The sequence below is a fragment of the Grus americana genome, chromosome 3 (genome assembly GCF_028858705.1).
Source record: "Grus americana isolate bGruAme1 chromosome 3, bGruAme1.mat, whole genome shotgun sequence".
In the NCBI taxonomy this organism is placed as follows: domain Eukaryota; kingdom Metazoa; phylum Chordata; class Aves; order Gruiformes; family Gruidae; genus Grus; species Grus americana.
Window position 1 is genome coordinate 50,202,352 of NC_072854.1, and position 1,153,433 is coordinate 51,355,784.

Genomic DNA, 1,153,433 nt, shown 5'->3' on the forward strand with positions numbered 1-1,153,433 from the left:
CAGCCCCCGGCTCCCGCGGCAGGAAGGGAGGTCCAGCCGCCCGGCAGGAAGGCTGGCAGCCCGGCCCGGCCCGGCCCGGCCCGGCCCGACCCGCAGCCCCGGCCCGCTCCCCGCCTGTCCTCGCCGGCCGCCAGCACAGCCGCTGCCCGGGCCGGGCCGGGGCAAGGGCAAGGGCAGGGGCGAACCGCAGGCGGGCTCCACCTCGCCACGGGAAAATGCAAAAGAAATGGGATCTTGATCCGTTCTTTCTGTTTTTCTTTTGTCTCCTCTTTTTTATTTTCTTTTTTTTTTTCTTTTTTTTTGGGGGGGGGCTTTTTATGACAGCGAGGGCACAAGGCGAGTGAGGAGGCGGAATCATCTCGGCAGCCGCTGCATTTTGTGTGGAAGCCGCTCGGGGGTTCATTAATATCATTAGCATTTAACCCCCTCCCTGCCCCCTCCCCTTCCCAGTTCAGGGTGACGTCACGCGGCGGCAGGAGTTGGGGGGAAAGCAAGGGAAGCTCAGTGGGCAAGGGGCGTCCCTCTCCCCTCCCCGCCGCTGCCTGTCACAGCCTCTCTGCCGATATTATAGGGGCCGAAGCTTGGAGCTCAAAGCGCAAAGTCAGCCAGTGTAATGAACTTCTGGAAACCTTTCCCTTTTTATACCATTCAGTTTCTGAGAGGCAGAGACAGCCTCCTCTGACGCCTTTTCCCCCCTTCCATTATTTTTCCAGGCTCTGATCTCCCTGCTCGCTGCACCGAGGCGCTCGGCGCAGAGCCCCGCTCCCCATCCTACCTTCTCCTTCATCTCATTGTTGTCCTGGCTGCTGTGGCTCTCGCTTGCCTTCCAGGAGCGCGGTGGCGAGCCCAGCCGCACCCCCCTGCACCCTCCCGGGGTCCCGAGAGCATCTGCTCTCAGGGGGGCAGCGAGTGGCCGCTGACTTTGGGTTATTTCGTTTGGGTTTTTTTTTTTTCCTTTTTTCTCCTTTTTTTTTTTCCCCCCTCCTTGCCGCGTCCCCGCCGTGTGTCCCCGTCCCTCGGGAAGACATCGCTGGGGAGCGGGACAGCGGCGAGGATGTGCCGGCCCCCGCGGCGGAGCCAGCAGTGAGCGCCCGAGGGAGGCACCTGCCCTGCGGAGCCGCCGCGCCGGCGGGGGGGGGACACCGCCTCGCCCCGGCGCCGACACTTCGCCCCGAGTTTAACGACTCCCCGGGGGCTTCGAGCATGAGCAAGCCGGCGGGATCAACAAGTGGGTAATAACGCGGTGGAGGCTTCGAGCAGCCTTTCCGAGACCGGCTGCGGCTTGGCCTTGGGGGGCGGGAGGTGGAAGGGAGGGAGAGGAAGGGGGGAGGGGGTTGTGGTTTGGGTTTGTACTCCCCCCCCCCCCCCATGAAAAAAGAAGTGTACATGTCCATCCGGAGTGGCAACGAATGTATAGGCTCGGAGTTGCCCCGATGGAGTTTGGGCCCGCGGCTTACAAAACGCCGCTTTCCAGCTGCCTGACCCGACTTTCTGCACCGGGAACCGGGGCAGGAGCCCGGGGGCAGCGACCCCCGGGAAAGGGAGCTCCGCCGGTGGCGGGGAGGGGGCTCGTCCCGCCGTGGCGCGGGCGGTTGTCTGCGGGTCTCCGGTACTGGGGCGGAGGGGGAAAGGTTTGGGTTTAAAGGGCATTAGGGAGTTGAAACGTGCTGTTTTTCTCACGGACTTTATGCAATCTTCTGCGACATAATAATTTCGTTTTAAGAGTTTGAAACTCCGGTCACTCAATTACACGGAATCGCGTAAGCAACTCTATTGAAGGAGGATTTAAATGCAATACTTTGCACACCATTTCCAGTTACAACAAATAATCCTGCAACGAGGAAAGCAGAAACAACTTAAAAGTCACATTTTCCTTAATCCTAAATCCATGCACCTCATAACTGGGGAATTTAAAGCATGACTAACCTCTCTTACAGAATGGCTCAATCCGTATAATCCCAATGGGACTTTCGGAGTTTGTAATATGGATGGAGTCAGTAACAAAGGGGGGAAAAAATACCCAATCCAATTTAATGTCTGACAAGTGATGGATCGGACAGTTATTTCCTCTACGCTCCGGCGGGCTCCCGAGCTTGCGGAGCGGCGGAAAAAGGAAGGCAGAGCCGGGAGGGACACGCCGCCGTACCTGCCACCAGCCGCCCTCCGCCAGCCCCACGGCCTTCTCCTTGCCGCTGCCCTCCATTATTTTGACCCGAGTCCGCCCTTTGTCCGCGGGGGTCGGGAAACCGGAGGGCTGAGGTGCAGGCGGGGGCCGCGGCGTGGGAGTCGCGCGTGGAGGAGGCGACCAGCGCGGAGCTTCGCGGGGACCCGGCGCTGCGGCCGACCTGCCGCCGCTTCGGCGTGGGTTGGCTTGCCGTCTTTCCCCGTGGGGCTCAGCGTGGTATTTTTCCGCACTAGCCCCCTCTCCCCCTCCCCCCCCCCCCCAGGGGAAAAAACAAAAATAGTAGCGGGTCTGCGGTCGAGGTAATAACCGGCGGAGGGGAAGGGGGCACCGGCAAACAAAGCTGCGGCGGCCGGGGCTGCTTCCCGCCTGCTGCGCTGCCCAAACTGCCCGGTTAGTGCGAGGGCAGCCGGAGCGGGATCGGGCTCGTCCCAGCCGCGCCGGGACGTTGTCGGGGCTCCCGGCAGATTTCTGAGTGTCGGGGAAGGAGTAGGAAGGGCCGGGGAGCCTCGTTCCCCAGGGACGGCGAAGCTTCTGCCGGAGACATTTTGCAGAGGAGAAAACCCGCAAGGCTGGACCGGCGCCTCCGGCCGCAGGGCGCTGGGCGACCCCGCCACCACCGCCGTTTTCGCTGCTGATTCCGACCCCCTCAGATCCCCGGCGACCGCCCGAAAGGGACCTCCAGGCCCGACCCGGCCAGGCCCCGCGGGGATGAGGACACGCGGGGACTGCCCCGGGCCGCGGCCCGAGCCCAGCTGGCCTCGGCAGCGCATGCAAAAGCCTGACCCGCTGTCCTGAGGCTTGGGCGCCCGTCCCGGGGGTCCCAGGGGGCTCCCGGGCAAGGGGGTTCCGGCCTGGCTTTCCTGCCCGCCGGTGGGCGTCTAGCGATGTCAGCTGCGATGTCTGCCTGGGTGGTAACAAGACCCCATCCCGCCGTCCCCCGAGCCCAGACTAACTTCTTTCAACAGCCTCTGATGGTAATTACAGTAATCGGGGCTGCCATATATCCTTTAAGCAATTATGACACACAAAAAAAGTCCCCAAGGACCCCTGTCGTGGGATGTTCAAAACGGTTTCCCAGCTGAACAGAAATCCTATTTTCTTAGCGCTAAACTTCTGAGACGAAGCGGTACCTCGGGGAACAGGAGCGCTTTTAAACAGAGTTAATCAGTTATCTCATGACCCCGTGTCAAGCTTACATTTTCCCACCCCCCGTCCTGCCTCTTCCCCGTCTACTTATTTCATATTTTGCCCTCCACGAAAGTTTTCTCATAACAGGCTCCGCGGGGCGGGGATGGGGGGGGGGGGGGAACCAGAGCGCGGCCGGGATTGCGGGCGGGCGGCGGGACGGGGCGGCCGCGCGGGGCGGTGGGCTCCAGCCGCTCCCCCCGCCCTGTCCCCCCTCCCCGTCCTCCGCCTCGTCGGGGGCCACGCAGCTGATCGGACGGACCACGCCGCTCCGACGGCTGGAAACGTGTTTATTTGGGTTTGGCGAGATGCTCCAGGTGCTCGGGTTTTATAGATGGAATATGTGGACGTGGAAAGAATATGCGGAACGTATGTTTACATATATGGTGTGGATATGTATATATATAATACATATAATTTTTTTTAAAAGCGGCTCCCAAACTTAAAATCCGTCTGGGGAAACCTGCTTTGTAAAACCAACCCAAGTTTCTTCCCTTTCCGCCGCTCGCTTTTAGCGCCGGCGAAGCCGAGCCGGCTGCCCCGCGCCGCAGGCCGGCCGGGGAAGCAGGAACCCTCGCGGCTGCCCGGTGCCCCGGGCGGCGGCCCCCCGGTGGGCCCGGGTGCGCGGCCGCGGCTGGGACCCGCTGCCTAGGGAAGGGGGAGCGGGGGTGGGGGGTGTCCTGGCGCCGAGAGCGGCGACGGGCCGGGGTGCGCGGGGGCAGCGCGGCGGTGCCGGGCTCTGCACCGGGATGCACCACCGCTGCACGTACCGCTTCAGAGTCTCTCCCCCCACCCCCAGCCTGCCCCTCCTCCTCCTCCTCCTCCTTTGTGTGCGTGCGTGTGGACCCTCTCCCTCCCCGTGGATGCTAAGGGTTGGAGAGGGAAGTCGAGCGCTTTCCCCCGTTGGCATTGTGCGATATCCGAATTCCCATGCTACACTTTTTGACGGGTCACTGGTGCCCCAATAGGCAGGTGGCAAGGAGGGCTTGTAATTACACACTCCCAGAAACCGTGCCTTGGCCTCAGCCCTCCTCACGGGCGCCTACCTGCAGCTCCAAAGCCGCGGCTTGCTCGCAGGCAGTGGGGCGGGGGGGCTTCCTTTAGCTGCGCTCCTTATTAATTGCGTAAAAGTTTTCTATTCTTTAACCTCTCTCCCTCCCTCCTCCACCCCTCCCTCTCGCAGTCCCTAACCTAATCCCCGTCCCTCTCGCCGTGTTGTGTATAGCAGCTGTCGGGTTTCATTTAGGGGAGAAGCTGGCAGCTTGTGCTCATTGGAGGCAGTCAAACGAGTTTCAATGGGCAAAATCATTAAGTTAACACTTTATCTAATGTCCCTATTGTCTGCCAGCAGGCATTGTCTTAGAGCCTTAGCGTAGACATGTCTGAAAGTATCTCGGGCTCCTAAATTCTCTAGGGAGCGAGAGGAGCCCCTGCGGCCTGTTCCCACCTGCCCCCCCCCCCCCCCGCCCGCCTCCCCAGCAGCGCTGCGCTCCGCACCGCACGCTGCCGCCTTCCCCCTTCCAGCCTCACCCCCACCCACCCGCAGCCGGGGCTCTCCCGCAACTACTTCCAAACAAAGATAGCGGCCCGAGCGCTCTCCGTCGGAGTTTGGAGACCAAGGTTTGGTGAGAGGGATTGAATCTCCAGCGTAAGTTGTGGTAGGAGGAAAGAAGGCAGTTTGAGGGCAGAGGAAAAGAAAAAGAAAGAGAATCAAAGAAGATTATCGAAGAAGAGAAGAGAAGAGAAGAGAAGAGAAGAGAAGCAGAAAAAAGTGAAAAAAAAGAAAGAAAAGAAGAAAGAGAATAAGAAAAGAAAGGAAAAGAAAGGAAAAGAAAGGAAAGGAAAAGAAAGGAAAGGAAAGGAAAAGAAAAGAAAGGAAGAGAAAGGAAGAGAAAGGAAAAGAAAAGAGAAGAAAAGAAAAGAGAAGAAAAGAAAAGAAAAGAGAAGAAAAGAGAATAAAAGAGAAGAAAAGAGAAGAAAAGAGAAGAAAAGAGAAGAGAAGAGAAGAGAAGAGAAGAGAAGAAAAGAAAAGAAAAGAAAAGAGAAAAAGAAAAAAAGAGGCAAGAGAAGAGCAAAACCGGAGAAAAGGCAGAAGCCGAGCGGAGTTTTGGCGCGTTTCTTGAACCGGGCAGCAATAATCTCTGTTCAAGTTTTTACATCACCCTCAGAGCATTTGCAATTCTAGTCAAAGTCGGTGCGGGGGCTGCGGGCGAGGCGAGCGGAGCGGAGCGGAGCGGAGGGGCACTGCCCTCCCGCCAGCCCCGCGCCCCAGCCCGCAGCCCGGAGCCCAGAGCCGCGTCCGCGCACAAAGGCGAGGCGGAAAGTTTTGTTGCAGGTTTTGGAGTGAAGAAAACAGCACGGCTCGTCTGTGGCAGGAACCCGTCCCCTTTCCCTGGGGTTGCTAGGGGGGAGAGGAGGTTACTTGGCTTCCCGGTCATTTTATTTTGTTTTGGTTTATTCTATGACTCGGTCTCCTGACTGTTCTCCTGCCCAGGGAAAGTGCCGTCCTCTGCCGAGCGCCGGAAAGCGAGGGAGCTCACCCCCCACCCCCCGCCCCCGCCAAAGTCGCCCCCCCGTCACCCCCTCCTGCATCTCCACTTCTAGCAGGCCAGTCTGCTGCTCCCGCTGCTGTAATCTTCCCTTCCAAAATGGGTCTTGGCGATTATAGAAGATCCAAATAAACGTAGCGGGGCATGAATAATGCTCATTGTAAAAAACTGACACTTGCTCAAGGAAAAGTAAGTTGGCTATAAAATCACTTCATTATTTGCTTGTACTGCGGCTCCGGGGCTAATCCCTCCGGAGGTCAGATTGCTGAGCGCTCGCTCTCTCCCTCTCTCCCTTCTCTGCTTTCAGGTCGCATTTTAGACATCCCTTGCAAAGTGTGTGGGGACCGCAGCTCCGGGAAACACTATGGGGTTTACGCCTGCGATGGGTGCTCGGGATTTTTCAAGCGGAGCATCAGGAGGAATAGGACCTATGTTTGCAAATCGGGAAATCAGGTACCGGCCGCAGCGCAGTCCCCTCACCGCCTGCGCCTCTTGCCCTGCATTTCCCAGCGCCCCGTATTGTGTGTGTGTGTCCCCAACAGAAACACCCGCAGCAGTAGGATCCACGCAGCCTCCCCCCCCTTCCCAGGGGTCCCGGGACGAGGCCGGGCGCTGGGTGCCCCAGCCGGCCTCTCCCCAGCACGTCTCCCCGCCCCGGGCCGTGCGGTCGCAGCCCACCGGTGCGCCCCGGTGAGGGGGGGATGGCAAGGAGGGAGCGGGGAGGACGGCGGGGAGAGGCGAGGAAAGAGAAGGGCCCTCGGGAAGCCACAATCCATAGCTGGTCGATGGACAACCGACACGATTTCCGGCCCTGGCGGGTCGCGCCCGTACGCCGGTGCGGAGGCAGCTCCGCTTTTTTCCCTTCCCGCTCCGACCGCGCTCATTTCCACCCGTGGACCGTCCCCGCGGGGATGCGGAGCTGGGGACACGGCGGGAGGGCACAGGGGACAGGGGCGCCCCGAGGGGGCGGTGCCGCCGTCGCTGTCTCGGGTGCTGAAGGCGGCCCGGCCCGCCCCGCCGCGGGGCCAAGCACCCCGGCACGGCTCGGCTCGGCACGGCACGGCCCCTACCGCCCCGCCGCGGCCCGACCCCCTGGCGCACCCAGAGGGGTCCCCTCCGTGCCTCCTGCCGCCGCGGGGAGAGTGCCGGGGGCCGGCGGGGTGAGAGCGCTGCTCCCCCCGGCCCGACGGCTGGCTGTGTTGCAGGGAGGCTGCCCGGTGGACAAGACGCACAGGAACCAGTGCCGGGCCTGCCGGCTGAAGAAGTGCTTGGAGGTCAACATGAACAAAGACGGTACCTGCTCCCCCTCTCCTGCGGGGCCAGGGCGGCGGGGGGCAGGAGCCTTGCTCCGAAGGGGGAGCGGTGTGTCACTGCAGGGTCTCGCCCCTCGGGCCCCTAAAGACCCCCCATCCCATGGCAGCCCTGCCCATTTCTCCCCAGACACCCTCCGGGTGGGGGGCATGGGGCCGGCCTTGAAAAATTGCGGGGAGGAAGGGAAGCCCAGCCAAGCACCGTGGGGCACCTGGTGCGGGACCCCTCGGTGACCCCCCCTTGCCTCTCCTTGGTGCCCCACAGCGGTGCAGCATGAGCGGGGCCCCCGGACATCGACGATACGGAAGCAGGTGGCCCTCTACTTCCGCGGGCACAAGGAGGAGAGTGGCGGCGCCCCGCACTTCCCCGCCACCGCCCTGCCGGCTCCCGCCTTCTTCACCGCTGTCTCCCAGCTGGAGCCCCACAGCCTGGAGCTGGCTGCTGTCGCCGGCACCCCTGAGAGGCAGGCTCTGGTGGGCCTGGCACAGCCCACCCCAAAGGTCAGCCACTGCCCTGGTCCCCAAGCGGGCCTGCAGACCCCACTGCTGGGGTGCCTGCAACCCACCAGCTTCTTCCTGCTTCTGGGGTAGATGTGGCAAAGAGCAGGGCTTGAGGCCTTGGGGGTTGTGGTGGGGACTGTTTTGCTATGTCCCTCAAAGCTCTGAAGATATGAGGTGCAAGGGTAAGAGGCCCTCTGCGCAGGGGTATGCAGAAGGACCAACTGATAACCTGCTCCATACAAACCCCGTCTCCTATATCCTTACACCCTCACGGTTACGGAGTTGTTCCTCCTGCCTGGATCGCATCCACAAGTCAATTTTAAACTTTGTTTCATGAGGTTGACCTGCAATCACTGAGTTTTCTTCAGCAAAATGCTGAAGTGGTGTACTCCAGAAAGTACTATCTGTACTGACCACAGCCCGCAGCTTGTCCACACAGACAGAAACGTGTCTAAGGTGGCTCTGCGCTTGTTGGCTGTGACATTTCCTAAGCATCCCCGTGGAAGCACTGCTGTGGCCTCAACTGCACAGGACTTAGCCATAAGGTGATGTTTTTCATTAACGCATTTGCAATGACATTTTGCATATTTGCAGCAGCTAGGAAATTGTAGAAGAGATGAATTAAATAGTTCTGCACTTCCAGAGTTGGTAGCTTGGCATGGTCACAACATACAGTTTTATAATTTTGGAAAATATTGAATCAGAAATTATTTTGCAAGAAAACATAGCACATGCTTGAAAATGTAACTCCATTCCAATCCTATACACCCCTTAGGTAGTTCTATGCCTGCTACACATCTGCTTACAGCCTGTCGCAGTAAGGGAGCAGGACGAAGGGTTAAGGCTAAACAAGTACTTACTGCTTTGCTGAGCAAGGCTGCAGTGCAAAATCAGCTTCTGAGGCACAAGTTACAGAACACAAATTCTGAATCAAATTTGTATTCACCTAACTCTGCTACCAGTAAGTAGTAGTGTAACAGGGTAAAGGATGACACCACATTTTGGTAGTTTTTTTCCCTTGATGTAATAATTCCATGCTTCCTTCGACCTCCTCCAGAGAGCTGTTTCCGTAGTACAGTTCATCCACACGGATGAGCAGCAGAGCGTGGTTTGGAGTGGGCCCTCTGAAAGCAATGCCCTCTGCTTGCAGAATAAGAGAGTGCACACTCAGTATTGGGCATGAGCGCGATGCACGGAATGGCAGCTGTAGGGGAGAGGAAGACGAGGCCGCCTTGGTGACGTTGTATGAAGCTGCTTTATTTTCTTTCTGATGTTAGTACCCACATGAAGTCAATGGTACCCCTATGTATCTCTACGAAGTGGCCACCGAATCCGTCTGCGAGTCAGCAGCCAGACTTCTGTTCATGAGCATCAAGTGGGCAAAGAGTGTCCCAGCCTTCTCCACCTTGTCCTTACAAGACCAGGTAAGGTCCCTGCGGTGTGAGTGGCATTGGCCTGGCCTGCCTGTTAAAGAAGGCTCAGTGCTCAGATTGGCTCCTGAACCTTCAGCCCTAGACCTATAATGGACTTCAGCATTTCTGAAGTTCAGGGCAGAGGTTTAGCCTGTCCCTAAAAACCAGGCAGTGATTTAGAAACTGCTTTCCTCCAACTGTTATTTCATGAAGCAAGTGAAAGTCAAGCCAGAAAAAAATTTAAAGCAAATATTATGGGAGGACAATTTCTAGAGGAAAAGTCACGAGGCTGCAGACCAAAATTAGTGTGCTAAAACCGCTTCTCTACTTGTGGGTCAACTTTTCCCTCCATAAAATGGAGAACAGCATCTTTGCTATTTTGGGATGAGAAGTGCTTAGTTACACATATGGCCTCAGGATATGAGTGAGGTGATTTCTGAAGACCATTCCTCCTCCTCCTCTCCTCTCCTCTCCTCTCCTCTCCTCTCCTCTCCTCTCCTCTCCTCTCCTCTCCTCTCCTCTCCTCTCCTCTCCCCTCTCCTCTCCTCTCCTCTCCTCTCCTCTCCTCTCCCCTCTCCTCTCCTCTCTTCTCCTCTCCTCTCCTCTCCTCTCCTCTCCTCTCCTCTCCTCTCCTCTCCTCTCCTCTCCTCTCCTCTCCTCTCCTCTCCTCTCTCCTCTCCTCTCCTCTCCTCTCGTCTCCTCAGCATAACTGTTCACACAGCCAACATTTTTTTCTTATTCACATTGGCTTCAGTGAACTTACAATTACACCAATATGGTGGAAGCAGAATTTGGCCAGGCCCCAATATTTTTCACCATCAATTAAAATCTTCCCTAATTTGTCTTGTTTTCCTTTATGACAATTTGCCTTTGCCTCAAGTAAATCGTATGTGAACCACATGAGCTGAAGGAATTTCTTAATGACTTGATTTCTTCATGAGGACTCAGTGTGCTTTGTATAATGCACTAATTTTTTAAAAAAGTAATCAGATAATTATAAAATGGAAGGAGGGAAATCTGCAAAAAGCTCCAATCATAAAAGATGTCTAATATTTTGATGTGATTGAGCTAATTTCCCACAATGGTAAGTAGAAGTGTCATGCCTTAGATGTTACCTAGCAGTCAGCAGAGGAACTAGTTCCTTTCCATGGCTGCATGTTGCAAGTGCTGCAGTTGATATGCAAATACGTATTTTGAACCGAAAGAGAAAAGCTTCTTAGGAAACCAATAGCGTTTTCCACCTAAAGGTAAATCATGATGGTCACAATGTGATATAAAGCTAAAGTACATTGAAACGTTCCTTTTCTAGCACCAGACCCACATTTTGAAACCCCTATTCTGAAATTAGGCAAAGGGGGATGCTGCTCAGCTCCGGCTGCAGTACTGCTACAGGGTGAGCGTGACAGGAGCAAGGAGATAGGGCCTTGGAGGTTACACACGCCACAAGGAAGACTGGTCCCAGTGCGGCATGCTGTTCTCCAGTGTTGTCTTCTGCTGCCGCTGCTCCTGCAGAGCACCGAGTCTGTCATACCAAGCAACCAAAGAAACAGGCCCAAATATCAGGGACAAGCAGCAAGCGTGGTGCTTCAGCAGGAGCCTCTGTGCATGGGAAGAGGCTGGGTCCATCTCTAGACCAGTGCTGTCCACAGGAGGCTCCTTAGGGGAAGGCTTCCTTTGACATAATGTGGATGCATTTCCCACAAGGTCATCTCTGCTAGTATGCAGAGGAAGGGGCAGCAGGATTTGGGAGCAAGGGGAGTGTCCATGGCATGTGACCAAGCATACCTCAGACACCAGAGTGTTCCCATTATCTTTAAATAACCCACTGCCTCTCTCACTTTCATATCAGGTGCTCATGTTAGTGATTTATATATTAAAATGTAAAAGCCTTTCCTTAATATCACCTTGACTTGCTGTACCTCTGTGCAAGCCAGCTTTCCCAAAACTCAGAGCTGCTCAGCTTTGACCTGGACCTCTTTCTGCATGATTCCCCTGTCATATTCAGCAGAGTTGGAGAAGAAATAACTCTGATTTTAATCACCTGATTTCATGAATAATCAGACAGTTGATTTTTATAATAGTGCCATTGCATTATTTAATTTGACAATGGCCCAGCTGTAAACGTCTCAGTTTCTCTTTTTGTATCCCTGACATCTGCCCGAGGAGAGTCTAAACCCTTTTCCTGGATTTTACTTTTGTTTGTGCTCTTCTGAAAAGGCAAGCACATTGTGATTCCAGGACTCCGTGACAGTTTCATCTTGAAGGCAAGGAAATAAGTAGAAAAAAATTTGCTGACAAAACCAAAGCCTGAGGATTGCTGTGTGACAACCCTTGGTAAAGCAGAGGCTGTGTCCTTTCCCCAGCTCCATAGAGCTGGTCCCATGGTGGGTTGGAAGCCACGCAACAAAAATGCCATGCTTCAAGTTCTGCTGGCCTGCACGCCTGCCCAGCTTGTCCGTAAGACAGGTTGGTCCAATGCAGGCCACAAAGAAAAGGTCATGCTAACAGGATGGGGTTAATTAAGAAGCAAAACCCAGTCCTTCAGAAAGCCTGGTATTTCTTGTTTGTTTGAAGAAGGAGGGCTGAGTATGACTTCAGCGTGAATTATTTTAATTGGTGGTTTTACGGACTTATGCATAGACATGAAGAAAGCTTCAGCTATTGGCATAGTCTCTTATTTCTAAAGTCTTTTGACTTTAAAGACATAGTGGGAAAGCACATATGAAATTAATATCTTCCAGGAACCACCATTCATTACCATTGTATCTGCATGAATGAATGACAAAAAAAGTTTTACAAAAGCAAATGAAAGGCTGGCGAATCATTTCCTATGTCATATAGAAACCTGCACATCCATCAGGCAGGATTATCTGGAGGAGGGCTGGGTTCACAGGCAGCAGCAGTTAGGAGACTTAGGAGCAGGTTTAGCTGCTCTGAGAACAGAGCTGAGATGGGCACCACACCCTGGACCCCTTCCCTTCCGCATCTCATACACTAATCTGGCCAGCTTCCAGTACTGTAAAAATCCAATGTAATTATTGTATGCAAACAGAGACAGAAACACTTTCCTCTCACAATTTCCTTAGGTTATATAGAAGTTCTGTGAAGCACATAGTACAAAAAGGCAGAAAATGGGCATGAGCCTGCAGTGACAAGCTGAGAGCAGAGACTCTAGAGAGCTCTTCCTCCTATTCTGACCGGAACAGGGTCGTTTAAAACTGATAATACTGTTAAGAGTTAGCACGTAGATGAAGGATCCGCTCTTACTGCATGCTTTCTGTATCATCTTTCGCATATCTGATTCCAAGGAAATCATAATTCATTTGGTAAGATGTATTTTTTTACTTTGTTCTTCCTTTTGCAGAATCTTTATAGACTTAAAATACCCTCCTTCCTATTTTCCTAAGAAGCCGAGCTGCTGATACTTTCAGGGACCATAGCAATATTAATATTTGTGGTTTGTTTTTTTTTCCTGCATGAGTTTTGGGAAATCTGTTTTCACTGCATGGAGCCACCAGGTGATCCCTCCTGAGTCCATTACAATTCTCACCTTTCCAAATCTCTCCCACCCTACTGAGAGACATGAGGCCCAGCAAGGTGTACGCACCACAGTATGTCCTTTAGGCCATGAACTTCAGCTGAACTGGGGGTCCTCCAAACCTCTCTTAAGAGTTGGTCTGGGCCAAAAATCCATAGATGCCCTCAAGACTAAACACGTCTGTTCTGGCTTTGCCAGTCTGCATTACCAGGAGTCATGTCTGCTCCTCAGATGCACCACTGCCTCTCCACGGAAATCAAAGGCATTGCCTCCACACAGAGAAAAACACATCCTCCACGCAACCAGGCAATGTACGAAAATTGCAGAGAGCTAGCAATGCTGTCAGCGTAGGTGCTTGGATACTCAGATCTCTGAAAGGAAACAGCTCCTGGTGCCTGGAATTTCTGAGTGATTTTAAGCACAAAGCGGGAAAGCAGGTGATGCTGAGAAACCATATGCGTGTCCAGATGCTGTGCTTGAAAGAGCTAAAGACTTGCTTAGTAAGGAAGAGGTTAAAGATATATACTCTAAAGCAGTGCTCCCTACAGAGTGATGTAATTTCAGGACGTTGTCCAGGCTTTTCTTCACAAACCCTGCCTTCCCGAGGGGAGGGAGGGTAATCCCTAGAGAGCCATAGGAGAGCACCCGTCCAGCTTGTCCTAGGACAGCTGTATGTGCCAGAGGAGAGGAGGAGAGAGCCCATGCTGTGCTGAGAAACACAGGCGAGTGTTCTTGTTGTGAGTGAGCTCTCTGGGGCGGGAGTTCTCACTCTCCTTTCTCTTTCTCCTCCCTTTTGGTCCACAACACGGTGCGCAGTGAGCCAACCCTCAATATTTTTCTACGATGCGTATAGACTTATTTCTAGACACCTTCTCAAAAAGCTAAGAGAAGAGCTAACAAATGCTGTGGGGAAAACACCATGACAGGCATTTAAAGTAGTTTTTAAAATAACAGAAATTTACATATTTAAATTGTTTATAAATCTATAAATTATACACTATGTTATATTGTACATCTATTGTATGACAGCTGATGCTTTTGGAAGATGCTTGGAGAGAACTGTTTGTTCTAGGAATAGCACAATGGGCCATTCCAGTTGATGCTAACACTCTACTGGCTGTATCTGGTAAGAATTGCACAATTTAATGACTTTGTTACAAAAATTACCATAAAAATACATTACTGAAAAAAGAACAACATGTAAAGAATAACAAATTCCTACTGAACAATAGAGCATACCTGTCATTTATAAATCTATATTTAAATGCAAATAATGTTGTTTTGTTGTATTCATGACTGCTTGCATTGTCATTTAAATGCAAATTACTGTGTTTGTTATCATCCAAGAGAAGATTTTATATTAACTTTCATACAATATAGTCAGTTTACATGGAACCAGATAGACAAGTGTGACAATAGAGTGGATATTGATACAGAGGATTTTGTCAGAAATCAATATAAAATAAAGCAAATGCCTTTAATATTATTTATTTCATCTGTTTCTGTTTTAGGCATGAACGGTGACAATACGGATTCTCAGAAGCTGAATAAAATTATTTCAGAAATACAGGCCTTACAGGAGGTTGTGGCTAGATTTAGACAACTTCGGCTAGATGCTACCGAATTTGCCTGTCTCAAATGCATTGTCACTTTTAAAGCTGGTAAGCAGAAAGGATCTCTTGCTCGTCTGGTCTGATAACTATGAGGTTGCTACTTTAAAGCAAAAATGATGTTTTAAACCAGTCATAGCTTTGTATCATCCATCAGGTTTCCCAGTACTGAATTCCAATAGTCAGTGTTGCATTTTGAAAGGCTGACAGTGGAGCGCTGGGGAGCTAATGGGAACGTTTAATTTCCATTGATAGCACTAGTTGAAGTCTTTTGACCCACCCAAGAGTCAAGCTGAACTAGTAACTGCTCTGCTTTCCAGTGCCTACACACAGTGGTTCTGAACTGAGGAGTTTCCGAAATGCTGCCGCCATAGCAGCCCTTCAAGATGAAGCCCAGCTCACTCTGAACAGCTACATCCATACCAGGTGATCAGTCTCTTCTCTCAATACTTCTTGCAGGTGTAGGGGTAAAATCATGCTCTCGCTGTAGCAAAGATGACATTTCCACTGACTGAAGCGGGGACGGGGCTGTCACAGCAAGTATGCAGTGGCTGGCAGCCTGCTGGGATTTGGTGTTTCCTGATGCAACAGGGAACGTGGGATTTATTCAGACAAACTGAAAAGCGGTAAAAGGAGAGAGCTTGCCCTGGGAAGTGATACCTGCTGTGGAACACTTTGCATTTCAGAAGGCTACATTTTCCTCTACATTTTATTCAGTTAAATACTGCTAATAGTGATGCTCAAAACAGCATCACATCTCACAGCAGTACGAGCACTTTTGACCCATGGTCTCCAATACACTTCCCCATGTCATTTCCCCTGTTTAGCAGATATGGAAATTGGGACACAAGAAGTTAAATGGCTCTTGCAAGACACTTCCCTGAGTCTGTTCTCAGATTGAAATAAAAAAATCCAGAAATCGTGAATCCCATTTTGGTACTGCAGTAGAGTGATGAGAATCATTGTTGGGGAAGAAAAGATTCCCCTCTATGTCATTCAGGCTAAGCCCCATGGGATACAGAAATCTTAAAACCTGCTGTAAAAGCTGTAGCTGTCATCACACAAAGTGTGCAGGGCAAAGTGTACAGGGGTAGGCCCAGGACTGCATGAAATGTACTATGCGAAATACAACCCCGCGCTGCAGACAGCTGGCTGTGATCACATCAGTAGCCTCCTGCTGCGGACCACTTCAGAGCAATGGGACTGGGGAGGAGCCAGAAGAGTGCACCTAACATCTGCAACAGCTGCTCTGGCTGGCTTGGGACTGCTGGGGAGAGCTGCAACAGGTCTCGTAAAGTCCACCTCTCAGTCCTTTAGCTGCAGTGGAGGTCCATGAGAGTAGCACAGCAGAAGATGGAGCACTAGAAGAGGACCTTTTATACCATTTTTTCCTTCTGCAACTTTGATCTGCTCTCATAATAGCTCTGTCTAGCAGAAGCCAACTCAGTGTCAGAGATTAGATGGCAACAGTCTCTGAAGGACTTCTGTTTAGTCTAAAGGGAATGGCCTGCCCTGAGGATGAGAGCAAAATTGCAAATACCATCCAGTTACGGCTAGTTCGGAGCAAAAAGAATAACTGCTGCATAGCAACTTCTTCCTGTCCTTAGGGACAGCCTTTCCCATGAAGGTTGCTCCCTGGAGCCTCTGAGTGAGCCAGGGCCTGTTGGAGAGAGAAGCCAGGGAGCAATGGTTTTACATGGCCATAGTTTCCACTCCAGGCATGGCGACTTCTCCATTGCATTTCTGCATTGCTGGAAATATTTAGCTACTGGGCTAAACAGTGTCTATTATAAAAGATACTCTTTTACAAGGGAAAAAAGTGCAGTCCACTGACTCCAATGGGATAGGGCTCTCAGCTTGAGTTTCATCCTCAGGCTTGAATTTACCTTCCTGCCAGTGTTACAGCATTATCAGCCCTTTGATCTCAGTGGAGCCGCTCTCAACAGGATGCAAGGGAGGGCAGACTGGAGAAGCAGAATGTTTCTCCAAATGACTTACTACTCCGTTTAGGGAGACTGCTGTAAGCCGAGGCTTGAGAATCACTGGTGTAAAGGCAGTGTAAGCACAGCTAGAATACATATCCTACGTTGTGTTGGCTTCAAAAGCTGGGAGAAAGGATGGAAAATATCCTATTACGCAAATACAGTGCCTGGGGATGAAACACAGCTTCTTTACCAAAAAAAAAAAAAAATCTTTCTAAGTATCAGTTGGTATTCAATGTATAAGACAACCAAAAGGGAGAAAAATGATTACCATGACAATCCAGCTAGGTTTAAATTGCACTTTAAATGACAGGGTATTTATTATAGGTCAAGCTCTTCCCTGAACTGCATCAAGAACACAGTTGTCTGGGGGACAAGTCAGAGCAGATCCTCTCTCTGGACTGCTATTTCTCTGAGGGAATTAACAAAGGAGCTAATCAAAACTCAGAGACTTTGGTCTATATTCTGCTAACCTCCATTAAGAGAGTTTTCCTTGGGGTCAAACTTCTTGCTCATGTGAGTACAAACCACAGGGGTTTAGCACAGGTAGCACCCATCTGTACAATTCACTGAATATTGGTCCTTTTGTAAAGTAAAAAAATTTTCTTCAGAAAAATATGTAAAAACTTCAACAGGTTTTTCTCTCTCTGTCTCCCAGGTATCCCACACAACCCTGTCGCTTTGGAAAACTTCTATTGCTTTTACCAGCTTTACGTTCGATTAGTCCATCTACGATAGAAGAAGTGTTTTTCAAAAAGACCATTGGGAATGTACCAATTACAAGACTGCTTTCAGATATGTACAAATCCAGCGACATATAAATTACCTTAAAATAAACAATCAGGATGGACAGTTTGAGAAGAACTTTTATCTATGGAGAATAAGCCTCAACTAACAAAATCTACAGGAAGCATAAGCCTGGGAATGTTTAGCCTTTAAACCCATTGACAAAAAATACCCCAGTAGATATGACTCTGCTGTTCTGAACAGAGTGATTTAGATCATGGAGAGAATGCTTTGTTCTACAGAAAAAGTGAAAGTGGTTGGAATTTGGCTGCTATTCCTGTTACTACAGGATGGAGGCAATTCAGATGCCAGTCACAGTTAACAAAGACTCTGCTATTCTCTCATTTAACTGGCAGATCTGAGACAAAATGTGAAAGAAGGTACTTTAGTTTGTTCAGTATTTGGAACTGGGCGACCAAACTTGGCTTCTGTTGTAACATGAGATGCGGTGGCCTTCAGAACTGTTTTAAAAGTAGCCTATGTTGGGAAAATGTTTTTAATACGATAGGCAACATTTAAGACCAGGTTACCAAAACATTGCTTCTGCTATAATACATCATGAAGTGGCCTTCAGAACTGATTAAAAAGTAGCTTATGACGGCAGCTCCATTCTTTCTGCAAAATGAACTGGTGATCTTTGGTGCAGATGTCACCACAATTTGTTTGGTTAACATCTCAAAGACAGAAGAGCTTTATACACTTCCTCCCCGACCTTCCCTCCTTCTTCTTCCACACACAGACACACACACACACACACCTGAAAAGATACAAGTCAAGAAAGGAAAACTAAAACAGCAAAACCAAATACAATGGAGATGACCGCTTCAGTGACCTGCTGGCTGTCCCGTTGGCACAGTGCTGAAACCAAAGGCAATGGTGGCCAAACTCTTTGTCAATGAGATGCGCAGAGAAGTGAAATGACTATTAAAAAAAACAATCAACGGACAGAATTTTATTTCAAAGAAATAAAGGTTGTTGACTGATACGATGCTAACAATTTCCAAAAGTCTCCAATGCCTTTTTAGAAAACTCCAGGTTCTAATTTCGAAGCCTTGTTCGCCTACACCCTCTCACACACAAAAACGTTATAAGCTGCTTATTTGATGTGTGAAAAATGTAGAAAAAAACATTTAAAGATAGCTGCTGTACTTTTCAAAATTTGATTTGTTATTAGGAACTAGCACTGAGAAAAATCAGCACTTGGACTATCATAGAATGAGTAAAACTTTTCATGTACAAAGTGGATTAACTGATTTGTGAAGTTAAAAAGTTGTACTCATTGTATTTACAAAGAATAAAAATATATTGAATTTAAATTACTTTCCACCATTCTTTTAATGCTTGTCCTTCTATTTCTGGATTAGTTTCTTCCACTGTACCCTACTTACCAGGGAGCAGAAATATTCTCTCCTAAAATGGATTGCCTTGGATGCTGTGGAGTCTCCATCATCAGAGGTTTTAAAAAACAGGTTAGACAAACTTTAAAGGAATAGCTCAGGTTGGGGCAAAGGAATTTTGAGGTCTGGCATAGAGACATTTTCAAATATACACCTGCTGCAAGATCTCCTTCTCCAGGAGCCAACACAGAGCTTTTTCTAGGATACAATACTACATGGATCAGCGGTCTAATCTACTATAAGTCTTCCGTTTCATGTTCTTACAATTGTTAATATCGCTGAATTGTGCAGCTAACAAAGGGCGATGAGTACAAAAGCACTGCTTCAATTAAAAAGATTCTGAGGTTTTATTAAGGTGCCCAATTGTGCAATCACACCAAAGAAAGAGATAAGCAACTCCCAGTGCACAGGAACAAGTTGGCAATAGGAGAAGGGAAATATAACATAGTGTTCATATAGCAATGAGTGACCAAAGAGCCACGCACACTAAAATGACAGGTGGAAATGCACAGTAGATATCAATGGCTCATTGGTTTCAGTGTCAAGAATACAGATCACAAGTGCAATCCTAGCTTGACTCCAAGCACAAAACTCTTAGGCATTTCAGAGGTCAAAGTTTTCACCCCATCTCTCTTCCATTTGTGCAGTTTGCTAGGTCTCACAGTCTGCCCTTTCCAAGACAGCCAGGCTATCAAGTATACAAGACCAGTCTTTTGATGAGTTGGGTGAGGCAAAGCATGGACTACAGGACTTTGAAACATTTTCTGTACAAACTAGCATGCAGCACTTGAGAATGCGTTTACCACAGGGCATGGCACATTCTTAGAAAGAAACCAACAAACACTTCATGAAGTGTTCTTACTGCATCTGTAATAACCTTCAACCATTTACTGCTCTCTATGCTAAAAAGAACTGGACAGGGCCAAAAATCAATTGTGGCTCTCCACTCTGTGACAATTCAGTTTATGAGCTAAAGAAGTTGAACCCAGTGCCATGCAGAACCCCTGACAAAATACTTATTTCCGTAAGATTCATAAACTTGAACTGCATCCATACTGCAAGGCAACTGCACTCTGCAGTATGCTGTAGTCCCAGGCTAGGGGATGCAACAGAGTGCACTGGCTTTCTCCCAGTTGCAAAGCAGGCAGGGCAATGGGTGCACCCCCATGTCTCATCCTCTTACCTTCAGGATTAGCCCAGCTGCAGAGCAGATATATGAGCTGGAAACAATACCCAGATACCTGTGGTTTAGGCACAGCTCATCTCTGACCATGTCTTCCTCCCAGTAGTGCAGGTTGCACAGAAGCAGAACCAGTTATGCTACAATAGAATTAGTGTCTCTAGTTAGCCTTGAAGGACTGAAAGCCAGGTGAAATCTCAGAGTCCAGCCAACCTCAAAGGTTAACACTCCAAAATCCTCACTTCAGAAATAGGAATACTTTGACATCAAGCATGCTGCTTTTCCCTCTTCAGCTTAATTCTTTTTTTCCACAGCAGATGATATAGATTGTGTCATCATCTTTTAGGGATGAGGCATTTACTTTGATTTCTCAAAGACACTTCTCAGAAAAGAATAGCTTACTACATATCTAAACCTAAATAATAAAACTCCATATACATTTAGCCCTTCTTTCCCCATTTCCAAGAGTAATTCACCTTTAAGCATGATTCAACAAGCACAGGGAATTTTAGAATTGGTTTTACATTATCACAAACTTTTGAAAAGCTAGACTGTGTTGAAAAGCTAGACAGCTCTGGGCTGCAAGTGGGCGCTGTCAGTTTTGGTCCCTGATTTCATGAATAGGACTGTTGGAAAGATTCAGCACAGTCTTTAAGTATGAGGGAGAAAGAGCATTTAACTATTCAGTGTAGCTAGCCGCTAGTACTACGTATAATCCAGTCAGCCACCACTGTTTTGTCAATCTTTTACATACCGATTTCCATAAATAAGGTTACAGTTTTAGTTAAAGGAAACTAATAACTTCACTGGTAAGTTTGTAGGATGTTCCGGATGGTGATAAGAAGAAAAAAAAAGCAGCAGAGCCAAGTCTAAGCCAACATATATTGTCACTAAATAGCACAAAACACTGGATCAGATTGCTACTAGAATATTCTTGAATCTGTTTTCACAAGCATCTGGATAGGTAACTCCCCTGTTGCATTTGGAAGCACTAAGGAAACTTCTCCAGCCATAGAAGCATCTATGAGAAAGACAACTTCAGCAGCATTGCTTGTGAACTGCAGCTCAGGCATCAACCACCTGCATTTCACCAGTGATCATACAAGCACAATGCTACAGCTTCCCCTTCCTTTAATGTTCAGGGAAGTGGTCTATGATCACATCTCATAGCAGGCTTGTACGACCGGGTCCCTAAGTGTATTTGTAGGACTGAAGTTATATTATAAGCGATGCCACATTCCTTTCTCTGTAGGATGGTGTAGTTGAAGCTAGATTGATACTTCTCATAGCAAGTAGAAAGGCACTCTTCCAAAACATATTGAAGCCACAGATCTGTTGACTGCCTACCATGAATGGAGTTCCAGCTTTGGCTCCACAACCCAGGAACAGCCTTCAGTACCTTTCTATGTTCTTTAACGCTTGAGCAGTGAGTGCCAGCAGCTAAGGGTATTTAGTGCTGGCTGTTAGTAACACAAGACTACATTGCAGAAGAGCATCACAGCAAGGCTGAAACACCAGTTCAAGTAGTATAGTCAAGTCCCTGCTTCTCAAAGCATGGGATACCCCACGCTCAAGGTAAAGAGTGACAAAACAGTTGAAGTGCATTTTCACTTTTATTTCAAAACTTTAGACAAGTTACTTTAGTATATAAATTTGATTTTTTCCCTCTTACAGAATATAAAGATAATTCCCTCATTACTTCAGTATAAAGTGTTTTACAAGCTTGAAGACAATTGCATAAGTGTTTCTCACACAGGGTATCAGAAATAAAGCAGTCTTTCTACAGAAGTTCAGACAGATGACTACCTCAGAAACAGCATAGCAGTTTAGTCAAATACAAGTGAACACATGACACTACAACTGTGCAAGTTCAAGTAAGGCCAAGTCAGTAAACATTGTTAAGTCATTGCAAATAAGAGTGGGAAGTTTTGTGAGACATTGCAAGGGGTGGATGGTCTCATAGTATAATACTCTTAAATCAAGGATTCAGAGGGATTTAGCTAGAAGACAAGTGAGTTCTTTAATGCTATAAAGCATATGCAAAGACCAAGCAGTGTACTCATGTTAGTGGAGACTTCGTGCCTGTTTATCCTCAGCATGCTAAGACAAACTACAACCTCTTAAAACCAAGCATAAGAACCACTAATGTTTGAGAAGATGGTTTCAGAACTCAAGTATGTCTTATTTTGGATGGTGTGTAGTTTTTGTCTATTACTTCATCTTGTAAGAACATGTGAAGACAGCGCTCATTCTGTGCCAGTGGGTGGCCTGCAACCCTGGAAAGGAAAAAAAACCCAAGCATTAGTGCTGACAAATCAAGTCTACTCACAGCTAGCCAGCAGAGCAAGGTTTTATACCAATAGCCTATGGTTCTGTGCTTCAGCATAGATCTCACTTCCAGTTCACTGTTGGTGACTAGATGATGCCTGGCAGCAAGACTTGTCATTCTTTCCCAGATGATGTCAGTCCATAGAAACCCTGAGCTACTTCTGATCATTTGGAAGCATGTTATGTCATCATCTGTCACCTGCAATTGAGGGGACTATCAAAGTGCCCATCCTAGCATTAGGAAATCTAGAGATGAGCAAGCCAAGTGGATTTTTACAGGTCTGGATGCCTTTGACCCAGGACACCTTTCTAAAAGCAGCTGAACCCCTCAGGTCTCAGCTGAATTCCATAGCAGATAGCCCAAGCAGAGTTAAGGACTTATTCCACCAGGGGGTGTGAAGGTCTTCTGAAGGCTCTGACACTGTTTGGAGCAGTGACTTACCATGGTCACTATTCCTAGCATGTAGTACTGGCAGCACTGATGCACAGCCAGAGTGTTTATTTGCAGATGTCTTTAGATATGAAACACAGGAGACAGTTTGCTCTAGAAGAGACCAGTACCTCTACTGCAGATTTAGTTTTGTTCCACATATAGACTGAGCCACCATCATTTTAATAGTAAAGGACCTGAAATTGAATTAGAAGACACTCCCAAGCTTGGAAGAAAGTCACACGGTATTGCATTTAAACCCTTAAATTAGCATGCAGCCTTCCATGTAGGTTAATTTCTGATTCCCTTGAAAACAGAATCCCTGGAAATTGATTGCATACAGATAAGAACCTAAAGCAGCTTGGTTTGAAAAAAGTTACATCCAGTTTGGGCAATGAAGGCAGGCTTCTCCCTTTAAGACAGAAAGCCCCTCATCCTCTCTAGGACAGCTTGTGTCAGTCTTTGGCCTCCATATCAGAAGATTTTTACTCTAAATGGAAGTTATCTAGTTTAACACATGTAACTCATGTAACACATGCAAACTCCAGTGGCTCAGCATCATTACTTCCAAGCACTTTTGTGCATCTTCTCCAAATGCATCTATTGTGCTTGTTTCACCACAGGATAGATTCACTTGTCACTACTCACTTGTCATTGAGGGTGTTCAATGAGGAAGCTGAGCTCTCCTACTTAGCATTGCTAGATTATTTCATGACCAGCCATAAAACCTACCAAACTTCCCAGGTTCTAGTAAACGGGCAGCAGTCTCAAGCACTAGTTCACAAGGAAGACAGCCTGGAATAACTAGTTTGAGTTTTACCTCCATCAGACTGAAGCTGCTGGCCTTCAAGAGAAAGATATACAGGAGATGATGACAAGGCAGCAGCATATTCCCTCTCCCATTCAGGAAGGCTTGCAAATTGGTGGCTGAATTGCAAGAACAGATCTGATCTCTCAGATTCAGCTCTGTTTCACATGAATACCTCACCCTGCATTGGCTTTTCTCAGTATTCTTCTCTTTAAGATGAGCCTTGCACAGAGCAGCTACTACTTCAAAAGTCTTCATGTATCCTAAAGTCAGGTTCAGGCAGACAAGTGTGCTGCAACATAGCTACCCCTGCGAGTGTCACAGTGGTGCCAGCAAGCTGGCTCAAGAGAGCTGACCCAAGCAAGCTGCACTGCTGTGATTTACATGTAAAATCTAGAGGGACAAGGCTTCTCAACATCCTGGATATCAAGAACTGGCATTGGTGCATAAATCTTTTTTGGATACAGTGATATCAGTTACCTGAGGGACTCTTCTCTAGTCCTAGGAGTGAAGACCAGCTTTGAGAATGCAGTTATATGACTTATGCAAATTAACTTCAGGACTAATTTCACTAGTATCCAGAGTAATTGGTAAAAGTCTTAAGGCTTCTACATGGTTCAAAACTTTAATTAGTAATATTTGCTTGATAAGTTGGTCATGCCATTAGAATAAATTGATGAGGTTGAATAGCTAGGAGCTCTGCCTGAAGAATCTTGTTCCAGCTGTACTCAAGTCTGCCACTACATCAATAAGTACATTAACAGCCTGCTTTTATGTTTCAAAAGAGGAAAAATTGACCAAGAAGTTTTACACTTCAACAAGATCAAAGTATTACTTGCTGTAGGACTGAACAAGTGATATCAGTAAACTGGCCACTCCATTTCCGTCAGCTATACTGAGTTTTTCAGAGATTCCAGTTAACTGTTTCACTATCAGCTGCTTCAGAACATAAGATCTCTTCCCCCACATATTGCTAGACTCGGCATACAAAACTTTCAGTAAGTGCACTTCTCCTGCATTTAATGTAGAGTCCCAAGCCTACATGTCTAAAAGTTGTACTTCATGGTCATAACTGCCTTCATTGTACAGCCTTAAAAAAATAAACACATTCCATCTTACTATAAGTACATCTACATTCACATAGTGTAAATACATAACTAGATGGCTTGGAAATCCATTCTACCTTTCTTTGAACAGAGGAAAGAGCAGTCTGAAGCATTTTACTGCTCAGAACCATTAGCAATACCTCAAAATTGCGCTAACAAGCAACTACCTGAAGGAAAATTTAAGAGATTTCATACAGTCACATTTTGCTTACTTGCACAAGAAAAACAGTTTTAGTGAACTACTCACTTGCAACTCCAAGCCACATGGCTGAACTGACTAACAATAACTAATGAGCATATGAAGTTCTGGTTTAACTCACAGACATCCTCTGTCCCTGTTAAAGAGCATTACTGCTGAACAAGATTAAAATGCTAGTGGAACTGACAAGCTTGAACTTTGGAGCAGTCCCAAATTCAGTTCGTCTGAACAGTGTTGCTCTAGAGACCACAGGAGCTGGTTAACTGACAGTATTCCTTCCTACCCACTGTTTGGATCCACGTTGTTAAAGTCATTAAAGTAGCTCTTCAGGTCAATATACAGAGAGCAGTTAGTAGTGTCAAATGGTAGAAAAAGAATTGTAAGACTTTGTTATTACAATTTCTGCTCACCTTTTGAAAGGCAATGACAAAACCCAAAGTGTCTATTTCAACCTATACATGTGCATACCTCAGGTAGTGTTTTTACATCTTGAGAAAGATTCTCATGACGATTAGAGAAAATATGCATCATTACACAAGCTGATAATACCTCACATCTGCAATCAAAGTAAACCACTGTAAGCCCATTGTAAGCTCCATTGTTCACCCAATGGAGGATACCTTTTCAGAAATGAAAAGGTAGAACTATTTTGAATGCTATAATTTTAGCAATTTGCATAAATTAACAACACTAACATTAGTTTCAGCTGTTCAGGTAAGTGTTAAGATATCCAAACGAAACACTGCATGAACAATGTTAGTATGTCCTACTGCAAGATTATGTGAAAGTTATTATTCTGAACCTAGTGCAACTACCATAGTTAGAGGATTAGCAGCTTTAATTCAATTTTCCAGAGCAGAGTTTTGAGTTTATCTCCAGATAACTAGACCCAACACTTACTTGTTTATGAATTGCTCAAGAGCCTGCTTCCTTTCCTCTATGAAGGAATCATCAAATATGCCATCATCTCCTCGGAAGGGGAGCTGACGGAGTAAAGCTTTTCCTGGTAGAGGTGGTACCACAACCTGAAAGATTTAGGAAAGTGTCCTTAAGTGAAGCCTGTAAAAAGTTTATACGCCTCCTGTGCCACCTCTTCCTCCTAGAGGATCCCAACCTATCAATTACATTCCTAGTGAAGTAATGAAACATGACCAGAAAAGAACAGTATCTGCCCATAGAGGTAAGTTGAGTTCAAGTAGTTTAACTTTGTTTAACAATTTCGAGTTAATTCAGCCTCTAGCATTGTGTAACTGAGGTTTGCTAAAGACTGACGCAGTGGTTTAGTTCTGGACATTTTCAACTACAACATCTGCTCTATATGATATATATGCTTTACAACATAATGATAACATTTCAGCATCACTACTCTCTGTATGTCTATGAAGACTTGTATTCACCTTTCATTTTACACACCTTGCTTTCTCGTTCTAGTTCATTCCTTAACCATTCAAAGTCACTGTATCTTCTTCTGACTGTAGATTCTTTCAATTTGAAGATAGGTAGATTAGTCTGAAAACAAGAACATAAGCTATTGATTAGACAAATGAGAAGTTTCAATAAGCACAAGCAAGAAACAAGTCGTTAAGTTACAAATTAGTTGCACTTAAGCAACAACAGTATTGAGAAACACCCAAGATACAGAAATACAGCTCTAAGCTACATAGGTAAGTTGTGCCTCAAACTGCTTAACTGTGGGCTTCATTTAGATGGCATCCTTATCACTAGTATTTTGCCACCATATCACCTAGCAGAATAGCAGGTTTGCTGACCACTTGATGAGATGTTTCTAAGGTAGCACAAGCATCTGCTATTCTTACTGTCTCAGAATCTGGATTTCCAATGCCAATATATGTACAAAATACATATTTTGGAGGGGAAGAAAGTCCTCTTAATCCACACAGGCTCTTCTTACTGCACTCAAGGGAAAGTTTCAGGTACCAGCACAGGACATTAACCAAGCTTCCTGTACTTTTCTGCTACCTGATAAAACATGGCCTCCAACATCTTTCAAAGCAAACTAGCAAGTCCTACAGTGAATCTGTTCAGGTGAAGCTGAAGATTTGATAGCACAAGCTGCCAAGTTTGAGTAGCTCCAAAGAAGCCAACAAGGCTGAGATTAACACAACATTCAGGGCTGATGAGACAGGCTTTTGATACAAAGTTAAACCAAGCAGAGCTTGATTAGGCAGAACTTTCCTGAACAAAGCTAAGAGTCAGCACTCAACTCCAACAGCCTTTAAAGAGACATCAAATGGGAGCCAGGCTATAATGCCGCACAAGACCATGTTAAATACACAAGCACCCAGACAGGTGTCCTTACGCTAACTTGTGTGAGCGCCTTATTACTTCTATTCATTCTTGGGGGCCAGTGTTATCCCACTGTTGTAATTAAACTTGCATGTTATTTTAAGAGTAGACATTGAGAGAGCACTCTTCTAATGACATTCCCAGAATTGAAAGCTCCAAAAATCACAGTCTGAAGCTTAAATGTCATTGAGATGGCAAGCTGGCTAAATGGTTACAAAGATGTTTGTAAGAGTTATGACCTTCTTAGACCAGGAGCCTGTAATTGCCATACATAACCAGCAGTAACAGAATAAAGCTTACTGTCGTCAGACTGCATATTCACTGTGTTAATACACCTTTAAAGAAGGCTCTTGAGGAGTACGCTAGGAAGCCAACGTTCACGTGGGACTACACCTATCCTCAGTTTTCCTGTTGGCAGAAGCACAGCAGTCATTCTCAGCCAGTGCCTTTTTTGTGGTTTTATTTTTTTAAGTTGTAAGCCATCTCAGCTTCTGGGTTGCAGTTTAAGTGGATATCCTAGTACGATAGCATTTGTAGGATAATATGGATAAGCTATCACTGAGTCATACTTTTGGCTGCTCAAAACAGGTTTAATTGCAGAGAAAGTTTCCTGCACTAGGCAGGCCTATGACTATGGGCCATTGTATTACTGCCAGCCGATAACGAGTTTTTGGCTGTCACAGTTCAAAAGTACTTGAGAAATCAATTGTGTACTTTCACATTATACTATTTAATCCATAAATTACAAATGATAAGGTATAGAACAGTATTTTGCTATGAAATCTCTTATTGCTAAATGTTTAAAAAGTATTCAAGTTCTCCTTCCCAGGTAAAACGTTGATTGCACTAGTGACTAATAATGAAATTGCACTTAAGACTTATGTCAGAAGTCAGGCTTTATAAATAAACACTCTTGTCCTGAGGATAAGAATACTCTGCTCAAGAGTAAATAAAGCTAGGTCCCCCAGAGTGCATGAAGGAGATTCCCAGAAGTTAAGTACTGGATTATTTTTCTCTGATTTCAGCTATTGGCTTTTTAACCAAGTTCAGCCTTCCACATTACAACATCAATTCTTTGTCAGTGTCTCAGGTAGAAAGTCCTTTACAATATTTAACATGTAGGCTCTCACCTGCAGAAAATATTCCATTCTCCTCTCAAGTTACTTACAAGAGGGATTAGAACTGAATAAAAGCAGCTAAAAAACAATGAGTTCCCAGGTCTTCAAGAACTCTTTTCATGCTTCTGGGCATGAAGTCTATAAAGTTAATCTCTAAACAACATATCAGGCTTACAGGTACAATGTGGGGGTAGAAGTGCCAATTGAGCTCATTTTACCTTCTACATTCCCTTTTGAACTTTTGACATGCTAGCCCAGCTAGCAAGTTGGAGAAAAGGACAGAGTACTTGCTTCCCCTTCAAGTTGAAAAATCTCCAATTTTGATCATAAGCACTGGAAATGTTCAAACTGAAGAGTATGCTAGAAGACTCCCATTAAATTAAGTGGCTTACAAGTCACAACTTGACAACTACATGCTAAAGGAAAGCGTGTGTCTCCTGTCCTTTGGCCTGGATATGAATTAGAGCTGTTGAGATCAACTTCTAAACCTCGTATTCCTTAAACCCCAGAAACTGCAGCAATTCTTTCTCTAGAAATTAGTACTTATACAGCAACATTCATCAGATATGCCGCTGTTAGAAAGGATCTATTTAAAAAAAAATTTGAGAGTCCTGATTTACACTGCTTAACCTATTTACATCTTAGGTCCCTATTTTTAGCTCAGGATATATTAACATCTGAAGTTACTGTATATGCTTTTTCCATTAAGGATCATTACCCTGTTTGAGCAGACCACTTTTTCCTTCAGTAGGAAGGGTTTCTGCATGTCCTACTGCCTCCATCTACCATGGACAGATGGTTTTCATTAAGCAAGCCAGACAGCTGCTGAAGCATTAGCTATCATTAGACAAGAATTTGGTAGAAGTAGACAACCCTAAGGTGTCAACAGATACTTTCAATTTCTATTGAAGCGTCACTTCAAAACCATACAGGATATCAAGAGTTATTTTCAGCTTCGGTTTATGTTGAGAGTTATCCTCGTTTAATCACTGAGGTGCCAGTAGCTATTTGGAACACTTCGTGCTTTGTTTGCCTGCTAGAACAGAGGTAAGAGTAAGGCCCAAAACTTAAGTCAGGCTAGTTTCATTTTTACAAACATTTCTCCCCATGCTCATTCAGCATTACAGTGCCAACTAATCTGCAAAACCTACTGTCATGAAACTCATGACCTAGTTTGGCACAGCCCTTGGAGCATAGCTCATTTCTCTGATAAATTCAGCTTAATTACGAAAGCAATTGTTTCTTCTACTGTGTAATGATTAGTCTAATTTTATAAAAAACATTTTCAACAACTTCCTAGTCCAATATCATGCCTCTTAACAGTTTGAATGCAAGCCCTCAACCTGAAAGGATTACGCATTACCTAAGACATTAGGCAACCAAAAGTCACTAGTAAGACCTGTAGATAAAGCATTGTTCCAGAAGGACCAATAAACTAGCTCTGCTAAAGTCCCACATAGCCCAAAATCCTAAGTGTAGAAAGATGCTACAACAAGACAGATTCTGTCTAGCACTATTTCTGTATCAGACAATATGTAAATGCCCATTAAGCTTTCTCTGACTACTGTCTAACTAACAGTCTGTACTCTGCTGGGTGAGTTAATGGCCAAGCCAGTACACTGGAATAAACATTGTCAGAACTGGTGCCAAGTTAAATTAAATAGTTAGGAGTCTGGGTTTGTCATCTGCTATTTAAGTGACTCCTGCATTCCTGAACTCAGATGCCAAAGGAGTTTCTACAGTCATTTGGCTAGTGTTCAACAAACCGGTAACGGGAAGCAGTGGTTGCCCGCTAGTAGCTTTCAGGGCAAAACCTGTTCACAGTAAGCATGTTTCTTCAGCTATGTTTATGTTATTATAACATATGCAAACTCAAGTCCAACTCCAAGCTCAGGAGTATACTTATGTATACAAGTGAGGAGACTTTCAAAGGCAGAATGCAAGTAGTTTGAGTACTAGTCAATACTGCCCATTCAGCTTCAGATACACGCTCTCCAATGCAGCCATTCTGGTATACAAGTTCCCTTAAATACAGGAGGAAAACTAGACTATTTTAAATACACTACTTCATAATTCTGAGTAATTTGAAGTGTTCTGATATCTAGACTGGATTAAATTATCCAGTGTGTGGAAAAAGCCTTGCAAATAGCAAGACTTGCTCCTACAAATTTGTTTCCAGACATGAATTGAGCACAAATAGCATTTGGGTTCCTTCAAAGAGCATACTGACACTCCATGAGATTGACTCTGAGTGTCACTGCAGCCCAGTCTACCCCTACAACTGCAGAAACTCCACAGCTGTAGTTGTCCAGGATAGTTTGAGATAAATTTGATTAATTTCCTCATCTGCCAATGTAGCAATCAGCAGCATGCATTGCCCATGTCTCCCACTCCTAACAGAAAGAGAATAAAGCTGCACTGTTGCCATAGCACCTACTTTGATGTTGTCTTTTCAAGTAGGTTATGGTAGCCTTGATACAACTCTATTTCCATTAAAATAGAGTGAAAGAAAGCACTCAGCTCACTTTTGATAGAAGTTTGTGGCCTTGACTCAGAAGCTAAATTCAAGCTTTTTACTATCTCTTCATACAAGCTGTAATCTTTGTCAAGAGACTACACCCTTTGGCTACATTTACAGCAAGCCAATGGGAGCTCTGGGGTGTTACAGTAAGTAGCATTCAGGGTGGATAAAAAAAGTATTATGGTTTTCTTAACGTAAGAACCTGCTGTCCCTTAGCACAAAAAACTGGGTCCAGCAATCCACTGTTATTGTAGAAACCTTGCCAGTAGTTTCCTTCCTGCCTTCACATGAGCAGCTACCTCCCCATTTCCTACAATTATAAAAAGCAAGAGAGAAGGCAAACACGCTCTAAACTTCAGTCCCTAGAAGTTCAGATTTTTGCTGTGTACTTTACTGAAGCAAAGTCTTTCCCCACAGAAAAATAACAACCTACTATCTGACCTTTTGCAAAGTTTGTCCTTTTGATCCGAGCCAAATTCTACTACCTCCCCTTATTTCTACTTGGTGTCCAAGTCCACCAAAGGTATACTACATGCAAAAGACGTAAAGTTAATAGAACACTGAAAAATCTGACCATATCTATACACCCAAGTTTTAACAAAGCTGACTTAAGCTATGCCAAGAACTATAGAACTTCCCCACTCCACAGTACTGGGACATGGAGCAAGGACGTTTTCCATCTTGGAGACTAAGGTGGTAAAATCCTAATAGCAACACAAACATGAAGACTATCAATTTTAACTTTAGACAAGAGAGAACCTTTGCCAAGTCCAATGCCTCGAGTCACAAGCTGCTCTGAAAATTAGTATAGAGCTGTTCAGGTTTTTGCCAAGCAGCACGTATCATCATCTGATCAAGTTCACCAGCATCATGAACAGATGAACTATGGTGTGCCATATGGAGGTCAAAAGGCTTAAAGCAGGATAAAAACCTAAGATAAACCTAGGAAAAACCAGAATGTTTAATGATTCCTTATCCTTCAGGTTGCATCCTCAGAAACCAAGAGTAAGAACAGGGGCCCACTTTAAGGGGGACACATTCAGTCAAAGGCTTTTCAAACACCCAGACAGAATTAGTAACTCTAGATAATTACTCCAGGGTTGGCAAGCCAAAGCCTTCTTTGAAATACCAAGCATTCCTTTTGAAGAGAAGGGATTGACACTTACACAATTGCAAGGTATAACTGCCGTATGTTCTGGTTTGGCCTACTGTGAGGCTGCCATTCATTTCTCATTGCAAATGACTGAAGAGGGATCACGGTAAGTTGATGCTTTAGCATCATCAGGTGACATCTACCAACTATGGTCAAATGGGGCTGACAAAACTGCAGTGAATTGCTGCAATTGGTCAGGAACAAAAAATTATCAGGAACAAAAGCTTTAATATGCTCTGTGAGCTAGAGACAGTATCCCTACACTTCAGACATGCAAGAGAGATAAATTTTTGCTACTTAGCATATTTCTATACTAGTTAATTATCTTCATATTTCCAGGTTTTCTGGAGCAGTAACATCCACTTTCTTAAGGAGCCACCTAACAGCTACAGAAAGGCTGACAGGTCCTGTTCATTACTTTGTAGCACATCTTAATGCTTAGGGGGTCCTGCAGCTTAGGCAGATAGAAATAGTCCCTGAAACTTTATGTCGAGATATGGAAGTGGCTTTAAACCACTTAAGATCTAGCTTCATTTTCTTCTGCATTTTAAAGTAAAGCTGCTATACAGTAGCTTTAGTTACACTTTCAAGATTGGCCACAAAACCAACACAAATGATACTGCTATGTGCCCCAGAAGATCCTCCTGTGGCAGAAGTTCTAAGCTGGATTCTCAATATTTAGCCACAGAAGGCATCTGTTCATGGACCTGACTTCAGGTGGTAAAATACTTGGGTTTATACCTTGACTAGAAGGCTAGGGCTTCTCCATCCCTCTCACATCAGAAGAGTTACAGCAGCAACAGCAACTCCAGACCTTTCACTCGGTGCTATAGCTTCTAGAGCATTCAGATTATGTACTTGCTGCAACAGCCTGCAGTAGTGCAAGTGGCATAGCATTTCCAAGTGAAAAAACTTAAAGAAAATACTTCCCCTACAGTCAGAAGCTCAAGTCTACGCTGTATTATTTATTTCCCCAGATGAAAAACAGTAGAGACCTGACTGCTCTAAAGTTCAAGCCGGCATTTTTTTGGCGAGTCATCTAAAAATAAAGATGTATCAAAATACTCTGGCATCACATGCCTACCTGGATCACAGCCATTTGTCCTACAAAGATTAGTCATTGTTCCATTTGATTTAGTCTGCTCAGCACTGTACTAGAGTGCACTCTTAATACATGACGATCAAGGCCCGCATTGTATGCGCAGAAATAAAGTAAGTCCAAGTCACCAGTTAAACTAATATACTAATAAGAAGTGCTATTCAGAGACACGGTTATTTTATTTACACAGTAACAGACATCAACATCAAACTAGTTCAGTACCTTTGAACTAGGTTCTTGAACCTAGTTTAATCAAAAACTTCTACAGAAAAATCAGCTGCTCAGAGCAAACAAGCAACAGACTTGTAAATCCACTCTCCTTGCTTCCAAAGTTTCTTTCATCCAAGCCATTCCACTTCCATGTCAGTGTCCTATGAAGTTCTCCACCTTCCAGGTATTCTTTTCTGAATTACTGCTCAAGGGAACAGTTCATGTTTGTAAAGGTTCAGTACCTGGGCTGCAGAACAGAATGACGAAGTCATCTGAATCAGTACGTTTTTATTCTTTGACACAGCATCTAAAAATATCTAACTGCTAGCAGTGTCTAGAATAGGATATTAAAAGAGTAATTAATTACAGTTAGAGTAGACTTGCAGTGTGATGCAAGACTTGCAGTAGTAGAGAAATAGAGAATTAGTGCTGATTATGCATCTCTAAACACATCAACACTGAGTCAGTATTTAGTCATTACTCCACCACGAGCTTCACTATGAAGCTGAACAATGCTGAAGTAAGCTACACATACCAGCAGATTTGATTCTTCTCATGGTGGGAGAAGAGTCTGCAATTTCAAACTCTGCCAAACACATGAAGGACAGGAAATTTGGTACTGTTCAAGGACATAACGTTTCAAAGACATTCACTAGATCAAGAGTGTGATTCTGCACATGCTTTCTGAGCAAGTCATACTTTCAGTTCATTTACCATCTTACTCTGACTTGATTCGATCACCGAGGTCAGACTTAAATCAGTCACTCAAGTCAAACTACTAGAAATATGCTGAAATGCAAATATTGTATTGAAGCTAGGTCTTGAAAAAATGGATTAAGATGAGAACAGACTTTCAAAAGCAGCTCAAGTTGTGCAGTACTTTGATATACTTCCCCAATCCTTTGAGACTTCTTAACACTGCAGGCACTTCACAGCCGGTGTGTCCATTTCCTTTCCCACACTGAGCCTACATAGTCAAGTACCTCTGCAGGTCTACAGAAGTCTTTCTGCAGAAGATATAGGAAAGGCGACTGCTGTCTTAAAGAGCATTGCCACCACCCAAGTGATGCATTTCACAACACCTGTAAGAACAGCAATAAGGCATTACCTTTCTACAGCTCAAGCCACTGAACTGTGGAACCTTGAGAAGCTAAGGCATGCCTTAGTGTTCAGTTTAATCATGCTGATTAGAGGCAACAGGCCATCCAACATTAAAGAACAGAATTAAGACAAAGCTTTTTGTTTAACTTTGTTTTGACTAACTAGAATTAACTTCTTGGATTAGTAGCTCCTGTAACAGGTATTTTATTTTAGTGCTAACTATCACTTTGAATATTAGCGACTTCTCTGCAAGTTCTCACTAACCACAAACAGGTAATTTAACCTTTTAGTCTAGGTGACAAACCCAGCTAAAACAGGCAGCACAGAAGTCACTTTTACAGAAACAGTAACAGATGAAATAGTGTTAACAAAGGGATATTTTTCCAAATGTAGCAAGTTCCTGGATATCCATATACTTTATTGACAGTATTCTAACCGATGTGCTTATCTCCTATGGCACTGCTTTTACAGTGGGTGCATGACTCTGAAGTGTGTCACCAGTTACTGGGATCAGAGATCCCTTGTAAAGCTTAAGTCTTGTCTCCTTAAAGGATTGAGCAACTGAAGCTGTTGCACAGAATCCGTTTGAGCAAAGATGTTCCTGTTGACCCACTTACCAGAAAAACTATTTGTCTCAACTACAGAAGACGACAAATGATACCTGGAACTGGATTGAGGACAGCAGCCATGCTGTAGGATGATAATATGACAACTGTCATTTGTTCTACATTTGCCTCCTGGAATTCAGAGAGGACTGGCTTACAGCCCATAAATAGTAACAGGTATTCACATGCTCTTGCTGAAGAGTATTGACATGAACAAGCCCACCCTGAAAAGGTGAAACAAGTAGAAGGGAACCACCACTCCTCTGGTGGTGGTTCCTGAGTGAACAGCTAGTAAAGACTCAGGAGGAACAGCATATGGCATTGCAAGCGTATTCATACTGAGAACTTAACCTCTTGAGGAAGTGTAAACCCACAGTTAAGGGCAGTGAAATAGTTTGTTGTATTACTTTAGCAGGCAATCTAGTTGATTATGTTAGTTTTAACCACTGCACAGTCACCGTACTGATCATCTAGACATCTTTAGATGCGATTACTACTTTATCAAGTTTAATTTCGCTAGAAAAAGCACTTGGAGCTTTATACCCTACTTCACTGTTTTCTTTTTTAGCTCACCCTAAGCCTTCACACAAAGGATACCTCAGAATGGTACAAACTCACTGCCTAATGCTGCTGATGGAAAGCAAATTCTCAAGTACCCTGTCAAGAACATGACTGACTCAAGTTTGCTATTTTAGCACTGTAGGATGGCATTTTTCCATCATTTACCATTACTGAACAAGACATTTGACTTCCATTGCCAAGCTGTACTGTATTGGCATGGTGCCACATTGTGGGTTGCTACAGTGGAAAGCTTTCTGTCATCACCTTGTCCAGTTTGCCATGAACAGAATATTTAATGCAACTTCAAGCACAGAAAGTAAATACTTTGGCCAACTGACCATTTGTGAAGCAAGCTGCCCCACTGCAAGTGCTGTATACCTGCAGCACTCAAGAGCTTAACTGCTTGTGAAAGTACCATACATTTACTGCAATGCACAGCCATCCTACTGGCCTGTACAGAGACACATGCTATGAAAAACTTTAAGTACTGAAGTACAATTCACTTGCTTATCCAGTAGTATACTGCTAAGCAGTCCACCCAAGACTTCTGAGTTCCCCATTAGGCTTTCCAACTTCCACCAGAAGTTGGAGAGTACAGCAATACAAGAACTAAAGCATGAGGTTGTTCCACTTGTTGCTTTCCAAGCAACAGATATGCTTCAGCTGCAATAAAAGTAGAAAGTTTGCCAATAAAAGATTTGGGCAAAGTCTGCAGTATTGCACACAAGTTCTTTTTGCAAGACAGACTTACCCTTGGACAGAGTTTGTAAACATCATGACAATTGTACAAGTCTAATTTGCTTCAACACAAACTTGAATCTCAGTGTCCTCTCCAACAATGTTTGTGGCTTAGCATGATCTCCAGCCATAACACGAGGCTGTCCAATAGCTTCTACCAGAACACGGCAACCGTTAAGTCATCCGCTTCTGTACCACCTAACATTTTAATGCTGGTCTTAAATTAAAACATAGCTTTCCAGATATGACACAGGTAAGTCACACCATCTCCTCAGGTTTGTTCTGCTGCCACTACTAGCACTGCTGGGGGAAACTGCAAGTGTCAGCTGCTACTTTCTGTGACCACAAGCAATTGTCAAAGCACAGAGGCTAGCTTGTGGCTATTGTCTGCCATGCTTCAACAAGCAGCTTATAGTACAAGACATACCTTTCAGAAATACAATACTACAGCAATTCAAGTTCAAACTCTTCCCCCATGCTGAAACTTGCACATTAGCAACATGGTCTGTGTTCTGCTGAGAAGCAGTTAATTGATACAAGTTTAGACAGTGAACATAATTCTGCATGACTTGTATTACCTGCTCTGTAGCCTTCCAGCACAGAGACATAAAACTCAATTTTACAGTTCATGATAGCTATGAATGTATACAGCATGGATGCACTATGTGTACCATAGTGCACAGCTGGAAAGGGAATGATAATGTATCACAAGAGATAGGCCTGTACGTGGACATGCACAGATGCATGTAAGGAGAGTGGAGGAAGCAATGTTTATATAGTAGTTGGACTGGGAGGAAGACTAGATGAAGGTCATAGTACTATCACAGTGTGTGTTTGTTCAAGTCATTTCCAGCTCTTCATTACAACAGGAATGAAGACTTTTCTGCGACAAACAGGCTACTCTTAGCCTGTGTGCTATCTTAAAACCTGTTTTTTTGCTTTCCTTTCTGCAAAAGAACTTCACTTGCAGATTTAAAAAAAGTTATTTTTTCATCTCAGCAAGTTTGGCCTCATTCCCAAGGCCATATCACAGCTAAGTCCCTTTTGTATCATCTTCCCTGGATCCAGCAATTCCAAATGCTCAGTCTCATGGAAGGAACAGCCATCAAGAACTTAAGGCACAAATACTTCCCAGCAAGGTAGAGTTACATCTTTCTGCTAACTGGACAGCTAGGGTCCTGATAAGGGTAATGTAATGCAATGCAACACAAGTTAGCAAGTTCTAGTTTGTCCTCTCACAGAGGCTAAACACAGGCTCCAATTGTTTTAGTTTATTCTTCCTGCTCTATGGACATATCCTGAAACATAAGAACAGCTACTAGACATGACAATTTAATCAGAATTAAAGAAGTATCCTCCCTAGTAGCTTTAGATTTCAGTTGATTTTATTTTAAGTTACACTAAGCTGAGAACATAGACCTTATACCAGAAGATCCACATAGGGTTTTAATCTTGTCTGAAGAATTTCAGCAACAGAGGCAGCAGCCCTCAGCTGAAGCCTTCCCTGCCATGAAGGCATGTGTACTCCACGGTGTCCAGTCAAAGCAGAACTCATATTGCAGAGAATACATGCAAGGAGGTCAATGAGGCTCCCTCCCTCTCTGTTACTGCCTGTAATAAAACTGACCAGGTTCAATAGCTGTGACAGAGTAAAGCTACACAAGGTACTAGACTCATCCACAAGCTGCAAGAAAGGATAAAATTGTAAGAGCTCACCTTTTTCAACCCAACTTATCCCTGGCAGCATAGACTAAAACAGTGCCCTGCCTGAAGTCCCTACCAGCCACAGGCAAGGACCATGTGTTTTTCTGTCCACTCCTCCAGGCCCTGTTTATGAAACTAGAAAGACCAGGGAACATAGCAATGACTCCATATACCTTTTCTCAAGCGTAAGACTACTAGCCTTTGGGGCAAGTCAGTGAACACAGCTCTTTCGGCTAGGAAAGAGTCTAATGCTACCAAGAAAAGTATTTACTAGCATATGATGAGAAACAGCCCTATTTATTAGGCACTCAATTTATATTTTAGGTACAAAAGAAAACAGGAACCCCTCCCCCATATACATCCACCTTATCACTTCAGCTAGCTTTGACCTAGCATGTGCACACACTGTGCTTACTTACACACTCTCTGCAGGTTTTTGAGGCTGCTGGAATCCTGAACTTGACCTCCTTCTCAGAGCAGATCCAGCTGTATTACTACAACTCAGACAGCCGAGTTTGCCCTCTTCTACTTACTTATAGACAGATAAGCAATTGCTTGCAGTACAGCAATATTTCAGTCAAATGGCAGTTGTGCACAGCAGTGCCAAAAGAGCATTTGTCCTTTGCTTACCTTAACCAAGATGCATTGTCTTCACTACCACTAGACCAGGAGAGTTATCAGCTCCGGTGGCTTGCAGAAGCTGGGCCCTGCTCCTCACCGAGGGTGAAGCCCACTGCTGCTCAGCCATCCCCTCCCCAGCGGTACTCACCGCACTGGCTGCGAAACAGGCCCTGAAGGGCACGACGGCAGCGGCCCGTCACCACCACCCCGGGGACATAAGAGCATAACAGCCGGCCAGAGCCCAACACCGGCACACAGGCTTCTCGAGCTACCGACATTCGCCTTCTCAAGCCTTTTATTTGCTCCCAAAGCGCCGGGTCCCGCCGCGGGAGGGACAGGCACGTACTCCGCGGAGCTGCCCGCTGGCCGTCCCCGGCCACCCGCCTAGGCCACGGCGGAGGCGGCGGGCCCGATCCCTCGGCGAGCAGGAGCGGGGCCGGCCCCAGCACCCCCCGCTGCCTGGCCAGGCCGTGCCCTCACCTTGACGCGGATCTCGTAGGTAGTGAAGCGACCGCGGCCCACCCCAACCGTCTGCGGGTTGCCCACGTCGATCTCCAGGAAGTTGCTGGGCGGCCCGTAGGCGTCGTTCAGGTTCTGCGGTTTGCTAATCAGCCGCCGGGTGTCCGCGATCGTCTCGGCCATGGCGGAGCTGGCACCTTCCCCCCGGAACCCGGCAGGACGCACGCGAGCGAGCACCGAGCGTCGCCACCCCGCGCCGCCCCCCGGCCAGCTGACTGCCCGGCAACGCGCACCCACGCCGCCGCGAGCGGATGCACTCACCGCCCGTGCGCAAGGCATGCTGGGCTTTGTAGTCCTCAGGGGCCGTCCCGCTCGCTACGCTCGCCGCGGCCGCCTGCCTTCCAAACTACAGATCCCGGCGTGCGCGGGAGGTGTGGCGTGGCGGTTGTGAGAGCTGGTTTTTGGAGCCCGCCCGCCAGACAGGGTCGGGCGCAGGCTGCGGAGCTCGGTCCCGCTCCCGCTGGTGGCGTGGGGGCTCCGCGGGGCGGGGGGGCGGCCCAAGTCTTCACGCTGATTACCCCCACCTTGGGGCCCGCAGTGGGTCCCCTTCTCTCGTTCAAGGAAGGAGCTCCTGTGCGGGGTCGTGTTTTGGGGGAGGAGGGTTGTGCGGTGCGGGCGGCCCCGGGAGGCCGCATAGTGAGGCGACCCCGGGGTGGCTCGGCTGGGCCCGGCCCCCGGTGAGGCCGGGGCCTCTGTTGGTGCAGTAGCACAGATCAGGAACATAGGCACACAACGGCGATGTGATTCAGTCAGCGCAGCAGCAACCGAACCGATATTTTTTTAAGCCAAAGGTGGTTTTAACAACACATGGCAATAATAGCACATAACTCCTGGCTGCGAGTTTTCACCTGCAGCTCTTAAAGAGTGCAGAAAGGAAGGATTGCTGTTCATTACAGGTGGGGAATCCCAGGTAGGTTAGGTTGGTATATTAGAAACATAACATAGGTCATGGCGTAAGAGAATAAGAAATGAGGCTTTGGGCAACCTGGTCTAGCGAGGGTGTTCCTGCCCGTGGCAGGGGGGTTGGAACTAGGTGGTCTTGAAGGTCCCTTCCAACCCAAACCATTCCCTGATTCTACGATTCTTGCAACGGTATTGTCAGTGGACATGAACAAAACTGTATGTATCAAGATCAAGGGGAAAGGTGATACTGTAATCAAGATATGAAGTGGTGAGAGGTAGGATGAAAGGACTGGATAGGACATGCTGTATGTGCAAGGTGTTAGGCAAAAGGAATCAGCCAGGTAAAAATGTAGACTGGAGGAGATGCCTACCAAGAACTCTGCATTGAAAACAAAGTCTAGGTGATTGATCCAAGCTGCAAGCAAGGTAGCAATGTTGTCTGGAGTAGCATTAAAACTGTTAAAAATTCTTGATTTTACACAAATTATATGCATTTAATAGCAGTATGACCAACTGGGCCAGATTTTATATCCTCAGCTTACAAAAATTAAGAGTGTTCACATTTGTTTGTTCACATAAAGGATAGGAAAGGAAAATAGTGCTTACAGAATATTTTTTTTAAAAAAAGTAGTAATTTAAAGAGAGGCAGAAAGAAAAAAAGAATGAAAGAAAGGGAGAAGGGGAGCTGATGGAATTGTTCCCTTCTAAGACATAAAGTCTTTGATTCTTCAGTACCTGATTCAAGTAGATGATGTGTTACGATAAAAGAAACGTTGCCAAAATAAGTGGAATATTTACCTTCTGGATGCCTAGGACATAAGTGAATAGAAATGACATTAATCCACTGCTAATATTTCTAAATGACTGCATCATCTTAGAGATCTTCCAGATATTTTTAATACCTGTTAACAGTACCCTTCTAATGATTAAATGCGTGTATCCTTTTCCTTCCTTCCTGCCTTATGAAAGAATTCTGGTGATGCGCCATTACTATCCAAGTAGAATGAGACAGTAGGAAAACTAGTTAATATTTTTTCTAAAAATCTGTTTCTAGGCAGTAGGCAAAATGTCAGGCTGCCCACAGATCACATTTGAGAGACTCAATGTTAACATCCAGCAAGTTTGGTTAGCAGTTGTCTGTGTTAATAAAAAGATAATGACAAAGCAGAGATGAACCTGAGCTACAAAAATAGCCTATCCACATAACCAGTACGCTGTAGGTGGTTTGCTTGGTAACTTGCCTGTGAGTTTTCTGCTCATCACTCCTCCAGTATTATTTCTCCCCCTTATTAGTGCACCTTCCTTACTTCCTTTCTGGTAATAGCTGCCAACTATTCACTTTATAATTATAAACAGAAATTAAGCTGACAAGTTTTACAAAGTGGGAGTGAAAGGGAGCCTTACCTGAATTATACAAGTTATTAAACTGGTCTTGCAGCAAGGCAAGAAAAAACCTCATTAATTCTACTGAGATTACATACGCACACATCTGGATCAGCTTGTGTTTGTTACATAACCTATGCTGCCACATCTGACTCCAAATGTGAAAATATGGCAGAGCACTGGTGTTGTCTTAACTATAGTATAGTGTCTGCCTCCTGGCCCAGCCTGGTTTCATTATCTATTTCAAAGAAACAAAATGTCGAATACTGTACATTTGGGAAGTTGGTGAGCCTATGATAAATCAAGAATATAATTTGTTCTCATGCTGGGTAAATTATACTGAGTGAGGCTTAAGTTGAATGTTTTTCTCACAGCATACCATCGTACCACCACTGTTCCGTCTGCTTTTCCTAACAGAGATAACTGGTGGTGGAGGGCAGTGTGGAGGCAGGCTATAGGGAGTGAATGTTTTAGTGCCTGTGTGTCAATAGCATTGGTAAGTAAGGAGGTTAGTGACTCGGTAAGGTCTCATATCTCTGTTTTTTTTTTTTTTCATTGAGGTCAGATACAAATCTTCTGACCTGGGAAACAAAGGGGAAGATGCCCTGCTTCCTGACTAGACACCCCCCACACCCCCCGCCCGTCCCATGTCACGTGAAAGCATGCATGCCACACTGGCTAATGAGGCAGAAGGAATGAAGGTGAGGGAAAAACAGAGTCCTGTGAGCCTCCTTGTTTCCTTCCAACCCTCAGAAAATGCATTTGTTTATTCTGAATTGTGTTTCAGATGTTTTTTTGCAATCCATAAGACTGGAGTTACACTATCTGTAGTTGTTTCTGCTTGGCTAGAAAGGTTGTTCTTTCAGGATGAAGGTGAGCATAAATTCAGAAAAGAAAGTTTCAATTCTGTTTCTGACATTTGGGCCAAATTTCAAATCTGGAGGGAGAGAGGTTAGCTGTGTTTGTATGTCCAAAGATTAGATGCAAGAAATCAAGTGTTTAGAGTAAAAACCAAGAGATTAGGTACTCATGGATTTGTAACTACATACTATTTATTCAGCTATGACACAAAGATTTTCTGGCATAATTTCAAGTGGCAATGTGAATACCAGAGTCTCATAGCATAGACCCACAGAAGCAGGTATTAATGAATGATTAATTCTTAAATTTGGTATAGTAATACCTCTCAAGAGTTTTTTGTTTGCTTTTTTTGTTTTTAAAATAAAGTCACGTTTAACTGGAAAGGAAACCAAATCTCTCCGTTATCCAGTTAGGATTCTCCAGCCTTCTGACAAGTGCCCAAGTTAACACATTTTAGTTGACACAGGCATATTTTGTCAAAACTTGTGGGGAACGCTGACTCAGGATAAGGCAAAACCCACAAGGCATTGAACTAATTGTGCAATGCTTTATGTGGAAAAATGAATTCCTGATTTCTGCATTAGCTGCCAGTGCTTTGAAGCATGGTGTTTGAATGTGTGCACTGTATACTTATCATCCAGATAAAAATACTAAGTCTATAAATATAATTTGTTATATCCACATTTTATATATATATATTCAGATTTAACTATTGTATTCAATTCCTCTTCTCCCTTTTTACACTATATTATCCCTTTCAACACGGATGATTCTCATATACACTTCTAGATTAGTTTATAAAATGTCATCCACCAGCTCACAGGCATTCATTTCTACTGTGAACCCCTTGTTCTGAAAGATGCTAAGTAGTGCCCGTGTAGCTGGAAAACTGTGCAATGAATTTCTAGCATATTGAGCTGTTTGAGCTAACTGAAATGCAAGCTGTAAACAGTGAAAATGGCTCTAAGTCCTTAAGTTTGGGAACATTTCTGCAGCTTTGTTAATCTGACGCTTTATAAGCAACATAGACTATTCATAGCGTATTTGATTGTCTTGAAATAGATGAGGTTAATAACAAGTTTACCCCTAAGTGTTTTGACATAATCAAAAATGGCTTCTGATGGAAACCATGTTGATGAAAACTAGCCACAAAATCCACTTTCGTAGAGTAGGCTGAATGGTCAGTCCTAGATCAAAAGTATATTTATGTATGGGAGCCAAAAATGTTTCCCATGGTGGGAATGTCTTGGAGCCTTGCAGGCAGGTAGATCCTGATCCTGCCCTCCTTCTGCAGAAAGTTAGGAAGATCTGGCAGAGGCTGAAAGACCCTTGGACATAGACAGTCCCATAAGGTTCAGTACATTGGGATTTCTAAAAGGAGTGCACTTTATACCACTAGAGGCCGGAGGGAGCCTCCAGAGGGGGTTTTTTATATCCAATTTTTATTCCTGTTAAAGACCACCTATATTTTTGGCTAGCTGGCAGACTAATAATGCAGCAGGGTTGAACAAATGTTGATTTACTTTCTACACGGTTGCAATGTCACATTTTTGGAGGCGAGCAAAGGGACAAGTAGAGGGAATGAAGTATACAAAGGTACCACAGAATGGATCTGTATCTGTTACGGGACATTAACCATGCTAATCTACAGAAGTATACTTGAAAGTCCTGTTTGTTTAGGTTAACAACAAAACGTGGGTTTGCCAAGTGCTTACAGCCAATGCACATTCAGTTCCTGGGGTGTGCAGTACAGCACGCGGTGGCATTTCAGAGTTAGCCAGTGTGTGGAAGACTCATAGCATTGCAGAAGGTTATTCACTTAGGTAGAAGATGTGAGAATAGACCCAAATGCGAAAATTTTCTATGCTGCCTTGGATAACAAGGTTAAGAAAAAAACAGTGACAATTTAAATAAATCAGATGTTTTTGCTGAAGATTATGCTGTCATTTTCTCCAATTATTCTTGACATTTCACCCATTCATATTGTGATCTGAGTTAATAATGGCAGAAAAAAATGGCTCTTGTTGCCTTGTTTATTCTTTGTTCTCAAGGAGATAAGCTGTTTATAAAGATAAGTTATTTGTTATTTAAATCACTTTTACTGAAGTTGTTTGTTTCCTTGTTTGAGTTTCTAAAAATATTGCAACAATTGAGATGCATCTTTGAGACGTCTATTCAATTCACTATGATTTGAACTGGAATTCATTCCTAAATGGGCACAGGTGTTGATAGCTGTAACATGCTAGAATGAGTCAAAACCAATAAATGCTCAATAAAGGAAAAATGAAATAAAATGCACTGAAAACAGCTCTTTTAAGATGTGAGAAATGGGCACTTTAGTTCACTACTTAATTAGGTATGTAACACTGAAGATGGGTCTGGAGCAACTACATATTTTAAAACAGCTGAACATGTTAGAACATAACTTCAGTCACTGTTAATATTTTCAAGATCATAAACATTATTTTTAAAATTAGCAACACTATTCAGGATATAATCAACTTTTGTTTGCAAGCTGTTCTATAGTGCCCTGATGCAACATTTTGCTATTCACCTATAAAAAAAAAGTTGATTAATACTCTGTCAAATTGACTTGCTCGCTTTCTCATGTTGCACAGAAATGTAATGCTAGAATAAGATACCGCAATTCTGATGTTGCAAAACCAAAAGTCATGTAAAGCTTTTCCTTTGTGCTTTTACCATGAGGATTTTGTTATCATCTATTTCTTGCGCAATACACTCCGTAGGTGACATCTTTTGAAGCCCCATCCCGACCTTTGGGTTCATTTCTGATGGGAATGGAAGGCCCGACAGCGAACAGGCGAGTATTATGGTTAGTGGTTCCTGAGTGCCAGCACCTTTCCGTTGGAGGTTAGGCTTTTTTTCTTTTTTTTTTTTTGCATTGTGTCTTTCTGTCAAAGAGCTTTGTCGTCACAATGGAGGTGGTTGGGTAGGACAGTCAGGTACCTACCAAAGAAGGCAGGCGGTCGGCATTCTCCGGAGGAGCTCCCAGGAGCCCCAGGTGGGTACCCAAACCCATACCACCATGGACAATGCTGCGCACACACCGGCTGAACGGGGCTGAATTAGCCCCTAGGTTTTGCGTTCTCTTCAGGGAAATTGCTTTTACCTTCACGTATCTTGCTGTTGTGGTTTAAATATACATTCATAGGCATAAAAGTGGCTGTACTGCTAATGTGCGGATAGGCTGTAACGCTGCCCAGGAATATTTGTCCTTAATATTTTACAAGCATTCGTCCTTAGTATTTTATGGTCCACGCTTTTAAACACCACAAGCTAGAAATCATTGACAAACGCAAATTCAGTTGCCAGAACTCCTCGGGGATGGCCAAGCTGTGATACAAATCGCAGGCGACAAGCAAGTTGTTTGGAAAATGTGAGCGCGCGGGCAGAAGCGGTAAGGTGCTATAAATGGCACTAGTGTGGCACTCAGCCGGTCCGTGAAGCGTCGTTTGCGCCGAGCGGCCGGGGCGGCTGCGCAGGGAGCGCGGCCTTGGGGCGGGCGCGGCCAGTTCTGCCTCCTCTGCTCGCCGCCCCGCTCCCCAGGGGCTGCCTCACAGCCTGCGGCTCGGTTTGGGGGGCAAGGGAAGGGAGAGGAGTCGGGGACCCCCCCTGGCACGGCTCGCCCAGCACCGGCCGAGGCCCAGCTCCTCGGAAGGACGGCGGCCGTTGCCCTGAGGGCCGGCGGGACTCCATTTCCCAGTGCGCCCCGCGCCCCCGCCGGAGAGGTCGGGCCGGGAAGATGGCGGCGCCCGTGTCGCCCTTGGTTACTGTGCGCTGCTTGCTGCGGGCTTCGGCGCGGCGCGCTGCTCGTCTGCTGCCGGCGCGGGCCGTCGCCCTGCGGAGAGGTCAGTACCGCCGCCGGAGGGGGCTCGTCGGTCCCGCACTCTGTCCTGCCCGCAGCCGGGCGCGGGGAGGATGAGAGACAGCCTGCTGGGGCACCGCGCAGGCAGGCAGGGCACAGTGAAGCGGCTGCGGGAGCCGGTACATCCCGCCGCGCCACGGGTCTCCCCTCCGGGCCGAGGGGAGGGGGCTTGCCGGTGGTGGGCGGGCCGGCGTGCCCCGTCCGTGTCCTCATATTCCCCCCGCCAGGGCAGGCCGGGGCGGTCTCTCCGTCGAGGGGCCCCGCGTCCCTGGGCGGCGCGGCTGGGGGATGGCGCCGGGAGTCGGGCCCGGCCCCCTGGAGCGGCAGGGGATCCGTGGACGGCCCCGCGACTTCCCGAGTTAACGATGCCGCTTTCCCCTAGTAAATGGGGCTTAGGTCCGCTGCGGCTGCATCGGGAGCTCGACGGACGGCGAGTGCGGTAGTGCCTGCAAAGCTTTGATGTTGCTTTAGGCTGTCGCAGGGACTTTTTTCCCCATAAGGCTCCTCTGACGTATAAAGCAGGGATCTACCTGGCAGCGTTACTAAAAAAGTCGGTGTAATACACAAATTTATGGGGAACTAGGTTTTGTTAGCTTGAGGCTTAGGTTAGAAGCAGAAGTCCTTTTCTTTAGTGCGAGCTATTCGTTCTCTGCCGCTCTGACAAAAGTGTGGGAATTCACTTGAGTTCAGATGGGTCCCAGAGGTCTGAAAGTGAGTCAGCAGATCTAGGAGGATTGGTAAATGTTCGCATAGACACATTATATCGTGATTGTACAACGTTGTACTTCCTAAGGAAAACAGACAGCACTACAATTAGTACTATAGTTGCGTATATTTTATTTGATATCAGTCTAACACTTTATGTAGATTGTTTTTTATAACCAACGTATTACCACTTAAAAAAAGTTGTCAGAGAAAATCCCGTAGCTTTAGGCACAGTTCTTCAGCTTCCATGTTAAAGGGAAGGTAGTCCTTACACATGTTATTTGAGGACATCTGTAGGGGTGGGCAGCCATCATTGTATTGATTTATAATCTTGTTTTTATGATCACTGGTTTATAGTCTTATTTGGTTTTGTGATTTGCTTTCCAAATGTTTATACCTTTTCCTTAATTACTAGACTTCACAAGTACTATTTGAGTAAAGTTATAATTTCACTGATAAACTTTTCTGTTTTTTTCTACTTTTATCTGTAGGTCAGATTGTTAAGTCTTATTTCAGAATAATGTCACAGGCACGTATGCAAAAAAGCAGAATTTTAGTTCCAACTCATATGTTTCTCTACAAGCTTAAATACTGCTTCATATACTGCCCGAATGAATGGATTGCAGGAAGGATAAATGGGCTTCAGTGATTCATCTAAGGTCATATAATGAGACAAAGATGGGAGGACAGTCCAAGTCCTTGTTCTTCTATCTTAGCTGCAACCTACCTCTTCTGATTTGAACTGCTCATTTCAGCAGGTGTATTTTTTTTCATTTGTTTTGTATGATACTGGCCTAACGTTTTCAATTTGTGTAGATAACTTAGCTTCTTTCCCTCACTCCCCCCATATGGTTGGTTGGACTTTGCTTTTCTAAGCACATTTTTAAGCATTGAAAAGTAAATAATTGTTTCAGGTGGCCTCCTCTCCCATTCTTCTCATTAAGCATTGTAAAATATTTTGAAAGAAACAATTCTTTGGTGGTGTTGTAGGACTATAAATGTATTTTCTGCTTTATAACTAACACAAGATCTCTTTCCTGAGAAGCTTACATGTCAAGGCATCGTTCTTCAGCATGTTTACGCCTGTGTTTAACTTCAGTGCATGTGCTTAACTCATCCGAATCCTTGTACACCATGGGGCAGTTTGCCTGTTTGATTTTGCAAAACTTGCACATATATTTAATAAAAGATGAGACAAGAACGTTGTTATTATCTGCAAGTACTAGCATGCAAAAAATCAGCTTTTCTGATCTTTTGCTACCTTCACTCCCATTCTCCTGCAAGAAAGTAACCTTTGGAGCCAAAGACTGTACCAGTGCCCTTCCCCATCACTGTGGCAATCTAAGAAGGAAAGATTTTGCAGCAGTTCTGTTATCAGCTTAATGATGAGTTTAGCGAGGTCTCAGCTATCACCGTCTGCCTGTTGATAAAAGTGCCCTCTAACTTCAGAGTCATCTGTCATGGCAGCTGTGTTTCATAGGCAATTTTAGCAGCTTTACATTAAGGGTTTGAGGGTTTGAAGCAGTTTGGCTTCATTGTGACCCAAATTAATATTCTGAACTTCAGGCTTGGCTTAGTGAAAACAGAACAGTTTTTAAACGTTGCTTTCAATTACCTTCTCCCACCCTGCTACAAATTCCAATGTTTGTGAAAACCTCTCAAGGCAGAATTCTGCCTGCAGAGCAGTAATGAAACAGATGTGATTCCTGTATGTTGCCTTAACACTGCTTTAGCAGAAGCTGTTCCAGCGTCTTGATTGTGACTGTCAGCAGAGGTGGCAGTTGGGTGATTTTGGGGTCATTAACTCTGTTGCAGTTGTAACCTCCATGAGTTTGGTTTAGATGCAGTTCTCGAGCAACTATTAGTTGGAAATACTTTTTATCTTTAAGATAAGTATTAATTAACCATTACAGCAAAATGTCATAGGAAATGGTTAATTCTCCATCTTTTACATCTTCAGAATATATTTTCTTCAAAATATGCTGTAATCAAACACAATTCTTGAGCGTAGCTCAGGGGTAATTAGATAATTTTATCTTCCCTTACACTTAGAAGGGTCAGTGTTGTCAATGTTGTCTTCCAGCCTTAATCTCTACGAATGAAAACTATGTCTGATGATTCCTGTGTGGGAGTGGTTTGAAGCATACATACAGCACAAGGGTTAAAGGTGATTTTTTTTTTTCATCATCAGTCCCCTGAAGTGTTTGTTTCAACTTTGTTTCCAGAATTAATAATCCACATGTACTGTATGTGAGTGACCCTCTAGTGAGATGAATATTGTAATCTGAAGCATGACTTACCTTTTGCAATAAAAGGAGTTCAGTTCCATTTGTTTGATCTTTGCTGCTTTAGCTAGGTATTATCTATCTCTCATGGTTTTTCTTTTTTATCCCATTAAAGTTCTACTATTCTAATTATGTGTTTAAAAGATGTTTAGTTTGAGGGCAGTAAGAGATCTTGCAGACCAAATGGGAATTCATCTGTGGAAGTACAATACTTTTTCTCTCCCAGGAGTGAATAATCATCTTAAATGCACGTGAAATCTTTTTACATTACTTGAAAATTCACAGATTAATGAATTCAAAGATGTCAATTTCTGCAGTTGTGAAAAGATAGCAAAGATGAAATTCCTGTCAGAGAAGTCTAGGTTCTTTTTCTAGGCCCTGAAATACAGGGGAAGCAAGGATTTTTGTCATGGGAATTCTCTTCTGACAGATTTTAGACATCACAGTTCAAAACCTTACATAATGAAATCCAACTCCTAGGAAAAAAATAAGGATTACAAGGGTGAGTGGTGTTTCCCTCAGTTACCCTTCTGTGCTCTCAACCTTCTGGCTGCTGTCAAGATCAGTTTTTGATATGCCACAACCTAGCTTCCATTTCAGATTGTTTTCTTACATAAATAACTCTAGTGCCTGCCTCAGCACTTTCATAAGCTGTGTCATTGAAACTCGCCTACCTTTTTCCTCTGTCATCTCAGACATCAGTTCTAAGTAGCAGTAGGAAAACTTGACAACATACTGATTAGTTTTTCAGTTTGCTGCTCTCTTCCAGAGCAGAAGGTCCCTGGAGTTAAGAATACTTCTTATATTTTGATGTAGGCACTTATCTTTGCAGTGGTAAATTAATACCAGGTTACTGAAGGTGTCTTAAGTTCCCCACTTAAAGGAAATTTTTATAATTTCAGATTGGCATTTTCTTTAGGCCAGTTTTGGGTTGGTTTTTTTTTTTTTTCTTTAGTGAGTTTTTCCCTTCAGATTTCTCCAAGGCAGGACTTTTTTGTCTGGATCACAGTAGGTCTTTGCTGCAGCTTAGTCTGTGATCCTTGGATTGGCAAACAGAAAGGCAAATGCAAGCAGCTTGAAATAATTTTATGGCTTGAAATAAAGCGAGATTACACTTAAATGTGTGTTTTAGGAACAGGAATTTACTAAAAAGTTGCAACTTAGTGGCAATTCTTAAAGAAGCAGTTAATGTCAGGCTAAATGTGATAACATCCAACACTGTCATGCACCCTGGAAGTGGGAAAAATGGGTAATGGATAAAAACATGTCTGTAGTTTTACATTGTTTTTTGTGAATAATGAATTGATGCTGTGCTTTACTATAGCTGTATCTAGGACACTACAGAGATAGAAGATGCTTTTTCCGTGTGTGACACTTAAAGATTTTGGAAGGGAACTAGTGAAAATTGAGTAACAGTTTATGTGATAAAAAGATTGGATAATGAAACAAGAAGAGATAAATGAAACCCATCTTTTGCACTATGGAAGAGAAAGCTTCAGGACTATGATTAATGCATTGAATCATATGTGATTCCTTTTCTAACAGTAGTTTCCTTAATGTAAAATCATGACGGTAATTGCCTGGTATTCCTTTGCTGTGTATTAATATTTCTAAAGTTTCCTTTTCTTTATCAATCCAGGAATAGATTACTATAGAAACATAGTTGTGTGAATGATTTTGTAATCTATCTCACAAAATTAAAATTAGAAGGGAAGACCCACCTTTTTTTTTTTTTTTTTCTGTCTCTTAGGATAGTTTATCACTTGAACAGCTGTCTTCTATCGATTTGCCTCTAAACCCCCTATACACTTTTCTGTTTTAAAGAGCTTATGCCTTTGTTTTCCAGCCACAAGTTTGAGTTTGTCATTTACCAGTTACTGAGTGTCTCCTGGTAGTGTATTATAGTGTATCCCCATCGTTTGAATCCCAGTGTTCAATATTATTTTAGGAGAACAGTGAAGTAATTTGTCCCATGACACCCTCTGTCATCACTTGCACATACTGTCCATCTCTGTCATCTATTAATGACGAAGTATTTTCTTCCACTCCCAGAATGGTTAGCTGAAGGTACGTGTAATCTGAGACAAAAAAATACGCTTCTGAGCAGTCCTACTGGTGTGCTTTGTCCATGGCCAGGAAGGCCATGAGCCACAAACCCTTTCTTATCCCTAAATCAGCTTCCCCCCCTGCCCCCCAATCCTATGGTAAGCAGTAGGAACTGACAGCTTTATAGGTCTAATGGTGTAACGGTGCACTGGCTGTCCATCACATTGGAGCTTACAGAGCCATCAAGCTCTGCGTGTTGCGAAGGCACAGATAGTTCAGAGGTACAGATTGCAGGACTGAGGTTGACTTTATATGAGAGTGGATTGGTTGAAAACAAGATGAAAAAACTTCGAGAGATCATCTGTGTGTTTCCACCCTTCCCCTTGGAAGCAGGTCAGGTATGGCTGACCTGTTCCTGACATATTTTTTTCAAATTCATTTTTAAAATTCACTCCCCATCAATGTAAGTTTTACAACTTCTAGACTATTAATTGATTTCACTGCCTTAATTACAGTTATTAAGGTAACTGTATAAGTACAGTTTATTTCCTTTTCTCAGTACCCAGTATGTATTTGGAGACACCTGTGCGCTTTTCTTTAGTCTTCTCTAAAGATTTTACTCAAATTTTTGCAATAACAAACTTCAAACTCTTTATGTGATCTCTTTAGCTAAGGATGAACTAATTTTAATTCATAGCGGTAACTCAATTCCTTCAGGGCAGGAGAATTTGGTGTAATTATTTGCTGCAGATATAAACAGTAACTACCTTGCTTTGGAGAGACTAAGGTGTTACTTGCAATAAAGAAACATAATTTGATCTAATTGTTCAGTTTTATCCTTCTCTATATTCATTTTATGTTTCTTACAACAATTTAAAACTCTTCTTGTGCCTCTTACAAATTCTCCGTGTGTTGTGACCCATGGTTTAACAAATAGTCCTTTAAATAATCTTCTCCTCTCCCACTTAGTTCATATCGCTCATGAAATATGATGTGAAAATTGAAAAGTGTGTTCCAGGGCAGACTTTACCATTATTGAATAGAGCAGGGTTTATTCATGTCTGCTTATATTGCCCCTCATAGCATAGAATCATAGAATGTTTAGGGTTGGAAGGGAACTTAAAGATCATCTAGTTTCAACCCCTGTGCCATGGGCAGGGACACCCTCCACTAGGTATATACATTGGAGTACTTGTGGGGTTTTTATTTTATTTTATGGTTTTTCTGCAATAGTGTTATGATAGTGTCTCATTGTCAGTTTGTGATCCAGTGAAGCCCCTGGATCCTTTTCTGCAGAGCTGCTTTTTAGCTGGTCATTCCCCATCTCTTAAGTTCAGTTATTTATTTCCCCTCAGCACCATGCTTTGCCCCTGTTGAATTGCATCCTATTTATATGAGATTCTTTGTCTGGTTTGTCAGCATTGCCTTCCACAGTGTGTGCGGCGTCCTCCTGACTTGCCGTTACCTGCGTTCCCAGTCCATCTACTTTATTTTGCCATATACAGATCATGTATGGAAATTCTGAGTTGCACCAAGATGAACTGCTGAGCCCTCTCTGAAACTGCAAATACGCACCTATTTTAACTGTAGTTAAATTAATTTTTCTAGCTGTTTTTGTACCTGCTCAAAAGTAATTTCATTTGCAACGTTCCTACTTTATATATGAATGCTATGTGACCCAATGACAACAATGTTACTGCAATTAAGATGGTTTTCCTCTACCCACCAAGAATGTTATCTGATCAGAGAGGAAATCTTGATCTCACACTGTGAGAAACTGGTGTTGCCTTTTATTTGTTATCTCGTCTAGTACTTTATTAAAAAAAAACACCCAACAAAACCTGCTTGTACTTGTTCCACTATTTTTGAGTACTTGAAGTTGTGTTGACTGACCTATGAATTTCTGGATTTTCCTTTATCTCCTTTTTAAAGACAAAAATTGTTTCATTTTCCTAGTGTTTTGGAACCTCACCTGCCTTCAGTGAGGCCTCCAAGAAAATTGTTGGAGGCCATTGTGTTGCTTAGGAAACTTACCTAAAGCATTTAAGGATGAATTTCCTTAGATCTTACAATGTTCGAAATTTCTGACTATGTAGTCTATGATATAAGTTTTTCCTATTCTAATCTATTTCTTTTATCATTGCTACAAATTGTGTTACTCATGATTATACTTAACCTCTTGAATGACAGCAGAAGCAAAGAAGATATTAAGCACCTTTTCAGTGTATCCCATTGTTAACTTTCTGATCTTACTGATTTTGCAAACCTTCTTTGTAATCCTGTATGTTGTTTCCTTTCCTAGTTATATCTCATTTTATGTCTAACAATTTTGACAACTCTTTTTTTTTTTTTTTTTGTTTTTAAACAGAATTCCTGCTTGGTCATGGCCCTGGCTCTTCTAGGCAGAAGATAATGCCAGCAGAGCAGCCTGTGCATTGCAGGGCTTCACAGCTATTGCCTCAATTGGTGTGGTCTTTGACTCTTTCAACTTGCTTACAGAACTCCTGTTTTGCTCTCCTGTTTGCTGGCTTTAAATTTGTTCTGTCTAGTTTAGCCCACCTCTCTCCAAAGGATTAATCTACTCGGAGAAATGCACTTGATGGAATTTTCAAATGTTTTTGTCCCGATCTGGGGGTGGGGGTGGAGAAATGGGTCAAAACGTCCCTTGCAACAGCTCATCCAAATCTTACCAACTCTCCAACTGGTCTTTTTAGTGTGTGTGTGTGTGTTAAATATATATATAAAAAAATAAATGTTAAGACATAGTACTAAAGATGTTTACTAATGAAGTTAGAAGTTGATTTAATGAAAAATGGGCTAACATACTCTAGTGGTTGTATAGGTAAGTAATGTATGTATGTCTTTGCGTAAACTGTTCAGAAGGTCTGTTGTTTATGAATAGAACAGTATGCTTTTCAAAACTTTTCTATTAATAATCTGCTTTTCATTTTACAGCGTACACAGCTCAGGCAGATGAGAAGACAGTCCCTGGTACTCCTACAGATGCTAACGCCAGAGCCTTATTGGTTTGCAGTGGACCTCTAGAACATTATGACTTTCTGATTAAGCAAGAAGAGCTGAAGAATGATGAGCAGCAAAGAAGAGTTGTGCAGCACCTGCAGAAGTTACACGAGAGCCTTAAAGGCTACAGCATCAGTTCAAAAAATCTTCTTTCAAAGGTGAGGTTTATAATGATAAAAATTTTTTTTTGCATTTATGTTTGCTTATAAGAATGTGCTTAAAAATATATAAACTTCTATCATTAACATGAGTCTTATTTCTGAAGCTGGGTCTGTACAGATAGATCATTGTTTGTGTTAGAATCTCTGTTCTTTCTTTTTTGGGTTTATAAAATTCCAGTGGCATTCTAGAAGCAACAAAATTCAATATTATTGAAATAATTCTATAAGAAAATCTGATATGATTTTGGTTGTGTCCACTGCTGCCTTTCCCAAAATGTCATTTGGCTATAGGAGAGAGGGGCCTAGACCAGGTTTTAACTCTCAAGTGCTGGTATAACATATGTATGTTTGGGTTACACATACCAAGTGCTCATGTTTTGTGTTCTAACAACTCTTCCATGAATATAAGTGAAATTAGCCAACAGAGTCTAAATAATCCAAGCTGAATAATTTACGTTTGAAAAACATTGTAATATAGATCAGACATGACTTTCTAAAAAAACAAAAGTAGTGCATTCTTTCCAGTGTTGTTAGTTAGCTGAGGTAAGGAAAGAAGGCAGAGGTGTGATGTGCACCCCAGTTGTGGTTTTGGGTGTATTACAGCTCCTTTTCAAAGTATTAACAAAAATTCAGACATATTGCTGTTGCACAGTGCCTTGGCAACCATAGTGCCTTAGCATTAGTAGTGTTAATAGCTTGCTGTTGTAGCTCTGTAGCTTTTCCCTGAAGCTGTTGACACAGTGTTTTCCAGAGCCTTTGCAGCAGTATTTTTCATGTCTTGTTCTCATGCTGTTATTCTCAGATTGTTGCTCTTGTGGCCTTGCACCTGCAAATCTTGATAATGTTGTTATGGCAGGTTCTCATGGGAAGTAACTGGAACTTGTGTGAGAATCCCCTCTCAGCTTTCCTTGCCTCTTGTTTTGTACATTTGAGTTTATATCCTAGAAAACCAAACACAGTGCCCAGCAAAGTAGATAATAGTAATTTAAATTCTTGGTAAACATTAGGCAATCATAGTTGTGCACAGAAACTGAACAACCAGTGAATATGCTTCATTTGCACCTGATTAACATACTCCAATCAGCACAAATAGTCATAAACGTGTGTGTGTGGGGGGGAAACAACAACAATAGGGCATTTGACTGAGTCTGATGATAAAAGTATAGTGCTGGGAAAACAGCATGGCAAAATATACATTGCTATCATCATCTTCACTTTGCCTGCCTGTGCTGGAGACACATCTCCGTACACCTAAGAGGGGATGTCTGGAAGCTGTCACTGTTCCTCAGAACCAACCACTGCATGTTCTCATTTTTCTTTCTCTCTTTCTCTTGTACTACTTTTGGTTTTATTTTTTGTCAGAAGTAACTTTCACATTTACAGTCAGTGTATGCCATCAGCTGCAGACTCTGCTAATAAATCTCCACATCAGCCTTTCTCAGCATCTGTTCTGCAACGCACCTCATCTCATGGGCATAAATCTAAATATCTAATTCTGTTGGACTTGTTACCTAACTGTATAGTTCCCATCACAACCCCAAATTCTCCTGTTACTTGGCACAAATACTGCATTTTGTTTGCATGGCAAGCCTAAACGATATACCGTGAGATCAGGGGAGCCAAAGCCTACAGGTCTCATGTGCCTCTAAATGTCATGCAGTCATCTGCCCTTTAGGCACCAAATGACAAGTTACCACTCCAAGGCTCTTGCGATGTATATTGACTTCAAGGCATTACAAAAAGAGAGGAGAGAACATTGGCATGAGAACAAGTATTATACCTGTAAAGGGGCTGTGTTGTACTTGTAAATGTGCCTGTTTCAAGCAGACAAGTATAGCATGTGCCCCAACACCCTGCACTCTGCTTGCTTATCAAACTGTCTCCAACATCCCTTGAATGCTTTAAACTCATTCGTAGCTGGAGATTTTATATTTGCTTTGCTTGACTGGAAATACTGTAAATGCCTTCCTGCCTCCTGATGAAAGCAAGCAGACTAGATACCTAGGAAGGAGCTCTTTTTTTTTTTTTTTTTTTTTTTTTTTTGAGCTACAGTGGGAAGAAACCTGAATGGGAAATAATTCATGGAGCAGAATTCAGACACTCTGGAAGGAAATACACAAGAGTGGGGATGTGCAGGAATTAAAGTGCTAAGGCAAGATGGATCCTAGAGGGCAATGAGCGTGTCTTTGGAAGTTCTGTTCTGAAAGCAGTTAAGCTAGCTTTAAACAGGGGCTTTGGCTGCATGATCCCCTGAGGTCCCTGCCAACCTAAATCATTCCATGGTTCTGACTCTAATGTGGGAATTATACCCCAAAACATTGTTTGGCTCCATTTTTACCTGCTGGTGAGTCAGCTCATCACATTACTCAGCTTTTTACTTTTGGTATTTCTGTAATTAGAATCTATTAATAATATAGAAACAGTGTAAAATGACAGATATAGTCTGAAAAGTATATGTTTATGGCATTTAAAACCATTTATTTATATTGTATGTGGGTGTGTGCCTGGGGATCCACGTTGTCTTGATGCCTTTGTAGGCTAACTCCTGAGTCTAAACCAGTCTCCTGATTCAATTTGGGCAAGTACCAAGTAAAAAATAGAAATTTCCTCTTTCAAAAATGGTTATTGCTTATCTTTGGTATCCAAAGCAATATGGCAGTGTGCCTGAAAGAGCATGTAAGCGTAAGGAATTGAAGCTTACTTCTCTTAAGCGTAATCTAGTAGGCCAGATTTTTGTGTCTTCAGGATGCTCAATGTGAAAAGTTCGGTTTGTTTTGTGGTTTTTTTGTGAGTTGTTTTTTTTTGGTTTTGTTTTTTTTTAAAATCTGTCTGGGCTTCACTTTAAGTCTTGGTGTTGGTCTCATAATCTTTTAAATTGCCTATCTCAAAATTGTTTTTAGACACCATACCTGGACTGTTAAAGATTCGCTCAAAAGGAAGCCAGTTATCTGGCTTTTTCCTACATTATCTTTTGGACATTCTGCCAGACTCTTATTAATTTTCATTATTTAGAAAATATGGTGAAGGCGTTGGTCCTGCTGTCAAACCTGAGGATCAGTAGGCTAAAGCATCTTGATCTTTTCTGGTAAACTGTTTTGGACATTTGGATATTCTGTTCTAAAAGCACTGCCTTTGAGAATAGTTTTGAGAGCTGACTTGTGTTAACTGGAGTGCCCTGAATCATTATAGTTGTTAGAGCAGGTGTCTTGTAATGGCTTTGTAGATCAAGCATTATGTGGGTTTGTTATTTACTGTTTCTTTGATTGGGAAGCATGAATAGGGAGGAAAGTCTCTATTGCAGAGAACAAATACTAATCTTATTCTATTTAGGAAATTGTGATGCTACTTTGTCCCTGTATAACAGAGCTAATGGCAGTAAAGCCAGTCTGACACTTTCTTAAAAGGAAAAAGTCAAATGCCATTTTTTAGGTTGAGAATGTAGTTTTCACTAGTTCCTTTAAAGCACTCCTTTCTCTCATTTAACATTGCTTCAATTCCATGCTTTAATTTTAAACTAGCTTTTTAAAATTGTTGCATGGCTTGCTGGTACCTGGGAACTAATGCTGCAGTCAGTGAGAAGCAGCTGTAGAATTACTTGCTATTGGGGAAAGTGTTGTTGCAGTTTGAGGGTGTTTTTCTAGAGCTTGATATCTCTGTGGAAATCTTAAGAAGATCGATAACCAGGTTGAGCACTATGGTGCTGCGCCATACATCAAAACTCCAGAAAGGAGGAGAGCAGTGAGTTTTGTGTAAATCTGTTAAAGCCTGCTAGCTTGGGTAATTAAATCAGATCATGATTCATGATGGCGAAGAAGTCACATCTTTGTTTCTATTCTGCTGTCTCTGAGGAAGTTATTCACCAGTTCAAACAAAGCTCCTTTTGAGATAAAATGAAGCCAAATAAAGTATGGTTTAAATTCTAGTGCAGGCCAGGTTTTGCTTCAGTAAAGTTGTAATTAACATCCTTAATGAAGGTTTTCCCCAGAATAAGAGTCACAACTGTGAATAGGTAGTTGATAAGAAGATCATAGCCGTTAAGCACTGTACCGGCTGTAGACAGTGGCATTGTATGCTTGTCATACATCCGCATCTGTTGAGGAGTTTTCTAAGTAAAGAAAACATGTTTTTCTATGATGGACTTTCAGGGTAGGGATGCTGTTGTAGGTTCGGTTCAGTTTTGAAGAGTAGAACAAAGGCTTTTCGTGCCAAGAAGAGGTGGTGAGTACTGCTCTCTGGAATTGGCCTAGATTTAATAGGATTTTTGTAGGCTTATGAGCGGAAGGAGTTCATGTAGCTAGTAGAAGGTGTCTCCAGGAAGTACTAATGATAAAGGACACAGGTAAATCCTGTATTCATGAATAGCTCATAGGCACTCTCCTGGTACTTTGTAACTTTGAATATGCTATGAAGTAAAAGATAAACCTTATACTATAGATGTTAACAATTGTTTTTATGATAAAACGATTGGCATTGGTTTTGCTTAACGTTTTGTACTTAATGGGTTTTAATAGATGTAAATGAAACAAATTGATGTATTTTAAATTACTTAAGGACTTTCTGGAAATAAGTCAAACACTTTAATCAGTTACACATAATAGTTTTAGATTGACTTTTTGCTTTTTCAAGAGGTTTCTAGCAACTTGACTAACCTACTTCTAGTATGAAATCTCCTGTGTTAAAAAGAATCTACTGGCAGCTTTTTAGAAATAAAAAATAGTGGTGCACGGCATTTCAAGCATGCTCATTTTTCCTGGCTGTGTCACTGAAGAGAATGTGGTTGAGAGGTTGCAGTGAAGAAAAGCGGGGAGAGCGGGAGAGAGAAGCATCTCTCTGTCAGCCTTTCCTGTGGTCTGTTATTCCTTATTTTATTGCCTGATTTCTTCTGTGATAGAATTGCAGAAGCCTCTTCTAAAATAACAGATATTCCAGAAATGGAAACTTCTTGCACTTTTGAACCATTACAAGAATTGTCTGCTTTCTTTTTAATTTTGTTCTTCATTTGTCACTTTTTATCTAAATAGTTTTATTGACTGAAATATAGTAAAAGTAGAATTAGGGAACAAATATTTATGTCAGATGCAATAGAAGCATTTCAGTGTTTATCTGAGACTTGTATTACCTCACAGGCCAAAGCTTTCTGAAATAAGTAGTTTGTGGAAGGAGACACGACACCAGCCATTTCCTTTATGATAATAAAACTATGTATTTTTTTTTTTATGATGTAGGTTTTTTGGAGCTTAGAATGAATTTGAGGGAGAAAAACAATTAGTCTTGCTGCAAACCAAGTAGGCCTCTGTTTTTCAAAATTATTACTCAAATTTGAACAATGACTTTCATCTTCAACTTGGTGAAAGCATGGCCTTGTATGTTGAGATATTTTCAGATCCTCTGAATTGAAGTTCAAGGCCATAGGAGTTTGCATAGACGTTTCAGATCTCTAGCTTTTCAAAATAATACCAATTGGGACATCTTAAGAGTTGTTGAGTTGCTGTACTAATGACATGAAATAAGCTCAATTATAAGTGAGGTCATGTTTTGAAAAGAGGTATGAACAATAGTAAACACCATTCAAGACCTTGAAAATGTCTTCAGCTACAACAGCAACCAAAAAGGAAGTCTGAAAGAGTAGGAGAAAGAGGTAGTTTTGTTAGTGTTTAAAAGAAAATCTGCTTGTCTCTTGAATTTTGCATATTTTAATTAACCACCTTAGTATTGACATGTATTTTCACCTAAAAGTTTCTCAAATCACTGTGTAAATATTCCCAGGGAATGAGTTGCTTGCTTCTGGTGTCTGAGGCAGGGAGTATGGGAGAAGGTGGGAAGATGTTGCACATAATTAAGGATATTTAAGAAAGAATAGGAAATTGTCAGAATGAAGGAGATGTTTTGGCCGATATAGTTCTTTAGATGAGATGGAGTATTGGTTGATTCTACCACATCAGTTTTTTCTTTTTTGTTTAAACTTCACTTTAATCAAAGCAAGGCATGCAGTTTTGAAATAGAAATGTGTAAAACATTTTGATAGTAGAGAAGAGAATTCTGTAAATCTGAGGACACAAATGTGTGTGTCTTCTTGTGGAATTGTAAATATTTTAGCTTATGAAAGATTTTCAAAGAGAAGTCTCTAAGTCAACTGATCTGTAACAGGAAAAAAGGCTCCTGCTGTAGCATGTTCTGATGGTAATGAAACTCAGTGAAGCACTTCAGTTATGCTTTCTTAAATCATTGGAAAGAATGTTATGCGAGTTAAGAAACTTGGAGGATTCAAGGGATTTGACATATTTGTGGTGATACCCTCATCTGAAAGGATGTGGCGGGCATTCAAAACATGGATTTAAAGATTTCTAAATTCTCCCCTGCAAACTCAGATATTGAGCATCCCTTAATATCTTTGGCTTTGTGTGTTTTAAATGCTAGCTAGCTTTAACAACCTTCAATCTTATTGTTGCAAAAGTAAATTTGTTTTCGAGTGGTTGAACATGGTTATACTGAGACTCCAAATATACCTCAGGATAATATGGAAGTAAGGGACGAGAAGCTCAGTCATTTAGTTTGTCTTCCTACATCTCCCACTTCTCTCCCTTCCCTCTCCGAAATAAACAAGACCACACTTATTTTAGGGTAATTGGAGGATGTTCTGCATTAGATTTTGCCTCTCCTTGTTCTTTTGGAGTGTGTGTTTCAACAGAACCAAGATCAGTCTTCTGCTTTCTTTGCCTTCACACACCACTGACTTTCTTGACTGCTTGCTGTGCTCTAAATTGAACCAACAGCATTGATTGGATTTTATCATAAATCCTAGTGGAAGTTGTTCTTTTTCTTACTCAACTTTGAGACTTCAGAAGATGCATGAGAATAATTAAAAAAAAAAAAGTACAAAAAAATCTGGTTTATGATCATGCAGAATAGATTGAGACCAGTAGGATTGAGTTTCAGTATTAAGAGTCTACTGATCGAGTTCACTTTTTATAAATAAAATGTTAAAAAAACCCCAACCAACCCAAGAATATAAAAATAAAGTCTTAGTGTTATACAATACCTGACAGGATTGAGAAAATGAGTCTCCTAATAGTGTCAGTAGTGTAACTTCTGACAGAAGTATATATAAAATATTTCCTATAAACTTCTTTAATTGCTCAAAGAGGATAAGAGTTTTTCTGGCATTCAATTTACTTCTAGAGATGGTCAGCTTCAGCAAATGTGTTTGGATCTGCCACAGCATCCATTCATATTTTTTAGCAATTAGATATCACTCAAAAATTGCTGTTTTTGCAAAATAATTAACTCAATTTTTAAATCAACTCCAAGTTGACTTAGTCTTTTATGGAGTCAAAGCCATTACATTTGTTTCCTTTAGCAAAAAAACCCAACGCAAAACCGAACCCCTTTTTCTGTAACATGTTTTCTAGAAATGGTAAGTATTGGAGTGAGAATAAAATATGCTTAAAAAGATGAACTTCAAGATGGTTATAAACACTTAATAAACACAATGAAAAAATGGCATAAAAATATAGGCATTACTACTTGTTCTGGTTTTATAACCTTTACGAAGACAGGTAAAGCAGTACTTGAAATACTGATTTGTTTTTCTAGCTTTCTGTTATTCCTTGTGAAACTGCAAATCACATTAATACAACCTTCTTATGTAATAAATTTAACATGATAGTCTTATCTTGTTGAAATGACTGTTGTTAGTCTCAAATTAAAAACAAAAAAAATTCTTATGAATGTCTCTTTCATTTGGATTTTTTCTGTTTCTCCTTTCTTCGCTGTGTAACTTTGAGCATGAGTAGTTTTAATGAGTTCAAGCTCTTAAAAAGTACACACTGAAAAATGTTCATCAATTGAATTGCCTTGCAGTGCTTTAAAGCACTAGCAAATAGTTGCAGCCTTGTCTATTAATGAAACAGCTTCAGAACATCTGAAACCCTGTTCAGCCCCAGATTGATGGTACAAATTTTTGATTATCCTATTAATATAGCTCTAAATTAAATCTATAAGTGGGTCTTATATAAGAGCTATGCTTGCATATTTTCTGAATAAACTGGTACTATAGACCTGAGATATTATCTTTCTATCTTTTGGTCATATACTTTCTTTCATATTTAATTAGTGTTTTGCTGCTGACTCCCCCATTTCTTTAACATGGCACTGCATTTTGAAAAGCGCTTCAGATTCGAGTTGTTTAGCAATTACTCAGCTCCAAATGAGACCACAGGATTGCAATTTTAGTTTTCCTCTGTGTTGGCTCAGCTCATAGATCTCAAAGCGGAGCACTTCGCAGAACAATATTTGGTTATTTCAGTGTTTTTGTGGATTGTCAATTCAGTTTCGTGGGTTTCAAATTTTGGTAAGATTTCCAGGTTTTTAGAAATTGTTTCCTTTTAGAATTATACTTGGAAGTGGCTATGCACAATAATAGGGGTGAGGGGCAGAAACTGTTTCAAATTGTAAGTCAAGTTGTTATTGCAAGTTTTTCCATAAAAATATATATTTGACTAAAATAGAATAAACCATCAGGTGTGATAACATATGTCCTGAGTAATATTAAGAAATTAAAAATTCTTAAGCAGTATTAATTCAAGATAAACATAACTCACTTCAGAAAATTAATAAGGCACACTTTGAAAATAACCTTTTTTATATATATATACACACAGACATACACACGCACACACATATGTGTAAATACGTACATATTTTTACTGTGACTGTTGGTTTTGATCATGTTTAAATCAGAGATGATTCTGTATTTAAGATTCACAGTGGAGAGAAAGGAGACCTACAATGCTCACTGGCTTTGCAATACTGATCTTCTAAATCCTAATTGTTTATATGTTAAACAGAGCTGCTTTAATAGGTATATAGTGTATCTATGTATGAATACTACATTACTGCTTAATTTTATATCCTTTTTTCATAGGGCTGTTTGTTGAAATGGCTTAATGAGGAAGAGGATTTGTTTTGATGATGATAGATTGGGAAACGCTTAATCATTTTATATGTATTCTTGTGAAAAGGCGAGTGTGTTAGAACTGGCAATGGGGATATTTTCACAATGATATTAAAAAAAGTCCGAACCCCGCATGTGTGTTTGGCCTCTTTTGTAGAATTTTCACAAATAACAACATTAAGATTGCTTACCAATTCTGAGCTAATGATTTATTCAAGGTTATGCTTCACTAGCTAGTGGTACTTTGGTGGTTAAGTGTAGGTACTTTCTTTACTGCAGCAATGTGCTTGCTTTTACTTTACACCATATTTATTCTTTTTCTCCTGATTTGCAGCTCTTCGCAAAAAACAAACCTCCAAAGGGTCTTTATGTCTATGGAGATGTTGGTAAGTTTCAGTTGCATCAATTCTGATGGAATTTTCTCTAAACGCATGTTTATTTAAATTCTGAAGTGTCTAAAAGCTTTATGTTTATGTTACATTATTGCTTTAATGAGTTTTCCAGGATTAGTTTTCTTCCATGTTATGATGTTATTTAATACAATTACACTCTGAATTCTGGAAGCTGTTGGATTGGACTACATTATCATGTGCAGTTTTTTGAGTGTTACCCACTCACTAATATTTAAGAGTGCAATTTAAGAATTTGGGAAGTAATTGGGGGAGTCATGGAGAGAATTTATATATTCTAACTGCAACAATGGAGCATGAAAACATACTCACTTTTCAAAAGGAAATACTAAGGATGCTTTCTGGATGCATATGTAGCCATTTGTGCAACCTTTGGGCCATCTCTGTATGGATCAAAATTTGAAATCTGAAAAATAAAAATGCAATTATTCCAAGTTTTTAAACAGAAAATATAACTGTTCTTCACAAACAGTCTGGTTTTGTACTTATTCTGTGGAAGAGTATAGTTTCATTAGTTCAAAGCTAATGAACAATCATTATTGTAATCAGTACATACTGTTCTTAAATTAACTACCTGTTGGGTGGGTTTTTTGTTTTTTATTTGAAGGCACAGGAAAGACAATGGTGATGGACATGTTCTATTCTCACTTAGAAGTAGAAAGGAAAAAGAGAGTCCATTTTCATGGCTTCATGCTAGATGTACACCAGAGTAAGTGCAGACACAGGTATTTAAAAGAATTTTATAAAATACTGCATTTATAAAAATGTCTGTCTCATTCTCATATTCATATTAATCAGCGTAACTTTATTTAAGTATTTAAGCAAAAAAAGTAAAAAAATAGGAGACAAAGGATTTTAGCATTGTCTGTCACACCAGAGTAGATATGAATTGCATATTATTTCTGAAGTATCTTTTCTCAAAGATTCTGTATACCTGATTGTATGGAAAACTTGGATGTACATTTAGGCTTAAATCCTGAACTAAACGTTTTCCGGTTACCAGTTAGCAATATGAAGAAGGCAGTTGCTAAAACTGAAACAGTAAAGGTTAAATTCAATCTGCATTTTGAATAAGCAATAACTAAATCGGATATAAACACCAAGGAGAATGAGAACTCTTCTGGTTGTCAAACTTAGTAATACTATCAGTAATTTAGAGGAGAAAATAATAAAAGGAAGCTCCTCCTAAGTTTCAGAAAATTTTCTGGCAGGGTAAGGCACTTAGTTTTGACAAAAATACTGGTTTAGATATTTTAAAATTTAATCCTGTTTCTAAATTCTGTGACCTTAAGACACTGTGAAATTGTTAAAGGCTGTAATTTACAAGTATTGTGACAGCTGCATTTTTCTTGGGAAGCTTTCACTGGTCTAAACAACTTCTGCTACTTACAGTGCCCTCTTTTCTATCATTGTTGGGTCACTGCTGAGATTTTCTGTTTCCATTTCTTGTCATTTGTACTTAATCTTAACAAAGGTACTGCAGTATCTGTGTTTTCTGAATGTTTGTTTATGGTCAGGTGGGATCCAATCCATGAGTAAAGTATGGATGTAATAATCTTACTCTGTGCCAGCAACATCATCTTTACATTTTAAAATATAACTGTGTTGCTAGTCTGAGTTCTTTTAACTAAATGCATTCTAAGTATACCTTCACAGCATGCAATGCAGAGAGCTGTGCCATTGATTTGTAAACACCGTAAGGGTTTTTCATGCTTAGAGAGAAGCTTAAGACAGAAAATGCCAAATTACAAAGTGAAACTGAAACTAATGTCATAAATTGGAGCAAGATACAATTGTAATTTATATCAGTTTTTAAAAGATAAAGTATAGGTGCATAGCATTCAAGGGTTCTTTTGATTTTTGTTTTACATATTTCTAAATAAGAAAATATGAATCGGAGAATCTGTGAGCTTTTAATAGTTCCTGGATGTGACTGAGAACTGTTTTGCTCTCTTGAAATTGGACTAAATTTGAAGCTTTCTTATTTTTACTGACTGGGTTACTTTTTATTTGGTAGCTAAATAATTTTGTTCTCCCTATCTTAGAAAAAGAAATATTTGTTCCTTTGTGTTTTATCAACTTAGGAATACATCGCCTTAAGCAGAGCTTGCCAAAAAGAAAGGCAGGATTTATGGCCAAATCATACGACCCAATTGCACCAGTAGCAGAGGAAATAAGCGAAGAGGCTGCTCTCTTATGTTTTGATGAATTTCAGGTAAGAAGTCAGAGATTACTCCTTCTCTGCAGGGGAAACTTCATAAAATTACTTTCAATCTTAAAATATGATACTTGTGTACTGCTAATATAGTGTTTGAATCACTGGCCAGTAGTGAGCTGTAGAAGTTGAAGGGTAGAAGTCATTTCACAGTTTTGAAGGTGATGTGTTTTGTTTTGCTTGTTTGTTTATTTGTTTTTTTTCCCCAGGAAATAAGATGCAGGTTGGTGGTGAAGCTCTTACAGTGCTTTCATTTACCAGTCCAGTTACTGGTCATACAAGGGAGAATTTGGTGAGAGGCTCACGAGAACTTCAGGGCAGGGGCCATCATCCCATACTGAGCTTGTACAGTCCCCAGGAGAGTAGTCACCTGATACTTGCTTGGCATCCCTGGTCTTTGCTGTAGTTCATATAATGGAACAAAATAGTCTTGGTGTTAAGGACGTGGAAATAACATGTCAAATTCAACCTAAATTCTTCCCTAGAGTTATTGGAGTCTTTAGCATGGCAGTGCCAGATTATATCAATGTAACTAACATTTTAAGAATTTTTTTTATTGAATTAAATGTGAAAATTAAAAATAAACTCATAAAATGATCTTTGCCCAAGCTAATTTGGTTGGTTTATTTGTTTTACACAGCTTGTGAATTTTGTTTTAAGGGCATGTCACAAATTTAAGTGTAGAATTGCTTTATAAAAATTTTTAGGAGAGAGGCTAGAGGTATTTGGCAGCTCTAATTAGCTAAGATTTTTTAATTCAGAGAGAAAATACAGAGCTAGGTAAGAACAGATCTGTTTTAGTTCTCAAATCACTAATAGCAAAAGAATAATTTATTTACTGTAAATTGTCTGTGTTTATGCTCTTGAATTCATACATTACTGAAACGGATAGAACAATTTATATCTCCTAGCTATTATTTTACAAGCCTGTGCACCCGAGAAAATAGCTGGTTTATGATCAGCTCCCATGAAGTGGATTTTGTAACTGTAAAGTAGTAGGCGTTTTTGTTTTAAGTTACTCTTGCATTTTTCAACAAGGGGGAGTCCTTTGATCTATGATTTGAGAATGTGTGGAGTCATAGCAATTGATGCTGTTTGATCATTTCAATTGTGCTTTATCTACTGAATATGAATGCTGGCCTTCCAAAACTTGCAGTATAAAATCTAAATACAGAGACAGTTATATTGACACTATGAAGAAATAGGAAGGTTTGGAGAGGGCAGGGAGGAGCGTTAACTGTCATGACATGAAATGCTCAAATGGTAGAAAGAGGCATCTTTCTGTTCCATGTATTAGTGTAAATACCTGCTTTTCTATATAAATGCCCACTGCTTTCATATCCTGTGCTGCTGTGTTTCCAGACTGTCACGTTTCCACATTTTAAGGGGAGAGACTCTGGTAGATTTTGTTTCCAAATTGATTGCCTGCTCCCCCTGCTGACTTGCTTGAGGTACATCAATTGCTTCAGTTGTAAAAAATCACCTGTGTTTTTGTCGGTGGGTCACAACTGGGAAAGCAATGCAGAACTATACTTTAAAATGTGTATCTAAGACTTTGCATTCTTATGTGAATTTTAAAAATCTACTTGTTCTGGATATACTAATGTCCTAAACTCACAGATTTTTCAATAGCTGGATCTTTTGAATGATTTTCTGTAGCATGGAAAGCTATGCAAGCTTTGCTTGCTGAAGAGGAGTCCCAGCTTTCTGAAATCCTGCAGAAGGCACTGAATTTGGGAGGAGAAACCTTCTACTTAAATAGTCATGAAGTAATGCAGTGGCTGGAAGAGTAGCTCACACAGTGACACAATTAACATTGATAATAAGGAGTCATATCTAATTCAGGACGTTCACAGCTCCTATCTGTAGTGGAGAAAATGACCGGATTTCACTGCAGTCTGATTCACTCATATTTAAAGAATTGCAAGATTAAAATGAAACTGGAAAGAGCTGGAGACTCAGAACATGATACTCTGGCTTGTAGACAAAGCTACTGTCCTTTTTGACAGCTGGAAGGTCAAGCTGAGTCTCTACTTCCTTGGCAAAATACTTGTGTGTTGTGGAAATATCAGAAAAACTACTGAGATTTGCTTGAAACACTTCAGGCTGCTTTCAAATGCCTGTTGGGGGGGTGGGTGGGAAGAGAATAATCTGAATTAATTTAATTATTTATCTGAAGATCAGACACGGGATGAGTGATACTGTAACAGGGACAGCAAAAAGTAACGTTAATGGTCATATTTCAGAGGAGACCAAGTGCAGAACTTCAAAAGACAAAAGCATTGCTGAGGTTGTATGTTCCTCTGATCTGATAGTGGGCTAAAGCAAAACAGAAGTACTCAGAAGTGAATCTTGTCACAAAGCCTAGGGAACCTTCAGAGCAGAGAGTTGAGTAATTGGTGTGGAAAAATATTTCAGTACTTTTTAAAATAGTTTTGTGTGTTCTAAAATATTATTGTATTTAAAAAACCAAAATTACTATGTCTTGAATGTTTCTTTTTGCAAATACTGTGTGATAGCTTAGTGATGGCACTAAGCCTCTGAGTTTGTCCATTCTGAAGCAGGTGTTTCATCAGCATCTGCCTGAGCCACAGGCTCTCGGGTTATTGAAGCATTGCTACTTCTTACTGATCTTTGTCATACAATTGACTGTAAATATCTAAGCCTTTTTTTAATGATGGAAGTCTCAAGCCGTTCTAAAATTGTGTTGCCTTTTTGAAGAAAAACCCTAGAATTAAGCTGTTTGTAATTATAATTTTGATGTTTCAGAACACAGAGGTTGGCCAATAAAAAGAGACTAGTTATTGTTTAGCAATCAAATAACTATACACAGGTAATTAGAAGCTCTCATTTTGGCATGTGACTGTAACCAGTTATGTTAGTATTGATAATGAAAACAGAATCCCTACTTCTTGGTTAGCTGGACGATCACACAATGTTAGTCTTTATATATATCATCGGTACCACTTGGACTTAAAGCAAACTGCAACTTAGGGAGTTTTTACTAACCTGCATGCTATTAAAAGCTTCTAATAAAAATTAGGCACTTATTTTTGTGCTAATACTAATTACTGATAATACATGCTTATGTTTGTCATTCATTACATGGAACTGTACCAATCAGTGGATGACTGAGTCTCAGGCACTTACACATGTAAATTAACTATTAGTCTAGTGTGTTTTCTTTTTTTTTTCTTTTTTCTTTTTACGTGAGTCATAATGGAAAGCAGCACTAGGTCATAAAAATCTTTTCTCTTAAATGCTAATGAAATTTCTCCATTCTCTCCATTAGCAGCCTCTCCTTATTGGTAATTTGTAGCCTTTGCTTTTGTTCCCTCTTGCAATGAATGCTGGATACAGTAAAAAACATGAGAAATTACAACACTTTAGTTACTGTCTTCTACCTGCTTTACCTTACAGAAATTTTGTGTCTTTCCCAAGCTGATTAGATAAAAAGAGCACATATCTGCATCCTAGTTCTCAAAATGGCTCTTGCTTTTTGACAGAACTTTTGAGAATTAATTTTTTTTGTAATGGAGTTCAAAACATCAGAATTCCACATCAAAAAACAGTTCTCATTAATAGAAGAATGTTATTGTTTTCTTTTATGTGAGCATCAATATTCTTTCCCTTCCTGTTTTCTAAAGGTAGCATGCCTTATAGTATTTTTAAACAAAAAAGTTTGTAACAAAATTATTTAGATAATATATTTGTAAAACTTGCCTATTAGGTTTGCTTTGTGATACAAGAAATACAGTTACCCCTAAAATGCACATATACACTGATTCCTTGTGTGCCTTGCTTTTTAGGAACAGAGAAAGTTCCTAAATTTTAGTATGAGGAAGAAATAAATTATTGATAGGTGAGTGCATAAGCAGATGTATTAGACATATGGTACAATAGTGAATTACTACATGCTTTTTGGCGTATCATATCTTAGTGATAAGAGATGTGAAAATCTGAGGGGTAGGTTACTGATTGTGTAAAAGTTTGTTTTTGAAAAAGGAAAAAAAAATCCATATTAATGCATTCCATAGAATTAATTAGAAATAGTCTTTGGAACAAGGAAACTAGTGTTTACATATGGTTCCTTATGAACGTTATTGCTTCCAAACTAGCTGTCAGAAATGTGACCTAAGTCTTTTACTGTCTGTAGTGTAGAATTAATTTTTTTTGCTGCCCAAAAAGGTCATTTGGAAATGGGGGGATGATGGTGGGTGGAGTGGTGGTGGTTAAAGTCTTTCTGTAGATGTATTGCTATCACAACATACACATCTAAATTGGTGAAAGCCATCTGTTGTGTCTTGAGTGCATGCCACCACTTTTTTCCTTCCTCAGAATTGGGGTCTGTTTTAAGTCAAAATGCAACAAGTGACTATATAATAATCAAAGGGAAGGCAGGAGAAACAAGTGTAACAATAATAACGATGGTTTACTTATTAGGATTGCTGATCTCAGCTGGTGAAGTCCTGTAAAATATAAGTTGCTGTTGTAACAGTCAGCTCTTTTAACAAAAATTTATTATGGTTTTTTATTTGTACAGAGTGGTTTCTGTTTCCTTTATTTCATGGTACTGTAAAGCAAGTTTAACTTAAACTTAGATATTTAAAGAAATTTTACTTCATGGCTTATTTTTAGTATGTCCCTCTTTTTTCTTTCTTTTTTTTTCCCCCCTCCCCAGTATCAGTTGTCGCACCCATTTTTATTTTTTATTCGCGCTTTGTGCCTGAAGGTTAGAAGAGGCTGACTGTGCTGGAAGTGACTGCCGTGCCTTTTGATTATTCATGGACAGTAATAGAAGGCACTTAAAAAGAACAATGAAATTGCTTATTTTTGTGATGGGCCATCTGTTGAATTGTTTTTTGCAACAATCACACAATAGTATCTATGTCATATCATTCTATTTTCAACAGCAGCTGATTATGTATAGTTGGCTACTTGTCTTTATTTCTGAAGTCCCATGACCATTTAAATTCACCTCTGCAAACCTTTGCCTCAAAGGTAATAGAAATGTAAAACAGCCGGTGTGTATTTCCTTTCTGTCTTCTGTTTTTTTCATGTTGTTTCTAATTAATTAGGCCTTTTAAATGTTTAGGTCTATTTTCTGTGTCTCCCACCTGTAGTTTTATAATAGAAGTTAACATGGAATCATTTAGCAATTGGTAAAGAAATGGTGGAGTTCCGCAGTAAAGAGTGGGCAAGTTTTGAAAGACATTCACTGCTTATTAATTATCCCTTTTATTTTTTTCACCAAGCAATAATTAGAATCTTTCTGCATGGCTTTCACTAACAAGCATTTTTCCTTGCTACAAAGCCACTTGCAGATCTATTGCAGCAGAAGCTGAAAGCAAGATAAAACAAATGTGTTGTCTTCTACAGGTCACTGACATTGCTGATGCCATGATTCTGAAGCAGCTTTTTGAAAATCTGTTCCAAAATGGGGTTGTCGTTGTGGCAACATCTAACAGGCCGCCAGAAGGTAAAAACAAACATGCTACTAGTATTATCCAAATACAATGAATCTCAGTATCTTACAAAACATCGTATTACAATCATACAGTATCTAATACTAATAAACTCTGGAGTCTTCAGGAAGCTGAGATATTCTAATTTGTGTCATTCCCCCCCCCCTTTTTTTTTTTCTTCTTAAGGAAGAAAGGTTTCTCACTAAGTGTTACTCCTCTCTTCTCTCAAACTCAAGGTGTTCCTCCCCCCAAATCCTTCTGTATTTTCTGATCTTCTCTACTCTTATCTGAACCACTGGGATGGTATTTGGGGACAGGGGAGTTGAGGAGGGCTGATATATTGCCTCTGTTTTGGATGATCTTTTCCTATCCTGGAATACATATTCTGCAGAAGAGAGTGCGTTCCTTCCTGCTTTCTAACTCAGAAACTAGCTCAAAGAACCCCTTATCATTCTCACAGCCTGGTTTGAGGTCACTCATTGGGAATTACTTAGGTGGAGAGTTGTTTCCATTTCTAACAGTATTTTTTGATAGAGAGTGAGTAGCTAGGTAGATCCTTCTACAAAGTCCCCAAATCTGTATGGCTTTTAACCAAGCAGTAATTGTAATTTTTTTGTAGAGGAGAAAAATGTTTGTTACGCTAACTGCTAATGCTATACTGTAATGCATAATTTCTATGCCACTTTTATGACACTTTAGATTGATTAATTTAAAATATTTGCAAAAAATACTAAAGTTACAGTATTAACTACTATTACTAGTTAATAGTAGTTAATGACTAATAAATATTAGTTAACTGTAGTTAATAACTACCAGTTAATTTTTCTACCCGAATTGAGTAAAAGAGAATCAGTAAAGATTTACAATGCACTTTTTTTTTAAGATAAAGAGAAGAAATGTTTTCCCCCTCTAGTAAAATAATTTCCCATTTGTTTATTTTCCTTGTTTGAGTAAACAAGATGGAATCGTAAGTACTGTAGTTGAGTTAACTACAGTTAAACTGGACACAGGTGCCTTACTCAATTGGGAGTAATCCTTGTGTTTTTTGAAGCACTGCTCTTTAAAGTTCAGGAGAGATTTTTATCATGACTTGGGGATTGTGTCGCACATCTTAAACTGAGATGTCAGTTTGTGACCATTATCATTGTATGGTTTTTTTTTTTAATACATATTAAGTCACTGTGTCAACCTGTAAGACATCCACTTACACTAGCTACCCAACAGAGAATGTCAAGAATGGCATCTCCAGAACTGAGCTGTTACTGCAGTCCAGATGTTGCTCACTGCCTGTCGCTTCTCCCCTTCTCACTAATCCTGCGTGCTTACAGCATGTGTCTGAAATCCTCCTGCAGGAGAAAGAGGTGGGTTAGTGTAGTGTGTTGCATCAAGGTTTAAGAGTGAATTGAGAGATTCGTTTCTTGTGGATACAAAGGAGAAAAGTGGCTTTTTCATTAGAGAGCAGATGTACCCAGCTGCTGACCATTAGAGATATGCTTAACCATGTTAAACTTCTGCCGCAGGGAAGTATGAGAGGAAATACTGAGGTGCAGTGTTTGAGGAATACTGGCTTCAGTTCTTCACCAGAATTACTGGATTTTTCTCTCATCCTCACAAAACAAAGACACAGCCTTATTAACTAAAGAGCTAACAGAAATAGCTGTCTTACAGTACTGTTACATGTTCGCTAATTTTTGCAAGTAAATATGCAATTGATTGCTCTTCTAACAAATGTGTAGCTATTGTGATTTGTAGAATTATGAATGAGAATGAGACATGGCTTCATGCAACTTTTGTTAGTAACTAGGGTGCAGAATCACATTCACCGATCATTTTCCTAACTGTTTCTGTGTATGTATCGAATTTTGTGAAAGTCATTCTGTAGGAATCCTGTTGGTTTCTCATGCATACTGACTGTATCCTCTGTCCACCGTGGTGTTGGTAGAGCATAGGAGCTTTAGCCTAGCTGTAGCCTTCAGGCATGATGGGCAATATAGGTGGTCTTAATAACCTGGCATTGTCTTCACGGGGATTTTGGTGATGCCTCTGCCAGGTGTCTGTATTCTCTTACTTATTCCTCCTGCCAGTGACAGGTGCTGTACTGACTTTTTATAAGCCTTCCTAATACTGATGAAACAGAGCAGCCCATCATACAGTTTAAGTGATAACATTTTCAATGAACAAGTCATTCTGTTATGAACATATTGGGGGATTTGGATAGTTTCCAGAGATGAGAACTTAATACTGTATAGAATATAGAGATAAATAAGATATAAAATACTGCTTTGCAGTTTGTTTTTTATTCACTTGTATTTTCTTTGACTGCAGATCTGCCTTGTTACATAACATCCTAATATATATGTTGTTTAAATTCAGATGTAACTTTAGCAACTTTGCATACCTTCTCATATTCACTTAATTTTTTTTTTTCTTTCCTTAGGGATGACCCTTTTTCTTGCTTTGGAGAAAGGGTGTACCTGGTAGAATTGTTAGAAGATAAAGTGTACCACAGTAGGCTGAATAAGACTGATACTAACTTTGTAAACTCAAATAGCATATTTTAGGTTTTTCCCCCTCTACCAAATAACCTTGGGACTTAGCAATTGTGTAGTTTTGGCCTTATAATCATACCAGCGTATGCCCAGCATTACAAATCCTTTTTTTTATTCTTACTTTAAAATAGGTGCTGACCTTATTTCTTCTGCTAAAATCAGTTATATCTTGTTAGAGATTTAAGTCATCTTTCACTCCCTGCTTTCTTCAGACTTTCTCAGGATGCTGCTTTCTTCCTTAAGAATGTATTGAATTTTCATACAGCAAAAGAAGAGAAATCAATTTCAGCTCTCCTTTTCCCCCTTTTGTTCCTTCCCTCTCTAGCAACACAGAATTTTATTTGCCAGACTAAAAGACATGCTGACATTGTTATTAAGACTAAGTAGCAAAATGGTACTGATTTCCTTTCTTTCAGATCTCTATAAAAATGGTCTTCAGAGAGCTAATTTTGTACCATTTATTGCTGTGCTGAAGGTAAGAACAGTCACTCGTTAAATGCTTTTCAATTTTGCCTACTGTATTAATAAATTAGAGATTTGTACAGGATTGCTTTGATATTAGTTTCCAGATAAGATGAATATGCTTTAACTGTATGGGGCAAAAATAATTGAAGGTAAGGGAAAAAGGAATTCTTTCTCTCTAGAATTAACATGTCTTGAAAGCTGGGCATCTAGCTTGACACAAAGTTACCTAATTTTGACTAAGGTATCAGAATTAGCTTGTCTGGATAGGACTTTCTTACTGCTGTGTGTATGCCATGTGACTTGGTATTCCTCTTAATGGTTACACTGTAATGTACTTGTGGACATCTTACACTTACGCTACAAAAACTTGCTGTTTCTTTGGTTCCGTGGGTACCCCTCAATTATATTGTTTCTGGATCTGTGCATTTTTTCCCCCTTCTGTGTATGTGGCTTTCCGAATGGGTATTTGTGAGGCGTTGTGTAATGTCTAACAAGTAGAGGTTTTCAAGAAGAAGTAATGTCTAACAAGCAAGAAGTTTGGATCTGCATGTTGTGGTGTGGCAGGCCATAAACTTCATAATTGCTTCATTTAGATTAAAAAATGGAGTATCTTTTTTCAATGTGAATAATACAATCAGTGCTTTCTTTGCTGTTAAAAAGAACATATGCTGAGCTCACACTTTAAGTTCTAGGCAAGTCACAGATATTTTTAATTCACAAACTATGACTGAGTTAAGTTATTGAGGGCCGATGTACAGTTCCTGTGTCCCGCTCCGCCTGGACTGACATGACACGTAAAATGGAAGTAACAGCACTTCCCTACCTTGCAACAGTATTGCCAGCATAAAGGTTAACTATATCAATATTCAAGATAGAAGAAAGGCAAGGAAAAAGGTAAGGGTTGGTTTGACTTAGTGAGAAGAAATTTGGAATTGCAGAATAGATACATTGCTTGGACGTTTTTGCTAAGGTGATCAGCAGTAAAGTGGTTGACAGTGCCTTGGGCTTTCAGGGGCGCATTTTGGAATCATAAAATTGCTTAATTGCCTAAGCACCTTTGAAAATCCCATCTAATGTTGACGTTTGAGCACTTACCAGGGTTCAAAGTTAATATGGCATTGACATGAACGTGGCACTCCTGTGCATCTCAGAATGGCTGTGTGTAAAGTCAGGGAGGTTACCAGTGAAAGTGGTTCTTATCTGGGTGGGTTTAGAAAAGTAAGAAACGTAAAAATAAATGAACAACCACTTCCACTTCAGATTCTTGAAAAGGGTTTATTCTGTAGCCAACGGCGTTGCATGCAAGAGAGGTCTTGATCATAGAACGTTTTCAAGAATAGTGGTAGTTTCATATACATCTGCTTTTTGAAATGTAGCATCATGCTCAGTGGCAATCATGTTCTGTGGCAAATCTTTCTTTTCCTTGCTGTTAGCCAATCATCTTTTCTATGTATCTTTCCTTGTTGACTGAATTTTCTTCCTTAATAAAAGTAAAGCTCTTGCATTTCACTGATGATCAGACTTGTGAATATCTATCATGTATGCTTATTTGTAATTTCCTTTTTTCTCTTTTTGCTAGCAGAAGGAAAAAAAGTGAAACAGTTTATGCGTACAGAATACCTCATCAGGACTGGGAAAATAATCCAAATTTTTGGAAGGGACCTTGTGGATAGAATGCTGCGAGAAGCCCTGAGGGTGGATTGGTTTAGAGTTGCGACAGAGGATGGGGTAGTGCGAAAAGAAATAAGTAGCACAACCCAGACTAGAGAAATATTACCGTAATAATGAATGAAGGGAGAAAAAAGTTTTCACTAAATATTCTATTCACAAGGAGCTTACTAAAAGTCTGGATTACTTGTTGTTTTTTCCTTTATGTCTTTGTGTTTTAACACTGCTCTAAATATATCTGCCTTTAATGTCACTATAATAAATATTACCGAAATAACATGATTCTTTCCCAAAAACATAATGCCTGAAAGCTAGGTCAGAGGAAGCTTGTAAACAAGCTTAGTTTGGACTCTGACCTTAGTTGGAAAATGGAAGGGTAATGGCAAGGTACTAAAAAATAATAATTAATAATTAAAAAAATTGCAAATACACATTTTGAATGCAACACATCAGAAGTGGGCATTAAAAAACCCACACTGGAGTGTATTTTAAACTAAGATTTTTAACAAGTGACCTTTATGTTACAAAGGTGTAGGTAGAACTAAATTGATATTATGGCTGCGGTGGTTTGAGAAATGCAGATTTAGGCCTCCCTTATGGGTGTATAATTTCTACCATAGCATCCCTGTATCTTTTTCTCATGGCAGTGGTATTAACGGATAGAATAGCTTCTGCATCAGCTGTTTATAATTCCATGTGTGACTTCAGAAAATGTAAAGATGATATCTTCCAGGGTTTTGCATGGAAATACGATGGAAGAACATTACATTGGATGCTTGCAAATGGGATTTATTGTTTTCTGTACCTTCATGTCATTCCAAGTGCCACGTGTGTCTGTGGTAGTGTTGTTCTCTTCTAACCTGTTCCCTGGCAGTGGCTTGGACAACTTGGACTAGCTTCTGTCTTAGTTTTCTCTGGACTTGGAGCCTCCTGCAGGGCTTTTGTTTGGGGTTTGGTGAATGGGTGGGTTGGTTTTGTTTGTTTGGGAAATTAACTTTTATGATCGGAAATCTTAAAATACGGGTTTAGCACTAAAAGTAGTTCAAGTTCAACATAGGAGCTTCGAATTTCTTTAGGTATTCTTTGAGAGATGGGATAAATGGAAAGTATTGATAGTACATTTCTGTGAAGAGATGCTTCACTTGAAATAGATTTCAGGGTGTTTCCATTCCTCATAAATGGAACGCACAGGTCCTAGGTACCCTGGTGACTGTTATATAAAAATCTTTCCGTTCAGATGATCAAAACAAAAAGGTTTCTTTCCTAGATCTACAGTTACCCATGTTCATCCTTGACTTTGTGGTTATTTTTGTTTTCTCCAGGTTATATAATTCCAGTATCTGGTTTTGGGTTCCTATTTCTTACAAAGATAACTACAAGCCAATTTCTGTGGAATAAGCAAAAAGGTGAAACAGCGCTCTAGGGAAGATATAGCTATCTTGCAAAGCTTGCCTGTATTGCCTTTCTAGGTGGTAGATTACTGGGGACAAGCGATTGCTGAGTGGCTGCAGTGGGAGGTGCAATTGAAAAGTTCCACTTTGTAGGGGCCACATCAAAGCTCCAGGTCTGTGCAGTTGGGCAGGCCAGTAAGACAACTGGCAGCTCTTCCTGCCCTGCCTGTGTCCCCTGCCCAATTCTGAACCTGTCCCAGTGCTCTGATCTTTTGAAATCTTAAATAGTTTAAGATCTAATTTTTCAGCGATTCTTTAATCCTGTGACTTAAAGTGGTAGTTTTCATAAACAGGGAAAAACTGTCAATTGATCAGTATGATGTTGTGGCTAAAATTCTTTGGGATGCAATATTCTTTATAGAAGGGCTTTGTTTCTGCAACAGATAAGAGTGCTGCTTCAGTCCATGGAATTTTATAAAGATAGAGCTTTAAAGAGATAAGAAGTATTAGGAAGGAAAATCTTTTAATTCTATAATTGCAATTAGCTTCAGTCTCTTCTGATTGAGCTTTTAATCTTGCAGCATCTCTTACCGAGTGTTTTAAAGTACATGGAACTCCTGAGTGATTTTTTTTTTTTAAAAAGGCAGTTCTTGAAAAGAAAAACATTCATTTCTCACAGTTACTTTGTTCAAGTGCTTAGAGCAAAAATACTCCTAAAATTGTTAATCTAAACCAATAAGAAATATAAAAATTTTCTAAACATTTTAAAACTGGTTTTCAAATAAAGCTATATATCTTTAACAACAGATATAAGATCTGAAGTGAGGCTCTTCAAAAAAAAGAGAAAGCATGCTTTAATTTACTGGTATGGCAGTAATTTTGGCAACATTTTAATTTTTGCAGACATTTAATGAAGACATTTACATCAACCCTTAACTGTTCGTGAATCTTAATTCTAATGTGGTGACTAGTTCAATGCTTCATTCTTTGGACAATCAGGAAGGAAAGCTCCTCAGATAGTTTGTTGTATAGAGTCTATAACTTAAATGAGCAGTTCTTGAGCTTCCAAAGGTTTCCTGGAACCGTAGTGTGAAGTTTTAAAATGTCAGGCTGAATCAAAATACCAAATATGTAACGTCTGCATTTTGTCAGGTTTTCTTCATGCAGTAGACCTGCACGGCACTAAATTCTAACTGAAAATCAGGAAGTTTTAGAGCCTTTCATAGCCTGAGCATACCTTTAAAAGGTACAGTTTTAAAATAAAATGTTTGGCTTTGGCTACCTGCATTTTGCATTAACTAAAGAGAAAGAATCAACCAGAAGCCTGTTGTTAGTAGGACACGAAATTACTGTAAGCTTCCAACAGTGAAGTTTTTTTTTCTCCTGCTGTTAGCGACCAAATCATTATTTATTTTAAAACTATTTGGTTAAAATGACTCTTAACAGTAAGCATTGCACCCTCCTCTCATAGAAAGCAATGTATTTTTATATGCTGTATTGTTCCCTGTCTTTCTTGAAATTGGTTAATGATTATTTATTGACATTGTTGCCTACTCTGGTTGGTTTTAATTAAAACATACCTTTCCTTTCAGAGCAAGAAATGGAGGAATTTAAAAGTATTTTCACTTTTCAATAACTTAGTTTGAATATGCGAAAAAGATTTGTTGAAAACATTTAGAGCTGTCCCTAAGGAAATTGTGGGAGTTAATTTTGTACAAAGGCATTTGGTAGATACAAGATGTCTTTGATGGTGCACTCGGCTTTTGTCCAACCACCTGCGTGAGAAATGCAGGGATTTGTCGATTGGCGGACCTGCCTTTTCCCCCCCCTCCCCCCGCAAAAAGTCATCTCCTTGATGAAATTGATTTGTCAGTTTGTTCCAGTCTAATGGTGTGATAGCCGAGCAGCTTTCAGTATGTTGAATAGTTAAAACCTGCTTTTGAGGTCAGTGTCAGCCACTCTGACCCCTGTGAACTGTCACCTGAGTCAGAATTGCAGGGATTAGGCCTTTGATATTGTGATGGCTTCGCCTATCAATTGACTTTTTCATTACTGAAGATGTTGGGCCTTTTGTTTCCCTTCTTAGTATGTAACCAAGCAAACTCCTAAGTAGAAGGAGCGTTTGTTCTTGTTCTCTCTGTCTGCAAGTAATAGAAGTGCTCATCTTTTGTGAAGTGTACCTAATTAAACATAGAAAAAAAATTAAAAATAGAAAATATAGCATGATTGCAAGTATTTTTGTGCTGAACACCAGTATAATTTCTGGGTAATTTTAGTGTGACAAATTTGTAAGACTGTCAACTAACAAAATGTTGTACATAGAAAGCAAGGCATCAGATTAGAAGTTACCAGCCCTTCATGCATTCAGCCTTCTAAGCCTCTGTGTGTGTTTAAATTTAAACACAAGGATTATTTGAATTTTGTAGTTCAGAGCACTTAACTGTTACGCTATTTTATAATGTACCTATTGCTTTAGTGTGTTCTCTAGATATTAAGCTGTTCAGTATGTTTACCTTCTACGCCTGTCTTACACACGTTGGCTCCCAGGCAGTTCATTTAGATGCAGATCAAAACTTCTAAGGATAAAGTAGTCGCTACTGTAGCTCAGTGTTGGGCTGCCTGCCTTCTCACTTCCTTTAATTGTTAGGATTTCCTGAGTTCTTGCTTAGTTTGTTTACTCCTTGATTAAAATTAGTAAATCAAAGCATATCATAGATATGGAATAGTTGATTCCTGCTGTATCAGGGTAAATTAGTCTAATTACACGTGGCAGTTTTATTTGCTTGTGATGTAATGTGAAATGAGGTCCTGCCTCCCCCCAAAAAGCCCGAGCCAATTAATAAAGCTTTTAAGCTCTTTGTCACAGGCCACCTTGGAGGTCTGCAGAGAAGAACTTTAATCCAATAAACATTTCATTTAGATCATGAAAAGAAAGCATGAGGAGAAGCTCCTACAAGAGAGGGTGTTACCAGCAATTCTAGCCATGAAGAGATGTGAGGAATTTGCCAAATTAACCAAGAGGCCTTCATATTTAACACATAAATGTGTCAAAACTAATAATAGAATAATTTAATTTGAGTTGAACCTTATATTGTTAAAATTCTAAGAAGCCACAACTGTTTTCTTCAAAGACTTTACTGTTGAGTTGGATGGACAGGGCAAGGGGAGGTTGTGAGAAACCCAGATAGCAAATAACACTGGCTGAAGGTGGTGGAAAGGGGGGGTGGTGGAAAAAGGAATAGATAATTAGGTGTAATTAGTGTGTATGAATTGTTGTCTCCCTGCCCTTGGCTTGAATAAATTTCGGAGAAAAAAAAAACCACTAGTGGTGAAAACGCTTTGATGTAAGAAGAGTCATTGTGGTTTGGCAGCATAAAGGCAGTGTTTTATACTTCTTACATAATGGTTGTGATACAGAAAGAGTGAATGGACCCTACACCCCCCAGCCTGCTTTACAGCAAGGACTTTTGGATTCCCTTGAAACAAAATGCATCAGAAGTTTTCAGTTGTTGGTAATGAGGTAGTAGACCTCATCAGAGCTAAGTGAAAGCCATCTTTAGCTTTTGTTTAGATCTTAATCGCATTTTTTTTTTTATTCTGGGAAATCCAGTTTCGTAAATCAATACTACTTTTTTCCTTTTTTTTTTTTTTTTCCCTGCCTGCCAACAGTTCTGGCAGGAGCAAAGGCTAATACTGGGAAAAGAAATACAAATCAAATGTTAAAAAGAAAAACAACAGCAAAAAAGAAATCTAGACAAATACTTAATCCAGGGTATAATTCCAATAAAGTGCGTATATTGGGGGTGAATTTGACCCTTAGCTTACGAAACATCATGTTATAAATTCAGAGTGAACTCTTGGCATTTGTTTTTCACAGAACACCACAGCTGTTTATTAGGAGACTGAAAGTTAACAGTTGTTACTGGTTCTTTAGCAAAACTGACTGTTATACAGTGGTTTGTGGGTTGGTTTTGAGTTGTTTGCTTATTATTATTATTTATTCATACTTATTCTGCAAGGAAGATTTTTTTCCTAAGTGATATGAAATGGGGAGAGCTGTTTAGTGTAATTCTTACTGCATGGAAGTTTACTCTGCCATTCTTCTGCTCCCTGACTGGAAAAAGGAGAGGCTACTTGTCTCCTGCCCAGCACAGCCACATCTGTACTTCCTGAATTCTTTCACCTTTGTCTGAATATCTGAAATACTATTCACAGAACAGTACATTTGAAGAGTCTCTGTCTTTATTCATGCACCATTATTTTACAAGTTAATCGTCTATTTTTCCTCCTCTTAGGGGGTAGCTGATTTGTAGCAAGACATTAAAATAAGTTATTGAAAAGTTGTACAATAGGTCGTATGTTCCTTGTGGTAGCAAGAATAGTGGGGTTTCTTAGTTGTTAAAGTTTTCAAGGCTGTAATGTAAACTTGTGCAACTTCCATTGAATTAATTTTGCCTCTAAACCTATCTCTGCTAAACTTTTAAAGTTTAATGTCTTCTTGTCACAAGTGTAAGACAAAGATTCATTTTTAAAATTATATTTGGCAGTACGTGACTTCCCAGATTTCTGTGCTCTAAGGCCATTTAAAAATAATTCACAAATAAAATGGCATCCAAAATTAACCTGAGCATGATAGCTTTGTTGATATTGTACTGTATACTTGGATGACATTTTGAAAGTTTTCTTCAAAATTTGTTTGTGGGGGTTTGTTGTATGCTTAAAATGGGAACAAGCATGAAGTGTCTAAGGCTATTGTAGCAATTTCCCGTATTTTGTTACCGCAGGTAATGAAGAATATGGGGAAAGAATGTTAAAAAAATATATATATAATTAGTTAACCCTTTAAGGCATAACACTGTTTTGTAGAACAAATAGGCTTTTGTACTTGAAGTTGATTTGATCTGTGAAAGGCAACACCTGAATATCATGCAAGACTAAGTAATTATGCCTGATTGTAAGGGGGTTTTTTTCAGTTATAGGTCACGGGAAATTCAGTTAGGGTAGAGTATGTACAAAGCTAAGAAATATGCAGATTTTCTGTTGTAAGATTGTGTAAAAATTATTTACAGTTAATACTTGCATAAAGGTTAGAAAGGTTGATGAAGTGATATTTAGTTTTGCTTTACTATTCACTGTGTGTCAGAATGTAATTATGACTGATTCATGAAACTGTCTTAGCAATGAACCATCTTTATTAAAATGCTGATCAAGACAAGAGCTGACAGTAATAAAGAATAGAACATTTTAGTCTTGTTGCTTTTGAATGATTGCTAATTACCCCAGGGGTCATGTATAGTGCTTATGAGGATTCATTGACATTTTCTTTAAAGTCTACTGTTTCAACAACATCTGAACAGGGAGACAAAAACTGTATGCACACCTAACAATGTTGGACCAAGTTTTTATCCACTGTTAAATACCTGATGATTCTCTTTGTCCTTCCCCCTCACCCTGAGTACATCCCATTCCCATGGATCTGTGTAGCAGAAAGTTAGGAGTGTTACAAAATTGATTTTTTTTTTTTTTTTACCAAGTCCAATTTTAAGCATGGATAAAAGGAGCAGCACTTTGAAGGTCCTGGACCATGCTTGGTTGTGACTTAATGGTCTGGTTGATCTCCTGTTAGAGTTGCATCAGAGAGGAAACGCTGCACTTAACTTCATACGCTTCTCTCAGCAGGCTGTGGACAGACCTGCCCAGCTCCTGAGTCCCAATTGGACCAGTTTCACAGCCTGAAATGTGCTGGTGATTGTCACTTGCTGATGACTTTGAGAGTATGCCGAAGTTAAAACCTGTGGGTATGCTTTGTAGATCAGAAGTAATTTTTTTCATGTCACACTGCATTTTTGCTTGAGAGGATTCTTGTTCTATCACAGTTATCATTTGGGAAAATACGAATTGTAATGGTATCCTTTGCATGGAGAAACCTTTTCTTGAAATTGTTTAAAAATAACTTTAAGAAAAAAGAAATAAAATTCTAGTTGATAATCTAACACTATATGGAGTCAAATAATCAAAAATAAAAATGGTTGTCTGCTGACCTCTGTTTACCTGAGGAACTCGTGTTGCTGGCTCAGGGTTCTCATCACATGTCTACGTGTTGTGCGATGCAAAAGAATTTTCCTCTTTTAGGCTGGATATAAATAAATGTATGACAAGCACTATTGCCAAGGAATAAGCTCATTTTCTGATTTGCTGGAGGGAAGGAGTATTAGTGATCTTGTGAATTGTTAATGGCGACCAAATCAGCAGGACAGGTGTAGGGTGTGTGTGGGGGGGTTTTTTGTGTGTGTGTGTGTGCTGGGTTTTGGGGTTTTTTTTGATACAAACATATCCTCAGCATCTAATTTTTTGTATGCATTTGAAAAGGGAAGATGATACCTATGTGGAAATTACGATACCTTTTGGTCAGAAAGAGTGGTTAAAAGTTGCATTTCTCGGGTAGGCATGGCTTGGTTATTAATAGTAGGTGTTCTAATGTGCCTGTTAAGAACTACACCAGAGGCCAAGAGTATTAATTGTGTAGCTTTGCATGCCTGGGGATAGGACTATACTTTTCTTTGCTCGTATGGAAAGTGTATGTGATACTGCGGATGCAGTGCTACTGCTGCGTTTGCAGATGTCTGGTTTGACCTGACTCTGAAAAGCTGAGGAAACTCGGCAAGTATGGAAATTAAGGAAATAATAATCCGAAGGTGAAGCACTCTCACATCTCTGTCCCCCTACACCTTCTCTGGAGGTCCTCGGATAGGGTTTGTCTGATCCTGAAGGCTGACAGGATGATTTGTATGATTTTATATATATATATATTTTTTTTTTTAATGCCATTAAAATTCAGAGTAGAGAATGACAATTGGGCTGACTTACAGTGGCCTTCAGTAAGATTAAAGGATATCTACTCACCTGCATTATCAGGAGTCATGAGCTGAACACAATATTTGAGCTCACAGGGACACATTGTATTTATTACAGTGGACCACAAGGCCATCTATTAGCATTTCAGTTTTTTGGTGACACATGGAAAACACGTCTTGCGTACTTGCAGGTTGTCCAGTTAACTTTGACTGCATTTTGAAATTTTCTGAAGCCTTTGTTCCTCTACTTAATGACTTACCATGTCATGTACTTTAATGTCTTGAGCAGTTAAACTGTTCAATATCAACCATTCTTGATTGCAGCAACAGAGGAATATTAGAGGTGCTTACAGAAAGAAAAATGTATTTATAGTAGTCTATATTTATTAACTTTCTACAGTAGGTATACCAAAAGTCTAATTTTATCTATTCTAGCTGAAGATTGTCATTTTAGGTGTTCTGTCTCAAGCCTTGGGGCTTTTTCTTTTTTCCTTCTGGAATAAAAAGTTTTTCTGCCACTTCAGTGGAAATGAGTGCATGATCACGCTGTATTTTTAACTTACTAATTGCGTTTTCAATGCTGTAATTGTATTTGTTCTTTGTATACATAAATACATAAATGACTTCAAAATAAATTGTATGACTAATTAATTTTATGCATTTGAATTGAATAGGGTAAGTCAGACTTGAAATATTTCAATTGAATAGAAAATCTGTTGGAAACTGTAGATGGTTCCACAAGAACAGACTAGACTAACTGTAGCTTCAATTTTAAGTATTTATTTCAAAAGAAAAGTGGAAGTTTAGCCCAAGTAAATGAAATTAGAAAGTTTAAATCTCCATCTTAAAAAATGGAAACCAATAGTTACAGTTGTGGCTTTGACAGTGAAGTACTAACAATCTGAGCACTCCGGTTAGTTCTTTGGCTGTTGATTAGGATTCTGTGGTGGTGATTAGTGAGTGTGAGGATGCAATCACATCTGTAGGGTTTAATCAGTCCAGTGTTGGAGAAGTTAGTCCAAAGATGGAGAGAGAAACTAGAACTTCTATACGGAATCTTAGTAGGGTTTTTCCTCATGCTGCAAAAAGATGAAGGGTAAAAAAATAGAGAAGCCTACTTCCCTCCTACACCACCACCCCCCACCCCAATTTGCAGAGTTTGTAGATGATGGTACTGATTTTTCTAGTTCCATGATGCAGGAGTATCATGTTGTTGACACCTGTGAAGGGGAGAGAGTTGCATGGTAGTAGTCACATATGCACCCTCTCTGAGGTGTTCAGTATTTCATTCTTACACTTGTGAGCAGTATTTGTTTTTCCATACTGTGCAACCATGTATCTGGTTTTCATTTTTGTAAATGGAGTATTTAAAGTGTTTAGCTTGGACATATACAGTACTTTGGTGTGCTTTATTTTCTTCTCTTCTATATTCTGATTATATGCTGTCTTTTTAACATTTAAACCATTTATCTTGGAAAAAAATATTTACAAATATGAACATTTTGCCCTCTGCACTCCTGTGAAGCTGGTAAGTGAAATGTTTACATGTGTAGAAACAAAGAACTGCAGTGGGTGCCCTCATCTGCAAAAGAAACCCCAAAAGGAAAAACTTTTGGATCTCTGCTTGACACATAGGTTCTCTGTGACCTTTCTGACTCTGGCTTTGAGTAAAGGTGACCACGTGCTGAATCCCCCTTTAGAACCGTCTCCACAGGTACGTTCTTAACTTGGAGGAGAAATGCTGCTGTTATTGCCTGGCAGTGCAAGCAGTCCTCCCATTGCTGCCCTCCAGTTCACTGGTGCTGCCATCCCACCCGTTCTCTTCTCTACTGCATAGAGCTCAGTTTGTGTAAATAGCATTGCCCACACCAGTGCATATTTGTATGCTGTTTTGTTTGCATTAGTTTCTTCCACATGATCATTTAATGATCGGTTTCTTTATTCACACTTCTGTTTGATTTTTTTTTTTTTTTTGCTACGTTATTTTCCAGTAGCACCTATAGATCTGTACTCTGCTGTCATATATTCACATAAGGAGAAGGTTGTTCCACCGTACAAAGCTTACAATCTAACAACAGCAATTGTGGTTTAAAGGAATGTTTTCTGGCAGCATGTTGCTATGCAGATTATAATGTTTTGTTTTAATGGCAGGGGCTGTCCATTTCATGTATATTTATACAGTGCCTAACAGAATAGGTGCGAGTGAGCTTTGAAGTGTCTCAGCAAAAATAATTAATGACAAAGTGGTAGAGACTTATGTGAACCTGTGGAAGGGCTAGGAAATTCTTGTGGCTGTTTTATTTTTGTTTAGAACATGGGCTTTAAATGGTTGGAGTACCTTCCTGAACTGAGTATTGGTCTAGAGAGGCCAACAAAAAAAAGAGGGGAGAGAGGCAGGGGGAAGAAACTGACTTGGAGGTCCAAGTCAGTGGTTCTTGAGACAGTAATGGATGAAAAATATGCTAGAGATTCAAAGTAAAATATAAACCAAAATTAGACTGAGAATGCTGGTTTGAAAAATAGGAGACGGAACTGTATTTGAAAGATAGGACAGAATTAAGCCCAGCCCCCCAACCCAAAACTGGAAATTAATTAGGAACATCCAAGGAGCAGGATAGTAAAATGCCAAATGTTTTCCAAAGGACTAAGTATGTTCCCCCAACTTGACTGCCCTCTACTTCTATGCTTACGTCGTGTATTTCAGAAAACTGCTGTATATCAGAGTTCTGGTTTTCCATTTTGTTTATGTTTGCTTCAGTTGACTTTCATCTCCTAAGGAAGCAAAAAATCAGTAGGACTATAACGACCGTATTTTATGTTGCTCTGAATCAGATGCTGCTATTGCCTTTCTGGCTGAAAGGTCCTGTAGCCCAGAATATCTAACAGATATTTTTGAAATAAACTATGTGATGTTATATCACATTAGAATCAATAGTAGTACATTATTGTAGACATACAACGCAAAGTTTATAAGGCAAAGAAATATCTTTCATTTAGGCAATTATTTGTAGCCTAAAAAGGGCCCAAAACCATAAATAAGCTTTTGAGCACACAAGCTCTTTTTAACTAGTGACGATACTAATTACTTTGAAAAGAGAAAAGGGAAGGAAGACGGAAGAAATGCATCTGCTTCATAGCTGTGTCGGTAGTATTTACATCAACAGTTCTTACCTCCAAAGCTCGTTCATTGTAAGGTTAAATCATGGAGCCATAAAAGACTGTCGGTGCATTTGAGGAGTGATAAGCTTGTAAGCAGAACACAAGCGGACTAAAATACTGTAGCACTAAGTGCTGATTTATATTTCAGCAAGCCGCAGTCACCTGCATAATATAGCCCAGTATCAGTCTGTATTTGAGTGCACAGAATGTCTGCTGTACTCGGCAGCTGAGCCACAAGCACCACTGTAGATACTAGCACAATAAATATACACCAGCTACAGTGTTCAGATACACTTTTTCTTCCTTCAGCCCTACCATAACTGTGCCACACTCTTAAGTATATGTAGTTCTGTGTTCATTCTTCACTCTGTATGCAACACAACACCCTGAGAGTGCGGTAGAGTTTGTAAACCCATCTTGAAGGCCGAAGAGATGAGGCTAAATCCATGCAAAATTTCCTGTTGCTTCCAGGGAAAAAAATCCAAAATTATAAACAGCATTACTAAATATCCGAGTATCTGGAGTTAATCTAAATAATCTCCTAGTCCACATAGCTGTAGTAACATGAGGGGTTTTTTCCCCGTACTAACATGAAGAAAATAATACTTGAGCTGATCTGCTATTTTGGAAAAATAAAGCATTAGGTGGAAAGATGCTGAGCATCAGTGCCTAGCAAAGAAAAGCTAAGTACACCAGCTTTGCTGTGAAATTTCAGGAATCTTCCTTCTAGCCTTGACTGCCAGACTGATGCTGAAGAAAAGCTTAAACATCCTCCCTCCCTTGTGCATATTATTACATGCCTCTGGAACTTTTTTCTTCTGCTCTGTTATTCTCTTTCTTTGTAAGCTTTCACGAAAAGAAAGGGAATAGATTATAATAATATTGTAGCACCAATGCTATTGTGTTTGCAGTAGCCTTAGCCCAAGATAATGATTTGATTAGCATGGCTTTTTCACTTACCGGAATTAAAGATACGTGGATTTTCCTGGGATTCTGTGCTTTCAGGATGATTTTTTTTCACCTGCTTTTTTCAGCTGTATATCTTGCAGAGAAGTTGGAGGTTTAAAATTGGTATAGAGCCTTCAATAATAGCCAAGGGCAAAAAATTAGTGCAATGAGTCATCACAGTCACTCCTGCAGATATTTGTAATCTGTAAGTCCTATGCAACTCATTTGTTCAAAAGGGCCATTGTTCCTTAAATCACTGATGATAGTTCTTTGGAAATTTAAGGAATTTTTTATTTATAGCAATGTAGTTGCTATAAATGAGATTTGACATTTCCAGTTTTGATATTTGAATGGCCTTGAGGAGGCTTTGAAAAAATTGACACAGAGAATATGAAACACTTAATGAAAGTATTAAAGATAAACTAATAGTTCATAGTGCAGTGAAGAAGCAGAGTAATTTAGTGGATTCTAGCAATCCAAAGAATTTTAATGGTGCTGAATTACCTACAAAACCCCCAAGTTTTATTACTTTAATTAAATTGTTGATAGGGATATATTTTCTATAATATTAAAACTTTCCCCCCCTTTCTTTAATAGCTTCTTTAGCTTCTAGGTATATAACGTTGAGAAGTTGTGTATGTTGGCAGTAGTAATAACAGATAAGCAGTGCTATTCCCTTTGCCAGAGGGAATACTGATCCCACTAAGTTTAGTGAGACTTTTGCTCTCAGCCTCAGGCCTTGAATCAAAAAAATCACCATTTAGTACAGCTAGTTTTGAGTTTTCTAACAGAAGCAATTATTGTGACTACTCGGGGATATCTGTATCATACTTGGAATATTACAGGTTGTTTAAAGGGAGGGAAAAGAGATGCTTTTCTGAGGCACTTCAGACATTACAAAAATGAAACAAAATCTTTTTGATATAGAGCTTTGTTTATTCCCCTTTATGCTTTGGTCCATTTTGCAGCAAGACTTGGTGTGGTTCATATGTTTGATGTTTGACTCATAAAATTTTTAATCTTAGTAGAAGGAAAAGGTACAATTATTTTAGCTTATAAAGTAGTAGTAGTTTCGGTTGTCTCTGTTGCTAGAATTTCGTTGTTGTCTGTTAAACTTTTATTTCTCTTAATTTTCTATTTCTAAATGTATATGCTTTAATGCAAAAAGAATTATTTCTACAACACATACTCCCTCAACAAAGCACCACCCAGAGACAACGAGTCATGTCCACCCTGATTTCATTCCCCGTGCTATATTATAAATTTTGTAGTTGATGGACTTTTGAAAATGGTTACTTTTTTGTTTTGAATATCTGAATGATTTCCAGCTTATTTCTTTGCTTTGATATTTGTAAAGGAGACTTCAGTTTTGTGATCTTGAATTTCCGTTTTGCAGATGATATTCATGCTGATAGTTTGTCACAGCAGTGTGTCTTCTAACACAGACAATAATAAATACAGCTTTGGCTTGAGAAAAGCTTTTTTTTTTTTTTTTGTCTCTGCAGAAATACTGCAGCACAGTCCAGCTCGATTCTGGAATAGACTACAGGAAACGAGTGCTTCCTGCTGCTGGAAAACTTTACTACCTGTAAGTTTATCTATGATATGGTATTTGCCCTCTTTTTTCCTTATTATTAGCCAATAATTTCCTAGTCAATGGGAAATGAAAAATGTATAGTAGAATTAGCAGGGTGTGACTTTTCCTTTCTTTGCCTTCTGGTCCATTTTGTTCAGCAAACCGCCTTCCATTATGCCTTGATATTAACTTCATTAAACTACATTTTCAGTATCCACACTAGCATCATTTATAATGTGTGACTGAATAAAAACTAATTAGATTTTTTGGGGAGGTGTGGTGTTTGGAGAACTGAAGTGACAGATGGTTAGAAAGTAATGAATATCCTCTTGTAAGAGATTGCACAATTCTCTTATAATAGAAGAACATCCTTATTGTATTTAAGTAATTAAGTATTTATAGAAATCCAATGACAAGGATTCATTTAATGTTGGGTGTTTCCAGTGCTGTGGATTTAAAAAAAAAAAAACCCCAGCACCCTCCTATTTTGACAGATTGCTTCTGTTTATCATGACAAAATTTCTTTAGCACTTTATTTTATATTTGCAAATAAATATATTTTAAAACACATTCACAGTTGTGCTTACGGTTGCAGCATATATCTGTCTAATAGAAACATCCTCTTTTTTTCATACTTTGAAACCTTTGCGCTGCAGACATTTTTCTATCTCGTATTTGCTCTTACAGTATTGTTTAATCAACAACAACCTGAGCAAGGCAGACAACGATAACTTAGATTTATAACCATTGTATCTTTCAACACAACATACAATACTGATTTAAAAATCATGTTTCCATGAGGAAAGGTGCAGTATTTGCATCAATGTGACAGATATTTGAAACAAAGTAAGTCCCTATCACTTTATAATAAAGTTAGAAATTGTAGTTGTTTGGAAGGAGGAGTACTCCTTAGTAGAATTACAACAGGTAACTTTCTGTTTCTGGAACGAAATGACAGCATTTTATATATGGAAAACAGGTCAAATGCAGGTTCTGTATCTTCAAACAAAGTGTGACTGTGGGAACTCAAGTAACTCCTATATTCTTGCCTGACTCCACTTCAAGTTTTGCGGTCTCTGCTCGGGAGTACTGTTCGAAGCCATCACTATTCTCTCAGTGTTGCTCAGCGTGGCTCTTGTTCCGATGTCTACATAGCTGTCCCTGCTTACAGCTCTGTTTATTGTGCCTGTTGCACCCTGAGATTTTCTGTGTGGAGAACACCTACCATATTCTTTTCTCACTGAAGAAATACAAACGACACGTGTGGTTTCTAGCAGGTGACAGGCTATGCATGATGCCCATGGCATCAGCTCTTGGAGGAGAAGAAATATGAACAAGTCCAGGAGTAGTACCCAACTGGAGTATTTTCATGGTATTCTGCTGTAAAACTTGTGTTCAGGTGAATAGCAGAGATTGGTGATAAGTCTGTCTCCTGTTCTCTCATTGGCAGGATGTTGGTTACCTCTAGAACTTGTGCAAATCATTAGGAAGCAGTGGGGGAAAAAAAATTTAAAAATCCCATAGCTGCCAATGGAAATAAGATACTTACTGTCCTCTCTTTTTCTGACGGAATCTCATTCATTCTTCTATTCAAACTTGTTCACTGGAGCTTTCAACCCTGCAGAACTACCTTAGTATGTGGGGATTTTTTTGTTTGTTTTAAAATTAGGTGCTATACAGTATTTTGTTATAGATTTTTGAAATTTAGTTAGGAGTCTTGTCCCCAGAAAAAATGTTCTTGTCCAACATGTTTACATTCCCCTATTAATGGTTATAGTATCATCATCACATTTTTTTAAAATCCTCTTGACAATTCATAATTTATGTAGTCTCTTTTTCATTTAAAATATGCAACTGAGGGTTGCTTAAAGCTGTTTCATACTCATCTGAAAGCAATCAGTGTAACACAATTACAGGACTTCTGATCAAAGCAACTTCCTTGATCTTAGTCTCAGGTGTCTAGTTTCAAAACAAACTTTCTTGGCAATTAGGTGCATATATCCAACTAGGCATCATATTCAACTGTTTCTTCTTGTAGCCTTTACATCAAACTTTTTGATAGTTATATGCATACATATGTGCATACTCTCTGATTATATCCATCCCCCCATTATGGCTTTTTTTTCCTTCTGTTTTTGTCTGTTCCTTTTCATTTGTCATTTTGTCAGAGGAAAGCAGCACGCTAATACCAATGTTGAGAGAAACTTCTTTTTCTGAAGTTACAATTTTATGTAATCTATTCAGAAAAGTTTTTTTAAAGTGTTTGAATTGGCTTTTGCAGAAGTTCATGGCATTTTTTTTTTTCCAAATTCTTTCTACAAGGTTTGCTGCTGTTGAGCTAAAAAGTATTTATTTCAGTTCTGCTGTTAACATTTTTTAAGGTGCTTAAGGCCTAATGAACAGGAAAGTAATTGTGTAACATGCTGATCATCACTTGTCATTTAGAGGTCTAGAACTGTGTGAAGCAATGCAACTTGAGTGCATCCATGATCTAGAAAAGTAAACTTTTCACACCAAGTGAGATTATATAAACTTCAGTGAAGCTTTATATATCCTAGTTCTAGTTTATTGTCTACTGTAGCATCATTTTACTATTCTCAGCTTTCAAACTCAGCTAGAAATACTATCTATGTATCTTTAAGAATGAAACACAGAAAAGTTGGCCCTCTAACCCATTCAGTGACAAAAAATAATCTCTGATCAGACTGTTTTATAATTCTTGTGGCAACCAGAAAACGAATATAAACTTCAGCTCTCAGCACAGATATTTTGCATTTTCACTGTCTGTGATTGATCTTTTCCCAAATGCTATTGGGGATAGAGGGCGGGGGGAACTGATAAAATTACTAATGCAGAGATCATGCTAGTATTTTGAATTTCATAGTTTAATTTTGCAAATTGTCTGATCAATACAATCATTTGACTTAATTTCCCCCCCCTTCCCCAGAAAGCTGCTCCAATATTTAATTTCACAAAGTCCCCTCTCAGAAATTTCAAAGGATACTTCTTTAGGTGCTTGACTGCCTTGCCTTGTCTATTTGCTCTTATTTTGCATGCAAGATAGAGCCAGAAGCCTTTTTTCTCATTGTGTACACATAGTGTTAATGGATCTGCATTGCCTGTATTGCCTCATTACTGGAAACAGCTCAAAACACAGAAGTCTTTCAGTGTATGCAAATAAGGCAGAATCATCTACCTGAGAGTTAATATTCTCTACTTTTAAGTGTATTCTAAATCTAATGTTTGTATTTAGAGCATAACATCCTGTTCTCTTTTTTATGGGCAAAAAGCTAAGCAGGCTCAGGCAGCTGTTTGATGTTGGCTTCAAGTGTTATTAATTTCATATTCTATTATTCTTTTCACTGTAGCACAAGTGAAGCTGATGTGGAGGCTGTCATGGATAAGTTGTTTGATGAGCTGGCTCAGAAACAAAATGATTGTACGTAAGTTAATTTCTCTTGAAAGAGAATACATTTAGAACACAATGCCCAATCTCCACTGACCAATTAATAAGTTCCATTGCTGTATATGGGTTGATGCCACACTCAAGTGGCAGTCATTGTATCAGCATTTTGTCTAATTTATGTGTTGAATCATGTGCTATTATTCATCAAGCTATGCATTTCCTATCTGTAAGAGATGAATTTTATAGTAATTATCCAGAGAAGATTGAGTCTTTGTTCATGTTCCCATAGTAACTAGACCAAGGATTCTAAAAGTGCAAGGCAGAGAGCTGAGGCTGAATAAAGCATGTGGAACCATTGCAGACTTCACGTTTGAAGAGCTGTGCGACAGAGTGAGTACCCAGTCAAATCTAGATCAGTTAACGCTCAGACTTTTCACAGTTTAAAAAAAAAAAAACAAACCCACATCCAAACCACAAAAAATCTCTGTTTTCCCAAGTTGTACTAAATTGAAAAGGCTTTTTTTAACTTGGCAGAAAGGTTTTGAATTTAATGGGGAAAAAAAACCCAACCCAAAACTCCACAAAGGAATAACTTTCTTTTTAATGATACAGTAAATTTGCTCTTAAGTATATCACAGATTGTCTTCAAAAATCCTAACACAGCATGTGCCTGGGCTAACATCGTTGCTGGAATATTAGTAGTCATAACATATCAATATGTAAATAGCATTCAGATACTGTTTTTAAAATCTGGGGTTGATACTTAAGCAAAAGAATAGTAATCCTGGCACCACTAAAGCAAAGCTGCTGTTGCATGCCTTAGTTGTGACACTAGCTGTACAAGAGCTGTTTAGTCCCAGGCCTTCTCAAAATTGCCAAATTGTGCTAAATACTGCCAGATTCTCCGTTAAATATGTAGGGGGAGATTCCTGAAAAGCTCTTTGTATGTGACCTCCAGTGGGTTTGAAGACAGTCCCCTAGAAGTTGCACTGTACTTCAGTGACCTCTCTGCTGACACCTGAAGTTACAGTTAAATGATCACACCTGTAAGCAGAGCCAGGAGCACCTTTAATTCAGGATGCTGAGCAAACTTTTGGTTATAACACTTAATGTTTTCACTTCCTTGTAGCTACCAAGTTGATAACTATTTGGACAGAAATGTCACTGGTTATGTTTTCAGGATTGAGGCTTTGTTGGTTTTAAGTTTCAGACAAAACCAGTTAGCCATTTGTGAGAATGGCAGTATGTCATGCGTAAAACAGCTTGCTTTTCACTAAAAGTTTGGAGACTTTCTTCATTGGGCCTCTTAATGTATCAGGAAACTATGCTGTCAGCAAATACTTTTAAAATTCTTTAATCCAGTAAATGCCTTATGTACTTAAATGGGATGACAAAAGAAGTGCTCTGGTAGCTCACATGGCAGGAGCTGCTGCTTTGGGTCTGAAGGTTTTGACCCTGTTGAAGAATATGTGGGATCAGACCGTCGTGGTGTATAGGAGCTGAGGTGCTTGGTTTGTGCTCAGAACAAGTAAAGAGAATCCAATGAAATGTTGAACATCTTTGAACAGTATTGTTTTTATGGTGATCATCCATGACTTGAGAAGTCATGCTGTCTCAGTTCAGATACCTTCTGCAGATGTGTTATGGTGGTCTCTAATAGAATAATCACATGCTTAAAACTAAAACAACATGGCAGACAGTAAATTTTTTTTAACAACTTCCTTGATCATCGCTTATTTTTCTTTGCGTATGCCTCCATTTGTTTCTACCTTTAATTGTTATATACACTTACTTATTCTGCCATGATTTTTCTCTTCAGTTCACTAACGTACCTCCATAAATATTACAGTAGTGTATTGGTAAGGTGGTATCACACTGCTCATTTCATAGGTAGTAGAGAAGTATAGTCATGAACTTCAGAATTGTCCACTAAATTTGGATGAATGGCTTGAGTTGCCTCTAAAACGACTTTTTTTCACGAATGTAAAATTTTATAGCACTTCATAGCGATAGTAGAAAATTCACATCAGTATAAGCTGCATTTAAGACCTTGCCTGCCCTGTTGATCTGTTTGCCCACGCTGTCGCTGTTAAAATCTGCTAAAAGGCAAAAGAAAAACTCAGTTGTCAAACCATGAAACCATATTCCTTTTTTTCAGGAAATCTTTGAAATTTTTGATGGAAAAATCTATACCTGCAGTATCTTTTTTTAATAGTCAGAATGGGAAGTCATTCCCACTGATGCCACAGAAGAAATAGGTAGGATCCAGAAGTGTGCACTGGTGGTACTGCTTGTGGTGCCAAATTGTAGATAAGTTGACAGGCATGATGAGTGCAACTTTTAAGAAAAAGGAAACCAGGAGGTTGAGAGAAATGTAGTGAAAAGGAAGATCCACAAAAAGAAAATTCTGGAGGGGAATTTGTTGGATTTGGCTAGAGTGAATCTGCAGGTTTCTTTGTGCGGGACATGGGGACAGAGTTCCGTGGGAAGGCACATTGTGTGAAGGGACATGGGGCAGGGAAATTCTCATTAATGGGGAAAAATGAGATATAATTGATATTATTGAAACCTTGTGGGACAATTCATAAAATAAGAATGTGGAATCAGTGCTTACAGCCTACTTAAGGACAGAGTGGCTGTAAGAGGTGGAGGACAGTATGCAACATTAAAGACATCGGTACCTGCCTTAAAGTTAATTAACACAAGGATCTTGAATACATATCAATCAGTCTACTAATTAACAAACCCAAGAGGGTAGTACTCATAAGGATCTGTTGCAAATGGAGAATGAGGTACATTGCTTCTTGAGCACTTGGCTATAAAAAGCATATAAAGAAAAAATACCTTTGTATGGGAAGCTTATGCTCTAGCTGAGATGTAGAAAATGGTGAAATGTAATTAGCCTGAAAATTGGAAATGATAATTTTCTAGCATAAAATGTACTGCATCCAGTACAAGGTCATTTGGTTTGAGCAGCTTTGTGGGAGCCTATGGTGATAAATTAATCTAGAAATGTGTTGCATAGGGAAAAATCTTCTCTCTAATTTTCTAACCTTCAGTGTAACCAAAAGATACTTCCAAACAGTGAAATTACATATCTGAGTGTTCAGGAAGAGTAATTTTCAAAAGCAAAAGGGAAGCGTGACCAAAACTAACTGGAAAGGGAAGTGTAAACAGCAAGAACAAAAGAGAACAAGAAGGACTTTTTTGAGGAAGAAGACAGTAAAAGTATGTCCCATGTCGCTGTCAAGACTGAATCAAATAATATAGAATGAGTGACAACTAGTTATGACGTGCAGGGAAATTAAAGAGAAACTAAAGGTCATGGGCAAATACCACGTGTGCTCAGCTATAAGACTTCTTAAGTAAAACGGGAGTTTTTATATGTTTATATTATCTGAATGTTACTGGCTTATTCATAGTTGGATGAACTTCTCATAATGATGTGGAAAAAAGGAAAAGCGTTTGCAAAAAATACTTGTTCTACGTGAAGCAGAGGAAAATATTGTTTCACTAAAGGATAATAAAAGCACTTTCAATCTGTTAATGGCATACGTTAAAAATAGCCCGCAATACATTTTGAATCATTAGAGTCCTGGAAAACTAGGCTGAGATCTCTCACTAGCTTTTTGTTTTCGATAAATTTTGGAGTGCAAGAGAAATTCCAGAGCTCTAGAAGAATGCTACTATGTGCCAATATTAAAAAATAAACAAGCAAAATTCACACGAGCATGATGGCCAGTATAGCTGCAGGTTGTGAGTCAGATTTTAGCCCAGAAAGAGTAATGGCGAAGCTGCTTCTGGATTCACACAGTGGATAACTAAAGAATGGAAATGAAATGGATTCCTGTCTCCCAGATTTTATGGAAAAGGTTGAGTTTTGTAGATGCTGGTCTTACTAAGAAACTGGTGTTATGCAGTGTCAAGAAAGTATTTGTTAAATAGATTGATAAGTTAATTAACATATAAAAAGAATTATTATTGAAGGATTGTTCTTGAGTGTAGCATTTCTAATGAGCACATTTCTATACTAAGCCCAGTACAATTTTTTCCCCAGCAATTTTGAATATAACATAAATGCTAATGCAAACTTGCTGTAAATACAAACAGTGCTGTGTGTATGAGGGGAGGAGCAATGAAAACGAGGATGTTGTGTGCAGTTTATTTCTCATCAGAACTGAGATTTTGGGGAGGAGGGAGAGGGTTTGTTTTGGCTTTTTTAAATAGAGGCAAACACAAAATTTTACATCTAGAAATTGGGAGCACAAGTCATACCCACAGGAGGAGACCGTGTATGAGGTGTAGTGACTTGGAAATAGATCTAAGCGTTATAATGGACAAGCAGCTCAAAAGGAGCTTCTGGTCCAGGGTTAAAATTATTTAGACCTAATTTCATCTGGGATGGGTAGAGTGGAAATAAACAGGAGAGTAGAAAGATTATTTTAGTTTTGAGAACATCTCAGATTGATGGCAGAATCTGAGGTGTGGTTTTGACATCAGAATTTTAGAAAAGACATTGAAAAACCTGAAGAGGCTGTTGAAAAAGCCACAAGTAATTTGAGCTGGAGAATTTGTGCTCTCAGATGACAGACTTACAGTTCAATTTGTTCAGCTTATCAAAAAGATGACTGACTGGGGGATGACTTTATAATGTACAGCTGTTTTCACAGGGAAAAAATACAAGTATTAATGGAATCCTAAATCTAGCCGAAGGCGGCATAATGAAAACCAGAGGCTACAGAGAGATTCAGATTTAAAAAGAAGAAGAAAGAGCACCCATTTCACACATTTGAAACAGTGAAGGAGGTGGCAGAGCCTCCTTGTACTGTGTTTTGGGTCAAAACCGGGTGTCATTTTAGGAAGAGGTGTTTGCGTTTGAGCTAAGTACTAGTTCTTAGGTTTAGCTGTCTCTAAAATTCAGGAAATTGGAGGATCTCATGATCTCTTCTGGTCTTAAATTATCTGAAACTAGGGATGTGAGAGAGTCAAGGTCCCCGCTGCCTCTTGGCAGCTGTCTTACTGCACCTGCACGTGCAGGGAACAAGTTCAGCAGCCGGCAGGGCAACGTGCCGAGCCCATTGCGAGGGGGTAACCTGCACTCAGCCCCCTCATGCTTTTGGGAGTATACAATACTTAGTCTACTATCAGTCTGTGCAGTGAGTTCAGACTGCAGTTTTCTGAGGCTTGTAACTTCCCTGGGTTTGAGTGAGGTTTCACAGGATGTGTATAAGACATTTCCCTGATACCAAGCAACTTTTCTTCCAAATTTCAAATTCCAGGTCCACAGCATGGAAGCACTACAACTTCTCACTGAGCCACTGCTAAAGGAAAGTCTAACTTGAGGAACAAGGTCTATAATGGCCTTGCTCTCAGAAATATAGTAATCAACCGAAACTTTCACAAATAAATACTCATTCACACACACAGATGCATGTTCATATGAAGTCAGTTTGAGACATCCATTCAGAGTGGGAAAGTTTCAAGATTAAAACTAGTTTCATAATGGAAGGTGGATATCAACTCTGTTTAGACTTTTGTTTACATGTTTCCTATCTAGTAAATAGCAAGATTTTTTTTGTGTGTGAAAAAGATTACATTGTCAATATCTTCTGACAGAACAACTCAGAATATAATCTAATTTGATTTAGTTAATACAATTAACTTTGGTTAAACTTATTTCCTCTGTTACATTTGGTTTGTAATTCCCAAAACATTATTTAATTTATGGTAGAGGGATAAGTGTAATGAAGGGAATCAGTTGTTTTGAGAAGTTATTTTTGATTACACTGAATTGTTGTAATATTATCTTGGAGTTGCAATATAATTTTTTTGAGTTTTCTGAAACTGGCATATACCACTGCTTATGTGGTTCTCCATAATCACTGTGGCATGAGTGGTCAACAGTGTACTCACAATTTGTTGATTTGATTCCTTTGGAAATCCATAACCCTTACTGGTTCCAGAAAGAATTCAAGTTTTGCAAGAGTCAGTGTGCGAAAGGATGGATGCTTTTGTTATGTTGGAGAAATAGCTTATCACCCAAATGACTCTGCTTTCACATCATTGCACCAATATGGTCTGGTCTTGGGTAGCTGTTACGGTGCCGTCCAGACCTAAAACTCTACTTACATTTGTTAGTGTAGGATTAAGGAGATAGGTTTGAAATTGCTTGGACGATTACTTAGTAACTTTTGTAATACGATATTTCATATGAACAGTCAGTAAAACTTTTTCAAATTTGGTGATGTTTCCTTCAAAATAAAAATAAAAATTCTGTTTTAAAGGGAAATATGAAAACATTTTCCACTTTGATATCACATGATTTCATGAAATGTCAGCCAATACATAATAGATGGAAATAGCACATCAGCAATTGGTAACTTTATACCATTTGAAATGTTTCCTAGCTTGAAGTAGAATTTTCAGAATAGTTACTTTTGTAGTTAATACATGAAGACCTTGGGAGATAGAGTTGGTGCCTTTCTAGTATTATAGTCTTCTGTTTCTTGTTTTATGTGTTAGCATCAATTTTTTTGTGTATCAAGAATATAAGGAGTTATTGCTGTCTAAAATAATGCATCAGATATTGGTAATTACCGGCTGTCCATTACTGTTTATAAAAATAAAACACAGAGAATATATTGTATGCAATGCTGATGTGACATGCAGTTGACTTGGTAGAAAGCATCTTGTTACTTTCTTGTGTGCACCAATTTTTAAATCATAGTTTCCCAGTTGAGGAAAATCCCAAGTTTTAGCTAATTTAGTTAATATCAAATTCATACACTTAGTTTTTTTGCTTTACTGGCTATCTGAACACATGGAAAACTGGATGAGAGGATATTGATCTATTTTAGTTGCTTTAGAGCAAAATAAGAAACAGTTGTTCAGATCTGACACACCAGGGTTTATGTGGCAGTACTATGGCACATGGTAGCGTCTGGCACGGCGTGAGAGTAGTTACCTGCTCGCTAGAACGGTGTCCTGTAAATGTGCTACTCCAGTGTAATCATCCAGCAGAACTATGCTTGGTTTCATCAAAATGTTTGTTCTCATCCCATCTCCATGAAATGAACAGATGTAGCCAGAGAAGGCTGGGAGAGGCACCAAGCAGAATACTGACATCTAGTTCCTGAATTTTAACGCGGATGTTAACTTCCCCATTCTTTGTGGCCTTTCATTTCCTGACAGTTTCTCCATCTATACAATGCAGGATACATTTACCAATGGAGTTAGATTGTTGCAAGTCACAATTAGTTAATTTTTTTCATCGATTTAGTGTCTGAATGAAAGAGTGCCACAATAGTGCATTCTAAGGAGCTGGTTCTTGACAAGCAAATACAGTTTATAGTTGTCCTTGACAAATTCTAGAAGGCTTTTTGGATGGTCAGATCTGATAACTTGAACTCAACATGTTTATAAAAACCCCCCTTTTTTTCCTTATTTCTTTTCTCAGCAGTTGTATGTATATCCAAAGTTCAGATAAAAATACTTTTTAAAATCAAATGTACATATTAACTTGATTTTTGAATCTTAATATCATAAACTAGCACTCATGCAAATGTAAGTCTTACTACCCCATCAGAATAGTTTCATTTCTCTGTGTTTACACATAAAGGTCAGTGTTCGTTATGCCTTAGAAAAATCACCCTCTGCAGTCCTCTTTCTTCACTTCCCTTTTGAAAATTTTGTTTAAAAACTGGTAATTGTGACAGTTTGTCTTGACTCTTGAGTTGGTATAAATAATTTAGACAAGAGTGTACCTTATATGTAATCTTCCAAGGTCCTAAGGGAGTAAGGAGATAGTGTCTTCCTTCACAGTGTTATCTTTTAAAGTCTTCCTCTCACTTGTGCATGGCACCTACTGCCCTCTGCTGGGAATACTGACTTTGTAGTGTATTCCAGCACACTTCAGCCTTTTCTTTACAAAGGTTGAATAACTTTGTTTTGTGGATCCTACACTCTTTTCATTAGGTAATTAAATATTTCCTTTCATCCAACTGCCAAGTACCAGTGAACATAGTGTCTTAACATGATAGGAAAGTATATTTATAAAACTGATTTTGTGGATGGGTAAACTAAAGAACAAACAGTCGTGTTAAAAGCAAAAGGTTTAATACAGAAATGCATGGAAGTTCATGAACAATAAGTCACTGGTACCTGGGAAAGTGTATCAGCAAAGTATTGCCATATGCATATGCTATTCCTATATTCACCCAGACAACTGCGCCACTGTTAGGGGATATGGGGCTAGATGAATCTGTGGTGTTTATTATTTTTAAAGTAATTTGCATAAGGTCATGTTTCCACTTTGAGCTGGAAAACAGGAAGGGAAGTTGGGTTGCTAACCATTAGCAAACATACTGCAGCATAACAAAGCTAAGAAAATAAACTTAGTATCTATGTTGTAAAAGGTTATCTTACTGTGATTTTTTTCCCTCCCCCAGAAGTTGTTTAGCATTTCTGTAATTGGCAAAATACGGTATTTGTGGAGATTAACACAACAAAGAAGTGGCAAACAGTTTCTGTTAGGGTGTTGTTCCATTGCAATAGGCACACTGTACAGACCAGGAGGAAGATGTGCTTCCTGCCTTGAATAGCTTGCACTTCAAAATGAAAGATGTAGCTAAGCTTTAAAAAAACCAAGTCACTATTTTCAAGGGCAACAAGTGACTTGGGAATGCAAATGTCTGTCTTTAAGTCAATTGAATGTCTCCCCTACATGATGACACAACTCAGCTGCGTTTGCAGTTTAATGATTCTGAATCATTTTGAGGGAATTACCTTCATTAAAACCTGCTAAATGTATCCACTGTATAATTTGATGTCATCTTTAGGATTGTAGGATTGTCGGGTGTAGTTATAAATAAACATACCATGGGGTTGTCCAGATGTGAGCACTATTTTCAGTAACTTTTTAAAAATCTCAGTTTTCCTTAGTTTTATTTTGATCATAGTTCTGATCCCAGCAGAAGATAAGCTGTTGCAGCTTAAGCTCTGGACTGAGAGTCTTTCATTAGCTGTATTTGCTTTAGGAATTTAATCAGTTTCTACGCCCCCCCCAAAAAAATTGCCTTATCTAACTTGCAAATATGTTTTATAAAACACACTTAAGAAACTTATTTCAGGTCGAAATATTATAATGTAGTAATATTGCTAGTCAAACCTTCTTTCTGTTTTATACCTTATTTTATGTGTATCAGGGCTTAAATTTAGAAAGCACTCACTTCACTGAAAGCTGCCTAAACCTTGAGGCTTTAGATCCTATACTTTATAGACAAGGGAGTACACAAAGATAAGATTTCTGAAGCTGATTGGGTTTTTTTAATTCAGTTTTTTGTTTCTTAAATGCCTGAATGTCCTTTTCTTTTTTAAAGCTTTATTGACCATCATTTTGAAATCTTAACAGTAAGTGCCAATATTTAAATAGATATATAAATAGAATGACCTATGAACCTAATTTCCATAGTTTCTAGGTTCTTTTGAAAACTTAAAAAATCACAAGATTACTTGAATTGTGATCTAGTATCTTATTTAAAGGGGAACTTACATGTAATTTTTCTGTATATACACTTATGGCCTTGTTTTACCTGCTTATACCTGTTGAAATTGTTTGTAGGCTTGTTTGTTTACTGTACAAAGCAGCAGAAGCCTTTTCTTTTAAGCCTTAACTACTTTTGGAGACCTTTTTCTTGACAAATGCCATACTTTGGAGCTGGAACTGGAAATTTGGCACTGAGGGCTTTGGGAGCAGAAACATGCCTTTTGCTGTTCTGCCACTCTGTTGCCAGCTTTGACCAGCTGATAGGTCTTTGAGACATCTGTGGTGGGTTGACCCTGGCTGGAGGCCAGGTGCCCACCAAAGCTGCTCTATGACTCTCCTCCTCAGCTGGACAGGGGAGAGAAAATATAATGAAGGGCTCATGGGTTGAGATAAGGACAGGGAGAGATCACTCACTAATTACTGTCATGGGCAAAACAGACTCGACTTGGGGAAATTAGTTTATTACCAACCAAATCGGAGTAGGATAATGAGAAATAAACCCAAATATAAAAAACACCTTCCCCCCATGCCTCCCTTCTTCCCAGGCTTAACTTTACTCCTGGTTTTCTCTACCTCCTCCCCACCAGCAGCACAGGGGGATGGGGAATGGGGGTTGTGGTTGGTTCATCATCATTGAATGGTATGGTTTTGGTTCAAAGGGACCTTAAAGATCATCTAGTTCCAACCCCCCTGGGCAGGGACAACCTCCACTAGACCACGTTGCCCAAAGCCCCATCCAACCTGGCCTTGAACTTCCAGGGAGGGGGCATCCACAACTTCTCTGGGCAACCTGTTCCAGTACCTCACCACCCTCACAGTAAAGAATTTCTTTCTAACATCTAATCTAAATCTACCTTCCTTCAACTTAAAGCCATTACCCCTTGTCCTGTCACTACATGCCCTTGTAACCAGTCCCTCTCCAGCTTTCCTGTAGCCCCCGTTTAGGTACTGGAAGGCTGTAGTAATGTCTTCCTGGAGCCTTCTCTTCTGCAGGCTGAACAATGTCAACTCTCTCAGCCTGTCTTCATAGGAGAGGTGCTCCAGCCCTCTGATCATCTTCATGGTCCTCCTCTTGACTCACTCCAACAGCTCCATGTCTTTGTTGTACTGGGGACCTCAGAGCTGGATGCAGCACTCCAGATGGGGTCTCACCAGAGTGGAGCAGAGGGAGAGTAACACCTCCCTCAACCTGCTGCTTATGCTGCTTTTGATGCAGCCCAGGACATCACACATTCTCTGCTGCTCCTTCCTCCTCAAGGGGAGGACTCTTGACACTCGTCCCCTGCTCCAGCGTGGATCTTTTCCATGGGGTCACAAGTCCAGCCAGCAAAACTGCTCTAGTGTGGGCTCCTCTCTCCATGGGGCCACAGGTCCTGCCAGGAGCCTGCTCCAGTGCAGGGTTCCCATGGGGTCACAGCCTCCTTCAGGCATCCACCTGCTCTGGTGTGGGTGGGGCCCTCCACAGGCTGCAGGGGACAGCCTACCTCACCATGGTCTTCTCCATGGGCTGCAGGGGAATCTCTGCTCCAGTGCCTGAAGCACCTCCTCCCCCTCCTTCTTCACTGACCTTGGTGTCTGCAGAGTTGTTCCTCTCACATGTTCTCACTCCTCTCTCTGGCTGCAATTGCTCTTGATTTTGTGCAGGTTTCCCTCTCTCTTAACTATGTTATCCCAGAGACACCATCACCATTGCGGATGGGCTCAGCCTTGGCTAGCGGTGGCTCTGTCTTGGAGCTGGTTGGCATTTTCTCTGTTAGAGATAGGGGAAGCTTCTGGCAACTTCTTACAGAAGCCACCCGTGTAACCCCCCACTACCACAATCTTGCCATGCAAACCCAATACAACATCTCACTTCTTGTAGGTTCAGTATGGATGTCTGTCACTAAGTAGTAGATAAGCTCTTCTAAGGCAGTGGTGATAGTGCTGAATGGTGAATGAACATAGGGGCATGCTCTAGTGAGACTGACGTGTCAACTCAATTGTGATTAAATGGGGAAATAGGCAAATATCAATGACTAAAGCAGTACTTACCTGTGTGCAAGAAAATGAACTCAAGCAGGTGCAGAAAAGGTGTACTTGGGAGAGTCTAGGCTAGAATGGCATGTGTGTTCTCCCCACAGGAGAAAAAGAATGTGAGAACCTCATCCACATCAGTCACCCCAAACGAAGACCAAGAATGGAGAAGCACTACTTCACTTAGCAGATAGCACTGTCATACATGAATATGAAATTGTTTATGAATACAACAAAAACCTGGAAGTTACAGGCATCTTCTTAATCAGCAGAAGAGCAAAGGTTTGAAACAACTTTCCACTATGAGAAATGTGATTAAAAAACTTCTGCTGTAAGATCAAGCAAAACCAGTTCTTACCAGGATTCTGTGATGAGGTAACCTGAGGTAGTGGGGGGGCTGTACTTGATCCAGAAAATATCTTCTACCCCAGGGTTTATAGATCTCGGATTCCTGCTCTGCTGATCATCCATGTGGGTGTCAAAGCTGGAAAACAACTTACACAAAGAATGCGCAGTAGGTATAAGATAAGGTGTTATCAACACCAAAATGCAGTTAGGAAATTGCAGAATGACTGTTGCTTGTGCTATTTGAGTTTGTCCCTTCTTCTGCATAGGCACTACAGTAATAATTATTGTTACATGGTATTGTAATTACACGGTCACTTATGGCTCAGTGCTGCTGTGCATAACTGGCTTCTGTCATAGTCTGCACCAGAGTTAGGACATGATATTATTCTTGTTTAAAAAAAAAAACAAACCAACCAAAACCCAAACAAACCAGAAGAACTCAACCAAAACCCCACTTTTTCACTGTTGCCAATTGTAATCTTAATTTTCTGGACATTCTTCTTGAGGCACTGAGGCCTAGACTGCCATAGTCATGGCTCTAACTGAAGTCAGTGGGCGTTGTGCTTTGAACTGGTAGTGTTCCATGAAACCTGAAAAATCAACTTTCAGAGGTCCTTAACCTGGAATCAAGAGCTCGTATATGCTTTTAACTTTAATTTCTTTGACCTCTGTTTGTAAAATGGAGATAGCATCACTTTTTTGGTTCACAGCCGTAGTTGTGGAGATAAATTCATTACTGCTGGTGAAGTACCTAGCTGTGGTCGTAACAAAAGCTGAAGAAGAAATGCCTAATTATTCTTCCACACAAGCATTTGAAAAGTCCATGAAAAACGAAATCTTGTGACACACCAGAAGCGAGGACAAAACACTTACTGCCAAGTGTGCATTAGATGAGAACCACTGTTAGGCATGCTGGTGGGTCAAGGGTCCTGGGAGAGGGGGAAGCTCAGTCAATGTATGTCAAGACTATAGCATATATCCAAGAGATGAAGATTAAGGGTGTGCAGGCAACTGCTGTCAAACAATGTTTTTAAAATGTAGCTTTCATTTGTGTGATTACTGCTGGAAACATCATTGGTCTGTTTATTTTTGATGTCCTCCATCTTAGGAACAAAAACATACCTTAAAGAATATTTTAAAAGGAAGTATAATGAATCAGTTAGTGAATGTTTTAACAAACAAGTTGTATAGCTCACGTCAAGTAGTGTTCAAACAAGTTAAAATAATGACTTTAAAGTTGTAGGCCAACTCATAATGTTTAGTCAGGAAACTCCAAAACAAAACTGCATGTTATTTTAATCTTGCCTCAGTATGCCCTCTGATGTGATCTTTAATTACACAATGACGTGCCTTTTTCTTTTTGCCACCAGAAACCTTCAGTAAAACTTGATAAGAAATTGCCTTCTTCATTAAGTTCTCAGTTTAATAATGATGCTTCAAATGAACTTCTCATCTTCGCCTGTAACTTACAGAGCTTTTCAATAGATTTGCACTGCCCTCAGTGTCTCTTTTTAACCAAGTTAGCTATGCCCTAACTATCTTACCTTTTTATTTAAACTTCAACATGCAGCTGCATCATGGATCATCCCTTAGGTTTTTCTGTTCCTTTCTTGAATCATGATCTTGAAATGTTACCTCAGTGCTTTATTTTATCAGCTCTACTAGTGATAGAGTGTGGCTCCTTTGGAAACAACAGAAAGAGCTCTATATTTTTTTTGTGATTGCTTAATGTCTAAGTTGTAAATATTACCTAGTCTTAAGCTGTATTTTGGTTTTAGGAAGTTTTGGAGCGTTGGAGTGTCCACACTAAATTGTAGTTATTGTCCATCACAACTCTTCAGGGTGTTATTGGAACTGGCCCTGGAATATCTTCCAACATAAACAAAAATAAATTTTCTCTTGAGATGAAATGCCTTTTTCTACCATATGTAAAGCATTCTGTATTCTTCAGACAGTCTCTAAAAGATGAGCTACTTTGTCATTGATGAGTCAACAAAGAAGAAGGATGCTTTATACTTTAATTAAATGGAATATGTAGTAGAAACAGGAGACAACTAACTCTTAAAACAGTCCACGGAGAGCTCCAAATAATAAACATCCTACTTGAACGGAGATGATGATAGCTGAAAATGCATTAAGTAGGCAGAGAAACAAAAACAAATGAAAGTGAGAACTCAGTCAAGCAGGCTGAAGTGGAGTAAACACTTTGTCAGGAGGGTAGCCCATGTTAGTGCTAATGCGTTTTGCATTAGTACGATGCCTATAAAATACTGACTCCTGGCATCAGAGTTAATGACAAAAATCTACAACAGTTTTACCTTATATACACATGCAGGAACAAAAATACCACAAGAAAGATTCTTATCTGTTAATGCTTTTTAAAAAAAAAAATAATATCACAGCATGCGAAAGAGCTGGTAACAAATGGTAAGTGACAATTGTTACATAAATGTGTTATGGTTCTGAAGTTGAGTTTTGATCGATAATTGATGCAACAGAAAAAGATCAGACAGTACCAGAAACACACACCAAATCAAGTTGTTATTTTTAGAATGTTGTTTGGAGGACCAGATTAATCAGGCTAAACTTTTAATAAGAAGATTACATATATACGTGTCAATGTTAGGAGGATTTGTAGCTTCATTAGCAACTTCAGAGGAAGTAATATCTTCATGCATGCTACTGACTCAAAGGGAGTACTTTCTGTGACTGGTTGAGGTTCATAAAACAAATTTCAGCCCTGGAGGGTTATACAGAGGACGGTGATAAGTGTCTAAAATCACTTGCCACTAGTCTCGTCATCTTGTCCCAAGCCTGTATTGTTGGCAGTCAGGACTCAGCCAGTACTTAGAATCATAGAATATCCTGAATTGGAAGGGACCCATAAGGATCATTGAGTCCAACTCCTGGCTCCACACAGGACCAGCCGATCAGAGCATAAGACTGAGAGCATTGTCCAGATGCTTCTTGAACTCAGTCAAGCTCAGTGCTGTGACCACTTCCCTGGGGAGCCTGTTCCAGTCCCCAACCACCCTCTCGGTGAAGAACCTTTTCCTGATATCCAACCTAAACCTCCCCCATCGCAGCTTCATGCCGTTCCCTCGGGTTCTATCACTGGTCACCAGAGGGAGGAGATCAGCGCCTGCCCCTTCGCTCCCCCTCGTGAGGAAGCTGTAGGCCACGATGAGGTCTCCCCTCAGTCTCCTCTAGGCTGAACAAACCAAGGGACTTGAGCCTCTCCTCATACATCTTCCCCTCTAGACCCTTCACCATCTTTGTTGCCCTCCTTTGGACACTCTCCAACAGTTTTATGTCCTTTTTGTACTGTGGCGCCCAAAACTGCACATGGCACTCAAGGTGAGGCCGCACCAGCGCAGTGTAGAGTGGGACAATCACTTCCCTAGACCAGCTAGCAATGCCGTGCTTGATGCACCCCAGGATACAGTTGGCCTTCCTGGCAGCCTGGGCACACTGCTGACTCATATTCAACTTGCTGTCAACCAAGACCCCCAAGTCCCTTTCAGCATGGCTGGTCTCCCGCATCTCATCGCCCAGTCTATATGTATAGCCAGGGTTGCTGCTTCCCAGGTGCAGAATCCAGCACTTGCTGCAAGGTAAGGAAAAAGGGCCTGTAGGCAATACCATAAAGTTGAGGGGAGAGCTGTTGCCTGCTGAAAGAGCAGAAATCGGCTCCTCAGTGGAGCTTCTGTATATGAACTGTATGGTCAGAATCTCTAGCAGTGGTGTGATTGGCCTTGGACCCATTTTCCCTGGCTCTCAGGGACTCAGTCTCAGTATATGGGTGCTTGTGCCAGCCTCGTGCCAGTTTTGCAAGGGCAACAGGACAATGAAAATGTGACTTATGAAGTTGTCAGGGTGCCGCTGCATCAGGTCTCCTGCATTTGGAGCATTGTGAGTGTAGCTGGAGAGTTAGAAAAGCTTTGAAGCAAGTGCAGGCAGCATGGAAATTTGGCCTGTACCAAGGTTAGAGGAATACAAAAAGGGCTTTAAACTGTCCCCGGAGCATTTGCAAATTTGGTGGTGGTTCCTTCTTTTTTACAGTAAGGCAGAAGGAAATTAAAGCACTTGCCCAAGATGAGAGTAAGTCATGTTGAGATCAAGATTAAAAGCTTTGTCTTTATCTCTAGGGTTATGTCTTTCTGAACTCTGAAAGGAGAGGGTTCGAGAACTCTTCTATGTAAAGAACTACAGCTTATGCCAGCTGAGCCATATGTAACAACAGACAGGCTGACTTGGAGTTTCAGTTGCGTCTCACCAGACTTGAGTCTATTAAAATACTTATGGCTGCTAGGCTGGGATCTTTCTGATTGTAAGATTTTGGAGTCTCCAAAGGCATGTTTCTGCCAACACTTGCAGAGTGTTATCACTGGTGTAGGTGTTTCAGAAATTCTTGTTAAATGGCTCAAAATGATCTGCCTTTTATGTCCTTAACTAGAGGAATTTTTGAATTGCTGGCTTTTTGCACTGCGGAAGTAGATTGAATTTTGGTTTGGCTGTGATAGAGATGCATATTATAACCCTCTGTGAGCTGTGGTTTTATGTCTGTATGAAAAGCAGAAAATTTTTCACATTTGAAATGCATTAGCCTTATTTTTGTCCTCTGTTTCCTCCCTCTGACTCCTCAGGTTTTTCGTTTTCATGTCTGGCTATCCACCAAGGTGCCTACCAAGTTCTTCAACGTATAGCTCAGTGGTTGGGCACTTCAGTCTGTGGATTTTGCAAAAGTTTGAAGCCTTTGTTTGTTTGTTTTAGGAATTAGCTCTTAATATTTGATACTTCATATTCAAAATGAGGAAGGTGTATTCATATAGTTTGGGTGAGAAAGTATCACATTGGGGCAAGACAGAATAATTCCTCAGAGTTTTGGGCTTCAGCAGAAGAGTGTTTGGGCTCTTCATGTGATAAAAGAATGAACCTGAATAGCAGTGGTGTCTGTAATTTCTTACCTAAAGAAAGATATGAGAAATTATTTCCTTTCTCATGTGCAATTACATTGCTGCTGTTGTCCCTTTCAGTTACTCAGCGCACAGGCATACTTGATATTCTCTGTATGTAACAGTACTTCAGTCCTAAGTATGGAATAAAAATTACCTAAACCATTTGCTTGCCACCAATCTTAAAATCTGCAGCAGCATCCTAGTATGTGTTGCTTGTAGTGCTTCCATTATTTTCTTTTGCACTTGATATGGCTGTTGTCCAGCTGGCTGTTACTGGTGTCTGATGGTGAGGTATGCAGTGGGCTAGCTCTGTAATGTTTCCATCCACCAGTTCCTTTCACTGTATTTAACCTTTTCATGCTTTACTTCAACAAAACATTTCGAATTCAGCTTTGTTCGGATGAGATTTTTCAGAGGTGATGCATGAAGCTGTTGCTGATGGCCCTCATGATGATGAGTTTCTTGGTTTCTGGTTAAGAAGTCCGTAATAGTGGCTGGGGGACTGAAATGGAGGGAGAAAATAAACAGTATATATAACCTTGAGGAGAGGATATAGTATGTACTGCTCTTAAACACTGCTAAAAACACATGGAAGTTTTTGTAATAATTCTTTTCCATAGATGCCACAGGGGAGTTGCGTGGTTGTCGGTGGGAAAGCAGGGTCATTCATGAGACTGCAAATGGGAGAACTGGCTTAGAGTCAGAGACTTAAATACCTGCCGGGGGGAAGTTAGCTGGTGAGAAGCTCTAGCTTTTTCCCATTAATTTTCAGAAGAATTTTTTGAATGCCATCAGGGCTTCAGTCTCCTGTGCTTGCATATAGACCACTTCTATGGGTCTTTCATTCTTGCATCTAAATAAAACCAGAAGTCCCGGTCACGGCCAGCCATTAATAATGGCTGAAAATAACTTCTTGCAGAAGGGTTCTAGTTAAGCAGTTATGCTTGGCCTACAGCAAATTTGTCTAACAATTTCAGTTAGAGAAAATATTTTTTATTTCCTGTTTTTAAGATATTAGTATTGCAGTGCTTTATAACCACATTATACTGTTGGTACAGCACATTTCATTAGCTGGGAAGGGAGTTTTGACATAATCATGCAAAATGTTGCTGATCTTGCTCTATGGAGTAGTTGCGTCCAAGATACTGAAGTACTCGCACAAGTAAAACTAATGGGACGAGGTTTGGGAGTGTGAAGTTTTTCTCCTAAATACAATGACTTAATAGCTCAAGATAAAGTGCTGCCTGCAGTACTAATAGGGTAGATCTTGCAGAAAAATTTACCTTCCACATAACAAAAAAGTAATTTTAAATGGCTGTATTTGAATGCGTACTTGAATGAGCTGCTACTGTTTGTGCCTATCTTCTGTTGATGGTTTAGATACACAAATAGAAACTAAGAAGTTCTTATTACAGATTTTTATTTCATCATTACAGGTGAAACCATGAACAAAGGAACTGCTACAAAATTGCATTTTTGTCTGTTTTCTGTTGCTTTCAGTACTTAGAACATAAGATTTTTATTCAATCTGGGTTAGTCTTGGGTGAACTAAATGCAGGTCTACTTATGATTTAGTAACTAGCCTATGCATTTGCGTTTAAAAATCCTGCTGCTGGAAAGCATCCTAATAGCTGTTCAAATTCTTTATGCCTTAGGTTAACTTTGCAGCTTTCTTCTACGGATTATGGTTTACACTGATTATTTTGTTTCTGGTTGTCAGAGAGATCATCACATTGTCAGGATGCAGAAGAGCCACATTTTTAACTATCCGACACTGTTCAGGTAAAGCTGACAGTATGAATGAGCACTGATATATACCTACGTCAGTAAGTGCAAACAAGTGTTCCTGAAGCAAGATGTGAAGAAAACTAAGAATATGATCAGGACTTTACACCCTCTCTTCTGTAATTGTAGTAGTTCAAGATACAGTGTTTATGCATCATTCTAGTTTGAGTTTCCATTTCTTATGGTTTGTTTTCTTTCAGCCTCTTGGGGCCAGTGACTACTTGGAAATATCAAAGCATTTTGACACGGTCTTTGTTCGTGACATACCACTTCTTACAATGGCAAAAAGGACACAAGCTCGACGTTTCATTACTCTTATTGATACTTTTTATGAGCATAAGGTGAGAACCAAGCCTTTCCTATATGTATAGGAATAATACTGGGAGCCCTAAAACCTGACTGTTATAATTGTTTTGAAGCAAGGCTTTCTGTAGAAATTATTTGGAAAATATAAGCAGAATGAACTAGCACTGCAAAGAAACATCATTCCAGCTTCACAAAAAAGGCTCCGTTGCAATAAAGCAGGTATTTATTTTTTTATTTCTGTGAGTATTAAGCATGACCATAAATATAAGCCTGAGTTCATTTTTAAGATGATTTTTTTAAAAGTAATACCAGATATGAAACCCTATCTTATGTGTGATTATATATGCGCACACTTAAATGTTTATGCAGTCAGGAAATACCGATTGAGATTTGTTTTTCAAGAATGTCCTGGCAAGATGATCTGAAAGGCCCTGATTCAGCAAGGTATTGAACTAACTAAACACATGAGTAGTCTCATTTAAGTCAGCCAGATTCTTTGTGCTTTATGGTTTGGAAATGGAGAGTTTCGAAGAGGATATGCTAATATTTGTAAACTAATACTAACGTGTTGGAAACAGAGAGAGTGTGGGTGTGATCTGCTCTATCTACATGCTGTCATTAAGAACTGCAAGCAAATAGCTGCTTTCTATTACTTCCTCCACAGGAAAATTGTAAGTGTTAAACTCCTGTCACAAGTAGTTGTTCGGAAAAATTCCCTGAGAGAGCATATTTGTGGAGACCTGTCCACAATGCGAACATTTTGCCCACGCGCTATCAACAAGTGTCTCCTCCTGTAATAATATTTCAGCCTATCTTCATTGCAGCCCCCCAGAGATACTTTATCTCACTGCACGTTGTATTTCCTCCCAGCAGACATGAAAACAGCATTATTATTATTATTATTGTTGTTGTTGTTGTTGTTATTATTATTAAATGTGCACTTGAGTAGCATAGGTGAAAGCAAGAGCGGCTCAACTTGGCCTTCTGGGAAAACTGGACTGTAAACATTCTTTAGATGGAAATGTGTGTGCAGTGCACTTACCTACTCAGAGGAATCTGGGGGGAGAAGCATTGGTTCCTAATACTTTATAGCTGTTATTTTGGAAAGTAAACTTGATTGTGGACTCATTGCCTGTATAGCAGATATTCTGAGTATTTAATAGCACAGCTGTGCTGTTCTCTGAGTAAAAGTTACATGAGTTGTTATGAAGAAAAAGATCCTGTACGGTTAATATTCCAAATGACTAAGGTAAATCTCTAACAGCAGAGCTAACAAGAGAAAGGGAGAATACTTGGAAAAAACCCAAGGTCATAATTTGAAGTTTGCTTTTCATAAAACACATCTTTGATCCCTTTTCTGTAAAGCCCAAGTGATGACATCATTGCCTGTTTTCCTTCTCTCAGGTGCGTATTATTTGTTCTGCAGTGACTCCTCTCCAAAGCTTGTTCCTGGTAGAGCATGACAATGGTGAGCTAGAGGACAACAGAGTGTTGATGGATGATTTGGACTTGAGCCAGGTACATGATATTAAAATCGTCTCCCTTTTGTAACAAAATTGGTTTTGGTCTCATAATTACAGCAGCATTTTTAGGAAGAGGAATCAAGTAAACATTTAACTAGTGATTTGCTGCTTTTTCTGCAGCATATCTGTCACTCTCATAATTGCATGTTATGCTATTGATTCGTAGTCAAAGAAAATGTCACAATATATAGAACCATTTTGCATAAGTTTTAGGGTAATTTTGATTGTTAATCTTTATATCTGTCCCATCATGTAAGAAAATACCGATTTAAGTTTAGCTCCTACATTTAAAATACAGAAATAAAAGACGGTCTGTTCCATCTCTTTGTAAACTATACAGGGCTGCCTCACAAAGAGTACTATTTTGCATATTGCTTATTCCATTTTTCCTTTTCCCTATGGCTTAGTTATTGTTAATGAATTTTTAAATTATTTGTCTAGATCAGTATACAGTTAGTCAACAGAAAAGTGGAAATAGATGGTTAACATGTCATCATGTTGTTTTAAATCCAAATTACTGCTTCGGTGTGTTCCTTCAGAGGATTATCTATAGGTGTTTAATTTCTGGAGGTTAATTTTATTATCCCTTGCCATGCTGCTGTCTTGTATCATCCAAGCCTGCAAAGCACTCAGCCTTAGGAGTTAGATAGGATGCGCTTCACTATAGCTATGTCTCTCATGGTTTTGTGGTACTGTTTTTGTGTATTAATGTAGGATTCCGCCAAAGGACTCTCCATGTTTACAGGAGAAGAGGAAATCTTTGCCTTTCAGCGTACCCTCTCACGGCTTACAGAAATGCAAACTGAACAGTACTGGAAAGATGGGGACAGAAGCAAAAAAAGGTTATAATTGAAAGTTGAATAAAATCACCAAGAAGTAAAACTACAGAATTGGAAAGCTTTTTAGCACAACTGAAATAATAATTGCACTTTATTGGCTGGACCATGTTTTTCTTTCATCAGTTGTTTTTTGTGCTTAAGACATGAGGACTCGCTTATTTTTCTGTACCAGCAGTGTGAGGGCATATGGAATTTTGCCTTCATTTTCTTGTCTGTAAAACATTAACTTTAATGCTCAGGAAGTTTAATGGGATTAGAATTTTTCTGGAGAATTGGTCTAGAGACAAAGTTAATGGCCCATGCAGGGTTCAACAGTAGATGTGTAATGTCACGTGAAGAGGGCACTTTGTGGTTCATGCACTGCTTCTGTTGTGTACAATGCAGTTTGCACAAAAGAAAAATCAAATGCTTTCTTTATGGAACTCCCGATATTGTCTAGGTCCCTGTTAGAATCCTGGAACTCCTTTGTCGTGTATTCTGTTTTGGTTTTTTTTTTTCTGTTGTCTGTGTGTAGCCATCTGCTGACTTTCAGGCTCTAAGATTTTCTTGTAATCAGGCTGTTGCTCAGTCTGGTTCATTGAAAACTAAGGGTTTGAACTGAGAGAAGCCTGAGGAGGAGCTTGAACGTGCTTGAAACCACAGAGGATTAAGATCTAAGTAATCATGGATGGGAAAAGAAACTATCATAAGACAGGGTATGCTGTAACATACAAGTGCAAGTTAATACTCTTCCTAAATTTTGCGGTTCTTGGAAGCCTGGATATGCTGCCTCTACAGCGGTGACATATTTCTACCCTGAATTTTCTCCGGCTTCATCTATACCAAATCTTACGTTGGTGCTGGCACACCTGCTCTGACCAGGGGAGAGCAGTACACGGTACTGCTGAGGCAAGTCAGCATTGTTACAACAGGAATGTGGTTTATGGAAAAGATGGGATGTTAACTGATTCCCCAAAACATATCGCCTGTCCTTGTGTTTGTAGTTGGAAACTTTCTTTAGTTAAAAATGCAATTGTGTCATTCTTGGTTTTAATCTAACTGAAACAAGATAGGGTATTGCCTGTATTGGCTGATACTGTATTTTTATAGAAAGTCATTTAAAGAGCATATTTAGAAACCCTGAATAGGGAAAAATATTATGCAGATAGACTGAAAAGATTCTTAGGGAGGAGTTCTATAGGATACTGTTCCCAAATCTGAGGAGTTTCCTTGGATTTTGCAAGATGACCTTTTTCTTGTACTGTATCTGTTACCAAAATTATTCTTTTCTGCCTTTGTTAAGCTTGACTAAATTGCTTCAATCGTAACCCCCGTCACAATTACAGAAAGCTTTTAAAAGGGACTTTTGGGCGACGGGGAGGACTGGAGAGGTCTTGTGCACTTGCACGTCTTATGGCCATACAGAAGGTTTGGAGCCGTGTGCTCAAATCTGGTTTTCTGCTCTGATCACTTGTTTGCCCTGGAAGTTACTTATACTGGCTATACCTGTTCTTCAAAGAACTTTTAAAGCCTATATTTATAATTTACAACTTATGCAACTATGTTGTTATGCCTACAAGGGTGACCACTATGGAGAATTTTAATGCATATTTATGAAAAACCCCATCAGAATACATTGCTTATACTTAAGAATATCTGAAAAATGGATGTATATTTTCAGAGATTTTTGTTAGCTTTCTCAACAGAGGGACTATTGAGATTCATGCGTGTCTGTCTGTACATGCACACACATATGTATACTTAATTTATACATATATATAAATATAGATAAAACTAATATATATAATTTAAGTGTGTGTGTTTCTATATTTATACGTGGCAGTCTATACTCATCAGCCTGGGCCTGTGCTGATAACTCTCCTGTAGCTTCGCCTTGACTTTTTTTCTAGTAGCATTCAAATGCCTCCTGCCTTGTCCAAACCAGAATGTATTGTGGGAAAATGGGAGGTGGTGGTAGATATGCTAAAGCATCCTGCATCTGGATATTTATTTGCATGGTTTTAAAAACTGTTTATCTATTTAGCCTGTATGTCCTCCTCCAGCATGTGGTACAGGGGAAATGCGTAATCTTGCAGAAGACAGGTGAGACGCCTGGGACGTGTGGGAGAGGAGGTTCTGGCAGGTTCTGCATCCCCATGAAGAATGTTTCGGGCCAGGGAGGCGAAGTGTTTCTCCACGGTCCATCACGGTGGGTGATGGCTGACCTCATTTAACCAGGGGATGCCTAGAGCCCCTTGGACGGTTCTGTTTGTCTTCAAATTGGTGCAGCTTTGCCCGTTGGTATTTGAGGCTTTTCTGCAATCTGAGCGCCCATCCTGAACTCAGATACCCCAGGTTTTTGGAAACTTCTAAATGCAGTGGGACTGAGGAATCATCATGAGCCTCCTGGGGTGTAGGTGAGCTCTGTCAAACCGTAGGAGAGAAGTTCCCAAAAGCTTCCAGAGGCGGTGCTGCTTCCAGGGCATGTTGCTAAATAAAACCATAGCATAGTCTTTCCTTAGCCAGCAAGGAAGCTGTGTGTTGGGAGTCATTGGTAGGCACTGGCAGTAATCAAGGAGAAGAAATGGGGAATGTTCCAGAAGGGTTTTGGGGCTGAAAGAAGCTGCAAACAAGAAAAGCTGCTTAAATCACTGTGCAGTATTTGTGGTTGCACTGCAGAATTTGGATTGCCACTTTTAGGTCAGGACCGCAAGGAGAGATTGATGGGACCAATTTGTCAGCCAGCCCACATGCCGGGGCAGACGCCCGCAGTAACCACAGAAGCAGCATATTTATGTCCATCCACTTCCCTAAAGAAAGTGGGGCCCTATATGCTTATTTTACGATGCTGCTAATAATGCCGTAGCTTGTATCCAGTCTCTTTCCAATGGGGAATTGGGGGAAAGGTGGGGGGGCTGCTTCTGAGGCCAAACAGCTTCCAGGCCACTGAGTGCTGGCCAGAATGTGTCACTGGGGCACAATGGATGAAACTGGTTATGTCCTGGCACCTGCATTCCCAGCGGTCCTGTCCCCTGCTGCCTGGCCTGCTCCATGACTTTTTATTCCCACGTTAAGGTGTTTTAGTTGCCAAAACATAAACAGTGAGATGGCTGCGAATAAATTATGCATGGTCCCTAACGGCCTTAAAATTGCTGGATTTATGCTGGATCCTAAGTTCAAGTTTTGGTGCTTTAGGCTTTTCTTAAGTTGCAAATTCACGTCATCTCAGATCTGCAACATGTTTTTATTTCCCTTTTAGTCATTCAGCAAACATTGCTGAGTTATTTTTAAAGATCTTTTTGAGTAACCTTATTGATGTGGTATGATATTTTGCTGTCCCAGGAAGTAAAATCCTTGTGATTATGGGCCACGTGAAACATTTCATGTTGGTTTATAAAGGCCATGTCCTGGCTCAGAATCTCTCAGCTAACTTGTTTCAAGTATTTGATTGACAAAGGAGTGTTCCCAATGCCTGAAAATCTAAATTACAGCTTCTGTGAGCATAGTTACTCTATCCATATAGACACTTGATCTTTAAATCTGTGTTTTCATTTTGCATTCTTGTGCAGTAGCTCTTACTCATCTTTGTTTTTTAATAAATAATGCAATTCTGTCTTTAGAAGGTACTGGTTTTCTATATTTACCTTTGCACAAATCAAGGGAACAATTGCAGTATTTTGGGTATAACGAGACAGCCTTCAAAGGTCTTTGGAGGGATTGAAGATGCACTTCTTGCTGTTGTTTTTTGATCTAAAAAGGAAAACCGTTAATGGCATTTTTTGAGTAAAGGTGATCATAATGACACTATTGCTGGATAGATGTCACCTATTTTGCAGCAATTTAAACATGAAAAAAAAAATTTACCAGGTTTCAAACAGTGCATAGCTCAGTCACCAGCCATCTAAGAAGGAGGAGGACTAGTGTCTCCATCAAGACCTGAGAGGATCAAGGTCCTGGAGCTTGCTTTCTGCAGTTACCTGGAGCTGAATAATGCCAGTGCCTCAGTTTCTCTGATGCTAAAATGGGAATGGTGTTACTTTCTTCTTTGCTGACACTGGAGTGCTGCCAGGCTTCACTCATTAATATTCTAAGATGCTCGCCGAGGCTCTGGGATGAAAATACTTCAGTAAAGTATGTAAATAGTGCAAAAAATAATTTAGCTACTCAAAGTGGATTAGTTTCCTTGTTTGGGTTACAGAATTAATGCCATCAACTAAACACCACATGCCTCTTTGTAGTGATGATTTTTTGGGGTATAATGCATCTATTTTAAAGAAAAAATAATCTAAGGTTTGTGATTAAAACCCTAACCAATTCATGTAGGTTTTTTTCTCCCTGTAATGACAAATCTCCTATATGATTCATTACAACCTTAGCTCCTGTACTTGTGAACTACAGAGGCTTTCTAAATATTGTTGGGATTTTTCTTGTAACTGAGAAATTTTTTTAAAAATACATGATTTTGAGTCTAATATATAACAAACTGAACACTGTTAAATCCTTCTGTTACTGGAGAAGAATTTATGTTGTAATAAAGAAGAACTAATAAATCCAGATTTTATAAACATTTTATTTATTCACTCCGGTTTTAGGTATGTTGTTCTGAACAGGTAGGCCTTGTGTTAATTACTTCATGAGACAGGTTTTTTATCTCTGTCTCCAGGGCACAACCCCGGATTGGCAGCACTGACTGTGTCTGGGCACTTGGTTGCCTGGACGAGCCGCAGCACCACAGGCCGTTGCCCTACACATGGCTCAGCTTTTGGAAGGTGTATCCAGGGCTGATGAGAAGGGTTCTCTTCCAGAGGCAGTTTAGACTTGTCCTCCTCCGTTACTGCTGCCGGCAGCCCTCATTTTTGGTTTTGGAATCTTTTTTTCCACCTCTCTGACTCTTTTTTCTCTAGCAACGTAAGGGTGAGGCGCTCCAGCTGAGTGCGAACCACAATTAAAGTGCTCTTTTTTTCCCCTGTTAGTTTGGGATTCTTATTGTTCAAGATCTGCTTTCAGATCTTGTCAGCCAGTTAGACCCCTGGGCTTGGAGTTTCCTGCCGTTTGGCTTTGGGCCTTGAGAGCTCTGGCATGTATGAAATATGGGGTGTGGGGTCTGGGGGTGCATCCGCACCCCTGCAGTATGATAGACATTTCTGACCCTTGGGCTGGGGCAGTGCCCATGTTTGCCTTTCTGTCCGCTGAGAAGGAGGACTTATGGTGGCAGTCCCTTGCACAAGAGTAGAGGGAGGATGGAGCAGATGGAGGATGCAGGCCACTTGCTCCCTCTCCAGCCTTCTGCATTCTCCACATATTTGTAAAACAACTTTTGTTTTAAATTGAATTGAATTCTAAAAGCGCCATTAAAATACAGAAATGCTTCTCACTGACCTATTACTCTGCATTCATGTTGGTAAAATTTTGGATGAGTTTCTATAGTCCTCCCGCCAGTTCTTTGTCAGGGTGAAGGGTTTAGTTGGCTCTGTTAATCCACTCTCTAGCTGAAATTGTTCATTTAAATCGTTACAAAAATCCACTCTTTTCCAATGCGAATCCTATATTCCCAGATCAAGTGCTGCTGCCAGTGCAAAGACTTCAAATTCTTTGAGAGCAATCACGCTGTGTCAGTCCAAAGCCAAATTGCAAACACTTATCCACAATTCCCCTTACTCAGCTTTAAGCTAATTTTTCCAGCAGGCAACAATAGCTGTAAAAGTATAGGAGAAGATTATTAGAAGAGCTTGAGAAATGGTTGATCGATTCCTTCATAAGCTGGGGTATAATGCTACCACTTCCTCTTCTTTCAAGAAGCAAAACCTTTCGTTCTGTTACTTAATATATTTTTAGCACGCAGTTCTTCAGTGTCACAGTAATTAAGAGCGATCACAGCCACTGAAAGATGAAGCACGGAACAAAAGATCAAGTGATTGTTTAAGCTGAAGTTAACTGAACCAGGAAAAGTAAGCTCAATGACATGAACAAAAAGCTTTCTTTGTATCCTCTGGTCTTTTACAATCAGGAAAGCCAAACACACTTGTGCAACTTTTTCTACCTACAGTGATGGATAATGTTCAGGTCACAGCATGACGTGTTGGGCAGCGAGGTTTTTTTCCTGCAAGCTTGTTAAGAGCATCGCTCACATCAGGTCTTTCCTGTAGCTGAGGTGCAGTGTGCTCAACAACGCTTCCCTGTCAGGCAAGGTTCAAACATGCTGCAAACAGCTAGCAAAGTTAGTTGGGATGGGGGACACGAAGTTTGTTGAAAACGCAGGCAGAGGACCAGTGTCCTCCAGTTGTGGTTGATATCTCCCAAAAAGTAACATTTCAGAGGCCAATGGAGAGAGGAGCAATTATGGTCCAGCAAAATTACAATCTGAATGGGCTGCCATTTTCAGTGCTTCGCTAGGACGGCCGTGATTGCTATAGAAACTTCTGAGAGTGAGACAGAGAGGTTTTCCAGCACTGGAAATTGCGAATGGAGAAGGTTAGACTGGGTGCAAAGCCCATTCAGTCAGGCAGCTGCCAGTTGAGCCTCTTTGCCAAGTAGATTGTAGGAAATGCTGATTAAAATGTCCACTGAACGCACCAGGCAAATTAAATTTCAGTCACAGCCGTCTGGGCAGTTTTGGTGGGAAGATGGCTCCCGCGCATGGTGCAGCTGGGCTCGCTCTCCCCCCCCGCAGCCTCTCCCACCGGCGCTTGCCCCCTGCGTGCAGGTACGGCAGCGATGCTGTGGCTGTGGCACTCTAAGGACACAGGTGAGATGAGGTTTGTGGGGAAAGGTGGTAGCAGCTGGTCTAATAAAGGATGTCTGTGGGGAAAAAAAACCACCAGATGTTATTCCAGGTGGGGGAGCAAGTGTCCCTCCCCACCCTGTCTTTGCCATCACTCCCACGGCACAAGCTCAGCAAATGAGGGCTGCTGCCACATTCACCTCCCCTCTGACTGGGCTGGCGCTCCCATTTTGTTGTCCCCACTCCCTGTCCTGATATATATATAACAGGGCTGCTCTCTGAAGGCACTGCCTCCCAGCCCCTTCCCCTCCAAACAGCCTGGGATGGACAGCTGAGACTGTCCCTTCAGGGCAGAACGGCTGGCAGTACAGCCAAAAGCCCGCTGCAAACCAGGAGACAGGGCTAAGCCTGTGGGAGGTCTCTGTGCTCAGGGCTTCCCCCTCATCACCTCTCCAGCAGTTTAGACAAGCCTCTGAAATCCCCCCCTCCCCGCAGCCCATCAATCCTCAACTTTGTTTGCACACCCAGGTGCATCCAGTAATGCCTCTCTTTAAGATGCTGCTCTTTCCTCCTTTCCATACCCTGACTCCCCAGTCCTTTCATCTGTGCTGGGGGAGGGTTTAGTATCTTTTTGTGTTCATCGCTGGCCTTGGAAAAACAGCTTGTCACCCTTCTGGCAGCAGGCTGGCAGCAGTTATTCCAGCACCTCGCTCCCCACCAATCTCCTGAAGGACCATCAGTATTATTAGGCTTTATCACCATCATTGTTTCATTTCCTCCTCTCTCCTGTCTCTCCTTGGCCTCCTTTGATTTAACTCCAGGCAGTCAGCCAGAGGAGTCTCAGCCAGGTAAGCTCAGACACGTGTAATGCTGTGACACAGTAACACAGCGATTTCCCTCCTCCTCCACAAGTTGCGTGCAGCTGGTGCGCCCACTCGGGCAGCAAAGCCTTCAGCGCTGCACCCCTTTGCAACAGCTTTGCTTAGGACAGTTGGATTTGAGAAAAACAATAAAACCTCTTCATGAATCAATGGGATTTCCTACCTACCTATAATGCAGTTTCCAAATATACTGGTTCTTCATAGGCTGCACTTGGAAAAAAAATGCTTGCATTTAAGTACAAAAAATTATATAGTCTGTATTAATAAGAGCAATGAGATTTTTCCTGCAGCATAAGGGTGATTGGTATAACAAGTCACAGCTTATCAAATCCATGAAATGCTTGCTTTTCCTTTTTTAGGAAACAAAATATGCCCTTTTGATAGTAAATATAATTGGTATTTTGGTCCAATTGTGATTCTGTTCATTTACATTCTCTCAATACACAGTTCTTTAAGTCAGACTGAACTTCATCCTCTGCTCTCAAAGCACCTGAAGACAATGTTCAAGCATCAAGACATCTGCTCAAGCCAATGTCTGGCATTGTCTACTTAGGCTTTTTATACGCATTGGTGATTTGTTTTCCTAATGGCTAACACCAAGCTGTTACAGTAGTGTGTATGTACACATGTGTATGTGTGTATATATATACACACACACATGTACTCAAGGACCTATGAATGGGGTTTGCAGTCCTTGTGGCCTGTAACTGCTCCCATAGCCATGAGTTAAAGCTTGGTTAATGGACGCCAATCTGTCAATTCTTGAACAATTTAGGAAATTAGTTATTGACATAATGGAGAAATTATCTAAGTGTATCACAGCAACCCATACTTGAGAACACCTCCGTCTGCTAAGGCTGACCCTAATAATTAACAGCCTTACCCAGTGCCCCAGAGGTGCTTTATAAGGCACGAGGCTGAAGGTTAAATAGCTTCTGTGCATCAGATGTGCTCATTACACCAGTATGTCTATAATGGCTTTCCTGAAACCACAGCAGCTTGTTAATGGATTATTCTCATTTTATGGTCTTTCCAGGGGTCCCCTGTACCATCACAAAGCTGTGCCCTTGTCCTTGCCAGATTGCCTTTTCCTGTTCAGCCTGAGAATTAGCGTCCCCTCGCCAAACAGGGACCCTTGCTTGCCCTTGGTCGGCTGTATGGTGCTGCTCAGGCCCCCTCTGATCCTCTTCCCCCAGCCGCACTCCTCCACCTCAGCTCTTCCTTCTGTAAAACCTAAAGGCTCAATAGCCAGCCGCCTCCTGTTTAATCATCCGCCACCGCAGTTTAACATCCAGGCAACCCTGCAGTTCTCCTCTGTTTTGTCCAGGGTTTATTTAAATTACAGCTTTCCAAAATGAGAAGCGATGATGAACCAAAGGCTGGGTGTCATAAGTGACTTGGTGTGGAAGAGGAACAAGGTTTGCAAGGAGAGCCACGACCACCTGGTAAACCACCTGCTTCTCTGATCAACTGCTACAGCTGGAAAGAAATCAAAAAAGCTTTCCGGGCTGAGAATGCCTTTGCCAGCCCATTTGGAGCTGAAGCCACTGGAACTGTTAATGCCACATGCTCCTGCCTATGTCCCAAGTGAGAAAAGAGCTGCAAAAGCCTCAGCCCTTGGGTGGAACTCCTCCAATGTACTTGGGTACCTGCCTAGAGTGAAAGGCAGGTCCCCACAAGGGAGGAGCTGGGCTTTAACACCTCCTGTCTTTTAAACAGGAAGATGATGCAATTCATGTCTTGCATATAACAGGGTAAGCAGAGGCTAAAAGCAGGGAGAAGTGGGTTTCAGAAGAGCTTCCCATTTCTTGGCTTAAAACCAGACACGAGCTCCCCTCTTCCCATTGCCTTCACAGCTCTCCCACAGTCACTGGGGGTGGGGGGGAGGGATGCACAAACCCCTGTTGTGCTACGGCTCTTGGGAAGGTTTTACTGTTTCACTTGGGCTGAGATGCTCCTGATGAAGAGAGAGGCTAGACACGCAGTCATGATTTGTGGCTCCCTCTCACCTGACTATGGTGCATTTACCATCACTGGCAACAGACCAAGTTTGATGCTGTATTTTAAGTGACTTGAGGCACCACTGTTCCATGATCTAGAAAAACTGGAGAACCCGGGCTAAGACAGGATAAGTAGTACATTAGCATGAAAGGCTGATTCTGAGGAGAGAAAGCTAGTCCCCAATCCTGTTCTGTAGGAATACCTTTGTACTTGGGCACATCATACGCCATCATCTAGCTCCACCATGCGTTGGGATCTTGTCCCTTGCCATAGGGGAGAGAATTTTTTTTCCCCCCTCACCCTTTCGCGCACCAACGTGCAAGCACTAGCAATGCTCTCTTTTCAGCGGGGTGTCTCAATAGTACCAAACAGGCAATTTCACATAAATCATGCTCATTATTTGTGCAGTTTGGTAGCACTTTCAATTGAAATGCATTCCCTGTTCTTCTTCCCTCATCTTCTCCAGAGCATGCATACACTGGTCTCTCCGATGGTAAAAAAAATTAGCGAACTGGGGCTATAAAATTCTAGAATGACAAAGATGTATTAGGATAGCTGTCCTTAGGATAATGGAAGGAGACATCTGGCCAGTCCATGACCCCCACAAAGTTTGCAGCTACTGGGACTCTGAAAACAGGTCCACTTGTTCTGTAGTCAGCCATTTCCCATGATGAGAAAATGGACTGTGTGCCCCAGGACAGTGCCTCAGGCTTTCTCCCACTCTTATTTTTAAAACAGTTTTCAAATTTTAAAACTGCTTTGGAAAACTTATGGGAAAAAACCCCAAATAAATAAAAATACGCTGGATGAGCATACACTCTGAGCTGTGAAGGCTGAACGGAGGCGGCCTGCAAGCAAGGCGAAGCCCACAAGATGGCAGGGCGGCATCGCGGCACACGGGGCCCAGCCCTGCTGCCTGCGCCGGCCGGGGAACCCACGGCACGGCAGAAGGCGTTCGCTTCTGCCACGAAGTTCATTTCTAAAAACAATTAGGCTTTCACCTTGCCGTCAGACTGAGAACAAAGTAAAATAAACATACCGTGCTAGGTTGGGTAGAGATTCCTTTCAGAAAGTGCTGAAAAATACAAAGAGACTCCAAATAGCCCCGCTCCTGGCATGCAGATACCAGGCACGCGTGCTCCTGAGAGAAGCAACAGGCAGGCCCTCGAAACTGTTTGGAAAGCCCAGGGCTTCTACATGGCCACCTTGTGACTTCTCAGGAAGGCATATCCTCACCTGGATCGCTGTCTCCAGCCTAGCCTTTTTAGCACGTGTCGGCACCACATTGGATTGGTGCTGGGAGGCCTTCTCCACCCTGGGGTGCAGAAGCTTTTTGGAGGAGTTATTGCTGCCCCTGTATATGGGGACTTCTTGGCAAGTGGAGCTGGTGAGTAGTGCCACCCACGCCTGGGATTTTATTTAGTTCTGCAGTGCTCGTTGTGCATGCAAGCGGCCTTATGAGAAAGGGAGAATCACCCAACTTCAAGGGCAGCTGTGATGACAAGTTGCTCGCTCTATCTCAGTGAAGAAATCTCCTTAGTGCCACATGTCTTCTCCTTCCTCTGCTGGGATCCTGACATTGCTCTCAAAAAATCACAGTGCCCGGAATGGAGTTGGAGTTGGTACAGCCTCATTTTTTCCTCCATAGTACCAGCCTTCCAGCTGGGAGGAGCCTGGCCTTTGAACAAGCCTGAAACCCCGATGTTCTGAGATCCAGAGCACTCGCAGGATTTGGCTTATGGTGGACTCCTCAAAGAAAACCCCATGACTATACCTCTATAAAAAGAGATGGCCCTTGCTTGGGCTTGCTGCAGTAAAAGCTTCAGGAAGCTTCCCAGGCCTGTTCTGCCACCCCTTCATCACCTCAGTCTCCACTCCTCCTCCTCCCACGTGCTTCAGCTTGCAGCAATCCTCTCCATTGCCAGTATCCTGAGGAGAATGTGCAGGCTGTATTCTCTCCCAAACATGGGCAAAGAAGTGAGGGAGATACCAAAGGAGATGGGTCAACCTCTGGTTAACATTTCACGTTTAGTTGGTTTTTTTTTTTTATTTTTTAATTATTTCTTATATGTAAGTAGCTCTTGACTGCATGGGCTTCCCCATATGACTTCCCCTTCCAGGCTTGTGTCTTCTGTTGGCTGGTGCAGGCAGCTCCTTATGCAGTCAGATTCTGTTCTTTTGAGGCACCTGACTCTGCCCATGTAGAGTGCAAGCACCCCACATGGCATTCAGTGAGCCAGGCATTTGAATGCTCAGTGTTGTGGTATATTTAAGTATGTTTTAGGCTGTATCTCTTAATCCTCAAGCTCTAAAAAATGCTAAATTCAAGTGGAAAATATAGATGAACTCGCTATGCATTGGTCCCTGTGTGGCTTGCCTAGAGACAGAAATGATGCTGAGACTTTTTCAAGTAAAACTATTGTGCAAACACATGGAAAAGAGACATGCAAGAAAAGACTTTTACCGGAAAACTTCACTCCTGTAGAGAACCTGCTGGAACAGAAGCCTGGTAATATGTAGAAAAGCTGCCCTAGCGTTTCAAGAAACATGAAAGATGATCAGTCCAGCTAAAGTGAAGAAGAAACAAGGAAAAAAAAAATATCAGCTCCAATCAAGCATGCCAGGGCATAACCCTCTGCAGATCTCTTCTCATAAATGTCCAAGCCTATGAAAGAACCTGCAATCAATGGATGCTGAGTCTACTGAAGGAGCAAGCAGACCATTAATGTAACAAGTCAATGAACTTTGATGGAGCTGACTTTTCTGGAAAATTAGTTGGATTGCCAGGGTAACCAAATCACAAAAGGACACAGGACACGATCAACACACAGAAGGGTACAGACGTTTGCTGAGAAGCTCTATGGGCATGACTAAATCAAATGAAACTGGATGTCCTAGAAAACAGTTTTCACTTTCATCATGTCTCTTGGCTGGATTCCATGACATCGTGGAAACATTTCTACAGGAATTGATTACTTCTCACATTCTGCGCCCTGGAGAGCTTCCCACGCTGCTCAGAATAGGTAGGTCTTTTTGAGTACGGGCTCAGAGGTGAGATCTAAGCCAGCTGGGCAAAGCCACCACCCTTCAATTACACATTACTATGCATATGACTGAATCCTGTGATCAACAAGCTAAAAGGAAAGAGTGTAAAATGACTAGCCATTTATTTTACCCACATATAGCAGCAGGATGTGTATATAAAAGCAGATAAACTGGGAGGCAACAGTAATCTAATCTGAGCCAGAGAGCAAAGGTAGATATTTTCCTGACACTGAGAACAACCATCATCCAGCTAGTGACTAAGCAAAGGATCCAACCTACAGAGTGAGGTCAAAAGCAACATCTCCCCAGAGTTTTGAGGAAGTTTTATACTCATGGGTTCAGTTTAGCCTAAAACATGGGTCCTTCAGATCCAAAACTGAATGTTCCCCAAAGGCTGGGAATAGTCTGGATCAGCTGTTGCCCGGGTCTGTTTTCAGCTGCAGTCTTTGCAAATAAGACCAGCCATTGCAGGACTTCACCTGGTGCCCCAGCTAAGCCATTTCGATCTCTCCAGCCGCAGTTTTATTCTTCTTACACCCTCTGTATCTTCCTGGGATGGAGCTTTTTGCTCATGCAGATACTTCTACTGCTTTCCAGAGGCATGTGGGCCTCTGGAAAACTGCATGGGAGACTCTTGCATTTCCTAAAAAAAAAAAAAAAGATTTAAAAACATTTCTTATGCTTAAAAAGTTGTTAGTTCCCCCCCCACACCCCCATCCCCCCCCAAATAAGTTCAGGAGAGAAGAAGCTCATTTAATATTTGGAGATTTCAGCTCAAACCCTTGCTCTACCTCTAACACCCCATGTTCCAGAGAGTCCATGCACCAGGTTAATGGCTTGTGGGTATTGATGACAACTGGATGACAACCGGTGGACAACTCCACCTCTTCATTTGCCTTGTTTCAGCTCTGACTTTGTACAAAAATACCCTCTGGAGCAAGGAGAAGCCAGCAGAATTGACTTAGGGCTTGAGAGAATAAAATTCTTGCATCATGCCAAGCAGATGGGGAGGAAACAGGAAAGCACTGGGACCCTGGAAAAAGCAGCAGGGAATGAGAAATTCTCGATTTCCACCACCAACTGTTTTTTCCAGGAGAGAAATCTTGGGTTTAAAATGAGATTAGAGCACTTTTCTAGATATAGATTGCAGGTATTTTGCAAAGATTCCTTAGTGCGTTCCTGTCAATAGCTACAGCATCTACAAATTTATACTTCTGGGTGAAAGGCACTTTATCAAAAAGTTCCTGACAAGCTCTTATCTACACAGCACATCACTGACATACCCATCCCGTGTGAAATCTGTGCAAGTAAGAGAGGGTTCATTTTGTCAAATTATGAGGAACAAATAGTCTCAGAATGAGTAAGAAGAAGCCTCCAAGATTTACTGCACCAGAGATTATCAATGCAGCACAGTGCACTGAGCCCAGTGGCAAAGGAAATACAAGGAAATGGGTACTAGGGACGCTAGGAGGCACGGACAACAGGCAAGTCCAAAGCTCAAGATGAAATAACAACAAACAAAAAGGAAAATACCTATCTGAGCTACCATACACATCACAGATTTTTACTCAAGTTCTCCTCAGATGAAAGAGACTGACACCAATCTGTAGAGAGAGCTGGTGGACTGGAGAAAGATCGGTCTTGCAACGGGCATTGAGAATACATTAGTAAAGCCCCAAGCAGGTGAAAGGTACAGTCCTTGCAGAAACAGAGGGCACATCAGTGTGCCAGTGACGGGGCTGTCATTTTGATTCTTCCCTTCCGCTTTCTGCTCAGTGCTGTTTTTCTCAGAGGTTAAGGACAGATGGGAACCATTAGATCTTTGTGGCTCCTTTGGGAACTGTTAGTCAGACCTCTTGTATATCACAGCCCTTCAAACCTCACCTGCTTACCTTGCCTGAGACTTGACTAGAGTGTCGCTCAGGCTTTTAACTGCAGTTAGAGCACATCCATCAGAAACGTGCTCGTCTTGGCTCGGACACATCTGGAAAATGCGCCAACCGCCCTGACAGCTTGTTACAGTGATTAATCACCTTCATGCCAATAAATTTGTGCCCAGTTTTTCATATGAATTTATCTGGTTTCAGCTTGCTGCTACACATTCCCATAATTTACTAGATTAAAGAGCCTTTCAGTACCTGATATTTTTCTCCCAAGGAAGTTCCTTCACCATCATAATCAATTCCCTGTTCAGTCTTTTTTGATAAGCTAGAGAGAGCGAGTGCTTCATATCTCCCATCGCAAAGCATTTTCTTCAGGCTCTGAATCATTTTGTATGGCTCTAATGTTCCACCACCCATTTTTCAACATCAATTTAAAACACGCAAGCCATCACGGTGCCAGTCTCACAAACACAGTACCAGTTTATACCCAGTTACTTGTCCCTTAGGGCTCTCTAAAAAAAAAAAAATCTATTCAGTGTTTTAGGCAGATGCAAGCCAGCTTCCTTCTGGCTGGCATTTGGAGCAACTGTAAAACAGCCATCAGTCACCTTCACTGGTGCTGCCATCTCAGCGGGTAAAGAGAAAGCATGACAAGGCTGTCTCCCTGCTTGTTCACTGTGACGCGATTCAACACTGGAAAGCAAGGCTGCCCCTACGCGGGGTACCGCTCTGAGCACAGATCGCCCCAGGCACACCAGGCCACATCCATAGGGATAAACTATCCAACGGGCACAGAGCAGCCGTGTCCAGGCTGCTAAACCCTCTTACCCATCAAAGCGAAGTGGATGCAACCAGACATTTTACATCCATGCCTGGGCCAGCACTGTGCCAGGGACCATTTTGCAGTCTCGCCATGGACCCAGCTGAGCTCAAGTACCTGGGAGGGCTCCCCACCACCACCCCCCTTTACCAAGAGAGATAAATGTCATCTTAACACAGAACCAGCCTCCAAGGAGGGAGAAGGATTAAGTGACTCCCTGCTTTCTCCTTCCAAACCCTCTTTCCTGACAGATCAGAGAGGCGGCAACAGGCTGGCGCATCCTTTTCCTGCCCAGCAGTGGTCTAAGGGCTCGCACTGACGCTGGAGAGGCAAGTTTTCCATCACAGCAGAGCCTCCGGCAGGCGCATCAGGCCTCTCAGTGCAGCTTCGTGCGTCTCAGCAAGAGAAAGGACACAGGAAGAAAAGGCAAGAAATAAGGAAGAAAAGACAGTAAAGACATTTTTGCATAAGCTCAGCGAGGAGGGCTTGTGTCTGAGATCTTGCATCACTGTGCAGCTGGCACCAAACCCAGGTTGGCAACCTCACGTGGGCCGATGCTTTAGCCATGGGGAACCCTGACCTGCCCGTCCTGCATCAAACATCCGCCCAGCACCGGCACCCCAAAGCTTTCCCACAGCAGGACTGTAATGCTGTCACTTGTCAGAGTCAAAACAGCAGTCACCTGGGTATCCAAAGCCTACAAAGTTGGTGGCACTTCACGCTCATTACAGGTAGATGAGGCATCCAGGCTGAGCCTAAATACCTCTTTTTCTACCATTCCAGGGTTCTCAGATCAGGAGGTTGAGGGAAAAGTGATTTGGGGAAAAGGTAACACCCCCCCATCTCCACAGAAGGAAACAAAAATACTTGAGGGCTAATATTTTATTAGATTTTGATAAGAACAATAGGAATTTCTCTTTTTCCATAGAATTTTCCCCTTTCTTATATTCTGTCAGTGGCAGAAAATGCTGAATCACAAACCTGGAGCTTTTTTTTTTTTTTAAAAAAAAGGTATTTCATATGCAGAAGAAACATATCTTACATCATTTCATGCTTCCTGCTCTGCTCTCTGGTGCCACGTTCCTCATTTTCAGGCTGTTTTAAAGGTCAGCTTCACAGAACAAATCCTGACCTCAAACATGGGAAATATGCTGCCTCATCACTCCAGGATCTTTTCTCACATGATTAGTCCCAACATTGCTGGAAGTAGAACAGTGCCCATCACCACAGCTGCAGCCAAAGGAAAAAAAAAAAAAAAAGCGAGATATTTTTTTCTTTCCATTCCCCAAGTTAATATTCACCACCATCACAGCCTTGTTTCATAGGCTGGGGGCTACTTCAACAGTGTAATGCTATTGCCATCTATGGGCAAGTGATAGTCTTACCAGTCATATTTACAAGTTAAAGTTGGAATACTTGCCTAAACTGACAACTACTCTCAGGAAAGTTTGAAAGGACTTTAAAGAGGATTTTATTTAAGATTTTCCAATGGCTAAGATATAGGATTTGGATAAAAGTTAATCAAAGACAGCAATTACTTCTCATGGTATTTGTTTTAATACTTATTATGTGTTCATTCACCTGGCTTCATTTTGCCTGAATAATTTTATTTTGATGCTGTAATTTAAGCATGTGGGCGAGGTCACATTAAGGTCTCAATTCAGAAGCAGTATGCATACTCTATATATTTTAAACAAAGGATATGAACTTATTTGAAAGGACTACTATTGATTATCAAATGTTTAAAGAATGATGCAAGGCACAACAGTGATGAACAAGCTTCAGTGCTACAGGCAAGCTGAAGATTAATTTACCTTCTTAACAACTCTTCTAAAAATATAAGATTTCAACCTTAATAGAAGAACTAGTCAATTGCTGTACTGGTTATAAATGACAAATATATACTGACAAAATAGTTTGATTGAGGTATAAAAGTTATTTCAAACTCTTTTTAGCTTGCTTATGCCTCTAAGAAAGAATTTGGCTCTTTTTCAGTAACTTAGTGGATCATGCTCATATTAAAAAGTTTTTGTCAGTGTCTGTAAGAAATACAAAGCAAAACTAAAGCTTCCACTCACTGGGAGACTCTACAGATGACATTTAAAAGTAAGCACACTACCACAGCAAGATGAAAAATGGGTTTTTTGTTAAATTATAACTAGCCAGATGGTTATACTGCTCTCAGGTTCATGATAAAGGCATAAAGACTGCCTCCCATGCCTGCAGAGCTCATTGCCAGGTGGCACGGACCATGCACGGTTAACTTGTCAGCCTTAGCCACTTCTTGGTCCCTGCTCAACCAGTGAAAGGAAAATACTCAGGCCCCAAGAGCAAAGGTTGCCCCATGGCTTGTCACTCAGAGGAGAAAAAAAAAAAAAAAAAAAAAGAAAAAAAGCAGCTAAGGCATTGGACCCATCTCAGTCCCTTGCCAGAGGAATGGCACTGTAAGACTGAACCTCGTAGAAGTTGTACGAAAAGAGCTGAAGCACAAAGTCCTCTTCTAACGAAGTCAGAACAAAAACGTTTGGATAGGATTTCTGGAAGAAAGAGCCAGAGGTGTTTGTGAATAAGCACAAGAACAGGCACTTCCAATGACCGCAGAACTATAAACAAAAGCACTTTTGTGCACTCCCGGATTACTTGCTTTTATTTTCTCTTACAGTCACATGCTTATGTGGGCCTGTACTGTTTGAAAACATGATTCATTTAAAAGGCCTTAAATTGCAACCAAGTATTGTACTATTAATACTGACTTTGTTGTAACTTTCCTGTTACTTAGTATAATTTGTTTCATAACAGTATCTCTTACATGACCAAATCCTCACTGAATCCTTTAAAAGTTCTTGTTGATACGTGCACTATATTTCCAAAGCATTTCAGATTTATGGGCTTCTCCCCCCCCACCCCCCCGTCATTGTTTCATTGGTTCAGGGACATCCCCTTCTTCTCAGCAGATTGAAACATCCAGTAATCTGAAACAGATTTGGTGAGCCTATAGCATTAAATCATGCTTTGTGGTGCTTTATTCCTCCTCCAAAAGACTTTATGCATTAGCAGGTACATAAAATTGCACCAGAGATTGAATACATATTGAAAAGTAATAAATGATTCCATATGGTCTTTTTCATAGCAGTGCACCACTGTTTTAAAGCAATAGTGTTTAATTTTCCAATTAGGAAGATTTTTAAATAGCCCTTCTAACCCACAGATATGGAAACACTCACAGTTTAGATATGCTCCCCAGCTGAGAGATTTGGGTGCACCAGTAATTTTCACAGTCAAATGGTGTCCTTGGTTAGCTAGCTAGCAAGGGTACAATTAGCCAAGGCAGTTAATTTCTTCCTTTTATTCAAAAAAGCTTGTGTCATCATTACTGCGAAGACACAGGTCACAAAGCCTCTGTGAGCAAACTGAATAGCTTACGTTCCTCTTTAAGCTTCACGTGTTTGAACATCTGTCAGACCTCAGCTATGGTTCCTCCCCAGTTTTCCCTGTTTACTTCCAAGGAAAAAATCCATTTTGGTAAAACAAGGCTTATAATACCTCTACCTAGATATATTTTAAGCCTAACATGCCTATCACGAAGAGTAGCTACTGTATTTAGAAACAGCAGACTCTTCAGCAGATCATTTCTCAGTGTGTATTCAATTCCGTGTGCTCACTTCAATGGTACCCCCAAAAATAATTAAAAAAATAAATTCAGATCTCTCCAATAAATTCATTGGCTCTCCAGAGGTAAACCAGCATTGAACGACTTAAGATGCAGACCTTTAACACAGCAGTTTGCTAGACTGAAGGAAATGATTTTGCAGGGCAGGCGAGGGTGCGTACAAATGGAAGAATTCAACTTTTCAGATTCCATGAGGTGTTTGGAGGGCAGTTAGCTATAATTGCATGCCCCAAGCACGTTTAAGTGACATTCACATGAGCTGCAAGGAATGTAAGGCCTTTAATACCAGAAGCAGGACCAGGACAGAACTGAGGCAATAAAGTTCAGAACTGCCCTCCCAAAAGCTCCCGCTCAACTGATGCCTAATCCCAAAGGCTCTGGAGTCCTATTTTTAGGCTGTCAGCATCCCAAGATACAGGACATTCTGCTTTTTGCATACCCAGAACCACCCCACATTGGGCAGCTCCATGCCTCTCTTCCCCCTGAGCCCAGCACTGGAATTTGGAGCTCAGACACGTCTCTAGGCAAGACGAGACCCACAGCCCCGGCTGCGCAGCCTGCTCAGAGCACATCCAACACGTACCAGCGGGCTTCAGCTCCTTACGGCACAGGGCTGTGATCGCTCTTCCAAGATGGGACAGCAGGTAGGAGGTGCCTGTCACTATCCCATTGCTCACTGCAGCATGTCTCAGGCACTCAGGAAATGTGACCCCATTCCTCAGACTTGATGCAGCTCCTGAGTCAGCAGCAGCCCAGTTCCTCCGGGGTGGGGGAGAGAGAGAGAACCAGCTGCAAATGCTTATCATCGACTTCCCCAGCATGTGCTGAGCCACTGACTGCTTTTGTTTAACACTTCACCAGCCCCTTTGAACCCTTTTTCAACTCCCTGGAGGGGGACTTCCTTCCCTGAGCGCTTTGTGGTGTTCCCCATGCCAGGAGACCCAAGATCAACTTCTCCCCACTTCTGCCCGATGGGCTTCAGATGCCTCCCTCTGACCTTCCTGAAGAGTATCTTACCCAGGACATAGGCTAGCCTGAAGAGTATCTACGGGGAGGTAGGCTAGCCTAACACACACTCCATTTTCAACCAGCCTGTTGAACCCGTACTGCTGTCTGGGGGAGAGGGTGGGGATTCAGGATTCACGGGAGCAATCATGGAGAGGCCATGACCTAGCAATAATAACATTGCCATAGGGAAGGGAGGGGAACAGTCTTGGATTTCAGTCCCCTTTTCCAAGTCTGCTCTATGTGCTCTACATCAAACGTTTGTCAGAGGACAAAACACGAAGTTCTGGGAAAAGGACCATGAACCATGTCTTCAACTCCTAAGCAAGTGCTCTGGTGACTGAGATACAGAATGAGAGAGGGAGGGAGGTGCTTGGACTTATTCCTCCAGGGGCCACACACAGGAGAAAATAATTAATTCTTTGAAGGAACTGAAATAAGTTGTATGTAGGCACCTGCTCTCAAAAGGAGAGGCCAGGCTGCGAGTCTCAGCAAAGGCAAATCCTTTCCTGCAACCCTCACTCTCTTCACCTGATCCCTGATTAAAGCCTCTGCTATACAAGCGTGCCTTATGTCTGCAGGTAGAGGGAAGTAGGACTGTGGTGTGTAAGCACCACTACAACACCACAAGGATCGAGGCTACATCTCCCTGCACAGCACCACGTAGGCAGGGCAGCCGCCTCGGCGACATTTTTTGTCCCGTGAAGGCAACCAGCAATGCCACGGTTTCCGAGGCGTAGCTCGCAGGTCTCCCTGTCGCTGCCCTACCTGTAGGCGCCTTGCACGCTGCATCCCACCGCCAGACGCGTACCCGGCCCCTTTCCCTCACGCCGGGCCGCGAGTTCTCTCCAGAGGTGGGCTTCAACTTAGCTTTGAGACAAGGGGAAGGCGAAAACCGAGAGACCGCTTTGCCTGATCCTCGGGTGCAGCCGCAGCTTCTGGCTGAAGGTGATTTTTAGCGTGTCACGCTACTTTCAGGCAAGGCTTTTCTCCCAGCACCGTTGCAGGCAGCGCCCGCAGCCTCCCCACGCTGCCCGGCTGAACGAAGGGGCGACTTCATGTGATGGGGCCCAGCACAGTTTGCAGGGTCCCTGACGGAGCCTCCCCGCCAGCCACGGCCTGGCGACCGGCGCTCACCCCGGGCCAGGCCGGCAGCCAGTCGCGCAGCAGGCGCGGCCCGGCGCCCAGAGAACCCTCCCGACCCGCCACCGCCTCCTAGGAGCGGCCCCGGCCGAGCCCGCCCAAAGGCATCACGGCGAGTTGGGGGGGGGGGGAAAGGGACGTAACGGCGCCCACATCTTCCGCACCGGGACAGCGCCCGGAGCCGCCAGCGCCCCTCCCCCCGCCTCGCGCCCCCTCCCCGCGCCGCATTTTACTCGATTGTTTATTATTTTCCAAGGGGTGGTGGCAGGGTGGAGGCGTCGACCAATGGGAAACGCCGCTGCACTGACGGGCGACGAGCACCGGCCAATGGGCAACGAGGGCGGGCCCCGACGGTCACGCGCGGCCCTAGAGCATGACATCATCTGTTTGCACGGCGCAGCCTAGCTTGGTGCGGGCGGGGCGGCCGCTAGGGGGTGGGATCTCCGCGAGGGGGCGGGGCGCGGGTGAAGGGGCGGGACAGGGACGGGCGTGCGGGTAGGCAGGCGGCTGGGCAGCTGCCGTGGTACGGCACGGCTCGGCTCGGCGCGGCCGGCGGTTCCGGCCTCGCTCCCGGCTCCTCTCGCCTCGCCTCGCCGCTGGCGGGATGCAGGGTGCCGGTGACCCTGGCTCGCCGGGCGGCCCTCTGAGCGGCAGGTGCCGCGTCCCACTCGGTGGGGAGTAGCTGCCGGCCGTTGGGCTCGCGGCGTGCAGCGCCTCAGCCAGGCGCCGGTTAAACGCCCCACTGAGGTAACCCCGCCGCGGTTCCTCGGGCAGGGCCGCTACCCCCCGGTGTGTGGGTAAAGGAAGGTGTTACATTATAATAATGGCATAATTAAGCGATAAGTGGGTATAATTAAGCCCATATGGGGTAACCGAGACGGGTTAAGTGACATGCCCGGGTTACACAACGAGTCAGTGGCGGGGCAGAACGGCATTTACCCGCTCCCACCAGCCCGAGCCAAGCGGGAGAGCTGTTTCCCTTCCTCCCTTCCTAGGTATCAGAGAGGTCGGTTCATGGAGGTGTCCTGGTGGGGCAGGATGCGAGGGGAGATGATTAAAATGTCTCCTTGAATCATTAACAGAAACTGCTGTTATGAGGGTGAAATCCTTTCATCTAAGCTGAATGTGAAAAAGAAAAAAAGAGAAAAAAAGGAAAAAAGGTGGAGTTTCTTGCCAGATCTTAAGCAGTTTGACTCATTTCACCCTAATAATATCAACTCAATAATTGCATGTACTCCCAAGTATTCAAAAATTATGATGCAAGCTTTTGAGTAACATAATGTCAGCTTAAAAATCAGGTTTTAAAAAGGTTTTAAAATATGCAATTAGGGTTGGGTTGGGGTTTTTTCTCCTACTTTCTTCCTGGCCCTAAAAGTATACTTGGGTCATATCCATCAAGCATCAGGAACTTGGCTATTGGTTTAAAATGGAAGCTGAGATGCTCCTTTAATGGGACTTTAAGAACAGGGATTTCAGGAAAACACCAGTATTGAAGGACTCATAAATAAAGCTGAGAAAGCTGGCAGTGCTGCTATGCACTATTTGTGGTTGTTATTAAGTGTATGAAACACTGTTAGAAACCTACTACTTCTATGCACAAGAAGCTGAGAGTCTTTCTTGGCCTACAAGGTGCAGCTTTTCGGTGGGCCTTGGCAATGCAGCTTCAGCAGACGTGAGGCTACTTTAATGACACTTTGAAGCTATAGGGTTGAATTTTCCCACTTCCTCAGCTTCACAGGTCCTTACTTGACCTGAGGGTTTTTTTGAGGTTTCATTGTAAACATTGTTTCTTCCAGAAAGGTGATCCTGTTTCTTAATGTGGATGACTTAATCACTGTAGTCCACACACTGCAGAAATGGGTCAAGAATTCCTCAGCAGGAGGTGCTCAAGTTTAGGTGTATGCAGAACTGAATGCTTCCAGCCTTAGGGTTCAGTCCCCAAATTGTCAAGATCACTTGAGGAAAGAGTTCTTGTCTCCACAGTAGTAATGTCACCGTTTCCTTCTGCAACTGCACTTCTCTTCCTTCCCCTCCCCTCTGTTACAGCGGTCAGTCAGCCAGTTCACAGGCTGAAGTCCAACTTCAATTGATCTTTAAATTGCTGTTCATCACTTTCAGGAAAATTTTATAGTCAGAACTCTGTAGCCATCTTTGGCAAACCCTTCATATCTCCATGGGACAGTTCAGACCCTTGCTCTGTGTCTATCTGCCAGTCAGCCTCTCTCCCCTTAATAACCGTGGAATCCATTAGCCAGTTTTAGCCAAATTGGGCAGAAAGGTTAAAGTCTCAAAGTATGAAGTTGGCTGGCATATAGATGACATTTCTTTCTAATCAGCACACAGTTTGTCCCAAATCAGCCGCAAAACCTACTGCCCTTTGCCCAGTCTGTGTTTAAAGGATGTAGTCGGGAACTGTGGGAAGAACAAAAGCTACACTGGCACAGCCGCTCTCTCACAGGGTGGAGATGGGAGGAGTAGACAGGGTTATTGCAGTGGACACAAACCTTTTGAAGACCAGGCTGCAGGTGCCTTACAAAACAACCCATCGTATACTTGTTTGTGTGAAGACCACAAAGACAATGCAGCCGTTGTTTAATTTAACTGCAATATACCATCGTTTTATTGAACTGCAGTATACTTTACAGTAGATTTCTATGATGATGTAATGATGAGGGGAAGTTCCAGCTCCCCCACCACCTATGCACCTTTAGCTCTGACCACGCTTCTGCAGTAAGATATCTGTGTGAGAGGCAAAGCCAGAAATGTGACCTGCGCTTCTCTAGCTGCCAGCCCAGGAGAATGTAGGTTATGGTGGAATGAAGGAGCGATCGTATCTGGGTTACCACCGTGAACTGGTACACTCTTATCTTAGGGGAAGCCAGCTCTCTGAATCAACAAAATGGAAGAGTGAGAATGAAAAGTGAGCTGGTGACAGCCTGCTGTAGTTGAACGTAGAAGCTCAAAAGAGTTAATCTCAACGCAAAAATCACTTATGAGGATTCCCACTCAGAGTGTTGTCGTATGAATGTTACTTTCCCTGAAGCAGTATGCCACAAGCCTCGCATCTCATGGCTCTTGCGTGGTCCACGTGTGGCTGAGATCACCTACAGACGTGACTCAGAGCTGCAAAGTAACTGTGACCCCGCCAGAGCCATATAATCAGGCACTGCCATGGGTACACATTTTCTCAATATAAACTTGAGCGGGGACAGTAGATAAAAGGAGATACAGAGGAAAATGTAGCACTGTCCTGAAATACTTGCAGTCGAAGTAGGCACAATAATTGAGTGAGGCTTTCAAATGGCCTCAGGGCTGGCCTAACTTCATTCCAGTTGAAGTCGGTGATAAAACTCCCATAAATGGAGCATTTTTGAAAATCCCACCCTTGGGGCATTAAAGTACTTAAAGGAAGAGACTGGAAATTGTGCAAGCTTTAGATTCAATTCTGATCAGTTTTTATACGTATTTCAGTGGGCCCAGCCACGAACGGTGATAAGAAGGGCTCCTCTCTCTTTCTGTTTTGCTCATGCACATTTGCTCAGTAAAATGTGTGGGAACAATTATACTGTGGTTTTAATTCCACCTCTAAACTGCAGTATCATGGGCACATGCGTGCTGTGTGGAGCTGTGAAGAACTGGTACTGTGACTTATGCGATAAAGGCTGCATGGCTGATATACCAGTGAATTCTGAAGAGGGCAGATAATCTTGCAGTAAAGGCCCCGGGCTGGCACTCAGGAGATCTAGTTTTATTTCTCAGTTCTGAGATGGGCTTCCTGTATGACCTCAGCACAGTCATGTAATTGCTAGGTGCCTCAGTCCATCATCTCTTTAATAGGGTTACTACTTACTTATTTCCTTTCTCCCGCCCTGGCCTGCCTTACTTAGACTGCAATTCTGCCAGGGAGTGGAGCATTTCTTACCACGTGCGGGGCCTTCAGCCAGTACAATGAGACCTAATGGCAATGCCTGTACAGTAATGCAATGCCAATTAAATAAATAAACAAAGATGATACTATCATTTAGGACTAGATTTGCAGTTTGTAATCCAGCCCAAGGTCAAAGTGCTTCCCTGGAACTTTGGGACCTAAGGAAGAGCTCCACGAGGGGGTTTCTGCACTGGTCAAAATCAGCCCCAGGCAGTAGCAGATTTTGGGAAGGGGCTGAGTGTCAGTCACAGCTTCGCAGCTGCCTTCTCCAGCTAACTGCTGAACGCCACAAGTAGAGGCTCCTTGGAGACGTGGCGTTGGACTAAGCGTCTTCTCATCGTGCACGGCCTCGCCTGATTTTGGTTCCTGGCTCTTCAATGCTATTGCGGTTCTCCTCCCCTAGCAACTGCTAAATCACACATGTGAATGCCAGCATCACAACTGCAGAGTACCTGGTGTCTTTCAGAGCTGCCTTGCATTCCCGTAAGGGGCCACATTACAATGAAAGCCACAGTGGGGTGTGTGACATTGTGACCCAAAATGGAGCTGCAGTGAAAATTATTTCCATTACTCGAACCTGCATTCATTCTGATTAATTCAGTGTCTCCTACTATATTTAGATAACTGAGGATTAATTGCATGCATGCTGAAATGTTGCCCCTTGTAATAAAATCATGCTGAACTATTCCTAACTTGAGTGCCATTTGAATTCGAAACCTAACTAGACCCTGAAGGCCTTAGCCCTTACTTAGCAGGACGTGTAAGGCATGCAGGATCAGGGCCTTGCTGTTTTCTAATCAAACCAAATGGTTTTCAAATCTCGTTGCTTGTCCATAACGTTAAATAAAACAGGAATAATTTAATCTGTCTGCTAATTCTACCTAGCAATGCTTCAGAAGCACACCTGCTTCTCCTGCATGCAGTTGTCTATATCTGGTATGAGACAACACTGTTTTTGTGCTAAATCTAGTCCATAGTTTAGGTTGATACAAAGCTAGGCGAGAACTGATACATATACATTGCTACGTAATGTATTTATAACTACAGCTATATTAATAGCTCTAAATTCCTTGGCTTTGTGGGTCACCCCTTTATCCAACCCATAATTAACTATGTCTTCAAGTGAGCTGCTTCGAAGGGCTGCCAGGGCACAGTCTCCGAGGAGGAAGGACAGCAGGATTACATTCACGTGCAGACATGCCTGAACATGCTCCTGCATCACCCGCAGGCTGAATGAAAGTTTTCAAAAAATGACTAAATTGTTCTCCAAATTTAAAGTTCATCAGAATAACTTGTGTACCAATAATTAATAACCAGTGGAAACAAGTCAGAAAAGAAACAGCACGCTATTCCTCCACCACAACCAGCAGCCAGAGCCGGTTTCATGGTGAAGTTAAGGCAGCAAGTGCTGAAGCTGTGCTCCTTCCCGGCCAGGTGGGCCTGACGCAGATAAGACCTATGGAAAACTGAGACAGTTGCGTCTGGTTTTGCCATTTAAATTCTAGTCAGCGCAGAGAGCCAGGGCTAACGTAACCCCTGGAAAGAGTTACCGTATGCTTCGAGAGACTTGAGCGCTTCCCGCCGCCGCCTTTCCGTGGCCCGGGCGGCACGGTCAGGCCCCGGGCCGGCGGCGGCCGCACAGCCGCGGCGGCGTTGGCGGGGAGGAGGTGCCGCTCCGGAGCTAGGGGAAGGCGAGCTGGCAGGCGCTTTCCCGGCCGGGTCCCGGCAGCCTCTCCAGCCCGCCCAGCACCAGCGGCTCCCTCCCGGTCCGGCGCGGCTCTCCCGCCCCGTCGGGGCGGCCCTTGCGCGGCACCGCCCGCCCTCCGCCCGTGGGCGGGCCGTGCCGTGCCGTGCGGTTAGGTTGAGGCTCCCTGCGTGTGCCTATAACTTTGTGTTGCTGCCGGTGGTTGTTAGGAGGAGGGATGTGGAAGTCGGCGGCGAGGAGGGTGACAGGCTGCTCGGGCGGGCTGCGGCGGCGGCCGGCTGGCTCGGCGCGGGCGGATCGCTTGCCTCTCGCCGGCTGCTCGCAGAGGGAGCGGGCGGTTTGCCGCTTTCCCTTCCTTCGCCTTTAAAGGGAAGGCTCCTCGGAGCTGAAGGCGCAGGAGCAGCAGGAACCATACAGCAGCGCTGCTTCTTCCTCCCGTGAATTCGGATCTTGATTTCTGCCGGTGTGGAGGTGGCTGTTGATTCTTCCCCCCCCCCCGCCTCCCTCCCGCCTCTCTCCCCTCCCGATGTGGCTCTCCCTGCCTCTTCTGCCTGCGCTTTTTAAATGACTTGAGTGAAGGGGGGAAAAAAACTGTCAAGATGGCAGCAGCAGGAGCAAGGAGGTTATGAATGTGGTGTTGATGCTGGAACAAAACCTATTCTCTTTGGCAGCCCTAGGGAGGGCTTAAAGCTTCTGGACCTGTTGGAAGACTGGCGATTTGATTTTTTCCCGTTGTGTTGCCCTGCGAGAAGAAGGATTTTTTTTTTTTTTTTTTAACCGACCAGCCCTCGGGGTGGCCTTCTCCCGCCCCCTGCTCCGTCGGCTGTAAGATTTTGGGGGGTTGCTTGCGTGTGGCTTGGGGGGCACTGCAAAGTGACAGGCTTACGCTAGTATGCAGTTGGATGTATACTAAGACTTCGTCTCCCTTCAGGGCGTTTTGAAGAAGGAAAAAAGTCTTCGGCGTAATCTGACGGACCCCTCTCCCTGCCCTCCTGCCGAGGAAGGGGGCAAAGGACCACCACCCTCAAAAGGGAAGGTATCTGCAGAAGCGACGAGGAGCGAGCTCGGAGGCGCCGGGAGCAGGAGGGGTCGTCTCCCGGCTGGATACAGTGCGGTTCCCGCTGGAGCTACTTCTGCATCCGCATGGAGTGAAACATAAACAAACGCACACACGCACCGCGGGAGCGACCGCCGCTCCGCCGGCGCGGAGGGCTGCGCCGCGGGCACCTCCGGCCCCGCCCGGCCCCGCGCTGCCCTCCCTGCGCTGCCGCTCCGGCTCCTAATCTGCTTTTTTTTTTTTCCCCCTCCCTCCCCTTCCCTCCTTCTCCTCCCCCCCCGCCCGGCTCCGGCGTGCGTATCGCCCGCGGGGAGCGGAGCTCAGGGTGCAGCGGAGAGCCTGCCAGCCCTTAGCGGAGAGCGGCATGCCCGCCCGGCGGCCCCCCGCCTGCTAGGCTCCCGTCGGCACCGAGGAGGCGGCGGAGGAGGAGCGGGGTCGGCGGCCGCCCGCCCCGTCGCAGCGCCCCGCAGCCGCCCGCGGGGGAGGCCAACATGGCAGAGGCGTCGCCCCCCGCCCCGCTCTCGCCCCTGGACGTGGAGCTGGACCCCGAGTTCGAGCCGCAGAGCCGCCCCCGCTCTTGCACCTGGCCCCTGCAGAGGCCCGAGCTGCAGGCCAGCCCAGCCAAGCCCGCCGGCGAGCCGCCCGCCGACGCCGCCTCCATGATCCCCGAGGAGGAGGACGACGAGGAGGAGGGGGGCGGCTCGGCCATGGCCGTCGGCAGCGCGGCCCCCGCGGGCGGAGAAGCGGCGGCGCCGGCCACCGCCGTCCCGGAGGAGGCGGCGCGGCTGCTGGCCCCGCTGCCCGGAGGCGGCCCGGAGGGACCGAGCCTTTCGCCTGGAGGAGCGACGGCGGCGGGCGGCGGGGGGCTGAGCGGGGGCCCGGCTGCGGCGCCGAGGAAGTGCTCGTCGCGGCGCAACGCATGGGGCAACCTCTCCTACGCCGACCTCATCACCCGCGCCATCGAGAGCTCCCCGGAGAAGCGCCTCACCCTCTCCCAGATCTACGACTGGATGGTCCGCTGCGTGCCCTACTTCAAGGACAAGGGCGACAGCAACAGCTCGGCCGGCTGGAAGGTGAGGAGGGGTCCCGGGGCCGCGGCGGAGCCACCGCGCCGCTCCGACGGGCGGGCTGCCCGCGGGGGAGGTGGCTGCGGGGTGGGGGGTGCCGGCGGCTTTCCCCGACGGCAGCCGGCTGTGCCCCGCTGCTGGCCGTGCTGATGATCGCGCTGTCGCCTTTGGTTGTATTTATTTATTAATTTATTTATTTATTTTAAGGGAGGAGGGTAAGAAAAGTTTTGGCTCTTTCCTGTTGCTGTGTGCAAGCGGCGAGGGCTTCTAACTCTGGGAGCAGGGGGAGACACTGGAGCAGAGCTTGCTTCTCTGGTGCACAAGCACATAAGCAGGGAAAGAAAAAGGGGGGGGAAGAGGAAAAAATATTTTTAAGGGTGTGTGTGGGGTTTTGTTTTCATTTTTAAGTTATAGGTACCTTTGGTGTAACTCGTGCTGGAAATAAGCAGAGTTGCTTTTATGCAGGGTTAATCTGAGTCTTAAAGCTCAAATACAGAATGACTCTATTCTTTTTGTCAAGAAAAACCCCAGTGGTTTCCCACATGTTCCTCAAAGGCAATAGAGGGAAACTCAGTTCTTGACATTTCTTCATAAAGTTAATCAAAGCGTGGAGTTATTGGCTGCTCAGCCACGGGAACGCTTGGTTTGCGATTCCTGTGGTGCCAGTGTATGAGGGCACTGTCTACTGATAAATCCCTTATAGCTGAGCATTTTCTGTCCAGCATTGCGACAGTTAGCAGCTAAGAACACTACTGTTTTAATAAGTGAGGGAAAAAAAATAATAATCTGGTTTTGTGGCTTGTTTACTCGGCGCGTGCAAAAGCACATTGCAGGCAGGCAGGATTTTATTTTCAAAGACTGAGTCTAATAAGGCCTACCAGGAGCTGGTGCTGCACGTAAAGCACGTTTGAAGTGATTTCCAGAACTGCTTTTTTTGTCCTCGTTTTCCATGTCTATCTATTAATGTCTGTCGGACGCCGAAATGTCACGTACTTGCAGCTATACAGAAATGCAGGTGCTGCTTGATGTTAATCCTGTTTGCAGAGGGAAATCCTAGTATGGTTCAGTTGCTGCTGAGGGCCGATACCGGCAGCATCGGAGACTGAGTTTTTGAATGGATGGCTGAAGGCAAATTTGCTGGGAAGTTTTATTGTGTTACAAAGAAATTAAATTTCCTCTTTGAATCTCTCTAGCTTTGGATCAGGGGATAGCTTACAGTATACAAAACAGTCAGAAATACTGTGTGGATGAAACATTTCTGGCAGTTTTCATATTAGCAGCCCTGTCTCATATTTTGGTGCCTGAGTAGGACTCGCTGCTAGGAATTGAAGTGCAGCTATGTGATTTTTACCTTCCAAATGGAGCACTGTGGAGGAAGCATTTCACTGACAGACTTGTCTCAGGCTTGGGAAAATATAAACACAAAGTTTATCAGCGGCATAGCTAATTCAAGACAAGGGTTTTAAAAACACAGATCCTTTTTACAGCTTTTGCCTCTGTATTAGGTGTTGAATTTTGATCTGACTTTACAAGTGTGACACCGAGCGTGATAAAGGGTTATATCTTCCGACAACAGCCCGTGCCTTCCGAAGTTGTTTGGTTTCACACAGAAGCAGTGGCTTTAGATGTCAGCCGCTGTGACAAATCCAGCCTTTTTATCTGATACTTCAAATTTTCAGTAAATTCTCGATACTCAATTCAAAGGAAGATTTAGTGAACAATGGGGCTGATAGTGTTTCGGCTGAATTTGGTGGCAAAACTCCCATTCGCTTCAGCAGTAGCAGGATCGGGGCCATAATGCAAAGTGCTTACATTGATTAGTATGCTTAATACAGTCACAATTTTTCTGACAATTTATACTGTTAATTTGATATTGATTCCTTTGCTGAGCAGCATTAACTGGTACTTGGAGCTAATTAAAATGTTAAAAACTTGGATCCCTTGAGATTCCTCTGATATAATTTAGTTCAGAAGTTTCTCACAAGCCTTTAAGATGACCTTTCTCAGGAGATGCAAGCACACTGGTAGCAGAAAATTCTGCCTCTAATGACTGTGAGCTGTCTCTGGAAGTTAGGGTAAGGCATTCGACCGCGTTAACGGCGGGTGCAGTTGTGCGTGGGTGGTAGGGGCATACTGAAAGGGGCAAAGGAGAGGTCAGGAGCTAATAATTTGCCAGGCATCCAAAACTGCAAAATTTAATTCCTTAGCAGGGCTAGAGTTTCTTTTAATGTATGCGTATACATTCAGCAGAGGACTATTTCAGTTTCTTGGCTGGAACGTAAATTAGTTTGTGCAGAGGCAACACTCTTAAATGGAGACTCCGTTTTAGTCTCTCAATGCTAAAACACATTATAGGTTGTTATCATCTTTGTTTCCCTTGCAGGTAATGAATACAACTCTTCAGGAACTAATGTCAGCTTTTCACGTCACACTTTTTCAGATTGCTGGTTATACGGAGATTTTAAATGAACAGAAGATACTTCTGTATCAGAAAGCTTTTTATCTTAATTTAGAATATTTTTGCAGAGCTAAGTTCATCTTTGAAGCGCATTTAACAATATTCTGCTCTGGCACTGAGTGGGAAAATTGTCATTTTAAACACAGGGAAGAAGAGAACTTGGTTTTATTATCTTAGGTATTATAATATATGAAATATTAAAACCGTTTCCAGTGAGATGTGCTGATTGCCATAATCCGTAAACATAGCTGGGATTATACTCCTCAAAACAATTATTTTAAGAGCTATAAATTAAACTTAAAACTATCACTTTTTTTTTTTTTTGGCCTAGGGCATTAAAGCAGAAGTGAATATTTCAGATGTGGTTAGGAAGGCATATATTACATTTCCGCTAATTCAGATAAAGTTTGCCCAATACACCCCTCCACCCCCCAACAATCTTCTTTGCTTCCCCCTCCCCTTGGTCCCGGTGGGACGTTAGCTAACCTAATACTGCCTGACAGCTAGCTATGGTGCATCGCTGTGGAGCCGGCATGCTGCGGACACTGTCATATGCCACGGGCAGCCTGGTTTGATGCAATCCCATACGCTTCCAAATCACCGGGAAGGGTTTAGGTGCGTGCTTCAATACCTGCTTACTGTCTTGAATACTTATCGAGGGTCAGTATTTATATTTATCATCACTGGAGAGGGGGAAAAGGTCTGAGGGTGAGCTGGTCTCACCCTTGTGAAATGCACTGTGCCAGCTGGCTGTTGCAGTTGTTTCAACAGAGCTCCTGGATGACCAGATCTACCTGTCTTTACAAATTCAAGTATCCATTACCCTATCAACGTCTCACAGTCACAAAACTATGGTGCTACTTTTTTCCCCCTCAGATATTTAGGATGCAGTAACTCACTTCGCTTAATGATCTTGAAATACAAAACTGAAACACCTTTGTGTCAGTATATACAGTAGAGGTGCCCGGTTTCACTATAGCTTAAGTACTTCCATATCTCTTCCTATAATGTTATTTTGTAATTTCTTGCAGCACTATCTTGTGAAACAGTCTTTTCTACATGAAGAGTACACTAGGGGGACTATTTTCCTCTTTGTTGAGCGGTATCGCAAGACTACGAATCTGGTTCTTTATACACAGATACCAGCAATTCCAAAATTTAAATGCAGCTGATTTGCTTTGATATGTTTTTTATATCAGAAGCCTATTTGTTTTACACCTATTGCATTCATCTTCTTCATAAAAGGTAAACACCAATGGCTGGGATATTTACTTTGGAGGGAAGATTTTTGTAAACTTTGTACATGGACATTTCATCATTCCTTACCATGTTTTATTGACCAATACGTACCGAAGGGCTGCAGTCCTTTCAGTGTAGCAAATGCATGAGTCTCCTCTCTAATTATTGAGACTTGAAAGACTTGAGAAATTTGCCAGCGATGTAGACAGATGTCTAAATCTGTTAGCCAGATGCTGATATGCAAGATGTGTCAGACTTTTTTTATCATCTTTTTGCAAAGGATGTGGGAAGGAAGCAACGCTGCTCTCTGTTCTTATTTCTCCTTCCTCAGAGTGGTACACAGCATCTTTATCAGGAGTGGCAGCGTAAAACTGGAGTTTGCATCAGTTTGTTTTCTGCTGCCTTTTTTTCCCTTTTTTTCTTTTTCAAAGACTGTGTTTCCCAGCTAACTGCTTGCATGGATATTTTTCCCAGCCTTCTATTATATTCTTCTTCTTTTTTTTTTTTTTTTTCTAATTTTGAGCTGCCTTGTTTGTCCCTACAGAAGGGTTTGGGTTACAAACTGTAGCCTGATTATTTTAAGTTTTGATCTACCGAAGCAAGCACGGGTTTAAGCACGTGAATGGATCCTTGGGACTTCAGTGGGATTACTTGTGTGCTTAAACTTACTGCTTAAGCATCTTACCTGATCAAAGCCTTACTATGTTGTGCTTTAACAAAATACTCAGTAACATTTGTAAGTGAATGTTATGCTGAGCAATGTAGAGAGATGTGCGGCTCCAGCCCCAAAGTTGAAACCACTAGATAACAAGATTCTTGCATCAGAGGAGTATACTTTAGTATCAAAGTAACAAATGACTTTTTAAACTTTCCAGTAGAAACCATATGTAGATATTAGTGCACATTACTATTTTATATCTGTAACGTACATCAAAGATCTCACTTTTCCCTAGCTCATGCAGGCAGGCGACAGCTATTAGAGGAGAGAGGGAGAGACTGAGTAGCTCTCCCAGAATCATTGACATTGTTTGATCCACAGTGTGACAGTGAGGAGCGCTGAAGGACTTGTTAAGTGCAGATATAAACACATCGCCTTGGTGCATGTCATCTGCTGCAAAGAGTCACAGGCTCTGATAAACTTAACTTTTGATGTGAATGGGAAACCTCCAGTGAATGATCCCGGATAGTATCGTTGTCAGGTATTCCTGCATGATAAATACTGGAATCAATGTTCCTTGGTTCTTTAGAGACAGGTTACGTAAAACAGTCATGCAACATTGGCGTTGTCTGTAACAGGTTATTAGTGTCAATATTTGAGCATATTTAAAATAGGAAGCTTGAGAGTCAGAGGTTGGCTCCTACACTTAGCTGTGTGTTTGAAAGTACACAGTTAATGCTAATAAAAATTAAATCACCTTACTGACTTTTCTATCTGCTGTATTATATTGGCTTGAACAAACACCGTCTGAGACTATCAGGCTGGGGAAGAGAGAGGTACTGGCGCTCCTGCCCCGGGACGTCCTGTCTCTGCTTGGTTTTGTCCTGGTAAAGCGAGCGGTGCCTTACACGCGAGGCCATTTTGTATTCGGGTCATTTTGGTGGTGCTACATCACTTTGCTGTAATCCTGGGAGATTAGGGGGGGCTGGGCACGTGCTGGTGCATTTAGAAAGGCGAGTGATTAGGGTTAGCCTGGTGGTCTTGTGAAAGCTCTTTGTGCTGACGTGGACAAAGTAGAAACCCGGAGTCGGTGGCGTCCTTTGCAGCAGGCCGGCAGTGCTGGGGCGGGTGCAGCCCCCTCACACCCCTCTGCGATGGCCGGGCTGTTTTCAGCCAGCTTGTGTGGGGTGGATGGGGAGAACAAGCGTGAAATCACCCCAGAAAATTACAGTGGGTGTGCTAAGTTCAAAGGGAGGCCAAAGGGATTGCCTTGGAGATAAGGGAAAACTGAAGGTAAATAGCCAAAGCGTTTCTCTAGGTGGCAGGCTCCTGAAGGTGCCCCGTGAGATTTTGGCAGCCAACTATTTTGTGTGGAAGTGTGGAAAATCTTTTGTGAGGATTGTTTCTTATTTGCAATGCAATTACAGTAGGTCTTGGTGTAGTGGCGGCTTGCCAAGGGAGAAACTGAAAGTGTTTCCTAATGCCAGTTGTTACTTAGACTAAAATCTTTGCATGTTCTTGTTTCTCTCCCGCTTTTTAAAAAGCCTTACTCCTATCTCTGCCACAGAAAACGTGCCCAAGGGCAGGGTTATAAAATGGCAGCATTAGTTTCTTGTAAAGGCATGAGGCCCTCTGTGTTTCGACACAGAATGTCTCTGGAGCAGGATGAGCTCTGAGCATCCCCCCGTCGCTGTTTCGTTCCCCTTGCTGCAAAAACCTGCAGTTCCCAAGTTGGCACTGGAAACGGGCCACCAGCCTTGCCAGGTCCCGGGGCTGGAGGTGCGTTCAGGTCCAGCAGCACGTAGCAAGCATCCCGATAAGGGCCTGCCTGAGAACACAATGCTCGGGGAGCTGCAGGGTTTTTTTTGATGTGGCTTTTCTTAGGCCTGACAATACGTACGTAGCACAGTGGTTCAGGATCAAAATAAAGTGTTCAAGTAATGTGCACAGTCATTCAGTTTTCGGTAGTGCTGGCTCAGCACACCATGAGTTAAATGAAGGTTAAGCTTAACCTTTTATTTGCTCTTTTTTTGTGCTTCTGCAAACTTATACTGTTCTTTTCTGTTACAATTTCCTGAGCATTGCCACACACTAAGCTTGGAAAATGAGGTGCATTTAGCCAATTTACGGCCTGACATATGTTAATTAACATTAATTACCTGCTTGAATAGTCCATTTAGCACTTATTATTAAAAAGTGGCTTGTCTACAGAAGGGGATTTTCCTTCAGAGTGAGATGTTTTGTTCTAACTTGCTTCAGACAAAGTCAGGATGGGGTATCCTGTGCTTCTCTGCATGGCTGTGCCGGTTTCCTGATGTGCCAGTTGTGTGTGATGGGATACCGTTGCACCACTGACAGGCACCAACTCCTTACCTGTGTGTATTTGACATTTATTTGACATAGGCTTAGCTTTCCCAAGCAAACCAGCGTGTTTCCAAGTGTTTTTTTGCTAGCAGTGAGTACAGCTCTTGCTTCTCTGATTGAGGTAGCCAGAGAAAGAGCCATGCTTCTCAGCTTGCCAGGAACTGCAGGGAGATCCGGAGGCCTGCGGTGATGTGGCCCCAGCCCCTGTTTGTGGTGGTGGGGGTAGAAAAAGCTCAGGTGTGCAAGGCTGGACAGGACGTGTAGGAGTTGCGGGGGTGCACTGTGGTGTCTTGCAGGGAGGGCATCTTCAGCTCTGCACAGCCCAGGAAGATGGACCTTGAAGGTCGGGCAGCCGTTGAGAGCAGGCCACTGCCAGAGCAGAGCATGGTCTCCATCAACAGCAAGTTATGTCTTGATGTATTCATCAGCTACGTTATCTACGGTATCTTCTGGGTAATGCGTTGGGCAAGGGTTGTCACAAGTCATTAGTCTAAAACCTGTGAGATGAGGGGAGTAACATGCAGAGAGCACTCATTTAATTTCCAAATACCAATATTTAAAAAAAAAAAAAAAAGGTAAATCCATTCCTCAGTTTCCCATCCCCCAATTCCTCATTCCTGTCTTGGGAGACTCCAGGGACGTTATGTCCTACTTCACCTTCTGCATCCTTCCCTTTGCAACACCGGCCGGGGGATTGCATGGTGCATGGGGTGCCTCTGTGGGAAATGGAGGGCTGGCTCATAACTGTGTGGGGCACGTTGCAGAGTATAGCTGCATTTCGGTTGAGGATACAGCGTGGAGGCGATTAGGCTACAGGACTGACGAAGTGCAATTTCAGGGCAGTGTAAGGGGTTGAGAACAAGTGAGCAATTGCATTAGTGCTCTGCCTCATCCCTGTGGTGAAATAGCACGGGAGCTGCCTTTCAGTGGGCCTGGAGCAGAGGAGCATTGCTGTGTCCCCGTTGCTTTTTGCCAGAATGGTTCCTCCTGATGCTGCATCTGGCTGTGAGGCCCAGGAGGAACCAGTCTTGCCCTGCAAAGCCAGAGTCCTTCTCTGGGCCACCCCCCTTACATGTTTGCTCAAGGACTGACATGCTCATAACGCCGCTTTGCAGGGAATTTGAGGCAGGTCAGGAGTTAACAGCATTAGTGTCTTCTTAATAACTCTGTCTGTGTGTCCTACCTGAACTTTGCTTATTGGGGCAATTTTCTTTATCTGTGCACTGGTACCTATTAAAAATAAAGGCTATTTTAATACTTCTTCTGATATAAAACACCTTTGTAAGATTTTGCTGACAGAGAAATGTCTTTCTGAGCATTTGTACTGGTAAAGAAATGCCTTGTGAAAATTAGCTCTTGTAGCAGACTTGTGCTAACGAATTGAATGGATTGTTTGCTCGATCGCGACATGCTATGTACTTAAGAGCTGAATTATAAAATGCTGGGTTCTCACTTGAACATGTTTATTTGGCAAGGTATTCTTTTGCTTCTTTTGCTTTTCTTTATTATTTTTCCCCTGCTGGTGAAGTTGCCGCTCGCTGCGTGTAAAGGGATGTGCGAGGGAGGTGCGTGCCGGGACAGGAGGGCAGAGGCAGCCTGCAGGTCATTGTTGGAGGAAGATCCACTTGAAGCGAGGAGGATGGCGTGCGGTACCGACAGCTTGTCATCAGGGCCTTTGCAGCTTGTGCCTCTCGGTTTCCTGGAGAGTGCTGCCTGCCAGTTTTGGGGGGCAGGAGGCTGCTCGCAGTGGGCGTGGGGCTCTGCCTGCGCAATCTCCGGCTGCCATACACCTGAGTGCTGCCGGCGGTCAGGTGCATTTCTGTGGGGTGAGTCACTGGATCATGCCACTTCTGCGTCCCTTCACCCATTGCCCGTGTCGAGGTGAAGGGTGGGTCCGTGCTGACGTCTCCATGCCAAAACTGTGTCAGGAGCTCCGGAATGAGGGCAGGAGGCAGGAGTGCTGCCAAAGGTGCAGTTTTTCTCCTTTGACACCTCTGAGGCTGCCTTCACACTTCATGCTGTGCTATGGGCCTGCCTGGGGGCTGCTCATAACCCAGTCCTCAGCCTTGCAGTGCCTTCAGGCCAGCCCACCTCCCCATCCCTGGCTTTCCTAAACCTTCAGCTCTCCCTAGGGAGCAGCAGATGCCATGGGGACACCCGTGATTGTGACCAGCGGGTGGGACAGAGTCATAGGAAAAAAGTTTTCAGTAGGTTTGCTGGCTCCTGAGTCGCGTGAGCAAAAAGAGCAGGTCCGGGCTGGATGCCAGCACTTGAACAGGGAGGTAACATCTGCTTATCCTGACCACAGAGGAGTGGGAGGCAGCAGATAAGTTGGAAGGCTGATGAGGACCGAGAGTGATCTGGTGGGGGAGGACAGATAGAGGAGCACCCAAACACATTGGCATGCGTCCACTCAGGCTTCACTCTGCCTCCCGGCTGCTGCGACTGCTCAGTTCATAGTGGGAATGAAAACTGGTTTGCATGGAGGCAGCCCAGGTTATGACGGTGCAGCTTCCACGAGTAGATGAAGTAAAGAGAGCAGGGCCTGAGTCCCGTCCCTGCTAAAAGCCGTGCTAAAGCAGCAGAGTGGGGCTCTCCTACGGTGCCACAGCAGCGTGCATTTGCATTAATGTAAATAAGACTCAAGCAAGCAGTGCTTAAAATCCTGCTTGCAGCTGAGCATGGACTCCCTGTGAGGACTAAGCCTGACCAGGGAGTGTTAGTGTTGCACTTAAGTAAACAAAGCTTTGTTTAAAAACATATTAATTACCTAATAATATTCTAATACAAACTACTCTCCTAGTCTAGACAGCCAGCACCTTTGACATTGTAGATGATTTGCCCTTATAACTTAGTGTTTCTCATGCTGTACCATGTTGGTTTCTGCATTTTTTCCAAAATAGAATGAAAAAGAATAAATACATTATTCTAAAGAAATAATTTTAGGACACGACTTCCAGGGCCGTATTTGTGTTATCTAGAATGTGGACTGAATTATCTTGATATATACTCCAGTTATGTATTGGTGCTCTTGAAACTTGTATTTTTTTTTTTGTATCTCCATGCTACCTCTTCAAGCAGATGTTTCAGCTCTCTGAAGACATGTTATGACCAAAGTTAGCCCTACTTTCTCACATGAAATTTGCAGTGTAAATATACCTTAAAATATGAGACTTAATCCAGATCAAAAGTTTCTGACTTTGTGGGTATTTGTGAAGTTAGGCTGTGAACCCCTATCTTGTGTAAATATATTTGCTAGTACTTCATGGAGGATTTATCAGTTTCGTATATAAAGTTCTAGATATGCTTAGTAAATAAATTTGGCGTCTGATAAGTGAGAACAGCGCTCAACAAAGAATGTCTTTGTGTGACACTCTTACAGGCTCCCACATTATCACCTTTTGCTGATTGGTTTTGTGCTGAGAGCAGTGATGTGGTTTCCTGAAAGCCTATAACCGACTGTTTGTTCTACAAAACTGCTCTGGACCTTAACTAATTTTCAGAGAATGTATTTTTCCAGGAATTCGTAGGACAAGGTGACGCCAGTTCAAGTCGTGTCCTGAGATGCTTGTAAGCTGAGACACATAGAGCTGCTGCCCCTGTTTTTGTGCAACACGATCTGTTGTGTTTAAAAGTTTCACTGTATGGGGGAACTCAAAACCATTTGTCTGAGATGTCAGGTTTCAGAGTGAATGGTACTTCTTTAAGTATTCATCAAGACCTACAATGGGAGGCTGCTGGTCCTGTGATGCCTTTGTAGAACAGCGTTGGCACCGACAATGATGCTGCCACTGAGGAGCTGTAAAAACTCCAAAGCATTTTGTGAATCTTATGCAAGCACCTTCTGCATTTGCATAGCCCCAGCCGTATATGTGGCCCAGATAAATGGGCCGCATCCAAAATCTTCGATTTTCAAATGGAAATTATGTTGGAGCTCTGCATGGATTGGGCCACAGGTTTCCAACCTAGTTTGTGCAGCAGCCAAAAGCTCTGAACCTAATATTATTATTTTAATCATGATGTTGATGGTGTAATTCTCGCTTCCCGTAGCATGTTGAGATTTATTTCTTGCCCCATTGCTCTTGCAGCCTGGTTCATGCACAGCAAAAATACTTCTGATTAAAATGTACTAGAAGGTTTGCACACTTGAGGTAGGAGAGAAATCTTTTATGAGGAGCTGTTTTTTAGAAAGCTCTAGGGAAGGGAGCTGTGTGCTTCAGAAGGTATTTGAGAATCGATAGTGAGGCCATTTTACATACAAAAAAGAGGGAAGGTGTGTAGGCCATGATGTAGTGGCCTACAGGGCTGGGAGGAGGAAGGATTCTGTGAACTAGCAGTAGGGAGTAAATCAACCTGATGTATGTTCGTAGACATCTGATGTCTGCTGGGCCTGGTGGGGTAGCTTGGAGCAGGTGGAAGAAGCATACTGTTTACCTAATTAGAAACATAAATAAAATCTTTCCAACATTTTTTTTTTCTAAATTAAAATGCATTTGAAGCATATGTCAGACTTCTCACATCCAGGAAAGATCTCTGAAACCTTGCCGTTCCCCAGGGAGGCTGTTTCCAGCCCACCTTCTTCAGGGCTCTGCCAGGAGTAGCAAGTCCTCCAGGTCGGAGGATGGAGTGGGATGTGCATTAGCAGCTGGAGATGTTGGGGTTCTTCCCGAGCTCTTCCGTAGTCCTCTTTTATCAGTGGGAAAAGGTCTGTCATTTGAGGTGATAACCAGGGAATTGGAGAAAACAAAGAAAACCATCATAGTTGAAATCATTGAAGATAGGATTTCACCTCTGGTGTGTTTACTGAGAAGTCAGTGTTGGCGAGGAGCGGTGCCTGGGCTGCTGTACAGTCAGAGCAGCTCCGTATCTCCAGTGTATTTTAGACACGGAGGAGACAAAGATGATGCTAATTGCAAGAGAAACTACTTAACTGCTTTGTATTATGTTTGAAATGAAGGGGGAATAACGCTGATTGAATGACCTATTTTGACTTTCTCAGTATAATATGTTTAATGTTTTAGTCTTTTTCTGGACAGTGAATTTTAATTTTATCAAATCCTGCTGGAAATGAATATGTTGCTGGGCAAAGTATTTTATCCTTGCAGCTTTAACCACAGAGTTACCTCTTGCCGCTTGACTCGGTGGCAGGAGTTTTCTCTTCTGACTGGAAAGGTCTTTTGCTATGCAACACAGTGACAGCAGGTTTTTTTAATACAAAATAGGGACCTGTCAGGAAGAATATAAAATAGGGCACTGAAAGAGTCTAATTTAGAAGGAGAAAGGGCATAAATCTCCACCTGTCTCTGATGACGGGAGGCCAAAGTACAGCAGAAACATTCCCCTGCTGTAAAATGCTGGTCCCGATACTGGAGAAGTTGTTCTGTTAAAGGCACAGCTGTATCTAACCTCCTTACAAGTTTTTCGACATTATTTTTGGTACATATCCGGATGTTGCATAAGGGGATTCTTAGACGACGAAGCGCCTCCGTTATGGTCTGCTCTGCTTATTGTACCGTTATAGAAATTCTTTGCTGTTTTGGACTGGTGTCAGGCAGAATAATACTGAATAAGTCCCAGATGAATGTGGGTGGTGAAAGGAGAAAAATAACTTCAAATAAAGAGGGGTATTATCAACTGAGCAGCCAGTGTTGATCCTGTGGTGCTGAAAAATGGCAGCAGGAAAAATAGTCCTTTTTTTCTTTTTTTTTTTTTCCTTGTAAAGGTGGAAAATCTTAGCTGAAAAATCTGTTCCGACCAGAATTTGGTACCCTATTTAAACTCGCAGCAACTTGGCATTGGTGCAGCAGTGCTGCAAAGTATTGAGAAGGAGAACAGAAGTACAAACAAACCTCCAAAACTTGAGAATATCCTCAGATTCTTTGTCCGTTTAGGACAACATGACCTGTAGCGTCATTTGCAGCTGCTGGATCCAAGAGTATAAATAGTGAAAAGAACACTGATTTGGCCAGGATAAAATGTTCATTTTGGGTTTTTCCAACAGCTGTGTCGGGACTTAACCCAAGCTTCTCACGTGTCATTTTTTATTCAGGCTCATACTAAGCAAGTGGAATGACAATGTTCTCTAATTGAAGGGAAAAAAAAAAGAAAAATAGTAGTAAATTGAGAAATAGTGTGGATTTGGTGTCCCCTCAGCCTGAAGGAAAAACAGTTTGCTTGAACTGTATGATAGCAGTTGTTTGAGAAATTAAGCGTGGATTTCCTTCAACTGTAGTTGAATCATGACATCTTACTAAATTTGTCCGTCTTGAGTGCCTGGTTTCTGGTTTGATATTTTCATTGCATAGTTGTTGATTGCCTTTTTTTTTAAAAAAAACCCCAAACAACCCACAAACCCAAACCTCTGCATGGGCTGAGAGATAATAGTTTCCTTAATTTCTGCAGGAAACTGTGTAAGATATCAAATCACCGATTCTGCCAGGTGGGTATGGGGGCACGCAGGGGGCAGCAGCTTTCTCCCTAGAAGCACCACGATACAGCGGGTGGGTTCGAGCAATGCCAGTGATGGGCCTTTCCCATTTTCCAGGAGAAGACAAGGAGTAGGAAAATTGGATTTTGCATGGCTTGACCATTAACTGCAGATGGCTGGAGTGTCTCTGTGGATAGTTCTCACTGTTCAGTGAAGTGCCCAGCGGAAGTACTAAATAAGAGTGTACTTCATTTATAGGAAAATCTACACTGAAAAAATGTTTCAATATAAAGGCCAAGTGCTTAAGAAGTACAAAATGTCAGAAATAAAGTTGCCTCTAACACTTGAAATTACTTCTCATGCTGGCTATGACACTGTTAGTAACGAGCTCACATGCTCTCTCCAACTCCGGTCTCCTTGTTGGGCCGGATGCTTCAAGGGGTATTCAGGGTTTCGGCTCATCCACCGTCATCTCTGTGTGGGCCCTGTGCCATATTTGTTGCACTCAGCTCTGAGTAAAGAAATACGCCCTTCCCGGTGTGGTTGTCTGTGTCATTCGCCTCCCCAGTATCCGCGGGCTTCCCTGACGAGTGCCGTCCCAGCCCTGCATCCTCTTCTCCCCTCCCCAAGCTCCTTGCCCCCCGTGGTCTCCTGTCCCAGCCTCCTTCCCTGCAATTCCCAGTCCTGCTCCGTGCATACCTCCTTCCTTTTCCTGTGATCTCCCACCTCCCCTGGTTTTCATATCTGCTCTGCTTGTGCAGCTTGCCTGTTGGTTTTGGTTTTTTTTCTTCCCAGCTCCCTGTTCCACATTTCTCCCCTGCCCTAGGATTCCCTGTTTCCCATCTTTCCTGTCCCAGGCCACTTACCCTGTTTCTAATCCCAGTTTCAGTTCAGGTTTGCAAAGCTATTAGCAACGGGGAACAGGGTTTTATAGTAGGAAGTGTTGGACAATACGAGGTGTAGGTGGGGCTCACAGCACCACCTATAATTTACAACATTGTTTATTTTTTTTTAACTAATCCACCCTTAGGTAAGCAGTCCTGGTGCTGTCAGTGTGCAAAGCCTTAGTCATTTGGGTAGTCCTGTTCCCTCTGCTGATACTGGGTGCAAAAGGGTTGTTCATTTGTGTAAGAGATGGAGGATCTAGCCTTGGAGAGACTTTGATCTCTATTTTTGTGTGGCCAGTACTAGATAGCAAACAGTGCCTAAGATTACACAGTTCATAGGGCTACTGAGCTGTCCCTAAAATATTTAATGGTATGTGTAGTAATTGCTCTCATTTCCATGGTGAGGGGCTGTTCCTTTTTCCTTCCCTATCAGTGAGAAGAGAGGAGACATACGAGTTCCTTGCTGGCAATATATAAGACATGAAAATATACAGTCTGTAGTCACACCATAATCTGCATCCTCTAGTAGGTGCCATCTGACTTGGTGTATTTAGAGTAGAAAATATAGAGAGCCTTTTCCTTCCATAGCTCCCTGGTTTTCTGCCTCTGCTGCTGACTTCATGCCTGGTCTTTAATGATTCTGGTAAATGCCTCCACATCTGGGTGGAAAGCTGATCACGGTTTTTTTGAGAGCAGAATTAGACTGAGAATCTCATACTGAATTGTTGCTTAAAACAACACCTTTGCTGGACATCTTTGCTGCTTTTGCTGGGCATGATTTGGCTTCTGTTGTAGTCAGTAGGCAGCTTCCAATGGACTTGGTGCTAGATCAAGTCATTTAATGGTGTGAATAACCTTATATCGACCTTTTAAAGCGCTTATGCACAGAGTGTGCAGTCTATGAGTCCCTTGTTTTGAGCTTTATCAGGAAGGAACTTTAATCAGGTAACAGGGTGGCCTGTCCTCTTTCCATCGCAATAAAGTGCATGCAAACAGGCATTGCAACAAATAGCGCAAAGGCAAATCTGGCATGCCCTGCTTCCTCTCCCGCAAGAGAAATCTGTGGTTTATTCTCCGCCACTGCTCCCCAAGCTGTTTTGGCAGCTTGGTCGGCTGAGGGGTTCACTGGTAGTAGCTGATGCTTTTCAGGTACCGAGCTTCAGTTTCCCAGGCTATTGATAACAGCTGTTTAGTCACAGCTCTCTGGGTCACGATGTACAGGGATTTTCTGATGTTGTGGTGACCTTGGGGGGGAATTAGACTGGATGTAATGTTTCCAAGAATTGGAGACGCCTGTGCCACTGAGCTGGTGCGTATTGCCGAATCAATTACTAGCATTGGCAGGGTTTTGCTTTAGGGGAATCTCACAGCTACATCACAGTTTTGTTATTAGTAGATTATTGTTAATTGGTTTAATACAGGCCAGACATTTGCAGGGAGGAGGGACCTTAGATAGTCGGTTTCTGTGAAGTATTTTCCCTATATGCAACTCTGTTGCAGCGCATACCCTGGCACAGTATCTCATTTTTGTTTTGGGGAAATTTTTAGCAGCTCCTGTGTGGAAATACAGGTTTGGTGTAGAATTGTCATCCTCAGGTGTGGAATTGCTGCATGGTGCCCCAACCTCCTCCAAAGTTGGCAGTGACAACTGAAACTGTCTGCATGGAGATTTTGTAACTTTTTTTGGAAATGTGTTGAATCATGATTAGGGGACTTGGCACTTTTGTAACTGAGGCTGCTGTGGCGTAGGCCCCCAGCGAGCTCGTGCAGAGGGGCTTCCCAGCAAACCCTTCAGTTTTTATGGGCAGCCCCCGGTCTAAATCCAGGTCGCTGGCCTCTCCTGCGCCCATTGGAGCAGTCATGATGCAACATGCTCAGGCGCTTTTAATTTATGACCTAACAGATTGTGGATGCACCTCTTGGCAGGTGACAAAGGAGCGCGCTGCGACCCCACTTCACCACCATCGGTTTTGAACCTCATGGTTTCGCTCTGCAAGATCGGGGTCGGGCTTAGGGCTGCTTCCCTTTTTCGCTTTTCAGTTTTGTTCCAGCGCAGCGTGGTGTTTTCGCAGGCCTGCTCAGCTGAAGCCATGCTTGGGTTAGCCTTTGCTCGCATGGTCACTGAAGTCACTGGGAGCCTTCTGTGGAAATGCAGCTCCCCCCCCCGCCCAGTTCAGCGGTTCTGTTGTTTACCGTGTTCGTAATTGTCTGTCAAAGTGTTGCATTGAATTCAAGTGCTGGTAGGGGTTTCATCAAAATGCCTGCGTAGTGTTAAGCCAGTTAGGAGTTATAAATGTAAATATGTTTACACAAAAACGAGGAATGCGTGAAAACAGGCATTGCTTAAGCAGCCAAAAGCAGCGTGATTATATGCTAGAGGGACACTGAAAATGTAGGTTGCTGCAGAGTGTGCCTCCAGAAGTAAATCCCAACCAGAAGTGCTTGCAGTCCCTGCCTTCTGATGCACTCTCTGTCTGCCACGGCCACTGAGGCGACGCAGGGGAGACGGCTCAGGAGCCCGTGGACATCCTAGTGGAGTTTTATAGGAAAGTTCGAAATGCCGAAGAGAAGCGTCGGCTGCATCCAAACGGGTCCTTGTTTTGTATTTTATCAGGCGGTAGCAATATAGCTGGCAATCGGGGGACCTCTGACACTAGGGTTTCATAACTGAAAGACATTTTTCACAAGCTGTCCTATTTCAGGTTGTGAGCACGGGCACACACACACCCCTCGCACACCCCCCACACACCCCCCCAGCACATTGTTTACTTCCTCTGTAAGTTCTGGGACATTCAGTACTAAGGAGCATGATACGCTTGCATAAACACTCCAGCCAGATTTATCTCTCAAGCCTATCTTTCCTTTCCCGTCTTGGAAAGTGATTAATCTACAGCACACATTTTGTTCTTTGATTGCAGGGCATTATTCTGTAATCATTTACAGTTTTGCAGAGCTGTAGCACTGGCTTGATGGAGTATTTCTGTCATATAGCCGGTGCTGTCGGCTGAAGCTTTAGCTGCATAACACTGAGGGAGCGTTACCGTTAAGCTCTGTATCGTGTTAAAATTGTTTCCGTTTACATTGCGTGCTTTGTGCATTAAAAAATGCAAATATATGTATTTAAAGTGCAGGTAAGTGTCTGCACAGCAATACATGCTGGGGGCTGGTTTGTAAGTTTTAGAGAGTGTCAGTACTGTAGCATGCTGGCTGCCAGCTGGGCTTTTCCTATGTGTTGTGGAGGGTGGAGGAGTTTAAATAACTTTTGTTTTCCATGCTGCACATTGTGTGTTGCAGCCTACACCAGTTAGAAATTGGCAACCTATGTAGATACAAGAACCTGTACATATCACCTCGTGTCTGAGAAAAACAGAAAAGTGAAGAGATTGAAGGTGAATCAGAAAATCTGTCCTGTCTGTACTGCATCGAGGCTTTTCCATCTGCCCTTTGTGGGGTTTGTTTGTTTTCCACGTTTTCCAGTGTGTGAGGAAAGGAGGTAGGAGAGGTAACAACCTTGAGTTAACATGCCATGGGTTGAGAATAGGCTATCAAGCCTATTGTTTAATGCAAATGTCTAAGCTGTAAACCACTTCTTCTTTCAGTTAAAAGGTGTGAAAAGTAGGCAGAAAAAAACCCAAAGAAAACTATATGACTTTGGGTTCTGATGTGTAAGTAAGTTTATTTTTGCAATATACATGCACCTTCCTCTCCTACAAAGAAAGAGGTTTCAATGGACCTGAAGTTGGTGGGTCTGGACCAGTCACCTGCATTGCTAAGCCCAGACCCTGAGAGCAGAGGACAGACAAGCAATGGGTGTCTTGTTCCAAAGGGTGCACAGAGATCTGGCCAGGTAATCCCACACACCATGTCAGACAAAATGCTTTTTTGTCACCTTAAGACAAACCAAAGCCCCATTATTAAAATACAGAAGTCATAACACTGATCTACTGTGTGCAACGACCAAGGGAAACTGAGGGCATTGCTGGTGCAGGATGTCCAGACGATCCCATGCCAGAAGTCAGGACAAAAAAAATCTTCCAACAGCCTTTCCTGTCAGTCTGATCTTGAGGGCAGGGCAGGACAAAGGAGGGGGCTTTCCTCTGACTACAAATCCAGCAGTCATTTTAAATGGGCAGATGTCAGAAGAGTACCAGCCTCACATCTCCAGCAACAGGCTTTGGAGTGGGGATAACAGCACAGACAAGTATTATTATTTTTTTAACCCCTGGCCCCTCGTTTACTGACATATAGGGGTATCTACAGCGTCTGATCACAAATTTCACTTCTCCATTCTAGAAGTGTAAATTTCTGTAAAGTCCATGTGTGAAGTCCTTAATTATAAATAAAAGGGAACTTAAAAGCATGGAGAAGGAAGACAAAGGCTCTTGTGAAACAGCTGTTTAGGAAAACTACCGAATTGTGTTAAGGAAGCGACAGGTTTGGAGTGTGTCTATGTATGCAGGTATCCAACTGCCTGGTGGGGCTCAACCCCAGGATAAGGATAGCTGTTCTGTGCTTGTGCCACTTGGGTTGTGAATTTGCACCGTCTCCATTCCAGTGGGATGAGGCCATTGGTTAGATTATATTTGAGGAAAGGACCAGGTAAATATTTTTCTGCGGTCATGAATTAGTGGCAGTGGCAAGAATCTTAGCAATAGGCAACTTTCCTTAGAATCCAAGAAAGACCAAAATTACATGAAGCAGTGCTAGCCACTTCCCATATTCTGCATTCCCCCGAAACCAAATGGAGCTGCTGCTTGTCTCCCGATGCTACTTCAGTCATGCCGTCGATTTTAAGCACTGGTAAATGAGTGGCAGTGGCCGTACAGGAGGCAGAGCAGAGTGGCACGCTGCCGAAACGCAGCCTTGCGGCACTAGTGCCTGCACCCACAGCTGGGACCTGCTGGGCTGGGTTGTGGCTCAGCTTCAGGAACTGGATAATTCGTCTCCAGTTCCCTGTGGTGGGAGCTTCCTCTTGCTGTGCTTGGACACATGCCATGGGGTCATGGAGTCTGGGTTCAGCCTCACTCACCCCAAATTCCTTATCGCCTCAGAATGTTGTGTTTGTTTTCCTTTAACAGCGAGAGATGAACCCCATTAATCTTTGCTGTTTATATCACTGTTTTCATAGAGTACGGCCGCCCACAGAAAGATTTCTAGGACATAGTGGATTCAATACAAAGGGGCTTCGCGCTGAAAGCTTGAGGCCCCATCCCATCAGGCGGAAAGGAGCCTTTGCCTCAGTGTGGGTTAATTATTTGTTAATAGCTGGCTGAGTAGGCAGGATGGTCATGGACAAGGCATGAGGCTGTTCAACTATGTCCAGACTAACATTTCTGAGAGTTAGGAGGGGTCGTCCTTCGCCCTCCAGAAGTGTCAGAGTTAATATGCTGAAGTTATGAATCATGCAAGAGCTTTGGGAGAAAAAGAAGCTTTGGGCATGAACGTGTTTGATTATGGAAGGATATGTGCACTGGCAGCAAGATCCCCTTGAGTGGAACAGGTACTTCTGAGGGAGGTTTTGGATAAGGACTGGGTGCTGGGAACATCTGTCTGACCATCCCGACCACCGAGTGCCAAGTGCAGGAGAGAAGAGTTGCTGCTTGGAGCTCATCTGAAAACTTAGTGGCTGTGGAGGTAGAGGTGTCTGTCCTGTGTACAGCCCCTCAGCTCTGTAACTGCCGTGTCGACGCTTTTACCTCCACGCTTGCCTGGTGCGAGGGTGGATGGAAACCAGATGTGTTTGTGTGAGGAAGACCCTTTGCCAAGCTGGACAGGTGAGTTTAGGAGGTGGTGCTGTGGGTTTCAATGCAGAGGAGCCATCTTCCAGATGCTGAGGAGCCACTGGCTCCTTGTCATGCATCACATCAGTGGAGAAGCCCTGAACTGTGAAAGGGTCCCAGAAGGGTGGAAGAGCCTGTTAAATTGCACACTACCATTTTATCCTCGTCCAGCACAGCCAAAAAAAGCACGCGTCTTCTTTGCCCAAAGGAGTTTGATTTCAGATGGAGTAAGATCCACCACTGCTAAGTGTAGCTGTTGTGCAACTGCACAATTTCTGGCTGTGATAGCTGCAGTTGGGTCAGGTCTTTAGAGAGGACTTGTCCTGTGCAGCACCAGTAAGATATGAATTAAGCCCAGCAGAGACTGGAACTGACCCTGGTGGTATCTGAGGAACAGCAGATGACAAGCAGCTCCCCTCCACCACCCCCTCAGCCCATTGTTGACTTTCAATCCTTTCTTTTCCCCTAAACCGTGAAGCATCAGAGGTCAAGTCCTGCTTGTAGGTCACCTGAAAGGGAAACTGGACATTAAATTCTAAACTTCTAACTAGACTAACATTTCTTTATTTCATGGTGCAGTCTTGAAAGCACCTCCTGTGCAACGTAGAATGGGGCCCTGAGAGAGGAAATGAAATCAGAAATGGAGAAAAGTTATTTTAATCATAAATAGCTGCGGTGGGAAGGTAGATGTTTATATGTGCAGTAGTACAGTACCTACTGTGTGTATTTTAGGAGAACCTGAGAATAGCAGCTGCGCTGAAATACTTGACAGCAAAGTCAAATATAGTTTAGGTTAAAAAAAAAAAAAAGTTGCTGGGGAGGGTGGATTTTCAGTGTGAAGCCTGTTGGTGTTATCTCCGCCGCACGGCACAGAACAGCCTGTGACTCCGGCGCTTGTTTGTGAACGTACAGTTCCCGTAATGGGATATGTCCCGCTCCTGTCAGCGTGGTATCGTGCCTGGGTGGACACTCCCCCACCTCCCAAATTTCCCTGAGAACCGCAGGAGGCTGACAGCTTTATTTCTCCGAAGGCTGCCTTTTCTGAAGTGTCACTGGTTTTGCAGCCGATGGACCTGTTGAGTTTTAGATCTATAGAGCTCGGAAGCAACGAAGCCGCAAGTACTAAAACTGGAGCTCTTGCTAACGCGCTGAGGTCAAAAGGATCAAAACCTAAATTAAACTCGTCCCTGAAATTTGGCTCTGAATCACAAATTCAGGAAGTTGTACATGAAAATCAGTCTGGGCACTCTTTCTTTCTTAAGTTCTTCAGCTAAAAATAATGTCTTGCGCTATAGTTATAAATAATACGGGCTTTTTTTTTGTGTGTGTCTTCTCCCATCTAATTAAATTGTTACTCTTGCCACAATGAAGGGAAAGGGAAAAGATAATAACATGAATCTGGTTGAACAAGTATGTAGCTTACAGGTTTCAGCTAGAGTGTTTGCAGCTGCAACCAATGCTGAACCTTACACTAATGCATTTAATTGTCAAAATTAAAAGAAGGTGCTCTGGAGAGATCAGCAATGGTTTCTCTGTGTCCATCATTCAGGAAACCCTCTTGAAAGCTCACTCAAAGTGGGTTTTTCCTCTGCTGTCAAAATACAGAAGAAAAGGATTTTTCTTATGAATTTTTTGGAAGGAAATTGCAGTGTTCTTTCTAAAATTATGGTTGAACGATACAGTAAGATGTTTTCACGGTCTCTGGTGTCCTTTGCTAACTTACTAAAACAACAAGCAGTGGCCATGGATAGCTCTGCCACTGTGAAGAGTGACACTCAGGAGGTTTGCCATAGGTAAACAGCGGGTAAAGCTGGAAAAAGGAACTTTTCTGCGTTGCAATCACGGCACCGAGATGTTCTTTGAAAGCCGCCTGGGCAACCTGGCTGTGGCCATCTGCCTGCTGAACAGTAATGGAGGGCAGCAGCCTGGCGAGACGGTGCTTATCACACCTATTGCTGCTTCTGTCTTAGCGCCCAAAAAAGTTTCATGTGTTTTGCTGCTGGGATTTCTCAGCAGCTGCTGGGGCCTTTTAGCAGCGTTTGGGGTTTGCGGTGGATTGCAGGGGCCATCGGAGAGGCCATTTAACATGGCACAGCTCCTGGGAGCGTGCCGATAATGGTCAGTGAAAGCAGTAATCCCAGAGGCCTAAGGGGATAACGACAGGCAATAACATGGCTGCCAATCTTTAAGCTTAATCATGACATCTTTCAGGTGGCAGGAGGGTTATTTTTCCCAAATGAGGCCACGGCGGGGGAAAAAGAAGGGTCCTAAAAAAGCAGGGTACCGCAGTGAAGCTGGCCTGCCGGCGCAATAGAGCCGGGCGCAGGCTCAGAGATTTATTGCGTTGAAATTCACTGTCACTTAAAAAAAAAAGCAGCGAGGCAGCTGCGTTATTTCACTGGCAGTGATGCAATGCCAGTGACACACCAGGACGGGAGGGACCAGCATGTTCTCTGACAGCACGGCATGTACACGGTGTCAGCGGAGCAGCGCCCGACCAGCCAACAGCTTCGACTAGTGCCGGCATTTCGTCTAGGGCTTCATTTTTGAGCCAATATTTGTATGTAACAGCTGGAAGTATGTTTTTGGAAGTAACACATAGTTACTGCACATGTACGGTTTCCAAAACACTCCCTTCACCCCTCCTATTTGCTGTGCTTTAAAGGGCTTGAGACTTTTTAAAATTATTTTATTACAATGCAGACAAGGCACTTACTAATTTCTCGTTCACTTGTCAACGGCTCTGCAAGAGTGAAAATCTCACAGGAAAACACCATCCTCTGATAAGGTTGTGAACAGAAAGCAGAAATCCTAGTATTCGTTTTAAGGGTTTACTGCATCATCCTGAAGTCATCTGCTGCCCTCCAAAAGTCAGTGATGGTACAGGCAAACAGAATACTTTAATATTGAAACAAAAGACCCAAAACCAAGAAAAAATTTTAAGAAAAAATGCAAAGTGGGGAGGGAGAAAGCTGGTGAGTATGTGTATGTCTAAGGAATTGAATGGGTAGCAAATACTTTTCCGTGTGTGGAAAATATGAGTTGGCTTTTGCAATAGCATTTTATGGGAAGAAAGATCAAGGGTTCAGGAGCTGAAATACTTATTCATAAAATGTAGGGAGCGAAGACAAGCTACTTGTTGTGCTTCTGCCCATTTGCTCTAAGTCCAATCTAGTTGAATCATTTCTAGGAATGAAGTGGGTAACTGGATTTCCAGCCTCCTCTCCGTCCTTGGCTTCTCTCCTGCATGGCTGCTGCTGCTTAGTACTGGTTGTACTGAGCTTTATGTGAAGGGTATGTGCCTGTCCACTTGATTGCTAAAGCTTTTACCACCTTGGGATCTAAGCACAATCCACTTGAAACTGGATTAAAAGAGCCAACTTGTTTTACAGAGGCTTTTTAACAGCTATCAGGCAGCAAGCAGAAGCTGACCTGGGTGGGCGATTTTGATCTGATACTGGGGAAATGAAAGGCCCTTTCCCATCACCGGTCCCATCGCCGTGCTGTCTGTGGTTTTTGACAAAAGCAAATCCAACCCGAGCATTTCCCGCGGTGTCTGAGGTCTTCCGAAAGGCTGAAGACATACAGTCTGCCGCGTGAGGCCAAGCTGTGCTGTGGGTGTAACGTTTATTAGTTCGGTGAATGTGATCTTTTATTGGTATCTCTGAAATTTGAGGTTGGGCTGTGCGGGCTGCTCACCTGCAAGTTTTTGCTGGCTGCTTCCCCCACCCCATGCTGGCCAGATGATTTGAGCCCCGCTCAGCTGCTGGGGCGTGAATACAGGTCAGTACAGCAACCTGTGCTCGGCCCCCGTGCCGTCCCATGCCTGGCTTTGTTTTACCTGGACTGTTCCCAACTCGTCTTAAATATTGCCTGAAGTCGGTGCAGCATGACAAGGCTGAGATGCAGAGAGGCAAGGTGGTTACCCCCCCCCCCCCCCGCCGCCCTGTTCTTTTCAATAAGTGTAATGGGAGGGAGGATTAAAACGGCTGTTCAGAATATTTTTGAGAGGGGATGAGCCCCTGTGCCATCCATGGGTTTTGGGTGGGGTTGGTGCTGCATCCGAGGACTTGGTTTGTCCATCTGTTGAGAGGCAGAGAGGCTGGGCTGGTGCCGCACGGGCTGAATTTGGCTTGGTTTGGTTAGAAAAGGCAGTCTCACTTATCTTGCTGATGAATAGAAACTCTTTTGGGTGTTAGCTAGCAAGCTTTAGTATTTAGTATTTTTGAAATTGGTTCTGAAAGAGGCACAGTTTAGATCTTGTGTTCTTTTTCTCCCAAAAGAGAGAAGTGGTTTTTTAAGAGTGGTCTTGGTACGAAGTGCAGATTGTTTTTTAGCAGCAGGTGAAGGAGTTTTCTAGAGGAAAAAGGTTCTTAGTAAAACTGTCACCTCCACCTTCTGCAGTTACCCTGTGTTTAACAAATGGCTTGGGTGGGCTAACAAAATTCATTAAAAGCGATTTGTTTACCTAGACAAATCCTGAGTGAAAATGCCATGACTGAATGGACTCAAAACCATCTAACCATTTTGTGGAGAGGAAAGAAAGTTTTTTAGTTGTTGTTGTTTTCAATCCTTAGATGTGATTCCCCTTTGCCCCTGGCTTTTCTAGCTCTGCACCCATTTGTGTGTGTGTGTGCTTGTGTGGTTATCAGCCCAAATGCGGTTCCAGATCCCTTGGGGCAGCAGCCTTGCCTTGCCTTATGGCTCTGAAAGGCCTCCGCACAGCCAAAAAGATCCCGGCGATTTATGGTTACCACCCTGTTTTTATTGCATGCCTCTCACAGGCTCCTCTGCCGAGGTGATGCTGTGCCAGATAAGAGACACTTCTCCTGTTTTGGAGCAGCTGTTGTACCTCAAGGGTATTCCTGCTGCCGGGGGCTGTGAGGGGAGGATGCTGGCAGGCCCGGCAGAGCAGCTTTAGCCAGGACGCTTGCAGCTTTCCATCCCCTCTGCTCGGGTCTCCCCGCTTCTGCTAGGGGCAACCAAAGGAAGAGGGTCTGTACTCCCCTGCACGCTGTTGGAAACACAAATAGGGGCACACAAAGGGTCAGCATACGCTCACTTCTATAAGTACTGCTCCATCGTGGTGGTGTATAAAATATCCACCCCCATTACCCTTCCCACAGGTGCTTCCTTCCCTTGCTGGCTGCCTCCTGGCTAGCCCTGTTGGCTGGGTATTGTGGCAGCTGTAGCTTCAGCAAGGTTAGGGGAGCGCTTGCTAAAGCTGAGGGTCCGGCTGTTGCTGCAGGGGGTGGCGAATTGTAAAGGGGAGATGATGACCAGCCTTTGGGCCATGAGGAGAGAGGCGTCTGGGGCTGGCGTGCTCCCAATGCAGTTTCTTGCAAGGCCAGGCTTCTTCTCAAGATGTTGGCTCTGCACATTATAAGCCAAAGCCAAGGAAATGTTTCACCCTGCCCTTACTGCTCACCTCGGTGAACTTGAGTCCTTTGCTGTTTAAAACCGCATGAATTAATGTGAAAATCGGCCAAATCAACGCCAGAAGGTTTATGATGGCAAAATGATAATTAGTGGCTGCTATGTCTTTCCTTCTCGTGGGCGAAGGTCCCCACACCCTGAGCAGTCAGGACAACCCAGCCCCGGCATGTAAAATGCATTGGTGCTGGTATGCTGGAGTTGGGGTGGATGCTGAGGGCGTGAGTGCTGTGTCCACCAGGACTTCTGCAGGCTTTTGAGAGACCTGGTGGTGGGCACTTCCCATCTTCCTCAGGATTCCCCTCTTCCCCTGGGGAGATAGCAGAGTCAGGGACTGGAGAACTGTAAAGAGAAGATTGTAAATGTATGTGATGCTTTGATCGGATAGCATGTCTGCGTTTAAATACTTTTTTGGCTGTAGGAACTAGCCTCTCATACCTAACGCTGTCATTTAAAGGAATAAATAGCAAGAGATGGGACTGAATTGTTTTTTAAGGATTTTAAAGCTAGCTAAGGTACAGGTGCTCCCAAGACCTCTGGCAAAAATGAATTAAATTGTTTTTAATCTAGTGTATTAAGAGGATCAAAGGCAACCTGTCTTTTAGGAACTTTCTGCCTCTTTTTTCCCCCAACCACCTGGGGAAAGCAAATCTCTTCCTTTAGAAACATTTCTTTATGGTGCTGGGACACAGTTGGCCTTCCCACCTTTGCTTGCCTTTGCTACCTCCAGTTAATATTTTATTTAGTCAGTTGTGTTTATTCTTTTCAGCCTGGGAATTAATTTCAAATAAGTGCTGTGCTTCCATATAGAGTCAACTCAGATCCTTCATTATTATCTCTAATACATGAAGCAATTAAGATCTTTCAGTATTCTGCAAGACGAGCAAAACCAAAAACGTTCCTCTCTCCTCCCAGGCTCTTCCACATTGTGCAAGCGGTTTCGCTCGGAGGCCGCGCATTTCGGAGGTTTTCTGACTCCCTTGCATGTCGGGCCAGCAAAATTTAAATCCTAAAGGTTGAGAGGCAACTGCCTACGTGATCTTGCAAGCGTTGCCAGGTATGGGGTGATCCTACCAGGCCATTTGAAGATGGAGGATGTTGACACGGTCTCGCAGGGTGTGATTTACAGCTGTCCTCCCTCAGGCGGGAGGAGCCGGGGTCAGCCCAAGCCAAGTGACCAAAAGGCTCCATTCATTGTGGCGTTCAGGCAGGTAACTCAAAACCCCAAACATTTCTTTGGCAATATCTTAAAAATTTCATTCTCTTGTGAGCAATTAGGTGTATTCAGAACAAATATACAATGGGCCACGTATTTTGTGCATAATTTTGCTATAGCAAATATTAGTAGGTTGGCATTATCATTGGATCACCCTTTTGGTCAGGAGCTGCTTCTGCATACTGGAATGACGACTTTATCAGTGCATAATTTGCTAGGTGAAATGGTTCCTCCTCAGCAGAAATAATTTCAGAAGTCAGATTTAATGGAATGAATTTGAAAACAGTTTTGTAAATCCCTTGCTTATTTTAGGTACTTCTCTGTGGTTAGGTTTATTTGCCCTCCAGTATCCTCTCCCTTTTCTTTGTCTCCATTGATTGTTTTTCTGTGGGATGGTTTCATTAGCCCTGTGCATGTGGTGGTCATAGTTTGCTGCCTGACAGGAGTTATTTGGATTCTAAGCAGCAAAAAAGGAAAATGAATTTGTAATTGCATACTTGTCATTTTGATTTTACCCAAATTATGCCAGAGAACTCTTACATGCACCTAATATTCCATATATTTTTGATTTAATGCAGGATGTTGTTCTATGTCTTCTGACTCACAAAGGAGGGAATGAAAATTGAGTTAATGTCATAATGTGACATTAATTTTGGACTACAATTCTGTTTTTCCACAGACTCTTAAGGAACAGTGTGAACAACTTTCCCAAACAATAAAATAACATACTGAGAAATATATTTATTTTTTTCAGTTACCATGTTTAAGCATCATTTTACAAACTCTTGCTTTAGCGTGACAGTGGCTCCATCAGAGTCAGTACGGCTGGGCATGGGGAGAGGTTTTTGGCTGTGCTTAAACAAGTTCTGTCCAAGAAGTTGGGCACTTTCCCAGAAGCATCCCCTTCTCGAGACGGGAAGGGACGAGATGAGAGGACATCACTGTGACTTAGGGCTGTTCCGCAGTCAAGCAGGATGCATCTGTGCGTGGATGACAGTCACGTTAAGGCAGCACAAAATCTGGCTCGTTTGGTGTCGAAAGGCTCTGCTGCCTGCCTCTCTGTCGAGAGTCTCGGCGCTCAAGAAGAACCTCATTTGGGAGTTGGACTTTTATTATTATTATTGTTTTCAGTCTGGCTCAGCGTGTTGCTGGAAGGTAGCTCAGACCTTCAGTGTGTTATGACAAGCCGACTGAAATGAATACCATATTTTACATTGTTTTAAAGACTGACCTCTCCTCACTTGGGAAACATAAAGGAGCTCATCTTATTTCCCCTGCACTTCTTTCTAAATCTATGCTCATTTCCCCTTGGTTGGGCTGAATTTATAACACTGGAAACAAAGTCAAATGCAGAAGATTTAAAAGAGCTGGTTCTTGAACTTTAAAAGTTCCCTCGAATAGACTGGGCACTTCTAAATGTCTCCTTATTTACAGCTTTTTTTTTTTTTTCTTTTTTTCTTCTTCTTTTCCTTTCTGGAATTCCTGAATCAGATGAAGAAGATTTCCAGTATTACTGTGCTGGAAATTTATCTGTGTTTTCCATGATACTTTAAGAAAAGAGATCACCAAAAAAAACCCCCATGACAAAGCTGTATTTCTTTCCTTTTGCATTGTTAATCTGATTATTTAAGTGTAATCTTAAGACACCTGATAATCAGATAGGGTGTACAAACTCTCTTTGTTGAATTTTTTGAATTGCATTGCATTTCTCAATCATTGGCACCTGAATGAAGGACAACAGGGCTGACTCCACAGCAGTCGCCTTCCATCTTCCTTTGCTTGAAGGATGGGTGGTAGTTGTAACCTTGTACCCTGAACCCTCTTCTCTACATACTTGTTATGATAAATTTGCAAGATGTTCTTTATTTTCTGGGGGTTTTTTTAGCAGTGGAGTAGAACTGAGTCCAAGATTTGGTATATTTTATCAGAGTGATTACCTATGGATTTAAATCCATATGGAGCAGCGATGAGGGAAGTGCTTGTGTTCACCACTCAGTTGCTTCTCTCAGAGCTTTGATCAAAAGTTCTAGGGGGCAAGTTAGTAGATTTTTCTTGCCAAAAGCACATTTTTTATTTCTAAAATTGAAGGACCTGGTATCTTCTCTCATCAGCAGAGATGTTTTCTCAGTTAGAACTTGTGGTGGACTCTCTGGATAATTGCATTTTTTTCTCTAACGAGGTTGACACAGTTGAGATGAAAGCTGCTTGGAGATTTTTCCCAGAGCAGTCCGAGCCTTTGGACCCAAATCATCTCAGTACTTTCTGGGAGTCAAAGGCAGGATCCTGCAGGGCTTTCAGGATCCCTAAGAGCTGCTGGAGACCTCAGCTGTCTTTTTGATGTCTGTGCCCCTTGTGCAGTGTGTTGTACCCATATTTATGGGTTTCTAAGCCCTGTGAGCACCAGCTCCGATGGACAGAAAGCTGAACTCTCGACTGATTCATGTCAGCCAGCTTTAGCTGTGGTCTTCAAGCAAAGTGTTCAGTGGTGAGTTGAGATCTTCATGTAGCTGGTCTAGCAGCTTTTTAAACAACCTTTGCCTTTATTTGCAGATTGGTGATTATTACCTTAGGGTACCTTTTGCATCGTATTTTTTAATTTATTTTTGGTGGGAGGACCTGTTAGGCACAGCCCGAGTCAGCTGTTGTCTCGCTGTGCACATTGCTTTAGTGATACTGGAGGACATTCCCCTGCCTGGACCTCATGTTCCTACACATCCCCCCTAGCTCCAGAGGCTTCTCCGAGTACTTCGGGTGTCTGGACTTTGCACTTTTGTACCTCTTTCTGATGTTCTCAAAATTTCCCAGCTTCCAGTGCTTTTAATTTTTCAGTAATTCAGATTAGAGGCAAGTGAGCAGCAGTTGTAGGCTGTGGACCCAGGTTCCTAGTCTCAGAAGAAATTTGAGCAGTAATCCCATTTCGTCAAAGAAAACAAAAGCTGTGCTTCCCTCACTGGACAGCAAAATGGCTGAGCTGAGCAAATCTGCTCATTAGGTCTGTGACTTGCTTCATCTCCCTCCCATACAATTATTCACAGAGAGAAGAACTCCCTTCGCATATTTTCATTCACATCATCCAAGCTTGAGGACTTGGTCTAGGAAGATTAAACTTGAGTTCTGTGTTTGCTGCCAGGATGCTGCAATCCACCGAAGAAAAAATTAATTCCTTTTTGCTGAGTGAGAATTCAAAGCTACTTATTAATAAGGAAAAGAAAATGCAAGATCTTTCTCCTTCCCATTTTGTATGTGTGGGCGTAGGAAGGGTACCAGTTGTGCTTTTGACCCTGAATCCCCCCCTTTCCAAGGGACATTTCGTATAAATCAGCATTACAATTAGCAGGTTTCTGAAACCAAGTGTGACAGAAATGGCTTTAATTTAAATGCTTTTTAATGTAAAGTCATTCATGCTTTCCAGTGTTTCCATTTGAACAGTAAGGAGGAGACTTTCAGGTGTACTAGAAAAGTTGCTCTCTCAACTCCTGTTGGCTTTTACTGGGTTATGAAGAAAAAGCTGTCACTGCTGTCCTTGAAAAAATCTCTGTAAACGTCTAACATTTTGTGATGAGTTGGTATTTGTCTCTGGGAGTCTTTGAAGCTGGTATTTTACTGAACTTCTTAGCCGAATTACCAAGCAAAGCTTTATATTAAAATATTTAAAAGATTGTAATTGCTTTAATTAAAAAAAACATGCACACACCTGTATTTGATTTATATTACAAATACCTGTATTATCAGGTTGTATTTGCCAGAGTAAATACCTGAAAGGTTTTAAGAAACTCATTACGTTGGAGCTCGTGGACTGAGCTGGCCTGTTTCTCAGGTTTCACAAGGTTTTGTCCTATCTTCCTATGTGTATGCATGTTTATATGGGTGTATATGTGTCCTTGCATTTACCCTACCAATATATGCAAGCAACTTGAAGAGCTGTAATCATCCTTGGTCGGGATAAATACACATCGCTGTGCTTTCTAGAACTACTGCAAACACTGGTAAAATTGTCTTGAATTGCGAGGAAAGGTTTGGTTTGCTCCCACGTAGGCTGTCTGGAGTCTTTCTGCCGTGCAGACGAAAGCAAAGCGAAAAAGCTTTGCTGCAAGTGAGAGCCAGGCCTGGAGTCGCCAACCCTTTCTGCCTAGGAGCGTCTATTCCCCTCAGTAATGTCACACGCAGCCACGTGAGAATTGCTGGCATGAATAAGAGGTGCGCAGGTGATCTTCTGCTACCTTGAAATTTTATTTTATTTTATTTTCCCCATTGGTTGCTTCTTCTCCCACTTAAAAATACATGTTGGGAGGAAACACTAGGTAGGAGATAGCATTTTTTTACCCTGCTCTGTAAGGGATTTAATGCACACTATTGAAGAATATATCTCATCACCTATACACTTTGAGATATATTTAGCATATATTTCTACAGCCATGTGTAACGGTGTATCAAAACACTTCACCTAAGGAGTTTCAGCTTGTGTCCCCAGATGAGTTGGGGGCCAGCGTGAGCCAAGTTCCCCCCATTCCTTGCAGGAACCAAGGTCAGGCAGGCATTCTTGCACTAAGCTAAACCTCAGGAAATCTCAGGAGTTCAAAAGTTAAATTTCACTGAGAACTAAGCAACATAAATCAAATAAAGGGCAAATACATTTTTTTTTTTCCCCAGAACAATACAGTAGTCTGGTTGTATGTGCCTTAAACATGAAAATAGCGTGGGAGGCCCTTAATAACAGGGGTGATGGGTGAGGACAGGAGGAGAGGGAAGGGAGTGGGAAGGTGGGAGCCTCTTTTTTCTCACCTTTGTCCGAGGACCAGAGCTGTAATGGAGGGTCTCACTGGATGGGCGAGATACACGTGCAAAATCTGGAGAGAGCTTTCAGTTTTGGGTGCAAAAAGCCTTCTTTGTTTGAAAGTGGTCTTGGGAAGGAGCAGAGCAAACAACGCTATCATAATGCATCTTCTCTTGCTTGGCGTGCAGTTGTCACGAGAGATTTGTAACTCTTTTCTTGGTTCATTGTTCCCCAGCTAGTGTGTACTCTCCATTCAGCAGTGCCAGAATTAAGATGAAGCCTGCCCGTTTCAATAAGGCAGCTTTGTTGTCCAAATGGCAGCACTTGTATAGAAATTGGATTGATTCCAACAGAGCTTGCACGATACACTGCAAAACTGTTGTCATATGATCCTTTTTATTACTAAGAAAAAGCCTGTTCTCAAAAAATGACAGGCTCGTCCTTTTTTTTTTCCCTGTTTTGTTAGGGGAAAAAAAAAATCATCAGAAAATTCTTTCTATTAATAATTAGCTGCAAATTTGAAAACTATGCTTAATGATTGAGTATAATAAAGAGATCAGATTAAATGAAGTGACTTTAATGTAGAAATATGATGGAGCCCTATCTACTTGTAGCAGCATCCTTGATTAATCAACTCACAAGTGTAAGGCAGGACATACCGTTCAACCTTAGCAAGAAGGGATGGGAGGCGCTGGCACAAAGAGGAAGGGAGAGATGTTGGAGTGGTGCAAAGTGCCGCTGTGGTTTCTGAAAAGTATGTTTCTCTCACCTACCTGCATTACCTCAAGAAGTGGAAAAGAGAGCTTGCTTTAAACAACCTGTTTGAGAGAGCGAGCATCTCTTGGTATTCTGCATTCGTATAGCACCTAGCCCTATGAGTCCTTCATCCAGGCCAGGCACAAGGTAGGATGCGTCCTTATGAGAAAGACGTTAACTGCTAATGTCTGCTAGTGCTAATAATGAAAATTGCTGTTTCAACTCAAAGTATTTTATTCTCGAAGAATTTTTTTTCTCCATGCTGGAATAAAGCATCTATAAAGAGAGCATTTCTTATCAGTTAAGGCCCAGGTGTTGGATTTGAAAAGAGAATTCTTCTCCCTTTATTCTTTTTTTTTCCAGTCATGTGCAGAAAATAGGTGATTATTGATACTAATTGTTAACCAAGAAAAGTTATTAAAAAAAATTGTGAGCTAACACTGAGGTAATATGAGGAGAAATTGCCTTAGGTCTAGATGAGTTTTATAAAGCATCTTTTTTAAATTTAAATTTTTTAGTGCAATTTTGTCTTAAGGTGCACTAAGAAGCCTCGTTTTGCAGCGCTTTGTGACTTATAAACTGTTTCTTCTTTAGCTTGTCTTTTGCAGCAATCTGATAATATTTGTATAGCTACAAAATATAATTGAGTTCCTAGCATATAGAGAGAAGAATTAATAGATTTTAAAGCTGGAGGGACCCATTATGCTCATTGTCTGACATCTGTGTGACATACAGGACATAGAATTTCATCTAATAATTCCTGCATTGAGCACATAAATTCTGGCTGAGCTTGAGGGTACTTTAAAGGCATCCAGTCCTGATTATAAGACTTGAGATGATAAAGTTCTTGGAAGTTTTTCCAGCAGTTAATTACCTTTTTTTTTATGAGAAGCTTGGTACTTCTTTTCCACTCTGAATTTGTCAAGCCACTGGGGTTTTTTTGCATTCTGTTTTCGTGTGCTAACCTCAGCTGATGTCTGCTGTCAGAGATCTTTGCTTAGTGAAGGTGGACATGACCAGGTCACCTCTTGGTCTTCTCTTAGACAATTTGAATCAATTGGACAACTCCTGTCCTCCCTGAAAGGTATGTCTTTTAGAGCTTTACTCTGGTAGTCCTTTACTCTTCTTAGTATCATTTATGTAATGTGTGGGGGGTTTTTTGGATTGGTTTTTTTTTTCCTATTGCAGACACTGTAAGCTTTTTGAAATAATGGAATTCTCTAAAACCCTATTTATTGTTCCATCGAGTACTAGTTCCACATCCATCTGTAGGCACTACAAAGTGTAATTTGTGTGTGGTAGGTGTGGAGGGAATGTGTTGGCAACTATTTGTGCATTGAGTGACTGAGGAACTGTCTATTTTTAGCTGCTCCAAGAGTCGGGAGGGTTAGATAGGTGTGCCAGGTGATGTGATGAGAGACAAATATGTCATGTTTTAGAAAATTCTGTCTTCTCTCCCCCATCCCTTCCCTGGCTGAAAATAGTTATCTGGAGAGTGATAGTTCAGCGTAAATTGTAGGTCTAATAAATAATAATTAGGTATAGTGAAGGCCAGTCAAGCTGCCCTGTGTAGTGTGAAGTGTTGTATACACCAGGCGATGAATAAATTGCTTCTCATAACTAGGGATTCAGGATCTTTTGAGTTTGATTTGATTGTGAAGCTAAAGGTACAAATGTGTTTTCCTTTTGCTCAGTAGCCTGCAGTGCTGCTACTCCACAGGTTAGTGTCTGCTCCAGAGCATTTCTGCAGTCTTGATGGGAAAACTAGCTCTTATCTACAAATGATTTATTCTTCCTAATTGTGACTCTTTTTCTTCAAAGATTTTTGTTTACATGGGACATAAAGGAACAAATGTTATTTTATATAGTTAGTGGAATTCAGCAGGCAGAGGTTAATGGAGCAGGCTTGGTGGAAGAGCTTTTTACCACACGAAAATCTCACCTCTGCTCTCCGGAGTCCCTAAGCTGTTGGCAGCAGGAGGGATCACCCTGTGCCATCCCTCCTCTTAGCCTTTTCTCTGGTGGACCACTTGTGGTTGCTGGGCTAGAGAGACTGCTGGTCCCACCCAGGGTTTTGGAATTTATCATGACAGTTCTATATCAGAAGTAGAAAGTTCGTATTGTTGTACTGTTGAATAAAGCAACCTGTTCATTGTGAAATGCAAGATGCAGTACTATTGGTCACTTCTTTATCTTGTATTACAGTAATTTATATGAATAAATTAAGTGCATTAATAATATCCAGGAAGGACTTAATTGAATTTACTTTCTGGGTTTTTGTTTGCTTGGCATTGTAATTGAATATTCCGTATGTTAGAGTTCCAAAACCTCCACTTCCCTCTCTGCTCCTCTCTGTAGGGAAAGACAGATTTCTTTACCTACCCAGATATGCTAAGTGTTTTGTTTTGATTTAAGTGGAAATAATGTGGGTCTTCCATTCCTTTTCCTGTATTCTTGATCCATTTCCCTTCTCTGCTGTGCATCTGATGATGAATTTAACCTTTTGTAGATGCAGGAGCTGTAGCTCTTCTAAAACCACTGAAGCTCCAGCCTCCATTTCCCGCTGCTTTTTGTTTGCCTGTCACCTTGCAGTTCGCACGGGGAAGTAGTGCTGAAGCTGTTGAAGAGAAGACGGGAAATGGTAAGCTCTGGTGTAGCAGAGCCAGTTGCAGGAGGCTGCAAGCCCTTACCAGCAAGGTCAGCAGCCTGTTGGGAACCTCATCTGCCTACATGGGTGGGTAAAAAGCCAGAGGAGACAGTGTGTATAGTCACACATAGTAATGTGATTTTTTTTTTTTTTTTTTTGAGATGTTGAAGAGGGAGCTGCTGTTTGTGTCATATCTGGCTTCTATTCCTTGAAGGTTAGCCATGGAGAGGGAGGTGCTTGCATCCACTGATGGTTACAGCACTGTCTCCACGCAGGGAAAGGTGTAAACATCTTCTCTCATCAGCAGGCCACTGGAAGCTCTATGACAATTTTGGTTTGCTTCTGTCTTAATCCAAATCCACAGCTTTCCAAGTATGTGGCACAGGGGAGGTTACTACAGGTCACTTAGCAGTTTCCGAGTTGGGCGAAGCTGCCGTGTAGCGCTTATTAAGAGGATGGAAGTATAACAGGTAAGCCGAGTAAATGGATTAGCCGTAAGCAGTCCTATTGTTGGCACCGCCTGGAGATGGGTTGTGAACCAAGCAGTCATGTCTTGCAAGCGATATTCTTTCATCCCCTGATTACAGAAGAGCAGCATAAATAGAGTGGCCTACATTGAAATGATTCCTGGAGGAAAGAGGCATTTAAAGCCAGGGATGGTTACGGGTACTTGGAGCAAAGTGTTCAATCGTAATACCCTTTCCAAGAAGGAGAAGAGGGGGAGAGGGGAAGGAGCATTAAGCCAAGCGTCTTTGTGTCCATCTCTTGAGTGCTTGAGATGTTAGGGATAAATGATTCCTTTGAGGCACACAGCACTGCTGTTGTCTTTAGGACCTTCATGGAGCAGCTTTTACCTTTAACTATTTTTAGTGGTTGGCTTCTGTTGGCTTGAGGGGGAGTTACATGAGGAAGGTCGCTTAAGGATGCCTTTGTGTTTTATTAACCAGAGTGGTTGGGAAGGGGTAGAAGCATCGTACGCTTCTAATGGTGCATGTTGACATGTTTAGAGAAAGCATCAGTCTGCAGCACAGGAATTGCTAATAAAAATCATGGTTTGTCCCTGTCGAGGAAGGATATTTAGCCTTTGAGTCCCCTCTGCCCTAAACACAGGAGAACATGGCTCGCCCGTGCCAGCTGGGAAGGCAGGACGCCCACCCACGCTGTGCGGTGGCAGCTGGGGCGTGCGTGGGACGGGAATGCCAGCCGTGCCGGTGTTCGTCCCCGGGCAGAGCACCGGCTCTGGAGGGCGAGCTCTCCTTTCCCTGGCTCTGTGGCTTGCTTTTCAGCAGAGCAGCTAGCGCATATTAGTTTCCACTGAGAGACAGCATGGTATGCTTGGTGGTGTGGTTTTTGGTGTCTTCCCCCCAGCCTCCTGGCAAGGGTTTGCAGCATTGCAAGTGTCTGATGGTGTGGCTCGCCGTGATCAAAGTAACTCAGAAGGCTTAGGGTTGGATATTTATGCATTTGTTTATTACCTACTATTGTCACACATATTATCTAAGATTACTCGCAACTGAAAGAACTCAGGCAAAACACAGTCGCCTCTGCAGGTTTCCCTGTTGTGTCCTCTGCACTCCCAGCCTCATTGGAGGCAACCGGCATCACCCGGAGCTGCCTTCCCTCCATCAGCTCCTCCGGGCGCTGCTGCATGCCCTGACACGTAGGCACCCCAGCAAGGGCTGTGTGTGCCAAAGGTGCTCTCTCTGGGTGAGGGAAGAGAGGGTCCTCCACATCACAGCTCACATCTCCGCTGGGTTGAATTGCGCTCTCGAGGAAACTTGCTCCACTCCCCACCTTTCCTATTAGGTACCTTTCCACTTAGGTACCACAGGTATCTAAATCTGATCTCTTTAGGTCAGAAAAAGACTCTCTCCCAATCCTAGCATTAGTCTCGGCTTTCCACCTGGGTATAAACAAGCCCTTTCAGGTGGGCTGAATGGGACTATAAATACACATGAGATTCTGGGCAGTTCTTGTCCCACCCTCTGTCTTTTTTTTTTTTCTTTTTCTATTTTATTAAGCTAATGGGATTTTGAGCTGATAGCAGGTCTCTGATGAAGATAAAAAGACACTTGCTATTGTGTTCATTAAAGCCCCATGTAAGGTAAATGACTTCCATGCAAACCATGTAGTTTAAAGTGCCCTGCTGTTTCTGCCAGGTGGAGCTGCAGGAATTAACACAGTTTTATCACCTAGAAACAATCTTTCTCTATCTGCAGGCAAAAAAAGATTCTGGGAGATAAAACCAAAACTCAGGCACTTTGTATGTGAAGGATAAGGCTGTTGAGAGAACATGTTAAGCGTTAAAGGATCACTTAAGATCGCCCAAAGACTTGGGCATAGATGTCTGAGTCGGTTGGGGGAGTTGGGGGGAACTGAGCATCCAGAAAATATGCATATTCAGGATTGACTCTTCCTCTCTTCCGCCTCACCCACCGTTTGTGTCCATTGTCAGGGACTCCAGAGCAATCTGTGTCTGTGGCAGATTTGTTTCCACATGTAAGTGGAACAAATTTTGCAATTTCTTGAGGTGCGTATCTATCTTTTGATGTTTCTCCCACTGAGTAATAGGATTGAAAGTCACAGTAGCGAATGAAGCCAAGTTAGAAATAGATCCCTCTTCTGACACCTCTATCCCAGACCTGGCATGATGGGCAGCCCGCAGCATTGCTCTGATACTCAGAGGGCCCACCGGTGTTTTTTTGGAGGCTGTGTTTTCCACGGCCACTGCTGCAGGAGGTAACGAGCTCCTTCAGCAACATGCTTTCATGAAACTCCCTGAGCAAGCTCTCTGTTGGTGCGAGAGAGATGGAAACAGGCTAGGTGTTTTCTAGTTTAGCTGTTAGCACATACAGATGTTAGGACCAGAAACAACCATGTAGCTGTGTACCATATCAATTTATCCAAAACTTCCTATGTCAGGTCAGAATCTGTTGGAAATACAGCACGTTTTTTAGAAAGACATTGACTTTAAACAATAGGTCTAATAGGATTACTTATTTTCTGATGCGTTTGATTTTAAATCTTTGTAAATCTCCACATGGCTCATTTCCCCCTCAAAATTATTTTTTTTTCCAAGTGAAATATTCTGCAGTTACACTGAACAGAATTCATATTTAACATAGCATGGAAATAATGTAATTTGAGTATGTCCAATTTTCATTTGATTTTTTTTTTCATTTAAAGGATTTCTATGAATGCAGGTCTTAAAATACCATGCAACATTGTATGCAAATAAAGGCATGAAATGACTGTGCTGCTTAACTCTCTGCAATTCACCAGCGAGGCTGAAGAGCTTTCTCAGTGCCTTGCAGCAGGTCAGAGGAACTACTTCAGCTGCATTCTTCCGCTGCCATTTCTATGATTGCACATTGCTCCCACCATAGGAATGATGAAGTGGTATTTCACATAATTTTGCTCCTCTGCCAGTTTTTCACAGAAAACTTTGTGAAGCTGCAATGATCCATTTGAACTCCACTTCAAGCGTTGAGTGTGTCAAAGAGTGGGTATGCGCCATCAGTTTTGGCCTCGTTTTACGTGGAGAATTGATGAGTTTCATTTCAGGAATGTTAATCGAGCCATTTGAGTTCAGGTATGAACTCTTTGCATAACTGCCTTTCGTCGAGAGAATGAATTCATGTGACCCTTGCCTGTCCCTCCTCACTTCTGTTGTTTTGTGTTGTGTTTGTTTTTTTTTTCACCACAGCCCTGCTCCTCGCTTATTCCATAATCTAGATTATGGCCGAAGGCAAGACCTACATAAGCATATGGTGCACGTTGCACGTTGCATTATCTGAAGTCATGAGGGTGTGATTAATGGGCTTAGGGTTTTAATTTGGCCTGTTTTACTCTAGTGTCTCTCTCCACTGAGGTTGCAAAGCCTGACCAGTGACTGCTGCGTGCACACACCGAGTGGTGAGGTGACACTTATTTCCTTGAAGTGCCAGAGGTAAATCTCTGCTGAGAGGAGGAAGGGAGGCTTGCTTCAAACTGGCCAGCCTGTTTCAGCTGGCATTACTTTGTCAGATCCTAGTGTCTCAAAGCAGTTCAGGTCTGCCTTCTCAGCTGCAGTGGAAGAGTGGGTGGTCTAATTCATGGGTCACATCAAATGATGGCAGTTCCCTTTCAGATGTCGCTCAGGTTGGTAGGAGGGAACTGCTCTCAGCTTACTTGCTATGATGGGGTTCAACAGATGTGCAAGTACTGTGAAAGAAGAGCTGGATAAAATCATAGAATCATAGAACCATAGAATGGTTTGAGTTGGAAGGGACCTTAAAGATCATCTAGTTCCAACCCCCCTGCTGCGGGCAGGGACACCCTCCACTAGACCATGTTGCCCAAAGCCTCATCCACCTGGTCTTAAACACTTCCACTTTCCACAAATCCTACCTGCATTGTCAACACCGTTAAACCAGAAGTCCAGTCTGCCTTGTGAATTTGTCACCTGGAATTTGAAGAAGGTCAGTTGTACCTTCTTCATCAAATTTAGTGCATAAAATGATTTGTTAGCGCAATATGTGGCTGCCCAGGAAAAATATCACAGCTGAATACTTCCTAGCTGCTGGGGTTCTCATAAACATTGAGTGTGTGTTGTGGTGGGAGATGGGGACCTTGCACCACGTTCATCCTCCACATTGTCATCTTTGCTACTTTCACAACAAAACCCACACTTAATTCATAAAATAATCTTGAACGTGTAGCCCTGAGTATGGAACATTCTTGTCAAGGTATCGCTTGCCGTCAGCCACGCTACCTTGATGATATTGCAACGGCAATAGAAAGATTTGTGTTTACTTGCAGTAAAGAAGTAGGAAAAAGAGGTGAAGTTTCAGTTTCCAGCCAGCTTGTTTAAGGTAGTGAAATTAGCTTTAGAGATACAGAAATTGAAGTTGTATCTATTTTATCCATGGTGTGGTGTTCAAACAAGCTAAATTAAAAGCTTTGTTTGTGGACTGATAGTCAGAATTCTAAGTTTTTATTTATCTTGGAAAGATCTAATGGTTTGTTTTTAGTAATAACAATTCTGCTAATTTTTATGTTAGGCAGCCAAATGTTGTTGGCTTAGATATCTGTGTCCCTCAGAACTGCTGTTTTCAATTTTTGGATTTGGAACAAACCCAGCATCCTAAGTTAAAAGCAAAACTTTTCTCAGCAGGTTGAGACAAAAAAGAAAGCGATTGTATCACAGAATATATGCACTTAACAGCCGAGGTTTTTGATTCCATGGTTACAACAACAAAACAAAAAAGCCACGCATATAGCCAGTTGGTGATTTTATTGTTTGAGTCGGATGGCCTTTCTTAAAATGAATTTTAATGGACAAGTAAGAAAGAATGTATTGCTGTACTTGTGCAACAGAAGTTTATGAAATAGGATTGGAAAAATACACAGAATAATTGGGCACATCCTGTACTTAGTGAATCACCGAGCTAGTGCAATAAACATTGCCGCGTTCGGGAATTTAGATCTATACCCTGCTTTTGCCAAGTACATTGGGAATTGCTTGGGATCGCGGATGATCTGCAACACAGGCTACCTGAACTGTACCCTGTGCGAAGTTTTTTCTTCTTTGCATATTTCATGTTTGGAGGTAATTTTTGGTTTCGTGACACAGGTGTTAGTCCAGTTCTGTGACACCTCGCATCTGGTTAGACTAACTCGGTGGAACCTAGGAGACAAACCAGGAGCTGTACGTAGCAGCAAGACCTCTGCAGGCATTGGTATGGTAAAGGAAGAAGATGCCTGAGCACCCAAGTACGCAGTCTAATCAACATCTTCCTTCAGAGAAACAATCTTTTGTCTTCAAAAGTAAACCCAAAAGCTACAGACATTTGATAGCTTCAATATTGTTTGCCAGATAAGAGGGATAAACTTGTGAACATGTTTAAGAAATAACTGAATTTCTAGAAAAAAAAGCTGTTATTTAAGGGACATGAGAACCATTACGAAGCCAGAAACAAACACAACATCCAAATCTGCTCTTGAATACACACGTGGCTCTTGCGAATTCTGAGAGCGCTGCACATGCACAGGCTTAATGGGATCCTGATGGAAACCATCCAGAGCTGGAGTCTGGCTCCTGGTGAAACTAGGACTGCTGTCTGGCTAGGACTGACGTTCGGGTCTCAGGCAAACTGATGGAGATGTTTTCTTCCCTCAAGGAAATATGTGTTTAGTTGTCAGCCAAAAAGACAGGATGGCTTGTGTGCAACGCTTTTGCAGCATTGCTTAATGTTAGCTCTGGGCTTCTTCCATCTTCTTTACTCCCCCAAATCATGATAGTCCTTTTAAGGAGAAACTCTACTGTTTTTCCCAGTAGCAGAGGGAGTGAACCAGGTGTAAACTGAAGGCTGTGCTCCTGTTCTTTCACCCTGCGAGGACAACTGCCATCCAGGAGATGCAAACGTCATGCATTTCTGGTACTGTTGAACTGAATGGCAGAATTTAAGTTTTCAGTCAAAGCAACCCATAGTTTCCTTAAGTGTCTGCAAACATGGATCGATAAGTCCCCAAAGGATCTTTTACAGTTCTGCTTCATCTAGGGAATGAGAGCCAAGAAAGCAGGAATAAGTTGGAAAAGTCTCACTAGCTCCAGAGAAGTCCTTCTGTTTGGAGCAGCAGCACAGACAGAAAAAAATAGTATCACCAAAATGTCTACCTTAGCAGAATTTCTGGAGGTTAAACTTTAAAAGCGTAGCCTTTTTGGTTAAAGATGTAGCCTCTCTTGGGGGAGGAGAGAAATGGATTCAACCAGCCCTCCTGGATAAAAGCCGTAAAGGTTCAGGACGTTCCTGGAGAGGGGAAATCAATTTTCTGCACTCTTCAGCTCAACGCATATGCAGCCGTGGCCGTACAGTAAGTGACTCGTTCTGTGGCCATCTTTTTAATGATGAAACTATTATGTGCTACATTGCCCATTCAGGCATTTTGTTTTCTAATTCTCTACCCCTGGTTCCCAGAAACATGAATAATGAGGCTTTTAGCAGAGAGGTGGAAATGCTCCCTGAGACACACTGCCAGGGTAGGACATGCTGTTGGTTGATGCTGTGGATAATATTAGGGATATGGGGGCATAATTGGCTTGAACTTTTGCTCACACCTAAAATTAAATCCAAAGCTTTTTTATCAAGTTCAGATAAGGTCCCTGCCTCTATTTGACTCCCATTAGAACTCCGTCCTTGTGTGTAGCTCCTGGTGGTGTGCCTTTCTGTCTGCTTGGGGTTTCAGGTGGGAATGGCAGCGCGTTGCAGATGCAATAGTTGAACCCTGGCCTACAAAACCCAGCGAGCTCAGATGATAAGGAAAGGCTGTTTATTACTCCAAGAGCTGCCTTTCCCACATCAAGTAGATTTGCGTTAGGCAATTGCATGAATCAGATCTTGATCTTCATTACCATAAAATACAGCAAGGAAAATCCCGTTTCTGAGTGTCTTTCTGCTGTACAAGATCCAGATGTAAAGCACCGCTCTGTGCACAGCAAACGGGACTCGTATGTATTTTATTAATGTAAGTGTAATGTAATTATTCTCTTGTCCATCTGGCAGGTGGTGTATTCATTAAGAAGTGAATAATCTAAGCTATAGGCTCTGTAGAGGGGGGTGAGTATGGAGGAGATTCAGGTCATCTGCTGTGGGACCATAAATAGAAGCTAACAAGGGAGCCCTTGCTGTCCTTGTCTACTAAAACTGAAAATCTGTTGCTTTTATTTTTGCTTTAGCAGACTCCTCACAAACTTAGAAACTAGTCTATTAATGAAATCTTTTCACCATCATGCATTTTAACTCCTCATTTATGGTAGTGGCTGGAGGCACAGTCTGAAAAAAATAGGTGTTATATAAGAGAACAAAAATTAAGTCCTTATATAAACGACTGTGCATAGGAAGAGAAGATTAAAATCACGTTTCTGGAGATGCCCAGTACATCTCTGGGTGTGAAGTACTGTTTGCAAAAGAAACATGGATTACTTAAGGGCTTTTATTAATGTAGAAGGTCCTGATTAAAAAAAGAAAAACAAAACACAGACACAGAAGAACAACAAGCCTGAACCGTCCTCCAAAAAGTTTTGAGAAGTGTCGTGTGTGGAGATTCTAAAGGAAGTCTGGTTGCTCTCTGACCGTCTGTGTGGCATCTTCTGTTTCCAGCCAAAGTTTTCTGATGTCCACATGGAAACGGGAGCAATTTCCTCTTTCCATGTCCTAGCAAGACTTTTCTTGGCACAAATGACAGTGCAAGGCCTAGTTTGAGTTTTGCCCTGGAAAGATATAAATATCCTGGCCCCGTCCCAGGAACGTTCTAGCAAGGATTAGGTTTTATTTTTTATCTGGTAACATTCAGGGAAACCTATCAGGGTGACCAGACTGGGAGGGGTGTTCATGTAGTAAAGCCTGTAAGTCAAGAAGAAAACTGAGCTGCTTCTTTTAAATTTTTATTATTTTTTATTCTCTCATTTAAAATTTAGGAGGGTGTGCTGAGCATTGTTTCTTCATGTATGGCATAGGTATCACCAGGCAGAAGGTTAGAGATTGTTGTTGCCCTTTTGTAAAGGCACAGATTTCCATTCAGACAGGCTTGCTTTCTTTCCCAGAGGAAACTCCTTATTTTTCTTCCCGGTAAAACTGAGGTGCAGTTGCTGTTCAGCCAAGGTGGAGTGCGGATGCTGCCGCACCACCGCTTCCAAAGAAACACCTCCAAGGGTGCTCATCACCCTGGCTGCAGATAATGGGAAACTGAAACCAAACCTGAGGAACAGCCCCTTGAAAAGAGCTTTAGAGGCTGGGTGCCAAACAATTTAGCGCTGTCTAGAGGTGCTGGTGTGATCCCTTCTCATTAAGGATGCTGCTGAGCTGTTTTCTTTTGTGGGTACTGAGAATACTTGAGATATTAACTGCATAACTTAGTACAAGGAGCAATGGGAGTAGGGACAGTAAATAGAGCATCCCAGGCAAATGGTGAGCTCGAGCTTTGCCAGGCCGTAATAAAGCATGGGTGACCCTTTGCCAGGCATGCTCTTTCCTCTCTAAAGATGTCATTTATCCCCCAGACTTCATGAGATGTTATCTGGAAAGGCTTGCTGTGCAGATCAGTCTTTACGCTAAGCCTCCTTTGATACACTTTGCTTAGGGGGGTGTTCCTTGGTTTCTACCGGAGTCAGTGATCTCAATGTTTAACAGTTGTATTGTTTCAAATGAGGATCTGCTTCTCTGAGTGCATCAAGCCTCAGTCATTTGTATGTGTGAAGGTCAGCGGGCTTGTCAAATACCCTATTGTAAATCCTGTCACTAAATCAATTTCTTTTAATTAAAAAAATGCAGTGCTCTTCAGAAGAAGTGCACCCTTTCATCTGGACAAGACCCATTATATCCCAACACAAATACGATAGCCATGAGCTCTCTGCTAGTCTAACATTGGCTGCATGTGTCAGCTGGTACATTTGTAGTTTGGAAATCTGGTGGTCAGAGGGGGCTGCATTTTCCCTTCCTCTGAAGGAAATGTCATTACTATGCCATCATCTAACTTTGCAATGTCAGAAGCAGAAAAAGTGAATAGCGGAAAACAGGTAGCCAACAGGTGAGAGATGTTCATGCCCCCTCTTTGCTCCCCCCGCCGCCTGCACCAACAGCACGCGGAAGTCTGACACAACGGCTAAGAGCAGGGCAGGATTTTGCATTCATTTAGTAATTCCCTTGGGGTTATGCTCTTAGATGACTTAATGACTTAGTGTATACCCCGTCTGGAAGATAAGCAGGCATAATTCATTGCAGGCAGGTCATTCATCCTTTGAGATAACCAGCAACTACACGCCATAGGGAGCAGGGAGATAAAGATACTGTACATCAGCAGCAGTAGTTCAAGGTTTCAACCTCTCCACCTCCTTCTGTGACCCAGAAGTCATTTGCAGTTGATTATTCAGCCGTTTGCTTTCTTTAGAGAGATATACACTGGCAGCGGCTGGCTGAAGCGAGTACATTTTCCATTCTGCCCATGCCTTTCAACGCAGCTGTAGCATATCCCTACCTGGACGTAGGCATCCTCGTGTGGCTTAAAGGCTCTATGACTACGTTAAATGCTGGTTTTGAAAACTTACTGTAAATTGATTCCAGTTTTTCTGGTGTTATGTAAATGGTTGTTCACCTACTGCTTGGGATGCTTGCGTATTGTTAATTTTCAGTTTCAGTCTGAGGGAAGCTTTTAAGGGTCCAGTAGATGTGTTAGCAATATATGTGGTCTAAACGGAGGCACAAAGAGAGAAAGAGTGCATATATAACATAGTATATTACATTTCTTGATTTTCTTGTAAAAATAAAATTGTTTTCAGTGTTGGCAGGTACATTTTAAAACTGAGCGAGTCACACAAAACCATGCTGCTCCTAAGCCAACAAATATTAGGATCAAACATATGATGTGACCTCTCCCAAGTCAATATTCCCTCTTCCAATAATCTGCAGTCCATAAACAGCAACCTACATCTTGAGATACCCTGCATTGCAAAGATAAATGATTGACTCAGCAGGTATTTTATGATGACTAACTCTCAGTGAAACATTTTCTCTTGTCTACACACACAGCAAAAGAAATAGCAAGTGCGAGGCTTTTGATATGGACATCTGATGGCCATGGTGTGATTCACAGTCTGATGTTGCTTTATTTGAGAAGGAGGGGATGGAGAGAAAGAAAAGTCTGTTTCTGTTTGTTTGTTTTCTAATTGCTTGAGCTATTTTTTCTTTGACTCAGCAACTCTGAACAGTACATACTGTACTACTGTAACCGGCAATCAGGGCTGGGAAGTCAAATGGTGACGATGATAAAAGTAAATATCCTGCATTCTCAGAGGGATTAGGAGGAGATTGAAGAATTAGTCTTGTTATGGTTTCGTGTGGTGTCACAGTCACTTTCTGCATCAATGCTATCCTGTATGTAATCTTTAGACCTATATTTCTCAAGTGAAGTACCAAAAACAAGCAAGAAATCAGAACAGTTTTATTTTCACATATTTTTTCATTTATGAAACCCATTTGTTTAGATGATGAAAACATTCACTTTGCACAAGAAACCATGCCACAAAGAAAATGAAGGAGTCTTCTTGTTTTCAGTAGTGCTTAAGGCCTGTTTGGAGAGTGTCTTAAGAATGGAGTGGAGAGTGATTTTGACTGACATGAAATAATTTGATAATTGACATGAAAAAATTTGATTGACATCAAATACCCCATACCTCATGATACTTTCCTGTCAGTCTGCATACTACACAGTGAGAGTCGTGCTCATCAGGGCACGCCTTGGCTTGGTCGTCTCATTCAAAATGGTTTGAATCCCAGCTTCCAAGGTGAGCGTTTTGTGTTTTCGCATAAGGAAACACTCAAGCCTGTAATGGATTGCAAGGGATTCTGTCTGGAAGAGGAAGAAGTGCAGCCTGTGGAGTGCTTTGTGCAAGAAGAGATGCTCACTAATGCACTTGTGATCCTCATGTTCTGTGCCAAACTGCTTCATTAATGCAAGACATTCACTTGTCAGGATATGTTCAATGCAAGACTTTCTGGCTTCTTGGGGGAAGAGCCTCACTTTAGCCAGAATCATTCACTAGAGTTAGCTGGGTGTGAATTTTACGCAGACTATCCAGGCAGAAGATTTGGTGTTGATGGTCACTGGGGAGCAGATTCCAGAGACCTTCTCTTCCCTTCAAGAACTGGGAATTGAAGAATGTTTCTTACTCTGTCTTACAGGCTAAAAGCCCTGCAAAGCACATTCTTCCCCTTTCCAACGTGCTCTTCTGAGAAGTTTCAAGCGATGAGGAGGCTTTGCAGAAAGACAGTGGGATTCTTGGGAAGGATGGGCTTCCCACCCATATTCTTGCATGGACAGCAGTTCCCATCTGGTTCCTTTCTAGAGGATGCTGTTACAGATTTTTAATGCTTTATTCCATGCTCTTGCTTCTGATGTTCATCACAGTACTAGAATACCTAAATGTGTCCTCTTGTAGCCTTTAATTATGTGATAAAAGCCATGTCCATTTTAAAGCCTATCATTTTCCGGACAGGGTGACCTGTGGAAAACATTCTCTTGTGAAGAAATAGGACTTCACATTAGCTGTTGCTGACTTTCTCTTCTTCTGTGTTCCTTACCACATTTTTTTTTCCAGCTCAGGATGGTTCTCTGTGATTGTAATTGCACTATGTACATTTGATAATGCAGAAGTGACCTATTTTGTGCACAGTTTAGCTGATTCTGCAGTTGCCTGTAGGGTTTCCTAGCAATGTTCTTCAGCCGCTCCTTGTTTTACAAAAGCCTGATAAGTTAAGCATGGCCAGCACAACATACTGGAGGCAAGAAAAGTTCAAGGTAATGGAGGAGGATGAGCCATACAGGTGTGAATGGGTTGGGCCGAGTGTTTACAAGGCAAGGTGGAGGCCTCTGGAACAGATTGGAAGGACTAGAATAGATATCATGAAACGTATTAAACTGTTGGAGGTCCTTTGTACAAGTTTGTTAATACTCCAGTGACATGGCCAGATATTGTGCCCCTGTAGGCTCAGCAGTTAATGTATGATACCTCTGGCATCTGAGGTACGTACTCAACTATAAAAAAAAATAGATGAGCTGGGACCCATTACCATAAACACTGTCTGCAGTGCTAGCCCTGGTAACAGATTGTTCTGTGCCTCATTAAAAAGGAGATAGCACTGTCAGAGGAGTCAGTGCTTCATTTTGCCGTGTTTTCTACATAATCAGTTAATTTTGCTTAATAGCGCATTGCGTCGCAGATGCGCAAAAGGGCAGAGTCGCTTTGCTTTCTGCATAAAACCACGCTGGTGCAGCTGAAATTTTCATGGAGTGTGTTAGTGGGCAAGCTGACCTCAGCCAGTGTCCCTGCCTTAGCCTCAGCCTGGGTTCTCCCAACAGTGCTCTGGCCAAGCTCCGTGCTGGGAGAGATTCAAGGGACAAGTTCCTCAGACTACAAGTTAGATGTACGTATATAGATGTATATGAGGGTGGTTACTCAATTTCTGCTGCGCTTGTGCTTTTTTTTTTGTTTGTTTGTTTGTTTTGGTTTGGTTTTGGTTTTTTTTTAAATCTTGCATAAGGCACTGTGAAGGACTTCCCCGCTTTTCGTCAGGAAGTACTTCAGTGCCTGTCTTTCATCTAAGCATTATTTAGAATATAAAAGCTACCATTACTGATTTCTAACAAGATGAATCCAAATATGTCTATCTTAACATAGATCTTTACCTTTTACTGCCCTGTGAGTGCCGCTTATGGGAAGATTATTAACAAGTCAAATACAGTAAGGCAAACTATGTGGAGAAGCCGAGTTTAGACTGCTGTTTAGGGACAGATTATTAAAGATTACAACTTGAGGTTTTAGAAGATCAGCATATTACACAGTAATATGGCATATCCAACAATTAGTGCTAATCGTATACTGCTTACATTTGTAGTCAGACTGGATACGTGTAAACGGTTTTCCTCAGATGAAAATTAATATATTCAAAATAAGTAAGTATATTCTGTACTTACATATCCCAGTCTGAGAGTATTATAGGGATCTAAAAATAACTGAGTTTATAAACTCTGTAGTGTGGTGTCAACTTGTTTTAAAAAAAAAAGAATAAACATGCAAAAACTAATACTAGATGTGTGAAGGGCCCCTGTTTAGAAAAGTAGGTAGACATGTAATTAAGTTCATCTTTCTTCAGAAAAGCAGGCAAGCACCTGCTTAAATCTAAATGTGCTTAAGTTTTGTTTACTTCAAGAAATACTTAAGCACGTTTGAAGTTAATCATCCACACAAAAGATTTTTCCCAGTAAAGACTTGCACACACAGAAAAGGAGCAAGGCCTTCAAAACTTAAGTATGATTATAGGTGTAAGTGATGGGTTTGATTTTAGAAGAACCTGAAGGAAGTAAGTGCACAAACCTAATTGAAATTCAATGAGTCTGGAGCATCTAATTGTCTTGGGTCCCTCTGAGAGACTCGATCTCTTTTAAATGCTAACAACTGAGGGAGGTGGTGGCTCTTAAGAACCGATTTCACATTAGTGAACCGATTTCACATTAGCGCACCGACACCTTGCTGGATGTTTCTCCCCAGATGCTCAGTGTGAGAATGTAACTCTCTGCCTATGGTTTCTCCAGTATTGCCAAACACTGCTGTCGCTTTGAATATTTTTGTGATATAAAAAAACCACATCAAAATCTCAGTGTGTTTACAAACTTTAGTATTTATCACCCAGGGAGAATTGCAGAAGATAAAGTGGTGGGAGGAGGAAATCATGATTCCATTGCAGTAGTATGAGCAGAAGTTATGAGCAGAAGAGCCTTTTGGAAACTAGCAAGGTCCAGGTGAGATTTTTTTAATTAATATGTACCTCACCTGCCCCCCTCCCTTAGTCCAGGCATCCTACACAGGAAGATTTGGATCTAAACTTTATATTTTGCTCTTTCTCCACTTTTGAAAGATCAACCAAAACTTTAAAAAAATCCTTGAATTTGAGGTGCTTGGTCAAACTTATTCCATCTGAAGCAATGGCTGCAGCTTCCCAGGGGATGTTCCCGTGCTCGCTGAGGTTAACTTCATCTCAGGGCACAGAGAGGAGCACTGCTTCTGACAACCACGACTTCCATGGCAATGACCCTACGAAGGGCTTCGGTTGTTCTGTGTCCTCCCTCTTCTCCCCACGTCCCCCACAGTTCCCTCTTTCCTCCCTTTCTCCACCAATGTCAATTCTTCTGCTCTTTAGCAGGCCAGTTCAGAGAGCTGATCTGGGCAAAATCTGTCAGGAAGAAGGAGAAGGAAAAAAAAAAAAGTGCACTGTGGGAGCCCTGTTAGGACCAGTGCCACCCAACATGAGCCTGCGCTCACATCGTGATGGTGGGCCTGTGTGTAAGCAGGCAGCTCTCTAGACTAGGGAACTACTAAGGGTGGAAAATGATGCACCAGGAGAAAAGCAAGGGTATTTTTACGTTGGGCTGGTGACCTACTCGTGCAACCACCTAAGCAGCTCCAAACAATCCTGGGGGCCTGTTGTGGTTTTGCCCCAGCCGACAGCGAAGCCCCACGCAGCCACTGGCTCACTCCTCCCTGGTGGGATGGGGGAGAGAATCGGAACAGTCAAACTGAGAAAACTTGTGGGTTGAGATACAGACAGTTTAATAGATAAAGCAAAAGCCACATGCGCAAGCAAAGCAAGACAAGGAATTCATTCCCCACTTCCCCTGGGCAGGCAGGTGTTCAGCCATCCCCAGGAAAGCAGGGCTCCATCACGCCTAACGGTGACTTGGGAAGACAAAGGCCATCGCTCTGAATGTGTCCTCCCTTCCTTCTTCTTCCTCCAGCTCCTTATATGCTGAGTGTGACGTCATATGGTATGGAATATCCCTGTGGTCACTTGAGGTCAGCTGTGCTGGCTGTGTCCCCTCCCAACTCCTTGTGCACCCCCAGCCTCCTTGCTGGTGGGGTGGTGTGAGAAGCAGCAAAGGCCTTGGCTCTGTGTGAGCACTGCTCAGCAGTAACTAAAATATCCCTGAATTACCAACACTGTTTTCAGCACCAGTCCAAAACATAGCCCCATACTAGCTACTCTGAAGAACATTAACTCTCCCCCAGCCAAAACCAGTGCAGGGCCAGGCCTGGGCAGCGGGAGAAGAGATCTGCTTGAGGCAATGCTGCCTCTGCAAAGCACGGCTTTTGCCCTGCTTGGCAGGTGCGTGTTTCACAGCCATAGCGGCAGAGATGCGATGCTGCTGCACACAGATGCATTGGGACATGAAGATGAATGCCTTTAAAGAGAAAGGGGAAGGTCTGGGTCACTGGTGTTAGCTATTAGGACAGTAGGACGGGAGTGTTGTCAGTGCACCGCGCTGGGCAAGGCCAGCCCTGACGTTTGAGCCGTGTGGCCCATGGCATCCCTGGCCGTGGGCAGGCAGTGGCGCATGCTGCTTCCAAATTGCAGGTTGCTTAGATCATGGGGTCTTGTGTAACAGGGCCTACAGGATCTCTGGGATGCCTTTTTTTTTTTTTTTAATTAAAAATGACTGGCAGCAATATGCCCTTCTAAAGTTGGCATACTTCTCCATTCGCTCTTCCACTTGCACGTAGACACATACAGCCAAACTCACGCAGCAGCCTGTCACATGCAATTTGTATTCTTTGTTTGAGAAGCAGCCTATAGACAAAACCCGTTTGCTTCTCCCTTTTGTTGCATTAAGCTATTACTGAGGGGATTTTGGAGGCGCGGATGGGTTAGGCGCCTGATTTCTGCTGACTTGAGTAGGAATCAAGGCACCTACTACTGCCTCTGGTGACTGAAAATCTCCCTACAGGTTTTGGCTCACTGAAAGCTGCTTCATTTTGTTTGGAAAAGGATGAATAAGTCTTTAAATAAGGAGTGCGTGCTCTTTGGGGGTAAAGGCCTTGTTAAATAAAGTGAAGCCTGAAATGCTGGGGCTAGTAGTGGCTTCATTACGTGATTTTTTTTAGTCTCATATTTCTACTGCAGGGAGTGAGGCAGATGGCCAGAACTTTCTGCTACCCTGCCTTGTTCCTTCTTTTGTTAAATTTGGTGATGGTGGACCATGTCTCCATGTGGCTGCTACACCAGGCTGGCTTCTAGCACAGGTGTGTGTGATGTTTGTGTGTGATGGTTGTTCCTTGGGATCTCTTTGTGAGCTTCACACCTTTTCCCAGGTTGTCTCCTGCAATGCCAAAGTGCAATTTCTCAGTGACTTTTTTGTTTTGATTAACGGAGTTAACCCTGGTTATTATATTTATTGGGTGGGGGGGGCACGGACTGTTAGACGCATGAGGAGTTTGTAAATGCTGGAGAAATACCATCACACAGGTAATAGCAGGTTTTGCATAGTTAGTAGGTTTCAGAAGCTCACACCAAAGCCTGTTTTTAAACAAGAAACCACTTTGAAGGAAATTGAAAACATCTCACATAGTGCAGCCTGCACTTTCTATCTCAAATCTTTTCCTGTCTCTTTATAGTATCCAGTCCTTGATATAGCATAAGCACCATAAAAACTTAATGCTGTTATGTTTAAATCAGAGCAAGTTAAAACATTTAATAATTTATAATTGCGCATGCAGTATAATTGCATTTCTGTTTTACTGTTTGTGGCTGGGTTTAACACCCAGGCATTTACAAGAGTCCTCTGCATCATGGGGCATGTTCTGCTCCAGCTCCGCTTTCCAAGCTCCCACCGATGTTCAACAGACATCCTCTTGTAGCTGCAGGAGAGACCAGGATTGTACCTTTTTTTTAAAAAAAAAATCTGCTTATTTTCCGAGGCACAAGTTTGGATTTCCCAGCGTTGACACGGAGGTTAATGGTCAGGATCCCAATCAGCGCTGCACGGCCGTTTCTGCACCCGCTGCCCAGGGTGGTGGGGTGGGAACACTAGGTTCTGCCTGCTTTGCTCCTGCAGGACACCTGCAAAGTTCATCTGCTTGTAAGCTTGTTTGCACTCACTTCTTAAACAATGTATGCTATGTGCATTGTTTGTTTTTCACATTTTTAGTCAAGCAGAAAGGCAACTTTTTGCACTTTATGCCAAAAGTGACAGAAGTATTTTCGCCATGTTTATAACTGGACTCAGTAATGAGCTTAACCATTTAGTACCTGTTGTAAAGTAAGCTCAGTGGGAGGGTTTAAAAGTTGTAGTTCGGGCATGTACTGAAATATATTTACTTCAGCTTTACTGGGAGGTGCACAGATACTATGGGCTGTAAGAAATACAAGGGAACTTGCAGTGAAATCTTAGGCAATCATTAGCATGGATGATTTTGATATGTAGATTATTATACAACAAATAATACATGTTCTGGTTTTTGAACCAAAGCTATAATTCAGCTAAGAGGCTCAATATAGTACAAATGAAGGTAGGATCAAAACTGGCACTCTTTTCCTTTATTCCTACAACTTTTCTAACCTTTTTTTCCAGTTCTTTTTTGGGCTTTCACAACACCAGGAGAAAAATATAAAAGGCTGGTGGGCATAACCTCTGATTTTCATGTCATTCTACCTATTCATATACATTTTTTTCACAAATTCTATATGTCTTCAGTGGAAAGGAGCTAGCAGCAATACTGAGAGTCCCAGGAAAGGTGCTTCCATTTTTCACTTGAGAGGGCAATGCAATACTACAGAGTGTATTACAGGCTTGGAATATCCCTTATTACAATCCTGAGTATTAAGATTAATGTCATGACATGTGAGTTATTATTTTGCAGTGCCAGTCACCGCAAACATCCTCTTGCACTAAATGTATGGAGCAACGTATCGGGTTGGGACAACAGATCATCTGGGGGGGGGAATGCAGACTGCAGTGTTTCCTGTAACATACTGTTTATTTTCACCACTTACCCAGGCTGACTTTTTCTGGCGAAAGCCCAGCACCTACACCTGAGGACTTCATGCCAAACTTAGTAGTTTGACAGAAGCAGTACAGCAACATGGATGATTTTTTTTTGGTGGAGATTTCTTTCTGTAGGAAAGGGCAGTGTGAAGGCTCTTCACCAGGATCGTTAATGACAGGATGCAATAGCCTTGCTGCTGCCTCATTAGCGTGGTATTAAGAACGTGTTTCATGGAGTCTCCATCAATAGCATTGCCAGCTTTTAATATGTAGCAGGAGGAGCAAGGTCTCCATTAAGACCTTGACTCACGGGGTGGTGGGGTGAAGCTCACACCTTCTCTGTGCTGGGCAGCCGTGCTGTGCCAGTGGAGGCTCACCCTGGAGGGAAGACAGGCAGCGTTGGTCCTGCCAGCCCTGCCCCGAGGGCTGTGTCGGGGATAGACTAGACGGGCTTCGTCTTGTGGATAAGGCAGGAGACATAGCCTGATCCTGTGGGTGGGGATTACAGCCAGAGGCTGCCAAAGGAGCATACCGAATGAGTTTATATCCCGGCTGTGCACCTTGCTGGCCAGAGGCACCCTTTTGGCTGGTGAGCCTCCCATCCCAACAGTCCTGGGCTATGCTTGCGGGGTGCTGTCTGCCCCCCTCCAGGAAGCTTTCTCTGCCCTCTGCACACAGCTGATGTCACTGGAACTGGGGTCTTTCCCCAGCCCGATCCCTTATGCAAGTCTCGGCATGGCTTTTTCCCTGCGTCCTACAAGAGGGGCAAGATTCAGCATCCCCCTCCTCCTGCCGCAGCAGCCCAGGGGAGTGAGCCCTTTGGGGGGCCAGGTACCACCAAGGTGGCAGGTACAGAGCCTGAGCCCCGGCTGCTCGGGCAGCCCCCTGGCACGGCTAGAGCACAGTCGGTTCCGTGTGTTGTGGCTTGCACGCCTGCTTGCGTCCCCTTGGGTCTGGGTACTAATCCTGGCTTGAAATTTTAAATATTGACACAGTTAATTCCTGACTGCTTCAGCCTGCAGAAACTGGTCTCTGATAAGGCTGTGTTTAATAAGGATATTCGTTGTAAAGAGCTTTGTTGGCTAGACAGAGCTTTACCTTGCTGAGCTCTGCTCTAGCAGGCAAGGAAGAGAAGCACTCCCAGCAGTGCTCCCTTCTTTCAGCCTGGCAGCACGGTGGAGTAGGAGACACAGGGGGGTGATACCTCTTTCTTCCCCCAAAAAATAGCCACAAAATGCCTTTACACAGTCAGCTGCAAGCAGCATGAGGAGCCAGGGTAAATATACTGCTGCAGTAAGCCTAAACTCTTAAACAAATGCCAAAAATAAAAGCAGCCTACCTTACTTTTTCCACCTTACATAGCAGTTTCCAACCACATCAAGTGAAAAGTCTAGGTGGGTGTATAGTGTTTATCATCACTGAGTAATACACATTACATTAGCTGGGACATTTGTTTAGTTCCTGACTACTGGTTTTAAAATGGTTTTAGTGAGGGCAGGAAAAATTACTTAGGTTTATATTATCACCTAAGAGATAGGAGAGTGTTCCTGATTTGGGGAGGAAAGCTGGGAAAGTAATACTTCTTTTTTTTTTTTCTTTTTTTCTTCCACTACAACTGCAAGCAGATTGAAAGGCAGACAGTGGAAATGTAGAATCCAGCAATACAGGATTGCTTCTGTAAGAGATGGTGTCAGAGTGGTTTCCGTCGCCACATTTGTTTACAGCAATTGTGTCCTTCAGTATTTGAAAATTGTTTATATAGGTGGCAGCAAAATTTTCTATCCAAAGCAATGAAAAATTGAAAACAGATCCACATCTGAAACTGTACTTTTTTTCCCCCCCTGTAATATCTCTTGTATGAAATATTGCAAGCCTCTTTCCACAGAGACTTGGCCCTGGCTAAATTGCACCTGAAGGTGAGCACTAACCGGTCCATGGAGGGTGGCTCGCTGCAGTGTGGGAAGCAGGTGATTCTGCAGCATCTCTGACCTGGGGGTGGTACGGGCGGTGTAGAGATCACCAAGGGAGCAGCAGACACGGTGCCGCTGTTGTAGCGATGAGGGCAGGTGTTGTCAGTAAGGTCAGCATTGAAAGTGCTGTTTTGGCCCTCTGCATTCTGTGAACGGTGGTGGTGCAATGCCAGGGCTGAGTGGGCTGCAGGGGGATGTCACCGGTACATGGGAAGGGATGGATTGAGGAAGTCCGTGGAAGCAGAGTGAGAGGCAAAGATTGACTCTACCGGTGTTTTGCAGGCTCTGAAAGTCAGAAACATACCAAATATAGAGCCAGAGGATATGTAATAGCTAGCATAGGGGAATGCTGGTGCATATGGAAGTGCTGGACAAAGAAAACCTTGTTACCTTGCAGGGCTTTAGCCTTTGATGCATTCATTTCAGTCACAGGATGTTCAAGTTTAGCCAGGAGTTGGCAGACAGATGGACCGCGAGGCAGTTCACAGAGTGACTCAGTCTAGGCAAGCGCGAAGAGTCATCCACATAAAGGTAACCTATTACAGTATTTTCACAGAAACTTCTCCCCCCCCCCAGGTTTTCATGTTTTTGTGGTAATGCTTGCGTTTTCGTTCATGGTAGTTTTCCAGTTGATATGTTGCTTCCCTGCCTGCTCTGCCACACAGTCATGCAGAACCGAGATACAGGGCTTTTGTTGGCATGACCCATCACCTGGCCATCGTTGGTGGCTAGGCGGTCTTGCCTTTTTGAGGAGCTGTCAGACAGAAGTACAGTCAGCGTAAAAATGGTGGCAGTGTCCCTGTATTTCCTTGCCACCTCCCTGCTCTCCTTCACCGGCCACAGCAGTTATGCTTCCTTGTGTTAGCTTCATGGAGAACCGAGAAGCAGCTGTGACGTGTGATTCAAGGCACTCGTCCGGCTGCTCATTGCTTGGTGTGACCCTGTTTCTGCAGTCAGGCAAACTCTTTAGGAACAACTGTTTCACGTGGCCTTTCTTTCTAGAAAGCCGTGGCTGTGTCACGTGGTGGTGGTGGTGGTGTTTTTTTTCTAAATGAAGAGGGTAGGAGAAGCACTGTATTTATTTATGCTGCGTTTTCTCAGAGGGAGCTGAATAGGAAAGTTTCTGCTCTGAATGGGGGTAGAGAGATTTCTCCTTTGGATCGAGGTTTATCAGTTTGTTATCTTCTTGTTTGATGCCTGTTAAATTGCTGTGGAAGCACCAGAGTGAGGAGCTAGTGATCTTTTCAGAAGTAAAACAAATAAAAAAAAAGGATTAAATAGTTTCTTCTCTGAGGCTAAAATTACAGTTATTAAGTGCTTCATCTGTTTTATTGGTAGAGAAACCTTTATGGTTTGTTCCAAGTCATTTACTTGAGAAGGGCAAGAAGAAAGTCTGTAGCCCCTTTCTGTTGGTTCAGATGTATTATCACGTGTGTTGCTAGTACTAATTCCTCTTCCCGTACCTCGCTGCCTGCATCCTCCTCATTTGGGGCATGAGTGTTGTGCCTCCAGTCACTTTAATAGAAACACCATGGTCTTGAGACAAATTCCCCCTTTTTCATATGCTATTATTATCATTTGGTTTATTTCTCTGGGCATGCAAAGATGAGAACAGCTTGCACAGAGCTTGCAATCTTAGCAATGAAAAGGAGAAGCTAAAGGAAAAAATAACTTTGGGGAGAGAGGAGAAAATCGTCACGGTTTTAACTTCAGGTGCCTCTGTGCCACACATGAGTAGCGAGGCAGTTTTGATCTTGGGTGCTCTGAAACAAGCCCCAGGTCTCAGGATGCTTCAGGAGCCTCAACTCCCAGCTTGGACATCCAAGATGCCTAAAGGTGGGCAGCGTGGCTCGTCCCGCTCTTCCTCACCCTCTGTCCCCAGCGTGGTGCACATACACCCCAGTGTATGCCCCACTACTGCGATGTTTACTGTAGGGCAGTGTGGGGTTGGTTTAATATCAAAATAGTTTTAAAAACAACCATGCAGGCAAGACAGTGGCTGCTGGTAAAATGACTCTGGGAAGATGCCTCAGGGGGGATTAAGATACAATGCCGAAGCTATTAACTGGGAAGATCCTACCTCCTCAGCTCCAGTTTGTTTTGCCAGTGTTAAGAAGGAACAGATCAAAGGAACTATAAACAGTTAAAAAACCCTCTCCAGACAGAAAGGAGGCCAGTTGTTTGGGAGCTGCTCGCTGGGAGCAGACACCTGCCTGCGAGTTTGCAGGAATCGCGGCTTCTCAGCAGCTCCTGAAATGTGGTGGCACGGGACTGAGCTAGGAGAGACATATGTCCTCTTTTGTATCAGTTTTAGAAAACATTATGCTGCTACCTTCTGTTAGTAGTAAACTGTATTCTAATTTGAGAAAGCTGATTCATGGGGCTGCTAGTGCCAGCGACCGATGGGCCCCGGGGTCCCCAAGTGCCACCCCGCAGAGCTGCGGTCCCCAAGCCCCGGTGGGCGCTTTTGGAGAGGGAGAAGGGGCGCAACCGTGCTGGGGAGCATGTATGTCACTGCAAGCCTCTGTGTTGTGCACTGACCCCTGCACATCCCAGGGGAAGCAGTAAATCCTTGCTGGCCCTTGAGGAGGAGGGTGCGATGGGACTTGGGCAGGTAAGGTCAGGCACCTCCCAGCCCTCCAGCAGCAGTGCTGCATCCTTTGTGGGAGGCAGTTATGGCCACGGGTACCAGCACAGTCTTCAGCTCAAGGTGTGGAGCTCCAGGAAGCTTGAGCTTTTTGAGCAGTCTCCTTTCCAGTCTGTCCTGCCTTCTCCGAGGGTTTTAAAAATCTACTTTTCCAATAAACAAGAGTCTCAGTCTGTCCCCCTGTGCTTCCTCGCCTATCCCTCTCCAGAAAAAGGAATTGCTTGGCCCTGCTGGCAGAGAGCCTCTCGTAAATCTCCGCAGGCCAGATGGTTTGTAATTTATTGCCCACCTACCCCACCAAGTATTTTCAAATTACTCATGTTACTTGCTGGCCTGTCTCTTACCGTCCATTTTCCCCTTGTTTCCCTTCTAGCAAAGTATTTATCCGAGGCCTTTCACACACATAAAAATCTTCAATTTAGATGCATCACTTTCAAAGAAGTCCATCTTCTCTGCTTTGGATAAGGTTTGTCCCTCTTGACTTTGACTTCTCTGTAATAGGAACCTGTGTTGCGGAGGAATCTGTGGCTATTGAGTTGCCTCTTGCATCTGCTAGAGGCGTTACTTGAAGCAACAGCCTCTGAATTTAGGAGGCTTAAACCATGTCCTTTCCTGGATCTTTCCTGCCACTTGTCGTTTCTTGTATGTGAAGTTGTTTATTTGGCTAGATGATGGCAGCCTTGGCTTTTGCTATCTCTGCAGACACATATGGTCCTGCTGATAGAGAGTCCTGTGCGTCTGCCTCAGATTTGCGGGTGACAGTGTCATGTGCAGAAAGAAATGGGTGGAGTTGGCTGCACTGTACGGCGTGCAAGGCTCTGCAAAATCCCTATCTGTGGGAATTGCTAGTCAGCTCTTATCGGTCACGTCCCGACGCAGTGAGTTGTAGAAATCAAATTAGCAGACAAGTCAATTGCTTACGTCAGTCAGAAGTTTTGCACTGGGGATGATGTGATAGTCCAGGGCCCTTCGCTGAGTAGCATTCCCGGGTTTGATTACGAGGGCTGTAGCAAAATGAAAACCTGACAGTGCAGTTTTGTTTCTGTCTTGCTCCCCCACCCCCCCCTTTCTTGCTCAAAACATTTTTTTCTTGCTGTCATTTGGGGCAAGCAGAGCAGAGAATCTGTCCTTGCTATAAAAGCAGAGAAAGCTTTGCCCCGTTACTTTATAGAACAAGTTGTTGTGACGTACCACGCAGTTCCTCACACCACTCAGTAGTTCATTAGTCTGTCATTGTGTACAAGCATATTAAATGATAAGCTAAAAAACACAAGACAGTACAACGGTCCATTAAAATTCATAAAGGATATCAAATATTCAAAGTAAGGGATGTAAAAAGAAGCCGTTTGCTGTAAATACTAATACCTGTAGTTGCATAAACATAATGAAGAAGTGCCGTGCACTGTCAAGCAGTGGACTGCTGCTCACAAACCCATGGCTGCCTGAGAATCCCTGCAGTCATTTATCTCCGGAGAGCTGCTACCGCTTCAGCAAAAGGTCTCCTTCAAAACCTCCAGTCTGTCATGTGAACCTCTTCTCCTAAACAAACACCATGGCTAACATGATATCAGAGGCAAGATCAATTACTTGCAAGCTCGCAGTGGCATGGGGTAACAAGAATGATGTCATTCATTTCTAGTGTCTGGGGCAAAAGCATTGGACCTCTTGCTTAACATTTTGGAGGGCTTTTTTTTTTCTCCCCTGTACTGCTTTCCCTGGAATATTTACATCATATGTCATGATATCCTCTAGTAATTCTTAACTTTCTTCATAACTGCAAATGCCTATATTAGCAAAGTGGAATTGAACTTCCCAAGTACAGGCAACAGGCAAACTTTAAGGTTTTAAGGGCAGGCCTTCTGAATGAAAGCTTCAGAGCTCCCATCAGTTCTTCCAACAGCACATCCTAAATCCAGTTTCAGCTGCATCCCACCTTTTGGAAGAATATCCAGCCTTAAATGCAAAAACTTCAGGCAATGGAGAATTCACCCTGCCTTTAAGTGTGTTTTTCGGAAGGTTAATTACCTGCACTGCTAATATGTACATGTTATTTCTGCCGTGGTTTTGGTTTCCAAATACTTGGGCCTCGTTAAAGCTTTGTCTGCTAGAAATACGGTCCCCAGCCTCCTCTACCCAAATCTGTAATAAATTAGTTTTCGAGGCTTTTGTCTGTAGCGATTCTAAAAATAATTTCTTATTGGAACCCAATTGAATCCGAGGGAAGTGAGGTGATAATCAAATGATGTCACCCTCACGTCTTGCGCTGCATCTTGCCGCCTGCCAATACTAGCAACTGTTGCTATGTACCCAGGGGAAAGTGATACTCCCAGCCTTTTCTTGGTGCTGAAAAGCACTCCTTTCCAGTGCTTGTCAGGCCCCTGGGAGCTGCTGACGTCTGTCCGAGGCTTTTCATTTTAGCCTTCCTTGTTGGGATGGCCATGGAGAAACATGGATCGTGTCCTGTTGGATTCTTTGAATTTTTCCTGTTCTTGAAGAAGACTGTTTCCCAAAATCACTGCTGGTCTGGAGGACCAATGTGATCTAACCTGCAAAGTGTCTCTGTCGTAGCGTTTGGGAGAGAGCGCTGGGCTCTGGGGTGGAGAGCTCGCTGCAGTGTGTGTGGCGATGTCCAAAAATCAGGACAACAGCATGACACCATGACATTTCCCAGCCAGTTTATTTCCTTTTCTCAGTAGTACCCCTGCAAACTTGGCTGATGGTGGGACCCTCCCCCCAGCTTTTCTCTGGGTACTTCCAAAAAACTAAAAATAAAACCCCACCAAAACAGCAGGGTTCGTTGTCATTTGACACGTGGGGCTCCAGAAGTTCTTCCATATTGAACCCAGTCCTGTTGTCAGCAGCAACAGGTAGCTGGTTGCGTTTCTTTCCAGTAAGAGTCAGCATGAACAGGGGGGTTCAGTACCTGGCAAATGGCGTTCAGCACATTGCAGGGACCAGTCGTCAACAAGACTAGAGTTGTGGATTATTTTTTTCCCATGCTCTCCTAGCAAAACATGCTGTCGGGGTGTCTTGGATCTGCTGTTGATAAGACTTTTTATTGACGGTGCGTGCTCATGAAAGGGTAGATGCCCCTCCTGACGAGCATGTGATGACTATTAATACTTACAAGAGTTCGGCTCTGGCGCCGTTACGACCTTCCTGACAGCGCTGCTCCTCTGCAAGGCAGAGCCCCCCCGGTTTGTGGAGACCTCTCCAACACTCCCCGCATCAGGCTGACCTCTCTCGGTCTGTGCCTGGGACTGAGCAGACAGGCCTGGCATTATTCCCCCTGCGTTGGCTGGGTTGTTTGCCTGGAGTCACCGAACGTTGTGCCCTCCTCTGGTTCTGCCAGCTGGCCCCTTCCCCGGCGGGAGGGGAGCTGCAGGTGCGGGGCTCTTCCGTGTCCGCCTGTGTCCCCGAATGACTTCCACCCACCCGGGACTCAGGGTGGAAACCTGGGAGCGAAACAAGTCAAACGTTCATAAAGCCCCAGTTAGCGCCAGCACGTCTTGGCAGCCGCTCCCTGCCCTGTCTGCATTTAAAAGGGTTGGCTTACAGTTTTTGTCTTCATTTTGCTACAGTTGTTATCTAAATGTGCAAGCTCCAACTTTGTGTTTTTGGGCAGCGTAAGGGTGCTGGATTGCAGCATGCGATCCTGATTTTGTACAGGACATCATTTTTTATTTTAAATGTGTACGGTTGCAAACAGCATTGTACCCGTTTCCAGCAATGCCCTAACTCTGGGGAGGGAATGGGGGACGGAGAAGGGACACGGCAGAAGAAAGCGCTCTGTGTTCGCTGGCCGGTGTACCAGAGCGATGGGATGGGGCTGAAGCACCAAGGTGTTTTACAGTGTTGTAATTCCCAGAGACTCTTTTCCAAGCGTGTATGTAGTCTCAATATATAGCAGCAATGTGGTGTTAATTGACATCTAAGTGCCCATAAATGGTCAAGTAAAGTTATTTAAAGTTAGTATTTTGCCTTTTACCAAGCGAAAAAACCAAAGTTATCTAGGTGGAAAAAAGGATAGGTGGAAAAAACCGGCAGAGTACCAAACTGTGACTCGTTCAAAGTAGCTTGTGAAAGTATCTTGAGGTCGTCTTTCCTGAAAGCCTTTGAAATTCAAAGACTATGGCCTCTTGCCTCTTGGCGCACAGACCAATTCCTTCTCCTCTTCCTGGCAGATTCTGCCTAACAGTTGCCCTTTTTTTTCCTCTTTCAAATACCCATGAATCACAGAGCTTGCTCGTTCTGCTTTTCTTCATTCGGGTCTAAAGCCTTAAGGACTGTGTCGAAGTAGCGAAGAGGACAGCATGTCCTGGATGCTAGAGCCAAGGGAGAGGGGGTGGGCAGAGGGAAGAGATGACCCTGTCTTCAGGCTTCAGTCCTAATCCTGCAAACTTTTTCTCCCACAAAGAGTCCCACAGAGGTCAGCCAGACTTCTTGCACGAACGGCGATTACTTGCTATTCAGCATCATGCTCAGATTATGCTTAAAGTTATCATAATAACATGGCCAGAGTTTGTGATAAGGCATGGATGGGGTGCTTTAAGCCAACTGAATGAAGAGGCTGCTGAAGATGTGTGTGGGATTAATTAAATAGAAATTTTGCTTGTTTGGCAGGCAGGGCTGAGTTAGGCCAAACTCCGGAACTCAGAGAAAGTGGCTCCCTAAAATGTGCATATAAATGCAGTGCCACGCATGTGCAACATGCACTCCCTGGCATTGGCCCCAAGGAGGAAGGTTAGTCCAAGCACGCGTGATCTTTCCAGGAATTATCTGCCCAGGTGGCCCAGTTCCCTGCGTGCCAGTATCTTGTGCGCTCCCGTGTATGGCACTGAGATCAAATGAGGAGGCAGGGTTTCAAACCGCCCCGTACTCCCGTTGCATTTGTGATTACGTTGTTGGCTCTTGCAGCAGGAACCATTTGCTGGGGCCCAGAGCTGCAGAGCAGCTTGACCAGTGCAGCCTCGAGCCAGGGCCATTGCTCACAAGCGTGGTGCTGGAGCAGCAGGAGAGAAATGAAAATGAGCAAAAATTTCACCCTGTTGTGCCATAATGCCTTATGAGTACATTTAGGGTCTCCTAATACAGAAGGCCTGTCAGGTAGCTGCAGTTACTTTCCTGGAAAATCATCTTCAATCCTGACTGTTCTGCTGGACAGATATTTTCTGGCATATGCCTATATTAAGCTACTTCACTAAAATGTAACTTACTAAACTGCAACATACAAGCCACACGGAGTCCAAAGTGCCCAGCGCCTCTGCAGCATTGGAAAAAAGGAAGCTCTTCTATGCCTATAGCTTTAAGATTTCTCACCTGACTTTAATTGCTTTTGACACACTCATTTAAGGCCAGTGGGGCAGGGGGGGACAACTCTTCAGCATGAGTTAAACAAGAGGAACCCAAGTGCTGCCTGCTCCTGCCCATGCAGGCAGAGTGCCACAGGGGCAACAGCTGATGAAGATGGCAGCTGCTGCAGATGCAGGGAAAGACAAGTACCCCATCTGCTCCCTCCCGCTGTCATCCCCCTCTGTTGACAGCATTGTTGTTTGTCCTGCCGAAACCTTCTGTGGCTATCGCTACTCATCTCCCCGAACGCCCAGAGTATGGTGAGAGGCTGGGCTGCCTCCCAGCGTCTTCCTCCTTATTTATGTGTCACAGGAGGAAAAAAGCTAGACACAGATAGGTTGTCCAGGGTCATCCTGTTGTAGTTATGATGATGGCAACAATTCATAGCTGAAGCATTTGATTTGTTAACCTTATAAAAAGATGCCATTAAATACTGTATTTAGCTCCTCAGGGGAAGTAGCCTAGTTTCTTTTTCATTTTCCTTTTCTCATCCCTGTTTTAACATTAGTGACTCAGCTGTCATTCTGCTTTGGAAGGGTCGCTGGGGTTATAGCTGTGATTGGATGGCATCGAGAACCCATTTCTGCTGAAAATAATTAATATGCTGCATTTTCACCTCAAAAAAAAGCCTGATACAAAACGACTAGAAGGTTTTCATTAACTTCTGCAAGCTTTGAAACTTGCATGTGAATGAAATTGGAAATTTCAGTGTGTCTCCTCTTGTTTATCCTTGTCAACAAGGCAAAGACTGGTGCATATCTGATCCTACACATTGAGGATATTCCTGTTCAAGTCCAGAAAGCAGCTTACTTAGATACATGCAAAAGCCTTTGCAGGTGAGAATCTCACTTTGCAACAGGGCACATGGTCAAGATCCTACAAACAGAATGAGTTTCCACCAGCTTTTGAAAAAATCTGACTAGACACAAGTGTGGACTCTTCCATCTCCTTAATTTTTTCATTCCCCACTTTACTAATCTTAACCTGGTTCAAAAAATAGCCTGGTTCAAAAAGTAGCCTGGTTCATTTCTGTTTTTCCAGATATCCCATTTCCTCTAAACTTTAATCACAGGAAAAAATGAAAAGCAGAAGAAGGAGGGGGAAAAAAAAGCATAAAGCTAGTTTGTGTTAGCCCGGTTTATATTTTGCATATCAATTCATATTATAAAAGTATTAGCAGACCTGTCATAATGTATATTCATACATGTTGCTCATGGTGCTTGGTAGTGGGTCCCTTCCCTTTCCCAGAAGGAGGGTAAATATCCCCATGAGCATTTGCCAATGCTCCTTTCTTTGTGTCCTCCTCTATTAAGCTGCAACTTGAAGGTGCTTGTTTCTTATGTACCTTTGTTATGAAAATGATACCTGGCATGCTCAGGAGGCCTGGCATTCTTGAGCTATGAATACTGAGAACAGTCTCATAAAAAAAAGTGATGTACAAAGGCACCATCATTCTTAGCATTGTCCTTTAAAATTTGCCCTGTGTCTTGAACACGTGGGTGTTGAAAAAGGACTTATTTCAAATAGTGTAGTTCCACTAACATAACTCAACGTTTTCCCCGTAAAAGCAGGATGTGACATGTGTCCACCCAACCCACCTGGGGTCTGGGACCAGTTTCTCTGAGAAGCAGAAATTCATCTGCCTGTGCAGTGCTGTAAGAGAGCACCTATCTGCAGGAATTGTGGGGCCATCTCAGAGTACATACAGCTACTGTGACGCCAAGATGCATAGATTTTTGATTCGGCAAGTCAATACTTAAAATTTTCCAGAGCAGAGGATGGTGTCTGTGAAGTGACACCATCTGAGCGTACCCAGAGGTTGCCTCGATGCTTACCTGAAGGGCAGGTAAGACCAGGCTGGTTTGTGCTAGCAAATGAAACCAAAGCAAGCCTCTCGATTTTATGTTCTATAGCATCTTTATTGAATTAAGGCTTCTTTGTCTGCCTGTAGAGGCTGCATACTTTCAGATGCAAGTGTCTTCTACTTGTGCAGCCCTTCCCACAATGGGAGCTCAACCATACTGCAGCCTACAGGGTAGGTAATTCTTCTCCATAGTGACAAAGTTGGCTGTTGCATTGCCCTTGTGGGTCCGCAGCTGCCTCTGAAAGATGTCCCAGTCTATGTACTGAGCGATACAAGGGCCCCACCGTGTCCTGAGTGCTAGCTTGAGGAGGGATTACTCATGTAAACAGGTTCAAACTGGGTAGATGAAAGGGTTCTTCCACTCATCATTCTGCTATTCTGGCTCTGGTGTTGGGGTGGGGCACTAACAAAGCACGGGAAGTACCGAAGCGTTTTGACACAGCCTAGCTTTAGGCTCAACATTTAGCACTTGTGATTGTGATTGTATCAATGACAGTCATCTTAGTTTCTCAGATTAGGTAAACAGCTGAAAAAAAGAAATTATGACTTTCATACCTGTGCATTTACCTGGGTTGTGAGGTTTCTGGGATGGTGCTGCTGCCAGTTGCATGTGAAACAGGAATGTCCTGCTTGCTGTAGCAAAGGGCTGATTCATTGGCAGTGTAATAGGTGTCATCTTCCTTTTTGTCAGCTCCTCAGGTATATTTTACCCTCGCAGTGAACAGAAAAATAAATTTTAAAAAATCCAGTAAAACCAGTAACATGCAAGTCATCCAAGTGAGGTGAGGTTCCATGAAGACTAAAACAATTTGTAAATGGCGTTAGGTGGGACTGGGATTAATCAGGAGGGGTAGTAGAAGGAGAGTTTGGTGAGTCCCAGTGGGGGCGAGCTCTCTGAAGCCACCATGCCCTGGGAGGTGCTGGGAGCAGCCACAGTCCCAAAGCCTCCCTGCGCAAAGGGTGAGATCCACCTCCACCAGCAGAGAGGGCTAGGCACTTGCAGGGGAAACCGGGAAGATGGGCTGGTGGGCTCATTTGCTGGAGGCACCCATTTCTCCGCACCGACTGCCAAGGGGGGACCATTGTCGCTAGCTTGGACATCAGGGTCTGACTTGGAGCTGCCCAGACTGGGTGAGAGGAGTTACATTTTAAGGCTGCAAAAAACTTTTCTCCATAGGAAAAAAGAAAAAAAAAAAAATCAAATGCTGTCAACCTGGAGATTGCAGATGGGGCATCACAGCGTGGAAACTAAAGCCTTGTGCCTCGGCAGTGAGTTTGTGGGCTGGGCTGGTTTTGGGGCTGAGTGTCTCGATGCAATGCGCCCATGGAAGGGAGGTTAAAGAATGGGCTGGGGAAAGACTCCTGAAGTAAACCCAGCTTACTCATGTAAAAACAGTGAGGAGATGAATGTTTTTGTCCACATGTGTCATCTGGCACAGCGTGAGCTTGGTTTCTGTATATGGAAAGCAAGTCTATATGATTTTTCAAATTTGTTCCTAAATACAGCATTTAAAATATGTTCCCCCAACGCAGAGGCAAAATGTAGGAAGCCATAAGAAGGCGAGAGGGAAAAGACTAGGTAGGGAGGACCCATGCGTTAGTCTCAGGACGAGAGAAGAGCACACATCAGAATACATCAAAAGGAAAACTGATCACTTTCTACTTTCAAAAGTTGTTAATATTTTACAGCTGCCATTAAGTTTTGAAGAGCGTGCAGGTATTTATTGGTAGTGCCATAGCTACCCAGTCCTGAGTCGTGAAGGAAGAGATACCTGTTTTTCAAGTCGTTCTGTTCGCTCATCCCTCTTCTCCTAATTCACACCCTGTACCCACCGGCACTGCAGTAACTCGGTGAATACCTGGAGTTGTGGTTGTGCGTTCCCACCCTGGCTGCCCTTCCCGTGAGGCTCCCAAGGGGATTTTTGCCTCTAAGAGCCAGCCAGTGGGTCAGACCCACTGAGAGTCAGGCTTAGGTGCGTCCCCGGCTTCCCCCGGTGCTTGGGTCCATGGAGCAGGACCGTTCTCTTTGCCACGTCAGCTGCCTACTGAAGCGCATCGTATTTTAAAATGCACTTATTTATTTTTTTTAAAATCAGATAATATCTTCTGGTTCAATAATAAACTAATTATATGCTTAAAATAGCACAGGAGAGGGGTCCTGTTTCAGATTAGTCTACATAGCAGAAGTGCCGGGGGCTGTTTTGGAGGTTGCTTGAAGGCTTTCTCGCAAGAAGGTCTCGGGTGCCTGTGCCGGCTTTTGAAGGGCTTGCTCAGGCCTGATCAAACTCGGTCAGGCGACAGCATATCAGATCTGTTCCTCTCATCAGTCACATGTCAGCCGTAACTGTCACCAGATTTGCAATTTAATGTGTGCAGCTCAACACTTCCAATTAATCCAACCCAGGTATTTAACAATCTATCATTTCAGAGCTAGGACTTTACGGAGCTGCATGCAGGGCAGCCTTGCACTTCAGTAAGGAACGAACCCTGGAAGGCTTTCTTCATGCACACAGATTTTACTCTTTCCGTGCCACTGTCTGGTGGAAGTTACTGCTGCTTTAGTTGCTTTTCACAGGCTTAGGAAGTGTTAAAAAAAATCATGACATGACCACAAAAAATTTAAAAAAACCAAAGATTTATAATAGGTGATTCAGCAATGAGAGGCTTTTGTGATCTTCCATGGGAAGCTACTATTTTTAGTGAATTATTATAAGCAGTAGCATCACTCACATTTATTTATAAAGGCATGAAAGAACGCCCATACGTGTTTCTAAATAGTCGATGTATAGTAACGGCCATATGCTGAGAAGGAGCGAAAATAGAATTGAGCACTCTGGTTTCCACAATGCTGCGTGAGGGTTGTGCTGGGAGCTTTGCATCTAAGAAATGAAAAACAGAGGGATTTTTTTTTTTTCTTCTAGTTCTTCTTTCTAGCAAAACAAACCCAAAGCCTTCAGGGTGAAAGTCTGCCTTGCAGCACAACTGCATTGTTTTCATTGAGGTCTAACTGGGGTGACCACTGAGGTTTGTGAGGACTCTTCCAGTAGCTTCAGCAGCTGGTGGGTTGGGGCTGCGCTGACAGTGGTAGCTATTTTTATGAGAGTTACTGTACATATAGTATTCGGGTTGATTAGTTGTGTGTGCCTGCACTTCTCTTGGGGCTCCGTGGCACAGAGGAGGAGAAATGCAGTGATGCCCTGCTGAAGGGGCTCCACAAATACAGCATGATGTCATTTCCAAAGTTCCTACAGTGGAAACGCTTTAAATGCTGGGGCTTGCCATTAAGAAAAAAATAAAAAACCCCAAAGATGTTATCTGCTGGTGACACCACCCCTGAACAGAAATTAGAACTGTTTTGATCTGACTCTGCAGAGACCTAGCTATGTTGCGTTCATTGCAGTTTTTTTGTATGCAGCTCCTTGGATTTAAGTTCAGTACGGGGCAACATCTTCCGTTCTCTCGCTGACTCTGTCTGTGTCCCAGTCAAGCCTGCACTGAGGTGCCTTGGGATTCTCAAAAATTCAGCACCTTGCAAGGGCAATGCCTTAAAGTAAATTCCTACTCTAATTAAGTTAAATCCTTTGATTGAAATTAATTGTGTTCTTGAATTTTGGGAAGCCATGATACAAAGCATGTGGAAGAGAGTGAAAAAGGCAGCTCTTGACAAGGTACCTTTACCAACCTCCCGATCACAGTGCCTGCCTCCTGGTTCCCAAATCCCGTTTTAACGTGGGAAATCATCAGCATAGCATGCAGAGAGACTAGTGCTATATTTTTTAAGGGGCTTCCTATAGCAAAGGGTACTGGGGTACATGGCTCCTGACACTGGGAGGAGTTGCTGGAGAGCCCAACCTTGTTCTTGCTCCACAGCTGCATTAGTTAAAGTTTCAGCATTTTCCTCACTCTCTGTTTCCCGTCTCCCAACACTCAGTGGAAAAAAATAAACGACAACCGTCATGCTCTACTCACAGCAAAACAAATGTTATTTATTAGAGTCCTCCTGTGGTCAGAGGACGTCTGACTGTAAAATAACTGGAGATTTTTCTGCTAACTGGAAGCGTGATACTCTGAGACAATTTCCAGGCAGTGTATATTTTCAGCTAAGATTTATTTACGTCAGCGTAGCAATTTGCAATATCACTGTTTGCAAAGAGTGAGGCAGCAGTTGTTTTAGCTAGAATTAAATTTTTAATGTTTTTTTTTTAAGGAAAAACTTTTGATTAAGTTGTGACTCAGTTCCCATAGCTTCATGCGTGGAGATGCTTTTCTTTTCAAAAGGGAGGGCATAAACCTCCTTGGTGGGTACGTTGCTCGACGCCTGCCCTTGTGGCAAGGAGCAGCTGGAGCGGCGGGGAGCGAGGCGCGCGTCGTTAGGGAGGGTTTGTTTTCCCTGTGCTAATCACCTTCTCCTGTCGTAATTTGGCACAGCGTGGCGCCCTGCGTGCGGGATGGAGGCAGATCCGTGTACTGCTCTCCTATCTGAGCCAGCACATTTCGGAGGATAAATCTTTGCCAGACTTAATGTTCTCCCAAGGAGCTTTAATATCCCTCAAGGCTTTTTGCTCTTCCTAGGGGTGGGGGAAGACGGGAAGAGATGCAGGCAGAGAGCTAATTACAGCGGGGACCTCTTCTAGCCATTCCCCTACCACCAAGGTCAGAAATATTCCTTTGAAGAGAGGATGAGGAGGGAAATCCACAGAGCCACCCTTCAGATGCCGAGCTCACTTTTTTCCCCTAAATATGTGGTTCTGGGTTTTTTTTCCCTTTTCCTTCAAGAGGGTATGCTGGCGCAGGGCTGAACCTGTGCCATCCCACTTACCATTTCCAGGGCTGTGAGGATGGTGGCCTTTGCCAGCAGGGTGCAAAGGGACATACCCTGCGGGACCCTGGTGTATTCTTGCTGCCTGCTTCTGCTGAACATCTGGTGGGATTTGCGGGAGCTGCCTTAGGAACTTGCAGATAATAGCGAACATTGAGCATTGAAAACATTTGGGTGTCAGGAAAGATTTCTTTCTCTGTGTGTAATTTGCTTAATGCTTTTTTTTTTTCCACCGCAACTTCCATAATTTAGGGAAAATATAACAATCTGGAATACATAATATTTGGGTTTATATGGAAAAAGATGCCTATCGATACAACATGGCTGGATAGATATTGTGGGAGGACTTTCCTTATGTTTTAGTTCTTGCTTTTTCTGCATCTCCAGAGCACCCTCACTACTTTATTAAATTATATATGTTTTTCCGGTTTACAAAAACTTATGGGAAAGAGGAAGAAGTTCTGAGACCTCTTTGGGTTGGGGATTTCAAAGTTCCTTGAGAAGAGCAGCACTGCAGCCTTACAGAGCCGGGCAGAAAATGACTGTATGGAACCAACAGATTGGTGCTTCCGAAAGATCTCCTTGCCTAGACTTGCAAATCCCTTTCACCAGAAATTCCAACATACATGCACACAGTTGGCAACTTTAATTTGTAATTTTGGAGTCACTGTATCTGTTTTCTTGTTTATTTGCAGTTGACTCTCACTGGGGACTTCAAAGCAAACAAAATGTAAACCTGGTAGTTGAAGCAAATTTTGAGTTACTTCATGAGAAGGCACAGACACTGGTCTGGATGGGTGGGCAAAACGTGTTAGATTATTCACAACCTCCTGTTTCAGCAACAACCGAATGCAAAGAAAGTAGTTTGTTTCGTTTTGGTTTTCTTAAAGAAATAATTTTTGGTGGAGGTTCTCTGTAGGGGTGTTCATCCCAAAGGAGATTTGTGCTACAGCATTTTGAGCAGGGTGACATAGGCTGGAAACTGCAATTCCAGTGAGCAAGCAGAGCCATGGAGAAGCAGGGCTCCCTCCAGTCAGCTGGAGGCTGATAAGCTGGAGTTGTTTTCGTGGCTTCTTTTCAGTGGTATTAGATCTCATGCCTTTCTCAACTGCGTGGCTACCAGACAACTTCATACGGTGAAGTCAGAACATTAAATATGTTAATACAGTATAAAATAAAGTGTAATTCTCCCAAGTGAGCATTAGCAGCGTTTATGGGTCTGCAGATAGTGTTTGTTTTTCTCCCATAACGTCCTAGTATCCCACTTGTTAAAATAAAAAAAACTGCTTTTGATTTGTAGCCGTAACTTTACAGTTTAGGAGCCTGTATCTGAAATAACGAATTAGCCACTCACTACAAAACACTGAAATAAAAACAGACCAGTGTGTAACTTGGACTCGGCAGCCACCAGCTGCACCTCATCTTGCTAATCTTTAGGCCTTTTTTTTTTTTTTTTTTTTAAAAAGCGGGGGCTTTTAAGAGTTAAGTTACACAACTCTCTTTTTATTTTTAAAGTGAGTGGATTCCTTGTTGCGTTGTTGAGGATGATAAATTGATACCACATGTTGCGTCCAGACAAAAAAGACTCTGTACTGCAGTGGAAGCACTTGCAGCTGGTGTCTGAGTTAATGGACGGGCTCCACAAGGTAAACACGGCTTGGAAGAGGCTGAAACAGGCACAGAGAGGGGGAATTTTCTCTGTTTTAAAGGCTCAAGCATTTGCTGCTGTTGCCTGACAGGAGCTGAGTGTTGAAATAACCCGCAGTCCCAGCCACCCTGGGAGACTCATTCAGTTGTTCATGTCAAATCAGGTATACAGCACTTTGGAGATGTTTGAGTGTCCTCTCTCGGAGCTTACCTGTTTGCAGTCTTATCAAAATACCAAGAGAGACACGTGTAATTAGGACATTGTAGCCGATTTCATTTTTTTTTTTTGTGAGCAAAATGTGGCTGGTTCCCTTGAGGAGTATTAACTGAGTAAAATGCGGTGCAGTGGATTGACATTTATAAAAGCTGATAGCGTGGCCCCGAGTTTGGGGAAAGTGCTGTCACCCCTCGTGTTGCTGCTCTGGGCACCCAGCTGCACCCCTTCTCCTGATGCCGTCAGCCTAAGCCAAGGTAGGGTAGCAACGCTGCTTGCCTGTGGCACTGTACCACCCTCTGCTCACACCATGTCTGACCTGCCTTGTCTCTGACCTGTCCTTTGCCCTGGGTCTTCCTCATCTCCAGGGCTGGTCGTTCTTCCCTGCAGGACCACTTCCCCAGGGGACCAGGACCCAGCTGGGCTGGGCTTAATGCTGTACAGGATGCTCTTGATCTTATCTGCAGGAACCTCGGTCTTCTGGCTCTTAGCAGAACACACAGCGTTCTTCAAGTCTGGTATAAATAGTTAACACTAATAAAGGGAGGAGCTCATCGTATTTCTTTTCTCCTCTGCTCTTGTACAGTCCATATGTTGTGCCCATCGGTGGTATCTGAGCTCTTTCCAAGGTGTCTGCAGCCTGGCTAGCATCTGGCCCATCTACATATGGTCTCCAGGACAGATTGATGGAAGTTCCTTTATAGATCTTTTAAAGTTTCTCAATGTACTTTGGAATGGAAAAATGTGTTATGTTTCCATCATCATGGCCTAATCCATCTCCCACATAAGTCAAAGACAAATTCCCACTAATTTGATCAGCAGTGGGTTCAAATGATAAACTCTATTTTCTTTGCTTCCCCACCTCCTTTGCAGTTTGTTGCATGGTCATATATTACTAATGCACATGGTCGTGAGCAAAGATTGTCCCATGATATTTTCCTATATTTTAAGCAGATGGGAACATTCTTTGACAGCTCAGAAACCAGGTAGAAAATATGGTTATTTCCATCCAGATTGCAGCCTGGTAGCACAGCGCAACAGCCTTTACTGATGTGAGTTGTCAATCCCGGTGACTTCTGTAGCAAAACTTGCATGTGAAAGGATAATAGGATCCAGTCCTAATTTGACTTGGCAGAGCATCCAACACAAGGAGAAACCAAGAAACTCAGATACAGTTGCTGAAGAGGTTAGCGGGGGAGGAGGTTATGTGAAAGAAGTGGTTTTTAAGGCAGTGTTTGAACAGAGGGTGGAGATGGGGTACACAAAAATAAATTGGCCCATAATTATGCTTAAGAAAACAATCTTCCTACAGAAGAAAAGTAAAGAAAAACAGAAGCCGGAGTATAAGTGGCATATTGCTTAATGTAAAGGAAAACAAACTACTTGGATTTTTTCTAACCACCAATTTTCAATGCAAAAGTATTGTTACATTCTTTTATTATTTGTGTAATACCAACACTGAGCAAAGAGATGCAATAAGAAGAAAAGTACACATGTGCACACACATATCCACACATGCAGGAGACCCCATCCTGAAAGGTGCCTCAGTCTCACAATTTTACCATTTAGGATTTTTCATGGGTTTAGGCCAAATAGTATCATACTACGGCTACCACCAGCAGAAGTAAGCCATTTTATGAGAATACTGTAGGTTGAAAACTGCTAGCTGCTGGCACTTTGGCTGAGTGTTTTTATATCTGAAGCTATGTGGCATGCTGTGTATGCCACCTCGGGTGTTTCTTTTCTGTTTTCTAAGATTTTTTTCACTAGCAAGAGTCACAGTGCTGTGTATTCTTACACCCGGCATTTTTAGGTGGGGAATGGCATGGTTTGTATGGCTCTTGTAGCCTGGCTTGGTATGGTGGTCTAGCTCTGGTTGTCCTCATCCTACCGCCAGCTCTTTGCGAGGAGGGATGCCCATGCAGATGTTCTGACTAGTGGTTGTCCATCAAAGTCACAGGTGATGAATGTGAGAGCTACCAGCATTGATGCATTACAAGCTGGAATATGCACAAAGGTTATTTTTTAAAAAAACAACATTTCCTCAGCCAATTGGGAGAAACCTGAGGAAGTAAGCAGTGGTGCCTAGTTATTAGAAGTTAGAAACGGACTGTTGCCAGACTCAAAATATAGTTAAAATGTCATCAGTTAAATAATAAAAAGCTCTTTCCTTCCTTAGACTGTAGAACTACTATGCTGCAGCTCAATCCACCATGTTTTGATGGCATGATAGTCACTTAGAAATGGACAAGTTTATAGCTGAGGCACTGACCCAAACTTCTCTTGAGTATGTCTGCGAAGTCTGGTCTGCTGTTTTGTGCAAATTGTTTAAAACATAACAGTTGCTATTTTGAACCATGGTCCATATGATTTCTCTTTTCATTAAGTGATAATCACAGCCGTGTCTGCTGTCTGTGTGTGAGAAGAACTTCAGGCGTGTTTTCCATTTCACAATCTGACAAAAACCACAACACTTAACAGGGGAAAAAAAAAAGGCATTTTATACTGAAAAAATTTGTTTTAAAAAAGCTGGGCTGTATTTCTTTGTACATCAAATGTGTCTCCAGTTCACTTATGTCAAACATCCATTTATCCTAAGGATGCAAATGTCGAGATGCTTGTGAATGATTTGTTGATTGATTCATTCTTTGCCCATTTAAATCTGGAATTTCTTAAGTGCTTTGTAAATGAAGGACACTTATCCTGGATGGTTTGATTATGCTATGGTCCTGTTGACTTTGTGTTTTTAAAGCATGCTGGTAGAACAAATGTGATTTTATCCTCTTTATAGATATACCTGTTAATTGCCAAAAATGAAGAAAAAAGAACTCGTGCAACTTTTTAAACTCGATCATCTTTAACTTGGAAGATTAGCACAACTGTTTTGTCAAAGGAATATGGGATAGTGCCAAAAATCTTTTGACTTGCACATGGAAAAAAAACCCAAAACCAAACCTGGAAACATTCTCACTCAACAAATACTATTTGCTTGTCCTTTGAACCGTATTTTAAGCCCATGATCAGCAGGAGCAGTGGAGTGGGATTTTCATCTCAATTATTTTGATTTAAATCTAGAGCCATTTCACTAGGGGTACAGTGTGTGGGCTGGTTTTCTTGACCTCTTTCTCATCCTGAGGTGATTATCATTGGTTTGAGCCAACGTGGTTTTTGGACAGTAGATGTTGCTGACTAGTGCAAGCTGGCTCCCCTGAAATACTGTGCAAGGGCTCCCCTGAAAGTACTGTATTTCGTAGCATCCTGTACAGCACAGGGTATCCAACTGTGTGCAGCAACTTTATACAACTCTGTATCTAGCAGCTTACAGGGACAGGGATATCATCGTGTACTGTGTCACAGCATGTTTCGAAGACTGTGAGGATACTATAACGAGGGGACAGCTGGCCGGCTACTGCGGTACGGGCGTAATTCTGGTGCCTCTAATCGAGAGAGAAAGTACAGCTTAGTCATGCACAGAGTGCCTGTGGGAGAGGAGCAATAGCACTTGCAGTTTTCTCAAGAATTATTATAACAAATACACAACACACATGCCCATGAACAATTTAAAAGACATTTGCAGAGGCTGCAATGAGCGTGACTACCCCTCCAGTCAGATTTTTGCACTGTCTTTGCAGTTTTTATTTCAAGGAACTGATGGCAAGATTGCTGATAGCTTAGAGTGTTTGTCCTAAGTCAAAAGTAAGGGAGAAATGTCTAGCTCCTTGCTAGCAGGAGTGGAGCTGTGTCACCCTTCTTTCCTTAGGATGCAACTTTTGGGGTTTAAAAATGGGTACTAGGAATGCACAGCTGCTGCAAGCACGGGCTTGCTTTGCAGCAGCATGCAGCCATGCTGCAGTCATGCTCCAGCCCTCCCGTATCTACCACCCAAGAAACCCATGTTGATGTCCAGGAGGGCCCAATGCTTTTATTCATGTTGCTGTTTTCATGTGATGTTGGTTTTGTGATTGAGATTTGGGTAGCAAAAGAAGAGGGGTGCTGGTTTTAACGTTTTGATTTGTTCCTTTCCTGCAGAATTCAATCCGGCACAACTTGTCACTCCACAGCCGATTCGTCAGGGTGCAGAATGAAGGCACCGGCAAAAGCTCTTGGTGGATGATCAATCCAGATGGTGGAAAAGGTGGCAAGGCGCCCCGGAGACGTGCTGTGTCGATGGACAACAGCAACAAGTACACGAAGAGCAGAGGGCGGGCGGCTAAGAAAAAGGCAGCCCTGCAGACTGCCCAGGAGACGAGCGAGGACAGCCCTTCTCAGCTCTCCAAGTGGCCAGGGAGTCCCACCTCCCGCAGCAGCGACGAGCTGGATGCATGGACAGATTTTCGTTCCCGTACAAATTCAAATGCCAGTACGATCAGTGGCCGCTTGTCACCGATTTTGGCAAGCACCGAACTAGATGATGTTCAAGATGATGACGCTCCGCTTTCTCCCATGCTGTACAGTAGTCCATCGAGCTTGTCCCCATCAGTAAACAAACCGTGTACGGTGGAGTTGCCTAGGTTGACTGATATGGCTGGGACAATGAATTTGAACGATGGACTGACAGATAACCTCATGGATGATCTCTTGGACAATATAACACTCCCTCCATCCCAGCAGTCGCCCACAGGAGGGATAATGCAGAGAAGCTCCAGTTTTCCGTATGGTTCCAAAGGTTCAGGGCTGGGTTCCCCATCAAGTAGTTTCAACAATGCTGTGTTTGGGCCGTCGTCCCTGAATTCCCTCCGCCAGTCGCCCATGCAGACCATTCAGGAGAACAAGCAGACCACCTTCTCTTCCATTTCTCATTACAACAACCAGACGCTGCAGGATCTTCTCGCCTCTGATGCACTTAGTCACAGCGATGTCATGATGACACAGTCTGACCCACTCATGTCACAAGCCAGCACAGCTGTGTCCGCCCAGAATTCCCGCAGGAATATAATGCTCCGCAACGATCCCATGATGTCGTTTGCTGCGCAGTCCAGCCAGGGCGGTCTGGTCAATCAGAGCCTGCCTCATCACCAGCACCAGTCTCACAACTCCTCTCTTAGTGGCAGCCGTGCCTTGTCCAATTCCATCAGTAACATAGGCTTGAGTGACTCGAACAGCTTGGGATCCACCAAACATCAGCAGTCACCTGTCAATCAGTCTATGCAAACACTTTCTGACCCGCTCTCAGGCTCCTCTTTGTACTCCTCTAGCGTGAACCTCCCGGTCATGGGACATGAGAAATTCCCAAGTGACTTGGACTTGGATATTTTCAATGGGAGCCTGGAGTGTGACATGGAGTCCATTATCCGCAGTGAACTCATGGATGCAGATGGGCTGGATTTTAACTTTGATTCCCTCATCTCAGCTCAGAACGTTGTCAGTCTGAATGTGGGGAACTTCACTGGTGCTAAACAGGCTTCATCACAGAGTTGGGTACCAGGCTGAAGGATCTTTGAGAACAGGGAAAATGGGCAAACAGGTCAGTGCCCCATAGATGTGGTAAAATACTCGATTCCTTAGTTTTATTGGAGTTTGCACCAAACCCTGAATAGTTAGTGCACACTAATAATATTAATTTTGCTTGTGATGGCTTGCTATGTGTTGGTATGCAACAGGCACAACCAAGAAACATTTGGAGGTGTGGAGGGAAACGAGGCTAAGCTATAAAAGCTGTTCAGCTGCAACACTGTCAGCACACATCTGATGCTATGCGTCCTTCTTAATTTAGGCATGAGAAATGTTAATGACAAATCAGGCAAACCAAGGTGGAATATTTGTGGGTTTTAGGAATCACAGAGCTCCAACTTGTCTTCTTTGAAGTCACAACAGACAGATTCTTCTCTGCAGCTGATGCCGCATGTAGCCAAGCTTTGTTACGTAGGGATGGGGCAAGGGGCTTTGCGGTCAGTGCAGCGATAGTACTGCAGGAAAGGAGGAAGACTGTCTTTGCAAGACCAGTGCACGCACTGAGGATCGTGTGTGTGGGACAGGTCTGGACTGAATTAGAGTTGCACTGCTGCCGTGGTACAGCAAGGCTAGCAAAATTGTTCGGGTTTTTTTTTAATTGTGTTTCTTGGGGAAAAAAAAAAAAAGGCAAATTGAGGAATTATATATTGAAATAGCAAAGGTGGGATCTTGGTCCCAGGAATGTCCTGGGTTTAATGTTTTAAATATGCAAAAGTCATTGGTCTCCCCCAGGACTGGGGTGGGTGTCATTTTCTTTTGGACTCCACCAAGAGAATCTCCATGGGCTTGGGTTCTGACATAGGTGCTTTTTAAATATTAGCCTCTTCAGATTAATTTTTTCCAGATTGATGTGTTTTTTTCCATTGCTTCTTTTCCACAGCTGGGGGCATTTGAACTTGTAGACATTATTTCTGTCATCCTTTTGTGATTCTGCAGGCTCCTGCCCATACTTCTGCCCCCACACACGTTCATATTCACTGACTTACAGGGTAGATGCCAGACAAAGTGCCCTTTCTCCTTTGTTTATTTATTAGTATAAGGGAGTAGATTTCACAATATAGTAAGATAAAAGGTTAGCTATAAATTATTGAAAGTGTTCTATTAACTTCAGAATAGTATGTAGAGCATCCCAGTGGTGAGGTTAAATGAGGCATTCATTCAGTTTGCAGCTTACTTCCAACTTTCTTATTTTCTGGACGAAGGATGGAAAGGAGGAGTCAGTGTCGTCTGACTTTATGGTTCATAATTTCCACCTTTCATCTTTAATTGAGTTTTCATTCTCTGTTTCACAGTTAGATGTTCAAGGGGAAGCTTTGCAGTAGGTGAACAGCAGTGGTGAACCTCCTGAATGTCTTCTGTGTGTGTGGAGTACCACAGGAGACGTGTGCTGTGATCTGCTGGCTGTGAGGAAGAACAAGACCATGCAGGAGTCCTCCCTTCAGTCGTTCTGCAAAGCTGCCTCGCTCCAGTGGAGCGGTTGGTTTGCACAGTCCTTTCTCTTCTGGTGGGAGGATTTCTTCTGGTTCTTTCGCATCTTCTCGCTGAAAGTGAGAGCGTTGCAGTGCATGGCCAGGATAGGGGCTGCGGGGACAGGCTGTAGAGAATGCCATGTCCTGCTGACCCTGCATGAGACAGCAGCTTGGCAAGGCCAGGGCCACAGCTGAATTCTGGTTTTCCTTCAGTTCCAGTGCTGGAGAATTTAAGAAAGAAAAGGGGAAAAAAAAATTGACTTATGAACCAGGAAGGAAAAAACTTGTAGAAGGTCACGCTTGCTGACCAGGTCTCTCTTCCTCCAGGTGCATTAGCTGTTAGGATTTGAAAACCCTTTTTGCATGAGGTTAAAAAAAAAAAAAAAAAGGCTGTAGGAACTTTATCACTGTGAAACATCCAACAGTACAATCTGCCAAATGAGGCCTAAAAAAATAGATGTTATTGACAGCTTTGCTTGACACAGGCAAATAGGGCAGCCTCTTGCTTTCGTATCTTCGTTTGCTGTGTATGGGTAGAAGATGCCCGCGGGGAGACCTGCCTAGGCAGCACGGAGGAGGCAGACCACACCACCTCCTCACTGATGCTCGCTGCTGCCTCTTCGTCACAGCCTGTGCCATTCACAGAAAGCGTAGCCACCGTGATCTTTTTCAGGCTGCTCCCTCTGAATAAAGGAACTGACACATCTGTGTGAGCAGAGTCTCATTGCAGAGGACAGATTTATTAACAAGACAGCTCTCCTCGGCGGATTACTGTCCAGTCATCTGTGGAAGCCTCTCTCCCTCTCTGACAAGTGGACCGGCTGTTGCGGGGTGCCTCCGGTATCAGGTGCAAGCACAGATGATTTCTGCTGAGCTGGTTCATCATGCACCCTTCCTCATCTGTTAAGCAGCGCTGTTTGAGAGTTTGCTTCCCTATGAGCATCTCACATTTTGATATAGGGGTGCCTCGCGTGACATCGGATGCAATCATTCTGAATTGCTTTCTCAGTTACTTCTCCGCTTCGCTGTAGCAATAGGGACCATTGAATTAAAATCTTCTCTCTGCAATGTTCACGATCCCAAGAATGAATCTTTACAGGCTTGAAGACTGGGGAATGCTTTCAGCAGAGCAGCCTGGCGCTTGCTCACGCTAAATCCTTTTCACGAGGGCAGCCAGGTGCTTTTTGCAGGCAGGCAGAGGCAGTTACAATGGGTTATTGGCATACCTGGGAATACTGAGTGCTGTGTTTTCCGTGAAAAATAAGAGAAACGTTGGAGTCAGTTTTTGGGAAGAAAAGAAAGCAGCCAAATACATAGGCATTTCGTTTATACATACTCTAGGTATAGAGGGGGGTTTACTTTGGAAGAAAATCAACTACAGTTTCTTCATAGGGGAAGTGAAAAAACCCTTGCAGGAGACGCCACCATTGCGGGTTTAGCGACTGTGCACGTTTGCTGCACATAAGCCTGTGCATGGTCCCTGGAGAGAGCCTTGCCTGGTCCCACCGCACTGGCCCTGCCCAGCCTTTCAGAGGGCTGTAATTAAGGCATATAAACGAATTTGGGGTTGTTTTGGTTTTTTCTCTTACAAGAAAGGAGAAAATCAATATGTTTTTTTGTTGCTTTGTTCACTTAGCCATAATTTTCCCCTCTTAAGCTGTCTGGGGCCTCTGTTCCTCTATCTCTGCCTGCTTCCCAAGAGCACTGGATATGCCCACCACCCACTCCAATAACCATCACCTTGGTTTTTCAGCTTGTTTATCAATAAATAAAGATGTCACCATCCCCTCGCCTGTCTCTAGAATACTTTTTATTTTTCAAATTAATGGGTCCTCTCTGAGCCTGGGGTTCCCACGGCTCTGCACTTTGCTCTGTGGTCCTTCTCAGCCGGCGAGTCCCAAGGGACTTGGCATCCACCAAAGTGTAGTCCCAAACAGACTGGTTTTTACCTTGATTGTTTCAGCGATCCAGTTTACAATGGTGCTGCACAGGCAGCGATGCTGGCAGGGCTCGGGCAGGGGCTGAAGGATGGCCCAGTGCAAGAAGGGCAGGAACTTGAGCTGATTTCTCCATCTAAAAAACTCATCTAGTTGCGTCTCCTGAGAGAGATTTTGATGTGCCATTTAGCAGCATGCCTCTGGGCTCTGTAACAGAGCTGTGCTGGAGTCACGTTGACTCGTTCGAAAATTGCAAGTAAAATACTTCAGAGATCAGTTAAAGTCACTCATTTTGCCCTAGCATCATCTAGGTCCCACATCATCTTACTGTAGCAGTAGAGTGCAGAAGCTACTAATAGCAACATCATGTAACGTTCGCACAATTTGATGATTAACATCTCTGATAAAGCAAAATCCTAGGAAACGTAACAAAATGCCTGTTGGTATTTCATTAGTCCATATCAGTTTGGTTTCGTTGCCAATTTATTAATTGGCGTTCAACCTGTTTCTGTGTGAAATTCATACTGAAGATGAATGCATAGGCCTGAGGATGACTTACTATTCACTACACCACCATCTTAAAAGTTGAAGTAGATAGTGAAAAGATCTCCATTTGGATACAGTTTTGAATCAGAGGCTTCTGGACAATATGTCACAAGGAAGATGATTTTTATTCTTTAGCAGAAAGCTTCTTGTCTATTCATTAAAGCTGAAATGTAGAAACCAGAATTGATGGACCTCTTGCCTGAGGATGCTGACAGCCTCAGGACCATAGCTGTGCTTCTTGCTCTCTTATTTTAAAAAATGAGGTCTTAGGGGTAGGGCTGGCAGGTTTCTTATACAGAGCCAAGATGGGACTGGCTGCCTTTAAAAAAATCTAAAGGAAATTCAGGAGCAGCAAATTCTTCTGCTCCATTTCTAACAGGTTAGTGGTTAAGGCGGTGGCGCGCTTCTAACATTTAAGTGTTGTTTCAGTCAGCCCAAGTTTTGAAAGGTGGTTTTGTGACTAGCTGAACATCACACGCGCCAAGTTTAGTCTTTGAACAAAAGTACCTGTGTAGAAAATGTATTTTGCTGGGAACAGGGATCCCATTAACTCCAAGGAGGGCCTGCCCCGAGCAAGCTCCTCGCTCCCTGGGCACACACCAGCGGGACAGGAGCAAACTCAGCGCTCGGGGCTGCTGGAGGGGAGGAGAGGGGAGAGCCAGGCAAACCCCGCTGGGGCAGCCCCCCGTGTGGTCCCGCTGGCTGCAGTGCACCTTGAAGCCCCTTGCATGTAGGGGCCAGTCCTGCGCTTGCAGGGATGCTGTGGCTTTTGCTGCGTGAAGGCAGCAGGAGCTGAAACACAAACAGATGAATCGCTCGCTCTTCCTGGGAGTAAGGCTTTTTGGTTTTGGTGGTTTTTTTAATCTGGGTTTATGTTTTAGGGTTTTATTAACCGAGGAAAAAGATCTGTAAAAAACAGGATTGCCTCCGCAGGCTTGCGTTGTGAGTGTACAGCAGCTGAAGCCAGAACAGTGGTCTGATCCTGTGGTTTGGGTGTTCTTCTGTTGGTGTTTTATATAGATACATTTTTTAGTACCTCGTGCTTTGTCATGTGATTCAGCAGCAATAATTAGGCAGAAACTTGCTGTCCCTGCAGATGCCAAGATTACAGGATGACATACTCTCACCAGATGACAGCACAAACTGATATTTTTAGAACAACCCGCATCAACTGGTCTCTCCAGTGCTTTCCTCCCTGGATTGGCAGCACGCAGGTTTTATTACAGAATGAGTCTTCACAAATCGTCTTTTTCATGTGAATGAGCCGTAATGATTGTTTAGAGCTACAGATCAGTGTTGGTCCCCAGACATGCTGTTGCCTGATAGCTGGGATGGTTACAGGTCTTTTTTCTTTTTTCTTTCCTTCTTTTGAGCCAGACTTTTAAATAGCACCCCTAAAAACATATTTTCTTGAAGAAGTGCGTAATAAGAGATCCTTTTTAGAAACATAGCGTCATGCAGCTGAGGAAAGGTTGAGATCTTTTTTCATAGCAATTCAGCACTCAGCCAAAGTGATGAACTGACAGCTGGAGAGGTTTAAGTCTCATGTTGATGACAGCCAAAGAGCACAGGTATAGCGTAGGCCAGCAGGAGTGCACGTATTTGAGTAGTACCATACGCAAATAGCCGGCCTTTCTCTCCTGGCCTGGGGAGGGAGGGTGAAGGAAGGATGCTCACGCAATGCCCTCCCAGGCTCCCAGTGCCACTGCTGGAGGGTCTCCAGCAGGATGCTCCCATCAGCGCTGCTCCTAATCGAGTCCCCACCCGGTGCGTGGGGACACTGACCCCATTACATCAGGTACCTGCAGCTGGGTGGTGGGAACACTCCGCTCTGGTCCAGTCTACGGGGGCCATTTAATCAGCTTTTCCTCTCAGATTACTGCGCACTGTGGCAGTTGTTGGAGTCTGGTGGAGTGGACATCTGCTGACCAGTAATCGGACGGAGGCGCAGCTCAGCTAACGGAGGCCACTGTGTAGCCGTGGTTGTCTGCTGTTGTTCCAGGAAAAAAGCCTCTCTCCCCAGATGATGCCATGGAGAATGGCTTGTGTTTATGCACTTTTTCAGCTAAGCTGGATATCTTGCCTATTGTTTTTCCCTTGTACTGCCTGCTTCTCTTGGCTTTCATAGATAATTTATTTCATACAAATGTAGAGCAAATCTGGTTTTGAGGAAGGACCTTCCCTCTCTTGCCTTTTCTACCACTTGTAATTTGGGACAGAGGATGTTCTGCCTTATATCAGCATGGTGGAAATCCTTTTGAGTGACCTGTGTGAGCATTATTGGCCTGTCATTTTCAACTAACCACAGAGGAAAATGAGAAGACTCCATAGCAGAGAGAGTGTTTTTAAAACAGGCTTGGTACCTGGCAGAGAAAAAGAAACTATGAGGACATTCAGAATAAAGAGTATGTAGCATGTTTCCATAGCACTATAAATGCATAGTTCAGGATTTTTCCAGCCACACAGGTACCTTTAACTCTAAAAAGCAGCTCTCATTCTTCAGATTCAAAAGTGCAAGCAAAATCCTTCTCTGGTCTTGCGCAGGTGCAGTAGTTATCCATCCTTTTCTGATCCACAGTAGAGGTCTCTTTCTCAGTGCTCCCGAGTCCCTAAAGAGAGCACTCTTAATCCAGCCAATGTACTTTACCCCAAACAGAAGATGTATTTTGCAAGCATTTTTGGCCCCCTTCTTCTTCTAGTCCAGCAGCATCCTGCCTAAAAGGTGCTGTGTTGAGCACCCAGGCTGATGCCTCTCAATCAGTGGCAGTGTCACCCATAACTGGCAGGATTTCCACCCCGCTCCTCAGGCCCCTGAACAAAAGGCAGGGGATAAAGGGATAAAATTTACCTTAAGCTTGTCAAGTAAGAAGCCTGGAGACCTTGTAGAGAGATGATGCCCTGTATCTAAACTCTTCTCTGTTGGGCAGGGCAGAGGATTGAACCCAGCCAGATGTGATGGTTCTCAACAGCAGTTGGGTATCGGCAGCGCTTGTGCTGGAAAGCTGGCGTAACTGCACGCTGACATGTCTGTAGGTGTAAGAACAAGTGTGTCAGCATATGGTCTTCTTGTATGGGCAGCAGCACAGTGACATATGTAGTGGAGTCTGCATGCGCCTGCTCCTCTTGCAAGCAAGTGCAGAATTAACTGTGAATTTGGTTGTTCAGTATCAGGTCTTGATATGTTAGGAAAACCCTGATCTACTTTTCCTTTTAAGTGTGGGAGTATGAGCAGACTAGTTTCTCTCTGGCTGTCTCCTTTTCATCTGTAAAATGGGTGGAAGGGTCCTTACCCACCTTTGAGGGTAAAATGAACTGCCCAGAGGAGTGGTGGACTCTTCCTTGGTGGAAATATTCCAGACTTGGCTTGACAGGGCCCTGAATAACTTAACCTAAGGCCCTGCCTTCAACAGAAGGTTGGATGTTTCTGTGATTCTGTAGACAAGTGGGATATCAGAATAACATATCAATAGTTGTGGCACCTCACTACAGTTCTGGGCAAGTCTGTCATCCCAGGGAGCTCATACAGGGTGAGAGAATGATCTGCTGTCCTTAGTTACATTTACTTCCAAAATACTTAGTTGTCTGCTATGGTTTGCAATGTTTCTTGGAGTAGAAGAACAGCAACAGAAGGAAGAGACACTTTCGTGCTTTACGTGTCTGTGTGAGTACCAGCACAGCAACTTTTTAGCTCCCATAAGTCTTAGTTCTGTGCTAGCGTTCTTCCTCTTTCCATCCTTCTCCCTCACTCTCTGTCCCCAATTTTGAGCTGGAAAAGATCTATTTTTATGAGTAGAATAAGAAAAAGTGAAGTTGCAACATGCCTCAAAGTTCAGGCCTTAGAAAGAAAATACGTTGTTGCCAGCTCTTTTTTCCCCTTGGTCTCCACACCCTGACCTCAGCATTGTCTCTCAGCACAGAGCCGTCCTAGTGCAGCGTACGATACGCCTGTAGGGTGTCACTGTGACATACCTGCCATGGCATCTGGATTCCTAATTTTTATCCTGGTCAAACAAAAAAATCTTACGTTGCAATTCTGTCATTATAGAAGGATTGGCTGCAATAGTTACCTTCCCTGTTTCTAAGAAAATACTGTGTATTCTTCAGCCTTGAGCTGTGAAAACCTCAGGCAGAGTATTAACTTATACCCACACCTAATCAAGTCTTGCTTTTTGAGCCTACCCCCATTTTGGAGTAGAAGCTGTACTGCCAGCAGTGATGACAAATCAAGGGGCAGAGGCGCTAGATAGAATGTACATCTTTCACTAAAGGATACAAATTTCCTTCAAAATGTTTGCATCCCCGGGCTCTGGACAGTAAAAGTAGTTACTGGGATTTCCTGTCCCTGGGGAGTCATACAGAGTGGTACCCAGGAAAAAGACTTGTTCTACAGAACTTTGAGTGGTATTTTTCAAGATGCGATCCACTCAACAAGCCTTCCAGCCAAATCAGGAGGTCCTCAGCAAGTTGCCATACAGAGCAGCTGTGTGTTGATACACGCGGTGCTACAGGCTTGGGGAAGAGTGGCTGTAAAGCTGCCCAGCAGAAAAGGACCTGGGGGTGTTGGTCCACAGCCGGCTGAATATGAGCCAGCAGTGTGCCCAGGTGGCCAAGAAGGCCAACAGCATCCTGGCTTGTATCAGCAATAGTGTGGCCAGCAGGACTAGAGATGTGATCGTCCCCCTGTACTCGGCACTGGTGAGGCCGCACCTTGAGTACTGTGTTCAGTTTTGGGCCCCTCGCTACAAGAAAGACATTGAGGTGCTGGAGTGTGCCCAGAGAAGGGCAATGAGCTGGTGAAGGGTCTAGAGCACAAGTCTTATGAGGAGCGGCTGAGGGAACTGGGGTTGTTTAGCCTGGAGAAAAGGAGGCTGAGAAGAGACCTTATCACTTCCCTACGGCTACCTGAAAGGAGGTTGTAGCCAGGTGGGTGTGGGTCTATTCTCCCAAGTAACAAGCAATAGGACCAGAGGAAATGGCCTCAAGTTGTGCCAGGGGAGGTTTAGATTGGATATTAGGAACAATTTCTTCACCGAAAGGGTTACCAAGCATTGGACCAGGCTGCCCATGGAAGTGGAGGTATTTAAAAGATGTGTAGATGTGGTGCTTAGGGACATGGTTTAGTGGTGGACTTGGCAGTGCTAGGTTAGCAGTTGGACTCAATGATCTTAAAGGTCTTTTCTGCCCTAACTGATTCTACAATTCTGTGATTCTATGATAGTGTGGTTTGTCATACCATAATTATGAAAAGGAGCACATAACTTTTAACAAAAAACCGTATCTGCTGATTGTTACGTTAGCTTACTGAGAAACTTCACCGCCAGTGCACGTTATCTGCGCCTCGCTCTTGGGGAGTGTCAATGCGTCACCTTTCTATTCTGAAGAAATTTCCAGTGCTGCGTAATTGGCACTGGTGGGAATCAAAGGCAGAAAGCAGGAGGCAGCAGATGATGATCCTTCAGAGCTGCTCTGATGGTGTGCGAGCTGGCGTGGGGCTTGGGAGACCGCCATCCAGTCAGGTGGTGGAATGGTGTGAGAGAGAGGTGAGGAAATGTTGTTGCTTGGAGGGAAATCGCAACCAACAGCTCAGCCACAAAGCAAGAGTGGCATTTGTAACTGATCAGTAGCAAGGTAGAGGATGGGAGGGTAGAGAAAAGGACAGAAGAAAGGGGCATCTCAGCTATCACATAATTGCTTGCAAGCTGAAGAATTAGAAAAAATAGAAGTATTTGCTTTTTGTTTTATATTCTTCCACCAAATAGGATAAACAGATGTAGCACCTAGGGTTCAAAATGTCTGTGGGATGTGACAAAGCGGGAGTTCATCCTAACCCCTCATTTAATGTTTTTTCTGTTTCTGTTTTAAACTCATTATTTTTACCAACCACATGCACATGCATAAGCTATAGTTTCATATAGTATTATGGATTCTTCTGATGCCCAGCAGATGTGTCTTGTTCCAGCCTTCTGTACCCAGGGGATAGAAACAGCCATAGTGGAATTGCCTCTACTTCCTGCATGTGACAGAGCCCACGTATCAATTCAGTTGTGAAGACTGCACTTCAGGAGGAAGTCTTCATTTTCTTCAGAAGAAAATCTTTAAGAAAAGACTTAAGAAAAGAAAGTCTAAGACTAAAAAGAAAGTCTCAGAAACTTTGGGAGAAGATCTTGAAATTCCTCCTTCCTTTCCACTTCCTAATGGTTGAAAACGAGCTTCAGGTTTGGCAGAGGAGCTTCTCAAGGGAGAATTGAATTTTCCGGGGAGTGGCTTAAGAAATACAGACAGAGGACGCTTTTCAGTCGTGCCCTGTTTGGAAGTTCCCCCCAACCTAAGAAACAAGAAACCATGTCACACGTAGGAGAGGGCTCTATGACTTTGCTGCAGCAAGTTAGCAAATGCTGCTCTAACTCACCAGCTCTGCTGGACTTCACCTTTCTCGTATCCCTGTTCTACCTTTTTTTTTTTTCATCACAGTAGTGAAGTCCAGGAAAAAGGATAAAGTAGGGACAGGAGTACTTTACCAGGAGAGCTGCGTGTTGCCCTTAGAGGACAGCATCGTCCTGGCTCACCAGAGGAGAAACCCCATCTGCCTCTGCAAATTCAGGATGACACTCCAGAGGATGAGCTTTTCCCACGGCCGTCGGGAATGGGAGAAAACCTTGTGGTGGCTCAGGGTGCAGCTGGAGATATTTGGGGACAGGGGGAGGGGACTACTGGGGAGTTGTGGCTGAGGACCACTGATAAATGGAGACGTAACTGGAGTGCTTGCTTCCCCGCCTGACATGATTTTCATTGCTGCGAAGCAGCAGGCTGCTAACTCAGGGTTAATGGAGGCTTTTTGTGGTGAGACAGAAAGCAAGAGTGTGGGGATCTGTTACGGACTTTAATGGGGTAACGTGAAGGCATGCAGGTTAAGACTTCGATCTACTTCACATTTTTTAATCCATTTGCAAAGTCCATGTAAACAGAGCTGTGAAAATGGAGCGTGGTTTGGTTCTGCTGTGAGCAAATTTCACCTCAGCTGTGTGTCTGTCTCCTAAACGTTGACACTGTCTGAAGGATGGCTGTCCTCAGGAAAACATATCGGGCAGTGCTGCTTCCACAAATAATGCTCATCATCATCCGTCTTCTGTTTTTTTCTCTTTTCACTTTGTTTCATAGTATAATATTTTACATACATTTTTAATTTAAATGTTAAACACTACTCTGGTACTTCATCGGGAGTTTCTGTACTCATTTACTTTTAATTAATAGCTCCATTTGAATTCGGCAAGGCTTCTCACAACACATGCCGAAGTTAAGCCCATGCTCAGCATAACTGGCTGCTGCCTGAGAGCGAGCCGGCTTGCCGGGCTGCAGTGCGCAGGACTCGAGCCTTGCCTTCGGATCAGTTTGCGCTTTGGGAAGTCACCATTTTCCAGCCCCTCTGGTGCCAAGGCTTTAAGGAGAAGTAGAGAAAAGAACATATACTCGTTTGAGCTGCATACAAGCCACTAGCCAGGTTTTATTGGGGGCTACCAGGCCTGTCTGGGTATCTTCTTCTGACCTTGTTACAGCCATCAGGACACACTTACCAAATGGAGTCGTTGCCAGGCAGTCACATTAACGAATGGCTAGCGTTAATTTGCTCTTTGAAACTGAAGAAATCAATATGTTGATCCAGTCGGAAATCCCTTTATTCACCAAACAGTCTACCCAAAACCCCTCCACATAATTAAGGCTAAAGCCAAATTTTGTTTGGGTGAACCGCACAATCTGTCTGCTCCCTAAGCTGTGCTGAATGAAGTTCTCCCCTAATGGCGCAGGCAGCAGCTGTCACACTGTTGCTCTAATAACCATGAGACAAAATGATTAAATTTCCATCAGTCATTTAGCATTATCAGAATAGGTCATTTTAATAAAATGTTATCATGAGATCAGTGCCTGGCACCTTAGGAAGGAGAGGGGCAGTGATGGAGAGTCATCGTGTGAAAGCCTTTGGGTGACCCCCCCTTGCAGGAGATGTTGGTCCAGATTAATCCAGCAGTCCCCCTAAATCCGCCATTTTTCCTGAGGGCACCTGATACCAGGATCTTTTGAGACTAAAGACATTCCTGTAATCAACTCCAATGGCTTTTTGGTTTCAGCAAGTGTCGCCTTGTTCTTGTACTGTATAAAAAAATTACCAGTCAGTCATCTCAGGGAAAATCCTCAACAGGTTGTAAGTGGTGTCGGGGACTGAGCCCTGGTTTCAGAAGCCATTTCAGAGCCAGAAGTTACATGCCCAGCAACGCAGATGGATACCAGGTGAACTTTCTGAAGATGTGAAAGGTTTTATGGAAATGTTTAAATGTACATACTTTCCAAAAGCCTACTTAATGCCTGCCTGTATCTTTAAGCCACTGAGTACTTTTAAAAACCTGGGCCCTTGGCCCCCTTGGTTGAAATTTTCATCTGTTTTCAGTGTTTTACCTACTTACTCTGTCCCCTGGTAGTCAACTCTATGCTGCATCCAAGGTGTCTTTCAAGTCTCCCTCTGCAGAGAAGTTTCATGGCTACAGAATAAGCTGGACCCTAACCCCGTTTTTAAAGCTGGGTGGACCATGTCTATTGATGGCGTGTCACACAAACAGGAAAATGGAGAACTCCAAAGTCCGAACTGAAATTTGTGGCTCCTTGCTTCCTCTCTTGAGCAGCCTCCTTTGGCTGTCCTTCAAGGGTGATGGTTGATATCAAACGCTGATGAAGATTTGTCCAGCTTTTTGGTGATAATGAGAAAGGGTCATGACAAATGGAGAAAAGCTGGAGGATCCTTCCGCGCTTCACCTGGAAGTACGCTTAACAAATAGATGATGCACTGTAAATCAGACTTGGCTGCTGTTTTTCTCTGGAGAGAGAGTTTTTTCTTTCCTGCTTGGGAGCAGCTAAGCCAGCAAAGAAGCACACTCAAACCTTGGCAAGGGAGAAGCATTTTCAGGCAGGGTCACAGAGCAACTTACTCCTTGCTATAAGTTCGAAGCTTCTGGGTGCAAACAAATTAAAATTACTTGTCAGTGTAAGCTGTTGTTGGGTTTTGAGGTTTGCTTGATTGCCTTTGTTGTTGTTTTTTTCCCTATATGCAGCAGTCTCACTGTCTTTTCTTCTTTTTCTTCTTCCTCTCCAGGCCCTCAAACTGACACGAGATGTAGAGAGAGAACCCTTTGCCAAATATGCTGTCAGCAAGTGGACAGTGATACTGTTTACAGCTTACGACCTTTGTGAACCCTGCATTATTTTCCTAACGAAGCAGACTGTTAATAGGCCCTTTACCTGAGTGAAGATGCTCTTTTTTTTTCCCTTTTTTTTTTCTTTTCTTTTTTTGGGAATTGAACTCATTCTGAAGTATGCAAAATCTTCCTTTTCTGGGATGGCCAAGCATCTGCTGTGGAGACAATGTTCAGCACCATCCTGTTGAGAACACACTGTGTAGCCTTTACAGTAGTTACTTGTCAATGAGTATGTGGTGTTTCGATATATTAATGGTTTATGGGATGTTTTAAGTTGGCTTTTCTTTTTGGAGGTTTTCCCCTTCTGCCCACCCTCCTCCCCCACAACCTCCAGTTTGATTTCCTTAGATTTTTTACCATTTTTGCTTTCTCTCCCTGGGGAATCTGAAATACTGCGCACGCGCAAGGAAACGATCATAACCCAACACTGCTCAGATGTCGGGGTTTTCTGAATATACAGAGTTCGTTATACCGATCAACCGGCTTAATTCCAGAGAGGGGTGATGTGTGTGGTCTCTTTGTTTGTTGGGTTGGTTTGTTTCTTTCTTTCTTATTTCTTTCCTTAAATTTAATGGTACACCCTTGTTTTCCGTAAGCATCAAACCAGGGTTGATTGCAAAACAAGGGAAGCCGGTGATGTTTGCCTCTTGGCTCATGAGGACGGACTGACAGCGGGTGCTGTTGCGCACCGAGGCAGGAGCCTGTTCACTGCCCGCCGGAGCAGGCTCCCCTCCTGCCTTACGTTAGCAGGGCTGCCCCTACTGCTGCAGCGAGCTGGTAAGGAGTTATAAGCTGAGCTGCCAGACAAGTTGAACGTAACCACCTGTAAAGATGTGTTTAAAAAAACGAAAATTAAGGGAAATACGCCACTTAGCAGAAAAGCTAAGCGTAGAAGCTGGGCATCGGCAGGTGACTTGCAGTGGCAACGCCGGGAGTTGAGGCACAGGTCGTTGCAGGGTGTGTTACTGCATCAGCTATTCTTTTTTGTTGTTGTTGTTGTTTTGGACATATCCTTATTATTTTTTTCCTTCTCATTATGTATAATCCATTGTGGCAGAAGAAGCAGGAGAGGGAATGGCAAGGTGACAGTATCATAAAAATGGCTTTTCATATGAGCATAGATTGTAACGGGATAAATGACACTGAAAGACAAGGCAGTTTTATATATTTTGCTTCTAAAATTTTCTTTTGTAAAATGAATAATAATTAATAATAATAAAAGGTATGGTGCTGTATAGATCCTCTCTATAATCTGGAAAGTTTGATTACTTTTTATCAGTATCTTGGGGGGGGAGGGATACAAAAAAAGAGGGGAAAACACCAATGGTACATAGGAACTCGGTATGAAGAGGTTCTGAATAGGACAGTGTATACATAATTCTCCAAAGCGATATATGAAGTTTTTTTTTTCTTTGCATAAAAGCATTATGCATATAAATATATAAATATATTTTATTATGTACAGAAATGGATCATTATGCATGGATGTTAGGAAAACAAACTAGCATTTTAACCCAAAGTCTCAGTGCATGAGTTCCCACCGACCCATGTCCCATGCAATGTGGAGTGACTCCCTCTCGCCACTGCCACTGCACACGCAGAGTCATGCACACACACACACACACAAAGTGCATTCATGGGCCCTTCCTCACCCCTTATTTTCCAGGTCCCTGAGGTGATATTGGTGAAACCACAGCTCCTAGTGTGATGGAAGTTTTGGTTTTGTATTGTAGCCCCCACACTGTTATCTCGTAAAGATGCACCTCTTGGTTTCTCCCCGCAGTTATGACTGTGTAGACTCTGTGCAGTTGTGGTTATCGTAGCCTATCGACTTTTCCAAGCAGCCAAGGGTTTATCATTCGCCTTTTAAAAAACCTTGTCTTTTCATTTTACACTGACATGGTCTATTTGTCAGCGTGGGGACTAGTTTATTGACTTTGCTGGAGTTAGCTGATGCTCATTGCCCATCTCTGTCAGCAGCCAGCTACCCAGGACGCTGGTGTGGCACAGTGGTCACCGGGGCTAGGGGTCTCTTTGCTTATCAGAATCCAGTTGCAGACACCTTACCAAAATTGACTGAGAGCTTTATCATCAGCCTCCTCTGAGGGCGTAGCATTAGCTCTCTGCTTCCCAATACACCCCGAAATGCGAGTGTATGCTGAAGGACTTCCCTCCGGTGCTCCTTTCCCTGAGGCTCCCCCGTGGCTGCTGCCCCGTGACTGGGCTTGTCCCCCTGCCCCGCAGTTTTGGCCGCCCGCAGGGCTCACTTGGTGGCTCCCTGTGCCGGGGTGCAGCATTTGGCCCCTACGCGGGTGAGCCTCCGGTGGGACCCGGGGTGCCTGCCGAACCACCACCAACCAGGTCACTGACAGCACCAATAAGCCCTGACTTGACGGTATGGCCGAGGTGACCAAAATCCATCATTTCATTTTATTTTCTTGGTATAGATGCAGTTCTTGTCAAAGGCAAGGGAAGGCCCATTAGCTTAAACCAAACGGGGGAACTTCTGCTCTGCTACGGCAGCCTAGCTCCCTTGAGTTCAACAGAGCTAGCTCCTGTGGGCAGAAATGAGAGAGAAAACTATGGTCCGCTCTGCTCAGAAAATGGAGAAAAAACAATAGATTCAGAGACAGCCCATCAATGGCAGAGACGTTTTTTTTTAAAAATGAAAGCATTAGCAGCTGAAAGGCTCATCCTGCCTCCCAGCAATGCCAAGGAAAGCATTTCCATTGGTGTGTCTGGGACACATGGGGCCCCTGCTTTGGAGAATGTCCCAGCACTCACCAAAGAGGAGTGGACTTGGCCAACCTCTTCAGGTTTGGTTTGGTTTGGTTTGGTTTCCGTTGCTCTTTCTTGCTGCCAAAATTTTCAAGCAGAAGTGCCCAGTGTCAGGCACCGAACGTGGGGGACTGCAGCGTGGTCACAGGGGATGAGCTGCTCTGCTCTCATCGCTTCTCGAAGGAAGGAGGGGTGCCGGGTCCCCCCAGGCCCAGGGGAAGGTCACCACCCTCTACGCCTGCTGAGGTGCCCAGCAAACGCCCTCCTCTCCAGAAGCGCTGAATAAATCTCGCTGAATTCAAGGGGCCATGGATTTAGGTGTCAAAATGTGGACTTTAATGGCTAATTTTGGGAACCTACCTTTTGAAAACCTTGGCCTTTGAGTCTTTGAACATGTTTATGCCTAGAAGTTTTCCTTCTGAAACCATGTAAAACAGATAAAGGTCCAGAACAATTACGTAGGTATTTTTTTAACATTTGGTCTAAACAAAAGGTCTAAAAAAGTGACATTTATGCAGTTCCTAGTCACAGGTTTGGGGCTTGATATAATAATTTTGTTAAAAAAAATTTCTCTTGAGAACAGTTGGATAGTTCACCACTGCTGTGCCACCGCTTCAAAAAGTTACCTTTTAGGTAATGTATTTCTCTAAAATGATGTCATTGCTTGGCAATCAGTGTCCTGTAATTGTTCCTAGTACATGATATACATTAGGAATTGCCAACAGATGTGAAGGGGGACCAGATACATTTCGTTACTATGGGTTGGAAAAAATGGACTGTACATTTGGCTTCACATGTTTAACTTTTTTTTAAAAAAAGTTGCATGATTGGAAAAAATATGTATACAGTATCTGTAAAACTGTTTTATCTGTTTTTGTTTCAAGCCATGTAAATTGGAAGAATATTAAATCCACAGCCTTATCACGCATGGCCGTCTTTACATACCGAAGAGCTGAACAGTTTATACTTTTCATTTGGGCTATCTTGTACTTTCATTTGAAAGCAGACACTCTCATGTTGCAGTCTTACTGAGGATTTTATATTAAAAAAAGAAAAAAAAAAAAAAGAAAAAAGATGCTGCCCTGGAGGAATATACTACCTTACTACACAGAGGTTGGAAGGAAGTTTGTTTTGGAGCAAAACCTGCCCCTTTCCAAACGAAGTAGAGACGCAGTGCTTACTCCACTTGGTGTTAGTAGATATTGCCTTGTGTATTCCATTTTAAATTGTAATCTAGTTTGTAAAAGAGATGGTGACGCATGTAAATAAAGCATAATGGATCCCTACATTGCATATTTGCCTTTGCTGTCTTTCATTGTGTCGTGGATGGACATCTAAATGCAGGACCTGGAAAAGGGGTGACTTTCTAAGCAGCGGGAGTTTGGGACTGGGGAGCGGGCCTGATCCTGCATCTGCTGGAGTCTGTAAATGCGTATCTGTGTGGACTGCCGCACTTCAACCCTTCAGCCAAGTCAGCGTAGTATTGGCGGTCAGATGCCCCCCAGTGGGATCATTTACTGCTGCTAAAAATCACAGAGATCACTTGATTTTGGGGGGCAGGGGAAATTGTCCCCTGGGATGGAAGCCGCACCCTCCAGCTGCAGCCCAGCTCACCCATGCTGGGAGACAACCAGCCCAACTGCAAGTTGGTCAGGAGAAGAGTTAAACCCCCTGTGGGCTTGGCTGGGTTTCAAACTGTCTTTGAAAAATGCCTGGAGTACTTGAAACCACTCGTTTGGGATTTGGGATAAGAAAACCAGCAGCCTGACTCAGCAGAAAGTTACACCGAGTCGGGCTCTGGCCAAGGCACAGGAGAGCGTGCTGAGGAACGAGACACGTCGACAAAACACTCTTCTCCCACCCTGACGGGAAGCCACAGATGTATATGGGTTTTTTGAGTCATTTTTCAAGAGCAAATGATATTTTCAAGAAAGAGGAGCCTTTACGCGCAGCAGGGAGGGGTTTCCCATGACTCCGGGGGGACGATCGCCGTGTTGTCTGTGCAAAGCCCACGGGAGCGTTGCGCTCAAGTGCTGCAGTATAAAGAGCAGCTCGGGGATATCCCTTGGTTAACATAGCAAGAGCCACTCAGGCTTTGTCCTGAGTAGAGAGAGCCTGAAACATTACAAGCTCCAGTCAGAAAACAGCCTTTGAGCAGGATGAAGTGTGCATTAACCTTCCCAGAGCGAGAGCGTACTCGTCCTGCGGCAATTACAGCTTCCTCTGGAAATGGAGCTGTTTTGCTTGATTTTTCTGAAGGCTCCTCCATCAGCGCTCTGGCAGGGAAGGACCCGCGTCCTCCGCCTCGTTGGCATCGCCCCACTGGTATTTAGGACAAACGATGAGAGCATTTGGACCAGTGAGGTGCCAGGTGGAAGGGTCTTAGCTTTGACCTGAATTTAGGGAGGGGCAGCAGCAGCGACGATGAGCTGATCAAATCCCGTGCGAGTTTTGTGCCGAACCTACTTGGTTGTGTTGTGCAATGCCTTAGCTGTGACCTTCAGTTCACCCGGCCTTGGAATAGATCATTCTTATCTTTCAGAGTACTTTCAAAATAAGTCCAAATATTTTAAACTTCTCCAAGTTGTCCCAGAAGACAAAAGGCTTTTCGAGCTGCTGCCGAGACTGGTGAGGCAACCGAGAGTTATTTTGGGAGCTCCCCACCACATACGCTGAGTTGCGAGTTCGACCAGACCAGGGAAAACAGTGTTTTACAGCTCTTGTTTGGCTACCGCTGCCAAGGAAGTTAGGGGTGCTTTCAAGAAGATCGAGATAAGCAAATCTGGGAGGCTACCTCTTTTTCTGATGGAGTCATCGTGACTGGTATCTCCCTGTTGAAAAGGAGGACTTCTTGGGTGAAGTGGAGCCCAAGCCAGATGGAGTAGATACTGCTTTCACTGGCGCACAGATTCATCCCGCTGCCAGCAACTTCTGCAGTGTCTCATCGCTTCTCTGTTTGCCCGACCCAGCCCACAGAGCTTTTTTCCCACTGGCTCTGCCTGTGGAATGTTTTTAAATGAAAATACTTTTGTCATGTAAACACAAAACATAGAAAATTCCATTAGAACAACAACAACAACAAAAAAAATCCAGCTTTTTTTTTTTTTGACTGCTGTTTAAATCTTTAAAAAACCTTGGAATTTTCTGACAAAATTCAGAAACTCCGGTTTGGATTTTTTATTCTTAGACTTGGATTTTCTTTTCATACCAATCAAAATAGTAGTTTTGCATGTGCCACAACATTTACTTATTAGAACAAAGCGTCTCCTGCTTTTATTGTTTGATGCTTTGATGACATACCAAGGAACAGATTTAATCTAGAAAATGAGATAAAATGTCTCAATTCAGAAGGAACAATTGGCCTAAATGAGGGTAACTGTTGTAAGATTGTTTTAATATTATATTATGCCATGCAGGTTTAAAGATACCTATATCCTATGAATGACGTGTGGCGAAATGGGGGGAAAACAGTAAAAATATATTACATTTCACAAAAATGTTTCCAACTTCCAAGACAGATACGTTCCTGATCAGGATTCCCTCCCTCGCCCCCCAGTTTTTACTCTTTTTTAGGTGATACCTTAAAACTTTGGTTTTGCTGAAATTCAAAGCACAAGGCAATTCCCACGTGCCGCCTGTCCCTGGGGACTAGCGCTGCGGCGGTGCCAACCGGCTGCGCGCGCTGCCGGGCTTCGCGCACCCTGATGGGCTTTGAGGCTGCTGCCGGCACCCGCCGGCACGTGGCACCGCATGGGTGTCAGGCTTCGGCTCTGTTTCATGCCCAGGGGGCCACCGTAAGCCCTGTAAGATCCCGCGGCTGGTGCAGTGAGGTGCCAAGGCAGGAGGATGGGGAGGACGTCGGTGGGAGCGAAGCACGGCAGATGCCAGCACCCTGCTTCTGGTATTCGTGCGTTACATGAGACCTCTCTGCAGCTTCATCTGCTGCATGGACAATGGATCCTTCTTCTATTTGTAACCACCTTGGAAAAGGCCAGCTTCAGTTGGAAAGTGCTAATTAAGAAATACGGTCGTACTCTGATCTCCAAAGCAAAAGATGGAGAAAAACCGTGCATTGACACGGCCACCTTGGAGGTCCTGCCTGGGGAGTGGCAGAGGATGCTGGTCCTGACACCTTCCCTTCCAGGATTGTGAGGTCCAGCCTTTCCAAGCTTCTGCTGTGAAACACAGGCCTGGTGTCTGGGCAGCCTCTCATGTCACATTTGTTGTTTCAGTAGAAAATTCATACTTTGCCAGCACTTTATTTTAAATCTCTATAGGCTCCTCTTACTTAAGGCTATCCAGGCTTGTACACCATTAACTAGTTCATGGATGAATGTCCTGGAGAAAAGTCAGTCCTTAGAAAGCAATTCATAAAAGACATAAAATTTAAAAAAAAATTTAGTCCTTTTACTCATTAAACGAAAACCATTGTCATTCACACTTCTCTTGAGAGCCATATGTGCAATATCAAACTGCGTTATCAACCTCAGTGTGCATCTGTTAAGCAAAATTTATGGCGAGGCTGTCTCATTTATACAGAAGTTTTTGCTATGCACTGTCACTCAGCCTAGCAGACTCCTATGGAAAAGCCACAATTTAAGTCAGAACTCTACTGTGCCTGAGTGGTTATAAAATTATAGTGGCTTTCAGAGCTAGGAGGTATCAAAGTCTCGTCCTGGGGAAGGCAGCTGCCTTCAGGTGTCCGCTCTGAAGCTTCTGCCTCTAGGACTACAGCTAGAAGAAGAAGGTGGCACAGGGGAAGGCCAGGTGTGGATGTACGGGAGGGCTTCACTTTGCAGTCGAGTTGTGTTTGCTCTGCCGTCCGGGTAAGGTGGGCTACCGTGTTGTCAGTGCAAACCAGCTTACCGCTGAGTAAAAGCAGGTATGTGGGAAGTTACCCTGGAGTAGCTAATACAGGTAAATACAAAGCCTGGCTTCCCTTTCTCCGTCTCGTCCGTAACTAGCACTTCAGGGTGAGCCCATTTCACTCTGTTTTTCACTGAAGGACGTCAAGGTGACAAGTCATCTGCAGAAAGTGCCCTGAATTGCTGGGTCCTGGGGGACTTGGCTGAGACTCTGCCGCTACATTTCCAGCCTCTTAAAGCTCCTGCCCGAATGTCTTTGCTTTCCCACAATCTCTTCACCTTACCTTGCCAAAGCTTTGTTCCCTTCTTGAGAAAGGGCCTTAGGGACGATGACATGATGTTGCTGTTAGCGGGAGCCTCTCTCGGTTTGGCTTTCCCTCACAAATGCATGTGTGAGGAGCGGGGGGGGCTCCCACCTTACCTGTCTCACGGACTGTGCCTCTGAGCAGGCTTCTCTGTGTGTCCAGAGAAAACTGCAAGAGATGGGAGGATACGGGAACGGCGAATAAGGTGACATGTGAAAAGGGCCTAAGGAAGTGCTACCCTCTCGGTGATACGTTGCCACGGGGGCACCTGAACCACTCCTTCATGCCCTTCATTCATTCTTCAATCCACGTCTGAAGTCACCAGTGCTTCCCGTTGCTGGCAGCAATGGTCTTCCTAACTTTCGATTCCCATGAGCCTTTCTTTGATAAGCAGTCTTCTTTTTTTTTTCCTTTTCATTCTCTGACTTTTTTACATTCTCTGTTTTTCTAAGGCCAGGTATTAAAATATGTGTGGGGTCAGTAATGTCACTTGTGAATACGATTATTTTTAATGATGTTTTTATACAAGCAAGAAGCCCAGGTACCACAGTTACCTGGCAAGAGCTCGTTGCCAGTACAACTCCATTCCAGCTACGCTGGCAAGAAGCACTTTTTTTTTTTTTTCCCTGCTTCAAGCTACGTCTGAGTGTGAAGACACAATTTGCTGGTCTACCTATGCCAACCACCTTTTCCTAACATAGGCTAAACCGTGAACATTGCTGCACGCAGGATAGCAAGTTTGCAGCCAATGTGAACTGCTGGCTGTATTCAAAGGTCTGCTAAGGTCAGGAGATGCGGAGCTGAGAGTAAGAACAAACAGTGTGTGGACCTCTGACCAGGTATGGCTGCTCAGAGAGGCATGAGCACACCAGAACAAACCGCTACAGCCAAAGGAATGGGAAAAAAAAAGAATGTCTTGCTCTTTTTAAAAGTGTCTCTGTCTGTGCTCTGCTGAGTCTTTCTGTGAGAAATGGATATTGCGACGTAGCTTCGTACAGCCCAGATGCAGCCGAGAACAACCGTCTGCAGAGTCGGCGGTGGTGCCTGCCCTCCAGCAGTGCCGGCACTCGTGACCTGTAATGCTTCCCTGGGCTGTAATCTGCAAAATAAAATTGACAAACTCTGATGCTCTCTATTTCAGTGAGACAAGAATCCTGCTAACTTTTTGCTCTTGAAGGTTAACAGAATTTGAACATTTTATGCTGATCACCTCATCCATAAGCTAACAAAAGGCTTATCTGTTTCTTTTCCACTATAATTGACAGTCCTCTGTAGACGCATGTTCAGCATTTCAAGACTAACTTAAAGGTCAAATTTATCATACGGGCAGATTGGATGAGCTCATGGTTGAGGAAAGACCATCTAAAGGTGACTTGTCTAACATCTCTGTACACACACACACAGAGCCCACGCACATTTCTTTTTGGTCTAGCCTTGTCTCAGACATCACCCGTGTGCCAGGACTCTCAGGACAAAGCTGTACTAGAAATGTTACAGATGGGTTGAATTTGGCACCTGGAATATAAGGTAATAATAAGGGTCTGAACAAAGATGTATTCAGAAACGGATAGAGCAGAATTTCATTCTTCCGACCCCTCTTATCTGAAATCTTAATTATGCCAAACTGCTGAAGTACCTTGTTTGCGTTGAAGCAGTTTACTCCCAAATTTTGTGCATCCAAGCATGGGTCTGTGCCGCACCAGAGAAGGTGTATAGACCCCTACATCTCACTGCACACGTCCGTGTTCAGCACAGGCGCTGCAACAGACGGTACCCCAAACAAACCCTGGGGACCCTCGTGCCCTGCATGTGGGGTAGTCGTGAGCAAACAATGGCCTGTAACACCACGCACCGTGGGCACGTGCTAAGCCTTGCTCAGAGCGCAGCTCCCAGTGCAAGTACTGCACGTGCTCAGCTTCTTCACACAAAATTAATGTATGAAACTCAAAATATGATGAAGATGTAGTCATGGTTGAAAGCGTGGACTGAGTACAGGAGGTGGATAACTTTCCCCAATTAAAATCGGTATCTTCAGTGGTGTGCCCTCTGCACTATTTGGTAGGGCATTAGGGGATGCAGACTCCTCTGTTGGGAAATTAACTCTGTTAACAGGTTGCCCAGAGAAGTTGTGGCTTCCCCCTCCCTGGAAGTGTTCAAGGCCAGGCTGGATGGGGCTTTGGGCAACCTGGTCTAGTGGAGGGTGTCCCTGCCCATGGCAGGGGGGGGTGGAACTAAATGGTCTTTGAGGTCCCTTCCAACCCAAACCATTCTATGAGTCTATGATTCTATGAATCTATGATTCTGTGAAATGGTGATCAGCTAAAAGTCTCTTTTCCCTGGGGATTTCTCTGCTGTATTCCACAGGCTTTTTGGCCAATCGTCAGTTTTCAACCCCTCCCCCCTCCTCCTGGCAGAACCAGGTGGCCACAGAAGAGGAATATGGGCGTCGAAACCAGTTCTCCACCAGAGACTTCAACAAATATCAGCTCTTGCATGTGCGTTTCCAAAGCAGGACCTGGACGCTATCTCTCCTCCCACCTGTCCCATCCTCCTGTGAGCCTAATCTTGTGCCACACTCGTCCCCCCAGTCCCCATGCCGCCTGCCCCACCCAGCCTTGGCTGGATGCCCATGGCCATGGGGCCCTGGAAATCCAAAGCCTCTGACTGCTGGTGCGTCGGCCAGCCTAGCAGCTGGAGGACACATGCCCCACACCCTTAGCAAGTCCCTCGCGCAGAACGAGGAGTCGTGCCACCATGAGGAACTGGGAGGGAAGGTCAGCCAGACGAAATTCAGTAGAGAAAGGTGCACAATGCCATGCTAAGGAAGGAGAGATCAGCTACACGTACGCCAAGCGGGGTGCAAGCAGCAGCACTAGAAAAAAAGGTGCTGTGGGCAGTAATGGGCTAGACGCTGTTGTGTCACTGGGACAGTCCTGGATGCTGGAGCCAGCCTGAAGAAGAGCAAGAAGAATGAGCAGAGGCAGTGAGAATGGGGACCTATGGGAAAAGATGATTTTATTTGTTAGAACAGGTTGAGAGGGGACACAAACTGCACTTTACATAGAAGATTACTAAAAAAAACCCAACCCCTTCTTGCCCACTAAGGAGAGGGCATAGCTGTGTTTCATCTGCAGCAAATATAGGTTATGTTCTCTTAGCTACAAGGGTAATTAACACGTTTCCTAGAGGTGTGGATTTTTCTTCATTAAGGGTGTTTTTGGGAGCAAAATGTTTGCCTGGATTTTCCTTGGTCCTGCCTCAGAGCAGGAAGATGATCTCCTGAGGTCCTTTCTAACCTCATGCTTGTCTTAAAGAGTTAAAACAGCTTTAAAAACCAAACAAAACCAAAACAAAAAGCGCAGAGACTTCTGCCCTTTCCTACCTGAGGCACAGGTCTCTATGTACAGTAGCAAATTGTTATCTCTTGTCCCAGTTTGAGTGTAACAGGTATTGAGTAATGTTGTCCCAGTGTGTTGACGCATGAGCTAGGGTGTGCCCCAGACCCCGGAGAGGTATTGATGGAGTGCAACTGCCTGCTAAAAGTCTGGTGTTTGGTTTCCTTCTGCTCTCTAGCGTCTCCCTTTGCCCCCGGAGAAGCTGCATGTTGTCCTGATTCATTCTCCAGGCACATCTTGCTGCAAACAGAAGTTGCCCTCTCCTATTCCTGGTGAGACTTGAAGCTCTCAGAAGATGCCTTGCCCCGTAGGTTTCCTTTTCCTGATGAAAACCAGTGCAGAAAGTGCTCCTCTTCGGGCAGCACATGCTCCGGTATCCCTCAACCCCTTCTCATGGCTGGGTGCCTGCAAATCTGAAGGACCAAAAGTACAAACAGAGGTGAAAAGGCAGATGCTACTGCAGCAGGTCAGGTTTGTTTCAGAGGTGGCCAGCTTCTCCAACGAGGGCGCGTGTTAGCCTTCCCAGCAGGGAGGATGGGCTGGACCAGGAGAAGGTGCAAACAGCAAGGCCCCACCGACCATGAACATGAGTCAACAGTGTGCCCAGGCTGCCAGGAAGGCCAACCGCATCCTGGGGTGCATCAAGCACGGCATTGCTAGCTGGTCTAGGGAAGTGATTGTCCCATTCTGCACTGCGCTGGTGCGGCCTCACCTTGAGTACCATGTGCAGTTTTGGGTGCCACAGTACAAAAAGGACATAAAACTGTTGGAGAGTGTCCAAAGGAGGGCAACAAAGATGGTGAAGGGTCTAGAGGGGAAGACGTATGAGGAGAGGCTGAAGTCCCTTGGTTTGTTCAGCCTAGAGGAGACTGAGGGGAGACCTCATCGCGGCCTACAGCTTCCTCACGAGGGGGAGCGAAGGGGCAGGCGCTGATCTCCTCCCTCTGGTGACCAGTGATAGAACCCGAGGGAATGGCATGAAGCTGCGACGGGGGGAGGTTTAGGCTGGATATCAGGAAAAGGTTCTTCACCGAGAGGGTGGTTGGGGACTGGAACAGGCTCCCCAGGGAAGTGGTCACAGCACCGAGCTTGACTGAGTTCAAGAAGCGTCTGGACAACGCTCTCAGTCATATGCTCTGATCGGCTGGTCCTGTGTGGAGCCAGGAGTTGGACTCAATGATCCTTATGGGTCCCTTCCAACTCAGGATATTCTATGATTCTATGACCATGAGCAGCGGGGCTGGCATGGGCAGAGATGTGGGAGGCATGGCAGGGAGAGGCAGCTTTGGGTGAGCACTTGCTTATCAGAATACCCGGGCCCCGATGAACGACGCAGCCTGAAGCTGTTTGGGGTGTCCCCCCCATCGCTGCTGCCGGGCCACCAAGGCTGGTGGCTGGGAGGGCATCCCTCTGGGTCAGGAGGAGCCAGACAGCCCATCCTGGCAACCGTGGGCAAAGCTCAGGCACCCAAGCCGGTACGTGATGGGCTGTGCCAGAGGACGGCAGGGATGCTTATGGCGGGATCAGCCTCCTCTCCTGCCGGCAAAGAAGAGTGGCCGCTGCCTCCTTGCCCTGCAGTGGGGCCAGCAGTAACCCCCCAACAGGGTCCCACCATAGTCAGCCAATAACTTGTACCGGACTTGGGATCCCAGACAGAAAAAACAAACCACTGCGTGTTTGATGTTTACATTAGATGTTTATTTTACAGTTCATTTCACAATCCGTTTCTCTTCTCCCTTTGCCGTGAGTTGATTTATGGTGCTGCAGATCCTATCTGTCTGCCCTGCCCAGGGCACAGGCTTGGAGAAAAACCTGCCAGGGGTCTCTCCTTGTCGTTGTTGCTGTTTTAGCCACAACAGCCCTTACCTATGAGTTAAACTAGAGCAATTTCTTCCAAACTGTGATAAGTCAGTCTCTTGCTCCCTTGTGCTTGAGGGGTGGGCAGCTCAAGGTCTCCGAAGAAAACAAGAGCAAACGAGCATGGTGCAAAGGGCTGCCCTGAGCTTCTCCCCTGGCTAGACCAGCGGGTGTTGAGGACTCCTGGCACTCTGTGGGACCACAGACCTTGCGCCCCATCTGCTGTGCCCCCCCGATGACAAGGCACCGTGCCTGGCTGCAGGGCAAGTCCTCGGGCTGTGGGGATGGCCTGTGACCACCAGAGATGGCTGGTCCCTTCCCACCCTGCGCCATAAGGGACTGTCAGGTTCTGCTGCGATTAGCCAGGGTTACACCCTCCGTGATACATTTAAATTTTGATTTTTATGTTGCTTTGTCTTAGCGGCATTTGGGGAGGTGGTTTATCTTCACCAGTTTAACGAATGCCTTTCCTCCACAGCTGAAAATGCAAAAAAGATGCACCGCATTTTACTGAAAAAATAAGAGATCTGATCTGAAGATCTGGTGTGAAATCCTTGGGTAAAATTTGTCCTTCCTTGCTGGCTGTGTGCTTTGGAGAAGAAGAAGGATTCACCACTTCCTCGCACAGAGCCAGGTGCTCCCCGGGAATAGCTGGACCCAACCTAAAAGCAGAAGGAAGTACATTTAAAAAAATAGAGGTGTGGTTATGACACTATTGCACTTTGTGTGCATTGTGTAATCCGTGACGTGCGTGGCTCCTGAAGAGCCTGCTCCCCAGTCATGGTTAAATCACTCCTTGAAAACAAATCCTAATAAGTTGGCTGGCTAGAGGGATTTCTTCCTTTTCCCCAGGAAAGTTATATTCACCACAAAAAACCCCCGTGTATTTTTGTGGACTGAATGCTCCTGTGACAGACATGGTGGCTTGTATAAATCAAGCCAAAAGTTTTGAAAGAAGAGAATGTCAGCGTCTCCAGTTCTCTTCATCACCGGTGCATTTGTTTCACTTAGTTTCACACAGAGGGCACCAAGAATCTATGGTTACCTAAATTAATATCTAAATAAGTGTCTCCCCAAAACATTATTTAGCAATTTACACCTTTCAAATTGCAGTTGTGCCAAGCGTGTGTGTGTGGTTAATGTTAAGAAATTGCTTTTATGGTCAACTTGATGCAAACTAGAGTCTAGAAGATGGGAATTGGTTTGGTAATACAAGTTTTTCAGCTCTAGCTCACTGGTCCAAACGTAGCCCATGCCTGCACTGGCAAAAGTTCTTAAAGGCAATATGAAAATACCTGCTTTTCCCTCCTTTCCTAGAAAAATTATAGGTACTTTTATTTAACTGTGGAATGATTCTTTCTTATCTGTAATAATTCTGCAGGCCTTGGAGAACGATGTCGGAAATAGTGAAGAAATGGTCAGGGAAGTATGAACTTCTCTGCTTTTGCACACATGGGGATTAAATATTCAAAAGGAAGATCTGCTACCTTTCGCTGTTTTGTGTGTCAGTAACACCTCCAAACAGTACGCTACGGAATAATAATGCAACACTGTGAGTATAAAAATTGACTCTAGATTAACCACAATTATATCTGATAAGCCCAAATAAAATCTAAATGATTTGCATCAATACCGTGAAGCTAAGGGAGGGTTTGGGGTTTTCTTTTCCTCTGATAGAAACTGCACGCTTTAGGGAAGGCAGCAAGGCTAGCCCTGCTTGGCAGCCTGGCATGGAGACATTCCTAAAGGCTTGTAAGAAAGTCAAAGGTAGAACTGAAAGCTGAGGGGTGGCAGCGCTAGCGAGGGTGAGGACGGTTTCTGCAGGGCGATCAGGAGGTGCATTTCGTAAGGGAGAAACCTTCTCCTCAGATAATTTTTCCTAGCTAGCAATCATGCCTTGCAGTTTCTGTCTTGCAACAGAAGTTGTAAGCAAAAATTCTGTCTCCCTACCTGACCTGTCCGCCCTGCAAGAGGGCCACGAAGCCTCCGGGGGAAAAACCTGGTCCCTGGGGACTCCTGCAGACACCTCCCTGCCCATGTCTTGTCCCCCACAGGCCGTGATTGATGGGGCTGCAGAAGGGGGGTGACTGCTGAGGGTGGGTAGGAGACCGGGTAGGTGGAGGAATGGCAGTGGGACTTGCCTGGGCTGGAGTCCCCCAGGCATGGACCAGCGGTGGGGGCTTGCTCCTGAGCTCAGCCGGGCACGCTGGCACGGCAGAGATACTGCGGGTACCCCGGCATTGCAGCGTCACCATGGAGAGCCCCACATTGCAGAGGTGCCGTGGGTACCCTGGCATTGCAGGGGTGCCAAAGGTGCCCTGACTTTGCAGAGGTGCCGTGAGTGCCCCAAAAATTGCCCATAATCTCTCTCGCCTGGTGTAAACTCCGCCCCAGAGGCATTTGCAGAGCACAGACTTCCTCCTCGCAAGCCTGCCTTCATGTGGAGCAAAAGCAGAGAGGTCGTTGGCCCTCACCTCCTGCCAGCCTCGCCTGCCCAACCAAACTCAAAATCCTAAGGGAAAAGATTTCACTGGTGTTGTGCAATATCCTTCCTCTGTCTGTTTTTGCCAACCCTGTTTCTCAGGCCATTAGCTAAAATTTTGTATCTCAAGGACGCCCTGGTCCCATCCTCCTCCGTTCCTCAGGAGGGAACAAGGGGAGATGCAAACAGTTTTGAAAACACTTGTTTACATTATTTTGTAATTTCTTGGGAATCTTAAATGAAGTACAGCAATCCATGAACAGAAAATAACCTGAGGAAAGCAGTTAGTAAAGGGGTTGTCAATATATGCAACGAGGACTGAAAAATGGCAAACACAACTCTGCTAAAAAGAATGAAGGTATAGCTGCTGGGGTCTGGTGCTCTCATGTTTGGAAGTTAAATTTAGTGCCCAGTGAGGGTGCCTAGCTCCCAGTTCCTGAACAGTTTGACTCCTGAAGCCCTGCTCCTTGCAATAGGCTCTGTAGGTTTGCATCTCTGCAGGTTTTTTTCTAGAAAAATTCTGGCATTTCATGAAGAATGGTTTGCCAGCACTTTATTCCACCACATCTCCCGAGAATGCAGTATAGGATTGAGGCAAATCTACGATATCTCTTTGGAGCAGTTTGTACTTAGCAGTGCGGTACGTGTAATATTTATACAGGTAAACCTTCCCCTAAACATAGATGCTCGACACAAGGCACGAGCACAGGGCTCTCCCAGCCTCGCCATAGGAAGGGTACCCCGTGTGACAGCGACAGGGCAGCAGCCGCGTCGCAGGGAAGGGCAGCTTCGTGCTAGATTGGTAGCTCAGGGATCTGCCACGGGGCGAGCCGTGAGAGGCTCTGGACCACGGGCACGCCGACCAGATGTAATGAAGCAAACTGCTGGCATAAAAAAGAGCTCCTGCTTTTTATTCTGCATCCAGAAATGGCCTGTGATATTGGGAAGGCATGGATCAGAGATCTACGGAGTGCTACGTTTTCTTGCTGATTGCAGGGGGCTGCATTAATAGGGCTGCTGAATGTTGATAAGGGCTGCTATAGTGAGAGAAGCCAACTGATATGATAAGGCATGTATTTTTGTGTCACTTTTCAAGCCATTTAATAGCATTGGGTGGGGGTGGGGTGAACAGGAGCAAAAGTTGGGTTAAAAGAGGTCTTTTTATCTTAAAGGAACCTACTTGAACTCACTTTCCTGTAGTTTAAATGGGAAAGTGGGTTAAATTAGTTCTGATAAAGCACTAACTGCACAAATTGTGTTCACAGGCAGGAAAAGTGCAAATTTCTATCACAATTCTGCCCATGGAGCCTTTTGGGTTTGGGTGGGTTTTTATGACCCCTCATAGGATGGTACTCAAGGCCTTTCCCAAATAATAGCATCAATTGTAGGAAACGGTGTGAGGATTGTGCATTACTGCCAACCCAGTGACACGGATGCTACACTTGCTTTCATTGCAGATGATTTGATTAACCTTTTATTGAATCCGCAAAAGGCTATTGAACCGACTTGGAGACCTTTTCTGTGTTTCAAAGACCCGAGGTGGTTTTTATCCAGTCCCTCCCCTTTCTCTCAGCGTGCAGAAAGCCTGCAATTACGGGCAGCTTTCAAAGTTCTCGCTAACAGCCAGGACTTGTTGGGGTGCAGAGGCAAGGAGCTGAATTGCACTTGGACCAGAATGAAAGCCATTTCCAATGGTGCCACTCAAACCCCCGGGGCTGGGACCTCTCCTCATTTCTGGATGTGAACACTCTGGGGCCAGGAGGTGGCCTTGGAGCGGGTGTAGCCCATCATTCAGGTTGTAATCTGCTGCTCCTCTGCCGTGGGGAACAACCACCCAGTGAACCCACATGGCACCATGTCCTCTGCTGGCATCCCTGAGCCCTCTGGTCATGCCTCTCCATGCAAACCATGAAAGGGCAATGTTTGCATGAAAACTCAAAGCATCTGGGTGATCACAGAGATCCTCATATCCTGCCATGCTTGACCAAAACCAGCCAATGGTTTCAAGGGTTTCTGTACAGGGAACGTCTGACCTCATACGACTTGTTTCTGTAGAAAACCAAGCTTGAACAAATCCTGAGCTGACCTGAGTGCCTTTGTAGAAGATTAAATTTCTTCACTTGTCTCCTGTTCCTTGGAGCTCTTCAGAGGGAGTCTGGGTCTTTCCATGGCCTTTTTTAAGCCCCCCACCCCAAAGCCTTACCTGAAGCACTTAACTATGCTTGCAAGCTGGTGTTTTTCATCAGGAGGTTATGGTAGCATTAGCATGTGGCAATATCTAGGTGAAGAGCATACAAAGGTCATCGCTGGAAGAAAGGGGAAAGGCATCGTGTATGAGCTCTGGTCTTCTTGGTGAACCTCAGGGCCTTCCATTAGAGGATAGTGACTTGTTCCTAAAATTTTACTGTGATGAAACGGCTCCCTTTTGTAGGACTCACCACCCTGCTCTGATGTACCTGGATCTTCATTTAAATCTAGGTGCCCTGGTGGGTGCTTCACGGTGTCAGACTTGTCTCTGGAAGGGAACTGCCTCCGGCACTGCAGGCAGCTCTGCCCCCTCAGCCTGCAATTTAGGCAGTTAGCTAATTTTTACAACACTGCGGTACGTTTGTGGAGGAAGCGGGATTTTTCCTCCTTGCCGAGGTGATTCTGGGGCTTTCTGCGGCACAAGGGCTGGCAGCTTTTTGTCTTGGCTCACAGGGTTGTTAATGTCAACGGTCATAAAATTATTGCGCCCTCTCCTAATATCAGTTGACTTTGGACTTGAGAGCCAGTGCTACCCTTTACACTTTAGTATTTCACAAAGGCTTTAAATGTTGGCAGCGAGAGCTGGGTATGAACTAATCTGGGCGGCAAGTTACAGCTGCGGCGTTGCTTCACTTAAGCTTTTCCACATGTTGACTTCAGGATCAGAGTCTCTATGTGACTCCACCGTATGTAAATGTGAGAGTTCATTTTCTCCCCTGTCCTTGTTGTGACTGAGCTTGAAAAATTAGTTCCTCTGAAAGCCAGTCTCTTTTAGGTTATGCTAAAGTGAACTCTTCTTTCCAGACAAGTGGAGTACTGGGCTAAGATTAAACTTTGTGATTCAGTCCTTCAGATTGCAGCCACTTCTCTCTCTTGGCATGAGGCTGAGGTGACACAGGGTAGAGACCATTTCCTTCAAAGAAAAAGCAAAAAGTCCTTCTAAGAAGGCCTGAAATACCCATAGCCTTGAAAGCTCCTTCAGGAATGTAATTTATGGTGCATGTTTCGGGGGGGGGGAAATATCAGGTAGACATATCCCATACATTTTTGTCTGTGTAACATGCATGTTTCTTTCTATGATCCTTCACCCATAATTATATTTTAATATTACAACATGTATTTAATTGTTGTGGTACCTATAAGAAACTACAGGCTCCTCTGAAATCCTCTGAAACTGTGAAGCATTTCACAATGTACGAAGAGGTAATTTGCATTGAGAATCAATATGCTAATTGTTGTGTCAACACTTATTGTTTTGGTGTGTTTCTTGGCTTCTTGTCCCAGGGTATACAGCCACGTATGGTCTCGGTTCATCTGCGAGACGTAAGATGTGCCTTGGCTCTGTGACAGTCACAGGACTTGTTAAAAGAGATGCAAACCGAAGATGAAGACCGGCACAGTTTGTACTGTCTTATCCAGTCTAGCTTCATTCTGTCAGGGAACATCAATTAAATCAGATGAAGAAATTATGGAGCTTTTGTCTAGCTGGTAAGTTAAATAAATATTGATTAAAATAAAATGATTGTTAAACAGACGAGTCAAAATAACTACCATACCAATCCGTATGGTTTATATAATGTCAAGTGGTGTTGGAATACAAGTGTCAAATATGGGCCCAAAGATGTTCTCCTCCTTCATTTTATTTATTTCAAAGATGGTTGTGCCCTGAGTCAGGGACCAGGAATAGCCGTGCCAGGCGCTGCGCTACCTCAGAACAAAGAGATGAACTTTGCCTCTTGGCTTCTTCTGCAGCCTGACGGCTCCTTGGGACACTGGGGCGATGCACACGGGAGAAGCACGAGAAACAGGCGGACCGTGCGGCTTTTAACGTCGTGGCTCCCAGCATGAAGCCGTATAAACACAGGACGCACGCAATGTGTGACTGCCAAATAGTTGGCCGCAGAGTTTCTGCCATATAATACTCTGTGACGGGGCTGGGAGCCGTCCAGAAGGAGATCAACCGAAATGGTCCTGGGAGCTGGGAGAAAGCAACCAGAAAACACTGGCTGTTTCTGCTACACCTGTTAGTTCTTAATTGCTCCGTGGTAACTAATAACTAAGCTGCGTAGGAAGAATTATAATGCAAACTCGGCTTATGCTTCCAGTCTTTTTAAAGGGCTTGCTGTAGGGGCTATGGATACGTGCGAGGCATGGGGAGGGCCGGTGAAATGGAAAGGTGCTGTGGGTTGGGATAAGTAGTTATATGAGGAGAATGTGTCTCTTAACTCACCCTCAGTGTCCCCAGATACATGAAAACACAGTGCAGGCAAAAGGGACAGGTACACACCTGAGCGCTCCTCGCTTTCCAGGTGTTCACAGCAGAAATGAGAGTGGCCGGACCTCCTGCGGTTGCCCAAATGGCCACTGCAAACTTTCTGGCAGATCACTTTGCATCCTATTCTTTCCCTCTCACCTGGGAAAAAGGCTGCTTGATTCTTGCTTTTCCGGCCAGCTGCTAACCCAGTAGCACACAACCAAGTCTGACGCCCCACTGGGCTCAAAGATGCTTACCAAATCCTGTTACTCATCCCCACAGCAACAAAATGGCTCTCAACCCCCTCCCGTGTATGTCTTCCCTGGGACCTCCAATGTCTTCCCTGGGACCCAGGTATCTGCTGCGGATCCCAATCACAGGGGGCCAGGGCCTGGCGGTGAGGGTGGGTGATGCTGGGTCAGTCATGCACCCTCTCCAGGTTTGCTCCTCACCTCCAGCACAAGGAAAATAGTTATTTTCTCTCTTCTGCAAAGATAAAAAACCAAAAGCTAGGAAGGATTTACAATCTATTTATATTTACAAATAATTTTCAGATATAATTTTTATAAGTCTCTGTGATCAAGACCTAGGAAAAAAATATTTTTAAAGGTGCTACTCCCCACCCCAGGCAACCGTCAAAGCCTTTATTTTTTCTCACAAGTAGCTCTAGTTTTACTTTATGAAGGCTGCCAAGGACTTTCACAGCCTGATGACAAGCCTTTTCATTTGAACAAGCACATTTTTGGGTGGGTTTTCTCCCAAAAGGTGGGAGACGATACACGTGCAGGGTGAAGCTAACCTAGAGATGAACTGCCCTGCTGCTGGCTCATCTCTTTTTTTTTTCTGTTTTGTTTTGGGTTTGTTTTACTGGCAAATTTCTGGGCTACATTTGTTAGCCTTTTGTTCTTGCATCTAATATTTTTGCTTTACATGTCAGCTTTTCGTTTTCAAGTTGCTACCTACTATCAGATAACTGAGGTTAACAGAGGTTTCTTTCTTTAGCTGGAACTTAGCAGAGAAAGAGTATTTCACTGAACTCTAGGTATTCTTGACAAGTCCCACTCAGAATTTCGCAGGGTGCTTTCACTCATTTACCTGCAGTAATGAACCTCGTGTGTGTCGTGCCCCCCAGCCACCGGTAAGCAGCTCTGCCAGCGGGACACCTCCAGCAGCCACTCTCCCAGGTGAGCACAAAGGCTCACAAAACAGAAATGCCTTCGGGCCCCGGGGGTGTCAATAGGTCTGCTCAGCTATGCCGGGTTTAGTCATGCATTTTAAGTTTCTTCCTGAACCGGGGGTCTTAATTCTTGTGCCATTTTACTGGAACAAAGAGGTCAGATTATTTATAGCTCGGTCGCCTTTGTGTGCGTGCAGCTAGCGATGCCTTCGGTGCTCCGTTTCCTGGGACTCTTTTTCCCTCCGGCTCTTATGCCTCAGCTATTGTCTCCTAATGCAATAACAGTAATTATCCCATCGCCGGCCACTGCGGCACCCTCTGTAAGCGCCTGCCTTACCTAGCGTACAGCATAGGCTGGGAGCCAGGTAAAGCCTGTGTAATTTATAGCTCATCAGAGAAGCCAAACAGCCCACGGTCTTCCTGTTTTGTAGAGACGGACTTATCACCTAGACGCTGCTGCGATGGGTGCGCTGGAAAGGCAGGAAGATAAAAGTAGTGCACAGACAAGCTCTGGCCCTGTCTCTGTTTTTGTTCTCTGTTGTTTCATTCAGGCATGCAGTCAAGCAAAATCATCGTACTCGATGCAACCAGAAGGCAATATTGATATGTTTGGAGCTACTCGGTAGACCCAGGATATTTCGCAATGTGATTGTTGTTTCACATCCGGACGCCGAGTGCAGAACGAGAGATGGTGCTGGTCCTGCTAAGGTTTCTCTGCTAAGGCCAGGATTCAGCACGACGACCTCTTATGTGTTTTATTGGACTGTTGTCCTATAGCATCCTATAGCGCATGCTGTATGACGCATAGACTAACTTCACAGCCTCTTCAGTCCTGGTACGTTTTCAGGGTGCATCTGTGGCCCCTTTGGGCTGAAATCATGATCCAGTCCTCCAACACATGGCTTGGCCTCAAAATTGCAGAAAAGGGGCTGAATGAGGAGAAGAAAAAAAACCTGCTGTGAAAGGACAGGGGTGTTTGGCTCCCACCTGTCCTCTTGCCACTGAAACCCTCGGACCAGGGTAGCCCGTGGCAACCCACCAGTCCGTCTGAAAACAACACCCTGCTCATGTTTTTGCCTAAAACCCCACTCTTTTCTGTGGTCAAACTCTCTCTCTCACTGTCCTTGCCCCAGAAAGCACTATGCCAGGCAGGGAGCTGCCCATGGGAGATTTTTGCGCAGCTGTAGGCCCCAAATTGAACAGGGATGGTCTCTCAAGTTGTTGGTGATCTGAACCATCAGCAGCCACCTTAACAGACCGGTTTCCCATCTACGGCACCAAAGAACTGCTGTTGGTGTCAAAAATACTTTCAAAAATGCAACTAAATGAATAAAAAAAAATTCTATAAATTCTCCTTCACAATAGCATTTGTGGTATGCCTGCTCTTGCGAGCAGAAATTATTTTTCTTTAACTGCTAAGCTGACACATCCAGCAGGATTTGGAGGGCAGAGGTAAATGATGAGGTTAGATGAAATGAAGAACAGATCTTGAGAACATCACTCCTGACATGGATCCCAGCCTCATTCAGGCAAGGCCAGATAATCCTTTGTGCAGAGGGTGCAACATGCACGTCTGCACTGGAGACACCAGTCAAGGAAAATCTTCTCTGGCACCATCTGGGCTTGGCCCGCTTCTGTCCTCCAGGTCACAAGGAGCATTTTCCACCATGTCTTTGAACACCTTGGGCTGATAACCACGCACTTCCCAGCATAAAAATTTCTGGCAACATTTTGCTGAGAAGCTTTTGCACTTCTGATACTCACACGTGGCCTCTGAAACTCAGCAGGAGCAAAGCTGTGGGGTCAGATATACACTTTGTCTTTGTTTCTTTAGCTGCTGCTCATGTTTTTGGCTGAGATAAAAACTCTTTTGGAAATTATTCAAATCTTCATTCAGTGCTTTGGCAATCTGGGGAAATTGCATTACATGATGCTTCAAGCTAGCAATGGTAGGGCCCAGATATCTTGGATTTGACAACCAACAAACATCTTCATCAGCAAACTCGTATGAAGTCATGTTGTTTTGAGGTGCAATTAAGTTACTACGAATCTAGTCACAGAATAGACCTTTGAACTGAGTAGATCTCACTGTTTGAAGCGAATGGGGGAATAAACACAAATACTTATGCATCTGAGACTCAGTTTTCCAGAGGGCAAACTGATGAAGTGGGGTGATGTTCTTCAGCAAAACTGGCTTGAGCAGAGAAGGTGGAGGCTTGGGCAGAGGCACGGAGGTGAGGGATCCGGCACCCTGCCGGCTGACTCCATGTGTCCGTGGCGCCCAGTTCTCCGGTTAGTCCTGAGAAGGCTGTTGGGAAGACTACAGAAAGAGGAGCTGATCAGTTAGTGGTCAAGAAATGCCAGTATAACTGTCAAAAGCAAACCTGAGCTGAAACTTGCCAAATATTCCAGAAAAAAAAAAAATGGGAAAAACTTCTTCAAATCTAAATGTAAGAGGGGAAGAAAAGCAGAATCAGGCTGCTGTGCTGTAAATGAGATTAAAGATAATCTAGGCATGGCCTAAAATCAAAGGAGTATTTTACCTCTGTTCTTGTTTAAGGAAGACAAATCCTAGGGGCAAAACCAGGCTGGTTAATGGAAACAGGGATATGGAAATGGAATCACTACTATGGGGAAGCAAAGCTCAAAGAGGAGGCTGCGTTCCTCTTGGGGGGGGCAGGTCATGCCCATCCGGCAGTTCTGGAAAGACCAGCATGTGAGGTGGCACGTCTAATAGCAACTGTTTTTATACATCTGTCAAGTCAGTGAGGAACCCATGACTGCGGAATATCCATTACAATGTGTTTGGTTGCACAGGGTTAAAAAATAATCCAGCCAACCATCGTCCTTGTAACTCTGACCTCACTGGTATGCGAGGCTTTGGAACATGCCTTGAAGGTTAATTAAGAATGCAAAGGCATATCAAAAATGGGATGAAATGCAACTAAAGGTACATCCTGCCAGACTAACCCGATGGTTCTCTTTGATAAAACAATTATTTTTCCAGACAGGTGATATCTGCCAGACTTCCTTTTTCTAGACTACTTTAATGTATTTGCTATGATGTCGAATGTGAAACAGCTGATATTGCTGGAGACAAAATAGATTAGCAGAACAATTGCATCATTGCTAAGAAGAAGAGGCAATGAGTGCTGAGGCTGAAGATCTCAGGCCAGGAGGAGCTATCTGGGAGAGTTCTTCAAGCAGGAGGTTTGGGACCAATTCTGTTTTAATGTTTGCATTAATGGCACGCTCCTGGCCCGTGCGAGCATTGTGCTGATGAAATATACTGCACAAAGCCGTGACGCATCACTGGCACGGAGGTGGTTTGGAGGCCAGGGAGGATGAGTGAGGCACCTCAAGAACGACTGTAATAAAAGGAGGATGACATTCAAGTAAAAGACAAAGAGTCATGCAGGTGAAAACCAGTGTCAGAGGTGGCTTTTGCTATTAACAGGGAGTGAATCAGTTGGGAAAATAACTGAGGAGAAATAAAAATCAGCATTAGATACTCACAGAAGAGTTGTGTGCTTCCATCTTGATCCTTATATTGCATCTATTTCCAGCTGAGATGAGGAAATACTAGTGCCAACATACACAGCCCAGATCAACTCTCCTCCCTTCCTGACCCTCCTTTTGGGATAGATGCATCAACAGCAGAGCAGCTGCAGAGAAGAGCTGCAAAGGAGACCAGGGGACAGGAGACCCTCTCTCCCAGGAGACCACAGGAAGGTCCTGGAGCACGTGCATGTGGTGATGGGGATAGAGCAGGTGGAGCAGGCACCCTCCTGCAGTCTCGGGCTCACGTATCCAAACTCTGCCTGCACGGGGCTGCTCTAGCCAAAGGCCAGCCTGCATTGCTGCCAGCTGCTACCACGCTCACATTTATTTTCTTTGGATTAGGGGCAAAATCAAGCCCTAGGGCAAGTGGCATAGGCGGGGGTAGGGTAGAGGAGGGAGGAAAGGCCAGGCTGGACCAGCTTGGGGGTGTCTCCCGGTGCTTTGGTACCAAATGAAACCTCCGTGCAATGTTTCACCCTCTGCCCTGGGAGTTACCAGCCCTTCCACCAACACCTTGCGCCGCGGCTAGGTTCAAGCTGTGCCGCAGTGTCAGAGGTCCGATTCCAATGATGGTGTGCCATGAGGAGCGGTTGTAGTTGTGTGCAATTACATTTGTTTTAATATTTTTTCCTCAAAGCTTGGAAAAGCAACTGAAAAAAGAATAAAAAACCCTGCCTGCCTGTGCAATTCACAGCCAGAGCGACAAACTACAGATTGCTCTGCCTGGCAATTACCAGAAGTTTTTCTGCATGTGTTGTGGAGAAGGCAATTTGCAGGAGGGCCCCAGATAAAACCTAAACAAACATGTACGAACAGAGTCCGACCCTCTGGCCATGCCTCAAGCCTGTCAGACCTGGAGCAACCCGGATCTGGAAGCTGCATTGCCATTTTTGTCAGAGAGGGGCTGTTGCTGGGGGCTATCAGATAAGGCCCAGCAAGTTGCTAAGAAATGTCTTCCAGCCCAGGTTTGTCGCCCAAATGCTCAGCTCAGCAAGGGGACCAGAGGTGATCAGGGCTGTCAAAAGTGGGCTGCGGGGCCGTGCCCTTTGTGGAGGGACTGCGTGGTTACATTTCCAAGTTTCTTTAGCTTCCCTAGGAGCTAATGTTGTCTCGATCACAGTTGCCTTTCTAAAGAGAGGCAGGGGAGGGAATGGCAGAGCGTGAGAGCACAGTAAATCAGAAAAAGAAGAGCTGGGTGCCCATGCAAAACCGCAAGAATTAAAAGTGGAGACTCTAAAGGTTGTGTAAGAGCCGCACAGCATTTGCAGGTTTGGCAAAGTAGGCAGGAGGGCTTCTGCTCCTCTCGCGAGAGCAACTGGGAGCAGAGCGGGACTCTCCCACCGGGGAACCCTGGCAGCCTGTTGATAAACACGTTGGTGTTGAGAAGCTAAGTCAAATACAATTATTAAACTGATTATTCATATTTCAGTCTGTTCACTGTGGGAAGATACTCCTTTTGGGGTTAGGTTTATGGGCCATACAGATTGGCGGAGTGAGTCTAATTAGCAAGAGAAATCCGAATGGAACAATGACTGGTAATTGTGTTAATGATGCAAGCATATTATACCAGCTAAAATGAAATCTTGGGCTGCGAGCAGCGCTGAAAGGCAAACGAACATTAACAGTTGTACATTAAAACGCTACGAGTCCCTAGCTTGCTGCTGTTAGGTGTGGTTAAGCTGAGCTCCCACCCATGAAACAGCTGTGACTTGCCAAATGCTTCCCGTCGGCCACTGGAATAAAACACCGCAAGAAATGAATGACCTGCAGAGCTTTGGTAGGAGAGGTGGTCTGGAACTGGTCTGAAAGCTATCCCTTGCTTTGCTTTCATGGAGGCAACCCTCAGCTGCCTCCAGAGCTGATTTAAAAAACAAGATCCTTTTAACTTGCACAGTCTGTGGATTGTGCCTCTGTGCAGGTGCAGGGCCTCCAGCCTGGGAGTCGGACCATCCCGGGCTCCCCAGCTGTTGGTGCTGCTCTTGGCATGCATCTCCAGCTCCACCAAGCAAGCGTGGGGTGGGCCGCCATCCAAATATTTTGGATTAAATTTGGATTGTGAATTGTGCAACACGCACAGACACACACACAAATCCTGTCTTGTTGCTTCTGCCACTGGAGGTGGGCACGCAGACCTTTCCGACCGTATGGCGAGCTGTGCATCTGAATTCGTTGGAAACATCTGGTCCAGAGCCTGCATTTTGGTTTGTAGCCCCCAAACAAGAGTACTGAGAACCAGCACTCTCAGTCTGTGGAAAGTGCCGTGCTTGAACAGTCCGTGGAGCTGGAACAACTGGTAGGAGTTGTGGATTTGGTCCAGCACTGAGGTTCAGCTCTCACAGGGGATGGCCCTGGTCCTGTGCCTTGTTTCTCTCTTTTCAGCCTTCGAAATGCTTTGGACTGTTCAATAGCTACTGATTCCTCTGTATTTTTTGGGTAGGATGCGTTTGTAAGAGGCGATTCGTTTAGAAAAGTCATTGGGAAAGGTGGTTCGAACTGCATAATTTTGTTTTTCAGAGGTTAAACGCAAGTTAGCTGGTTTTTTGGCAGTACTATAAATGTAAATGTGATGGGAAGCCTGGACAGTTGAAACATTTTCTACTTATCCTTCCAAACATGTGTGGGCAAGACAACCTGGTACAGACAAAAATGCAGACTCTCCCTTACATTACTTACTTTACATTTTCTGTGGCCTAAAAGATGAGAGATATAACAGCCAAGGATGGGAAGGAAAGAGCAAGGAAGAATGTGAGTGAGAATTTTAAGACCACGGCATCGGATAAGACCTCCATGCCTGCAGACCACTCCGTCCTTGACCAGAATGTGCAAGCTGGCATTGATACAGTGAGTGTTGGAGACGAAGCTGGGCACTTGGCTAAAATGAAAATGTTTTAGTTAAAAAAGAAAAAAAAAGTTGATGTTAACAGTTGTAAAACTTGAATAAAAAAAATGAAAGGGCTGGCAAAACCTAATCCAGATACTTTTGCTTGAAATTGCATTTAAGAGTGGTCTGACATTATTGGTTTCTTATAAAAACCCTCAAAATTCAACAATAATTTTCAATGTTTTCTTTCTTTTTAAATAAGTTTGCCAAGATTTAAAAAAAACATAGAGAAAAGAAACCTTTCTTCTGCGTAGTCCTCCTCTTCCTGATGCAGGTTTGAGTCATTATAATGAGTCCATTGATAGGCATTCAGTTTTGCCAAGGACACGCAAGGTTAAAAATTAAAAAGCTTTGAAAGTACTCAGTACATTTAATATATTTTAAGGACTTTTCTTTAAGTTTTCCCAATGATTGGCATAGAAGTTTTTTGTCATATATCCAAATTCATACCTAGAAATGTGCTTTCTACAGCTAAGAGTGTCATCATAGCTTCATTTTTGTCTGTTAAATATAATGATGAGATTTTAATTTTTCTATGCTTTTATTTCTACAGGAGTATAAATGGTGATTTTTTTTTTTTTTTATTTCTCTTTGCTATTCAGATGTGTCAAGGAATTTCAAAGAAAAACAAAAATTTGCCATTGAAAAAAAGATCCCTACACTGTCAGGCAACCCTTGTTTTAAACATCAAGAGTGAATTGTTTCTTTGCAAATTATTTGAATAAAAGAATGCATAAACCCAAAATCTCTGTTTTTGGAGATATTCAAAACTCAGTTGGACAAGGCACTGAGGAGCCTGCACAAATGTAGAAGCTGGGCCAGCTCCGAGCAGGAGGTTGGGCCATATGAGCTCCAGAGGTCCCTTCCAACCCGAACTATTCCACAATAGTAAAATTGAGTTTTCTTACTTCACAATTTTTAGTATATTCTACTTCTATTAATTTAGAGTTCTTCCAGATTTGAACACTAATTTTTTTAAATCGAAACCTGGGTCTGAGTTCATTTATCTCTTCATCATTATCAGTTACAATAAATAAATCTGTTACCTTCAACCAGAAGGTTAGCGCATGATTAAAAATTGCAGAGACACCTCTTGGTATCTCTTTAACAAGAGTGAACAAATGCTCAAGAGCAATCTTCACAAACCATTTTGCTAATTCACTTACAAATATTGTGTAAGAAGGCATGACAGAACCAGCAAGATAATTCTGATCATATTATAATCAAGCTTTATTCTGTAGCAGCTTCAATATACTAACAAAACCCTTATGTCTTTATTACCAAAACCCATTGCACTGTATCTAACTTAAATTGCCTGGTGTTTCAAATGCACTTTTACAGACAAATCTCTGAGATGCAAGTTTCTTACATATATGCCTTGAAATTATCAGTCAATGGAGCATTTATGAATATGAGAATGGGTGAAGCATGGCAGTATGGGTTGTGATGGGCTCCTTGGTATGGAGCTGGACTCTCTCTTCTGCAGTAACTTAGGGAACATGTCATAGAATCATAGAAACATAGAATGGTTTGGGTTGGAAGGGACCTCAAAGATCATCTAGTTCCAACCCCCCTGCCATGGGCAGGGACACCCTCCACTAGACCAGGTTGCCCAAAGCCCCATCCAACCTGGCCTTGAACACTTATACCTCACATACAGTCCCCAGAGTAGCCAAGAAGGATGTAAGTCTTATTTATTCTAGAATCCATGAACCTGTGCAGGTGGAAATAGCTTATTTTGTTAAGCCACAGATGAACCTTCCAAGCCTTTTAGCATGGCCACTGCGGGTTTTCAGGAACTCGAACTATTTCACCTGTGAAACTTAAAGGACAAAAATTGCAATTGCATTTATTGATTTAAATGGCATCATCACTGTTTTCCTTGATGTACACTCAATGCTATCCCAAGATGTTGTCCAGTGTCAGTGTCCACTCCTTTTTGTCCACATGACTTCTTCTCCATTCTTTTGCTTTCCTATGGGTTGATGTTTTGTCTTGTCTATTAATACAGAACCAGAGGAAGCAGCAGCAGGAGGTGAAAAACCAGCAGCTATCCAGCGGGGATGGGAGAAAATGTGCTCCCAGCCTGTGAACAGGGAAGCATGACAGAAGATCTGTATCAAGAGCACGATGAGGTTTGTGGCATCTAAATTCCACCTCAGTCCCAACACCTAATGTTTGCTGTTGGACATTCGTTCATCTCCTGAGAAACACTGTTTACAAAACCCAACATTTTTTAACCTCATCTCCCTAATGCAATAAACCTTCTTAACCTTATAAAATGTGATTATCAAAGAACAAAGAATTCCCCCTACTTTCTTTATTATGTACAACTTACATACTACCCCATCCTTCCAGTGCAGGTTGGTAATATTTAAAGGGCACTGAAATATGATAACAAGTACTGTACTTGCTGATACATTATGAAATGTATCCCGTTAGACACTTTATATCTGAAAGGCAGAAAAATTTCCACCTAGCAACAGAAAGGCTTTTAGGATTTAAAAAAAAAAAAAAACTTGGCAGGCAGTAGGCGTGTTAAACTACACCAGGAAGAACCCAATCGAAGGTTTCTAGAGACAACAGGAGCATAAATAAGTTGCCATCAGTGTTGTCCACCGCAGAGCTGGAAGACAATTCAAAGCTCTGTAATTTGAAGGAACAAAAGACAAGTGAAGGGCAGCCCGGTGGCAGCCATGTCCTGGCTGTGGAGATCTCTGGGAAGAACCATTGCCCTCCAAAACTGCAGAGAGAAACATGGCAGCAGATGCTCCAGCTCACCTGACCCCCACTGTGCCGCACTCCCACTCATCGTCAGGCTGAGGAGCTGCCACAAAGATGCCTCACTTTCCTAGCTTAAACAAATGGATCCACTACCAAAACGCTCTACTAATGATGGTGCTGGTGAGAGCGATTGAGAGATTCTCGCCAAGACTTCTTGTTTTCCTCCTACATTAAAAAAAAATAAAGAAAGAAGAACGTAACTGGTGCAAGGATCTTACCACTGGAAACCAGAGCAAACAGCACTATTCAATTTTGGACACAAAGCAAGCCATGGACAAAGGACAAGAACTTTTCCTGTTCTTTGCGTATATCATTAACTACCTAGAAAAGGGTTTTCCTGTGATCTGTAATTTATCCTGAAACAGAAATGTTCTTGATGGGCCAGGCAAAGGCTTTTTCCAAGAGCACCGTGTTTTAATCACAGTACAATTTTCATTTAACTCTTTTCCTTTGGAGAAGGAGCTCTTTTAGCAGGAGTACGCAACCAGCATGCCTCCTTGCGTAGCTCAAGAGTGGCAGATGTCTCTGCTGTTTGTCAGGAGGAATGGACCACATCATCAGCTGGGAGTCACCAACACCCTCCCTCAATGGGAGAGGAAGATGTTCGCCTTATTTTATTAGTGGCGAGTGACAGTATTTGTGCCAAACCTTCAGGAAAGGCTCCACATTGCCCAAGATGGCAGCAGGGTCTCTCTGAACTGAGTGTTTGGCATCACTGAAGAATAAAGACACACCGTCCGTGCCCCTGGCAGCCTGACCCCAAATGCCTTCCAGCACCCATGGCTCGGTGGTACTCCCATGGAGGATGCCAGCGAGCAAAAGAGTGCTGGGCAGTGGAAAGTGGTCTGCTGCTGGTTATCTAAGAAGCCTTCAGATGCTTTGTTTCTTATTCCCACCTACTGGAGATGGTGCTGGGGCTGATAAACCTCTGCCTGGAGTAAAACTCTTCCCACCCTTTATGTTAAACAGAAGTCACTTTGCTCTAGTTTGGGTCAAGTCGTAAGCTGTAATTTGAGGATAGCGAAAATGGCTGTGCACCTTCCTTCTGTTCAGCTGAGGCTTTGTGCTTCCTGTCGTGAATTAGGTAGGGCAAACGCAGCCAGACAAAACAAGGGCTGAAACCTGCCATCAGAGCTCGGCCCCATCACACAACCAGTGCCCGAGGCTGGAATTCGATCATGGGGGAGCTAATAATAACAACACACAGCAAAGAGCAGAGTACTTTGCTGCTGTTGCTGAAAGCATGAAAAATACCATCTTAATTTAGAGACTTATTATGGCATATTATGGCATGGCATGCCAATAAATGCGGAGTGAGGCAGAAGTGCTATGCTATGGCATGTACTCTTATTGCAATAATAAAAAAAATTATCTTCTGAAAATACAGTTTAAAAAAAAGAAAGGATGTTCTGCTGTTTATTCAACAACAAAGCCAAAAAAGCTATGACATCCACAAAATACTCTCTCTTTAAAGTGGGCAAAAATAAACTAAAATGAACCAAGTTACTTTTCTGCCTCTGAAAACCTGTTAAAAGTCCCTGTGGCCCACAGAGTGTTCCACACAAATGCTTTGTATCTTTTGCAGATTTATTTTTCATCATACTTAATATGTCCATTCTATCAAATTTTATTCTTTAAAATAACAAAGCTCACAGCCAAAGAAACACAGGCACTTCAAAAGCCCGGTGGCACTCCGTGACTTTTATTTTCCCTGGATGTGAGAAAAAAATCCTAAAAACCTTTAAGACATTGCAGCGAGCTCGGTTAGGACGCAGTGCTTGCATACGTCTACCAGAGACAGCAGCACACATGCAGGGCCCACCGGTCTGCTCTACTGCCTTCTTCTGCCGCTCCAACCGGGAAAGCAGAGGTGGGCTGCGGACCTCTGGACTCTCCCCTGGTTGAAGGAAGATCTCAGCTCCAGAAGGACTGAAATCCCTTGCTCCTTGCTGTTCTTGGCTTCCTAGCAAACCAGGAACAGGAGAGGTGGAGAAACTTAGGCATACAATGGGGCTGCTGTTGACTGACATCCCTCAGGGCCATCATCGGTACTCTGATGGCACCAGGGCTTCCCAGTGCTGAGCTGGACTCAGGCTGCTCTTTGCTCTTTCATAGCATCTCCTGTAGCACAGTGGACCAAAGCTGCCATGGTACAGGAGCAGGCTGCAGCACCACCATGTCAGGTCTTTCCCCCTGCACCTGGGAAGGTGACCTGCATTTCATTTAACAGTAACTTACAATTATTATCCAGTAATTGTAGGAGGGTTTCTTATTGAAATACTAGAGAAATCCTAAATTTGGTTGGAAAATGATCAGCCTTTTCTGTTTGCAATTACTTGGTGGACAGATTATTCTCAGGAGTTATAAACCATTCTCCAGCAAGGAAGGAGTATTTGGGATTTCCAGCATTAATGCTGGTAAGAAATCATTTTGCTGTCACTAATGTTATGTAAATAGATGGTTCATGTTTATAGTCTACAAAATGCATTTACAAGAAAAAGGCTGACTAATTCGGAGGTCAGCTTCTAATTCAAGGTTAGTGCTCAACAGTTTTTTTTATCCCTGCCAAATAAAACCACTAAAGGCTAAATTAAAACCATGTGCGCTAACCTACCTTTATGTAGTTACTGATATAAAGAGGGTAGAAGCAGTTTTGCTATCAAATTTAATGCCACTGTCTAAAGAGTGAAGTAAAAAGTCCTACAGAAGCTTTTACACAAGGATGTGCATCAAGACTGTCCAATCTAGAAGGTGTGAAGTGCTCGAGAACATGAAAGCCACCTGTCAGTGACCTGCCACTGTTACGGGCTAGAGGCTTGATTTCCCAGCAATACATTGAAATAAATAGCAATTTAACCAATAAATCATCCTCTTCATTAGGAAGAGCAATTGGCTACAGGGGAAAAAAAAAAGTGATCGGCATGATGACATTTGATCCTCTTTTAAAATGTTTGGATATCCCAGTGGTGGTGAAAGAGGTTAGGTCCATTAACTCCCTTAGACCCATACTAGATGATAATATTGAAGATGGCTGCCAAATTTCTGAAAACTATCAGCTGCCAAAATTTGTACCAGCATTTTATTCTCTCTTCTAGCTATTTGTTCATCACTGCTTAAAAATTGTCTGATTGTTTAAAGTCTCACTTAAAACTGAAATGAAAACTAAACCCCACTCTCTTTTATTAGCTTCTCAGGCATAAATAAAACCTGAAAGTGGCCCAGCATCTTCTTAAAGCCTTTTGCCAGGAGAGAGTGGGAGCATTCACCTGAAGACTGGGCAGAAGTTCAGTGATGTTACTCAACCACTGCCAGACCAGAAGTAGGGTATGATGCTTCTGTTCAGCCCCACAAGCATGCTACCAAAGAGTTAGAGGACTGAGGTCTGTCTGGCCCCATCTCACGACCCCCTTGTGCCTCAGAAACATTTGGCCCGGGTCTCTGAATGTGTTTCAGGCCCATAAAAGCCCAAGAAGATGCAGGGTTGCTGAGCGGTGGGACCATGGCGTGCATGCGACTAGCTCCCATGCAGAACCAGCCCAGCCAGGAGCTTCCCAACTTCTTGGCCACTGAGCTATGGACATTATTGGGGACATGTAGCCTCTCCCACAGATCCCAAACAACACTTCTAGGTCTTACAGCTGCAGAGGAAAATCTTCAGTTTATAAAGGGAGAAGTTAGTTGTGCAGCATTCATCTTCAGAGCCAGCCAGCTCGGAGAGTAGATTTTTTTCTGACAAAGTCATTGCGGTTATCTGATATAATCTGCTAACTGTGGAGTATAAAATACAAATTGAATTATGAAATAAATAACAAATGTTCACGCTTCATTGTCCCAGTAAAAACAGCCACTTAATTTGTATTACAGGGGTTTGCACTCCTTCCACAGCATCAAATATTTCACCTGTCCAAGAGCTCAAATGTCCTGTTTCTCACGATGTCCAGCTTTTATAATATACTCACACATCACAGTGGCCGATGTGCATAACGCAGATTACTAGTGCTGTGAGGAAATACAAATAACAGCTAACTATAGGATGTGTCTTCAAATCGGTGAAGGCCAGTAAATAAAGAGCATCCATTTATTTAACCACCTCGGGCAGGGGCAGCACGGGCACAGGGCAGCCGTGTGTGGGGCTGGCTTTGCCGTGCTGGCTGCCTGCTTCCCCCTGGGGTCGGGAAGGCTCCTTTGCCCTGCACGGGACTGCAAGGGCAGCAAAAGGACCAGGAGCGTGGCTACAGCCCACGGCCTGTGCAGGGTGGACGTGGGAAACGAGTCTCCCAAGTGCTGGGTATTTGTGTACCTGGAGATGTGCCCTGCCCAAAATAAAAATAACAGGCAGGTTTGAGGCAATGGTTCAGACACTAGGGAAGTGATCGTCCCCCTGTACTCGGCACTGGTGAGGCTGCACCTCAAGTGCTGTGTTCAGTTTGGGGCCCGTCACCACAAGACAGACACTGAGGTGCTGGAGTGTGTCCAGAGAAGGGCAACGAGCTGGTGAAGGGACTGGAGCACAAGTCTTATGAGGAGTGGCTGAGGGAACTGGGGTTGTTTAGCCTGGAGAAAAGGAGGCTGAGGGGACCTTATCACTTCCCTACAGCTACTTAAAAGGAGGTTGTAGCCAGGTGGGTGTTGGTCTCTTCTCCCAAGTAACAAGCGATAGGACCAGAGGAAATGGCCTCAAGTTGTGCCAGGGGAGGTTTAGATTGGATATTAGGAACAATTTCTTCACCGAAAGGGTTACCAAGCATTGGACCAGGCTGCCCAGGGGAGTGGTGGAGTCACCATCCCTGGAGGTATTTAAAAGACGTGTAGATGTGGTGCTTAGGGACATGGTTTAGTGGTGGACATGGCAGTGCTAGGTTAACGGTTGGACTCAATGATCTTTAAGGTCTTTCCCAACCTAAATGCCTCTATAGCTTGAAAATTACCAAATCTGTCCAGAGCAAAAGAAAGATCTCACAACTACTAACAAAGTGCTAAGTATTCACTCTCTCAGCAGGATTTCTCAGATGCTGAACGTCACCTGTGTCTGCTGAAATCTCTCTTATTTCCCAAACCTTCTTAATGGTTGGACTTGATGATCTTAAAGGTCTTTTCCAACCAAAACGATTCTATGATTCTATGATTCTTATTTCAGGCATTACATCCATATGGTACCTTAAATGCAACGGATCCTAAATTTCTTTGCAAACTGAACCATCACCAAAACGTAAAAAGATAAATTTTAAATGCATGCCCAGACTAGAGGTGGTGACACTAGAAGAACTGCAGTTAGGGTCATCTCATACTCAACATTTTAGTACCTAAAAATGGTGACCACATGCTTTTATAATAGACTCAACACTGTCTATAAGTCTAGCTCAGTATCCAGAGGTATATTGACCCAGCAGAGAGTGGGAATAACCAGAGTGATTATAAGCTAACATTAAGCCTATATAGCTTTAATCAGTCACGTCGCATCTGTACCTGGATTCTGACCATGACTATAGTGGTAGCACGCCTTTCACGAGGCAAGATATGCAGCCTGAAAAGAAAGAGCTTTAGGCTTTCGGATTAAGTGGAGAAATGCTTTTGAATGGATCAGCCAAGATAGCAATAATTGCCACGAGGCTTAATGTAGCTTGTGCAGAAAATGTTTCTCAATTGCTTATGGTGGATTGTCAGATGTAAGAGCAGACAAATTGAGCAGATTGTGAAAATAATCCTAGCATAGCTTCCAACAACAGAAGTTAAACTTTTTTGTTGCTAAGAAATGTGAAATTACAAAAAACAATAATACTGGTTGCTGCACGACCACCAAAAGCATTCAATAGTGTTAGCTGCAATCATTCGTTATATATCATCTGATTAAAAGAACTTGCTAAGTAGCATTTTCCAAGACTTGCCCTTAGATAAAATGATACGTTTTGGCAGACAAGGTCTTCTGTATTGACACATACATAGTGAAGCTCATTGTAAATTGAGAAAAGAGTTTTAAAAACTTTGCTGAAAAGACCATATTTTCCCCGCTGTTCACTGGAGACTCAAATCATATTAAAGTACTTCCAAAGGTTTTTCATTATCTGAAAAGGGACTAATCAGTTGTTTGTCTGAGTGTTTTCAATATGGTAATGAAGTAATGTTAGGAATTTTGGGGGGAAAAAACCCCCACAACCCAATCTAGATTACAACTAAATTATTTGAATTTCAATACTATCCCTATTTGGAGATGCCAGTGTTAACTTTGGGAGATGCTACTTTCTAAAAAACTAATGAAAAATGAGAATGAATGATTGCTGCCAGCTAACTGTTGGAATCATATATATTGCATATGTCCATAATAGATGATCATTTAATCTTCATTTTCTCTTGAGGGTTATGCATAGCTTTCAATCATGTAGGGGGTTTAATCATCTCTCCAAATGTCAGAATTACCAAGTCTTGTCAAACTTCAATTCATGGGAACGATAAGGCATGCCCTCACATGACAGTTTATCTCTATACCCTAAAGTTGAAAGATCCTAAAATATTTTCCAGCTAATAGAAGTTATTTTTGTCCAGTAGTTAAGAATTGCTCAATTGCAATTTTAAAATTCCTTAAGGATGAGAAAGACAGTGATGAAGGAAAGATGTTTTCAGTGACTGAATACTCCTTATCTTCATCTCACGCTGTGCTAAAAGTTTGACTGCTCTAATTTTAAAGCTATCTAATCTTTTATGTGCTAAAGCATATGAAATCATGCATTATTAGAAGTACGAATTACAAGAAGAGTTCATTTATTTGGTGTTATATATAACCTTTATCTAAAATGCATTATGTGGTTTAAAAAAATTTCATTTGGTAATATTCATTAAGTCTCAAACTTTTATTTCAGAGAACAAAATTGCTTCAACCTGATTGAGATATTTTATCTGAAAAAAAAGAGCAAATCTTCTACAAAGTCTGTAAGCATCAGCGAATGTTTTGACGTTTGACAGGGATTTGGATGTGAATCCAGTGTATAAAAGATGTTCTTTACTGGGAGATCCAGTCAAGTGAGTGTACAGGCCTCTGGAGTCTCACACTGGAAAACAATCACATATTCTTTCTTTAGAAATGTGAGTTTTTCAATTTCTTAGAACATGTGGAATGTGTTATATTCATTTCACTGTTGCATCTGAGGCATGTATGAATGTTTTCTTTGTATACACATAGTTGGAAAGACTGCAGAAATCTATTAAAAGCAAATTCTGCTTAAAGTTGAACTTCCAATTCAAAGTGATTTTAATAGTAGAAGTAAGGAGGTTTATCAATTGATTTTTTTAAGATGTGCTTAAATGTACTAAAACGATGCTTATCAGTTTAACAATAAACTGAAGCTTATCAGAGTGGAATGCTGCACTTGAGAGCAATGGAAATTTCCACCTTGGACAAAACCAGATGATACTTGAAAGGCAAAACAGCGTTTCCCTGAAATGTCATTTAAAATAATGCTTCTAATTCCTACCCGAAAAGGTGGCCCACCTACCCAAGAATGATGCTTTCCGGACAGATGGCTTGTTCCACGACGAAAACACAGCGCGAGGCTGCACCCATGCTTTTAATTTAGTCCTAGGACTTGTTTTTTGTTTTCAAGTGTCACTAAAATCTTTCTCCCTGCCCCTCTGCTGCTAGATTAATTATTTTCCATGCAAGGGCCCTTCTTTCAAAGTCCTCCATTATTCTGTTTTCACCATACTGGGGAACTTATCCAAGTCAGCAAAAAGGCAGCCTTTATCACAGAGAGGCTGTTCATGAAGTGGATGGTTTCATACATTACTGTGGGAGAATTGCCTTAACATCGCCTATTCATGCTGATGTGCCAGGTGCATCCACTTACACGGCTCAAAACGCTGCTACCACCACATCCTCTGCTGCCAAGACCATTATGTCCTCTGAGTGATGGAGCAAGAGGCAGGACTTAGATCTTCTCTGCTGCGAAATGGAAGGAGAGAGACCGATCTTTGTTTCTCAAAAAAAAAAAAAAAAAGACTGCTGTAGGGAACCTCTTAACTCTCTGCGGCTCTGCGACTGCAAGAGCTTCGAAAGGAGATGGGCAAGAAAATAGCATGAGTTTACAGCAAGACTCTGCTCTGCATCACTGCCCCGAGATACTGTAAAGCAGACAAAGGGAAACTGGGATATAAATAGAGAATGACATTTTCCTTGCATTGTCCACAATGAATACATTTGTACAGGAACAAAATCGTTGGAACGAGACAACATGCATGCCTGATGTTGAAGAAAAGCCTGTTTGTGCTTAGTACATTGGAGACATTGTTCGAAAATAGTTCATCCTTTTGTAAATATTGCCTCAGCATTGGTGCCAGGGTCACTGTTGCTTTGTGTTATCAGCTGAGTAAGTTTCGGTCATGCACGTGCTGCTGAGAGAAATTTTAATATGGGCACCAGATTTAAAAGGAGAAAATTATCCTCCTGAGGACTGTCCTGTTCATTGGCAGTTAATACTCCCTGCTTTCCTCTTGTTCTGGTTTCTTCCAGACTTACCCAGTTTTCGTGCACCTGAAGGGCGTTTCGTACATGTCACTGGGAAATAAAGCTTGCCCCATGCCTCAGGTGCTGCTGGTATGTGTACAGAAAGCAGGTGACTTTTTCGGACAAAACCCCAGTCGGTGGAAACCTTGCCTTTGCTTTTCATCTGCAGTGATACAGCTACAGCAGTTTCGTGCTACACTCCCTCCTCGTGCAAAGTGGCTGATGTCAGCTGAGCGGCGCCGAGTTGGAGATCTTGGCTCTTCGGTTTGTTTGCTTGTTTTCTGGAAAGACATTTATGTGGCAATGTTTTGTTTCTTTTTTTTTTTTTTCCTCCAGAAGTTTTGAGAATCCAGCAAAACAAATACTTGTATCACATGCAAAACAAAATCTATGAAATGAAAAAAATATGTTCTGCACCCAGTGAAAGCCGCCTTGTATCCCTGAGCAGAAGGCAAATCTGACGAACAAGATTCTTTTGTATTCGTCCCCACACCAGCTTTTTTGGCATAAAATATAGAAAAAAAAAAATCAGAGTTCATTAACATACCGAGATAATGGACCACAACATGTCTTTAAGTGTGCTTGTGCAGCTCCACTGTTATTAGTGAGAAAGAACGGGTGCAAATGAGGCAGAATTTAACCATCAAATAAAAAAACCCCAACACCTTCCTGTGATGTATCACATCGAAACTCTTGTGATCCCAACAAATCGTGCAGCCTCCCTTTAGTCAACGGAAAAAAAATGGGCTTTCCGGAGCACGACTCCCATGACCTACTTCAGATCCCTAGTTCAGACTGAGATGACCTGGTACTTACTTCTCTCTCAGAAATACAAGGGGAGTTCAGAGAAGAAGAGGCGCGCGCGCGCGCGTGCACTGTGGAGGTTTAAAGATGGGTGAGGTGAATCCAAAGATTTTTGTTAACAGATCTATACGAACAGCTTTTAGCAGCAGTTGTAGCCTTGAATGAATATGTAAATGAAATTGAGAGTAATACTAAGGAGGTAGCTCCAAACATGGATGTATCTGTTGGGATTTCTGACAGCCCATGGTTAGTCTGGGAGGTAATTCTTACTGCTAGGATATTAATTAAAAAAAAAAAAACCAAACCCCAAAACCCTGATGTGTTGGGTTTGGCAATCTGTGAATCATACAGGTGTGGGGGAGTGTGGAGGATGGCAGAGTTAGTCCGGTCCCTCGCTGTGCCAGCTGAGACCTCGTTTCAGAAAAGGTCATTGGAAATGGGAAGGTTTTAACTGAATAGTCTTGGAGTGACCCCCCGCAGACAAATCCCAGTTCTGTGTGGCCTTGGCCTCTTCTTAAATTCTGGCTATCTGTACCCAGTGGGACTGGTTTAACTCTCATACAAAATGGAATTTCATTTAACTTGAGTCAAATAATATTACCATTTTTCATATTTCCTTGTCCTCCAAAAAGCAAAGTCAACACACTTATATGTGCATCTTGTGTTAAAATCGCAAATATTTTGTCTCATTTTGGATATGCCATGCTGTCCTCATTTCCCTGCCTGATTAGGAATGGGCTTTTATTTCCTGAAAGCCTCCCGCTCCAGGAAGGAAATTAATATATTTGTAATCTGAGGATACTGTTCCCCATCAAGATAAACCTCAATCTGAAACTACAGAAATTGCAGGACCCTCCAGCATTTCACACTAGCAGGCAAATACAGTTGTCCCTATGATGCAGACAAATAAATCAGGGGAAACTGAACTACTGACTCGCCCCAAAAGTAGTCTATGGAAGAGCTGAAAATTATACCTTTAAAAAATGCTATGCTGTTCAGGCAATTTTGAAAACGTTTCTCTGCCCTAAAGAATGTATAGTTCAAGTTCAAACAAGATGCGGTAGGAGCTATTGTACCAGGCTTATGCAGCGTCTGAGGATAATGATGCCACGCATCCTGAAGATTACTATACTCTTACCACTCTGCTTTTATCTCTGCGGCCATGCCCCAAGGTTAAAAACTGGCACCCTTCAAGTCAGACCTCCAGATTTCGCAGTTGGCAGTGGGAGTTTCATTAAACTCCCTGACAGAACGGAGACGCCGCGAGTATTTTTCTTTCAGCTTGCATCGCACCCAGTTTGAACTTAAGCCGTGTCGCACCCACCCACCTTCACCTGGGCAAAAGGGCCAGGCGCTCCCTCCGCTCCCGGTCTGCAGGACGGGGCTCAGGGGACGCGAGTCCCGCTGCTGGCCTGCTGGGTGACACTGGACAACTTCTCCGAGAGGCCTCGGGAAGGAAAAGGACCACGGCATAGGTAGGCACCAGAGGAGTCCCAGTTTCTTGGGTGGTCCATATGCTTCAGTCCGACAACTGATTTTGTGCATTTGACCTCTGCCTGGGTTTATGGCACAGAAGACGTGCTCCTCTGGGTATCCGCTGCTCAGATAGACTTGTCGTGTTACCACCTTGATTGCAGTTGCTTAACTGAGTCCTTTTATTTTTTGCCATGTTATTACAATAATAAATGTTTCACATTCTGCCGTCTCCAAAAAAAAAGAAGTAAAATAATCTATTGGTCAAGGATGAATGTCCAAAGACTGTAGTAATTAATTAATTGAAAATTTACTTCATATCTGATAATAACAATTTACTGGAAATTAGTCCATCGTATGTCACTTCAGGCTTCCCTGTTAAATACCTTAATGCAGTCAATTTTTATGTTTTCTAGCTCAGGTCTGCCGTTCAGGAGCTATTTGGAGTTTGTGAAATAGTGGATGATTGTCTGCAAAACTGTTGCACCTATTTTTTTTTTTTCCCAGATGTGATGCCATAACCCCCCAAACTAAAACATACATATGCTTTCACACATATAAGAATCAACTAACAATGCTAATAAGTATAGAATTGAAAAAAAAAGGCAGACCACTAAAATTAATAATTCAGTCTTTTTTATTATTATTACTCAAACCCTTCGTGGTTACACTGCACAAGGTGATAAACGGATTATTTTTTTTTCTAGATTGGTTATGTAGTTTTCTAAACTAAATAGTTGAGATGACTGCTCAAAGCCAACTACGCTACCCAAACAAGCTTTGGCTTGAGCTTTGAGCACCTTGGGCCCTCATTTCGGTGTAGTTCTCTGCATGTTTTCCAGCACTGCAATGGGGCCGGGATTCCACCCTTGCTGTTTCAATGGTTCAAAAAGAATAAGAAAATCTAAGGGTCAAAGGAAAACCAAATGCTTTTGTAGTAAAATTAGGTTGACTAGAAATGTGAATTTCAATGAGAATTAGAATCCATTTCTGTAGCATAGCCTGCTGTTATTGGCTTTCCTATACGGTAGAACTCAGCAGACTTTTTTGCTCCAATTTTTCTGAGTAAAATTTATGAATTTTACTCCAATAAAACTTCCTCCAGCCCAGCAGAAAACAGAAGATCAAAAATTTGTCGTTGTAGAAGTGTGGATTGATTACTTAACGAAATGGCAGACTGAGCAGTCAAGGAGACAGTATACTAATCCTAAGTAGATATATCGGTCTTCCCTAGCAGCGCTCTGCAATGGGTATAGTGCCTTGACCTTGTGCCATATTTCTGGTAAGTAGAAAGGAAGTTTATCTGTATCTTCACAGGACAGAACGATAACAAAACCGTTGCAATACAACGGAGTTATTTCAAAATACAGTTTCTTTCAGTACTGGGTTGTTTCTTGATAGACCATAAATAGGGAGTTAAATATAAATATTCAAAAGAAAGCACTGCCAACAAAGGAACACCTTACCTTATGCCTTGGGAGTGATTTAAAGTAAGCAATTTTATTAACAGAATTCTAGCAGTAGCCTATACTACGAGGTTTTACCACTGTCTTTAGATGACAATCTGACATCATAAACACAATATATTATTAATTATAATTTGCTTTTATCACCCAGGTGTCCCACTTCAGACCAGGGACCTTTCCTCTAGGCACCGTAGAAATTCATTAGAAATGCGTCTGGAGAGATTAATATCAGTATCTGGCTACATCTTGGCCTTGATTGCAAAAGAGCACACTGTCACGCATCTTAATAACATATTTACTGATGTTCAATTAGATGCTAGAGAACAAAATTGATCACTACACTTAAAAACGTTTGCTGCCGCCTTACAGTGGTGAAAAATGTTTCCATCCATCACGCACATGGCAGACCGGTCGCCGAACACCAGTTCCCGCAATCGCTCTCCGTGCCTTGCGGAGGGGCTGGGAAGCGCAGCCAGCCCTGCTTCCTCCTCGCCTTGTTTTCCACACGTACCCAAGCAGCACAGATGGGGAAGGCTGCGGGAGTCGGGGAACAAAAGCCCTTCCAAAAAAATATCCCCTCCCTGTTCATCTTTGGTTAACGAACGTAACCCTTTTTAACCAGTTTGCACAAGACAAGCTCCATCTTGTCCTGAACAGCTTTCTGCCTGTGGTTACATTTCACATTTCCTGAGCTCACCCGAATCACAAATGATACCGCAGATGTGATTTGGGCTGGAAAGCGGTACCGATACTGGAAATCCCTCATCCGCACTTGCTGTACCCTGCACCTGCGTTTGCTTCTTTCCCAACTGCATGACTCCAGTGCCCCACGGGCCACCTGGTGACCTTCGCAGACCCTCATGTCTGTCTTGGAGAGTCTAACTTGTAAACTCCCATCTGTAGTTGAAATTCCTACTAGTTCCTTAGCATGCAGACATGGGTTTTAATCACATTTTTACCTGCTTTTATTAAGGCAGTAGATGCAGCTGTTCACTTCCACTGTAGCAGCCTAGTCCTCCTCTGTACCGACAGCTCTTGCCTTGTTAGCGGAGTTCACCAGCCCAGTTGACTCACAGGTTGTGTTGTTGGTACAGAGTCATGAATGAAAATATTAAATAACCGCGATCTCTGAGGTAGTCCTGGTGGCCTCATGTAGGAAACCATGTCAACCAAGCCTGCCGTCACATCTCTTTTGCTGTGTTTTGTGCGTGTGTGTTACAGTTCTGGCCGTAACGCTCTCTTCTGCTTACTAATGACTTTTAGTGAGGTGTTTTAACAACTGATTTACCATTATTAATAGGTTTTATCTAGGAGGATAAAATAGGGAAAGAGAGGTGCAAATAAGGGTCAAAGTATAATCAGACTATTCTACATACTCACTTTCATCACTCCTTAACGTGTTTCCGGCTGCGCCACAGCCACCCTCTTACATTGTTTCTTTTCGTCTTGGCCTGTCTGGAGGTGAGGGAGAAGCCTGTGAAGCAAACTGGTGTTTTCTTTTAGTGCAGTGGGTTTTGTTCGTTTATCTCGTATTGGCTTTCTAGCTTTGATTTTGCAATGTTTTTTAAACATGTGCGTTGCTATGCATTTGTATTAAAGGCAGGCAGGCCAAAGAAACATGTGCAAGACTTGGAAAGTGGTAGAAAAAGTTTTATGCAGCACCATAATCATGGAAAATTTTTTTTTTTATTATTTTGTTTTCTGTCCCTTTCTTTGTAATTCCTAACATTTTACTTGCTTTTTGAACCACTGCCAAGCACACTGATGTTTTTGTGGAAGTGTCTATCACAGCCCCACGACGCTGCTCTGGAGGGCTATCGGCCAGCTGAGACCCCCTCATTTCCCCAGGGTATCACAGTGCAGTTACCCACGCCGAGGTTCACCTGCTGGTTTGCTGCTCAGTCACTCAGCTTCCCATCTTTCGATGTGTTATTTGCCCACGTGAGAAGCTGCCGCTGCCCATGCAGCTTAATTTCTTTGAGAGCCTTTGGTAAAAGATGTCGCATGTCCTTTTTTCATTCCTTGTAGGTGTATCGACCAGATCTCCTTTCCCCTTACAGAGGCGCTTGCCAGGCATTGCTTCCCTTCACAAAAGCTGCCTGTTTCTTTCCCCAAGGCACACTTATTTACCCATTTGTGCACTAATTCTTTTCTTTATCTAGTTCACCTGGCTTGGTCATCAGGCCTAATGTCTGTAGTTACCTCTATCGTTTTCTAGAGCCATTGCTAAAAATTAGCACCCTGTGAGCCAGCCAGTTTTTCCTCAAACTCATTTTTTGATACACTTAATAGTGTTTTCACATACATAACCTGGCAGACAGATGTTCTTTGCTGTTTTCTTCATTTGGATATAACTTCAGGTTTTTAAAGGATGCCTTTTAACTTGTAGCAACCTTAACCAAGTTGTTTGGCTATGCTCAGTTTCTTTTTAAGACTTTATAAAACCTCTAAGATATGACCAGTGAAGTGTAAAAGTCCTAGACCAGTAAACTGCAGGATTTAGAGGCTCTTACATCTATGGTCTTCTCAGCTACATGCTGAAGACTCCAAGAAACTCCAGGTTTCACCACCATCTCTGTGAGTGAGCTTCTCTGTGAATTGTTTAGATGGAGGTAAAATGGCAAAAAAATCAGTTTCATTCTGGTATTCTTAATTTCTGGGTGGGAAAACTTTGTAAGTACAGAGTGGTCCTTGAATCCAAGTAGAAGAGCAGCCACCTCAAATAGGATTTTAGATGTAATCAGAGTTTAAAAGAGGGGAAAATTGGGACTGCCCACCAAGAACTTGGATGCAAGGAAACATAGGATAAAATTGGATACATAGAAAAGAAGAAAAACACTGTAAAGCTTTGCTAAGGATAGATTATGGCACACTAGCCAAACATTGAAAAAAACCCACTAAACCCTACTTTGCTACATGAAGGAAATGAGTTGACCTAATCTGACTGGATTTCAAGAAAACATTTGTTAGTACTTGAAAAAAAATTAACTAAGGAAGACAGCAATTACTAAATTAACTCTTAATATGAATAAAAGCTTGCAAGTAGTTTTGAAGGGGAAATCTCAGGCTAGAGGAAAGTTGCTAGTGGACTTCCTTAAAGAAGGAAGAGAGATCTTACTAATTATTTTCACTGACTAGCCTAACCTAGGAATTAAGTGTATGATCAGCCAGCGACACAAAGCTGGGGCACTGTTTGCACAAAGGGGGGGTGGAATATTGTATAACAGAGGGCACAAAAGTCATTTTACATGATGGGCCTGACTCAGGATCCTGGAACTTGACATACACCAAACCTAGCAAAAGTTCTCCGGTACGGTATTTTCATGATAAAGATAAACCGCAGTAGTCAAGTTTCTTAGTTGTCCCACAGAAGTAAAATATATCAATAAAATTGCTTTATAAAAGTACCACAATACAAATTTCATACAGCAAGTTCCAAGGGAAGACAAGGAGAAGAAAGAAAAATAGATTTTTGCTTGTTTAATTAGAGACAGTCATAATGTTACTTAATTTCCAGAAATGCAATCACCGAAATCCTCCAGATTCTTCTATTAAAAAAAAATAAAAATCTTATTTTTACATGTTATTCAAGGGTGCCACACAACTCTTGTACATCCCGGTCTCCCTTCAATCTTACAGGCATAACCTGTAAACTGGAGATTAACCTACAAGATCAATAGAAGCAATATAATGTGACACTCAGTCCATCTCCTCTGTTGATCCTGGAAAAATATTTCAGAATTTGGTCTCTTGCTCCCAGAGCTGTCAAGTGAAGCCAGTGCAGGACACCGAGTCAGAAGTACTGTATAACTTTCTGAAGGTTTACCTGAAATAACGTACCGTGATGTGCCTGTGCTAATGTAATAACGAGAGACAACTCTTCCATGAGCCAAGCTAGCTCACCTGTAAAGCCCTGTGCTGTATCGTGCATGTGTCAGCTCACGTCTATAGTCATGCAAAGCGTAGATATTCCTGAACAAATCTGGACACGTCAGAAAATTCACGGGAAGCCCGTGGCGTGGATGAAACTGATGACACCCTTATTAGAAAAAGCCCTTTGACACCCTTGTCATGCAATACCAGTATAATAGTGCAAAGTTCAAGGTCATAAACGAGGAATGAATAACAAGAACTTTTGCTATCAGCACCCATAAAAAAAGGGTAAGTTGGGTGCTTCGGTCAGTCCTGAAGGCCTGTGAGATGTTCATAGCAGGTAGCTCTGAATATAAGAGTTAAAAAATAAGAAAATATTAGTTGCTGTATACCTAGCAGGGATAGGAAGGTATTAATGCTACCACGAGAGGCTCTGATGACATCTTATCTGGAGTACTGTGTCTACTTCTAACCATGTACGTTAAAAGAGATTTACTGAAAGTGTTTCCACTTCCAGGTACAAAGGAGGGTTAGAAGAATGGGGGAGGAGGGTGGTAGGCATCCTCTTCTACGACAGGTATGGGACAGCTGTTTTGGCTGAACTGGTGCTGAGCAGGTTTTGGCAGTAACCTATGAAAGCTCAAGGGGTGACAGACGGGAAGGGACTTTATACCGGGAGAGAGAAATGCTCTTTTAAACTGAAGTTGAAGATCCCACAGAACATCACAGGGTCAGCTAGTGCTGAATACACATTATCAGAAATCTTTAACCATTCAGAGGAACAGAAAATGAGGAGCAACCTCATGACAAGGGTAGCTTCAAGATGGAGTCTGGTATCTCTGCAAGTAAGTTGAAGAGCGCAACATGGCTGCCTGCGATAGGTGGGATTGGGCCATAGGGCTGGGGAGGTCTTCTCCAGTCTTGCCTACGTCAAGGTCAGAGCTGACTATGAAAGCTTTGATTTTCAAAATGCGTATCAAATTTACACGTTTGTCACCAGCCAGTTTATCACCACCTGCTATCTCGCATTCAGTTGTGTTACACAAGAGTGTAAATTAACGTGGAGTGCAATCCTCCTGATTATTACAGTTGGAGAACAAATGGGTCTGTGCATATGGAAGTATCTAATTAGTCACGTCGTGGTTGCATATATGTGGAAATACCCTGTTTGACTCTGAAATCATACTGACTGCTTCGGCTTATACAACGATGTGTATAAGCAACTCTTGCATAAGGAGAATTAGGCCTTCTGTTTTAATAATACTGCACCATTCTGAGCCCTTAATCTTGCATCACAGTAAAACATTGTAGTAGCAACACATAATTGTCTATTTTTCCAATTTTCCATTTTGTAAAATGCTAGTTCCTGACCTCTGCTAAATGTGTGCAGTGGCCTACCTTGACACAATATTAGATTAATCTTAACCAAAATGAGTCCCAGTGTAGCTGCAACAGTAAAAAGAATATGACTTTACCTACTCATGAATTTCAGTTTTCAGTCTTCTTTTTTCAGAAGAGCTCTATCGTCTTAGTATGTCACGTGTGTAGTTACACAAGTTCTGTTTGTTTTATACGGAGATGGCTTGGCCTTATTAGCTCCTTCTATCTCCTCCAGTTTTGGTGGGGTCCCTAGGGCCTCCTTAGCGATATTGCAAAAGGAAATCCCCATCAACCTCATAAAGCCCTAAAAAAGCTGAGGGCAAGACTGAACGGATCTCTGCTCTTGCAGGCAGCGTCCTCCCCTCGCGCAGCGCTGCCATGGGTGTCAATGGCAGCTCTGCAAAGAGAAAGAGAACCGCAGCCCACGGCTTTTGCTTGCTCTCCATGCCTGAAAGAACACCCTCACCCGGAGCACCTTTTCTGTATTTGCTCGATGATTAAGGGAGCTTATTGCTGGAATTTCCAGGGCAGAGTGTCATCACTGCGGTGCTTCTGTAAGTTACAGGTAATGGGCAATGAAGCAGAAATGTAGTTTGGAGGACCGGGCACGGTAAAGGCTGGTGAGACCCTTGCCTTTCTGCTCAATTTCTAGGGGACCTGCTCTTTTCTGAATTATGACTACTTCATTTAGATGAGTTTCAGCAAGGGATAGATAAAAAATTGTTTGTGTGGTTTTAAAAATACCTGGATCTTTTCTCCAGAATAATTTATTTTGCTTATATATAGCAATTCAGATTCCTCCTAATTACTAATTAATTTTAGGGTTAATTTTACCTCCTTCACCCTCTCCCAACGCACAGACATGTATATACTTATGTACATGCACATACGCACACCCCATCAAAATTATTTCAGCGTAAGTATAAATACCATGAACCAAAAGTTTGTCATTCCTACTACAGTGAAAGCTGACTGCCACCTATGGGTAAGAGTTCATGTTAACATATTTAGATAAAATTTTAATATTATTCTTTGTAATTAATTTGATTTGTAATTATCTAGCAGGACAGAGTTTTGATTCAGTTGCTATATATTTTGTCAACAACAATCACTGCTCACCCTCTGAAAGCTGGGTATTAAAACCAACTCCCTTACGAAGGAGCATCAGCTTTACCACAAGTAAAAAAAATGGGGTACGACGTTTTTATTTTTCTTATCCTGAATAAGGAATACATAGAAGTACTCTAATTCCCCGTGAAAAGAAGAAAAAAAGACTCAATGCTACACAGTTCGGTACATCATATTAGACAATGCTGTATTTAATGATTACTATAATTTTTAAGTTTAGCCATCTCAAGGTTTTAATATTTTGCTCACTGCTTTCTTTTACTAAATACATACAAATACCTTAGCTATGCAGTCTCATGAAAATGTATATATAATCAGTATGTCATAGTAATTTTCTATTCAAAATTTTTCCTTTTTCAGAGTAAAATGAAAGCTAAGTGGGGGAAGGGAGGCAGTAGAAAAATGTATGGCTTGATTATGTAAGCCTTGATTTTTCTGATAACCAGTCTATGTAGCATTTACTTAGAAAAGTCAAAAGGAAGTACAGACTGAAAAGCCAAACTTGTTGTATCAAAAACAATTTTTCCGATTCAGCTTTCAGGTACTTTAAAGCAAATAGGCTGACAATTCTGTATATCCGACTACTGAAGAGAAAAACGCCAGATTACAGCTGCTATACTGTAGGAAGCTGCATTAAAATGGACATCACTATCCATTTCTCAGAAATACCATAAGTAAAAATAGCTGGAAGTCTAGCAAATTAATGCATATATTTCAGTTTGGAAAAAAATAATTTTGCTCCAGTAAACAGAAGCTAATTGTAGCCATTATATTTCTCCCTTTTGGGGCAGAGACATAGTATTTCTGAAGAGAGACAGAAAGGAACTTACAAAAGAGAAAAATATATTAAAAGAGATAGCAACTAATACCAACTAAGAATGAGTCTGATATTCATTTTTTTTAAATCCCCCTTTTAAAGTAATCTTAGTTCTGGGCCTTCTCATTCATATTCTACTTTATTAAATTTGATAATTGGTCTACCTAAAAAAAATGAAATAAATATTACACTAGTGATTACCTTGTGCATTTTCACTAAGTTTTATTACTAAACATGTTATAAACTTATGAAATACTGTAAAAGCAGTCAGTAAATGTCAATTATCAGATGTTATCACATCAACTGCTCTCCGACAGCATCGGTGCCCTTTATAATCTACATAATTCAGACGTTTATGGTAAAATCTTTGTGCTTCTTAAGACAAAAGCATCTTGTAGCTAAAGTAACTCTGCTCCAAAACAATGTATTTGTGATGCATTTTCCTTCTTACTTCTGAACTGACATATTTTAGACACTGCAAAAATAGCATTCTCCAATTTATTTCCTTGCGTCCACTTTGGCTATCGAATCAAGCTGTCAATTGTCCAGTAACATTTCCCCGTATTTTCAAACCCCAGTTTAAACTTAACCCACTTAGTCTCCTTGGATGGGAACTTCATATCAGACAGAAATTACTCCTTATCACGTTTGATGAATCCAGCTTAAAACAAAACACAGAACTGCATGAACATCTGTGACAAATGACTTTTGTCTCAGCCATTCTGCTCTTTCTTATTTAATCTCACACTGGAGTACAATTTAGCAGGTATATACTGTTTTACAGGGCAGACCTCCTCCCACCAACCTACTGCTTGCAAAAGAAATAAAAAAAAAATATTTTCCATGTGTCATACCAAAACCTGAACAGAATATAGTTGAACCTTTTAAAATAATTACTAGTAGCAGAAGGGAAGCAAATAAGTAAGTTAGCACCCCAAATTTACAAGAGCCACAAAAAGGTTAGAAAATGTAAAAATGCAATAGAGGTTTGTTAAAATTAATAGATCTATTAATAGAATATGAAACAAAACCCTCCTTTCCTGGTGACACGTCACCGAGTTACTACTTGTATACTTCTACAAATATAAACCGAGAGCAAAATTTTTCTTTATATAGTCAGTATTATGAATTTTGAGATGTTCCTATTTCAGTATCTTTAAAACCAAGGCCTTGTTAAAGGACAGGCTACTTGGAAAGATCTCCATGATAGTGGAAAACTCAGACAGGCTTCTCATTTTTTTCCACCAACGATCTCTATGTATGATAGAGGAAAAAAACCTCACAAAGCAGGCAGTGCACCTAAAATTGTTAATTTTATGCCTTTACAAAAAGGCAAGGAAAATTCCACTTCCCAAGTAAAGAAATATAGAACGTTGTAACATCATAGCTTTAAAAAATGATTCCTTCTGTTCGATACAAGTGTATCATCAATTTCACTTGAACGCTGCTTATACTGTATAACACAGATTTTACTTTAAATAATAGTACTTAATACTTAATATACAAATGATTTTTTGTTATCTAACAGCTTTGCTAGATTGGTCATGGATTTTTACTATGCTACGTATTTTTTCAGCACTCAGTTATATGCCTGCATTTTCCAACAGACATTCAGAATATTACTGTATTCTGGTCTATTCCACTGTATTTTGACACTGGAGAAGTGCATTCGGATACTTATAATATGCTCACAGACGCAACTAAACAAAAAAACAGATTACCTTGTGATACAGTGGAATGAAAGGGACTTTCTTCTAATGGGGAAAAACCTGTTTGTTCATAGTAATTTCATTTATAGTTGAGAAAGGGAGCAAAGCACCTGGAACTGACTCATTGTAAATTCCAGAAATGCAAGGAGCTTCACAAAAAGTCTGTGGTTACCTTTGTTTTTTAAGTAACCATGCCAAGCTGACAGCTATTAACAGTAGCAAGGACTTGCATAACGAGGACTTGAAGGAAGGCTTAGTACTATCCATGCTGGAGTGATTTAAAGAGAATGAAGGCATGTATTTCTTTATGATGCATTATGTAACAGAGGGCAATCCGAGCATTCAAAAAAAATATGGGACCCACATATGATCTTATGCTTGTTATTTATCACACAAATATTTTACAGTGCCTATAGCTTAAGGCTTATGAAACACCTAACTTAGGAATGTTATCCAGTACGAGTGAGTTCAAAATGTTTTAGATGACATATTTTATGTTTTGTACATCTTTAGGAAAATATAATAGGTCCTATAATTCATTTTCTTCAAACTTTTGCAACACATGCAATCTCAGATAAAATAAAATTGTCAAAATCAGTGATAGCTGGACCTTCTGGTTCACATTAGTGTGAAGAGAAAACTGCTGTTGAGCTGACACATTGATAGATTACGAATTCTGCTGAAGAATAGCTAAAAATGGTGATTCAATCTTGTCGCTACTATATAAGAAGAATAACAGAAGTGGAGATGTTACTCATGATATCATGTCTTTTATCAAAACCCTAAAGGGTTCTGGTGCATCGAACACATTCTCTTCCTGAGAGCTTCTGGCTTTAAAAAATACCAATGTAAGTAAATGAAACTAAAATGGCCTATTTAAAAAAATAGGCTGAGCCCTAAATTTATTTAAAAATGAAAATAAAGATCAGATTGCAAAAAGACTATCTTTTAAGGGTTTTTTTCGTCCTTTTTTTTTTTTTTTACAATGAGCTGCTAGTCTTATAATGATGAAATAGAGAGCTAGGAGGATTATGAAACACAAGTAACATGAAGGGTAAATCTGACTGAAAGAGAGGGAGAATATTATTTGTTATTTAAAACTTAGCCAGGTTAGTTCCTTAACCAATTTTAATCAGTACAGCTCCCCTGAAATCAGTAAGGTGATACAGATTCACCCAAGAGGTATCTGGCAAGTAAGATAATGCGGACCATCATCTATTAGGACACATAAACATATATGGAGAGTCATCTTTTCTAAATAGCTCCTTAATCTTTAAATACTCAAAAGAGAACTTTTAAAAGAGGCACCTTAAGTACTTCAGCTATTCTACCCCTGGTCCTCCACTGATCTGAACCTTGCCTGGTCATTTACGCTGAAGTGAAGTCAGGTTTAAGCACTGACTTCAGTCCCTCAGTGCTTCATACTTCCCTGTGCTGCTGCAAATCACCACGGAAGGCTCAAGATGGAGGGAACGGGGCCTTTGCTTGTACCTTTCTCCCACGGACATCACCAAATGCTCCTGGTGCTTACTTCCAATTCATCCAAGGAGTCCTGCAACAACAGAAGGGGAAACAAGGCTTCACAGTCCTCAACCTTCACGGACAGCAATAACAGGTAAGGAGAAGGAGGAAACAGAAACACGGGTGGGGGAAGGATTTCTTATTACAGGCTCCCCTCTGCCAAAGGGAAAGAAACCTTAACACAAACTTCATCATATCATAAAGCCATAAATAGGCATGCTACTCAGATTTCCAAATTCCTCAGTGGTTTTGTTTCAGGGAAGGATAAAGTATTCTTTTGATTTTTAGTTTTACTTTTACCGGGACCTCTACAGTAAGTATTTGGAGCTTCTCCTACAATAATTAATATTTCATGTCGTATAGGATTTTTTTATCTTAAAAAAAAAATAATCTGCCCAGCAAAACTGTGACATAAGTTTTGTTCTCAATTTGGGGATGAATGGGGAAGAAAAGCAGTAAGACAGAAAGTTCATCACCTTGCTGTAAACCGTAGGCAGAGGCAGAAACTGAGATTAAATCTAAGAAATGTCTCAACTCTGTTCTGTGTTTTGCCTACAGTTCTTACACACACACTTGCCTTTTCAGTATGCACACCGACATCTTTACAATATTCAGGCAATGTATTAACACATTGGGGATACGGGAAAGAAACAAGTCAAATATTTGGAGGGTGTGAAGCAGTAAATACTAAGTAGAAATGTTTTAGGCAACGGTGTTATGGCCTGACAGCAAAGTAGATTTACATTTCTCCTTTAAAGCCTGTAAGCTTGGTAACAAGTGAAATGAGTTAAATTTTCTCAGTTTGGAATGTAATTGATTTTTGTTTGTTCCACAATGCTATGCAGCTCTTAGATATACGAGCTCTTACAGATGAAAGTCTGCTTTTAGGACAGGCCCTGTAGTGAAAGGCTGCGGCACAACAGGGAGAGACCCAGGTAATTCTGGCAGGGCAGCTTCTTGTGATGCACGACCCAGCAGGTATCCAACCCGCCTTACGTAAGGATTTCATTTTCCTTAGACTACATCTTGCCACTGCATGAGGCAAAGGAGAAGAGGCTATTACATCTCCCCATGCAGCGTCAGTCCCCTGTGTCAGGCCCAATATCCGCATCCTCATATTTTTTATTATTATTTTTTTCTCTCCAGACAGCACATCTACACAGTGGCGTTTACCTATTTGCTCGAGCCGTGGCTGCCATGCAACCTAGCTGGCCGGCCGCCTGCAGAGCCTACGTTCAGCGGAGCGTTGCCGAAGAGGAAACCCCCGTCCCTCTTCGGCGCCGGGCGAGGGGCGCGCTGCGGGCCGGTTCCTGGCGAGCAGCTCTCCCTCGGCGACGGCAGCGGCGGCGGCGGGGCGGCTCCGCTCTGCGGCCAGCGGCGGGCAGCGTCCATTGCAGCTCGGCGGGGAGCATCCCCGCGCGGTGCAAACATCCACGGGCTCCGGCAGCGTGCGGGGGTACCCAGCGCCTCTCCGTCTCCTTCCCCCCCCACTCCTCTAACACCGCTGCCAGGTGCGTTTATTTCTCATCCCGTCCTCTTCCCACAAATCTACAGTCTGTGGCCCTTAAGCCCCAGCAGCCTGGCTAGACCCCAAGTCACCACCGACACATCTCTCGCTCTTTTTAAGCTCCCTCCGAGGAAGCAGCGCGGCGGAGCCGCTCTCCGCCCGACGCTCTCCCTGCATTTCACCGCCCCAAGGACGCCACCGCCGGAGCCCTTAAAAACAAAGGCGAAAACCGCCACTTTCCACACTTCCCTCCCCGCTCCGGCACCGCCGCGTAACGCGGCTGGCTACATGAGCTCACCTAGCAGGGATAAAAACCAAGGGGGGTTAAGGAAAGAAAACCCACCCGGCCCCACGGCCGATCCCCGTCCCTGGACGGCGGCGTGGAGGGGCGCAGCGCAGCCCAGCGCACCTGACAGCCCGCCGCGCCGCGCTGTATTTCCCTCCCTTAGCGACAGGGGAGGTGCGCGGCGGCGGCGGCCTCGCCATTGGTGGAGGGGAGCGGCGCGGCGCGGCCATAGGCTGGCGCCGCCGCCAATGGAGCGCGCTGTATCCGGGAGGCAGGGGGCTGTGGAGCTATTTAAATCCAGCTCGGTGATGTCAGCGGGGGCGGCGGTTGGCGGGGGTGGCGCGGGGGGAGAGGGGTGGTGAGCGGTGAGGCGAGCGCGGTGGCCGTGCCTGTCAGGCCGAGTTAGTCATGGGGCGGCTGCTGCCTCCGCGGGGAGGTGAGCGGGAGTGGCCCGGCGTACCTGCGCGTCCTGCCGAAACGTCCCCGCGTTACGGGATTCAGCGGCTCTCCCTGCTCACCCAGAGAGCTGCGTTTGTCCTAGTGGAGATCCTGGAATATGTGGGTTAGTTTTGGGGTGATGGCATGGCGCACGCTGAGACTGAGTCAGGTGAGCTCGCTAATTGTGCGAGTTCTGTCCTAAGCCGGCTTAAAGAGAAGGTGAAAGGGCTGCTATCCACATTAAAAATACTAGTGTTCAGGGGCGGGAGTTACCTCACAGTACCTTTCTACGATGCTCTGATTTGCGTCCAGTGCCTCCCCATGGCCTCAGTGATACCGCAAAAGCAATCAAGTGTATTGACTTTTATCTCTCGAACCATGCCTTCGGGAAGGCATGCCTTACCCGTTGCTGTTCTGGGGTTGCCTGGTTTTGATCCTGAAGGACTGTCACAGGCAGGAAATCATCAAGTGGTGATGCTGGATTAAAGGTGCACATTGAGGCCATGAAGCATACCAATGGTAGGGTACAGACACCTGGCCGATTTTCCTCTTGCATTTCTGATTCCTGTTAATGGCAGGTCCTGTTGTGGGAGTCACAAACTTTTAGATGCTAAAACTTGATAGATGCTTATAGCCATGTGTTCTATTTTCTATTGTCTTCCCAGCACAGCAATCACAGATGGAGTTGAAATGGTGTTATGTTACAAAACAAGATAAGTGAAAAAAAGATCCAAATGCACTGGTCTGTGTGGTGGGTTTGACCCTGGCTGGGGGCCAGGTGCCCACCAGAGCTGCTCTATCACTCCCCCTCCTTAGCTATACAGGGGAGAAAAAGTATAATGAAAGGCTTGTGAGTTGAGATAAGGACAGGGAGAGATCACTCACTAATTATCATCACGAGCAAAACAGACTGAACTTAGAAAATTCGTCTAATTTATTGCTAAGCAAAACAGAGTAGAGGAATGAGAAATAAAATCAACTCTTAAAACACCTCCCCCTCACCCCTCCCATCTTCCCGGGCTCAACTTCACCCCTGGCTTCAACCTCCTCCCCCACAAGTGGCACAGGGGGATGGGGAATGGGGGTTATGGTTGGTTGATCACACAGTGTTTCTGCCACTTCTTCATCCTCAGGGGGAGGACTCCACCCATCGTTCCCCTGCTCCAGCATGGAATCCCTCTCACAGGAGACAGTCCTTCACAAACTTCTCCAACATGAGTCCTTCCCACAGGCTACAGTCCTTCACAAACTGCTCTAGCATGGGTCTCTCCCATGGAGTACAGACCTTTCAGGAGCAAACTGCTCCAGCGTGGGTCCCCCACGGAGTCATGAGTCCTGCCAGCAAACCTGCTCTGGCGTGGGCTCCTCTCTCCACAGGTCCTGCCAGGAGCTTGCTCCAGCGTGGGCTTCCCATGGGGTCACAGCCTCCTTCAGGTGCCTCCACCTGCTCCGGCATGGGGTCCTCCACAGGCTGCAGGTGGAATCTCTACACCCCCTCATCCTTCCTCCATGGGCTGCAGGGGGACAGCCTGCTTCACCATGGTCTTCACCACAGGCTGCAGGGAGATCTCTGCTCTGGCGCCTGGAGCACCTCCTGCCCCTCCTTCTGCACTGACCTTGGTGTCTGCAGAGTTTCTTACATCTTCTCACCCCTCTCTCCGGCTGCAAAAGCTCTCTCTAACTGTTTTTTTTCCTTCTTAAATATGTTATCACAGAGGTGCTGATTGGCTTGGCCTTGGCCAGCAGCAGGTCTGTCTTGGAGCCACCTGGCATTGGCTCTATCAGACACAGGGGAAGCTTCTAGCAGCTTCTCTCAGAAGCCACCCCTGTAGCCCCCCCTGCTACCAAAACCTTGCCACGCAAAACCAATACATCTGTCTTGGCAGAAAATGTCTTGTAATTTGTTCTGCTCTTAAATATACCGGAGACCTGTTCTGGAGCTCGTCTTGTTTAGCCTAATAAAGGCTGAAAAGTGGGATTAGAGTAGTTTGACTGGTATGTAATCATCCTGCCTGCAGCTTGATGCCCGATACCCTGATGGTTGCACAGCTTTTTCTATCTTGTGTTACCCAGACTTACCTATGATGTGACCAAAACGCAAGCATCTTCCATAATACAGTGGCATGTCACTTGTTATATGATGGGAGCACAAATAAACATTGGGTAATAGACTGCAAACTTCTCTCAGTTTGTAGGTGGATGGGTGCTATGACCATAGATTTTGGCCTGTAACTACAGGCATGTCTGGATATGTGGCTGCAGAAGTATATATGGTGTAGTGACCTGTGGAAGTGATTCCATAAGAGCAATCCTGTGGTGCAGTGAGCTGAACGTACACGGCATCATTGAGCTGAACATTGTTGGTGCAAGTGAAGATTTGTTGGGAGGAAACTGGGACTGGAAGCCAGGAGGAAGGAGGTTGCTGACAACCAGGGGACTGAAGGTCTCAACGGCCTCCCAAACAGGACAGCAGGACAGCCTATGCTATTCATGGTGGAGCTTCATAAATTCACAGTGACAATTAGTATGAGAGAGCAGGTTTGACCTAGGGCTTAGCAATTAAAGCTGGAGTGGGGAAGTGGTATCTCCAAGGAACGATGTTAAGTGTGAAGGAGCTGTCATTGAAACGATGTTTCTTCGCTGTGGCAGGATAAGGCAGCAGAGGTAGGAGACTGCATGGGAAGGCTGACCATGGAGGTGGCTTCTATGAGAGGAAGGAAAGGCTTGTCATAAATTGGGGTCCTCAAGATGAATTTGATTTTCATTTAAGGACTTTCACCAAGAGTCAGATGGAAGGATGAGAGTGCCCTTTTCAGGAACTGACTCCATGTGCCTTTGCAGTCCCATTGGCATTTCCTTGCTCTTCCCACCCTATTTGGAAAGCTGCTTGGAAGAAAGATGAACTCGCTACACTCAGGGTGTTAAACAATTGTATTTGTATTTGTATTGTATTTGTCCATTAATCCCACACTCCAGATTTTCTGTCAGTTGCCTGCAAGGCTCAAGAAATAATGATATTTTGTTGTTTTGATTTAATTTTCTCCCCATGGTTCCTGGCTGCATGACCTTGGGTGGCTTGGGGAAGAGTCACCTTTCTCTGATATGTCAGATCAGCATTAGCAAAAGATGAGAAGCTGGGAAGAGGTGTTTGTGGTGGTCCTGCTCCTGACTCATGCATCTTGCTTACGTGCTTGGAACTAATCTCATGAGCAGATTTCAATTGAGAAGAAATTTTTCTCTAACATGAGGACATTTTGAGGGAAAAAGGGAAGGGGGAGGCATTCACCCCCCTTTGCAAGATAGAACGTGGTTCATTGTGTAAAATGAACTTGGGTATTGTGGGGGCAGGAACTGCTGGCATGCACAGATCACAGCCTGGAGTAGTATAAACCATAAGTTTGTTGGGTGAGGGAATGGTTTTTAATATATGTGAATGGAAGAGACAAAGACGAATGGATCTTTCCGGACTTCACATCTATGGCATAGATGTAGGGGACAGAAAGGAATGCGAAAGTCTGGTCCATCCTGTGATTTCATTGCCATAAAGCAGGATCCAATCTCCCCATCTCTTTCCTGGTAAATATCCAAATTATGCAAAGACCAGGGATGGAACTTTATAACCTCCCCAGGCATCTCTTCCAGTGCTCCACTTTCCTCAGCTTAGGACAGTTTTCTATTGCGTCCAATTAGAAACTCCCCAGGTGCAGTTTAACCCCATTACTTCTTGCCCTATCCATGTACAGAACAGGTTGTTCCCTTCCTTTTTACCATAGAATTTATGTATTTTGAAGACTGTCGACATGTGTACCTTCAGTCTTTTCTTTTTTAGGCTAACCAAACTCTTAATCAGTTCAATTTTTGATCATCGATAATTTTTTCTTGTTCTCTTCATGTGACCCTGGGAGACTGCAATCCCTGACCCCTCCTCACTTTCAGTCCTGTATTTCTGTTTAAGAAAGGTCTGGAGAAAGAAGGCAAGTAGTGATGTCAACATTTCCTTTTTTTGCTCCTAAACAACCATGGTGAATGAACAAAATTAATGGCAGGTCAAATTTGCAGCCCCTAGGAAAGGAGCACACACTGCAGGGGAAGATGGATGGATGGTGCTGAAGTGGTGACATCAGCTCAAGAGAGGGACATAGGGACAGCTGGCTGATAACCTGATGTGCACAACTCCATTGAAAAATAAAACCCAAAACCCAATAAACCCCAAATTTTAGGATGCTTAAGGAAAGGAAATGCTGAATGATGAACAATAAAATGTCACTGTAAATGACACTCACTGGAAATTGCTGTGTGTTGCAGCACCTGAGCTCCAGAGTTTCACAAAGTGTATGAAGATTGCTGCTAAGGCTGAGTAAACTGAGGCACGGAGAAACTAGGAAGCACGTAACTGAAGTTCAGACAAGGCAGAACTGGAAATCCTTTCCCAGTCTCAACACTGCTTCTTCCTGGCCAGTTTTTAGAAATCATTCCTGTTTCAGGTTAGTGATACGTGATACCATATTTTTTTCCTGTTAAGAACATATTTTGCAGAAGGGTGTATAATCTGTGTAGGATTCAGCTGAATTCAAGCTGCAAGTTGGGGTCAGTTGCAGTCCTCTGTTTCAAAATATCATTGATAAAAATCTATTTAAAATGTTCTGGTCAGGACTAGTGATGCTTTTCAATTTTTAAATGTGTTTTGTGTGGAAGATCCCTCTGTTAAATAATTAGCAAGTGCTCTAAGCATTACTGCATATTTTATATTTCATCTGCCTGGAAGAAATGGACAGTTCTGTTACTACAGATTAACCACAATTTATTTTGTGATACTCTGACTGCTGGAAGAGAAACTTCACAGTTTATTTCTTTTTCATCCGATTATTGAAGGAATGGGGCTGGACACAAGAAGGGTTTAACCACAACTTTTCTTCTACTCCCAGTCCCAGCAGACATTTGCGTTTACAAAGAAAAAATCTGCACAAGCTGAAAATCTGAAAACCAGAGAATAAGTGGTTCAGCAGTACAAAAGGATTGCAGTGCTGGATCTTATTTTCTTGGCCAGCATTAGCTATGATGGTTTGTTTATTTTACCTTTGACATAGCCTTATTCCACATTTCAGTGTAAATTTTTCTCAGGCGGCAAAAAAATTCATTGCTACAGCTGCTGTTGCATGAGTTAGTCCTAGGTACACTAATTGTGATTGAAGAATTTGGCACAAAAAGGCTGTTCAGATTTAACCTTTCCTCACAGAAATTGAGTTACTAATGATTCTTTTTATTGAATGAAGGATAAGATCACCTTTTAATTCATTTGATGATCAGGTCTTTGTTTCTGAGGCTCTTTGAACAGTAGGTTGTGTCCCTGGCTCTGCTGTGGGCAATTCTGTACATCTCTGCGCTGTTAGCAGGCTACAGCAGCAGGCCTCAGAAAGCAACACAGAATGGTAACTGTCACATCTGTTTTCCTAGAAAAGTTGTGTTGTTCTGTCTCTGAGACAAACTTTGAATTCTGAGATGGTTTTGTATTCCTAGCACTGCAATTTGCAGTACCATTCCTGAAGGAATAAAATGCTTCAATCTTCATGTGTGTTGGGCCTAATAGCCCTCCTGGCAGTCAGCGGAAGGCTTTAGTATGCCAAAAAATGCAGACGTGGGCTCCTTAGCCTGAAGAAATTGCCCTAGATTAGAGACAAATGTTGATTAATGAAACGTGCCTACAACACACAAAAGTTCTCTCAGAGTATAAGCTAACTTCCAAGTTTCCTCCTCTGGTGTAGCACCAGTCACTCAGAGCTCTAAGCAGTCCTTTGCTTAATGTCACAGCCGTTGCTGTTTGCTTTCTAGGCTATGTTATACAGAAGACCATTACCTATGCACGCTATCTCTGCATGCACTGGAGCTCAGTTGTATCTTCTGCCCACATCAGCTTCTTCCAGAGTGTTGCCTGGTTAGCCCTTGGAACAAGCATCTGGTGAAGCCTTTAGAAAAGTCTTTTCCAGCTTGCCAGAGACAAACATGTAGGATGCTGGTGACTGGGATCACAGAGGATGGTTGCAGTGGTGCTCAGTGGTGAGTTAAGGGCCAGAACCCTAATCAGGCCAGCTAGGATTGCAGGGAAAAGATCAAGGACTTGAATAAAGCTAATTCTCCATTCTGGCAATCAAACTGGGGAAATGTGTATTTTCTTGCAGTCCCACTGAGGCTTGCAAAAGCTCTTCCATCTCCAAAACATTGCTGAGACTGATGCCAATGAAAATAACATGCAGAAACATTTTTAACATTTATGCCGCTCATTTGCAGTTGAGTATGGCGAACTCTTGTGTGCTGAAGTGCAGGAAGTAGAATAGAATAACATAGAACAGAATAATTTCAGTTGGAAAGGACCTACAATGAGCAGCTAGTCCAACTGCCTGACCAATTCAGGGCTGACCAAAAGTTAAAGCATGTTATTAAGGGCATTGGCCAAATGTCTCTGAAACACTGACAGGCTTGGGGCATCGACCACCTCTCTAGGAAGCCTCTTCCAGTGTTTGACCACCCTCTCGGTAAAGAAATGCTTCCTAACGCCCAGTCTGAATGTCCCGTGATGCAGCTTTGAACCATTCCCATGTTTTCTGTTACTGGATCCCAGGGAGAAGAGCTCAGCACCTCCCTCTCCACTTCCCCTCCTCAGAAAGCTGTAGAGAGCCATGAGGTCACCCCTCAGCCTCCTTTTCTCCAAACCAGCCAAACCCAAAGTCCTTGGTTGGTCCTCACAGAACATTCCTTCCAGCCCTGTCACCAGCTTTGTTGCCCTCCTCTGGAGGCATTCAAGGACCCTCACATCCTTCTTAAATGGTGGGGCCCAGAACTGCACACAGCATTCAAGGTGAAGCTTCACCAACGCCAAATACAGCAGGATAATCACCTCTTTTGACTGGCTGGTTATACTGTGTTTAATGCACTCCAACGGACCAATCTATCTATGAAGACTGGAGCAGTTATTTACCATCACTGAGATTTAGAGGATTTTTTTAATTTTATTGATCAATATTTCTAAAATTATGTTAAATTGTAGCTTTCCTGTTGTGATAAAGCTATATGACTAGTATTGTGCTATTTCGTTTGTTAGTAGCTAGGGACCACAGATCAAAAGGTGAGGGACACAAAAGAAGGCTATAAGAATGTGTTCAAAATAGCACAAGGAGTAATTTTATGCAGTATTTCCTAGGTACAGTGTTCCTGAGGCAGTGTAAAAAATTACTCTATTCTTTAATGAAACTTACAACAAAGTCTGTTTCTTAAGATATTGGCCTGTTTGGGCAACTAGTCTTAGATTTGGGACAAAGTATAGTGTGATGTGATATCACATCAGTAGGTAATATTAATATCTGCATATTTTTCCATAAATTTCCATAATATTAATCTCTGCAGTGAACTTGAGAGGAATGTCCTTTTACAATCCCACATAATGAAGGGGGAAGCTTGTCAGCTGAATTTCCCAGTATGTAGATTAATTTTGTTTTTAAAAGTTAGCTCTCACATTTCAGTGTTGTTTTCCTTCTCCCCACAATCCCGAAGAACAGCCTATTCAATAGCTAGCATAGAATTTAAGTCTAGAGATGACTGTTACAGTAAATACCAGCATGACATTTAATATAAATTCTTGCCTAAAATATCTGCAATAAAGACTAGATCCTATAGGTATGCATATGTAGTGGTACTAGAGTATGATCTAGGTGGGGTTTAAGCACCACGTTCTAAAAAAGCAAATCCATGTAAACCACTCATCACCTCTTCATCATCTGAGCATATGCAGACACCTACCATCTTTGTGACACTGTTTTAATCCTATGTGGAATGGCTTCATGCAGACAGCTGCATCTTTAGCGTACGTGGAGCTTACTGAGTTCAGCACAGAGCTATTTCCGCTCAAGAATGCAAATTGGCAGAAATGGTTATTGTCCAATTCCCACTTACTAGATGAGAGATCTCACCCTTAGTGGTGTGAGTGAAATCATGACACAGCCTCTTCCATGGTCTTCAGAGTTGATTTACATACTCTGCCATGCTTGCAGGGTTTTCCTTTCTATAACCACTTAAAATGCTATATTGCTCTGGTTTCTGTGGAATTCCTGGTTTGGAGTAAGGAAAGGGATAATTTTAACACAAGAACTGAAATTGTGTCTGACTCCTGAGTAGATATAAAGAGGAAAATGTCTCGTGTGCTATTTCCTTATGTTTTCTTTAATGTCTAAGATAAAAAATTTACATCTTCGCTCTGGTATGCATACTCTCTACCTCAACTTCTCTTGCATCCTTTGAATAATTATTCTGTTAAGATTGTAAGTCACACAGTGCTTTTCAATTTATACAATTCAGCATGCAGGAGAAGTGCATATCAAATTTATGGGCTGAAATGGAATCATCAACCATTCACAAGGCAACACCTGCAAGAAGGAGCACTCACAGCTTCTTGTCCTGAGCAATACAGAACACTGAGCAGCTACTGGGTTAACTTGTCCTAACACAGAGCAAAAGCCCCTGGAGTGAATCCAGCATTACTTATCTGTTTAAGAGCTGCGTCCATGTGCTTGATTGGTGCCTTGTTTTGGTTTTGTTTCTTCCAAGGGAATCATAACTTATTTGCATAAACAATCCCTAGTCCATAATGAATACACATACCAGGATTTATAACAGATAAGTTAAAGGCGATGTGCTTATGAGACAGCAAAACATGCAGTAGTAGAAAGGATAAGAAGTACCCTTTTCATGCTGTCTTATAAGAATGATCACTTAGAGCACAATATAATTTTAATTTCTAAGTTACCCAAATACCCACATCAAAAAAGGAAAAAAAAAGAGAAAAAAACAGGTATTTATGGGCACACTGGTGTCACAAGTGCTTTGGTATCCTGCTTTTGTACATTGCATTCAATATCTGATAGGTAATATACAGCACTAAAGCGCACAGCATTTACAAAGATGTCATTAAAGAATGTGACAGTCTAGGCTGCAGGAGAAAATAAGAAAAAACATGGTCCCACTTAACCATTTGCCCACTTTTTTCAGGGTAAGAAAAACAAGGACTGTTAAGCAGAAACTGTCTGGTGGCAAGTCAGCTGCTGCTCAGAAAAAGGGGTAAAACTCTGTATGGCATCCTTAAAAAAATGAGAGGCAAGAAGAAGTTGTGATCTGCTGCAGAGAACTGAGGGCACATGTTACTCATTAAATTTATTTAGGTAAATTTAATTTACCAGTAAATCAGCTATGATAAGATGTTGGAGAGAGATAACCATGTTGTTGGTGTGGGTGGAAATAATATGCACAGCGAAACAAGCTGGCTGGGTATGTGGAGAAGCGTGTTGCTGGAAAATCTTGTGAGACACTTCATACTAGCTGCATGTTGTACATAAACTCGTGTCACATGGTGTTGATCAGGCAGAATTCAAATGCTGAAGAGACCAAGCTGTGGCAGAGTCTCTGGCTTCATGTGCTTGCCAAACAGCCCAGTGTGGACCACTTAGTATCATAACTTCTACTTTCTGCTTGTTATGACTACATAGTGCTGTTTCATGGCAATTTTGAGGTTATTTGAAGGACTCTTGGGAAAAGAACCTGAATGGCATATGGCATTGGAGTGGACGCAGCAACAGCTAGAAGATGCAAGAGGATTCACAGCGGAGAAGAGCAGAGGGCAGCAGGGAGAGGCAGAAGTGAACAAGCATGGAGTGCAAAGATGGAACAGAGGTGTACCATTATGGTATAGTTTAAGACCCTACCTAGGGATGCTAGGACCTGTGGGAAGCCAAAGAGTGTATCAGTGCTGTTTGCTTAGCATGGTAGACCTGCTTATCTAATTATTTTATCTGTAGTATTTCTAGAATACAAGTCATGTGCGAGCTGTACTGCAACAAGGAGACAAGCACTAAAGGCAGTTCAGCTGCTGGGATCTGCAGATGCTCATGCCTGTGGTCCCTCATAATCTGGTATGTGGCTAGCAGGATAGGAGGAAGCTTAGCAAAGAAGAGGAGAGACACAATACGCTTGGTTCTGTGGTTCAAACTGCTATAGCTGTCAAACAACAGTGTTGCTTGTTTGGGAGTTAGCTTGGGTTAAAGCTCTTCAGACCTACTTGCCTGGGGCAAGCCTCCAGGCCGGAATGCTGTTAGGAATTTGCAGCTTAAAGCTCCTTGGCAGCAGTTGCCATTTTCCAGCTTTTGTGGCAGTGGAGCAGGTTCCTGAGAGTGGGAGGGGAAATCTCTGAGGGTATTTGTGAGGCACCTGGTTGATGCATGTAGCGATGGGGAAGGAATCTGGGAGAAGCCAGTGGGGTGTCGTGGGTCTGTGGCAGACCTGGTGAGGGGGAGGCTGTGCTCAGTCTCTTTCCCCTCTCTCAGCCTGCTCCCATGTCTTCCTCCCAAGGGGTGGCTCCTCATGCTCTTGGAGTTCCCAGATTGTTTCCAAAGCCCACAACTGTCTCCTTCCCACCTTATTGCTGTCATCCTCTATCAACTCAATTCTGCCCAGAAAAAAACCTCCTCATGGCTTTGCTGTAGCCCCTAATTATTCTCTGCTGAAAAGAAGAGGATGCCAGGGTGACTCCTGATACAAAGCAAAGAGGGGGCAGAAGGTGGGTGAGGGTTATTTAGGCCAGAACAGCAGGCTCTGTCTCCCAAAGCATAGGCAAAGTCCCCTACAGTCTTCAGCTGCCCCCACCTTGTCTTGGCCTGCTGAGCTGACATCACTCGAATAGACACGTTGATGTCAGAGGTCCACAGTTTGACCTTCATTATGTTGCTATGTAGTTGTTAGGGATGTAACTTCTGTTAGGTGAAGCACGATCAGGCAAGTATTATGAAGAAAACATAATTGGTAGAAGTAGCAGAACTAACCTAATAGAAGAATATTTGCCCAGCAACTGGTTACACACATTGTCAAGCAACACTTCAAAGCAGAGCACCACCCAGTAAAGGTGCTCTCCACCTCATAAAACTCATCTACCTCAGCCTGAAGAGCAGTAACACAGCACTGCCTTCAGGAACATCTGGGACCAAGGTTGACTACTGACAATCACCAGTTCTGTCAGCAAGGAAAGGAGAAGTAGAGATAACCACTCTTCTGTAACTTTGTAGTGTTCTTTGCATTATTAATTACTCTTTCACAGAGATAATGAATATCCACACTCCTTCGCACAGATCCAGTTATTGCATAATAATTAATGCCTGCATTTAGCCCATCCTGACCTAAACCACAAGAAGCCAAAGTCTCTTGAATCAGTTCAAGCTCGCCTTGTAGATTTCTAAACCAGGATTGATTAATGGTAGGTATTTCCTGCACGCTCTCTCCAAGCTCCTCTCCCCGTTTCTGTCCTTTCCCTTCAAAGCCGGGTTCCCAGTGTAGTGATAGTCAGGAGGAGGTGATTGTAGGATACATCAGGATTACTGGTCAGTGGGAAGAGATCTGATGGGCACAGTAGCCTCTTTTCTCTATATACCTTTGAGCTTATGTAGAGTCTACATGTAAGCAGCTCTGTGTCTAGCTTAAATGAGCAACTGAATTAATGCTAATTAAATATGTGTTGATGGAGAAAAACATTTTCCTCTTCACTCCAGATCTGTTTTCCCTCCAAACTAAAATCGTGGCCAGCTGACCTATCCACGTCATTGATATCATCCTCTGTCTGCTAGCATAACTAAACCACAGCTCTATGTGTTCCTTGCAAGCTCTCCTGACTTAGATGACTAACCATCTTCCCTTCATTCAGGTGTCACCTTTGGTCTCCTCAGGGTTCTCATATCCATGCAGTGTGTAAAACTGGCTCATTCTTTCCCTAAGTTGAGTCTTCTTGAACAATTGAAACTTATCTGGACTGTCTTAATTTGATAGCTTTATTAATGAAAGACAAATTTCAGTGGCCTGAGAAGACTGTTTTCCTAGCCCTTTGCTCTCTCTCCTGGTCTTCAGGGAAGCTGGTTCCTATCTTTGCTCGGCCAAGGATTCCATACTGCTTTGCCAACCTGAGTTTCAACTCACACTTCAAAATACTTTCTTCCTCACTGGGCTTGAAGTCTGAGAAGAGTAGTTCTTTACAAACATATATGGTAGACCATTTTAAATGTTGTCCTTCTTCCAGTTGCTCTCCAAAACTGTCTGTCATGATAGGCACAAAAACGTGGCCAGAATCTAGCTGCAGACATTCCGGGATTTACACTCACCATTGTAGCCGCTCCTTCATAAATACCATCTCTCTCTTTCTGCATCCACCTCTCTTTTTCCTAATAATTGGACAGCAAAATCTTTGTGACCAAGAATGTCATCATTTTTCTCTGTATTTAAAGAAACATCTAATATGATTGGCTTATCATTCATGACTGATATTCCTAGGTATTACAGAACTACTGATATTTTTTATTTTATTAATTATTCATTTAAAAATAGAATGTGATTTTAGGGAGTATTTTAGGAGATTTTTGTGGAATATTCTGAGAGAAAATACAAACTGTCAGTGATTCAGGATTCTATCCACAAAATGGTTTCTCCATTGCTCAAATTGCCATGGAGTCCTCGTTCTTACCTCGTTTGTAAAACCAATGTTCAGCACTTTTAGTGTTTATCTGGACCCTCACCACAAGACCACAAACTGCATCAACCTTCACTGCAGGAATGCTGTGATATTAGGACAGAGCAGTTTCAAAACCTCAGCAATTGTGTATTCTTTTAGATACTTAAAGTAATATATTTTCTAAGCTGTATAATCTCACCAGATTCTTACAGGATACCATCCGGCTGTACCATCACAATAGTCCAAGTATACCCTCCCCAAAAATACAAGACTTTTTTGAAATGTAGATGTTGAATGCATTTTTACTATTAAAGAAATTTAACAATGTATTTGAAGATGAAAGAGCATCAACAAAACTAAGCAAGCAGATTGTGGGGCTTTCCTCCCTAGAAATACTTGAAAATCCCTGACCTGATGGGAATGTGGAATTTGAGCAATGTTTGTCCTTTGTTTCCCCAGCTCAGTAGCACTGTTCCTCCTGCACTAGTGACAAAAATCATAATACAGATCTCTGGATGTACTGTGGGAATAACAGGGTAGGATTCAGAAATTAAATATTTCCTTGTGCTCAAGTCCCACTCTGTTTAGTGCTTTCCCAAATTAGGACTGTTGCTAGCAGTAGATCTGATTGTAAAGATGAGCTTTCTCATCAACCTTCTTTATACTGAACTATGGTTTTCCAGTATCTTGCAAGCCCACAAATCACAGCCCAAGTTCTAGCGATGCTGCATCAGGGGCCTGGCTTACATTAACACTTCTAATAGATGGGGAAAGAGCCCAGTCTGCAGAGGAACATGAGGCTCCATTAAAGCTCTATTGCGTGTTACTGCATATTTAAGATCACCTGCAACACTCCATCATCTGGATGATGTATGCTACATCCCACCTGTGTATGTGTTTGTTTTGCCAATGAAACCCCCTTTTATTCTTGTGTACTGCCATTGTTGTCCATCAAAGAAATTTTGTTAGTATACTCAGAAGTGTTCTCTGCAAGAATCACTCGCAGTTCTATGCGCATCATTTAAAAGTATACGTTTGCAAACGTATTAAAAAGGATAGGTTTATATATACACACACCTATAAGAAGAGTAAATGAGAGATGAACTGATATTTACAGATAGTCCTAGGCCAATGATCCAAATGCAGAGCCCCCGTGTAGGCAGGTGGGAAGAGTAGTATATTTTTTCATAACTGAAATCACAGGAACATTAAAGAAGCAGAATGAGACTTCTGCTTGAATGCCTATTCTCAGTATCCATACAACCCGTGAAAGCTCTGCTCAGGTGAATTTCAGTTCTCATTATGGATTTCAGGAAGATGCAAAGGAAAAAAATTCCCATTCAAAATGTCTTGTCTAATCCTGCTTGAACTGGTAGTTGAATGGGTAGAGCTCCCATTTTTCTCAGCCGCTGGCTAAGTGTATTTCTTTTGTACCTGTGGTAGCAAAGGGAGACACTATACGTGGTGTTACTGGTCAAGAAGCTTCCCACGCTCTTGGAGACCATCACTCAATCTCCTTTCTCAACAGTATCATTAAATGTTATGCTGGCATGGGTTTCTGTGGAAATCCCTCAGGCACGTATATGAGTATAACTATAATGACAGCAAACTGCCTCAAGCTGAAGTATCAGGATGCAGTTTCACAAATAGCCTAGGTGGCTCTCAGTTCATTTTGCTGTATCCTTCCCGTGTGCTCCACACCTGTGAGCAGCACAAGTGATTGTACAGTTACATATTCACAGATCAGCCGCCCGCTTTGGCAAAACCAGCTGCTTTTGAAGAGGGGATAGGGTTTGTGTTCAGCTTAGGCAGGTCCCTTCCCCATCTGCACAACCCCGTGGGAGCCAGTCCCTGCACACAACGAGGAGAAGACCATGTGGGCAGGGACAGGACATAAGGACGTGTGCCCCGTGGGGCAAGACATAAGTCCATATCTTTAGCAGCAATGCAGATGACTTAAATTGGTAAAATCTCTCACTAAAAAAGATATTAGAACAGATTGATAAAAATGAATTGTGCAAATTGCTAGGACTTGTCAGTACTTATTCTTGAATTCCAGCGTAGAAATTAAGAAATTAGAAATAAGAAATTGCTGTATTGCTTTTTGTGGTGTGCCACTTGAATCAGCCTGAGTAACAGAAGAATTGAAGGTGGAGGGTTTGGGATTTTTTTAAGGCTGTGTCATGTGTTTGGTAAGCATAAGTTGGTATGTCTGATTTAAGCATAAGTTGGTGTGTCTGATTTCTGTACCAAGAAAATAAAGCAAAACTGTAACCAAAACTAGCATTAGTGTATACAATAAGTAGATAGAATAAGAAGAGTGAATATGGCTTTGTCAGAGGGAAGTTATACTTCAAAAATCTTTTAGAGTTCTTTGTGATGAGTGTATGAATGTGAACAAGGAGCTGAGAGTGATCCAGTTAGATTTCCAAAATATTTTTGACCAGGTCCCTCAGTAAAGGCTCATAAAAATTTAGGTTTCTGATGAGGTAAGAGACAAAATCTTGTGTGGGTCAGTAACTGTTTAAAAGCTATGCAGCAATGGATAACATTAATTTTTTTTTTTTTTTTCACAGCAGAGGTTTGTTACAATTTCGCTGGGGATCTGTGCTGGTGTGTTTTTTACTAAGTGATGTCAAAAAGGGGAAGAATAAGGTGATGAGGTTTACTGATGATACTAAGTTCTTTAGGATACTAAAATCAAAAGCTAGCTGTAAAGTGTTGCAGAAGGACCCCACGAATAGCTGAATGAGAAAAGAGCTGACAAAATTAGGTTAATTTTAGAAAATGCTAATTTTTCCATACAGGCTGATGGTTTCTAAACTAACATGACTACCATTCAAGAAAGAGGTTGTGGAATAATTTTGACCAGTTTGATGAAAATACTCAGTCACGGTTAAAAGGTGAACCTCAAAGAAAGAAACTGAGAACAAATGGAAAATGTTGGTATATCACTCTATTTTTCTCTATCTCCTGTTTCGCTAGGTTACAAGGAAGAACAAGAGGAATGATTGAAGATGTGGAACGCTTTCCCTATGAGGAGATAGTAAATGAAAACTAAATAGATAAGACATTTCTGTTTGAAGAAAGAAAGGGTAACTGAGGGCATCCTATGAAAGATATTTTTGAATATGGTCACTGGAGAAGGGCACATAGGGAGCAATCCTGTATGGCTTCTCACAATAAGAGAACTGAATGGGAGTCTATAAAATTATTGGGTTCAAAACACAAGGAAGTTATTTTTCCTGTAATGTAGGACTGAATGTAGAATACACATACTGTTACAGTAACAAAAATGGGAAAGGGTTAAAAAAGGAGTCAGAGCAATCTGAGAGACAGGCCCATTGAGCACTATATATACAGTGGTCTAGAAAGAAATCTCCAGCTTGGAATTACTGGGAGCTACAGGATAAGCCCTGGAAAAAATCAATTTGTATGTCTAATGAGCTTTTCATAAGCACCCACAATTGGCCACTGTGGAAGAGGAAACCAAGCTACGAAGACCTTTGGTCTGCCCAAGTACAGACATTTTAACTTCTACTTTCCAAACAGAATAAATTACTTTAATGAGCTTTCTAATATCAACCACATAATGTGAGGTTAGCATAGGTAAAGGATATTTCAAATATTACATTTAGTTTGGTATTGCCTTGATAATGGCAATGAAATATCCAAAGGGCATCATTCAAGTGGCATTGGTTTTATGCCATGAATGCAACAACCCTATATATGAGACTAGAGCTCTTTCTCCTGGTAAACACCATGCCATATGTTTTTATCAGGCACTAATTTTGGTGAGAATTAATCTTCATAAAGTTATTACTTTAGAGTGTCCTAGTTATGTCAAAGTATAGAGCTGGGGGCTTCTTCATTTATACAAATATTGCTGAACATTTAATTTCAGATTCTCAGTCTAGTGGATAATAAAAAATGACTACCCACCAAACTTGTAGCATTAAATGGAGACTATATTTTTGGCAGCTCATTGGAGAGGGATTAATATTACTGGAATTGCTTTGTTTCTCAGCAATGCCTCCTTAAAAACAGCTTCCTCTGAACACATATTTCTATTTTATTGAGAAAAGGAAATACGGTATTAGAAATCAATGTTTTTAAAGGGTAATTTAAAGAAATCTAATCTTGGCAGATGCTGAAATATTTTCAATTTAAAACAAATAGTATTTCTGTCATCCAGTCGGCTTTTTAAAATTAGACCATTACTCCTTGATAAGTTAATTACAAACCAGAAAGACACTCAACCAATCTAAAAAAGCGTATTAATGAAAGTATAGAGCACATGTCTGAAAGCTGCTTTTACTGATTTATTGGTGAAATTTTACTTTTTATATGAAAAACCTGGTCTCTGATGTCTTAAATCATAGGAAAAAATGCTCAATTTTTCACCCAATCACAACTAATTTTTTTACATTGGTACACTGATGGACTATTGTTTCTCTGTGCTACCATCCATTATAAAAAGTGACAGCATCATAATTGAAATTATTTAAAATATGGTGCATTTAGGTAATTCTTTACTTTAGTATAAATATGACTACATAAGAAATGCTGCGACTTGAAATTGCTAGGATGAGCTACCAAAATGGAATTATTGCTTAGCAGGCCATATTCCTCTGGGGGTAGGAAACAAAAAATACCAAAAATTCTTTTGAAATGCAAAAAGGTAAGAGGAATATAAGGAACATTTTTTGTTGTGTCTGAGGCCTGGTCATCTTTAGTCAAATCTTTATGCCACAGGGCAAATACCCAGTATCAAATGCTGCAGAAGTTTCACACTGCACAGGCTCTTAGGCTCCATGCAGATATGGGAAACATGGAGTATGTCGCAGCCATGGGTTGAAATGTCTCCAGGTCCATCAGCTGAGTCCTGGTCTCACTGAAATCCGTGGCAAGTCTTTCGACCTAGTGAAGTCACAATTTCACTCCAAGTATTTTGGGTAAATGCAAGCAAAACTCACCAAAAATTGCATGGGATGACTAGCTTTGTAGTATCTGCTCATGGATGTCTCTGTAACTGTGCTGCATGGCTGCATTTTGTGCTTCTTACAGCAAGAACCAGCCAAACAGCCAGTGGGAATCCTTCCTGGTTAGTGCTGGGGTCTTGGCTCTTTGGCCTGAGCTAAAGTCATGGCAGGTATCAGTCTAACAATTTAACCGTATGAATCCAGAATCCAGACTAAATGCCCTGTCCCTAATTAGTTTACCAGTATAGAAATTGTCCTACAGAGCCAACTGGTCTGGCAGTCTCTTTGGGAGCCTGTCACTTAGCAGTGTGTGCTGACTGGTAAACCCACTTCACCTAAAATACTGTTTAACCTCAAACAACTGAAATAAAAATAAAATGGAAGAGGAAAAGGTTTTAAACCTTAACAGAAATATCCATACATATATTCCTTACCCCAAAATGTTGCTTTCCTAGAGTGGACAGGGAAGTTTAGCCTTTTCAGATACTGTACAGTTTCACAGAAACAACACCCCGCCCCTAACCCAAATTTGTTATCTATCTCTGCTATTTTTCTGCAGTCCCACACCAGCTGGCACACACAACAGAGGCTGATCATATCTCCTTACGGCTATTTAATTGCATACCTAGTCCCATAACAGCCCTCTGACAATTCGTGGACAATGATCTTGGCTCAATTCAGTGTTTCATTTTCCTGCCCTTATTTCAGCAAAAGGTATTTCAGCCCAATATATTAATCTTTGAGTGCTGCCATACTGCCCGTCTCTCCCCCTTGACTGTAGCCAGAACTAGAACATCATTTACATCCGGTTGCTGATTTTTTATTTAGCACTTGCCATGGCCCAGTTGGCCAAGAGGTGGCCAGAGTTTCATGTAGACAAGGTTGTGTGACCCCAACAAGGGTCAGCCAAAATTGTGATAAATGACAGCTGCTACTGATGCATTGGCTGTACCTGGTAATGTCCAGCACCAGTTAAAATCATAAGAAATTTTAAAGAAAAAATGTTTGTGGGCCATTTGTATACTTCAAATAATAAAAGAGCACAGGATACAGTAACACACCCCCCCTCCCCGAATCTTCAATATATACTGTCCAGAGGTAATTTTCAGAGCCCAGAATTTTACAAAAAAAGGAGTAATTTTTAATTACATGTGAAGTCTCCTTTATAAAAGGTTTTCCATATTACTCCTCACATCAGTGCTATCTCGGAAATAACAACCACCTATAAACTGCAATATTGCTCACCTTCCTAAACGTGGAGCAAAATTTAGGCAGACACTAGGCCTTTGGCTGTACACCCCCCTGTTCCCTTCCATGAACAGCAATACAGGTACCACTGCAAAGTTTGTAACTTTATACTGTTAGATGAGAATAAGCAAGGGAAGCAATTATGTCCATTATCAGGAAGTATACGAGCGCAGCATCCAGCATCATCTCAACATGTTTAGCCACATCTCAGTGGACACTGTAATAGGAATCTAAGATTGACCAGTCTGACCATTTCTTTAAAAGTTGTATAGCAAGTGAACATCTTTTACCATGTACTCCTGCAATCATGCAAGTAATTAAGTAGCACATCCCAGGTGAGACCAAGGAGCCCCTAAAATTAAGTACCTCAGCCTCACAATATTATTGTAATTAGCTTTCTTATTAGCTTTTTGTTTGTTTGTTTTATTGCATCTGTCCTGTGTGCTACGATGACAAACTGTAACTTGACACAAAATATTTAGAATGGTCTATTACTAAGATGAAGGCTTATTTTCATTTTCCCAGACTAAATGCTCTTTCTTTCCTTTGCTTTTAATCACAAATAGTCATGGCAGCGAGAGACACAGTAATGATGTTCACCCCTTCTGTTTAGAGGGAAAACCTGTCTGGTGATGTTTGTTTTATCTTCATCTTACAAAGTGACAAAGTCTAAGTACCCTGAAGGACAGGCGTGTTAGCTCTGCAGTTTTGATTTGGGCTTGTTCCAGGTTAGACCATTTTTCAACCACTAGTTACCACTGTGGAACAGTTTGTATTTTGATATAAATGAAATTACTTACTTTAAGTGCAAACTTCTAATTTTCACAGAGGAAAAATGGAAGTTGGAAGTTCTGTACAAAAAAGAAGTATATCAGCTGCACTGAAAACTGGCCTTTGGATCATTATTTATGAGTTCGCATTAACATGCATCAGGGAAGTTCCTGTTAGCATGACAGCAGAGCTGAGCTCAGGTTTCAGTTCTGTCATTTGCTTGTGGCTTTTCAGCAGGAGTTTCTTAAGTTGCTCCATGGTGGAGCAATGTGCAAGGTCAAGTGGGGAGTGTCACCGAAAAGCTGTGTTAGGGACTGTGTCTGGCCTGGGAGAATGTAGTCTCCCAAGTTAAGTCCATTATCAGGGACTGTATTTGACTCTTGTGATATTTATCATCATTATTAATGCACCAGCTCAAAAGTTCAAGTGACTTGCATGAGATTCTCAGTTTTCATTTAAGGAAAAATGTGTCTCTAGCCTTGTACTTCTGGAGAGAAGATGAAAATATAAATGTACAAAGGCTTTAGAAGTAGAAGGATACTTTAAAAAACATTAAAAGACACAACAAACATGAAGAATTTTTGATCTGATGCTATGATCTGGGGGATGAATTTATGATTTTTGAATGTTATAGATAGGAAAGATTAGGATGAGCAATAGAAAAAGGGGTGGAGGAATCTTCCAAAATATTGATTATTTAAAGAGCTGTTGCCAGGTGTTTAAAACATGAGGTGCTATTTTATTGTCTGTTACTTACAAAAACCCCCAACTATATCAAGTCAACACAAGATCAAGAATCCATGCAGTGTTGAAGGCTATGATCTTTCTGGTTGTTATCTCGAGTCAGTTGGAGTTTTGCTAACAAAAACCCTGACCCTTGTTGTTGCAAAGTAGATCCACAAAAGCCACATCTGCTCATCTAGCACAGAATTTCTCTTCCACAAGGACCTCAAGACCTGCTCCAGGGCTGGTGTCTCCCATCAATCAGTTAAATATGTTTAAGTTTATTTAAAAAAATGAAACCAGATTTTACATGAAATATGGTAGGGTTCTGCTGACTACAGTTTGTTGTGGGATGATTAACAATGGCCAGGCCTGAAATACTGTTTTGATTAGTGTTCAAATAGTGAAACACTGGAACAAAAAGTAAGGTAGTTTAGCAAGCTTCCATCTGCTACAAAAGCATACATATAACAGCAGTAAGATCTAATAGTAAGAAGGAAAAGAGTTTTGGTTGAAGCCTTAGACTGAGTGTGAGAATTCTTTGGAGAAGATTTTCACACTTGCCCCAGCTCCAGCTTTGTGCAAGCACTGCATCCCTTGCTAGCTGGACAGAAGTCTTTTATTGCAAGCATTGCCTGTTCCATCTCTGAGTATCCTGCAAAGGGCTTCACACAGGCTTGGTGTTGGAAGCAAGGGGTGGAAATCATGGCATCTTGCACAATGAAGTGGGGGAGGAATGGCTCTGCTGCCTGCGCGGTCTGCCATACCCCAGAGGATCTCCCTCTGCCAGCCTTTGCTGGAGGAAGGTTTCAGTCCTCACATTCAGCTGGAATGAAGGTGACACTGGGGAATCAAAACTGCAGTTGCAAACCCCACTTCTGGCTTTGAGTTATTGTACTGGCCTTCAAGAGTTGGGACACAGAGTCTCTATCTTCTACTATGAGTTCTAAAAAATACTTACTGTGTGACGATGGCCTGTAAGTGGTTAATTTAATTTCTCAAGTTTCACCGTTGGAGTGATTTGTAAAACTAATTTAAAGTATGTAAAGCAGCTTTTATTGTTTTAATAGTGCTCTGTAAGAATAAGGGAGGGGTGTGGGTTGTTGGAGTTTTTCAATTCCTACGCATTTGTTTAGTTAGATTCCACATTTAATTTGCAGTTCAAATTTTCAGCGTGTCCTTTTCTTGGAAACACATGCTCCTAACAAAGTGAATTTGTGTATCATTCAGGGATCAGGGTCCCCACAGAACTTCTTGGGACTAGAACAAGTATTTTCTTATTAGCATTTGACATTGCTGCCAGAGTAGGAAGAGAGAACTTCTCTATTGAACTTGATGGCGCCAAAATTCTCTTTTGATTAGCTAACCAGTAGTCAAATTTTCAAGGGAAGGGCACAGCTGTTTCAGAAGTGAAGTCTACCAGTTCTTCATAAATGTCTTTCCTTTCATAACCCCTGACATAAGGCAAAACCTCAGTATCTGAGAAGTTTCCAACAATTGTCTTCTAAAAATCATAAAATTAGAAAATTGTCTTTACGTGACCAATACATTCTTAGTTTTAACTTTGAACCCATTCTCTGTGGTTCAACTTCATTTGGTTCATCTTCGCTTGCAGACTGGTAACATGCCGGAGTCCAGTCATGGCCAGGTCTTCATGTTGTGAGGTGTTGTATAAACACACCAGCAAAATAATGCTCCATCCCAGAGACAACCTAGAACTGCTGTTGAACACAATCCTAAAGATGACTAGACACCCGAGGAAGTAGGAGGATTATTGGTCAATACAGTATGTTACCATAAAACATGACAGGCTGGCTTTAGCTTGGCAGTAAGTTATCTTTTGTCACATTTGTAGTCTTTAGGTTGCAGCTGTGTGATACGAGATCCTTATTTGCTTCTGACATGTATTAATATTATGTTTTTCTGCTTGTATCACAGCTGGAGACTGTTAGAAAGTATTTGGGAGCCTAGTGAACACAACTTGTGTCTTCCCCTTGTGTGGGCTTGCTCCAGGAGCAGTGGGTGGGTGGATAGCTGAAGGGTAGGAAAGAACTATCTAAAAATGTGGTGAGATAAAAGAAGACAGCTAAAGGAAATACTGGGGGTTTTAAACCCCTCCCACCTAGCAATGCTGGTTTTTGTACCGTCAGTTTCACCTGCTTCTCACAGTCCATCCTACCAAACGTGCCTACCTTTCAAAATTACCCTGGCTTTGGAATGAAGGTGTCAGCAGCTGCAAGACCCCATAGGGTGTGATTATCTTATTTCCTGTCTGTCGACTATGTTTAAACATATGCCAAACTGGAAAGGTCATTTTTCTAGCTTGACTCTGGAGTACACTTAATGATAGTCTTGTTACTGGCTGACCTCCTGTACCTACAGAGATTAAACATCTTGGTCAAATTTTCATTGCTTGAATCTGTGCCAAATCCTTTTAATGCGTGAAGGACTTGATCACTTTTAAACCAGTGGTGTAGAGCAAACAAGGCTCAGTTGTTCGATGCCAAGGGGCCTGCTTGATTTTTACAGTAAAGAAACAGAAATTTATAACCACCATGGGGATAGCAAAAGAAAATGTATCTGCACAGACCTTTGTCGACAGTCTAATCTGATTGCTAGGTACGTCCTGCCTGGACCAGGCTGAGTAACGCTGCAGCAGCCAGCAGGACTACAGCCATGCTACCTTGCATGATGAAAACATGTTATCTGTGACCAGGGCTTACCATCAGAAGCATAACCTTAGCTTTCAAAAGAAGGGATTTACTTTTTAAGTATTTATATTGCGGAAATAAAAGTAAATTAGATCATGTTGTACTGTTGGTGTTAGCAACTTGCACTTACTCTACTTCCATCATATCTAGACTTAAATGTAGCTGAAAAATCTTACTTAATATAGAATGGGGCTATTTTTAGGGGTCTTTTTATGCAACATTGTCTATTGACATTGCACAGCATCTGGCAGCGCTGGCTTTTCTGATTTTATTGAACCTTGCTGAACAGGAATTTTTGTATCATTTAAGAGCAATTCTTTGCACTGCCTGTATTCTGTCTTCTCCTTAGAAGCAGGGATGATGACAGGTGACATCTCAAAAGATAAGTAATCTTCCACTACATATCCTCTGTCTACAGTAAGTTCTCTAGATGTTGCACATGAGGTGCACCAGGAAAATCCATCATGGCATGTTACCTACTTTATTTATCCATTCCACTTGATATAGCTACTAAAAATAGCTGGGTTTAGATGAGTGAGTCTTTTCCTCTTGCATGTGTCAGTCTGCAGGATCGAATTCTGTAACTAATTTTACAAAACTGAATACTCAAGATGAATGGGCTGCATTCACCTACTAACAAAACATGAAATTGTATTCTCTAAGAATATCTGATGATTTAAAAAATCCTTAGGTCACCATCTGTGGAAATATTTAAAAGATGTGTAGATGTGGTTCTTAGAGACATGGTTTAGTGGTTGGACTTGGCAGTGCTAGGTTTATGGTTGGACTTGATGATCTTAAAGGTCTTTTCCAACCTAAACAATTCTATGACTCTATGTCAATTAAAAGGAAAAAGAAAGGGGAGGGATTCCACCCACCCTTTCATACTTATTTCCTCTTCTTCACTGTGTTTCCATTTTTTTGTTTCTATCCTCAGAGAAGCTTTCTGTCACCAAATTTATTTTGCCATTTTGTATGTCTTTTCTCCCTCTCCTTTACTTTTGCATATTCTAGGTTACACTACCACTATGTGAGAGAATATTTCTACTTATTTCTAGGAATTTTCTGTATTTTTATTATTAATGAGCATGTACCTATTACACACCCATGGATATTTAAATTAATATTTAAACCTATTCATCATTAATATGATTGAAACCAAGTTCAGCATCAAACAATGGCTGATTATTGGTCTTAGTATATGTGGCAGATAACAGTCCAATTTTGAAGGACAGGGTAACTATGACAATTTTTTTGCACACTATAGGCTTTTCTTGATACTTTCAGTAGAAAAAATAGATGACAATGTAACCTAACTTCTCACCACTAGAAATGGTTTTGCTTACATCATAACTGAAGACTGCACTAACAGCAGACCACAGAAAAGCTTGTAAAACCTGAGCTTGTGGTTTAACATTGACAATAATTCTCCTGTGCACTAAGACAGACAGGATGGGCCACATTGTACTTTGCTGGGCAAATATACAGAGGGACAAGGACAGAAGAAAAAATAATTCTTTCACCCAAACCTTCCTTTCTTGTAGAATACAAGAAGTAATGAAAAACAGCAGCTGCAAAAATAGAGTGGCCCAACCTTTCTTCAGAGGTGGTGCTGAGCAGGCCAGCGGGGTTGTAAAAGTAGGTGGGCTTGGCACAAGTACGGAGAGAGTACATCTACAACAGCAGCAAGGTCATGCAGATATCACTCAAATATCTATGAATATTTGAGCTGCAGCTGCTGCCAGAAATTAAAGTGGTTTTTTGTCAAAGTAATTCTATAGGTAGAATTTTTGTACGTAGGATAGTATCACTCCCCACATGGAGGTTCTTGTTCCAAAATAACAAAGAATACCTTTTTCTTTAGTTTATTTATCATAGAATAAAAGTGTCCACACAGGGAGCCTTACATTCATAACTATATTGCTAGATTTTTACTGGTTCTTTTTCAGTGTAGACAAGTCCTAAAACTATTATTGATTAAAAAAAACCAAACCCAAACCAAACCTGAGGAAGAACAGGGATAGTATTGATATGCTGGGGATGTTACCCTTGTACACAAAATCCATTGCTGACTCAGGACGAATCCGGACCATTACACGAAACACTGTTGGCAATGGAGCACCGAGTTTAGCAATTTAAGGAAAGCTATGCAAGGCAATAGAAAGGAATCCAAAAAAGCAACAAAGATGGTTAGACACATGGTTGTGCATTTCACAAGCACTGAGCTCTCTTAAAATAACACGGAAGGAAGAATGAAAAGCCAGAAAATTATATATCAGCAGTACTATTTCTAAAAATAATGGTTTTCAAACTTTTCCATGAGGCATTAACAGCTCTTTAAGGGATAATCTTTATTGCTTTGTAATGTACAAAGCAATAAACAGCTGCTGAGATTGATTAATAGCCAAAGCAAAGTTGAGGCATGTAATCAATCTAAAAAGCCATTTATTGTGAGTATACTACAAAGCAATAGAGATTATTGCTGTTGCACAACAAACCATAACAGAGAAAACACACAGACACAGAGAGAGAGAGAGAGAGAGAACAGTTGTTTTCTTTTCAAGGCTTACAGTGCTACGCTGCCTTTTTCCTGAGCTTTCAAATGGCAGTCGCTTTGACTAAGGCGGGCGACTGGCCTTACAGCAGGTGATCTGCTGGAAAAACTAATGCTCTGAGAACTTCAGTGTTACCTGAGGGAGAAATAATATTTGGTTTTTTTACTTCTGTAACTTAACTAGAAATACAAAATTCCACATATATTCATCTTGGTACTGGTACTGCTATTCATATTACCAAGAAAAACAAAGAATTGGCTCACCAGTTGAAAAATCATCTAATTCATGCTAATGCAGAGTTCATTTGTAAACAAAGGCTCCTTACTTTTGCTTTTTTAAATGAATAACTACTAAACCATTTCAAAGTTTTCCACGGGAATACTGAATGGGACAACTAAGTCTCAGCTCCAGCTATTTCGGACAACTACCTCACCCCATTCTTTTTATACAACTTTCATACAGCTCTTAATGTAGTTTGGTTTTTGCCTCCTCCAGTCTTCCTGGGAGGCTGTTTCAGCATCTTACCTCTCCAGTGGTTTTAAAACTTTTTAAAAATTTCCATTTTGAATTTTCCAGGTCAGATAATGCCCATTTGTTCCTGAATCAACATTGTCCGTTAGCATAAATTGCTCTTTAGCTTCTTTAAAGAGATGATATGGAGAGAGTTTCTCACCCTTCACTTTGGCAGAGTAAGCAAGCCATGCTCTTGTAGTCTCATGCCATGACAGGCTTGTCCCTTCATCAGTCTCACTGCCCTCCTCTGCACCCATCCCCGTCTCAATCCCTCTCTCCTGAAGGCGGACGCTGTGGATGGCACCAAGCTCCAAAGGGGGTCTCAGCACTGCCTCCTCCAGACACACTCACTCCCACTGTCTCCTGGAAATATCTCACCCGGTAAACCTGAGGATCGAATTTGCCTTTTTCACATCCCTTTAACGTTCAAAGTCGGTGGTTAACTTGCACTTCCAGGCACAACTTGCATATCCTTGTTTCTGAACTGATGACCTTGCAAAATATGTGTAGTGGGTTGACCCTGGCTGGAGGCCAGGTGCCCACCAGAGCCGCTCTCTCACTCCCCTCGTTCACTAAACAGGGGAGAAAAGGCATAATGAAATGCTTGTAGGTTGAGATAAGGACAGGGAGAGATCACTCACTAATTGTTGTCACGAGCAAAACAGACTGAACTTAGAGAGGGAATTCATCTAATTTATTACTAGGCAAAACCGAGTAGAGGAATGAGAAATGAAATCAACTCTTAAAACACCTCCCCCCACCCCTCCCATCTTCCCGGGCTCAACTTCACTCCCGGCTTCAACCTTCCCCCCCTCAGCGGCACAGGGGGATGGGCAATGGGGGTTACGGTGAGTTCATCACATGTTGTTTCTGCTGCTTCTTCGTCCTCAGGGGGAGGACCCCTCCCATCATTCCCCTGCTCCAGCATGGAGTCCCTCTCACGGGGTGCAGACCTTCAGGAGCAAACTGCTCCAGCATGGGGTCCCCCACGGGGTCACAAGTCCTGCCAGCAAACCTGCCCTGGTGTGGGCTCCTCTCTCCACAGGTCCACCGGTCCGGCCAGGAACTTGCTCCAGCGTGGGCTTCCCACGGGCCACAGCCTCCTTCAGGTGCCTCCACCTGCTCCGGCGTGGGGTCCTCCATGGGCTGCAGGTGGAATCTCTACACCCCCTCATCCTTCCTCCATGGGCTGCAGGGGGACAGCCTGCTTCACCATGGTCTTCACCACAGGCTGCAGGGGGATCTCTGCTCCGGCGCCTGGAGCACCTCCTCCCCCTCCATCTGCACTGACCTTGGTGTCTGCAGAGTTTCTTACATCTTCTCACTCCTCCCTCCGGCTGCAAAAGCTCTCTCTCTCTAAGTGTTTTTCTTCTTCTTAAATATGTTATCACAGAGGCGCTGATTGGCTTGGCCTTGGCCAGCAGCGGGCCCGTCTTGGAGCCGGCTGGCATTGGCTCTGTCAGACACAGGGGAAGCTTCTAGCAGCTTCTCTCAGAAGCCCCCCCTGTAGCCCCCCCTGCTACCAAAACCTTGCCACGCAAACCCAACACAATATGACAGAAATTTGTATTAGTTTTCATAAGGGCACAGGTTTGTAATTTGCACTATTAAGTTTCATTCCCTTTCTATTACTCTAGTTCTCACAGTTATCCAGGTCTTCCTGTATTATATTGCTATCCCCTTCCATATTAATGATGTCTCCCACTTTTGTGTCATCAACAAATTTCATTAACAAACTCCATCTTCCCATTTTAAAGTAATGAATAAAAATACTATTGAAGATGTATTCTTGAGGAGCTCTGTTAGTAAAATACCATTCAAAGCCAGGTATCACAATAGTAGGAACCGAATTCTTCAATTTCACATTTGCAGGAAATACAATTCAGCTCAGTGAAAATTAAATATCAGTTCCTAGTGGATTTAAACTTTCCAAACTCTTGTCTTTGAAAATCCAAACCATTTCATAATTTCATTGAAATTACCTAACATTTAATAACACCTACTTAAAATATTAGAATAAGGATTTTCCTAATTGCATGTACGTACCTCTTTACAGCTATAAAAATCTGGAGTCAAAGAATTGTACTCATGGTGTAGTGGTCACTTTGTTTCTAAGCATTTGACTTTGGTAGTTAAAATATTTGTTTTAAAGTTATTTTTACTCTTTAGCCAGTCTTATATTTAATTTCTTTTCACTATTCCAGCAAATTGCAGCTTCCATGGAGAAGAAGATCCCCATGCTTGAGATCACATTCTCCATGAGTTCCTGTTCTCTGTGGGTCTGAAAGTTCAAATTTCCTCATTTTCCCACTTTGGCCAGCTGTACCATTCTTCTCATGGGAAACACTGGGCCTCGAGTCACACCTGCTTAGCCCTTCCCTACTTTTTATCTTTTTTCTAGTTGGAGAGTTCAGTGTCAGCAAAATCAATTAAAATCTTTCAATAATTATCAATGATACTTCTTTCTTTTCCTGTTAGTATTTTATTTGCAAAATGACTGTCATTGAAGTACATGATCTTTTGTCAAAAATTTTAAAGAACAGTTTTATTTACAGCAGCCAAACTGAAGCTCATACCTGTCTCAGCTGTGCCTAAAGCTACATTGTTTTGCTGATCAATCTAAGAAGAGTGAAAGAGTTCTTGTTTTTTCGAGCAGATTGTAGACAGCGTTTTGTTAGCATTTAGCAGAGAATGACCTACTGGAAGCTTGGTTTGCTCATCGGCACAGTACTGCGGAGAGGGGACTGCGGGTGGTATGGAGGCAGTACAGCAATGCAAGATGGACCATTGCACTGCAGCCCAGTGAGAAGTGCTGCGTAATGCCAGCGTTAACTGGACCTACGAAGAAGAAGTCCTCTGCAGATCAACTGTTGAATATCAAGAGTTCATGCTAGCAGAACTGCCAGTAAAACCGCCGTGTTCAAACAAGGCCAGCAACAGGAGTGTACAGAAGAGGAGACACAGGTTGCAACATATGTCGGCCTGGGTGTTGGCGAGAAGGGCAGCTGGGCTCTCCCCTTGCCTCTTGCACTGCTGCCACTGTGCAAGCAGCCACCAGGATGCCCGCTCATGAGGTGCCACCAGGATGCCTGCTCACCCTGAGGCTGTGTACAGGCCACTGTTGGCCTTGTTTGAACTAGAAAGTTTTACTGGCAGAAGTTCTGCTGGCATGTGCTACTGATGTAGCTGTTTTGGCAGGATGTGTTCGCATTTGGCCGGTTTTTAAAGATGCAGTATGTCCTCAGAGCATCAGGCTTTTATCAGCAAAAGAAGTATGGCATTATGGGAGGCTAACCCAGAATACCTTGTGCCACATGTGGTAGATTGCCTTCTGGTAATTTTTTGCAGCATATTGCGGAGCTGCCATCGTATACTGTGAGGCACAATGTGACATCATAAAGTCTGTGTAAATATTGGGTCAGATTTTCAAAAAGTCTTCTATTCTTGTGCAATAACCTATTTTTATATGTGTTGTTTCTCCATATTGCAGATTTCTCACTGCCAGAAACCCAGACTGTATCAAACAGCAGAGCTCTCTTGTTCACTTAGGGCAGATGAAAGGATTCTTTCATATCTAAAGAGCAGCCTAAAATACTGGGTACTGTGGGCAAGTGGAACATAGAGACAATGGTAGCTAACTATTTGCAGTAAGTATTTGCTTAACTACAAGAACAAATTGTAGTTTTGAGTCATACTGTGAACACTGGATGAGAGAAAATTTCAGGCTTGGATGGCAAGTTTGTGCCAATCTTACAGCACATTCACCCTGAGTTCAGAGCTGCTTAAAGAGGAGACAGTGGAGAAATAGATGGTGCCAGCTTTCTGGAAAGCTGTGCTAATCTGGGCATTTTGGCATTATTTGGGGTGCTCAGTCTCCAGTGAGCTACATAAAATTAAGTACTTCCTGCTGCAAGGTCTTTTCACGCTGGTTAATGTATTGGAAATAAGAGATGAACCTGATATAATGGGCTTTGCTAACTGTGGTGGAACAGTAAATAAGGTTTATGTCCAATTCGGTCCCATCTTGTTTTGAATACATAAAATGAAACCAGTGCTTCTCCATGGTGATCTCTCTAGACAGTATTTTATATCAATGTGGTTTGGGAGAAAGCCCGTGCTTGCCTCCCCATCTATCCTGTTTTCATTAATGGAGCTACAAAGCCAGCTCTGGCAACAGAGACAAGGCAGCTGTGGTTGGAAAGGTGTTTGTAAAAACAAAACCCCTGTAACTGGGAAAAAAATAACAGAAATACCCAACAAACCACAAAACTCTGATTTAGCAATCTCCTGCAAAAAACATGAAGGATCTCATCGGGTCCCTTCATGTGCTGAGCAGGGTTTCATCCTGTTTCCTGAATTCAGCACAGTCAGTGGCAGTGCTTTATTTTTTGCCATGACATTTCCAGATATTAGAGACAGGTGCATTCCTTAGAGAGCTATCATACATGTAGAATGTATAGATGGATGGAAAATACATTTTGCCTAGAGACCATATGCATGCATGGAACCTGCTGGACCTCTGCATAACCACATGCGTAATGTGAGTTCTCAAACAATCAGTCTGACATGTTATGGACATGCAGCACCTGTGGTCTGCAGGCAGCCTGTATAAATGCAGTAAGTGCAATCTGTTCTGGACATGTCCAGTGAATCACATATTCACAAATATTCTGCTTAACATATGCACAGAAGGTCTGGCATGACTGTGCATGTGCTGTGCTGCACATGGACTGAGACTGCTGTCTTAGACTTCCTGGATAAAAATCAGGAAGACCAAATTCTGTAGAATGATTTATTGAAAATATATACTCACTCATTTGGTTCCACTGTCACTAAAAATCATCTAAAGTAATTTGGGTTTGTTCCAATGATACTGCATGTTATTGGCATAAAGCAAGTGTGTTTTGTAAATGATGAATGTGCTCACTCACTGCTTTGCTTTGTTTCTGCTCTGTGAAAGTTTTGGGTTTGACTTTTTGGACTTTTGCTGAATACCGACATTCAGTACTCTTAATACACTCTCCCACCAGCAGCTGGTAGATACAATTTGACAGGAGAATGCATTAGGAGGAAAGCAAGGAATGCTGATGCAGAAACCTTGAGAAAGTAAACAAGATCACCATGTTAATGCACCAGCCCTATTACAGTGAATTCCCTTCTTCATTAGCCACATATGTTCAAGTGAGCTCCCTAAGGCGTTCTGTATCTGAATAGTTTTGACTCTATCCATGTCTCTGTTCCCAAAAATCTCTTCCGATTTCACCAGTTCTTGGTATCCTTCACTGCAGGCTTATGTAAATGACAAGAACAGCATCCCAGCTCAGTATGCTGTCTGTAAGGAGCGCACAACCATTCTAAGGTGTGCACAAGCTGGTCATAAAAGGAACAGCTTGGACCAGTAAACTTAAGGTTGTGCCTTGTGGAAAAACAAACTGCTGCTGCTTCTTCTTCACCTGGCACTGGCTCTTATATTGGCCTTTAGGCTTCACATTGCCTTGTGGCCTCCATGGTCTTCACATTTTCTTTCCATATCTATTTATTCTTGAAAAAAGGCTGTTTCCCCAAGTATCCCTGCTCCAGCCGTAGATATTTGTGTCTTAAACTGAGTAGCAGCACCAAAGTCATGTGGAGTCCTGTCTGCCAAGTTGGGTCAAAAGGCAGACTAGAAGAAAAGCAGGCATTTCGTTAACACACCAGGGATTTCCAGTCACTGGCAGAGGCAGCAGAATTAACAGGAAATCAATGAAAGCAGTCATTGAGATAGGGACAATCACATAGCAGGTGTGCGGCTGGTCAATGGCTCACAAGAAGTCCTTGCATGCCATGCGTCAGCAGAAATGTACCAACTGAAGGGTATTTCACTTGGGAAACTAGCATAACTTCACCAGGAAAGCTCAAGTTTTTGTTGACGGGACTGAACAGTGAGCATGGAGGGAATCAAGTGCTGGCCAGAGCAAGGGTAAGGTGCAGAGTTTGCAGGACGCTGGTGCAGTGACCAAATCACACTGAGCAATGCAAGCTAGAGATTGATCATGCAATTTCAAAAATTTTAAATTTCAGCCAAATCTGAATACAACTTTAAGGAATTAAAGTACACCTACCACACAATGTTAAGGTTGGAAGGGAGATCATCTGTTCCAACCCCCCTGCTCAAAGCAGTCAACTACAGCAGGTTACTCAGGGACTTTTTCAATCAGATTTTGAATACCTCCAAAGATGGAGACCACACAAACTCTCTGAGCAACCTGTTCTAGTGTTTGACTACCCTCACAATAGAAATTTGTTCTTATGTTTAAATGGAGTTTCCTGTATTTCAATTTGTGCTCAGTGCCTCTTGTCCTTTCACTGGGCACCACCAAGAAGTCTGGCTCCATCTTCTTTGCACCCTCCCTTCAGGTATTTATACACACTGGCAAGACTCCCCCGGAGCCTTCTCTTCTCCAGGCTGAAGAATCCCAGCTGTCCCAGCCTCTCCTCACATGAATGATGCTCCAGTCCTTTAGTCATCTTAGTGGCCCTTCTCCAGGTTTACTCCAATATGTCCATGTCTCTGTTGTAGTGAGGAGCTGATGACTGGAGCCAGTACTCCAGCTGCAGTCTCACCAGTGCTGCACAGAGGAAAAGGATCACCTCGCTCCACCTGCTGGCACTGCTCTTCCTAATGCAGCCCAGGAAGCTGTTGGCTGCCTTTGCAGCAAGGGGACATTGGTGGCTTATGTCCAACTTGGTGTCAACCGAGTTGCCCAGGTCTTTTTCTGCCAAGCTCCTTTCCAGCCAGTTGGCCCCCAGCATGTACTGGTGCATGGGGTTATTCCTCCCCAGGTGCAGGACTTTACATTTCCCTTTGGTGAACTTCTTGAGATCCCTCTCGGCCCAGTTCTCCAGCCTGTCAAGGTCCCTCTGAATGGCAGTGCAACCATCTGGTGTATCTGTAACTACTCCCAGTTTTGCATTGTCAGCAAACTTGCTGAGGGTGCACACTGACCAGCCTGGAGCTGCATTTTCTGCTGCTGCTCTCAACCCTTTGAGCCCTGCAGTTAAGCCAAATTTCAGTCCATCTCACTATCCATTTAAATGGCCCATACTTCATCAGTTTGTCTGTGAGACCATAATGAGAGGCAGTCAAAAGCCTTACTTAAACAACATATACTGCTCTCCCCTTATCCACCAAGCTAGTCATCTCATCATATAACTAGTGCTCTTTTCCCGTGACAGATTTCCCCACTACATATGATGGAGATCTTCATAAACATGTTTCATTAAAATTTATTAGGCCACCTAGTATAGGGGTTGTTTCTAACTGCCTTAAAATGAACTGCTTCACCTGCCTTTGTAATGAGCTACAAGTGATATGAAACACAGAGCTTATTTAACAGCACATACCAGATGGTCTATGCAAAGTTGAATATGACAGAAAGATTTTTGTCCAGATTAGTGGTGGGACTGTTGTTTTGTTTTGAAAAAAGAGGAAAAAAACTGGGGAAATGGGGATTGCATTGCCACTTGTGTTGTTGAAATTGCACTGGAGGCTGCTTTTACAGGTCAGCAACAAGAAGCAGCAAATATGATCAATGAACACTTGGCAGGCAAAGGGTTTAATACTGTTAACTAATCCTGAATTGCACTGAAATATAGGCCTTGTATGCTTGGGTTTCCAGATAAATTTCATTTCTAGACAAATTTAAGTTAGCCAAACTGAAAATCGAGACTGGATACCAGCACAAAATCCCTTTCATGATTTTCAAATCTAAAAAAATAATTTGAATGAATGTGACATAATTGAATACTTTGTATTTTTTCATTAGTTAGGCAGAACTGCTCAGAACACATTGCTTTTACCTCAGCAATCTCTTGAGCAAATACTGGCTTGCCTAGACCATGTCAGTTTATATGTTTCGATGATACTTCCATCCTAAAGCAGTGTTATTACAAACAAGGAGATTTAATCAAGTACCTGCATTTAAAATAGGTGCTGAGAGAATTCATTCAATAAAAAGCGCATGAGAAAAGGGATTTGAGAAAGTTGTAACAGTTGACACATAGCAGAGAGACATCACAAAAGAAATATTTGCTATAATTGCCAAAGCTCAGAAAATTAATAAAAAATTAACTCTTCAATTTGGTGACCTAGAAAATAGAGAGAAGAGAAATAATGTGCATATGAAAAGGATTAAAGAAGAAGCCAAGGAGGAAGGCTTAGTGGGCTTAACTGGGTGGATTTAAAAATTGTTTAAAGAATGATGAGATGATAACAGTAAAAAGAGATTCAAACTGGATTTACCAGGAAACAGATCTACATTTTTCTGTGAAACTTTGCTTGTATTATCTCAATAAAAGAAAGGTTTGGAAGAAAATAATAGAGAAATAGCTAACTGTGAATGATCTGAAAATAGCGTGCATGTACATGCACATGCACACACACACACACATTCTTTTGGCTTTTAAGGAAGAATATACAAAGAAAAGCAAGTACAATACTAACAAGGTTTTCATTGCTTCTGAGGTATTGAACTTGGCTGCAGAAGAAAAAGGACTAGATGTCTAATAATTAGAGATAAATAGAAGATAGCACTAATAATGGCATATGTTATGTAAACTGGGTAGGGTTACACATGGAGATCTTTTTACTGCTATCATAATGCCTGTCATAATCAAAAGAGGAACTGGATGAGCACATTTTTCTAGAAGAAAGGGGCATAACAAGCTTACAACAATATTCAGAAAGACAAATTAAATTTAAAATGTCCACAGGGTTCTTGCCTAACAAACATGAGGAAGTAAAAAAGTTGGGATGTTAGTAAGCAGTCAGCAAAAGAAACTTCAGGTCAGTAAGATATATATATATTTACACATAAATATATATGTTCTGGTTTTGGCTGAGATAGAGTTAATTTTCTTCAGAGTAGCTAGTATGGGGCTGCGTTTTGGATTTGTGCTGAAAACAGCGTTGATAATATAGAGATGGTTTTGTTATTGCTGAGCAGTGCTCAGAGTCAAGGCCTTTGCTGCTTCTCACACCACCCCACCAGCGAGGAGGCTGGGGGTGCACAAGGAGTTGGGAGGGGACACAGCTGGGACAGCTGACCCCAAGCGACCACAGGGATATCCCATACCATACGACATCACACTCAGCATATAAAGCTGGGGGAACGAGGAGGAACAGGGAGGACGTTCAGAGTGATGGTGTTTGTCTTCCTCAGTAATAATTACACGTGATGGAGCCCTGCTTTCCTGGAGATGGCTGAACACCTGCCTGCCCATGGGAAGTGGGGAATGGATTCCTTGATTCACTTTCCTTGCATGCACAGCGTTTGCTTTACCTATTAAACTGTCTTTATCTCAGCCCACAGGTTTTCTCAGTTTCACTCTTCCAATTCTCTTCCCCATCTCGCTGTGGGGGGAGTGAGTGAGCGGCTGTGTGGGGCTTAGTTGCCAGCTGGGGTTAAAGCACAACAATATGCAAGATGAATTTATTTGGAGTGTGCTTTCAGATATATCTGAAGTATGTTATAAAGAAACCAAGGAAGAAGCTTGGTGAGATGGAGCTGTATTTGTTGTGTTTTTCTATTATTCACAAAGAGATAATAACCACCCTCCTATAGCAATTTTTAGATAAATTTCAAAATGCATTTGGAGATAGCGAACAAAGACTGTCCTTGTCAGTCATGAACAACCCACTTGCCACAACAGGCCTGTCTTTGTGGTTGTTACCTGTGTGGAGATTTTCTGATACGGGCCGTGATCACATTACCCATCTTGGTAGCAGGAGGCATGCGAGCGTCCACTGCATCTGGCCAACGGGGTCCCGAAACCTGTAGGTGGATGCAACTCGGGTAGGACCTTGCTCAGGAGGCAGCTTGGGGGAGACACTGCAGGTGACCCCCTTGTGCCACTCCACAAAGCTCACCAGCCTGCAGGACTGATGTGCGTGAAGCTCTGCTACGGACAACGCGAGAACGGCTATCTTTCGGCCTCCCAGAGAATAGAAGGCGAGCAGATGTGATAGCGCTTCTGGCCTGGCAGGAACCACTGAGATGAGCCATACCCTCTGTGCCTAACAGTGGGACCCAAGGAAGAGGGTTTGTGGCTGCTGCTGCTACACTGCACCCAAGTCCCCAGTCTTCTTGTACTGTGGGAAACTTTCAGTGTCTCCGTTTACAGATCTGTAACTCTAAGCTCAAAGAGAAGGTATCGTAACAGGTCACATCCAGCATTTCCAATAACTTTTGTCAGCCCTAATCTGGGTTTCTGCCACCTGCTACTATGCCCTAAATGTGGGCCACAACAGGACGGGGGAAGCGCCCTCCACCAGAAAAGCACCATCCTACGGGCCAACGCTCAGCAGGACCCCTCACTGCCACTGGGCTGCGGGGACGCCAGAGCGAATACACAGCAACCCCCACAAAGCAGCCCCACTCGCGTAGTCCGCCACTGCTCCTCTCATCGCGCCCCGGCCTGAGCCAAGCTGCGCATGCGCTTGCAAGTGACCGCGCAGGCGCCTTGGCGTCTTTCGGATCTCCCACCCCGGCAGGTACGGCTGAGGGGAGCGCGCGGGGTGTAACGGTACCGGCGCCGTGGCCGTGGCGTCCCTTGGCGGAGGTGAGGGAGGATCCCGATCGGCTCTGGCGCGCTGCCGGGTCCGTCGCACTTTGCCGCGGCTCGACGGCCATGGTGTGTACTGTTGCCGTGGGAACAGCGGGAGCCGGTGCCGCCGAGCGCGGGAGGGTGAGGGGGACCGGGGCCCCGCGGAGACCAGTCGCGGCCCTCCGTCGCTAGGGAGGGGAAGTCGGCGGTGCCGTTAGGCAGGCAGAGCCCCGCTGCCAGCGCCCGGCGTCCCGCCTGGCCGTAATGCTCGTCCTCAGGGGCTGCCGCTTCGCTGCGCGGAGGCCCGGGCTGGGGCGATGGCGGGGGGAGGCTTTGCAAAAGTGGCCGCAGAGGGAGAACGTCCATTCCGTTTCCCGGCAGCTTGCTGTCCACCGTGTCCGGGAGAGAGTCTTATTTGCCGGGTTTGGGTTGGTTACTCCACAAAGGCCGTGTCAGCTTTTACTCCACAGGTGCTGCTTATTTGGGGAGTTCCTCTTGGACATGTTATCTCACGACTGCACTGAAAAATCTTCCTCTGCTGAGGGTTACAGGCTCAATTTCTCATAATTTTGTTCTCATTTCTTTTTGATAGTGATTTCTCTGCTTCAAAATTTCAAAATTTTGCATTTCAAAAGCTGAAAGTGTGTCAGTTGTGATTGATAAGTTGCCAGTGTTTAAAATTATATCTAATAATATCCATTATTAGTTCACTCTTACTAAACCTATATTTGGCTGCTAACTATTCTAGCGGTTTGCTTGGGAAGATAGAATCTGGATGCAGATGTCGGTGAACAGAGTGTTCGTGGCCTGAGTAGAGGGTTTCTCCTCATTGTACTTAGCGATTGCAAGTATACCCGCTCTGTATGCTAGCAGTTAAACGACACTGGTTTTGAGATGGGAGATAGGATGGCAGAGTTAGCATGGTGCCTGATCTGATGTAGTCAGCCATGCTTCTCTCATGCGCTGATTGACCCAAGATAAGTGCTGTGAGGGTGCAGCTATCTCACTTCTGGAGATAGCTAGGACTAATCCGGGGTTCCCTGATCCTGTGCTGTTATCTACTGCTTTCAAATCTTCCTGTACAGCAAAGACCAGACCTCTGGAGTAAACAATTGGGGAAAAAAGACAAGAGCCCAAGTATGGCATTTTAGACACTAGCGTTATACTCTTCTGCCTTCCAGTAGAGAGTCAGAGAGGAGCTCTTCATCTGTGCAAGTTAAAGGCTACCTGGAAAATGGTGACAGCAGTGAGGAACGAGATCTGTCCGTACAACTTATGCTGTCCCAATTGACACTGCAACACTCGCTTTTTCTGTCCCGGGCTGGGATTGAGGAGCAAAATGGGAACGCTGCTGGATTTTCAGAAAGAAGCACTAACTGTTAGAATTATTTCTTATTTGTACAAAGATACTTTATTTGAAGAGGGATATAGAGTTTGTGAAAAATTAGAAATTCTTACAAATAAATACAGAATGAGACAGAACTACTCTTGTATAAATGATGAAAACCAAGTGTAAAACCAGATTGTATGCTGGGCAGCCAGTGCAGTCGTTCCCCTTCCACTCTTGTGCTGCTCCTTCACACTATGCTTCCACGTTTTGCTTGTTGCATTAATTCGTTGCACCTTATTTTAAATTAGTCTTTGGTATTGCAATTGAATGATTCAGGTACCTTATGCTCATCAAAGTCAAGAAAGCTTCTGGTGACTGGGGGGTTTTTCCCTTATGCATGGATCCAGGTAGCAGTTTTCTAGGAAGAGAACTGGGGTAATATAGCTGAAGGTGCTTCCTCAAAGCTTCGGGGGTGCGGGATGCTGGAGAGCAGATGAAACTTCGTTCTTGAGTGCTGCTGCAGCAGAGCAATTGCTTGATGCTTAAATGTTTCAGCCTTAGGCATTCTAGAACAGAAGGTATGAATTGTCTTTCTTTTGAGAAGGAGATGGTCGTTGTAGTGTGATGGCACAGCAGCCAAACTTATTCAGATAGAGAATTACTCGCAGTTCTTAAATGCTTGCAAGAAAGAGTAAGCTTTCTTATTCTATCATATATATACATCTCGTATTTTATGGCGCTGCTGACTTGTTTTTCTGTGTTCTATTAATTTTTCTGGCTAATAGCTGTGGGGCATCAATTAATAATATATTGGTATCGTATCACTACCACAATTCTGAATGCGTAGAATGCTACCTTACGCCAAAATGACGAAGTGCTAACGCTCTCATCAGGTCCTTAAGTTCTGCTCACTGCCGCCCCCCGGTGATAGTTCCCGGCTCGCTCTGCTCTGCCTCAGTGCCTGGAAGCGGAGGCTGCCGTCCGCCAGCCTTGCTGCTCCAGCAGCAGGGAAAGGCCATGCTCTCCCCTTCTCCACTAAAGTAGCAAGGCAGCCGTGAGCTCAGGCAAGCATTCAAACTAAGTCATAGGTTCCCTTTGCAACTTTAATTATTAAAACTTCGCTTTTAATGGATTGGACTAGCACTGCCCAAATAGTAAGACTTAACTAATTAAGCTTATAGTAGAAAATTCCTTTGACAGTTAAAAAAAAATAGGTAAGAGGTGAAGGATTCAATGAAAAGTTATTATAATGGAACTGCGGCAAATCAGTGTACACCTAGGACAGAAGATTTGCAGCTGAGAGTAGAATTAACAAAACCTTAAGCTGATTGTATCAGAGATGGTGCTGTTCCACAGAAACACATCATATCTGTTAGGTTACTTCTTAGTTTAACTATGAAGAACATACATGTAAATCCCATAAAATACACATTTCAGTGTTAGAGCACAAAGATTTTAAGAACTAAAGAAAGTGGTGTCCTTCAGAGATCAAATGTAAGATATTAGATTACTTGAGGAGATTTATTTTAAAATTTAGCAAGGTGGATGGAAATATATAAACCAGAAAAGAAGAAATGTGAATTAATTCAAATTTCTGATTTGTAGAATCATGTTGATTATGTTTTAGTATTTGTTCACAGCTATTGCTTCCATGTATGCTGGATAGTATGTGTATCAGACATATCGCTCACACAGAAGACATAGAATCATAGAATGATTTGAGTTGGAAGAGACCTCAAAGATCATCTAGTTCCAACCCCCCCTGCCATGAGCAGGGACACCCTCCACTAGACCATGTTGCCCAAAGCCTCATCCAACCTGGCCTTGAACACTTCTAGGGAGGGGGCAGCCACAACCTCTTTCGGCAACCTGTTCCAGTGCCTCACCACTCTAACAGTAAAGAATTTCTTTCTAACATCTAATCTAAATCGACCCTCCTTCAGCTTAAACCCATTACCCCTTGTCCTGTCACTACACTCCCTGATAAACAGTCCCTCACCATCTTTCCTGTAGGCCCCCTTCAGATACTGGTAAGCCGCAACTAGATCTCCCCGGAGCTTTCTTTTTTCCGGGCTGAACCACCCCAACTCTCTCAGCCTGTCCTCACAGGAGAGGTGCTCCATCCCTCTGATCAGCTTCGTGGCCCTCCTCTGGACTCTCTCCAACAGCTCCATGTCTCTCCTGTACTGGGGCCCCCAGAGCTGGACGCAGTACTCCAGGTGGGGTCTCACAAGAGCAAAGTAGAGGGGCAGGATCACCTCCCTTGACCTGCTGGTGACACTTCTTTCGATGCAGCCCAGGACACAGTTGGCTTTCTGGGCTGCAAGCACACACTGCCGGCTCATGTTGAGCTTCTCATCAATCAATACCCCCAAGTTCTTCTCCTCAGGGCTCTTTCAATCCATTCCTCGCCCAGCCTATAGTTGTGCTTGGGATTGCGCCGACCCACGTGCAGGACCTTGCACTTGGCTTTGTTGAACTTCATGCGGTTTGCACAGGCCCACCTCTCCAGCCTGTCAAGGTCCCTCTGGATGGCATCCCTTCCCTCCAGCGTGTCGACCACACCGCACAGCTTGGTGTTGTCGGCAAACTTGCTGAGGGTGCACTCGATCCCACTGTCCATGTCGCCGACAAAGATGTTGAACAGTGCCGGTCCCAGTACCGACCCCTCAGGAACACCACTTGTCACTGTTCTCCACTTGGACATTGAGCCGTTGACTGCAGCTCTTTGAGTGCGACCATCCAGCCAATTCCTTATCCACCGAGTGGTCCATCCGTCCAATCCATGTCTCTCCAATTTAGAGACAAGGACGTCATGTGGGACAGTGTCAAATGCCTTGCACAAGTCCAGGTAGATGATGTCAGTTGCCCTTCCCTTATCCACCGATGCTGTAACCCCATCATAGAAGGCCACCAAGTTTGTCAGGCACGATTTGCCATTAGTGAAGCCATGCTGGCTGTCCCCAGTCACCTCGTTATTTTCCATGTGCCTGAGCATAGTCTCCAGGACAAGTCTCCATAGCGTTGCCAGGCACGGAGGTGAGACTGACTGGCCTGTAGTTCCCTGGGTCTTCCTTTTTTCCCTTCTTAAAAATGGGGGTTACGTTTCCCCTTTTCCAGTCGGTGGGAACTTCACCAGACTGCCAGGACTTCTCAAATATGATGGCGAGTGGCTTGGCCACTTCATCCGCCAGTTCCCTCAAGACCTGCGGATGCAACTCTTCAGGTCCCATGGACTTGTGCACTTTCAGGTTCCTTAGATGTTCTCGAACCTGATCTTCTCCCACAGTGGGCAGTTCTGCATTCTCCCAGTCCCTGCCTTTGCCTTCTGTGACCTGGGCAGTGTGGCTCAAGGATTTGCCAGTGAAGACTGAGGCAAAGAAGTTGTTGAGTACCTCAGCCTTCTCCATATCCTGGGTAACCAGGTCACCCGTTTCATTCCGGAGGGGACCCCCATTTTCCCTCATCCTCCTTTTATCACTAACATACCTATAGAAGCTTTTCTTGTTGTCCTTGACATCCCTGGCCAGACTAATTTCTCTCAGGGCTTTGGCTTTCCTAACCTGATCCCTGGCTGCTCGGACAGTTTCTCTGTATTCCTTCCAGGCTTCCTGCCCTTGCTTCCACCCTCTGTAGGCTTCCTTTTTCTGTTTGACTTTGCCCAGGAGCTCCTTGTTCATCAATGGGGGCCTCTTGGTGTTTTTGCTTGACTTCCTCTTTCTTGGGATGCATTGCTCCTGAGCTTGGAGGAGGTGATGCTTGAATATTATCTAGCTGTCTTGGGCCCCTCTTCCTTCCAGGGCTTTATCCCATGGTATTCTACCAAGCAGATCCCTGAAGAGGCCAAAGTCTGCTCTCCTGAAGTCCAGGGTAGTGAGCTTGCTGTGTGCCCTCCTCACTGCCCTGAGGATCCTGAATTCCACCATTTCATGGTCACTGCAGCCAAGGCTGCCCTTGAGCTTGACGTCCCTTACCAGGCCCTCCTTATTGGTGAGAATAAGGTCCAGCATGGCACCTCTCCTTGTGGGCTCCTCTATCACTTGGAGGAGAAAGTTGTCATTGATGCATTCCAGGAACTTCCTGGATTGCTTGCACTCAGCTGCGTTGTCCCTCCAGCAGATGTCAGGGTGGTGGAAGTCCCCCATAAAGACCAGGGCTTGTGAGTGTGAGGCTGCTCCTGTCTGCCTACAGAGAGCTTCATCTGCTCGGTCCCCCTGGTTAGGTGGCCTGTAGCAGACCCCCACTATGATGTCCCTTGCCCCAGCGCTCCCTTTAATCCTGACCCATAAGATCTTGGTGGGCTCCTCCTCCATCCCCAGGTGGAGCTCCATGCACTCCAGCTGGTCATTGACATAGAGGGCGACGCCCCCTCCTTGCCTGCCCTGCCTGTCCTTCCTAAAGGGCCTGTACCCTTCCATCCCAACACTCCAGTCATAGGAGCTATCCCACCACGTCTCTCTAATGCCAATAAGGTCATATCCTTGCAGGAACACACACGTCTCCAGCTCCTCTTGTTTATTCCCCATGCTCCGTGCGTTCGTGTAGAGGCATTTCCGTTGTGCCCCCAGTGAGGCTGACTTATTGGCTGGGGTGGCTGGAATTCTTTTGATGGATCTTCCCAGTGTTACCCTGTTGGTTCCTCTTGCATCTGGAGCCCCCGGCCTGTCTCCTCATTCTACATTCCACTTAAAGGTCAAAATCTTGACTCCCAGTAGCTGGGACAATAGGGAATGATCACTTACCTTCTTTCTTTGGTGAGGAATGGCTGTATAATTGCTCCAAACAGACTGCTGCAGTGGAATTCCTTACTTAACTGTTTTGAATCATGTTGTAGTATAGGGAAGAGTAGGGACCATAGAGAGCTAAATTTAATCACAGTGAAGAAAAGTAATGTATTAATGGTAAAAGATTACAGCCACTGACAGGCTCAGGCTCCTGGTCTGTTCCTGTGTTTTGTACTTCTGCATCTTTTAGTGAAAGAGGTTGGTGCACTGCTCCTTAGCATCCAATTTTATCTTGTGTAGTTCAGCTGAAAGGGTTGGGTTGTGTATTAAAGAAACTGTGCCAGAAAGTACAGGCTCTTAAAGAACAGAAGAGATGGTTGGAAATGTAAAAATGCAGAACAGGAAGAAGTGACCTAAGAAACTAGAGAAACAGGATTTTTTGCTCCATAGTTTAGAAATGACCAAGATGGTGGCGTCTGATCTACTGTCGGTTCATTGTCATAAACTGTGTGAGACAATAGAAATTACCAGATGGTCTGAGTCACAGACAGTGCAGAAACATATTTTTCTTTTTAGGTAAGTTTGAGAAGCAGAAGAGGAGTTTTGGATGGTTTAAGGCTCATGATGAGTTTGCTGTAAAATGTCAAGGATGGTACAGATGGCTACAGAGAACTGCACCAGGATAGTGATTGATTTTGGGGGATCTGAGAGATGATGAAGTAAGTCTTTTACTGCCCACTGCGTTTGCCAGAAGATGCACCAGGACAGAACACCGATTGAAAGTTTGGGTTTGTAACTTATTTTATATTAGTGTTATCTTTGTTTGCATGTGCTTAGGGGTAGGTTGGGGAGGCATTTCTCTCAGTGAAAAAAATATATTGCTTGTTCTTCCTTGTCTCTGCTTATCAATTACTGATAACTGTGCTTCAGTTGCTGGTAATGATACCTCTTTGACTTATTAGGAACCTGGACTTGGTAAGGTCGATAACTTGTATTGGGTATTTCCTAAGTTCATTGGAAAGAAAATGTCTCTGTGGTCAGTTGGGGTCAGCTGTCCCGGCTGTGTCCCCTCCCAACTCCTTGTGCACCCCCAACATATTATTGAAATCCTGTTTTGGCTGTGATGTTTTGTAAGTAATCAGGTGTTAAGAAACAGATTTTCTGTAGTATTGGAGAGTACTACATTTGGCCCAGAAAGCACTGTGGTACTGAGTGTGGTGTATTTTAGCTCCCTTTAAAAAAAGGTCTTCCATGTCAGATGCTTTCTGCTCTTCAGTATTTTCCTACAGAACTGAGAAATAGGGAAATGCAGTATCAAGGAGCTTTATTTTCCACTACTTCAACACTGTCTAGAATTTTATAATATTATCCTTTTTAACTACATTGTGGTAGCATAACCATTAATGAATGAATAGTTTGTAATTTAAAACTAGCATTATATTCTGTGCCTTCCATGTATATTGTACAGTGTTTTTTATGTGCACTACTTTGCAGAGGAATGCACGCTTCAAAGAATAAAAACACAGAAAAGGCAGAACCATTCTACAGGCTGTCAGTGCCAAAGCAGAAGACCAGTTCTGAGATTATAAATGAAGCCAGAAATGTTCTACGAACACTAAGAACTCGGAGACCGTTTACACCTACAGAGGATCAAAGGAAACTTTTTGGATCTGGATCCTCACGAACTCCTCAAAATAGACCCCCTTCAGTTTTTAGGTACTGTAGCTTTAAGATTTTTTTCAAATATCTTCTAGCAGCAAGAGATTTGATTCTGTAATTATGTTTCTGGTGATTTTTTTTTTTTCTCTGTGTTAATCTGTATTCCTAATCACATCCTTTGCCTTCTTCTAATGATCCTTACTGTTGGTGTTTGTCATGGTTTAACCCCAGCTGGCAACTAAGCCCCCCACAGCTGCTTACTCATCCCCCAGTGGGATGGGGGAGAGAATTGGAAGGGTAGGAGTGAGAAAACCTGTGGGCTGAGATAAAGACAGTTTAATAGGTAAAGCAAAAGCTGTGCATGCAAGGAAAGTGAATCAAGGAATCCATTCCCCACTTCCCATGGGCAGGCAGGTATTCAGCCATCTCCAGGAAAGCAGGGCTCCATCACGCGTAATTATTACTGAGGAAGACAAACACCATCACTCCGAACGTCCCCCCTGTTTTTCCTTCTTCCCCCAGCTTTATATGCTGAGTGTGATGCCATATGGTATGGGATATCCCTGTGGTCGCTTGGGGTCAGCTGTCCCAGCTGTGTCCCTTCCCAACTCCTTGTGCACCCCCAGCCTCCTCGCTGGTGGGGTGGTGTGAGAAGCAGCAAAGGCCTTGGCTCTGCTTAGCAGTAACTACAACATCCCTGAGTTATCAACACTGATAGAGCTACCAGAGGCAGTCATTACACTAGTTTTGTATGTGGAGAATAGTATATGAAAATGATCTGTAACTCTTTTCTTAAGACAATGTATGCTTTTAATTCAGATAGTCATCAGCTTTTCCCTAGAAATTGTGTAAACTTGCTTGTTTCCACGTAAACTGTATGCTAGATCTTTTTTCAGAGCTTTCTCAGATCTTTTTAAATATAAAATAGTAGATCTTGAAGTTTGAAATACTATTTTTTAAGCAAAATTTATACTACTTTAAAATTATTTCTGTGCAGAGTTTTGTAACATACTATAATTCACAGAGCTTGATAGATCTCTCTTGTGACAAAAGAGAAAAAAAAAATTGCATGTTGGGTTTTTTTAATCCATTTTTCCCCGACGTTTTTTAGCTTGCCTTATATACCAATTCTGTAATGACTGTAGGGAGGAGTCATGAGCTGCATTTGTAACGTTAGGTGTCAGGCATGCCAGAAAGGATGCTGGAATGTGTTTGAATGGCCATACAAGTCAGTCAGTGTCCATGCTGTTTTCATGGCAGCATGACTTCATGTATTTGATATTCCTTACTACATGGAGTTGTTCCCTTACAGAAGGTGAGAACCTGAGTGACTTGATGTTGGTGACCAGGTAATGAGGTCTCTCTGGCTGACATCCATGCTTGTTCTGTCTGTGCTTCTCCTTTGTCTGGGAAGGAGCATGCTCATCCCTGCAAAAACCTGAGTTTTCTGCCCCGCGGTGTTCTGTAGCTTGTGTCGGATAGCTGGGCACTAACCACAGTTGGGCTTGTGCATGAATTTAGGCTTATGTTAGAGAATTGTTATAGATGTGTATGACATAAACTGTATGATGGCAAGTGTGCAGGTGATCTTGTAATTCTTCTCCCTTGATGCTGCTGGATTCCCAGATATCAAAGTTAGTAGCATTCATCGAAGAACAGTGATAGTGTAGAAGTGCTCGGTCACTCTTCCTTTCTTCCTCCTTTTCCCCATATTCACTGGCAAACAGAAGCAGCATACAATTAAAAAAAAAAACCAACAACACACCACAAAACACTGGGTCTGCTTTATTCATATTATATTTAATTTCTTTATGCTAGTCTTCATGCATCCAGTTTTGATTTGGCTGAATCAAGACCAGTGTCTGGTGTTCGTCTTAGCCCACTGGATCATGTGAGTACTGTGGAAATAACTCATGCAATACAGACATAAAAATATGTGTATTGGTAGTGTTAGGAAAAAATGTGGTTTAAATAGGTTGGGGAGAAATGGAAGCCTGTTGTAATGTTAGTTTGAGACTTAAAGTCAGTTTTGTCATTGGTTCCCTAAAAGAAACTTGAAAATAATTTAATCTATTAAAATATTGCTATATTGCATTATAATTCTAAGTGACATTAACAAGAATCAGAAGACGGATACTTGAGTCGGCTTTCTTCTTTAAGATTACTAAAATAGAAAAAGGTCATAAGCATCAACATGAGGCAGCAACGTGCCCTTGCTGCTAAGAAGGAGGCTGACTGTATCCTGGGCTGCATTCGGAGGAGTGTTGCCAGCAGGTTGAGGGAAGTGGTCCTTCCCCTCTACTCAGCACTGCTAAGGCCACACTTGGAGTACTGTGTCCTGTTCTGGGCTCCCCAGTACAAGAGAGACATGGAGCTACTGGAGAGAGTCCAATGAAGGGCCACAAAGATGATGAAGGGACTGGAGCAAGGCTGCGAGAGCTGGGACCATTCAGCCTGGAGAAGAGAAGGCTCGGGGGAATCTTATCCATGTATATAAATACCTGAAGGGAGGATGCAAAGAAGATGGGGCCGGGCTGTTTTCAGTGACAGGACCAGAGGCAGTGGGCACAAACTGAAACACATGAGATTCCCTCTGAACTGCAGGAAACATTTTCTCCACTGTGGGGGTGATGAAGCCTTGGCACAGGTTGGCCAGAGGTCTTCAAAAGCTTCCTGGACATGGTCCTGGGCAACTGGCTCTAGGTGGCCCTACTTGAGCAGGGAGGTTGGGCAAGATGACCTCCAGAGGTCCCTTCCAACCTCAACTATTTTGTGGTTCTGTGATTGATAACTTGAAAGTAACTAGGTTGATTGTACTTTCTATTTGATTTACACGTCTATAAAATGTAATAATTGTAGTTTATTTAAAAAAGAGGTACTTGTAAGAACCCCTTCTCCCCTCTGAAAATTTTGCATTGTTTTCAGTTTGTAAGTGTATCTGCTCTTTCAGGTTTTTTATATTTAATCTTTAACTATAAGATTGTTATGATCATTTGTCTAGTACTTGAGAGAACAGAGCATGCTAAAACAGTTAAGTATGCTTGCTGTATATGTTGTTTCTTCAAGACAGTAATCTAAATGTAGCATTCTTTAGGTAATTAGGGGAAAAATTCCAACAAATGCTATACTTCAGTAATGTTGATAATGTAATGTATTTATATGAATCAAATTTAAAAATTCTGACCATACTTATATTTAGATTAAATATATCTTCAGTTGAATTTAAGTACTGATGTTAAATTTTTATTTATCTTGTGAGTGGAAAAAAAACTAGAGAAAACTACTGTTCAGACCAATGCAAAAACTGCCTTTTCTGCTTAGCAATGGAGATAAGTTAGTACACTGTAAATGTAGAGCTTATATTAGTCAGGGTGGTTGTGGGGGGAGTCGGTCTCACCTGTTGACTATCTTCAACTAATACCGGGGACAGCTCTGAAGGATCAGGCTGGAGACTTTCTAATGGATTCTTTATTGTAAGGAAATGGGTAGAGAACCTTGATTTTAGAGGGCAGTGGGTTTATGTAGGGCACAACAGGTGTTTTGTACTAGACGTTCAGGGGGTTGGTCACATCCTCAAAGGTGCAAGATGCTGACATAAAGACGACTACAACTTGCATGTTTCTGGATCTGCATGATTTGTCTCAGCGTGTTAGGAAGTGGTACATGTGATATGAACGTGTTTGAAGTGTTTAGGGAATACTACTTCAGTGCTCAAAAGCAAATCATAAAGATGTGCCTCTAGAATTGTTACTGCAAGTCTCTGGCACAACATTTTTAAAGCATACTGCAGATGATGTTAAAAGAGTATTATGAGGGAAATAATTCTGAGTTTCACTTACTCTACTTGGGCTAGTTTTTGTTTTCTGCATCCCTGAATATTTGCTTTTAAATGGCTTTCTGTGGTGTTAATGGTGATATCTGGCTTGTTCAGTGGAATGGTATCCTTAGATTCTGGGTATGAAAATTTCTTAATGAGCAAACCTATGTAACTTTATTCTATTCTGAACTTAACCCTTTGTATAAATAATTTGGTTTTCTTTTTTTTTATTTTTGCTTATATTAAAATGAAATTATCTGTATTTTTATTAAAACATCTTCTTTATCTTTGTCACAGAAACCAATACTAGTCACTTTTGCAAAAGATGAAGATTCTTCCATTTGCCTTCCAAAACCTCCTGCCAGTGCTGCAGAGGTTAGAAAAGTCAGCAGTGTTCGGGCACGCTTATTTAGAAGAACTTCTCAGGGAAATTTCCTTTCTGCTGAAATGGTTCCTCCTGATCAGAGTAAGAATGTTTTGATACATATTATTTCCTGGAAAAATAACTGCATGATGGGTTTTAATATTGTTAATTACATGAGTTATTATATTATATTAAAGGACCTGCATGTTCTTTCAGAGTAAATTTATAAAATATTTAAATGCTTTTAAGGCAGTTTTGAAAATGTGATTTCCAAAAATGATACAGGCTTTCACTTTGGAAAGTGAGTTGAAAGCTACTCAGGTGCCTTTTTTCCTATAGCTTTTTAAGTAATGGAATTTTTACTGAAAGTTTTCTTCAGTGGGTAAAATTAACGTTAAATGCTGAAATGTTTAAAGAGATAATGAGATGGCATCATCTAAGGAGATTCCCTGATGGATTGTTGAGCGTAAAAGGAGGAATAAAAAGGAATGATATGTCTTGACAGGCCTCCAACTACATCGTATTTGTTGTTAAGAGTTTCATTAGTGGAGACTTAATAAAGGTTGCCAAACATGGGATTTAAAAGTAATTTTCTTGCAGATGGGAAATGACTTGACATCTTGGTTTCCTGCACATTGGCTCATAATAAAATGTGCTGGAAGTCTGTTTTTAATGAAGACTCATTTGTAATAATGACAGTTCTTACATTGCATGGGATAGTTACTTTACGTGATAAACTGAACATCTCACTTTTTACCTTATTACAAGATAAGTCTTATACAAAAAGTACTAAACTTTACTTAATTATTATGTATATATTCTATAAATATATATTTATATCATATATCCCTATATGTAGTTTAATCCATTAGACTTAATAAGTTGATGTTACTAATTGGAGAAGTTGAGAACCTAATGTCGCTATAGCCTGAGTTTGCCTCTTCTCCCCTTTGGGGATCATGCAAATGTTTACGTAAGTTTTTTGTGCAGATTCTTATCACATGTACAAGAGTAACAGCTATGTTTTGCTTGAGTTCCTTCATAATATTCAGATCCTAAAATATAATTGCTTCTTTCACAAGGTACAATGTGCCTATCTGTAAAAAGGAAATAAATAAAAAAATAGATGAAAGATTAAAATGTTAAAACACAAACCTGAAAGACTTTAAGAAATGATGTTCATAAGAAGACTTTGACTTCTTAGCTCTAAATAGTCTTAAGCTTTCTCACCTTTTAAATTGATACAAGCAAATTCTGGTAATGTAACATGACAAACAGTAATTCATTTAGAGCTCCGTCGCGTGTGTTTATTGTGTTAGAACGCTTCTACAAAATGTATTCTCTTTGGTTCTTTCAGATGAAGAGAAGCTAGATTCTGAAGAACCAGCTATGATGAATAATCTTTGCAGAAGTAATAACAACTGCTTAGCAGAGCAAAGGTCATACACACCATTTAATGATGAAAGTAGAAAATTAATTTGTAACGAGGTTATCAGCAGATCAGAGAGGGAAGACTTCCTAAAAGAGAAAGCAGGAAAATTTTTATTTCAAGTGAGAGAAGGGTCAGTATTGCTTGAGTACAGTCATGTGTACCTTCTACACAACCCTCTTCCTAGATATTCAGTTGCGCAAGTATCAAAATGTTTGAAATTGATGGAATTTCCACTTCTGTTCTTAAGAAATTTCTACACTCAAAAGACTAATTTGTCCAAAAATTATTCGTATGAAGTTGCTTGATATGAAATAAGTTTAATTTTGTTTGATCATTAACATTTCAAAACTATATCTTCTAATAATTGCATATAGAATACTCATTTAAATTCAATGTGTTTGCTTTTACAGTTTAAGCCTGTTGTTCTAAGGTGCTGTACATTCTTCGCTTAGCTCCACAGATGAGTAGAGCCATGTTTTTCAGTTCTGGTGTTGGGGAAATATGTGATCATACACAAAAACCAGGCTTAAACTCATTGGCAATAGAGTCAAATTTTTTTGTGATTTTGAAATATTTTTTAGTTAATTTGTTTTGATCATCAAACAGGTGTAAGAGAGAAATGAGACTTATGTGCATGCAGTCAGTTTTTACTGAACCTAGATTACTACATCCATTTTGTAATTCACAATTAAGTCTTTTTTTTTTTTTCCTCTCTTCACATCTGAATTCTTGCACAGGGAGGAATAGTCCATGGCACCATGTTCATTAGGTGTATCAGTTGCTGCATTAGTAGTTGGACGAACAACCGTTTTGTGCTAATAACATTGATAGATCTGACAGTCTCTACAACAAAGAATGAGTAACAGTTTATTTCTAAAACACATCCTATAAACACTTGGTCCCTATTAAATATAAATGTTTACCAATACGTATCTTCTTTCTAGCATATTTTTATGCTTAGGAAAAAATTATTTCCCTGGATTTTCTTAAGCACCTTTGATATTAAGGAGTATATTCTTAATTTTATGAAATGAAATGCCTTTCATTTACTAACTTGATGATAGTACTGAATAGTTAAGAGAATGTTGTCCATTGAGGCTGTTACAGCAAATGATACATAGCACAGCTATCATAGCACTCTTTTTTTATATTAAACTAAAAGCAGGATTTTAAAAACAAACAAAAAACCCCAGATTCTGAAAGACTGGAGACTTGTGGGAGCAAAGAAGAAGGTTCATGAGAATGAAGGGAGAGAAAATGCGAAAATAAGCCCAGCGATGAAAAATGTGGGTGAAGAAAAGTAAAGCAGCAAGGGGAATGCTTCAGTGCAAAACCATTTTTTCCCATTAAAATCAGTGACCCAAAAGACTTTTTAGGTAAAGACTGTATGAATTATCATACTACACAAGTTATTGTAATTTGACTTTTATTTAGTAAATGTGTGGCGTGAAGTACTTTAGTGTTGCAGTTGAAATGGGTAGTTAGTTAATGTTATCCAAGTGTCTCTAATAATAAAGGGTCAGTTAATGCTTTTGCTAATTGGAAAGAATGACCTTCTTTCTGAGTCATAATTTTGAAACTTGCAGGTATGATTGAACAGTTAACTCATTATACATCCTTGCTATCTGTTCAAAATTATATGCTTTTCCTTTATAAGCTTGAGGGCTCCGCAAGTTTTTGATTTTGGGTTTTTGTTACTGGTGCTTTTTGTAATCACCCATTCATATGGCATTGTGTACCATAATCATTGAGTTTTCTGATAGCCTGAACCACAGAATGTCTTGATTTACTTTGATTACCTTGATAATTTTTGAGAATGACTGGCTTCTCTATTGAAATATTCTTAGGAACAGGCAAAAAAAGGCTATTACCAAACAGATTGCTTGTTGCAACATGAAGTGTTGTAGGAGATTTTCAGTTCAGTTTCTCCATGTAAGAGGAGCTTTAGAAAATACAAAAAGTTGAAAGGGGAACACTATATATTTTCAATTTTATATTCTTCAAATATCATTATGCATATTTCATATTTGAAGGATAGATTGCCAAGGTTCATTTTGCATAAGCTCTGCTGGCTTGATTTCTTTATGACCTGTTACTTCTCTGACTCTTATCGTGATAGCTAAGATATCAACGATTCTAACCATAAAAGATGGAATATAATGCATGTAGCTTGTCATATCCATGTTTGAACTGGGGAGAATAATGCTTAAATTAGATCTCAAATTACTGGCCTTAAGATAATACAGAAAAACTGTTTTCCAATCTTGTTCTGACTAGTTTTCTCCAAAATAGAAGAGTAACATAATATTCCTCCCTCTTTCTGTGTTGAATGCAAGGTCTGTATTTTTGAATGGTGCATCTTTACCTTCTCCTATGGGTTGTGCATGCTTTGCGTGTACTTGAGACAGAGATGATTTTTGCCAGTGCTGCCCAAGTGATGCTGCCTGTGCTGCTTTATACCCTTGCACCAAGGATCTATAACAACGTTTAGGTGCTCGTATGGCTTAGAGTGCCAGACATACCTGCAATAGGCACAAAAATAATACAAAATGCTTTCCCTTTAGTAAAGGACAAAGACCCCTCATCTATATTAGCCCAAGCAATTCATGCCATTGTATGATGGAACGGCTGTAGGTAATGTCAGCTGCTCTCATGCATTCTAACTCATTGCTAAGGCTTAGGTAAGACATTGGTTCAGTATTTGTGTATGGTATAACATGAGTCAGGCAGACCTTGATCTATACCCTTTTCTGAGTTCAGAGATGTCATTCTTCATCTGACAAAGCAGTTGAAAGGTATCACAAACCTATCCTTCAATATAGTTCGCTGAGTTTGGTCTTGATAGGAGTTGTATATAAAAGGTTCCAGTACCATAGAGCGGTCATTGCAGTAACAGAGTTTTGGCATTCTTTCTCAATAGAATATGTTCACAGGTACTAGATGTTTGCTATGATTAGATTGCATCTGCTTCTATGTCATAAATACTTGAGGCATCTTGTATGAAGTTAAAAGTTATTTTCTATTTAAAATACATTGTATTTAGGCTTAAAGGAATGCGAAAACTTTATTACCTGGAGTCCCGTCATTCACCATATGAATCAGTTGTGTCAGCCTCAATTCCATATCTTGGTGATGTAAAATCCTTGCAGGAATTAAGCAAGAAGGTTCTATAAATAGTACACTTTGTACATGAGAAGGTCCATGAGACTCCTTACTCCCATTTCCCCACAGTTCCTATATATGTACCAAAGTAACTTTTCTAATAAAGCTGTTTTCCTGTTAATGATGAAACTGTAGAGCATGCCAAAATAGCATGGCAGATTCATGCCATTAACGCTTTTACATTTATTTCAAAGAGAACAGAAGGGAAGTATTTTATTCCAGCAAGAGACTTGCTTACTTTCCATCTCAGATTCTTTTGTTGTCCCAAGGACTGATGGAAAGAATGAACAGCGCTAATGAAATTGCTGCTTTATAAGGATACTGGAGGAATAAAGGTACTGGGGGGAAAAGAGAAAAGGCCCTTTTGAGGGGAAGAGTTATTTGTCATTTTGTTTGCAATTCTGTTTTTCAAATAACCATCTAGTTAGAATAGAATAGGTATATTAATTGAAGTAAACTGAATTTATTGACATGTTGCCTCAGGAAAGTAAGGAGCAATCTCTGACAATCATAAGGAAGCTGAGTTTTGTTTACATCTTCATCTAGCCATTGTGCCTTGCCATCTATTGTGATTGCTATAGAAATGAAACTTCTAAAATGTTTTCTGCATTCATATATTTCAACAGAAGTGTCAACACTGATGGCAGATTTGCTGATGAAGAGCAACAGTTTCCCTGGTGAGAAAAGATAAATTTTTCTTTCTCCCTCTCCAATTTCTCAATATTCTGAAAGCTTAGATGTCATTCCAGCACTCCTTAGAAACATAGGTGCCTCCAGTGGGGAAAAGCTTGGTGGCAAACAGTTGATTCCCAAGTGGCCTGCTCTACACTCTTTTTAATAGGTGATTTCTGTAAATAGCTACAAAAGGATTAAAAAGTGCTGTAAAGAAGATATACTATGCCCTGTTTTCTGTTGCCATTGCCGTCCTTACTGAATGCCTGTTTGACAGAATCCTTGGTAGGTATTCATCAACTGCTTCCATAAGACTAGTTTCTTGTGCTTTTGGAATGCTTGAATAGAAGATGATAAAAGCAGGAGATGAGTGAATACTGGAAATCACTTCTGTGTGATTGCTTAAACTAGCTTCACATCTGTGCCCAAAACGTCCATTCCCTTTCTCCTCAAAGAAAAGGATTCCTACAGAGGAGAGAGATTTCTTTCCTGAAGGGAAAGCCCATTCTGTTTTGCTCTGGATTAATTTTTGAAATGAATGACATGGTGTGGATATTAGTCTGTTATATTTTTTAGCTGATATTGCTGCAGATTCTCCAGACTTCTTTCACAATTTGTCTTTTCTTGTTATATATCTTCACAACTTCTGGAGTTCTCATGAAGACATGGAAACAGGAAATTAATCTACTCCTAACTAATCTTTCTCTGTTTCTGCCTCAGTTCCACTAGCCTTGAGACCACTAAGTTAAGAAAGAAGCAGTGGAATGGTGGGAGAGCTTTCACATGTAGAGCTTTCTACAGTTTTTTTCCAAAGAAAATATGACACCTGTCCTTCCAAGAAGGTGCCTGTTTTTTGTGTAGGGTTAGGGGATACTGTGAGAATTGGGAATGAAGAATTTTTTTTTTCAGAACTTTTTATAGACTTCTGAAGAAAAGAGCAACAGGTAGCTGTTATTTCTGGTCTCTTCACTTGTGAAAGAGAGTGGAGTTTAGGCTCATTTTTATTGCCTGCCCCAAAGGGAGTCTTTCCACTCTATAGTCATTAGTTTCAGGATAAGGTCATTGGTCTCCAAATCTGGGAGATCCAGCTCTTGAGAGTCCTTATGACCAATTGAATGGTAATTCTAGAATGGGAAAGTGTGCCATGCAAGGGGTAAAGAAAGAATGCCAATTCAGTCTAGGCAGGACTGTAGTAACAATGGATTTAGATTAAATTTTTGTTTAGAATGAGAATGCTTATGCATGATTCAAGTTAGGAAGATGAAGATGCTGTGGTTTTCAGACTCAAATATATTTAGTCTAGTATTTTAGGTGTTTTTTATGGTTAGAATTAGGCTGTCAATTGTCTGCTTATTTAAAGATACCCTGCCACAAATAGATATTGTTATTTTCTGTATTAGGCAGAAGATGCAATGACTGTGAAGAATAAAAAGGATAAGGAGATAAGTTTTTCATCAACCTCTATTATTCTTTTAAGCCATACTATTTAACATGTGCATGACGTTCTTCATCAACAACCTGTATAAATAGAAAACTATATTTTTTTTATCGCTGGAGCTGTCATAAGTAATGGACTATGCCTGTGATTGTGTTTGTAGAGGAATTATTATTTGCTCATCTTTAGGATGACTCAGAGTGTAGTTGGCCTATTTGTCAACATATTTTTGCAAATTATGTTGCCTTTCTACTACTTATCCTATCTCATATCAGTGGTATCAGTTATAGTCTGATATAGTTTTCATTCCCTTTGTCTTTTCTCGTGGTGTTACTTATGATATAATCCTCTACGATTCCTGAAATAATTTCAGGACATCTATATTATCAGTTTTTCAATTATTTTCATGCTTTTGAAAAGCTTTGTAGCTGAGAAACAGGACTGACTAGAGGTTTGTGTAATTGGTTTAATACTTTAATTTATATTTCTCTTAGCTGTCCGCAAGTAATTTACTATGTCTCCATTATGTTTTCTAAAAGGAAAATAGTCTTTAAAAATTGAGTTGTTATACTAATTCTTTTTTCTCTGAGGCATACCTATTATTTCCACATGGTTTGTATCTATCTTGTTTGTCCCTGAGATGACATCATAGAAAGGAAAGTTCAGTGGTAGTAGAGCAAAATAGTGACACATTCTCTTAAGTGGCTCAGTGAAGGTCAATTCTATGCCTAAAAAGATAGACTGCCTTTCAAGTGCTAAGTTACAGATCAGGAAGAAATCACTTGCTTTAAAACAAAACCTGCAAAAACGTATTCCCTGCTATTCAACCAATGAAAGATAATACAGAAAACTAATTCTGATGTCCTTTTGGCAACATTTAAGGTCTGAATAGTACAATTAAGTAGGAGTAAATGGATTAATGAAAAATGCAAATGTTAATTGGCATATGGAAAAATTAATTTCAGTGAGAGTGAATGATAAAGCAAAAAATCTCATTTTTCTCATTTTGCCAAAAGCTAAAACCAATTCCTACTAGCTGCTTTGGCAAAAATACTAGGATGTTGTTTACATTTCCTTTCAAAGTCTACAGAGCAATGTCTTGTTATTAAAATCAGTAGCTATGGTTTAGAGTTAGAACTCTTTGTTTCCTGATCACTGAACACTTGCGGTGGAAGAATCATGGTAGCAGAGGGCTTATGTTCTAAAGTGATGGTTCCTAAGTGTTGTGTAACTGAAAGTTGTCTGAGAAAATCAATTGCAGTCTCTCTCACTTGCTCCAGCTCCACATCTGACTCCCCTTCTCCTTTGCCTTGGGGTTCTTGCACCGCCTTGTCCCTTGCTGCTGACTCAGGGTCTGCTGCATCATCCTTCTTGCCCTGATTTCCAGGATCGCCATTAGTTCCTTTTAACTTTCCCTGAAGCTGCCATCCTTCCTTTTCAGACGAAGCTGCTGAGTCTGGCTATGCCCTGATAAGCTTGGTCTAGAGCCTTAGGTATCTTTGCACCATGCCCCCCAGTGCTCCTGCCAAAAGATCTGATGGGCAGTTCATGAGACCACAGTTGTGAATAATTTAGAAAAATGGTAACTGGCAATCAGTATATAAGCAACCCATTGGCTGATGTGCCAGAGGGTTGTGCAGCTGTTCAGAGGGACCTTGATAGGCTGGTGAAATGGGTTCACAAGAATGTCCTGCACCTGGGCAGGAGCAACCCCAGGCACCAGTATATACTGGGGCTGTCCAGCTGGGTGGAAAAAGATCTGGGGGTCCTGGTGGACCATAGCGTAGCTCAGGTTGGAAAGGACATCAAAAGATCATCTGATCCAATCTTTTGTGGAAAAGGGAGCCTAGATGAGATTAACTGTTCATTCATGTCTTGAAAAGCTCCATCACACCTGGAGTGCTGGGTCCAGTTCTGGGCTTCCCACTGCAATAGAGATATGGAGCAGCTGGAGAGAGTTGAGCTACTAAGATGATAGTCCTTCATGTGAGAGAGCTGGAACCGCTTAGCCTGGAGAAAAGAAGGCTCAGAAGAGGTCTTATCTATATATAATATATATAAGTATCTGAAGGGTGGGTGCATTGTGATACCCTCATTGGGTGTTTGACAAGAGTTCTTCCTTCTCCCTCATGGCAGGCACTCAAAAGAGGAAAAACTAGTTCTTTACCTGTGACTGTTCTTTTTAGAGATTTATTGGTTGTATATACTTTCACAACACATCCTTGCAGCTTTTCCCTTTGTAGTCCATGTAGAATTTGGGAATCTTTGGTTGAAAGGAAAATATACAACTCCTTAAATAGCCAAATGATCCTTATCAATAGAATGCATGCCATCCTGGTTACTCCTAGCATTAGAAATAAACCCAGATCACAGTGTAGATGTAGTCACACTCTGAATGTACACATCAGTAACGTCTCAAAGAACAGTCTTCCTAAATGGCATATCTGTTTCAGGATTACCCACAACTGGGGGGACTGAGCTCTGATCTAGTCTGGAAGAACTACCTAGTAGTCCTTTTGATACATCTGGCTTGCCTGAGCAGGCTTGAAGGGTCTGCTTAGCACTGCTCTAAATCTGTTGTTCTTACCACGTAGTGAAATGTCATGATTTTTTGGGTGTAGATACATTGTGTCTGGCTTTCCAATGCACACAATGTATATTTATAAAATCAGATGTTCAATGCTTGTATTTATGTATCAACAATCTGCATCTTTTACTTATTGTAGTGCCTAGGTTGTTTTTAGAGTCTTGTGAAAAGTTAGAAATTGCTCTCTTAGACATTTGAAGACCTGAAAACATCAATATATCAAGGATCCAAAATAAAATTTGTAAAAATTTGAGTCACATTTTTGGCTTTTAAATTAACTAGAAGAAAAGAAGTTTGTGAGGGCTGAAGGGGGTAGAATGAAGAAAAATACATTAGGGAGAAATTGAGTGACTATTGGGGAAAAATGGAAGAAAAAAGAAGCAGGGTGAAAAATGTGAAGGCAGAAACTGAAGGAGAACTGCAGGCAGGGCACCCCAACAGCCCCTCGATTTGCTGGAGCCATCTGAGAAGCTTTTTGGTCACTGTTAGAAGACACTAAGCAGGGTGGACTTTCAACATGACCTGTTATGGCTTTTGTATATTTTTCTTATGTAGATGACTAGTGTACTTTTAGATTAAGTATGTCTGGGTTTGTTTACCTTATTGAAATGAAGCCAAAAAATAAAAGGACTCTAAGGACAAACAATGAAACTATCAGGGGCTTAGATGTGCTTATGAGGAAGGAACTTAGAAGATTATAATTGTGGTTCCATAGATATAGAAAATGCTCTATAGATATAGATGTGTAAAATTGTATTCTCATAACTACAGTTTTCTGACTTAAGAAAAAAGGCATCAAAGAAATAAAAGGATATTGAGAGGCAATAAAGTCAAATGACTTAGAAATTTATTTAAAAATAAATTGCATCCCACCCCCCAACTAAATATTACTTTACTTTAGAAAATGCTACTAGAAGTTAGCAATGAGGCTGACATTTTATCAAGAGCACATGTATGGTAAGAGATCTTTCACATGGCAGCGACACAGACTAAGGCTTATCAGGAAGGAACTTCTGAAGAGGTTTTTCTGTGAGTGTCTGAGTTTTATGTCGTCTTCTGATATGCTAAAAAGAGGTAGTTGAAGACAAGCTTTTGGACTAATTGGACCATGTTCTGTTTCATAGGTTTACATACATGTTCTATAAATTTTAGTATTATTGTAGCTCATGCAAGTCGCACCTTCAGAAGGCAGTGTGCTGTGTGTTTTTCCAAGTATCTTCCAAGCTACCTTTTTGGTTTAAATGTTGCCGATGTTTGATATTTACTACTATTTGGAAAGCTGTGTGGTCCTGACAGAGGGAAAATGGTGTTTTGTTAGTCAGTCTCCATAAAGTCCTTGGATGTTAAGCCTTAACTTTCTTCTATTTCTGTCAGTGGAAGCCAGTTTGGTTCTTCTCATGTCTTCCACCACCCCCCACCTCAAAAATGTTGCCTTAAGCAGTCATATAGAATTTGCCAATAAAGATACCTATAAATACAAAGTTAAGGGTGCTCTGCAGAATCTCGATATCCTCAGGATTACAAAGTTGGTAATTCATTTTCATTTCCTTGTTTAAAAATGGAAAATAAATCTATTTCCAGACACCAGCTAGTGTCTACTGTGTATGGCTTGCTCAGGGCATGCTACACACCGTCTGCATGTGAGTAGCCCTCTGCCTTTGTAAGACTCTGTTCAGATTCCAGCCTACATGGGATAGTCCCAGTTCCTATCTCTATTTTGAGAGAGAGTCCACAGATTGACTTTACATGGGCGCAAGAGAAAGAGGCTCATGGTCTCTGGAGGACCAAAGTCGTGTGAGATCTTGGCGCTTGGAGAAGCAGATAGTGTGGAGCTTATGGCCTTTTCCATACCCACTGCCCTTATCTTTTGCTCATTCCCCGTTATTCCTACTCTTCTCTTTGAAAACTAACCCTCGTATTCTTCATCCTTTATCGCACTACCTCAGTTACTGTGCTCCTCTGTTCTTCTCCCACTTCTGTATTTTCTAGTTTTGCCTCCCAAAGATGTAAGAATATGTAGGTGTTACAAGAACCTTACCGAGAGGAGAGGAGAGGAGAGGGTAGTGTCTAGAGGGAATGCCTTCAAGTTTGACAATTCAGAAAAGATTTTCATGTTCTCTTTTCTTTCTAGTTAAGCTTTGCCACCTCACTGATCAAAGGTGCTTGTTAGAGACAGTTCTGTAGAGGAACATTAGCTTGTTAGTATTAGGCTATGCGTCCTTCTTAACTAGTAACTAAATAATCAGTGGGACACCAGGGCTACATCTGTACTAATAATTAATAAAAAACAAACAAAGGAGTTAGTCTCTCGGTTGGTGGCCAACTGCTATGTCATGTGTTATGTTAATCATAGAATCGTTTTGGTTGGAAAAGACCTTTAAGATTAACTGCTAACCTAGCACTGCCAAGTCCACCACTAAACAATGTCCCTAAGCACCACATCTACACACTTTTTAAATACCTCCGGGGTGGTGACTCAGCCACTTCCCTGGGCAGCCTGGTCCAATGCTTGGTAACCCTTTCGGTGAAGAAATTGTTCCTAATATCCAATCTAAACCTCCCCTGGCACAACTTGAGGCCATTTCCTCTTGTCCTATTGCTTGTTATTTGAGAGAAAAGACCCACACCCACCTGGCTACAACCTCCTTTCAGGTAGCTGTAGAGAGTGATAAGGTCTCTTCTCAGCCTCCTTTTCTCCAGGCTAAACAACCCCCGTTCCCTCAGCCGCTCCTCATAAGACTTGTGCTCCAGTCCCTTCACCAGCTCATTGCCCTTCTCTGGACACACTCCAGCACCTCAGTGTCTGTCTTGTAGTGACAGGCCCCAGACTGAACACAGTACTCGAGGTGCAGCCTCACCAGGGCCAAGTACAGAGAGGGATGATTGCTTCCTTAGTCCTTCTGGCCACACTATTGCTGATACAAGCCAGGATGCTGTTGGCCGCCTTGGCCACCTGGGCACACTCCCAGCTCATATTCAATTGGCTGTTGACCAACACCCCCAGGTCCTTTTCTGCTGGGCAGAAAATAATACAGTGAAAGTATGTTTAACTCCTCTCTACCACACACAAAGTATTGGCTGTGAATGTCCCTGCCTCTACTTGTCTGTGCTCTGTGCCCAGGCATTTGTCAAGGCAAGTACTACCTTGGGCCAAAATCATAGCAGGGACCATGCTAAGAGTCTAACTGTATTCAGGCCCATTGCCAAGACTTTTTTTCAAGTAAAGAGTTAGCCACGTTCTCAGATGTTTAAGGCTCTGCAGTTTGAGGAAAGAGCCCAAGTGCTATTCCTCTTGGAATCTTATATTTGTAAATCAGACCTTGCTGTTGTGTGCAGCTTCTTTGGAGAGAACTAGCCTAATTCTTTGCTTCTGGGATGCAGTTCTTAGAAATGTAGTTTTTCCCTGGAGTACCACTGAGGGTGAGAGTTTGCAGATTTACCATTAACAAGAGACTCATGGCAAGAACAAGCAAGTAAACTTCTAAACGTGTAGAGTTTCTGAATAAATGCTGCTTTCACTTAATTATGCATTCTTTCACCAGGGAAGAATATTGAACACACTACTGCAAGTGCTCACTCACCTTCCTTTTGGAAGTCCTCAGAGTCTGTGTACGTTCAAGAAAGCAGTGTTCCTCTTAGGGGCTACTGTGATCTCCCTTATATGAGAAGGACAGAGATGATCCAGTTGCCAAGTTCTCTTTCCTCTGTAAGTCATGAGAGCCCCTGTCAGTTGATTTCTTGATGAGTCCCTTATCAGATGATCAGATTTCTACCAATTGACTTTGTTTCCAAGGCAACCACTCTCTTGACAAGCCAGTTCCCTTCAATAGTAGGTAACTTATTTTTGAGAGTAGGATGATTACATTTTAACAGCATAGTTCTTAACAAGATATTGCTGCTTAAGTTTCAGCCCGACATGAAAGTGAAAAGATAGCAAAGAAGCAAAAGTCTCTAACTAAAATGGAGCTGGCAGCCTGGTAAAGATACAGGGATTTTATAATCTCACAAAATTCATAAATTGTACATACTCCCTAAAGATAAGCCTGCCCACCAGTCATTCTCATTTATGTACGTATTCAATGTATTCTTTTTCTGAAAATAATGAGAATTCCAGTTAAGCTGTTTAACTTATGAGGATGTTTCCCAAAAGTACAGATCTGTGAATACCAGCAGTACAGCAATCTGCTTTCCTACTTGTGTAGGCCTCTAAAGTGGTTGATACTGGTGTTTAAGAAATCGTAGGTCCAATCAAACTTTTTTTTTTAACGCAGTTCAGACTTTGACGTGGTCTTACCCTTCATCTCACATATGTGGTGTTTCTATCTGATAAGTGTTCAGGTTACCATATCCTTTGTTTCAGTGTCTTTCCTATTCAGCTGCTTTTATTTCCTACAAAACTTGTAGCATTGTTGAGGTTTCTTGGATTCATCCTGTGGATTTACCTTTTAGGGGAAGAGGCACAGACAGGATATAGTTACAAAACTCTTTTTTTGATGAAAGCAAACTCAAGCATTCATATAGGCAGATAGTATCATCATGTATACATATAATTCTGAACATACTGATTTCTGAATATAGCTGGGTTAGTATTAGTTGACTGAAGTTGTTATTCTCATGCTTATCCAGTGTCCTTTCAGGTTATAGTTTTGATTTCAGGGATGGCTGAACCTCGTACAATCATTTCTTAAACTTTTAAAGTTTGTAGTACAAGGTGTTCATGGAACCAAATGTTGATTTCTGTTAATACACTGAACTGTATTTAATGTGTGCTGTAGAAACTCTCTTTCTTACAGATGTTGATCTATTTTAGAGTAGAGATGCAAGCACTTGTCTATTTTTTTATAAAGCATTCCTTCCCCAGAGGACTAAGAATTGATATATATGAGCTGAAATAATTTCAAGATAGTTTGTGTAAGCATTTGGATTTTGAAGGACTTAAATCCTCATGCTGTAAAAAGAAAGCATTATTCACTGTTAGCCATAATGAAGCAAGTGTTCCTCTGTAACGCGATTGCTTGGGAAATTTTTGACTGATCACAGCTATCTGGTCCCTTTTGTAGGGAAGTGATCTTGCAAGAGCTTTGTCTTTTATTCTGTCTCCATCTGTTGATAGGACGACTTACATCTTCTGTCTGGACTAGCAGACAGGATTTAGGTGCCAATCCAGCAAACCACTTAAACAACAGTTTAGCTTTAAGCTTTATAGCAACTAAATTAACAAGTTAAAAAAAATAAAATAACATTGCTAACACACTACTGTTATCTTTAGAAGGAAATTTAGGAGATTAGGTTGTATTGGTACATGAACTATAAATGGAATAAGAAGTGTTAAATTAAGCATACACTGAGAATACAAAACATAGATTAAGACCTTTGTCTTTAGTACAGAATTTAAAGGAGGAAAGATTCCTGTTCAGTGGCAGAGAGCACCTATATCTTGTATATTTCTTTTAGATCAGTGCTGCTTGAGTGTGTGGCTAGGCAAACAGATTTATCAGAGAGATGTGTAGTAGTTTCCTCTGGCCAAAGAAAGACTAATGATACAATCAGCAGCAATTATGGCATTTCTCACTGTTGCTTTACAAAGAAACGACAACATACGTGTTTCTTGTACTAGCAGAATTAGTGACCACTACGCACTTAGCAATAGTTCACAGGCAGGCCTGGAAATTCTAATGCTTACATTAAAGGTTACTGAAGTGTTTGTTTCTTTGAAAAATCTTATCATTAAATCTTTTAAGAGTTAATTCTCTCAAAAGAAATCACTGTCCTTGCGAATGGATGAACTTACAGTTTTAAGCTAGTTGAGTTTATATTCAGTTAATGAAACTGATGATAAAATAAAAATTGGCTCTTTCTGAGTTTAGTTCAGTTTTATTGTACAAATGGAAATGCTTTAGGTTTTGTGTTCCGTAATGGTGACCTCTTGTGGTGTAAATATGTCAGTATTTCTGAAGGAGCTTTCTGTAATGCATACTGGAGGAAGTTGTATTTATATGTCATTTTTAATGAGCAGGTAGTCTACTAACTTGGAAAAGTTTATAAATTATTTTACTAATTAGTTTTTAAGATGCAGATCTCATACTGAGTGCATGTGAAGAAAGAAGCATTTTGAGCACTGTATTTTGATATGCTTTGTGTGTGTCTGTACTGTATCTTTTAGTGACCAGATGAAAAAGCCCGGCACAAGTTCATCGTGGCCAAGGAGTACGGGCTGGAAGAGAAGAGTAACAGGTACTTCATAAGGCATTTCAATCTCCAGTCAAAAAATGTGAAATACAGTCAAGTAGAAATAATCTAATTTTTGTAAGTTGAAGATCTTTTTCTTCTTCATTCACTGAACAATCTTCTTGGTTTTCTGGATGTATTGGGTTTTTTCCTGTTGATAAAATGAAACAATATTCAAGAGATCTTCACTCTAAAAATCTGTTGATGTTTTCTCTCTTGTTTTTTCCATATGTAGGCTTAAGAATTTGCCAATCCATTAACACCTTGTTTGCCCATCATTTTTTGTAAACTGGCATTGTTGCACAGAAACTAATAAAGTTATGCCAAGCTCTATTAGCTGAAAATACAGATTCTGGATTGCCCTGTAGGGATGCATTTTGCTAATTTTATGTAAGAGATTTTAATTAATATTTCCAGATAGCTGGCACGTTTCATACATGGCAAGTGCATATTTGAAAGTCTGGTATGGAAACCTGAAGTTTCTACTCTGCTGTTATGCTTTATTACTGTTTTTCTAGATCTGAGAAGTTGCATTATTCTGGATGATTCTGGGAGAGGCTGTAATGTGCTCAGAGGAGCTGAGAGTATTTACCATGTCATGGGAGTTAGTATTCTGTGGGGCTGTATTTTCTCAGTTTCTAAGCCTTTTAATTGATTTGCATTATTTTACTGGTAATATTGAAAAAAATCGTTACTACGATTGTTTCTTTTTATATCTACTTTTTTTAACATAATGAGGCTTCCTTAGTTTGTGCATACTTTAATCCCAGAATAAACAGTGGGATAACAGTAGGAATTCTCAATCACTTCTTCTCTATAGTGGAGTCCTGAGGGGAGTGTTCATTTACAGATTATTTCTATTTTCTGATATGATTTGTGTTTATACTTTCACATTTTAAAGAGAAGGTAAACTCTTTTAATATTGATATATTTGTAGGCACTCAGTATTCCATGAAAAGGCTAAACATGATAAGTCAGGCAGTACACAGCTTTTGAAACCTCAGTGTTGCTAAGGCTCTTGTATTTACATGCTAAAAACAGCAACCAATAAATGTAGACTGATTAGTGATTTTTTTTTTTTTACCAGAATGCAAAGCTGTGGTTAAAACCTATGAAAAACTGAGGCAGTGAACTTTAACTTGCTGAATTCTTTTGCTTGTGTATTTTTGCTGTTGAATTGTGATTTGCTCAATTAGAAGGTTCAGGACACTTCTGCAATATTGTAAAATACAACTAGTGCCATAATTTTTCATCAGCACCTTAAAAATCTCCCAGGACTGAGACACATGCAAGTTTACAATTTATTAATGTTGCTTTTCTTTATAATCATGTATTTCCTGTTCATTCCTATTTCTAGGATTAATATTGTTCAGTAAAAGCTGATTATCTTTTGGGTTTTTTCCTAGTTACAAGAGATATTTGTTTAAAAAATTATGCTATTATGACTTTTAGGTTGCTATATTTTTCTGATGAATGTGAGACAAATTCAGCAGAGTGGCACAAAAAATCACTTCTTTTTGTTCTGAACTAAAAAGTCGAATGGCTTTGTTAATTATTTTCTAGTGAGAAGTCTGGTCATATCTGCAAATGCATACATGAACTATTCTATTTCTTGCTTAATAAAATTAAGTATGTGCGTAGTTAGAAAGTCAGTCCCATCTTTCAGTTTAAGAGAGATAGCTACAAATTGGAAAGAAAAGAATTGAGTCAATATGTGGGTTTTGTGGCAGGAAGGAACAGTGCAAACTATTCTAGTGTTCTCATTTCAGCTGTGCTCTTACATTATCTGGGGCAGAACTTTCACTTCATTGCAAATGCTGCATAGTGTTTTATTAATTAAGCTACTCATTAAATAAGATTATTAACTCATTTGATCTGGAAAATAAAAAAGGTCTGCAAGATAAGTAATAATAATATTACCTAATAACATGTACTTATGCTAAATATGTGTATATGCACACAACGACAATATATAGTTATTGTAGACTCATAGAATGGTTTGGGTTGGAAGGGACCTTAAAGACCATCTAGTTCCAACCCTCCTGCCATGGGCAGGGACACCCTCTACTAGACCAGGTGGCCCAAAGCCCCATCCAACCTGGCCTTGAACACTGCCAGGGATGGAGAAGCCACAGCTTCTCTGGGCAACCTGTGCCAGTGCCTCACCATCCTTGTAGTGAAGAATTTTTTCCTAACATCTAATCTAAATCTACCCTCCTTCAGCTTAAAGCCATTACCCCTTGTCCTATCACTGCCTGCCCTTGTAAACAGTCCCTCCCCAGCTTTCCTGTAGGCCCCTTCAGGTACTGGAAGGCTGCTGTAAGGTCTCCCCGGAGCCTTCTTTTCTCCAGGCTGAACAACCCCAACTCTCTCAGCCTGTCTTCATAGGAGAAGTGCTCCGGCCCTCTGATCAACTGTGTGGCCTTCCTCTGGACCCATGCCAACAGGTCCATGTCTTTCTCGTACTGGGGACCCCTGAGCTACTCCAGGTGGGGTCTCACAAGAGCGGGGTAGAGGGGGAGAATCACCAGTAATAACATACTTACCAGTGTATTACTTATGTAACAGCAGCATTTTTATATAATCTGTTGAAACTGATAGATTCATTCTGTTTAAAATATAGGTAGACAGTTAATACAGATGCACAAAAAGAGTCTAGATCTTTCTTTTTTTTTTTTCTTAAAGAGCAAGCTTTTTAATTAGGAAGTTTTTAATTGTTTCACTGTTCCAAGTAATGCTCAGTAGACAGTAATTTTTTTTAAGGTCTGAGATACTGTTCTCATGATGTAAACCTCTCAATATCAGTGTTCTCATGTAATACAGTATTTTTTGTGTTTGATAATCATTATGTTAAGAATTTACATTGTCATTTAAATGCAAGAGCTAGTAATGAACAGTAGGAGACATGTTCTGACAAATCTGTCACTTAAAAAAATGTATACTAGTCTTCATGGATTTCTTCATGCTACTTAGTGGAGTTGTGTGACTTCTATCTCCCTATTTAAAAAAAAAACCAACCAAAAAACTCAAAAAAGCTTCCCAAAACCAACAAACCAAACCCCATCTTTATAGTAACAACTCTGGTTTCTTGCAAGATAAGGAGCTTAACCTAATCTTGAACTCCAAAAATGTGCCTGCATGCATCTTGTAAGCAATTGTTACATCCTTTAAAACTCAAGTTGCATAGAAGCTCTCGCTTTCCACCTGTAGTGGGCCAATGGTCAAGACCAGAATTCTGTCACTTCACATAGTGCGAGGTGAACGTGAAAAGGATGTTCAGCAAGTCGGAATAATTCCCAGTGATACTGCATCCATATGAAAGTCAATCTTGGAATCCATTTTTTAACAAACCATGTTTCACCAACTCCCTTGTCCAATTTGAAAACAGGCCCACACTCCCAGGCTTGTTTCCAGAAGAATTCCAGACCACTGATTTTTTTATTCTACCAATTTTTAACTTGATGTCTGCTGATAGACTTTTTGTCTTTTCGAAGCAAAGTATAAAAAAGCTGAAATACTTTTTAAAATTTCTCTTCATGAAATGGACAAGGTTTCTCAGTCACTGAAGTGGAAATTTGTTGAGGGTGGCCAAGAAAACTGAGAGTTGGTTGCCTTCAAGGTTTCTGACATGTTTATTGGAGGCAAAACATCTTTCAAATATCTGTAGTTTGCTATTCATTTCCCAAGATGCTGTGTGAGAAATTGTTTAACGTAACAAAGAATAGGAGGGAAAAATGTATTTTACAAAAATTTAGTCAAGAAGTTCGCAAAACTAATTGCATGAAGTGGTTAGAATTGCTAACAGGATGTAGTAACTAACAATACTATTTTTCCCTAACTGATCAAAGAGTCAGTTAACCAAGCTTAGTGTAATATTGTGCATGTGTACTAGATAAAATTATACAATCCTAGAGGATTGTCTGCAGTATGGACATTTTCTAACACAGAATAAGCTGTCACATGGACACAGAGCTGAAAAATAGTAGGACATGTTGATGTAAAAGTAGTCATTACCTTCCAATTCAGCAATCAAATGAAACATTCATGTCAGCAAACCAAAACAAATCTGGCTTTACAGTAGAGTTTTACATATCAAAACATTTATCCATCTAGTTTTGTTTGAAACTTTTGGGTTTTGAGAAAATGTAAATAAAAACCAAAGCTAGAATAGGTAGAATAACCCAGAATATAGCAAAATGTGACATTTTTAGATTTTTTTTTTCTGACTGATGAATAAAGTATTTGTAGTTATTTATGTGTGTAAAAGTTGAAACCTTCACTGAATATGTGCTTTTGTTTTGAATGTATTTTGAAGGCTTAGAGGATGAAACAAGAATAAATGAATCGGAACAGGAAGAAATCTTTTGGCATATAAAGATTCTACCAATTCTGCATGAACTGGAAAAAGGTGGGTAACACTGTTCTTGAAAGGGTGTATTTTTTATACTGTTTCCTACAGGAAACATGGGGCTCCTTTGTGTTTACTACAAAGGAATAACAGTAGTTGGACTATGTAGCCTTTTATGCTTTCATATGTCCAGTGACTTTGCAGTGTAAAAGTGGCCTGGGCAACCAGCTCTAGGTGGCCCTGCTGGACCAGATGACCTCCAGAGGTCCCTTCCAACTTCAACCATTCTCTGATTCTGTAAAAAAAAAACCCAAAAATACTAGTTTAGAGAAGATCTTGTCTAATTACCTTACCTTATTTTAGACAACATAGCTCTGCCAGCTTGGCAGTTAGTGATGAGGTAATAACTTTAAGAATAAAGTACTGCACAGATTCACTATTTTAAGCATAGAGTGTATTGAAGGTCTCAATTAATTTTAGAAAACTAAGGAAATCTTAATGAAAATTTCCATTTGTGCTTAAAGCGTTAGATGTCTCACAAAAGTATGTAATGACCCAGAATACTGAAGCAAAATTGAGTAAATTAGGTATGGCTTGAAAGATTGAACTCTGAAATCCCTTTTAATGTTTCATTGAACAGGTTGTTTAGGTGACTTCTACAGACATTATATTTATTTGAATGCTGGGAATATAGAAAGTAGATTTATTTTTACAAGTGGTTAAAAGTGAGTGTCAAATTAGGGGATTGATTCTGTTTTGGGCTATCTTTTGCAGTGTTCATTATAGTGTGGTACAGATTAGAAATATTTTTTTTTGCATAATTTTGCAGATGTTGATGAGTATGAAACACCTGTACAGTGCTGAGTGATTCCCAAAATATATCATTCTTTTAAAAAGACAGGATTCTCATTCCCACACTTGCCACTGATGTGTAGAAAAACAGCAGTCAGGAAGTTTGAAAACAACTATGCAACTTCACATTTTCCTTGTTTAATGCTGAGTTTGTCAAATATGAGCCACTGAGTTAAAGTTTTGCATAGTGATATGTTCTTTATAGGTGAGCAAAATATTATTTAGAAGTAAAATCTAATCATGTCTTTCCCTTGTCATGAATGTAACTAAGGGAAACCAATTTTCATGCCCCTTTTCCTCAGTCTTTGCTTGATTTTGGTTAGTGTGTTGGGGTTTTTTTAGCTTTTTTAAAAAACTGGGATATGGCTTAATTTTTGTAATAATAGGTGAAATTATCTAATGATACTTTCTCACCAGTTGCTTGCATGTTGTACTACAAAAACCTTAAAGTTAAGAGTTTTGCTGCTGCTTAAATATTCACACAGATTGTAACTGAATTGCATCATTGCCTACTGCAGCTGTGTGTCATATAGCTTTATTTAGACTGTTTACTGTGCAATTGCATTTTTCACTATCAAAATGAATATGAGAATTCCATAATTTTGATGTTTTGAGTGGGTCTGTTGGTAATTCAATAGTTTTAATTTTGTGTGCAGTCACATGCTTCATACCTTTCAGCTAATTCCCTGCACATGCATTTAGGTCACATTTAGTTTTTTATATATTAATAGAAAAGCCTTTTTTTAAAAGGGTGGTCCATAGACTAAGGGAATGATATCAGCATATTATATTATATCAAGGGATGAGAAGGGTGGTGGTGGTTAATGAGGATGTATTGAATTGTGTAGGACCTGAGCATGACGTAAATAGTGTAGAATAAGGGGTAGATAATGTCCTGGTTTCAGCTGAGAGGGTTAATTTTCTTCACAGTAGCTAGCATGGGGCTATGTTTTGGATTTGTGCTGGAAGCAGTGTTGATAATATAGAGATGGTTTTGTTATATGGACCTATTGTTGAGCAGTGCTTACACAGAGCCAAGGCCTTTTCTGTTGCTCGCACTGCCCTGCCAGTAGGATGGCTGGGAGTGCACGAGAAGTTGGGAGGAGACACAGACAGGACAGGTGACCCAAACTGACCAAAGGGATATTCCATACCATTTGATGTCATGCTCACTTTATAAGAGGCTTGGGGAAGAGAAGGGACTGGGGGGGGCAGCAGTGTTCGGAGTGATGGCGTTTGTCTTCCCAAGTAACTGTTATGCGTGACAGAGCCCTGCTTTTCCTGGGGATGGCTGAACACCTGCCTGCCCATGGGGAGTGGTGAATGAATTCCTTGCTTTGCTTTGCTTGTGTGCGCAGATTTTGCTTTGCCTATTAAACTGTCTGTATCTCAACCCACGAGTTTTCTCACTTTAACTTTTTCAATTCTCTCCCCCATCCCAATGGGGGGGAGTGAGTGAGCGGCCGCGTGGTGGTCAGCTGCCAGGTGGGGTAAAACCACGACACTTCTCCTTTCTCCCTCAAAAATATTTGCAGGAAGCTTTCCATTCAAAACCAGATCTGAAGTTTAACCTGGAACTTAATTATTGTCTAAAATCTTGTGACTATCATGTGCTTGAGATGATTGTTATATGACAAAACCAAATACAACTCCAAAGTCTCTTTTTTTAGAAGAGCCAATACTTTTATTTTGTTACATTCCAGTACTCAAGGGAGGATGAACTTCAGAAATGCCCCATGGGATGAGTAATGAATAATTTTTGTTGTTAATTTTGATGAAATGGAGTGGAGACCTTTCAGTTTTGGTTCCTTGCCACTCCTGTTTCACTGCTTATTGGAGCAGAGGGTTTAGAATCATGCTAAATTTTGTTAAATTTTCTGTCATGGTGGGAGTAGAACTGGAATAGTCATTGCTTTTCCTTGAGTATGATAATTGCAAATTGAGAGCTTCCAGGCACTGCTCAGCACGAGAAGTGGGTCCTTGAATCTGCCTACAGGTTTGGGGCCAAATATATAATGGGTTTTGTTGCAATTTCCTGTCCATATATATATTTCATCACAAGTGCTTTGCCTCCTTGAATATGACTTTTTTTCAGCTGTGAAGTACATCCTGAGTAAATGTGGAGTTTATACAGGCAGTTTAAGTGGGTTTATATGGTGCTTTATTAGTGTCACCTTATAGACAAAAGCAAGTGTAAGAAAAAAAAACCAAAACCACAAACCCCTCACTCTTGAATTTGAAAAATAGTCAAGACTTTTCCTTTTTCCTCTAAAATAAACACATATATGATTCTATTGTGTTGAGATGCAGATTTTGTAATAATTTACTGCAGGTTTTATTTTTGTATTTTTTAAATAGTGTCTGAGGGACTCAGGTTAGGAAGTAGATGACTTTTTTGTCAATAGGCCAACCATACACTCAAATATATCTTGCACCTCTACTATGCATTGGGGAGTTCTAACGAGTTTTTACATTCGCTTGTTCTTAATCCCAGCAAGGTCTGATATATTAGGTTATGTATATGGGCAGAAAAATATTCTTTAACTGTCTGTTTTTCACATGTAATGTTTGGCGAAGCTCTGTGAAGAATATATTCAGATTCGCAGTTTCCTGGTAGACATTTGCTCAATCTGATTATTAAGCATTAAAAGTGAGTTTCATTTTTAGCTTTAGGTATTATTTTGGCTCTGTGATTTCTTGGCTTGAGTCTCTTCTTTTTGGAAGAGCAGAATAAAACTGTTTCTGAGGATCGCGTTATCATTTTAAGAGATTTATTTGGCGCCTCAGTTTTGTTGTTGTGCAACCCGTTCTTTATTTTGTTCTCCTGTGTCTTTGTCTATTGAGATGCTCTGGAAAACTGATATTTATTTATTTTTTTTTTCTCCCTTCCCACCCCCTTCAAGTAGAGGACAATATAGAAAATCTTTGTCTGGCTTGCATCAAGCTCTATCAAGCCTTGCATGAAGGAAACATGCTTGGAAAAAGATTTAAAAGAAGAAGTGTGCTTCTGAAGACATTATATAAACTTGTAGACATTGATTCAGATCCACTTTGCCTGAAGGTGGCAAAGATTATTCTGGCTGTAAGTGTTTTAAAATGCTGTTTGGTAGAATGTGAAGCTCAAAATGGTGAATTACATCTTGCATTTAATTTTTCGTTTTATACTTTTAGACTGTGTCTAAACTAACCCTTTCCTAAGCACAATTTCTTGCCATATGGATACTAGTCTTCCCATTCATCCAGATCAGCGCTTGCTGGAGCCTATTTTTGCAGAGAAATCACGTCTAGGGGAGAAAGGAGGGACACAAAATAGGATAGCTGGCGTATGGTGGCAGGAATGTTGCTTAGGCATGGGAAAGAGATGGTGTCCTAAGCTGCAATACACATGCAGGGATTTAACAGAACAATAATTTAAAAAATTACACATGGAAATGAAGCTTAGTTTTTAAATAATATCTTGTCATTATTTAACACCTTTATCTGAAAATACCAAAACAATTTTTTTTGAAAGTGACTAAATGTAATTATCTCTTTCTCTAGTATTTCCAGTTAAAACTCTTAATTAAGTTGATGCTTTTGAACCAATAGGTTCAAATTCTACTAAGTATGTATAGACAGTCACTGGTGAAAGGATATCAGCTAGCATTGTGTTGTAGACATTTTAGTAATTTGTGCGTGTGTGTCGGGGGCGTTCTCTTACAGTAGCATGTGGTTTTTTTAATCAGAATATGTAATTGTATATTCAGATACTATGTAGATGTTAAGTGGTGCTTATAAAAAAAAAAAAAAAGTTCTGTTACAGACTTTTCTGTGGGATCTTTTACAAATCACCAACAATAGAAGAAATTGTCCTTGAGATGCAGAGGAAAGGAAGAGACTTGTCATTGTATTTTTAACACTTCACTGTCATGGATTTTCAATGACGGTCATAGGATTTTGTTTTCTGATATTTGAGAATAACTTTCATTATGACATGTCCTGTTGTACTGGAGTTTTTTGTGGGATGGCCATAGATGCCAAACCAGTGAATCCTGTGCAGAATTTCTTTGTAAGAGTGAATTAGAGGAAAAAAAACCCAACCATGGAAGTTATTGATATACTACCTGCACAAAATACATAAAAAGTTTATATATCATCTGTTATTTTAAAGTCAGCACAGTTACAGCTTAAACTAGCTTTGTTTCAAAGTCCTTTAATTCTGCAAACTTTTCAGTTTGGCTCAATGTACTGTCAGAGTTTCAGCTGTAATTTAATAGTTGTGTGAGAATACAAGTTTGCCATGGTGTCTGAACTTGTAAAATGTTCTGGTCCATATTTTTATGTAGATTTTAGTTGTGATAGAATACAAGTTTGCCATGGTGTCCGAACTTGTAAAATGTTCTGGTCCATATTTTTATGTAGATTTTAGTTGTGATTTTTATGTCTTTTACTTTTGTTGCAGATGAAAGTGGATGAAAAAAATCTTCTCAGTGTTTGCAAGCTTGCCTTTAAAATTTGTAGGAATGAAAAAAATGATTACATCATTCAAAATGACAGATTATTGGGTATGTATTCTGATCTTGTATACAAGTTAGATGTTGAAATTCAGTAGTTAGGCTGATCATCTTTCAAGAAACATTCTCAGAATTAACTGAGTCATGCACTAAAAATTGCCTACTTGGTCAAACTAACGGTCCATCTAGTCCAGTATCCCATGCCTCATCATGGCAATTGGGGGTGCTGATTAGGGAGAGCATGAAAGCCTACGTGTTTTATGTGATCCATTTTCCCCCAGCATCCAGAATTGTTACATTCTGTTAGGGACATTAGATGGTGCATCCCTGCCTAATCCTTTTTAGTCTCTGTTTATAGATCTTTTGTTCATTAATTTGTCTAATTCCTTTTTGAACTTTCTGATTCTGTCTGCCTCTACAATCTCATAGAGCAGCAACAAGATCCAGAAGTTCTCTGTCTGCTGTTTTAAACCTATCTACTTTTCATCATGTCCCTGCTTGTAGTTTTGCAGGATTTCTAAGACTTTCTATAGTCAGCTTACTCTCCACCTTCATGATTTTTTAAACAGCAGTCATATCATATATCTTTGCCTTCTCCTCTTCAGACTGAGGCATCTCAGCCCTTCAGCTCTCTCTTTGAAAGTGTCATTCTCTCAGTTGTTTTAGTAGCCCTTCTCTATACCTTCTTCATCTCCAGTAGATCCTTCTTGAGATGTACAGAACAAAACTCTCTATAGAAGTCAAGATGTGTCTGCACCAAATTTTATAGAAGCGAAATAATGCTGTCTCTGGTGTTAGCCATCATCAGGAAGGATGTTGAGAACAATCATTGGCTTTTTTTAGCTGCTACTGCACATTGAGCCAATGGTTTCAGAGAATTGTCAGCACTGGCTCTAAGATTGCTTCCGTGGTTGTAACTGTATTTGTGTCATCCACTTGCATCTTGCAAATACGAGAAATATGAAGAAAATGACAGTGTATGAATGATACTCAGTATTGATTGATGGTCATTCCTTTCATTAAAACTTCATTATGTTTTATTAACATATGCCTTGACCTTGCAAGCATATATTCATGTGCATAAGTTAAAGCATATGTGTATATCTGCTTAAATAGATGAGAGTATTCATGGTCATAAAGTTTAGTACGTGAGTGTTGTCAGAAATAAAACCCAGATATGCCTTTCCAGTAGTAAGATCAACAGGAAAGGACTCAGATTAAAAAGAACAGCTCAGATTGCTCAACTGAGTTTGGATACTGAAAACTACAGTTTTGTAGCGATTAGCATCATACAAAAACCTGGACAAGTTGAGTGGTTATGTCTGTGTAAGCGTTAGTTTTTTTAATCTCATTTCCAACTTCAGCCACTTTTCTTTCCCTTACTCTTCTTTCCCTGTATTTTAAAAAGTAGTAAAGGAAAGAATGGTTTTGGTAGCATTTTGTTTGTTTGTTTATTCACTGTTTATAGAATCATAGAATGGTTTGGGTTGGAAGGGACCTTAAAGACCATCTAGTTCCAACCCCCCTGCCGTGGGCAGGGACACCTTCCACTAGACCACGTTGCCCAAAGCCCCATCCAACCTGGTCTTAAACACTTCCAGGGAGGGGGCCTCCACAACTTCTCTGGGCAACCTGTTCCAGTGCCTCACCACTCTTTTCATCAATAATTGTTTCTTGGTTTCAATCCAAATACCCAATTTTTCTAGCCCACTTATTATAAATGTATTATAAAGAGCACAGTCTGGTTTTTTTCCCCAATTGTTAATCTCATCAATGACTGGACTGTATCAAATATAAATGTTAATATTACACTTTCTGAATAATGATTTTCCTTTTAGATTGTTTGCTAGAGGTCCTGAGAACTGAAGATCTACAAAAAAACAATGAAGCTCTCCTGTATTGCATGGGAGCTATAAAATTCATGTCTGGAAATGCAGTACTCCTTAATGAAATGGTCATCAAAGGAGCTGTTGAAATGTTGCTGCAGTTAATGAAGCGGATTAATAATATAAAAGAAAATGACACATATTTCTCCAACTTGGGCCACCTAGTAGTCCAGGTTAGCATTTACTTTTATTTCTAAAAGTATACACTTCAAGGGCAAATTAAAAAATTAATTAGAGGAGATAAGCTAACCCCCTGTGCCACTGACAGAGTTGTACCTATACTTGAATAGACTTTGTTTTTAAGAAGTTTACATCAAGTTGTTCAGGACCTAGATTTAATCCTTGTAGATCTTTTTGTGTAGTCAATTTTAAAGGCTTTAGAAATTCTGAAGTTAATAGAAATATTTTAGGTACCTAATAAAACCAGTTTCTTATTATTACTTTATGGTGCTGACAACGTTCTGGATATTATAGTAAACAGATAAAAATGTATTCCTTGTCTAAATTCTTTAAACTAAAATAATAAATACAAACTGGTTCTGCAATACTCTAGGATATTACAAAAAGCTTGTTATTGCAAGAATAATGCATTTTTGAAAATGCATAGGAAAATATAGCTATGTTGCTTTGACAAAGTGTTTTGAAAAACTACAATTTAAGGAAAAGGTAGTTGTAAAAGCCAACACTTTTTGAAGCTTTTTGAAAGGCAGCAGGCTCAACACTGTCTGTTCACATAGGAGGTACCTCAATGACTGTTGGCTATGAAAACTAATAATTTTCCCTAAAACTGTTTAAACCTTAGTGTTTTAGAAAAAAAAGGTAATGTAGCTAAATCTTAAGTTATGCATAATTTGTGAGTTTTCTGTATTTGTCAAGGATTTGCCAGGTAGATTGCTGGCATTTGTCTTGGAAATTATTGATGTAATGATTAGTAAATGGTGTAATTGTAAGCTTTTGGGGACTTCATAGGAAAATGAATTGGACAATTTTCTGAGGTAGTGTTTACACTAAATTTCTCTACTAATTATGCCAGATTTCTTTAATTCTTTACTAATTTACAAACAAGGGATTTTATACTACTTGAACTTATATGAGAAAACAGCTTACATCATCACGTTACTATTACTGATTTTCGTCTGTTTATTTCAGTGGAGCTATGAGGTATGTCTCTCCAGAATAGTGCATACAGTCTTAATACAAACATAAACAGATTGGAGGATGCTATGAAGCACTGAATTAAATGATGTGGCTTAAACTTATATTTGGCTAAGGAAGTCCCAAAGTGGCAAATTGCTAAAGATTGGGAAAATATACGATGAAACTGGAAATTTTGTGCTTATCGTGTTCCTCTTTTCTTTCCTACCTGGTCCTGTCATCATTAAGTTCCTATATGAATCATAAAATTCTCTTTTATACATTTCTATCTTTAGAATTGGGAATATTAACTTTCTTTCAGCACTGTGGATTCTCTGAACAATTCTAAAATAAACTGTACCACTTTGTTGATATCATACCTTATATTCTATACAGAAATTAGGATTTCCAAGCCTTCTTTTTCAAGAGAAGGTGTACAAACTTCAGGTTTGCACATAATCAAGGTTTTAATGACCGTATTTTTCTTGAAAGCTGCTAGTTAGACTTTCTAAGTCCCAATACTACTGCAGTGCTGCCTTAGGCTATATCAGTTTAGTTAGAAACCCACTTTTGAAACGTATTGAGGAGGAATTGGGGGTCAAGAATAGATTTTGTTATCAGTGTAATTTGCAAGGTGATAGTGACTTAAAACACCTAAGCTATAAGTTAGCTTAGATGAAGGCGTATGATGTCTCACATACGGAAGCTGTACAGTTATTTCAGTGAGTGGAAATTTAGGTCGTAGTTTTGTGTAGGCATTTTAAAACCTAAATTAGAGATATGTATCCTGTATCTCTTTTCATGTCTATATAGTTTAAAAATATTTATCCTTCTGAGAGCAGGAAGGGGATGGTTAAAAGCAAAGCATATTACTGACTGATGTTTGCTGGCTGCTGCTGGCATTAATCATATAATACATGTAATGGGAATCCTGTTGAGTAGAAAGGGATGGAAATTTGTGTTAAATAGATATAAAAATAAGTTTTTGCCAGTTGGGGCATTTAAAAATAACAAATGATGTCCAAGTCATAAACTAAGAATCAGATTCTTTTCAGCCGTTTGACTAGCTGTCTGAACTTCCCCACAACTTTGCAGAAATGTTTCTTCTTCCATTATTTCTATGTGGATAAATTTAGGGTTTTTAATCAAGGGTTTAACTGCAAATGTGTGAAAGGAAAATATTACATTTTACAGGTGGGGGTTTTTTTCATTATTTGCTGTTTTCAGTATGATTGGAAGTGTAGCCAAACTATTTCGTACAATTTAAATAGACTGGCTGTTTCTAAGAAGGCCTTGAGTATTTTGTGGAAAAGTCAATACTGACGACTGTCTCTTATTCAGGTTGCTGTTTCACTTTTTTATATTCTCTTCTATAGTAGTACTGATACTTCATTTTTCTTCCTGTTGTGAGAAAAGTAGTGATGGAATTCCTGTGCAACTTTCTCATATCAGTTTCTTCAATAAATCTACAATAATGTGCACCATTTCTTCCATGTGAGTTAATTGTTCAGTCATCACAGATGGATGTAGGGATAGTTCTGTTTTCAGGGATATAGTATCAAAGAAAGTTTCTTTAGTAATTCATGTCTTCAGAATAAAGGAAGTTTTTGTGGCATACTTTAAATTGTAGCAAAAGATTAAATATCCAGTGACATACAGATATAATGAATAAATACATGTCTTGAGAAATAGAGAGCAAATTATATTGGCGGAGAAAAACACCTTAAGTAGTCACAAAGGTCTCTGAGAGAGGCTCTGCCATCTCTTAATCATGATATCTGAAGTATCTCAGTTAACTGGGACTAACTCTTCGTTCTTTAACCATATAATTGCACAATCACCAGATGGCACATTATACATAATCTTGCCAGGTCCTTTTTGTGAGAATAAAGTCCCTCTCTAATTTCTTCAGTGTTATACAACGGATTATATGCAGAAGTCCCACAATACAAGAATAAAAATGTTTGTAATTATTTTTCCTTAATAGAGGACAAGAAATCAAGATCATCTTTGACTCATTTTATGTTGCTTCACCTAATAGTCTGATCATAGTTATACAAACTATGGTAATGCTTATTCAAAAGCCAAGGCTTTTGAAGTGTCACTGACAAGACTTAACAAGTACTCCACGTTCCTTAATTGAAAAGCACTTCAATGTCTTCTCCTTTAAAAATAGCATTTGTTTGCTGTTAAATTTTCTGTTTGGGTGAATTTGATCTTTCACATGGCAACATAAGGATTAGGGCTAGTGGGGATTGCTAGAGCCAATTGTAATGTGTTTCTCCCTGAATCATGGTGTCTGCTTAAAGCAATCGGATATCTCTTTATCTGCTGTCTGGCTAGCTTTTTAATTTGTACTCTTCAAATTTCACTTCTGTACTACCTGTTCTTTTATGGATATATACTTCTATGAACTTCTGAATTTCATTGTGTCGCACGTTTAAGTGTATACATTATTTTGCATTGCTTTTCCTTTCCAATCTGTCTTTGTGTGAGGATGCCTCTTGATAGAATTCACTGCTGGAGGATTTTGAACCATCTGTCTCAGGCAGTGAACGATTTTACTCTCTTTTTGGAGACCTCTGCACCATTATCTATTGATAAAGTTTGGGGGTTTTTTCATCATCTAATATGTAAGTCTCTTTACTGCACTGAAAGGCCTGGTCTGGGTTTGAACAACACTTTTGATATGTCGTTTATCCTTCATTTTCTTTATTGTGAAGTTTAGCTAGGGCTCAACAGATAATTATCCTAGGCTGAGTGCGAACATCTTGTATGTAAGTGCTGAATGGAGTCTTCTGTGTCGATTCTATTTGGCAGGAGTTTTTCCTCCAAAACTTTTGCACAGCAAAGTATTTTATCAGAATATTTTTATTTTAAAGTATTTCTCCAGTATCGTGTTGATTTTTTAAGCATCATGACTTGTGAAAGAATGCATATCTGAAAATGTATTTTTTGCTGTTGTTTAGTTAAAATAACAAAAAGTTCCAGCTGTCTTCTTAAAATATGAGGTAAAAGCAAATGGCTTCCATAGGTTCAGTTTCTGCTTATTCTGAATTGAGTATACATTTCATATTTAGTGCTGAAGTTAAATCCATTCATGTATCACATTCACATTACCACATAGTTTTTTCCATCTGTACCTTGCTTCTCCATTTTGACACATTGTTCCTTCTCCTGTCGTTCCATTACAGAACATCTTGAATTGTATTTTCATTCTTCATTCCTGTGGTAACTGAAGATGTGTACATTTTTGTCAAATTTGTTGAAGTAGGACAGCAAATTTGAAAGTTGCTGGAGAATGGACAGAGTAGTGCATAGAATCCTATCAGCAAAAGCTCTTCAAATGCAACAACTTAGTCTGCTCTTTGTCAGATTTTTCCTTTAAAATTAGCAATTATGTATCACTGGACAAGCAGTCCAGGTCAGTGATAAAGTACTTAATTGCTAGTGTTTTTTTGTGCTTACAAACAATTTGAACAGATACTCTTTGTGCTTTATTAAACTACATTTAAAACCAAATTGAAGTTACATACCTTACTCTTAGAATAAGGAAAGTTTGAAGAATTCCCATATTCACATTAAATGACTTCACTTTAATTTCATAGTAAGTTCTCATTTAGATCAACAGTTAACTTACATGTCATTGCCTGTCTGACCTTGGCATTTGAATACCATTATCTTGGAAGAGAACCAGAGCATTTCAAAATATGCAATAGCTGATTCATTTTGCATATCTACAAGTGATAGATATTTTATGCTTAAAACGCCTTGAAAGAGAACAGTATCTTCTGAAAATAGTTTGGTTTCTCCAAAATAACCTTGAGGACTTAAGCTTTTCATTTTTATACTGTTCAAGTAGTGGATTTCTCTTGATTTTGAACCTTTTTAAAGGTTCAAAAACTTTTAAACTTTTTAATCAAAATAAATTTTATTGTCTTTTAAAATCAAGCCATCTTAGTTTGCAACTTATAGTTATTATCAATATATACATCAGTATGAATTTGCAAGACTTAAATGTAAATTTGCAAAATCAGACATTATGCAAAAAATCACTGCATCCACAGCATTTCGCCAAGTTTCCAATTGGAATATGATTGTATACATGCGTACAAGATTTTGAAACATATGAAAGATTCATATTTCCCCTCAAAGGAGGAGGTTACATGCTTGCAAAGACCAGCTTTAATCTTTCCTTTTCAAACAATTATTTCAATATACAGAATTTTGTTACACATTTCCTGTTATTATCAGTAGATGCATACCTGCAGAATGTCAACAGGGCATTCAGACTGCCTTAGACGTTATAAATGAGATCCGAGCTTTATTAAATTTTCCAGTGTGGATTCTGTTGTAAATGGCTGTGATTAATAAGTCTGTAAATATTCTGCATGCAGCTGACAGCTACTTTGCGAAACTTGGCTGACTTACCTCCGGCAAGACGCCAACTCATTTGCGGTGGTGCAGTCTCTGAGCTCTGTGTGGCGCTAGAGCAGCGTATGAATGATAAGGATGTCTGCACCTATATTGTCAGGATATTCAGGTACGTATAGAACAGAGTGCTATTTCTGCAGGCAGTCAAGTCGGTGTTACTGCTTCAAGTGACCTCAGAGAGCAGGATCAAGCACTAAAATTGGAAGATATACATTGAGCTGGGTTTTTTAAAAGCTCTATGTAGTTTTTAACTATTTCGTATGATAATTGTGTCTTTATTAATGCTGATAGAATTGTGTAATGTAGCCATAGAAACTTGGATTCATTGTCCCTGTGAAAAATGTTTTCTTGTATTGTGTCATTCTTTGATCCCACAGATTCTGATTGAGATTTTTTTAAGTGCCATTTCTTATATTTTAAAGCTGTATAAATTATTAAGTATTTATTAATTCTATTTTAGGCCAAGTTTTAAAAAAATGAGAGAAATTACACAAGCATATGGTCTGTCAAAGACTATGTATTGTGAAATAAAATACAGAAAAGAGAAGATGTGATCAGTGTTCATTGTTCTGAGCTGTCACAGAGCATGTGAGGAAGACTAATCTGTGGGATCAGAGCTTGAGTGTGCAGATGGAAGCGCTGAGAGAATCTTAGTTTTAGGAGCAGCTCAGTGGCTGCTTCCCAAGATGTGTTTTTGGAGGGAGATCAGTATGAGTGAATCACCCCAAAAGATCCTTTTGTAGTCTAAATAGTTCCTCGGTCAAAAATCTTCCAGTTGCCAAGCACCAGTTCGCAATAAATGGATTTGCAAACAATTAAAGGAGTTTGAAGAAGTTGTGAAATTAACTGTTGGAAATTTCAGGAGGAGCTGGGTTATAAGCACAATTTATGAATGCCACTCCAGATGAAGTATTTGCCATTGCTGCTTTGTTATTGTATTGAATCGTGTTGCCTGTAGCTCAATGTTCATTGAGAAGTCATTCTGCTGTGGACTTCTGTTCCTGTTCAGGCCCTCCAAATTATCCATCACATTCTCCTTGCTAGAAGAATGAAGAGCAGCTACATAAGGGACTGTTGTTCCTTCCTCTCCACAGCTGAAAACAGGCAAATCTAGTCCTTTGCTGTTTGTGCTACCTGTAAAGCATGTGAATTGCTTCCCCGGTTCCATGCCACCTGGTCCACATCTGTCTCTCTAATTTTGTTCTTGAAAATGAGTTGAGTTCTAGCAATGATTACAGCACTTTGAGCGTATTTACTTCTTCTAAGGAGATGGCATTTCTTTTACTTGGAAAATGCCATGAAAAGTGGGGTAATGGGTTTGTAATTAAATGTAATTGATACTTACACTGTAATTCTGACAAAAACATTTACTTGATCTAGATTTCAATATGGAAGAAAAGTAATTTGTCTTATTTAAAGTTTTCTACTGCTTCAATTTTTTTTCTTAAGTTTAGTGGACTGCATGCTCTGAAGATACAAATTACCCATAAAATGAATTTAATTAGTTTCCTGGAAATTGCAGTCATGAGGAAAAAAAAATACTATGCAGTGTAGAGCACAGATTTGAATTTTGTTTTGTCTTCTAGAATGATTATTCTTTTCTCTCAGTCAGTAACTTTAGGCAGCTTCTTTGTAGAGAATATGTTTAATCTATTCAGATTATTCATTTCTCTAAGTCTGTAAGTCTTGCTGTAATTGGTTGTAATTGAACATCAACACAGATATTTTCTGGTTTTGACTACATAGGAAGAGGTTATCCTGCTTTGTTCTGTCGTTGCAGTATTTCTAGTATGACCAAAGCATGCCCAATTCTCCATTTTTGTAATGGTCAAGGTGAGCAGTGTAGGACCGGAACAGCTGTTAGGGAATATGCAGAGATAAAATTGTGACTGCAAGAAGGCACGTTCTCTGTATTAGCTGGTGAGACACGTGTTCTGTTAGTGCTGTTGCTGGACTCTACTAGACGTGCATTAGGAAGGGACCCTTTATTTCCTCTCCTGACTTCCCATGGCATCTGGAAGTTATAATTCTCCCATTTAATGCTAAGAAGTGCTAGTGTTAGCATACTGTGCCCATATGGCAGGCAGGTTGGGAAGCTCCTTATGTTCGCTGCTTCCTGTAATTCACTGTGGCAAGGATAGCTAGACTTCTGTTGTGCTCTTATGTAACTGCATATGCCTCTACTAGAAGTCAAAGTATTGGCATTCATTGCATTTGTTGGAAAACATGGCTCTGAGAGTGAAAATCGCAGTGATTTTTTAAAAAATCTATTGTGGAAAAAAGTACTTTCATTCATTTATATTTTATTTTTGTACTTTTGTAGCAAACTTTCCTCCTACGATGACTTCTGTGCAGCTTTAGCAGACTGTTCCAGATGTTACATCTTATTTTTAGCCCTACTAAACAAACACCAGAAGCAGCAGGTCAGTTTTTTTCATCTCTTGATTTTTTATATATTAATCCTCTGATGTGTCTGTGTATTATTGTGTATAAGCTTGTTTTCAGTGACCTACTTTTATGCATTTACCAAATAAAAATTTTAAATGGTTGACAGCATTTCTAAGTAGTAAATAATTAAAATGAAATAATTTAGATTAAAAATTCAAAGCAATACAGAGGACAGATAGTTGATTAACTTGTCTATCCTTTGCATGTGAGGAAATAGTCCTTTGAGTACTTAATTGTTTCTCTTGGTTTTAAAAAATACTTTTTAAAGCAAATAGTTTATTTGAATATTTGCTAGTAGGAAATTGTTGGGATTTCTCCTGCCCTCCTTCCCTGAAAAAGAAGTGTGAATTTTCCAGAGTTAAGCAATTTGAAAGCACAGGAAAATTTGTTCCTTGATAACTGCATAAGGTATCAGAATATCTCTCTCCTCTACCAGAGAAAACCATATGTCTAGAATACCACATTTGGAACATTCACCTAGAAATAAGTGTTTAGAGTTTGTCAAAATGCCTTGTATTACGAGGTAACATTATAAGAGTATAATTGCTACCAACTTCAAGGGTCAGGTGTTGCTGTACTGTCCTCCTATATCACAGTGATCTTTCCTACGTTTACTGGAGCACCAGGCTCTGGGAGTTTGGTGCAGGATCACAGTTTTAAAGATTGCCACGTTGGTAAGAGTGGAGTGTCTCATATATGGCAAATTACTCAGCTTTATTGCCAGGTAAGATTTAAGAAGAAAATATTTTTTATGTAAAGCACAGATGTTCAAAGGTGGAACAAGGCTTCAAAACATAAAACATTAAATCACATTAAGATTTTTCTTAAAAGCAAGGCACTTTCTTAGCTGCTCCAGCATCTAAACTAGTTTGAGGATATTTAGTTATCTTATACAATTTATCCCAGGGTTAGTAATTCCTGGAGAATTGTTGGAAGGAGGTCTTCTGTGCTGCTGCTGTTAAAGGCAGTTACTGAAGGTAGCCAGATCGGCTGTGCTGAATAATCTTTTCTTTCTCTTGCCAAATACAAAAATAATTTCTCCCTTTCCTGTTTACCTGCCTCCCTGTTTTCTGTGACAATACATATGGAAGAGGAACAAAGATTAAGTTGTTTCTGTTCTTCTAAATGTCTGTTGATTAACATTTCAGCAGCATATCTGAGTATTTCTAGGTTCAGGCTGCTCTTGCATTGTATAGTCTTCAAAGACACTTTAGTAAAACGCTATGTAAACGCTATGTAAATAATATGAGAAATATCAAAGGCATGGTATTTTACCAGATTTATAGTAATTTTTCCTTGTGAGCATTGTATTAAAAACTCAACAAATAATGGGACTGGGAATAAGGAGTTTAAATTGAGTAACATCTTCCTCTCAATCTTCATCTGAAATTCTAAGGGGAACTTTTCTAGGCTCCTGAGATAATAGCTTTGTGTCATAATGAATTGCAGGCTCATACATAAATTCAAATTGGTTGTTGCCAGGTAGTGTTCAGAATTTAACTTCTCATTTGTCTACTTTATTAAGTGGTCCTAAAATATATCTTTCTTCACTAGATCAGCATTGCTTTTTGTGTTAAACTGTCAGTTGTTTTATCAAAATACAAATTAGCAAAGAAGTAGCTTGTGTATTAAAACTTAGTTATTATGTTGTGATGATTATATATGCAGTGTCTTCAGAATAATTATTTCGTACTTATTTTTTAAACAAGCATGCGACAGTCAGTTGTCAGCTTAGTGAAGCCCTGCAGAAACAAGAAGAGGGACATGGATAATGTGATGCACCACTTTTTCTGTAGTATATAATAAACACTTGAGCTGTGAGGAGTGCAAATGTTTTTCCTGAGGTGTAGTTGGCACTGCTAATCTTTCTTTTAAAATGCTGACAGCTAGTGAGTTATAGCATGAGTTGGTATGTGTTGAAAAGAAAACAAGTAACAGCAATGTGAGTAAAATTGTCTGCTGTGGGAAGAAGCAGCAAAGAGGTGGATAAATCAGTACTATTAACTCAAAGCATTAAAAATCCTCAGGACTGAGAACTGCTATGTTAAGAAGTGTGTGTGTTTTCTGAATTTTCAGGTTGCAAAGTTTGTGGGGTCAGGGTTTTTTTACTGGCAATCATGGCAGCTAGAAACATACTGGGGAAAAAACTAAAAGAAAATGAGCATTCAGACTTTCTCAAGGCTTTCATAACTGTGACTTTTAAAATAAGCATTAAATATTGTGAAAATAAAAATGTGAGCACTGGAAATAGGATTAATGACTTGCTCCTGCACCACACACTGAATTCCACAGCTGCCACCCAAATACTGTCTGTTCTTCTCACCACACTGCAGTTTCAGCTCTTTCTTTTTTTTTTCAGCTCATTTTCTCTCTTGGATAAAAGAGTCAGAAGGAATGGGAAAGTAGTAATTTAACTCTATGAGAGAGACCTTTGGGGAAATTGAGTTGGCAAGACTTGTTAAATTCCATGTGTCATAGGCTTAGGTAAGGAGAGGAGTACAGAAGATTGGAAAAGCTGTATCTGCAAGGTAGGATTGGGGAATTCAGCAGTGCTTTTCTGGGCATCTGAAGTACGTGTTCTGTTGGACTTCACCTGTGGTTGGTTTCAGAGCTAACTTGTGTGGAGTAACGAAAAAGTCCTTGGTGGCTGCCAGATGCCATCAAACCTCTCAGAAGTGTTCTTGTAGAGCCTCTACCTTGCAGAATGAACTTTGCATGCTTCCGTGTCCAGTCAGTATTGTAGTCCTTTGCCCATCTCCAGAAATATTTAACAAGGTGCTGTTCCCCTCTCCCAGATCATTATCATCTCTGAGCTTTTCAGTGAAGCTATATAAAGGATGAATTTCTCAGGCTATGGTTAATGTCATAAGTCAGGAGGCAGCCATGCTTTTGGAACAGTGAGATTGCCTAAATAGGGCAGTAGCTTTTATCAGTATGTCAGACACTACCTGAGCTTAGGTGGCCTTTTGGGACCCTGCCAACTTCCATGTAATCTTTTATCAGTGTACAATTAGGAATCTATTTTCAATCTTAAGTGCACAAACACAGTGTGTGATACTAAAATTTATGTTGAAGGAATCTTGTGCCTATTGTATAGAAAAGTCCCTTTATACTTTAGTGTAGCCTACTTTTTAAATTAGGAAATACTTGTTAAGTGTCTGACATCACTGGATGCAGCAATTGTCTATTCAGCAAAAGAATAATCCCATTGGGTCACATGAAAGGTTCATCCAGCCTACTATCTGTACTTGGCAGCGGTGGAAATCAGATGCCTAGAGAACAGTAAAAACAGAGCAAGCATATACAATACTTCCTGTGTACACTTACCAAACCTCCAGCTCTTTCCAGTTTGGAAATGTCCTCAGCCAGCTGTGGCTCTCTGTGTATGAAATAAACCTCAGTGGACTTCTTTTCCATGAAATTCTAGACTGCCCTCTACCCCATATAAACTTCTAACATCTTAAATATCCATTGGCAAGGAGTTGCCATAGCAACCACCCATTGCACAAATAATTCCTTTTGCTTGTTTTGAATTTGGCCTTTACTATCCTTATTTGATTCCCTCCGGCTCTTATTTTGAAAAGTCAGTGAATATTTGATTCCTAGTCATTCATTTCACACCACTTCTGACTTTATAGACCTTTATCATATCCTCTTTGAGTTATCTCTTTTCCAGGCTGAATAGTCCTTGCTTACTTGGTCCTTTCTGATATAGAGGCTATTCCATACCATTGTGCATTGGTGTTGCTTTTCTCAGAACTTTTTACAGTCTTGTGTCCTGTATCTTTTTTTGAGATGAGGAAACCAGAACATGGCAGTTAAGATGTGCCATATCATAGATTTGCATGCCTGCCTAAGTTTATTTCCCAGGAATTGCCCACATTTTATTTGCTTTCTTGACCTCCTGTAAGCATCAAACTCCCATGAGGAATCTGTCATTAACCCCAAGATTGTTCTCCAAGTGGTTATGGTTAGATCAAAGGCTGTAATTTTATACGTGAAAGTATGACTGTTCTGTGTTTTTCCACATGCATCATTTCATGTTTATCTGCATTTAAAATTTGTCTGCTATTTTATTACCAGTCGCCTACAAATCCTTTTTCTGCTCTTCAGTCAGCCTTCATCTTTGCTACTTTGAATATCTTAGTGTTGTCAGCAAACTCTTCCATATCGTTGCTGTCACCCACTTTACCAGGACATTTGTGGACAAGTTGAATGCAACAGGTCCTGACACTTCTGTGTGGAACTCCACTGGTCATCTTCCACCCTTGCAGGAACTGCTGATTTACTCTGTTGTCCATCCTCTAATCATTTATGTATATACCAGGACATTCTCCCTTACAGCATGACTGCTTAGTTTCACTAGGATTTTGGTGAATGACTTTGTCAAAAGTCTCCTGGAAAGCCACATGGGTGATAGCAGATGGGTCTCCTTTACACGTTTGTTGATCCCTTCAAAGAACTCAAGAATTGCATAAGTCAGGACTTAGGAGTCTTAAAGCTGCTTGCATTTATCTGACTGTCCATTCATTTTATTGTTCTTTTTTATAATTTCTTCTAATTTGTCTGGTACAGACACCAGACCTGAATCTCATTTGGATCTTTTTCTAGTAATAGATTTCACGTTTGTTACCCTTCCAGTCCTTAGGCATCAATGCAGTTTTGAGAGGTTGCACATCACTGTTCATAATTAAGCTATTTAATGAATTAGTTCTTTTAGAACTGTTGGGTGATTATCCAGTTGGGGTGATTTGTTACTATTTGTTTTGTCAGTCTGTTCCTTAAAATTGTTTGCTGTCACTTCAGTTTTGGACAGATTCTCTGATGAGCCTTCCCTAGAGAAGGCTATAGTATTGAGATCTCCCCAGTTGCTTTCACAGTGGGCACGAATCAATGCAAAGAACTCACTTAGCTTCTGTGCAATGACATTTTCTTCTCTGAATGCTCCTGGTTTATCCTGATCATCAATCAGTTCTGCAGATTCTGGCAAACTTTCTGGTCCTGATATGTTTGAAAAGATTTGCTGTTATTTTTGCATCTCTTGCATCAGCTAGCAGAACTGCACTAATTTACGATTATAATTTCCATGCTGCTTTACCTGTTTAATTTAACGATCAGTTTGTCAGAAAGAATTTATTAAATGAAGAATAGACTGATGTTGCCTTGTCATCCTATCTAAGGACATGTCCACATTTATCGAGTTCACTGTGCCTGGATCTGCCCAGCTTTCTTCCCAAATGCATTTCATACCCAGGTAGCAGGTCCCAAATCAGTTTATACTCTTCTGTGAGCAAGCAGGCTTCTGCTTGTGAGACTTTTTCTTGTCTCCCTCGAAGAAAAAGACTCATTTTTAGGGCCATTGGATGTCCTTTTTGCTCTTAGGATTGCTGCAGTGGGGAAGGTTGTCACTGATGGGGCCTGTAAATGCAGAGAATTTCTCCACTTTGTTTCTGGCTTTATTTATTAGGTGAAGGCTTATCTGTATGCTGTGACTGGCTTTCCTGGCTGTTTTTTTGGCTGGCTTATGGAGAATTCTGTGATGTGCTCCCAGGAACTCCCTATCTGTCTGTTTCTGTCAGTCCCATAACATGTCATGTCATACCCCAAAGCAACCACAGGCTTTTAACAATAGAGTCTAATGCTGCAAATGCTTTGAGAGTATTATTGATGCTCTGCTCAGTGACATCATAGTCTTGTGACATACGGAAGATTTTTTTTTGTTATTATTATTTTTATTGCGGGTGGTGGTGTGTTTCTGTATCTATAGCTTGCCTCTAAAGAAATGGTCATAAGTGCTGACAGAAGTGTTCTTTGTGTGTCAGTTACTCACTCTTCCCCTCTGTGCCATCCCTCACGTGGGCTGAGGACAGCTGTTTGTGTGACTGCATGATGCATCAGGTCACAAAATTGATCCAGCTTCCAATAACCTTAAAACTGAAAAAAAAAAAGAACCCCAGTCCTTTGTTGGGTTATTACCTGCATTGCTTCCCAGTCTAGTTTGCTGAACAGCCACACAAGTAGTTCCTTGGGACTGTATAATAAATATGGGAGAGGAGCCAAACTGTGAATGGAAAGGGTGCTGTTTATGCCACCACTTCTGCTGAAATGCTTGTCAAGGTAATCCTACTAAGAACTTACATAGATCATGTGGTTCTTTTCTCCTATGTTTACAAATACATATTTTAAGTTGTATTCCTTCTCCCTCTAGCCCAACAGTATAACAGTGCCTTGGACAATTTAAAAAAAGCTATGAAAGGGATATAGCAATTGACCATTAAAGAACCAAAACATAAGATTTTTCTCCTGTGTTTTGTGTGTGCACATGCATATTCATAACTGATTGTTCATTCTCTCTGCGTTAACATTTTTTTTCAAGAAGGAAGTATCTGGTTTAGGATAAATATTCTGACAGCTCTGAAGGAATTTCCCTGCTGATAAATCTGAATAACCACAGAAGGTCACCCTTTCCCTACAGTATGATTTCTGACAGCATGCTGAGCTGATAGTGTATTTGCATCTTCCTAATACTTTGGTTGTGATTTTTTTTTTGTCTGAAAGAAAAGGCAAAAGTGGTAAGGAAAGTGCAGAATATGTGATGTGTACTCTGAATATAAAATCATCAGGAATGTAGAGCTCAAAGTTTGTAGTCAACCAGCTGTCATTAGCATATATCATATAGAAACCTGCTGTTCTGGTGTATCAAAAGGTACAAGAGAGTGAATGTAATTACTAGATAGGTAAATGTTAGAATATCAAATAAGAATAATAAGAAGGTATTACTGCTTGGTGTGACAGAAACTGTCGCTGAAATACTTTGCCTTATTTTTGGTATTCACTTCTACAAAAGATGCTGAAAGCTTGGGAACTGCTCTGAAAAGAGCTAAAAGAATTATTAGAGCTAAAAAAACCAACCCAAGATTAAGCAAATTAATTTATCAATGACAAAGGTCAGACCATTAGGAAGTTGCCTATTAATAGAATCTGCATAAGGAAGACATTTCTGTTAGTAGACAATCCGTTAATCTAGGAAAAAAGAGATAGTAAGAAATAGTGGCTGAAGCTGTACAAATTTAAACTAGTAATAAGAAAAAAGATTTTAACCAGGGAGATCAGTAATGACTGGAGCAATACCATTGGGGATGTGGTTTTCAGCTTTTTTTAATTCATGATTTCTGAAATGTTGTTTGTTAGAGAGTGTATACTGCTTGTCATCAAATGTTGTTCTGGTGACAATGTGCTTGCTTTTCTTTGTCACCTTTACCAGATCTCCACAAACAAACCTAAGGACACGAGTTCTTCATTGCTAAGTGCAAATGAACCCTTTTCTGAAAAGTTTACCTGAACAGATCAGATTTTCAGGTGTAGAAACTATTGGGTAGGGTCCTGTGGTGTATGATACACAGAAATACAAACACATGCTTCTAATGGCCTCTCCTTCTCCAATACATTCGTATTTGCAGGGGAACGAGGTTCCCTCTTTACTAACAAAGTGCTCCCTGCTGTCACTGTGACAAAGCTTCTCCTTTCTGCTCCTTATTTCAGGTCCCTCAGTCAAGAACTTCTTCATTTGCTTTTGCTGCTTCCAGGGTATTCTCCCCCACCCCCCTCATTTGTTCTTCCTTACATCAAGTTTCGTTTTGGGTCAGTTGTTATTTCTGGGTTTGACCAGGAATTTTCACAGCCAGCATGTCACTTCAAGATGAATCCTTACTGTGTTTGGAAGAGATTAGCTCCAGGATGGCATAACTACTGTTACTTTGTCTATAAGTAGACTATCAGACCCTGCAAATAAAAGTCTTACGTTTTCTTTCTGAGGTACATAATAAAGCAGAAATACAAATTTGGAAATGAAGTGTAAATTAGATTTGAATGAACCCTAGAAACAGTTCATACTGCTGGGCAGGTGGTAGAATTTTGACTGCCTCCATGGAAGTTTGTGTAACATGGAAAGCACATTTCATTTACAGCTGGAGATTCAATCAGAACGCAGCTGCTGACATCTGAATTTTTTTTTCATACTACCCCTTTCCTTGTAAGGATCCAGATACCCAATAGATTAACAACAGGTACTTGGCCAATGCGTACAAACTCTAGAATGGAATCCTCTTCCTTATTTATCTTGTTTTAGCTAGAAATTACTGATCTAATCAGTTTTCCTTTCTTACTGATAAGTAAACCTATGCTATTTGTACCTCTGTTCATCATGCTGTACACTAAAGGGCAGGTATGTTTTAATTGCCAAGATAAACTGCTGTCAAGTTCTGTGACTCAGCAAGTACATTGGGTACCTTTGCTACTAGGGCAGTGCAAGGAATAGATTTTTAGAAGTACATGAGCAAAGAAATCTTTCCTATCAGTGATCAAACAATTATGGTTCTGGTTGTCAGAAAAATAAGGGTTAAATGCTAGTGGAGTATGTGGTGCCATTACCACTTTAAAAAAAAAAATCAGTTTCTTCATAGATTGGAAACAAGAAAATCAGTTCTTCTTCTTGAGCTTTTTTTGACATGTTTCTTCAACTTTGTGTAAGTGAAGCTGTGTGGTCTCATACATAACCTTCCAATCAGGTTTGGGTACACTTTGTGGACAGCATGTCTCACATGAATGCCTTGTTATAAAAACATTAAATAACTGAGTGTAATTCCTATCTCTAATCTAATTTGTCTTTAGTGCTATACATGTTAAAACCTCCATATTATATAAATTAATCTGATAAATGATTAATAAGTAATTTTGCTGTAAGTGTTCAAGAATGTCTGAAATTCCATATGCAGTTAATACTCCAAACATTTGGAGATGCATAATAATGTCATTTATTATACTGGGTTTTCTTGTTATATACAGAAGGGCCCATGGGCCTTGTACAGGTTTAGTCTTGCAAGCAGTTTCAAAATGCCATTCATCTTTACGTGTATTTCTTTACACAGCAATTCTAAGCTGGTATTTCTTACTCTTGCAGTGCTTACCCCATGAACACTTTAAAAACATATAGCCAAAAATAATATGAACCCTTTAGTATTATACTACTTGGGACAAATTGTATCAGCTTTTCTCTTTGACTCTGCTAGTTAAATTTTCATTGGAAGATAACGAAACTTCGGTAATATGCTATTAAAACCGGATGTGCTTTGCTAAAAAGAAGTATTTTATAAGTTTGTTTTGCTAGCCTGTAGGTGGAAAGCACAGTTGAGATCACACTTCTCAAAATATCAGTTGATTGCTGTACGGTACCTGTTTGTCTGTTTTCTGATTGGGTAGAGCTGTTGCTGGGCTGATACTGTATTGACTTTCTAATTTTGGTCAAAATAAACGAGTCAAACTAGACTGCCTGCTTTTTTCATTTCTGTCTTCTGATTCATCAGTTGTTTGTTTCAAATTCTTACAGCCGCTGTGAATTGGGGGTTGTGCCAGCAAAGGTGAAAGCTGTTAGTGGTTAGTCAGTAAGAATCTTCATAAAAATTTGTCTTGATGACATTTAGATGCTATAATAGAAATATGATGCCTAGTTAAAAAAAAAAAAAAAGTGGAAGTGGGTGCTATGGAGTGATCATATTAAATAGATGGATGCGAGAACCTATTCCTCACTTAGGGGACTGCCTGCTTCTCCTATTCAGGAATAGCATTCTTCTTCTTGACCCTAAGAGGATGTTGTTAGCAATGTCCTGTGGCAGAGGCTTAAGACCTGAAACTTACTGATGAAGGCATGTATGAACAAAGGATTCACTGCTTACACGTCTTTTTTCTTTAGTATTAGGATGTATACTTTACCAAGTTGGACTGTGCCTGGTTAACCACATTATTAATACCATGGAGGATTAGAATATCTGTGAATATAACTATTATATTTGAAGAAAAACACCATGTAACTTGTTTAGCAAAATGGTTAGTGCATGTACAGCAGTTTAGCAGCTAAGGGTAGATGGCTGTGCTGTACTTGAAGAAATGCTGTTACTTTAACTGTACCATTAAGATAAAGCTGTGGACATTTCTTTTGAGAAATTACTAGGATTTGATGCAAGTGACAGAGGGAAATGTTTTCATGAATTTATACTTGGGTTAGTTCAGACTTTCAGATTTTTTTTTTTTTCCTTCTTCCATACAGGTGGGTACGAAAAAGATGTTGTTGAATGCCATTTGATTAATATCCACTAGTCTTGTAAAAAAAAGGCTGTGTCTCAGTATTACCAAAATGAAGCAACAAGAGATATAATTCTGTGTTCCACTGAAGAGCAGGGATAGGAAGTGCTTTAAGAGAGCAACTTGGTTAAATCATGAGATGTCAAGATACTGTGTAAACATAGAAAGTAGGTCTCATTTGGCAATGATAAGAATAAAAGGGTAGCAAGAACACGTAAAATTAAAATCAGAAGAAAACAAGGCACTAAATGAGATGCAACTAGAAAGGGACATTAAAAAACCAAGAAAACTTTCTATAGTACATTAATGGGGAGAAGACAATAAGGAAATAATTGCTGCAGTGTTCAGAAGATGAGAATTATTGACAGATGGCACTGTGAGTAGTGAAGTGTGGGATGCCTTTTTTTGCTTCTTTTTCTGAAAGGGTTAAGTATGATCAAATGATTAATCTCTACTCCATCCTGAGTTCTTTTATCACTAAAAAATGAGGTGGAGAATATTTAAGTGTCTTCAGACCAGCTAGGCCTGATGAAATTTACCCTTTGTTGCTTACAAAAGGACAGAAAGGGGTAATGTCTCTGGGATTCTTGAAAAATTATGTAGGATTTCAAGGTTGTAGGGCACATGTCTTTAAAAGGAGAAAATGGAGGAATTTGGGGAATAACAGACCTGTCAATTTAGATTACATTTCTGGTAAAAATCTGGAACAAATAATTCAGCTATCTGTAAGCAATTGGACTTAACAAGGAAATGAGTAAGAGCTACCATGGATTTAACAGTAACAAATCAAGGGTAGTAGTTTAACCTCTACAATAGTTAGCAGGCCTCGAGAAGAAGGGAGGGTGGTGGTCTTTGGCCATCACAACTGACATTGGCTTACTTGAAAGATTAGTAAGCTCTGGCCCATATGATTATTCTAGTTATATAAAGTGCTGTTTTAAGATGTTTTAAGATTACTGTGGGCTTGGTAAAAATAGATGACCTATACTAAGTATATCCCATTAGTAATTACCCCAATGCTATAATAGTTCTGTTAGATGTTTTTGATTTCTTCTGTAAACTGGGTTATGAAAAAATAGTGGCATAAAAAATTACTTCTAGTTGTTATATTTGGCATTCCTTCGGTTGTTCTGGACCTGCTATTAACTGAATTGTGAAGCAATTTAAGTATTATCTTCTTTTCAAGCAGCTAATAGCTTCTGATGTTTTCTGTGTAATATGGTTTATTTATTTTATTGCAGGATTTGGTTATCCGTATCATCTTCATTCTTGGTAATTTAACAGAAGAGAATAACCAAGCCCGTGAGCAATTTTTTAAAGAAAAAGGAAGTGTTAACACTTTGATATCGTTATTCCAAACCTACCATGAACTTGATTTGAATGCACAGAAATGGTACCATGAAAGAGAAGGGGAAGAAAAAACCCACCCAAAGCATCCTTCAGAAACAGAAGATGTTCTGATAAAACTGATAAGAGTGCTGGCCAATCTCTCCATTCATCCCAGTGTAGGAGCAGCTCTGGCAGCTGCCCATCGTGTTGTGGAATTACTTGTTACAGTACTAGGTAATAAAATTATGTTGTGTGTGTTATCTTTGTTCAGTCTGTAAGGACAGTTTAAACTTTTTCTACTTGACCTTCTTATCTAGGTTGAACCATAACTAAATTGGTTCTGTTTCTAAAATAACAAAGTAAATCTGCTGATATGCATAACCTGTTTTATGTAGAAAGCCTGTTTGACACAGTGGAAGCATTGCTGCTTTGGTACTGACATTTCAGTGTCTGGGGGAAGACGTTGTAGAAGTGTTTCATTCAGTGGTAAGATTTGCAGATATGATCGTTAAGGATAAGGAAACACATTTTATTTTAAATAGAACTCACCGAGAGTGCATATGTAAGGAAAGCCTGTTCTTATCAGGTGCTATATACATGTGTTTGGTGGTGGGGTTTTTTTAAGGTTTGCAGGTTTTGTGACTGTTCTGGATTAAGTATTCTTTTTGTTCCCTGCACTCATAACTTTCAGCCTCCTTGAAAAATTCCCCCCCCCCCCTTTTTTTTTCTCTTTCAGATTTTCAACCTTTATTTCTTTCAGGTGGAAAGTAGTGTCCCTTTCCCTCCAAAGAGAGGTTTAGGACTGCAGTTCCTTTTCCACTTGCTGATCCCTTTGTAAATCTAATTATAGGCTAGGACTGGGCAGTCTGTTCTCCCCGTAACAGAGTTCAGCAGTGACAAGATACATCTCAGAGAACTCAGTATATTTTAGTGTGTGATGAGAACTTTAAATATTGCGTAAAGACAATCAACCTGATTATGTGCTAGTTTACCAATCTTACCCACCAGCCTTCACAACTTCATCCATTCTGCCCTAATCCCTGTAGGAGCTTCCTCAGTTGGAACTGTCTTAATTGTTGTGTAAGTGCTTTAAAGCCTCAAAGCTTCTCTCTGCCACTCTCCCTTCTTCCTGAGGGGAGTTAGTTTACTGCAAAATGTTCTCTCTCCCTATGAACTTATTTCCTTCACCCTTAGTTTCTCAGGCCAGAAACCTCAGATAAATTGCTATACACAACTTTCAGACTTCTTGGTGTAGTTTGACGTTGGTTAACATTCTGTCAGGAACTCTAAGAGAGAGAATGTTTCAAATATTGTTGAAGTCTTTTTTTTTTTTTTCCTTTCCAATTTGTCGTAGTACCTGACATGTCAGTATAATAGTCCTTGGTATTTCCCCATGTCTATCACACAGGCTTATTTGTGCATGTGGATTCTCCTCAGTTCCATCTTAAAACAGCAAATAGGATCTGTAATATGTCTTAACTAACTAGATTTTAAACCATGTTGCCTTAGTCACAGTGACTTCTGTAGATGAAGAGTTGGAAAGAGTGACTTTGTATTGCCATTTTTGGATCAGCTGTTCCTGTTAGCGTCTGCCATTTTACTGAAAGAGTTGTCTCTAACAGTGGCCATGTAAACTATGATTGTTTGCTTCTGAGCTATAATGCACTGCTAAGTTAGACTCCTGTGCGTGTGTGTATCTACATATGCATATGTTGTTTTGGTTTTTTTACTATCAGAATACAAGTCAGTTGATGACTGTGAGGAGTTGGTCATCAATGCTGCAACAACAATCAACAATTTATCCTACTACAAAGTGAAAAGTTCTGCTGTTCAAGACAGGAAGCTACACATTGCTGAAAGTAAGGACTTTTAAACTAGTAGTTTTTGTATAGCTTTTTGAAAGTGGAAGTTACTGATGCTGTATTTTGACACTACAGAAAATAAAGACACTGATGGTGTTTTGTTGTATCATATTGCAGGAATATAAAGTTCATAGGGCTAAATTCTTCCCATAGGGATTTCTCATTCTTTTGGAACATAATTCTGTGACTTGTGTGAAAATAGTTAAGTTGTTGACAAACCCCCTTCTTTTCCTCCCCAAATGAATTTGCCATATTGTTTTCTGTTTAGCAATTTTTGCTATACTTGCCCAAAATCCACATGCCTGAACCACAATAATAATGTTGCTTTTTACTTCTAATCAGAGTATGGTAAAAAGGTTGTTTGTTTGTTTTTTCTTAGTACCTTCTAGATGTGCAAAATCTGATTTATGTCTGTTTCTGGCTTATAAATCCATTGCTAGTATAGGAGTCATGTGATTCACTCTCCTCTGACAGTATGGACAATAGTCATATTTTAGTGATGTGTAAGAACTGCATCTGCATTCTGGGACTCACTGAGTTAATGTTATAGAAAAGGTAGAAAGTCTGTATCTTGTATGTTTTGGTCTCTAGACAAGACATGGGGGAGAGACGGAGCCTGAAGTTTGCACAACAGGTAGAATGAGGAGTAGGTAAAAATATTCTGACTGTCAGCCTAGTGCCCTGACTGGTAGACATAATTTTCTGTCTAGGTAACAGTTCTGCTGTTCTGTCACAAGTCATTTTATCCCCCATAAGCCAGCTGTCTCTTATTGCTAGTCAGAGAAATACGGAAACAAATGACTTCTCTGCCTCTCCCATTTGCTCTCCCTCTTCCGTTTTTATTGTGAGCATATGGAATCAGTCCTATCACCTTTCCTCTCTCTGAACTGAGGAGAGAGAAAAGCTTTTGATGGAAGACCAGCAGGCTTCCTCCTCCAGGAGACATTTTGAGAATACTTGCTGTTTGATACAAATGGTGAATCCCAAAGACAAAAAATAATGATTTTAGATATCTTTTTAAGGCATGTATTGTAACAGTATTGCAACATTCAAAGATGGAAGTAATGGGAATGAAGCCAACCTCTTTTCTATATTTTTTTCCCTCTCACTTTTCTGTGGTAGAAGTGTTAAGGGTTCACTGACTTGAGTCCTTTATATGATGGACTGATTTCAGTTGTTCACTTCATACTCACAGAAGACTGATACGATGTAACTTCTGTAACATTACTCCTTTGCTGTGGACCAAAGACCTAGGTGATAGTAGCTCTTCCTAGGAAATGCTGAAGGTCTCACTCTATCTGCTGAAGTTACATGCTAATCATATGTGAAATGGCTAAGCAGGAATGTAGCAAGCAAGTAAACGCTTCTGATCAGGGGCAATATTAAGTTGCTGTTCAGAGAAAGTGTGTTTGCTTGTTATAGCAGCACTGAGAGAAAATAAACCTAATGTCAGAAAATAATTTGAGTTTTAGGAGACATCCCACCATAAGACCATCTGTTCAGCGTCTAAATCAATTCTCATATATATTACAACATTTTTTTCTTCTTTGTCTTCCTGGATTTTCACATGAGCCCACTCAAAACTGTACAGCAAAACTGGCATTTTTACATTATTACAACTGTGCTTAGGCTATCTTCGTAACTCCTCATCTGTTCTTTTGCATTTAGCCCCATATTGGAGCTCTTTGTCTCATCTTCAAAGCCCTACACAATTTAGCTCTTGTTCTACCATCTGCTCACCCCCTTCACTGCAACCAGACAGTTAGATAACTGTTCCCATTTATTACATTTATTGCTGTTGCAGCTTGCGTTCTGATACTTATTGATAAAAAGCCAAGCACATATTCGTGATATACAAGTGATTGTTTTTATGTCATTTCTCTGCAAACCAACAGTGCTTTTAAAGCTGTTAATGAGCAACAATATGGATGGAGTTGTGGAGGCTGTCAGAGTCTTTGGCAATCTTTCCCAGTATCATGAGATCTGTGACTTCATCATACAGAAGAAGAGTGAGTTACTTTTGCATTTGTGGGAGTCCTGGTTTTAAATGTCCATAGTTCTAAAAAAGAAAGATTGTTAATAAGCTGTCTCAGTTAAAGGGTAGAAGTAATCTTCTCTGATGTTTTGCAAATTAGGCAAATGTTAGAATTCAGTAGTAGTCATTATAAACACCATTTTATTTCAGTTTCATTAAAATTGAAATATTGCAGTAGGAAGAATGTGCCATGGTGTGCCTTCACAAAGGTATATATTACAAATACTCCGCTTTTCCTAAAGATTATAATTTTGAAATGTCCCTTCACTCCTTCAGTTTCTCAAATCCTACAGGTTAGTAGTCATATGATATAAAATGAAAATCCAACTTAATTCTCATTTAGGTTCATAATCACAGGTTTTTGATTCCCGTATTCAACACCTTGTTAGTGCTTTGTAACATACATTTAAGATTTTAGACTACCTCACCAAAGAGACCTCCTATTAGCCTCTGGGTGAAGTAGGATACAAGTCTTCTCAAGTCGTTTTGCTTTGGGTGTCTAAAGAGCTTTGGGAAAAACGGCAACTCCTTGCTATCCACAGAAGGTGTGTCATAGGTTTAATTAAACATCAGTTCATTGTGAATTTGTTGTATCTACCTGTCAGTGCTCAAAGATATGCCACAATATACAATCTCTTCTTTCATGGGTGGACATATCACCACTTTTGGAGGAGCAGGTATCTGCAGAGGGAGCACTGACATTTAGGAGCTAAGGTTGCTGATGTGCTCAGTCAAAGGACTGAATTTTCCACCTTGGAGAGACTGTGGTGTCAGCGCGCCAAGCTCAGGAAGAGCGGAGAGGCTTCCTTTCCATTAGGCAAGGCTGACTCCCTTGCTGGCGTTGCCTTCCACTGCCTACTGAGTTTGGCGTCAGCAAGCGCTGCGAGATGCTGCACGTCCAGCGTCTGCTTCTTGCCTGTCTCCTGCAGGAGCCCCAGGCTGCAGCAATCCCAGCTGCACTTGGTGCAGTCTAGGGCAACCCTGCCGCTCACAGAGGTAAGAACTTGCCTCTCTGAGTGCCAAATCTAGCAGTTTCTGCTTACTGTGTGATTGAAAGGAGGGTGATACATTCAAGAATTCAGCTGTAAATTAGTTTGGTGAATGTAATCTCTTCTGATTAGATTTTCACATGACTTTGGTGTATTTTTATAATTAGAATTTTATATGTGTTGCTTTGAAGAAAGTTGGTGTTCAAGCGTGATGTAATAGTGACTGTTACTCTGGCTCATACACCTATGCTATAAATGTTGCAGTAATATGCTACAAGGTTAAATTTTTGGGTAGCATATCCTGCGTTTGACTGCTTTCAAAGTATACATGTTTAATAAGTATGTTGTAATGCCACCTGTATGATAAGTCCATCTTCCCAGTAACATCATTTCCTTTACAATCCAGTATACAAGTTCGTGATTGCTTTACTTGATGCCAAGAAGCAAGATGTCTGTTTTTCTGCCTGTGGAGTTCTGCTCAATCTCACAGTAGATGAGAACAAACGAGCTCTTCTGATGGAAGAAGGAGGAATTGGAAAGTAAGTTCCTGATTATGCTTATGAAAAAGGGAAGTTCCAGTAGTTTGGCCAAAGAGTTTCAGTCAGATTCTTTTTATTGTAATAAGGATACATACTTAATAGATATTCAGCATCTAATGTTCTTCAGGAAAAAGCCTTTCGTATTCTTCCATGTGTTTTTTGCAAAAACTTTACAGTGGTTTAGCCTACTGCAGAGCCGAGAACCACAGAATAATTTCTCAAAGATCCTCCTGATACACACAGCAGAGGAGAGTACCAGGCAACAAAGCAACTAAGGCATGGCTTTGCAAATAGTTGCTTAGGCCTGACTTAACTGAGTCCTCCTGTGGGCTACAGTAAATAGGCACTATTAATATGTATCTGTTCTAAGTGTGAAGATTACTTCAAGAACTATGATACCCCACACGGTCTCTTGCAGTTTTTGTAACTGCTTAGTACTGCAGGGAGAACTATCTGAGGTAGCTGTGCTCAGCAAAGAATAAATAGCTCCTGAGACTCCTCTCTCCGAGAGTTCAAGTTTAAGGCACTTATGCTGTAAGTGATGTTAGATGTTGAAAAACCACTATGGATGCAACACTTGTGGCTTTGATGTTCAGATAATAGCGGATCCAGCTTAATTGGAGTAACATGAAAGATCATGTTCCTATGCTTGTAAAGCAGTTGATACAACCCACATTTATGAATCAATATGCCCAACTTTGAAATGCTTTCCTGTTCATACGTCATGTAATTACTTTTTTAATACAATGTAAACAATGCATGGTCTGTTCATCCTTCCTTCCCATGTTCTAGTTAACTTACAAAATACAAAGCTGAAAAAGAAGAATAAAAACAAGTTGCAGGCAAACTGAATAATAAGTGTGAGAAATTTCTATTATATAGAATTTCTAATATATAGAATGTGGAATATTCTATAGAATATAGAATCATATAGAATATAGAATTTTCTATACTCTGAAAATTTTTGATGAAGGAAGGAAGAACAGTAACAGTATGGAATAAATCTAGAGAATTTGGAAGTGATTGTTAAGGAGGTCATCCTGACTGTGCCAAAGCAGCTCCGTGGATTTTAGAAATGAGGTTATTGTACCAATATATAGTGGCCCTAATAAAACATGGAATTAGTCTCATCAGAGAGTTAAATTTCAAAAAATTAGGGCAAGCTCTTTTGGCTTTTCATTACATGCCCCCCAGTCTTCCACAGTGACTGCCTTCAGAGAGCAGAGGAAAAGCAAACCTCTTTTTGGTTGCTTTTCAGTTACCGGTGTTTTCAGCCATACCTGAATGTAATAGCTATCCCATGTTCCCTTTAATCACCAGATTATAAAACTCACAGCGAAGTAGAGAAGTGAGGGAAAGAGGGGGTCATAGGGTTGAGGAAGAGAACAGCAGTGAAGAATTACTATTAGAGAAGTCACTAGGGACAGCAGGTGAAAAATGATGTTTACTTCTGCTGACCCAGGACTTGTGAACACTGCTGTTTGGTAATGGGAACTCTGGGTAGTTACTGTACGTAAGCTGGTGCAGGCAGAGGAGTTATAGCTTAATTTCAGGGTCCTGCTTTTGATCTAGTCTGCGTTTGGTATCCGCAAGGAAGTTAGATTAGAAGAAAGGTCAAGAACCTAATGGTCCTTAATAAATCTGGAATTTCTGAGAGGAGTGCATTGGGAATGCAGGCTGAGGAAATATAAGAAGGGGCGAGATCTGCAAAATAGTCAGACTTCACTGAACATAAGAGGTAATTCTGTGAGTCATGGAAGTAGTGAATTCCTTTGGATTTGTCTACTGGTCAGATCCTCTGATGTGTAATAAGCTGGAAGTTCTGACTGAAGCCTTTTCTGCATTCATACCATCTTTTCCAGATGAATTCTTTGTGCCTAATAACATTTTGCTCACTTTGCAACTTCTAGTCATAGCTACAGATTTGGGACAGTCACAGATTGTCATGAAATTTGTTGGCATTTTAGTGTGCCTGAGATGGTTACAGTTGTGATGTATGTGATTGAAATTGGTCAGTTGGGTTAAAAAGTTACAGGGGATGGACAGATGCAGGCAGGCAGGCATACGCACGTATGTCTAGACAAAAGGCATGTTCACATCCTTAGGGAACTAGACTAAATGAAACGGGGGAAGTTACTGAGGAAGAAAGTAGCATCTTAAGTTTATTAATGTAGAATTTTCCTGCAAACTTTCATGGAGTCTGCATGCATTTCAAGACTGCCTAGATTTTGAAGGGCTCAGGAGAAAACTACATGGAGCAAAACACTGTTTTTGTTTGATACTGGCAGGTTAGTTGACTGTTTACGAGACTTTGGACCGTCTGACTGGGACCTGGCTTGTTTGATATGCAAAACCTTGTGGAACTACAGTGAAAATATCACAAGTGCAGCTTCATGCTTTGGAGAAGATACCGACTTGTTGCTGGTGCTGCTTACATCACTCTTAGGTGAGATTCATGATCATGGTCTCTTTCCCTTAATAAGAGAAACAGAAGGAGCAAAATCAAAGCAGTATTAGTTTGGGTGGGCAGTCTGTCATGCAGCTTTAAGTGGTTGTTCGGTATAGACTATCAGCAGGACAGTGATCTATTGCCATTCAGCGTATCCCCTCAGATCTTACAGATTGCCAAGGTGGCATTTGCCGCTGTCACTCCCCACTCTAGTTTGTCTGGTTAGCATGCCACTAATGCTTTTCACCAGCTGCCTGTTTATCTGCTTGAGCCAACTATCCCGAAGACCTTCAGTGCAAAACATCCTTTTCTCTGGATGTGGGTCCTTCTGACCTCAAAGGTCCTTGCAGGTGTTGACAGAAGCGAGGGCTCAGCTCTGATGCGCCTCGTTACTGCACAGCACACACCGGGCCGTCTGGGGAATATATATGGCTTTTCCCCCGCGTCGGAGGGCTCTGTGCTGCAACAGGCTGAGCTTGCTGCTTGTGACGAGTCCCTTGGCCGCCTATCTTTTCTCACCACGATCTCCTTGTGGGCAAGGACAACATCCTGACAATTTCTCATCTGCTCCCTAAAGCTAGGGAGGGTGTGCTCCTCCCCAAACACAGGCTGGAAGGTGTCTGTGAGTGAATGTTAAGACTCTGATTCACTGACCCAATTGGATGTGTTCATCCGCACATTTATGTGTGCTTCAAATTTTACAGAGTTTAATTGCTATGTTATAGTCCTATAGTCACTATATTTAATTTTCCTCTTTTATTTTCTGAGCACTGCTTTGGTTCTGATTTTATTTTGGGTAGGTCATTTGCAATTATCTTTCTAAAAATCTTTAAAATGTAAATGAAATTGAAGCAAACGTTAACTATTTTAATTGGAAATTTACTAATGATGTATACTTGCTGTGGAGAAGGCTGCATGTTAGTCAGACCCAGATAGAAAGTGAGATCCCCATGGTCTCTTTTGTTTTTAGACAATCAGAAAAGTGGGTGAATTTGTGGGGATTTTATCCAGTTACAGGAGAATTACTCTTATTCATTGTTGTAATCATTCCTTGCATTACATTCCTTGCTATGATAGAGCATATCGTAATGTGGGTAGTAATTCCATCTATTTATCTGAAAATACACAGTGTTTCAAGATCATTAGTGCGCTTTTTAACATTCTGCAACAGAACTGCAAACTTTACAGCCACAATTGTGCTTGAATTTTCTGGCATGCAGCAATGAATATATATCTTTGTTTTGGAAAATTCTTACTTATTTTTTCCTCTGAATTTAACACTGCTTATTCCAGCAGTTAATTTGACTGCAGAGTCCTGGCTAGGTAGTAATTGGAACTCTCATTAACTAGTACAGATTTTGTGAACTGGAAGTTCAGGTACGATTGCAATTGCAGTTACAATGGAACTGTAATGGCAATTAATTAAAAATAGGTCAGAATTAAATCAGAAGCCTAGTTTTTCTTCACACTATAGTCAGAAGAGTAGCTGTAGAAAAAGCGCATCCTGTTCATTGGATCTGGTTTCTCTGCATGTTAGAGCCAACAACTTTCAGTAATAGCAGCTGGTTAATATTGTCCTACATCTTCCTCCTCCCGTTGTATCCAGTAACAGCCTTGAACCATCATTGCTCTGATTCTGTCATTCAGGAAGCAAGAGGCAACTGCCGACAGTCAGTGGACTGTACTTAGGCATCAGCACGCCTTCAGGAAGCAGAGTGGAGCATGGCACAGCAGACACCTCACTTCACCTGCTGTGCTTGGCCTCCTCCCCTTTATTTTTCTTTCCCCTACCTGGCACAAGATGACAGAAGCTATGAAGGAGCCAAAAGGGAGTGGAGGACCTGAGAAAGGCTGGACAAAAGGCGCCATTTGTTTTTCTTTTTCCCTGCCTGATCCCAGCAGCCTGAGATGCAGTAGCACTGCTTTCCAATGGCAGTCATTTGCCTTCTTTCAGCTTGAGTTTCGTGCCACTTCATTGGCTCAGAGCTCCTGGAGGCTGGTGTTTCCAGGCCGCTGACAGCAACTTTGCCTTGCCCCGCTCCCTCAGGAGCCACAGTGGAGATGAGCCTCTGTCTTGAGAATATTTTTCTATTTTGTCATTCAGTGAAATCTCCTTTCTCCCCCTCTTTTTGCAGACTTTTCTTCTGCTCACCTTTACCTCCACTATCAATTCAGGGAGGTTATTTTGGAATCTCAGTACACGTGAACTCTTACATGGCATGGTGATACTAGCTTCTAGGGCTCCTGGCCCCTGTCTTGTTGGAGTTACAAGGATGGGTAGCCCTTGCAGACTAGAGTCTGTACTCTAGTTTTCAGCTTCCCCCATAGTATGTAGACCCAGTGTGCTTGTCTCCTTCCTGAGCTTCCAGCCAGTTTGTATGCTGTTTGGCCAGTACCCAATTTTGCTAGTTTTGAGGAGGGCTGTGGGAAAATTAAATTATCTGAGGATGCACAGCTTGCATGTGCGACACTGATCCTCGCTGATCCCCAGTGTTACTCACATTCTGCTTTGGGAAATTTACTGTTTTGGTTCAACACTTCAGCTTTTGAACTGGTTCTGACCCTTGTTCTTGTAGGCTGGAATTCCCGATCTCAGTGATTCCATAAACATTCAACTTCGGGGGTGGGTGGGGGGGTGGGGCACAGCTGTCTGCTAAAAGGGAGAAATGTCTCTTGCTCTGTGTTAGAAGATAGTTCATTTGGGCAAAAAAATCATTTCAGGAGTAGGCAAAGCAATTCTGCCTGAAAACAAACCCCATAATCCCTTATCTTTCTCTTCAGGGTCTCTCACTTCTCTGCTGCTGACATTCATTTTGCATATGTTAGACTACTGTGCCATTGACAGGACAAGAACTAATGGGCACAAGTTGCAAAAAGAAAAATTCCAATTAAATATTAGGAAAAGAATTTCTCACCATGGCAGGGAAGACGCTGCCCAGAAAGGCTATGGAATCTCCATCCTCGGAGATGTTCAGTACTCAACAGTACGTGGACCAGAGCAACCTGATCTACGGTGGCTGTGCTCCAGAGGTCCTGTCCAACCTAAATTATCCCATGATACCATCAAATATAGATCTGTTGTCTGAGGCTGGATTTTGTCTCTGATTACAGAGTTCCTTCCTGCAGAGATACGACATGGCTTCCTTCTTGAAAGAATGGGCTAGTTTTTCCCCTCTTTATTTTATTACAGAAAGCCTCTAAATACCATCTTCTCTTTATGCAGAACCCCTTTGGAATCTACCTCACAATCAGCATCTCTTTAATTTTGGTAATTTAGAAACACTGTAGTGACATAGAAGTCAAGTACTGTTGGCAGTTACTAGTAACTTTCTATGAAATGGAGCCCATCTCCATGCAAGAGTAATGGCACCTCTTCCTCTATAGCTGTTGCAGCTCTGCGTAGGCACCGTGGCATTCTTTGAAATGGGAATAGTTGCTGTTTGAGCGTCTCTCTTCTACACGGTTTGACTCAAAATGTGGGTAACTGAAGTTTCTCTTCAGCTCTGAGTTGTCTCTTACCTGCTGTGACTGTGCAGTAAGCTCCCTTACAGAGTTAGTTACTTAACAGATTGTGAACCTGGTGCTCTTTCACAGTCTAAGACATAGACAAATCACATGCTCATTGGGTGCAGGGTTGTATCTTCATTTTAGGTCCGTTTATGGCCTAAAGGCTGTCAGATATCCTTCTGTTTGACTGTATGAAAGCATTTGTTCAGCATTATTGGCTGTGTTTGTAGATTCCTGACTCAGGAGTATGCTTCTGGTTGCAGGCTGATTTCTTTTTTCTGTAAGGGTTTGTTTCTTTGCCACATCCAATGCCAGGCAAAACGGAGGGGGAATAACGAGTGATGACTTCCTTTCATTCATTCCTAACATTGCTTATCTCTATTAAGTGTCCTGTTACTTATGAAGTTTGTGAGGAAGGGAGGGCATCATTAGTACAGTAACCAGGGTGGTTCATGTTCTTTCACTGTGATAGCAGATAGAGGAAAGGGTCTTCATGAACCAGATTAGCAAAGCAATTTGTGATAGGAAAAAAATAATTGTAGTTAGATGAATACGATGACTTACATTAGCAAACCTGCTATGAGTAATGTTAAAACCTGAGTAGTTTCCAGGCTGACAGTCACAGTAAATGTTTGATCTTGGAGACACAGTTCAGCTACACCTGTGAGGTGTAAGAGTAACAGAGCCTGCCATACCCTTTGTACTGTTTTACTGACCTTAACCTTCTCTGTTTTCAGTTAAAGTGACAAGCATCGGACAGTGATGCGTAGTGAAACATGGAGTTGTTTTTAAGCCATCAACATACACAACTAAGTTGTGTGTGCTGTGCTCAAAAAATACATGGTTGGGTATATTTTTATTCAGAACTGACAATGATCTTTTCCTTGATTGCAGATGAAGAGCTAGCCTTGGATTACAGCCTCGACAGAGATTTAAGGGACTACCACAAACTATATTGGGAAAGAGAGTTCAAACCTGTGGCAGAAAAACTTCTTGACAGAATTCAGACACATCACTCCTTTCTTCCCACTGTGACTATTACTCCATTTTAATCAGTCTGGTTTTTTTGGGGGGGTTTGTGGTGTAGATTGTACATCTTTTATTTCTGATATCCCTGTATATTGCCATTGGGAAGCGTGTTGGAGAGCATGGCATTTATATACGGGGTACTATCTTTTGAGAAGCTTGTATTAAATTTTTGCATGTGTAATTATTTTTTACAATATATTTGAGCTGATCAAGCAGCTGTTCAGTGTGATTTGTTTATTAGTTGCATAGTTTCTTGGCTGGGAAAATGAAACAAAACTATTTGCTGAACTTTTAATTTTGAAAAGGTAAATTACCACTGAGTTGCTGGACCTCTGTGGTACCAAAAATGCCATGCACTATAAAAGAATGAGAAGAGCCGCATCTCACCTACGGGTCTCACCTTTTGAGAGTGGTGAGGAGGAAACGTCAGTGAAGGTAATGAAATTTGCAATGTTCCTTTTGTCCCAGCAGTTTGGGTATTTCTTGTGAAGCGCGGTGAGAACTGCTCAGCAGTTCACTATGGTTTGGCTTCAACAACAGCTCTGCTGACCTCAAAAAGATCTCAATTACCATTCTGTCTTTTGCCATTTTAATTTTAGCTGAAGTTGAGGGGAAGACAAATGGCTTGAATGCCTCATTTGTCTCTTGGGAAAAAGAATGGGTTTGCTTTTTGGGGTATTACAGAAAGGCTGACAGGTAAGTCCCCCTGTCGGGAGGGAACTAGAGGCATTTGTTCTTGGCAAACACCAGGCTTCATGAGGAGGGTGGGGATGCAGCGGAAAAAGCCAAATCCTGGCAGCAGGCAGCCTGGAACCGATGTTTTGCTCAAGTCAAAGTGGATAGGTAGGCAATTAAGATTTGTTCAAAGAAAATGCCAGTTCTGCCAGGCATTACCAATCAAACTGTAAATGAAGGCCCGGAGTGCTGTGTAGCATGTCCTGTGGTACAGGGCAAATTTGGGTGTCCTGTAGCGGAGTGCAAAGCTGGGGCAGCTGCTGTGTGAGCTCCATCCCTGCCTTCAGTTCAGCCCAGGCCTGCCTTGGGATGAGGCGCCTGCAGAGGAGCTGGGCAGAGCAGGGCGGGCAGTGGCACTCACAGCACCTCACAGCAAAACCCAGTGCTGGCTCCCCTGGCGCTGCACGGGCCCAGGTCTTTGAACAAAACTTGTGGGTAACGAGCCCCAAAACACTGAATGCCTGATGTACTCTTATGTTAATTGCTGCTCATGGGGCAGACGGCTCTGCCACGCTCCTCTAACCACAGACGCAAAAGAAATTCCAGTGTGGGTCTTTTTTCTTTTTTTTTTTTTGGTGTCCTACCCAGGCACAGGCAGCAGCCAGCCATTGAGTTCCCTTCACTTGGGCTGGTGCACACCATCCCCTTCCACGTGTTGCAAGGCCTCTAGGACAGGATCCCCCACCCGCGTGGTCTTTTGGGGCAAGTGTCCCATCCCACTCGTGCCCACCACCTCTGTGGTTCTTGAGACGCTGCTGCTGCGCACATGTGAGCTGCTGCACTTGGCAGCCACAGGCCAAGGCTCTGCAGGAGCTGCTCAGGAGCTGTCTGGGCTCACAGCCTGCAGCAGGGGAGGGCAACTCACACGCACCTGTGTGAGCTCATGGTGCTGTGGCTTGTTCCTTGTGCCTCAGCATCGTGCACCACAGCTGCTCCGTGCAACAATTGCCACTTTTGTGGAGCATCTGGTGACTTAACCCTTTTCTTGTTTTTAAAGGCTAACCCCACCAATGTCTTTGGTTGCCACAGCTTAACAGCCTTGCTTATCATCTACTGAGGACCACAACTGCCTCAGCATTTTTAATGGAAAAACCCCTGAATGTTTTCAGGCCCTTTCGCCAAAGTAAGCGTGGGGGGTGGGGGTGTGTGTCTCTGTGTGTGTGTGCGCGCGTGTGTGGTTGGGATTGTCTGCGCATTCATATGAAGCCACTCTGACAGTACTATTTGCTGCTTGAAAAAGAGGGGAGTACCTGCAGGAACCTTCCTGGCTGGAAATAGCCCGTGAGGCTTCTTGGGAAAATTTTGTGTCTACCTTTTGCAGGGGGGGATCAAAAGCAGCAAGAGAATCAGGTGCTGCAGACAGTCCATTTACAGATTGGGAAGACAGTTTTTCTGTGTCTTTAGGCATAGCTTAGCTTTATGTTATGTCCTTACACAGGAAAGTTTTGCTCTGTTTTTGGAACATTAAAAATCCTGTATTTTTAGTTAAGAGGAAATAGCAGATGCTTCCTGTTAGTCACAATTTTTGACACTTTATTAATCTTTCTCCCCTAGATCTTTTGATATTTTAGCTTCTTGGACTGTAAGCTTAAAACTGTTCTCAGAATGTTCTGTAATAAGAGAAACCAGTCTGAGCTGAGAACCAGGCCAGGGGACAGAAATCTTGATTTCATTCTATCTGTGGGCTTGGGAAAATCCATTTCTTTCCTGCTTTACAAATAAGGCTCCTACCTTCCTGTAAGCACTCTAACCCCATTACAGGCAGCTGTAGTCAGTCCCTTGTAGGACATCTCCTCCCTGTGCCTCTTGCTGCATGTTCCTCGGTCTGACTGCACAGACCTGACCATCCTTCTGCTGGCAGGTGCCTTCTGGCACAAGCCTGTGAACCTCAGCAGCCTCATCTGGAACTAAGGTCACTACTGAAGGATTTTAGAATTGGTTTGACTCTCAAAATAACATTTAGACCTAGTTACTGAAAAGAAGTGATTATATAAACATGCAGTTGGAATCTCCGATCGTTATCACACCCATTACCTGTGAGGAAGGAGAAAACGCTATATGACAGAGTATATATGAAGAGAGGATGAAAACATCGGAGCCATAGGAGACAGATGTGTTCTGACTGTAGTTTTAGTGAAGATCTAAATCTGTTTTTTAAATTTTGTCTTCTGCCATTGTTTTAGACTCAAGTTGAAAAAAAGCCATGCTTTGTCATTTTAAGTATGTTTGCGCAATTACTGTTTCAAACGTTTTAAAATGGTCTTTGAACCAGTAAGTAAACCAGTAAGAACAGAAGCGTAAAAGTTAAACCATGCAAAAACGCCAAGAGAAAAAGTTGTTACCTTTATTTAAAAAATACCAATAATACTGACAAATTTAAAAAAAGCAGTTCACACTCATACAAAAGTATTCATGTGTTCTCCAAAACCACTGTGTATTAAACGTCAGCATTTTAATCATGATTTGATTTACTAAAAATAGGTGGGTTTTAGCCTAGTTATTTAAGCAACTGCAAAAATCAGTAAGACCAGCGTTGGGCATGTAACACAGTAGGACTGTTTGGCAGCCTAGAACAACATTCCCACACCTTGTCCCAGCTCCTGACCAGCTAGCGGTTCATCCTTGAAAAACAGGACAAGAAGCTACTCAACACTTCACGTAGTTGGAGCTCGAAAAAGCTCTGAGGACCCAAGTCCTCTTCTTGCCAGAGGAAGACCATTGCACTTTGGAGCTCACCGAATAATGCTGAAGAAATGTCCCGTAGCATTTTAAGGCTGAACTATTTGAGAAAACTGACTGCTATCTTTCAAATTATCAGTGTGGACAGAAGAGATTTAGTTCTGATTAAAAAAGAAATCTAAATAACAAGGCTTTTTTTTTTTTTTTTTTGAAACCACACACAATAAAGGCTCAGACAATAGCAGTGCTCACTTTCACTTTTAGCTTAACTGGAACAGCCTGTGTCTGTTCACTCCACCAGCACAAATAGCAGCATCAAGATTTTCTAAAATTATTCTCGTAGGGAAAGCAAATGTCATCAAGTCCCACTTCTTGTCACGCTCCAACTCCCGTAGTATTTGCCTTAACACAAGATCTATATATCTATCATTGGCTACATTGCCACAAGTTCACAGAGGGTCCCATGCTGCCTAAAGCCAAAAATACCACGAGCAGGCAGCGCTTCTGCACAACCCTGTCTTTTCAACTGCCAAGCGTTCACTGCCAAGTGGCAGCAGCGATATTCCAAACATGGAAATAGCTGAAACTAAAGGAGTTATGGCACAATGGGCATCTTAACTTATAGCTACTCTTGGTCCTGAGGCTTTGTATCTTCCTCTGCCATACTGCAACTGCAGAACATTCCAACGTCAACAGGCAGCCCGAGACATCAGGTCATATAGCGAGTAATAGCTCTCAGAGCATAAAGTAGTTCGGCTTGCATCCGAGCTTCTACCAGAAGCAAATTTACATGGACCTTTGGGAAAGAAAAGAAGTTACGCTTTAACGTACTCCAGCAAAAGGAAGTCTGGGGGGCTGTGGTTTTCATATCTGTGTTTGCAACAGCAGTGGGGGAGCACTCCATGTTACAGCTACTCAGATAACGAGTTCTACCTGTTAAGCTTGCCGAGGGGGAAAAAGGCTGAACAAGTACTGTGCGTAATATTGCAGCACAGCGCCGCGATGGTTCACAGGTACGCCTCAGTGGGGCCAGGGTCATAGGAACAGGTAGTCATCCTTTGCTACGCCAACTGGCTTAAACAGACAAGTTTTCAAGCACACAGGTCCTCCTTTAGCAGCAGACTATGCATGGCTTGAAAAGAATTGTTTAGATGTAGCTTAAGTTAATCAATTAGTTAAAGGCAAAAGGGTGGTTGGTGGCTGTGGAGCAGAGGGGGGGTGTTTTAGCAAAGGAAGAGGCGATAAGGTCATTTGCCCCTGTGGGACAGAGAGAAACACACAGGTAACAATCACCACCTGAACAACGTGGTGTGGTTAGCTGAGGTTAACCACAAGAAAAACTGTAACATGCCATTAAAACTATTCTCTTTATTGAGATGGAGGTGTTAGGTAGCTACCTTAGGTACGAACTTTTGTTCCCCTGCTCATCTCCTCAATGTCTTTACTGTATTTCTTTGAGGATGAGATCAGAAACCATGTGAGGGAGGGGGTGAAAAGTATTCTGTCACTGACAGCAGGTTGGCAATAAGTTTGTTCTGACATGTAACGGTCGTGTTTGGTGTCATTTGCATGATTTCCATGAGAATGGATGGCAATTGCATTCAGTGACACATCCATGTACAATCCCTGGATTTTGAGGGCTATGGGGATGCAAAGTTTTGGGCTTTAAAGCAGGGTTTGTGTGCTTGAAAAGCTCATCTCTATCAGTCTAACCAAAAGAAACATAATATTTTACTTGAACAACCTTAAATAGTTGTAGTTATTGTACCCCTAGTATAATTGGGCATCTCAATTATTTGCACAAGGAGTTCAGCAAGAGCGAGCCTCTGATGATATGAACACTGATGAAGGCACATTTATGTTTCAGCACTGTTATCACAGCATTCATTTTAGGTTGGGCCTAGAAAGATTTTTCCCCAAGCAAAACTGGAGGACGTGAACCTGATGGAGTAGACAGCCGAGAGGGAACAGCAAGAAATGTCCCTGGGAGGTGGAATTCAGACTCCCACCCAGCAGCAGGACTTTAAGCTTCAACACGAAGTACCTGCTTTGGGGCCACTCACACTAAAAATGACTGTGGGACTGAAGAGGCCTTGGGCCAGCACGCAAGCCACGCTGGGTCTGAGCCCAAGGGCTGGATCTCACGTGGCTTCCCTGCCCCGCAGGGACACAGGCAGTACCAACCGATGGCAGGGGAGAAAGCTGCGGTGGAGGTGAAGCTGTACCATTTACACATCTAACTTCCTCATAATACAGTTCAGGGCTTGCACAGTCCACATCAGCTGTTAGCTGGCAAACACGCAGTAAGAAAAGAAAAATTACAGCTCCTACTGAATTTACTGAACTTGAGCAGAATCCCAGTAACACCAGCTACAACTTAAATGCTAGCTGGGGCTGTTGGCGTGCCAAACAGATCTACCGCCCGTGTCCCTCAGCACGCCTGCAAACCGTACCTTCTCAGAGTGTTCAAACTGCCTCCAGAAGCTATCGTACATTCTTTTTGTGGTCTTTTCAGGAGTGCAAACCACAGTCTTGATATAAACTTTAAAGCTGCGGTCCAACAACTGATTAATTTCACCATAGTCATAATCATCGTATCTGTTCGGAATTGAAAGAAAAACACTTTCATTTTCAAGAACCAGTTATTTCACTTGCACTGTTTCTAAGTTCCTATGACAAAATAAATTACTGTGTTATTTGTAGCACTACTGGCCCTCCCCCATAAACAAAAATATGTTTACAAATACATCCATGTTTGCTTAATAAAGAGCTTTGCTTCAATCTGAGAAAGCATTGGCTCTTTTTTTTTTTTCCTGGTCTAACAAGTCTGATGCATTTAGAACAAAAGTAGTAAAACTGACCTTATTCCAAACATACAATGAATATAGTTCCAAATAGCTCGTCTTAGCATTGAGGTATCCACATCTTTGTGCATGGCCATCGTGTTGTAAGTCAGATTATAAGCAATATGAAACTTCTCATCAAGTAGTTGTCCCACATCTGGGTAAAGACGATTAACCAAGGAATAGCCATGGTCTTCCCAGGAATAATCCTTAAAATCAGTAAAAAACGCAGAATGGAGCATTTCAGAAATGAACTTGTGAAGGCCTAGTGCTTTAATGTAATTTATCTCAGGGCAGATAATCCGAGGCTGGGTGTGGGGGTTGTTCATTTTCTGGCTTTAAGCCTTCTCATCCATGGGGCAGTAAGTTACAGCACAGCCATTCCCAGGTTGGGTATTTGGCACAAGAAAGAGATCGCACACTAAGCCTCCTGACAGCCCCATCCGCGTTACCTGAGCACGAAAGGTGGGCACGTGCATTCCATGTCTGGAGAAGTCTTTGTAACCATAGCTGGTATCCTCAAAGTGACGAGACACGTCTCTTGTTGGTGCCGATTCTTCATCTTCTGTTAATTTCAAACAGAATTTCACACAATTTCAGTCAGAACAAACTGGAAATGTGCCAGCAGAACTCTTACAGAAGAACAGGAGTCTCTGTGCTTTTTAAATAAACACACAGGTTCACTGGACTACCTGTATTAAAGCTCGGTATGACTGCAACTATGGTTTTTAGAGGCAACTCCATGAAAAACACTCGGGTTCTTTCTTACAAACACCTTTTTCTCCCATCTTTTGTGTACCAGTTCCTACCCCTCAGCCTAGGGAACACTTTGCTCCTAACTCACAGGGTTTGTAAAAACATTAAGGGATAATCTGGTTTGGAACAGAGAGCTAAAAAAAAAAAAAAAAAAAAAAAAGAGAAACCTCCAAGACTTCCATGTCAAGTTTATTTTAGAGGAAACTCTACTGAAGAGCCCAAAACAACCCTAAGCTTGTAACAGATTAAGTATTATCTCTCAGTCATCTGAAAAGTAATGTTTCATACACTTAAATAGCTAAGTGTGTTAAGGACTTCTTTTTACAACATCTTGTGAGATGCTTAAATCTCTTGTGAAACTTCTAAATCTCTCAAGAGAGAGATTGCATTTCTATTGGAAATTTCTATTAAACATAAGATTGGTCAGTGAGCATTACGTTGTGTTTGAGAGAAGCCACAAATCTTGGCGCTACTTTGCTTTTAAGTGTTCCTGGAAGAAAACAAAGCACCCCTAATCTTGAGCCCTTTGAAGAAACAGTAATGTTTTTGAGACATCTAATAACGTTTTTTTCCCCTTTTGCAGTAGTACTTCAAGTGATTTGGAAAAGTCTAAATCAATATATATACACACTACATCTGTTCTACCTGAAGAACACACGAACATGCTTTCTCTCTTCTCTCTTTCAAAACGTGTAGCCATCTCTTCTTGGCTGGCTTCCTCTTCGTCTCTACACTCCTGTAGCTGCTTCATTTTCTCCATGAGAGCTTCAACTTCACAGACAGACTCTGTAGACTTGAAAAGGAGAGAAAAACATTTCATTTCCACGTAACAAGAACCGACAACGATGGCAGAAATTGTCAAGCCAGAAAAATTAAAAGGCAAGCTATGTCCTTCATTTACATCTTTCAATATTGATTTTTTGAGGAAAACAGTTCTTGAAAGAAATCTGTACTGACCCAACAGTTCACATTTAGTCTTCATCTCTTCTCAATTAGATCCCTGGTATTTTTAGCATATTTTAAGAACCACAGCTTTTTGGAACAAGTGGTTCTGACACTAAAATTAATGTCTCTTACTTAATCTAAATGTTTTAACAACTGAAAAACAAGGAGCTGTAACAGAAATTCTGATAGAGGAAGTAACCACAATTTACTACCCAACTGTATTTTTCCCCTTCTCTGCTTACAGAGAAGAAACATATTGAAGGAAAAAGGAAGAGTGAGTGTAAGTGCTGATTGAATGAAGCTTCAAAGGAAAGCTAGTGCAAGATAATATTTCACAAGAGCTGTTTTAACACCACAACACGCTATTAATTCAATATCTGGTCTTGTAAAAATCCATCAGCACAAAGCAAAATAAAGTTATCTTCAATTTATACAGTTCTGCCCCTTTCCTCTCTGCCTTTTGCAGTTGATTTGCTCCTTCAGAGAACCAGCAAGCTCCATCAGACAAAATTTAAACGCCACCCACACCATTGCAGTAAAGTCTCACAGGCAAGGAACTTGCATTGAAAAATATCCTGTTATCACTGTTCTTAAACCATTACTTTGTTTGCATCATGCTTTGCACTAAGTGGAAGCAAGTACAGATCAGCAAGCATAAGTGCTGCAGGCAGGAAATAGTTTTAGAAATGGAGTCAGAAAATTCTGACTGATCTGTTGTGTGACGTGTGACAAACAATTCAAGGCAACAAAGTCAAAGACTGGAATCAAAGGAAGAGCCAACTTTCCACTGCACCCATGAAATAAAATAATCCTGGCCGCTGCCGCTCCTCAGGACATATATCATGAACTAGCTGAGGCCAGAAGTTGTCTCAGTTTGCCAATATGAACTACAAGAGACCAAATAAATAGACAGCTGAGAGACTGTGTCTTTGTCTCTCCCATTGGTAGCTTCCCCCAGTCTACCAGTGTCATTTCAGCTTCTCCTAAATGGATCTTTTCCATTGGTTAGCCCTCATCTGGATTAGGCTAATCAATCCCATTCTCACTGGATGAAAAAGAGATGGGCACCCTCTGTGTATTAACTTTACAAAGAAGCTACAACTATTGAAAGAGATTGTTTGTTCAGATGGGTACTTACCGGAATACTTCCGGTTGGGCTGGCATGAATTTCATCCACTCCATGATAACCATTTGTAATATCGCATATGCAATAGTTACTGACGGAAGGGGGCCTGAAGGTGTGACCCCCCTCGCAGTCGATCTCTGGGCTGATTCCACAGCCAAACGTGAAGGAAGCAAGGGAGTGGTAGTGTGTAAGGAGAACGACTGCATGGATCAGCTCTGCTAGGGACCAGCTGTTCTCTTCAGTCTTCAAAAGTTGCTTTAAAAATAACGCAAGACAAAATCATTAATTTAAAAAAGCTGTTCAAATGATCCCACCTTAATGCAGTTTATCAACCCATTTCTTTACCAGATAAAATTATTTTTTCCACAATTGTTTCCTAACTCTCTGCTGGCACTGGTGTGCTCCGTGTCCCGTTACCAGGTTGCCTGCGAGCCACAACTCACATGGTTAAGCCACACGGGAGATGACTGTTCTCCCCGCTCTGGCCCTCAGCTATTGCATCAGTTGGGGTTTCTATTTTGCACCATATGGTTTGTATTGAGGCCAGACCAACTCGCATTGAAATTTCACACCTCTGATGAAGATGCAACCACAACAGTCACATATTTCTCCAACCGGTCTTTACAATCTCAGAAAACCCTGGCAACTCCTTGCAGATCAGCTCTGTAAAAACCTGGTGTCAAGGCTGGGCTTGCTCCATCTTGTCCCTGTGGGTGGAATGCTCTACATTTGACAAGAAACTTCAAACCCCAACTTCCCCTTCGGGCAGGAAAGTGTGGGAGGTTTGGGGCCTTCTGGCAGGGCACACCCTCCCCCACAGCCCAGCATCCTGCCTCCAGCAAGACCTGCCACTGCCACTCTGGCGGCGCCCACAGCATCCCAGCACCCGCTTCCTCCTTGCTAAGGATGAAGAGGAGAGCAGAGGAGGAGGAGGAGTTGCTCCAGGAACTACGGCCGTGCCCAGGGCAGGCACATCCCTGCCGCGAGAGCTGCTGTCGCTGCACACAGGCTGCAGGCACCCTGGAAGTGGGCAGACATGGGTAGCCCTCAGAGGACAGGGTGGCAGGAGCAGCTGCTTGGTGGCTTGTTGGTGCTGCGGTCCTGGCTGGCTTGGACAACCACCATTCCCCTGGGCTGCTCCGTTCTGCCAGCCCACGCCCTCCAACCCAGCCTGAAAACTTGAGCATTTGAACCGGCAGCAATGGAAACAAAAACGTGGTGATTGGTGGTCAGCCCAGCCTCTGGCAGCATCTCGGAACTGCTCAGGGGGTTCTGGCTACTGAAAGCACACGACTTGAGGATGTGCTCAGATGTGCCCTTCCTTATCGCATCAGCAGAATTCTGATGTGACAACTCTGAAACGTCAGTGTGTTGTAAATTAAATTTGTTGGTCATTTAAGACCAGTTATGATCATAGTTTTACAAGGGCACAAGTGATATTATATCATGCAGTATCACAGTGATATAACACTGAAATGAAAGTCAGTAACACAGACCATCTCTTGCCCTGTCTGGCTCTTACCCCTAAGAATCTGTGATTGTATTTACTGAAAAATAAGGGTACATTCACCATACTCCATGAAAGATTTACCTCGATGTGTTCCTTGGTGATAAGCCAAGGTCGATGAGCCAACATTTTGTTCAGTTCTCCTAAATTTTGCAGTTTTTGAGGTGCATTTTCCAGACCATTCAACCATTTAGGGTCTCCGCCGACATGAAGGAAGTCGTTCACGTGGAGGTTAACAAGGTAAGAGCACTGATGTCGTGCTGCAGCCTAGAAAGGAAAACAGAATTGTGATACAGAAAACAATTACAGTATGTTAGTGCTTTATGACAAATACCATAAGGCATCATTTCCTCAAAATATTCAAGAATATCAAAGGCTGAACAAAAATGGGATTAACACATCAACCTGCTTTGATTATTGTTCTCACAACATGTATGAATGAGGAATATTTATATTATAAACTGTGCTGGCAACAGGTGCAACATGCCTATATCCAGGGACAAGTACAGGCATAGATTTATTTGACGTCCTGAAGCAAGCATGCCATACTGCATAGTACTCTCCAGCAGGGAAGAAGCAAGGCTGCCTCTAGGTGAATCTTGACCAGCTAAAACAAAAGCAGGTTTTAGAATGCATATAGCAAGAGAGACTAAGGGCAGCTTGTCAGCAAAGGACAGACCCAGTATCGTAGAATCACAGAATGGTTTGGGTTGAAAGGGACCTCAAAGATCATCTAGTTCCAACCCTCCTGCCATGGGCAGGGACACCCTCCACTAGACCAGGTTGCCCAAAGCCAGTATCATTTATTCAAACAGTGATACTTTCCCCATCAAATTAAGACACAACCCAAAACTTTAATTCGACTTCAGCAGGCAAAGATCAGTGCACCGGCAGATTGAAAATTATGAAATTGACCGCTGCTGGCAGAAAACTTGCTTAGAATTTAGAGATTCAGGATGAGACTATTGAGTCCGAGGGAGGTGTATTCGACAGGACACACACACACAGAGACAAACAAGCTTTCCTGAAAAACAATTTCTGAGATATTAAGGAAACCAAAAACAAACAATTGTCTTATTTTTGTAACAGATTTTTCCCCTCTTTCTCACAGTCCTACCGAGACTATAAAGCTAAAACTCTGGTCTTATGAAACAATTTGTAAACCAGACACAAACAAACCTACTCTGCTTTTCCCCTTAGCTCCTGATGAAATGCCTCTCCAAGTAGAAACTGCAAAGCACAGTAATAACTGCTATTAAATAAAGAGGCCCAGAGATTGTTGCCAAAGCGGCTGGTTTTGCTTGCTGCTCTATGTTCCAGCATACCATTATCCCGATGTAGTGTCGGTAATGAAGCGGGAGCGGACCGTCCATTTGCAGTAGATAGTGCTGAGTTTTTAGAAAGCTTTCAAGATACTGTGGGTGGAAAACCATCACCAAGGTAACATTGTCCAATCGGCCCAGCGTAGCAAAAGAATCCGCAAACAGCGTGTGCATCATGGCGTCTTCGTTTCCCACTTGAATCGTCTGATTGAACAGAAAGAGCCATTAGCAATATTGCCTAAGAAGTACCAATAAAATAGTAAATAAATATATTGCCACACACAATGAAAGTAATTATAAGTATTAATGGCATTAAACCAGCGCACATAAAGCAAGGCACATAAAATCCCTTTAATATCTCTCATTTAGGTATCACAAGTGGCTGTATCAGCAAAAGGAGATTTTTGGCTTTACACTTTCTCTTGTACAACACTGACTTCTCATTTTTAACTATGTCACCTTCACTTTCTTGACTGCCCCAAATTGATCTAACTTAGTTATTATAACAACAAAAAGCTAATTGAGGAATCATTTTTACTAAGGGAAAACAAGGGAAAGAAGTAAAAAGCTAGCTAAGAGGACAAGAGAGAGAAATAAAAGGAAACTGAAACTTAAGGCTTTAAAATTCCTAGAAAACCACAGGCATATTAGTAACTTTTCCTCCGCTTCAAATTCTCTTACCAGATGATCAGGAGAGAAACACCAGCAATGCTCAGCCACAGCACTCTAAAGCCTCTACTATTCTGAATAATCTGAGAAGCAGCTCAAGAAAAAGTAAGCCCAGACCAGGGGGGCAGGTGCCTTGTGGACCAGTAGGAAATTACATCTGGATGTTCACAAGGAAACAAACACTCTTAGAAAAAACAGTATTAAGTTTCTCTCATGCTAGATAGCAGTACAGGAGGTGTCAGAACTATTCCAAAGCTCCCCAGGGCTCCCACTGCTTCTGTACACTAGAACTGTGGCCAAAGTCTCACCAGGACTGAATGTGATCGCGACTGAAAATGTTTTGCAGCTCAGCAGCTGTCCTGAAACCAAATGTGGGTTACTACTGAAAGGGTGTTCCTTAAAAGCATAAAGTTCACTGTGTACTTGAAAACACTACCACACCTCCTTCTCAGGGATGAATCTGCTTGGTCCGTGTCCCAGTGGTCTAGGAATTCTTATTCCAAGTTCCTAGAAAAGAAAATTACACCATCTCACCATTTAGTTATAAACAGCTTTTTAGCTGTGGTTGCAAGAAAGAAAAGAATTCTCCATTCAGAGCTGGGCTTATTTGGGTACTCATGGTACACTTACACAAGTACTTTTACTAGTACTATTTGTACAAATGCAAATGATTTTTTTATACAAGTGCTTTATAATTAGCCACACTTGTTTACAGTGTACTGCCCCACTCCAGCAACAAAAAATTCAACAACAAAGGCCCTGCCAACCAAAGAACACACACACAAATTTATATGCACACACACACACTTCAACCTGGCTCACAGAAAATTCTGCATAAAGCATATTTTGGCAGGCTGTCCAGGACAAGGAGTTCAGTACATAGCCGGCTGCTCTGTGGTTATGCCACTGATACAAAATGAGACCGATGTGTGTGTGTGTGTGTGTGTGTGTGTACATCCGCAGTACGCCAGCACATAACACTCTGTGCATCTGTCAGGAAATGAAACAGCTGTAACCCTAATCAGATTTCTTTTTCCCAACCTCAAAGAGCTCTTCAACTGCTGAAAGTACCTGATCTACATTTGCATCTGCTTTCTTTTCAAGATTGGATAAATAGCTATTCATGTTGGGAGGGATGGAGGGAGGGGATTTTGCTCAGTCAGAGCAGCAGCGGCCACGTCCTTGCACACACTTCTGCGGACAGGTTGCCTTGCAGGTAAGAGGGAGGCCGGACACCTCCAGCAGTTCACTACTTGCCCTCTCCCCTCAGCTACACGAAGCTTTCTGCCAGGCCTATGGCACCCCGGGCCCTTCGTGCAGCCAAGGGGCAAACTGCATAAAAGACTTGGGTGCATCCGTGTCCTGCCTGTTGAACCGTTCCCTTGGGAAGGGTGGGGGCCGTGGGTTCAAGGGCAGCTTCTGCGTTTGGCACGAGGCAGCCCTCAGAGAAGGCACGGCAGGCTCCATGGGGCATGGACTAAAGCAGGACACGGCCTCACCCCGCACATTCGCACGTGCCCACCTCCCCATCACTACCGAGGCTCGCTCCTCTTTCATGCACGCAGCGCTGGCTGCAAACCAGCTCTCCTGACAGCGGCATGGCTTCCCCAGGAAAGATGGGAGCCCTGCCACCCAAAGCAGCTCCCAACGGGGCAGCTGATGGCACAGTGCTCTTACAGATGGAGGGAGACCTGGGATTAAAGCTAGGGATGGAGCCGAGTGCTAACCACTAGGCTATATATAAACTAATGGTTTGGACTCTTATCTCTTCCCTCTCCTCCGATCACCTTTTAAAACACATCCATTGCCTCTGTTCCATAGCCCCGACCACTCATTTTCTGATGCTACCAACCCGATCCAGGTTCTCAGCTGGGTTTAGATGAGTAACCACTGCGTATCAAACCAGTTCAGGCTACACAGAGCAGAGAGGCGCCTTCAGCTGTTTTAGGCCTCAAGAGCAAACGCAGCCCCTAAAAGCTGCCTGCCAAATGCAGTTTTAAGCTTTGCTACATTTTCCCCACATAGATAAAGGCTGTTATAAACAAGCAATACTCACTGTTGCACTTTTTCTGTCTTTAGCTGAGGTTTCTATTTGCACAAGTTCATCGTACGAGAAGCAATTTTATTAATCAGTTACTGTTCCCTGAACTTTCCCCTAAGATTAAAAAACAGATTCAGAGAGCCGGAAACAATCAGCATAGGTCTAAGTTGGAACTACCAAAGCCCATCAGACTCTGACAGTCTCCTTAAATCCTGAGTCAGATGCTTTCTTTTCTCAAGTCTTATTTGGATAATTCAGATCAAAGGGCAGCTTTTAGGACTAGTCTTTTCACATTTTCCCTCGGACAATAAAGTTTGTGATGTAGCTTTTTCCTGCTGAGGGTCCCAATGTTCACAAACAAATTTTGCCTGTCAGCCAAGTCTCTAGCAATGCCGCTTGTAGGATGGAATTTGTATCTCAAAAACACCCTGTCTCTTCAAAGCTCTAGCACAGCTTCTTATCTCGGCTACAACTACACTAGCAAATTAGAGAAACATCTTACATCCAAATGACAAAAAGAAAAAGTCTGTACGTATCATGTAACTTCGCAGATGTCCGCAGTTGTTTGCCAACTCAAGCACTCCAAGAGAAATACCTTGAAGTTTACTTCTTGAACAACTAAGCTTTAGTCATCCCCTTTCCCAGAACAGTTACGGGAAGAAAAAGCCCCATGATTTAAGAACCTGAAATCAGCAGGCTGCTAGCATATTTTGCCTCACAATCTAAAAATACATCAGTATCAATACACGTCACATTTTTTTAAAGCATGCAGAGGTCAAGCTACTATGATTACACCGCATATAACAGGTTACTTCAGTAACCAAATCCTCTCTGCAAAGTGACTTAGTGTTTTTTGGAGGATTGAGTAAGTTGCTTTCTTTTCCCTCAGGAGAAAAAGCAGCCCCCTGAAATCATGGCACCAGCCTAGTACCTGAGAAGCCTCAAGGGCCCAAGACTGTTCTCACAGAGACATTGTGAAGGATTTGTGAAGATGAGCCTCAGTTTCCCCATCTGCAAAATGGGGGTAAATATGTTTCTTCCAGAGGGTACTGAGAACAGAAATAAGCTTGTTGTCATAAGCTGCATGGTTACCACAGTCATGAGAGTTTTATAAATTCTGATGCATTAAAAATCTTCTGAAAATTGTTATTCTTCAGTTACAAGCTATGGCAGACCTTTTAAAAACTGTTTTCCCCTCTTTTTTTTCAGAAGCAGCATTTAATCAAGTTCTCCTAGTACTTGAGAAATAGCAGGAATCTCCAGGCGCTCCCTGTATCCCAACATTTCAAATACTGTATAGACAACACAGTAATACTTCTCAAACCAGTCCCAGAGTATCTTCCCTTTGTTTTGAATGTATTTCTATGCTCCATGATGCCCTTCACTAAGCCTCCAGCTTCCAAATACACTCAACTCAAGGAGCACCCCTCTCCACCTTTCCCTCTCAAAGGCAAGACCTGCATCCTGACCAGCCACACCACCACCTCTCTCTCCTGCACCTTCCTCTTAAAGAAGCACCTCACCTGCAGCACTGACAAGCACCCCAGAGAGCAGCTGGGGCTAGGATGAGCAGCAGTTGCATGTAACCAGTATTTATTTTGGTTCTTACAAAAGTATAAGCAACTTCCATGTGATTCCAGACCACCAAGTTGCACACCAAAGTGACCTACTTAGTGCTGTGTTTTCTGCACCAAACTTCTGGCTTCTTTCCTCCTGTTTGTTAACCTTGCCCTCTGCAGCTGAATCCAGCTCCAAGCTGAGCAGAAAGCCAACCACAACTGAGGCTTTAGGTGCAAATAAATAACAACAACAACAACACATCAGAGGTACTCCAGCTTCAAAGCCAGAATATAAAACTCAAGACTGCTGCAAAGCTGAGCACCAAGGGTGGAACAGATTTCACCTTCAACAGCCAGAAGCTCACAGCTAATGGAGGGAGGTGGGCCTTGCTGGGTGGCAATCCACTCTACTGCTCACCTTCCAGACATACCTTGACAGAGAAGCAATACTTTAGCCATATAAACACTGTGTTGCCATGCTGGCAGAGATGACCTCGGAAATCACAGAAAAGCCTCCTCTTTCCCCTTATGCAGTGCAACTTTTATTTCTGTACAGCCACTATTATTATTTCCATGAGAACTATGTCCACCAGATACCTACCATTTCTGAATCCACATGTCCCTCATCACTGCCATATCTGAGCATCTCATCTAATGTATTTAATTCATGCAACATTCCTGGAAGGTGGGGCAAGTGTATTATCTGCCATTTAGAAAAAAACCCCTGAAAAACAGAAAAGCTACATGTCTGACAGAAGCTGCTACGGAAGACTGGCAGCTTGAGCTGAGATCTCTCAAGTCACGGGCTAATGCCCTAACCATCAGACTGTGTGCCTTTTCAGAGACTTCTCAACCAGGAAATATGTTTTATGCAAATTTACACCAAGAAACAGCTTTTCAGAAGCTGTTAACTCAGAAGTGTTAATGAGACAAGTCTGCAAACTTAATTATATACTTCCCAGCTACCATTCTCTCTCACCAGTCTGGCCCTTTTGGTACATCCAGCTCCACAATGCCAACCAGACCAAAAATCTGTACTGCGTGCACTTACATACAGGGGGAAGACCACTCTAAAACCCCAAGCACATATAAATTCACTCTATTTATGTTTTTTCTGTATCTTAAGACTCTGTCAGTCAAACTCACTTTTAGGTAATTTTTTTTTAAGTGCCTTGTCAAAAACAGCATTCCTATCAAATTTAAGCAAAAGCTTGAGATGGAAAACTGAAGTGTAAATGCTTAGAAGAGGTTTTTAAATAATTAAGGTACAACGTGCATCACCTCTCTTGGTAACAGAGCATCATCTACTTTGGTTCTGAACCTCTTTAAAATGTAAGTGGAGAAGAAAAAAAAAAAAAGAAACAACAAAAAAAGTCACTTCTAAACAGACACCCAATATCAGAAATTCCACCTAGAAACACCGAACCAAAGTTACAAGCTGAGACGCAGGGTCTCTCTCTAGAACAGGAGCCTAACCTTAGCTATGGAACCTAACCTTAGCTGCAGCTCCTGCTCCATAGTGCGCCTAAAGTGCTTTTTCTGATCCCTGTTCCTCCCCCACTACTAGCTCCTCGCAGCTAGAGCTCTGCCTCTTACCACAAAACCTCTCTCAAAACTCAATTATAGTTTTGTCAGAGGAGCATGGGGACTGTTACCAAGCTGTTAATTTTCAGTCATTTAGGATTCATGAGCTGAGCACTAGCTATGAACCACAATTTTCAGACTGCTTCCCTGGTGTTAGCACAGTGAGTCATTTTGCTCCCCTCAAGTACAGTCAGTACCAATATCAAATGTTGTATCTTCCTTAGAGACTTATTTACATATTTACTTATGCCTCCTCTAAATGGCAAAAAGAACATTTATCACAGATAAGCCACAGGCAAAGTGAAAATATAATTATCGATTTACTTCACTGAACCACATTTGGATTAACATCTTCATCTGAATCATCTGTGTCCTGATTAAGCACTAAATACTGCTGAATTCAAATAAAATTATATGAAAATCACACACTGTAATGTAATATAAAACAATCTAAAGGAAGGAACCAGAAAAGGGAAATGAGTTTGATGTGACCTTTTTTGGAGGTAATGTTTTCCTAGACAACCAGCAATCATTTTACATAATCTAAGCGCATTCGTATCCAAGCTTAGGGTTAAGAAAGGCACAATGAGCTGTGGGTTTAAAAAATCTTCAGCACAATCTCCTAGTAGAATTAACCCCCCCAACGTGCCAGTGCTGAAAATTCAGCTTAGTACACTATGCTATACACTTGAAGCTGACATTAAAAATACCCATTTAGACCTTCATACTCTTATAGGCTAACATGCCACAAAGCATCTAAACGTCCAAGAAGCTGCATTTCCAAGGGAGACTTTGGCACTTACCAGCCCAAGAGGCCCTGTGCTGCTGCTGCTTCACTCACTGTGTCTGGTTTCTACTTCCCCTTCAAAGGTCACCCACAGCAAAACCTCACTGGTGGCGACACTGACAGGCTGCAGATTTGGAGTTTCCTTGTTTAGGATCTTAACGACTATGACTGGCACAACTGACCTCACAGGACAAGTTATTTATCACCAAGCTGATACATACTCAGCTTACAAGCCGTATTTTCAGTTCTGTTAAATGCAGTAGCTACTGTAGTTTCCTTATTGGATGGGTAGCTTTTGGAAATGAAGGTATTAAGAAACAAAGAGTAGTGATGAACTACCATTCTTTTCCTACAAACACTAAAAAAAGAAAAAATAAAAAAAATTTTAAAATCCCACAAATCCTACACCTTTTGTAAATATGAGACTAAGCAGAACTGGCAGTTTTTCTTTTATTCATTTACCTAATCCAGAAGTAGCTGCAATTGTTGCGGCTTTGACAAACAAACCATGATTCACATTAAAATGACAGAAAAATTATCTCAAAAATGCCCATCTACTCTAAATTTTTGCATTGGTTCCATTTTCTGGGTATCTCAGACTGTCATTCAACTGAAGCACTGGACATGTCTGCACTTGCATGGATTTGAAGAACTGAGAACAAGTACTCCCCCTCTGCTACAAAGCACTTTGTTCCACAGACCTAACGCTCTTCCCTGGAATTAGAGCACAGCAAAGGTTGAACTGTTTCTATTTCACAGCGAATACGTTATTCTTATATGAATTTAAATACTTAAATTACTTTCATTTAAATATCAGTAAGTGTACTTTCTCTGAATGTCTCAAAGTCCTTTGAAATACCAGGTTTTAAAAACATCCCCAACTAGTTTATGTGACTTGATCAAGACAGAAAATCAAGGCAAGTGAGTGCGTGCCCAAGGTCACACACCCTGTTCACACCGACGGGAATAAACACAAAGCCCAGACTCCTCAGTCTCAAGCTCTAACACCTCTTCTCTGGTCATCATCTAGGACCGAGCAATAAGAGCAGGTCCAACTGGAGCAGTCTCAAGGCACCTAAGTGCTACCTATTCTTCCTCAGCAGTAACAGCTCTTCCTGAAGTGGTTTTATGACACAACTGCCTAGAGACCACAACTCAATTCACTTTTGATATGAGGTCACTGAAACCAAGAGGCTGAATTTCAATGATTAGTGCCTAGCTTCTCTGTAATGTGTACAATGAAACAAAAAGTATTCAAGGGCAAAGGGTTTGGAAGGAACGTCTGCAATTTACATGCTGTAAATACTGTTTAACTACCAATAAATCAGTGACACAGAAGGAAACAAGTTTAAACGTGACAGTTACTGTTTGCATCACGTAGACTGTACTGCTGGATTATGTCAAAGCAAAGCAATTTGTATACAAGAGGTACTAGATCTGTACAAATCAGAAAAATACAAGATAGTTTCTGTGGCAACCGGCAGCAGTTTGAGGACTTAAAAATTTACTTTAAAAGAAAAATCTTAATGTGGTGACACTAAGAAACTTAAAAAAATTGATCCAAAGCTGCATTTTAATTCCTGTCCAAAATAATGCTATTAACTTGCATTTGTCTACAGTTACAGCAAGCTCTTCTCTATCAGAAACAGAAAACCGGCCTCACTGTTTCAAAAGGATAATCCAAGTCTGTGCAAGAATGAGCCTAAAACTAGTTGAATGAGCCTAAAAACCCAGCGGAGACACCCCACCACCACCCACACAAGCGGTACACAGCCCTTCTGGAACTAGGTGGCAATGGGGAGGCTAACGACAGCATCTGCATTGTCACTGTAGGCAGTACCTGGGTATTCCCATAGAAGGGAGCTAGAAAGTACCTGCAAATGCCCAAAAGTAACCCTCCAGTAGCTCTGAACTATTTACAGAACAAGCGAGGAGCCCGCAAGGAAGCACTGCTCCTGACCCCCCGCCCCCGGTCCCGCAGCTGAGCCGGGACTCGCTCGCCCCACCTTCCAGCAGGGACTTGTCCCAGAGGATGCACCCGGGGAGCAAGACCGCCGGGGAGCGTCAGCTCCGCGGGGACCAGACGGTAGGGGAGCCCCCCGCGGCCCCAGCCCCTCGCCACCCGCGGGGTACCTGGTGCTGGGGGCCCGGCCTCGACACCCTCATGCCAGCGCTGCGGGGCTAAGACTGATCGCGCTCCCCTCACAGCCCCGCCACTGCTCTGCCGCACCGCCTACCGCCGCCGGGGCGGGCCCTTCCTGCGGCCCGGCCTCCCTCCCTCCCCGCGGGCGGAGCGGCGGGCATGGCGCTGCCTCGTCGGGGCGGAGCGGCGGCCGGGGGACAGCTGCTAGCCGCGCCCCCCCCCCCCCCCCCCCCCGGTTGCGCCAGCTCCCCGGTGCCTGCCAGCCCCCGGGAATGGCACCAAATGCCCCGAGCAGAAGAAGAGGCAGCAGCCGCCGCCGCAGGGGAACCCCCGGGGCAAGTGCCCCCGCAGAGTCCCTGGGTCCCCCGCCCGTCCCTGCTGCCTCCGGCCCGGCTGGAGACCGCGGCCGCGGTGCAAGAGCCCGTCCCCCCCCGAGCCCCGGTCTCCTCTGCTCTGCTCTCTGCCCCGGCGCGGAGAAGCTCTTTGGACAACACTTCCCCCCACCTCCCCCCCGTTCCTTATGCAAGAGTTTCTACCTTCTCTTGAAGCAACAAAGTAATTATGGCTTTTAAACTGAGAAATCGCAGGAGGTTAACATTTTGCAGATATTTGTGTGACTAAGTATGCTGCTGCAGAAATTTGGCCTCCTGCCTATTCCCAAGATCATAACAGTCCTGGGCAAACATATGTTTTGCAATCACATCAGCAAAACACTCAGCCTTTGTTTGCAGCAGGCTGTACTTCTCTCGTCGACCCCCCAGGGCTGTAAACTCTGCCAGATGCCTTACATCTCCCACCTCTTTTGGTTTGGGATTTTATGGCATCAATTATTTCAAAAGAAACAAGTCCCTGAGCTGACCCACGATTGGTTTTTTGTGTCTTCCAAAGCAATCTAAGATTTATAAAGCTAAACTCTATTAGATCATTTTCCTTTAAATATTTTTAATAAAAATAAAGTATGACAGACCCCAAAAGGAGAACTTGTGTTGCAGTTTTGGTGGGAGGAGGCCAGGACAGCTCTGAACCCCAAACATAATCGTTTGGGGGAGGAAGGCTTCTGCCTATGATTCAGGCTGCTCAGTTCTGAGTCCTACCAAGCTATCTAACAACCAAGCAGGGAAATTCCATGACACTGAACTTTACACTTCTGTTAAATGTAAAACTGAACACTGAAAAAAACCTGTTCACAGGCTGTTACTGTTATGGTGTATGAATCTTGCAGCGAAATGCAGAAAACATCAAGGACAGTGGTGTCAGGGAAATGTGGCAACGTGACTCAAGGCAGCAGTTCTGCGCATTTCTAATGCTCAAGGTTTAAAGGCTTCCTTTCCTCTCCACTTTCCAAATACCACCACCTCTCTGGGCTATGTAATTAACTCTGGAGAGCGAAGGGATACTCTACTTCTGAAGGCTAAGCAGCAATTATAAGGTTACATTACCTAGAGATGCCCAGGTACCATGGTTCCTTACATGGGGCCTTGGCTTTAAGCTGCCAAGTTCCTCCAGAAGAAATGAAGTGTGCTTCATACCTACTTGCACTTCATAAAACACTCAACAGAAGCATGGAAAAAGAAGAATAACGCAATACTGGCACGGAAGGTTGCATTTTGTGAGCTAATAAAATAATGAAGAACACTGTTTAATTCCCACTGGCTACTTCCTCACTTCAGGCCAAAACGTAACAAAAAGAGAAGGAATGGGCTCCTTTTGCAACAGATGCAAAGAACTGGCTTGTACTCAGAAAAACTGTTAAAAAAAGAGAGTAATTACCTGAAAAGCTGAAATGCGAGAAGATGCCTTACCATAAGAAGTCTTCCTGGATGGCAGATGAAAGATTATGCCCTCCAATGAATTTGTTAACACCCTTGGAAGAAAAGAGAAGGGGAAAAAAAAAAAAGAAGAAAAAAAAGGCAACACTCCTCAGTTCCCTGAAGTGTTTTTCTTTTCCCCCCACTACAGTGGATTGCCCTGCCTGGATATCCGTGAGCAAGCCTGTTTATATTAACATTTGTTCCTATACAAAGAACTTTGGCAGATACATAGTTTTCTCTGACATTGTCCAAGGGAAATTATCTTTCATGAAACAGCCAACTCAACAGCAGAAACTATGAAATTCTACCATGTTCTTTGCTTTCTGTATCAGGGTAGATGAAGGCAGTGACAGCATATCAGAAAAAGCATGTACAAAGGGGAAGAGGAAGTCACACAGCCGTAGCAAACAAATAATAATGGTCTTAAAAGCTCTCCCATATGGCCTGAGTACACAAGCTCTGCTCAGGCCTCAGGTGTGTCTCTGCCTCAGCAGAATCTCATCACCCCAGTCTGCTGCAAGCGCTTTCTCCACCCCAGCCCTCACACAAGTATTTCCAAAGCTCAACTCCTCCAAATTGAAGAACAGGCAAAAGTGAGCCACGTGCTCATCTATAAATCAGTATGCAATCGTAGCCTGAAATTATTTCCATTTGGGGGCTAGTAAGACCAGCTACACGAGCAATTTCATGAGGGAATATGGTTTGACACTGGCACAAAGCTCGTTTGGGTATTAATGACTGCAGAACCCAGCGCAGCCAGGGAACATGGGGACAGATCTATGGTACAGTTTGCATAACTTGAGCATTCCCCTGGGGAAACAACAGTATGTTTGACCATGTATCAATGCAAGTAAACAGAGATTGAGTGAAATGCTCACAAGGGAAAAAACAACAACAAATGTTTAACATGAAAATATCGATAGATACCAAGTTTCCTTTCACCCAGAAAGAGTGTATGAGAGATACACATGAAGTCACTTAAAGCAAACACCACCTAAAGCATGGAAACATACTCTTTCATAGCAAGCACTTCCATATAAGCTGCTTGCATAAAAGGATGGCATTTAACATCTGTGCACTCTAAGTTGAGTCATCAGAAATGCAATTTTTCCTTATTGCTACAGTTAAAGAAATGTCCTGGTTAAGCTAAAAGGAGACCAACCAGTTACAATATGAAAAGCCTGATCCTGCAAACACATATGTCTGCACTTAGCCACTGTAACTTGGAACAGTTCCATTTCAGTCCAATAGGGCGACTTTTCTGAGTCAAGTTCAGCACAAACAGATGACTCTGAAGAACTGGCAAACCAAGATCTTAAATTCTTTCCACAGAAAAGCTGTCCAAGCAGGAACACTCAAAATGCCTGTTATTGCAATGCCCTGGACATCAAATTAGTATCTCGGAAGATGATCAGACGATTCTTTCCCAGGAACATTTACAAGTAAAACCAGAAAATTCTTCAGGGCTCTAAGCTACCTGATTTGTATTAGTTCTTAGTACTGGATTTCTCTCTCTTGTGGTTTCATAAGGTAGCACCAGCAAGATGTAGCAAGCTTAGCAGAATGGATGTAAATACCAGCAAGATGGAGCAAGCTTAGCAGGATGGATGTAAACACCAGCATTCGCGTCCGAGTGTCTTTGAACCCGCTGAGACGGCTAACAGCCGCAGATGCATGGTGTCTCCCATCTGCAGCTACACCAGCTGAAGAGGTTACTGCACTAACCTGGGTGTCACTGCCCCCCCCCTCTGGGACAGGTCTCTCTCTCAAGACCTGCCTGCCCAGCGGCTGTGAACAGCACTCAGTACTGCTTACCGTTAAAGTAGGCAATTGGACAACTATTTTGGGTTGGGGGGTTTGATTTTTTTAATTGTTTTAGTTCATTAGGCATGACTAACAATGACCAGATCTCAGGAGACATAACTCCTGGTGAAGCAGCAGCAATAAAAGCATGAGGGCAAGAATCTCTTCAGGCAGAACAGCCTGAGCAGCTCCACCTAATCTGGCCTGAAGTCACCAGGTGTTTCAGCAATGACTAAGCAGCCCCACACCGGCCACTCTGAATATTTCCCTGTGGATTCCTCTCATTCCTTGCTGTCCACAGCCACTACCCTTTTCATAACAAATTTCAAATGTATCTCCTAATCTCTTCTATCCCTTTATTATATATGTTATTTCTGAAATAGCAAAAATCTTTATCATGATAACAATATGGGAGGCACAGCAATTGAACCATTCATTACAGTGATGAAAGAATTTAAATTAAATGGAATATATCATCCTAGCATGCGAGTCAAGAAAAAATGGTCAGTATTTCAATGCATTCTTCTTGATTTAACCTTAACAATCTCATTTGTCAGTCTTCAAAAAACTCACTCTATTATTAGAATTAGTACATAATTCTAGGGAGGAGGATAAACTGTATTCTTTGTACCATCTAAATTCTTGCCGTATGTGTCAAAAAGGATCAGCCCTTAGGAATGGCATTGCACCTGATACCTTTACAATAATAACAAAAACAAGTTGTTTAGGAGAATGGAGGGCTGACGATTGGCCACATCAGGAAATAAGTTTAGACCAATATATAGAAGCTTTCCTTTTGTAGTCTTTAGGATTGCCACGCTGGCTAAGACTGAACATTTTACAATATTCAGAGCTTACATTTATTGTCTGTTCTTTCAACCTTATCCATCCCTGAAATGCTATTTTTCTATTTCTAGCTCTTTCTTACATGCTGCTTTCTTAATGGCCACAGCTTCAGCTTTAATGGGCAAATGACTTGCAAGTAATCAAGGGGGTGAGTAATTACAAATCAGGTCATTCCTAGCCCACTGTATCCCCACCGAAAGACCCAGCATCTTGTCTCTGAGAGCTGCAAGAGGCTGTGAGACTCTGTTGTTAAGGCACCTGAGTTGTTCTCACAGTTGACTGACTTTAACTCACCAAGCTCCAAGAACTCAAGTGGCTTTATCTGTTCCCTGAACTGTTTGGTTTGTCACTCAGGACTCTTGTTCCCCCAAAACAGTCATTCTTCTGGTAATTTCTACCTTTAAGATTTCTACAGCTTGCCCCCACCTCTAAACCACAAGTTGTTTTGTTTTTTCTCTCCCTAAAGCTTGTCCAAATATTAACATTCCCTTCTGCAGTTATTAGGTAGCAGAAGTACAAAGTTTAATTTAGAGAGCTATAAGAAGTTGAGATCTTGAGATTATTCATGCTTTGGCAAGGACATGAAAACAGATTTATGGTTTCTAAGACTACTGCAAATAGGTAGATTAAAGATGCATATCTAAAGCTTAGTAGATTGAAAGAATGTCTTACCGGATTATTCTTCCCCCTTTTTATGAGGGTGCACAGCTCCTCCTAGGCTGATAAACAGCAGCTGAACCATAAAAGTTGTTTGTCTGGCTTGCTATGAATATCTAGCATTAGAGAAGTGGGTGGTTCTGATACTGTTCTGAGGTGGCTCCAAGCTCATGCACTATGCAAGAATACTCTGGTTAACAACTCCCCCCAGACCCAGCTCTCCCAAAATGAAAGTCTGTGATAACTAGTTTCAAAACTGACATTGGTAACTCACAGATAACTTCTGATCTTTTGGTGGCTAGAGGGTGTATGGAGAGGGGATCAGTTGTCCAGCTGCAGATTGCCACTCTCTGGGGAAAGGAACATCTGCAGGCTGCCAGCCGCTTTGCAGTCTATCTCTGTACTAAATAAACATTAAGGTTAAAAAAACCTAGTTTAACCTTAATAAAAGAGTGTATTTGGAGTTCAATCATGAAAAATAAAATTTAATATAGTTCACAGCTGTCTAGAACTGATTTGGCCTAAAGAGGCCTTCCTTCTTCTCTTCAGGTAGCAAACTGCTGGGTCACACCAATGCCCAAGATGTTTTGCACAGCTCCCTGGAGCTGGGATCCATTTTACTATCTTTTTCTCAGGCCCTCTCTCCGCAAGATGAATACTGAAAAGGGATGAATATCCTTTCTCAGTTGTGTGAAAATTCACCCCTGGGAACTTCCTGCAACTCCCAGTCCTCATAATTGATTCAGTTAAGAGCAACAAGACAATGCAGTAGCTTACTTGCTATGCTACCTGGAATGCTGTCTGACCCTGCTTACTATCATGTAAAGATGCTGCTGGAAGGTCTGTGGATGGAGGTTGCTTATCACTCTGGGCAATCCACTGCGAACAAAACATTTTACACAATGCAAATGTGTGTTTTCAAAGCAAGGGAAGGCCAGCTGAATCATCTCTGTGTGAGCTTAAGGCTTCTGGGTTTTTTAAACTGCATTTGACCTCAGAAATAGTCTTGATGTGAAAAGAGAAGAAAAAAGCAATGAAATGCATCTCATTATTAGCTTCTGACAGAAATCAGACACAACAGCAAGCACACGGGGAAAAAATGCCTTTACGAGTACTGGAGTGTAACACCTGGCTTACTGGAATTGGGTGAGACCATGACAGCAAGTGACCCAGAGCTGCATTGCTGTGACGTTACACTGAGTATGCAGGAAATGCTGTGCAAGTGTCCTGTGAAGAAGTTGCAACTGAAACCTACTTTTATACTCTGGTACATACAGACATGCGACCCAGAAGCTCTTCTCCTCACCAGAAGCTTTTTGTCATCTTTACCTTTAGGGGCTCAGGTGTATTTCTAGAAAATTGCTTGAAACTCTGACCTGAGGCTCACACCTGACTTGATTTTGTAGGTACGACAAACAAAAAGCCTATTTCTGCAGAGCCTTCACTGAGGAACAAACTAGCAATTTATAAAATGCTTTGTTAGAGTTCTTCAAGTCAACCCTTAATCTCACATGTATCCACAGCACAGCCAAAACCTAAGTGATTATTATTTTTAAATAAATTCAATATTTTCCTCATGAAAAGACAAGTAAGAAGAACAGAATGCAACAAAAACATGTCATGTCATTTAATGCACTTCAAGAAGGCTTTCAGCTATTTTTCTATAGCTTGATTGTTACAATGAGATAAAAATCAAGTGAAATAGTACTAAATGAATATGGGAAGTACAGGTAGAGATTCAGGAACCCTTATATCAGTAACTGCAGTTTGGGGAACTGTTTTGTGGCTTTCTTCCACTTGCTGCTTTCAGGCACATGCTCAGTGTCCCTCAGAGCAGCAGACGGGAAAAAAAGAAGAAAAATCAGTTCTTTTATTTTCAGTTTTCACAGTCTAACTGTGATCCAAGTAGTATAACTTATTTATCCAAGTTTGTGAGTTTTGGCAAACCATCAAAGTTTTTTTTTACTAGGAAAAAAATCCAAGTACCTACAAAGCTGTATTCCCCTTGCATTTTCTGTAATGACCTATCTTGATGGTAAGGCTGCAAGTTCCTCGAGACTGAATCTCTCTGCATATTTTTTTAATATATACAGCCAAGTACAATAATATTATAGGAATTATCAACTCCTTTAGAACATTATCTTGGCAAAAAGTTAAGTACAAAAGTAAGTAACTTCATCCTAGAAGAGTAACCCACATCATTGATTTAATGACAGCAGTTAAGAAAACAGATCATCCTCTAGGTACTTTTCAACACCTGATTGTTATAAGTTAAGGAGATAATACCAGATATGCCATTTTTGTATCAAATCTGTTTCTTTTACTTTTATACTCAGAGACAAACCCATGAAGACCTCTGCTTGAGGAGAATCATGAAAAAAAAACCCAAACCACAGACAAATCATGTATTTCCTGTGATTTTGGGCAGTTATTATTGGTGTTTTGTTTAAATTCAGACAGCACCGTATTTTTCATTCTTCCCTATTTGAGAAGATGATGTGGCTAAGACATTTTGACCCAAATCAGTTTATTGGCCTTTGCATTGTAAAACACAACAACTGAAAAAAAGCACTGCTTTCCTGCTGATACAAATCGTAAAAGATCTAGTCTGTCTCCTACTCATCAACCAAGACCGTTTCCTACAGTGACTTTTACTATTTTGACACTTGCATTAATATGCCATTTCTTTCTCTTCCTGCAAGTTAAAAGGACACTGACACCCGCCCAGGGGGTACAGCAGGGAGCAGAAGCCCCTCAGCCCATCGTGAACAGCGACAGTGACAGCCAACATCCGCTCCGACGAGCCCCAGAGCAGGCGCAGCAAGCTGCAATGACACTACCATCATGTGCTTTGAGGACATCGTACACGTGCCCGTTTAACACAGCACAACTTCTGCATCCTCCTAAATCCTGGATTTCTCCGGAGCTTGGAGAGCTCCCTGCAGGCCCCTGGGACAAGCTGTCCTGCCACCAAGCTGCCTGCAGGACCATCTCCTTACGCTCCTACCCCCACTGCGACCTTGGTGCTTTTCCACAGGCCACTGAGGCTTTGGGTGCCTGCAGGATAACTGTAAAATTGCAGGGAGATTGCTGCAACTGAGCTGCTTGGGGTCTCAATAAAACCACAAACTTTTCCGGGCTTTGCAATGCTGCTGTCTGACATGATGACGTCCAAACAGTGGAACTGTTAATACCTTCCCCCACCTACCTTCTCAAATGCGTATTTGCTCGGGGAACTAAGAACAGGCTTGAAACCAATTCTAGCACTTTCTGTGCAAATACCGTTAAGTGTTTTTATTTGTTTTTTAAAAATAGTTAACCACAATATTGGAACTTAGCCTTAAATCCACTGTTTATTAACAATCATAATTTTAAATCAACCACTTGCTATTGTGAGAGAGGAAAGGCCACCTACCGTTGTTGGACCACCCTGGCTACTTACTATACAGCATTTTAAACACGTGATACTTCAAAAGTCCTGGGAAAGGCCAGCACTGTATGTGTAGCCCCTCAGATTCAAATGCGCTGGAACCACACACAAAATACACACAGCAGACGTGCTGCAGAAGACACGTTGCTCTCAGATTTCCATAGCAGAATCAATATTTTGCAATCAAGCTAGCATTAAAGCCTGATTTATAGCGGTTTTCAAATGTAAAGTAAATAAAGTAGAAGTATTAAGAATGCACACATACCATACTAAACGCACACAAATTTTACTAAGATAGTATTAAAATAGGGATCATGTCCTTAAAGAAGGGTTTTGGTGTTTACAGTTGACATTTGAGCTTATAAATCTGTTTTACTGGATATGAAGCTACAGCTATAGCATTCAAACATCTTCTGGTTTTGTCGGCAAAGCTACAAATCTATACCTGTCCCTCTGTTTCTCACCAGTGTGACAACTGCCCTCTAACTGCTCAGCAGGGATTCCAAGTCAGCAAAACAATGCAGCAAATGGAAGCCTGGGCAGGACTGGACCACATTTTCACTACCGATGAAGATGCCACAATGATCACTGAAGCCTGTAAACTAAACTACTAGCAAAAAAATTTGGTTCATTTGCTGACATGCCTGTATTACTAACAACAGAGAGGATGATTTCTTTTTATCAGGGTGTGTTTGTAATCTTCCTGAGAAGTCTTCCTCATGAAAGAAACTACCACAAAATAATTCCTTCTGCTATTTTAGAAGAAAACTGGCCATAACTATTTGCATTTACTCATGTAAACGTATTTCCCCTTTTAGAAAACAAATTTCATAAGAGTAACAAATTATTTATAACTGAAGGTGAAATTTGACTTGAAAGAAATTAACAGGTACCATCATACTCTTCCAAAGCTGGTACGGCTGAGGCTAAACCAGGTTTGGATTGTAGCCAACAAGGGCCAGAGACCAACTCCTACAGCTGTAACAAATAAGGACTTGGCAAACCGTAGGTCTGGAGTTGTCAAGGATCTCTGCATGATGGCTAAACCAAACAAGACTGGGGTGAGTCCAGCAGAAATCATTTTGGTGGGCTTAGACCTGGGGCTGACAGAGAAACCAGAGCCAGGGCCTGCATTAGGATTTGAACCAGCAAAGACTGGCAGGGTAGACTTCAGGTGTTGGGCTAGAGAAAGAGAGAGGACTCCTGAGGATCATCCACCCAGATTTAAACTTAAGCATGGTGGGAGTCACTTTGCTACGGCAAGGTGCTTGCATGCCCACAGCCAGCAGGTGAAGGTTGGAGCTTGCACTAACCAGGATCCAGAAAGGGAGGTTCAGCTGTGGCAAATGAGAGGGGTCCCTGGGCCCCTCTTGTTGTTTCCATGAGGCTGATTTTCTGCTCTGTAAGAATAAATAAATAAAACCCTGCATCCCTGAATTCATATTGCAGTATCATCTGTATTCTTTCTTTCATGTGCAAGGGCCACATTTTCTACAGTAAATTCGTTCTGAGGACTATAGAAGATTAATGCGGCATTGCACACACAGGCAGGCACTTTCTTAATAGCTGTCCTGCATTAATTCTTTTGCTGAAATACAATCAAGACATTGCTGGGCGGGAATGTTTTATACTAGGGTCACTTGAGACTTCAGGTTGTTTCTGGCAGCACATTGCCCTGGCTGAGGGAAATGGTCTTGTACAAGCAATCAAAATTCATCATCTGACCACGCCTAAGCTGACCTGAACGGGAAAGAAAGATAAACCCCATATAAACTTGTACAGCAAATATGTTAGGAGTGGAGGACTTTGCCCTGTTTCACGTGATAACAGCAACTGGACAATTTCTCCTAACGGCTCTGAACCTTTCTTAAACATAGCTGCTCTGAGGGGCAGAAGGAAGAAGAAAGTAGCTAGATGCAAGCTGGGGAGCTGGTTCGCAGGGGCAGACTCAAGAAAAGAAACCAATGGATAAAGGCCCCGCATTTCTGGATGGGAATGTGGGCACAGCCCATGTGGCCAGCATACATGATGCTAAATCAACAAACTTTGAAAAAAACATGAAAAGTAACTGCAGTGCATCCAGAACACATCTAGCTCACTGGGCACTCTCTGTGACCTCCTAAGTATCGAAGTATTGCCATGTGTAATAGGTCTGAACCTGCCCCAAACACACCAGACACCTGGGTGTTTGCATGCAGCAGTCATTTCACAGAGACTATGTAACCAGCTACCAGAAGCCCCAAATAACCAAATTCTGGTTTTCCCTTGTCTATACAATCTTCCAGAAGGGAAGGGGAGGGGACAGCAGGGGTGGAAGGGACAGGAATGTGTGTGGGTAATGACAGCACTATTTATGAGCTCCTAAAAACAGACTAACTCCCTGCATGGGTACTTACTGGCGGAAAAAAAAAAAAACCAACCCAAACCAACACAACTGCCTGCTCTGCCTTATAACAACACAGACATTCACATAAAACAAAACATACATTTAGATTTTTGGCTCAATATTCTTGTCTCTGGATTGTTGCTCTACATATCAACAAATGATCTTTTTTTTTTTTTTTTTTTTTAAATGAAAGCCTTACCAGCCATAAATTTCCCAAGAGAGGGACTCTACATCATCCAGCACTGACAGGCCTGCCTGGTAATTAGCAACAAGCATGTTTGGGATGGATGGCACAAATACACGGCTGAGTATAGCCGAATCACAAGAATACTCTCCAAGAGAGAGGTTAAGAAGACATCTGGATACAAGAACGACAGAAAGGTACTGGCCACAGTTATCCTACAACCCTGCCATCCTGCCTTGTGTGCCAGCTTGCTGACATTTATGTGGCTATTGAAAAAGAGAGAACAACCACAAACAAGTCACTATGCAAAACTTTTTTCTAAAAGTACAACACTAAGGAACATTGGACACAGAGTTGTCCAAGCCAGTCTTAAAGCAATCAGCTTCACGTTGAGAGTTACTGCCTAACAATTCTCAGTCAACAGTAGCTGAGAACATTCTCAATCCCAAGCACCTAGAGCATGGGAAGGACTGCAGCCTATTTAAAACTCAGGGACATCATCAAGAGCTGCAGTAGAAACAGAAGTCTGAACTTGGCAAGTAAATGCCTTTTCCGCTCCTTTTTAGAACAAACTCTCTTGATGGAAGTTGTTTATTTTAAAGTAATTGAATTTTGCACTTGAGTATCCTACTAAATTCTTAACTGAGCTATGCATGGTTAAAACATATTTTTTTTTTAAAAAATAAAATACAAGAATATAAGAACTGTGTTTTTTAATGAAGTTTGTTGACAGAATAGAGCAACAACACTTCACATTATAGTTTTCAAACAGTAAATAAAAGCTCTAAAAGCAAATTTATTCCATGTTTTCTCTGTCAACTAGCAAAGTATCAACTAAATGTTAATGGCATTTATCCTGCTCTTTTGGTCATCATCAGATTTGAAGGAATACAGCTGCATCCATTTTTCCCATATGTTTTATAGAAGTCTCTCCCTAAATATGTTTTCCTCCTCTCCTCACACAAAACTTCCACCAACTGTTGGAGAAGCTATGCAACTGCATTTGACACTAACGTGAACTTCCTGATCAGACCATCTACAACCTTTAGCCCATGTTCCCAGTTGTCTCAAGGGGCAAAGGGAGTGGGCAGCTGCTCAGAAAGTTTGTAACTAACAGTATATTGTGAAAGGAAGGGAACTAGAGTCAACAAATTAGATTTGAAGATTTAAGCAAACTTCCTGGAGAAACAGCACATATTTTTAGTCTGGTAACAACCTCAAACACTACATTAAGTGTATTGTGTACATTACCCTGGAAAGCATACAGTTCATGTGGTGGAAGGGTGCTTAATCTCCATGGCTTGCTGCTTACAAACAGCTTACATCTAGCAGAGGATCCCATCTTAGGTGCCCTTAAAACAACTTGAAAACTTATTAATGCAATGTTGCAGTTATGTGAAAAGTGGATGAGGAAAGACCCAGAAAGAAAGCTTCCAAGGTTTTCAATTAACTTCTAAGTGACACTTCTTCTAAGAATCAGCACATCTGTTCCATACTGTGAAATTATTTTCCAACTTCTTCCTTTGCCCAGTATTTTTGCAAACTGACTAGTACAGCCAAATGCTGACAGGAGACTCAGAAGAGTGCATGCTGAAAGGCATTTCAGCAAGACCCTGGGTTCATGACCTATTTTATGTAATGGAAATCTGCTTAAATATGAATCAAATGTTGATACCGGAACTCTTTACATTTAGATGGTATCAACCTATGTGCATATCCCTTAATACATATGTACCAGCAAGGGTACACCAAGTACCCTTGTACATCAAGTTCTTCCTTGGTAGGAAGCTCCCTTCTGTAAAAACAGTCACAAAATTCAGAACACAAAAGCCAGTTACTGAAGAAGACACCTAAAAGAGATGAGAATCTACAGAACAGCTGGGCTTTAAGATTCAGATCGGTGCACACTAATCACAGTTCAGTCACAAGCTGACTTCCTTCTCCTCAGCCTGGGACCATTTCCCACCTTCCCCACCAATACTTCTCTACTTAACTTCAAAGAGTGAGAAATTACCGTAGAACAAATCTTATTTTCCTTTTCTTACTACCCTGTATTGAATTGTTTACTGTTACCCTGGTTGGGCTGTAATTAACTGAATTGTACACCTGCTTGCCTGACTTCAGACACTACTGCTACAAGCAGCAGTGATTACTTAGTGGTGCCGTATGAAGAACAGAAGATGTTTGCTCTTCAGAGTATATGCTGGTTCCAGTAAGCAGACACGTGCCACTATGTGCCACGTATTGGTCACTTGGTCATACAGAACTATGTCATACAGGCAGAAATCAGGATAACATTTTTCTACTGGTTTATTGTTTTCAGTCTCTCTTGCCCATGCTGCTTCCCAAACTAGGACAGCTCAGCTCTTCCGTGACATGAGAACTAGAACTGTAAAAGGGGTTAGTGATATACTAAAGTTTCAGGACAACACGCCTCACACAAAGCAAGCCCCAGTACTCTTCTAAACCTTCACCTGCAAAGATTTTCTTTCAAGGTACGCAAGAGTCTGAGTTCTGCTATGCTACAGGTTGCTGCTATTTCCAAAAGGCCTCTAGCTCTGCAAGAGCAGGTTATTACTTTGCTGACAGCTCATTATCAAAGCCACTTACAGACTGAAAATGTCTGAACAGCCCCAGGAAACACAAAGTCTGGCAGAATTTATATGGGTTTGAACTTGTTATTATGAACCCAAAACTTGCACGAGTTCACTACATGCAGGCTGAGTTTCAGCTAGTATCACACCACAACTTCCTTCCACCCTGGAAGAACTCGGAAGGTAGAGGTTGAAAACTCTCCCTGTACATTATATACACGTAAAAGTAGAAGAAAACAGGCTGTGCTCCTCCCCAGTGCCTGACAGCTAGATCCACTGGTCCTTAAGGACAGAGTGCAGTGCCAGAAAAGGCAGTTTCTGGAAATGAAGGATGGCAAACCAGAGGCTTAGGTGGGCAGAGTAAGAAAGCATCTGGAGCCAAGGACTCCTAGGGAAAAGCATCTCTCTACTTGTCTGGCTTAGGGACAGTCCCCCTCAGTACAGGGACTCACCCAGGCCAGCAGTTTCATAAATTGTACATCAGCAATGAGTGGAAACCAGGTATCTCAGACCAGAAGCAGTTTTTGGGGGGTAAGGTGGTTGTCAAATGTGGTTGCCAAACAGGGCAACTTCACTGAAGTTTCAAACAGTGAAGGTTTAAGATAGGGCAGGCACTTCATGGAAAACCTGGGTTTACCTGAGTCTGTGACCAACCTGCAACTAACTCCTGCCCAATGGCCTGAGAGCTTCGCTGTATAACCTCTTCAGATGGATTCAATTCTTAGAATTGAACTTTCAACTTTTATTATTAAGCAGAGCTGCTAGCAAACAGGAACACACAAACTCAATGTGAAAAAAACCAAACCAGCGGGTAGCCTATCTATTCCTTCCACTGTGGCTACTGTATTTGTTTTCTCTCTTTGGACAAACACTCACCCAAGCTTGGGACAGTTCCAGCTGGTTATGTCAGAGGTTCATACAGCAGCAGTTACATACAAAAACTAGTCTTCAGTGTAACTCTATGGACTTTATTACAATTTCCTCCCAAAATCAGCAATGTTACTTAGAGACAACCTTATATGTTATTAAATAGACAGCATCTGAGAAAGAAAATCCAGATGCCTTTCTTTATTTCACTTCTTCAGAACAAATACAATAAATTACAGTTACAAAGAGCATCTAATTATCACACAGATTTTCAGAGACATCAAACTATCATCAACTTTGCAATTAACACTACAGACCAGTGACAAAAGATGTAGGAGTACCTGTTAACACAATTTAACAAAAACCTTTAAGTCCCAAAGTAAAGAGAGACTCAAAACTTTCCAGTAGGCAAGAAATAGTGAACAGCTGGCAACATGGAGAGATTTAATGACTACAGCAACATTCAGCAGCAATTTGAAAACTGTCTGCTTGGATGAGGCTGAGTTATTAAAAAAAATCTCCATTTATAAACAGTGTTGATGGGATTTAAACAGCCCGTGTAAGAAGGATTAAAAGTCAATTGAAAAGTCTGTACAGATAAGAAAGCAAAAAGAAACTGTGCCCTTGAATTTTGTACATACTGTTTAACCTTATCTTTGTTTCAGTCTCCTGGCATACAGTAGGGGTAAACCAGGCTGCCTTATGCGTAGCTGGTGAGACAGGCTCCGTGTTAGGGGTGTTTAATGCTTGTACACAGCTCTGAGCTATATTGTCCCCTCACTCCCTCTTTTAAAGCTGTACACTAAAAATCATCATTTACCATCCCTACCAGGTACAGCTAGCAGATACCGAAGAGAGACATAAATTGCAGGAGTCGGTCCAGGCATGCTATAATGATTAGGTGTTTTCCCTCCTTTATGTAACTGATGATCCTGCTATTCTCTGTGGGACTTTTATAACTGTACACCTTCAAGATAACTAGCATAAATATTGACATTGGGGAGGCAAGTGAGGATTTCTGGGAGGAGGAGGAGGAATGGGCGGGAAATGGAAGCTAGGCTTTAAGGTTTTTTCCCGTATTGCCTCCAAAGAATCCTGTAACATTCTGCTTTACACAAAAGTTATTATGGCTTTTAATTTATGTATCACTTCTTAGAATAAGAAGACAGACAGAAACACACAACTAGCTCTTTTCATTCATTAATCCCTCCCCTATCCTTTCTCATCTTCTCATCTCATCCAAAATCCAGCCTATTCTGGTAACCTAAGTTGCCTATTTCTGATGCGCCTTTTGTAAGACGGCCAAAGCTAAAGAGCATTCAAGGTGAAAATGTACAATACCACGTCTTGTCTTGGTTTCCCTAGCCTGTAACATAGCCTAACATTTGATTTGCTTCCTTTGGTCTCGTCCAGGATACAATAAGAGCTTTATGAAAAAGCCCTGTAACAATCTGGGCCATTGATCTGAACAAGGACTATTTAGCCGTGACATACAGCACCAAAGAGAACTGCTCAACAAGCCAGCTCTGGAAGCAGTATTGACATTTCAGTGCAGGGCTCTAACAGTAGCACAGCGCTAGGCAGCAAAGCTGGATGCCTTCTGGGACCTGGGATTATCTTTTGGCGCAGTCCTTCCTTCACCACACTGCACCAGCCTGTCAGAGCTAGTTCAGGTGCATCCAACACAGCACCACAAAACATGTTGTAAACATATTCCAATTACTTATCTGTGATGTTTATCAGCCTATGCTTTTTCCTAGGGATCGCACAAACCATTACATAAATACAACCAGAAGATTACTTGCAGAAGAGGACAGCTATTCCATTGGGAAGTGGAGTTACTTTTAAGAAACAAACAAACAAACAAGCCACAGACATTTGGGATTACATTGCCTCCATGCAAATTTAGGGTGGAAATGAAGAACATCAATATACAATAGCCCTAGGGAGATTCAAATAGCTAATCAGTTTACTTGCTGTATTTGTGTAAACCACACAAAACACCCAAATTCTGTAGGAGATATACTTTCCCATCTCTTATGGCTGCAAAGTTAATCTTTTAAATGCAGTTTTACTGTAAGTCAACACAACCCCATTTCCACTGGTCTGTTAAAGCATGAAACTACCATGATAGCAGCAATCTACTCACTCTTCCTTAGCTTCATGTAGGTGAGGAAGCTAAAGCCCTAGTACAAATGTTGTCTAATGAATGCCTCCTTCAACAGATTTCATCATACAGTTGTTATCTGGTTAGTATATACTTTCTGTATTCATGAGTATTATTCCTTGCTTTTTCTAAGTATGGTTTTAGTCCTGCAGAGTAAGACCAATACTGTCATTCAAATCGTGTTCGTGACTATTCATTTTGCAGCAACGTGTTCATGGTCCAGTCCTTACTCTGGATGACATACCCAGGGAATCCACATCAAGGAGATGGAAACAAACATAGCAAAACCAATCCCTCCTTAAAGGTCATCACTCTTTTATGCAGTTCCTACTGCTGAAAAAAGGAGGTTTTATTGGTACTTATTTCTGTTGGGGCTGCAAAGTCAGCATAGACAAGATAGCTGGGTGTCCCTATTTATTAGTGCCCTTACCTGTTCATATGACAAAAAAAGAACTGGGGGCTATGAAAGATGAGGTGAACCTTAAAAACTGAAAGACACCTGGCATCTGAATGCACTCAGGCAGCTGCCTCATTGAAACTCCTTAAGAGTATTAGTCACAGGTCCCCTGCTTCGGTGCACGTAGTTAGAGGATTATGATCTAAAAAAGTGCAGTTTGGCTCCCTCACTGTAACCTCATGATGTTATTTGGGCATTTATGAATAGCCAGATCTCCATGCAGCAGAGCTGCTAATAGCATGCCATGTACCAATCCTACTGCAAAGCAAGTGATCTCACCTAGGCAGCTTGTGTAAACACAGCACAGCCACACATATACCACAAGCTTCTGAGCATACTTAAGGTTACTCTTTGAAGAATATTTACTGTGTTGCCTGGAAACATACATAAGGCTTTTGGGGGGGTTCTTCCCCTACCCCCCAAATTTCCCATAAGGAAAATTTATGGAAAGAACAAAGATTCCTCCAAAGAAGGGTTTGCTATTGTGGTAATTTAGCATACCATACTCTGAAGAATAACTTTTCTAAACCGTATTTTCAAATGCAGCAATCTTTCTTTCTGAGTACCCATTTCCATTAGAAAGCGTTTTGCTGCTATAGGCAAGAACTGATGGTGCTTCAGAGTGCCCTGTTTGAACAAATGTACACCACTGGAACAGGACATTCTCCCCACAAATGCATTTTAGAAGAGTACTATTTAAAGCTCCGTGGACATGAGAGTGAAACTGAATTTAAATTCTGAAAGAAAAAAAGTTCAAATCCTTTGAAAGAAGTTATTAATATTTGTGTACCTTCTTGCTTAAACCAATATATATTACTTGTTGTCAAAGTGACAGGAAAATTAAGCCTTTGGTTATTCACAAGGTCTACCAGAAAGTCACCAAAAACCAACAATGGGTAGATTCAACTGTCTAGTGGTCTCACAGAGAAACCCCAGTTCTGTCCAAATTTGAAGAGGGTAAATCCTATTTACCTGCATTTAGCCTCCCCTATACTATGTCTTCCATTAGTAATACTTAGAGCAGAAATCTATTTCATGTGGAGCAGTGTTATAGACCGGAAATCCCACAGGAGTAAATATGAAGATCACAGAATATGAAAATCCTGGTTTGCAAAATATTTACCAAAGAATCCTGTAAGAAAATAAAGTTTATTTTTAAATAATATATTTCATTAGATCAACTAATGCAGTTGCAAAAACTACAGGGGGCAAGCTCTACTTCAGATCAGGCTTAAAAGCTTATCTACTTTTATCAATTGTATGAGCTTGTCTAAGAAAAGCCACTACCTCTCCCCACAAGTCTGATTTGCTGTTATCACAGCTACAACACTACTTTTATTAAAAAAAGAAAGAACAAGCTTAGAACATTAGCTAAAAGTTTTTAGTTGTTTTTTCTCCCCATCAAAATAGCAATTAATTCTTTCCTTGAAGGCTCCACGGCTACAAACATCAGAGCAGAAGACATACTAGTCAGACAACTTATTTTAGAGATACATGCTCTGGATTAAGTGGGATTTCAGAGAAAAACTCTGTGCTAGTCAAGTGATAAAGAGGTTTAGCCAACAGCTTTGCTATTTTTGAGGTAACTTTGTAAAGCGAGCAGCTCTTTACTTTCAGCATATAATTATTGAACTCTGCCTGTCTCACCTGAGAGGTACAGAAAGGTCTAATGGAAAGTGACGGAAAATTATTACATATTCTTCAATGATTTAATCTCCATGACCACTAAGAGAAATAACATCTGAAAGAAATTTTTACAGCACACCATGCAGAGTACTTAGGAAACAGTCACAAGGAAATTACAAAATTATCCCAGCTGTAGAAACAGGACAGATGGGACCCTTGAAAGCCTATTCAAGACTAACCTCCTGCTTCAGCAGAATCAGCTACAGCTTTGTCATCCTGACAGATGTTTGCCTAACCTGTTCGAAGGCCTCTAATGACAGACGTGCCATGACTCCCAAGGTAAAGAGCACTCGAATATCCTTATTGTTAAGACCTAAATTTTACCTGGTTCTATTATCTGAATACTGTGAACACAGAATGACTCTTCAGTGTTATACAAAAAAAAATTATCTTCTAACTGCTAAAGAATTTAACACACCACCAGTTCTCACAGAATATATTGCTAAGAAAGACTTTTATTATGCTGTTGCCGTGTGTCTACAACTGTCTTTTCATCCAGATATGAAGTGAAACAAATGCAAATCTAGGAGCAAACACCATCAAATATAATGCATGACAGACTACAGCTGACAGCAGGTATTTCAACCTAAGTGTGGCTCAAATCATTATTGTTCTCAATTCTTTTATGGCCACAGTGGATTTGTGACTGAGAAGCAGGGAGACAAGGATAAAGAAGAGGGTGATTTAAAATTTCTAAAAAACAATCACTTTGTGATAAACTTTTCAGAGGAGAGGAATGAGGCTACTAGAAAACGCAGCAGCACACAATCTTACTGCTCCTGAGAACAATGCTTTGCCAAGGATAAGGGGAAAGAAAAATAAAATTAAGAAGACAGTGCTCTTCCTACTCCCTAATAAAATCAGTTGCAGTACACCACTGGGAAGTGTGCATCAAAATGCTCAGATGCCATCTCTATTCACTCTCACTTTTGCACCAGCTCTTGCTAATTTTTGAGCATTTCTTGCTCTCCTCCAGCAACCCCACTATTAGGTACTCTAACAGGGAGAGAGGTTACTTCTTCAGAGACAGATAGGTAATGGCCTTGGACAGCAAGTTAGTTACTTCATCTTTGCCTCAGAAGTCAGGGACAAAATGTTCTACTTGTTCTGTGCAATCCTCTGCTACCAAGAAAAGAACAAGTAGTGGCTAATGTACTGCTGCAAACTACTGCTGCAGTGAACACTCTGCAGTGGGAGGAATTATATTCCCCTCACCCTGGCATCACTAGAGATAGAAAGTCTTCTCCAAGTAATTTTTCTGGATGTCCAGTTCTAGCTCATCCAACAAATCCACAAGTTATCCAAGAATCAGCTCCTAATATTTCATATCTTATTCTCCATTCTCAAGCCAGACACTAGACCTTTCCACACTGAAGAGCAGCAGCAAGAAAAGCCTAGCAAGAGGTCCATCGCTGTGCTTCCTTAACAGCAGCTGAAGTTAAGAAGGAACTTTTCACCTATGCTCCCTTCCATTGTTTCTCTTGCTGGCAGTTTACTACTTGCTGGCAATTATATCCCTATTCCCTGCTCACACCAACTCTGCAAACAGAGACCAATCCTGTCCTACATCCTGGAAGGCTCATATTTTTTTTTCTCACACAATATTAGTAGCCCTGTAATTGCATCAAAGAATAGAGATGATTATCAGCAAGCCTCTTAATGCATGCTCAAAGGAAAACAAAAATACATCACAGAATCACAGAGCAGTAGGGGTTGGAAGGGACCTCTGGAGATCATCTAGTCCAACCCCCCTGCTACAGCAGGATCACCTACAGCAGGTTGCACAGGATGGCATCCAGGCGGGTTTTGAATATCTCCAGAGAAGGAGACTCCACAACCTCTCTGGGCAGCCTGCTCCAGTGCTCGGTCACCCTCAAAGTGAAGAGTAAAGACAGGAATAGACTGTTGGAAAACTGAAGATCTCTTAACACCCAATGTTACTAGTCCTTTCCTAAAAGTAACTGAGGACTCCCTGTCTCCTTTCAAGTACCCCTCAAATAAAAACATTGCACCTGCACTGCTGTAGTCATGCACATAAGCCCTATTTCCACCTTTATTTGTCAATGAGTGCTAGGTTTTCTTCTCTGTTAAACTGGCTGCTTATTCATCATTATGGCTCAGTTTGAGGCAATGATCAGGCATTTCAATCTATATGGAATAATTTCCCATGCAGATGAAGTCTTAGAAAGACACTTTTTTCCTATTTAAAATCTTACAATCTCGTTGGAGAGCAGCAGAAAGAAAACGTCATGCTAGAGCAGCTACCACAGTGGGAACCCAGTCAATGACTATGACTTCTAGGAGCCGTAACATAGAATCATAGAATGGTTTGGGTTGGAAGGGACCTCAAAGATCATCTAGTTCCAACCCCCCCTGCCATGAGCAGGGACACCCTCCACTAGACCAGGTTGCCCAAAGCCTCATCCAACCTGGTCTTAAACACTTCCAGGGATGGGGCCTCCACAACCTCTTTCGGCAACCTGTTCCAGTGCCTCACCACTCTAACAGTAAAGAATTTCTTTCTAACATCTAATCTAAATCGACCCTCCTTCAGCTTAAACCCATTACCCCTTGTCCTGTCACTACACTCCCTGATAAACAGTCCCTCCCCAGGTTTCCTGTAGGCCCCCTGAGATACTGGTAAGCCGCAATTAGATCTCCCCGGAGCCTTCTCTTCTCCAGGCTGAACAATCCCAACTCTCTCAGCCCGTCCTCATAGGAGAGGTGCTCCAGCCCTCTGATCAGCTTCGTGGCCCTTCTCTGCACTCGCTCCAACAGCTCCATGTCTCTCCTGTACTGGGGCCCCCAGAGCTGGACGCAGTACTCCAGGTGGGGTCTCACAAGAGCGGAGGAGAGGGGCAGGATCACCTCCCTCGACCTGCTGGTCACGCTTCTTTTGATGCAGCCCAGGACACAGTTGGCTTTCTGGGCTGCAAGCACACACTGCCGGCTCATGTTGAGTTTCTCATCAATCAATACCCCCAAGTCCTTCTCCTCAGGGCTGCTTTCAATCCATTCCTTGCCCAGCCTATAGTTGTGCTTGGGACCCACGTGCAGGACCTTGCACTTGGCCTTGCTGAACTTCATGCGGTTTGCACAGGCCCACCTCTCCAGCCTGTCAAGGTCCCTCTGGTTGGCATCCTTTCCCTCCAGCGTGTCGACCACACCACACAGCTTGGTGTCGTCGGCAAACTTGCTGAGGGTGCACTCGATCCCGTTGTCCATGTCGCCGACAAAGATGTTGAACAGTGCCGGTCCCAGTACTGACCCCTGAGGAATGCCACTCGTCACCATTCTCCACTTGGACATTGAGCCGTTGACCACAACTCTTAATAATAACATATAATAACAACATAATAACATATAACAATAACATATAATAATAACATAATAATAATAAATACCTAGGGAAAAAGACTGAAATCTGTTGTTTGTCAAATTATAATATGAATCAATATACTAATCCACCAAGGAAAAAAGCCTACATATGTAAGCAAATTCAATGTGAAATCCCACTCTAAAAATAACTGATAGAGATTTATTACTATTACTGTCCTCTTTCACTATGCTGATCTTATTTACCCAAGCACTCTACTTATCTGAAACTGAAAGCTTACTTTATCCTCAAGAGAGGTAATTCTTTTTCCATAGTTTATGTCTGAAAGAGTTCTTGTACATCTGTGTCCTGGTTTTTATTCCTAGCAGCTGGTATAGTGCTGTGTTTTGGATTTAGGATGAGAATAATGTTGATAACACACTGATATTTCAGTTCTGGGCAAGCAGTCAAGGACTTTTCAGCTTCTCTCACTGGCCAGCCAACGACAAGGCTGGGGGTGCCCAAGAAGCTGGGAGCGGACACAGCCAGGACAGCTGACCCAAACTGGCCAAAGGGATATTCCATAACATGTGCCGCCATGCTCTGTATATAACTGGGGGTTTGGCCAGGAGGTGGTGTGGCTCAGGAACTAGCTGAGCATCGTCTCCGAGTGGTAAGCAATTGTGCTGTGCATCAGTTGTTTTGTATATTATTATTATCATCATCTGCTGCTGCTGCTTCTTCGTTTTCTGTCCTATTAAACTGTCTTTATCTCAACCCATGAGTTTTACCTTTTCCTTTTTGATTCTCTAACCCATCCTACTGTGGGAGATGGGGGAGTGAGCAAACAGCTGTGTGGTTGTTTTAGCTGCCGGATGGGTTAAACCACGACAATCTACTTCAAAATGTAGTTGTGTTCAAGCAGCATTATTTGGTTGCCCTTACACTGTATCTCAGTGATTCCATATGAAATATACTTAGCTCATGAACAAAATTTTTTTTAAAAAAAGTTTTATACAGTTGTACAGCTGAGCTTGCAAATTCATCTGGGTCCAAAAGTCTAAAGTGCATGTCTGCAGAGTGCAGTCCTACACTTACTGTGCCAATGCAAGGTGTCTGAACTCAGGCCAGCTTCAGTGCAGAAACTTTATAACTGTGACACTGTTGTCACAATTTCAGAGCTAATAAAGCCTGCCTCTTAATGTGAGAAACAGGTCTATGCCTCCTGGAAGACACCCAACCATAATGAAGGTCAAGTTACACCCCAGATACATACTTGCAATATCACTCTGTTCAGATCATTAACAACCACATAAAACTAGAAACGGTACAGGATTACAAGCAGCTAAAATGGCTTTGCTGATGCTGCTCAATCCTGGACGACCACCGCATTCATTCTTACTCTACTAGAGAGTTCACCAAACTAACTGGAGTCAAATGCAGTGAGCATTCAGGCAAGTTGCTGTGCTCAGCACATAACTATATTGTGAGAGGAGACAAGATCCGTTGAGAAAGCAGTCTGTTTTATAGCCTTAGCTATATGCAGTATTTGTAGTTAAACTGCTACCAATTATTTAAAATGGGTTTGATTAAACTGTCATAAACTATGTGTGGACCTTTATAAACACTGTTTACAAATGGCTTAAGAGATATAACCAAATCAATAAGAAGCTTTTGTAAGCCAGTGTACATTTATTTACATCAGGACTCAAAACAGCTTATATTTTACTGATGAGCTGGGTTATGTATGGAACAATATTTGCAAAACAGACTACTGACAAAGCTATGTAAACGTATGCTGTCGTTCTTGCAGTACTGTCAAGTCAGCCCGGGAACAGCTACTGCTGTGGTTTCCTTGTGAAAGTGTAAGCACTTTAAGATCTGATAAGAGACACTGTAGGCATATATTATAATAAAGACAGAAATTCAGCTTCAATTCTTCATCCTAATGTATTCACTAGGCTAACAAAAGCTCTGTGTGAAATATGTACAAGTAATTCTGGGCTTTAAACATGAAAACTGCAAGTTTGAAGCTTAAGCATTTGAACTTGCCACTGTCTAGTAATACTAGATGAGCCAAGCAAGATTCCAAACGTGGGCCTTTTCAGCTTCAGACAAGATATTTATGAAAAGCTTAGCTTCCAAATTAGAAAATTTAAATATGCATAATCGAAATATCTGCATGTTGTTTACCAGTAATTCAGAATTAGTATACAGTTCTCTGTAACTGCATTCAAAAAATTCTGCTGGATTACTGATGTCAATTTATGGTTGAAATGCTAGTTTTGTACAATGAGTATAAATGGGGGAGGACAGAAAAGAAACTCAAAAATCACTCACTCAGCCATTACTTGGGCATCCACAAAGTTTGTATGCTGAAGAAACAGCCTCCTTTATTTCTCAAATACGGTAATACACCGTCTCAAACAAAAAACACATTACCTGAACTGTAATAATATGGTTTTAGAGAGATGCAGAAGCAAAGCATGAAGAGGAAATGTCTCTCTGCTCTGTGTCTTCAGCTACAATAGAACTGACAAATCATAAACCTCAAAACCAAAGAAATCTTGCTATATAGCCTGTGTGATAACAGCTCAAAATGATACAGTAAATTTTGGTATATTCTGAAATTAATCTCTGGAAATGCTGTCTGTGATAAACACTTGTAAAATATGAATACTTTAATGCATATAATTTTTCAAAACACAAATTGGCAAACAGACATTGGTTATATTACTCCAAAACGCATGCTGCATTGCTCAATGAGACTAGCACAAAAGTTTAAATGGATCTGCAACAGTCTTTAAAGTAGTCGAGAAAGCCTCTGTGATATGCTTTTCTTCCCCCTTCAAAAAAAATGGTAGAGGTAAAGGAAGTTTTATTTGCTAAGCTTGGAAATTCAGGTCTTGTTTACCTGAGCCACTAGAGAACTAGCACAGCTACACTCCAATTATAAGCAAGCAAAACTCTGGTCATAAATTATAGTGTGCATAGCCAAGCTTGGCATGGCTCATTTATTTTGCAACTGTGCTTTAATATCTAAAAGGCCCTGCCAATCAAGCCTGTTTCCAGGAATACCGTCTTTTTTGCACACCTGCCTAATGGTCTACAAGTACAATTTCAGGCTTTTGTTTTCCACGCAGGAAGCTGGAGCTCTAGCACAGGTCCTGCCTCCCAAGACCAGCTCCATCCAGCCATGACACAGGCATACAGGTATGGCAGCCTTGTTGACAAGGTGCTTTCCTCCAGACTCTTTGGTCCTCTAGTCCAGTCTCAGGCCACATGACTTGACTGCTAGAGAATAATACTCATCTGGGTAAGCACAAGGAGAAAATTGCAATAAAGAGTGGCTACAAAAAGATTTAATTCTGAATGAAAAGGGGATTTACCAAAAATGAAGGAGGAAAGAATCATTGGTAGGCTGCACTCATCTTCTGTTAAGAAAAGATATTTTCTTTTTTTACTTTATTTAATAAAAAGAAATATATTCCAAAGATTAGAGGCAAAATATACAGTTACAGCTCAAAAAATTAAAAGTATTTACAGTTTTATTGAGAGTTTAAATTAGCATGATGCAACCATTCCTTTATAAGGGAACTTTAATGATCACTTTGAACAGGATATTTCTCCTTTCATTTTTAACTGAATCAAACAAAAATTGTGAAAGTCTATTACCAAGAAAATTTAGCTGGTTTTCAAATTCTGAAAGATTCACCTTTTCAAATATGCCTGCATAAACAAACAAACAAAATTTAAAAAAAAAAAAACCAAACAAAAAAATCTAAATCTTTAAATATCTTGAAAGATATCTATAAATCATCTGATTGTAAATTAGTGGGAGTTTGGTAAACAATTCGAAGCTATTTGATAAACATAGGGGCTATTGCACTGTTTAAATGCTATTCAAAAATTGAGAAGACCTTCTTCCACAAAAATGACTAAAAAGCTTGCATTTCAGAGATCAGGCTTTAAACTTTTTGTGTTAGCCATAATATTATGCATGAGTATGTGTGTACACAATATGTAATTTTTAAATAAAAGCATGTTCCTGACAAGGAAACTGGTCTCAGCTACAAAAGCCATAGCTGACTTCCTGCTCTTTCATTAGACCTAAATAGTAAGTCAAGGCAAATAAAAAAAGAGTGCACATTTCTACTTCTCCAGGAAAACATTGGTACAAGCCATCTAACATTCAGTTAGAGTGTTCAAGTATCAAGGCCAAGCTAACCTGATATTAGCTTAATAAAAATCCTTGTCTGGATCTTCTGTCCATATTCCAATTATGAACAACATTATTCTTGCTTGCTTATCGTATTTTGGTCTATATCGTTAATGGTCAAAAATAACTTTAATTATTTGCTACAGCTGCTATTTGCACTAACATATACAATTAGGACCTAACAAGATGATGTGACATAGGCAAGAAGTGGACATACGGCTATATCATGCAACATGCATTTACATAGCCCTGAAAAGTGAAAAGACTGCCAAAACCTCAGAAATTCAGAAGATCCAGTATTTCAGCATCTATTGTCCTACTAACTTGAAATTAAAAGCAAAAATTCTGAAATTCAGAGTGACATAATAAGTGGAACGGGAAATAACAAAAAGGTAACATTACTCATACAAAACCATCTGAATTTCCTTTTTTAACCCTCAGTCAACATCAACAGAAGTTGTCAGCCTGGAAGTCAGGCTAGAAAGCATTTAATTTAATTTTAAATTGGCTGGGCTTCTTTAATTTCATCTTTTTTATATATATATAAAGAATATAAAGAATTGACTGAAATGGCTAGTGTAATTTTCAAGAATTTATGGAGGATGGGCAAAGTATCAAAAACTGAGAAACAAGAAACACAGTGCTTTTATTTAAAGAAGGAAATAAAAAAGGAACCAGTTCAGCCAGCTGAATTTCAATTCCTGATAAAACAGAAATGGAACAATAAAAAACAAACAAAAATTCGGTACAACAGTTTGTAAGTGCCCAGACAATAATAGGTGACTGAGTGAAAGCCAAAAATCAGTTTGGCATGCATGTTGAGGATGGATCCTCAAAAAAACCTTTCTGACTTGCCTTCCACAACAGGATAGTAAGTTTGAAGGGAAGAAGCTAGTACATGTTACATTTATGACTTCAAGCTAAGGAAACTTTTTCTTGATGAGACTACAGCAACATGAACACAAAACTGTCTTGCTGAAAGAGCAGCCGTCAACGGCTCACTGTCAGCGTGAAAAGACGTAGCATATAGGATTCCGTAGCATATGCTCCCGAAAACTGGGTATACACAGAATGGTGACCCGAATTATGGAATCGAGAGAATGCTTACATTAATGAATCAATAATACAAAGCCTGTAAGGACTGAGGGAATCTGAGAGGACAAACTTGAACTTCTAAAGGTTCTTGACAAATTGGAGAAATGTTCTGGAATCACCCAAAAAAGGGAATACAATTCTTAGGGAAGAAATTTAAATTATTACTCTCTGATAGAAATTATCAACTATACAAAGACAGGAAAGGGAAACAAGATACTAGAGACACTCTGCTTGAAAAGAGTTAAGGTTATAAAAGATTATGTCATCATGAGGTCAACATGAAAAAAACCCAAAACCTTAATGTGATTCATACACAGTAATTTAGCTTGCAAGACAGAGGAAGCAAACCTCTCTGTTCTACTCGGCAGGAATACCCCGTCGTTTTGGTCAACACATATCAAAGATGCGATCTGAATGCCATCCTCTGTGTTCTCACCAACAAAAGTGACTGGATGCCTAGAAAAGATGACGGAGAAACACCAAAACACCACAAAGACATTTGACCTGAGGAGGAGGAGACTGAGAAGAGAAAGGAGATTCTGTAAAGTCTTGACTGCTGGAAGTCTTTAAAACAGGCAGATAAACTTCTCATGCATATAACTGGTTCTTCCCTGGGGCATCTTGATAGATCTAACTGATCTCTTCAGGTCCTTCCCTACCTTCCCTATTCTGTGGTTCTGTAAAACACATTTTAATATAGCTAGCTATCCCACACATAAGGACAAAGAAAATAATCAACATGTGCACATGGGAAAGTAATTTGGAAAGCACTGTCTCCAAAAAGAACATTGGGAACTGCAGATCAGGCTCCACTGTGCATTTATAGTGTGGTTCACCTGCCTAGAAGGCTAATTTGGTCTAAAATGTATAAAAGTAGGAATATCAGGTAGAACAAATGACAACTTTTCCTGTATACACTATGATGACCTGACTGTTTAAGAATAAGATTACTTTCCTGGTGTCAAAAATTATTTGGAAATACTGGAAGGATTTTTATGGCTCCTGTTTGACTTGATATAGAAAAGGGGCCTCTTAGTACACAGATTAAAAACCTCAGTCTAGGCAAATTATGAAAGAGAAGGTTGAGAGATGACTTGATTTTTTTGCATATATAGATACATATATATATTTACATATACGGATTTCCCTAAGACTCATGAAGATGTCTGAAAAGGAGAAAAAGATTAAGAAAAAAAAAATCAAGATTTTTCAGATTCATACATTAACACACAGCAAACTACAATGAATGGAAACTGACATTATGCAAATGTATCTTGCAGGGGTACCATTTCCTAGCAGCAAGAACAATTAAACTCTGAAAGCTCTTACTACAGGAAATGGACACCACTGCTTCAATTTTTTAAGCAAGATTAGAGATCTTTCAGAAAGATATAGTTATATTCAGCTTCTGGGAGAAAGACAAAACTCCATGACCTACATAAACAAGAAATCGAATCAGATTATCACAATTCTCTAACCTGGGCTAGCAGCCTAAACATTTCTTTCCCTCAGCTATTGTATTAGATGCTTAGTCCATGCATTTTGCAGCAGAAGAGAGCCAAAGGGACTGAATATAAAAGTGACCTGATGCAGAAATAGGCAGAAAGAATATTGTTTCAGGTACCTCAAAGGCAATAGCCATATAAAGATCATTCCTTAAATTCCACAAAGTAAGAAAGGAGCTGTAAGACTTGGCAAGTAGAAAACTCAAATGGCCATAGGGAGAAGAAAGATGCAAGGAGAAAAAATAACATAGCAGGATGAAGATGCCCACTATCCATCAGGGAAGAAATGGTGAGTTGCCTCTTTTTCAAGAGCCTTTTGAGGCTCTGGGCATGAAATACATGCGAAGAGAAATGAAACTGATCTGCTCCCTAAGACTGGAAAGAAAAAAAGACATTCCACTTTCCCTAAAGGCTGCCTGACATGTTTCATGTTAATTGCACCTGAGGCTTTCTGTTGTCCCTCTATAGGCTCAGACTTGCCTGACAAAGCAGTTCCAAAGTCACTTTGCTTTCAGGGACTTCACAAAAACCAAGCATGCATTTTATTGTTATTGCTGTACTGATTAATCCACGTCTAAATCTACCCTGTACGTTACATATAGTCAGTGTTTACATTTTAATTACTGTACAAGCTGTTCCAAAGGAATCTTTCCCTTCCCTATACTAACAACCAGAAGAAAATTTTCCAATAATAGATTATGTTTCCAAGTGTGGTTATTGTCATAACGATTTAACCTTCAGCCCATCCTAACAACTACTGCTAGAGCAAATTTTCCCTTTGGCCAGCAATGCATCAAGTCGTACTCCAAAACACTGTCAAGGCTGCTACTGGATGCTCAGCAGAAGACTTCAGCAACGTAACTAATTCGTGCTACCTGTCTGCTAAAAAAAATTTAAGGTTGCTAGTACAGCTGGATCTTTTCTGTGACAGCAAAATAACATATCTGACATGCTTATAACTTACAGCTCCTAGGCTTAAGGTCTCAATATTTTTGTCACAATATTGTCACAAAAAATTGGCAATAATGAAATTTCGTATGTCAAAATAAATTATAAAGTGGTTGGAAAACAGAATTTAAGTTAGATATAACTAGTTTTTTTAATTAAGACATTACTGTAGAGAGGATTTCTAAAAATCTAATCATGAGAAAGATTTCTTATGCTGCAAACACATACATGACTCCAGAGTAGCCAAGACAAGATATTTACTCATAATAGAACAGGGTGAACCTTAGGACTTTTTTGCTGTTTTGGAAGACATGTCAGAGTAAGTTAAGTTAAAAGAGATACAGAATACACTCATACTCTATAGCCTTGAATAAATATATTAGTGACATTAGAAGAAATATATACTTAGATTAAATTATAGATAGATTAGATACGTACTGGAGCTTGGACAGGAACACTCAGAAAGGAGTCCTAAGGGATGATGACCTGGGGATTGGAAAGTCCCCAAACAGAAGAATTAAAGTATGTTATATTACAGGGTTATCAAGCTTCTGGAGACTGTTAAGAGATGGAGGGGAATGCAGGAGGGACACGCAAAGAAAAGCAGCTACAGACAGGGTTAAGTTTGGTACATGTTAGTCACGAAGCCGGCTATGGAAAGAACTTTTGTGATTTGGGGTGAAGTCACGTGCAGGAAAACAGCAGGAGATCCTGAATTTCTTCAGAGCGAAAATGTGATTTCATAATACCAGTTAGGCCTATGGTTTTCTTACATTAATCTCAGTAATAAAGTAATTAGGATTTGGAATCTTATGTGTATCTACCATGTGTTTCTATAGGAGTGCTGTATGTCCAGGCACTCATGGAACAGAGAGTGATATGGAAAGGTGCCCTTTAAAAAATAGTCCTAGAGCAGCTCAATCCTGAAGTCCCATTTCTGCCTGAATGAAATTTTGAGTTCATAGGACAGAAAGATAAAACCTTTTTCTATGTGTTATATGGAAACAACAGAACACAGAAGAGTTCATATACATCAAGAAATATATATATCAGGGATGTGCAGGGAAGAAGAAATTATAATACGGCACACATTACGGACCTGAATAATGAAGAGGAGGAAAATGTCATCAGCAAGGCATACAAGAAAAGAACAAGCTGACTATGTTAAAGTACTTCTGGAGCTGAGCCATCTAACAAACACGGGAAACATTCTGAGAGATAAACGCTCCACAAAGCATACTGAGACAAAGTGTTTGTTCAGAGACGGGGGATTTTTCACAGAACTGTAAGGTAGGTTCTGCTCCTATTTTCACTGTTTTAGTTACTTTACAGCCACTTAAGCAACTGGCAATTTAATATTATGATCTTCTAAAACTGCTAAAATTATCAAAACCTCCAAAATCCTGAATTTAAAAGTTCATAACACTTGAATTGAACTTCAGATGTCTTATAAACAGTGCTTGCTACGCAGAAGAACAATGCAGTATCACTAAAGCAGAAGCCTGAGTGACAGTACAGCCAATGACATCAAAACAGAAACATCACTTTCTGAAGTATTTTGGAGAATCACTTTTAATGTAGATATTTAACATTAGCTCAGATTAAATGTTGTAAACTTTTTTTTTTAAGCTGAAAGTGAAATTTGAAATTCTTGCTAATTTATTACCCAAGGGATAATACTTCCTTACTGAGCTACGATGTACTCATATTAGAGGCAAGTATTTGTCAGCTGAACAGGCCAACCAGGAGTTGTCTGCTTCGGTCAATGCTTAATTTTCACATGGAAGCTAGGAACATATGCAACCTACCAAGGAGGAACAACTCTAAACTTTCAAAACAGTCACGCTATCAGTTTGTTTTTTACCCCAGTATCTGTACCAATATCAACAGTGCATAGCTGTTTCCTAGTCAAACTACCTCAACCAGCCAATACAAAATTCCTGGGAGATCAAGTACTCAGTCCTCCAGAATCCGGAGCAGATTTGAGTTCTCTACTTAACATCAAATTCATGTTGCGACACTGTTATTCTGGGCAGCAAACTGCCATTTCCTATCTTTTTTCCTAATTTTGAATCTGTGGACAAAGAAGCAGTACTGATAGGCTTGTATTTTAATTGCTGGTGCAAAACTGTTCAGCCTACCATTTATTGATTCATAATGCTCTGACAGTCCTAGGAAAGGTTGTAACATATTTATATTTATGATTTTCATATGTAAATCACATATTAAAATAGGGCTTAATTACAACTTAATTTCCCCCTCCTCCCCCCATGATGAAGAGATACAGTGCACAGCTTTCACCGTAGGATAAAGCTGATGAAAGTGATTAAAATAGAACTTGCTGTACAGTTGCTCAGAACTACACTCTTGTTTTCTGCAGTTTCAGCACTTCCAGAACTTGCAGGAAGGCATAAATAGACCACAACAATGAAACAGAGCTCCACCAGAGATCTGAGACAATGTACGCAAATACAGGAACTTCCATTTTTCAACTCTTGATAGTCCCTGATCCATATAATATCCTACATTAAAAAGTTTAGAAGATGTAAGTTGGACATGGGAAAATGCTAAACTTGCCCTTGACTAAAATTTTATATTTTCAGAATTTAATCAGACAGTAACTGTGGTGAGGATCACATTTTCTATGTAATTGAAGAGAATGTCAACACTCAAGAGGACAGAATTTAGGTTGCATGAATGATTTCAAACACAAACAGCACCCTGCATAAATTCCCACTAAGCTTCAATCCTGGAAACCTTGGCACTGCAGCACAATGCTGCTGCTGGGTGCCCCGAGATATGGGGATAACTTTACTCACGAGTAGAAGTTTCTTTACACATCACAGGCATTCAGACTCCTGAAATTCTAGTGAACAGCAATATTTATACCCATATTACAACTGTAATGTTCTTCCCCCATTTCATCTCCCGGGGAAAGGAAAATCTACCATGACTATGTGACTAGACTGCAGATTTGTGGACAGAACCCAGTTTTACCCTCTTATACCTCCACTCTCACAACTGACCTGAGAGCTCCCTCCTATTCCCACCAACTGCTGCAGTTTTCACAGGCATGTAACTGCACAGAGGGAAATCCTTCTTTTTAATACTTGTACTCCTGACAAATCTAAGTGGTAGTCATGGAAAAAAGATAAGGCCTCGTGTAGTTCAACTTCTCCTGCCAAATATCAAAAGATCTGCTGCAAAAAATGGATAAGACTTTCTCAAAGCAAAGGTCATGACAATCCTTTCCAAGAAAAAGTTAGGGCATATCTATGCAGGTTTTGCACATAATATTGCCTCAGTAATACAAAGCAATACTAATTCAGAAAGAAATACGGGTATAGCTATAAAACTCCCAAGTGAGGACATAGTAATGACAAAAGTACTTCTATTGCTACAGTTTATAGCTGTGGATAAAATGGAGAAAAATTTGTAGTGTGGAAATTTTAGATTGACAGAAACATTTATGAGCAGTAACATTATAAAATAGTAGGAAAAAAAAACAAACCCTAGAAGGTGCAAAAATACCAAAACTTATCTTGATGCATGGCGATTTCCATGTTTTATTTGATCTATAAGCCAGCCAAGTCAAATTATTAAACCATGCACTTCTTCCTCCCAAATCAAACCACATTCAGTGTTTTCCCCAACTCTGATTTAGTGACCTCAAACATTAGATTAGTGATTTGTAAGCTATCTTTTTGTTTCAAGTCTTTCTTTACTCTTAAATACATTTACTTTGGGGGGGTGTGTGTGTCATTCTTTTCTTTCAGTTTTTCAATACAGAGAAGTTATAGCCACCTGTCTGCATAACTAAAGACAGAGAGGAGGGGGTTTAAGTTACAGTATTTGCAGCTTTTACAGTGACTGAACAAACTGTTCACATATTTTTGCCTTAGTTTCCACTTGAAGCAGAATCGTATAACTCAGTCCAATCCCTCTGTGTAAGAGGCAATTATTTATCAGCTTCCTTTTGGCAAAGATTTCTTTCACCTCTTATTTTAAGGCACTGAGGGTACCAAGGTGTTTCCTGCTCAGCCATTTATCAGAGCAGGCTTATGATTTATTTTAACAAGAAACACAAGATAAAAAGGATATCACAGAAAGTGTAATGCCCCACAGTACAGGGAATATAATTCTAACAGCGACCAAGACAGGGTTCCAACTCTGAATATTCACCTACCAAAGCAAGCGCTATTAATGCGGGTTTAGCCACAGCACTGTACAGACTGCTGGTATATTCAGGAATTACTGCCCTCTCCCCATTCCCCCCAGTTAGACTGTTCGCAGTATTATGAACAAGTTACATCTAACCCCACAGAGATAACCGACAGTTTCATATATATATATATTTATACACACACAAGTATACACACATCCAAACACTCCACACCATGTTACTGAAACTGAATTTCTTCTGTCAGGTCTCACCTTCTACAGGTTTGTACATGCTGTTCTAAAAACTAGCTTGAAGAAATTAACTCCTATATGGCTTCCACCTCCATTTCTAGATTAAGATTCATCATTCTAAGAAATAGTCATCACCAGCTGATGAAGTTAATACTTTGGTTGAGCTTTGAAATTGGTACTAAGTTCACATTAACTTTGAAGTCACTACAGATTTGATAAAATCTATTTCTTTATTTAGTTTTTAGTTGCTGATACAACAGATATGTTCCTACTTCCTCCAGGAGACATGTAATTTAATTCCAGATTTCATTAAATGTTTGTGCCCTGCCTATTCCCTGGGCTGCATGACGAAAGATCCTGGACAAGGGAGCATAATTGAAGCTAAACATTTCCCTCATTCAAGGATAAAATTTTGGCCTCTATCTTCTAAAAGAAATCCAAACTTTTTTAAAAAAACTTCATCTTTTCCTTGAAGATTGAAAAGAAGAAACTTAGACACAAGAGAACTTTCCACTTTTTCTCCTCTTAAATGTATTATTTGTAAACTACTGCATCCTCTCAGCATAAGGAATTAATCAGTTCTTCTCTGAGCTACCCAACCAATCCACTTTCCATTTTCCCAGCCAAACATCTGTACTTGCCCTCCCCCATCTGCTGTTCTTGACTACCATCTCAATTGCTGCAACTTCCTTTTCAGTTTCACTAGACAATAGATTGGTGCTTTCCTGAATGAGGATGCCTTCCGTCTTTTCTATCACTCCATCTTTTCCCCTTCACTAAATTGAGATGCTAAGATGAAATACAAGTAGAGGCTTGTCTCCTCAGCTTAAAAAGAGAAATCTCTCTTGTTTAATTCTGGGTAACTCATACATGCTAGTTTTTCCAAGATTAAAACTAAGTTATTAAAAAAAATAATAAGACAAATGCAAAGACAAGCCAAGAGCAAGGAGTCCAAATATGTATTTTTGGTTTTAAAAAAAAAATACAGGCTACATTTGCTCTAAAGCAGACTAGAGAGAAGGCCATTTACAAGCAACACGAACACATTCCTACAAACCACTGTAACCATTGTTAAACATTTACTTGGTTTTGCCTGTGTGCAGTGTTACCCAATCAAACATTTCCATTTTATTTAATAAAGTAAGTATGAAGAAATGCTACAGCACCCAATGTTGTCAATTCATGACATATTTCAGTCATATATGTATTGCCCAGGTTATAAAAAACCTGTAAATGTAAGAATCTTAAAAGAAAATAAAACAAATCTGTAGAGTCTGAAGAAGCAGAAGGCAATAAATAAGACCTACAACTTATTTCTCTAAGTGTCTCCATTGCAGGGGGTTGCTGGGAGCCAAGAATGGACTAAAGGATCAGACTGAGGAACAGAACTTTCCCCACAGCAGACTCAACAGCTTCAAAACCAAACCACTCTACCAGTTTATCATATTGATCTACATTACAATGTACAACTTAAAAGACTTTTCTGATACTACAGTAAAAAAAAGTAAATAATTTCTGGTTTCCTTGCATCTAATGGACATGGCTAAAATCTGAAATGTATTTCTTGGGAAATTTTTTTTGTTATTTGAATGGTTTGTATGCAAATGGAACTATAAAACTCATACCAATGGTTAATTCCAGATTGACCTGACTCAAACAAGGGTGTTAAATAATTTCTACACAGACTTTCAGTTCTGCTTTGTGTTGGATCCTCTTCTGCCATTACCAGCACATCAGTGCTTTACAGCAGTATGAAAGTGTCATGAAATTTAGCTGCTAGTAGCCCATATTCCTCTCTAACCCTTCTCCCAGGAAGAGGACTGTACGTGTAACTTTTTTTTCATATAACTTTTGATATTTTTTTTTAAAAAATTAGAAGTAGCAAGCTTGATGTGTTCTTTTTTACACTTACTTACAAGGGAAAAAGAACGTCCTTGAACATATTTTATTCTCCATAGGCATTTAATTCATAAACTAGAAACACTCACCTGCAAAATGAATAACTTTATGCCAAAGGCCCCTTATGCCTCGGGAATACAATTTTCAATCACAGTCTTGGGGTTTGAGCCTTTTGCAATCTAAGGCTTCCTTTTACAATGCTAAACCTTGTGCATCGTTTAAGTATTGCAAATAATTGGTGATCTGACAAAATCCAGGACTGCTCTACAAATCAAAAAGAAAAAAAATGACAAAGTTTAGTTGTTAAAAAGAGACAGATGTTACATTGTTTAGGTCAAATGTGAGATGAGAGCCTCCCTGAGGAGGAAAAAAAAAGCCAAACCAAACAACACTAAGTTCTTTCCCATCAGCATCTCTAGATACTTACCACCCCCAATTACTAAAACTAATCTCTTCTTTTACCAATTCTTCCAAGAATTGTAAAATATTATTTTAGTAACATATTCACCTCTGAAGATTAAAAACTTGTCCAGGCTTTTTGAGGCTGAGATAGGAACAGAAACCAAGTCTCCTAGAATTCAATTTCTTAAAATCTTACCAAAAGACAACAAAACCAAGTAATTTAACACAGCCATTCACCTCTAGCTTTAAAAATGGCATTGTTTCTCTGGTATCAAAGCCATGAATTTGAGTTGGATGGACTTTGTGGGGCAATGTTGCACTTAGGTCAAATTCAGGGAAATAGCAGCATCTTCAAACATTAAACCCACAACTGTGCAGAGATAAGAGTCAACAAACTGTCCAACAAGCACTACTCCTTTCTAGTGGATGCTAAAATCCACGAAAGGAAATAAGTTTCAAACTAAAGCATTATCTATCAATAGTTTCTTGCCCTGTTCCTTCTGCATATACCTTGCCACTACTGCACCTACTGCAGCAAACATGAACATAACAGTATTTAATCAAGTATGCAAGACTGATCTACTTTATCCATGAGAAACAGCATGAAAGTCTTAAATATCAGTAAGAATTTAAGTTAAGCTACATAGGAATTAAGGCTTTAACAGTGCTGGTTGCTTTTACTGAGTGCTAATACACAGCATGCAAGGCACATGAGCTGGAATGTCCTTCCTCGGGCTGTGGATACAGGTGAGCTCATGACTGTTCATGGGGTCCTTTTGCAGAAAGGCCAACAGTATCTCATTCACGCCAGAAGCATCAGCTCCTTAAAATATGACTTTGAGATTTTGGTTGCACTTCCCCTCTCCTCTTTTATTTATATCCCTTCCCACCTGAGGACCCAAAACATTGGGGAAATTGATTCTGCTGAACAGTCACAGCTATACGAGTATCCCAGCAACTACGGAGTTTGCTTTTTGTTCCCCACTTCTCATTTCATATATGTACGCAGAGCACTGAGAAAAAGCATATGGCCTCTAACAACCCTCCTTGGGACACCTTCAACAAGGTAAATCCTGTTAACAGATGCTTTACTCAGTGTCCCCTCATTTACATTATTGATCCTTGCCCTTTTTCTTTCTCCTTGCAAATGCAATCCTCCTCCTTTCCCAGCAGCGTGGCTCACTGCGGTTTTACTGTGTTCCTGAGGGAGGGCTACTCCTACGTTTGGGACAAAGGCACAGTCATCCCTTGGTTAGCACTAACACAAACAGCAACCAATGCCAAAGGCCCAGGGAACAGCATCAGGTAGAAGTTTCACAGCCCACTTGCCTTGCTAATGCACTGCTTGCTTGCCTCCAGCATCTGCCACTTGGACTGAGCCACAGATGGGGCAGTACATATAACACCCTTCCCAAACACCTCTCCCAATTTGTATCTAGCTGTCTCAACCAGTATAAACTACTGGCAGCCATACTAGCCTACAGAAATAAAGTTTCAAAGTTTACCTGTGCCTTATTTAAAAAAAAAAAAAAACAAAAAACAAAACCCAAACCATCTCATTTTGCTTGCGACCTATCACCCAATAATGACATTGAAAGGTCTTTATTCTTTCATATGAGGAGGAAACAGAGAAATACTGTTCCCATTCTCTACACTACTGATTTTAATACTGTGCCATACCACTCCCTCACAATTCTATTCCAATCCGATTCTCAGTCTGTTTAGTTTAAATATTTTCCATCCTTCTGATCATCCTTGCTCCACTTCTCCATGCACTCTTCTTGTTATTCTATACCTTTTTTTTTTTTTTAACTAGAATACAGCTTGGGTTAATTGTTATAATATTTCTTTATTTCATTCTTTGTCTGCTATTTGACCAAGAACGAAACAGACAGACCTACTGTAATGTCACTGTTTTCTGAGTAGTAAACACATAGAGCAGAGTCCACCAGAGTATGTAAAATGAGAATTTGTTTCCCCTTACATGAATACCTTGCATTTGTCAGTATGGAATGCCATCTGCTATCCAATCACACTTTTTGAAGTTCTCTGCTACCAGGTGCCAGATTTACTAACCAACTTGGTACCAGCAAATATTTTAGGAGGTTAAGAGAGTGTCACTTAAGATAACAAAACAAGAACTCTCAGAATTTCCTCACTAGATTTTTTCCCCCTGGAGAAAAGAGATGTGTTCTTTATTCTACAAAGGGGCTAAACAGCAGCAAAACTGATGTAAAGGGAAGGGCTTTGTGTTAAGGCCTGCACTGTTCAACATTTTCACAGGCAATTTAGAAGACAGCTACAGCTACCTTTCAAATTTAGACCCTTTCTTAAAAGCCTAGATTCATACTTTAGGCTTATTAAGTCTCAGGTTATGCAAGCATAATGCTGGTAAGCCAAGGAAACCCTAATTTGTTATATCAGCCCAAAGGCATGGATATTATATAGATACATTCCTGGGAGGAATACAGAGAAACTGTTCAAGCAGCCAGGGATCAGGTTAGGAAAGCGAAAGCCCTGAGAGAATTAAACCTGACCAGGTATGTCAAGGGCAACAAGAAAAGCTTCTATAGGTACGTCAGTGATAAAAGGAAGACTAGTGAAAATGTGGGACCTCTCTGTAAGGAAACAGGAGACCTGGTTACCCAGGATATGGAGAAGACTGAAGAACTCTACGACTTTTTTTACCTCAGTCTTCACCGGCAAGTCCTCTAGCCACACCGCCCAAACCTCAGAAGGCAAAGGCAGGGACTGGGAGAATGCAGAACTGCCCACTACAGGAGAAGATCAGGTTCAAGAATATCTAAGGAACCTGAAAGTGCACAAGTCCATGGGATGTCATGAGATGCAGCCACGAGTCCTGAGGAAACTGGAGGATGAAGTGGCCAAGCCACTCGCCATCATATTTGAGTAGTCCTGGCAGTCTGGCAAAGTTCCCACTGACTGGAAAAGGGGAAACATAACCCCCATTTTTAAGAAGGGAAAAAAGGAAGACCCAGGGAACTACAGGCCAGTCAGTCTCACCTCCGTGCCTGGCAACACTATGGAGCAGACCCTCCTGGAGACTATGCTCAGGCACATGGAAAATAACAAGGTGATTGGTGACAGCCAGCATGGCTTCACTAATGGCAAATCGTGCCTGACAAATTTGGTGGGCTTCTACGAGGGGGTTACAATGTTGGGGGATAAGGAAAGAGCAACTGATTTCATCTACCTGGACCTCTCCAAAGCATTTGACACTGTCCCGCACGACATCCTTGTCTCTAAATTGGAGAGACATGGATTCGATGGATGGACCACTCGGTGGATAAGGAATTGGCTGGATGGTCGCACTCAAAGAGCTGCAGTCAACGGCTCAATGTCCAAGTGGAGAACAGTGACGAGTGGCATTCCTCAGGGGTCGGTACTGGGACCGGCACTGTTCAACATCTTTGTCAGCAACATGGACAACGGGATCGAGTGCACCCTCAGCAAGTTTGCCAACGACACCAAGCTGTGTGGTGTGGTCGACACACTGGAGGGAAGGGATGCCATCCAGAGGGACCTTGACAGGCCGGAGAGGTGGGCCTGTGCAAACCGCATGAAGTTCAACAAAGCCAAGTGCAAGGTCCTTCATGTGGGTTGGGGCAATCCCAAGCACAACTATAGGCTGGGCAAGGAATGGATTGAAAGCAGCCCTGAGGAGAAGGACTTGGGGGTATTGATTGATGAGAAGCTCAACATGAGCTGGCAGTGTGCGCTTGCAGCCCAGAAAGCCAACTGTGTCCTGGGCTGCATCAAAAGAAGCGTGACCAGCAGGTCGAGGGAGGTGATCCTGCCCCTCTACCCTGCTCTTGTGAGACCCCACCTGGAGTACTGCATCCAGCTCTGGGGGCCCCAACATAAGAAAGACATGGAGCTGTTAGAGCAAGTCCAGAGGAGGGCCACGAAGCTGATCAGAGGGCTGGAGCACCTCTCCTATGAGGACAGGCTAAGAGAGTTGGGATTGTTCAGCCTGGAGAAAAGAAGGCTCCATGGCAGGGGGGTTGGAACTAGATGATCTTTAAGGTCCCTTCCAATTCAAACCATTATATGATTCTATAATATAAAAGGTTCTTCTCATGACTTCCTACAGCTCACAAAACTATGGGTGGGGGAAGCAGACAGAGAAGCCCCTTTTCTTTAAGCAGGTCTTCAGGAATCTCTGCATCAGTGAACAAGCTTCCTCCTTTCACACAGCTATCCTTAATTGCACTAATTTAAAAAATATTCCAGTCACCAGTTATTGAAGAGAGCATAAAAGAAATGACGTTGCTAGCTCTCCCATTCCTATCCACCAGGAAAAAGGTTTTCTCTATGGCAAAAGCCACCTTTGCTTGTTATATAGCTTAGAACTAACAAAAAAATTTAGAGATCAGCAATACCCATTCTACTCCTCCATTTGCAGCTGTTGAATTACAATTATTTTTTTTAACCTTCTGAGAAACGCTTTTCTCAGCCACTCTTCTGGGTTAAGAATTTAAACAAACAAAATGAAGAGATCTGAGAATTTAAAATATCTTTTACTGGTAATTCCTCCATAAGTGCAGGTGTTACTTCCTCATCACTACACTCCAAAGAGCAAGGAATTTTAATGGGATAATGTGAAAGCTTATAAAACCATCACTGAGGGTGCAAAGATTTAAGAATGGAATGTTTAATGTTGGTTAAGCAACACCAATAATGTAGCAGAGCTAGTCTTTTGAAAATCTTGAAATGTTAATTCTATATAGATAACAAAAATATAGGTGCTTATTCAAAAGCTGATTGGCAATTTAAGTATTACCAACTACTGACTTGATCCGTATTTAAACATACCAGAAGCAAAAAAAATTATTCGGGGGGAAAAAAACAAAACAGCTGAACTTGGCTTTAAAGCACTTTCTAGTAATCATCTTCTCTTGCCTTTAATCTTCCCTCTGATCCATTTCCCTTCTCATTCTCCTATGCATCTTTGTCTTTTCTTCCTCAAGGCAATAACCCCTATAGTCAATATTCCTGTATTTAGTGCTGGTCCAAACCCTTGTTACTTGATTAAAAAAAACACAAGTTCCTGCTTCACAAACTAGCTTTTCACAGCCTTCTGGTTCTGTATGAATCTCATTTGAACCACAACAAAAGTCATATGTATTTTCCATATAATTTTCTTCCCTTGGATTTTTTTTTTTTTTTTTTTTTTTGAGAGGAAGTAGGTTAATGAGTTCTGATGTATTCAGTTAAGCCAGATACTTACTCAGCTGGAACATTCACTGCAGCTGATCAAATCTCTCATTCAGTTATGATCTGAAGTTATTTTACATAGGACTTGACAACATTTTAAGTCCTTAACTTTCAAAAAAGTTGAAGAAAATTCCAGATCTATTTAAACTGATTTAAATGAAAAAAAGAAGCCATAGCTCACTAAACACGATCAGGAATAGTAACTTATTTACAAAAAAACAACGAAAGACATTATTGCAAGTGTAAACAAAACTTTACAGAGCAGACATAAAAACAGCTTTAAAATAATAACTGCTTTCAGTATAAGCTGGAGTCAGTACATTATAAAATCTGAAAAACAACTTTCAGTTCTAGTTAAGATGCAAGAAAGTTCTTCAATAACATATATACCAGAAAAAAATACAAACAACATATCTAGATAACTCACACAGGCCTCATTGTACTCAGAAGAAAAAAAGAAAGAGAGAAAGAGGAAAAAAACCAAAACACAAAAACCCAAACGAACTGAATTCATTCCACTCATTTAGCTCAAGTATTACAGCCATTTGAAAGAGGTTAACTGTGTTTGTTCAAGTTTATTTGAATATTAAATGCAAGATAAGAGATCTCTAGATGAAATGTAAAAGACTGTATCTTATTTTTAGGAAATAAACAGATTCCAGAGGTGTGTTCCCGCCCAGCCAATCCCGAGGCTGTTGTGCAGCTCTGCCACCTCTCCAAGCCCAATCGCAGCTCGGAAGGGAAACTCGTTTTGCTGTTTGTCTCGGCAGCGCTGATGATGGATGGCTGCTTCAGGGGAAGAGATCAAGCTGTGTGGTAAATCTTTCTATTTGTTCCATCTGCTTTTCTATTTTAAACAGCTGCAGTGATCAGCCTGGCACCCTACATTTAGTACATGTGAATTTCATAAGAGAAAACATTTATGTAAGTGAAAACAAGGCTTAGATTTGTCCTCCTGTTCTCAAACTGAGCACTAGAACTTCTGCAAGCAGCTGTGGAAATTTACTATTATTTTGTATCTACCTTCCAGAAAAGCTATGGCCTAACATAGTTTGATTTTACAGCTTTTAGAAAGTCAGTTTTGCAATCATAGCAGATTTCAAGATGATGGCGTTTTCCACCTTTCTTCCTCCTGCTAACCCCATTTTGCAATATGACTTGTAAGATGTCAGGAAAAGTAATATGCAAGCAGAGTATGTTTATTAAAATATGTCCTTCAAATATACCAAGGCCTAACATTCAAGTCTTACTTATCTTGGAATTGCACTGAGGTTGTGCTAGCATAAGGTACGCCGATCTAGCCTGGCTCCAAAGGTCACCATTTTAAAGGAACACTTTACAATAAAACCCATTACCCATTTCTAAGCTGAACAGATTGGCAAACATACTGGCACAAGCAATGGGGGGTTTTTGTGTTGTTTTCAAACACCATTCTTGACTTCAGTTAAGCCCAAGCTTTCTGGCCAGATCCCAGTTTGGCCAAATCCTGCTTTCCCTTACACTTTTGGTATGTTGTTCCTTGTGTCCCGGCATACCGTGCGGCACTGCTGTGTTCTGCCTAACAGCCTCATCACTTCTCAAAGCTAGCTACATTTCAATGGCCAGCAAAACCAAAACAAAACCAAACCTAACAACAACAACAAAACAACCCCAGACCCCCCAAAAAACCCCAAACTACCTCTGTGTCTTGATCAAAATATCTACCCTACCCCCAAATTAAAATGTTTTAGGATTCTAAGGAAGGAAAATGCAAGCATGTGTGGATGTAAACACTGTAAAGTGGTTATTTTCACCTCCTTCTATTATTCACGCTCTATTTCTCTCCCCCAATTGAAATCTGGTTTCTTTTAAAGTTTGAACATGGTTAGCCACTTAAAAGTGAAATGAAATGGCAAAAAGCAGCACTGTAGGTTGCCTGTTCGCAGTATCAGAAGAAATTATTACATCTCTTAGGCGAGATAATTTCCACCATATTCCATCTACACAAATTTTTCTTCATATTAATATGTTATGCTATAGGAGTTTTCTAACGTCCAATAGTGTCTAAAAGTTAACTGGAAATATTACATCTTCAACTATACATATCTCTATAACTTTATCCTAGCAGCTTTTCACATAACTTAAAATTACTGTAAAATTCCATGAGCGTTATTTCCATTTCACAGATAAGCAAACTGAAATGGGACTGTAACTCATCCAAGATCATACAGCAAATCAGAGAGTGGCAGGGCCAGGAACAGACTCATCTGAGCTCCCAAGCCAGTCCCAGAACTGTTATGCCTGTCTCAATATTACTAAAGAAGCAGAAGGTACATTTGGAGGAGAAATGCCATAGGGAGATTTCTTAGTAAGGAGTCTTGAAAAGTCGAGAGAACACTCATGTGTCACATCCTTGAAAGATCAAAGTCTCGATTATATTTCTGTCCCCTTCTTACAACAAACCAACATAAAAAGTACCTTTCAACAGAAGGACACATGAATGTGAATGTAACACCAAGTTGGCAAAGGCTTCAGGTGTTAAGATACGATCTTAAAGGCTACCTACAATAGCATTGGTTAGCAGAATTTGAAGCTGAGAAGTTCATAGATTCACTGTAAAACTTTGCAAATACAATGACTGAACAACACAATAACCACAATCTCAGTGTTAATCTCTTAGGAAGAAATAAAAATTATTTTTATTAGAGAATTGTCTATTTGTACAGTTTATATTAATTCATAAGTTTCATTTTAGAGAAGATTTTCATCTTCAAATCAGTTTTAAGATTATTAGAGAAACTTAGCACTTTAAGAAGAATTCCAGGACATGGATTGTCATCGTCTGTGTTCAGACCCAAACTGGAAATTTTGAATAATAATCTAATGGTAACACAATACACAGTTCAGTTATGTTACCAAGAGGTTTTCTTTTGGTTCACCAGTATGTACTGGAAAAATAGTACAAAAAGCTTCTGCACAATCATCTTGAGAAAGACATGTCAAAGTAACCTAGAACAACAACTACAAAATACTACTACACTTACCTGCTTTTGGCTCTTACAACTGTATCTTAGATTTATGCAGGTGCTACTAAGTTGTCATACTCTGTCAAGGAGCTGCAACACTAAATTGTGACTTCCCACAGGCTGACAGTTTTTCTTTCATTTGGGATTTCAGACAGTTAAACATTGTTTGCTCTATTTCCTCACACACACCCACCCACCCCCTCCTGCCTCAGCCATACCTTCTTCTGTTATGCTATCATGCGTCAGAGGTATGCATTACTGCAGCCCTGCATCCTGCATGATGCAAGTATGTGCAATCTGGAAGGACTCTTACTGATACAGGCCCAGTACGGTATGTGCTTTATAGCCACAGAAAGTTAGGCAGACCCTGTCTGTACAGTCAATACAGAAATCAATAGCTTCATGTAGTAAGTACCAGTACAACTGAACAGATGTTTAAACAACATGTTCATTTCATGACACATCAGTTGGCAGCATAAGATACTGCAGGAAAATAGTAAGATAATGGCAAAGTTGTAAGCAAGAGCAATGAGAAGACTTGATGAGACACTAAGGAAGGGAAAGGCTGAAAGGAGTTCAGTTTAGGATATGCTAACTATGGTAGTCACGAAGTGTAGACAGGAATTTGCTCTATGCACAGACAGCTGAGACACAAAATGGAATCTGCAAATCAGACACCAGAGATGGTCTACCTCAAAGAAAATTAATAGGGAAAATATTGATGAGTTTGATGGTGTAGAATAAGTGTAAAAAAGGCTAAAACAATAATACGCTGCAAATTTAATTAACATGGACATAGAGAGTTTGCACAAAAATGCTACAGTTGAAAATCTGTAGTTAGACTAGGCATAAAGACATTTATTGAGTGGATTTTACCATTCACATTGCTTTCATTTCCAGATTCTGCCAGTCTAACATGTGCAGGTTCCACTCTTCCCATACAATCACTGGCTGTAGAGCTTAGTGAAATGATCAGTTGCTAACTGCCAAGTGTTCTTGTGCCTTAGTAGGATATATGCTACTTCATTCCAATAATATGATTTTATTTGGCAGTTGGTATAAAATAGGCATTAGGGTTATGATTCACTGCTTGGTTGTCTCAACGATCTAACACCAAATGAACTTCTTTCTCCCTGCCATTTGGTAATCAGACTATTAAAAGGCTGAAACATCAAAAAGGTTTTGAAAACATTTTCTACAGAAATCTGCGTATTCCATGGGACACTTTTCAAGGATGAGAACACCAATCAGCCAGAGGTGCCTAAATTCTAAAGCAGTATTTATTACATTATTATTAGCTATACTTTTTCCTTATAGCTTTCCCTGCTGCCTCATATAAACACCCCCACAAAGCTCTAACTTACTGAAAAATGCTTAGTTTTGTATATATTCTCAAAGCTTTATGTTCTCACAGACTTTATGGAGTACAGAATTTTTCCTTCCCTAAGTGTATCAGCGAAGGGGAGATAACACTTAAAAAGCTTCAGAAAAATCTTCCTAACTTCCAAGTGTTTATCCTCCTCACCAACCTATACCTCTCTCTTTCCCACTCCAGAAATGGTAACTAGACTTCATCTCTTGCTTCAGCTCTATCTTCATAGAAAAAAAGCAAGTAGCACGTATTACAGCCCCTGCTCAGTTCTTAGCACTGCTCCACCAGCACCGCTGGACAAGGCCCCGCCTGGCTCCAAACTCACCTGAAGCAGCGAGCCCAAAAACCTCTGTCCTCCAAGAGGCTGGATCTTGAGCCAGAGGTGCAAACTGCTAGACTGTCATTAACTGAAAATCACATCTCAAATTCTTCTACCCTAAGAAGGAAGAAAAGAAATGACTAGAAACATTGGGATTGTTAGAGCTTGGAGCATCTCCTTATTCCATGAAAGCCTAATGCCAGTTAAGTGTCTGTTTTCCTCTTCAGCTTATAACATAATTCTCTTAAAAGTTATAACTCACAAACCAGTGCTTGGACAACTATAGGAGCCCAATGAGCTTGTTGCTCTTTCTTTACACCTCTGCTATTCCTGGACAACTTTTGGTCCAGGTGAACATCTAACTATACTCACTAAAGCATCTATAAATCACCCCTTTCCCAACCAGCTGGGTCTGGTAACTCAGAAGACCTGGCTGAGTAAGATCTTAGGTCCACAATGGAACAAGCCACTGTGGGATAGCTTAATTTAATAAACGTACATAGTTTAGGCTGGGGAGATTCCCAGATTTCCAGCAGAGACAAATCACGCACTAGCAGTGGGTCATTACACAAGCAGAGTCTCACTAGATTCCTCTTTGCACAAACTGTTGCTTTCCCTGGTTCCACACACTAGGTGTAAGAATCCACAGTGAAGGACTGAATGGAGTCTGTCCCTCCTTTCAAGGACACTGATAAGTTAATCTTAAAAGGAAAGGTACTGGTTTTTTGGTTTTGTTGCTTGTTTCTGCATTTGATATTTTGAAGATTAGAACTTCACAGAAGAGGGAAGGAATCACCGCAAAGGAAGCCTGCTAACCTGACAACAGGCCAACCTTAACTTTTATGCTAGCTATTCCAGAAACAAAAACCAACCAACCAAAATAACCCGCACACCATTTTCAAGTTCCATATTTATAACTCTAGGCTTCTGACACTCGTAAAAGCTTTTACAACTAGGAGGTCACTAAACAGTCACCCCAGGAATTGTGTAACTCATGTCACTTGGGGAGGTGGTGGGAAAACTATTACCCCAGTCTCGTGGGAAAACAGGGAAAGAAGTGGCCATCATCTGCCATCTTCTTTAATCTACTGCCAACAGATTAAACCAGTAATCATCTACAGCACCACCTGATGTCTGACATTTGCTACATTTCCTTCCTTTCCAAAATCTTTTAAGAAAAATTTTTGAAGAGGATGGAATATATGCCTTAGCACACAGGCATGCTTTAACACAGATAATAAGAGCTCTTACCAGACTAAGTTCACACAACTGCAAACAACTGATCTACCACAGTCTTGTGAGTTAAATCTTGTCACTTCAGCGACAGCAACTGACAGTATATTCTCTGCTTGACATGTTTTACACAGCAAATCAGACAAGTCAGTTTTTACAGATGAGCTGCTCAGAAGTTCATGGTAATTTAGTTCACGTGCAGTCATGTGAAGTTACCCTAAAATCAGAAGGCCTGAGTACAAGGGGAAGTGTTGCAGCATACTCTGTGAGTTCAGTCACAGAGAAAGACTCAGCCACTCTTCAGGTTGCGGATTTTCACATCTGATGTTTCAAGACGCTCGTGGCCATCCTCTATGAACAAGATTCAGCTGCACACAAATCTATGTTTCAATGAAGTTCTGTGAAACAGAGTTGAAGCACAGTGTCACTGAAGAGGCATGTATTTCATCTCCTGTTGTTTGATATAATTAGGGGATGGGGAAACAAAAAGGCCTCTGCACATTTAATATATGCTATTATGTCATCTAGTTGCATGTTTGCTAGAGGCTTACTTCATTTGGCCTGAATATAAACTTGGAAGAACTTCAGGTTCTTTTAATGGTAATGATCTAGTTCCTGTATAGTACAGTCAAGTGAAAAAGCTTGGCATGGGAAAATTTAAATAGCAACAAGATCACAAATTATTTCTCTTCAAGATGAATTTAAGCTTCACTTAAATGAAGTTGACACTGTCTTCCTCTTCCTCCAGACTGTCCTGCTGGTTCTGTAACCCTACCTCAGCCACTTAGCTGCATTAGTTTGGGTTACACACATCTTGCACCCAGGTTTTGAAAGCAAGTTGCAGGTCCACCTGCAACCAATTACTTCCTTTCCAAGTGCCAAACTGTACTACAAAGTTTTATACAAACAACACTGATATTTTAAAGAACCGTTCTTCTTTTCCTTTAATGGAAACTTTTAGATCAGAGTATTTTTCTCTAAAACTAAACAGAGAGAAAACTCACAAAAAAATATTCAAGAGACACCCAGTTCTGGTTCAAGCCTCCACTTAAGAGCTTGTAGAGCCATTCAAAGTATCAAGGAAGAATGAACCTACAGTGCCCTCAAGTGTGAGGGGATGTGAAGTGGAAGAACTCTGGACATCTACTGGGTACAGAAAAGGTCCTTCAGAAGGGACCCTCACTGAAGAAAAACATGCTACTTGTAAGGACGGGGGTGGGGGGCGTGGGGATTGTCCTTATACATTACTTACAGACTATGTACTATAAAAAGGTGCAAGAAACAAATGACACAAGATCTCCACTTTCAACTGCCTTTTCAAATGCTTTGGAGCTGGAAGTTTCATGTTCATTCTCACCACAGGAACACAACAAAGGCAGTTTAGTTATCTAGTGTAGAAGCCTTTAAATAGTATTTAAAGGAAGTACCACCTTAGTGGAAGGTCAAATTTTACACCGTACAGACAAGTCCAATGATGCGCAAGACAACACTTCCTCAGTACCTGGATCTCATAGCAAAGATCACATTTACTCTATCACCAAGGAACACAGAAGCTATATTTATTATAGTTATATAAAAATTGAGGAGGGTAATGCACCTTAACTAGCATTCACAAAAACCTGCAAGTCAAGTTAGAAGCCACCTAAATTAGCCAACAGGAAGTACCAAAGACAGGAGTCCATCTTCAGTCTCATCTGTCACTGTGCTAGAGCCTTCTGCCCACCACCAAAAGGTACCTGCATCTATTCCAGACCACAACCAAAAGCCCAGAGACTGGCTCTCTCACCTCAGTGGTTAGATCACTTAAAACAAGATAGAGGCCAAGTTCAAGTTATTAATGCGCCTGAGGTGATTTCAGCTTCTCCTCCCTAAACAACAAAGTTAAGCTATTTAATGATGGCAACACTGTCAGCATTTCCAACTGCACTAGTCCTGCTTTACATGCAATCCTTAAGGTGTTCACTGGCCCAGAAATGAGAGCAAAAGCTAGTCTAATTCTCTCATCTTGGGAGCCTAGGCATGCAAGAGACATGACTTTGAATCACCTCAGGCAGAAAAGGTGCTGAACCTAGAGTCCTTATTCTTTGGGAATGCTCTAACCATTAAGCTATTGCTCAGGAGTGGGAGGGGTAGCTCTGGTTTGTTTTGTGCAAAGCCCATCTGATAGGTCTTCAATAAACATGCACCAAGAACACCACGTTCTGTGAGCTCTGAGAGGAGACAGAGAGGGAAACATTTAATCTCTGGATCCAGAGCGAGCTTGAGAACAGGCGTGGAACTATTGCCCACTTTCAAAACTGAAACACTCTTACGCATGGCTGAACATCTGATGAGGTTCTGCCTAGGTGCTTACAGACTTTACCTACAGGATTCGAAGGATCCTGAATTTTAAAGCTCTGAATTGGGGCATAAACACCAGCCTTCTGAACTCAGCTACTGCATTTCGGCTGCAGAATTGTCTTTCACTGATTTAGTGAAAACCAGGATTTTTGTCTTGCTGAATAATTATCAGGACAGAGGAATCCCCATGTTGCTGTCCATGAGTGCCACAAATCTTAAGACATCTTATTCCATTAAAAAAAGAATAGTAATAAAACCCCACACAACAAAATACAACAACCCTGTACTATAAAAACATCAAGTTTGAGAAGCAAAGCATTCTGATGCTAGGAACTACCAGAAATTGAGTCTAGCTAGGTGATTCCAACTTTCAACCTTCAAGTTTACATTCTACTATAGGTAATTTTTTTTTCTGTTAGGGTTACCTCTTCCTACAGTGCCATCTGTTGCAGAACCTCACCTCTTTTACTGTTACTGTGAGCTATATATCACAAACAAAGCAGGGACAAACTGGTCAATGAAAATACTGTATAGTGAGCTGTGTCACAATCATGATCTAAATGTAAACGAGTGTCTGAATTACCATTCAAATAATCTGTAGGAGGCTATCCAATACATATCCAAAGCGGCAACAAGTAGTACAGTATTGCATATGAGAACTCCTCAAAGATAGAAGCTGTTTAACTCTTTCAGTTGCATACATGTAGCAGGGGAGTTGAAACAACATGAAGAGTATTTTCATCTGAATAAGAGGCCACAAGCTCAGGCACTTCTCCCCCCGCCCTCCTTCTTCAAGTAGAAATACCACCCATGTTCTGATGCATTAGAGCCTGGTAGTAAAACTTTGGGGATACAAGTGGTCTGTTGGGTAATTGCTATAGCCGGGGTTGAACTCAGCAGAGCTTCTCTCCAGCTGGAGGAGGCCTTGCCATCAAGTCATACAGCAGGAGAGAAGCTAAAATTCAGCACAGCAGCCAGGAAGTTTCACCATGGAGGGTCCCTTTTAGCATGTCTGAGCAAATCCTTTGTAAAGTGTCACAGTCACAGAGCAAATAATCTAGTTCTTTCCAGCAAGTGTGGACTGCCAATGACAAAGAATTCATCACTTGCACTATTTTTCTTTATAACAGTAGAAGATTAACGTTATTTAAATTGATTTTTCCAAAACTCAGCCTGGACAATACAGAAGTAGTTTTACTCTGCTTGTAACAAAAACAAAGGAAAAGAAAAAAAGAGTAGCAAACAGTAATACTGTCATGTAGCACACAGGCTTACTTTAAAAATAATATAGCTCAGCAAAAAAAAAAATATATTTTATTCTAGTGATAGCTTAAACACATTAATTGAGACTTTTTAGCTCTTATTAAACAAAGCTTAACAAATCAGTTAAATGTCAGCCCTCTCCTTCCAACTAGAGTCTACTGGTTTGTGTTCGCTCAACTTAGATAATTAATTAGCTGCCATATAAGTTCTCAGAAAATTTCATTTCCACTTCTTGCTAGATCCTTCAGAAAAAGAAAACAGACTGATTATAGTGACTCTTTTCTCCTAGTATGTATGCTAGTATTTTCTGAGTAGATCAGGGAAAGTCTACTCCATGGCCACCAACAGAAGACATCATCATACATACTCATAAGACTGATTTCCTGCACAATCCTCAGCTTTCTGATCCTAACTGTTTCAAATATTAAAATCTCACTATGGTTGGGTAGGGGTGTGTTTGTGATTTTTTTAAATACATGGGAATGCTCATCTCCTGTGTTTAGAAGAGGTGAAATCTTGCTGTATGTGTGGGGTTTTTTGTTTGGTTTTTTTAAAGATATATTGATGCAAAGTCTTGATTAACACTACAGAGATCAAATTTGGGAAGTTTCAGTTGAAGATAAATTCCTTATAAAACTGAGATACTGAAAATCAGGAATTAAAATAGAAATAGGCATGCAACTTGAATATAGTGGTGAGCATTCATAACGAATACATGAAGTGCTACAGCCATCTGGTTCATCTACTATCACAAATTTCTTATTAATGCATTCTGCTCTTTCCCTTCGTCACAGCTGCTCATCATTGCTTTCATATCTAGCTAGAGAAGTCAGTTACAGTTATATCATTTTTAAAGAAAACTTGTAGTAAGAGATCATAATAAAAAAATAAATCTAAAAACAGAAAAGCAAATGCTCCATCTCAAGAAGCTTTCAATAGATACTATTCTGTAGCCAGAAACAGCATGAGACAATAAGTTAAGGACAAAAGTTTCATTTTTCAAGAGTTTTAGAATAATAGGCCTCAATTCACAGTGATGTTATTTCAAACAAACCAAACACTGGAAATAAAACATGAGACATGAAGTCTCCCCCAAGTGTTCCTTCAAATTCATTACATCCTTCTGGAGCAAGTGCATCAACTTAAGTTCATTTAGATAACCTACAAGTTAAAACAAATCTATGTAAGAAACAAAAGGATATGGATACTATCCAAAGAAAATGCTTTGCTTCAGTACAGCTAGGGATCTAAAAAAGCCTGCTATTCTTGCCTCCAAGATGTATGGCAGAGCTGAACAGTAGCAGGTTGTGATTTCAAGACAGCTACCTGCTATAAAACCCTTTCTATGCAGAATTCTGATGTGAAACATGCTTGAGTCAACAAGAGTTTGCTTAAGCTAATTTAACTGTAAGCACCGGCATGGACTTATCTATTTACTGCTATGGTAACTGGCACACCTGGTAACCCATAATCAGGGAGCCAATTTGGTCCTGAAAACACTGCAGCTGCATTCATATGACCTTACATTTAACCTCCTAGGCCCTGCTAAAAGGTACACCATCGCACAAATAAAGATACTGTGCTTCCAGGCTCAATATAGCACATCCAAAACTTTCCTCCTACAACTGTCTACTCACAGCGTAAGTTCTCAGATCAAGAGACGACCATGACTGTCATCCTGGCGTAGCGATCACAAACCTAATGGCCACAAAAGATCCAGGAAACTTGAAACCTTTAAGAGGAAACACAATCCTTCATAGCAAAAGATAATACTAATAATGTTTTGAAATGGAATCCTGCAGCAAGATACCAAGATGCTTTTGGACAAACCTATCAGCATGCAGCCTCAATCCTGCAAACGTGTATGCTTCACTTTACCACACATGAACAGTCCTCTTAATTCAGGGCTGCTCCCAGTAATAACATTAAGCCGTTGTGAGTCTTTTCAGGATAATATCAAAATTGACTGTTATACACAACATTTTTAATGAAGTACCTGATGGTTTATTCTTCATCCATAATTCTTTGATCATCGGCTAGTAATAATGTAACTACCCTCAGTAAACAGTTACCACTGCAACTGTGACAATAGGTGGCCAAAATACTACTAAGACAACAAATACTCCAGTTCAAAATTAAAATCTTCAGAACAACAAAAACAAACAAATAAAAAGCCCCAAACAACAATCTTCTAATTAAACAGATTTTTTTAAATATCATAATAAGAGACATAGGTATACAAACCTTTCATCTGAATAAACAAAAAGTGCTTTGCCCTTGTGGTACAAGAAAATTCTGACCTATTTCCGCAGCATAAGAAAAATCTCTTTTTTTGTTTTGTTTCCCCTCTCCCAGTAGCAGAACTTTAAACAAGCTATATAAGCATGTACTTCATCATAGTTTTCTTAAGTTTATATATTTAGAAGTGTTCTGAAAACAAAACAGTAGATAAATACTGAACATCATGATTGACAAAATTATTTTAGCATGTTTCAGTCTTCACTAAAATCCTTGTTCAGCTCAACTCATTAATCTAAAAACTGTATTACAGCTACTTAGTTAAGTAAAATCCATCACTCCACCTCAGAGGGCCTTACAAACTTCCTCACCACATAGGCTTTAATATAAAGCACTTTTGCACTGAGGCAAATGAATTTCACAGCAGCTGAACAACAAGTATTTTCTCCTAACTTGAGGAAGTTTTAAGACCTCAGGTTCTTATGTCCTCATGTGACATCCTGTCAATAAACAAGACCTCAAGGACCCAGTTAGGTGTCTTATTTGAGATGAGGCAGACCAGGTTTCAAATTCCAGCTCAGTCCATATCCCACTCATGCTTGAATGGGATACTCATACAAGGCAAACGCTTTAAGAGATTTACTACTTTAAAGAAAAACATGCAATTTCTACTGCTTGAGAAGACCTACTTTGTCTATTCAACTGCCCTCTCAAGTCACTGATCTGAAAGGAGCAAAGCACAGACTGGAATGTAAGGCCTTCATGCTCATAGTTTTTGGTTACTCATCCTATTTTTCTTTCTTGTCTTCATGGGACTTTCAGCCTTTACAGAGAAAGATTTCCCCTGCAAGAGTTTTATCAAAAGTAGTACATTTTCACAAAAAGTTTTGATTTTGATATGCCAATCATCTTTGAAACAAACAAGCAAACACTGATACCCCAGCAAATTCTAAATTTCACATTCTAAAACCATACCAAAGAACCAGTTAAAATACAGAGTCGGGGGAGGAGTGGGAGATATCCATTCTTTAATAAATAACCTGGCCCACACATTTCCTAGACTTATTTCCACTACAAGAGAGAAATAAAAGATTCTTGTAAGACATTTCTAGAGCTTTATAATTTGGTTCAATAATGACAGTATCTCCTTTAGGATAGTCTCCTGCAGATGACTTGATTTCCAACTCAGAGCATACTTTTTACAGAGTCATTACCTATCTAATTAAGTGAAGGAAAGCAACTGCCACAAGGACATTATAGTCGTTTGTCTCTTATGTTTCCTTATAATAATCAGATTGTTGCAGCAGAATATAATACAGCATGCTGGTTCAATTCTCTATTAATTCTAACCTTCAGAATTGTTCATAATAATTCCAGTAACTTCTTAGAACAAGCTTCCCTTTGCCATCTCAAAGTCTTGGAGTTTGATACTACCCAAACAGAGCTCAATAATCAGAAACATGAATTACACAAGAGGTATCACTCATTTTGAAGAGAAAGTCGTTTACAGATTCTGTTATCCGCATTAAGACTGTCTTAATCGCTAAGAGATGGCATACTTGATTTCAGCAAGCATCAGAATCTACTGTTGCACCAGATAAAGGAATCGCGTCTCAAATGAGGCTATTAAATTATATTATTCCTGGCTTCTGTTATTCACAGAAGGAGAAGGTATTTCACATAATTTTATCCCTAGTAAAATCCCTCCATGCTATTTCAAAATGAAATAAATAATGCTTGGCTTAGGAATTTGGAGTTAGTTCTTTTAAAGATTGCCTGCCTCTTACCACATTGTATATACTTAATAACAACTTACAGCATATGCTCTTTCCAACTTGATTTCCATTTACGTTTCTTGGAAGCTTTGGACAACAAAGGAACTCAATGCTTTTTACAAGTCCTACCCAGTTGGATTGTCTGCTCTGTTATTTGTAAACAAATATTCAAGTATTATTCAGAGGAAATATTTAAAGATGAGTATTCATTTTTCTGCTGAAGTTATGAAAAATCTCACATGATGACACAGATTTGTATGTTTGTTTCTGTTACAGAATCAAGAAGGTATCTCCTCATAGCTGCCTAAACCAACTACGTGTAAAGAAAAAACAAAAAAAAAAAACCTGAGTTTTTTTGTAATATAATTCAAGTACATAATCTCTTGGAAAAATGATAGCATACCCAGTTAGTGTCCTAACAGAACTGGCATCAAATGAACTACTATCACCATCAGCAAGCAACACAGGATCTGTCTCAGTTCCAAATTTACCCAGCCCTTAAGGTAGAGCAAAGCCTACTATGAAATCCCATGCTTGACCCTATATAGTGCCATTCAGCATAGCACTAGTGCAGCCAAGGCAAGACGGTTACATCCAGGGGGCCAACTCACAGCATATTCACTTGGCAAATCTAGAAAATCTAGAAAATGTAGTAACCCAAAAGAATTATCTTCTTCACTCACCCCTCCACAATAACAAGCCATTTAGCAAGTGCACTGAGACAAGTTTTAAGCCATTCCAGACAGTGCCAAGTACCAGCACGGCCACAGAGATTTCTGCTTTGGCTGAACTGCTACTGCTTAAGAGACTGGGAGAACACAGCAAAGTTTACTCTAGCAGATTACCACTCTGGAATCTCACCCACTTGATCTCCCAACCAAGGCATCTTTCTGCCAACTTCTGTGTGCAAACAGGACATAAGAGATTCAAAGTATTACTACTGCTGAATCTTCACATACAGACCAGACTGCATTACACAGGACAGAACCAGACAGGTTATATTTGCAAAGGATGACCTGGGTAAGTCTGCACCAAAGCCCTATCTTCAGTACAAGGTGGTAGACTGTCACTGAAACATACTGCTTTGACCCTCCCACGCCAGCATCCCTGAATAAAGTGCAAACGTGGTTACAATTGCCAACTGAAACAGGCCATTACAAACTAGGGTTAAACGGGGCTGGCACTGAAAAGTCATTTGTCACCCCTGCATTGATGGATTTGCAGCATTACTCTGGTTTATCAAGAAGAGGTAAGCACTGAGTCATCTAGCTCAGAATAACAAAGGTCCCAAACAGTCCCCAGATAGCACACCATTTAGTCCTGAAATTAAGATGAGCTGTTACAAGAATTTGGGGATATGTTTACATTTTGCCCATTTACTTCCAAGAAAACTTCTCCAGTTGTATAATAAGCATTTACAGGGACTCTGAGAAATTTCTGATGACCTGAACTGAGATGAGCTGTCTGTCTGAAGTGACATGAAAAAGTTCAAGTCCTACTCATTTCTGGGGTGTGGACACTGAATGGTCCACTTCAAAGGCCCATTTTGTCCACGTTCCTCCTCCACAGTCATGCAAGTCTACAATTAAAATAATTTTTTCATTTACAGTTAACTATTAAGTTTTTTTTTGGGGGGGAAGTATTTTTGACCAGTATTTGACCTTAATGCCATTTCTGTTTATTTAAATAACACTGTTACATTGATGTACATGTCACTATAGATTTATCTGGAAGTCTATCAATATTAAAAATGAAAATCCAAGAATCTTCCATTCCTGACTGAACACACTAACTGGTGGGAAGGACTTCTTGCCTTGCTTCGTATGCAAGTTATTTCTTAAGACAGAACAATTCCTTCATCTGGTCTGGCCCCTACATAAAATCTGGTATCGTATCTCAGAAGACATTTGTTCATGAAGTCATCTTTAAACAATTTGTGAGTGCACATCTAGAGAAATCCTCAGTTTCCCAACCCCACCAAGGACTTGTTTAAAAGACAGAATTTATTCTTTGTAAAGTGTTTTTGTTTTTTTTTAACCTCAGGACTTCCCAAGTATTTTTTAGCAACTATTTTTTGAAGGAACGGCAAATCATTCAGCTTCCATGTGAGATTTTCAGAAGAATCTTCTTAATCATCTTAGCATGTTTGCATGAAGATTTATTACTACTGGGAACTACTTTTGAGCCACGTGGCTACCCTGCCCCAGAAGGTCTGAGATACAGGGATTGTACCTCCCCCAAAACATGCAAATCTGTGACACTCATGGCACTGCATTAGGGTTCCCTCTAATGCAGGCCTCCGGATCTGAGAGGAGAAACACAGGTGTAAGCCACATACATGGGAAACACATTACAGTCTATGACTGTAAAATAAATTTTTGCACCAGAAGCACCATGAAGCAGCCATACTTTTCCACTGCCTTTAGCAGTAATGATTTGCACCCTGAATTCATACTGTATGAAGACTCTACTTCCTCCAAGTCTCTTTTACCAGTGTGAGCAAACATACTAGCTAACTCTAAAAAGCAGAAAAACCACAAAACAGTCTATACTTCAGTATCAGATATTCACTTAATGCGCAAGCTATAAAGAGTTAACTACTACCTTTAGAATTTAAAATGTCAAGATATTTTACATTACACAATACAGAAAGTATCTTCTGTATTAAAAATCACAGCTTTCATTCCTAGTGAAACCTTACCCAAAAAGTTGAATCCTTTAACAGAAAGGCCTGACACCAAGTAATGAAAGAGAAGCAACATTTGACCTTCCCAATTTACACATACTCTTCTTCTGACAAATTCCAGACAGCATCAGCCAAGCAGAGTTGCCGTGTTCTGAATAGTTAGAAAAGCAGAACACTAGAAGCCAAGATACCAATATGCCTTCTGAAAGTCAGACAAAAACATTTCCATTTGGCTTCTTTTCTCGTGTCCTGGAACAGAACAGTAGCAATAAAAATGTCAGAATTAAACTTCTCTTATAGAACACTATTTATACATTAATTTCTAGGTAAATATAAGCAACTGTTATAAACATACTTAATCTAGGTAAAGTTACAACATTTCCAAAACCTTTTCTGTAACACAAGCGGGAAGGACAAAATGGACTTATGTGAAGTTAGGGCAACTATTGAAAGCAATCTTGTCCTGATTAAGGACTTATCTTCATAACATGAGGAGCTCCAGAAAACATTAATTGCATGGCAGCTGCCAGTTATTTAGTACTGTTAATCAGACATAAGTTTGGACTCGGCATTGATTGGAAATTCAGAGAAATAGAAAGTTTAAGAAAAGCTTTTTTCTCTCTTCAGTCTTTCTTCTACATGGAAATCAGTGCAAATCTAGATTAGAACTAAAATTTAAATAAATGGAAAATCCAAACAAACAGTTTTAATCTGAGTGGAATGTGCCGTTGGCAAACAGGCTGCATTTTAAAGCTAAAAGTTTTGTTGCACCAAAAGACCAGAAACAGTGGAGGCTCAGCAACAAGCTGCAATGGAAAAAAAATCCTTCAGAAAAGAGGTTCCCCTCCTCCTTAAAAAAAGAAGTGCACAGGAAAGGCTTTAGAGCTTTAAATAAGTTTCCATTTTCAAGTTTGTTCTTCCTTTGAACAAATATATTATTCCATGTTTACTCTCTAGGAGTTAAGAAATCCTTAACTAAAATACCTGTTTCAGAAGAACAACTGTTTAAAAACAATTCAATAGCAAGCAAGAATATCCCAGAGAGTAAAATTTAACTAAGAGGTTGTTACACCTTGAGTCTCAGAACTTAGGCTCACAGAGCCAGTCAGATACTTAGATAGACAACAGACTTGCCAGAGAAGACTAGCAACTGAGAAAAATCTTATTACTGACTCCAGAAAGCATAGAAAAGTGAAGAAAAAGTTACAATTTCCAACTAATTTGCAGTAAAAAACCAGCCATGTTTTCAGCAGCATAGTGCTTTCTTTTAGCACAATGCTTGAATTGAAAGTAAGTTCTTATAGTTGCACAGAAGGAAGACATATCAGATTACATGACATAAGTAGCAGTATGCATTCTAGCACCACCTCTATTTTTAAAATACCAGCCCAATGTATTTTGGGGTAATATTCAGGCACTAGTACACAACACTGGGTGATACTTTTGACCCAAAATGACTTAAAAGAACAGGTTTGGTTTCTACATAAAGCTGGAGTAAGGAAAATGGTTAATTGTTTACTAGGTTTAAATAGAACTAAACCAGTTCACCTTCCCAACCCAACTTCTGGCAGCAATCTAACCTAAGCTTTCCAAAAGAAAGCACAGAGGGGGAAAAAAAAAAAAAGTCAGAGTCATTGGAAACATCAAGAAAGTGGTAAACAAGAGAAAAACCACCACTTAACTTTTTGGACTTAATTCACGTATGTAGGTCCAAGTGAAGATTTCCATGTTTCACTTGATTTCTGGAGAGAGCACTAAGCTCTTCCCCCCCTTAAACTGTAAACAACTTACTGGAATAGAAAACCATACTGACAGCAAACCATATTTTTGGAAATTTAAACACTCAGTATCCACAGGCAAATATACTCAAGCTTTCAAAACTATTTTTCTGTCCCACAATGGTATATTCAGTACTTTTCCACTATGTTTGTTTTAAAAGAAGAAACCCTGACCTGAAGAAAAAGTCAAGAGTAAGATGACAAAACAGCAAGTATTTCTTCAATGCTCACTTTGCACTTCTCACAGTGAGACAATGTAGTTTTCTTTTAAACAATGTACTTTGGTCAAGCTAATGGCAGATGTATTATTTTATGTAACCTAGGAGTCCATACTTTTTTCTTTTTTTACTTAATACTTTGCATATCATATGTTAATTTCTAAACCATTCCAATTCTTACACTTTAATCAAACATCTCCTCAAGATGCATAAAATATCTCCGTATGTGAGCAAAAAGGATCCAAACACATGCCAACACCCCAAAATGAAGACAGTTATTTACATACCAGATGGGGAAAACAACTTTGTTTGGGGTTGGTTTTTTTTTTTTAATAAGTTGGCTTTTTGGCAACTTAAACAGAGCAGAACTTTTAGCAAAAATCAATGCAGAGAGAGGAAGGGTCACCACTACCAATACACCATTAGTATCAGAGTGAGAAAAATAATTTAAGGGCTAAGTTGACACAAGAATACATGAATGTAGACTGGAAAGGATCGTCTCTAGCTATGAGGTTAAAAGAATAGCCAACTTCTAGAATTACCTTGCAAAAGAGAAGCAGAAGCAAAAAAAAAAAAACAAAACACCAAAACAGAGCTCGTGTGACTTAGCAACTGCTAGATAGGAGAACTGATGCTGTTATTTACAAAATGCATTCAAAGCATTTCTGGTTTCTACAGATGTCTAAATATTAGCTCCTGTGAAAAAAATCCAGAAACAGACATTTTTTAATGTAAACCACCAATGCACACCCTACAGTTGTTTATCTCATTAGTAAATAAGAGATGAGGAAATGTTTGTGTTCGATTTCTTCGGTTTAAAGCATTTCAATGCAGTCAAAAAATAAAAATCAACCAAGCCAATATTATCAAGTGTGTGCTTCACTCTTCACTTCTTTTGAAAATAAGAATTCTTGTTATGATGTCCTGAAAATCAATTCAGCAGAATCACGTAAACCCAGAAATTTATAGATCAAGCTATCCCAAACAACTATAAGAAAAAGTTGACTAAGCAAAGCTCATTTCCATACAAGAAGAATGGCACACAGCTAGCATGGAAAATTACGGAAAGGCTCCAAACACAGAAACAGTATTAGAAGTGACCCAGATATCCTACTTCACATCACTTTGAGAACCTCCACTGTTTTCAAGCAACTCTTTATTCCATTCTTAGGGTCAGGCAATTCTGCAGTTGACAAGCTCCACAAAAGAAAATTTCCCTTCATCTCTCTCAACAAACAGACTGAAGCCTTCATAAAGGAGACAAACAGGCTGAAGGAGTGAGGAGTCAGACAAGGCAATCTAAGGACTATTGACAATTTAAGTTTTTTTAAAAAATATGTTAACACCCCTGCTCAGAACATTCCCTGACATGTCAAGATTAAGTCTTCTCCTTTAACTTCTCCAGCCAGCCTCACCACACACACGTGATACAGACCCATCGTCAGAACATGTTTACAATAAATACTGCAGAGGTGCGGTTCTTTTTGTAGCTGAAGCTGTAAATAAGACTAATCGTTTAAGAGCATCATGTCATTACTTCAGTATCTCTCCCAATATTGAGAAGAGCAAGAGTATCTGAACACTACAAAAAAAAAAAAAAACCAACTCAAAAAAACCCCAAACAACCCCTAACAGACAAATGTTTTCTAAACTAATAATCTGGCAGAGTGACATGTGGCTTTTGAAGAGAGCATCCTACAATAATTAAACCCGTTCCACCTAATGGCTGGAAGAGACAGAACATACTTTTGCTCTGAAGTGCTCTCACAAAAAAAAAAAAAAAGGATGTTTTCATTCATTTTACATAAGAGTACTATGGGAAACAGAAACCAATTTCAGTATTGGCATTGTGCAAGGAGACTAGTCAGCTTCCAGATGGATCAGATTCACCACCACCACTGAGGATACCATATTTAAATTCCTAGGCTTGAACAGACTATACATTTCATCTGAGACACCTTTCCGTGGTGACTGACCAACAGTGAGCATCATAGGGGAACATCACTATCATGCAGTAGGATGCAGTCAAATTAACTTGGAAAAAAAAAATCCCACAACTTAACAGATCTGCCTAGCTACAGATTTCAAGTTCACTAAAGAAAGTTACTTCTGTTGTGCAGGGAGGTTAAAAAGACTGAAGACAAAGTTATGAAGTAATTTATCAAAGATTACACCAAAAGTAGATTAAAGATTTGGAAAGTTCACCAGTTTCCTGTAATACTAGAGTCATCAGGACAAACCATTTGAGAGCAAGGAGCTTATTTGAGTTTCATTTTTACTACTCTTAACAAGCATGGACCACAGAGCTCAGATGTGGTACATACGCTATGCAAAGAGACAGCAAACTCTATTGTGAGAAAAATCTAGCAATGAAACAGAAAAGCAACTCCTATTTTATCTTTTATGGACATACACAGGGGAACTACTACCTCCTTTCCTGGCAGAGACTTTATTTGTCCCACACACTGTAGTGGAAGAAGAGGATGAGGACAGGATGCCTGCTCTAGCCATGACTAGAAGTCTTCCCATTCTTTCTGGATGCTCATTTAATTTAAATCCACACAAGCAATTTTCCAGGATTCGGAAAGGTAAGGGTATTTCATTCCATGTCCCCTGCCAAGCAAGCCTAGGTCACAGGCAGTGCCCAAAGGTTCTAATACAAGAGGATATATATTTGGCTGCTGACACGACCCCTCTCTTGTTATGTGCCATACAGCCCTCTGCAAACTATGGATTCTGTTGCATTTATCCACTAAAGCAGTACGCCTAAGAAAACAAGGAGGTACTCAAAGTCCTCCCAAGCTCACCCGCTGCTTTTCAATAAGAGACAGAGGTTCCAGACCACAAGTTCCAGTGCTACATACTGGTAAATATGGTCCTGGGGATCAAAAGGAATGCACTTCGAAGGTACATCCCTCCAAGCAGTTACCAATACAAAACACAGAAGAAGAGGGTGGAAAGAAAAATTATCCAGTTGGTAATGTTCTGCCTTTCCCAGGGAGAGATCAAATAAGCATATCACTCCTACCTGATATTTAAGAACAGTTTAGACAAAGAGTTCTAGTGATGAACATCACCGGATAGTCTATGCCATTGCTTTACGATCTTAATCCTTGAAATTTTCCCCCAAATGTCTAACCAAAGTCTTGTTGGTACTTAGATCAACCAATCATTCGTTCTAGCTCATGTTTCCATCCTCTTTGCAGCAGTCTCTTCATTCTCTCCATTCCCCACTTATTTGGGAACATATTGTCTTAGTCGCCTTTTCAGCTGACCGTACCACCACCAATTTCTTCAAACTTTCTTCACGAAAAAATCAGACGTCTAGAAGATACAATACAAGCTCCCATTAACTATTAACATAATTTTAAATTCTATGGCTGCTCTCCAGTATTCTTAGTCTCCTTCCTAGCTTGTAATCTGCAATTCAACAAGCACAAAATTTTGCTAATCAAGATCATGCTGGACAGGACCTTGTAGAATCTGTACTGAGTACTTGCTACCTGACCTTGCTTACCTTCTGGGGATGGTTTTCCAGCTAACTTTACTTACTGCACAGTAGTTTCTAGATCATAATTCTTTAGCTTGTTAATGAGAATATCATGTGAATATTGAGAATTCCAATATATCAACATATTAACATTATAGCATCTCTCTGCACCACAAGGCCTGTTACTCCATCATAGAAATAGAAATGCTGGATTTAAAATAATTTATCCTGGATAAATCTGTTTTGGCTATTGCTCAACTTCTTTTTCTAGGCACTAAAAATGTGTTTTGTCACTGTTGCAGTATTTTTTTCTTTGAGCTAAAGTTAAAATGCACCAGTTTCCTCTTCATCCCATCTCACCTAGCCCATACTGAAGAGTTATGCACCATTATTCTTTTTGAGTCCACTACTGCACTATGAGGTCTGAGATTGCTTCCTATAGTTGTGGTGTTCTCAAGCACCTCAGAATGAATTTCATCAGGCCCTACCAGATTGAAAATCTGTTGCTTACCCAAGCAACTTAAAAGTTTTTTCTTCCTAGTCTAGGCCAAGGACTATTTACGCTTATCATGGCTATTAACTACACTGGCTAGATTAACTACTTCAGAGAATGCTTCAATCACCTCAGCATTATCTGTTAATACATTAATCTGTGGATCTTTTATTTCTTGCTTTTTTCCAATAACCCTTTTAGCTACACCTCGTTATGTATTTGACTGTCCCAGTTTTGTTTGTGCATCTTCATGCACTTTGTGTGCATCTTCAGCAACATACAGTTTCCCATTTCGTGTACATTTCTTGTGTTTACATCAATAGAGAGCAAAGTTCTTTTTTCATCATTAATTTTCCCCTTCAGTGAAAGTGTTTGGTACTATTACATTACTTCTCAAAGAGTTTGAGACCAGTTTCTTTCTTCCTTGTATTTACGCCTCTCCCCCCACCACATCAAGCTTTACATGCCAAATTCTAAGCTTTTTGACATTTGCAGGTTTTATTCTGCTGCTCTGTCATCTTTTATCCTACATAGGCTAACATTTTGTGGTTACTCCTGCAGAACCTGCCTCCCATGAAGGCATTCTCTTTGTTAATCTAAAAGACTTTTTTTATGGATTTACATACCTTAGCAGAGCAGTAGGTTCTGCTCAGTCTTTTCCAAAAGACTTTGAATGGTTATAAGAGATTTTAACTAGCAAATCTCCTACTTTCAATTATTCTTCTCCAGCTACTGACTCACACCTTATATTTTGTATTCTAGTTGCATACCTCTAATTGATCTGATAGAGGCTGGGCAGAATACTGTTAATGATCACGTGTTAAGACCTTCCATTACTGTTCATTCCCCATGTATTTGTGCTGGTGTGCAGACACTCAGCATACAAGGTGCAATGACCTGCTATTCTGCAAGGTCACAAGCAATATGCTATAAATACATGAAAATCCCACATATGCAATAAGTCATCAAAAAGCTATGATATATTTGGGGTTTTATCTCAAAAACCATGCATCGAATATTTTCAGGTGCAAACATTCAAACTATTTTCATTTGGTTAAAGCATTGCAATTGAAATATCTTTAAAATATTTAAATATATATATATATTTGGTCAAAGTGACTCTAGCGATCTTGCTTTTATTAATAAAAGCAAGAAAGTCTAAATTAAAAAAAAGAGAAGCAGTTTTCTGATACCTTTGTAACAATTCTTGCAAAAACAACTTGTCTAATCTAAATGAGAAATTAGATATATTCTCTTAAGCTAAAAAAAAAAATAAAATGTTATTAGATATATAGCCTACAATAACAAACTCATTATCCTGAATACAAGTTAAATCAACAGGAATTTACATTCAGCAATAATTTATTTTTATAGATTCTGATACAGGCAATATTATTGATAGCAGTATTAAGAATACTATTTTAATATTTATTAATAGCAAAGAACAAAGTTGAACACTTAGGATTCCACCATATTTCAGAGGAATTTTTCTCCAGGAAAAAAAAAAACACAACACCAAACCATAACAAAGGCAGGCTCAGAGGGATGCCATGCTGACACAGGCTGCTGCCAAGCCTGCAGCTTACACCAGCCATATAATGCATTCTACCAACTTGCTCCAGACACAAAGCTGCAAAAACACCAACAGCATAGTTGCTCATGCCTAAATACTTGTTCATTACCCCAACAGGCAAGAGGGCAGTAGCCCCAGAAGGAAATAGTTATCAGACCACATGGAGAATTCAAATCTTTGATTTCTGCACTGACCTATCCTGGATGCAGGACAGAAAGTTGAAGAACACACATTTTACAAATCTCCACTTCATGGGGAAAAAAAAATAGTAAAAATTAAAAAATAAAAAAATAAAAAAAAAATCAGATCAAGCTCAGACTACTAGTCTGAGTTGGACTGTCCCACAGGAGAGAGACAGAAGGCAGCACTAGTTCCCAGGAGAACCTTTGGGTTCAAAGTTGCCTCTCCTGCCCTGGGCTTTATGTCATTTAATAACTTGGCAGAGAATAAGGTTTAGACAGCATAATGGTACATACTGCTGTGGACTTAGAGGTTGTTTCGTATCCCAAAACAGGGAGATAAAGTAATACAAGTGAGTCCTTTAAGTACTGATACTGTTCTGAATAGGATTTTACATTTTTGTAATGTTACTAAGCTATTTACCTTTAGAATCACTGCTGAAAGCTACAAGTTCTATGGGATAATTATATTTAATAGTTTGTTTTATCTGCCATCTTCATTGCAGAGATTTGAATAAAATTCCTCTTAGCCATGAAATCACCAGAAAACCATTTCATGCCTGACAATAGTCCGCAGCATCCAAAATGGAATACTTGTATTGGATTACTTCTTCCACAAATGCGTATTCAAAGATTACAACAAAATTTTTCATTTATGAGTATAGCCATAAGAACTAAGACTTGCCACTATATTCATATTATATACTCCCTAAAAAGAAAAGTTACAAAAGCAGCTTTTAAAGATTTTCTTAAAGTGATGCTGTATTTGATTTTATTTTGCTTAACTTGTTCTTAAACCTCTACTGCAGTGTGTGTGTATACAATTGGTTTCATATCTATTATATCTTTGATCTCTATTATCATCAATCAAGCCAGCTACGACCACGGGATTTGAACTTGCACTTGCTGTACCAAGGTGGACTTATTTTCTGCCAGAATTTTTTTGGCTATTTAAAAAAACCACTGGTAACAAAGACTAACCTATGAAGCTACTGGCATGTTCAACTGTAAAAACCTAAAAGGGAGTCATCAGATCATATATTCTCATCTCGTCCAAGACTTAGGTGAGAGATCACCACCTGTTTGGCCTTTGAATAGGCTCAGATAACTTGTGCCTGATAAAAGCAAGTCTTCCCTTAGCAGTCTGTCCCAGACACTCATCATTCTCACTGGTAATGGGCTCACTTCTCATTTGAATCTTTAACAAGGAAGATGCTGGTGCAAAGGTGCCAGATTAAGTTTTCAACTTAATATTCAAGTTGGTGGTTTGTTGGTTTGTTTTTTCTGTTTCATTGGTTTGGGTTTCTAAAGGAAAACAGTCTTTCACATAGACCGTATGTTGTATTTATAGCTTCTACTGGCAAAATCTGCTTTGAGAAACATGCCCCATACAGCCCAAACTGTATAAAATAAAATAAATTATACTGTATATATCACATTGCACACTGTTGAAAAGTTAGACAAAATAAATAGAGCCTCTCTCAGCTTCAATAATCCAAACCCAGAATTTCTTGGAACCCCTTCAAAGTAGGACAGAACAAAAATGGATCTATATACAAGTTCCTTTAAAATACATATACACATGTATTTTTATATATAATGGTTTATATATAATACATATGGGTGTATTGCATATATTATAATACATATAATGTTTATTTTTTCCCCTCTATATTAAACCTGTTGATGCTCAGGGAAAAAAAAACACAATAGTGGGAATCAGGCAGTTAACTCCAAGCACAGTTCTCTGTACTCACTTGTGATTAAAAGAAATACCTGAATTTCCTTTTCCTACTCTGCAGTAAGTAGCATTTTTAGCAGTGCTGCTGGACCCGTTGATACAAGCCCTGCATCAGAATTTCAAGACCTGTGCAAAAGCTTTCGGTAAGAGAATTCCAATACCAGTAACTATAATTAGACTCTAACAGTGGAAGAGTACAAAGTAACATTTATTTTTGTTAGTATAAAAGGTCAGTAAATGTAATCCTCTATTGGCCAGACCGCCTATGAGCTATAAAAAAAAAAGCGTAGATCTTACCGATTCCAGTGGAGAAACTATTTACCAATAAACAACAAAGGAATTTTGACATGCTCTGCTTTAATAGTCTTGAAGCTCATACGGCTTTTAAAAGCTAAAAAGCATCCCATCCCGACTTATATTGTTAATAGGCAACCTCAAATGTTTATACCCAAATCTTTCCTGCTTTTGTAGTAAAGCCAACTGGTAATATCGCAGCACTAGTCACACAGACCAAAACTAGAACATTAAAGCTGTCATTTTAGTACTTCCTTCGGGATGCCCCAACGATCAGCTGCTTTCCAGCCATTCATCGCTAAATCCTCTCCCCGGATCGCCCTCGAAAACTTGACGCTTTTTTTCCCCCTGCCTTTTAATAAAGTTTTTCCAAATGTTTCTTCGCGGGGGAAGGGGGGGGGGGCGCGACACACCACTTAGCATGTATTACTGCACGAATAAATCTGACCGGCCTGGGTCAGACGCCCATCTCGTTGTACAGCTGAAAGTCGAGGGTGTCCCACGGCGGAGGTAGGGTCTGCCATGCTTACCTGTACCCCGCTGAGGATCGCCTCGCTCTTCTCCCTCACGTCGGGAAAGGGGCAGCGCTTGGAGAGCATCAGCAGACGAGCCAGCACCTCACTCAGCCCGTCGCGGGCAGCGGGAACTAGGAGCCCGTCGGCGGCCCGGGTAGGAGGCACCGCCGCCACGGGAGCGATAGTCTCGCTACGGCGGAGCACGGCTTGCCCGATGTTATCCAAAGCGGCGGCGCGGGTGGCAGCGTCGCGGCTGCAAAGCCCGTCCCAGCGCACTTCGCCTTCCCGCTCCTCCATGGGGCCGTCCGGCTGCTTCCCCACCGCCGCCTCAGCAACCCCGACGCTGCCGCCCCATGGCGGGCTCCCGACAGCCGCCAACTCTCCCACAAAGACGACAAACGCGGCGGCAAGCGGAGAGACAGCTGCCTGCGCCGCATGGAGAGCGGGGCGGGCGGGAGCTCCCTCAGCCCCGGTAGGCGCCCCCGGCAACTGCCGGCAACTGCCGGCAACTGCCGCCCACCGCCGCCGGGGCTGCCGAGCGAGCAGCGCCGCTGGGACTTCGCCTCTCCCGGCGGGGAACGGGGCAACCACCACCCCGCAGCGCCGGCGGCTCCGCCTCCCTGCCCCAGGCATGGAGGGAAGGGGACGGCCCCGGCCCCGGCCCCGCCCCTCTGCCGCGGGGCGGCCCCCTCAGCCCTCCCTGCCGGGGCCGGGCCGCCACAGACCCTCGGTGAACCCCTCACCCTCGGGGGTGGGGAGCAAGGAAGGGCAGGGGCTAGCCCCGCCCAACCCGTCGAGCCCACATGACGGACGCGTCCTCCAGCCAATCGTCTTTCAGCGCTCGCTGCCGCCGGTCCAATCGAAGTGGGGAGCGGCAGCCCCAGGAGGGGGGTGTTGGGATGTGTAGTGCGGCCGAAGGGCGGCCCTGCGCCTGCGGACGGGAACTACGCGTCCCGGCAGGCAGCGCGCGGCACGGCGCGATGCGCTCGCGCATAGCTGCCGCCTCCCGGGGTGTCAGGGGCGCTGCCGAGAGTGGCTGCGCCTAAAGCTCCGCCCGCCGCCGGCAGCGCGTGTGGCTTCCCGCGCCCCGCCGCGGGACGCTGCCGAGGAAGGGTAAGAGAGAGCGTTCGCTGTCGTTCGATACGAGTTTTCCCCTTAATGTTGGGTTTTGGTGTGGTTTTTTTTTTCGTTCTGTCGCAACAGGTTTCTCAAAAGCAGGTGGCTGGCACCGGCCAGGAATAAAGCAATGCCGGTAGTGGGTTTGCTTCAGAAATTTGCATTGGCAAAAAAATTAAGCCACTGCAATGGCTTGTCAGATACATGCTTCAGCATCACGTAGCCTAAGTAAACACATCAGCAGAAAGGGAAAGAAAAAAAAAAACACAAAGCCAAAAAACCACCAGTCTGTGCAAGCGAAATACAGTGCCTTCAACACTTGAAAGGGGAAAAAACCCCCACCCTGGAACATTCAAATTGGGCAATTGTTCTGCAGTCTTTTAATCCAAATTAATCCAAGGGGGTTTTAATCCAAATTATACTGGGGCTGAGGAGCCCAGAGAAGAGAAGGCTTGCAGGGATCTTATCCATGTATACAAATATCTGAAGGAGGGTGCAACGAGGACAGAGCCAGGCTCTTCTCAGCAATGTTCAGTGACAGGACCAGAGGCAATGGGCGCAAGAGGTTCCCTCTGAACATCAGGAAACACTTTCTTACTCTGAGGGTCACCAAGCACTAGTTGCCCAGAGAGGCTGTGGAGTCTTCATCCTTGAAGATCTTCAGTAGCAGCTTGGACATGGACCTGGGCAATTTGGTCTAGGTGGCTCTGCTTAAGCAGGGGGTTTGGACCAGATGGTCTCCAGAGGTCCCTGCCAACCTCAACCATTCTGTGATTAAGTGCAGACTGCCACCAAATGGGCTGTATTGCTGTTTCCCTGGCTGTATAGTCTCCTTCCTTCCTTTTTGCAGGGAGAAAAAGGCATTTTTTTAATAAAGTGAATTTCAGCCAAGTCACTTCCTTGATCCAATTCACCTCTTGGCAGAGAAGAGGAGAGGGAAACATATAGACAAAGGCAGAATCACCCGTTTGCAGCTGTCACATTAAAGCAATCATAAAGCTACCATTTTTAGTATACGGAAAGGCAAAAGCACACTTGCAAGCAAATGAGAAACAGGACATTGGGCCTACAGGGTCTTGCATAATTATTTTACGTGTCTGATGTACGCATTTCCCACTCTAAAATTCAGACCTCAAAACTGAAGTTAAATGCAGAACAAGCTACTTGCATACCACAGAAAGACACAGAAACCGCTTCTGAGTGCAGGAACACAGCTTGGGCTGGCTCACCAACACCAGCCATCAACAGCTCTTTTATTTGTAAAGAACCTGATTTCTTCAACTGGCATTCCTTTTGTTTTCTGGCATGGTTTCTCTAAAGCTTGCAAAATAAGTATCATTCTATCATTACCTGTACCTTTCAAGGAAGACCAACCTCTTTTTCCCATAAAATCCTTTCTACAAGAAGTCTGCGAACCATTGTTCAGCAGCATGGACAGGCCTGGACTGCTTTGTGCAGCTGCTTCCTCTAGGCCTTTGGCACCCTTGTGAACAATATATCTACTGAAATCATCACTACCTGTAATAAATGTGAGTCTTGACTTCTCTAAGCACTCAAGGCCTCCACCCTTCATAACTGATGGGTTCAAAGAAAATAATTCTGCCAGTGCCTTTTATGTTTTCTTCTTTTTTTTTTTTTTTTTTTTTACATTAGCTACCACTTCAGCTTCCCGTCCCGTTCTGTTGTCACTCGTTATGGTCTCCCAGTTTTCCGGTGAATAGGCATGTCACGTATGCTTGCTTTATTTCTATCTGAATTTTGATCTTCAGAAGTTGGATAGGTCTCATTTTTCCCATGATAAGTTTGCACTTGCTAGGTGTCTCTGACAATGGCTACATACACCTGAGATCAATAAAGTGAACCAGAATCAGAACTGAAGCATTGGTGTTAGACTTTAGTACAGCTGTATTCCCACACCAAATGCTAAGATTGATTGAAAGTCACAGCACTGCCTTTTATCTTTTAGAAGTTGTTTTTTCCACTGGCTGCAAATGAACTCTGGCTACAGGAAACAGATTGTGAAACTGGCTCCAAGGCCTAAACTTCAGCTTTTCAGCCCTTTGTTTGATAGATTTTAATGTAGCTCTGTGGTAATGGAGATGAAGGTGACTTTATTTTTTCCAAACCAAATCTCTGCAGTTTTCCGATACCAGGTCAAACTTCTGTATGTACTGCAAGACACTGTGGAAATCAAGGTCAAAGGCTACCAGCAGAATTAATCAGAGCCTGAAGTTCAGGGAATGCATTTGTCTGATTTGCGTGTTCACTGACTGAAGTTAATATGCTTGTTTTTGATCCCTGAAGAATGGATAAGAGAAAGGCAGAATTATGAAGGAAACAATCTGGCAAGTCATCCAGAATTACAGCATTTGAGTTTTTAAGGTGATAAGCTGAAGAAAAACAAATTTGTGGCTGTTTTAAACCTCAGTATTTCCTTCCTTGATGATTTATCAACTTCCCTCTTTTTTTAACTAGATAAGAACTTCTATAGCCATATGCAAATGATATCTAAATGCAGAAATATTTTTTGAAAATACAATATAAAATCATAGCATCACAGAATGCTTTGGGTTGGAAGGGACCTTAAAGATCATCTAGTTCTAACCCCCCTGCCATGGGCAGGGACACCCTCCACTAGACCAGGTTGCCCAAAGCCCCATCCAACCTGGCCTTGAGCACTTCCAGGGAGGGGGCATCCACAACTTCTCTGGGCAACCTGTGCCAGTGCCTCACCACTCTCACAGTAAAGAATTCCTTTCTAACATCTAATCTAAATCGACCTTCCTTCAGCTTAAATCCATTACCCCTTGTCCTGTCACTACCCTCCCTGATAAACAGTCCCTCTCCAGCTTTCCTGTAGGCCCCTTTAGGTACTAGAAGGCTGCTGTAAGATCTCCCCACAGCCTTCTTTTCTCCAGGCTGAACAATCCCAGCTCTCTCAGCCTGTCCTCATAGGAGAGGTGCTCCAGCCCTCTGATCAGCTTCGTGGCCCTTCTCTGGACTCTGTCCAACAGCTCCATGTCCTTCTTATGTTGGGGCCCCCAGAGCTGGATGCAGTACTCCAGGTGGGGTCTCACAAGAGCAGGGTAGAGGGGCAGGATCACCTCCCTCGACCTGCTGGTGACACTTCTTTTGATGCAGCCCAGGACACAGTTGGCTTTCTGGGCTGCAAGCGCACACTGCCGGCTCATGTTGAGCTTCTCATCAATCAATACCCCCAAGTCCTTCTCCTCAGGGCTGTTTTCAATCCATTCCTCGCCCAGCCTATAGTTGTGCTTGGGACCCACATGAAGGACCTTGCACTTGGCTTTGTTGAACTTCATGCGGTTCGCACGGGCCCACCTCTCCAGCCTGTCAAGGTCCCTCTGGATGGCATCCCTTCCCTCCAGCATGCCGACCACACCACACAGCTTGGTGTCGTCGGCAAACTTGCTGAGGGTGCACTCGATCCCACTGTCCATGTTGCTGACAAAGATGTTGAACAGTGCCGGTCCCAGTACCGACCCCTGAGGAATGCCACTCGTCACTGTTCTCCACTTGGACATTGAGCCGTTGACTGCAGCTCTTTGAGTGCGACCATCCAGCCAATTCCTTATCCACCGAGTGGTCCATCCATCGAATCCATGTCTCTCCAATTTAGAGACAAGGATGTCGTGCGGGACAGTGTCAAATGCTTTGGAGAGGTCCAGGTAGATGAAATCAGTTGCTCTTTCCTTATCCCCCAACATTGTAACCCCCTCGTAGAAGCCCACCAAGTTTGTCAGGCACGATTTGCCATTAGTGAAGCCATGCTGGCTGTCACCAATCACCTTGTTATTTTCCATGTGCCTGAGCATAGTCTCCAGGAGGGTCTGCTCCATAGTGTTGCCAGGCACGGAGGTGAGACTGACTGGCCTGTAGTTCCCTCGGTCTTCCTTTTTTCCCTTCTTAAAAATGGGGGTTATGTTTCCCCTTTTCCAGTCAGTGGGAACTTCGCCAGACTGCCAGGACTTCTCAAATGTGATGGCGAGTGGCTTGGCCACTTCATCCTCCAGTTTCCTCAGGGCTCGTGGCTGCATCTCATGACATCCCATGGACTTGTGCACTTTCAGGTTCCTTAGATGTTCTCGAACCTGATCTTCTCCTGTAGTGGGCAGTTCTGCATTCTCCCAGTCCCTGCCTTTGCCTTCTGCGACCTGGGCAGTGTGGCTCAAGGATTTGCCAGTGAAGACTGAGGCAAAGACGTTGTTGAGTACCTCAGCCTTCTCCATATCCTGGGTAACCAGGTCACCCGTTTCATTCCGGAGGGGACCCCCATTTTCCCTCATCCTCCTTTTATCACTAACATACCTATAGAAGCTTTTCTTGTTGTCCTTGACATCCCTGGCCAGACTAATTTCTCTCAGGGCTTTCGCTTTCCTAACCTGATCCCTGGCTGCTCGGACAGTTTCTCTGTATTCCTTCCAGGCTACCTGCCCTTGCTTCCACCCTCTGTAGGCTTCCTTTTTCTGTTTGACTTTGCCCAGGAGCTCCTTGTTCATCCATGGGGGCCTCTTGGTGTTTTTGCTTGACTTCCTCTTTCTTGGGATGCATTGCTCCTGAGCTTGGAGGAGGTGATGCTTGAATATTAGCCAGCTGTCTTGGGCCCCTCTTCCTTCCAGGGCTTTGTCCCATGGTATTCTACCATTGTTGTATTCATGTCCTTTCTAAGATATAAGATCTAAATTATATTATATTTACTTTTAAAAATGTTTTTCAGTTTCTGTAAGTCACAAAAGAGCACTTTACTGCAGAGCTCACTTAGTTGATTTCTGGACAATTAGTAATAACACAGTAAAACTTGTGCAACATAGAGGGAACTGCTTTTTAAATTAGACTCCTTCAACTGCTTTTGTTTACACCTGGTTTTGTTTAGGCTTATTTCATTCCAACTAGTAAATACCTAAGATGGGATCACTGTCTTCTAGAAGTTCACCCTTCTTTTTAGATCTGGAGTTTGGCATGTTGCCGCAATATTTGGGCACTCCATATTATTTAATGCGTTTTTCTTCACAGCAGCCCTCTGAGGAACCAAAGCTCTCTGACTCCTGTTTTGCAGAGAGGCACCAGAAGGCCAGAGGCTACTTCTCTACTGTCTTTGAACCGAGGCCCAAGCTTAGTGTCAAGCCCAGACTCGTGTATCTTTCCAACAAATTGGCTTCAACGGTTGAGCAAGCTACAGCATAAGATGTGGGAGAGAATGGGGCCTGGTTTTACTTCTGAGCACGTGTTTGTACATCTACTGTGTATTCTAGCCTGCTGTGGGTTGCCTATGTACGTTTGCCCCAAACTCTGTCACCCTGCCTCCTTAGAGGTCACAAATGTAGCAAGGATGGATGCTAGCCACCGGCTTCTTCTTACAGGACCATATCTTTCTGACAGAAAGACTATGGAATAGTTTTACACTGAAGCATGGGTTGTTTTGAGAAGAGCTGGGGCATGCCATACCAGAACTACAGGCCACTTAAAGTCCTGCTGTACTTTGCCAACTGTCTGACTGTACTCCATTTAACTGTATAAATGTAGCCTGAAAGACTGAGTGCTAGATCCTGGAAAAAAGCATTGGTGAACTAAAAATTCAGGTCAAAAAAACTCCACTGAGCAGCCACCTGAACTCTGTTAGTCTGTTTCTAGATAGAAATGTCCAGAATTGCCCCAAGCTGGGCACCTTGGCACATCACTCCCCTCTGTTCCCACTTGTGGTCTAGGAAGTAGGTAGAGCCACTCCAAGAGAGGTCCAGCTGAGAAGAACCTCTCCGAGCCCAACAAGTCAGGTTCTTCTGTTAAAGCCACAACTGATTTCAGTGCCCCGCCGCATTTGGTAGAGCGCTCACCTTCAGTGTAGTAACCCAGTGATGAGAGAATCAGCTCTTAGCTCAAAGGGATTTACATCAACATCTTGTAACTCCCAGGAGAGTGTCTCAGGTGCTCAGAAGGACTGCAAAATGGAAGGGAAGCATTCATCACCTCACCTGTTGAGCTTGTATCCCTGTTGGAAAGGATGGCAAATGTGTGGCACTGGTTTGAACTAGAAGGAAGGAGACACAGTGAGCTGTAGGCACTTAATCCTGGTTTCAGGTAGCTGTTCCCAAGCCAGTGCTTTATTTTTATCCAGGGACTATTTACTGCAAAAATGCCTAAATAAAACCCAGGACTCTCTTCCAACAATAAAACTAGATGAGAGATACACATCCTTATTTTACTCTGTCTTTTGCCTCAGCTGCCTTCTCCTTGTTCTAGACTCTTATATGCTTGTCTGAAACAGGGTCATAACTTCAAACGAAAAGGTGGTGACTCCCTGTTTCCTTCCTGCTCTTCCTCCTCCCAGTCTAGCATGGTGGTCAGGGATGCGGCGTGAATGCTCCCCAGGAACTCACACTTCCTGGCCAATGCTCTAACCACTGGGTAACAGCATAGAGAAGATAGACACTCTTTCCTCCAGCTGCACTTTAAAAGAAAATGAACACTGCTTATTGGGAATTTTTTATCTGCTGACAGCCCAAAAGGCCTTTTAAACACCTTTGGCAGGCTGTCTGTTAACACAGACATTGGTGTTTTCCAGTAATAACACAAAGAAAAATGCTGTGGCCAGTAGCCATATAAAATGAAGTCACAGACCAGAGGAGCTACAGGGACTCTTTATTCATTGTTTTAAAGAACAGATTTTGGCACTCACCACCAGAAGAGGACTCCAGATTCTGAGTCCCAAGAGGACAAAGGTGCCAAGCACCAGGGTGGGAATTCACACACATCTATGTTCATAGTTTCCCCACACACAGCTTGAGCATGCTGCTTGTTTTGACAGTATACCTCCACTTCTTTTACATGCAGGGAGTGTAAGCCTGTCATTACCAAACTCATGATTCAGCCCTGAGGCTGGAAGGCTCATTGTATCCTGGAACATCAGTCCCTTATCAGTCCCATCCCTCTGTGATTTATTAAGGTCACACAGAATAGCAAGAATTTAAGTCAACTCCCTAGCGATCCACTAAATTACCTTGCAGTCAGAAACTGGGCATCTAGTTAATAGGGGAGAAATACCTCTGAAGTAATTTATAGTCAACAACTGGAATTAGTTTTATATATGCAACATTGTGCAGGATTTCGTAGCATCTTACTGAGATTTTCCTGCATCTTTGAAGTCATGCAAGTTTAAATATACAGATGGTACAAAACAAGCATTCTGTTGCATGGCTTTGAATGTTGTAAGTTTTCTAGACAGCTCAGGCCAGAAGTAGTGATAGACCATTTCTGCATTTTTGAGTACTCGTTATACTGTATGATATACAAACTATTTGGCATCAATACTTAGGATGTTGTGCCTGTTCAGGATGCAGAGTGTGGATGTGTTGGATTTGTTATGAATATTCTGTCTCATGTAAACAGATGATATTATTTAAAATTATTCTTCAACAAAATAGGTCTTGAAAATAAGATTGAGGAGTTTCTCTGACTCAAATCTGCTTGCAGTTTTTCTACATCTTTAAAGACAAGTGTAGCCGACAAAAGATGACTTTGCGAATCATTTCTTGCCAGAAGTGGAACTTATCGTTTCCTTGTTAGATTTTTTTTTCTCATTCTTTTTTTGTAGGTTGCCTGATGTACAAATGCAGAATGGAGTTCTTGTTCCCTGCCAGGTGCCTAGTTAGCAGCAGCACAGGAATATATGAAAAAAATTAAAAAAATGTAGGGGTGGTAGGAGGTAAAAGGAGACAAATTCTATGAACAATTACCCTCTTTGTGTTTCTCTGCTCATCCATGTCACAATCTTCTAGTTATTTGGCTAAAAATCTACCTCCTACTCCATCTCCATGCTAGGTTAAAGGATGTTGGATGAAGAGACTGACACTTTCCCAGAGAAAGTATTGGTAAAAACAGAAGTTTACTTTGAAAATAAATTCCAAGGCAATGGTGGGGACGCAATCTCTGTGTTTCATCTGCCTAGAGGGCAAGTTGCAATGTTCAGAATCATCTTTCAATGATCCCATTAAATACTTGAGACATAAAACGTGAAAATTATCATGCAGTAAAAGTGTTTGCTGTGAATGACTTGGTACCTGCAATAACTATCCCCTACCTCGTTGTATTTCTTCACTATAATTGTCATTTCAACTCACTCTTATATTTGCCCCACCTTACTCTAATATGTCTTTTCCTATTTGCATTTGCCCTTCTAATCTCGTCTTATTCTGCCTGTGCACAGATATAGTCTTCTATACTGGAGACAGCTGCCCTTGGAAACCTTCCCCTTCCACAACAGCAAAGTCTTCCTCTTTTTAATCAAGGGTCAATAGCCAGAGCCAGTAATTTCTTCCCATCTGTTGGGACGTGTACTCTGCTTTGCTCTCTAGAAAGCTGTGAGAGCTGTTTCCAATCCAACGAGCAAAAGCAGATTTTTGAGGGTGAAGAGAAGTGACCAAGCTAAGCAAACCACATATGGAAGACAGTGCGATGGCATCATTAGCAGAAAATAACAGGGGGGAGAAAAAGTAACTTTTTGGAGAGGACTGAGGAGAGCACCTTCAATGTCCACTTCAGTCAGTGTACTAAGAGCAGGCAGCATCTGTTGGAACCGGATCCTAAGTATGAAGGGAAGAAACTTCATAGTTATTCTTGAGGGGGAAAAATGGCTTTTATTACTTTGTAAAATCCCTAACTTTTAATGCTAGAAGAGGGAGTGGGAGAAAAAGAAGATCGAAGGAAGAAGAGCAAGGAGCAAAGCTATAGGATATGTAAATACAAGGAAGAGAGAGGAGGTGAGGAAGAAAAAGCAACCGTAATGTGGAGGTGGATGAAAGGAGAAGAGAAACAGAACTACGAGGGAAGCAAGGAAGTATATTAGTGACCATTTATAGTATTTGGTTTTGTGTTTGATGGTTATTACAAAAAGGTTATATTTAATTACTTTGGCCTGATTACAGACTTAGAAATGGAATTATTTTCATAACACTCTATTCCAGGCCAGATGCTTTCATGCTAACATGGGACATAGTTACTAGATAGGAATTTGCAGTCTTGCTCCTCTGAATGCTAAGTTCAGTTATTATCTCCTCATGCAGGTTAAAGCAGTTTGCACCAACTTGATTTCCCCACAAAGTATTGAATATGATTTTATCATGCACTTATGAACTAAGGCCAAATTTAATGAGGAATTTGGGCTGCCGTGCGCATTGAAGAAAACAGCAAAACTCTAATGACATTATGACCCGAGATTGCTTGATACACTGCCAGGTTAGAACCCATTCCTAAAAAAATTGTCTTTAAGAAAATCTCTGCGGTTTTCCCCACCTGGTTATTTTTTTGCCTTGTTCCCAAAGAACTTCTGTAACTAATTCCATTTTCTTTCTTCCCCTTTTTTGTTCTCTGTCTTTTATCTCTAGCAAGCAGAACTAGAGAAATATCAGTATGAATGCTTAGAAGGTCTCACATAATGAAATGAAAGGCTTAGGAGTTGGGTTTTTTTCACTAAAATACCAGGTTTTATCATACTTCACCGTATATACGGTGTTATGAGAAAACACAGAATTTAATTTCTTTTTCTTTTCTTCCAAGACTGAAAAAAAAAAAGATTGTATGAAATTTCTGCATGACTTGAAATTCAGGAATGAATAGGTTTTGCTACAGTAGTATCAAAGAAGAATCCGGGCATTTAACCCTCATATATCCAGTTCTGAGACTGTCAGTTTGTATCTCTCAGTTTGTACAGCATACTACCTCCCATGGATTTGCCTGTGTCAGTTTTTCAAAAAACTCCTGTGTTCCTTAATTGTTCTAACAAATTTTAGTCATTTGTTCTAAACTCATTTAAAGTGGGACTCGACAGAGCTTCAAAACTTGTTGAAATGCCTCATTGATTCAGTGAGGTTTCACTTCCTATTAGTTTTGCAGCTGTCACCATTTCATTTCTAACCCACTTAGATTAAAGAAGGCACATGAGTACCAGTTACTTAGATATGTCCTGAGCAAGGTCATATGTTTCAGGCTGATTAAAGTGGTTGTGTCAGGATGCTGGAGACTGGATGTTCCCAAAACAACAATGCAGTTTGCCTGCAACATTATTTATTTATTTTTGTCAGTGGAAAGTCTGTTCTTTGTCTGTCGGGAATAAGGCTGAAAGAGCATTGCAGCACAGCTAGTACAGCTGACCAAGCTTTTCCCTGGTCCTTGAAGGAAAGTGAAAGGGGAAAAAAATAGACCAATTTGGATTGTGTCACAAAAACAGCCTCTCACATAACCTTTTGCCAGCAAGGCTTGGCTCAAAAAGACAAGGTGCCAGCCAGCATTCTGGGAGTTTCTTGGTATAGCCTGTGTCGGGACAATTCTTTAAAATTTCTCTTATCCTATGTCAGATAAACAGTGAATCATTCCTTGATTCATCTGAGACTTTGTTTTCAGTTATGAAAAAATCTGCTATAAATTGTGCATGCCCAGTAGGTCAGGTGAGAAGATAGATATGTTTGTATTTCTTTCTGAAAAATGCTTTGATCCGTTTTTTCTTTTTCCTCTTTGAAGATGTTCTGGTAGCACCTCTTTCTTTGATTCTAAAAGCTTGCCCTCACAGCTATTTCAATGAACCAGGATCTCTGTAAGATAACAAACATTGGAGAACTTAGTGGAAGCATCACTTACGTTATCACATTATTCTCTTAGTGTATATCTTTTGGGAAACTGTTAAGCCAGCATTATTCCCTGATTCTGCTATAGTTCACATGTGGAAAAAAGCTTTTCCACATGCTGCTTTACAATATGGGACATATACAATTATGTGGCAGAACATTTTTTGACTTGTAACTTCAAAATAAATTTATTTTAAACTTTTTTAATGATGTGGCTAGCAATGGAGGGGAGGAACAGCATGGAGGAGGATGGGGAAGTCATAAACGGTCTTTCTGTAACATTTAAGATTTCAGCGGTGATCAATAACTCCCTACTATTGGCATGCTTACTTGTGCTAGGCAGCAGTAATTAAAAATTTGATTCATTTCTATGGCAGCCCAATCCAGTACTCTGGCACTCAATGCAGGCCATATTCAGCAAAAATAAATACTGTAAAGGTAAATCACATTAGTACTTACATGACCATGATGAAATGGGAAATTCTATTTGTCTTAAGGGACCAGACTCCAGCTTGCTTGCTCTCCTCTGAGACATGAAAGTCACATATACAAGTACGGGCCTGAGGAAGGGATTGCTCCCCAACAGCCTTTGTGCCAGCTCCCACCCAGCCCACATGTGATGGTGAGCCAACAGGCAGAAGTGGTCCTGCCGAAGGGACCAGCTCTGCTCATCCTCAAGCCCAAGGGGTGAGCACACAGGCTGCAGCAAGATAGGAGGTGGTGCAGTGCTGCCACAGAGCTAATTTGCTATGCCTGGGACCATGCACCATGCATAGGGTTGCAACTGTGTGGCACTGAGCGCCGGGATCCTCCTGGCTCAGGCTTGGAGACAACATAGGTGGCTAGGCTAGGTTGACGGTTAACGGCAGGCCCATAGGCAGCACTAAATTGCCTCATGCTTGATGCAGGATATCTATGAACCGGCTACTTTGTGTTTTTCTCTGTAAAATAACATGGCGTCTGACCATCATCACTGCATCTGCCAATGCAGGCTGGGTCAGTTCTGGTTAAAAAACCCAAAGGGCCAGCGGTGACTCCGGATGTGACCTGCACATGCAAGTGCTTCACCCCGCTCCCTGCAGTGGCGCAGGCTGCTGGGGTGGGAGTGAGGCATTTCTTCCCTCTTCCTCCCCTCCCCTCCCCTCCGCCTGTAACCAGGGTATTTTGTCATCTCCGTTTAACACGCATACTTCTCCCTTGGCTGTTCCCCAGACTCCAAGGAGTGCACTAATTTCCTCAACCAAGGGCTTGTCTAAACAACGGTGTTTTGGCTGCTTTAATGAGTGTTGTTCAAGTGCTAAATCCCCCTAAGCCTGGTGGAGTTACATTAGTACAAACGTTGCCATTTGGGATGCAATATCTGCTTTAAAGCACCTCTCCAGGGCTGTGTACCAGCACCCAGGGTAGCGTGGAATTCAAGAGTGGTAGGTTAAGCTTGCAATGGTTATGTGATGTGTAACCTGTTTTAAAAAGCAAACCTGTGATGATTTTATAGAAACTTAAATATTTGTGGAGGAAAAAGTTGATGGTAGGACAGTTGATGTCCAAACATACATTAAGCTACTTAATTATTTCCTGATCGATTTCTTGTCCTAGTGGGCTGAAAGTGGTCAGGATGTTTGGTGATGCCTTGCTGGTGTAGAGTGACCTAGTCCTATTCGTGGCCCGTGTCCTTGCCTGAGGCCTGCAGTGTTCTAGAGATTACTCCTGTGCAGGATGGTGATTGTAAACTATATTTATCTGCTAAGATATTAAAGGACTTGTCTACACCTGAACACCTCTACTGGAGTAATTACGTTGGCAGAGCCTCCGAGTGCTATAGCAACTGTTCCCTCAGCCTACTTCACACAGCCTCTCTGTCTGAGGAAGCTGTGGCAAAGCAAGGCGTCCGTAACTATGTCCACAGCAGGGGTTCTGCAAACACAGGTGTCTTGGTCATGCGGTGTTATACTCCCTCACACCCCTTGCTGAGCCTGTGCTCTTAGGAGTAGTTTGGGGAGCTCCCTCCTCCAGACACAGGGTGCGTATTACCCTCTGCTGTGCTGGCAAAATTGTGAGTCCGTACAAGTTTTCTGGTGCTTTATCCCTTCCCTCTCTTATTCATTATTTGTTTCGGATCACCGCCTTCCTTGAAACTGTCCACAGACCCATCTCCTTGGAAACGGCAGAACTTGTTTATGTGACAGTAATAAGGAAACTAATTGATGCGTAGCAGCTGCAGGCATGCGAGGGAGCCATGTTCCACCAGAGGACATCAGAAAAGCAAGTCTCTGCTTATGCTGACTGAGAAAAGGTTAGATGGTGTGAGCAAAAACCACCCTCTTCCTCTGGAGTTTCAAGGTTGCCTTTCTCTGTTCACAGCAGCAGTAGGAAGCTTGTTGCTTACGCATATGTGTATTTTTATAGACTTTATTACTCTTTTTTTATCACCAACGTGTAGAGGTTGAAAAGCAATGGGAAAATTGGTAAGTCTAGCTTATTTCTTATTTTGTGGAATGCTGTGCTGGTGCACTGTGCCATGCCAGGCCCATCTCCTCTCCTGTCTCGGCCCTGACCCTGCCTATGGCCACAGGACTCTCTCATCTATGTATTGAGACTTCTGCTGCTCCCTGCTGTGTGTCCTTCACTGCCACTGCCCCTTGCGCTGTTGGAAATGGCCGATACGCCTGTCTGGCTTAGCTGGCTGTTAGAGTCAGTCAGATGTCCCTGTGCAGTGTTTCCTGGTCCTCAAGGATGGAGCTGTAGAGGCCCGTAAACAGCTTGTGTGGCCATAAAAGTGGCAGGCTGACCAGGTGGGACCTCTTGCCAGAGATGGTGGCATGCCTGCCTGCTTGCAGCTGCCAACCCAGCGCTGAGGGCTTGTGGCCTGGGCTTGGGCAGGATGGCAGTGGGGACCTCCGGGGAACTCTCCGGAAAAGGCCTGTGGTGCAAGGCTAGCCTGGGCAGCCCCCCTTTTGCGGGTCTGGGGGGAGTGCCAGTGCCAGGGGGATGCCATGCCAGTGCCAGGGGGGCCACCCTGAACTGTGGGATCTGCCCCGGGGGTGTTATCACACAACAGCAGCAGTGTCTGGGAGGCCCCAAGTCGAGCAAGCCCTGGCGAAGAGATGGTCCTGTCAACGTCTCTCTGATGTCAGCTTGGAGGAAGAAGGAAATACTTCCGTGTACCTTTGGTTTAGTGTGTATCTTGAAGAGGCAGTATGGATGGATGATGATTTTTCTATTTTATACGGCCTTTGAAACAGTGCTGGAAGAGCTGTTCCTGGAAACTTTTTCCGTTATTGAAACCTTTCTTCCCCACCCCCCTCCAGCATGAATGGCTTTTCCTGCAGTGTGCTTCATCAGCAGGTTCCAGTCTTGGTTTGAGTTTCTTCCTCCTGTTACTAGATATCTCCTTTGGGTGACTTTCTTGGGAACTAGCATCTGGAAATATCCTTGCCCAAGTGGGAAGCCTGTCCCAGTTGCATGCCCTGTATTTTAAACTCAAGCGACACCATAATTGTTCTATTATTGAACCTTCAAATAAGCTGTTTTTCTATCACCTGAAGCTGTATATACTCTTCATTTCTTACACTGTTATTAAGTGAAATGCTTGGTACTACTTTGCTAGGTCGCTGCGGTGTGATTTCAAACTTGCTTTAACTTCCTAGATGTTGTAGTAGACTAAAGCACTTTCTGCAAGTTTCACGGTCCATGTCTTGAGTATCAAGGAAAATCACTATTTGACGGGGTGAAAACTGTCTTCAAATGTGCTTCTGATAAAATAAAGAATGTGAAAGGGTGGAGCAGAAAGGGAGTGGAGAAACAGGACTTAATGCATACGCTTAATAGCTTAATAACATGGAGAATGCTGGGGTATTGCATGTTAAATATCCTTCTGTTATCTCAACACTAAATGTGGAGAACTATATCTTTATTATGTAATAAAGCCATATGTAAAAAGATAGGTGTTAGAGCACTAAGGAGGCTGCAAATGAAAACAGGCTGTAAAACTTGGAATGCTTGCTCTGCAGGGAGCACTGAGAGGCAGACACTGAAGTCTATAAAATAGATAAGAGAAAATGTTGTTAATCCTTGGCTTTTAAAAGGAAAATATCAGCATAAATTACTAGAAAGCACAAGAAAAATCTTAGAAAATTTTGGGTTGTCAAGGACAGCTATGTTTGGTGTTATGAAAGGCATTGTTTTGGATTTGTATTAAAATACAGGATTCATCTGGGGGGGTGTTTTGGTTTTTTTAATTATTATTTTGGTGCACATGTTCTGATTTGATATAAACAGAGCTTGGACAGCCCAGTGACATACTTTGAAAAGTTACATGGTTTGTTAGAGAGCTAATGGCATTAAATAGCTCTTTTTTTACAGGCTATGGATTCTGAATCAAAGAACAGTTTCATAGGAAGCTTTCTTCAGCCACCAGATAAGATGCTTCCTGCAGCCTTTGCTTATATAGAATCAAAGAAGCTGGCAGCTGTTGGTGGCAACAGGCCTTCTATCTCCAATGACCAAGGTAAAGCCAAAATATGTCTTTAAAGCGGTCTTTTTAATTATTCCATGTGAAATCTCTTGAGGAAACTCCCCGTTCTGTTTTACTCAGTTCAATGACTTGCTGCAATTGTCAGACTGACATTAAGACAGGATGTATATGTGTCCTGAGGGAGTAGTCTCCCTGAAGTCATACGTCGGGAATGGAAACTGCTGCAAGTCGTCTAACATCCTTATAAACTTTGGCTTTGAAAATTGTTTAAATTAAAATCATCCGGCTTCCTCTAAATGCAAAGGAGAATGTTTCAAACTCAGCAGAAGCAGTTCATGACTTTAAATACAGCAAAAAAAAAAGATCATTAGTATGGTACACCGACTTGAAATTGGCTTTGTGCAGTGCTATTCGACTCCCTCTAGCTTAAAATCACTTCTAAGGCTTTTTGTGTGGTATGACTCCTTTGGGGAACTTTTGAATAATGGAGATTCTCAGGAAAGTTAGCAGCATGAAAATTAGTCTGGATGAAATATGGGTCCCTTATGATTATCCTGTACCTTAATTGATGATTACTCCGTGGAGCTCACAGGACAAATGCTCGGTGGCTTAGCATATCTGGAGAGCTCAGTGAATCACAAGATTACCGTACTTGGATTTACTATTGTGGACAACTTTGCAATATTGCACAGACATAGCCTATGTGTGTGTGTGATGATTGTTCTTTCATTTGAAGAATCTGTGACTTCTTGTTGTGGTTTAACCCCAGCAGGTAACCAAGCACCATGCAGCCACTTGCTCACGCCCCCCTGCCAAGGGGACAGGGAGGAGAATGGAAAAAAACTTGTGGGTTGAGATACAGATGGTTTAATAGGATAACAAAGGAAGAGAATAATAATAATAATAATAATAACAACAACAACAACAATAACAATTTTTTTTTATGTATATATGTCTCAAACAAGTGATGCACAAATGCAATCGCTCACCACATGCAGAAGGGGAAAGAAACCCAACAGTGCCCAGTCTGTTTCTGAGCAGTGATCCCACCTCCCAGCTAGCTTCCTAAGTTATATCCAGAGCATGACGTTCTATGGTAGGGAATGTCCCGTTGGCCAGTGTGGGTCAGCTGTCCTGGTTGCGCTCTCCCAGCTTCTGGTGCACCTGGCAAGGCGTGAGAAGCTGAGAAGTCCTTGGCTTAGTGTAAGTACTGCAACTACCTAGCAACAACTAAAAACATTAGTGTGTTATCAACATTATTCTCATACTAAATCCAAAACACAGTACTATACCGGCTACTAGGAAGAAAATTAGCTCTATCTCAGCTGAAACCAGGACAATTCTGTAGTAATCTTTTGTCATACAGAGTTTGGGCTTTTTGGATTATAATGTTCCATTTGATGTTATGCAGCTAAGTGTTTAAGAAAGGAAATGTTTGGCATGCCAATAGAAAGATCTTTCTGTTCTCTGGTATCTGCTTTTTTCTTTTTTTTTTTTCCTTTTTTTTTAAAGTTTTATTTTAATGGGGCTATGATAAGCTGATGAGAGTTGCTATGGAGCTAGAAATATTTGCTGGGTATTCCTCTACTGAGAGAACAGGGAAACTATCAAGGCTTATAAAATGTCAGAAAAGAAGCTTGACTTGTTACAGAACATGTCTTAAACTTCCACAGGTGTGTATAGTTTCTGAAGAGCTAGTAGACTTTTCCTCATAACTGAAATTGCAACTTTTATTTTTGGCATAATTTTCACACATACTGATTTGAGGCTAAAAGCACGATCTTGCAGACTTGTTTCTATGATTTAAAGAATCATCAAATACAAGAAACTAGACATTGAATCATTACGTTTTGAAACAATAAAGTTTTTAAAATGCATCCTCAACTAAAATGTCCCTTTGTATCTGATTTACCCTGACCTGAGTCTGTTTTTTTTTAATCTGTCCACACCAGTTGCATTACACCAAAACTTGTGACCTGACTTGGCTAACTGTGTTCCCTGCTTCTGTGTAAACAAAAGTCCCAGGGTTTATTATACAGAGTTTGCAATTTCTTTGCACTTGCTACCATTTGGAGTGAAAATAGTTTTGCTCATAGGACCTGTGCTTTATAACTCCATTACGCACTAAACATGTCCATTTTCTCCCAGATATCTTCTGTATGCGTTAGTGTACTGCTGGGGAATATAATTCATTTTAGGAGTGATCCTAGGAAGAAAATTTAGGTAGTATTTTGCTCTTTGAAGTGTTTAATAATAATAATAATAATAGGAACTGTTACTTGAGATGTAACTGTGGCATTGTTTGCTAGCTGTGGTGGCAGCCGTGAAAACTCTTCAAGAAAAGATCCGCCATCTAGAGTTGGAGAAGTCACAGGCTGAAGATAATCTGTGCAGCCTCTCCATAGCAGCTGCTCAGTATAAGAAGGCCTTAGACCATGAATCCTACAAAAAGGACACAGCACATCAAGAACTGATGCAACAGAGGAAAGGTATTTCTCTTCAGTGATAAGGTATAGCCGCAGTAACTCCAAGACTGCATAATCCAGGGATAGTTTGTTTTGACCAACTGCTAATTAATGCACCCCCCTTTCTTTTTTGCTTCAGAATTGGGGAGGAGCAGGAGCTTGATAATTGTGGATCAAGTTGAGATCTTTTTTTACATGTATTAACCAAGTATTGCATAACCCATAAAGCTATTTTAAAGAATAATCAGACTTCAGTTGGTACATTTAACTCCTACAATAAGCAAGCAGCTGCTTACATGTATAATGCTGCTAACTTGAGAAAAGTGAGGAGAGGGGAAGAAACCAGATTCTGGTTAGATATCTGCTGATATAAATCAAAGTAACTGCAGTGCTCACACCTTTGGAATTCAAATTAGAGACTAGCTCTGGAAAAGCATTTTGATTCTCATGTCATATACATATATAAAAATATATTTTAACCACATGACTTGTTCAGACTAACAAAACTTTTCTTGCATATTTTGAAGACAGAGAATTCCTCAATGAGATGACAGACTGGCTAAATGTGTAATTCCCATTGCTGTACTGCATGTCTTTGTTTCTCTCTGTAGATGTAAGTGTGCAATTAAATGCAGCACAATCCCGCTGCTCCCTGCTGGAGAAACAGCTGGATTACATGAAGAAAATGGTTTCCAGTGCAGAACTGGAAAAGAAAATGTTTTTAGAACAACAGGTGAAGCCCTTTAGCATACTAACAAAGTAGTGATATAGTTAAAAAGTATAGAAATGTGTAAGATCTGAACTTTTTTATGGCCATCATTTTTCCTCAGCTCTGCTCAGGGTGGTAGCAAATGGAAGCAATTTACTGTCTGACTGGCTGATGACAACCATTCAGTGAATTGTATGAAAAGACTCCCTAGGTGGAACTCCTAATGAGCAAAACCATGCTAATACTTGCACATTTGGTAAACAAAAAGGCTTCTGGAAACTTATGTCTTCTCTGGCTGGTATTTTTCATCACTTTGCAATTTAAAAAATGTTAAATTTAAATTAGTTAAACACCTTTACTGTAGTGTGTTGCTGTCTGAAACAATTTCAGTCAGCTGCCAACTCCATTCTTGCTTACTTTTTTCCAGGCCCAGCTTCAGAAAGAGGAAGATCAGAACTGGTTGGAACTGTGTGCAAAACTTGAAAAGCTTGAAATGCTAGAAAAAGAGTGTCTTAAACTTACTGCTACTCAGAGAATTGCAGAAGTAAGCATGGGATTACAGTCTGAAAGTCATTCATTTGAGATAATTTGTATAGCATACTGTTAATGATACTAGGTTTTGCAAAACTTTCCTCTGTTAAAGCTAAGATCATAAAGCATACCTGACTGAATGCCACCTTGGCTTCATTTGCCTGAGTCTTTTTTTCAGTACAGGCTTTAAAAATTCCTACAGTCCTGTTTTATCCCAGATCACAATTGGAAGCTACTTCAGACTTCTGATTCAGCATGGCAAACTGAAGCGCGACTAATCATTCTTGCCTTTAAATTCAGGACAAGATCAAACACTTAGAAGAAAAGCTTTGTAAAGAAGAGCATCAGCGTAAGCTAATACAAGACAAAACTGTTCAGGTAGACTGAAAAGGTTTTATTTTATCTTATTTTTTATGACTGAAGAAGGCTGTTCTCTCTGTCCAAAATACCCTTTTTTAAATTACATTTAAACTCCACATGTTTATTACCCAGGGAGAACTCTTGGAATACTACCTAGACCAGTTATAAACTACATAGTAGAAAGCTTGCCATGTGTGTTGCATATCTCAAACAAAGAAGATTCTACTTGGTTTTGTATTAATGATACACTTTATCAGCCTCAAAGCTGCTGTAAGTGATCTGGGTAGAAAATGAATTTCTAGAGAATCTGCAACTAAATCAGATAACTTTAACTTACAGTAACTAGAAAGTGGTCATATAAGAAACCTTATATCCCAAGTAAGATTGGTTATTCTGTTTGTTTTCCTCTTTTTGTTAAGATCTATTGAAATCTAATATATTGGACTATACTGGGAAAAGTTTTTAATCAGTGATACTGTTACATCGTTCATTAAGTGAGAACTTGGATAATTCATTATTCTGTGAAGCCATAATCAGTTTGTTGGGCCACCATCCATTTGAGAGAGGAATATTTGCCAAAGAGAGCAAAATCAAATAAACCTTTTGTTAAAGGGGCAAAGTAGTAGTATTCCAAACCTCACTTCACCAAGAAGTAGCAGCCGTTTTGAAAGAGAGCAGTTGTGGTGGCGTTCCTTTGGGGCAGGGTGGGGGGATGCAGACCTGAAAAATAATATTGAAAGAGCCTAGCCATAAGCAAAGGTGACAGCTTAATTTAATTCATCACTGCATCCAAGGATGGTGGGCTTTCATCAGTCCAGGAAGCTTGAAATAACATGCGGATTGTAGCTCAGGTATCTGACCACCTCCAGAATCCAGCAGAATAACACAGTTGAAAACTTGCAGGTTTTGGGGTTTCTTGCGTAAACTGCTTGCTGCTGCAGAGCAGAAGGGCTAGTATGGAGATTTTTATCTTCTGAGACACATAGTAAGAATGACCTTCCCAGAGCAGATAGTCTGACTTTAGCAGTAGTATAAACATTTGCTCAAGAAAGGACTTAGGTGTAGTAAACTGAGTCCTAAACTAGTATTAGTACCATCTTAGTTCAGTGCAGGATGGATTTAGGTCTGTTGGATCTGGATTGGGAAACACAGGGTGTGGGGTGGTTCGCTTCCTTTTGATGACAGAAAAGCCAGAATAATCGCACTTTTTTGATGGATCTCCACCATTGTTTAGCCAGAATTGTTACACACACCAAAACAAAGTCCTTGTCCTATGTTGAATTGGGAATTGCTATTATCCTGTTTATCATGGGCCTTCATATCAGCTGTGAACTACAGAGCAACCTGAGGTTTGTCCAGCAGGTTTGACCTCAGTGTTACACAGACGGGCTTAGTTCTCTCTGCCCCCAGACTGTAAGATCCAAATGTTCATATTCTTTGGATTTTACAATCAGATCCCCAGCACACAACAGGATTGGCTTATCTCGATTGCTGATTGTCACAGTGGAAAAATACAGGTGCTGCAGCTGAATATCAAAATAAGGGCTTCTAAGACAGAGCTGCAAGATCTGCCTGATACCCTGTCATCCTAGAAATCTGTTTAGTTTTTAAGTGTAGCTTATGCCTTCCAAGCGGGACAGTTAATAGTGCCCTTAATTGGTTCTCATCCATGCATGAAAGAGGGAATGAATTAAACCATGTGATTTCATACTTCTAATATTACATTAAATGCTTGTTTTCTTTTTTGCTTATTCCCACAGCTTCAAACAGGATTTGAGATAAACAGAATTTTGATGTCTGCGGTAAAATCTCAAAATGAACCTAAAAAGGAAAACGGGAAGAAGAAAAAACCTAAGAAGGTAACAGGAAAGTTTTTATTAGCATACTGTTGCTGATAGTATCTGACTTGCACAGAGATTGGAATTTGTGAAAAACAGTGATGTAAGAGGCACTTTATTTGTCTGCTGCACTTTACTCCATTTCCAAAATGATGAACAGTGCTGAATACATCTTTTTTTTGTTTTCCTCTTTGGTAATTAAAACTGTGCTAGGGCTGGTAGCACCCCACTGGAAAGCTTTCCCTTACCAGCATGACAATAACCTCTGTTACAGTCTTGCTGCCATCCCCCATGTCTTGTCTTAGCTGCCTTTCAGTTTATCTGGCAAAATTAGTTTCCAAAGCAATTTTAAGTAGGCATCTTAAGATGGTGTGTTTTGGGGGGATTGCTGAAATCAAGAGAATTCATTTTGCAACACATGTTACAGGTCAGTCAAAATTTTGCAACCGTGGTTTTGCAAACCTAAGTAAGCAATGTTCAATTTCTTTAATGTCAACCTAATTGTCAGACTATCTGCTAAATACATGTGGAATAAAATCTACTTGTCTCAGCTGTTGGAAAGTCCTACTCATTCCACCTACAGGAGGGAAATTGTTTTTTTAAACCAGAGGGAAACTGAGGTGATGCATTTCATTTCTTGTTTATTTGAATTTTACTTATTTAAAAGAAAAAAAAAGTTTTAAGATTGTGCTGTTGGATCAGCAGTTTGGAATTTCTTGTCTTAATTTTTTGTCTATCTTATGGCAGAGAAATCCTGCAATGAAGAAAATGCATCTTTCACAATTAAGTGTAAAGGCTCATGAACTACCTTTTGTGGCGGGGAAGGTGAGTGAAACCAAATGTTCTTGCTAAATAGGCATCTACAATTTGAGTAAGTCTCTTTACTGTAATTGATAATCACTTCTGTAAACCACTTAATAATTCTGTTTTAAGTCTGTCAGCTCCAGCCATTCTGTTAGTGCAAATGTACAAAGTGTGTTGCATATTATGAAGCATCGCAGTCCACATATCTCATCACGAAGCCAAAGAGGAGCTACGTCTGGAATTTCAGGACGCAGTGCACTTTCAAAATCTGTATCCTCTGGTCCCACATCACCTACTGCCACCAGAAGTCTTTCAGACCTACTGTTGGCCATACAAGATGAGCTGGGCCAAATGAGCTTGTGAGTACTCATCCCTGGTATTATGAGTAAAAGTGACTTCAGTGGTAGCCCTGTGAAGCTACAGGCGTGCTGTAGTTGAACCTAGCCTGTTTCAAGTGTAGAATTTTCTCATTCAAAAATTTCCTTTATCCTAGCACTTAACTGATCTTGTGAGAAAGCAACATACTCTTCAGCTGGGTTTTTCTGCTTCCACATCCTGGATGTAACCAAGCTGCTACTGAAGTAATAGCTGCAGCAAATGAAAGATCTTTCAGGCCTGTACTTTTTAGAAATTTTAAACATATTGAGATCTACAGAGTAGACCAAGAATGTTCTCCTGGATAAGTCTGCAAAGGCGGTGTTAATGTTGAGTAAGCCTGCAGCATGCAGTCAGTCTGGGTGGTAGAATAGGTTAGTGCAGCTGTGGCAGTAGTCCTATCACAACATCTAGGCTATTCTTTTGTACTCACTCTTTCTGTGTTCTCTCTGTGTACCTGATGGGTCTTTGTGCTGACAGTCTGGCGTTCATACCCTTTCCTTGTTGACAGCAGGAGAACTTGCCAGTCCTGTAAAGGGATTGTGAAAGAGGGACAGTCTCCTGCCAGAAAATGGGCAGGGTGTGGAAGAAGCTAATGTATTAGTAATGCTATGCAAGTAAATGTGAATTACAACTTGTCATGTTCTTATGCATCTTCTCATTAATGCAAGCTTGTAGAATTGTGGGCCAAAGCTGTGTAGCTGGTCATAGTAGACACGTCAACATGATGAGCTGTGGTTTGAACAGAGGAGGATGTGTTGATTAAACCAGTTAGGTTGTTGACACTGGTTTGAAATCCTTGATGTGGCAAAATTTAAACTGGCAACCAATCTCTTCTTTAAAAAGCTTTGGCTTACTCATGGAAATTCAAGGACGGGCTTTTTTTTTTGGGGGGGGGTGTTTTTTGTTTTTTTTTTTGTTATAGCAACAACCACTTGCTTCAATTAAACTGTCAAGGAGCAGCAGTTACTCAGAAGTCAGAAAAGAAGCCATGACCTTTATAAAGAGATTATCTAAGAGTGGGTCTCTGTTTTTGACTAGTTCAGATATCTAGGGATCGAGTAGATCTACACAATTTCTTTTAATTAAGCTGGTTAATTTGACTAACCAGCACAGCTCACTGAAAATCTTTTTGAGTAGAATATTTTAATTTGCATTATCTGTCAGAAAAAATATAAATTAAATGTACTAGTTTAAACAATACTTTTCTGTATTACACTAAGCTTTCCAAGTCTGCACTAAATTGGGCAGGAAGTGAAAATACCACGCTGCACAGCAGCTGTTCACTTTGCAAATTCTCATTTTGCGTACTATTACACATGTAGTTGTTACAACTGTGTCAAGGTGCAGGAATAAGATGCACATCAGCTATGAATTTGGAATGAGAAAATCAGACCCACTGGAAAAACTTTTTCTTTTGTAGTGTGAATATATTTCAGATGAATGTGTATTGTGTGAGGGGGTAAATGGTAAATTGCTGTACTGTGGACAATGCACCTAGCAACTCCTGCAATACACTGGAAGTATTGGGAGAAATCCTAGAGACTATATCATGAATACTTAGTGTGCCATTCTGCCATTCTTGTCTTTAATAGTAAGCATCAAGAACTTCTGAAGCAGATACAGGAGACTCAAGATGCCAGAGTTTGTGAACACCTAGAATGGGAGCTGGATTTCCTTGTTAAACAAATGGAGATTAAAGGAGAACAAATATCCAAGCTGAAAAAGCATCAGGCTTCTGTAAGAACAAGATGTAAACTCTCTAGCTAGCAACACTCTAGTTGAAGGCTGCCACAACTCTGCCTCCTGTTGTCATTAACTAGAATGTCACTCGAACACTTAAGCCAGGATGTTCCAGTATGGGTGATTATAATTAGGCTGCTAGCTCGGTGTTCTTGTACCTCCAATTCCTTCTTTTGATCAAGAAAAAGTGCTTACAACTGGCAGCTAGGTATCTGTGCTAGAGCAAAAGCTTCCTGCCCTGTGGCAGTTCTGCAATACAGAGCTGGGCTGCTCAGTCTGTCACTTCTGCTCACTGCGTTAAGACAAACTGTTGAGATTTCATTCCTTTGTGTTCTGTCCCTCAGGGGAATGAGAAAATAGAAGCTATAATTCCTGTACAGGCTGGATTAAATGTCTTTTATATTAGTGAAATATTAAAGCTTTTTATTAACCAAATTGTTGATCACAGCTTCTCCAAAATCATAGCCGGACAAGCCTTTCAGTTTTCTTTAACGCCTAATCTGTATGCGTTCTGTCAGTATTTGTTTTAGAGCCATAGATAACAGCTTTTCATACATGCCCATATAAAATCACTCTTCTGTAGATGAACAGCTTAACCCTTTTGTAGCATTTTGGTTTGGAACATGGCGTGGTTTAACCCCAGCTAAGCACCACATAGCCACTTGCTCACTCCTCCCACCCAGTGGGAGGGGGGAGAGAATCAAAAAGAAAAAAAAGTGAGAAAACTCATGGATTGAGATAAAGACAGTTTAATAGGACAGAAAAGGAAAATAATAATCATCATCACCATCATAATACAACATACAAAACAACTGATGCACAGCACAATTGCTCACCACTCAGAGACGATGCTCAGCTAGTTCCTGAACCGCGCCACCTCTCAGCCAACTCCCCCAGTTATATACTCAGCATGACATCATATGGTATGGAATATCCCTTTGGCTGGTTTGGGTCAGCTGTCCTGGCTGTGTTCCCTCCCAGCTTCTTGGGCACCCCCAGCCTTCTCATTGACAGGGCAGTATGAGAAGCTGAAAAGTCCTTAACTGCTTGCCAACAACTAAAACAGTGTGTTATCAACATTATTCTCATCCTAAGTCCAAAACACAGCACTATACCAGCTGCTAGCAAGAAAATTAACTCTATCCCAGCCGAAAACAGAACATATGATAAAAAATGCAATCCATAGTTCTGTCTGATAGTTTTCTGTTCTTCCATCTTATGTTTCAGGATAAATAGACTCATCTAAGAACTTTGCTTATACAGGAAACAAAACAAAACTCAATGTGAGACTTTATGAAAGGGGGAGGCAATAATCAATTTAAATCTGACCAATTTTATTCATGTTCATTCTTTCATAGATTTTACTCACTCAAACATGTCAAAGTAGAATTGTCAGAGTTGCATATTAGCAATATGGACAAGGACATTGACTGTTGAGTCCTCACTGCTTCTCTTGGCAATGATGTCAACTGTTTTTTGGGTAAATCTCTTATATTCTTGAGGAGCCAACAATTACGGTGTTATTCTTTGCCTCAGAATTTTGCTGACTTCATCTTCCAGGAACCTTAGACATGGACAACAACTGCACCTTTGTTTCTTCCTTTTGCATATCTTTATGGCTACAGTCAGCCTTCATTTTGGGATGATGAGAAGAGGAATAACACATACAATGTGGTGCAACCTTGTTGTCATCCTTGCCTATTATCAGGGTGCAGATCTGCTGGCAAGTCATCTGTGCTCTGGTACAGCCTTATCAGAGCACACGCCTTAGGCTCATGATGTAAATAGCACATTCTTCGTGTTTGTCTGTTTGATTACTGTCCATCATGCCCCGGTTATCAATACAGGCCACTCCTGTAACCCTTGGCCTATATCGTTTTTTCTAGTGCTTTTGCACACAGACATTTCTGTTTGTATTTTGTACAGACCAATCTTAATATTTCTGATGCATATTTCTGCTTTTTGAACCTGTCACACTGAAAATGCTGTAGTCATCTCTGTGTTTCACAGGTAATAATATTTTCTAGAATGCAATTAAAGTTAATTATTTTTAGAAATGGACTTAAAGCCTAAATTGGCATATGGAATGCTTCCAGCCTAATTTTATCTTTGGGAGTGACCTTTTCATGCCAAGCGCAAGTCAAGACTTATTATTTGACATTTAAAAGAACATTCTTTAGCAATCAACCCTATTTATTCCGTTTTCCAATTCTGTTATGAGGCTTCAAAGTAAACTGCTTAGATACAGGAACTGAAAATAAACAGTATACATTTTATAGGTTTGTTGGGTGGGGGTTTTTGTTAGGGTAGTACAATCTGAAATGGAAAAAGACCGTTGTAAATATAAATTGGTAACAGATGATATTCCGTCTGTCTCAAGCAAGCGTTTTTACCTTAGGGAGTGATGGGGTTCAGCAACCTATTGAGTGTGGGTGAGGTCAGTTTTCTGCAATGCTTTCTGTGTGGGCGAGGTCAGTTTTCTGTAGCGCTTTCTGTCTCTGTTACAGTGAGACAACTGCGTACAAGATTACTAGGTTTTAACTTTTTTTTTTTAATGTCCCTTAGACATCTTTAGTTTGGAGTTTGGTAGAAGCCAGTAAGCTCTACAGCTATAGGTCTTCCGAGTATGTAACATTCTAATTAGTAATCTTTCTTCCTAGGTGCAAAAATTAAAGAGAAAAACTCAGAAGTTGAAGCAAGGGGCAGCTCATGTCAAACTAAAGCGTGGTGACCAAAAGGAAACAAAGGAGATTGCAGTAAGGGAAAGTATGTCTAGATCTTGTCCTGGGCAGAAAAGCAGAAGTTCTCTTCAGCTGCTAAAAAATGTGCGGAAACTTCAGTCAACACTGAAAAAAGATGATATCACGTGGGAACAATAGTTCTGAAGTTTACTGTGTTAGAAGTTTTCGAAGTTGTCTGACAGCTAGTAAATTTTGAATTTCACAAAATACCTTTTAAAAATAAAATATATATATCCTAGATACAGGTATACATTCTAAACTGCATACTCACTAGTAGGTCAGTTTGTTCACCTCAGAATTAACTTCCGTGTAGGGTAGCTGTAATTCAACTACACTGATTTGTAATAAAGTGTTTTAATGGATTAACGAAATGCTTACTTGTTAACTTGTCAAATAAAATTTTGTACCTTTTTTACACTTAAAATATTATGCAATCTTTGGTGTCCTGTCCCCTCCACTGCCAAGGAGATACTTAGAGCTTGCCTTTCCAGAATGACTTGGGTTAGTGCTTCTGTTCAAATAAAAGCAGTGGTCCTTTTCTGTAATAACTGAAGATTTGGATCATTGCAACTGAGGCAGAAGAAGAGGTATTGTCTCTTTTTTATATACATTTTCATTATTTTTAATGTTATTACTCTATAAGCTTTATTGACAGTCTTAGTGTTAGGGACAGCTAGGGACTGGAAGCACAACCCATGACTTAGTTAAACCATGACAACGTGAGAGTGTTCTTGGTAAGTGCATGGAAGGGGCCACTACCAAAAGCTTGAGTGCTTGTCTTCTCATCAACAAAACCTGCTTCTACCACGGTGTAAAATAATTGGGCTGTCATAAAGTTGAACTGCACACCAGTACGTGTTGTGGAATTTGTGTACTCCTACAAATGCAAGATGGGTCTTTATGCTAATGGTGAGTCTGCTCTTTCCCAACTCCTACTATGTATGTATCCTAAAAGACCTAACAGTGACTTCAAATCCACACTGGTTATTTTGTTGCAATAAATTCTTGTCTTGAGGTTACTGACTGATACTGATTCACCTGGATGTTTGCATATGTCAGGAAAAATATAGCTTCCTCGGGGTGTATCAATGGCGTTCTTCTGTAGATCTCTGGTGTAACGAGAATGTAGTGGTCTTCTCAAGCCCCTCTGCAGGTATGAATAAAAATTGGATGCATGCTCTGTTGTCAAAGGTTTTGAATAAAGGCTAGTAATGATGCATGGTCCTAATGGAAAGTTTGGTCTTTTGATCAGTAAGTTTTTCTCTGGCACCCTTCAAGAGAAAGGATTAGGAAAATTTTCAGACAATTAATTTAAATTTAGAATAAACTGGTACAATCTTCAACAGGAGTTGCTTGCATGAGCTTTTGGGGCGTGAGAGGAGGAGTTCATATGTACTAAACATCTTTATCAGGACTCTGGAAGACCAGGTTGTTCGACTGATATTTGGGTATGGATTTCCTATACTCTCTTAAATTGTATAGACTTCCTTCTTACTTATGGACTATCTCTGTCTTAGAAAAGCACATTGTATGCTTAAAAACATTTAAACACAGTTCTAAACATGGTATTTTCCTGGTATAGATAGCATTTCTGAGGTAGGTTTATGCATTTCTGGACACTGATACCAGAGACAAAAGAAAAGTAAGCATTTCTGCTATTAACATTTTCAGATTGTAGGTATTCTGCTGCCCCAAGATAAGCCTTTGCCACTCCTAGGAGGTAGTTCAATGATCTCTGAAGCTTTGTACCAGTGTGTGCGAGAGCAAGCGCGAAGGGCCTTACTGAGCCCTGAGGGGCCTAAAGCATTATATCTCATCTGGAGGTCCAGCCCTAGACAAAAACCATCAGGCATTGGATTGACAGAGAAAAATTGCCAGCAATTTGCCCCAAATACATAAAACTGTGTTGGAACGACTTTGCATGGTGGGCAGTGGCAGGAATGAGAGCAAGAAGCGGCGCAGGCTTGCGGCTGGGGGCTGGAGAGGCCATGGCAGCTCCCATAGCTCTGGGTTGCTATAGGGACAGCTGGGCCTGTCCGGGCAGGGAGCCGGCACATCAATCACCTGCTCCCTCTGTGTCTTGACCTTGTATTTGTGTTGACTATAGAAACCCAGGGAGAAGGGGCCATTTTGGGGCTGGAGCTGGAGCTGCAGAAGGAGGGCCCCAGCTCCTCTGTTGGACAAGGGGCTGTGGTGGAGGGCAGCAGCTTTGAACCGGTCAACCAGGTACTGGATGGGGCAGTGCTTAAACAATGGAAACCTTGAACAGTCAGTCTTCAAACTGTGTGTGCCGACAGGGGCTGTCCAGTCCCAGAAGAAAACTGCTCTGTTTGCCTTTCTGTGGGGCGAGTGGCTGGAGGGAAAAGGCTGAACCCAGTCCTGTCAGCAGCTGGGTATTCTGCATCTCTGCCTGCTTCGGAGGGGTGCAGGGAGCTGCAAAAGCTGTCTTGTTCAGAGCCAGGAGCTAGGATTTGAGAGGGGAAAACAGGAATGCATGATACGCAAACTTACATTAGTTGACAGGGGTACATCACGGAAGATTTCATTGTATTTTAGTAATTCTTTTGTGCTGCTTTTTTTCTGGAGCTTTTATTTGTGGGGTGCATGTGTTTTCACACACTAAAGCAAAGCAGATGTGCTTCAGCATGGGCTGAGTCAAACCGGATACAAAGGAAGTCTATCCCAAACAACTTTTCTTGCTTGAAGAAACACAGAAAATTTGTTTTCAGATTGTATCTTGGGAAGGTGGGTAGGGTAGGAGATATATTTATTTGTTTGTTTGTTTGTTTATTAGCATATTCACAGTTTGAGGCAATTGTCAATCATCTAAAATAAGTTTTCAAAGAAATAAATAGTAATGAATAATTCTGTAGAAACCGCAGTGGTGAAGTTAAGCTTGTGCACAAGCGTTGGTGTGGTTCAGCTCTGCAAGAATTAGGCAGGCAGATCGCAGTGAGTTTTGCTGGGATCTGAATGCTTCATGTCTTACACTCTAAAAAAGTTCTGGCCTGGAACCCCATAAACGTACATTTGGAGAAAGCACAGTGGTCAGAACAGGCTTCTTCACAAGAACAATATGTTTTGGCTCAATAAGTGCTTGCTCTACTCTTTTACAGATCCTTGTTTTGATTTATATCCTGTAGGATTTTGTTTGTCTTCTCAGACCAAACTGCATATTTCTCTTTTTATGAATGTTTTGAATGTAGCTATACATGGCAGCAGATAAAAACACACAGATAAAAACACAGTGATCACAAAAAAAGAGTAATTGGTTTATTTACTCAAAATCCAGGTTCTTTTACACTGAGTTATGCAAAATTGCCACAACAGATTTTTTTAGTATTTGAATTTAGGGTCATATTTTATGGCTAGACATTAAGGAAATTGGACAAAAGATGTAGGTCAAACAGTATAATTAAAAATACAGACCAGCAAATTGTATCCAACAATAGTTCACTTTCCTGCTGCTAATGAAATATGCTAGCGCAAATTAGTGGCTTGTTACTTAAGCCTGCTGGAAAGACTTTGTCCTAGTACAAAAGGCATTCAGTTTGAGCATGTGTTACAATCTTCTACCCAGTAAAGCTGGAGGTTGGACATAGCTATAAATCCAGTGTGTTCTGGGAATAGAAGCTGGCAAAAACACTCCCAGCAAAATAATCAGGGCAGGATCTTGCTGAGATTTGGATACTGGCTAATGTAACTATGTGCAGATGTTTATGTGGACCGAAAGACATTCCCAGAATAAGAATACTGTACAAACACACGATGATTTTTATAGCAGAAAAAAACAAGGCAGCGGGGATAATAAAACATATGCTGTTATTTCTGATGAAGCATTTTCTGTTTTCCTCTGCTTGTCTGTACTGAAGTGGGCAAGGCTGCCTCTACCATTTCTCCTGCTGGGGCCTGTTGAAGCTTCTGCAAGTCGTTTGGGTTGCGGCTCTGGTGCTTACCTGAAGGTCTCCATGGGCTCCCTGTGTGGGTCCTGTGGTCTCTCTTCTATCAGCAGAGAGAAGGAAGCGTTTCTGAAAGTGTTACCCTAACTAAGGTAGCAGCTAGAACAGGTCAGATGAATCTTAGCGCAAATGCCTCATTCTCTCGACCAACTACAAAGGGAGTCCAGGGTGATTCTGATGAAATGAGCTCTTTCCTCTGATTTCTGGGGATCCTGGGTTAGCTCTTCAAAATCTTCAGAAGTCCTGGGTAAGTCCTGGGCTGCTGACAGCCTGGGAATCCTGTGCATTTCCCTGCATACAACCATTTTTCCTCCTGTTTTTGTGTCAGCCTCTCGTGCATTGGCCTAAATGTGGGTGTCTGTCCTGAGAACACACTCACTGTAACTTCCCCATGATGAGTAGGGTCACTGAACTGAAAGTAGGAAATGGGGGGCTCAGTGTTGTGGGGTTCAGGAAGACACAGACTACTACAGGATTTTATTTTGCTGGTACTTAAGAGGACTTCCTTTTGCAACCTGAATTTATTTATGGGCAGCTTTACTATTTTGCCAAAAGTTTTGCTTTATACCCAGAAATGGTCATTTATATTCCCACTGCATCACTCTGCTAACCTACTTCCATGTTCTCAAAAAGCTGACCTAAGTAATTGCCATTAGTTTTACAGCCATATCTGAATTATTTTATTATTATTATCTGAACTCCACTGCCTGCAGAGTGGCATGATGTCTTTTCTCTTGGTTCTTTCTTATTTATATAGCTGAAGAACTGCCTGCTCTTGATTTTCCTTAGCAATTTTTAATTTAGCTGGTATTTCTAGCTTTAGTTCTGGGCTGCCCAGCCCTCTGATTTTTAATTTTTTTTTTTTAATTTTTTTTTTCCTGTTGTGGTTCTCTGCCTACTCTTGATGACTTTTTGGTTGGCTCCACCATCTTTGCTTCCAATCTCTTCCCCTTGCTTTTATTTTGAGGGCAAGTTCCAGTTAGCTTTTTACCATTGATTTTTACCAGCTTCTCCAATGTTAAAATCCTTGAGGTATTAGTTGCATTTGAGTTTTCTAATTGCTTTTATTAATTTCTCTAAATTAGGCCCTTTTGGATGTTAAGACTTTTACATTCAGGTCTGGTTTTGTTCTTCCATTCGAACTCAGATTACGATCTCTTCTCTAATGTTCTCACCACTGACCAAAACTGTGTGAAATATCATGTAGGTTCAGTGACTGATTGAAGACATTTGTAGAGCATGGAAGACTTTTCTTTTTTTTTAAGTATTAATCTAGTAAAAAATTTTATCTTCATTCCCCACAGTAAGTAAATCTAATGCTCATAGATTCCCTTTGACCTTTGAATGGTGCTAGCCATTCATAAATATCAATTCATTCTAATACCGGACTATCCCATAAATACTAGACTTTATCATAAATTCAGTCTTTCCAAAGCGTCTCATATCCTGCTGCCCTGGCGTGGTTGCTATTCTACCTTGTTTGTATTATGCTTATAGTATCAGCTTTTATGTCTTATGTTGTTAGTTCAAGCTCTTACATAGGCATCTGTTTGTAGTGTATAAATATACTGACTGCTTCTCATTGATTTCATCCAGTTCCCTGGCTGGGTTTAGTGAAATCTTTTCGTTTGATTTTTTTTTAGATAACACTTCCTTCCTCATTTTAGTCATCCTGTCCCCTGGTGTTTCTTTGTATCTCTTTTTACTTGAATTTCCTCTTCTCTCAGATGTGAAAATCATGTGCAGAGATTTGAATTCTCTGATTCCTTCCCATGGCTGCTTAGTTTGCAGCTCTTATTATCAGCGAGGCCATTCCCATAACAAGACACAGGGGTTTGTCCAAGGCCTTAGGATATGATCAACCAAGAAGAGCCCCCAAGAGGTACATCCTCCACTGCTGTATTCAGCCTCTTGACCATCTCCTGTGTTTGTCAAGTCAAACCTGTGACTGGACCAACAGCTGTTATCTTTCAGTGGTCTCATGAAAGAAAAAAGGAGAAACTATGTGCCCAGAGCAGCCGAACAGATTCTGCAAGCCATTGAGAAATAGATGCTACAGATGGTTGCGCTGTGATTGATTACAAATGAACTAGCCTCTTCTTCCCCTTTGCTTCCAAGAAAGAAATCCCAAATCTTTCTGCAATGACTTGCATTTTCCTTTAAAAAGACAATTTCCTTTTTTTTTTCTTTCTAATTGATTATGCGCCTCACTGACAAGTGAATAGAATAACTTTACTTCCAGATGTTGGGAAGAGAGCACAGCTACTTTAGAAATTCTCACAGAGCAAGTGTTTCCCATTAGAACTGAGTGAATTTGGTATTAGGGGATTATTTGCAGACAGTACATTTGTCAAAAAGTGGCATCTCTGGCAAATTCTTTCATTCCTTTTATTCTGGTCAACTTCAAATAATAGTTTCAGGTGAGAGAAATGGGAGAAAATAGGTTTTAAATGTCAGCATATTTTGTTTCAGAGAAAATGAAAGTAAAGTTTCAGTTCTTCTTCCATAAAATGTTTTATTCACCATGTCAAATTTAATGTTTAATTACCTAAACTTTCCAAAGTGTCCTTAAGAAACTGTGTGAAGGAGGGAGGAGATGGCATTTGTTAGTAGGATGCAGGAGGATACTTGAAAATTTTTGGCCCCAGTTTTTCTCCTATTTTCCTCATGCTGGCAATCAAAATGGGAAAAATCACATTCACCCAGTTCTGTTCCTGATATTAAAAGAAAAGTCTTCTTGTTAAAGGAGATGCTGAATAAACAATTCTTTAATGAGGTTGCTACATATTCTATATTGTCTATATAAGAGTGGGAATTTGTGCTTTTTACGTGCACAGTTCTCTAGGTCCACAGTTAGCAACTGATTTGCTCGAGAAAGGAGCTCCTTCTTGACTGCTTTGTCTTTTGGTCTGCCAAACTGAAATAGGCAAAATGGATGAAGTATACCAGATCTCTTCTACTGAGAAGGTCCAGCAGCTGGAACAAGAACTAGCAGCACAGCTGGCAGAGCTGAAGGCAGAAATAGAAGACAACAGGATACTCCTGGGAATACCGAGTAGGGCATACAGGTAACAAGAATTTGCTGGGAATGAAGGAGAGAGTGAGATCAGAGCAATGCATTCTATCTCTTCTTGGGTTTTTTGGTTCTGATACAAACGTTATGTGTCTATATAACTGTTCAATTTCAAGACCTGAATACACACATGGGAACCAGAAATAGCAGCTTTTTCATTGTGTGTCTACCACAGAATTACAGTTAAAATGGAAGAGAATGTCAAAACATAAACTAAATTGGTTTCACATTGTATATTGTAAGCAAAACTTCAAATCTCCCTAGCATGTCAAGTATTTCCTTCTTACAATGAAGAGGAAGTAGCTTCAAATGTAACGGTGGGATGGTCACAGAATGGTCACATATCAGGCAGCCACTCTTACTTTCCTGAGCGATGGTGAGATGCAAGCTATGACGGTGTAGCCAGGTTTGGCATTATGCTTCAAGGAAGCTGTAGACCACCTGGAGAAGATGTGGAGGAAAACAGAGGTGAAGAACACTTGACTAGGACACTTGAGACAAAAAGGAAAGGAGCTGGACTTATGTCTCCACTGCATTTTCTCTAGGTTATAAGTCCATAGGATTGACAAGCATCCAGGTGGACTTTTTAAGGCCTTTGACTAAAAAATAGAGGTGGAAAACAGTTTGCTGAAAAATGTCTGCTAATTAAATAACTTCTGCTGCTTTAACAGAGGTTTTCATACCATTAAACTCGCTTACTGTTAACTTCACTGCTTGGTTTATACCGCCTTGTATGTAACATCCTGTTGAACTTGCTTTTTTTCTGCAGTTCTGTTGCAATTCCAAAGGATGCATCTTATTTCAGAAAAGAAAGGGAGGTGATACTGAAGAAAGGCTTACAAGTGGGTAGCTAAAATGTACACTGGCTTAAAAAAAAACCAACCTCTTTACCAAGTGGTAACTGGAATTTAAAATCAGAGAAAGTGATATGTTTTTTGGAATCTGGGCCTGTAAAGACAGAATGGGAAGGGTCACGATGTTGTTTGCACGTTAGTAAAACAGCATAGCCTTTCTTTTATTTTAATAATAACGTGGACCTGGCTCTGCAGTGTTTGTTTATGTGACAACACCCAATTAAATTCAAAGCCTAAACATTTTTCTGTATTTACTTTTTTTTTATATATCCTTAAAAATAGATCTATTTAATATGTGCTCCATTTGCAGGTGTCAGAAGCAAAACCTCTTGTTATTCAGGCTGATGTCATGCAGAGGGAGTTAGAGAGCTGCTGGAGAAGCGAGTATACAGCGGCAAACTTGCCACTGCTGCTGCACCAGGTAGGGTTCCCACCTGCTGTGAAGATCTAGGAGCTCTTCTCTGGCCCAGCAAGTTGCACTGTGAACATTTGAAAATAAGAACGGTATAAAGCTCCTTCCTGAAAATAGGCACGAAAGCGTTAGCACTTGCAGTGTCTTTGTACAATGGGAAAAATTCCCCTTCTCTTTCTTTAAAGGACAGAAATCGAAGCCAGGTCAGAAAAGCTGGGACAAGGTTCTCCCAATTCCCTGATGCTTTTGTGCTGTTCTAGTACGTCTGTGTTGTGGGTTATTTTTATTTTCATTTTTAAAGTGGAGTTTAAATTTCTAGGTCCAGTGGACTGAATTCTGGCATTTTCCTTGTATTAACTGCTTTGTTTTCATTCCCACAATAATACTTCCACTGGGACAACTTAGGGAGAGCACCCTTCATGGATAAATATAACAGCACAGTGGTCTTTGATGACTGATTAACTGTTGTTTTGGTGTTATTCTCTGATGCTAATGATGATCTAGGCACTGCTTAAGTTTCCTATAATGTTAAGCTGCTGTTGTTTACAAAGGTGAGATTTGTTGGTTATTTCTGATTTTATTCAAGTTTTTTACAGACAGAATTACTCAGCTAGTCCAGAGCAAATATTTGCACATGCTTAGATGGAAGAGATTTTGTACGCACACCAGTGTTATGGAACAGCTTTATCCTCTCTATCAGGTAGGAAACAAAACCTAGGATCTAGCACATATGCATCTAGCACAGTAGCTGTTCATGAAAAACAAAGTGTTAACAATGGCTTTTTTTCCACTCAAATAAAAAGCTATTATCCTTAAGGGTAATTTATCTCTGGAATTTGTCTCTGGACATTCACTCTCAGCAATCTGCTTACGGTCAGTATTAGCTGCTGAGAGAGATTCACTATTTGGACTGAAATTCCCTTTTCCTCATTGGGTTGGAAATACCATTCGTAAGCATTTAGGAAGGAAATAAACCTTAGAGATTACTCTCGAACTAGGATTCCTCATGCAGTGGGAATGCAATGGCCTTCTAGCTAATAAGGGAAGAAGATGCAGAAATGCAAAAATGACAGTGTCTCTTTTATACACATAACCAGAAACGAATTAGTCACATCATGGAGGAATACAATGATGCAGTTCAGAGGGCTGCAAGACTTTCAGTGGCAAGGGAAAGTTTCCTGACAGGAAAGAAAAATCCGGTGAATGTAGTGACACAGGAAGATCTGATGATTTACACCCGGTGGTTAGTGTGTCACCTACACTCTCTGAAGGGCATTCACCATTTTCTCCAGGTAAGATGAGCATTTTTTGAACAGTGAAGTATAATTATGAAATAATTATGAATATTATGAATATTCAAGTCTTGGATAAGAAAGTAAACTGAGGAAGATCAAATTCAATGTAAAAGAAATTTAGAGGTTTGCAGGTAATGAGCTAGACTGTGTACATATGACTTTCAATTCTTTTAGCAGATTGTTTTTACTAGAAAGGAAATACTACAATGATAAAGCTGCATTTAGGTTAAAAGTGGAATACTGAGGTCACTGGGTGCAGTGTAGATAGTGTTGGGCTGCTTCGATTTGAGGAGATCCAGGAAGAAAAGGAGAAAGCTTGGAGAGACTTTTTTCTGTATTATTGCTGTGATGATGTTTTAATAGAGCAGGACACTATCAAGGGGCTGAGTCATCTCAATGAATAGTCTGTAGATTTGAGGAGTATTTGTTTACGTGTCACCTTTTGAAACCAAATCTGAATACTTCTGTATTTTATCTAGTTTCTTTAATGACTTTATTAAATGAGTGCTACAAGTCATTGACAGTGAGTAAACATCTGGAATTATACACAACGGATAACTAGGTTTGTTTTTTTCTCTTTTGTGTTTTATTTTATTACTAAATTTGCAACTGAATAGTTTGTATGCTTTCTAAGTGACTGAGAATAACAACAGACATGTTTTTATCTCCAGATTCTCCAGCATCTGCCTATTTCTCACAGAATAAATGTGGTTGATGAGAAATGTCCTGATGTGGTCCAAGACAACTGGGACAAATTAAGAAGTGCTTTTGACAAGAATTCAGATATTTTTAATATTGATTTGTTTCCCTGTTCAAGAGTTTTAAGAAGAAATGGTGAGAAATTATCAGCTTTCCTTTAAAACTACAAGTCCTACAGATAATGCATTTGTTGATGTATATTCTTTGAGAAAGGTCACCAATGCAAATGTTGCCACCCTTGGTTTGTATGCTTGAGAAATTTGGAGTGTGGCTTTTAAAGTCAGCAAGAATCCTGGAAATGTGGTGTCCAAATTCCTGAGTGCGGAGCCCTGAATCTGTGGCGGTTGCTCCTCTGGCCTTACTGTGCCCTGGGCTGCAGAAACTGATGGTTCAGAAGGATACTTACGGGATCAGCTCAGTGGAGAATCCAGGATATCGTCCTGATTATGCCAAACCTGAAACTCACCCTTCCAACTTCCTGCATGAATGTTATTTAAAATATTTCTGTGGGTGGCGTGTTTCTGGAGAAACTAAGAGAAAAGAGCTATTGTTTTAAGACTTGTACTGAAGTATCTCTAGAAAATGTCCTTGAGGTTATTTTCAAGTTCTATTTCCTTTTGAAGGAAGGGAGGGAGTGATGTTGCTTATGAGAGTTACCTATGTGAATGGTACAAGCAAGGCAGCATTCCTGTTGCAGAGTGTTTAAATCCTATGATTTAAGCTATGCTTTTACAGACAGAGTGGGAATGGTGTGGAACTGTAGGAGCTCACAGGATTGTCTCTGGAAAAGCACAACCCCTCTCTGGGGACGAGGCAGGGCGTATGGCTCCTCCTTGCAGTCCGGAAGTGGGCTGGCCAGGGTGGAAGAATGAAAAGGGGCTGTGACTTGTCCTCCCCATCTCCTTTCTCCACTGAAGATCTCCACCTATGGGTCTGAACAAGGGAGCAGGGCACAGCCCTGACCTGGAATGGCACTGCCCAACCAGTGACAACTAATTGAGAACAGTTCTAAGGAAAGTGCAGCTTTACCTGGGAGACATAAGGGGCCTTTAGCCCTTAGTTAGTGGTCTAACTAAGCTCTGAGTGGTCTAACTGGCTATGCTGGTGCAGCCCTTTTTCACTCCTTAGGCCCATGGAGGTCCCGTGATGGGAGATAGGGCAGCACTGTCCCAGGAGTACAGCGCTGCTAGTGTTAAGGAGCAGGGAGGGAGAGGAAGGTTAAACTCTTCTCTCCAAACAAAGCCTATTGAACAGGCCATGTTTTTCTCCAATGAGTGGGATAGGAGAGGGAGGGATGATCCATGATCTCAGATACAATGGGCTAATAATGTATGGAGAAGGGCACAAGACCTCCAATATGTTACAGAGTTCCTCAGAGCCATTCATTTTGCCATGGAGTAGACCCTTATTGATATTAAAAAGCAACTCAGAAGTGCCCTAACTCATTTTGATCTTCAATATCTAGTTATCTAATATCTGAGGAACAGTATCATATTACCATCATAAGCTTCATTTGTCTGCTGTCTAGATCTGAGCTTCATAGATGAAACAACAGAATAATTGTCTTGGTTTCAGCTGGGATAAAGTTAATTTTCTTCCTAGCAGTGGGTACAGTGCTGTGCTTTGGATTTAGGATGAGAATAATGTTGATAACACACTGATGTTTTAGTTGTTCCTAAGCAGTGCTTACACCAAGTCAAGGACTTTTCAGCTTTTCATACTGCCCTGCCAGTGAGGAGGCTGGAGGTGCACGAGAAGCTGGGAGGGGACATGGCCAGGACAGCTGACCCAAAGTGGCCAACGGGGTATTCCATACCGTATGATGTCATGTTCAGTATATAACTTGGGGGGAGCTGTCCAGGGGCCAGCGGACACCTAGCAGAGCCGGGGCAGGGTCTGCTCCTACCCCACCAGGGATCCCCGACCCACTGCCATGGGCCAGGGCAGGCCCACCTGGGGCTGGCCTGCTGCCTCCTGCTGCTCCTGGGGGGCTCGAGGAGAAGATCAGCACCTGAGTCATTAATAATAATAATATTAATGGTAAAAGAATATACAAAACAAGTGATGCACAATGCAATTGTTCACTACTGGCAGACCACCAATGTCCAGCTAGTTCCCAAGCCACAGTCCCAGCCCCTGTACAGCTTCCCCCAAGTCATTCCCTGAGCATGGTATGGAATATTCCTTTGGCCACTTTTGGTCAGATGTCCTAACCATGTCCCCTCCCAGCTTCTTGTGCACCCTCAGCTTCCTCGCTGGTGGGGTGGTGTGAGAAGCTGAAAAATCCTTGACTTGGTGTAAGCACTGCCTAGCAACAACTAAAACATCAGTGTGTTATCAAGGTTATTCTCATCCTAAATCCGAACCACAGCACTATACCCACTGCTAGGAAGAAAATTAACTCGATCCCAGCCGAAACCAGGACAATGATTAAATGAGACATTAAAATCAAAGCTGAAGTAAAGCATGGAATAGAAACAGAGAGGGCCCTTTATTGCTCAAAAGTGAGATAATAAATTAGATTACATGTAGTTCCACTAAACCCCAAGAGTTTTGCTGAAGTTTAGCAATCTGTCACTTACCTATTAGGATCTTTGTGTGTATCAGCGGTACCCACTAGTACTGGGTAAAGGAGAGTCAATTGACACTTATTCTAACTTTAAAAACTCTTTGGAAAAGTAGTAGCAGAGAAAGTGCTGCTGTTTGTTATGGCTTAGCCTAAGACAAAAAACCCCAAACAAACAAATGAGCCCCAAGTGTTAAATATACCTGTCAAAGAGCTGAAAAAAAGGGAAGAAAAGATGACAAAACTTACAGGAACATAACAGTTTTGGCTCTTCAAGGGTGAAGGAATACTGGTATCCTTCAAAGCTTTGAGCAAGCCTGAGATGAGGTAAAGAAGGAGGAGAAAATATTTCAGTTCTAAAAATAGGAGCTATGTTGCCAACAGACTCTTCAACACTGATACCAGGCCGAACTCAGCCATCCCCAGTATACGCTTGTTTCAGAAGTTTGTGATAGCAGCATCATGCCAGAATCAGATACCAAAGGAGCAATAACCCTGAAATAGTAACATATTTGAAGTTCTTGTGGCATGTGAAGATTTGGGAGGTGTGTGTGTGAGAAGAATGTTGTACACTCCTGAGCCAGGACTCTGTTCAGGCAGTAGGGTTTGTTAGCTGGCGTCCTTTCCATGCTAGAAGATAGGCACTCCTCCAAGGACCGTGGAGGTGTCCCGACCTGCAACAGCTGTTAGTCTTTCAGGGTCTGGCAGAAGACCCTTTCTTAAAAGAAAAATGAAAGTAAAAAAAATCCATAAGATGTGGGTTCCCCTCTCCCATCACATTCCATTCTCTGATGTATTTTTGCTTCAGGACAAGAAAAGGGAAATTACTTCATTGTGTGGATGCAAAGCAAAGGGCACTGACAACATTGCTTACAGTCATCTTACAGTCATGTTGCTTAAAGTGTTGATGTTCTCCAGCTGGTCTGATGATAGCTTTTTGCAGAATCCTGCCACAAGGACACTGGATTCACTTTGCCCCGGCACAGCACTGAAACTGAGGAGCTGAAACCTCTGCTCCAGCTTCTGCTTTCTCACTTTGGTATTGACTACAACCTTAAGGATCTCAAGAACTCAGCTGATGAGATGGAGCTCTTTTCCCTGGTAACTGAAATGTACTTCTCAATATTTAAAAAAAAAAAAAAGTATTTAAAAGTATGGAAGGAAGTTCCATTTATTGTAAGTCAGTGTTTTATGTCATGGAAAAATAAGATTTTGGGCATTTTTGCTCTTGACAGGAAGCAGCAGAAAGACCTGGCTTGTTCCACTAAGCTATAGAAACTGCTGGTGTTTGTATTTTCAGCATCGTGACCCCGAGTCAGTACCTTTGTTCTCCCAGCTCTCACTCGTGCTTTTTGTGTGTTTTTCTCGAGTTTTCCTGCCCGTGTTTGGTGTCTCCCCAAGCTGTGGTACTTCCACTAGAGGTCGGCTGTGACACACCATCACCCAGGACCTCACCAAGCCTCTGCAGCTCAGGGGTTACCAGCAGAAAAACGCTGGTTTTCATCTTTTCTGTCACCCGAAAGGCAAAACCAACCAAAAATCTCCACCATGTGTCCAGAGTCCAAAAGAGATGCATAGCTGTTAAATGTAAATAACATACTGCTTTGAAATACACGGCTCGCCTTACAAATCCCCCTTATATGAGAACAGGTGGTACAGCTGAAACGGACAAAGGTTTGGTTGCATAAACTGGTCTGTAAGTCTCTCATCACATTGACATTTGACTAGTCCAGCTGAACTCACTGAACTATCCGAGATAAGCACAGGCAGAGGTATTTACACAACTAGGCAATGATGTAAATTACCTTCATTGAAGTCTGGCAGTGGCTTATTCATTTTTGAACAGGATTATCTAAGAACATCTTCTAGGCTAATGCTATTCCTACCAAAGCCAGTGATAATAAATTTGCTATTGACTTTGGCTGAAAGACAGTGTTTCTGAAAATCCTGATCTTCTTTTTGGATGCTCCAGAGTTAACAGCCAGGTGTTTTATTGCATCTGCTGGAAAGGAAAGAAAACACAGGACCAGAATGTCTCCTTTGTCACTTTATTACTCTGTTTATTTTTTTTTTTTCAGCTGATAATACGCAGTATTACTTTGCTATAGGATTTAATATCCGGTTTGGGAAATTTATAACACTCCCATCTCCTTTTATGCTTTAGGTTGTCCAAAAATTTAGAAGCGTCTTCTGCAAACAGCAGATGATGAGAACATTTCCAGTTTATGACGCAGAGGTTTCTAGGTCAGAAAACTGGGGCATGTTAGATCCAGCCAGGGCTTTGAAAAAGAGAGCCAACTGGATCCCTTTTTTAAAGGTAATTATGAGGAACTTTCCTTTTTCAGTTGTATTAGTCCTAACCAGTCTTCATGATATACCAAGATACATTTCAGCATTAATGTCTAAAATGTTTCTTTGACAAATAGAGTGATGATTTTTTAATAATTCAGGCTTTATCAAACTACTATATTTTTGTATAGTCAAGAGCCCCTTTTCATGTCTGTTGAAAATAAAAAGTCAATGTATTGCGCTTTCATTATTAAATATTTCCTCCTATACCACAAGCATGTAGCAATATTAATAAGTTTTGCGGTTACTTTTATGTCAACCAGATTAAGCCTAAAGTAGATCCCTGGCAGCAAAAGCTTCTGATAAAACTGAAACAATGGAAAAAAGTGGATAAACTAATGGACCTTCATTCAAAATTTGTAGAGGTAATAAAACTTAAGGTGATTTAATTTATAGTTATTTTAATTTATTTATTGGACACTTCCAGGGAAATTGAAATGTCTAAAGAAGAGTTGCCTCAGGTTTATGTATCATGTGTATATGCCCGAATTCATTAAAGGCCCATTACTAAGGTGCCATAGAGAATTTTTCCCCCCTCTTTCTCAGTTTAGTGGTTTCAAAAGGCAGCTTGAGCACTTGCATAAATATTCAAAAGCTCTGAAGTTCACCTAATGCAGGTTAAAATCAGCCCTGGAATTTGTGTCAAAGCGATTGCTCAGAACAGCTTTTTTTTCAATGTGACCAAGGTTCAGACCTGTGCTCAACAGACAAGGAGAGATGCTCCAATACTGAGGTAGAAGTCTAAAACTTGGTAGGGCACAATGTACAGATTGCTTGTGCCCCAGGGAGAGGTTACTGAGTGTCTCTATTTTGGTTCTAGCTTCACAGGTTCTCTTGATTCTGATGTTATATTGCCATTTTTGCCCATTTCGAGGATGTCCTGCAGGACAGCTCTGTCTGTGCTGCCTGCCATCCAGCCTCCCTGGAAAAATGGCAATATGCATTCACAGATCAGGCCTGCTTTGCATCCGCAATGAGCCTGAGGCACCCTTAACACCTCACATCATTGTCTTGCAAATGGTGGTCATCTGGGAAGAGTAGTATTCATTTCTCCTAACTCCATCTTTATTCACCAAATGTACCCTGCTGGGCTGACTTGCATATGCCCAGTAAGCTCTGCTCATTCAGGCCTGCTGCAGATGCATGGATGAACTGCAGGGTGTGAAAGGGCTGCTCAGGTGTACTGGTGTCTTGCCACATTTTTCCAGTGAAATTTTAGCAGATCTGATATCCTCATCTGGAAAACTGGTCTAACAGGAGTTCTCTGCCTCTTGAGGATGAGGAGAACTAATGCAATTAAGATGGTGAACTACCGCTATAGGACTGGATCTGTATAAATATCTCAGCCACCAAAACTGATCTGGCAATCAGAGGGTGAGATTACTGCCTCTCATCCCCCGGGTTAGCCTGAAGCACTATGAACAATAAGGACACCTTGTAGTTCAGCTCCCAGTTTTACACAGGAACCAGAAAATAAATCCCTTCTCTGGCCCCTGTGTGCCCTCCTCTATCAATAATCACATTCCTGCTAAATGGAAAGTCCTCAGTGAGCTCTCTTTCTTTCTTTGGTACCCAGGCAGTGTTGGGTACAGCAGAGCAGCCTAAGCGATGTCTCCAGCTCACGTGAGGTTATTTCAGCCCTGAAATGTCACCAGCCTCCTCATTTCCATAGGGTTTGATATTTAATTTAAATTTTTATTAAAGGCTGCTTGCTCCCTTGCCCCACCTCTCTTTAATGATTTTTTCCCCTCCTGTTTTAATCAAGGTTCCATTTGTTTTGAGTTTTCATCATATTTGTTCAAAACAGATGATAAAGAGGAGTCCTATAAAACTCCTGGTCTTAATCCCCTTGGAATTCCTATCAATGCTTTGCTAGAATTCATATCAACAGAATTTTACTGATGCCAATAACTGCTAAAGCATGACCATGTTCTTCAAATTGTACTCTGATACAAGTGGCAATTAAAAAAAAATCCTGCAAAATTAGATATGTTTTTTAAAAATTACTTTTGTACTACTTCTAATTTTGTTTAACCTGGTTTTTGGCAGTACTCTCTATATATGTAATCTCCCTGCTTCCCATTTAACATTCATTATTTACTTTCGTGGGTCTCACAAAGCATTTGAGAGAGACCTCTTTTTAAATTGCAGAAATCAGAAAGTGGATGTGCAGGCTTTGCAGCTGAAGTTGGCTTTACAATATTTTAAATAATTGAATGGATTTGATTTTGATGATACTCTTAGAAAGATTAGCCATTTACAGTCTTTTATAGTCCTTTTTTTTTTTTTAAATTGAGGACTGAAATAAGCTTTCTTCTACGATCGCTGTTTTCAGACCTTTTCCCCATGCCAGATATTTCACAGAGAAGCCATTCTTTTAAATCTTGCCACAGCATGTAATATTTCTGGAAAGCTTGGGCGAAAGACATCATCACTACCACTAACAAAAGTAAAAATGGCTTTGCAGCTCACTGAGACAATGAAAAAAAGATCATTCTCATTTTTTTTTTTCATAGTGGCTTGCTCACCAAATATGATATGTTTGGGTTTGGTTAAGAAACATGTAGACCTCCTTAAGGGTGAGGGGTAACAGGAAAGGAGAGAGGGGATTAACCAGTAGTCCCTCCCCTCCATAAATCTCAGAAAAAAAGTGCTTTCATATTCTTTCTTATACAGTGTATTCCCTCCATATGCTGTGACAGGCAAGTCCATTTCTACATTTTCACCTTGGAGAGGGGGCAGCAGACAGTTTTCCCAAATAAAGGAGAAGCAGTAACAAGCAGTGCTGCAGGTGCTCCCTCACTAGATGCTCTGAATTGACCCTGACTCTCTGTGGGATGGGGGGTGGCACGCTGACTCATTTGCCTTGTGAATCTTTTCTCTGTATTTGATGGTGTTTGAAACAAGGTCTCAGACATAGAGAGGGTGATGGAGGGTCTCCAGGAACACGTGGCAGTGGTGTTTGAACCACGTCCTGCACGGTCAAGTTCTGCCACTTCTGCTTATGCCTCAGGACAGCAGAGCTACGATCATGTCTGGAAGGAGATCTATGCCTGCACTGAGCTCCACCAGGTATTTAGAAGGGGAAATGATGAATAATGATCAAGTAACATGTCAGCACTGATAGAGGGCTCCTCTAACAGATTTCTGTTTGGATACCAATGTTCCTCTTTTTCAAAATTCAGTCTCCTGCTACTGCTGCGAAGCAGGACCTGCCCAGCTGCAATGTACAGTTGCATGCCCAAGATGCATAATGATGTTCTCTCCTCCTTGGGGCTCACTAGCTGCTGTGCAGCCACTGGTCTAGTCATAGCACGAGCAGGGTGAGATTGTACCTACCTAAAAATAACATGTGTACATGCCTGTAGCAGAGCTGGGGTGTGAATTTGGCTGCAAGAAATGGAAGCATGCCTAAGTATTTACAGGAGAGTGTGGTATTAGGGAATGGGTTATCATGTGTGTTGGAGGCCATCCAGCAGCTGAGCACCTGTGAACCTGATAGCAGATGCCTGCTTTGTACAGCAAAAGCATGTTCCACCTCTCGGGGAGGAAGTGGTGATGTGAGCATGTCCTCACAGAGGTTTAGAACCCGTGAGAGATCTTCAGGTTTTGTAGAAGGGAAAAAAACCTGCCACAAATGGCCTAACTGTCAGGGTAGTGAGTGAGAAGTAGGACCTACCTCTCTGGTATCTGGTGAATTTGTAGTAACTGTGCCATGCCTTATGTGGCGAGCTCTGTGACTAATCTTCTGAATTTGAAGGTATCCCTTTGATGAAGATTGACTTTGATTCCCTATTTCTTTCTTGCCCTTCTGACTCAGAAGTTGTTCATGGCTGCTGCCTTAACAAGTATAAAAGCATTATGCATAGAACTATTACATCTCAGAAGTTCCTGTATCTGCATCCCAGTGCTTCATTTGGCTCACTCTACCTGTGCCGGCCTGCCCACACCAGTGGGCCCTGGTGGCAAGTTAAGAAAAGGCTGAACAAACTCCTTGCTCCGCTTTGGTTTTTTAAAGAGGAAAATTCTCAGCTCCTGGGGCTGGATGCAGCACCAATGTTAATGAGAAGTTCTTGCACCCCTGCTCTTGGCCAGGACCAAGCAGGGCAGCGAGTGACAGAGGAGCAGGGGAAAGGTAACAGGGGGAGAAAGACAACATTTAGTCTCTCCTCATTCCCTCTTTCCAGCTGATTAGTGGGCCCCAAGCCTGATATCAACTCTGTGTTCATAAACAGAACCGCATTTTTCTCCCAGGAAAAGCTCTCACATGTAAAAACATACAGTTCTTCCTACCTCAGGCTGACCCTGACCAGGAAATATTTGATTACTTAATGAAAACTTCAGGAAAAAGAACCAACCAACATTGGGTTGACTCATACAAGCTACATGATGATTAATGAAAAAAAGGAAAAAACCCCATGATTGCACTGTACATCTTCTGTCAAGTGCTCTGAGTTCACAACTGGGTTGGGAAAGAGTACCTATGGGGGGGCAATGCAAGGGACATGACTGATCTCAGCAGCATTAGGTTAATTGAAAACCTAATTTTGAAACAGTCTAGTCATGATGCTATAGCAAAGCTAGAATTAAATCCTTCACAAAAACAAACGCTGTCCACATGTCGGTGTTTTTTAAAAAAAAATTCAGTTGCTACCATTTTTTCTTCATTTTACTGGCATTTTTCAGACAGCATTGTCGATATCTCTTTAAAGCAGAAATTTTAAGTGGAAATGCTTTATCCCATGCCTAGTACTTACACTGATTGTGATATTTAATAGAGCTGTACAATTAATGCTGTTAATTCAGGAAAATATATTTTAATTCTATTTGACCTCACATTATATTAAGTAATAGAGATTGAAGGACCTAGTTTTTCTAAAATTTAAGAAATTAGACCTTTGGAGTCAATGAGGACAGGATGAATGAGGATGATCATGCTTAGTAAGGATAAGAAATCAGTTAACAGATAATCTATCATTGCAAGGATTATGTAAAGAATCCATTGTGTGACAGTTTGACATCAAGATTTGTTTGGCTTGAAGGAATTTTTTGAGACAATACATTCATGTCAACTTTCAAATTTATAGAACAGCCAATGTAGTCCTGAGTTTATCTGTGTCACTTCTATGAGTAATTTTGCTAGGATGTCTCATGTTGAGCAGGATAAATTTGACAAGCACCAATTTGTAGAGATACATTAATAGGATTTACTCTAATAAATAAAAAAAAATAAATGCCAAAATCAATGCTATAAAACCCTTAACTCACTGAAAAGAATTCCAACTTATACCATCCAAGTTCAAATGAAGTGATAAAATAGATTGGGACAGAGAAGTGGGTTAAGAGGACAAATTTTTCTTGTATACTTGATTGTCTGAGGAAATTAATTGGATGACGCCTAGTAAATCACTGACCATAATGTTCTGCAATTAATAAATATGGTGTGACTCATAGCAATCTTCTCATTTACACTGGTACTAATGCCAGCTTAATTTCACGGATGTTGGTGGAGTAACTCCTGATGCATGTGAGAAGGCCTTGATGGAGTTAGTAGCAAGGCAGGTATAGCTGTTTTCCTGCTTGCTGCTCTTCTGCTACTCTTTGTACTACAGGGCTGGGTGTGCTGGAAAGGAGTGATGAAAAAAAAAACCCAAACAAGTATTGAATTTAATTTTGCAGAATGTTAGCTAGGGCATTTGATATATCTGCTTGTGTTGGGGGTGTTGTGTATACATCACAGTAAAACTTTTCTATGGCCTAGTCTGATGTTAGTTCTTTGTTACTACACTATGATTTGGCTCCATGCTCATCCTATGATTTGCTGGAGTCCAGAAATCATTTTTTCTTTTATGGCAGGAGGAAAAAGGACGGACTAGGAGGTCAGACATGTCACTCGCCATAGCTGGGTTGAGGTTTTGATGAAACAAACGTTCTGAATTTCTTTGGAAAAGTTTCTCGGTCTGACCCTTACTACAGCCTTGTCTTTGGAGCAAGGATAGCTCTTTCATACAGCCCAGGGACTTTGTAAGGATAAAACACTAAGGATTGGAAAGCAATCAAATATTGTGGAGTTATATACCATGATAATTTCACTGCTGGCTGGATTATGAATTTCATCCAGTATGGCACTTCCTTTCCTTTTTTCCTTTTGTCATGATAAAGCCTATGCATAAAATTGTCAAATGAGAGTCATATGCATACTCACCACGCAAATTTTTAACTGTGTGTTGGAACTAGGGACTAACTGCTGAGGATGATAACACAGCTGTGGCTCACAGTGGGAAGCCTTCAGCATCTTTCAGAAAGAAGAATGAAAGAGGGTAAAAAATTATTTATATGTATATATATATATGTGTATATTTAATAAAACCTGAAAGAAGGAAGAAAAATGATATCAACCTACTGTTTCTCTGACAGAAGCAGTAGTGCTATCCTTTTCCACTATGCCGTACCACAGGTTTCCATGACAGTCAGTCCCGTAGGCAGCAGCAGCCTTCTCTTAGACAACAGACACAGCAAAACTGTCTATTTTAGAAAGGTTTAGAAATCTCCTTGAGTTGCAAAAATGTAATTACATTTTTTCTGTCTGGAATAAGGTATAGTTATGTGGGCACCTTACAGCTGCTAGGATTAGAAGATGACACAGCAACTCCCCACAGGGAGCACGTGGTGAGGAGAGGAGCCTACTTGTCCCTTCTTTTCTTACGTCACCTGAGACTCCGGGAGCTAAAGGTAAAAAAACTCAACATAAAAGGTGTAGAGATCAGAGTTAATTTTTTTAAGAGGGGGGCTATCATCCAACTGAAAATGCAACTGTGGTTTTCTCGGGTTTGTTTCAGCGAGTATGCCTGGGGATCCTTAACTACTTCAGGTCTGTGGAGAGAAGCTTGACGATCAGTACTGCTGGCCTCTCCTTCAAGGCTGGTCACCTAATTCCCAGTGCAGAAGACACCTCCTGGGTCAGTGCTGCCAAAGGAGGCACTGGTGGGTTTGGTGGCCTAAGGTCACAGCCGTATATCCACTACACACCAGCTGACTACAAGGTGAGGTACCAACTAGCCTTTAGTCTTCCAAAAAATGTGCTTCAACAGGAGTACCTAATGCAGTTCTCTCTTCCATGCAAGCTACATTGTGATCGATTGCTGAATCATTTGAGGAATTCAGTGTAGCTTCTTTCTCAGAACCACGACTCACCTGAACAGACTAAATACCTGTCTCTACCAGCGGTCTGTAGCAAACCTCTGAGAAACTTCAGACACGTAGAAGTGTAATGTCAATACCGCCTGCCAGATAAACATTTACTTAGACCGGTGCTGCTGGCTGTGCTTAAACTAGGACCTTCGTAAGTGTGGGATTATCACACAGAGTAGATGTTTCTGAGAAATCTGAGGCATTTTGCAATTTGTGGAAATGCTTGTTTAAGTAACTCCAAATGACTTCTAAAATGTATTATTCAGATTTAGGTAGACTTTAGGACTTAATTGTTTTTTAACCTTGGACGAAGGCATGTGGCTGAAGTGATATAATTAGTACACTTAGCTTCACAGATTGGAAAAATAATAATTCTAATTAAATTCCTAAGGTTTATCAAACTTTCATTTCCCCAACTTCTTTGTAAAATATACTGAACAGAATTAACATATTATGCTGACATTAGTGGTTTGATGTGATATAGTATTTTGTCTTTTGAGTTGTAGAATTTCCTTGCAGCTCTGCTACCTAACACTCATCCCAAAGTGCTCATGTAGAAAGCCTGAAGCACGATAATATTTTAATAGGACTTTTTTCAACATTTTGAGCTCACATTTATTTCTCATGTACTGAAAACTTGTTTGGTTGGGGGTTTTTTCCGTAGAAACACAGAACCAAACACACAAGCCACTTCATAGAATTGTGGCTAGAACCAAAAAGGAAGTCGGCTTCCTGCTCCCATTTGTTGCTTATATTAAGACTTCAGGCCCTCCCCTCCAAAAAAAAACCCCCAAAACCCAAAATAAAACAAACAAACAAACAAAAAAAAAACCAGAAAAAAATTTCATGTCCCTAAACATAAAAAAATCTAAACCTGTTTGAAAAGAAAATGTGTGGGGAGGACATGGAATTGATGATATTTTTAAGGTATCTTTAGTTTTATTTCTAATATGGCCATATTTATCCTTTAAAAGTCTAATCAATTAAAATTCCTAAATGAAACGCTACTTGGAACTAGAAAATTGTTATTTTCTACTTAAGAAATGTTGAACTGGGTGGTCCATCTTCAAATTTTCAAGTCAGAAAAAGTAATTTAAAAACTTATGTTTTCCGATGGGAGGTGTCAGTTTTCCTAGAAGCAGGCGTGGTGACAAAGTCTCCTTTTGATCTCTGCATAATATACCTTTATTTTCATCCCCTTTTTTTCTGTTGCAAAAGAAATGATACAAAGATCAATCCTGACCTTCCATCAAAGTACTCTCTGATCTGGAGATGAGCTATGAAATACTTCAGAGATCCCCTAGCAATAAGAGAGACATTGTTTCTCAGTGGCCTCTTTCCCCTGGACTAATGAATACACGTGGATATGGATATATATGCTTGAACTTCAGCTAAAGTTAGATAAATATTTACTAATCCTATTACAGTTTAATTGGCAACAAATTTAGAAGCAGGGGCAACAGTATTTCCTTAACAACAGTTTCTAATGTGTTTTGGGGTTTTTTTAATATACTGCACAGATTGTCTCTCAAGAACTGAAACAATAATAGAGCCATTTTACTGACAAACTAATTGAGACCTATCTAACATACTCTCTGGTGCATGCTATAAACCTGAAGCATATGGCATTGTTTTAAAAATACTTTTAGTATCTAGTCTGTGCCCAAAATTGGAGATGTACCTGTGTTATGAATCCCTCCACACTGTAACCTGTGAGCCCATGTGATGGCTCAGCTCACAATTTGCCTGAAACAGATTCTGAGGCAGTGTTGCACCCTCCCTAGCAGACTGCTTGGGATGGAGATCACCAGAAGCATGAGTTCCAATGGCCCTGCAAAACAATGCATGACATTAAATTAAAACTATTTTCTGTCCCCTGTTGAGATTCTGCTTGGAAGACAGTAGATAAAATATATGTAGGTGCATTAACTGTTGCTTTATAACCCAAACGGGATTTGTTAAGCCCCAGTAAATCTGAGCAGAGCTAGAGGAGGAAAGCCAAAACCTGCAGGCAAAAAACATCGCACATAAATATCCAGTTACTTGATTTGTTGCTATAGATATATAACTGGGTATTAACATTTTTTATAGGCATAAGTAGTATTTAGAAGGCTTGGGTAGTCTCTTTAAAATATGGTTCCCAAAACAAACACGACAGGGAGAAAATCTTCATTTCTTTTTGGTTTTGTTTTGTAAGAACTCTCCAGTTTTGTAGTCACATGCCCCTTCTGCAGAATACAGTGGTCTTGACTGAGATTTTTAGGAGTGGGACAGAGCCAGAATCACCAGGAAAAAATTCAAGAGCTTGAAAGTGGAGATATTTCAATGAAAGTTTTCCATAAGGATGTTTAAAACCACAACTAATCCCCCTCTTCTACCTGCTATGGTGAAGTCAGCCCAGTATTTGCTCAGTTATTTACCTAAATCAAGTTGAATTTAATTTTTCTATAAAGGGCTTTGATTTAACCTTTAGCAAATTCTGCACCCCATCACTAGGATCGGTGAAACAAATAGTCTGTTCATAAGAATAAGGGAAGAACAGATAGTGCAGAACACCGTATCAAAAAAAGGAAAGGAATCTGACCAGGCTGATCCAACATTATATTCAAATTAGGTGTACATATTGCAGGGCTGCCTCATTAACTTTATGGTAAAGAATGAATTCTGATCCAGCACAGATCTGTGAAGCTGATCTGGCAAGCTATTCTTCCCAGTATATCTAAGTTTGACTAAGATTTCCATGACTAAAACAAATACCTTTTCCTTCATCCTTTCTTTTAATAGAATTTGAGACATCTAGGTGCTAGCAGGTAAAGTTTGGGTAGCATTGGGGATCTTGTAAAGGCAAATGTTAGGAGACCTAGTGAAAGGAGGAAGTCTCAATACATTGTGCATCATTATTTGGTACCGAAGTGCGAACAAAGGTGCATTACATACCAGGAAATAATAAAAACAAAGAGTGGAAAACGAGGAGCTTGAATTTGTTTGCTAGCTTCTTACAAGAACCGTTTTTAAAGTCTTCTATGGCTATACCCCTGTACCAAGTGTTTGTTTACACTGGGAGATTAACTTCTGTAATTATACACCTAGAGATAGATGTGTGTAATTCCCTATGTGGCACTCCTAGTCAAGAAACAGAATATTTTGAAAGCTAACACCACTTCAGCTGACTGCAGTACTGGATTCTTGCCTGGGGTGTTACCAACCTAACTAGTGACTCACTGCCAAAGTAGATGATTGTCTTTTAAAGACGTTGATGTTTTTTAGAAAAGTAAGATCATTCTTAAGCTATTCTATTGAACAAGTGCTGCTGTCACAGCAAGCTGGGACATCACTCAATGGGCGTTCCTTTTAATTAGTTAGCACTAAGTCTTTGTGTTTGTGAGCTTGTCTCCAAATCTTGCAAGTGTAACTTATCCAAGACGACTTTAAAAAATATGTTGATTTCGTATTTGTATATCAGAATTTAAGACACTTTTTGCCAAATTTGAGCTAAATTAGAAAAAGGGGAAAAAAACCCCCAACTTGGTTCAAGAGCTAGTCTTCTTGTTTTGATGCCTTCTTGATGCTTTTTATGGATTTAGATGCCTGAGGGAAAAACTAGGCACAATAGAAATTTCTTACAGTTTGTCTTACTCCATGACAGTATAAATGAAGCCACAGTGTAGGTGTTACCTGTGAAAAATAATACTTTGGCAATATTTGATTTTACTGTTCTTTGCTACTGACAAAAATACCATGCTCCTAGGCCAGGTCTACCCTTAGATATGTTGATTATAAAGAATTGCAGTCCTTGCAGAGCTGACTGCTCATATCTCTGTCTCTCTTTTCACGGCACAGGTCCACAGTGCTCAGTTCATGGAGTTTGCAGAGGTAGAAAACCATGACGACTTTCACACTAGTGAAGATGGATACATTCACACACAGGACCAGCGAGGGGCTTACATAATATATGATGTGGCTTTAGAGGACCTGAAAGAGCTTGAGAACCAGCTGCTGCTTGTGGCCAGCCAGTACATTGAGAAAGATAAAAGTAAGCTGTCTACAGGTCCAAAACACCTGTGATAATTTGGTTTCCTGTTTTCAAAGTAGGCTGATCCTATGACTTCTTGAATCATTGCTGTACTTCTGCAAGACCAAGTTCTAACTGGATTTTTGGAACTTTTCTTTATCCTCCTAGTTAGCTAAGTGATGAATGTGTTACAAAGACCTAACTGAGCATGTGGAATTGCTTGTCACATGTTGTTAATGTCACAGTTTTGCACCTATTCAGGGTCATAGACACCATAGTTATCCTGTAGGGGAAAATAACACAGAAGGGACATTTACAGATATAGTTAAGTAATACAATGAGCAAGCACATCTTCAAGGCAGAGAGAGAGAGAGTCAGAAAAGAAAAATGTTAATTGTTTCTGAATGTCTTTGAATTAATGCATTGGATTGATTTTCTGCAGAACTAAATCTACCTCCCACCACTTGTAAACTTTTCTCAGTTGTAAATAAGAAGCTGCAAAATACTTGATGTTTCAGACTTCCTTTTTTCCTGCTGCTTTTTTTTTTTAATAGTAGGAACTGAGTTGAGAAAGACTGTATTACAGATTTCTACAAAGAGCAGCTATACTTCTAGAATAGTGAGGAGGAAGAAGCTTTTAATTGTAGAGAGTATGGGGGGAGGGCCCATGATTCTATGAAAACAGTGAATAAATGCCACAAACAAGTATGATATTCAGGGAATGGCACAAAATATCTCTTAAATCACTGGAATTACTTTCTGTATTCATAGAATAATGTTTTTGATGTTTTAGTATGCTTCCCTAAAATTGAATGTTCTGATAGAGAATGCAGGGCAGAGCTGAGCATTAAGATGACTAAAAAAGCCTTTACAAACCTATGAATGCCTAAATGTCTGCTAGGAACTCCTTTGAAGTCACCTGAAGGTCCTCATTGTGGACCTTTTCCTGGAGCAGCTTTCATATGAGGAGAAGCTGAGAGAGCTGGGACTGCTCTACCTGGAGAAGGCTCAGGAAGGATCTAATCAGTGTATATAAATACCTGTTGGGAGGGAATGAAGAGGGAGCCATACTCTTCTCAGCAGTCCCCACTGAGGCAATGGGTACAAACTGAAACACATGAAATTCCATCTGAACACAAGAAACCCCATTTTTACTCTGAGGGTGATCAAACACTGGCACAGGCTGCCCAGAGAGGTTGTGGAATCTTCATCTGTGGAGATATTCAAAACTTGACTGGACATAGTACTGGGCAAGCCACTCTAGGTGACCCTGTTTGGTAGCAAGGTACTGGATGACCTCTAGAGGTCCCTTTCAACCTCAACCATTCTGTGATTCTGTCATGACAGGAGGCAGCCTACTGAATGAGGTAGGGTAGCCTGGTAGGCTGGTATAGCAGTTCCTGTGTTTATATGTCACTTCATTATCACCCTCACACAGCACACTTGAGGACCGATATGTACAACCTGACCTAGCTCCTTATGGTCCTTCTCGTTATGGTGTCTTTCTGTGTGCCACGGACACAAATGCTTTTAATTCTGACTTCTTCGGTGATCACGGACTTCAAATGACTCCCTTGTTCAGTTTTTGAAAAGTAAGACTCTTAAAGTCTGGACCTGAAGAGTAGTTGTTGAAGCCTCTTCTATTTACCCCATGGCTGATTTTTAACTCTGCAGCTCTAAGCATTTCAGATTCACTCTAATTGATTTATCATTTATTGTCAAAATTAGCTCTAATTTAGATAGTATCACAACCAAGAAACCAAAAGATGATTTCTTTAAGGATTTCTCATGGGCTGCTATTGTAGAAACATTCGTAGTGATATTTTCTTTCCTTTGCAGTAATTTTTAAATTATGAAGACTGACTTTTCTAATAGCAAGCCATCTGATAAGAAAGCTCTCCACTGGGTCTGCACTCTGCTGTGCTATGTCTCTTTGTAAAAGTTGTCTTTGAGTAATCCGTGCTGCTTTTTTTTTGATCTGAGAACAATGGTGAGGAGGTGAACACAATCCCAACATGACTTGATGCGGTGAAAAATTAAGCTTCTCTTCACTTTTCTCCCCTAGTTTTCTTGTGCTTTCTCCAGCTTTATCTCTTGATGTGGTTCTTTTGAACTCCAGCCATTGCCCTTTATCTCAAAGAATATTTGTTAAAAGATGATGTAAGAGATATGTTTAAACCAAATGCCTGGTGTGCATGTTCTTTGCCTTGCAGAATAGTCTGGGACCCTCCAAAGCTTATGGGACTTGAAATCTTTTTCTGGCCTGGGGTTCCCTGGCAAGAAAAAAACACAACCCTGTGCTATAAATAAAAAGAATTACCACAAGCCGTGGGACTCTAGGCATATGGAAATCCTTCTGATATTGGCATCTGATGGTTTTCTCCTTTTTTTTTGTTGTTGTTGTTGTTGTAGGCAATGTAACTTGTGAGCAATTCAGAAACAGCAACATTCTTGGCTGGGCACACGCCTCTGTGGATCGATGTGCTGTGCTGCTTGACCTCTGGACCTGTGAAACTGCTTTCTTGGAAAAAAAATGCCAGGTACAGAAGCTTCTCTTGATCTGAAAATGGTGATTTGCAGTCAGTTCACTTCAGGTTGTGTAAGGTTCTCTTTCAACAGCATTTCCTATTGTGTATACACGCGGATGCCAGAGCCAGCATCCGTGGGTGGTGGTATGGGTTTCACATGCATTGGGAACCTGCTGCTGGGCTGGGCGCAGGGGCTTGGAGCTGCTGGGTGCTGTGAGTTGGGTCTAAAGAACCACATGTAATGACTTTTGCAGCAAGAGAGCAGAAATGCTCTTGTTGTCAGACAGCAGCCTCTGTAGCTGCTGTGCCGGGGGCTGGAAGCACTTCTGCAAGGCCTTAGGGAGAGTCACCCACCACTGGATAATTGGGAAGGATAATTGGAAAGGACAAAGCCATCTCCAGAGGAAAACTGCAGAGCATGTTGTGTTCCTCCTCGCGTGCCAGGGAATGGAGCAAATGCAGACTAGGAAGAATCAGGTACAGCCCTGAGGAGCCTCGGCCACCAGGAAGTCCAAGAAGCACATTTTTTCTGTGCTTCTGGCTGTTCCTGCTTTCTGGGGGTGGTGCAGGAAACTTTTTATGGCTGTCATTAGAACTGTAATCATTGCATCTTTGTGAAACCCAGGGAGGAGAGACTCGATCTGCAGCTGGCTAGGCCCATCGTTTGGATTACTCTTTGTCAGAGGGAACCAGAGAGATATTTTGTATGTTACAGCATAAAAATCCGTTTATTAATAAAACCCATATATATGATTTTACATATATATATATTATAAATTTATTTCTTCTTTCTTAGTTAATCTATTGAGCAAAAAATGCCGTGATTTAGTATTTGGTAAAACCAACAAACAAACCAACACTAAAAATGTGTATTAAGTGATTCATAGCTTTGCCATTCACAAGAGCTGCTGTGTATCCTGCGGGCTTTCCCCTTCCCCTCTCTGAATCTAGTCATGTGTCTGTATTTTGCCATAGGACATGAAAGTATACAGCGTTTCTACCCAAAGACTTCAGTCTTTAAAGAAAGAGTAGGCAATTTCAGAGGGAGGGACCCAGAGGAGCTTGGAAGCGTGTTTCTGTCTATGGGACTCACTAGTCCCAAGGACAATGCTGTGAGTGTCAGGAAGTGGAAAGAAGCAGATAGTGCACTTCAGAAGCAGAGGGAAATGGCACCAATTGAGGTCACCTTCACACACTTGAAATGTTTTGTTCTCAGTCCTGGAGTAACCCAGGGCAGCTCTCAAAATAGGAATGCTAGAGGGTGTTAGGGAATCTCCTGTGCACCATTGAAGAGGCTTTAAATAGAAAACCTTTTAAACTAAAATAGTTGTATGTAGTTTAGGAAATCTCCTAAGGTCACTCTCCCATTTTCATAGAGGGGCTTTGTGTTACAGAGCTATATAAAATACTATCTCATTGCCTAGTTCACTAAGTTTCTGCTTTCATCCCAATAGACTTTGCTTTCCATTTCTGTATGATCATGCTGCCTCTGTGAATCTACTTTGTATTTTTGTCATGGGCCTTCCGTATAAGGAAACTTGCTTTCTCTTTGGAAGAAAAACTCCCATTAGAGAAGAACGAAACCTCTACAGCAACAGTACACTAATTCTCTTCCAAAACCATCAAAGGGTATATTCAGGAACTGCTCTCACAACCCAACTCTCTAGGCAGGATTAAATGTACAGATGTGCTGATGCTGGAGGTCTTTTGCTCTGAGCTGAAATGAAATGGCAGTGGGTCTCGCTAGCTTTCTTTCCAGCTGGGACAGAGTTCTTTCTGAAAGAGGAAGCAATAGCACTTTGTCCAGCAGCTGAGACAGCTTAGCTTAGCCAATATAAAACTTGCTAATGGCCTGTTGCTCAAGCACTGTCTTAGCTTCCTCCAGAACAGTTCAGGTCAGGCAGGTCTAAATCAGAGAATTTGACTGTTGAAATCTGAATTCTCAGCTACTGAATTAACTCTTAAGCCCTTCTGCATCTTCCTTTTCTACAGTCTTCTGATCTCAGTATGGAAAGCAACGTGGATGCTTTTCTACTTGCGTGTCAATGCAAAATAGCCAGATCTAGATAATTTCATATTGACATGACTTATTTGTCCAGAAGCAAGAGCACTGGACATTCATATTTTCAATCCCCTGATTGCCATCTGACCAAAAAGTACTATGATGTCATTGCAGGAGTTCACATGCTGTCATGCTTGGCACATTTCTTTTTCTGTCCTAAGCTGTGGGTATGTGTAATAAAATTTTTTATTTGAATAAAACTTTACAGTTATTCTTGGTAGAGGAGCCTGAAGAGGGCATGTGCCTTTGTACATCTTTAATTACATCTTCAATCAATTTGGAGTTTCTCCAGAAAAATGTTAAGTAACTGTGACAGTCATTGCCAGATGAGATAACAGAGTCTCGGATGAGTCTGCAAGTTTCAGGTTGGGGGAAATGTAATTTTTCAAAGATATGACACCAGCGTGTGTGCTAGAAAAGAAACAGAGAATGGATTAGACATGGAAAGAAGTAGGTATTTTTAAAGTAGTAAGTACATTGTCTTGTTACTTTTTAAAAGGAAAAATGTATAGAATAAAAAAAGTGAAAAAATAGGGTTAACTATGCAAGATTTGGAAGAAATTTCTCCTGTGGCCATTTTATTCTTTGTTCTGTTCTTGAGCATCATGATGAAGCATCCAGTAATATCCTGTGCCAGAAACAAGATGCCATACCAAGTCACTCTTGGTTTGATACAGGCGACAAATTCTGTGTTCAGAAATCTCTCCCCAACAAAAAATGAATATTTAGGTGAATAAACATTTCTAAATCTCCTTCTGCATATCTCTTCAGGTTCTAGATGTTTACTTTGAAGTTTACCAACATGCTTTGGATCCAGAGGAAAGATTTGCTTTGGCCCAAGCAATAATTGACATCATGCATAAACGTCCACGGTTTGATCTCAAGATTGAGTATTTTGTCAACACCTACAAAGATGAATGCATCTGTTTGCAACTTCACCTCCACCTGCTGAGGGACATAGTAAACCAAAAAGTAGGTTGAATTTACAATATATTCATCCTGGGCAAGTAGGAGATGAAATCAATAATGGGAAACTTTGATTACAGCCTGCATGTGTTTACAGTGTTAAGATGGGTCAATGGTAATTTAAAATGAATTCTATGGATGCTTTGTAAATTGAAGGCCTGAAGCTCAAGAGCAGAAAACTATCATTGCCTCAATATCAGAAATGAAATTTTGGAAAGATTGCAGAGCTTCATATGTCATGTTAAAGCCACATCTGCTATTGTTTGAGACAATTAGAAATACTAGTTGAGAAGTGTGGAAGCTAATTAAAATTATAATCTATTTTTTTTCTGTAATGCAGTGAATAAGGAACTAGTCCTGTTTAGAGTAAGAGAGAAGAGACTTTAAAGAGCGTATAAACAAAGTTTGTACTTTAAAGTGCACTTTGAAAAGCAGTATATTTCAGATAGCTGTGAATTCCTGTGCTAATAATTAAAGCACGACATTTGAAATCCTCACATTTTCCCTCTGGTTTATAAATCTGCCTCAGCTTTCCTCTATATCCTGCCACAAGATATTTCCTTTCTCTGAGCTTTGATTTCAGAGGCTGCAAGTTGGGAAGTTTAATTAGCTAACCTTTGTAACTTGGCTTTTAGTCCACAAACGGAAGTTTGAGTTTTGGTACAAGAGGTTACTGTTATGATGCTGTTGCCACTAATGCTACCACAATGCTAGCAATAAAAATAGACTGTTGTCAACATCGTTTTGTTCTGAAGGAATATGAAAGATTCAAAATAATTTTAGCAGGAATAATTCATCTAGAGTGGGTACATATATAATTGACTTGAAAATTTATATATATAAATAGAAATTTTTGCAGCTGATGTTTAAATAAGGAATAGTTGGGTTTGCCTTGATTTCTAGCTATGTTTGAATTTTAATGGCTAATGTCACTTCCATTTATTGCTGAATTTTAGATAGATGCCCAGAGGGAATATGTCCACAAGATTTGGCGGGAAGGTCAGAGAGGTGGCATCAATGAATTTGGACTTCCTTGTAATGTGATTACTAAGCAGCTTATCTCTCTTAACACTAGCTGGTGAGTAATTATACAGTTTTGTTTTTCTGGAGAGTAACTCTTTCTGATCTAGTTTCTGTGATTGATTGTAAAAATTTGGGATCCAGCACCTGGAAATAAGACTATTTGAAAAAATGACAGTCTTAAAGGTCAATCAAGAAATAGATAAATGCCTCATGCTATTTAGATAGCCAGAAAAACACTTAAGGAATAAAAGTAATTCCTCCCCCACTACCTTTGCATGACAATGGATTTGATAATTGCACCTTGCTGTGCACTGGGACATTAATATTCCCATGGGTACAGACTATTAAACAGTAATGATGAAAGTGGCTACTGAGGTTAGCCTCGCTTTAAGCTTGCTGCATCAGTATCCTGACATGGCTTTACAACTTTCACTGCCCTTTGGCCACAGTCTATTAACTCTTTTGAGCACAACTGCCCAGCTGGATGTGCGTGTGCTGTGTTTTCATGGGTGGAATCCACACATTACCTGCAGTACAGACCTGCCCCATGTTCCCCATCCTGCAGCTGTGCAGCACTGTGGGTTATGCAAAGGTTTTACATAGCAGCTAATGCACACCCAGAAGCCAAGAGCCCCTTGCCTCTGGTCCCTCCTGATTTCCTGCCTCTGTTTCAAGCCCCTTGGCCCTAACCCTCCTCCTATGCACATCTTGATTTTGTGTTGGTTATCATCTGAGCGCTTATTTTCAAGTGCAGACAGTTTTAATGGGCAGGGATAATAGATGTGAAAATGCAGCTAGTAAAACACGTCAACTAACAAAAGAGAATTTTAAACATTTCTGTTTTCTTTAGCAAATGAAACTACTTAGATGTGTTCCAACATAATTACGTTTATTAAGGCTTCAGTTCTATTTTCAGATTTGACCATTGATTTCTGATGTGCACTAAAGCCATTGTAATTTATTCTTGCAAATTAAGCAATTGCAAGGTTTCTTCATATATACAATTTATAAAAGCCTTATTTGAGAGCTATTCATTCTTTCTTTGTTTTTGTTGTTTTTAAGTCCTACTTTGAAGAACATTTATTTGCTGGAGTTTCACCCTTCTCTTGGTCTGGTGTACTTGATCCCCAAAGCTCTTGAATATATCTACCAGGAATTCTACAGCATCTGCAGACCAAAAACAGCCAGTAAAGCAAGTAATCTAGAAAAACAAGTACTTCAGCTAGTAGTTGATCAGTGGCTAACAATGGAAAAGCCAGAAACGTTTTACAGCTCTCAGATTCAAAAAGATGTAAGTTCCATTTTTGTGTTAGTAATGACTTTTTAAAGCAGAACGCCCAAGACTGTGATCTTGCTAGTTCATTTATGCTTGCTGGTTAAAGTTCTAGCTATGTGATTCTTAATTCGCTTATTTGCTTATGATTAGTGAAGATCCATTCCATCCACCTTTAAAACAAGATTTTTTTTCTGTAAATGAACACAGAAAGGTAGAACTCTTCATTTCATGCCAGTATAAAGTAGGAACAATCAGCCTAATGAGAAGGAAAATAGTTAAACTGACATGAGATCACGGTAAGTCTCCAGGTTTTGCATTTGTGTGCGTGTGTGTACAAACTGAAAAAAAAAAAAAGATTGTACGTTAAAGCAAATATTGTTATAGGTGGAGCTGGTTATTACTGTAATGTCCACCATTTCCTGGTGTAGGACTCTGAATTTAGTTGGCTATAATTTTGATAAATGCTAATTATTGTGAATGAAATTATTGATGCTGGATGTCTCTATCAGCTTGATTTTTTTTTTAATTAGCTTAGTTGTTGCTGAGAGCAAAAAAAGGAAAATAAATTATTTTATCTGTTTTGTCTACAAGATCGTGATACAGCTTTGCTTTGGAGCATACATTTCAAGTTTGGGAAGACTCAGTAGGTAGTGATATGCTATGCTTTCATTCCTGCCAAGTTTGGCCAACATAAACTAAAATAAAATATGCTATTGCAACAAGAAGACATTATCTGAAGTTTCTGTGTGCCCTGGTATATCTATAACCTGAGGCAAATCAGGACTTTTCACTGTCCCTGCAGTAATAGCTCTGCTGTAAGTGATCCATGTTTGATTTGGGTCTGAGCAGTGAAAGTGAGTACGAGGAGCTGTTAGCCTGCACTGCCACTCATGTTGCCTTCACCGAAGGCAGCGGAGGAAGGTGGCTGAGCACATCACAGGGGAGATGCAGCAGCTCTGCTAGTGGAACAGGAGCTGGGCAGGAGCACAGAGAAAATACAGCTGGCTTGGTAAGTGGGATGGCAGCCCAGTAAATGGGAATAAGGATTGAGGTAGATGAAAAGCTGGGAGACAGAGACTAGGTCTAAGATCCAGTGGGTTTCTTCCTTTTGGAAGGAAAAGATATAGGGTGAAAAAGTGCACTGCAAATTGGGGCTGGGGCAGGAGGGCACCTTGGGTAGGGTGGAGGGTTGAGAATGGTTTGGTAAAGAAATTGGCTTAAGCTGCCCAAAACCAGTGATAATCGAGGAGTGAGGATGAAAACGAAAAGTTTGAGGCGTGGAGACAGAACTGGTTAGATGAAGAGACTGTGAAGACGGCGATGGGTAAGAAAGTATAGAGGCAAACTAAAGGCAGAAAGGCACAGCTTCCTAGGATATTCCCCTCCCTGGCCTGGAGCAAACCCCAAGAATTACTTATCCAGCATCTCTCTGTTGCCAATAAAATCCACTGGCAGTGTTCCACTACTCTCTTGTCCCCAGCAGATCACAAATAATTCTTTGCTTTTTAAATTTTAAATCCTAGAAGTCAGTGGCAGTGTTCTGTGATGGATCTTAAAGTTACCACACTGCTGTTGCTGAGGGGGAAAAGGAGGGGGTTTGTTGTGTTTACTTCTTGCCCATTCCTTTTCCTCTAACAGAAGCTGCAGATGAGACAAATGCAGGTAAGCAGGCAATGTTTAGAAGACACTAAGGTTGTAAAAGTCTAACATTTAAATTTTAGGAAATTTACCTTTGCCGGAGCAGATTTAATTTGGTTTCCTTTTGCATAGGCATGATGATGCAGTCTTTATTTGATCACATATTGTTTTCTTTACGACTTGGTGTGCTAAAATCAACATTTCTGTCCTTCCTGGACTGCTCCTTTGTGACCCTGGACCTCATTCTTTCGTGTTTTTCCAACCTTTCACTAAGGACGGTTTTACAAGATCCAATTTTTATTCCCCATCTGACTTCTTAAGCATCTTTCAACTTCATAATGAACAAATTACCCAGGGGTGAGGTACAGATGCTGCCAGCCTGGGAACAGGTGCTTTTCCTATGTACAAATATCAGAGAGACCATATAAAAAGAAAAGTGAATTCTGGAGTTAGAAACTAAATGGTTCCTGGGAACCTGTGAGATGTCTCTTGCTCACCCCAAGTCAGGGTAAGCTATACTTATGTTATTCCTATGAGATAAATAGCTGTCCTGTTCTTAAACACATCATGTGATAGACTTTTTCAAGCAGTCAGTTGTAGTGCTTCACTAGCTTCACCTGTAGCAAGTTCTCCTTAAAGTCTAGCACAGATGTGTCTTGCTACAGTCTAAGCTTATTACCTCTTCTTTTCTCCTCTTTGGAAATAGGGAAGATACTATTCTCCTTGTAGCAGCTCTTTGAAGAAGCACATAACGATGGGTTGTCCTGTCCCACCCATCCAGAGTCACAGAAGTACAAAAGTGTGTTGTAAAGCATTGGGGAAGAGGGACAAAATAAAGTTGCACAACTTCTGACACTTAACTTTGGGGTGCTGTCTTTTCAAACTTTTTTTTTCCCCCTCAGTGGGGCTGTGAAGGCGTAGCGAATGGCAGGTGTTGAAATCTAGACTTTTATTACTAATAACTGCACGACTGAGTTCAGATTTCCTCATGATCTGTGATTCATTGGTCATAAGCAGCGAATTGTGAAGCCACTCAGCTACAGCAGTGGCCACATTTATCCTGTCTGACATGAGCAGGGTGCCACAGTTGTACAAGTTGTGACAGGTAGAGACGAGGACCATCTTCTCCTGTACACAGAGCCAGGAGCTGTTCCTGCCACCACTTCCACAGCACAATAGTCAGTGGACCATTGTCTTCTTTCCAGCTCTTTACGTTACCAAGCTGCAGCTTTTGATAATTTTTCTTTCCTGGGTTTCTGCTTTTTTGGAGACTTCCACTGTCCCAGTAGAAAAGGGATTCCAGCTCTGCTGAGTTAGCGGACTATGTAAGTTTGCTGTCCCCATTTTGGGAGCATAATACATACAGTGGTGCATGTACTAGGATCTGCACACTTTTTAGAGGAGGAATGGGCTCAGCTAGTAATAAGTGAACCAAGTTATAGAGCCCCTGCTTTAGAGAGGTGTATGCATCTGAAAGCCTTCTGAATTTTGATTATAATAAAAAAGGCAAATATCCTGTGTTCAATATAAAAAATAAAGTCCTTTGAGTAAAGCCAGGTTTATAGATTCAGTGTCTCTACTTTCGAAGCAAGTGGCAAAACACCAGTGTATTTTTAGGGGTGAGGATAGGTCAAGGTGGGCGCAATTCTGACCTTGCATGAGTTGCAAGTCAAAAGCAACTCCAGTCATGATTTACTCCAGAAAAAGGAGAACCATCCCCTAAAGTATTTAAAGACCTTTGTCATCTGTATGTAAATGATTTCTCTGTTTCCTTTTTTTTTTTTTTTCCCTTTCTTTGCAGTTATTTGCTGAGGTACTGATAGAAGACCCTGTGATGGTGCAAGAGATTGCTTTGTCGCTATTAGAAGTGGGAGTAGACGAAGAAAAAAAAACTGGCAGAGAAAAACAGCTCTTTATCCTGGATTCCTTCTCCATGCTTATGGAGCTTGTCACACTCCGCCATCGACTGATAGAGGTGGCAACAGAGAGTGCGCAGTTAGCCAGGTTAGTGGGTCAGTATTGCCATTTTAGCTATGGTGACCTCAGAGAGGTGTGGTTTATAGGGAAGAAGTAATTTCTTTTAAATAGACCACTTCCTATAGCTGGAAAAAGATATAGCAAGAGGAAGAGTGCCTGTGTGTGTGTTGTGGGAGATAGGTGCTTGTTATGTGGGGATGGAGTCTATCTGGGGTTTGCAGATGTTCGTTAGTTTCAAAGGCTGAGGACACGCTGCTCCTCAAAGCTTAACAGGAGAGGCCCTTTTGCAGTGAAAACACTGAAATTTTGCCAAAAGGAGGAGGGGCAGGAGGAATTCACTGATCAAATCAACACAAAGATGCCTTCTTCTGCAGATTTTACACAGATGATTATTTTAACTGCCTACTGAAGAGCAGTGCAATATAAGAAAAGGCACACAAGAAGTACAAACTTTGTTCACCACCAGGGGTAGGAAAGCATAAAAATCATTCTGGCTATGCTGATCTTTACAATGATAATGAAATAATCTGCACAAGGGGAGTCAGTGTCATGCATTTGTGGAGTTATCAGCTGGAGAAGATGACAATTTGTACAGGAAGACAAAGGAGATAAGGGCTGAGCTAATGGGGAGACTCCAAAGGGTAGTGTTGAACTACTGGCTTGGAGGCAAGTTATTGGTGAAATTCCTATTGTTCAGCTCCATATTACTTGACATTTTTATTAATGATCTCAGTAGAAAACATAAGAGGGTGTTATTAAATTCAGGATGTTGTAGTGCTGGCAGATAAAACTGATATGGAAAATAAATGGAGTATCTTTCAGGAGGAACTCATAGTTCTAAGGACTGGAGCAGTAGAAAGGAGATAAGCATCAATAACACGAAGTTGAAGGTTATGCATAATAATAGGAAATTCTCCTGTGAACTTTGAGTTTATTAGTTGGAAGCAACAGAGAAGGAGAAAGAACTGACTGTATAGCTGGCCATGGGATGATTATAAACTGCCAACATATAGAAACCACGGTGGGGAGAAAGCCATTGTATCTTACTGTGAATCGTGCAATGAGTTTTGTAACCAGTAGAGAGAGGGAGAATTGATGGTGTGTACGTGATTCTGGTGAGGCCTCACCTGGATTATTAAGTATAATTTGGAGATTTGTGTTCAAGCAAGATAAATTCAGATTGGAATGGGAGCAAAGATGATCTAATAGCACACTGAGGGGAAATAGAGAACACATTTTACAAAAGCAAATGAAATATCTTGGTTTGTTTATCCTAGCAAAATGAAGGCTGAGAGAAGATAAGATTGTTCTCTATAAATATACCAGGAAGATAAGCACTGGGAATGGAGAGGAGTTATTGAAGCCAAAGGCCAATTTTGGCAGCAGAACAAATGGATCTAATCACTGTGAATAAATTTAAGATGGAAATTAAAAGGGGATTTCTAAGAATTAGACAACAAAGTTCTGGAAGGGAAAGAGCAAAGGGTAGAAAACTAACAGTTTTAAAATGGGGTTTGATTCATTTATGAAAAGGATTTGTGGGACATGATTGCTTGCAATAGCAAAGTTGGATGTGTGGGATAGATGACATTCTAGTCATGGTTTTTCTTTGTCTTAACCCTTTCTCTAGCTTTCTTCTTTAAAATTTAGAGTCTGTATCAAAAAGACAGCAGCAGTTATTTTCAGCAGTTGAAAACCTAGACATCTTTAAGATATGTGAGCCAAACTTAGTTTGCTGGAAAACCTAATTTTCCATCACAGGTCTTTTCCATTAAAATAAGAATTTCTTGAACTATCATAAGATATCTGGAACTTTCTTGGGCAGACTAACAAACAGGTTAATTTACTTCAACCCAAGCAATTCCATGAAGCAGGAAGGTCTTTCTTGGCAATTTGTGTTTCTTATTTGGATACTCAGCTTTCTAATAAAATACAGATTCTTGTTAAACTTCTTCCACCAGTGGAGTTATCTCTGTGTTCCTTCACTCATACACACACATACATACAGCACATATATTTTCTGGTAATTAATAAGGGGTAAGGTTGCACTGCAACTTTTCACTTAGCTGAAAAATCAATATCCAATCACCTTTTTTTCATTAAACCTGTAGGAACTTAATATCTTGAAAGCCCTGTCTCTGTGTCAGATTTCATTAATATTCACCAACTGATTTAAAAGTTATCCTGAGGAGACAGATGAGCAGACCGGATCATCACATGGCTGCATTTCCTTCAGGAACAGGACTAAGAGGACATACTCATCTGAGGTGACATGCTTAAAAATCCCTGAAAAAAATAGCAGTAAATTGTTATTTTCCAGGATGGAAACTCAGTGGAAGGTGAAGATGGTTACATCAGTCTAAATACCAGTATAAACCTAAATAGTTTATTTAATGTGACATTTCGAGGTGCTATTTTTACATCTTCTTTTGATGTGATGAAGTTCACAGTTCATTATAATATGAACAGTTAGAGACTCAGATTCAGACTGAAACATCAGAAAGGTTAGTGATCTTTTTTCTTGCTAAGCAGAGTAAAATGAAGAGAGTACACCTACGTTTGTGGATTCCTCTACCTCATACCATAGCTTCTGTCAGGCTTTTGCGGGGACCTGCCAGAACTACTCCTATTACTTGACTGTCTCTCCATTCCTGGAGTGGATGGTCATTCACATCTAACAGTACAAATTTACATTTTATGCCCTGTTCTGTACAGCCCTTGCTGCTTCTCTTTGTTCCTCAGTGTTCCTCAGTTCCTCAGTATTCATTTTCTACTATCTGTTGAAAAGGGACATCCTTTGGTACAACAGTAGAGCTAGACAGTGCAGCTTTAGTCTGAATTCAGCTTCTTTCTGGTTTTGTTTGACACAGTTGCCTTTTTAATATCTTTTTCTCTATTTTTCCCCTTTACACAGTACTATATAAGCTGATTTGCGTGCTGATGTCTGTTCTGTATAGGCTATTCGTATGTCTATACTGGTCAACTAAGAGAGCAACATTTATAATAATTACACAGAGCTCTTCGTTTTAAGACCTTAGAGTTGATATTGTTTGTTCTCCATATGATTATCGATTGATGCTCACGGTGTCTTTCATGTATTATTATGTCTCCTTCCCTTTTCTTTCCCTTACTTTGCAGGCAGGGAATACTACCTGATTTTAAAGGACTAAGAGCTATGTCTTCTAGGTCCTATTTGTGTCTTTATCACATTCTCACAACATAGCTTCTCTGTGACCTGATTTCTTGACTAATAAAACACCTGCCTTAGATGTTAGGAGGAAGCAAGAGAGTATCTTATTCCTTTGCAGTCTGTATCAAAAAGCCAGTGTCTTTCTTTTTAACATCTTCTTACACTATATGAGAATAGCCATCACAGGCCAGATCCGTGTTTCTGTGGCCTTGCATCTGAAGGAGTGCAGTGATGGATCCATGGGGAGGGATTACATAAAGCAGGACAGTGCCCAACTTCCGACACTTGGTGCTTCAGAGATTTCCTGAGCTAGTGGTTGCATCTAGACCATGTGTTTACTGTCTGCTGATGGACTGCCCTCATAATTTATTATATAGGAGAGGTTGTATTGGGGTTGTGTCAAACTGGGGGCTTCTAAAATAAATGTTTCTTAAGCTATGAAGTCACTGTTTTAGTAGTAATGATGTGTATGAGCTCTGCTTGTCTATTGAAGCTTCCTTTCTGGCAGACAGTTCTCTTCCCAATTTCTAGTCTAAAATAATATTCTTCATCTCTCTGCCATATGCAGTCCTTTCTAAATAGGAACATTTAGCACATTTCTCTTGATTTTCCCTTATGACATTGTAGACTTGCAACTTTTTGTCCTTTGTTTGTAAGTGCTGTCTGTGTCAATCAAATGGGCGATACTAAGCAACCATCTGGGTACAACACTTGTTTGCTTCATATCCATCATACTATTTCAGATATCAAGAAATGTTTTAAGTTGAATGCAGGTGTCTCATGAAATGAACCTGATGGATGTAGGTTTCTAGATGTGCATTGCTTACAGCAGAAAGACAGTTAATTTTTCAAATGCATCCATCCGTGTTTGTTTCTAGGTTTTATAAGGCTTTTGCAATGGAAGCAGGTTTTGGGGAGTTCCATTTGTACCTGAAGCCTGTGCACTTCGAATCTGCATCTCACAGGGAGAAAGCAGACCACCTCCCACCAGTATTCATTACATCTCTCCTGGAAGATGACAGCTGTGTTGACAGGTAGACTGAACTTTTTTTGTGTTCCACAAGGCATGGATGGGATCAAGCCTTTAGTCTGCTCAGGCTCACATATAAGCCACAAAAAATTCAGTGTGTAAAATACATAAAATTATTCAGGCAGAAAATGTAAAATGCTGCATGATTTGTTTCCTTTTTGTATGGTGTCTGGGATTGAATAATGCTAATTTAAAGCTGTTGAGCAGTGAAAGTGAGGAGACTCTGAATTTGTGTGGAACTGTGGTGGGTTGACCCTGGCTGGAGGCCAGGTGCCCACCAGAGCCGCTCTCTCACTCCCCTCATTCACTAAACAGGGGAGAAAAGGCATAACGAAATGCTTGTAGGTCGAGATATGGACAGGGAGAGATCACTCACTAATTGTTGTCACGAGCAAAACAGACCAAACTTAGAGAGGGAATTCATCTAATTTATTACTAGGCAAAACAGAGTAGAGGAATGAGAAATAAAATCAACTCTTAAAACACCTCCCCCCACCCCTCCCATCTTCCCGGGCTCAACTTCACTCCCGGCTTCAACCTTCCCCCCCTCAGCGGCACAGGGGGACGGGGAATGGGGGTTATGGTCAGTTCATCACACGGTGTTTCTGCCGCTTCTTCATCCTCAGGGGGAGGACTCCTCTCATTGTTCCCCTGCTCCAGCATGGAGTCCCTCTCACAGGGTGCAGACCTTCAGGAGCAAACTGCTCCAGCGTGGGGTCCCCCACGGGGTCACAAGTCCTGCCAGCAAACCTGCCCTGGCATGGGCTCCCCTCTCCACGGGTCCACCGGTCCGGCCAGGAACTTGCTCCAATGTGGGCTTCCCACGGGCCACAGCCTCCTTCAGGTGCCTCCACCTGCTCCGGCATGGGGTCCTCCACGGGCTGCAGGTGGAATCTCTACACCCCCTCATCCTTCCTCCATGGGCTGCAGGGGGACAGCCTGCTTCACCATGGTCTTCACCACGGGCTGCAGGGGGATCTCTGCTCTGGCGCCTGGAGCACCTCCTCCCCCTCCTTCTGCACTGACCTTGGTGTCTGCAGAGTTTCTTACATCTTCTCACTCCTCTCTCCAGCTGCAAAAGCTCTCCCTAGCTTGTTTTTTTCCCTTCTTAAATATGTTATCACAGAGGAGCTGATTGGCTTGGCCTTGGCCAGCGGCGGGTCCGTCTTGGAGCCGGCTGGCATTGGCTCTATCAGACACAGGGGAAGCTTCTAGCAGCTTCTCACAGAAGCCACCCCTGTAGCCCCCCCCGCTACCAAAACCTTGCCACACAAACCCAACACAGGAACGCTGGCAATTTTGGGTCTAAAGTGCATTTTCTTTCCAAGGGAGGGATGCTTAATGGGGCTGGCCTGAAAGTGATTGCCCCAAACCCCATAGGTAGTAAAATGGGACCTCAAAACCTGTTGTGAATAAAGCCCTTATTCTGAGCACGAAGAAAACTTGTTCTTCTAGAATTATACTGCAATTCATGAAGTGGCATCTTTGATTGTTTTTCAGCTTGGTGACTACTAGATCTAATCTCTGCACAAGGAGAAGGCTAATTATTATCTTCCCTTTTCCCCTGGGGAAAGCAACTGGAACAAGCAGATTTTACATTTGCTTTGATTTACTCTTTAAAGAGTTGGTAAATATGTGTGTGTGTGCACACATACATAAATATACTGGTTTGTGTGTGTGTCTTTGTGTGTCTTTTAGATCAAGGTTTATGAGGAAGAGAGGAAATAATCTGTGAATTCTCTTACTAGATTCAGGGAGGGCATCCTGTCGGTCATTCCCGATGGCTAATAGGGGCAGTGGAGCTCCCTTCCCACCTGCACATAATACCACCTGTGTCCCGTGCTGCTGTTTGCACCCTGTTCACTTGCATACACTTTAGCCTGCTGTGAAAACTGGGCTGTTTCAAACAAGTATAGCAATTGCAAACAACCTGGGATGAAACTTTAGCTCCTAATTGAATTGGGGCAGTGATGGATATCAGAGCCTAGAAGACAGTACAGCAGCATAAAAAAACACATTAGGAATCAGTACTCGAAACAAGGCATGATTAAACTGAACAAGCAGATTTTTCACTGGTTTAGACCAAGCTCATCTAGGAGGAGCTAATGAGTCATTGTAAAGCGAACCACAAAACATCACGAGAATATGTTCTTTTTCTTACGAAACTACTTCTGAAAACTAAAGGAGCATCCTAATATCACTAAACTAGGGACTAGAGTGACCAGTTCCGTTATGTGTTTTAAATTTAAAGGGGGAAAGAAATGAAAAGTATTTCTGAATTTATCACTATTCTCCTTTCATCCTCAGTTTGACTTCTTTCTGTGTCATACGCTATGTTTATAGATAATTTTGCTTCTATTGCAGATATATTCCATCTAGCTTACCATTAAGCATTCAAGAAATTGACAGTCATATAGGAAAGTTTAGTTTCCGTACAAGAGATGGTGTTATGCAGGTGAGTGATTTAATTTGCCGAATAAACAGAAAAATGTGTATTACATTATTATTTATTTGCTAAAGTATGTAAGGGCCTCAGTCGTGTGTTTACTAGACACTATAAACTTCTCTACTGTTTGTCTTTCTCTGAGTGATACTATGATTTAGTCCACTGTTTTATAATTAACTTCATAAAAATGCACTGAAAATTTGGTTCTTAATGTTGCCTAATCCAGGAATCCTTACTAGGATGAAACTAAGTCAGCAGAGTTTAGTCTGAGGAACTTTGTTAAATAAAGCAGGATGCCTGTGTGTGGCTGTATGCACACACAGTAGCAGTATTTGGTGTAGAGAGTTCTGTAATGAAAGAAAACAACCTTAATCTTCAATGCTATTTTGCAAACTTAGTCTTTTCCTCTTCATACAAGTGTATAAAACCAGCATCACAGACTGCCAGGCTGTGGAGATTTCTTCTTTAAAGCTCTCCACAAAGTCATCTTCTTGCCATCAACTCAGTCATGACCTGTACTCTGCAGCAGGGTGGCATGTAATTAAAGATTTGCCAAGGAAAACCAAATATGTTTGATTTGGTATCTACTCCTTTCCCAGCCTGTTTGCACTTGGCTGCACTGTCTGGCACCCTCCTGCTCTACAGAGTAGAGCTGAGAATACAACTCACTAAATACAAATGAATGAAATGCTTCCTTGATCTCTACGTTTTGTCAAGTTTCAATGATAACAATGTATGCAAATATAATAGAATGCTCCCCCTTACCCCTCCTTTCATTAAGTTAAGCTGCTGCAGTACTACAGGGCAGAGAGCGATGTCTGTAAAGTAGCCTGTCTTTTAAACGGCAGAGAAAATGCCTAACACGCTATTTTCCCTCTCCTTAGCTCTTGTGTCCATCTGGAATAAGGAAGATGCAACTTATCCTGGCCTGTCAGATCACTCAGAAAAATGTTCTTTTGGCAGCTGTTCAGCAAGCCTCCTTTTGTTACTTGGCCCAGCCTCCCCATACCCTGGACATAAAGGTCAGTGGCATCTTCTTCCTCACATTGCACTAGTAATAATGGGGTTTGTGAGACTTAGCCCAAAGAGGGTATCTGTTAATTCTGCTTATAATCAATTGGATGGCAGTCCTGCGCAACACTTGGAACAGCATCACTGATGACTGCAGGGACTGCGGTGATTGTGTATTAGCATATGACATAAAAATAAATGGTGTCACGTCAGTGATTTATTTAAAGTCTATTAGTTGGGTAAGTGATGAAGCATAGCTAAAAATATACCTCAAGAGAGGACTGAAAGAGATTGGAGATGAACTGGATTCAAAAGGCACGGGTGAAATCTTATAGCCTGTGGTATGCAGTAAGGCTAGCAATCACAACCTGACCTTGAAATATGCATTCTTCTGGGATAGTGAAACCATCAGTTCCTGCTGCTTTCATTTGTCCTGTCTTCTGAAAACAGAAGTATGGTCAACACTATTTGCAATAGGAAACATTCATGTCAACCTGATGCCATAATATTGGTTCAAAAGCTACCTGCCAGAATCACCTGTTCCTCGTCTTATATTTGGCTTTTTTTTTTTTTTTTCCATCCTGTGTTTAATCTGTGAGGCTCAGGAGCTGCCCTTACTTCATACATGCTAAATTGTTGTAAGGCTCTGTGTTGCATTTTCTTATGCAGCTGTTGTGCCTCTTCCAGAGACAGTTGCATTACAGTGATGAGCTAAGTGACTTTGTATGCAATTTTGAATTCATAAGCAAATAGAGATTCTTTAGGGCTTGTCTTGCCTTCTCTGTGCTTATATTGACATCTCTTTCCATGTTCCTTAGGACAACCCATCCATCCCCCCTCAGTCCCTTTTTGCATCCCCGATGCTCCCCACGCTCAATCCCTTGCCACCAGGCAGTGTCCTCAGCTCATTCCTGTGTATGGGAAGTGCCCGTGTTTTGCTGTCTAGCTGGGCAAGAAGCACTGTGTTTTGCAGCACGTTTGTAGCTGTGCACATGCTGACTGCCTGGCTGTCATGCTGGGAGCCCAGCTGGTCGCTGCCTCCTGGGAGCTGAGCATGCCAAACAAAATGGCCAGGGATCAAACTCTCCTCGCCTTTTCCCTGAGCAGGGGCTTAATGCTCATTTTGCAAAACTGGAAGGAGCTTTATACACTTGAGACCTCTGTTCTTATGTCAAATGTATTTAAATTAGTCAGAGGGTTCAAAAGTTGTTAGAGATGGGTTGAACCAGCTAAGGGAATGAGTCTAAAACATTTCCTGTGTGACATCAGTTTCTTTCTGAGTTTAAAAATGAAAAATAGACTTATCATGACTCCCTGTTGTCTCATTTTCTGTTACTCAGAGCTGCAGTGTGGGGAGGGAAAGAAGTCTTATGCAGCTGTGTCTTGCAAGCTTCTGAGCATGAATTGCTGTTTCTAGAGCACTGTCCTATACAGTTTCTTTCCTTACACCGGAGGAGGGAGGTCCTAGGGCCAACACTCACCCCAGAGACTGTCAACCACACCAGAACAAACTTGTTTCACCACTGCATTGTTTGCATCACAAACTTGTTTCACCACTGCATTGTTTGCATCCTGTCCCAACACGAGCAGGACAGTGATTCTGCACTGTACAGCTGAGATCCACTGGCCCAAACAAACTGATATCCTGATGGCCCGCCAGAAAAAACCTCAGTATCGTACAGTCAGAGCTGCCTGCTTGCTGCTGAGCAGGAACCGTTGCACCACCAATCTCATGCAACTGTTCGCAGCACATGGGCCATATGCCAGGGAGCTGGGGCACTCTGCAGTCACTTGGTGGGCACCCAGGCGTTGGTTGGTAGCTGGATGGCTGGCTGTGCAGCCTCCCAGGGCCGGCCATGGTCTAGTTCATCCCAGAGACCGGTTTCCATTCCCTCTCACAGAGATATCTGAGATTTCCCGTCTTCATTTCTAATCAGATTCTGCAGCACTGAAATCCTCAGTGGAACTAAGCAACCTTGGTTTCTTTCCCAAATCAATCCTCTGCACTGCCATACAAAGCACTGGTGCTGTGTGTCTCTGCTGATAACCACAAGTAGTCTTGCTCTGGAAACAGCTCTTCATCCTCCAGTTGAAAAGGAGTGATCTTCCAAACCTTTGGAGCTCTTTTACTGTCTAAATGCTGAATAGTTTCTTTTCCGCAGAATGGCAGTGACTGTATTTTTCATTTTCAGACGTCTCCTCTCCTCTGTAAATCATTTAATGGCTGCTGCGTCCATTCTGGATCAGTTTTTGCTGATTTACAGTCAGTGGGTATTAGCTAACTAATTGAATTCACACACGGAGGACAATTAATACAACCAACAGAGGCAGTGATAAGGAGGTCATGCATCTGTTATTCCAGATTAACATGTAAAACTGGAAATAATCTTGTATAACCTCCTTACGTAGGAAAGGGAGATGGTTGCAGGATGTCACAGGCTGTGTCTGCACCGAGGGACCCACCAGTGCTGTGGGTGGTGTAGTTGCCCACCCAACACAGACCAAGGCCTGTGGCGTCTCCCTTCAGCCCATGTGAAGGAGAGCTGGTTGTGTGATGCCAAGGGAGCTGTGTGCTTTGCAACACCCGCCATGGTCTGGTTGGTTGATAGCCAAGACCCATGGACTGTGCTGTGAAGGGCACAGGCTTAACCAAGCCAGTCTCACTGTGCAATAAGCCGTCATGCAGACCAGCCTGTTTGATACGGGCCTAGGACCTTCAGAATGCCAGTCTCCTGTGTATTTGTAACCTCAGTGCCCAACTTTTCCATACTGACTTTGTTTATAGGCTGAAATATTTCTCAGGAATGAAGACACTACTCACGTCTGCCCATTTACTTCTAAGGCAGTTGCCGACCACTGTGTTTTTAATACATGTTGTATGTTCCCTGTGCGCAGACAAGCAGGAAGAATTGTTTTCTGGGCAGTAAGTCCATTTTCTGCTACGATAGAGCAAAGGTGTTCTTTAGTAGAGCCATGTGCAAGCTGTCACTAACCCAAGCCAAGCTAGTACTTAGTTAGGAGAAGGAACTCAAGTCTCAAAATGTGGCCTTTTTTTTTTCCTATTTTGGTCTTTATCTTTCCCACTATATGCAAAAGACAATAGTCCTCCTTGACTTGCAGGGGAATTAATGTGCTTTTTTAGTTCCCCTGGTCTTCAGTGTGCCTGTACCACTTTTGAAATATGACTTCAAGAACTTGAAAAAGTACCACTTGTTCCTACTTGAAAATTAGGATTATTTTTATATAAATATGCAGAAATTTCTGAGGTTCCTTCATACCAGGAGCCACTGTGACTTAAAAAAGTGGTGTAGGGGGAGGATGAGTGTAGTTTTTTTGTGTTTGTGGGGAGGCAAACTGATTTTCCAGACAAGTGATGTAGATATACAATTATTTGTACATATTTGAAAATGTGAATATCTGGGAATATTCATATTTTATTTGCAGTTGATTGAATGTCGAGAATGTTGTCTGATTTATAAATCGGGTACTGCCTCTGAGTCTGCTACTGCTACAGTTTCATTATGCCTGTGCTCAATGAGAAATGTTTTTTTTTTTTTCTGTGACTTTCAATGATCCCAGTGAATTATTATATCATAAAGCTAGGGTAAATGAAAGCATACAGAATTGCAAATCTGCATTGATTTAGTAGGAAGAGCTGCCAGTCTTTATGAGAGCAAGCACAGAATTGATATTCATGATATTTTAGGAAGGAAATGTAAGTCTACCAAGTCAGAGCACTTCAGCAAGTGGAAGAAATTCATTGTCTGGGAGTGAAACAGAGGATCAGCTGCTGCAAGCAACCATGCCGGCAACTTCTTTTTCTCCTGGGCGTTCTCCAGGTGTACTCTGTACCATTAAAAGGTATTTGTTGCAGACTGGCCAAGCCCCCTCCACTGGGTGGGGGTCAGTCTGGCACGTGAGTGAATCCTGAGCACTGTCTGGTTTACATTGTGCTGGGCTTCCCCCATGAAAAAAATATAGCGAAGGGCTCTCGATCGTAAGGGCACATTCACAGATGCCCTTGGTGTTGCTTGGTGTGAATTGGTGGTCTGAGCATTACAGTTGTCTCACCATACCCTGTCGATGGGACTCTGGCTTCACATCAAACCCCATGGAGATAACCTGTTAATAAGAGGAGGAAATCCAGGTACCTCATAGGAGTTTCTAAGCATCAGTGAGTTTACAGTTGAAAACATTGTGAAATTATGACAAATAAGGATAAGGGCATTAAACATGGCTTTGCTCCTCCTGTAGAACAGAGCTTCGTCTTGGTGCTTGTATGCCCACTTACTAGCTCCTTGGCCCAATTTCCTGGCTTTGACATGGGGTACTGTGCACTAACAGGGTACTGGCAAGACACGGTTAGAGCAATTTTTTATATTGTTCGGTGCTGATCAGCTGGGAATTGAGCACTGAAAACTCTGTGCTAATTGAACAACCTATGGTTTGAAGGTACAAATAAAAAGGCATTCCACATGTCCAGCTTAGCCCAAGTGGCCTCACAGTTCCTGTTACTACCTTAATGCCAGTATGAGGAGGTATATGTATATTTTTAATTTGTCTCTATTCCTTTCACCATTTATTTCACTTGCACTGAAATTAAAAACATGTAGACTGGGAGACCTTCCCCAGAGCTCATCTCATCTCTGGTAGTTGATCCACAACATTCAGTGTATTTCTACCTGTTATATATAAGGAATAAGTAAAATGAATGTTGTTGGAGAAGCTGTGTCTAATCTAAAGAAGTTATGTGAGTGGTTTAGAAGGAGGTTATCAGTTTACCTTTTGAGAGGTGACTCTTCTCACCTCCCACACTTTTTTCCCTTCATTAGAGCTCCAGAAGCTTTCATTTCCATTCAGCTGGAGAAACAGGGACCCCGAGATAGGATGCTGAACACTTTCACTCAAAAGAGAGAAGCACTGGGCAGCAGGCTGCAAAACCCTGTAAGTACTTCAGGAGGCTCCTCAGTGATTTTGAGAGGCACTCTTGGCTTTTGGCACGTAGGCAAAGTGCTAGCTTCGAGTTAGCATTGTATTTACTCTGTAGTTACTCTAGGGAGAAAGGTAAGCTGGTGGCAGGTGTGGAAACCCTGGCAGAGGAGAAGAGGCTGGGACGTGGCCAGGGTGTGCAGATCAGGCGCCGGATTGCAGACAGTGGCCCGGCTCCACTGGCAGTGGTGGGACACTCAAGTGAACTTTCTTCCACTGTGCCATCTCCCCATGGTCTCCCATGGGCTGCAAGGCTCCTGATGGAGAGGTGCATGAAAAACAGCAGCAGTCTGCAGACACATGGCTGACTAAGGGTTGTGGACGCTAATGGGCATTGCTCCTAAACTGTTTCCAGCCTAGGTAAGGAGGTAAATTCTGGCTATAATTATGCTGATAGGTACAGAACTGTTCTGGGCTTTTACATATGAAGCATGTAACAGTGTTCCTAGCTAGAGACAGACACTATGTGAGGAAGGGTCCTTTAATAAATATTTCTAGCAGTTTCATTATTATTTTTTTTAATTTTAGAAGAAGATGTGAGAGTTATAAAAAATAATAATTGTAAAGATACCTTGATGAGTATAGATTTTGCCTTTTGCAAATACCTCTTTATCTAGCGTCTAAAGGTGAGAACATGGATCCTGTATTAAACTGCTTGTGATTTTGTATCTTGTGCTGAATACATTACAGGTCAGGCATGGCCTTTAAGGATTTACCAGGTAGTAAAATCAAACTCCTTCTACACAAACCCTTAATGGCTATTCTCTTTTATAAATAGTCAGCATAAATTCTTTAGTTTAATGTACTCATAACCTTCTTACCAGCTCAGTAGGCCATATGAGTGTATAAGGAAATAACTGCTAGCTGCAGACTCTTTTGGGAAATATTACAGAATTTGTGAACAAAATTATATTAACCAGACTTGAATAAAATAATTCTGAATTTATTTACAGGACTTGCCTTAACTGTCTATTGGGTCTGGCATACTGGTCGAAATCTTTCTTGATGATTATCCTCCTTAAAGTTTTGGAATTTCATAGTTTAGATATTTGTAATACTGTAGGGGTTTTTAAAATTATATTAATAGAAAATGTTACAAGTGTTTTAGCTTTTTTAGATTCATAGTACATGTAAGTCCTACATGGTACTAAGAAGAAAATTCTGTCTCATTATAGGATGAAGTTCTGAAACTAAAGAGAGACGTTATTGTTGAATATTGCCATGAGTAAGTATATCTGATACAGACATTTACTATATGTCTAATATATGTTTATTATAGATGTAGTATAGACATTTCCATACAAACACATCATGTTTTAAACATAACTCTTGCTCTGAGGGCATCTTTTTCATGTGGATAATATGAACTTATGGACTTTCTATTCAGAATATTATGAACATGCCTGTAAGCCATTTTGCAAGCTGAGGAAAAGAACATTATCAGTGGTTTAGTGGGATAACACTACAGGCAGTATAAGCTATGTTGCTGGAGGAGTAGGAAATATGCTACTTGGAGGACAAAGGATTGATGATGGGATGCTTGAATAAGAAATTGGATAGGGAATTAGCTGTATGGTTGCACTCAAAGAGTTGTGGTCAACGGCTCGATGTCCAAGTGGAGATCAGTGACAAGTGGTGTTCCTCAGGGGTTGGTATTGGGACCGGCACAGTTTAACATCTTTGTCAGCGACATGGACAGTGGGATCGAGTGCACCCTCAGCAAGTTTGCCGACGACACCAAGCTGTGTGGTGTGGTCGACACGCTGGAGGGAAGGGATACCATCCAGAGGGACCTTGACAGGCTGGAGAGGTGGGCCCATGCAAAGTTCAACAAGGCCAAGTGCAAGGTCCTGCACATGGGTCAGGGCAATCCCAAGCACGACTATAGGCTGGGTGGAGAGTGGATTGAGAGCAGTGCTGAGGAGAACGTGTTGGGGGTGTTGGTGGACAAGAAGCTCAACATGAGCCGGCAGTGTGTGCTTGCAGCCCAGAAAGCCAACTGTATCCTGGGCTGCATCAAAAGAATCACGGCCAGCAGGTCGAGGGAGGTGATTCTGCCCCTCTACTCCACTCCCCTGAGACCCCACCTGGAGTACTGCATCCAGCTCTGGGGTCATCAGTACAGGAAAGACATGGAGCTGTTGGAGCCAGTCCAGAGGAGGGCCACAAAGTTGATCAGAGGACTGGAGCACCTCTCCTATGAGGACAGGCTGAGAGAGTTGGGGTTTTTCAGCCTGGAGAAGAGAAGGCTCCAGGAAGACCTTACAGCAGCCTTCCAGTACCTGAAGGGGCCTACAGGAAAGCTGGAGAGGGACTGTTTATCAGGGAGTGTAGTGACAGGGCAAGGAGTAATGGGTTTAAGCTGAAGGAGGGTAGATTTAGATTAGATATCAGGAAAAGATTCTTCACTGTGAGGGTGGTGAGGCACTGGAACAGGCTGCCCAGAGAAGCTGTGGCTGCCCCCTCCCTAGAAGTGTTCAAGGCCAGGTTGGATGGGGCTTTGGGCAACCTGGTGTAGTGGAGGGTCTCCCTGCCCATGGCAGGGGGGGTTGGAACTAGATGATCTTTGAGGTCCCTTCCAACCCAAACCATTCTATGAGTCTATGATTCTATGCTAAGCAGAGGCACACAATGTCAACACTTTTTTGATATTTCAGTAGAAATACCAGATAATCATCATTGACATGAGCGATAAATTGTAGCGGAAATAATGTGCAGTAGATGAGAGAATTAACAAGTGGCATGTACTACCCTGTGAATTCATTCTAGTTTGCAAGACAACTTGGGAGAAATCAGAGATTCAAACAGAGTTGGGCTTGTTTTTATTTTTTTTTAATCCTGTGTTCATATGTCAATGTTCAGTACTTTATGGTTTTTACTCCCAGATAAATTTATGTTTCTGGGACCTTTGTCTTGCACACAATATCATGAGCCTGAGCACACATGCCAGTAAAGAAGGGTAAAAAAACCAAAAGGAAATGGGTTATTTTGTGTCTATTGTCACTGAGAAACAGACTTGATATACTACCCTAGACTAGTTTATGTGTTACCTTTCTACTGGAGTGCATAGCCTGTTATGAAACCACCTAAGAGCTATGTTCCAGATCCACTCTGTCAAAAAACTGGGCAAGAACCTGGCATGTGGCCAGCATCCAGGTCTGTCGTCTTCTCAAATGCCCAGGTACGCAGAGGTGCATCCAAGTAGCCTTGGGAAAGAGCATGGTGAGGAGCAAGCTGCAAGTAGGGCAGCTGTTTCAGTAAGCTGTGTTTTGCAAATGATATAGATTTGTGTCATGCTGCAGATGCAGACTACCTTTAACCCAGGTACAGCTCATTGAGTGTGTAGGTAAGGCCAGACCAATGAGTCTGGAGGCAGTTTGCAGCCAGGGTCTGGAGCAGAGTTTCAGCGCAGCTCAGTGATGGTGAAATCTGACTCAGGGTCACACTGTCTAATTCCCAGTTCTGCAATTAACTCATCATCTCACTTAGCTCCTTTCTGCTTCTGCTTTCTTATTGTAATTTAAGTATCAATAGCTACCACAAAGCAGCTGCTGTATTAATTGCAGATCTTTCTGAGGCATTGTAAAGACATCTGTGTGATGAAGAGCATTAAATTTAAAATTTACCTTGGTTCTTAAATGCCACTTTCACAATTTTTATCCTGCTGGCTGTCACAGTACAGAAGAATCATAGCTTGTAATTTTTGTTGTAGAAGATGCCCAAGATGTCCATATAGAGATTAAGCTCAACAAAGGTAAAGCTTATCTGGATAGATGACGCCCTGTATAACACTAAATATTTTAATTATACTTTTTTAGGCTGAATCAGCGTGTGTCCCAGCATGCCCTGAGAGGTCAGCTCATTGGGTACTACAATAGCCTAAGAAGCCTCTTAGATGATTTCCCTGTCATCAGAGACAAGTACTTCATAATTGGACTATCTCAAGGGAAAAAAGAGGAGCAAGACTTAAAGAAAAACCTTGCAGCTGATCCCAGGTTTGTATCATGTTTGCAAGTGTGTTCCTGGGGGCCAGAGTCCTCAGTCAGTGTGTATTACTAAGTAAAGATGAATACATGTTTGTAAGGGGAATGGTAGCCTGAAAGTGCCCCAACTGGTGTGTTCTGCCAGTCTTCAGGCAATTTTGATGGATGGAGAATGTGCAGTCAGAGTTGTCTGCAAAAGCTGGCATATGAAGAAGGAAAACTTTAAAAATGTGCTTGCTTCTAATCCCAATACTGCATGTAAGGGGGAAAGAAACTGATAATCTCATTTTCAGGAGATAAATCTTCTGCTTTAATGATTAAGCCTAAGTAGTGAGGAGTGCCTTACCCTTTAAATTTCATTTATTTAAGGTTTAAACAAGACTTGCTAATAAGTTGCAGGCGTGTGACTTGTTGGAAGTTAGGAAAGGAGAGGAGGACCACACGACACACTAGGGGATGACCCTGTATCATCTGCTTCTTTCAGAGAGGACATTTTTTTGGCCATGTCACAAGGTTCTCCTTCCTCAAAACTTGTGGCTAGCAAGGCGAGCCGTTCTGCTGACTCTCTGTAAGTCTCTGGGCTCCCCATGTTAGCACCAGCAGGCAGATGGTTTTAGATGTGAAAGTAGTCACCCAGCACACTGGTTTTCCTCTTGATCACCTTGTTCCCCAGCAATAGAGAGGCTCAGCAGCAAACACAAAAAAACCCTCACTCGTTAAGGTTCAAGCAAAAGCTGTAGTTCCGATAACAAAGGTTGGGAGTGTGGTTACAAGCCTAACAAATCATAAACCATGGTTCAACAGGATACTTGAGCAGGTGATCGTCACCCCTTCCCTGTTGTTTAACTGCACGCCAGCTGCAGGCTTGTGGAGCTACACCTGCCTTGGGCTAGCTCTTATCTTGCTAGTAGTTGCTGGGGAGTAACCCCATCACAGGCCCACGGCATGGGCCATTTTTCTTCCTTTATCTACCAGCTTTTATTGGGTGTTGTCTAAAGCACTGTATTTTGTACTGCTGTCTTGCATGCCCTGAGAAGCTTTTAAGCTCTATAGTATTTTACATATTATCATAAAATGTTGCACATGGGCCATTCATAACACAGTCGGCCTGAGCTTTAGAAGGAGCCTTCTCTGGACGCAGTAACAGAAGAGATAATAGTAATCCTAGAGCAAAATATTTTAGTAGTTGCTTGTCATAGCAACTGTTTTGGTTTCCATCCTAGTTTATTAGCAAGGACTAAATCAAACATGATTTATTTGCACAGAGAAGCTGAGTTCAGCTGCAGAACCTGTACTTCTGCAGTTCATGCTATGCACTACCTGCTACTCTTGGTGTCACGGGGGCATTGAGCAAAGAATAAAGCCATGGTGTGTTTCAGGAGTATACATCTTATGACAGAGAAGATCTTGCAGAGCATTGCCTCTGCTGGGATATTCAAAATACAGATTAGCAAGTTCTAGCACTGTGCACCCAAATCAGATATTGGCTTGTGCCTTTTGGACCTGTGACTTTTCAACAGCAAGAAAATATTTCAATACCCTATAATAATTTATAGGGTTATACTATTACACTTCTTCCAAAATGGTAATATAAGCATATTAACTTATAAGCAGTTACATGTTGTCCTTTTACACTTTAAAATGAAACATCCTAGAAAATAAGCATGTATACATGTGTATGCCCTTTTATTTTTTAAATACCCCTGAATTTTCTGAGGTTGCCTTTTCTCCTGTGCTTCGACGCTTGCCTGTCTCTCTCCAGCAGCTTGTGGCCCAGCCACACTTTCATATCACTTGCTATAGCATGCTGCTTTTCTGCATTTGATATACAAAGGAAGCCGAGAGCAAATCCTTATCTACCGGAGGGAGGCAGACGTGAAGGTGTCCGGAGAGCAGAGAGAGTGAGGACTGCTGCGGCACACCCTTCACACCTGCGTGGACCTGCCCCTGGCCTTCATGCCAGAAAGGGACCTGCGGGGAGCTGGAGAAAAGGCTTTAATTAAAAATGGCTCCTGCCCTTTCAGCCCCTCTGCCCTTTTTTTGTCCCCGCTTTATCAGTTATTACCAGTTAATGTTTCATTTTCTGTTGTTGTTTAATTGAAGCTAAGAAGCACCTTGTAGACAGCAACTGTCAATTAGTTATGATGAAAGCAGAAATTTAGCTTCCATCCTGCCTGCATTTAGAGGGTTATAGCAGGACATTAATTCAATTGCTTTCTTATCTTCTGAACTAATCTCGTTGCCTGCATTTGTGGCTGCCAAGCACTTGGGGGGTGAGCAGGTCCTGCCTTCCCTGTCCCTCCCTCCCTCTGAGAAGAACCTGCAGCTGGGTGGAAGAAACAGTGTATGTGGTGGACAGGGGGAAGGTACCTAGTTACAGAGGAGGAAATACAGGGAGGAAAAAAGATAGGCGTGGAGCGAAGAGGGGGGAAAAAAAGAGAAAAAAACCATGGAATAAAGAAGAAAGGAAAGAAGAGACTCTTGAGGAGAAGCAGAAGAAATGAGAATGAGAATAGTTATAATGAAAAGCTTTCTGCAAATATATATATGTATTTCAATAAACCTATAATTCATTAACATCAATGGGAAACGAATAGCCCACCTAACTTTAGACACCTGTATCTGAATAGGCTCCCCTGATAATAAACAGGTGCTTCAAAGGGATGACCCATTTCACATTCATGCTTTACAATGAGATGAGTTGTATCCTGGAAGTGCCTCTTTCTCTCTCCAGCAACTCAAGGGAGGTGCTCATACTGTCAACACCCACATTTGGTTGGATGAACCCCCTGTCCTTCCTGATTTTGCTATCTTTGTGTCATATAGAGTTCAGCTGCAGGGATGAAGGGAAGGCTGTGAATACATACTCTGTGCCCACCCTTGCTGGCTTACCTAAGCCTTAGTAGTATCCCTTAGGAAAAAAAAAAGGCAGAAGCACTCGGGTGCAGTTATGTTACATGAGATAGATTCCTGCAGCAACTGCCATCTTAAAAGTAAATGTTGGAAGCAGCAAGAAAAAGGCAAACGTAGGGCTGTGATTTCTGCACAGTGGTGCCATCCTGTTCTTCCCTTCCCCCTGCCTTATTCTTTGTTCCCAGATTTGGCATGTGAAACTAGGTCATAGCTCTTAGCCATACATGTTTTGAAATCACTAGTCACTCTGTGAGCATGACATAGCATCTCTGGGATGTTTTGGGGGGGGGTGTGTTAGGTTTTTTTTACATAATGTAGAAAATCTGTTTTGTTTGGGATTAAACGGTGTTCTAGCTGTTTCTTGGAAGATGGCACTGCAAATCGTTCATGTGCTGCTGCAGTAGACAGCACCTGGGCTTATCTGGATGCAGTGGACTGTGCTTATTTTCCTGCTGAAGAAGTTAGGTGCCACATCATAGCAGGGTGACATAGTGTGGGACTCCTTTGCAAACCCGGCTACGGAGAAGCCACCCTTAACATCCTGTGGTAAGGTGGGGAAGTACAGCATCTGTGCCCACAGTGCTTGTCTGCCAAAGTCTGTGAAGATGAAGCACATGTGGAGAGCATGTGCGCCTCTGCCTTTGGAGGAAACCCTGGTCACCCTGTTTGCTCTCTTCCTGCTGGTACCGTTTACGGGCTGTGATGTAAAGCAGAGGAAATGGAGAGTGTGAATACTAATCTCACCCTGAAAAGCGTCACTTGTCTGGTTTCCTTAGGTACAATTGGTGCTTATCGTTCTTGTGCAAAAGTTAGTAGGGCACAGCTGGTTAAACAAACCCTGCCCAAATATAATTTCCGTGCTTACAACATGAGTATTTAACCTTTCGTTACTCCATCCCACCCAAACCAAAGGTCTATTTTTTTGCATTCAGCTTTGATTTTCTTCAGACAAAGGGAAAAAAAAAGATTAAAAACCCTGCAAAACTTACTTGAGAAAGAGCTGAACTCAATCTCCAAGCTGAATTTATATCTCTTATTTCAAAATGTACTAGCTGCATATTGTACTTCATCTTCATGTATGTGAAGACAAGAAATGGCACATTGTATATAAAAACAGGAAAATACATTATTCATGTAATAAATGTATTTTCATATCTTCTGGAAAAAAAAAAAAAGGGCTGCCTACTAGTAATTGCACATCATATTTTAAAATAATTATATAGATTTTTAATGCCTGTCTGCTGCTTTGCCCTGCCTGCCTCCTGTTCTAGCCAGCAAAAGCACGTTCATGGTGGAAGAGACCCTGAATACCCTCAGCACAGCAGCTCATGTCCCTGCTTTATAAATCAGATGCTTTAAGAAAGTTTCTTTCAAATTGTGCTCAAATTCAGCAGGTTTTGGAGGTCAAACCTTTACCTCGTATTCTACACATCAAAGCTAAATCATGTTATGTCTAAAATACACTTGCTCCAAATCTTAAAGGCAAATCCTATGTGCAAGTAGCAGTTTTATCAAACTTTTAAAAAAATGTCTTTCTGGGAATGACAGGCAGAAAGAAGCCTCAAAATGCTAAACACCTCTCACTTCTTGCTATAACTCAGATCCTTCCGTCCTCGACCACGCTCTTTGCTGTCTCCAGATGGATGCACCTTCCTTAACTTGTGGTTCATCCCTCACCCTACCGAAGTGCTGATCATGTTCAAAACGCTTCCAGAGAAGGTCAGTATTTGCTAATGGTAAAAGAATTTTTCTTCCAGGCACTAAGCTACATATATCTTTTCACATGCGTTATAATTTTGCTTGTCATTGGAGATGGGGAAATAAACATCAGTGGGTTTAATCTGGATGCAAGTAGCATGTGCCACTGATGAGGGTGTTGATGAAGAGTGCCTGTCAGGAAGGAGAGAGCTTCAGTCCTCTGGGTTTAGAGGCAGAAACAACAGTAAAAGAAAAGGAAGGATCCTTTAGTTAAATCTATAAAGATCTTTAAAGATGAGAAGTAATTAAACCAAACCCCAGCCATGCTGTGTTGCCTTTTCCTATTTGTGAAAATATTCCCCATCCCACCAGTTTATCATGTATTGTCCCTGTCCCCACATATGTAGAAGCAGCAGGCTGGGACCTTTATGTCCTCTGACTTATATCTACTGAAATAAGGAGGAGAGGGGAGAGGAGGAGAAGGAGGTACCTGGGCTGGCCCTGGCAGTGCCAGAGCTGGAGACAGTGCAGTGCAGGGGGAGAGGACTGCAAGGGAAAGGCTGCCCGGCCACGTCTGTCTATTTGAATAGATATAAACACTGAAAAAAGTGGTTGTATGAGAGACTGTGGAAGCAGTTTCTAAATCAGAAGCTGTGACACCAGATGGGATGGTGACAGCTGGGAGCGATATCCTGAGCCAGAATGAAATCCAGTGCTTGACTTTGCTCTGAGACCCCTGTTGCCCTCCCAAGGAGGTCTCATTTGGTGCCCAGGAGTGGTTGTGGCCCAGGAAGCAAAAATATTTGCTACTTTGGTGTGTTTGCTTAGGGCTATTATCTGAATGGTTTTATTCGTGTATTTGTATTGTCTGCAGGCTGCTCTCAGAGGTCTCCACCTAAGCCTAGAAATTGTTGGTGCATTTCACGACATGGTTTCTTATCTCCTGGCTTTTGCTCAGTTAGGAAATTCCCCAAACTGCTTTTGTGCCTTAAACCCAGAGCCTCTGACTCCAGACTGGGGAGGGACCGACAGGATTGGTAAGTAACAAATACTGCATGCTTAAGGTAGATGGTTCCAGGTGCAAAAGAGTGTGAAATACTGATGGTGAGAAAGGGACAAAAGGAACATGAAGATGGGAGCAAATCGAGGGAGGTGATTCTCCCCCTCCACTCCCCTGAGACCCCACCTGGAGTACTGCATCCAGCTCTGGGGTCATCAGTACAGGAAAGACATGGAGCTGTTGGAGCCAGTCCAGAGGAGGGCCACAAAGTTGATCAGAGGACTGGAGCACCTCTCCTATGAGGACAGGCTGAGACAGGTTGTTCAACCTGGAGAAGAGAAGGCTCCAGGAAGACCTTACAGCAGCCTTCCAGTACCTGAAGGGGCCTACAGGAAAGCTGGAGAGGGACTGTTTATCAGGGAGTGTAGTGACAGGGCAAGGGGTAATGGGTTTAAGCTGAAGGAGGGTAGATTTAGATTAGATATCAGGAAAAAATTCTTCACTGTGAGAGTGTTGAGGCACTGGCACAGGTTGCCCAGAGAGGCTGTGGCTGCCCCATCCCTGGAAGTGTTCAAGGCCAGGTTGGATGGGGCTTTGGGCAACCTGGTCTAGTGGAGGGTGTTCCTGCCCATGGCAGGGGGGGTTGGAACTAGATGATCTTTGAGGTCCCTTCCAACCCAAACCATTCTATGAGTCTATGATTCTAAGAGATTGATGTCAACTGAAGAATAAAGTCAAGATCAAATTCCATTCTTTTTTAATTTTTTTTTCCTGCTCCATTTTACTGATGGAAGACTGTCACATTTCTAAAGCATGTTCACAGTGTCACAGATCTGTTGCAGTCTCATAGAAAAGCAACATACCTACCAGGCTTGGGAGGTCTTCTCTGGCAGGGAACAGAAAACATGGTCCAAAAATTGCTTTTCTGCTCTAGCAAGTGTCTGTTAAGCCATCTGGTCAGCCCATGAGGATTTTATCTTTACCAGAAGATGAAAAAAGGCAGGCTTGGGTTCCTCTAGTAAATCTGTCACTTGATTCTGTTTCCAAAGGGTGAAACAGCTGAGGTGTGTGCACAAACATGTATTTGTGCAGAAATAGTACCAGTTTCCCTAATAGCTTTGACCTGTTGTTCAAGTTAAACTGTACTGCAGGATTGAGATTTACCTACCTTTCCTTTAGTGGTTAGCAGTGAGGTATGAAACTACTAGTCTCTAAACACCAGTTCAGTACCTCTGCTGTCACTGAACACCTTCCCTGGACACTGTTGCAGAGACACCTTCAGAGGAGTTGCTCATCCCAAGCTGAAATGTATTCAAAGTGAGCAGGATGAAACCCTCTTTGGAGGGGTAAGATTGCAGGAGCCCAATTAAACTTGACGCCTGATAATTAGGCAACTAAAGTCACATGAGATAATCCTGTCCCTGAAGTACTCTTGGCATTTGGCTTTTCAGCCACTGGATTATTCCCACAGTGTAGAAAATCAGAGTGTCAAAACATGGCATGTTATCCATACCTCCTCCTCTGTGGGGGTGTGTGCTGCATGGCTGGGCTGTTTTCATGCCACCTAGAAATGCCCACATTTATATAGCTGTACATTTGGCGCCACTGAGACGCAACTCAGGAGTAACAACTTCACCTGCACAGCTTCCCCTCTGTCCTGGAGTCTTCCAAAAATGAAAAATTGATTATGACAATTGGGTAAAAATATTACATTCTTCAAGGATGGGGAAAAAATATATAAAAGACTAGCTTTGTCTTTTAATGTCTCCAGGTTTGTCACATTATCCCTTATGTATTTTTCTTTTTATTTGAGTAAGATTTTTATTATCAGTTCTGAATTTATCTTCTTGAAATTTCATTTTGGAAGGGAAGAAAGGGCTCAGTGAATCATAGATACCTGTTACAGCTTTTATTTTAATACTGTGCTTGTGAATGTTTGATTTTGAAGTGGGTTTATTTTCTCTAACAAAAAGCACTGCCTGTTCTGCAGTGCGCACTCATTGTACCATCAAGTGCGTATTAGTAACTTCATTTGTATATGGCTGAGAAAGCTCATGTAAATTAGCATGTTTAATGAGCTTTGAAACAATCAAGAAGACTGAGCTCAGTGATCAGTGAGAAATCACATGACCAGATGTAGGAGGAATATTATGTGCAATGTATTTCAATTTCAGATATATCTAATGTGTGCCTAGCTACCACACTTTTAAACCAGAAAATACAGACAATGGAGTCCCCAGAATTCTGCTGTCTCTGTAACACATTTGGTACAGACAATTTAACTCCATTGCTCCTGACCAAGACATCTTTGTTGTTGCTGCTGCTGAGGAATAATTTCCCTCTCCCCCAAAATCAGAACATTTAACTTCCTTAAATGATGGCAGTTCCTGCAGCCTGACAGGGAGAACATTGGGTTTCCATAACAGATGCTTTCAAGTTAAATCACTTTGGGGTAGCTGTGTCTTGGGAGGCAGTCAAGCACTGTGCATGCATTTCCTGCAAACACCAAGTAAGAGAGGTGCTCTTGTAAGGGTAATGACTTGTAGAGACCCATTGCTTTTTGCTAGGCTTAAAGGGAATAAAAAAACTTTATAGCCTCAGCAGAAAAATATTCATTAGCTTGCAGAATTGAGCCCCAGTAGGATTTTATTGAAAGCAGTTGGAGAAGTTGTCCTTATCATTCTCTACCAAGTAATAACTTGTTTAGGTCTTTGGAGTAAGTAAAATGCCATCTCAGGATCTGATTCTGCTCCTGAGAAATTTAATTTCAATATTTTCAGTTGGAAGGGACCTACAATGATCATCTAGTCCAACCAGATATGATAACAAGAAAGATATACCACTGTCCTTGTTGGTATTTTATAATAATTGATTTTTTAATGGGAAAGGATAATAAAAGAACCATTCTTCTGAGATACTTGTAACTTTTCATTCCTATGCCTTTTCCTCCCTGACCTTACTACATTCTCTTAATTCTTCACCTGCCATAATCTCTTTTCTGAAAGCCTGTTTTTTTAGTGTTGGGGGGTATGTAAATGTATTCTTCATCTGCCTCCCGGGGCGGGGCAAAATTGGCACTTTTAGTGAGGAAAAATGAAGAAAGTCAAGAAGTACAAAACTCCTGGAGGAAAAAACAGTTTACTGAACTGAGATATTTTTATGTGCATTTCCTGAGACCTTATCTGATAAACTTATTGTTCTTGGGACTCTAGGGACTGAACTTCAAGAGATACAGAAAATGATTGACAGCCTCCAGAATCCACTGGATCCCAGCAACGTAGCCCAGCTGCTAGCTGCTCACAGAGAAGTGATGTTTCTACAGTTTGATGCAGCAATCAGGCATCGACTACGGTAGGAATTACAGTCTCTTAGGGATGGGACTGGCACCTTTTTTTTATAAAGAGGCCTTTTTTTGTTCACAAAGAAGGAAAAAATGTAGGAAAGATTAATTTAAATTTTGTCCGTAGTATCTGCTCCAAGACTATGAAATGTGCCCTGTAAGTGTAGAAATTTTCCTTTCACTAAAAGTGCCAATTTTCTTTTAACTAAAAGTGGTGAGAGTCCTTACATGCTTCATTGAGGGGTCTCAACACACCATGTCTGAGTACAGCTGTCCTCTTATCTGAGCATTATGTTATGATTCATAGTTTACTAAATCAGGGGGGTTGGTAGCTGTTACAGAGGTAGACTTATGAGTTCATGTTCTTGTTTTGCTGCAGGATCTACATTTAATTTTATATTTTCCTCTATCAAAGAATGCTTAATAAGTAGGTACAGGACTTACCTGCTTATACTGAGATCTAGGTTTACCCTCCTGTAAAATGTTATTTACCCCATCACAGAAACCCAACTAAGATACACTTTCAGGACTTTCTAAAAAGTAACTGTCTTCCTTTTCCCCCCACCCTCCTCCCATATGTTGTCTGTCAATAATGATCACAGAGATGTTTGAATGTACTCAACGGAATAATCCTTGGCAGAAACAAAACAAGGGCAGAACATGCAAAAGTAAAGGAAATTTCAACTCTCCTCCCCTCTGTAGATGCCATGTGGTGGCATGATGCAAGACTAGATTTGTGGGTGTAGCTTGCATAGGGCAGGCAGGCTAGGGAGTGTGCCAGAAGAGAAACAACTCCTGGATTTGGTTTTGAGTAACACGCAGGACTGAGTTCAAAATGCTGTAGTTGGAGAGCTGTTCTCTAAGAGCAGCCATGATGTGCTTGCATAAAACATCCTTGAAAGAACAGTGAAAGCCAAATAAATACCACCATAGCTGAGCTCAGCTTCAAAATGGGAAACAACATAAAAATGAGAATACTTGCTGAAAAAAACCTAGAAGGATTAGCTAAGGGAGTTAAATCCTTGCAGATGGCATGGAGACTCTTTGGGGACATACTGGAGGCACTCAAGAAATGCATACCACATGTGAAGAAAGACTTAAGAAAGGGTAAGAGGATGCTGGCATGGCTAAACAGCAGGATTAAACAGATTATTAAAGCAAGAAGGCATCCTTCAAAAAGCTTAACTTTCATTCAAATGAAGAAAACAGAAAGGACTATAAACTGTGACAGGATAAATGTAAAAGAATTCAAGACAGCCCAGCAAAGATTTTGAGGAAAAATTTTGCTGAAGGCATCAAGACTAATAATAAATCTAGTCTCAAATATACCAGGAACAGGAAACCTGCAAGAGAGTCCATAAAGCCAGTAGGTGATCAGGAGTGTTCAGTGAAGGTAATTCAACAGCACACATTTTAAAAAGTTATTTATTTGTTTCTGCATTCCCTGTGGAACAGCTTGAGGAGATTCCCACACGAAAACCTTTCTTTATGGGAGATGCATCAGAGGAGCTGCTGCAAGTGGAAGTGTTTCCAGGGAAAGTTATGGGACAAACGGACTGAAATGAAGATAGACAAGCTGCCAAGACCAGATAATATTCAATAATTCTGAAAGAACTCAAGGATTTTTATATTTTTTTTTTTAAAGAAGCCTAATTACTAGCTATGGTGGGTAGCTTCTTGCTTAACAGTGCCTTGAGACCTGAACACTGGAAATGGCTGATGTGTTGTTGCCAGTTTCTAAAATGGATTACAAGCATGATCTGGCTAATCACAGGCTGATTAAACAGATATCCATAGTGCTCAAATTAGCAGAAACTGTAAGGAAGTGGATGCATGAACAAATATGATGTATTTGTGAAGAGTCAACATGCTTTTGGAAAGTGCAGTCATGCCTTACAAACATGGGAGTTCTCTGAAGGTGTTAACGAACATGGATAAAGGGTTGATACAGTTTGTCTGGATTCCCTGAAAGCTTTAATAGTCTCAACAGAGGCTCTTAAGGATTCTAAGCAGCTACTGGATATGTGGGGAGATGGTCACATTTGTAAACAATTTGTTGAGATTTAGGAAGGAGAAGGCTGTAAATAGGCAACTTTTACAGTGGATAAAGGAGGTTACCAGTGGCTTCCCAGAGGAGTTTGAGTTTTCTCCTGTGCTGTCCAGGTGCTCATATATGACATTGAAAAGGAACTGAAGCTGAGGTGGTACCATGTGTACATGATACTGTGATAGCCAGTATACCAAGGGCAAGGGCTGGCTGGAGAAGGACCTTACGAAACAGAGTGACTGCAAAATAAAACAGCAGATGGAATTCGATGTGTTGGTAAAATCATAGAATCACAGAATCAAGTCTGGAAGGAGGATCTGGGGAACTACAGGCCTGTCAGTCTGACCTTGGTGCTGGGGAAGATTATGGAGCAGATCATCCTGAGTGCCATCACATGGCATATACAGGGCAACCAGGTGATCAGGCCCAGTCAGCATGGGTTTACAAAAGGCAGGTCCTGCTTGACTAACCTGATCTCCTTCTATGACAAGGTAACCTGCTTAGTGGATGAGGGAAAGCCTGTGGATGTTGTCTACCTGGACTTTAGTGAAGCCTTTGACACCCTTTCCCACAGTATTCTCCTGGGAAAACTGGCTGCTCACGGCCTGGACGGGTGTACGCTTCGCTGAGTAAAAAACTGGCTGGATGGCCAGGCCCAAAGAGTTGTGGTGAATGGAGTTACATCCACTTGGTGGCTGGTCATGAGTGGCGTTCCCCAGGGCTCAGTACTGCGCCCAGTTCTGTTTAATATCTTTATCAATGGTCTGGACAAGGGGATCGGGTGCATCCGCAGTCAGTTTGCACATGACATCCAGTTGGGCGAGAGTGTTGATCTGCTTGAAGGGTCGGAAGGCTCTACAGAGGGGTCTGGACAGGCTGGATTGATGGGTCAAGACCAATTGTATGACATTCAACAAGGCTCAGTGCCAGGTCCTGCAGTTGGGTCACAACAATCCCATGCAATGCTACGGGCTTGGGGAAGAGTGACTGGCAAGCTGCCTGGTGGAAAAGGACCTGGGGGTATTGGTGAACAGCTAGCCAAGGTGGCCAAGGAGGCCAATGGCATCCTGGCTTGTATCAGCAATAGTGTGGCTATCAGGACTACGGAAGTGATCATCCCCCTGTACTTGGCACTGGTAAGGCTGCACCTCAAGTACTGTGTTCAGTTTTGGGCCCATCACCACAAGAAAGACACTGAGGTGCTGGAGCGTGTCCAGAGAAGGGCAAACAACCTGGTGAAGGGTGTAGAGCACAAGTCTTATGAGGAGCGGCTGAGGGAACTGGGGTTGTTTAGCCTGGAGAAAAGGAGGCTGAGGGGAGATCTTATCACTCTCTACAACTACCTGAAAGGAGGTTGTAGCCAGGTGGGTGTGGGTCTCTTCTCCCAAGTAACAAGTGAAAGGACAAGAGGACCCCCCCCTCAAGTTGTGTCAGGGGAGGTTTAGATTGGATATTAGGAACAATTTCTTCACCGAAGGGGTCGTCAAGCACTGGAACAGGCTGCCCAGGGAAGTGGTGGAGTCACCATCCCTGGAAGTATTTAAAAAGTGTGTAGATGCGGCCCTTAGGGACATGGGACATGGTTTAGTGGTGGACTTGGCAGTGCTAGGTTAACGGTTGGACTCAATGATCTTAAAGGTCTTTTCCAACCTAAATTATTTCATAATTTAAAATTGTCAGTCAAATGCAGAGGATAAACAAGGAGTGTCTATGTCTGCTCATGGTCTTTTCCAGTGTAAGGTGCATCCCAGGTGAACAGCAGGTAGCTGGCTCTGAACAACAAAAACAAAAAGGTGGTTCTTGCACATGGCTTGTAATTAGGCCATGGGATTTCTTGCTGCAGGATGCGGTAGGTGGTAGAAGTTCACAGGACTTGGAGGGATACCGCACAGGCTCGTGGAAGACGAATCTACCAAGGATTATTAAACATTTAGCAATCACCTCTGGCTGAGGAAATGTCTGAGCTACAAAATATTGGAGGCTATGAGAATATCTGTGGGAAATATCAGTATATGCTTGTTCTGGAGAGTTTTGTAATCTTCTCATGAATCCACTTTTGATCACTGTGGGAGACAGGACTCTGAGCTGGATAGACCTTTGCTCTGACCCAGTCTGACCACTCTTGTGCTATCCAGTGAAGCTGTGATTGTATGTACGTGTAGACCAAAGATTCTCCTGGAGCCCCACAAGAAGATAAAACTACCTTGTGCTTTTATTTCTATTTTTACCTGATTAAAATACTGTAGGGGCAATTTGTGATGAAACATTTTCCTTGGATAAAGAATTGTCGGTTAACAGAAAGTAAGAAGAAATGCTTCATCTTCATCAAGATATTAGATGCTTCATCTTTCTTGTTGCTTATTACCAGTACAATGTAGTTTCCATTTTCTCCACACCAGGGCTTACGGTGTGACACTAAATCACATTTAATCTCTTATGAACTTCTCTGCCAAGCTTGATCCTGGAAGCTGTTATTTGTCCCTGTAATTCTTTTGTTAGACCTGCAACTGCTACAAAGACCATGTCATTTTTAAAAGCACTTGTGTGTGTTTGACAAAAAGAATAAGATCCTTGTCTTAGAGTTGCCATTCAAAGGAGGATGTGCAGCTTCAGAGAGTTGCAGTCCAGATTGTTTCTTATATTGCAAGAACTGGTTGAACAGGGGGTCTTTGTGTTAAAAGCATGTGAATGAAGTACAGGAGAATTGAATGTGACAAAGACGCCGCAATGAAGTGACAAAGTCATGTCTAAGCTTGGTTGGGTAATATATTTACATGATGCATAGAGTGTAGTAAAAGGTAGCTTTATGCGTGTGATTGCACAGCACAATGCAATCCAAGCACAAGGAGCCAGCTGGGTCCCAGAAGCATTATAAACCTGTGTCGGAATAGCGCTCTGCTGGTTCAGCAGCTCCTCCTGCTCAGCTGGGCTCTGGTGCGTGTGCCTGGCCCAGCATTTGCTGTGTGAGACCAGGTCTCACGAAAGTGTTCAAGGCCAGGTTGGATGAGGCTTTGGGCAACTTGATCTAGTGGAGGGTGTCCCTGCCCATGGCAGGGGGGTTGGAACCAGGTGATCTCTGAGGTCCCTTCCAACCCAAACCATTCTATGATTCTATGATTCTATGATTCTATGAAAATCAGTGGGGACTGTTGTTCCCAAACCTAGCTCTTGGCTCCAAGTATCCTGTAATTTAGGTTCCAAAGTTTCACAAGCTCTTTTGAAAACTTTGAAAAGCTTTAGTGGCTTTCCCACTTTCTATAGGAAATTATCCGAATATCAGGAATACGAAGTAGTAGAGCTCCTGAATTACTATCCAGTCTGTTAGCTACCTGGGCATCTCCCTCCATTAGCATAGGCATATGTTTTGCTGTAAGTGTCCCCAGTCAGATTTACTTTCACACATGCATCTACATGATTAACATTTGTGTCTATTTGTTTTACTTGTCATATCTGCCACTATCCCTGTCACTTGGTACCACATTGGGTTATAATGAGGAGCAGGTAATTTTGCTTATAGACCATTTGGAGAAATTTGAAATCATCTTACTTCTTTTTAATACAATCATTTTGGTTCCTTTACAGAGAGATATTTTTGTCCTTGGGGAATGTTTCAGCCTACCAGAGTGTTACAGACAGGATATACCATGCGCTGCCTCCATTGAGTAACTCTGCGATTCAGAGTGCATTTGCTTCACAGCTAAGGCTCCCACAGCTTCTGGATCCTCAAAGCTGCAGGGTGAGTAAAGCACACCCTCAGAGGCACTGTTCCTCCACTTGCACTGAGCTCCTTGAAGAACAAAGTCCTCTGTGGTTCTTGCTGGTGTGCTTACTCCTTCCCTACCATGATGCAAAGAACCTAATTACTAATAGTAATTAAAAAAAAATCCCATGATCACAGCTTATTAACTTGATTCACCATTAGGAATTCTAGAAAACATTCTCTACAGAAGTGAGTAATGAAAACTTGTGATGGAATGTAATCACACTGATGTCACCAAAATGGAATTATTCTGTATGATAGATGTTGGTGTTTCTACTAACTTTCAGTTTTGGTAATTACCCTTCTGAGTTCTGTTATCACCCAGCAGCAGTTTTGATTGCCTGACATGTCGGTCATGGTTGTGTGCAAGATATTTAGGTCTAGTGGTTTCTTGGCTGTAGTGTCACACAGAGCTACATAATGTTGAATTAGATACCTGTTTGCTAATGAGGCACCTTGAGTAACACCGACAAAGAAAGCTGGTGTAATGTTAAGGGAAGTAAAAATGAGTCTTGCTAGTGATACTAGCATGGTTCAAGGTAACAGGCAATTTTAAATAATCATTCTAACTTCATGTTTCCTTATTTTCATCCCATCCTGCTAATTATTCAATATTAGATGCTATTGTTTTACCTTTAATAATGCCTTTCCCAAACAATGAGTTATAGGAATACCATTTTCTGCCACGTCTGCCTTGATGTAGGTGACAATGACACATAGGACCTCCTTAGCATATCTGAGAAACAGGATTTGTACTGGCATACAAAATCTGGACGTCTTTGATGAATAGGATGTCCTGATGCCTCTGCGATAGGACCATCAATAAATGATTGACAGTAGGTAGGTAAGGATGTGGGAGCTATTCTGTGGAGGCAGAATTAGCACAGCATCTTAGTAGGAAATGTATTCTGGAATTAATCTTATTGCTTCTTTCCCAAGGTGTGATAATAGATGCTTCTCTCTTTTCTAGTACACAGCCTACTTTCAAAGTCAGAGCAGACTATATCACATATCAAGTAGCAGCTTGGCCTCTGAGTTGCCTTTTCCTGATCAAATTAGATGAGAATCTCATAACTAATTGAATGTTGTTCTTATTTATGAACAGTCATCTCTATTCTTTTAGACACTCATGCATTTTCCTTGGAGGACATTCCTAATGGATGGAGGATTGTTTCCAGTCACTATCAACAACACAATTAATATCAATTACAACATGCAGGTACAGTGAGACAGCAGCCTTGTGCTTATGTCCAAAGACATAAAGACAAGATGAATCTATGATGCAGGAGGAAAACAAACTAACACAATCTTGTTTCCTGTCTTTGTTTTTTAAAGAAGTGAACAAAAACCATCTCCCTCTTTTCTGTCCAAAAGCCCATTTTACCATTTACTTCACATTTGATCTTTCTTCAAGCAGAGCAGAGCATTTTTATTGATAATGAACCCACACTTATAATTTTCCTAGTGTGCTAGAACTACAGAATCAAATAATTTTTATGTATGGGCATATGTGTTTTAGGATCATGGTGCTAAAAGCTTGAAATCCACTTGTGTTTATAACACAAAAAAACCTGTGCTGACAGTTATCTGATATTTGCTATTACTGGCTAAGCTCTGTGCAGCAGACCTTCAGAGACTCTTCCTTCCTCTCCAGCTGTGCCTGTGCAGCCTGAACGATGCAGACCGAAGGGTTGCTCATGGGGAGCTGGTGGCAATGCAGTTTCTAATGGAGGATGTACTGCAGAACAGCTATGGCTGTGCTGTGGAAGAGCATGCTGACTGTCAAGCCTCGTTAGCTAAGAGCAAGCAGGTACCTCTGACAACTCAGTTTTTTGGGACTGTACAGCTTCTATGTAGTACTCCCTTTAGTTTTGCAACCAAATCTCTGTGAACATAAGCAACCTAGACCTGAGGTATGCCGTAAAAACCTCACTTACTCCTGGCCATCTGGTAAGAAGCAAAGAGAACAATGTTGTATCTCACAAATCCTGAGTGTCTCTCTCGAGAAGCCCGAGTGATAGATGCCCCTTGAGGGCCCATTGGTATCGCCAGACTTCTGGAGAAAATGGAGACTCTCCTGATTTCTCCCCACACCCCACCGAAGGTCCAGCTCTTTCTTTCTTGTAAGAGCTACTCAATACAAAGGGGAAAGGAACAGCCTGGCCACTGTCTAAAACCAAATCTGGTCAAGGAGAAGCAAGGTACTTCCAGGCTGTACTTCCCTAAGTACTTGCATTGTGCTCCTGTATGTGAGGAATGGTTGCTGGGGACACCTAAAGCTTGCCAGAAACGACACAAAGATTTCGTTCAAGGAATGGGGAAAGAGTCAGACTGTTTGTGATGGAAAACAGGTACACTGATCAATTTGTAATTTAAAATCAGTGGAAAGGACAAATTTAGTTATTTTAAGGTATGCTTCCTGCAAGATCTGACCTAAGAGTTTGATTTCTATAACGGTGCTTTTAGTAGAGACCAAGCGGAGAGTAATGCTGTTGAAGTGATTCACCTGAAGAAAGCAGCAATAAAACAAAGGATTTAAATTCTGTGCAATTTTATCCCAGTTGCTGCTGTATCTGTGTACTCACTGCAATCAAAAAGTAGCCCATTTTTTTCCTGTACCGTGCTCTGGAGGACACTGGTGTAAGGCCTCATTGCAAGTTCTAATTGTACAATAGCCTGTCTTATGTCTCACCCCACTGTGTATTTCATGAGATGCCATTAAGCAAAGAAAATAATGTGAAAAGCTTGTCATAGCTTTTTGAAGCAAAACCTTTCCCCGTGACTTCCAGCAGAATTTGGCAGAAACAGTTGACTCGAGTGCTAACTGGCTGCAGAACAGCAAAAAGATGTGCAAACTTTTGCTGAGGCATCATGATCCATTCATATCCTGTAACTTGCTGAGGTCTTTCCTGATACTATGGAAGCAACTAGAAATACTAAAGGCAGAATGGGGCCGGCTCAAGCTGAGGACTGAGGATATCAATACAGTTCCTCTCTACAAAGAGTTTTGTGAGCAATATGGGTAAGTTACCTTGAATGCAAGAGTATTCCAGAGTGACTGAAAAGATGAAAAATGAGAAAAGTCTCTGCCTTCTCCATCCATTTTCCTCCTGTTCCCCTCTTTCACTTGCCTTTTTTTATTTTTATTTCTACCTTTATTTTTGCTTATAATCAACCTACTACTTTCACTTTTCTCTAAAGGCTTGAGAGCTACCTTTTGTTTCTTTGTTTCAGTACAGTTGGTTTTTTCCCCTCTTTCAATGTCTATTCAGACTGTTTGCTGATGATGTTTTCCAAGTGCATTCTTCTCAGTCGTGTGACCCGCCTCTGTATTTCAGGCTCCGTAAACAATGTTAAATACAGTACTTGAATAAATGGAAATTTTGGAAGCCTGTTAGATGAATTGTAGCAGAATTCTTCCTAACCCTCCTAGTTGGCTCAACTTTGAGCAGTCAAGAATAGAAAATTGGAAGTTTTCCATTAGAGAGGTCCTTCTGAAAGTAGAAAATGAGACATTGCTTTTTAAAAAGCCTCGTCCCTGAAAACCACAAGAAAGGAAGCGAAAGAGCAAGATGACACAGTAAGGGTGAAATCCATGCCTGAAGGCACTGGAAAATACTGTTTTCATGCAACAGAGCGTGGAGGAAGCAATGCTCGGTGGGCCCGTCCCTACAAGGCCAAGGCTTTTTAGACTGACAAGTCTGAATCGGTCACAGAAAATCTGTGTGTGTGTAAAGAGCTGGCATCAGATCTGCTCCATTCTGGTCTCCATTTATCTGTATCCCAGTGTTCCTTCCCGTGCATTACCACCGGATCAGAAGGGACATGGTCCAATGCTGGGGGCCCGCGCTCTTTTTCCTCTGACTGATTTATAAACTCTGCCAGGGCAGCAGCTCCGGGGCAGAGCAGGACTGGGTCACCAGAGGGCTGGGGGTCAGGGGCAGGAGTTCTCCATGCAGAGCGAGTAACGGCTTGTGCTTCCACCATGGGGCTGGGCGGCCGCAGGAGAGCCCCGGCCTCAGCGGCTCCCAGCCCCTCCGCACCCGTGGCTCTCTGTGGCAATGCCTGAGATGGGGCTTAGCAGTTTTTGCCTCCTGGGAGGAGAGGCGAGATCCCTGCCCCCAACTTTGCTTATACTGGCCTGTAGCCACACCTGTAACAGCTCTTTCATAACAGGAGATCTGCCTGCAGTAAGGATGGGACTGTTTTAAAGCACCTGGGACATACTGTACCCCAAAATCCCACTGTTTCCCTCCTCCGTGTCTCCACTCTTCCCCTTCCACAGATGAGAGCTTCTTACTTCCCTCTCTCAGCTCTGTGCTAACCTTTGTGTCATGCCACCAAGGGTTTAAAAGGCAGCATGATTAAAGCAATAAAATGTAACGAGGTATATATGCCTTGCTAATGGTTCCTCTGCTTCTAAGAGCAAAGTGCTGTCTGCCTTGGCACTTAGCACTGGGAGGCACTTAGCAAACCCATGATCAGAGAGATACAACAGGGAGCAGGGGGAGGAGGTAGAGGCAGTTTCTTGCTCTATTTGAGCAACTGCAATAGACAAATTCTTACCAGTGACCTGATTTCCCTGCTTTATCTGTTTGACCCCTTGTTCCTTCCCCTTGGTTTTGGTTTTGTATTATTATAAACTTGGAGAAATTACTGAAGTATGTAATAAGGCAGGACCAGCGGAAAAGAGACTGTCCTGCCCCCGCTTGTAGATCAAGTGGGGCTAACGTGGTGAGCTGAGACTTAATCATATTCCACACGGGTTAGGAACAGGGGCAGGGGAAGAAAAAGGAAAGTTAAGGTCCAAGGTCAATAAATGCAAACACAGTAATTTTGAGAGAGAATGTGTGAAATATCTCTGTCTTGGTGATTCCAGCACAGACATCCTGTGCCCGGCCATGAGAGCCATCGTCAGGCGAATAGGCACAGAGGAGGAGTTTGGAGAGCCAGTTACAAGCACTCAGCATGTACTTCCCCCCAGAGGAGCATCAGAAATCGAAATGAAAGTGTACCAGGTAAGGGCAGGCTTATTAGTGGAGAGTTGTGGGGCACCACACAGCGTCATATTTTCCTGCAATTTCTAAGTGAAGTCCAGCGGGGGCCCATGGAGGCTGTCATGAGGGAAAGTTTGACCCAACAGGCTCTGCAATGTCACCTCTGCTGTGTGGAGCCAGGTGTGGGTCCTGGGAGAGCCCAAAGCAACAAGGGAACAGGAAATACAGAGTATTTGTGGCACAGCACTATGCATACATTCACCCCCAAATTATATTAACCTTGATACTGTATCTGAAAGTACTGTACACTAGAGAAGAATGGAGAGAATTCATAGAATCATAGAATCGTAGAATCATAGAATGGTTTGCATTGGAAGGGACCTTAAAGATCATCTAGTTCCAACGTCCCTGCCCATGGGCAGGGACACCCTCCACTGGACCAGGCTGCCCAAAGCCCCATCCAACCTGGCCTTGAACACTTCCAGGGATGGGGCATCCACAACCTCTCTGGGCAACCTGTGCCAGTGCCTGACCACCCTCATCGTAAAAAATGTCTTTCTAATACCTAATCTAAATCTAGTCTGTTTCAGTTTAAAGCCATCACCCCTTGTCCTGTCACTGCCTGCCCTTGTAACTGGTCCCTCTCCAGCTTTCCTGTAGGCCCCTTCAGGTGCTGGAAGGCTGCCATAATGACTTCCTGGAGCCTTCTTTTCTCCAGGCTGAACAACCCCAACTCTCTCAGCCTGTCTTCATGGGAGAGGCACTCCAGCTCTCTGGTCATCTTTGTGGCCCTCCTCTGGACTCTCTCCACCAGCTCAAAGTCTTTCTTGTACTGGGGTTGCTTTGGTTTAGTCTGCTAGTTTTTGCTAGTTGGCAAGGTGCTTTATAAGCAGTATAGAGATTTAATAAGAGCTAAGTATTAAACTTGATTCTAGCTTCAAAGGCTTCTGGAAAGCCTAGAAATCCACATGATCCATGATGTGCAGAAGAAAATTAACCAGGAGATGACTCTAGTGACATCTGAAAGAGCCAGACAAGAGAGCAGTCTCCCCACTGGTAAGGAGAATTAAAATACCCTTCCTGGGAAATATGGAAGCCCCAGTCTTGAGTGGGAAATAGATAGCTTTGGTGCAGAAAGGCAGCAAAGAGTTGTCCTGTGTGTGAACAGGAGAACACGTTTGCTCTCAGCTCCCCACTTCCCTGTGCGCCCATTTGGAGGCCAGGGACCAGCTGAATCATGGGGGAAGGTATCACTTATGAAAAACAGCTTACCCTCAGGAAAATCTCTTCTCTTTTGAAGACCCCATTGTGAGAAATTCCTGAAATACTTCTAGCAGGAAGCCATGAAGAATTGTGTGCCGAGATACCATACGCCTTTCTGCATGGACCTGTTTATTCTGTCTGTTCAACAGATTCAAATTCCCAAAATCTAAGAGTTCACTTTCTCTTTATAAAGTGTGTGTTTAGCCATAATCATTGCAAAGACAATTGTGCAAACAAGGCTGAACACTAATTATTCTGGAGTTCGCAGGTGGCCCGAAACAGACTGATAAGAAGTTCTCTACTTGAGTGTTAATATTTTAGGCCTAGCAGTGCAATTTAAGTGTCAGACTTTTTAGTACGTTAGGTGTTTACTTGGTATGATTACTGCAGGGGTGTGGGCAATTTGGGTATTCACAGGCACAAATAGTAAAACAAAGAAAAAGTGGGAAAAAAGGGAAGAAAAACATGCCCTACTACCACTGGTCATGGTTGCAGGCAGCAATAATTAGGACACAGAAATGTTCAATTTCACATAAAAGTCATGTTCTTTACTCAATATTTACAGAAAACTCCAATACACAATTGTGGGCCAGGTCATTATTGATGGAACGGGTCTGTAATGAAATTGCATTTTGGCTTTGATACCAGAATGAATTTGATATTGCTGCTCAACAGAGGCTTTGCAATCTGTTTGCAATGACATTTACTTTTTGTTGTAAACGTTTTAGGAAAGCTGAGAAACCCTAAACTATAAAGTGTACCCAGTGTCAAATCCCAGGGATTACTGAAGGATCAATATTTTGTGACAGTGATACCCATTGATGTGTGGTTCTATTCTGATTTTTTTTTTCTCCCTCTGTTCCTGCAGAGCTCTGGAAACACAGGGTAATGCAAGAAAATTTCTCAGTTGTACGACCACAGATAGTTGAAACATTTGTTCAAAGGCTGATGGAAAACTACCAAGAATCAGATACAGAGGTACATATTCTGCATTTCTATCTAAGCAACAGCTAAATCATGTTTACAGCTATATTTATTAAGCCCTTGTCAATCAGCAACCCAAAACGGAAACACATTTCTTAAGCTTATGAGCTTAGATTCAGATTATGTTGGTTTGTAATAACAGCATTGGCAGCAAACTTGTGTATTGCCCTACTGCCTTCTGACAGGTTTATTTTGGCTCTCAGGAATGTAATAATGTGAAGATGAGTTAGGGTTGGAGGTTTATATGCAACCGCAGTGCAGGATTGCAGGACTTTATGTGCAGATTCAGTAGTGGGAACTCTTCTTCCCAAGTCATTGCTAAATCAGAGGTCCAGCACAATGTTACAAAGCAGTTTTGGGGGTTTTTGCAGTGAGATTTAAAGAAAATATTTAGGCAAATATGACCGCTTCTGTTAAAAAAACACAAAATATGTTTTTTTGCGAGAAGGGATGTTGGGGTCAAACTGCAATCCAGGCAGTTGCTGAGCTGGTGATTTCATTTCTCTACTGAAAATTCTCTTTTAGCTTCAGATGGATAACAATACATTATATAGTTGTGGCAAGAACCAGTTAAAGAACTGGCAAGTCTGTTTTCCATCAGTGCAGTGAAATTATAGATTGGGCAAAAATATTTACATTGAATATTTTTATTTTGCTTCATTTTGATATCGCAGAATCGTTTAATTTACAATAAGGTGACCATGTGTCATTTTAACATCTGCTACATACAGCAACTCTTGTGACTCAGGCTACCTGCAAGGTTTCTTATTTTCTTTTCTTAGGTTTCTTTTAAAAAAAGCCATTTACAACAATGTCTCACTGTACTGGGCTGTGACATCATGGCCAGGGAACGCAACAACTTTGAGACCTACTCCATGTTTTATGAAAATATTCTCCAGCAGCAGCATCGTCTACTTTACCAAAAAGAACAAGTATGCTCAGAGCATTGATTCTACTCTTTGAGAACAGGGGAAGGTGGTTCCTCTGGGTGGGAGGCAGTTGCTAAGTGAAAAAGAAGGTTAAGCTGCCGGGCTGGGAAGTTACTGATGTAGAGTTGGGCTACACAAGCATAGTCATCTTTGTGCTTTGCTTCAGGAGCTGCATGCAGTGGAAGAAGGTGGCAACCAAAGCGATATGGCTCTGACACAGGTTGGTGATAATGGTCTATTGATTGGTAGTACTTGGTGGTCTCATTTGGGACAGAGTCCCACTGTGCAGACACATGGTGACGGTCTTTGAGAAGAAAGGTAGGGGGGCTCTGGGGCTGCTGTTTCTGCGCTCAATGCCAGAAGTCATGGCAGAAGGACTTGTAAAAAAAGATAACCTGAAGGCGAAGTGGTGGCCTGCTGTTCTGTGGTTCATGTTCACAATGGTTGATATACTGGTAACCTTCTAACTTAAACTTCTATTGACAGGTTTCCTCCTTCACAAGGCATTTTCCCAGGGCAATTCAATCCTGTTCATTGACAGAGATAGAAAATAAAAGTGGGTCAGGCACGTAGGCCGTACTGCAATGTAGGTACCAGGCTGCGTTATGCCACGGCTGCATAACCAACTCCTTTTAAGTTCTGACTACTTGTCTTTGTAGCTTCAGCTGTGTTTTTTAGGGTAGCTGGTCTGTGTGGGCAGAATTTTTTAAAGAAGTAAACCCAGCCAATAAATCAGAAATGCCATCTTGTGGAATCATGTGATATCCATGTAATCTATTAGCTGACTTGAAGGCTTGGCTCCATCAACACAAACATGCCTCCACTGCTAGAGGCATGTTAGCTTCTAAAGAAACCTACACTACAGAGGAGACTGCTTGGGTTCCAGGGATGTTTGCGCGGCAGTGTTAGAACATCTGCATTTTGGATTTCATTCCTGGGCTTCTTTTCTCATCTGTCCTTATCACTGACTACAAGATTTCAGTTCTTCTCTGGGCTTCTTACCAGTTTCTTGCCCCACTTTCTCATGATCTTTACAGTTTTTTTTACCCCTATATCCTTTTCTGTACAGTGTCTTGTCAGCAACCTCCCTTCCCTGATTTCACTGTCCTGTCCATATGTTTGGGAAAGCTGGAGTGAGAGAGAAGATGAGAAACATGTGAAGTTTCAGCTGGGTGGAAAGATACGGGAGGAGTTGGTAGGACCTTCCTGGAGCCTGTGGGCAGTGGAGTCTCTCGCCTGCCTCCGCTTTGCTAGCCTATGACCGCCAAATGCCTGTCTCATCTGCCACTTCCCTTGAGTACAACACAGCTGGTCCCTTGTGACTGGCCACCCTGGGCAGCTGCCTACTGTCTCTGGGCTCTGCTTCAACCTCAGAAGAGACTTCCTGCTCCCAGTTCCACTTCTCGCTGCCCTAAACCAATGGACAGAGGCTACTGCAAGTCTGAAGGGCAAGCTCAGTCACTCTCTGGAGGTGTTAGAAACTGTGAGAAAGGTTCAGGCATGATCAGCCAAAATGGGATGGCAGATAGTTTAAAAATTAAAACGTCTGTAAGGAAATTACATGAACCACGTGGGCTGGATTTTTTCCCTCCAACAAAGTCTTAGGGTTTGACAAACTTTTTGCTGATTTTACAAAAAAGACACCCAAAACAGAGGAAAACTAGTCCTGCTCTGAGTAAAGATGACCAGAATTTTTCAGCAGGGCTAAAATACATGTATTTTTCCCCACCATTCATTTTTAGAAGTCTCTCAGTAATGTTTGCTGTAAGACAAAAAAATTGACACAGAAAATTTCAGCAAGAATCCACTGAAGTTATTAGCACTTACGACTTAGATCCAGCATGTGGAGGTGCCAGGCAACCTTGAAAGCAGACTGTGCTGTTGGCTGTGCCTACAGTCCGCAGTTGTGCCTATTTCTTATCTGAATAACATAATATGCTAAGAATGATTTTTAGCTTTTCTCCATTGTGTTCATCTGGTTGCAAATGCTGTTCAGTGATATGAAAATGACCAAACGTTTATACCTAGCAATGACCTATCAATGTGAAATTTAAATTCTGTCATTTAAATCTTTTTAAGTTCTATCATGTACCTTCCTATTTGTGCTAACCTGCGTGCTCTTTCTCAGGGTATGTTAATTGTCAGTTATCAAAAAATGGAACACATAATTGTTTTTATCATATATTAAATAGCCTGTATGTACAACCTTATCAGCAGACAGCATATTTGCTCCGATAAATGCATTACTTCACAGCTTGCTGAACGAAGCCTGGTTACAATTCTTCTGACTTTCTCTCTGGAGGCAGGGGAGATTATGCTATGGGAAGCCAGGCTCACTGACGTAGCAGAGCGATGCACAGGATCTTCTCCTAAAATCAGATTCCCTAATCCTGCTCCCTAATCCTTCTGCTCCTCTGTCCTCTGCACACATTTCCTTCTGTCAGTGTTCATACATATTAGTGAGGAGATCTTTCTTTCCTGATGACCAGAAACAGACTTTTTAAGGTTATACATGAAACTTATGCATTTGCCTCCTTCAAATATTGTTCGTGACCTGCCACAATCCTTCCTACTGTTTCCGGGGAATAAATGTTTCTAAACCCATTAGAGATGTATAAAATGGATTATTCCATATCATCAATGGATTATTTTCATCGGGCCACTCAGGAAGATATTCTTGCTCTACTTAATTAGGTATCTCACAACATATTCAGAGCTCTGGATCATTTACTCCTAGGCTATGATGTTTGCTCATCCCTACCTTTGCTCATTCACTTTCTCTGCTGCAATAGATTGTGGGGCCGTGCCATGGGATGATTATGGAAATAACTGCTCTCAGAGCCCAGCTTGCTGACTTAGAGGAAGAAAATCTTGGTCTCAAAGAGAAAATTAGAAAAGAAGTACGGGATGAATATGAATCATTAGTGCGGAACCTATTTGCGACTTGTGTCCATCTAAAAGTAGGTACAGAGTAAGAGGGGGTACTCCATCGGTCTTTTTTGTGTTGCTGTATAATTTGTCAACAAGTGTAGCACTCAAAGGAATAAATTGCTGCAGTGTGCCATGGGATGAATGGGTGAATCATTTATCTCCTGCTGCTACAAGTATCTTGTAAAAACATCTGGTAGAAAAATAGTCTACCTTTTCCAAGAGAGGAGGTGTATTCTCGATGGAACAGGTACCACATTAGAGAGAGTGATGGAGGCTCTTTTTAGTTACAGTGGAGGGAACAGTTTGGATATAATACTTAATTTTGTAATATTCTGCATTATTTTTCTTGGAAACTTTTTGTCCACTGTGTAATTGTATTGCTCACTGTAACAATGTCTTTGTTTTCAAGTAGTCTACTGATTTCTTTGGGGTGACATATGTCATTACTTACAAAAATAAGATACCCCAATCTAGCCTGTAAAAACTGATCTGATGATTGTGACCATGGGTATTATAGAGCAACTACCTGCATCAGCTCCCCAGGGGTTTGATTGATGGGCCGCAAGCCCATTGATGTGTGTGGCCAGGGCAATAGTGACTTGAGGAATACTGTGATTTCTTTTGCAATCCTGAGGGTGAGTTTTCACCAGAAAGCCAATTTTTTTCACCATGGTGTTGCTACTTCTATTACATACACGCCTGCAAATAATACAATTGAAATTCCACTTCTTGTAGTGCCTTGATGCAAGAAGAATATTGCTCCGTCTTCCTGCTACATTGATTCTAGGAAAATAATTATGAAGAAAGACCATCTGGTTGTAGTTGAGAGACTTCTGAAATCTTCTGAATGTTGCTTTCCCATATGTGCACACTTCATCTCTTGTGGGTTCTGTTTGTAATTGCAGGGAAAATTGGATGTCTATCGCCTTAGCATTGAGCAACGAGTGTTTGAAATCATCAGTGAAGTGAGAAGAGAAGGAGTAGACAATATGATTGATCTGAAGAAAAAGTTTGGCTCCACTAAAAATAATGGTGACTTGAAAGAACATTTGTCTAAAGTAAGGAAATACATATATGTGTCAGTAAACGAACACAAGGTTAAGCTTGCTGCGATGGCTTAAGTTACTGCATTCTATCTGGGACGTTGGTTGGGTGAAGAGCATGGAGGTGGTCCATCACTAGACTCTGTTAATGGCCACTCATTTGTCAGGCTGTCATGAATCAATTGTCTTTGTGTGTTTATGCTCCAAGTGCAGAAATGTTGGGCCCAACCCAGCCCTTAGACCCTGAATAACTGCATGTATTTGAATTGAATTTGGTTCTAAACTTAGGAACTCTGCTTTCAGTCTGTTCTGAGTGAAACTAACACCATGCTTTCTACACAGGTGAACATCAGAGAGGCTGAACTTGGATCTGAAGAAGTATGAATGCAAATTCACATTCAATCATATATCAGCATTGTCATGTGTTGTCATTTTCCCTTTTTGGTGTGGGGAAAAGAGAATGTGATGTTTCAGTGATGCTGATAAATGTGTCAATGGGAGTTTTACCTTCTTGTTGTGCAAGCTGGTCACATAAAAGAAAGGGGACAGAATCCTTTTTTCCACTTGGGGTTACTTAGAATCAAAAATATATTCAGCTTTATGTTTTGAAGAATTGCCCCCAAACTGATGTTCTGGGAGTTATAAAGTCTGGAAAGCCATTTCCAGGCTACAACTTCCAAATCAATCCCTTTTCTAGTCAAACATATTCCTCCTCAGCGAAGTTCAATTTGTACTAAAATTATGGTAGTCAGTCAGTGAATACAAATGAGATCAAATGGATAACGGCTAAATACCTCTGTCTAAAGCAAATACGCCTGCAGATCTCTCAAGCAGAGAAGCTCATGAAGCAGGATACAAGTGTAACGCCAACAGAGTGAGAAGGGCTTTCAACACCCCCGGTGAACGTGGGGGATGGGGACACCCAGAAGTAAATGAGAAACCAGTGGAGATGGAGGAAGTCCATGTGTGAGAAGACTGCAGGGAGACTTCCACACCCCCACTTGGAAAGGACAGTGTGCAGAGGCAGCAAACAAGGAGAGTGGGGAGCTCGAGTGCGGTCAAAGGGCTGTGGTTTGAGCAGAGTCATGGGAACTTGGTGGGCTGGTGCACGCCCTGGTCATGGGTGGTTACAGGGTGTTTGAGAAGGATCAGCAGGGAAGAAGAGAAGTGAGAATTTCACTCAGTGTAAGGAGTTCATTCCGTACACGGACCTTGTGTATGAACGTGGAGATGTAGTACTAAAAAGCCTATGAGCCAAGGCCAGAGTGGGGGAGGAATGTTAATGATGATTAATAACTGTGGTGGGAAATCTGTTACAGACTGCCTGGTCAAGAGAATAAATGGGAAGGGCCTGTCTATAGAGGGCTAAGAAAAGTGGTTTTGATTTAAGGCCTTGGTGTTTACGGAGGTTTTATTCATCTGGAAATCTACTGGAAGGGGAATACAGCATTGTGAAAGCCTAGGCAGTTCCTAGACAGCATTAGTGATAATTTCCTAGAAGCAAATGCTAGAGGAGCCAACCACGGTAAATCCCTATTCTGCTCACAAACAGGGAAAAACTAACTGGTGGTGAGTGTCATCTGAGGCCGCAGTGACTATGAAATGATTTCAGAATCAGGAGAAAGGTTGCAAAATTATGCTGCAGAGCAAGGACTTGGGACTTCAGGAGAGCAGACTGTGACTTGCTTAGGGAATTGCTAGGCAGAATCCCTGGGAAACTGCCAAGAGGGGAAAAATGCCGAGGAAAACTGGTTAAGTTTTAACGAAGACTTAAAAAGATTTCAAAACCAACTACCCTGTTGTACAAGAAGACCAGGGAGTTTAGCAGAAACTTGGCCTTGCTTGACTTAGCAAGGAGCTTCTCGAAGGACTAAAATCCTAAGAGAGAGATTGCAAGTAGTGGAAACATGGACAGGCAACAAAGGTAGAGTATCAGAGCTCGGCCCCATAGTGATGAAATTAGGGAGGCCAAAGCCCGACTGCACATATATCTAATACAGGACACAGAGGGTAAGAAGGTGAGTTCACACTGAATGGTAGAGCTTCTGTGCAGAGGCAGGAGGGCCAGGACCTCCAGTGCTCCCCTGTAACCCTTCTTTCCATGATTTTTGCATAATGAAACTGTTTTCCTCTGCCTATAGAACAGTTTTCAGGAGGAAGTGTGCTATTTTGAACAAAGAAGAAGAAAACTCGATGACTATGCTTTTCATGACTCCACTAATTTTGTTCTTATTAGTGACATTGTAATTAGGGTTACTGAATATGGTATGAACCAGAATGCCCATTTGGCATAATAGTGTTTATCACCATTAACAGTGCTTCATTGCTGAGGGGTTTACCTGCTTGCTGTAGTGGATTAGATTTCTTCCATTCTTTCCCCAGTTTCTGGGCAATGTTCACATTTCCTATTTCCCTGGAGACACAGTAATAGAAATTTATTGCCAAAGGCTGTACTGTTTCAAACTGCAAAGTTTGAGCATTTGACAATTAAAATGAAATACAAATAGTCGCATGCTTTTACAATTGTATTTACTTCCAAACCGTGCATTTCTTCCTGGGGAAAGTAATCTTTGTGGGTCTACTCTTACCGATGTCTCCTTTAGCAGGAACAGCTGCAGCTCCTGCGGGATGAAAATATCAGGCTAAGCAAGCTGGTGTGTAAGCTCAAGGCTCTGAACTGTTGGAAGCAAACCACTCAGAAGGCGCAGCTCTCTGCAAAGCTTAGAGATGCTGAGAAGGTGGTATTTCCCTACCATTTCATCTGTTGCTAGTCTCTAATTTTTCTGCAAAAAAGATTGGGCAGGCTCACTATTATTCCACGAGCCTATAGGACCTTATGGTAACTGCAGATTTTAGGTAATAACTGTAAACTTTTTCCCCTCAATATTATGGATGTAACGGTGGTCTTCAAGTGTGAAGAGTGTGAAACAAATCCCTGATGCCTGTTTGAAGCAAAAGTCTAGGAAGTATGAGTAGCCTATAGTATTCCTAGTTCTGTTGTCGACTCAGAAGACTAATTATGACATTGTATCAAAATCAGCTATTTCACAACTGCCAAATATGAAAAACCTGACAGGCAGACATGAAGTGAAAATGAACTTGATTGTTGGCTTGGGAGGTTGCTGAGGTTTGTTTTTTTTTTTCTTTTTAAATTGGTATCTTCTTAAACAAAGCAGAACACAGCATGAAGCTTATAAATTTAATTACAGAAACACAAGATGAAGCACAAAAATGACTAAATTAAACTAAAGTGAAGATGGATGGAAAGAAAAGTGCCTCACTGCTTTAAATGAGGCTGATTAGAATGGAACAAACAGGTTATTGATTGTTATATAGGTTAATTAGCTGCACATGTCAAGCAAAGGAAAGGCAGAATGGATCATATTTGTTAACTTAAAAAGAGTGAAAACAAAATGGGTTTTGTGTGCTTGTTAATTTTAAACCCAAATAAAACTGGATGTGCATACACTTAGTTCAGTTATATCAGGGAGGTGCTGAATCATTAGAATATTTTATTAAACAGATCAGTCAAAGATGGATTGAATTACTGCAAATTTGTGGATTTTAGATAAGAAATAACAGCTAGCTTCACAGGATTTAAAAGAAAAGTCTGAAACTGAGAAAAATAAATGGGCAAATTTGGCTTTTCTTAAATTAGAAACTAGCTCATCTTTCTCAGACAGAGCTTTCTTGTGCCTGACTTCTTTGGAATGATCCTGAAGATCTAAGAACTTGTATTTCACTGTACTCCACTCACGTGCAGAGGACCATGGACCTTGCTTTTTCCAGTTTAAATGGCTGGGAAAAGAGAGAGGGCTGCTAAATCTGTGCCTGACATTTATATACATACATATTTATGTTTGTGTTTAAAACAAACAAAAAGACCCTGCCCAGAAGGTAAACAAGCTTCATCACACACATTTTTACTTTAGCAATAATGAAGGAGGAAACAGATTAGTAAATGGACAGATCTTTCTAATGCATAAGAAAGATCAAGTTTTGCATTGCTTTGAGCTTGTTTGCACACAAGAACTTGAATTGTTGACATGTGAATATAATTAAAGATGTGCAGTTGTACCCATATGAAAGATTGTCTTACGTTTTCCCCTGTAGAGGACCCCTCTTGTCCACCCTGTTCCCCACTTTGCCTCCAAAAAAGGTCCAGCCTTTATTAGAAAATAGGAACAATTCAATCCCACTTCACTAAAAAAATCTCTGAAAAATTTACCTTTCAAGAAACCCACTGCTATATAAAAGAGAGAAAATCACTGCTCCCATCACTGTTTCTTTTATGTACTTTCTGTTTACAGGAAGCTCTTCAGAACAAAAAAGAGAGTCTGACTGCTAAGATGATGGCAGAACAAGAGGTGACTTCGTTTCAGGGTCAGCTCACGTCTGTAAGGAAAGCTCTTGCAAAATCTCAAGCAGACAATGACAAACTCAAGAAACAGCTACATAAACAGGTATCTGAATTCAACAGGTCCCGATTCATCAGTGCGACGAGTTGAATTCTTCTCGCCACCTCACTTGTTTTGATGAGGATTTTGCCTACTGTTATTCTAGGAGAGAAATGGGTTCAAAACTAGCTGCATAATACAGTTGCTGAAGCTGGGTGTGTATTTTATGGCATTGAAACAATGTGTTCCTCTGAATGTTTTCACCATTGCAGGTAGAGAGAACTAGGGAAAAAGGTGTAGCATCTTGGATAAAGTTTGAGTCACATACCAAAACGACAGCTACAGGCACTACATTTATATACACCATCAACAGAGCTGGATGTATGTTTCAGTAGAGGAAAAGACAATATTCTATTTCACAGATAAAAAAAAAAATTACAGATCTTGAGGTTATTAGTCTTCCACTCAATCATTAAATTTCAAGGAAACATTTTAGGGATGTTGTCATTAAATCCTGAATAATTTCATTATATGTTTGTTTGTGGGTTGGGGTTGTTTTGTTGGGGGTTTTGTTTGTTTGTTTTTTTCCCATCCGAACACTGCCCCAGCTAGCTCCTTTTCACTTCTACACATGGCTACACGTGCTGAAATGGCCCATTCCTCAAAGTCAAACTGAAAAACACACTCTTCACTTGCAGTATCCTTAATGCCAAGCAACATGATTGTATGGAAAATAAGTCTTGTCAAACCAACCTCATTTCATTCCGCTGATAAGATTACAAGTTAGATAGGTAAACATAATGCTACAGACGTAATACATATTTGGAAGGGCCTTGTAATGCTTGAGTTAGCAGCACATAACTTTTGTACTTTAAATTTTAGTATTACGCAATATCAACAAAAATGCTAAATGGATTGAGAGCTAGATTTTTTGACATATAAAAATGTGTTATTTTCACTGAATGAAGGTGGTTTCTGATGGATTTCTACAGGGGTTGGTAGCAGAACTATCAGTATCCAACATTTTTGTCAGTGGCTTGGAAATAAATATAAAATTATAGATTACAAAATTTACCAATGACGTATTTGGGGAGGAATGTTAGTGAATTTGATAAGGCACATTTAGTGAATAACAGTGTGGGCAGAGCAGGTGTACAGAATCATAGATAGCTCAGTAACTTGGTTATCCCTCCGAGACGCATTGCAGTGCCTGAGTAGATGGACAACTAGAAGAAAGCAGGACTCCTACAGACCAGGGTGAATGCATCCCTGGGCAGGACAGGTGTCCTAACAGACAGATGACTGGCCATGTAGTGCAGTACTGGAAAGGATGGATGCTGCAATCTTTTAGTTTATAAAAAGGGGAATAGTGCAGATAGATACATTAAAAATGGGTTTGCAGCTCAACACACTGAAATACTGCTGCTGGCTCCAGGGTGTACTACTTTAAAAAGATGAAGAAAAAAATGAGAGTGTAGAGAAGAGTTACCAAAATGATTTGAGGGCTGCAGGAAATGTTTTCTAGCAGAGCGATCTTAAAAGGCTTGATCTGTTTAGCCTATCTGAAGAAGAGTGACTTGATTATACTCTACAGATATTTTTGTTGGGAGAGAATAGCAGATATTAAAGGATTCTTAGGGAGAGGCAGTGCCTAGAAGTTGAGGCCAGACAAACTGAAAATGGGAACTTAGAAACAATGTTTTCAAAATGTGATTAACTGTGGACATGACAATATGTCTAACTGAGTATCTTCAAGTCAAGACCAGATGCCTTTCTGGGAAATGCAGTTTAGCCAAACCAACTTGTTCATTCCAGTACAAGGGTAACTGAGGTAAATGTGATATTGAAAAGTCACATCTGATGGCTCAATTGCTCCATTCTGAGCTTATCAGTCTATGAAACTCCAACCTTAGTAAGGCTTAGAGAGCTCCCTAATGGAAAATGTTTGGGCTGTGACTGCTTTTAGCTATTTGTGTTCAGATTTTTCACCAGTGTGGAGTTGCCTTTGGCTGATAAATTGGTTTTCTTCACTGACAAGCTGTCAATTTACTTCCAAAAGACTCCCTGCATCTACCATCTTTCTAGAAACTGTTTTTGTTGTTGTTATGTTTTTCTTTAGTTTCTGACATCAGCTTCTGGTTCTTTCTTTTCTTCCTAATTGCTTTACTCGGTTCAGATTGTGATGATGGTGTTTACAAATAGAAGACTCCACAACCCTTGGCTGTACAGGAGCCTGATGTGCATGGCTTGTAATATCATCACATTCAATTGTGGTACAGATTCTAAAATGTAGCCGTACTCACTGGCTGTCTCTACAAACCATGTATAAACAGCAATGTTTGAAAAAGCTGTGCTCGTTTCCCCCCCTCATTCCCTGTTTATATGGTGCTTTAAAAACAAGTTCCACATACAGACCAGAGGCTGGTTGCAGAAAGCAAGTTACGGCAGACTGAGGAAATTGGAAGCAACTGCCTTCTTTATTTGCAACTGAATGAGTTCCACACATGAATGTTGTTTTGAGGCCCCTCTCTTTAACAAGCAATGATGTAAATACAGCACTCTGTTCCCACTCCCCCTTCCCTTGCACTCCCCGTTTCTGCAGCCTAGATTTTCTTTTGGATTTACGTCTGACTGTAGTCCTTTCATAAGATCATAGGATAATTCAGATTTGTTTACCAACATTTCACTATCTTCAGTACCAAGCCATGTGGGATAGGGTCTCTCCTCATTCAGCTCAGCTGGGTATGACATCTGGGGATTGGTCATCAGGGTTTAAAATGAAATCTAAAAAGGTATGTATGGGAACTGGGGGAAAAGTAATTTGAGTCTGAAATTTTCTTGACTGTATGTTGTAGAAACAAATGCTGTTGGAAGTGGTACAGAGGAGGACACAAGAAGCCAAGAAGAGAAAAATACTTGGTGTGATGAAAGCTGAAAACACAGATAAGATGCTTGAAGAGATGGAAGACAAAGAGCAGAGAATCAAATGCTTAACCAAGGAAGCTGAAAAATCTTCTAAAATATGCCATCTTCATGAAAAAGGAGTAAAAAAAGAAATGTGGCAGGTAAACTCATAATGCAGACTTGAAAATCAGAAATGGTAGTGTTTCTGGAGAGATGTCAGATGCTGTCTGACCACACCTGAGTGTATCTCTTCAAGTGTCTGAAGTTTAAATCTGTTACTGTATTGCTAATCATTGATTTAGTATAACTGAGTAACCAGCTCCACTTTTAAGATTATCTTTGTGTAAAAGAGGCTTAACCACTTCAGTTTAAAAATTCATTTGGGCAAATAAATACAATCCCTGTGGTAGAGTGGGCTCTTGGCTGTGAAACGTTCAGTGCTTCTTTTGTAGTGTAGCCTGCAGGACAAAACATTGTTTGGAAACCACTTGATTAGACTTTAACTAAATGAATCCATCTACTGACAACTTTGCTGTCACTGAAGTCTCCTTGCCCTTGCTTTCTTGGTCTGGAGAGAAAAAAAGCTTTGTAAATGTATCTGAATGCCTTTCCTGTGAACCAAGCAAAGTATATTCTGTCTTCAGTCTTCTAAAAGTGAAAGCACAGGCCATTTGTTTTTCAGAGTCAGGATGACAAATACCATTCTGCTGGGAACAATTTCTCAGGCTGCGGGCATGTTTCCTAACCAAAATCCTATGGGAGAGTTTTTTTACACAGCCAAAGCAGTTGGTGCAGACGCATAAGACCACTGATTTCCTTGGTATCTGTCTTTGGTGGGGCTCTGAACTGTTTTGCTGTGTTTACAATATAACCCTTCAAGAGATCAGAGATGTCAACATCTGGATCAGCCTTAAAGGAGAGCAGGAAGGAAAACAGCAGCTGCGGCGTGGAGGCTTTTATTGCCACACAACAGTCCCAGCTGCAGCTAGCACCTATGTGGTCGTTAACACTAACAAACTCTATATTTAAATTTAGTTAGCAAATTACAGAGCCTGTGGGAGAGATGAGGGAAGAGCTGCTGGTTTTTCCCCCCCCACATACTTCTACCCTGAAAATGAAGGTAGGGCTTTGTTTAATTAGCGTTACATGCAGAGAACAGTGAGAAAAGGCTTCTGTATTGTTCTTGTCTTCCTCCAGCAATGCCTGAAATGCAGATTCCTATTAAACAATAATGAGAATGTCAATTTGCACTATTTGTGCTGTATTTTGCATTCAGTGGGGTTATGGATATGTTTAGCAAAGGTGTAATTATGGATTATTTCAACCAGCAATAAATGATGGCCTCTCATTCACAAGAGTGCCCAGGGCAACATCTTTTCCTTTAAATCTAGGTCTCTGCTTTGAGGCAGAGCTGTCAGATAAATTTTTCTTGCTGCCATTAATCCTTTTACCACCTTTTAGACAAGAAACCAGTTAACCCAAGAAAGCAGATTAAAACAGGAGGCCTTCCAGCAGGTTGATGAATTGCAGTGTCAAGTTTATGACCTGGAAGCTGCAGTTTCCCAGAGGAACATGACTGCAGGTAAAGACAGGTTGGGTGTTGTAACCTGCTTTCTTGGGGAAATAAGTCTTACGAGCTATGTGTCTGTGTCTCTGAATCCCTCCTTAACCTTTGAAGGTTAATAACTTTAAACCGTAACTCATGTTGTCTTTTGCTTTGTAAGGATATCATGGGAAATATGAGGGGAGCTGCATTTAGGGGAGGAGGCAGGAAACAAAGGATCCCGAGCGGTAGGAAATCAGGCTTCATGAGTGGCTCCAGCCTTGGAACAGCTAACTTACAAATCATGAGGGGCAGCCACATAAAACTGTAACTTTCTAATTTGATTAGATACATACCTATAATCACAGGTATCTTTAGAGGAGCTCAAAACAGCAGTGAGAGCTCTCTAGCCCTTAACTGAATTAACCCTGAACTTTAACAAAACCTTTAACAAAATTCTTTCTTCTCAGCTGTTTGTTAGGTAACTTTTTAACTTAATGTTTACATAATTCATGTCGCTTAAGAAGCTTGATTAGAGATTTCTACCCCTACCTGCCTGAAGTTGCTGCTTTTCAAAAGCCTACTGTCAGTCTGATGAACTTATGCAGAAAAATTGATGGGTGATACCTAAGTTCCTAGTAAATTAAATGAGGAGAAAAACTCCAATAATCTTTCAAGGTGCATTTCTATGCCATAAAGATTACAAAGTGTTACAAATTTATGATAGTTTCCTTCTGCAGGAGAGTGTTAGTTATTCCTGCCAAAGGAAACTGAGAAATGCTCGTTAGCACACTGCTGAAGACAAGACATGAACCAAATGTGGGGAAATAAAGAACAGGGACGTATCTTTAATTAATGCACAAATACATTTGGTTTCTCTGGCTTTAAACCAATCAAGTTCAGAGGAAAAGTTGGTGCAAAACTTACAAGTCACATTGATGCTACTGAGCACAAGCAAAGCAGCTGCAACAGAAATGATTTTTTTTTTCTTTTCTGCTGCAGTGAGTTGATAAACATGATGCAGAGCTGGGAAAACTGGCCAAGGAGCTTGGATTTCTCTATGCTCAACACAGACACCTAGCCTGAAAAGTGTTAAAACTCTGCAATGTATTGCAGCTACCTTTTTACTTGTGATTTTTATGGGGTTTTTTAATCATATGCCTGTAATAGATGGATGTTATGAGGTTTGGTGGTTGGTTTTTTGAGGGTTCTCCCCCCTCCCTTTCAAAAAGATAGAATGCAGAGCTGTTGTCCCATAATATAAGCAGCATAGAAGTAATTTTCCAGCTAGTAAGAAAATATTAAACAGCTATTATTTTTGATGCATTAATACTAGTACTTCCCATAAGGCAATCCAGACTTGCATCATGTAAAGATTTATTTTATCTATTAACCTGAGTTGCACTCCCTCACTAACCTGACTTCAGACCTATAGCATTTGGCCAGACCTAGTTGTATACAGGTGGCAACTGTTACTTGCAATAGCCCTGTTTTGCCTCTAAAGGTGAAGGTGTGTTTGAAACAGGTCATGTCAACTCCAGGAATTGCCCACATAGACTAAGACTTCAGCCAGTTTGTAAGAATAATCTGTAGATTAGCAATCACATTAGCCACATCCTCTAGCTCTTTCTCCATTCCTTCTCCTCCATCTTCACATCTTCCTTTCCTTCCCTCTCAAATGCACTCAGCCATGGCCTGTCTCAGTAATGTAAAACAGTTGCTGCATTTCTTTCTGGGTTCATGCGATGCTTGTGTAGTCACTCCTCTCAAGCCTCTGCCTCGGGACACACGGATGCTGAGTGCAGTCTGACTAGACTGGGTAGTTGTGCACAACTGCTTCAGCAGAAGGCCAGAGTCCCTTGGACATGCACTCTGAAATAATGCCAGAAACAGCTATCCAATCTTGGATCGTATCTGAGAAGGAGGATGAACACTGTCTCAATTAACAAGTGCAGGATTACAGCTACACAGCAAAAATACCCTCACTTTTTTACCTAAAGTTAGTGGGGAAAGGTTAACATAGGATTAAGAAGCAACACCACATTGTACATAGATACAAATCAAGGTTAAACCATGTTATGGCTGATAGCAAGCAGGGCATTTGATTCAGTGGGGAACTTTTAGTGGCTGAAGGGTTGGCATTAAGTGGCTGCATCTCTGCTTTTCAGAAACCTACAAAGATGAAGACTGGAATTCACTAGGGAATTTAGTGTCACTGGGAAAAGATCATTAACACCCACATCTTTTAATCTTGGCTTTCAACAGGATGGGGAAAGACAGCTGTGAGGAAAATAGTCACATGTAATGAAGCAGACTTGGGGCAGCAAGTATTTTCTGCTTCACAGAGATGTTTCCTGCTGGAGGAATGAATGTTGACATACTCATTACTATGAATGAAAAGGGCGTGGGGTGAGCTGCAAAAATTGCAGATAGCTGCAAATAGTTTTTGCAAATAGCTGCAACTATTTGCAAAGTTTTTATTCTACTTTGTGTCAAGATCATCCATGAACCACTTTCTCCAGACTAAGCAATCTATTATTCTATTAGTACTATGCTGAGTGCTCACAATTTGTTTTTGGTTTTTTTTTTCCTTTTTAGCCTAACATTGTGCTTAGAGGTCAAAACCAACAGCTTTTGCATTTACTTGAGTTCTGCTTTAAATCTGTGTTGTTGATAACACCCCAGGTTCTGCAGCTCAGGTCCAGTGTAACAAGCTTTCAGCATCTACTCAGCATGGGGATTACAAGCAGCATCCTTTGAATTTTGACCCAAGCAGCAGCAGTGGAACAGGAGGAAGCATTCAAAGACCAAAGACAGTAAGTAAAGGTGACATTGAGAATCACCTGATACGGTTGCAAAATGAGCAACTTCTTCTTTTCTAGTTTGCAAGCTGTGATTTGTATATATTCCCTGGCAGGTTTCATCTGGACAGCAAGTCAAACCCCTTTGAAGATTTATCTTTAAGAGCAAGGTGACCAGTATGCATGGCTAGCAAACAGGGAAAAAAAAAAAAAAGTTCCAAAAATTGACTAAGGAAAGGAGGCAGGAGGGAGGTATTTAGTTAGCAATGGTCCAGGAAAGATTTTTTTATTTATTTACTTATTACCATGCCATGGCTGGTGACTGTCTTTATGTGTTAATTATGCTTTCAGGTGCCTAGCAGAAGGAAGGAGAGAATGGCAGACAGGCTATTACCACACCTACATGAAAAGTCTCTTCCTACTGTCTTCATACAGCTACAGAAACAAAGGCTGGTCTAAAGTAAAACAAATGTAAGTTTAACCAGTCCAGGGCATTTTGGAAAATGGAATTAAGAGAACAACAATTTATATACAAATCAAAGAGGGGCAGTAATACTCCAGTGCTGTGCAGATGTACTTCAAAAATTTCGATGCAGTGTTCAATACCAGCCCCAATCAGTTAACCTGCTAATTGATTTTGGATACTGGGTGATACAGATCCTCCTTCTGAGCAAGAACAGAACTGCATGCCCTTCCTTCACAGACACTATGGCACAGTACAGAAAGGCAGGGATATCAATCAAAAGAAAAGGCTTTCTTTTATTGTGATAGCCTTGGAACATGGTGGCGCAAAGCATAGCTAAGCGCTTAGAGCAAAAGCATTGGGTCTGGCATTTGGGGGGTTGTTGCTTTTTATTTTTGGTTGTGTTAACTGCTTTCCTATTGCAACCCCTGAATGCCACATCCTGCCCAATGCAGTGCTCTTGGCCTCAGAGCTTGCTGCCTGTATGCTGAACCTTTCATGCCTCCTTAATGATGACTCATTAAAATGTCAGCATCTCTATGTTCCCTAGCACCTTCTCTCCTCCCTAGAAGGAAGAGCAGCTCCTTGCATAATGCTACACTAACTAAAAAGCAATGCAAAAAAAAAAGTGTAAGTTTATTTGCATTTTTCTCACATGGAAAAACTCCTTCCTTTTATAGCCTAGCCAATAAAGGACTCAAAGTTGTCTTTCAAAGATGTGTCAAGTTGTACTGCAGATTTGATGAGCAGAATTTGCATGCAGTAAAGGGATGGTTTTCCCAAAGGCATATCAATTTTGAGTACAGCAGGAAGCTCTAGCTTTCCTCCATTTCATGATTGCCCCCCCTGCACTCAGCACTGGTGAGTACTGGGCCTCTTACCACAAGACAGACACTGAGGTGCTAGACTGTGTCCAAAGAAGGGCAACAAAGCTGGTGAAGGGTCTAGAGCACAAGTCTTAATGAGGAGCAACTGAGAGAACTGGGGTTGTTTAGCCTGGACAAAAGGAGGCTGAAGGGAGACCTTATCACTCTCTACAACTACCTTCTCAAAGGAGGTTGGAGCCAGGTGGGTGTGGGTCTCTTCTCCCAAGTAGGAAGTGACAGGGCCAGAGGAAATGGCCTCAAGTTGTGCCAGGGGAGGCTTAGATTGGCTATTAAGAACAATTTCTTCACCAAAAGGGTTATCAAGCATTGGACCAGGCTGCCCAGGGAAGTGGTTCAGCCTTTCCAGAAACACTATTAAAGTTTTTGCAGTTTCCAGTAAGACTGAGTTATGTGGGCAGTACTACCTGTCATTACACATTCACACTTCATTTACTACCCACAAAAGCATCAAGGTCATGATGTAAAACTACAGAGGTTACTTCACTCAGAACTGGTTATCATTCATCAGTCTGCAACTGTAGGGGTTAACAGCTTCCCTGGAACCACAGACTGCAGTCCTTCCACTGTATAGGCAAACATCCAGTATTGTACACTTTGCAATTGGAAAGAGGAGCATTAAGCCTTACAGGTTGTTGCAAGTCAAACACTTAATAAACACCTTGCTGTTCTTTGGCTTTAAGGGGAGAACAGGGTTAAACTAACATTGAAAACATGGCTGAAATGAATATTGTTTTGAGGTGATTCTAAATCTGAATCTGTACTGCTTGCACATACCAAATGCAAAGTTAATACTGTGTTTAGGAGAGCTAACTTAACTCTTCAAACCTTTGATCCTCCCTCTTTCCCTACAGTGTTTCTCAATTTCTACAGAAAATAGCTCTTATGTCCAGAAAGTTGACAGACAGTCCCCTCTGGGATTCCTCATATTAAAGAAAGTTTACAACTAAAATTCCATTCAACAGATTTTATTTGTCAATTTGGTTTTGCGATTACAACCGTTTCAGTTTTCTTCCACTGAAGACAAAATACAAACTTTTACAGCAACACCTGCAGAGAACATTCATAAGATAACAGCTTGATATTTGCACAAGTTGGCTTCAAGAGAAAGCCAGATAACTAACTTGAAGAGTTACTACAGTTCAGTGCCTAAAATTGATTTAGGGGCAAATACAACTACAGATCTATGAGCTATCTTCCACTTCAAAATACAAGGCCAAGAAAAACTGCAAGTTGTTACTTCACTTTTTCTTTTTTTGCTAGTACACAGCACAGATCAGCCCATACTGCCATCCCCCTGAGGAGTAACTACTTTCTATAGTGAGGCAGCCAAGCACATAGTGGAGATGTATAAACCAGCCTCCCCTCTCCCCAAACAACTGAAAGGGAAAACATCCAAGCCACAGCTCTGTAACCTGTGGATTATATACCTTCTTGGCAAGGCTAAGGAGCAAGCAGTGCATAGTCAGGCCTTCCAGAACATGACTAAATTGGTCTAGTACAAGCTTGAGTTTTTCAGATTGGCATCTGTACATGTCAGAGATCCTGGGTTTCCTAAAGTCTTGGAAAGTAGCAATTGTTGGCACCAAGAAAAATTTACTAAGTAAGGCAAGGTATCCCTTCTACCCTTTTAAAGAAAATTTGAGGCAAAAGATTCAGCAACTTTAAGGCACTTTAAAAATAATTTTTAGTTTGCTTTACCAGCATACTTTATCAGCAACCTAAATCAGGATCAGCATAGCTCACAAATAAGCATTTTAGCAACATTTTACAGAGCAACAACTTTTTTGTGGCAATGTCTTCCATGCTATGAAGTGGTCTGTAGCACTTTTCTGCAAGTCTCCCAGAAGATAGCCCTTTGAGGCCAAAAAAAAAAAAAAAAAATTACATACTAGGTGTACAGTTTGCTTTGCTGAGTGAGCTGAAGGAGAACTTTGTCACACTTTACTAAGAGTATTTTGCTCACTTCAAAGCACAGAATACAAACTCATGGATATCTTTTTAAACAAATAAGTGTAATAAAACAGTTCCAAGATAGGGAAAGGGCAGATTAAGTGATTTCACAATAAGGCCAAAGATATACCATCTAACCCCACACACACACTGTTGCTAGAAATTGGCTGCTCACTCCGCTGCTTTAATAAACCTGAGCTGATTGTCTTAGTTTTGTTTAGAAAACCAAAAGCTAATGAACTCAAAGATACAGTACTGGTAACTTCTGTATTTTGTAGCAATTTGAGTTTTCTGTGCAGCACAATAGAAACAATGCCATTCAAACTAGAACACATGAAAGCAACACTGTGCACTTTCAAGTTTCTAACTGAAGTGCACTTAATTTGCTTCGTATTTAAGTTCCACTGCCATGACTATTACCTGCATTAATGCTATCATTTTGTATTGGGTGCCAAATTCCAGTCAAGTCAGAGCTAGTCAGACAGTACTACAGATTCTCCTGAAATTGATGATCAAGGGATATCATCAAAAGCTACGTATTATGTGCTACATCTACCACTTGATTTTATCTTTGCTTCCATTTTTCCTGTGAGTTTATTTTCACAGGTGCTCAAGTCAATCGACCTTGCAGAGATGTACCTTTGATACTCAGATCACATGCCTGATCCAGCCAAGGGAAAAAAAACCAAACCAACCCACTACTATTTGGCTGAGTAGATTTCCTTAACCAGTTCACTGCAGGTTGACACTAACCTGATGACAGGAAGGGGGGGTGGAGAAAAAAAAAAAAGGTGTAGCCCTGGCAACCCTAGGATTACAGCAATCCTGACTAGGATCAAATCAGCAGATCCTCTGAACTACCCTTAATTGCTCCTTTAGCAAGCAGACATACAGGAGGGTAAAAAAGAAAAAAAACCACCCAAACCCCTGAAATTAACTGCGAGGAGTTTAAGAACCATTCGAATAAGAAAAACCTCCAGATTTCCTAAACACCAGTATTTCAAGTATAAATGTAAGTTGTTGCCTTTTTTATACAGGGAGTGAACTGAATTTTATCACTAGTTTTATGGTTCGTCTTTATAGGCCAGAACAAAAGGTAAACAACTTAAAGCTTCTGTTTGTAGCTAAACATTACTGTACCGTGCTCCCTCACCCTCAAACAAGGTCAATAAGGGACAGCTAATTAGTTTAAAAAGTTTTCAAACTGGAATGCTTAAGTGATATGTGTTCCATTCTCCTATATAAAGCCAGTACTTAATAGTTTTATTGATCTTTGAGATAGGTGGGATGCTTTTGCAGTTTACTGATTTTTAGTCTTTTAAGGCACTAATCTTCATTTCCTCTTTAGAAGGATTATCCCTACATCCCCTCTCCACATTCAACATTAATTGGAAAGGGCACAGGATTTCTGTTTGGAATGCAGTATTTTATCAGGCAAACTTTATTCCTGTGTAAAAAAAAAATATGGGTTATTCCATTAAGACATTATCTACTTCTACAGTTTTGTTCATCTTTCTAGCAGCACGCTCTAAGAGCCACAAGCTAGTATAAATGGTGTTTCACTCCCTGAAGTCAGTCACTGGTAATTCACATCTTGATAAAACCAAAGGGATACTGTATCAAATGTTGATTAAATTAGCCTTCACAATAAGTCATCACGAGATTGTCTACTCAAGACAGTGTTGCCACTGAATAAGAATCTCTGAACGTCTACATTTGGCATACCAAAAAAAAGTCCCACAGCAGCAGCCACTAAAGGAAAATAAGACAGCCATTAGAACCCATGCAGCATATTGCAAGTAATCCTGTTGAAGAGATTCATATCACCTCTTGCCAAGTACAATGTCACAAAAAATACTCTTTTAAAGTCATCTTTTAGAGATTTAAAGGATATTATGAACTGCTGTCTTCCATTAGCAACAGAAAATATTTTGGTTCCGTAAACTACAGGTGTTGGTTGGGCTACTAGTCCATTACAAAGTGGCAGATCCTAAAGCGTGTGATAGTTTCGGTCTTTTGACTTGCAGAATTTGTACAGAAAGAAAACAACAGCTTGCAGACCCAGAACAAGGACAATTCCACCTATGAAACTCGCAGCATCAAATGTAGATTTGCGCGAAGGTGTAGGAGTCACTGTAGCATTTGTACCTGTTAAACACCACATTAGAGTTTGTGAGTGCACAATGCTCGCAATAGTTTTACAGATTTTAGTATTGGCTTCCTTGTATTAAGATTACTGAAAACATCCAAACACCAATAAGAAAACAAAAAATAATCAAAAGTAAAGACATAGCAGCAGCTGCATTTAGATTAGTGATATTGAAATTCTGATTAAATGCTGTTTGTACAAGGCTAGAGCTATTTCTAGCCAAACTGCTCTGGATCTCAATACTGAGGAAGTCCCAGCTGGACCTTATTTGTACTTCAAAAAGCCAAAGCTTTCCTCCTTTACATACAAGTATATTATTGAAATGCTCACATTCAAAACACATTTTCCAGTCTCTGCTGTTTGCTCCAGTTTATTGGTTAAATTCAAATTAAATTATTATCTTCCATCTACTGTACTTTACCCTAAGAGTTATGGTTAAAGAAATCAGCTGAAGCCACAACACATGAGTCTGGAAGTAAAAGCCATCTGCTGATGGCTGGTTTTAAAGAGCTTTACTCATGAGAGCTTTTCATGAAATAGCATATTCAGGACTGATGCTGAAATAAAATACTTAAGCTTATTCCCATCACTTTAGCCCAAACTTTTTTTTTTTAAATAGGTATCCCATTATTATGCTGCAAGCAAAAAACAAAATACCACCTCCCAAAGACAAGTGAGTTAACAAGTGACTTCCAACCACCCTATTAAAAGTGGCCAGCTGATTTCATTTGACCAACATGTTTCTGACTTCAATCTCTCACCACCTAGCTCTGTTTCTCAGGGTATTACCTCCCTACATACATACATCACACTAACAAAATTAGACATGCCATAAAGTTGGAAGTGACAACAGCAGATACACCAATACTACTTTAATGTAAGTCTTTCAAGACAATGCTTTTAAAGCAACACTAATTTCTAAGTATTTTATGCTTCAATTATGCTAGCAGTAGCAGTTACCTGGAATACTGGTTGTTGTAGCTGAAGTAATGGCAGTTGTAGGTAGAGGAGCATGTTTGGTTACATTGGTGATGTTAGCTGTTTAAGAGAAGACAGTATATACATACCATAAACTTCAAGAGCAAAATTTGCAAGCGCTGAAGTTCTTATGTAAATTATTTGTCTTGTTTTGCTTAAACAAGGATAAGCTTTGACCTCATACTATATACCCCACACAATTTAGATGTTCAGCTGCATGGCATTAAGCCAAGTTTCTGCAATAAGGATTTTTTTTTTTTAACTTGCATACCGTTGTTATCCAAATATTTCAAGGTTCTTCACAGATCAGTCTGTGATTCTTCATTCAGACAAAACCACTTTTCTTTCAAACACTAATATAAATGCTGGTATTTGAACAAGAATCAAGACAGCTGCTTCAAGACAACAGAGAATCTGCATCAGGGCAAAAGACTTTCATTAAACAGCCCTTAGAATCAGTCAGTATTTACTGTACTAAAGAAGTACTTGATGTAATATCTCTAGACCAGAGATAAACACTTAAAAGATAGCAAAGCTTCCTCTTCCTCCCTGTGTCACTAACTGTGAATGACATCACTGGAATAAGCAAACGCTCACCTGTAGCTAGACTGTCTCCTAAAAGCTCTTCTGTCGTATAGCCAGAACACTGGGTCTCTGACCACCCCACCCTCCCCCCCCAGATTAGTATTACTAAAAATTAATCAGTATCCCACTATGTGCCTGGGACAAGTGCCAACATTTGTAGATTTATTCAAAGCTAAACGTCACCCCCCTGTACACTAGGCTGTTCTGAGTATAATCAAGTACCAACTCATAACCACCCACCTCATTTAAGCAGCAGATGCTTTTAAAGATGAGATACATATATATATTTTTTTTTTAAAAGAACTTCACTGCTAAGATGGCAGCACACAGAAGAACAGAAATTTTTGAACTGGGCAACAAATAAAAAAAAATCAAACTCGTAAGAACTCACGATCAGTGGAAATGACTAATCTAATTCAAACCATTACCACTGAGTCAATTCTTAATTATATTGGAAAGCAGCATTTTCTCTGTCTGAGTTTTATAAAATCCACTTCTTCCAAAACTTGGGATCATTTATCTATGTCATACATCAGATGTTTAGTAGTCATGCTACTACACTGATCTGTGGAAAAAGCCCTTGTCCTTTATTTTATTCATCAGTTCCCAGTTTATTGCCATTCTATTTTCAGTGGTACTATCTTACCTATAGTAGTATGAGCTGGGGTAGTAGCGTTGGAAGGCGGTGGGGCGGCAGTAGTAGCGTTACTGGAAGGCCGAGGGGTGGTGGCAGTAGTAGCGTTACTGGAAGGCCGAGGGGTGGTGGCAGTAGTAGCGTTACTGGAAGGCCGAGGGGTGGTGGCAGTAGTAGCGTTACTGGAAGGCCGAGGGGTGGTCTTTGACATAGGAGCTATGAAAGAATAAAGGTACATTCAAGAAATTAATTATGGTATTTAACTAAAAAAGGCAAACAAAACAGAACAGCAGCAGGCTGAGTTTTAGGGAATTCATATAGCACAAAGTTTTGTAGTTTTGGTTTGAAACTACAAAGCAGCTGAATGTTAAATCCACCACACTAACAGCAAAAGTGACATGAGCAAATACATGAAAAACCTTGTCACTGGCAGTCCAATCAAGCCAGTGTTCAACTGACAACTCAAGATTCCTCAGAGCAAACAGAAGGGAGAAGAGTCCTATTGTACAAGCATAAGCCGTGTGTGCTTTACACAATAGGTAACTAGGTGTTCAGCACTGCTTCCCAACCTCACCACAACTAAAATTGAGCCTAATGTATCAAGTTCAACTAGAAATCTGAGTGGTTAGACAGCTGAAGCAGTATGGGGAAAAATCCAAGACATGCTCAAGAATTTGAAAGCTTAGCTAAAACTTTCTGTTCTGAGAGCTGCTGCCGGTTACAGGTGCTCTCAGCTTCAGCATGTGCCATAAAAAAACAAAACCAAACACAGACTGCAAAGCCTTCTGCAACTTACTGTAACTGAGTTAAATCACACATGGACAGCTTATCTAAAACGTTGCTTAATCATGCACTGATACACCAGCAAGCTTCCTGCTGAAATACTATTATGTCCAGAAGCCTTTAATGAGCAGGGTCATTTAAACGTGGTTATTTACATCTTGAAACAATTCAGCATGCTGGGAAGCCAGAGCCAACTGTTTCTACAGAGATAGGCTGGATACATCAGAATCTACATTCTCTCAGGTCCCACTTGCATCGAGTCAGTTTAGGTCCACCATGATGTTTGTCCATGTCAATCCCCAAACGTAGTGCTGAGCCACAACACTGTAAGAGCAGATAAGGTATACAGGTTCTGCTCACACCAAAGATTCTCTACTACAGATGACAGTTAAATTTCCTTGGATATGCAGAAGCTAAAACAATGGCACTACAATTTTAACAGGAACAGATTGTAGAAATTCTACTCCTAGATCTAGAACAAGGCATTGGAACAGCTCTCTTTGCAAAGCACTAAAAAAATGGTACTTTTAACACTACTGATTAAGACATGATTGTTACAATTTTAGAACTAACACAGAAGTCCAAGTCAAGCGGAATTATTTCTGACTGGCTGCCGCCACCACCACAAGATAGACCACAGCAGCATGGAAGCTTCAGCTCTGTTGGTGTGAGCCAGCCTCTTTAGCAGCACTGTTGAACTCATCCAGACAAGAGTATTAAGAATTTTCATTTGCTATTCTAGATCTTAAACCCAGAAAATCCTAAAGTCCATTTCTTGTCAGCTTTAAGAAAAACTAAAATTGGGCAGCTTTCACGAAAGTGAAATTCAAGATTTAATGTAAGTTATTCATATCCTGCAAATCTGCTTTGCACAGTTAAGTGCAAATTAATGAAAAGACTGAAATAGATATGCACCTGAACACGTTCCTAGCATGAAGGATTTACCTTTACTCAGTGGTACTATCTTACCTATAGTAGTATGAGCTGGGGTAGTAGTATTTACTCAGTTCTATAACCCAGACCCCACACTTCAGGACTGCGTGAAGAGCTGTGCTAGTCAACAAAACTGAAAGGTTCTTAAGTTTTTCCTATTTACTGCATCTCACATGAAGCAATGAACTTACCACGTGAAACTTTTTTTGATGAATATGAAGCTTACTGTCTTGAGGATGCTGACAAGTTCCTTAGGATATGCTATACCTAATAGGAAGCATCACCTATTTTAATCTAATAAACCAAGGCATTAGCCACAGACACGTGTCTAGTAAAACATGTCAGGCTTCTTGAAACAGCAACAGTAAGCAGTTAACTGAATGCACAACAAAAATTGTGTATTTTAGAATCACATATCATAGGTTTAAGCTGGAAGCAAAGGGCTTTATTTACACACTTGTACATGCTATGTAAATTGTAGAAGGCATATTAACAGAGGTCAACAGATGAAGGAGCTGTAAACACAACTAATTCACATTAAACAATATGAAAGCCGAATACCCAAATACTTACAAGAACACTGATCTTCAACTGTACAGTTCTGGTATTTCAAACCTATTTCAGTTTCATTTACACACATGCCTCCTGTCACAAAAGAAGAGACAAGAATATTTACAGCAGCAGAACTTTAAAGTGTTTGAGACATTGTTCCTTAATACTAATAAACTGTTCACAGGACAAACTAAACACCATTATCTAGCCAGGATAACATTAAAGCCACTTCAAGACGCAGAACTTCAGTATCATATTAATATAATTAGAAATTACTAAAGTTTTAGTATTTTCTTTCACTGCAGTTACTCTACCACTCAAATCAACACTTCAGCAGTACTCATACGTGGTTATGCACTATTTTGCAGTAACAGTATAGCTTGATATTTTTTCTTCGTAGCCTATAAAATTAGGCAGTGTTTCTACTACTTGTGGCATTTTTCAAGTTAAACATTTTGCATCTCTACAATACTATTATTAAAAAAATAAAAATCTGTGTTAAAAAATTCTACATGCAAGCAAAATTTAGTTCCAGCTTTTCAAACAGATCCTTGACCTTGAAATTGTTGAAGACATCAGTTTCCTATTCTCTGCCTGCCTCTTCCTTTGAGAGAGAAGTTGAAATCTGAGTCAAGAAGTTACACAGATCTCTTGGGTGTTTGCAGCATGTGCCTGCTGGTCAGGCAACACATGCACAATTCAGAGAAAGAGCTTCTTGAAGGACACTCTTGTACTGGACAAGTTACATCCAAATTTTTTTCATTAGTTTCAAAGCATCTTAGCTTTTGTATATAACCTTTCTTGATCATCTACAATCAAGTGCTACAAAAATCACTGTTACAGTCAAGCCATTCCCTCCTCTTACTCTGCTTCCACCTCACATAACAAGTACAAATAATCCACCTGAGGACTGCTTATGTAGTCTTTGTATGACTTTGTCAACAGCAACTTCACCTCCTCCAGGACTGAATACCAGCGGTCACCTAAATGTAATTACATCGAACTCTCCTACAATGGGAAAAATAAGGCTCTGAATGAGACCAGGTAATGCTTCCCTGGCTTTCTCATGTTTCTTTCAGTGGGTTGCAATTCTTAGTTTGAGGAACACTACTCTTAACTAATCTTACTTAACAGACTCTTCTCCCTTATTGCACTTCAGTTCAGGAGTAGTGGTTGTGACCAAGTATATGATAAAACCTCAAAAGGGAGGCGTCTGCATGTCAGATTTAAATCAGAAGCCTTAAAAATCTGGGATTATTTTGAACATCTTCAGCTGTCTCCACATAAGAACTTGAAATGTTTAACAACAGATACAACTTATGAGTTAATGCTCCACTGGGTTATCAAAAAGAATATTTGTGTAATGAAGATTAATATAGATGAAGTAGGTTAGTTGGGTTTAAGGTTCTGCAGTGCATAGTAAGAGTCAGCAGCGTAGTGCTCCTTACGTTCACATCTGATCCACTTGCAGCCTGCTACATTTGTGTCATTACCAATACACAAATTGCAGTCAGACAGGTTTTCACAAATGCCTAGAAAAAAAGAAGAAAAAATAATAATGCATTGATTAGGACAAAATTACCACTGTCAAAAGAGCACCTTCACCCACAGAAACAACTCCTCCCGTACGTACATCTCCTGAGTTAAGGCACAATCCCTCTCATTAAACTAACTACAACTGAAAGCTGCAACTCAGGAAGGCATTTGACAAGACACAAATACATCTCCCTCCAAACACTACTGATACTCTGAAACCAGACCCCACATGCACACCAAGATTTTTATCTCATGCAACCTCTAACTACAGTAAACTCAGATAACAGAGAATATACTACTCTAGTGGAGTTACGAAAGTCCACCAAATTAATTTTGCAGAAGTTCATTGAAACCTCAGATGGCAAAAGCTTTGTTCCTCTTGATTACATTTTTCCTTTACAGCCAGATATACATGACCCTACAGTAGAAAGCAACCAAAGTACAGGAAATAAAGAACCTAGAGGATTTCATATACAAATGCATACAAAGGAGAGCAGAAAGAAAGTCAATCTATTCATATTTTGATGACAGCAGAAGCCAGCAACCTAACCAGTCCAGCTGCTTTTTTAATGTCAATCTCAGTCAAACATTGTTGCCTTAAAACCCACAGTGACAACACATCCACTATCTGGATCAAATTAGAACTTCTTCCAGTCTGCAATTTTACTGCATTAGTTTTAATTAAGACTTACTCATACAGCCATCACAGTCAGAAAACCCACATACAACCCACAAGTCCTTATGCTGCATACTCTCTAGCACATTTCACGTACTCCAGGCACCTTTGGGTGACCTCTCACTTTTCTCTGTGAAGGGAACGCCGCTATTCACAGATCTTTGGCAATCGGCATGGTAAATCACATCTCAAGATAACAACTACAAATACATTAACTAACTTCAGTATTCTCATAATTTGAGTTAAGTCTGAATCCACCTGACCTTTCTCTTGGTTATGGTAGGATCAGGCCAGAAATACTGGGCACTATTTCTTCACTTTCAAGAAACGTAAGAAGACACGAAAAGATCTTTGTCAGCTTGCATCAGTGAGGTATGCAACACACTTGCCCTGTTCCCTTCAGAAATAAGGCACTTGAAGCAGTTTAAGAGCTAGATGACAGTTTCTGGATGACAGATTTCAGGAAAAAAAAAAAAAAAGTAATTCATTATTCTGTGTATATATATCTGAAGAACAATCACAGCACACAAAACACTTCTGAGGAATGAGCAACGTTCACTTTTGTAAATTCCTCACTGGTGCATAGAAAATTTAGCACAGTACATCTGTGGAGACAGGAGGACAGTTGGTGCAGCCAGCTAATACCAGGTGCATTAGGACTTTTAGTTTACTTTCAAAACAGTTTTCCCAGGCTAGCATGGGAGAGGAACAGCTTTGCAAGAATAAAGGATTAGGAGACGTTTTTATCACAGCAAAAGGTTTCAGGAATGAGCTGTTAACTTCAGAATCAGCGGCAGGGCGTTAGATGTTCTCCCAGTGCTACTCCTGCCATAAAAGGCTCTCTTAGGGTCTTTACATGGGATAACAGCAAGCTCCCCAGCTCTCCCCATTAGCAGATGCCTGCTCTTCACCGAAAAAATGACTCTGACACCATGAACTCGTCTCCTAAGCGTAAGGCAAGCTCACCTTTGCTCCCAAGATAAACCTGTCTGTTGTACTGGCTCTTACATAGGGTAAATTCGGATATTCCCCTTCCGCTTAAGGAGGAAACCTGGAAACACTAACAGTAAGTCCGTCCTGCCGGACCAACACTGCCCTCTCCCGCTGCACCGGAGAGCTCGTTAACCTCTGACTCTCAGCGGTCCTCAAGCAGTTCACAGTTCCGATAGGGTGCCCGACATTGGTTACGTTACGCCGTCGCCGGTAGGGCTGAAGAGGAAATCTAGAAGGGCTGAAGCACAGCTTCGCACTTAGCTGCACCCAGCGCCATTATGCAACACGGCCAGGGAACATTAAAGCGCTTCCAGAACAACTTCTTTCCTTAGCTTTTTGGGGCATGCGGCACGTTTTGTGTTTCTTGGCCACGTAAACACTTTAGCAAATAGCTCACAGAGCCAGAAAGATTAGACAAACCCACGGGACGAGTAACGAAGCTACCATCGGGATAACGAACAACCGGTAGCAGTAACAGAACACCGCTGCTTACGTAAGTAACTCTCGCGATTTGACCTGTATTAACTTTGTAAGAAACAAATGCGCCGCGTATTTTACCGGCCGCAAACCTACCCGCTACTAGTCAGTTGCTGCATACGAAGGGGGATACTGGAGGTGGCGGCAAACCGTGCTAACGGCTTTCACACCGCACGCACCTAAACGCCCCACAGCGAGGGGGAAAAAACGAAAGCGAGAAGAGAGGAGCCGGAGAGAAGCCGGCCAAAAGCTCGGCGGGCTGCGGCCAAGGCGCCGAGGGCCGCAGCGCTGCCGCTGCGCGCAAGCGGTCGAGGTGCGAGGGCGCGCAGGGCGGATCCCCCGCCGGGCGGCCGGCACCGCGGTACTCCCCCCCCCGCCACCTCCACCGGCCGGGTGCAGAGGGTCGGCCGCCCGGCCGAGGTCGGTGCGCGGAGCCCGCCTCGCTCCCCTCCAACACCAGACAACGGGCGGGGCGCGAGCGCGGGAGGGACTGCCCCGTCAGCAACTGTCGGGGGAGGGGAGAGGGGGTCGCAAGGCACTCACCAACGGTCGCGGCGCCGCTGTCAATCGCGCGCGCCCAGCGGCTCTGCGCAGACCCCGCGGGCAGCCCGCAGAGGCAGGCCAAACAGAGAGCGGCGAGAGGCACCACGAGTATCCGGCCCATGGCGGCGGTGCAACGAGGGATAGCAACTCCCGCTCGTCGGCACTTCCCTTCACCCGACTCCGCTCCCGCTGCCTCCGCGCACCCTCTGAGCGCCCCCGCCCCGCCCCCCGGCGTCATGTGAGCGTCGCCGCATCGAGATGGCCCCGCCCCCTCCCCGCGCGGGCCGGCCGGAACGACCGGGAGAGTAGCGTGGTTCCGTCCAGCCCGGCCCCCCCCCGACGGGTAATGGAACGGTCTCCACCGTGGCGCGGCATTGCTTCCCCACGTGACCCCGCCGCCCCGCGTTTCCCGCGCGTCACGCGCTGCCCTGCTACCTCCCCGCCCCCACGGAGGCCCCGCCCCCCGCTGCGTCCGCAGAGTGGCGGCCGCTCATTGGCTGGGGACGAGGCAGGGGGCGGGGACGGGGCACGGCGCGGCGGGCATCCCCTCCCCTCCCCTCGCAGGCACCGTACGTGAGGGGAGCAGCGGGGCGGGAGGCGGCCGGCGGCCATCGGTCCCTCCCGATCTCCTGGGAGTCTGGCTGGGCGAACGAGGCCTTCCCACTCGGCGGGTACTGGCCGCCCGGGGAGGGTCGGTTCTCCCTCCCCCGCGGTACGGCCGCCGGCCGTGGCGGCCCGCGCCCTGTGGCTGCTCCAACGCGGGGCGGGAGCCGGGGGCGGTGTGGCGATGCGGGACGAGGCCGGGAGAGCTCGCGGCAAAGGGGATTGCGATCCTCCGTGTTGCCCGGGCCTGGCTTCCCCTGACTTGGGGGATGCGGGGAGGCCGGCTGCTCGCCGCTCCGTAGCCTGACCCTGACCCCCAGGTCTGCAGCCTGTCGTCTGAGCCGCTGCCACTTTCCCTGAAGTTGCTGAGGCAGAACTGCTCCCGCCTTGCTGCCCTGCTCCCGCGGCACCTCGGGCACCAGCGCTAGTGCCCCTGCCAGCTCCAGCGCGGCTTTTTGCGGTGGATTTCTCTTGCGGAGTAATTGCCGCTGGTGTGAGGTTCACTTCTCCACTCTCCCTCTTCTACTCTGAAAAAACTTAAGAGAATAGTAAAATAAATATTACTTAGCAATAATCACGCACGAAGCTTAGCAGTCAGCGTGCAACAGTTGAACGTTGTTCTCCAGCTGTGCTCCAGGCAGTGCTAGTGCCGTGGCAGGTGGGAACAGCACACTCAGAGTCCGTGGTGAAATGTCTGTAGTACCAGAAAGAAAGCATGGTAAAAATGGTAGCCTTCATCTTCACTCTTGTCACCTCCAGCGGCACTGTGGAGAGCACCTGGAGAAGGATGTTCGGGGATCCCATCACAGATGGACACTGCCCCCTCTTCCTATCTTTTTCCCTGTCTCTCTGTCCTTTGTTTTTCCTGAAGTCAACTTGAGTCAATATATACCATCAACGGTTGACTCTGCAAATAAAAACTTGTTTGTGTAAATCTGCCTCAACATTTTGTGCAGTGCTGACACAGGCAAATGTTGGGAAACCAAGACAAACATTGAAGCCTGCTTGTAATCAAAGAGAGCCAAGCTAGAGCTATAAAACAAATTTTAGTATGGTCCTGATTTGAGAAAGGCACCGTCAGAATGAAAGGACAGAGGAGAGTTATAGTCAGGAAAATTCTCCCCTGTTTCTCCTAAGTGTAAGCTGGACTTGGGCAGTAAAGAGGAGACCGCCAAATAAATCTCTAGCTTAATCTTCCATTTCACTTTCTTTCCTGCAGGCATTTTATTGCCAAGAGCCAAGAGACCAATACAACATCAGAAACTTTAAGGCAAGCTACCTGTCATGGTTACTGTGTGAGCTCCAGAAAGGTCTGTAGGACTGTTGGTAATACATAATTTGGGTATAAAACTTTCTGACAAGCTTCTGTGCTGTCATATATTGTGGTGCTTCTGCTAGTGAGCAGGGCAACTATTGCTTTGCCTTCCTGCAAAGGAGTCTTAGAGGTAAAATATATAAAAGGGCTGCAAAGAGAACAATGGAGAATCAACTTTGCGATATGAACAGGAACTTCGTAGCAGCTGCAGTGAAATGACCAAACATGTTTTGTTGAATGTAAATGTCAGTGACATCTGAATTTAGTTCTGAAAAATGATAAGGTGACTAAGTCACACACTCACTTTAGTTATCTTTCATTCTGCATGTACTTTTTACTGGAGTGTTAGTGTAAAATAGTTCAGTTATTCCAGCAATATGATTAAAGTTGCTGTCTATTGAGAAGAAATAATTTTCACATTCATTATGAAAATAGCGTGTTTCTGTTCTAATTTTGACAAGCAGCATGTAAAATAAATTGAGAGCAGTATAAATATATATTGCAACCTAACTGAAACTGCAGTGAGCATTGAACATGGGAGCTTCCTATGGCTTCCACTCATCCCTCCTGGCCATGCCTGCAGAGATTTTTATGTCTTTTGGGACAAAGCCCAAGGGTCTCCTACTGGGATCAGGGCTTGATTCACAGGATCTCTTGTGATTTCACTAGATACCTGGCATTATTTGAACTCAGATTTTCCTTTTTGTAATTCTTGTGGGTTATGAAATGTCCTTGTTTCAGCTGAGGTAGAGTTAATTTTCTTTCTAGTAGCTGGTATAGATGCCCACGCTCCCAAGAGTGGGGCCACCGAGGAACATCAAACCAACCAGGAGGTGGATCAGGCTGCTAAGATTGAAGTGGCCCAGGTGGATCTAGACTGGCAACACAAGGGTGAATTATATATAGCTTGCTGGGCCCATGACACCTCAGGCCATCAGGGAAGAGATGCAACATATAGATGGGCACGTGATTGAGGGGTGGACTTGACCGTGAACGCTATCTCACAGGTTATCCATGACTGTGAAACATGCACTGCAATCAAGCAAGCCAAGCGGTTAAAGCCTCTGTGGTATGGAGGACAATGGCTGAAATATAAATATGGGGAGGCCTGGCAAATTGATTACATCACACTCCCACAAACCCGCCAAGGCAAGCACTATGTACTTACAGTGGTGGAAGCAACCACCGGATGGCTGGAAACATATCCCATGCCCCATGCCACCACCTGGAACACTATCCAGGGCCTTGAAAAGCAAGTCCTGTGGTGACATGGCACCCCAGAAAGAATTGAGTCAGACAACAGGCTTTACTTCTGAAACAACCTCACAGATAGCTGGGCCAAAGAGCGCAGCATTGAGTGGGTGTATCACATCCCCTGTTGTGCACCAGCCTCTGGGAAAATCAATCGATACAATGGACCGCTAAAGACTACACTGAGAGCAATGGGTGGTGGGACCCTCAAACATTGGGTTACACATCTAACAAAGACCACCTGGATAGTTAACTCTAGGGGATCTACCAATCAAGCTGGCCCTGCCCAATCACAACTTCCACGTACTGCAGAAGGAGATCAAGTCCCCGTAGTGCACATGCAGAACCTGTTAGGGAAGACAGTCTGGGTCAGCTCTGCCTCAGGCAAAGGCAAAGCCATCCATGGGATTGCTTTTGCTCAAGGACCTGGTGCACTCAGTGGGTGATGCAGAAGGATGGGGAAGTCTGATGTGTAGCTCAGGGGGATTTGATTTTGAGTGAGAATAGCCAATGATTTAAATTGTACGATGTTAATTGCTACAGAATACTGCATGTCATCACTATTATGCTTGATATGTGCCATATCAACAGTATTACAGTAAGAATCACCCACATTAATGAAGACTGAACTTTGATGAAACCGAGCAAAGTGCCGCGATGAGGGAACTAGAACTGACTTCAGCAACCGGTGCCCGGCAACTTCCTTGAAATTGACATTTCCAACCTGCAGACCATGGGCATGGGCCGCCAACAGATACACCAGCCGCGAGCTCTGGATGTAGCATGCAACAATCCAACAGCACACACCATCGCTCCCGCCCTGAGAGACTGTAATGGCAGATGGAGCCCAAAGTCATGAACTAAAGGAACTCAACGGACATTTTAGAGGGATGGCCCGTAGAGTAAGGGAATGATATCTGTGTGTACATATCAAAAGACAGGAAAAGTGATGGTGATTAATTGGCATGTATTGGGAAATATAGTACCTGGGCATGACATAGATGGTATGGAATAAGGGGTGGATAATGTCCTGGTTTTGGCTGGGATAGAGGTAATTTTCTTCCTAGTAGCTGGTATAGTGCTGTGTTTTGGATTTAGGATGAGAACAGTGTCGATAACACACTGATATTTTAGTTGTTGGCAAGCAGTCAAGGGCTTTTCAGCTTCTCATACTGGCCTGCCCACGAGGAGGTTGGGGGCACCCAAGAAACTAGGAGGGGATGCAGCCAGGACAGCTGACCCAAACTGGCCAAAGGGATATTCCGTACCGTATGATGTCATGCTCAGCATATAACTTGGGGGTGGGCCAGGAGGTGACACCGCTCAAGAACTAACTGAGCATTGGTTTCAGGTGGTGAACAACTGTGCTGTGCATCACTTATTTTGTATATATCATCATCATCATCATCATCATCATCATCATCATCATCTTTCTTTTCTGTCCTATTAAAGTGTCTTTATCTTAACCTACGAGTTTTATTTTTTCCCCCCCCCGATTCTCTCCCCCATCCCAGTGTGTGGGGGAGTGAGCAGACGGCTGTGTGGTTGTTTTAGCTGCCTGCCAACTTAAATCACGACATGATATTAACTATATCTCCAGCAGTTATCATGTTTTATGAGGGATGGCAGTTCAGTTGACATGCTGGACACATGGAGTGTCATGGTTGCTGCAATCTGCATTTTGTGAGGACTACATACCAAAAATCTGTCCTTTTGAGAAGGAAAACAAATAGGACATATGTTAAACATGATTGATAAAAGACAAGATTCTAATCAGTGTGTATATATATGGAAAAAACTGGGAGAAAATGAAGTAGATAATAAAGCAGAACTAAGATTACCAGCAGGGCAAGAATTACAGCTACAGCTCATCTCCGCAAGCAACTGAAAACATGTCTATCATGTAATCGTGGGGGCTGGTGGGAATCCAAGTGAATGATAAATGTGGTTTGTCTGATTTTTCTTAAAGTCAGCATCTCGGGACTTTGTTTCAGCAGACAGTCAGCAGGATCACGGCAGCCTGGGTTGTTGTTGTTGGATTGAAAGTATCACATTCATCACTGGATTCATTTTTCATTGCGCTGTTATATACTTAGTGGTTAGTAAGGCCTTTACCTCTGGTTTGAATCTATAAGGAATTCCAAGCACTGCATTACTGGAAATTTATGTAAAGTCCTTGGCAAAAATGGGTAAAAGCTAAGGGCCTGCAGATGTCCATTTTAGGGAGGCAGGTTTTAAATATAATAAATGCCCAGGAGTTACACCAGATTGTGCTCTGTCGGTTGGTGCTGGTGATAATGGGCCATTTGAAGAGGTTCCTCAGGAGCATACTGCAGTTTGGGATGGTGGCAACGAATGAAGAAAATCTTGGTAGATGAACTGAAGGGAACATGTATTTGGTTCAATTTGTAAACACTTGTGTTCGTTTCCAAATTGTCATTTCACCTGTGTGAAAAGAGAAGTACATGTGAAGTATAGATACATGGTGGGTGTGTTAACAAGGAAAATACACCATCCAAAGAGCTTTCAGGGTATTTCATACCATTACGTAGTGATGTGTTACTGGATTCTGACACCATTCACCACCTTTGCAATTGTTCAGAAATAATGCATCAATCCCTGCGCTCAGAGCTTCGTAACCTTAGTTAATCCTTGCGTTGTGAGACAGGTATGGCAGTAAATCCAGCTGTACAGGTGTGTCCAATTGGGGCTGGATACAGCCCCAAGGCACGTACAGGGTTGCGCGTGCCGTGCTGTGTGACGTCTTAAGTGTGCATTTAAGGTGCCCGCGTGTCTGCCCCCAGCAGAAATTCTGGGTGAGGACATTGGCACCTGCCTGAGGCAAGCAAGGTGGAGCTGTGTCTGGTGCCCCTTCATGCTTGCTGTGGTACAGGCACTTGCTCAGCCCCACCAGGTGGGTGCAAAGGCAGCTTTTAACATAAGGAACAGGTTAAAATATATATGCAGGGTGGTAGTGAGGATGTAATAACACTAAAAGATTTTTCTTAGCTCTTGTAGAGGTAGTAGTACAGGCCAATGCTTTTAGCCTAAGGCAAGCCAAAGAGAGATGTCACGAGACAAAGAATGGAAGGCGACAGGGAGAGGCAAGACGTGGTGGAAGGAATAAACATTTCACCTGTGCAGCTGGGACCGACCACAGAAGGAGGCCGGGCTGGTTTAGGTAAGCAAAGAAAAATAAGGCTCATGTTTGGATGGAATCTCCCTGCCGCAGGATGATAACTTAAGTACATCCATTTAGCATGTCTGTAACGTGCATTTGCCTGTTGGTGATGATGTAGTAACAGCAGCGGGGTCTGGCCTGTGTCAGGACAGGAGCATGCCCCTGCTCCTAGGAGTTTAGCTGCGTGCTCCAGGCTGGCTGGCTGATAAAAGATGCCTGGGCCAACCTGGGAGCTTTCCAAGAGAAGGAACTTCAGTGGGAGCTCCCCCACGTTTTCTTGGGAGATACTTTTAGGCTGATGCTCTTGCTTCTGGCCCCTGCCTGAGCTGCAACCCCAGAGGTGTCACAGCCCTGCCTGTGCCTGGCCTTGGGGACCGCTGACCCAGCCTCCGGCTCTTGCTGTGTCCTGACAGCCTGGACCAGTGCTTCTCCCCTCGGCATCTGAGGGACGGGCACGATTGAGCTCTGTTGAGCTGGCCACCCATTAGTGCTTAACATCCTAAACCATACCAGAAGTGGATATTCAGTATTGGGATGGAGGTTAGTGGCTCATATTTCTTGCATGGATTTTGGATTGCATTAAGATGTTTAAAGATAAAAGTCAGAAAAGGAATTTTAGTTCTGCAGATTACAGAGGACAATGCTAAAAGACCAATTAAATTATTTTTTATTTGCTGTTGGCTCAGTTGCCCATCAATATCAAGATTCTTCCTATTAAGTTTGTAAAATCATTCCACTTACCCATTTTCTTCATGCAGTAGCTGTATCACGTCATTCCGATCCATTGGATATGCTGCGTAGTTGATATTTTCAGTAAAGATCTTCCAAACCCAGTCCTTTGGAGTACTGGGTTTCTCCCTGGGATTGGTGGCAGGAACTCTTTCGTCTCTGACTTACAGCTGGGGGTCCACAGTATTTTAGTAAGTGTATCCGAGGCAGTAAGTATGGGAAGGACAACAGGAGAGTGCTATAGCCACGACGTTCTGAAAGGGTGAGTGAGGCTGGCCTGTAGGATGATGAAATATGTGTGCTGTCTAAGGCCCACCTGATGCAGTTAAAATGAATGTATACTTCAGATATCCCAGGGCTTCCCCAGATCAGTGTGGAGTACCTACACAGCTGAGGGGCCACCTAACAAGTTCTATTGACCTTAGCAGCCCTCCTGGGTGAGATTCAGAAGCCCTCTGACCTCAGATTAGGTAAACTACATGGTAGTTAATGACTTCATCCTCCAACTTTCATCTGATCAGTGCTTGCATTAGTAAGGGGTAGTGATTGGAGCCTACTGCCCATGACTTATTAGCACACTGTCCTTGTGATTTTAACACATAGGCCTGTATGAAGAAACTAACTTTGTATGTAGCCTGAGGGCTTCTTTCATCACTTTTCATTTAGAGCAGTTTCTAAGAGAGCGCTTTGCTGGAGTAAGAAACTCAGCGTAAAACTAAGAAAGCAAAACTTGAAAGATACCGGTTTTTCTTAACAGCAGTGACACATCACATAAATAAAACACTGTAATCCAGTGAGATAAGAGTTTTGTCAGGATGCAGGTTGCTGCCATCCGCCCTTTATAGTGGTTGCTGGGGAAGGGAACTTCTCCAAAAGCAGCAGTTGGCAATGGAAGTCTTCAGCTCCCTGTCGGCAGACTGCCCCTGAATTTCGTGGCCCTTGGGAGACCCCGTGGCTTGCCTCTGGGCTTGCACATCCTCTGGATGCTTGTGCACGTCACTTCTGGGGTCCGGCTCTCTCAGAGGAGGCAATGCATTCCTAGTGACTTGATCAGAGATAAAGTGACAGTGGGAAATATGGCACGAAACATCATTTTGGATCAAGGTTAAAATGATTCTTTCTTTCCTATTTCATTGTTCATCGCCTTGGGCTCCGTAAGCATATCCAGCTTGCAGGCACTGGGGAACCAGGGTTGAAAGACACACTCTCTCTTTTTGGTGACCTCCTTAATACTGCATGAAAGAGGAGTTCACCACATTTTTTCTGGCAGACTGTCCTGTCGTGACCAATGCAAACACAGTAATTGTGGCTTGCCCGAAGGATCATTATGCCTCAAATTCAAAACATTTCCTGGTTGCACTCTCCTCTTCTTGTTATAACATTTTCCATGTGGCGTAACTTCAACCAGTTGTCCCCTGCCCAGTCACCCTGCGCAGCTCTCCTAGATCCCCAGCGTACGACACCCTGTATGTCACACATCTGTCCATTATACTTGTTACCGAGTCCGTGGCTTTTGGCACGGGATCAGCTTTCTGATCCTTGACACGATAAGGCGTTTGTCTGCCCTGAGGGATCCTGAACACTGCCCGTTGCCAGAGCGTGAGTTTCTGTGCTTGGGCTGCTGCTCAGGTCGAAACACACGCCACGGTTTGGCTCGGTCCCTCGTGGGGACACTGGGGACACTGGGGTGCAGCCGTGCTACAGAGCGGACCTGCCATGGTGGGTGACCAAGGCGCCAGCAAATAAAAAAAATCCAATTAATTGGTCTTTTAGCATTGTCTTCTGTAACCTGCAGAACTTTTCCAAGTTTTATCTTTAAACATTTATCTCTTGTCTTTAAACATTTGAATATGATTTAAAATCCTTGTAAGAAATAAGAGCCGCTAACCTTTGTCCCAATGTGGAGTTTCAATGCCATATCCTTTCATAGCAATAGTCTCTATTACGTAAAAGTAATTTGTCAGGAAATGTGTTATTTTATGAAGAAAACACAACACCGTATTTTCATCTTTGGCACAGAACTATGAAGTGAAAACAATTATTCTCTAGGCAGTTTAATTGATTTGAAATGTTTCTACAGAAGATTTAGTTCCTGTATAGTGGTCTCTGTATAGATTGCAGAATGCTTTAGAAAATAAAAGGAGAAAATGTGTTAAAGGCTCCTTAGCTAGCTGCGGACATATATATAGCTATTTTAGATTAAAGAATCTTTCTGGTTTGTACCACAAGTAAAGAAAAACCTAAATCTCCTCACTGAAATTAAGACAATCTCTGTACTCACTCAGAGCACGTAGAGATCACTCCAGGTCTGTGCCCTCTTCAGGCATTCAGTTAAACATTTGCTAATTCGTTAGATTCATTCCCATTTAGCAAATAAACTTCTCATGAAATCCGTGGGCTGAAGCTTGGACAAAATTAGGTCTCTCCTAATACTTCTCTAATTCAGCCGTTCCCATCTTACACCGGCGCAGTTTGGTGGGGTTTAGTGGCTCATACGCTGAGCCCAGGAGCAAAGGCCGCTCAGCACAGCGAGCGCTCTTCACAGCCCTGGAAGCAGAGGCGAGGGAGCTGCACACCGACAGTGTCCGGCAGCCCTGGCAGGGCCATCCGTGCCCAAGCTCTGTGCTGTACGTCGGAGAGATCTTGCACGTAAGAAATGACCGACACTAGCAATCGTTGTGCGTTATACATTTGCATCCACATAACCTTACCATTTCCTGTTTTGCAGTAACTTTCTAAACAATCTTTTCTCTGCTTTATTGGCAATAGTCACATTTTTTTATTTGAGATCATCTGCCAAAAATAATTGCTTAAAGCTTATGCCTGTTGTATCATTTCCCGGCTTTAGCCTGATGCAGCCCAACCTGATTTCAAGGACGTTACTTGTAGTTCAGAGTAGTCAGCGCAGGACCTGGCAGGACAATGCTCTGTGCTGTGGAGGTTGTGGGAGAGGCAGATTTTAGCCAGGAACAGTTCTTTATCCCTGTAGGTGTGTATCCATCTGTTCACCCGTGCTTTAGCCATATGCATTTTATCGTATCTGCTTGTCACTATATAACGGTACTAACACCATTTCCCCTAAACTGTAGCCTAGCACTGGGATATGTTCACAGGTCTTTTTCTATACTCCTGTAAAAGTGCTTTTTAACAGCTTATGAACATTTTTTCTAAGCCAAAAGAACATTTCCAAGCCATTCACATGTGCAAGAAGTGCTTTTATTTTTGCCTTAAGTGAAAGCCATCAAGGTTTGTAAAAAGCTGAGTGGAAAATAGTGCTCTACCTTACAGCAGGCGGGAAAACCAGCTGGCGATCACTGCTCAAAAGTCCCACAGTTGATAATCTTGCAGTCTACCGTAGGCCTTTCGTTATACGTAGGTACAGCTTCCAGTCTCTGGAGGACCTCCGTGCCCTCGATCAGCTGCCTACGGGAGGGAGAGAGCGCACGTAGGATCCGTCTCTGTCTGGAGCCAGCTCTGCAGCCGGGGCCGTAAGAAACCCAAGCACTGGGTTCCTACCGACAGGCTGCACCGCTGTGCTCTTTGAAGAGTCGTTCTTCGCAATGGAGTGACAAACGCCATCAGTTCTTGATTAAGGAGCCGCTAGTTAGGATTTTAGGAGAGTTAAAAATGCTATGGCTTTATGCAGCTACAGTTATTTCAAGAAATAAGCGTTTTACTATGTGCCCTGGCTACAAACGGCCATTACTTTTGAGGAGAGAAGTCAAAAGACACGCTGTCAGAAGTTACAGTTATTAGAAGTGACTCCCTGAGAAACCCTTCATTTCCTTCCTTCACAACGCCAATCTGAATCCTGAAAAGAGTCTAACATTTTGCAATCTTTACGATTTTCAGCCTGTCCTGCTCCCACGCTGGAGCAGCACGAGCTGTGCCTCCTGCGGGCACCAGCATGGCCATGGATGCCAGCAGCGCTCTGGAAAGCTTCGTACCATATCCCATCCCATCCCACCCCATCCGCCACAGTGGTACCAAGCGGGGAGGACACTGCAGGTGGCCCTTGCCCAAGCTGGACACCAGAAGGACTGATCCAGCACAGGGCTGGGAAGTGCCTGGCTGTCCTCGTCGCGTGCTGTGGCTGCTTTTTGCTCCCTCAGGATTAAACTCCCACTCAGATTTAAGAGGGCCTGGCTTTAAGATCATGGATCCTGCACCTTTCAAATTACACAGAGCCGGTGGCAAGGCAGAAACTTGAGGTGAACGGTGCTGGTTATAAATATATCCAGCCAGCAATCGCTTTTGGTTTGTTCTCTGTAGGTTAGACAGTTACACTTTTCGCTTCCTTGAAAAATGCTGTCTTTCTCCATGATGTGGTTAGATGGAAACTGCACTGTGAATTTTTGTCTCTATGGTAATACGTACATACGTTACATCAAGCAAACTGCTCAGAGCAATAATCTTCCGTGTTACATTCCTGAAAACCAAAAACTCTTAACAGGACCAGCCCTATAGATTGACCTACTGTGAACAAACTCTCAGCACACATTCGCTAAAATAATTTCTTGCAGCTGGTGAGGGCAGGGCAGGGCAGAGCCCGGAGGCTTTGCTCAACACCCCCCTGTCCATAGGGTTTTCCAGCTCGAGCAAGCCAGGCCATGGCAGAGAAGGGGAGGGATGGGTGTCATCAGATACTTCACATCTGACTTATCCATCCTCCCCCTGGCCAGAGGCATCCGCATTGCAGCTGCCGTAGGGATTTCATGGACGCTTCCTCCAGGGCAGCAATGTCGTGCGGGGCCAAGGCGACCTCCCACGCAGCACAGCGGCGGCAAGCTTGCGCATACCTACCCGAAAGCCACGTATTTTTTGTCCAGGTAGGGAGTTGGCTGGAGGGTGATGTAGAACTGCGAGCCGTTGCTGTGGCGGCCCTTGTTGGCCATCCCGAGGACCCCTCTTCCCTTGTGACGGATGGAGAAGCTTTCATCTAGGGAAATAGTTCAGGAATGAAAGGCCACAGTTGCGTTGCTCCCTTTGCTGCTATTCACTGTACAGCTCCCTTTTGCCAGCTCCCGCCAGCTCCCCTCTCCTTCGTCCCTGCTCTCCCTTCTCCTTTTCCCCCAAAGGTCTCATGCGAGCCAAGTCTGGTTTGAATCGATGTCCTTCCTAGACAGAGCTCCCCACTACTGCCTGGTGCTTAAGCCAGTGAAGAAGCTAATGAAAAACAGCCATGAAAAAGCACTCAAGGTATTTCTGAATGTCAGAGCCACAGCAACGATGCCTCCGGCTCCCTGTGGAGGAGCTCGGGTCATTTAGCGTGGCATTTCCCCGCAGCTGCTTGGGATTATTCCCACAGTAGGGATGAGGAGGGTGGGAGGCAGAGCGGATGCTCCAAGCACAGCCTCTGCTCTCCCTCCCCTCATGCTGCTGCCTGCGGTGAAGGGGACAAGATCCCAGGCGAGCGCAGGCAGGGCTGTGAGGGCAGGACATGCCTGGCTGGGGCGGGATGCCCGATGCGCCCTGCGTTCGGCAACTGGCGCGGGAGAGCGAGCAGGAGCCTTCTTTAGCCGAAGAAAATGACAGAGCTGAATAAACGGAGAGCAGGTATCTAGTTAGTCAAGGAGGCCGGGGTGCTCCCAGAGTGGAAGCTTTGTTCCAGGGAGAGGAGAGGAGGCAGGCGATGGGAGATGCAAGGCAAGAGCAAGTGAGAGCCCCGGGAAGGTGAACAGGATGCTCCGTGCCAGCTGAGGAAGCGCTGGTGGGGGAGAAAAGAATCAGCTCTCAAGAGGGATGACTGGGGAAGAATAGACATAAAGTGTGCTTGACTTTGGGGGATGATGGCAAGGACTTGATTCCTGCTCCTCCGTGGAGGGGAGCCTGGGCACGAGGTGGGGAGCAGGGGGCGCGCTGATCCTGGCCCCCTCCGTCGCTCGTCTCTGACCTGATCACACTGAGCAGTCGAGAGCTCCATCGAGTGTTCAACGAGCTTGAAGGGAACCATAGAAATGTTTGGATTTTATTGTTCTCTGATTTTTTTAAAAATCTTTACCCTGTTTAAGTGCCCTTTCTCGGAAACTGATTAAAAAATGGTAATTAAATTTTAACTGAACAGTTACTCCCTGACCGCTGCCTTGCGGTTTACAAAGTGACTTCAGCAGACTAATTTTGGAGTAGGATGCTTTGTTCTATGACACGGCGCTCCAGTCCGAGTGATTCTCTGTAATTACTTCAGTCCTTTCAGCTCATTACAGTAAAATGCAGTTGCGTCCCATTAATTTCAGCAGGCGGTGCAGTGCCCGGACATGTGCCAAGCGCAGCGTCTCCCAGAACATTACTGGCTGACAGAGGCATCTCTCACCCTTTTCAGATATCGAAGACATTTGTCCTCTGCCCTCAGTGTAAAACAGTTTGGCGGGAAGTACTGGGAAAGCAATCTAAGCCTTAAAATAGAAAGGCATACCCAAGGGAACACCTTTCTCAAGGATGAAAAGTAACTTCTAATTAAAAAAGGGGAGGGGAAGAATTAGCAATCCTCTCCTTTAATACATCAACACGTGGAGTACATGCAATATGAGTAATAAAACTCTTCCAGGGACACTTTCAAGGTTGGCAGACTCCAAATTAAATCCACCTTAAAATTACTTAAGCAATTTTTGATGCATTGTCACCTTCCCACATGAGATGGCAGCTTCTTTCCTGGGTAGCACAGACAAAGCACGAGCTTTGCCTGGAGGAGGAGGATGCAACCAGAAGCAAAATGCTGCGTGCTGGGCTAGGGGCTTCGTGCTGCCGCCCGGGCAGTGCGCGTGAGGCCGTAGCTTTCCTGTATGCAGAGGTGCCTACGCCTGCTCAGACTCATTTTCCTCTGTGGATGGTTTCTACCCGAACAGCCCTGGCAGCGGATACGCTGAAAGAAAGTGCGAAGGGTGCGAGATGTGCACTAGCACAAATCAATTGGGTAGCATTGCTGGAAAAGAGGATTCACAAACTTAAATCCTCGGTGATGTCCGCCTTGCAAACAATTTGACAGCCCTATTTTTTCCAATACCAGCTTAAATTGCTTCCGAGATCTGTGTGTCCTGAGAGTTGAGGCTTACTGCTATTTCAGGAGCTCCAGCATCAAAGCAGCAACTTTTGCTCCTTCCCACCCACTCTAGGCAGGGTGTAGCATTTACTGCCTTAAATCCCGCACGCCGGGCTCCCACCTCCAGCAGCTTTCCTGCCCGCCAGCGCTGCGACTCGGCCGGGCAGAGCCGGCTGGCGACCCGCCGCCTCCGGACGGGTTTTGCTCCATCCGTCCCAGGGCCTGAAGGTGAAAGCTTCTCCTCGTGAGTGGGCTCTTCAACATCTTGGGAAAGAAAGTTTTCAGCTACAGTTGGCATTTCTGATCTCACTGTTGGCTGCTGCCCAGCCTGCTCAAATGTCACCTCGTTTGCGCCATTGGCAATGGGAATGCTTTTATATAAGGAACATAAATCAGTTTCAAAAGTGCTTTAACTGTCATAAAATGTCTTTATGGGTAGGATTTAATCTAAATAGAAGATCTCAAACGTCTATGTCAATTATATAGGTTGTTTTTCTTAAATATTGCATGTTATAATGTTCTTTTTTCTTTACATTTTAGTACTTTATATCAGTATGGGGGAACATTTTTTGTTAAACTTAGCTTGCGTTTGTCATTTCTTGACTTGCACGGTTTTATGTGAGCTGTTGAGAAGTAACTCCCCTTACACCCGCAGAGTCACGTAGCCGCTGGCAGCGATGCCTGCGGTGTGCCCAAGCCTGAAAAGCTGCCCGAGGTCCAGGAAATCTAGAGTTAAAGCCAACTTATTTCCATTGCTTTAAATGCATTTAAACAAGTGCTGTCGGGTGCCTGGAAATCTGTAGCTAATCCACCTCTGTGTTTCTAAGGTCCTGTTCACAAGGTGAGTATTTGCAGTTTGAAGTGGGCAAGCGGGTGAGCATCAGCCCTCATTTAGACAGGGGGAAGGGGCTGGTGGAGCTGGGCCTCAGGCAAGGGATGTCAGAGGAGGAGGAGGTTACAGATCAAAAAATGACCTCGCTAAAGCAGTCTGCACAGGCTAATACAAGCGGATAATAATTCTCACTGAAAAGTCTTTTGCTTTAGGGAGATGAAAGGAAATTCCCAGGTTATTCTGTGAATGAGATCAGGTAAATAACTTGATTTTTGCAGAAATTTGCCATTTCATAGAATCGTAGAATGGTTTGGGTTGGAAGGCACCTCAAAGACCATCTAGTTCCAACCCTCCTGCCATGGGCAGGGACACCCTCCACTAGACCAGGTTGCCCAAAGCCCCATCCAACCTGGCCTTGAACACTTTATTTGCACAGTAAGATAGCTGAGGAACCATACCTTCAAAGGTGGGACCATAAATTGACTCTCCGCTGTCTCCTTTTCCAGTTATGATGTCTGCAGGGTAGATAAAGGTAACCATCAGAGACCAGGTTTATCACAGGGCTGTCAGTGAGCAGCTCTGCCGAGGTCAGAGACGTGAGTTGCACATCAGCCTGAGGGAACAACTGCATCCATCTTTCTGCTTTACTACCAAAATTTTATCAGACCTTTGGGAAGAGCTCTGCTTCCATCCCAAGAGGTGGTCTCTCTACGGAGAACTATTCACATGGTGCATTTAATCGCTGCCCCTCTGAGAAGGTCCAGCATCTCCTGCTGGGAGGGCTCCTGCGGTGGCAGCGCCCAGCCGAGGACGGGGCGCCCTGGAGAAGGACGTCTGTCAGAAGTAGTAGAGTTGGAAGAAGGAAGGATGAAAATGCAGCTGTGTATTATGGTGAGTTAAGACCACTAACTTGTCTAAGAAAAGAGGTTTGATAAGAGAGAAATTCCTATTGAACCAGATTTCTCATAAGTGAGGCACTAAAGGAACTTGATGCATCTTTTTTTAAAATTTTTTAAAAAGAAGTCTGGTATTGTTACTTTATTTAGACATTGTATTACACCATCAGGTTATGGCTAGTCCTCTGCAGTAGCAAGTTTGTAATTTTAGGTTGCTGTTATGGACTGCATAGGTACCTGCACAGTTATTCATGAAAAGTAAGAAGTGTACCTTCAAAGTATAAACTTGAAATGTATTTACACACTGACATTTGGAGCAAGGCAAAGACAGGTGAGAAACACAGGTAGGTAAGATATATGCCAGACCAAAGGGAAGTAACAAAATGCCTAACGATCTTGACTTCCCTGGGGATGTCAGCTGGACAAGCTGTGTGACCCATCGTTCGTGCTGCATTTCTCCTGGGTGCCACGATCCAGGCACAGCGCTGGCACTCAGACAGCTCACCAGCACGTTTGGAAAGGGCTCTGACGCTTGGCTAAATGCCTCCGTAAATTAATCTCTCTAGAAAACAATATGTTTTCCTATGGATATTCTTAGTGTTTTCGTGTTTCCAATTAGTTTCCTAATTACTTACCAAAGAACTTCATGGAAAAGAGTTTTCAATTAGTTTCCTACATTCTTTTGACAAGGTCTTCCATAATCAAAATAAATTATCCAAACTTTTCCTATGTTTAGAAAGTGAGATGGCCAAAAGAGAAAATACTTTCTGGGTGTTATATATATATATATCTATAGATACGTATTAATTAAGAGCTTGTCCTGCAGAGATTAGCTTTGTCCTGGAGTTCAGTTACATCTCTGCAGATGAAGACTGTTATTCATGCATATCATCCCACCCCCCCAACCCCCCACCTTCTGCTGTAACTCAGATTTGCTCGGCACACCTGGAAACCCACCTCCTCCTTGGATCCACCCGTTTTTCACCAGGCGATGAAAAAGGGAGTTTTTGTAGGTGAGCTCTCGGCCGTCGCAGAGAGACTTTGCTCCTCCGGCGCACAGGGCACGGAAATTCTCACAGGTCCTGGGACACGCGTCCGAAAAGAGCTGCAAAATTAAAACGAGAGAGGAAAACACGTGTGAAATTCACAGCTGACGTCCACCGGCCAGATTTCTGTCCCTGCTCCTTCGACAGGTGAAACCACCGCGCTGGGTGTGCTTGTTCCTGGCTTTTGCTTTTCTCCTCTGTAACGTACCTCAAACAGCAGCCTCCCGACGGGCTGTTCCTCAATGGCTATCTCCAGGTACACAAACACGTGCTGTTTAAAGCAGAAAAACAGACACAGTGAGGGAAAGGCCCGCTCTCCGTGCTGCACTCGCCTCCTAACGCAGGCCGGGGTCCAGCTGCCCGGCGCAAATGGTCTCAGAAAATCTCCGTGGGGTTGTCAATGTACAACAGCATTCCTACTGTTTTGTTTAAATAAACAACAAAAGTAGAGGATGTTTCACTTCATTCTGGACAGAAATAATCCTAACCGTGCATTAAAGTGAACTACTGGGCAGGGCTCGCTACTTCATCTTGCATTTATTTACGTGCCTATTGCAGCCCATACGATACAGGCAGGAATAAATGAATCTGCAGGAATACCGGCCATCCTGCTAAAACGGACATTTCTCACTCTTCCAGCCAGACTCAAATCTGTGTGTAATTGGTGCTGCGTCTTCTGTGGTATTCATTTTGGTATGACACTTTATTTTTCTCTGCTCTCAATACCGTGTCAGCAGTGGCTGCATTGCACCTCATGACATCACGGCATTTCAGGGGGTCTTAGCTGGGAAAGGAGAGGTTTGGCACTTGGGCTTTTGGTACCCAAGAATAATGTACCCAAGAATTTTGGGCTGGGCGGTTTGGGATTTTGGAGCAGGCGCGGTCGCGGCACAGTCGGCAACGTGCTTTTGTCAGACTGTTCAGCCCTGAAGCGGTTAATACGTGTTGGGCATCCAGGCTAACATTTGCCCCTTCCTGGCTGCCAAGAGGTTGAGGCTCTGCCATCCTCGAGAGGGGATGCTCCCCGCCGGCCGCTCCAGCCCCAGCTCTGACCCTGCCGTCACAGGGCAGAAACCGAGAAACTGCCACCGCTGCGGTCACTCTCGTCCTCCTCGTGGTACCTGCCCCCTCCTCTGACAACCTCTCCAGCCACTTACAGACCTTGTACGCTTTGTGTAAAACAGCGCTACTTGCCTGGCTGTTTTTCAGGTGTTTGCTGTAGAAATCCTCAGCAATCGCTTGGTAAAGTGCCTCGGGCTTGAAGTCGCGATAGTCCCACTCATGGCGGGCCCACTTGAGCAGCTCCTCCTGGTCCCCCAGCAGCCGGCCATCCACGAAGCACATCACCGAGGCGGCGTACGCCCACACCTCGCCTCTCAGCTCCTGAGTGTCAGAGGGACCACAAAGCCTCCAGGGATGAATTACACACTCAGTGAAGAAGCAGTCAGTAATATCCACCCCGGGTAAGGTGGCCTGTGGTGTTTTTATGCCTTTCCTACTTTTAAAACCACAAATCCCGCCAACTGGAAGGGATTGGGCAGCAGCTTTCGGTGAGGTGTGCTGACGCTGCACGCAGTTACGTGCCCCAGAGGTCGGGACCCCACTGCTACGGGACGTTATCGTGACAAGAGTCAGCTGGGTGCCACTTTGGGGGCAGCTCAGACTGAACAGACCCCTCGAGGGTCTCTGAGGACATTCAGTGACTTGGGGTGGAAAAGCTCACTTCTGAAACCTGCGGATGGCACCGAGCTGGGAGAGGCTGCAGCCCGGAGGAGAGGACTTGTGTCCAAAACAACCTGAGGAAACAAGAGTTACCTTCTTTTTCTCCTGTAAATATTCATGCCATGCAAATTCTACTAAAGGCTGTATTACAGGATCTGCAAACTTGCTTGGAAACTTCAGCTTCAGAGCCTAGATTTTCAAGGTAAGGAAAAGAATTTGCTTACAAGCAGTTTAATACCCCCCCCCATCCTATCACAGCTTGCATTTCCCTCATTAACTACAACCTAAGCCACATTCTAATCTTCTGCTCTGCAGAAGTGCACACAAATTTCTCTAAATCCCTGTTTGCAAATGTAGTGGGTGTCTTGTTTTCACATGAAGAGCTGCTTCACAAATATTACTGAATTCCACTGGTACTCCCTCCCATCGCTCTCCCCTCCATGTGAGATGGATGTAAGCAGTCAGACATTCAAAGATGTCTCTGAGCATCATCGACGGCATTTTTGCATGCATTTTTACATGCATGGGGAGCCGCAGTCCTCTACTGTCCCAGGCGATCGGGCCCAAGGCCTTGGGGCAAGCGAGCGGCTTGGTGAAGGCTGCAAGGTGAACACCTCCAGTCGCTGTTGCTTGTACCATTGCCTCGGGAGCACACCGCTATTTAGATGCGGGACATTCCTGTCCATCACTTTAGCCTCCTCTCCGTGTGGGCTGTACACAAGTGCCACAGGCTGTGGCTTAAAGCCAGGCCTTAAAAAGAATAAAGCGAAGTGACTTTCTATTCAGCTCATGGTCCCTGTTGCTACCATTAGGACAGTGGCTGGAAAAAAAAAAAAAGGGGGAGGGAAAAAAGCCAAAAAACACACATGCCCTGCAGCTATCCGCTTGGCTTGTCCTTGGGGCTGCTGATAGACGGCAGAGCTTCGTCAGCTGTAAATAATGCTGGGGAACAAGCCTGGCAGATCGGCTCTTACAGGCAGGGAGGGCATAAAGGTCAGCGTTGTGCACCCCGCGGTGGGCTGGGTGCTGCGCATCCGCTGCACGGCCGAGCTTCTCGTGAAAAGTCTGCGAAACCCCACAAGGTTTGCAGTGCTCTTCTTTCTCATTTGCACCGACAGAGCTGCGTTAAAGGACTTGTCATAAGCTGCCGAGCAAAGCGAGCTGAGCTGCGATGTGCCTGACATAGAGCATTGCACAGCTGTAGCTTTTCGTGGAGGTGCAGGAACAAGAAGGTGAGGATGCCGCAACGAGACCCCCACCATGAGCAGCACCGAGCCGGGAGCCCACAAAGCCTCGGTGCCTGTGCCTGGCAGTGCTAAAGGAGAGCAGAAACCCCCAAATCAGAATCTGTTTTTCCTAAGAGCCTCTGCTGGGCGCAGGGATTCCTCTGCTTATTTACTTCCACCCCGCATCGCTCTCTGCTGTTCCCAACCCGGCTCTGGGGTTGAAGCCCCAGATTTACCTCTGCCGTGCACTTGGCCACGTGGAAAGCCGGGTCCTGGAGCAGCCCCACCACCATCACCCGCCGCGGGCCCATGGCATCCCGGTCACCACGAGTCCAAGTTTGTCAACAGAGCCTGGCTCCACGGCAACGCCGGACACCAACACACCCTCCCCTGCATTGCTAAGCGTTTCCCAAGCCTAACGTGAGCGGGTTTCAACCTTGTGGGAAGGTGGGAAAAGCTCTGATTTCTGTTTTGCCCTGAAGGAACAAAAACCAGATTAGAGGGAAGTGTGTGGCAGAGCAGAGGACTGAAGCCAGCTCTTTCCAGAGCTCATGACGGATGCTGTCACTACGGGATGGTTAGCTTGTTGCTAACGGTGGCTAATAGCAGATGCCCAGCAAAAAGGGGCAAGAATAAGCAAACACGACAGCAGTGCTTCCCTGTTACTCTCCTGGACTCTGGTGAGCCTCTGCTCAAGGATTGCCTGCTATCTTTGTGTTTAATTCCCCTTAGTGGCTCTTTTTCATGTGAATTTCTTTGCTTTGCAGACAAACATAAAAGTCCATCCCCAACAAAATCCCGTGGCAACGAGATTTACACCTTAATTACACCCTGTGTAGAGTGTGCATCTCCTTTTGATGCGGAGACTCCTACCCGCAGCTGTGTTCACTGGGTGCTGCTGAGCCATCGTTCCCACCGGCAGCCTGGGCAGAGCGGTACGGCACATGGACGGAGCGGTTCCAGAGGGGTCACGGCTCCGGCAGCAAAGCTTTGTGCCAGCACCGCAGCTTTGCGCCCTTCCGGCTAAAGCAACATGCGCAAAAGCAGTTTTGTGGGACAGCTGTAGGTTCAGCACGGCTGGGTCAGGTCACTTTTCATCTCTGAGCAAGGTGAATTTTAGGAGACATCGGTGTTGGAAGTGACCAGGCTGAATCGTATGTCACGTCAAAAATTTGCATAATCTTTCCTGAGACATCATGGAGCAATGGAACAGTTGTCACATCCCAGGAAAAACAGGTCTTTAACATGCCAAAATCCTATCGCAGATGAGATAGTTGTGATTTTCCTGTGGAAAATATGTTCTGCAGAACAAACCTATGTTAAACACAATAAAAATTATATTTATTTCTTATCTTAATAACAACGTGCACTCTTTTTTTATTTTTTCAATTATATATCTGTGTTGGGTTTGCGTGGCAAGGTTTTGGTAGCGGGGGGGCTACAGGGGTGGCTTCTGTGAGAAGCTGCTAGAAGCTCCCCCTGTGTCTGACAGAGCCAATGCCAGCCGGCTCTAAGACGGACCCGCCGCTGGCCAAGGCCAAGCCAATCAGCTCCTCTGTGATAACATATTTAAGAAGTAGAAAAACACTTAGAGAGAGAGCTTTTGCAGCCGGAGAGAGGAGTGAGAAGATGTAAGAAACTCTGCAGACACCAAGGTCAGTGCAGAAGGAGGGGCAGGAGGTGCTCCAGGCGCCAGAGCAAAGATCCCCCTGCAGCCCGTGGTGAAGGCCATGGTGAAGCAGGCTGTCCCCCTGCAGCCCATGGAGGAAGGATGAGGGGGTGTAGCGATTCCACCTGCAGCCCGTGGAGGACCCCATGCCGGAGCAGGTGGAGGCACCTGAAGGAGGCTGCGGCCCGTGGGAAGCCCACGCTGGAGCAAGTTCCTGGCCGGACCGGTGGACCTGTGGAGAGAGGAGCCCACGCCAGGGCAGGTTTGCTGGCAGGACTTGTGACCCCGTGGGGGACCCCACGCTGGAGCAGTTTGCTCCTGAAGGTCTGCACCCCGTGAGAGGGACTCCATGCTGGAGCAGGGGAACGATGAGAGGAGTCCTCCCCCTGAGGATGAAGAAGCGGCAGAAACACCGTGAGATGAACTGACCGTAACCCCCACTCCCCGTCCCCCTGTGCCGCTGAGGGGGGGAAGGTTGAAGCCGGGAGTGAAGTTGAGCCCGGGAAGATGGGAGGGGTGGGGGGAGGTGTTTTAAGAGTTGATTTTATTTTCTCATTCCTCTACTCTGTTTTGCCTAGTAATAAATTAGATGAATTCCCTCTCTAAGTTCGGTCTGTTTTGCTCGTGACGATAATTAGTGAGTGATCTCTCCCTGTCCTTATCTCGACCCACAAGCCTTTCGTTACGCCTTTTCTCCCCTGTTTAGTGAATGAGGGGAGTGAGAGAGCGGCTCTGGTGGGCACCTGGCCCCCAGCCAGGCTCAACCCACCACAATATCCAAATGGCTTTATAAAGTGCTAGATTTTGCATAAGCACAGAGTCAGACCCAAAAAGCCTGTAGCCTCTCAGCAAGATGTTTCTGAACTACCCGTGCCTGTAAAACATTCAGACTGAGAAAGAAATCACAGGTTGCAGAAGGGCTCCCCCACAGAGCCCTGAAGTTTCTCTGGTCCGTGTGTGGCTGAGTGATAGTTTCTTACAGCAATTCATCAGGGCGACACTTTTGTAACTATTTTGCGGAATTTGCAGCAATGTTGGATTTGAAGAGCTCCATGCTTACCTTATCAAAGACCACGGAGACGATCAGATTCTGAAGGTTTAGCTACCGCAGCTGAAAGACTCGCGCATGAGATGTTGTCATTTCACATTATGATTTTGTCCTGCTGGAAAAAGAAAAAAAAAGAAAAAAGAAAATTTAGGGAGATAAAACAGTTTGGGCAATGGGACATAGTCAAATCCTATGGCAGACAAGGCAGTTTTAGTTTACACGCAGGTATTGGGCGGCAGAAGAGACGCTGAGGCGTGACGGTAGCTAACGGCAGCTCACAGCGTCTGCAACTGCTGCTGCGTTGCGTAGGCTGCGCCTGAGCAATGCAAAGGAAAACCCTTTTCTTCCTCCTCCCGTGTCGAGCGCCGGCACGACAACTGCCCGAGCCTCTGCAGGCTGTGACAAGCAGAACCTAATTTTAGTAGCCAGACCACATGGCTTCTGCTATAGCCAAAAAAAGTCTCTAGCAGCGTTATATAAATTCAAGAAGAGAAGCAGCATAACCAGAGTCACATAGAAAATCACTGCCTATTTCTCTCTACATCCATATATTTTTAGATTGATATGGATTAATACAAAGTTTGTTTGGCCTTTTAAAATGCCTCTTTCTCCTTTTTTTTTCACTACAAGATACAAGTATTAAAACCAGAGCAATCAACTGCATATTATTTTCAAAAAACCCAGATTGATGTGTGCATTTTGTAAATGCGCTTAAATTTACACACAAATTCCGTTCCTGAAATTTCATTCTGCACATACATATGACTGGCTCCTGTTATTCCTTTTTTTTTTTTTGTTAGAAAAAAATTATTTATCTGTTGGGTTTTTTTAACTGATAATTTCTAGGTGTGGAAATTCTTACTGTCATTGTGGGCAAAAAAGAGAATTAACTACAAACATGCTGCTAATAGTCACCTAATAGTCAAAGTCAAGAAGAAAAGCAACACTCAGCCGGACAAGCTTAATATTATTGGCTGTACAGAAAAACAACACTTAGCCAAACAAGCTTGATATTATTAGCCAACAAGCTAGTAATATCACTAGCCCTACGGGACTGTTTTCTGCAAATTTGTGATGCGCTTTTTTTTTTTTTAAAAAAAAAAGCAAGCCAAGAGCCACCAATTACTTGCTGTCTCTATCCAGTCCGGCTTTTATTTCTCTCCTCCTTTTTGCACAGCTTTAACTCAGGTACATTAAAATCTATTCAAGAGGACGCCAATTATCAGAATTATCAATATCAAAATCTTAAACTGGATGACTTATTCATTTCAGCCTCTTTCTGCTACCTGTTTATGACAATAAGATATTGTTCTGCAAGCTTATTCATATTTCCTAGATGAGCATAAATGTTTTGCTGGTGTTAAGAGTTAGCTGGGAGCTTGTTGGTGCCGCTCTGCTCCGCCAGCTGCGGCAGATGTGCTGTGCTGCATTCGGTTTGGAGAGAGCAACGATTGCAGAGAAGAAAAGTATGGGAAGCACGAAAAGTGGTGCAGTACATTTAAACGATGATACTGAAACCCTTTCAAAGGCCGTGCAGCTAATGTTCTTGGAAACGCGAAGTCTTTTGAAATGTGCACACATGCCCTGACACACGACCCGAGAGTTTTGCTTCTGCCTGATTCTTGGAGGGTTTCGTCACTCCAAACCTCTCCACCTGCGGCCGCTGCAACCATCTCAGTTCCTTCCAGCCCAAGATAGCATCTGAAAGAGACTGAGAAAGAGAAGAGAAAAGCAGACTAAATTAATTAAAAAAAAAAAAAAGTATTTGAGAGAGATCCTTCAGGTGAAGGTACTGAAGGTTCTTTGGCAGGAGAGCTGCCAGGGGTCACCCAGCAACATTTTGGTGAAGGGTGAGTCAAACGACTGAATAATACTGTGCTTGTAGGAGACACAAATGCCAAATAACTTCACAGCAAATACGTGGAGAGGAAACTTCGCACAGCTGATCTGCTGAAGCTGCTGAACCACAGCAGCGTGCTGTGATGACTAGTGGGAGGGCCACCACCGCTGTTTCACACCAGGCCCTTGGGCTGCCGCAAGTTCTTTCCGAGACATGCTATGCAGGGAAAACGCAGCTGTTGGATCACCCAGCAGGCAAAGGGAACAACGAGGGAGACTTCAAAAAAGATCTTCCTACTGCCAGGGAACAAAGGACAGGTTCAGCTCCAGAAAGAAGGAAGAACTCTGTAAGCTTGGTCTGCCAGGTGGAAGGGAGAAGCTAACATCACTTTATGAAGAAATTCAAAGCAAAGCCAAAGGGATAAGCTGATTTTGAAGAAGACAATATACTAACAGGGCTGTCCACAACAACTTGAAGTTCTCCAGGTGACTGCTGTAATATCCATGAGGCATACTACCTTCAAGGGCGAGGAGGAGTCAGCGTTTTGAAAGGAAGACCCACGAGCAGGTAAGAATCAGTCCCCTTCAGGAAGGCACAGGCAGTGGGATGCAGTTGCAGGGGTTAGAAATACTTGTAGCACAGCGCAGGGAATTGCTGTCTAAAGCAAAACTCTGCGTCCTGCTATTCCAAAGATACTTCCAATTAGGTAGGATTAACATGTTAGCCAGAAATGAGCAGTAAGCACACTACAGTGAGATGCCGGTTCACCTAGGTATGTCTGGATGATTTTTTCCATTTGGAAGAATGGCTTGGGCCAGAGCTGAACAGCGGTCCCTCTGTTGTAGAAAAACATTTATTATTCACCATGTACGATGAAGGATCTGAAGAGGGCCTGTCATAGCTCACAGGACTGCGCGTCTGCAAGAAGCAGACTCTAATGCCTCTAACAAAGAGATAAGAGAGGTCCTGAAATCAGAGCTGTGGAAAGAATGGCGTTACCTGTTCCTTCTCTGCCCTTGAAGAGAACCTGCAACAGCAGTAGGACTGGGGAAAAGCCTGCGCAGATGGACTTCTGACCACGGGAAGATAAGCGCATCCAGGGAGCATCCTTGACTACTGCCCCAGCTCCGGGCCACAGCTGCTTTCCAAACCGGCCTCCTCCCCGCCACTCCCACGCCGGACTCAGCTTCTCCTGGATGCGGACACTTCCAGAGTCAGGAGACAGTCTGCTGCAGAGGTGGAAGACGTGAGGAGACAGAAAATGTTCCAGGCTGCTACGCTCACGTGGGCATGGGGCCAGCGATTAGGAACGAATCCCATACTGGCTTTCATTTAAGGTGAAGTGGGAAAAGGCTGGAAAAAACCCCAATCCCGGCACACTAAGACAGGTCTTAGCAAACCCCAACCATGAACTCAATCACAAGGACTAACCAGCTAAGACAACGAACCAGGTGTTTTCACAAAGAGGTGCAAACCAAACTCTTTCCTGAGTGGCTGGCAAGATGAATGCCGGGCTCAACATCCCTAACTTTAACCTGTGAATAGGCGTTCAGATTGAAAGGGTTCATGATGAGGTACTCATCTCCTCTTCCACTTAGATGCTAAGAGGTAGTTGATCTACAACCCTTAGTAGTGCTTTTTCAGTCCCTCTGAGCAGAAAAGAGAGCACAAAACAAGTATTAAAAAAAATCCTTGCAAAGGTACACGTGCTGGGATGAAGCTTTTCATGTTGGCAGGACAATTTGCTTTCACAGCTCATATGAAATAAATATTTTGATATTCATCTACCAAGAATGAGATGCCAGAGTAGAAGAAACACACAATGGTGTTAACTCCTCACAAAAAATGGATCTTTCTGTAGTCTACTTCCTTTCCTGCATTTATTTCCAAAATCCTAATCTCATTTTAACATAGTAAACAGTGAGATGGATTTGCTAAAAAGATTACTTTATGTGAGAAAATGAGAAGTTAAGGTGTTTACTGGCTAAGGAGTGAAGATATTTAGAGAGCTGCTTTGAAACATAGGTGGGTTTTTTTGCTTTTTTTTTGTTTTGTTTTTTTTGGGTTTTTTTGTTTTTTTTCCTAAATAGTTCTTAGTGGCAGCTGTACTAAAAAGCAAAGCTGCAGGGGTTTCCTTTCAAATTCAAAGCAATCCTAGGCTTCAGCTGCAGCCTTAAAAATACATACACAGAAGGGGGATTTATTTTCATCTTTAATAGAAATGCATTCACTACAAAGGAAGCAAACGGTGTCAAAAAAACAACATTTGTGGTCTGAAAAACCACGTGAGTTTCTCAAGTGCAAGCTACAATGTGTGCTGCCATCTTAAGCAATGCAGAGTGCAAGATCAGTCACTGCTGAGCTATCTGCAGAAGCTCACTTATTCACCGGTAATTTGGTAGAAAAGCACAAGAAAACCCCAAACCCCAAACTATATTTCCTTAGCTATAGGGAACACATCCAGCCATCACGTGACAGCAGCTCATGCATAATTGTAGCATCATACTTAGTCCCGCAAGGATAACTTCATAATGAAGCAAGCTTGTAACCAGCTTTTAAGCATTTCAGGGTTCATAAATACATGGCAGAGAAGGAACTCGGTGCAAGCTCCTCTAAACTTATGACCAGACAGTATCATGGCTCCATAGTATGGTATTTTCCATAAAAAAGTTGTTAGGATGAAATATTCATTGTAAGCTTAAATTTATACAATTAATCAGGAAGATTTTTGTTGATGTTATAACAAGCTTTCCTGTATTTTTTCATCTGTTCTTACAGCACCAAGACTTCAAGCTTCTGAAGTACAACTGCAGAGTATGCTGGTTTTCTTTGGTGGCAGAAACTACACAAATTTTATTTCTCCATTCTGAAAGGAGAAAGGTGAAAAGCCTAAATAGAGTTTTGCTGTGGGATGTGTGGTTTTTATTTTTGTTTGCATTGATTTATTCCCACTGCCTACCCCTTTCATGGTCCATTTATATAAAAACTGATCTAGTACTTTGAAAAAAAAATGGAGATACTTACCCCAATTTCCACAGCATGCGGTCAGGAGCCGGCCGAGTAGACCTGACTTGAACAAGGAATGTCATCCAGAATTTGGGCTCCCCAAAACAAGACAGACATGGGCATAGGGGACTGGGGGCAGCAGAAGTCCCCCAAGGTGGTAAAGAGCTGGAGCACATGATGGAAAAGGCTGAGCTGGGTTTGTTCAGGCCTGAAGAGCGGGCGCCTTTGGGAGGACCTTACTGCTGTCTTCAACTACCTAATGGAAGGGTGTAGAAAAGACACTTCTTGGAGGTGCAGCGGTAGGACAAGAGGCAGTGGACACCAACTGGAACATGGGAAATTCCGATTAAGTATAGGAAACGCCTTTTTCCACTGCGACTATGGTCAAACACTGGCACTGGTGGCCTAGATAGGTGGCGTATCTCTGTCCCTGGAAGTGTTCAAAACTCAACCAGGCAACAGCAACATGATCTAGGTGCACATGCTTTGAGGAAGGTGACGGACCACATGGCCTTGGGAAGTCCTTTCCACCTTAAATTATTCTCTCATCCTCCACCCTGGGCTTTTACGCCAGTGACTCTCTCTGGGCAGTCATATAAGCCAAGCACGCACAAAGATCTTTTGTTTTGCTTTTAAATTCACCTTCATTTTTACATTTTTCATTTGTTAAAACATAAAACATCAATATAAATCACAAGTATGACATTTTAAAACTGAAGTGACGATTGAGCACATTGCTTTAAGTACCCAGTGGCATTTTATCTGGATTTTAACACATTAATACACTATGTGAAATGTTACTAGTAGCCAAACTTGAAAATGCAAAGCATGTATTCTGGCATAGCATTTTATTAAGATGTCAAATCTTTTTTGTTAGCAGTCAGTCAGTCATTGAAAACAATCTGTACACATCTAATCTAGTCAGCGAAAATAGCTGTACAACTTTAACGTGATATGCCCCATTTATATAGCTCATTATGCTCTGAAGTGATTCTAGTCATTGTTTAAGTCCCCACAAAAACAATTAGAACATATATTAAAAGTAACATAATATTCTGCTCTCAAAAGTACAAAAAAATAACACTTTAAATATACACTGGCTCCTAAGCTTAGACTGAATCCTGTCAGGAAGAGAATTTTGCACTTCAATAGACAGTGCCTTCAACATCAAGAGCTCTTCAAAGTGCTTGGCAGAGCATGTGAACGCTATCCCCACTTACTAGATGATGAAATAAGGCACAGAGGTCAACTACCTTGCCCACAGTCACACAGAGTGTGGTAGAACTAACAGAACAGAATTTGGGCTTTTCAGTTGTCCAGTGTCGCCACCGCATCTCATTGCCGCTATTCCAAGTGCAATGGCTTACGCATTTCTGAGGAGCAAAACTTGTACAGCACACAGTAAGCAGAAGGGGCGATCTAGGGCCAGTCGGAGGCTGCAACAATTTCAACCCAAACCAAACAAATTTGGTAGTCAATATATCAAAATGCACTTAAGGGAATGATCACATAGAAAATTATACATTAACGTGCAGAGAACAAGCTCATTAAACATAAGACATATGGTGTTAGCCTAGCAAAAAGTACTGGCTATCTTAAGCTTGACAGTAGTTCAGGTAATATTGACTTCATCAGAGAAGTCATACTTTCTGATCAGCAGACATCTTAAACACTGTTCTTCTACAAGCAAGGTACACTTCTCCGGAAAGTCACACAGAAATGCAAATAAGGGGTCAAATATTTCCTCAGTAGGCATGGATGTGTATGAGGCACAAAAAACCCACATTAATCGCTTGTGAGGTATGGACTAAGTGGTACAGAAACACCAATCTGGAAAAATAAAAAAAGTCTAAAATAAATAAGCTTAAGAAAACTGAAAGCCACCCATCAAAATCACCAAGAAATGCATCTTCAGATAGATTATATGCTGCAGAAAAGAAAGTGCGATACGTGTAATCACTGCTTGGATGAGAAGCATGCTATCGCCTAGCCCTCTGATGAGAAATAAGTATTTCAGAAAGCCTGTCCTTGAATAGCATGCTCATGAGATGACTCATTTACTGACAGAGGCTGCTGATGGGATTCAGAAACATCTACACTTTGATTCTGTTCTTCACTGATTGGATGGGAAGGAACCGTATCTTGGCTACGGTGAGACTGTTGACTTGATTCCTGAGTCAGCTGCACATGCTGAGCTGGATGCGAAGATCCTGCTAAGTGAATTTCTTCATTTTGTCCTTGATGAGCATGGAGATGTTCTAGTGCTTCCTTGGAAAGCGTGATGACATGCATTTGTTCAGGCTGGGCAGCCTGTATTTGGTTTGCAATCACATTAATACTTTGGATTTGTTCCGCTTGCTCCTGCTGAGCGGAAAGCAACAAGTTCTGCAACTGCTGTGGTGGCTGAGCAAGCAGCGTGAGGTTAGCAGCCTGCTCTGTCGTCATATTTGGGGCATTCTCTGCAGTAACAATACTAATGCCTTGATTATGACTAGGCATAAAGTTTATATTATGCACTGCATCTGTAACCAGTAGTTGAATTTCCTGCCCTCCAGAGGTGGCAAGTTGATACTGCTGCAGCTGAAGAATGTTTCTCACTTCTGAGTTACTGTTGGTGCTTGGGGCAGTGCTGGCTTCCTGAAACTGCTTTTCCTTGCTATGAATTTTCAAATGAGACTTCAGGTTGTCCAGACGAGCAAACTGCAGACTACATTCTGGGCAGGAGAAAGGCTTTTTGCCTGTGTGTAAGATACAGTGTCTTCTCTTAGCACTGGAATCAGAGAAGGATTTTCCGCATATACCACAAGAATATGGCTTTTCTCCTCTGCAAAAGAATGTATTTGATCTCATTAAAATAGTCACTTTGACAGCACTTTCTGCAACTTCTTATAGAATAAAACACATTTATTTGGTTTTGCAAAATCATAAGCACTTAAGAATAGTGATGTTTAAAAGGATCTCTGTTTGACTTCCTAATTATTTTTATTTGACTTCACAAACTGTACACCACTTTCATCAGTATATACTATATACTCAAGACCTACAGAGATAACGTAACTGCCCTCCTGTCAATACACCCGAGGTACAAACTCCATGCTGCTAGACCTTGACAAGAATGCAACAACTTACTTTGCACAACTGTAAGCACTGACCATTTTAAGAATGTTTATTAACAGTGTGGGCTTTAAAACAAAAAGTGTCCAAATCCTAACTTGCTGCCCGACTCAAAGGGATGAGAAATTTTACTGGAAATGTTTTCTTTTATGTAAGGCCCACAACAGTTCTCCAATGATTTAAAATCTGACATGCCTTTATGCAGTACATCACATTGACATGGGTAAAAGATAACTAATGCTATTAAAGAGACGTGATAGACTACAGGACAATGCTCCAATAATCTTGTTATGCCATGGCTACTGTTCTGCTGTCAAACAAAAATTCACTTTAAAGTTTTTACATAAATAATATAGCAGTCATTAAACACTGTCATTAAACAGACACAATACACCAAAGAAGAATCTCACAATATCTTGGCACACTAGTATTGAACAGTGCAGTACTTTCCACTGCCAATTATTTCTTTAAATAGATGAAGCAAAAATGTTAGTCTTTAACCATCCATCCAAAACGCAAACAAGCCCTGACCATTCAGTTATTGAACAAGCACTACATATAAGTGTCAGATTAGAAGTGACATTTTTAAGGAATATAACGAAAATTAGACATACTCTACCTGTGAATTCTAATGTGAGTCTGAAGAGAACTTTTAGCTGTAAATGATTTGCCACAAATTTCACAAGTGAAGGGCTTCTCACCTATCAAAAAGAAATTTGCCATCACTTTTTATATAGCACTTCCTATCAATATATTAAAAAGCATTTTGTATTTTATCATACACAGTATCAAGTCTGTACTGTCAAATCCTCACGCTTCTGCCATGGGTCAGGACAGATACCTGAAATTGAATTAACTCACTAGTTAAATGAGGGTGTAGTATTTTAAACATACATCTCTATGTTTCTCCCCTCTGAAGATAAAGAATTAGGTGATCCAAGCCCTGAGAGCAACAAACAAAACATGCCTATGATACAGACGCAGGTGTTCCACATGGAACAGACAAGCTTGAAAAAGGCTGACCCTGAACTAGTAGGCATCAACGCCAGGCTCACGTGCAGCACCATGCAGATGAGTGAGCCCGTATTTCCAAACCTGAAAAGTGAATCCATTAGCTTAACAAGTCAGCTGGCTTCCTATACGGGTCCATCATCCTAGGCCTACGATATCCTGGGAAGAGCAGCTGGAGAAAAATTAAATTATGGTGGGATAGATAAATTATGGGTTAGGGTTTTTTTCACTGCATTTGGAATTCTTGGGTCTAATTGAGTAGAAGCAGAGGAGCCAAATTAAATAACAAAAAGGTGCACAAGAAACAGATACTGCCCAACAAAAGTGAATCCTAATTCACACCCTAACATAGCCTTTTTGCACTGAGCTTCTTCAAGACACGAGAATCTGGATCACCACTGTGGTAATTCACACCATCAAAGCACACTGAAACCAGGGACAGGGCAGCAGCCAGTTTCCAAGGAAGCTTCACATTTAGTACAGAACTGCACCACTCAGCAGCTTTCAGAAGGCTTCTGAGGGCAGGGGCAAAGTATGAGAGAACGAGAAACCTTTGTCAGAAGGGACCTCTAGTCATCTAGTCCCAGCCTCCTCCTGAAAACAGGAGTAGCTTCCTAAGTAGACACTATTCTTATGACACAGTGTTACAAAACTGCTGCCAAAGCAGAACAGTCATATCAATGTTAACACCTGTCCCCAAATGCCTTAGAATTTCACTTCTTGCTTTTGAGGTAAGATAGATCAATTGTTATTTCTGCATTGATAATACTGCTATCTCGCCTGTCTTTTCTGGAAGCAAAATACATTGCAAGCCAGTTTCTGCTAGAACTCATCTTAGTTGATCTGGTTTTGCAACTTACCTTGCTACTATGCTTCCTCTTCTCATTTTCCACTACAATTATGGAGCTGTATCAGCTTCAGATACAACACTATTGTTATGTGTCAACAAATACTATGTTCTTCTCAACAGAAAATGTGGTATTTGTAAGTATCGCAAGTTAACGCTATTCTGGATACACCAAAACCTCCCAAAAGCACAAGTTCTGACCTCATCATATCCCAGGAAATTTAAAGCTGTGTTATTTTCACTGAGAAAGAGAAGGAAATGAATGAGATACATGACTTGATCTTGTGCATACTTTACTACAACCACAGGCAACATACTTAAGAATAATTTGATTTGGGGAAGAAACAATTGCCACTATTTATAGCTACTTCAAAAGAAAAAAATATTTACAAGTCATCTTATGAACTCATCCTTCAGAGAACACTATTTTAAGGAGCTTATTCTTCGTTATCACAAGAGGGTACATTTTTATCTCTGCTATCCAGCCATTCAAGTATCACCTTGCCCTTTAAATCTCTTAAAACACCCTCTGACACACTTGTATTAAATCATCCCTCCCAGCCCATCTCCTGCCAACATCTGGTTTATTACAGCATATTAAAAGGTAAACGGAAATTCTTATTTCATTTTTCATAAGCATCCATCCCTCACAGACAGAGGTGCCCAACTCATTTAGGACATACACTTTCTGTTACTACTTAGCTTACTTCAAGCCCCATTTATGCTGGATGTGGCTCTCCTGATAAACTGAATTCCCAGTCCAGGATTCTATCACAGAAGAGCTAACTGGCATTTTCTGCAGTAGGCATTATAAGAATGGGGGGGGGGAAAGCTCTTGCTATAGTAGGCACTGCTTCTGTGCTGTTGCAATACAAGGTTTTTTTGTGCTCCTGCATTCTTGATATTAAATCTCTTCATTAGTGATTCAGGCATTATTACATACAAGTAGAGCAGAAGTTCATCCCACAAAGACAAGAGTAATTTGCCTAACATTGTTTTGTCTGTGTTACTTCAAGAAAAAAAAAAAACAACGACCAACCAACCACAAAACATGATGGATAATATTACCTGTATGTGTTCTTAGATGTTTCTTTAACTGAGCTGCATCCATGAATTTGCGACGACACTGGTTACATTCCGGCAGTGCATGGCCTTGTCGCAATAATAAAAAAAGTGTCAGTGCATAAGTGATCCCCTGTATCTCTTCAGTGATCTTTGTTAAAGCACTTTCCTGTAAAATAACCACTTTGATATAATATAGAGATAAAACACACGGTGATTCACTGCCTCCTCCCTATCTTAATTGTCACACTCCTATTTCCCTATTTAATATTATCACAGGAAATGAGGGGACTGACACCTGCCCCTCCCCAAGAGAAAGCGTGTTTGGAGCTTTGTAAATCCTAATTTTTTTCCCCCACTTCCTCCACGTGTAGCTTACTCTCCATCCTGCTCCAGAAGAGAGGACACTTCTTAAAGCTTGTTTGCCATTACTAGTCCAAAACAGTGGGAAACTATAAGGCAATTTGCACAACAAGCAGTGAACACAATTGCTTATACAATTCCTAGCTTCTATGTAACACAGATAGCAGGGCTAAAATAATCAAGTTGTATATCAAATAGAGCATAACTAGTTTTCAATCATCATAAGAGTCCTTCTCAATTAACTGGTTTTCTACACTTCTCATTTATTATACACCATTTTGTTTTTTTCGCCCTATTCATTGTTGTATCAAGATACCACATATCAGGGTAGCAGAGACTAAATACATCACTCAAGAAGAATTTTCAGCCTCAGTCAATCTTTAGGGGGACAAATCAGCAAGGACTGTAAGCCAGCTCTTCAACCCAAACTCGTTATACCTGTGTGTACTCGATAATGACTCTTCAGCTGTCTCTTTTGGCTGAAGTATTTCCCACACTGGTCGCACGTAAAAGCCTTCTGCCCTGTGAAGAAAATCACTTATTAAAATGTAAGCCACATTTATTTCCTTATGCTTGCTTTGTATAAATAAACCGTACACATGAGAGAGAGCAGAAATACCTTTTTTCAGAAACGCAAATTCTTGGGGGAGAGAGGTTACCTTTGCCTCGAAATATTTACCTGTATGTAGGCTCATATGCTCCAGAAGCGAATGCTTTGTTGTCAGAGCTTTATTGCAGACGGTGCACGTGTATGGCCTTTCTCCAGTGTGCATCCGCTCGTGGACTTGAAGAGAATGCTTCTGGGAAAAGCCTTTGCCACACTCACTGCACTTAAAAGGGCGCTCTCCTAAAAGCAAAAGATGACATTTTAAAGTATAGATGCATTATTTCTCACTAGATATTCTAAGCTGTTAGTCAGATGCATTGCAATGTGAGTAGCTACTAAAAACTTTTTTTGAGTAGTGATAGGGAGAATTAAGAGACAAGCTTCACGCAGCAATAAAAGAATTCTTTAAGTATTGCCATATAATTTAACATTTAAACAGAGAAATGCTTAACTAAACTGCAGTCAAGGTGAGACGTAAAGGCTACGAGATCTGCTGACAAAAATAAAACATCAAACACAGGAGACACACCATAATTTGCATCAGTATGCTATTTTGGACAGTTCTTGCTGGAGACAAGAGCCCACATTTCAACAAGTAGCTTGCATTTAGCAACAAGTCACTAAACCCAAAGGCAGCAGCCTCTCACTGCCTACCTGTATGACTTCGCTGATGAATAGCTAAGAAGTGATTATATTTAAATACTTTGCCACAGTCTTTACAGCGAGCTTCAGAACCTGTACGTTTTCTTTTTCCATCGGTTCTCTTTGCCAGTCCTTTATCATCCTCATCACCGAGGAGTTTATAATCTTTTAGTTTGATTGATCTCCTTATTCTACGTTTGCTGTAACGGCTCTGAGTGCTCTGTATTCCTTCAGATTTGGGATCATAATTCTCATCTTTCTCAGCTGACAGATCGACAGCAGCTTCTGAGCCACAAGCAGGTTCATTTTCTTCTGCATCTTTCCTCGCTGGAGCCTGCTCGCTGGCAACTGTTTCTTCTTCCATGGTGTCTTTTTTCATAAAATTTTGCTTATTTTGCATGGAGTTGTTCTCTCTCAGCTGCACATCTTCGGCAGAATTCGCTCCCGATTTTTCTTCTTGGAGATTCTTGACTTTCCTTGGTCGCCCTCGTTTTCGCTTTGGTGGATCTTCGTTTTTCTTGTCGCTGGTGGTAACAGCTACAGAGGCTGCACCGTTAGCTGAAGCTGGTAATGTATTACTCGGGCTGCGGCTGGCCTGATAGTCTGTACAGGCCCACACCAAGTCATTCACTTTCAGCAGCTGTGCAGTAGCCAGAATTTGTTCTGTGCTTTTTTCAGTGGCACGGAGGCAACCAGTGTAGATAAATTCTAGCAGTGCTCCAAAGGTGTCTGCAACCATTCCCTCCAACATGTAAATTGACTGCCCTATTTCAACCTCATCTACAAACATCATTGAGAAGTATTCACTGCTGGCAGCAAGCAAAGCTTTATGGGCTCTGAATTGCACATTCTCCACTATTAGAGTAATGTCACAAAGAAAATCCTTCTTCCTTTGTTCTTCAAAATTAGCTAAAATGGTATCTTTGTGAGCTTTGGAGTGGATGACAACCAGTTTCTCAGAAGCATTAGGAGTCGTTTCTGCCATTTTTATTGTGAATACGAAAGGAGGTGCCTACAAGAACAGAATAGCTTTAATAAAGAAATAGTTTAGAAGTCTGCATTATAAAACACCAAATATAATTTGCTTTACCAGTCAACAAAGTTCAACAGTTTCTGAAGCAATTTTGAATCCTGTGAACTCTCTTTAAAAAAACAACACTTATGCTGACACAGATTTTCCTCAAAAAGTGTTTTTAAATCCTAAGAAATGGCTACAGATAGTTTCCGCTTAGATCAGAATTACTGCCTGTTATTCCACTTGTTTATCTCTGATGTACTGTGAACTCTGTAGCATCTAAAAAAACAGCTACCCCTTCTGAAAACTCCTTTCACAACTAAAACAATTGGACAAAAAGAACTCTTTGTTCACAGCTCCTAAGTAGAAACAAATAATTAAAAAAAACCCCTCAACTGCAGCTTCATCACTGCAGACACCACATTTCAGATTATTCAGGGACAAGGCTATGAAATCCTGTAATCAATGATAAAACTTCACTAGCATCAGCGTGGCAGGACTCCATGCCTTCTTTTACCCACTTCTACCCTTCTGAAAATTTCTCTTTCAAAACACTTACCTGCTAAGCTTCAGCCTATGGGGGTAGGCAATAAAAGCAGAAAAACAGTAGCTTTTTAAAGAGCTCTGTCTAAAACAGAGTTGACTCTGCTAACTATTAACCATTGATTTGGCTTGCTAAGCTTTTTCAATTATAAATATGCAAAAATTAAAAACAAGCAAAAAAAAAAGTGGCAATTTCAGAAGAATCCACTAAATAATACTATGGAAGAGACAGGCCACAAAATGTCCATTTCAAGAGGATCAGCTGAGACAAAGATGAAACAGATTAGCTACCTGCCATTCTAATTTATAAAACTGTCCTATTAAATACAAATATATATTCATACTTGCATTTAGTGAGCCCAACACCTCCAATCACCTGAAAAAATGCTGTAAGAGACAACATAGACTACATACAGATGATACCTAAATGTTACTGAGGTGGCCAACAAGCGATTTTATTTTTAGGTCCATTCAGCTACCAAACAAGAGTTCACGCTGGAGCCAAACTGTTTTATCTGGGAGCTTTAATTTCTGGAGGGTGCGAGGAGCACCTGATGCTGCTGGAGCACCTTAAGGCTCAGCTGCAGGTCCGCCCCGACCCTGCCTTACAGGGGATCACAGGAACTCCTGAAGAACTGCTGCCAAGTCTGCCTGCAGGCATTCCCTAACATCCACACGTGTCTCACGCAGGGTAATAGGTGTTTCGTGGGTTTTGATCACCTGACGGACTTTGGTATTCGATCACGAGTTGACACCGTTACTATCTGGACTGCAAAATCCAAACCAGCATGCTCATCTAAAAAAAACCCCAAAATAAAACCAAACCAAAAAGAATGAGGCTGTATACAAGGGACGGCGGGCGGGCAGGAGGCGGCCCGCAGAGCAAGCCGCTCGGCGGGGAGGAGACGCCAGAAAACCCGCGGCGGGGAGCGGAGCGGGGACTGGCGGCATCGCAACCCCCGCCGCCAACGGGCGCCCACACCCAGCGCTCCATTTAAGCCCCGAGATCCGTAACTCGCTCCCGCGGGTACTGGCCGCCCTCCGGGGAAGGCCGCTAGCCCCCTCAGCGGAACGAGGCGGTGCCGGGGAAGGGAGCGGGCCGGCAGTTCTCCCGGCCCAGCAGCCGCTGCTGCTGCTGCCGCCGCCGCCGCCATCCCCCAGGGCCCCGGTGGCGGTTGGTGGGTGTGGGTGAGATGTCTCCCGGCGGCGCCCGGCACTCACCGCTCCGCCGCCAGCCCCCCTCGGCGCAACCTCCGCCGCACTTCCGGCCCGGCCAGCAGCGACACGCCTTGCGTCCTGACGTAAAGCGCCGCGCTCAACGCGGTGGCAGGCCCCAGGCGCGGGGAGCGGCGCTAGGCCCGCCCTCCGGCCGCCTTCTGCGCGTGCCCCGAAACGACGAGTAGGTAGGTTGCCGTAATAAACGTTAAACGAGGCGTGACTTAAGACAAAAGTTATTTTAATTGTAAGATTTCGTCGCTAAGAAACTGGTCCTAGAAAGCGTGACGTTGTTCACCAGCGGCATTCCAGCAGCATGGGCAGCTGATGGCGATGCTCCTTGCACCTGCTTGTGCTATGCAAAACTGGGGCTGGCATCTTTCAGGGAGAGAAAAGTCTGCAGCCTGCCGTCAAAGCCAAGGGGCCTGCGCCGCGGCTCCCTGTACGGGCCCGCCATGGTTGCCCCCAGGTAGGGGATGAGCTGGCAGTGCTCCATGAACCACGCCAGCTTCCTCTGGTACATCTGCCGCACCGGCTCCGAGCTCCTGGGGTTGTGCGCTGCAAGAAGTTAAGTGGTGTCTTAGTGTCCCCTGTTAACTTTGTGGAATTACATTACAGAAATTTTCAAAGGCATCAAGTCTACGCCAGCTGTTTTTATCCTTGGTACAGATAAAACTGCCATAGGTGGTGCCCGTTGATGCCAAACCAACAAAAAAATCAATTTTGGATGTTCCTAACTCCAAAAGAGTAATAATCTTCAGAAAGATCAAGGCTTTTGTAAGCTAATAACAAACATTTGCCCAGCTGCCATCAACTTCCCATCCCTCAGGCCGTGAGGGGCTTGTGATGCTTGAGGCAATGACAAATTTGCATAATGTGGCGCATACCCTGCAATGCCGCACTGCGTGGCTGGCACTGGGCCGCTGCGTCCTTGGCACAGCTGTCCTATGACCTAAATGCTTTGCCCATAAAAAAAAGAGCTGGCTGATACTTCAGAGGAGGAAAGAAACATCAAGGCCAAGAACTTTACAATGAAGATAGTATTGTTTCTTTTCTTTCTTGCCTTTCTGCCCTAAACTGTATTTTGGCGTACGTTAGTATTGAGTGCCAGTCTGCAGAGTATTCTGTATTATTTTAATTGTCACACTGAGGCCAAGGGGAAGGAGTGATTTAAGACAGCCAAGTCATAACCATTTTTTTCCCTGTAAATGGTACTTTATGTCTCATTACAAAAACGGGACAGCATGAAGAACTATGCTATGAGACACTTCAGCTCACTAGCTTTAAATAGTAGACAACTGCATTTAATAGCTTATGAGTGATTTTTCAAGCATAGGTGTATGTAGAGCTCTTACAGGAGTCAAGTTTGAAGAGCACTAAATCACTCTGGTGATGTATGGTTTCCTACTTTTTTCTTCCAAGAGTAAATCTCTCTGCGTTTATGATTGATCACCTGTACCTTCTCTTCCCGGATACTCAAAGCAATCCAGTAGTGTTAGAAAAGATGCAGGAGCAACTAAACCACTGTTTCTTGTCCCCTATTTAAATGTGAGATTAGAGAGTGACATAAATTGAAGATGAGAAAGTCTTACTTCAGATAGAAATAGGATGCAACAAATTTCCAGAGGACCACAACGTTAAGCACTTTGATCAAGTTTTTGATCAAGGTCAGCGTGACTACTCTGAAGAGACACAGAATGAGAAATAATGCCATGTTTGCAAAGGACATTTTTCAGTGTACTGGAATGCTGTATCTTAAAGTTGGAAGCAGTTCTACCCAGTATTAGAATAATAGATAACTTGTTTTCCTGGATTCCTATGGTCAAACTGTTTGTCACTGCATTAGGAGAAGAGATTTGCGCACTTGCGTAACCTTTGCATTTCATCATCCAGTGCTGATAATGGTTTAATGATGCAATATATGAGCAAAGCATTCCTAGCGTGGACATTGTTATGTTAGCAAAGCTGTGCTAACAATAGAATGAGAACAGTCTTTGTGGATGTAACAAACTGCTGTATAAAAGCAGTTTTGCTGGCTTAAGAACTGTACATTTATACAGGGGCTTATCGTGTGCCTACACTGTTCTGTGCTCTTCTTTAACAAAGCTATGCTAGCAAAAATCCATGATAGTCCAAGAAAATTCCAGAGGGCTCTGGAAACTGCATGAGGAAGCACAGGACGTGAAGAACTTTAGACAAATAATAAAGATTGCTATTATCTAAAGAATAAGTAAAAATTTGAAATAACAAAAGGCAAGGTAAAGTTCACCCACTGAACAGGTTGGCTTATAAAAGACAAAACTGGTGGGTTGAAGAAGTGGCAGTCTTGTTCCAGAAATCTTGGCAGTACTGGAAACCAGACCAAAGCTACAGCAGAGCTGCAAGCTCGACTGTTGAAATCCTGAAAGCTGGCACTATTCAGGCTGATTGCAAACTGTTAAAGATTACTAGCTGCTATCTTGGACTGAAAAAAACCAACCAACCAAAAATTCTAAAAAATAGCAAATATAAACACCGGAGACAAAGCTTGAGCAACTTCCCTCACTGAAGGAGTAGTCCTAACCTCTGGTGGCTCCATGATGTGTTTTACTTTATTTTGTGGGCTGAGTACAAACCACCTAATTTTAGTTTTGGACTGTTTACCTTTGTTACGGAAAAGTCAGGTAGTCAATTGGACTGTCAATTAAATAAAAAAAGAAGTTAAGAATAATCAACATACCGATACTCCAAATCACATTAATATTGAGATCTTCCCAGATAATTTCCCAAATAAGCAGACTGATAAATAACATTTCATTTCTCTGTGCTGCTAAAAACTTAAAAGTCTGATTAAATCTGCATGGATATCTATTCTTTCGTACTGCATAACTTAGTGTATTGGTACTGAGCCCATGCAAAAGAAGGGCTTTTTTTGAAAATGACAGGTTTTCTATGTGCACTTAGGCTGTTTTTCAATACAATTAGACATCTCATTTACATATTTAGCTGATGTGTTGTTGATGTGTATGATCAGAAAGTTGTCTTCAGGTTATCTGCAAGGCAAGGTTTGTTAATACGTTTTATTTGACCATCTGATACAGTTGAAAAAAGGCAAGTATTCAGGCACCTAAACCTTTCCCCAGGTAGTATTTCAGCAGCCTTTTATTACAGTAATTTTACTTAATTTTTAAGAGAATTCAGGTTGTCTCTGACTAGTTTAAAATGGAGTACTACCTAGAGGATAACATTTTACTTTCTGTTTAACAACTCCAACAATGCGTGTTAGAATGCATGTTTTCAAGGCCATCAGGTTGTTGGTGATAAAATGTCATTAAAGTCTCATGATTTGTGAGAGATCACATACCTATCTACCTATCCTGTTAACCTTATTTTCCTCCCTGGTCCTTACACATTTCCAAGAAACTTAAGTATATAATAGTATTTTCCCAAGTTGGACATAAGAAAACTACACAAATTGGTTATCAATGTTGTATCAGATGATTCACTGCATTTATATAATTCATTATTTTTATAGCATATTATTTTATACGCTACCTTTTAAATGGCAGGCGACAAACAGCAGAGCAGTTTTTTTTACACTTAGAAATGGAAACTTTGGCTTTAAGGAGCCTACTTCATTCAGAGCTTTTATTAGAGAAGTTGCTACTCCCTAAAGAAAGAAAACAGTTTTAGAAGACCATTACAGAAATCTAGAACAAAAATATATTCAAAGCCTGATCCTGCTGTCATGCAAATCTAACAATATAGGATGACATCTAAGTTGGTGAATTGTAGAAGATAACAATAGTATAACGTAGGGAGCGAAGTGACCATGAATCATTTTTTATTTCATAGTCATGTCCCAAAATGTAACCAACTATCCTTAAATGATTCCACATAGGCTTGTGTCTATCCTGGTGTTAAAAATCGAAGCAAATTTTAATCTTACTAGATATGATAAACAAAAGAGTCAGAAAATCCATCATCTAATATTGCAGTTTATTATTCCCCTCCGATGGCCTTACTTGTATTTTTTCCATTAAAGCTATAAATATCTATTATTTTAAAGCTTTCAAAAAATTCCTCTCAATTGTATGTACACAATTTTCAATGTAATACAATCCCATTAATAAACATAAGACTCATACTGCATTAAAAATGACAGAAACTGGGTGGGATATACTATACATTGCAAAATCATGTTTTAAGATAGAAAAGCAAAAACTGGCCTGTTCAAGGTATCCAGCCAAAGGAAGTGCAGTGAGTAGTATTGGCTCCTTTATTGGAGGGAGTTTACGTGGAAGCTTCAGATTCCAGTACTTCTCTGGTAACCTAACCAGATAAAAAGTAAGCACTTTTAAGATGTATAAACCATGACGCGATTAAAGATGAAAATGCAGTTAGTATATTCACCTCATAAACTTCAGAAGTTTTTCTTCACTTTCAAAAATATATACCTTATCTTGATATTTTGCTGCATACTCGATGTTGCCAGACACCAAAGCTTCATATCTGAAGACATGGAGCAAGAAAGACTATTAATTCACAAGACGTGTAAAACATGGTTTGTGCTGTGTAAATTCCTGAGCTCCTGGGAGCCTTCTGGTAAATTAGCAAGTATAGGAACTACAAAAACGTAGCAGTTGGATCATCCAGGTTGCCACCACATGACTGTCAGTTACAAGTCTCAAAATGTGAGAGTCTTTGCCTCAATATCTGCTTATTAGGGGCTTTTATAGTGCTTCTTTAGAGCTCCTCTAGTTAAAATGCCAATCGTAGCTGTTCAGGAGATTAAGAGGGGACAGCATAGAATTGGCTATTATGGTTCTACCTTGATGAGAAGTTCCTGCACACTGTGGGGGTTCCTGCGCATTCAGTGGGACTTTATGGTGGAGCTTTATGGATCTCATCAAAATCGTAATAGCTAGTTTTGCATCTGCTAAGGTTTTGTGAGATTTATTTGAACTTTTGAAGGCTTATGATAGAGAAAACTCAAACTATATCCGAGCAGTCTTCATCACAAAAGACAGTAAGCCAGCAAAGATCCTCGTGGAACCTGTAGCCATGTAAGTTTCAAAAGGTGATTTTACATTGATTTCCAAATCCACAGGCACAATATAGAGAATTGTACTTCGAAAGTATTTCCTGATTAATGTGTTAATATAGGACGCACAGTCTGTAATTCAGATTATGAAAACCGCAGTGATGTACCTTTGTTTTCCATCGAGGTAAGTGACTGGACAGTATCCCTGCATTTCAGCACTTACAGGGAATAAGGCCTTCACTTCTGCTGCAGTCAGTTTCTTTGGTAGCATATCTGGGGGTGGGAGAGGGTGAGGTGCCAGTGGTGGCACATAAACCTCTGGTCTGCTCAAGAATTTCTATAGAAAAAGAAATTAAATGTCTTTATAATGAAAGAAGCACTGTAAGACTGTTAGTCAAACTCCAGAGGACTGGCTCACACAATTTAGATACTTGTTTATTCACCACCTCTCTCAGTGTGCTGGCACTGCTGCTGCTCCTAAGTCATTTCTTTTCCAACCCACTCTCAGTTGAAGTCATCACTATCTGCCCGCCCTCCATCACTATCCATTGCTATCATTAGCCACTCTCTACCCCCAGTCTCCCCAAAACAGATGGAGAAGGGAGGAAATGGTTGTTTTAAAATGGATGTTTGATCTATGGCAATTTGTAAGAGGAGCTTTGGTTTGAATGGACTCTCTCTTGCATTTGTCTGCCTAGATGTTTGATAGCAGAACTATACAGAACAAAAGCTTGAATGCTAACAACACTAGGGGCATGTAGTGATAGGACAAGGGGTAATGGCCTTAAGCTGAAGGAGGGTAGATTTAGATTAGATATAAGGAAGAAATTCTTCACTGTGAGGGTGGTGAGGCACTGGCACAGGTTGCCCAGAGAAGTTGTGGCTGCCCCCTCCCTGGCAGCGTTCAAGGCCAGGATGGATGGGGCTTTGGGCAACCTGGTCTAGTGGAGGGTGTCCCTGCCCATGGCAGGGGGTTGGAACTAGATGGTCTTTGAGGTCCCTTCCAACCCAAACCATTCTATCATTCTATGATGATTCTGTGAATTCAGATTACATAGTGCTGCTTTCTGTATGGAATCAAAGAATCTAAGCAACAATGTTCCCTCTTCCCATAATCCCTTCCCGACCTGCTTTCTGACACTTACGTCCAGTTCTTCCTGTGAAGCCATTTTGTAATAGTGTCCTCGAAATTCTGCAGCAAACTGCAATGATGACGTTACAGAGCAGTCAACCAGTTCACCCTTTTCTGCGAGGCTGACGGGACAGTACTGGCCAAACTCCCCCAGCCGATACTGCAGCTCTTCGGGAGTGATACATAAATCAACAATGCCAGCTGCTTTCCCTTTTAATAAAAGCAATTAATGATAGTGTTTTATTAATGAAAGACATAGAAACATCAAACATGTTTATTCAGAAATGTTACAGTTTAGAAGATTTTATAATTCATCGTGTGAAAATGAGATGAAATAATGAGAAAATAGCATTTTTATAGATTGATACTGAAATGAAGTTGCAACCCATTTAACCAATTAATTTTAATAAAATTTTTCTTGCACTTCAGAAATATAATAATTATTAATGATGTGGGATACTCTGTGTGCTTACTAGTCTGTTTTTGCTGGGACAGTTTTATTTATGATTTATTGTTTTACTCCTTCGTGTTGCTAAGGAACATTTCAGCTATTATTTTATTTCTTTACATTGGTGAAAAAGAGTACAAAGTGTGATGAAAGCCTCCCGTTTATTCATTCCTGTCTTGCAAATGCTACAGTCTATCTGGATGAAATATATGCATAATCTTGAATAAAATATCATATAAAACCCAAACTATTTAAAAACTGTGCTTTTCAGGCTTGATGTGAAAAAGTTATATATGTTTTAATTTTTTTTTTTTTTTTGCTTATGAGTGCAATTTTTGAGAAGAGTGGAGCCACATAGCTGTAAAAGTTAAAACCAAAAGGTGGATATAAGATAAGGAAGTCTGTCTGCACTTCAGAGGAATTCTAGTTAAACTATACAGGCATGTTTAAAAGGCATATTTAGTCCTGACCAATGCTGACACACAAAAATTCAAGTGGGAACTGTACCAGTTTAGACTAACGTGCTTTTCCTCCCACATCGCAGAAATTAACTCAGATGGCATATTTAACTTTAATTCTGAACTTATAATTAACATTTCCTCCCTCCTTCCCTCTTCCTCCACTGACACTTAAGTGAAGCTGCAAGTCATAGTTCCCCTTGTATACTTTGGGGTACCCTTTGTGATTTATAACCCAGTGTTGAGACCTCTGTCTTCTTTCAGCTGTATTCTGTTACCCTGTTCTTTGGAAGATGGCCTCAGACTGTCCTGTGGTTGGTTTTGTCTTTGCTCTCTTCAAGAGATCTCTTCAAGATCTCTCCAGATGAGACTGAAGAATTTGAGGGTATGTATGTGCCCAAGAATTAGCTTCATCCAAAGCAAGTGGAAGGTGAAATACACTCATTACATTGCAACTTCTTAAAGAAACAAATATTATTCTGAGAAACTTTGTTTTTCTTTTACCTTCTTTTATTCTTTCCAGGTATATCTGGATTTCTTTAACAGCCACTTGAACTTCCTGCAGTACTTTGTTCCAGATCCACCACTTGCTCTGAAAGGCATCAATCACACACCAGTTCTGATGCTCCTTCTTATAGTAAGTCCTAATTGCATCAATGTGCTGTTTATAGCAGGAATTTTTAATAGCTAGAATCTGTGAGCTGTCATGTTCAGGGTAGGGAGGTCTGAAGAGAGTGAAAAATAACACTGGTTTAATATGAGTTTTAAGATTAGATAATTTCATTGAATTTCAGGTGTAATTTATAGAGTTCACTTTAAGTCCTTTTTACAAAATTCTGCTTATTTGAAACTGTAGAACATATTTGAGAAATACAACTTTCTTATTAAGAATATTACCAGTTACATATGACAAGCAGCGTACTTATGATCAGACAGTTATGTTCAGAAACAAAGAACAAAACTTTTGCTATTTATGTCCCAAATACAACTCAGTAATTTTGTAAAGGATTTGGAATTTATCAGCACATATTAACTGACACACACTACCAGTACACCATTAAATGTACTCTAGACAAAACACTATGAGACTTTTAAAGTGAAAGTCAATTGTTTATTGAAAAACAGGCTTGATTTTGAATTATGCTGCTGTTTGAAATCAAGAAGTAGCCATAATCCTTGGATGTATTTTGAAAACTGTCTGTCATATTTACGTATACATATATGAAAAGAATCCATCTGACCTCTAAAAATATTATGCAAGACCAGAAGAGATATTTTGTCTAGAACATAGAAGCATTTCCTGTTCTGGTTCTTAATTGAAATGACGCCAAAAAAAGATAACTTTCTGTTTTAATAGGATTAATTTCTCTGTAAGTTGTACCTTTCAGAAATATCTGATATTGCACATTTGATTTGTATTTAAGCCTATGAAATGTAATTAGTTTGGTATTTAAAATGAAAAGTTTAAAGTAAATACTTTCAAAAAGACATCATTAATTTAATTTTTCGCAATACAAATTGTCTTTAGGCTTTCAGTAAACAATTAAGCATTGTACTGATTGCTTGATAAAAAGGGAGACAAAATGAAAGAGGCATACAATAATGCTCTAAACTATCTGGAACTTCTTAGAAACACTTCCTCTAATGAGAACCAGGTTCTTATACAATTTAATTTTAAGGTGAATGTTCTGTTCTTTTTAATTCTCTGCCCATTTATAAACTACTTACTGCTCTTCCTCAAAAACAACTAACAGCTCTTTAAACAGAATATTTATGTCCTTAGAAAAACAAAGAAGGGAGCAAGCTGAATTGAAAGATTTAGATGAGTAACTCATAACCTGTATACATTATTAAAATATACATTGTTTCCATCTTTTTAAAAGAACTCCAATTAAGACTTAAAAGAGAGCTTATTAGATGAAGTATCATTTCCCTTATGATGATAATAATTGAAATGATGAATAATAAACTTCAGCAGCAGAGTGAACTAGTAACATTTCTGATGGACGGTTTCATTAAAAACAATTAAACTAAGCAGTGGATGCACAGCATTGCACATCTGTGACCTCAGTCATGCAATCGGGGGATCTGGCCAGAGCACGCCACAAATTCCTCGTGTCTTCGTTTCTGGTCTATGGAAATCAAAGCATTAGAATGTAGAGGGTCTGGTGCCCATGTCTTTTCATATGTGGAGTTTGGAGGCGGCTGGATTATGCACCAGGTTAGATACAGCCTCTCCGGGTACAGCACTGAGCCACATAGAGAAATGAGAATATCATGTGGATAAAAGTACTGCTGTCAGGGAGCATCACTACCTATTCATGCTTTCCTTATCCAACAGTGCTCTTCTGAACACTTCCTTTGCATCCATTTCTAATTCAAAGATTTTCACTGGAATTATCCTAGTCGATTCCAAGAGGTTTACTTGTTTTCTTGTTACAGGATATCCATCAATTACAACTCTGCGTACAAACAGAAACAGAAAGACAGTTTTCCTAAGAAATCAGTTTCTAACTGACCATTAAGACTATATATATTCTTAGTACATTCTCAATAGAGACAAAAGTCTACACCCATGCCATGAAGTTATCACTCCCTTGACTTGATACACGCAGTCCTCACTCCTAAGAATTTACAATCAAATAAAAAAAAATCAAGTAGATAGAATAACAAATAGTAAAGAGTAAAGGAAATACACAAAGGGCAAAATGGATAGGAATGTAAGTGAATGGATCTGACTTGTAAAACTGGTGGACTTTAAAATTCTGACACATCAATCATTCAGAAACATAATTTTAACTATGGGAAATCTCCATATGGATTGGGAGGAGTAGTTTTCAAAGTGAAAAGTAAAATGATTTACGGTACTTGAAGAGGTTTTTTAATCATATTGAAGAAGAAATGCTTTTCACATATTAGGCAATACTGGGGCAAAATATACTGAAACAGTATTCCAGTACTTAACATGAAAGAAAAGCTGAAAGAATTCAGAACTCAAGCTCAAATAATTTTCAGACATTATTCCAGAATTGTCTTTCCCTGTAACAATTCTCCTTTTTGGGAAGAGGAGTCGAATGTCATGAAATCATGATCATGAAGCTTTTTAAGTCTACTCAGTTTGGAAGGTGTTTCAGTGGCAGAGAAAGGGCCTAGGAAATTAGGATCACATATGAACGAGGTGGAAAGACTCACTGGTTTCAGTTCCTCCTTAATAATTTAGGTTGTTAACAAAACCAGGAAAAAACCTTGAGTACTGAACCAGTCTGCATGACCAAAGAGAATCAGATGTGTCCACGTTGTTACTGGAGTTGGTATAAGAGATAAAATGGTAGTTCTCAAAGGAGAATAGAAAATATTGGCTTATTGACTGAAAAAAGTTAACTTTCTAAAGCATATTACTTGGATTTACTGGACTATACTTGCTTGAAAATTGCAGAAAATTATGCTTTGGTCTGGTTTCCCAGAGTAATGTGAAAAACCTCATTTCGTACAGATTATTTTCTTAATGCATAAACCATTGATGTGTTTTAGTGAAATTGTTTTAGAGTGATAACATGGGAATCACTGCCTATGAAGGAACTGGCATGTCTTGAAATACCCCGAAACCCAAACAAGACTCTTACCCGGTGGTATTACACACGTGATTCATCAGAGCCACATCTAGAGCCTGGATGGCCAGTTCATCAGGTACGGTCAGTCCTTTGTGAAGATGCCACTTCAGCGTAAGTGCCAACTCGCTCTCTGGCTGATTGTTTAACACTAGCCGTATGGCATCTCCCATACTCAGGCGCAGTAACCCATATACACTTGCAAATTTCTTGGCAACTACAAAACATTTTGATTTCAACATAGAACTTTTACATAAGCAACATCACAACCTAGCAGTCTGTTACAAGTCAGTCCTTAATCTTAGAAGCTAACTGCTTAGCTCATTCCGTGGCTCATTTCCAATGCATCATCTTGGTAAGTGGGTACCTAACCCTGCTTAGGCTCCTAAAGGGCCCAGACCTTTGCATATGGCCAGAGCATGCCCGATGCACTAACGGCATTCAGTTCAGCACAAAACTCAACAGCAATAGTCAATATTATTACTAAATATCTTAGAAAATATGCGTCCACTGCTGCCTCTTTTACAGAACAGCCTAGCAGTTAGATCATTTATCCAAGAAATGGGAAATATGGTTAAAATTTTCTCCTTAATAGGAGATAATTTGAACCTGTCTCTTCTTTTTCTAACACCCTATTCTAATCATTAAGCATGGTGTAAGCTGAATGTACTTCTCCTCCAGTTAAAGGCAGAGACCTGTGAATTGAAAGAGTCATGGAGGAAGAAGGAAAGGGGAGAAAGATGGAAATCTTGCTTTTTTAATCTAGAAGTTTGGAAACAGACTGGGGAATGTGGAGTTTTGGCTTCTGGTCCTTGATCCTAGGGATATTTCTTCACTTTACATTAAATCATATTGGCTGAAAGAGATACAAAACAATTAGAAAATAATCAGAAATAATACAAGGGGTATAAATAGTGTAAGTCCGGATTTTCCAAGTGCCAGTCCAGGTCACTAACTTCTTAAGAAGCTAGGATAAAATTCAGATGGACAATGCATAAATATGTGACTGTAAAATGAGACACTAGAGAATGCAACTAAAGGATTGTATGCCCAGCAAGAAAAGCAGGAAGACCAACAATGGTTTATAATTTTGTAATAGCAGTAATGACAGATATAGCTTTAGTCATTAGATAAGGTTTTGCTTTATAGAGAGTACTGGCTCCTACCTGTCGTCTTTCCAGATTTTGGAGGTCCCACAATTGCAATCTTAACAGGCACAGCTGGTTTAGGTTTTGGCTGACGAATATATTTGATGGGATTTTTCATAAATGTTTCTTTATTTTCTTTACTTGAAAAGAAATAAATATATTGTCGATGGATTACAGGGAAGACTGTGTTTTCATGGCTTTGTTGTGGCTTGATTACATCTCCTTCACTTAGCTGTAGCATACATAAAATGGGAAGTAGTTGATTAGGTTTGACAAAGCCTCCTCCCCCTCCATCCTACAGAAAGTGGCTTTATAGGCAGGTACAGGAGTACCAACTGTATGAAACAAACCATCAAAGCATTCTGAAATTCATACATATGGACATAATATATTGTCCGACTCTGAGGAACTTCCGTACATATGTAATTCTTGTACAGAAAGATGAAGTGAACATTGAAGAGAAAAAGAATATTCACTGTTTCCAGTAGGTGGTACCGTAACACTTTCTATGCATCAAGAGAGCGTAGTGAGAGAGGTATAACATAATACTTTTTTTTAAATTTTCATAGAATAAAGAAAATAATTTTATTCCTCTGTGAATTAAAACCACTTATCTGCCTGACAGTAGAAGATATACTGAGGATATTGTATTTGGCAGAAGTCATGTACAAATGAAGAAAACAGTAGAGAATATCAATACTTACATTGTGGTGAAGTGTAAAACCACAACAAGGCAAATCAGAAAAGCTTTTGGTAAAATACATATGCTGCCAATGAAATAATGGGGAAAAGCCAGCTTGGCTTCTTGTAGAGGGAAATCATACCTCACAAATCTATTAGTATTTTTTGAAGGAGTCAGTAAATATGTAGATACGTTGATCTGGTTGTTACAGTAAGAGATGAGACTGTTCTATTGCATGGCATTACTTTGCCAGACCCTTCTCTGATTTTTAGGTTCCTATTCCTGCATCAAGTCATTTCAGGGTGCTTGCCCTCAATTTATAAGATGTCAGGAGTCTGTTCTACTGCATATCTGCTCCCATTCCTCCCTCAGCTCCTCGTTTTTATTCTCTGCTTATCTAATCAGTTGCGTAACTACTTCCCCCCCTCAATTTAGTCTAAAAGTAATTGGCATATACTCTATCTGCCTTTCTACAAAAAAAAATCCAGTTCTTAATCAATTTCATCATTTCTATTATACCCTAAAATATCCTCAAAATGATCCTATTTCCTTTTCATTGTTGTCAGCACATACCTTTCTACTGTCAGCACACCACTCTGATTTTATCTAATAGCTTTCTATGACTTCTTTCTTATAACTGAATCGTACTTTTTGGTTGGTAAAAAACCACTGTACAGCATGAATGAATGAACTGGAGAAATGAAATGACAAAATATAGTGAAATCTAACAGAACAAAGTGCAAGGTCTAGCTTGTAGGGACTAATAAGAATTTCACATATAAGATAGGGTTCAGTAATTGGAAATGACAGAAGAGAGGAAATATCTGCTTCTATTAATATGCCCCTAGATTATTAGATACCAATTTGATGCAGCCATGGAAAAGGCAATTCTGATCCTAAATCAAGTAAGTATTTTGATTATATAAAGCCATAATAAAAGCTGATCTGTATACAATTCTGATTGCCAAGGTTAAAGAAAGATAAACATAATCTCGAACAGGTGAAGACCCAACACGATGACTATACAAAAGGGCATAAAAATTACTTGATTAATTAGCATAGTAAAATGAAGACCAAAGTATGTTTCCTTCACAAACTTCCTGTTTTCTGTCTCTTGTTCACTGTGGTTTTTTTAATCAATCCTCCTTTTTATTTCTGATTTACTCACAATCCCACCTGCCTTTATTTCTAGCATAAAAGCCAAAAATTTACCTCCTAACATTTCACTTGCTACCTCTAGAACCTTGATCTTACCTAAAATCTTGCTACCTCAGCCCACTTTTGGGGACAGACATGAATACTTTCTGACCTCAGCTTCCCAGATCTCTGTAAAATACTGTGGAATTAGATTTGTTGCTCTTCAAAATGGATGGCCAGGCCCAAAGAGTTGTGGTGAATGGAGTTACATCCACTTGGTGGCTTGGGGAAGAGTGGCTGGAAAGCTGCCTGGTGGAAAAGGACCTGGGGGTGTTCGTTGACAGCCGGCTGAATATGAGCCAGCAGTGTGCCCAGGTGGCCAAGAAGGCCAACGGCATCCTGGCTTGTATCAGCAATAGTGTGGCCAGCAGGACTAGAGATGTGATCATCCCCCTGTACTCAGCACTGGTGAGGCTGCACCTTGAGTACTGTGTTCAGTTTTGGGCCCGTCACCACAAGAAAGACATTGAGGTGCTGGAGCGTGTCCAAAGAAGGGCAAACAACCTGGTGAAGGGTCTAGAGAGCAAGTACTGTGAGGAGCGGCTGAGGGAACTGGGGTTGTTTAGCCTGGAGAAGAGGAGGCTGAAGGGAGACCTTATCGCTCTCTACAACTACCTCCTCAAAGGAGGTTGTAGCCAGGTGGGTGTGGGTCTCTTCTCCCAAGTAACAAGCAATAGGACAAGAGGAAATGGCCTCAAGTTGCACCAGGGGAGATTTAGATTGGGTATTAAGAACAATTTCTTCACCAAAAGGGTTATCAAGCATTGGACTAGGCTGCCCAGGGAAGTGGTTGAGTCACCATCCCTGGAGGTATTTAAAAAGTGTGTAGATGTGGTGCTTAGGGACATTGTTTAGTGGTGGACTTGGCAGTGCTAGGTTAATGGTTGGACTCAATGATCTTAAGGGTCTTTTCGAACCTAAACGATTCTGTGATTCTGAAATTTGTAAATCTTGGCAACAAAGAATTATTGCTGATGAATTACATACATATAACATTTGTTGGTTTACTTTTTTGCCACTGCTAGGGTTGGTGGCCACCTGTGTGGCTTCTTACAAATTCAAACCCCAAATCCTTTCAGTTTGTTTTCACTGCTGCTGGAAGGCTTTAAGACCATCTCTGTTGTCCAAATCCTTCTGATTTGGTGGCACCTTTAATTGTGTCACTAATGCTAATGTGACAGATTTTACTAATGCCTCTCAGCCTTAATTTAGCTGCAATACTGAAAAGACCAATACCTTTTATTGACAATTCTTGCTGTATTTTGTGTATATTCAGTGTTGTAGTTTTGATTCAGTAATGTAGTTTTCATTAAATATTTCTGGTATTAGTTGCTACTGTCTTACGGTATTTTTTTATGTGAAATGTATTTTTAAAAATTATTACTTCTCAAAAATATTCTTCAGTTATTTAAGAACATTACCTTGATTGGATCCCACTGGCCAAAAGAACTTGGAAATTTATATGAGAAAACTAGCATCTTATGTGCAAGTGGCAAACTTATTGGGTAACATTTCTCAAAAATGCTTCCACGATTTTCCATTAGAGAATTCAGCTTGCTGTATATTTGGTAGTATACAATGTGAGGCTTCCGTCCTCCATTGATCTCGATTTGTGGTATTAGCAATTTTTCAAGTTCTTCCTGGTTAACGAAAACATAATGAAATATTAGAATCATAAACACAATCAGATTTTTAATAATGACAGCAAGATTTTCCGTGAATGATCAAGGATTTCTTGAGCATGTTCTCAGTCACTGTAAATCAGCAAAATTTGATTTGAGAATTGGTCTTCCTGCCCATTGAAGTTTAAATTACCCAGCCTATATTAAATATCACACTAAAAAAAACCCAAAGGACAATCTGACAGTTAACTTTGAGGAATCTACCACGATAAAGCTAAAGCTTGAGAAATATCTTTTATTAAAAAAATAATCAAATATCATTCTTTCCCTACTCCAAACAACTTAGGATGGCTTATTTAGTTACTCTCTAAAAATATTGCTGCTCTCTGGTGACTTATTATTGCCCATTTTATTCAAGTAAAATACAAACCTGATCCATTTTCTGCAGAGTTTTTCCTAGCAACCTAAGACTTTTACAAGTGCTACTGTGGTTTAATGTCATCCTTTAGTTTTCCATAAAAGACTAAGATTCCACAGTGTCAAAGAGGACCAACAATTAAAGACTCAAAGAACAATAAAGAAGTCTTGCATAATGAATCAGAACTAGTAAGTTATTTAAAGTTATTTATAAAGGCATAAATGTTCTTGGAATTAAAAAATGAGGGGAAAAATACTGAGTAAGCCGTAACTAGGGGTTATTGGTCATATCTAGTCCCAATATGTAATTCTATTATATGATACTACTTCTGTGTAATTCCTCAATTTACATATAATATCTATATAGATCCACAGTCTTGGATCTTTCCACTTACTGTCATAAGCAGAACTCAATATAATAACCAATTCTAGAACACTAGTCACCTCTCTAGTTGCTGAGATTTATGTACTTCTTGAGATAAACAAAAGTTGCTGACTCTCTTAATTGCTTGTTCCTTTTCTGGTCAAATTTTTCATCAGTTTACTAATGCAACAAATGGTATGCTGCCAAATGACAGAGAGAAAATTGCTCCAGGAACTGTAGCATTCCACTAGCTTTAACTTGAAACATTGTATTGTCCACGTAAAGAGCTAAAGCTGTTACTGGGATTTCATGTTTATTTTCTGTCATGGGCCGTATCCTAAATTCTTTTCAATTTTATTTTGCAAATTCAGTTTATACTCAGAAAACAGAAATTAGCAACAAGCTTCATTCAGAACCTTTAAAATTATTTTTGTGATTATCATTGGGATACATGATTATATTCATTGAACAGTTCAATAAAATTATGACATTTTATGGTCACTTTGGAAAGTTGAAAGTACTTATAATTCACCTTCTTCCAAAATTAATGGAAAGGTAAATCTCTGAGCACAAAACATTACTCTTTTCCACACAGCTTATGCTTCCTTGTAATGCAAGGAATGTTAGTTTATTCCTGATTCATCTGACATTTAATCCATTAATTATCAAAATAATAAGAATAATAAGAATAATTCTAATAATAAGAATTTTGCCTTAAAAATTATTTCATAATACTGTTCATATATTTATGACTGTCTAGTTTGGTTACTTGCATCAACTGACCTATCAGAAAGGAATTAAGGGCCCCAAGATGGGGTAGGTCTACCCAAAAGTTTCCTTTGTTTTTTTCCCCATGATACTAGTCTTATATACTTTTTGAACCTTTTCACTACAGCCTTCACCTTGCTTACATATTTAGATCATGAGTACAGCAGCATGATTGTTTAAGCACTATAACTTTTGAATTTGACAACTACAATAAAACTGAAAAGTCTTCTTGCATCATGCAGTCATATAATTTAACAAAATAAGCAGTGGATTAGGTACCTGTACACCTTGTAAATCTTCTATTTCTGAACCAAACTTTTCTGCAATTTCATTTTGTATGCGGTCAACAGCATCGATCTCCTGTTCTTCTTCAGCCTCCTCTTGTTCTTGTTCTTCTTCTTCTAATAACTCTTCCTCAAGTATAGCTTCAACATCTTCATTTTCATTCTCATTTTCCTCCTCAGTGGCTTCATAATGCTCCTTATTTGCTATAGCCTATAAAAGTAAAATATTTTGTTGTGTCATGTCTATGATACAGATGTTTTGAAGGAACTTACGGTATTCTTGTCTCTTTTTAAATTAGAAAAATCATTAATTCAACAAGACTTCATTTTGGGGTATCCTTTATTGTAAGCAAAAATCTAGTAAATTCTAGAATCATATTTCAGAAAAAAAATACAGAGGTGTTGCATAATGCATACAGTGAAGCACTGTACCAGTTCCAAGAGTGCTTAAAAAACTGAAGTGCTACACTGCGGTTTTGATAAGAGGAGTATTTTTTTCATACATGGTATTGTAGTTTGGCAGGACTTTGTTATAAACAAGCTTGTTAGCCGAAAGTGTAGTTGACTGAATTTCATGAGCAGTCAAGTAGTACATTAATGCATTTATAAATATGCTATGTAATTGAGATTGGGCAGAAATCCTGCTGCAATCCTATTCTGGATTAACCATGGATTTGACAGGGTACTTAAAACACATGCCTAATTGTAATTAGTGGGGCTACTCTTATGCTTACAAATTAGATACATAAAACATATTCCTAAGTATTTTGCTGAATTGGAGCACATATTGAGAATTCTTTAAAAATTGTTTTTAGTGTTCATGAGTCAATAGTTTCTAAAACGATTTAAACATCAAATTATTTTTTAAAGTAGTTTGAAAGTTTCTGACAATCTATCACATTTTTACTATTCTACATTGCCCTGAAAACTCTGTGACTTAGAAATTTCTAAGATATGAATGCAACACTGCTATTTAAAATATTTTTTATTAGCTTCTTTTCTTACCTCCTGCTTCTTTTGTTTTCGTTCTGCTAAAAGTTCTTCCCTTCTTCTAGCAATCCTCTCATCCTGTTAGTGAAAAAACGATGTAAGATGACAATGATACTTGCTAATAAAAGCTCTGCTCTGAGTATTGGTAATGTGACCTAGAATCAATGTTGTTCTTTCCACCTTAAAACTCTGTTTCTAGTTGCTTCTAATGTTAAAAAATACTATCTGTGCAACTTACAAATTTGCAGACCAGATATACCTCTCTACTAGGTGAACATTTAAGTAAATTTTAGTAAAGCTAATTTGGCAACTTCTGAGATTGAGATTGGGGTAGGGGGGAAAAGACTGTGATTCTGATCACACTGAAAATATTATAATATTTTTATTGGTAAGCTACAGAGTTTCTAAACTTATAGGTGGTTTCTGCCATTTGGCAAAGGGGTGACTGAATATAGTATTAAATGTGTGCTGTTCCCTATGCCTGTTTTAAAACTGCCCAATTTTGACCAAGTTATAAGCATTTGAAATATAATTCCCCCATACATGCTCAGTAGGTACATGTCAAATACCTGATGGCTAAACCCTGACTCAGAAGTAATATGCAGAAGCATTCTATGTAAGGCCAGTGGGGTTGCTGGGGATTCAACCTGTAACTGCTGTTCTTGCACACTGTGATGCTGTCACCTGAACTCAGATCAGAAAAACTGAGTATGTCAACATGCAGGCAATAGTGCAATTTTAGAAATTCATGTTAACTCCAGACGAAATGGCCTGGATACCAGAGCATTCTAAGCAGAGCAGCAAGAAACTATGCACGAACTAATTTTCTCTACTCTTGTGACTAAACTCCAGTGTTGCTGAACAACATGGCACTGCAGATGTACTCATTACTCTCAGTATCCTGTTGCCAGCTTCTTTCAGTGGAGAAGGAAACTAGGGTAGCGTTCAACTGGTCTGTCTGCTTTTCCCAAACTCTCTGTACGTCCTCCAGCTTTAGTAACAAAAGGGTAACAGTACACCCAGCTATGCTGCATTCTCACAGCACCATCTGACTTGCTCATCGACTGGATGCTATGGAAAAATACTCAATGTGTAACTAAAAGCTATATTGCAATACACATAAGCACAAATACCAAATTACTGTTACTCAGGAAATCCTGATTCTGACCTTTCCTTACTTCTTAATGCCTTTATCAATTTGTATCACTGTTTTGTGTATGTATTTTAAACAGGAACCTGTTATTTTCCTTTGTCATCAGGAGCCATATTGATGCCTACACTGTTCATTAGAAGTTTGGACCCTACGATCTGTAACACAGGTATTTGCCACTTGAATTATCAGAGTAACTGCTTACAGGGTGATCTTAGTACAGCAGTGTAGGCTGGTCACTAGCATGCACCTTTTCCAGCAAGATCTCCAACTTGCATCACAACGGACTAAATTGAAAAAATACTTTAACTCTCCTAGATTATATGCATTCTCAGAGCCAACCTCTGGCACAAGCAGTTCAGAAAGCTCACTGGTATTGTATGAGTCTTGTCCCAAATTCTGTTGTACTGACTTCCCGTGTGTCAGCTGCTCTGTAGTAACTTATGCTCAGACCTTTTCTGATAGTATGTGTGAAGTACTTTATCTCACTTTATAGAAACTTAGGAACCTTGAATATATTGCATGTGCTGATTGTAAGTGTCTGCATAGAGGTTTCAGGTTACTTCAAGTAACTTGTAACCTGTTCAGCAGTAGGCACAGCTTTGTTCAAATGGGAGACTGCGCAGCTGCAACAGCACTGAGAATGTGCCTTAGTGCTATTACATTTCTGTGCAGAGTATCACGGTTGACATACACCATACAGTACCTATGGGGGATGCAGATCAACTCAATAACCCATGCTCAGGGAATCCAGGAAGCAACAGCAATACCATGCTTGAGCTATGTATTTAATTTTTTATAGCCATATTCACTATCTCCATCTAGTTGCCTTTTGTCCAGGACTTTCCAGATGTCTGGCATTGTCAGACATTTTTCTTGGTCTGCAAGGTATCTAAACTCCTGCACGAATTAATTGCACAGATGAGGAAAGGAGTCCTAAATTCTTTTTGGTTCCTATGGAAAATCTAGGAATGCTCTGAATGTGGGAAGCTGTATCTCCTGGCTCCCATAGCTGTTTCTCTGTGTGCTTTTCACTGCTTTGGGAGTTTTAGAATCTGTGTTCAGACCTGTGCTGCTGAAATTCCAAAAAAGTAGACAGGACTGAAAACTCACCCTTATTTTTGCTTTCAATTCTTTCAGTTTCTTTTTATTTTCCATTTTTTTATACTGTCTTTCTTTCCATTTTTTCAGACGTGGAGGAAAAAGACGGTCAAGAACATCATTTTCTTGTACTTGAATATAAACCACAATATCAGGACAGAGTCCTCGTTCTGACAAATACTGGGCTTCATCTAAAGTACGAGGGAAACCATCCAGTATAAATCCTGTGGACCTAATTGGAAAATAAAGTATTTATCATTACACAATATAGTTTAAAGTGCAACACAGTGGAAATGCAATTAATTTGAAAAAAATGTTAAACTGTCTTATTACATATATATGTTAAGAGTAAACTTAAAAAATATTTTAAGGTGTTATCTTTTGACAATGTAAAACTGATACTTCACTATGTATTTTAATTGGTGTACGAGCAAATGTATTTCTTCTGATGTTTTAATGTGCAGAGATTAATTATTTAAAAATAACTTTAAAAAACCAAAATAAATCGTGTCTTCAGTATTGCCTGTGTGACTCTAAAAACAGTAGTTCTTAGCCACTGCTCTCAGAAAAATAGAAGCTGCCCCAAACATGATTTTGGTAACATCTGCCACAGAAAGCTTGTCGCCTGAAAATTTATTTTTCAGAAATTCCTGACAGTTTCTTCTCTAGTATAGAGAATGTTACCACTCAGCATGACCTACATCTCCCTTTCTGCAGCTATTAAAAACAGGTCAGATATGTCTGGAAAGCCCTATGGCCTTTTGGAGCTCTTTCTTACAATCTCAAATTAGATAAGTAGTTCTGCAAAGCTGAATGTTATGTTAATAAGAAGTTAATATTTCTCTTTATTACTTTAGACCTTAATAGGAAATATTGTAAAACTGCAGAAAGCCAAAGAAGCTACAAGGAGTGGGAATGGATGGAAGAACAGGTGGTCCTGGATGCTGTACGGAAAAGTTGGGTGGAGGATATTGATCATGATATATATTGTGATGAAGGTTCTCTTCTGCTATACAGTCCCTGATGAAGCTGAATTTATATAATATAATATAATATAATATCACATTATGTGTAATGCTGAGTAATTTTTTTGTCTTTTATCCTAAAACTGATGTCCCTATTTTTACACCATTAAGAGAATGTTGTCCCCTACCTGTGGGCTGACAGGACAAAAGTTTATTTGAGGATCTTGTTTATTCTTTTTAAGGCATTTCTACTATTGTTATGAATGGTCAAGCTGCCAGCAGGTATGATCTGGACAGAAATGAAGGGAATAGATAGGATGTGGAAAAAGGGATTTTCCCTGCTGAAATTACATCCTAAAAAGCCAGTCTGCTTTCTAGGAGTCGATGATCTTATTTATTTATGCAACAATAATCCACATTTATCACAGTGTTATGGATGTACTTTCTGATATGAAAGGAAGTCTGTTGTGGACACATCACTGGATTACAGATTGTGATGCATGCACAAGATGACCATATTCTGTGTTAGTTTGGAGACCACTGATACTTTGGCTTTGCTTTCCGCACAATATTTACAATACGTGGAAACCAATAGTTACAACTCTCCATGTTTATTCATTACATGAAAACATAAAAGGTTTATTTACATATCTATCCTGTAAACACACAAAAACGACTTGGCTATTCAGGAGATTTAATCCAATTCAAATGCACTAAGTACTTTTGTCCAGTCCTGTGTAGAGCACATGAGACATTATGTTACTGTGAAAATATCAATCAAAATAGAGCAACAAAACCAAGACTGAGAGGTAGGTCATCATTCATAAGAAGTATAAGAGCATTGAAATAATCTCTGCAATAGTTATTTGTATTTGTGGACACAATGGATGATATACTTCCTGAGATTAATTTAAAAAAAAAGAGAGATTCTAATTACGTTTACCGGAATGGCTCTTTCCTCCACCAGTCAAGAACAATGTTATCAAGGACTTCCGAAGGCAGTGCCTCATTATCCATTAGATTTGCTTTGATTGCTTCTTCCTCATCAGTTAACTCCACTTCCTTTATTTAAAGAAAATCCACAAAAAAATAAATAAATTAAAAAAACCCAGAAAGAAAGAAAGATCTACCCAACACATTTATTATTTTTTTGACTAAGTAAGGTACTGTCTTCATTTGATTTAAACCAGCAGAAACAAAGTAAAATAATTTGTCATATTTCACTGTACTATATTATAAATTCTGGGATATTTTCCACCTGCTTGGGGTTGGGTACTTCTCTAGAGTTGGGGCAATTGCTGCCGTATGAGTTTTAATGAAACCTAAACCCAAGCACAAGTGTTAAGTATTTAATTATATATAGATGCTAAATTCACAAACAGAAATGATCACAGTTTCTCCTAATTGCCTACAAGAAGTTTTCCACTTAGTTATACATGTTCTCATGCTGTACATCAGAATGGGTTTCTTTACTTTTTACAAGCAACTTTTATCTGTTGATGCAATCCAAAGAAAGATGTCAAAGAAAGATATGTAAGGTTACCGGGTATAGGCACATGACCAGAAATCGGAAAGATAGCATTGTTCTACAGAGCAGTAGTAGTACTAATGACTAGCCAAATGCAGAGCATTCAAATGCCAAATCTAGCTGTTATGTTCTTGTGAAAAACTGGGTTTTTTTCAGAATATGTAATTTTATTTCATAAAAGAAAAGAAACATGAGATGTATATTCTGGGTACAGAAAAGAGGACACCCCACATAGTGGCGGTTCGAAGGACAAGGTCACTCCCCAGACCTGTCAGTGCTGCAAGGGCTTTGGTTGACACATACTAAACCAACCAGGATGATATAATTTTGCTAAACTTCCAAGACTGCATGGTATGTTTTGTTTGCCTTTAGTATTTTTGCTGTGAATATTATAGCTGACATTTACCTTAAGCTTTGACAGATATGCTTCTAGTGTCTTGTGCCAAAGTGAAAGAGAATGATACCAAGGAAATTAAATGAAATTATTTTGGAGAGGTAGTGGGTCAGTGAAAAACAGGATAGCAGGATGGTCTGGTAGTAATCATACTCAGAAAAATGCTTAGGGAGTCCATAACCTTTTCCTCTAGAGTCTTGTGCATGGATTAATGAATGGGTTTCTAAACTGAACTACAATTCCATCAGCTATGTTTTGGTCATGCCATCAGATAAAGTGCTTTACAAGAAGTGCGAGAAAAAAATACTAATGTAGAAGAAGATTGTTTACCAGCAGATAAAAAGATGAGGAGGAAAAAATACTAACAGAAGTGCCTTTGTGCAAGACATGTATTGATGCCAAAAAAATAAAGCTGAGTGAGCGCCAGCTATAACCATCAGTGCCAGGAACACTTGCTATATTTTTGGCTGTGATGACCGAGTTGTAAACTGACTTGCCAAAAGAACCTCCTCTTAGATTTAACTGATGAAAGCCAGAATTTTTGTTCTGACATCCATGATTTTGCTCTGTACTCCATCTGTGTTGAAGCATTTGCTTCCAGTATTACCTGTTCTTCTATTATTTCATCAGGAACATGACCTTCCAGTTATCAGGGACCTCCCTGGCTTTTCAAGACAATAGTGAGTGGCCTTGAATGCACCTTTGGCAGCTTCCTTGGCATCTGTGAATGCACCCCATTGTCCTGTATATGTCCAGATTACATAAATGATCTGAAATTCGATCCTATTCTGGTGTGAGTAGTACCACTCTGTACCCATGCTTTCCTATTAGGCACACAGACCTAGAAGGCCATAAACTAGACTGTACTTGTAAAGACTATGGTGAAGGCGGCATTGGGCATCTCAGCTTTTTCAGTACCTTTCATCAAAAGGTCACCTGCCCCACTCAGTGGCAGGCTCATATTTTCTAGGTCTTCCTTTTTCTACTGTTCCTGTAGAAATTGTTCCTGTAGCAATTCTTCTCGCTACCCTTCAGATCCCTCCCTAGTTTCCACTTCCATTGAGTGCTCATCTTCCTAATACTGTTCCTGGATGTTTTTTCTGTATGCCTCCTCTGTACCTGCTTCCTCTCCTGCATGCTTCCTTAGATCCTGTAGTAGGAAGCCTTTGAAGGTCTTTGATGACTGGTAACTTGAAGGAACATGGCAGGTAGCCGCAGCACAAAAAAATGGCTCTTGGAATGTGATGCAGGAACTTATTTCTTCCTGGAGCTTTGAGAGTTCGATAAACCCTTATTTGTATTGTCTAGGAGGTAGATTTTAAATTTCTTTGTACTATGCATCTTTTGAAAGATTTATATGCTGTGTAGCTGTGTTAAGACTTCTCCACACAATAACGGCTTTTACCATATCCATTGCCGTCTAGAGAAGAATTCATTTGTGTTGAAACCTGGTCTGTTTTTCCCAATATATCATTCTCTAAGAAAAGAAATCACTCCCCCCTTATAACTATTTATGTAAATGTTTATTGTTCAGAGAAATTACACCCTGTAAGAGATGGGGTTTAGAATGTATATTTATAACAATTTTGAACCAGTATGCAGTCTGATTAAGAAAAAGAACTAATTTTCTGAAAACTATCATTCATGAATTATTTTGCCAGTATCACAAATACCTGGTTTTTTGAAACAGTTCTTTAATGTTTCAAAAAATGCATATTTTATGCTACTTAAGAGTTTTTTTCTGGTTTGAAACTCTGCTGCCAATAGACAAAGATAACACTACAATGCAGATTACAAAACCTACTGTATTAAAAAAAAATACTAATTAACCTGTTATGAACACTGAAATATTTCTGATTTTTTGACAAGGGATGATGAGACTGAAGGGCTGGTAGAGGCATTCTATTCGTTTGCCCCATGAGAGTGCAGAGAGCACTGCTGGTGAACATTTCTAAACTCCTGTGCAATTGGAGCACGTGCAGCAGACTGAACCTTCACATTATAAATACTTGAAGGAAGCCATACCTTCCCATTATTATTCTGACCTTCGTTATTTTTCCCTCAGTTTGTCTTCTTTGCCCCATTTAGCATCTATCTTTAATATTTAGGAAAAAACCTGTACATAATTCTTGGAAATGTTTTGAAGAATGTTTGTGGCATTCATAAGAAAACATTGTCAAGAACTATTATTTCCAAATTTCATGAAGTAAATAATTTAATATTTAACATACCAGGATAGAATTTTATAGAAAATTCCTATTCTAGTCTAAAAATGGTTATTTTGTGTATGCATATAAAAAAGATCAGATTATTACCTGTTTGCTTTTTTTGGTCTCAGTTTTAGTCATGGTCTGAGAGAAGCCTTCTAGCTCCTGTGGTAGAATTGGCATTTTATTGTCATCTTCTTCGAGTTCTTCATCAAAATGAGGCCCAACTTTCTCTTTAGTTTTGGGTAAGATCAATTCCTGTAGATATTCTTCAAACTGAATATGGAAAATGCCTAATTTGTCTGCTATCTGTCGTGCACATGTAGTTTTACCTGCTCCATGAGTCCCAAGTAAGCACACCCGTAAAGGAGGAGCCTATAAGAAAAAATTGGAATATTTTGTAACAATTTGGAGTCTACAGTGCACCTTCTACTGGTTTTCACTTCCAAAATATAATTATAAAAATTGCATCAAAACCAGTCAGATAATTTCGCATTTTAATTTTTGCAGGCTTTCTATTGCTGTTCCAAACAGACTACCTGCTCTCTGGAAATACTGAACAAATATACTACAGCAGTTGATGTCAGTAGGTAAAAATGAAACTTCATTAGACAATTCTGGTAAATCTTCCCTTCTTTTACCCTTCCTCCACTTACAAGAAAAAGAATTAAAGATAGTAAAAAACCCCCAATATGTGTGATTTGCTAATCACATCTTACGATTATTGTTTAAGCCTTTATAATCTTCCTCTCTTTTCTGCTTTATTTGCATCATTAATTCATTGTGCTAATTTAAATGTACACTAAAAAGTCACTAGGGTAGCAATGTGTTTTATTTGTTTCAAGGACTTGCCTGATATATTCGTTACCCAGAAAAAATTTGCAATAATAAACAATTATAAATGGGAATGGAAAGTAGTGATTTTAATCTGTAATTATCTGCTTTAAACAATTTTGAAGATTCTCACTTGTATTGGTTCATTGTGAGCCACATACTCCTCAGGGTTCTTCAAAAATTTATCTCTGTACTCAGAGGTTGAAAAGTAATAAATCTTTTCTTGATATTTAGCTGCATGTTCATAGAGTCCTGGGTAAAGGACAAAGTTCTCTTTCAGACTGACTGGACAAAAGTGTTTTGTGTCTCCCATGTGCCTTTTCTTTTCCTTAGTTTTTTCTTCATCCTGAAAATATTATGAAAATTTTCAAAATTATTTGAATTCAGTAGTTCACTTAGATTAAGTAGTTCAAGTAGATCAGGTTAAGTAATGTCAAATACATCAACTGAGCATTGAATGAGAATGGTATTATCAAGATAGTTTGAAAGCTGAATATGTCTATGAAAATACACACATTTTAGATTCAGAGTCAGAAAACAAACTGTCCAATCTAGTGAGAGAATTATTGAGAAAAGAATGATGATTTTAAATTTGAAATTATAATATCATAGTTAGCTGTTGAAGACCAAAATTAGGCTAGAAGTATCTATGATAAAATCTTTTCCTGCTGTGTTCTTGAAACTCACTTTCTGTTGCTTATAAATGTGCGGAAGTAGACCTCTTCAGAAAAGGCAATGAGAGCTGGTATTATGAAGTCAGATTACTTATCCAATAAAATTAATTTCTAAAAAATCTATGCAATACTGCTCCAGTACAGTATATGGGTATCCTGTACTGTTAAATTTGGGGATGGGAGTCTTCCAATATAGGATGAAAATAGAAGAAAGATGGAGATAGACCTTTAATTTCATTAAAGTGGGTGTTTGAAAATCATCAGTAGCTGAGATGAAAGAGAGGATTGCACATTAGGACTCTGCATCGTCTGATGTTTACATGATGGTTCACAGAATCCTTGTGAGTTGACAGAAATCAAAGTTCACATTTGTTTCTTTAATAAAACCTCTCTTTGCCATCTGGCAAAACTAGGTGCATTCATTCTCTCTATTAGCATGGGGTATTTATGCTTCTCATTGGAGTAAACCTACTATCAGCCAGAACATAAGAATACAATGAAAGTAGTCTTGAAGCATAAGCTGATATTTATTCTGTAAGAAGGCTGAAACTGGATCACGCAAAATCCGACTTCTCTGGGGTTATGTTCAAACTGAAAATAAATGAGTTAAAACAAAAGCATAAATAGACAAAGCCAGCATGCTTACTTCTTCATCTTCATTTTCCTCTTCAACTTCTTCTTCATCTTCCCCTTCAGCAGCTAGATCTTCTGCTTCCTCATCTAAGTCTTCAGCAGATAATTCCCAACCGTGATATTTAAAAGGTTCTGAAAAGGTTAATTTTTTTTTTCTGTTTCAATATTTTTCATTTGGCTATGCCAGAATATATTCTCTTTGTCCATAAAAGTAAGCACATATGTGAAAGCAAATCATGCCAACTGTATATTGCATTTCTCCTACTCATAGAACAAAATGTTCTCCATGGATGTAGGAATTAATATATTGCTTCCTACAAAAATGGAAATTCTACTGGGTTTTTTTGGTTGAAGTAAATTGGTATTTTCAATGGGAACTTGTAGTACAAAAGTATTATACAAACACATGCAGATAGTGCCATTACTGTTTGCAACAGTTTTTTCCTATTTTTCATTGGGAAAATCATCAGTCAAATTTTATTTGATTATAAAGCTAACACAATAGATGTTTTGGTTAATAAAACACTTGCATTGTAGTAATGATAGGAAAAATGTAATATTGATACTATTTATCCAGTACTCAAAATTGTTAGAGATTTGAGCACACAAGTGAAGAAAGGTAATTTGAAAAAAAAAAAAAATCAATACTGTAAAAATCCAGCCTTGAAACACAATCTATGCAGGTGGGTAGATTAGATTATTACACACCCTGAAAGTCTCATTGACTTTAATGAGTATTGTACATCAGTGAACCTTTGTTATCTTTCCATTTCTCAAACCAGTATCCTGACATGAACCAATAGAGCAAGTAACTGGGGAAATGCGCTGTCAGAATGTTTAGGGAGATATTATGTACATATTTGTATAGCCATATATATATTTTTTGAATATATATATTCGCCACTCTTCCTATGTCTTAAAGGCTGCTAGTGTGCTTTTCAGCTCAACCACATAACACAGCACTTCCTGTTCCCACTTCATGTGAGTAATACAGAACTGAGTATAATCTACACACACACCACCCCTTCCCCCAGATATATTCATCATACAAGCTCTCCAAAATCCCTCTCGGTAGGTTAAGTGTAAATCACATAAACAGTATTACTTACTTTCCATAACCAGCACAGTTTGATTAAGCAGGCTTTCTGGAGTTTGCTCAGCAATCTCTAAAACAACAACCTGAACTAGAGATGACTGCTTGATTTCTGACTCCACTGTTTGCCAGTCATGAATGAAAAGGTCAATCTTCCTATTAATTATTTCCATTTCTGGTATTTCTGGAAAATCATCCTCTGTAAACTCAGGTAGTATGATTTCTGAAAATCAAATAGTACATAGAAGGCAATGCTCCTCTAAAGTGTTTTGCATTTAAAAATTATCATTATGCTTTAGGATTATTTTCCTTAAATATTTTTTTAATGCTGCTTCCCCCCTCCAATTATAAATTATTATATTATTAGTTTACAAAGACACTTCGAAAATGCCAAATTCATTATGTTGATATAGTATATACTGATGTTTCTCCAGGCAAATAAACAAGATTCAATTATTTAACTAAATTTGCACATGGTTATTTAAATCAGCACATAAATAAATATAATGACTCTTTCTGCAAAGATGGATAATGTGGATGATGGTCCATTTACACCAGAGGTGTTGCCAGGATCAGAAAGGCCCACCCCCCGTATCACAACCACCTCCAGGAAGAAGAAAAGGCAGGTTATAGTTGTAGGTGACTCCCTTCTGAAAGGAACGGAGGGTCCGATATGCCCGACAGACCCTCCTTTTAGGGAAGTCTGCTGCCTTACTGGGGCCTGGGTTAAGGACATCCCTAGGAAACTTCCTAGCCTGGTATGGCTCTTCAACTATTACCCATTACTGCTTTTCCATGTGGGTGGCAAAGACGACACAATGCGTAGTCCAAGGGCAATCAGAAGAGACTTCAGGGCCTTGTGACAGTTGGTGAGGGAATCTGGCGCACAGGTTATTTTTTCCTCTCTCCTTCCAGTTGCGGGCAGTGATATTGGAAGAAACAGATGGACTCAGTCTATTAATACATGGCTCCATGGTTCCCAGTACAAGAAGGACATGGACCTGTTGGACCAAGTCCAGAGGAGGGCCATGAAGATGATCAGAGGGCTGGAGCACCTCTCCTATGAGGAAAGGCTGAGAGAGTTGGGGTTGTTCAGCGTGGAGGAAAGAAGGCTCCAAGGAGATATTATTGCGACCTTTCAATATGCAAAGGGAGCATGTAAGAAAGATGGGGACAAACTTTTTAGTAGGGCATGTAGTGATAGGACAAGGAGTAATGTTTTTAAACTAAAAGAGGGTAGATTTAGACTAGATATAAGGAAGAAATATTTTACAATGAGGATGGTGAGACACTGGATCAGGTGGTAGATGGCCCGTCCCTGGAAACATTCAAGGTCAGGTTGGACGGGGCTCTGAACAACCTGATCTAGTTGAAGATGTCCCTGATTACTGCAGGGGGGTTGGACTAGATGACCTTTAAAGGTCCCTTCCAACCCAAACTATTCTATGATTCTATATGTCAGGTACGCAGAGATTATGATCCACCTTTTAAAAGTGATCTGTAATGTGAATGTCTTTATTCCTGGATACCTAATATTTAATCTTTGCAGAGATACTGAACAAACTTTTCCCAGTTCTGTGAAACAGAAACTGTGGGTGTTAAACAGCTTGAAATTTAGATCTATTTGTTCAGAGAACTGGAATACTTCCATTTCACAACCAAGCCTGCCACAGAATTGAAAAAAGGAATTAATTTCTTCTGACTTTCAAGCCTTATTTCTGTGATTTAACCACTAAACCAGGCCTCTAAAGAGTTATGAATGCATCTTTCCAATTGTGCATTGTTATAAATGTACAGAAATTAATGAAGAGATTATCTGTTATGTATTCAGAGACAATTTGGTCATGCATGTGTAATGAAAAAGTAAAGTTTACAGCAGATAATGGCATAATTTATGCACTATGTATGCATTAAAAATATACTGAATATCATAAAAGAATTGGTGCCAATTTCAAAGAAAAATTCTTTTTCTCCTCATTGATAATAATTTTAAAAACTCCAAACAAAACAATACTTGAAACATCTATTTGTACTTCTTCAATCTTAAAAGTTGTTTTCAAATACTAAGAATTCCCATTTAGAATAAGTTATCTGTTGAGACATTTTGGCTCTTCCTAGTGAAATGGATCAGCATGCTAAAATTACTATGATAATGCATCGTCCTGGAAGAAATGGATATTGTCTCTATTTATCCTACTGAGTGTAGGGAGAAGATGCAGGTGTTGAAGGCTGAAGGTCCTCCTAAAAAATAGAGGAGTTGCATCATACTTGAAAGTCACTGTGTTATAGGATTCTCAGGAACAGCTTCTCTTACACTATTGGCAAAGCCCCTGCAAGTAGCAGCAGCCTAGGCTTACCATGTTCTTGGAGCATGACTTTGTGTGCTGTTCCCTCTGCACCTTCTCAGGTATACACTTATAGGGATCTTAAGAATAAGCTTAGTTTTGCAGACAAAGGAATGTTATACCTATGACCTACAGAACCCAAATTACCGGTGCTATGAAGCAATACAGTTGTATGTATTTGTGGAGTAATTCTAAGAAGTACCAACAATGAGATGCAAAAGTGTAACCCATTTTTCAGGAGGCTAGATAGTTATAAATGGATAAAGACTGTGGATGTAAATCCCATCTGCCAGTCAATACACTCCAGAACAAGGAGTATATAAATGATAATAATAATAGTAATGCAAATATGAATGAATAAACAAATGAAAATTAAAAAAACCCAATAATATCATGGCTTCCCTCTGTGGATACTTGAACTGAGAAACTCTCACAAAAAATTTTGGCTTTAATGAAGCCACATCTGCATACAATAACTTGTTTAATGAGTAAGGGAAAGAAAAGGCTTTAATCTCTTAAGGTACATTGTGCAGAAATTTATAGTGTCAATTGTTTGAGATCAGAGAAATCTAAGCCTGTTGCCTAACACTGTCTCATGAAAAGTAAACAAAAGTTAAGAGATTGAAAGAATGCATTCATATAAATAAGAAACTAACAGGTACTACTCATGGTAAACATGACAAAACCATACTAAATGTGTTGCCATACTTGGTGAGCAAAATAACAAAGGGATAGTTTCTTCTACTGCCATCCATTTTGCTGAAAAAGCCAGAGGGAATTAAAAACTTGATACAGACAGCAGATATTGAATTAAAAACGTGATATTGACACATTAACAGAAAAGGAGAAAGATACTCATTGGTTCCTAGGGCTGCAATTACTATCCATTTAGACATTGTTAGGCCCTGAAAGTCCTGAGACAAAGTTCTATCTCAACTAGAAGAAGATACAGAGGTGCCTAGATGACACTATCACTACCTTGTCCTTATTAAATCATGAACAGTCTCCAGCAGCAGCAATGTGGTGTTGTTGCTGCTCCTCCCGTTCCCTGCACTCATATAATTTTCAGCCCTGATTTTCTTCTTTATCTTATCATTTTTCCTTTGTGTACTGTTTAATAAGTCTGACATCAGTGCCTTCAGCTAACACAGAAAAGCAGTTGAGAGCAATGACTTAAATGGTCTGATATTACTATAAGTTTGCTGGGACTTACAGTGCATGCTGTGTTTGTCTCTTGCCAGAAATGAAGCTGCAAGAGAGAGCTTGAACAGCGGATGGAGTGATTTTCTACTTTGCTATCATTTTCCCCTCCTCTTTTTGTTTCTGTCTTGTTTTGAATTTGAAAGAGTAGGAACAGATTTTGACACAAGCAACAACAGGCTCAGCCTATTCCAATGAACTTTTACTGATTTTTTACAAAAAAGGACCATTACTACTATTTTTCCTTATGTAACTTCCTACACATCAAAAGGAGAGGTATTACTAAAAATTAAAGCCTTACTTAATGCCTTATATATTAAAAGTTTTGACCATTTTCTTAAAAATACAGAAACCAAAAACATTAAAAAACAGTGTTTTATGGTTACTTCCTGGCATTAAGCAGGCCAGTGCTCACTATGTGAAATTGCAGCACTGTAACCTTCATTTTGAGTTTGCCCTAACCTGAAAAATCCAAACAATTTTTCTGGCTCATGAAGAGTTATACTGCCGTGTTACAGTTTTCTTCTTTAAGAAAACTTGTATTTTCTCCCAGAAATGAATGTCTCTCAATCTTCTCTTGTGGATTGTTGAAGAAATCCACAAACACCACATTTAATTTTCCAAAATAGAGCCAGATCAAAAAATGCTATCACTAAGTACAATGTAGGTGGATTTCAGTGAATAGGTACCAGTAAGATTCAGCAGGAAACAGGACTAAACATAATAGTCAGAGTAGAGATGGGGCCTGACTTCTATCTAACATGCTACCAACTAAAGCGTTGCCTGGAAGTGTCAATAGCAGCTGGGATATGTGTGTGCCTGCAGGACAAGGAATACATCTGACAAATTTTTCTGACTTGGATGGCTAAGCTACCTATAAAGTTATTTTATCCAAGGTCAGTGCCACTACTGTCTTCTAGAAGAAAGCAAGCCAATGCCCTGCCTCCAGTGAGTTAATGGCCAAAGAGTCAGGGACTCCCGGCCAAATTTAAAAAAATGCAGGGTTTCAAATACATGCCTCCTTTTGACATTCCTTCATGGCTCACTAAGGTTGGTCCCTTCCTAGTTTGCTACTTGTTGTGCCTATTTCTACAACCCTTAATTCCATATAAAAAGCCAAGCACTTAAAAGTTAGTATGGCAGTTTTGGGCACTGTGATGTTTACATCTCCTTATGGGTCTCGGTCTTAATGTCTAGTCCTCTAGATATGTAGTAAATTTCTAGATATTTAGGTATTTTTAAGAATTTTGTTCTTCCACTTATGAGGCTGAAACTTTTATTTTATCGAGCGCGCCCTCAGCAAATTATTGAGTGCACGCTCAGCAAGTTTGCCGATGACACCAAGCTGTGTGGTGTGGTCGACATGCTGGAGGGAAGGGATGCCATCCAGAGGGACCTTGACAGGCTGGAGAGGTGGGCCCATGCAAAGTTCAACAAGGCCAAGTGCAAGGTCCTGCACATGGGTCAGGGCAATGCCAAGCACGACTATAGGCTGGGTGGAGAGTGGATTGAGAGCAGTGCTGAGGAGAACGTGTTGGGGGTGTTGGTGGACAAGAAGCTCAACATGAGCTGGCAATCTGTGCTTGCAGCCCAGAAAGCCAACTGTATCCTGGGCTGCATCAAAAGAATCACGGCCAGCAGGTCGAGGGAGGTGATTCTGCCCCTCTACTCTGCTCTTGTGAGTACTGCATCCAGCTCTGGGGTCATCAGTACAGGAAAGACATGGAGCTGTTGGAGTGAGTCCAGAGGAGGGCCACGAAGCTGACCAGAGGGCTGGAGCACCTCTCCTATGAGGACAGGCTGAGAGAGTTGGGGTTGTTCAGCCTGGAGAAGAGAAGGCTCCGGGGAGATCTAATTGCGGCCTTCCAGTACCTGAAGGGGCCTACAGGAAAGCTGGGGAGGGACTGTTTATCAGGGAGTGTAGTGACAGGACAAGGGGTAATGGCCTTAAGCTGAAGGAGGGTCGATTTAGATTAGATGTTAGAAAGAAATTCTTTACTGTGAGGGTGTTGAGGCACTGGCACAGGTTGCCCAGAGAAGTTGTGGATGCCCCCTCCCTGGAAGTGTTCAAGACCAGGTTGGATGGGGCTTTGGGCAACCTGGTGTAGTGGAGGGTGTCCCTGCCCATGGCAGGGGGGTTGGAACTAGATGATCTTTGAGGTCCCTTCCAACCCAAACCATTCTATGATTCTATGATTGTCTCAATTCCCCCCCATTTACCTCTACTATATATATGATAAACTAAGATTTGAAATACATCAGGCCCTCTATAGCAGTTCATAAGCTGGCTCAGGGACCTGAGGGCACCCCGGGCCTGGCTGTCCCTGCCCAGGCCTCCGGGGCTCCCCCCACCTGCCCAGGGCTCAGGACTCCAGGTCAACCCCCCGGGGCTGTCAGCCCCTGCCCCAGCAATGCCACAGCAGGGTTGGTCTCCAGCTCCCACCTGCCCTGCCCAGCCACGGGCTCTGCAGAGCTGGGCCCACCCACAGGCCGACATCCCAGCCTGGCCTCAGCTTGTCCCTGTCCCTAGGGAGGTGCCCAGTGCTCCTGGCTGGGGTGGTGGGACTGGCTCTGGCTGCTGGGGCCTGTCCGGACGGCCATGTCACCACGCTGTGCTGCCAGCTCCCTGCTTCTTTGGGAGCAGTTGGCCCTCACAGTGTCCTGACATGCTGTCCCCAAGATGAATTGCAAAACTTTATTTTAATTGCGACATTTTAAACCAATAGGTTAACAAATAACCATTTTGGCAAGTATTTTTGTGATCTTTTATAACAAAGAATACTTAATGCATTTCCCCTCTTTTTTTTTTTTTTTTAACAGCTTTGAACAGCACAACCATCACACTGACACCTCAGTGGCTAACCTTCTCTCTATTTGAATGATTATTAGTCTAAACATAAACCAAAAGTGCACAAGGGCATGTCATTAAGCAGTAACACTTTGCAGATTTCAAATAGTCTGATCTTCAATTAGAAATTAAATTTTTGTTGAAGATGTTTATAAACATTTGCATTTTACTAAACTACACATTCATTCTATATGTGTCATTACATTAGTTATCCCCTGCAATGACACTTCTGTCTCTTGCTGTGATTCTAAATAGGAACATGAAAATACTTTCTTTTTTATGTACATTAAAAGATGTTGTGTAAATGCTACAATTAATTATGTTGCATTCTGCAGTGATGTATTCCAAATGAGACAGAGATGTAGCCAGGTAAAAACTGCTTAAATTTGGGCAGCTCTAATGCATTATGTAATGATGATTCCATTAGGAACACATTTTAAGAAAATAAGCAAAGAGTACATCAATAACTAGGTTACGCTAACTGCTCTTTCCATGTGTTATCCCTGGCACATTCACACTGTAGAAATCACATGTGCTGCCTTGTGAACCACAGCCCTGTTCAAAGCAATAACGTATGGAAAATGGTAATGTGTGCTGTCTGGATCTAGCCTTCAATAGATCATCTTTTATAGTCCTGCCCTTTAAAAACCTCTCAGTCCCGAGTAGGTCATGAACCTTTGGAAATATACAAGCAGAATAATGGATTTAAATGAATATTTGACATCATCTGAGACAGAATATTGACCATGGTAACAACTCCACTCAATAGAGTGCTTCCCATATGAACCTTAATCTCAGGAACACTTACAATCCATGTTACACCTCTCCTGATAGGCCATATTTAGCAAATGATGGACCAGCATGTGTTCCAGCTTTGATTCTTTACTCTAGGCACATAATTCCATCAGATTACCTCTATCTGAGAGTTTTCTTGGTTGAGGAAACTTATCCAGCAGCAATTATTACATACTTACAGAGCTTTTAAATAGATTACACAGGCCTAAGTGGAGAAATTTTTCCCCTGGAAAGAGGGGAAAAGTAACAAAAACATTCCTAGGGAAAAGGGACAACCCAAAAATTGGGCAACCCAAACATTATTTGGTTTTGGTTCAGTTATTTGCTCTGTGTTTCTTTGCTTTTACTGAGCATAGTTACCATAGAGACAAACAATCCTCAAAGGCTTTCTGCCCCCATGTTCTCAAAGTAAGTTGCTGGGGAAGGAAAGGCTTTAATATCTTTTTTTTTCCAGTGTTCTGCTAGTATTAGATATGACTTGTTCTGCCCTCAGCCCATATTCAGCAACAAAAAAGATGAAAAAAAATTCCTTCTTTCCTTCCCTCTCAAACCCTGCCAAAGCTGAGACACAGACACCAGAAGCCAGCATGTCTTCGTCATTAGAATTCAACTATCAAAATAAACAGAAAGGCAAAATGTAGGGCTCAAACTGCGCTCCAAAACAAGACCTTGCAAAAGAGTGCACTTGGTGTTCTACAGAACAGCTCCTATTGGGCAGAAGTGCTTCTGACTTGAAGAAGAGTTTGTGCACCTGAAGGCTGGTGTAATTTTTCTGACTGTATCAGTTGGTCAATAAAGAATATTACTTTTTCCTACAAACCTTGTTTTGCTTATACCCTTAGGCAATTGTTAGAGTAATAAAACACCACTAGTAGATCTCAACATGTTATGATTACCCAAAACTCAAATCATATTAAACAAAAATGTATTTTAAAATCTGAAATGACAGCATTTGTTTTCATGTACATCTCTATTTTTGGCAAAGAAACCACAAACATCATGAAAACCAGGTTGAAAACATTGAAATTTTGATTTATGTAGAATCCGGAAGCTTTATCTTGGAAACAAGCATCTTCTTATATGGTTAGCAGATAAAAACCCACAACCTTTAGCATGTGTGAAATTGAGAAAATTCTTTAGTTATTCTAGTTCTTTATTTCCTTTTGATATATACAGGAATACAGTCAAGCAAAATGAGTTTTGATGGTCTGTAATAAAAAGTTCAGGAATCCATAATATACACAAAGAGGAAAATGACATGCAGAAAAATATGTGCAAAATGGAAGACACTTTGTTAAGGCTGTCAACATGCAAATTCTCACACACATATGTAATTTAATCACAGACAGTCCTAGAGACTTCAGTGTGAACAGCTGTGGTACAGAAGCATGTCTAAATTTTTACAGTGTGTCTAAACACTTAAGAGATTTAATTTACAAGACTGGTGCTGGATAGGGTCAAGGAAGACAGATGGACAGACATTAAACAAAGTAAATTAAGAAGATGTCCTTTATCATACAGATGTTCAGAAAGTGACAAGAACTTTCAGAGAGGCTGATAGCTCTAATCATAGGGTTTTGTTCTTTTTTTTTTCCCTGCAAAGGAATGCATAGCTGTACTAAACCAATATCCCTTAGCCTTTATTTCTCCGAATGAGAGACTAAAGGAATTTAAGAACCAAAGGTATTTGGGATCTAATTCAGTTGTTCATAACCTTTCTGTTTCAAATTTTGAAATTTCTCTGCCTAAAATGTTGTGACTACAGGAATTAGAATGTAATTATTGTATCTGGCTTATGAAGAAGGACAGAAAGTGGCTTTGAAGATCATGCAACTTTGCTCCAAGACTGAACAAACCGTGAAGTTAATATCACTACAGCTTGCTTTGAAGTTTGTGGTACAAGGAATTTGCTATCCCTTGTCTGCAGATTAATAAACTGTCCTTGTTCAAACTCTTTCACTGAAAAGCCTGCAGTTAGAGGTAGGAAAAAACCAAATCAGGATGCAAGCCAGCCAAGAAAAACTAAGGAAATCTATTCAGAGGCTGTAGGACTGAGCACACATCAACTGCCTGGTACATGTTATAATTACAATTGATTCCAAAAAGCATTTCTCTTCAAAGACTAAAGAGGAAATGTCCTAACATGTACAGGTTTAATTATTATTAGATTTATTTTTTGTTGTTGTTTAAAATATCTTACTGAATTTAACACAATGATAAAAATAAAAAAGCAAGAATATAAAATAAAAGCTAAAGAGATGGGTATTGATTTAACCCTCCACCATCTGTAATACAAGGTGTGTGGGGGGGTGGGATCAATGTTAAAGAGTTTATAACAAATATTGATATTAACAGCTGTGAAGGACAAGCACGGGAGGCAATGGCTGCAGCTACCAGCTCCGGCTACCCTTCTATTTCTCACAAGAGCTTCTGCCCGAATAGCAAGGGTAGCAGAAGAGACATCAGTGAAGATGGGGTTGTGCTAACACACCACCCTGAGCTAGGGTGACTGAGGCATAGGCATACATAGGCTCCAGTTGAGTTTGCTATAAAAAGGGGGTAATCTCTGGCAGAAAAGCAGAGCTGACAAACAAAGTACAGAAAATAAATTCTTAAACCATGACAACTGTTTGCTTCAGTGGATAAGATCAATTGTATGGGATATTTTATTGCTAAAATGTAGCAGGAAAGAAATATGCCAAATGAATGAACCCATGGATCTACCTGAAGCTGTATAACTCTTCTACAATGCCTGAAATATATTCTCATGAAGTTGTATAGCTGTCTCCTAGTATAAATAAAATGCATACTCATGCAAAAGCTGCTGCAAAAATGCTTAAATACAGTAAGAAATTCCTGAAAATAATTTAAGCTCAGAATAATTGTGTCAAGGGACATGAAAAAAGATGTGAGGCTATAATTTTCAGCTAGACACTACAAGCAAGAGTTACCACATAAATTGCTTTGTGTACCTTCGACAGACATTTTCAGCACTGAACTTAGCTTCCTAACTCACTTAAATACATTTGTTAAATTTACCCAAGTCTCCTTCTCCTTTTACTTTCACTCTCATTAAGACATATGTAAGTAGCCTGCTCATCACTGGAACCATTTTTTCCTTTTTAAATACAAATGATATTATAAATTTGAATATGTCCAGTCCTGAAGCACTCCCAGTTACTTCAATGTCACACTGAGGTTTCAAAATTGCAATTATTGAAATGCATGTTTATTTCTATAGACTAGACTAGACTAGACTATTTCAGTTGGAAGGGACCTGCAATGATCATCTAGTCCAACTGCCTGACCAATTCAGGGCTGACCAAAAGTTAAAGCATGTTATTAAGGTGATTGTCCAAATGCCTCTGAAACACTGACAGGCTTGGGGCATCGACCACCTCTCTAGGAAGCCTCTTCCAGTGTTTGACCACCCTCTCGGTAAAGAAATGCTTCCTAATGCCCAGTCTGAACCGCCCGGGGTGCAGCTTTGAACCATTCCCATGTATGATATAGGAGACATCAAAAGAGCATGAGTGGGGCTCTGGAGTATTATTCTGGGTTTTTGTTTTTATACCACGTCTGCTATATTAAAAACCCTAAACCTGTGAATATATCATTCATTTATATTTTTGTAAAGATGTCACATGGGAGAAAAGCTGCAGTCAATGTGCTGATGGCACTGCATGCGAAATAAAACAGATGTCAGGCTAAGAGCAGCATGACTGAAGTGTTTTGGTGAGTCAGTATTTGATTACTGAAATCAAATGTAGGCGTAGGAAAACATGATTTTCTCTGAACAAGGACATATCACGTGTTAAGAGCACAAGTGTGTATATGACATTACTTCTGTCATTAATAATTGTTGTTTTGATGTACTCAGATCAAAATTAGTAAGATATTCAAAACTAAGATGAACTTTGTTGTTTGAGACAGAGATAATAGAGTATCTGTGTAGAACCCTTTATATTTAATACTTTAGAACTCATTCACTCTGGAGAAGAGCTATGTGTTTTATTAGAAACTATAATATAAAAAGGTACAATGTAGAATTTTTTTTAAGATTATATGTAATTTAAAGAACCCTACAAAGCTAGAGTATTTTTTTTCAGAGAGTAGATGAAATGTTACCTAATTAAAAATTATAAGCATGTTATCATATTCAGTCTGTCTTGTACTACCTTTATGACCTAGGCTTGTTATATATGGTAAAATAACAAAAGAAAGTGTATGTGAGATATATTGACAATGAACTTAAGCTTGGTGATAATATTTTTCTACAGAGACCAGTATGTTATGTTTCAAAGGAAGACAATAATAGCAGTCTAGGCCCCCAATGCTGAGAAAAAAAAAAAAAAGGTGGGAATTAATGTACTTCAATTTTTTTATTTCAGCTTCTACCCTTAGGTGTTAATTTAGGCTATGATGGAGAAACCTTAAGATCCCATAGCAGAGAAAGAAAATACTCTGAAGTCCCCAACCTAGTTCTTAATGTAGAGACAGATACTCATGCATGGTACTTCATCTTGACAGCAGATCCAAATCAGAGAGCAACATTCTTCTAAGAAAGTAGGCAGCGATTAAAGAAGACAAAAAGGAAAGTACAACCCTGCAACTCTTCTGACTGTTGAGGTTCTAAAACGTTGAAACTAACTGGAATTAATTCTAAACCTCGACTCAAGTGACAGAATTGTCTGAGGTGCAAAAATCCAGCCTATTTATGACAGTGGGCCTGCCCCCAAAATCTCACTCCTCACAGATTATTCACTCTTGCCCAGGGCAATTATATTTTCATTGCTGGAAACAAAGTATAGCACAATTCTGATATAAAAGTAGGATCTTTACAGGAAATAAAAAGTGGCTAAACAAAAATAATATATGGTTCTGTCAATACAGAAAGAAGCAAAATAAGAAAGTCTTTACCCAAAATGTTTTATTAATATTGTTATTAGAGGGGAAACCTCATGTAATACACATAATTCTGTTATTTTTTACATTGTTAGAGGAACAATGACAGGTGGGGGAACCCCAGTAACCTAACCAGAACAAACATAACCTTGACTTGGCTCCCCTCAGGGTCACTATAAGAGGATGACTGGTTGTGAGATCTATTGAGAAGAGTCAACCAGAGAGGCTTTCCCTGGCTGAGGGGGATTACTGCCTACAGGCTATGAGATTCATTAGGGGATGCCAGGAAAAGCAGTTAGGGATTGTGAGAGACTTAAAATATTATGAGGCATTTCTGAGAAGGACCAAAGGCAAGGAGAAGGAGGGATCGAAGTGGATTGGGGAAGAACAAGCATAGGTAATAGAGTAAGAAGAGGATGAAAGGGGAAATGGGAATACATGCTCAGACGCGTTACTGCATGGTCCTGGGGACATGGAGCTGCAGTAGCCTCGCCTCTGCTGGGCCACTGGATTCAGCAATTCATAAGTATGTTGCTAGCAGATTCAGCAATTCTTCATGCATGTTAAGAGACCCACTCCTGAAATAATTTCCATTCCCCTTTAATTGCTTCTGACTGAGCTTCTTGGAGGAAGAAAAGAAAATCAGACAGTTCTGCAATTTTCTTATTAGCTGTTGGCTAAGTTCTAACAATGTTTTCTAACCTGTGAGGGGATACAGATTTTTTGATGGGTAAGAAGTTTCAAGACAGTTAATAAGCCACTTACTTAGAAAAATTACTAGAGGAGATAAGAGAGTCCTGTCCTTCAGATTTATTGAAAACCATAACTGTGCTGGCTGATTTAATACATGTCTCTATTCTGTAATATCCATTAAGAATGACATATAGAAATGAGTGCCTGCATCAGTGAAGGAAGCAAAGATAGTAATAGTCATTTTTCTAGATGCTGAATGTTAAAAGGAAATCAAAACTGTAAAATCTGCATAAAAACCAAATTGCTAAATGATTTGAAACACATAATTAGATAAAATAGAAGTGAAATGGTACATACTTTCACCTTTCTCCTCAGCGGCCTCTAGAGACTGACCTTCCTCTGATGTCAGTATTTCTTGCATTTCTCTTCTGTAAGTAAAAGATTATTCATCTTAAGTTATTGTCTCCTTGCATTAAAAGGCTGGACTAATGAAAGGCTAATGAAAATGCATCCAGGAAGGGAATCTCCTACCACTATATTTACTGATCTAAATGAGATATTCCTCAAAGTTAACACATTTTGGATTATTTCCTATACATCACAACTAGTCTTAGTGTGCTAGTTTAGTACATTTGTGTTGATAAATGCACTGATACCTTTAACACAAAGTAAGGCTAGAATTTTCTTGTGCTCATTTTATACATTCAGATATTTGGAATATTTTACCTTACTTCTTCTTCTTTCTTTTCTAATGCTTCATCTGTTAGTCTTTTCAAAATCTTAGAATTAATTTCATCCTTATTTGCTAAGTATGCTCTGCTCAGTATACAGACTCCTGCAGTACAATTACACAACAGTAATGAGTTTTATGCATCTGTATAAAATGAAAGTTATTTGAGTTAGGAAAACTATTTAATGCATGATAGACAACTTTCCTACTTTTTAAAGCCAAGAAAAAGCATATATACCACTGAAATGTTATTATACTGTTGCTTTCTAAGATTTTAGAGCTTTGTTTTCAATTTCAAGCACCTAATAAACTGAGTCTGGGATATGGGAAGGTTGTGATGAAGGCTATAAGGGGAGACAGGGAGACAGCACTGGAAGAATTTATCTTATATTTGTGTATATCGTGCATTATTCTGGCACTACTTTTGTTTGTATGTGTATGAAGAAAACTATGAAGAAACAAATGAAAAACATTCAAGTAAAAATATCAAGAATGTAAATACCTATACTACTACAGCTGGTTGACAGAAATGAAGGAAATGCTGTTCCTACTAGGAACTCTACTGACTTATTTACTTTGGCAAACATATTTATGATATATGGCTGTATGGCTGAAACCCACTTCTGTCAGTGGAGTTATGCGAGTTTAGACTAGTTCAGGGAATAGCTTACAAAGTACTGACTCAAAATGCTGTGAAAATGTAAACTCCACAACTACATTATTATTTAAGCAACAGAAATTAGTGGGAATCAAATAAAAAGTTAACACAGCTGCCCAAATGGGGGGAAAAAAAAGGAACAAAATGAAACAAAATAGCTAAATTCAAGAAAACATATCCATAAGCAAAAAGCTACACTTTTAGCCAAACCATATAGCAGACATTGTGATCTTGTCTCTTTCACCTCACTTTACTCATACTTGTTCCTCCCATATCTCACGTGATCACTATCATCATCTAATGCAAAATGTATTTTTATTTAAATTTTGACTGTGGGAAACATGTTACTTAACTGTTAGGAACATCGGCGTTGATTTGAAGCAGATGATAATTTTGTGTAAACGGTTTATATTTTAAACCAATACTTTCAATTAAATGTATTTTTGAAAAAGGGATGGTGAGTGAAGGGAATTTTTTAAAAATATAGTTTGTAAACTCGTCTTTAGATAACTCTGTTTTGGTATTCTTCTGCAAAAAAGTTGTGAGAGTTTTCAGTGGCATTGCCTGGTGGCCCAGGCATGCACTTTCTCATCTTTGTGTTTCCTCACAGTATTATGAAAAGCAGCAATGCCAAAAAGCATTGATTTACTTCATTATTCAGAGTCCGAATGACATTGAACTGAAGTGAAGCAGCTTTAATTACAGAATTATCATACACAGAATATCCAGAAGAATCACAATTACTATACTATTAACTAACCATTCTTTCTTCCTTGGGTACCAGCATACGTGTTTCTTACTCAAAAGATTCAATATTTCATTTGATGAAGGAGTTCAGTATTACTTGATCAAATTGAGCAAGTGACCTATAAGCCTTTAGAATAATGGATAATAAATTAGCAAAGTCCTAAGTGACTGACCTGAGAATATCTGCTACTGGTATTAACCAGAAATAAGCTAGCTTGCTAATGGAGCAGGTTTGTAGGTAGCTCAGCTGATTCTGGTTGAAAGAACAATGTTCATGCAATGTGCTGTTTTAATGCACCTTGAAGACTGTTAAGAAAGTCTCTATGCCAGTATTATATCTCACTTTGATTTGTTATGATAGGCTACAAATAGTACGATTTGTACTTAATTTGTGCATGACTTGTTTCAAGCCGAGACCGTAAAAATATATGCTTTATTATTTAAAGTATGTGAATTCTATTATTTAAAGTATGTGAATTCATTTCTTCCCACCAGTGAATGAAACTTTGAAGAAAAAGAAGTTGATATTGATTCATTTGAAAGCCTGATACAGCACCAGGGATAAAATTCAGGTATAGACTCATTACCATCTGAAATACACTAAAAATGGGAATGGTGGATTTCCTTCCAAGCCTGAAATCTACTTATACATATGGCCAAATGGGTTGTAATTAAGATAGCACTTTTTTGCTATGTGATATAAAGACTATAACAGTGTTAGTTCAAACAGAGGTACCATCAGGGTTGTGAGCACAAAATTTAAGTTTCATGAAGCACCTCTCTTCTTCTAGGAAAGGCTTACATTTATGCTTTAAAGAGTCTGCCATCTATCAGACTAGAGAAACAGAAGGTGATTGTGTGGAAGAGATGGCTACCAAGCATATAAAAGATTGTTCAGATTAGAACAAGTAATTGGGAGCTACATTTTGAGAACTAGTGTGAATGGCAGAAAGGTGTACGTTGCAGGAAGGAAGCACATAATCTGAAAGCCCTAGAGAGGTCTTCATTTGAAAACCTCTGCTATGGACTTCCAAGTTCTTCCTTTCCCAAAAGAAAAAAATAGGGCAGTTACTGTTGACCAGCTTTCAACGTGGTTCCCATGAAACTTTATTCCAAAAGTGTCTGATCTAGAATAAAGCCTTTCAGGGATGATGAGACGACTTTTTTTTTTTTTTTTAAAATCCAGTTAATTCACTAATTTGTTAAATTCTGAGAAGTGAAGAGAAGGTTAACATAATTCCGAATGCATCTCTCCCACCTCAGTCCTGTCCCTGTAGAAAAGGCTAGAGCTTGACTCCTGCTGTTTGTTATTTAGTACACTGTATTAACATTACATTACCACATGACAACTACATGAATAAGGTGCTTTTTGTGGTTGTAAGAAAGGACAATGCACTGTGTCCCAGAAACTAGGTTCACAAACATTTCAATGTGTTTGAAATGTCTGGGAAGAAAAGATGAGGCATGGAAATGCAATTTGTCCTTAAGTTCTTTCTGGAAGTAGCTGAGATGAGGTCTCTTGAATGATAGGACTAGCAAATACGACTTTCTGACAAACAGTGGATCTAGAATTTTCTCATAGAAATGTTCAGGTTGTATTTAGTCTGTATACAAGCTCCAGCCATACTGGAAGATTTTAGTTAAGAAGTTTAAGGTGTTACAAAATTTCACAAAGCTATGTTACTCAGTAGTGTAGGTAGTGTAGCTGAGTTGTGAGGATGATTAGCTGATCAGATGACATGCTTTTGTTTTTTTGTTTTTTTTTTTCCTAATAAGAAACCTGTTCTGAGTAAACTGTGAAACCTTGATTTACTCAGGTTGATTTTTATATTCAGGGACAAGGGTTTGAAAAGCTCTCTGGACTTTCTAATATCAGGCAGTTACTGAGCTTTCTCGAGCTAAGTATGAATAGACCTATCATTCCTTTCTTGAAGGGAAGTTTCTACTACTGAAAGACCTTTTGATAATGGACTGGGTTGAACAGGTAATGATCAAACATTGCCACAGGGCAATGAAACTTGTAGTATGTTATGAATCAAGCAGACATAATCCATTAAGACATGATTTGGCAGGCAAAACTTTTTCCATGCCTGGTACCAACCTTCCTTCCTGCTTGAAACAACGAAGTAAAAATCCCTTCCTCTGAATTCATGGGCACTAAGCTATTCTATCAATCTGGATAAGAAGTTGCTCAACTTCTTTTGATCCCAGGATGGGGAACAGGATACACCTGCGTACAGGTATTTCTCCCCAGCTTTTCTCTCAAGCAGAGGAAGTTCTTATCTATAACCTGATTTTGCAAGTGGGGAAACTGATGCGAGGTGAGGAAATTTGACTAAGAGCCGCATCGCAAGCGGGTGGCCAGCCAGACACAGAATACAAAAGTCCGCAAGTGCAAGAGTCCAGTGTTACTTACTGCTGATCGTAAATAGGAAGAAATTGTAAATAGGAATTTTCTTCTTATAAATGTGCTTTATATATAGCTATCAACACAGAAAAAAAGAAAAGAGTAAGTTTCATTAGTGTGCATTTACTAACCATCTTTTTCTGTATCCTTCAGACAGACAACGGTGTCAGGTAAAAGTCCTTTTTCTGATAAAGCTGACCAGTGATCTACTGACAGAGGGTAGTTATCCACTACCCATCCTCCTTTTTCTGGAGCACCAGGAAACCTGTCTTTGTTCTTCTTCACAAGCTGTTATAAAATGTCAGATTCAGTAATATAAAAAGACTAAGAGAGACTGTGAGCTGTTCAAAAAGACTGCACAACACAAAATGATTTTCTAAACGTTACGATTTTTCCCTATTGTCATTTCAGGTCAATGAAGAGTAAGACATTTATAATGTTATATGTCTGAATGAAATAAAAACATTTTAATGTGATTTTTTAAGGTTGCCTATAAAGAATTTAGATTCCAATTTCAGTAGTTAGAAATCAGTGAAAAAATTTAAAACAATTCAAGATTCTTGGATAACCCTTCATATACAATTCCTTTCAAACACTTGTATCTGGTGTTGAGCTCTTTAATAGTGACTAGGAGTATAAGAATAGGGCAAGCATACAGCTATACTTCCCTCAGATAATTCTCACAGCCTTTAACAATTTGTAGCCCAGGTATTTTGCAAGACAGAAGTAATTTGTGTATATATATAGTAGTCCAAATAGATTTGTCTTTCATGATCTTGCTGAGTCTCTCCTCAATCCTAGGTAAGCTTTCAGACTATGTGATATAAACTAAACTGATCTTTCAAATGGAAAAATTAGGAACATATATCGATAATGTATGAACTGTAACAGGTTGCTCTTAGAAAAAAAGTGCTTTGCTATATAGTACTTGTAGTTTTACCTCTGCAATAGCTCTCTCCAGTACTTCAGCATATATTTCAGGTGACAGTGTAACTTCGGAGACTGATGCACTTTTTATGGCTTCTTCTACCATCGCTTGAACTTCTGGGTGGTCAGCAGTTATCTCTGACATTCCTAACAATATAGATCTTTTAAAACGCTTCACAAAATTCTGAAATACTCATTTCCTCTGGTCAGGAATAACTGCTAGGCAATTAAATCCAGCTGCATCCTAATTACAGTGCAGCAGTCATTTTAAGCTGCATTTTAATTACACAGTCATACTGAGAAAGACTCAGATAACAGTTCTTCTGAAGGCACTTCTAAAGGGTATTTCATAAAGATAAGTTTTAAGATCTTGGTTTGCTCTCTCATTACAAAAAACCCCAACTTTTTAACCGCACAGTATTTTCTACCACTAAGTGAAATTTTGTTTCAATATGAATGGAATGACATTTGTGTACTAGAACAATCAGGCACCTGCAGCACCTGAGAATTTCCTTTGATTTGATTCCTCTTTGATTACTAAATCAAAAGGTTGACCCAGATTAATTTAAAAATCAATACAAATCACAGATCATGACAGTATATTGTCAACAGTCAAGAAGCCTGCATTCCCTAAGATGCACAAAACGTTCATATTGGATCTATAATTTGTTATTAATTGCTGACACAACAGACTATAATTATTTAAAATTTTTTTAAGGAACACTCATAGTTAGTTCACAGTTTGCATACTAATTTGATAAAATTTGGTGAAGAACTGTTATAAGCAACTGCAACATCTACTATGTGAAGAGTATAATTTGGAAAAAACGTCATATTTACTTTCTGTAATTATGCCAAGATTTTTCACTGATTGTGTTGATACATTTTACATGCACAAATTTACACATGATCAGGTTATTTTTGCCAAGTTACAAGCTCCCTGGGAAAGGGACAATATCTTACTAAGTGTTTCCATTCTGTAAAAAACCTCAACTCAACTCAAACCCAAAACCAAACAGACTTTACAGTTATCATAGCTAAAGATATTCTACTTCTCCAGTTCAAGAGATAGATCTTTCTTTAGTGCTCTCTTCAATATCTTTTGGTGGTATAGAATGTCATAAATTGAAGGAAGAATATAATTGAAGGAACAAATATTTTTCTTTAAAAAGACAAAGAATTTTGTAAAAACTACCTCACAACCCACATTTATTTAATTTCCATTTTAGATATTTATAAATAGATTTCATTAATGTCCATTAATTGGATCTACCTAATCATCTGTCTTCCTGGGTTGAGATGAAATGTCAGCCTGTTCTGTATGAAAAACATACTACTATTTGTAAACCATTTAAGGCTTACAAACATATTCATTTGTTTAAATATATTTCAACAAGTTAATAAAAATCTAGCATACTTTTAAGTTTCTCATATTCAAGTGGCAAAAACTCCCACTCCTGAATTCAGATCCTCTCTTCACTTTTTTTTTATGTGAATTAACACCTATTCTCCTTATCTATTAAAAAATTCTGAAACAATCGTTGCTATAAAAAGATATGTAAGTGAAAATACCAAACTTTTCATCAAAATACATGCTTAGCTCCTACAAAGGTCAGTGGGAGTTTTTCCCCTTTACATAATGTTGTATTAATGGGTTAATATCTTTCAATGACAAAATCAACCATTTCATTTTAGGTTTCTCAAAATGACAGTATCAGCAACAAGGAAAAAAAAAATTAAATAGTCCTGCAAGTATAAATGAGGAAAAACCCCCCTATCTTTCACTTTTTAATTTGCAAGACACACTGAAGGCATGGAATGACATGCTTAAAATAGCTAAGATTTACTTTTTACTTTTTTGGATGATGGCAGATTTTATAGTATTCCCTTCTTCCAAGTTTATTCCCCCTCTGGTTTGAGTGGTTTCTTCAGAATCATCTGCTTCTTTGGCACTACTGTGTTCTTGCAAGTCTCCTATAGTTATGAAATTGTATTAAATTAACAGAAAACTAGATCAGTAGAAAATCCTTTAATACAAATACTTCAACAAAAAATCCATCTGATTAAACCAGCTACACGTCAGCCTTCTCTTTATCTGCAGCCTCCCAATCTGTGGAATCCCCCAACACACCTCCTAGGAGTCACAAGCACTTTTCCAGCCCTCACGAAAGCAAGACTAGTACCCATCAGCCTGTGAGACACAAATGGCTCTCTACAGTACTAGTTTTTATATGCCTCTTTTTCCCCTTGAAAGAGATCAAAAATATAACAGAAGCCAGAAAAGAGTTAAAAAATACACAAGTCCTGAACAGTTCAACAGATTTAATACCCTCCCCCGTTTTTCCCCCCAAACAGAACAATGTGGTTGATTGAGCCGGATGTCACCTGAGCACATTAACAGACTGGGACCCTCTGAGCATGTATATATTAACTTTTTAGTTTGAATCAGAAAAGTATGTTTTAAGTGAATTTCCTGATCTTCCCCATGCTTTGGTACACGTGGCAAAGCACTCTCGGAACATGCAAACTAATTGATTCCTTCCAGATGCACGTTTACTATGCAGAAATCATTAAGTATTCGGCCCATGAGATCACAGTACAGCTAGTCTGAAAGTCCTCTGTGCATGACATGGATATTGAGTCCTGTCCTGGCTTTGGCTGAGATAGAGCTAATTTTCTTTCTAGTAGCCAGTATAGTTCTGCATTTTGGATTCAGTATGAGAATAATGTTGATAACACACTAATGTTTTTAGTTGTTGCTAGGTAGTTGTAGTGTCTACACTGAGTCAAGGACTTTTCAGCTTCTCACGCCCTGCCAGGTGCACCAGAAGCTGGGAGAGCACAGCCAGGACGGCTGACCCAGCCTGGCCAGAGGGATGTTCCCTGCCATAGAACGTCATGCTCTGGATATAACTGGGGAAGCTAGCTGGGAGGTGGGATCACTGCTCAGAAACACACTGGATATCAGATTGTTTGGTTTTTTTTCCTTTTGCATGTGGTGAGCAATTGCATTTGTGTACCGCTTGTATTGTTGCTATTATTATTATTGTTGTTGTTGTTGTTGTTATTGTTCTCTTCCTTTGGTATCCTATTAAACTGCCTTTATCTCAACCCATGAGGTTTTTTTTCCATTCTCCTCCCCATCCTCTTGGATGGGATGGTGTGGCTGAGTGGTGCTTGGTTACCTGCAGGGGCTAAACCATGACAAGTCCTTAGGACCAACTGCTTCCATCTCCTGACCTACTCTGACAGAAGACAGAAACTCTGTGGACTTCAGTGGAGCTGAATAGCCTCACTGTCTATCCCTGAACTGGACTTGGGAGCACTCAGGACAGTCAGGGGGCCATTTACCTAATTAAACTGATATACATCTTTTGCATAATTTTTTAATGATTCTCTGTAATTCTCTCAAGAGGCAGAATTTACTAGGTAATTAATTAATTAATTTTGTTAGGAATAGGAAATACTTTCTGGGATAGTTACCTCTACATCTAGATTCAAGCTTCCAAAAATATTTTATTTCCCCTTCTAAAGTTTTCTTACTTTCTATGACAATTTACATCTTTCATCTGTTTGTAGTTCTGTTTTTCAATAAAATTGCTTGAGCTCTCCAAGGTTATTAATTAGGATTAAGTTCTCACATAACTGTCCTCAAAAGTATTTACATAGCCAGGAATCTGGAACATAACACTGTTTAATGATTTTAATTTTGGTGCCATAGTTCACCATTATTTTTACTGTAACGCCAATGGTTTTTGTATCACTGTGAGCTTCTACCTTTTGCAGCACTAGAGGAATATACTGACTTCTTGTTAGATATGTTTCTACCCATGAGAAAGTCAAATACAGTGATTCCTTGCTTAGCTGAATAAGGCAAAATGGCCTGATTGTCCATTTGAACCATAACTAGAGCTAACTGGAAAAGGCAGTTCCAATTCAATGGAAGATTTTCATTTCAAAAGAAATAATTTTGAAAAACACCCACAAAATTTCCTTCAAAAAGAAAATCCAAATTTTGTTTCGAAGATATTAAAAGAACATCTTATTTTTACCTTTTCAAAATATTTTCTGAATTCATCAAGCTGGAAAAACCTGGACAGCTTAAGAAGTCTAACTGTGACCAGAGTTAGAGAGTCTTGTGAATGTGCCATCTGAGACAGCATTCATGGAAGGCTGCTCCAAAGTGGAAAATCTGTTGATTGTGTATTCACATCAGTCTAGCTGACAAGCTGCTTTCTTGAAGAAAATTTCAATTTTGCAGAGATATAACTTGTCAGAAAGTCATTCAAATTGAAAGTTTCCAACCAGTATCAGTCAGAATCAATTTCTTCTTTCGAAAAAGAGCTCAGAAAATTCTTTCTTGCATACTTGTGGCCCTCAACTTCAGAGGTTTTATATATGATATAAAAAATACTGAATTCTACTCAGCTATTCCCTTCACTGCATGTTCTTTTAGTTTATATTTAATGCACAACAACCATAATAACTTCTGTAATATTTTGTAAGTCAAAGTGACAGCAATTGCTTCAGTTAACCTAAAGCAAATCAGATTGCTTCAAAGACCATGGAACACTTTATTCACCTGGTTCTCTTGACTGGTTTTCTAATTCCAACCTATTTTTCACTGCTGTTATAGCCTTTTCTACTGCATCCTTTTGCACTTGCTCAATGTTTTCTTTTCTTAATTCTTCTATATGGGGTTGAATGAGTTTAGCCATATCAAGAACCTAGTGAAATGATTTGAGAAAAAAATCACAAAAGAGAAATATAAAATCTGATCCAACTTCTATACAATGAAATTAATTTGGAAAAGCTCTGCAAATTTCAGAAAAAAAATACATATAATTCAAGTGCAGGGGTTTTTTGTGGAAAAAATAGTTTGTAAGTCACATTTACATTTAATTATCTTAGATACAAAAGTTATTCATAATATTCTTATGCTAAGACAAATAACTGACAGAAATATTTGTCTTACATAGAGGATAAATAAAAATATTTTTTAAATTGAGCTATTTGTATATGAATTAATTTCACTGAATTACTATTTTCTCTGTAATCCACATGTTTGCAATGTGTATGTTAGTAACTTAACAGGAGTAAGAATGTGCTTAACCGATTCCCAAGCCTCACTTGATACCCTTGTTTCTCAAGACATTTATAAACCTACCTTTCCTTTATATTTGCCTGCAATTAGGTTACAAATAGTTGTTCTTCCAGAGAATGGAGGACCAAATACTAGTACTTTACAAGGAGGAAGTGGCATTGGTGGTAACAGGTAAGGCCGTGGATTCGACATGAATGTTTTCAATGCCTCTGGGGATGACAGTAGGTACATTTTACCTAGAAAACTTAAAACAGAAGAGAAGCTAACAGATATAGTCAGTTATAAAATAGAAATACAAATAAAAAAGTATCAAATTCTGCTAACCTGACAGCCAAGTCTGGGTTTCCCATTACAATATCACCTTCCTTTAGAGCCACAGGACATGCTTGTCCCCACCTGCTTCTACGCCATCGGTATCTGTGTGCTATTAGTTTGTAAGATGACAGAACCCGGAAAAGTTCATCCTGTTTATTAAAACAGCAATAAGACCATATGTAATTTTTGTCTGAAGCTACATATGCCTTGTTCTCAGCCTTTTTTGAAATAGTTTGTTGGAAAATAAGCAAACCTAAAAAGAAAAGCACATCACGCTTCTTAGAATCTTTTTTAAAAAAATAAAATTTCAGAATTGTAGGACAATTTTAAGGAGAAACTATTTAGTTTTTCAATTTTATTTAATAAAAATAGTTTCTGTAGGCTTAATTTATTATTTTCAGAAGTTTAAAACAACAAAGAAGTACAAATCAGCCATTTATTGAAGACAACAGAAAATGGCCAAAATTTCTTCTAAAGGGGATGAAGAAAGGACCACAATCTGTGTGTGGGAATAGCAAGGCCCCAATATCTGTTTTAGGCATGCATAAATGTCATGTGATAGTGTTGTCCCAAAACTGGGGATTCGTTTACCTAGTGTGCAACACACCAATATACACACAGAGCAGAGGTATTTTATTGCATATTTGCGCAGATATGGGTGTCTGTCCCAAGACAGCACCCTGAATCTACAAATCAACGGTCATTTATACACTTAATATTAACATATTCATCTTTCTAATACATATGTATTGTTATTCTATTAAATGATTGGTTTAGATTTCTTCATCTAACATGCAAACTAGAATGCATGCTCAGTTCTTTTCTCCGCCTTTATCTTTTGAGTAGGTGGTATAATTGGGGTAGGTGGTCCATGGGTTGGTGGTCACAATTCCCCCTGCTGGAATTACCTTTCCCCTAGTTTCCTGGTACTTTTGGCAAGTCCAAATGGTTCTTCAAGGCTTGTTGGTCAAACTAGCAATTTATCAGTTACACTTCTACTTCTTGACAATCACATCTTAATTAGTACATTGTTTGGATAAACAGTAACTAACACAGGGGTAGGACTATACAATGGTCATTCTTAGCAGCAATAGTCTTGGTTACATTTGATTTTGCTGTAACAACAGGAGTAAGTTTAATAGACCTTTTACAGAAGGTGAATAGTGAGTGAATCCTAAAGTTTATGGTGACTCTAAATTATTCAGACTAGTACAGACAAGTGCTGGCTGTGAAGAACTGCAGAAGGACCTTCAAAATCTAGGAAGCTGGGCATTCAAATAGCAGTTTTACACAGAACATGATGAGTTGTCATTGACTCTCACTACTCAGGAACAGATCTTGGAGTTATAATACCTACTTCCATGAAAACATCTAGTAAATGCCCAAGAGCAGTCAGAAAACCAACCTGGATGTTAGCAATGTTTAGCAAAGAGAGAACAGAAGGTAAAGGTGGTTTGGGTTTTCTTATTATTGTATAAATCCTGCACTCATCTTTACTGCTATGTGCATTCTGCTGCCCTAATCTCAAAAAGTGTGCAGTAGAATTGGAAAAGTTTCAGAAAAATGTAATATGACAGATCAATCACACAAAAAGATTTACATGTAAGGAGAAATTAAGATTAAGTAGACCGGAACTCTTCAGTCCAGGAACAAGACAGCTACATAAGAACAGGACAGAAATCTGATATCATGAGTTATTAAGAGAGCAGATACAGAGAACAAAACTATTTACTGACTTTTGCATATCAACAGCTAGAGCTGACTGAGCTAAAAGTTGGCAAGTTCAACACAAAGGGAAGCAATTCTGTATACAATGTCCAGTTAAGCTGCAGAACTCTGTGCCCCAAATACAGTGGATGCTAAAAGCTTACACACAGACTAGCACAAACACACAGACTAACTAAATAATAAATACAGATGACCTCTGACAAAGAAAGTCCTTCACTTGTGAATTTGTCAGGGACTGAGAAAACAGAAAAGTGAAGAGGAGAGTGTTTCTCTGAAAATGTACAGTGGGGTCTCCCAGTTAAAGTACTATTCATATATTCAAAGTTTTGTTAAGAAATAGGAAAGATGACTGCAAATGAATACAGGTGAAGACATTTATGCAAAGACTTCTGGTTTTCAGTTTTATTGAAAGGACACAAATTATAATTATCATGATTCAGCAAAATTCAGCGCTAACTTGTCATGTTTCTAATTAACGACAGGAAATACAACATATGTGATTTCAGCTATGTTTCAGGATGTTGCTATATTTGTATTAGCATGCTGTTTCTCATTCAGGAAGAGTAAAGACTGAGCTAAGAGTCAACTGCTGAGATTGTTATGCTTTCGGTAAAGTTTCTTTATTTTCTTGGAAGGAATTAATTCTTCCTCTATTGCTAAAAACAAATAGTTTGTTCAAAATTTTATTATAATTATCTAACTTTTATTTTTTTAATGACAGACCTTTTTCTTTTCATACTCTTTTAAGTGTATTTCAGTCCCAGAATTATCTTAAATTCACATTTCTGGAAAAGCAAGCCTCAAAAAATGCCCTTATTGCATGGTAAAACAAACTGGTTGCTGTGAAACAAAGATGTTATAATATAAGCTCACAGCAGAAAAGAAAAAATATTTTAATAATTACTACAGTCAATCACATTTTAGAAAAGCACACTTACATTTTCCAGTCCCTCCAGCATTTCTTCTTGCTGACTTTGAAGTCTAGTTATAGGAGCTCCATTTCGAACACCCAGAGATTGAAGTCGAACTACCACTGACTGAAGAGAAAATAACTCTTGACTTAGTACCAATCAAAACTGCTTTTGTGATCCAAAAGGACTCCCAATGTATTTTTAAAATTGTAACTTAGCATTTCTATAATGGCTACATATACGCTAAGGCCCAGTTTCTAGCTTGGAGTCACGCTAGTTATTGAGCTGAGTTTTAACAAGCTATTTGGTAGATACAGGCAGTGCAAAACACTGAATCACAGCCTTTGTATCTCCTCATTATGCTGTGAATCACAAGCCTTCTAAAGGAATAGGCTGTGAAGGATTCTTTCCCACAAAGCAGTGGAAGTATTCAGATGAGCTTCAATCTGAAAAGGAGGAAAGTCTCTTTAGGAGATCAGATTATGCACACTTGGAAGTAATACAACTTTGGGTAATTTATTTAAAAAGATACTTAAACGAGATGTCTGCCAATGAGAATTAGATGATATTAAATTTAATTGAAATATTTCCTGAATGTAATCTTGCTTGAATGCAAGTGTTCTTGAAATGAAAAAGCAAATTTTGTCATGTTTGGACTAATTTCATAACAGGTCTTTGCCTTACTTATAGGTAAAATGGTTGGAATCATTACACAACTTGATTGCCTTTACTATAAATTTTCTGTTGTAATGTTCACAAACAGATCATAAATAGGGAAATTCTGTGTTCCAACTCTGCAAAATTAGTAGATTTTTCCCCATAGGACTATACTTAGTAGTAAAGTTAAGCATGAATTGAAATTATACTTACAGAATTATAATTGATTCGATTTGTTTCAAAAAACAGAGGGGAAACTACAGGAGCAGCTCACTTCCTACATTGTCAAAGACAATCTCTCGCTTCATTTTCAACCCCATACTTTAGGTTCTGACTTGAAGCAACTCTTATTTCTGAGGCAGAGGATAAGGTTATTTATCTTCAAATTTTATCATTGTATTTTTTTAATAGGGAAATGAGTTGCTATGTTATGAGATAAAAATCTAGACACAAGCACTCAGCAGAATTGTTAAAAGAATGAAGTGTCTTCTATTACACTGTGAAACAACATCAAAGTTCATAAAAATTCTGTCATTATTTTAGACACTAGCACAAAATAAGACAATTCTGTAAATATATCATACTGAATTTTTTTTTTTATTTCTCATGTTAATAATGATATTTTACACTAATACACAAAATAAAGCACTAAAACCAGATGGATACAATACAAAGGAGTCTGTAGCCTGCCTGAAAATATTCTCATGTAACATATATGTAGGCCTGGGGGCAATGCAGTGAATCTTATAACTATTTTACTAGAGCAACAAAAGCAAGCATTTCAAAGGTCATGTTTTCTAATAGTAATGAAATGAGTTTTATACACAACTTAAAATTTTGCCAAGACATTAATAAAGAAAACAATCCATAGAATTGAGAAATTATTTTCTAGTGGAGGTTAACTAAGCTGGTGCATAGCTTACTTACTACAAAGAGATCATCTGGTTGCTGATTGCCATCCAGTTCAATAAGATATTGACAATCCTGTTCAGCCATCAAGTCCTGTTTAAGAACAAAGACATACTCATCAGCTGAGTACAGTTAACCAGATAATGACATTGGAGCTCATTCTGTTCCTATACATATCAAAGACTGGACTCCTGTAGACTTCAGCAAAACCAAGATTTGTTGCACTGACGACTTACGAGATCTTCTGGAGAGAAACTTTTATTTAGTGGTGGATAAATACAGAGAGAATTCCAAAACTGGAGTTACAATGGGTTCAGACAACAGATTAGATATCCTAACTCAAATGCAAGAGAGCTACAAAGAATCAAGATACCGTAACGTTCTGTATATGAATTCAACTTCTAATTGTAACTAATACATTCATCGTTAGGGAAGCCTAAGTAAGACCTACCAACTAGTAGAACGTGTTGAAAGTGTTGAAGTTTGGTGTACATCCTGAAGTAATTTAATCTAAACAATTTTCCATTAGTTTGCTTACGAGAAATCCATGTGAGATTGTATAATGATTACAGATATCCTATTTTTTGATTTCTCCTTCACAGCAGTAACAGTTTGTTACTTTAGCAAAGAACATTGTACCAGTTTTACACAATTTTATCTCTATGTTTATCTAATCCATAGGGAAATTGAAGGGCATAAATAAACAGTAATTGTCAAGTGTGCAGCAAACATGAAGCTTCTGCAGTTGTTTGTACCAGGAGATTTAAAAAAAAAAAAAAAAAAAAAAAAGAAGAAGAAGAAGAAAACCCCAAATTGTTGCTTTGGACCTGTTTGGGGGTTTTGTTGGTTTATTTTTTGGGTTTGTTGGGGGGGGGGGGGAGAGATACATAGTAAATCAAGCTTTCCTGAACACAACAAGGAGAAAAAAAAACAATGTCACAGCTGTAGAAATGAAATAGGTGATAAAGCAAACTGATGGGCTAATTATTGGGTATATAAATCAGCAGGCAATGAAGCAGATGAGGAAGGGAACCTATTAGAGTGGGAAGTGGTGAGTGGTGAGTGTAAAGAGCAGGTTTCCTACAGGATTGTATACTACAATGAGCTCTGGTAATGGTGATGATACACCGGGCTCTTCAAATACTTTACTTCCTAGATTAAGGAAGCATCCGTGTGGGCAGGTATAGTTTCACTTTTAAAACTCAAAGTGGATTACTTTCTCTTTATTCCAGAGTAGAAACAACACCTACAGATGATAACTTTCTATCACTGATTTCAGTATGAATTTCAGAACTTAGGGATATGTTGTAGGATGCCTTGTGCCCACCTCCATACAATAAATCTCAAACTTAAAAAAAAAAAAAAGAAAATAGTGCAAGATATTTTACAAGTCTTTTGTTATGCATAATCATATTATTTTGCTTTTTCTTACTTCTAAGGGATGAAGCATTATATCCTTATATGTTCCAACTCTTTCTTTGGCATTTTCAAGAATATCTTCAGGTCTCTGCACTAATTGATGCAAAAAATCTGACATCATAAGTGGATCTTCTGCAGTCTGCAGAATGAAAAGTTAAATATTTCAAGAAACAGAAATAAAATAATATACTAAACTAATTTTTGTCTTTACTCAAAGGTAAATAAAGGAGCTTTCCAGAGTATTGCCATGAGTATTAGCCCAGTGATTGCTGACCGTGATCCTATCCTGATGAAGTGTAGTTTCTGCAAATTGAAAGGAAGGTGCCTAGAACTTGTATTGATAACTCTCTGGCCAGCATTATAAACCAGAACAATTCAACTTGAATTAAAAATTAATACCTTTATGAAAAAACAAAAGAAGAAAGAAAATCCATTTCTAGTAGTATAACGCCAAAACCAATAAACAAACTAGTATCCTGCAAATACTAGTAAAACTTGCTACAATAAACAAAAATTAAGAAATCTTTTATTTGCTTAGACCAAGAAACAGACAATGTGGAGCCACCATTCTCCTGATACACCCTTTTAACTTATGGCAAGAAACAGTTCAGTGATTTCTGAGTTAGAGACTGAATCCAGGTTTTGCCATACAATAATCACCATTTGCTGTCATTTAAATCTACCATTTAAGTATTATCCTATGAAGCAGAACAGAAACTGAATTAAGATTAGAGTTCAGCAAAATTAATTCATAATTTAGTATGGTAATATTTTAGAATATTGAAATTTGTTCTGCTTTGTACATTATAATACTTTGCACTGTTTAGAAATTAGCAATATTTACCTCTTCTTCTTGCTGCTCTTCATCTTCTTCATTCTCCTCTTCATGCTCATCTTTCTCTTTCTTATGGTTTTCAGTAATGTTAGGATCCCACTGGTTCCTCTGATATACCTGCCCTGAATCAGGGTGTTGCCTTTGTCCTGATATTCTTTGGCATAAGTCATAGTCTGAACACTAGCAAGGAATAATTAAAAGGAAAAAATGTGTTTATTGTACTGCTATAATAATATTATTTTTCCTGAAACTGCAGAATGAGGAGTAGGAGTCTGGCAAATATTTGAATTCATAAACTTCTTATCCAATAACATTCTCAAAAGCAGCAAATCCTAAAGCGAGACTTAAACGCACAGTTTTTCCCCATCAGCATTTTACATTCCGTATCAGGAGCGTACCCACTACTTCAGCACATTTTACCTTGTACTATAACAAATGTAAGTATAGTTTATGCATAAAGGTATTTTGCAGACAAGCTTGTGATTGCTCTTGCAATTAATTCTAAAGCAGTTTGGACTTGAGCAAGAGGTCTCAGTTGACTGCAGGTTAGCAAATGTGATGTCCATCTAAAAGAAGGGCCGGAAGGAGGATCCGGGAAACTATCATCTGGCCTGTCAGTCAGACCTCAGTGCCGGGGAAGGTTATGGAGCAGATCATTGTGAGTGCCATCATGCGGCACGTACAGGACAACGAGGTGATCAGGCCCAGTCAGTATGAGTTCATGAAAGGCAGGTCCTGCTTGACTAAACTGATCTAATCTCCTTCTATGACAAGGTAACCTGCTTAGTAGATGAGGGAAAGGCTGCGGATGTTGTCTACCTGGACTTTAGTGAAGCCTTTGACACCAGTTCCCACAGCATTCTCCTGGAGAAACTGGCTGCTCATGGCTTAGACAGGTGTACTCTTTGCTGGGTAAAAAACTGGCTGGATGGCCAGGCCCAAAGAGTTGTGGTGAATGGAGTTACATCCAGTTGGTGGCTGGTCATAAGTGGTGTTTCCCAGGGCTCAGTACCGGGGCCAGTTCTGTTTAATATCTTTATCAATGATGTGGACGAGGGGATTGAGTGCATCCTCAGTAAGTTTGCAGATGACATCCAGTTGGGCGGGAGTGCTGATCTGCTTGAAGGGTCGGAAGGCTCTACAGAGCGGTCTGGACAGGCTGGATCGGTGGCCCAAGGCCAACTGGATGAGGTTCAACAAGGCTCAGTGCCGGGTCCCGCACTTGGGTCACAACAATCCCATGCAATGCTACGGGCTTGGGGAAGAGTGGCTGGAAAGCTGCCTGGTGGAAAAGGACCTGGGGGTGCTGGTTGACAGCCGGCTGAATATGAGCCAGCAGTGTGCCCAGGTGGCCAAGAAGGCCAGCAGCATCCTGGCTTGTATCAGCAATGGTGTGGCCAGCAGGACTAGGGAAGTGATTGTCCCCCTGTACTCAGCACTGGTGAGGCCACACCTTAAGTACTGTGTTCAGTTTTGGGCCCCTGTATTGGGTCTGGCTGAGATGGAGTTAATTCTCCCCACAGCAGCCCTCATAGTGCTGTGTATTGGCAGCTAGCAAGGTGTTGATAACACACCAATGTTCTGGCTGCTACTGAGCAGTGCCAGCACACATGAAGGCTGTCTCTCCAACATGTCTTTCCCTGCCTCCTCAGCAGCAGGCTGGGGGTGGGCAAGATCTTGGGAGGGGACACAGCCAGGACAGCTGACCCAAACCGACCAAAGGGATATTCCATACCATATGACATCCGCTCAGCAATAAGAAACTGAGAGATAGGGGGAGGAACAGGGCAGGGGGGCATTCGGGTTTTTTTTTACAATGTTTGTTTTCTGGGGTAAGGAGTACGCATACTGAAGCCCTGCTTCCCAGGAAGTGGCCGGACATCACCTGCTGATGGGAAGTAGAGAATAATCTTTTGCTTTTTGCTTTGCTTCCGTGTGCGGCCTTTTGCTTTAGCTACATTAAACTGCCTTTATCTTGACCCACGAGTTTGGGGTTGTTTTTTCCATCTTATTTTCTCCCTTCCCTGCCTTGCTCAGGAGGGGAGTGATAGAGGCTTAGTGGACACCTGGCATCTAGCCAAGGGTAAACCACCACAGCACCTCACTACAAGAAAGACACTGGGGTGCTGGAGCGTGCCCAAAGAAGGGCAACAAAGCTGGTGAAGGGTCTAGAGCACAAGCCTTATGAGGAGTGGCTGAGGGAACTGGGGTTGTTTAGCCTGGAGAAAAGGAGGCTGAGGGGAGATCTTATTGCTCTCCACAACTACCTGAAAGGAGGTTGTGGCCAGGTGGGTGTTGGTGTCTTGTAACAGGTAACGAGCAATAGGACAAGAAGACCTCCCCCTCAACTTGCGCCAGAGGAGGATTAGATTGGATATTAGGAACAACTTATTCACCGAAAGAGTTGTCAAGCCTTGGACCAGGCTGCCCAGGGAAGTGGTGGAGTCACCATCCCTGGAAGCATTTAAAAGATGTGTAGGTGTAGTGCTCAGGGACATGGTTTAGTCATGGACTTGGCAGTTAGGTTTACAGCTGGACTCGATGATCCTACAGGTCTTTTCAAACCAAAATGATTCCACGATTCTAAGGTTAAGTAATTTTAATTCTGACCTCTCAGAGCTCTACTGTTACCCAAAAGCATAGTGCCATTGTCTCAGAGGCTAAAGGAGTTCAGCAGTTTGGAGCTCTGGAGGAGTAAGCAATGGTCTTTCCATAAAAAACCCTGCAGACAGAAATTTCATTTAACATTAAACACAGATAAATCTGGATGTGGTCTGTGGTGGTAAAATTATTAATATTTAAGATTTGAGAAGTCTGGCTAAGAAGTTTATTCTAACTAAAAGAACATTCCTTTCAACTGAAAGCTAAGATGACTTCATCTTAAAGGTCTTTTCCAACCTAAATGATTCTATGATTCTAACAGTCTATGACTGTTTTTACTTCCCCACTTCTGAGCTAAGACAATATTGGGTGTGCCACTCCTATAGGCTCCACCAAGACCCTTCTTTCTACATTATCTCATTATATTGTGTTTGATTCCTTCTTAGAATTGTGGCTGTTAGCAAGCTAGTTAAGGAGTCCATCCATTGCAGGGCTGGATACCTGACTTTGTTAACACTGAAAGGATTGTTTTTCCTCATGTCTTTTTTTTTTTTTCTGAAACAAAAAGCCGGCTGGATCTCTGCAATCACTTAGCAGAGAACAGGGAACGAGAAGGGGAGATGCTATCTGAATGTTTGCTCACTATGATCATAGTTAATAAAGCTTCTATCTGACCTGTCCTAAATTGTACTTGCATTAATATGCACTTGGAGTCCCTGGATCTCTGACAGGTCTTAAGATGGACATCTTATAATTCTAATGTGGAATTGGGGGAGGGGCAAAACAAACAATAAATAATCATTCTTCCTTTCTAAATCACTAACATTTGCCCTTCAAACACATACAAAAAAACTGAGATAACAAGAACACATTGTAGTTGCTAACATCAAATTGTTACAGAAACAGAGAATTGATTTCTACAGAAAATACAGAGCTTTTGAGATCACATTGCTAGCAATAGGCACACTACACTCATTTCCTGAGGTATCCCTTGAAGTATTACAATACTTGAGGATATTTCTATATTTCTATGGTGAGTCATACAGCTGATATGAATACTATATGACATAGCACATTTTGAAATAGGGAAGGAGGAATTTGATCAGATATGGTTCTTTTTTTCAAAGGTGCATCTTCTGTCCTTTTTCTTGGAGACACAAAATTTTTCTAAATTGTTCTGCTCATAACAGTATTTCATTATTCCCAGCATTATCTAGAATCTCCCTTCTTCCTTCATTTTTGATATAGTGAAAATGGTTACAATTCTGACATATCTTTGAAAACAGCTTGAACCCACTGAAATCAAAGGCAAAATTATTCATTTGACTTTGGGGCAAGGATTTTTAATGAGCATTCAGTCTCAGTCTTCTTCCCAGAGGAAAAGATGATGCAACTACATGAAGTCAAGAATTCTGTTTTCTTTCTAGTGTAGTAAGTATCACTCTTCTATTTGTACTGTTGCACATGGAATAACATATGTTCCCAAGAACTGGGATTTCTCACTATCTGGTGTTAAAACGAAGACTGACTTTCAGTAGCTGAAAAAATCAAAACTGCTTGAAAACTAGCACAAAAATATGTTTCTCTGATGTTTTAACATCTTTCTATGAGCACAGAAAAAAAAAGGTTTGAAGTAGGCATTCACAAATTTTCATAATGCATGGTCAAACAAATTAAGTCTCAAAAGTATGGAATTAAAACAAACATGGACTTAAATCTGGCAAAGTGATAGACTAGGTCCATGCACTGAAGCTTAGTATCTGACAAACCACACAGATATGACAACTACAATAAAAATCCCAATGAGAATGGAGCATAACACCAGAGGCTGATTATTCATAGTTGCCTCAGCAGCTCATTCTGCACATTCAGAGTAAAAGACAGAAACAACCCAGCTGATAAATAATAAAACATTGCAAGGGGAAGGGCCTGAATCCTTGTTCATGATTATACATGCTGTTACTTTGTCTGCATGGAGTCTGGCAAAGTTTGGCATGAGCCAGCTAGTATTCTCCCCGGTGAACAGCTGGGCACAATCTAGAGAGTGGCACAGGCCCAGGGCCTTTCCCAGTGGGCAGTTTGGACACCACCACCCCATTCTGACATTCAGACAGGTCAGCTGTGTTCTGCCAAACCAGTGGCCTGATGTCTGAAGAGTCGCTCTTGCCTTGTTTTATTTTCTAATATAGATGTAGCCAGCAAGTCCATTCTTTTAAGTTATATTGAGAAAATCCTCTTAATCTTACACTAACAGTGATTTATGTTTCTCTGGTTATATGAGTGCCACTTTTGTAAAGTACATGGTATGTCACATTACTGCTTATGAAGAAATTGAGATTCGTAAATGAGATGAGCTAATAATAATCTGTGAAGCAGATTCACAATTAGTGAGTAAAAAAAATACAATTTGCTTTCTAACTTCCATATGTGAAAAGTTTCTTCCTGAAATATATGAATGACAGATGTACATGTATCCAAAATCCCATAATAATCCTGTTATTCAAAGGTGTTTTTTTTTCTTGAAAACCTGTATCTTCTAATTGGTAGAGGTGCAAAGACTGTAGCTGCTACTGAAGTTTTAGAAAATGTTCATTATGTTACATGAACAATGCTTATAATGAAACAAACTAGTGTCATTCCATTCCAATATAATATAGAACAATTTATTATTCCTCAATAAATACTATACTCAAATGTCCAGGGGAAAATATTATTTTTTTACTTATGCAGCATATGAGTCTACTAATATTTAGGAAAATGACTAGCAAGTTACTGAAGATGACATTACCTTAATGTTAATCAGGAAATCCGGTTTTAATTTTAGATTCTTTATTTTCTCTATTTGCTGTGAAACAGTCATGTATTCCTCTGAGAGAGAAGGAAATCCAGTGAGAACATAACCTGCCGAATACATTTTAATAAATATATCTTTTAGAAGGTTATGTCAAATATAGGACTAGTTATACTCATCTCCTTTAAACAATATATCTATTTGGCGGGGCAATTTTAAACCATGTACATGACTTAACGCTATTAAAAAAATTGTGCACCCATGTCTACTTCAATGAAATACAGACAAAAAAACGTGTTTTCAACTTGCCATTGGACTCTCAAGGTTTAACTCAGTTAAGAAACATAAGAAATATCTAGACATTAAAGATCATACTCAGACCACCTGCTTCACGTGCCTAGCTCAAATATTGTAGTGCCTAAAAAGTAACAACCTATAGTGACCATTTTTGCTGCTAAAAGTCTTTGTAAAAGGTGTTACAAAAAGTAGCCACTTTGTGATACAAAGCATTCAAACTAGGAGTCTAGGCTTTTTATACAATCTTTAAAGGTCTTTGCTTCTATGGACAATAAAGGGAGCTTGAACAACTCTCTGGGATACATTGTGCTCCTGCATGTGAAATCCTCTCAAAAGGAGGCACCACGCACACAGCACGCATACTGAGGCACCGAACTTGGTAAGCAGCCATTCACTCAGGATTCACAATGCTGAGCCCTCTTTGGCACACAGACTATATATGACAAGCATGGTGGCAATAATACCTTTTTCTTAGTATTAAGAGTACTCAGCCCCACAGATGAACTCATGGCTTCAGGTTCCTAGGAGAGTACTGCAACTACTAATGGCTGCATGCCATTAGTAAGAACTACTGTATAGCAAGGAACTCTATATTTATGAGGCCAGAATGAGAGAATAAACAGGAATCAGGTGGATTTTTTTAGCCTAAGAATGAGAATATTCTCTTAGAGAAATGGTGCATGCTCCAAATGCTTAGAATTTTATGTGATAACATTTAAATTAAAGTCTATGCAGCAGAAAAACATAGCAGCAGTCTTTGCAAGAGGTATTAGGACTGAAGATTCCTCCTTCTTTGGGGACCTACTATCCATAGATGCAAAATTTATAGAAAAGGATAAACAAGAGAGAGCATAATGTATAGTCATTCCTCTAGGGAATGAAAATCTTGGATTCTAAGTTCTTGACACCTTTAGAGAATTTTAACAGGTAGTGAGATGTGGGGAGTCTGCACAGCCTCTGCTCATCAACACATCCCAGATAACAGCTAATGTGAGAGGCATGGGAATGTAACATGGGAAAAGGTTATCCCAAACTGTTTGTTCTCTGAGAGGATGGTTGCCCCAAAACCGATAATCTTGTGAGGAGACTAACAATGATGAAGTTTACCTAAGGCAACCATCAACCAGAACAATAGTAACCAGGGGATTACCAAGAAACTTTTGAGGAGAGGAGCCATCTTGAAAAGAAGCATTAAAATTTGTGCTTGAGGGAAGAGACCTTAGAGTGAGAAGAAGGCAGAAGAACAGCAGCCATACCAGGTTTGAAGTGTCAGCACAACAACCTTCTGCCTAGGCCTGGCAGAGCAGCGTCCCTGTTGGATGCTGCGAGTAACCTGCATTTCAACTACTGGACTGACAGAACAGGGTTAAACACACAGCAACCCACACCTCAAGTACGTGTATGTGAGCTCACACCTTGAGTATGTGTATGTGAGCTCACGGGGAGCTTTCTCACTAGTGTGTGGATTAGTAGGCTGTAGGAAATGGCACACACAGACAGAGCTAGAGCACTCACATTTCCGACAGATAATGTGCTTAAATAGGTGAACATGCATTCTCAGAAAAGGGAATGTGTGCTTGTAACTTTCACCCACCTTCGAGAGAGGTTTTGCATACATAACCATGCAAGTTTGAGTGTACTCTTTGAATTAGTTTTAGGAGGCTGTTTAGAAATCTGTAGGTGTTTATTAATATTAGGCAAGTGCTTAGTGCTGTGGTTTGTTTGTTGTGTGGCTGATACTGAACCTCTTCGCTGACTGCCAGTTCACTGATTGCCAGTTAATTACTTGCCATTAATAAATCAATAAACAACTTTGGTCCTGATTTGATTTAAATCACGCTAATTGAGCAGCTATCCCCTGTGATAGTGACATAGATTTTTCCTTTGCAAATATTATTTAGGCTAACATGATGGGAATTTCTGGTTGTTTTCTTGATTAAAAAAAAAAAAGCAAGCGTATCAGCTACATAGAGGTTATAATTCTGTATTTTCTTACCGACAATACCCTAAAATACAGCTATCCTTGTTATTTTCCAATCCTTCAGTGCCTATGTTATTTTAAAGAGAGATACTGCTTATTTCAAGAAATAGCTTGAAGCTTCATATCTGACCTCTTTTAGAAGTAAAAAAATAAATCTGTTTTTAGTGAATTACAATTTTTAAATATTATAATTTGTTTTAGCACTTCTGAATAGCTCTGACACATCAGTCTCCAAGATAATATGTTTATTATTTAAGTCAGAAGAACATAACTGAAAATATTTCGTTATTGTGTGTACTGTTTAGAAACTTGTATTTTATAATGTTAAAATTTACAAGTAAAAAACTTGGCCTCTCATAAACTATGTTTCTAAAATCTTTAATGAATAATTAATAGCCAATTGACTGATTAGTTCCTGCTGAAAGCCTTGCAAGGCTTTCCAAGGATTATATCAAGATAGTTGCTAAACAAAAAGTGATTAGAACTAGAAAATACTGAACGAAAATTGCTTTTGGAGACAAATTCTGGTTGGTAGGAAAAAACTGTGAGGATTCTACTCATTGCTGCTTTTGGGCATCTGTAACATAGAAAATGGTTTGGCTACAAGAACCAAACTTTCATCAACTTTATAGTCATGTTTACAGTCTCTAGGATCTCTGTGGTCCTCCGTGATACACACATCTCAGTCATTCATCATCAGACTGACTCCAAGAGGGGAAATCAGATAAAAGCCCGAAGAGATGTCTGTGTTACTAAAGTCCTGCCATATGGATTAAGAGACTAGTATTTCTGCTGCTAATTCCCTCAATTTTTTATTTCCTCATCATCTCCTTTTTTTATTTCTTTCCTATTTCTCTGTCTTTTGCCTACTGTTTTTAAAGCCTGGTTACACTAGTTAAGGCTGCATCTTTTGCAAAAGTGTTGTGTCTTGGACAAGAGAAGGAACAAAAACTATTGCAACTGAAAGCTTATAGAAGCATGCTAGTTTTCAGAGCAGTAGAAACATAACATTTTCTTGGCACTCCACCTGTCTCTCTCCTATAATAGAAATTACAAATAAAGTTCAGTGCCAGAAAAAGAGACTACATTTTCTTTTACTTTCTTTCAACTTAGCAGTATATTTGTTTTCTCTTCAGGAAAGTGAGTTCAGACTCTAGCAAGATCTGCAGCACTAGTCTTAACAGCCTCAATTAACATAATCTTTCCTCAAAAAGAAGAATTATTACTACTACCAATACTATTCTCATCTAACTTCCTCTCTGTGACAAAATGCAAATGGAATAAACAATGTTGTAAGAACAAGTAATGACTGTAATACTTTGCATTTTAAATAATGTTTTCCTTGTTTTTCATTACTTTAAATGTTTAAAGTATTTTTGCTGGTGTTTCTGTTGATGATGATGTTGTTATAGAAGTATTCAAGCAAAAACCATCTGTATTTTAATCCTAAAACTTTTCTAGCCAGATAATATTGTCAAATGAGTCTCATAGCAACACTTACCATTTGGGGCAAATTCATTTTCTCAAAATTAACACAACATAGGATTGGTGTGACACTTTCTGATCTCCCATATTGGTAAGTTAATCCCTAAATACACTCTCAGTTTACGGACATTCCACAACCCCATGAGCACAAGAAAAGATGCTACCATCTAATACAAAATAAATTATATTTGAGCAGTAATGGATGCAAAGTGTGTCAAAATTAGAGCTAGCTCATTGTAAGAAGTTTAGGCTATAAATATACTTACCAAAATGAGCAACTTCTGGTGACTCAATCTTTTTCAGAATCATTTCTGTAACCAGTTCTTCAGAAATACTTTGACCTTTAAAAAGCAATTCTTGACACTAAGGCAAAATGCAAAACATAGTCTTATATAATATGTGTTGGTCAAGAATATGACAAAACTTACTAGAAGATTAGACCTTTACCTTGAGCCCATATTCTGTTTCTTCATTAATATTCATTTGAATTACTTCCAAAGCTGAGAAAGCACATCAGACAGAATAAAATTAAAATAATTAATAAAAAAGATTTTATATACAGACATGCACATGCAGAGATACATACATTCACACACACACACACACACATGCATATGTACGTGTGCTCCAAGCAACTAGACTGCTTTTGAATGAACAGCCATTATATTTAGAGCCATTATTATATTTTGTCCATCCAGAACTTGGTGCCTTCTGGCAATGTCTGGGTAGAAGTTTTCCCTTGCAATTTAGCCCTATATATACTACAGACAAATGCACAACATCAGCTGTGCAGGATTATTTTAACTACTGATATATATCAAATTAGCATTACTGCTGTGTAATTCAGAGATGACTATTTGAGCTCAAACACTTCCCAAATTTTAAAAGCAAGTTCTAGAAAAAACTGTTTAGACACACAAAACCAGTTGTGTGTCTAAAGGGCTTTTAAAAAAGGGCTTTAAGGGCTTTTCAAAAAGCCCTTAAAAACATACTACTTATATAGTCTAATTATCTAAAATTAAATAAATACTAAATTTGACACCCATCAAATTCAAAGTCCTGACCTCTGTGGACGGCAACATCATAGTAGAATGATCCTGGAAGTCTTTCACTCTTCTATACCATTGAAATAAGCAGACACAAAAGTTTTCCAGAATGACCCTTAAGGCTACACCTGTATTATTAATAAATCAGACCAGGGAAAGGTCCTGAAGCCAGGTGGCTCGTGCCTATACAGCTAAAATCTTTCTTCCCAGAACATAGTGGCTGTTTTCTAACTGCTCCTACTAGTAATGATGACTGTCATGCATACTATCCTTCATACTATGAATGGGTGTTTGGGAGAGTATTATTTGCCATGGGCTCAAACAACACAGACAACTGAAAGTCAGCACTGTACGTGTACCCTGGCCTTGTTTTATTTATGAGTATTGACCTAATTATTGGATAAATGGATAGAAAGTATTTTGTCAAGTTAAAAAGACTGTGAAAATCTTTCCTATTTAATAATTCTCTAACTTTGATTCTTTTTTTAAATAAATAACAAAGCACAAGACAGATATTGATACACTGAAGCGAGTCCAGTGGAGGACACCAAGATGATGAAAAGTGTTGAGTGTACTAGGAGAAGCCAAAAGAACTGGCCTTGTTCAGCCTGTGGAAGACAAGACAGCTCTTATTTCTGTCTAAAACTACTTAATGGGAAGGCACAAAGACAGAACCACCGTCTTCATAGAAGTGCAGATAGGATAGGAAGCAACAAACACAAATAGGAACATGAAAAATTCCAATGGGGTAATTAGGAAGCAATTTTTCATCATGAAGGTGGTCAAACATTGAAAAGCATTGCCCAGAGAGGTGGTGGAATCTCCATCCTTGGAGATATTCCAGACTCAACTGGACATAGCCCTGAGCAACCTTCTCTAGTTGACCCTGCTTTGAGTGGAAAGTTGGACTCAATGACCTCTGAAGGTCCTTCCTGAGCTATATTATTCATGTTTCTGTATGTTGAATTTCTTTGTTTCTTTCTTTTTTGATGTGGAAAATGAAAAAAAACCACAGAATAACCACCTATTAGCGAAAGTTGAAGGAAAGAGTGTGTGTACCCACATATGTGGGTATACTAGACAAAAGAAGATGAAAAGAAATATCATGAGCAAAAGAAGAAAATACTAATTCTTTGAATCTACTAGAAATAAGGCATAAAAATGCAGTGAGATTTACATCAATCATTAAAAAAACTTTCTAATGGCAAAGACTGTGTTACAGAGACAGACAGCTTAGAGATTTTTAAAAACAAATTTGATAGATATTTGTCAGTAATGGTTTAAATACATTCAGACAGTGTGGATTGGCTTAAATACATTCCTAAGGTCCCTTCGGATTTTGGTCTGATCTATGTTTTGGACCAGGTATTAATTTTTTGTTAGACAATCCTATGAATTAAGAATTCTATATTTACATGAGTCAAAACCCCACTTTATTAAAACTGAATTTTACCATATTATAATTCCAAATCTTCCATATAAGATAAAGATACTTCATTTGATAAATGAATCATATTCCTGTGAGTACACAGGAATATGAAGTATTACACCGTCCACTAAGGGGCTTTTATTAGGACAATAAAAAATACCAGGAGGCACATTCAAAAGAAAAAGTGTGATGCAAATCCATATGTAAATAGTTCATAATCAGAACAACTGTTCACATATACACCATAAAATCAGATTTATAATTTGGTGTCCCCAAAGAGCCACTCAAGAAATTGCTTCATAGTTAAGGTTACTATGTTCTTTTCTTCCACTTAAGATTACATTAGCTTTCAAACTCGTAGGACAAATCTGGTGGAAAAGTTTTCTTTTTTCATAAAACTTAAGTGAATGAATCAAGATTTGTGAATTATAATGTCACAAATACAAAAATACAACCAGGGCTTTAAAAAAAATACAGATTTTTAATTTTTCTTAGTTACTGCTGACATACTTAGTACAAAAGAAAACTGCCAGAGAATTATTTTGTAGGAACCTACAAAACCCTACCTTTCTTGCTGAGATGCCTCGAAATGAAAAAAAAAAAAGACAAGCTAAAACCCGAACTCTCTAGCAATGTGTTGATAGGGAATAAGAAAATGTTGTAAGCAACAGGTTTTACTCTACAGATCTTCAAAAATCTTTGATGAGAGAGACTGTCAGAAATGGAGCTGGATAGCTTAGAAAATGAAATGATATCTTGTATTCCAGTAAATGCATGGTGGGACAAATTAACTACATCTTCCAAAATAAGCCATCAGGTATTTTTGTTTTAGAAGTTTGAAAGTGCCAGCTCCCATTCCTTACATTCTTACTTATACTGATACAAAAGCTATGCTTCTGTTTCCTGGAGTACATCCTCCCTTGTATTAGGCACTGCACAAACAGAAAGGAAAGATCCTCCTGTTTTTTCATGGTCTGTATTGGAAAGATCTCTGTGCTCTCTGGAGTAGAATGAGTTGCCTCTGTGAACGAGGAGGGTCACATGAATCACCTTACAGGACTGGGACTAGAACTTGAACGCTGTGTAACTAAAAGGCCATTATTCAGCAATTGCATTTCTGGCAAAATGGTTACTTAGTCCTTATCAGTGGTCTTTATTGCAATCCAAAACACGTCATTTTGAATTACAGGGAACAGCGAGGTTGTTCTAAACCAAAAGAGATTATGAAGCCAATGCAATGTTACAAAGATAGTGTACGTTTACCTTCTATGAAAATGCATTTCCATATTTGCGCTAGTTTTCTAGCTAATGTTTTCTTCCCAGAACCCTTAAAATGAAAAATACACTTTAAAAAGAAAAACAGGCAGAAGGAAAAAAAAAACCAAACATATTACACAACAGAGAATACATTTTCATATGATAAAACCAATTAAAAGCTACTATTGGGATTAGGGCCTCTGAGTTACGCACTGGGCAAACACAAACACTCTTTTTAATACCATCTCTATTTTATACTGCCTGGCATTGCTAATATACTATTACTGTCCTTTGCAGTTAATTATTTCCAAAGTAATTACATTGACTTTGTTTCTGAGTAACTCTATCTAAAACTTAGCTATGATTTGCCCATAAATTCCTATGAGAAACTCTTCAGGACTGAAATTTATTATCTGCAGTCTCAAAGCAAATTATGATACAAACCTGTTCAGCTGTTTCTGAGTAAGATACACAGAGATAGTATTCTTTGACTGAAACAATGAATATGTAAAAACTGCCCTTGTTAGTCTACAAATCTGGTTTAGATACTGACAAAATGTATATCGTACGACTTATGTGAATCCTGAGGAACTAACATAACCAAGAGTAATGAGGTCTCTAAGAGCACAGCTACCTGAATGGGACTTTGCAAAACTCACCATCTTCCACTCTTAGCATTATGGCCTTTTTTCAAAGGCATACAAAAAGACCTTTTTTTGACAGTCTGTTTGCCCTAGATAAATTTTATGATTAAAAATAGTAAAAAACCACAAATAAATCACATTCCCAGTTAACAGCATACCAGCAAATACTCCAGCCTACTCATACCTTACATCTTACAGGTGTGATGAGAATATATGTATTTGGTTCTGCTTTAATGACACTATGTTTTAAAGTTAAAATAAATATCTTAAGATAGATGCTCTACACATCAGCCATATAATTAAACGACATTATCATAAAAATAGAATATTTAATTCCCTGCCCTCTTGGCCAGGCCTCTGCAATTTCAACCCTTTGTTAAAATTTGTATTAATATCAAGCAATTAGTGAAGGCAATGAGTTCAGATGAGAATATCTATTTCTTATACGTTTTTTGCATTGTCTTTCAATGAATATTTGATACTGGTTTGGTCTATAAAATACAAAGCTACCTTTTTCATGTAAGGTTAGAAACTTGATGCTTGTTTAAAACTAGGCGAGCCAGTCCACTGTAGTTTTCTACTGAGCTGAATGCACTCTTTCAGGTCTCATGCTGAGCGCAGGGCACACTCATTGGCTACCACCTTACACAATCTCACTCTGATGTTTGCATCTCTTCCACTTGCAGAACACTACCCTGCCTCCTTTCTCAGTCTGGTCAGATGTACAGATTTGCAGCCAAGCACTACCCAGCAACTGGAGCCAAGGAGTAGGAAAGGATGCGGACCTGTGCAGAAGTTAGGGACCGGGAGCCTTCCAGCCTCCTGAAAGTCTTTGAAGAAAGGAAACATAGCACTACGGCATTGATTTGGGACTTGATTTGGTGGATCAACTGGCATTGAAGTTTGGGTTGATTGCCAGTTCTAGATGCAAACCGTTTATCTTTCTACCAGCTAGGCAGCACGAAGCAGATTTCCATATGGTCATTTCAGGCTCTGTTGCGGTACCTAACAGAATCACACACCAATGCAGCTGCTAGAGGACTGTGTGTTCGCACTGGAAGTCACGTGCTCTGAAGGCACCTTTCATGGGCAACTGCAATGTTCAAAAGGAAAGCAGCTTTCAGGGCACCAGTGGTGTGTTTCAGTGCATACCAGATTCAGTATAGACGTAAGGCAAATTTGCACCAAAAAAGAACCCCCTTCAGCAAACTAATGCACTAATGTTAAACCACCCGTAGAGTCTCCTACATTTGGGAAAAAGAAATCTGAGAAGTCTATAATTATAAACCATCAAATTTTCCTAAGTAAAGGAGGCCAGGGGGAAAAAAAAAAAAAGATTTTTATAAAATACAGTAACTTACATATATGTAAAATGACACATACTTAAAAATGGAACTGAATAACAATGTGATAGAAGGTGATTTGAGAAGAAGAGAGACCTTGTAGTAAAAATATAGTACAAATCTCCTTATCGGGACACCTTGATGAATTTCAGTTATTCCCACATATATGGCATATAATTATGTCAAAGTTCATTTAAATATTTAATATCTCATTGCATGTCTATAAGTCAGTACATTAACCTGACAGTTCTTTTATGCCTATTCATGTCTTTAATCTGTCAAGTTTTTAAAAAATTATAATACTGAAATAACATAAAAACAATCCAGTTGCCCATGTGAAAAGAGAAGAAACTTTTTGAGCAACATGTGACTTTTAATTACAGTAATAACACTTCTAATTGTAATTGACTGGTCACTCAGGCCAAAAATTGGCCTCATTAAATGAGATCAGAATCTTTACCACACTCTGCAGGATTTGCAAAGTGGAAAAGATAAAAAACTAGATCTTTGATTATTTTTGGCAGCATCACTAAACTAAAGTTTTTAAAGGAAAAGTAAAATTGTTAACAGACTATCTGAAGAAAAAACTTCTATCAGACATCTTACTGGCTTTCCAAGGACAATTAAGCAAGTGGGCTTAGAAAACAGAAAGGATTTTTCAGCTTCATCTTCATCAAAGATGTCTGCAAAGGGCTGAGTTTGTTTTTCCTCTTGTGAAGCCATAAATTATCTAAGCCTGAGAGAAAAAAAAAGGCATTTTATAAAATGCAGTAGCTTACATATGAGTAAAATGACACATACTTAAAAATGGAGCTGAATAATAATGTAATACAAGGTCAATCGCTTTGTAACAAAAGCTGTTATAAGAAGAAAAAGCATTTAGAGAACATACACAATGCACCCATTACTAAGAGAAGAGTTGCTTCTGAAAAATAAGAGGTTGTCAGAACCACTCCTGGTCCCCAGCTACAACTATATGGATGCTGATAATGACTTCCTCCTGACTCTCAAACTGCCTGTAGCTCTTTTTTAAACAGCATGTCATTATTTTATTGCCTTTTCCTTCCTGTGCCAATTGCCACACAGTTGTAACTTCTCTCTCGTCCCGGAAACGGACCGTGGCCCTGCTAAGCCTTTCGCTTGTGAGCTTCAGACACAGAAGAGCCCCATCATGGTCAATGGAACTACTTGCTGCGTCCACAGCTAGGTACACGAATAAGGCTTTGCAGAATTCCATCACAGTTCACGATGGGTTCTGTAATCCTCTCACAATTCCCAGCCCCTCCAGAACTGCAAGAGATTGCACACCCAGCACTACGCAAAGTGAAACAGAAACAAGTTTCTAATTAAGGTAAGCTGGAGAAAAAGATGGGGGGGCCTGTCAAAGAAATGGAGTCCAAAAAGGTGAGGAGCTTGAGGAAGCATGGTTTGAAGACGACGAAACAAAACCTCACTTATTTTAGGGGGCCACTTAAGTCTCACCCCTTCCTGCCTCCCCAGTCATTTTAAAATTAAAAAATTCTACTTCAGGATAAAAATCTGAAAAAGCTTGTTTTGAAACATCAAACTGAAACATTCTAAGACCCGATGAATGATAGGGACAGTATTTTAATATTAAAAAACCCCCACCACACGCAAACCAACCCTCCATTCCTCTCACAGAAACTCACTGGCTGAACTTCACCTGGCATTCCCGGCAGTTTCGCTCCTTGCCAAACGTGTACAATTACGACGCAATTTCCCAATTACAAAACCCACCCCAACCAAACCAAAGAAATAAACCAAACTTTCTGCCCCGACTAAATACCTGGCGGGGCCTTGTTTCCCCCCCTGCCCCGCCAGCAAGCCCCCGACCGGCAGCGCCAAGATGATCCCCCCGGTCGGCGCCCCTCAGGGACGGGGCGGGAGGCGGGGGGGGGAGGTGGCACTTACGTTGAGGGAGGGGACAGAGTGAGGGCGCAACGCCCGCCGCGCGCACCCCGCACCACCGGCTTGTGTACCCTCGTAACCCGGGCAACCGAAGAGCACCGCCCCCCTTCCCTTCGCCCCGCCCCCTCGGGAGGAGGATGGAGGCGGGAACGCCCACCCCGCGCAGGGAGGCGCCGCTGGGGTTCCTGCGGGCGGCACGGCGGGGAGGGGAGCTCGGAGCTGTTCCTGGTGCTGACCCTGTCGGTGGAGCCGCCCGCAGTGGCAGGGTGCGCCGCACCCCTCAACGAGCGGGGCCCGGCGGGAGCGGCGGCTGACGGCTCCGCCGCCTCGCCTGCCCCGGCGACCCGCGTGCCGCTCTGCCGAGGGGCCACGCGTGACGCGGCTCCACCGCCCCGTCAGGCGGCGGCGCAGGCGCTCTCTCTCGCCCGGCCGTGGGCGCGCCTGCGCGGTGGCGTGCCGGCACTTCCGGCTTCCACCCGTCCCGGCAGTGGGCGGTTGGGGTTGGTTCTGAGTCCTGTTGTGTGCGTGTGTGTGTCCCCTACTCCGGCAGGAGCTCGGCTGCTCCTTCGGCTGCTGGCGGGCAGCCCCCCTGCCCCTCCTGCCCCTGCCGTGCCTTGGGGCCGGGGTGAGGCCCGAGCCCTGCGCAGCCGCCATGCCGGCGGCGGCCGCCGCCGCCCCCATGATCAGCTCAGTGCAGAAGCTGGTGCTGTACGAGACCAGGGCTGTAAGTAGCGTCTGCCCCGCCGCCGCCGCTCCCGGGGGGCGGGAAGGAGCCCCACCTGAGGGCCCTCGCCCTGGGGGCTGCCGCGCCGTGCGTGAGGCAGAGCGGGAGGACGCCCCTGCGCCCTGTCGTGCTGCCTCGGCCTGCAGCTTGTCAAAAAACTTCCTTACCTTTCTCTTCTTTCGTTGGATTTTTTTTTTTTTGGTCACACATTCAAAACATACCAATAACTAAACAAGTTTTTAAAATTCTTGTCTTCACCGTGTCTCTTAAGCGAAGAGGTGGTTTCTGACCTAAGCGCTGTTAGCGTACGCAGGTCGAGAATCAGAGGTGACGCAGTGCTGGAAGCTGAAGGCCGGCGCTGGCAGGCGGCGGGAGCGGCAGCTGGGGCAGCGCCGGTGCTGCGGGCGGGGAGGTTTGGGCCCCGCAGTGCTGCTGCTGCTGCTCTTGGGGTTCGCTTGCTTTGTTGCGTGGCTGGCCTCGCTCAGCCGGGCTAGCGGTTCTGACTCCTGTACGCTGGTGAATTGAAACTAGGCGGATGAAGTTGTCCAGAATTAAAAAAGATTTGAATTAAGAATTTAAACAGCATGGCTGAAGTGGTTACCACCCACACCTATTTATTTTTTCTGAGAGATTTCGGTTCTCGTCAGCTGAATGGCTTGTGGAGCAACTTCCAGAGTTTTCAGGCTGACCTCTGGAAGTAAGCTGTTGAAGATTTTTAGCATTCTTTTGCAGAAACTGTAGGGATGTGCTATTCACGGTACATTTTGCCGTGGGCAAAGTGGACTGGAGGTTTGCCTGGTAATTGCTTCTTCAGCTGTGTGATGAGCATGCTCCTGTGTGAGTCAGAGTCCGATTCTTGGTGTCAGTAACCTGGAATAATATCACTGCATTTATCGTCCTTTAGCTCCCAATCAAATGTCTTTGCGTAGTTTCTTTTGTTTCGTAGTATGTTGGTTTTTCACTTGAGGTAGTTTTGGACAGGTAGGTATCATGGCTTTAAGTGCCACGATTAGCTCTAGTTTTAAGTTCAGATGTTATCTGTAGTGATAATAGAAAGATAGTTTTTACAGTGAAGTCAGCATAGCCTCTTGAAAACATACGAAAATGGCAGGTTAAAGCATGCAGGATTATTGGTACCAGTAAATTGAAAAATTGAGGTTACTCTTGCTTTCCAGAATGCTACTTTTTTCCTCCCTATGCATAAAGGAATTTTGATCGCTGCCTTAATGCAGCTTCCTCAGCATTGCCGGAAAACACTGTTGTTTTATTTTCAGCTAAATTATTGCTATATGGGAGAGTGCAGTGGGGAAATATAATTCCTGAATTACTGAATTTAGTTGATCTTGGCTGACAACTCATGCTACTTTTCAGGTAGCTGAGATTTGGCGCTTTGTGACTGACATGCACTGATATCTGGCTTACTTCTCACTGAGCTTTAAGACTCAGTTGCTGAGAGACAACCTGTTATTTACAGAGACAATATTTCGCTTTAGGGTTCTGCCAGCAAACTACAACTCTCTAGGCCTCTCGAGCTGATCCTGTTAGTTCAGGAACCACAGTCTTTCACATCTGGCTAGTGGCAGTTGGCAGCATCTGCCCAAACGGGCGGGTTTGCCCGTGCTTTGCTGTGTTCAGAATTCAGTAAGGGGCATATCCAGTAGTTCTGATCATGCAAGGAGGCCTGATGGTTTTGATCAGCTATGAGAGGTAGTGGTTTGTGGATCAGCATGTGCCATTTGAAATGTCTCAGCTCAGTAATGATGTCCCAAAGCTGCTTATTCAGTCACTTGCTGGGGGGTGATATAAAAGTAGTATTTCCTATGGTTATATGTTGTTACTAAAAAGTAAAAAACTATGCTACACTACTGCGAATTGCAGTCCTTTGCATTTTGAAATTCAAATTCTAGTCTCTTTTTTTTCCAAAGGAAAATGCTACAGGAATCAGTTTGGAGTAATTATTTGAAAAGGGTTGATGCCTTAATAAAATCAGACTTCTGGAGTTCATCTAGTCCAGCCCTCTGCTCAAAGCAGCTTCAACAAGAGCATGATGCTCAGGGCTGTGTCCAGCTGAGTTTTGAATATCTCCAAGTACGGAGATTTTACAGCCTCTGCACACAACACGTTATAGTGCTTGACCACTCTCATGGTTTAAAAAAAAAAAAGGAGGCAGGGGGATGGGGAAGAAATTCCATGTATTACATTGGAACGTTGCATGTTTCAACTTGTATCTGTTGCATTTTGTCCATCTGCTGTTCACCCCTCAGAAGAGCTTGGCTCTGTGTTATCTACACCTTCTTGTTAGATAGTTTCAGACAGCAGTAAGATCCTGCCAAAGCTTTCTGAAGGTTAAACAAACCCAGTTCTCTCGGTCTCTCCCAGTGCATCACATGCTCTGTCCTGATCATCTTGGTAGCTCTCTGCTGGAGTCACTCTGGTATGTCAACATCCGTCTTTTACTGGGGGGCTCAAAACCTGACTTCAGGCTTGATCAGGTCACAGAGAATTTGAGAGGGAAATTTGCTGTTACAGCTGATTCAGTGTCACATTGGGCTGCTGACAAAAGTTCCCACTTCTTCTCCCCAAGGAACTCCTCATGCAGCCTCCTTTGCATAAAATCTCACAATCACACAGTTGCCAGCTGTGACAGTTAGTCACTGATATGACGGAAGCATCACCCAGACATAAAATTGAATAGCTTTCTCCTGGTTCAGATTACTCTTTTGATTTCCCTAAGGCCATTTGCTTGCTAGATACAATGTGAGTATGTGGGACCAGGAGTTATATCAGATACGGAATAATGTGAAACTGTAGCCTAAGAGTCCTTGTGGAGTCCTTGAGTGGGCAAGGAAGGGATGACCGAAGTTTTCAGCAGTGGGTGGGAGAAACACGGCGCACACTGATCGTACTGCTTATTCCTGTAAAACCCCTTTGTGTTAAAGGAGGAAGAGGTGAAATTGATATGTTAAAGGAGGAAGAGATGAAATGGAGGTGGAAATGGTGAGGGAGGATTTTTTGGTTGACTTTTTTTGAGTGAAGAATTACAGTAGCATTGTTTAAGTCAAACAGGAAAGGCTCTGATAGCATTATTGGAGTCAAACAAGAAAGACTCCTAGAGGGGAGGAGAACTGAATTCACAGTGCCAATTGAAGCAACAGAAAGCAAAATTCTATTTTTTGTATTAGTGTTTAGAGTAGTTGCTGAGACCTACCTTTTAAACTGACACTTTGAGTCAATAAATACCATGGAGATGTGAATTGTAGCTCCTGTTTGTCCTAGGACATTGAGGGTTTGTTTAGAAGTAGTCAGAAAAATGAACTGAAGCAGTCGTATTCAGATCAATGCCAATTATCATTCATTTTATGCATATATTTACTGCTGAAATGCACGCCAGAGGGCAGTAAAGATATTTCAACAATATGACTAATGAGAAACAAAAGATATTTTCCTTTCTTCTTCAGGAGAAGATGGAACCTTTGTGTATCCCCCAAATGAAGCCCACCTGAAAGCTGTAGGTTAGTTCATTGGAAATTATCATCCCCCTGAGGTGGTGTGACGCTGAACAAGTCAATTTGTGCCATCTCTGTAAAGGCATATCACTTGCCTATCTTTCAGGATATTATGAGGCTTAATTAATGTTATTTTATTCTAATCAGGTTCTTCTACAATCTCCATCTCCACAGCATCCAAATTACTTGCACAAGCTTATTAAGCAATGTGACTAGCATAATTACCTGTAGATTTTTCTGCCCTCTTCCCTAGGGGAAATTCTGTGAGTTTTTTGAGGGTCTCTTTTTTTTTTTTTTTTTTAATATTTCCTTTCACAGGTTTGCTTTTTTAATGCTGAAGTTATTCTGTCGTCAAATTGGAGAAACTAATGTAGAAGATGATTTCATAGATAAAGCTACAGAATTTTTACTGAATTATGAAGTGCATTGCTTTATATAGATGGTTATCTGATGCATTTAAAAATGTTGAAAGTAATGAACAATCTACTGGGCAACCGTTAGCTATCATAATTTTCTAGCTAGAAGTGGCTGTGAGATTTGGTCTGTCCAGAGTGATTTCATTAGCAGAAGACAACCCCTCTCAGCTGACTGTTGCATTCCCTCTATAATGGCGTTCCAGGAATGACGATGACGTAATGGAGCAGAGGACAGAGTTGGGACAAGAGGAGGAGTTTACAGAACTCAGGAAAGCACTGTTTCTGTCTTGGATGTCTTGATATAGCGTCAGATAAATGGACAAAAGAATAGAGAAACTTAATCAACTGGTGTATGTGGGGTCTGAGACCATTCATGAGTACAGCAGATACTTGGTGGAATAGCAGTGATGAGAACACCGCAAGTTTTGAACAGTATATGCTGTTCAGGCAGAACAAAAATAAAGTTCAAAAGTGGTAGCACCACACTGCATGTGAAAGATGTACCTTCAAAGGTCTGCCTACGTTGTTTGGAAAAATATGTTTTATTTCTTTTGTCCTGTGTTGCCCTGGGTGTCGTCATGTAGTTACTAGATCAATGGGAGACGTATACTCTTACAGTATATTGTCGTGAATTCACTTTTCAGGATGGAATGGTGATGAGGGGTTTGTGGATAAATGGTCGCAAATTGATGTATTTAAATGTATTGGAAGGGTGAAGAAAACCAGATATTTTCTGCCACTATTTTTTATTTTCAAAGTGAAGTTTGTTATGGCCCTAAAACTAAATGAGTATTTTTCCTTGTTTAAAGTAAGAATGTACTTTGTAAGTATGAATGTACTGAACGAAGGGTGAAGATAAAATGAGTGACAAGAATTACATTATAAAAAAGGGAACAGTCGGTGTTGGGGTAGAAATAAAATTCAATATATTCAACATGCTGTAGTTGAAGGGTAGTATTATCTCCATCCTGGAAATTTGAAGGTGTAGGCATACTAAACAGTGGAATGACTGTAAATATTTTCAAGTTGTTCAAGTCAGGGGCGGTGCTGTGACGGGAATATCACAAGTGGAATATTTAATCCATTCTGAAGTCCTGCACGTAATTTTCTGTAGGAAAGTGATTGAAAATCCAGGTAAATAACATAAAATGCAGTCTAGAGTTACTAAGATGCTATCAGATTAACCTGGTGGTTTTGCACATTTTCATCTAAAAATTAGATGGCCTTATGTATTTAAACCAACTCCTTTATGGAGGTGCAGTGCCACAAGGAAAATCTCTGGCTTCGCTAATGGAAGAAGGGAGGTTAGTAGAGAAGTTAGTATGAAGTGAATAAGGAATCATCTTATAGGGTTGATTTGTTGGTTTTTTGGGTTTTTTTCAAATAATGGTTTTTAGGACCAATATACTTCAGCATTTTCAGTAATGTTATTAGCCCAAAATGTGGGTCAGCTCTGATTTAGAGTTTTGAAATGTTGCCAATAATGAGGATAATCAGATTACAAGATAGCAAGAAACAGTGACGACCCTTCGGAGTAGATAAAAGAAATAATTTGAAATGGAATGATATACTGTGAAACTTCATGCACCTTAGGGCAGATTACACACCAATAAAAGTTTGTTGAGAGTTTTTCAATTCAGAAGCAGTAGAGAAGGAGGATCTGGGTGTTTTAGCTGAAGAGCGGGAGGGAGGTTGAGCCGCTGATGAAGTACAACTCTGAAGAAGGCAGATGTGGTCTTTCGTAGTATGGTCATTAATGAGAAATACTAATGTATCTATATAATGAGACCTTGTATGGTACGTTGTGTACATTTTCTGTCCATATTCATTTAAGAAATAAGAATTCAACCAGGAACAGGTCCAGTAAGGTAACATGGGCTAGAGATGTCTTGGGAGGAGCAAAGAGACAGCAAGATTTCTTTAGTCTGTTGAAGTGAGTGCTGAGAAGGCATCCAATTACTTAAAGAATCATAGAATCGTTTAGGTTGGCAAAGGTCTTTAAGATCATCAAGTCCAACCGTTAACCTAGCACTGCCAAGTTCACCACCACACGTCCCTAAGCGCCACATCTACACGTTTCTGAATGTTTCTGTGTTTCTGAAAGCTTTCCAGCAGAATAGATGCTAAAGAGGGGAGAGGTATTTGGCTAAAGGAAAATGTATAGATTGATGATTAATAGATTTAGCTGAAAATTAGAAGGGAGAATCTTGAGGAACCCCTCATTGGAGCAGGAAGAACAAAGTCCTGTTTGGGACAAAAAAGCTTTGGTTGCCCTGGGACAAAAGGGAATTACCGAATGCTGTGGCTGTAGGATGCGGAGTCGGTAGCCATTCCTACATGGCCCAAGAGTGGTGCTTGGCAGGGTGTGTTCTTAAAATTTCTCGTCTTGAAAGAGCATCTTTTGAAGAGTTTCAGTAGATTACAGGAAGCAGGCTATTTTCAGGTACCTCTCTTTGCCCCTCATCATCTCTTCCTTTCTTCATCTCATTCTGCCAGTTTCTATGAGAGATGAAAGATAGATACTCCCTTAATTGCTGTAGGTTCTATAGAAAGATCATAGTAGAGTTTTCACCGTACCTTACATCTAGGTGTAATTATTTTTCTTCCCTTCTTTGGTGTAGTAGAGAAAAAAGGCTGAACCTATACTTTTTTTACCCTATTTAATATCTTGTTTATGCCTTGAAGATTTATGATCTACAATCAAGTTCAGTACTTATTAAAACTACCACAAAATTTGAGGAAGAGGCTTTTTCTTGCATAACTGTATGCCTGCTGTGAAGGAGGGTGGAGGTTTGATGGCAGGTGACAGCTCCCATTGCGCTGCCCGGTTAAGCATAATTTAAAGCAGAGCATTAATAGTGTGCTGATCCAAAGTCAGCGTTCACATGAAGGTTTCTCATCTGGCAACCCAGCGTGTTTCTTCGGTTTGACAGAAAGTGTGACTAGCACGTAAATACCTTCCTGTATCGTGTCCCCGCGCTGGAGCAGGGGATATTTCCTGAAGGAGCTGCAGCCTGCGGCAAGGACCCACGCTCCAGCAGGGAAAAGAGTGAGGTGGAAGGAGCAGCAGAGAGGAACTGTTACGTCCTGACCGCAAACCCCTATTTCACGCCCCCCTGTGCTGGTAGAGGAGTTGGGAGTGAGGCTGTGCCTGGGAAGAAGGGGTGGGGGGGGGAAGGTATTTTAATTTATCTTTGTTTCTTGCTATCAGAATCCATTCTAATTGTCAATAAATTACAGTCATTTTACCCCAAGTCAAGTCTGTCTTGCCTTTGATGGTAAATGTTAGGCAATCCCCTGTCTTTACCTTGACCCATGACCTTTTCCATCTCATTTTCTCCGCCTGGCCTGTTGAGGAGCGAGAGAGCAGCTGGGTGGGCGTCTGGCAGCTGGCCAGGGTCAACCCACCGTGCTTCCTTAGAGCTTCGTATTTTTAGACATATCCATTGGCTCAATGGGTATCTTTTGCAAGCATTTTGTGTAAGTTCCTAAGTGTTTTCTGTATGCTATTTGCAGGTTTAAAAATTGGCTGTATTAGTGTGCTGCTGTATTTTTAAAGTAACTTTTAGTGTATTTTAATTTCTTTTTCCCTGCTGATTAAACATGTTGCTTTTTAACTGATGAGTGAAGTAAGTTCTTTACAGTGCTAACGTTTCTTAATGATAATTAGTCTATACAGGAGTTCTAGATCAGGAGTTCTAAGAAGTAATCTTCTTGAAGAAAAACAAAATACTTGTGGGCAGAATGTTTGATTTCAGAACTATTAATCTGCCATTACAAACAACAATTTGTATTAAGTTTTTTATTTTGTTTAGACTCCTTTTAGAAGAATCTATTTTTATTGGTTTGACCAAGTCAAGAGCTTGATAAAGGAGGGTGTAAAGCCGTTCAATTAGATTGCTTTGGTTAAAAGTCAGTCCCAGGTGGAAGTGACTAATGATCGTTCCTATCTTGTTGCTTAGTGATAATTGTGCAATAAATTCAGCTTCAGTCCAGATCTCATAGCTGTATGATGCGGTGCTGTGGTTGGTAAAGTGCACTTATTTACAAGTTTCAGCAAAGGCCAAGGACAAACTAAACCTGGAAACAGCATGTTTCATCTCAGATGATGGTTGAAGGACTTCGGTAGAGTAGTACGAGGAAGTCTGCACAGTTTCTCCTGGTGTACTGTTCTGTTGAGAAAGTACTTTGTTGGTCAAGGTTGTCCATTTATCTAAATGCAGTGGTTTTGCTGTGGAGTGGAATTGTTCGAGATGTGGACAATACTTCAATTTATTCAGTTCAACTTAGTAATAAATGGAATAAAAGAATAAGGATAGAAACTCCCAGAAAGGTTTCTGTAGCTTACTTTTGGATTCTCATTTCTTTTACTGTCATGATTTCTGTTAATCAAAATAGTTGTAAATAGTACAGCACATTTTAGCATTGATTAATTTTGCAATTATATTACAACCTCAGAATTTAATTTATTTGGTGTTACATGCTCTGTGTTGTGTTGATTTGGTATTTTTCTTTATTCTTTCCTAGGATTCATGTGATGGCAAATTTAATTGCGGTACATGTCACTGATACGGTTTCATTTGTGTTGCATATCATCCAGTAAGACAGACTTATTTATTCGTTAGATGCATAAATTAGGTAGCAGAAGCAGCTAATGCTGAAATGTCTTTTTTTGTTTAATTTTTGCTTTGTTAGTTTTCATATCACCTTTATTTTCATTTCAGATTTTGAAGGTTGAGTGTGAGTTGGCATATCACACCATTTTTCGAGTAATTTTGGGATTGTTGATTGTTAGCCAGTCCTGAAAACTTCCCAAGTAGAAGTCTAATTTCAGGTTCTTAGTTTTCAGGACTAGTCCAAATTAAAAAGTTTTTGCAGATGTTTCCTTCTTTATTACTTCCACAAGAATATCCTCTAACGTGCGGTGGGTAAAGTTTCCATTTGCTAAACAGAGATTTCCCATTGCCTGGCTTTCTAAGAAGGTGGCTTCATTTATGTCTGTTTATGTTGGGTTTTGACGCTGTTCTCAACTGACCTTCCTTAATACATTACACAGCCTTGGTTTTTAACTTAATACAAAACTCCTAAATTAGTCCTTAAAGGACTTCAGAGAGAGCTTGTTAAGTACCATTCATTATGGTGGTTGCTACCATAGTCTGCAGATACAATTCTTACCTAACTCTGCTGCTGTTCTCAGCAGCAGCAGTTAAAACTGGCACTGTATTTGTGCATAGCTCGCTGTAGCAGCTGCCAAGCTGATGTGAATGATGCATTCCTCATAGCCCTTCCTTATGTTTTATCAGTCTATTAAAATGGAGAAGTATTCAGCTGAACTTCCTTAATAATAGCATTTGCAACTCTATATCCATCCCTCTCTCTTCCTGTGTCTCATGTGCCATGTTCCAATTTTAAATGTGGTCTTTGGTCCAAACTGCTGTTTGGACAACCATTTTAAAGTTACACTGTTCTATTTTTATGCAGGATGATTTGTCGGTAACCATAGGTGTCTTCTATAGGGAAGCAATTACGCTCATTGAATGAGCTGGACATGGAGGGAGATCACTTACCTGTATTGCAGTATTATCATAGACTCATAGAATGGTTTGGGTTGGAAGGGACCTCAAAGATCATCTAGTTCCAACCCCCCTGCCATGGGCAGGGACACCCTCCACTAGACCACGTTGCCCAAAGCCCCATCCAACCTGGCCTCGAACACTTCCAGGGATGGGGCCTCCACAACCTCTCTGGGCAACCTGTGCCAGTGCCTCACCACCCTCACAGTGAAGAATTTCTTCCTAACATCTAAATCTACTCTCTTTTAGTTTAAACCCATTACCCCTTGTCCTGTCACTCCACTCCCTGATAAACAGTCCCTCTCCAGCTTTCCTGTAGGCCCCTTCAGGTACTGGAAGGCCGCAATTAGATCTCCCCGGAGCCTTCTCTTCTCCAGGCTGAACAATCCCAGCTCTCTGTCTGTCATCTTATGGACTACTTAAAGTAATTTAGCTTTAATTAATTAACAATTTTGTACAAATAAAGAAGCAGCACTCTTAAAATGCAAACTAACTTATCATTTGTGTATTACAAATGAATATGATAGTTCCTCCTGCCCATTCACCTTCTGCTGCGTGAAGAAAAAGGTGGTATGATGGCATGGTCTAAGCAAGTGTCTGTCTTAGTGGTTTGGTGTCTCTTGCTGATGGGTGATACCAGCAGAAGAGCTCCATCCTCCATCTCTGTACCATTCAGTGCCACGCAGTGGGGACTCCGACCCACTCCCTGTCGTTATGATTTCCCTCCTGGGAAGCGCAGAACTTGGCACTAAGGGATCTCCTGCGAGGGTTCTCTGCGGGGGGCGGGCTGGGGAGCCTGGGCTGTGCCAGCAGGAAAGAGTTTCCTGTGCCAAAGTCCTGCCTCAGTGAGGGAGTGCTACGATGGTATATGACTTTCAAGGGCCTTCTTTACTATCATTTAGGAGTAAACAGCAGAACTTGGCATTCAGGAAGCACTGTAATGTCAGTGTACAAGGTGGAGCCAGGAGTTGGTGGTGTTTCCTTTTCTAGCTCTTAAAGTTAAGTATTTTATTTTCTTTGTTAGAGCTTGCTGACTATCTAGATGCTTTTGTGATTTGAAGGAAGCTGGAGAGGGCTTTAAGTTCTTTCACCTTAAGTATTTTGGCAGTAAAGATGTTTCTTAACATCTAATTGGTATAAATTATGAAATTCTGAGATTTGTGTGACTGTTATTGTTGATTTCTTCTCTCACATCTTAAATCCATGTGACTTTTAGAGTTAAGATCACATGTGCATAGATGCACATGAATTTGCCATGCTTTCCTACTAGGCTGAGCATTATTAATGAGTTACACCTTGCTGTGTGGTAGCATCACACTGATGAAATGAATTAGTAAAATGAGAGCTACTTATAGCAAGCCAGTCCTGCAACCTGTGCTTACTGTTAATTCCTCTAAATGTAAAAATTGATTTATGGTTTCCCTCAAATGAGCAGTGGGCACATTATATGTTTGTCTGTGGTCTTTCTTTCATATTTTAAATGAGAAATAAAGCTATTTCTTTAAAAAAAAAATAGTATTTTTAACCAGCGTGGCTGGTCAAATTAAACTTGAGTGTTGTGAAAGAACATTGGTAAGAAATCTATCATACTAAATATAAATAAAAAATGAAGAAACTTGCAGTACTGAAGTACTTACAATTTTTCTGTGTTTAGTATGGACTAGGAAAGACTAGTTGGCAGAAATAGCAATGGACTACAATATAGCAACAGTAGTTTTAGATCATGAAAAATTACAAACTTGTGTATATAAGCTTCTGTTAAATTTTACAAAGTAAATGAGAAGACAGTAATGGCTGGGGCAGGGCATAGCTGGACAGTGCCTGATGTAAGTTACAGATGTAAGTTACATTTTTTTCCTCTCTAAACAAGTTTTTACTTTTCTTCAATTTTAAATTTTTTTCCCCTCCTTGTACAGTGGAGAGAATGAGGTCTTTTAAGTTGTAAAGGTTGATTGCATACAAATGTACCTACCTAAGGTACTGATGTCTAAACCAGTTTATTAACAGTCCATGTGGAATATTACATATTTGATGGTGGTTGCAATGGATCTAGTCCAGTGTGGTGGGCTGACCCTGGCTGGACACCAGGTGCCCACCAAGCTGTTCTATCACTCCCCTTGTCAGCTGGACAGGGGTAAGGGAGAAAATAAGATGGAAAAAAACTCGAGATAAAGGCAGTTTAATAAAGCAAAAGGCTGTGCATGGAAGCAAAGGAAAACAAAAGATTTATTCTCTATTTCCCATCAGCAGGCAATATCCGGGTACTTCCTGGGAAGCAGAGCTTCAGTACACGTAGCGGTTGCTTTGGGAGACAAACATCGTAATAACAAATACCCCCTCCTGCCCCCCCTTCCCTCAGCTTTTATTGCTGACCAGATGTCATATGGTATGGAATATCCCTGTGGTCAGTTTGGGTGAGCTGTCCTGGCTGTGTCCCCTCCCAAGGTCTTGCCCACCCCCAGCCCACTGGTGAGGGGGAAGTGTTGGAGAGGCAGCCTTGGTGCTGAGCCAGCACCGCTCAGTAGCGGCCACAGCACTGGTGTGTTACCAACACCTTTCTACAAAGCACAGTGCTAGCAGGGGTGCTATAGGGAAAATTAACTCTATCTCAGCCAGACCTAATACATCTAGATAAATGACATTGTTGATGTCTTATGATACAATAGGCTTTGGTTGCTTTATCTTTTATACTATTCTGACTACTTTTTTTTTTTTTTTTAATGTAGCGGTATTTTCTCGTTGGAAGTAATCCTGCAGAAACCAAATACCGTGTTTTGAAAATAGATCGCACTGAACCAAAGGATTTGGTTATAATTGATGATAAGGTGAGTACCTCTCTATTTAATTGGGTTTTTTCCAGTTATTCCAAATAATACTGTCTATATTGGGCTGCATTTAAATATTACACATTTAATCTATTTCAACAAAGGTATGTTATAGAATCACAGAGTCATATAATAATTGAAGTTGGAGGGGATCTCTGGAGATTGTCTAGTCCTACCCTCATTCTCAGAGCAATGTCAACTAGATCAGGTGGCTCAGGGCCATGCCCAGTTGCATTTTGAATATGACTGTAGACTCCACAGCGTCTCCGGGTAACCTATTCCAGTGTTCAACTGTCCTCACAGTAAAAAAAGCTTTTTCTGATGTTCAAATGGAATTTCTGGTATTTCAATTTGTGCCCGTTGCCTCTTGTCCTTTGACTGGATGCCACTGAGAAGAATCTGCCTCAGACTTCTTTACTCCCTTCTACCAGGTATTTAGACACCTTGATAAGATTCCCCTCTGAGCTTTCTCTTCTGCAGGCTGATCAATCCCAACTCTCTCAGCCTCTCCTCGTAAGTCAGATGCATACAGTATTAGCATGACACTGACTAGTTACAGTGTGGGAGTGGTCACAAGATCTCCAAACACCATGTTCACTTTAATGAAATTTGCCCAAGTTTTTCAGTTTATTACATATAAGCTCCCAATAGTTTTCTTTCATTCAGCTATGCTGTTCTAAGTGCAAATACATTTAATTACTATCTAGCCAAATTTTTAGTGTTTCTGATATATCATATCTGAAGCAAAATAAACAGCAGCAACAAGAGTTTTAATGTACGTAATAGAATAAGACTTGATTCCTTTCCAGAAAGTTTATGGTTTAAAATCTTAACACTTAAGATTTAGAAATGTTTGAATTCACGTGAGACCATGACTATTTCTATTGCAGTCAACAGTGAATTTTGTGCATAAAAAACTTGTTGTACTTGTTGGTAGGACTGAAACAGGAGACAGAGGATGTAGAGCAGATGTTTGGTATATTAAGTTAATTCTGCTTTTCTCTGTCATGAAATAAAATTTAACTACCAAAGCAGTAACTTAAGTGAGTTTTTATTTTAAAGCATGTGTATACGCAACAAGAGGTGAGGGAACTTCTTGGCCGTTTAGACCTGGGAAACAGAACAAAGATTGGGCAGAAGGGCTCTTCTGGGTTATCTCGAGCTGTCTCTGCTTTTGGTGTAGTAGGTAAGTGTTTTGTTAGGTTTTATAAAATCTTATTTCTTAAGGAGGTGAGGCTTACTGTGTCACGCTGTATGTCTTTCTGTCTCCCCTTGATTTTATTTTTTTTTTTAAACTGAAGGGAATTGAGAAATTTCATTCGCAAAGATAAATAAGTTTCTATGTATTTTGTGAAAACAGGTGGCCAGTACAGGGGTGAGAGTTGTGCTGTAACTAGTCTCTTTTTTGCTGCTAAGGGAGAGATGTAGGAAATAGCCAAACTCTAGAAGCTTGGTTGAAGATCTCATCAAACTCAACTGACTGTAGGATACAAATCACCTGGAAATTGGCCTCCTGAATTCCAGAGCTCATGGGATGGTTTGTTTTTTTTTTTTAAAAAAGAAGACAAAAGTTGACATCCTTTATTAGGTTGTATTTCTTCATCACACACTATTCAGAAAGATGACTTCATTTTCTTTTTGGTTAACTTTTTGCAGTGACATATTTAAAGATTTATTTTTCATATTTGAACAAGTGTAACTGACTGGGATGTCAACTGAATTTTTAAATGCTGATCAGCTGTCCATAATCCTAGAAAATTGCTTCAAGGATTTAATAGCTTCTAAATTCATCTGAAAGTCACTACTTTCCTGCCTGTTGTCAGATACTGAGGTCAATATATTGATAGTGATATCTACAAAGTAAATGTTAATGTGTACTCTGACAGCCTCCAGGAATACTTTGTGCTTTATTTGCATCAATATACACCTGGACATCTAAATCCAAAGCTGCAGAGGAGGTGGAGAATGCAATTACTTTAAAAGATGCTCCTGAATTTTGCATAACAACCAAAACATAAGAAAATATTAGTATTATTCTAGTCTAAAGTGACAGATTATGCAAACTTTCTTCTATATTCTTTTTGCCCGTGAAGCATTTTGGAACTTATCAATGGATCCACTTTTCAGAAATTCCTCAGATAAGGTTTATGTTCCTTATTAATTTAAGAGTATTAATAATATGGGTAAACCTAAAGAAGCTTCTAACAGTCTTGCAGCACTGGCCTTTTTTGCAGAAGCCATCAGTGCTCACTATCTAAGTATGTGATAATACATTTAGTTGGAAAGTGGTTGTGTTCAACGAAAATTTTGCATCCCAATTGTATGTTTGTTTATATGTACTCTTCATAACAGGAGAGCTTTTATTCTGTAGCTGGGCAAATATATTGATTATCAGGTATGGTGTACTGAGTTTTTTTTTTAGAAGTAACATGCTCTCAGTGATCTTCAGATTATCTTGCACTTTTAAAGTCTGTGCTTTAGATGTCTTCCATCTTGACACATTTATAGAGGTATGATATGTTTATCATACCTGTATAAACATGTCATTTGGGGGAATGCAACTGGTCATTTATTTCTGCCTCCGGGCTCAGGTCAGGAGGACAGGGCTATTTTTTGTAGACATGGAAAGGACAGCTTCGTTCTGTTCTCTGGTTATTTTGTTAACCAGAGGGAGTGCATTCAGTGCACTCAGAATGGGGGTGCTGATAGGCTAAGTTCTGTTTCACTGTAGAGTGTTTAAAATTAGAAATTGCTTTTAAATGGAGAGAACCAGGCCAAGGGGAAAGGCTGGCTTCCTTATCAGACTTTGGTATAACGTTTGGTAAAATTTAAAGAAGAGAGACTGTTCATGTAAGTGATTTCAGTACCTAGAGGATACAGGAAGAACTTTGCTATTAAACAACTGAAATTCAATAATCTGGCTGCTTCGAATGGAAGGCTTTGTTTCTTATTGTCAGCAGGGTCCCCTGTCCTTGTGCAGGTGAGAGCATTTTTCCAAGGGGGGCTAATAAGGCTGAAAAAAAGATCGCAGTTCATTCGATCACGTTGCAGCCTCCAGCAGTGACAGGGAGGAAAATGTGTGCTTTGCTCATCCTTTGTCTTTAATATATAATGCAAAGCTAAAAGAACTGAATATAAATACAAGTAAAAATGTGAATTGTGAGGCTTTTTCCCCCCCAATTAATATATTTGTTGACAGTGCAGCAGTGACTGAGTTTTAAGCTCTTTACTAGTAGCGAACCATCAAAGCAGCTACCTCCAAGAGCTAATTCATGTAATTTATTAGTTACTAAAACTTAGTATTACTGTATCACTGCCTATACTGTATTAAAAACAAATTTGAGTTCAGAGGTGGTTACGTATTTCTATTTTTAAATTTATACATTTGTACTGTATTTAAAGGTTTGTTATGTTCTTTTCCTAATGATATGTAATGGAGACATCCAAAGAAGCAACTTAGTGAAGAAGCATGACTATGCCCTGTAGCGTTAGGAACTGGGGGTGGAGGTTTCAGAAGCCTTCTTTTTATGGGCAATAAAGCCAGACACTGCCTGTTCTACCTCCTTACCCCTCTGGACTTCAGTGGGGCCAAGTGTTGGTACCTGACAGAGCAAATAGAAAGAAAGGATTACCCCTGATGCTCTGAACAGTTAATTTGGGGGAGATGCTGCTGTAGACAGGGAATTTAATTCCCTGCTGTTACGGGGAGAGAACACAAAGATGTTATAGTACCCTCAAATCCTTTTGCTGTTCTGTGCCCCCCCCCCCCCCCAGTAGAGAATGCATAAACCTGAAAACAAAATTGTACATTGGGATTCCTCCTTGCCCTGGAAAACTAACCTTTTGGTATCTGCAGTAATTAGAGTATGCCTCGCTCTGAACAATGAGAGTCCTATAAAAATCAAACACAACTATCTTGAGCAGACAGCAACTTATTCTGAATTTTCAGTGTCTTAACTCTGCTACCTAATATTAAAAATATGCACAGCTGAAGGAAAAAAAAGTAAAAACTATGTACTTCATTGATTAACACTTACTGGGGGTCAATTGTAAGACTATTTATATTTTTGTATGTGTGTATATATGTATATATGCACATTTATGTATAACATTAAGAACAAACAAAAATTCTATGAAGTCTTGAAACCTGATACTGTTTTTCTAAATATGTTTGATCAAATCAATGCAAACATTCAACTAATAGCATTTTAATGCTGTTTTAACAGGTTTTGTCAGGTTTTTAGAAGGCTACTACATTGTGTTAATAACAAAAAGAAGAAAAATGGCAGATATTGGAGGTCATGCAATATATAAAATAGAAGATACGAATATGATCTACATTCCAAATGACTCTGTAAGAGTCACTCATCCTGATGAAGCCAGGTAAATAATGGTGGTAAATAGTGTGTACTTTTTGAATATTTTCTAAGCAACGGTCAACTGCAACTAGAAATTTCAGTGATGGATTTTCTTCTGTTAGTATGTCATTCAAGCCATTTTATCCTAGTTGATAAATTAGTGTGGAAGAATGGAGAATGGGCAACAGGTTCTGTGGCCTCTAACCTGGAGGGTAAATGAAACTGTTACAGTCTTTCAGAGCTTTTTGTCCACATCTCCATGTCACCTACATGTCAAAGCTACATCCTAGCAAATGTGCACAAGGAAGCATCCAATATAAACACTTGTGTTCTTACAAGGGCAAAGGAAAGCTAATGCCGGTTTGTATTGTTTGGGGTACTGTTCTTTTGTTAGTAGCTGTACCATCGTGTTAATCTCACCTGAAGAGATCTTTTGTGCCCCGATCTTTTGTCCCCTCAAAAACTGCTGAGTAGACGATTTAATGATTCTGTGCTGTCAGAATCTTGTGAATTTTGCTGTTATAAAGGGTGATAAACTGATCCACTGGTAAGTATAGCATCTTTTTTCCTTTCTGTGACATTTTTCTGAAGAAAGAAGTTTAAGCCTTTGATCCTCAGGGAACCTTGTATGAAACATACAACTACATCCTGGTGGTGTTTTTATCAGGGTGGGGTAACCTTACTTCTATAAAATACCAGGCAAATGGTATCAATAAACTGCTTTTCAGTCTGTACCAAGTGTGAATAGTCAAAAAGCGATGGATTATAATAAACTGATGTCAGGTAATAAATCAAGCCAATGGTAACTATTAAAGAAGTTTTCACTTTAAGGTATGACTAATGGTAAACCTCAGTCTCCCCTCTTAGAATGCAGCAGAGCATATTATCTAGCCATTTCATTACTCAGACATATGGCTTCTGAGAATTTGCAAGGGTATGACAGGTTGCAGTAGATATTTCTTTTCTTGTTCATTTATTTGAGAATAACTGAAAATATTTAATTCTTGTATAGTATTGTTGAGAGTTTGCTTGTGTAAGTCTTAGAGAATTTGACACACATTTGTGGAGAATAGAACTACAACTTTACAACTGCCTAACGTAACAGAGTATGTACATGAGTAGACACTGGATTAAAAAAAAAAAAGGCTATTTTGTTTATTTAATCCAGATGCTGACATTCTAGTGGAATTACCTGTCAAAACAATTACAATAAGATAGGAAGGGAACATCTGTCAAGAGACAGCATTTATCTGTAGTTTAGTTTCTGAAAAACTTCTTGGGGTCTGTGTGGTTAAACTAATAATTTTCCCTTTAACTTGAATTATTTTGCTAGATATCTGAGAATCTTTCAAAATGTGGACCTTTCTAGCAACTTCTATTTTAGGTAGGTATTAATTACTAACTCCTTTAAAAAAATCTGTACGTACACTTGCTGTAAGATTCTGCTTTTGGATTTTGATACCCACGATCTTTAGGTTGGTATTCTGGGGAAATAAGACACATAGTCACACTGCTTGTCCATTTTCATCTGCCTCTTTTGAACCTGCTTTCTCCTTCAACAAATTGATTAGGGATGTAGTCTCCATGAAGTTAAAAACTATAGAACTTTTAGTGGCATGGTAGAAGGTAGACACTGAAATTACTTTTTCCACTGACAGTTCAGCCTTGCCAGATTATGCAGAAGTTCTCTCTTTGGGAAAGTATTCTATTTCAGGGGGTTTGCTTTTCCAGTCAGGTTTTTTTCTTGATCTCATTTTCCAGAAAAAAAGCTTTGCCTTGATTCAGAAACAAAGACAGAGAAATAGGTCCTCATCTAAGATACAGCCTGCATAGGGTACATCTTTCATAGGGCCTTCTAGCCATTAACGATTCTGTTGCTTATTGTATGATAAGTGCCACACCTAAGACAAGTTTCTGTTTCCCAGCTACTATTACACATGAGATCTTTGGGACGGCAGAAAGTAGTAGTTAGAAGACTTTAAGACTTAAAAAACTAAACAAAAAAACCCCATGCAAGTACCAAAAGGTATATCAGTCTAGAAGATACTCCTTCTGGGAAAATAAAGGCTTTTTGTCACAACTGTATCTGTGAAGACAAAACCATACAAAGTTTCATGTCTGTTTTGTTGTTTTGCATGGGAAGGCTTTTTCACAGTATAAAACCTGAGTTTTTCTTCCATGCTTTGTCTCCCAGTCCTAACATTATACAACTTTTTTTTTTTTTGTCTGCTTGGAGATGATGAATGTATACTGTTTCTGTGGTTGTGCATAGAGGGGAAAGAAGGTTCTTATACGACTCTCTGATAAACACATAAACAGCTTAATTTAAATTGTTCCTGGCTGAAATCATAGCATATTTTTCTGCATGGTTTTAATATAAATCCTGAACAGAATTTGTTACTGTTATGGAACTGATTAAAAAACCCAAAACAACCCTTTTGTTTATTCAGTAGCCACTGTCGTAAGATGCAGCTGTGCTGCAGTCACGAATTTGATGACAGATACAGTTTTTGTGGAGCAAATGTTTGGCTGTTTTGAGTTCAGGTAGTAGTTAGTCGTACTTAAATCTAAGAAAAATTAGATTGTCTATATATATGACTATTTCTGGTGGAATAGCTATTTTTGATCTTCAGGACTACTTCTTGGGACATAGTGAATTAAGTTTGATTTGCTTTGGTCAAAAGACGTTTTCAGTTATAAGAAGAATATAAATACGATTTCAGCTATTGTACTGTAACCATCTTTTATGTTTGTAAAGCTTCTTTTGGAAATAATTTGTATCATTTGCCCTTACAGAATCAGAATCTGTGTGTCACGTTTAAAAGTCTTTTTGTGGATAAAATAGTACCGTGTTAAATATAAGTACAGATGGAGAATAAGAGCTTTCAGAAAAGTCCTGTGCATCTACAATTATTAATAAATGTTAACTGTTTATCAGTTACAGCTATGATCTATCTCACTCCCTTCAGTATAATCTTACTGTCCTGAGAATGCCACTTGAGATATTAAAAACTGAAACAACCCAGACCCGACAGGAGAGTTTTGATATATTTGAAGATGAAGGACTTTCAACACAGGGTGGAAGTGGTAAGCAAATATGCTTAATTAAACTAACATTGTTGGTCATGAGTACATTTAAGTTTACTTTTGAGAAACATTTGGGTCATCTGTATTGATCAGTAGTCTCATAACAGTTGTGAGTTAATAAAAGATTATGTAAAGTGCCAATTACAGACATTTGAATTTGAACAATACAATTTCTAGAGGTGATTAATCATAGTTTTGTTAATTTACATTGCAACTCAGGTAGATAATTGACCATACTGACATTTTTCAGCAATTGAATATTCAGCTGACTTGTAAGACTCCCAATAGGAATGAATTACAGAGAGAGTGGGAAGCAATAGCTGATTAAGTACTAATAAATCTTTTTTCTTTCATGTTGGAAAATATTGACGACAGAGGAATTGTATGAAGTTAGTATCATAGAATCATAGAATGGTTTGGGTTGGAAGGGACCTCAAAGATCATCTCGTTCCAACTCCCCTGCTGCGGGCAGGGACATCCTCCACTAGACCACATTGCCCAAAGCCTCATCCAACCTGGTCTTAAACACTTCCAGGGATGGGGCATCCACAGCCTCTTTTGGCAACCTGTTCCAGTGCCTCACCACTCTAACAGTAAAGAATTTCTTCCTAACATCTAATCTAAATCGACTCTCTTTTAGCTTAAACCCATTACCCCTTGTCCTGTCACTCCACTCCCTGATAAACAGTCCCTCTCCATCTTTCCTGTAGGCCCCTTCAGGTACTGGAAGGCCGCAATTAGATCTCCCCGGAGCCACCTTTTCTCCAGGCTGAACAACCCCAACTCTCTCAGCCTGTCCTCATAGGAGAGGTGCTCCAGCCCTCTGATCAGCTTCGTGGCCCTCCTCTGGACTCTCTCCAACAGCTCCATGTCTCTCCTGTACTGGGGCCCCCAGAGCTGGACGCAGTACTCCAGGTGGGGTCTCACAAGAGCAAAGTAGAGGGGCAGGATCACCTCCCTTGACCTGCTGGTGAGACTTCTTTTGATGCAGCCCAGGACACGGTTGGCTTTCTGGGCTGCAAGCGCACACTGCCGGCTCATGTTGAGCTTCTCATCAATCAATACCCCCAAGTCCTTCTCCTCAGGGCTGCTTTCAATCCATTCCTCGCCCAGCCTATAGTTGTGCTTGGGATTGCCCTGACCCACGTGCAGGACCTTGCACTTGGCCTTGTTGAACTTCATGCAGTTCGCACGGGCTCACCTCTCCAGCCTGTCAAGGTCCCTCTGGATGGCATCCCATCCCTCCAGCATGCCGACCACACCACACAGCTTGGTGTCATCGGCAAACTTGCTGAGGGTGCATTCGATCCCACTGTCCATGTCGCCGACAAAGATGTTGAACAGTGCCGGTCCCAGTACCGACCCCTGAGGAATGCCACTCGTCACTGTTCTCCACTTGGACATTGAGCCGTTGACCACAACTCTTTGAGTGCGACCATCCAGCCAATTCCTTATCCACCAAGTAGTCCATCCATCGAATCCATGTCTCTCCAATTTAGAGACAAGGATGTCGTGTGCGACAGTGTCAAATGTCAAATGTATCAACTTGATTTAGTAGGCACTATTAGGAAGTCTAAGAAAAAAATACATATTTCAGTTGAAAACTACAGCTGTCACTTTGAATCTAACACATTTGTAAGAGTGTGAAGATGACAAGCCAGACCAGAAAACTCCTTTCTCTCCCTTTTGCCCCCCGCCCCCAAGTCTCGCCTGAAATTCTTAATATTGGATTTCATTCTGTTGAAGTTGGTGGTTTTTATGTTTTATTACCCTGTGACTTGTACTAATTATCTGAATGCTTGTCAAAAAAATTACTTTTTTTTTGTATATGGGCCACCACTTTTTTCCTTGTTTAATCTCGAAATATCAGAAATAACAGTGCTATCTTTGATTCATAATTAATACATTGCTGTAAAAGTGGTCTCAAACAGCTGTGGAGATTCAACTAGCCTTCTTAGGTAGTAATAGAACACCATGCCTTTTAAATACATCACTGATAAGCAAAACAACAGGATAGAGGAAGTCTCCTACTATTTTGCCTAACACTATGAACTTTATATGGAAGCCAGCTTCAATGTTAAATTGCATGTCCAAAATAAATCTTCCAAGGCACTGATGAAGGAATTTATTGGTCCTGCTTCTGTGCCTCCAGAGGGGACTCTGCAGATCTGACAGGCACATAGTTAAAATAACAGAAATGCCTGTAACAACCCCTGACCCAAATTTATGCAAGATAAACTTAGACACTGTTTGTCCACCCTTTCATTTTTGATACTCACAACACCTAGACACATCAACCTTTTGACACATTGCAACACCTAGAACAAATCTACACTGGCTACAACTCAAAGAATGGTAATGAACTTTAGGTAAGTAACTAATAATCTTTGATACCGGAACTTACTACGTTAAATAGTTGTAAACATCTATCATACTGTCAGTTAAAATCCTAAAAGTAATGCTGTATGCAGTATGCCTTAAATCTGATGAAAAAATTGAAAGATAATCAGATAATGTATTTCCTTTTAAAGAAAAGTGATTCCCCCCAAGAAAAAGATAAAAAGATATTAGCGACATGGTCATATATATCAGGATATCAGGAACTGATGTCAAATACTACAATGGCAGAAATGACTGTAAAGAGTGGAGGGAGCAATAATTCCTCCTCTGCAAAGGCACTTATCTGCACAATCGCTCAGGAATCCATACAATGGCATCATCTCCTCTATGTCTCTGTGAAAACATTGGGACTTAAAGACGGCATAACCTTGACCCCATCAGCAGTGTGCTGATAGCGCACACAACTCCATTTCCGGTAGATGTTAGTAACATATCTGTTCATATGATAGAATATGTATAAGAACTAGCCTCCTGTCATTCAAGAACAAATTTTCACTAAAGTAATGCTGCTAGAAATAAGAAAGAGGACAAATTGCTGACCAAGCTCTTGTGGCCAGGTTCTGCTGAATGTATGCGCTCCTTCACCAAAATGGTTACATCAGTTTTCCCTGGGCTTAGGGTAAGTTGGGTGACTAGGTAGCAACAGTTTGTTCAGCAGCTGCATTTTCACGTTCGGTCTGTTAGGAGGACTCATGTTTTTCCCCCAGCATAACGTTTGGCTGCTATAATTGACATACATATTGCTACGATATAATTCATGCTATGCTGCCAGAAACTTCATTTGAAAAAAACCTACACAAAAAATGTAGGTAATAGGACAAGAACTCTATTCCTTCTCTTTAAGATTCAGATTCATTCAATTCCCTTCGCCACCTTTTAATGCCAGTTGTCATCTTGGTCCTGATTTTTGAAACAGAAGATGACTCAGATACATCAGAAATTGAATTTTAATTTGCAGGTCTACAATAGCTGCATTTCTTGGTGTCAGTGCAAATTAGGAAACACACGCTAAATTGTGTGAGAAGGGGATTGCCACGCTTTTTGTAAAGGGGACCAGGGCTATGCATGATCTTCCAGAACCTAATAGGTAACTCCAGAGCTGACCCAGAATTGAAAAGCTTATAAAGTCCTCCTATGAGAGTATTTTTGCCTTAACTGGAATTGACAACTTGACTTATTTCCCTTATTACCAAATCCTCTGCTGCTACCATGCTTCAGTACTGGGAGTATCAGAAACTTCTGCATGAAGGCACTCAGATACTACAGTGACTGGCAACCATAGCAAAATTGTAAATCTTCATAAATGCTGAACTTCAGCATGTGCCTGAAGTTATCTGTTTGGCAAACTTCAAGGATGCAAGTAAATGATATGCTGAGTTGCAGTCAAGAGAAAATCAAAATAAAGGTCCAATGACCTGGATTTTAAAATAGTCCAATGCAGGTAAGCTTGTTTCTCGATTGCTAATGCATGTTCATTGTAACAACTTCGTAGGTGTGTTTGGGATTTGCAGTAAGCCTTACGAAAAGTATGTGTGGAATGGCAGGCTTCTGGAGGCAGTAAGAAATACTGTTCATCGGGACTGGCTGCTGTATATTATTCACGGATTCTGTGGGCAATCAAGTATCCTTTTACTGTTGTAACGAATGTTGGTTTATTGATTTTTTTTTTTTTTAAGTTTAAACATGTGAAATACATTGAATTATTTCTTTAGCCGTGTAAATACTTTTCAATTTTAGAATTATTGCTTGACTTTTACTTTTCTAGGTTTTATGGTAAATAAGAAATACGGTTATGGTCTTATAAGAGGGCCCTGACACAGGTAGGCTGCATTCTCAGTGAGGCACTGTTTCTAAGCATGGGATTCAGTAATAAAGAACGTTAGAGGATTTTAATGTTCAGCTGTAATTTTTTCACAGATATTTGAGGAAAGAGAGAAGAGCTAAATAGAATTGAGTTGCTGACATAGAAATGTTCTCTTACTAATCTTCTTCAAAACATTTTTTTTAGTAACTGCGATTTGCAGAAATTCTTGTATTTACTCTTTCTGTTGAAGATGATAGAACTTCAGACCTGCTGTGTGAAGAGAGTTAAGTAAACACTAGAACATCTGAAAATCTTTTTCCCTGACTATATTTTATTTAAAATGGGTGAATGGGCCTTTTGCCCATTTAAAATGGGTAAATTGTAGGAGGAGGAGAAAAAGCCTAAATGCATATCATACTCCAAAGAAATGTCATCTGAATATCTTAGTTGATAAGAATTTAGTATATTAGAGACACTGTAATTTAATCATCAACATATTAGTTTAAAAACATGACAACAAAATATCTGGGGAAGCAAATACAATTATGAAGTTAAGGTTAGTGGTGTCTTTGCAAAATATAATTTTGCTTTTTCATGATTGTAAGGTTGCTGGTCATTGGCCTAGTCCCCCGACAGGAAGCTAGATCTGTTTTTGTACACCACTATTTCATCTGTAGTCTTACTTAATCAAAGTAGTAGCTGTGGATCTGACCACCAACATTATGCCTGCAACTGCTTGGTGTGTGAGACAAAAGCCTTTGAGATACTTGATGAGCGAATGTTGTCTTCCCTCTTTCTCGTGCCTCCCTTAGGCTAAGGAAGCAGAGATAGTCACACTAGACATCTGAGTCTAGCTTTTTGTTTGTTTGTTTGTTTGTTTTTAATAAAAAATAAAAAGCCTAAAAGAAAACCACCACTGCATCTGTAGCTGTTCGTCTCTGGCTTTCAGTTGTTGTTACTTAAGAAGTTGCAAATTTATCTCCTTTTCCAGACAAATAATTAGAGGGTGACTGATATACCTGATCTGAAAATAGAAGCTGCCAGGCTTTAATCCCAGTATTCACAAAAGCAGTATTTGCAGCCCAAAGTGAATCTCATACCTATTTCACCTCCATTTTCACTTCATAAAATAGAAATAGTTTTCTTCTGTGTGTAGTGAAAAGTGGTTGATGTATTGTAATGTAAATGCCCCTTTCAAAGTTCTTAAAAACGATTGTTGAAAAGGGCAATGCTCTCTCCCAGCTGCAAACCTGCAAAAGAAATTTGGAAGTGATACTCATCACTGTTAAGGAGATTTTAGGAAATCAGATGTTTCTGTTTCATACGCTTTTTTTAGAATTTATTTTTGCTTACATGAAGTAAGTGAACGAAAATTTGCATGTGACATGTAAACCTTAACTTCTCTTTCAAGAGCTGCTAATATACGGTCGCCCTATATATGTCACTCTGATAGCCAGAAGATCAAGTAAATTTGCTGGAACACGTTTTCTGAAACGAGGAGCAAACTGTGAGGTAAATTAAATGTAATTCTAGGGGTTCCCCCACCCCCAACAATGTGAAAGCTTGAGCTTGACTGACTGGAGACACACCATATGTGTATTTCTGTTTTAGGGAGATGTTGCTAATGAAGTGGAAACTGAACAAATACTTTATGATGCTTCAGTTATGTCATTTTCAGCAGGGAGTTATTCTTCCTACGTTCAGGTTCGAGGATCTGTCCCTCTATACTGGTCTCAAGATATTTCAACTATGATGCCTAAGCCACCCATAACATGTATGTACATATTATTCTTTGTGATAGATTATGGTTAGTGCTGTGTCCTAAAGAAACACCTGAGAGAGTAAGTGAAAACTAAATTTGCAAAAACAAAAAAATTGTCTATGCATTTGTTCTTTGGGAAGCCATAATTTAAGGTAAATCAATGGTTTTTATAATAAACATAATGGCATACAAACATTCAACCATATAAAAAGTTACATTTAATGAAATTGAATTGAAAAAAATCTCCATCTTAGGCTTCACATTCAGAAATGGAATACAAAAAACTTCTGTTTGAAGAAGTCAGTTTTCTTTGTGCCTATTTTGTATACAATGTTAGCTACATTTTAGTATCGTGGATATCATTTTGAACCTATTGAAACTGGTGGAAAACATCTGGGCTAAGTTTAATGGGGTCAGAATGATTGCTCTCTGTAAGAATCTCATGAAAGTTTTGATTAAGAAGTTGCTTCCAATTTGGAAAAGGGAAGGGGTTTTTTAACAGCTTTTGCATGAAAAGAGGGGAAAGTATCTTTCAGAGAAAGTACCTCTGTCAGAGAATTAGTATGCATTTTGTGAAGAGCACTTTTAAGGGATAATTACTTAACTGACTCTACAGCTACAGCTCGCTTAATATTGTCCTGAATATATGTATTTGTTGCAGTGGACCAAGCAGATCCTTTTGCACACGTTGCTGCTCTTCACTTTGACCAAATGCTTCAGAGATTTGGCTCTCCGATCATTATTTTGAATCTTGTGAAGGTACAATCTTTTGAATATGTTCTATATGTTTTCTAATTTTTGATGTTATACTTATTTCTGTAGAGTGTGTAATTTTGGTTGTGTTCTAAATTAATATTAGCTTATAAATGGAATATTTTCTTCATAAGTCTCATCCTACATGCTGTAATAGATAACTCTCTAACTGCTTCCATTACTGCCCTTCAAAACAAGAAGTTTCCCATGTTTATAGACTTCTTACACTAACCTTTCACTGTTGTTTTCAGGTTTTTGCTATTACCCCTTAGATGTAAGTCCAAATAAATTTATCACTAAATTTAATTTAGCACTAAAAAATACTAAAACAGTATGGTTCCATGCAAAGTGAGGTCCGTAGGCTTCGTGACACAGACGACAGTGTTATTTGAAATATTATGATAAAGGCTTATCTTCTGTTGTTTGCTCTGTCTGGTGGAGTCATGGAAGCATGAGCGGGAGAGAAAATGGAAGCATCTATTGCTGGCTAAGGGACAGTGCCAGTGGCAGTGGGGCTGGACTAATGCAGGGAGCTTCATGATTGCTGCAGTAATTCCATTCACTGCTGTGTGAGAGGCTGTGGTACAAAGCCTGGATACTGGGTGGCACTGTAATTTTGGTGGTTATATCTTGTATTTGTGGGGGGTTTTTTGTGGTTGGCTTTTTGCTTTTTCTGTTCTGATCCAACCATTTTCTGTGCTGGTCTCTGTTTCCACATTTGAGTTTAATATATTGATTTGCTTTGCTTGAATCATATCTTATTTCTTTTTAGTCTTTAAAAAAATCATTTAATTGATCATGTTGTAGAACTGTATTTAGTAGAAAAAAGGATCTTTTATGTGCATATAGGATCCATTCCTAGTATAAAAAAATAGGAAAAATACAAAAGGGAGGCTTTTAAAACTCTTAAGTTGTAATAAATGGCAACTAGATAACCTATTTTCTATTTCTAGAAGCTTTGCTGTGTAGGAGTGCTTTTAAGACTGTCCAAGAGTCTGTGGAAACAACTTGGGATAGCATTTGTTGACAAGAAAATTATTTTATCTCTTGCAGCCATTGTTACAGTGCAAGTCTAGGCTCATGTGACCTTGACATGTGAATCATTAAATGCTTTTATTCACAGGGCTTTTGATACAGAGGCTGAAAATGCATGTCTTTTTTTCCCTCTCTGTACATGCTCAGTATTAAGATGTTAAAATTCATGTTCCTTTATGTACCACTTAAAAAAACAAAACAAAAAAAAAAAGTGAGGTGGGGAGGAAGCCCCCAAATCTGAACACCTTTTTCTGGATGCTGTTGCTTTTACAGAAATGCTAAGCACTTCTACCTCCAGTACTTTTACTATTTGATTTCTTAAATGTTGATGAAATGCAAATCTATATCCTCCTATATCTGTCTATCCTAGAAACTTGTTAACTAGTAATGAATATATTAGGCTTCCTTTGGGTTTTTTTATTTAGGACTACTATTATATATTTAAAACAGTTTCTATAACATAGCTTCAGTATAGGTTTTAGTTTGGATGAAGTTGAGAGGAAAGCCGTACTAATATATAAAGCGCCAAAACGTGGTATATTTGGAGAAGGGCAACATAATTCTAATTTTTTAAAATTATTGCAAAGCTGGGAGATGGGAGCTGTTGTTCACCATCTCCTGTCAGTAATGGAGAAGAATTTGCCTGGGTCCTCTTGTACCCTAGAATTGAACTGGGTACTTTCCTTTCTGCCTTTTTCCTTCTCTTTTGTCTTAGTCTATTTCCTCTGTATTACCACTTTTGTTTCCATTTTCTTTGCTCTTATAGGGTTCCACTCTTCAGCCAATGATTATGCACAGTTGAAACAGGTGACTTTTACTACCAATGCAGATCAATTGTTAAAAACCCAGAATGTTTAGATTTTTCTGTGTCTTCAGTCCTTAATTTAATTGCACTAGTTATGAGGAACTGCCCTCTGTTTTTACAGCTTCCATTTTTTAATTTTTGTTGTATATACATATATGTATATGTGTATGTATACGGGTTACTTAGATTTGTTAATGAAAACTGTAATGTTAACTTCATTTTCTTTTTGCTAAAGGAACGTGAAAAAAGAAAGCATGAAAGGATTCTTAGTGAAGAACTTGTTGCTGCTGTGACATATCTCAACCAGTTTTTACCCCCAGAGCATGCAATTATATATATACCCTGGGATATGGCCAAATACACAAAAAGGTAGAAAAGATCCTTCTTTGTACTAGTGCTTTTAGCCACAGTACAAATAACTGTACGTTACTGAGCGTGTTGCTTTTCAGTTGAACGTAGCTTAGGAATGAAAGGAGAATTTTATTAAGATCTATGGACAGAATAAAACCTCAGCTTTCTGAAGGATTTTGAATGTTTTCTATGGTTTCTTACCAATGGGGAGCAAGGCCTGAAAACTTTGAAATTTTCCGCAAAGGAAAACTTTAGATTTTGTTGAAAGCCTTCAACATTCACTTTTTATTTTGAATTAGTCAAAACACTGCATTTTGTCAGGTGTTCCGTTTCAGTCACTGAATTTATTGAGTTAAAAAATTTTGGAAAAGAAAGGGTTTCATACCAATTAGTCTCTTCCATTTCCTCTTCCAAAAGGAAACAAGGGCATTAATTTCAATGTTACAAAGCATTTAGATTATTAGAAGCATGTATCTTGGAAAGTCAAATATATTCTGTAACTTTTTATTCTATAATTTTGGACAACAGAATGCTGTACTAGGATCATGTGAAAAGGATTAATGTTTTCCTAGATGTAGCAATATTTACAAGGCACAAACATTTTAAATCTACAGGTATATATTGCTGTTCTTAAGTAACACACAGCTCGGTTGTAAAGTTCTCTGATCTGCGTATGTCTACTGTACCTTATAATGCCAGAAAATCTAGAAGAATGATAAGAAGTGATGGATTAACTTTCAGGTATATGTTATTCTATCAGTTTGAGCAAAACCATGGAAAAACTGGTATGGTTCGAAGGGCAAGAATATAGTTAATGTTTGTCAATAAAAATTTTGTGAAAAAAAGGTTTGGAAAACAGTCCTTATTCACTGTTTGAGATTACAAGTTGGTTGATATGGTTGGTCATGTAGGTGTGAAACTGTTGCTTTAAAGTTTGATGTGGTTTCACACTACTTCTTTATTCTAAAATAGCATTGTGTATAGTTAGGTGTATATGCAATTGTTTGTGTTTATGATTAAATAGCAAATGTCAAAATAAGGCTAGATTTCCTTTCAGAAGATATGCTAGGTGCAAGTTCTTGGGTTTCATATGGAGTGATGCTGATGCTTAGTGGTCCCTCCTATGTGGGAAATGATACTAAGTGATGCAAGGATTCCCCTTCTAGGTTTAAGCTTGAAGTATATTTATATACATACCCACCCTAGTACAGATATAAAAAATACCTGAGGGCTTTGAACAAGACTCATTATTTATGCAAGCAAGAGATACTTAAGAATGGAAGATAATGTATACGTCTGCCTAAAGAATTGACAGTTTCAGGAATACTGAGAAACGTGTTTGATTTATCATGTAGCTTTGAAGTCAGTTTGCTGGTGTTGTGGTTTAACCCCAGGTGATAACTAAACACTGCGCAGCCGCTCGCTCACCCCTCCCCTCCACCCCTGCACTCCCCCCCAGCCCCCGCAAGGGGATGGGGAGGAGAATGGAAAAAGAGAAGAAAGGAGAATGGTTGAGATAGACAGTTTAATGGGATAACAAAGGAAGAGAATAATAATAATAACAGTAATAACAATGGTAACAATAATACAAGTGATGCACAAATGCAATTGCTCACCACATGCGGAAGGAAAAAAACCCCGATGCCCAGTGTGTTTCCAAGCAGTGATCCCGCCTCCCAGCCAGCTTCCCCAGCTATATCCGGAGCATGACATTTCTATGGCAGGGAACATCCCTCTGGCCAGGCTGGGTCAGCCATCCTGGCTGTGCTCTCCCAGCTTCTGGTGCACCTGGCAGGGCGTGAGAAGCTGAAAAGTCCTTGACTCAGTGTAGACACTACATCTAACAATTGTTTTTGTTACTTGAAATGTAAACTCTGTAATAAAAACTTTGACAATAAAATTAGGAGTAAACAGAAGTTAACAAAGAACGGATGGATGCCCTGATCTGAGCAGGAGGTACAGGACATCTTGAAGGCCACACATGGAAACAAATGTTACTGAACAAAACAGCACCTTGCAAACAGAACGACAGAATATGGTTTATCGTACATCCTTTTCTGCCTCATTCTTATTTTGTGAATCACAGAAAGTTTGGTAGAGGAAAATTAGTGTGATATAAAAGTCAAGGAGTTTTAGGTTTTTGAAGTCTAGCACTTCTAGTTTATGTAATATGTTTTATTAAAAAGTAAATAAAGTTGCTCAGACATGGTCAGTGTCTGTTTCCTAAGTCTGTAAAATCTAAGAAAACTAGACATAATTACTGTTGGATAAATAAGGCTGTGATGTGAGTCTTTCTTTAAATAATTTTTGTTATTAAAAGACTTTCCAAGCAGTGAAATTTTTTTTAGTATTAATGTAGCTTGTTTGTATTTTTTTTTCTCTCCTCAGCAAACTTTGCAATGTCCTGGATAGACTGAATGTGATTGCAGAAAGCGTAGTAAAGAAGACTGGATTTTTTGTAAATCGACCTGATTCCTACTGCAGTATCTTGCGGCCAGATGAAAAGTACGTCTAATTTAATTGATGCATAATGAATAACATCTATTCCTTGGAGAGTTGTCTGGAATTTCTATGTCTATTACATTATTTCTTATTTTAGGGCTTAAATTAATATAAAAAATGTAATTATTAAGTTATAGCTAAAAGGATTGCAGTCAGAAGCATGTGCTAAGAAATAATAATACATTGGAAGAGTACAATTATGCTGCTGCTGTTTTACTTATAATGAATTCTTACTTCAGACCAATATTTGTAACTTGTAATCTATGCCATGTGTGTTTTCTATAAAGGTTGGGGTTTTTCCACCTTAACCAAAGGAATCCTAAATTTGGGGGTAAATTTAACAAAGCAGACAACATTTGGAATTTAATAAGTGGCTTCTCTTGAGCCATACTAAGATAACTATCATCTAAATATTACTGAGTCTGGTGTTTTCCAATGGATTTTATGGTATTCATACAAAATTTAAAAATATTTTTAAAACAGAAAATGTATTTGCTTAGACTACTGCAGAAATACAGTGATTTAATCAGCTGAATTCTCTCAAGTCCCTGAAAATCCAGAAGTAGAATAATTTCTGCATTCCAATTAATGTTTTTGATTCAAATTTTCATGTTAGATCTAATTCATCACCACCCAAATGGGTGTTCATATTTTACACAAAGAGCATCCTTGCCTTTTTAGCCTATGTTCATTTAGAAACAGTCTGAGCTAAAACTCTCGTAGGCTTTCTTGGAGCTTTTCTCTGCCATGCAGTGCAGCAAAAATGCCGACTATAAACTAGCAGGAACAAGATCAATACATCCATGTAATGCTGTGTTCTGTAGAGATAGTCTGATGAGTCTCAAATGTAGCCTGTAGACTTGCCATACCAGTGCTCTGGTCAGGCTAGGTAACCCTACTAACATGAAAATATTCAGTAGTTCAGGGATTACTTGCACCGAGCGTAACTGCTCCTCTACCTCAAAATGTCATTAATTTCTGATTCATGTTCTCTGGCTCTGGGGTACATAATTGCAAGACCTGGACAATGTGTAGATTTGTATGTATCCAACATGTGTGCCTAGAGTCAGTATGAGGGGGAGATTTAAATCAACCAGCTTGTGCTACAGTGTATGTTATGCCTCTACCTTCCAGTCGTCGGCATTGCACCTACTTCAATTTTTGTGCACTCAAGACTTGATCTAGCAATCCTTGTGTTGCTCATACTCTGTTTTATGGGGACCAAAGGAAATATTTTGTATGGCTTTGGAATATTTCTGCTTTAAGGCTAGATTATTTTTTTTTCTTGCAGTGTGGTTTAAATACAGCAGTTTACTGCTGCATAGAGTTTTCGCTGCTTTCTGCTATTCAGGGATATCAGTTTTGCTTTGTGGCAGGTTTTTAATTGTCACCCTTTTTCACTAAGTAGATCAATACGTGGTGTGATGTGTTATTTTTTAAAATTATTTGTAAGTCATCCTGGTTTGTTTCTCTTTCAGGTGGAATGAACTGGGAGGTTATGTTGTTTCCACTGGTCGCTTGCAGGTACTAAATTATGCTTTATTAATTCATAGTTATAGTGATGGAGATCAGCACTCCCAAAGCACCAGTGAACCATTTCACTTAAATACCTGACTGGAGATTCACAGAGTGCTCTTAAATGAACATTTATAGTAAACAGCATTATTGCTGTCCATCCCAGAAATCCAATTAGGAAATAGGGCTTAAAGTTCTTGCATGGTACCACAAAACCTTATGCTGTTGGTATTGTATTTGTGCTGGAGGTAGTCTGAGAAGCGCTCGTATTTTAAACTAGTTTCCATTACTATTTAGTCTGTAGTTTTACCAGTGCAGTGAAAGTTAAAACAGCAGCATTTTAGCAAACTGCATAATATAGTGTTATACAGAAGAGGTGAGGAATAAGCCTATTTAAGCCTGGTGACATATTCATACACATGAAAATGGGTTATTAAAAGTATTTTCACCAGTGCTGAGTATTTTGTACATTGTTACAATTTCCATCACTAAAAGAAAATAAAACTAGAAACATTGCTTTCTTTAAGGTCAGAAGAGTGCTGACTAAATTGTAAACAATACAGTACCAGACTTATACCTGAATGTTATGACTGTATACTCTGAACACGGGGCATATTCTTAAGAAGCATTGGTTGCTTTCAACTTGCTCTTCACAATTTTGTAGTTCATGTAAGTTAGAAAGCATGTGACAATTCCTTTACTAGCTGATCACTGGGATGCGTTTGTGGAGGGCAGATAAACAGCAGAGTAGATTTGAAATAAAACATATCAGTGCTAGTTTGATTATTATTTTTTTTAATGTTAGTCTTACAGGTTTACCTGCATTAGGGGAATGGCTATTTTATCTATCTTTCAACTTTAATCATTTGAGGTAGTCACCATCGGCATACATGTAAGCAGTTGGATCACAGTTCATCTCAGAATAGACATCTTGTGAGCCTCTATTAAGTGCTTCTTTATTAAGGCAATAAAAGTTTAGTTGACTAGATTGGATGTAGCCATATATATTTAGGCAGAAGAATCCCCCATGCTGTTGTATTAAAATATGTTTCTCGCAGCTGTTCATATTATAAAATAACTTTGTGTTCATTATGGAATTGAAGAACCGTGACGCAAGCAGCATAAAAGAATATGTGCATGCCTGTGACCTTCAACAAAATGTTCATGTGTGTTGCTTCACATACAGGAAGCTTAAAATATAGGCACCATCGCAGTAGAATGACAGCAAGTTAGAAGTGTGCTTTATTTTTTGCAGTAGTTACAGCATACTTGAAAACAAGACCGTCTTCACTGAAATAACATAGCTTTTCTTTTTAAGGTAAATCTTTAGGGCTGTTTGTGATTTGAAGGAGAGATGCAGTTTGAGTGATGATAGAAGCAAGAATACTTTGAAAGTAGGCATTACAGCAGCCTGATGTAGCTTGCTAGAGATGAATTGCTTTTTAACATTTTTTTAGAAATGTCTTTCCTCAAATTTTTGTGAACTGGCATGATTTGAGATTTGGCAAGTCTTGGATAGTAGGAAAAAAGTAATAATCATGAGTGTAGTAATTTGTTAATTAAGAAAAATCTCTTATTTGGATTGCTTTGCCAGACTGGAGTTCTCCGAACCAATTGTGTGGACTGTTTAGATCGCACTAACACAGCCCAATTTATGGTGGGAAAGTGTGCTTTGGCGTACCAACTCTATTCATTGGGACTGATCGATAAACCAAACTTACAATTTGATACAGATGCTGTTAGGTAAGATATATTAATATAAGTGTGTCGTGGTTTTATTTTTTAATTTTGTGTCAAGAGATTTAGGAAAATTATGTCGATGTAGAAGAAAAGTCTAATTCTTTCTGTTGGAGTTATTTACTAATGTTTATTCATCCAAGTTTAAAAAATCTTCCATACTTGAGATCTTCTTGAAAATCCAGTCATGCTAAAAGTTTGCTTTTCTGGAAAAGTATGTTAATCAACCTTCTTACAAGATAACTGCTTAACTTCATTCTCTTTATGTCTAAACTTAAAGTCAAGAGTTTTCCTTTTAAATAAATGTAACGAAAAATCCATCCGAGTCTTTTACACTTACTTCACTTGCTTGACGCAAAATACTGACGAAAAATGAAAACTGAAATAAATACATGCTTTTATGGAGAATGCCAAACTGCTATTTGTGTAGAAGTACATTTTATCTTGGTAATTCCTATTTTTCCTTTGGAAAAATTTTGTGCTTATTGACTTGTTGAAGAAAAGTTTTCAGCAAAGTTGTTTTCTCAGATCAAGTATCAATGATAGTAATTCAAGCATCCTCAAACCATTTAAGAAAACCCAGCATTTAAATTGAAATACTTTAGGGGTCAGGGGCATGTAAGCTACATAGCTTGTCAATATGCTATTATTAATGTAAGAGTCCTTGAGGTGATGTGTTTTTATTCTTTAAAGCCGTTGTCATGACTGTGAAACTTCTGGCTTCGTTGCTGGTTTTGACTAGTGGTTTGATAGTTTTAGAACATGGAGACGTAACTCGTATTTCAGAAAAGACTCCGTCTCCCCTCTCCTTTACTGGAGACTTTCCTTCAGCTCCTCTTCTTTCTCCCATTAGCATCCAGCACTTGCCTGGTGCCAGGAACTGGTATGTGTCACAGAAACAACCTCACTTGCAGCATGTTGGCTCACTGTGCAAGCGGTGGCTCCTGGCCTCTGCCTGATGGCCAGGGAGAGCACCCGCTGGCTGGCTTCCTTGGTGTGCGAGCAATGCCTCTCATGCACCGCGTCCCAGCTGCTGGGTGCTGCATGTTTACCTCTGGGAACGAACAACTGCTGCTGCAAATACCAGTCGCTGCGCAGCCTCCTGGGGACTCGGCAGTCAGGACTCTTGGGTTCTAACTGGAGGGGATCAGGAGGTGGATAGGTCTCTTGTATCTGCTCTCTGTGGTATCCTCTACAGCTACCACATACTTCAGCACCTCAGCCTGCATTTTACTATGTTTCCTTAGGCTTCACTACCTCCCCCCTTCCCACCCCTATTTTGGGAGCCCAGATTTCCTCTGTTGCTTCCTGCTGCAATAGTCCCATGTTTCCTGTCTGTCTTCTCTCCCTCCTGTTTCCTCTCTATGCCCCAACCACCCAAATTTCCATCTCTTACCATCATCTCTTACGATTATAGTAGCTGCTTTGTCTCTGATTTTCCTGGTACCTTATTTCTCATTATGTCTCTGAAATGTAGCTATTAGCCTGGCATAAAAGGTTACTTTTAGCTGACCACATTTGACTTACTTTTTTCTTCTCCATTGCGTTAGATGTATGCCTGTTTGAAACAGATTTTGTCATCTGTTAAGACTTGCTTCTGATTTACTGTATTCAGAATAATTAAAAAATCCTGCTTCATAATGCAATGAATTCTGCAGACAGGCACGTGCTATACTGTCTCTCATTTGTGCAGTCTTCACTTTGACCTGCTGCATTCTTGTTGCTTGTATTGTCTCACATCAAGTATCCGCTTCCTGCATACTCTGCCTCCTCATTTACGCTCGTCTACCTGGCTAAAGAGGGTAATCTGTAGTGGTCCGTCTTCCTTAATTTAGCTAACATGTCTGAAAAACTTACCTTGTTTCATCATGTTCTTTGACTGTCCTCCTTCTTATTCTGATTTTTCTCATGTGATCTCACTGGCTGGCTACAATCCAGAATTTCTGTTGAACTAGATTTCTGAAGTCAGCATTTTATTTCAGTTGGCCATCCTCAAGGATAAAGAAACCATGTGTCTTGAACAGTCCGATTTTGTGTTTAGCAGGGTTAATCTTAATGACTTTGTTGCACAGCACCATTTCTGCAAGCTGTATTTCTTAGTGATTCCTTCAGTGTAATTGTTGTCCTATCTAGGAAGTTTCCTAGACAAAGTGTACCTTATTTTATCATATGTAGTTAATTTTCTCTCTACAGAAGACTAGTTTTTGTTTGACTAGAGGCTTAATATTTTGAGGCTGTGGAAGGGTAATTTAATTCCACAAGTCCTTTCCAAAGTGAATCAATGTCCTAAATGAATTTAAAGTTGTCTGCTTTCTGTGAACTTTTATTGCAAGGTCATTGGAACTCTGTTCATCAATCTCCCATGGCTGACTGGGAAATTTTTGAGAGGTGTGATCCTTTTACCTGCCAGGTTTTGCCTTCAACCAGCTTTTTAGCTTTTAGTTGACCAGCATTGCTGTCTTTCCCCTTGTATAAAAAGGACAACCCACCAAACCCAAAGAAACAAACAGGAGATTCTCATACATGGTATCATGAGCTCTGAACAATTTGTGTGGAGGCAAGTGGGTTTAGGTTTGTTTCTTTTGTTGTTTGGGTTGGGGTTTTTGAGGGTTTTTTTAGGGGGCAGTTGTTTGGGTTTTGTTTTGTTTTTTTTTTTTTAAGTAGTAAGCAGATGTTTCCTTCTAATTGATCTTCTTGTACTTGACCTTGGGCAGAAGATTTGCCAGACAGCTGTTTTGTTTTTACAGAAATTGATTTGCTGCTCTGATAAGTATCTTCATCCAGAACCTTTTGAGGAGAACTTCAGTCAGATCATTGCTGGGTTACTTAGGCAGTACTATCCCTTTGCTGGAAACTTTCTTAAGGGAATGCTTTTGTTGTTTGTTTTTGTTGTTGTTTCATTTGTTTCTACCCTCTTTTCCACTTCTTAAGGACTTCTTTCTTCTCAGGTGTATCACGTGCAGATGCCTGAGTTACTGTGTCTTGCTATACTTACATGAAATACATTTCACCAGTTTGGTGGTTGGGTGGTTTGTTTTGTTCTGTTCTGGTTTGGTTTTTTGCTTCTTAACTAAATTTTCAGCCTCTTTTAGCAAGATGTCGTCCTTGTCGCTGTCTTGCTGAAGCAAGGCCATAGTCTCCATTTCTAGAGAAGCACTTTTCAATCTCTTAGACTGGGTGTCATCTCCTTAGGATAGCCTTGTTTTCTGAAACTGTTGTCTTGTTTTTGTCAATGAGCGTCTTGATAATTTTTGCTATTTGGACTGCTCTCAGTTTGGAGTCTACTGTCAACTTCTTGATGCTAGAGGACTGCATTGCTTTTAGCCAGCTCTCCTTGTTCATCTTAGCAGCCAACTCTTTCTGCCTTCTTTTTACATCATGTTTTTCCAGCTTCAGCAAATGGTATCTGACTGCCATTCATGTTTCTTACAAGTCATGGTTATGCGGTTTGTACCTTTGAGACATCATTATTGTAACTAGGACGATTTTGGGGAAGTTATGCTAACTTCATTCCTAGTGGACTTGACAGAAAACATAGTCTTGATATATTGATGTGTTCTGTCCTATTTCATGTATTTATTATTTTTCTTTTAAAAAACCCCTCTTTACAGCAGTTTGATAGATGACACAGTTTGCTTTTCCTTCAGATTATTTGAAGAATTATATGAAGATCATGGAGACACGCTTTCTCTGCAATATGGAGGTTCTCAGCTTGTCCACAGAGTAAAAACCTACAGAAAGATAGCTCCATGGACTCAACATTCCAAAGATATTATGCAAACACTCTCAAGATACTATAGTAATGCTTTCTCAGGTAAATTTAATTTAAAGTGCTTTCTTTTAAGCTGTTATTTTAAAAGCGTTTTGCTTGTCATGTTTCAATAATCCATACTGTGATCTTATGACAGACATCCTTTCTACTATAATTTCCAAATAATTCAGTAAAATCTGATTGAAATCAAATGGGTATTCTGGTTTAAAATATTTATATCCTATGCAAATGCATGTTGTAGCATGCAGCCTTATTTGATAAAAGTGAACTGGTGTAAGAAGTATTTAGAAAATGTACACATGTAGCGCTGAAATTGCCAGTGACATTTGTAGGTCAATAGAGAAGCTGTTATAGAGCAGTTAAAATGGTGGACAGAATGCCTTCAACAAATGTAAGGAAACTGGTAAATCTAAATCTAAACGCAAGTAGAAGGCTTCAAGTGGAGTATTTCTTGTGATGTTTCTGGGGACTTCAACCAAAAAGAAAGCTCGGATGCACATAATTGTTCTGTATGAATAGAAGCTACTAACTGTTGGATTTGTGGTAGAAAAGACAAAATTAAATTAAAAAACCAAGGTCCACTAAGTAAATAAGCTATTTTTCGAGTTCAATAAATTCTAAAATATTAACTTACTCCTTTACTAGCTTGTATCAGTCACATATAGTGTTCTACTTTGTTCTGGACAAACAACATTGCTAAGAGAAAACTTTCTCTTTGAAAAATGCTGAGCCATACCTTATGCAAAATAACTAAAAAAAAACCCAAAACCCATTCTTGGTGCTTTTAGAAGTCATGAGAAAGATCTAAAAGAATGATCAAAGGACAGTCTAAGACATGTCAGGATGAGAAGCGTTGAGTGCTGCTATGTTCTAAATATTGTGTCAGACCTCTATTACTCTTTTTTACAAAAGTTGCATAGCCAGGGAAGGAAGTAGCTTTTTTTCTTTTTTCCTAGTAGACTGCAATTATTTAAAAACTGTGTGAACTTTAAAACAGTGAGTTGGACACTGGCTGGAGGTACTTCAGTAATCTCTAGTTTCTTTGGCTGAAGTTATTGCTTTTGTTAGTGACAATTCTGTTAATGTAACAAAATGTGAGAGCACAGCATTTAAAGTACTATTTCTGAATGTAATCAGTGGAATTTGTGTGTCATATTTACCCAAATCAAATGAGAAATGGAGAGCTTGTTTATTTCAGTGATATGGTCTCTTTTTGTTTGCAGTGGCAATAAGGTACGGCTTCATCAATTCTTAGGAGCCATAGGAAGCACATGTGCAGTATCACCTGTACTGATAAGTACAAGATGGAACAAATCTCTGAAGCTGTTCACTTTTATGCCAGACACTGAAATGGTTAGGTGGATGCTTGAGCTAAGTTCTAGATCCACGTTTGGGGTTATGGTTGGCTTGCAAAAATAGTCACAATATGCATATGTTTTAGTAATAAAATAATATATTCTGAAAAAGATGTTACAAAAAGAAGAAAGAATACAGAATTTTAAAAGTCCATCTTGTCACCTGAGCCAACTTGTAGCTGAGTACACAAACAGACGTTAGTCTTTACTCAAGTCAGTATGAAAAATGAGACTTTCGTAAAGGTGCTGCACGCTCCCCAATTTACTTATGATTTTGGTATTTGATCCCATTTAGGTCAAATATTTTTGGTGCTTTATGCATTCCTTGCGATTAAAGATGGCATTGTTGAAATTCATTGTTGTATTTACTGCATTTTTAGTATGAAATTTTAAAAGATTAATTTCAGTGAAATGTAAAGGTTCACTGTTCAGCACTGCCTGTTCAGGTGGCATCTGCAAGCCTGTTAATGTGACACATTGAGAGAGAGATTATTTTATTCTTGAAGTTTTCTCAGAAAGCAGAGATGAAGGAAGCATTTTTAGAACAACATTCTGATTTGCTATACTGCACTTACTATTGTTAATATCAATCATGTATCCTTTATAATACAAATAAAAATCTGAGGGCTAGCCAGTTCATGAGCCAGCATTTCCTCATGTTTCTGATCTGAGAAACCTCTTTTAAATGCTTATGAATTTTATCTACCAGTAGTAAACACTCAGAAAATTTTAGCGATTTGCTTGAAGTCATACAATATATCAGATTCAGAACAAAATTACAAGTGGCCTGCTAACAGTGCCTCCTAAATAAATCACTTAACCACACTTGTTCTATTTGTCTATCATTAAAAAATACATGATTCTAAAAATAATTTGCACTTTTAAGAAAGTGGTTTCATCTGTTGACCTCAAAGCTCTTTGGATAATCACTACTACTTAAGCTGTACAGATGAGATGATGACGTGTGTTGGTTAAGTGACTTGCCTGGAGATGCTAACTCAGTAGATAATACTTGGACTTGTCAGAAAGACAACTTTGAATGCAGTTTCACCCTAGTCCATGATATGTGGCTTAGGGTTTCCATAGATTTTCTGTACCTATGAATTTGTAATATGTTGCCTATGTAATAGAAGAGTGAAGAATTAAAAAAAAAATGTTCTCAGGATCAAGTTAGTGACAAGCTTAGAAGAAAACCAAGGTTTCCTCCTAAAAGTATGGGACAATTAATTTTATGGTAACTTGAAAAAATCTTACAGTTTTAGGCAAAAATTCTGACTTTTCTTTTTCATGCATGTTTTTAATTCTAGCATTTGAAAAAAAAGTAGACGGTGCAGTGTAGTTTGGAAAGTCAACTGTTTGAAGTACCCTGGTTATAAGCAAGTGAGTTTTACCAGGAAAAAGAACATCACCCAGCTAAGAATTAGGTGTTCCTTCAACAGCCTCTCTGGCAGGCTTTCCGATTAGTTAAATTCTAACATTTTTTTCATTTGTGATTGTCAGAGAAATTAGGAAATAGTATTCCAAATAATATTCTTTTAGCTTTTATGCCCTTTAGAAAGTGATGTGATGTTGCAGACTTCAGTGCTAGAGTTGCAACATGCATAATAAGCTTCTGGAATCTGGAATAATCTATTTATCCACAAACAGGACTGGGCATAGTAAACTACCTTGTAGTGTTGTATGAAAATAAACTTAATTACTCTAACCTTTTAGTCATGGGATGTTGTAGTCCCAATTGTGTTGAATCTCTCATGATTTAGTAATTTGTCATGTAATGCAGTTGCAAACTCAGATTGAGAGCAGTAGATTATTTTAGGGCAATTCAATTAGATGGCCCCTTCAGTTCCTGTTTTCTCAAATGGTCTTAAAAATGTGCTAGTATACACGTACATTGCAGTATCTTTTGAAAAATCAGTGCAGTCTTTCTACTTATTTGTACATAATTATAACATTCGTTGCTAACAGTGAACGGAGAAAACCTATTTGCTCTTTTGTCTGTGCTCCATAGTGCATTGACACATTCTTATTTATTTTTGAAAAGAGAGATTTTTTCTATCTAGATAAGAAAATTGATCCGAAAAGCTCAATATCCTGTTTTCTCTGGCCAGTGTTTCAAAGAAAGACAAAAGCTTTCATTATTTTTGTTCAAAATTAAGTCATAGAATTGTTCAACCCTTAAAACAAGGTGGGGGAGGATTGTCACCTTTCAAGTTAATTATCTGCTTCCTCAGTCACATACATATTTGTGCCTGCTTGAAGATTATGCACAAAGTATCTTTAATGTTATGGTTTTTTACCTACTTTGAAGTTATGAGTTGACAAGTAAGACAGTAGAAAGACATTTTCTGATCAATGTCCTGTATTTCTGTTAAGTTTAAAACACAATCGCACAACTGAAACACTAAATGCAAAAGAGAGTTTGAGTCCTTTTGCAATGTAACGTTTAACAAGTCTTTTTTTTTTTGCTGTGGAAGAAAGGTAAGAATGCTTTAATGAACTGCTGCTGCAGACCGTTTCAGACAATGAATTCATTAGTTTGGTTGGTATAAGTTTAATTTCAAGCTGGTTTTCACAGAACAAATTTCACTTAGTTTTACTTCCTTTTAGCATCCATCATATAAGTAGTGACATAGTTTCACTGAATTATCTTGTTTTACTCTAATTGTTTTACAATTATTTAATTAACAATTTCAGTATACCTTCTGTTCCTGACAGGTGAAACAATAGTAAATGAACAATGGAGGCCCATCTCTGCTTTTAGCTTTCAGAAGTTATCACCAAATTTAACCTATTTGCTCATGTTAATTAATTTTGTCTTTAGGGCTCCTCCAGTTTCTGTGCTTAAAGTAGAGAGCTTGTCTGAGTTTCGTTCAGTGCTTTCTTTAAAACACTAACTAAATAACTTATCAGGAAGAAAGAGTACATGTTATTGCTTGTGACTTTTCCTTTCCTTTTAATTCTTAGTGTTCTCAGCAGGGCTTTTTTGTTTATTTTTTTCCAGACCTTTTTACCGAGTTTTACGTAGCTTTCTTGCACTGTTCCTGGCCTTCTTCATTCTCTCCTTATTTCTTGGTTAAAATGTGATGCTGTTTTGCAAAAACAATATGGCCTGCAAGCCATAAGGACCTACATGTGCTTTTGAGTATTACTATGTGGAAGAGTTAATGTTTATAAGTTGATCCTCTTATGAAAATTGGGAAGGTGAGGAGCAAGAAAGAAGGTAAAATAAGTATCTTTTTGGAGGAGTGCTCTTAAGGGACAGTTAAAGTATCTGGAGGGAGTATGAGTGAGTAGAAAAGGAAGAAATAAGCTGGATTCCAGATGAAAGGCCCCCTAAGTAGGGAAGGGGAGCCAAGCAACATCAAGAGATTTCCCCTTTCTTTCCCTTTTCCTGGTGCCTTGCCCCGTTACACCATGTGACTGTTTATACAGAAGATCCCATTTCCAAATATTGACCTCCACATATGCACACTTCTGTAAAGTACTGCACTTTTCTATAATCCTGTTGTCACCAAATTACTACCTAGCACTTCATTTGTCAGCTGCTTGTGTCTTAATTCCCTGTAAAAATATGATATGTTGCACAGAGGGACGAGGCATTTGAATTCTGAGAAGGAAGTATTAACTTCCTTCAGTGGCCAGGAACCAACTTTGTCCTTGCTGTCATACCACTGCTTTGTGGATTCTGCCTATTTTTTTACCTGCTTTCTGGCATACTGAGACTTCAGTTTGTCTTTTCGATGCAGTGTGTTGCTAAAGGGACACTCAACTCTCATAATACTCTTTTTGAAATGTGGAGAGAACCGAAGGACTAACACTATCTGTTGAACTAGTCTGAGCTATTCCTTGAAGTCTAAACAAGAGTGGAGACGAGACCTTTCCACTTGTTAATTCCTCAGGGCAGAAACAGAGCTCAATTCTCCACTTGTTCCCCTATATCTGAAGATCCTTGGTGTGTAAGCCTTCCTCTGCCCCTACGACTCTTGCTTGCAAAGCTGTCTTGATCACAGTTCACCATCCCCAATCCCTCATCTGACTCCAGCTTTTCTTCCTATCTGTTGTAACTCATCCTGTCTGCCACTAGGTAGCAAAACATGTAAGTTAACAACAATATTTCTTGTCATGCTTCATCTACAGTGGTATGTAACGACTGGATTTTAGCACTTGTTTTATTTAGTTTAGTGAAGCTTAGAATATGGCAAGAAAAAACAATTATTTAAACCAACAGGGAAAAAAGTCCAAATTAGTAAAAGGTGTTTGTGAAGTTTAATCATTTTACTATGTTTTGGCTAGAAAAACCCAAAGAATTCATAATTTGTGTGTTATGTGGGAAACTTGTGTATGGTATGGATACCATTTAATGTCATTAAATCATTCTTCTGTTGTTTAGACTGCAGTAAATTCATCATGATATGTCTGATCCCTGAAACATGCATAAATACATGCATATGCTGCATGCATACACATATATGCAGAGGTGGGAGATGGAGCTGCAGCGTGAGGTCTTACCTCTGCAAAGCATCTAAGCAGAGAGCTGCTGCCTCGGCTCCTGTGAGGGAAACCAAGGAAAGAGGCAGCACTGGTCTGGCAGAAGGTCAGGTCTAAATGAAGTTTCGATACGGTCCTGGAAGCCCAGAAGGTCCCTGTAGAAGTCATAGGACGTACACACTGTCTGTGAGGAGCAAACATAAAAAGCAAATGTCTGAGTGGGCCTGAGCTCTGCAATGTTCCTGGCGTTAAGTGTACCTCTTGTCTAACAGATGCAGACAGGCAAGATTCTATCAATCTCTTTCTGGGAGTATTCAAGCCTACAGAAGGAAAACCTCATCTCTGGGAACTTCCCACTGATTTTTATTTGCATCACAAGAACACCCTCAGTCTGTCACAGACCAGGCGAAGGTACTTTGCTGTTCTGTTTTTTTGTTTTGTTTTGTTTGGTGTCATTCTAACAAATTTTTAAAAATACATATTGTTAATCAAGTAATTTGGTCAATATGTCAAACTTGTTTACTCTTTTTTAAGTTTTTATGAAAACTTAAAAAAAATAACCTTTAAGAAATTGCTAAAAATGTTGGATGTTGGTGTTTTGAAGGATTTGCTTTAGTATGTTATTTTCCTGTTGTATTGAAAAAGGAAGTTTCATTTCATATGAAATTCTATCCTTCGGTGTGAAATGCTTCACTGTTTTACCGAAGTACAGTTACCACTCTCTCATTAAGCAATATACAGGTGTATTTTGATGATCAGATTTATTAAGTCGTTGGATTTGAGATCAGGTGATAAGAGTAACATTTGGGGCGGTTTTGTGTGTAATGCACTTAGTCAGCAGCTGTGCATACCAAGAAGCCCATGATTTTCTACCTTCCTTTCAGCCATGCCTAGCCTGTTCTGAAGACTTTGTCTTCATTTGCATTCCATTGTAGTTGCACGGTAATATATAGAAGTAATAGAGCTAAAGCACAAAAATTGTAAAGTAATTTGAGTGCTTCACAATGTGGAATGATTTTCTTCAGGATTATAAATACTGTGTGTTAAAAAAATAAATAAAAAAATCCATTTTAATAATAAGGACAGTAGTGGACTTGTTAACTATATCATCTCTGTCAGGTATTTCGCTGTTTGTATCTTTGTTCATTCTGTGAGTCTTAAAGCTCTGTGTCACAAATGGTAGATCTAAATATCTGCATAACATATTTTTGTTTGGGGAAAACTGCAAGTGTTTAAACAGTGCGTTTAGTTCTGTTGGCTGCTTAGTCCATTAACCCATCGTGGCAGCTTGCATGGGATATGACTGTTTCTAAATTTCAATCCTTTTGTATTGTCTCCTGAGGCTTCTATTGCTGCTCACTCATATCAGCCGTACAAACAAGTGTTATTACATGAAACATGCAATCTTAATTTTATTGCCTACTGGTTCCAAACATTATTGTATGTCAAAAATTAATTCAGCTGATACATCGCAAATATATGAATGTCCTAGTCTCCCTTTCAGCTGTTACTCTGTTAAACAACTGTCTCTTATTTGTCACAGATACTGTTCTCAAATGAGGTGGAACTTTAAAAAAAAAAAGTTAATATTCTTCATTTACTTGTTAGTTAGATTTACCTTTCATAGAATCATAGAATGGTTTGGGTTGGAAGGGACCTCAAAGATCATCTAGTTCCAACCCCCCTGCCATGGGCAGGGACACCCTCCACTAGACCAGGTTGCCCAAAGCCCCATCCAACCTGGCCCTGAACACTTCCAGGGATGGGGCCTCCACAACCTCTCTGGGCAACCTGTTCCAGTGCCTCACCACCCTCACAGTGAAGAATTTCTTTCTAACATCGAATCTAAATCGACCCTCCTTCAGCTTAAACCCATTCCCCCTTGTCCTGTCACTCCACTCCCTGATAAACAGTCCCTCTCCAGCTTTCCTGTAGGCCCCTTCAGGTACTGGAAGGCTGCAATTAGATCTTCCCGGAGCCTTCTCTTCTCCAGGCTGAACAATCCCAACTCTCAGCCTGTCTTCAGAGGAGAGGTGCTCCATCCCTCCGATCAGCTTTGTGGCCCTCCTCTGGACTCGCTCCAACAGAATTCTGGCCAGAATTTCTTTTGAGCACTTATAATATACACCCCAGGTGTTCTCTCATGTGAACAAAATGACCCGTCCATGTAATAAGTAGTTAGGTGAAAAAAGCTCCTCCAAGTAATTTTTTGTTTCTACCAAACTATTGGACAAGTTTTTTGTGTAACTTCTTCCTGCCTCTCTGTGCAGTGCCTCTTTTGGATTCCTTGGGCACAGCAGCAAAGGAAATAAAACTCATCATGAAATCAAGGATCTAGGAAGAGAAGGAAGATGTTGTTTCCTGTCACTGAAACTTCTTTTGACTGTCAGTGCTTTTTCTATATTGTATTTGCCTCTCCATCAGAAAGAACAGATTTCATAATGAGTTTCATATATTTTATGTAATTTGCGATTCATGTGAAAGGACAGGGAGTATGGAAAAAGGAGACTTTCTGTTGTCACGTTACTTACCATTTATGCAAGCAGCAAAACTGGGTACGTCTGCATAGTTTCTGAAGGCACTGGAGATAATGGCTCGCTGGCATGGCCTCATCCAGTACTTCAGGAAGAGACGGGACCGTCAGGCCCAACGTATTCCTGTCTGAGACATACGCAGTTCTTGGAATTGAAGCATGTTGCCCTGCCCGCTCGGCACTGTTTGCGAAGTCCCACTAACAAGTCTGTCTCCGGGCATGGGAATGCACCCATTGCTTCAGCTCCAGATGGCTGCATTGACATGAGTAGGAAATAACTGTGTTAATACTCCGATTACAGCCCTCGCAGTATTGTGAATATACACGTATTTGAAATAAAAATCAATGAAGATTAGTGTCTTTTCATCCCAAGTAATGAAACAGAAGAAACTATGAGAGTAATTTAGAGAAGAAATTACTGTGCATTTGAGAAGAGAAAATAAAAATATTTAAAAATGAATGAAAGATAAAACATGCTTTATTTTATGAATGTTGCTTGACTTTTGTTGTTTTTCAGAACTCCTGAATAAGCTTCCAGCAGGGCTTAGTTTTGCTGTTAGCTATGCCAGCATAGGGCAACTGTCACATCAAAATGTATTTCTGTGTCTGGAAGTCAGCTGCTTTGACAGCCTTCTGATTTTAATATCATTGACCTTCATTTCTTCATACCCTTTTCCTAAATTTTAGGATGTGAATAACAAGTGGTGGGTGGGGTGGGGGTTGATGCTTTTTTTTAAAGACCAGAACAGGAGACATACATAAGTACCTTCTATGTGTACTAAGACCTTAATTTTCAATACTGTAGAGGTAGGCACCTGAAATGTATTTTGTTTAATGAAAGAAACCCACGCCTCCCTCCGTACCTGTATCGAGCTTCATGTGTTTAAGTTCCATGGCCTGAGAGCAAAGTAGTAGGACAGGGGCCTGTTGAAATCCTCCATCCAAGGATAATTTTTTTCTTTCTTCCACGCTTGAATTATAAAGAAATGTTTACTAAAGTGACGCTGTGTGATTGGGTAACTCTTATGTGCAAACGCATAGACTGGATACAAGCTCAAATGTTCTGTATTGTGTGTCTGTTTTTCCTGTACAGCTATACTTACTGGTGGACCACAGGTGTGCTAAAGCATTTACCTCTTCCTTTTGATGAAGGTAGGAACTATATTTGCTCCTTGCCTTATAGAGTACCTCAAAACAGAAGTTTTAGTCAAAAAAGTTCTTTAACTGTTTTAGATCCCAAATCTGGAAAAAAAAAAAGTTTCCATAACGATTGCCAAATATTTTTTTTTTTTTTCCCCCACAATGAGCTATGATTTTTCAACTGCAGGATGTGAGAGATACCTAATAGGCTGAAACTTGACCTCCATATGTTTATGTGCTAGGGCATGCTTCTTTTTTTAAATTTTTTTTTTCTTTCCCCTTACCTATTAACACGTATTTATAGTCTATGCTGGTGGTTACATTCCTGTTGCAGATGACAGGGTATAGCTTGCGTATCTTATTTCTCTGGGATACTGTGGAGCATGTGTTATTAGGAATTGCCATCATGAAGAGAGATGAAATTATGTTGGTTGATAATGCATGTTTATTAAAGATGTGCTGTGCATCATCATCTTCATATCATATTTTCTTGTCTTAGAGGGGAAATAGCTGTAGAAAAATGCCTGGTAGGGTGGCTAGGTAAGCAGGTTACTGTTTGTTTAGATTTTTGCAGAGTCAATCATTGTTAGTAAAAAGATTATTTTTTTTTCTTTTCCCCAGTGACATGCGCTGAAAACAGACGTAAGTTGACAGTGAAGAAATTCCACAAGTATGAAGAGGAAATTGATATCCACAATGAGTTTTTTCGGCCATATGAGTTGAGCAGTTTTGATGAGACCTTCTGCTTGGCAATGACCAATTCTACACGGTATATTGGGATGTTTTGTGACTATAAATCCTTAACTGGAAGTTGATTTGCTGTCAATTGGATGTACATTTTATTTATTAGGTTAAATTGGTGTAACATGATAGGTTTTGTGGAGTGTTGGTTGTTTTTTTTAAGCTTCAAAATAAACAAACTTCTAGAAAACAAAATCACAATACTAAAATGGAAATGCTACTCTAAAAAAAGTCTGTTAAGATAGCACTTAAATTTCCAATTATTTTTCATTATGGGGTGCTGAATGTTTAAACACTTGAAGGCTGAGAAATGAGCTTTTCTCTGTGGACTCAGATCACAGAGGCTACCTTCAAAGCAATTGTTTTATAATTGTTCTGCTCTCATTTTACAATTGTTTTCTTCAGTTCATCAGCTTCACACACCTGGGCAGATAATGTTTTGGGTTTTCTTTGTGGTTTGTTTTTTTCTTTTTTTTTTTTCTTCTTGTGTATTGGCAGCAATCAGCTGGATATTCTAAGCATAATCTGAATCACGTTTTAGCTAAAGACTTCCAGGCAGATTATGTTTCATGTAGCTTTTGGACCTAATTTGAATGTTGGCAGCATTTTGAAAACAGCATAGTTGTGTTACAGGGCTTCTTCAGCCCAGGAATGGAGCACATTGCTCCAGCTTCCTTGGCAGGTGGTAATGTTTGCAGCTGTTTATGGGACTAAATAATGTAATTGAAAGCTTTTTAAATACCTAAGGGGGTTATATTTACGTTAACTTGTTGTGTTGGGTTTGCGTGCAAGGTTTTGGTAGTGGGGGGGCTACAGGGGTGGCTTCTGTGAGAAGCTGCTAGAAGCTCCCCCTGTGTCTGACAGAGCCAATGCCAGGTGGCTCCAAGACGGACCCGCCACTGGCCAAGGCCAAGCCAATCAGCGCCTCTGTGATAACATATTTAAGAAGAAGAAAAACACTTAGAGAGAGAGAGCTTTTGCAGCTGGAGGGAGGAGTGAGAAGATGTAAGAAACTCTGCAGACACCAAGGTCAGTGCAGAAGGAGGGGCAGGAGGTGCTCCAGGCGCCGGAGCAGAGATCCCCCTGCAGCCTGTGGTGAAGGCCATGGTGAAGCAGGCTGTCCCCCTGCAGCCCATGGAGGAAGGATGAGGGGGTGTAGAGATTCCACCTGCAGCCCGTGGAGGACCCCACGCCAGAGCAGGTGGAGGCACCTGAAGGAGGCTGTGGCCCATGGGAAGCCCACGCTGGAGCAAGCTCCTGGCAGGACCTGTGGAGAGAGGAGCCCATGCCAGGGCAGGTTTGCTGGCAGGACTTGTGACCCCGTGGGGGACCCCACGCTGGAGCAGTTTGCTCCTGAAGGTCTGCACCCCGTGAGAGGGACTCCATGCTGGAGCAGGGGAACGATGAGAGGAGTCCTCCCCCTGAGGATGAAGAAGCGGCAGAAACACCGTGTGATGAACTGACCATAACCCCCACTCCCCGTCCCCCTGTGCCGCTGAGGGGGGCAAGGTTGAAGCCGGGAGTGAAGTTGAGCCCGGGAAGATGGGAGGGGTGGGGGGAGGTGTTTTAAGAGTTGATTTTATTTTCTCATTCCTCGACTCTGTTTTGCCTAGTAATAAATCAGATGAATTCCCTCTCTAAGTTCGGTCTGTTTTGCTCGTGACAACAATTGGTGAGTGATCTCTCCCTGTCCTTATCTCAACCTACAAGCATTTCGTTATGCCTTTTCTCCCGTTTGGTGAATGAGGGGAGTGACAGAGCGGCTCTGGTGGGCACCTGGCCTCCAGCCAGGCTCAACCCACCACACTTGTAATGATGAATTTAGAACTTGATATTTCTTTTTATACTGATTTTTTTTTTAATTCAAAGGTAGATGTTAGAGGTGATTCTTCCAGAAAATTTAAAAAAAATTATGTGTTGAACTTCGCTCAGAAACAATTTTTCCTTTCTCTTTTGCCAGAGATTTTATGCCTAAGAATGTGGGGATTGATCCAAGTCCATTTACTGTTCGTAAACCTGATGAAACTGGAAAATCAGTGTTGGGGTAAGTCTGAAATATGAAATTTTGTTCTGGTTTCATAGTAGTGAAATTGTAATGCAAATGTATATACTCTATGTGTGTGTCTGTGTAGCATATTGTTTGTTACATAGGAAATTAAAAAAATCATTGGTGTTAGACTGTAGAATTGTACACTTTGAAAATCATATCTAATTTGAGATTTTTATTTGACACTGGGAGTTCTTTATTCAGACTTGTTTAATCTTTGCTGTTTTCTTGTACTCCTCTAAGTGAAACCCATGAGAAAATTTTATCTAGAATAAAGATACAGAGGTTGTTAAAAGTTTGATCATCTCTTCATACTAGTGGCAACTGTATTCTCTATTGGAGATGACAGGAATGCAAATATTGTTGTCTTTAAAACAAAATAATACATTCTGAATAAATAGAACATATCCTGAAATAGCAATAAATGCCAGTTTCAGCATAGTTTTTGATAAAAAATGTTATTAAAATATTTATAGATAAAATTACATAAACAATTCAGGAACAGTTATTGGGATAAATTAACATTTCATTTAGCTTCTTTTGCATCCTGGACTTGCTTTGTTACTTTATTTATTCCTTTGTTGTGTTTGATCTGCTGTATCACACAAGGGCTATGGGGACTGTTCCTCAACCAATTCATTCTCTCTTTAATGCCTCATATTAAGGAAACCTTTTGTCAGTAATGACTAAACTTGTGCTGTCACAACATTGTAAGTTCTTCTGAAAACTTGCTGTTCTGTTAAAAGGTACAAAATTGAACTGTCTTATAATAACATCCATTGTGACTTGACCCTGAGGGACTCGCTGTCAATAAGTGTTGAGAGTACACTATGCTTTATTGCTAGCAGAACCTGATTTCATGCTATTGATGTTCCCTGGGAATAAGCAGAAAGACTATTCAACAGTTATACAGTTTACCTCTGCTAAGAATTGTGAGTTTATGGGTACTTTTGAGGATAAGCTTTATTCTTCCACTTTGGTATAATGTCAGATTTTGGACTAATTAATTTGTCTCCAGATATTCCATTAAATACTTGACCCTTATATGTTTTTGTCAGACACTTTGCTTCAAGCTCCTCACTGTGATTTTTAGGGATTGTTATGAGATAGAGAATCAGCTGGATCAAAGCCACGTTCCAGGACTCTGGGTATTGCTTGTAAGGCTTCCTATGCATTGGCTGTGTGGTGGGGTAAAAGGTGGCTTCAGTCTTCCACCTTACCCATATTTAGCCCTTGGTAGAGGTGGTATCTTTGCCTGGCCCATTTGTCATCATCTTTTGATCTACTATGACATTTATGGAGGATTTGGTGATGTGTTTTCATCTGTAAGTGTTCTGGTCCCCTAGGACAATTAGATCTTGGCTGCCTTCTGAGTATGTGTTGGGAGTGGGGATGTCAGTCTTATCAGTGTTTGGCTACTTGCGCTATACTTCAGCTTTCAGAAAGGACTGCTTTTCTTGTGACCCTCACCTCATTTAGAAAAGTAGGGAAGATAACCTTAATTTTCTCTAAAAAGAATGCAGTATGTCTTCATAACTTTCTGTAAATTTCAATCTAAGGAGATGGCAGTTTCTGCTGAGTCAGAAATTAAATTTACTTGTGTTGGGTTTTTCCCCACGGCATTTGTTCCAGCTGGAAGAATTCTTCTGATATATTAATGTCCTGGGTATGGGGAATGCTTGCAGATGAAGAACTTTTGGGAGGACTCTTTCTACTTGTTTTCCTTGTGTTCCTAAAGCATATGAAGTTTAGCTAATTCACTACAGGGATAAACTGATGTATGAGACTGACTGCAAAGGCAGAACACTTTGTGACAGTCATGGTGTGCTCCACTAGAGCTCAAGCGATACTGGTGACCTCCACTCCTTTGAGGAGAACACGAGAGCCGCAACTCAAAATAACATTTGCACCAAACTGCATGCTGTTGTCAAAGCCTCTGAGCATGCTGCCGTCTTCCTTTAGGGCCTTCGACAGAGTAATTCACGCACGATGTCAGTGTATATAGGGACAGTCACCTCGGCAAGGAGGTGATGTTGCTTCCCTGTTTCCAGACTGATTTGTCTATAAACTTATTAATTACCTGCCTTCCAGTCCTTCTTCCTCCAGAGTCCGCAAAAGATTGTGGCAGTGTCTGCGAGGAAAGTGCAGCGGCCAGTAGGAAAGGATGTAGAGAACGTAAGGGTGGTACAATTTCTGATAGGTAAAGTAACATATACCTTTCAGAGCTTGTACATTTAAACCCAGCGTTAGCTTACTGAAATCTAGATGCTGTATCTTGAAGAATTCTAATAAATAAGGCACCTCTTTATATTGATTAGAAATTCTAGAGTGAGAAATATATGCTGCATAAAGAAATGTTGCTGATTAAAGAACTAAACTGAGGGGACAGGTATGGAAAAGGAAGGGAAAAAGTGTGACATTATGATTAAGATTTTTGGGCCCAAGATTAAGAAAGCTAGTGGAGCAGATAATGTTGTTAATCAGAAAGTGAATTTTTTTCCCAGATGAAACCCAAAAGATGTTATGTCTCAATGTTTATTCCTTTTTATTCATTCAGTCTGGGGGAGAGAGTTAAGTAAAAAAACCAGAGAATTGGTGGAGAAAAGCTGACATCGTCCTTTGAGCTGTCTTTAAATGCTCTGGAATAAGTAGAGATTGAAGAAAAGTAAATCAGTTGGGGGATTCAAAAGATGAGCAATAAATTGCTCCAGAGGATAGAACTCATTTCCCCCAGTAAGATTGTAACCAAAATGAGGAATTTAAAATACTTGTTGCTAATGTCTTGCTGATTTCATAAATGCACACTACCTTTCATAATAGGAACAAAAGTAATAGAGAAGAAACCGTGCTGCAGCGCAAAACAGCTGCTAGTGCTCCTCCACCTCCAAGTGAGGAAGCAGTGTCAAGTAGTTCTGAAGATGATTCTGGGACAGACAAAGAAGATGAAGGTGCTGTTTCTCAACGTTCAACTCCAGTAAAGGTGACTGATACAGGAGACAATACCAAAATGACAGAGGTAAGAAATTATTGTGGCAGGCAAGAAGGCTAATCATAGACTTAAAATTCACGTTTCCTTAAAAAAAACCCAAACCAGTAAATGTTATAGAACAGTCAGAAGTAAAGCACTGAGAAATTAAGTGAAAAAAGTCTCCTGTGTAATTTGTTTGTGTAGATATTAGTACAACTGCTTATAAAACTGCTATTATTCTTGTCTTATAATAGTGAAACACTATTTTGAAAATAACATTTTTTCAAAAAATGAAAATTGCTGTTAGAAACCTATGGCATTTGAAAGGTACTCTGGTCATGTTGCCCATTGTATAAAGCATAAAATACATGTATGTTAGTGTGTTAGTTCAGAGCAGTAGTGCTCTTCTGATCGTTGTCCCTTACCACGCTCTGGCTCATGTCATGCGGTGGTCTTGGAGCATGCAAATGGTGTTCCTTTTTGGATGAAACTAAACTGGGAGATGCTTCTCCAGGAATGTACCTGATCTACCTACTTAATCAACTTTTAGTCCATGGGAGCTAATCTGGAGCAAACCCCCTGGAAGACATGCAGTAGGGATCTGAGGTCCTGAGCACCACCTCTTTCAATGACAAATCTATTCCTTTTGAATGATGCCACCTGCCTAGGTGGATATAACTGTAAATTAATGTTCAATCTGGCTAAAGTTCAACCTGATTTATGTGAAGATTTTTAAATTGCTATTTCATAATTGTTTGGTATGACATTTAAAAAAAAAAGAAACTAACTTCAAAAACATGCATGATAAAGTTGTCACATTGGTCCTGTGCTACTGCTGCTACTAAGGTTGAAAATAATGGCAGGATAATAGTGAAATCATATCTGCACAGTCATATGAAAAGAATGCATATTCTCAGTTGTGGGCTATTAATCTTTTTTTGCTAGCATAACTCCAATTCTGTTGGAATCTCTTGGATGCCAATTTAATGAAAATATTAATTTGTATGATTATGGAAATATCTATTTTATTAATTCATGTTAACATTTCTTCAAATTCTTTCTTGTAGATATCCATTTTGGGTAGTACTGAAAATGTCTTAGCAAAAGGATATGCTAATGGAGACTATAAAAAATTTGGAAAATACTTATGTTGTTTTGGGGGGAGGGGGTTGGCTTTTTTGGGGCGGGTTGTTTTGTGTGGGGTTTTTTTTTTTTTAGTCACAGCTAATTTAAATTGTTATAGTGTTGTGCTTGCACACGTTATCACTTTTGAAGAAGCTTCAGTATTTATGACCTTAGTCAGTATAAAATATAGTGCCTGATAGGCAACAGAGAATAAAACTGCCTTTTTCTCGGCTGTAATTCAAATTTTCATTTTATTCAGTCTTTAGCCTAGGGGTGTGGTTTCTCAGATAATGGATTTTCAGCCTTCTGTACAACACTTTCTTCTTCCTAACCTTAATGAAGCGTTTTCAATAAAATAACTATGAATTCATGTGATATTAACTTTGGACAATTTGGATTAATTTTTATGCCAATACAAGTGCGTTTGTTTATGTTTATGCAAGATATTTTATCTGATAATTTTCCATTATCTCTGAATAAGAGTACCTGTTTTCAGGCACGTCAGAGTGTTTCTACATGTTTTTTTTTTTTTTAACAACATAAATCCAACCTGAAATTTTATTCTTGATTCTTACTGTTGCACAAGTTACCTCATTTCAGTTTTGCCATTTGTGAATTGAACACACTTCAAGACTCAGACCTAAGATATCTTTTTTTTTAGATTTTTAAGACGCTTAAATGAAAGATGCATGTAAACACAACATGTGATTTAAGATAGTATTGAATTTTAATGGCTTACAATTGGGTGAGCTGTTCTGATTCTTTTAGTAATGCACATGAAGAAATATTTTCCATTTTATTAGCACCTTTTCATGCATAGAATTTTAGTTATAACTTGCGTTGTTAATTTGTGGCATTGCTTATTAAAGTTGCAGTGCTGAAAAGGATTACCTATTCAGTTATGCTGAATTGCTGTGTTAGCCATTAACTTGTGTTATCGTTAATGTCTGCCTGCCATTGTAAATTTGTTGATTCTCCTCAAAAGTACAAAGTTGCTCTTAGTTACTATGTTTGAGGGCACGATGTTTATGGAAACTTTCTTTTCGGAAACCAAACATAAAGGTAATCTTAACGACTGCGTTAGACATTAGATTTTAATATGTTCACCAGCTGATCTTCATTTAGCTTGCGAAGTGTTGTTTTTCCATTACCAGGCTAAGCAGAGCATCAGATACAGGCTTTTCAAAAAATGTTTTGGACTTATTTTTCTGGCAATGGCAATTATATGTTGCGTCTACACATGTAGCTAAAAAGTTTAAAAAGAAGACCTGTAAGGAGGGTTTCAAAACTTGGTGGCTAAACTGAATAATGTAACAAGAAACAAAACAACTATGACTAGAAAAGATGATAATGTATCTAGTTGATTAAATAAGTGTTTATTTTCTAGAACTGGTAAACCATAGAAATGTTTCAGATATTTTTTTTTTCCCTCAAGTTAAGTTAAAGAAGATACTTTAATGAAGAATGCACTTAAAAGCCTACACTTACAAATATTCCATTTGATGTCTCTGTTAGCTGAACTGACAACTTCCTAGCACTCTCACCAGGGGCAGTCTGCACTTTACTGTTTTCTCATTTGTGACAATGGATTGTGTATTGTATTGTTCAAAAATACTAAAAGTTTGGGTGAAAAACAGTAGTGCGGGCTATTTTTGGGTATAAAATAGTTGATATTTGTAAGCTTATATTTTTAGGTGCATTCTTGAGTAAATATGGTTATTCCAGAATGATTGGATGTTTGGTCAGGGATTTGGATTTTGGTGGTTTTTACATCAGCAACTGCAGAGTAGAGAAAAATTGTATCGTTACACAGGCAGCGGGGAGGACATGACCCAAACAGCTAGTTCCTTTCTATTTATATCTCTCACAAGTTGATAATCAAATGCTTTTATACGTCTGGTCAGAACATATTTTTCCTAAGTTGTTCTTTGACTTTGGATCATTTTGAACTGAAAGAAAGCTTTTTTGTAGTTGACTTAGTTGCAGTCACACATCTTGTCAGTAAACCCCTCAGTGAAGTATTGCATGTGCATTGAATCCTTGTTATAGTTGAGTGACATGATTATGTAATGTATAAAATAAAAATATCGTTCAACCTGAAATTTGTAATTATTTCAGAATTGACAGCAGGAAGTGTGAAAGCAAATGTGGGAGCGTGTTCTGAACAAATATGATTTATTCTGTACTGAGTTTCAACGCAGAACAGAATTTAATACCTACATCATTATATGTTCTATAAATATAATTTATATTCCTAATATGTTGTTTTATCTGATGTTATCTTTCAAGAATCCTTTCCTTGTTGAACAAATATCTTGAATACTATTTTTAATAAAATATTTTTATTTAAAAAAGACAGACATGCACAAGCTAAGATTACTATGTATATGAGAAACTTGTTTGGTTTTGCCTGCACTTTTGAAATTATTTTCAGGTTTAGAAAGCATTCCTTGCTTGAAAGTAAACTTCTCTTTGGATGTTGTTATGGTATCCTCAGTCTGAATCTTTCTTCTTATGTTCCAGAATGTAGTGCAATCAACAAAAGATGTGTATGGAGTCAATCTTTCCGATGTTCCTTCAGAGGATGATCTCACAATATACGCTAGGTGAGATAAATTTCTGGTGGTAATCAGTAAAAAATAATGGAAATTGGCTAAATACAGCTTGTCAAAGTGCTGCCTTTGATTAAACTTATTTAAATTATAAATTGTAGAGAGATCTCTGTATATATATATCATTCTAGTTTTAAAATCAAACTGTAGTTGGATGTCTGTGTCAAGTCTGATTTCAGTGGAAGTTATGCAGATGTCTCTGAATGCAAAATTTGGAACTTAAATTGAACAAAAGATGATTCAATAGAAATACCTGTCACTTAATATAGTCCTAGAAATTAATAAGCAAATTCCATATTAGGAGTGGTTCCATGGTTCTAAGATATGTGGTCTGTGATTTTCGCATTTTTCAAATGTCGAATTACACTAATTCAAATCAGTCACAAGTAAAATAGCCTCTTCTATAAAAATGCATACAAAACAACAGAAGTTGTGGTTTTTTTATGTAATGTCTTATTCATAGAGATATGTGTTAACTGTTGCCTTTTACTCAAATTTAAATAGTTGTGTGGCTTTTAGTGTTCAAGGAAAATTACTTTTCTGAATAATATTAATCTTTTTTCTTGAAACATCTTGGCCTTTTGAGCTTGAAATAAAATATTGTGGGTTTTATAGGGAGACCTTGAGACGGTTACTAAATCTGGTATAGACTATGAGGAGAAAAGTGGTCAGAATAACTCACAGTGTAGAAGCATGGATATCTCAGTGACAGAGACTTGTACTGTAAGTTTCAGGAGAGGGAGAAGTCAGTTTAGCCCTTGCCGTTATTGGAGTTTCATGAAATAACGACATGCAAATACATGTGGTGTGTGGGTTTACCTGTCTGTGTATATATGCACAGCACTAAGCGTAGTGTGTGTAATAATGTGCTCTTACACACTGCGTTCTGCACAGCATCATACTGCCGCTTGGTCTTAATAAATGGTTTTGTGAATTCAAACCATACACACGGGAAATGAGTAAGATATGGCGTAGTGCAAGACAAAATACAGCTCCTTAGGTGGTCCAGCAAGTTCCCACTCTGTTTCTGCACATTGAGGTAAACTCTTACAACGTGAGGCAGCACGGCACCTGCAGGCTCTCCTCAGGAGCTGGGAGCTGCTGGCTTACTGTGAGCAGTTGGAGGTCAAAGTTAGTGGGCGAGCATCAGGGTACCACCTCCCAGCTCCAACTACACAAAAACTTCTGCTTTTATTCAAGGGTAACTTGGAATTTCATCCTTTACAAGACAGATTGTCATCACTCCTGCAGGAGCCGTGAACTGTCAGGTCCCCAAGAGCAATCAGCAAAGTAATGGCATGCTTCTCCAACAAAAGGCAGTGACTCCCATTGTATCAGAAATGCTGTTTCTGACTTGCTGTCACCCCAGATAGAGTGCTGGCTATGTGTTTCCATTGTTAAAAAAATGTGTAATTGTTCTCAAATTCTCTCCTCAATATGACAGAATAACACTGAAGCCAAAAAGGAACTGGTTCAAATCTCCTTTTTTTCTTAAATCAGAAATTAATTTGAACCATTTGAAATTTTTTTAACTCAAACCAAAACTGAACTGGAATAATTCAGTTATAGATGAACTAGAACTGAACCGAGAAGCTACTTATTCTGCTCCCTGATGGAGGAGATTCTTTCCTGAACTGCACTCTTTTTCTTTGAAAACTAGTCACAATAATGGGAATTCAGTACTGGAGATCAGTTGAAGAAATTTAGGTCCAAATTGAAGACCCTCTTAGTTCCTAAAGGCTTATAATGCTGTTGCCGAGAGTGATTGCTTATGCAAGACACCAGGAGTGCAAATCAATTACGTTTCCTTAATAAACATGCTGAGCGATTTGAAGATAGTACGCTTGTATAGGGTTGAGGAGGACATTTCTCGTTATCTCTGCAATTTTTAACTTCACCTATGCCTCTAACTTTGATTCTTTATTTTAAACGCTAGAAGATAGATGCCAATTTGACAATTAGCCTTTGGTATACCGGATAGTTATTGTTCTGCCAGTGGCCCAGTGTGAGCTGGTGTCTACTACAAGTCACTTTGTCAGATGAACAGCTCTGTGAAAACATCCAGAATTGCAGCTACTTCCCATTTTATAATTTTTTAGGTTGGACTAACATTCAGCCTGTTGTTACAATAGTGCCGTAAACTCCATGGGGGCTTTGAAGCTCCCTATTCATATCCTTTTCGAGACAAAAAAAGCTTGTGTTTATTTCATTTCCCTCAAGCAATGGAGGTTTTAAAAATATAACAATTGCAATTTCCTTACCTCTTTTAGCTAACAAGACATAGTGCTATTTATGGTCTGATGTGCTGATTTATGTGGAAAGTATAGATTTTACTGACATCCTTTATTACAACGTACATTGTTTGAGAATAGCAGCAATTTATTTCACAGTATGATTATAGTTGTCACTTCAAGTCTCTTTCTATTATTGTAATAAGGGGAATGGAGATGTAAGATCCCGACTCTACTTGACATCGTTGAACATGTTACCTGTTTTTTTCTTTATCAGCATCAGGGACTCGCAGATTTAAAGTATCTCAGGTTAAGCTACTTTATGTAAGCTGATCTATATTAAGTATATATGCAAATGCAAATGAAACTTATTTGAATCTGTTCAGCCCATTTTCACTGATGACTGAGATCATTTGTGTTAATTCTCATCAAAGCAGAAATCACAGAACCGCAGATTGTTGAGGTGGGAAGGGACAGGAGGCCCCTCAGATAATTTGAGGATGTACACTGCAAATCAACTGTGCATGGTGTCTTATTGCTGTCTGGTAACTTGCGTGTGTTAATTTAGGCCTTGTTTGTTTCAAAATATTGGATAATTTGAACCAATTAATAATATTTACACCTTCAGTTTGCTTTTATTTGCTTTTCAAAGCTTGTTTCAAAAGCAAGCTCCTGCACTAGCAGATCTTAATTATTTTTATTTCCACTTACAGTTCTCTTATTTAGAAATGTAAGTATTTATTCTTTTAACATCCAAAGTGATGTCGCGTGTTTCTGAGGCTTTTGTTTCTACAGTATAGAATCTGGAGCAGAAACAAAAGTCACGATAAGCTGTTCAGGAATGTATTGTTCCTTTGTCTACTGTACGTGCAATTCCATGCAATTGCTTTTGCACTGTTAATTGACCCCGTTAAAATGTAGTAAATATTTCTGAAATAGACCAATAAGACTATTTTTAAGCTAAATGGAAGCTAACTATCAAAAAACCCCCTTCCGAGTCAGAAAATTAAAGTGTTAACATCACACCTAACATCTCCTTCCATTTTCAGTAGCACAAATGTGTTGGAGAGTAAACAAGTGTGAGATAACTACATATACTTGAAACCTTCTGACTTTTCAAGTGAATAAGATTAGTGATTAACTATTTTTTTAAATTTTGCTCCAATTCATTGCCAATAAAAAAGCCATAACAGTATTTTGCATCTTCAGTGCCTTCCAGCAAATATTTGGAAATTGGGTAATTCTCCCAAAACATTGTGCTTGGAAAAAAGTAAGCTGGACTGACAGTGTTTCAGCTGAATAAACTAGATTGAATTTGGCCGAGGACTGACTTAAATCTGAAACTCTGTCTCTCCTGTTGACTTTTCCCATAGGCTATTCATCTGATTGCTTTGAAAAAGACATAGGGAGTTGACAGTGGCGAGCTGCCTATCTCATAGGAGCAGAGGCCTGTTCCTATCCCATGGCATACCAGGGAACACCAATTAATAGTCAAACCTTTTTCAAGCTGAAAGAAGCTGCTGAGTTCTCACATGCACCCCTGCAAGGTTTTAAAAATCTCTCTTGTTCACCAGAGAGGTCGTTCATGATCAGTGACTTATATAACACTTTTTCTTCTTTTTTTTTTTTGGTGTAATTTTCTTTCATTTGCTGAGTTTTGGGGGATAGTTCTTTTACTTTCTTTGATTTATTCTCCTATCTACTCCTTTTCCCAGGTTTGTTCAGCTGGGACAGAGTCAGCATAAACAAGACAAGAGCAGCCAGCTATTTTGCTCAAAACACCACTTGGATAGGGTTATAAATTTGTAAGTACTCTTTTTCTTTTTCCCTTTAGCCTATTTCTTTTTGCTTTTTGTCATTAGACCTGAAAAATTATTGGGTAAATTTGCTGTTAAATTGTATGAGAGTCATACTTCTCTTGCTTTTACTGCATAAGGGGATTCAATGCATAGCATGAAGAATTAGGTTCCTACTTCTCCCTTGTAACTTAAAAAAAAATTGCATTTCTTTTTGTGGCTTGTTTTTTGGTTGGGTTTTTTGTTGTTGGGTGTTCTGTGTGTGTTTTTGTGGAGTGTTTTTTCTGTAGTGCCAAGATTTTTGTATTCAAAATTCTTAGCAATCGTGAGTTCTCACAGCTACTGAGTTTAAAAGGGAATTTGTTCTTGCTGTGATTGCTTTTGAAAGAGATAGTTTGAAAGGGATTGGGTGCCCTGCATATTCGTCATTAAAAAAAAAAATATTTGAAGTTGCAACTCAGTCTTTAGTGTGCAGTTACCTGAATTTATTTGTTCTGAGAAGGCTATGAGTGCCCTGTATTTGTTTTAGTGGACATTCGAGGAGCTTGAGAGGTCAGATGGGATATTTTTATATTTTTATTTTTCTGGTGAGTGGGCAAGTGGTGGAGAGAGTAGGGTAAAGTTAGAACTGATTCCTGCTTTGTTTTGTGTACTCAATGCCCATCTGGGTCACTGAAGTCAGAGGATCTATACTACCTTTAATCGGTATGCAGAGTGTTTTAACTGAAGAAAAGAGCATCTTGAATCCTGCATAGATGTTATTATAACAATTAGTCTGCTAGGTTTTCCTCAGAAGTGTCTCCTTAGGCTTTTTTGGTCGTCTGCTCTTTGTTACATACTGGTTCTATGCATTTTGTCAGTGATACTTTGAGCTGATGAGGAAGTTTTTTTAAACGTTTCATTTGTTACAACAGATACATTTTGCATCTTGTTCCAAACAGGTAAGTAGTTGATGGTAGGCTGTAAGGGAAGATCAAGCTCTGAGCGCTTTTTGTCAATGAGGCACTCGAATACTTTAATCTCAAAAGATTATTATGGGAGCCATATTCAACAAAGCCAATTGTGGTGGGATGGTAGGAGGATTGCTCTCTAGGGATATCTGCCATGTGGAATAACTTCGATGTATTCTATTGCAAATAGAGTGACTTTCCATTACTATGAAAATATTATGAAAAATAACTTTAACATTAAAATTACAATATGTCCAGATGTTTAATTTATACTGAAATAATTTAACTGTTTATGATTATGAATTGATTATTGCTGTACAAGAATGGCCTCTAGTGATAGGCCAGATCATTTGAATCTCTTCTTAGTACTAGTATAAAAAGGGGTCATGATATTATCCAAATTATTGAAGCAGGTCTTGGAGTATAGATGATCAGCTCCCAACTTCCCAGTTGACATCTTCCTGGTACTGTAGGGAGCTTAAAGTTTCACCAAGGCAAGTTTTCATTTACTTTTGTGTCTGGGGGACACGATCTCTTACCCAACAGCATGGCCACTCCATAGAACTGCAGACCTTTACTGCAATCCGTTGATTTACAGAAGCCTCAGCTTTGTATCCTGCACTGGCTCTAGTCCATTCCCTCTGTGCTGATGAAGTGAGGGAACCTTGAACATAGTACTTAACCAAGTAGGGGTAGAGAGGGTGTCTCAGTGGGGCTGAGGGAGCAGGATAACATGAAACAGATTTGTCACTGTGTATGAGAGAATACTGCCTAATATCAGTGCTTAGTCATTTGGTATTATATACATTTAAAGTGATGATACCACCGTGCATGGTTCGTCGTTCATAAGCTTACACTCTGTAGGTGAATGCAGTTTTATAATAAAATATATCTGATGGGTATTAAAATAGTAACTTAGATTGGAAACTGTACAACTGTTTTGAAAAATGAAGGAACAACCCTGAAAGTTTTTAAGGGAAATTATTATTAAGAAATTATTTTATAATAATAGGAATATTTTGTTCTATAGCAAAGGCAATTCCTTTTGTGTAACTGCAAAATCCCCTAGCATGTTTGACAGTGTAGGAGATAATCATTCCTTTCTTGCCCCCTTAAAGTAGACTAAATTATTCCCCATGCTATGCTGCTGTAAAATGAACACATTAAAGAGTCTATAGACATAATTCTGGTGGGTTTTGGGTAGTCAGATGTTCATTTTTCTCCTTTCCCAAGTGTAATTTCCACGTGTTTCCAAATAGCAGAAGTGTAAAAGTCATAGAGCACACAAATCTGTCTCCTGTCGCTCCTCTTGAAGCCACGTAGATCATCTTTCTCTGACAGTTCTACCAAACACACGCTTCTGTGCAGATATGAGAGGAAACAGTTTAGTCAGTATTTTTTTTTCTGAAAGTATATCTTTATCCAGCTTTAAAATTTTCCTCAACTTTTGTTCAGCAACTTTTTAAAAACGTTTAAATACTGTTTGGACAGTGACAGATTGTTCTTTCAAAAGTCCTAAATGTAGCCATTCTTTAAAGGCATGTTGTTCAATGCTGAAACAAGGAAGCTTTCTCTTACAGAGTTTGAATTGCTTCTCTGAATCAGGAATTTCCTCAGAGAATAGTAACTTTTTAGAAATAAAATAGCATGAACGTACCATATTCAAGATTAAATCGAGAGAGAGGGTTTTCAGTAATAGCAGCTGAGGCACATCTTGCACTTGTTGGAGACTCTATTTCCTTGTTTCTCAAGGAGCACTTGAAGCAATTGAAAAATTATGGTAACTTGTATTAATTTGATGTTAGGTGCATTTTAAATTAAAAAAAAATCTGGCAAAATTGATTCTCCGCTAGTTCCTTCTAGATACACGTACAATCAAACCCCAGTCCTTTTCAGAGTAAAATGAAGTACTCAGTCTAAAACTTTGGTTTCTCATCAGCAGTGAGATATAATTTAGGCTTAGGTTAGTTGCCGTCATCTCCACACTTTTCAAGAAAACCTTTTTTTTAAATATCCTTTTTCAATCTTAAAAACAACCTCACAACCTTAAACCTTATGGCCATTTTTATCAAATACATAAAGCCAATACAAAAAGAAATATTTCTTATTTTTACAATGTCACTTCAGTGATGTTTATGAACTTGAATATGCATTGTAGAAATACTGAAGCAAAGCTTCGGGCTTAAATTTAGAAACTAAGTATAGATTAGAAGCAAAAAATGGATACTTGAACAGGGACTACAGTGATGCATAATAATACTGTAGAGGAGTAGAGAATCTGGAAGGATATTGAAGTTCCTCTTTTTGTTCATAGGAATTCCATGATGGAAAAAAGGGTAGAATTTTAGTTAGGAGCTAAACAGAGCTGGACTAGTTTTAGCACAATCTATTATCAGGTATGTGAAGAGAGACTTCTAAGTATTGTCGCGTAATTACTCTTGGCTGTCGCAGTGCACCTGTTCCTAGTTCCTTAGTACTCGTTGTGGTGTGGTATAAATAATACCGTAGAAAAATATACTCTCAATCGCTTTCCAAATGTACTTCTAACACCTAGGAATATGAGAAATGGGATTCCCTCCCGAACAGGGAATTGAGTGTTTTGATTGACTTGCAGCACTTCTGGAGGAGAGCGCTGAGCCTGTGCCCGTTGTGTCCTACGCAATATGGCAGCAATGCTGGTGCGCCAGCTTTAATTCATCCATAGGTGTCTATGCTCCTGTTTGGTTTTGTGGGGCACTGAGGATGCTCAAGCAGAACGCTTCAGTGGGTGATAGCAGCAGCATGGTCCAGGGTTATGTTCTCCTCAAATATTCCTATCTTCAGGGATATAGTCCCAGTTTTGAAAGGTTCCCTTGACATTAAATGTTTAATTTTTTAAATTTTTTATTTTTTAAATCAAAACTGCCTGATTCTGCTTGTCATCCAAGTATTGATCAAACATGACTCAAATTGCGTAGCAACTAACTGCAAGTTAGCAGCTAACTATGTACAAGTAGCGTATGGACCTTTTCACTGTTTGTTTCTGTGTATATGCACGTTATATACATTATTTTCTCACTGAGATAAAAGTAATGAAGCAAATTTCAGTGAACAATGGAGCACTCTATATTTTCTATTTCTGTTAATTAAATGCTCTACTGCAGTATTTTTAATCTACAATACCACTTTAAATTATAAAATTAAAAATAGAGCAGTACATTTTCTAATTTTAATGATTTTTTTTACAACCCTAGTTACTTTTGGAAGCTGTTAGCTCAGTTTAGAGCAATTCTCTTGTTCATTCGGTACTTCCATATGATTTTGTTAGTATAAGGCCCATTTTTTGGAGGAGTAGATAAAAATAGCTTGGTATTTATAAACATGGTATTATCACTGCTTTGTAACTGTACTAAAGAAAAGGTTGGTGTTGAACTTGTTATCTTCCTGTGTATTCACATCCAGGGAGTGCTTGGGGGTTCCTTATGTGGAAAGGCAGAAGTAAATGAATAAAGGATATTTAGAGTGTTAAGTATATTTATTTTTTACATTAAACCCATGCAAAATATCTAAATAGTTTCTTGACACTGCTGTGGAAACAGTGAATCAAAAGGCATTCACAATTAGTCAACAAGCGACTGGAAATTACAAGTTATCTGGGATTCTCAAGCGTGTTGATGGTTTCACAGTACAGTGCTTTTTTGCATGCTCTCTGCTTCAAATACGCACCCCAATACATTGCTTCACATTAGAAAGATAAACTTCAATGAAAGTGTTTATTCACAAAGTAGGGAATTGTTATGAATATTCATGGAGAATATAGGTGAAGAAATTGTTTATATTCTGTCATCTGTTTACACTAAGCTTAAATCACAAAGGTCTCCTCTAGTTACTGTCTTCTCCTGAGAAGGTGACAGTCAAGGTTTCCTTTTTAAAAAAACCCACAACATATTCTGCACTTCAATAGAGCACCTTCTTGCTAGACAACCCTTTGTATGAGCAACGTTTAGTCTTCAGCGAAGTTTTTTTTATCCTTAGTCTCCACTTGAAATCTCCCAGAAGGGTCTGAATGGATGCTGTGTTTTTACTTACAACTCATTTTATTTTTTCTTTTCTTGGAAACAGGCTAGCTATGTCTCTTAATTAAAACAAGAACTACTTCAGCTCCTTGGAGATGTAAATATCTGTGTTGCATTGGGAGTCATCTGCTTTACTTCCCTCCTTAACTAAAAGCTCTTCACCTCTGTGATGGATGAAATTCTTTCCTGTTTGGTGATTATTTGGATTCATTTTACTTTGAAATGTCCTGTACTGGATCTTTTGTTTCTCAACAGCTGTATATTAAGCATATATGATCTAAACCTCTGTATACCTCTAAAAGTATGTAGCTCACTATTAACTCTTCGTTCAGAGATGAGGATAATTAACTGCTTTGGGTTAACTGATCCAACATAGATGTGTTACAAAAAAATCTAGTTTCTCTTGTTCTTTTGACTCATATGTCCATTGTTCTGGTACTCTAAAAATAGCTTTAAAGATTAGTCTTCCTCACTTGATTTGAATCTTTCCTGTTTTTTGACTCTCAGTATTTTAAAGAAAGCACTTCTGTAATTCTCCAGCATTTATTGCCTGTGAGAATTCTCTTGAAATGTACTGGTCAGGCTATTCATAAATTACCTGGATTTTGTCTTCTGTCTGAAGATGAAAGATTGCCCTTCATCGGGATTCAGAATGGCTTTAGCACTGTCTATGTGCTCGTCTCTTGCAAAATGGCTTGACTAAGCTGACTTCTCCTGAGAGTATCTTCATTTTAGAATCTGAGGAAGTGCTTTTAAAGTTATTGTGGGCACTTTCCCTGAAAGTACTTGATACTTCATGTTGGCTGGAAAAGACAAAGGAGGATCAAGAATCAACACCACATAAAATGATTCATTTTGTCATTTTGGGCTTGAATGCTCTGTTCATTTTTAGTCGCGCATCTCAAAAAGAATACTACTGGGAAGGGTCTGGGGAAAAGCAATAGTATGATCAGAGTTGTAGAACTCTCCAGAAAAGAGCTGGCTCAGGATTGAAGTAAGAGTTTTTTTCCAGGGATCTTGGGAAAATGTTTTGAACTCCTTGTGATTCAGATCCCCATGTAGGCAGGAAGAATTATCTTTTTCCCATTCATCTGTTCTGTCAATATTGAGCTCTGAGCTTTTCAGATGAAAAACCTCATGTGCGTAACATTTTTCATAGAGTTGTAAACTGAGATGCTCAATATTATTGTAATAATAAAACTGTTAGCATTCATCTGCCTTATACTGATTTAGATCATAATTTTCATTTATTGATATCTGTTTCAAATTAAAAAAAACCCATTTTTAATACCTGAATGTTCATACTTGATCTCTGGGTCCTCCATATTTCCTTCCTAGCTACACTGAATCCTGAATAAGAAGTCTACATGTCAAATTTCATACCGTCCATTGATGTAAAAAAAAAAAAAAAAAAAAAAAAAAAAAAAGGCTGCAGCAGTGGCATGCATACCTTCAGAATGATATGTGAATTGTGATGAAATTTAGCCATCATTTTTCAAAACCCAAGGGTGCTTTTTTTTAACCTGAAAAAATACTTTGAACTATAAAACAATAGTTCAGTACAATTCTGACTTGACACGGACCTTGTTGTCACTGCAACGCACATAAAAATTTAGTTTGTGTCTGCTGACCACCTGATTTAGCATTTCTGTATGTCATGTATTAAAAGGATAATGCAGTAGTCCCACAAGACTAGGAAGAAAACATTTGAGTTTTATAACTGGTCTTAGATGCTTTTTTTTTAATGTGTCAAAATATATTCTGTTATTAAATTTGCCTTTTTCCAAATTTTAAATAACTGTTGTATCTTTTACTACAGTGATCACTGTTAAAATGCCTCAGAAGTTCTGCAGCTTGAAGCTTGGGGGTTTTTTTAATTTTGTTTAGGGATTAGTGGGCTGGTGTTTCTCACTTTTGCCTATGAAGTCTCATTTTGATCCTAATGTCTGCAGCATTGAAATCATATCCTTTAAAAATGTGACCGTAACAAATTCCTGTGAAATATTACAGTAAATCTAGTTATTTCTACACTGTATACTATGGTTTTGTTGAATTTGGGATTTTGTAGTGTTAATAGTCTCTAGCAAAACCCAGAAAGGACTAAACTATATGCCACCTTAGCTTATCTACTTTTAGACTTTTTAATGAAAATTCTTATGAAACTTCTTCAACCTGTCCCTTTGCTTTCTCTGTGAAGCGATAAATTTCTATTCATCAATTTAAGAGTCTTCCTCAAGCAATCCTATTTGAACAAGTAAGTCTAAGCTTTTCCTTCCTAAAAATAAAGTGTTCCCCCCCCCTTTTTTTTTGGAGTTCTTTTGATACTTGTTTTGTCCTGTACTACCCCTAGGTTCCTTTGTGTGTTTGATCTTTAAATTTTGAATTTGTGGTCAGTGGTAAATCATCCCTACTTAAAAGATTTATCTTTCCTCAGAGATCACCTTTCTGTATCTGATGTTCTGACCTTCTCTCATATTCCTTCTGTCTGCACTGTAGAGAAGCTGCTTCTAATTTGGATCATAAAATGCTCATTTAGATGTACACCTGTGTAAAGAGAGTCTCCTTCTTCTCTCCAGCTCCGTTGGAGCTTTAGGCTGTGGGACCTGGATGCAGGCTAGGTTTTGCTGCTGCTTGGTTTGGTAAGATGCAAGTTGCAGTATTATTGGACAGAGAAGGTTTCCTGGTTTTCAGTCCTCTCCACTCACAAAAGTGACTGAAACTTTGTTGTATGGAGGTGTTGGTGTCTAAGGAAGGAAAAAACCTGGATTGTCAGAGTTTTGTAGGTCAGATATATTTGGTTAGGATTCAAACAAGGCAACAGAGTACATTTTGTCTCCTTCTTTAGATATACTTTAGAGACTTGAGGAGAACTAATCAATGTTGAAACAAATGTGGTGGCTCTCTGATGACTGCTGTATTTCTGAGAGCGAAGCACATCACTGTGCACTTTTCCTTCAAAGTATGGAACATCTTTGTTGTAAGTGAAGATTTTAGATGTATCTTCTTTTACTGTAGAGAGAATGCTACTCTTGGTGAAACCATAATGCCATGAAGCCTGGCCACAAGTGACATGAAAGTAACTGTACTTTGCATGTCAAGGGTGCTATCCTTCATGACATCGTGTTTACATTCCTACCGATGTAATTTTCATTGGGAGGTCATAGAGCTACAGGTCTCTAGGGAGATCTGATAGGCAAGTCATAAATAATGTGCTCTCCTTCATTACTCTATTCTAAGATATTAAACTTATTAAGTAGATTAGATTTTTACATGAATAGTGTTAGAGAAATTGCTTTAATTAAATGACTGGATAATACAAGCACTCTACAAATAGTTACAGCTTAATACAGGGTGATTAATTAAAATTGGCATGCATGAACATGTGGTTCTTTCAATATATTCTTATCATGTTGAAGGAAGTAGGTGGAAAAATTGAGATTTAGTTACTAAATGCTCAAAATGAAATACACTTTGCTGTCCAGTTTCCATTGTGCCTAAGGAAATTACTTTTGACTCATTAGTGCTTCAGAAATGTCGTGTCTTTAGAAACAAATCAATAAATACAGAAGGCATCAAATTAGTGTTACGGCTTTCTTTTGGGTTTTTGGGTTTTTTACTTAATTGTTCACTTGCTAGTGGATTAGACAGGCCAGCTACATTGGAGTAAGTGACAACTGTTGGTGCTAGATAGTGACGTTGGAAGTTAGTACAGTGTGCTAGTGTCAAATACCATTGTTACGGTCTTAGTGTAAATGCTTTAAACTAGATAAATAAGTATCTGCAGAAGCTGTGGGTGCCTTGAAAAGCAATCTACTTTTACAGCATCTTGATATAACTGTAGGTAAACTAGTGTTTGGTACCAGTTCTGAAAACACCCACCTTAATGTTTTATAATAAGCTAGAAGAATATGATAGTGACAATGAGAAGAAACTATCACTCTGCTGGGGAAAAAAATAGGAAAAAAAAGGTGAAGTATGATAGAATTTCCATAGTATTATTCATACAGTTTGCCAACAAAAACTAAAATAAAACACTGATTTGGTGAGAGCATAATAGCAGAGCTTGGACTCTTCAGAAAAGTTTCAACTCTTTTGAAATAAGAGTTTTGTGTTGCTTAAGAAAATCATTAGAATGCTAAGCATTTTGGAAATTGTATCCTAATCATACAAGCAGGTAACTTGCTTGCATTCTTAGTATTTGTTTATGTTCCACTGCAGTGGAACATAATGCCACAGAATTCTAAGACTAAGAAGCCTAAACAGGAATTGTAATACAATCCGAAATAAGCAAAATTAAAAATATATTCTGTGCAGTAAGGCTTCACTTTTTGTAAACTCTTTAGCTTTACTTTTTTCTCTAATTCTAGAATGGCCAAATATTTCTATGACATAACCTAGCAGATTCTGTCTACATCCTGGTAAAATGTAACTTGGTTTTAAGTATGCAGCCAAACTCAGTGGACGACCAGTGATTTTATTGTCTCAAATTCAATACTAAGCCTGTATAAGCAATTCTATTATTGCAGTCAAAGTATTATCAATGGAATTTATTGCTATGTAAAATGGAAAAATACAAATTTAAATATGAAATTGAAAAACTTTGATTTCCTCTAAATTTCAAACTATTGACAGAAGGAGAAGTTAATGCATAGGTTACCTTCAGATGGCAATGTGTTAGTCATTGAATGTTCTGTTGCAGAATCCAAACTGATTGCTGTCACACAGGTTAAACATCTATACTGTTCAACCCTGGGACTTCTTATAAGAAATTTATAAAATATTGCTGGGAAATGTACATAGTGTATTTATGAATACAGCTTTCACAATAGCTGCAGTGCTTTAAAATGAAAGTGATGTACTGCACAGTACTTCTAGTGTTTATTAATGTACTATGTATTGAGTATAAATATTGTTGCTACCTTGCTTAGAACCATAGAATATTATAAATTGGGAAGGACCCTGGAGGTCATTTGATCAAGTCCCCTGCTCAGAGGAGGACCAAATTAGAAGAGGTTGCCTAGGGTCGGGTACCCTTGCATTTTGATTATCCTTAACGAGGAAGGTTCCCCAGTCTCTCTGAGCAACCCATTCCAGTGTTCGACCACCCTCACAGTGCAAAAACATTCCCTTGTATCTAATCAGAATGTCCCATGTTGCAATTTGTATTCCCTTTTTGAAATTTGTCTTTTAATCACGCACTCCAAGAAGAATCTGGCTTTTACACTATGTATACCCTCCCATTAGGTAGTTGCTGACTGCAATAAGGTCTCCCTTAGCTTCTCTTCTCTGGGCTGGACAAACCCAGCGCTTGCAGCCTCTCTTCGTATGCCATGTGCTCTGGCTCTCTAATCATCTTGGTGACCTTTGCTGGATTCATCCGAGTATTTCATTGTCTTGGACTGGAGAGCCCAAGAGTGGTCACAATTCTCCAAATGTGGTAGCTCAAGCCCGAATAGAGGGAAACAATGGCTTTACTTGACCTGTTGCCTGTGCAGTTTTCAAGAGTTGCAGTTAAAAGACTGGCTTCTACCTTTATGAGTGAGTCTGATTCACAATGGCGCTTAGAAAAGGTCTGACATACTCAGGTTCTTGTGAACTTTCAAACTGCATGTTTTTTTCTCATAAGATGAGTAGGTTTAAATATTAGGATTCAAATATAGCATTTATGGTACAAAGCTATTTTAAAAATATTTTCATAAAATATTAGCTGTCCCTGTGTGCGGAGTGCTGTTGCTGATAATAAGTTGTCTGTTTCCTGATAATTAGATGGAAATTTCTTATCTGATAAATCCTTTCTGTATGTTGGTTCAGAGTATAATCATTTGCTTGTTATAATTGCTACGAAGTGGACAGCTCAATAAAGTTTTCCTGTTATCTGCTGTAATGCATGGCACAGATCTGTTTCAGCTTGGGTACTTACTGACCGTAGCAGATCTGAGGAAGGATGAAGAAATGAGGACAGAGTGGAGGGAAGTGAGAAAGTATTCTGTAATGTAATTAGTGACAACTTACCTAATTACCCTACTTGGAAAGCTAGGTCTTATCAGGTCTGCAGTAGTGATAAAAATCTGGGTAAATGAATTTAGTGGGAAGTTGCCCTTTCATCGACTCTCATATGTATTTCAAGGAAAAGAAATACTCTTCTCTCTTTGCGGAACATTTTTACCTAAAGTTCCAAATACTCTGTGTGTTTGGTTTTTTCCAGAATACCCATCTCCTCCTTTTCTCAAGACAATATTTATGAAGTCCAGCCTCCAAGAGCTGATAGGAAGTCAATAGAGATTTTTCATGCGCACATTCAGGCTGGAAGAGGAAACATGCAGCCACTGGGAAAAGATGACTTCCTCATGTACAGAGAGTACATTCGAAACAGATACATGTAAATACAAGCTGGATTCTCCTGCCAAGTCTACTGTACTGATAGGTCATAAAAATAATTTTAGAAAGGAAACCTAGTTTGGTATTTTGCAGTAATAAATTTATTACCTAACATTTCTATTTATTTTGCTTTACTATTATAGATTTACGGTATTGTGCTTTACAGGAAAAAGTGATTTAATATCTGTTCTTCAGCTGAAAGAGAAAGTGAAGAAACTAAGTGAATAATTAGAGCACCTACAGTCACTGAAGAGTATGTAGCAATTTATGGCAAAGAAAATATTCTATCTTTAGATTTTATATTAACTTCTTACATTGTTATGTTGGCTAGTAAAGTTGAAGTGATTTGTACATAAGAATCAGAAGATTATACTTTTCTTCCTCTTTGTTCCATGACAGCGGACAATCTTTTTTACAACAGCATGTTTTCTGTTATTTCTTGAGATTTTTTAGCAAACTGAGTGCTAAAATGACTGCTTGTGATTTACTGCCTTCTTAAGCAAAAGTGAAAAATGTGTGGCTTATTTCAAAATCAAACCTTTGTAACCCTAATTTGTGTCAAAACTAATCTCACTGCTGCTAGTAGCTACAGAATCTGTGTCACATGCAGGGTGAAAATGGCTTGTGACTAATTACCGTGGACTTCTGTGAACCACTTACTGACTGCATCTGCAAATGAAGGAATGCTCTCCACTTTACTGGGTTTAGACTCTTAGAGCGCACAAAACCATCCTGTCATTTTTCTGTATGACAGTTGTTATCCTTTTTGCAGCGTACTCTTTCCATCCCCGCATTTGTACTCCTGTGAGATGCTTTCAGGTTCAAGCTTACAGCCTCCTAAGAAGTCAGTATCGGTAGGTGAGGTATAGAGACTGGATCAGCTGGGGTGGTCATGCAAGGGGAAGCAGTAGTTGGGTAAGGCAAGACTCAGCATCATGCCTGGTGCTAGGTAAGAAGTGGAGAGGCAACAGGTATCCGAAATAGGTTGTTTAATTTGGGCTTGTGATTAAAACATTTCTCAAATTTTTAAAAAAAAAAAGAGAGGAAAAAAAAAGAAAAAACCCAAACCCGTATCATTTGCAATTACAAGCTAAAATTACAAGCTTTCTAGCCCTTTGCCTTGAAGAATACGGACAGTGTCAGCAGCATCCTTGACAAATCATGTTATTCCGCAAGCTTGTACAGACCATATTTCAGGATTTTCTGGAATAACTGAATAAGTGTTTTAGGGATGTCAGCCAACTGCATGTACTAGATGTAGAGAACATGTTTGTGTTCGCAGTAAATTGCTCGCAGCCAGCTACCCCAGATTCTTGGCTGCATGCTGCAAACATATTCTGAATATGTTTGCATGTTTTATGCAGTAAGTTGCACTTTCGTCAGTAATTCAATGAAAGAAGAGATGCAGTGCATGAAGGGAAAAGACAGAAGTTTCTTGTGGTAAAAGTCTGTGTGTTTCAGCGAGTGACTTGTATGCAGTCAGTGAGAGAACATGGTACCTCAAGCTACTGAAAAATTTTGGTGTCCATTCTCTTTTGTTAATTGATTAATACTGTTTTGAGAGAAATGAATGTATTTTAGGAGATGCAAGAATGAAATGTCACTTCAGATAATGCTTCATTGCAACTGTCAATGTTGTTTTTCCTCTGGAAAAAAAACCTGTACTGAATTATTTTGTCCAATATGAAAAATAATTTGAAGGAATAAACGCATACTTTGGAAAAATTTAGAGCTGGAGTCCTTATCCTAATGAGGCAAATGCATACTTTTCTTGCTGCACTTAAACTATTTCAAAGAATGTTTTCTAGACTGTTACAATTCTTATACTTTTGTTGATCACAGATACTGGTAATTCATAAAAGTTCTTTCAGTTCATGAAAGTGTACCACTTAACTGCAGATAAGGCAAAAGACGATGCTTTCTTTTTCAACATGTAATGTTGTTGCAAAATATAGGAACAATAATAATTTTACAGCTCTAAGAGAAAATACATTGACACTTCAGCAATTCAATCACTCCTCAGAAAAAGAGGATTAAAGGTTGGGGTTGTTTGGGGTTTTTTTTTATGAAGTTTTGAGAGATGACTGACATCTCAGTCCATTCTCTGTAATATAATGCTAGGCTTTTCAGCATCTCTCTAAATGTGTGCCGTGACAGTCCTGTCGTGGCATCCCCTTGAATCTTTTAGTATGTATAACTGCTGCTTGTTTCTCCTAGCTGCTTATAGGGGTTTAGGCCACGTGCATTACTTCATATGCTTAGGTATTAATATTCAGGTGGTAGCTTGTATGATCTACCATCACTGTACTCTTAGCAGCCGCTAAGAATACTTCAGGGTGCTAAAGTTAACTGTTTACTATGCTTGTTTAAAAAGATAAAACAATGCGCAAACCAAGACTCCCAGCTTAACACTGCCTGAACCATAAACTTTCAACAGTCTGACTAGATCTGCTGCCTAAGGTGGTAAAGGGTTAATTTAAAAAGAAAATGCGCTCATCACCCATATAACAAGTTCAGTTGTATGAAGGACTCCAGAGATGCTGCCTCTGCAACTACCTGCTTTGTTCTGTTCTTGTGATAATAAGGTTCAGTTCTCAACCATGTTAGAAGTTCTGAATAGATGCATATATTTCCCTTTCAGAAGTCGAGGAAAAAGTGTGTAAAATAAGCATAAACACAAAAAGAATGGGCTGTGTTTGCTCTGAAGACTAACATGGTGCTCTTTTTGACTCTTCAGTGCTAATGACCATCTTTAACATTGAACTATATGGACAAATAAAATATTTATGACAAATGTGTTGGTTTTCTTCCAAAATATATTTAGTTTCAGTGTGTTTGAAGGTTACATTAAAATACCACACTAAAATGTACATCTGGAGAATAATGACTTTGGGATCTTTTCTTGTGGATTCAGGAGGCACAGACATCGGGTTAGAGCTCCATCATTTCTGAGCCAATAGTTCTTTGATGCCAGTTCAACAGCTTAAGCTCTGTTCTGGGACCCTCTTCAGATCGATAGCGGTGCCCTTAGCTGTTATTCCCCAGTGTTTTCATGGTGGTTTCCCCTCCTCGTGAGTTTTGCTTCCGCTTGCAAAGACCACTGACTTTTTGTTCTCTCACTCTCGTTCCTCTCCAGAGAGACTGAGGTGTGACCCTGAAATAGGATCCTTTTCATGTGCATGCAGCTGCAGCCACCAGAGGGGAGAATGTGAGAGCTGTGCATAGTTCTGGGATGACATTCGTGGTAGCTCTTTGTTTTGGTATTGAGGTTTTGAGATTTTTCCACAGGATCCCAGGAAAGTTCTGCTGGCTTTCACAGACTCAGGCCAGCCTTCACTTGTATAAACTCCAAAGCATGTGACCTATCAAATAGTCGTGTTTTACAGTAGGAGGATATACCAGCTTCACTTGGGAGATCATTTCATTCTCCACAGGGGTTTCACCCTATCTGTACTCCCTGAATAATTACACATACAAGAGCAGTTCACCGAGGATAAAATGGTGCAGATGCCATACTTCAATAGCTGCATGAGTGTTGAGTTATGTATATTGTTCCATTTGCTGGCATAGATTGAATCAGATTGATCACCTGGAGCCTGATACGGAAAATATATAATGTGCTTGACTCCCAAATGCCTCCCTCTGTCTTCTGTATATTTAGAAAATCTAATTAAAGTTGTCACTTTTTGTGATTATTTAAAAGTAATACGGAACTAGTGCAATATGTTACAAAATATTAATGAAAAAAATCATACATTGAAATTGCAACCCTTGCAAATATTGTGATAATCAGCAGTTCCCTACTGGAGTTCTTTATATGCTACAAAGAAAACTGTTACAGCTGCTAATGTGTCTACTAGAATCAAATAAAAGAGTACTGAGAAAAGGCATGAAAAACAATGTTTAACATTACTGTCTATTTCTGGAAGAGAATACGTGCTTTTTCCCATATCTGACCTAAGGTTTCAATATAATATTTAAGTTCCGTTCTTTTGAATATATTCATCTGTGAAGAACAAGGAGATGGTGTAATAAAGGCAGGACAAGTGAGCAGCACGTAATGAACCATCTTTGCTGGTCCATTTGCATTTTCCCATCCTAGGTGTAGCTGTGCTGCTGGCTGGCACTAAAGCCCGGTGGGGTTTTTAGGCATTACAATAGGCACAGAGTATGCAGTTGTGGTGGTCTTCCCATTTTTGGCATGCAGCGTGTACAAGATAGTGTGCACACTGCAACCTCAAAATCCTCTCAGAAACGCTAGGCCTTGGAAGACCACTGTGATTTTGTATTCCCTGACAGCTCAGGTACTCGTTTTCTTTTTTTCCCTCTCTTTCTCCTCTCTTTTTTTCTCTTTTTTTTTTTTTTTTTTTGTAAGGGTTATCTTTTGTTATCCTACTTCCCTTTTTCTTCTGATTTTTAGTAGTTTGTTTTATTTCTCTTCCCCTTTTTTCTTCACCACCTGTGGTTGAGAGTCCTTTTTCTTACCCAGAAATGTGCCAAAAGTTGCAGTTTGTCCATTATATCCATATCCTTTTGGAGCTTTCACTTCTTGAAGGAAAACTCTGTAAATGTATCCTTTTATTGAAAAACCTTATTGCTTTCTTCAGCAACCCGTATCCCTCCTTTTTAAATGCAGGCTGTGCCATCATCTGCCCTGCCTGATTTCCTACCTCCTGTGGTGGCAACCGACGCGTGTATTGTCTCTCTTGGGTTCTCTGTGTCTTGGTAACATATTCTTGAGAAGTGCTTTGCTTGGGTACAGGATGTTAGTGCTTGAACAAATTGTAGACATCACTTAAAATCTTTTCCTCTAGAGAAAGTCAAGCGCTGCTCTGATTAAGAAAGTACGAGCGCGTTTAAAGTGCTCCCCTCTGATTGTCTCCAGTCCTGCTATAGCAGCACTCTGCATCCTGCTGCGTGGAGTTGTCCAAGGGGCAGGGAGGCATTTTTTTTGTTTGTACTCCCATGAAAGTGGATCTGTCCCGTTTGAATAAGCTGGTGTTGGTGCATGTCAATGTTCACTGGCATGTCCAGTGAGGGATTTTGCAGCGACAAGCCTGGCTCAGATCCCATAGGGGTCCTTATCCTTTCAGTTCTGATGCCTCTATTCCCTTCCTCTGCCTCTTCCTCGGCATTAACAGTGGGCTCACATATGCAGAGGGCTGGAACTCACATCGCCGCCTGCTACGGCTCTTACCCGTGCTAAAACCGGCCTTAACCGTGCCGCAGGGTTAAGCTGGAGGGCAGACTTTGCTCCCGCAGGGCCGCGCTTTTCCTCAGTACCAAGGACAGCTCCCGCCCGGGCGGGGGACGCGGGGGGGGCACCCTGGGCCCACGCAAAACACGACGGCCCTTCTGGCTGTGCTGGTTACACGGGGGGGGTGGGGGGGGGGATTCCTTTGTTTCTCCAGGAAGGAAAATACCATGCTGATTATGTTATTGCCCGATTATACCCATTTTCTTAATCCTGGAATATGACTCAGGATGCTTTTTGTTGGCTTTGGGAGGATGGGTGGTACACCTTGACTTGTGTGAGTAAAAGCTCAGGCTGAAAAGCAGCTTCACGTGCTTCAAATCAGCCTCTGATGACTTTCATCTGAGTGCTTTCAGAAAATATTTGTTACTTGCACCTGGTCCTTAAAGCATGTGTTATCATGTGCCACATGTCTTGACTGAATAGTGTTAAAATGTGAGCTTTTCTATGTCTCTAAGATATAAGAAAAAGCAACTTACAGGCTGTGATGTTTATTCTTCTTAAGGTAGGCAACACATTAGTCTAACACTGTATCAGGAACCATTTTTTTCTGTGACACAGACCTTCCTGTACAAAATGGAATTCAGTCATCACCCCCACAAATCCTCCGGCACTAACACATGCCATTGAGGTGACAGGCTACGCCATTATGAGCTCATGCAGTGTCAGGTTCACAGAGGTGGCACTACCTTAACATCTATTGCAAACGTTTCCTTCAAAATTCAGGCATCCAGATGTAGTTATCAACATTGTGCGTTGACCTGGTTTTGCAGAAGTGCTGCTGCTCAAAATCCCACTGAAGTTCAAATATTCTCAAAACATACAGCCCCTTTATACCCCAAATCCTAAATCATTCAGACCTGGGCTTTTGCTGGACAATCCTATAGACTTGGGAAGGGAAATAAAACTGTAAAATAAATATAAAAATAAAGAAAGACATCTCTTAATTTTGCCACTCTTATGAATGCTACGTTTACCTTGTCCTTCACCTTTCTGATGTCATTTTTATTGTGAAGCATTACTGCGCTCTCTAAGTGAAAACCTGAACTTACTGCAAACCATGGGAGGAGCCATTACTTCAGGTTTGCGTGATATTTATCCTGTTTCTTATGATTGCTGACAAACCTATGAGGCAATTAGCCTAGCAAGTACTTACTGTAAACTTTACTGGCCAAAACAGCATTCCTAAATTATTATGCACACCTTACATGCAGGGCTGGATACCTGTGTCCTGGCCCTTGCGTGTCTGTGGGCATGTTGGCCATCCCTGTTTCACGTTGCTTGTAATAACTTCTTCCATAATAACAATAAATATTCTGTGTCACTCTCCTGCCAGGTTTTCCTGTTGGATAATAGACTCAAATGCTCACAAGTCCTGGCTATGAAACCTGATGCTGGGCTTAAGGTCCTGTACAATATCTTGAGAATTTTTTGTTTTCTTCCTCCCCAGCTTACGAGGGCATTTTGTAGGATCATGAATTCCCTGCTCAGGAAGAGAAGGACAAGTCAGTGAAACCTCTCCTAACAGAGGCAGGATTTTAAGGAATCAGACCTATCATCTGGTAGAGAATCAGTTTTCCCCAAAACTTTCATAACCTTTCCACAACATGGCCTAAGTGAGCTTTTTAGGTATTTTTCCTTTTGCTCTCCCTTCTCTCCCGATAAATCACAGTCCCTTACAGTAGACTTAACACCAGGGGTGAGCCAGAGCTAGCATGCATCTCAGTGAGCCAAGGGGAAAAGGAAAAAGGCAAATAAGGGAAGGGCTAAAGTTGTCTGGGTGAAAATAGAGGGTTGGACCTCAGTGGGGTATATTTGAACAACCAAGCTGATGTACAGGGAAGAGTAGATTGGTGGGAAGGCCGTAATTTAATTGCTAGGAACTGCAGAAAGAGCTGTGCACGCGCCTGGGCACACACACATCATTTGCTTTCACGTTGTCAGGCAAGTGGGTAGGTTGACATTACCAAGCCGGAGCACATCGTGTCACAGAGCCCCAGCTGAGCGTGTGAGCGTGGGTCCAGCACGTACAGAGACATGTGGAGCAAAGGGCTTGTGCTACCCTGGCAGGGAGGAGGCTGGGTCACAGCACGTGTAAAACAAGCAGCAAGCCTGCAGTTGAGACATACCCCATATCCACATGAACTCTGACGGGAGTCACAGCAGTCATTTGGAAGATACATGTGCCAAGCCTAATCTGAATTTCCAAAGGTCACATTTGTCATTCTTGGCGTACTGGCGTTCTCATTAACAAGTAGCTCCAGCTGGTCCTGTGCAAGGGCATCAGGACATGCTGTTGTAACCAAGCAGTGGTGCAGGGCTACCACCAAGACCTCGGGCTCGTCTGCTCTGCTCTACGCTTAAGAGGAGTCGCAGGAGAGGGGGCTGTGTACCGAATGCACTACATAGGTGGCCAAATTTTGACCTAGCAGGCGTCTTACTGGGTGTTGCATGAAACCCGTAGAGCAGCTTTCTGGAGGTGTAAGTTGTTCTGTAGGACCGCCTGATTGAAGTCCATCTTACCTGATGGCGGCACCATCAAATCCAGGTAGGCTGTAGAGAGGAGGGCTTCCAGAGGCAAGTCAGCTCACCTGTCTTAGGGCAGGATGAGTTACCCTTCTGCAGGTGCTTATGTCTCCCCATTGTGCCACATCGGAGGAACCTTCACAACTGGCTTAGCCAAGACACCTGCATCTAAAAAATGAAAACTAGATGAGTCCCTTGGTAGCCTTTATAAAACCTGGCAGCGCTGTGAGATAAGTGACCAGAGCTATAACTTTATAGTTGACAATAGATCCCTTACAAAATGATTTTATGGCTTTAACCTCTGTCTCAACCACCCCAGACACAGGTAGGTACTCCTCTGGTACAACGCTTCTCTAAAATACAGGCGTATGCCACTTCAGGGCTACCCCATGCTGTCAAGAGTAGATGGGACTTCTGATCTATCACCAGCCAGGGCAGAGAACGGGCTGCTCGGGATCAGCAGAGCTTGTCAATCATCAGGGGCTTTGACCAAAACAGGACTTGCCTGTGCCTCCATCGCTGATGGGTTGTGGTCACCTCTCTACCCACCTCAGGAGCCTCATCCAGGGACCAGCTGTCCTTGAGTCCCCTGAGACTTGCGAAGCTTAGCTCTGCTTCTCTGCCTGCTGCCAGCATGTTCTCCATCTGCTGCCTTGGCTTGCATCTCTGACGAACATTGTTATGGAATGGCTTTTCCAGTAACATTTATACCATTAGAGTCCACAGACCCAACCACTTCCCACTTACTAAATGCTTTTCCTTCAAAGGCTGGGTTTGAACAGTGTTAGTTTGCACTGCAGCCTTCTGAGCAAAAGCCACGCACTCATCTGGGGGAGCTTCACTCTGCCTGAAGCACAGGAAAGTGTCCACGGCCTGAAGATGAGGCTACCTGCTTTTTTTGGTCAGAAGTAATTGGTCACAATTGGGAATCTTCACTTCCCTGCCCTATAAATACTACCTGGCCCCCTCACCTACCTCATGTATCCTGCTTTCGGATGTTCAGTACTGTATGTGTCCAACAGATCACTGAATCTGGTGAATCTGTTTTAATCATCACCACTCATCTCCTCCATGCTCCCATTTATTAAATGTTGGCTGCTGGTAGCACAAATGCTGCATTGGTTTAGTTGTTTCCCAGATGGGCCCTTTACATTTTTTTTCTTACAACTTCTAACTTAGACATCTTTTTTGCCTGCTTTCATTCTACATATCTTTGCCACTGCTGATTTTATAAATCCTTTGGCACATCTTGAGTATCATGGGTCTGAGCACAGGGCCACCATTCTTGCTCCAAGCAATCACCTTTCCAGCTCTGTAGTTGCAGATCTGGAGCTGAGGAGTTTAGTCAAGGATGCATTTCTTGCTAATTCTTCCTCTAGGCATTAGTTTGCTTCTTCATTGTTGTTTTTGGACTGCAGATTTGGGCTGACTTAGAACTAGATGTCTCTGTTTATATCCGCTAATATTTTCCTTCTGTTTAATTTTTACTTTTCCTCACCAGGGGCTCAGTGATTTGGCTATTAGCTGTGCCTGTAGAAATAGAGGCTGCAGTTCATAAAGGCAGTTAACGTCCTTTCCCTGCTCTCGACAGGTTGTCACTGACTGAAATTGCAGCATGGTCGGAATGCTGAGGGTGCGGTCCTGAAATACCCTTCTAGGGACACTTCATCACATCCTCCTAAGAGAAAAGGCTATTCAGAAAAAGCCTGAGGAGACATAAATGCAAAATGTCTCTTTCCCCACTTGAACTTCATCAAAGACTCGTCTCTCGCAATTGCCTCAGCTCTCTCCTACTGCCACATGAAATCTCTGATGGCTCTTCGTTCCCGTGCACACACAGGTGCGCCCGCTTGTCTGGTCCTGCAGAAGATGGAAAACATTCTCAGATCCCACCTGTCTTCTCAACTGGGTGAATCTGTTTCAGACTGAGCATCGCTGGGTCTCTGCACGGCTGTACGTCAACGTGCGGGCACAGGCAACACAGATGGGCCAGCTCGGGCTGGCTTGTGCTTCGATCACAGCAGCGGGCGGGAGGCATTTTGAAAGAGCATCACTTTTTCCACAGAAACCTCTGAAGCTGAACAGTTTTGGGTTTTGTTAGAGGATGAGTTTTCCAGTACAAAATAAAAATATCATTAAAACACTATCAGTACTACAAAATGTTTGGTACAGTGTGAATTTTCTCAAAGGAATCGTGTAACTTGAGTTGATTATTAGATCAGTCTGTAAATCCTCTGAACAATGTTTATCCTCGATGGAAATGCTATGACTTTGGGAAGGATACACATGCATTCTTCATAAGCATAAGATGCTTTTCAGCTTCTAATTATGGAGCAATCACAAGCACCCCTATAAAGAAATTAACATGCTTTGGTATTTGGATGTAATAAATATTTCTCTATTTCTCAGTTCCTTTCTTTTTACCAGGGGAAAAAAAAAGAAAAGAAAAAAAAAGGATTTTCCAATGCTTTTAAGTGCTGTTATTTTAGAGCATACGTTCACACTCATATTAGGGTCATTTTGCACGTTGGCCTTTTTGTAACTCAACAACTGTATGGCCGGGAGCACAAGCAGGAAGTCTCCAGTTCTCATCTATGCCCAGAACTGGTGCCAGGGCTTTGTATTCTCAGCCTTACCCTGCTTCGAGGGGCCGTAGTGCAGACTCATGCCAGGCACTTGCTCTTTGAATCCTATCTTCAAGACTGTAAACATCCTCTTTGTTGACAGCCCGCTTTTTGCCAACACAGCTGGTAAGCTTCCTCTCAGTCACACTCTTCCTCGCTCTCTCATTCCCTTTTCCCTCCTCCCCTTTGCAGTGGTTTATTCATGCTGGCATGCCACGCTCCATGGGCTCCATCTCAGATAGTCTTCCAATAACCTCAAGGGGATTTTTGAGATTTGCCACTTGCTTTAACGTGCCTAAAAGCCACTACTTGCACTTCAGTCTGGGCAGAACATCCTTCATTTCAAATGACACCAACGTGAAGGGAGGTGCTTGTTGCTTCAGCTGCAAAGACTACAGTGGAATTTCAACTCTGGAAACAGGATGGTAGAAGGAAAGCGTGCATATAGCTTTGTCTCAGCTTCATTGATAAGAATTCATTTTTAAGGACATTGATATTTAGGGCCAAGTCTTTCTCACATGGAGCTTTGTGGGAATACTGCTTTGAGTTCAGTGGGAATAGCATCAGCCCGACAATGTGGGCATAAAAACCTTCTAAAACCTGTGATATGTGGGTAGAATGATGCCATACTGTATACAGGTAGTATTTTCCTCATGTTGTCCAGCAGCACCACATTTAACAGCAGCAAGGTTATGGTGTAACCAGGGCCATCATGCTAGCAACACCCTGAAGATTCCCTGGACTATAGATGTCTTTTGTTGGCTGTAAAAGCATTTATTTTTCCACCTATACTCAGCAAGAATAACTGAAAGAATACATTGCAAATCCTATCTTTCATTTACTTAGTACACTACAAAATACAACCAACGAAACCAATTTGCCTCAGAAAGGTCTTTGTAGAAGTGGGCTCTTCCCTGGCCAGACTCCCAGTGCTCTGGTAATTACTTTCTGCATACTTTGCTTTCGGGCCTTGTTCTTCCTCTCTTCCTACCTCGCCATCTGAAAACAGTTTCTTTGCTATGCTCACCTGTGGGCAGAGCATACCGGCTAGGTAACGAAGCTGCCATTTCTAGATGGGGATGTAGGCAGGGAAGAAAGGCAGTGTGGGAACCAGAAGGAAGCAAAAGCAATTGCCCAGAGTCCCAGTGCTGTGTCTGCAGGCACTGACTTTTACAGGGGATGAAACGAAGCCTGCACTGTTGCTTACATATTGATATGATAAATGTTCTAGCACCTCTTAGATTATTCAGCCAATATTTTATTTTAGTGCCAGTAGGCAACTTGGAGACTTTAATGTCAGTTTCATTGAGCTGGGATTCCTGTTGGGCACAGTGTGGTCCAGCGATGGTTCTGGGGTAGGACTTGCTGATCTTCTCTCTGGTTCCCAGTGCTCACGCTGGCTGACTTGCAGGATGGATAAAATTTTTTGTATCAATTTTCACATTTGTAAACAGTGTTTTGGCATATAGAAAAGAAGGAATCTCTTTAAGTGCTTGTACAAAAAGGCTGCAAGTGATCTAGAAAAATAAATAAGGAATGTCTCCTGGTATCGAATGTGGATCCTTCTCTGTGCACACGCACAAGGCAGCTCTCTAGAAGCTGCCTTTCATGATGACGGTTGCTATGTAGCACAGCATCAAGCCTGCAACAATGCTGGTTGAGATAAGCAGCATTTTACTGTGAAATAAACAACATTTTACAGTGCTCCTGCCCATCCAGAAACCCCAGCTCACTGCCCACTCTATGTAAGACTGTGTGAGGACTAATTCATGGATGTGTAATGATGCTGACATCTTCAGCATGCCTTGGCTTACTGCTTAGGGACCTGCAAGTGCCAGGAGATGCGTGGTGTACATGGAGTTATACGTGGATCAAAGTCCCACCTGCTGCTTCTCCTGCAAACACCTCAGATCTTCTTCTGTGCTTTTGCTCACGTTCTCCCTCAATTGACAATTTTGTCAACTCTCAAATAGTGCAATTTTGACACGCTGTTCAGATGGTCCATGGCCAGAACTGAGTCAGTGAATTCATGGCCTCAGCCTTTGCCACTGCTGACCACACAGCAACCAACAGCGCTGCAAGTTGTGACCTTCTGTGCCAACTAACTACAACAAGAAATAGATGTTTCCCTGATATTCTCTGGCACAGGGGCACCAAGTCCGGGCAATCTTGTGTTTATTTCATGTGGTGTAATTGTTCTCCCCATCCTCTTTTCACAATGGCTTCCTCTCAACTGCCTGGTGTTAACAACCCACTTGCTTTCACTCACATATTTGCACTCTTTTGTCCTAACATCTCCAGGCTGTTCTCTACATGTCCGTGGAGTGATGCTGGCCCCTTGCGTCCCCCACCGGGGGCGTGCTGGCAGGGTAGGCAGGCCTTGGAGCACACTGATGTATCTGGGCTGTAAGAGGGCACAGGGAAAGGAGACCAGTAGTGTGGCCTCTGTCTCATAGTTAGGTGGCTTAGGTTTAGGTGGTCATTGCTGATGGCTTGTGTATTTAGACTGATGGAGACTCCAGGATGGATTTGTAAGAGAAATTTCTGATTTCTTCCCACCCAACCATTAACTATAACACTATAGGAACACTGTATTTTTTGAGTCAAATGAGTCAGGGCTCAGTCTCATCAGGCATGAAATAAATAACTCTCTGCTTAAGCAAGAAGAAACTTAACTTGCTCTCAGAGCAGAGAATTCAGTACACCGTATATTGATCTCAGAAGAAAATCATTAGCTTCAGGAAAAGAGGGGGTACATTTTTCTGAACTGGAGTTAGTTCCATTACTGCTGAAGGCCGGTCTGCTTACATAAATTGACTTCTAGTGACTATAAAATCACAGAGAAGATAGGGTCTGGTCAATATCTTAACAAATAGTTTCAAGGAACAGAGGCATTGTTGACCCAGCCACAACCAGACAAAGGCCATTGTAGAAAATGTCAGTAAAACCCAGGATGAAATAGTCCAGATTAAGGATGAATCATCGAGAGTTAATGACAGAAATGGCATTTATTTCTAAGATTACTCAATAGGAAAGCACTGACTTGCATTTGGTTTGAATTTTGAGTAGTTTGGCCTGCCTTTCACTTATTTTGAGCTGAAAATATGCCTAACTTAGAGTGTTTATCCTACAGAATCTGTGACATGTCATATATCATACATGATGCATCAGGCATAATAATTACCAGAGCATGCAACCTGTCACAGCCCTTATGCATTTTCCTCTGAAATGTATCGCAGGAATTGTGCACATTTACGGAATCCTTAAAGGCATGTGCATCTCAGACTGTGGTTGTGTTTCCAGCTTTTCTTCTCAGCGGCAGCATAGGCGGCAGTGACTTCCACTACGCTTCCCTGACCACTTCCAGAATCCTGATTTTGGTTGCTGTGCCCTTGCTGAACTTCGCTGTTTGGGCTGAAATATTTCACAGCAGGACAGCAAGAAACTTGGAACCACTGTTGTTTCCATGCCGTCCCTTCAATGTACGTTATTGTCCACTATAAGGCAGACAGGGTCCATAAATAAATATTATTTTCATATATAATTAATAATGTAATATAATTTTGTATATGCATATAATGATAACTCAAACTAGATAAGCTGTATTGTTTGTCCTAGCACACCTAGGAGAGGAGCCAGATGGGCAGCCTTTCAACAGGACAGTTTTGTTTGTTCATTTGGGCAATTCTTGCATCATTGCTGGGGGGAAAAAAAAAAAAAAGGCAATTTAAGATCTAACACGTGTCGTTTAGCCTTGATTAGGATCCTGAGGGCTCCGTACTATGGGCTTTCTGTCAATGGGCTGCTTAAATACTTACAAACAAGCATGTGCTTAAGTGCTTTGCTGATGGAGGGCCAGAGCACTTGGCAGCTTGCTAGGCTGAGCCCTCTCCTCTCTGCCAGGCACAGCCCTGGGAGGGAAGCAGTTCAGCTATGTCCTTCAGTCCTAACTATTTAAAAAAATGCAAGGGAGAGGAGAGAATGAAACCAACCAACAGGCAATGGGAACACCTTGAAGGGGGACTTCTATCACCTTTATCCTCCTCTGATCATCTTTACGTCCCAGCATTATATTGATTTCAATGGAGTAGGCTGCTCTGTGGCATATATTTAGCAGACTGTGGCCTTGACCTAAAGCAGTGTATACACTCATAGATTATTCATGGGGTAGGTAAAGAGCTATGAAAGTAACTTGAAGATGACTGCAGAGAAGTCCAAAATCCATCTGAACCCTGAATATCCAGACTACAGGCCTGATGACGAGACCAGCGGGCATACCTTTTTCTTCATACCCTGCCTTGAATCTTGTTCAGATGGAAGAAGGGAATTTGACTATTTGGCCATCAGAAGAAATGTCCAGGCCACACAGCATCTGTGTTTGGCACGGGTTGGGTTCCCTGCGCACCATGCATATGTTTCTGGGGGTGATTTCCCAGATAAAGAGACAAGAGAGCTACCATATGCAGACCTCAAAGGTGTTTAATGCAATGGACAGTGTATAGCAACAGATTGATACGACAGGAGCATCAAAAACCCTTTGCAGCTGCCTCTGGCTGCAGTGAACACACAAAAGGACAATATCAGGACTTTTTTTTTTTTTTTTTTAATTTCCTATTAGGGGATCAAACACCTGCATTAAAGTGAGAGACTAGACCATCAAAGACTGATTTCTCCGAGCTGACTATGTGAATGATTTTTGACACTGGGTGCTTATAGCACTGTGCTGGTACTGTAAGCAGAGAATGGAGTGCGCTGGCATCCCTGGAAATGGGGTGCAGTTGCCCCTGAAGGACTGTCAAGGAAGGCGCTGTCAGCACTGTTGGAGCAGGGAGTGATTCATGGGCTTGGGGCAATCTAATAGAGAGGAACAGATGACCAGAATCAGCATTGAATAAGTTTATTCAGCATCTTTTGAACACAGCTGCCCTATTGCCGCTTTTTTTTTCCCACAGACCTGGAAATAATAACCTTTATTTAAGTGCTTATATTCAGCCATATCAGCACTGCATGTTCCAGCATTAAGTCTTTGAAAGGGATATTTGATACGAGACGATTATTTGCTAAGCCATCAGGTTCAAAAGTAGGTTTTTGGAAATAGGCATGACCAGAGCTGTTTTATAAAAGTGACCTGCAAACAGCTTTTTAAAACTCAGCAGCTTTGCCTTTTCACTGCACGCTGCCTGATATTCAGCAGCATGAGGAACCAAGTTCATTTCTGTGTGCTGACATCCTCAGTCCTCGCTGTCCTTTCCCATTACTCTTCAAAGTAGTTGTTTGGGGTTTTCAGGTGTCCCACCTGTGACCTTGCAAGACCCAACTGAATTTGGGAAAAGATAATATCATAAACTATATCATGGTGGTTACAGTTGGATCTCCTTTTTGAATCTTGCATATGCTAACAGTCAAGTACTCCAAAATAAAGGAAAGTATATTTTGTTGCATTTTGTTGCTAAAAATAGAATCATAAAATCATAGAATCATAGAACCCTTAAGATCATCAAGTCCAACCATTAACCTAGCACTGCCAAATCCACCATTAAACAATGTCCCTAAGCACCACATCTACACATCTTCTAAATACCTCCAGGGATAGTGACTCAACCACCTCTCTGGGCAGCCAGTTCCAATGCTTGATAACCCTTTCGGTGAAGAAATTGTTCCTAATACCCCATCTAAACCTCCTCTGGTGCAACTTGAGAGGGAGGTCGTCTTGTCCTATCGCTTGTTACTTGGGAGAAGAGACCCACACCCATCTGGCTACAGCCTCCTTTCAGGTAGTTGTGGAGAGTGATAAGGTCTCCCTTCAGCCTCCTTTTCTCCAGGCTAAACAACCCCAGTTCCCTCAGCCGCTCCTCATAGGACTTGTGCTCTAGACCCTTCACCACCTTTGTTGCCCTTCTTTGGGCACACTCCAGCACCTCAGTGTCTTTCTTGTAGCAAGGAGCCCAAAACTGAACACAGTACTTAAGGTGCAGCCTCACCAGTGCCGAGTACAGGGGGGACGATCACTTCCCTAGTCCTGCTGGCCACACCATTGCTGATACAAGCCAGGATGCTGCTGGCCTTCTTGGCCACCTGGGCACACTGCTGGCTCATATTCAGCCAGCTGTCGATCAACACCCCCAGGTCCTTTTCCACCAGGCAGCTTTCCAGCCACTCTTCCCCAAGCCCGTAGCATTGCATGGGATTGTTGTGACCCAAGTGCAGGACCTGGCACTGAGCCTTGCTGAACCTCATGCAGCTGGCCTCAGCCCATCGATTCAGGCTGTCCAGAACCCTCTGTAGAGCCTTCCTTCCCTCAACCAGATCAACACTGCTGCCCAACTTGGTGTCATCTGCAGACTTACTGAGGGTGCAGTTAATCCCCTTGTCAAATACTGGGGCCTGGGGAACAATACTGAGCCCTGGGGAACTTGTGTATGGCCGCCAACTAGATGTAAATCCATTCATCACAACTCTTTGGGCCTGGCCATACAGCCAGTTTTTTACCCAGCAAAGCATATGTCCATCCAAGCTATGAAAAGCCGGTTTCTCCAGGAGAATGCTGTAGGAAACAGTGTCAAAAGCTTCACTAAGGTCCTGGTAGACAACATACACAGCCTTTCCCTCATCTACTTAGCGGGTCACCTTGTCATAGGAGATCGAGTCAAGCAGGACCTGCCTTTCATGAACCTATGTTGACTGGGCCTGGTCACCTGGTTATCCTGTATGTGCTGTGTGGCACTCAAGATGATCTGCTCCATAACTTTCCCCAGCACCAAGGTCAGACTGACAGGCCTGTAGTTCCCCAGATCCTCCTTCTGGCTCTTCTTGTAGATGGGCATCACATTGGCTAACCTCCAGCCAACTGGGACCTCCCTGGTTAGCCAGGACTGCTGGTAAATGATGGAAAGTGGCTTGGTGAGCACTTCTGCCAGCTCCCTCAGTACTCTTGGGTGGATCCCATCTGGGCCTATAGACTTGTGTGTGTAAGTGGTGTAGCAGGTTGCTAACCATTTCCCCTTGGATTATGGGGGCTTCATTCTGCTCCCTGCCCCTGTCTTCCAGCTCAGGGGGCTTAGTACCTGGAGAAAAACTGGTCTTACTATTAACTACTGAGGCAAAGAAGACATTAGGTACCTCAGCCTTTTCCTCATCCTTTGTCACTGTGTTTCCCTCCACAGCCAATAAAGGATGAAGATTGTCCTTAGTCCTCCTTTTGTTGCTAATGTATTTCTAGAAACATTTTTTATTGTCTTTTATGGCAGTAGCCAGATTAAGTTCTAGTTGGGCTTTGGCCCTTCTAATTTTCTGCCTGCATAACCTCATGACATCCTTGTAGTCCTCCTGAGTTGCCTGCCCCTTCTTCCAGAGCTCATAAACTCTCATTTTTTTCCTGTGTTCCAGCCAAAGCTCTCTGTTCAGCCAGGCTGGTCTTGTTCCCCACCGGCCTGTCTTTTAGCACATGGGGATGGCCTGCTCCTACATCTTTAAGATTTTGTTCTTGAAGAATGTCCAGTTTTCCTGGATTCCTTTGCCCTTCAGGACTGCCTCCCAAGGGACTCTGTCAACCAATCTCCTAAACAGACCAAAGTCTGCCCTCCAGAAGTCCAAGGTGGCAGTTCTGCTGACCCCTCTCCTTACTTCTCTGAGAATCAAAAACTCTGTGGCTGTGTAATGAAAGGCATTGTAGGTAGCATTAAATTAATGCTAAACATAATTAAAATGCATTCTTAGATTCTTCAGCTTGTATTTTTGGTGACTCATCTAGTGCCTTTCTCTCTGTAACTGGATATTTTCGGAGCATGAATGAATTCCAAGTATGAAATCTCAATTTAGACAGACAAAAGCAATAACAGGAGGTTGGGAAAGTGACCAAAATCAGGCCAATTTATATTGCCTGATTTGATGAAGATGGCTCCCTCTTTTCTGTCTCAGCATGTTGACTCCCTGCTTTCACGAGTCCCATGGCTGGGACAGGCTGCTTTTTCTCATGTGTTGTTGAGTGAAGATTTGCAGCTCTCTCCTCCCTTGTGCTACCCTACTCAGGGACCATGTCATGCAGCAAGACTCAAGCCCACCAAAAAGCTGCACTGGGATAGCTACATCCCCAAATCTCTGTTCCCTGTGCCTTTGTGTGATTGCTTGGACAGGCGGCATCCATGGTGCTGATCCCATGTCTGCTTCTGTGTTTAAAAATATATGTCCATTATTTCCACTCATCAGGGACAAATGGTTTATTAATGCTTCTTGGTCTGAAATCTGGAGGTAGAAGTTTTAAAACTTTAAGTGGTTCAGAGACTGAAACTCCACACCATCAAAGTATGATTAAGGCAATGGTACCTGTGTGGGGTCCTACTGATATAGCAGAGCGCTATTTTATAAAGTCCCTTGGGTGTTCAAATTCATCCCACTTCTCTCCTTCCTTCCCCACAATCCCCAAATGATCAGAAATAATCTGAATTTCTCAAGCTGCAAAGCTTCCGAAACTTGCTTTTCTGCAAACAGCCGAGGTGAGATCTGTGGGAGCTTGGTGACACTCGGGAGCCGTGCGAGGTCGAGGGGCGGCCGCAGGAGGGAGGGAGGGAGGGCCGCCTTTGCCACCTGGCTGCTCTGGTGCCACAGGGCCCTGGTGGTTTTAAAGAGAACATAGGGCACCCGCCATCCTCCCAGTGAAATAAGTACAGAGAGATCGTTCTCACACATTTTCTTCTCAGCCTTTTCCTTTCTGTGGGCAGGAGCGAGCTGTTCCTTGTTGTTATAATTCGTTTTGTAGCCATGAGAGACGCAGCCTGTTTGCTCCACAGGCGGGAGGCCTGCCGTGGCCGGCGCAGCGCCCAGCCCTGACTGTCTCCACTCAGCCCAGTGCCGAGGGATTTTTGGTTTGTTAGTGCTGTCAGCTGTAGCCTCCCAGGCCATATCTCGTTTGCTGAAATGCCCAGTCCCTCAGTTAAACACCCTTTTTAAAGATCTCTTTGGTATCAATCATTGCTGTCGCTGGGCGCTGAGGCTCCCTGCAAGCCACGGGCATGCCAGCTCTGTTGTTAGTGCACTGACATGGGGCTGTGATCCGAAGAAAGGACACACCTAGACACATTTTAATGCAAAAATCAACTTCCACCTGGAAAAAACCTGTGCTCCCTTCTCTCTGTGAGACTACATCCTGAAAATAAAATCCCAAACTTATTTGTGCCAAATCTCAGCCACCGGGCCAGAGACTTGCAGAGGGTGTGCACCCTCCGACACCCTCCCCATCTCCTCTTGCCGTCCCACTCATTACATTTCTTTCTATAGCTGTAATTTTTGTCATCTACCTGTCTCTGTCCTGCCGAGAGCTGCTAGCCATGGGGGTTTGCTCTCTCTCGGCTCACTGCCACCTGGATGGAGATCAACTCGTCCCCGTGCAGGAATTTCAGGCAATTCCTTGAAGACACAGGGGCAGCACAGCACAGGCTCCCCCCCGTCGCACCTTCCTCTCCTCTGGTATATACAAAAGCAATGGGGTATGAGCGAAGGATGAAATCCCTGTGTACGGGTGCACTTCTGGTAGTGGTTGTCCATTCACAACAGGCTGCCGAGCAGCAGCTCCTGCATTTGGAGCAGTGCAAGAGGAAAACGCCCATGTCCGTGAGGAAACAGAAGGGTTTTCTGTGCCAGTCGCTCAGCTGTTCACTTCCAGGATTTTTTAAAGGTCCCTGGTGCTGCCCAAGAAAGGAATAAAAGTGAATATGGGTGGTTAGAAATGGAGGCATCTAATGCAACCCATGAGAGCATGGTTGGACCAGCAACTCTGATAATGTTCAGATACGTAATAAAGGTGCATATCCCCACTACTAGAGATTAGATCAATTAGATCACTTATTGGGTAGAGTAAAAAAAAAAAATAATGTTTTAACCATTAGAAGTCTATCAGTGCCACACACACAAAAAAAAAGCTTACTCTTGATTTTGGCACTGCACATGAACTCAAAAGCAGCAACAAGGAGGTCATTACAAATGCACTAAGGGATGCTCCCCTGAAGATAAGAGTCATGTCTTTTTCAAGCCAGACCTGAAATCTCCCACTCCCGCAGCAGGGCACGGTATGGGGATGTGCAGGAATGCAGGAGAGGCTCATCTCCAAAATTGTACTGGGATACTTTCAGATAAATTAACAAAGATTAATTTTTTCACCTTGAGAGTGCAAACTAATTATAAAGTTGTTTGATCTTGATGATCTACAAAACATCTTTAACTAGAGATGAACTCCGACCTTTTGGATATTTTAAAATAAACATTTGTACGCCCTTAGATAATAAACACAAGCAAAGCCATGTTAGATCCCGAAAGACAGGGGAGCATCATTTTTGGAGAGCTCTTAACAAAGTAGCTTGGTTTTTGTATCTTTAGATTCCCACAAGGAGTTCACAACGAGGTTTCTAAACAATTTAGTTTAAATACCAAAAATACTAAACAGTTTGCTCAGGGAATGGTATCTGAGGATAAATGTTGGTGTCCTTACCGTCAATGAATAGCTCTTTGTGAGATACTTTAATGTACAGCAGCAGTGTTTTGACATGCAAAGAGAGGCTAGGCGCTACTTGAAGTTTATTTGGCTAATGTGTAACTGCGAATAGCAGAAGGGCAATAAACAAGAACAACTTTGGGGCTTATGGAAATCTCCGACTCATGTTTGATGACACAAAGGTTGTCCAAAAGCCACCAGCACTGGGATGAAGTAGACAAAACACTGTGAAGCTCAGTGTGCAGCATCCTCCCACAGCGCAAAGGCATCTCGGACGGGACAGAAATGCCCCTGCTAATCTGCTCCTCTGCAGGCAGCACATGCAGAGCAGGGCTTTGCCTCCTGCCTGGCACCACCTGTGCAGCGAGATGTGGCACAGTGGGGTGGGCAATGAGAGACATCTTCCAGCCTTCGGCTGACCGGGTTCCCACTCCCACCTATAGCACTGCCGCGGGGTCGGACCCCGTTGCCGTAGGGCTCTGCTGCTGAATTCGTTTTGGCTGGGCAGTTGGCTTTTGGGTTTGTGCCTGTATAGTGGAAATCAGGATCTTGCAGTCATCATGAACCTCATGTACAGGACTGACTTCTCATAGGGATCTTCTTGAAGAGTAGGACTCGCTCATTTTCCTTTTCTCTGTCTCTGTGTGTGTGTGTGTGTGTGTGCGCACATGCACGCACACAGTGTGCAGGGGGGGGGTGTGTGCATGCATATAAATAAGGCCCAATAATATAATTAAATTAATTCCTCCTGTTTCTATGGGAACACACACTTGCATCAAGCATGTGCAGCAGAGGTAGGTGACAAGGCTGACACTGGAGCAGATCTCTGGGCTTATCTTCTAAGATGTTTTCTTTGTCAAAGCAGACTGGGAAAAAAATCAGACCAGAGTGCCTGAAGCATGGAGGTGCAAATCAGGAATTGGTGATCTTTTCCCAACTTGCAAACGAACCAGTCTTCACACCTAATATTAGCAAGCCCCACCTGGCATGCCAGCCTGCACCTGGGGCTGGTTCCCAAGGAGATGAGCAGCAGGCTGGCAGGGTGGCAGGAGGAGGCATCACAAAACACCTTTTTCAACACCTCTCAGTGATTCATCAAGGTGGGGGAGGAAAAACCCCATCCCCAAAACCCAACCAAGGAGCAGAGGCTTGCAGGGCGACTAAGGATCACAAAGTCACGCTTCTCCACCCCATGCGGGCTTTGCTTCTGGACTATATCGGAGCTCTCAAATCAGCGTCCCCATGCTGGACTGCGAATGTGCACACAACTGTCCCCACCGATGGCCACCATTTTGGAGGCATTGTGGTCCAAAAGGTCTGGTGGTGAGGAACCCTCTGCCTTGACCACCCTCCCCCCGCCCCGCACGGCGCTGGGAGGTCTCACAGCAGCAACCTCAGCTTCCTCCTGCACCGTTCGTGGCATGGAGAGCGTTATTTATCCATAACTTCACTGGCAGGGCCATACAGCTGTCTCCCTGTGATGCACAGGTTATAGCCCTCTTGCTGAGATGGGCGGGTCACCTCAGGGACATTTTCTTCCTTTCCACAGTCACAGCAGGACTACGAGTCCTCTAAGGGGAAAGACCTTTTTTCCTTTCTTCTGATTTCCAGTCCAAATCTGAGCGCAGTGCAGCTCACATCCAGCAAGCAACCCCCCAGGTCCAGGCAGGCAGCCTGAGCTGGAGGGGGGAACACTGACTACCAGTCTGCCTGCTGTGGGATATTTGTGGGGACACCTTTGTTGTGAAGGGTTTTCCCCGTTCCGCCTGTCCCTGCCACGGCACGTTGAGAAAGTATTAGCCAACGTGCTTGGAAGAGGCTCAGTGCTTTTAGGAAGCAAATGAAAAATGTTGAAAGTGTCAAGTGTCCCTTCAGAAGTGCAACTCTGCTTAAATAATTTATTATTAATAAAAATATATTCATAGCATCAAATCAAGCCAATAGCTAGGAAAAAAAAAGTGTAATTGACTTACTGGACCCATTGCAAAACATTCTTTATCACTTGCTTTTCAAAATGATGTTTCATCACATTGGGTTTGCTATTCTTTTTACAATCTTATCACAATCTTATCAAAGATTGTAAAGGCTCTGACACAGAGCTGTGCCTTGCAAGCCCCCCAAGAGCACACTTCGAAGGGTAACCAGCAGCTTGAATGCAGAAGTAATGCAAATGAAACAATATTGTGGAGAGAAGAGCAAGTCTGCCAGGTTCCTGTTTGACTTACACTGGGGTGGAGTTGCAGGCAGGGTGTGAGCTGGCCGAGACCGTATCATAGCATTTAAAATGAGGAGGGCACACAGGAGACAGAGCTGGAGGAACCTGGGCATATCGCTACTTCCAGGCAAACAGATAATCGGCAAACAACCAGTTATCTGCTCATAAACCTCACAAAATGCAGCTAACCCCAGTCAGTTGCAGGCCAACAAGGTATGACACGTTTCGGCTCTGGCTCCCATCTTGTACCATTTTGCTTTGCTTTGTTTCATTTCCATTGTGCTTCAGATGAGGAGGGACCAGCAGTCTGAGCTCCCTTGTGCGCTGCACCCCATGGTCAGCCTGAGGAGTCAGTCCTCAGCAGTGGTGGCCTCCACAAGCTCCACACATCCCTCGATCCCTTGTAATGGCAGAGGATTGATGAAGGAAAATGAACCAGTATGCAAACCACATCCTCCCTTACAATCAGATATGAGGCTATGCCAGCCTGGAGCTGCTGGTCAGGACCATTTTGGGGGTGAAAAGGAAGAAAATGAAAACCTTTGCTGTGTCACCCCAGAGGACACAGCTGGCCAAGGTCTTGAGATACTTGAGAGGAAGGTGTAAAAGCACCTTGATAATGATTATAATAATAAAAAGATGAAGCCTGCTGTGCAGTAGGGAAAAACAATTCCTTAAGACCCTATTTTGGAGGAAAAAACCTGCTATATCCTTTGCAGGCAAGCAGCTGAAGCCTTGATGCATGAGGTCTGAAGACCATTGCCCTAATGCAAAAACACAGAGCCTTGCAGAGAGGCGTGAAGCAACTCAAGAGCTGGAAGGACTCTCCACCCCAATGCAGACACCCACACTCATCCAATTCAATCACGTACCTTTAAAATTATTACTAATTTCCATTTTAACAAAGCGATTTCTGATCCAAAACTTAGGTGTAAGAGTGGTTACCCATGTCAACCACCAACTCTTCCTTTGAGTTGCAGCTTTCCTAGACAGAGCTGCAGCCTTCAAGGAGACTTTCTGGGTGTTGTTCCCAAATGGCTTGCCTGACCTTTAATCATAACTGAAATGCATCTGCTCAGGTTGCAATCCTTCAACCAGAGGATCCCGCTCTTCCCAGACCTCCTTACAACACCACTAATCTTTGTGCTGGCTCTGAACTGTTTTGGTTTTTTTAATCATTTTCTGGTTTGTTGATACTGGATGATTTAGAAAAAAATGATAGTTACTAGGAGACATCAGTGAAGGCAAGAGCCTTTGATTTCCCCCTACCCTTACTTTGCGCTGCTTGCTGCAATCTGACAGCAAGTCAGGTTTTGACCCCTACGCCGTACGCCTTGTTAACACCACATCACGCAAATCTCTAACATCACAATGTCACGCAATGCCAAGTCACATGCTTTGGAGAAACCCAAGTGTATTTTTCTGCATAGAGGTGTTTACCCCATCAGATAGGGGGTCAAATCCCATCACAGAGGGAAAGAAAGAGTTATGTAATGTGATCTGTCTTCTGAGAAGCCGTGCTAACCACATTAGATGGGTTTGCAGCATATAATACTTAGCTGATAGAGCTACCTGTGCATCTTCTTTTAGCCAGAATGGCTTCTCCCCAACAAAGCATATTGGGGTGGGTTTTTGGGGTTTTGGGGGTTTTTTTGGAGCTTTTTACAATGTTTCTGGCACTGTATCTGCAAGAGCACCCACAGAATGATCTGAATGATGTCCAGGTGGCGTCATCATTTCCACCATTACACTCAGGTACTTAGCCATTGCATTACACTTTGGAAAACCGGCCATTTTAAAGCCCTAAATATACATCTGAGTGGTTGGTATTGCATTCTGTTTGCACAACATAAATGTCAACAGAGCCTGACCAGGGGTACCTAGGCAACAGCTAATTTTGAGGTCAGTGATTAACTCTTCTTTGTCAGAACGTAATTTACCATCAAATTTTCTCTAGCTGAATATAGCACTTTCTGGATTAAAAAAGGCCTTCTTGCTATTTTGAGACACTGAAAGCCATTATTATTGGTGGCAAGTGATGTTTGCTGCATTTTCTCCTGGTTCAAATACTGATGTTCATGAGGGGAGCAGTCTCTTAGGGAGGCTGCCCCCCTACTCCGGGATTCCCAAGAAGAGGAACCGAAGGCTCAGCTCAGCTGCTGCACACCGTGCCACTGTGTTTGTGGCCATAGCAGGGAGCAATTGATTTCTGGTTTTTATGGCACATATACACACTTTCTTGATTAGATAAAAAGTGGATGCTACCAATTAGCACATATATCAACAGCCTGGTGAAGTATCAACACTCAACTTGCATTTCGCTCTTTCCCTCCCTCCCTGGAGCACTTTGCTACCTTCAGCTCTTCAAACTCCCTCATTTTTTCATTAATTTCTAGCTAGTGACTCAACCCATAATTTTGAATTTAAAGGTCTCTATATTCTAGCACTGTCTTTCAAATCCATTCTGCTATCTCATAGGGCTTTTTGGAAATCATAGTGAAAATCTGATAGTGTATATTAAAAGGTCATTATAGCGGTGACCTCAGGAAACAGGCTCCTCTGCAGGGATTACAGAGATTAAGCAATCATCCTTCTGCCTGGAAAACCATTCATTTGTGATCTACATCAGTATGAGCATTTATTTGTAGGGCTCCAGACCTATGGATATTATACCACTGGGCTCTGCTCTGCATTTGGTGCTGCCAAGGTTAGCATGTGCTCCCCTGTGGGGTGAGGAGGAGGGGAGCGGGCTGGGCGCCCACAGGAGGGTGATAGGCTTTGCTTGCTGCCAGCACCTGAGCATTGCTTTGCCCGTGGATTCTTCCCAGCCTTTGCTGCTGCCTTGGGAGATGTAACCATCCCGGCCCCTATGCTCTGCCCTGTAAGCACCCCAAAATGCTAATAACTTCAACCTTGCCACCTTTACCTTCGGTTTACTATTATATTAAAGCTGACATCACCAGAAAAAAAAAGGGGGGGGGGATTTTTGTGAGAATTCACTATTCTCTTTTACTGCCGCAGCTAAATAATCATCAATTTGTTTCTTGCTGGCAGGGACTCAGTCTGTTGAGCAATAACAGGCTTGTTTTGAAGTTGCTTTAATTTGTTCTCTTAGAAGAAATGTCTTTGCTAACTATTGCCAAGCTGACATGTAAAGAAATATGAAACTATATTCGCATCTGGAAGACTCAAATAAAATACGTAAAGCACTAAACGTTATAATAATAAGGGGATGTAGATGTAGATGCTATTGGTTTAAACCTGAGTCATTAATGTCACTGGGTAATGTCTAATTTGACATCTAATATATTTGGCTGGAAAGTATGGATTTGTGCCTGCAATGCCGAATTCCCAGGCCAAGCACCCCAGGCCAATGGTCCCACTGGTGGGCACGGACCTTGCTTTCTCCCCGTTCTGTGCCCCCCTGCTGATGGTACAGCCTTCCTCCCTGCAGTAGCTCTTCGCCCACTTTCTCGCCATTAACAAACAAGATCCTATCTTTTCTTCTGTGTCTTTTTAGTATGCAATCTTCTCTAATGTCTAGGATTTCTTGTAGTTTAGTGAGTCAAGGCCATCCAGCGTTTCTCAGCTCCCACCTTGTAATTAGGGAGGTAAGTCGAGCCCTAGAAGAGATTGCCTATGGAGATGAGACAAACTCCATCACTGGAGTTTTAAGGGCAATTTTAAGATATTTTTAAGGGCAAATTGGAAACACATCTACCAGGGATAGCTTAAGCATAGCTGATTTTGTACTGAGGCTGTCTGGAGGTGTACCAGAGCAAGCACAGGAAAGAAAGTCTGACTACTACCTCGTAGGATAAGTAAAGATGGGGATTTTGGTCCTGTCTCAGAGGGAATGTTTCTGTATTACATGCGATGGCTGCTTAATGCCATATAGTTGTTGGCCCAAATTTTTGGTAGAATTAATTCATTCCTGTGGGAGATGTGGAGCAGAGAATCAGATCTCCCCGTCCATTTCCACAAGGACTTGTTCAGTCATTAGGTAAGTACCTAGAGGGCTGCGTTTGGACAAACGTTCTCTCCGAGATGTTAAAAAAATGGGTGAATAAGCCCTGTTCAGGTGTCTAAAAGCAAGGACATGGCTACCAATTGTTGGGAGAAAGTTCTAATGCAGATCCTTCTCGGACAGAGGTGCAGCTCTGCTTCCTCAGCACGTCCCTCTGGCCAGCTCCATGGAGGTCAAGGCTAAGCTTATTGCCTTTTCCATTTGGATCCTATTCTGAGCTCTACCTGCTCAAGGGATCCTCAGCACTGGGATTCCTGGCTTAGAAATAGATTTTTTTGCTATTTTGTGGGAGGCATGTACCTTATTGTAGTTCTCCAAGCCCTTTATAAGGACTGGTCCGCAGAGCTGGTTCTGTGCTGCAGGCAGGGAAATTGCTCGTGGGTGACAAAGGGGCTGTCATCTTGCCATTTCTGAGAGACCAATTTCAGAGAGGAGGATGGGCACAGTGCTTTTTCCACAGAGAAATTTATTTTTAGCTTGCATTCTAGTATCTGGAAAAATTCTTCTCAAACTCTCTATTAACTTTAATGAAAAAAATAGATCTACACCCTTCTGTGTAGTAACTAATTGGCAATTTATAGGATCACGTGAAACAATACAAACATTTTAATGAAATAAATTTGCACCTTCTTTTTACAAAGCTGCAAAAAGATATTGCTTAGGTAAACTCAGGACTTCCTCACTAGATGTGCAGAATACCTCTTGAACAATTTAACAGCTAGTTTGAAGCCATTTAAAAACTTGAACAAAAAGGTTTTGGAAAGGTTTAAAAGATTGAGAACAATAAAAGACCTTGTTCCACTGCACTTGATGACACATCTAACGATGAATAACCTTTGCTGCTGGTGATTTCTTTCCATCAACAGAACAAGCAAGGCAAGGAAGGAAAAGTTGCAAAATATGTGTGTTTAGCTTCAGTATATTCATCACTAATCTCTAGAAATAACAGAGTGGACCAGAGGCTATCTTTTTTAATAAAGGTAAGCAATGACCATGCCTTTCCTAACGAACTCTATACAACGAACTCTATACAAACCCATGTGCAGCTCTTTTAGCATCTCGATGTTGCTGGCAAATGTTCTTCCTTCAGAAGCTAAGCCAGGTCCTCCGGCTTAGCCTGACTGGCTGGTAGAAGTGGGCTGACAGATGTGGAGATTGCTAAGCTGATGTGCACATCACTCTTGTAGTCACTGGGTCCTTTCCAAAAGATGATATGAAAGCTCAAGCACCTGAAAAAAAAAATGTCTCTGAGTGCTGAGCACTCAGAAGAGGCATCTCCCAAGGAACAGTCCCTGCCTGACTAAGCTTAAGAGGTCAAAGCTGCATCAAAAGCTCGTCCCGTCTGAAGTGGGAGTGGTAGGAGGAGAAGGGCTCATAGCCTGGGACCGTGCCACTATCAGCCATGGGCAGAACCAGCAGCTGCCAAAACTGTGGGATGGGGCAGGGAGAGGGAAGGCTGGTTGGGAATCCTACGCCACAAAGGAAAAGGGGTGGAGGAAGACTCTCGCTTTAAATTGTTGCAAAGTCCTTTGAGAGCCATAAGTGAAAGCTCAAAATCTTGTTCGCTATGCGTCTGTCTTTGTTACATACCTGCATCTACATTGTCTTCTCACTGAAAAAGAAATGCCTGATAGCTCAAACTCTGCAGGTTTCAACCTAAGGTTCAGTCTGAATTCATCACTGACATGAAGTTTGTCCCTGTACTTTCTGCTAGTGATTCAGAGAGCACATAAGAGATAATACCACTTTCCAAAGCACCCATAAAAATCCATAGGAGAAATGCAGCTTTGTGAACCAGGATTTTCATCCCAAGCACATGCTAGAAAAAGCGTGGTAGTTGTGTTCATGTGTTTATGCGGTCCCATATAGCCTTACTGTGCAAGTGAAGTAGATTTTACAGACATGCAGGCTGTTTTATGGACTGTATCTGCATGAGGGACAGAACAGCCAAGCAGCTGAAGACTCCTCAAAGGGGACTGACAGCACCATGAGTGCTCCGTCAAGAAGCACAGTCAAGGGCCACGTGGGAAACACGACGTGTGGCGGAGAAATGGGACTGCGTAGGATGCGACTGAAATTCTAAATGGTGCCTGAAGCCCTCTGAGGTTTATGTCGTCAGTAGGTTTTGCAATACAGCATGTTTTCAGGTGGACACCTGTCTAAATCTGAAGGATCAGCCAGGGATTATCGTTAACGAGGACCTAGTCATCGGTGACACCAGGTGACGAGGCTGAGTTCACCAAGTCAGGAAAAGGATAAACTTTGGAATGCTAAGTGTTTAAAACATCTTTTCACGCCAGCTGCATAGAAATCTCTGAAATGTCAGTGCTGGTTAGCTCACCATCTGTGTTATCCCCCTCTCCCTTCCCCTCCTCCCGCCTTTATTTTAAGGCTTCTTTATGTTGCCAGAAGAAAAATGATTCTTCAATATTTTCGGCGTGTTATTGGAAAGATAAATTTTGAAGTGCTTTTTTTTGGTTCCAACTCATGCTATGTAAAGCACATTTAATAATCCTTAACATTTACTCAGCCTACTTATTAATCATTAAAGAATACCAACTATCAAAATAATCCATAGTTAACCGAAATTAAGTAATCACATATTAAAATTACACCGCAATATTGCTCAGCTCTCAGAACAGATGGAGGAGTCAAGCAGAGAGTTTTTAGATCGTTTATTTCAGCAACTTTTTAATTTTGTTGCTGCTTAATTTTCAGAAATTTGCAAAGATAATTACTGAGTTACATCATACGCTGTGCTTAGGTATGCACTGGTGAAACATAGCTTTTTATTTTTATATTCTCCTGTGAGATCTGCGGATCCAGTCTCAGCTAGGAAGCCAAGATGAAAACATCTTGATGGCCGCGCAGGAGGTCTGGCCAGCCTTCTCTCTCCGCTGCTCCTTGAGGTGCCATGGTAAATAAGCGTGGCTGTCAGATGCCAGCTTTATCTGCTCTTTGAATCCCCTTTTTCCCACAACCAGTTAAAACTAAGAGCAATGCAGATGGCTCACCCTTTGTTGGAATGACTGGTGCAAGAAACTGTAGTAAGAAGATAAAAGGCCTTTAACGATAGCTCTGGAAATATATAAACAGTTCCCAAGGAGGTGTAACCATTTTAATAAATGTGGAGTTGGTCACTAACCCTGCCCACTGATACTCGGCGGTGTGAGGGAGATGAGGGAGATGCACAGCGCTGCTCACTGAGCTCAGTAAGAACCTGACGTGGAGTGTAGTAACTTCCTCCTCTTGAAAGGGCAAAAGTCCGGAGAAATGCAGGGACTGAAGAGCCAGAATAATTCAGAAAACACCTGACAACAAGGAGCAAAGTCAAGTTGGACACATGCATCTTCTTTTCGGAGACACACTATGATGCTTGAGCTATTCTTTCACTGAGTGAAATACATGACAACAGGTAAGGGGTGTGAGACTGGACTGGCTCATAGGTAAGATTCTTCCTACATCTTTGAGATCCTAATGCACTCATGAGGTTTCACCACACATGAAATGACTTCTACCTTGATAGCATGAGCTCTCGATGTTTTCAGCTAAGGAAAAAGTATTTGAGAACACAGAGGTTTAACATGTCGTATATCCAGAATATAAAAAGCATACACTGCCTTACAATGTACATGCTATTATGGAAAAGACCTGCCGCATACTTGTTTCCCAGAGGTAATAGTTTGGTCAAAGATGTGACAAATCACCCACAACTGAGACCTTCCACGCCACATTTCATTACTGAAAAGTAGATAAATTACATGTTTCTCTCTGTGCTGTACAGATGCCACAAAAATACTGCAGATCGTACAGTTTCATTGCGGAGCCCAGCTGGGTCACTTTTGTAAACCTGACTTGCTAAGTTTGAATGGCACCATTTTTAATCCATTTTGAAAAATGTTCAGAATAATTTATTCTGTCACAGCCATTTTAATTAATGTTGAAATAAGCCACCTCTACTCAGGGGCTAGATTGGAGGATTTTCTCTGGGCAAGTCCAAAATTTTACTTTACCTTGGATTTTACCTTTCTTTTGTCTTGCTCTGTAGCACCCGTTTCTGCACTGGGATTCTTGTGGTCTCAGTCTTAATCTTGATCCAAGCTGACGCTGGCCATACCCAACCCCTTCTCTACACGGCAAAGGGAGTAAGATAACACTGCATTTTTGCTGCAGTTACAAATGTTGTTGTAACGCCTGGATAGGCGTGGGAGAATATACGGGCAGCGGGACACCACGCAGGACAAGGGGCTGCAGGAACAAGTACAGTGAAGGAAAGTCTAACTAGATAAAAGGGAAAAATCTTTACAGTTGAGGGCAAGATACAGGCGGATGTTGCCCAGAGAGGCTGTACAATCTCCTTCCTTGGAGATATTGAGACCTGCCTGAACGAGACCCTGAGAAAAACCTTTGCACGGTTGATGCTGTCCCTGCTCTGAGCAGGTGCTGGGGCCAGAGAGATGCCCCAGAGCTGACCTCCACAGGTTCCGTCCAAATTAAGTTATCCTGATACTCGTCTTTCAGAAATCCTGGGAAGCAATGGCTGCGGCTGTTTACAGAGATACAGAGTGTCCACAGCTCGTCTTGGTAATAGTGTTCAGCCTGCAGGAAGCGGTGGATGGGGATGGATGTAATGAATGCTGACACTCTAGTTCCCTTTGAACGTGCCCACCTTTTACCGTGGCATGGCCTGCCTGTCTTCTTCATTCGGACTGTCCAAGACCGTAAACACATTTTCTTCTAATGAATTTTTCAAAATTGTGTCTAAATGGTTTGCACGCTGTTCCCATAACCGAGAGGCCATTTTATTTCCACGTTCTTTTGATCAGCAGTTACAGCACAAACATGCTCTCCCAGACCGGGAGGGTGCGGGGGGCACCTTTTGGCTTGTCCCCTTGGTGCTAGGAAAGCCACGTTGCTGCAGATGGAAACTACCTGCTGCCCGTGTTTGTTTGATACTGGCTTCGGCAGCGACGGGCACGAGACAAAGTTATCCCTGGCTTCATCGATCCGTGTGCTTTAGCGAGGATATACGTTGGCTGCCGGTGACACGAAGGGTGAGGCAAGGGGAGAACTGGTGGGGTTTTATGCCCGTGCAATTGGGTCTTCTCTGGTTCGAGCTTATCATTTTGGGGGACCTCGGGAAAAAAGCGCGGATGCTTTCGCTGGTAAACAGATCGTTAACCCTAGAGTATATCTTGTTCGGAGAGGATAAGCGCGAAGCAGGCTTTCACGGCAACTCGCAGCGCTATTTGGAAACATTTACATTCGGTGGTGTACAAAGCAGCTCCCCGCTGGGCTCAGAGCCGTTACGGCAAGCGCCGTACGAACACAGCACTTCCCCGTCCTCCCCACAAAGGCGCTGTGGAAGGCATCCAAAGCGGGAAAACCTCCTGCAGAGGGGGGGACAGCAGCAGCGGGAGAGGAGAGAGGGGCGGACGAGCGCTCCTCCCGGCCAGCAGCTGGAAGGGGCCTCCGCTCCCTCCTTCTCCGCTCCTCTCCCCGAGCAAACCCTCCGGCTCCGGGGCCGTGCAGCGCGCCGGGCTTGTCCCGGAGCCGAGCGGGAGACGGGCGGGGAGCGCGGGCCGGCGATGACCGTCCCGCCTCAGCGCGCCGGAGCAACCCAGCGCGCCTCCCCGCCGCGCCGGAGACCACCCCGGGCCGCCCAAGCCCCGTCCCGGGCTCCCCCCGCCCCACGGCGGCCGCCTCCCTCCCCCCTTCACGGGCGGCGTGCGCCCAGTCCCCGCCGGTGGCCCGCCGCTGACGTCAGCGCCGCGCAGCCCGCCCCGCCCCCGGCAGCCTCCCGCTCCCGCCAAAGCCGCGCGGGGCAGCGGGCGGGCCGGCGGGGGTGGGCGGGGCGGGGCGGGGCGGGGCGGGGCGGGGGGCGGCCGGGCCGGCGGGAAACTTCTCCGGGTTCAGCACCACAGACAAGGGCGGGCGCGGCGCCGCCGCCCGGCATGCGCGCCCCGCCGCCCCGCCGCCCCCGCTCACCGCCTCTGCCCCCGCACAGCCGCGCCGGCCCGGGCGGCGATGGAGGCAGCGGCGGCCCTGAACGAGAGCGGAGCGGCCGCCCCCCCGGCTGCCGGCCGGCGGCGGCAACGCCTCGCTGGAGCTGTCGTCGCGGCCCCCCGCGCCCGCCGCCCTCAACCCCTGGGACGTGATGCTCTGCGTCTCCGGCACCGCCATCGCCTGCGAGAACGCCCTGGTGGTGGCCATCATCTGCTACTCGCCCGCCCTGCGCACCCCCATGTTCGTGCTGGTGGGCAGCCTGGCCACGGCCGACCTCCTGGCCGGCCTCGGCCTCATCCTCAACTTTGTTTTCCAGTACGTGATCCGCTCCGAGACGGTCAGCCTGCTGACGGTGGGCTTCCTCGTCGCCTCCTTCGCCGCCTCCGTGAGTAGCTTGCTGGCCATCACGGTCGATCGCTACCTCTCCCTCTACAATGCCCTCACCTACTACTCAGAGAGGACGGTGCTCTGCATCCACACCATGCTGGCGGGCGCCTGGGGGGTCTCCCTCTGCCTGGGGCTGCTGCCCGTCCTGGGCTGGAACTGCCTCCACGACCACGCAGCCTGCAGCGTCGTCAGGCCCTTGACCAAGAGCAATGTGACGCTGCTGTCCGCCTCTTTCTTTCTCGTTTTCCTCATCATGCTCCATCTCTACATCGAGATCTGCAAGATCGTTTGCAGGCATGCCCACCAGATAGCCCTCCAGCAGCACTTTCTGACTGCTTCACACTATGTCGCCACCAAAAAAGGAGTCTCTACCCTTGCTATAATCCTCGGGACTTTCGGAGCCAGCTGGCTGCCTTTTGCCATCTACTGTGTAGTGGGGGATCCTGACTATCCTTCCGTGTACACGTACGCCACGCTTCTACCCGCTACCTACAACTCCATGATCAACCCCATCATTTACGCCTACAGGAACCAGGAAATCCAGAGGTCCATGTGGGTGCTCTTCTGCGGCTGCTTTCAGGCTAAAGTGTCCTTTCGCTCCCGGTCCCCCAGCGATGTCTGAGTGACTTTTCTCTCTGTCGTACTGCACCGAGTGACAATCTACCCAGTGCCTGTTCTAAACTTCAAACTACGTGGTGAAGTCGTCGGAAACATGCTTAAGTATTAGCACTTTATACATGTTTGTGTCTCTGAGAGTGGTTCAGGGTATGGAGTTTTGGGTTCCGTGAAAAAAAATAATAAAAAAAAGTGGTTGTATATAAATTTGCACATCACATTTGTAAAGTGAAGACATTCCGATATCGCTTAATTATAGCACCTTATTTCTAGCTGCTGACCTGCCAAAACAGTGTTGCCTTTCTGAAGGGCAGAGAGAAAGAAAGTTGTGTTTGTGTTGTATTTGTACGTGTGTGTGTGTTGGGGGAGTGTATGTATGTATGTGTGTATCTATACTTTGCTGCACAATATTGATAAATTATAACATTTTGTATACAAATAAAAACATGTAAGATGTAATATAACTTTGTGTGTTTAGATGCTTTTAGAAACAAGAGAGCCGGCAAATTTGCCAGTTGAGCAAAGTCCCTTTGTTTACTTTTGAAAGCTCCCCGTGTAATTCTGCCTAAAGAGATCATCATTCACTATGGAGATGAAATACTGCACCAAGAAAGGCACCTTCCTGCTTGCTCGTTTGTTTGGTCTCTTCGTTAGTCTGGCACAGAGAGAGTAACAAAGAGCACAAACTCTTTTTTATTCTCCAGCAGCCAAAGAAACAAAAAGGCCAGTCAAATAGGCCGCTAATTACAGTTATTCACCAGGTTTCCAGTAGCTTTCATCTTCAAGTTAGAAGTTAGCCCTTTATGATAATGCTCCATTAAAAAGTTATCAAACTGTGGGGGAAAATCGGACTCTAAGCTGGGCTCATTTTTTCCTCTTTTAGTCTAACACTGGGGAGGAAAAAGGAAAAAGGGAAAAGGAAAAAAAAGTCACAGTCTTCTTTCCTAAAAGCCTGTAACATAATACACAATAAATTGACTTTCCTTATCATCCACAGTTCTGAGGGGAACCTGGATTGTTTCTCCCCATTCTTTTTTTGGACTGAGTGCTGTAGAAAAATCATTTAAGTGCATCTTTGCTGCCTGCCAGTCTCAGAGCAGTATACAGTTTTTTGACAATCCCACGGCTTAGTGGCTTCAAAGAGCCCATCAGAGGTCAATGTTGTTCAGACTTTGCAAACACTTCTTCACTCAGGTTCAAATTCACCAACGACTGATTTATTTAGAGCAGTAACACACGTGGCAGTTTTCACAAAGCAGTGTTGCTGCTTCTTTATTTATGGTTCTGCTACATTTACATCCTAGTTATGTTATCGTTTATCACTATCATTTCAATTTGTATTTATGGGCTGAAACAGATTACTTTTATGTGCATAGTACCATACAAAAAGTTTGGACTAATGAATTTCCCAGTTATGACTGGGCAATGCATCAAGCCTTTGCCTGCTGGAGCAGCTGGGACTACAAGGATCCAAGAAGCCTCAGTGAGGCTGTGAATCAGTAATGCTGTATTTATGTGAGAGCAAGGATTATGAAAATCAGGATCACTTCACTGATAATACAAACATATTTCATTTTAAAAACCCCCTGTATTCCAGACTCTACTAGCCCCATTATTTTTATCAATTCTAATAATCCTGAATGTGACATTCTAATTGCTGAATACATTCAGCCACACAGTTTGTCATGGCCCTGTTGCAGTGATGTAACAAATATGATTTAAACCAGATCTTATGATAGGTCAAAACACTGCTCATATTAAGAACTCTAAAGTCGCTAGGCAGAAAGACTGTTTTTCCCCCTCTTTTAAGCCCTTATCTCACACGCTACATCTAAGCTAGTAAATAAGAGGGCAAGGCCTGCCCTCTGTCCTCGCAGTCAGGTGGCACAGAGTGTCCCCAAGCTTTTTTCCCCCTGCAAACCAGGGACCAAACTGCTGGCTGGAGCATCCTGGCCCTGCTCTAGTAACCTGCACAGGCTCAGCCAAAGGTGCTACATCACCCACAGTAGCACCAGCTGAGGGAAAAGACTAGCAAGTGCCTCGGACTGGTGAAATCTGGCAAAACTTTCTGGTAAAACTGGAAAACTTGCCATCTGCTAGGCTTTAGTCTCATAAATCTTTGACACTTCTGCGTGGACTGCAGTAAAACTGCAGGGCAGGGGTGCCATCTGTTCCCTTACTGAGGGTTTGCTACAGGCAGCGCTCCACACCGGGATGCAGGTCCTCACACCCCAGCACTGAACCTGCGCCCAGGTGTGAGATGCTGAGTAGGACCTGAGCAGGTTCCTGGGAGCCCTGTGCAGGCTCTGAAGACTGGTATTGGCTCTAAAAGCCCCTCACAGAAGTTTCTTATGCGTACTTTTAGTCTCTGAAGTTAAGGAGACAGAATCTGCTAGTGACCACCCGTGATGCCACCGCCCTCCATTAACTCTATCAGGAACATGAGGGCATCAGGGATTTTCACCATAAATTCATTAAGCAGTGATGACCTGTATACAAATTAGATATAGAAAACTTAGATGGGTAGAATCCTACTGCAGTAACAAACCACTTAATCCAGGAGTGAAAAGGACTTAAGTGAGTTACTCTTCCATTTTTAGTCCAACATGTTATTTACTTTGTTTCATTTTTTTACTATATGACCTCATTTTCAGTTTAGAGCTTTCCCCAATGATCAACTGTATCTACCAGATGAAGCTGGATCCCTCCTGATAATGATGCAACACTTTTAGGGTATTTCCCTGAGCATTCTTCCCCTCTTCTAGGAAGCAAATTTGGGTTACAATGATCTTAGCCACTCATTTTGTTGGGACAATATGAATGTGGGGGTTTTTCTATATACGATGTTCAGAAAGCTTTTGCTGACTCATAATTTCTGGGAAAGACGAAGGCAAAAGAGGAGAGAGTATTTGGATGGGTTTTGGTTAGCCCTGAGAGTAGAACTGACATCAACCCACTTGCAGTAAAATACGGCCTTCATTTTCAAAGCAAGTCCTGATCTACAGGGATACCTGAGCAGAATAACATAAAGCAGGCTACATAATCTCTTGTCTCCCTAAATAACATCTCGCTTTAGAAACAAAGAGCCGCAATTCCTGATGGAGGAAGTCTGGGAATTGTGTATAGCATAGTGTCTATATTTTCCTTGCTGAGATTTTTCTTGAACCAGCGGACATGTATTTGAGAAAACAGTGTTACACTTGCAGTATCTGGACCCACAAATTCCTTCTGTGGTCAGACAGTAGCACTTTTACCGTGGTCATGAAATAATGATTTGTGGAAGACAAAAATTCCTGGAGCCCCCATTGCCGGTCACTGGGCAGTGCATTGTTGTGACGATGGGGAGCCAGCTAGGGGGGCAACTATGTACTGTCTCTGATCTTGTATTTCCAAAAGTCAATGGGCAAGTTTGCCTGCACAGAGGCTGCAGAGCTGCGATAGAAGTTGCCGCTACCGCTGCTGAGCAGGGATCTTTCCTTGTCCCCGAGGGCCCGTGCGCTCAGTGGGGTTTACATTCTCACGTCAATGGTGCGGTCTGTGAGGGGAGAAAACACGCACTGAGTTAGGGGCAAGGATCAGGCCCAATGTTTGGTGATGATATATGATATGTAGCCTTTACTGAAAATGGAAATGAGGTTTCCTGCTTTAGCACCCTTAAGAATTCTTTGGCTTATTCTGCAGTAGATAAAATAATGTCAACCTTGGCCTAAAGAGCTTCCGGCCTGCTCCCACTAAAACCAGTGGTGCTCTATTGCACGTCAGCCAAGATAACGACAGTATCTCATTATAAAAAATTACCATTTTGAGACAAGTCCTCGGCCTCAGCTCCAATTTTCGTTAGAAACTAATGGTTTATTACTAACCTTGAAAATCTTACGGGACTTGCGGTGCCTTGAAAGGCCAGATCCTGATAATTTGGCTTGCATGAAGTACCTCTCTCTGTGATTAGCTCCCTCATTTCGGCAGGAGCAATTACAGAAAGAAGAGCACAGCTCTGGTGAGGAAGGCCGAGCCGAAAGCCCCCCACGCCGCTTGATTTTCTGTGGGGCTTCGGCCGAAATGGGTGGTGTAACGGTGGAAATGAGACCGACTCTGCTGGCTGCTGTGTATGAGTCACTGTATATTAAAAGCCAGCTGGATTCAAAATCACAGGTCAAACAAAACCTCTTTATTTAGCTAAGCAAACAAAAGGACAAAACACTTTTAAACCTGAAAAGTGAGTCTGTACATATTTTTATCAATGTAATGATCCACAGGTACTAAGTAACACCCGGCGAAGCACTAGAAGCTCTAATCTCCATTCTGCCGCTCTCATTTCAAAAGGATACATTTTTTTAATGAGGTAAAAATAATTTCTGATAGTGCAGCTGCTCCTAAGCTCTTCAGCTAGCTTTTTGTGGTAGTCATTTAAAAAGAAAAAAAGACAAGGGGGAAAACAAAAAAACATGTTTTCTCCTTCTTGCTGCTTCATGACGGAGACACGCGATGCGGAGGGCGAGGAGTGACCGAGCGGGTCGGCGTCAGCTCTGCACGGAGGATGAGCACGTCTGAAGCTCGCCTTAACCCCTGCTGGGGTCGCTTGTTTGTGGGGACACTCTGACTTGGGACATGCCTCCCCATTGCCTGGTCCTCATCGAATTAACTCCTTCCTGGGGCCTGCTGCAGCCGAAAGCTCACGGAGCAGCTCCGGAGCTGCTGCATTTTGCTCAGGAGTGCCACGCAAAACTCCCCTGGGTGGAAAACCAACATGCCTTTCACTGCCCTCTCGATGTTTAAACTCTTTCCTCTGACCACAGAAAGCTCTCCCAGGGAAAACATTCCCCCGGGCACAGTTCCATTTGTTGAGGGCAGTATCTCAGCATGGAAATAATCCAACTGCTGCTGGGGCACCTGGAGAGACATAAGCACTGACTCAGCACTGACAGTAGATGTGGCAACCGGTTCAGCAGCGGTAGGTCTGCTCGTGTCAGCTCTGTCTTCTGCAAAGAAGTGACAGAAGGCAGCGGGAGGTGAAGCAATGGTGTGATGTCTGTGCGGGGTCCACACGTTACAGTAAAGTCCGATAATGAAGGGGGTTTTCCAGCAGATACCCATCCTTTTTTTATCATTCTACCTTGTTGGCATCATAACACAAGTGGTGGGAGAGAAGGAGCAAGAGAAAAGATGAACGTGCTAATATCTGTCTTAGGGGAAGAGCTCAGTGGTTCAAAGTATGATGCACAACATGGAAACAGCTCCTGCGGCAGGTGCCTCGGATACATCAGCTGAATGTGGTGCCCCCTTCCAGCAACGGGCTGGACCAAATCCATTTCTTCACTGCAGCATCACTGGAGTCATCATCAGTCCTAGACCCCTCGGGTGGACAACTGCAAGCGCAGGCACATCCCTTGAGCTGCCCAACCTACCTCAGGAAGGAATAAAACATAGTCCAGATCCACCTTTCACCCTGCTTTGGAACACAATTAAACTTCTAGCTGCAAGCCCAGATTTAGCAAGCCCAGAACTACAAGACGACATGCTTTTTCCATCCCCTGCTGCCATCTGTGCCCCTGGCAGAAGGGGCTGGGGCAGAGCATCTTCACACCGTCCCTCACACCTTCCCCTGCAGCACGGGCTTTCTCTCCACCCAGGCAAGACCGGAGTGGGAATGAGGTGCTGCGCCCACCATCACCCCCTGCACGTGAGCACAACCCACCTTGGTTAGTCCATGCTCCTTGCTGTTTTCCTCAAAAAACCAGACATTTTCCTTTGTTTTCAAACAAAGAAGCCTGTGTTTCTATCATGCATGTTTGGGTCCAGAGCAGGAGCATGTAGCATCCAATTATGGTGCATTAAATGCATGAAAAAGACAAAAAAACCCCACATTTAAAAAAAAAGAAACAAAAATGATAATGTCCCAATGGTACAGAAAACAAGAGGTGTCCTCGATGTCTTTGCTGCATTCTATTTGTGTTTGCTGGCTTCTCTTTGTCTTTCCCTGTGCTTTATGTCACCCACACTGACGGATTGCTGCGCTACTGTGTCACTTGACGCGAGCTCTGGTTCGTTCCTCTGTGTCTCCAGAAAGTTGTGCCTTGTTATGGGTCTTTCAGTTACTGGAGCATCTCCTGAACGTGCTGTTTCCTACAGGACTGTGAGACAACGTGAGCTTGCTCTCGATCTCACTCACAGCTGGGCACGGTGTCAGAACCTGGCTGATGAGGAAATATCTGGGAAAATATCTGCCCACGTTTGACTGCACTTTGGTTCCCAGCTTTTGCCCGTTGCTAGTGCCCACAGGCATTACGGGAGGTGTCGAGTGGAAACAGCAAATCTGAATAACTGTTAAGGGAACTTCTCTGAGTCGAACTGTATCTCTCTACACGTGCATTTCTTTATAGCTAAGTAAATAGGCGTTACAGTTCTGTCATCCAAGGAAAAGAAACAGTACTGTGTGAATTGAGCTCCTGATCCTGAGTTTATCTGCCTCTCCAGCTTTACTCAAAGAGGAAAGATGATTCCTCATTTTCCTTGCTTAGCCTGTAAAATCCATACGATGGCAGATTTTTAAAGATGTGCCAGCACTTAAAAGTGAGAATTAGGTGCTTAGGATCTGAATTAGGAAAAGGATTTAAGATATTCCTAAAGGTGGCTCCCTCAGGAATCTGACTGACTGGACCTACAAGTACCAAATCAATTGGCTGCTTTACATTTTTATCATCCGCGCCCTTATAGCGGGGCAGCAGCACGTGCGCGGGGCGTTTTGGTTTTTCACAGCCCAGGCAGCCTGGAAGCTGCTGGTTCCCCCTGAACTCGGCAGGACTCAGGAGCTCTGTGTCCTTACGGCTGTGTTTCACACGTGGCTCTGTTTGGCGGGAAAGCACGTGAACGCCGTGTGGGATAACAATGATCCCAATTTTTTGTTTCTGCACTGGACAATGTTGCCACGGGCTTAAATTCCCTCCAGCAGAGGAAGGGGCTGAGGCCAGGATCTTGGCAGAGGGGAGGGGGTTCATGCACTGGAGGTTTATCAGCGCTGTTGGAAACACTTGTTTCTCTAGCACAGGGTGTTTCGGTTGAGTGCGGCAGGGACGGGTTGGCTGCAATGCTTCAGGCACGGGGGCTGGATGGGGTCAGGAGGAGGCGAATCGGCTCTTGGGGAAGGAAAGAAATTCTGAGCTGGGGGAATATTTTCGTGCTTTTTCCCTGCTACGTACCATCTAGCTCCTGGCTGGTTTAAAACAAAGTTGTTTTTCCCAGGAAGGAGTTTCTCCAAGTGGCCTGCTTGTTGTGTGGTTGCTTCAGTTTGTAGCTTAATTGAAAGACTGAGATTTTTTGGGGAAGATTTGGAAAACGATTTTAAAAATTAGCTTGAACTTTCTGCCTTTTTTGAGATAAAGTGTATTTCGTATGGATCAGTACTCCTTTTCTCTCCGACAAGACGATGGCATGCAGATTAATAATTACATTTGAAACCAAGGCAGAAGGAGAGGCTCTGGAAACATTCTCCAAGATGTAGATTGTTTAAATAAAGGTTGAGTCTCCTATAAAATGTAATTAGATCTATGACACACTTTGAATGACTGACTCTTTTTTTTTTAATCATCACCTTCAGTGACACGTTATCCTTTGCATCACAGTGAGATAATGTGATTGTATACCTGCAGGCAGATATAATTTGTCACCTCTAGTTGTTGCTGCTTTTTATAGAAAGAAATGCATCTAGGTAATATTAAGATGTTGTCAAAAGAAGTCTCTTCTGTTGGAAATTGAATGTATCAGTAAATATGGGGACCTTGCTCCTTCCCAATATCAGTCTCTGCCTTTCAACACTGTGCTAATTTTTCTTAATCAGGAGGAAGTTAGGTTTTCCTAAAGCATTTACGATTTTTCCAAGCAGTGGTGTATTCTGTTTTAAATGTCATTGTGCAGGGGCAAATAAGGAGAATGGGAGACAAACAAGTTAAGGGCTCCACCTTTCTGTACACTTGCTGTTCTATAAATGGCTCAAAGAAAATAATAAAGTTGATTGAATTACACTGCCAAATTAAACACACCAGAAAGCCTTTTGCAGGGAGGGTTTGGGGATGAAATGTGATCTGTGCACCAAGCATAAACCCGAGACTTTGAGTGGCTCCCCAACTTGATGTGGCTGAAGATGGACTCCTTTCTCCTGGGGATCTGAAGTGCTCCGTGGCAGTCAAAGACCATCACGCGGGGGACGGGCATTTGCAGAGCAATCCATTGTATGAAGTCTTGCTCAAAACGCTAGAATAGTGAGCCCTAAGAGTAGATGCTGCCTATTTGTGAACGAGAACTGCTCATTGCAGTATTTTTCATTTGTGGTGAAATTGGAGAGATTAGCATACTTTGTTGTAGTTGCTGTCTTGTCAAACAACACCAGTTCTACAGGAGATTAATTTGTGGGAAATAAAGACTCCGTAAAGCACCACAGCTCTCCCAGGTGTATTTAGGTAGATATACCCTGGCTGTTAGCTTGCGTGCTGAAACTCACCACTACGTTAGTAGCACATGGCAGTTATTGTGCCACCCAGAACATCTCCGATTTTCTTCTTTCATAAGGTATTTTTAGAAGTTAGGGAAGGCTCTGGCTCTGCCTTCGTTGTCATTAAAACTGGGACTTTTTGCCTGACCATAAGATGTCCATAGTATGGGTCAGATCTATAAAAGCTTCCCAGTAGTACTCTTCCATCCTGCCATGCTTGGTCTGAGCTGAGCACTTGTTACTTCATCTGAGCAGGCAGAAAGACGCTGTATGTGTCTGATACCTGACTTGGCGATGTCAGTCCAGGTTCCCTATCACACAGGCAGCAGAACTGGTTTTCTGCCCAACCAGTTGCTTATCCCATTTGCCTGCCAGGCTATATGGCTGTGTTTCCCCCTCCCCATTTTATCCCTGCCACAAAGCAAGGAGTGTGTTGGTGGCACTCGGTGCTGTGGGTGCTTCTCATCAGTACAGCGCATCACTGGACGTTTCAAGACATGGAAAGTGTCTTATCCTGCTCTGCAGATCATCCCTATGTAGTAACAGGTGATATCTGGATACCTGCATGAAAACCTGTGCTTTGTAATCCTCCTCTTCTGCAGGGCAGAAAATGGTGATATGAAAAAACAGTGAAATTTGCTTGGGAGCTACCAAAGAACATCAGAAAAGTCATTTTGCTCCTGGGTCGAGGTGTTGGCGTACAAAACACAGATAGGATGAATATCTTCCATTCCCATTTTGGGAATATCTAAATGTGTCTGTTGTTCCCATTCCTCTCTCTTCTTGCCCTGTCACCCCCGTTGACCTCCATGTCTGCCCCAGAGGTCAGAGGTTGCCTTTCCTTCTGTACTCCCTGAAGGCACTGTGACAATGTCAGGTTTCTGGCTCTTGGCATGAACTGCCTTTCCTCAAACACATCTCCATTTTCCTCTCTCTTCAGGTGGCACTACTGCTTCTCTTGGAGGGGTGTCATGTGTGACATCACCTCGGAGGGGATCTTCCCCCTAACACTTCTGCACCACTTCTGCTTTTCCTACACCTGGGAAAACCATAACTGGGAGGCATCTGTGGGCCAGTCTGGTGAAGATGCAAACAAAAATGCCTGGCTCTATCAATCAGATCTGCAGATTGCTTTGTCTCCCAGTGCTCCTCTAAAGGATCTGTAAGTTACCGGTAGAGTTTATTCTCTGTCTTTTGAAAGTCACCTACCACTAGAGATGAAAAGACACAACAGCGATATTTTGCAGGATACCCAGCATGTTACATCCTTAAGGTCTTCAAGCAAGCACTGAAGGCTTAGTCCGCCTCACCATTACGTGGTAATTTGTGGCCAGGATAATCCTAAAGGGCCCGCCGTGCCATTGGGCTGTCCGAAGGACATCTTCGAGACCTGCCTTTGGGGTGTGATAGGCAGCACAATGCCCTGTGGATCAATTTTTCCAGGTTCCAGGGCAGGAGCAGAACAGATTAACACGGTGTAGTGGTGGAGTCCCACTTACAGAGCACAGTCAATGCACAGGCGCCTTCAGGTGCTGGTCTAAAGACATGCCATGAGCTGCTTTTGCACATATCAGAGAGGTCGGTCGGACCATTTGGTGGAGGTAAATGCCGTCCCTTTGCGACAGCACTTCTGCTGACGGCTCCCTTTTAACACGGACACACAAGCCCAGCCACTCGACTGTGGGCAGGAGGCAGAGGGGAGGGGGCAAACCGGGCAGGACAGGGGGTACAACCTGGCTCAGGGCAGCTGCGGCAGCCGGCTCCGCCATGAGCCCCTCCACGGCTCCCTGGGGAGGGGGGTGTCTTGTCCCTCCCACTGGGGCCACACGGAGCCCGAGCCTGGGGCAGGTGGTGCCGTCCTGCTCGGGGCCTCCCTCCCCACTCTGTCTTGCTGCTCCAGTCATGGTCTGTAATTCGCTGGCTTTCTTAATCAGAAACTGAGACTGAGAAATCTGTGTTTATGTCCTTGAATGTATCACCCGCACGCAATAAAAATATCTTTTAAACAACCTGGGCCAGCTTTTACATCACCTTGCCTTTGCTCCATTCCCAAATGCCTTAATATGATGTTTACAGCTTTGTCTGTCCTGGTATCACCTCTCTTTGCTTCCCCATAGAAGAGAAGTTGCTGTTCCTGCTTCTTAAGATTACTCTCAGGTGACCTCCCTTTAAAATTTATAACCCTATATAAATCCATAGCAACAATTTCTCGGCTGTTCCAGCACTTGGGGCTATCGATGGGCTGCGATGTGCTCGCTGTGCTGTGGTTAACCGGGTCCATCCCCCTTGGCTCACCCCAAGAAAAGGAGAGAGAAGAACTATTGCTCGGTGCAGTTCCCTGTCAAGCTGGGTTTCTCAAGAGCTGCTTGCTCGCTTCCTCCCTCACATAGACGTTGTCCATCTCTCTGCAAGCTCCTTTATGTCGTGACCTGATAGAGGTTGTTTCTAAATTTTGCAAATATTCCTTTGTAGAGCTACAGTGGAGAACTTTATGTTTTATATTCTTCTTCTTCTGGTTTTAATTGTTACGGTCTGCAGATAAAGTACTTGGAGTTGATGCAGGCAGCGTGACCAGTGGATCTGCAGAGCCTGAGAGCCTTTTTATTGCTTGTTTGTGCCTCTTTTGCCATTGCTGAGTTGGTTTTGTTTCTTTTTCTTTCTACAAATATGACAGCTGCCTTTTATGCACATGTCCTTCGTAACTACAGTGGACGAAGAAAGCCTGACACAAACCTTAATTCTTCCATGCAACCTCTCAAGAGCATTGAGAGTAAGCAAGGGAGGAGAACTCGGTTTGGGTGAAATTTCTCTGTAAAACCCCCTGAGACAGCGACCACCTTGGGTGTGCTGCCAGAGCAGGAGGAGGTACTGAGTCTTGTTTCACAGGTGTCTGTCTCAGCCGAAGCGTGATTCAATTTTTTCATAAATGACGGGTGATGGAGCAGGGAGAATCCTCACTCCAAGTGCAGCTGTCAGGCAGCTGGGAGGGGCTGCACTTACCTTGGAGGACAGACTTGGTGTTCAACACAGTCTTATCAAGGCTGAAAGAGAATCTGGGGGAAAAAAAAAAGAGATAGTCTACTAGGGGCAAGCACAACTCCTGACCGGGAAAATCAGCAGTGTAAATCCAGGATGGGCAGCGACCAGCCATGTAGCAAACTACACATGGAGGACTATCATGAGTTGAGCTTGGTCAACAGCATCGCCTCACCATTTGTGAAGGCTCAGGGGAGCTCCTCCTGTATGTGAAAGCTGCTGTAAAAGTGACAGGAAATCTTATGCATCCAATATCCATGGTTTGTAGAACAATGAATGATGGACTTAAATGACAGCAAGGAAGAGTGAGGCTTGACACTGGAAAATTGCCAGAAATAATGGAGCACTGGAACAGTCTGTGTAGGGAGGTTGTGGGGACCTCCTTCACTGGAAACCTCTCACAGCAAGTCACAAACATCCACCAGGAACAGCACAGGGAGAGCGAGTCTCTCCAGGCAGAGTGACAGGCTGAATAAACTTGTGAGGTCTCCTCCAGTGCTATTTTTCTATGTCACTGTTAGAGTCCCATACACTTCTTTAATTTCCCATTTGCAAATACTTAGGTAGCAGGTGCTCAGATACTACAGATGCTACAGTTCTCTACCTTCTGTTTAGACCAGGCTTTGTGATTAATTGTTACGCATTGCTGGCCTCCTAGGGCCAGCAATTCACCCCCCAATTCATAGTGTCTAGACACCAGAATGGAGCCTGTACGAGAAGAACTGTTTATGAATAAATACAGCAGGCTTTTTTCCCCAAAATATTTCCTGCAGAGTGTCAGCATCTTCTTAATCAAGCATGGAACTCCAAGTTTGCCTGTGTGTATATAAATATACACACACACACGCATCTTTTTAAATCAAGTTTCCCTTTGTTGGACTTCTTTGCGTGCAAACCCATTGCTAAGAGGGAGCGCTGCAAATCATCCCTCACGGCAGGAGGTGCTTTGGGACATTTCCTATAACGATTACTCCCAGCTGACCTCCAAGCTGTTATAGAGAAATGACTGAAGTCATCTGAGGACAGCTGTGCCTGCAGGTACATGCTGAAGGGCTCTTCTTTGAGCCACCATGCAAAAAGATTAGGGAGTAAACCACCTTCCCTCTTTAGCTAAAGCTGGATTTGGAAACTGGTGACAAAAAAAAAAAAAAAAATGGTCTGAGAAAAATGTCCCAAGTAAAGTGATTTCCATGGAGGTGTTCTTTATTCCAAGGTTTCTACAACCGATGGGAGGGAAGGGTTATTGAAGCACTGTCAGCTCCTAGGACCTGACTGCCGGCCCCTGTTCATCACCGCTGCTCTGAGCCCTTCCCATCGGGCTCCAGCAAGCAGGGGCCCATGCTAGCAAAACCAGTAAGGAGTGGAAGAAAATCTCCTTGGGATGCTCAGGTCTGTTGTACATGCTCTGTAGCAACTGGCATAGCACCATAGAGACTGCAAATTAAATCACGATGATGTGGATGAACGAATGGGGTCAAATTCTAGTCCATGTCATTAGGACACAGTCATTAATTTTAATTAATGGTAATTATAACGTAATGGTGTCTGACAGCAGAATTAAGGTAGGCGTGCATGTGCATGTGTGCACAAGTCAGTGTCTGCAGCCTCAGAGGACAGACCTTATGGCTTTGACAGAAAGGTCAGGGTAGGAGGGATCTTAAGGGATCACCTGGTTCTCCTGCTCAGGCCATTCAGGGAACCTACGGAAACCAGCAGAAAATAATGCCATCCCTCTGACAAACTTTGGCCAAGCTTTGCTATGAGAAAACCTGAGTAAAGCAAAGAGTCTTCGTGAAGGTTGGTCCCCAAAAATTGCCAAACAACTCAACCAACTTGTGCAGCTGGTGAATACAAAACAAATAAGGGAATCGATATGTAATAACGTAGCAGATAACAAGCTGATGAGTGAGAAGCTGCGTGTGTTCGTACAGGATAGATCACATCGGACAAAATCAATAGCTGCCTTTGTCAAAACTATAGGCTTGGTGACGACAGTAGATATTTATCTAAATTATGGTAACTTTTGACAAAGAACCTTGTAGAAAACCTGGGGGGAGACAATCTGTTCAGATGCTCATGCTGCTGAGTTTAAATTAGTCAAACTTTGTTAGTTATAAAAAAGACAAACAGGCGATTTTCTGGGACCTCTGAGGGATGCTGACAGGATGCATTTTGAATAAGGATAAGGGGCCAGATGCTGTCCAACACCCATAGACCTGCGTGGTGCTCTGATCACCCCCTCAGAAACCCTACTTGTTCAGTACCCTAAATAATTGTTGAGTGAAAGCCTTTCTATGGCTTTAGAAGATCTGTGCTACAGAGCAATTTCACTACGACTGGTGTCACTTGGGTGTAGCTTTCCAAGTATACGAGAGCCCCAGGACCATCCCGTGGACAAAATGCGTAGAGATGCAGGAAGTGAATGAAGGAGGAAAAGGCAGAAGGCTCCTTGGGCAGTGGAAAAGGTATGAGGTGGGTCATGGAGACACTTGTTTCTGGGGCAGGCAGGGCAGAGTGCGGCAGCAAGTGCCTGCTCAGAGGTGGCTGTCACCCAGAAAGGACATTTCTGCCCTGGATGTGGCTGGGTATAAGATTCACAGCACTGGGTTTGCTGCAGGACTCCAAGTCTTGCGTCCTCAGCAGAGAGTAATTGGCCAAGTCCCTCGTACATGGTTCTGCTCTATGGCCGGGGTTTGGGTTAGGGTTACGGACTTGACTCATTGATCTTTCATTTTTGGCAGTGCAAATCTGTAACGCGCTCTGTTTGCACTATCTCTGCTGGGAATACCCAGCGTTACTGATAACCAGCTTTAAAATGGTCATAGCAAAGCATGTAGCCATCATGTGTGATCAACTGCCAAATAAATATATCGGCCTTGTTGATATATTCCCAGAGCATTTACTTTTCTGTGAACATGAGATAAATAAAGACATTTAGCACAACCATGTGATTGCAGTAAGAGTTCATACTGGTTTATGGCTGGTTCTTCATGTTGGCTTTGCCTCGAAGGGAAGGAGAGGGGAAACTCTTACAGCATTTTCTTTCCGCACTATTAAAAATGTTCATGTTAGAAAGGTATGTGACACAGGAATATATGCAGTTATCAGTGATAGTAAAACTCTATTCCACAGATAACTGGCCAAAAGAAAACTAGCAACGTAATTGGCCTGATTTATTGCAGCCTGTCAAAGGAAAATCTGCGCTTAAACAAGCTGCTGAAATCACAGGCACCGATACCTCAATATCCGGTCGCTGATAAAGGTACGGCTGCTGCTGTTTGCATGCAAACATTTATGAGAAAGGATCGGTTATTTCATTTAAAGGGACTCAGGGGGCTGTTTGCCTTGCCAGCCATGTTTATTTCTGAGCAGGCTGGCCTCTCGGCTGAAGCCACGCTGCCTCGTGCTGCCGCTCAACCCTGCCGCGGGCTTCAGATCCGGGACACCACCACGCCTGGGTGGATGCTGGTGTTAGAGCACTTGTTCCATTGGGGTATTTGGTCCCACATCAGGGAGATGTTTAGCCGGGCCAGTTGCACACATGAAGCTACCAGGGGCTTACGACCAGGGCTCTGGGCTTGAGGTTTCAACCAAGAGGAGCAACCCTGGATGCTTTTGCTCGAGGGTGACTCCATCCCCAGACGCAGGGAGCAGCGGTGCCAGAGCCGTGCCAGGGAGGCTGCTTGGGGAGCCTCAGCGCCAGCCAGGCCGGCAGTGACGCACCTCTGCAGCTGCAAGTACCACGGGGGCTTCGCTGCAAGCCTGAGGCCATGGTACGGCTGGGTAAGTAAAGCCCCGCGCAGCAGGGCCGTGACATAATGAATTCACAGAGACATGACTGGCAATTATGTTACTTGCCAGGTATAAGTGAAAGTTAATGAGACAGAAATCCCATCCTTAGGTATTTATAAAAGATGATACCAACCTATTAGGAATTAAACCTTACTTAATGCCCCTGTGCTTCATCTGTGCTGTGAAGACCACAGCTTTCTGGCAGGTAAGAGCCTCTGCGGAAACACCATTTCAGTGCAGAGGAATGAGCATGCATCAGCAGAGCAGCGTGTATAAACCGTGCTCTGCTCATCCTTAGGGAACAGCTCGCTTATTCTACAGCATGTGCTTTTTGCCATTTCTGAATGGTCTAGTTTATTTGGTGATTAGCACTTGGGCAAATTCCCAGTGCCTTTTCTTGCACCTGAGGGCTGTGCTGCTGCTCTGCTGGGACCAGCAGCCCTACAATCAATTTACGACCAGTTTACACCAAGGTAAACTCTGTCTCTGCTGCTCTTCTGCATTTAAATGCCGGTACCATTCTGCCTGCCTTCCTATACCTGAATCCTAGAGAGTAACGGTGCTGGGCTATGTCTACAAAAAGGGCCACGGTCGAGTTTTTCACGCAGGCCTTTGGAAATGTCCCTTTCTGAGATAACCGGAAGAGAGGGATTTCTCACCTGCTCTGGGGGCTCTCACAGGACTCTTGCGGGGCTTGTTCCCCCATCCTGGGGTGAGCAGGAGGTTGAGGAGCGAGCCTCACCACAGCCCCATGCTGGGGGTGTCCAGCCCCCCATCCCCTCGAGCATCCCACAGGTGACACACGTGTCCCGGGAGCCCTCTCCTTCGGTGCCCATCCTCGCTGGGGCTGGGGTGACCAGCGCCGCTCGGGTGAGACCCTGGGATGCTGCTCCGGCTGCTGCGGGCGGTTTGCTGCCTTTTGGCTACCTCTATTATCTCCTTCCCATCTCTAAAACAAACACAAAAAAAAAAAAAAAAAGGGAAAGAAAAGAAGGGGAGAGCTAAAAATAGTAACAAGTGGTAAGTGGAAAGTGTGAGATGCCAACCGTGGGCCTTGACAGGAGAAGCAAAAGTAATCAAAATTGCTCCTGTTCTGGTGAGCAGAGCCCTTCAGGCCTGCCGGGGAGCGGCTGGGCCCGGCCCGGGCTCCGCACGGCGGGGAAATGCTGCCACCTCCCGGTGCGCATCTCCAGCCGCTGCGGCGGCTGCTCCGGGCAAGATTTTGGGGCGGCGCTTGAGGTTTTGGGGTTTGTTTGGTGCATGTGAAACACCATCATCACCCAAATGGTTTTTAGCACGGGCTGAAGTGGTTTCTGGTTAGCCCCGGGGGAAGCCAGCTCAGTGATAAAGCAAAACCGTGCACGCCGTCTCCTGGCACCAACGGCACAGAAATTGCAAATAATTTGCATTCTGCTAATTTGCGGTAGTTGATCAAACATTATCTGATAGTAGGTGTGAGTGAAACAACAGGTGCAGGCAGGGAAGAAGCAGCCTTTGCATAGCAAACAGCCAAAAGGAAAACAGCTCTCTTTTAATTATGTTTATTTCATTATTATTACATTTTAATTATTATTCTTGCTCTGAAGGAAGGTAGAGAAATAAGGTGGTAAATCTGGGGATTAACAGCTCTTACTGGTCAGCACAAAGTGGCATGTAGAGTTCTTCTAAAGGCTTATGACCTGCAAAGGGAGAAGGAAAAGTTCAGAAATCCAAGGGGTGGCCATCCCGCACAGGCAGATAAAAGTCCTGCCGGCAGGAATGGGGACCACGTCTGAAGACACCGTCCCAGGAGCGGGGCTACTCATTGCAGCGAGTGGGGTGCAGGGCCAGGGCCTTTCATCTGCTGGGGCACTTGGGAACAGCCAAGGGCCGATTTTGCATCCGGGCGGAGGATCTCTACTAGCGAGGGCGATAACATGGACTGAAGGAACAGCATCGCCCCACGGTTGGGCTGGGTAAGCCGTCATGGCTAGTACCAACCAAGGGGACAGGGTGCTTTTCTGGGGGCTCCCATGAGGGTGCTGGTGGTGCCAACCCTCCATCCCAGAGCCTGGCCCTGGCCCTGCGCCATGCCACTGCGGGGACAGTGCTCACACGGGCTGCAAGTGCCGCTCTGGGCCATCCCTGATGGTTTTGGTGGGTGCTGCTCGCCCCCGTTCCTCGGCGCTGCCTTCCCCAGGGGCACGGGCAGGCAGGGCTGGCGCAGAGGGCTGACGTTCATGCTGGTAATGACAGCGCTTTCCCGCTCTCTCCCTCTCATCTATTAGATAAAGGGCTCGCAGCTGGAAGATCCCAGCTGCAGACAAATGCACGGAGCTGCTTCGGAGGGCCCAGCTGCTGGCCGCGCTTCTGAGCCTGCTCCGACACAGGGCGACGTTTTTGGATTGCAAACCCCAGCAATCCACTTGTCACTTACGAGGGTGTAGATATGTATTTTAAGAGTAAATGCAGCACGCAGTCAGCACGCTGCCTGGGCACAACAGGGATGGCCACGCTTCCCAGCCAGGCAAGGAGGCGGCCAGGGGCAGGGGGAGCATGGCCCCGCTCCCCATCTCTCTGTTACAGAGAGAGCAGGGGCTGAAATTTTGCTCCAGCAATGCTAAGAATAATATATATGATCAAAAAGCCTGTTTCATCTCTGGGGCTTGTGAGTCTGCTGAAGGTTTGCTGTAGGAAATAAGAGGAGAAGAGCTGTTTCGGAAAGGCTTGAGTGGCTGAGAAATGGCAGCAATGCACCACTATTTTTGGATAGCTTGCTGTCAAAAGCGGTTTGTGGTTTGCTAACCAGCTTCTGATGTTTTAAAGCATGGTGCTAGTTAAAACTGAAGATTTGCAAGGGCCTTTTTGTTGCACTTAATTGGAAGCAGTGTTTTTAGGGGCATTTTGAGCACAAATTAATCAATACAGCCACTTACCTCCATCTGCCAAACATGGGTGAAAGCGGAAAAGGGCTAGACTGGGGGGGCTGTGAGCTGGAGGAGCAAGGAGCCACCTTACCTTCACGTGCCCCCGCTTGTGCTCACGGGTGTTTTATCGGGGCCAGCCCCTGCTGTGGCCCCAGTAAAAGCCGCCAGAGGTGCAGGTGAGGGCTGCAGGCATGGGGCTGTGAATTGGGTGCTGAAGAGCAGCACAGAGGTGGCAGCAGGCAGCGATGGATGCGAGCGTGGCTTGCTGCCGGCTCCTTCCCACCGCCGTCCCGCTCTGTGCAGAGCTCTGCCTCCTTTCATGTAATCAGCAAATTAGGTTCTGTAATTTACCTTACAAACAAGACGCTCATACACTCGCTCCCTTTTTTTTTTTTAAGAGGTTTAGCAAGCAAACAGTAGGAGACCAAAGAATTAAAGCCATAGAGTAATCTGCATATAATCAGTAATTACCATGAATCAAGCCCTCCTTCAGTTCAGCTGGTTATTATTTCCCTGATAATGTAATTCTCTGCGCTGACAAAACTAGGAAATGCTTATTTTCACCAGAATGGCAAATAATTTCCTGCTGTGAATATAATACTGTATCAAGCATTTTAGTGACCACATAAATCCAGCTAATGAAATTTATGTAGAGTATAAGGACTATTAAAATTGGGGGGAAAAATGCAGAAATAACCGCTCCCACGTGTGCCAGGAGGCTATTTTGCCAGCAGACTTCTGTTAAACACCTCCTTATAGCTGTCACTGACCGTGCCAACACTGGGAGTCGATGTGGATGACGGCAGGGTGCTCCAGCAGGATTTTTGTTTCGCCTGAACACAGGGTGATGGCCACGTGCGGCTGCAGCCCTGTGAACCCCTTCGGTTTGCCCCCGTGGGACCTGCTCAGGCCCCATGGCAGAGGGCACCATGGCCACCACTGGTGCAGGGCCTCGGCCCCACTGCTCCCAAAAACTCCTCCTGGTTGCAGGGGGTGTGAAGTCAGCCTTGCCACAGCTGCGGGAGCCGGGCTGGCTGTACCCCACGCTTGCGGGGTCCTCCAGAGACCCTCACCCCCTGGGATTTTGCAAGCTGCAGAGAGGTGGCAAGTCAGCGGAAGGTCTCAAAAACCAAAGAGGCATCCAAGCCTGGTCTGAAAATCCCTGGGATTTAGGGTGGTAACTTTTCCAGGTGACCTTAGAGATCTCCATCAGTGAGATCTACAGAGAGTGACCTGCAGGAGCTGCCTGGGAAGTCCAGATATATTCGGGCTGACCCTGCAGGGACAAGGACCAAGGGCTGAGTTGCTGCTTTCTACCTCTGATTCATCCGAAGATGAATCATCGGCCCTGAAGCTCCTCCCGGCAGGCGCTGGGGCACAGCGGTCGTGCAGAGAACAAAGTATACAGAAGCAAAGGAGTTATCCTAATGTTTTCTTCTAATTAATCACCTCTGAATCATTGCCAGGAATCCCGCTGGCCAGCAAACGATGCTGGCTCGTGGGCAACACCTGTCCCACTTGGGAGCATTATGGTCTTTGCGCTTTTAAAACCCAGAAGACACAGCCCTCTGCATGAGGGCAGCCCCCAGGCTGGGCTCCTTGACAGCCCCCCGCATCCCCCTACGTGTTGGCCGCATGTCCTGCTGGCGACGCTTGCAAACTGGTTTTGGCATTTGCCAAAATGCAATCGGGAAAATTCAGCCTACGCCGTTTGCTTGGCAGGAAAGGGCAGTGCTAAAGCTACACAGAATCACAGAATTACAGATTCTGCGTCTCATGCCGACACCAGGGCTGCGCGCTGCTTTCTCCTGAGGTTAGAAATCTTGGGCAGTTTGCTGGAGTTATTTCTGGCTGCTAATGAAGAGCAAAATCAAGCTGCGATAATACGCCACTGAGCTTGGATGCTTGCTCCACAGGAGCGATGCAGGGGGGCCCCCAAGAAGTCCTGTTCTGGGATTTTAAAATTGTGGTGAAGAAAATGCCTCGCAGAGGAGCGGAAGTGCTAAAACACAGTATAAAATCACACCAAAGGGAGGTAATTTTTGAAGCTTTTCTTGGAGTGATGCTGCCGTGAAGCTGTGTTAAAATGACATGGGTTTTCTAATAACACTCTGCCATTAAAGGCATTAAAATGGGATAGGTGGAAAATGGAAACAACACGCGTGTTGTCAACGTTTCAGCTATCCTGTGTCTGACAGTGAAGCTATTGAACCATCAGAGAAACAAGCATAAGGAGGGGAATATTCAGCCCTGTTTGGTGAGAGGTGCTTGATACCTGCTCCGATCTGTGCCCAGATATTTCCAACTGCCAAAAGGAAGGTAGTTGGAGGAACTGCCCAGAGCTTGCAAATAGTCTAAAAATAAGAATTTTGAAGAAACGGACAGATGCAATTTTCTTTAGAGGCTGTTGCTGATGCTGCTGTCCGGGGCTGCTGGCACTTGGGGGATGCAAGCAATGACTAATGGGACAGAGCCCATTCCCGAGGCAAAGGGGTCAGCAGTGGGGAAATGACATCTGCTTGCAGCGTGGCAGGGATCAAAGAAAAAAGCACGGGCTGCGCAGTATCGGCTTTGTCGCTCCAGCGGGAACGGGATGGGGTGTGCAGCTCCAGCCTCGCGGGGTCTGCTCCGTACCCCAGCGCGAATGTCCCAGGGCTTGTCCATGTGTCCTCTTCCAGCAGCAGCTGGGATGGGGATAGGGTTCCTGTCCCCCACCTGCCCCTCCGCAGCTGCCTGGTGCTGTGCTGCCAGACCTTCATTAAGCCCTCAGAGCTGACAGCCAAGTCGCTCACAGGGGAGCTCCCTGGATGCGTGCTGTCAGAACGAGCTGGGCTGCCAGGAACCTGCTTTTTAAGCACTGAAACCTCCCCTAGCTCGTTACGGTTGGAGCGCTGTCCCAAGCAGCCCAAGGGGCAGATGGGGGGCACTAAGGTCTACCGAGGGCTGGTGAAGTACCCGAGGAGCAGCAGGGAATCAGTAAGGTCCATCCCAGCTGCAGCCACAAAGGGTGTGTGAAATGTCTCTCCCGGGCAGGCTACCATCCCCGAGAATTGTTCAAGTGTGAAAAGCAGTCAGGAGTAGAAAGGAGAGGGAAAAAGCAGCTGAGTGGCTCCAAAAAGGGAGACCGCTATTGCTGCCCCTGATCTCCGGTTGTGAGTCCTCTCCTGGTGTTTAACGTTGCCACCTGCGAAGGAGAATGAGAGAGAGTAGAACTCTCCCACTCTACCCTGTAGCTGAGGAGGCAGAGCAGACACTTGATGGAGCTCGAGTCGAATTTCTGTCAGATCTTTTGCTGATGCAGACCTCAGCTGCAGCAAGGCTTCGCCTCGGGGTCTCCTCTTGGAACTGCTCTAGCTTGTCCAAATGCCGGGTTTTGGGGCTTTGACTGCTACGGGTACGTACGCTGCCTCGAGCTAGTAACTTTGCAGAGAGCTGTACCCGGCTATCGGGCAGGGGGCTCTGCACCACGCTCCGAAGCTGGTGTTGACCCCCTGCTCCCCGTGGTGATCCACGGGCTGGGGAGACTGAGATGTGTCAGCCCACTACAGCGCCCGCCTTTCTGCCTGCGTCCTCGGAGCAGGCCCAGGGCTCATGGCCACCAGGTAAAGCAAGGGGGGACGCACTTCAGGGGTGGCAGCTGCATCCAAGCTGAGATGGTCCCAGCATCGTGGAGAATGCCCGTGGCAGCGAACCTGGGGCTGTCGGTACCTGTTTGCACACTCGGGTCCCCCGGCACCCTTTGCAGCCCACCCTGCATTAGTCTGTGCGCTCATCAGACAGGCGGTGGTATGTCAGCATCCGCCTGAATGCTGAGGAGTGCACCCCTCTGCCACACGCAGGACAGGATGATTTTATCAACTAAAAGTCTGTTTAAAATGCCTCCTGCTTGTTTAATCCCAATTTAATGAGGGATTACATGATCCCTTAATGCTATGCAGTATTTAATGGTTGCTGTTCACAAAGTAACACAATAAGAGTCAGAATTATGCCTCATTATTTTTGGTTCTTCAGCACTTGTTCTCTTCCAAGTAGCTATTTACTTTAGTCAATGATGGCTATGTCATTGTTACCATTTACTCTTTTCAGAAAAGCCCCGAGTGACCAATTTTGCACCTCCCTAGTCTTCTGCTCCTGTTCTGCCACCACCTTTCGTTTCTTTGTTCTGCGCCTTTTATTTTTTTCCCCATTTTGCAGTAAAAGTAGATCATTTTTAACTGTCCCAGAGTACAGTTCAAGAAAGGCATGAAGCTGAACAAAGCTTTCTCTTCACTTATATTGAACGTTACTGACACGTTATTTCTGTGGCAGACTTTGAGTCTTTGATTTTAACCAGCTGCTGTAAATGTACAGAAGTAAACAACAGAATCTATAAACAGTTCAATACAGAAGACTTGATTTAGCACCTTACAAGACAAGGCAATCAATAATCTATTACACATCTAATCATGGGCATGAATAGCCCAGCAGCCCTCAGCACAGCGTTCCACCAAATGAGAAGGGCAGTGGGAGACCGCAGTAAGAGGGACACAAATCATCGAGACTGCAAATGCAAATGCTTGGAGTAGATCTATAAATGCAAATATTTAAATTCAACAATCACCTCTCACTACTAGGGAATCACACTATTGCTATCAGGAGACTAGTTGCTATGGCAGAAAGCTGTAGCGATGGCAGAAGGCCAAGAATTCTGCCTTTGAAATGTTAACTGAATTTAACTCTTGACTTTTCTCAGACAAGGTTCATTACTTCGTGTGACTGTGTCGTATTAAACGCGTGCTTTGTCTGCCCTGGGTACCGGTTTGGAAGGGATATTATTAATCACCGGGACAGCGGAGCAGGTTAGTAACAACCATTTGTCAATAAGGATTTTTTTTATACATTCAAGTCCAATATGTGATAGCTGCAGTCAGGTAAGGGCCTTTTTTCTTTCACTTTTTTCTTTTTTCTTCTTCTTCTTTTTTTTTTTGTAACCCATCTCCTTGCTTTAGGCAAGTTATACCCAGCTCACAGTGCCTGGATGCACTCAGAGCATACTTACGGTCAGTGCAGGTGTGCTGATGAGGAGATCCTCTACTTTGAACAGCCACAGCCTGGGCAGAGACACGCTCTGCTCCATTTAAGTGACAATGTCGGCTGCTGTCTATAATATCCACCAGGAGTTCAGAGACTTCAGCAAGGAACAGGTATAAACGTCAGCTGAAAAGTAGTTTTGTGAATGGTAGAACTACCCACACGTGGAATTTAGGCACAAGCTCTTCTTCCAGCTGTCTAAAGGGTAGACCTGGCTCCCTGCTTAAAGGGTAGCTGCAGGTGTGCGCACTGCACCTCGGCTGGAAGGTGTCAATCCTTTTCAGCTGTGTAAATGAGATCTCTCACATTTAGTTACCGGGCCAGATTTGGCAATTTAGGATTACTGAGATCCAAGGAAACACCTAGATTAAACATTACCAAATATTCATGCAGTGGTGCTTCTGACATCTTTTCTTTAACATTAAGAGGAGCTACCAAGGACACGCATGTTGAAAGTTAACTGAGAATGGCAGAATAAACTAGATGGCGTTATTGGGAAGACAACTATCAAAGAGAACAGCATATGAGGAGAACTGCATCCCTAGTTATAAAGACACAGATTCACAAATTGCGACAAGGATTCTTCTCTCCTGCAAACACAACAAAAGGCATTACTGTTGCAGTGGAAAAAGTTTTGAATGTAGTAGGCTATGTACAAAATTATAGTTGCAGCTGAGATGGTGACAGTAAAGTTGGAAGTGCTGCTGACTCCAGTCTGTACCTCTGGAGTTTTGCCCAGTCCCAAGTGTAGGTTAATTACCACATCCCTCTCTAAATTGTTCTGTAGCCTGTAGAATATTTCACATTCCACCTTCAGAAATCTCATTCTGACTTTTCAACACTTGTTTTCCTCTATTATACAATTCCATCTTCCAGGAACGAGTTCACAAGGTAGAGTGCTCTTGCAACTCTCATGCTTCCCTTCTTAATAGGCTTTTGACTATGTGCTCAGACTTGAAGGAGCTGTTCCAGAGAAGGGAAACACAAGAGCTCTGCGCAACATGCAGTACGCTGCCAGATAGCACTTAAAAAATGACTTTGCAACATCACCCCTGTTCCTTGTCATCTTTCATTAACCAGGATTTTGACTGCAGCATCTCCCCTTCTCAAGATACACTGATGGTAAAGATTTTTTTTTTTAAAACACCAACCCTAGATCATCTAAGCCACAAACTCCCAATTTTGCCTTTTTTTTTTTTTAAACTAACAGATCAGAGTAAGATTTCAGCTTTTTTTGTAGATATGCATATAGATCTCATTTGATGAATCATGTTTTCTTGTTTAATATGGGTCCTTAGATCAAGTGCAGAATATTTATTGTAACTTTGCAGACCACAGATTAAATCTTTGAAATCCAAGGATCCCTCACATATACCAGTGAAAAGCAAGCTTCACTGAAAAAGCAACAACCAGGAACACTTAAAATGAACCATTTATTAAATCAAACTGTTATTTTAACAGTTACATAAGTTACACGGCATGTTTAAGTCAAAAGATTTCACAAGGAAAAAAATTTAAACTTTTATTACGCAGGCAAAAATAGTACCACACAATATGTACCTGGCAGGGAAGAAGGGAAGGGGAATCTCTAAACATTCAAATAAGGCCATAATTATTTAAAAACAACAATAAAACAATAATAAAACCCCCAAAAGATCCATTTTCCTCTCAGTGTGTTCAGTGCTGCTAACTATATGTACTTTTAGCGTACAGATGTAATCGAGGCAGTGATATCTTGATAGCTAGGTTCAACGTTTTAAAACACTATCAGAAGTGGAATAAGGCTCATTAGTACATACAGCCGCCCTTGGAATGTCAATCTCAGTTGCCTTCATTAACTTAAAATTCACAAAGTGCACAGTTAAGATATGCCAAAAAATTGAAACTGCTACTCTACCAACAGCTGCCCATGCTTAATACTTAGTGGTCTATTGGAACAAAGTATGTTCTTTCAAAAAAGATGTGTAAGAAAAGCCACTGTAAAACATTTAGTTTCAAAGATGCACTAGGAGCTTTTTGTAAACTGAAAAGTAGAAAAACATGGATTAATTATGTCAAGAAAAGAATACAAAAAACACTAGAAATGACCATCAAACTTTCAAAGAACAAGCACCACAATGGACATTAGCATTCAATTTTGCAGTGTACAGCAATGTAGTAATTTTACTCTAACCAATCCACTTCATCAAATTCTGAATCATCCTCTGAATCACTGTATTCCACAGCAATGCGACGAGAAAGTATAGTAGCAACATCATTCTCAATGCGCTCATGCTTAGCTTCTTGTTCACGTTGCTCTTCAACTTTGCGTAGCTGAATACCTAAGGACACCAAATCACAAATGTATTACTCTCCTCCTTTATCACAACACAAAGTATTTAGCTCATGATTCAAAAAACGCTTTGCAAGCAAAACCAAAGGCTGAGGAGATCGTCCTCCTCAGATAGAAGTTCTCTGTCAAGTTTTTAAAGAGAGGAAAGTCAGAATTGCAATGGCAGACCAGATCATCAGTCCTTCTATTATAAATATCCTGCTTCCCATTTCCCATTAAAAAGACACCCACATTTTTAGTACCACTGCAAGTGTTTAAGCCATTTTACTATTTGCATTTCCAAACAATTTTTATATTCTCTCTTCATGGTCTCAACTAAAAGTTATAGCGATTTGAGTATCCTAACAAGATTTCTTGTAACTCAGTTTTGATCATGCAATGATCTGTTTTGGGATAATGTAATACTTAAAGATCAAATACAAAGGAGAAATAACACATACCGATAGTATAAGAAAGTTAAATCCAGTAATTCAGTTAAAAACATGACACAGATTATATATTTTGGTTTTATACTCACATCACAGACTGACACAGTCTAAATACAACCTACATACTGTATGTTAATACTCTCTGTTGTCAACTGAGAGGTAACACAAGCACAGATCCTTAGTGGAGTTTAAGCTGTGGTAACTTGAGCCTTTGCTCCTTGTGCAAGACTTGGTCAAAAGTGTTTTCAGGAATCACCTAAATTACACCAGCAGGCTCTCCTTTATTAAGCTCTTTGCTGACATTCTCTACTAATGTTCATGCACCACTCTTGTACTCAGCTGCTGTTGGTACTTCTTCAGAGTCAGTGATGTTCTCAATTCATGAGCATATAGATGCTTTAAAAATATTCTGAATTAGTATTATAGCCTATCTACTGATATTACAGTACCATACAGATTCTGTACAGTATTGTAGTTGCAGGGGAAAAGCATAAAAGAATGTAGTACTTGAAACATTAACCACTGAAAGATACCACAGGGTCAAACAGCAGCACTCACGGTACAGTGGGGATTTTTCTGGCCATAGGCACGTAAGCTGAAATGTGCAGCTTGTACATACAGCTCCTTGACAGATCACGAGGGAAGCATTGCCCCGTGCCCCTTGCCATTCACTTGCACTCTGCCAGCAGGGCACCTTGCAACGGAAAGGCTGCTCCACTACTGCGCTGAGACTTGTCAAGATTAGATACTTAACAGCTTTAAGTCTTAAGCAACGATTTCTGAATGTCATCTACATTTTGTTGTAACACACTGATGTATGACCAAAATTCCAATGCCAATTGATCTGTTCTGCTTTTATCTAACACTCGGTGAAAGACAACATTTGTGTCTTCTACACAATCCGAGGTTATCAGAAATAGCTACATTTTTGTGTAAACAGAAATGAAGAGATAATCTCCACAGATCATCTACAAACACGTGTACTTTTTTTTTTTAATCTAACTTCCACAGAGAACCAGTTTTGCCATCCAAACTAAACATCTGATAAGCGCAATTGCAAATTGCAATAAATCTGTCTACTTGGCAAGACATTCGCTGTAGAGAATAGAAAGCAGAAACAGACTTAAGATGCATGCCTCTAAACTAACTTCTTACACATGCGAAATATTCCATCTCTCAAAGCTAATGTATATTTAAGCAAGTTTCTGAGACCGTTCTTTTTGCCCCTTAATAGCCATACATTACCTTTCCGTATTGCTTCCAGCAGAACGCTTCTAGCATCACTGATTACAGGGAGAGTGGAAGGATGACGTTTGGGTTCGGGAGCAGGAATCACTTGGGACGGTGGAGATGGAGGCATTAGGGGTGCATGAGGGCCAGGGACAATGGTTGTGGGAGGAGGGTGCAGAACAGGGGGAGGGTGAGAAAGGGCTGCAACTGTGACAGGAGAGGAGGGTCGAATGCCAGGAGGAGGCAAGGGAGGAGGTGGGGGTGGTGGAGGAAGTCCCTGTACTTCAGCTTGAGGAGGAACTGGGTGAACGGGTACAGTTTCGCACACCTGGGCGGCTCTAGTGACGGGAGGAGAGGGTTGTGCTAGGGGAGGAGCAATTGGAGGTGGAGCTGGATGTAGGACTCCAGGAGCTATCTGGAGAGGAGCTGGTGGAGGTGGCACAGCTGGAGCCTGCAGAGCAGCTGTGGGAGGGGGTGGGGGTGGTGGGACCGGGGGTGGAGGAGTGGAAGTCATTGCAGCTCTTAATGATGAAGTTGACAAAGCAGATGGAAGAGGTGGTGGCGGTGGAGGAGGAGGAGTGGGGCTCACAAACACTGGTGTTCTGCCTGTTGCTGGTGATTGAGGACGATTTTCTACCAAGCCAGTAGTAGAACTGAAATATCCAATAACAGGACAAAGTTAGTAGAGCTGAAGAGTGGAAAAAAATAGTAATAGCTTCATTTCTGCAACTTAAAAATATTGAATGCTAGGCATTAAAGAGCATTATGTACTATGATGATTTCGAGGTACGCATACCTCATATACAAGGAAATCTAATTCTCAGTACCGAGTATGCATCTGTCTTCCAATAGACCTTTGCCCAAATTCAGCTATTAATGAAGTTTATGGTCTTATACAAACCTGCATCTTTACCAAAGATGTCCTATATAGGATAGTTCTCCCCTTCCATCCCTAAGTAAATCCAAATTATTTTTCTGAAGTAAGGGAAGTAGCGGTTGATTAACTGCTTCGATTCACAGAACTTCAAAACCAAAACAAAACAGTACAAGCAATGAGGATGAGTTACAGTTGAAATACATATTTAAGGTTTGATGACAGGGTGAGTGAGGCTACTATCAAAGGTCATCAATTCTATGTACAGAGAGGTACAGCATCTACCATGCTATATACTCATTATAGTGCAATGAATAGGTGAGTTGAAAAAAACAAAAGGGAACAGTAAAATCATTTTCCTGAGAGACCACTAGAGGATTTCTTTCAGCTGTCGTGGAAAATTAATCTAACGAGTTATGCATTTCTGTGTATAATCTCTTGAACAGTAAAAAGACATTCTTTTCAAGAGACTAACATCTTGCTGATGTAACAACTGTGTCTGAATTAACTGTCCTCTATTCCAAGTTGTATGTACCTGACCATAAAGTTAAGATTTTGAGGATAAAACAACAGGGGAGTGACAAGCGGAGCCTCACTCTAGAAAATGCTCTATCTATCCAGTTCTGGAAAGGCATAGAGAAATAGAAAATAAAAACACTTGAGGGAAGAAAAAAAAAAGGAAAGCAGTTGCAATTTAGCAAATGTGATCAATATATAGTTTTGACAGCTGTCTTACTGCGCTATCCTCTTCCTTTCATGTAGGTTGAAACACAGCTCAGCAGTACAAATTTCACGTTTCCAAATTTCCAAAATTCCAAAGCTAAATCCTGAGATTCCAACTTCTTTCACAGAAATATTTTCTGTACAGTTTTTTGTTTTGCCATTTAACTCAGAAAGCGACATAGTCACAATACTAATGGCAAGGTGAGGCCTGTCTCCACAATGACACCCTACAGGGTTTAGATTCTGACCTTTCTCTCCAACTCCTGCATGGCCCTGCAGTTGCAGACGTGTCAGGGCCGTGGACTGACATAGCCCCTAGGATGTGTGTACTGCCTGGGCTGCATGGAAATAATAAAATGGACTAGTAGGGGGATGGTGGAAAACTAAAACTCTCCAATAAATCTGCAGGTGGCTTGACCACTTCATACCTAACACAAGGAGGCACAGGTTTCACATCTCCTGCTCCATGCATTGGAGGTGGCGGTGGTGGTTCATGTGGTCTGACCAACACTCGCTCCTCGGCTCTGTTCAAAAGTTCAGACATCTGGCTATAAGGCAATGCAGAAAGCGAGTATGATCCATCCATATGGTCCACATATGCTTGAGATCTGTAGGAAGAATCCATTATTTTAGACCTAATGCTTTGTAGCTATACAACAGATATAAGGAAGATAATCTAAATATCTACTATTGAGTAGTAGCAGTAAATAAAGATAACTATGGCTTAAAATGATTCACCTTCCTTATTAATGACAACTTTAGAAGGTAAGAAGTGAAAAATGATCCAACATAAGCTTTAGTAAAAGTTTTAGCACCCTCAGCTAATGTCCTGCACTTCAGTCTGATTTCTGAATTCAAGTATCTTCTCTGCTACTATGCTGCACATTGTACTTCATGGCTTTTTAATAAGTTATCTCACTTTCCATGCCACTGCTTCTAGCAGCTCGAGGGTTTAATGTTTTTGACAGGTATATCAGACAATTTCTACAGTATGTGTGTGATCTTAGTGTTTATTAGTGTGTTGGGTTTGCGTGGCAGGGTTTTGGTGGCAGGGGGGCTACAGGGGTGGCTTCTGTGAGAAGCTGCTAGAAGCTCCCCCTGTGTCTGATAGAGCCAATGCCAGCCGGCTCTAAGACGGGCCCGCCGCTGGCCAAGGCCAAGCCAATCAGCGCCTCTGTGATAACTTATTTAAGAAGAAGAAAAACAGTTAGAGGGGGCTTTTGCAGCCGGAGAGAGGAGTGAAAAGATGTAAGAAACTCTGCAGACACCAAGGTCAGTGCAGATGGAGGGGGAGGAGGAGCTCCAGGTGCCGGAGCAGAGATCCCCCTGCAGCCCGTGGTGAAGACCATGGTGAAGCAGGGCTGTCCCCCTGCAGCCCATGGAGGAAGGATGAGGGGGCGTAGAGATTCCACCTGCAGCCCGTGGAGGACCCCACGCCGGAGCAGGTGGAGGCACCTGAAGGAGGCTGCGGCCCGTGGGAAGCCCACGCTGGAGCAAGTTCCTGGCCGGACCGGTGGACCCGTGCAGAGGGGAGCCCATGCCAGGGCAGGTTTGCTGGCAGGACTTGTGACCCCGTGGGGGACCCCACGCTGGAGCAGTTTGCTCCTGAAGGTCTGCACCCCATGAGAGGGACTCCATGCTGGAGCAGGGGAACGATGAGAGGAGTCCTCCCCCTGAGGATGAAGAAGCGGCAGAAACACCATGAGATGAACTGACCGTAACCCCCATTTCCCGTCCCCCTGTGCCGCTGAGGGGGCGCAAGGTTGAAGCCGGGAGTGAAGTTGAGCCCGGGAAGATGGGAGGGGTGGGGGGAGGTGTTTTAAGAGTTGATTGTATTTTCTCATTCCTCTACTCTGTTTTGCCTAGTAATAAATTAGATGAATTCCCTCTCTAAGTTTGGTCTGTTTTGCTCGTGACGATAATTAGTGAGTGATCTCTCCCTGTCCTTATCTCGACCCACAAGCCTTTCGTTACGCCTTTTCTCCCCTGTTTAGTGAATGAGGGGAGTGAGAGAGCGGCTCTGGTGGGCACCTGGCCCCCAGCCAGGCTCAACCCACCACAATTAGTCACATTATTTTGAGTTAAGTAAATGTAGCAATACAATCAGAAATACACATATACCAGAGTGTATTATGAAACAGACGTTATAGTCAGTAATCGTTTCTGCTCCTCAGTCCCTACATACATGCAACCATATTATTTTATACCATTCATGAAACATCCATCAATGTTAGAACAGTAGAATTTACAACTGAATAATATAGCTGAACTTCTGTCAGAGGATCTATATTCCAATAGAGAGAATCCATTATTTTAGACCTAATGCTTTGTAGCTATACAACAGATATAAGGAAGATAATCTAAATATCTACTATTGAACAGTAGTAGTAAATAAAGATAACTACGGCTTAAAATGATTCACCTTCCTTGTTAATGACAACTTTAGAAACATGTTAAGGACCTGATCAGTTAGGAAATTTTAATTAACTAGTCAATTAAAGATTTAAAAAAAAAAATCTCTATTAAATTCAGAGGAAATGTGTTTGCAGAACACTTTCCAACAAGTAAAGCAGTACTCTACGTCTTCCACATACTGTCACCACTGTAGTATCTAACCTATTAAATTCTTCAGGGGATGAAATCTTACTCTGTTATTCAAAAGCACGGTGCTGTTCTGTATCTGAACGACATGCTCCGCACATGTAGTGCTCCGAAGCACTACAGCATTATTCATAATTGCATTGCTAGTACCGATATAATCAAGGTTTAGGCCAGGGTCCTGGATACAAAGGGAGTCCTGCAACAAAAGTGTGTCTAATGTGGAATCTGATGTACAACACAGCAGAAGGACAGCAGGAAAGCAGATGTTTCTGCCAATGACTTGACACAGCAGTTTACAAAGATAAGATACTACAAAATCGTTCCCAGAAAAATGCTAATCACCGTAACTTGAGTTGTATCCCACTGACTGAAATGCACTGAGACCATTTTTACTTTCTAAATATAGAGAGCTAGATTTTCTGCAAACAGGTTTTTCCATTTTTCACACAGAAAATACTCTGTCCTAGAGTTGTTCTAATTATCCACAGGCACTATTAAGTTAGCTTTGTAAGGCCTTACAAAGCTAAACAAAATAGACTCTTATGGTGCTTTTGCCCAGTGAAGGATAGGGAAAAAATTTAACTGTTTTTGGAGGACAAGGAATGCTTTTTAATTAATAAAAAAGCCCAAAAAACCAACTCCGCAAAAGCACACCACCAAAACTCCTGATACTAGTTGTCAGCCCTCTTTCCTATCAGAAGTTTCTCAGCTGGTTTAGCACAAACACCAGAAGTGTAAACACAGCAGGTTTTACCATGTGAAATGCTACTTTTAGCCACCAGCAAATACATGCTGTGAAATGAGAATCAACAGGTTAGATTTTGTAATAGACTATAACCAGAAACATCAATCAAATCTTGGATTTGCTCAAGAGTAAAGAGAAGCTCAGTGGTCTCATCTGAGTTCCAAGTGGACGTTTGTTCACATCACACCCGCCATATAGTCTTGGCAGTGTCTGCTGAAGAAAAATCAAGAGACCGGAATAACAGGCATTTTGTAGGTCAAGAATGGAATGTAGTGACACACCTGGGTGCAAACTTGCAACAGTGACACTACACCTTCAAGTTGCAGAAGATAACACATCCTCAAAGGTACAGTGAATTCCAAGGATACACACTACTCTTCAAAATAGCAAGATAATAAGTATTCCTTTAAGGACACACTGACTAAGTATTTTAAAACTGAGTTTGGATTGAGCTAAATCAATGATTCCCAATGCATTTCAAGCATAGCAGTGGCATCTCATTATTTACAATTTCTCAAGCATGTTCACTATGTAGTATGAATATCTGTTCTTAATAGAGAATAGAAAAAAATAAAAAGAAACCTTGATTCAAAATGTGAAGCTGGGCCATTAGCAACTTCAATGTGCTTATGTAAGAGGTTAGCATCATCTTCCGCGAGCTCTGGACCTTGGGCTAACTTCTGCCACTCTCTCCGTCTGTCGTGAGGTGCCCTTGGCACTTTTTCTGGTTCATGAGGGCGATCTAGATTTTTCTGCTGTAGGAGAGTTGTGCAAACAAAACTAACAACTAAGACAGTGTTTTTTAATTAGTTGCATTTAAACATCAGCCACAAAATAATGAAAAACAATCCCAATTCAAATGCAAGAAAAATATACTTTCAGTCTAAATGAGATACGTAAACCAAAAAGACTTATAAGGGGCAAACTTCAGCCTAGTGGATAATTAGCTGAATAACACAGAGAAAAATAACTGTATAAGTAGTTCTTTAAGTCTGAAATGAAATTATGAATCTGACATTTATATTTACTGTCTCTATGCATGAAATATACACAATAATGGTGAAACAAAGGTAGCATTACCTTTGCAAACAGGTTTGTTTAATTTTAAGAAAATATAAATAGTGCTCTATTCCTACTAATTTCTTTCTAGTTTAGAGTAAACACATCTATTAGAATACGTCATTCAAGCTTTTTCACCTGTAAGATTATCAGAATTTTGTATTACAAAAGAGTGTTCCAGTGAAATTCTTTATTTTTGCTGTATTGCTCCTTTGTGAGCCACTGCTAGAAGACTTATAAGTTTTGGCAAACTTGCTGTTAGTTACATTAAGACAGCATGAAAGCTCTAGGCCATTCTATTATTATCATTATTACTATTACTATTATTAAATATTTATTTGTTCAAGTTGATGGAATTGAATGAATACAAGTCGTTTTAGTTGAATGAAGATGACTCTGTAAAGTTTGGATTGTTATTAATTGCATAACCAAAAAAGTACCATACCTGCAAGTAAATGCTTTCCAGGAAAAAAACAACCAGAAGTGCTATAAAGCTAACATATATACCTTCTGCTTCCTCTTTTCTTTTCTTTTGTCCTCTGTGTCCTGCAACATTTTTTCTTTCCACAGATCAAAGAAGTATGAAGGATTGGTATAAAACTTCAAACCCTCTTTTCCATCATCCCTGAAATACAGTAATGCAAACAGGGCATACTATTTATTTATTTGGCAACACATGAATCCAAACATTAAGGCAAAGGAAAGGTATATTAAAGAATACCTGGTATCTCAGACCCTTAAATATTTTACTGAAGAACATTAAAAAGATGAACCTTGACCTCTTGTGCCATCATTCTTTATTATCTTTCCTTGTATTCAAGGTTCTGATTTAGAAAAGTAACTTTAACGCAAACTGTAGATTTAAAAAAAAACCCCAAAAACCACCAAAACCCAAAGAGTACCACAAATCAGAGAAATCCCATTCCAATGACTTAAACCTTGCTCTTAAAATAACGAGGAAATTTGTGTGGCTGCTCATGTTCAACTACTGATTCAAATTGACTTTGGGACAGCAAACATTCATTTCCATTAAAGACCTTTCTTTCTACATACTTAACTGCTTATTTTCTTCACATCCAAGAGCACTACATAGTTTAATAAATGCAGATAATATAAATGGCTTTTTCTTAACATTGTTACACTGGGGTAAAATTTGAGCAAAGCAGAGTAAAGTTTTAACGTTTATAACGTCTTCTGCTGCCTGTATTCCTCCAGCAGCTTCACAGTTTTCTAGCGTGGCTCCTTAAATATTCAAGTGCTACTCAACATGAGCAAGACGCCCAGATACAGCATCTCTATTACATAAAATAAGCTAGAAATTGGTTCTGATTCATTTTATTTTACTAACCTGTAAGGGGTGAGAATGTTAAGTGGAGGAGGCTGTTCACAAATGTCATATGTTTCTTGCAAAGGAATAGGCAGAGTTTTGCGATCAAACAGCTGTTGATCTTGAATTGTGGAACTCCGGAAAGCTTTCCTCATTGTAATGTCCTGCAGTGATACTGAAAGGGGATATTGAGATTTAAACAAAGCCACCAAAAATAGTTTATTTGGATTAATCTGGAATTACTTAATGTTGGTTAGAATATAAATATTAAACATTACTACTAGTATCTTACGCATTTTACAGCAAATATAAATTCATCTAGCACTACTGCCATGGCAACATATTGTCAGATTATGTGAAAAACATGTTCATAATGTTCTAGCACACCATCCTCTATTTAGCTTTGCAGGAAATTTTTGCTCACCTGGATAGATATCAGAACTCTGTCTCTCCAAAGCAGTTCAACAAATTGCTTACTGTAGCTATAAAATATCATTCTGTAGTTCAGAAGTACCTAATAACATTTACCAACTCCATTTCATAATTCTTTTGGTACTAAAAAATTACTCTCTATCTCAAGTTATAGATTTTACCTTTATACTATCAGCAAGCCAAACTTTGCATTCCTTGCATGTAGGTAGCAGCTTCACTGAAGGCCCACTGAGATGCCATACCAGCAAATCACGTAAGCTTATGCCACTGCTATCAGTGAGTTTTAATGGGAGGTGATGCTATGTTCCAATACATGAAACTAGTCAAATGTTGGTTTTTAATCAGACTGTTTAATCAAGAGGAGACTTCTCTGTTTAATTCAGGTGAGACACCTTGAGGTTTTTAAGCACAGTAGCTCGGAATAATCAATTATCTTTATGTAAAATTCAAAGGAAAATAACACTAGGTGAACATCATAGATTAAACAGCTATTTGAAAGATACTGACTTACTGCTGTTAAAATCCATATGTCTTTTCTGCTTCACAATCATTAAAATTTAGAAAAACATGAATGGAAAGGTGACCGCAACTGATGAAACTTGCACTTTTCATTCTGGGCAGTCTAACTGTTCAGTCTTATGTTTCTCTCCCTCCCCGAAGTTCAGTTACTACATCTGTGAAGTCCAGGTGTGTCTCAAGACTGACTTTGTAGCCACTGTCAGACTTTCACTAAATACAGCAGCCACCCTTTTCACTGGCTTGGGTGCTTTTTTTTTTTTAATATATAATTTTTTTAAAATCACAAACAATACTGAAAACCAGACAGTTTTAAGACAGACTACCAAAGACAGTATTTTCAGCACATGCATTTTATCTATAAACAACAAACAGGTTGACAGTAGTGCCCCTTTACTCAAGATGAGGCCTCCCCTGCCCCCTATATCAGTAGGGCCTTTGGCAAAGTTTTTAAAGAGTGCACCTGTTTAAGCTGAAAGCTGCATTTTACTCTGGTTCCTGTAACACGTACAAGTGTACTCATACGTACGTACACATGCACAGAGAGCTGGGTTTCTATTGTATGATCACAAAGGGGCAGATGGCAGGATTTTTTTCCAGAGGGCTTGCAATTCCTGGAATGTTCTATCTTCTTACCCAAGTGTATTGGCAGTATCTTTTGTGAGGCTAAAGATGGGATTTATTTGATTTTCAGTTTGGCTTTTGAAGTTTATTACAGTTGGCAAGGTTGTGTGCTCCTGGAGAAGTTTCCTCCTTTTTACCCTTAGGTTCTATTTCATTACAGTGTCTTTTATTCTTTTGAATACCTTCAATTAGCTGTGCAGAAGCCTTTTTAAGTGCGTGAACGAAGTATTATAATGTATGAAATTCAGCTAGGAGTCTCAACTTCTGCAGGTATTTTTGCACTCATAAATAACCATATATATTTTGTACTTGTCATGAAGTACGGGTTGTTATTTGCTGGCAAAAGTTCACAACTAAAACAACCGGGGTTCACCTCATCTAAAAACCTAGTCTTAGATTCTTTTATATTTCAGCTGTTTTTTCTTTGCCTTGTTGGTTTTACAAATCTCCCCAAATGTACTCGTTCAGAGTTGCTTGGCAATCCTGGAAGTCTTTAAACTGTCTGTCACTTATTGGAGACTACACCAACAAAAATAAAAGTTAGTACACTTCTCTTTGAACCTGTGTACATTCTGAATGCAATGAAGTAAATTAATTTATTCCAATAAATACAGTTCTTTGTTTTAATATTGATATGCTCACAGTGTATGTGACACCATATAATTGAGACGTGTATTGTTCTATAAACTCTTTATTAGCATTCCTTAATCTCTTGAGTGAGCAAATATGATCTCCATTTTCTTGTTTAAATCTCCACTTTTTGTAAACCTGTACAAGGGGAGAGCACACCTGAGGATAACCAATCAATCCCCAACAATAAGCGTAGATTACTTTCTCTCTAAAATTAAGCTACACAGCAAAGGCCTTCATAGGAAACATACACTGTGGAATTTCCAACGGCTAACAGCATTTCCTGTGCTGATATCCAATGACCGGCATTCACTGGAAAGCGTGCCATTAGTCAAAACAACTGACTGCATTAGGACAACATTACTAAGGAAATGAAAGGAGGTGGCACACAAAACACCGAGAATCATGACACTGATACAACTCGCCTACAGACAGGGATCAGGCAAATCCCACGCTGCAAGCACAGCATAATCCTGAGCTGTGCGCAGTTTGGCTTACAAAGCGGTTTGTTGAGCTTGCCAGCTGGCTAAGAGAGAGAAGCCCTGCGTGGCTTGCCACCTCAGGGGGGAGAATACGTGAAAACCTGGCTGGTCATCCGGCCACTTTGCTTTGGCTGACTGACAAACTGGCACAGCAAGGGGACAGGTCCAACAAATTAGACGTATGAATTCAGGTGTGAGAAGAGACAAGGCACTGAAGGAGGAGTTGGAAATGCTGCAGGCGTTTGCAGGCATTTGACTTGATGCTGATAAATTCAAGCTTCCAGTTGCCTAATTCCTGACTAGCACCAGAACCTTTCTACAGCCTAATATCCTACATTTCACATGGATACACTTTCCTGAGAGTCCATCTGATACACCACTTGCATTTATTGCAATGAACAATAAATAGGGTCTTAAATAATTTCCTTAAATGTTGAGAAGTTCACAATTTAAGTTACGCATTCATTCAACAATCTGAACAAATACCAGTTTATCGTTACTGTGGCTGCTGTTTGGATCATACAAAAAGACCTAATATATTAGCCAGCCTAACTTTCTGTACACCACAATATTTTCCACATAATTAAAAATTATCTCTGTGAGAAAGCTAAATGACCAACATGTGGGTTTGTACATTTGGTTTTGAGAAAGAGATGTCAGTCCAATATTTTTTTTTGTAATCAACAATGAATGGGGTGGGGGGGGAAGGTATTTCAATTGCACTCTAATAAGGGACAATAACTGGGTTTCTTTTGGGCTGAACTACAAATTAAATAGAAGAACACATCAGTAACGTACACACATAATGACATTTTACGTCCTGTTAGGCCTCTCATTAAACTGCAATCCTCAATTTGTAGTAAAAGTCAGGTATGGAGCACATCACCGTGCTGACAGAAAGTAGCTACTTTTACATTTCTAAGACACTAAATATTACATTTTATTTTACCTAACCAGAAAAAAAAAACCCCAACTGTTACTAGATTTTTTAATTCTTTTAAACTCACTCCAATGTACAATTACAAAGATGTTCTGGGCCAAAAAATACAACTCTCAGAAAGGTGGTAAACAAATAAATAATATCTATTCCTTGTAAAAGCTTTCACTCTCAACACTTTCTGCAGAATTTCATCCTGACAACTTTTAAGACCATGAACTCTTGAATGTCACAGCTATGACTCCTTGCAGAACTGAATGACTATAGGAAATTATATGCAAATCAATGGACTCAGTTGCCCACAATTCCCTTTCTCCGTTCAAAATCCTACCCAGTGATTTGAAAAGTGTAGGGAAGAAAGAATGACAATATCGAATGAACAACTTAGATAAGATTCCAATTAATGGTAGTTAATTATGGGAGGAGTTGAAAATTCTCTTCAGATAAAGATTTGTGTGATTCAGTTCCTAAAGGTGCTGCAAATCTTGAAGTATGATTTCTACTTTTTATATATTATTTATTTATTTATTTAAGATTATCCACTTCAACAATGTCTAGAATTGCACACATACTAGGTTTCTCTGCCATCAGAATACTTCTGACTGGTCACTGCAGGTTTAATAGTTGCTAAGCAGACAGATGACTTCTCCAGAACAGAAACTACTCTCCTTTGGGCTTGTCCCCAACACCAGAAATTCACATTTTCTGACGCATTGATTTAAAAAGAATTCAAAACAGCTCAAGCACTCTGAATAGCGACCTTCTGTAGCTTAACTACTACATGTAAACAAAGAGAGGATGTAAATGTTAGAGCAACCATGTGGAGGACTCAGAAGCCGCTTTGAATGCAGGGTGTAGAACCAGGGAGCCCCGAGCAGCCCCTCAGGGAAGATGTGAATCACCCAGCTGCATCAAGCCATGAATCTGCTGGTGATTCTCAACAAAACTGCCACATTATTTAGGGAATGACATTTTGTCCACATCCCTCTTTTTATATACAAAATACAAATTCTGCAATATCATGGCTTTACCATTAAACTATTAAGCCTTGGACACACTAATTTAAAACTGATTTACTTACTAAATAACATGTAAATTGAATCAAGGGCTAAGAAAATTGGAAGAAAAAACATGGAGAGCAGCTGGAGCTCTGCCCATCTGCCCAGATCTTTGAGAGGGAGACGCACTCAAATCATTCAGTTAATTGGAGATGTGCCAGGCAAAGTGACCTGCTACACAACTTTATTTAACACTCTTTTTCTTTATTTGACTTTGGGGGTAAAAATTCTCATGAATGAATTGAGAATAGTGGTATTCTCCATATTAACATATTACACGTGGAGGTCACGACCCAATTTTCATGTGCTCCCTGTTCTTAACTTGATTACATTTATACTCAACTCACCAAACTCCTCTTCAGAGGCTAGAGACAGTAAGTGAGCTGCCCCTTAAAATGGCACTTACCACCCTTTCTTCTAAGTCTCACAATGGGCTGAGTATCCTGATTTGAAAGTTAACAAAGTCTCCCATTTTCAGAAGTATACAAACCACAATTAGCTGTCAAGCTTTTTAGCTTTCTCCCCACTAGATGCCACCTTTTTTGCCTACAGCAAAACCTCTGATCTCTCTTTAGCATTAATCCAGCAAAGCTTCTAAATTACTATCCTTTCAACGACAGGGCAGTATTTCTAGAATGTTTAGGAAAAAACCAAGTACATGTACTCAAAGCCAGAAACCTATAGAAACACAATCACAACATTGATTGATTCCTTTCCAGAAAAGTATGCCAGGCTGCTCACCCATAGCACTTCTGCCATTAAGTTTTTAAGTTCCTTGTCACAGATTTAACAGATATGCTGCAGAAATCAAGAATTTGATACACTGTCTTTGAGATTAAAATCCCCTCCAGTTTGAGATTTAAATAGAATTATGCAGTTCATATTTAAAAACCCACTAAATTAATACCAAAATATGCAGATAAACTCTTAGTTTATGAATTCTCCTTCTGCCATGATACCATTTATTTCTGAGTGATACACAACTATTTTCTAATACTTATTACACTGTGCATCAGAGCTGTACTGTGTATCAGCACTGCAAAAGAAAACATAAAAGCTAAAATGAATATTCTTTTTAAAAACTGTCAGATTTCTACAGATGTGAAATTATGTACCTGTGGTAGTACTTTAAACTTGATGGCGCAAATAAATTAAAAAAAATGTGGTAAATTAACAAAAATCCGTTACTATACTTATAAAATTTGCATACATACGGAGAGAGTTACTAATGTTATTTATAAAGTAAAAACTGAAAGTAAAAACATTTGCAGAGAAACTATACTCTTAGGGTTTATTTTCTGACCTATGAGGATATCTTATATTGCAGAGCTACTGAAACCATCAACCTTAGTTCACCTCCACAGCAAGAATGTGTTTTCCCAGTCCTAAAAAGACCCCAGATATGATAACCCTTGAATACATATAGGCTAGTTTCCCATACAACTGGAATAAACTTCGGTCTACTGAAGGAAAGCAGAGGATTTCTTTTTATCTGTATGCAAGTTTAGTACCTCTTCTGAGGGGAAAACCACGACACGTATGTAAAAAGAATAAAGTATGTGAAAACCCCCACGATTACAATATGAAATTAATAATTCTGTGAAATCAACAATTTGAAAACAGTGTATTAAATCAAACAACCAAACCAGGTTCATAGCAATTCTTCCGTCACAGAAAGATTGTGCACCAGGAGTTAGCTCCTTCAGGATACAATCCTAACCTTGGATTCATTTGGTTTTATTCTTTCACAGAGATATGTAATAATTCAAAATGAGAAAACACACAGACTACTCAAAAACTTCAGAGCTTTTTATTACTTTGACTCTACCAGAAACATCTTGTATATGCACCTCATTCAATGAATCTGACTTGGGCTGGTTTTGTTCATGCCACTTAGCTTTAAATGAATCTTAATTTCTTCCTCTTGTGTAATACCATGGGCCCAAAGGAACACATTAAATCTTCTATTACTGCCTGCTGGCAAAGAACTAGCAAATGAGACTCATTTTACACGTATAGCCCATTTTACACATGCTGTTAGCTGAACAAAAGTACTGAAATTTGCTTAATTCTTGCATAAAGGGTTAAGAAAGGCAAGAAAGGTAAATTCAAATGTTTTCTCCACACCTTCATGCATTAAAATCCTCCAGCTATTTTAGCCCAGATCAGGACTAAAACAAAACTATTTGTGATGAATTTCTAAATTTCAAGCCCAAAATAGGATACTGAAGGAGAAACAGTTTCCTTATCCCTAATTTTTAAGGAAATATAATACTGATTTTCCTCTCATCTCCTTTGTCCTCATCTGATGACTCATTCTGGGCAGACATTTGTGAATAAGGAACACTGGGTATGGCTTAAGGACTGGATATTCTTAGGTCAATAAAAATAATCACTTAATAGTTCCTGACACTGAGGACTGCATGTGTTCCTCTGAAGTACTAGCAGTCACTGCTATTCTATGGCTTAAGAGACAAATCCAGCGTGTCAGATTCGAGTCACACTTGGCCACTCTGGACTTGATCAAGTAGACCTCTTTTCAGCCCTGTTTTCTTTAATTGCAGTGTCTGTCCCTTTCTTTCAATTCTCTAAGATCAAATAGTTATGGATATTTAGTATTGAAACCTACAGCCAAACTTGTCAAAGGCCATGTACACAGGAAAGTGCAATTTTCCATCTCACTGTCCTGTAACATCCTTCGATGCTTTAACTCAATGATTTAAAACGGTGTCTCCATTTTCCTGAAATGTGACTGGTTGCCATACTAGATATGCAATATCAACATATATCCCACTCTGATTTAAACCAAAACCTAGGCTGTCAAGGGTAAACGCAGAAGTGACATTAACACTCTGGAGTAATACAGCTCTTACAAGATTACAATTGCTGACAATTTGTTACTGTATACAAAAAAGATTTTTGTCATTATCCAACCACAGTAAACATGGCATTTTATTGGAAAAAGAGGTGTATGCATATGATTTATGCTCAGTTGTCAAGAGACTTGGAAAATCCCATTAATGTAAGAATTCCCCTAGGCAAGTCACAATTTCATGGAAAATCTGCTACTAGCTGTGAACAGCTGTCTTTCGAAGTCTGCTCTAAAATTAATGTCACGCAAAGTACGGAACTTCCTTAGCTTAATTTTGCTATTAGTGAAATTTTGACATTGGTAACTGAACACAGCCTGAGACCATGCTCCTGGTTTGACACTTCATTTTTCCTGAATGACACACAACTATTATTACCTAGACATTCAGAACTGAAACAGCTTTCTATACTTTAAAATTGGATCCCACAAGCAATCTGAAGTTGTTTTGCTTGATAGGATGTTGCTCTCCTTTCTACATCTTAGCCATATAGTCTAGAACACCCTAAAACTATTTGGGGTTACAAGACCTTTCGTAGTTCCATCTGTAACCAACAGATATCCAGGAAGGCAAAAAAGCTTCATGATATTTACATATCAGGTGGTCAGTGTTCCTATAGTCATCACAAAGCCTATGCATCATTTAAAGCCCATACAAATTCTATCTTACAGGCATGAGCCGTACCCTATTGTCTTTTGGAAGTACTTGTTTCCTCAGTACTAACCAATATTTGTAGTACATAAAGCTATTTAGGGAGAATTCAAGGGGATGTATAGCATCAATAAATGGAGCTACACAACAATAACTTCATGCAGAAAGATGGTAACAAGTTAAATGCAAATGATTGCATCCCATGGGAATTAGTAGGAAGGTTAAAAAAAAGAGTAAAGACTTATCTCCAAGCATTCACATAATATTACATATTATTAATATTGTTAACACTAATAGAAAATACTACTGAAGTTACACATACTCCTGTAGCAGTTTTTACGTAAATTCATTGGTAACAGCACTGTTCAGTAACCATGAAAACGCTGAGCTCAGAAAGCTGCTCAAGGCTGTAAAAGAAACCTGTCACAGGGATAGAAACAGACCCCTCTCTCACGATGCTTTGCTCTGTGTTCTTATAAATATAATTTCAGCTATTATTATTTCCATTTCACATATCAGTAGTGTCTGGGTGACAAAATAAGAAATCTTCAATGTAGGAGTTAACTTACATTCCTCTTCCTTTGGATCAAGTTGTGTAACACTGACAGATAAGCGATCTACACGTTCTTGTAAGGAATTGACTCTAAATGAGAAACTGTGTGCTTCATTGAAAAGTTCACCAAATATATCTTCAGCATATTTACCTGAAACATGAAAAAAACAAATATTCAAGCATACAGAAAGACAGCCAAATGAGTTTGCCTTGAAAAAGATTTCTATTTTTTAAGTATATAAGTCTAAGATGCATGAGTATCACTTGTAACAACCTGTATTTACTGAGCTCATTAAGAATGCTTCAGAAAAGTAAATAAAAGGTAAATATTTAATTTGTAATTTATTTATCAGAGATGAAATTATTTAATACACTCCAGGACAGATATTCAGCTGGCATAAATTGATTTAACTATGCTGATATGCAAGCAACTAGACCGATTAGTTTCTTGGATTTGTATAAAAGGATGAATTCCAGCATCTGAAGCTGTGCCAGTATGAGCAATAACCAATCTTCCCAAGTGAAATTTATCTCAACGTTTCTCAAAAAAACCCACAGCTGCCACTCCAACAGTACAGAGGACCTTGCAAAAACAGAAGATCAGATATTTACAGCTAGGTTAATTAGAACCAGCCCATTCAAAAATACACACTGAAATAATAAATCCTACTCTGAAGGACCAAAATTCTAGTAACTGACTAATTTATACTGAAGTCAAAGAAGAATCTACTTTGTTCACTTCAATGGACATCACATATTTAGCCCAAAAGAGCAAGAGATTCAGGCATCACAAGAGAAGGACCAGTAATGAGTTTCTCTTCTACAGACGGAATACTCCATATAGTGCTTCTAATGTCCCTCAGGCTCAACTTGAGGAATCTGTCAATGCTACTGAAAAAACCCCACCAGACTCCCTAGTGAAATTTGTAGCCACATTTCTGAAATATGATGTGATAGCTTTTAAAACTTTCTACCATACTGTGCATATGTAATTTGTGTACTGGTTGTGTACTTTCATTGGTTTTGGAAGTATAAATCTCACACATTTCTAACTACCTGGTTTGCACAGGTTCTGACAGGTACAATAGGAAAGGATAGTTATGAAAATTTTGCCTTTGGTGTACGATAAATCTGGAAGTAAACATAAAAATGAGGACAGTTTTAAATAAACACATCAAAAGGACACAAATTAAATCCCTACAGGTACTGTGGAAACTACTTAAAGACACTATGTAGTAAGCACAAGGCCAGCGCATACCGTTTATTAAGACTTAGGTAACGGCAATAGAAAATCAGCATGACCATAAACAACAGAATATAAAAGGGGATATGAGAAGAAACGTACAGATGAATAAAATAGAAAGGATCATAAATTCTGACATATTAAACATAAACCCAAAACATTAGCCTGAGGAACAACTAGCAAACTAATAATAAATATTCCTTCAAAGACGTGAGGAGCAAGAAAGCCTGCCAGGGAGTCTGAGCCAAGTGATAATGAAAGTATAAAGGAGTACCTGGAGAAGACAAGACCACTGTGGACAAGCTAATTTAACACTTTCCACTGGTGTTCAGTGAAAGGAACTGGAGAGATTCTCATGCCAGAACTCTTCTTTGTGGAAGGCTCAAAGAAATTGAAGGGACTATACAAAAATTACAAAACTAAATTGATAAAATGACCAGTAAAATATTAGTAACAATTTGTAAATCTCTTTAATATACACTGAAAGCACAACAGTAAGGTTCAAAATTTTTTTCATGAAACATCTTGAGAGCTACAGGCCTGTAAGCCTGACATCCAGAAAAATTAGTATAAATCATTATGAAGAACTGAATTAGCAGACGCCTGGATGACTTGTTAGAGAAGAGACAACACAGTTTTTGTAAAGTGAAATCTCTGAAGGGTTTATAACCACATGGATGGAGAGCTATTATTTAGTTAGATTTCCAAGAGAGTTTTGAAAGTCCTTAATCATAGCTTTTTAGGAAAACTTAACAGATTGGGCATAAAAAAAGAAATGACATGGCATGGATAAATAATTCCTCAAAAGGTACAAAACTGAGGATAGGAGTAAATCATTGGCCTCCACAGTTGAGAAAGGCAAGTTTTCATCGGTTTCTGTACTGGGACCTATCTATTCAAGACTCGGGGCGGGGGGGGGCGGAACCAAAACCAGAAGAGATTCAAGTTTGCCAATGATACTAAGTCATGGAAAAGAAACACACTGAGCATGACTAAATACACTGAAACCCCAGCTGGTTGAAGAGGCTTCCACGCTGGAAAGAGTTGGAGGCTAGGAGATTAGTAAGAGTATCGTACATGCTTGCCTTTCATTCTTGAAGCATCGGCTATTAGCCACAGTGAGCAGCAGATCAAAGGAGCAGATTATCAGTCCGTGGTAAAATAGACATGGAAAGTTAACAAAGCCTACTTAGCTGGGAACTCACCTAACATAAGACTTTCTAACACATGTCTTGAAATTCTGAAAAATTTATGTTCTTTAACCTGTATCTGAAGCAAGAGAAATTACTTAAAAACATGAGCCACTAAGAGCAAGATTACTAAACTTTTAATATACATTCACTACAAATTTAATGTATTTCAGATAACATATTCAGATATATTATTCATTTTAATTAGACAACTCACATAATACTCAGATATGCAAATTAAAATTAAAATCAAATGTAAAATTTCATGTATAGAATAAAAAGTAAATTGCAGGACTCCAGAATTCAACAACTTCCCTTTTACAGGTGTATTTTAACACTACAGTTTGTTTTATCAATATCATTTCATCAGGCTTACAATTCATCTACCTCATTAATGAGCTCCGATTGCAAATAATCTGTCCCAAAAAATCTTTTCATTATGTTGCATACAGCCACATATTGCAAGGAATAATTTGAACACTATGCTTATGAACAGTAATACTCAAATGGGAAATACATTAAAACCAACCTGTCATGTTTGAAGTGGTTTGCCAACCATACTGTCTCTACCTACATGACTGTTGGCAGTCTCTTTATTTAGCTTGAAGTATATTTAACTAAATGCTTTTTCATGCAAGGCAAAATGTTTGCAGTTAGTGAAATATACAACTTCCGTTCAAAAGAATACTATGAGTGAATGTATATATGTATACCACATTTATAATCCAGTATTTGTTTGTGTTGCCATCTCTGTGTGTATTTCATATGAATATATCTTCAATTTGAATGGATTACAAAAGATATGATTACAGGTGATAACACTGAACAAAGTGTCAACAGATGAAAAAAATCTTATGAGAAAAAAATACATTAGTAAACAAAGCTGATGTCATTCCACTTAATTTATAGGTAATATGTGAGAAGAGTAAGGAATCAAAAATAATTCCATTATATAGAATGAATATTCTAAAGTATTATTACCACTTCAGGAAATTTACATCATTATGGGTCTGCTTGATGAGAAACTCTACTCTTGTTTCATGCAGTACAATAAAAAGGATGACTATGACAATTAAAATAATAATGCCTTAGGATCTTGGTCACAGCTGGAAACATAATACCAGATTAGAAAGACCAGTGATCTTGTTTGCCTATTAAATGAAATGACAATATAGACTTCTGCAAATAAATTATTTTAACATCTGTGAAAAGCTCATTTTACTGTACTTCCAAACTTGCTTAACTGACCAGACATACCAAAATTTGTCATTTCCAAAAGGCAAGTTGTATTCCCTCCAATATTACTAGTTGTTCTTCTCAGTCCATCATACTGGCATTTATTTTTATTAGCAAAGCTCAAGGTTTTTTTTCCTCATTTAACTAAGAGGATACATTATTATTTATTTTTAATTAAGGAATGTATTAGTCACCTTATTCTTTTCACAACTTTTTTCTTCTCTCAAAGGGCTCTATTCACAATTAACCCCTCAGTAAGAAAGGGATACAGGAATGCAGCTCCCTCTGGTGTCAGTCAATGTCCTTTTTTATGACAGCCAGATAAAATGTCTGGGAAGCGACGTGCAGTCTTTCCTCCCCCCGAGAATGTGCGTGTGTTTTGATAGCCTTTTTTGAACAATTATTTTCCTGAATTTTGAAACAGACCTATGAGCTGAAAATAGAGTACTAGCTAGTAGCTATTAGCGTCAGGTCTTCACTACATTAATTTTATTTAATTGAATGTTTTAGCAAAAATCAAGGTATATCTGAGTTTCACTTGAAGCCTTAGGCTTGTTTCTCATCAGGATCATTTCAATCTCACAGTTCAGTGGCTAGCAAACAGACTAAAAGCTCGGAGACTGAACCATCTCCCAGGCTTGGAGATAAGAACCTTGGTAGATCCTTGAGAACTTTAGTGGCTATGGCTGAGCGAGCTCTGAAAAACAACACACTAAATATAGTTCAGCAATTCTAATTTGGAACCTATCATCATGAAGGTGTAAGGGCAGTCCACAAGGACTGGATTTAAGGATTGTAACAGGAATATCACAATACTGAAGAGACAGCTAGGTTCCTTTAGCCAGCAAAATTGAACCAGGCATTTATCAGACAACCTGATCAGGGTATCAAAAATATCAAATAAACTCTGCTAAAGGCCACCTCTGGAGTAGGTCTGATGCTTCTTGTTGACATCCAAGAAGAAAAAGTCAGCCTTCAAAAATCTCCAATCATGGAGCTCTGAGATATCATTTCTTACCTCCCACTGAGGACATCAAGTAAACTGGCTGAGATAATCCATTAGGTATTCAGAAATGTATGAAAGAGACTGCTGAGAGCTGAATCTGATGTTGAAGGCACCACTCCTAAAGATCATTTCACAGAGAAGTCTTGCTCTTCCTTTCCTTTTTTAATATCACCTGCATTCACTATGTAGCCAAGGAATTAATGACAGCTAGGACTTTGTTCTGTTAACACATAGTTGTTTTCAATGAGAAATTAATGACCATTTATTTGTTCATCCCCTCATTATCATTTGAGGTGGAGAAGAAACAGCATCACATTGCCAATAGTGCCGCTGCTGGGGAGACAACATCAAGAAACAAGACAGAAGTCTTTGAGAGGATGGGGGTCTCCGAAAAGCTGAGTAAGCCTTCAGTTTTCCAAGTCTATCAGTTCCCTTACCCCGCTTTCTCTAGTCTTCCCTGGCCATCAGACTAATAATGAAGAAAAAGGGGTGACTAATGAAGAAAATTCACAGAGCATACTAAATATGCTGGTGAGCCCAGTAAGAAGGAGAATTCCCAGGGCAGGACCAGCCGCAGGGATTCTGCTGATTCTGGAATACTGACTGAAGCTCTAGTTGCAGATCTGCAGAGATCTACCTCCAATCACGCAACATGCAGGGGCCTCACCATGTGCTGAAGATGTTGTCCTGAATGGATGAAGAGAGAGAGAGACTGGTCTTTGAGCTGAAGTGGCCTGGTCCTAAAGATTAGTTGCAGTCCTGACACCTTGCCAGTAAGTATTTCCGGAGAAATATTTCCCACTTATTGAATGTTAACACCTTAAGCCATGGCAAACGGAAGGTTTTCCTGCGGTGAGAAAATGCCTCGCACAAGACGAGCAGTGTTTAAAACCCTCTAGGGGATGGCATGGTAAGCAAAAAAAAAAGGAAGAAAAGTTAAAAGTATCTGAGAGGGGAAAAAAGGGGGAGAAATAATATGCTTGAAAGTCAGGGTTTCACTCCTGAAACCTAACAAATAAGGGGTGAGGAAAAGAAACAACTAACTAGGAGAACATGGTAAAAATAGGAAATAGTGTGAAGAAAAGATAGAAAGAGGGGAAAGGCTACTGAAGGCCCAATGTTAATTGAAATTTTTTTCACTAATACAAAAGGCACTCCAGCTTAGCAGAGTTATGCAGCATTATCTTTATAAAGAGGTAGAAGGAAGAAAAGGAAATGACATCTTGCTATGATTGAACAAAAGTTCTGATTTGAATGCCTGCAATATAAATATTCATTAAAGGAACGTACTCAAAAGGAGAAAAGTTCTTCTCCCCAGATGGAGGTGTCAGAGAGCAGGGCCAAGAACAAACCCCACCAGTTAGGTTTCTTATGTGATACTGAGCTTCTGTGTACAGGGAACAGATGAATAAAAGGAAAAACAAGATTGGTCAATAGCTGTGAACAAAATGAGGAGGTTACATGCAGACAATAGAACTATTTATCCATCTTCTAACAATGGCACAGCTGCACAGTGCTATCAGTTGTGTTTCACGTACGCTGGAACGCTATAGCCTGACATACACCAACATATACCAACTCAGGTAGTACTGGAGTACTAATGTATCTGCAATATTGCTGAAAAAAATAGGTAAGCACTTCTCCAAAGCAGATACAGTCAGAAAGCAAGATATACAGGAAAGAATGGTTAGGAAACTAAACCAGATGTTGCTGTTGTCCAGAGAGTTTTTGTTGCCATAGTGCTAAGAAAAGCTGTCAGAAGACAGATCCTTTTATTAAGTTAGAGAGGACTGGGAATAGACAGGGGAAAAAAATTACTTACTGGCAATTCCGTATGTTGTGTCAAGACAGACTGATGTGTTTTCATGCTCCAGGGAGAAAGGCAAGGACTATCGCTCAAAGCAGAAATAAATATTTAGTCCTTTCATCTCTACTTCTTTTAAAAGGTCAAAAAATTTCTCAAACTGAACAATTAAAAGCAACACATCAAATAAACTATGAAAGGATTGAGAATTTCTATGGAGATACACAGAAGCTATTGCTGACATACTGATGTAAAGCTCTTTTCATTTTATATTAAAACACTGGAAAACAGAATTCCTGTCATTTTTTAGGTATCGTTTCTGCAGGCATGTCCAACTTACATATAGTATCCACGATTACAGAAACACAGTCCTGTTCAGGTTGAAAGGACCTCCAGAAGTCATCTAGTCCAACACCCTGCTCAAAGCAGATCCAATTAGATCCAGCTGCTTCACTAATCCAGTCAAGTTACGACTACCTCCAAGAATGGAGATCTAACCACATACATAACAAAACTCTACATTTAGCTTTTCTAAAAAAATGTATCATTTAAAGTACTGGAGGCTCTAATTCCATCACAGCGCTCTTTGTCCATATATCAGAAGAAAGGTTAAGAATGGTTGGTCTTGAGAGTTATAATGGCAGGAGATTAATGCTCTATTTGAGGGCTGTAACTGAAAAATCTAGAGGCAGAAATGACTAAGTGCTAATCAGGTCAAAGACCATTCATTTAAATTTGCATAACTTTACTGTCAAAAGCAAAAGCAGCTTTAGTTTAAAGGAAATTAAACCCTATCACAACACTCAGTTCCCGCTCTCAGAGTGAAGCCTCATTTTGTCTACAACTTAAAGGCTGATTCTCAAACATATATATTATCCACAGAAAACAAAAAGGGAAGGACTGCAGAGAAGCTGGTTGCCAGGGGACTGCTGCAAAACCATGCCTGCTGGCTGTGACTCACAGACAGCTACTAAAATTTATCTGCATGTCAGCAGACCTCACTGCAGACCGGTAACAGTGACACACACCAAGCAAAGACTGGTTATTTGGGTTTAAGCACGTGGGAGACAAAATTCCTATGCCAGAACTCCCACGTCTTTTTGAATTTGTATTGCTATTAGCACAAACGGGCAGAAAAGCTAAAAGAATTCTGGAGCAAAATACTTTCATAGGTACCCATACCTTTGTAACGTGATCTCCATTTTTAAAGAGCAATCCTTAACATTGCTGAGAAATAAGGATTACTTTGCAAAACACATTCTTGTAGGAAAATTGTAGGAAAAAATGTTTTTTATTAAAAACATACACAGTATGAAAAACCCCCACATGTACAGGTTGAAAAACTAAATCAGCTGATTGCATGAAACTCAGAAAAGGAACATTTGTCATTCAGTAGATCAGTTGGTAGAAACACTGCCCATAGAAAATCTACAAACACAATGATGCTATTTGGAGAGAAGAACAAAAGAATGAAGTAACAGGTCCTGTTCATAATTTTTTAACTTATAAAAAATTCTGAGTGACCTATTCTGGGCTTGCTGTTACAAAGTAAACTAGTACATTTTCCCTCCTCTTTTACCTTCCTTGCTATTTCCAACATCATGTGCCTTTTTGACCACTAGTGAGTCACTCGTTCATGACAGAAACTCCTCTGAAGTGAAAACAGCTAATTTAAGGCTCATCCCTATGCATGCACATTTTATGTAGAACCACATTCCTTTCACAGTAAAGGAGTTTACATAATTACTCTTACATTCCCCTTGAAAGTATCTCTCAAACTGTGCTATACATTAGGTAAGCCATATAACAATGTGGGAACATTCCACAGATATTCTTTAATACTTTTTTTCCTCCCTTAATTGAGTTCTTTCTTTTCTCACATTGCTTCATCCTGACCTCTTCCTGAACAGTTGTATACACTATGTCAGGCATAAGGTCTGTATATATTGAGAAAACATAGCAAAGGCAGCCGTATCTCAATAGGTAAGCACTGAGACCAGGATGTCGAATTTGAAGTTGGTGTTCTTTAAATTGAAAACCCAAGTGATTTGCTGGGTTTTTTAAGGTCAGATGAAACTTCCAAATGAAAATTTCATATGTAAATTTGTATGCCTTCTACAAAAGGAAATTCTCCTTGATGGAGTATATAAACAAATAAGAATTTATAAACCAAGCAAACTAAAATAAATTAATACAATATTAATAAGAGTGACTTGGAAGGGGAGGCTAGTACATGAGCAGCTAGTCTGAGGAGGGCTTTTGGCACATGAAGCAAGACCACAAATGGTGATTGCACATAGCATCCTAATCTGATATGCTCTTAGTTCACTGAAAAGTATTTAAATAGTTATTTTCCTTACTGTTGCAGCAGCTATACTAATAATGTTCATATCTATGTGCTGTAAGCATCGCTGTCTTGATTGCATAATTTAGTGTCCTCAATTAGATTCTTCAACCTAATAGCACCGTAACAGCTTTGAAAGGCTGCCAAAACAGAGTCACCATACAGTATACCATCAAATCAATAACTAAATCAATCTAATTAACAAATTAGGCTACATCACCTATGACCCTAAGATACTGACGGAGCTGAAAGGCTTTTCACATTGTATATGTATACACATGCACACTTTAATATTTAATGTGTTGGTAGTCTGGAAAATACTAATGTCCTAGTGGTTAAAAAGCACCTGTAGTATTGGAAATTCAAAATGCTATCATGCTGGTTTATCTGACAACTTTTTAAAGTTGCTGTAACTTAAAGGAAAAACAACCCAGAAACCAGCCTTTTCAGAAAAACGCCTTCAGAGTTCTAGAGCTTGAGAAGTATTCACTCCTCTCAAATGCACCAAGTAAGAAATTGTTGACAGAAAGGAGGAGGAAGAAAAATCTTTAGCTGTTTGAAACGGTATGTAATAATTACATTTCTGAGTTTATAATTTTAAAAGATAACTACTTCATTTTCTGAATGACCACAACATGACTAAAAGTTTAAGATAAAAGAATCAAGCAACCAGTGATATAGCCCTCATTATGTCGTATTCCCTGCTCAAGTGTTCTAAGGTTAGCAATTACTGCCTTCATTAACTACTAGATACATTTTTCTGTCATGTTCCACTGGTAACAGAAATATATGCCTGAACAGTTTTAAGACGTGCTGCTGGAAAAAATTCCTAGCTTGCTTTCACAGAAGTCCATGCTAGTCAGTAGCCACAAATGGAGTAGTACATTGAAGGCTCAGCCACAATTTTCTACTGAGAATTTGAAAAGGTTTTCCTACTTCAACCACAAAAACTATGACTGTAAAACACATTAGGTTTAAACACAGCTATTAGGACAAAGTACTTACTTAGGCTACTCAGTTGTCTGATTATATTTGCCAAGGAGATATTGGTAACACATTCCAATTCATTCTTGATACCTCGAGGCAGAGCTGTGTGGCACAGGTGCCTGGGGTCTATGTTTCTTTTTACCAGCGGCATTCTGAGATGTATCAGAGGACCAGCAAACCTGTAAAGAAAGGAGACAAAATGCTGCTGTAAGTTTATTTATATTTTAAATTCAGATTATGTCTAAAGTTAAATTGACTAATCCTAGCAAGACAAAAATACCTCCATAGTACTGATGGAATTCATTGCTCTGTAAGTACATAAATGTTTTCTTCTTTGCCCAATGAAAGACTATTTCATTCTCTCTCTTTAAACCTTTACCCTACTCTGATGCCAGTGAAGTGACAACTAATTTTTTACAGTTCATGCTTTTTTCTTTTCCCCCCTGTAAAAAAAGACAGGAAAATCTTTGCAGTACAAAAACATTAAAGAATTATTTCCTTCTTGATGGACTACTTCCCTATTCAGGCCAGGCAAAGTCCAACAACAAATTCCCTTTATTATGAGGTCAAAATCAAACTATTCCACCTGAAAGGTAGATATTTATCCATTCATTCTGTAATGTCATGCTACTAGCAAGAGTCACCCCTTAGTCTAAACATCACTTCTAAATCATACCTAATCAAGAAGTCAGGCAAAACCACTAAGAGGCCCACATGGATGAACAAGGAGCTCCTGGGCAAAGTCAAACAGAAAAAGGAAGCCTACAGAGGGTGGAAGCAAGGGCAGGCAGCCTGGAAGGAATACAGAGAAACTGTCCGAGCAGCCAGGGATCAGGTTAGGAAAGCCAAAGCCCTGAGAGAATTAAATCTGACCAGGGATGTCAAGGGCAACAAGAAAAGCTTCTACAGGTATGTTAGTGAGAAAAGGAGGACGAGGGAAAATGTGGGTCCCCTCTGGAATGAAACGGGTGACCTGGTTACCCAGGATATGGAGAAGGCTGAGGTACTCAACAACTTCTTTGCCTCAGTCTTCACTGGCAAATCCTTGAGCCACACTGCCCAGGTCGCAGAAGGCAAAGGAAGGGACTGGGAGAATGCAGAACCGCCCACTGCAGGAGAAGATCAGGTTCAAGAGTATCTAAGGAACCTGAAAGTGCACAAGGCCATGGGACATCATGAGATACAGCCATGGGTCCTGAGGGAACTGGAGGATGAAGTGGCCAGGCCACTCTCCATCATATTTGAGAAGTCCTGGCAGTCTGGCAAAGTTCCCACCAACTGGAAAAGGGGAAACATAACCCCCATTTTTAAGAAGGGTAAAAAGGAAGACCCAGGGAACTACTGGCCGGTCAGTCTCACCTCCATGCCTGGCAAGATTATGGAGCAGACCCTCCTGGAGACTATGCTCAGGCACATGGAAAATAACAAGGTGATTGGTGACAGCCACCATGGCTTCACTAAGGGCAAGTCATGCCTGACACATTTGGTGGCTTTCTGTGATACGGTTACAGCGTCGGTGGACAAGGGAAGAGTGACAGATGTCATCTACCTGGACTTGTGCAAGGCATTTGACACTGTCCTGCATGACATCCTTGTCTCTAAATTGGAGAGACATGGATTTGATGGATGGACCACGCAGTGGATAAGGAATTGGCTGGATGGTCGCACTCAAAGAGTTGTGGTCAACGGCTCAATGTCCAAGTGGAGACCAGTGACGAGTGGCGTTCCTCAGGGGTCGGTACTGGGACCAGCACTGTTCAACATCTTTGTCAGTGACATGGACAGTGGGATTGAGTGCACCCTCAGCAAGTTTGCCGACGACACCAAGCTGTGTGGTGTGGTCGACACGCTAGAGGGAAGGGATGCCATCCAAAGGGACCTTGACAGGCTGGAGAGGTGGGCCCGTGCAAACCGCATGAAGTTCAACAAAGCCAAGCGCAAGGTCCTGCACGTGGGTCAACGCAATCACAAGCACGACTACAGGCTGAGCAGGGAATGGACTGAAAGCAGCCTTGAGGAGAAGGACTTGGGGGTATTGATTGATGAGAAGCTCAACATGAGCCGGCAGTGTGCGCTTGCAGCCCAGAAAGCCAACCATGTCCTGGGCTGCATCAAAAGAAGTCTCACCAGCAGGTCGAGGGAGCTGATTCTCTCCCTCTCCTCCGCTCTTGTGAGACCCCACCTGGAGTACTGCATCCAGCTCTGGGGGCCCCAGTACAGGAGAGACATGGAGCTGTTGGAGCGAGTCCAGAGGAGGGCCACAAAGCTGATCAGAGGGCTGGAGCACCTCTCCTATGAGGACAGGCTGAGAGAGTTGGGATTGTTCAGCCTGGAGAAAAGGCGGCTCCGGGGAGATCTAGTTGCGGCTTACCAGTACCTGAAGGGAGCCTACAGGAAAGCTGGGGAGGGACTGTTTATCAGGGAGTGTAGTGACAGGACAAGGGGTAATGGGTTTAAGCTAAAAGAGGGTTGATTTAGATTAGATGTTAGAAAGAAATTCTTTACTGTTAGAGTGGTGGAACAGGTTGCCCAGAGAGGCTGTGGAAGCCCCATCCCTGGAAGTGTTTAAGGCCAGGTTAGATGAGGCTTTGGGCAACGTGGTCTAGTGGAGATGTCCCTGCCCATGGCAGGAAGTTGGAACTAGATGATCTTTTAGGTCCCTTCCAACCCAAACCATTCTATGATTCTAAAATAAGAAAAGAGAAGATGTTTCCCTTCCACCTACACTGCTACTGGCAATAAATTCACCTAAGAATACATCTTCCAAATACAAAAGTCTCCTCAGGAAACTTGTAGTGCAAAGTCCTCCACGACTCAGAAATCTTACCCCTCCACACCTTCCCAAATCCACATATGTTAAATTAATCAACAGTCTTTGCTAGTTCTGCAGACAGCACAAGAATCACCTCAGGCTGTGAATCCCAGGCTTGTAATTTTCTGCACCCATGGCACTGATCGGAAGGAGTTTCCCAGGGGACGAGTCATGCCTCTCATCTTATTAGTTCTGCTTATTAAAATCTGTCTCTTAAAACTTTTCTTCATGAAAAACAGATTTCCTAAAATTCTGCAATTTTTCCATCATCTGTCATGCAAAACTCTGAATGCCCAATGCAAAACCTCCACTTGATACGCAGAAAATGGACACACTTGGAATTGGTATAACATAGTCTGCCTTCCCATTGCGGAAGACGAAAGTTTTCCACAACGCATCCCGCAGTCCCAGTCCCTCAACCAGACAGCCTGCCACAGCTTCATCCGTCCTCCCTTTGCCTAGAAGCTTTATCCCAAAATGTTCCCAGGATGCAGCTAGGGCTTCGTGCTGCGCCACAGAATGCATCTTCCCTACAGTATATATTTAGCCACTGTTATCTTAACTTGGTCTAAACAGAGAAATTTTTTGTATAACATAAGGCCATGGTTGTAGAGCTGAAATTTTGCTGACCTAGAATAGCATAGGGAATTAAAAGAGTCAAAGACAACTACAATGGAATATTTTCCTCTCACAGACTGCTTAGATTTCTCCTTGCTATTTTTCCTGGGAGTATATTCTTTCACTGAAGCCAGGGCTCATAGCTGAGGGACCCAGGCAGGATCTTTAAGTCTGCCTGAGAAACACCTCTGTTTCCAGGATCTGATCAGACTTCATTGCATTTTAACACCATGTCTATTGCCCTTATTTTCTTGAGAGAACAATCAAAAATATTTTATGCTTTTGAAGGATAAAACCCAATGAAAATAATTTTTCTAGTCACTGGCTTAAGGGAAGATTATACAGTTCTTAAAATTTTGTAATTTAGCTTCTCAATATTAACAGTAAGAAATTACAAAAGTACATAGGGCAGGAGTAAATTATAAGAACAGATTTTTATTTTTGTTTTCTAGGAATATCCCAAACCTTTCTAGTCCCTAAATACCTAAGTACTAAAAAGCTAGGTGCTACATACAAGCTAACTAAAATAAAAGGTGCAAATCTGAACACTGTCTCAGACAGAAGCAATGAGAAATTGTTTCTCGTTAAAGTGAGACTTTATACCTGCAGGTACAAGGCACAGGTGTAGCACAAAGCAAGGGAGATCAAACAGGCTCCACCAGCAGAACTTCTGCTGTCTTAGGAGCACACAACCCCTCTCCCCCCAGTGACAAGCCCCTGAAGAAATCCTTAACTACAGGTTCGTTATCATGGTTCCCCAACAGAAAATAAAGGAACAATTCTGTCACTGTAAAAGAAACACAACAAATGATACATGAGCAATGTTCTACAGAAGCAATTAAATATTAATTCCAGAGTTAAGCCCTTTCTTGATTACTGCTTTAATGATACTGTTGTATAAACAGGACAGTAGGCAAGTCTTTTAAAAAGAGGTCCAAGCAAGTATGTAAAGAAATGTTTCCACAGAAAATATAAAAATCTACTTATAAAAGAAACTGAAATAGCCCTTATTTCTATCTAATATAGATCTGGGTTATAAAGGTAAAAACAAATCTGTAAATAACAAGCATAAAAGCAGTTGATGGCTAGTGCACTTTTTATTTTATCTTACATAGTAAAGATGTTAATAAGTGATAATATTTCTCTCCCTCTTTGATTTTGTATCGTTCATGAAAAAACTTGCTCAATTTATAGCATGTATAGATCATAAAGCTTCAGATGCTCAAGTGACAGATTCTTTAGAAAACTGTGTGTAACAGCAATTAAAAGGAAAAAAAAAAAAAACCAAACAAAACTTAAAAGTAATTCCAGCCAACTGTAAGCTAGATTTTAAGCAACAGCGTTTGAGTGTGTACTGCTCTTGACCGGTCTGACTTCTCTCTAGGATAGAACACCTAACAAAACAGCTGAAACGACGCAGTATTGGCCCAAACATTTTCTCCAACAGGCATAAAAAAGATGCTGCACGAGCAGAGATTAAGCCAGAAGTCCCTGGACCTCAAAATGTACAACTCTGAACCTGAATAAAAGTCCATTTTCTTGCTTTGACCCCTCTAGAATTTGCAGAAAAATCTACTCTTTGACCTTTTTTTTGCCCCAAAACTCCACAAATACCATTGTCTAATATCTAGATAACACAGATGTGGCTGTCCTACCCAAAGATATCGTATAACAAGAAAAGGTAGGAGAGGGAACAGTAAGTATGGTAAAAGGTATAGTTTTAAAACAAGAGTAAACTTGGAAGGGAAACAAGCGACAGAAGATGTAACTGACACCTTCCAAATTATGCATCATGTTTGAAAACTATGCAAACCCTGAACAGAGAATATTTCCCCGTTTCCCACAGAAACAAGAACAAGGAGACAATGAAGGAAAATATCACTCAAACATGCTTAAAACAAAGGAAAAGGCATTTCAGACAATGTTTCATAAATTGTGGAACTCATTGCCACAGGATGCTCTATACAACAAAAGTACCTGCTGGTAATTTGTCCACTATGGACCACATATTCTTTGCAGTTTGTTGCAACCACTAGAAGGTCTTGATGATTCCTCCCGAGTTGTACTTAGCGATCCCAGCACAGGGAGTAACAGGTATGCAACAGCAAACAGAACTTTACTGTACTCAAACAATTTCTTCGCTCCTATAAAAGATGTCTTTCCTAATGCAGTTCTTATCAAGAAAGCTGAAAAATTCTGAAATCACTACATTTGTTATGCAGCTTTAGAGCTGTGAAAGGGGAAAAAAACAAAATAGGCATTGTTACAATCTAGTATATCCTTTAGGTTAAAAGCAAAAAAATACACACACACCCCCCTGCTCCCAAACCATACATTACCCAAGGCCCTCGGGCAGCAAAGGAGAAATTCATTCCTAGATCATAAACTGCTGTGACCATGTTGCTCCTAAGTAAGCCTTGGAAACTGTTCATAAGCCCAGCCAGGCAGAAGAGAGAAGCAGCTCTTCAGTGTAGAAGAAGATCCATCCCTGGGCTGAAAGGTTACATGACACCTCCTCAGAGGCTTACAGCTCTCCTCCTGTCTCAGGGGTCTCAGAGCTCTCCCTCCCCCTCAGCCGCACTGCTCCCCAGCTCAAAACTCAGGGAGGGGAAGGCAAGGCAATCCTCAAATATGAGTGTCTCCTCTTCCCCACTGTCCCATACAAATCTTTGAGACAATTCTTATGAAGCAGCACTAGTTTACACTCAAGTTAAATGGAAGTGCTTTACTCTATACTGATCTTAAACTAAAACTCCTGTTTACAAAGAGATGTCGACCTCTTTCGCAGAGCCACTATTGAAAACTCTTCTCCCTCACTTCCTATGCATCCTTTGAAGCACTCTGAAGCCACTTGAGAAGCCAACTCTAATCTTTACAAACCCCTCTGCTACTTCAGCTGCACAATGGCTGGCACAACCTCATCCCCCACACATAGGCTGCAAGTATGAGTACAGCATACGAATGTGTGTACATAATGACCGTCTCATGTTTTTATTAATCTATCACGCTTTGATACATGATTTTTTAGGGACTAGGTAAAATGCTCCAGTTACTTTTTCAAAGAATTCCTATTATTTAAAGAACTGCAGAACAATGGTACTAATGAAAGTTAGTTAGTATCTTTTTAGAAGAACGGCCTCAGTAAGATTTGACCACACCTCTTTTCAAAAGGCAAGTTGTTTAGTGTGCTGCACAGCCCTCTTCAGCTATGAGGAGCCTTACGGGTGACATTCTCCTCTCTGTCACATACTTCTCAGACACTGCTGGCAGCAGCTGAGAACCTGCTCTGGGGACACCTGCCCCCGTGCCCACTCCACAGGAGCAGCGCTGCTCCCGCAGCTCCACCCAGGATGCTTTCGCCCTGCTGCTGGTACCCAGAGAAGGCCCTGGGGAACACCAGTGTAGGGAACCATATCATTTTCCCTTCAATATGCTCCGCTAGAAATACCTCAGGATTGCAAGATGTGTGGAGAAATGTTACATTACTAGAAGCTTGTGAAAAAATTGAAATGTCAGTTGTCACAGTAATGATTCAGGTTTTCTAGCAAGTACAGTAACACAAGTAGGAATGAAAGCACAGCATAAAGGTGTGGAAAACTAACCAACCTGCCCAACAGTTTATTGGTAATTAAACTATACCTCAATTTTCCTTTCATAAGACTAGTCTTTTTTAATGAAAGTTTACTTCTGATTAGGTTACATTTTATCTTTACTAAACTTGACATTATTTGCTTAGCATTAAAGACATTAATCTATAATTTTTGCAATATACCAATAATGCAACACTGAATGCTTTTGCTTTCACGGGGTTAAATTTAATTCTAACCACTTCCACAGCATATCTTTATGCCTTAGTATTACCATACTTCTTGTAATTTTCCTTTAACAATGTGCAACAGCTATGCCTTTCATATGCCTCATTTAATTGATCACATTCTAGCTGCTGGCAGAACAGACCACAGTTTGAAATGCAACAATCAATTTAATGCTTCCCCCACCCACCCTTAGACACAGAAATAGAATACACAATAGTTTTTATACTTACTTATATAACCATGTACTAACTGTACCTACACTACACAGACTTTAGGACTGTGAAGTAATGAAAGTAGCTAATAAAAATCCTCAAATGTATTAATGAATCTGGTAAAATCAGAATTGTTCGGTTAACAAAACAGGCTTGTTCTCTTGTCAAATTTTCTTTTAATTATACTACCAGTTGCAGAAAATCCAAAGATGAAGAATTTATAATGCACACCTCTACTATGAAAAGGTAAGTGTGCGAAGACTTGTGCAGCTTGTTTCTCCACAGCTCTCACTGCAAGATCAAGGTCCAAGTAAAAGCTTGAGAAAAAACCAGACACCAGCAGTATGGCGTCCTTCAAGAAAGTAGGCCACCACCACCTACTGCTGAGTCAACATAATGATTTCAAAACCCTAAAGGCAATTAACATCCTTTAGAGGATACATCCTGGAACTGACAAGATGACAACTGACATCTTAAATTGACAATTCAACAGAAATCTGTTAAAATTACAGTTTTGCAATCCTTTCTGTTATGAACCATGTCACAGAACGAAAGATCTTCTCCTTGGAACGCTTCCCTCAAATCTCAGTCTTCTGCAACTTGCTCTCAAAAATTTTTCTAACTGCAGATGACTTGGAAAAGATGATCTTATTGTAACTAAAAAGCAGTGTCAAAGAAAATAAATGCAAAATATATTACTAGAAAGTGATGTTGACATCACTGCTGTTTAAGAACGAGCGTAAAATGAATTGTTTACATCTTAATACTTCCCATACTATTCAAAAATGTTGCTACACATATGGTCAACGTAAGGAGCAATAACTATACAGGGTATATAAAGGAAGTTGACATTTTCTTTTTTTATTAAACCACAGAGTCACTAATAAAATGTACCTTCTTTTATTAAACCACAGAGTCACTAATAAAATGTTTCTTATTTGTAGTCACAAATATAAAAAATACTGTTCCTGAAGTAATACCAGTAACAGTCTCTCAAACGTTCTCTTTATGTTGTGTTGCTGAACTGAAAATAAGATTATGCAGGGATGGATTAATATAATATGTCAATGGGCCACTGAAGTCTATCTCAGTAACGCTGTATAGTAAAGCATTTGATTTGCAAGATCATAATGAACATATTTATAACACATAAAATGATAAAATATATTTTAAAATGCATTTGTTATTTTATTCTGTATTTAATATTGACTGACTTCTGTATTGTTTTAATTATCTGTGACAATTATTATTTTCTTCCTATGGTTACAGGTTGTTCCTTCTCAGTACAGCTGTCATGTCAGATAAGCAGAAAACAGACAACACAGTCACAAAAATGGGTAGGACTTGAGTTCTACTAAATCTTTAAGGCATAATTACAGACAGTGCTAAAAAATTACTTTTCAGCTACTACCATCCAGCCAATTTTCTCCCAGATGCATATCCTAAGACTACAATCTCTTCCCCCTGCATGCACACACACCTGCACATACACAGAGGCACACTCACCTTTAAAGCACATGGAAAAACCACTTGGAAATTATGGCTTTAATTATAGATACAAACCACAGCTACATCTACTTCCTTGCCAAAATGTCTAAGTTTCACCTTTATTCAGCTAAACCAATGAAAACCGTGACAGTAATTTTTTTACACTGGAAAAAACCAAGTTCATATTTTCAGCTCTATAAGGGTTGTGACTATCATGAAATAGTATAATAAAAATTAAGGCAATTTTGGAAAGTTATGAGTGAGAAGAACTGGAATGATTAATTATTTGTATGCTGACTTTTAAGAGCTTTATCTATGACAAATTAGTTTTTTTCCAAAACCTCTTAATCTTAAATGACTGTTACTCCAGCAATGGCAGCAACTCCAGTGAGATAACTGAGCTAACTCCAGCGATGGCAACAACAGCAGAATTCCCAGCATGGGTAACACTGCAAAATATGACCCCTAGTAACAGCAGAGTGGCACTGCTAATGCAGCAAGTACAACTTCATTAATAGAAACAGCAGCACTATTTCAGGGGAGAAAGTCGACATACCAATTCATAACTACAGGGGCCACCTCAAGATTTAGAAGTGGTAATAGCATATTTTTAGTAAGTGAGACACTGCAATCCAGGTCAAGTCCACAAGCTACATCTAACAAAATACAGCATCATAGTATGCAGCAACCACTTTACTGAGTGAGTCCAGACCTCAGGGCTTCCATACCACTTCCAATTTTGTTGGGGAAGATGGTTAGAACTTGACTCCAGCTACAACCTGTTGTGTGGGTCTGGGCTTCCTCAGGGTCCTTACACACTTGTCTGAGATTCCTCCCACCTCTGTTTCGTTTGCGCTGTCACTGGCCCCTTTTGTCCCAGTACACAGATGTCAGAGGCTGTCACCATCATTTACAAGGTCCTTTCATCCCCTCAAGCCTAATGAAAAGATTTCACTCCAATCATGTGTACAGAGCAAAAACCTAAGGCATCCTAAATACAAGGAAAGAATATTCAACTCAATATTGGTTTCTTTTTCCCAATACAGGTGCAAAATAAATTAGGGTTAAATAAACAGCATGCAGAATTTGCAAATCTCATCCCTTTTGTTAAGCAGAATTCCTATTAACGAAGGGGAATTCAAACACAAACAATTCAGAGCAGGGCAGCTTACAAACTGTGGCACTTTTTAGATAGTTTCTTGCTACAAGGCTAAGCTCAGTTTGATTTTATGTAAGTGACTTTTTCTTTGTTTTCACCTCTGATTTTCGGGAATATAAACAAGTACCTACTGATTTGTCAATGTGTTAAGCATCGATTCTTTTAACCATGTTGCTTCCTTCATTTCTCCCCCTACCAACAGCTTCTATCTTACTATGGAAAGTGTCTTTTAAATGTTAAGTTGTTTATATCAAATTTAACAAATCTAAGCAAAAGAAAAAAAAAAAAAAGTCCAGCAGTTATTGCGTGTGTCTTGCTAATAACTGTAAAAACGTTTGTTTGTCTTAATAAAGAAGCTATTTAAATCAAATTGGTCTTGGGAGGAAAAAAAAAATCAGGTTCAACACTACGTACCCTGAACAGTAGGACTGCTGGGGGCAATAAGGCACTAAGCCAGTTGCATTTCTGGCTCATAGACAAAATTCCATGAACAAAGTTAGACCTGATACTGTTTAGCATGTCTACAGCAAGAAACACTTAGACATATAAACTTCCTTCACATTAAGTGTTTTAAGCAAAAATGGAAATTAAAAAAGATAGTGAACTTTTTTTTTTATAACAACTTACTTCCAAAATATATATATAACATAAAAACCACAGAACACACAAAGAATAAAATTTCTGATTTAAAAAAATGCCTAAGTATATTAAAAAAACCATCACCACTAAAGATTTCCAGCTGTTAGATTAGAATTAATTCATATTTGGAGGTTTTTCCCTTACAATTCTACTTCTCAATATTGTTAAAAAACCCTTTTGTTACATATGATGATCCAATTCCTTCATGATCTGTGATATTTAAAGTTTACAAACCAGTAAATAATCAGAAACTGAATAGAATATAATTGCATTTTTCAAATCCAAATATAAATCTTAAAGACACAAAATTCTAATCACCAATTCTTTTCCTTGCAATATGGAAACTACAGTATTAAACTACAGTGAAGAATTACAAAAACCAATCTTGTGAATAGTTCACAGAAAAGATTATAGAATCATTGTGCCCAATCAGATGTGAGCTCTAAAGATACCTTACCACACACAAAAAAAAAAAAAATTAATGAAATTCATCATATGTGTCCATATATTAATGGAGAAATGTCTACGTCATGTGGAACCACATTGAATTTTATTGTTAGGATATTAATCAAGAAAAAAACCCAGTGACTCCTTGCACTTGTATTTCTATTAAGCTTTCTGTAGAAGTAAATTAAAAAAATCTGAAGCATATGCACAATGTATTTGCGTTATATACACGCACACACACATACTGCTACCTCTAAACAGAAATTATTATATGTAAGATTTGAAAAAAAGAGCTGCAAAACTTACCAGCATTACTAAATATTATTCAGATTACCCTACGCTCATTAGTTTTCTCCTAGTGAGCTCCTGTCAGGTCATTTGATTAAAAACAATTTTGGAAGTATCCTGGGTTCTAATTTAGGTACAGCCAAGAATGCTCAAATTAATTTTTGATTACAAGTTTTCCTCTGTTCCCCAAAGGCTAAAAATGTATTAATGCATACCATACTGTGTGATCTGAAATTGCTTTCTGAGACCTATGTTTTATCTGATGACATTTTTTCTCTCAGCATTAATCTAGTCTTCCTGCTAACAGTTTCTACGTAGGGTGTATAACACAAAAGCCCTATGATGGATTGCAACAAGAGCTCTTTCTTATAGTCTTGACAGAGACAGATAATCCAGTGTTAATTTAAAATCAAAACCTTAGTACCAGAACTAAGGGTACAGCTTCTGTGATATTAGCGTATCTATCATAACTACCTTTGAAAATTTTCTACAATTTTTCTTGAAAATGTATGTTGCATGTATTAACAGTTACCTTTGTTACACAGTCCTTTACCAGTTCAGGATGAGACCTATTAAATGCATATGTCAATTTTATAACTTAATTTTATAAAATTTACTAAATACACGTAAAATGAATGTCAATACACTTCTATTGCAGGGATACAACCACCTGCTTTTGAACGGATGGTATTTTGTGGCAGTAAATAATAAATATTTAAAGCAAAGGTACCTGAACTTCCCAGCTCCTAAATAACCTGGTGGGTACTGGGAAGATAAGGTGTTCCACCCTGGCTACAGCACTGAACTGCTACATTCCCCACCAGCGGTGCACCGCCAACTTCCAGAACTCCCCACGCTGGGGGAGCCCCCGTGCCGTGGCACTATTAATCGCAGCCAACACCTCCCGCGTCGGGCTGCTTCGAAACAGGCTGGCCCTCACACAAGGGAATTAGAATTCAAGGCACAGTGCCCTGCCTTAACAACAGAGTTATCCTCACAAAGGAAACACAGAAGCGCTTGCTCCGGTGGCCAAAGCCTGCCCTTTTTCCCCAGACACAAGTGGAGAACCCCCTGAAGGCAGAGTGATTAAGAAATAATTATTCCTTTGGTACCAAGCTACAACTGGTAAATATTAAATTATGATGTGCCAAAAAGGAAAAAAAAAAATGAGTGGCTGTGCATGGGTGAGGAAAGGAAGGAAGGGGAATACGACCATCCGAGCCTTTCATCATGTTGACCTTACTGCTGAATCTGAGAAGGAAATCGGATGCTAATGAAATAATAAATAATGTGAATCTACAGTAGCAATGAGACCAATGTACAGAGGGCTGTGACTAAGAAACCTCATACAGTGCAGGAGCTACTTATGCCGTTCCTGTATACTAATCCACCAGTGAAAAACACTATACTAATATACTCATCCACCACTGAAAAACACTATACTAACTAGTACTCACTAACTAAACTAACAGGTGTCAGCAATGACTATCAGAAGCTTATCGTGCCTCAAAACATGACTACAGATTCGAAGAGATGATGTCAGCACTGCAAGAGCCATAGTTAAGCCACATATTTAAAAAATGAAAATTTCACTGCACTTTATGCTATGATACCACATGCGTAAATGCATTTTATCCTGATAACAAATGCATGAATGACAGATTATTGGTTTTGATTTTCTTTTTCACAGTTTTAAAAGAAGAATTAAGATACACCGACTATCAAGTGGGATGTACAGATGTGTAATAATCATCTTATTATTACTAGCTGAGCTGCTTTGTACATGAATTTTTCCCCCTTGTGAACAATAAAATTCCTCAGAAGAGGATTTGCTGCAAAAAAGGTGAATGTGCATAAACAACATTTTGCCCTGTCTACTGCCATTTATGCTGCTTAATATGTTTGAACAGACACGTTGCAGGGAAAAAGGTATTAACATTCACAGAAAAGTTGTTTACTTTTGAACAGAAATGTTATTAAACATTCAACAGTCCAGAAACACTGATGATTTATATTGCTGAAGGCTAGAAACTGATCATTTCATCCTTCACGCAGTATAATGTTAAAACTCCTCACTGAAGTGAATAACAGATTTGCTAAGGAAAGACTGGAGGACTCAGATGTGCCTGTTTCCTACCCAGTGCGGTGCTGTTTGGGACAATAATTTTTCTAGTATTTTTCCCATTCAATTTTCATCATTTTGGGTATGGGTTTTCAAGCAATTTCTTGGGTAAACTCTTCTACAACCAACTACATCTCATAAACAGCAAAATGTGTCAATTCTCCCTCTTGCCCTCTCAGTTTTGTTCCCTTAGACTTTCAGATTACACATACTGGTTCTTATTTCTTCTTGTTTGCAACCTTCAGGTATTTATAGATGTCATACCCTTTCTTTGCTAGCTATTCTACTAAGTTACACATTTTTGTTCTTATTTAGGAGGAAAAAAAATTTAAGTGTCACTAATTCCAGTAATGTTTATTACTCTTACTCAAGTATTATCTAATTTATCAGCATTATTCTAGCAATGTGGTATCCAAAATTGAAAACAGCATTCTGGATGCATTTGTATTACCTGAGCATACCTACACAAGTCTAAATACCAAGATGGTGTTTAGGCAGCAGTGTGCGCTTGCAGCCCAGAAAGCCAACCGTGTCCTGGGCTGCATCAAAAGAAGTCTCACCAGCAGGTCAAGGGAGGTGATCCTGCCCCTCTACTCCGCTCTTGTGAGACCCCACCTGGAGTACAGTGTCCAGCTCTGGGGGCCCCAGTACAGGAGAGACATGGAGCTGTTGGAGCGAGTCCAGAGGAGGGCCACGAAGCTGATCAGAGGGCTGGAGCACCTCTCCTGTGAGGACAGGCTGAGAGAGTTGGGATTGTTCAGCCTGGAGAAGAGAAGGCTCTGCGGAGACCTTATGGCAGTCTATCAGGAAGAAATTCTTTACTGTGAGGGTGATGAGGCACTGGAACAGGTTGCCCAGAGAAGCTATGGAAGTGTTCAGGGCCCAGGTGGATGGGGCTTTGGGCAACCTGGTCCACTGAACCTGATCATGTCCCTGCCCATGGCAGGGGGATTGGAACTAGATGATCTTTGAGGTTCCTTCCAACCCAAACCATTCTATGTTTCTATGAATTCTTTCAGTTATACCATTATTTGTTGCTATCACCTGCTCTAAACTCACACCTGCATAAATTCAATTTTGCAAGTGAGGGGTTCTTTTTCCCCCCTGATTAAGTTTCTAGTTTGTAAGTCCTTTGAAGGTTGAGGTCTGGACTCTCAAACTCTTGGTCCTTTATGTAGCTATTCTGAAGTTAAATGAGATTCTTCGCAGGACCACATTTTTAAGTTGCAATAGGAAGGGTGTTTTTTTTCTATTAGCCTAATTTATCTGACTTCCAAAGAATAAATAATCTTTTACAGAAAATCAAAGAAACTGCTCACGCCGATATTTACTAACAAGAAATGTCATGCTATTTGCCTTTCTGTTATAGCACTCTGATGAAAGATAAATAAGGCTGCATCCTTTGGCCTATAAAAGAATCAGCACTCATTTAGCAAATTTATGTAGCAAGTAGGGATTACCTGCATGAAAGTTTTAAAACTTATTATATTTTAATCAATTACTTCTAATATTTCATAATTTTTGCAAGCTATAATTTAAACACCTTAAAATAGATCATAGAAAAAACCCTTATATTCTAGACAAAATTAATTTCCTCACTATTTCATAAGAAGCATTTAAACAACTCATATTTACACATGTATTTTTTCCTAAATTTAAATAATTTAAATTAATTCTAGCCAGCATTTACTTTCACTGTCCATGTCTTGTGTTTGAGAAATATTCTTGCCAGGAAAGAAATAAATATTGCAGAGAAAACTAATTTGTTTTTGTGAACACTGGAACTAATTAAAGCTAGTCCTGTCAAGGCTCTTGTGTCATGGTTGATTGTGAGCTTTAACTAAAGCTGTTCCCATAATTGGGATATCTGTAAGATGCCTTTCCTCTCTGGTTTCCTGTATCTATTTACATGTAAACTAACACCGTCACCTTTCCATTGCCCATAACATTTGCAAAGACATACATTTTCATAATATGTGCAGGAGTTTGACAATCTTTCAAATATCTGTTCCCCTATGAAATTTGGCTCAAATCAGACAGCAGTTTAGAAATTATTGGGATGAAACCGGAATCACAGTCAAACAGACAAAGAAAGAATGACTTCATTAACCTCCTTTTCTTGACCCCAGGTTTGGAAACTTGATTTTTAAAATAACTTGTGTTTGTGCTATGCTTCAAATAATTATTTAAAGTTACTAGCTTAAATAACTGGTGGCACAAACAAGAGATAACATTTTGAAATTCCTACAGTTTTGTACTTTCTGATTTGGGCTTGGAAATACAAAATCCATGGGAATGAAAGCTACAGTCACCAAACTGGAAATGCTACCTCAGTTTCAAGCAGAGACAAACTATTAGTATTTGGAAGCTTTGCAAAGGAACTTATCTTCATGAGGTCAGAAGACTGTTGTCAATTGTGCGTTCCTCTTGCATCAGACTTCTTAATAAAGAAACAGTAAAGGTACACCTACAAGGCTTATGGCATTAACATTATTAACTCACTATGACCAAAAAACCCTGCATTTACATATTTATCAGGGAAAATAAAGTGTTTACAGGGAAAACATCCATAGCCCTCAGGACCATTACATGTGACAATCATAATGTATTCTGCGATACGGGAAACAGTAAACACAGATCTCTGCTGGCTCCTTTGAGGGAGTCAAGCTACTACAGATGTGAAAAGGAAAAGAAAAGAAGGTGAATCTGTTTATTCACTACAATACAGCAAAAAGATTAGCCCAGCCAGCTAGAGGAAGGGCAGAGCTAGTAAGGGAGGTAATAAAGTTGGCTCCTTCTCTCTTACAAGTATTTAGCAAAGGGTAGATAGTGATTCAATAGGGATGGAGAAATGAGATTATCTTCAGCTGTCTCCACAGGGAGCTCTGAAAAGATAGCTTGGAATTATTAGACTTTGAACTAGTACATATAATAATCAAGTAATAAAGATACCTGTTTGCCTCAGAGGTAGATAACGTAAGAACCAAGGAACTCAATTAATTTCAGTAATTCCTTCTGCACTTAAGATATGTTAACTGTAGATATTCAGAGAATGTAGGACACAGTATTGGAATAAAACTATATAAAATTGTAATTATCAAATATTGGTGCTGTCATCAAAATGTTGGTTTCAAGCAAGGAAAAAGGAAGGAAAAGGGCATGGCTGGAACATAGTCACTTTAGCAGTCTCCAAGGACAGCAGTAGGAAATCACCATACCTAGCTAAATGCCTGTGCTTCCACAGAATGCACAGAAATCACAGATGCCTATAAAGAATAATCCAGTCCATCTACATTATTATTTTTTTCTACTGAGGATGTATGGAACCAACAGGAAATCTAAAAGGCCTCCATGTACTTCAGATTAACTGTATCTGCCCTCTTTGAAGTACAGGGACCAAAGGAAGGATGGTTCTTGCCTCCTGAACAACAGCCTGCTGTTTGGAGAAGTCACTTGAGAAATGGAAAGACTGACTGAAGGATGGAAGCCAGATTAAGAGGAATAAATTCATTCCTCCCTTGTTGCAGTAAGTAAAAGCATTAAGCCACAGAACATTTTGTGTGAAAGCACTTGAAAATGAGCAAGCAAATAAGGAAGTTCAGTCTTACCCAGAAATTGGGATATTAGCCTCAAACGGCAGAACTAAGTTTCCAGATCTTAATCCCAGAAAATAATTATACATTAAAATAAATATACATTGTCATTAGATAAAACCATCTCCAGAATTATTGATTAGAAAATTAGATATGCATCCTTCCAGGTTAATGTCCCGGTTACTTGAAAGGCATTTTCCCTCTATTGCCTAGCCCTTTCTCCCCTGGAAGGTGGAAGACATAGGTTTAAATCACCTAGCTTGAGTGCTGCACCCACATTTCTCAGTGCTCTAACATGGCATAACCAACTGAATGCTCTATCAGTCAGGGACCGTAATGACCACTCTCACATGAGATGAAATCAGTCATAGATCTAAGCCCCAGCTCACCTTTTCCAGCTTCTCCTGGGAATGACAGAGAATTCAGGAGGCTGTCCAGATATATAGACAAATTAAACACCTCTAAGCACGTGTGGGTGACTTAAGTTAAATGTCTCAGCTAGGCAGGGAGGAGCCTGATGTATTTATATACATAGTGTTACACAGTCCTGGAAAATAAATAGATTTGACTGAGACGTATGTATTTTAAGTGGCTAAATTGCAATTTGGGTAGGATAAGTCATCCTTAAACCACAAATCTAATCCTATCCAATGCAGAGGACAACACTGTATAATCCTATTCATAAACTAAACTAATCAAGCTCCATCTTAAATTTAGTTAAATCCTTGCCCTGATATTACATTTAAGCACAATTCACTCCTTAGATGACAAGAGACAATATGCCAATCCCGTTCTAGATTTATGATTAATATTAATTTTTTCCCATTCTGAAAGTGCTCTTCATTGCCCATTTTCCTTAGAAAATTCTGTCTCTCCAAGGGTACTTCTGTCCTTTATTATCTTCCCAGTTTTACATAATTAAAACATATTATAATTAAATTTAAGATAATTAAAACCAGGCAACAACATGTCTTTCCAACAGAAGGACAAGTTCCGTAGCCAAGGAAATTCAGAATACTTTAATTATCACATGGACTTTGGTTCAAGTCAAGAGGTGTTCTTTAGATAGTGATTCAGGTTACTTTATTAACTTACAGCTGAGAAGACTGTCCAGGAGACTGTAACTAGTACATTGATGAAACACCACTCAGGAATCCACGTAATCCGGACACATGCCTGAAAAGGAGCGGATGTGGAATTTAGCATGGGATTCAACATAGGGGCAGGCTGCTATGTGGCCCAGAATACCTAAGGAGCTCATCACTGTATGGGAAGAGTATGTAAGGAAACACTAGGAAAAGATATTGTACAGAACACAGCTTGGAGAAGGTAAACATAGGTGGAAACCAAGTCCAGAATGGTTCTGCTGTTCTCCAGGGGTTTGCACAGGGGTTAGTAGAGACTTCTTAGATTTACTAATATCCCAAAGTGATTTGCAGGGAGCCTTTAACTAATAAAGAGAAAAGAGCTATTCTTTTTACACCACTGAAGGGATACTTTATGCACAGGAACGTAACAGCTGCAACAGCACACAACGATAATGGCCAGATCATTACAAAATGCAAGGTGTTTTCTGCCAGACAGAGGATATAGAAGCATCCTCAAAACCAAGAGATGTGGGCCAATACTTCTATTGAAGAGACAGTATCATCATGTCTTACACGTTATCTTGAACCAGCAAATACAGGCATCCAAACTTCTTTGATCCAAGATCTCTTTCTTTTTGGCATTAGAAAAAAATTGCAGTAAATTCTTTTCTTGAGACGAGAAGGATTAATTCCATCTCTCTCTAGTTAGAAGAGTAGCTTCTTGTTATTTCAGTCCAAAAAAAAGAAAAAAAAGAAGGAAGAAAAGGAAGAAGGAAGAAAAGGAAGAAGGAAGAAAAGGAAGAAGGAAGAAAAGGAAGAAGGAAGAAAAGGAAGAAGGAAGAAAAGGAAGAAGGAAGAAAAGGAAGAAGGAAGAAAAGGAAGAAGGAAGAAAAGGAAGAAGGAAGAAAAGGAAGAAGGAAGAAAAGGAAGAAGGAAGAAAAGGAAGAAGGAAGAAAAGGAAGAAGGAAGAAAAGGAAGAAGGAAGAAAAGGAAGAAGGAAGAAAAGGAAGAAGGAAGAAAAGGAAGAAGGAAGAAAAGGAAGAAGGAAGAAAAGGAAGAAGGAAGAAAAGGAAGAAGGAAGAAAAGGAAGAAGGAAGAAAAGGAAGAAGGAAGAAAAGGAAGAAAGGTAACTGAAAAGAGATGGAGATGGCAAGGCTGAGGGCTGCTAGGGAATCAGACTAGATGTAGGGGTTACTGAACAGAAGAATGTTGAGTACTTCCTTTCAAGGTGAAACTGCTTCAGGCCTGATCCCAAAGAGATGTCAGGAAGAAGTTAGAGCTAAGAGGAAGCATCTCCTAAGCAAAGATACAAGGTGATGTCTGAGGTGCAACGAACACCGAGCACAAAAATTGTTGCAGTGGAATTGCTGTCTCCTCTACTGAGGCTTACAAAGTCTTAATATGCCTTTGCAACTAAGGAGGTTAAGGAAAACATTCAGAAAAATTAATCTTAGAACCAGAAGAAAGACTCCAAAAAGGATACCAAGGTAGCCACTGAATTCTTTTAAAAAAAAAAAAAAAAAAAGTTAAACCACACTCAACTAAACACCCTCCATACAAAAAAAAAAAAAAAAAAAAAAAAGACGTGTTTTAGTGGCACAACTCTAGATGAACAGACATGTCAGTGAAGTCAAGTGATGTTTGTTGTGGGGAGTAACTCCAGAGGTAAGTCTCTAAAAAGTAGACCTGGTGTTAGAGGAAAATTTATTATGCAGCAGACAATTTTTACACTCAGTGTTCATTGCACTTTTGGTGACACAAAAAGAAGGCAAAAGACAACAAGCAGACAAAAAAAAAAAAAAAGCAATTGGGAAGGAATCCCCTGACCTCCCAATTCAAGTATTGCTGAGAATAGATTGACTTTGAGTTATACGTGAAGCCAAAGAATTTGAAGAAGGGTTAGTCTTCACTTATAGCAGTTCTCATACCCCTGAGACAAGACATAGTCTATTACCCATGTGAGAACAGAACAGCTGCCATTTGAGCTCAGTCACTGGGTGGAATCATTCCTACAGTGCTGTAGTCTTATGCCGTAAGATTTCCTTCACACTATGACAACTCCTTAGGCCAAAGCTTTTGAGATGTTTGAAAACAAACGTCATTTGAAGAGCAGACTGGGGATTTGGGTAGCTACACAGTTCTTCTAGTGTTCTTGCCTTAGTACCACCAGGGAATGAAACATACTCTACGTCTCTGATTTACAGACGTCTGAGACAACCAACCTGCAGCACTCTTCACAGTATGTCACTGGAGGCTTTGAAGTCTCAGCAGAAAAGCAACTCTCTCAACTCTAGGTAACTACTGAACTGAAAATAGTACGAGCAACCAAGAAAGTGGCTCTAGGTATGACAAGTCTATTATGGCATCAAGGTCTGTAAAGCACTGAGATGTAATACTAAGAACTTCAGACCAAGTAACAGGACTACCAAAAGCATCACTTATATCTATTGAGCAAAAGTAACCCAAAGTTTTCCCTTCTTTGGCTTGTATATGAGAGTGTCAATCAAAATTTTTGAAGTGAGGAAATTCCCTGCCATGCCTCTTCAGCAGTTTTTAGTTGGATGAGGAAAGCAAAGCCATCATACTTAGTAGAAAATACTTAAAGTATTAACAGAAACAGCTTGGTTGAGAACTTGTCCCTGAAATGCACAGTGGTCTCACAATCATAAGCAGTCTTATGACGTAAATTCTGGCTGAAGTAAGAAAACTTTGAACAGTTAAGGTCTAGGATCTAAGCCCAAAACAATGGATTTTCCCCAGAAGATTACATCAAGAGCTTCTCCTTAAACCCTTTTCTTACATCTGGCTCAAAGCATCTGCAAATGCATTTGACAAAGACATGGTGCAGGCATGGAAATGTCTGTTCCAACAATGAAATGTAGCAGTCACTCAATGCCCAAACTTTAAAGCTCACTGAAGATTACTTCACAGCAGTAAAAATCCAACTTCTTAAAGAAAAAGGGCGAACCCTGAAGAAAACCATACAATGAGAAGAAGGTCCAGAATGAAATAGACAGGGGAGAGGAGGGAGGAAAAAACCCCCAACAAACAAACAATAAAAATTACACCACAAAAGAGAATGCAATAAACAGAAGTTAAAAAATAAAGGGGGAACCCCCAAAAGCTGAAGTTTATTGCCTACAAATTATTCTGGCACTGTAGACAAGCATTTGAAGCTCTGGCCTGGCCAGACAGTTGAGAGGAGTGAAGAGCAGCAGAGTAGTCTCTGCATGGTGCACACAAAGGCTGACACTACCCTCAAGAATGCTATTGAAGATAAACACATCTTCAGTTTTGAGAACTTTAGCATATCCACAACCTATTTTTGAAAGGAAAATGTAAATATCTATGCAAATGTTACTTAATCTATTGTTTCAGAGGTGGGAGAATTCCATTGACCAATGCCAGGAGACTAATAAAAACAAAATGAGAAACGTTCATCCTCTTTAAAACACAACTCTTACCAAAACTGTCTCTTAGAGACATTGGGGGATGAGAGTACAAAGGCATCACTATGACTAGCATCTCCAGGAAAGTTTCACAAACATTCAGACAAATTGGAAACATTAATACTAAGTGTAGTCAGAATATTCATACAGCAAATTCAGATAGTCGTCTGTCTTTGTCAGTAAAAACTAACAAAATGGAATTGAAATAATATTCCTCTATAGCAAGTTGCTTCAAGGAGATAGCACAGAATTACTTTATACCACTAACATTCTTAGTAATTGATTTGAAATAATCTAAAAAGAAGCTAAAGACAGATTTCTGTTTTTCCCAATAAATATAAAAAATACAAGCCATAAATAAAATCCTTGCCTTACTCTATATACCACAATGACAGATGCAATGAAAAAACAACTGCTTGGCTTTGTTGCAAGATCTTTAATCAAAACCTTTACCAAAAGGCCAGAAAATAAGCAATAAGGAAAGTAAAAAGATTGCTTAAAAAATACTACCTTTAGTGCAGTCCAAAAGAAAATAATGCTGCTGACAGCAACAAGTAAAAACTAAAGCAGCCACCAAATGCCATTTGTATTACTTCCAGATCAACACTCCAAAAGAAAATAGACATGGCTATGCGTGTAATAGAGTAGATAAGAAACTCCTACTAATGGTCTGGAGATACTTTGCAACAGTAAGCAGGAGAGAATACCACGTTGGTGACAAAACTGATGCTGCTGTTTATTCACTGAACAAACATATTTTTATAGCTATATATAGATAGAATGAAAGGTCCCAAAGATGAGATCTAAAAGCACAGGTTTAAAAAAGAAAATGTAACTTGGTTTGGCATAATATGATTTCTGCACATTTCTCAAAAAACATTCCAACTTTATCTATGTTTTTATAATCTATAACCTTAATTTAGCAGTGTTCCCAAATGGAACTATCAGAATTCACACCTAAACTGCTGACTAGAAAGACTAACAAAATTACCTACTCTGACTCACTGCAGCTCACAAGTTGTAGAAATGCTTCTAAATTTTTTGCACCAACACTGGAACTTCTGCTTTGAACTACATACATGCAAAAAGTGGGACAAACAACAGAACACCTCAAATTATGGAATACATGCACATGCTAATTTTCCAGGAAAAAAAAAGCCAAATGAAAACAGTTAAAAATAAACTTCTTGTGGTTATGTCAGATCTGTATTTTCTTTTCAAATTTAAGTCCCTGGCCATAACTGAAGACTGGTACCAGCTTAGATAATTATATATTTAACTCGCATGGCAACTCCTATGTGCTTGAAGTTATTCTTCTATTAGTTTTGAGATGATCCATTTCAATGTACATGAGTCAGGGGGGAGGAGGAGCACAGTAATTGAAGTATTAAAGCAACAAGAAAGGAGATATAAATTTTGAAATATCCCAATCATACACTGAACTCACTTTCCTTCAGAGAACCAGAAACAAACTAACTAAAAGGAAAACAATAGGAAGAAAACCCTTTTGCTTTGCAATTAAGCTACATCACAAGTCCAAAGCATCTTCTTCCAATATCCAGTTTTTATCAGGCACCAGTACAGGGAGAGTATTTCAGTAATATAAGAGGAAAGGAAGAAAAAATAACAAAAAGCAACCTTATGCAAGACTTTATAGTAACACCATTAAATTATCATTGTGTAAATATTCAGACAACCTTATCCATAAATAAAAAGGCTGAAAGTGAATGTCCGGGACTTCTAGTCATACAGTCATTCATAATGAAGGCTAGAAGTTTACTGAGCCATAATTATTCCCCATAAAGGAATGATTCCCTGCTATTGCTGTAACTCAAAAATATTACTACTTATTGAAGAAAGAGAAGCATCTTGTCACATAATTAGAGAAAATAACCAAATGATTATACAACAGAGCAAAACTGTTAACTTTGAGACCAAAGATAAGAAGAGGAGGTACTTGTTCTTTGTAGACCCAGTCAATGCAACAGCACAGTAATGATTAAATTGAAACAACAAAGCTTTAGGAACAGGCTTTTCTCGCTACAAATGCGGATAATTTCATTTTGAAGGTACTTGCTGAGAATGTCATTTAAATCTAAGCTTTCAATCACTGCCGTATTTTTTTTAGTGATTTCTAATAGCTGATATTGAATGAGCAGAATGCGGAAAAAAAATAGTTTCCACATTTCTCAGAAGTTTGCATGAGTGATATACTTTATGTCTTCAAGAGGCCCCAGTTTCCTACTTGCCACTTCCAACTTGATTAAAGGTCACTTGTTCCTTCTAAACATAAGCATAGATGGGAAAACCAATTTTAAAAATCTCTTTTCAGCTTCTGGTCAGGATTGCTGCAATAGTACTGAAAATATAATCTTGGGCACTCTGGACATGAGGTGAGTGCAAAGAGCACGAAGCTTGCTGACATGGGTTCCTAGACTGAGTTCCTTGGCAAGAAAGTGCTCTTACCCAGAGACTCCGTCTAGACTTCAGGAAGCCCTGACAACTCCTGCAAGACAAAGACACTCAGCTGCAGAAAGCACGAGGAGCTCTGCCAGGGCTTCCCAAAGGAGACTCCCCTAGGGACACCTAGCAGAATTTCCTGCTGCTTTGAGTCACTTTGGAGAGCCCCCAACCAGATGGTTAGGCTCTTTAACCAGCCATGTTCAGCAAAGCATCTTTCCTGTCTCCATTTGCTCCCTAATCCCCCCAGGCTTTCTGAGGGGGAGGGAAGCAGCAAAGGCACCTTCTACCAAAGTGCTCCTCTCTTCAGCCTGCCACCCTGCAGAGATCACTAGAGAAGACCTGTCTCATCCAGGTGCTCAGGAGACTGAAGTCTGCAGGAACCCGCAATGAGCAAATCCCAAGAGCGCTCCTGTGGGAGTTTTAAAAGACTCTTAAGAATCATAAAGGTGAGTACAAGAGCAGGGAAGGTTTCAGGTCATCGACAGTCCATTCTTCCATTCTAAGGAAGGATCAATAACATGTGAGTTATTGTTAGCAAATGATGGGTTAACCTGTCCTTTATAACATCCACTGATGTCTCAAAGTCTGGCAAACTCCCAAAGAAAGTTGTTGCAATGTTTCACAAAACCCACAGGTCACCTGCATACTTCAGAACAAGTATCTTCAATTATACCTGGGAATAAATCTTGTTTGTCCCAAATATAAACACTAGGCAGACACAGGAGAAAAGAAGGTGTGGGGGAGAGAGTTCTCACAGCAAAAAATAGCTTGTTTAGGAAAACAATCTAGCCCCCAGAAACTCTACCTTTGTTTTCTGCCTGTCTCAAAGCGTCTATCACACAAGCTCTAGTAAATTTAGCTTAGGCTATCAGTGGTGTCTGCTGATGTACTGAACCAAGAACAGGTGAAAAGCAGACAAATCTTCTCCCACTCTTGCAAAGGGGCATCAGATAGGCGGGATACACAGCAGAGAGCAGCATCTTAAACCTCCATAACAAACACTAACAGAATTCTTTCATCCAGAGTCTCAGTAGCCTGTATCAGGAGCATAAATGCCAGTCATTCTAGAACTTGTACTGATTCCAGGTAACTGCCAAAACGATAGCAAATCTACAGGTCTTTATCCCTTTCTTACATAAGGAAGATAGTTTATATAGAAAATACTATGTTTTTATTCAACAGCTTAAAAAAAATAACACACACCTCCCTCAAATACACTTAAGTCCAAGCTAAATAGGACAGAATTTGCATCACAGAATCATAGAATGGTTTGGGTTGGAAGATCATCTAGTTCCAAGCCCCCTGCCATGGGCAGGGACACCCTCCACTAGACCAGGTTGCCCAAAGCCCCATCCAACCTGGCCTTGAACACTTCCAGGGAGAGGGCCTCCACCTCCTCTCTGGGCAACCTGGTCCAGTGCCTCACCACCCTCACAGTGAAGAATTTCTTTCTAACATCTAATCTAAACCGACCCTCCTTCAGCTTAAACCCATTACCCCTTGTCCTGTCACTACACTCCCTGATAAACAGTCCCTCTCCAGCTTTCCTGTAGGCCCCCTTCAGGTACTGGAAGGCTGCTGTAAGGTCTCCCCGGAGCCTTCTGTTCTCCAGGCTGAACAACCCCAACTCTCTCAGCCTGTCTTCATGGAAGAGGTGCTCCAGCCCTCTGATCATTTTCATGGCCCTCCTCTGGAGTCTCTCCAACAGGGCCATGTCTCTCCTGTGCTGAGGACTCCAGAGCTGGATGCAGTATGCCAGGTGGGGTGTCAAGAGCAGAGAAAAGGGGAGAATCACCTCCCTTGACCTTCTGGTCATGCTTCTTTTGATGCAGCTCAGGATATGGTTGGCTTTCTGGGCTGCAAGTGCACACTGATGGCTCATGTTGACCCAAACCAAACCAAACTAATTTCTCAGATCACTGGATGGCTCTTGGAGTGGATAAATGGTCCCCAAGTCTTCTACCTCTCACCTGAAATCCAGGCCAGACTGTGAATGGTTGGCAATAACTACTGTGTAATTCTTTTCAGTCACCTGTGCAGAAACAGACAATTAACCAAATGCATAGATGATAAAACTCCATTGCTCCAACAACTTTATCCTCAACTGCCTGTATCAGAGCAGCTACATGGGGTCAAAGAGCCCAGTGAAAACAAGGGAATTATGTTTTTAGTCACAGACGAAGGACATTGTTCAGAAACTCAGTTATGCTGAGTCTCTTCTACGCTGCTGCAGCAACCTTAGGGCAGCAAGGATGACTACTTATAAAGAACATGTTCGCCTTCACCAACTACTATACCTATTAAACACCTCTTGTATGGAAATACCAACCTTAGCCTGGAAAAGAAAACCTGCCTGAAAAGAAAGGCAGCCAGATGAATAAACTGATCCCTGTCTTATTATGCTGAGGATTTCTGAACTTTTAATAGAAACTCTGTTTTGAGACCACTTCCTACATTCAAGCTTCCGGTGTTAATTTCTAGTTGTGCACTGCCCTCAAGTACCAGCATTCAGAGTACGATCGGATGCTCTCTGATTTATCACTTTAAAGGTGAATGTTTTTAAAACGACACTGTAAAGAACTGCATATAATCATTGTACTCCATACCAACATGTATTTTATTCACCTCTGTAAACTGAAACAGGGAAAGAGACTATTGTCAAGCATAATTATGCGCTGTGCAGTATCCTGTGAAGTTGGAACGTGCTTGTTTCTGAGCGAACACGCTAACACTGTCTGGCACTGCTATCCCAGCAGCAAGGTCCCTGGTTCTCCTGACATTATAATGAAGAACCCTATCACTCAGCCGCTCTCGTGCCATTACTGTGACAGAATCTTCAACTGTGGAGTTTGGACGAGGCTGTAATAACCCTTGAAATGCACACAGAGAAGAAATATTCCTAGTAAGTTCCAAATAAAAAACCTCATGAGGGAGAGCAGAAAGTAAGCAGAAGTATATTAGACTGCTAATCCACCTCTAGATTCGCTCTCCTAGAGAAGGCCTTGACAGTTCTTGTAATTTTTAATGGGGCCAATTCAAAGTAATAAGCAATGGTGACAAAAATATTCGAAGTATTTTTCAGGGATTGATTAAAATAATTCAAAGCAGAAAAATCAGTACATCAACAAAAAATGTAAATTTTGCATCTACTAAATTATTTAAAAATAAACATATGTACTACCTCGGAGGCAAATTTCAATAGTTACAAGTACTGTACACGCACAAAAACGTTAATTCTTAACTTCAACTGGTAATGCTACTGGATTCTTCACTTAAATTTTTCTGTTGAAAAGAGCAAAGAATAGGCAAATTTCACTGTAAAACTAACAGCAAGTGATAAAGCTGTATAAATGTTCTGAGAAATTAAAGCTAAAGTTGTTACCAGAAAGTATATAAACAGTATATTCAGTATTTAATACATTTTAAATTATCATCTTTGGCTGGGTGCATACCACATTTGCCACATTTCTGTGTTAAAGAAAGCATTTCACTTTTTTAGTATTAAAATAGACTCTTTCAAGATGCTACATAAATTAAGCATGAAGTAACTGCTTATTCCTATGTTCTACAGAAGATTTCCTCATGCATTAATGAAACCTGTATAGGAAATAAGACAATTAGAAAGTCTTGAAACAGTTTATTACATATTTTAGCAGCTTATTTGCTGCATTCATAATTTTACTTTTAATTCTTTCTGACAATACAGAAATATAAAGAAAATGGAAGGACTTCATTGTACAGCCCTGAAGGGTTGCTGAATTTCAAACAAAGAATTTGGATGGTGGAGGGGGGAACAGTGCTTACTTACATTATTCACATTATTTAAACTGCAAGCTTCCTGGAACTTGTTCATTGAAATGAGGATGGTTTATCTTAAGTATTCAGTAAATTCCACAGATCAGCTGAAAAGTCTTCTGAGGCACAGATTAAAGAACTTTCACTAGGCATCCCTAGTTCGTGTGTGGGGTAACTGCTTCAAAACACCATGTACTAAATCTGTATAGGTAAAGAACACTCTCTACAAATTCTGTGAGGATAATTCTAAATTGTTCAGCGTGTTAAATTTAGATAAAAATAATTAAAAAACCTCCAAATTATTTGTGTGGGTTCTCATAGCGGAACACACAGAACAAAGGGCAAAGAAGCGATCATGAAAATTGCAAAGGTTTTGTTTTTGTGCTTATTACTATTGTTACTGTGGTATCATGTTGAGACTGTGTTTAGTGCTAGATGCTGAATAAAGACATTACTCCTGCCCTGAAGATCTTATTTAGTTTTAGAGGTCAAATCGCAAATAACTGTGGAATCCTGACCTACTGGTACCATACTCATCTAATACTAGAATGAGAAGGAAGAAATGCCAATTACATGACTTGGTTGTTTGGGGTTTTTTTCTAATTAAGAACAAATGTAATTTCTTTTTTTTTTTTCTTGTTAACAAAATAAATTATTTTCCCCTTAAAATGAGAGGGATATACATTTAACACAAAAATGTTCTGTCAAGTGTATCATTCTAATGTTACTATTCTGGCTGATCTGTTCAGCTATTTGTTCCATTTTATTATTCTGGGCTTTCAACAGAAGAGCTGGAAAAAGGACACATTTGCATATTTCTACATCACCAGCGTTTCTCCAGTAAAAGCATGTACTATACAGCTCATACTCTAAGTGCATAGCACTTAAGACATTACATTTTGTTCTTTTCTGTTCCATTTTTTCTTTTCTAGCTTTCATTTTATATACACTTACATTTTAAACTATGTTTTAAATACTTAATTTTATCAAATTATTAATGCCTATGTCTTAACATTTATGGAATGCATTAATCATTCAGAACACATTATTTATACTTTCAACATTAGAACAGAAATTGGAAATTCAAAGGACCATTTTAGATCAATTTCTTGTCCTAAATAAAAACATTAATATACCAGGCATATTGGAAACTTTGTGAAAGGAAGACTAGGGACACAAAATATAAAGATAACAGCAAACTGTGCTAGGTGTACAATGGAACTGTGTATTAAAAAGAGTTTAAAATCAAATCTAAGTAACAATCTGCCATTTCAGTGACTAGCAGAGAAGCTGCGTGGATTAAAATTTCAGAGAGAAATAAAAAGTTTTGCTGCACATTGCTACCCACCCAACCACAATAGTGACACCAATTGCAACAGAGGCATCACCTGCTAACAGACATCAGAGATGTAGCAAAGGCAGAGCATGCAATTGTATCAGACATTATGTAGGTAGAACGAATACCATAAATATAACATTTTTTAGATGCCACTGATTATTTAGATCAGAGACTGTTTCATGGTTAGCACCACAAAACAGGAAATATAAACCATAACATGCTTGCACTGGGGAATGCATAGAGCTAGTCCAAGACCTCACAGTGAAAGTGCCACTGACACAGTGACTATAACGTACTTAAAATCAGTATCACTGCATGACTAACAAAGACCAAAAAAATCACCACAGTTGTGCTAATCTTCAGAAGGTGGAAGTATGTAAAGATGAGGATGACTGTTAAAAAAAAAAGCCAGAAGGAGCTCCTAAAACATCTGAATCCTCACAGGCAGAAGTAGAGACTACTGAAGGATATCGTATTGGAAGCGTGGTGCCAGGGTACACAACCAGCAGATGCTGGTACAGGGTAATCAGCTGACTAAACAACTAAGACATTAAGTCACTAAGCAGATGTTCGGTTTAAAGTAACTATGGAAGAAGCAATGGTATAAACACACAAATTAACATATCGCCTAGGCTCCATGGTATTCACCCAAAGGTTCTAATGAAATACAGGATGAAGTAGCCAAATGACTACAACTTCTTTGGTACCTAAACACTGGGGCTGGAAAATGGAATGCCAAGCTTGAGAAACAAAAAAGTTCTGGGGAATACATTTGAGTAAGCCTAAGGTTTGATAATAGGAATTATAATAAAGGACAGAATTAGTGGACATGTCACTAAATGCAAGCCATCTGTGAAGAGCCAACATAGCTTCTGTAAAGGCAAGTCCCACCTAACAAACCTGCAGGGTTTCTCTGCAGGGGTTACAACCTTGTGCACAAGGGCAATCCAGCTCACACAGCCTACTCACTTTTTCAAAAAGACTTTAAACAAAATTCCTCACTAAAGGCTTTTAAGGAAACTAAGCATCCAAGACATAACAGCAAAGGTTCTGGTATGGAAGAATAACTGATTAAAATAGAGGAACCAGAAGACAGGAGTTCAGACTCAGCTCTCAGAATGGAGGAAAGTCACTTGTACAAGGGGCTGTACTGGGAACTGTTCTGTTTAACACATGGCAAGGGAGAAGGAGAAAGGGATGGCAGTACATCAGTGAGGTGAGAAAAATCTATTAACGGTACATACTTATTCAAGGTAGTAAGGATGAGCACTTTAAAAAAAACAGCAAAAAACTTATCAGTCTTAGTGATCAGGTAATAAAATGGCTGGTGAAATTCAATTTAGATTCAGGTAAAACGATACATGTATGGGAAACTAATCCTAGCTTCATATATAAAACAAGAAGCTCTGAGTAGACCGATAACACTAAGGAGCAGAAGAGTGGGGTTATGCTAGATAATTTGATGAAAGCATCAGCTCAGTGCTTGGCCATACTAAAAAAAGCAAATTAGGACATTTAAGAAGCATTACGAAAATTAGGAAATATTGGGAAAGGAATATAAAACAGAAGAAGGTCATTCTATATAATTCCATAAACTTATGTTTGTTCCATACTTTAAATAGTGCATGAAGCTTTTGCCTGTTCCTCTCAAGAAAGGACACAGTAGAAGTGGAAAGGGTTCTAAGAGGGCAAGAAAGACCTACCATATGAATTGCTGTCATACAAGGAATGCTCAAATAGATTAGGGCTCTTCTGTTTGCAAACAAAAAAAAAAGTTAGTTTGGGAGCCACTATGATAGAAATCTACAAAATTTTTCGTGGCAACACCTTAGACAGAGGTTAAGTATTCATGGTTTCTTCCATTAAAAAGTAAGGAGGAGCCAGGTTCAAAGCAAACATGTGGTAGGACTTCAAACAATGACCAGTAACCCCCTGGACTCTGTGCCGGGGACACTGAATGCAAGAAGCTCACATGAAGAAGTCAAGGAAAAAACAGACAAGTACTTGTGAGAGATTCACCTAAACAGACTAACCCCCAAAAGTTTACAAAACCTTCAAGATCATAGACTCATAGAATGGTTTGGGTTGGAAGGGACCTCAAAGATCATCTAGTTCCAAGCCCCCTGCCATGGGCAGGGACACCTTCCACTAGACCAGGTTGCCCAAAGCCTCATCCAACCTGGCCTTGAACACTTCCAGGAAGGGGGCCTCCACCTCCTCTCTGGGCAACCTGGTCCAGTGCCTCACCACCCTCACAGTGAAGAATTTCTTTCTAACATCTAATCTAAATCGACCCTCCTTCAGCTTAAACCCATTACCCCTTGTCCTGTCACTCCACTCCCTGATAAACAGTGCCTCTCCAGCTTTCCTGTAGGCCCCCTTCAGGTACTGGAAGGCTGCTCTAAAGGCCTCCCCACAGAGCCTTCTGTTCTCCAGGCTGAACAACCCCAACTCTCTCAGCTTGTCCTCACAGGAGAGGTGCTCCAGCCTTCTGATCAACTTTGTGGCCCTCCTCTGGACTCGCTCCAACAGGTCCATGTCTTTCTTGTACTGGGTACGCCAGAGCTGGACGCAGTACTCCAGGTGGGGTCTCAAGAGCGGAGTAGATGAAAACGTTCAGAAGCTGGAAGTACATCAGGAAGTATCATATGGGCTAACCTTATTCTTACTCTTCTCTAGGCATCTGCTGGTGGTTACTGTTGAAGGAAGAATACTGAGCAAGATAGTTTGGTGCAGAATTCATTATTTGGTTAGCTATTTGGGTGCAATGTTTTCTGCAAACTCCTATCAAACAATTCCCATTACAAAGGCTGTGATAAGGAGGTACAATTGTATCTCAGAACCTTACATAAACTTAAATATTTAAAAGATAAGCACTCAAAATTGCATTCTGCTGTCCTTGAACTCATGTTCATGTGGAAGTTGGTATCTTTGGAAGCCCAAACCCTTATTGCAACTTAGTTGCTGAACCTGTGAAAGCCAGGTAAGATTACTACTACAGTAAATAGTTTATCATAATTTATTTGAAATAATATTTCCTCTGGATTTTAGGTATTTTCCTTTTTTAAAAAATGTATGTTTATTCTCATCTTTTATCAACAAAATTATAATTTCTAAATACTTTATGTATATTTCTGTAGCACGTTCATTTGTTACGTCATGGCTGCATTTTTCTCCTCTCTATTTTTTACTGGATCGCACCGTTAAGTACAACATTACGTAAAATTCCTGTTATCTGCTATGAAAGCCCAGTCCACTTGAGACAGGTGCCTTGTTTGTATTTTCCAAGCTAATATCTGGTGGTCAACGAAGGAGAAAAGGCTGTTGGTTTCTTTAAAAAAGGTACTGAAGCCTAAACCATTATACTGGCACTGAAAACCTTGACATACCATTCTGCAGAAGGGAACATTTTAACCAGAACTTGAACTTCCTTCAGGTCACACACAGAAAGTGAGCTTACTGTAGAGTGGACCTCTCAGATGGAAGGATTTTATAATACGCATGATGTTCATCATTCCTTTGGTTACTACTGTGCTTCAGAGCCACAGCTGTAGACCAAGGCTCTGTTGTGCTGCCCTGTGCTGGCTCAAACAGCAGCATACAGCTGGACTTAGGTAAGAAAGTTCAACAATGCCAATCATGTCATACCATTTTCCTTTAACCAAGTTCCCTTTGATATAGACTGAAGGGCTTTAAAAGGTAAACTTTAATTGAAAGCTATTTCAGGACCACTCAACTCTATATGGTTAAACATTCCTTCTAATTTCCAACCTAAATGTATTCATGCCCCACCTTATAGATATTTGTGCTTTTGCCAACATCATCATTTATCTCAAGTAATTCTTCTTCCTTCAGTGTTTACTCTCTGATGTACTTATATGGGGGGGGGGAGGAGGGAAGATCACAACTCCTCTAAACTTTAATTTTGTACATTAAATAAGTAACTCTCCTAGTCCTTAGCTGCATGTATTACAATCATAATATATAATTCCTGAATACAAAATTTTATGTTAGAACTTTCCAGTGCTTTGTAAAATGGCACTATTTCTAGCTATTTCAGAAATACTTTATCTAATACAGCCTAATATCAAATGTGCCTTTTACAGAATTCAGATTCATTCTTGCTTGACAATTATCATCTGGGGCAGCTAGTGCTTCTCAGGTTTTCTCGTGCACTCTTCTACTGATAAATGCAAAACCTCTTTTTTTACTGTTGTACTTTCTATTACATTTCACCCTAATCAAGTGAGTCTTCAGAATTATTCAATTTTTCTTCTATATTATAATCTTTCTCTATTTAACGATGCTTTCCCACTGTCTCATCTACAGATTTTATCAATATATTTCCACTTTCTGTGTACCAATTAAGACTGGTATCTCCTTCAAGAGACTTGCAATTTAAATATAAAACAGGAGACAAGAAAATAAGAGACAGAAGAACATAGAGACAAATATTGGCATTAGTATCACCTATGCCTGTTTAGGTAGGTATTTGATAACAAATTATAAGGAGGGTTTTGATTGACTACGATGAAGTATTTTTATAGATGTTAAATAGTGAATACAATTAACACAAGCTTGACAAGCAGCACAGCTCAGTATGACTATGCATATAAATTGCATCTGGAAAGTTTTCTTTACATACATGCTATCCATTTTGTAATATATTGTGCACTGAAACCCTTTTAATTTTTTTTTTCCTCCATTGCTTGTGTTTCTTTTCCATTAATGATACACTCATCAGGAATCAAAGGTAAGGCTGCTTTCAGAATGTTTAAAATGAATTTTTTATATAACTGAAAAATGGAATCTTTTATTCTCTGTGTACAGAACTATCAAAACCAACAAATGTGCCCTAAGTGATCTCACTGAATTAACCATACCAGTTTTAACTGCTCTTGTTAAAGTGTATCCAAGGGTCAGATCCAAAATAAGACTGAGCATGAGAAATTAAGTGGCTGGCTCTAGGGATGGAATTCAGGCGCTCCATTAAGCACCTTCATTCTCTACGCACTGAATGCACAGCCTTAGGTATAGAAAAATAGTATTCACCATACTCAGTATCCTGAGTAAAGGAAATACAGCCACCAAAACTAAATGCACAAGAGAAATGTGTTTCTGAAATTTTACCTCTTTTATGGATTTAGATACCTAAGCTACACTTGAACTAAACACCTCAAATTATTTTAAACATTTCCCACATTTAGTTTTATCAACCATATTATCTGTATTCAGACAACTGGATTAATTGCTGTTATTGCCCATTTCTCACATAATAGCCTCAGCACTAAAGCACTAAGGGGAAACACTGATTCAACTAAGCAGAAACTACCCATCTATTCAGATCAATCCTTCTCACTTTCTAGGAGAATGCGTTAAGCACCAGGCTACAGGCGTTTGTACCCTATATGTTTCTGAAATCTGGCAAAGAAAAAAGAGCTGTGGTTTGGGCTTAACTCCCTACTGTCTATGCACATTAGATGTGCTCAGTTCATTCCTCTGGTTTGCATTCCTGAAAGAATATAGTAGTACTAATGTCCACCCATGTTTCTAAACGGCTTTGCTGGAAGTGAGACACCTAAGCATGCCAACAGCTCACCTCCAGGCCTGGGTTCAGCACAGTCTTCAAAGTTAATGAAAGTTTTACTAGCAACTTTACACACTGGTGATAGTTAATTAGATATTTCAGTTATTCAGGTCACTCTCTTAACCTTGGAGTTTTAATCCCATGCAAACTCAAGGCTGGGAAGGTATTTTAGAGGAGAATACCTGTATACATGCCTTCCCTGTTCTTACTCCTTGCTAGTGCCACAGCCAGAGTATGAGGTTTGTTTCCTCCGTTTGGCTTGTCTCTGCACAGTTCTTCAGCAGCGCTTCACACATCTGTGTGTTTCTGGAAATTCCACCTTAGATTCTGTGAATTTAATTAAGTTGGACATTTTACATGTATTTTTCCTAACATTAGTGGGGTTTTTTCCCCTAACATTACTGTTCCTCTACATTAACAAGGTCAAAACGAATGCTTTGTCTGGAAAGATGATGTCTTCTAGTTCAGGAAACATTTCAAGTATAAAAGACAAATCTATTTATCACCTCAAAAACTAGCTGTCATTTGCCATAATTAAACATATGTGTAATGCAGTGATGATAGGAAATGTCAATTTCTTCAGCACCATGCTTTCTTTAATATTCTTTTAACATATGATGAACGTACAGATTTTATATACCTGTGCTCAAACACAATCTCTAAAATTTTAAAGCATCATTTATTTTTAATATACTTATTCTCTAATCCCCCCTGCCATAGTGGATTATCCCACTGTAAGGCACATCTCAACAAAATGCTTTCAAGGCTTCTGACAGTTTCTGTGGCTACTTCTATCTTAAGTCAAGGTTGTACATATATTGTATGTACGGTTGCATATAAAAAGGACTTCTTCTATCCCTCTTCCTCCTCATGAAGAGAAATATATGGAGTTTACTCTCAACAGGCAAAAGCAACTTTACATAGTAAAGGAATTTTTAAAACTTGCAAAAATAAATTACTGCAGGATAACAAAAGCTATTCCATTACAACTATAGGGCATTCTCCAGTTCTGCAGCACAGAATATATATAAGCATACAGATACAAATGTACATATACAAGCAAAACCAGCTGAAGGAAACATTTCTTGTCACAACACAGTAACATGCTTGTGAATTGCAGCCCTTAATATACAAGACAGTTTTGTGAGTCTTGGTCAATTTTTTGCCACCTATGCTTATCCAAGATTCTAGAGCTTTATGTCTACATTTGAATTATAAAAAGAACAAAACCATACACCCCAAAACAAGCAAACCACAAATTATTCTTCGCTTTACTTCCCAAAGTGCAACTCTGTTAGTGGTCAGAAGGTTTTCTACAGGTGAGTGCCAACACACTTTATTTACTGATAGGAGATAAAAATGGCTTCTATCATTAACTTTTATCCCTCCATCTATTAACACCATTTCTTGGTGGTAATAGTAGATTTGAAACAAACAAAAAACACCAAGCAAGTGTAGATGGAAGGCACAGAGAAAACATTTTTGATTTGTGACTTGCCCAGGCATACCCTGTGAAAATAAATCTGGCTTAATCCTCTTGCCTGAAAAAAAAAATCTGAAAGTTCTTTTCAAGCACTTTAAAAATGCAGTTTCTCTTTAATAAGCATTAGCAGTGAAAGTACCACTATGGAATGAACATTTCAACCAATCTGTCTTAGGTATTCATTGTATATCTACTAGAGTAATGAAAAAGGAATAAATATTCACATCTGATAAGCTGTTTCCACAGATAAAGTTAACATTTGTTTAAGAAGCAGTGCTACCCCTTCCACAAACATCCCGGGAGCCTTTTGTGGAGCAACAGCTCCCAATAGTTCTGGCAAAGAAATGCCACCTGACTCTGAGGAGGAAAGAAAGGGAAAATTATGAAGCTCTTCTCCCATAGAAGAGAGATCCAAGGGACACAGTTTGCAAAAGAACTGATAGTTAATTTAAGACTATGAAAGCAGCATTTGGTCAAATCTGTGAACAACTGGAAACAAGGGAGGATCTCATGGCTAACACAAAAAGTGAATTTATCTTTACTTCAGACAAATTCAGAATCCGAAATCAAACCATTCCAAGAAGCCTGGGTAATGTGTATTTGGAAAGAGTTTTACAGAAATTCTAGACTCAGGCATATACCTCTGATCATCAACTAATACCAAAAATAGAATACATAGTGAAGAAGTGATGATAATGGTTTTTTTCAACATAAACAATATATCTAACTCTCAATTTTGCATGTACCTCTTACAGTACCTTCAGTTCTTGAGAACTGTACACAGTCCAGCACAGAGCTTAAGTTTTAGATTGTGGTTTCCATTGCCAGTGATGTACTTTAAAAAAACAAAAAAAAACCCCCAAAACCCAAAACCAACAAAACACACCAAACAAAAAACCCAAAACCAAACAAAAAAACCCCCCACCACAAACAAAAAAACCCAGCTTCAGAAACACTATCTTTCTTAAAATGTAGACTCTGAAAACTGATATAGAAAGATCACAATCACCCTACCCTAATCAGCTGATTACAGACAGATGAACTGACAGAAGATGATCCACATTTAATTTTTCTTCTTTCATGTCGATCATAACATATCTAATTATAAAAAGCCATTTCATCCTTTCCTTGGGTGATGTTACCAAGCTAAAACATTATTACAAGCCAACCCTAAAGAACTGAGGTGTATTTACGTAATCTTAGAAGGAAACAAATACAAGAATTCGTGAGAAAAGGAAACACTACTGTTTCCAAACCTTCCTGAAATGAAAAGGCTTGGGAAAAGTAACGTTTCCTTCTCTTTGAAAGTTATTCCCATAAGTAGAAGGCACCAGCAATGTCACATCCCAGTTATTCTCTTTTGTTACTGATATGCATGCTTAGCCAGAATTAGTTCTAAGACACCAGTATTTACTGGCATAACTTTGGGGGTAGGCTTACAGGTTGTTTTGTAGCCTAGATGCCAATTCTGCTGAACAAAATTTTAAAAAATGGCATACACACCAGAACTGTAGTCATAAATATGTACAGAGAGTCCTTAGCGTTATGAGATGAATGTGATCATGCCAAGCAACCAGATTAAAAGCATGTAAAATGATTACATCATATTTTATAAAAAGCCAAGGAAATACAGAGGTTTTTTTAATGTCTAAATTAGAAGATATAAAACTGCTTTTAAAATTACTACCTAAAAAGAAATTCAATTAGAATAATAAGCTTGCCATAGGACATACCATGCAAAGAATAAAAGATGTGAAGGCTGTATGTACCTTTTTTGAAGTCATTATGTAATGTAGTTATTCAGTGTTGCAATACAGACCCCAAACTGGCCTAGGACAAGGTTAGCAGCTCAATGCTATTAAGAGAAAGTCATGATGAAAATCATCATGAAACAAAAATGTACAATGTACAATTTTTTTAAACTCCACTCTATGAAACAAGATACATTTACCATGTCACATAAAAAGATGACACGTATTCCAGAGAATAAATCCTGAAGTTTGCTTTTGGCACCTTTGTAGATGATTACCTACCTTTTTCTTCCTGCTCTCCTTTTAGCAAAGGAGAGCTGAAGACTTCAGATAGCTAACTCAGGTATTATTTAAATATAAAAGGGAAAGAATGCATGAGATCCCAACTGTCATATTAAAATAAAACCTCATGCCCTGCTACAATGTCTGAAAGGAAGCCTCTCAATTAGAAATGAGAGATCAGACAGTCCCTATCCCAAAAGCCTGTGCAAATCCCAATCCTAGAAACTGATCTAAAAAAGCGGCTTTTGTAGTTCTACTCAAAATACTTTGTATGAATGAGACCACAAGTCAAACAGATATAAACTCATTAAAGACAGAAGGAATGAAAAAGAAAAAAATTAATATTGTGGTCAAGACAGACACAGTCCTTATTTTGTACACACAAGGCATTAATGTCAATGGGTTTTGCTTTGGTTTAAAAAAAGGGGGGGGGGAAGATTATATTCAGGGGTCCAAAGTTTCTAGGTAGCGCTAGTTCTCCCTCTGTATCTAATTTATATCTTCTGTCTGCAGGATGAGTAGTTTGCAGTTTTGCTGTATTTTATACAATTATGACAAGCCTCCACAGGCAGGTTGGTTGGGGGTTTTTTTGTTGTTTTGTTTGGTGGTGGGTTTGTTTTTTCTTTGTTGTTGTCGTCCATCCATGCGTGTCCGTCCCCCCCCCCCCCCCCCAAAAAAATCTTATACAAGCTTTTTAATATCACTGTCTATTGTGCAGAACCTTTCTTTCCATTATTTGAAGGCCTTTTACAGAAAAACAGTCAGACGCTCTCAAGATACCCAGTTCAGGATCCTGTTTCTGAGAGTGGCTACTTATGAACGTCTACAGAAGCCATCTAAGAACAGCGCAAGGAAAAACACACTTCTGTCATATTGCTTAGCAACTTTTCACCAACAGCAATTTAGATACTCCCTAAATCATAAATTGTATCCACATTAGTGGTTCCTAACTGCGTATCTATCTAATAATTTTCCTAAGGCTTAGGACAAACCAAATGGTCAGCACGCACATCCAGAAGCAATTAATGTCCAAACTTATGCATTACATGAAAAACTACTCCCTTATTTTGAAAGATCTGCATCATAATTTCATTACACTGTACACTAGCCTACTTCAGAAAGCAGCTTCTCATTCACATTCTTCAAGCTTTTGAATGTCTTTTTTTCTGCAGAAACTAACGGAAAGGTGGTTTAGTTCTAATAGAATTAGCTTAAGAAAATGAAGTCAAAGATACAGTCCTGTAGTTGTGAGTTTATCAGTATCGTAATCTTTTTAATGATCACTTGACTGCACAGTGATAGGACCTAGTCAAAATCACAGAATAGCCAGAACATATAATTCCATCAAATGTTCGGTCTGAAATCTGTTTGTTTTGTGTGTGTGTGTCCCAAAATACTGTATGGTTAGGGGGTGAGGAGGTGCTTAATGGACCATCCTTACTTCTTTACTCCATCATGCCTCAGTAAGTCTGCATATAATACTTAATTTTACTAAAGCACCTGAAGTAAGATCACTTTTCCACAAGTGGTCCAAACCGAATCATGGGTATTTCTTACAGGGAACAATGCCATCTTCTTCCTACTATGCATAGCTCCCAGCTGCTCATCCCTCCCTTCTTTTTCCAGTCTTTGAGCACAGTAAATTGAAAATCAGAACTCAAAGAAAACTAAAACCAACCCATAAATCAAACAGCTCTCTGTAAATAAAGAAAAAAATCCATGTATTTCAAATCATTATGCTTCTCTAAGGATTGCCAATCAACTAAAAATCCAGCCATTCACCTAGACTTCAATAACTAATTCAGGCTGAACAGCATGGTCTTTCCTTAATTGTTTCTACTGTTTTGTGACTATGAAAATCAGAAACACAAGTATCGCCTTTGGACTATGCAGGAGTTCAGCTTTTTCATAGCAGGTTACCTCCCCTTAAAAATCATAAACCTTGTCAGTACAGGAGCACTACAAAAATTCTTGGTCTTCATATTTGTGTCTGTTTTCAAAAACTGATTAAAAAAACCATACCTGCATGTAAATTACATACAATTATTCACATTTTGTTGTGCTCAAGTATGTAATTCTTACTCTTCCTCTGCCTTCCAATTCTACTATGGCATATAAATGCAACTGAAGTGCTTTGTGCAACTCAAAACAATAGTTTCCTTGTACAGGCAATTTTGCCCACTTCAGGTCTTCAGCTATGCAACTAATTTGCTGATTTTCAAAATAACTCAGACAACACTGATTTAAAAGTTAATTTAGTTTCCTGACTCCTCCCTGACTATATTTAATGAAGATGAAAGTGAAACCACATTTACTAAAGCATAAACTATGTTTTCAAGCACAGTGTAAGTGTCCTTTCTTTATGGTCCCAGATGATGTCAAACCGGTTGATGCCAAAATGTATTTAAAATCTTTTTAAACAATAGTTCAGGATGTTGGGTTTTGTTTTTTCTTTTTATTTTTAAAGAGTTACATAACCCATGGTTGTATCAAGAGACACCTTTCATGGGGACAGACAATGAGGAGGAAAGAGGTGTTATTTGTTGATAGTTTTGTTTTTTAAATCCAACAGCTTGTGTTTATCTGTCTGGAGAATGATAAATCTGATCTGAGATCAAATTATTTATATTCCTTTGTCCATATCCTTATACTCCTTTCTCCCTTCATCGTATTTCCTCACGTATTCTCTCTTTTATTTTTCTTTTTTTTTTCAGTTAACTGTTTCTCCTCTGCATTTCAATTCTGTTTTGGCAGCTTGGATCTCCAACTGTTTCTTCTTCCAGTCACCAAAAAGCTACACGTTGCTGGGCGAAGAGAATGCATTACCTCACCCAGAGTGCCAAAGGAATAGAAAAGAGGCTTAGGTCTGTGATCTGTTGTCAGAGCTTCTGCAGCCAACATTAGGAATAATACAAGAAGTGGAGAGGAAAACAGGATCATTTTTTTTAGACACCTGTTGCTTTCCTACTGGCAACATTTTCTTAACTTTCTGAACCACTCATTTTTTCCCCATGTCCTGTATCTGTTTAAACTAGCCTGAGAACCTTAAGATTAACAAACATCGTGCACAAGGTAAACTGCCTGAAGTTGTATTTACTAATGTACTTTAAATGTTCATCTTTATTGTGCTGAATAAACTTTGATACTTTTTTTGTTTGCAGAAATAAAAAGATGAGTAACTACTAAATTCTTTGCAGAGAAAGTGGGAGGAGGGAGGAAGGAAGGTAAGTCTTAAACTTACATAACCTGACAGAATTCTACAAAACTTCTGATATTTGAAATGTATTTTAACAACTGTTACTGCCATTGCATAAAATACAGAAAATGGGCAGATAGAACTTTCTACTATATTTAGAGGAACACCTGCTAGCACATACAAACTCTGCTTTTCAAGTTTCCAATCAAGTCACTGAGAATAATTGAAACTAAAGAGCGCTTAGCTATATTAGCTGTAAATGTGAAAAACATGGTTTACGTCTTTTACTTCAAAACCATATATACTGATATGATACACTTATTAAAGAACAAGAAGTAAATTTAGACCTATGTGCAAATGTGTGCATAACTACAAACTAGATCACTCAGTGAAGCAAGCATAATTTCATTGGCTGCATAGTTTTGTCTCAACTTCTGCAAACATCTCTCATCAGATGCACACAACCTGAAGCTGCCTACGTGCAGATGCCAGCAGATGACGTGCTGCAGCACAATTTTCAGTGTTACCTCATTCCTCCTTCCCTCCCCCACCTCCTGCCCATTTCTTAATGGAGGAGAAGGAGAAAATACAGAACAGAACAGTGAGGACAGTCTTACATTTGATAATCAGCGTTAAAAACAATCAAAACAAGCCCACATGCTATAACTAACATAGGTATGAAAAACCATGAAAAGATACCATTACCTAATAGTATAGTCAATGTGACAATAGCTAAAGCGAAAGCTAGTTAGCAGCTAACATTAAGGGATTTGATTATTCAGTATGGTTCACTTTTTGAGGAAAGTCATCAAAATGAATCAGCATAGAGGCAAACTATCCTTACCCTGATGATGACCTCTCCATGTTATTGCCAAGGAAAAGAGCGCGCAGTGGAACTTACATGCTTGTGTTGCAAAAAACTTACATTTGTTTTATAAACAGAAAACAGTTACTGATCTAAAAGCAAACATGGTTACTTCAGACATGTTGACCACAGACCTTTCATTGATGGTTTGCAAGCACCTCAGTAAACTTGGGCTTTTTTTTAATCCAGAAACATTTCCTTTTGCTGCAGTCTGTTAGGACACCTGCAGGTACAACAGATGAAGTTGCTCTTTGTGCACGTGCAGTGGCAGGAACCCTCAGCTGCAGAAAATCCTAACAGGGATAGACAGTAGGTCACTGCGTACGTAACAACATCCCCTTGAAGAACTGAAGCTACAGGAGGTTAAGTTGCTTGATTTGATTCATCACACTGACCCCATTCATGGTGATTAGCAGGCATCCTTACTCACTTTCTAAATCACGTCTGATGAGCACATGGACCAAAAATTCACAAGGAGACACAGAATCACAGAGATATTTGGTTGGAGGGACCTCCGGAAGCCATCTAGGCCAACATCCAGCTTAAATGAATATTATGGCCAGCACTAAAACAGGGCAGCTTTGGCTTTGATTCATTGTGGTCTAGAGGCCTGAAAGGATGAAGACTCTACAATCTGAGTAACCCATTCCAGTGCTGTGCTATCCTCCAAGAATGTTTCCAGAAAGTTTGAAGAAGCCCATATATTTTTATATATTGTATCAAACAAATCACATGATCTCTGGATTTTTTCCTAGTGTTTATTCTTTAATAAATTGTTACAGCCTGCTGGACAGATGTGTAAACATACCCTGGTGGTTTCTCTGTTTACATGTACAGTTGGCACTAGGCCAAAAGACAGGAACTAACAGAACTGCATAAATTTTATTGTGAAGCTATCATAATATAGCTTTTGTTCTCTCCACAAATCCACCAATTGTTTCCCTGACCCAGTTAAAGATACTGACTTTAAATCTTTAAAGTCTCTAGCACTATGGACTCCAAATACCTCAATAATCTTGTTAGGTAGGAAAAGGCAAGGTTCGTAAATTAACATTTCCTCAGCTGGAGGGAGTTGAAAGAGCAGAGACAGTTCTGGGAATCTTCTAGGGTTTGGAGTATGGTTTATATTTCTCTGCAGGTACTCACTGTTCCTCCCTGTCCTCCTCACTGCCCAAGAAAAAATACCAAAACCACCAACACAGACATCAGACACACATATATCTTTATTTTATGTATTTTTAGAAAAAATAAAAACTTATTTAAAAGTAATTTTGGAGCTATTTTCTTTCTGAACATAAAACATTCAAGCACCAAGTTCTTTGTCAAATAAGCTCAATGCACTTACAGTAATGCATGTGCTCAATAGGAACGCAGCAACTGGTGAATGTTATTAAAGAATGATTGTAAAAGTTTCAGGGTTTTAATGTATGAACATCTGGCAGTATTATTAAATTCAGTTTTTTCCCTGTAACTATACTACAGCGTTTTAGTCAATACAATATATTTAGAGACTAGATTATAGCTTTTATTAGTTCTCACTGCAAACAGTTAAAAACTCTTTATCTGCATTTTCTAAGGTAAGATTAAGGTAAGATCCTTGAGTACTTTGACTTTCTTTGTTTCTTCTGTTGTGTACATCTACCATAAACATCTCTGGTTCTTAGAATCATAGAATGGTTTGGGTTGGAAGGGACCTTTAAAGATTATCTAAGTCCAACCCCTCTGCCATGGTCCCTTCCAACCTAAACCAATGGGCAAGGACATCTTCCACTAGATCTGGTTGCTCAAAGCCCCATTCAACCTGATTCTGAACACTTTCAGGGATGGAGCAACCAAAACTTCCCTGGGCAACTTACTCCTGTCTCACCTTACAATGTATATATCTCCTCTAATTTTCACCTGGTACTTATAAGTGACCTACTCCTTGTTCGAAAAACCTTAAAACATGACAGGAGATGAAGAAGCCCATCTTGGAGTCGACTGAAACTGTCCGACATGGGGACAACTCCCAGTGTCTTCTCACAGAAGCCACCCCTGCGGCCACCCCTCTACCAAAACCTTGCCACATAAACCTAGTACAACACAACAAAATCTGATCAACTCATTCAGATATAGGTAGTTTCACAGAGGCGATACTTCAATATATACACATGTAAAGTTGTAGATGTCTTCTCTGGAGAAAATAATGGTATCTTGGAAAAAAGAAAAAAATGAGATGATGAAAGAGATGTTGGCAATAAGAGCAGGAAAAAAAATCTGAGATGTAACAGGCAGGTTACAAGATCAGGTGAGAAGAAACAGCAGAAGGAACAGGGCATAATAGAGTTCTAACGTGATTCAATGAAATTATATTTTTTATAAATTCCAAGATAAAAATTCAGAGCTGGTAAATTCAAATGATATCAGAAGATTTCTGATGTTATGACAGCTCTCCCTTTTTCCCCTGCATGCCTTCAGTTTGCTAAAGGCATCACGTGATGAGGAAGCATTGGGCTCCCTCGTAAGAATTTTTACTGTTACCTTTGTATGTAGACCTCCAGGACTAAGAAAACAACTAAAAGGTGCAAATTCTGTTCTTTCAGTGTGAGCCATGCCCTACTTCTTCACATCTAGGGGGTAGAGAAAGGGAAGATTATGCCAGATTACAGAAGTGTTTCCTTAAAACAATGCATTTGATGTAATTTTTCTTTTTTTTCCCCTTTTGGGAACCATCTCTTTCTAGTAAGTACCCTTTTCAGTAAGCGTTCTTTATACACACACCAATAATAATTAATTAACATTTAAAAGAACATATAACAATAAAAAACATTAAATGGTCTGCTCTGTAAAAAGGAAGGTCAACCATTACTGTCAATTTTTTTAAGACGACCAATTTTTAAGATTGCCACTTAAAAAATAAAGATGTAAAATAAATATAAAATTATTAACTTAAAAACCCACGATAACTTTCAACAAAACAATACATTAAGGTGCTGGGCTCTCTCTAAGCCTGATTTCTTGTTTTTCATTTACTTTGAGGTAAAAGTTCAAAATTTGCATCCATGTTATAACTGTATTTACAACATTCAAACTGCTGCTCAGGCTGAGTCACTTACAACGCATCTACATTAGCTTTTTCACAACTGTAACAGAAATAAAGCCACAATGCAGAAAGAACAATGTTCTTCCTCCTTCTATTTTGAGAATGCTCAATTAACAAACATAAATGGATTCAGAAAGTCAGCGCCATTTACATATTGAAAATCTGGATGGAAAAACAGATGAAGACTACACAAGATTTTGTAGACAAAGCATTATGTTAGATATACAAGATTAAAGAACAGATTATAGAACCTCATGAAGTTCAACAAGAAGTGCAAAGCACCTCACAGATGAGGAAAGGCTGAAAGAGCTGGAACTGTTCAGCCTGGAAAAGAGAAAGCTCAGGGGCCAATCTTACCAACGTACATGGATATCTGAAAGGAGGGTGCAAAGAGGACAGAGCCACGTTCTTCTCAGTGGTGCCCAGTGACGGGACCAGAGACAACGGGCACAAACTGAAATACAGGAGGTTCCCTCTGAACATCAGGAAACACTCACTGTGAGGGTGACTAAGCACTGGCACAGGTTGCCCAGAGAGGCTGTGGAGTCTCCATCCTTGGAGATCATCAAAGATGATGGTCTTGGGCAACTTCCTCTAGGTGGCCCTGCTTGAGCAGGGGTTTTGGACCAGATGGCCTCCAGTGGTCCGTCAACCTCTACTATTCTGTGATATAATATGAAAAAACAAATCTGCCAAAATTTGTCACCCTCACACAGTCCACATTTCCAGAAGCTCTTATTGACATTAGAATGCAAATTAACATCTTAATTTACTACAATATTCAGAGACTTCTAATAGCATCATTGCCATGGTTTCACCACAGCTAACCTAATGCTCATTCAATGACTACTGTTAATAGTGCACAAGCCAAGCAAGTGTAGTACATTCCTTGTAATTCCATAAAAAGCCTTCGGTAAATTTTTTACATTCCTGAAAAGCAGTTACAATGAATTTACCCAGAGAAGGAAAGATATCTGTCTTTGGTAATTTCAAGTAAGCTTCAGCTATGCATTAAGAAAAATAAAAAAATGAAAAATAAAAAAATGAGCTCACAAAACATACAAATTGCATGCACTTTTTTGTTCTATAAGCACAAAAGCTCTCTGTACTAACTACACAATTTCACATATTTGCTACAACCACAGCTTTGCAGCTCTGAATAATAACCATCATGATGGCTTCTGCTTGCTGAGAATTTATTACTTTAAGAATATAAATGCAAGCAGGCAGGCAAATTCACTCTATCTGCATCAGAGATACAGATGCTATTTAAGCTCATAAATGAAGAAACTTAGCAATAAAGATTAATGGTCCAATCCTGCAAGATGATGTAATCTTCAAATGCATTTCAATGCACAGAGATAAAACAATTCCTCACAAGTTTATATTCCAAATATCGGCACACAAAACCCCCACAAATCCCAAGCAAGATCCCAGGCTAGGAAACAAGATTCAACATTGTTCTTGTCAAATAATTTTCAACTCAACAAATCTAGTACATGGTTGGTTAGATCCAAACACCGAGAGAAAAACATGATCACCAGAATACCTTCAGCCTCTTTGGAACAACACCATTTCCTGAATGACATCATTCAAGATACACATGTAACCTGCCATCCCAATTCACCTGACATTCTCTTTATTTAGGACCTTTCAAACATCACAGGGGGAAAGGGGCTGCAGATGAACCAAACTGCTCTGTAGCTGCGGTCTAATCCTTACTGACATCTGTCTTTTGCTCCCTCCAGGTGAGAGATGCACGTTCAGTCCTATGACAGAGGAGAGACTCCAGAAGAGAGAGGAGATGGAAACAGACAGCAGCTGCCTAACTCGACATCAACGTACTCTCAATGCTCCTCAGAAACGTGGTTGGGAGCATACTACATATGCTGTTGTGGTGCCATTTCTGGATGCTGCCTTTCCAATAGACACAAGCAGGAATTTATGTTGGTGCTTTTGCTGTACCGCACATGTGCAATAAGCACTGGTCCTGTCAGAAATATACAGATCACCTGCGTTCTAAAAGCGAGCACATGACAAGAAGGTACCTGTGAGAAACATCCCCTAAATGCCTATAGTTGAAGCTATATGGCTCGTACAGAAGACATGGAGAAAAATCTACCTGCGGTAAGTTTTGAGAAAAACAGAGGTCCCATATAGCTAAAGGAATCTGTCTTACAATTCAAACTAAAAACTGTACTACATTAGAGAAAGAGATCACTTCTGACAATTTCATTGCCAATTTGTAGACTACCTCCCTTAAGGCTTTTGTCAATAAGCAAACTGTCCATTAGATGCCTACTGTTGACTGGGAAAATTACCTTTGAATTTCATCAGTGAAACACCAAAGTGATGCTCCCTGGATGCTTTTCAGTCTTTCTTGCCACTGAAACTGCAGACTATAATAACGGAACCTGTTTCTGTCACAAAAAAAACACAAACCAAAACAAAACCACCACAAACACAACACAGTAAGAGCCCCTTCCCTCAATTACAACTAAACTGTCAATTTCAGCTCTAGTATCTAAGTATCTCTGGAGAAATACGGTATTTATGTCAGCACTGTTCGGTAACCTGGAATTTTTAAACTGTGTAAAAATTAGACTTCAAAATGAAATTCTGAATGCAAAAAAAAAAAAGAAAAATAATAATTTTGAGATTAGGGCATAAGGAATCTGGGGAATTGACTCTTCTTCCAAGCTTCTCACATTGTGTTAATTTTAAGCAGTCCACAAAGATTCTCCATCTCTTTAGCTTTTCAATATGAAAGAAAACAGACAGTTCCCATGCTTCTCACATTTTTTACTAAATCCAATTAAGCCCTGAAGTACATAAATACCTTTCAACAAAAGATGCTGAGTACACAGAATTCTTGGAAGACTACATGAACTGCAGAAATATTTCACAGTAAAGAAGAAACTGAACATTCAGGTTGTACTGTGTTTGAGTTTTTTCTTTATAAAATAAATATTTGTGATATAAAAGTTGCTAACATTTTCCATATCTTATTTTGAAAAGTATGTATTTCCTTCTCTAGGTTAGGGTAAGAAATATTCTGCTCATTTAAAATAAAAACAAACACAAAACTTCCATAAATACCCAGTATCTCTCTGCAGCAGTTACTTATGCATCAAAAGCTACCCTCAAAATGATGCTGCCCACATGTAATGATTACTCATTTAAACCAGAAAGAAAAACTTTAAAAGAAGGGTGAACACTAGCTTTATACCAAAAGAAATTTAAAGAAAAAAAGCCCAAAGAGTTAGAGCGGGTAGAAGTAAAAAAAAAAATCACACTTGTGGTTGTAGCCTGAGAACTTCAGCTTCTATTTCCTTACCGATAATCAAAGAAAAAGGACTGTGGCCTGTGTGCTGGGTAACAAAGAGATTAGTGTACATCAAGCTTCAAACCAAAAGGATTTTTCTTTCTAAAAGGTTTTAAAATTCTGCGAGGAACAACTCATGACAGCAACAGGCTCACGATTACAAAATATTGACTCAAAATTAGTCTGTTTTCATGCTTTAAGCTCAGGAATTTCCTCTATTCACACATAGATGCACACCTCCCATTACAGTGTCCAGCTGTCATCCACTGCAGCAGCTGCTTCCTTCATGCTCCAAGACCTTAAATTCAGATGCTGTTGGTTGGCCTGATGCTTGGGATCGCAGAGCACAGGAGAGGCTATCAGACTGCACTGCAGGAATAAAATTTAAAAAAAAAAAATTCCCAGTCCCTGCCCTTCTCCACTGCATGAGCTTTGGTGGTTTTTTAATAGCTATACCAGCCCTTCAGATGATCTTGCATTATTCACGTATGAACACCCTCTGCTCAGCTCAATCTGCCCCTCAGTCAACCTAGAGTAGTTTGGCTCTGTTTGCATACACCTTAATGCTTATCTGTATATTAAAGTTTCTCTCTTTTTAAAAAAAAATTATTCTATGTGTATTTATATATGTATCTTGCTGTTGAATCAATCTGGAGGTACTGTCATGTTTCAATCGATTTTATATTCCACATCCTCAACCCCCAAACATCAATTTATAGCAATTCCTTTCTGCGCAAAATGTTTTCTGCAGAAAAACATTGAAAGAATTGTATGTGCTCAAAGCTTTTGTTTCCTTTTGCTGTGGTAATTACTACCCTTTGTATCCAACTACACACAGTAAAACTAAATTAAGACCAAATGATTAAAATTTCACACGTAACATAGCTTCCGCTATGCACAATGTAAAACTGAATCACCTGTACCTTCAAACTAGCAAAGACTAGTGTATTTTCCATACGCTTCAACTTACATGGTGAAAAAACTTCTAAATCAAATTGGCATCCAGGGAATTCCCTAAACATCCCAACTATGGATATATATTACATTTTCTCATCTATGTACCCAATTAAAGTGCTCATCTGGTGAGATTTCAAGAGGCAGAGTTGTTTTTCTTTTTTGCCTCTTTTCTTCATCCCACTTCCTTTTTTGTTTTAATACTCAGTTTTGCTTTTCTCCGGATGCCCTTTTGGGTTTCATCAAAATAATTTTGGCTAACGAGAACATCAGTAACTGGGAAAAGACACCACCCTCCCCCAGACTCTGAACTTTGGTGTAATATTAAGTAACAACAAAAATGGACAAACTGATCTGAAATCCCTTTGACTACAGCAATATTTGATCTGTCTCAGAGATTTCCATAATTTGCTTTGGCTGCTAAGCAACAAATTAAATAGGATTTCGTATATTTAAATGCATTATTCCTCCTACTGCTCTTCTGACTGAAAAAATACAGTTATAATAACGCTCTTGTCACAGAGCAATAGTGTTGAGGAAAGGCCCTGCACTTCAGCAGGTGTACTAATTGTAACCAGAAGTATAGGCATTTGTTTGCCCTGCAGTAAAAATGAGGAAATACAAAGAACACAATGTCCTACAATCCATTTCCAGAGACACTATTGTCTGTATTGTCATGATACCTACAGGGATTACAATTTTGCCTAAATTAGCCAGCTCGTGGCAAATTAATAGGTAAGACAAACGTAAGACAGGTAAGTAACTCCACCTGAGGCTCTCTGTTTGAAATCTACTCCACATTGGGAATTCAGCACTCCATTCTGAGACTTTACACATGTGGACGCTACATTTCCAGCTGAGAAAAACAACTGAACAAAATCAACCTTCAGTATCAATCAAAAATGCCCCCTGCCCAGAAATCAGAAGCACCACACTTCCAAGACTTTTGGTTGCAATATGCTACTACTGTGTACCAAAGCACACAGAGACCTAAAATTGAATGTGGATTTCACATGGATGTGCAGAGAAATCACAACAGGCCTCTGTCTCCCAATTGACATGCACTACAAATTCAGAAAGACAGTTTTTCAGAATGCAAGAGACCACCCATATCTGTGCACCTTCAATTTAAAACTCAAAGTAAAGTGCTGTCAAAGGTGAAAAACAACCTTTGAGTTTGGAGAAGTAAAGGAACACCCAGCTTCCTTTCACATCCTTAAAGCAATTATGTTAAGTATGAATTTAAAGCAAGTAATAGCATTTAGTGTGTGGGTAGGAGGCTTGCATTGCTATTACCAGTGTTTGTCGTGTGTCTACAGAATACAAATAAGCACTTTATTTCTTTATCTTGCAGTTTTAATTGGTAAAACAGTAACAAAACCATCGGAATCACAGGAAAGTTATATTTGTGTACATCTTAGTATCTATTTTCCAGACAGAAATACTCTTGCATTAATTTTCTGTGCACTTATTCAAATTATTTGCCATTAACTATGTTAGTACTAGATGAACATTAGCCTATAATAACAACTCAGTGAGGAATAGTTTATTTATCCACATCACTATGATGGATGCTTTTAATTTCAGCTGCAATATTAAAAAAATAAACTAGTAGATTAGGTTGTCAGAAAAACTTTCAAGTTTTTTTTCTTTTAAAATTTTAATGAACAGATTAACAAAAATTAATTCCTTCACAAACAAATATATCAGATCTCATTCCTCCAATTCCTGTTCAAATTATATCTTCAAAAGAAATATTTAAAAGTGGTAAGAAAGAAGCTTAGTTTGATCTCATTATTTATGTAAAAAGAATCCCAATATTAATTGTATTAATCAAAACAAATTATGTCAATAATTGCATTTGAAATATGTGGTTATAAAGCAGGTTTTACTGCAGATGCCCACAATGTGACTGTACCATTATTTTTGAAATATCTGTCCATTTTTCCTCCTTTGAAAGTTGCTGGTATTTACATCTCCAAAAAAAAGGTAGGTATTCATCTATAAAAGATTCGACACGTGTAGTATATAGATGGACAGTCTACTGGGATGACATCTTTGAAGGCCAACACAGACTAATACCGTGTTAAAGTGATTGTGTAACAACTGCTAGTGCTACTCCTAAGAAATTTCAGGCATGCCACTACACAACTGTTCAGTAGCAATAACTCCTCATCACTACAAAGATGAAAAATTAAAATAGAAATGTTCCTTTTCCCTTTGATTTACAAATTTGGAAATATGGCCTTTTTTCTTCCTAAAACAAAAATCTAAAAAAGCCCTTCTTTGGGGAAGGGACCTTCAAGATGTTCACGGCCATTATTCACTTTGATGAGTCCTTGATTCCTGAGTCGTCTTTAGATTACCACAGATTGTAAGCAGAGTTGTACAGAACATCTAGCTCAGATCCTGTTTTGACCCGGTAAAAAAAACAACCAAACAAAAAACCAAAACAAAAACCCCAACCAAAACCCCACAACCAAACTCACTGTATAACAGTAAAAAGAGGGACATGGAGAAACTTGAGGAGTGAGTCCTCTGAACCTGTGAAGTTCAGTAAGTACAAGGAGATAGAGTTACTCAACACATCAGTACAGGTTGACAGCTGACCCGAGGGTTACAACGGACCCTAAGCTGAAGACAAGTCAACAATGCTTTTACATCACAAATAAGGCAAATGGCATACCAGGCTGTATTAGGAAGAAAGAGAACAAGACAGAAACAAGAACAAACAGAACAAGAGAAGCTACCATTCCCCTCTAACTCAGCACTAGTAAGGCAATACTTAGAATATTGGGTTTTGGTTTGAGGTTCCCATTTCAAAAAGACTATTAGGAAACAGAAGAGGTTCTCCCCAAGATGGTCGGGGACTGAGAACTCACAGCCGCCAAGGAGACAAGGGGAGCTAGACCATTTCAGTCTGGCCAAAAGGACTCGGGAGCAATTTAATAACAGCAAATGACAACTACTGGACAGAGTTACTAAGACAGTGGAGCCAAACTCTTCTTGGTAGTAGCAGACAGTTAAAAGGCTAAAAGCTCAACTCAGAAGGTTCAGACTGGACTTCTGGAGAAAATTCCTCATTAGGAGGGTGATACAGGGCTCGAACAGGTCATTGAGGAGCCTGCGGAAGCTCCATCATCACAAGTGTTCAAGACTCATAAAAAGGTACCTGGCCTTGCTTAGCTGGCCATAGTTCTGAGTTGAGCAGGAGTCTGGACTAGATAAAATGAGGTCCCTAGTCATCACATCTATGATTTTGTGAAAAGACTTTAAAACTTCTAAGGGATTAAAAGAACAGGTGGAGGCAGATACAGAAAAACCTAATTTTCCTAGTACTGTGATAATTATCTAAGAATTGTAGGACTATCTCGCCTTAAAGCAGTTGTATTCAATACAAAATGAAATGGGAAGGAAATTTGGAATCACCACTAAAGTAAAATGTGTCCTTTCACCTGAAGTGCATAACATACAAAGAATGGTCTGAACTGAACCAGTTCTGATGCTATATTAAAGGATTATTTTGTGAGATGAATGTCATGCAAAACAAACTTCCCCCTGTCCCCCGCCCCACATTGATTTTCTAATATTAACTATGTATTTCATTCTTGTGGAAAAATAAACAATTACAGTAGTCTGTCTGACATGGCATCAGATTACTGATAACTAACTTATGCATGCAAACTGCTTGTTTGATTTTAGAACAGTCTCCTTCTACTGCCTTACAGAACTGACAGCATAAAATCTCATTTCATTTTAAGTGTTGCCCTTAATGCCTATTTTATTCCAAACTCCCTCATCCTCAAGTTCATTAATAATTAATAATTCCTCACCCATAATGTTGCCCTTACGATTAAGAAAGTAATTTAAGGGATTCACAGAACAGGGCATCTCCAGCTTGGAATATCATATTTGCCAGAATTAATTTCTTCCAAAAAACAGTCGGAGTTTAAGAAGAATAAGGATGGTTAACAGCTATGATTTTAGAATGTTGTAACTGTGTAGAATACTCATCAAAATTCTTTCTGACAAAAGCCCAACTGATGTGCAAAGTCCAATTCCAAATGTACACACATTGCCTTATTTTCTTACTTTGCTAGTTTAAAACTAAGCAAATTGTGATTAAAAAAAGAGAGGAAAAAAAAAAAAAAGACTTGTGTCTTTAAAGAGAAATCTCAGGAATTCCCTCCAGTCACCTAGCTTCTTCAGTCCACTTCTTTTTACAAGGAGCCTGAGATTCCATTGAAATCAACTGCAAAGCCCCCATGATTTCAGAAGTGCAGAAATAGATTTGAAGAGAATTCTTGGCAAAGTTTTGCATAAATCTACAACGGATACTTCGGTAATAATTTGATAGCCACCTTTTAAGCATCACAGACAGAAATCCTGCAGTTCCTTCTCCCATCTTTCTACCAACAGCATGCAGGTAAAATTGTCTGAGAAGATCAGAAAATTAATCCAAGTAAAACGTAATCCAGCAAACAAAACCAAAAAGACGTTGGATGAGTACTCAATCCTGCTTACTGTAAGACCATACAACTGCAGGGTGACACAAATGCACAAACCATCAGCAGGGGTGGCCTTATAAAATTCGTACCACAAGAATTTCTTGACAATCTACATTCTTACAAGCACATTTCTGAAACTCACTGAGTGTACTTAAAATATTACATCCATATAAAATCCATACCTTTTCAAAATACAGACATAGAAGAGACACAGAGACAGGGTTCCTGCCTCAAGTTCAGTGTCAACAGTGTACGAATTTTATACAACATGATATTAGCCTAAGTTAGTCATGAAGTTTCAGATTGTATATGTTCTTAAAACCAGACATTGCTGAGGCCTTGTGCAGATTGTTAGCTTGTTCAGCCAAATATAACATAAGGCGCTGAAGCCTCATACCCACACTTAAATAACTGGCTCTGCAAAATCTTGTGCTGATATCTTTGAGGAAGAAAGCATCTGCCAGAAGGCAAGATGAAATCCTAACTGATATTCTAAGATTATAGGATGAATGACAATGGCTAACAAGGTATTAGTCTGACTGTCTAGATGTTCTTTTGAATAAAGAAATATGACCCATAAAGAAGCTCTACTAATACCTACACACCTTTCAGATCTGCATGGAGTTTCTAACCTCAAGTTGTAGTTTAACATAGTTTTGTATCCCATATTCCTCTTCCTCCCTCATATTTTTGTAAAACTGTTTGTAAATTCAGGTGGTTTTCTTTTCTTAAATCAGCCCCTGATTTAGGATGGATGTGCACTTTGATCCTCTGCATCCTTAGTATTTTTGTTATCTTTCTCTGCTTGCTTTTCTCCTCCCGCTTTCTATTTTCAGTCACATTTTCCACCAATTATATTTATATATAGGATTTTGTTTCCCAGAAGGTATTGCCCTTTCTCTACCGCTGTTCTCTATTTCTTCTCAAATGTTCATATCAGCATGTTAGAGCTTTCTTCCAAAGCTCCTTCACCTTTTACTTTTTCCTAAATTGTTTATCTACACACCAGTTTTATCTGCCTTTCTCCCTTTTCCAGCTCCCAGATTCACTTCCTCCTCCTAGTACATCTTCTGCCCTTTAATCCCTCTCCACTCTCTCATTAACTTCAACTCTTCTGAGTGTATACAATCTCTCTCTCTGTGTACATATATATAAAGCTCTCTATCAACATTCAATACATCATTAAAGAAAGCCTTGAGAATATTACTACCAATTTCAAAAGGGTCAGGCTTTAAATAATGTAAGAGAAAAATAGGCAGTTTTAAAAGTGAATTTTCCTAAAGGAGAAAAATCACACAGAAGCCTCCAGTGCTCCTCAAACTCAGTAGGTACTTGAAAAAATCACAAATGCTTCTTTTTTTTTTTCCCTATTCCACCTAACTCCTCCTTACAGTTTCTTCCTGCACTGCTTCACCCATCTTATCTTGGAGATTATCTGTGAAGGCACAGAAGGTAATGCCATCTATTGATCCCCACTCATCCACGTCTTGCAGCTCCATCACACCAGGATGTGATCACACAGAACTATGAACATAATCACTCTCATTCCATGCTGAAGAGAACCAAAGATGCTCCTGGTTTGCAAACATGGGAGACTGACCACAACAGGAGTTACCTCATGTTTACAAAACTGTTGTCTTCTTGATGTAAGTAGGACAAATTGGCAAGTATGACAGTGCTCATACTCCCCTTCTCATCCTTTGTCAGGTTTAGCTCTGCTCCAAGGAGAGACAGAAATTAATAAAATACTATTTGAAAATAAAAACAAATGTCAAATAAATGGATTCAAAGCATGACTGACTAGTCTGTGTTCTTGCTTCAGCCCTTCAGGTGAAAGGGGGGGGGTGTTGTTGCTGGTTTTTTAGCTACGAGTTTTCATTTGCATCTTTTTTTTTTTTTTCTTCTTTAGTAGTCATCCATTTTCTTCCCAAAGACCTATCACAGCAGGCTTGGGTAAAGAACTTTGAAATCTCCCATCCCCACCCACAGCTTACCTATGCTAGAGAGCTAAGTGGTTGTGATAGCAGAAGAGGCCCTTAAACCAAATTTTTTCATCTTGTGACAAAACTACTGTATCCGTAGTCTGCAATTGGAAAGAAAATTGGAGTATGAGAAGGTTTAGAGTCTGTTCTTCCACTTTGAAATTTTCTAATAACTGCCAAGGGAAAAAAACAACTACACTAGCAAGCAAGCAAATATTAAGCTGCATTTTACTGGAAGAATTATATATTCTTTGTAAAAAGCACAAATTTATTAAAAGACAGACAAGATTTCATTTGAACATGCCAGCTGACATGTAAGGATAGAACAAACTGAAAATAAAGAGCTTATTTTGTACACCATCTTAGTAGATTTCAAGAGCATATTTTATTCTGCTACATTTGGCTCACTCGAAAAACTATAATACTTTAAAAAATGTTTCCTGAGATGCCCACATAAATTATGTGTTATTGTGGTGATTTAGCAATATCTAGAAGACAGACTATTATTGCAGACAACAACAACACTCGAGGTTTCCTTTAATTTGGTGGCGGAATTTTTAAGACTCAGTTGGGAGCTCGAGCAAATTTCTTTCGCAACATAACTGCCTCACGTGATCCTGGAACTGCTCACTGTTCATGCCAGAAATTTCATCCACTTTTCCACATCCTCTTTTTTACCTGTTTAACCTCATTCCTAGTTATTGGTTTCTTCCAGTTTTGAGACAATAGGATGAAAACTAACAGTGTTCTTCCTCCGCAACACTGCTGCCCAGACTTTGAAGAGAGCAGAGAAGTTCTAAAAATTGTGTTTGGCTTTCACTATAACAACTGTAAAAGCCATGAGCTGTTACATGATACTTACATTTATCACAGTTGTGAATGATCACACAGAAATCCTTTAGGATTTCACACACCCATCACCAAAGATGACTGGTTTCTTTGACTTGTGCATATTTATTTTAATAAACTGCTGCAATAAAAAAAATCCATTCAGGATTATGACTTTATGTTGTTCTCACTAAATACAGTTCTGTGCAGAATTACAATGAAAGCACAAACAAAATTTTTTTAACAATAACTGCAAAGTTTTGTTTGGAAAGGTTTTTTTTCAAGTCCTAGGTATTTGCAAATGCATCGAGTTGGTTAAAAAATTCTCTCCCAAGCAAGCTTTACATAGCATAATGTAAAAATAAACACCCCCCGAAAAACCCCACATGTATGTGTTAATAATTTTTTTAAAAAATAGTTTTTTAATATCTAACATAAGGAACTCATAATTCCAACAGTAAATTTTACCTTCTCTTCATATACCTAGCTCTTTAAATTTTACTAGTTATTACAAATAAAAAAAAGTTTATTGTCTTTGCATTCTAGAATCTACTGGCCAAAACATGATTCCTTTGATATCCTCTTGATCTTGCTACAAATTTCCAGCTTAAAATCCAACTGCTATTAAATGCAGGTTTTTGCTTAGGTACACAATGATGAACTGATCTTTATGAAAATAAGCACAGTATAACATATCTTAGTAGCACTCCTATCTTTAAAATATTTGAAAAAGTGATGGCTTACAACTAGAATAACAATGGAAAGAAAATTATGTATTACAATTTATAGCAATTAGGAAAAAAATATCCAAGCAATAACTTTCATTTACAGCTCATTATTTAGGCTGTTAAAATGATTAAACCTTCTTCCACATACTCACATTAAAGTGACCCGCCAATGTACATAAGCATAGCTTGACACCTGCTGTAAGAGTTTCTATCTGGAATACATTTACTTGCCTAGCCTTGTGTAGGCTATCTACGCAATAAAATGAGTCCTGCAAGTCATCATTCTGCTTTACCACACAAAGACTTACCACTACGACAACAAGAGAACAAAGCATTTTAGCTACTAGTTCACTTAGCAGGGAACAAAAAGGCAACTGTGAAGAGTAACATACTCCACAACTAAGGCTGTTGTCTCTTGCTCAAACTAGATACTACCTTAGCAAGTACAACATAACAATTTTGTGGAAAAGAGAAGGAGAGGAGAATAATGAGATGAGGAAAAAAAAATAATCAGAAAATAAATGAAACGTAGTGTTCATATGACACACAAAACAGACAAGGACAGTATAATATAGCAACAACATCTACTAAGAAGAGTTTAAATTATTGTTGCTTATGTTTTTAACTAAAAGCTCAAAAAGCAGAAGTCAACATTTTGTCAATGTCTGCTAAAACAGGCTGTCAACTTACGTCAGTTTTTATTGTTTGGAGGAGAGTTATTTTTAGAAGAATCTAGAAGAATTACATTTAGGAGTGAGTTAAACTAGCCTGTTCACATTGCACACTACTTCTTAATACTTCTGGCAGTAGCTGTTGTCTTTCTTTTATGGCCACCTTCAAAAAAAAAATCCCATTAAGAAAACTACACTCTTGAGATCAGAGAGTAGAGCTTTAGAAGTTGTTTAACAGCCGAGTGAATGCAACTACTATCCCAAGCAGTAACGTGGATTGCAGAGGTTGGCAAGGGATGAAGTGAAATGTTCACTTCAATTAGTTTCTAATACCTGAAGTTCAAAATGTTCTGACAAAGACTAACTTATGAATTCCATGAAATATCTATTATCTACATGTCACAACAGAACGTTAAAGTGACTGAAGGTTATCCTGCTCTTAAAAAGCAGCAGTCACCCAACAGCTGCAGAGATCTCTTTCTCCATGACAGCAGCTGTCAATCGGAGGGGCTTTTAACATTGGACTGAAGCACAGTGTACAGGGTGACCCCTTACAGAGAAGGCTCTCTCTGAGCCATTCTGGGTAGGTATGACAGACCATGGATGGCAAAGGTCTGAGCTGAGAAAAAGGCATTAGCCAGCATTCTCTAAGGGAAGCTCATCACTGCTCTTTAGAAAAGCCAACAGTTTCAGGTACCTTCCTTTCTCCACTGAGCAGCCAGTGAACCTATTGCCTCTACACATTCCTCATTCTCAGCTGTGTTCTATGGGTATGCACAGAGGTACAACGCAGCAGGGATAGCCAAACCAAGCCAGGGTTTCTCAAACTGCAGTAAACAGAAGCTCAGCAGCTTTAAGGAAAAATGTTTGAAAATTGCTACTTGAAGAAAATGTTCTGTTTATATTATTAGCTGCCTTACAGCAATGAAGGTTTGCAGCACATCACCAGATTCAGGGAGGACAGATGAAGGATATCAGGCACTGAAAATGGTGGAACAACACTGACAGGTGTTGATTTTTCTGCTCAGTTTCTCTGTTGCCTATAGATCACCTTCATAAATTCATGCTCCATTGCAATTAAAAAAAATGCTGATAGCAAATCAGCAGGTGTCACATTTAAAAGATTGAAAGGAAAATAGTGTGACTTTAAACTTCACTCATCCAGGAAAGAGCATAACATGATCTTTCTGAGACTAGAGTTTGGGTGAGAAAGAAAAGTTTGCAATCACAATGAAACATGATTCTGCATTCTAACAATTCTTATCTCTGTACCAAACCATGATATGACAGTTACTGATCAGCTTCATTTTTACTATCTGTGCCCAAACAGCATTCAAGATTACTAATATGCTACAAAACAAACTTAAATTACCCAAAATGCATCTAACAACTTTGCTTTGGTCATTACTGAAATATTGGGGGGGGGATGGGGAAATGCACTTAAAAAAAGTAAAATCAGTGTATGTTTATTTTCAAGCATACTTCGTTCTGCTAAGAAATGCACTAAGAAGGAGACACTATGACTCCATTTATACAGATAAAAGTGTGTCACCTTTCATTTAACAAATACATTTTTCAGTACTGCAGACAGCTTTATTCTCACATACACACAAAGAACCCCCAAACAACTTGCTTTTATTTACATGTTGTGTCAACCAACTTTGCATGACCATTCAGTCATATTATTAAAGCCTAGATCTAATAAAACAGTTAGGATATATCTACCTGGACAGCCGAAGACAGCTATCCATTAAGGTGTCTAGAAATGAGCCAGCACTGCCTCAGCCCCATCCTATGCCCATGGCAGCATGGGCTGCCTTTCAGAGAAGAATCTTCCTTTAGGCTAGAATACCCACATACAGTATGATGTGGGGAGGGTATAATCTAAAATAAATCTATGGATGACAGTAAAGACAGGTAAATTTCATATTCCACCCCTTTTCTAGATTTCATCTGTCAGATTCAAACCTATAAGCCAGCTGCTTTATCTAATAAAAATTAACACAGCTGTTTATATTCATTCCTTCAAAAAATGAAATAGATGTCCTTATTTTCTCTTATAAAATGTGGCCAGGAGAGAGGGTGCCAATCTTTGATATTAGGTCTGTCCACTACAGAAAAGGAAAAATCTTCTTTGGCTCTCTGGGAATTCAAAAGCATATCTCCTACTTACCATGGGTGAGAATATAAACAAATACTAATTAGAAAACTATTCACTTTCTCTTTGCAGTTGTTCCCCTAACCACAAAACAAGATTCACAATAGCAGAAAAAGAGCAAGCATTATTGTATGACTCAGTGGTCAGGACACACAATATATCCTCCAGAGAGTCCTTCTGTATTTCATTTAATAACTGTCTAAAATTCTCTGTTATTGCAACAAAAAATACGTTACAAACTCTGAACACAGGCAACATCCTTAAAAACTGAATTAAAAAAAAAAAAAGTATGTTCTCAGGAAGTTTGACATTGTTATTTTCATTTTATTTGTTAGAAAAAAAGTAGGTAGATACTAAATAGGACAAACCATCAAGGACTGATGGTTTGCCTGACAGTTTTTAGCCAGAGTCCAAAGCAGCAAGCAGCTGACACCTTTTTTAAATGGTAAGGTCCACCACCAGTAACATCCAGTTACAGTTCCCTGACTAAAGCCTAGTAATCCTTCGCTTTCTTCTTGAAAAACAAGATCCTTGAAGTTTGCATTTTCTATCCCAAAGTTTCGTATACTGGACACACCATATCTCAAAACCAGGCCAGACTACTTACTTTCTCCTTTCATTTTCATGCAGGTTACACAGAAGAGACGAGAATATACCTAAGTTTCAACCAAGTTGACAGGAATTAATTTCATTCTGTGTCTTTCTGACAAAATCCAAGCAGCAGCAGCAGCGGGACTGAAACACACTGTGTATTAAACAGGACAAAAATTATGATTATTTTCTATTAATACTTGATAAATTATAGCTATCTAACTGAAAGTGTAAATTCTAAACTTACTGAGATTTAGTTTGGTTTTCATACTCAATAAGGGACACTTCCTAAATATTTACTGACAAGTAATTATCTTCTTAATATTGCTGGTTGTACTAAAGATTCAGTACATGAATTTCTCCAACGCTTCAAACTTAGCAAAACTTATTTTCCCATATAGTACATACTAGTCACCCGAGATTTTGGAGCACTAGTTTTTGAATCTTTAGGAAAGCCTGAAAGTGACATCCCAGCAGAAACACACTAAAATTATTAAGCAAGAGTCCTGTATCATGATCTAATTCTGATTTCGTCAACAAAAGACAACTTGTCATATAATTGACACAGGGAAATTGAAGAACTAACAGTGTATGTAGGAGGGGAATAGTTAAAGCCCATGCTTTTCTAAATAGGTTTTAATGTTGATGTTCTTCAAAATACACTTCCATAATAAGCTTGATATGCTAAAAATAAATGCAGTTTCAAGAAAAATTGAAACTCAAGACTTTGCAAGAGTATGACTCAAATTTGTACTTTTGACATAGGAAGTCTGGAACACAAGTGGTTGGTTTATAGAAGAGTTAAACAATGTCATGGAAGAAGCTAATACACTAATTCCATTTAATCCTTGTTTATCCGTGGTAGTATTAATGCTAGGTGTGATGATGAGCTTTATAATGCGCAAGCACGTCCACTGAAAATACTGAGTTTTGGCTCGTATTGACCATGGGCCAGAGTCAAACTGGATGCCATTTGCTCATCTGTCCAATTCATGTACTAGCTAACTATATTTAATAGACAAATTTCTCTCCCTAGCATATCTACTAATTACAGAATATATTTTTAAAATCCTAACAGCTGCACAAGTGCAAACAGTATTAGCAATACTTTTACTTTCTAAATATGTAATAATTACAATATATTTCATTTTTACTAATAAACTTTCACTAACTTTGGATAACAAGTGATCTTGAAGCACTCAATTGTAATTACATCTATATAACAAAACCCACAGCATTTGTAACAAAAGAAAAATGACTGCATATCAGTAATTAGCATCACTATGTCCAATTAAATCTAGAAATTAAGTTACAGTTTTATAGTGTTTAAATAAATCTGCATGTTACTTATTAAATCTTATCTCCAAAGCTTGCATAATTCTACCCAAAATTAATACATACACTACAGTGAGACCACCATGTACATTATAAATTTTCATTAAGAAAAACACAACTCTGAACAACATGATTATTATCATTATATTCAAATGTTTCATTGTCTGTTTTCTGCATCATAAAATGTATGCACTTTTTAAAGGGCTATAACTCTGTGCACTGAACACACATTTTCTTACTGTAATACTCCAGATATTTCAACATTTCTACAGTCTTACACTTCAGAAAAATATATATTGTGTCAGGACATTATTTCTATATCTTTTGAATTACTGTTCCCAAGAACAGGTGAATCAGGCTTCTCCAGAATCCTTTCAACAACAATGTCCAAAGGGTTCCTCATGTTCCAACATGAAATCAAAACCATCTATCATTTTGCCTGCAACTCAAGCTTAGAGATAGCTGAGTACTCTAAAAATAAGATGTGTCTTGGGATCTAAATGGACATTAATGTCTTGAAAATTAACATAAACAGCTAACCTGCAAAAATGGTATATAGGCAAGTTGCAAGTCAGAAAAAAACACATGAAAAGCCTCATGTTGCAAGTCAAGACTTTTAAGGAAGGTGGGAAACCAAGATTAAAACTCTTACAGTGTATGTTGGAAAGTGAGCTTTAGGAATTCCTGAAAAAGGAAGCATAAAACAGGTAGAGAAGAATCTTTCAAAGTCTTTCTCAGCCTTCTGGAAGGTTACCATCAAGCAGAGTCCTCAGCTCACTCCAGCTAACATGCTTCAGAACAAAAACTGACCAACCACCAGAACAGCATATCAACATCCCACATGCTTTATGACTGCATCATACGTTTTATGTTTTTCTTTTCTAGCTGTTTCTTTTTTAAAATCATATCCTTATCTCTTTACTTAATAAAGTGGGGTTTTTTTCTAAAAAGATTCTTTCTCTAATGATACAGAAGGTTTCAAAGGAAAAATATGAGTAAAGAAGCTCATTATCATCAAGGATGGACTAGAGTATCTACAATAAGCATATGGTTTGGGATTCTGAAAAACTGAAACATTTGCTTCCCACCACATAAAAAGGATTGGATGCTACATTCATGCTCAAAAATCAGCTTCGGTAGCCAGTGCCCCATATGCAAGCACCAAGCTAGGGGAAAATGCTTACATTTCTGAAAATACTCAGACACAGAAGATGACCCATTTAGATTGCTTCTATATACAAATGGCTTTGCTTTTCAATGTATTCCCAGAAACAACGAAAGTCAGAATTATGGGACTATTTTATATAACAGGGCGAGAGTCTGAAAGTATTCAAAGAAAGAAGGATTTCCTCTACCAATAAGTTATTCTACATGAAACCTCTTGTCAACTATCACTTTAGGACAGTGCTAATCATTAAGTGGCAATTTCCCATGGGAACTCTCTTATGTCTAGGCAGAGAGTATATTCCGTTGCTGTCAGAAGTTCAGAGTTAAGAAAAATTTTGGGCCACAGAAGTATATACATTCATCAAGATGTCCCATTATTGGACCACACTGATCCACCACAAGAAGGTCATTCCAAGTGTAGCATGCTATGCTGTATTAAAGCAATAGATGCTCAAAGGGATGGTCCACAGGTTTCAAGAGAACACTCTTTTGGCAACATTGATCAGATCTCTAATGAATAAGCAAATAGTAAACTTGTGATGAACCTAGAGTTTACTAAAAGAAAGCCTATAAATATATTATTACTTCAAGAATCTATCAAATATGGTAGATCTTAAGAATTAATGCCGTCTACCTTAATTGCAATAGAGAGTTCGGTATACGAGGCATCAGGTAACAACTGAGGAGTCATAAGAGTTCCTTTTCCCGTTCGATGTTAATATCACTATCCATTTTTTTCATGAATACTACCAAAACTTGTAAAGATTTGAGTAATGAAGCCCCACTCCAAACTCTCCTGCAGATCAGACAGATGACTGTACAGGAGGAATATAAACCTGTCCAGCGCTTAAAGACCCTTTGTACATTTGTCATCCTGGACTAAAATAATGTGTTTATCAGCACAGTAGCCACAGGTGTGGAATAGAGGTCCAATTCTCCTCCAATGAGAAAAAAATAGTATGAACAAAAATCTTTCTCCTTGCTAATAATTTTTTTCCTCCTTTCCTAGACAAAGAAATAAAATCTTTTTTACAGTTAGAACGGATAAGTCTAGTTAGATAGTCGAGGCAGATAATCCCCAATATCTGACTTCCATTATTGGAAACATCACAGGTAGTAGAAAGTATATTCTTTTTGGACTGAATTGTACAGAACCTCTCCCTGTATTATGAAACTTGCTGAAGGTAGTTCCCACGTGAAATGAAAACTGTTAACTCCTTTGTAACTCAGATTATTTTTATAGACCACTTATGCTAGCTATAGCCACAGAATGCATTCTGTTGTCTTGCCTGAGGATGCAACAGTGTTGTTTCAAGTAGGTAGACACATCTTCAGTTTCCAGAGTGCAATAGTACTGAAAATTCAAGACTGTGGAATAACATCAGTTCATTCTGTACATGAATTATATGCATATGTATTCTGCCATATAATGCCATTCGTCAGCTGCAATGTAGATCCCTACAACACTGAACACTCGTCGTATCATTTTTTATGTATTTTCACAAGAGCAAATTCAGATCAGTCTGCAATGCCAGAAACTTTCATTACCACCTCTACAGCACTCTACGCCACCTATCACTTCTGAATTATTTGTACGATTTTTTTTTCTCCTGCTATGAAGATCATATAATCATAGCACATTTGAGGTTACTCAAAGCAGGATCAACTAGAGCAGGCTGCTCAGACTATCAAGATGTAATAAATATGTAATAAATATCACTATAATAAAGATGTAATAAATATCACTGTCTTGTACTACCAGCAGAGATGCACCGGCACAGAAGATTTCCCTCCCCACAAATGATACATTTTCTGTAAAGCCCTCGTTCCTGAGGAGAGGCTTCCAAAGAAAGAGCATCTATGACAAACTCAACTTGTATTTTTGGTTGTGTCCTCAAGCCTTGTAGGTTTCACAACAGCACATGGAATCGCAGTTGGAAAAGTTTGTTAATCACAGCCTTTTCCTTTAATATCAACAAAAAGGCAGAACCAGCTGAGTGTAGAAGATCTCTCTAAGCATTTCTGCACACACATTCAGTGGCTAGTGGCTGAACAAGATTTAACAAGTTAAGCATTTCTTTTTTCTACTGAAAAGCTGACTCTGCATGCCCTTTTTACAAGAGCTGGTCAAACTACTTAAGTTCACACATTATCAAGTAATAAATGACTTGTTATTTTCCTCATTTTTTTTTTTTAAATTACTTGAAGGTCTGTTCCAAAGTCACTGTGGATAGTGCTGTTCCATCTTATGATAATAAGAATCTTTTGAGAAAAACTGCTCTGGCTACCAGCAATGGCTCTTCAATGGTGACCCTGCTTATCCGGTATACCTATCTTGCAGACAAACTATCTGAACCCACATCACTATCCTGAATGTGCCTGAAGGCATTCTGGACCCTCAAACCATGAACAGTATCATATTGTAGAAATACAGCTGACAACTTTGATTTTGGCCACTCCATAGCCATTACTTTAGAGGTGGCAGCTGGGTGCTGCTGGACAAACTGCTGTAATACAGTATTTAGCAGAATTACTACAAGTACTTCAGTGTCAATCATTCTTCCAATTTTCCATAACCTATGCATCTATTATGCAGTGCTGATACTAAATAAAAGGGTTAATCTGAAAGAAGACTACACCCCCAAAAAGGACCCTCATGTTCCTTTGCCATACACCTTCAGTATAAGCTTGCTGGATTGGCCTAAGACAGCTTCTCTTCAAACATCAATTTTCATCCATGGTTTTTGTTCAAAGTGGCCATCCCCATGCTACAAGCCATTTCCATACTCAACATACTGAGTTGAGTATTCTCCCATTATCCCCCTGACTTGGACTGTTTCGTTTTGCGTAAAACAGTTTGTTTATTACATCGAACAGCCAGAAAATTACTCCAAAGCCCAAAAGTTACAGAATTTATTTCAGCTATAGAAGACTAAGAACATCTCACTCCAATGAATATTAATTTATTTGAGCAGTCATCTCTGACGAGAAAGAGCAAAGTTCAAATTATTGGTTCCAAGCAAATAAAGCAAGGAGTTTAAGCTGGTTCTGTGTATTCAAGAGAAATAGTCTAACACTGAATGACAGATAAACAGATACATTCATACATATATGGAGAGAAATACAGGTAGATTGAATGGAAGCAGGGAAAAATTTTCAATTCCTCTCTCCCTGCAAAAAAGTACAGCTTCAATAAATTGTCTTTTACCGAATGCAGCTTTTTTTCTTTTACATCTGCTATTGGAGAGCATAAATTCACATCTATTTTATAACTTCCCACTCCTCACTGGTTTGATCTGCATTTCATTTCCTTGGGTAAATAATTCCAATCTTTTCAATCCCTTGAAAAACTCTGCCATATCCTTCATATCAAACTCTCTACTGTGATTTATCTTTTTAAAACTAATTGACAGTTAATAAGACACTTTGAATAGCAGATAAGAATTAAAGAATTTCTATAGAATGGCACTGCCTTCTTTATACTTTTTTTCCCCACTTCTGATTACTGGGTAACGATACCTCAGCAACCTGCAATGATGCCCAAATTTTCTTGTTATATTAATACTGTTAATTTAGGAACTTTTAAGACATATAAATGGTATCTTATTTTCTGCTTCTGAAAGACACTGTTTTGCATATACCAACAATCAGCTTTACCTGTCATCTTGCTGTCCTTTCACACAGCTTGCTTAGACTTCTCAAGTGACCTTTCCAGTATTTCTGAATTTGATTAAACAGGTTTTGAATCCTCAGTAAATACTGCTACTTTATAAATCAAATTCTACAGATGATTAATAGAAAATATTTAACAGCTCCTGATTTAAGACAAACTGTTGAGCCTCCTATAACTAACCATTTATTTCTGTTATTTCCTCTCAGAGATTTTTGTGACCCATGAAAGTATTTTAACCTCTTACATCATAGCTTCTTTATTTAATAGTCTGGTGTAAGGAACCTTCAATTACACCTTTAAAAAGTATATGTAGTTTAGAACTATATTAAAATTTAATCCGTTATGCTCTTACTGCAATCAAAATCCCTAGTAGATTAGTGAGGCACAATTGTCTTTGCAGAAGCAGAACTAAGTCCGTTAGTAATACTAGTTAGTACTACTGAGTCCACCATCAGTCTCTGTTGCCATTGTATACTTCCATCTACAGGCAGTTGTGACTGTAAGGGATGAGAATTACGTGTGTGTGTGTTTTTTCTTTAAGAGGTCCCAACAATTTGCAGGCCCATTTCCTATGCAAAGTTTATGAGATCACTTGCAGAGTATTTGTTGGAAGCTCCCCTTCAGTAACTTAAAATCTGTTGACCAATTTCTACCAAATTGGACTCAAGTACATTGAGGTTCTCCAAATCTGTGAAAACAAGAGCCAGATAGAGAACAGAGACTCTATTAATACTCCCAGTAAATGAATGCAGCTTACCACGGAGCAGGAAAAAAGGAAAAAAAACAGTACAAATGCCCTGGCTATAAGAAATGCTTCAACAGAATTTAATGCTTTTTATTAAATGCCAAAAAATCCCACCTGGGTTTAGAATAGATTCCTGTTTTTTAGTAAGTTTTAAGTGTCAGACAGTTACAGCATTCATAATAATCTACTTCTGCATGGAGTCTGCTGTCAGAAGACTAAATTCATGTCGCAACCATAGCATCTAACTAAAAAGTCAGACAACAGCAAGGTATAAAGTCATTGAAAGCTATCCATTATTTCTGCTCTTCATTAAGTGTTTTAGCTACCTTTGTTATTCTGTTGTTCTTTGTGTGTATAAGGTAATTATTACACCAACACACTAGCATAAGTAAGCTAGCATTCAATTCAGCTTCCTACCCTCCCCCCAAAATATAAGCACCTAAATTAATAGATATATTTTTAGAAATGTATACACTTTTGATGACATTTTATGTCCCTTAACTGATTAAAAAAAACATTTTTCAGAGAAATAAGGAATCCAATATTAAAGATATGAGAATTTCTAATTATGCTAATTATTTTCCTGGAAGTCTATAATTAATATTTTGCTGCCTCTCCGACACATTCTTTGTTCAACTTGTGTTACAAGATGCAGGTCACAGCACTGCATAAGCACTTGAGTAGTCTGAAGAGGCTACACAGCTTGTGACCTCTAGGGAGGAGGTGGCTCTGCAAAGAAAACAATTTTGTTTGCAAAGTCATTTCAAGTAAGTATGACAGTCTAAGTTGTTCCAGTCCTATCCCATATCACTTCTGTCTTTGAAACCATATCTTGTACACATGAAATACATAGCCTGTAATCTGTGTCAGACGACCTCAAGATCCCTCCCAAAAAACTTAAGAGACTGTTTCACAGATGTACTGGGAACACAGAACTCCTATTGCAATCTGGCGCCTTGATATCTTTGAGAATCCGGGACATGGTCCAAAAAAACAAAAACTGGAAAAGAGGTATTATCACCCTTGCAGCAGTCAGAGGCTCCAAGGTGGTAGAAAAAGCAGAGCCTGAGTTATAAAAGGTGCTTCACTCTCCAAGCATTTAAATTAAGAGTACATTAAGATGCATCACACAAGCAGAAGGCTATAAAAAGGCCCAATCTGAACGCAGTAACAGTAACCTGATAAGACTTCCATCATGATACCTCTTCTCGGTAGCCAAAAGCATAGGAATAAAGGAAAAAAAAAATCTCATTTTCTCTCAAACTCTGTATTTCCCACAGACAATCAAGCCTCATATTTTAGTTCAATCCTCTGTCTGGTAAGTATCTGGCCTTTTTTTTTTTTTTTTTTTTTTTTTCCACGCCAAACTGCAGACTTACAGATCTCGGTGGATGCAAAGTGAGTGTATATGCAAGTGGGTTGATCGCAGTTTAAGAGTGTTAAAAATATATATATAGAAAAAAATAGCACAAGCGGGATTATATGCTTCATCTTCTGGGGGGAAGAAAAATGAACAGAAAACACAGGGTATGAGATAAAGCACATCCATCATGGAAAGTGACAAAAAGAACTATGGAAGAGCAAGTAAAGGGAAAAGAAAGTAGAATAAAACACATTAAAAGCACAGGAAAACATTTCCTTATCTACTATAGGGAAGAAAAGACTGATGTGAAGGAAGAATTGTGAAATATTGGGTTAAAACTTTATATATTTTATCCCAGCTTTTTAAGGAAATTAATCTTATGCAGGAAGTGTTGGGGAGGGTTCCTCCACTTGGAAACTGGCTGGCTGAATTCAATCAAATTTGACAGAAGAGTAGGGGTCTCCAAGATAATTGCCTAACAAAACGCTAAGTTCATGAAATCAAGATGCTATGAGTGTCCTGACCAAGGGAAAGGCTGCAGTATGCATTAAGACCTTATTAGACATCAGATGATCCACAAAAGGATGAGACTATAAATGTTTTGAACACGGAAAAAAAAAGAATTCCATTAGAGCTTACAATCATCTCTGAGATTTAAAAAAAGAGGGGGGAAAAAAAGGCTAAGAAGCCAGGTTTCTACTGCTTAAGAAACTACTCTCTTAAAATACTTCTTCCTTTCTCACCTGGGGGAAAAAAGGAATACATGGCAATACAACTTGGTATAGTATTCACCATCGGGAGTAGTAACACACAAGTGCCAAAAGGCCCTTTTTATATGCAAAAGTGCTGTACAAAGTGAGACATTTTTATCTTCCTTTGGAGAAATCAAAGCAAGAGAGGCAAAGTGACTGCAAAGAAAAACAGCAGTGGAAAAGCTGGATGGAAAGAAAAGCCAAGTAACCCAAATCACCTTCCACCCACTCCTCCAGGCTGCCTTCAGAACCAGCAGCATCCAACACAGAACATAATACATTTTCTGGAACCCGATTAAAACAGAACGCACTTACAGCATACAATAATCAATTAGAAGAATTTTTTAAAAAGCTGTATCACTCTTTTGATTTGTTTTATACCGATCAACCCTTTCTTGAATTCATAAATATTTTTAATAGTCACTATGCCTTAATATATTTATCTCAATGCAAATGACAAGCAACAATTCCTCAGCTTTTTCAATAAAACCAGATTTTAGATAGCCACATATATCCATCTACACTTTTACAGCATAGTCAAGTCAGTATTTCATATTCAAAAATGGCATCTGCATGCTTGCTAAAAATTAACCTTTGCTACAATTTAAGCAAAGAGAAACTTCAGATGGTGTTCCACTGAATGCCTTCTTGTGCATTAGCTTATACACTAGACTGATGGTACCAGAAAGGCAACTAATTTGAACCAGTAAGTGATTTTCAGAGGTTCTACAATGAAAGCATATAGAATACCAGACAAATTTTACTGGCAAGCAATCTAGGATGCTTGGACTGACCGAACTAACATAACAATGTACTTAAGCAAACTACCCAAGCTTTGTCAATTAAATATTTCCAATTCAAGGATAACAAAGCAGAATTACTTTAATCATTTTCAACACAATTCTCCAGATAAAATATCACAGACTGGTTGCACAAATAGATCCTGAAATATTTCACTTTTCAGAAAGCACACCTTTCAACTTCAGACAACACCTCGTATCTGCATGCCAAGAGAAAAAGGAATGCAGTCATATAGAATAAGTTAACAATTACAGCCAATAAACAAATCAACCACAGTAGAAGAGCCACTTTTGATATTAATAAGCAGTGATTCATGTGAAGCATCATATAGCTTTCCTTACATATAGATTGATCATCGATATATTTAAGAGAAAAAGTCAACTCGTTACCATATGAAATGCTAGTTAAACATAGTATATTTCAGCTGTTGGAGACACAAACAAAAGAAAGGTCTTAGTGTTGAAAATGTGCGACTTTTACCTAGAATCCTGATTCTAGCATATAAAGAAGAGGCATGCCTGTGTTTTATTAAACAGATCTAAATGCAGCACCTTGCTCCATCCACTCCATGCTATGAACACTTTCTGTTTGCCCTTATGTTTATTCTTGTTTGTTTGTTTGTTTCAAAAAGAATCCAAGTTCTATCTCCTCAAGCTAAGGTATTTGCTTAAAACCACAACTGCTCAAAAGGGTGGAAAAACCAAACCAGAGCATTTAATCTGATTAAATGCCACTGTGTCACAATTAGATGTCACTGTATGTTCACTTTAATTCTGAAAGCACATGCAGCATGAAAGGAAGTCACAGCAATGTACTGCTCCAGGTGCAAGCGCATGCAATGTATATGCCTAGCATTAAAGCTAGCCCTTCAGCGCTCTGGACTTTCTATTTATTCTGTCCGCGAGTGAGGCGGACGCAGAGAAAAGCGTTTTGCTGGCTGCAGAAGTTGGAACCTACGTGCTTCTCCTGCTCCCAGCCAGCCGCGATCTCCAAGCCAGCCTAACAATGGTAGCAGTGTTCCAGCGGGCAGATCTGCCGTGAATTGGATCGAATCCCCTCGCCCCCGAACGGCAAACCCGCCGCCCGTCCCCACCTCTGCCCTCCCGAGCCCCGGTACACCCCAACGGCGCGGCCGGCCGGGAGGGACGAGCGCCTCGCCTCGTCTCACCTCACCTCGGCCCGGCGGCAGCCGCTCGCACCTGGCTGCGGCTGACGTCACCCCCACCGCCCCGCGCCCGGGCCGCCTGCCCGCTGACCCCGGCCCCGCACGGCCCCACCTTCCCCCGCCGGGCGATCCCCCCGCCGCCGCTTCGCCGGGTTACGGGCACACGGGGTGAGAGATCTGGGCGGTGGGGAGAGGGAGAGGAAAGCGCCGCGCTCCGGCACAAGTGCGGCCCCCTCCCCTCTCCGCCTCGCAACACGCCCCCTCCTGCCCCCGCTAGCGGGGGCGGCGGGGAGACGGGGGAAAGGGGCTCCGCGGCCGCGACGTGCCTGCCTGCCTGCCTGCCTCCCTCCCTTCCTGCCTCCCTCCCTCCCGCCGCCGCCCCCCCCCGCACGGGCACGGACACGGACAAAGGGGAAGGGGCCAACACCTGGCGGGGGCCGGTCCCTTTGTGGGGTAGGCACGTCTCGCATCGCCGGGGAAGGGGAGCGGGGGCGCGGGTTGGGCGGCGAGGGCCGGTCCCGGCCGCCCCAGGGGCCGTGAGGAAAGGGTGCGGAGCACTTACTCGCCGGCCCGACTCCCGTGCGCTGCCTCCCCTCGCCTCACACCTTCACGCCGCTCGCCTCAGCCCCTCCCTCCGCCTTCGCTTCGCGCTGCCCCCGCGGCCGTTGGGGCGCTGGAACTTCAAACGGCGCCTGCCATTCCGCGCGCGCCGCGGCCGGCCGGCGGCTCCGGGGCGGGGGAAGGTGGCGGGGGCGCGTGCGGCCCCGGCGGCGGCGCGGAGCTCCCCCGAAGGCTTCACAATAGACACAGGACAGCGCGTGTGTGTCTGTGTGTGTGTGTGTGCGCGCGCGGGGGGAGGGGCCTCTCCCGGCGCGCCGAGGCGGGAGGGAGGGCGCGCGGGAGAGAGGCAGGGCTGTTTACCCGGCGGCCGGACCCGGCCCCCCCGCCCGATGCTCGGGCTGGTCCATGCGCCGCCGCCCCCCCAGCCCCGCGACGTGAGGGATGCGAGCCCACCCCACCCCGCGGGCGGCAGGTGGTACAGTCCGAGCCGCCGGCTCTCTCTCCCCGGCACGGGCTGGGCGGGGCCCGCCATTGTGACGTGAACAAAGCCGGCTGATGACAACCAATCAGTGGGAGGGGGTGGGGTTCCTTAGGGCACAGTCTGCCTGTGGGCTGCCCCAGCCGGGAAGTTCCCCTTCGCTCTCCTCTCCCCCGCAACAGCGGCGCCATAAGGCTCCTCTGCCCAGGCGGCAGGACGGCAGTAGCCGCGCCGTGGCACGGCACCCGTGCCGCCCGCCGTCCCCCCTCTGCCCTTCCCCCTCCCCCCCCCCCCCGCGGACAGCGTTGTGCCCGGCCTGGCCGGGGCCGTGTTGCATGCTGGCGCTTGTAGTCCCGCCCAGGGGTCCTGAAAGGTTAAACACCAACAACAGCAAAGACAGATGATTCCCCCCCCCCAAAAAAAAGCCAGTATATCCCATGGAAGATTATAATTTATCCTTTAAAGTGTATTTTCCGTTTTAGTGACCTGCGTTTTAAGGGGCAGTCCCAGCCTGTTGTTCTTACGGGGGAAGGGACTCGATGAGCTCCGCGGAGCTGCCAGGACCTGCTCGTCCCGTCATCCCCCGCGCCAAGATGTCGGCGGCTATCGCTGCGCTGGCCTCCTATGGCGGCTCCGACTCGGAGCCCGACTCGGAGCCCGAGGCTGAGGCCGGCTCCCAGCGTGCCGCTGTGCTCGCCAGCCGCGACGCCGTGCTGCACCTCCGGGCGCCGCCCGCCGCCCCCCCGGCCCTGGCCGTCGACGCAGCCCCGGAAGTGGCCGTGAAGGTAGGCGTCCCTCTCCCGCCTGGGGGACCGGGGCCCGCGATACCCTCCCGCCGCTGTAGCCGTACCGTCGGCCTCCAGCACTGGGGACAGCCTTGAGGTAGCCCCGGGCCGGGGAAGCGGGGCGGGAAGGGCGGGGTGCCGGGGCGGAGGGGTGCGGGGCCGGCGGGGGGATGTTGCCGCCGCCTGGCCTTACCCTGCCCCGCGGCGTGGGGGCCAGAGGTGAGGAGCGAGGGCCTGTGTCGGGGAGCTCGGTCGGTGGAACCAACTGTGGCGGTTAAGCTTATTGAAGCCTATTATCTCTATCTGAAAGCCGTGCTTTGCTTGGAGTTCCTTAGGTCATCTGGTCTTCTGTTCCTCCGAGTTTAAGGTGTTTTTCTGTATAGTTTGCCTGGTTGGTGGGGTGAAGTCGATACCTGACAGGCTGGGTGCAGCGGAATCCTGTTCTAAAGAGCAGCCCAAAAGTTGATTGTTGTTTTCATTCCAGTGTTGCTTGGGAAACCTTAATTTTCTAAGTTCAGTGTCATATTGGTTCACTTTTGTGATTCCAGGAAAGGGGAGGGTGTTGGTTTTGTTTTGGGACTCTAGGATAGGCAACTAACTTTTAATCAAAACCAGGCATCTCATTGTGATGTCTGTCACTATAGTATTATGTTTCTTCCAGTTGTTCTGAAAAGTTTCCTACTTTGTGACAAAGAGAGGGATGGAATCTTTAACTTTGTTATTAGTTAATTCACATACTATCGCAACTGATTGTATTTGTGTATGTATGTTATATTGTACATACTGAATAGATGTGCATTTTCTTATCCCTTAGAGTCTTAGAAATGTCTAACTTCTTGACTTGCAACCTCTGTAGACTATTTTGTACAGGCTTTGAAAGGAATGCTCATGGACATCTGTAATATCTTTTGAGCGTGACTGAGGATAAATGGCAAATAGCACTGGCTGTGCTCTTTGCAACTCTTAAGACTGTAGCAACAGGTTTTCTCTTTGCCATGCCAGCACAAAGGTTTATGCAGTTGCTTGGTGACTGACATCAGGGAACTGATCTGAATTTAAAAAAAAAGATAATTCTGGTGGAGTTATTTGCCCTTGGATCCATTCCTCTATCTGGTTTGCAATGTAGCTGCACAAATGCTGTGCCAGCACGGTAAAATGCCCAGTGCCAGAGTAGGAACAAGCAGTTGGAATGTTAGGTGTCAGTAGCATGTTCCATTCAAAGCTGTTGGCCATGCCTTGAAAGGGATATCCACCGGTACATCTAGGACTGTCTCTGCCGCAGGCATTCTGCTAACTGAGATAAAAATGGAGAGAGGTTTGTAGCACCAAGAACGTTGTCTAACATTCTTGAGATCAGAGATGAGATGCATATAACTAAAACGATCAATGACTTCAACCTGAGGCTTTCTGAATGCACAGCGTACTGGAGCTTCTTTTAGCGCCACAACCTTCTTTGAGGAGTAACAGATCATTTCCTTGTAGAGTGATACCATGCTTTCTTTTCAGACTTTTACAGTTCAAGAAAGAAGTGGCAGTCTCATAGACAACATGCTCTCAAAACCTTCCATGTCTAAAAGTGATAGCAGCCCACCAATCAGCACTAAAATCTTGGCAGTCACCCCCCCTCAGGAGTTTATCCTAATTCTTTAGGATTAGAAAACCCTTACTGAACAAATGTAAAAGACATGATGTTTGAGTGTAGGTCACAAGAACTCTTTTAAGTACGAGGTTGGAAAAACAGCAAGCTGAGTGAGGAGGAAAGCAGAGTTACAGTTCATTAGTATCAATTCACTTGTGCAAATGTTGTTTTGACATGAATAAGGATCAAGTACTCTTAAGTGCATGGATATGTATTACACACAGGACCAGGAACCAGTAGGAAAAGATGGTGCTAAGAAGGAAGACTAGAAGAGTTAGTCATACAATAAATATAAACGACAGCTGCACACAAGTGCGTTTTTGGTAGTTGAGAATGTAAGTCTTAAGTGCTTGGTGCTCTGCACACTATTTCTAATCATTGTACCTGTTTCTGGTTCAGAATTTTGACCTGTTAACTTGCACAAACATTAGACTTTTGTGTACTTAAAAGAGGAATAGGTTCCTCACTCTATTACAAGGCATAATTGTTAGAACACTAAGCCACAGCATTTGGAGTTTTTTTGTTACTTAAATGTGTATATCAAATATAGCCCTAAGATTTTATTCCAAGATGTATTTCTTCTACAGAAATCTGCTGAGTCCTTGCCTCAAAGTGCATCATACATATATGTGTTCATATTGGTGTGAAAATAATTTTTCTATAACTGAAAACTGGACTAATTATTTGTAACTGTGCTCTAAAAGTTGAGGGGATGGCTTTTGTTGCACCCTCTTCTTACAGTCTGTTTGTTATAATAAGCCTATTGCTGATCTTGATGTTAAATAATAAATAACATCGAATTATAATTATTGGTTACTTCAATCCAGTAATACTTCTACTGTAAGTAATTTTAAATTCCAGTACAGCAGCTATAAGCTGACTAACAGGAGCTGGGTTCAGAATAAACAAAAGGATGCAGTTCTTCATGCAACATGTAGTAGGACTGTCCCTATGCCAAGAAATATTGTGTATGTGAGAAGTTTACACTGTTACAAGTAGAGTCTGGACAAGTACTTGGAAGAGAACCATTGAAGGAAGAGATGCCAATAAATGCACAGATGTCTTCAAGCTCACAAAGTCTTCTGACCTGAAAATAGTAGGCTGTTGGGGGAGTGCAGCAGGAGTATCATGTACACTTGCCCTGTTCTTACTCTCCCCTAGGCGTCAAGTTACATAAGGCTGATGTTTTCTTTTGTGGGGAGAGTGGATAGGTTAAGATGTTTTCTTACTCCAAATACATCATCAGGTAGCAGGTAGGCATGACAGTGTTGTTGATAGCAGCTGTTTCACAAAGGAAAGGGAGCCCACTTGCCAACAGCAGGGCTAAGAAATGTCTTCCCTCCAGCAGTGGTCATTATGAACGGCAGGACATACAGAATAGTTTTGTGGTGTCTTCAACACTTGTACCATGACAGTGGAGGTTCAATACTTCTAGTTGTCCATTCCATCACGAGTGGGCTTTCATTCAGGGAAAAGTCAGGTCCTGTGACTTCTGCAAGGATTTGTGTCGATTCATTAACTTGTTGACATAGGTGCAGCTCTTCTCAGCTTCCTGCTGGTAGTTGTGTTTTCTGTATGGGAAAAATAAGGTCCTGCTCTCCTTTTTGTCTCTAAGATACAGTAGGTTCCTCCACTCATGGCAGAAGCAGATCTTCATGAAGCATAGCTCATCCATCCTGTCTGACTGTAGTAACTGCACTGGCTAAGCACGCACCATCCTGGTGCTTTGTTACTGGTTTTCTATGGATGTGTTTTGCCTTAATCAGCTTTCTGGGGAGATGTAAGGCAGTTAAAATCAATAGTAAGTACAACCTTTTTGCTTCTGTGATGTATCCTGTGAGCCACACATGTGGCTTCCAGAGGCAGGGGGGTTTATCTCCTTTGCTCGCTCCCTCCCATACAGGAACACCAGTGCTTTCTGCTACTAGTCAGGCCTGATGCAGGCAGTGGCTCCTGTTGTCTGTTGCTCCAGCCTACTTTAAGGAGAAATAGAGCCCACCTGAAGTAAGGCCTTAGGTCTTTCTGCTCTGTAAGAGCATCTTGCTGCAAGATGGGTAGCTCCAGGACAGTTTCGTTTACTCTGGTTATTGTAGGGTATGAACCTATTGAGAACTTGAGGCACTAAGTGTGAATTGGCCATAGAGATCTCCTCCCCAGCATGGCAGTGCCCATGATACTGGGCTAGACAGGCTCTTCATCTCTTAGGCTCTTAAAGCAACCAGTTTTGTGAACAGATTAAGTATGGTTAACATAATGAGAAGAAACCCAGAATATATTTAAGTAATGGATCTAGAGCTCTTTTGCTGTTAGGTATCCTGAAACTGGCTAAGATGTGTTTGTTAGTGGTGGCTTTTCTGTGTGGAGTGAATTAAGCTAATGAAGAACATAAACTGGAAAAGTCAAATACAGACGCTCATTTACTTGGTCCTTAACACCAGTGCATTATGAATGTTTGTTCAGTGTTTTAATAGTGCTGGCTTTGATTTGAAAGTAGAGGCCAGCATGTGTTTCAAGTCCTATAACATAGCGGTTTCCTTTTTTCACTCTAAACCTCATATTTTGGGATTCTTTCTAAGTTATATTGTGCTAGACATTGTCAAAACCAATTATAATTAATTTTCCTACAGCTTCTACTGATATGAAAAAAATCACCCTAAGATTGCTTACAAAGTATTTACCTTCACTAGTGAATTAAAAATGCTGATGGAAATCAGGAAATGGCATGTTCTATGAAGAAATCACTTTCACAGGAAATGTTGCAGCTACAAGCTTTGCTGCTGGAGAGAACATTTACAGTTTGATCTCCATCAGTTCAGGATGAGACTTGGATGGGAGCAGATTTCATGATATTTACCTACAGCATCTCGTTCACTAGTTTTGAGAAAAGGATAGTCAACTGGGTTGAAATCAACTAGGCTGGCCTGGCCTGGTAAGGAGGTGGAGGGTTTATGTTGTCTTTAATGTCAGAAATGATTGGAAATCTCAGGTCTATTTTTCTTTTGAATCTAGTTTACCTTTGGCACTATGCAGGTGTATTGGGTTGGAGTTGAGTTAATTCTCCCCACAGCAGCCCTCATAGTGCTGTGTATTGGCAGCTAGCAAGGTGTTGATAACACACCAATGTTCTGGCTGCTACTGAGCAGTGCCAGCACACATGAAGGCTGTCTCTCCAACATGTCTTTCCCTGCCTCCTCAGCAGCAGGCTGGGGGTGGGCAAGATCTTGGGAGGGGACACAGCCAGGACAGCTGACCCAAACCGACCAAAGGGATATTCCATACCATATGACATCTGCTCAGCAATAAGAAACTGAGAGATAGGGGGAGGAACAGGGCGGGGGGGGCATTTGGTTTTTTTTACAATGTTTGTTTTCTGGGGTAAGGAGTATGCATACTGAAGCCCTGCTTCCCAGGAAGTGGCCGGACATCGCCTGCTGATGGGAAGTAGAGAATAATCTTTTGCTTTTTGCTTTGCTTCCGTGCGCGGCCTTTTGCTTTAGCTACATTAAACTGCCTTTATCTTGACCCACGAGTTTGGGGTTGTTTTTTCCATCTTATTTTCTCCCCTCCCTGCCTTGCTGAGGAGGGGAGTGATAGAGCGGCTTGGTGGACACCTGGCGTCCAGCCAAGGTTAAACCACCACAGCAGGTGTCCAGAAAAATACTGCTTTGGGGAAGAAATAGACTTGTGTCACATTTCTTAATGTTCCTTAAAACCTAATCCTTGCCCAGCTATGGAGAGAGGGAAGATAGAAAGTCAGTGTGTGAGCATTCTGTAGCAGTCATGAACATCAGTGATGTGGGAGGTATTATTTGTTAGGAATACCTTGGCTTCTTTTAATACGGTGGAGGTTCCTGCTTTCTTTGACACAAAATATCTTGTAGAGAATAGTCGCTTAGAAGTTGTCATCATGCAAGATGCTGGGAATCTAGCCCAATTCAACAAACCATTTAATGTCTGCTTTTCTTGCTGGTTTATTTTTATTCTGTTGAAGTTAGTGGGATGGACATTTAGTGTTAAGAGTGTTTGAGCAGGTAGAATGGCTACAAGCTGGTAACAACCAAATCTTAATGTTGGGACTTCACTGTAAATGCCATTCATCTCTAGGCAATACATAAATCTTGATAATAATAAATCTGAAATCTTTGGAATGAGATAATACTGTGTATTTGACAGCCCGAGTGGTTTATGCAAGAATGAGTAAGCAACAAATTGCTTAAGCCTTTGTGGCTCATGGGATGGGGTCTTAATTTACTACATTTTAATTTAATGGATAATTAAAACTAATTAAATCTTATGTAAAGCAGGGTGCCCTTTTTAGCTATTTGGCTAATTAGTAATGAATTTACCTGGGGAGAAGGGAACATTGTAGGTTTATTATCTACAATGTCCGGGAAAAAACCCTCATATAGACATCACAACTCTGCTTGCATGAAAAGAAACTGCAAAACTCTGACCTTTGCCAGACACTCAAGATTTAAGTGTCAAATGCTGCTTCTAACTGCAGGAACGTGTCTTATTAAACTTAGAGGTGCTACGTATTAGCACGTGGGCATATTATTACAGAATTTGGCTGAAATTTAAAATTATTGTAGATTAAAAGGATTGTGAGTTCCCTTAACATAAACAACATTATATTCTTCCAAAGGAGCAGAATTAGCATTCAGTGTTGCAGTCCATGCTGCAGCTTGTTTCTTTTATTTAAGGCTTTGCTTTGATGCCTATTACAGAGATTTGGCCTGTGTTTATTTCAAAGATGTTTTTGTCTTGCATACATATAAAAGAAAACTTCTAGCAAGCCTTTTTCAGATTTTTTTTTAAATTACTGATTTATATTGCAATCTGTAAATCAAGTACTTTTCATAGATGGTAATGGTTTTGTTTTATGGTATTCAGGTAGGGTTTTTCTGAAGAAAAACAGGACTGTGGCATGTTTAAGGAATCCATAAGAAGGAAAGCTAATCTGATTTACTGTATTTATAGTCTAAAATCCCTTCTATTTCCTGTGCTCTTTCCTATGCTGACTTTTAAACTGGTAGGACTACAGGAGGATGCCTTGGTAGGAGCTTGACATTCTGTGATCTCTAGGGAGTTATAATGAAGCACCCACTTGTCTACACTTAGCATCAAAAGCTTCTTTCTATCTCAAGGTAGATTCCTTAGGAAATGCTAATACTCTAAGAGTACAGCCATGAGTGCCATCTCCCTATGATAGTGTGACACTGTGTTGTAGAATGAAACACAACATAGAAGAGGCAAAAGGAGAGCATTTAGGTATCAAAATTTTTTTTTATCTAATCAATTCGTATCTGAACTGTAAATCAACCTGATACTGCAAGCAAGTAGTCATTACATCTCTTTAAGAAACAATCAAAAAACCCCAACCAACCAACACACCAAGTAATTCAGTGATAAGACTTGATATACTTCTTTTTTCCCTTACATCAAGAGTGATACCTGCATCTGTCTGGACAGACGCTCATTTAACCTACCAAACTTCAGTGAATATACAGACTGAGGAATTTCAGTGTTTGGCTATCCTTATTTCTGCTAAGTTGTATAATGTGAATCTTTTTTAGGCTGGATTAAGTTGTCTAATTCTTCTATACAGGTCATATCTTTAGACCTCTGATCATTCTTGGGTTTTCTCTTTTGGACCCTTATCAGTAGCATGTGTCTTACCTGGTGTGTGGTGCCCAATCTGGCCACTGTATTTCAGTTGGGCTCTTCTTACCAGTGCTGAGAAAAGCAGAGAGGTGACATGTAGAGCTGAAGTTTGCAGCTCCATTGTATTCTGTCTTCCAAGAAAGACGTATTCAATGAAACATAAATTCTGAAAGCCTTAATTCTTCTTTTCCAGGATATGTGGGGTGTACCACCTTTAATGATGTTACAGCATGTCATAAAGCCCATATTATACAATTTCCAAGTTGCAGCAAACACAAGCTGCTTCTCTGCGAGTCCGACAGCTGAACTTTTAGCTGTCTCTGGAGGAACACTGTATCTGTTTAAATTGACAGCCTCTTGACCTCCCCCCCCTTTTTGTGATTCCTGTGCCTTTGTGAGTGGGAGGTGACCTAGAGTAATACTTAGCCCATCATTACATTCACAGATTCCCTCCTCTTTCAGCATAGCTATTGATAGTCTTCCATCCCACAGAGCCACTTGTGTCACGCTTGGGACGCAAGCTACATGATGAATTGTTCACCTTAGGCTTTTAGATAAATCAAGACATCGTGTGTGACCAAAGGAAAAACTACAGCACAGCAGAGGGATGTGATCCCTTAGATTACCTTATCTCAGTCACAGCTCTGCCAGACTGCTGCTCTTGTGATCCCTTTTCTGTTTGCTGTAGCTATGGTGCATGCATCTAGAATGCATGCAGGTAAGTTCTGTTGGCTGTTGCCAGCATAAAGGGGCAGAGCTGTAAGACCTGTTATGTTTACTTTTTTTTTTTCACTTTCTGGGTCTTAGAAAGATGAGTTCTGCTGAAATGGTCTTCTGGCAATGTAGGCAGTTGTACCCAGTGATCTTCACCATGTGCAGAGGTGGCTGATGAGTTCTTTCCTCATAAAAAAAAAATAAAAAAACCCCACCAAACCCACCTCAATGCAGATAGCTTGCCAATTTGCGAAATGATTGATGGACTAAGTTAATATTTTTAATGTTTCTGCTGCCTACCGGAGTCTTGTAATGCTGTACGAAATGGCATTTATTAGATGTTGACCAAAGGATAATTTGTCTGCTGTGATTTGAACTCTTGCTGTAGACTAACATTTCAGAATGTGGTGTGTGAATACTTTATTTTCCTATCAAGATTTTGATTCTTTAAAATACTGAGAAGGTAAAGTGGGGAGTTGGGACATGTTCAAATTATTATAGAGTTTAAAGCGAAATGGCATAGTGAAAAGATAACCACTATGTGCTTCAGCAGCATATTAACAGATCATCATTTGATGCCTAAATATATGAAAGCATGGATAAGGCTGGAGGTCTTGGAGAGCATAGGTCTGATAAATACAACATGTGCTTCAATTTCAAGGCTCGGTGGTTTCCATGCAGAAAGACTATGCCTGTGGTGGTCTAGGAGTGAACATATTGTGTGGCTTCCAAGTGACTCAGCACTGTTCCACCAGCAGTGAAGTAGAACCAGAATTGCTATAATTGTCCAGCAGAGGATCAGCTTTCATTGCACAATCTGTTTCTTTTCTCAATTACAGAGTGGCATATAATAGGACTTAACAGGGAGAAAAGAGGAGAAAAATAGCAGAACTGAAAAATTCTTGGCATTTTTGCGAAACTGGATTTTTCTTACTTTTCCAGTTTAAAGAGCAGGAAAAAACATGTGTCTTAATTTCAAATAAACTGATAACTGTTTAAATGTCACTGACAGTTGATTAGATAAATTTTGCCATATTATCAATTATTTTCTCAAATTCTAAAGTTGGTGGATAAGATGTGAAGTCTAGCTGGCACAGCAAGCTGCATGATGTGGCTTGGGAGATTTGTCTATGGAAAATGTCCTCAGGTCATGGAGCTGTGAAAGGAAATACAAGTGTGTAGGTAGTACAGGTTAGGAAACAGTTTTGATAGGCTCCTATTCTAGCTGGGGATGGGGACGTGTCGGGTTTTGTTGCTGAATGACTGGATTAGGCCTGCTGTGCTGTTCCCAGGCAAGTTCATAGTGTATGAAAGTCAAGGCTGTCAATGTAGCGGTAGCTGTTGTCATCCAAGCCCAGTGAATTGGAAAGGTCGTGTGATGAGAGAAAGGAGGTCAGGCCGAGATTTGGCAGCACTAAGGGCTCAAGCGAGAGCAGTGCAATGGCTGGACCTGCGTCTTAAAATAATTGATACACAGTGAGAGTAAAGCTTTCTTGTTGGGCTTAACAATTCTACTAAGACAGTGGTCTTAGTAAAAAAACAATTGATGGGATTGCTGATGTCAGTCTCTCAAAAAAAAAAAAAACCCACACCAAACAACAACAAACAAAACCAAAACAACCCACACTTTTCTTTTTTTTGAGCAATTTTAACCAAATATAATCAGGTAACAACCCAAAGATCTAGATCTTTAAGTACTGTTTTTCTTTTCTGTGTTATAGAAAGCCAGGTTTTAAAGCCTTTTAAGTTGCATGCCTAAGCAAATTTGTAATTGACCTGCTGTTGAATTGGGGAGAAAAAAGCTGCTGAGCATGGCATGTCAGAGAATAGCTAACAACATTAAATAAGTAAAGAACATGCCATTTTGCTCTTTCAAGATACTATAATAAAAGCAGGATTGAGTTTATTCAAGGTAATTTTTTATTAAAGAAGTGACTCCTAAAATTCAATCCTCTGTTGTGCTACTTCCTTCTGTTAGTTGCAAATGCTTTTGGATCCTGTAGGCACTGATTAAACACTGAAGCTAAGATACCTTTTTCAGTATAATTACTAGGGGTAGTATTAATATACTAGCACATTGTAAATCCCTTTCAAATGTATTTATTCTAAAAGAAAGATGCAGGAAGAAATACCAGTAATAATACCACAAAATAGCATTCTCCTTTATTAACTGAGGCCTTAATTGGGGCGGGGGGAGGTAGTGTCAATTTAGGATCAATGTAAATGAGCCTTTGTAGAGCTCTCTGAAACCAGGTCTTTTTGAGCACTGCCACTGAATCAGCTTTTTTCTTTCCCATTTTTTCTGTCTTCTACATCAGCTGCATGTTCCCTTCTGAGTTTTTCCCTTTGAGTTGCTTGAAGTTAATCTTTTGGTTATCCCCTCTTTCTTGTCCCTTCATCTATCAAGTTAAATTTTTGTCACAACAGGCTTGGAAATGTGTTTAAATACTGAAGCTGAATTACATTTACACCTTTTGGTAAAAACTTGGAGATAAGGTATCGTTGGATTCTCTGAAACTCATTGTTTTACATACCTTTGCTTTGATGTCTAATTTTTTTTTTCTCAGTCTTTCAAAACATTTACTTATGACTTCTGCCTTCTACCTTTTTGTAGAAGTCTGATCTTTACCGTTTCATATTAAACGGTGACCATTTTAATTGGCTCTTCTTTACAAGATCTGTTTTCAAACGTCCTTGAGAAAAAAGTAGTCTCCAATCTTGCTACTGTTTTTAAAATGTGTGCATGAAGTTTTTTTAAAAAAGTAATAATACACATGCAAAAATCTGCATGTATCTTAGACTGAATTTATCAGCATTGGTTTTGCAATCAATACTTTTTTGAAATAGAAACTTTGGCCAAGCTACTCTTCTCCTTTCACAGTGCTAAAAATATCAACTTGAACTACAGCCTTAATTTGGTCTGAAACGGGGTAATGTCACATATTTAAAAGTCTGTGAAAAATGATTTATTCATATGTCTGGTTTATTTCAGGAAGATGTGGAAACAGGAGTGCACCTTGATCCTGCTATCAAGGAAGTTCAATACAATCCCACTTATGATACCATGTTTGCACCTGAGGTAAGGAACAATATCGATCTTCAGAACAGAAATGCCTTTGGCTTAAAGGGCAGAGGTTCTATAAATCTTGTGTGAAATTCATTTAAGACGTATCTTCTTTGGATGCTTGCTCTATTTTGGAATCTAATTTGGGCAAATTGAAAAAGATTCTACACAGGTGTGTTGGTATTTTAATGCTTGAACTTTAATATTCTGCATAAAGCTATTCTAAGAAGAATCTTAAAGTGTTTATCAGAATTACAGCTACAGATATTAAAAATCAAGTTAGGAAAATAGCATTATAAAGATGTTGAGTAAAACATGAACTGCATTAAAGTAGTCTCTTACTATTTTCACATTTTTGTTATTTACTCATTGTGCTACTTAGAGCAGAACAAGTTCTTGTAAGTCTTGCAGATATATAGCTTTTAAGAAGAGGATTTAAAATTAAAGTCCAAGTAACTTCAGTATAACTATTCACATCAGTGTTAAGTATTTTAGTAACTTAAGCTATGCTAAATGTCTGCAGTGAAAAACCATTTTAGGCTGAATTTGGACTGCCTGGTGCCATGTGAACCAGTTTCTAATTTATTATAACTGACAGACCTATCTGAAAGATAAAAATAGCTGTTCAAGCATTAACTTTTTTCAGTATTTAACTTCTTTGTACAGTTTGTCTGCTGTTAGACCAGGAGTTAGCATTCCAGGTAGACAAAGGCTGCATCAATCTGAAATTTCTACATTAATTATACTTTATGTTTAGAAAACCTTTTGTGTAACCACATAAATTTACTTTTTCATAGAAAGCTTGCATTTTGCAACATACGAAAGCCATGAAGTGTGTGAGCAAAAATGCAAGATAACACTGTAGTAAGTTTAAATCACTGTAAGTGTTTTAGTTAGGGAAACCCAATGTGTGACAGGCTCAGGTCTCTGCAAATATGGCTGTCGAGCATAGGGGTTACAATTAAATTTTAGTTTGATAGCAGTCTCAGTGTATTGCATTTGTTTGTATTCACTGTTATTTTCCCTAACCATGGTATGTATGGTCAGGAAGACTAGGATTTGTCGTCTCGCAAGACAAAAAGCAAGGCAGGGTTTCCTAAGTGTATTTCCTGGAATAATATAGCAAGTCCCTAGTTGCTTTTTAAATGCACGAAAGTATTGTTGGCAGTGTAATTTCCGTATTAAGTACAAGAGTTTAGTAGGACCTGATACCTATCTCGATATCTGCCCCTTACAAGGGATAGTATGCTGTGGTTTTGTCTTCTGAATGCTTGTACTGATCGCATACTGAATGGCAGTGTTTTGTGTCAAGTAGTTGCTATTGATTTGTCCTCTGTACCAGTAATACAGGCTAAAAGTTCAGTCATGAATTGTTCAAAGCAACTGTGTAAGCGATCACTGTGTGAAATAACAGGCTAAGAAGCTTATTCGGTAGTCATAAAGAAATAGAAAGTTGAAGGGATTTTTCATTACAGTTTTTGAAAGACAAATTTTTTTTTCCTGTGTTTGTTTTTTTTTCCTGAAAAAGTACACACATATAAATAAGAAATTAGTAATTCTGATATACTTTCTTTTAACATTGTTGACATAGTTTGGACCAGAAAACCCATTTAGGACTCAACAAATGGCTGCACCTAGAAATATGCTTTCTGGATATGCAGAACCAGCTCACATCAATGATTTCATGTTTGAACAACAAAGAAGAACATTTGCAACCTATGGTAAGTCCTTAACAGTGGAATTCACCTGCACCTTTATTATGCACAGGTTTGACAAAATAAGTTGTTCTCTATAGAACAGTTAATAGGACTGCAAGTTCTGTAAATTACTTTTTAACAGACTTACTAAAATAGTGAAAGGTCTTTAAATGAGAATCCATACAGCTGGAGATCATAGTATTTATTTGGGAAATCTCATTTTATAATTCCCTTTGAAACTGTAATCAAGTGTATGATCTCCTACCAAACCCCTCTTAATTAATCCTTCCATTAGTTGCATCAGTATAGAAAACCCTAATCAAAATTTTGGACTTTTAATATGACAAATAACTGTAGATCTGTTATGCAAATAGATTCTTTCATGTGATTCTAACTAAAGGTAGCTCTCTCAAAACCAAAAGGAAGCCTTACTGAGTTGTGGGGTTCTTCAGAGTGGCTGCCGCTAGATACAAGCGGAATGAATGGGAATCAAAGAAAGTGGGAATATATTACTAAAATATTCTTAGCAAAAACAGACCCAAAGGTGTATCTCTCAAATTCATTCTGTTAGGCAGGTTCTGATACTTCCTGTATAAACTTGGTGTCACTTTTTGCACAACAAACTTGTGGCTTTATTTGTATTTACATTCAAAAGATTGCTCTCTGCAAACTGTCATGCCTCCAAATCACCTCCCTACACACGAGTCCCCTTAACTTCATTAGGGCTTTATGCGTGCATGAATGCACTTACTGCATTCTGTGATGGACGAGGTTGGGACTTTATTGCTACCATCTGTGGGAGCCATGTATTACAGTGAAACCTGGAAGAAAAAAATACCTAAAATCAGACACTATAACAGCCTCGGTTTCTCTTTGTATTTGGATTTTATTAGAGGTTTTCTTGTAAATGTTAAAAGTTGAAATACATGTAAGACAGATTGTAGTTTTTTTCTTTTAAACAGTTTTAGCTAAGAAGTACTTTTCACTGAGTTGTTAGGATATGACATATAAGCAAAATGCCAATATTAAGAAATGGATGTGTAGTTCCATAGCATAACTTTTAACTTACTAGAGTGCTATTTTGATGTTAGAACTTGATGAACGATTCAGGTAGGAACCTGTTCAGGGTCTGAATAGGCAGATTAGATTTTGCTTTGTGAAATTAAATGTTGCATTGCGCGGGTTGTGCATTTTTGTATGTGTAAAACATATTGGAAAAAAGGATCTGTAGGCATGTAGTGTTTGGTTTTGGGGTTTTTTGTTTGTGAAGTTTAGTTTGGGAGAAGATAGAACTAGTAAGTACTCAAAGCTCCTGCTATTGGTTTATGTCATCAGTGTACAGCAACTGCCTTGAAAGCTGTATTACAAGAGAGTATAAAATTCAGCTTTCTAGAAATGTTCAATAGATAATGACGTGGGTACAGTGAAAATGGAACTATGAAAAGGCTGAGGTAGGCAAGAACAAGCACTGAGAAGCTGAAGCTCAAGCTAGAAGATGCAGTAAATGAGCATGATATCCTGGCTCACTAGAAGGTCTGTTAAAAAAAGCATTCCTCTAAGTTGTCAAAAAGCTGTCTATTAAAAGATTCAATATTCTCTTTTTACATTTGGAAGGAGGTAATAAATATTGTCTCGGAAAAGACCAAGTACAAAAACACAAGTATAATTGCTAGACATAAATCTAAGCCATACATGTTTTTGATGACTAAGTCATAACATACTGGAAGATCAGAGAAAAAACCTCTTAAAAGCTGCAGATCGTGAGACTTCTGGCCTCTGTTGTGCTGTTTAGCACCATTGTGCTAAGGCAGGAGGTCTCAAATCTGAAGTGGCTAGCATGTACATAAGCAGTGACTAAAAATGAAAATGAAATACGAGTGTGGTACAAGACAGGGTGGTAAATGAGATCATGTATCCAAACCAGCTCAACTGCTGCAGTCTTTAAAAAAAGAAAAAAAAAGGCACTTTATATATAATCTTGAAAGTTAATACATGCTCACTGAGAAACCTATATATTTATCACAAACAAAACCCAAGTATTTTTTGGCAAAGTCTTTCTCATCTACTTCTATTGCAGTAAATATTTACAATTGAAAGTACTTTTTCCTTGTGATGCTTGTATTGCTCAGAACATCTGTGCTGTCATTGACTGAGGGTCCTTCTGGCCTTTTATCCTATTAGACAGGTGGACAGCAACGGGTGCCTAGAGAGGCATAGAAGAGAGAAGCAAGCAAATAGTGATATGTTTGAATACTTTTTTTTCCAAGACTTCTCAGTCTCTCAACCAAGGGCAATGTTTCCATATTTATTAATTTTCAGTGAATTTGTTAGTTTTGTTTGGGTTTTGTTTTTGACAAATTTGTCCATTTGCTTCGTGAACCCATAAAAATTTTCTGTGTACGTAGTAACCTATTGCAGGCCATTCTGCAACTTACTTCCTCACACAACGTGCTGGTACCTCTGTTTTGAACTTGTGGAACTTAACAGCCTTCTAGTTTGATTTCATATCCTCTAGTCTCTTATGCTGGAAGACACAATGAGCAGTCATTTCTTATTCACCATTTCTGTGTCATTGCTTATTTTATAGATCTCGGCCATAACTTCATTTCAGTGTGCTTTTTTCAACCTGAAAAGATTTGGTCAATGTGCTAGTTCCACTGTATCATTCCCAAGATGAACAGCAAAGCTGTGCGTAGCGTTTAACATGTAATCTCACTGTGAATTTGTTCTGTGGCTTAATAAAATGAGAGGCTTTTTCCCATCAGTTTCTAAGAATTCTTACTACTGTATTTTTCTCTAAGACCTTGAGTAACTTTGTAAAATCTACTTGTTCCCTTTTACCAGACCATTTATCAATATGTTGAACAGCACAGGCCTGAACATGGATCTGCTAGCGACTTTGTGTGCTCTGGAAACTGACCATTTATTCTTGCCAGTGTCTTAATAACTTTTAATCAAAAGACCTGTGGGGTTTTTTATGTGTCTTTGAGGCACCCTGTAATCAGTCTAACTCAGTTTCATAAAGGTATCCAACATCAACCAAGCTTTGCTCATTCACATGATTGAACGTCACCTCAGAAATATTCTGAAGGTTTTGTCCTTGTGATGTACCTATACAGAATGCCCTGTTGTCTGCTCTGCTGCAATATATAATGCTCATCCAAGTGCCTAGTCCTTGTTTTCCTTATTATAGTTTCTACTGCTTGAAACTTCTAACCATATAAATGTCTGACTGGTTGACCTCTAGTTCCCCAGATCTCCTCTGAAGCATCTTCTGAAAGTTGGCATCGTATTTGATACGTTCAATTTCTGTCGTATAGAGGTGAGAGTTTTTGTACTGTGACTTGGCTTTAGATCTTTTGAATTACTACCATCTGGTCTTGGTGATTTGTTAACACTCATTTGACTCTTCAGTCTCCTGACATTTCACTTTGAGGTAGATATTTTGTCACGTTACCCGTAAAGAAAGGTTCTAGCACAGGAGCCTCCCCAAGCTCCTTCATGCCGCTCTCTTTTTTTTTTTTTTTTTTTTTTTTTTTTTTTTTTTTTTTTTTTTTGTCATTCCTTGATCATCTCTTGGCCTACATGCTGTCTGGTATGCTTTCTACCCCTGCAGATTTTGACAAAGCACAAGTGTTAGTTTTTATACCTTATGTGATTTTGGGGGGAGGCTGCCTTACTGCAGATTTTACTTTGTCTGCTAGAGTTGGATTCTTATTTTTCACATTTGAATGCAACTTCAGGTCTTTGAAGAATAACTCCTTATTTCTAATAGTTTCTCTTTACATACGGTTCAGTTGTGCTCACTTCCTTCTGGTCTCTTTAAAGTCTTCTTTTAATAGCTGGCAGCCATTAGTTCTTTTTCTCCAGCGTGGTGTCTTTGAAGTGTCCCTGCATTCGGAAAAGGCTTTACCCTTTGGTGCTTGCTTTCTATTCCTTTTTAAAATCTTTATTTTATATAGTCCTCCTATTTTGAGATTGAGATCATTGTAGTAAATGTTTTTACAGCTTTCTTTGCTTCCTCAACAATGTTGTTTGTTGATTTATACTGTTTTCATCACATCTTGGTATGAGATCTGCACAGTGTACTACAAGCAGGCAGCTAAAATATCTCATTACTACTGTGCTTCTTTCCCTAGCACCTGTTTAATCTCTATTACCATTTCATGGTTATCGCATCTTCTGGCTGAACAGTCAGTAAGGGAGTCCTGGCAACTGTACTTACCACTGCTTAAACCTGGAATTTCTATCCAAAGGATGCTTTAATGCTTGTTAACATGGTTAACTTGTTAATCTGATTTGTCTTTAAACTTTCTGTAGCATATAGCATGTTTTTCCCCACTGGTATGACCATCTTCTTTACCAGGTAGAAAGAATATAGAAATAGGTCAGTGTTGACCTACCAATTCCATTAGGTTTTGAATTTAAAACAAGATATTCCAATTTCACTATGTATTATTTTTAGCCTCTGCCATTGTGTATGCATGGTTGGGTTTTCCATTTCCCTGCCCTCAATTTCGATAGGATTCTGTGCTTATTGCTATCCCTGTTATCTGAGGTTTCACAGATTTCTGTGCTACCTTTTTCTTGAGGATATGGCTTTTTAAGATTGTGTGTCATTCCAAATTGCTTATTTTTCTTCAACTATTGGCTATCCCCAACTATTTAATCAAAAAGCACTCTTTGAACCTTCTCGGTACCAACAGTCTTTTAAATCTAGCTAAGACCTACCCATCTCAGTAAGGTCCCCTTCATTCCAGGAGTTTGGAGAGGTGAAGTTCACTTGGGCACTGGAGATGTTTTCATAGAATCATAGAATGGTTTGGGTTGGAAGGGACCTTAAAGATCGAGTTCCACACCTCCTGCCATGGGCAGGGACACCCTCCACTAGACCAGGTCGCCCAAAGCTTCATCCAACCTGGCCTTGAATACTTCCAGGGATGGGGCATCCACAACTTCTCTGGGCAACCTGTTCCAGTGCCTCACCACTCTAACAGTAAAGAATTTCTTTCTAACATCTAATCTAAATCTGCCTTTTTTCAGCTTAAATCCTTTGTCCTGTCACTACCTGCCCTTGTAAACAGTCCCTCACCATCTTTCCTATAGGCCCCTTCAGGTACTGGAAAGCCGCAATTAGATCTCCCCGGAGCCTTCTCTTCTCCAGGCTGAACAAGCCCAACTCAGCCTGTCTTCACAGGAGAGGTGCTCCAGCCCTCTGATCATCTTCATCACCCTCCTCTGGACTCGTTCCAACAGGTCTATCTCCTTATGCTGGGGGCAGTACAGCTGGATGTGGTACTCCAGGTGGTGTCTCACCAGAGGAGAGGGGGAGAATCACCTCCCTCAACCTTCTGGTCATGCTTCTTTTGATGCAGCCCAGGATAGGGCTGCATTCCACATTAGGATTAAGATCTACAGCTTCTCTTTGCAGTAAACAACTTCTTGAGAATGAGCTGCCCTTTCAGAATGTGTTTTATACAAATTCAAAAATACCGCAGCTTAATTGACTTGCTTTTGCACTGTCCCTCAGTCCATGGAATGCTGAGGAAGAGTGTGCCAAATGCAAACCTCAGATCTCTGACAGATCCATCAGACCTCAGCTTCTTTGTCAAGAATGTCTCTGTGATACCAGCATGTGGAAGTAGTCAGATATCCGCTGCTGTCTTTTGGATACAAAACATTGTAGTTCAGGCATATAATACACAAAAGGAAAAGCCAAATCTTAGACTGCTCTAGTTATTCTGCATTCGTATTTTATCTTAGACACTGGATTCTTAAGCTCCCATTTCATCCTTGACCCCCAAGAAGTTGTGAACCCTTGTTACTGTGAATGCAAACCTGCTTCTCTTGTCTTTCGGACTCCCTAGAAGGAGTCAGGGGATATTCAGGTCCCGTATCCAGAGACAACAGCTTGAAACCAGTCATCTAGCGAGATCTCTAGGGTCAGAATTGCTTCAAGGTCATTCCTATTTTTATACTATTTTGCATGGGTTTAAGATCTACATAAATATTGTAGTTGTAGTTTTTCCACAAGTTTTAATAGTCGAGATTTTATTAATACCACCCTGAAATTTCTGTGCTGCAAATGTAGACTACTTCTCGTATTCCCTTCAGCAGCCCTATCAAGCCAGGGATCATTGTTATCTCTAATGTTTCACATATCGAAACTACCTTTGGGTGCATCGGATTTTCACCTGCTATCCTTCATCTCTCTTTAGACTGACAAGCATGGTTTTTTCAATCTTTTCTAGGCCTTCCCACCACCCCCAACATTTTATCATTCTTGGTACTCTCAATTTTTGTCTAAATTTTTCTTTAAAATGCGTTGCTTAAAACTGGACACACCAATCTAGATTGGGCCTTGCCACTGCTGTTCCATGTTTTATATAGTTTTTCCTTTGAAATAAATCTGATTTCTTTTTTTTTTTTCTTCTCATAGATGTCAGACTGTAAGTGTATCAACACAACTAAACTTGCAGCCTGGTTTGTTTTTTTTTTTTTTCCCCTGTACCTAATCAGTTATTTTCTTTTTTGATATTTGTCATTCAGCATGTCTTTGCTGAAGTGAAATATTTCACACTTGTTCTTTGCTGTCAGCTGCAGGTTTTACAGGTATGTAATCCTTTCCTGATGGCATAGTCCATAATAATATTGAATAAAATAGTCCAGGCAGGCCATTTTATAATCTTGTATAAGATCCTCTCCCAGTCTGATGAAAAGACATTAATAATTGCTATGTGAGAGTATGACCTTTTTTAATTGGTAACCAGTTTTACCTACGACTGCAGATGCAATCTACCCTATTTTGAATTAATTGATGTAAGGCAATCTTTTTATATAATTTCAGCTATTAAAGAGAAGGCTTTCTCTCTAGAAAAAAAATTTTCTCTTCACAAGTCATTATGATGTAAATGGCCAAAAACTTAATTAGCATTATTTTTCCAATGTTGTAGTCCTTGGAGCATGGCTAAAAAGACCAGGAAGGCCTAAAATACAAATACTTGTTTATTCTTCTGTATCTGTACCCTCAGCAGAAGCAGGCTCTTTTCTTGAAAATTCCCTTTTGAACTCCGTTTAAAAAAAAAAAAAAAGGCAATATACTCTCCTTAATTATGTAGGCATATATAAATTTTCAGTGTGAGTGGAATTATGGATTTTTTTATATGCTGCACACAAACTGTTCATGAATACAGTAGAAAAATAATTTCATAGCTGTTTCAGCATCAGTACTCATTCTAGAAGTGGCCTGCTTCATTCATGCAGCATTTAGTATTTTAAAATCTCTCCTTCACAAGATATTAATGTCTTATTCAATAAGAAACAGTCTTCCGTCGATGAATCTCAAAGCTCTTTATGAGTATTAAGTAACTTGGTTGTAACAGGATTACTTCATCAGTAAGGCTGATATTGTAAGAGCTTAAAATGACTCTGACTTGGAAATAACACTTCTGATATTTTTTTTTTTTATCTACTCATGTTACATGCAACACCTACAGTCGCTATTACCTCTTAGAATTGTAGGCACTTTATTCTCTGATTCCTTTGATTCTGCAGAGAGGCCAATGCAGTCAGAATGGGTTAGTCCAGCTGCACTGTTCCGCATACCTGAACTACCTTGGGTCTCTGTATGCTGCATTGCACAGTATGGTGTAAACATACTTTAATTAGCTGTCTTTCTGGAATGCACATCAAAGTCTGATTATTTAACCAACCCTTTTCGGGTGCGCTGAAAATATGCAGGTAGGTGGAATTGTACCTTTCCTTGCTAAAATGTAGCATGAAATATCTACCTCCTAAGTAAAACTGAAGGAGACGTAGGAGTCAGGGCACATTATATGGTATACCAGCTGAGTAGGATAAAAGCAAGCTGTCTTTTGCAGCTGCGTTTAGGAGTCCCAGCCAGAAAGAAAAGATTCTCTTTCACATAACCACTAGAAAGTAGAAATTGTTCAGAGCTTTGCTATGAGAATGATGCTGGACCAAATTCAACCCAGCTATAAGAAGTCTCCACTTCCACGGGAAGCTGTGCTTGGCCCAGTGGCCCTATTCATTAGAATACTGTCCCTCTTTTTCAAGTACCAAGCAAATAGAGTCCTAGAGACTGTGTCAATACAGTTGGAGGACAAGTAAACCACTGTATTGATTTTGACATAAATCCAAAGTAATTTCTCTCTGCTGTTAACAGAAACCTTATAGCTTGGAAAATAACTCATTGCAATAGTGGCTTAATAAAAGCAGGCAGTTAAATTAGTGAAAGTCTAATTGCAGTGTCTGCTCAGTTTGGTTATCCATGAAACTAAATCCTGGTAACAGCTTAGAATACCGAAGCCAAACAACAAAAAAAAGTTTATAGTGGGAATTTAAATTTCATAAGAGGGCATTGGTATATATTTCTCTCCCTATATCATATTCACGGAGTATCTGGGCATATGTTGTTCCACAACTGGGTCTTGCCAGGTTTGAAGCTCCAGAGTTGGTCTGCAGGTGGATTGCTCCATTTGTATAGGAATAGGAATACTTCCTGTGTTCTTGGAATGACTCTTCTACTAATTTCAATAATATTTTTTACAGCATCTAAAAATAAATGAACTGTCTTCTAGGAGAGTAGTTTTTCTGAGAAATGGTTGGGGAAGTTATCTCCTTTGGCTGTTGGGATGATGTTGATAGGTTCTCAACTTGTATGCACCCAAGTGCTTTTATGGGCCTCTGGTCCCTGGGGTGGACTGGGTAATCTCCCGCTGTTCATGATTGTCTCTGTGAATCAGCAAAAATACAAGAATTAGGTTGTATGCTGTAAGATTATTTTGATTTTGTGTGTGTGATTACCAGTGGTTTAATATCTTCATTGCTGCTATTTTTTTTCCCTGTTACAAATTCTCACTGGGTCTTCAAAGGATGTTTTGTCACTTGTATAATATTTAATTAAAATTGGTGATATGTCCACCAGGGTGCAGTCTTTCCAAAAAAAAAAAAAAGCCACAGTGGTCAGTAACTGTTTGGTGCACCTGTTCCTTGGAAACTAGATGAGTTTATTTGTCTATCTTATTTTTGTAAGATCATGCTGTTCACTTCAGGCGAAATGGAGAAAAGCTGTAAGATATGCATATTAAAATGAGAATCTCAGTATCAAAAATTGTAAATATCCTGAATATCTATGAAATGCTGATACATTTTATAAATTATTTATAAGAGTAAATGCAGCAGTTTTTATTTGGGGTTTTTTTAATGACTCTCAATAGCTGTAATCAGGAAATGAAGATGTGAATGCTTAATTCCTTTAAAAAATTAAAGGCCATTGCTGCTGCCTCTGATAACATCCACGTTAGTTAAAGCAACTGCTTTCAACTTGAGGGAACAAACTTTCCCAACTCTGTCAGGAGGAGGATGAAATAATTTCTGCTGGGGAAGACAGAATATGCACAAAGCCTTAGAAAACTTCATTTGCTTTCATTTTTTTTTCCCCCATCCTCTGTCCTCTTCCTTCCATCTGTGCCATCCCCAGGACTGCCAGAGATGAGTAGCACTGGCTTTGACCCAGTGGAGGTAGCTGGCAGGGCAGGGGGCTGCAGTGCTGGAGGGCCCTCTGGGCGCAGCAGCAGCGGGCTGGTTTCAGTGTAACTTACTGGTCTTGTAAACCAAGGGACAGTGTCCTGAACTAAAGCAGCATTTGTTTAAAATCACGCGTCACTAACATAAGATTTTGAGCTAGTCTTTTCCTTATGCCACGTTACAACAAAAAGAGATTGCTATGACATTTCAAAATCTAATGTTTGTATTACAGAAAACTGATCTGAATTCAGTGCGGATCCTCTCTTGGAGCAGGGTGTTGGGCCAGGGGCCTCCTGAGGTCTCTTTCCATCAGAAAGATTCTGCGACTTTGCTCCCTGCGACTACCATCCCTTTGTGTGTTAACTGTTGCCTATTACGTTTATTTGCTTCTCTGTCTTCTGCAAATTTAAGCATTCTGGCAGCAGTGCATACTCAAGGACCTCATTGTAATACTTTGTAGTAATCCTAACACCCAGGGCAAGTGAAAAGTGAATAGGATTTCAAAGTGTCAACCTTTCCTCATCCCTAGCTCCTTGAGAGTCAGCAGGAAAAAAAAAATCATGAAATGTAGCAGTGGAGAGTAATATAAGTTGTACAAAACTAAAAAACTTGAAATAACAGTATTTTATTTTTCCTCTTGCTCTAGGTTATGCATTAGATCCCTCTATAGATAACCCTGAAGTTGCTACCAAATATATTGGTTCCGTAGAAGAAGCTGAAAAAAACCAAGGTAAATAATTCAGAATCTTATGTAAATAACTTGCAACCGATGACTGTTTCCATTTCTTCTTCACTAAGAAATGGAGTAGGTCTTGGCAGAGGAAGGAATGATGAGCGATTTACCTTTGTCCAAAGACACAATAAATGAAGATGTGTTGCAACTGTAATGTGAAGAAGGAAGAGAGATATTGGGGGGGAACTTTTGTGTTCCTGAAGTAGCAAATATTTCAGGCTGTCATTATGTCAAATTTCAAATTGGGGTTTGTAATTGGAACCTAGCATGTGCCATTACAGGAATAAAATTGATCTGTATATTTGCAACAGAGCTTTTTGGTCCTTCTAAATTCTGTCTTAACTAAAATTGCCATATGTCTGCATTAGGATACTTGTATGTTGGGCTAATAGCCTGAACTGTGCTACTCAGTAGCAAACTGATCACTCTGCAAACTCTAGCATTCCATTGGGAATTGCATGTTATCTCTGCTTAGCAGAGTTAAGCTCTTTGGGTTATTTGGAAAATAAAAAAACATTGGAAGGTTGCCAAATGGTAAAAGCATAGCGTGCCACTGGGAGGATTGACTACCAGAGGCATGGGCTTTGTAATTAATACTCTGATACAAGATATTTAACACTCAAAGTGACTTATTTGCATTGGAAAGTTGTACCTGTGTAAACTTTACAGTTATGCTTTCCCTTGCATGTCTTGTTCTAACATCTTATTCACTTGTGTATACAAAGGTTCTTTATTTCTATGTCCTCTTCCAGGGAATATATCCAAGGTTATATCACTCTTTCTGAGTAAGACAAAGAAAATACACTTATTTTGTATAGCAGCTGCAGACTTTAGACAGAAATGGCTAAGATTAAATAATTTCAAAAATACAAAAATAACCTTTTCATAATGGAATTTTAGTAATTTATTTTAAGAAAACTTCATTAATGTATGATTCCTTCATATAATCATCAATTTTTACATTGCCTATTTCCCCTTGCTTATACAAATCTCTTTTTGGCCCCTTTACACTAGATGAGTATTACTGATGCTGTAGGAAAACATTGTTTGAAAATTGCACATAATTGTCTATGAAACCTTCTGAAAAACTTTTAAATTATTACTTTAACATCTTTTAGCTTTAATTTTTTTCATCCCATATCTATATTGTTTAATGGTTTTGACAAATGAAATTCTGAGGGCATAGCATTTGTGAAAAGCTAGCATTTATATGAAAGAACAAGATAGTCATTGGAGGTAGATTACCATGTCAGTGGGCACAAACTTTTTAATAGGGCCTGTAGTGATAGGACAACAGATAATGGTTTTAAACTAAAAGAGGGTAGATTCAGACTAGAGATAAGGAAGACACTTTTTACAATGAGGGTGGTGAAACACTGGAACAGGTTGCCCAGAGAGGTGGTAGATGCCTCATCCCCAGAAACATTTGAGGTCAGGCTGGACGGGGCTCTGAGCAACCTGATCTGATTGAAGATGTCCCTGCTTATTGCAGGGGATGTTGGACTAGATGACCTTTAAAGGTTCTTTCCAATCCAAACTATTCTATGATTGTATGGCTTTTTAGTAAATTAAAATACACAGTTGTGTTTGGAGTCTTGGAGACTTGTCTTATTTTGGCTTTCAGGTTTGTTGGGTTTTTTTAGAAACAGAGAGGTGAGGGGGATCAGAAGCCAATTGTTAGGACTCTACTCGTTCAAACACTGCACTATTCAAAGTATGAAAATTTATGTATTCGTACAGTCTGTAAACTTATTGTTAAAAGTGCATGGGTACATGCATGGTTAAGTAACAAACCATGATGCACAGTTTAAGTGGTTCCTCTGTTACTGTACATAGTTAGCAGTGTTCGTAGTTAGAAAAGTTGACAATGCTTTGGTCAGTTTTGCTCAAATGCTTCTTCCATTTTGCATTGTGTATTGGAAAGAGTAGTGATGGTGTTTTTTTTTCTTTGATATGACCTATGATGTTGTATTCTGTGTTAGCAGCTAGGTGACGTATTGTTTCTTTCTTCAGGTTTAACAGTGTTTGAAACAGGACAAAGGAAAATTGAAAAAAGGAAGAAATTCAAGGAGAATGATGCATCTAATATTGATGGTTTTCTGGGACCATGGGCGAAGTACGTTGATGAAAAAGAAGTAGCCAAACCATCAGAAGTAAGTACTACTTTAACACAAGAGGTACAAATTTTTAGTACATTGCAGTGTTTTTAACAGAGATACAGCTGTGCTACTAGTTTTTCCAAGCAGAAGATCTATGCTGTGCTGTAGGGTGATAGAAGCATTTCAGGTGACGTGTCCAAATAAGGTGTTCAGAATATTCTGTGCTCAATTATTTGCAAGACTGTTTGGAAATAAAATTAATTGTATCTGTGTGTAGAGTCTGATTAAAAGATCTTTATAACCAGAAGCAGCTTGAAAAGAACTGAAAGTAAAACTTGTTTAAAAAAGAAAAGAAAAATACAAACAGAAAAACAATTACCCCAAAAAACCCTCTCCAACTGACAAACATCCTTCTTGTTCAGTGATACTTAGCTGTAGTCTATGAATAAAAAGATATTTGATTCTTTTCAGTGTATGTAGCTTTTTAAAATTATTCTGCATTTGATAAAGGTATTCTCTTTATTGATGCTTAGAAATATTTCTAATCTCATTTAGCAAATGAACGCGTTCTTAATAGTAAGTAAATCCATCAGTTCTGCATTTTGTTGTGTGATTCTCAGTGTTGAATTTTTAAAAGTCAAGATCATGTTTTATTTTTCCAGGAAGAACAGAAGGAGTTGGACGAAATAACAGCTAAGAGGCAGAAGAGAGGAAAACTAGAAGATGATAAACCTGGAGAGGAGAAGACTATATTACATGGTAATGGCATCTTCCTCCCTGTTCTCATTTTCTTGCTCACTGTGTTTTCTTGCCTGCTGCGTTAATTAGTAAGGATGGCAGACAGCCTCAGCAGTTTTGCTGAGGCACCTTGATGTTTCTGTATTGGAGATAATAGCGCTTACAGGCATAAGCATAAAGGACAGAGAAAGAGATAAACTTGGACTAATTCCACTTCATACTGTGAAGAGCAGCGTGTAAATGTCATCTTTCAGGATAGTGGGTTTATTTATTTATTTTTAATGGTACTAGATGCACATATCCCTTTCCTGTTTTACAGAGCAAACGTTTTAAAGTTATGAGTTTGGCTTAGTTTCAGCTTCAGAATTGCTGCAGTTTTATGTGTCAGTACTTTCATCAGGTAGTGCTTTGAGTTATGGCTTACCCACAATTTAGAAAATCACTTGGACTTTATGCTTCCTCAATTCTTAATGTCATACAATGAATAATTGTGTATCAAATAATTACCCTATGGAAGCCTATAGCATGTGGTACCTTCAAAGAAAATGGTTTGGTAAGTAAGTAAAATGAAGTGATTTTTGGACAGTGTTATTTCAACTCTGCATGTAAAACAGTCCTGCCTTAGATTGTTTGGCGCAGGTGGTTAGGTAAACAGAGTCTCTGTTTACCACTTTCTACAGCCAGGCTCACATGAACAGACTGGAGCATCCTTTCTTATATATATTAAAGAAGTAGCTATGAGATAGGTGTTGCTGACATTAGTACTTCATTCTGTTTATATGTAGTGGATCATGACAATATTTATTGAATAGTGACGAGCATAACAAACCTGAAAATTTAGCCCTTGAGCCTCCTATAGAATAATTATTTTGTATCCAACTTTTCATGGTCTCTACCTGACGTTTCACAGTGAAAGACCTTACAAGATGATAAACTTTAATCTTCTCAAACACGAACATTCCAGAAATATGCCATTTTGTAGATGTGTAAACATTTATACTGTGCAGGAGGTCACTTCTACAACCAAAACTGCCATGACAATATCCCAGAAACAGAAATTAATCAGTGTACAGCTTAATGTCATGGCTATCCAACACAAGTCTACTCTGAAATATCCATTTCCATGCACAATGCACCCCTGCATGTCTGGCTGTCCAATCACTTCTTAAATCTGGTTAAAGAACAGCTGTTGGCTACCACTGACCAATATTGGTTCACAATGGCCCATTGGATTTTTTTTTTTCCCCTCTGGTTTGTAATTCCGTTGATGTGACTGACACAGCACAGAGCTGACTGGAATGTGAAGTGCAAGCAAATGCCAGGGTTAGAGTTGCACATTGTAATATGTGTACAGTTAGCGTAAGCAAACCCCTGTTGGCCTGAGGAACACTCGTGCTGTTTGATGATGAGTAAGATGTGTAGGGGGGAGATTGTCTTAATATTCAGATTATCAAATTCCAAGCAGACTTTGCTGAAATGACTTAACTTGAGCTCAACTGATGTCAAATAAGATTCCACATGTGTCCTATGAAGTGGGGGTTTTCTTTTTTTTTTCCTCCCCCAAGATCACAGCAGAGCAGCTGTGTTGAGAAAAACCTTAATTGCATGTAGCTGTTGAGCCTTTCAAAGATTGTAACCTCTTAAAATACAGGCTCTTGGATTCTCAGAATTCTGTGTTTACCTTTTCAGTTAAGGAAATGTATGACTATCAGGGGAGATCTTATCTTCATGTCCCTCAAGATGTTGGAGTTAATCTCCGTTCTACAGTGCCACCTGAGAAGTGCTATCTTCCAAAGAAACAAATCCATGTGTGGTCTGGACATACAAAGGTAGGAAGTCGTGTTTGTGAGCGTGCATCGTAAAAAACCCACTTCATTTTGTGTCTGAAGCTAGTAACTTGTATAAAACTGAAGTATCAGTAGAAGGAAGGACTATTTTCATATTTATGCATTACACATGTAATTGGTTGCATTACACGCTCACACAAGGTGTTTGCCTGCTCAAATGCAGTTGTTTGCATGCATATACTTTTTCATGAATGTAGTGACTTCCTGACCTCCTTTAAAGGGACAAATATTCAGTGACTTCTGTGGGATTTGTAGTTATTTCCTGAACTACCACGCAAATAAGAATAAGGCTAATTCTAGATATCTCTGAAAACATTGGCTGTTTGTGGGGGTTTTTTTTAATAGTAAAAGTACTTAAGGGCTATCTCATATCAAACTTAAGAAAAGTTACATAGGTTTTGTGATTATGATGCATCAGCATTACAGCCATTACCTTTGAAAGGTGTGCCTTGTTAAGAGTTTTCTGTGGTGATGCTACTTAACATTTACAGTTTCTCGTTGTGCCAGAGCCCGTAACTATATACGTAATTTTGGTATTAAAGTGTTTCACTGATCAGGTTTGTAAAGCTTATACTCAATTTGCTGCTTCTTTTGTCTCTAATTTTCAGTATTGCTCCAGGGAATACGCTGTGCTGCAATGGACAGCACCTTAATGATAACTGAAAGATGAAAGAAAGGAGGACACAGGGAACAGTTTTAGCTTTTACCCTTTTTTTAGTTGAGTCACAACTCTGAACTCTTCTTTAATGATTGCTGCATCAAAGAGCTTGTAGCTGCAACTATCAGTGCTTTCCAGAATAACATCTGCTCCCCAAAGCTCTAGTCGCTCCTCTGCCTGTTATCCTATTAGAATACACCGATGCATAAAATAGCTTTTTTCCTTCAAACAAGAGATGAATAACGATAGCTATGAGAAGCAAAAGAAAGATGGGCTGACAAATCTAGAAAAGCTGGAGGATCTAAGTAGACAACAATAGGGAGGATAAAGCACCCAACTCCAACCAGGGGTGGGAGGAACTTGATGGAATATGAATAATTGACATGAAACTGAAAGAAGGGATGTGAAACCATGAGTACTTGGTGATTTTTTTGGACTTCCTCTGAAAGGGATACCTGAAATATAGATAGATGGGAAGATGCTGTGCCCAGGGAATCTGAGTTCAGTGGGTAGAAGCCACTGGTAGTATATGTAAGAAATGGAGCTGGCCAGAAACTTTTTTTGTGAAAAAATTCCTAACCTGCCCCATGTGAAAAGGCATTATACAGAAACAGTCGCCCAAACCCACAATTTGTATTTCTTTGCGTGTTTACCACCGTAACCGTGTGAGTGTTGAAGGAGGGTGTATGTAGAGCTGTTGAAGTGAACCAACTTGTTGCCAATAACAATTGTTCAAAACACATCGCTGTTTCTAAAATGGAATGTGGGTCAGTTATTTCTTTTCAAGATACAGTAGCTGTATATTTTTTGAAGATAAGCTTTAGCTTTTTGCTTAGAAAAGAGGGCAAATGAACTGAAGAAATATCTAGATGCTCCACTTACTGTTTAATTCTGTCCTTATTTACAGGGTGTCAGTGCAGTTAGGTTGTTTCCTCTCTCTGGGCATATACTGTTGTCTTGCTCTATGGATTGCAAAATTAAGGTCAGTTATTTTTCTGTTTTCATGTATATATTTTATACCACTGTTGAATACAGAAAATGCATTTTAGAATACTTAAACATTTGGTACTTCTACCAAATACCTTTTGTCTGTCTTTTATTTTTCTCACTTGAATTTTAAAAAACAAAATCATTGGAACAAAGGTAGAAATAAAACATGATTGTGGGTGTTTGAACAATCTTAATCATTTAGTAATAGCATTTAGAAGGTCACAAGTTCCTCAGGTTATTGCCTTTGTTATTATAATAATTCATTTTCTGTGAAGCCTAGTTATACAACTAGCAATAGGCTTCTGTTGGAAGTGTTTTACTGAAGCATTTGTGGTCTTGAATTAATCTCATTTTAGTCCAGCATACATCATATTAGAAAGCTGCTGATTATTTTTTTTACTAGCAAAATCTTAGGGCTTTAAAGTTGGTGTATGGTATGGGGGTTTTAGTTATTTTAAGGGGATTTTGCTAACAAGAAGGTGACAGAGCATTCTTGTGAATTTCTGGATAGATAGTTATGACTACATCTACTGATGTAGATGTCATATGTTTGTAGTTAATTTTCTTAAAAGATGTTGCCATAATGTTTGCACTTAATTTCAGCATCATTATTATTTAACAATTGACATCTTTTCTCTCCACCCCTTTTTTTTTTTTTTTTTTTTTTCAAGCTCTGGGAAGTATATGGTGATCGAAGATGTCTACGAACATTTATTGGTAATAGTCTTTTTTTAAAACTGATGTATATTTAAAACAACTTCATGGAGGGATATGATTTAGGTTAGCTTAGCTTGTTAATTTATCATAGAGAGCACTTGTAGGCATCCGAGGCAAATGGTATTCAGTATGATCTTGCAATAAGAATTGAAAAAGGTGCAAGTTTTTAGTGAACCTTTGTCATTCCAAGCAATGTAATGTTGATGTACAACACCTTACAACCCTTAAAACATTCGTGTACTGCAGTCATCAATACTTTATGCAAGACTCCTCTTGCAAAACTGTGAAATTGAATTGCCCCATCTTCATGTTGAGAACAGCAGCCCTCTCTATTTATGCAGTGAGGGCATCTTGTGGTCTGATGATCCCACCTTAAATAGATGGTCTCTTCCGTGCTGAGTTTCTAGTGCAAAAGCATGGGATTTGATTGGTTTTGGTTTTTTAGTTTCGAGTGCCATCTTTGTTCATGTAACAGGTGCTTTTTAAAGCAGGTAGCTGAGAGAGAAATACAAACTTCTTAGCAGCCTTGAATGCAGAACAAAAGCAGCTGATTCTCCTTTTGAAATGGGAACATTTCTAGAACACTGAGTGAATTTATGTTGAGTAACAACAAAGTCTTTTTTCACTCAATATTTCTGACAGCAGTGTGGCAAAGATGATGGCTCAAAAAAGGTTCTCTCTCAATAGACTGCTCTTTCTGAACAGTTTGTTTTTTCTCAAAAGGTCCTTATTAGCAACCAGATTCACCTGTTGTTTTGCTATTTTTAAATTACTGTGCCAATATTTTTAAGTTACTGTGCCAGTATTTTAACTAAAGAGATCTCCTACAAGTCTGCAGTGGTCAGATGTAAGTATTGGAATTGAGGGGTAACAAGGTTAACACCAGATGAAAGCATTCATAATTTTCTGATGTCCTATTTCTCATATTTTGTAGCTGTTTTCTAATTTTAAATGTTTCTCCTTTAAATGTATCTCCTGTCGTGTTTGCCTCTCCTCTTTTTCATTAGATGTTGACAATTACTACAGTGTGTTAAACAACTCTTGCAGCTCTTAACTGTGACCAGAACAATTTTTGAAACCAACAGTACTTGAAGTTCTGCTTGTATATCAATTTATGAATGATGCACAGTGGTTGGTTCTGTGCAATGCTATTGTTTCTCTCTCCAGTGCTTTAGAGGTGTAGGGATTTGGGGGTTTTATTCTCATCGTTCTTTAGGAGTTACTTTTTCTTTCTCACTTGAATCAGTCTTTACTAGTGCTCATTAAGAACTTCAATAAATAATTTCCTGTTATCTTTGCATTGTTAAAGACTGGAGCATTTAACATGTATAATAATTTAAAAAAAACCCAAACATTAATTCTAAGCATGAATGGATAAAAGTTTATCATAGCATTTTTTCTATCTTGTAGGACACAGTAAAGCTGTTCGAGACATCTGTTTTAATAATGCTGGCACTCGGTTTCTTAGTGCTGCGTATGACCGCTATCTTAAACTCTGGGACACTGAAACAGGTAGGCTTTTATTTGTAGATGCTGTTATTTGGCCCTATGTTTAATTAGTAGTAAACAGCAATATATATTATCAGTCAGATTGTCTCCAATTATCCTTAATATCATCTTGTAGTTCAGTGTTCAGGATGAATAGTCTTTTTTTTCCAGAATATTTTTTTTTTGTTATCTGTAATGGTGTAATTGACGCTACCTATATACCTGTATTTCATATACCTTTTTATTTGAGAAGTTTTATAGTTATCTGTAATGCTAGAACAATTTTCAGCAAAAAGACAAAATTTTACCAAATCAGTTAATTGCATGTTTACATTTACAGGCATAAAATTAAGTAGTGAAACCACACTTTAGATCTAAATATGCTTAATTTAGAAGAATTATTTCACTTGATCTTTCAGTTAACCTGAACTTGAAGAGCACTCTAAATAAGAAAAGATGCTGCTATAGGGAGTGGAGTGTAGGTCTGATGCTCTCACAGAACTGCCTGGAAGATGCTCTGCAATGTTCTGCTCCAAATAGTTTCTTAAGCTAAAAAGATACAGGATAGATTTTGTCAATGTTATTTTAAACTTAAGTCTTTTCCTAAGACAGGAAGTTTCCATGTTTGAAAAAGACATTAGCCTTCTTGGTTAGCAGTGCCACTAGTCTCATACAGGTGACAGCCAGAAAGGTAAAAGTCAAGTTCTCCAGTCTTGAGTCTGAACTCAGTTATTTAGACACCTGAAAAATGTATTGAGCTTTTGGATTAAAACAGGCTCCTGTAAGTTAAGGATAACATGTAATCAGGGTATTTATGGCTGAGGCTATGAGAAGAGGTCAGTGGTCTGTTTTGCAGCTGGATTACTGTTATCCTTTTCTAGGCTTAGAATCGAGGAATTCTTGCCTGAGTTTAAGTCTCAGGTCAGGAAGACCTCTGATCCTAAAGAGGTCATATTTTGCAAAGACAGTGGTCAGCTTGTGATATCCTGACCAGTCCTGATGTCCTTGTTATGCCCTTATGACATACAGGGTACTGAGCAGTTAAATGTTTGGAAAGTTATAGTAAAGGTACAGAACGGTTTGTATGTGTTTATACAGGTGCCTGCATTCAAACATGTGAAAGAAGGTTTAATCAAAGAGCAGGGTAAACTCTACCCTCTAATCCTCTTTAAAACAAGTATTTTCTGCTGTTAGTAAAGTAGAAGTAAACTGAATGGGGTTTTTATCAATATCTGCAAAGAACTAATCAGCCCATAGAACTTCCAACCTAATGCACTATGAATGGCTTGTCTGTTGCAGGGCAATGTATTTCAAGATTCACAAACAGGAAGGTTCCTTACTGTGTCAAGTTCAATCCTGACGAAGATAAACAAAATCTCTTTGTGGCAGGAATGTCGGATAAGAAAATTGTGCAGGTATGTCTAGCTAATATCTCTTCCTCTAAAAATTCTGATATTTAGTAAAAACCAAGGTCTTATTCTGACTTTTTTTTATTTGTAGTGGGATATTCGAAGTGGTGAGATTGTGCAGGAATACGATAGGCATTTGGGAGCTGTCAACACCATTGTGTTTGTGGATGAAAATAGAAGGTTTGTGAGCACATCTGATGACAAGAGTTTAAGAGTCTGGGAATGGTAAGTTTAAAATTTTTAAAGAATATTATGAGCAAACTGAGAAGATAATTTATTTTTAAAAGGATACATAGTACATAGGACACTGGAGTGTACTGAGCTCTAACTAGCTGAGAAAGAGCTAGCTTTAAAACTATTCTGGCTTAATGCTCAAGACACTTCATAGATTTTCTCTTCGCCCAAAGAAAGCCTAAGACAGCCCTGTCAGCCTGAAGTTATCTCTATTCTCTCTCCTTTCCCCAAGGGTGTATTAGCCCTTAAATTAACCTTTCAAAGAAATGTCTGCTCTGTTACATTAGTGTGTGTCATTTTTGAAAGTTTTGAACTTGGATGTGCATAGCATTGTGTAATATTTGGCCCATGTATGAAATAACTAGTTTAGCGTAGCTTCATTTCTGGTTTTGTGGTAGTCTGGGGTTTTTGGCAATCGTTGATACCCACAGTATGAATACAATAGATGACAGAAAAGTGAAAGCTATCCAAGAAAAATTCATAGGAAACATCATTTTAAATGGCTTCTAATTTTTAACATATCTGGGGAGAAAACAAACCTCTCCTATCAGAAATGTATTCCGCAAGGTTCTAGGTACTAAGGTTTTCAGCATAGGACTCTCTTAAGATTTCTCTAGGATTTCAAATTTCTTTTTGAAATAATCACTCCAGTATCTCTCCATTTCCTTTTGCTGTTCACACATGCAAAGCTGTTGCACAATACGGACACTAGTTCGACAGCTCTGTGACTAATCAGTTCCTTCCTAGCTTTTTTTTTTTTTAAACCTAGACAAGAGACTCCAATCTGTGGTATTGCAAAGTTACCCCAGCAGCCAGCAAAACCCTCAGCGTGTCTGTAATCGGCTGCTATCGTTGCCAGTAGCAGCAGTGGTAATGACCTGGGAACTCAGGCTTAGGCTAGACATGTAATGCTGTCACCATATGTCACTCCAAGAGAGCCACTGTTCAGTACTTTATAGTTGGACCCATGTATTTACTGAGCTTCTTAAAGATATCTTTACAATATCATATCTGCTAAGGAATGTCTCCTCTCTGGCGAGTGGGAGGAGGATCTCACTTGCACAAATCTGTTATTTCCTTGAGAATGGATTGCCCTTGTTTTGTGAGCTTTGTGTTGATGGCTGAAATAAATAGCGAAGTGGGTGGATTTAGTCACTCTGTGGGGAAGAGCAGGAAAGGCAGAAAGGTTCTGGCATGGGAACATTGCAACCTGATTGTTCCAGTAGCAGAAGTTTTTTCCTTCAGAATAAAAAAACATGTACTGCGCTTGCTGTACGCTGAAGAAAGAGCTCCCTTGTTCAGGTAATAGGGAACTCAACTGTGGGCAATATTCTGTAATACAGTCATTGGGGATTTTTTTTTTTGTTTTATAAAAAGCAAATGTAATGCTGTCTTCCTAGCCATGGCTTGAAAACCTTTCTCCACAACCTGCCATGATATATGTTAATTAGTCTGTAGACATATTTCTATAATTTCAAGATCCAGATTTTTACAATGCAATAAGACTAAGTTAATGTATTCAGTATAGAAGCTTTTGGAGCTTGAAAACTCCATAGCAAATTATTTCATGCTGCACCTCAAATCCTTTTTTCCTAAGTTCATAAGGAAAATTATTTGCAACTTAGGGTGATTTGGTTAATGTACCTTTTGGCATGTTTCTTCATATGTTCTTCAGCACAATGTTTCTTCAGTATGCTACAGAAACAAAGAAGTAATTATGACCTGAGTATGGCCTTAAAAGCCAGTAATTAAAGCTGGTCTAATTGCTTAGTTTGAATTGTCCAGAGGAATTTTATAGTATGTTTTGTAAACACTTTGACTTGGCCAGAGCCAGTAATGGGATGCCATGTCAGACTTCATCACAGTGAGGAACTTCTCCCCTGGGAATTTAAATCTCCTTTCCCCAGGAGTTCACCCTGTGCACAGATTTCACTGTGCTGTACGCTGAATTGGTTAGTTGCTGAAAATTCAGACTGCAAGTACAGCACAGACTCTTGCAGATTAAATGGTTTCTTTAGGAGTTTTAATGGGAGTACTTTAAATTTGTCTGCTTTTGCATTTTGTGTGATTGTATCATTACAGCAGTGATAATAAAGTTGGCATAGGTATCATATTCTGTGTTCTTTCTTCTAGAAATGCAGAATGTTGTTTTGTCTTTGTCTGCTTCATATGCATCTGATCCTACTTGGATAGCAGTGAAATGATTTGGGCAATTGACCTTGGAGGCTTTTATTTCCTTTTACCTTCAAGTCAGCTAGCAGCACAAGAACTGTACAGTGGTAGCTTAGTCATTATCCTGACAGGCTTAGGAGGCTTGTCGATCTCTGTAAAGCTATACCCCTCAGCAGGCATTTTCTCTCCATTGTTCCTGGTAAAGACACTGTAGTCTCCTGAGAGAGCTCTTCAGGATGCGCAGATCCCAAAATTGAGTTGGGTTTGGGGCTGTTGGTTTTTACTTCTTTAAAAGGATTTTTCTTTCTCCTGCTTGGGGAAGAAGTTGTAGTAGAACCCCAGAGCATCACATTTCTAAATCTTGACTAGCAGATGTACTACTTTTGATAGTAAAACTTCTCAGCCTTTGAAATGCTATGAAGTGGGGAAAGGACTTGAAGATCTCTAAATTTAAAAATTTCAACAAACAATATATCACATGCGTTTTGAGGTCAGGCAACCATGACAGCCTCTTTCCTGGTATTTTTTTTTTTAAAGCAGCAGACTGATATTACTCATTTAGCAATTTGACTGGAAGCAAATGTGAAACATAAATGTATCTCTTTATTCTGCCTAATAGCTTAATGCAGCATATCCTGCAGCTGTCCTAAGTGTGTCTGGTAAGCTTCAACATAAAGCAGAGCTGTCTTGAATAAATTCCAGCAGATGAGCCTGCCTTCATTTGTAAAGGGAGAGAAGGCAGGACGACCTGTGCTGCATTTAAATTTCTCACTGCAGTACAATTCGGCATTGGAGATGCATTTTCTGTGATGCAACTCTTTTTTTAACGAGGCTTCCAATGGGATTGCTTTTACCTGGCATTGAGGACTTCAGATGACTAGCGGGCTAAGGGAGTGTTGGATATTGGGAGTTGATCAGGATCTGGCCTTGCTGCTGTGGTGAGCTTGTGTCCTGTTGCCAGAGAGGTGTGAAACTGGGTATTGATGCAAAAAGGTGGGCTGAGGCACGGGGGGCTGCATGTCCTGTACTGTCATGTTGGTCAACCTCAGAGATTATGTGGACTTTTTGTTAATCCTTTACAGATTTACTGTCCAGCAGTAGTCTTAGGTCTGCCTGTTTGGAAGCCAGTTATCCCTGCGCACGTTCTTGTCTGCAGAGTGTATTAAGTGGGTTGCCCTTCTTATTCTGAGGGGTAAATGATTTTAACATTTAACTCACAGGAGCATTTGTGTTGCTTCCTGACAACAGAGCAGCTTCTCACCCTGCTGCCCGTGTGCATGTTGATTAACACAACATGATGGGAAATAACTTACTCCATGATAGAACTGTAATTACCTTGCTAATGTCGACCATATTGCCATTCAGCAAAGCTCGGTCAGCGAGTACAAGGCAGCCACCCACGCTCTCTGCTCCGATAGTGTCCCAGCAGCCCTTCTGCTGTGTGAATTAGACAATGAAGTCATAACTGTCCCCTTTATATTAATTAATGTTGCTACAGAACATTTTGCTGGTGTTTTGGTGTTTTCTGCTGAATACATTAATCAAATATATTTTCTGCTGGAGATTTCTTGTGCTTAATGAGAAAGACACGTGCATGCCTTCCCTTTTTACAAGCCTTCTAGTGTATGAGGAATACTGTGAATATGCACGGCCCGTTAGTAATTCAATTTATATAGTCAAAACCAAATGACAATTCTGCGGAGTAAGGATTAGACTGTACTTGTTTCTTCCCTCGGTCCACATGCCTTTGTACAGGACAGTGTATGTTCTTCACATACACTGGCATAGTACTGTATGGAATTGAGACCAAGGAGTCTCAATTCAGTCACGGTTTGGTTCAGCTGTGAACATTTGGAATTGGTTGGCATCCCATTTGGGGAGAGCAGGAGGAAAAGGGCACTGTCAGAGAGACACGAGGGAGAGAAACTCCTGTTTTCCTTCGAAGTACAAGACAGAAATATTCTAGTTTAAACAAAACTCAAGTCAGTAAGACATTCCAGTAAAACACATACATAGATCAGTCTATTCTTGTTACCTATATAAGAATTTTGTAAGACCTGCAGTTAAGCTGGAGGCAATAGAGTGTCTTTGTGTTAGTTTTACTCTTAACAATTGGAATTATGATTCTGCTTTATACTCTGGCTCATTTGATTGGGGTAAATTCACTCTATCAGGTTATCCTGTAGATGGCTTGACTGCTGGAGCTCTCTAGGTGGGCGTTCATAATATTTTAACACTTTTGCACGTTTTTCCTTTGGACACCACCATATGCTCTCTGTGGTTTAGTGGCTGAGTAAATCAGCTGACTGCAGGCAGGCCTTTGGAACATCTCCACTTCTTCATAAAACACATACTTCTTCCTTTTGCAGGGACATTCCTGTAGACTTCAAGTACATAGCTGAGCCAAGTATGCATTCGATGCCAGCCGTGACTTTGTCTCCAAATGGTAGGTTAACACTTTACTGCCACCTTAGACCTAGTTTACGTAGATCTGTCTTATTGATTATATCTCTGTAATGTTGCCTTGTTGCATCCCCCTGCCACCCCCCACTACTCCCCCGCAAATCAGTGTGTGCATTTATTCCAAGATTGGATTGGATCTGGTTCTGATTTTAAAGCCTTAAAAAGAGCAAGTATGTCAAAATGAGGGGTTACATCAGGATAACTATCAATTTAAATTTAGACCTTCATCCAGACAGGGCAAAAGGACTCTTTCTTTTCATAGAGCTATGATGTGCTCTTTGCTGTATTTAAAATATTAAGAGAAACAGTGGTGGGAACTGATGATGGCTGTAAAGTACTAAGCAAGTTCAGCAGTCTTTGTGGTGCTCCCGTTAAAGCAGAGATTGATGTTGTATATGATCCTGTTCATGCTGTTCCTTTCTGTTCTGAATATAGCCCAAATAACTTGCACAAGAGAAATCCCAAATTATCTCAGTGTTTCTATATGTTAATATTTTGCTAGTGTTTATGTTCTTCAGTTAGAATCAAACTGAAGGATAATAAAGGTTTAGTGCCCCCAGTAATGAGTGGAAATCCTTCTAACAGGAAAAAGTGTCTGTTATCTGTTTTGGCCAAAAATTAAATAGCTTTAGTGTCAACATTATTAAAGTGTTGCCAGATTTATAGTTGAGAGTTGCATTATGCTGAGTAGTGGGTGATCAACTTGTTGCACAGCTAATGTTTTCAGCCAGCTATCAGCACCAAATTGTATTTGCTTTGCAGTGTAAATATTTTATTCTTAACAATAGAAGTGGGGTTCTAATACAAAAAGGAAGGTTCTGGAGAAAGAGATAGCCGCATTTACAAATGTTAGCTTCTCAAGCTGGCTTATTTTAAGTCCTGTTTCTCAAATTGCACAACCTGCTGTATTCTGATGCAGTTTTTCAGTTCATCTCATTCTTCCACATTGAAATACTAGATTTCTCATTCTTTTTCCAGTTCTGGCTGGCCAGCATTTGAGTATTTCATTTCTGAGATGAGACTGTATGTGATGTTAGGGATGAAGTAGTCATCTTTTCAGCTCAGGACATCACCTGTCACTTTAACTAACATTATCTTGACATACGGTGGTCAATATCACACAAAGCAAGTTATTTCACAATAGTTACACTACAGATTGTGCCAGACACATCATGCATCATTTTGGAGTTAAATGAGCCCTTTAAGGAAAAGTAAATTGAAAATTTTACAGGTGTGGACCTTTTCTGCTTAGGGGCATTGATTTATGAATCTCATCAATTAAAATTTTCCTCCTGAGTGATGCAGGAAGCAGACCTTTTAAAAAGTGGAAGAGGAGAATAACATGCTTGGGTTAGACACTTGATTTGTTTGTTTGGGAGGCTGAAGAAAATCCTCAAATTCCAAGCTAGTAGTTGGAAGTGTGATCAGATTTACAGTCAAGTCAGCACGTTTTATGTTATCACTGTTTGCATAAAATACGGTAAAGGCAGTGATGATGTGCAGAGTTCAGGACTGAAGTCTCTGTCCTATGGTGTTCTATAGCACATCATCTTCACTGGATTCTCAGGCAGGAGTTAATGCACTGCCCAGATGCAAAATGAGATGAAGTTAAGATTAGAAAAGCCGGGGTTTTTTTTCTTTCACTAAAATATCTTTATTAAATTGTATTCCACTAGGGCAGAGAATACTAAATATTTGCAAAAATTTAAAGATTTTCAAACTCCTGAGTCTACCTGAGACCTGATTTTCCCATAAAGAAAATAAAAGGTGCCCATCTTAGAGTACCCACAAAACAGGTAATCAGATTGCAGCTAGTTGGGGTTTTTCACCTCATCTGGATGACTTGATTATGTGCACCTGCAATCTTACTCAGTAGCTTAAAAACTTATCAGTAAGTCAGTGGGGTTGACACAGCACATTGTTGTAACAGCCAGAGCTTTTCTAGAGTCCTGAGTGCATTTTGTAGGAACAGACATCCCAAATCCTGTCAAACATAAGGTTTTGCCTCTTGGCAGTTGTACCAGGCAGAAGCAGTATCAACTGCAACCTAAAACCCTGATACATAATGAAAATCTTGATTAAGATAGTGCAAGAAAAGTTACAAGAATCTCTTAAAACTTTCCAGTTAAGTCTGTTTCTTCAGGTGCAGTGCTCTGATACCACCTTTGTTTACTGCATTTATAGGGAAATGGTTGGCTTGCCAGTCGATGGATAACCAAATTCTGATTTTTGGAGCTCAGAACAGATTCAGATTAAACAAAAAGAAAATTTTCAAGGGTCACATGGTAGCTGGCTACGCTTGTCAAGTGGATTTTTCACCTGACATGAGGTAAGTTTTTTGTGGGAAATGAGCTTTGTTTTAAAACTTGCCTGCACAGCCACTAAGTTTCTTTTTGAATCCTCTGTAACATTCATTGATGCCCAGCCATCCTATTAACTCAGCATCAGAGTTCTCTGGCTGAGCAGCAGAACGGGAAAGTTTGCTCTTGTCATTTGGTAGGACTAAGTTATACTCAGTGGTTGCGCTGAGCAACACTTAAAAAATCATCCACGTAGTCCAGGTTGCCCATTCTGCAAAGATAATCTACACTGCTGTTAAACCATCTCGAGACTCCCCTCGTTTTGCCCAGCGCTGGTGCAGCACAGGAGCCTTCCACTTCTGACCTGCATCTGGCTCTCTTTGCGCATGGTCTGCAGCAGTCTCCCCAGAAACCTTCAGGCTCTATTCCCACAATATGTGCTTGTCTAGAATATCTGGGATTTGGACTTGCCCACTTTTCCTAATTTGCAGGTCTGGTGAGTGTGCGTATCCTCATTTATTGTTCAGAGAACCATCTTTTTCATCCTATTTGCTCAGTACGCTCATACGTTTTCTACTTTACGTACATAAGATATTCATTACTATAAAAAGCGGAGAATAACCTCAGCAAAACTGGAGGAAAAAGTGGCGAGAAGTGTCTATAAATTTTAGAGAAACTTCTGGCACTTTCTCTTCTGCTGATATATTCTCTTTAGTTCCAGTAACACAGTGTATGCTATAATCGCATTGCTTAGCACATTTACCTCGCAGTTGATGAATCACCTTCTGCAGGACTTGTGCGCTTCAGAGCACAGCATGAATGCTAATTCTTTGGTAGGTATGTTTGCAGACTGTCAGACAGGAAGCTCACTGGGTGAAGCTCTTTTTCATTGCTCAATGTAAAAGTATTATAATACAAGCAGTCTTCATGCGTGATACAGCTTTTATTTTAATCCTGTTGATATAGCTATGTGATATCTGGAGATGCAGATGGAAAACTTAACATCTGGGACTGGAAGACAACAAAACTCTACAGCAGATTAAAAGCACACGATAAAGTCTGTATCGGTGCAGTGTGGCATCCACATGAAACATCTAAAGTCATTACGTGCGGCTGGGATGGTCTTATTAAACTATGGGACTAATGAGGATGCTACGAAGATCTAAAGATGTAAGGCCTGCATACGTCTGAGATTAGAGTGAGTTTTGCTGTAAGGATGAGTAGACATTTGTAATACTGCAGTTCTCAGCTACCTGTATATATGCACGAAAAATGGGAAATCTTCAGAAGAAAGAACTGAAAGGACATAGTTCTAAATATGACCTCTGAGTATGAGAAGCTGAGGTCATCTGAAGCATGCAGAATCAAGTGTTAGTTTGTCATGTCATTTTTTGTGCAAAACTCTTGTAAAATAAAATTATTTTACGAAAAACTATTTTTGTGGTTCTGGCTGTCAGATGTGGGGAGATAAAGGAGAAAACCAGCACTATCTTCCTAAGAAGAAATCTTTGATATCTACTGCAATAGAGCTGGAAAAGATGCATTTGTTTACCTGATTTGGGGTGGTATTTTGTTGTCCCCAGAATACTTCTGTCTTTATAGGACACAAGCCCACTTGCTAAGATCTGTTAATTCACAGTAGAAATTAAGAACTAATCAGAAGCTAGCAGTTGTCAGATAAACTGTATCGACTGAAGACTATTCATAAACTCTTGGTTTCTGTCTGTATTTAACAATAGTATCATGAGTTTCATCTTTACAAGTACTCCTCAATTTCAAGATTTTGCCTGTAATGATTGTGTGTTGTGTTGTTTTTCGTCTTCCCATATGCTGTTACGTTCCAATAAGCATGATTTATTAAAAAAAAAAATTAATGTCTCTTGTTCAATTTGGAATACACTGTATTATAAGCCCCATAAAGTTGTTGACAATTTAATGTACATACATGTCACACTTTTTCTCTAAGAACTTATTTTTAATAAATCTTTTTATAAAAAGTCTGCTTATCTTCATTCAATTCTTCTATCTAGCAGTGTTCATATAAAATATTTCTTACCCTTTCGTATTCTAATTTACAGTTGTACCAGCATTCAGATAAACTCATTCTCTTGCACTATTCACACAAAACTAACGCAAGCTGAAAGCAAGGAAAAAGCCTTTTAACTCCCTATCCACTCTCTTTTTGAGCACATAATGGAAATAAAAATATATAACATTTATCCCATTGATCAGTCTTTAATTACAATTTTTAATTGCACTATATTGTTTACTATAAATCCAATCACTGCTCATCAATTATAAACAATAGCAAAGGAGTAATTGCCTTAATTGACAGCAGAATAGAAGATAAAGCACTTCTGTAGATGAGATGCAAAGAATCTCGGATCGTGTAGATGGAAGGAAATGGGTGGGTGTTTTGGTTTAATTTCCTGTTGTGGAGGGATTGATTAACAAGGCAATTCTGTTCTTTGAAAGGAGCACTTGCTAAAGTTAGGCCCTTGTGAGTGGACATGGAGCTTACACGTTTCTAGACCAACTCCCTGAATCTGAGCTTCAGAGTCTTTCTGCTGTCTGGCCAGTGGAAACTGCACCAGGTTTACGTGTTTCTGTTTTTCCCATTTCAATAGCCTTGTGTACCTGAAAAACCCCACAGACTGTTTTCACAAGCGCCATACCGGTGGTAGCTGGGTGTTGCCTAGCCTGGAAGCCCTGCAAGTATTGAGGTGTAGGGAAAGGCAGAGCCTGGAGTGAGAGCAAAGAGCCGGCGTGTCCCAGGGCCTGTCCCTTCCGCCAGGAGGGAAGAGGCTGCTTTTCTTCCTCTGCTGTTCAGGGTGCGGGGGGAGTGAGCTGCTGCTGCGTCACAGAGGGTGAATTTCCAGCGTGGCTCTTTTCAGAGGGAAAACTACACTCCTGAGCTGGGAGTTGAGCTCTGGTGCGCACGGTGTCCAGGGTGTCGCTTCGGGAGAAAGCGGCCTGAAATAATTTGGAACGGTTTTCTTCAAATAAATTTCTTAAATGGCTGTGTGGCAGCTGCCCAGACCATTAACAGTTTCTAAGTGCAGGGAACTGGGGAGGAGAGGAGGAACAGAGCAGATACAAAAACTCCTCACAGGAATACGTATTAGCTTCCACATCAGAAACACCATTCCCAAATGCTTAAAAGCCTTTAAATCACAATACACAAAATGCTTCACTCTGTAGTTGGTACTGTGTTTTTCCATGTGTCACCTACCAGGCACAACTTTGTGTGTATGTAGCGTGTATATACATATTATATACAGAGTATAAATATAAGTGTATAAAATTTTGTAGTATTATACTGGGTGTTGTCTTGGGGGAAAAAAGAAATGTTGATTCCATCAATTCTGCTGGAGTTGATGAATCAGGATTAAATGTTTGCAACAAGCCCAGAATCAAAATTCCCCTAGAAACTTTCAGATAAAATCCTTTGTCCCTCACTGTTGGTCACCGTGTTAATCTTTTGTGGAATTTCTCACATCTGCATGGAAGCCTGCAGGGGGAATTTTTATGAGGATAATTCCCTCTTGTCGGCTTGAGAGTTGCAGACTCCAAAGCTCATGTCGTCAGCTAGTTTGCTGTGTGTGAGGATAGACGGCGTGTGTCTGCGTGGTGTGAGTCTAGACTTGTCTTTCTGGCAGCCACCTGGGAAATGATTTCTTGCTGGGCTAATTAACTCCAATCATGGCCTTCTCTTATCTTCCGAATTTCATGTCTTGCCAGAAGTCGGTCTGTTAGAAATGTTGGTCGGAACAAGTCTAGACTGAGACCCCTAGGCTGAACTTGGCGTGTGAGCAGAGAGCCAGGGAAAAGGCAGCACTGGGAGAAAAGGGAAGAGCGTGTTTCGAGTTCCCCCGATTTATTCTCCTCTAACATTAGGTGGAGAACGCATCAAAGTGCTCCAAGGCAAAAGGAGCTTCTTGGGAGGGCTGGAGGCAAGCGTGTCGTGCTACCAGGGAGGAATACGTGTGAGCTGGAGCGCAGGGCTGCTGTCACAGCATCATCGCTCTGCTCCCCTCAATCATGCACCCGTAACTTTCAGAAATGATGTGCCAATATGTTGCCACTTTTATTAATACCAATTACTTTCACAGTGGAAGTTTTACAGATAAGTGAACCATCTCCATCATTCTTGGAGTTCTGCCTGGGAAACTTGATAGTTCCTTTGGCCTTGTGCCATCTTTTTCTTGGACTTTTTTCATATGTGACGGGGGGGAATATCCCACATATCCTCATGCAACTTGCTGGTAAGAAGGCTGTCTTTCTTGAAGCAGATGGTCTTGGCATCTGTCTTGCTCAGAGTTTATAATTGTCCCCAGTAAGATGGGGCTGCTCAATCTTTGCCCTCATTACAAGGAACAAATATCTGAAATTACTGTACATCCGGAAAAGTCCAAGATTGTCTTGTAAAAAGCCAATTTTTAGCAACAGGCAGATGTTTAATACACTGCTTAACACTGTGGTCTTTAAAGGCTGTTTTAAACAGTGAGCCTTGAAGCAGCTCTGACAGCCCAATAACACAATGTACTTTCCTTCTTCCTACCAGCTGGTCATCACAAAATCCTGCTCCCGTTTGCTGGGAAGACTCCATACGACAAGCAGCCTGCACGAGGGGCAACGCGCGGAGCGTGGAGGAAGGAGGGGAGTTTTGCTTGGAAGACTTAAACAGTTGAAGCTATACACCAGAAAAAAAAATAGTTGCCAGGGAGGTTGTTCCTCTGGAGACTACTTAAGCACTTGCTACCGTAGGTAGCATACGCTCAAAATTTAAGTCTCATATCTTGCAGTAAAATATGTCTTTTCCATCAGGCTTGCCGATAAAGAAACAGATACACCACAGCCATCTTACAGCACTCAGAGAAAACTGCTTGTGGCACGGTTATGTTTACAGAAGCTCCTTGCAGAGTTTAAAGCTTTTAGAAACAAGTCGCAGTGACTTTCAACGGGGCGGGGACCTCTAAATTCACCAGGTGCACTGGATGTTTGACCTCAGACCTGTTTGTTATCTTGTTGTATGATAGAATATTTAGAATACATTAAATGCTAAAGCACTGAGCCTTTCTGAGTCTCCTTTTAACCTTCTGTGCTTCATGCCACTGGGAGACTGCTAAAATGAAACGTGATTGCAGATGCATTGGGTTTGTCCTTCAGGCTAAGAGGTTCTCATTAGGCCTTGGGGGTTTCTTTTGTTAGTCTGAAAGATGTCAAGGCTAACTCAACCTGTTTCTCCTCTGTTTTGGGAAAGGAAGACATCACCACAAATCTTCTAGGGAGTCATTTCAGTAATAGGAACTTTATGGAGCTCCAAGACCATTGACAGTTACCCGGACGTGGTTCTGGGAGCTGCAAATCTTTCCAGTTCTCTCAGCGTAATTGCTCCGCAGCCGGTGTCTTGCTCAAACTCCCCAAATGATAAACTCTTCAATTGTGGAATAAGTCTTTTTTTTGTTTTTCCAGTGGAGTTTGAACTCTTGCAAAGCAACATTTTAAAATGAAATGCCAAACCACCCTGTCCTAGAAGAGCTGTAACAACTTAACTTCCTACCGCAGCTTGCACCAGGCTGTGACTTTGCTCGCCCAGGCTAGTTGTGTATATTTTGCTTCCTCATCCGTGTACAACCTTGCTCCTTCAGCTCCTCTGTATATGCTCTGTAAAACGTAATCCCTTCCCACATCCCTTGCTCAGGAGATGAAGAGGGAAGTCGGACTCCGAATGAAGTCAGTTGTCAGGCCAGACATGGACAGGAAAAAGAAGTAAGGCCCATTCCCTGGAGATTTCCTCTCTTTCTCTGCCCTGGTGCTGACCCTTTGGGAATACTTGGGGCAGGGGGGCGAGTTGGTTTTATGTGCTTTTTGTAATTTTTCCTCCAATATTAGAAGAGTGGAATAACGTTATGGAATATTTCTTCAGGTGCTGAATTCTCCTGTTTCTTGGAGCAATTTTCCTTCCCTTCATCAAGAAGAAGTTAGAAGGCATTTCAGGGCCTCTCCTGCCTGGCAAGTCAGTTTGGGTGGTCAATGTGGGGTGGCCTGGCAAAGTCCCAGCCCCTGGGTCATGGCTGCTCCTGGCTGGTGTCAGTGGAGGGATGCAGGTACTGCCAGGGCACGGCAGTCTGACACCGATCAGGCAGCCGTCCTCACCTCCCTGTGAGGGTGGTGGCACCCAGAGCAGTGGCTCCACTCTAGATATCTGCACGTAGTTGCCAAGGGTGGGATTCACATTGTTTGGGTTTAATTCAGAAATGGAATTTCAAATATAGAGGGGGGACATACCAGCTGAGGCACAGAGGCATTGTAATTACTTGGCAAAGTTTTGTACTGTATACACCACTGAACTTTCTTTCAGAAAACTGCTGAAAAATAAACATGTATGGTGGTAACCTACCAAAAACGGGAGGGGCCTTGCACCCGTATTCACAATTGAGTTGTCGTTTCCAGGCAGCACAAAGCAGGCTCCTGTTTTCTCCTTGTGTAAGGTCCTGCCCATCGGGATAAGGGACGCAACACAGGCTGTCTCTGCAAAGGTCTCCTTCTGAACCAGCTGAAACACTTTACAACAGGCAGGTCAAACTACACCATGAACAGGGACTTCTATTTAAGGGAGGAGATTCATTCATTATCACAGGTGGTTCCCCTCAAGAGCCGGGCTTGCTTTGCAGATGCTGCCACTGAAAGCCGGCGAAGGCAGGCAAGTATAAATACGTCTCTGAATGTAGGTCAGCTCTGAACTTCCACCGGCACTAAACCAGGTCTCTACTGACTGCAATTAAATGTCACAATGTGTTAACAAGCAGAAAGAAATCAAGAGTGATTTCCTACTGAATAACCCTGAGGAGCCTTTCAAGGGCAAGGGAGCGGCTAATGAAGCTCATGAAATCAAAGGTTTTAAATAAACCAGATGGTCTCAGCTGTTGAATAATTCACCAGAGAGAATGAGTGCTATTTCTTCAGGTGTGCTGCCGGGTGATACGTCTTCTTGGCACCTGCCAAAGAACGGCCAGACATATGTTCCCTTTACGCTTGCTTTGATCTTTCACAGTTGAGAGGCGCTCCTGAAGAACACCCTTCACCGATGGGATCAAATGCAGCCGGTGTGGTTGAGAGCCAACACGTAGCGGTAAATCCGCAGGGGGGTTGGCTGGTGGATCTTCGGCTCTGGCTGAAGCAGCATGAGCCTGCGGATGCCCACAGTCCCGGATCCCTCCCTTTCTCGCTCTGCACGGTCCCTAACAGGCCGGAGATACCGCCTGAGCACATCTCCAGTCGGTGGGTGGGCACAGACTTACCCCACGCAGCATCCCTCGGCACCGGTCCATCCGCTGTGGCAGAGTCAGCCAGCACTGGCTCGTGCCCCTGCGCATCTACCCGGCAGCCCAGTCGTTAGGAGATGGGAACTGAATTCATGTAAGTCTCTCCTTTAGGTAAAAGAGATCAATAAAAGAGAAGGGATAAAGGCAGCAAAGCAAGACCTTGGAGGGGAAGGCTGTAACTCTGCTTTAAGAGATGCTAAGTAGAAAGGCACAGAGAGTGCGTAAAATAAGAGCTGTTCATTTTCTCCCATAATATCACATAACTGCCTCCAGAATGATAAATGGCTTTTATCTATCCTGTATCTGAGATAAGATTTCGTTAGAAATTACCATAGTTATTGGAATCTTTTCTTGCAGAAGATGTATTTGCTCCAGCCTGAATTGTTCCCGACACTACCTGGCAATCCTGAGCAAGAGACTAGCTAAGGGTTTACTAAACTCTACATCTTAAGCAAAGAAGAACCAGGATAGACCTCCGCTCCATTTCTATAATTTACATATACATCCCCATTTTTTTCTTCGGGGCAAAAAATGATGGAAGACGTGTATCCCTTTGCAATTTTAACATCTGACAGAAATCCTGTAATTTGTTTTTTAACCTCTATGCATTGGTTTCTTGACCAAATGATAATAAGCTGCTAGGCTAGTTACTCTAAGACTAATCAGGAGGAAAAACCTGTGCAGTGCTAGAGCCCATGTTTTTATCCTTTATTAATAAATCAGGACTCAGCTGGGCTTTTGCCACCCCATTATTTGAAGAATGGGAGTTGAGCCATTCTGCAGTGCAGCAAGTGTGAGCGTTCCAACAAGCTAGATATTGGCTTAGGAAATCCTGGCACCTCCTCACATTTTAATGAATCTCCTCATGGCCCTGCACCGTTGAACAACCTTAGTACTTAACGCAGGAAGGTCTGCAGCAAGCATGGCTGTCACAGGGAAGGCATTTCCTACCCATTTTCAGAGGTCATGGTTCTCTTCGGTTGTGTATTACCTGGCTCTGGGACAGCACTATGTAGCTTGGCCCCATGGAAAGTGTTTTGCCCAACGTCTTGGACACAGGTAATCCAACACATCTGCAAGAGGTCATCTGGATTTTGAGCACTGCAGAGCTGAGGACATGGTGTCGCCCTGCTACCGGTGACTGCAAAGCCCCTCACCTCCTGGTCCGGGTGGGATGGCCTGGAGCAGAAAGAGCAGCTGGGTTTATGGCAGACAACAAAAGGGTGCCAGGAGGCATTCCCCAGCCTGGAGGCAAACTGGAAACCACGGCCTGGCCATGTCTATTTACTAAAGTCTTTCAGCTTCCCAAACAAGGTGGCTGCATCCAAGCTGTCCTTGGCTTGGGCCAACTCCCCAGCTGTGCTTAGGAATCGTCTGGGAGAGTCCTGAATGGCCTGAGCCAAAATTGTGCCAGGGATCTCATTAATTAACCAGATAGATAGCCGCTCCGGTGCACACTGCCTGCCACTGCTTCATTTACTAGGACAGGCACGCTGGGATCATCACCTGGTCTGCAGTCCCCTTGCTTCCCTAAACGCGGCATTCGATGTGCAGAAGCCCACGTTAAGTCTCCTTAGAATTAAACTCCGCTTCAGAAAATTCTAGTGTAACTAAAGAAGTAGATGGATTTGTTTTTAAAAGGAAAATAAAAATGGGGAGGCAGTAAATCAGAGACTCTGTACAACACAAGGCACTGTCAGCATGACGGAAAGGCAGTAGATTAGATTGAAAACCAGCATGCGTGCGTTAAAAAATAAAGGGTTTGACATTTAGCCACAATTTAAAATTTCAAATGTGATTTGGAAGACTGATACAAACCTGAACGCACAAGGGCACAGAGCTGGCTTTTGCTGAAGAGATTAAAATCCCGTCCCTTTCCACCAGCCCCTCATCACCCTCGTCCTTCACCACTGAAGCAAGGGAGAGGTTTTTTTTCCTGCCTCTTCCACAGCAGCCTGTGGTCTGCAGCCTCTGCGGCCAACACAGATGCTCCAAGTCAGATTCAGTGCAGCAACGTCAAGCCCCAGGACAGGCTCTGCAGCTCCGGGTGGGAGGTGGGTGCTGGGGCTGGGGGGGATGGCTCCCCGCAGCCTCAGAGCAAGGGCGGTGGGAGGAAGGCTGTCACCCCAGTGGCATCACCTGCCTGCCAGCCTCTTCTGGGAGAAAGGGAGCTGAGCTGAAGGGCTGGAGCGGTTTCTGCTGGGCAGAGCAGTCCCTGCCCGCCCTGGGGCAGCAGCAGCCCTCAGGGGGGTGGGGGAGGAGGAAAGCAGATGCCCGGCTTGGGGCGAAGCCTGGGGAAGGTGAGGGGGATGGCTTGATGGCTTGATCCGCTTGTGAGGCAAAGCAGTGGCTCTGGGAAAGAGCTGATTTGCCTGGCTGGAAGGAAAAGCTCCTACACATATTTTCTCCCCCCACTGGCTGCTGGCTGAGATCCTGTGGGCATGTTGGGTCCAATGCTGCTCTGGGAAGGAGGGGATGAGGGAGTTGAGGCAGCGGAGAGGGTGAAAAAGGAAAGGAGGGTATGAAAGGAGAATGAAAGGAGAGAAGGAAATGCCAGGATTACAAAAGAAGGAACAACATGTGGACAGAGAAAGAAAGAGAGACTTGCTAAAACACAACGCTGGGCTGAGGCACACCAACGGGAGCAACACTGAGCCTTGCAGAAGCTGGAAACCAAAGGCACGCACAAAGACCATGTATCAAAGACATGGAAGTGGCGTCATCTTGTATTTTAATGCAAAGTTTAATGTCAAAATTATTTGAAAGAGAAGAAAAAAACCCAACCTGCTATATATTTTTCCACTCCCCCCATTCCTTAGCTCCTCAGGGAATGGCCAGGGCTGGCTCCTGGGAGTGCACGGCAGACAACCCACACAGCAGACAACCCACACGCCAGCCGGCACTGCCTCGGCACGGCCGCAGACCAGGACCCCTGCCTGCACCACCACCTCCACCAGCATCGGTGCAGACCCAGGGTCTGGCCTGCCTGTGGCAGGGAGAGGCGACCATGCCAGGGAGGTGCTGAGGAGGTAGCAGGCACCCAGGCACAGCGCTGGAGAAGGCACACAGCGAAACATGCAACGAAAATCCAAAACAAACGAACAAAAAAGACCAGGTTTCACTTTCAGCTCTTTTAAATAAGTATCTCACTAGATGAAAAACCATTTGCTACGGCCATTGCAAGAGTAGTTTAAAACAAGCCATTCTTTGAGCAGATGAACTAGGGAAGCCCTGTCTTCTGTGGCTGAAGCCTCTGGAGGTGAGGAAGCAGAGCGCTGGTGGCAGCTTTTCCTGCAGCCAAGTCTCTGTCCCACCATCTCGCGTGTACGAAGCGCTGAACTCACCTCCCGCAGCCAGACTGCCTTATAGAGCCAGAGTCAGAGCACTCAGAAGCTGCTCAATGAAACAGGTAGGGATTTCGTTTGGTGGCGATTTCTGCCTTTGGCAAATTCAGCTGCAATTTGCCAGTGGGTTGAAGAACATGCTGTTCTTGCCTAAAATTTCTTCCATAGGAAACAAGGCCAAAGTAAAGAAGGTGCAAATCAAAGGCCATTGCTTTACAGAGAAGTTACACCTGACCCTTCCTGAGAAAAGCACTTGCTCACGAGTGCTCTCCTGCCTGAGGGCCGGCACAGCTCAGTGAGCAGAGCTTCCTGGGGCAGCCCCGGAGCGATGCCCTCTGTGCCGGCATGCACAGGCTCGGGGCAGCCTGGGAAAGCCGCGCTGTTATCTGCCCCAGACAAACCTTTACAGAAACCTCTGTCTTCTGGGACAGTGTACCCACTGGCAAATACACTGCTATATACATTTGCACCATGTATCTTCTCCTAGTGCCAGTTCTTTTGACAACATACAAAAATAAAAGCCAGTCCGTTTTACTACCAGTCACTGTGTGCATATTTAGCAACTTCAGCCAGTGACACCAAAGTCCTCTTCAATAACGCTACAAGGCCAGATGGCTCGCAGTCATGCATCATAAATTCCTTTCTGCTATTTCCATCTTGTATTTACCCAGCTCAGTGTGTAACAGCTACTGGCGTTGAAGGCTTCCTTTTTCAGAAACATCTGTGGTTTTGATAAGTCTTTGTAGGTATGGAAAAGCCTGAAGTCCTTCAGCTCCAGTTCTCGGAGCAGACTGTACCAGTACCGCACCACGGTGCTGTCATTGCCGCTGACCTCAAACCCAGGCCAGTGGATGTGCACCTCAAAGACCAGCTGTCCTATCTGCTCAACAACATCTTCCAGGATCAGGTTTTCCAAAATTTTCCACTCAGCACTCTCCACATCTGCCTTGAGGACATCAATCTGCAACAAAAACACCATTAATATGTGAAAATGAGAAATGCAATTACTGTCAGTAACATCTGAGGCCAGGCTTGTCCATTTTATAATATACATAATTGTTCTTTTGTATTAAAAAAAAAAAATTAAAAAAATCTCAGAGTATCCTAGGGCTAACATGGACAGTACGTGAAGTTTCACGCTTGCCTGTTCACAGCCCTTCTCCTCCTGCCTCCAATTCCTGTTCTGAGAAGCTTCGTACCCTGAGTTGTCCGACGCAGCTCATCCTACAACCAAAGCACGTTACTGTTCCTTCACAAATCTCGTAGTGGCATCAAAGCTATGGAAAAAAGAAACCCACCTAACTAAAGACACTAAGGCATTTCTGTTCCTTATTTCTCCATCACAAAATCCTGCGACAGAAAAAACACACTGACAGCAATCACTGGTACCACGGTAGAGCATGGTCCTTGTGTGCCAGATGCCACACGCACCACACAAGTGCAAGAGCAGGCCAAAGTGAAATGACTACTATGAGCTGCTCAGATCACCACCGACCCACAGCCAAGCTGCTGTCTGAAGCTTTTGGGGGTGTCACGACAAATGCTGAGTGAGGAGGACCAAATCAAAAGAGAATTATGCAGAGTCTGCAGGGTTTTAAGGGCAGCTCCTCCAAAGAAAAAGGGATAGCAGGAGAGAAGCCATGAAGCTGTTTGACGGGTGTCCTGGTTTTGGCTGAGATGATAGAGTTAATTTTCTTCCCAGCAGCTGGTATAATGCTGTGGTTTGGATTTAGTATGAGAATAATGTGGATAACATACTGATGTTTAGTTGTTGCTAAGCAGTGTTTACAATGAGATCAAGGATTTTTCAGTTTCCCAGGCCCTGCTAGCGAGGAGGCACGAGCCTTCCACAGGAGGGGCACAAGAAGCTGGGAAGGGGCACAGCTGGGGCAGCTGACCCAAATTGGCCAAAGGGATATTCCATACCATATGATGTCATGCCCAGTATATAAGCTGGGGGGAGTTGGCTGGGGAGTGCCGTGGCTTGGAAACCAGCTGGGCATCAGTCAGCAGTTGGTGAGCAATTGTGCTGTGCATTGCTTGTTTTGTATATTCTATTATTGTTATTGTTGTTGTTATTATCTTCTTTTTCTGTCCTATTAAACTGTTTTTACAGTTTCCCTTTTTTTTTGATTCTCTCCCCCATCCCACCGGAGGGGGAGTGAGCAGACAGCTGTGTAGTTGTTTTAGCTCCCTGACGGGTTAAACCACAACAAGGGAAAAACACATCTCATAGAAAAGGCCTTGGTTTAGGTTTAGACCATTATTTAATTTTGTAGTAAGATATTCAGCAAGCCAACTTCTCACAGCCCAACACAACCGCAAGCTGACTTTGCTTGGAGATTAGCTGGGGGAGGGGAGTGATATGCTTTAATAAAAAAAGAGCATTTCATCACAATTTCACACCTGGTAGAAAATGATGCCTGCAGTAGCGGTCACGAGCTGCAGAGCTCGAGGGCCTGTGTTTCCCAGAGCCGAACCGACTTTTGTAGGACAAGCTGTAAACCAGCTGAAAACAAAACACTGCATTTTCAGAGCAGGACTCGGAGAGTGGGACTTGAATGAGGTCCACGGTCACAGACCGACTAATGACAAGCCAAGCCGCTGCTTGTCTGCTCATTAAGGTGGCATTGTGCCTCCTCCACACCGAGGGAGGCAGGGGGCCAGTGGAAAATGACCGAGGGATTATGGAATTAAAGCCCGTATTGTGGCACATCCGCCCCAGGGAGCAGAGAGGAAGGTTGCACAGACCACCTTAGCTCTGGTATTTCCTAACGTGACTCTGCAACAAAGAGCCTGTCAGTCTGTCCATCTGTGGGTCAGGGAAACAGTTTAACATTGCGCTCCTTTGGGTTCAAGGGGAGGCTGAATGTAAATGATGCTGCTCATAACATTTCAGCTGAGAGCTACTTCATGGTTGAGGTCACTTGTTTCCCTTTATACATTTAAATAGGTTACTTATTTTTCAGATGCGAACTCGTAGCTCTACCTGTAATGCAATTTTTTAGGTAGTTGATTCCACATGGGTGCAATTGCCATAGGACCGTGTTGCCGCGCTTCAGAAACCACATTTTTTTATCTTTTTATCTTTATTCAAAACCATTTTTTGGGGGGGTGGGGGCGGAGGGCTAGGGAAGAGAAATGTTTCTAAAGTGTTTGCTTTTGGTTTCCCAAGATCTTGCTTTATGCAACAGTAGGACATCTTTTTTTCCCCATGGTAATGTTTCCAGTCATCAGCCAGGTTTGTTTGTTTTCCCCTTGTGACACTAAAAGTGCCGCTCTGGCTGCTCAGCAGGCACTCTGCGCATTCTGCGCTGTATTTGCACAATTGATCCAAAAAGTGCCTGCTAACCAATGTTTCGGTAGGATAAAACAAGTTACCACAATAACTGTTTAAACACATACTGAAACAACCAGGAAAGATACACAAGGCTGGTGGGGATGTGCTGCATGCACAACCCAGAGGCTCTCTGTTGCCTCAGAGATGTGGAGGGAGGAAGGTACCTGTCTCTACCCATGAATTTTGTGACTGCCTTCCAGGCAAGGTATCCATCTCAGCCCAGAGTCTCCATTTGATCCCATGGATAGGGTAAAATAAACAGCAGAAGAGGTTTGTGTCAGAGTATCTGAGCAAAGAACAAGCATCCTGCTAACACCAAACGCAAGTTTTGTGATGATTAGACCGCTCGGGAGATATTTACCATCAGTGATAAGCAGCGCGCTACTGATAAGAAATGCACTTCCACCTTCCAGACGCCTTGATTCAAAGTGCCTGTGAAAGGATTAGTGGACAAATCTATAACTTCAGAGGTCTAATTCACCTGGGAGCACAGCTACGGTCTGCTGCTGGTAGTAAATCCTGGAGGGCAAAGATCTACAGTGCCTGAAGGTAAAGGATGGCAGCCGAGTGCCTGCCAGTTTAAAGCACTCACAGACTAAGGCTGCTTCCTCTTATCTTCCACAAATCCTCTTAACCACGTTAGTTTGTGGAAGATATCACAGAAAAGTAGAAAAATGTGGATTTTTAAAATGTCTTCTCAGTTTAGCTCCCTTGAAAAAGCACCGCAGCATTGTACGCGTTACACTTGGAGAAAAAAAAAATAGGCCTTTCCTCATGCACAGCCAAGCATATAAAACAGATGAAAAAGAAGGGGTTTTAGGGAAGGTTAACACATACTGTCTGAAGACTCATTTCTTCTTTTTAGGGTAATGACTTGTTACAACTGTGCATCATTTCCTAAAGCAGAGATCAGAGCTCTGTTTGCCTTGATCGTTTTTGAAATACCAGGGTTAACGGGGATTTCAGGCTCGGCGCTGCCCCATGGGCACCATTTAAAGCTCCCTGTGGAGAAGAGTTAATTGAGAGCGAGTAGCTGGAGGAAGCAATTGAGCGGTATTACTTCCAGCACCAACTCAGCACGTGGAAGCGGCAACCAGGAAAGGTAAAACCAGCAAACGCGGTATAGGTCAGGTAAGGAGGATCCCTCCCTTTCCGTGGGAGCAGCTCTGCGGCATAAGCTGGGAGCAGGGAGAGGAGAGCTGGTTGTGGCTTTCAAGCAGAGAAGAGGAGCTCAGAACCACCCCGTCCTCCTGAACCACAGCGCGGCACTCAGGATTTGAGGCTGTGAGAAATCTGTCTGAATCCCTGATACCAGGTTATTTTTCACATCAGCTGTACAGCAAGACGAACTTTGCTTGCTTATGTATCAGTTTTTATCCTCTCTACCTAAGTACAATTCTCTAGTTTCAGCAGACAAAACTCTAGAAAAAGGTCTTTAATTCACATTTTGATAGCAGGTAACAAACAGGTTCTTGAACTTGTTTTCTTTAAACATAGCTTCCCTCTTTTCCCATCTGCAACCTTTCAGCATGATACTTGTCTCTCTTTCTTCCTTTTCGAAATGCATCCACAGCCTCTCCTCACCAGCAGGCGACAGCTTGGATGTTAAGTCCCTTTCTTTCCCTTTTATTCCGAGCCGAGGCTGTAATTGATGGCAGACAGGATGCCACGTAGCCTAATAGCAAATTATGCTCCCAGCAGCTTGCTGCAACCACCTCTCCCCATGCTCCCTGCGATCGGTGGGAGGAGGAACCATCCCGGCTCTCTCTGAGCCATCCAGCGGGGAGACTGGGACTGCTGTGGGCACGGTCTGAGCAACGCAGATACTGGAATCAGGAGAAAAGTCAATCAGTACTGGTCAGCAATACAGAGCTCCAAACAGCAGCGCTTGTCCTTCAAATTACCTCCCTCCCTTCCTACTCACAATTATACCCCCCTCTGTGATGGTCCATATGGCCAACTTCAAAATGACTCTGGGACAAAGGTGTCATTTGAGATTATTCACTCCCAACGTGACAGATCGGGCACATCTTCAAGTATCTGCTTAAGGCATCAAAGCCACAAAGCCGGTTTGTGCAGTTGGGTGCTTACACGGTCTTTGGTCTTTTTTACAGTAAAGGGCAACTGTCCAGTTGAAGTCACTCATACAATATACACATCAGCGAAACAGAAAACCGGCAGTGAGTGCAGACCAGCTTCATTCCTCTGCTATCACCACTGATCCTCTGCAGCCTTGAGGGTGACAGAAAAGGGGTTTTTTTCTCCCTTTTTCGGTGATGTGCTTCCATGAAAGTGTTACACAGCAGGGACAGGATATTAAGTCATTTTACTTTTACCACTTAAGCTGGTGAAAATGTTTCAAAATCATATTAAGAAAACCTATTTAACTTTCTCTGACAGCCAATTGTAAGTATAGCAACAGCTTGCCAGAAGCAGTAATGGCCCCAGACAGACAAGCGTATCCACCTGGAAAGCCCACCCAGTGCATGCAGGAGGCATCAATCTCAGCTGAGCGCTCCGGAGCGCTACGAGCATTTCACCCATGCTGTCCCACAGGGGACTTCTCCCAGCGAGGACCCACACGGGCACCCCAAGTGACTCCCTCCCACAGCCACAGAGCCCAGCTACCTCCCACCAGGTGTGGGGGGGCAACCTGACACTTTTATTCCTCACTTCTTCCTTTGGTCTCTGATGCCAAGATGTTTCCCACATACCCTCTCCATCTGGAAGCAATTTCTCTTTGCAGACTCATTACAGAAAGACTCCTCCAGTCCAGCCCAGTTAAGCCATGTCACTTACTGCAGTGGACAGGTGAAGAAGAAGAGGAGGCCTTTTAGCTGGCAGGAGGTTCTTTTCAATGCTACTTTACCAGAGGACGAAATAACATCTGGACAAACAACTGCTGCTTGACTTAGGAGATCAGCATGGACTGAAATCCTTTCTCCCTGGCTGTATTTGCCTGCAGGGTTTCACCTGTGGCCTTCCTGTCATCACAAACATCTTTCTTTGCTGTGGGATTAGTTCTTGGCGTCTTCCCATCTTAACTCATGCTGGGCACTGGACCAGCCAGAGACGGCAGCTCACTCGTTAATCATCTTCTGGTCATAAAATAATACATGTCCCCAGGCCTGAATTGATTTTCAGACAGGTTTGATGGGTTTAGCTAGCATTAAGCTATAATGTCCTTAAAGTTAGAGGTATTGTGCTTAACATCTTGTCTAGCTCACTACCCTGCAAGACCATGGTTCCTGGACAGCGACCCAGACAACAGGACCTACAAGCCTGCAGGCCTCAGCAGGGGGCAAGCCTACATGTAGATAACGCTGAGGGAAAGGACCTTCCCCTCACAAAAATCCTGAGCATCATAGATCTTGGTTCCCCATCTCTTTAAACCAGGACCAGTCTCCAGAGCAAGCAACGGGAAAGCTGAACACTCAAAGTGATACTTTCTTAGAGGAAACGGGGTGAACAGCCACCGTGAGGACGTGAGCCTCCAAACAGTGACCTCCTCACCTGCACAAAGTGGCAGCAGCTCACAAGTACACACCCCTGCTCGGAAACAGCGTGCCCCTGCTCCTATTTGCACCATGCACCACATTACATTTTTCAGCTTGCACAGCTCTTCTGTTGTACAGAAAAAGACGAAAACAATATCCCCTCACCAGGTCCCTCAATCCAATGGCTAGATAGCCCAAGTGGGAAAAATCCCACAAGAGAGCTGCAGAAATCCTGACCTTAAATTATTTATCAGCCTGATCATCAGCAAGAGCTCTGCCCGCCAAAGCCCGTGCTGCAAACAGACATTTTAAATATTGCATTTATTCCACCAGCAACCAACAGCCCAGGCTGGAAGCGCAGCCGCTCTGCGCACAGCCCTGGCCGAGCGCACGAGTTGCTTTGCAAAAGAGCGCATTCAGCCATCTAATCTCACAGGAGACGTCCTGCTGCCCACTCCCCCCGCAAAGGGAGAAAATCCTTTCATTTCTGTTCTTTTGATCTTCTCTGCCAGACGCTGCTGGATGCCTATGGGAACGGATGTTTACTCAAAAGAAGAAATGCTGTATGCTGGACCCTCCGGTCTCTTCATTAAAGGGGAACAGATATTTGCAGTCTGTTTGTACTGCCCCAGCACCAAGGAAGGACAGAGGGACCCAGCTCCGTGCTTACGTAAGGCCATGTTATCCTGGTCTTGCTAAAGGTGAAAGCCAGCAGCAGCACGACAGATGCATTTCGAGGGGACAAGGGGTCAGTCGGCATGGGAGGTTTGCATTAGCAGGCAAATAGTTAAACAGTAGTTTATCCTGAAGTCCCGAGGAGCAAGACCTGTGAGCGTGTGTGCACGTGCAAGGGACAGAGGGCTTAGGCTACCATAAAATGGTTGTGCATAGCAAACAGCATTCTGGCTGCAAGACTTGCTGTTGTTTATTAACACAATGCCCATGGAGGCTGGCAAAATATAAGTAATTGAAGAGAGGGCTCAGAGTCCCATCTTCAAAAAACATTCACCACACCTTAAAGGACATCTCTTGCAGGATGATAACACGTGGCCCCAGTATAACTGAGTAGTTCTAATTAAATCTGGTGGAGGACTGGTTTCCATCTGCACTAGCCAGCACAAAAAAGTCCTTTAAGACTTCATGGGGATCTATTCCTTTCACTCCATTTCTGGTCCAAGGTGTCAACCTACCTTTCTTCTGCGGTCACTGTTAGTCCACCCTACTGTCTCCTTGCAGTGGTGGCAGGAAGAAAGCGGCACGTTCCTGAAAACGTGAATAAGGAACACTCTGAACCACTTGCACAACTATCAGCTTTCATCTGGGACAGGCAGCAGGAAGGGAAAGGGAGAGCTGCTGTGGCTTTGACCTCTCAATTTCGAATTTTTGAGAATGGACAGATACCTTAAACAGCTGTCAGATCAAAAATGAGACCAGAAGGGATCCAGACACCAAGGTGGAACTATTCGAACAAGAGATGGCCAATTCCAATGACAAGAATTTGTAAACAGTGACACGAGGACAGATGAGCCTCTAGGGACAAACATAGGGGGGAAAAAATTACATTTTTTTTAGAGAGCTCCTAAGTGCTCTGGATAGTGCATTTATCTAAAGAACTTGTTAATGTCCATTACTCCCTGGAAACTGTGAGAAAGATGGGTAGCGGAGAAAGACCGGGATGCTTCTGGAAAGGAGATTGCTCTCAATTTCAGTAAAACCAGTGTCATGTCACGGACTGTCACCCTGAGCAGATATTCAGCACCTTGGCCAAATTAAAATCATACAGATTCACATGACTATGCTTAAGCCGGTGTTAATGGCACAAAGCAGGAGCTGGGGAACACAAATACAGGTCTGAGCTCAGCAGGTGCCCTGCATCTGGGACCACCTCGTGAAGCAGAGCAGGTTCCCCAGGCTCCTGCCGAGCTCCAGTTTCAGTGGGAGGAGGGAACCAGGAGCGACTGGCTTCTTAGGGCAGCAGCATCCCGATGATGAGTCCACGGTGCCTGGAGCAAGTGCCGTGACTCTCCTGAATGAATGCAACTGCTCGACACTGAAATAGTGGTCGTGCTGCTGCTGCTGCTGCTGCTGCAAAGAAGGTGGAAAGGCATATTAGTGCACCAAACTGCGCTGGGAATTGAACACAGCTTGTGCAGCCCTCTAGAAAAGCTGGGGGAAAGCAGATTTTTAATACTTGATTTTTCTTCTGAAGGGTCTTAACAACCACAACAAAGGCAACAAAAAAAAGAAAATAAAACCCTGAAAAAAATCTTCCTTCCTTTCTAATTTTTAGCAGACAATAATATGCTTTGAATGTGCCTTTTTTTTTTTTTTTTTTAAAAGATGACCTGCATAAGTTCTGTTTCAACAGCAAAATACTTTCATTACAATTCAGGCATTGCACTAGCCCTTTTCCTACGGGAAGAAAAAGCTATGGATCACACCACATTCAGCCAACAGTATCATTAAAAAGATCTTCGCTCCATGCCTGACAAGTGCATACTAAACAGCACCTTCAGGTCACTCCCGAGAAACACACTATTCTTAACAGTATCTTGAGAACTGCTCCTGGTGGAAAGAATTTAAATGAGACGAAAGGAGATGTGAGGGACCAAGAGAAAACCTGGCAAAGGAATGTGCATGAGGCATTCCTTGCATTCAACACAGAGAGCGGGAGAGGTGGTGAGCAGTAAATCACTGTCCAAAGATCTTTGCTTCCAGAAACATGAGGTTGTCAAGCCCCTTTCTCCTTGCAGCCAAATTCTTCAATCTAGTTACAATTAAAATACTTCACGCAGCAGCAGCCTCAGCTGACTAAGCAAATACAGAGCAATTACTACCTTAATTTCATTATCACTATAATTAAATATATATATACATCCAGGAAAGAAACACTGTGTGTCAGGAGCTTGTAGATTACTCAGGTGCAACCATTACAAGGTTACAGAAGGCAGCATTTTCCATCTGCACCAGTTTGATTGTCCCTTTTCAGCAAATGGAGTAAAATTCACCAACTCACTGAAGCACCCTTAAACAAAAGGTTCGCACAGGGCAACGGGTAGTGCTTAAACTGCAGCTCTGCTGTAACTCCAAGGGAATCAGTCGCATTACACAGAGAATGAATTTGGCCCAGCATGTACAAATGTAACCTCAAAGGGACTGTGGATGCGTGTGTTACGGGCAGTAAGTCTCACAAGAACTCATAAATCAAATTACAGAGCTAGAGGCAGATGCTTATTGTAGAATAACATGCTCTCCAGCACTCTAAGCTTCTGCCCTAATGGGATGACTTAAAAAAAAAAAAATTGCTTTACATTTTCTGGCTAGCTTGCTCAATGTCATTATCTCTGGCACTCTTCCTTTCAGCACAGCCAGCATGGAGAAATCAGGCGTGTGAGACAGGTTTGCAGAACTTTGAAGTCCTGATCTCAGGACTTGTCAGACAGATGCTGAGCACAGACAGCATGCATCTCACCCAGCCTTAGACATCTAAGCCCAAACCAGTTGCCCAAGCTCCCTTTATAGACCACAGAGAAGAACAGGAAGTTATGAAGGGCAATTTGAGAAGCGCAGGTCACATCATCCAGCCTGTTTTAAACATCTGTCCTTGACTGAGATAAACTGGAACTTAATGGTTTCCCTTGAGTTTATGAGGACCTCAACAGCTACCTCAAATGTAGAAATTTAAGTTAATGGAGGTAAGTTCCATGCTCCTCCATGCCCTGGCAGGTAATTTATTTTGACTATAAGATCTTACAGCCACAGCATTACATCTGCCTGTTGCAAAAGGGTCCACTGCTAACATGGGACTTTACTGTGAAGAGTTACTCCTATAGATAGGCCAGGACCAGCCGTTTACACTTAAAAAAAAAAAAAAAAAAAAATCAGTGTTCTGGGACAAAACTCTTTCTACTGCGCCATGCAGAAACTGATGAAACAAAGAGCCAGTCTGATGTGTCCACATAAAAGCAAATGAGATGACAAGCGGTAGCAGTGCAGACATTTCCAGGGGAGAAAGGGGAATGAGGCAGTCACAGCCTGAGCCCTAGCAGAGACCCCACTGGGACTTCTGAATCGTACTGAGTGCTGATGCTCCAGCTGCACTAAGAAGATGTTACAGGAAATACAGGCTCTCTCGTGTCAGAGGAGACTTAGAGAGGCCAGTATGATAACCCTACCAAAGCAAAGGCTGTTCTTCACAGCTATATCTGGATGGTACAAATATATCTGGGTGGTAAATAACAGCTGCAGAAAAAGGGCCACTTAAGCCTGAAGACCAGTGATTACACAGGAAAACTTGGATGTGAAAATAATGAGGCTAAAAATCAGATGAAGGGTGGGGTTTTTCTCTCTAGAATTGAGATTCTGGAAAAGCCCTAAATAAGCATAATAAAGCAAAGAAAAAATTAAGCCCTTTCAAGACAGAACTCCAAACATTTACTTAAGGATTTGTATGATGCAGCGATTCAAGAGATCTGGTCTCATTTGGTCTTTTTGACACTAAGTCAAACGGAGCAGAGTGCAGATCTGAACTTGTGCCTCCCACTCCAGCAAGGTGAAGGGGGCTGTTCCCCAGCTGCAGCAGCAATGGTGACAAGGACTCACCTCCCTGCAAGAGCTCCTGGGCTTCTGAGCTCCTGGCTTCTCATCCCGAGCTCAGGCTTCCACATCAGGACAGAGACCGGTCTGCGGGCGCTCATCGGCAGGTACTGAGGACCTCTGGTGAGTTGGGATGGCAGTCAAGGAGTTTTATAAACACTGGTGGCATCCAGTCTTTGAACTTGGGCGCAGCAGCCTCTTAGCGAACATAATTTAACACTAACTAGCCCCCAGGCTCCTTGTGCAATACCTAAGTCTACCCTTGCAAGGGATAATCAAAGTTAAGTGATTTTGTCTAGGTCAGAGGCAGGGTCAAGAATTCAAAAGACTATTCTGGCCCCTGCAGTCCTGAGGAACACATTGTAAAGAGTAATTGCATGGATTTGGTTGCTCCAGAACTCAAAGGTAGGCTTTTCCCAACCTGGATAGTTAATTTTTTGTTTTGTTAATCAAATCTCCATGCACAACTAAGTTGCTATACAGTTTTCCCTGGGCTTTCATTTTATATTTAATTGTGCACTGCAGAGCCAATTTTAAACCAAAATGGTAAATCAATTTTCTTTAATCTTTGCTCTTTCACACCAGTCTTCACAAAACTGAAAGTGCAGCATGAAATAGATTCTATAGTATCTGCTTTAGGAGAGGAGCAAGTGATAAATTACTTGCCTTGGAGGACATGAGGTTATTAACGAAAATGGCTTCAGGGTGCAGTGTTTTGAAGTTGTGTCGAGTATTAAATAACAGGTGAAAGGAAGGAGGGTTTTTCTTTTGAAATCCTCAATCTGAGCCTGTTCAATAAAATGAAGCGGACACCTGTTAACCAGGTTGTCACCAAAAAAAAAAATCTTCATGAAGAGCCAGTGTAAATTAAAGCCTTCAAATCAAAATCAGGACTTAAAGATTGCTTTGTGTTTATTTTCATAATAAACAATGACACAGTTTGGTCTCTTAAACAATTTGTTCATGATGACTTGAATGGCAGGAGTTGAACGCAACTCTGCTGTCCCCTGAAAGTTACACCTATGAGTATTTCCGGACTAAATGAAAGTTTCACTTTGCATTCTCAGATTCTCCTTTCCAGCTTAATTTGTTTTCCAAGAAACCATCTCATCTGCTGCTGAGCTATACTGCCAAGGAATGAAAATTCACAGTGCTTACTGATGGCATCACATGAGATTTGTCCTACAGAGCTCCAGAAAAAGAGGAAAACTACTACTGAAGTAAAAGTTTGCATGTGTGAAATGCATGATTTACTCATGGATGCCCGTTCAGGACAGAATGAACTTTTGCTTGCTTCTGCTGCTCAGGGCCTTTCTGTCAAAGGTTTTTAATTTTGCTTTATAGCATAACCTTTGGAATACAGAGTACATGTAGTAGGTTGGTTTGAATTTCTGGTGAAGGGTTAGGACTTTTTGTAGAGGGGATAACGTTGGAGTGGGGGGAGGGAGCTTGCATTTCAATATCGTGTCTCCCTTTTAGTTTTATTGCATACTAAAATCTGGGCTACATGGAACACAGCAACCTTCTGAGGAGGACACTGATACCACACACAACACAAATCTATGCTGGGACTAGGTGAATGGTTTATTTAGACAGCTGAATCGGCCCCTTTCTATCTGAAATTCAGACTGATGATCCCCTTGCAAGACCATGGAACCAGCTGTAACTAGTCTGGAAGAGCACTGGGATATATATTTGACACTGTCTCCCACAGTAGTCTTGTATCTAAGTCAGGACGTTACAGTCTGGATGAACAGACAACCACATAATTAAGAAACCAGCTGGGTGGTTGGGCTCAGAGGGCAGTGGTTAATAGGTTGTACTCTACCTGGAAGTCAGTTACAAGTAGAGTGCCACAGAGTCTATACTAGGATTCATCCTGTTTAACATCTTTATCACTTACCTAGAGGAGGTGTTAGATGACACTCTTGCCATGTTTGTGGATGACACCAAATTGGTGGGACCAGTCAATACAAACACTCAAAGGCAGAGCTGCCATCCAGAGGGACCCAGACAGGCTGGAGGGATGGGCCAAGCTGATGAAATTCAACAAGGACAAACACCAAGTCCTGCACCTGGTGAGAAAGGACCCCCTGCAATGATACAAGCTGGGGACTGCCTGCCTGGCTAGGGAGCAGCTCTGCAGAAAGGTCCTGGGGGTCATGGTGCAAAGGCGGCCATCAGCTTCCCAGGATGTATTAGCAGGAGCATGGCCCGTAGACCAAGGGGTGTGATTATCTCCCTGTACTCAGCACTTGTGAGAGTGCATCAAGATACTGCATCCAGTTTTGGTCCCCACAACACAAGACAGGCAATGATAAACTGCGGTGAATTCAGCTGGGAGCCACCACAATGGTTGGGACTGGAACACTTGCCCTGCAAGGAGAGGCTGGGGGAATGGGGCTTGTTCACCCTAGGTAGGAGATGGCTTGGGTGGGGGCAGGGCGCTAACATCAGCCTGTAGAGCCTACGAAGAGGTCATCAAGACAGCGGAGACAGGCTCTTCAGCAGTGCATAGAAGTAGGACAAGAGATAACAGGAATAAATTGAAATTGGGGGCTTTCAGACTGGATATAAGGAGAAACTTTTTCACAATGAGGACAGTCAGGGCAACAACTGGCCCAAAGAAGTTGTGCAATCTCCATTTTGGAGAAAACTTAGTGGTTTTCAAGACCAGAGTGGATAAAGCCTTGAACAACCTGGTCTGACTTCACAGCTGGCCTTGCTTTGAGCAGGGGATTGGACTACAGGCCTCTCAAGATCCCTTCTGACTTGAATTATCCAGCTACTCTGTGTGAAGGAAGTTCCCCATTCAGTTATCACAAATCCATGGGGAACACCAGCACTGTAGCATCCTCACCCCAGGTAGTTAGCGAATATGAAAGTGAAAGCTTTCACAAAGTTGAACTCCACTGCAATAAGAAAAAAAAAATATCACCTGCATTCAGTGGCTTTCTCCCTTTTTTCCACTGCTCACCAGCAGCGCTACAGAGTGTGCATGTTCAGAAAAAAAAATTGGGGGAGAGGGAGGGAAGATGAGGAAAATCAATTTTTACATCTTTATCATTTCCTGTGGCCGATAAAATACTGCTCTTCTCAGAAGACACACCAGTAAATTTTCAGTTTAGATTTGTGTACCAGGAAATAGGACTCTTATAACATCCTTTGGAGATTATTCCAGGGCTTAAAAGATTTCACACTCTAATGGTTCCCCAAAATACTCTGACTACATGCTTCCTTTGTCAGTCTCATTCTAATACAGTACTAGATAAGTCCTCTACCTCCAGGCTATTTACACTCCCCAGAGAACCGAGGACTGTTATGCTACATAGCCAATTAGAAAGATTAAGTTCCTTTAATCTTTCCTCAAATCCACTCTTACACCAAAACCCTGTTTGTACTTCTTGCCATAATACTCGGATGGCTTTCCCTTTCTGTGGATGAGGTCCCAGTACTGACTGCAGAATAGTAGGTGCGCTCTCAGAGTGTAAACGAGCCCATCCAAGTTCTTTGATGCTTTTGCACACAAAACCCCCAAACTGCATGTTTTCTTTTCAAGGCTACAACGGACAAGAACTCCAGGAGGCCTTTTCTATCCTTTCTTCATCAGCCTGATCCGAAGTCCCTGATGTCAGTGGAAATAGTCGCAATCACTTGGAGGGTCTTGGATCAAGTCCCAAATCTTAAAGACTAAAAGCAAGGAGAAAATGAGGCATTGACTTCAAATGCAGCTGCCTGGAACTCCTGCCTTGCAGTGGGAACAGAAGGACTTTGAGGGTAGGCAGAAGGATTTTTAAAATTAAAAAGAATGGGACGAAGAGCATGTTTTAACTTTCTAATTGAAAAAAGTGCTTTGGAAAATATTCTGTGAAACTGTTTTGAATTAACTTATTTATTCAGTCAAGGGAACATTCCACTCACATTCACTGGAAGAATGAAAACCTGAATGTCACACTATTTACTTTGATGTTCTTTTCATAAATTGGAGCTTATCAGTATCTTTAAGCAACATACAACTTCTCAGGCTGCCTTCCAAATTAAAGAAAAACTAAACATAACAATGTAAGGAGGGTCAGCCCAGTCAGGTATTTCACAAATAGGAAGTAACAGAAGATTGCAGACTGTATAACAGCTTTATCCTCACCAGGAGAAAGTCAGCTCCTGACTTCACTAATGCCACAGTTTTGCACAGGGGAGGTACCCGAATGGTAATAGAGTACGAGGCTGTATACACTGTTCATAATGCACCAACACACTTAACTGAATCCTATGCCGCGTGTATACAGCTGGAGAAAAGCCTGATTGCATGTGTTACATGTGCATTATGTTCCTTGGCCGCCCTCCAGCCGGCTGCTCTCATGTAAGATAATTTTTGCCCAGCAAGTTTTATACTCAGAATTCCTACCCACACCCTTCTCATTTACAGGTCTTGCAATCACTCCATACTACCATGCTAACCTCAGAACCGACTGTTCTCAACAGGTCCGGTATGTCACAAGACTCATATGCTTTTTCTGGATCAGGTCATTAATCATTTGCTCTGTGACTAATTCTTCTAAAATCAAAACAATCAATGTAAGGCACACGTCAAAGGAAAGCCATCTCTCTCCAGATGTTTCACTAATGGCACAGTCTAGTATAGTTACAGTATGACTAAGAAGTAGGAAAAAGCTTCTTTTTTTCTGCTCTTATCTTCAAAATGGTCCAATCAGTAGAGCTGAACCAAAAGAAAATACTATAGAAAAGCAAGAAATGAACTGAAAAGGACATCTTGCATTTTATAATAACAAACCAATATTGCACTGCTTACTTTGTAAATCTTACGGAAAAGCTCTTCCTTAGCTCAGGCTGCCTGTTTCTTAAAAGACAAAGACAAGCAGAACTAGCTGCAGGCAATGAAGTTTATTAGCATTTGAATTCATGCTTTTATATCCTCTGAGGGAAAAACTCTCTTAAAAGCAACTTAAGGAACTTCCTCAAATGTATTCTGGCAACAGTTATTTGAGACTTGGAAAATTTCTGATGTCTTTACAGCTCCTTGAAAACAAACTGGGAAATGTTAAAAAAAACACAGACTGCTGCCAATTTCAAAACAGGATGTTTTTATTGTTGATGACTGTAATTAGGACCAGTGACCTTCAAAATGTAAACAACCATCCATTACCTCTTCTTTTCTAATTATTGTTGCAAATATTTTTTTGTCTTTATAAACTTGGCAGTATGAGTAGTTTAGCGCTCATACTCAGCCAACGACCCGAACTTCCACAGGACTAAAAATACTAGCACCCAATGTCACCAGCTAGTTGAAGGGAAAAGGAAAGAAGTAGGAGGAAAGTAGTGTATGGCTAGCAATTTAAAATCAAAGTGGCTGTTATAAGCACACAGAAAAAGCAAGACAGACCAGGCACTCCTACAAGAAATGCATTGCATTCAGTATTTCTGAAGAAAGACCTACTGTCAGGAGATAACCTAGGAAAGTGCCCAAGCTCCTGAGACAGCAAGGAGGAAGCTCTGCAGCTTTCCCAAATCCTAATCCTGCAGCCAGAAACCCGACCCGAGTCCTTACCTTCTGATGTCCGAATTCATTCAATATTGTGCCCAGCTTCTTCGTGTTGCTGTGAAGTTTATGAGCAGCAATGGCCGGATTGGGATCCCTCCAGTCAATGGACAAGCGATGATACCAGAGGTGCCGACCCTCCTGAATGTGTGCTGACTTGATGCTGGGGTCAAAGCGATGCACCTCACATCCACTGTTGGCCATGCTGATCTCAAACTGGTTGTCATCATTGCCCAGCCTACAAAACAAAAAAAAGACATAACTATCAATACTTCTAAAAGAACTACTTGTGAGTAGGATATTCAGAGGATTCATTTTAAAAGAATGTAAAATCCAACACATTTGTTTCTGCAGCAAAGTAGAGGAGCTGTTATGCTCCTTCTTGGGATATATTCACAGCACTTAGCACAATCTAACCCTAATTCTGATGAGATAAACAGAAATAAAGCTAAGGATCCACAGTAATACCTGCTGAAGATTTGGAATAAGTAGTTAGATAAAGGAAAATTAAAGGAACACGTGTTTTTCCTCAATGTCACACTCATAATCGACCTTAAGAAACTTTTAATGAAATTTTCACTTATAGAATGAAACTACTGGAGTAGTTTGGATGAACTAACCCCACCAGAAAATTCAAGCTGAATGCAATATACTGCATACAATTAGAAAGAAGCTCTCATTTCAGGGCAAGAACTAAACCACTTTTAACCTTCCCAAAGAGCTTTTTCCTTAATTCAGAAGTTGACATCATTTATAAGAAAGTAAATTACACATTAGAAGCTTCGTGCTGTCATTATTTCTCTATTTATATTTTATATTTACATACATTTATATTTTCAATTTGCTTTTTCTTGACAAGATTACAATGCATTCCTTAGTCCCCACTGCACAAACTTCCAATAACCAAGACATAAGCAGAAGACCAACAGATTTAAGATGTATACAATACTGTTTTGTAAAAATCAAGCATATTTCCCACCACGTCTATAATCTGGTGTTATAAAGATGAGCCACAATGGCCACCAACAGGGACAAGACGCAAGAACCAAATGCCTCTCTTTCTCTGTGCACGGGAAGACACAGATAAAAAAGCAAATTTAAAAATAATCCCTTCACAAGAGGTTTTTAAACCAGCGCTTCAACCAGTTGTACTAATTGAGAATATCTTTTATTTATCATAGAGAAACCATTACAGGGTAGTACTCTTAGCTGTACTGTCAGAGCACCTGCTATACTACACCACAATTATCCTTAGACACATATTTTTTAAAATGGTGTGAACCTGAAGTAATTCTGGCTATTTGCATCAAGATGTACAAGGTGGTAAGTTTTACATCGTGCTACACTATATGACATTAAACCAGCACTAAATGTTTTAGATGACATACTGGTAGAGTAAAATGGATCCAACTCCTGAAACAATGTTTGGAAGAGCATATGTTTTGGATGTTACCAGTACGGTATCACGCTTGCTGTAATGCTGGCTAAGCGCAGTGCAACGATGCCCAGTTAGAAGGTTTTCCCCTCAACCATCTTCCCCTTCAGGTATCCTGGGAAAGTAGGAGGACACAGGGTTTGCAAGAACAGCCCAGCATACTTTTCAGGACCACTCTATTTCATGGGATTCAAGCCCGTACAGATGTGTAGGAGGAAAAGAGAGGAGTTTTCTTTTAGTACATTCAACACATATTAGGAAAAAAGTTCAGAAGTTAACCAAGTGAATTGACATATTTGTTTGCATACAGCTTTCCACAGAAGGGACACTGATGAACAAAGACCAGTGTAATCCCTTAGGAATGAGAAGCTGGCTAAAAATGAACAAAATGTGAATTGTTGGGGACAGTTACAGTATTAGAGTGATGAGCCTACCAGCAACCGACGGACACATGCATCCGTGACACACTTCCAATAGCACCAGCTGGTACAATCCAGAGGGCCAGATGCTTCTGATGCAGACAAACCTCAGGCTGACTCCAAACAGATTGCTACTTGTGTGGACTGCAAAGGGAGGTTCACGGTGGTGAAAAACAGGAATAAAAAAATATAGATGAAGGTGCAGAAGGTGCTGATATATCTTCTGGCACTCTGGCTAACAGCTCTAATTTATCCCTGAGGAGAGATCTAACCAACAACAAATAGGAAAGAAAATGTGGTCATCTTCAAAATAACGGGTTTGAAAAACTCCAGGCTCACATGTGATCATGCTAAGGGATAATGCAGCACAAAAAAGGTAAACAAATGAGGTTTCCTAAGAAAGATTTTGTCTTACTTAGAAAGGGGCCAAGATTTTAAAAGAAAGGTGTGGAGGTCACGGAAGACTAGAGAGGCCCTTCCCCGCCATCAGGAGAGAGCTGCCTCCAGCAACAGCAAAATAAAAAATGCTAAAGACACGGATCTACTTTTACTGTAAAGAGAGCTTGGTTACAGAGTTGGCAGTCACACACAGACCCCCGCAGCAGGGGTAGAGGTGGGCTTTCCAAGCAGCAGGAACAGCACCCTGCGGAGGGGTTCTCCTCGCCGAAAGGAAGAGCTCGCTGGCACTGCTCCCCGCCGGCAGCAGGGCAGGGTTGCTGAGCCAGGACAGAGCGCAGCACAGCAGGGAGCAGCGTCCCTTGGCTGTCCTCTGCTCCCAGGGTTTTTGGAGGGTCACCGGTACACAGAGTGCCTCTCACTCGGAATAAACACTGTGTTGCAGCTTGCACTGAACGGAGCATCGGCGCCAGCCCCCCGCGTCATCCTGGAGTGCAGCGACCACGCAGGTGGCACAAAAGCTGCTTTGTCTCCTCCAGCACAGCTCTAGTGGATACCTGTAGCTGATCCAGCCTGATAGCTGTAGGTACTCCAGCTCCCACAGGGACCACAGGACAGGGCTGAAAACACCCATGTCAAGGTCCAGCTTTCCCTTCCTGTGTTCCCCTGCCCCTTCTTTCTCCAAGGAAGGTAACAGAGCTCTGCAGCTGGAGAAGAAAGACGCATCCCCTGCCCAGATCCTAAAGCCCCATCACTTTAAGACCCACCTGAAAGGGCTTCTATACAGTGTTGTGGCGAGACTCTTTAAACCTCAACTGGTAAGTTTCTGAAATCCTATTCATTTATATTATCCCAGCTTGAGTGCCTGCCTGCGGTGTTTGTAACAGACTTAGCTTAATCTAAGCAGATTTAGCACTAATAACTAGAGCTCACTAATGCATATTGCAATTACGTATCATACTGGGAAATCCTGTCCCCCAAGCAAAAACTGTGTTGCCTCCCAGTAGTGGAAGCAACTAATACTAATCTAAAAAGATCTCCAGACGATTCAGACACTGCTTGTAACCTCTTCTATAGCACTTGAGAAGGCAAAGCCTGAGCAGCATGTTTTGTTCCATTTTTAATGATATATGGATTTAATTCAAGATTCCCAGTAATCCTCACACTGAACTTTGACATTTGTCCTCCATCCATCCTCTCCACAGAGAATGTTCTTCATTGGAAGCAGCAGTTCCCCCTTTGCTCTTTATGAACTGCATGAGATAACAAAAATGTTTAAAGGGGAATTTTGTCTTACTCAGAACAAAATTACTTTTCTGCCTGTCATAAGCTAAAGGAAGCGGGTCTGACAGAAGAATTATGTACTAACAAGCTCCAAAGGCTGCAGCACTGAAGACTGCTCCTTCTTAACCTCAAATATTTCTCTTTTATTTTTTAGCTGTTTCATGAGATGCATTATGGTTGGGTATTTACTGCACATGTGTATCTGATGATTGATGGGAGAGCCAACATCAATTTCAATCTCTGCTAAGCCTTGCTGTTCCATCAGTACTGAAAATCTGTACTATACCCAAAACAGCACCACACACAAAGCACTGGTATACATACACTAGCTCAGATTTGTTCAAAACCATCAGCAAATTATCTTTGTGCCAAATCTGCATTTCCTAGCACAGATGAAATCAACTCTGCATTGTGTTCACTGGCCAATTCAACAAAAACACCACTGAACTTTGAGTACTTTGCGAGGACACCTAAAATCAGCAGGCATGCTATCAGAGACTTCCTCTATAATCAAAGGAAAGCTATACCTACCTCCAGAAGGTTATTTAGCTTAGCTGATTTTTCACCTAAATGTGCCTGCCTCTCCCGACTGACTACAGGAAGGACCTTCAGGCAATGAGTCAGTACTACAGTTGAGCAGGTAATCTGGACCTAAGCGTGGGACAATACAGCATCTCTCCTAACTTTCACAGGAATGTGCAAAACTGAGCAAAAAAACCCATGTAAACCTGTATCTTACACTAAAACCAGTAAGTACCATTTGAAATAGATTGCGAGGTACATTGAGAAAATAGTCTTGACAGTAGTCGAGAGGAGTTTGCTCTCCATAGATGTGACTTGTTCTCTAAGGGGCATGTTATTGCTGTTCTGCCACAGAGCAATGCAGCTCAACAAGACTGAGAGCCCCTCATCTGAGGAGTTTGGTCCTTACAGCTCAATGTAAGCTCAAGCCAAATACAAGCGCACCCAAATAAACAGAAAATACTCCTTTTGACCGCAGTGCATTCTGCATCCACTTTATGTTAATTGCTGGTGTTAACTGTCCTGTGCTAATCAGTGAGAAATGCCACCCAGACACAGCTCCTTGCTATCCACCATTTCTACACCTGCAGCAGCAAAGTCACAGACATAAACTGCAGGGAGATGAAGCCTTTCAATATACCCCTAACCTAAAACTGGCTCCCAGGACAGCAAAGACAGTCTCATTAGGCAGCAGCCACGTGGTGATCAGTGTAAAATGAGCTCCAGATCCCAGTGATCATTCTCCTAATGCACCTCTGCGCTGATGGGTGATGCAAAAGGCTGGTGGTCTGATGAACTCTGAGGACTGACCTCCCTTGTCCTCCCGGGAAGCAGTGTTTTATTAGCTGGGAAACGGGCTGCAATTGTGGGTTTACTACCTGTGAAAGCACTTGTTCTGTGAAGAGCGAAAACTTTAATCTCAAGTGCTGTAAACATCATAAACACTACAAACATTTTAAAATAAAGCTGCAACTGCCTTTCTTATTATCGCTTCGGCACATGTCACCCCAAAGTGCTTAGCAAACACACTCTCATATGGAAATGTACTACTTTGTCCCAGGGGTAGTTAATGAAGTTTTATAAGTAATGCCGCTGAAGTACCTGGCAATTATGCAAGGCATTTCTGCTCAGGGAAGATGCTGTATGCTTCTCAGTTTATCTCATTAATTTCCATCTCCCTCTGTGTGAACTATCACTCACTCCTCACCATTAAGCAATTTGTTTTCATACCGATATTAGAAAAGTGAAGGAAAACAAAGACCCTCATGGAGAATGTTTTTTTCCTAAAAGCAGAGTTTACAGAAGCACATCAACACGTAACAAACACGTCCAAACAAAACCTGTATTTTAAAAGACAAACCTTGTTGCAGCCTGTGTTGCATTTATAGGGCTTTTTGAAGCTGGGTGTCATGAAACAATTTGCTGTCTTTCAAAGAGAGCACTTACCCAAGGGAATAGAGACGGCATTGCTTGCTTCTGATCCGATGAATGAGGCTAAACCTCTCGTCAAGACAGACTGACCAGGGCTTCTTCGCGGTTTCAGAGTACCCTCTCAGGCTGTTCAGGTTCATGTTTTTGCATGAAATCTGTTGAAATCAAAGGATGTTTCATTTTAAGACATGACTTTTAATTTGTTTTTAATTTGCCTTCTGGGGAAAGAGGGGAAAGAAGAAGAAAGTTAATTGGTTTCATTTAAATCTGTTTGTCAATCTGATCCACAGCTATGGAGATTTGACAATTTTTTTTTCCTTGTTCGTCTGTTCTGCTTGGTGAAATTTGAGGCTTACATAATCCCTCAGAGAGCAACGCAGTTTGAAAAGCAAATAATTAAGCATTAGTACTATATGCAAAAATCAATTTTCCCGAGAACAAGTTATTTCGGCATTAAAATGTTTATTTTCTTTCTTTTCAAACCTTGGAGTGGATTCTGCATTCTGAATAATGTTAAAATCATGTCATGATTCAAGCTTGTAATCACAAGTTGCAGTGTCACTGCAATGTACCCTGTATACCTTATCTAGAGTGTCCTGGATCTCAGTTCCAGAAGGGACTTAATCATTAACCCAACACATCCTCTCTCCACCAACAAAGGAATTTAAGAAAGTGCTTAACTGAACAGAGGAATCGTAGCATGTGTGCCTATGCTGTACTGGCTTAGTCATCTAGAGTCTAAAGCCAGGATAAAAACACTGCAAAAGGAGAAGAGAGACCCTGCAGGGAGGAATGCTGTAAGTCCTTGTAAAGACCAAGAAAGCAAGGACTAAAAAGGGCTGGATTCATCAGAAATCTGGAAGTGTCAAAAATGACTTGGCGGAAGGGTGAAGTCATAGAATCATAGAATGGTTTGGGCTGGAAGGGACCTTAAAGACCATCTAGTTCCAACCCCCCTGCCATGGGCAGGGACACCCTCCACTAGACCAGGTTGCCCAAAGCCCCATCCAACCTGGCCCTGAACACTTCCAGGGATGGGGCATCCACAACCTCTCTGGGCAACCTGTGCCAGTGCCTCACCACCCTCAGCTTTACCAGCAGCTGAGCAGCAGCCTGCAACAGCCGAAACACAGCAGTGACTGAGGTGAGGAAGCCACAGCTCTGTGAGTGACACCCTATGGAGGAGCCCCTGCCTGCAGCACCAGCTCTGCCTGGCCACCCGGCAGCTCGGGTCAGCGCTTCACCTCCAGGCTCTGCCACACCATTCTGCACCATCCTCTTCCTCCAGAGCCACTCTGGAAAAGGCAGGCATGGAGCTGGTGGTGCTGCAGCCTTCCTGGCATTCAGGAGCCAGGGCACAGCAGGCGATGGAAAGCCAGTGCAATTTGTCGCTGTAGCAGTGGTAAGGAGAAGCAGAAGTAAGCACCAAAGCTGTAGCTACTTCTGCCAAGAGAGGCTGTGTTACACTGCACCAGCATCAGCTTACAGTTGGTTGTTGAAGGGCTTTTCAAACCACGTGCAGCCCAGCCATCAAATTCAGGGCACAGGCTGCTCACACACAGATAGGAAAGCAAAGACTGAGAAGACTTGCGGGAAACCAGCTGAGCCACCATGACAAAAAGTTCTTCTTCTTTCTAAATAACACAGAGAAGTTCTTCCTGGCTGCAGGGATGGGAGCTGGCACTGCCAGAAAGCCAACAATAAAAGAAAGGTGGAAAGAACAGTAGTAGAGACAAAACCAAGTTAATCATCAGTCCTGAACTGGCTGTTCTCATCTCGCTCCTTCCTTCCTCTACAGCAGGCTGCCTGGGCTCAGATCTCTGTTTTAGCCAAACTAAAAAGCACAGGTCTGGCCCCACTCAGAACCACAGAAATGGAACAATTATGTACAGGGGTGAGAGTAAAAACTGCAACCCAGCCTTTGCTGTGGTAGGCACTCTCCACCATGTGCCTTAAAATAAGTAAATAAAACTCTCATTCTGTAAGAAACTTAAGCTCTGAAAGATCATTATCTGGAGCATTACATCCAGAGCTGCACGCTACATCACCACCTCCCTGTTCCTGCTCAGCTCATAATTCCCGTGGAAAATTCCTAAAAGCTAATATAGCATCTCTTCATGCTGCTCTCACGATTCACTAAGTTTTAAGCAATGATTTGCACTGCACCCCACTACCCATTTCCCTTCAGTCACATAACAATCAAGGAATAAATGGCATTGCGATAACAAGCACTAATTTTAAGACACAGAAGAATAATGTGCTCTCTACAGAAAAGTAAGATTCTGCGATGCTGCCACTTAATTGACTCATGGCATTATGAGCAATTACAACACTCAGAATTTGGAGCAACTTTAATAGCTCTTGCTACTTAATAGCTCTTGTCATCAAAAATAAAATAAAAAAGTGAACTCTGCCTTTAGCATCATCACCAGCCTGTTGAGTGATTTACAGACCCTGATGCACTGAGCTGATGTCCTCTTCTGGGCTTCTACTCACTACTGCCATACAGACAACAGCATATGTGAGATGGTTCTTGTGATCATTAGGTACTGGCATTGAAAAAGCTTTCACTGGCCACACCTCGACCCCCCTGACATGGCATCTTCCCCCTCCAGCAATTTGAGCCATTCTACTCTAACAATAGGGAGCTGAACTCAGGCACAGTAATTAGTAGACACTTGCTCAGCAAATAAGGAAAATGAGATCCCATGCTCATCTATGGAAGCAGGATTCCATTTCCGGAAGTGCTCATACCAGTCATGGTGTTATCCTGTCAGTTATTAATCCGATAACATCTGCCAGGTCAGGAACAAGGATTTCTTTCATTTTTTGTTTTCACTTATGCTTGTCCCCCCCACCAGGGCCAGTCACTCTGGGAAAGAAACTTCTTGATTGGTGCGTCAGAAGCAATAAACTCTCTGCTAATTGATGTCCTTGTAGGCTTTGACCCAACTAGTGGAGTTTAGCAACATCTGCCACTATTTATTAAGTCACTGAGTTGAAGGATGTTTTCAGCTTAATATGCCTGCCACAGCCTAAACTTCTGTACAACAAAACAAACATCTCCTGCTGTCTCCACATGCATCATCTTGCCTCCTGTCCTCTCAGTGCTGGCACGAGCGGAGGCAGAGATGTCATTTTCTTGAGCATTTAGCCAGGGGTACCCACGAGCTGGAGGATAAGTGAACACTCTGCTTCCCTCCCAGTTACCACAACATCAGCACAGCAGCATATTTTTAGACATATTTCAAATGAATCTCTTGTCTCAGCCTTGAAAGCATTGCATTAACAAAGAATTTTGTATGTAAATGACATTTCAGTGACACTAGCACCTAAGGCTTTTTGCTGTTCTCCAGTGTAAGCGGTGGTGCAGTTAAATCTGTATTCAAGGGTCAATTGCTGATAAACCTGGGTACCGAAAGCAGCTGCCCTGTCAGAACTGTGGGCATCCAGCACCTTTTCCATTTTTTATTACAGGAAATGCATGTGTAAGTGCTGTTGTGAAGAAGCGATATCTCCATTAAGACATGATGGCCCAATTTCCAATATATGCTGAACCCTGGAAGTATCTGTCAATGCAATCTGGATTTGGAAATGTCACCTTTGAAAAAGAACATAAACCCGCTAATTTTCCAGGTCATCATTTGTGTCCTAAAAATATCAAGATTCTATTGGTACCATTGGAACAACTTGTCCAAGCTAGCGACTGATGCCTTGTTCTCATTTTACTGGGAACCTCAAATGCCTCCTTTTTAGCTAAAATGAGCCTGGTTATCGCTTTATTATCGAGAGGTGGAGTGGTTGAATACACAGTTCTTTTGCTACATAATGCTCTGTATTTTTCCGTGTCAGAGAGAGAATGAGAACGAGCGAGAGAGCGGGAGAGGAACCATGTCTGGAATTTCAGTTGTACCGTACTTCTGTCAGGACATGAGCTCATCTAGAAATAAAAAGCAAGGAAATGCATTTTTTCTACCCTGTGTTTTGACCTTTCCATTCACATCGACCGTCACTGCTAGGTTAAGCAACTTTAAAAACAAAGCAGTTTCGAAACCAGTTTGATGTCGAAGCTAATTCCTTACTTGTGAGGGAACAGCCTGTGCCAGGCAACCTATTTTCTAAATGGAGACCGAAATGAAAAACCTACCTGAGAAGTGCTAATGTACTTCAGGAACCTCAAGGCCTCGTAGTTGAGGGAAGGAGTTGGACTTGCCCATGGTTGTAGCTCGATGTGCCATCTTAGAGTCTGCAAAGCAAAACAAAACAAAAAACACCTAAAAGAACAGCATTCATTTCTCAGTACAAGCATACAGTGCAAGGGCTAATAAATGAAGGAGATTTCATTTCAAACAAAAAGAGTTTCCTAAGGGCTTGTCTACACATGAAAGTAATTTCAGAATAAAGTACAGTTTGAATTACAGTGAAAGAGCATCTAACTATGATTTATCATGATCAGCTTTGAAAGCAGATGTAGGTAATTCAGAAAGAAAAGGCTCTTCATCCATGATACAAGTGTCAACACAGTTATTTTAGGACACCCAAGTAAGCCCTGGCTTGTAGAAAAGCATGAAGAAAACCAAGATATGTATAACTAAATCCTCTAGCAAAACATCTGAAAACAGTGAAAATAATTTTAATTTTATATCTATTGCGTATCTGTGCTTGAATGTCCACGGAAACAAGAACTTGGATTGCAAACACTAATCACCAAAGGAAACCTCTGCAAACAATCTCTTTCCTTTTTTAAAATCTAGATTCCATAGAAAAGCAAGCTTCTTGCGATCTTTGAAAAAAGTCATCTTCTTTTCCCATGCTTGTCTCACGAGATACACCACAATTCTTTGTCTTCCTGAAAAAACGACAGTGTGGTTGCTGGTAGCCCTGCCGCCCCTCACTTTTGTAGGCCCAAGGAAGTAGCTTTGGTGGATGCTTTCTGCACTCCCTGCAAGGCTCCTCAGCTTCGAGCCTCGGGGACCCTGTCAGCTCTTCCAGCAACACTTCCCACACAGAGTGGGACAGAAGAGGTCTTTCAGACACGTGCTTGCAGAGCAACGGTGCTCTGCGCTCCCATCTGTGCCACCTTCTCCAAATTCTTCCTGCTTTTGTCACACTGAGAAGTTTAGACGTGTTGTATTTTGCCCTCAAGTAGATATAAATACAAGCACAGCGTTAAGTTGTACTAAATTAAGATTGATTCCTCATGACTCTTCATCCTGGGGCTCTGTAACTCACTTCTATGGCTGGGCAGGTATTATCAAGCTTCCCTTTAATCATCCCTAATTAACTGAGCTTCCATAATGAACAGGATGGGATTTTTTTTCCATAGGTTCATATTGACATTTGATAAAATACCAAACAAACAGAAACCTCGTTCAGAATTTCCACAGGACCTTATTTCAAATGAAACCTTGGAAATTTTGGGAATAGCAATTAAGCAGAGGGGATGGCAATCAACGAGACAGGTGAGGTGCTGAGCCCCACCGGAGAGGACAGCCCCACCACCGGGTTGGTCTGCAGTGTCAGGAGAAGAGCCGGTGCGGTGACAGCGGGGAATCCTCTGATGCCAGAGAGGAACGCACAAAAGAAAAAGAGAAGGTGAAACGAGAAAGAAAGATGATTAAAGGGGACCACCAGACCAGATGGAGTTTGCCTTCTGCTGATATCATGAATTGGTATTTTTGCAGCCTAAGTAAACATAGTCTGGAGTGAACATGAGCCAGAAGGTCTGTATGAGGTTTATTGTTCCTTTAGGGTTTGCTCTGAGTTTTTTTAACTCTAAAGAGATGCTGAAAAGGACATTTGAGATATATTTTTTTTCCCCAGAAGCAGGCAAAAGTAGCATTTCCCACCCTGAAGCTTGCTGCCCGCAGCAGACGTGGGCTCCTATACCCTGCGCAGCAGAAGGCTGGAAGCAAGCTGTGCAGCAGCCTGCAAACAGCTAACAGCAGGAAGATAGGTGCACGCCGAGAAGGGAAATGCGTGTGATCTTTCAGAATGAGTCACAGTTCACACGGCTGAATAACGTTTGCAATGACAGGAATGCTGCCGTTTCAACAGGCTTGAAAGCTGAAATGAAGACTGACAATCATTTTCAGGAAAAAAAAAAAAAAAAAAAACAAAACCAACAAACCACTGCAGACACCTAAACATCTGTGCCCAGTTATTCTGAAATCTATTTGTGTGAGAAGTAGCTCATTAAGTAGGGGAATTGCAGGGTGGCCGCTGTGGCACTATTCAGCAAAAATTCCCTCTGCACAGAGTTGACAGGGAAGAAAAAGAAAAAAAATCCCTATAATTAACCACGTGAATGAGATTCTTTTTCAGCAGAGTGCAGTATCAAAGACGTACTGCAGCTTACTCTCAGGTCCTTAAAATCTCAAAGATGACAAACTGCCTTTCGCTGCCTCCAAAATGTATCAATAAACACATGAAAATGAAGATAAAACCCCCAGTGACTTAATAATGCAGTTTCACTTAAAAAAAAAAAAAAGGAAAAAACAGAAAGAGATCAACCTTTTATGTAGTTCTTCAAATTTAGGAGCACTACATAAATGCTACTTTTGTGAGAGAGATCAGATCTGAGCTCCTGTTTGACAGCAATGCTTTTGAATAGCTTCTCAAACTTCATACTTGGTCCCTGGCTCCTTAATAATCCATTTCCGTTCACTAATGAATACATTAGAGAGGTTTGTTCCTAACACCTACTAAATGCCCCTACGGGGCACTTCAGTAGCTGCAGATGATGAACAGGGGTGAAAATCCAGCACATCTCTTGGACCAGGTACACCCTCCCAGCGGGGAACTCACTGGTGTCGGTGATGCAGTATAGGTATGTTCAGGACTCGCAAAATATCCTCCCGAAGGAGCCATTCCCGATGTACATTGGTAGCCTTTGTTTATAGTTTTTCAAGTAATTTTCCGCCTGTTCCATAGTGTTTCCACGTAAGCCTTCTCAAATACACTCTGCAGATAAAATGCACCCAGTCCCTGCAAACCAACTGCTTTGTGAAAATCAGGTTTATTCCTGATAAACACATGTTCCTTATTTTTAGGAGTTTTTCCCCTCTAGACTTTGCAATTTTATTTACTGAAAGCAAACCTGACTGTGGCATCAAGATTTGGATTTTCTCACTTGCCTCACAGAAACCTCTAGAGTAAATAACCGAGAGCAGATCCCCGTGGCTGCTGTACAAAACAGGCAGACAAGCAGCTCCTTTCAAAGGGGGCTTCTACAGCAAGCACACAAGAGGAGCAGAGGAGGTATTATGGTCCATATTATGCAGCTTTGGATATGAAATTCAGACAGACCTTCCCAAGGTCACTCAGGAGGAGCCAGAAAACTGTTTCAGACATTCTGCATCTCTGGTTATTGCCACCGGTGTGCTATGTCCCTAGGGTAAGGACTTATCCAACAAGACACCAGGACTGTGTTTCCCAAACACCGATATATCCTGATTCCACAATACAAAGAGATGATAGCACCTGGAAAGTTACAATGCCACTGAAAAAATATCATACTGAGTATCTTGAAGTATCCCTCTATTTACATTGTTCCACTTATAGACACGTTACCTGAAATTAGCATTGTAAGAAAAAAAAAAAAAAATCAGTCTTCAGCAAGACTTTATCACAGGCACTGTCAGACACTGACTTCAGCTACTCTAGAAGGGTAATGGATATCCAGAAACTGTTATCCAGAGTGATGTCTAAATTTTCACCACATGAGGTAACCACAGAGCAAAGAACATCTTAAGGCAATGCCATGGCTTTGTTAGGAAAACTAGGATGCATTTGAAGGTCTGATTTTTTTTTTCCAGGTATTTCACACTTAAGGATAAGGACTGATGTTTCTTTTAGACCAATCTGACAGTAATCCACAGTGACTTTTCTCTGGACACCACTTCTTTCTAGATTTTTCTCCCTCATCAGCTATCTATGATAGTCATCTGATAATCCCTTAATAATCTGTAGTATACATGTGCTATCATTTGTCCTAAAAATCTGAAATCATAATACAAAGTTTAAATCAACATGGGCAAAGGGCTCACAAACCAGCATGTGTAAAATTGCAGGTTTGCAAAATTTCTGGCTTTCCTAGCATAAACGTGAACCCATAAATCATTAAATTCTTTCCATATCAATTCAACCAGCCCAACCCCTCCCTTCCCTTTGAAAGCGATTTAGTACGTTTTCCATACTTCCACTTTTTTTTTTACTCAGTAGCTGGTTTTTTCCCTCCTTTCCATGTCCTTCCTTTTTAGCAGCCTATTAAAACAGAGAAACATATTAGCCATGTTTATAAATAAAAATTTGGGAATCCCATTGCCCTGCCAAGCAGTCTGTTGCTTCCAATGAAGAAACAAAAGACTTGTCAATACATACACAGATGTCTTAATCAAGGGAAAAATATAAAATCCTCTGATTAAACTGTGCAACAATATTTTTTTACATTTGAGGCAGGACCAAATGTGAGTGGAAAGCACTTGTAGCAATAAACTCCATCAACAGCCATAAATATTTGCTAGCCATAGAAACAAATGACGTACACATCTTCACCTCCAACCGTTCTGGCTGCACTCTATGTATCGCCACACTCACCCCTCGTGGAAGGCGACAGCAGAACAGAGCTTGCTTGTGGGTGAAATTTTGCAAGGGTTTTATCAATTTAAAATGCAATGGGTGGGATTCAAATTGCAAAATTTCAGACATCTACAAAGCAAACGTATATTTACTGGATTGCATTCCTGAAGGCTTGCCCTTGTAAGAAGAGATTGTCCCTAGATACGACCTACAGAGCTTGGACATAATTTTATTTGGGCTCCCTCTGGAGCATCTGCGGCCTTAAGCATATTATTTTGCAGTGGTCTTGTTGTTTTGGTTTTTCCCCCAAATCAAAAGTACCTTAAATAGTGAAAGCAGCGTGTAGCAACCCACCCAAGTACTGGCTTTACGGGACATGCCAGCACGCCTCACAAAGGACACGCAACACGTGCAAAGCCTGCTGAGATGAGTGGGAGGGCTGCTGAGGGTGGAGGCGGCCAAACCTGGCACGCTGCTCCTCTTGCTGACGACACGGAGCGGCTCCGGCAGCGAACAATCCCTGATGAATGCCCACATTTAGTTTCAGAGGCAATTAGCTGGTTGACTCCAAGGGAGAGCCGGGAGTGAAGAAACATTCCTGCAGTGAGAACAACCAGGGACCAAGCTCCCACAGTGGGCTGGGGAGCTAAGTTATTTGACAGGACAGATGAGACAGACAGGCTCTTTAAGGGAATGATTCATCTCATTATAGAGTAGACAACTAAAATAAGTAAGATGAGTCATGCACTGGAAACGTCCGTGTCTCTCCATGACCTGCAAAGGAAGCCTGGAGGAGGAGCTCAGCAACACCTACACCATAGACATTCAACATCGCAGAAGAAGAACTCCAGACCAGACTATCATACATGCCACGCTGCAGAAAAACTTGTATTTTAGAGGGCTGAGCCTACTCTTTAGTTGTGAGCCTCAAGCAACACTTAATTGCACTTTATTCTTCAGCAAGGTTGAGTAACTCCAAATGTTTTATGTTTGGAGCAGCAATACGTGGCACAAGTAAAACAAACTCCACCTCAAAGCGGAGGTGTCAATAGGAAAGAACAAGTGTGCCTCAGCCTTGGCAAACACCTCCTTAAGAAAGGTGAATTCATACAGTCCCCTTTAGCTAATTGTAATCATACAGAGGGCTCACAAGAGGTACGCTCACAAAAACATGCTACGCTACATCGTTAATTTAGAAGTAGCGGGGACACTCACAGGCTCAGTAAGCTGTAATTTAAAATGCAGGCTTACAAAGTGACTATGACTCATATTTAAAGCTCCAAGTGAATTAATTTCTAACATGGCTGGTTTTATAGGTATCCCATCCCTACATGTCTGAGCTGTTTCTTTCCCTTTTATCTTTTATATTACTATTATTTGCTATTTTTCTTTGCAGTTTGGCTTTCTTAAACATATGAGGGTTTTGCTTAAGAAACCATATTGCAGAAATTGCTACACAGACTCCTGTTCTGCACACATGTGCCTTTACTGAGAGAAAAGCAGTGGGTTCCTTTGGAGGCACTGGGAGTATCACAGGGAAACGCAGCTGCCACCTCGTCCTGCAGCCACCTAAACTGAGAATTTCCACTCCATCAGTGAAACTTTCACACGCTGCACAAAGTCCATAATGAAATGAAAAAACAATTAATACAGGAAATCTTTCTATTTCCCCATTTTTTTTACTTTTCCGAGTTTATCTAAAGCAGAGGCATCTCTGACAACACTGCAAGCACACAGCCTTCGTCGTACCCAGCCACCACAGGGTTGCTCCATCTCTGTATGCATCGGGTTGGTGCAGCCGAACAAGCACGCCACATAGGGAGTCCCTCCCAAACTCCAGCGCTATAAAACTCAAGTGTGTTACAGAATCGTAGAATGGTTTGGGTTGGAAGGGACCTTTAAAGATCATCTAGTCCAAGCCCCTGCCATGGGGGACATCTTCTACTATATCTACTACTTCAGGCTCAAAGTAAAGAGTATTATTCCCAGTACGGACCCTTGAGGGACACCACTCATTACTGGTTTCCACTTAGACATTGAGCCACTTACTATAACTCTTTGGATGCAGCCATCCAGCCAATTCCTTATCCATCAAACAGTCCATCCATCAAACCCATATCTCTCCAATTCCGGGGTAAGAATGTTGTGGGGAGTCATATCAATGGCCTTATAGAAGGCCAGGTAGATGACATCTGTAGCTCTTCCCTTGTCGGCTGATGCAATCACTCCATCGTACAAGGCCACTAGATTAGTCAGGCACGACTTGCCCTCGGTGAAGGCATGTTGGCTGTCCCTAACCACCTCCTTGTCTTCAGTATGTTTTGACGTATCTTTCAGGAGGATCTGTTGCACAATCTTATCTGAAGATTTGACGGTGGAACATTAGGCCGAGGAACAAAAGCTTTGTGCCCAGGTAAGCAAGCAATGTAACACAGTCAGGGTCTCCCGTGCAGCAAGGCTACTTATCAGAGTAAACCCTGCCTATGGAAACCAGTCACAGAATCACAGAACAGAACAGAAGGGGTTGAAAGGGACCCCCGGAGATCATCTAGTCCAACCCCCCTGCTAAAGCAGTCCTGTGATGAGAGTGTGTGCTGCACTAGTAAGTGGGTGTCTTCAATTTAAATGAGTTTTTGACACAACTTGTATATGAAGAATTTTAATAACTACAGGTGTTTCTATGTCTGGACACGCGCGGTTTATTTTGTTGAAGAGGGAACTTCTAGGATGCACTTAACTCTCCCCTAGCTCCTCACTCTCTTTGCATCACCTCCTCCAAGCCTCTGCAGTGCAGCACACATTTGCCTGCCTGGGAGCAGGATGCAATTGCTGCGAGAGCCAGCTTATGCAGCTCTAAGCATCACCCAGAGAGTCTCGTTTGAGAGCAGTTTATCAGCACTTGCTTCCCAAGGCCGCAGGCTGCACCAGAAGTAAAACCCTTATGCTTAGCAGGGAAAAGGAAAAAAGCAATACGTCTTGAATGCAAAGTTTTACACTGAAATGGAGAAAACAATTTTCTGACTTCAGTTCTCATTAGAAAAGCATTGAACCACTGCATGGTAATTGAAACCAAAAGAGCCTTTACCCTTGTAGAGCAAATCAGTCTGAACACGCATACATAACAACCCCTGGAAAGGCAGCAATCACCAAGCGTTTCACCTCTGGTCTCCTTTTGTTAATATTCATGTTTATTTTCTGCTCCTTTTGCTTCTGATTTCCCATCTGACAGTACGAAATGGAGCCACACGCATACAAATTACAGCTCTCAAGCTCACGGGGGAACTGCTGGCCTATCCTGCAGGCAAGCCACACCAGCGACCTCAATGCCAAACACCAACAACTTTGATGCCTTGGGAGGTTCAGCGTTTCACATTGCAAAGCCCATGCTCGAGCTCTCTCCAACTCTACTTTTAGTTTTGTGTCTTTTCCCTCAAACAAGTGTCTAATAAAAAAAGCATACACAGAAAAAAAAGGATGCTTGGCGCCGACTTTAAGTGACAGAATTTATATCAGTTTAAGAATTAAGAAATGGCTTTGGAAAAATAAAGAGCACCTTCCAAAACTAACATGACGTGGCCAGATCTGTAGAGGGATATAGGTGACTAATGCCTGAATTCAAATCAAAACCCTGGCTTCCATAGGAAATGGGTATTGGGAACCAGCTTACCAGGTTTAAATTAGCCGTTGTGGACACCCGCCATTAAGTCACCCAGGTAGACCTGGGCGTCAGCGACTAACGTACATCACCCTGGGTGCAGGTTTGTGACTTACAGGAACCACTGCCAAAATATGAATTTGTAGATATTTACAAATTTGGAAAGCACCGCACCTAATTCATTCTTTACATAGCATAACTACCACCCCTCACTAACTCTGAGGAATAAATCCACTGCAACCAAAGGAGTTGGGAGCTGCAGAGGTAGGAAAGAACAGCGCCGCACCGGGGAACTCCTCCTCGGACCTTCAAAAGTCACCAAAGACTGACAGTTCTGCCGTTGGACATCCCAGCAACATCAGGGAGAAACATATATTTATTAAAAGAGAGATTGATTTTACTCTGCTAAGAGACACGTGGCTTTAAAAACAGTCAAGTGGGATTTCTTTGCTATAGCAATAAAATAAAATAAATAAATTGGGCAGCAGCATTGCAGCACTATCCAGAGGCTGACAGCGTGATAATTTATATCTGATGGAGATAAAACCAGGAGCCAGAACGGATTGAAATTTATGGAAGGAAATTCTCGAAACTGCTTAAGCAGTATAATATTCAATCAGCTGAATTATTTCCAGGGCCTGCATGCCTTTGCCAACACTTAAGGATAACAGTAAGAAACAGATACAGCAACTACTGGTCACTGCTTGTCAAATTCAGACTTTAGCTAAGCAGAGGCAAGACCACAGTTTCAACCTGTATTCATAACTGCTTTAAATGAAGTGCTTTGGTTGAGAAAATATGGGAGATGTCATAATCCATAAAACAGGAAGGAAAAAAAAAAAGCTATTTTCCTCTAGGTTGACTTCATTGCAATATTCAAACCACAGTGTACAACAAACAGTAAATACTCAGCTAGCCAGATAAGCCAAGTTTATTTTGTGCAAATTCCAGCACTCTAATTGTGATTTACAGATAGGGATGCCTCTGGCAGCCTAGCCACTGACTTCAGCAGGCTCTGCCTGAGGCTAAGAACTGGGGGAGAAGAAGTTTTAAAGTAAAACTTAATGCTTTCACACAAATAAGAGCATTTCACACTTGTGCAGCTTTCTCTCTCATCCAAGTGGAGGGTGCAAATGTCTAAAAAGAAATGGCCCGTCACACCTTCCAGCCTAAAGGGAGTTCTGAAGCATCAGAAAACCCCTTTCCCTTCATCTGCCCCTCCTGGGCAAGGACCAGCAGGACCTTCTGTGCCCAGGCAGCAGGAGAGGGCAATATTTCTTACTAGGCATCTATAATATCATAAATAAAGTAAACATTAATTCTTATCCATGGGTAAACTTGAGTGACTTCTACAGGTATTTATACTTCATAGCATAAAACCTAAGGTAAGATAGAAAATATTCACAAAGGGTACCTAGGGGCTTCCGTTCCTCCAACCCACCATCAGTTCACTTGATCATACTGGGTTTTACTTGATAGCCAGGGAAGACTTAAAAAGCCAAACTTCACTTTTTTCCTTCTTCAACTCCGTATTTCATACTAGCGTTAGTTAATAAAATAAGGTAATGGAGCTCCACAGAATGAAATGTACACTAGCTTTATACGTCTACAAATATACTTCATTTCTTGTTTTTAATATGATTATGAATTACTGCCCTTAGTTGAGAGCTATGTGAAAGTCTTCCAAGCAAAATAAAACAGTGTGCTGGGCGACTAATTTCCCATGTCTAGAAAGGGAATGAGAGTTGGCTTACAAGTTGTTAGGATTTTAAGTACAAGATGACACGTTTATTTTCCAATTTATAAAGATGAAAATCAAGTTTGTTTCAAAGCAAACAATTTTGAAATATTTTTGTTCATGACAAGAATAGACCCAAGAATCATAAGCCCATGGAGGGTGGGCTTTGGCAAATGTGCACCATTCTCTTTAGTTAAGGACATTTTCCAATGTTTTATTACTAATTCTGAGCATTATGCAGAATATAGCACTGAACAGCTACATGGTTTGACCCTGAACTCCTGATGTACACAGAATTCCCATGGATTTCCTAATGAATAATAATTGCAAGATCAAACCATTAATCAAGACCTTGAGTTAAGAAGAAACACATCAGCTCAGCAGCAGTCAATTGACACATAACTGTTGCCTGTTTAATTTTCTCAAGAGAGTGAGGGAAAAGGAACAAGATGCTATTGCTTTGCCCTATTCAAGATGAAACAAAGTTCACTTCTTTGAAAGTTTCAGTGCCACGGAACAACCATGAGTAAAGCCCAAAATGAGACACGATATCAGTATTAACAAAATTCATTGTTCCTTTGGGGTTTTTTCAGGCAGCTCCTACCCTGCAGCGTTCATCTCTCAGATAAATCTCGATCCTCCAATAGTGTCGTCAACTCTGCAGGGAGCAGGAAGGATTTCAAACTGATTCTTATCATTTTTAGGCTTCTAAGTGGCAAGTATTATTTAACATTACATGCCATATCAATAGACAGTACCATCTCTTCCCCCTAGCATTTCAAACACTGTCTCTTTGTAAAATATGAAAAGAGGATGCTAAATTGAGGGCACCAACTTTGAAGCTCCCAGTTAATTATTTGACTTAGCTAGCTACTTGGAGAGGAATGAGGAGGATGACTGGGGTGGATGGCACAAAGTGGGGGAGGTTAAAGCAGCAATAGTGACTCTACAATGTTAACGTTCACTGGTTCTGACATAATTTTCAACTGTACGCATTTCCCAACCAGGTCCAGCCCCTGGCACACCACCAGTATTTTTTTTCTTTGCTTACTTTTCACCTAGGTTGGTTTTCCCCAGCAGACCACCCTGTCACACACACAAAAAAAAAAAAAATAGCGACTTATTACCTCGTCAAAATCAATAGCATGGACACAGAGCATCCACTATTTTAGCAATATCCCCAAGACAGATGAGTTGCCTAACTTTTTTTGTAGGCCTTTCCTTGCTAAGCTCTAAAGGCCTACGAAGTTCCTTTTCCATATCCCAAGAAGGGCAGAGGGTTCAATTCCTTTAGTCTGCAAGAGCCACAAGGTCAGTCCTGGAAACAATCCAGAATTTTGTCACTTCCAGAAAAGCCAAAGCTGCAAAACTGAAGCAGCACCTTAGATCTATCAGAAAGTGGAACCTGAAGCAAACCGCAGTGGGGCACTTGTTAAACAAGCTGTTGGTTAGCTCTTTCTGCAACAAACACACAAATCCAGAGGTTTTGCATCTAAAACCCAAGGCAGTTGGCTTGACCTGAAAATCCCAAGTGACTTCAGAAGCCAACGGCTCACTGAGAAGTCCTCCTGGTCCTATATTCCCAGAGACAAGAGAAATCCCCACTATGTGGGAGGAGGTGGCAGCCAGAAGGACATTCCTCACAAGGGTTCCTCTGCAGAGCATACGGAGAAGACTTTGGTGAGAAGCAAGATTTCTGTGTATGTGGTAACAGCTGCTGGAACTATTACAGTTATCATTGCACAAAGCCATAAGGAAAAGTTTATTTATCATATTCATAAACGTGTCAGGGAGGACATAAGTTAAAGGGCTAGTTTTTAAATGTTGCAAAAAATTAAAAAGAAAGTAAAATAACCACCAAGGGGTTTCCCCAGAGCAAGACCCAGGACTTGTGCTCTTCAAGGGGTCAGCAGTCACCTAAGGACACCCCACCCACCCGTTCCATGACAGCACAGTCCATGAGCACCTCACAGCCTTTTTTGATGGTACCTGGCACATCTAAAAGCAAGACTGACGAAGATGGAATGGCAGAAGATCAGGCAGGGGAATGCACATGTCATTGAAGATCCAAACTCTTCCACTCAGTACTGCATAGACTGGAAATGTCTCTGCCTTCCCCTGCTTAAATTGACCAAGTTGTTGCTGTAAAAGCGAGTTCAAAATCATGGCTTTCATCTCTCTGGTACCCAAGGTGTCAGTCCATTTGAGCACATGGTTTCTATTACCCTTAGAGATCTGCTAACTCCAAACAGGACAGCATGTCACCCTGTCACTTTTGTATGCAGAAACACTAACATAAACAACATCAGGGGAGCAAGGTATGTAACAGATTCCAGGATATACATGCTGTACCACAATTAAAAGAAAAATTAAATCAAATCTCTTTTTTTTCCCCCTTTTACTTGTTCCACTGAACTGAATGCCATTTGCACTTAGACTTCAACAGTGCAGAAGGGCTCTGGACAACATTTCCTCACACACTAAAGTATCTTGGTGCATATCTGCTAGCTATGAAAACACTCGAGTTGATGAAATGACTCACATCCACTGCACACAGCTCTGGAGCACTGAACGGCCGTCAAGACAAACACAGCTCCCAGTTAATATCAGAACAAGCTCTAAGAGGGGGCTGCTGCGGATGCCATCAAAGATTAGCAGTGGTTCACACAGACTGTCTCACCTACGTGTTAAGTCTTATCTAAGCCATGCCATGAGTGACAGCCGTCACTGCCAGGCAGCAGCAGCAGGACAGCGTGGTCTACCACAACCAAACCAAACTGCTTGTCTGAGGAGCGGAGGTCCCTCACTAATGCTGTCTAAACCTCCAAATTCTACATCTGTTCTGTAAGAGAGATGATGTACTTGTCACGTTATCTGTACAAGTCTGCAAGGCAGCTGTTAGAGGGTTTTTTCCTTCACCGCTGGATTTCAGTACTGCATCCCTTGTCATGGGCCACTGGAGTTTTGCTCTGGGTTCACACCAAAGATCCACCAGCTGGACCACGGTCTGAACCGCACCCGCAGTTCAGTAAAAGTGGCATAGAAGAGATGTCTGGCATGGTAGCAACTACCATGCAGCTTTGAAACAGGTGCACATCTCTTAACTGCCTGGCTGGATGGGTAAACGTTGATGTGAATTGACTGAACAAACAGATGAGAACCTTACTAGCGATAAAGTGAAATATTAGTCTGATAAGAAGGCAGCTAAAGGTCAGAGATGTAAAAGAAAAACCCTAAGGCTTTCTGGGAGAATTTTACCTGTCCCAGATCTCTCTTTCCAGCCTCTTCTCTCTCCAAAGAAGGAAGCTTTAGAAAAGAAGGAAGGAAGCTTTAGAAAAGAAGGAAGGAAGCTTTAGAAAAGAAGGAAGGAAGCTTGGCCACCACAAGAACTGCTTTAGCAAGGAAAGCTGCATGTTCAAAACTGTCCTCACTTCTATTATTTATAGTATAAAACATGAAACGTGACAAAAGATCATTTTTGGTACTGTGCTCGTTGTCTTCAAGGCTGTCAAAATTTCCGACTTTCAGGCACTCTTGCTCTTTTCCCATGACAAGACTGTGACTTGCTGTACAATTGACTTTCATACCAGTGCTCGCCTCCTCCCACCTCCTGCTCCACAGCTGCTTTCATGCAGAAGACTTCCATCCTCCTCCAAGCACATACACAGTCCACTGCCCCAACCACAGTGAACTGTGGAGGGGTGAAGAAAGAAGTGGGAGCAGAGGATGCGTTTACTGAATTTCTGCCCTTCAGTGGGACACAGAGGCCATGACCAGAGCTGCCCAGCCACTCTGAGCATCACCACGTGGGCAGGAGGGCAGTGTGGGTTGCCTCCCCGCACAACAGTCCCATTCAACAGCTTGAGCTGAAGACAGCAAATGGGACTGCATCATTATGGTTTTTTTTCTGCACCTGCTATCACAGTCATAAAAGATTCATGTTTTGTATAAGGCCCGTGGACCATCTAGCCTGGTTCAAGAAAAAGATGGTACAACTGTTAACAGCCATCATGGAGCAAGGTATCTGCAGAAGAAATTACCACCTCAGTCCCTGGGTTACGTCCTTAAATAGGAAAGCTAACATATGCTGAAAAACATTTTTCCTGTGCCACAGCTATCTAGAAAAAATGTATTACCCTGTCTCTATACACTGAAAGAAAGCCTTGAGTAGGTATTTGAAAGAAAACTATATTATTGGATATAATTAAGTTTCATAAAGCTGTAATGAATTTCTGAAAGATAATATTCCCCAGCTGCTTCTCAAAAAATTTATGAAGGAAGAACCTATTTTAGGTAATGAAAAGTGTATAAGAACCAAGGTTATTCTGAGTGATCATTGACCTCACAAGCTCGCAAGTGACATCATCGTCAGAAAAAACATTACCATCTCCTCTTCACGGTCTACCATAAACACATTTCATCTGCAGCTAAGATACAGCAAAAGGCCAGTATTGCCCTTGCTTGGCCATGTGGAGAAGGATTCCCCTGCTCATGTACCTTCTGGTGCCTCAGCTGCCCCCATTTAGAGGCAGAGCTGGCTACTGCTCCCCAGATTTGGTTGTCTAATGTTGAAATCTGCTATCAATAAAAGCTTTTTCTTTTCTTCCCAACACAATAACCTCTCTCAGTCTGTGCTATTAGCCTGAATATCTGAACAAAAACCAACCAAGGCTCTCATGGCTGTTCCCCAGGTACTCATAGCCTGAAGCCACAAGCTCCTACCTTGTGATAATCTTAGAAGCTGAGCAACTCTGGGTCGGTTTATATTTGGTAAGAGATCTCCAAGTGCTGGAAGGGAAAAAAGTTGTCAAGTAGTGTTCCTTCCTCTGGGGTCCACTAAGTCATCACAGGATAATTATGGTGGGGTCTGGTCTCTCTAGTGAGGTATTAAGTCAAAGCAAGGATTGCTTATAGTCTTTAAAGACCCCATTACCTCTTTTTATTACATTGATGTTAGATCATCGTTCAGGCTAAATTCCAGTTTGGCTAATCACATCATACCTGCCAGACGGCTCCTCTAATTGCAGAGCAGGTAAATGTAGACAGAGGGATGTCAGGAGTTTGACTGACTACCTCCCAGCCCTGAAGCACAACTAAGGATACCTAGACCTTCCCTGTGTGGACACCCAAAGTTCACATTTTTCTAGGGAGCCTTTCCACTGCTTACCCAACTGCAGAGTTAAAAGATGTTCCTAATATCTTGCCTGAAAATTAAGCCAGTTACTTCTCGTCCTACTTGCAGTGGACACAGGGAACAAGCAGTCATTATGCCCTTCAAAAAAATTATTTTTTTTTTTAGTTTGAAGAGTGTTGGCACATTCCTCTCAAAACCTACTTTCCCCTATTCAAAGCAAGTACCAGTTCTGCCAGGCTTTCCCTGCAAGCCTGCCTTCCCGCATCTCTTAATGCCTTTTTCCTCCCATTGAGACTGTCTCCAGTTTGTCTACCTGTTATTAAAGGAGGCACCCAGAAGTAGACACACTCAAAAGAATAACCAATATCCAGCTCTTCAGCATTGCACTCCTCTGCAACAGAGCTACAGCTGCTACTCAGGTTCATGAAAGCTAGGACGCTATTCACTCCTCGCTGCAGCATTTAGAGAACACTGCTGCATGCTGAAAAGCTTGTGATGTCTGGTATGCAGGTGAAGTGACGGGAATAAGCTCTGGATTTAAATTCACTAGGAGATCCAAAAGGCTGCCTTGACCCATGCTGCTGCCCCAGCTGCTCCCTTGTTTTGGCTCAGCCTGGGCTAATCTGCTCCTTTAAACTCAGCCTGATGTGACTGGCTGCACAGCTTCCAAAGCTCGGTCTGTGCTGTTAAACTTTGCTGTAACATTAAAACATTGCTCCAGGCATACATAATGAATAAACTTTTATAACAGTTAAATCCTAATCCAAAACAGGCCAGCTATTACACCGTGGGATACGGAAAAAGAGACGGATACGTTTGACTTCAGAATAACCAAGTTTTCTCCAAGAATTTTGTCTCCTGCTCATCAAGAGGCAGAGTAACTTCCTATAAAAGTAGCACTCAAAGTTTACCAGATTTTTAAAAATGTGAAGTGAGCTTGAAAACCCTATACATACAAATAGGCAATGAAAACATCTGACACATTTTTTACCAGATTTGTAGAAGAATTAAAAAGGACTTTTGGCATAAACCCTACATATTGCCAACATAAATGTAAGTAACATTGTCATTTTAAAATTAATATTCAAATAAATTTTAAATTTAATTTTAATTAAGTAAAATCTTAGTGCTAATGCGATGCTAAATTGCATGAGGTTATTTTGAACTGCCACTTGTTCCACATAACTTCAAAGATATCACTTCAAAATAATTTGCAGATTTCAATTACCTTAAAGATGAGACTATTATCAGAAAAGCGGTAACCTCTCCAAAATAGTTCTTATTTAAAGAAAATAAACCCTGCAATCCAACAAGCAACAGCAAAACACAATTAGTCTGTATTTTCAAAGAACCAAAATACAAATGTATGCAAGTGTGATGCCTATAAAAATATAATCTCACAAAATTGTTCTGCTTTAGGCAATGATACTTCATGTTTCAAAATAATCCCAGAGAAAATACAAATGGGCCAAGGCAGCAAAATCTAACACTTAGCTTTTAATCACTGAATGCAAACATTTTTATATCCCCAGATATGAGATGAAAATAACACCAGATTAGCTTCTGCAGCGTACCGCACTCCCCACCTTTGGACAGCCACAACAACAAAGTGATTTCCAGCTGATATAACACTTTCAAACTAAATTTAGTACTATGCTTGTCTTCCAGCAGGCAGACTTTCAGAAGACACACTTGTGGCTGCAGCCTCAAGCATTTCTGCAAGCCAGGAGTCCCGCACGGCACAGCCCCCCTAAGCCCACATAGAAGGCACGACCCTGAATCTTGGTTTTTAGGAGAGACATAGTCACAGCGCTTGCTGCATCAGCACGTAGCACTGCGGGAAATTAAAACACCTGCCCAGACTAACATCAGCCTTTTTTCTTTCATGCATAACCATATAAAACTTTTTTCTTCTCCCCCCTCCTCCTCCATGGAAATAAGTCTGCCCAGAAGGCAAAGGACTCCAGCTTTTCTTCCCCAGACTCTGGGATAGGGCTCCTCCCCATTTCAGAGCAGGAGAGCCAACATAACCTTGTTATTGCAATCACTTCGATAAGAATTTGCTGTTATTTCAAATTCCAAATGAAACATTTTTTTTTTTTTACCATCACACCCTGTAATAACATTTTAAAACTCATCTCATGTGCCTGTAGCACTATGTGGGTGCAGACCTCACTAATACCTATTGCAAGAGCAAGTATACATGGCAGAATTTGCATGTTTCCATGTAGCTGGAGTTTTTATCTGCTCCATGTGTTACCAGATCAGTGCTTAACACAACCAGAGCTTAGAATCACGGTTTATAAACGTAGTTGGGCATTTTATTAGCAACACCACAGTTTTTGGTGGGACCAAAATACGAGTGGGATTACAAACTTCCATTTGCTTTACATTTGCAGCACAACATATAACTCTTCCCATTCTTCAGATGACCATGATATGCCCTCAATGACAAATTTTGTTTATTATTTGTCAGCAAGAGCAGCAGCATCTGCTCTTTGGTAAGCTCCACCAGGAGCTAAACACCTGGGAGCAACACAGTTCCCAAAGGCACCAGGACAGGCAACTCCGGCAGCTCCCAGAGCTGTCACATAGCTAAGTTACTTTATTCCCTGCTGCTTTCACTTAGCAATTTTTATGCATGCATCTTAAGGCACAAATAGACACTTGTAACCTTGGTGGTCAAACCCTCCCATCTGCCCTACAGCCACCATCTCCGCTGACAGAGGTTTACAAGCGGTCAGGAAAAGCGCATGCGACTGCACAGGCAGTTGCCTGCAGACGCAGGGACCATTTATGGACGAGTCATTGTCTTTCCCATCCTGTCTAGGTCTTTTTTCACTTTTGGTGGTGTTGGTTGGTTGACTGCAGTTATGCTTGGGAAATAAATAACACAACTCTGCTTCAGGAAACTTTATAGTGATTCAAAGTAGCCATAAAATAATTTCCCTGCATGTTTTTGCAATTTTTTTGTATGGCCACAAAGTAGGATATTCAGTTAGACCTATGGAAATACTCTGTTCATCGGTCTTCTGTGTTAATTCAATGATGTAAGTGTGAGCAGTTATAACCAAGCGGCACTAGGAAAAAAGAGCAAGGTTTGGCCTCACTGATTTTTCATTACTGCCATCCTGCTGGCTCACGTATCTCAACATATTCCAACACAACAATCAGCAGCAGGGGGAAAAATGCATACCTGAAAACCTCTGCAGGCTTCAAAAACAGACTGACAATGGTTTACAGACAGATATAAGACACCAAAGCATACAAAACTCACAGCAAAAGGCAATCCCTGTTACAGCAGGGACCCGGCCCCTCTCCCCCAGGCAGCATTTACCCACGCCAGCACGCTGCCTGGCAGTGGTTGCATGCTGCCACCTTTCTCCAGAGCTGCTGGAAGAAGTCACGGATGACCAATTTAAGCAGCCTTTTCTGGTAAGAGACCCTGTCTTGTCTTAAAACAGTCTGAAGTGAAATACAATGTTTCCTGATTAAAAAAAACCAACCAACCAACCAACAAAAAAACCCAGCCAAACAAACAAAACTAAATTACTCCATTTTATTTTTAGCTATCATGTGTGATTTCCACTTCCACAAGAAAAAAATAGCAGCACTCAGACCACTTCTAGTTTCTCATCACTTTTTCCCCCTACATTTCTATTTAACAACTCTATTTCAAAACCAGTAACTCCCAGAATTTCACTCCCACTGTCTCCAAAGCCTCAACTACACTTTAAGCAGTAGGTTTTCTTAGCCTGAAGCAACATGCTCAAGTCAAATAGCTGAACATGGAAGACACCTGATGATCTCAAACTTAACCTGGTAACTCCAGCCTGTATTATATTTACTAATATTTTTCACTTGACTTAATTAGTGGGATTCAAATGAGACCTCAGCAGCTAGGTGCCAAACACCACAAACCACAGCAATGATGTTTCACTTCACCTGGAAACACACCAAAATGTACCGTGGGCTTCCCAGAACCTTAAGCTCTCCAACACCGCAAGGCGCTGCCAGTTCTCTGGTACGATGAACACCCTCTCCTACTGCTAGTTCTCTGCTAGGATTTCCTCAAAAATCATGAAATTGAATTAGGTTTGAGAGCAGCCCTGAGGAGAAGGACTTGGGGGTGTTGGTGGATGAGAGCCAGCAATGTGCACTTGCAGCCCAGAAAGCCAACTGTATCCTGCACTGCATCAGAAGCGTGACCAGCAGGTCGAGGGAGCTGATTCTCTCCCTCTACTCTGCTCTCATGAGACCCCACCTGGAGTACTGCATCCAGCTCTGGCATCATCAGTACAAGAAAGACTGCTGGAGAGAGTCCAGAGGAGGACCATGTTGGAGAGAGTCCAGAGGAGGACCATGAAGATGATCAGAGGGCTGGAGCACCTCTCCTGTGAGGACAGGCTGAGAGAGTTGGGGTTGTTCAGCCTGGAGAAGAGAAAGCTCTGGGGAGACCTTACAGCAGCCTTCCAGTACCTGAAGGGGGCCTACAGGAAAGCTGGGGAGGGACTGTTTATCAGGGAGTGGAGTGACAGGACAAGGGGTAATGGGTTTAAGTTGAAGGAGGGTCGATTTAGATTAGATATAAGGAAGAAATTCTTCACTGTGAGGGTGGTGAGGCACACATTCCATAGGTGACAAACTATCCTTTCCCAGCCTTTGAAAGCTGGCTCTTCTCCCCCCAGAAGACTGCAAAAAAACCTCCACAAGATAAACATTTGAATCTGTGATTCCTGAGAGACTGGCATCTACCAGAAGACAGCATGGAGCTTGTTGAAGAAGGCAGCATCCTGCTACTGGTGGGAGAAGTTAGTACTGACATTCCTCACTCTTGCTGAACTCCAGATGCTAATGATGGTCCTCACATCTCTAAAAGGCTTTACAATCATTACCACGTCTGAACCTAATTACAGGTCCATTTACCAACTCATTAACTAACTCATTAATTCTCATGAAGACCTTGTCTTAGAAACATTTCTTGATGGCTTTCAGCAAATGAAACAACATTTGGATGCCAAGAATGCCAAGGGCCAAGGACTTTCCCAAGCTTGGTCTTGCTGTGAGTGTTTCAGCCTGCTGAGCAAGCTGTGTGACTCCAAGCCAAGGTTACCTTTCCAGGCTGAGGTCTCCACCTTTCCTGCAGCTTAACGGCATTGCTCAAAAATCCCTGACCACGAGAAGCCTTGCAAGGATGGGAAGCCACCGTCACCTGCCGACACACCTCACCAACACCCTTCAGTCTCCACTTTTCGGGTACCAGTGACACCTCAGCGAGAGGCCACATCTGCAAACCGGGGCTCCTACGGACGGACGTCCACCAGCGACCACAAAGCCCATCCCCTACCGGGACGGCTCAGGGACCCCAGAAGCCCGGTCACCCTCAGCTCCGCCTCAGGGGGAAAGGGAGCGCCGTGGCACCGCGCTTGTCGCGACGCTGCGGCGCTCCTGTCACGACACGGCGGGCACTTCTCCCCCTCCCGCCCCCGTCCCCCCGCAGCCCGCCCTACCTTCCTGCGGCGGCCGGCTGGGGGCTGCAGGGGGCAGCAGCCGGGCGCGGCGCTCCCCCGCCGGCCGCTCCGCACGTAGGTGACCCGCCGCCTGCCCGCCACCGCCGCGCCCGGGTGCTGTTCCGTGCCGCGGGCCGGGGGAGGCGCCCGCCCCGCCGCCACTGCCGCCGGAGCCCGGGGCTTCTCCTCCGCGCACCAGGATCGCCTCATGCCCAGCTGGAGGCAGAGGAAGAGCGCGGCCGAGAGCAGGCAGAGGCGGAAGGCTGGGCCCCGCCAGAGCGGCCGCTCCTTGGGCATGGCGGCGGGGGCTCGCCCTGCCCGGCGCTGCCGCCCCCCCGCCCCGCCGCAGGGCTCATGCCGCCGGCGGGCCGGGCCCCGCGGCCGCCGCTGAAAGTTGGGAGACCCCGCCCCGAGCGGGGCCGGCCGGGGAGGGGCCGGGATGCCCCTGCCCCTGTCCCGGCCCGGCGGGGGGCTGCGGGGCGCCGGGGCTGCCCGGCCTGCGGTCGGTCCACGGAACGCTCCCCTCCCCGGCGGCCCCACGGCGCGTGGGTCAGTGCTCGGGCACGAGCGTGGGGCTGCTGCCTTCACGGCCGCGGCCCTTGCCGGTAGCGTGCCACACGTGCGTGTCGCTTGTGCGTGCACCCAGACTCACGCTGCCCCCAAGGCCGGGCGTAGTAGACGACATCTGTTCGGAAAACTCCCCTCCCTAACTATTATATCGACCCATCTTTGTAGTGTGGAAGTGTATTAACTTGTATAGATGGATAGATAGATATAAGTTCGCATTATACACTGTAATGTAAGGGGGTAGTGGAATTTTACTGGAGACTTTGGTATTGTTCAGGGTTAAGTAAAACAAACTAAAGGGCAGCCTGGCCCTGGAAGAAGTAAGGACTTTGCTTCTTGGAAGATTAGAGCTGTCCATGAAGGATAAAGGATGCCCCCGGACAGCCAAGATAACGCCAGCACCCCAGCCCTGCTGACACAGCTGTGAAACCCTCCCAGCATCGCATGGCGTTACAGATAAGTTACTCGAGCAAGGCTGACTCCAGGGACGTCTGGATCAATAGACAAGCAGCAAGAACAGAGTTGCTTTGCAAAGTTTTACTATGATTAGTAATCAGTAGTGTGGGTGTTAGTGATTAGTCAAATCATGTTGGACCTGAACATTTGAAGGGTATGAGAACCCTGCATGAAACCACAGTTGGGGTGCTCCAATTTGGCTGGGACACCTTATGTGCATGAATAAAAGAATTACTCCTGTAAGTCTATATTTTGTGTCATAGCTTCTCTCCTCAGTCAGCACAGGCCAGCTGTGAGTTTTCATGGCACGTCCTTGGTTTCACCCATGAGGGAAATGCTCCAGGTGAGCTGAGCAGGGCACACAAGGCAGTGCAGGGACAGGCATCCCACTCACCTCCGTGGGAGGTCTCAAAACAGAAATATTGAAGCATGCAGGCCGGCTTTGGTCTTAAGCCACAACACTAAACCATCACTGAGTAATGTAGTGGTGGTCGGTGGGATTTTCTGAAGCAGTAACCGCAGGTGGGGAGACGTGTCCACGGCAGGAGGTGAGCTCTGTGGGAATGGGGAGGTCGATGGCAGTCATTTTGCTGCACATGCAGCCCAGCGAGTAGTAAATGTGTTCCCAGGTGGGATGCACAGGACACATGCATGCCCACTCCCCATTTCTTTCACTGAATAGGGGGAGGAGGTTGTGACTCTTGTCCCCTGTGTGCAGTGCTGTGCTTCCAGCGCCCCTGCCTTCTCTGCTGGCAAAGGAGAGGCTTCCTGCACTGAGCTCCGTCTTCCTCCTTCCCACTGTCCTCTCCCCAGCAGCAGCCAGCACTGCTCCTGTCTGAAGTCTCGTGTCTATTCACAGCCTGGGGCAGAGCCAGAGCTGGCTGCTGCTAGAGGAGCAGGTCAGAGAGGAGCACTGGGAGAAGCGGAGCCCACCAACGGCCGAGCAACCAGACCTGCTGGCAGCAGAATGGAGGAGCTGCACGCAGGAAGATAAGGGAGGGAGCCGTGATCTGTCTGCAGGACTGGGATTTCCAGCATGGCTCCAAGCACAGATGCACTGGCAGGCCAGGTGCATGCTCCCTGCCATTTAAACATTGCTGTCCTCTTTTTTAGGTAAACTATTCTTCTAAATTAGGTTAAAGCAATTCCATGTTGTTTGAAACCACCCTAAATGCAGGGGTGGAAGGGGGTAGGTGGCAGCCCTGCCTGCCATTCCTGTAGCAGGAGGGGGGCTCCTTTGTCCTAAGCTAAGCCAAACCAGGACAATGACCCAGATGAAAACTAATTCAAGAAAAACTCTATCTGGAGCAGTTTCCTAACAGACCTGGACACCCTTTTGGGTACCATCCTTTCTTTTGGTCAGCCTACAGCCAATGTGGAACAGCCTCTGGGCGGTTTATGCCTCCAGAGAAATGCAGTGCAGATCAGAGCGCTTCTCCCCCTGCCCCTGCTCAGGGGTCCCTGTCCTTCCCTTGGGCAGGCTCTGGTGCTTGCCACGGGGAAGTGAGTTGGCTTTGCCAGCTGACCTGGCTGACAACCATACGCTTTTCCTCTGTTTCCACCCCCCTAAGGTGGCTCATGAGTGGATCAGACAAGCCCTGGTACTAGTGCAAGGGAGGAACACACTTGTGAGGGCAGAAAGAGAGTGTGACTGCAACAACCATAGCTGACATCAGCTTGAGAGACAGGCACTTGGCTCCATCCATGAGCATCTCCTGGAGTTCATCAGCAGAAGGTCGCTCGGACTGGCACATGGACGTCTGTGCATCACCCTGCTCCTCCGAGTGAAATGACATCATCCATCGGGAGGAGAGAAGTAATGCCACTGCTCAGGGGAGAGAGGTTTAGACATATGTCAAGTACACTAAATGCAGGGATAAATGTGACAAGACACAAAAGTTGCAGTACTGCTAGCCAAAATCACTATATCCGAAAATTCTTAGCACCGAGGTTGTTTTAGAGTATCAGCATCTGGTCAATAGTGGTGTGTGAAGGTCCTATTAAAATAAAAGTTTGTGTTTGTATGGGTATGGAGAAAATCTTAAAGGCAGGAGTATAAAGGTCAAGACTCAAAAAGTATAAAGTTCCCACATACATTTTAAAGCTCTCTCTTAAAGTTTAATCCTTGAGAAACTGAAGCTTTCCTAAAAGCTTGCACAATGCATATTCAAATAAAAAGGTCTGACTGAGCAGAATAAAAACTACAAGGTCTTTCTTGGTTTTATTATCACAGGTTCATTTGTTGTTCTTCTCTCATTGTATAGCTTCAACGGAAAGCTCAAACACTTGAATCCAGCCATTGTTCTTGTCATCGCTGAGCTGTAACTGTAAATGCCGACCTTGTATGAGACATTACCTTTCTCAGAAAGCCGATCAGCCCCAATCTGTGAGCATGCTAAGAGCGATCCTGATAAAGAACAGTTTGTGAATTTAACTCAGTGTTTTCATTTTGCTTTTGTATTTTAACAAATGATTGAATTTCTCATGCTTCTCCCCTATCTCTTTTGAATGTAAGTCTGCTGGTTTAAAACACAATAGAGGGTTTCTAAACATAGAGAAAAAGGGAACGGTGGTAGAGATGGATCTCAGGAAATCTCAGGAACAATGAGAAATCTTCTCTGGATTGGCATGAGAATCAATGGGAATTAAGATAGTACCTAAAACATTCTCACGTCTCCAGCATCCTTTCCATTTTACCAAGTGAATTATAAACTAATTTCTTCCCCTAGGAATCTGCTGCAAAGACACCTGTATGTGAGCAATGCCTGTTAAGAAGAAAAGCAAATCAGAATTGCAGCGTAATGCACGCAGCTCCAGTTCAACTGGTGGATGGACCTTTTTGAGGTGATTGCTCGGAAATACAGCTTCTGCAAAGTTTCACAGCTTCTGCTAAACATGCTCACTCTTTGAATCAGGCAGCAAATAGCTGCCCTTCCCTGTTGTCGCAAAACCAGGATGGATAGAGTTAGAGGAAAATATATCATACCAGATCCAGCAGAGCATAAAGTACTGCCACATAATGCGAGGAGTAACTGAAACAGCAACTCTGAGCATGCAATTTCTACTGAGAGCAGCGAGCATTATGCCCTGATAACCAATATCAGACATCAGACCTACTGTATCTACTTTTTATGTAAGTGCCACAGATTTCTACAGCTCCCTTCATTTCTCCAGGAAAAGTCTTTCAAAATGTAGAATTCCTCCCGTATTTACAAATTTGTCTATGGTGAGAGCACAGTGCTAAACCTCTGGAAGTAAAAAGTTTAACATCAGTGGAAGTTCATTGCTTCGGTACTGTCTGCTGCTTATAAATTACATCTTGCCTGGGATGGTATTGATAGCAAAATCTCTCCTTTGCAACAGGTATTTAATGCTGTTCTCTCTTATGGCCGTTTCCAGTTCAAACATCTTGCCTACCGCCATCCATCTTCTGCCTCCACCCACTGTCAAGGCTTCTGTTTATCTTCTGGCTAGTCAAAATGTCTGTCCAGATCTCTGTGCAAAATTAAACCCCAGGCAGGAAAAACACCACTGGGAATTCCCTGGATTCTCTAAGGGCTGTTAATGGAAGTCAAATATTCCTCCTATAAAATGAGTAAATGAATAAAAATGCTCTTTTCGACTCTGCTTAACAACCCTGCTGGACTTGGTATGAGCCACTTGCCAAAATCTACAGGGCAGAGCAAAAGATGACTTTTTTCCCTCTTCTCCCTCCTACACTCCTGGCTAATGTTTTGAAAACCAGAGCGACGTTGGTCCATGCACATGAAAACAGAGAGGTTTTCTACAGAAACTTTCACAAGGTCATTTTAAAAGTGGCTGCATGAAGAGAAGCACGGTGTGTCCTTCTCCACAGAAGATGCGTGTGCATCTGATCCTGAGTCTGCAGGAGTCAGAGCTTCGCTCCAGGTCTGTTTTATTGCCTTGCACATTTACGGGCCAAGGCTCTGCCATAGCCCTGAGGAACGTGGGATGAAATGTTTATAGCTCCCTGGGTGATTTCTCAGTGATAGCTTCGGTGCAAGCCCAGTCTCACTTCTATTGCTTAAAACTGCAGCTGGAAATCCTGGAAGTATTTCTCTGCGTACCAAGTGACAGACCTCCCTGGAGCCTGCATGCAGCCAGCAGCTCTGCAAGGGAGGTACAGCCCTTACTCCTTCCCGTGCCTTAAATCCCACTGAAAACTCAAAGAATCTCTTTCTGGTATCTTTCAGATGTTAGCAATGGAGAAATAAATTGGCCACATTGGTCTATTACCCACTTACTGCTGCTGAGAAATACGTGTCTGAACAGCTGTCAAGGCTGAAGCTCAGCTGCGTGGATCATTAAAACCACTTCTCAGCTCGCCACTGGTAGGTTTGAAGATAACAGCTAAAAAAAATCCACATTCATGCAGTGTCCCATTAGTTCTCCTCAAGCTCGTGGGCTATTTAGGCAGCTTAACACAAGATTGATCTTGCTGTTCAGCAGCTCAGCGCCAGGCACGGGCAGAAGCTCTCTTTTCCCTCCAGCTACGGAGAGATTCAAACACCACAGCCTAGCTTCATACTCTGAATTTGATGAAAGAGGTAGTTGATAATTAATGGCCTGAAGAGGGGATTATAGATCAAGATTTACCTCCGAGTCACGCTCTCGTGCGTTCACACACATACATACCTGTACCCATCCATGCGCATACATTCACTGCAGGAATGAGAAGGGGAACGAAATGGTCCTTCAGGAAAAGATGCTCTGCAGCTCTCTGCTGTCCCTGGGCCTTACCTTTATTTATTTAGCTCTAATCTTCATGGTATCTACAAATGTGACTATTGCCTCCAGCAGCTGTATTTCACTCCTGGAGAGGAACAACACTGATTTGATGGTCTGCCTTTTACTAAATTGTCTAATCATTCTGAACAAGTAAAACTCTGCCTGCTTTTTAAATTAAGGGCTGGCAATTTTATTGAGCAGATACTGGTATAAATATTGAAAACATGTATTGCCATTTTTTAAAAAAGACATTCCAGTTTACAGGAATTAAGCAGTGATAGCTCATATGCAGTTCGTGTGCCATTGCACAAAGATTTTTGTGATATTAGTTTGTTGTCTGTATTTCCCCTGTATCTATTCTGTAACCCCAGGCAGGTGTCCAGCTCTGCTAAAAAATTGCCCTGGTTTTCTATTACAAACTCCTATTTTCTATATGTTTTAAAGATTACTTTGGTATTTCTCTGGGTTCAGATTTCTCCCTTTTTTTGGATGCAATCAATTTTACTGGCATTTTTACACTTCTAAGCTCAAGGATGAATATCTTTCATTAAAAAAATGTAATTTGGCAAAGGGATTAATCTATAATGCTCAGAATTCTACAAAACACCACAGCTGGAATAGTAATTATGGCTTTAAGAAGTTATATAAGCCTTTTTATTACATGTTTTTAATGGGTTTACATAGTACAGTACAAATGCCAAAGTATTTCTACAGAGGATGGCAACGGCACTGGAGTAATCGAGCAGATGTCAAAATTTGATCACTGAGAGAGACTTTCATCTGCAAGCGCTCGGGGAAAAAGGCTCTCCAAGGGGAGAAGAGATGCAAGCCGGAGCACCGGGGCTGCTAGGGAGAAGAACAGCAGCAACATGTTCCAGGCAGCAGTTTCACAAACAAATGAAGACCCATAATTAATGCGCTGTGCGTTTTTTTCTACAGTCTGTCTCGCAATGTTGCTTGATACGCTGGCATGTGTCTGTACAGTTTATGCCTCATTAAAGGCAATAAGGTAAAATAAAAGCTGGGAGTGGCTGGCAGCAGCCTTGATGGACCTGATGGGCGAAAAGCAGCTTTCATAGGATAGGAGGCATACAAAAATGTCCGGGACCAGTATGCAGGCCAATTTAGGAATATGCATCCACCTTTAATAAAGGCCTCACCCACACATCTGAAAAGCGTCCCATCTTTGCAGGATACTAAATTCAGTATCACTGTCTTTATATGTAACAAAAAGATTGCTTTTCTGAATTATTACCATGTGGCCAGCCAATCCTCTCCTCCAACTGGTTGCATCTTAAATGTCTTAAACAAAATCCTAATGAGGAGAAGAGAAATACCCTTGCCCTCAGCAAAAAAGATGCCACAGCTCCCCTGCAGCCGAGCAGCCTGGCCAGGACCAGACGGTGAGGATAAAACTCTGTGCTCTTCCCACAGGCTCCTTTCAAGGCAGTTTGCCCTCAATGCCATGTAGAGCAGCATCAGTGATGCAGGGATATTGGTATCGATTCAAAGTGGAATAACCTCCTTAGCCGAGAGTTTGTATATAGGTTAGGTGTTACCGCAGGGGGCAATCCTTCCGGCATGTGTCTTCCCACAGCAGGTCTGCCTCCATCAGCCATGGGCATGGAAAGCAGAGGCCAGCCAGATTCTTTGAAGATGTGCTGGGAAGGACAAGGTGGGTTTGTGAAAATGCAGACATCACTCCAGGCGATGAACACTCAGCCAAGCTAATGCTTGTGGTTGTGCCCCAGCTCCTGTCTTGCTTGCAGGCTCCTTGTTAGGAGGAGATCCCTTTGCCAGAATGCATTGAATTTCTTCAGGAACAAGGTCGTTTCTCTGTACTCTGCCAGGAGGTAAAGCACAGGCTTCTGGAAGTGCAAAGACTCCTTGCAGAGCCTGTGTGGTGCCTGCAACTGTCCTGGTGGCAAGGCTGGAGGCAAAGCTGGTGGTTACAGAGTGAGGCCCTGCTCAATCCCCACGGTCCTGTCAGAGTAGCAGAGGTGACACAGAGCGAGCAGCACTGTCTCAGACAGCACTTAGCTCCCGCACGAGGCAAAGGAGAAGCAACTACTCTGAGCCGTAGCCAGGTCAATGCCTGAAGCCAGGCGAGCACAGGAACCTCCTGGCTGGAGCCCAGGGCACTGGCGCAGGCAGGGAGACACCCCAGCACCGGGACCTGCAGAGCAGCAGTTGGAAGAGGCAAATTTTCCCACTTTCTTACTCCTCCCACAGGCTTAAAGAAGATGATCACTGATGTGCAGTGACAGGAGCCTTTAGGAAACAAGGGCTTTTTGCTCAGTCTTTGTGGTGAAGTGCTCAGCCTTACACGGTGAAGACAAACAGTGGCAAGATTGCTCTCAGCAACCCAGACAAGAACATTTTAGTGCGTAATTATGGATGAGATGCAAGAGGACAAAAAAAGAGGGAAAACATCTGTTCGCATAGAGTTTATTGCCGTTCACTTAAGAGGCCCATTAAATGCCAGAAAAAGCTATTTATCCTTCTGTTTGAGGCAATTATCCTGCTGCAAATCTCTGTGGCAATTCGCCCCATGATTATTCCTGGAGTGCTGACACTGTGCAGATACGCTCACCGCACGGAAAAGATGCGGACCTTGCCCACCAAGGCTTACGGAGAGATTTTCAGAAGCACGGTAGCCAGTGCTTCTCAAGGTGTTTTAACGTATGCTTTGATTGTGCTTTCCTGCTGAACTGCTACAGAAGGAGATAACAGAACTGCTATAGAGTCACCTAGCTTTTTCAAAAACTCATTTGCAGCGAAATATTAAGCTATCATTAACCACTGTGGAGAAGCGGGTTGTTTCTTGGAGTCTTTTCCTGGACTTTAGGTGCCTCAGCCTCTTTCTTTCAAAAACCAAAAGCAGTTGCTTTATTCAAAGCACACCTAGAAGTGGGATTGCTCTTCTTGTAGCCACTGTCTCAGCAATGTGGGATGTGAGAAGCCCAAACCCAGTTCCTTGCATGCTCAAAGGAGACCAGCTGTCCCACTGACCAGGAGGCTGCTCGGCTCACCAAGCTGGGAGGTGTGTGGGGAGGAGACACTGCATCTCCTTGAATCCCAACCATGCGCTTGTTTGTTGAAGAGGAGAGCAAGCGTGAGGGTCCCTCCCTGGCATCCCCTGAGGGAAGGGTTGTTTTCCAGACCTTCACTTTAGCCAAAAAGTCAACTGGAGGTGCATATGCATGTCCTTCAGAAACACCTGCAGCTGACTCGGCTGCTTAATTCTCTAGTGATACAGAAAATAAACAAGCCTCCTGTTCCCTGTTTGGCTCATAAATGTAAGTATAGGCTTGGATATCAGCTGGTTGACTGAGACTTTGCAGAAGTTAAATGAAAAGGCAGCAGAGGTGACAGTCACAGGAACACAGCATGTGATGCACATGGTGCACACCTCTTATAATGTGAGAAATACATTGTCCCCATGGTAGGTAGTGGACATGAACAGAAAGGGAGGAAAGCAATGTGGGACAGTGCTCTCCTAGTGCTGGCTGCTGTCAGTGGTGTGAGACACTTTCAAAGGAGGAAAAACAAAACACAGGGAAAAGATTCTCTTGAAGCTTCTTTTACATTTGGAAATGCCATTTTTATGAAGTTGTTCACTTTCGGAAAAGTTTCTTTCCGCTTTCTTTTCTCCCCAGCTGCTCCCTTTCCTCAAAGGCTGAGTTTCGACTCATGTCCACTTTTCCTTCTCCAAAATATGTTACTTTGACTTCTTCATTGACAAAAACAGATGTGGGGGGAAAATTTCCAGAAAGAAAACAGACCATTTGGGATTATCCTTAAACCAGTGATAGTTTCTAATACCTGAGCACCCAAAGCAGTGTGTGGGCTCACCAGGAGCCAGGCCAGGCAGCAGGCTCATGGGCCAGGCTGCAGCCCCGCAGGGACACCCTGCGGCATGTCTAGCCCAGGCACAGCTCGAGGGGTTGGAGGACCCCAAGTCCCCACAACACGAGGAACCAAGGACGCTTGGCTACCCAGGATGGTGGTTTTCCCTCCAGCCTTGTGGTGGGGAAAAGCTCTGGGACATGCTGCTATAGCAACAGCTTTGTCTAGGATTATAATCCCTTATTTTTATTAACAGCAGCTTCTGGCGTGCTGCTACCTTCACGTTTCCATTTCCTCAATCTACTTTTTTTTTTAATCATTCCCCATGACATTTTACGGCCCTAAGTGATTCAAGACTATGTCTTAAGCCCTACTGCAGCGCTCAACTCCTCTAAGCCTTACAGGTATGTGGGAGCCCGACGGGCACCCACATTTCCACTGGGCTCAGCATCACCGCGTTTGCTCTTTGAGATGGGTTTCGTGCAGTAACTGCTTGATCCAACATCTCCCTCTGGTGGAAAATAGGGAATAAAGCAGGATAAAAGAAAGCCCCGTACAACATCATATACATGGATTTAAGATGTGAAAACAATACAAATCTCCATTCAGGCCATGATTTTCTCTCTAAGTACTACATTTATTCCAGATGAATTTGAATGTATCACACTGAAGTTGATCTAGAATGGTATTTGACTGGAAAAGAATTGTAATGAATAGTGAATGCCAATTTTCCTGTATTTTTTCAGAAATTTGGCAAATTTGTTTTAAATATAGGCAAAAGCCTATATTGAGACAATATGTCTTTATGGCTTTGTTTCTGCAAAGAAAATCAACAAAACTCCCTATTGCAAAAAACTATTATTTTGTGCTTGAGCTCTAAAATCCATCATATAGCCCATCTGCTGTCTGCAATCGCAAGGATTGATAGAAATGTCTCAAAATATAATCGTTCCCTTTCTATGCCATAATTATGCCTTTGAAGTTCCCTGTGAGTGTGACAGATCAGTTGCCATCTGCCAGGAGTGCCTATTTAATGTAGATCAGAAAGTGCGGGTAAGAAGGAAATAACTCAGGTACGGTCCGGTTAACTTTTGTCCAGCCACCCATGAGCTTAAGGAACAGCACAAGGATAAAATGCTTTGCACAGGTGATGGCTAAGTCTTTCTTTAAGTGTGTCTTTCATCAGCATGGAAAGTTGTGGAGGTTTAATGACCTTCCACTGTTAATCCATGTGAGTGTTTCCCTGGCACTTGCTCTGCATTTCCAGATGAAAGCTATGGAGCCGATGCAACAGCATGGACAGATTTAGGATCAAAATGGAGTTTTGCAAATTCCTCAGCTGCTGGCTCAGCTTCAGCTGGAGCTGGAGAGTTAACACAGGCCACATCTTCGCTTCAGCTCCTCTTGGGTGAGGAGCAGAAAATCAAGGATGGCTGATGAGATATTGCCAGAGACTGACACCCGAGGCTGGGCAGCCGAAGCAGGAAAGGACTCGTCTCAGCAGACTAGCTGCCCAAAAGCCAAGTGGTCAGTGTCAGCAAGCCCACTTGCAGCATTGAAACGTTGTGACTCCCCTTTGTGGGTAGGTCTATAGTTGGCACAGGGCAGCATCACTATGTATCTATGGATATATTTTAGAATATTTAAATTTTCCATGCCTAGGGAGAAAAATAATGGTGGGATGTGCAATTATTCTCAAAATATTAGAACATATTCTTGGCAAATTGAAAGTCTCTGGAACAAAAAGCTGAGGCTCCTGAGTAAGGATGCCTAGCCTATGTGTGGCATGACCTTAGCCGGGAAGAAAGCCTCTGCAAAAAAGAGTAAGATTTAAAAAGGAATTTCAAGCTAGAGACTGGAGGAAGTGAGCAGGCAGAGAGGAGCAGGGGGTTCATGATGGCATGTCCTTAAAGGTGCCACTTTGACATCTTTATAACCACAAGTAAGCAGGAAAAGGCAAGGCACAATCTGGACAAATAAAGCCCCTTTCAACAGGGCACAGGAGCTGGAGCAATCAGGCTGAATGTACACTTGTTTCTATTTGCTGTAAGTCTCAGAATAAGATGTGGGACTAAAATGCTTGATTTTTATATAAGGGTGTTAAAATATCAGAGACTTTCCAGAAGAAAGATCATTACTGGCTCATTGTAATAGCATGATAAGAATTACATGGGAAAGAACCGAAATAGATCCTGTCCAAACGAGGAAATGGAAAAGGACATGAACTCTGTCAAATTAAAAGCAGAAACAGAAAGGCAGACTAAAAAAGATTTTGAGGAAATAACTTGCTAATAGAGAAAAACCTTCCTCTACCCCAGCAGGAGCAAGGAGCATGCTGGAGGGTCTGCAGGTGACCGGGGCATGCAGCAAAGGAGTGGCAACGGAGTTTGAGAGAAAACAAGCCCTAACACAACAGCTAAACAGATTACTCGAGGCTGCGTTCAGCACAGAAAAGCTTAGTGAAATTCCCACGGCTGAGCCATTTGTTAAGGGGATAATGCAGAAAAGCTGCCTCAGATTGAAGGGCCATTAGATGACGGTTTAGAACAAATAGATGCAACGGGTAGTAACAAATTCACGAGGAGCAGATGTTACTCACTCATCGGTTTTTAAGGAACGCTAATGGGAAATTGTTGCACTGTTAAGGCTGGTGTATAACCCTTTACTTAAAACAGCCAAAGAAAAAAAAGAGGATGGCATGTGACACCACTTACTTTTAAGTGCTATGAGGGATCTGGAGAAATGCAAACCACTAAACCTGACACCTGTAGCAGGCAAACAGTAAAAGCCATGATAATAGAAGAGTAGCAAGGGCAGATACAGGCTAAGAGGGAAGAATCGGCAGAGCTTTGCAGTGAGGAGCTATGAAGCTGTGCTTCACCATCCTCTTACAGCTTCAGAGGAAAACAGTGAGGCTACAGACTAGAGCAATCCTCTTGGTATGATCTGCTCAGCTTCTGGAAGGCCTTTAATAACATCTGTCATCAAGGACTCATAAAGAAGCTAATCTGGCATGGGATAAGAGGGAAGATCCTCTCATGAGTCAGCAACTGCGTATAGGATAGAGGGACGAGGTAAGGATAAATCATCTGTTTTTCACAGTGAAGTCACCAATGACATCTTAGAGGGATCCGTAGTAGGGCCAGTGCTAATCCACACACCCATCAGTCAGGTGACAAATGGTGAAGAGGCTTGAACTGCTGGTGGTACCAGCTTATTCAAGGTAGTGAAATGCAAACTGCCTGCAAGGAGCTGCAAAAACTTCTCATGAGCCTGGGCAATGAAATGGCAGGTGAAACTCAGTGCTGGTAACAGCAGAGGAAAACACATGGCTGAGCTGGGAGGAAGACCCCCTCACTACCCAGTCTCAGCAATGGCCTCTGAACCACCTAGTACCATCCAGGACAGATATCTTGGAATTAGGTCGTTCTATTCAGATGTCAGTTAAAAGCTCATTAGTGACTATAAAGCAATTGATTATTGGAAATTATTAGGAATGGAACAGAGATGTCATCAATTAAATACCGGGTTCACCTCCTACCATGAGTACTGTGTGCTCGGGTCCCTCCATCTCAAAAAGGGTATGTTAGTGCGAGAACAGGTATAAAGGAAGACCAAAGATATGGGATGACTTTATGTGGGTTGCAGCTACATAAATCAAGATTCTTCAGGGTGGGAAAGAAGAGTCCGAGAGGAAGTATGGTACAGCTTTATAAATTCATGAAGGGTCATGGAGAATAACTAGTCACAGCTTCTCATAAGATGCAAGAAAGGGACATCAAATGATGTTTCCAGGTTCAAGACAAACACGAAGGCAAGAAGCTCTGCTCCTGGGCAAAGAAGTGACTCCCCTTATGGAACTTGTCATGAGATGTCAGGGACTACAGAAGCACCATACATGGTTTCAGAAGCAATCCAACAAATGCGTGGAAGATAAATCATCTGAGAGCCATGAAGGACTAACCTACCCCTCAGCTGAGGAAGCCCCAGGGCCAGGAATGCCTAGAAGTGGCCCTCTCCACTGCTAGAAGCTAGGACACCAGACTGATGGGCCTTGCTGTTGAACCTATTGTGACATTTTTATCAACCAGACAACTCTTAGAAGTAAACTAGAACAAACCCTGCCACCCTGCAGAGCAGAAGTGCACAATCAGATCTCTGGTTTCTCGTGGGGCTGTGAGCACACCATTAGCATTACTAGTGTTTCTTGCTCCAGGATCAGCTACAATGTTTGTTACTTTTTAAGATTAAAATCAAGATTAAGAAAAAATAGCCCACTCTCATGTTCTTTTTCCATGTATTTTTTGTGGTCTGTGTTAGCTGAGGACAAAGCTGCAGCTTGACAAGCCCTACGCCAACACTGCTGCCAAAACCAGCAGCTCTGCCCTCTCATACCGCTGGAAAGGACAAATGATGGGGAGGGAGTGCAAAATTAGCCTCCAGAGCTGAGGAGAAGAGGGCAAGACTGCTGAAGGCAGGGCTAGCTTAGGCTGATCCCAGGCGCTAATTGACCTTTTAATTTGATGAGGTTTCTTTTGACCACTGTCCCTTGTGAAGGATAACTGTCCTCATCCCCTCTGAGAACAGCAGGACTTGGCAGCCATGTCTGAACGTGGCCTTTCCTGGCCCTGTCAGGCCATCCCAAATGAAAGAAACCCTTTTGTTTATGAAAGGAAACACTACAAAAGTGACCTTTGCTCCATTATTAGAACTTTATTTTTCAGTTAATTTTAATCATGTGAATTCTTGAAGGATTTTAATTTATTTTGTAAGTATAAAAAACCTAGTCAAAAGTGGATGCTAACGCTCTTGAATGAGCCATTTAGGATCTAATGAGTGGTTTAATCACTAACAGTCAGACCTGTACTTTGACGGTAAGCTCTGATTTTGGGGAGTGACTATCTTCAGCCACATCAAAGGGCTTGAATTGCTGAGGGGAGTGTAAGGCCCAGCTCAGCCTCTGCCATGGGGTGAGGGTCTGGGCTCTGGTGGCTCAGCTTCCTCACGGCGGCAGAGGAGCTCGCTCACGTCCAGTTACAGACAAATTTGTCTTTACAGTGTTTATCTAGTCTTAAATGGCTCCTCTCTCCCTTATGAAACTGAAGCTGGTGTTAAGATCCTTGTTGGTTTGTCACCGATTTATCCATATCAGCTGTTGCAAGGAAAGCAGCTAGCACTGATGCAAAGTAGAAAAGAGATGTTTGCACTCCCAAGCCCACCCTGAAAAATCCTCTTCTGTGGAACACAGGCCATGTCAAATGCTGCTGTTGGGGGGCAAAAATCATCTGTGTCTGAGATTAAATTCTGAGGGGCTCAGAGGAAAAAAAAAAAGAGATTTGCAAACAAGTGTGAGAAAAGGTGCACAAAACTGTAGCTCATACAGGGCAACCTCCTCTTGCAGAAACTTAACACAAAGTTCCCTGAGGTGCAATATGAGCAAATGCGGTGATCAGTGTAACAGACCTGCTCTTAAAATCATGCTTGCCTGGTCACTGTGCATGACAGTGACCTGACATTGCTTTCTGTAAGAGCTGACCTGGAGCACTGTAATGCAGCACCGTACAGGGTTTTCTTTTCCTTGTAAACCACAAGGAAAATGGTAAAGTTTTTTAGCAAGATGGCAGGACCAAGGGCAATACTAGGTTTGATTTGGTACAAGAGGAGAGAACTAGTTTTTACTGAATCTGAACCTAGTGCATCCAATACCCTTTAGATGAAGATGAAGAAATGCCAAATTTATGTTATTGATATTATACTGCAGCAATCCGATCCCTGTTATGTGAAGAGTATCTACATATCTTGCCTTCTCCTTAACATGAGGCTAGGAGAAATGCCCAGGGCAGAAACAATGCCAGATGGAGAAGGACAGCTGGACTAATACTTGGATCAACCCATCATGACTTTCCAAGGTGGCAGCTGGAAGCTGGTGAGATACCGCTGAGCATCTGCAATGGCACAAGCTGTTGTCTTAGCGTCCTTCTATCTAGTAATGGAATGAAAGTCCAAAGCTCTTACCAGGATACAACATCAGCCTGTTGTAAATGGAAAAGGAGCCTCTGGGATTCAAAGCTTGGCCCTCGATAAGGAGCCTTGCAAAGCAGCAATGCACTCTCCTACCAGGCGAGCAGCCTCTTTGGCTGTGCCCCTGTGCATCGAAAAGCCACCTGCCCCATGCCCATAATTGTGGACCACTGGGAGCTTAAGTCCTCCTTGGCTCAAGACCTCTCTCTGCAGTCTCACGCACCGCCTGGATGGCCTCAGGCCCACCTTCACCTTGATATCCTGAGCTCCCCGCAATGAGGGCTCAAGGGAGCAGCATCTGTCAAAGATGTCTTTGGTAGTGCCAGGATTAGGGAAAAGACTCCAGCTCTCCTTTTCCCTGGTTCCCCCTAGGGTTACCCTGTGTATCCCTGGGTAGATGTAAGTTAAGCCATCTCCATCCCGGATGAAGTTTTTAACCCAAGGAGCATGAACCTTGAGTACTTGTCCCCTGACGGGGAAGAGCTCCTTATCCCCCACCAGCTGTTGGGCTCCAATGCCTGCGCAGTTGACGACAACGTTATATTCGCTGTGCAGCTCCCACAAGTCTGCAACTTTTCTGGTGTACATCTGGGCGCCAGTTGCTTTCAACCTGCAAAAAGACTCCGGAAGTGAGGCAGAAAAGAACCCCTTAAACCCTCATGTAATTATTATGCACATTAAGTAAATGAGCTAGATTGCCTTTAACATACCAATCAAAACCAAACAACAGATGGGACAAAAAGCAAAGAACGTGCCATGGGGTTTCTGTTTGTCTGATTTGGTCTTATCAAAGCTATTTTTTAGCTTGTTTGGGCTGGAAGAGATACAGCAAGTTGATTAATATTAAAGAAGGGTCTGGCATAAGACCCTAGACAGACAGAAAGGTCCTCATGGTCTCATTGATTCATTTCTATAACCGTACAAAGCTTTAACAGCTCAAGCAAGCTGAAAAATGTCAGATTTATTCAACTACTAGTGACTTCTACTAGTGACATTGCTATCATTCTACACCCCTTTTAATGTGCCTATTACGCACCGTTGCATTCATTCCCAATTCACCCCCCTGATACCAGGAGCCACTTAGTCATCTAGTGCCACGTGCGAAGCCCTGGGGTACCCAGGACGTCCCCGCAGGCCGGGCGGATGTGGCCTGGGACCCCCAGGAGACCCACACCCTTCTAGACCAGCAGCCAGGAGTCACCTGGGACAGCTCAGAGCACTATAAATCCATGTCTGCTCTTCAGTAAAATGCACCTCTTCTCGAGGTTCATCTTTGAGCTTGGTTTCAAGCCAATTTCCACCCTGAAGTTGCCTGGAGCTTGAAACCCTTCCCCTTGGAAAAACTGGTGTGAGATGGAGTCACTGCATGCTGTCAGCTGGATCCAGTTGCTGGGGGTCTTGTACAGGGGTTTTAGCAAGACTTGCTGATGCTCTGGGGACTGGGGTTTGGGTGCAGCAGGACAGTGAGGCTTGCTGGGAAGAAGAAGAGGGGACGTCTCATGCAGCAGCTCTGGCTGGGCAAATTGCTGGGAGGGCTCATAAGCATTGTAATTAGGACTCTGCCATCATGCTATAAAAATACACCAATAAAAAAACCTGCTGAAAACTCCTGAATTCAGGTAAGCAAGCAGGAAAAATTCCTGAAGTCCATTTTTGGACCAGCAAGGTGGGCACAAACACAATTTTCCTTGTGGATTGACAAGAACGGTCTATAAGTACTGCTCAGGTCACTAGGGGTTTGAGACTTAGTTACATGTTTAATATGCTCTCATTTCTCATCACCACAGAGAAGAGGAGCATAATCATCTTATTAGACTACATCCTTTGAGAAATAAGAAGGCAGGAATAAGGAGAAAGCAGAAATCACGTGGCAGATACCAAATGGGTTGAACATCTCAGTTGTGCTTCAGGAGAAATCTCTGATTCGGTTAGGCAATGAAACATGACAGCGCGTGTGCACCGAGGAGGCGGCACAGACCTCACGTGGTACTGGTACCACTGGAGTACTCCCAGCCTGCCTGGCTGCTAGAACAAGAAACGTTTTTTCACATTTTGCAGTGAGATGAAAGGCATCCAAGCAACCAGCTGAGCTGGCAATTTGTACCACGGTGTCGGTACATGTCTCTCTACTTAACCTCAAATCAGCTTGCAGCCTATTGCTTTCTCTCAAGTGTAGACAGCTATTTGCTCATTTTAGGGGTACTTAAATTGATTAAATGTACATCCCAGGTGGCAGAACCTTTTTAGTTCTGCATCCTGCCTCTCCTACGGTTCTCTGAAATCCACGTATTTTGGGGAAACTTGGAAATTTGGAAATTGCCCAATTTCCTAACTTTCATGTCAATCCAGGCATAAATTCTGAAGCCGCGACTTCTTGGAGTGAGTGCATCACCCATCTTATGCAGACAAATGTTTCCAAAAGGTTTGTTACAAGATGATACTATTTGACCATTTTTCACCTGACCAGATTAAGAAATTCCAGTTGTTGACCAAATTAGAGATGAATCAGTCCAGCTAATTCATAAGTGCAAAGTCTTCACAAATAAGACACCTTCCCAGACATGCGTACTCTCCCAGGGGTTGGATTTATCTTCGAGAACAGAGGGATATATTTGGGAAGTCTGGCAAATGAGGAGCACCTACACTTTTTCTTAGGACGGGAAAGGTTCCCAACGTACTTTCAAGGTCTGGCTGGCCAAGCGTGGCCCCTTTGGCCATGTTGGTCCTGTGCCAGAAGCGTTCCCACTCTAAGACCTGTACAGCCACAGTGCTAGAAAGTGGACATTGCATAGATGGGGCCTTTTACATTTTGGAAAGATTGGTTATTCATTCCTAGTGCTCCTCCCAAAGGAATAGCTTGCTGCATTTTCCCCAGTGAGAAACAGCCCTTTCCCAGTTTTGCTCAAAGCTAAGGCTCTCAAGGAGTCCCCAGCTCCCCCCAAGTCCCTCTGCCTGGGTTCCTCCCTGCATGCCCAGCTGGCAGCAAAACCAACCTTTTCTCCAGCCACAGCAGGTAGGGTGGACAGTCACATTTCAGTGTCATAAAGGCCTGACCAAACCGGTGCTGTGGAAACTTTCGGAGTTCTGCTTCAGACATCAGTCGAAATCCCAGGACGACGTCTGACCAGAAAGGTAACTCTTCCTTGGGAGCGTTTTTAAAGACCTGCCAGCTAAAAGGACACAGATAAAAAGCTGCAAAACATAGCTGCTATTGCTCCACGTCACGTGTCATGACAATCTTAGCACAAACCCAAGAACTCAGGAACATCCGGCTCATCAGTGCAGCTCTGCAAGGTTAAAAGCAATGGGAAAACATTGCTGCCTGCTACGGCAACACCCACCTTGGCAAACACGCGGAGGACTGCCACAGCCGAGCCTGAGGGTGACACACAGGGGGAACTAAACTGGAGAGAGTTCTTCCAGATATACTGTATGAACTTCTGTAGAAGTACAAAGTCCCCTCCCACAGTGTCCCCATCATGGCTGCGGCCACCCTGGCTGGACCTTCATGTAGGGCCACTTGCACACCTGATGATATTTTTTTGGGTAGCCATAAAGCTACAGAGTGCTTAGCCTCAACCTTCCCAAAAGGTGAATTTCTGTGTAGATCACGGGCAGCATAAAATACCCCCAACGCACAAACACTCCAATTGCATCCCTATACCTAGTTGCTGAAGCTGGAAGATCCTGCAGTCCCATGCCTATGAGGACCATCCCTGCTGCAAGCAACTGGTGGATGGCAGTATGGAAATTATTAAAAGACTTTTAGTGCAGGTCAGTCTTGAGTGGTTTCTCTGTGCACACGTATGCATGAATTTTGCTTGAAAATACATCCTTCCTGAGCAGCTGCAATGCAGTTTCTGGGGAATATGGTCATAAAAGCTACGCCAAGAATATGCCTGAACTCCATCAAGAAAAACCTCTATCTGTCTCAGCACACAGCACATGCATTCCAAAGGCTGTTCTTACCCAGAGACCAGGTGAATGCCAGCCTCTGATGCCTCGGCTGAGTTGCTGATGGCAAAAAGGTAAGCGAAGGTCTCTTTGAACCACTGCTTCTGCACGTGGATTGGTGTGCCTGCATGTAAACAAAACCAAACATGCAGAGAGGGAAAACACAAAGAAGAGTGTACAAGCCAGCACAAGGAGACGGGACAGAGGGGGAAGGCAGGGCATGGTACTTTTCTTCCTGAACCTCCGTGCATCACTGCACACCAGGGCACACAGGTGCGTGCGGTGCCATGGGCAATGCCATACTGGGTTGCACGCACCTGGGTAGGTGTGAGGGATGAGCATCCCGGCTGCAACGTCGCTCGTTGTGTTGGGGCTGAACTGGTCTGAAAGGATGGTCACGGAGCAGCTGGGGCAAGTCTCCGTGATGCACAGTGCTGTGGACAGGCCGATGACTCCTGCGCCAACCACTGCGACCTTGGGTGCCGCCATCTCCAGGGTGCAGAGCCAGAGGAGAGAGGCACCTATGTGCATTTGGAAATAAAGTAACCTGTGTCATCAATATCTCTGCTGGACACCCTCGTCAGGCTATAAACTATGCACACAAGACGTAACATAACCCCCTGGGACAGCTAATTTATGACTAACTGCCACACACAGAGAACCAAGACTGAGGTGAGTATTAAAAAAATCACCAGCCTTTGGTATGACGACTAATTTTTGACAAGTGTTTCAACAGCCACTACCCCAGCCTCAGCACAGGAGCAAAGGGCATGAGAGCGACCTCAGACAGCACTAGTGTTCAGGCTGTAGCAATCTGGGGCAAGGCTGTTTCAATAAAACCCGAGGGAATGAGGCACCCACCAAATTTTCCATCATCTCAGGGGCAAAAGTGCCTTTGGAGCTCTGGGGGAATTGGCTTTTAGGCACCATGAACAAAAAGGTTGTTTGAACAGCAATGAGGTCTGTCACTGCCTGGGCAGCAGAAGCAAATCACATGGGAGGCAAATTGGTTTGGCAGAGCAAAAGGTCCAGCGCATTGTGGAAGATGTTTTTCTTAACATGCAGGGCTCCCCCTCTGACCCTGAGGACTGGGTTACCTGCTTAGCTCTGTCCTAGAAAACATGAATTTTAGCTATGAAATGCAACAGTTTCACAGGCTACAGCCTGGCTGTTTATATTCCCACAGCCTTTTAATACTTCGAGGGGAACAGACTTTTTAATAGGGCCTGTAGTGACAGGACAAGGGGTAATAGTGTTAAACTAAGAGAGGGTGGATTCAGACTAGAGATAAGGAAGAAATGTTTTACAATGAAACACTGGAACAGGTTGCCCAGAGAGGCTGTAGATGCCCCATCCCTGGAAATATTCAAGGTCAGGTTGGAAGGGCTCTGATCTAGTTGAAGATGTCCCTGCTCATTGCAGGGGGGTTGGACTAGATGGTCTTTGGAGGTCCTTTCCAACTCAACCCGTTCTATGATTCTATGACTCCAAAAATTGTTTGGGCTGTGATGCCCAGGCTGGGAGAAGCATGGGAAGAGAAGCCACCTGTATCCTGGGGAATTTTGTGCCCCTAGTGACCAAAGTCCTCCAACCCATCCCTCCCTAGCTGGTGCTCCTCAGCCCCTGTACCTGCCAGCATGACCTGCTGCTGCAGACAGGTTTGGGAGCATCCAAGGCTGCCACTCTCCCAGCAGCATGCAGTGGTCCCCAGGAGCCAGCCAGTCTCGCTGCCCCATAAACCTGTATATTTGCCCTTCTCTGCCTTGCTTTATAACCTGCTTTGGGTCCTGGAGCAGCTCCGCTCCACTCCTCAGCATCCTGAACTGTTGATGGGTACTCCTGGAGGTGCAGTGACTCTATTTTCCCTTGTCTAGCCACGTTTCAGAGCTCGAGACCTTCCCTGGTGAGTGGCACACGGCTCCTGGTTGATAATCACCTGGCTGCCCATGCCAGCAAGGTGCCAGCCTGTGCGCCCGGCCACAGCCAGCTAACAGGTTTCACATTGGCGGAGGCATGAAGCACCACTGAACCATGCAACTCAGTGCGCACTCCAAACTCCCCAAAGCCAGGAACTAATGGGCCCAAAAGAGACTGAGCAATCTCAGAGGTGATAAATTCATCAGTGGCTTGGAAACAGGTGTGTTGGGGTTCAGGCACTCCTTTGAGGGGTTACTGCCAGAAGCTGAGCAGGGAGTTAGGGGGAAAATCTCCTTTGCCTATGGCTCTTAAGTTTTCCTGGAGTATTTACCAATATTTACTCTTGGAGAGGATGCTGACTGATATGGACCTTTAGCTCCCTTACAGTCTTGCTTTCTCCTACAGGACTCGCTCTTCCTTGACTGTAGAAATCCAGCCTCACTAATTGCTTTCTGGGAACCTTTTCTGGAAACCAGTGCCTGCAGTTACAAGGATGGGCTGATTTCCCATCTTCCTGTGGCTTTTGGCATCTTTGATGTAAGTTTAGGCAAGACAGACTGTGTGGGATTATGATAGGTCAGGTTTATTTATGAGATCCTTGCTCATAACTCTTCACACAGCTTCTCACTTACCCCTGAGGTTTTACTACTTAAAATTTGACATCCCTACTATGTAGGAAGGGAGAAATGACCAGGCACTGTTGCTTTTCATTGCATACATTCTACATCGCAGCCAAGGGTTGTTACAACCCCTCTTCCTCTCAGTGCGACGCTTAAGTTTACTCCTGTTAATTATTACATCTTCTTTGACAAGCTGACTGTAAAAGTGCCCACACAGCAGGGAAAGAGGACCCAGTGAAGGGGTAAAGATGAACCCTGAACCAGAACCGCTGGCCTGCATCACTGCCACCCACAAACCCAATCTGAAAAAATGCTGATTTGAACAAAAGCTGCACCCCTCAGCTCTACCATCGCCCCGGGCTGCCTCTGCCACCTGCACCAGGAATGCCTCCGGAGGGTCAGAGCATGGACAGCGTATGCTTCCCTACCAGTCTCCAGAATATTTTGCACTAGTAATTGTTATTTTAAAAAAAAGCCACAGAAAAGAAAAAAAAAAGAGTAACAAGGAATTGGGGAGTTTTAATAATAGTGAAATTACTTTTGTTAGGACAACTGGTTCGGAGAAAGGTCTCTAAACACTTTTATCAACAAACCTTCTTGCTCAGCACTGGCAGCTATGGAAATCACGTGTGAGTGTCAGCACGCCCAGTGAGCCTCCCAGCAGTCCCTGGATGACCACAGTCCTGCTGAAACATATGCGACGGGTACATTATGCATCTGCCAGAGATCTGCTTTCAGTTGCCCCTCACTGCTCTTGTTCGCTGAAACCCTTGGACTGTGATGGAGATTGAATTTCCTGACTGACCTCCCTGCTGCCGGGGACGAAAGGGGAGCTGCGGCTCGGTGGAGGTTCAAGTTTCACAAATCTTCCCAACTCGGATGGGATTTTTGCAGACAAGCCGATTCAATATCAACTGATCCCAAAGTTGCAAAAGCCAGCAAGGGCGGGAAGGGGCTGCTGGCGATGCTGGAGCCTGCGGGAACGGCTCAGGCGGCCATGACAGGCACCCATCAAACGCTGCTTTTCTAGCACTTACTGCTGCAGTCCAGGAGCACATCAAGCCTGAATGTGCTAATGTGCCGAAAATTAACTGGGTGCAAAGCAGAGGCTACTCTAAGCTTGTATGAGCAAGCCCAGCTCAGGCTTTGCAGAGCCACTGACCCGGCTACGAGTGCAAGACTCACCTGCGGCTCTGCCCTGGCAGCGCAGCCTGCCTCAGCAGGGAGCCCTGCACCTTGCTGGGAGGGCACAGGAGGAGAAACTATTTTTAGCTGATGTGGCAGGCCAGCTTAGTGCCAGCGGAGGTGACACTTCACATTCACTGCCTTCTCTGAGGGTTTTGCAAAAACCAGCATTTAAAAGGCAAATCAGTTGCAATAACTGGTGGAGAGGGAGGAGAAGGGTGTCAGGTACTGTTTAGTTCCTTGCCCTTTCTTGGTGTCAGAAGAATGGGACAGAAGCCAGATGAAGCCACCTGGAGTTGTAATTCCCCAGCAAAGCGCATGAAGTGGGCTTCGTGCCCCTGCCACCCTCCTGTTCCTCCCAGAACAGAACAAATTATTTTTCAAAATATTGCAATGTTTTGTGATGTGACTCAATCTTCCAACTCCAGCAGCTGAGGAGACAATGTCAGCTTCATGTGACGCAAGGGAGTCCTTATTCTTTCTTGCCTCACATAGCTGTGTATCCCCACTGAGTGCCGCAAACCTTCAGCCTTCACATCATTCTAGCAGTGGGCAATGTGATCAATATGGATAAATACGCTGGTCCTCAGCACACATACATGCACTCACACACAGAGGAACACACGCATCCACTGCCAGCTGCAGCCTCTTGGCCCACGGTCCCTCCAGGCTGCTCCTCAGGCTGCAACGGGCCCTGGGAAAGTGGCATCCCTCAGCTGGAAGAGCTGCACGAACACTATTGCTTTGGCATCGTTGCGTCACAGGCATGGCCCCTCGCCCTACCCCTTTTGCCTGTGGCCCAACTCCATCTGCGTGCCTCCCCGGCAGGCTGGCTGCTCTCCGTGTGTGTCGCAACTCGGCTGACCTGCCAAACTAAGTGTGTTTACACACCCAAGTGAACAGCCGAGAAAGTCCAGCTGAACTGTTGACCAGAAAATGGATGTAACTGAAGAAAACCAAAACCTGTTACATTTGAAGTCCTGTGCGTTTTTTTAAACTAACCCTCACCATACAGAAGTTCTGAAACATTTTTTTGGATTACCTGAAGCCTGTGGTACCAGGGAGCAAAGGCTCCAGGCTTTCTGAACTGCTGGAGGGGCTCCTCGTCCACCTGTGCCCACCATCCCCATCTGTGCCTGACGTGAAACGCTTTCTCCCTTCCTTTTTTTGCAGACTACTCTTTTGTTTATTCATTTCCCCAGTTTACAAGCACCCTTGGTTTTGCTTCCCTTCACCTGACCCCAGAGAGGGCTTTTGCCAAGCTCTTTGCTAAAAGTAGTTACAGACGCTGATGAAGCTCAATCTGTTCCCGGGGGTTTGCTGAGGAGGGGCTCCTGATTTTGGCCTTTTGAGTCTGACCTGGTCCCTCTTCTGTCATTTGGGCTGCTCTGTGAGAAGGACATTGGGGAGCTGCCACAGGAGGAAGGTGAGGATGCTCTCTTTTCACCGACCAAGGGATGCTCGAGCCTCCTTGGGACCTCCTCAGCCTCTCTGCTGGGTGCACCTACAGCACCACTGCCAGAAAGCAGGTGTCTCTGAGCCACCGTCACAGAGACCATAGGCTACCAGGGAGGCCACAGCTCCTTTTTCAGGTAGCTGTTTGCATATGCATGCACAGGCAATACCTCCTAAAGCAGCATAGGTTATACAGAGGCTATAAGCTACCAACAGTAGTAACCTCCACCAGCAGCACCTACATGATGAGCTTTTCTCCAAAACCGGGGAGGTTTGCGCTGCCCATTCCCGAGGGGCCGGGGGTTGTTGCGCCCATTGCCTCTCTGTGTGGGGAGAGGAGGGAAGCAGGAAGGAGCTGAGGTTTAGCACGCAGCAGGGATCTTGCAACCCTGCCAAACTGTGGCTCGCTGCTCACGCCAGAACCAGCCGTGACGGCCGGTGCACTTTTACTGAGCGGACGCTTCTATGTGTGGCCTAAACCTCTGCCCGCCTGAGCTTAAGGAGCAGCTTTGTGCCCGGCGGAAGGTCCCTGGGGCAGCGCCAGGTCCCTGCGCAGCCCCTGCGGGCGCTTTCCCCGGCCCTCGGCAGCGAAAGGGCTCCATCACCTAACATTTCCCCCTTCGACTGGAAGTACGGTATGACAAAAAACCAAGCGGGGAGAGAAGGCAATACCTGGTGAGGAGGAGGCTCCCGCTCCTGCCTGGAAGAGGTCGCCCTCCCGGAGAACGCGGGGAAGGGGCGCGGCAGAGGCCGGAGCGCGTTGCCGGGGGGGGCACACCGGGGGGCTGCCGGCAGCTCCCCCTCCCCGAGGCCGCTCCCCGAGCGCCCGGCTCCGCGTCCCTCCGCAGCTGAAGGCGTTTGTGCTCGGGCAAAGGCCGCCTCCGGCGCTGGCACCTCTCCCGGGAGAGCCCGGCAGCCGCGCGTTGGCGCTGCCCGACCCGAGTCCTTCGCCGCCTGCCAACTTTTTTCCTTGACCGGTGCGCTCCAGAGCAGGCTCATGGGGCCCGCTCTCCCGAGCAGAATATGTTGTCTTTTTTTCTTTTCTTACAAGCAATTAATTATGTTCTGAATGTTTCTGAAGTTGCCTTAAGATTGCCATGGTGCTTGAGCAGTCGTGCTGGCAGTCAGGATGGCAATAGTGCAGCGTGTCCTGCTCACTTCAGTCATCACAGGTCGATGAAGAACGAGTCCCTGCTAAACTGCAAATGCCTGACGAGCACAACCAGGCAGGACTGTTTGAATTAACCCTTTTTGGCGGAAAAACACAAGTTTATCGAAAACAAACCTGTCTGCAGGATCACTAGGATGAATTTGTATACCAGTGTTTCTTGGCTCCAGGGCATTTGCCACTTGCAGGACACACTGGCTAATATTTGACTGCCAGAGCATTCATCCCTGAATACAGTAACAGTGACCACGCGACCACCTGTTCTCACCTCCCAGTCTAGCTGTGTTCTTAAGGGGTAAAACTAAAGCTGTGATATATTACACATATGTAATCACTGACCTTTTCAGATGCATAATTTTTAGGGGTTTTTTCCTTTAACAGTGAAAGGAACAAGGAATAATTCTGCCAAAGTTATAGTATAGCTTGACTTTTCTGAATGTTTTGAGAAGATATGAAAACAGGGTATTGAATAAGACAGGGAAGGCATCAGAAGAATGAAGTAGGCTTGATTCTTTAGAAATGCGATTGTTGATAGGCTTGGTGTATTGATTGTAAAGCATACAGTATTTTAAGTAACTGCAGGATATCTGCAATAGTTTTGGAGAGGAGCCTTTGAGATATAGAAATCTGTCCTCCTTCAAATAAAATCAGAGGTCACAGTGCCAGCTAAGATTAAAATTTCTCCTCCCAAAATTCTACGTCTCATTGCTTATAACTTTGCCAGATTTCAACAATTCGGATTGAAATTTTCTGTGTCTGCTGTTTATGCAAGGCCGAATGTTTCAGGGAATTCCCAGTGTGTCTTTTCCTGAGAATAAGATTCAGGAAATGCATGCTGGCTTGTGACACCAACTCTTAGTGTAATTTCCTTGAGAAACTCTTCCTCCTCCAAGGGCTAAAGTATTTTGAAAGGGTGAATACACTGTGCTTTGCCATATTTTAGGATGAAGGAAGAGCTTGTTTGTCATCTCTTTCTATGTAATGTAGATGTGTGACTTCCCATCACAAATGTTTGTTTATCCATGCAGGCATCTATAAGGCAAATAAGTTTCAACTCTTTAGTGCTGCCATTGTTTTTCTTACCTTTGCTGTTCCCTAAAATGAACAGCAGAATATAGAACATAGAATATAGAAGTGTTTCCCTTTACTTTAGCATTCCCTTTGCTTTGTGTACTCTCTTGAAAAGAGCAGTAATGACAAACAGCAGTGACCTCTGTGAACACAGCAGTACTGACCTGTTTCTGGTCTTATGAATGACATGGATGACTTCTCTGCCACTTCTTTAAACAGTTCAAAGATCAAGTCAAGCATCAATGTCCATGGCAAGTTATCATTTCAGCGAGGAGGTTAAGCTGCTCCCATTTTACTGTTTTCCTATGTTATTTACTTACTTCTGGGGGGATTCTCTCAATATGAGGAAGAAACCGGCAATGCTGACATTCCTCTTGAAAAGCTTTGTGAAAATATTTACTCAGGGATTGCCCATTTATCCCTGGTCCTTTTGCTGTGTTCCTGATCACCTCAGTCAAAACTGCTTGTCATTCTCATCACTGGCAATGAGACGGTGGGGAGCATCTTCACAAGGATCGCCCCTTGGCGCTGTTTTTTTCTTATCCCTGTGCAAGTCAATTTGTCTCCACACAAAACATTATGAGGCAACGTTATAACTAGATGCCTGTGAGCACCTCTCACCTGCAACAAACACCTGAGCAGCATCCAAGCCTCTGTGTGTTAGGCAGGAATGCAGAGAGAGAAGACTTGATTTGTCACTAAATGAGATATTCCCCCATTACTTCTGATTATTCAGAAACCTCGGATAGAAATTTCTTCAAAAGAGCTGGTTTTGTGTACAAATCCCTCTGCAATCATTTAAATATATCAGTCCTATTAAAAAAAGGACACTTCCCCATTTGAGGTATATACTTTTTAGGTTTGATTTTTCTCAGGTTAATTGAACTCAGTGCTATTGAAATTAATACCAGAGATGACTCAAATTTCTCACTTTTAGCAAACAAATAGTTGAACAGGCTTTTGGTGAGTTGGTCTTAATGTTTTTCATCTCCTGTATAACATTTATTGTAAAAAAAAAAATTCACTATGGTTACCTTCAGGGGGGGAAGGACCTGGCAAGGACATATGAAGCCATTAAAACATGAACAATAAAGCCAAATGATGGATATAACTTGATCAGAAAACATAAGATTAATAAAATATGCATGGAAAATTGAGTAATTTGCACCAATTAGAGATTTGAGGGAAGTGGAAAATAAATAGGTTCCTGAGAAGGGCTAAGAGGACAAATCACAAAGAACAGGGCCATAGATAGCTGTAATTCTCATTTTCTTTGCACTGTCTGCCCACTCCAATTCCTGCATGAGGAAGTTACAGTTAGTTTTCACATCCACTGAACAGCAACTGGATACAAGTTATATTGTTTTGTCGTTCCTATAGTCACTGCTCTCTTTTTTTTGATCAGTTCATACCCATTCTACAATATCTGCAGCTATTTTTGTCACCACTGAATTTGTCCAAAGGAATACTGCCCCAGCCAGCTTATACAAATAAAGGCAAAAAAAAATCATATTATTCCTGCAAACGCAAAACATGTCACATTTTTAATGCACATTTTGTCATAGTCACCACCCAACACATTACCCAAACCTCAGTTTACACCTGCAAACAGGAAAAATACACACACGTGATAATTGCCAGCCTAAACCATGGGAGCTCTGTGGAACACCAAAGCACCAGCCCAGCTCCAGCCCAGCTCCTGCAAGGGAGCATGTACCAAACCAAGAGCTGGTGATAGGAGTTCATTAAATTACATGAAGGTGTAAAGATTAAATAACGTGTTTGACCTTAGTCTTGCATAAAATTGCAGGTAATAAATACACATTAAAAAAAAAGTTAACATCTATTGTACTAAACCCACATATCCTAGGCAAACAAACTCCTTCCCATGAGTACATACTTCCCCCATGTTACCCAAATGCACACTCCACCTGGTACAGAATCTTGTACAAAATTATTAGGTTACCAGTACTTAGATGTACTCTAACCATTCTTCATGAGAGATTTAACAATGCAGATAACTGCTCAACTGCATTTACTAGAATTTTTCCCAATAAAACAAACTTTTTTCTTTTTTCAGCACTCATTTTTTCTTTTTTTCTTTTTTCTTTTTTTTTTTTTTAAATCTTTGAGTTTAATTTCTCCCCTATGAATCTGTTGTGGGATTCAGACAAGCATCTTTAAGACATGCTTGTATAAGGGTACAGGATGAATCCAGACCTTCCTTTTTGCAACCACAAATTCCCTTCTGGCATCATGCCTCCATGGCACAAGCAATCTTGCATTCCGTAAGCCCTTGCGAAAGGCACTCACAGGCCTTGCATGTTGCTGAGCCCAATGCTACAGAGGCTTCCTAAATGACTGCATGTAAGGAGTTGGTAAAAATAAGCTGGGACAGATAGAGGAGAATGCCAGATTCCTCCATCCCAGAACTGGGATGTCAGACCATATTCTGTTTCCTCACAGCCATTGCACAAAAGCCCTCAGCCTTCAGGCAGGATTCGCTCCTTTGTTCAGACATTCAGGGTACCACCCAAAGCATTTGACACTGAGCGCACATAGTTTGGATAGGTTTTTTTTTTTTTCCTACATAGGTGTTTAAACTATAGAAATTTGCACAAAGAAATTGAAGTCAGTTATTATAGTAGAAAATACATCTGTTTTAAAATATAGATTCAAAATATCAAACACATTTACTTACTATTTTTTCTCAGTTATCATTAAAGTAATGATAATTGCTCTCATTCCTATATTTAACCCAGAAAGTATGTCCTTAACAAACTGCAAGACTGTCTAATAAAATATTATATCAATGCACTTGACTATGATACATTTGTCATTGTGCAATAGTGACCAGCAATTAAGACAGATAAAAATTCTAATCCAGTGTTTCATAAAACCATTGTGTAACTCCAGAGACATTGATCAGCACAATAAATTTGCAGTAAGATAGAGATGACAAATACAAACAAAAGAACTTAAGATACTATTTCAGATAAGAAACTATGAAAAGGAATTCTTTTTATGAGCAACGAGAGGAAAATATGGCCCACAGGAACAGAAGCATTTGTTCTCAAACTCAGTGCTCGCTTGAGAGAGATTTAGATAATCTATGAATATTTAAGAGAAAGAAATCAATTCACCCTGTCTATGCTACGTTTATAATGTATGACTAGCGTTAAACTTATTTTTGTCCATATGGAAAAACCAAGCAAACAGAAATGCCAGAGACACATAGACACATGCTATTTCCTTTTTTATAGTAATACCCTTCCTCAGGTTAAAGAATAGGACACCCCAAGGCATCCTCTAAGCTATCCTCTAAGCTTCTGTGAAAAGGTGTACCTGTAGATCAATAAACTTTTTATTTCCAGGGAAAAAAGTAACATCATTAGTTCAGGGAAATTCAGGTCTTGCTTCAATCAAAGACCAAATACCAACTGACTTCAGTGACAGAAGGAACTGGCTTTCAGGGTTAAAAGCCATGAAGCTATGTTGTGTTTTAGAATCATCATCAAGTTTTAACCTGGAAGGATTGCTCACTATCATTGTGCATTTAAGTTTGTTTGTTTGTTTGGGTTTTTTTGGGTTGTTGTTGTTTACCTTATGTATACCAATCACAGATGACCAGATCCTGAATCCCTCAAGTCAAAGGAGCACATAACATGCATTGACTGTTCTTAGCAGGGTAACACCCAAATCAGTTATTTGGCAAGTAAGGAAGTAGAAAAAAATAATTTTAATTGTTCTTTAGTACCTTGTTAGAAATAGACTGTACTGTCCCCAGCACTCAAGACTGAGTTTAAGATAAGACCTGGTACTAATAAAAGAGAGAGTATCAGTGTGAAAGAACCCCAAAATAATGCAATTACTTGGAGCTCTGGTAGGTGGGGGGTGGGGGTTGTGATGGCAGACAGTACCAGTTTAATTCCTTGTTAGGTGTACTGCATGACATTTTATTTTTTTAGTATGGTTAACCCCCTGTTTAAGGCAGGGCATGCGACATTTGGCAACAGATCTTGCAGATAAGGAGAGTTGTTCTGCTCTGGGAAGTGGAAGGGGATCTGAAAGCAGTGGAAGAATACCAGGTCTGCTTTTCAGCAAAATAAAAAGCCACAGCATGTGAGTAATCCTATCTTCAGTCATCAAAGTATGTACTCAAGTCGTTCTCTGAATAATGATGGGATTACTCATGCGGGTAAGGTTAAGCACAAGCTTTTGCTGAACTAATATATCTCTGCAAATACTGGAACACCCACAGAATTGAAGGGAGCATAAAGATCCCTTTCACACAGAAACTCCCTGAACCTAAAACTCCCAATTTTTGCTTGGCTTTGAAGCATGTTAGTCCTCATATAGGGTATGATTTTGCCCTAATACCAGGACCAAAATGCTACTTGACACTCTAGGACAGTGCAATGAAGAAAAAAATCTTTTATAAGGGTATGTAAACCATTATTCTGGTTTCAGAAGTCATTGAAACTAATAGGATTGTGCAGATAGAATTGAAAAATGTGACCGTTAAACTCTACAGTATATAGAATATTTATCTACAGTAATATAGATGTCTTATTTGGGGGTACATGGCAAAGAAGTAAACAATGGAAGACTTGTTTTGATGACATCATAACCAGCTAGCATGAGAGCAGGTGCCTAAGATGAGGAGAATTCTGATTTCAAACCAGGGATGGCAGGGTTCACACAGCCCAGGCAAGAGAGGGCTGTCTGAACCCCAACACACAGAAGTTTCATGTGCTGCCACCAACGGTGGCCGAGAGAAGAGGATACAGATCCTCAGGCAAGGAAGAAACCCCCAGGTCTGAAGGTAGACTGAAAAAGGTGAGGTGGGACAGAAGCCATAAAACTAGCAGGCAGAATGATGTATTCCTATCTATCAGTTTTCTGTGGTCCACAGTCATAAGGCACCATCACTGCACCAGCAAGTAAGTGTCGATGCACATCTGAGGTGTAACAACAGTGGGACATTTGCAGACACTTTGACTAAAACTACTACAGTAACTGGTAACTCTTCTATTGGTCAGTGTCCTCCAGCTACCATTTTTAAAATTATCTTTCTCTCACTGATTTTGTGTGGTATAAGGAAAAAGAAGCTACACTCAGCTGGTCTATGAGAAAAATGGCGTGTAGATATTGTGTCTGCTAACTTAAGTCCACCTCTGTGCAGAGAGCCTGAGTAAGACCCATTTGCCACTTATTCTGCTCCACTGAGGACTGAGAAGACCTTCACGGAGGCGTTTGGCAAAGTTGCTGGTGTAGCTCTTGAAAGTTATGAAGAATCTGATGCTAGATCTGAGCTGAAATTAGTGAGAAGGGGAGCACTGAAATAACGGTCTGGAATGAATATGACTTTCAAAGGCATCAGACATTTTAGTTTTACCTAAACTAGAGCTTACTAAGCCAGCAGTAGATCCAGTGAACAATTTTTTCTAAACCACTAATAAAAATACATTTGCCATTCAACAGAATGAATAGTACACAAACTATTTGCACATTTTGCAAACTTAGTATTATTTTTTCAGTCAGAAGCTGTTCCACAGAATACTTTCCTTTGTTAGCAATGGCACCTTTTCTAGTAGAAAATTTGGGGGGAAAAAAAAGGAATAAATTAGTTAGACTTTGAAATTATTGATATGACTTGATGCAATGTTAAGGTTTCTCTCTTGAATTATAACTGAGTTTACCGTGTTTTGAAGTCTCAAGCCTGTAACTGTCAGCTGCAACAGGATGAGAGTGGACAGGGCACTTTGTAGTTTAAAATCGAACTGCAGAAAACGTGAAGCAAGGAATTGGCATATTTTTTACATATGTGTAATCAGGTAGGTTCCAACATTTAGAATAGTCATTCCGACTGGTCACAGCAAGTCTGATAGGTTTTCTAAAGGATCTCAAAATCCTATCAAATTTTCTGCAGTACCTCAGTCATGTGGATAAGCTTTTATATACTTGCTCTGTTGAAAAGGCAAAACTGGATACAAATTAAAAGGCACAGATATTGTAGAACAGTCACATTTCTTGAATAAAAATATCTTATAAATTATATAAAGATTAAAATTGGGAACAGCCATTTTGCTGTTGCTTTATTTCTCAGTGCGGGCTCTTTCTTGACCAAACATCTCTATCTTCTCTAATGTCACACCACTGTGTGCTGGAGGAATCTTTCCTGAACAGCTTTTCTTGTTTCTTCCCATTTCTGTAGCTTCCACCAAAGTATTAGTCAATGGTTTTCCCAGTGTTTCTGGAAGCATTATTGTTAATACTCCACTCAGAAGAGCCATGATTCCAACAAGCAACTAGAAGAAATAAACAGTAGCTGTAAAGGTAGAAATGTCTTTCAAGTTATGCATATCTTTGCTCTTGCTTGAAAGTACATTTAAAATAAAGCACAAGGAAATGTAACGTAAAGCAAAGATCATAAGTCTTAAATGTTGACTGTATAAAAGATCTGCCTTTTTTTGTTGCATAAATGAAAGATTATGCAGCAGAATTAATGAAGAGCAAGTGAAGCGTTTTGTTCCATGAGGGATCACTACAGTGCAAGCAGGAATAATTCTTGAGAAAAAAATACATCTATCTTCATTAGGTATTTCTACTATCAGGTATGTATTTAAGAACTGATTCTAGGATTGCATACATTTTTACATGCATGTTTATAGAGCTACAATTTCCCTGTCACTTGTAATCTCAGTTTGTACTCTAGCTCCTGAACATATTCCTCTGTACCTGTGTGCCTGTTCCCCCCGCACACAGCCAGATCAGGATTTCTCAGTATGGATTGTTGTTGGCCTGGAGCTACAGAAGTGCACGTCCCTGCTCAGGAGAGCACCTCAGCAGATAATGAATCTAGATCTCAACAGGAATACTTTACTAAACTGCAGTTTCAAAGATCTGTAAGAGGTGCAGGCATCTACTGACATTTGCACTGGGATCACATCTAGAATTTGTCCATAGCGTACAGAGTTCCGTAACGACAGCTTACTTCAGCACAAGTGGTGCAAGGATCGGGATCATGTGGGGTGGATGCAGAAGCACACACATGCTCCAGGAGTATCTTTTCCTTCCCTTCATTTCTGTGCCTTGTTCAATGAGAACAATTCACACTTTCCTTCTTTGAAGTACAGGGCAGCATTAAACCCCTGACATTCTTCCAAAGTCAGGTTATAAATGACCCAAATCTCTCTTGATAGAAATACTTCCACAGAGTACATCATGCCTGGCCTCAGTGTTTTTCCATTTTATGACTGTGCACTTTGATACTGTATTATCCTTATCTTGCCTTACTCTCAGGTCTGCCCTGTTTGTTTAATACTTTCTTTACAAGTGTGTGAGAGAGCATTTGGAATTTCTATACCTATGTCTTTCACACAGACCTTGAGACAAGAACTGGCCAGCTACCATCTGCAGCTAAGCCAGACTTTCTCCTTAAGTCAGAAAGGTGATCTAAAATAGGAATTCTCCATTGTAACCTTGAACAGTGCTATTTTCATGCAAATGCACCGTGCTGCTTTTGCCCACGCCAAAAGAAGAGAACAGCATGTCTCAAGCACTCTTTTGAGAAGTAGGATTCACACTGGTGCGTACACTCCTCTTCTTGCACATACATGAAATATAGAGGCTGACAAAATTAAAAATTAAGCAAAATACTGTTGAATACTACAAACTACAGTGAAAATAAAATAACATGAAAAATTTAAAAAAAAAATCCTAGCAGTAACAGGACCAGAGGAAATGGTGTCGAGTGACAAACTAGGGAAATCCTCATATTTATTTATATATGTGGCAGAATTATATTTAAAAATATATTTCAAAATATTAGAGTCTCACCTCCGAGTGTCAAAACTCTTCTCCACTATTAAAACACGTTTTTCTGCCATGGTAAGACAGGATGAATTGACACACGGCAGCTATTCCACAATAACCTGTCTCATGCACATCCTTTAGGCTGCCATAAGTTTATATCTGAGGACAGTGAGGGCTGCTGAGGATATTGCAGCTTATGGATACCCGTACAGTTGGAGTTAATGAGAGCAGGGTCACTACTGATGCCCTACAGAACAAGGTTAAAGCAACACTGTGTCCTTTGAGTATGTGTGTGTCCTCTGTCAGACACTCTGCATTCTTCTCATGTTTTCCTTCCTCATAAACCTACCTTTTATTCCTCTGCAGACTCTCACTATTCTGTAAGCGTGCACACCACCATCTTTCCTGCCTTTTCATCTCAGCTCTCTTAACTCTATTCCATCACGTGTTAGCTTTCTTTTTTCAATGTGAGAGCTTCTGCATGCCGACTAATTCAGTGTGTTTCCCTTCTCACTAACCCTACAAAGCATTTTCCAATACTTCCTATGGAAGACAGAATATGAAACAATTAAGTCATAGTATATTAACAAAAGGACTTCTCAAATGTCATCTACCTTTTCAGGGGCAGTGACCACATTTATCAATGAAGTTACTCACATTTAGTAAAAGCAAGTCTTTTGCAGTCTCGGCATACTTCTCCATAATACTTCTGACACAATTTAGCCCTTTGTTTGCTTGTAACAAATGTGCACATTTTGTATATATGTACTATTTTACATATATAATTCAGCATCAGAAAATGTTCTTCTGATATAGTCAATAAGTTAAATGCTTATGGACTAAGCTGTACTATTGTACAAAGTATTTAAGTATGTTTAAGCTCAATTGAAGTAAATTTGACAGGAGTACCTGCTTAAATTCATTGCTTTTTCAGGGACTTAATTTAAAATCTGACTTTCTGCTGAGTCAAATACTCTTAAGTATTCCCAACACTACAGTACAGCCAGCAGCTTCTAACAGCTACCATAAATAACTTCAAAAAAAGATTTACCACCATTTTTCATATGTCTTCCTCCCTACCTGGAGCAACAATTTTAATTTCACAGTGGTCTAAGACCACATTTAGTCTAGAAAAAAGATAATTTAAATTAAATATCCCTACAAAATAATACTTCTGCTTCTGAAAACAAAGGATTATTCTAGTCTGATATTTATATCCACATCTGATGGCTCTGAACCAATCTAAAATGTGATCTTACTTACAAAATTCCTACTTCAACAAAAAAAAGGTTAAATTTTGTCCTGAAAATCCACTAGTATTAGACATAGGATTTGCATTCATTTAATTTTACTGACCTCAGTGAAGTTTTGTTGTTTTGGTTTGTTTTTTTTTTTAATTTATAATTTATGGCTGATCTGAGAGAAAAACCAAGTCTGTTAAAGAGCTGCTGTAACATAATTCATAACAGCTGAGAAACAGAAATAGGTTATACATGGGGCAGTTGCTTTATTGTAAGTGTTCGAGAAAGTTGTCACATGAAAAACATACTTGGCAAGTTATTCAAGATTTATAGGCATTCAAATGAGACGCTTGCATTACTCACAGGTGGCATAACTGTGTATGAGGCAGACTGTCAAACAAATAGCAGTAGTAACTGTTTGACAATGTCTGGTGTAGACAATAGATCAACATGATGTATATCAGTTTACTTAGAAATGTAATCCATTTCATTTCATTTTCATTCCAAAACACTTATGTTACCTGAGACTTGGCACGCTATGCTCCAACTCAAGACAAGCCTATTTAATAAACTGACAAATGTTTCATAGTAGGAGCTAAAAATGAAAACATATTCACTGTGAACTACTACACAACTCTACAATCTCTGGATACTTTTTGTACGCTGAGAGTTGTTCATAGCTGAAATAATTCCTCTGTTTATACTGCCATTTGCACTGCTCTCCAGCATGTTTGAGCATTCCCCATCTGTGGTTTAACTGCAGCACTTCTGCACAGATAAAGCTTATCGCAGCCAGTAAAGGCAAAACACTGACAAGAGAAAAAGAATGTTCTCCCATGACCACTCTGCTGTGCAAATGCTTCTTTGTCCTTCCTGGGATGATATCTTGGTTTGCATGAGGCCATTATTAAGAAAGAAAACATTTTTTAGGAGCTTGAGGGAATAAATTAATTTGTGGTCTGCTTCATCCTCTTAACTTCCATCCAAAACAACTGAAAGTAATTAATTTGAATAATGAAGCCAGTTCCCAAGAATTCTCTGAAACCAGTCCCTAGCATCTGTAATTAAGGATTTTACAGTTGCAAAAGCAAAAGGACACAATGCCACTTTTTCAGGAAATTCCAATGTGGTAGACAAAATTAGAGTAAGAATCTAGGTGAAAGACACATCTTATTACATTTTCATCTTCTGACAAGTGTAATCTATATATAACATTGGTGTGCTAGTCACAGTGAATTCTAAGGGTTTATGAAAGACCTCAAACTATTTTTAAATCATTAATAAACTCTCCTCTACTTAAAGTTTTAATATAAACTTTGTCATTCCTTCTGGTTTTACATGTATGGGCATAAATTATCCTTCAGGAGTAAAATAGGGATTGAATAGCTGCAGGAGTTCTAATCAAATGCCTCATAACATAAATGTAATGGAGAAATGTGATTCGTTTGTGAGCAGGAAATACATAAAATATTTTGTCCAAAATGGATTTGAAGCTACATAATACAGACAAAATGCCCAAAGTCTGTGAAAGAATGGTTCCACTTCTGTTTTCTTGGGGCAACTGGAGGTAGAAGACAAAACCTAATGGTAGCATGACCTGGAATCACCTACAAGTAGGATGTGGTTAATGAATCCAAGGTTCTGTTGTTTGTCAAAGTCACTGTGAACCTCATCAATGTACCATATACCATTCTTTTTTTCTACCTCATGACTTGTTTTGTTTGGTTCTTGTAAATGAAAAATGCAAGAAGGGAGCCTTGGGACAGCTGTGAAGACCAAGTGTAGTAAGCATAAGACATTCTTGATCTTCTGGAAGGCTATTCCAAAGACGCAATGCCCCAGGGAAGCCATGGAAATGATTAAGGAATAATACTAAGAAAAAGCAGCCACCCATGGTGAATTCCAAGAATGGAAGAACTATGCCTTTTAAAAATAAGGTAAGAGTAAATCATAAACATGGTCAAGAACTGCTAGGCCTGCAGAGTAAAGAAGTATGGATGAAGACACTTCCTAAATGTTACATGGTAGATAAAGTATATTTTAATGGAAAATATTTTAATCATTTTTATACTAGGATTCAGTGCGTAAGTATGTTTATATCTTCCATTGTAAAACTTTTCAGATTATTTCAGTGACTCAAAGTCTCCCTTTTGCTTTGGCTGCATATTTTTAACAATATGAAGTTACTTTGAGACTTAAAATTTAGAACAAGAGTGGTTCATTCAATTTCCTTTTCAAAATAAAAGTTCAGCTTTTGGTTCCTGACAAAACAAGTGACACCTACGCCTTTTCAAAGCCAGAAACATTCACCATTGAAACAAATACTTACAAGTGGCATGAAAATCCAAACACTTCTCAGATATACACAGAAAGGAGCAACCACACTTCCTACACGGCACATCATGCTTCCACTTCCAACAGCAAGCGATCTAGACATAAAAAAAGGCATTGATAAGAATTCTGGCAGATAAAGCAAACAATTAGAAATGCACAGACACTCAAAACATCACTAGGATGATATGTGTCTTTATGCAATGGTACTGGAAGCTATTGCTACACCAGTGTAAATTTATACTGTAATGAAATCCAGCTGCTTTTATAATTAAGATTAAAGACACAACAATCATTCAGCAGAGACTGCAGGATGAACAACCAGAACTTTTAAAAAAAGCATAAATAATATTTAAGAAAGTATTAAGTATTTTCTAGTTCCTCAATGAAACCAAAGAATGCAGATGGAAATGAAAAATAAATAAAAATTTATCATACAGCCAAATATTAGACAACTCTGAAGCAGCGGAGGAACTCATCCCATCCTGGGTCTTTTGGACGACCACCACGAATGTCAAGAGCTGCTGGATCTGGCCCAGGAGCATAAGAAAGAAAAGGAAATAACAGCAAAATAATGAAAAATATATGACTGGTGAAAGTTCTTACCTTACAATTGTTGGGTACAGTTCTGCTGTGTAGAGATATATAAGGCCAAATGCCACACCTATTGAAAATTTTCCAGCCATATTTGCTAAGATGATTAATATACTGAAATCCTATTGAAAGAGAGCACAAATAAATAAATCATCAGAAAATAACACTGTTCCAAACTTAATTTAAATCCTTCAAAAGTTGTGATGCTTCTTTAAACCATAAGCAATACTTATTGCTTGCTTTTTAAAAATCAGTTTCCATAAGTAACTAGTGTCCATATAACTTGTTACCAGTCCTGATTCACTGAAGCCCTGGCAACATTTTACATGTAACTCCAGCAATGAAACTGTGAAACCTGTACTGAAAATACAGAAATCTATCTTAGACTGGCAGCTGCATTTTAAAAACAGCCTTTAATCAATGGTATGATTTAGAAAGAGCAGCTGCATCTACAGACTAAAGAGCCTTTAAAATCAATTTTGACTGTAGGAACACTTTCAACGGTACATGACTAACCTGAGGTATGAACATAATTAAAACACAGATCAGTGCACTTAAAATAAGGAACGGAATGAGTGTGTTTCTCCTTCCCAGTTTGTCCATCCCAATGCAAGCAATGATATAGCAAGGCAACTCCACAGCACCTGTCAGTATGAAATTATTTTGGTTTAAGTCATGATTACACATATTCATGTTATAACTCTAACTTCCCCTTTATGGGGATTCATTTAATCTAGGGGGTAATAAATCAGTGAAATCTAGAGATAACCAGTGTGTTGGGCTAGTTTATTTGGTAACAGAAATGGCAACAGAAGGCAGAAAACATGGCCTAAAATATGGTAGTGGGAGATGGCGAAGGACAAGAGAAGCAGGTTTCACAGCGCAGAACAGCTCCAGTTCTCTTTGGAGTGGAAAATTACAGAAAACAGCAAGGCCACAGTCGTGCTTTTATGACACTGGCACTTGTAACTGAAAGTTCTCCATTTGCTGCTCTTCTGCTTCAGGTATTTTCACATCAACATCTTAAGCATGCCCACAGGGAATATTGCTAGTGTCACACCAACACACCTCTCAGGATTTGCCAGCTTCCACCTGGACACAGAACCAAAGCTACAGGTGCCTCCCCCAGCTTCAGCCCAAAATCACCCCAATGTAAAAGGCAAGCAAGGTCTCTCCAGGTCCAGTTTTCTGAGTGAGCTCCACAAATACAGGGAGTGCAGTTCCAGCTTTCTCTCTTCTACATTAAAAAGAAAGCAGCTGCTTACAACATCCCACTCTTACTCAGATCATCTCCTCCTAATGTCTTTTTCCAGAGAAAAACTTTTGCAGCTCTGAAGGAAGCAGCGTTTGGCTAGGACTGTTCACAAACCCTGTGTAAACATGATTTGCCCCTAGACAAATTATATTGAGCCTAAGCCAGCTCAGACATGTTTTAAACCAACTTGCTCGTAAAGAATGCTACTATGTCCAATGTAAAATCAAGGAAGAATGTAAGATACTGCCCTGAACAAATACACTGCATTCCTTTACTAAGCACGTATAGTATGTCAATACACCTATAACATCGGGAAACAATCTTTTGGGCTTGTGTTGGTAAAAGCAGGTTGCAATAATTCAGTGTCTGTTAAAATATTTTTGGAAGAAGTAGATATGATGATTTATGCCCTGTACTCCACCATAACAGTTTAGTTATCTATCTGTGCAATACTACATCCATTCTTCTACACGTCAGTCTACCGATACGCTATAATACGTGACAACACAAACTGAATTCATGAAAGCCCCAGTACTTCTGAGTGCTTATGTACATGAACAGTCACATTCAGTTCACTGAGAGTTCTCAGTTGCATAAAGCAAAGCGCATGATTTAATTCTTTGCTGGCTCAGAGCTGCGTGCCTGATCTAGAGTCTTCTGAAGTCAATGGAATATTTCCACTGATCTCAACAAACTTTGGATCAGGCCTTGAATGCACTGAGCCACCTTTATAAACAACTTACATACCAGAGGAAGATTACAGTCAGACCAACAAAATTAAAAGAATACTACAACTAGATTAAAAATATATACTTTCGAGAAAACTAAAATTTCTCTTGCTTCTGAGAATTATGAATCTATTTTCTACACAGACAGACTCAATATATCATGACTGTAAGTGATTAAAGGAATATTTTTTTTCTCTCATTTTCCTAGTTTATGCCTTTAGCAGAGCCATGTGAATTTTGTGTTGCTGGTCTGCGTCCCTTGGTGTTTGTGTGGATCTGTCATATGCTTGCAGGGCAAAGAGGAGACAAGCAGAATTTGGTTTTACAATCACAGAGACAGAGAAGAATTTTGTACACCAACAAATTTTAAATACTCTCTTTTTTTTTTTTTTTTTTTACAGTGAGATTTGGAGTGAATGATACTCCTCCTGTGTTAGTCAACTTTATGAAGAGTTAGCAAGAAACTTTTTGAATAAGGTTCATAATTGAATGAACAACATTTAAAAAAAGGCTGTCAAATCTATAGACATTTCTAAATGTTATGGTCTAGTTCTGTCATAAACAGAATGAGGTACAAAAATATTTACCTATGAGAAAGAGATTTAAATATTCATTGCCTCCTAGACTGACAGAGCTGAGGGAGAAGACGTAGTATCCCAAGCTCCCAGTGAACCAGATCAGCCAGACTGTGATGGTCCTTCTTGCAATGTGCCAGTTGCAAAACAGGTCTAAGATGTTGTGCTTCTTTATTGAGGACGTGTCATTGTCACCCATTCTGCCACTGACTACATCATCTTGTTGGACTGAGCACAGTTCAGAAACTTTGCAGGGAGTGCTTACTTTATTCCATCTTGCCATTATATTAATTACTTTTTGTGCATCTTCATATCTTTCTTCTGACAGGAGCCAAAAAGGTGTTTCTGGGAGCATCCAGCAGCACAAGACAAAGGGAAGAGTCGCTATGGAGAGAAATATCTGATAGACCCACCAGGTCCGAACCAAAAATCCCACGAGTGCCACAACCATAATTCCCATAGCAAAAAAAGCATGGACATGCATAGAAGCCCAGGTTCGTGCTTTAATGCCAACAAATTCAGTCACATAAACAAAAGCCACAACCAGATAGCCACTTGAAACCTGGGGGGGGGGGTGGGAGAGAAAAAAGAAAAAAAAAAAGAAATGAGGTTTGTATCTACTGTCTTTGTGCAACAGCAGTAAAAACAAACAGCTACAAACAGTTCCACATTTGTGTACGCTTAATTGCCACCGCACTGGCATGTCCCACACTGACAGAAAAAAGGCAACCCTGAAAACAAATCAGCTGGAGAAAAAGTTCACTCAAACCTTCAGACTGCCCAGACACTGTACTTAAAAACCTGAAATGATTTGGAATGCTTCTCTGTAGTGGGGGACAGCCAGGAAGAGACATCTGAAAAAGCCTAATTTGCTGATGTCACTAAGCCCTTCACCTCCAAAAATCGGGTCCCTTAATGACATTGCAAACTGGACGCTTGGGAAAATGAGGTCCCCTAAAGTAATTGCCACTTCTGAAAATCTTGACCTTGGCTTTTAAGTAGACTATTAATAATCTGTATGTCAGGGAACTGCAAATTTACTGAGAATTACCTTCTACATCCTTGTAAATTATCTCATTAAATCAGATTTTTACAATGTTGGAAAAGAATCTTCTATATGTGGTTATGGGTTATCATACATTATCTAGCAAATACAATTACTGATATGTTCTCCATTGCAGTATTTCTTCATTGAATATATATATATTATTGAATATATAAATTTCAATTTCTCTAGCAACAGTCAAACTCTTGGTATCTCACAACATTTCAAAACACAGCTAGAAAACCTAGACTAGAAAATATTCCAGTATATTGTTTTGATTAATCAATTTTCTGGTTAAAAATATGCCAGTTAATAATCTCTGATTCTGAATCCACTTAACCTGACTGAAAACCTGTGTGAGCTCAGTGGCACGGGGCTAGAGCTTTAGATCTCCATCTTGTAAATCAGTCCCAGTGGACAGTTAAAACCTACAGCATTGGTCTAGTCAGAGCTTTTTGCTTTTCTAACCACAGCCCCTAGCATCAACAGCCAATGGAGTCAGTAGAGGGACTCCTGTTGATCTCACTGTTCAAGGCTGAAATGCCCATGCAGTTTTTCCTGCAAGGAAATCCTTCTGAGCTCTAATCAGGCAAAGGGAGCTCCAGGTGCAAGGTCCTGTCTTGACTAATGCACTGTCAGCAGAAATAAAATAAATGATGTGATTATTTTCAAATTTCTAACCTACTTTAAATAAGTTACATAATTTTCCTTGTGATAGCATTCTAATTTCTTTATGCATTATATAGTGAAAGGCTACAAATATTATACTTTTGGATGTTAAATAGTAATTTAAAATTGGTTACTATGTATAAATATTGAATATATATCAGATATTGGATATATATCATACATATATATAAAAGTATGTTTATACGCATAAACACATATACTGGAATACCCTTGAATACAATATAAACATCTAGGTGTTAAACATGTCTACCTATGTATTTAGTATTCCAGATGTAGCTTAAAAGACCAAAGAGATGCATGGAAGAGAAAACATGCATCTCTCCTCCATCACTCAAAATCGTAGAGATAAAAATCATACTTCTTATGGGTTTGTTATTTTAAGAAACATATACTCCATTTCTAACAATAAGGAGAAATGCAATGGCAGCTGCAATGCAGAATCCAGAGTTTGCTGCTCACACTTGGTATTTAATTACCAGTCCAGCAGAGGTTGGGATGGAGGAAGTACCAAACACTGCTTCATACAGACGCTTTCTATTAATTCAAAGAAGAAAAGTGCTGTGGTCCAAGAACATTCAGACTCTCCCTGCTCTGCTGAAATAAGTGCAACAGAGGGGGCTTTAGAATAACGAAGTAGGGGAGGAAATAATAACAAAAGGGAGGTTTTCCTGAGAAGGGGTAGGAAACAACACATAAAAAGAGCCAGGGTGAACATCCTCTCTTACCATAGCAAGGAAAAAGCGCACAATCACGAAACTGTAGTAGTCAAATGTGAAGGCCACTGCGATGCCAAATACAAACTGACCAGCGCTCGTGAACCATATAACACGCCGTCTTCCCAGTCTGCAAATCACAGCAGTAATAAAATTATGGATAACCACAAACATTCTATTAAAATACACCTGCAACTCCAGAGACCCTATCTGGAAGTGAGTCTGAAAATACTGTATTTAGCACTTTCACTCACCGCAGAAACTCTGGTTTAGTTACCTGTATTAATTTTTCAGTAATTCCAACTTCCAAGAAAAAGGAAGCTCCTATGAACAGAACTTTCACTCCACAATTCTTGTCTGGAAGCAACGTGCAGAAGTGGGCACTACATATGCTCATGTCCAGTTTCAAGCTTAACTTCTACATAACGAATCTGCAAATTTACTCTTACTTATGAGGACAGTAGGTAAGACTCGCTTTTTCAGATATTTTATATTAAGTAACATCTAGTGAATAATTTCTAGCAAAAGTTAGCTGTGATAACACATGGCATCTCTTGCCAAAGTAACAACCAATTTGGACAGTAATGAAAGGCTTCTGTAACTTATCTTTGTCCAGTTATTTAAAGTTGAATTCTTTAATAAATGACAATGACATAGTTCCCCTGAATTTTCTGATTGCATTACAGCACACATGCATGCATATACAAAATCCAGGAAGCTAGTATACGAACAGCAAAAAAAATCATGCCAAATACTAGCTACCCATCAATAACATAGTAATTTCCAGTGTAAAAGAAGGGCATTTAATAATAAGGAACTTCTATTTGTTTATCTTCTTCCTGTATCTCGGGGAGAAAATACACCAAGTAGAGCCACTTGTCCCTCAGCAAGTAAACACATGCTACAAATTAGAAGTTCATCTGAGGGGAAACCCTAGAAATCTGCAGTAGATAATACAGGACTCTATTGAGGATTCATTATATTCTATCTACAAACGTTCAGTAATACAAAATGTGTGGAATCATTTTTCTTCCCTGATAATATTCTCTTGGATTCTTATTATCTACTCCACTGTGAACAGCTTTTCACAGATGCTGATATTATGTTTAGACAGAGAGTTTGAGGACTTTCAGGGGTGTGGGCTCGTTTGTTGGTTTTTCTCCGTGAGTATTTGGTACTACATTAAAACAGCTATTTTTCTCCAACCTTGACCTAGATTTATGTACAACTGGTCTCTGATGCCTGCCAGAAGAGTTCCCAGTGAGTCCTAGCAGTCAGAGCTCTTCTGTTGGGAAATCTGTTAATTGGGAATGGGAGGAACCCACGAACCTATTTCCCACTAGCCAGAATGTGTCAGAAAATAATAACTTTCAGCTGTAAAACCTACAGTTGTAAATCTGCAACTCAGAATGTGTGTATTATCTTAACTGGCTGTCCATGGCTTGAATTAATGGAAATGAGAACAATATGATCATAAACTTATAAATCATGTCCGAGTATTAATTAATAAAGCTATGAATGATTTAAAGGGACACAGAACAAATGTTGGCATTGTATTCTGTTTTGTATTAAATATGGTTTTACAAAGCCTTGGATTGGAAGGAAGGATTGATTCTATGTGTTCTAAGAGCCAAATTAAAAAAAAGATCATCTTTACTTTCGCATTCCCAAGTTGTAACTGTCACACCGTAGCATTGTGCTAATGAAGGAAAATCAGAAAACAACACACCTGGTCTTCTTTTTCTGCTTATACTGCTAGCAGTGGGAAAAAATGTCACCCTCCACCTAACAGAGCTGTTTGTTAGGTAACAAGCTCCTTTATAGAAAGAGACAAATAACACTAAATCAGCCTTCCAAGCAAAACACAGGTACATACAGAACTTCGTACGTGCTGGTAAATAAGTGAAACTACAGCACAGCTCACTGACAACCATTTTTCCTTCTATCTGGACTAACCTTCAAGTGACTGAAGTTTAAGTTAACCATTCAGGGAAAAACTACAATTGGATAGCAAGGAAAAATAGGGTCTGGGTGTTTATTTTAAGTACATGGGGCCTGATCAAATCCTCAAAGCTATTGCTATTCCTGTTAAAAAAAAAAAAAAGCTAAGGGCAAATACCAGCTGCACAGGGCAATTTGAGGGATCAAGGCCTAGAACGATGGATGATATAAAGTAGGAGGAAAAAAATCTGAAGGAAATTATTTCCAAATACATTTTAAAATTAGTACTTGCTATTGGAAAAAGAAATTTAGTTAAACATATCCGTAAATAAAACAATCTCCAAACCTCCTGAACTGTGAATACATGATTACAAGTACACAATGAATGAAAACAACAAAACCCATGGAGTTACCACAATCTGAAGCTACAATTTTCAGAGGATGGCACTTTACCTGTCAGCAATGTCACCAAAAATCACTGCTCCAATCAAGACTCCAAGCATGAAGGTAGGCTGGATTAATTTTGCAAGCCATTCTTGGTCACAGACTAGATCCCACTGCGTAACAACAGTGCTCTTCCACTTTGTATCATCATAGAGAAATCCATCAGAACAAGAAAATACTGACTTGTTGCCTTTGTATTCATATACCAGATCCAAACTGACTTCTCGCTTAGACCTGCTGCATTGATTCAGTTCCCAGATTTCTCCATTTTCCAGCTGGACTACAATGTAATTTTCTGCTGATGTCCATAGTGTCCAGATGTCCTCTATACTTGATTCAGTGGAGTTGTAGAAAAGAACACTACTCACATTTCCAGGGATCCCACATACAAAGTTAGGAGTAACAGCCATAAACACAGACGCTAAGTAATGGATACCACATGACATAGCTTGAAAGACAGATGCAAAATAAACACATGCTTGAAATCTGTGAAGGGAAAGAAAAAAGGTTACTGAAGAAAAGCCCTCTATACATGAAAAAAATCAACATAATTGTGTTGCTAGGATCTGTAAATGGAGACATCATTACAGTGTTATGTAGTGCTGCTTCAATATTAGAGCTAAGCCCTGCAAGAGACCAGAGATGAGAAAAGATCCACAGCAGAAGCAATCTATTGTCAGGAAATAAATGCTGCTCGTAGTCATCTGTTTAGCCGTACACAGAGAAGACCATTTAAAAAGAAACAATTCTGAACTTAAGCACTTAGTTTGGAGCAACTCTCCACCCTCCAATTCTGGCCTCAAACTAAGGCCTTAGATTACTGGAATGGGTAGAAAAAACAGATGTTGCAACCTCAGGTTGTGATGGATAGAGATATGCGCATCAAATAAAACAAATCAAACCCATTACGCCCTTCATTTCACCTAATCAGATCTATATAACTGTATTCCATCTATCGTCCATCTCTCTTTATTGCCTCCAAAAGACAAAGAGAGAACACATGTAGACACATATAGAGGAAGATAGAATCTGAACAGTGTGAAATGTTATGTTCCAAAACATAGCTGTAAACTGGGTTGGGTTTTGGCTTAAACAGGGTGTGCAGTAATCCATTAAAGATTGTATCATAAAGCAAACATGGTAAAAAGAATGTTTTGTGCATAGCCTGAATTTTGGCATTTTAACAGCTTATAAAACATGCTTGAGATGCAAGTAAATCTTAGTATATAAATTGCACGTGTATCCTGTATTTTGAAAGACTTGCAATGAACTCTAGTATCATTAATTGCAAATTCTAGACAGTTTCTGATAATCTAAGCATAAAGAGTCTTTTCCTCAATTAAATGTTAAAATGATGCACATAATTCATACATTTGTTCAGAAAAAACAACATAGCTTTGGTTTCTCCTCCACTTTTTATTTCCTGAAGGCCAATCAATTGCACTAATTTGAAAAAGCATTCATTGAGCTGCTATATATCCATCCTTACTGCAGTATGCAGTGGACCTTGACAGTATGAAACAAAAAGCAGCTTTTTTTCAAATGATCAGACACTATCTCTGCTGAAGTTATAGGAAATGAAGCCTAAAAAATCAATTGCCTTGAAATGTCTTGTGGGAAAAGTCCAAGCAATTCCAATTCCCATAACAAATGCAACCTCTAGATCACTCCTCTCCAAAATGTATACAATCTAGCCTTGAATTCCCACAATAAAGATTGCAACAGTACCTAGCCTAGGACTTTTAAATCATCTATCATCACAATTTCTAATTAATTTCTAAACTATCCATAATCAAAGTTTTTAAATAGAATTTGCTGGATACATTGTCTTAATGTTTAATTAACCTTTCAATTAAACAGTTTTCTTGTATAACCTGATTCCATTCACCATCCTCATTCTCCTCTGCCTTTTATCTTGTGATTCTTATTTCTTTCCTTGGTAAATGTAAACCCAGTTGCCCAGCCTGTCTTTCCAGTGGCATTGTTGCTGTTCAGATGCAGCACTTTTTATCTCCCTTTCCCTTGACAACAGCTCTATTGACTTTTCCATAGCAGTCTGAGGAGAGGGTTGAATTGCTAAACCCACCATGGCAGCTCAAAAGCTGGCTCCACTTCCCTCTTGAACCTAGTGCGAGGCAATCCTCACACAGGTGCTGCGCTGCTCTTTCCCAACAAACCTTGTGAGAGATATGGTCAAGAGAAACTGAACATAACCACAGCATCCCTTAAGCCTATGAATCCCCTCTCAAGAGAACAGCATCTTGAGGACTAAGTAGCTAGCCATAAATCAAAGCAAGGCTAAACCTACTCTGAAAAGCTTTTGGACTATCTTGGTCCACAAAAAAGCAAAGATTATTTTGAAATGTAACCTTTGTCTCCCTATTAATGCAGACAAATACGGTCAGCAACATTTTTTAGTTCTTCTTCTCTAGTTTAATTTTAACTGCTCCCATCAAAAGACAAACTTGTTTTAAAAATAGCAGAGCAAGACCAAATTCAACAATTTGCGCTATTGTTGCAGTATGCAGAATGACTGAAATCAGGACTAGAAGACCTCTAGCAAATTAACAAATTTAATCCCTAGAAGCTGTGCAGTTACATCTTCTACTAGCTGATAAAATGTGGCATACATGGAACCAGGGTCCCCAGCGTTTGCAATATCTGTCATTATGCATCAGGAAATTGCAGAGTCACATAGCCTAGTTGGTATTTCCCAGACAGAGGAAGAATTAAATCATTTAAACTCCCATACATTCATCTTGAGTTTCCTAATTAGCTCTCACAGTCCAAGAAATATCAAGTTCACAATTTCTCCTCTACCCAGTAAAAGTGAGCACAAAAAATATTTTTATGCCCTTTCTTGTTGCAGAAGCTTGAAAGAAGACAGTACCGTGTAAGGATACGGACTGAGTAGATGGCATGAACCAATGCACTACATTATTTTTTAAAAACCCAAATCCCAAGAGCATCACCACAGCTATGATTTGGATCAGGTTTAGCTAATCTCTGCACTAACTGCTCCCTTGATAGTTTTATCTTATCTCTTCCTGAACACTTCTTGTGATCATGCTTCAATAACCATTTTGACAGACCGCTCCACTGTCAAATCTCTCTGTTGGAAAGTTTCTCATTAAATCTAATCTTGAAATCCCCTTTTTTATTAGCAGCTTATAAAACATCCTTGTGCAACCTTGAATAAATCTTCCTTGTCTTTTACCACTTTGTTATATAGAATTATCAGTTACTGTCCTCCCATTACTTTCTCAAACTATATAAATTACAGTCCCTTGCCCTTTCCTTATTTTCCCTTTGTGTCCTATAGAACAGGATTTATTTTAAAGAAATATCTGTGTCATGCCATTTTTCAAGGGTTTAACTTAGAACTAGATAGAACTGATTCTTGTAGAAACATTCTTCCATTTTCAATGGTATGAAAATCTTATTTAGTTCCAATGAAGAAATCCACTCTGTAGTATCATTATGTTTCTAATTTGCAGCACCCATGCTAAGCAAACACAAAAAGTAAAACTGAATGCCACATATACATTAATAGACATAATTTATGCTGTTTATGACTTAAGAACAGAAAAATATGTGTGTTTATATCAAAATGGCCATGTTGTTACAGAATCCTGCAGGACGGATTCCACTGCAGTTTTTAACCTCTAACTGCTCAATAAAAAAAGCCAAGGAGCAGGCAGGAGAAGCAGGAATAGGTTAGAATAAAGCCTGATGTGAAGCTAGAAAAGTATTTGGCAGCACCAGTGGCTGAAGGAATCCCACAGTCCTGCCACCACACTAATGGGCTGCTCCCCTGCCTGTAAAAACTACCTACTGCTCTCTCCAGTAAAATTCCACAATGGGCTGGCTAAGTCTCTCTCTGTATTTATATATTTATAAAAACCACACATACACACACAAAAATCCAACCTGAAAGCTCTCTTTTGCTGTGAAGGAAAAATTCATTGCTGACTACAGTAGTGTTGTAACAGCATTCCCACCGATGCCAGATTGAAAAGTCCAACCTTATGAGCTGCCGAGAATCTCCTGTGGGTAGGAAGGGCTTTTCTTCTAGAAAGAGCAATCACGTAGAGGCCAGGAAATTCATTAACTTGCATAGTTACCAAAAGGAGTTAATTAGGCCATTAGTGACAACACATAGAAAGCATGAAAAGTATGTAGGGAGGATGATACGTGGGACGGGAGAATACTATAGATGCATTGAACTTCGCTTGCCAGAACAGCCAAAGATTGAAAAGGGACAGAGAAAGACACAGGCCCAGCCGCATGGCAGACCCAGGTTTGCTGGGACAGAGGTTGGGGCAGCAGACAGTGCTGAGTGAGGAGGAACATAAAGCTGCTGCCTGCTCTATTGCTAGCCTGGGATCCCTCCCTTTGCACCTTTGGGTGCATGAGTTTTATCTCAGCCCTCTTGCTGTGGCCATGTCAATGCTCTTCCCCAGTGTTAAAACCCTGGGGCTGCTTCTTGGCCCATGCTCATGCGACGGCTGAGCAGCTTCTCCTCTTTGTGGGAGGACTTGGAGCTGGTGGAGCACGGCCAGTCCCACTCGGGGAGCCTGGAGCAGCCCCAGTGGCGGGCTGTGCTGGGGCAGGAGGTCACGCAGAATGTATACAGGTCATACACTTCACTGACCCTGAGGCACAGGTTAAAGTCTATGCTGTCCTTGCTACTTACTGTAAATTATTAACTTTTATCCCAGATTCTTAATTTAAGAACACCAGACAGATAAGAAACTCCTTTATTACTAAGCTTAAATCTCTCTATTGCAAGCAAACATGTAATATAATCTTTTTAGTAAATTCACCAAACTCCATTTTAAAAGTTGTATTTTCCTGAATAAAGAGATACTGCTGCTCATGCATTGAAATGTTGAGAAAAAAACATTGCCGTAGCAGTAAGTACTACTGAAATTCACCAAAAGAAAGCAAGGCTTCTTTCAGCAAAGCCTGTGATCTATTTTCCTGGACTGATCTCAAAAAAGGCAGTTTTTGGCGAGGGTTTTTTATATGCCAGTTATCTTCACATACATACATCAGATTATGCAACATACGTTGTTGCAAGCGGTAGTTTTCAATACATCTTTTAGAGATATTTTCTTCCTTTTAAAAAGCACACTTTTTGCAATTTTAAAAATCTGTGAACATGATGACTGTCCTAAAAGGTATGATAATGTCTCACAGTGTTTTTCCATCTCTTCAGTGACTTGCCATGGGAGATAATTATTTGGCAAGTACATTTTGTCACTCTTGCCAGGAGTGTCAAATATAGAAGTCAAGAAGACTTTGTAGGTTGCTGCTCCAGTATAGAGACACTTAATGAATGCCAGAAGTCAAATGAGCATAAAACTGTCTTCACAAAAGCTTGAGCAAGACACAACATGAAAATGTTCCAGTCTTTCTTCAAATATTTCTGTGAAATTTCTCCCCATTCTTTTTTCAGTTTACACCTTATAGTATAAAATACTTTTACATTTTCTGACTCCTCCTCACAAGTTTTATGATATCACCAGTAAGGAAAGCAACTGGTAATATCATAATGTCAGTACCTGAATTGGAAGAAAAATTCTTCTGTAAGGATAATGAACTAGATCTCAGACCACTGTCGCTCTGCCTGTAGTCCCATGACACAACATACTCTGTGGCACTGTCACTGTAACATATTTCCTCCCTTCTCCTTTCCCACTACTTATTCATCCCCAGAGACATAGTGCACTCTACCCTCAGTTGCAGGATTACTTTTTATGTGGATTGGCTGTTAATTTTTTCTGGGAAACTGATCTAACTTAAAAAAAAAAGTCAAAATAGATGATGATTAAAAAACCAAATGAGTCAGATCAGTTGCTTGATCCAATTTATATTGCATCCATGCAAACAAGCTGCACCAGTCTATTTGAAAGGTGGTACATCTGGCATGCGAAATTATCTAAAGTGGATATTGCTGCATATATGTTAGAGAATAAATCCCCAGCCTCTGAGTACTTTTACCATTGTCAGTTATTACAGCATATAGCTGGGACAAAACTTGTTGTTAGATGCTAGTTTTATGTGAAATAAAATATGTTTCTGATAATATTTGTTTCCCTGTCTGTCCTTCAAAGAGAGGAGAGAGGGAATTACTAGATACTTGTCAAAAGTTAGTATAAAAATTTAAAAATCCTTTCAGTGTAGGATAGAGTCACAAGGCTGTTCTGTGATTAGCAAAAGATTTGTACTATTCCACAGGTTTTACAAGAACTATTTTTACTGTTTGTCTTTTCAACCACCTTGTTAACAAATTGCTTAGTCAGAGAACACAGTATGTTTTTGTTGTGCAGTGTACACTCAACAGGATGGCTTCAGTGGAAAGAAATTTCCAGATATTTACTATTTCTGAAAGAATTTGTGTTCAGTAACCACCTTCACCTCTGTATTCCATCCTGGGTTTTTTTAATGTGAGAAAAATCATTCAGCATTCTTTCCACTCTAAACCAAGAAGCTGTGATGCACTTACACATTTATTTTTTTAAGAGGAAAGGAGCTGAATGAGACTCAGGAGCAGTATTTTTGCTATGGTGCAGACATGCAGATTTGGAAGCAGCCTTAAATATATAACAGACATGGCCTTATTTGACTTAGAGTGTCAAGAGTAAACTTCCTTCCCTCCTAAGGGTGGTTTGAGTTATGTTAAGACTCAGCCCACATCAGCAAGATGGTTATTTCCAGAATTTGTTTTCAGAGGAAGAAGATGCTGTGTTGGATATCCAGTTTAAACATACCAGCAGCACAGATACAACCGGATTAAGAAAGCCTCTAGAAATCAGGAAGGTTCCAGGAATCATCAGAAGTGACAATGTGTGCATCAACACGCAGTTACCAAACAGCAGACACCTACCAAGTCATTCTTACAGTTGTCTAAAACTGATTCTCTGAACACTTCTATCCCATTAAACTTATGCACATTTCCCTTTGATTAAGACAAGCCCAGAATTTGTTCACCAGAGTCAAGAAGAAAATTAAGTCAACTGCTCACTAGTGCACATTTAGTATAACGGCTTAGATGAAGAAAGTCACATCGGTGTAAAAATCAAGAATTAGTGCTACAGAATTAAGGGCCATACTTTTAAAATACTTTTTTTTCCCCCCCAATTAATGGAACACTTCTTTGTTTTAGATGCTCTAAATCAGACACATTAGGTTTCTGTCCTCACTTGTGACAAAATACTCCAGTTGATGAATATTGCTGGCTTTCAGGAGTGAAGTAGCATAGCTTTCAGCTATGAACAGCAGAAAGGGCAGATATTTCTTGCTGCCCCTCTGCCAAGGGTTACTGCCCCCTGGGGAGAGCCAGCCAGAAGGAAGGTGTGTTCACACCTCAGCCACTTCAGCACAACGCCCCACCTTCTGGTTCAACTGGCAGTGGAACTGGACTAGGCACAAAGGCACTGGATTTGCACTCAAGCAACCAAGCTACTCACATACGTTCTGCTCTTAACTTTACCGTGAAAGTAACTTCTGGTTGAGGGGGAACACATCACTGGGAGTGGGGCCTTTTTAATTGCTGGGGCTAGATCCACTAGCTTTCCTACATGCTTCAATTACAAGGGATTCTGGAGAAGTCAAAATTGGACTTGGAACAGTTTGGCAACGTTAGAGGTTAGCACAGCTCTTGCACTAGCTTTCCTACATGCTTCAATTACAAGGGATTCTGGAGAAGTCAAAATTGGACTTGGAACAGGTTGGCAACGTTAGAGGTTAGCACAGCTCTTGCACCATACTCTGGGCTCCTTAGGCAAAAGGAAGATAAATGCTGCGTAACCTGCCATGGAGGTTACATCTACAGTTGGGTTATCTAGTGAAGAGAGAGATCTACAAGACCTGCCTGTGTAACAAATGCCAACAAAACATATTGCTTGCTTGCTATGCGGAGCAACTGCAGTTTTTCTCCTTCACATATTTATAGTAGAAATAAAGCAATAAAAGGGAGGAAAAAAGTGGAAATTTAAAACTACCACTGAAAACAATGGTCAAACATGAAATGGTACACATTAATTTCTAACCTTCTTCAACTCAGCCTTCTTTTTGATTATCAAAATCACTATGAAATAAATTTTTATAATTCTGGTACGTTTGTACCCATACATGTACCAGTAAAGCAGTCTCAAACCTCAGGTCACAGCTCCAAGTGGGGCTACAGCAGTTGCCAGTGGAGCAGCAATCCCAACGGGCCCAGGGCGGGCAAGCAGACACGGAGTGCAGTTCCAACAGCAATTCCAACACCTTCCAACGGCAGAGCTGGAGTCAGGCTATTTCATTCCTGTTATCCACTTGTCCTTTCTGCTTTACATGTGTCAAGGATATGTACCAGGAAATTTAATTAAAAAAGAACATGACCACGCAGTTTTTAAGTTGTTTATATTTGTTTTGGAATTATTTGGATCAGTGTTAAACACAGCAGAGTGGTTACGCTTGAACAGCAGTAACACTTCAGGCTCTATACATGGGGATGTTTCCATTCCAGGAACAGCATTTTTATAAACATCTACCATTTAGAAAATTAGCCAGAATCCTGGAAAAAACCCACCCAACAGATAAACGTAAACTTCCATAGTTTACTTCTCACAGGGAAGACTCAATTCCAGTATCTTTGGTAACACTGTTTTCTTTTGGTCAGCCTCTTTTTTTGGGGACAAATCCAAATTAGGTATTTAATTCTCTTCCACACTGTAGCACTTCCATCACCTTATGTAAGCGAAGCATTTCACATCATAATCTGTAAAGTGTCTAATAGAATTTCAATGTTTTTATTGATATTCCATCTAATTATAGACATAGGCAGTACTACAACTATAAACTGTTATATTTCATTCTTCTTTCCCCACTTAGGAAATCAGATGTTTTCTGCTGTCTACCTTGATGGCATATTGCACTAACTTTGTCCAAACTATGGAAGTTTACGTTTATCTGTTGGGTGGGTTTTTGTTTGTTTGTTTTTTCTGTCTATAATCTTGAAATAAAACTCACTGGTTTTCATATGAATTATGTTCTTACTTATTTGTTATTCTATTTACATATTTCCATTGCAAAACTCTGAACCTGCTACAGCTGAAGGCACAAATACATGGATTGAATTTCTACTTCACAGTGGTCAAAACCACCAATTCTGAAGCAAATAACAATCTATTCTTCAAAGACTGTTTTGCAAAATAGAATATGATTTGGTTTATTTCTGTGGGCTACATAAAGCATTGTATCACCTGGATAATGTGTCATTTTACTCACCCTAGCTCCATTTGCAACTCTTACAATATTCTGTTGTTAATTCTGACTCACCACAGTAACTCTTCATCAGGAGCAAAACAGAAGAGCTAAGCAGACACCTTTGTCTTACTAGCTTTATAAAAATATTTAACTAATAAAGGTATCACTTAACAAGATGTTACATTTAGGGAACTGAGTGTCAGATAATACTGTGTGTTCTAAAATTTGAGACAAAGTCAATATATAAATCAAGGCATCACTTTAGGAAAGTCAACTTAATTTCAGCCAGAGATTCTTTGCTGCCAAAGAGAACACAGCAAGTTGCACTTCTACCTGTACGGAATTCTACACTTGTCATTCTACAGTTCTACAACTCTCTTTTCAGGAGTCTACACTGATGATCTACCACTAGTTAGTTCATCAGCTCTTGCAAGGGCTCTTCAGACACTCTTGCAAGGTCAGCCAGTCTGTCCCACCCATGTTCCTGCTCAGCCAGGTTAGTATCCCTGACAGATTGTCTTCTCCAAGGCAAGGCAGGTTATATCTCAACCCACGTAAAAGATGGTTACTGAGCACAAGAGGACTTCCACCTTCTTTTGCAGGTTTGTAGCTCACCTTCCCTACAAACTGTCCCTCTTCACTGCAAATGTGTAGCCCACTCTTTGCCTAGAAATCCTCAACCCCTTCTCCCCAAACCGTCATGGGAATCTGTCCCATAATAAGACTGTATTAAATGATTAATTCCCACTGGAGAGCTTCTCTGTTTTGCTTTGATAAGCAGTCTGGTCATTTTTGTTTACTTACATCCCCTTCCATTTTCAGTCCTGTATATTGGTTTGGCTAGCCTGTGTCTTCTCAGGACAAGAAAAATATTTCTGTTTTCTCTTCTCTGAGACATTTACACATTGTAGCGTATATAAAATAGTATGAAATGCTGGAAGTTGATTTCATAGATCTTGGATATTTGACATACTGCCTTTGATTCTAATTAGACAAAAAGCTTTTCTACAATGAGTCTAAAGAAGACAAGTCAAAAATCTTAGCAGTGTTATTGATCTCCTCAAAGAAAAGATATTTTCATTAGTTTGATTGGTCATTTATCTCTTCCATGACCAACAGACGGAGTTATTCTACTTTGTTCTTGATTTCTTAATGAAAAGCAGACAACCTTTTCATTTCCTGACATTCAAGGAAGATGATTCTACTACCTTTCTCTTTAAACAGTTAAAATTGGAAGTAATTTACATTAAAAACAAAAAAATGAAAATTACAGACTTGACTGTTGCCAAGGCTAAGAACGCACTTCGACCTCTTATTAAATATATTCTGTAATGCTCTTCTACCTGCTTATACGCCCACAGTACTGTCAGGTTCTTTCCTTCACTCTTTCTTTTACAGTAGCTCATACAAGGGAATGATGTGGAATAATGCTGTTTTCTAACCTTACATAAATATTTGCAGGCAATATATGAGTTCCGTTTTCCACAAGAATCCAGTAAAGAAGCTGGATCTTGCTCAGACCTACCAGGATTCTTCTGCATAAATCTATTTTTATACCAACTGCCCCCCTCTATTCTCGATGGATAAGTGAGACAGAACTGAGTTTGGCTACACTGATCTGCAAAGGATGACAGTTCTCCAAAGAGCCTAAAATACAAATGTAAATGAGATGAGGTCCCAGTTGCTCTGACCCTGGGACTAACACAAATTATCTCTCTCAGAAAGCTGGAGCTGTAACAAGTTTATGGTATTTCCCAGCTCTGCTGACCTAAACCAGTTCCAAAGATGCAGAAAAAAAAATCCAACCAATAATTTGTTGGGGAATATGAGCCATGTTATTTAAATGAAATGGGGTCTCATCAGCATAATTTCACTATATATCCAATGCTTTTGATATTGTTTATTTATTATTGCTTATTTTTCATCTTTTCTATTTTATTTTTTCTCTAGCACTGGACAGATATCCAACAAATGAAATATTACATCACAGATATGGTAATATTCATTTATAGAACAAGAGCTATATTAATATTATTAGTAATATTCTCTAATTTTTCATCAAGGACACAAAGATCTATGTCTGCTAAAGGCTAAAGAAATGTATTTTTGCCTACTTTGTAAGTTCTAAATGACTGCATTAATCTTCCTTTTTCCTTCTCAGAAAGTCAGTTGCAGGTTTTATTCCCTCACTTTCTATATCTTTGGGATTTCTGTGTTTTCAGAACAGGTTCGATCTCTTATTTCTCTGATCTTAATGCTCTCGATTCAATAGTTGGCCTAAATCAATCCTTCCTGGAATTACCTGTATTCAGGAAACTGAGAGCAAGGATTGCTGATGGAAAGCCAATAACGTCGCAAGCATTGTAACAGTAGTATTGTTGCCTATGTGACAGTTTTTCTGATGTGTGACATACAGCAGAGCGATACAAGGATCTTGGTATCTGCTTCGCATCATCTTGAAAGATGCTGGCTAATGCTGTGACACAGAAAGTGTCCTGACAGAAGCATTTCTCACATCTCAACCTGCTAGGTAAGCCTTAATTAGTTAATTTAGGTTGAAAGTAAAGAATGTCTACTGTATGCTTGGATGGAATATACTGTATACAGTATGCAATCCATATACCTCTATACTACTTCTCTAGATCCCCTTTTCACTCAACAAGGAAGCACAGACTAATCTAGGTGCATCATTCATCTTGCCCTAAACCACTCAATGAAAAGAAGACAGATGGATCATGCCCTTAAAGGGTTTAATTCCCCCCCTTGACAAGGTGACTAAGTCAGATGTCTGAATTTTATACTATTGGCCTGTAAAGTCAGTGAGATGAACTCACTCCCTAGCGCCTTGATTTGGACAACTACTTTCCCCACACAGCTAGCACAGACTTATATAGATGGATCAGGTAGGAACCTAGATCCTCCCAAATCTCTTTCACAACTTAGAAAGGAGAAGGAAGTTGCAACATGGCTGGAAAATTCCAAGCCATCATGGATACAACACATTTAAATGGCACTGAGTTCCATCCAAAGTGTGGTGCTGACCGGTCTTCACAGAGTGGCAAATCATTCCTAGTCTTTTGAAGCATCTTTTTGGCACTTGTTTTCTACTTCCTGCTGCCTTATCAGCATTTTCCACCTATTCTCCAGGCCTTGGTCTCTATTCCTGCCTCAACACTGCTGCTGGGGCTGCACCTCTGATGTTGCTACCTAATAGTAATGCCTCCAAATAATAGGAAGAGGAAACCCAACTTCATCTCTTCATGAAAATATTTTCTTGATGAAAGGATTAAGTCTGTGATCCAATGGATGGTGCGTCTAGATTCCTCAAACCACATTTTCATTGCATATGATCTTCAGAGAACATCTGCTCTGAGGTGAACATTATAGTTTGGCTGTCAATGTACGATATTAAGGTATACATTAGCTGTCTAAGTAATTTCAGTATTTTTCAAAGACAGCTGAGATTTCTCTCCAAGTATATGGACAATCTGACAGATCAACTATCGTTATTAGTGCTTGTAAATCTCTGTCTTGTACAGTTTGTCATCACACTTTTTCCAGTCTTGGTCTTGCAACCGAGACATAGCTACCTTAGTTGATATTTTCTCTGTCTTGGTATTTTTTCTGTATTTCTGAGAAGTTGAGAATCTTAGTGTTCTTACTCAGCTGGTATAGCTTCATGCCTCAAGCTACCTCAAATAAAATGTCAGCTGTGTACATAGCACCATGGTAGCACAGAAATTTTCATAGCATGTGCTGAAGGCTTCTGGGGCCCTTTATAAAACATTTCCTTCCAACTTTGAGGTAGCTTAGTAGTGCTGAAAATCCTAACTATATGAGAAAATTGTTGAGAGCTTTTATAGGAGTGATATCCCAGTCCTACGCATCGTATTACAGGGAACACTGTACAGGGCCTTATATATTTCATTTTCATTCATACTATAATATTTTGGGAGGAAACAGTGGATAGGACAAGAGGAAATGGCCTCAAGTTGTGCCAGGGGAGGTTTAGGCTGGCTATCAGGAAGAATTTCTTTACTGAAAGGTTACCAAGCATTGGACCAGGCTGCCCAGGGAAGCGGTGGAGTCACCATCCCTGGAGGTATTTAAAAGAAGTGTAGACGTGGCGCTTAGGGACATGGTTTAGTGGTGGGCTTGGCAGTGCTGGGTTAATGGCTGGACTTGATGATCTTAAAGGTCTTTTCCAACCTAAACAATTCTATGATTCTATGATCATCAGCTCCTTGATGTGTGTGATAATTGCCTTATGCTGTCATAACTATGTTCATGCTACAACTCTGTCTAGAAGCCACCCTGGGGGGTTGCCAACATTTCAGAGATCCAGCCCAAATCTCAGCAGCTAGTTTACAAATCATAATTGATTTACTAACTTAAAGTTGGAGTGTTGCTTGTATTGCAGGTTGTAGCCTTAGACAAGTAATGGATAGTACTATAAAGTGCATTTTCATCTTGGTTTTATTTAGTTATTTTCCTGTTACTGTAATCTACTTTTTAAATCTACTTCTATTACTATAATCTACTTTTTCAATCCAGAAACAGGCACGGTGAGGTTGCCAGTATGTTCTGATGCAGTACAGTTTTGTCTGTATAGACAAAACTGCCTCCAGTATGACCTGGATCTCAGCAAATACTGTTAGTACCTCTTGCAGGCCACACTGCTAGTGTGTTGTCACCATTATCCAGGAGCACTTGCCAGTGTTCAGCTTTGGTTCTGAGCCTTGAGAGTATTTCTACTTTTGCCTAGTCAGGCATAGATAATACCATCTTTGTTTAAGCTGCTAGAGTCCGCTCTGTGAAAACACATGGCTTGTCTCAGTTCTCCAAGGCTATTATGATGCTATTCAACCAACAAGATCAAGTACTCTCTGCAAAATATCCGGGGACACCACCCCCTCCGCAATAAAAGAAGGGAAAAAATGAAATGCAGCCAAGTCCACTTCTTTTATCCTAAGGACATCTGAGATGAGCACAGGCTGATTCAGATGTTATAATATAGCATAGTTATAAAGCTAAAGAATATTTATCAAGCATTTCTGTCAACCACCACCCCTGACTAGGAGCCAAAGGAGGACTTAGATTTGAGATTCTTCTGTCTGGCACATTCCAGTAAACATAAACAGCTGTCCACTGTTACATTTTGAAACCCGAATGACAGATATGTTTCTATAAACTTTTCCACTGTATACAAGTAGCCAGTATATGGGAAAAAAAAGGGGAGTTTTTTGAAAATAATCTCTAGACCACAGTATTTCGTTCATCTTCAGGAAACTACTCAAAGGCTAAACAGAAATTCACATTATGTTGTTTACAAATATTAATTTTGTGCAGGATGTCCTAAACACTAAATGTATTAGTATTTCAGAAAAAGCTTGTAATGTTTCCATTTTCTAAGTCAAAGCTAATCATCTGTTCAAGTGCTGAATATGATTGCCTGTTTCTCCATACTAACTTGGAAAACCTATTTCTTTGCATGTCCAGCAAGCACACTTCTCCACTTGAAAAATTTATTTTTGTTGGGGAAGAACCTTTCAAGACATATGTGAAATATGTGAGCTTGAAAAATCATTGCTTGAAAGTATTCTTATCTTCTATTTGTGAAAAAAAATGGTGAGCATGTTCTTTGAGATACTTGGGACTCTGTTATTTGATACAAACCCAAGAATTCATGGAACTATCATGTACACAGCACAATTTGCAGAAGACGTAATGTGATCACAACAAAAGCTGTGAGCTATGAAACAAGAGAGAGCATAAGGGCATGAAAATAGGAGCCTGGAAAAGTTCTGAGATGTGAAAAGATAGATGGTTTGGTGCAGGAACTTAGAAGTGAACCAAGAGCCCTACAAAGTAGGGAGAAGAGAAATGGCGTTAGCACTGAGTGTTCAAATATTGCTACTATGGCACTGACCAGCAGGGTCTGCATTGCAGAAATCCATTAAAAAAGTCTCTACAAAAGTCAAGCCAGTTTCTTTATGAGCTAAGCATAGTCTCTGATCTATTTACGGACACTAGAAAAGTTCCAATGAAATTAAGAGAAAATGTTGAAACTGTTGATAAGTGTAGTAATCTCTACCAAACTCCATGTTTAGCTACAACAGGTGAGCATCCTATCCAAACAGGCAGCCTGTCCTACGTCTCCTACTAGCAGTGGTTGCTAATCCTTAAATTGGTGGCTTCTAAAGTCCAAATTGTAGCAACTCCACTGACCAGGCAACATGTTCATATAAGGTAACAATGTAAAGATGTTAAAAACTGAATAAATACTCCAGCATTTCAGTAAAGAGCAGCTATTGATAATTTATTAAATAGTCTAACTTATAGTAAAATACATTATTTATAAAACCAACGTTTGAAAATCTTACTCAACTTTGTAAGAGACAGAATACTTTAAAAGACAATCTTTTAAAAGATACTGGAAATACTTCTTTACAAAAGCTGGAAATAGTATCAGTGACACCCAATCTTCCCCTCTCTCACTGACAATTTTCACCACCTGCTTTTAGCTAAAGTATAAGCCAAGATTTTAAAACTGTAAATCACGGGGAAAACTCTACATACCATGTAAACTGCATCTCAGAGCTACCAGACGTTCCAGCTGGGAAATCAAATCCTAACTCTCATCCACATTTATGATAAGAGGTACCTTACCAGATTTCTCTCTCGACAGCTATTCTTGATTAGATCATGTCTCCATTCAGCACTCTGTCATGGTATAGATCAGAGCTGCAAAATGCATAGCCTGTTTCTCACTAGCAACCAGATAAGTAAATGCTGTGTCCCATTGGTAGATTAAAGTCACTAAAGTTATTAAAACTCCTTTAGTTTACCTGGGAACTAGATGTGCGGGCAGTGTGAGCCAGCCAGCCAGGCCCTAAGGCATGCCTCCCCGCTATGCACAGGCTGTGCTACCAACCTTACGCCCGTTAATCATGTCTCTGCTTTCCCGGCACGGGGACTGCCACTGATGGCAAGTGGCCGACTATATCCTCTGTACCCGACGGGCCCCAGAGCGGGTTTTTGCAATTGGAGTGAGTGGGCAGAAGGGGGCTGGGGAAGGGGCAGGGGACAGAGGGGGAGAGCCCATAGGCACAGTCTGGCTGGAACTGCTGCATGGGAGAAGGGTGCAGTTCAATGCAGGTAAACCGGGAGCTTTAAGGCCTGGCAACTCATTAGAGTTGAGGCCATTTGAGACAGACAGGACTATTTTTTCTCATTCACTATTTTTTCTCATTCATTTTTTCTCATTCATTTTTGCTCAATAGCGAGCAGTGATCTCATGCTCCAGAGAGACTCAAGAACAGGTTGCCCAGAGAGGTTGTGGATGCCCCATCCCTGGAAGTGTTTAAGACCAGGTTGGATGGGGCTTTGGGCAATGTGGTCTAGTGGAGGGTGGTGTCCCTGCCTGCAGCAGGGGGGTTGGAACTAGATGATCTTGGAGGTCCCTTCCAACCCAAACCATTCTATGATTCTATGATTGAACAGTGTTTAAAACAGCCTTCTTGAATTTATAGTCCACAGATGCTACCATGCCCAAATTCAAAGACAGGCTTAAAGTCTTTCTTTAATGGCAAAGGAAACAGAAGCCGTTATGTTTTTATGGTTGTTCGTGCATGTCTTGACCCCAGTAAGAACTACAGCTTCACGAAGACTTCTGAAGGAGAGTCCGAATGGAAAACTAAATATTGTCAGCATCCATGTGAGTGTCACATCTGCAAAATTCACAATCTAAATCAAAGTGAAAGGTTTCCATATTATCTGTATATGAATAACATTTACATAGCTATAAATATTATATATATAATATATATAATGCATACATACTCTTTCCATGTATATATTTATATACACATAAACAGCTGGCCATTCTTTACTGCATCTGTCAGATTTTAGGAAAATCAAGACAGTCTCAAAATACTAACAGTCATGCTCAGATTGCTCAGAATCTGGCTGTGGCAAATCTACAGAATCTACATGTAGTGCATAGGTTATATGGGCCTTATAAGAATTGCTTGAACTGAAGAAATGATCGATTATCTGTCAGTGTCATGATGATGCATAAATGCAAACTAATCAGAACTAACTTCTTATTTACAGTTAAGAACAACTTTTTATATTAAGTATGATAATTTATCTAGCAGTATCAAGAGATTAAAAGGATTTTTTTACAACATTTTTAAATAGGTGCATCCACCGTAAGCTACTATTATACTTACTTTTAGCATGTGGTCTTTGAAATCTCCAACAGCCATGAGTCTAACATGACTATGCAAATTTTGGTAGTCCACAGTTAATCTCAAAGGTCCTAACCTAAAGCAACCCCTATTGAACTGCATCTCAAATAATCTGACCCGTAGATGTAAGGTTATTGCTGTAGAATTGTTCTCCCTTTAATTGCAAGAAGTAGTTGTGAAAACTTTATCTAAAGTATTGATAAATGTTCTCAAGTAAAAAAAAAACTACTTCAGTAGTTTGGAATAACTACTTTTGTATTATTTCAGTATTCAGTGTCAAGTGCCTGCTTTCCACAAAGAACATGCAAGACAGAAGAGCACCAGCAAAATAAACTGATTGCTGGGATTGCTCTCCTACTTCACACAGAACAAGGTATTTTTCTTGCTGACCCAGAATGGATAATGAATGAGATATTGTTCAGATGATAGATACGCATGTAAGTCACAACTTGGCCAAACATGTACTTTAAGCATAGTTCCCACTTAAGCAAAGGAAAAGTCTTTCCATCCTAACCACCTACAGAGGCTATGGATACCCACCACTACTGCTGGCACATGATACTAAGAGCCTATTCTGCTGTAGAGTGCAGGTATGCACTTCTACCATTAAAAGGAGCTCCAAGGCTTTGTTCAAAATGCTGCTTCTGTTTGCCCCCGACAGAAAGGAGATCAACACTGTGGGTTAGGCTTGCCCACTGGTGACCGAGCTAGAAAGCACAACACTACAAATTCAATGGCTTAAACTTATAGCCAACTGTTCCAAGACATCCTGCAAAATCCATGCTGATCAGTGCATCATGAAAGTACACGACAGAACCCACTGTGAGGATGTGCGCCTCAGTCTTGCAATTCATATCCTCTAAAATTTCATTTCCTTGCCAACCATTTCTTCTCCATTACCTGCTATAACCAGTCTCACACACCAGCCCACCATCTACAGCTACAGAAGCACACGCGCACACCATATCTGTGCGTCCCATCTAACAAACCGAGGCATACACACACATCAGAGCAGCAAACCACATCAAAGAAAACTCACCACAACGCATCACACCGTTTAACATAAAGATAATCCTTTGCTGATAAATATGTATACATATACTCCATACCCATGTATCATGCAACAAGCCCAGTCTCAATAGAAACACGCCATCTATCGCGCACAACAAGCCTGTGCCCCTAGGCAGAAACAACCCATCCGCGTGTCACGCAACACACCTATACCTACTGCCTGTGCCCTCCCATCACCCCTCAAGTGCTCAGGCTGTTCCAGGGCCTGGGGCTCTGTGTGTGGGGGGGTGGTGTGTGTGTGTACACGCTCACATGTGCAAGGAATGTGTGAATGTTAAGTGTCTCAGAGTGCATGTACGTGAATGCGTGTGACTGCATGCATAGTGTATATGAATGGACGTGGTGCCTAGAGGTGTCAGCGTATGCCTGAATGGGTAGTGTGTGGGTGCATATGTGACATGTGTGTGTGCATAGTGTGTGTGAGCATATGCATGGGTCACAGCATGTGTATATATGGGGGTGTGTAGAGTGCTGCGACTACATTGTCGGGGTGCAGTGTGTGTGAGCACATGTGTGTCAGTGTGCGTGTGTGTGTGTTTGTTTTCTCTCAGCCCCCGCGTGCGTGAGTCCCTGTGGGGGTACGCATGATGCCTATGTGTGTCTCCGTCACTCCCCGCATGCGTGTGCCTGCATGGGGATGTGTGAGTGCGTGTGTGACAGTCCCTGTGCTCGTCCGCGTGTGCGAGTGCGCGGGGCGGCGGGCCGCACCCCACCGGCGCGTTCCCCGCTGGAGACGGGACGGGGCTGCCCCGGTACCTGCCGAAGTGTCCCAGGGAGTCGAAGAGCCGCTCGGAGCTGGGAGCCATGGCGGGGTGGCAGCAAGCCGGGAGCCTCGGTGCGGCTGTCCCGGCGGTGCGGAGGAGAGGCACCGTCCCGTCCCCTCCGCCCGCCCCCTGCGGCCCGCCCGGCCCCCGGCGGGGTATGACGCCCCGCCCGCTGGTCCGCGGCAAGGACGGCGTGCGCCCGCAGCGGGCGGGGGGGGGGGGGCCGAGCGCGGGGCGTCTGCCCAACGGTCGCTGGCCCCAACGGTCGCCGCCCCGCCGCCAACCGCCCCCCGCGCGGAGCCGGTCCCTGAGGGGCGGGCGGGACCTGCAGCCCCGGCTCAGCGTGTGCTACTGCCTTAGGGCTTCCGTTCCCTGAGGCACAGGCTGGGTGCCTCGGACGCTGTCGTCTGAAAGATGGGTCTCTGTCTATCCCGTCGGGCAGCGTCTGCAGCACGGTCTTCTTTTTTATTTTTTTCCCCGTTAAAATTAAATTAAAGGAGGCGATTATGTGCTTAAATCCTCCTGCGACAATCATTAATAACCCGATCTTTCAGGCTCAAGTGTACTTCGTATGGACGTTTTCAATTAAAGGAGCGTATAAACAATTTTTTCCCAGGACATTATCTGAATGTTAATAAGAGCCATTTTTAGTAGCCTTATAATCTGATCTGTTATTTGGGCATACTACTTTGCAATTACATGGGTTTTTTTCAAAGTTTTAGCACACAATGTAAAACAGTAGTATCACTTAATAAAGGTAAAATACATAATGGGTCCCATATCTGCATGACTGCTATTAGTACTCCAATTTGTAATGAAGCCTCAATTATATTTGGACTTATTTTTTTGTCTTACTCAGAGTAAGCTAAGATAATCAATTTAAAATCGTTTGAGGATTAGCAAAGCAAGTTACAACAGGAGACCTTTGCAATTAACTTAGCAGTGGGTCTTGTTGGAACAGCCCAGTCGCTCTGGGCTCTGAGAATTAGGCAAGATACAGAAAAAACTTTCACAGGTGGAGCTCCATATTTAAGGTTTTTCCTCCCCAAACCTCTTGATTTCCCTTCTTGGCTAGATCCAAGTTCAAAGCTGTCCCTGCTCTGAGTGAGGAGATGGACCAGATGCCCTCCAAAACCTCCTTCCAACCTAAATTATCTTATGATCCTGCGATGAAAGACACATTTCCAGCAGATTGCATGAGCTCTTTCTGGGCTGCTCTGTTGAAAAACACGGGGGGGGGGAACAACAAACAAAAACCCCCAAAAAGCCAAGCCAATTCAATTATATGTGTACTTCATTTTTTAGGAAGCACAGAAAAAGCTGGGAAGTAAACCCCTATTAAATCCCTATTAAATCACTGGAAGTCAACGTTGCCTCTCCAAAACCTGACCCAAATACTTCTACTACCACACAGGCTGCGGGGCTCCACCATTTCACAGGGAAATGTGCCTTTAAGAGGCTCTGGCACCCAACAAGCACCATGCCACAACTGTTCCTCTGCGCAGAGCAGATGTTGGGGCTTCGGGGTGACAATCTGTTCCAGCACAGACCTGGAAAAAGCAGATGTTTGTCAGGCTCCTTGGCTCTGAGTGACTCCTGACTTGGCCAGCAAAATGAGCAAATATCACGTTACACAACTAGAAATCTGGTTAGTAAGTTCAGCAGGGGATTGCTCCTCACAGCTAGTGTGTCGTTAGGCTCCTCACCTACCTAACAGTTTTGAAGGCATCACTACATTTGACAAAGCTCCCCATATGTCTCTCCACATCTGCAAAGGACTTTTTAAACACTGAGTCTAGAGCTTGTTGCTGTTACTTTCTTAGGATATGTAAACTAGCAAGTCTAAGGACAGATTTGTTTACTTTCGGTAAGAATCTTTGAATTGCATGGTTTTTACCTTATAAATATCAGCATTAAATTTAATGTCACTGGGGTTTTTTTCTTTTTTTTTTTTTTTCCCCTGGAGAATATTTTTCAGGTTTGAAATGGTATGTGCTTGAATGCAGCACCAGTCTTTTAACAAAGCATTTCTTTCTCCAACGAGCCACACTAGTTAAATAGTTATTTGCAAAAACAAACACCAATGAATAGTAAACAGTCCGGCTAAATACTGCATTGCTGCTCATGTGGCTGGTTTTAGTGTTGTGCCTCCTACAACAAGTAAATTCATTCGTTTTCAACAGCATTATGGTGTAGGGAAGCTCTATTTTTGGTGTAAAAGTCCAGGAGGAGATAAATAGATAAATCCCTTTCAGCCCCATTTTTTAAACCTAAAAATATCCATAAACAGTTTTCCCTCTGTGGAATCTCTCACAGGCGTTCTTGCCCACATTTCTCTCTATGCTTGCCTCTGATAATATCATGAGTTTACTGCCTATATCAGAGTGAAAATAGGAAATTTGCATTCTCTCCTATTAAAGTTAATACCAAGCTCCCCCATGCTGCACTTCCAAAAGTTATTAATGTAATGCCTGCAATGTCCGCTCTCTTAAACATGTGGTGGCCACAGATTTGCCTTATTTCTTTCAAGCCTCAGACGAGGCACAGCATGCTTTAAGCCTGCCTTCCTCCTATCCTGTTACACCAGTGCTACATGAAGCAATAACAGTGCTTTTAGTGACTGATACTCCCCACTGAGTTGTTTTTAACCAGAGTCACCCAGAAATAGTCATAGTACACATAGTTCACGTACAGTACACAGCTCTCTTTCCGGAGGATCATGCTGTGTGATAAACTCTTGTGCTACAGAAAATACAGGGAACGTCTAAAGAAGAAACGAAAGATACCTATAATTAAACTGTGCCAAGATGAGACCATCAACGTCCAAGCTCTACTCACTTTAGAATTTTAGGGATTTTATTAGCAGAAGAAACCGAAGAGAGGTTGTCATCCCTTTCCTAGAATGCCTTTGAAAACCACTGGGATGGGAAGATTGAAGGTGTTCACAACAGACAACACTCTCCAAGGTATACCAGAGGTTTAAAGTGTTGGTCTTCTAATCTTGCAAAGGGAATATGCAACTGCTAATCACACACAAAAAAATTCAGTTACAGGTTTAACTTCATTTCTAGCACACACAAGCAAGTTGTTGTTCAACAGAGACACTCAATATCGCACAATCCTTGAGGAAGAAGTGATCTCAACAACTTGTAATGGGAGAAGAGATGGTTTACAAAATAATCTCCTTCAGTTTGTCATTCACACTAGGAAAAATCTGGCTTCTACTGGTAAGAGCTGTTCCTGGCCTTCTCTGTTTTAAGTCAAACGACAGTGTCACCAAAATATAAAAGGTATATGAGGAACATGCCTGTGATACGAATTCCCGTACGTGTTCTCATACATTCATATGTGCATGCTGAGCTTCAAATTACAGCTGAACTCTAAATACCGAAGTAGTGAGGACAGCAGATAACTGGTAGTGTTGCCAACACCTTTCCATGGAGACAGGTAATGACTTCTTAAAGGGAGACAATTTCTGACCCATCTGTTTCCCCACTCCTTTTGACAAGGCTTGTAACCCACCGATGAGGAGCAGTACTACAGGGAGTGCAGGGACTGCAGCTGTGTCAAGCAAGAAACGCAGATGATCTAACTACTGGCACCAGTACTCAAGTTGAGCACATGGGTAGAGTCCATCCCTGAGTGGTCTCCGATGTCTGCTTTATCACACTAGTGAAAAAAACCTCACTGAAATCAACCACAACATAGCCTGAAGGTAACCTTCGCTCACCTCCTGTTTTGAAGTTACCAATTCCTGTTCCCTTCCAGGGAAAACCTGCAGGACGATAGCAAGTGCATTTGTCAATGAAAATGCAATGGAAGCTTCTAGAGATTAAGCCCAAAATAGGTCTTACTTGCATAAATGTCTGTCAGCCACTGAAGTGCTGGTGTTGGATTTCTCTGACTTTTATAAGGCATCCCTAAAGAACTCTATCATAAAGATATCAAAGAGGTTAGATGGATTAATGACCTGCAAAGCTCTCATTGTTTTCCTGCACATTCAGCTTGCTTTTGTGAATTTCTGAATTATTTTTTCATTATTCAAAAAGGCTGTTTATTCATATTGGTCCAGTATAGAAAGTTTCCATGATGAAGTACTCTGTTCATATGCACTTATCATCTGTACAGCTAGAATAACTCCAGATAAAAGGATACTGTGGAAGAGGAGTCCTTGAAAATGTGAGACCCATCTAAACTCTTTGGGGTAACAGAAGCCCATTAGTCTATGAGGAAGATGACAATGAGAATTTGTCTGGATATTGTTTCAGTTTTGGACTAAACCTACAGGCTGTACACATAGGCCTGGCCTTCTAGGGAAAGCGGAAGCTAAACTCTATGATACCTTTATGATAGAGTTCTTTAGGGATGCCTTATAAAAGTCAGAGAAATCCAAGACATCTTAAAAATACCTTTTAGCAAAAGTTTAATCTAAAGAGAAATTCCAAAGAGAGCGCTCTAATTAAACATAACACAGTACACTCAAAACCCTGTCTTTAACTTTATTTCAATTACTATTATGTTTCCTCCCTTCCTGTAAGGTCAGTGATCCCATATTAGCCAGGACCCAGCATCAGAAAGCACGCCAGGGGACACTGGGCGATAGTCTCTCAAGCTCTCTCTGCTCCAAGGTTTTCCGCACAACTTCCTCACCGTTAATGTGATCAGGAGAGTGACAATGCAGTCTTGTGCGCTCCCCAGAGCCCTTCTAAACCAGCAGCACAGATGATTGCAGTGTTAGCGGGGTTACAAAATTGCTCTCTGCCAGTCTGTGTTTAATTGGGGAACAGCGAAGGCATCTTTAGCATATGCATCATTTAGAATAACCTGCATTTTGTACTGGTTACGTTTTGCTGGTGTGTACAGACAAAACATACAGGAGGACAGAAATAAAAGATATGGGGAAGAAAATGCTTCAATGAGGAGGAAGGGAGTTCAATTTCGTGATCTTGTTAGAAGTGAAATTAAGAAGTTAGTAGAACTTATGCTGCATTAGGACCTGAAGAAGGAAAAAATACAATTACCAAGTGGTCCTATACAGTAGCAGAGACAGAGATAATCTAAGCCAAAAGCTGAGAGTTAAACTCAGATTCACTGAGATGAGAAACAAGGTCCATGTCCATAGCAGAAAGTGTAGATAGTTACTGGAACCATCAACCAAAGGAACTGATGGATTCTCCACCCCTTGAAATTTTCTAAACATCATCAAAGCAGATGTTTTTCTCTTTCATAGATAGACAGATATTCTCTCATACAGAGATATTCTCATATATAGAGATATTGATCAAATAAGTTAGTAATAAAGCAAGTTGAAAGTCTATATCCTTTGCTATGCAAGTGATCAGGCATGCAAGTAGTGCCTTCTAGCTTATAAAAGTATTCAGAGAGAAAATTGATGAGATGAAATTTTTGTTGCAGCTGATTCGTTAAACCACACTGCCAATGACTGAATTCCTTTCGCTGCTGTCATGCCAATATATGGAGCTACTTCTGAAAACTGGAGTTTTTCCGGGACCCCACAGACAAGCAGTGTGGCTTCTTAACACTGCAGAAAAAACAGCAGCATATCGTGTTAGCTTAAGCTATTTAGCATGAATAACCAAGGACGCAGTCAAGAGAGAACTGACAGATTTAGATGAAGTGACTGAAGATGATACCAATACCAGCTGTCTGCTCCACAGCCCTCTGCTTGATGCCTCAGCAAATACATGGTCTGTGAAACAGGCTGGCTGAGGTACAGATTTCATATTATTTGGCCCTGTCTGTGTTGGCAGAAAGGTGGGTTGGACCTGAGTGCCAGCAGTGTCTTAAACCACTGCGTTTTGGACTCCCAGATCCTGTCTGTTGGTGGTCTCAGAAACGAGGAAGTGGCAGCACAGATTTCAGAGCAGGAAGGACGCCAAGCACAAGCGCCTCAGGGATCTGGAATACATACTGAGTGTCCTGTATACTGCAAAATAGCACCCTGGCTAATAAAGCAGACAAGCAGAAACTATACCTCACATGTCAGTAGCAGCTACTTATTTCCTAATGTAAGATGACTTTAACATAAGGTGAAGAACAATGAAATGTAACTGAAATTTTTGAGAAAAATGCTTTCTTCTTGTAAGAAATGTACTAAAAATGAGAGGCATGTTTTGTGTGCATTTGGCAAAAATCAGACAGAAACTATACGCCAATATGTAGACGGGTAATATCAGGTACTCTCATCAAAAAGTCTCGTTCGAAGGCAAAAATTTTAGGCAGCTTTGCCAACAGATTCAAAAGCGATTGCTACACACAATTACAGAATGATTCCTAGCCTGCATGCCAGTTGGGGACACAAAATGCCACAGGCAAGTTTGCATTCACCGGACTGATTGCATTTAGACTAAGAAGAGCGAAATTAAAGAGAGACTTGTCTAGCTGAGTCTCCAAAGACATATTCAAGCATCCCTCACTCAGAAAGTCTAATCTCAGGCTAACATTGGCTACATAAACACTTTAAAGCATTAAAGATTACTGCAAAGCTGAGCCAGGTGAAATCCACAAGTGGCTAAAAAGCAAATCCAAACTCTAATTCCACAATCTCGTCCAAGCACAGCCCCATAGAAAACCTCATACCCAAGTCCTATTGCCACATCCACCATTTCTTAAGAGGTATGGAGCAGCCACTCTCATCAAGCAATACTCCAGATGGGTTTTTCCAAACAGTAGTGCAAGGGAAGCGGGAGTAGATGAAGATAATGCCAAAGCCAAGCAGCACAGACAGCAAATACTACAGCAAGGACCTCCCAGGAGAAGTCCTACCAAGCAACAGTCTTGTCTCTCCTTGGAGGCACACCACCACTCCTAGACAGCAGAGGCAAGAAAAATCACACATTTTGGCAAAATTTGCTAGCAATTTGGGATATTATGCTCTTAACTGTAACTCTTTAGTTTTAGGGTTGTCCATGTCTGTGTAGAGAGTTCCACAACCGATGGCATTTTACACTCTATAGCACACGCCATACATCAAAATCCCTGCACATTTCCCGTGTCTCCCTTCACTTAAATGAGTTATCAGCTACCACCACTAGTGTAACACAGTGCCAGCTGAAGCAGTCCCTCATTTTCATTTCTAAAATTGGTACATGTGATTCTTCAAGATTTGTGGAGTCCTATTCTTCTTTGCACAAATGTTGGTGTGAAAATGCAACATGAACTTTGATGACATGCTAGCAAAGCCAATATCTTACACCATTTCTGCTGCTTTGCTTTCCCTTTGACACACTTGGATCTTAAATCTTGCAGTGGAAATGACCTGGATTACACGGATTATTTTTTTTTTCCTTTTTTTCCCCAGTTCCTTTTATCCCACTTGACCCAGTTTATCTTTTACTGGATGTACTGATGCCTGTTATATGCTAAAAGACCACAGTGAGGCAGGTATGCTCAGCAAGCTCTTGCCAAGCCTTCGGGATTATTTAGTATTCCTCCTATACCCCGTCACGCTGGCCTATGTGAGATTTCAAGCAGAAAGCAGTGATTACTCAGAATGCTGCTCCCGTCGCTTTTGAATTTGCTTGGCTGACTCGAGAGGGACTGAACTAAGTCTGTACATGCTCAAGGACTTCCAGTCCTCTCAAGACAATTATTTTAAGGTACTAAATATTGTTTCTGTTCGGAACAATCACACGATACACAGCTGAATTTTCCAAAGGACATCATTAAAACACACAAGGCTTAACATAAGCACTTTGATTGCAAAACCAAACCACTCTGTATTTTGACAGCTGTAATATCAGCAACTCAGGAAACTAAATCAGGAGTGATTTTGTGCGCTTACTATGCATCTCATGGGGAATCCCTGAGATTCCCCAACATACAAACACAAATCATCCCAGGACAGTTACTCCTGACATAAATTTGGATAAAGGGAGAAATCAGGTTCACCATCCTCCATCCCTGCTTCAGTTCAGCTGGAGAAAATGGGCAGAGAGTTGTGAAATGAAAGAAGTAAAATAATGAGGCTCTGGATTTTCTTCCATTTATTTGAGAAACATCAAACTGCGATTGATTTGAAGCACATATGAAAAAGATAGAGGGGACAAAAAGAGCCAATTTGTGGCTTTGGATATGTTACCAAAGTGCTTGTTCTGACAAGCTGTGTCCCTTCCCTGGCGAAGTGCCCTCTTCTTCCCCTCCCTTTTGTGTGTCCACATAATTTCCTGATTATGCAAATGCACAGCAAAACCAGTTCATGTGAAAATGAAAATCAAGACAAAACACCAGACTGAACTGGTGCATGAGGTTTTTGTGTCATCTGTCTGTCATTCCACAACGGAGAGTTTGCTAGTCTGAGTTGAGGAGGCCAATGTTTGAGCATAAGGGTGAGCAAAAGCTTGAATAGTGGAAGCAGATGAAGTTCCAGCTTTCTCCTGCACCCTTTTCCAGCCCCATACACTCTTGCTGCACAGCTAACATTTCTGTGGGATTCCCAAAGGGTTTCCCGTGTTATATCAGGTTTTGTTATTCTAATATTCCGCATTAAGCTATAAAACATATCAGACTTTTTAGAAAGAGTTAGGCTACCCATGAATCATTGGGAAAGATGGCAACTAACTGGCTAAGGGAAAGCTTCCAGATGGCAGCATCACTTTCAGCGAGACGCTCCTCCTCCCCAGTGTGCTTTTGAGTGACTTCCTCAGCTCTTCCTTCACTTAGAGCTGCACTGAGCCAAGGTGCTCGATCAGAGACTTTGTGATTCATTTGGAATGAACAAAATAAAAACTCTTCCTACTCCTGTGCTAATGCATGAGGCACGTCTGTCTCAGGCATAGTTTTTGTCCTCCCGTCCCAAAATAGACATACTACAACTAGAGGGAAAATGAAATCCAAGAGGGAGGAGAAAGTAATTTCCATGCCATGGGAAACTACATAAACTAATGCTTGGATGGATCCCCAGCTATGAGACGTGATATGGCAGAGGCCCATAAAATCAGGTATGGTACAGAAAAGATCATTCACAGTTTTTCGTCACACAGGAGTAGGAAGATGGAGTAAAACCATCAAAATATTTATTCATATAATTAAACTGCATTTTTAAAATAAGAATACATTCCTATAACAGAACACTGCTGCAGTTTAACATATAGATCAGTTCAAATGAAATGCAATATATTATCAAAAACACTGACCTCGGGGGCTTATTTATCATCTTTTTTTTATATATCAAGAGCAAACTAATCATTTCAGCTCTGAGTTCTGCTCTTCAGAGGAATCCTCTGCTCTTTACCATGTACAAGGAAAATAACAGCAATAACAAATGATGCTAACCCTGGTCACTCTCCCCCAGGCAGAACTGCTAGAGCCTATGAGCACCACACCATGCCAAGGTTAGAGGAGGCCTTTGAGGCACAGGTTTGACCTCCCCTGGCACAAACACACACACACACCCCCACACACCCACCCCAGCTGGAGGATGTGGGGCATTTGGAAGTTGGGAAGCTGACAACTGGGGGCAGATGCTGGTAGTGCCCCTGGGACTGAAGCCTGCCTGCTCTCTGGCAGGGACCCTGGAAGAAGGAGGCACGGCTGGGAACACGTTCCAGTCTGTACTCTGGTGGGGAGGGGGTGGTGGAATTTCCAAGCTTAGGTAGGATAGTCTCCACAAGTCTGCCTGAAGGTTTCTATTTCAGCAGCTAGCGGCACGCAAGAAAGAGAGCAGCCCCTGTGAGAAGGAAACAGACATGAGCTGCTAAGTAGCGGGAAACAGCCTCTATTTTGCACTCTCAGCCTTCAACACTGCTTCTAAACTGCACAGATCCGACTTTTTAATACTTATTAAAAACCAGATACTCTGAAATAGTTACATGTCTAGTAGCTGCCTGCTCACTTTGGGACTCAATGACACATCTCCACTTTGTCCCATTTTCAAGAAAGTATTCAAGAGTCTAATAACCCCCACTATAGATAAATATCAGACTAAAAAACTCAGTGAGCGAGTGATTTTGTGACAGTGGTGAGGGCACAGATATAGCAGATTTGCACCCCAGTCTCTGATCTGAGGAACACCCATACAAGAGGGGAAAGACCAACATGAGAATAACCAGATGCCACCGACAGCCACAGGAGAGTGAAAGACCAGGGTCTTGGTCCCAGCACTACACCAAGACTGTATCCACAGAGATGTGCTCCAGGCTGGCAGAACCACACCAGCCCCTGCAGCACTGCCAAGCAGGACACTTGAGAATGGCTGTAGGGCCTAAAGAGTAGACTAGAGGCAAGCGTTAGCCTCCACAGGCACCAAAGCACCCAAAGGGTTTGAATCTCAGGGAGATGGTACCTCTCTTCCCGCATGACAGCACTCTTTCACAGTTCAGTATCTTTCTCTGAGCAGTCACTGCACTGTTTCCGCAGTTATCCTCAAAAGGACCCAGCTTCTCAAACTGTGGTGTAGGCGAATGGTGTCATTCAATTTGTGCACTCAAGGAAGGTGTCCAAAGGTTTAAAACAGGATGAGAAGCAAAAGGCTATTTCACTTCAAGTGGAAAAGAGATGTCATTAAAGGAACTCGGAAGTGCCCTGTCGATATTAAAGCAAACTGTTCAAGCAAAGTCAGATAGGCACTGAGAGCCTCTGCGGAGCTTCTCTGACCAGATCAGTAGATGTATCTAGAAAGGGACTTTCCCCTTCACTTTCATAGCACCTAAATGAAGCCGTAGAAAATGAGCTGTCCAGAAAAAAAAAATCTGTTTGTAAAGAAAGTATAGTCAATTTTAATCACTACCAGGATTATTAACTGCGTGTTATTTATAGTGTTTATGTTTTACACACCACTAAGAAACAGAATTCCCATGCATTGCTTGAAATAAAATCCTCTTCAGAATTTGTTTATACATTTGAAGGATCTGTGAAAATAACAGACACAACATTTGCATTTGAAGATGAGATTTACCTCTTATGAAGAAAGGGATAATGTGCCTATACATAATTCTTAGTCATCTTTTCAAATTCAATCTCTTCATAGGAAACGCTGGGACATCTGATAGGAAGCGTGTTTTGGTGGCTGAGCTAACCAGTTTTCTCAGCTCCAGCGAAGATGATAACAAGTAACTGTAAAGGCAGAAAGTGCTGAAATGTTTCAGTAATCCATTTTCTTGTTAAAATTAGTTGCACCATTATTCCTCTCTCTAAGAAAGATTCTAAGTTCATGACCAAATCTACCAAGTATCTAAAAAAATCTGCATGGAAGCACTATGTAAGATAACTCAGATGCTCTTACTCTTCTTAATTACACCATATGGAACTAGGACCCGCTTCTGAAATGAAGTACATAATTATAACCTAAACTGTAACAGGCACATTTTTAATCCTAGCTACTTGATACAACTCTATCAATGCTACTTATATGGATCTTACTAGTACAATAATACGGATAATTCCTCTGCTAGTAGGAAATAATTTGGATTTGTAACAGTGCAGCTGAGAACGAATCAGAGCCTCATATTTATTGAGTTCATTCATATCTAGTGCAGTTATTGACACTAGGCTAGACATGAACCCTGGTGCTGTTGTTAACTGAATGAGCAAGCTGTTTCATCTTTCCTATTCCAAGTAGATAAATATTTATTTAAGGATTACTGTAGCAGGATTATAGCATATCTGAAAACTTTCTTGCAGATGTAAATTTATTTAAATATCACATGAAATCCTGAAATCCTTCTGCCAGAGTGTGATTTGTAGTTTGATTCTGCGTTTAACTACTGACTCAACAGAAATGTACTCTAGGGCGGCTTTTCCAAAAGCACTTCAGCATTTGGAGAAACATGTTGCATCAACATTGAATTAAACTCGTATGTCCTTGGTAAGCCTGGATTCTTACCTTGCTGAAGAGCTGCCAAAAAAGAGGCTTTTCCTGGAGTCCCTTCCATGCATTGAGTGGGGTGGCTCCATGTCTCCAAAACACCCCAAATGTCCTTGAGGTTTGAAAGCTTTCACAGGTGTTGCAAGCATCCTTGTGTTAGGGGCATTGCTTCACAGTGAAAATAATACTGTGGTTAAACCTGCGAGTCACAGTAACACTAACCATAGCTCGATGAACAAATCCATTGCCAGAAGGACACTCATGGAATTGACAAGCTCAGTGTTAGAATCTCAGGTGAGACACGCTTTTGTACCCTGAGAGAGATGTCCCAACAGCGCTCTCCAGAGTACTCTTCCTCCCTGAATTTTGAAAGAAAAAGAAAAAAAAAACAACCCAAAACCCAACAACCCCCCCAAAAACCCCAAACCCAAAATTAGGAATAAAAAGTGTTGCAAGGCATATGACACTATTAGACTGTTTTAACTATAAACTATAAGAAGCTTTGGCTAAAAGCTATAGACCATAGTTGCAAAGTAACTTTTCCCCAAGTGGTCATGCCCAGCGTGGAAGCATTGATTGACTCCTTCCTCTGGAAAGAGAGCAGAGGCAGCAGGGCACTGCTGGCACTGCCCTCATAAGTATATGCTGAGTTTTTAAAATCTTTGTATCAAAATTGTTTCTAGACTGCAACTCTCCTCAGTTAGCTTCCTGAAAGACAACATTTTCAGAAATGTGGTAAAATTCCAGCTGGTCATTTCCAAGTTATCCAGATGTGACAAAATGATACTGGTTCTGTATTACATCTTTGGCTTCTTCATCACTGCAAAAATTCAAATACTATTATATCATTTTGTTTCCATACTTCCTCCTACCCAGCCCTGAATTGCTTTTGAGTTTATGTATTCAGTAAAGATGCAACAGGAATGAAGTCCTGTTGCCTGGGCCCTCTGTGATAGACCTGTTGGGTCTTGAGTTTCTTGGCTCAGCTTGTTCCAAGGACCGCAGGGGAGTTCAGGACCCCTGCTCAGGGGTGGATGTAAAGCACCAAGCGCTTTACTACTACTGGCCAGCTCTAGAGCTAAGCAAACACACGATCTTTACACAGCTGATACAAAACCCACAAAGTTACACAGTAAAATCAATGCTTTCTCTTGGATTAGCTTCAAAGTATATTGGAATCTGGATCAAGGGCTTGAACCTGCAACCTGTCCCCACGTGAGTGATCCTAGTCAATGCCGTGGTACTGTTTACCTGGCAATAGGCAGGTCGCTGTGTATTGACGCAAATGTCACTGAGCAAAGGGTTTCTGATTTGCTGTAGAATGAGGGATGGGCTGTAAAAATAGGTTGGAAAAAACCACCTCACGTCCAGTCCTCGCTGAAGGGAGAAGAAAGAGAGAAGGGGCAACTCTGGTGCAAAGACACAAAGAAACCCACTATCTCAGATACAGTAGTTCCAATAGATTTTTGCAGAAGCTAGAAAAAGGCAGCGAGGAATATGTGTCTTGCTCAAGAAGCCATAATAAAAGACCACCTTGACTTGCATCAGTAAATCCAGCATTTATTGCCAAGGAAAGCCCAAGCTTTCCCCCCCAGGGACAGAGAGGACTCAGTTCCAACAGGTGTCAGAGACAAAAATACGACAACAAAAATGTCAGGGGAGACCCAGGGCTGCTGGCACCCTGATTTCAGCAAACAACTCTTTGAAAATAATACCCCCCAAAAGCAAAATTGTCTGTGTGGAAGTGACAATGAACTAACCAAGCAACTGGCTTTGCAGGGCATGTGATTAGGGGGCATGTAATATTTTTTAAGTGGCATTCTCCATAAATAGGTCTTGTATTTTTTTTTTGCAAACAAGCCGAAGAAAGTTTTATTAATAAGGTGTTTTGAATGTTGATCTGCTTGGCACAATCAAATGGGCAATTGAATCCAAAATAGTCACTGCAAAATATATTTTGGAACATATTTTCCCTGTGATCCAACCTCAATGGTTGCCAACAGAACAGTGAAAAATGGCTGAGGCACAAATTTTGACATTAAAAGCACATTTTTTTTTAGTTGTGGATATTTTCATAGTGCACTTGTTAGAAGTTTGTTTATTTTGTAGAAATTTTCAGAGAAGCAAAGGATAACCACAGTGCACAAAATAATGCCCAATTTGCTGACGCACTTGAAAGATTGTTTTTTTACTTTAAAAAGTTAGCCAAAATAAACTGCAAAAACATTAGTACTGGGAAACATAACAAAGCAAACAATCCATGGACATATCTCAAAAGTCACACAAGTATTCCCTGTGCAGTCACTGGCATATTGAAGGACATTCTCAATATATAAGGACTGCAAAGCTGAACCTAATTCTCCATTATATCTCATGGCAGTAGAGGGGAAAACTAACAAAGACATTTAACTCAAGCCTTGAGATCAGACATTACTCATTTGCAATGCTCAATGTCTTCATTTGGCTCCAATGAAAATAAATCAAAGCAAAATAATCTGAGAACAACAAAAATCTTAATGGTTATAGCAGCAGCGATCTAGGAAAATGAACCTCTGTCCTTTCTTCGGAGAGGCAGGCGGCTGCTGCAGCTGCATTTGCTGTGGGGTTGGAAATGTTTTGCTGTGCTTTCCAGCCTGGGGGACAGCCCCGTTGCTTGACATTTCCTTCTCTGCTGTCCCAGAAAGATGATTGCTTCGTATGCTGGACTGTTGTCCTCTTGCACTGGCTCCAAGCCACGGTTTTGTGTTATTACATATGCTGGCATGTAAAACCATTAAATTAAAAAGGAACATTTTCTTTTTTTTTTTTTTTTCCCCCAAAATTAAGAGTCAGAAAATGATGAGAAACTAGACTTACAGCTGGTCCTGCACCCTTAGTCCTTTATAAGTTTGTCCTAGGAAATTATTGTATAGCAGAATCATATAGTTAAATACCATATCATTGCACTGCCATGCACAATGTGTGCTTGCAAGGGTTGCCTTTTTAAAATTAAAAATAGATTTTTATTTGAATTTTAACACCCTCTTCTCCTTGTGTCATGTATTACCCACAAGCGAAGGGTGGAGAAAAATCAGCTGAAGTATTTCTTTCATTAGAATTTGCCAATTCAGTGATGTTGAAACATTTTGTGGAAAGGTTGTGACTTTGACAAAGTTCCAGCAGAGCCCACACATGTCCTAAACAGTCCCTCAGCACTATTCCCTGGTCACCTGACAGAGAGTCATGCACCCAGCAACACAAGTTGTTTTATTTTCAACTTCTCAGGAGCCCACAGTCCCACGATTTCCAGGGTCTGAGACTTGCTGCCTTCCCCAGAGCCAAGGTTGCCATCCCTGTCATAGAAAATCTGATATATTTGAGTTTTGTTTGTGGTTAGGTGGAACAAAACCAAAATAGGAAAATGCCCAGTGACGGTGTCAGAGGAGGCTCCCAACGCGACCCGCTTCCTCCTAACTCTGCAGTTGCTCCACCAGCTGCTGAGCACTTGCAACCTGGTGTGAGCAACAGGCATTGCTTGGGTAGGGATGCAGGCTGTGATTGCAAATGTCCGGAACAGTAGATTGAAGGGAGGGAAACAGCAGTGATGGATGGACAGAGAGGCTCACCCTAAACAATATTTTATTGAAACCCAGAGGTGTTTCTCTTTGCTTTCTGATGGCCTTTTGCAAACAGGAGGGAGATGATGGTGCTTAAAGAGAATTCATAATGTCCTCAGTAAGAAAAAGCATAAAACACCTAAAGCTGGGGTGACTCTTAGTCCCTCTTCCCTCTGATTGCCTTTTAACTGGTGATCACAAGAAAGTCAAGATTTAGTAAAGCCTGGTGGTGTCTATCCTAGAAGTCCACATGATGCATCTGCTGGGTGCTGGGGTTCCTAGGAATTCCTCTGAGTATTCAGCACAACAAGCCAAATTAACCTGGGAAGAAGAGACAAATCTGTGCACCCTTATTGACAGCTGACACAAATGTATGTGCAGACTGTTTCTATCCTGTTTTCTCAGCAGAGACTACGTCCACACTAAAACCTGGGTGCTGGCAGCTGCAGCACCATGAAGCTCAGCCCAGGCTTCAATACCCATTCAGCAAGCAGGGGAAGTGACCGTGTAGGGAACAAAGCTGTGTGCCTACATTGTACTGTAATGACCTTGACACGCTCTGCATGTAAACAAAAGGCAAGGTTTTATTAAAAAGCCAAGTCACACAAGCACGTTGGGGAAACAGAGCAAGAGTTGCTTTACTGAAGGAGATGCCCCACCACCGCCACGAAGTCCTTGGCTGTTTTCCTGTCAGTCATTTCCCCAGCTGCTTTCTGATACCCCTTCCCTCTGTTTACTTCCATCATCTCCCTTACTCCTCCACTCCACCTTCCCCAGACCCTGCAAGTGCTGGTGAGCACTAGCCAAGGATGGGCTAGGACTTGCCTGCAGCCCCTTGGAGAAGTTACTCCAGGTGGGTGCAGGTGGTCCATTGCCCACTGCGGGTGGTCAACTCCACGGGCTCTGCTGTCTCAGCTCAACAACAGTGCGCCCACACCACGGGACCACCTCAGCACTGTTGCCTGTATGCTATTGCTTTTCACTGCCTTCAGCAGATGGGACTTGGTAGCTATGGGGGCCCTTAAGCAAAGACACCCCATCGCCAGCACTGTTCCCTCCACCACTGTCTCTAGCCATGCTCACCCATGCCTTCACCTGCTGAGGCCTGTGCGTGGGCTGTGGGATCCTACACCTCTGCTGGGGGATTTCTGGAAAGCACAAGCCAAGCCATGGCCGTGTTTTCTCCTACTCTTCAAGCAAGGACAGCAGTAAAGTCGTGGGCTGTGGAGCACCCTCCCTGTCAGCAGGAGATGACCCCACCTCCTCCCTGTCCTCCAGGTCATGGCAGCTTGTCATGTCCCTGTCTGATCTCAACAACCCATCAACGCTTGTGAATCAGGGCAGCAAATAGCATCCTCCTGTCTTCACACACCCCTGCACTGGGTTCACTGCACCCTTCGCTGCAAAGGGCATAACAGAAACAGGATCTTTTCTGCACTTGACACCTGGCTGTGACAGCCTGGAAGCTGCCCAGCTGGCTGGAGCCCTTCATGGCCCAGAGTCCTGAGCCCAGCTCCCACGGGGAAGGACTGGCTGCTTCCCGGGGTAGCATGGTTCACAGGCACAGCCTTCGCTTCCCATTTCTAAGCAACCAAGCCACAAATGCTCCAGCCCATCAGAGCATCACCCAATATGTCACGCAGACTCTGGGCAAACAGTGCCAGGAGCATCACCCTTGCCTGCACACAAGACCAAAGGGCAGGTGCAACCCCAGCGAGGGTGAGTCAGAAATACCCTGCCAGGCTTCAGCTGCTCTAAAGTGGCCAAGGAGGTTTTGGGAGAGAGGACCTGCAGGGAGTGGAGGTGCAAAGTGGTGCTGCGAGCCACCTTCCCCTCTGGAGCAGGGCTCTCTGCAGCATCTCACATGGGTACCTGGCAAAAGCACTGCCGATTCTTTTATTTCGTTACCTTCTGAAATTTTCTGCCGTTATCCTTTCAGCTGCCAGTAGATGGTGATACTTTATCTCCATCCAAGATGCATGTGTATGCTGGAGAACCAGGGAGGCAGCGTGACAGCCTGTTCGAGAAGAGGCTGAAAAAGAAAAAATAAATATAAATCTGAATCGAGCTCCAAATAACCTCCTGCTTGTGCAGATGCTGGTTTTGGAGGTCTAGCTAATATCCCCAAACTCACTCAGGGATCCTGGCTAGATTTCCAGAGCTGCAAAAACTGCAACTTCAACTGTATCACTTGCTCCTGGTGTGATCCTTTGTGTGTGTTTGAGCGTGTGAGAGGGGGCCTGAAGGCACAGCTCTTCATGGAAGCTGCACAGCCTGGGCACCTGAGAGATGAAGAAAATGTATTTATTGCTGAGATTGCAAATAACATCCTCACCATCTCCAACAAAGCAAAATCCTGGAAATGTGTTTGGTGATCACATTCTCTTGAAAAGCTCCCTTTATTTTACAGACTTCTCTCCCTGTAGCGAGTGAAAAATGAAATCGCTGATCTACACAGTCCTCTGTGGAAAATGTACTCTCACACTTCCAGCTCTTACAAATTGCCTTCAGAGCTTTGTGCAAGAACTAACCTGATCATAAGAAAAAATAGAGCAGATCTGGCTAAATCCTGCCTGAAATTGCAATGGCAACATTTTTGTCATTCCTGATTTATTGATATATCATTTACTTTGGGGCAAGACTGGTGTGGTCATGAATGTTGTGGTCCTAAGCACGGGCAAAAGGTGGCAGGATAAGAAAGCCCTGCCTAACGCTAAGCCGCACAGCTGGCCGCCTTGCAGGCATGCTATGAGTGACTGAAAAACAATGGACCATGGCCAATCTGTCCCCTTGTTGTTGTTCCAGTTACAGGCCTGATCTTCTACTCCCAGAAGATCTGTGGGTTACATGTGTGATCATGTGTCCTAAAACACACTCTCACCCATTTTTGGCAGGTGCATTTCTTAGATCTTCCCGTCTCCATTGCCTGGAGAAATTACAGCCTCACCAAGTCATCCTTGTTTTGCCTGGATCCACCTCCACAGGTGCTCCAGGTTGTGGCTTCAGTGCCACCAGCCTGTACAGGCATTTCACGGCTTGGGATTTGTCCAGCTTGTGGCCTACAGAGGACAACAGCAGATGCCAAACCTGTGGACAGCTCGTGATAGTGAGAGCAAGGTGTGGCACAAAACACAAGAGGCTGGGCTCAATTCAGTGGTTTGCACAGGGCATTAAGATGCTACTGATATGAGTCTGTACCAATTATGAAAACAGGGCTCTAAACTCAGTTCTCCCTCCTACACAAACAGTAAACATAGCCCAGTGAAATGGGCATCTGAGAGGAAAGTGGCCTCGGTTAAACCTCCCCAGCTCGAGGACGTAGCTATCGGTTGGGTTTCAGCCTTACCTACTGCACAGTTAGCAGCAGTTAGCAGTATGGTTTTTCCTTCAAAGTACAATTTCCAGACAACTACTTTGGACTCAAAATATCTCTCTCTCCTTAGGGTTTGAAGAAGACAGAAACCCAAATTAGAGAGGAACCATTTGGGTTTAGCAAGAGGCTGTAAACATTTCACCCAACGAAGAGAATAACCATCAGCCGATAATTTTAGAATCCCATAAAACAGGCAAAAGCCACCCGGGCAGACCTCAGAGAAAGACCTCCAAAACGCACATACAGAAATAGGAGATAAAACACTGAAGTGCAATCAGTCCCCAGAAACTCCTGCACAGAGCAGTAAGGCTGAGATTATGCTGGCCAGGCTTAGGATGGAGAGAAAAGAGCAGTCGGGGCTCCAAGAGCACCCTGGTGAGGGAGCGGTGCCAGTCAGCAGCCCCCGCCTGTGCGTTTCTCACCTTCTGTGAAATGAAGTCCCGCTCGGAGCCCCTCCTGCATGTGCGGGGAGTAGCTGACTGCGGCAGCTGGCAAATGGCTCTGGTGAGAACAGTAAAAGCCGTCATTAAAATAAAAAAAAAAAAAAAAAGAGAGCAACAGATACATTTGACAGAAAAATCACATCAGAAGCAGGTTATGAGAAAATGCCTGCGGTGAAATTGCAGCTTCGGGCTAAAGAGGCACCTGCTGGGCCCACTGTTAATTAATTGCCACAGCGTCAGATGCCACCAGAAATGCCTCACCGCGGCTAGGCGACATATCGTAATGTTACGAGATGTGTCTTGCCTGTGAAAAACTTTCACTCTGTGCATCCCTCCGAGCAGCTTGCTGGGGAATAAAACCCCTCAAGCCATCTGACAGATAAACGCTCCCAGTTAGCCGGGATCCTGCAGTCCCGGGACAGGACTGGGGCAGGCAGAGGTTCGACAGCCTGCACCAAGGGCAGGCTTCAAACCTTTGTCATCTTAAATCGGTGGGCTCGACGCAGGTGCAGGAGGAGCTGCTTGTGGGAGGAGATGTTCCCCATGCAGACTGCTCCATATGTGAGGTTTTATGGTTTTGATAATTTCTGCACCCTTTCTTTACAAGATGTGTCATGTGATGCTGCGTTGGACAGCAGAGCCAGGCCAGCCAGGAGCTGCGGCAGCATCTCCTCCCAGCTCTGCGCAAGGCTGTGGAAGAGAAACGTGAGTCCGCAGACCAGGCACTCGGACCCCAAGTGGCTGCATCGACTTCCCTGCAGGCACACGGGGGTTCCCCTGCCAGCCAGTGGCTCCTGCCTTCCCTTCACGCTGCCCCCCAGCCTGCCATCAGTGGGGGCTCAGCCGGCCCTTCTGCTGGGTGAAGCCTCAGAGCTGTCCCCTGGGTCAGGCTCCATCCGCTCTGCCTTCCCTCATCCCACAAAGTCACTTGTCACTTGTGAGCCTCAGGGACCCCATTGTCCCCTGCCTCCATCCTTGCTCATCCCACTCCCCATCTTGCAAGCCCCACGTCCCCGCTGTCTCTGCCCAGAGGGGACCAGTGGAGGTGGAAAGCCTGGGCCAGCGCTGCCGAAGCATGCTTGATCCCAGTGCAACATCAGGAGCAGCATCAGGCCTGTAAGACCTTTGTCCTCCCTTCTTTCAACACCAATTTTTTTTTCATGGCTTCCATGCTGCTCCGCTCTTTTACCAGCCACCTCTCTTATCCTTTAATTTCAGCCATGAGTCACCTATCCCCATTTGTAAAATACTCTCAGAGGTATCTGTCATGAAAGCAGCTCTCGCCCCAAGCCCCCGCCGACGCCAGGGATGCAGACAGCCCCGACTCCGTGGCATTTCAGCATCAGATTTATTATTAATTATTGGTGTCATTATTACACAGCACCTATGAGCCCTGGCCGTCTAGCAAAGCCCCGTGCAGAATATTAAAATGCTAATTTCCCTCCAAGATGAGAACTTGCTGGTGTCTCTCTGCTCATTTGTTTGCAAATGTCGTTTTCCTGTCGAGGCTGTATTCCCAGCAGGCACGGCAAGGAAACGCTTCCATAAACAGCCCCTGTTTAAGAAACCACGTATCTCACACATTCGTGCATTATAGCCCTAATTGGGATTACTGTGACACTATAAGAAAATAATTTCATTTTGTCTGATGCATTTTTAAGATCTTATTGTGCCTTCAGAACGCCTCGATGCAG

At 41.4% G+C, this 1,153,433-nt stretch overlaps 19 protein-coding genes and 8 long non-coding RNA genes across 87 annotated transcripts; 15 read left to right on the top strand and 12 right to left on the bottom strand.

Annotated features, from left to right (window-relative positions):
• Positions 1-522: 522 nt before the first annotated feature.
• NR2E1 (nuclear receptor subfamily 2 group E member 1) lies at positions 523-18,528 on the top strand. The gene is made up of 9 exons (XM_054820764.1): positions 523-1,228; positions 6,227-6,372; positions 7,125-7,212; positions 7,495-7,730; positions 9,008-9,154; positions 13,710-13,806; positions 14,192-14,341; positions 14,611-14,716; positions 16,931-18,528. Exons 1-9 carry the CDS (start codon positions 1,204-1,206, stop codon positions 17,091-17,093), a joined length of 1,158 nt encoding a protein of 385 aa, XP_054676739.1. The 5' UTR covers positions 523-1,203; the 3' UTR covers positions 17,094-18,528.
• Positions 18,529-21,229: 2,701 nt separating this feature from the next.
• Positions 21,230-38,996, bottom strand: SNX3 (sorting nexin 3). The gene is made up of 4 exons (XM_054820765.1): positions 38,725-38,996; positions 25,920-26,015; positions 25,407-25,531; positions 21,230-21,911 (listed from the first exon to the last, which is right to left on the bottom strand). The coding sequence occupies exons 1-4, from the start codon at positions 38,884-38,886 to the stop codon at positions 21,806-21,808; spliced, it is 489 nt and encodes a 162-aa protein (XP_054676740.1). The 5' UTR covers positions 38,887-38,996; the 3' UTR covers positions 21,230-21,805.
• A 6,345-nt stretch (positions 38,997-45,341) lies between these two features.
• On the top strand, positions 45,342-114,432 carry AFG1L (AFG1 like ATPase). Of its 10 annotated transcripts, none has more exons than XR_008576472.1 (14): positions 45,342-45,779; positions 53,788-54,011; positions 63,302-63,353; positions 63,985-64,086; positions 65,462-65,592; positions 70,972-71,071; positions 74,023-74,081; positions 89,597-89,679; positions 93,036-93,106; positions 93,363-93,463; positions 111,657-111,718; positions 111,922-112,062; positions 113,454-113,545; positions 114,265-114,432. XR_008576472.1 is itself a non-coding variant. In XM_054821052.1 (14 exons), exons 1-14 carry the CDS (start codon positions 45,674-45,676, stop codon positions 114,397-114,399), a joined length of 1,512 nt encoding a protein of 503 aa, XP_054677027.1. In that variant the 5' UTR covers positions 45,342-45,673; the 3' UTR covers positions 114,400-114,432. The 10 variants fall into 10 exon arrangements, 8 of the variants coding, with proteins under 8 accessions (XP_054677027.1, XP_054677032.1, XP_054677029.1 ...); XR_008576473.1 differs by having other exon boundaries at positions 113,432-113,545; positions 114,265-114,287; XM_054821052.1 differs by lacking the exon at positions 111,657-111,718 and adding an exon at positions 112,606-112,698 and having other exon boundaries at positions 113,432-113,545.
• Positions 114,433-125,101: 10,669 nt separating this feature from the next.
• On the bottom strand, positions 125,102-135,581 carry LOC129205260 (uncharacterized). Its single transcript, XR_008576673.1, has 4 exons — positions 135,163-135,581; positions 133,973-134,148; positions 130,762-130,949; positions 125,102-127,659 (listed from the first exon to the last, which is right to left on the bottom strand). It is a non-coding gene; the product is annotated as an uncharacterized LOC129205260 (long non-coding RNA).
• Positions 135,582-140,728: 5,147 nt separating this feature from the next.
• FOXO3 (forkhead box O3) lies at positions 140,729-237,513 on the top strand. Of its 4 annotated transcripts, none has more exons than XR_008576510.1 (4): positions 140,729-143,300; positions 218,827-220,261; positions 221,541-222,564; positions 233,340-237,513. XR_008576510.1 is itself a non-coding variant. In XM_054821483.1 (4 exons), the coding sequence occupies exons 2-3, from the start codon at positions 142,719-142,721 to the stop codon at positions 220,225-220,227; spliced, it is 1,983 nt and encodes a 660-aa protein (XP_054677458.1). In that variant the 5' UTR covers positions 141,209-141,995; positions 142,102-142,718; the 3' UTR covers positions 220,228-220,261; positions 233,340-237,513. The 4 variants fall into 4 exon arrangements, 3 of the variants coding, with proteins under 3 accessions (XP_054677458.1, XP_054677457.1, XP_054677456.1); XM_054821483.1 differs by lacking the exon at positions 221,541-222,564 and having other exon boundaries at positions 141,209-141,995; positions 142,102-143,300; XM_054821482.1 differs by lacking the exon at positions 221,541-222,564 and having other exon boundaries at positions 141,209-141,641; positions 142,102-143,300.
• LOC129204822 (uncharacterized) lies at positions 190,941-198,822 on the bottom strand. The gene is made up of 2 exons (XR_008576511.1): positions 198,645-198,822; positions 190,941-198,539 (listed from the first exon to the last, which is right to left on the bottom strand). It is a non-coding gene; the product is annotated as an uncharacterized LOC129204822 (long non-coding RNA).
• A 7,437-nt stretch (positions 237,514-244,950) lies between the features above and the next one.
• On the top strand, positions 244,951-257,601 carry LOC129204823 (uncharacterized). 2 transcript variants are annotated; one of them, XR_008576512.1, is made up of 5 exons: positions 244,951-245,092; positions 247,121-247,276; positions 248,024-248,194; positions 252,656-252,859; positions 253,124-257,601. It is a non-coding gene; the product is annotated as an uncharacterized LOC129204823 (long non-coding RNA). The 2 variants fall into 2 exon arrangements; XR_008576513.1 differs by having other exon boundaries at positions 244,951-245,057.
• Positions 257,602-325,448: 67,847 nt separating this feature from the next.
• On the top strand, positions 325,449-396,636 carry ARMC2 (armadillo repeat containing 2). 9 transcript variants are annotated; one of them, XM_054822477.1, is made up of 20 exons: positions 325,449-325,487; positions 332,171-332,382; positions 333,089-333,310; positions 335,072-335,144; positions 337,368-337,536; positions 338,792-338,996; positions 342,655-342,705; positions 352,886-352,956; positions 357,266-357,358; positions 361,057-361,232; positions 362,592-362,694; positions 364,482-364,702; positions 370,061-370,206; positions 372,421-372,520; positions 383,924-384,245; positions 385,748-385,870; positions 387,769-387,882; positions 389,304-389,436; positions 391,725-391,882; positions 396,287-396,636. In XM_054822477.1, the coding sequence occupies exons 3-20, from the start codon at positions 333,093-333,095 to the stop codon at positions 396,442-396,444; spliced, it is 2,634 nt and encodes an 877-aa protein (XP_054678452.1). In that variant the 5' UTR covers positions 325,449-325,487; positions 332,171-332,382; positions 333,089-333,092; the 3' UTR covers positions 396,445-396,636. The 9 variants fall into 9 exon arrangements, with proteins under 9 accessions (XP_054678452.1, XP_054678449.1, XP_054678455.1 ...); XM_054822474.1 differs by having other exon boundaries at positions 325,468-325,627; XM_054822480.1 differs by having other exon boundaries at positions 325,468-325,627; positions 338,792-338,873.
• Positions 396,637-399,486: 2,850 nt separating this feature from the next.
• SESN1 (sestrin 1) lies at positions 399,487-486,169 on the bottom strand. 9 transcript variants are annotated; one of them, XM_054819016.1, is made up of 11 exons: positions 463,743-463,836; positions 453,490-453,664; positions 409,445-409,510; positions 408,338-408,538; positions 407,097-407,279; positions 405,518-405,760; positions 404,080-404,227; positions 403,131-403,243; positions 402,697-402,887; positions 402,289-402,433; positions 399,487-400,631 (listed from the first exon to the last, which is right to left on the bottom strand). In XM_054819016.1, exons 4-11 carry the CDS (start codon positions 408,509-408,511, stop codon positions 400,545-400,547), a joined length of 1,284 nt encoding a protein of 427 aa, XP_054674991.1. In that variant the 5' UTR covers positions 408,512-408,538; positions 409,445-409,510; positions 453,490-453,664; positions 463,743-463,836; the 3' UTR covers positions 399,487-400,544. The 9 variants fall into 9 exon arrangements, with proteins under 9 accessions (XP_054674991.1, XP_054674990.1, XP_054674987.1 ...); XM_054819015.1 differs by lacking the exon at positions 463,743-463,836 and adding an exon at positions 462,064-462,205; XM_054819012.1 differs by lacking the exons at positions 453,490-453,664; positions 463,743-463,836 and adding an exon at positions 485,568-486,169.
• On the top strand, positions 459,222-475,110 carry LOC129203949 (uncharacterized). The gene is made up of 2 exons (XR_008576218.1): positions 459,222-459,856; positions 472,862-475,110. It is a non-coding gene; the product is annotated as an uncharacterized LOC129203949 (long non-coding RNA).
• A 402-nt stretch (positions 486,170-486,571) lies between the features above and the next one.
• On the top strand, positions 486,572-514,528 carry CEP57L1 (centrosomal protein 57 like 1). 4 transcript variants are annotated; one of them, XM_054822487.1, is made up of 11 exons: positions 486,572-486,665; positions 501,665-501,809; positions 504,086-504,265; positions 504,853-504,974; positions 505,378-505,494; positions 505,782-505,859; positions 507,602-507,700; positions 508,427-508,504; positions 508,613-508,842; positions 510,454-510,598; positions 513,262-514,528. In XM_054822487.1, the coding sequence occupies exons 2-11, from the start codon at positions 501,668-501,670 to the stop codon at positions 513,478-513,480; spliced, it is 1,410 nt and encodes a 469-aa protein (XP_054678462.1). In that variant the 5' UTR covers positions 486,572-486,665; positions 501,665-501,667; the 3' UTR covers positions 513,481-514,528. The 4 variants fall into 4 exon arrangements, with proteins under 4 accessions (XP_054678462.1, XP_054678463.1, XP_054678461.1 ...); XM_054822488.1 differs by lacking the exon at positions 486,572-486,665 and adding an exon at positions 499,493-499,595; XM_054822486.1 differs by lacking the exon at positions 486,572-486,665 and adding an exon at positions 499,617-499,767.
• Positions 514,529-515,473: 945 nt separating this feature from the next.
• Positions 515,474-608,634, top strand: LOC129203961 (uncharacterized). 5 transcript variants are annotated; one of them, XR_008576222.1, is made up of 49 exons: positions 515,474-515,568; positions 520,228-520,369; positions 521,144-521,216; positions 521,539-521,649; positions 522,227-522,340; positions 522,738-522,932; positions 523,607-523,769; positions 527,144-527,301; positions 528,365-528,517; positions 528,813-528,914; positions 531,457-531,621; positions 534,787-534,869; positions 535,146-535,281; positions 535,389-535,592; positions 539,581-539,773; positions 542,165-542,292; positions 545,114-545,314; positions 546,265-546,386; positions 547,394-547,622; positions 551,047-551,249; positions 555,291-555,446; positions 557,807-557,897; positions 558,773-558,910; positions 562,606-562,760; positions 563,732-563,843; positions 565,064-565,113; positions 567,707-567,883; positions 572,386-572,503; positions 573,357-573,519; positions 576,695-576,833; positions 582,452-582,605; positions 583,753-583,848; positions 584,284-584,439; positions 585,419-585,651; positions 587,509-587,647; positions 588,562-588,682; positions 589,758-589,867; positions 590,656-590,805; positions 590,969-591,022; positions 593,595-593,762; positions 594,639-594,791; positions 597,380-597,514; positions 599,087-599,239; positions 602,029-602,238; positions 603,539-603,659; positions 606,306-606,436; positions 606,538-606,591; positions 606,773-606,892; positions 608,623-608,634. XR_008576222.1 is itself a non-coding variant. In XM_054819051.1 (47 exons), exons 2-47 carry the CDS (start codon positions 520,233-520,235, stop codon positions 606,878-606,880), a joined length of 6,561 nt encoding a protein of 2,186 aa, XP_054675026.1. In that variant the 5' UTR covers positions 515,474-515,568; positions 520,228-520,232; the 3' UTR covers positions 606,881-607,568. The 5 variants fall into 5 exon arrangements, 4 of the variants coding, with proteins under 4 accessions (XP_054675026.1, XP_054675028.1, XP_054675029.1 ...); XM_054819051.1 differs by lacking the exons at positions 606,538-606,591; positions 608,623-608,634 and having other exon boundaries at positions 606,773-607,568; XM_054819053.1 differs by lacking the exons at positions 606,538-606,591; positions 608,623-608,634 and having other exon boundaries at positions 585,422-585,651; positions 606,773-607,568.
• CD164 (CD164 molecule) lies at positions 590,505-620,787 on the bottom strand. 2 transcript variants are annotated; one of them, XM_054819057.1, is made up of 6 exons: positions 620,561-620,778; positions 617,784-617,867; positions 616,357-616,428; positions 614,080-614,283; positions 612,831-612,908; positions 590,505-591,329 (listed from the first exon to the last, which is right to left on the bottom strand). In XM_054819057.1, the coding sequence occupies exons 1-6, from the start codon at positions 620,679-620,681 to the stop codon at positions 591,271-591,273; spliced, it is 618 nt and encodes a 205-aa protein (XP_054675032.1). In that variant the 5' UTR covers positions 620,682-620,778; the 3' UTR covers positions 590,505-591,270. The 2 variants fall into 2 exon arrangements, with proteins under 2 accessions (XP_054675032.1, XP_054675031.1); XM_054819056.1 differs by lacking the exon at positions 590,505-591,329 and adding an exon at positions 608,721-611,869 and having other exon boundaries at positions 620,561-620,787.
• On the top strand, positions 619,674-625,195 carry LOC129203963 (uncharacterized). Its single transcript, XR_008576223.1, has 2 exons — positions 619,674-620,033; positions 622,383-625,195. It is a non-coding gene; the product is annotated as an uncharacterized LOC129203963 (long non-coding RNA).
• Positions 625,196-630,833: 5,638 nt separating this feature from the next.
• PPIL6 (peptidylprolyl isomerase like 6) lies at positions 630,834-641,392 on the bottom strand. Of its 3 annotated transcripts, none has more exons than XM_054822393.1 (9): positions 641,271-641,392; positions 639,265-639,360; positions 638,644-638,832; positions 637,658-637,720; positions 637,361-637,508; positions 635,966-636,022; positions 634,797-634,939; positions 632,443-632,578; positions 630,834-631,062 (listed from the first exon to the last, which is right to left on the bottom strand). In XM_054822393.1, exons 3-9 carry the CDS (start codon positions 638,791-638,793, stop codon positions 631,055-631,057), a joined length of 705 nt encoding a protein of 234 aa, XP_054678368.1. In that variant the 5' UTR covers positions 638,794-638,832; positions 639,265-639,360; positions 641,271-641,392; the 3' UTR covers positions 630,834-631,054. The 3 variants fall into 3 exon arrangements, with proteins under 3 accessions (XP_054678368.1, XP_054678366.1, XP_054678367.1); XM_054822391.1 differs by lacking the exon at positions 641,271-641,392 and adding an exon at positions 640,634-640,712; XM_054822392.1 differs by lacking the exons at positions 634,797-634,939; positions 641,271-641,392 and adding an exon at positions 640,634-640,712.
• LOC129205193 (uncharacterized) lies at positions 632,476-641,705 on the top strand. 3 transcript variants are annotated; one of them, XR_008576642.1, is made up of 5 exons: positions 632,476-638,142; positions 638,659-639,373; positions 640,290-640,403; positions 640,880-641,077; positions 641,165-641,705. It is a non-coding gene; the product is annotated as an uncharacterized LOC129205193 (long non-coding RNA). The 3 variants fall into 3 exon arrangements; XR_008576643.1 differs by having other exon boundaries at positions 632,476-636,398; positions 636,615-638,142; positions 640,880-641,569; XR_008576641.1 differs by having other exon boundaries at positions 640,880-641,704.
• Positions 641,706-648,796: 7,091 nt separating this feature from the next.
• Positions 648,797-658,454, bottom strand: ZBTB24 (zinc finger and BTB domain containing 24). 4 transcript variants are annotated; one of them, XM_054820547.1, is made up of 7 exons: positions 658,386-658,454; positions 655,619-656,618; positions 655,037-655,204; positions 654,796-654,879; positions 654,001-654,084; positions 651,694-651,775; positions 648,797-650,784 (listed from the first exon to the last, which is right to left on the bottom strand). In XM_054820547.1, exons 2-7 carry the CDS (start codon positions 656,589-656,591, stop codon positions 649,974-649,976), a joined length of 2,202 nt encoding a protein of 733 aa, XP_054676522.1. In that variant the 5' UTR covers positions 656,592-656,618; positions 658,386-658,454; the 3' UTR covers positions 648,797-649,973. The 4 variants fall into 4 exon arrangements, 3 of the variants coding, with proteins under 3 accessions (XP_054676522.1, XP_054676523.1, XP_054676524.1); XM_054820548.1 differs by lacking the exon at positions 658,386-658,454 and adding an exon at positions 657,885-658,379; XM_054820549.1 differs by lacking the exon at positions 658,386-658,454 and adding an exon at positions 656,697-657,173.
• On the top strand, positions 658,451-679,795 carry LOC129204473 (uncharacterized). Of its 2 annotated transcripts, none has more exons than XR_008576403.1 (6): positions 658,451-658,567; positions 665,705-665,825; positions 665,964-666,077; positions 668,972-669,127; positions 677,753-677,839; positions 678,862-679,795. It is a non-coding gene; the product is annotated as an uncharacterized LOC129204473 (long non-coding RNA). The 2 variants fall into 2 exon arrangements; XR_008576404.1 differs by having other exon boundaries at positions 677,780-677,839.
• AK9 (adenylate kinase 9) lies at positions 658,586-735,411 on the bottom strand. Of its 4 annotated transcripts, XM_054820540.1 has the most exons (37): positions 734,927-735,411; positions 732,713-732,842; positions 730,126-730,189; positions 726,835-726,887; positions 726,654-726,750; positions 722,622-722,734; positions 717,242-717,412; positions 716,411-716,536; positions 714,997-715,071; positions 713,440-713,538; positions 710,783-710,922; positions 710,522-710,702; positions 709,937-710,081; positions 707,209-707,328; positions 705,368-705,501; positions 704,559-704,715; positions 700,612-700,720; positions 700,243-700,313; positions 687,116-687,322; positions 686,020-686,138; positions 684,833-685,045; positions 683,974-684,240; positions 680,680-680,798; positions 678,784-679,003; positions 676,536-676,598; positions 675,526-675,741; positions 673,497-673,715; positions 670,215-670,428; positions 669,064-669,265; positions 667,756-667,902; positions 665,945-666,165; positions 664,548-664,744; positions 663,570-663,739; positions 662,772-662,870; positions 662,588-662,690; positions 661,914-662,028; positions 658,586-658,937 (listed from the first exon to the last, which is right to left on the bottom strand). In XM_054820540.1, exons 2-37 carry the CDS (start codon positions 732,827-732,829, stop codon positions 658,735-658,737), a joined length of 5,286 nt encoding a protein of 1,761 aa, XP_054676515.1. In that variant the 5' UTR covers positions 732,830-732,842; positions 734,927-735,411; the 3' UTR covers positions 658,586-658,734. The 4 variants fall into 4 exon arrangements, 3 of the variants coding, with proteins under 3 accessions (XP_054676515.1, XP_054676516.1, XP_054676517.1); XM_054820541.1 differs by lacking the exons at positions 658,586-658,937; positions 661,914-662,028; positions 662,588-662,690; ... (14 more) ...; positions 686,020-686,138; positions 687,116-687,322 and adding an exon at positions 695,338-696,255; XM_054820542.1 differs by lacking the exons at positions 658,586-658,937; positions 661,914-662,028; positions 662,588-662,690; ... (14 more) ...; positions 686,020-686,138; positions 687,116-687,322 and adding an exon at positions 695,802-696,255 and having other exon boundaries at positions 700,243-700,310.
• On the top strand, positions 734,485-817,283 carry FIG4 (FIG4 phosphoinositide 5-phosphatase). Of its 4 annotated transcripts, none has more exons than XM_054820544.1 (23): positions 734,485-734,759; positions 746,981-747,079; positions 748,142-748,265; positions 751,306-751,462; positions 752,771-752,821; positions 754,376-754,524; positions 758,417-758,545; positions 760,140-760,240; positions 760,340-760,502; positions 761,152-761,249; positions 763,319-763,452; positions 765,823-765,939; positions 767,415-767,460; positions 769,046-769,194; positions 772,836-773,002; positions 779,076-779,214; positions 782,430-782,488; positions 783,098-783,245; positions 785,178-785,261; positions 788,085-788,280; positions 791,881-791,963; positions 795,916-796,005; positions 816,751-817,283. In XM_054820544.1, the coding sequence occupies exons 1-23, from the start codon at positions 734,688-734,690 to the stop codon at positions 816,788-816,790; spliced, it is 2,595 nt and encodes an 864-aa protein (XP_054676519.1). In that variant the 5' UTR covers positions 734,485-734,687; the 3' UTR covers positions 816,791-817,283. The 4 variants fall into 4 exon arrangements, with proteins under 4 accessions (XP_054676519.1, XP_054676518.1, XP_054676520.1 ...); XM_054820543.1 differs by lacking the exon at positions 816,751-817,283 and adding an exon at positions 807,207-810,183; XM_054820545.1 differs by lacking the exons at positions 748,142-748,265; positions 816,751-817,283 and adding exons at positions 743,209-743,280; positions 807,207-810,183 and having other exon boundaries at positions 734,713-734,759.
• Positions 817,284-840,444: 23,161 nt separating this feature from the next.
• Positions 840,445-841,911, top strand: GPR6 (G protein-coupled receptor 6). Its single transcript, XM_054820560.1, is given in 2 exon segments — positions 840,445-840,577; positions 840,579-841,911. Coding segments are annotated over 2 exon segments (987 nt in total). The 5' UTR covers positions 840,445-840,535; the 3' UTR covers positions 841,524-841,911.
• Positions 841,912-866,219: 24,308 nt separating this feature from the next.
• Positions 866,220-967,987, bottom strand: WASF1 (WASP family member 1). 7 transcript variants are annotated; one of them, XM_054820557.1, is made up of 10 exons: positions 967,569-967,987; positions 912,976-913,056; positions 894,706-894,866; positions 884,894-885,028; positions 876,146-876,299; positions 875,305-875,422; positions 874,321-874,490; positions 870,821-871,000; positions 868,811-869,448; positions 866,220-867,126 (listed from the first exon to the last, which is right to left on the bottom strand). In XM_054820557.1, exons 3-10 carry the CDS (start codon positions 894,836-894,838, stop codon positions 866,969-866,971), a joined length of 1,686 nt encoding a protein of 561 aa, XP_054676532.1. In that variant the 5' UTR covers positions 894,839-894,866; positions 912,976-913,056; positions 967,569-967,987; the 3' UTR covers positions 866,220-866,968. The 7 variants fall into 7 exon arrangements, with proteins under 7 accessions (XP_054676532.1, XP_054676527.1, XP_054676528.1 ...); XM_054820552.1 differs by having other exon boundaries at positions 874,321-874,493; positions 967,569-967,985; XM_054820553.1 differs by lacking the exons at positions 912,976-913,056; positions 967,569-967,987 and adding an exon at positions 967,434-967,542 and having other exon boundaries at positions 874,321-874,493.
• A 582-nt stretch (positions 967,988-968,569) lies between these two features.
• CDC40 (cell division cycle 40) lies at positions 968,570-1,011,002 on the top strand. The gene is made up of 15 exons (XM_054820550.1): positions 968,570-968,830; positions 979,840-979,926; positions 981,503-981,632; positions 991,804-991,887; positions 993,904-994,043; positions 994,652-994,748; positions 996,417-996,556; positions 998,140-998,214; positions 998,894-998,939; positions 1,000,350-1,000,451; positions 1,001,727-1,001,842; positions 1,001,928-1,002,061; positions 1,006,612-1,006,688; positions 1,008,890-1,009,034; positions 1,009,972-1,011,002. The coding sequence occupies exons 1-15, from the start codon at positions 968,585-968,587 to the stop codon at positions 1,010,147-1,010,149; spliced, it is 1,797 nt and encodes a 598-aa protein (XP_054676525.1). The 5' UTR covers positions 968,570-968,584; the 3' UTR covers positions 1,010,150-1,011,002.
• Positions 1,011,003-1,013,073: 2,071 nt separating this feature from the next.
• METTL24 (methyltransferase like 24) lies at positions 1,013,074-1,067,736 on the bottom strand. The gene is made up of 5 exons (XM_054820559.1): positions 1,066,772-1,067,736; positions 1,046,302-1,046,400; positions 1,042,170-1,042,309; positions 1,036,677-1,036,905; positions 1,013,074-1,020,638 (listed from the first exon to the last, which is right to left on the bottom strand). Exons 1-5 carry the CDS (start codon positions 1,067,066-1,067,068, stop codon positions 1,020,324-1,020,326), a joined length of 1,080 nt encoding a protein of 359 aa, XP_054676534.1. The 5' UTR covers positions 1,067,069-1,067,736; the 3' UTR covers positions 1,013,074-1,020,323.
• Positions 1,039,418-1,055,726, top strand: LOC129204474 (uncharacterized). The gene is made up of 3 exons (XR_008576405.1): positions 1,039,418-1,039,735; positions 1,053,072-1,053,147; positions 1,053,964-1,055,726. It is a non-coding gene; the product is annotated as an uncharacterized LOC129204474 (long non-coding RNA).
• Positions 1,067,737-1,074,975: 7,239 nt separating the features above from the next.
• DDO (D-aspartate oxidase) lies at positions 1,074,976-1,092,453 on the bottom strand. 3 transcript variants are annotated; one of them, XM_054820564.1, is made up of 6 exons: positions 1,092,217-1,092,453; positions 1,089,498-1,089,587; positions 1,086,685-1,086,888; positions 1,086,383-1,086,491; positions 1,085,407-1,085,583; positions 1,074,976-1,083,023 (listed from the first exon to the last, which is right to left on the bottom strand). In XM_054820564.1, exons 3-6 carry the CDS (start codon positions 1,086,854-1,086,856, stop codon positions 1,082,456-1,082,458), a joined length of 1,026 nt encoding a protein of 341 aa, XP_054676539.1. In that variant the 5' UTR covers positions 1,086,857-1,086,888; positions 1,089,498-1,089,587; positions 1,092,217-1,092,453; the 3' UTR covers positions 1,074,976-1,082,455. The 3 variants fall into 3 exon arrangements, with proteins under 3 accessions (XP_054676539.1, XP_054676538.1, XP_054676537.1); XM_054820563.1 differs by having other exon boundaries at positions 1,089,498-1,089,590; XM_054820562.1 differs by lacking the exon at positions 1,089,498-1,089,587 and having other exon boundaries at positions 1,092,217-1,092,452.
• Positions 1,092,454-1,097,737: 5,284 nt separating this feature from the next.
• Positions 1,097,738-1,132,618, bottom strand: SLC22A16 (solute carrier family 22 member 16). Of its 2 annotated transcripts, XM_054822384.1 has the most exons (8): positions 1,132,496-1,132,618; positions 1,113,168-1,113,644; positions 1,110,786-1,110,903; positions 1,108,338-1,108,887; positions 1,106,284-1,106,411; positions 1,105,780-1,105,889; positions 1,105,172-1,105,271; positions 1,097,738-1,100,094 (listed from the first exon to the last, which is right to left on the bottom strand). In XM_054822384.1, the coding sequence occupies exons 1-8, from the start codon at positions 1,132,543-1,132,545 to the stop codon at positions 1,099,882-1,099,884; spliced, it is 1,746 nt and encodes a 581-aa protein (XP_054678359.1). In that variant the 5' UTR covers positions 1,132,546-1,132,618; the 3' UTR covers positions 1,097,738-1,099,881. The 2 variants fall into 2 exon arrangements, with proteins under 2 accessions (XP_054678359.1, XP_054678360.1); XM_054822385.1 differs by lacking the exon at positions 1,106,284-1,106,411.
• Positions 1,132,619-1,153,433: the final 20,815 nt, after the last annotated feature.

Coding starts and splice junctions, on each gene's coding strand:
- METTL24 (XM_054820559.1), bottom strand. CDS start 1,067,068: ATGCCCAAGGAGCGGCCGCTCTGGCGGGGCCCAGCCTTCCGCCTCTGC. Junction 1,036,906..1,042,169: donor TGCCGTCTCTATTCCCTTGG/GTAAGTGCTCTC, acceptor TTTGTTTTGTAG/GCTGGGCAATGATGACAACC. Junction 1,020,639..1,036,676: donor ATGAATTCGGACATCAGAAG/GTAAGGACTCGG, acceptor TTTTTGTTGCAG/ATTGATGTCCTCAAGGCAGA.
- ZBTB24 (XM_054820547.1), bottom strand. CDS start 656,591: ATGGCAGAAACGACTCCTAATGCTTCTGAGAAACTGGTTGTCATCCAC. Junction 654,880..655,036: donor GCATATGAGCCTACATACAG/GTAAATATTTCG, acceptor TTTTCTTCACAG/GGCAGAAGGCTTTTACGTGC. Junction 654,085..654,795: donor TCATTATCGAGTACACACAG/GTATAACGAGTT, acceptor TATTGCGACAAG/GCCATGCACTGCCGGAATGT.
- LOC129203961 (XM_054819051.1), top strand. CDS start 520,233: ATGGATGAAGTATACCAGATCTCTTCTACTGAGAAGGTCCAGCAGCTG. Junction 535,593..539,580: donor ACACACCAGCTGACTACAAG/GTGAGGTACCAA, acceptor TTCACGGCACAG/GTCCACAGTGCTCAGTTCAT. Junction 594,792..597,379: donor TGAAAGAACATTTGTCTAAA/GTAAGGAAATAC, acceptor TGTCTCCTTTAG/CAGGAACAGCTGCAGCTCCT.
- SESN1 (XM_054819012.1), bottom strand. CDS start 485,849: ATGGAGGAGCGGGAAGGCGAAGTGCGCTGGGACGGGCTTTGCAGCCGC. Junction 402,434..402,696: donor CATTGTATGTTTGGAATAAG/GTCAGTTTTACT, acceptor AATTCCGAACAG/ATACGATGATTATGACTATG. Junction 400,632..402,288: donor AGTTTGAACACTCTGAGAAG/GTACGGTTTGCA, acceptor TCTTTCCCAAAG/GTCCATGTAAATTTGCTTCT.
- AFG1L (XM_054821052.1), top strand. CDS start 45,674: ATGGCGGCGCCCGTGTCGCCCTTGGTTACTGTGCGCTGCTTGCTGCGG. Junction 65,593..70,971: donor TATGTTTTGATGAATTTCAG/GTAAGAAGTCAG, acceptor TGTCTTCTACAG/GTCACTGACATTGCTGATGC. Junction 112,699..113,431: donor ACTTCCTCCACAGGAAAATT/GTAAGTGTTAAA, acceptor TCCTTCTCTCAG/GTGCGTATTATTTGTTCTGC.
- DDO (XM_054820564.1), bottom strand. CDS start 1,086,856: ATGGCGGCACCCAAGGTCGCAGTGGTTGGCGCAGGAGTCATCGGCCTG. Junction 1,085,584..1,086,382: donor GGCATTCACCTGGTCTCTGG/GTAAGAACAGCC, acceptor GTGTCCTTTTAG/CTGGCAGGTCTTTAAAAACG. Junction 1,083,024..1,085,406: donor CTGCTGTGGCTGGAGAAAAG/GTTGGTTTTGCT, acceptor GTCTTTTTGCAG/GTTGAAAGCAACTGGCGCCC.
- CD164 (XM_054819056.1), bottom strand. CDS start 620,681: ATGGGCCGGATACTCGTGGTGCCTCTCGCCGCTCTCTGTTTGGCCTGC. Junction 617,868..620,560: donor CAGCGGCGCCGCGACCGTTG/GTGAGTGCCTTG, acceptor CTTTTTTTCTAG/GCATTTGTGAAAACCTGTCT. Junction 612,909..614,079: donor CCCAGCTCATACTACTATAG/GTAAGATAGTAC, acceptor TCTCTTAAACAG/CTAACATCACCAATGTAACC.
- FOXO3 (XM_054821481.1), top strand. CDS start 142,719: ATGGCAGAGGCGTCGCCCCCCGCCCCGCTCTCGCCCCTGGACGTGGAG. Junction 143,301..218,826: donor ACAGCTCGGCCGGCTGGAAG/GTGAGGAGGGGT, acceptor CCTTTCCTGCAG/AATTCAATCCGGCACAACTT.
- SLC22A16 (XM_054822384.1), bottom strand. CDS start 1,132,545: ATGGCTCCCAGCTCCGAGCGGCTCTTCGACTCCCTGGGACACTTCGGC. Junction 1,110,904..1,113,167: donor TTTGGTGACATTGCTGACAG/GTAAAGTGCCAT, acceptor TGTGATTTGCAG/ACTGGGAAGACGGCGTGTTA. Junction 1,105,272..1,105,779: donor CTGTACCCAACAATTGTAAG/GTAAGAACTTTC, acceptor TTTTATGTCTAG/ATCGCTTGCTGTTGGAAGTG.
- WASF1 (XM_054820552.1), bottom strand. CDS start 894,838: ATGCCGCTGGTAAAAAGAAACATAGACCCCAGGCACCTGTGCCACACA. Junction 885,029..894,705: donor CAGACAACTGAGTAGCCTAA/GTAAGTACTTTG, acceptor TTCATGTTTCAG/GTAAATATGCTGAAGATATA. Junction 874,494..875,304: donor AAGAAAAGAGGAAGCAGAAG/GTATATATGTTA, acceptor ACTCTCCTACAG/CAGAAAAATCTAGATCGCCC.
- CDC40 (XM_054820550.1), top strand. CDS start 968,585: ATGAGCTCCGCGGAGCTGCCAGGACCTGCTCGTCCCGTCATCCCCCGC. Junction 994,044..994,651: donor AAGTAGCCAAACCATCAGAA/GTAAGTACTACT, acceptor TTATTTTTCCAG/GAAGAACAGAAGGAGTTGGA. Junction 1,000,452..1,001,726: donor ACTCTGGGACACTGAAACAG/GTAGGCTTTTAT, acceptor TGTCTGTTGCAG/GGCAATGTATTTCAAGATTC.
- FIG4 (XM_054820543.1), top strand. CDS start 734,688: ATGCCGGCGGCGGCCGCCGCCGCCCCCATGATCAGCTCAGTGCAGAAG. Junction 734,760..746,980: donor TGCTGTACGAGACCAGGGCT/GTAAGTAGCGTC, acceptor TTTTTAATGTAG/CGGTATTTTCTCGTTGGAAG. Junction 769,195..772,835: donor TTTGATACAGATGCTGTTAG/GTAAGATATATT, acceptor CTTTTCCTTCAG/ATTATTTGAAGAATTATATG.
- NR2E1 (XM_054820764.1), top strand. CDS start 1,204: ATGAGCAAGCCGGCGGGATCAACAA. Junction 9,155..13,709: donor CCTTGTCCTTACAAGACCAG/GTAAGGTCCCTG, acceptor ATTGTATGACAG/CTGATGCTTTTGGAAGATGC. Junction 14,717..16,930: donor AACAGCTACATCCATACCAG/GTGATCAGTCTC, acceptor TCTGTCTCCCAG/GTATCCCACACAACCCTGTC.
- SNX3 (XM_054820765.1), bottom strand. CDS start 38,886: ATGGCCGAGACGATCGCGGACACCCGGCGGCTGATTAGCAAACCGCAG. Junction 25,532..25,919: donor AACTAGAACGAGAAAGCAAG/GTGTGTAAAATG, acceptor TAAATCTTTCAG/GTTGTGGTACCACCTCTACC. Junction 21,912..25,406: donor CTTGAGCAATTCATAAACAA/GTAAGTGTTGGG, acceptor TTTCCTTTCCAG/GGTTGCAGGCCACCCACTGG.
- ARMC2 (XM_054822477.1), top strand. CDS start 333,093: ATGCACGCTTCAAAGAATAAAAACACAGAAAAGGCAGAACCATTCTAC. Junction 337,537..338,791: donor AATGGTTCCTCCTGATCAGA/GTAAGAATGTTT, acceptor TGGTTCTTTCAG/ATGAAGAGAAGCTAGATTCT. Junction 389,437..391,724: donor GAAGAAGGAGGAATTGGAAA/GTAAGTTCCTGA, acceptor TGATACTGGCAG/GTTAGTTGACTGTTTACGAG.
- PPIL6 (XM_054822391.1), bottom strand. CDS start 640,708: ATGGGCCCGCGGCGGGTGATGGTGGTGGGGCTGCTCCAGGACCCGGCT. Junction 639,361..640,633: donor TGGCCAAGTGCACGGCAGAG/GTAAATCTGGGG, acceptor TTGAAAATCTAG/GCTCTGAAGCTGAAGTTTCC. Junction 637,721..638,643: donor AACACCTGAAAAACAGCCAG/GCAAGTAGCGCT, acceptor TGCTTTAAACAG/CACGTGTTTGTGTACCTGGA.
- AK9 (XM_054820540.1), bottom strand. CDS start 732,829: ATGGCTTCACAAGAGGAAAAACAAACTCAGCCCTTTGCAGACATCTTT. Junction 730,190..732,712: donor TAATTGTCCTTGGAAAGCCA/GTAAGATGTCTG, acceptor TTTCATTTTAAG/GGTTCTGGGAAGAAAACATT. Junction 676,599..678,783: donor AATTGAAAGCAAAAATAAGG/GTGAGTTTTCAG, acceptor TTTCACTAACAG/GATGAGAGGATTGCTAGAAG.
- CEP57L1 (XM_054822486.1), top strand. Junction 504,975..505,377: donor AAATGTTTTTAGAACAACAG/GTGAAGCCCTTT, acceptor ACTTTTTTCCAG/GCCCAGCTTCAGAAAGAGGA. Junction 505,495..505,781: donor CTACTCAGAGAATTGCAGAA/GTAAGCATGGGA, acceptor CTTTAAATTCAG/GACAAGATCAAACACTTAGA.